Source organism: Natator depressus, chromosome 1 (assembly GCF_965152275.1).
Source record: "Natator depressus isolate rNatDep1 chromosome 1, rNatDep2.hap1, whole genome shotgun sequence".
NCBI classification, from domain to species: Eukaryota; Metazoa; Chordata; order Testudines; family Cheloniidae; genus Natator; species Natator depressus.
The window spans coordinates 305116203-306269635 of record NC_134234.1 but is presented as its reverse complement, the minus strand read 5'-3'; the positions used below and the strand labels follow the sequence as shown (position 1 = coordinate 306269635).

The window sequence follows — 1153433 nt, the reverse complement described above, 5'->3', positions numbered from 1 at the left end:
ACACCGTTAGAAGAAAAAATACGCAAAGCACATTAATCTTTTGATTGAAGAATTTGACAGAAGACTTACTTTGTCTAAAGAAGACGACGTCCAGTTGAAGCTGATTGAATATCCCTTTTCTGTGGATCCAGAGGAAGTGCCACTAGATTTGCAGTTGGAGGTTATTGAACTTCAGTGTTCGGCAGCTAACCGAAATTAGCACAGAGAAAGCAGCCTGCAAGACTTCTACAAAAGTCTGGACAATGAAAAATACAAGAATCTTATCAAGTTGCACTGAAAACGTTCAGCATTTTTGGAAGCATTTACATATGTGAACAAGCATTTTCCATCATGAACATGAATAAAAACAAGCAAAGTTCTTCTCTGATTGACGACCATTTGGAAGACATTATGAAAATATCCACTTCAAATATGACCCCAAATACGACAAGCTTGTTGCCGAAAAGAGATGTACTATCTCTCATTAAGTTTGCAAGGTAATTATGAAAAGTACAAATGTTTTCTTTCAACGGAACAGGTGTTTTTCATTTTTCCATGATTCATTAAAAAAATTAAAATTAAAAAAACCGTTTGCTTTAATTGAAAAATTCTTAAAGTATTACCCCTCCCCCCACCTTCCTTTTCGGCCCACAGTTCGGCAGGGCGGGGCTGAGGAAGGAGGGTTTGTTTCCACAGGGCAGGTGGCACGGGGGCGGGGGGTTGTTTCGGTGGGGCCAAGCGGCGCTGGGATGGGGGGGTTTCGGCGGTGCCGGGGGGTTTCGGACCTCAGCTCTTTTCTTTGGAGTAATATGGCCCTCGTCACTTCATGAGCTATGAAGGCCTGCTCTAGATGTTGAAAACTGTACCCAAAATTAGAGGCCTCTTGAAAATTTGATCCTAAGTGACTTTCCCAAGATCACACAGTAGATCATTTGTAGGGAATGTAATCCTGATCTCCTGACTCCAGTTCTAACTTTCAGATAATACTCTTTCCCCTGTCTCACATGACCCTGGTGTTCTCAAATTCTTGTTATTTTGAAAACCTAAGAAACTAACTTTTTGAGAGGTGTTAAGGAAAAGTTAGCACATGTGACTCCATTTTGGTTTGGGGCCCACCATTGTCTAAAAGCAAGCACATCATGCATCAGGAGGAGTGTTCCTTAGATACTGCATTCCTGTGAAAATCCTCCTCCTTGTCTCCAGCCTGCCTTGACTCCCGGTATCTGTTCTTTGTCTGTCTCTAACTCCCTATCTCCTGGCCTTTGATGTGAGGCCTCCCATCCTGATAATAAAAGTTACTGATGCATCGCTTTAGGACCATGCTTTGTAATTAACATACTAGTTTAGCACGAGGAATGCACCAAGCAGGGATAGGTGATAGATAAGAAAAGGGTTTGTTTATTGGCTAAGGTTTCCGATGCACGAGGGCAACATGCTTTGCTAAAAGGTATATAACCTTTGTATAATCTGTATTCGGGGTCCCCTCCTGGCTAGCAGGGGGGCACCATGCTCGAGCGTAATAAACGTAGTGTTTTTTGGGAACTCTGCAGTTGTGGACTTTGTTTATGTGCCTCAGCCTAGATTCGAGCTGTGCGTGACCTACCAGGTGTAATTCGTAGCATTTGTGTGCGTGTCCTACCAGGTGTAATTCGTAGCATTTGTGTGCGTGTCCTACCAGGTCTAATTTTTAACAGTTTTGGCGACCACGAAGGGACTCTAGGCTCGCCCCAACAAGCCAGACTACACTCCTCCTCTCGGACAGCTCCAGCTGGCATAGGGTGAGTTCACCTTTGAAAACTCCGAGGAGGGGGGGTGTGAGCCATCGCTTAGGCGATAAGGTGGCACATTTGGTGTCCTTTTGGTAGCCCAATATGGGTTCTGGGCAGAGTGTAAGTAAGGGGACCCCTTTGGCTGAAATTCTCGAGAATTGGGGGAATACTTCTGGTACCCATGCGTTAGGTTAAAAAAAAAAAAAAAAAAAGCTGTAATCTTCTTCAAGGTTGAGTGGCCAGCACTAACAACTCAAACACCTTTCGAATGGCCACCGGATGGTTCCTTTGCTGGGGAAAAATTAACAGCGCTTAGGAAAAGGCTGGAGAACAAAGCTCCAGCCCAGATGCATTATTGGTATGTATGGGACAACTGGGCTTATGCGCATGCGAAAGGACGTCCTCTTTCCTCCTCCTTTTCTTATTCATCTCAGGGGTCTCCAGCCCCGCTCTGTGCTATGCCTGCTTCTTCTCCTCCTCCGGCTTACCCTCGGCTTTCTGACTTATGCCCGTCACCTCCTTACTTGCCAATTGGCCGTGTGTTCTGTCCAGGTGACAAGCCTCACGGGGGAGGACTCGGGTAGCCCTTGTGAGTGAGAATATTTAAGAGAAGAGACCAGGAGTGCTGGGGGGCTAGTTAAGAAGCCCACCCTCCTTGTTAAATTGGTAGTGAAACAAAGCTGGTGCTCATGGAAGGGAGAGAGCCTATTTTCATGAATGTAAACATGCTGACCATTTACTACTTAAGTGCAGATGACAGGGTGTCTTCTCTGTTCCCCAAACAGCAAACCACTGAAGTGTATCTCAAGATAAAGTTCTCCTGTCCCACAGTGTGCTCTTCCTTGCTGACTTAAACTTTCTATGTAAATGTTCCACCATTGTGTTGGCTTACAATGCTTAATTTACCTACCGATGGTGAGACAGGTGAATAAACATCTTTTGTCTGACAGGAAACCTGTTTCTCCACCTCTTCTGTGATAGAGAATCTAAGACCCATTTTCAGTATACATTCGGAACTTCTTACATAGTATCTGTACACACATTTCACAGTGATATCACAATGACCAGTGTGACGCTTGCTTTCATTTAAGACCTCCCTCCCGTGACATTCTTTGGTGACCCAGAATGCACATATGAGCATTCAGATATTCTTGTAACCCCCTTGCCAGTAGACATTAACGGGTTCATGGGTCACAGACTGTCATAAATATAAAGGGAAGGCTAAACCCCTTTAAAATCCCTCCTGGCCAGAGGAAAAATCCTCTCACCTGTAAAGGGTTAAGAAGCTAAAGGTAACCTCGCTGGCACCTGACCAAAATGACTAATGAGGAGACAAGATACTTTCAAAAGCTGGGAGGAGGGAGAGAAACAAAGGGTCTGTGTGTTTGTCTATATGCTGCTTTTGCTGGGGATAGACCAGGAATGGAGTCTTAGAACTTTTAGTAAGTAATCTAGCTAGGTATGTGTTAGATTATGATTTCTTTAAATGGCTGAGAAAAGAATTGTGCTGAATAGAATGACTATTTCTGTCTGTGTGTCTTTTTTGTAACTTAAGGTTTTGCCTAGAGGGATTCTCTATGTTCTGAATCTAATTACCCTGTAAGGTGTCTACCATCCTGATTTTACAGGGGTGATTCCTTTACTCCTATTTACTTCTATTTCTATTAAAAGTCTTCTTGTAAGAAAACTGAATGCTTTTTCATTGTTCTCAGATCCAAGGGTTTGGGTCTGTGGTCACCTATGCAAATTGGTGAGGATTTTTACCAAACCTTTCCCAGGAAGTGGGGTGCAAGGGTTGGGAGGATTTTGGGGGGAAAGACGTGTCCAAACTACGTTTCCCAGTAAACCCAGTTAGAGTTTGGTGGTGGCAGTGGTTATTCCAAGGACAAAGGATAAAATTAATTTGTACCTTGGGGAAGTTTTAACCTAAGCTGGTAAAAGTAAGCTTAGGAGGTTTTCATGCAGGTCCCCACATCTGTACCCTAGAGTTCAGAGTGGGGGAGGAACCTTGACATGATAGCAGAGTGGTGGGATTAACCTGAAATCATTTTGAGATCAATTTGAGATTTTTTTTGAACCAGAAATACAGATTTTAAAAAGGAATTTTTTTTTTCCTTTGGAACTGCTGGAAAGGAGTTCCAGAAAGCAGCTGAAGCTGAAAGCAGCTTGTTTTTTCTCTGCTTTGAAGCCAGAGGGTTTTTTTTTTCCCCTAAAAGTAAATGGGGGGGGAGTGTTCTACACATTTGCCTGGAGACAAAAGTGGCAGGGGCATTTTTTTTTTTTAGGATTTTGATTATTTTACAAGGACTACAAGTTTGAAAAGGATTTTTTTCCCCTTTGGGCTGCTGGTAAGCAGGTTTCCAAGTAGTTGGAGGTTTTTTGCTTTGATTTGGGGCCAGAGCAGAGACAAGGGAATTGTCTTTTTCTGTAGGGTGACAATCACTATCAGAGAATAGGTATTCTATTCCAGCACAGCAAAATTTTACAGCCAAGATTTGTTTGTTTATTTCTAAACCTCGGGTGTAAAGTTAGTTAAAAAACAGAGAGGTTAGGATGACAAAATCCATGGCTCGACCAAAGCTGGAATTAGCCAGATTTCAGGCTAAGGAAAAACAAAGGGAACATGAAAGACAGATAGAACTCATGCGGCTGAAGAAGGAGGAGAAGGAAGAAGAGAGGAAGCATGTGGAGGAGGAGAGGGAAAAAGAGAGGAAGCATGCACTGGAGATGGAGAAGGTAAAGGCTCAGCAGAAGATACCAACAAACCCTAGCAATCCTTCTCCAGGTACCACTCCCCATCCCAGAAAGTTCCCCACCTACAAGGCAGGCGATGATACTGAGGCCTTCCTAGAAAACTTCAAAAGGTCCTGCCTTGGGTACAACATCTCTACTAACCAATACATGGTAGAGCTGAGGCCGCAGCTCAGTGGACCCTTAGCTGAGGTGGCAGCTGAAATGCCTAAAGAACACATGAACAAGTATGAACTGTTTAAATCCAAGGCGAGAGTCAGAATGGGGATAACACCTGAGCAGTCTCATCGGAGGTTCAGAGCCCTAAGGTGGAAACCAGACGTGTCATTTACCCGACATGCCTACCACATTGTGAAACATTGGGATGCCTGGATATCAGGAGCAAGTGTTGAATCTCCAGTAAATTTGCCCTTCCTAATGCAAATGGAACAATTCTTAGAGGGTGTTCCTGAGGAAATAGAAAGATACATCCTAGATGGGAAGCCCAAAACTGTAATCGAGGCAGGAGAGATTGGAGTCAGACGGGTGGAGGTGGCCGAGAAGAAGAAAACTGGTCGCAGTTGGAGCGGAGACCAGAAGGGACAACCCCAGACCACACCCTATTACCGGGGGCTGCCCAAAGCCCCAACTACCTCCCAAAGAACCCTCCAGACCCCTTATCGTCCCACCACCCCGTTCTCCAGCAACCCACCTCGCCCCAGTGACCCGTCAGCTGGACAATGTTTTAAATGTAACGAGCTGGGGCATGTAAAGGCCAACTGCCCCAAGAACCCCAACAGATTACAGTTCATTGCACCGGGATCACACCAGAGGTCCGCAGGCCCAGATACCTCCCAGATACCCTTGGAGCAGAGGGAAACTGTGAGTGTAGGCAGGAAGAAGGTCACCGCGTGGAGGGACACCGGAGCACAAGTGTCAGCTATCCATGCTTCCTTAGTGGACCCCAATTTAATCAACCCAGAGATCCAAGTGACGATTCAACCCTTCAAGTCCAACTCTTTCAATTTGCCTACAGCCAAGTTGCCTGTCCAGTACCAGGGCTAGTCAGGAATGTGGACTTTTGCAGTCTATGATGATTATCCCATCCCCATGCTGTTGGGGGAAGACTTGGCCAATCATGTGAAGCGGGCCAAGAGGGAGGGAATGGTCACCCGTAGCCAGGCTAAACAAGCCATGAGGCCTAGCTCTATTCCGGAAACTTCTATCAGGACCCAGTCAGAGGTGATGGACCCGGACCCCAGGCCAATGTCTGCAACAGCAGTAATGGATCCAGTCCCAGAGACCCAGACGGAACCAGTCCCAGAACCGGAACCAGCGGAACAACCAGCACCAGACCATTTGCCAGCACTGAATCCAGTACTTACAACCTCAACACCAGAGGGCCCCACCGAACCTGAACCGGCAGCAGCCCATAACCCTACACAAGAGGCTCAGCCGGAGCCTGAACCCCAACATAGTGTCCCAGCGGAGAGCGGTTCACAGTCAACGGAAACAGCCCCATCCCCTACATCGCTTCCAGAGGGACCAAGCATAGGTCCACAATCCAGTGAGGAACTGATGTCTCCAGCATCAAGGGAACAGTTCAGACCGAACAGGAAGCAGATGAAAGCCTCCAGAGAGCTTGGACGGCGGCACAGAGCAACCCACCACCTCCCAGCTCTTCTAATTGATCCAGGTTTGTTGTGGAAAGAGGACTTTTATACAAGGAAACTCTTTCTGGTGGACACCAGGAAGACTGGCATCCTCAGAGACAGTTGGTAGTTCCAACTAAATACCGGGCCAAGCTCTTGAGCTTAGCCCACGATCACCCTAGTGTCCATGCTGGGGTGAACAGGACCAAAGATGTTTGGGGGGGTCATTCCACTGGGAGGGAATGGGCAAGGATGTTTCTACCTATGTCCGGTCTTGTGAAGTATGCCAAAGAGTGGGAAAACCCCAAGACCAGGTCAAAGCCCCTCTCCAGCCACTCCCCATCATTGAAGTTCCATTTCAGCGAGTAGCTGTGGATATTCTGGGTCCTTTTCCGAAAAAGACACCCAGAGGAAAGCAGTACATACTGACTTTCATGGATTTTGCCACCCGATGGCCGGAAGCAGTAGCTCTAAGCAACACCAGGGCTAAAAGTGTGTGCCAGGCAGTACCAGACATTTTTGCCAGGGTAGGTTGGCCCTCCGACATCCTCACAGATGCAGGGACTAATTTCCTGGCAGGAACTATGGAAAGCCTTTGGGAAGCTCATGGGGTAAATCATTTGGTTGCCACTCCTTACCACCATCAAACAAATGGCATGGTGGAGAAGTTTAATGGAACTTTGGGGGCCATGATACGTAAATTCGTAAATGAGCACTCCAATGATTGGGACCTAGTGTTGCAGCAGTTGCTCTTTGCCTACAGAGCTGTACCACACCCCAGTTTAGGGTTTTCCCCATTTGAACTTGTATATGGCCGTGAGGTTAAGGGGCCATTACAGTTGGTGAAGCAGCAATGGGAGGGATTTACACCTTCTCCAGGAACTAACATTCTGGACTTTATAACCAACCTACAAAACACCCTCCGAACCACTTTAGCCCTTGCTAAAGAAAACTTACAGGATGCTCAAAAAGAGCAAAAAGCCTGGTATGATAAACATGCCAGAGAGCGTTCCTTCAAAGTAGGGGACCAGGTCATGATCTTAAAGGCGCTCCAGGCCCATAAAATGGAAGCATCGTGGGAAGGGCCATTCACGGTCCAGGAGCGCCTGGGAGCTGTTAATTATCTCATAGCATTCCCCACCTCCAACTGAAAGCCTCAGGTGTACCATATTAATTCTCTAAAGCCCTTTTATTCCAGAGAATTAAAGGTTTGTCAGTTTACAGCCCAGGAAGGAGACGACGCTGAGTGGCCTGAAGGTGTCTACTACGAAGGGAAATGTGCTGGTGGTGTGGAAGAGGTGAACCTCTCCATGACCCTTGGGCGTATGCAGCGACAGCAGATCCAGGAGCTGTGCACTAGCTATGCGCCAACGTTCTCAGCCACCCCAGGACTGACTGAATGGGCATACCACTCCATTGACACAGGTAATGCTCACCCAATTAAAGTCCAACCTTACCGGGTGTCTCCTCAAGCTAAAACTGCTATAGAACGGGAGATCCAGGATATGTTACAGATGGGTGTAATCCGCCCCTCTAGAAGTGCATGGGCATCTCCAGTGGTTCTAGTTCCCAAACCAGATGGGGAAATACGTTTTTGCGTGGACTACCGTAAGCTAAATGCTGTAACTCGCCCAGACAACTATCCAATGCCATGCACAGATGAACTATTTAGAGAAACTGGGACGGGCCCAGTTCATCTCTACCTTGGACTTAACCAAGGGGTACTGGCAGGTACCGCTAGATGAATCTGCCAAGGAAAGGTCAGCCTTCACCACACATCTCGGGCTGTATGAATTTAATGTACTCCCTTTCGGGCTGCGAAATGCACCCGCCACCTTCCAAAGACTTGTAGATGGTCTCCTAGCGGGATTAGGAGAATATGCAGTCGCCTACCTTGACGATGTGGCCATATTTTCGGATTCCTGGGCAGACCACCTGGAACATCTACAAAAAGTCCTTGAGCGCATAAGGGAGGCAGGACTAACTGTTAAGGCTAAGAAGTGTCAAATAGGCCTAAACAGAGTGACTTATCTTGGACACCAGGTGGGTCAAGGAACTATCAGCCCCCTACAGGCCAAAGTGTATGCTATCCAAAAGTGGCCTGTCCCAAAGTCAAAGAAACAGGTTCAATCCTTCTTAGGCTTGGCCGGTTATTACAGACGATTTGTACCGCAATACAGCCAAATCGCCGCCCCACTGACAGACCTAACCAAAAAGAAACAGCCAAATGCTGTTCAGTGGACCGAAAAGTGTCAGAAGGCCTTTAACAAGCTTAAAGCGACACTCATGTCTGACCCTGTACTAAGGGCCCCAGACTTTGGCAAACCGTTCCTAGTCACCACAGATGCATCCGAGTGTGGTGTGGGAGCAGTTTTAATGCAGAAAGGACCAGATCAAAAATTCCACCCTGTAGTGTTTCTCAGCAAAAAACTGTCTGAGAGGGAAAGCAACTGGTCAGTCAGTGAAAAAGAATTGTCTACGCTCTGGAAAAGCTACGCCCATATGTTTGGGGACGGCATTTCCACCTGCAAACCAACCATGCTGCACTGAAGTGGCTTCACACCGTCAAAGAAAATAACAAAAAACTTATTTGGTGGAGTTTAGCTCTCCAAGATTTTGATTTCGACATCCAACACATCTCAGGAGCTTCTAACAAAGTGGCTGATGCACTCTCCCGTGAAAGTTTCCCCGAATCAACTGGTTAAAATCGTCCTTGAGATGTGGAAAATATTGTTAGTCTTTATGTACTTGGTAGTATATTTAGAGATGCATGTGTCTTATTAACTCTGTTTTTCCTAGAGTTCCAGGAAGAAATCCCAGCCAGTGTTTCACCCTAGCTGAAATTTGGGGGGCGTGTCATAAATATAAAGGGAAGGGTAAACCCCTTTAAAATCCCTCCTGGCCAGAGGAAAAATCCTCTCACCGGTAAAGGGTTAAGAAGCTAAAGGTAACCTCGCTGGCGCCTGACCAAAATGACCAATGAGGAGACAAGATACTTTCAAAAACTGGGAGGAGGAAGAGAAACAAAGGGTCTGTGTGTCTGTCTATATGCTGCTTTTGCTGGGGATAGACCAGGAATGGAGTCTTAGAACTTTAGTAAGTAATCTAGCTAGGTATGTGTTAGATTATGATTTCTTTAAATGGCTGAGAAAAGAACTGTGCTGAACAGAATGACTATTTCTGTCTGTGTCTCTTTTGTAACTTAAGGTTTTGCCTAGAGGGATTCTCTATGTTTTGAATCTAATTACCCTGTAAGGTGTCTACCATCCTGATTTTACAGGGATGATTCCTTTACTCCTATTTACTTCTATTTCTATTAAAAGTCTTCTTGTAAGAAAACTGAATGCTTTTTCATTGTTCTCAGATCCAAGGGTTTGGGTCTGTGGTCACCTATGCAAATTGGTGAGGATTTTTACGAAACCTTTCCCAGGAAGTGGGGTGCAAGGGTTGGGAGGATTTTGGGGGGAAAGACGTGTCCAAACTACGTTTCCCAGTAAACCCAGTTAGAGTTTGGTGGTGGCAGTGGTTATTCCAAGGACAAAAGATAAAATTAATTTGTATCTTGGGGAAGTTTTAACCTAAGCTGGTAAAAGTAAGCTTAGGAGGTTTTCATGCAGGTCCCCACATCTGTACCCTAGAGTTCAGAGTGGGGGAGGAACCTTGACACAGACAGACTCAGTAAAAAGTGATAGAGATACTGAAGGAAGGATTAACTTCAGTGCAGTGCTGTGCTAATGTGAGAGGTATAAGTGCATTGACAATCTATTGAAAGTAAATTCAAATAGGTATTATCCTACTGCAGTGTGGTGGCATTTAAAGTACTACTATTGGCTTTCCTCTGTGAAAATCTTGACATTAGACCCTGTTGTTCTCCCAGTACATAGTAAAATCAGTCGGGTCAACGTGCCCTTTATTGTTGGAACTAATTTGGTTAATCTTCTTACACTTGGTTTTGGACAGCACAAACAACTACTGTGCCAGCATTTGTAGTTAAACCTCCTAGATTAACTAACAGCAGAGAATGTCCCTATCTGGGTACATTTGCTACTCTTTGACATTGAGATTTCATGTTTTTCAAACTACACCATTTAATATTGTTATGCAGAAAAGAGTGAATGGCTGCCAGTAGTGGGTCTTGGATCCAAATACAATCACAGACCTCCTGGGTGTACTTAAGCACTCTATTTCAGATTCACCAGAAGGGGCAATCAAGCCCCTTCCATGGCAGAAATAGCTGAGGGCTGTGTGGCTACCACATGAGGCATTAGGCCATGTGGCAGGTCAGAGCTAAGCCATGTGGACTCAGGAGTTTCTCTGGTTGTAAAATCAGGGGCTAAGCTGTTGGTGGCAGGCTGTGTGTGTGCTGGAGGCAGAGAAAACCAGGGGAAGGAGCTGAGTGTAACTCTTGAGAGGAGGAAGCAAAGAAACAGACTGGTCAGCCTCACCTCAGTCCCTGGAAAAATCATGGAGCAGGTCCTCAAGGAAACCATTTTGAACCACTTGGAGGAGAGGAAGGTGATGAGGAACAGTCAACATGGATTCACCAAGGGCAAGTCATGCCTGACCAACCTGATTGTCTTCTATGATGAGATAACTGGCACTGTGGATATGGGGAAAGGGGTGGATGTGATATGTCTTGACTTTAGCAAAGCTTTTCATATGGTCTCCTGCAGTATTCTTGCCAGCAAGTTTAAAAAAGTAGGGATTGGATTAATGGTGGACAGAAAGCTGGCTAGATTGTTGGGTTCAATGAATAGTGATCAACGGCTCAATGTCTAGTTAGCAGCCAGTATCAAGCGGAGTGCCCCAAGGGTCAGTTCTGGGGACGATTTTGTTCAACATCTTCATTAATGATATGGAGGATGGCATGAATTGCACCCTCAGCAAGTTCACGGATGACACTAAGATGTGGGGAGAGGTAGATGCACTGGAGGGTAGGGATAGGGTCCAGAGTGACCTAGACAAATTGGAAGGTTGGGCCAAAAGAAATCTGATGAGGTTCAACAAGGACAAGTACAGAGTCCTTCACTTAGGACGGAAGAATCCCATGCACTGTTACAGGCTGGGGACTGACTGGCTAAGCAGCAGTTCTGCAGAAAAGGATTTGGGGATTACAGTGGATGAGAATCTGGATATGAGTCAGCAGTGTGCCCTTGTTGCCAAGAAGGCTAGTGGCATATTGGGCTGCATTAGTAGGAGCATTGCCAGCAGATCGAGGGAAGTGATTATTCCCCTCTGTTCAGTACTGGTGAGGCCACATCTGGAGTATTGCGTCCAGTTTTGGGCCCCCCACTACAGAAAGGATGTGAACAAATTGGGTTTTCAGGCTTTTTAAAATCCAAACTCAAATTTTTCAAATAGAATCTCTGTGGATCCCTAAAATTTGGGGTGCCCTAACTCTGGATCTGAAATTGGCACTGCATGCCTGTTTTTAAAGGAAGTATTAAAAGATCAAGTAGTTATTCTGTATTTTTATTGTATTGTTTTAATAAATGTATTGTGGATGTTTAAAGAGAGATCCGTAGTGTGATCTCACATGTGGAACCTAAAACATATTGGTAATTATCAGTCGTCTGTCTTAAAAGAAATGTAACATTGTTCACAGCTCTTAAATCAGTATTGTTGATGGGAACAAGCTCTTTTTATTAGGAGTTTGCCCTCAGATTCTTCAATAAACAGGTTTACTGAAGTGAAAATATGTTGAAAGCAAGGAAATTCATACCTGCTCTTGAGATGAAAAATTGCTCATTGCTTGTTATTGCACATTAAGGGGTTTGCTCCAGAAGCTGGTGAGACTTCTTGTAAGGTGACTGGTTACAAATATTCTAGTCATGCAAATTAAACTATTTGTTAATAAGTCTGTTTTAACTCTATGAACACTAGACCATTTTATATTGGCTGATTTTCATCACTTAAGTATTAGCAATTTTGAAAAGTATTTCTCAAGAGTTCCCCGCCCCCCACTTGACCTCTCCTTCAAGTTTTTTTTGTGGAAGTTTGAAAATATAATCTATGCAAATGATTTTTAGCAAGTAGAATTTATCCTTCAAAATCCAGTTTCTCGCTCAGCTAGTGTGGCAGGAGACTTCAGTGCTGACCATAGAAGCCACAACTTGTTATGTATTAATAATTTGATAACTTTCAAAAATATCAGAGTTAATTCCTCCAGTAACAGGTTTCAAACTTCCTACCAGGGACCTTGGAATTCTGAATGTTCCAAAGAAATTTTATTAACAATGTAACTACTCCTAAATAATTTTTTAATTGGCACACACGCACTCACACACACATTGAAATTTGACTAGAAGATTTCAGCCACACAATTCCCATTAATTTCAATAGGAGTTGTGTAAATAGATCCCCTCATATAAGTTTGAAAATTTCCACCAGTAATTTAAACTTGAACTACCAATGTCTTAGTGGTTACTAATTTACCCACCAAGAAAGATATAATGAGACTCATTTGCTGAAACTTTTTGAATAATTTGTTTATTGATTCAATGTTGTTAACTTGATTCAATTTTGCTGTTTGACTAAGATCAATTGAGTATTCTTCCTCAATATTCTTTATCCCCATGGGTTTCTGAGAGAGGAAGCTGATTAACTGATTGTGCTGAATATTAATCATTCCACGGTATTAGCTCAGAGTTGTGTCCAATTAATATTGTACCCTGATATAATATAAATTGATCTAACAACTCAGATAAAGCCAGTATGGATATATTTGAATTAATCATGAACCTTATTTTGTCATTAAGATGCAATTGATGCTGCCTAAAAGTATGGCTTATGCTGCCTAAATTAACTATGATCACTTGAAATAATTGCAGTGGTTAAGTGCTCTAACACTAATATGAACCAATGATGAGCTGCTGTAAATAATTCCCCTTTCTGGTGACTCGTCTCAACAGAAATTGATCCAATATAATGCTACCGACTCATATTCTTGTTGATGGATGACTGTACAAAACAGATTTCATTTTAATGAAGGAGATCCCCTCTAGAATAAATAGTGCCATGTTACATAATCAGAAGCTTTTTCTGCCATCCAATAAGATTGTAGCTGTAAGTGAATTCAAAGAGTGCACTCACTTTGAGATTACAGAATGATGCCAATTTTAAAGGAACCCTAGGGCAGCAGAGAAACCTGTTAAAAGATTCTTCAATGGAGCCCCTAGAAGGTGGGCTGTGGAGAATGCTGCACCCAGGGCAGCCCGGAAGGAAGGCTGTAGGGATGCCTGCTGACCAGGAAAGGAATAGGTGGTACCTGGAAGAGCCAACCAAGAATAATGGAATCTCACAGTGCTGAATCACAGCATAGGGCATGCGGGCACACACTTTTTAACAACACTGTAAAGCACCTCACAACTTTATAAAAGGAGACTTGTAAAAAACAAACAAAATCATAAAGGTCTAAAAGTAGCATTCTTTACTAATGTAAAACATCCACTGAATTCAGTGGGAGTTGTGTGAATAAGGTGAGGAGGATTTGGCTATAAAGGATAAGTGCATCCAGGGGAATCTGGGTAACCACCTGGCAATAAGAACACAATTAGGTACATATCACACAGGAGGAGAAACAGTGTTAAGGATTTAATCTAAAAAAATGAGGAAAAGCCGGGTTAGGATTATCAGTGTTTGTCAGCTGTAGCCTACAGTGCCTGGGCATTGTAGTGCATGCAATAAGTAACACCATGCGATCTTAGACTGGTGTAGTCGTGAAGGACGTTGGCTGATATATAATAGTTTAGGAATACTTGATCTGTATGAATTCAGAGACTGTATGTGACTGGGTCAGGGGAAATGTTTACTGTGTGACTATTTAGAGATGTACTGTATGGAATGGTTATTTTAATGGCAGGACTGTTACTCTAGCAGGAGGACCACACAGGCTAGGTCTGTGCTGATGCACACACTTGAGTCCTGGACCACGTACATGCTCACGCACACTCCCCTTCCCCACCGCAAGTGTCCATCTTATGCTGTGCTGGACATGGGTTTTACACTGTGTATACAAGTATATCTGCATCCACTCTGCCACTGTTGTTATCACCCCTGAAATTGTATGGTGTATTCCAGGGTTCTGTGCAGACAGGGAGACATTCTAGGAACCACTTTCCTATGCGGTATTGATGCTGTCCCTCTCAATCAAACATTTACCGATGGCAGTTCCTGATGATTTTGCCCCTCACTGTAATTCCCTGCTAAACTGGGTGGAAGAAATGCAGAAATGGGATGGTGCTCTGTTTCTCCAACTGCTTCTTATCATGGGACAAATGGTTATACAGTGGAGTAGGTGGATAGAATTTGGGCTGAATATTCTGACATGTTGAAGATGGATAACCAGGAAGGTCAATGACAACTCATTCAGCTCACATGGAACAGATATGGTGAATCCCATGGTATGCCCATGGTTGGACCATCGCTTCTGGTGCAGGAGAACCAGATGGGTTCACATCAGTCTGGAAACCTGGGATGAGTAGCAGTGGTGTCAGAACTTCCCAGTGAGGAAACAGAGCTTCGTAGTGTGGTGAAGCCCTGGTGGGCTTGCTGAGTAATCACAGTTGGTGGACAGGGGGTCTGTAGCCCAGTACCCTGGTCTAAAGGTGGGAGAATCACGATTCCAATGCAGAGATGTGAACGCTCAAGGACTGAGCCCTGAGAGGGGGTGCACTCCGACTTATGAAGGGGGTCAGAGATACTTCTAACCCCCAACTATGACCATAGCATCCAGGCATGAGAGGAATTCCATGCCTGCGAAAATTAAAAAGGAACTTTCTCACAGTCTGGAGTGGCTCACAACTGTGAGTGCCTACCTCAGGGCAGACTGTCAGAAAACAAGGGCAGAGACCCCAAACTGGTGATGTGTTCTATAATTAGATTTCACCAAGCCAGTAACAAATGTGAACTCCTGGATCACTCTAAGACTTACCGTGGAGTCACAGACAGTCCCCTTAGCCTGTCCAGTCTATCTTGCCACCCAGACAAACTGGACTTTGTGATAAAAGGTCACTTAAACCAAAAATCAAATCAGATTTAAGTTTCTTTCAGTCCCAAGATACCAGTCACTTACCCCAAGACAATGCTGGCAGCCAATGTTGTAGTAAACTCACTAAAGGTTTATTAGCTAAGCAAAGGAAAGGAGAGATATTGAGAAGTTAAAGGAGGTAAAATATATATACAGGTGAGTCTCAGTTTATAATTCCAAATAATAGCAGAGATGTAATAATCTGCCAGTTTCCCAAAACTCTCTCAGGAGTACCCAGAATAACTCTGGGGATGGACTCTACCCACGTGGACTTTTCCTCTGCATGCGGAATGCACGTTGAGTCTCTGACCTCAGGTCATCATAATAGTCATTTGCTTTGGACTTAGCACCTTTTCTGATAAAGTCCTTCATTAGCATTCCCCAAGGCTTTGATATCTGAGTTATTTAGTTACAGGGGTATTTACAATGAGCATGTTTGGTATTACATTATGAGGGAACAGATAAGTGAAAACAACTCACGTAACATCCCATTAGTTTTATGAAGTTTAAACACGCAAAACACTAATTGCTTTGATCTATACTTATACACAAGTGAATTGACCTGAGTACACTCTGACATGACCTGGTCACCCAGCTTCACAGGAGCCATAAAATGTATTGTAATCAATAGCTTCCACTCTTCTTCTTACTGTAAGATTTTAAAAATGCAAAATGTTTTGTTAATGAACTATGCTACAAGAACACTGTTCTGGAATATATTGGATGCAAGCCAACTATTTTACAGTCAGCAATAGAGGTCATAGCTAAGCATAAAATATAAGTGGTTTCCCCCCACTCTATGGAGAAGTGGACCACAGGGTCACATGAAGAAAATGGAGCTTCATGTGGGTTCTGTGAGCTGCTTCTTCAAAGGCTGCCAATGGACTCTCCTATGCTGCTATCTCTTTCCCAGCTGCTTTGCAGCTCTTGAATGTAAATTCAGTCACAGAAGTCCTGGAATAGCTGGAAGGAAAAATAGAAAATTACAATCCACTAGCAGCCCTAAGAAAATCAAGCTAAAGAGATCATAGGAACCTTTACAAACTAAATGTTTTTAGTGGCACTTCTGCCGAGACCTAAACCCATGTTTTCTTGTCCAGATTCCTAAATCACATTTCATTAAAATCTTATAGAGTTGTTTCTTCCAGTTGTTCTGCATGTTGGTTTTTATTTTTATTTATTGATTTAATTTGATTGTTTTGCAATCTAATTGCATTCTCCATGATGGAATTCTGCTGGGGTCAGAAGTGATTATTCATCAGGAGGGAATCAGAAAAAGGGAAAACAATAAACGTGTAGGTTTAAAGTGTATCAGATTGCATCCCCCTTAGTAGGTATGTGCATACATATGTATTAAATCCTGCAGCTGGCCAGAGAGTCATTTCTCACCCCATATTGCTTATGAGTTCAGAAAGGGGAGCTCTTGAATACATGGAAAGAAAAGTGGATAGTACTGTCTGCCACTACAGTGGCTATATCCTAGAGATGCCATGGCCTTTGTCCAATATCCATTGCTTCTGACCCTCCCTTTGTTATTCAGAGAACTGACTCCTCATCAAGGCCCAGCACATTACCTCTAATTTGATGGGAGGCATCATGGGCATCAATGAAGCGGGAGACATCCTGGCTCTGCTACTTGTCTGCTGTGCAGCCTCAAACGAGTCCCTCTACCTCTCTGTTTCCTCCTCTGTAAAAGGGAGATAATGATATTTACCTTCCTTGGTGATCTATGGATGAAAAGTGCTATTTAAGGGCTGAATATTATTAAATTCCAGCTGTCAATCACTCTGCGCAGCAAGTCGAGGAAATGAAAATGGATCGGTGGCTGTGGGAGCCTGGCAAAGCTTTTCTGAGCTGAGTGCATCTCTCACAGCACATACGAGGCCATGGGCCATTACAGTCAGAGATCTGACTCTCACTCCATTCTACTTTACATTTTGTAGGCATTTATTTTCAATTATGTCTTTCAAAAATGCCAGCTGATGTCCTGTTCATGCTAATGAACCCTGTTTTTTCACTAACAGTAAAGCTGTATTAGAAGTGCCATTGGTAGGTAGGCAATTTTCTTCTTCCAAATCACACGTTTTCTGTGGTTCTTGTTAGTTCCTGGGCTCCCTTTAAAACAGAGCAGGCTAGGCTTGAGCTTAACATAAATAAAATGTCAAGCATAGAGATATAACCTGTCCTTGCAAGGGGCCACTCCTATAAGAGTGGGGGTATTCAGTTCCTATTCAGGTCAATGGTAGTTAAGAGCTTTCTCAACACCTTGCAGGATCTAGCTCTCTATTCCCTATTCCAGTTATAGGAATATGTTAGGGGTGGGGGCAGATAGTAATAAGAAAACTACTAAACCTTAAACGCAGAGCACATTTGAAGCCTGGGGTTTACTGATGAACACCAGTCTTATCTTCCTAGTGTTAGTAAAGACACTAAAACAATAAAGAGCAAGATTTATTTTTAACTCAGCTTGACTAATCAGTCTGTTGCAAAGGCTAAAGGTGATAGTTTAGACAGAGAAATATTAAACAGTCAACTATTTATAGGCCATCTGATTTTTTTTTTTGGTAGTTTCTACCAGAAAACTGAGCCGCCAGCTCTCAGCAATGAAAATTTTCAGTCAGCTTTGGGTCTACCGAAGGTTCCTACTGATTCTCTTCACTCCACTGCTTTTACTTCCATTACCACTCATCATTCGAACCAAAGTAAGTGAACTGATGTTACAGGCAATTATTATATACTGTATGTCTGTGTGAGTTTCCCACATCCTTTCAGAATGGCCAGATTCTCAAATATGCTTGCATCAGGGATTATTTTCTTCACATTGCAGTGTTTTTACAGAAATATATAAAACAGAACAAGTTTAATGTAAACAGCAAAGTGACAATTATTTCTGAAACCGTTTATATCTATTTTCTCTGCTTAAGCTGAGCTGGCTAAGAGATTTCTCACTAACATTGGGAACTGGACATCCAAATCACATTGCCTGTTCGGAAAATTCCACCCTGTTTGGTTTGTTTTAATTTTGGACACAATGAAGTTGCCCAATCTATTTGCAATATATTACACAATATAGATGAACTAAAAAGAGGGAAACATGGGGTTTTGCCCTTTATTTTGTTTCTTCCTGATGTATAAAGAAGATCTCTGTATTTCATTTTTTAAAAGGAAAGTTCTGCTTCTTCTTTACCTTAGAAATATCAGGAGTATCAATTTCTTGTCTAACCTGGAGGTCTCTTTTGAAGACTGGAGAACTGGAGTAGGAGCTGTTGCATTCCTTATTTGAATAGGATGGACTGGTGAAAAAATGTTTCACAGGCCTGTCCCAAAATGTTAAGTACAGATCTGAGCTATTCCACAAAATCTGCAGCAGACCATGCTCATCAGTCCCTCCTTGCTGCACTCATAGGCCTGCCCCTAAGCCCATGTTCCTGGAGCCCGATGAAGAGGTTTGCTACAGAGCAAGTGCCCCTGCTCCACTTGACAGGTTTTGCTGGCTCATATGTGTAGAAAGAAGAAAAGGGAAGAATTTGGTCTTAGACCTAGGCAGGCCGAACATGTCTTCCTATAAAAGTGGAATTCCTTATGTTTGTCCATTGCTCTAGTTACCTTTAACCTTTAACTTTTCCCTTCAACTGGTATCTTTTCCCCTGTTCTGCACTTGTTCTCAAGTGTGTCTGCCTGAATCTTTCAGATGAAATTTGCAGCAAGTATTTTTAAAGGGAAAAAATGCTTTGTATGATCTAACAGCAAAAGCCAAATTTACATTTAAGAAAATGTCTAATTGTTGTACATAAGATCAGTGCTTTAGATTACAGTCCTTGCATTTACTGAGCATCTAGGACACAACGGAATTTGTCCCTGGCCATTCTTGTGTAATCAAGACATTTGTTAGAAGTAAATAATAATGTCAATAAAAAGATGTTTCCCTGATCAGTAAAGTGATCTGAATTTTATGGGTATGCTAAATGTATTCTTAATCAGTCCATCTGTCACTAATCAAAGCAGGAATGTACTGATTTGAATTGTTTCTTGTCCTCCATCAAAGGAAGGAAAGTATGTCTTTCAAGGTTAAAAATGCATAAACTGAGACACTGCTTTAAAAATGAAAGAGATAGCAATAGATAAATGGGGCCAACTTCTCTGCTGGTATAAACTGGCACAGATCCAATTACTTCTCTGCTGGTGCAAATGAGTGCTGCTCCATTGAATTTGGCCCATGGCCCAAACCACTGGATCCAATTCAAACCAATGGAAATGCCAGTGGAACAACACTGGGTTAAATTAAGAATCTCTGTTTGAATATGTCAGTATTAAAAGTGAGATCATGGCTGGCCCTGTGCAAAGGCACGAGTGTAAGAGGGGGCCCCAAACCTTCTGTGCTTGTGCACACTTGCCCAGAGGCCAGTGGCAATGTGTCTGGGGAATGCAGAGCGTGCAGGTGGGTAGCACGGCCAGCCAGAGGCACTGGAACTAGGGGTGCTGAAGATACGGCAGCAGCCGAATGCATGGCTTCCTTCACATACAGGGTTTACAGTTTTGTTCAATGGCTTTTAGCATCCCCATTATAAAAAATCGTGCAATGTCTCCACTGCCAGCAGTATTGCTATGCAAGAGGGATGAGGAGGGGGCAGGAGTGTCCAAAGTCCATGTTCTCTCCCCACCACCCAGCTGAGCTGGCCAGTTGCTGTCAGGACTTAAAGCATCTAATGGTGGTTGGAATGATAGCAATGTGCTAGCAACCACTTTTAAAGTTTTTAAAAAACCCACCTCGCTGTGTTTCAGCTAATCTTAACTGCAAGAGCTGAGATTTATATTAAAGAAAACATCTAATTGTTGTGTCATCACTGCTGATGCTAATGGGCATCCTTCCTGACAGGCTGTTTTAGGAAGCCAGAGTTTGCCTGGACATGCACACTCAGCCAGCTTTCCTTCTCTGACACAGGGCTCAGTGATAGGAATGGAGCACACTGGTAGGGCAATGTGCTGCTGCCCATGCTGTACCTGTTTGGTGGGTTAAAAGGAGGGCTTCAAGCCACAGGACTGACAATCCAGGACACTTTTATTTTTAATGACAGGTTTCAGAGTAGCAGCCGTGTTAGTCTGTATCCACAAAAAGAACAGGAGGACTTGTGGCACCTTAGAGACAAACAAATTTATTAGAGCATAAGCTTTCGTGGGCTACAGCCCACTTCATTGGATGCATAGAATGGAACATATAGTAAGAAGATAGATAGATATAGATATAGATGATCTATATACATAGAAGTTGGAAGTTGCCATACAAACTGTCAGAGGCTAATTAGTTAAGATAAGCTATTATCAGCAGGAGAAAAAAACTTTTGTAGTGATAATCAAGATGGCCCTTTAGACAGTTGACAAGAAGGTGTGAGGATACTTAACTTAAGGAAATAGATTCAATATGTGTAATGACCCAGCCACTCCCAGTCTCTATTCAAATCCAAGTTAATGGATATCTAGTTTGCATGTTAATTCAAGCTCAGCAGTTTCTCGTTGGAGTCTGTTTTTGAAGCTTTTCTGTTGCAAAATTGCCACCCTTAAATCTTTCACTGAGTGACCAGAGAGGTTGAAGCGTTCTCCTACAGATTTTTGAATGTTATGATTCCTGATGTCAGATTTGTGTCCATTTATTCTTTTGCATAGAGACTGTCCGGTTTGGCCAATGTATATGGCAGAGGGGCATTGCTGGCACATGATGGCAAATATCACATTGGTAGATGTGCAGGTGAACGAGCCCCTGATGCCGTGGCTAATGTGATTAGGTCCTATGATGGTCCTGCTTTGAGCAGGGGGTTGGACTAGATGGCCTCCTGAGGTCCTTTCCAACCCTGATATTCTATGATTCTATGGTGTCACTTGAATAAATATGTTGGCAGAGTTGGCATCGGGCTTTGTTGCAAGATTAGGTTCCTGGGTTAGTGTTTTTGTTGTGTGGTGTGTAGTTGCTGGAGAGTATTTGCTTCAGGTTGGGGGGCTGTCTGTGTTACGAATTATACCTGATAGGACACGCACACAACTGCTGCGAATTATACCTGATAGGACACGCACACAACTGCTACGAATTACACCTGGTAGGACATGCACACAAATGCTACGAATTACACCTGGTAGGTCACGCACAGTTCGAATCTAGGCTGAGGCACATAAACAAAGTCCACAACTGCAGAGCTCCCAAAAAACACCAAGTTTATTACGCTCGAGCGTGGTGCCCCCCTGCTAGCCAGGAGGGGACCCCAAATACAGATTATACAAAGGTTATATACCTTTTAGCAAAGCATGTTGCCCTCGTGCATCGGAAACCTTAGCCAATAAACAAACCCTTTTCTTATCTACCACCTATCCCTGCTTGGTGCATTCCTCGTGCTAAACTAGTATGTTAATTCAGCATGGTCCTAAAGCGATGCATCAGTAACTTTTATTATCAGGATGGGAGGCCTCACATCAAAGGCCAGGAGATAGGGAGTTAGGGACAGACAAAGAACAGATACCGGGAGTCAAGGCAGGCTGGAGACAAGGAGTAGGATTTTCACAGGAATGCAGTATCTAAAGAACACTCTTCCTGGTGCATGATGTGCTTGCTTTTAGACAATGGTGGGCCCCAAACCAAAATGGAGTCACATGTGCTAACTTTTCCTTAACATCTGTAAGCGAAGACTGGTCTGTCTCCCAAGATTTGTGAGAGTGAGGGCTCATTTTTCAGGATAGGCTGTAAATCTTTGATGATGCGCTGGAGAGGTTTTAGTTGGGGGCTGAAGGTGACAGCTAGTGGCGTTCTGTTATTTTCTTTGTTGGGCCTGCCCTGTAGTAGATGACTTCTGGGTACTCTTCTGGCTCTGTCAATCTGTTTCTTCACTTCAGCAGGTGGGTATTGTAGTTTTAAGAGTGCTTGATAGAGATCTTGTAGGTGTTTGTCTCTGTCTGAGGGGTTGGAGCAAATGCGGTTGTATCTTAGATCTTGGCTGTAAACAATGGATCGTGTGGTGTGTCCTGGATGGAAGCTGGAGGCATGTAGGTAAGTATAGCGGTCAGTAGGTTTCCAGTATAGGGTGGTGTTTATGTGACCATCGCTTATTACCACAGAAGTGTCCAGGAAATGGACCGCTTGTGTGGATTGGTCTAGGCTGAGGTTGACGGTGGGATGGAAATTGTTGAAATCATGGTGGAATTCCTCAAGGGCTTCTTTTCCATGGGTCCAGAGGATGAAGATGTCATCAGTGTAGCGCAAGTAGAGTAGGGGCATTAGGGGACGAGAGCTGAGGAAGCGTTTTTCTAAGTCAGCCATAAAAATGTTAGCATACTGTGGGGCCATGCAGGTACCCATATCAGGGCAGCTGATTTGAAGGTATACATTGTCACCAAATGTGAAATAGTTGTGGGTGAGGACAAAGTCACAAAGGTCAGCCACCAGGTTTGCCGTGACATTATCGGGGATACTGTTCCTGATAGCTTGTAGTCCATCTTTGTGTGGAATGTTGGTGTAGAGGGCTTCTACATCCATAGTGGCCAGGATGGTGTTTTCACAACTAAAACCTCTCCAGCGCATCATCAGAGATTTACAACCTATCCTGAAAAATGATCCCTCACTCTCACAGATCTTTGGTACTGGTGCGACCGCTGCTGGAATACTGTGTCCAATTCTGGTGCTCACAATTCAAGAATGATGTTGATAAGCTGGAGAGGGTTTAGAGAAGAGCCAGGAGAATGATTAAAGGATTAGAAAACATGCCTTATAGTGATAGACTCAAGGAGTTCAGTCTATACAGTGTAACAAAGAGAGAGCTGAGACGTAACTTGATTAGAGTCTGTAAGTACCTGCATGGGGAATAAATATTTAATAATGGGCTCTTCAATCTAGCAGAGAAAGTTATGACACGATCCAATAGCTGGAAGTTGAAACTAGACAAATTCAGATGAGAAATAAGGTATAAATTTTTAACTGTGAAAGTAATTAATCATTGGAACAATTTACCAAGGGTGATGGTGGATCCTTCATCACTGGCCCTTTTTAAATCAGGACTGGATGTTTTCCTAAAAAATATGCTCCAGGAATTTTTGGGGGGAAGTGCTATGGCTCATGCTAAACAGGAGGTCAGACTAGATAACGTGACAGGGTTGGGCCGGATGGACTAGATAATGTGACAGGGTTGGGCCGGATGGCTACAGGAGAGTAATAGAAGGTGGATATATTAGCCCCAGGTTAAGTAGGTCCCTTTTCCCTGGGTAAGGTAACAGGGAAGGGTCCAGAACAATCAGGAACCTTCTGGAGACAATTAAGACAGACAGGCTGATTAGAACACCTGCAGCCAATCAAGAAGCTGCTAGAATCAATTAAGGAAGGCTAATCAGGGCACCTGGGTTTAAAAAGGAGCTCACTTCAGTTTGTGGTGTGCGTGTAAGGAGCTGGGAGCAAGAGGCACTAGGAGATGAGGGTGAGAACGCATACTGTTAGAGGACTGAGGAGTACAAGCATTATCAGACACCAGGAGGAAGGTCCTATGGTGAGGATAAAGAATGTGTTGGGTGGAGGCCAAGGGGAAGTAGCCCAGGGAGTTGTAGCTGTCACACAACTGTTCCAGGAGGCACTCTAGACAGCTGCATTCCACAGGGCCCTGGGCTGGAACCCGGAGTAGAGGGCAGGCCCAGGTTCCCCCCAAACCTCCCAACTCCTGGTCAGACACAGGAGGAGTTGACCTGGACTGTGGGTTCACGAAAATGGCCAAACTGAGGGCTGCCGTGAAGCTCCAAGGTGAGCAAATCCGCCAATAAGTGCAAGACCCACCAAGGTAGAGGAGGAACTTTGTCACAACTGGTGTCAGTGGTGGGATTTGGTGTACACAGCGCGGCGGAAGAAGGAGGGTGTTTGGGGGGAAAAAAAAGGGGAGAGGGTCTATTTTTATTTTTTTTCACCACAATGGAGGAGGTAGTGCGGGCACTGATACAAGCCACGGCTGCCCAGCAGGAGTCTACCCGTGTCCAGGCAGTTGCCCAACAGGAGGCAGTGCGGCTGCAGCAAGAGACTAATCGCTTGCTGATGGACCAGGCTGCTCAAGACTGGGCTATGTTGTGGGAACTGGTAAACCAGGTAAAGGCCCTTACAGAGCTGAACCGCAGCTATGATGGGACGCAGATCATGCGGGCCAGCAATTGGCTGCAGAAAATGACACAGCAGGATGATGTAGAGGCATACCTCCTGGCCTTTCAGAAGACAGCCCTGCGGGAGGCTTGGCCCCGAGGACAGTGGTCTGGCATCCTCGCTCCATTCCTGTGTGGGGAGGCCCCGAAGGCCTACTATGATTTGCCTGAAGAGGCTGCGGCAGAGTACCCCCAGCTGAAAGCAGAAATCCAGATCTGGGTGTTGGATCATATTAAAGAAGTTCTATATTAAAATCACAAATGAATTTGATTCCCCATAGTTTAAATTCCAGGGTATTACTAATTAAGAGGTCTCTTGGGTTTTGTACTGTTTCTCTCCCTCTCTGTGTGAAACTTGCAAGCTGCTAATTGTGTTAGTACATTCTAAGACAGAGTCTGTTCTCAAAGCAATTCTTTGTAACAACAACTACTCACACAGAGAGAGACTCAAAGCAATACTCTGTAACAACAGAAACAGCACCCAGAGACTCTCCGCCCTTTTGTTGTATTCATCTCGCTTTATTAACAATTGTGATTAAAATAGAGATAGAGGATGTATGTGGATGGATGCTTGGTGTGGATAATAACTGAACGATCAGGGAGGTGCCAGCCTAAGAATCCCATGTCCATTGGCTGAAGAAGGCGTCAAGTGGAAATAACCAGAGGACCCCCGGAGGGCAGACTGGAATCCACCCAACAGCCTCAAGGATGGGAGAACCAAAGAACAAGATAACATCTGGCAGCATGGAGCCATCAGGAATGTGCCATCTACTGATTGATTCAGCAACAGCATGATGAAGCAATTCCCATAGACTGGCATAGGAATAAATTCCTATAAAAATGGACTCTAGAAAGTGAGAACTTTGGGGTCTGATTCTGCAAACCAACATCCAGGAGCATCAGATGAGCATCTGACAAGGCCCTGTTCCCTCTTCATGTCCAGGCCACCTGGCCAGTGGCTTAGCATGAGCAACTCTAAGGCTGGTAACTATGATAACAACCTTGCAGAACCTGTGTGTGTGTGTGTGTGTGTGTGTGTGTGTGTGTGTATGAATGAATGTGTGAATAAATATGAAATTGAATGGAATGTTATAGCTATAACTAACTGCTTACTATGATTCTTTCTGTATTCAAAATAAATGTGGCATTTTGCCTTTTCCCCTTTAATAAGATGCTGCTGGTTTTTATTTTATTGGTATAACATAGGGTAATGACCGCAGTGCGGGCCCAGCGATATCATGAGTGGAGGTACCAGGAAAACAAAACCCCATGGCCCCAATTATATGACCTCATCCATCTCACATGAAAGTGGTTACGAACTGAGTCCCAGAGTCCGGAGGAAATACTAGAGGTTCTGGTCATCGACCGGTACATGAGAGGACTACCGCCAGACCTTCGTGCCTGGGTAAGCCAGAGGGTCGCTCTCGTAGGTAGGTGGACCCAAGCAGCTGAGAAGGATGCCACCCAGGAGGGAGAAGCACCCGAGTCTGACCCACACCCTAACGCCTCTGAACCAGTAGAGGCAACAGAGACTGGCCCCCTAGATCTCGGGCAGAGTAGCCCCGGGAGAGGAAATTTTGGACGGGACCAGGCTGAAGACCCAAGGTACAACAACATTAGGAAGGAGGTGACCGAAATAGATGGGGTCCCCGTGGAAGGGCAAACCCAGAGACCAGGACCCTACTTCATAATGAAGAAGAATCTCTTATACCGGATTGCACCAGTACAGGGGCAGAAGGTACAGCAGATCCTAGTACCTCAAAAACACCAGAATGCTGTTTTAAGTCTGGCCTACAGTCATCTTTTTGGGGGGCATTTGGGGGTAGAGAAGACCCTGGCATGGGTCCTGCGACTATTCTTCTGGCCCAGATTACATGAAGAAGTGCGGAGGTACTGTGCATCCTGCCCGGAGTGTCAGCTGCACAGTCCCCGTCCCCACTTGAGGGCACCTTTAGTACCCCTTCCCATCATAGAGGTCCCCTTCGAGCGAATAGCCATAGACCTAGTGGGACCCCTGGAGAAGACAGCCCGGGGCCACCACTATATATTTGTCATTCTGAATTATGCTACTCGCTACCCAGAAGCCGTCCTCCTGTGGAACACGGCCTCTAAAACGATAGCTAAAGAGTTGGTGGGGCTCTGCCTGAGTGGGGCTACCAAAGGAGATATTAACAGGCCAAGGTACCCCATTTATGTCGAAGCTAATGAAGGACCTGTGTATGCTGCTCCATATACATACCCTGAGAATTTTAGTCTATCATCTGCAGACTGATGGGCTGGTAGAAAGGTTTAACCGAACCCTCAAGGCAATGATAAGGAAAGTGGTAAGTCAGGATGGGAAGGATTGGGACACCCTACTACCCTACCTTATGTTTGCAATCTGGGAGGTACCTCAGGCCTCAACTGGGTTTTCCCCCTTTGAATTATATACGGACGCCACCCTCGTGGTATACTAGATATCGCAAAAGAAATCTGGGAAGAGGAACCCAATGAGGGGAGAAATATAATTGACCATGTTTTGCAGATGCGAGAACGGATAGCCCGGGTCATTCCTATTGTACGGGAACATTTGGAAAAGGCGCAGGAGGCCCAGCGAACCCATTACAATCGCCAGGCAAAAGTCCGACAGTTCCAACCAGGGGATCGGGTGATGGTGTTGTTACCCACGGCAGAAAGCAAGCTTTTGGCCCAATGGCAGGGACCCTATGAGGTGGTTGAACCCATGGGGGAAGTAACCTATAAGGTGCGGCAGCCAGGACGCCAGAAACAAGAACAAATTTATCACATTAACCTCTTAAAGCCTTGGCACCAACGAGAGGTGTGTGTAGTGGCCCAAGAGACCCTGATCCAGGGAAATAATATGCAGGAGCAGATCAGGATATTCACTGATCTGACACCAAACCAGGAGAAGGAGGTAACTGAGATGATCAACCGATACCAGGACGTGTTTTCAATCAAACCAGGTCGGACCACCGAAGCATATCACCACATTATCACAGACCCTGTGGCAAAGGTAACTTTAAGGCCCTATTGGGTCCCAGTGGCAAAAAGGGAGATCAAGGCAGAGGTAAAAAGGATGTTGGAGCTGGGAGTCATCGAAGAGTCCCACAGTCAGTGGTCAAGCACGATTGTGTTGCTGCCCAAACCCGATGGCACCACTAGGTTTTGTAATGACTTTCGCTGGCTGAATGAGATATCCAGATTCGATGCATACCCCATAACCCGTATCGATGAGTTAGTTGACCACCTGGGCAATGCCCAATTTTTGACCACCCTTGATTTAACAAAGGGATACTGGCAGATTCCCCTTGTCAAAGATGTGAAAGAAAAGATGGCATTCTCTACACCAGAGGGTCTGTTTCAATATACTGTTCTTCCTTTTGGACTGCATGGGGCACCTGCCACCTTCCAGTGTCTTATGGACAAGCTCCTACGGCCCCATACCAGTTATGCAGCAGTGTACCTGGATGATGTGATTATTCACACCCCCGACTGGGAAACCCACTTAGAAAAGGTGGAAGTGATTCTGGACTTGCTAAGACAGGCTGGCCTCACAGCCAACCCAGCCGAGGCTAAATACCTTGGCTACATTGTAGGAAGGGACATGGTCAAGCCCCAGCTAAACAAACTAGAAGCTACCCAAAATTGTCCCCGGCTGAATTGGAAAAAGCAGGTCCGGGTATTCCTGGGGGTGGTGGGGTACTACCGACGATTTAATCCCCATTTTCCTACTAGAGCAAGTCCTCTGACAGACCTGATAAAAGCCCGGGGTCCAGACATAGTGAAGTGGAAAGATGCCACAGAGAAAGTATTCATGGATCTACAGACAGCCCTCTGCAGTAACCCCATGCTTATAGCCCCAGACTTCAACAAAGAATTCATTTTACAAACAGATGCATCTGAAGTAGGATTGGGAGCTGTCCTATCGCAGACAGTCGGAGATGAAGAACACCCAATCCTCTATCTCAGCAGGAAACTCCTCCCGAGAGAGCAGAAGTATGCCGTGGTTGAAAGAGAGTGCCTCGCTGTGAAATGGGCCATGGACACACTATGTTATTACCTTCTGGGACGACGGTTTACCCTTGTGACCGACCATGCACCCCTGCAGTGGATGCAGCGAAATAAAGAGAAGAATGCAAGGGTGACCAGATGGTTCCTGTCCCTACAACCTTTCCAATTCACCATACAACACCAGGCTGGAAGCCACCATGGCAATGCAGATGGCTTGTCACGATTACACTGCCTGACGTCTCAAGTTGCCTAACCCCAAAGTGTTGAGCGGCGGGGGGGGGGGGGGAATATGTGACAGGGTTGGGCCAGATGGAGAGTAATACAGGAGAGTAATAGAAGGCAGATATATTAGCCCCAGGTTAAGTAGATCCCTTTTCCCTGGGTAAGGTAACAGGGAAGGGTCCAGAACAATCAGGAACCTTCTGGAGACAATTAAGACAGACGGGCTGATTAGAACACCTGCAGCCAATCAAGAAGCTGCTAGAATCAATTAAGGCAGGCTAATCAGGGCACCTGGGTTTAAAAAGAAGCTCACTTCCGTTTGTGGTGTGCGTGTAAGGAGCAGGGAGTAAGAGGTGCTAGGAGCTGAGAGTGAGAACGCATACTGTTAGAGGACTGAGGAGTACAAGCATTATCAGACACCAGGAGGAAGGTCCTATGGTGAGAATAAAGAAGGTGCTGGGAGGAGGCCATGGGGAAGTAGCCCAGGGAGTTGTAGCTGTCGCACAGCTGTTCCAGGAGGCACTCTAGACAGCTGCATTCCACAGGGCCCTGGGCTGGAACCCAGAGTAGAGGGCGGGCCCGGTTTCCTCCCAACTCTTGGTCAGACACAGGAGGAGTTGACCTGGACTGTGGGTTCATGAAAATGGCCAAACTAAGGGCTGCTGTGAAGCTCCAAGGCGAGCAAATCCGCCAATAAGCACAAGACCCACCAAGGTAGAGGAAGAACTTTGTCACACTTAAACTAAATGTATGAAGTAATTTCAGGCCAGCAACTTCTGAAGCTTAAATGGCTCCTGGTATGCCAATTCCACGTTGGCAGAACAATCACACTGGATAAGGGTTTTTCTGGTACTTCCTCTTGGCACTGATCTGATCTCAGTAGCACGTAAAAGTCTAGTACAGAAGTCATTGAGCCTCAGTGGAAAACTCCCATTATAAAATTAAACAACCAAAATGGGGAGAAAATCATTCACTGAATCCTTCAGAAATAGCTGCATTAAGCAAGTAAGGATTTCACTGAACCCGACAAAAATCCTGGACATTAATTTGACTTTTGGGGGCCTAAATTTTGCTGATATCGGAGAAACTACATGAGATACTTTCATACAATATTCCAATGTAAACACCATACACAGCAATGCAAAGGATACCATTGCTTGCTTGATTTTCTAAACTATTAATATATTTTTACTGTAAATAAAAGGTGCTAGATTGATGGTCCTGGAGAATGAAGGTGTCTTGTTGTCCACGGAACAGACACTATCAGATTGCATCGTTCTGCACCCTGCCTCACAAATCCACCTCTTTTTTTCTGCAGGATTCACTGTTAGTTGGTGGGAATCAGTCCAGTTTCTGCTAAATCTGTGAACAAACGTGCAAATTATTGTCAAATGTGGTAGAAGTTTTGCAATACAGACACTTCAGCTTGTTTCACATAGACCAAAAACTGCCAGTAGAAGGAATAATGTTTGGCCATTACTCCCCTGGTCTGGATTTGAACCAGCCTTCCTAAGGTAAAAACTGTATCCCATCATTTATCCTCAAAGCTACATCTTTTAGTATTAGCCATTGTACATACATATGATGATCGTAACAAGTGGTGCCATCGTCTCCATCAGGGTATCAAAGTCCATGACAGAAGCTGGCTCCTACACCTTGAAGAGAAAAGAGCCCATAGGAAGCAAGCTGCTCCCAACCAAGATACATATATTTGCAATAACTGTCAAAGATCATGCAAATCTGAGATTGGACTATTCAGTCACATGAGACATTGCAAATCATATACATCACAGCCTGCAATTCCCACCATCTCTTATAGATGAAAGGATGCCAACAATACATATGCCATTTTCCTCTCCTGACCTCACATGGTAAGAGAGGTTCTGTAGCACCTTTTTCAAGAAGCAGAAGTATAAACCAGAGCTGTGCAAAATATGCCCAACAATTCCAAATACAATGCATTTGGTTTCAGTACAAACCCAAAGCTCTGAGCAGGTTTGGCCAAACTCCAGTTTTGGTAATTTCATTCTATCTACCCCAATTCCTTCTACAGCTTCAATTGCTACCGCGGTAGCTGCATTTCAGTGGCGAAGGTAAAGTGAATCCTGTGTTTCAGGATTCAGAATGAAAGACCTGTTAAAACTGCAAGACATAAGGACAACTGTATCGAAGCAGACTGGGTGAAATCCTTGCTCCATTGATGTCAATGGCAAAATCTAATTATCTTCAGCAGGGCCAGGATTTCACATACTGCCTGTATGGGAGTTCTTTGGGCAATCATAAAGATCAAAAGGATATTTTTAGTTGCTGGGGGTTATGATTTATTGTAATTCTTGGGTGAAGGGAGGTTCCTGGCATAATCTACTTACATAATCGTAGTTTCAAAATGTCTCCTGAAGTGCCTGGAGCAAATGGTGGGTGTTTCTTTTTAATGGTGCGTGTTTATAAACAGAGAAAAATAATAAATAAAATAATAAATGCATAAAATAATGTTGTTTTGTCATAATGTTTGTTATTATTTATAAGGATATAAATCAAATTATCTGCTGTTGATGATAATATTAAGTACAATTAAGCTTTGGGCCCCAACTCAAAGCCCAGTAAAGTCATTGGGAGTCCTTCTATTGGTCCCCTATACAACTGTAGGATTGTTTGCTAGATGAAGCCAATCTTGTTTTTAATGATGTCTTGTGTATTCTAGGAAGCAGAATGTGCATACACGCTGTTTGTGGTTGCGATCTTTTGGCTCACAGAAGTTCTGCCACTGGCTGTTTCAGCTTTACTTCCTGCCTTAATGTTCCCATTGTTTGGTATTATGGCAACCAAGGAGGTAACCTGCCTCTTCTTCCCCATCTTCTTACGCTTCACATATTATATAGCCATAAACTGTGGAATCCCCAAAGAAAGAACTGTGTAATGCTGCAATTTCATCAGCTGTTTTTACTATGTGTTTCTGCAGCATCTATCACAATGGGACCTCAAGCTCAGGACTACTCGCATGCTCAAAGTTAAGCACACAGCTTAAGTGTTTTTCTGGACCGAGATATATTCAATTGGTTCCATCTCATGCTCAAACCTGCAGCAGAAGCCAGCACAAATTATTGCAGGCATCATCTCCTAGCCAAAGTTGTCTCATCTGTGAAATGGGGATAATAAAATGTATCTCCCTTTGCAAAGTGCTTTGAGATCAATAGATGAAAAAGTGCTATGGACATGCAAAGTTTTATTAATGTTACACTACATTACATCAGAAATATGACATGCTAAGGGCCCAGTAACGCCTACCTTGATATCAGTGGGAATAGATACCAGTTGATTTCAAACCAGAAAAACATTTAAACACATGAATAGTCCTGAGCTTGAGGTACCATTGTGATAGGCACTGTAGGATCATGTCCTAAATCCTTATATCTCAAAGTGTTTGCTATGGAGAGGTAGCTGGATGGATTAAAGATCACATGGACTAATGCAGCAGGCTTTCACCTTTAGCTTAGTTCATATGTGAAATGTGCTTGATGATCTTAGGCTGCTTACATCATTAACCTTATTATTACGACTGTCAAATGATTAAAAAAATTAATCGCGATTAATTGCGTGATTAAAAAAATTAATCATGATTAATCACAGGATTAATCGTGCTGTTAAACAATAATAATAGAATACCATTTATTTAAATATTTTTGGATGTTTTCTACATTTTCAAATATATTGATTTCACTTACAACACAGAATACAAAGGGTACAGTGCTCACTTTATATTTATTTTTTATTACAAATATTTGCACTGTGAAAAATAAAAGAAATAGTAAAAAGAAAAGGAGTACTTGTGGCACCTTAGAGACTAACAAATTTATCTGAGCATAAGCTTTCGTGAGCTACAGCTCACTTCGAAAGCTTATGCTCAAATAAATTTGTTAGTCTCTAAGGTGCCACAAGTACTCCTTTTCTTTTTGAGAACACAGACTAACACGGCTGCTACTCTGAAACCTGTCAAAAGAAATAGTATTTTTCAGTTCACCTAATACAAGTACTGTAGTGCAATCTCTTTATCATGAAAGTTGAATTTACAAATGTAGAATTATGTACGAAAAATAACTGCATTCAAATGTAAAACTTTAGAGACTACAAGTCCACTCAGTCCTACTTCTTGTTCAGCCAATCACTCAGACAAACAAGTTTGGTTACAATTTGAAGGAGATAATGCTGCCCAATTCTTGTTTACAATGTCACCTGAAAGTGAAAACAGGCATTTGCATTGCACTGTTGTATCTGGTGCCGGAAGATATTTTCGTGCCAGATGCACTAAAGATTCATATATCCTTTCGTGCTTCAACCACCATTCCAGAGGGCATGCGTCCATGATGATGATGGGTTTTGCTTGATAACTATCCAAAGCAGTGCAGACCGACGCATGTTCACTTTCATTATCTGAGTCAGATGCCACCAGCAGAAGGTTGATTTTCTTTTTTGGTGGTTCAAGTTCTGTAGTTTCTGCATCTGAGTGTTGCTCTTTTAAGACTTCTGAAAGCATGCTCCACACCTCGTCCCTCCCAGATTTTGGATAGCACTTCAGATTCTTAAACCTTGGGTCGAGTGCTGTAACTATTTTTAGAAATCTCACATTGGTACCTTCTTTGCACTTTGTCAAATCTGCTGTGAAAGTGTTATTAAAACGAACATGTGCTGGGTCACCAACCAAGACTTCTATAATATGAAATATATGGCAGAATGTAGGTAAAACAGAACAGAAGAGTTCAGTCACAAATTTCTCCCCCAAGGAGATCAGTCACAAATTTAATTAGCATATTCTTTTTTTAATGAGCATCATCAGCATGGAAGCATGTCTTCTCAAATGGTGGCCGAAGCATGAAGGGGCATATGAATATTTAGCATATCTGGCATGTAAATACCTTGCAACACTGGCTACAAAAGTGCCATGCGAACACCCTGTTCTCAATTTCAGGTGACATTGTAAACAAGAAGTGGGCAGCATTATCTCCTTCAAATTGTAACCAAACTTGTTTGTCTGAGTGATTGGCTGAACAAGAAGTAGGACTGAGTGGACTTGTAGGCTCTAAAGTTTTACACTGTTTTGTTTTTAGTGCAGTTATGTAACAAAAAAAATCTACATTTGTAAGTTACACTTTCACAATAAAGAGATTGCACTGCAGTACTTGCAGGAGGTAAATTGAAAAATACTATTTCTTTTGTTTACCATTTTTACAGTGCAAATATTTGTAATAAAAATAATATAAAATGAGCATTGTACACTTTGAATTCTGTCTGGTAACAGAAATCAATATGTTTTAAAATATAGAGAAACCTCCAAAAATATTTAATAAATTTCAATTGGTATTCTATTGTTTAACAGTGAGATTAATCCTGGTTAATTTTTTAAATCGTGATTAATTTTTTTGAGTTAATCGCCTGAGTTAAATGCAATTAATTGACAGCCTTACTTATCCTCTTTCTTCCATTGTTTCACACCTATTTAACTCCATGTACCCAGTGATTCACATGGATTTAAGCAATAGCACTGACCTAATTAAAACAAAATGGGACCTTTCCAGCACATATTTCAATGCATGCCTTAACTTGTTTCTACTGAGGCTGATATTTTTTATTTGGTCATATTAAAAATGATAGCTAAAAAGCACCTGTTTCATTAACAAATTGTTTTTGATTTCAGGTGGCATCTGCTTATTTCAAAGATTTTCATTTGCTATTAACTGGAGTAATTTGTTTGGCCACATCAATAGAAAAATGGAATTTGCACAAGAGAATTGCTTTGAAAATGGTGATGATGGTGGGTGTGAACCCTGCATGGTATGTACTAAATACTACATTGGAATATGGTAATGCTCATGAAAAACTTGGTAGTACAGAAATAATTGCCTACAGAGGGGTATTGTTTTGTTCCAGGCACCTTTTGCTGCTGAAATAAAATGAAAATATGTGAAATGCTTTGATTGAACTATAGTAGGTGAAACATTATTCTTTTGCTGAAATTCTAATTATAGGGATAGTTAGGATATGAATGAGTTCTATTTCTAATGCCTCTGATATTCACAATAACTATGTAATATTCAGAACAAATATATTATGAATTTGTGAATATATTTAAGACTCATATTTCTTAATGATTGATTGTAAAGCCCACAACTGAAGAGTCATGTCACATGCTTATTATTAGTAATTTGTATTTCAGAAGTACTTGCAGTGTTCTGGGCACTTTCAAAATCTACTGTAAGACAGTCCTCAACCCTAATAGTTCACAGTTTAAGGTAGGGAGGACAATAAGAAAGGTGGAGGAGAGGGGGGAAAACATACAAAAAGAAAATTGAGAGCCTCAGCTCTCTAGACTGAGCCTTCTCTTTGCCATTATCTGTGAAGAAAGCAGCTACCAAACAGAACAGCACTGTCCACACTAGCACTTTTGTCAGTGTAAATTTTGTTGGTCAGGGGTGTGGGTTTTTTCACACCCTTGACCGACAAAAGTTTTGCCGACAAAAGTGCTATTGTAGTCATAGCCTCAGAATGGTCAGATGATGCAGTGAAGGAACTGAAAATACTCATCACACATTCATCTCTTGATAATGAGCTAGCGATATCATATGAGGTGAATACCCTACCCTTGGCTTCTGAACAAGAAGGCTCTGGGTGAAGTAGAGGCCTCCATCAGCATCTCAGTAAGACTGGACAGGAAATGTGCTGTGTCAGTCTGGCTCCCCAGAATATGAGATTCTCATAATCTTACTTTAAGAAACAGACGTTAAAAGCTAAACGTTAAAAGGCCAGACAAAAAGAAGTCAGATATTAGTGGTGGAAAATGCCTATTAGATCATCTAATCTCTCCTTCTGGCAGTGCAGAATTATCCCTATTCTCCAATGCTTTGTCTGCCTTAGTTTTCAATAATTTCTTAAATGGGCCTTCCACCACTTCCTTTAATAACTATTCTCTTCCCTGACAGGTTTTATTATTAGAAAAATCTTCCTGCTATTCTACATTTTACTGTGTTCAATTTTCTCCCATTACTCTTAACTACCCTCCTTGAGCCCCCTCAAGAATTCTATTCCTTCCTTGATGTTCATGCCTATCAAATATTTGTACTGAGCTTTTGTATCTTCCCCTCCTCATTGGTTAGCCAAGCTTTGCACATTAGCTATTTTAATCTTTCCTAATCACTCACACTCGCCAGTCCTTTCATCTTGGCTGAAGTCTAGTAACCTAGCAGATGACCTGAATGCTGTGCTGAGGACTCTGCTGGGTAGCCCCCTGTGCAGTTATGGAGAAAGGAATCCTGCCCTCAAGCTGAACGTAGACCATTCCACAGGCAATACTGAAACCGTGAGGATTGCAGCAGTTCTGCCCTGACCCCACCCCACCGCTAAACCACCACCTCCTCTTGAGAAGGTTCTAAGTAGTGGAGGTTCCTTGAGCCTCACCCTCAGCCCTATCCAGCTCATGCCCAACTCTCACATGCCTTCTGCAAACTACCAGGCACAAGCTCTCTGTGCTGAGCTCTCTGCTCCTCTGAGCAGCAGCCTGCACCCGAGCCCTGCCCTTGCATATAGGAACCACAGCAGTTTCTCTGACAGGGAAGACTATAAAGCCACAGAAGTGAAAGCTGGGTTTGCCCATTTTTTCTTCTTCCCTAAATCCCCTCCAGTTTTGTACTATGTATTTTGCATTTCAAATACAGCTTTTTAGATGCAGTATCACCAGTAAAATATAGAGAAGCCTACAACCTTGATAGTTTGAGATGTAGTACCACCACTTCGTATGCAGGCCAAAATCATACAGGGTAGAGATGCTTTCTTAGTCAACCAGGCTAGCTGTGTTTTAAATGAGCAGTTGTGACATCTGTGCACCATCTGACCTGGAGTTCAGGTTAGAACTGTGCCCTAGACCTCAACACAGACAAGAGGTGAAATCCTGGTCTCATTTAAGTCAATGGGAGTTTTGGCATTGACTTCAATGGAGCCAGGATTTCATTCAAGAATTCGACAGACAGTAGGCTCCATCCTCAGGTCTGGCCAAGCTGCACTGTGCTTTGGTTTTCTTGGCATCCAGAAAGGCCCCTGAGGGCCATGAACAGCTTCGCATGGCATACCTTGGAATAGCCTTGAGGCTACTCTAAATTACACTCATGACTGGGCCACTCCCTTGTTGGCCCCAAGATTAGTAAAAAAACACAGAGATCGCATAGAGTAACCTTTGCCTCACCACCAATTGCACCGTATTTCACTTGCAGCTGAGGATGTAGCCCACAGGGAAGAATTGCGTGAGTAAGGCAAACAGGGTTCTCCTCTCATTGTTATTTGGCAAAAGGGTATTAGCTTTATTATTCGTTATAAATGAAGCTGTCATCCACGATTTCATACAAAGCCTCACTTGAAATACTGCGGGTGGAACAGATTAGGAAAAATTGAGGTTGAACAGGTTAGGACATGCTCTGTTATTTTTTAGATCAGTGAATCATCAGCTCTTAATCACTGGAGCTACTGGGAATAGGTTAATTCTCCAATGTATTGAATGATCCTTTGAACATCTGACCATCAAATGTATTAAGTTAATAAGAAATTGTTTCAAAGCAGCTGTCAGTGAATGTCTTCTTTTTCTTTATTTCTTACGGTTGCTGCTAGCTCTGTTAAGGTTGTATGTTTTTCCAGTATAAAAAAAATCTGTTTCCAGAGCTTTTGGTCTTCCTCAAAGCCACTCCTCTTCCCCCATTCAAATGCCTCCTGGTCCTGGAGACCCACTTCTCACACAACTCCTACAAGAGACTAACTGAAGAGCTAATCCAAAGCCCTGTGAGGTCCATGAGTGTCATTCTAGTGTTTGGGATCAGACTGTAAATTAGCAAGTTCTACAGTCAAAAAAGTACAACTCTGTATTATCACGGCTATTAAAAATGGGCAGAAATACAAGCAGAGAGAGCATCTACTTGTCCAGGGCCTGAATTTAGCCCACTCATTTTTTTTGTGTCTCTATCATGAAAAAGGACTTCTATTTTTAAATGAAAATGTTGCCTTTAGTCATTAGGGAGAGCAATGCCACGGGAGTAATTTTGAATTTTTAAAAAATACTCAGATTATTTTGTACTTATTTTTTTAAAAAAATCTGCTCCTGATGAGCTGAGTAATCCTTATAATTGATGTAACATCTTTCAGCCAGGGAGGTTCCAAAGTGCTTTGCAACCTTCACTAACTGGTTGCACAAAATGATATTCGTTCATTTCAGTTTACCCACTGCTGAACTGCTGCCACCTCTTGGTGTGAAAGATGTCAACTGTTTAACTGCACTCAGGAGTACACAACCATGTAGTATAGGAAGTGAAGCAGGCTGTATTCATTTAAAATTACAGAGAAAAATGTAGGTAGACAGATGATAAATTCCTAATCAAAACTTGTTCATGATGCTAGGTTTAACTCGTCTGCTGTTACAGAAAGTGACATGGAGCATCAGTTTCTGATGTACTTTCAGTGGTGGTAAAACAGGAGTAACTCCAAAGAAGTCAACAGAGTTACATCAGTGTAAAACCAAGGATCAGTGAGTGAGATCAGTGCCAAACCAAGGATCAGTAACAGCTGATATGATCTAACCTCAGTTTTATGTTGGCTTTGAAAGACGGTATGTGTTGCAGGTGACCCCTAATACCATCCAGGGACACTGGATCAGTGCTGACTTTATGTATGCCTGTACGGCAATCAGAGCTGTGACTGCAGCATCCATTTGAACTTGTAACAGTCTGATGTGTCATGACATCTTGAATCAAGTATTGTCCAAATGGATGATACCATAAGTCAATAACATTACTCTTGTTTTAATTGTATAATATATTTAATCTGTACACAATTTTACAGTGTATACAATTTGTGTGAATAACTCTTCTTTTATATATTAAAAAAATCACAATCAAATTAACAGCCCTTAACACTAAAAGAAAAGGAGGACTTGTGGCACCTTAGAGACTAACCAATTTATTTGAGCATGAGCTTTCATGAGCTGTAGCTCACGAAAGCTCATGCTCAAATAAATTGGTTAGTCTCTAAGGTGCCACAAGTACTCCTTTTCTTTTTGCGAATACAGACTGACACGGCTGTTACTCTGAAGCCCTTAACACTGGTGTTTTTTATCGTCCCAATTTTTATGCCGAAAAAGTTATGCTTTTGTATTGAATTGGATGCTGATAGCAGAGGTTAATGGAACAGTAATAGACTGGAACAGTCAAAGACTGAAGTATTTCTCATTTCAGGCTTACGCTGGGTTTCATGATTAGCTGTGGCTTCTTGTCTATGTGGCTTAGCAACACCTCTACTGCTGCTATGGTGATGCCAATTGTAGAGGCTGTAGCTCAGCAGATCATGGGTGCCGAAGCAGAAGTCGATGCCTTGGAGATAAATTATGCAACTGGATCCACCAATGAGGCATTGGAACTTGATGGTGTGCATAGATACAGTTTTGATATTTATCCGCCCTCATTCTTCAGTTTGAATGTGACCAGCTAAATTGCATTATTTATCTTTCTAATTCCACTAATATTTTACAGAAAGTGTTAATGACTGTGAAGCTAGTGACTGGAAAGAGAAAACAAAAGAAGTTCATGGGTACAATTTATGGATTTCATCATTCATATTTTAAGAATTTGTTTAAGCAAAATAGTTCTTTTATTACAGTAAGGAATTTTTTTTTCCAGATACAACAATGGTGAGGATCACACTGTGTGCAAGATTGAAAAGGAAAAGGTATTTAAGATGCGATTATTTTGAGAAAAAAAATCATGCAGTTAGTACATGTTAATTAACATAATTTTAACCTAGCCAGCTAATCTAGTTTTTACATAGCACCTCTCACTGTTATCTAAATGTCTATTTTTTTATATGTACACATATATATGTAGATATTTAAATACACATTACATGCACATAAGAAGTGGAAGATTGGACATTTGAAATGACCAGGGAGGAGTATAAAAATATTGCTCGGGCATGCAGGAGTGAAATCAGGAAGGCCAAATCACACTTGGAGTTGCAGGTAGCAAGAGATGCTAAGAGTAACAAGAAGGATTTCTTCAGGTATGTTAGCAACAAGAAGAAAGTCAAGGAAAGTGTGGGCCCCTTACTGAATGACGGAGGCAACCTAATGACAGAGGATGCGGAAAAAGCTAATGTACTCAATGTTTTTTTTGCCTGTGTCTTCACAAACAAGGTCAGCTCCCAGAATACTGCACTGGGCAGCACAGCTTGGGGAGGAGGTGATGAGCCCTCTGTGGAGAAAGAAGTGGTTCAGGACTATTCAGAAAAGCTGGACGAACACAAGTCCATGGGGCTGGATGCGCTGCATCCGAGGGTGCTAAAGGAGTTGGTGTTTGTGATTGCAGATCCATTGGCCATTATCTTTGAAAACTCATGGTGATTGGGGGAGGTCCTGGAAGACTGGAAAAAGGCTAATGTAGTGCCCATCTTTAACAAAGGGAAGAAGGAGGCCAATCAGCCTCACCTCAGTCCCTGGAAAAATCATGGAGCAGGTCCTCAAGGAATCAATTCTGAAGCACTTAGAGGAGAGGAAAGTGATCAGGAACAGTCAGCATGAATTCACCAAGGACAAGTCATGCCTGACTAACCTAATTGCCTTCTATGATGAGATAACTGGCTCTGTGGATGAGGGGAAAGCAGTGGACATGTTATTCCTTGACTTTAGCAAAGCTTTTGATATGGTCTCCCACAGTATTCTTGACAGCAAGTTAAAGAAGTATGGACTGGATGAATGGACTATAAGGTGGATAGAAAGCTGGCTAGATCATCGGGCTCAATGGGTAGTGATCAATGGCTCCATGTCTAGTAGGCAGCTGGTATCAAGCGGAGTGCCCCAAGGGTCGGTCCTGGGGCCGGTTTTGTTCAATATCTTCATTAATGATCTGGAGGATGGTGTGGATTGCACCCTCAGCAAGTTTGCAGATGACACTAAACTAGGAGGAGAGGTAGATATGCTGGAGGGTAGGGATAGGATACAGAGGGACCTAGACAAATTAGAGGATTGGGCCAAAAGAAATCTGATGAGGTTCAATAAGGACAAGTGCAGAGTCCTGTACTTAGGATGGAAGAATCCCATGCACCGCTACAGACTAGGGACCGAATGGCTAGGCATCAGTTCTAAGTAGGAATTTTAGCTCCACCCACAATAGAATAAATTAGTACATTCCACCAAAAGGCAACCAGTGCACATCACCATCCAGTCAGGATTTCCCAGAATTTGAAATGTCTGTGGGCCAAATCCTGAAGTTATTAATCAGTTATTACTCATCCTTATTCTGGACTATTAATTTCAGTGGGAATTTTACCTGTGTAAGGACTGAGAAAAACTAGAAAAAACTCTTCTCTGTAATATTTCTATTACCATAGTTAGAGCCCTACCAAATTCATGGCCATGAAAAAAAAAAAGTCACGGACCATTAAATCTGGTCTCCCCCTGTGAAATCTGGTCTTTTTGTGTGCTTTTACCTGATACTATACCGATTTCACAGGGGAGACCAGAGCTTCTCAAATTGGAGGTCCTGACTCAAAAGGGGGTTGCAAGGTTATTTTTGGGAGGATTGTGATATTGCCACCCTTTCATCTGCGCTGCTGCCTTCAGAGCTGGGTCGCTGGAGTGCAGTGACTGTTGGCCAGGCACCCAGCTCTGACGGCAGTGCCCTGCCAGCAGCAGCACAGAAGAGTGACAATACCCCATACCATGCCACCCTTACTTCTGCACTGCTGCCTTCAGAGCTAGACGGCTGGAGAGTGACAGCTGCTAACTGAGGGCCCAGTTCTGCAGGCAGTAGCACAGAAATAAGAGTGGCAATACCATACCATCCTTACGTCTGCACTGCTGCTGGGGTGGCTCTGCCTTCAGAGCTGGGATCCTGGCCCCTAACTGCCACTCTTCAGCTGCCCAGCTCTGAAGGCAGCACCACTACCTGCAGCAGTGCCGAAGTAAGGATAGTGGTATCGCAGCCCCCCCCTACAATAACCTTGCAACCCCAGCCCCAAATCCTTTTTGGGTCAGGACCCCTACAATTACAACACCATGAAATTTCAGATTTAAATAGCTGAAATCATTAAATTTACTATTTTTAAAATCCCATGACTGTGAAATTGACCAAAATGGACGGTAAATTTGGTAGGGCCCTAACCATAGTCCTAGGCACCAACAAATGCTGCATATGACAATACTCCTAGCAAATGAAACAGCCCTGTGGAATGCTGGGAAATACTGAAAGCTGGTTGCTTCTTAAAGACACTGTTTTTTATGTAGAGTTTATGATGTCAGATGAACCTTTCTCATACATTAATCAATATGTATTCTTATTGAGCAGAATCTGCCCCCAGCTGAGACAGGAAGGAAATACAGAAACCAGAAAGACCAGATGATGTGCAAAATGATGTGCTTGTGTATTGCTTATTCTTCTACCATTGGAGGGCTGACTACAATCACAGGAACATCAACAAATTTGATTTTTGCTGAGCAGTTCAATACGTAAGAGATACCAAGTTATTTCTGTACCTGTTACCCAGAAGTCCAGATACTACTTTTTGTACTCTTAGCTGGTTCCCCCCAAGTGTGTTATAGTCTGGAGTTTTATACTATGACTTGGCAATGCCTGGCATCATGATTTTGTTGTTTTCCCATAAGACATACAATGAAATTCCATGATGATATCTGATTTGCATACATTCAGTTGCACTGGGGAAGGTTGCAAGGACTCATTCTACAAATGCAAAATGACAGCCAGACTTCTGTCATCCTTCCTCAGATTGAATAATACTTTACTCTTTGAATTCTCCCATTGAAACAGGTGGGTTTATTCGAGGAGTTAGGTACCACTCCATGTAAATACTGATAACCAATGGCACAATTTCTGGCCCTAAGAGACGTTTGCTCATTGCTAAATAGAATTGGAGCTAAGTTTTTATTGCCTTTTAATTCCAAAGCAGCTGTGACAGCACCATTTTATCTCCCTGATACTATTTGGCATCTCTTTGAGTGATATCAATGATCATTTTGTCAGTTTCACTTTGTGTCCCAAATGTCTCTAATGGGCTAATGTGATTTCTAAATAGTAGGAATAATGTCTGACTGCCCCCTATGTTTTGTTAAAACTGGCATAATTGAAAATTGAACTTTTACAGAACTTTTACCGTCATTTAGATTAAAAAAAAAAACAGACAAACAAACCAAAACAGCTAAGGCTCCAGCTAAGGTCTATTTCCTCGTCTCCATCATCACGATGGGACTTAAAATCAGTCTTATATCTGGACACGGCACATTCTGCTGCTGTGAGGTAACCACCTGCTTCCTCAGCCTCTAGGATAGAAAGAAACATGTTGGAGTGGAGCCAAAGTGCACTGCACTTTTGTGCTCCTGTGCCAACAGAACAGTCCCTCAGAGACTGTTCCAATTAGCATAATTTAGAGCAGACCTGTGGCTACTCTAACTTGTACTATGGGGTAGTTTGGTCCCCAGCTCATCCTAGGTAGATCACAGCCAATTCCTGCTCTTGCTCACAGCTGAGGATTCAGCCCTAACGCTGATTTTCCATTCATTTGCACCAGTCTGAAGACAGTGTTTTCAAACCCTAAAACCTGTTTAATAGATTGTAAAATCAAATCTGTAGCACACAGTGGAAGTCATAACTAGTCTAAGAGTTTTCATCTAAAAGTTCCTTTTTCATTTGTGTAAAACTTTTCTCAAACTTTCATCTTTTCAAGACTGAAATTTTCTGGCTCTGCTCTCTGACCAAGCATGTGTGTTTTTTAGTTTGGACATTTTGAGGAAAAAAGTCCAACCATTTTCAAGAAGATTTTGGGAAAGAATATGTTTGACTCTACCAAAAATAAATAAATAAATAAAAATTGTACAATGTTTTATGAGCAGCTCTGGCACCAAAGCAGGAGGGTAGGTAGGTAGATTTGGCATGGAGACACTCTGAACATGTGACTTTCATTCTTCATTGTTCCAACAGCATGAATCATACTCCACATATGTGTACTATTTTTCTAACAATAAGAGTTTGATAAATAATGATCTCCTGTCATTGTAATGGCTTTGAAAGTGGGTATAAGTAAGCTGTGTGGAATATGAGATTTGACTAAAACATTTGAAACCCTTCTCATTCAGAACCAGTGTGTGACCCTTGCTGCATACTCAGGCAGGGAAGTAAGGAGGCGTAAACATTCTTTTCATTCCCCTGTGCTTGCTACTTGTAACACTCATAGCAATGCAGAAAGGAGAGCAGCCACTGATGGGTTGCTGCTACCCTTCCAGTGCCAGTGATCAGGGATGGGAGGTGGGGAGTGGAGAGTTGGCTCTTACCCCACAATACAGTGGCCATCACAGCTGAACTGGTATGGGGAGGAGGGGGAGCAGCAAACTGCACTAGGAAAAGGCCTGGTGCAGATGACTTCTCCCATGGAGCAGTGGGGAAAGTAGGAACCAAATTATAACACAGAGTCTGCTTGTGGGGCAACACAATGACATGCTGCCCCTTTTGCAGAGTAGATTGAGATTGCAGTGTAGCCCTTAATGCACAGGGCTGTCTGAATGAGACTGAGCCCTGCAGGAAAGACCTTTGTAAGTCTGTAGGGGTTCCTGCAAACAGGGGTTCCTGTAGCAACAGCTAAGTGCTCATGCATTTAATGTATAATCACTTAACTGATTCTGCTAGGAACCAGTTGCTTCCAGCAGCCTAGGAGGTCCCCAAGACACAGGGAGTTAGGCACAGGCATTGCCATCTTTCATCTCCTTCAGGTTGAAGGAAACTGGCTCAAAGCCTATCTTCCAATTCCCCTAGACTTTAGCAGTCTTTCCAAGTGTGTGTAAGCAGCATTGTTCCCCATCCATCCTAGGAAAACAGTATAGATACACATCATCCAGTTTTACATCCTTCAGGGCATTTACTAATCATAAATCTCAAGCTTTATTTCTCCTCAACCTTAGCTTGGCTGTTCCCAGGGTTTTCACTGCATACTTTTTTTTGTCCAAATGCTTAGTTCCCTCTGCTCCAAGAGAGGCTCCAAACCCATTTATATCCTGTTGGAAGTTAACTGAATTGCCCCACTAGTATGACCTGTCTACAGATCTTTGCACTATACTGTCATGGACAATTCAAAAACCTGATAACAGGATGATTCTGCAAAGGAGCCTTTCATCCTTATGCAGGGTTCTAGAGTTGGCCACTTTTTTACAGTACAGTTAAAATAGCATTGTGGGGTTTCATATTCATTGTGTCTCAGTGATTTCAATATCAAATGCAAGTTGAGTTTGTAAGTAAAGAGAGTCTTTCAGCTGGTGGTTGTCCCAAGACCCACTTTTAAGGCAGATTACCAAATGCAGAGGAAAGCCACAGAAAGGGTGATGAAGCCTTAAATTGCATTAACTTTTTGGAGGCTTGGGATGATGTGCTACCCCCAGATTACTCCTTATCCAACTACAAATGCCTGGTCCCAGGGAGGGGCATCTGGAGATGGTGCCACAGAGGAGGTTGACTCCTGCCCCTACAACTCAACAGGGATGATCCTGCAGAGGGGAACCTCTGTTTTCCTTCTGTTTGGCCCACTGAAAATTCCCTAGATTATTGCAAACATAGTCAGGTAATTGACTTTGACCCGTCCATAAACTCCACAAGGAAGAGTCAGGCCGTATCCAAAATTAATCATATAAATGCTTAAGAATATTCTAAAAATAATAAAAACACATTAGTAAGTGTTGGTCCCAGTCGGTCTCCATCTCCTGCAACAGCCAGTCCTTTTCTTTCAGAAAATCCCACAACAACTCTACTTTCCTTAGAGGTCTGCAGGTGGGGGGTCTTTGTGGCTGGGTGGCCCTTTGACTTGAAAACCTGCATGGTGGGTTCAGATTATATGGGGCCCCAACGAGATCGCAGGGCTCCACCCACTTGTCCCACAGGCTCCAACCCAGCAAATGTTCTTGGACATTTTATGAGCAATTATCATTGTTATTAAATGTGCACTGGCACTTTTTATGAGCAATTATCATTGTTATTAAATGTGCACTTTTCCCTCCAATTCTTGCCTTTCCATCTACATTGCCCATTTTAGAGCCATAAGGCCCTATCTTCCTCCACCACTACCCCTTCTCAGAGAAAGGCCCTTCCTTCTCTTCCTCCCATTTCCTCTTGCCCCAGAGTCCTAATGGCCCTTCCTCCTCCACCGCCATCCCCATGAGCCATGAGGAGCCTTTACCACAGAGTAGATATTTAATTCTTTCAATCCAGTGAGAAATGGGGTCTTCTGTTGCTGCTCTGATATTCAGTGCTCATGGCATGAGGGTTGGACACAGAGGTATGAGCAGCCCAGTTACTTTAATGGCCATTATCATCATGGGACAGGATGGGAGAGTGAGGTGAGAGCAGGCCATTGACAGTCTCTGGCTGAAGATTCCTGCTTCACTGGAGGCAGCTGATAGCAGCAGCCTTTCCCAAGTATTCCTGCTGCAGCAGAGCCTGATGGCATTTTACATATGGTTCGATTCCTCTTGCAATGCCTAATTTAAGCCTATTTTATTTTCATTCAGACGCTACCCAGAATGCCAGTGCATCAATTTTGGGTCCTGGTTTGTACTTTGCATCCCCATCACTATTATCATGATGTTGCTCTCCTGGGTCTGGCTCCAATGGCTTTTCCTTGGTTTCAAGTGAGTAAATGTTAAAAGATATTCTATACAGATCAAAAAGAATATCATATCTATATCTAATGCACACACTGTAGAATGGTGACCATTTATTGTCCTTTCAGTGTCAAATAGCACAAATGAGTTCTCTGGAAGTGCTGGGAATTCACACTGCCATTCGTTGTGGCTTCTCTGAACTGTCCAACAGGACACCACGGGAAAACTTATTCAAGGATCCATTTTGTAAAATATGTTGTACATTTCTATAGAATATACACACACCATTAGTAGAGAGTATCTGAGAGAAGAATTCAGATTTTACAGTTTGTGGTCCAAATCTTGATGATATTGAAATAACAGTACTTTCCTGGCTGATTTCAATGAGGCCAGCATTTGACCCTATGTTTGAACAATGTTTATCTAACAAACTTGATGAGCAGACTGATATATTATATTTAGAGAAAAATACAATGGTTCCTGTTCACAGATATTCCTGTGTGTGTTTTTTGCGTGGGTTTGCTTCACTCCTGAGTTTTGTGCTTCAAGTTTTTGGATAGAATGACAGTTCTTTGGGCCCAATTCTCAATTGCCTTGCACTCTGGATACTTATTTACAGCTGTATGAAGTAGGTGTTCAAAAGTATGAAAAATGGAGCCAGGCTAATTTAGTGTGAAATGCTTCCCATATAGCATTTGCTTCCCACGGGTATAAATGGCTGCTTAAGATGCAGACAGTGGAAAATTTGGCCCTCTATATTTAATCTTAAATAGAAGCATCTTAAGTTTCCTTCTCACTCCACTGATAGTTTGAAACTTTAACATTTCATTTTTCTAGGCCATTTTGACAGTGTTCTTATTAACACTGTGGAGTAGCTCACCGCAAAAGAGTGTGGACTGAAAGCCAAAATTGTTAATCTTGTCCCCTGTGAAAGATGCTACAGAACACCCTGATTAATGTGCTGGCTAGTTACACAGTAAAAACTTTCCCATTAGAAAAGAAGGCAATGTATTAACAGGAGAGAGTCTGATTCAGCGAAGACATAGATGACTTCCCTTAATTAGATGGATACATTGTGTGCTTAATTTGTTCCTTTGTGTAAGCACTGCCCTTCCTGGGCAAACAAGCCAATTTGACTTTTCAGGCATTTGTTCTTTCTGACAGAAATACTATGATGAATAATACTGTACAGTCATAAGGATGATTGTCTAAAACATGAACTTCCCATGTTCTGACATGAGGTGGCTCCTAGCTATAGATATTTATTGGTAGACACACCAATACTCCAGTCTTATGTGCCTGTTGTTGTTGTTATTAATATCATTTCTTTGATGGCAGAGCCTAGAGCCCTACTTATGCTGGGTTCTGCATAAGCATATAGCAAGACACCGTGCCTGCCTCAAGTAGTTTACAATCTAAATAGAATAACAAAGAGTGGGATGGGACAGAGAGAGACAGAAGTAAAGTGACTTGCCTAAGGCCATATCTTGGCCCACATCTTGTTATATTTGGAACCAGCAGAAAAGGAGATAGACATAGGCACAGAGAGATTTGACTGAACCAGAGATCTCTGTTGTGCTGGCTCTCTTGTTCAGGCTGCTAAACTGAAACTAACATGAAAGTGAGGCTTTGCACTGGGGTGGGGAGAATGCTCAAGCATTTCAAGGGACAGGACATCACATTGTTCCAACCTACTATAAAAACCTTCCAAACACACATGCATTATCATTCACATGACTAAAAATAAACACTATATTACCTGACTAAGAGTTGTGGGTGGACTACAGCAGACTCTTAAAATGCATGGGATTATTCTGTCCTGGAATAGCAACTCACTAACTGAACAGGTTAAGTGGTTTTCTCACTCTCTTGGGACAATGTGGTGATGGTGGTGCAGCAGAGTTCTGAATAACAGGAGCAGTCGGTGGCAAGGGATCAGCTGCATCTAGTATGGAATCAGCTGGATCGGGTACCACATTTTTTTTTCCAACGAGTCATCAAAACTAAGAGTTGCAAGAGAAGGAGGCTCAGTTAGAGGAACAAAAAGTCCTACTGGAACATCCCTGGACTCTGGTACTCATCAGGACTGAAACTGGTCCATGTTATTTCCATAAAATACTACTAGATAGTCCTACCATGAACAAAACAGGTCCTGTGCATTTTACAGGTTCTCCAACTGTAATTGCAATTCTACACTAAGGGTAAGTCTACACTATAAAATTAGGTCGAATTTATAGAAGTCGATTTTTTAGGAAGCAATTTTATACAGTCGATTGTGTGTGTCCTGCTAAGCGTGTTAAATTGGCCGAGTGCTTCCACAGTACCGTGGCTAGCGTCGACTCACAGAGCGGTGCACTATGGGTAACTATCCCACACTTCCCGCAGTCTCCGCCGCCCATTGAAATTCTGGATTGACCTCCCAATGCCTGATGGGGCAAAAACGTTGTCGCGGGTGGTTTTGGGTACATGTCGTCAGTTGCCCCTCCCTCCGTGAAATCAACGGCAGACAATCGTTTTGCACCCTTTTTCCGTGCGGGCGCCATACTGCTTTCAGCAGACGGTGCAGTAGGACTGCTAACCGTCATTGAATGACTGCTTCTGCTGTCACTCTGCTCTCCTGATGCTATGAATCCACCTCACAGCTCCTCTATATGACCGTCGTCATCCACCGCTTCCACTGCCACTCTGCTCTCCTGGTGGTCTCGCAAGGCCGCTTCTGCTGCCACTCTGCTCAGCTACTCCTGTCTTGCCATAACACAGCAAGCATGCAGCCCACTCAACTGTTGTGGCCTGGCAGCAGACGGTGCAGTAGGTCTGCAAAACTGGTCATCCAACCACCGCTTCCCCTGCAACTCTGCTCTTCTGCAGATGCCATACCACGGCAAGCATGGAGCCCACTCAGATCACCTCGACAGTTATGAGCATTGTAAACACCTCACGCATTATCATGCAGTATATGCAGAACCAGAACCTGCAAAAGCAGGTGAGGAGGCAATGGCAGCACGGTGACAAGAGTGATGAGGACATGCACACAGACTTCTCTCAAAGCACGGGCCCCGGCAGTTTGGCCATCCTGGTGGCAATGGGGCAGGCTCATGCCGTGGAACGCTGATTCTGGGCCCAGGAAACAAGCACAGACTGGTGGGACTGCATAATCTTGCAGGTATGGGATGATTCCCAGTGGCTGCGAAACTTTCGCATGCGTAAGGGTACTTTCATGGAACTTTGACTTGCTTTCCCCTGCCCTGAAGTGCAAGAATACCAAGATGAGAGCAGCCCTCACAGTTCACAAGTGAGTGGTGATAGCCCTCTGGAAGCTTGCAACGCCAGACAGCTACTGGTCAGTCGGGAATCAATTTGGAGTGGGCGAATCTACTGTGGGGGCTGCTGTGATCCAAGTAGCCAACGCAATCACTGAGCTGCTGCTATCAACGGTAGTGACTCTGGGAAATGTGCAGGTCATAGTGGATGGCTTTGCTGCAATGGGATTCCCTAACTGTGGTGGGGCCATAGACGGAACGCATATCCTTATCTTGGGACCGGGCCACCAAGGCAGCCAGTACATAAACCTCAAGGGGTACTTTTCAATGGTGCTGCAAGCACTGGTGGATCACAAGGGACGTTTCACCAGCATCAACGTGGGACGGCTGGGAAAGGTACATGACGCTTGCATCTTCAGGAACTCTGGTCTGTATGAACAGCTGCAGCAAGGGACTTACTTTCCAGACCAGAAAATAACCGTTGGGGATGTTGAAATGTCTATAGTTATCCTTGGGGACGCAGCCTACCCCTCAGTGCCATGGCTCATGAAGCCATACACAGGCACCCTGGACAGTAGTAAGGAGCTGTTCAACTACAGGCTGAGCAAGTGCAGAATGTGCATTTGGACATTTAAAAGTGCGCTGGCGCAGTTTACTGACTCGGTTAGACCTCAGCGAAACCAATATTCCCATTGTTATTACTGCTTGCTGTGTGCTCCACAATATCTGTGAGAGTAAGGGGGAGACGTTTATGGCGGGGAGGGAGGTTGAGGCAAATTGCCTGGTCACTGATTACATGCAGCCAGACACCAGGGCAGTTAGAGCAGAGCAGGGCGCACTGCGCATCAGAGAAGCTTTAAAAACCAGTTTCATGGCTGACCAGGCTACAGTGTGAGTTCTGTTTGTTTCTCCTTGATGAAAACCTGCCCCCTTGGTTCACTCTGCTTCCCTGTAAGCCAACCGCCCTCCCCTCCCCCCTTCGATCACTGCTTGCAGAGGCAATAAATTCATTGTTGTTTCAAATTCATGCATTCTTTATTAATTAGTCACACAAATAGGGGGATAACTACCAAGGTAGCCCGGGAGGGGTGGGGGAGGAGGAAAGCACTGGGTGGGGTGGGGGAGGAGGGAAGGACAAGGCTTTTGGGGCATCTGGGAGAGGAGGCTATGGAACTTGGGGAGGAGGGCGGTTGGTTACACAGGGGCTGCAGTGGCGGTCTGTGCCTTTCCTGCACCTCAACCATACGCCGGAGCATATCAGTTTGAATCTCCAGTAGCTTCAGCATTGCATCCTGCCTCCTTTCATCATGTTGCCGCCACCTTTCCTCTTGATCCCGCCATCTCTCCTGTTGCTCCCACCACTTGTCCTCTCATGCATCCCTCCTGTCCTCGTGTTCATTTTGTGCTTTCCTGGACTCTGCCGTTGTCTGCCACCATGCATTGTGCTGGGCTCTTTCAGTTTGGGTGGACTGCATGAGCTCAGAGAACATTTCATCGCAAGTGCGTTTTTTTCGCCTTCTTATCTGTGCTAGCCTCTGGGATGGAGATGCTAGTTGCAGCGTTGAAACATTTGCAGCTGCAGGAGGAAAAAAAGGGAGATTAAAATTGAAAAAGACACATTGGCCATTTAAAAGGAGAGGCTGATGTTTTCGGGTTAACGTGCAGCACAAACCCAACTAAACTCCCACACACACCCAATTCTCTGGGATGATCACTTCACCCCTCCCCCCACCTCGTGGCTAACAGCAGGGATGATTTCTTTTCAGCCACAGGCAAACAGCCCAGCAGGAACAGCTACCTCTGAATGTCCCCTTAATAAAATTCCCCTATTTCAACCAGGTGACCATGAATGATATCACTCTCCTGAGGATAACACAGAGAGATAAAGAACAGATGTTGCTTGAATGACAGTAAACACTGGGACCACACGCTGCCATGCTTTGATATGCAATGATTCCAGAATACGTGCTACTGGCCTGCCGTGGTAAAGTGTCCTACCATGGAGGACGCAATGAGGCTGCCCTCCCCAGAAACCTTTTGGAAAGGCTTTGGGAGTACCTCCAGGACAGCGTCATTGAGATGTCCCTGGAGGATTTCTGCTCCATCCCCAGACACGTTAACAGATTTTTCCCGTCCTGTACTGGCCGCAAATGCATCCCAATTCTTCAGGGCAAATTAATCACTAAACACGCTTGCTTTTAAACCATATATTATATTTACAAAGGTACACTCACCAGAGGTGCCTTCTCCATCTTCAAGATCCAGGAGCCCGGGTTGTGAGGATACTGTCTCCAGGGTGATAAACAGTTCCTGGCTGTCGGGGAGAATGGTTTCTCCGCTTGCCTGGTGTGCGCTATCTTCAACCTCCCCCTCCTCATCATCTTCCTCATCCCCAAAATCCTCATCCCTTTTGCATGAGACTCCTTTGCAGGAGTTCACATACAGGTGTGGGGTAGTTGTAAGGGCACCCCCAGGAATTACATGCAGCTCATCATAGAAGCAGAATGTCTGGGGCTCTGACCCTGAGCGGGCATTTGCCTCTTGGGTTTTTTGGTAGGCTTGCCTGAGCTCCTTAAGTTTCACATGGCACTGCTGCTGGTCCCCGTTATGGCCTCTGTCCTTCATGCCCTTGGAGATTTTTTCAAATATTTTGGCATTTTGTCTTTGGAATGGAGTTCTGATAGCACAGATTCGTCTCCCCATACAGCGATCAGATCCAGTACCTCCCGTTCGGGCCATGCTGGAGCTCTTTTGCGATTCTGGGACTCCATGGTCACCTCTGCTGATGAGATCTGCATGGTCACCTGTGCTGATCAGCTTGCCATGCTGGCCAAACAGGAAATGAAATTCAAAAGTTCGCGGGGCTTTTCCTGTCTATATGGCCAGTGCACCCGAGTTGTGAGTGCTGTCGAGAGTGGTCACAATGGAGCACTGTGGGATAGCTCCTGGAGGTCAATACCGTCGAATTGCATCCACACTAACCCAAATTCGACCCAGCGATGTCGATTTCAGGGGTAATCCCATCGTGGGGGAGGAGTACAGAAATTGGTTTTAAGAGCCCATTAAGTTGACAAAAATGGCTTCATTGTGTGGACGGGTGCAAGGTTAAATCGATCTAACACTGCTAAATTCGACCTAAACTCATAGTGTAGTCCAGGGCTAAGTCTCCAACTTGAAAACAGTGGTGACGAGTCTCATATGATTGATCAATTTGCATAGCTTGGAATTTGGCTACACATGAAGCAATTTCAGGACATAGCAGGTTCCAACAGGTACACAAATATTGCTTCAAGAAAAGAGGTGCAGGTGATTCCTGGGTAGTAGCATGTGGAGGGTTCCTGGAGAGAAGCTAGAAATTGTCCAATTTCTGCTGATGACTCAAAATAGATTTGTTAGCTTTTAAGGCATTCTTAAGTATTTACCTAAAGCATTCTGCTAGTCGATTTGTAGCAGGATAGTATGGTGCAGAGCATATGTGCTGAATTTTAATTGAAGCTAGGAACCTGTGAAATTCTTCAGAACAGAACTGAGGTCCAATGTCACTCACCAACTGTACCAGTAAACTAAACTTGCTAAACAAACTACAGCTATGTCCAATAGTCTTAGTGACTGTTGTAGAAGTCATTCTGAAAACTTCTGGCCATTTTGAACATGCAATCTTCTAAAGGTCCAGCAAAGTCCACATGAATATATATTCAAGAAGTCTGAGGCCACGACCAAGGCTATAGATGAGATGGGTCAGGATCATGCTGAATTTGCTTACGCATAGTACAGCACTTTACATTCCTCTCAATAGCTTTGTCGGTCCCCAGCCACCAGATATGACTCCAGACTATGGTCTTCATCCATACAATGCCAAAATCACCTTCATTAAGAGCTTCCAAAACCTGACCCTGAAGTGATTTTGGAACATTCACTCACATTCTCCATAAAATGCAACTATGATTCACAGATAATTCATATTGACGTGATATGAATTGTGTAAACTGGGAATTATTTTGATCCAATGCCATACCCTGTAGTACCATTCCCTTCATAAGCAAAAACACATTATCCTTAGCAGTTTCTTTGTGGATGTCTGTGCTAGTGATGAGTAACCTATCCTTCAAATTGAGATAGAACACTTCATCTGAGGATACTGGTCTGCATGTAAAACTGGATTCAGCATTGCTTTGAGATCTCCACAAATTTGGACTGAGCCTTCCTTCTTGAACACTGGTACAATAGATGTAGCCCACGCACTGTGTGAAACCAATAACAAGACTCCAATGTTCACTAAACAGTCCAAATCAGCTTCTACTAGAGGCTTCAGAGCATAAGACATAACTCTGAGGTTGCAATATTATGGTTGGCTGTCAGACTTAACAGTGAGCTTCACTGACATGTTGCTCTGTCCAAAGATTTTGAAACAGAGCTTGAAGTGTCTGTCCAGTATTTCTTGAAGATTTTGAAGTGCTTTGGTGATTGCCTTGATATCAGTTCAATTCACTTTGAGCATCTCAAGCCAAGATCTGCTAAATAATGGTGGATACTTTTGTTCAGTCACATACAAGGGTAAAACAACTGATAGTCCATATAGTTTAACTTTTACCTGGAGTAAAAAGAAAAGGAGTACTTGTGGCACCTTAGAGACTAACCAATTTATTTGAGCATAAGCTTTCGTGAGCTACAGCTCACTTCATCGGATGCATACTGTGAAAACTGTAGAAGATCTTATTATATACACACAAAGCATGAAAAAATACCTCCTCCCACCCCACTCTCCTGCTGGTAATAGCTTATCTAAAGTGATCACTCTCCTCACAATGTGTATGATAATCAAGGTGGGCCATTTCCAACACAAATCCAGGTTTTCTCACCCCTGGATTTGTGTTGGAAATGGCCCACCTTGATTATCATACACATTGTAAGGAGAGTGGTCACTTTAGATAAGCTATTACCAGCAGGAGAGTGAGTTTGTGGGGGGGGGGTGAGAAAACCTGGATTTGTGCTGGAAATGGCCCAACTTGATTATCATACACATTGTAAGGAGAGCGATGTGAGCGAGTGGGAGGAAGGAGAGTGGGGCTAGTGACCCACTCCCAGTCCTCCTTTCCACATGGCACACTATTTGCGTCCTTCCTCATGTACCACAGGGACAGCAGGAGCCACAGCAGGAGCCTCCCCATGGTCACTCTGGTTGCCCTGGTCACCCTTCAGTCCTTCCTCTTCCACTTCCTCTTGTTCACCTGTGGAGACACCTGTGGAAGCATTGTTAATATTGACAGTTGCTGATTGAAACAATTTTAACTGATTTTGGTGCCTCCAAAAAGTTCCCAATTTGCCCCCAACCTTTGCATGTGTATTAGTAGTCAGAAGGACCCTCACAGGGCCTTGCCACCTTGGCTTTAAAATTCCTCTAACTTCTGGGTAAATACAGCACCTTACCAAATCCCCAACTTCAAATGCAGGTTTGTCCAAACTGCTGTTAACATCCAGCTGGGTTTGATTTTTTTTCACTTGGTTGTATAAATCCTTTAACTCTCTTTCCAGTGCCCTGATGTAATTCTACAGCCTGTCTGCAAAAAGCCCCAACCCCTCCCGCGGGGAGGATCACATTACTAGGCATTCTCATTGCTCTTCCTGTCATTAGTTCAAAGGGTGTCAGCTAAGTCAGCCTGTTTGGGCTTCCTCTGAGCCGATACAATACAGCAGGGAGCATACAAGCCCACCCGTTCCCTGTGTCCAGTACTGCTTTTGTTAAGGCTGCTTTTATTGTTCTATTCATTCTTTCCACCATTCCTGAGGTTTCAGGGTGGTATGGTATATGGAATCCTTGCTTTATTTCTAGTGCCTTACATGCCTCTTTCATTACTCGCCCTGTAAAGTGAGTTCCTTGGTCAGATTCTATTGACAATGGCAGACCCCATCTGGGTATTATTTCTTCTGCTAGGATCTGAGCCACTGTTGTGGCAGTACAGTTCTTAGTGGGGAATGCCTCTACCCACCGGGTAAAAGTGTCAATAATTACCAAGATATAAGTGAACCCCCTGCTTTGTGGCAAGGGTCTAGTAAAATCAATTTGCAGATTCTGCCACAGTCCCTCTGGCCATGGCTGGTGATTCAGGGGTACTTTTTTCCTTCTCCCCACATTCACTTGTGCGCATCACACATCTTTTGAGAAATTGTTCCAGGGCAGCCCTCACTTGTCTCCACCCCAGATGAGCTGGAGAGTGGATGGCATGGAGCAGCAGAGCCCATATGCACTCTGGGGCTACCAGCTTCCCCCTTCCCCCCCCCCCCTGGCCCATATCAGAGGTGATTTTTATACACACAGCCTTGTTCTTCCAATTTACTTTTCTCTTCTGGGCTTATGGTTGCATATAGTTTTTTTTAAATTCACCTCTTCCTCTGGTACTGTAGCTGCACAGACCTTAATAGGACTTGCATGTGCAACTTCTTTTGCACATTTATCTGCCCAGTAATTTCCTTTTTGTTCCTCACTTGAGATTTTATGTGCTTTTATCTTTACTACTGCCAGTTCTGATGGTAGTTTGACAGCTTCTGCTAGTCTTTGAACTGCCTCCATATTATTGATGGGCTTGCAGGTTGTTGTTATAAAACCTCTTCGTGACCACACATCCATGTAATCAAGCACTACTCTGAATGCATATCTGCTGTCTGTATACATAGTGAGCTTCTTGCCCTCCCCCACTCTCAGAGCTTCAGCGAGAGCTGTCAGCTCTGCCTCTTGTGCTGACTTGGATCCATCCAGCTGTCCTGACGCTATCACTGTTCCATCACCGAGCTCCACTGCCCATCCGGTGTGTGGCACTCCATTTTCATACTTTCTTGATCCATCTACATACAAAACTATATTTGGATTCTCTAATGGTTCTTCCTTAACTTTTCCCAAAACTTCCTCTGCCCTATCTATGAGACACTCATGCACCTCTCCTTCTATGTTCAGGTATTCAGCTACATTTATTCCCTTGTCCCTTACTATAGAGAAGTTGGGGTTTTGCAAACACAATATTGATTCCCACTGACTCCTCCGGGCAACTGTTACAGATCTTAGCCGCCCTGTATTAAGGAGATCAATAAGTGTGTATGTAGCACTAATTTCCCCATGAGGGTGTATGATTCACAAGCTTTTACCGCCCACAGTAGAACAATCCAGAGCTGCTACACACTCCTAGTCCCTGGGATACAGGGGGTCTTAAGGTAGCTAGGTATGGACTGCTTGTCACCTGTCTCAGTACAGCTGAGTATTGAGCCTCGCTGCGGCTGCAGGAAAGGTGGAACGGCTTTCCCATATCAGGTAAGCCCAGGCTGGGGGTGGAGGCTAAAGCCTGTTTTATTTTTATAAATGCCTTCTCTTGTTCTGTGCCGCATATTACTGACTCGTTTTCAGGCTTTCCCCCTCTAGTGAGGTTTTGAATCAGTTCCGCCATCTCTGAGTACTCCAGTATATATGTTCTACAGTAATTAAGGAGTCCCAATACCTTCCAGACTTCCTTAACTGTCCGTGGTCTTTGTAACTCTCGAATTGCCTGTTTTCTAACTCCCTGTGCTATGTCATGCCCTAGATATAAAACATGCTGCTGCTGTAACTGAGCTTTCCTCGCGCTTAATTTAAATCCAGCCTCACTCATCCAGTCTGTTTACGGTTTTTAAATGGTCCTTTTCATTTGAACTGGTAATTAGCAAGTCATCTACATGCTACAGGATCACTGTGTCCCCCTCCAAGGATACTTGTGCTATTATTTCTGCCATTGCCTTGTGGAAGATGGGGGGAGAATTATGGAACCCCTGAGGTACTCGGGTCCAAGTGTACTGCTGGTCTCCCACTGCAAATTTCTCCTGACTCTCCTTTGCAAGGAGAATACTCCAAAATCCATTAGCTGTATCCAGGACTGAGAATACTGAGTGTCCTGGTTTTAGCAAATTAAGGATGGTGGCAGGGCTTGCCACAACAGGATATGCCTTTGGAGTCACCCGGTTGATGTGGGTATAGACTATAGTTAACCTCCTGGTCCCGTCTGGCTTCCGGATGGGCCAAATTGGGGAGTTAGTTGTGGAGGTGTTTTTTTTTTAATTACCCCTCTAGATTCCAAATTAGTGATTATATTTTTAACTGCCTCTAAGGCTTCTGGTATAATTGGGTACTGCCTGTGGACTTTATGAGTTGGTCCTTTTACAGATATAGGTTTCATGTTTACTAGCCCACAATCTTGTTTATTTGTTGCCCACACTTCAGGGTGAAAGGAACACAGTGTTTTTACTGGACTTTCCCCCCCCCCCAACTTTGGTATTATTGCTTTACTACTGGCAATCATGGCTATATTTTGAGATAATCTCTCCTGTTTGGATCCTCTGGCCCATTCAGTGCAGCTAGCTCTGGGGTTGATTATTCCCCTGAGCTCCTTAAGGAGCTCTATGCCGCAAATTGTGTCTCCCCGCTCGGGGCAAACCCAGATTTGACTGACTGTGACCATATCTTCAAATTCTATTTCTACTGGCTGTCTTAGGGTTGCTTTTAATCTTCCCCCTCCCGCCACTTCAATCCATCTGGTTCCACGGGTGAGGGGGAGATCTTGGCTGGTTATCAATACCGAGGCTCCTGTGTCTATTAACATACTGCACGGTTGGCCCCCCTACTGGGATCGCCTTCAGTTCCAGCCCCAGAGGCCACTGATACCTATTTGCTAACCAGGAATTTGAGCAACTCCTGCATATGTTTATCCTTTTCCTGTTCTTGGGTGCTAGTTGTATCAGTTTTATTCTGCTTGTTCAGCCACTGACTTTCCTTACCCGCCCCCCCCACCCGGGGGGGAGGGGTGGAAGCAGCTTTCATTTAGGTGGCCGCTCCTTTTACAATTACTGCATGTTTTGATTTTCTTTTAATCTTTACAGTCACGTGCCAAATGTCCAGGCTTATTGCAAGTGAAGCAGATGGTGGTTCTGACTGCATGAACTGTTGCAACTTCCTCAGAGGGGATGGTTGCTGCTACCTTTCTTTTTTTCCTGTTATCTACTTCTGTGGCCCATTTCATTACTGCTGAGTATGTCTCTCCCACTGAGATGCCTAATGCCAGGACTGCTTGTTGGTCTGCAGACAGCCCTTCCTTTAGAATTTAGCATCATGGTCTCGGGATGTTATATTCTCCAGACCTGAATAAGCTCAAAATGCATTTCATTTCTTTTCAGCATAGGACATGGCAGACTCCCCTTTCTGCTGAACCACTGATTGCAAAGCCCCCCAGTTACTGGTCTGGGCTCCTAGAACAGCAGATAGTTCATTCCTGAATTCTGTTACAGTGCCTGCATCTGGGTTTGGAATTCCTGCTGGTTCTTCAGTCCAATCCCCTCCCGAAGGGCTGGGGCTATGATCTTCAGCCCAGTGCCCCATCTTCCATTTATCTTCTAAGTTGTCCCACACATCCCTGGGGCATTTGACTTGACCAGGATGTGAACATCCTTCCTATGGAGGCCGTGTATTTCAGTAAGGCCATCCAGCTTGTCCCAGAACTCAGTGTTTTTGTTATCACTTTTGAGTTTGGGTAAATCAGACAACAGTGCCTGTTTTTCCTGGGGGGGTGAAGGGATGATAGATTTCAGTGGCTTCTGTCCTGAGTCCCCTTACTTGTTCACCCTCCACCTTAACATTTCTGAACCTTCTTAGCTGTGTTTTGATTGGAGCCATACACTGTACTTGCTGGGGCAATTAATCCTTGTGGTGCCCCTTCATTAGCTCTCTGGGGGCTTAAATTTGGCCTTTCACATGAAATAATGTATGGAGGGGGGTTCTGTTCCTCCCTTTTGTCTTGTGCTGCTGAATTTTCCCACAGATAGTTAATCAGTGACCCCGTTGTTGGGGTTGGCTGACAAATGCCGGGAGTGGGCTCTCCCCCTCCTGCTCTGGACGTGTGTCCCAGGCATGGTGAATGTAGTTCTTTTGTTCTGGGATCTTTCCAATTTCCTGCCAATTACATGGTTTAAAGCACAAGCTCTTATGCTTCACAGCCTATTCTCAGATTTTAAAGTTGCAATTTCTCTTTCTTTTAGGTTGAGTATATCCAATATTACTGCCTTGTCTGTTTTGTCACTTTTCTGATTATTCCACCAAGTAACCAGATCTGCCTTTGGTCCAGAAGTGGAATAGTTTGGTTTTTTAGCTGCTGTTTGTCGGGTTTTGACATGTTTATACTCCAAATATTCTCGAGGGCTGATTATCGCCTCTCCTTTTGATGCCATGGGCTTTTACTCACCCTGGCTGCTGACCTTGTTTGGAATGTACATCTTCCCTCTTATTTCTGTGGTCTCAATCTCCACAAATGTCAGCCTTAATGGGGATTTACATTTCCCCTTTTGAATACTGTGGTCTAAATCTCCACACTGACAGCTTTGATGGGGATGTATGTTGCCGGCCTTATTGGAGACTTGTGCTATTCGAAGGCAAGTACGTCGCATGCCGAGGGTGGGGGGGGGGGCACTCCCCTAGGGCTTGCAATGTTACGTGCAATGAGGAAATGGGACCACCAGTTTGTACTGCCTACCGCTCGCGTACCCAGCCAGTCCTGGGCTTAACTCATAGCCAATCGCTTGCTGGTGGTTTGTCCAAGTCCTCCGTAACACACCCCTTAGTTTAAACAGTACATAACCCTCTTGCACATGTCTCACCTCCCAACTGGTACCTTTATTAACCCCTCTGTTTATACTACCCGTGTCTAGGTTCCTTTGCACTTAAATTTAAAAAGTGGGAACAAGATGTGTCCGAAAGGGGATAAGAGACTTCTATTCCTGGCCTAATGAAGTGGTAAATTAAACATACTCACCTCGTTTTGGATTTCAGTCTCAGTTCCTCAATCAGTTCACAAGCTTGCATCCCGGGTGAGCCCCCATCTGAAGGAACAGAATATGGACACCGTGTAGAATCAAGCATGTGGGTTTATTACGCACAGTGCTGGCGGAGTGTCACCTTGCTTATTAGGCTCAGAGACACTGCCAAACAATTGATTACAATGCATTCTATGGATTTTCCATGGGCGGAGGGAAATGACAGGGTAGGCAGTCCCAGACCCCTGGATAGGTCCAACAGCAAGACAAGATAAGCAGAGTAGCCAAATAGTCAAAGATTACATAATGTTTTCGCCCATGGTTTCAGGTTAACACATGACACTTAATTAGTACACAGGTGTTTTCCTTTAAACAATATATAGAGTGTGTTAGTATAAAATATATATGTTGAATTCTGATTTGGGATCCATAGGAATGAAGTAGCTCCCCTGATTGTCCGACAGGTACACACCTAGGAGTTAAAGCAAAAGGACAAATGAAAAGTATATAGCAATAAAGATTGTCTTTTAGTTGTTCATTTGTGTTTCTAAGACAGGCACTGGCAATGGCTTGGAGAAGAGCTGCACATCTGTGAGAGGGAGGATATCATATCTCATACTGACATGTTTGAACCTCTTCCATAAACTCAAGGCTGGTGTGTAGGAAGGCACCACTTCTACAGAAGAAACAGGACCCCTTTCATTCCTTTGGTCTGTTTGCAACTTTGAGATAAAGTCCCCAATTATAATTTTCACCTGGCTTCTTGCTGACCAAGCTTATCTTAGCAAAAAGCAAGGTTGTCCTTTGTTTGTTCTGCTACTTAGCTAATATTGTTCACTATTTGCTAGGCCTCTGTCTTCTTGACCAAACTCTGGATTTTGGGCCTGTAAAAAGAGCTGACACAGTCTATATAGCAGGTTGTAACATAAACAGCATATGGATTTTATCCCTTCACAGAGAATCCCATCTCTGTGGTTTCCATTGCAACTGCTACATCAACAGCCTTTCTGAATGTAACCTCTGTTACAGCCAGTAACTTCATTCTAATGTGGTCATTGTGTAATCCAGAGACTAACTGGTCATGCAGGGCATCACTTAATGTTTCTCCAAACTGACAATGCTCTGACAACTTCCTGAGAGCGGCAACAAACTGTGCTACCGACTGTCCACTTCCCTGATGTCACTGATGAAACCACTATCATTCAGCTATCATCAATGGGATAGAAGAAAAATATTCCTGCATTCCTGCATACGTGGCAGTTCTGGGCATAGTTGGAGACACAGCAGTCCATATGGCATCACTGTCAGTAAGGTTGAAATTCTTTGTCCATCTGGAATGGTGTTGCAGGTTACAAATTGCTCAGAATGTTTGAGGTACACCACCCATTATTCACCAATATTGCCCATAAAAGCTGCCTTTTTACTGCTCTCCTGTAGAACTTCGCACCTCCTGCACTTCTCTTCCACGGGGAAATTCTTTCTTTACCTTCCCCCCCCCCCGCCCCCCCAATTGTACACTATCTTCTCTGGATCACCCTCTGCTGGCTGTGTTCTTATACTGCAAAATTCAGAATTCTTCCTTTGGCTGCATTTGGGCTCCCTCTGCTGATTATAGATGCTGTAGTGCAGGCTAAAGGCTGTTTGCCTGCCTGCTTGCACCTGGTCAACAAAGATGGCTGCTTGCTTCTACTTCACTGTCTTGTTTGAACAGCTCCTTTGTTCTGCTTCTAATTGCCTACTTCCCCCTCTGTAGCTAACTAGTTCCCAGGAACAAAAGTCTGTTACCCTGTGCCTCTAGGTGAACTTTGTTCCCCTTTCACAGTATTATCTGCTCACTCTTTCTCTTTGTTAAAAGAAAAAAGAAAAGGAGTACTTGTGGCACCTTAGAGACTAACCAGTTTATTTGAGCATGAGCTTTCGTGAGCTACAGCTCACTTCATCGGATGCTTATTTGAGCATGAGCTTTCGTGAGCTACAGCTCACTTCATCGGATGCATAGCATATGCATCCGATGAAGTGAGCTGTAGCTCACGAAAGCTCATGCTCAAATAAACTGGTTAGTCTCTAAGGTGCCACAAGTACTCCTTTTCTTTTTTCTTTTTACGAATACAGACTAACACGGCTGTTACTCTGAAACCTTTCTCTTTGTTGTTCAGGTAATGGGAGCACTGGACGCTCATGGGATATAAATCCTGTGTGGCCAATGTTATATTTCTGGACCCAGCAGAGAAGGAGAGAGTCACAGACACAGAGGGAACTGATAGAAAGACAGCTGTTTGCTGTGCTCGCAAAACTGAAACTAACACAAAAGTGAGATTTTGCACTGCAGAGGGCAGAGTGCTCAAACATTTAAAAGGGACAGTACATTACAGGAATAGATCCCAGGGCTCTTCATTTCCCAGTCCGGTGCCTTAGCCACTAGACCATGATGCATCCTTATAGAACCTAGTGATGTAGGTTGCCTCCTCTCCCTTAATGACAAGCCTGAGTGTTGGGCTATATTTTGCTGCTGCTTCTGCCAAGCTCCCATTCACTTGTGTAGACTCCAGTCTGCTCAGGTTACTCCAAATCAGTATTGTAAAGTTCAGACTGTGCACAATGAAATAGGAGATAATGAGCACTGGCTGGTAGAACTGAAATCTTAGCCTAGTAAGTTGGTACAATTAGCTGGAAAGGTTGGGATCTGTGACTATCCTGTAAGAATAACACTCCATTATTGTTGACTTACATTCCAGTTTCAAAGAAATGTTCCGATGTGGCAAGGAAAAAACAGCCAGAGAACAGGCCTCAGCACAGGTGATTAAAGAGGAGTACACAAAGCTTGGGCCAATAAGGTAACACAGACGGCAAAACACCAGGCCATTTCAAAACAAGCACAGATTTAAATTTAAGGAAATCCAGACACTAACAAATTGTGCTTTTGCTGCAGCTACCCAGAAATTGTTACCCTTGTCCTGTTCATTTTAATGGCCCTCTTGTGGTTTACCAGAGAACCTGGATTCATCCCTGGATGGTCTTCTCTTTTTCCTCAGTAAGTAAAACAGCTGAAATACCAACAATGACTGTACTGTATTTAATTAAGGGTATGTCTTCACCAGCCGCCGGATCGGTGGGCAGCGATTGATCCAGCGGGGATCGATTTATCGCGTCTAGTCTAGATGCGATAAATCGACCCCCGAGCGCTCTCCCGTCGACTCCTGTACTCCAGCGCCGCGAGAGGCACAGGCGGAGTCGACGGGGGAGTGGCAGCAGTCGACTCACGGCGGCGAAGACACCACGGTAAGTCGATCTAAGTACGTCGACATCAGCTACGTTATTCATGTAGCTGAAGTTGCGTAACTCAGATCAATCCCCCTCCCCCCCCCAGTGTAGACCAGGGCTAAGTGTTTGCATTTTCTTCCAGATTTAAAGTGAACTTTAGTACTTGTGAAAGGCCGTAGACTGACAGCAGTGGAAATCTGTGTTTATCTACAAAATGGGTACAGCACAGGCACCAATATTATTTCTTTATACCGTATTGAAAATGTACTAGTACTAAAATGGACTAATTTTACAGAACAAATTCAAGGACATGGTGGACATTTGAGGCACTTCAGTCTACTTTCAGACATGCCCAGTGAGTGAGGCTGACTAAGAGGGTGGGGATTTTGTAGTTATCTGAGAAATGAGATTAATTATGAGTGGACACATCTTGGTGGTTCTTTTGAGTATGTAAAAATGTGCTTTGTTTAACTCACTGCTTATCCGCAATGCAGAGAAATGGGGTTTTAGGGTGGATTCGAATGCAGAGAGAGGTTGTGATTTGGTGAATAACCAATGAGATGACCAAACCCAAACAAGTACAGCAAGCTTCTCCAGACTCTTCCCACCCTCCAGCTGAACCTGGAGGAAATACCTCCAGGAGGAAAAGGTATTTCAATTTCCATGTTCTTTCAGTCCTTAGCCTCTCTGCTGAAACGCCAAACAGTGGTGTCAGATGTGATGTAGACAACCACCTACTAGGAATTCAGTTGAAAGCACCACCTTGTTTCAGTCAAAACAGAAAACAAACCTCTTGAACCATCATGACCAGTGTGTTACTTAAATGGAATAACCACATGTACATAACCTGTGCCCCTTTCTCACCTTCCCCTTCCTTTTTGCCTGCATGCAGTGTTGTTTTAGTCATGTCAATCCCAGGATATTAGAGAGTCAAGGTGGGTAAGGTAATATCTGTTACTGGACCAACTTCTGTTGGTGAGAGAGAAACTTTCAAGCTTACACAGTGTTCTTCTTCAGATCTGGGAAACTAACTCAGGGCAGGTCTACACAGTGCAGCTGTACCACTGTAGCGCTTAAGTGAAGTCTCTCCTGTTGGCATAATTAATCCACCTCCCTAAGAGGCAGCAGCTATGTCGATAGTAGAAGCTCTCCTTTCATCACAGCACTGTCTACACAGAGGGGTAGGCAGTTAGGTCAGTATAATTACATCACTCAGGGGTATAGATATTTCACGCTCTAAGCGACATAATTATACCGATATAGGTCTGTAATGTAGACCTGGCCACAGAATGTCACAGCTGAAAACAAGGTGGAACGAATTGTTTAGCATCTGTAATTAACACATATTTCAAGGGACCATTCATGGTGAAGTGGCCCATTAACACCTCTCCAGTTGGGGAGGGGGCTGTTTATGGCTTATTACAACAATCTATAATCCACTAACAACTCTCCTGAGCTGCTTTGCCTTCCCCCCTCCCTATTTCTTTTCTCCCTCTGACTGGAGGGGTGTTAATGGGCCACTTTAACCACCTTGTTTTTCTTTTTGCTGGTTATGTCTTCCATTTGGATTCGAAGGTGTTGGGGGCAAGGATCTGTCCTTTTGCAGTTTTTCTGTGAAGCAACTAGCACACTTGTGTGTGTCATAAAATAATAAATATCAATAACTTCATGCAGACCATAATGCAGCCACCAAATAGTGCATCTTTTGGTTATTTCTGGGCTTGAAAGGAATCCATCTGGCAACCTACATTAAAATGTCCTATAACACTTTACCTGATGCCCTCCATCCACTCCTCCCTGTCCTACCTCACTCTTACATCGACTCCATAGTTTCCACACACAACTCTATCTTTTCATCCATTCTCAGGTATTTTTGCACTTCTCTCAAACAGCCATATTTATCCCACACATGCCCAGGCTTGGCTCACTCCTTGCATCTTCTTTGTCTGCTGCTGCTTGTGTACCCTGAATGACTCTTGAGAAAATCCAGAAACTAGTTCTGCATGATTCCTCCACACAAGTGCATGCTCTGCTTTCAACGCCCTCCTCAACCTGCAATATCTGACTCACTTCTTCTTCCAAAAAAAAATCAGTGTGAGCCAGTGTGAAACAATCCCCCTCTCCCTGCCCCATTTCCCACAGCCTGCCATTTTCTCCTCCTTTAGCATGATCTCTGGTTCTAAAGTGTCCAACCTCCTCTCATTTGCATGTCCTTCAATCCAGTTCTGTCTCCTGATCTTCTCAACTCCTCCCTTTTCATCACCCTTCATCTCATTCTCTCAAAAAGCCTGTATTGACCCCACTTGCTTATCCAGGTATCACCCCATCTTCCTTTTCTTCTTTTTTCAAATTTCTTGGGCACTTCATCAATAACTCAACTCCATTCTTACCCTTCTTGGTCTGTCAGCTGCCTTTGACATGTTGATCACTTCACTATACTGAAAACTCTCCTCCCCAACCTCACTATTCTCTCATCTCTTCTGGTTCTATTCCTACCTCCCTAACCAATTCTTCTGCATATCCTCTTGTAGCTCCTCCTCCTCTTCGACTCTCCAGCTGTCTGTTGTTGTTCCCCCTGGAGCCTGTCCTTGGCCCCACTCTTCTCTCTATATATATCCTCTCCTTGGGCAAACCTCGCTCTGCTAGCTTTAAATACTATCTATAATGACGCCCAGATCTATATCTCTATCTCAGCTGGGATAGTAAGTTCTCTCATTACTGTCTATAAATAAATACACACACACAGTCACTTGCTTTCCCAAAACGTACACCGGGAGGGTATCATAGGGAATAATTAGTTAATGGTTGTAACTCTTTGAAAAAGTAAAGTGTTAAGTAGAGTTATTTTGTGACACCCAAAGAAAGATCATCAGTTTATCCTGATCGGTATAAAGCATCTTGAAGTTTTAAAATTGTTTTTTTATCTTTTAAACATATTTCTTCAAACAGTAGCAAAAATGCAAAAAAAAAAAAAATAAAATCTATCCCCACAGCAACGATAGAAGAGCTTCTGATCTTGCTCTTGCTCTTGAAGCAACATCTTTTTAAAGAAGATTTTAAAGTGCTGAGCTAATCAAGCACTCAGCCAATCAAGCAATCAAGCTGCCTTGACCATGCCTACCTGCTTTAAAATAGCATGTAATGCTCATATAGCACCACTGAATGACCTATCCCTGATACTAAAAAAGCAATTGTAAACAGCTTGTTAAAGGTGCACACACTGATATGTTCCTATATTATCTTCTCTGTTTATTGTTTATCAAACTATCTTGATCTTAAAAAGAGATAAGTGGAGTGTAACTATACTATTCACTATTTACAGGTACTGCACAAGTGTGTTACTTGTGGATGTCCTTTAATGTTTTCATTTGGAATAGAATGCAAACACGTGCCATTTCACATTAGGCTAAATCATGTTGTATTGTATGATAGCTGACCTAACCTGTTGAAATACAAAGCCTGTACTTCTTTACAATGAAAGCATAAGAAATAACATGTCTTGCTATTCAGTATTCTTCTTCTTATAATTAATTAATTGTGTAATAATTTCCATAAAAATGAGCAGTTATATTCTTATTCTTATAGTCCTCCTTAGATTTATCATAAATATAGTTTTGTCCAAGTTTTGTACATTGCAGTTTCAGCAGGGAGTTGAGAATTTGTTCAGGGGGTTGAATTACTTTCATTTTAATATAATAATGTACTGTGGAGTGTGTGCAAGGATGACATATATTGATTATATTTTATTATTCAATTCTAATACTAGGCCATCTACATGCATTTCTGGAAGGTGTTCAGAGACCACAGTGATGAATGTGGGACAAGAACCTGAATAGAATCATTCACATTAGGTTGCACTGGGCCTATTTCCCAGAATTGCTTCAAATCAGCCCATTGTGAGATTTCCTTACAGGACAGTACTGAGCTGATATATGGGGCAATTATTTTTATAGGACCTCATGCTGATACATATTTTGTATCCATGTATCACAAGTCAGGCAAATAGGTGCTTAAAATTCCTATATTTCAATACACAGTGATCTTTGGAAAACTACAATTAGAGAGACACCCATGCCCATCAGGCCAAACAGCAGTGACAGCTGCCATTTTTTAATTCCAGTTCAGGTACTGTTCTCCTTTTAAATCCATTTCTGTGTATGCAATATAGTCCCAAGAGCAGATTTTCCAGGAATAATGCAATTGCATCAAAAAATCTAATTCTGTAACCTCACTATTGTTCACAGACGTGTCTGCTGCCTGGACATGGTAGTTGCAGGCATTATAGCATTACAAGCCGAATCCTACATTCCAGTACAACTCCCAGTGAGTTCATACCAGAGTGCAGAATAGGATCCCCCTATAAATTTCTGCTTGGAATACCAGGGAGTATGTGACTGTGTCAGGGGTGAAAGTAACTTAAAGGACTTACCGGTACTCCAGAGTCCTGAGCAGGGGTGTGTGGCCTCGACCGGAAGAGGTGTGGCCTCAACAGGAGGAGGTGGGGCTGGGCCCTTTAAATCAAGATTTAAAGGCCCCAGGGCTCCGGCTGCGGCTGGGAGCCCTGGGGCCTTTAAATCACCCCCAGAGCTATCAGCTGCAGAGGCGGCTGGGAGCCCCGGGGCTCAGGGGCGATTTAAAGGGCCCCGGGCTCCAACCGCTGCTACTGCAGCAGAGCTCCGGGCCCTTTAAATCACCGCCGGAGCCCTGCCGCCGCTACCCCAGGGGCTCGGGCGGCGGTTTAAAGGGGCTGGGGAAGCCGGTCCGGTCCGGCTTACTTTCACCTCTGGGCTGTGCTAGGAACTGATGAAGCTAGTGGGAAAGTTGAGCAATATTGTCACATGAGTATTGTACATGCGGCCATAAGGATATTGCAGTAGCAGGGGCATTAATGTGTCCTACATATTTCTAAAAATAATAGCTTGCAAAAACAAATCTTTTCCGCGGTGGCAGACAACAGAACAAAAATATGTTTAAAGCACACTCCCAGCATTTATGGACCATTCCTTTTTTTACATCCTTAAGAAGCTAGCTAGCAGCATTCCTTTCGCATGAGAGTTTGTGGGACAAAATTAGTTTTAGAAGAGCTATGAGGTGGTTTCAGTGCAATATTCATATTAAAATGTCTTTGAGTTTCACTCAGCACTGTTAATAAATCTAGGATTCCCTAGGTTGCCCTGTTGGATTATACAATGTTATAAAGTGTAAGAAAGTGTGATGTTTTATTCCAAGGAAATAGCTAACATAATATAAAACCTAAGGGCCAAATTATTTCTGGAACATACTAAATCAGGATAGGACTAGAAATATGTGGAAATGTAGCATGATGCTGCAAGGAAAAATACTCTGTATCAATCCAAAAATAAGGAGATTCCCCCCCCCCCCCCAAAAAAAAAAACCACTAACAAGACATTGGCTCGGATCCTTCTCGCTCAAGCAAAATTCTCATTCTACTTAATGGGAGTTTTGGCTGAGTAAGAAGTGCAGAATTGGACACAATCGACTAGATCTTTGCCTGTGCCTGAGAAGCACACAGCATAAATTGGGTGAGTATTTGTGTGTTAAGGTGGTATAAAGTTCACCTTTTCATTCCTCTGATCCTGAGCCTGCTCTGTGCTGAGCTGATCCCTGTAGTAAACAGAGCAGTGTAAGGGCTACTCTAATTTGCACCACTTGCAAACAGTTCCAAGGAGCTGAAAATACACTAAGAGATAAGTGCGGCATAGGGGCACCCCACACTCTATGGTTATGCCTCCTACGGTAGCAGCAGAGAGAGGTTGCCATAAAAGACTCCATGTCATCTCTAGATCATGAGAGGATCCCCCTCTGGGCAGGAATGATCTTCCTGGGACCAGTTACATTGGCTCTATTGCTAGATTCTACCACTGGGAGAAGTGCAAAGCAACTATATTACACCCAAGAATCTGGCCATTTTTTGTGTGGAAATGGGAATCTTTAAGTACCATATAACTACAGATTTATAAACTTGATAGAATGCGACAAATTACTGTACAGTCACATGCAGACTAAAAGGTTTAGTATTTATAATATTGTTATATAATATTTCTACAGAATATTTATTTTTCCTGGAGCTGTATATCCTTTATTCTTTCTTTACTAAATATACATTTAATCTCTCCTTAGATACCCAGGTTTTGCTACAGATTCAACAGCTGCCTTAATAATTGGCCTCCTCTTCTTCGTTATTCCAGCAAAAATTTTGTCTAAGACTTCAAATGGAGAAAACAGTTGGGTATATTTTTATTGGAGCTTTGCTAGAGCAAGGACTGTAGGTGACCCTATGTGAATATAATTCAGTGTTTGGTCTAGGAAATCTATCAGGTATTTAAGCCCAACAGGTACAGATTTTGTTAAATAAAAAGAAAAGTGGATAGAGGGTGGGAGTTGTTAGAAAAACCTGATAGAAATAGAAAAATGTTCATGATATCAATTCAAATAGTTTTTGTTCCCATTTAAACCTCCCCCTGCAGTGCTAGAAACCATAACACAAGAGCGCTGAGTTAACTCCTGAGATCTAGGGCTCGTCTTCACTACTGGGGTAATTCAGCCTAAATTACGCTACTCCATCTATGTGAATAACGTATCTGGAGTCGACGTAGTCTAGGTTGACTTACCTCGGTGTCTTCACTGCACTGCATCAACGGGATACCCTCTCTGGTCAACTTCCCTTATTCTTGTCGAGGAGCTGGAGTACCAGAGTTGACCGGAGAGCGCTCTGCCATTGATTTAGCATGTCTTCACTAGACCTGCCAAATTGACACCCATTGCATCAATTGCAGCAGTGTCAATCTCCCTGGTAATGATGACAAACCTTCAGAAAGCAAAATTGACCTATGAAGAGAAAATGATACTGAGCTTCATTTCAGTGTCCAAAGCGAGTGAAAACCAAATAGAACAAATTAAAAATAGCTGGATAAGTGGCGAGAAGTACATTTGATTGTTAAAATTTTTGGGCCAGATTTTGTTCAGTTTCACTCACGTAAATCCAGATTAACTCCATGTAACACTGAATGTTACTTTACATATTATTGTTGCTATGGTACATAAACTAGCTACATGTGTTCATAAAAAGGGTTCACTGATATGTGCATATATGGGCCGGATTCTCATTTACAATAAGGTGGCTTTACATAGCTTTGGCAGTGGAAAGAGGTTTTTAAAAGGGCATATTGGAAAGGGGCCTTGAAATTTACACTTGCTTTAAGGCCCACTTACACTGGTAGAGTTGTGTAAAGTCTCTGTAGCATAAATGAGAATCAGAATTGTATATATATACTTTTTCCTAGGTAAAAAGTGGGGGATTTTTTTGTGGGGGTGTTATTGGTTTGTGGGGGGGGGGTTCTTTTCTCACTAGGGGACTAATTCTGCCACCATCACAATGAGTAGTACCTTAGCAGGAAATTAATTCCTTGCCAAGGAAATCAAGTGGTAATGCTTGCAGAGTAAGAACAGACTCAGTGTAAGGGCAGCAGAAGTTCACTCTAAGTAGGATCACTCTTAGTGATCCAAAGCCCATTGAATTCAGTGGAAAGCTTTCCATTGACTTCAGTGGGCTTTGGATCAGACACTAAAGTTTGTTTTTTAACAAAATATTTTCAGCTCTTATTTAGATTAACCTTAGGAAAATATAAAATGGTGAATGAGTCTATTTTCATTCCCTTCTTCTGTTTTAGAAAGTAATTTACCTAGATTAGAATATGACCCGAGTTTGAATTCTGTATGTACTCAAAACTCCTACTGATATCAGTAGATTTTTTTAGATGAACAAGGAATACAAGATCAGACCCTAAATGTGTCTCAGTGAAGCCCAGAATTTACACTGCAATCTGTTTAAATAGAGTAGCCATCTTGCTGCATTAGTCTCATCAATAGCTATCTTTCATAAGAGGGCAGCTTCTCAGCTGGTGTAAAGTATCATGGCTCCACTGAAGTCAATGGCGTAATGACAATTCACAGCTGCAAAGGGTCTGCCCCAGGAAATTCAAGATGATGAGAAGAAAAGCTTTCCTAATTTGATGATAAAGATTTGGCTTTAAATATTTCACTTGTGTATCTGGAGAAAAGCTGTATCAAGAGGTCTTTTAAAAACTTTTTTTCCCCTAGCTGTTTTTGATTACACTCCGCTGATTACTTGGAAGGAATTTCAGTCATGCATGCCCTGGGAGATAATGATTCTGGTTGGTGGAGGTTTTGCACTGGCAGAGGGCTGTGAGGTAATGCAATTTCTACAAGATTCTGAACAATTAACATGACCTGTGCCAAGACGAACACAGACTAATGGCATATTCAAGTTTCAGAGTGATAGATGTGTTAGTCTGTATCAGCAAAAACAATGAGAAGTCCTTGTGGCACCTTAGAGACTAACAAATTTATTTGGGCATAAGCTTTTGTGGGCTAAAACCCACCTCATCAGATGCATGGAGTGGAAAACACAGTAGGGAGGTATAAATACACAGCATATGAAAAGATGGGAGTTGCCTTACCAAGTGGCGGGTCAGTACTAACAGGTCAATTCAATTAAGGTGGAGGTGGGCTATTCTCAACAGTTGACAAGAAGGGGTGGAAATCACTTTTCTCGTGCTAATGAGGCCAGTGTAATCAAGGTGGACCATTTCAAACAGTTGACAAGAAGGTGTGACTATCATCGGGGGAAATTAGTTTTTGTAGTGACCCATCCACTCCCAGTCTTTATTCAGACCTAATTTGATGGTGTCCAGTTTGCAAATTAATTCCAGTTCTGCAGTTTCTCACTGGAGTCTGTTTTTGAAGGGTTTTTTTGAAGAATTGCCACTTTTAAGTCTGTTATTGAGGTTATTCAAGGTTATGATGTCATTTTACCAGTGTATCTTGCTAACGATTAAACCTGGAACATGGAAATGCAGAGAAGATTCAAGAATATTCAGATAGGACACTAAAAAAAACAGAGTCAAGCCTCAATTAACAGACTTCATAAATTATATGCCTGAAGCTAGTAACATCTAAGTCTTTGTGCACAGAAGTTTGACATAAAGACTTACTTGGTGAATTTCACTGCATATAAATGACTCCCAGTTAATCCAAAACCTTTGTTATCTGAACAGTTGTATTTTTCTGCTGTTGAGGGGAAAAAATCTAAAGGCAAGCAATGAACTGGAGAAAAAATACAAATATTTTGGTCAGTGAAGTCATTTCAAAATCTTTTAATCCTGTCGCAGATTTGTATTACTTGTTGTTGTTACTGTGGTAGCTGTTAGGGATCCAAAGAGGGATTTAGAATCCCATTGTACTACAAACTATACAAACAAATAACATGACTCCAGAAAGAAGATTTGAATTTTGGTCTCCCACATCCAAGGTTTGGCAAGAAACTGTGAGTGAGACAGACTCTGTGGCTGTTAGGGTACTCATTTTGGATGAGAGAGGCCCAAGTTCAAGCCCTACTCCACTGGTTAGTTAATTAATTATACATAATAGAACAGCTTCAACAGGAGAGATTGAGAGGTACCCATCTCAGTATAGCTCAGTGGCTAAGGCAGTCTCCCTACAGTATAGGCTAGAGCTGAGTTTAAATTCTTCTCAACATCAGGTAGAGAGGAGAACTGAACCTGGGTCACCTAAAGCCTGAGTGAGTGCCCCAACTACCAGGCTAAAAGTTATGAGAGCTCTGACTCCAGCCCAAAAAACTGAAAGGTTTCTCAGTTGAAACTATACAGTGAAAACACAAATTCACAGATAGTGTCGGGTTGCCCAAAACTGCATTTTTCAGTGAATAAACTATTTGCCAAAAAAATTCTCCCATCTTTATTCTGCATGGGTGGAGCTCCCATGTAGAGCAGCACAGATTTATCCCATAACTAAGGGGAGCAGGATTTGGTCCTAGAGCTTGTCCAGGAACATAAGAACGGCCATACTGGGTGAAACCCGAGGTCCATCTAGCCCAGTATCCTGTCTTCCAACAGCAGCCAATGCCAGGTGTCCCAGAGGGAATGAACAGAACAGGTAATCATCAAGTGATCCATCCCCTGTTACCCATTCCCAGCTTCTAGCAAACAGGGGCTAGGGACACCATCCCTGCTCATCCTGGCTAATAACCATTGAGTGACCTATACTCCATGAATTTATCTAGTTCTTTTTTGAGCAGACTAAAAACATTTGAGGTTGTCTCTGTAAACATCTGTGAGGTATAAACATTGCAGTATAGTTTCTCATTTCTTCTCATAAGGCAATGTCTTGATATGAGAGCACCGCAATAAAAACACATGGTAGGATGAAGTATATTTTATAATCTGTTATCTCTAACTATACAAATATGCCACATATTAATAAATGAATAAACTTCATTAATACTGTGTTGGTTACATTTTTCATTCAATAATTGTTGTGTCATAATAATATCCTATTCCTTATTCAGGTTTCAAAACTATCAGCTTGGATAGGAAGCAAAATAACCTTTCTGGGATCATTACCAATGTGGTTGATCAGCCTAATATCATCTCTGATTGTCACCTCAGTAACAGAAGTGGCCAGCAATCCAGCTACCATCACTATATTCTTGCCTATATTAGCACCTTTGGTGAGTACCCTATCTAGGTCTGTTTTAACCTTCATGTTCCTTGCTCTATGCAAGAAAAATACACTATATAATTGTAATGTGTCTATAAACTCACACACACACCATACAGCTGCCAATCATGGAAGTAGGCACCCACAGCTGCAACCAGTAGAGAAAACAAAGCCTGCTATAAAGGGGAGAGTACAGAGCCAGAAGGGGAGGTAGAAAGTCCTGGGTTAGCAAAGGGGTGACAGTCCTGTGCCAGGCTGCCTTCAAGAAAAAGTAAGGAGACTATAAGGCCTAAAATTGAAGGACTGGTAGACCTAATTGAAGGTGAGGGTCCAGGAACTGACCTGACTGAGAAACAAAGTAAGGTGGGTCAGTCAGGAGAAGCTGAGACCCCTCAAGAGACTACCCCAAGAAACAGTGACAATGATATATAATAGACTTTCAAAGCATGGGTGCCATCAGTGTAAAAACTGAGCTGGTCAAAGAAATAGTTAAAACAAACAAAAAACATGATTTTTAATTTTTTTTCAAAATTTTGATGGACTTTTGAATGCTTTGAAATCAAAAAATCCCCAACAATCTCTATATCTTGTTTTTTAAAAAGGAAGCGTTTCAAAGAAAATTTCTGGAAGAGGCTTTTATCACAATTGAAATTTTTGAGAAAACGTTTTGTTGAAAAATCAAAAGTCAAAATCTTTGACAAGCTCAATCTGAAAAACAGTAGTAAGCCACCTGAGAGTTCCTGAATATGTATTTCCCACTTCCTCAATCACTTCTCCCACTGTCAACCACTGTCCTCCTGATCAAATACTGGGGGAATGGCATAAAGTTCATCCTCTCCTTCCTTTTACCATCTGCACCCTCTCTGTTCTCTACTCTTCCTCCTCCTTTGTAACCTACTATGTTCAGCTCCCCCTCTTCTCATCTTGCCTGGCTCCCCCATCCTCTATAATTATCATCTTCTCCCACTGCTCCAGTCACGTTACTTAACTTCCTGAATCCCTTCACAAGCTTCCTGTCTTTTACCACATCCAAATTCAAGTTCATCACGCTCTCTTTCAAAGCTCTTCCTGCAACTGTTGCACTATATCTGCTAGAATGCAAACACTCTGATGCAGGGGCCCTTGTTTTAGTCTGTGGTTCATAAAACACTGTGTATTTTCTATGCTAATGTTTAATTATAATTACAAGAAGTATTATGATGTAATCATGCTGCAATTATAATATTTTGTTACACAATATAAACAAATAAGTTGTTCTTTAGAAGATTGTTCCTTCGTATTTGAACAAGTTATTCAGTTCATTCATGCACTTGTATTATTGTAGCAAGTAAGTATTTGTAGGTACGTGTCCCTGGAAATCTGTTATTTCTCATTATCTTTACCATCTGGCAGGCTGAAGCTATTCATGTGAATCCACTTCATATTTTGATACCTACTACACTGTGTACTTCATTTGCATTCCTGCTTCCCGTAGCAAATCCACCCAATGCCATTGTATTTTCATATGGTCATTTGAACGTTATTGAAATGGTGAGTTATTAACAAAAATTCCATAACATCCAGTGTTGCTCTCTGATAATCACACTAATGCTGCTGTCTGATTTTGCCATTTTGGAAATTTTCTTCAGAATTGCTTAGTTTTCCTGTTACCAACTTTTGATTTTTATTATTACTCTAGGTGAAGGCTGGCTTGGGTGTTAATATCATCGGAGTTGCTGTAGTTATGCTTGCAGTCACAACATGGGCAGTGCCCCTGTTAGATCTTCACACATATCCAAGTTGGGCACCAGATCTTTCCACTGTGAATAACACAGGGCCGTAAAAACTGTCTGGCAAGGTTTTTGTGGGGTTTTTTACTATTATTTGGTGAGTTAGTAGTAATGCAAAATACACCACAATAATGATAGTGATCTATATTTCCCAGTCTCAGGGACTGATGATCTGCTGATCCTAATCAGGAATAATGTTATCCAAATATGGACCTTGCAAACACCATCAAGCTTCAATGTGTTTCTTATCCAGGTCGTCTTATTCAGATTTTACTTGTACATGTTGTCGAGTACCATCGATAAATGTGCACGTTCTTTATAACTGCCAAATTGGCCCTGTTCTTGGGGTCATAAAATAACAGGAGCTATCTATTTTAACATTTTAAATGTTGTAGGAACATTTGCTGCTGGTCTGTAGAACACACTGTATTTTTTTTCCAAGTCATAAAATTTTTGATGATGATGATGATTACAAATGAAAGGTCAGGTTGAGGATTGTCTGAACAATCCATTCACGGCCCTGTCCATACATCTGATCTTGTAGGAAAAGTACAACCCGTGGAGAGCTGCCTGGGCATTTATACTACCGCTTTTCTGTCAACGTTTCTCTGGCCGTCCCCTCACTATCTGCAAGGAGAATCATTCAGACCCCAGTTCTGGAAAGCAATGAAGCATTTATTTAAATCTATCCCTATCCAGGACTGCACTTAAGCCAGGGGTTCTCACAACAAATTTTTTGGTGGCCTCAGAGTGCAGCTGGTGGCTGCAACTCTTGCTGGTGGCCACACTGACACTTTTCCCTAAAATACTTAATTAATTTTAGGAAAAACAAATAAATATGCATGTATACACATCCAGATCATGCAATTTATTTATGTAGGATTTTTTTTTCAGACTCAATAAAAATAATGCTGTGAAAAGTGATATTTGTGTGTTTGTTAATATCACTTTTCACAGAAAGTCCTGGTAAGTTAAGACCTGGATGGAGGGCTGGGGGATGAGGCAGCAGAGGCCAGTGGCGATGGATGGGGGGCCCCACCACCGCGTGGTTGGAGGTGTGGGTCAGCACATGGAGCTGGGGGTCAGTGCCCTGGCCCAGCACCCACTGGAGCCCAGGGTCATTACCCGCAGTTGCATGGCTAGGGCCAGGGATTGGCGCCCAGGGCCGGGGATTAGCACCCACTGCCATGCAGCTGGGGGTTGGCACCTGCTGCTGTGCGACCAGGGCTGTGGGTTGGTACCCAGGGTCAGCGTTTGGGGTCCGTGCCCACTGCTGCACTGATGGAGCTAGGAGTCAGTGTCCTGGGCCAACACCCACCGGAGCCAGCTGCTGTGCAACGGGGACTGGAGGTTGACATCCAGGGCCAGCACCTCCCAGAGCCTGGAGTTGGTGTCTGCTGCTGCGTGACCAGGGCTGGGGATCTGCACCAGGGGCTGGGGATCGGTCCCCATGGCCAGCACCTGCCGGAACCCAGGGTCGACATCCAGGAGCAGTGCCGGGGTCAGCGGCCAGGGCTGGGGGTCAGAGCGCACAGCCAGGGTTTGACTGCCAGCAGGTTTGGAGCTGGCACTTGGGGTCTGCACCTGCTGTCGCACCGGGGATCTGTACCCAGGGCCAGCAGCTGCTGGAGCTCAGGGTCAGCATGACTTAAGCATTTGCTTAAAGTTAAGGACATACTTTAGGGTTGTCCTAGATAGAGATGCTCTCCTGAATTGGAGCCTATAAGAGTGAAGAATAAACCCTATCAGAATAATTCTCTGCTCAGTACCTGTCAAAACAATAGATGCATTCTTTAGATTAATACACAGTATATAGTCCTGGAGAGTTAAAATTCAACTCTCTTTAACAAGTTAATATCCCCTTCAGGATAGGTACAATTTTAAGCTTCCTAGGCTGTATTAATGTTAGAAACCTTAAAAAAGCCCATGTGATTGAAGAGGAAGTTTACAGTTAAAAGCTGTTTAGAGATCATTTACATTGTTATAGTGTGTTTTGCAGATTAAGAGCTATAACATTCTCCTCTTACAGTAGTTAGTGAGTTATGTGTACCATAATCCAAGTGTTAGACAGACTCAAGTCTGCATGCCTGAGATCGGGTCCACCTTTGTGGCTGCCTTACAAACAGTGTAAACCCTAGTGGGATGGGACCATAGGAGTGTTTTTCCCCCTGGGGAACCTCACAAAAATAAGATTGGTGTCTCTTCAGGCAATCCCAGGAAGCAAAATTTTACAGATATTTTCTTGGCAAGTTTGAAGAAAGGGGGCATATTTTCTTCGGCTATGGAAAACATGAAGTAAGCAAACCTCTTGTGCCTTTGCCACAATGAATGTGACATCCTTAGTTATCCAGGCTTTGCAATCCCAAGGATATCTATTGTCTTATTTCTGGGGCATCTAAATATTGCCCAACCAAGGCAATTTGTTTATTGCTTACAACCCAGTGTTGTAATGTTGATACAGCAGCACTGATTGAAATTGTCATCTTAAATATGGCATTGTGGCCCCCTGAGTTTTAGTCCCAGCAAGCAATTATCAAATCAGAATGTAGCTCCTGGAGCTTGCATGCTCGGGTACCTGTATTCTCCCCATCTTTATTAAAGAAAATGCTGACTAGTTACATTTTGCCAGCCCCTTAACAGTTAATACAACTGTTTCATTATAAAACTGAGGTTTAGTTTGTACAGTAGAACTGTCAGTTAGCTTTACTGCTGTTTTATTTAGAGGCTTTTAATGATCCCATTGACAGCATAAAAAAAGCATCCAAATAAACTGGAGACAAGTTTAAACATTTCAGGAAAGGATGTACTCTTAAAAGTTATTTTTTACGAACAGATTGTATTTGAAGTGAATAGTTTGCAGGGGGCAGGAGGGAGAAGTGAGAGTTGTACAGAAAATATAAACTGCAGTGATTTGTTCTGTCTATTTTTGGATATTTTAAAGTGTGTAGCAGAGGACACTTCCCAATGCCTCCTGACATGCATTCCTCCTACTCTACCATGTTCTGACTCTGGCCTGAAAGGGCCTTCAGAGAGTCCATGTTCTTTATGATTAGGCTTGAAAGGATTAGATTTTTACTGGCAAATGTCAGTAAATATCGATTTCACTGTACACACACAAATTGAAGAAAAAATATTTCCATCAATGATGATTGAAATTTACTGATAGCATAGTAACAAAAATGCTGCTTGAGAACTTATTAGTTTGATTTAAAGATATTTACCTTGTATATTTTGTCATGTGATGTCAACAATTTGTGTGTTAATGGTTATAAAGCTTTAACTTTTTGAATCTCAGTGTCTATTGTCATTAAATGTCTGACCCCGCTATTTTCTGATCCCCCTAAAATTTCCTGCAGGTGTGAAAATTTAAATAAATATTAAAAAAACTTAACCCATAATTTTGAGCAACTGAAAATTTAAATTGAAAAAAAAATGCTTACAAATTAATAGATTTTGTCAAAATTATAAAAAAATAAAAATCAAATTCTGCCAAAATTATTTAATATAAGGTGTTTCTCTACATGATCACTAACCATAAGGGAATATCATACTTTGGATGATATGGAGGAGGTATTGGGTGTATTACAAAATATAGTCCTTATTTAAACTTATAAAAATAGTAATATTTGCTATAAATTTTCATAGAATCATAGAATATCAGGGTTGGAAGGGACCTCAGGAGGTCATCTAGTCCAACCCCCTTCTCAAAGCAGGACCAATCCCCAATTAAATCATCCCAGCCAGGGCTTTGTCAAGCCTGACCTTAAAAACTTCTAAGGAAGGAGATTCCACCACCTCCCTAGGTAATGCATTCCAGTGTTTCACCACCCTCCTAGTGAAAAAGTTTTTCCTAATATCCAACCTAAACCTCCCCCACTGCAACTTGAGACCATTACTCCTTGTCCTGTCATCTTCTACCACTGAGAACAATCTAGATCCATCCTCTTTGGAACCCCCTTTCAGGTAGTTGAAAGCAGCTATCAAATCCCCCCTCATTCTTCTCTTCCGCAGACTAAACAATCCCAGTTCCCTCAGCCTCTCCTCATAAGTCATGTGTTCCAGACCCCTAATCATTTTTGTTGCCCTTCACTGGACTCTCTCCAATTTTTTCACATCCTTCTTGTAGTGTGGGGCCCAAAACTGGACACAGTACTCCAGGTGAGGCCTCACCAATGTCGAATAGAGGGGAACGATCACGTCCCTCGATCTGCTGGCAATGCCCCTACTTATACATCCCAAAATGCCATTGGCCTTCTTGGCAACAAGGGCACACTGTTGACTCATATCCAGCTTCTCGTCCCCTGTCACCCCTAGGTCCTTCTCTGCAGAACTGCTGCCTAGCCATTCGGTACCTAGTCTGTAGCGGTGCATTGGATTCTTCCGTCCTAAGTGCAGGACCCTGCACTTATCCTTGTTGAACCTCATCAGATTTCTTTTGGCCCAATCCTCCAATTTGTCTAGGTCCCTCTGTATCCTATCCCTACCTGCCACCGTATCTACCACTGCTCCTAGTTTAGTATCATCCGCAAATTTGCTGAGAGTGCAATCCACACCATCCTCCAGATCATTTATGAAGATATTGAAAAAAACCAGCCCCAGGACCGACCTTTGGGGCACTCCACTTGATACCGGCTGCCATCTAGACATGGAGCCATTGATCACTACCCGTTGAGCCCGACAATCTAGCCAACTTTCTACCCACCTTATAGTGCATTCATCCAGCCCATACTTCTTTAACTTGCTGACAAGAATACTGTGGGAGACCGTGTGAAAAGCTTTGCTAAAGTCAAGAAACAATACATCCACTGCTTTCCCTTCATCCACAGAACCAGTAATCTCATCATAGAAGGCGATTAGATTAGTCAGGCATGACCTTCCCTTGGTGAATCGATGCTGACTGTTCCTGATCACTTTCCTCTCATGTAAGTGCTTCAGGATTGATTCCTTGAGGACCTGCTCCATGATTTTTCTGGGGACTGAGGTGAGGCTGACTGGCCTGTAGTTCCCAGGATCCTCCTCCTTCCCTTTTTTAAAGATGGGCACTACATTAGCCTTTTTCCAGTCGTCCGGGACTTCCCCCGATCGCCATGAGTTTTCAAAGATAATGGTCAATGGCTCTGCAATCACAGCCGCCAACTCCTTTAGCACTATTTTCAAAATGAAATGCAATGCTGTGAGTGAGTTGATTTTTATTCTTATCAATATTTTAATTATTATATCACATGACAGTAGTGACAGCTAAAATGAGCACAATTTTCATTAAAAGAATGTTATCCTTTCATGAGTAAAGGAGTGGGTGGTTGAGTGAATGTGGGATTCCTGTGACTGAACCACTGTTAAACTTTTTTTAAAAAACTAAGGAAATTAGCAGACAAACCAGCTTTGTTAACATTCAGACATAACAACCTTTTTTGAAAAATCTTTTAAAGAATATTTCAGTTAAAATATATCAGCATATGCGCAATGTGCCCAGCCATTTGATGGCATCATCATCAACTAGGTGGAGCACTTGTAGCCCGCTGTTGAAATAAGTTAGTGGGCACTCCTCAAGGATATGCAACATAGTCTGAAATTGACCACAGCTGCATCGTGGGTCATTAGAAAAACCCCATTTAAAGAGATTGGCTGCACAGTTGCCCTGTCCTGTTCGAAACCAGGTCAGAGATGACTACAGGTGCCTTGGTAGATCAAAACCTTTTGGACAGATGGTTGGGTCAATGATCATAGAATCATAGAATATCAGGGTTGGAAGGGACCTCAGGAGGTCATCTAGTCCAACCCCCTGCTCAAAGCAGGACCAATCTGCAACTAAATGATGAGAGAGTGATTAACAACACTCATCACTGATAGCTCGTTGAGCCAAGCACATTCCACTGTCCTGTCATGTGGTGGCATAAATGACCATAAAGGCATCTAGAAGTCAGGCAAGTTGGTGGGTGGTTAAAAAGGTCTGCCTATAAAGGCAGGTCGCTATTCTCATGGATCTTGGCCAGCAGAATAACAGAGGCCTTCTCATGGCGAATATGGGACAGTGCTATGTTATTAAGGATCAGTAGCCATTGCAATGGCAGCGTTGTCTGTAAAGTCCTGGTAACAATATGCATAGCTTTGTTAAGCTTTATCTCAGCCAGTCTTGTGTGAGGCAAGCAACACCAGACAGGAGCACAGTACTCTGCTGTTGAATAGCAGGGGGCAAGGGCTGGTGTTCTAAGCATCCAGGCCAATGGTTCTCAACCCGAGGGCTGCTTGCAGCCCAAACAGCACACAGCTGCGGCCCATGTGACATCCTCAGGGCCATACATGTAGTATATGTATTGTGTGGATGCAGCCCACATAACACAGAGAGAGCTGCCTATGTGGTCCACAAAGGTAAATAGGTTGAAAACCACTGGTCCAGATGCTCACACTCCAGATTGAACCGACCAATTTTCTGAGCAGGTTATTCCAAGTGCTGACTTTGGCTACCATCTGTCTCAAGTGGTTGTGGTCCATTAATGATCAATGTCACACTGAGGTAAACCGGGTTTGGATCATGCTGCTGGCATTGGCCATTGAGGAAAACATTTAACTTGTGGCTTGCACTTGCATTATGCAGATGAAATACACTAGAAACTGTCTTGGAAAATCTTGGCTGCAGGCCAATAGTCTGCCACGAGCTTCACATCATCATGATAGTTAGTAGTCAGTTAAAATGACAAATGCTTAAATGCATGGAAATTCAAAAATGTTTTACACTAAAACCAAAACCTCAGTAACAATAGAGAAGCATAATTAGGATTATCCTAGCAATCTGGACTATGCCTCCCTCTAATCTAACATTTGGAAAAGAAACTGGATAGTTTGCAGATGTAGAACTGATAATGTTAACCACAAAGTATTGGTTCTAAAGGGTTAAGAATAGAGGGAAAATAGAAATACAAAATGTTAGGCTCTACAGGTTGGGTTGATTCATCTCTGACAGGCTGCACGGGGCACCATTCCAATTGCCAAAGGAAAATGTCCTCTTTGTCACTAGTGCATTAGTTATTTATGGCTTTATCCAGAGGATATATACGGTTTGGCAAATGGTCAAAATTATTCTTAACAATTGACCAATATGATGAATATATTAAATATTTTTAATGCTTCAGGCATAAATGAATATAAAATGAATGTGTTTTCCTTTTCCATTAATGTGTATAAGTAGAATGTTTTAGTATATAAGTAACATTTAGGATATGTAATATAATTACTATTTACTAGTGGCCCCAATCCTACACCTGAGGAATTCAGTGGGAATTTTGCTTTTTACTTCAATAGGCGTAGGGTCAGGCCTTTGTTTTGCTATTTTTATTGATGTTCAGTATTTAGTTTATCCTTCCCTCACTTTATTTCTTGGAGGCATGTGTTCAAATTATCAGAAAATACAAATCAAATACTTCAAGGAACTTCAGCTCATCTTGCCTGCACACCCACCTAGTGCATACCCTGAGCTGCAGCTAAGGAGCACTCAGCACAGTGGCTCAAAACGGAGAGAGGGTGCAAAACCACCTTTACGTTCCCTCAGTCTTTTGAGAATCCAAATGCCAAGCTGACCCTAGTGTCAAGTACAACAGTCTGAAGGCTGCTGCAACTTATGCCCAATTGCCAATGGCCCCTGGATACCATTACAACAGTTGGTGACAGCTGGAGTGCATGGTCTCTCACCACACTCGTGTTTCCCTTTCCACCCTCTTGCACTAGGAGCCAGGAATAGAGAGTGTAGCAATCACTATAGCAGCTCTAGACCACAGAAGAATTCCCCCATGTAGGGGAAATCCTTCAGTGGCCAGATCTGCCAGGTTTGGAGCTTCTTTGTGCCGTTGGAGCAGCACTAAGAAGCCCCAAAGTACTGAACCATCAGGAAAATCATACAATATTAATGATTGAGGGAAATACCACATCAATGTTACAATAAATTATCCACCTGTGTGTGTAAAGTTGACTAAATATTTAGTCTCTTTTTGACCAATATACATAGAATTGCTTTTTAGTGCTATCTTTTCCCCCACTGTTCTTGGAAGTTATTGTATGTTTTCAGTTTACCTGTGTAATGTACAATTACTGTATGACAGTGCTATATCTTCACATGCTTAAATCTTACTTGTAAAAGTAATATTTGCCAAATGTTGTACAGAGAAACCTGTGTTAAGTGTTCATTTAATGGGTCCTGATCTGTGAAGGAAGGCAGTCTTTTGACAAAGGTGGCTGAGAATTTAAAATACTTTCTATTGTCATAATATTTCAGAATCAATGCAGGAAAGGACCATCATGGATAAAGCTAAAGGAAATCTCATTAGGGAATAAATTATAGGTATTTAACAACAACAAAAGCCCTGCTTAGCTTATAAAATACTTTCAGACGCAAATGCTGAAGTACTCACATTTTTATTGTTAGTGAAATGTAAATACTTAACAAAAAAAGTTTTTAAAATATATATAAAGTCACTTGTAGCTGAAACACTGGTCTTTCCACTAGGCATCTTGTTGAGAGGTGAAATAAAGATGGAACGCTTTTCCATCATCTGCGGTCAGGAGGTTCAGTATAAAAGGTTAAAGCAATCCATATATCTACATGAAATGCAATCTCCAGTACACTGGGTACCTTTCCAGTGCCCGCTAAAGTCAGGGAGCATCTTTCCAGAGACTTCAGCAGACATTGGTTTGGGTGGCAGCTCCTGGATTAAGCCCACTCTGTGCCATGGGTGCATGGAAGTCCAAGTCAGTTCACCTGGTCTCTTAGGAACTACTATATCTGGGCCCAGTTCTGAACGGCTTTAGAGGGCTTGTCTATATAAGTAGCTTAATATACATACCCCTAAACAGTCAATCCATCGTTGAACCCAAGAGACAGATTCCAGGTTAGTGAATTTCCTATTATAAGAATACAAATTTTAGACAAGAAAAAAAGTCTATAGTAAAGTATGTGGGGTGATCGCTTAGGACAGGTGGATTTTAAAACAGCTTTCAAAGTAATTTATCACCCTGAGGAACTCTTTCTTCAGTATACAAAGCATCACCAAGGTTCATGCGGGTTTTTTTACACGGAATACTTATACTGTTACTTTGCTACTTATAACTGTTTGAATCAGCAGTAGTGGAATAAGAAGAGGAGGACTTGTGGCACCTTAGAGACTAACCAATTTATTTGAGCATAAGCTTTCGTGAGCTACAGCTCACTTCATCGGATGCATAGAATGGAACATATAGTAAGATAGATATATACATACAGATAAGTTGGAAGTTACCATACAAACTGTGAGAGGCTAATTAGTTAAGATGAGCTATTATCAGCAGGAGAAAAAAACTTTTGTACTGATAATCAAGATGGCCCATTTAGACAGTTGACAAGAAGGTGTGAGGACACTTTAACTTAAGGAAATAGATTCAATATGTGTAATGACCCAGCCACTCCCAGTCTCTATTCAAACCCAGGTTAATGGTATCTAGTTTGCATATTAATTCAAGCTATTTCCCCATGTTTATTTCTCCCCCTACTGTTCTTCACATGTTCTTGTCAACTGCTGGAAATGGCCCACCTTGATTATCACTACAAAAGGAAAAAGAAAAGGAGTACTAGTGGCACCTTAGAGACTAACCAATTTATTTGAGCATAAGCTTTCGTGAGCTACAAGTGAGCTGTAGCTCATGAAAGCTTATGCTCAAATAAACTGGTTAGTCTCTAAGGTGCCACAAGTACTCCTGTTCTTTTTGCAAATACAGACTAACATGGCTGCTACTCTGAACACTACAAAAGGGTTTTTTCCCCCTCCCCCCTCGCCTGCTGGTAATAGCTCACCTTACCTGATCACTCTCGTTACAGTGTGTATGGTAACACCCATTGTTTCTTGTTCTCTGTGTATATAAAATCTCCCCACTGTATTTTCTACTGTATGCATCCGATGAAGTGAGCTGTAGCTCACGAAAGCTTATGATCAAATAAATTTGTTAGTCTCTAAGGTGCCACAAGTCCTCCTTTTCTTTTTTACATATAAAAGTGTGTGCAAAGAGTTCCTGCTCTCCTAAATAAGCTGTCTGAATAATTGGCTTTTATCATCTATAGCATCTTGCAAGAATCTACTTGTTACTGCCATACACTTAAAGCATTTAGAAAGGTTTGATAAGCTAAAGCTGGCAGTTTGAAGCTTTGTTGTCCTCTAAAAATGGCAGTGATCCAGATACAAGATTGAGACACCTTTTGTTGACATCCTTGATTGACTTGAAAAGATTGGTTTGCATAGCATTAGAAAAACCACATGCTTGTCTCTTTCTTTTTTCAGATGTCACTTGCTTTGTTCAGGTGCTATTATAACGTATCAAAGGAGGAGAAAATGGGTGGCATAGAAAATACCATAATTTGCAATGTTCGTACTGCAAAAGCAGATGGAGCTGTGTGCATGTTGTGAACCATTCATCCATTCCAACCAAGTGTTAACCCTTTACTGTTTGCATTGTACAATCCCAGGGAAGCAGTTATAGTTTGCACAACACTGGCTTATGATTCCTTCCAATATTTCATGAGTAATTGTAGCGGGGTAGTCATCCACTCCAGAAAGGGTTACAGCCAGCCCTGGGAGAGGGCTGGGGCTGTGAGCCAAAGGCTAGGCTGATGGGGAAGGCAGCCACAGCTGGGGCCACGCCCCAATAGGCCTCAGCTGGCCCTATAAAAGGCTGTAAGTCAGGAGCTCAGAAAGTCTCTCTCTAGCTGTGAAGAGAGAAGGGCCTAGCTGCTTGGGAGCTCACCAGGGTACCTAGAGTGAAGCAGGGCTGGGGAGCTCCAGGCCGGCAAACCCCGAGCGTGCAGGCCTTGCTGAAGGCCTAAAGCAGGTACTGGAGTTGCAGAGGAGCAGCCCAAGGTTAGGCAAAGGCAGCAGGTCCCAAACCCTCCTTGCCGATGATGAGTGGTACAGACTGGAGTCCGCCCCAGTGTACGGTAGCTAGACGAGGACTGGCAGTAGCTGCTGAGGCAAGGTGGGGATAGAGGGTGTGGATTCCCCGGGGAGGGGAGACCCAGACTGTGGGAGTACTGCAAGGGGCAGAACCCTGATGTAGAGGGGCACCAGGGTCCGGGAAGGACACGGGGGCTTGAAGCAAGCAGGACACCAGCCTGCAGAGGGCACTCCGGAGGCTAGAGAGCTAATTCCCAGGATGACCAGTGGGAGGCGCTGCGCCGGTGAGTCACGCCTTGCTACAGTGATATACTGAAAGCACTGACCCCGAAAGAGCTAATTGTGAGGAGCTCTTTGTACAATACTGCCTTATATCCAGTACCTTTTAGTCCAAAGCAGAGCAGCCAATGTCACTACCCCGACAACTGCACTGGCCGTCACTCACAAGTCTTGTTTTACGCTTCCTTCACCATTGCTGCATTGGAGGGAAAATGTAGTGCATGACGCTGACAGAACTCTGTGAGGATCATAATGTGAAGTTGGAGAGAAGCGGAATTTCTCTTCATCACAGCTATGACTGGGACATATGGCAGGTACCCTACTGCCTCTCCTGTTTAATGTGAAACCTCCATATACTATCTACATCCTCTCCCAAGCCAGCACAGCACGGGAGTTTGGGACAGGTGGGAAGCGCATAGTGAATCTTGGGCCATCTAGTGTGTGATCTTGTCTGCAAAGATGAACAATACGAGCTGCTTTACCAGAAGCTGTGCTTATACCCTTGGATGTACATAATTGTAGAATACATTACTATGAAAGGAGATGTTTCCTGACTCCAGCTGATGTTCATTTTATGCCAAGAATCATAATAGCTCTTCAGATGTTATCTCAGCCAGAGAGACTGCACATTAATAAATGTCTAATCCTATTTGGAAACTACTAGGAATTTTTTACTTCAAGTGGTTAGTAGTAGTTGAAAAGTAAAAATCAATAGTACTGTCCACTGCCAGATATTGTAAAGTGCTAGGAAATATAATAGGAAAGGAAAAGCCTTGTATGTGATGGAAACAAATAAGACTAGAAACCTTTGAGAAACCAATTATGGACAAAGTAATGGAAGATTTCAACTACTTAGACATAAGCTCAGATATAAAACAAATCCTACTTGTCTTACATGAGTAGTGTCAATAAGCCAATTTCATCCCAGATGTAAATCCTTTCCATGAGACTATTCAAGACCCTGATCCATATCCTCCTGAAACCTATGGCAGTCTTACAACTGACATTAATGGGAAGTGGATCAGGTCAGGGCTGGATTAAGGCACAGACACTACAGAACTGTACATAAGGCCCTGACTTCTGGAGTCATTTGATTACGTCGGAATCTAAGCTTTCATTTCAAAACAGAATAAGTATCTAGCCCTTGTGTTTACAAAGAATAGCTTGGAAATGTGATGTATGCCTGAGTCTGCAGACAGCCTGCAGTAATAGCTCGGGGGGGGGGGGAGGAGACAGTGAATAGCCCCATGCATCACAATGAAGTGTTAACTCCAATGTACATTGCTCTGGGAGTCCCTGCCACCCCAGCAAAGGGCTCTATGTGTGGCAGGAGGAGAAGAGTGCAGTGGGCTCACTCCACTCAACCAAATGAATACATCCTGGCTGCTGGGGGTAAATACTACAGATCCCCTGCTGCCATCCCTAAGGTGGGAGAGGGGACGCCTGCTGATGCAGCTCCTGAGAGGAGGAACCCTGTTGCCGCTGCTGGGAGAGAAGAAGGAGGGCCTATGCTCGTGTCCCAGCAAGTCAGGAGAGAAGGAGGACATAGAAAAAGGAAAGTTCTATGTGGGAGGAGTTATGACGTGACTAGGTTTCCAGGATTGCCTACATTTAGTCCTGGATGAGACATCAAGTGAGTAAGGCAAGTAGCATTTCATTTGTTAAGGGCAATGAATAAATTTTAGGGCTATGAGAAACTTACAAGTTTTTAACCATCATTTCTGAATATCTGTGGGAGCAAATCCAAACCCATTTCCAAATCTATTGAGAAAAGAAAAAATGGAAGAGGTGCCATTCATCGAAGTCATTAATCCTAAATAAATGACTAAAAAACCAACACTTTCCTAATCTTGGTGTGTTTTGTTTTCACTGGGATAAAACTAACTCCATGCACATCAGGCTCTGTGTTTGTGAAATCTTCAGACTAGAGCCAGGTTGTGGAGCTGTTGTACAGCCTTTCTAGTCTATAGGCCTCTCTGTCATCACCTGTAACTAGAGCTGCTTGAAATTTTTCACATTAAAAGCTTTTCTGCAGACAAACAATTTTTTCTTAAAGTCACATTTTTTGTGCAAATTGTCAGCACTGAAATTTTCCATTTTTCCTAAAAGTTTGTGATTTTTTTTACCCATTTTTTAAAAATCAAAATTTGTATAAAAATTATTGAACATTTTTGTTTACCAAAAATACAATTTTTGGTAAATGAAACTGTTTGATAAGGATTCTAAAGAGAATTTTGATTTTAAAAAGCCATAAGAATGTCAAGGAAACTTTCACAAAACCCAGAAACAGTTTAGAAATGTCCCACAAAACTTTTTCGACCACTTCTACTCATAACATGATATCCCAGTTCCACTTATGCAGGGTTGGCACAAAGACTGCTTTTAAAAGTGTTTGATTACACAATTTAGCACCTGTCACAATTTTTGTTTTTGATATTAGCAGGGGGTGAAAAAGTATTGCTCCAAGTGGCAAAAAACTGACTTCAACAGTAATTTGGATGTTACAATTCTAACTTGGACCTAAGTAACAAGTGGGGAATAGGTGTGTTCCTTAAATTCTCTCCTTCCCTGCTCAGCACAACGTTAATATGGCTGCCACATCTCCTTTCATTATGACATCCCCTGGCAGTCATTATGCCAACAAAAGCAATCAGTGTTCAAATGACTAATGTGAATGGTCACTTTGTATTCAACAAAGGAATGTGGAATGGACAAGGTACATCAACTATCTGCTCAAAGAGGACATGTATTTTAGCCCAACTTCAGTAGGGTGGCCTGTGATGCTGTACAATCTGTACTAGTGCATCTTTGGGTGCAGACCTGCAAACTCCTAAGCATTTTTGCTGAAGTCAATGGGAACTGAAGGCAGATAGAAAATCTTGGAGGAGCAGGATGAGGTTTGTAAGTCAATGAACTGGTGCAAAAGACATTGAAGAGATGAAGTAATTCAGCCTCCAGAGTTAACTTCTGTTCCTCCAGCAATCAAGAAACAACAAAGGGTAAAATGTTCAGAAGGTCTCTCATGACTTCGGAGCCTAAGTCCCATTTCAGAAAGTGACATAAAAACTTACTTAAATAGTCAGTGGGAGAGAGAGAGTGAGTGACTCTATAGCCTAGTGGTTTATGTACTCACCTAGAAGCCGCAGGCCCTGTTCCAAGAGGTTTGTAATTATGTTATACAAAATGGAACAGCTTCAAGAGGAGAGGTAGTGACCCCCCCCTAGAATACACATAGCCCAGTGGTTAGGGCACTCACCTAGGAAATCTGGCTTCAAGTCCCTGCTCCACATCAGGTAGAGGGAGAATTTGAACCATGGTCTCCCACATCCTGGGTGAGTCCTCAAACCACTGGGGTAAAAGGGTGGCCTCTCAATTTTCTGTGAAAAGGAGCTGACCTGGCTTGAACACCTAACTCCAGAAGAGTATTCATACCCATGAATCCTCAGCACAAGGAGTTACCTAACTCCCTTTGGGAGGCAGAGCCTAAGCTCCACCCTTCTCATTATTTCCTACTGACGAGTTTAGGTGGCTCCCAACTCAGCATGCTGGTTTCTGTGAATCCCATTCTCATGCACCTAACTTTCCCCATGCATTGTACAGGGAGCTTGGGTGCCTAACTCAGGGCTGTGGATTCCAGTCCGTAGCAGGGCCCTTCTACTTAAGCATTGCAACACTGAGTCTAAAGGCTTATCTCCACAAACATTTAGTTAGCAGCAAGCTGGGATGTGAATCTACCCTGCACTATCCTGCATGCACTAACTGTCAATGTGGACCCAGCTGACACACATTAACAGTTTGTTAAAGCGCTTTGATTAGTCCCATTTCAATGAGGACAAGATCAAAGTGCATTAACAAACGGTTCATGTGCATCACCAGGGCTAAGTGGACAATTAGTCCGTGCCAAACGACTGCTACTTCATAACCCAGTTTGCCTCAAACTAACTGCCCATGTAGACAAGCCATAAGTCCCCTTTGTAGATCTAGCTCTTCGAAGCTTAAGCCTAATTGAAAATCAATAGGATTTAGGCTCTGAAGTGGGAAATTAGGCTTCCAAATCAATTAGGTGCTTTTGAAAATGTGATCCTAAATCACAAGTTGGTCTCTGTGTTTTTATTTACCATTCCCTTTCTATGGATTGTGGCCATATGGCTAAGGTTGTTGCTTTGCTTAACCTGGCTTCCTTTCCTTTGGGTCATCTGCACTGGAGGAATTTTGCTGACAAGAAAACAAAGAGTATGCATTTACTAAGCACAGATATATGTTCACATGTACATAGGGTTTTTTTCTCGCTTCATGCATTTCTGCTTCAAAATGCACCTCTTTATTGTAACGTTTATCTGAGAGAATACAGAGGAAGCCCTTTGAATAGCTGAGCAGAAACTAAAAGGTAATCCACCTAAAATGCAATAACGTGGTAATTTTGTGTATTTTATTTCTGAAGAATTCCACATTTATGCTTGCTTTGGGAGCTTTAATAGAGCTTGATGAAGTGTCCACAGTCTCCAAGAGACAGGCAACAGCATCTAAATTATTTAAGAGAGCATCTGCAGCATTATAATGACTACTAACCCATCTCTGGGAATAAAGGTCAGCAAATGTATTAGGGTCTTTGTGCATTGCTTTACTGACATTTTCCAGTGCCTTCCCCACAGCTTTTTAAAAAAGAGAAACAGAGTAAAATGCAAACACTGATTTAATGGCAACCTCTGCCCCAATTTCATGCTTCGAGTTGCTTAGTGATAGTCAAGAATAGTTGGCTCTAAATGATAAGAATGTAATGAAGACTGGTAAACTGGAGAAAGATGTTTTTTAATTTTTTTTTTAATTTGTCATGGCATTATCTAATCACACTATGCAATTGAAATATGCAACAATATTCAGTTACCCATTAATAAATTAAACTCCAGAAACTACTTATTGAATTATTGGCCAGCTCACACTCAACCAAAGAGAGAGAGAGAGACCATTATCGGCTGTGCAGTCTAGTGGGGAGAGGAAAGGAAGGAAGGAGAGCAAGGAAACCTGGGGTTCTCTTCTCTACCCTATCACTGATTCACTTTGTAAGTCTTTAGGAAAACTAAGGCCTAGGGAATCTATCTGTACCAACTGTGAATCTGATCCTGCTGCCTCTGGTAACAATGGCAAAACTCCCACTCGCTTTCTTCTAAGATGATCCTGGAGACTAACAGAAAAAGTTACTAAGTATTATTAGTGTTAGAATTAATATCTTCATGTCAGTAATGGAAAAAGGAAATCCAGGAGAAAGAATTATACGTTTCTGGGATTTATAAAGCCTTTAGGCAAGTGCCTGAAACCTTCACTGCAAACATTTGTTGAAGTTAGTAACATATATGTTTAATATACATTCTTGGCTGCTGGGATAGGGCAAGTCATTAGTAGAATTGAGCAAATAATTGATTTTGGTTCAGGGGCCAAACAGAAAATTAAAAAATATGGTCTGGTTCATTCAAATTAAACAAATATTTTCATCTAATCAAAAAAACACACACACAAAAACTATATTTGTCAGCTGACTGAAAAAAAATTTAATTGTTTTTTTCAGTTCAGTCTTTTTGAGTGTTTTTCACCTTCTTTTTTTCAGTTGTCCAAGTTTGAAATTGAAATGCCATTTCAGGACAAAACCTCAAAGCAAAACATTTCAAAATGAAAAAATTGACATGAAATGTTTTGAACTGGTTGAAACAAAATGTTTTGACTCTTTTGAACATTTTTCCTATTGCAACTATTTGCCAAATTCAGGAGTTTTGAGCAAACTCCTTCCGCCCCTCCCAAAATGCATTTTTTTGGCAAATAAATAAATAAAAAGCAATTTGTAGAAAATTTTTTGCCCAACAGTAGTCATTAGGTCACACCAGCCTCCCGATATGGTGAAGCAATCACTTTACCCACAAATGAAATGCAGCCAATGCCCAGGTGGAACATGGCAGCTTCTTACCAGCAAAGAGTAACACTTACATAATTGATTAAAGCAGAAAGAAGAATACCATATCCATTTGAAAATGTAGTGAGACTGTTGGTGGGCAGAGGGTAATTCCTCAAACTGGAACTTGGGCGGGATACTAGAGATGAAAGGCTTATGCCTGCAAGACCTTTGGAAGATGCAAATCACTAGACAATCGCTAAGAGCAGCAAGTGGGGGATGTGTTACTAATAGGCAGATTGTGGAGATGGTATAATTTCCATGAGGTCAAAGCTGCACACTGTTGGAATTGATTGCATGGTTGTCATGGAATCAATAAATCAAAATACAGGATCCAACAGACACTGTCGCAAACCCTACACACCCCAGAAATTTTAGGTGTTCAAAATCCAAATCCAGCTCTAAATGTCACGGCTTCAGTCCTTAAATGCCACCATTATTAATCAAAGAACCCTAAAAATGTAGGGCTGGAAAGGACCACGAGAGATCATTTAGTCCATTCTCCTCAGGCAGGAGTAAACCTAGCTCATCCTTGACAGATATTTGTTCAACCTGTTCTTAAAAACCTCCAATGATGGGGATTCCAAAAACTTCCTGGAAGCCTACTCCAGAGCTTAACTATCCTTATAGTTAGAAAGTTTCTCCTAATATCTAACCTAAATCTCCCTTGCTTCAAATTAGGCTGAATACTTCTTGTCCTACCTTTAGGGACATGGAGAACAATTACTCACTGTCCTTTATAACAGCTCTGAAGAGGAAGACTATCTGTCTCCCACTCAGTCTTCTCAAGACTGAACAGTGTTTTTAACCTTTCTTCACAGATCAGGTTTTCTAAACTTTTTATCATTTTTGTTGCTCTCCTCCAATTTGTCCACATCTTTCCTAATTGTGGTGCCCAGAATTGGACACGGTACTTTGGTTGAGGCCTCATCAGAGCTGAGTAAACCAAGACAATTACCTCCCAGGTTTTATATTCAACACTCACGTTAATACACCCCAAAACAATTAGCTTATATTACACCTGCATCACATTGTTGACTCATGTTCAATTTGTGATCCATTATAACCCCCAGATCCTTTTCAACAATACTACTGCCTAGCCAGTTATTCCCCATTTTGTAGTTGTGTATTTGATTTTTCCCTTCTTAAGTGCAGTAACCACACACTATTGAGTATCATTCCAAGAACAAATAACTAATGAGCTTGTTGGGTCAGTGCAGCTGGACATACCTGCCCTGGCCTAACAGTCTGATAATTTAAATGGGTTTTACATAGAAATAAAAGTGTGAGGCAGCCTATTTAACACACATGGAGTTGCATGCACACAGTGCAAGAGAGTGAGATGGATTCTGTGGTGCTTCTGTATGAATGCTTCTGTACAGAAACACATCATAGTTAGGGCCGTACGAAATTCATGGTCCATTCTGGTCAATTTCACAGTCACAGGATTTTAAAAATTGTAAATTTCATGATTTCAGCTATTTAAATCAGCAATTTCACAGTGCTGTAATTTTAGGGGTCCTGACCCAAAAAGGTGTTGTGGGGGGGTTGCAAGGTTATTATATGTGGAGGGGATTCTGGTAATGCGATCCTTACTTCTTTGCTGCTGCTGGCAGCAGCACTGCCTTCAGAGCTGGGCGGCCAGAGAGTGGCGGCTGCTGGCCGGGAGCCCAGCTCTGAAGGCAGAGCTGCTGCCATCAGTTGCCCAGAAGTAAGGACGGCATGGTATGGTATTTCCACCCTTATTTCTGTGCTGCTGCCCGCAGAGCTGGGCCCTGGGTCAGCAGCCACCACTCTCTGGGTGGTGTGGTATGTCATTGCCACCCTTACTTCTGCACTGCTGCTGGCAGGGCACTGCCTTCAGAGTTGGGCATTTGGCCAACAGCCACTGGTCTCTGGCTGCCCAGCTTTGAAGGCCGCACAGAAATAAGAGTGGCAATACTGTGACCCCCTTAAAATAATTTTGTGACCCCACCCCCACCCGCGCAACTCCCTTTTGGATCAGGACACCCAATTTAAGAAACACTTGTCTCCCCTGTGAAATCTGTATAGCATAGAGTAAAAGCACCCAAAAGACCAGTTTTTGTGGGGGGAGACCAGATTTCATGGCTGTGAATTTGGTGGGTCCCTAATCATAGTGGCGTCCGAGTATTCAATCTGTCACTAACTGAATACTATATTGATTATTTGGACATACTGCCCCAAGGTGAGAATATAGATGCTGCTTGAAGAGCCATCAGTTAAAATATGTTAAGACTCCAGCTGAGAAGTTTGTAGAGATCCTGAACATTTCCTATGATGGGTCCAGCAGCAGTAAAGGCAGTTAAGGGTAACTGTGTACTATATTCTGAATTTATTTCCCTGTGTAAACAATATTCTTCCTTGAGTATGTGTCAGTATGAAGCCCAGGATAAGTGCGTATGCACCTTGTGTGTATGAGATTGAAGTCGTTGGAACAGTGGTGTCCACATGTGCACATGCCCTGTGCCTTCTCATGCTGCTGAGGAAGGGCATAAAGGGCAAAGCAGCCACAACCCTCCCTCGGTTCCCTCTTACTGCCCCCTAGTAGCCACGGAACCCCAGGAGTGGCCGACCCGCTACTCTCCTAAGAGACTTCACAGAGGTTTTTCAACAACTTTTTGTGATGAAAATTCATCTTCACACTCATGTTTCCTTAAATATGACATTTTAAAAAAAAAGATTGCCCCAGCTCACCTCTCTGCAGGGATCCCCATTGCGGGGCATGGGCTGAGGCTGGTAGCTGAAATCCACCCTGGTGTCATGCCAAAGGATCAGATTGGAGTCGGTGGGCTGTGCTGAGTCAAAAGCCCAAAGGAGGCTGGGGCAGTGGATCAGTAGCAGGACAAGAGGCCAGAAGTGGGACAGGAGAACTTGGAACCCAGAGCCAGGACTGAGGTGAGGTATCTGGAAACATAGTGGGGTCTATCTGCAGCCATGAGCCAGGGCCCACCTAGCTGCACAGACAGCCTCCAGGTATTTCCTCCAGGCTCTAACTATCAAGCCTAAGCCAATCGGGAGACTCAGAAGGCACCATCAATCAGGGCCTCCCCCATGAGTGAAGCATGAGCCCACAGGGCTCCTAGGCTGCTGTTCCTTGTGCTACCAGAGGGGTGGAATGGCAGCATGGAGATGGCAGCCAACTGGGAGCCCAGAGACACGGGTTAAGGAACCGCAGATCCTCACACTTCCTTTATAGTGGGCTGACATGCTTCACACCAACCACCATGTCTAATGGCAAACATTAGGGTTCAAGCCCTGCCCATCTTGCATATTCTGCCTCAGGGAGACCTACATCCCAGGTAGGTGTTCTGGGTATACGTCATTCTCCTCAAGAGCCTGCAAATCAAGAGAAGCTCAGCTTAAGTTATACCTGCTAGAGCAGGCCATGTGAGTCACTTTGGATCCAGAGGTGATGGTAACTACCAGAGCAGGCCCATAAAACCCATCATTGGCCATTGTTCCCTCAAGCAGGCACCACAGCTAGGGATCAGGCAGTGGAAAGAAGGCAAAAAAGAGGTCAACTAAGCCAACACTGGCAACTTCCATCTTGTAACCAGGAACCTCGGCAATAAAACCAGTAGCTATTCTCCTGCAAAAGGGCAACATTGAGAGACAGAGAGAGTGCAAACAAGGCTCCAACCCAGGAGGACAGTCCCAGAAAAAGGGCTTGTAACATCGTTCTCCCAAGGACAGAGCTTCCACCAAAACAGAGAGGCACAGGGTGAAATGAGACCCAGGACTGATATCCATATCTGAGCCTCACAGAGGGCTGAGATACACCCTGGAGGACTCTATGTCTGCTCTGGAGACACTGTCTGCACTGAAGCAATGACCAGTTCCTGGGCAGATACTGGTATCATATCACAGTGCCACCACTGGAAAAAGAAATCTACTCATCCTCACCTCTAGCATCCTACTCCTTTTCTCCAGCATCAAGTAGAGACCTGTCTCCTTTAACTTCAGAGCATGACCACGGGGCGGGTAATAGGGGTCCCTCATTTAGAGCTCCACCTCAGCCAGGGCATGAGTGGCACTGGGCCAACCAGCTTCAATCACCCAGAAGCCAGCAACAACCTGGCACACTTCCTGAGCAGACAATCCCTAACCAATCATGAGTGGTTGCTATGGAGCTCCATTATAAAACTGATATTCCTGCATTGGGTAACCCCTATGATAGACTTATTTGCCACTGACAATGCCAAGTACCAGAAAGTTTGTTACAGAGAGGGTCTAGCTGCACCAATACAAGTCCCTCATGTAGACCAGGCCTAAGCTACACTGGTGCCCTGGCTACCTGGCAATTAATAGATGGCGACAGGACAAATCACCAGCATAAGCAAGGCTCTAACATCTGAGATAGGGTGACCAGACGTCCCGATAAAATCGGGACTGTCCCAATATCTAATTGTTTGTCCTGCGTCCCGACCGATGTACAGTTGAGATGCCATTTGTCCCCATATTTTGCTTCGGTGGCACTCCGGCTTTTTTTTTTTTGCTCAGGGCAGCAAAAAACCTAGAGCCGGCCTTCATGGGGGGTGGTGAGCCTGTGGCTGCCCCCTATGTGTCCCGACATTTTGTTCTTGTCATCTGGTCACCCTAAGCTGAGAACAGGGCCAATGAAAAAACCAAAAGAATGAGCCTGTGTAGAAATTACCTAGAATTTAGCAATTTCCTTCACCCCCTCCAGATTAGGGAATGACGTCTCAAAACACTGTCAAAATTCTCTGCAGATCTCTGGCTCTTGGCTAGGAAAAAAGATTTGTTCCTGAATGTTGACATTATGAGGGACAACGTGGGTGAGATAATATCTTTTATTGGACCAACTTCCGTTGGTGAAAGAGATGAGCTTTTGAGCTACACAGATGTCATGGTTAGGGATAGTGTTACAGTGATGTGATAGCAGCATGCGTTTAGCCTGTAAATTTAAAATTACTTAGAACAGCTTTGACTAAGGCCACTGTTTTTTAAAATAGCATTTGTTTGTTTTCATAGCATCAGTTGTTTATTGGAATATTCTCTCCCATCCCCAAAGAAGGGTTTCTGCATGTGTCATATGGGCCTTTTAGATTCATGTCATTATTCAGGGCTGACATCTATTGTGTAGAGCACACAATGTGAAAAATGCACACACACAAAGGTGAAACTGTTCTTATGACGGTGTCTGCCCAGGAGCTGGGATTTCCTGGTCAGTGGTGAAGATCTGCTGGATCAGTAATATAATATCCCCAAAGCACATTTTGAAGTCAGGTGTTGCTGGTTATTAACAGAGGCTAAAGTGTCTTTAAAGACCCAATTTGTATATGAAGAAGGAAAGGCAGACACCTTTTCTCTCCACTCTGTGGAAGAGAGGGGACAGGGCCAGAAGCTCAATAAGCAAATGTTGTTGCTGGAGGGCTCACTCAGAGGAGAATGTATATCAGCTCCTGAGTCTGGTGTTGGTAAATCTTATGAAGTTTAATTTTTATCTATCCAAAGTGGAGCTTTCCAATACCCCAATTTAATTTTCTAGCTCAGTTTTTGGTAATGCAGTTTCTGTATATTCCATTTTAATTTCTCTTTTGTTTTGCTTCATGACATTGGCCTTGTAAATAGTGGTAAAAACGCCATAGTTAGCATTCGCTTTGGTTGCAACTTATTTAAGAGGTGTCCTCTCAAAGCATCTCTGAGGACATGTCTACACTGCAGCTGCGAGCATGCTTCCCGAACTCTCATGCTAAAAATAGCTGTGTAGCTGGGGGGGGGGGTCACATGGGCAATGGCTTGGGCTATTCACCCAAGTACATATGCAGGAGGTCTTGGCAGATTTGTACTCAGGTGGCTACCCCGAGCTGCCGCTCATGCTACCCGTGGCCACGCTGCTATTTTTGGTGTGCTAGCTAGTGTGGCTGTCTACCCGAGCAGGGGAGCACACTCCCAGCTGCATGTAGATCCCTTAGAGGCACCTTACCCAGGTGGAACCAGACCATTATGAAAGGGCTGTCCTGAATGACCTCATTAGCTGGGCAGTCAAGAGAGAATTTAAGAAACAAGCCTCAGAATATGGCTTAAGCAATTGGTCCCATTCCAAGACTAACCAAAGGCTTTGCCACAGGGGTGAACCATGGGTTTCTCCTAGAACTCCAGGCTGATTTATATGGGCAAACATTTGATGGAAACAATATCAAGGTATCTCACAGATTTTTTTAAGGCCAGAAGAGATAATTATGATCATCTACTCCGAAGTCTTGTATAACACAGGCCATAGAATTTCACCCAGCAATATCGGTGAGACTGGCAACTCCATCGTCCAGGAAAGAGCTTAAAAAATAGCACTACCCTGGATGAGCACAGAGCCATGGCAAAGGAGGAGCTTCATTATAAATACATTAAAAGTTCTCTTTGTGGGGTATTTTTGTTCCAAGCCATTTAAACTGAAGTTGGGTAGCATAATGACATTTTACTTCAAAAAGGAAAGGTGAGGGGGGCGGGGGGGTGCAATCCTAAATATTAACTGAAAATGGTGGCATTTAGGGGGAGTAAATGGCAGATATGAAAATCAAATAATATTTGTATAATGGGGGGAAAGAACCAATCATATATTCATCACTGGAATCCACAGAGCTTCTTATCTAACAAGATATGGCTGAATTCTTGTAAAGCTAGCAATAAAAGATTGACCTCATAGAGAATGGCCAAAAGATGCATGTTAGTTCTTCTTTTCATTCTCCGCTCCCCTTCTTCATCAAATGCAGCTATTCATTTTTTAAAGAAGAAATGGATTATTACAGGGTTTCTCAAACTGGGGGTTGGGACCCCTCAGGGTGTCATGAGGCTATTACATGGGGGGTCACGATTTGTCAGCCTCTACCCCAAACCCTGCTTTGCCTCCAGCATTTGTAATGGTATTAAATATATAAAAAAGTGTTTTTAATTTATAAAGGGGGGTTGCACTCAGAGGCTTGCTATGTGAAAGGGGTCACCAGTACAAAAGTTTGAGAACCACTGGATTGTTACTTACCTGAATGTTAAACTGTAGAAAGAACAAGAATTTCACTATAAAAATCAGCATTTAAAAGTGGGGGGAAATTGCTGATATCTTTCCTTAAAATATATTGATAAAGTAAATGCTTGTGTTTTAGAATGAATAATGTATGGGTTTCTCTAAGAAGTAGCAGAGTGACAGTATAAGGGATAACATTCCTCTGGAGTCAGACCTACAGCGAGCTAACTGGCTGATTAGCCCCACCTGCTGCACCTGAGAAAAGAGCTGGAAACTTAACTGTCTGGTCCTCATGAAAGAGGGCAGCAGGAAGTGGAGGGTAGAGATTGGCACACTCTCCAGAAAGTAGAGGGGCCAGGAGTTGTGCCTCCATGGACAGGAGCTACAGCAGAGAGGAATTATTCTAGAAACCAAACAGATGGAAGGTAGACAGTGCAAAGTCCTTTATTATGGAGGCTCTGAGGTAAGAGCCAGGAAATTTTGGGATTGCTGGAGTTACTGGTGTGAGAGGCAGACTTGGGGAAGGGTCTGCTCAACCTGCACAGACTTTGAGGGAGGAGTCTGTGTGGGTTTGATTTGTTTTGTTAAGAAGGCTTCAAAGAAAAACCAACTAATCCTGTTGGAAACTGGTTCCTGGGATTCTGTGACAGAGCCCTGACAGAATTACCCCAGGGAGTGAGCTAGCTCAGTAAGGGCAAAACCAGATCCAGCAGGAGGAGGGTGCTAGAAGATAGGCTCCAATCCTTTTCCAGTAGTACTGTATATAGAGTTTGCTGCAGTAGTTATCAAAATGCTAATTATTGGCATCAATCCTACAAGATTCTGGCTCCAGTCCAATAAACCATGTGCTTAAAATTAAGTCTGTGCTTAAGTGCTTTGCTGGATCTGTTTCTTGCCATCCTCAGGGTGTCTGAGAAAGAAGCCACTTTCGTGTAGCAGACAACCAGTTTCTTTTCTTTTCTTTTTTTTTTTTTTTGAATGTGTAACTTGAATGTTTTTACACTTTATACTGGTAAAACACTAAGGAAAGCCTTTATAAATGATATGTCAAGGTTTAATGAATTGGGTCCACAGGAAGCTAAGATTTGTTTCTATTTACTACACCAACTAGCACAAGCTGTACAGAATCTTCAGCACATCCTGTGTCAGGGGACTCTAAAAACGCATTTCAGAATTACCAGGAGAGTACATATGAAACTAGAGCTTGAAAGTGGGATGGCCTGACAGGCCCTTCAAAATGGAGATAAGGATGGAAGTGTAGGTTGGTGGTGGGGGATGTGAGCAAATGCCTTTTGCACTGGCGTTCTACATTTTACAAGAATTTAAAGGGCAGGCCTTTTCAGGTCAATCTAAATGTAAATAAACATAAGAGATCTCCACATGGCTACTAGGGTTCTCAAAGGGACGTTTTAATGAATATTTTTTGTCTGTATTTCAGTAAGTATTGTAAACATATTAAAAGGGGTGAAAATGTGGGCAGGCAGTCTATCAGGAACCCTTCTCTGGGATTCCTTCTGAGATTTATTACTAGTGGTAACATTACAGCTTTTTACCTGATAAATGCTGTCCTTCTTTTACTTTTCTTGACTCCAGCAGCCTCCCTATCTAATCTCCACTGGCTCTAGACTTATAGTCAGAGGTCGGCTCCCAACCCTGGATGTTCTGTCATCCTGCTCTCTTTCTGATCCTGTGAAAACTTCCCCACAGCCTCATGCTTCCAGAGCCTTTCCTCACTGCCAAAGTCTCTCCCTGTGGCAGGGGAAGGGCACCAATAGTGGGAAGCTGCCAGACCCTTTCTCCGCTGCTGGAGTGTTTCGCTGTGGTGAGGAAAGGCTCCAGCAGCAGGGAGCTGCCAGAACCTGTCCTCAAGGGCTCCCCCTGCAAGAGCCTTTCCCCACTGACGGTCTTTTTCTGCAGCAGAGAAAGGCTCCAGCAGCGAGGAGGCAGCAGGACGCTACACAGCTAAAAGATAGAAGCATAGTGGGGGGAGGCATGTCTTGAGAGATTAGACAGCCACGTAAGGTAAGTACTCTAGTACATACCCATGCCCTTCAGGCATGTCTTAATTTTATACACCTCACGATCTGCACTGCTATATATACACCTGTGCTAGGGGCTACACATGTACATACACCACATGCCACCAAAAGAAGCATACGCTATGGGTACATCTTTTGGCTGTGTCATGTATAAATGCATATAGCCCCAGAGCATGGGCGTATACATATCCGTGTAGACGGTGAGGCCAGGCTTAGGTGAGTAGAGTAAAGACACGCCTGAAATGCGTGGGTGTGCACTGGAGTGCCTACCCTACACAGCTCTCTACTCGCCCCAGCTGCGCCTCCTCATCTGTGCTGTTATTTTTATCAGTGCAGTGTCTTACTGCCTCCCTGCAGCTGGAGCCTTTCCCCGCCACAGGGAAAGACTCCAGGTTCTTCATTGTATTAGAATCATAGACTTTAAGGTCAGAAGGGACCATTATGATCGTCTAGTCTGACCTCCTACACAATGCAGGCCACGGAATCTCACCCACCAACTCCTGTAACAAACCCCTAACTTATGTCTGAGCTATTGAAGTCCTCAAATCATGCTTTAAAGACTTCAAGGTGCGGAGAATCCTCCAGCAAGTGACCTGTGCCCCACGCTGCAGAGGAAGGCGAAAAACCCCGAGGGCCTCTGCCAATCTGCCCTGGGGGAAAATTCCTTCCTGACCCCAAATATGGGGATCAGCTAAACCCTGAGCATGCGGGCAAGACTCACCAGCCACAAACCCAGGAAAGAATTCTCTGTAGTAATTCAGATCCCTCCCCATCTAACATCCCATCACAGGCCTTTGGGCATATCTACAGCTAGTAGTAGAAGATCAATTAATTGCCAAAATTAGGCTATCCCATCATATCATCTCCTCCATAAATTTATCAAGCTTTGTCTTGAAGCCAGATATTTCCCTCCTTCCCCCTGTTCCTCTTTAACAGTCTCTCTGTGTGATTTTCATTTCTACTCCCCCCTGCTCCATTTTTTTGTCTTCTCCTCTTTGTGTGGTTCTCTCCTAGTCACTGAACAAACCCAGTATAATTTCATACTTTCAATTTTATTATTTCATTTCATATAAGTGCATAAGCAGTATGTTAAATGAATGTTATTTAAGTTACAAAATCAAATGCTCAAAAGTTACGAAATGCCAGATTTATGGTTGCCTGTGAAACCGTAATTTGGCCTATTTGTGCATTCATCCAATGTGCTGAATGAAGCAGGATCCTAGAGAAAAAGTAGTTTGTGGTGGTGTAATTAAAGACTGTATCATAATGCATATGCATGAAAGTGAAATTGAGGTTGCACCAGCACACAAGTGAGAGAAGGGACATGGTAACTTTTTTTAACTCTTTACAACTCAGCTAAATGTGAATGGAATTTCACGTGACAAAGAAGAGTCACTTCTGGAGTCTGACGACTTTTCCTCAGCTGAATATGAAAGGCCTACTGCTAACAATGTAGGTGTTTAATGTTTCTCAAAGAAAAGCTTGCAGGAATCTTTTAAAATGGAAAGTTGTAGGCAATCTAAATAAAGGGTTTCTAACAACTGCCTTCATGATATTATACAAATTACGTTAAAATATTTTAAGGTAGCAAACTTGACAAAATAATACATGATTGTGTAATTATGACTGTACCATAGTATATATGAATAAGGGGGTAGAATTAAGGTTGCACAGATAATCATAATTCTGGTGTTTCCTAACTTTTCACTTTATTTGCACTTTGCAATCTTAATGTTCTTAGAACAGTATTTTGTACTTTCCTAGGCTTAACAAAAAAAGTTCACTGAAAAAAACAGAGATTCCATGATGTGGCATCATATTGGCTCACCACATGATTCATCAGCAAGGTTGGAACCTTTAGATCCACCACAGAGACTTCTGCCACTTGAGCTAACAGAATAACCGGTAGCCGTTATGGATTGTCATCTTCTATGTGGACCAGCTCTAGAGGGAGATGAGAGACTCACTTTGCCATGGACAGGTGTCTGATGACTGCAATGGAACTGAGTTCTGCTCCAGGCTTTGGAGGGGAATGTTCCTTAGTGAATACAGACTCTCCTGCCCATTTCCCCCTCCCCTCCCCGCCCCAGGCTCGACTCCTTCTCCCCTACCCCTCCAACCTGTCCACATCCCCAGTCTTGCTTCTTCCCCACCAGTAGCTTCTTGTCCCAGTCCTATTCTCGTTGCCTTCCCAGTCTCCGTTCCTCAGTTTTCTCATCCCAGTCTAGTCTCCTTGCCCATTCAGTTCTATTTACCCACTCCAGGCTTTCTATCCAAACCCCAGTGACCCAGCCAGTCCGAGTTTTCCCCAACCAGCTCCTTGTCCGATCTATCTCTCCACATCCTTCCCACTGGCTGCCAGTCATAGGCTCCCTTCCTGGGCTTCTCACCTTATCTGAATCTCTCCTCTACTCCTTTCCTGGCTCCTTGTCCCAGTCCCTTTGCCAAGTTAGTCCCAGTTCTCCATCTCGTCAGATCTGTTTCCTCTCCCCACTGCCTATGCTTCCCTTCATGCTGGTTCCTAGTCCCACTACCCCTTAGCTCCTCAACCAGTCTTAGTGTCTCCCCTCCTCCCTCCAACCAACTGACTTGGGTCCCCCTTCTTTCTCTCACTGGCTTTCAAACACCCTTGTTTCACTCCTCAACCCCCAACCCCGGCTCCCAGTCCCCTTGCCCAACCAGTCCCGGTTTCTCTTACTCTTTATTACAGTCCGGTCCCATTCCTTGTCCCAATCTACTCTTTTCACATCTCCCGGTCTGGCTTTTGTCCCCACCGCACTTGACTCAGACAGCATTCTCTTGCATGCTATCTGGGTGACAGCAGGGGGGTCATTGAGTAGACAGGAGACATTGGCCCTACTCTGGCCTAGAGCAGCCATTACGGAGAAAGTTCCCTACTGTGAATTCCCCAGGGGGCATAAAGCTGGCAAGTTAGCTCTTACACCTTCTTTTTTCTGCAGCATGCATGTTGTGGATGAGGAGAGCAGGGAGGAGGAGTGGCTGCAGTTCAATGCGCTCTGGCAATTTTCAACTGGCATATGGTCCCTTACGGGGCCATTGCCAGCCAGTGCAAATTAGAGCGTCCTGAGCCAGGGATTTACAGAGAATCAGGGAGACCCTTTGGGAAGCAGTAGACAAAATTCTGCCTGTATGTTTGCCTCAACAATGTGGTCCAGTAACTTTGTTCATCTAAGTGATGCATCACAGCCTTCAATATAGGAAATCTTTTTAGTTTGCTCCAGTTCCAGAAATCAGACATGAGAAATGTAGTGAATGGGCAATTCAAAACCACATTGTGGCATCTGGTTCTGAACATCACTCAACTGATTCTGATTGGTAAGGGCATTTAAACAGAAGGAGGGAGTAGACTCATTACTAATTGCTCTACAAGTAAAAAAGAAAATAGCTGCTGCAACTGCAGGCAAAACACTATGAAATTGTATTTTAATACTTTTGTGACACTAAAGGAGAACATTAAAATGCTTTTATACGAAAGAAACTGTCAGTCTGAGAAATCTCATTTTTTCTTAATACAATTGTATAACTATCTTGTTTCCCTAATATTTACCCTACAGTTTATTTCACTATAGACATAAATTATGCTGGTAGCTGGAGAGCTCTTAACAAGTGAAAGTGACACAGACAGGGAGACTAGCTCATCAGTTCTTTTCTCCCCAGAACTCATGGCTCTCATTTTAAGTCATATCACATTAATTTATTTTTCTTTCACAAATTATTTTTAGTCCACGTTCCTTCAGATTGATGTGTGAAGTTATAAAACAAGACAGGTGCATGAACTCTATCCCTTACTTTTCAGTGGTATGTCTGAACATTTTACCAGTGGAGAAAACTGCCGGCAGTGAGATTTCTGCAGCAGGATTTTGCAGCACCTCTTAGGAAGGATGTTTGTACGATTAATAATGGTTGTTGAAAATTCAGGATATGAATCAGCCTCTCTATCCTGTTGATTGGCTCTGATTCATTATGCCAAGAAAAACAATGTAGTTTTGAAAATCACTAGTAATGATTTAAAGCCACATTCTTGTGATAGGTAATAACTATAGTCCAAGAGAAAGGAAGCTTCTGTTTGGAGCTGATTAAATATACTAACTGATATCACATGCTAAGGTATTACAGTTCTTTGGACAAGCGACTTCTGCTTCTTATGCCTGTATTAATTTAGCTGTTAAATGACAGGCATAATCACTGGGAATGGAATGTTCCCAATCAGAAAAACCCCTCATTGTGTTGATGTGCAACCTGGTATAAACGCAGAACCCTGTCTGACAAATAGATGCTGCCTTTATGCTGAATTACCTTGGGTCAATAATAGATCTGTGATTGTACTCCACAAAGTAGGTATTTTTTGAGCAGTCTTTGACCACAGCAATTTATGTCTGTTTTCCCCTTGGAAATAAGATTTATTTGGAGTAAAGTAGGATGTAAACATTCCATTAGCCGCCTGACATACAGTTTCATTGTCCCTTTCTCTTACCTTTTTATCCATGGAAACTTTCCTAGTCGTTCTTAGCTACTGACTCCTGTGGCTTCTGCTGCATACACGCTGACTCCTTAATTAAAATTGCATGCCAGGAAGTAACTGCCAGCTGAATCCATCCCTCCTACTGTTGCATTCTGTCAGCTCAGGGATATTTTGGTGGGGGGGAAGGGGAATGTCAGTGGCTGTCTCTGAAACTAAATTTTGGAAACTGGAAAATGTATGTTGTGTGAAGATTAAATCAGGAAAATATCATAGCTTATTACACAACAAAAATGACTACTGTGAAGGTATAGAGTATTTTCTGAGTTATGAATATGCAAAAGAACATCAGGGGAAAAATAATAAGGAAGATGCTAACCTGATGGCTGATCTTGTGAAATCTTCCCACTAGGAGCAGTACTATCCACTTTGACTCTTTCTATATTCTATCCTCGGACCTCCTGTATATTGGTAGTACCTTTTTGCGATCGGGTGGCCACAACAGAACACAGAATTCCAGAGGAGAGGATACAGCTAATTTATATAATGGCATTAGGGTATTTTCTATCCTGCTGGGTAGCCACTCTGTCTGTTTCCTCTCCTTTTCTTTTTCTGTGATCATCACGCCACATTGATAGGAGGTTTTTTTCATTTGAGTGTCTATGACTATATTGAGGTCTTAACTGTAGACATTCAGGATAAGTTAGAACTGAGCAATGTGTTTTAAGTAGATCAAAATGACTCCTTCCACTGTGAACTACCTTTCATTCTGCCTCTGTCTCTTGTCCCCATTCCGTTCCGTACATTCTCCCATTTTGCTCTGTGAATCCATCATGCCCTGTGTTCCCCATTCTGTCTCCCCCCCCACATTCACCTGGTAGGATAGACAACCGGGGTGGCAGGCTTGTTAATTTTTGATGGTGCCCAGAACGGGTCCAAGTCCTGCCCCCGCCCCCCACCACCACCACCACACACACACACCTGCCTTGTAAGCTGATAGATATTTTTTTTAAATAGTGTAAAAATGGACTGTAAGCATTTAACAGTTTCCCTATATTGCACAATATCACTTTAATAAGAAAAAATTATTTAACTAAGAATATCAACTTCATTAATACTCTTTTGAATACGGAAACAACCAAGTACTCTTGGATCAATAACCCTCAAAAGCAAATACTTTCTAAAATTAAAACAAAATGTAGCCCCTTCTTTTGCGATGCTCTTCAGGAGGCAGCAAACCCTTTTCATCGTTGTTCGATGGGGGATGGGGCTGCCCCTTCCCCAGAGTGGGGAAGAAGTGGTGACTGCAGGCAAGGGGACAAGACTCCAGGAAGCCCCCTCTGAGTTGTCTCCCGGTGAGTGCTGGGTTGGGGGGCTGCCCCGCCCTCCCTCCACAGGCACAGCAGCCTCCTCAGCCTGTCGCCAGCGCTGCTCCCTTTTTTGTAGCCAGCAGCAGCCAGCAAGGGAGGGCAGCAGGACAGCTGTCCAGGGCACAGGCAGGTATGCTCCGGGGAAGGCGTGTGAGGGTGGCAGGCGGAGCCGGTGGAGAGACCCAGCTGTGAACATTGGTGGAGTTGGGCCCCCAGGCCCTGAATATTGCTGGAGCACGGGCCCAGAGGGCCTAAATGACTCATCGCCCCTGTAGACTAATGGATTCTTCTGTGTCCACCTCCCTGTTCGGCTGGAAGCTCTGATCGGTTGGTTTGGATCTAGATAGAATATGGAGCACTTAATCTGGGAGCATAATGGAGTTAAATCTCATTCCGTGCCTTATACCAGCCTGCCACCTCTGGTTGTCTGTCCTATCAGGTGGATGTAGCCCATTCCCAACAGTTGACAAGAATGGGTGAATATCCCCAGAGGGAAAATTTTATTTTTTGTAGTGACCCTGCCACTCCCAGTCTTTATTCAGGCCTAATAAGATGGTGTCAAGGCTGGGAGTGGCTGGGTCACTACAAAAAATAAAATTTTCCCTCTGGGGATATTCACCCATTCTTGTCAACTGTTGGGAATGGGCCACATCCACCCTAATTGAATTGGCCTTGTTAGCACTGACCCCCAACTTGATAAGGCAACTCACATTTTTTCATGTGCTGTATATTTATACCTGCTTACTGTATTTTCCACTCCATGCATCTGATGGAGTGTGAGCATTTAACAGCTTTATATCCCACAAAAGCTTATGCCCAAAATAAACTTGTTAGTCTCTAAGGTGCCACAAGGGTTCCTCATTGTTTTTGCTGATACAGACTAACACGGCTACCACTCTGAAACCTGTCACCATGCAAGGCACTGAATTGAGCCATATGAAGTGAAAATCCATCAACTTCATGAAAAAACTCATGCAAATACAGACAGACATCATCTTCCTTTCCAAATGCAAACAGATGGACATCATACCAAAAGGACTGAAGGTAAAAAAATCCATTACAATCAACATACCACACAGACTATGGTGAGAGATTGTGCCACACGCTCTCAAAGAAACTGCAGAACCTCCGGATCAACATCCTATACAGCAAACAGGAAAAGATCAAGAATGAGCTCTCAAAACTGGAGACTCTCATAAAAAAACAACCTTCCACACAAACTTCCTTGTGGCTGGACTTTAAAAAAAACTAGACAAGCCATTTACAACTTTGGTTCTCTACAGAGGAAAAGGGACACTAAAGTATCTAAACTCCTACATGCCACAAGGGGCCACAACAGTGGTACCCTTAACTCACCCAAAAATATTGTTTATCTATACTCTTAGGACAGACTCTTCTGCTGGGCTATCTCAGGGCCTCTCCTTCTGCCCCACCATCCCCATGAACATGATACACTTCTGCAGTGACCTGGAATCCTAATTTCTCCATCTCTGATTCAAGGAATATTTCCTCCACACCACTGAACAGCACACTAACCCACAGAAACCTTCTTCATCTTGTAGCGTTGGTTCGGATTCTGCATGGACTCCTCCTGATGGTTGAAACCACAGACTGGACTTCTACATAGAGTGTTGCTTCCGCTGATGTGCATGAGCTGAAATTGTGGAAAAGCAGCATCATTTGCCCCATAACCTCAGCCATGCAGAACACAATGCCATCCACAGCCTCAGAAACCACTCTGACATTATAATCAAAAAGGCTGGTGCTGTAGTCAGGGTATGAACAAGAGGCTGCTAGGCAATTCTCTGACACCACATTCTACAGGCCATTACCCTCTGATCCCACTGCGGGGTACCAAAAGAAACTGCACCATCTTCTCAAGAAACTCCCTGAAGAAGCACAGGAACAAATCTACACAGACACACCCCTAGAGCAGCAACAAGGAGTATTCTATCTGCTACCCAAGGTCCATAAACCTGGGAATCCTGGACACCCCATCGTCTTGGGCATTGGCACCCTGACTGCAGGATTGTCTGGCTATGTGGACTCTTTCCTCAGGCCCTACACTACCAGCACTCCCAGCTATCTTCAAGACACCACTGACTTCCTGAGGAAACTACAATCCATTGATCTTCCAGAAAACAACATCCTGGCCACTATGGATGTAGAAGCCCTCTACACCAACATTCCACACAAAGATGAACTACAGGCTGTCAGGAACGGTATCCCCGATAATGACACAGCAAATCTGTTGGCTGAGCTTTGACTTTGTCCTCACCCACAACTATTTCAGATCTGGGGATTATTTATACCTTCAAGTCAGTGGCACTTCTATGGGTACCTGCATGGCCCCACAGTATGCCAACACTTTTATGGCTGACTTAGAACAATGCTTCCTCAGCTCTCGTCCCCTAGCGCCCCTACTCTACTTGTGCTACATTGATGACATTTTCATCATCTGGACCCCTGGGAAGGAAGCCCTTGAGGAATTCCACCAGGATTTCAACAATTCAACCCACCATCAACCTCAGCCTCTTGACCCACACAAGAGATCCACTTCCTGGACACTACAGTGCAAATAAGCAATGGTCACATAAACACCACCGTATACCGGAAACCTACTGACCGCTATACTTACCTACATGCCTCCAGCTTTCATCCAGACCACATCAGACGATCCTTATCTACAGCCAAGCCCTAAGATACAACCGCATTGTCTCTGTCTGAGGGATTGGAGCAAAACATCTACAGGATCTCTATCAGGCATTCTTAAAACTACAATACCCACCTGGGGAAGTGAAGAAACAGACTGACAGAGCCAGAAGGGTACCCAGAAGTCCCCTACTACAGGACAGGCCCAACAAAGAAAGTAACAGAATGCCACTAGCCATCACCTACAGCCCCCAACTAAAACCTCTCCAGCACATCATCAAGGATCTACAACCTATCCTGAAGGATGATCCCTCACACTCTCATACCTTGGGAGACAGGCCAGTCCTCACTTATAGACAGCCCCCTAACCTGAAGCAAATACTCACCAGCAACTACACACCACAAAACAGAAACACTAACCCAGGAACCAACCCCTGCAACAAACCCCTTTGCCAACTCTGTTCACATATCTATTCAAGGGACACCACCATAGGACCCAACCACATCAGCCACACCATCAAGGGCTCATTCACCTGCACATCTACCAATATTATATGTACCAGCTATGTCCCTCTGCCATGTACATTGGCCAAACCGGACAGTCTCTATGCAAAAGAATAAATGGACACAAATCAGACATCAAGAATTTTAACATTCAAAAACCAGTAGGAGAGCACTTCAATCTCCCTGGACACTCAATAACAGACTTAAAAGTGGCCATTCGTCAAAAAAAAAAAAACTGTCCAAAAACAGACTTCAACGAGAAACTGCAGAACTGGAATTATTTTGCAAATTTGACACCATCAAATTACGCCTGAATAAAGACTGGAAGTGGCTGGGTCACTACAAAAAATAATTTCCCCTCTGTTGATACCCACCTTTTTGTCAACTGCTGAGAATGAGACAGATCCACCTTGATTGAATTGACCTTATTAGCACTGACTCCCCACTCGGCAAGGCAACTCCCATCTTTTCATGTGCTGTGTATTTATACCTGCCTACTGTATTTTTCCACTCCTGATTAAGTGTGTGTTTTCCCATGAAAGCTTAAGCCCAGATAAATTTGTTAGTCTCTAAGGTGCCACAAGGACTCGTTGTTTTTACTGATACAGACTAACATGGCTACCACTCTGAAACCTATCTCCATCAAGGAAAGCACTACTAGACACATTGTCACACTGATCCTTGCCTGTGTCGCAGTCTCACATCGCTGTACAAGGCACACAGCTAACCAAATACTGGCATGGTGGGGAGCATCTGGTCTTTGTGCACAAGCATTTGATTAGCTAAAGGATTGATTCGGGAGCACATGCTACTTCACGCATTCCAAGACCTATCCAAGCCCAATAGGGGAGGGTAGTTTTGGATGTGCACAATCATCCCAGAGCCATTCTATTGCTTGATAATTTGCCCTCTTGACAGTAGGTTTAAATGCACATCTTGGTGATGGCAATTTTTCTCCAGTTGTCTGTTTTTTGGAAAACATCCACCAACATAGCTCTGCAAGTGTTGTAATGTTGGTCTTCAAATAGTAAACTTGGCATGTGATTGCCTCTAGTGCCTTTATGACACCGTCTTTATGACACTGTATCAGCCATTCTGGGCACCTTCAGAGTGAGAAGAGAGTCTTTTGACGCTGAATCAAATGCTTTCCAGTAAGATAACTTTGGTCTTTCAGCCAATCTTCCAGTTGTGTCACATCCTGAAAGGGTGTGGAAACCTGGCAGTGCAGTGATATTTTAATAGTCCAAGTAATAGGAATGCATCTCTTAGGAATATACAGCAAAGATGTTCCCCAGCAGCAGGCACAAAAACAGAATCTTGAGGAAGTCTTGGGTAGCGTTTCATAGAGAGCACTAAAACATCTCTGTCTTGTGCAAAGATCTAGAGTTTAGTAGCTCTTCTCTTTGTGGTATTGACGACATGCAAGATCATTTTAGTGTCATAGAATCATAGAATATCAGGGTTGGAAGGGACCAGAGGAGGTCATCTAGTCCACCCGCCTGCTCAAAGCAGGACCAATCCCCAATTAAATCATCCCAGCCAGGGCTTTGTCAAGCCCGACCTTAAAAACTTCTAAGGAAGAAGATTCCACCACCTCCCTAGGTAACGCATTCCAGTGTTTCACCACCCTCCTAGTGAAAAAGTTTTTCCTAATATCCAATCTAAATCTCCCCCACTGCAACTTGAGACCATTACTCCTTGTTCTGTCATCTGCTACCACAGAGAACAGTCTAGAGCCATCCTCTTTGGAACCCCCTTTCAGGTAGTTGAAAGCAGCTATCAAATCCCCCCTCATTCTTCTCTTCCGTAGACTAAACATCCCCAGTTCCCTCAGCCTCTCCTCATAAGTCATGTGTTCCAGTCCCCTAATCCTTTTTGTTGCCCTCCGCTGGACTCTTTCCAATTTTTCCACATCCTTCTTGTAGTGTGGGGCCCAAAACTGGACACAGTACTCCAGATGAGGCCTCACCAGTGTTGAATAGAGGGGAACGATCATGTCCCTCGATCTGCTGGCAATGCCCCTACTTATACATCCCAAAATGCCATTGGCCTTCTTGGCAACAAGGGCACACTGTTGACTCATATCCAGCTTCTCGTCCACTGTAACCCCTAGGTCCTTTTCCGCAGAACTGCTGCTGAGCCATTCGGTCCCTAGTCTGTAGCGGTGCATTGGATTCTTCCATCCTAAGTGCAGGACTCTGCACTTATCCTTGTTGAACCTCATCAGATTTCTTTTGGCCCAATCCTCTAATTTGTCGAGGTCCCTCTGTATTCTATCCCTACTCTCCAGCATATCTACCTCTCCTCCCAGTTTAGTGTCATCTGCAAACTTGCTGAGGGTGCAATCCACACCATCCTCTAGATCATTTATGAAGATATTGAACAAAACTGGCCCCAGGACCGACCCTTGGGGCACTCCACTTGATACCGGCTGCCAACTAGACATGGAGTCATTGATCACTACCCGTTGAGCCCAACAATCTAGCCAGCTTTCTATCCACCTTATAGTCCATTCATCCAGCCCATACTTCTTTAACTTGCTGGCAAGAATACTGTGGGAGACCATGTCAAAAGCTTTGCTAAGGTCAAGGAACAACATGTCCACTGCTTTCCCCTCATCCACAGAGCCAGTTATTTCGTCATAGAAAGCAATTAGATTAGTGAAGTATGACTTGCCCTTGGTGAATCCATGCTGACTGTTCCTGATCACTTTCCTCACCTCTAAGTGCTTCAGAATTGATTCCTTGAGGACCTGCCCCATGATTTTTCCAGGGACTGAGGTGAGGCTGACCGGCCTGTAGTTCCCAGGATCCTCCTTCTTCCCTTTTTTAAAGATGGGCACTACATTAGCCTGACTTAGGGAAACTATGTCAGCTGACTTTGTTACAAATTATACCTGACAGGTCATGCACACAAACTGCTGCGAATTATACCCGATAGGTCACGCACAGGAACTGCTACGAATTATACCCAATAGGTCACGCACAGTTCGAGTCTAGGCTGAGGCACACGAACAAAGTCCACAACTGCAGAGTTCCCAAAGATACTAAGTTTATTATGCTCGAGCGTGGTGCCCCCCTGCTAATCAGGAGGGGACCCCGAATGCAGGTTATACAGAGATTATATACCTTTTAGCAAAGCATGTTGCCCTCGTGCATCGGAAACCTTAGCCAATAGACAAACCCTTCCCTTATTTACCACCTATTTCTGCTAAGTGCATTCCTTGTGCTAAACCATTACTTCAGCTACACAACATGGTCCGTAAAGCAATGCACCAGTAGCCTTTCTTATCAGGATGGGAGGCTCACATCAAGGCCAGGAGGCAGGGAGTTAGGAACAGAGAAAGAACAAAAACCGGGAGTCGAGACAGGCTGGTAACAAGGGGGGGGGGGGTTCCACAGGAATGCAGTATCTAAGGAACACTCCTCCTGGTGCATGATGTGCTTGCTTTTAGACAATGGTGGGCCCCAAACCAAAATGGAGTCACATATACTAACTTTTCCTTAACAACTTAGGAAAACTATGAAGAAACTCCACTGAACAGTAAGAGGCAACAACTTCATCATGCCCTGCAATGACAAAATTCTTCAAGCAATTTGAATGCTGGAGCATTTTTCCTGCAAGGTATGCATTTAATTCATCCTTTGTGGGAATATGTGACAGTAGCTTCTTCGTTATAACATTGGAGATGTCTGTGGAGCCAATGATTTTTGTACTGGACAAGTGCAATACCATGGAGTCTCTTCTTTCTGGTAATATTTTTAATTGAGTCCTGTGCATACCTGTCAGACATTAGGTGGACTTTTTCATAGGTCCAGTATTTTCTCGGTAGCCTTATAATGAAGTGTTCTGCTAAGATTTGGCTGGTAAGTTTCTGATTGGCTAGAGCTTGTACCTCAGCTATACCATCTATGACTGCTGTTCTGAAAGGCCTTGGGCATAAGATACTGGTCACACTGTCAGTAGATACTGGCTTAGGAAGACCAAACAAGATGTGGAATAGTTTGCTTTTCAACTGGCTCATATGCATTGTTCCATTCCATTTGAACATTGATCATGTACCATGGAGAACTCTCATGGAGAGCTCTTACTTTCTCAAAGTCTCACCTTGATCAACATCACACTGAGATCTGGACGCTATCAGGAGACCAGCAAACAATAACCTGTCTGCAGTTACCTCTCTAACAGTCCCTGTCACCTTCACTCTGACTTTCTGCTTTGTATTTGAGCACAGGTTTAGCATGTTCATCTTGACTGCAGCCCATACATTTATGGAGACTGAAGTGCGTGATTGGTGGTAGGGGAACCCGAGCCCTCCCATTCCTCCTTCTGCTTGCCCAGAAACCAATCAGGTGTGCACCCTGGGCCAGGGTGTCACCTACCCTACTTCCTAGGTTACTTCCTAGGAGGCATGATGAAGAGGCATGATGAAGGCCTGGCCAACAGCCTGCAATGTGTCCCCTCAGAAGGGAGACAAGAGGGTCCCCTCCCTCCTAATGAACCGATGTTTTGCTGTCTCTTCTGTGTTGACTAGCAGCTCTGAATTGAAGCTTAGTTTAGGACAGTACGGGGATCCTACTGGATTTCTGAAGGAACTACAAGGGCAGGTCTGCTCCCTGGCGCTGACTGAGCTGTCCTGTGCTCTTTTAAGCTCCCCCTCCATTTAGAAAACATCCAGAAAGTGCAGCTGGGCAGAGCCTCCTGTGACCAGACCAGCTCCTCAACCCTCTGTTGCCCAGCGTAAGGTTTGTACACCCCATCATAGGAATTCATCCCACCCATGCTTAATGTTTTGTTTGAAATTCAATGGAGTTCTGGGGCTGTTGCGAAAAACTCGGGAAGAGCATTTGGATGCTAGGTTATGCCCGCCCAGCCACCCACCCACTCCAACAACTTTAACTGCTCTTTTTTTGTGTTCTAGGGCTTCAACTGAACCAAGTGCACAGAAGGGAAATGTTGACCTTTTAGCAACCCAATTCCTTTTAGAAATTCTTCCCATGAGTCTGGGTCAGACTTTTCTGTGCCTCTTATTTCTGGGAGGCACTAGGCAATCATCACTGAAGAGTTAGTGAAATACTTTTTTGCTTTAGATTTAACCAAGTCTTCAGGTGCTGCAAAGGTTCAAATTCTAATTAGCAGTCCTAACAGATTGAGTAAAGAGCAGCAAAGACTCGACCATCTTCATACATTGCTGCACCATCCTGAAAGTGGATTTTGTTGCAGATTCAAGCTCATTGAATTGCTTGATCTGTTCTGTGATATTGCAGCTCTCCATTGTAGGCAATTGAGTTGCCTACGAGTTCAGTGAGGGTGGAGTGTACACCGGATGTGTGGAACTGTTCTTTCAAGTCCTGTACTCTTTTTAGGAAATGATTCCGAACACTTCAGTTCGCTATTCAAAGAAGAAATATTGTGGCATAATAAACAAAGCTGATAACCAATACTGCTGACCTGTTTCTTTTCTGCCAATGATGGCAAATCAGCTTGAGGCACTCCTTTCATTTATAGTAATCTGTGACATTCAAAACATTAATCAGGTTTCATGTTGTGAGCATTAACTGACACAGTACTGTCAGTTGCAGACCACAATTTAACTTTGTCAGGGCTGTACGTTACACATGCCTGTGTTTATAATAAAGTTGATTTTATTTAAACTTTTTATACATTTTTGAATATATAGCAATGTAATTGTTCTAGGTTTGTTGTGTTTGGTACCATGGTGTTTGCGGGAGAAAGGGCTTTCAAATGGTACCAAACTTGACCCTTTTCTGATGACATTATCAACATTTCCTCCAAATGAGAGAACTGGGAGCTAGGGGGAAGGGAGGCAGTCCCCACACCAGGCCCCAGAAGGTGACACCATTGTCATTATGATTCTGTGGATTTTTACAGATCAAATGACACCTGACTTACCTGTCTATCACTAATTTGCCCACAGAGTTACATATGCTCCCAGACTGAGTGGGAGCAGAGAAAGCAGCAGGCTGGCTGTAATCCAGCAATGTTGAGCCCTGGTAGTGAAGAGGAGGAAGTGAGGGATAACCCCGGTTGCCTGCAGCTTCAGTGGATGCATAAGAATACAGCATACAAGTGAGCAAGTGTGATGGGGAGGGAGAGTCAATAGCACCAATCTCACATGAGGTGTGTAAAACTTGGCAGCACTGCAGGTCTAGGCAGTGGGAAGAAAGGGACTGGTTGTAGACATTTACTCTCAGGTAAAACAGCTATGTGTCCCTGAAAATAGGAAAGTCCCAGGGAAGGAGACTAAGAATTCAAACCCTCCACCAGAGAGAGAAGAGGGCAGGCAGACAAAAGCTCCTCCTGTCCTTCCAGGAAACTAGTCAAAATATTTGTATTCCCCAGCTTGTCTGTTTCCCTTTGTAAGTCATGTGCTCTTTGAAAGCTCTCCAAAGAGCTGTGAGGCTCCAAGAGAGGCAGGTACCTTCTGCTCTGAATCCCTTCTGTCTTACCGCTGCCTGTATGGTCCCAAAAGTCATCTTGGGTGAAAAGAAAGCAAGGTATTTCATTAGCTTCTTGGTTGTAAAATGAAGAAAAGAAAAGGGGAGCAGGGGAAGGAAGAGAGATGGGGCTCTTTATTCTCTATATTATGTTTTCTAAATGAACAGGCAGAGGAAGGACTTTTCTTCAAGGCTGTATAGAGTAGCCTTGATCATGTGAAGACTTTGTTGTCTTGAGGAAAATTGAGTCTCTGAAACCTGTTTAGCCTTGACATGATGAAACCTCATGTTTTATAGCTTCCTATACAATTTCACCATTGATTTATTTTTAAAGAAACATTGTTTCCCGTAGGAGGTTTCTTGGGTTTTCTTTTTTTTACCAAAGCACAGAGAAGCAAAAAAAGCAAAGTTAAGAATCCAGCTCTTCTGAGACAATATTAAATTCAGGTTTCTTATTCAAAACTGCCATGGAGGAATGTAAGACAACCATCATACAATGGTCAAGATTCAGTGCTAATACTGTGACACTTTGGCAGTTCAACCATACCCAGTAAGGGGTTGTGTCCCTGCCTGCCCTGTAACCGTGGGTGCTTCTGTGCTGTGCAGATTTGGCTCAGCGCCCTGCCACCAGCAGCCTGCTTACAGCACAATGATCTCACCTTGGCTTCCACCAGCCTGGATCTACCTTGCAAGGTGACCTCCAGTCCTGAGTGTACCCAAAATCGCCTCCTCTTCAGTGCTCAGCGCCTTGCACTGTAGCATACTCAAAGCCTTGGCTGCTTCTTTTTCTAGAGAAGGTACACAGCACCAGCCTGTTAGTTTGGCTGAGGATTTTAGTCTTCAGTTTGAAACACTGCCCTGAGATGGTTGTGTAACAAATAAGATTGTTATTAATAAAAAACAGATATTTAAGTAATCTAAAGTAGAAGGAATTGGGATACAAATGGTTACAGACGAACACAAATAAAAATACACTTCTAGGACTAAAACCTAACTTAACACACTAAAGTCTTTTGTTCAGAATAATTTTCTCACCACAGTTGTTCTTCCAGCATGGCTGGCCAGTCTTTGGCCAGCATCCACCACAGAGCTCAAAGCATTGGGTTTCTTTGTCTCCTCAAATGAAAGATGCCAAAGGAGCTTTCTCTCTACTTGTATTCTCAATGTTTCTTTGTTTTCAAAGCCAAGATGCCCTCCTAGAGGCTCAGCTTGTCATATCTACTAGGGAGCAGATGCCACGTTAATATTTGCAGTCTCCTCCCCACATCATAATAGTTACGTGGCGTGACACAGGGCCAGAAAGGGTTCCACAGCTTGCAGGCTAATTAACCCAGATTAACCTTTAGATACATATTACGAGATAATGTTTGTGTTTTTGTGAGTTTACCTATATATTGTTAGAGGTTGATAATATAATCAAACAGTTCCTGTCTATTGCTGTATTCTGGTAATTCAGAGATCAAAAGGAGATATTAACATTTTTAGTGAACTGTGATTGTAGTGATATCGGTATCTTCATTTCTCTTTTGAAGTATATAGCAAACTACCTGTAAATGGCAACAGATGGACAATTGCCTTATGTTACTCATAATTACTTGTGTATATGTAACCCTTCTGCCCGTCAGAGTCAGCAGCAACAAGGGCCAGGTTCAGTATCTGGGGGTTCCATTCCAATAACACAATGCAAAACTGGCTCGAGCCCACACCCAGTGACCTGGGACAAATATATACCACCCCCGCTGGGTGTCTCCAAGAGGCAATACTTCCTCTCTCTCAAGCACAGAGTGTAGCAAAAGCCTTTTAATAACAGAGAGAAACAATGTGGCATTATATTGGGGAAACACCACCAACAGGATTCAGAACACAACCCATGAGCAAAAACCCCACCCCAAGCAAATTGGGGCATGTCCTTTCCCTTTGGTTCTTGAGTCCAACAACCCAAAATCACCCAAAGTCCCAAAAGTCCAACAACCCAAAAGTCTCTGTCCCTGGTCTGGGCAGCCCCGAGCTCAAAAGTTTATCTGCAGAGTTTTACCTCCCAACCTGGGTGGAGATGGGGGTGATTAAGGGGCACCTTACATGGTCCAAAGCTGATTGCCCCACCTCTCCATAGGGCTCCTCTCCGCTTTGCTTCACCAGCCGTCCCACAAATCGCTCCGCTCTGCCAGCCACCCCCATGAGCTGCTCCAGTCATCCAACTAACTGCTCTGCTCCACCAGCCGCTCTGCTCTGCCAGTCATCCCACCAACGGCTCTGCTCCAACAGCCGCTCCGCTCTGCCAGCCATCCCACCAACGGCTCTGCTCCAACAGCCGCTCCGCTCTGCCCTGCCAGCCATCCCACAAACTGCTCCGCAATATATCTTCAGGCTCCCCAGGTACTTAACACAACACTCAGTGATTTCAGCTCTTAGTAAGTTTAGCTCTTTTGTGACTTCAGCTTGTAGTAGGGGAGCCTCACTGTTGGTGTACCATTGGCCCAAAGTGAATTCAACTCAGCAACTAGACTTCTAATAGAATCAAAATTAGCTCTGATATTCCACAGTGGAGAGAGGAGGAAGTGCAATTAGCATGTAAGGCCCTCACCAGGCAGCCCATACCACCAAGTATTAATACCTGTCCCTAGCCTCTCTCTCTCTCTTCACTGGGTTTTGGAACCTATGACCCTTGCCTAGTGAGTGCTGCTTAGTTGATGGTGAGTCCCTCCATCATAACAAAAGGCCAAGTACAGTTCCACTGTCCTTGATTCACATAATCAGGATAATAACAGTTTATACCTGCCCCAATAACAGAAAAACTGGGGCTCCTGCAGCAGCCAAAGTGACCATCTAGGCAGGGTGGGTGTGCCTATGCAAATGAGATCAGCCCCTGAAGTTCTTTTCCACAACCCACCATGACTCGCCACCAGATGTCAGGGTAGAGCTCATCCTGACTCTGCTTACATATATATAGGACATAGGAGGTCTACTTCAAAGCTAGGATAATTGCGTATTGCTCACCCAAGGACTGTATGCTGGTAAGGGGCTGCCTGGGAACTATATACATATATATATCCTTTCATCTCAAATCTGCTTATGCTTCATCAGGGGAAGCTTGAGCAACAAGATTGAGGTATCCAGTTCCATTCTGGATCACCCTGATATTGAACGTTGGGCTGAACCTATGGGACTAATTCTGAAAGAACTCTTCTTCAACTCTAAAGCTCACCATCTCTACTATGAAACTGACCGAAGAACTCTCTTCATGTCCGTATGTATCTTTTAACCAATACAGTCTCTTTTCTTTTTAAATAAATTTTAGTTTAGTTAATAAGAATTGGCTATAAGCATGTATTTGGGTAAGATCTGAAATATTCATTAACATGGAAGGTAATGTGTCTGATCCTTTGGGATTGATAGAACTTTTTATTTGATGAACAAGATTGTCAGTAATCCTCATTCTATTTGATTTGGCTATCTGGGTGGGAGCCCAAAGGCTGGGTTGCTTTAAGGGAATTGCATGTCTGGTTTCTGGGTAACTAGTAAGGTATTATAGAAGCTGTTTTGTTGCTGGCTTGGTGAATCTAAGTATTAGAATAATCACTAGTCTTGGGAATTGTCTGCCCCATTCTTTGCCATTTGCCCAAATTGAGCAATCTCAGCCTGGCGCCCCAGAACCCCAGTCACAGGTGGCTATCTCCCCCACTCACTAATGTGATAGCTTTTTTTACCTTGCATGTATATGTGCTTTTCAATGTTTTAGGTCACACCTGGCTTAATTTTCACTGGAGACACAGTCAAGCCTGGGAAACATTTCTTTGTCTAGGGCATGCTGACTTAAGCCCTATTTGCCAAACAGATTAAGAACACATTTCTGGCAAGTGACTTTTCATATCTCACCTGTATGTACACCATACAGAAACAGTAATGACCAGTGTGTTACCAGTTTGCATATGACAACTTACGTGATACCTTTTTAGATACAGATTATGACAACAGTGAGTGGGGGTATGATGAGCTGGTCAGGCCAGCTGAGATTCACTGCTAGATACCAGGGAGCCCCTTGCCATCTGGCTTTGGGGTGTTGTTAGGGCCAACCCACCCTCCTTACAAAGCTGCAGAAGGGCTAGCCCCTCGCTGATCTGTAGGTAACAGGTCAGAATCCTCTTTCCTGGGCAGGGCATCGGCCACCATATTTTCTTCCCCTTTATATGTACAACTTCCACGTCGTATTCTTGGAGTGGTATGATCCATTATACCAGCTTGGGTCTGTGCAGTCAAACCAATGGAGAGTGGTCAGTTGAGACCCTGAATTTCTTGTTTAAAGAGATTGCCCACACTATGGTATAACATTGTTTCTCTATGGCAGTATTTTTTTTAATCAGTTTCTTGCTTCAGAAAGCAATGGGGTGTTTTTTGTTACTTTCCCCTGACTGCATCAGTACAGCATCTAAACCAATGTTTGATGCATCTATATAGAATTCAAATATCTTGTCAGAATCTGAACTGGCCAGAACAGGGTTTAAAGTGTATTATCCGTGAGTATCCATAATTCCTCAGAGTATTAGTATTTCACAATGATATTAAGCACCAGTTTTATAGTACAGTAATTGTGTAGGCAATCAGTTGATTCAATTGCTTATTCTTTGGGGTTCAGACCCCTGTTCTCCCCTTTCGGGGAGAGGGTCTGGACTCTGTCACACACATCGAAATGCTCTTAATATAGTACCTGCTCTTTGTGTTCGTCAACTTCAAAGTACTATCGAAGCAAATAGATGCAGCTTCAAAGCCACTCGGCTTCTAGGTCCAAGAGTCATCAATATTTAAATGACAAAAGCATCCCTTCAGTTTCATGCTGCTTCAATAAGCAGAAGCAGATATATTGTCAGCAGAGCTCTGATCAGTGAAAATTCTAAAATAAATAGCTCTGTGTTGCAAGCCACTATAAATGCATTTACAGTTGGTTCGAACACCCTGAGATTAAAGGGAACTAAGAACTAGACCTCCCTGCTTTCAGGTAATTTCTGATCTACCATCTCCTCTAATCAGCACACCTAAGACACCATCATTTTGCTACTCAGTTTTTTATGCCAAATTCCTGACTCCTAAAGAGAGGTGACACTGTAGTCAAACAGACGGCTGGAGAGCATAGCACTTGCAATTGATGCACTTATCCCCACTGTTTCATGTTTCTAGAATAGGAACATCTTTGGATCTAATCTCCTATATCCTCAAACATAGAGTGAAATCCTGACCCCACTGAAGTCAATGGTAAAACTCCCTTTGACGTTCGCAAAGCCAGTATTTCACCTGCATTTTGGTTCTGATTGTCTTTGGTTAATTATTCGTCTAATATTAAAATATGCATGACCATAAAATCAAGACAACCGCACAGCTATATTTTAAATACTCCCCATGTAGATTACACTTTTCAGGTATGAATCCATTAATAGTTCAAATTCACTTAGACCTTCCGTTTTTAAATTAAAACTGAAAAAAGAGCCCTACCACACCCAAAACATGAAAATATAAAATGAATAAAAACAAACATGAAAAATAATCCTAGAACTTGCTTTTGTATTTTTTCCTCAGAGGGCATCCAGGACCATTGGAATGCAAATTCAAAACATACTGGAAACCAATCTGTTTATATGAGCCAGCAATGCTATCTCTGGCTCCTATCTGTATTTTTGCTCTGATTTTTCTATACTTACTGTTTGTTGAATAAAACCGACCATACCTGTTTACAATCTACTTTTTGGGTCCACTCCAAGATCCTTTGTTCAGAAGTTTGACTAGACTCAAACATTCTTTTCTTGAAATTTCAGTGAGGAAAAAGGAGCAGAAAGGGGTGGGGGGAGAGAAAAATTCTGCCAAATAAGTAAATACATTGTATTTTTAAAAATGTTTTGAAGACAAATCATGGTTGCTAAGTAACAACAATGTTACTTAGCCTTTTATATCACTGATGAAACTCAAATACTCAAAAACAAGGAAGTGAATAGCTATGGATTTCTGAAAGCCATTGTTTTGTTATGGGAATTTCCCAGGCCTGTGTGTGAATGTTTGCTGGTTGTTTGGGTTTTTATAACCCCTTTCACTTTTTCTTTTATAAAATTTTAAATATATGGGCTGGAGAGAATCACTAGCTGATTAAATTAAAAAAGGTGATGCTGGCCAAATTGATCATGACTGGGACTCAACATCCACATTCACATATGAGCTTTGAAACTGCCAGTGAATACTTACCTTCTACAAGCCTACATCGCCCCTGGGGCCCCTAGACACTCACCAGGCTGCTGTGCTTGGAGCCCAACAGATTTCATCCATGAGCTTTTAAGCTTCCTGAGATTGAGCAGAGTTTAGAAACTCCCTCTGGCTTTGAATTTCTAGGCACACTCCTGGGGTGCAGATCCTTCATCTAGCCCCCCCTCCTGCGAGCTGAGACCCTGCAGTCCAGCTGCCTAGACCTTGAGACTAGTGCCAGCTCCCCCAGTAGTTTAAACACACCCTTCAGAGTTCCTACCCTATTGGTGCTCTGGTTTATAGTCAACCCTTCAAGGGCATGTGACAGCTGAAATACCTAACACAGAGATTTTGCAAAAGGGATTTATAAAACAATTACTTTTTACTTTATGTAAGGGGACTGTTGGCCCCTTACTTAAACTCAGTAGGGGGGTTTTCGGTTGGCTAGCTCCTAGTACCAAAAGGAACGGTCGAGGGGAAATCAGGACCCTAAGACTGACAATCCCCAGGAATACTGGGGAGAGGCCAATGCTGCAGGTCAGCCTGATTGATGACAGGGTGGGCAGGCTAATTAGGGAGTCAGGAGGCCAGGGGGGCCAGAAATTGCAGCCCAGGGGGCTGGTGGCAGAGTGGAGCGGGAGCTGGGGCTGGAGGAGTCCAGAGCCAGGTGCGGTGAGCTGCTGGGTAGAGTGAGGGGGGATCCTGGACAGTGGGCCCAGCCCAGGAAGTCGCCCCCAACCAAGAGGACTTGCAGGCCAGACTTGGAGGGGGATCATAACCCCGACATGGGGCCTGCCACCCAAAGCCTGAGGGTGTGTGGCCACTGCCAGAGCAAGTGTCTGACCCGTAGCGTCCCTGCAGCACAGCCAGGGCCTGAGAAGGAGGCCTGGGACTTGTGAGGAACAGACTGTGAACTGCCCTGACATTCCAGAGATGCTGGTTATGGTGTCCCTGTGCCACAGAGAGGGGTTATGTGTTTTCCTTTAACCTTTCCCATTTTTTCCCTTATTTTTTTTAATTGATTGCTGTTTAATAAATTGTATTTTCTTTGAACTGTATGTAATGATCAGTGGGTCAGGGAAGTGTCGAGTGCGGAGAGAGCACCCCAGAGTGGGGACACCCTAGCCCCTACCCTAAGTGACCATGATAAGGTTGGGGGTTGAGTCCCCAGGAATCCTGGGCCCAGCCTTCTTGTGGTTACGAGGACTCTGCCACACAGGAGAGTGGAAGGGGAGCCCTTGAGGTCAGGCAGGCATCTGGGTAAAGGAAGTGGGAGCGAGGACTCGGATCCTTTCACTAGTCCATTTCACCGGGGTAGTGTATAAACCAGGAAATGTCCCCACAGGCTTATTCCCCCGCTTACATTTAGATAGCATGAAAGATATACAGATCAAGACTAAAACACTAGAACACTCATATGCCATCCCTGCCTCAGTTTCCTCATCATTCTGGAGTGTTCTTTGGGACTTGGGAAAGTGGCTTCTAAGAAGTCCAAATCTCCTTCTTCCCCTACCCTAGTTTATATAGTTTCTCCTATGGAACATGGAGTGTCTCTTGTCTCTTCTCCATCTCTCTAAAATGGCTGGTGAGATAACCTATCTATTATAACTTCCAGTCCCCTTTGTCAAGTGACCCCCTGATCATCATCATCAGATGATCAAAGTCCCCCACCTGGTAATCCATTGCTTAGTTACTAGTCCACCTGGATGGACTGATTTTTCTTGATTCTGTCGTGGTGCTTCCCTTTTAACAGGAGATATAGCCCTGCATCACGAGCGTTGGAATTTCATCCCAGACTGGAGGTAAAAAGACAACAGAGAAGGGAAACAAGCCCCAGAGTCTAAATGGAGTTTGCAGTGTGAGACTGATACACATAAAGTCTCCAGTATGAAACTGAAGTCATAAGATCTACATAGACAGATTCCACAGCCTGTGACATAAGTATTTCAAATGCATGCGACACCAGATTTTTGTCTGTGAAAATCTCAGGGTATCACACACCCAAATCCCTGGTTCACAGAGAATTAAGAATTAAATCCCTTACATCAACTATTTCTTTGCCAACTCAGTGAACCCTAAATTCTCCAGCTTTGGTTCACCCTTTTATCAGGACCTTTCCAAGCACGCTTTGTGCTTTTTTCAGCATGGGAGAGACTACAAGTTGCTGTCAAAAAGGTGACAATTTTCCATCTGACTGCTTGCTTTGTCTTTTGCTTTCTATACAAAACTGCTGCAGGACCCCCTCTCCCCTTTTTGTTCCTTTCACCTGGTAAGTTCTTTAGATTCTTTTATGTACTGTCCTGTTTGCCCCCCTCTCATTCCTGGTGAGGTGGTACACCCTAACTAACAGCTTTCTTCTATAAATTGCCCTGTTAGTTGTTGGCATCAGTAATGTTTGTATATGTTTTTGTTTGGGGAGGAGGCCTTCGGAGACGGGAGTGGAGTGGAGGGAGGAAAGATCGGATATGTTGTACAACTCTACGTTACAAGAACCAAAAGTACTTAGTCTTATGATGAAGCTCCCCATGGCTACCCACATGGAAGAGAGTAGTAATCCTGCAGAAAAGGGGTAAACTTCTCAAAGGAATTGAACTAAATCTATGCAGCACTTCCATAAACCACTGGGCTGATCTTCTATGTCAATTCCATATGATTTGAGGCTCTACAGGAATTTGGAAGCTCAGTCAGTCAAAGCTAGGGAGCATGTATAGTTCAGAAACCTATATTGTTTCCAGCACCAAAACCCTTCAAAAGTTATTGACACTCAGACTATCTTAAGCTTCTGATCTAAGGCTTCTGTACCCTTGAGAAGGAGGCTAGTTCAGGCCACTGTCTGCAGCAGTGAGGAGAGAGGCTGGCAGTCTCCAGATGGGAAAGGGATGAACAACCCAAAAAAGCAACTGTCATCTTTTCAAGTCTTAAACAATTATAAACCAGTATGTTATAGTACAGGAGACTCCGGCCTTGTCTACACTTACAGCACTGCAGTGGCACAGCTGTAGCTCTTAGTGAAGATGGTACCTACACTGATGGGAGAGCTTATCCCATTGGTATAGGTACATCACCTCGCCAAGAAGTGGTAGATATGTTGATGGGAGCTATCCCCTTACCATAGCATTGTCTACACTGAGAGTTCAGTGAGGTGGTAGTTCAGAAAATCCACACCCTTGAGTGACACGGTTATAAGTTTGTAGTGTAGACCAAGGCTACCCTGTTCATGAATGCAAAATAATTTAACAATTTCTAAGTAGGACAGGTCTGACTCCTCTCAGACCTCCAACTCAGGTGGTTGCAATGTACACAATGTACTCCGTCTACCATAGGCGGAGAAATGATGGAAGTAGAGCTGCTAGGGAATTCAGAATGGGAATTTTTTTTATGTTAGGAATGTTTTTGCAGGAAGGAAAAACCATTTCCCACCCAGCTCTAAATGAAAGCCTGATGGTAGATACCTATTCTCAAAGATAAGCTAATATAATAATAATGCTAGGTGTCATAAATATAAAGGGAAGGGTAAACCCCTTTAAAATCCCTCCTGGCCAGAGGAAATCTCCTCTCACCTGTAAAGGGTTAAGAAGCTAAAGGTAACCTCGCTGGCACCTGACCAAAATGACCAATGAGGAGACAAGATACTTTCAAAAGCTGGGAGGAGGGAGAGAAACAAAGGGTATGTGTGTCTGTCTATATTTTGTCTTTGCCGGGGATAGACCAGGAATGAAGCCTTAGAACTTTTAGTAAGTAATCTAGCTAGGTACGTGTTAGATTATGATTTCTTTAAATGGCTGAGAAAAGAATTATGCTGAATAGAATAACTATTTCTGTCTGTGTATCTTTTTTGTAACTTAAGGTTTTTGTCTAGAGGGGTTCTCTATGTTTTGAATCTAATTACCCTGTAAGGTATCTACCATCCTGACTTTACAGGGGGGATTTTTTTTTTATTTCTATTTACTTCTATTTCTATTAAAAGTCTTTTTGTAAGAAAACTGAATGCTTTTTCATTGTTCTCAGATCCAAGGGTTTGGGTCTGTGGTCACCTATGCAAATTGGTGAGGCTTTTTATCCAACATTTCCCTGGAAAGGGGGGGTGCAAGTGTTGGGAGGATTGTTCATTGTTCTTAAGATCCAAGGGTCTGGGTCTGTAGTCACCTAGGCAAATTGGTGAGGCTTTTTACCAAACCTTGTCCAGGAAGTGGGGTGCAAGGTTTTGGGAAGTATTTTGGGGGGAAAGACATGTCCAAACAGCTCTTCCCCAGTAACCAGTATTTGTTTGGTGGTGGTAGCGGCCAATCCAAGGACAAAAGGGTGGAATATTTTGTACCTTGGGGAAGTTTTGACCTAAGCTGGTAAAGATAAGCTTAGGAGGTTTTTCATGCAGGTCCCCACATCTGTACCCTAGAGTTCAGAGTGGGGGAGGAACCTTGACACTAGGTATAGCTCCAATGCTGTGGCACTATCTTTCTTAAACACTGGGAGTCAGTTCTTTCGTTATCTAACGGCTTTGTACTGTAGTGGAAGGTGATTAAAACTGTTCTATGGACCCTGTGCTGTACAGAAATTCACCCTCGGAGTTTAAACCTCTGGAGAAAAATCTATCTTTTGAAGACTATGTGAAGAGGCAGGCTTGATGAATGTGCGGTGCAACAGGAACCCAGATACTAAACAGTTTGCCTAACCCTCTGTTCAGTAGAATTCTCTCTCTTATCAACCGCTTTGTTTAATCCCAGAGACATATGTTGAGATGATTACATGTAACCTGAAAATGGTGTGACTACTCAGACTGCCCTTCCACACCTACCTCTTTTATCCATAGTGGAGTTCACTACATCAGCCTCTGCAGAGACGGCAAGCCCTTATGGGCACAGAAATGTAGCTCTGGCTACAATTACTAACAAGTAAAAGTATTTTAATTCTAATAAAACACAAAATGAAATTAACCCAAGATTATCGATGGGAGGCCTTTAAAGTGATTGTGCTCTTCACGTTATCGCTAGCCTTAAAAACACTAAAAGTCAAATTGATTCTAACTGTTTGGGTCTGGATTCACGAACAAGAGAGCGATATCAATTTGTTATACACAGCTATATGGGGATTTGGGAGAATGCCAGAGCACAAGTACGTTACTAGATGCCTTCTGTTTAGTAAACATTTTACATTTAAAGCAAAACAGAATTGATATGAAACAGAGACACAAATGACCATCTGATTTGGTTAATAAAGCAGACAGAAATGTCAAGGGTAACCCTTCAAATTGAATTAGATAATGGACACTTTACTTCAGACCCCAAAGGCATCAGTGAATGAGTTTTCCATTATTCTGACTTCTATACACAACTAGCCAAAGCACTGATGGTTCAAGCTCTGAGGTTTTGTTACAATCACTAGATCTTCCGAACGTTGACAGAGAGCTGGCCTTGCAGCTAGAGGGGACCATGGCAAGAAAAAATTCAGGCATTTAAAAATGTATACAGAATAATAAACCACCAGGGCTGGAGGGCTTCCCAAATAATTTTCATTAGAAAATTATCAAGGCTCTGGCTGAGATAATCAGCTTTGCACTACAAGAATTAATCCCACAAGTGCCTACATATAGCACGTATCTCCTTCTCTTCTATTAACCTAATAAAGATCTTTGGAAATGCTTTGCTTACTGGCCTGTACATTTCAACTGAGATGTGAAGAGTCTAGCTAAAACTCTCATATATTCTCAATTTGAACCACTCCACCAATCCAGGTTTACTTGTTTTGCAGGTGTGAACATTTAAGATATTTAGGTTTGGCCCTAGGCTCCTGCTGCTAGTAGTGTCCAGCTCCTTTCCCGACTCTAGTAATTGGCTTACATCCGTTTATAGTTTTAAGGCTACCTTTACAAGGAAAAGGGCTAGTGAATCACTTTTTTAAAGTACGATCCTCATTTCATTTGTAGTTTCCCCTAAAAGCGGGAGGACCCAAGGCAGTGGGCTTCACCAAGCCCAACAGCCAGCTTTGTGTTTAATTAATGCTTAATTTTATATTAACATGACCGTGATATGGGAAGACATCCTACGCACACTCTTAAGGATAGTTTAATTTTTTTCACTTTTGCCATTTTAGAGTGAGTAACTTGTAGTTCCTTTCAGAAGACAAGTTCAGTTTACCAGAATGATTGTCAGTATCTAGCACCATAGTTGAGGAAAGAGATCAAGGGCACCGTGCAGCATGGAAGGGAAGAGAGAGGAGTTGCTATCCAGCGGGGAGTGGGTATGCCACACTGTGTTCCAGATCCAAGTGCATGCCAATCAAATTATTCGTAGTGCACTGAAAAATGTGTGCCCTCAAACACTAGTTTATATCCGTTGCGAAGAAGAGATACGGAATGATACTTCCGTACTACTGAGGGGGGTGGGGGAAAGTCAGTGTATCTACAGAACAACCTTAATCTTTTCCCTTTAATATGTTAGCTCAAGTTGCCTTTTGTTACACTCACTACACTGGATCGATTTCTTCTCTATATGTAAACTAAAATGTAGCGCTTTATACATAGCTGTAACAGAGGAGGATCCCATATGAGCAGGTGTGTCAAATAACATTTGATTTAATTGACAGAGCATCATGGCTATTAGGCAGCTCAAGCAGAGGCCAGAGGATGGGGTAGACAGGATGATTTAATCATTTACCCATGGCCTGTCAGAACAGAAGAGAAGCCTTCAGTTCTGTATCCATTAGCATTTCAATAAAGCATGTGACAGCATATTTGCTTCTAAAAACCATAAATGTTAAGGTCTGCCTAAGTCCTTAGAAGACCCCTATAAAGACTTCCACAGTGCAATAGATAAATGAAGGCCCCCATAGAGATTAATGGTTTTTTTGCATAAATATGCCCTTTGGCTTTACAAATACCTTTTCAGGATAAATGGCTTTGTACATTTCAGTGCATCAAAGTCAAAGGGACTAGTCAGCTCTTCCAAGGAGAAAAATCTTATTCTTTATACTTGAATGCATGTAAAATAAAATTCTGTATTGACTCAAATGTAGTGTGTGATCCAGACTTTTTATTTGCCTCTATTATTGCTAAATAACTAATTATTCCTGATCTAAACCATTTTCTCAAAATACAAAAGACATCCTTTGATTTGTGGATTCACTGGATAAAGTTAATCTTTCTGTACCCGTGCTGATTCTTTCAGAGGTTTGGGGAGGCTGTTTGTGCTCGTGCATCAATCGATATTTTTCTCTCACAGAAATTTCAATCCAGGTTTAAGTGTGATTAGGTTAAGCTTTGAAACAAGATGCCCAGTGGTATTTTCAGAAGCAGAGGTTGAGTTCATATTCCTAGAAACTACATTACTGTGGCATGTCTTTTGAAAACTTCAAGTCATTTCCTGTCATTTGCTCAAGTCAGTACATCATCTCAATTCTCAACTATGATTATCCTTTGAATGTAGGTCTAGCACTGTGCATCCCTGTTTGCCAGGTGTTGAGGTTTGTAAGCAGAGTCTGAATGAGCTCTCCCCTGATATCTAGTGGTGAGCTGTCGAAAAGGACTTCAGGAGCTGATCTTGTTTGCATGGATGTACCCACCCTGTTTAGGTCCTCAGTATGATGGGGTTGCTTGCCCAAATGATCACTTGTTCCTGGTGCTGGATCCCCAGTCTCCTTGTTATTGGGGAAGGAGTAATAAAGGGTTGTTATCCTTGTTGTGTGAACCAAGGGCAGCAGAACTGTACCTGGCATACCCTGGTGGAGGTACTCACCCTCAACTCTGGTACTCGCTAGGCAGGGGACAAAGCCCAGTGAGTTGAGAGAAGGTGGGGATAGGTACTTGTACTTATAGGTGTGGGCCCTCTTTAAAGGTCCTAGACACCATTTGACCCTTCCTCTCTCCAAGGTATAATAAAAGAGCTAATTGAGGGTCTTTTGTGACACACTGCAGAGCTGAAATCACGGATACCTAGGTCTATTAGACTTACTTTGGGATAGTCTTTGGCTCCCCCACTAACAGCTGAAATCACCAAGAGCTGTGTTGAGTGGTGGGCCCTGAAGATATCTTGGAGAGTGGCCAGCAGGGTGGCTGGTGGACAGGTGCAGCAAGTGGCTGGTGGAGAGGTGCAGCCAGCAGGGCGGGGGTGGAAAGGTGCAGCAAGTGGCCAGCAGGGAGCTCTGGTGGAGAGGCGCGGCAAGTTGCCAGCAGGGTGGCTGGCAGCGAGGGCCAGAGCAGAGCCATGCAGAGAGGCGCAGCAATCTGCCGTTGGGGCGACAAGCAAGTGCCCAAGCAGCGGAGCATGCAAGGTGCTTCCTTACCCCACCCCCTCTTTCCACCCAGGGTGGGAGGTGAACTCCGCGAATGAACCTCTGAACTCTGGGGCTGCACTGGAAAAGGACAGCAACTGTGAGTGGGGTGAAGAGAAGGGATGGGTACATTAAAGGGACTTTTGGGCTGCTGGACTTAAGAAGCTGAGGGGAAAAGGACACTTCCCAACTTACTCGGGGGTGGGTCTTTTGCTCATGGTTTACGTTTATGAACCCTAGTTGTGGTGTTTTCCCAAATTAATGCTGAGTGAATTCCCTCCTTTTATTAAAAGTTTTTGCTACAGAGGTTGTGATTGTGAGAGGGGAAGTATTGCCTCTTAGAGGGCTGGTGTGTAATTGTCCCAGATCACTGGGTGTGGGCTCGAGCCAGTTTTGTGTTGTATTGTTGAAATGGAACCCCTAGATATTGAACCTGGCCCTTGTTGCTGCTAGCTCCACCTGGCAGAAGGGTTACATATGCAAACAGGAGATGTGCGAGACTGGCCACCTTTCTATAAGTATCCTCTTTCTGCTTTGACTACCTAAATGTTTTCATATTTTCCTTTCTGTAAATCCTGTATACCCTTTGAGTCAAATTTGCTCTCACTCATACCAACCAAAATCAATGGGGATATGTGGATGTAAAGTGGGGGAGTGAAATTTGGCCCTATGGCCCAATACTGTCAAAGGGTGAATTATTAACAGTTGGTGTCAGAATGCCTCTCTGGATCTTCTGGGAGCCTATTTGATCCAGTGGGTAGGGCAATAAACTAAGGCTACATCTGTACTTGTAGCTGGTGGTGTGATTCCCAGCTTCAGTAGATATACTTGTGCTTGCTCTCATTGAGCTAGTGGCTAAAAATAATGTAGCCATGGTAACACAGGCAGTGGCAAATGGTGGTATGGGTTAACTGCCATGAGTATTTACCTGTGGAGGGCTCATACTCGGGGCCAGTTAGCCTGTGCCACCTATTTCCACGGCATGTTCTACTGGAGCTACACCACTACTTCTAGTGTGCTAGGTCAGTGACAGCTAACGTATGTTTACTCAAGCTGGGAATCACACCCCTACTCCAAGGGTAGACCTAGCCTAAGAGTTGGGAGATGTGGCTTCTTTTCCTGGCCTTGGGCATGTCACCTCCCTGGGTCTCAGTTTCTGTAAACTGGATGCAATACTTATCTTATTTTGTAAAGCACTTTAGTGCTTTTCATCCATGGATGTCAGAAAGAGCTAAAAAGTCTTTATTGCTGCATCTCATCTTCTTCTCCAAACTGCATTTTATGCTAAACCAAAAACCTAATCAGAAGTTCAGCATTATCCTTGGCCCATCATGTTTCTATGGTTACAAAGTCTGCATCTTTCATCTTCGGAGCCCAGCAAGAATTCACCCATTGTAAGATTGCCGTGCCCTGCCTCCATGACCCACCCTTATCAAGGATTGATTATCACGTTGCTGTTTTGCAAGCCTCATTCTGTCATGCACTGAAATCATTTCTGAATTAGCCTGCCTGCCTTTTGGTCAGAGAATTTGAGCACAAAGCAATATTTTTTTCAGTAGTAGCCAGAGTTGCCATCATTAATGATAAAAATGTTGGAAGGGATATCAAACCTGGGGCTTCAGAGTTTAAACCAGTCTCTACCTATTAGAGGTCAAGAGGAGGCCTAATGTGAAGGGACAGTTTTTCCCTCATATGCTTTCTGGGGGGTTCTTACACCCCTTCCTGAGTGGGCCACTGTCAGAGACAGGATGATGGATTAGATGGACATTGGGTCCAATCCCATATGGAAACTCCTATGTTCAAGTATTACTTAATTATTCTGTACAGTGATGCTAGAAGGCAATAAAGCTGCTCTCTCTCAACCACCGCTGTGAACATCTGTGTTAAAAAGGTCTGGTTAAGGTATTCGTTTAAGATTCCCTTAAACTCCCTCTGGTATTGGAATTAGAGCTAGGCAAATTTTTGGGGACATAGTTTATTCTCGGAAAAAATACAGTTTTTGGTCAATGAGAAACTATTTGTGAGTTTGACACAAATTCACCGAATACTTCTGACAAAAAGAAATGTGTTCAGCCTAGATTCACAAAGGCACCGCTTACAAAATGAGAAGAAGGGGAGGTTTCACCATTTCAGACCACAATGGGCTTTTTGTTGACTTTTCTGATTCCGTGAAAATTCAGAAGATGTTTAGATTTGGTTCACTTCAAACCACTTGGGTTTTTTTGGTTTTTCAGACCTGGCAGCAAACCAGAAAAACAATTATTCCCCCAGCTCTAATAGCAAAGCCCATCCTTTCTGAGGCTGAAATCAGAAGATGGCGGCTATCAAGCCCATTCCCCATCATCGCCAGGGCTCCTGTGTATTCCTAATTTGCAATTCCTTTCTTTCAAACATCTGGGGATTTTAGCTGTAGTGTCAGTGCAAATTACCACATAATAGCTCAAAGATGGCTTGATGTGTTGATCTACTCACTGTGACTTCCTCACAGCATGCTTAAAGGATAGTAACCTGCACTGCTACTCTGAGAGCTGGTAGCTGTGGCTCTTGGAAGATTGATATTGCTGTTTTATGATGCTTCCAGCTCTCTTCTTTTGGGGAGAAAAGCTCTGAGATCGCCATGTTCCAGCGAACTGGGCTTCCTGCTGATCCAGAACTTCTAGACTTTATTCTAAATGTGCCCATTTGGAGTTGTCTAAATGAGAGCCTGCCTACTGTGATCACATCTCTGTGACACAGAATAATTATAGATGGATTCCTTCTTCCTGATTTCTCAGTGATCTTTTTTTTCTTGACAAAAAAGTTCTATCTTAAGTATTATTTCTGAGTTTATTTCCAGCATGAGTGCTAGCCACTTTGGGCTAGATCACCATTAGCCTTGTGATGCACCACAGAGGAGTAAGGTGGTGTAAGGCACCCCCATGTCATTGGTAACAGCATGCAAGAGGAAGGCAGCCTCTGTGAGGCTGCTACTCCCCCTCCTGTGCAGGGGGTGGAAAGTGGGCAGAGAATAGGTTGAGCTGTCACTCCACCTTCTCCTCCCAATGCCTGTGACAGATGTTAGTCATATCACTTAATGCACTACTGGAAGATGTGATGATGAGGGCTGTGTACAAACCTATATAGAACAAACCTGTCAGAGTATCTGAGCTAGCATGCCAGGGGAAGTAATCCTGAGTAGAAATAGGACTGACTCAGATTGCTTACACATACACACACACACACACCCTGTCTTCGCAGCTTTAGGGGAACCACATTCTTTCTTTGACTATTAAGGTAATAGTTTCAAAAGTACCAAAGTGACTTAGGAGCTGAAGTCCCATTTTCAAAAGTAATTTAGGACTAGATTTTCAAAGGCATTTTGTGCCTAAAGATGCAGATAAGCACCTACAGAGATTTTCAAAAGCACCCGAGCTGGGTAGGTGCCTAACTTCCATTTGCTTAGGTGCTTTTGAAAATCCTACAAGACACATATCTGCATCTTTAGTCATGTAAATGCCTTTAAAAATGTAGCCCTTGGAAGACTAAATCCCATTTTCGTAAGTGATTTAGGCACCTAGAAGCCTAATTCTCATTGAAAGTCAAGACCTATTGACTTTCAATGAGAATTAGGGTCATGCATGCATAGATTGTGTTTGAAAATGGGATTTAGGTGCCTATGTTTTTTAGGCACTTTTTAAACTTTACCCTAAGACAAAACCTGGTTCCAGATCTGCTTCTGGGACAGCACAGCAATGAGCTGTGTTGTGCTCAGAGCTTGTGGTAAAGCCAGCGTAGTGCTAAATTTACAAAATCCCCATGATGCAACTTAAAATGTATTTCTTTTTTATTTAGATGGCTATACATAAATGCAAGGGGGACAGGGAACAAACAGGAAGAACTGGAAGTCAGTACACATGCTAACTTTTTACTTTGGCATCACTGTCTGACTGGGTGGGATAAATCTCATTGCTGGAATATTGATATAAAGGGCCATAGCTTGTTCATTAAAGACAGACAGGGAAAAAAGGGAGGAGTTGTTGCATTATACATCAAGAATATATATACTTGTTCTGAGGTCCAGAAGGAGATAAGAGCCAGACCACTTGAAAGTCTCTGGGTGAAGCTAAAAGGAGGGAAAATGAGGGATAATGTCATGGTAGGTGTCTAGTACAGACCACCAAATCAAGAGGAGGAGGTGGATAAGGCATTTCGAGAACAAATAACGGAAATAGCCAAAACACAAGACCTGGTAGTAATGGAGGACTTTACACAACACAAAACCAGCACAACACAAAACCTCCAGTAAGTTCTTGGACTGTACTGGGGATGACAACTTGTTTCAGAAGATAGAGGAAGAAACTAGTGGGACATCCATTTTGGACTTGATTCTAACTAACGGGGAAATTGGTTGTAAATGTGAAGGTAAAAGGCAATTTGTGTGAAAGTGATCACAAAATGATAGATTTCATGATTCTAAGAAAAGGAAGAAATGAAAGCAGCAGAATAAAAAGAAGACTTTAACAAATTCAGAGATGTGATAGGAAGAAAATCTAAGGGAAAAAGGAATTCAAGAGAGCTGGCAATTTCTCAGAGGCAATATTAATGGCACAACAGCATCCTGATGGAAAGGAAAGATAGGAACAATAGGAAGAGGTCAATAGGAAGAGGCTGGACCAGGAACTATTTAATCACCTGAAAATCAAAAAGGAATCTTTTAGAAAAGTGGAAACATGGACAAATTGCTAAGGATGAGTACAAAAGAATAGCACAAGCACATAGGAGCAAAATCAGAAAGGATAAGGGCTTCTTTACATGGAGACACTCAGAAAAATTAATCCAAATTAACTACAGGTGTAAATTTAAAGTGGATTAATCAAACTGCATTAAACCCCTGTGTGGACACTCTCATTCAGAATTAAAGTGGCCTGAATTCGGTGTATCTTAATTCACTGTGGAAGTGAAGACAAGCCCTGTGCACACAAGCCCGAGTAGGCACAAAATGAGTTACATTTAGCAAGGGACATAAAAGGCACCTCTGTTCTATAATAACATTAGGAACAAGAGGAAAAGTGTAGGTGCTACACTATTTAGTGGAGAAGATGAGCTAATAATGGGTGACATCAAGAAGAGCTGATGTGTGTTTAATGCCTATTTTGCTGCAGTCTTCACTAAAAAAGTTAATTGTGACCAGATGCTTAACACAATCAACATTAACAAGGGGGAAGGAACACAAGCCAGAATGGGAAAAGGAACAGGTTAAAGAATATTTAGATATGTTAGATGTATTCAAGACAGCAGGGCCTGATGAAATTCACCTTAGGGCACTTAAGGAAATTGCTTTTGCTATCTCAGAAAGATTAGCAATTATATTTGAGAACTCATGGAGGATGGGTGAGGTCTCAAAGAGAAGGAGAAGGACAAACATAGTACTATGTTTAGGAAGGGGAACAAAGCGGATCTGGGGAATTATAGACCAGCCAGCCTAATCTGATACCTGGAAAGATACTGGAACAAATTAACAATCAGTTTGTAAGCACCTAGAGGTAAGTAGTAGCCAACATGGATTTGTCAAGAACGAATAATGCCAAACCAACTTAATCACCTTCCTTGACAGGGTTACTGACCTGGTAGATGGGGGGGCGGGAAGTAGTAGATGTGATATATCTTGATTTTAATAAGGTTTTTGACACAGTCCCACATGACATTCTCATAAGCAAGCTAGGGAAATATGGTCTGGAAGAAATTACTAGAAGGTGGGTGCATAACAGGTTGAAAAAATTGTACTCAAAGAGTAGTTATCAATGTTTCACTGTCAAACTGGGAGTATGTATCTCGTGCTGTCCCGCAGGAGTCTGTCCTGGGTCTGGCACTATTCAATATTATAAATAATGACTTGGATAATGGAGTGGAGAATATGCTTATAAAATTTGAAGATGACACCAAGGTGGGAGGGGTTGCAAGCACTTTTCAGAACAGAATTAGAGTTCAAAATGACCTTGACAAATTGGAGAATTGGTCTGAAATCAACAAGATGAAATTCAGTAAAGACAAGGGCAAAGTACTATACTTAGGCAGGAAAAATCAAATGCACATATACAAAATAAACAACTGGCTAGGCAGTAATACCGCAGAAAAGTATTTGGGGTTATAGTGGATCACTAATTGAATATGAGCCAACAATGTGATGCAATAGCAAAAAAAGCTATTATCATTCTGGGGTGTATTGACAGCAGTGTCATATGTAAGACACTGAAGGTAATGTCCCCCTCTACTCGGCATCAGTGTGGTTGTCAGCAGGAGTATCGTATGCAGTTTTGAGCTCCACACTTTAACAAAAATGAGGGAAAAATTGGAGAGAGTCCAGAGCAGAGTAACAAAAATGATAAAAGGTTTAGAAAATCTGACCTAAGAAGGAAGATTTTAAAAATTGGGAATGTTAAGTTTTGAGAAAAGGAGATTGATGGGGGACCTGATAACAGTCTTCAAATATGTTATGAACTGTTATAAACAGGACTGTGAGTAAGTGTTCTCCAAGTATTCACCCAAGAGTTCTGAAGGAACTCAAATGTGAAATTGTAGGACTACTACCTGTCATCTGTAACCTATCATTTAAATCAAATGACTGGAGGATAGCTAATGTGATGCCAATTTTTAAAAAGGGCTCCAGAGGTGACCCCAACAATTACAGGTCAGTGAGCCTGACTTCAGTACCGGGCAAACTGGTTGAAACTATAGTAAAGAACAAAATTGTCAGACACATAGATGAACATAATTTGTTGGGGAATAGTCAACATGGTTTTTGTAAATGGAAATCATGCCTCACCAATCTACTAGAATTCCTTGAGGGGGTCAACAAGCATGTGGACAAGGGGATCTAGTGGATATAGTGTATTTCGATTTTCAGAAAGCCATTGACAAAGTCCCTTACCAAAGGCTCTTAAACAAAGTAAGCAGTCATGGGATAAGAGGGAAGGTGCTCTCCTGGACTGGTAACTGGTTAAAAGATAGGAAACTAAGGGTAGGAATAAATGGTCAGTTTTCAGAATGGAGAGGTGTAAATAGTGCTGGGCCCAGTCCTATTTAACATATTCATGAATGATCTGGAAAAAGGGGTAAACAGTGAGGTGGCAAAATTTGCAGATGATACAAAACTACTCAAGATAGTTAAGTCCCAGGCAGACTTTGAAGAGCTACCAAAGGATCTCTCAAAACTGGGTGAGTGGATATCAAATGTTGAGAAATGCAAAGTAATGCATGTTAGAAAACATAATTCCAACTATACATATGAAATAATGGGGTCTAAATTAACTGTTACCACTCAAGAAAGAGATCTTGGGGTCATTGTGGATAGTTCTCTGAAAACTTCCACTCAATGTGCAGTGGTAGTCAAAAAGCAAACAGAATGTTGGAAATCATTAAGAAAGGGATAGATAATAAGACAGAAAATATCATAATGCCTCTATATAAATCCATGGTACACCCACATCTTGAATACTGTGTGCAGATGTGGTCGCCTCATCTCAAAAAAGATATATTGGACTGGGGAAAAGGTTCAGAAAAGGGCAACAAAAATGATTAGGGGTATGGAACGGCTTCCGTATGAGGAGAGATTAATAAGACCTGGACTTTTCAGCTTGGAAAAGAGACGACAAAGGGGGGATACAATAGAGGTCTGTAAAATCATGACTGGTGTGGAGAAAGTAAATAAGGAAGGGTTATTTACTCCTTCTCATAACACAAGAACTAGGGGCCACCAAATGAAATTAATAGGTAGCAGGTTTAAAACAAACAAAAGGAAGTATTTTTTCACACAATGGACAGTCAACCTGTGGAACTCCTTGCCAGAGGATGTTGTGAAGGCCAAGATTATAACAGGGTTCAAAAAAGAACTAGATAAAATCATGGAGGATAGGTCCATCAATGGCTATTAGCCAGGATGGGCGGGGATGGCGTCCCTAGCCTCTGTTTGCCAGAAGCTCGGAATGGGCGACAGGGGATGGATCTAGAGTGATCAGGTAGCAGATGTGAAAAATTGGGATGGGGTGGGGGGTAAAAGGTGCCTATATAAGAAAAAGCCCCGAATATTGGGACTGTCCCTATAAAATTGGGACATCTGGTCACCCTAGATGGATCACTTGATGATTACCTGTTCTGTTCATTCCCTCTAGGGCACTTAGCATTGTCCACTGTCGGAAGACAGGTTTCAGAGTAGCAGCCATGTTAGTCTGTATCCGCAAAAAGAAAAGGAGGACTTGTGGCACCTTAGAGACTAACAAATTTATTTGAGCATAAGCTTTCGTAAGCTACAGCTCACTTCATCGGATGCACTCAGTGGAAAATACAGTGGGGAGATTTATATATACAGAGAACATGAAACAATGGGTGTAACGAGAGTGATCAGGTAATTACCAGCAGGACAGTGGGGGGGACGGACCTTTTGTAGTGATAATCAAGGTGGGCCATTTCCAGCAGTTGAGAAGAACATCTGAGGAACAGTGCGGGGTGGGGGGGAATAAACGTGGGGAAATAGTTTTACTTTGTGTAATGACCCATCCACTCCCAGTCTTTATTCAAACCTAAGTTAATTGTATCCAGTTTGCAAATTAATTCCAATTCAACAGTCTCTCGTTGGAGTCTGTTTTTGAAGTTTTTTTGTTGAAGAATTGCCACTTTTAGGTCTGTATTCGAGTGACCAAAGAGATTGAAGTGTTCTCCAACTGGTTTTTGAATGTTATAATTCTTGACGTCTGATTTGTGTCCATTTATTCTTTTACGTGGAGACTGTCCAGTTTGGCCAATGTACATGGCAGAGGGGCATTGCCGGCACATGATGGCATAGATCACATTGGTAGATGTGCAGGTGAACGAGCCTCTGATAGTGTGGTTGATGTGATTAGGCCCTATGATGGTGTCCCCTGAATAGCTATGTGGACACAGTTGGCAACGGGCTTTGTTGCAAGGAGAGGTTCCTGGGTTAGTGGTTCTGTTGTGTGGTGTGTGGTTGCTGGTGAGTATTTGCTTCAGGTTGGGGGGCTGTCTGTAAGCAAGGACTGGCCTGTCTCCCAAAATCTGTCAGAGTGTTGGGTCGTCCTTCAGGATAAGTTGTAGATCCTTGATGATGCGTTGGAGAGGTTTTAGTTGGGAGCTGAAGGTGATGGCTAGTGGCGTTCTGTTATTTTCTTTGTTGGGCCTGTCCTGTAGTAGGTAACTTCTGGGTACTCTTCTGGCTCTTTCAATCTGTTTCTTCACTTCAGCAGGTGGGTACTGTAGTTGTAAGTATGCTTGATAGAGATCTTGTAGGTTTTGGTCTCTGTCTGAGGGGTTGGAGCAAATGCGGTTGTATCGAAGAGCTTGGCTGTAGACAATGGATCATGTGGTGTGGTCTGGATGAAAGCTGGAGGCATGTAGGTAGGCATAGCGGTCAGTAGGTTTCCGGTATAGGGTGGTGTTTATGTGACCATCGCTTATTAGCACCATAGTGTCCAGGAAGTGGATCTCTTGTGTGGACTAGTGTTGGATCATATTAAAGAAGTTCTGTATTAAAATCACAAATGAATTTGATTCCCCATAGTTTAAATTCCAGGGTAGTACTAATTAAGAGGTCTCTTGGTTTTTGGTACTGTTTCTCTCCCTCTATGTGTGAAACTTGCAAGCTGCTAATTGTGTTAGTACATTCTGAGACAGAGTCTGTTCTCAAAGCAATTCTTTGTAACAACAACTACTCACACAGAGAGAGACTCAAAGCAATACTCTGTAACAATAGAAACAGCACCCAGAGACTCCCCGCCCTTTTGTTGTATTCATCTCGCTTTGTTAACAATTGTGATTAAAATAGAGATAGAGGATGTATGTGGATGGATGCTTGGTGTGGATAATAACTGAATGATCAGGGAGGTGCCAGCCTAAGAATCCAGTGTCCATCGGCTGAAGAAGGCGTCAAGTGGAAATAACCAGAGGACCCCCGGAGGGCAGACTGGAATCCACCCAACAGCCTCAAGAATGGGAGAACCAAAGAACAAAATAACATCTGGCAACACGGAGCCATCAGGAATGTGCCATCTGCTGATTGATTCAGCAACAGCATGATGAAGCAATTCCCATAGACTGGCATAGGAATAAATTCCTATAAAAATGGACTCTAGAAAGTGAGAACTTTGGGGTCTGATTCTGCAAACCAACTTCCAGGAGCATCAGATGTGCATCTGACAAGGCCCTGCTCCCTCCTCATGTCCTGGCCACCTGGCCAGTGGCTTGGCATGAGCAACTCTAAGGCTGGTAACTATAATAACAACCTTGCAGAACCTGTGTATGTGTGTGTGTTTGTATGAATGAATGTGTGAATAAATATGAGATTGAATGGAATGTTATAGCTATAACTAACTGCTTACTATGATTGTTTCTGTATTCACAATAAATGTGGTATTTTGCCTTTTCCCCTTTAATAAGATCCTGATGGTTTTTATTTTATTGGTATAACACTAGTCCAGGCTGAAGTTGATGGTGGGATGGAAATTGTTGAAATCATTAGGAATTCCTCAAGGGCTTCTTTTCCATGGGTCCAGCTCATGAAGATGTCATTAATGTAGCGCAAGTAGAGGAGGGGCATTAGGAGACGAGAGCTGAGGAAGCGTTGTTCTAAGTCAGCCATAAAAATGTTGGCATACTATGGGGCCATGTGGGTACCCATAGCAGTGCTGCTGATTTGAAGGTATACATTGTCCCCAAATGTGAAATAGTTGTGGGTGAGGACAAAGTCACAAAGTTCAGCCATCAGGTTTGCCGTGACATTATCGGGGATACTGTTCCTGATGGCTTGTAGTCCATCTTTGTGTGGAATGTTGGTGTAGAGGGCTTCTACATAGTGGCTAGGATGGTAGACAGGATACTGGGCAAGATGGACCTTTGGTCTAACCCAGTATGGCCGTTCTTATGTTCTTATGTCCACTGAAGGCAGGACAAGAAGAAATCCGCTTAATCTTCAGCAAGGGAGATTTAGGTTAGTTCTTAGGGAAAACTTTCTATCTGTAAGGGTAGTTAAGCATTTTAGTAAGCCTCCAAGGAAGGTTGTGGAATCCCCATCACTGAAGGCTTTTTAAAACAGGTTGGACAAACACCTGTCAGGGATAGTTTAGATATATTTGGTCTTGCCACAGCACAGGGGCTAAATTAAATGACTTCTTAAGGTCCCTACCTTTCTTTAATATTTTGGGATATTCCTTCAGTGAAACAATATTAGTGTGAAGAAATTAACAGTGGGGCTTTGGTGAGCTCTAGTTCTGTTGTTAGTGCAAAGGTCTAACTGAACAGAATCTAGCAGAACCAGAATGCCATGAATTCCAGAGTTGGATTAAATAGAACACACATAAGGGAATAGAAGTACCATTCACTGCAAGTACTGCTAAGCTTCAAAACAGCTAGGTGGCCAGAGTGTGAGAGACTCACAATTGTCACTATTGATCATAACAGTGTGATACCAGTTTGCAATGTCAGGAGAGAAAGGAGAAGGGAGGGACATGATAAACTGTTCTCATTATCATAGCGCAGAGAGACAGACCATAGATAATGTGGTACCAGAGTTCACTAACTAGTAAACCAATAGAAAAAATGAGGGAGAATTAATGCTATAGACTGACTCTGCAAGCCCAGAGATGTTATGGTTTGCTATAGTCTTTACCTGGAAATATAAACACCTTGCTGTGAAAGAAAGCTAAATGAGAGGCCTTCGTTTGTTCTGGCAATAGGGTAGGACCGGAGAGCTGAGGAGTCAGCACTATATCACTCCCCTAAATAGAGTCTCATGAGCTACTGGCACAAACGTAGCAGCTATACCTGCTCTAATTATCACATATTTAGAGAGCCCTGAAGACCTTAGAAATGCTGCAGGGCCAGGAGAGGAACTCCACTGCTGCGCACTTTAAGATGTGTACAGGAATGGAACCTCACTTTCATTGGCTTCCTAGGATCAGCAGGAAAAGAGCTGTCCTCTTGCATGCCTTGGGACAAAGATATGGGGCAGGCATCTGCCAGGTTGTACTCTGAAGTCCCAGCAAAGCTGGAACCTTCCTTCCACACAGATTGGCTCTACAAGTTCCAGGCACTTTTATTTCTCCATCAAAAGCGCTGACACCCAAAATTTACATCATCACTGTTTTGATGCATAAAATGTTAAATTATTTGACAGATGCTGATATCTAACTGTCAGCTTCCCCAGCATAATGAAACTAATTAATTACTTTGTTCTTTTTTTGTATTTAGGCCAGGCTCTGTATGCCTTTGTTTAGCTCTAAGTTTGTCTAAAAGATCAAGTGCTGAAACAAAACTCTCTGAAAGTTATAGGGATCTGAAAAAAAATTAGACACTGGGCCTAAAATTTTATTTAAAAAGAGTCCAGGTGGGTGAGGTAATATCTTTCATTGGACCAAATTCTGTTGCTGAGAGAGACAAGCGTTCAATCTTATGCAGAGCTCTTCTTCAGGTCTGGGACATGTACTCCATGTCACAGCTAATTGCACAGTGGAACAGATTGTTTCACATAAGACGTTAACACATATTTTAAGGGACCATACAAGGTGAGACTGAGTTAGTTTCCCAGACCTGAAAAAGAGCTCTGTGTAAGCTCAAAACTTGTCTCTCTCACCAACAGAAATTGGTCCAATAAAAGATATTACTCCAACCACCTTGTCTCTCTAATATCCTGAGACCAGCATATCTACAACAACCCTGCATATTTAATAAGAGTCATTTTTAACTCCTTTGGATTCTTGGAGTAGTGAGACATTTTCTCAGAATTTTGCAGAAAAATGTGGGTTACATCCTCAACTGGTGTAAGTCAGCACTGCTCTATTGGCTTGACACTGATTTACACCAGCTGACTTTACCCTCAGAGTCAATGGTGTCATTTTGGTTATGGTTAAGATTTGTTTTTATGCCTTAAAAAAGGTTTAAATATGCTTTTAACTGGAAAAACTGAACCCATTTTGACCATGAAGTATTTGCTAGTTCCTTCATAATTAACACATTCACCAAATATGTCAAGACTGGCTTGTCAGCATTTTGAATTTTCTAAGTACAAAAGAAGGGGATGTAACAGATCTTTGCAATTTGCTGAAATTGGCATCCAGTTAAGATTATTGGAAGATGAAGACCCTCGGGGAACCTCAGTCCCACTTAATTCTAAACCTGATAATCAGATAGTTCAACCTTCTTCTAAAGAAATGAATCATCTTAGATGATAAAAATTAATTTAAAATAAAAGTTACTCATTCTGGGAAATGGGCTGTTGAAACAACACAGACAAAATCTTTCAAACGTCAGGTCTTCTGTCTTCAAAGAAGCAAATTAATTTCTGATCTGATCACAGCCATTCTTCGGGCCTAATATTCCCCCACTATCCTCTCCCTGAAAATAATCAGGAGACCCAAATATTGGAAGTTGTTCTATGAATGCACCTCTGCATCTGCACTGAATCCCTTTGGCATCAATGGTCCATCAAGGCAGAATCATTTGCAGGATCCGGGCCATAGCAACTATGTCTTCTCTACTGCCTTGGAAATAGGCAACTGGCAAATGTCACGAAAAACACACAATATGCACAGCTAGAAATTCTAAGGGCTGAATCCTTCTTGCCTTATACACAGGGATAATCATTTGACATTAGGAGTCTCAGGGTCTCTTCCTACTACAGTCTGAAAGTCTTTTGATGCTAATATTTGCATTTATTTGACATTTAATCTAAGTACTTTCTCAAAGTTTCAGGTGTAATTTATTACGTCTTCCTTGGAGGTTATTTTTACATTATACAGTGGTTTGATTTTATTTTTTAATTTAATGCACTAAAAATACAAGCAACAGGTTCTGGGTATATTTCACAGCATTGTATGTGTGGGGCACTTGCAGTGTGAAAATTGATTTTTGGAGTGTGGACCTTGACTAAATCTTGACCAAGAAATTTGGACCTTGACAAGAAATAATTTACTGCTACTGGCCTTAGGTTGTATATTAGAGAATTCGTTAAAATCTATTAAGTTTATGTGATAGTCCTGAGATCTTAAAAAATAAAATATTGAATACTTCTCATAATTAAACAACACAACAAATATTTAAACAAAACAAATAGAGAACATCAATATATATTTTTTAAATCAAGGCTTCTAAAAGAAGCTCCTGCAGCTGTCCCAGTGGAGGTCCCTTCTTGCCAGCTGAAGCCATTGTGTGCCAGCACATGTAATCTGGTATTTAAAATGCTGTCCCAGTATTGCCTACATTTGCAGAATTAAATTGGGTCCTATTTTCAAAATGTTTCCAGACTTTGCTAAAAAAAATGAAAATCTCCACATCATTCATTTGCTCTTGCTACAGGTCACCTACTTTACATCACTGTGAGTGTAAAACCCTCCTGTACAATATCCCTACAAGTTGGGTGGAGTGGCAATGATCAGTGCCCCAGTGCTAGAGAGGTTGGACCCATGTGGTGAGAAGGGATATAATGTTCCTTTGAACATGGTTTTTTTTGTTTTGTTTTTGTTTGTTTTTTTAACTCAAACATCCAAGCAGATCCGAAGAGGCTCATTCTGCCTGCAGGATTGGCATGGCTCTAGTACAGAGGTTATTTCAAAGGACTTGTCACTTGGAGGCTTGGTTCTAAAGAAGGATAACTTGCAACTCACTGTCTGACTATGGGCAAGTCCTTGGATGTCTTTTCTCTGCTGTCAATACAGCTTTATAACTCAGCATATCTTTCATTTAAAATAATATAGCATGAGGTGCATCCAAAGGAATGAAGTGAGACCACATTGTCTAAAAATTCCAACAAACTTTCACAACTCTCACACAGCAGCACCTGCCTCTCCTAAAGCTGGCAGCAGGCAACACCATCCTTCGAAAACATCTTTGTTTCAGTTCCCATTCCCCAGCATTCCTCCCAAGCCACACCCATCTGCAGTCCAATTAATGAGGGAGAAAATGCCCGTTACGGGATTATTAAAATATTATTTTTGTAAAGCAGTAGATAATGAGGATTAAAATAGATGAGAAGACTTAATATTTGAAATGAGATCTCTTTTTACCTCCTTCCCTGAGCTCTGTATTCCACATCCCTAGCTACAATGCAAGAGACAGGTTGAACTTCCTTTTGATTTTTTTTTAAGTGACTTTAAAAATACAGAACCTTTACTCTCCATAGATCTTTCACTCTGAATATAGTATATATGCTCACTTTGGAGCCAGAAGCAAGTTTTTACTCTGTTTTACTTTCGTTAGCAGTGCAGAACCAGCCCAGCGGTGGGAGAATTAGCTGGATTCTATTCTGACTCTGGTATCAACAACATATTAACTATATTCGAGCTGGAGAGAGAAATTCTGCCCTTGGCTCCCCATTGATGACGCCACAGTGGCAGGAACTAAATAAGCAAATGGATTGAATGGATCGATAAGCCTGTATAACCCTATACACAGGAAACAGAGTAGAATCTAGCTCACTCTCTCATGCATCAACAGAATTGTTGACTAAATTCCAACAGCAAAAGCTTTATTTTTAGTCATGCATAAACCAGAAGGAACCTAACCTGAATTTCAGAATCCAGACAGAGTTTGTAGGTTTAGCAGTTATCAAAAATGTTAGTTTTTGTATGGAGTCCTGGAGACAATGCCATTTTTTTCAGAGGTAGCACTTCTGTATGTTGGTTGGCACAGTGGAGAGTGGAAAGAGCTGGAAGTGAGCAGTTATTCCTAATCACCAGCCATTAAGAACTTATGTGACTGTATACATATGCATAGTTCTATGGACTTTGATCTTTGCAACACCTAGCCCAGGAACTAGTAATCTTCTGGTTACCCCTAAATTTAAATGTCTTGCATTGCTACAGGGGCTGAATATACAACACAGCAAATTGAAGGACTGACATCCTATCAGTAGATGGAGCTTAAGATTACAGTTACCGTTGTATTGAACTGCAAGACACCAGTCTGAGTTGTGGATACACCTTTTTGTTTTGCCCAGGGAACTGGGAATCTGATCTGTATTACCTTAACAACAAATCTCAACTCCATGCTATTACACCATGCAACAGACTACACAAAGACAGGTTTCAGAGTAACAGCCGTGTTAGTCTGTATTCGTAAAAAGAAAAAAGAAAAGGAGTACTTGTGGCACCTTAGAGACTAACCAGTTTATTTGAGCATGAGCTTTCGTGAGCTACAGCTCACTTCATCGGATGCATCCGATGAAGTGAGCTGTAGCTCACGAAAGCTCATGCTCAAATAAACTGGTTAGTCTCTAAGGTGCCACAAGTACTCCTTTTCTTTTTTCTTTTTAAGACTACACAAACTAATTGTACTAAATGTTGCTTTTAAACATTAAACAGGATAAAGGAATTTGAGGCGCAAGTGGTGTTCTCGTCCATCCTCCCTGTGGAAGGAAAAGGCCCGGGTAGAGACCGTTGAATTGTGGAAGTCAACGAATGGCTACACAGGGGGTGTCAGAGAGAAGGCTTTGGATTCTTTGACCATGGGATGGTGTTCCAAGAAGGAGGAGTGCTAGGCAGAGGCGGGCTCCACCTAACGAAGAGAGGGAAGAGCATCTTCGCAAGCAGGCTGGTTAACCTAGTGAGGAGGGCTTTAAACTAGGTTCACCGGGGGAAGGACACCAAAGCCCTGAGGTAAGTGGGGAAGTGGGATACCAGGAGGAAGCACGAGCAGGAGCGCGCGAGATGGCAGGGGTCCTGCCTCATACTGAGAAAGCGGGACAATCAGCGAGTTATCTGAAGTGCCTATACACAAATGCAAGAAGCCCGGGAAACAAGCAGGGAGGACTGGAAGTCCTGGCACAGTCAAGGAATTATGATGTGATTGGAATAACAGAGACTTGGTGGGATAACTCACATGACTGGAGTACTGTCATGGATGGATATAAACTGTTCAGGAAGGACAGGCAGGGCAGAAAAGGTGGGGGAGTTGCACTATATGTAAGAGAGTAGTATGACTGCTCAGAGCTCCGGTATGAAACTGCAGGAAAATCCTTAGATTCTCTGGATTAAGTTTAGAAGTGTGAGCAACAAGGGTAATGTTGTGGTGGGAGTCTTCTATAGACCACCAGACCAGGGGGATGAGGTGAATGAGGCTTTCTTCCAGCAACTAACAGAAGTTACTAGATCACAGGCCTTGGTTCTCATGGGAGACTTCAATCACCCTGCTATCTTCTGGGAAAGCAATACAGCAGTGAACAGACAATCCAAGAAGTTTTTGGAAAGGGTAGGGGACAATTTCCTGGTGCAAGTGCTGGAGGAACCACCTAGAGGCAGAGCTCTTCTTGACCTCCTGCTCACAAACCGGGAAGAATTAGTAGGGGAAGCAAAAGTGGATGGGAACCTGGGAGGCAGTGATCATGAGATGGTCAAGTTCAGGATCCTGACACAAGGAAGAAAGGAGAGCAGCAGAATACGGACCCTGGACTTCAGAAAAGCAGACTTTGACTCCCTCCGGGAACTGATAAGCAGGATCCCCTGGGAGAATAACATGAGGGGGAAAGGAGTCCAGGAGAACTGGCTGTATTTTAAATAATCCTTTTTGAGGTTACAGGGACAAACCATCCCGATGTGTAGAAAGAATAGTAAATATGGCAGGCAACCAGCTTGGCTTAACAGTGAAATCCTTGCTGAACTTAAACACAAAAAAGAAGCTTACAAGAAGTGGAAGATTGGACAAATGACCAGGGAGGAGTATAAAAACATTGCTCAGGCATGCAGGAGTGAAATCAGAAATGCCAAACTACACTTGGAGTTGCAGGTAGCAAGAGATGTTAAGAGTAACAAGAAGGGTTTCTACAGGTATGTTAGCAACAAGAAGAAAGTCAAGGAAAGTGGGGGCCCCTTACTGAATGAAGGAGGCAACCTATTGACAGAGGATGTGGAAAAAGCTAATGCACTCAATGCTTTTTTTGCCTCTGTCTTCACGAACAAGGTCAGCTCCCAGACTGCTGCACTGGGCAGCACAGCATGGGGAGGAGGTGACCAGCCCTCTGTGGAGAAAGAAGTGGTTCGGTACTATTTAGAAAAGCTGGACAAACACAAGCCCATGAGGCCGGATGCGCTGCATCCGAGAGTGCTAAAGGAGTTGGCGGATGTGATTGCAGAGCCATTGGCCATTATCTCTGAAAACTCATGATGATCGGGGGAGGTCCCGGACCACTGGAAAAAGGCTAATGTAGTGCCCATCTTTAAAAAAGGGAAGAAGGAGGATCCTGGGAACTACAGGCCAGTCAGCCTCACCTCAGTCCCTGGAAAAATCATGGAGCAGGTCCTCAAGGAATCAATTCTGAAGCACTTAGAGGAGAGGAAAGTGATTGTTAGGATATAGATATTCCGGCCTGTCTGTAAAGGCCTATACTCTAAGAATTTAGGTGTATTCTTATCACTTGGCTAGTTATAGAGGTACAAAAGAGAATAAAAATCACTGTCTGCCTTTTCTTACTGTGGGCTTATTCTTTTCTTACTGTGACAGTCTGAGGCCCTGTTCTCGGTCACATCCTCACATTCCAAACTAGTCACATTGAAATAAGGTGCTATTGGGCTGTTAGGAATACAATCCTGTCCTGATAGTGCCTATCACCTCCAGAGAAAGGGAAGTGCCTAGAAAATGTAAAAGGAAACTTAGTTTGATAGCATCCTGTCTGGCAAGAACTCACTTATCAATAGCTGGGATGTGAAATCCTCACTTCTGTATTGTTTTGTCATTATAGTTCCCACTTTGCTATTGTTTGTCTGTATAATCTCTGTCTGGTTCTGTGATTGTTTCTGTCTGCTGTATAATTAATTTTGCTGGGTGTAAACTGATTAAGGTGGTGGGATATAATTGGGTACATAATCATGTTACAATATGTTAGGATTGGTTAGTTAAATTTCAGAAACATGATTGGTTAAGGTATAGCAAAGCAGAAGTCAAGTTTTATTATATAGTCTGCAGTCAATCAGGAAGTAGGGGGGTGGGGTGGGCATGCGGGTGGGGGAAATGGGAACAGGGAATGGGGATAAGGAAACTGGAATCATGTTTTGCTAAAAGGGGAAATGGGAACAGGGAATGGGGCTGGGGAAATTGGAATCATGTTTGGCTAAGGGCAGGAATGGGAACAGGGACACAGGTGTAAGGCTCTGTGGTGTCAGAGCTGGGAAGGAGGATACTAAGGAAGGAAACTGGAATCATGCTTACTGGAAGTTCACCCCAATAAACATCGAATTGTTTGCACCTTTGGACTTCGGGTATTGTTGCTCTCTGTTCATGCGAGAAGGACCAGGGAAGTGAGTGGGTGCAGGAATAAGCCCCCTAACAGTGATCAGGAATAGTCAGCATGAATTTACCAAGTGCAAGTCATGCCGGACTAATCTAATTGCCTTCTGTGACGACATAACTGGCTCTGTGGATGAGGGGAAAGCAGTGGTCGTGTTATTCCTTGACTTTAGAAAAGCTTTTGATACAGTCTCCCACAGTATTCTTGCCAGCAAGTTAAAGAAGTATGGGCTGGATGAATGGACTATAAGGTGGATAGAAAGCTGGCTAGATCGTCGGGCTCAATGGGTAGTGATCAAAGATTCCATGTCTAGTTGGCAGCCGGTATCAAGTGGAGTGCCCCAAGGGTCGGTCCTGGGGCTGGTTTTGATCAGTATCTTCATTAATGATCGTGAGGATGGTGTGGATTGCACCCTCAGCAAGTTTGCAGATGACACTAAACTGGGAGGAGAGGTAGATATGCTGGAGGGTAGGGATAGGATACAGAGGGACCTAGACAAATTAGAGGATTGGGCCAAAAGAAATCTGATGAGGTTCAACAAGGACAAGTGCAGAGTCCTGCACTTAGGACGGAAGAATCCAATGCACCGCTACAGACTAGGGACCGAATGGCTAGGCAGCAGTTCTGCAGAAAAGGACCTAGGGGTTACAGTGGACGAGAAGCTGGATATGAGTCAACAGCGTGCCCTTGTTGCCAAGAAGGTTAACGGCATTTTAGGATGTATAAGTACGGGCATTGCCAGCAGATCGAGGGATGTGATCATTCCCCTCTATTTGACATTGGTGAGGCTTCATTTGGAGTACTGTGTCCAGTTTTGGGGCCCACACTACAAAAAGGATGTGGAAATATTGGAAAGAGTCCAGCGGAGGGCAACAAAAATGATTAGGGGACTGGAATACATGACTTAAGCAGAGAGGCTGAGGGAACTGGGATTGTTTAGTCTGCAGAAGAGAAGAATGAGGGGGGATTTGATAGCTGCTTTCAACTACCTGAAAGGGGGTTCTAAAGAGGATGGATCTAGACTGTTCTCAGTGGTAGCAGATGACAGAACAAGGAGTAACGGTCTCAAGTTGCAGTGGGGGTGGTTTAGGTTGGATATTAGGAAAAAGTTTTTCACTAGGAGGGTGGTGAAGCACTGGAATGTCTTACCTAAGGAGGTGGTGGAATCTCCTTCCTTTGAGGTTTTTAAGGTCAGGCTTGACAAAGCCCTGGCTGGGATGATTTAGTTGGTGTTGGTCCTGCTTTGAGCAGGGCGTTGGACTAAATGACCTCCTGAGGTCCCTTCCAACCCTGATATTCTATGTGACAAAGTTCCTGCGCTACCTTGGTGGGTCTTGCGCTTATTGGCAGATTTGCTTGCCTTGGAGCTTCACTGCAGCCCTCAGCTTGGCCATTTTTCTGAACCCACAGTCCAAGTCGACTCCTCCTGTGTCTGACCAGGAGTTGGGAGGATTTGGGGGGAACCCGAGCCAGCCCTCTACTCTGGGTTCCAGCCCAGGGCCCTGTGGAATGCAGCTGTCTAGAGTGCCTCCTGGAACAGCTGTGCAACAGCTACAACTCCCCCCCCCGTCCGCCCTCGGACGCTGCTGCCGCTCCAGCTGAACGCCCCCCCCCGAGAGAGGGGGGACCTGCCAGCCCGCTTCCCCGGAGGGGGGGAGTGGAAGGACCCAACCCCCAGACCCAGCCGCTTGCTGTTTGTCTGCGGACCCATCTCCGGCTGAGAGAATTTCTCATCATCCGCTCCGGCATCCCTGGAATGTGAAAAAGAAAGCCTGGAACAGACAGAGAAACAGCCGTCTACTGGAGGAACACCGCCCGGGGAATCTACAAATCACCGTGGAGGGGGCCCAAGACTGAGTAACTTTCGAACTGTGCTCTTGTGTGGGGGGAGGCCTTGACTGTGTCGTGACTGTGTTTGTAGGGACACAGGGGGTGTGGCACGGAGCCGCCCCCCGATCCATCTGTGTCCTCCCAACCCCAAGACTACTATCCTCATCACTGCCCCCTCCATCGTCATTGCTGGCTGTTTAACATCTGCCTCTGGACTTAGCTGCTCACCCTGATTCCACCATGTGGGCCAGAAGCACCAGCCAACCAAACAGGACTTTCTGGACAAGCGTACGGTGGTTCATGTGCCCGCCCCCCTGAAGTGCCCATCCCACAGCCTGTTCCTTTTTACCTGACCCCAACTCCTGTTAACAACCTGCCACCACCCCCGCTCGGGCATCAGCAATGGAGGGCACCGGGGTGACCTCCGTCGCTGCCATGCCCACCGCCTCCCCAGACTCTAGGGGAGCCCCCCCAGCCGGTGGGAAAGGCCAGCGCAAGAAGAAGGGGAAGGGCCCCGCTAAAACCACCAGGCCCTCCATGGCAGGGGCCACCCCCACTGCTGCGGCCCCGCCACTGACTACAGCGTCCCTCCCCACTGCCCCCTCCACCGGCTCTGTGGGTGTCCCTCCCTCACCTCCCAGGACATATGCCCGGCGGCGGCAGCCCCCCCGCCTGCCACCTCATCATCTCTCCCGCCCACCGCCTCCGCCACCATCAACAGCGGCCGGGGGCCCTTCCCCACCATGACAAGGAAGCATGGTGTCCGATGCCTCCTGGTGCCCACCTCGCCCCATGTGGAGACCTACGTGTGGGCATTGGCGAGGGTGGTGGGGCCCTCGGCCATTGTGGCGGCCTCCAAAATGTATGGGAAGGTCGTCTTCTTCTTAGCATCAGAGGCTGCTGCCCAGGAGGCGGTGGAGAGGGGCCTGGAGGTGGGGGGGGTGTTTGTCCCCCTAGAGCCGCTGGAGGACCTGGGCGTCCACCTGCTCCTGACCTCTGTCCCTCCTTTTCTTCCCAATGCTGCCCTGTTACCCGTCCTTTCCACCCTGGGGAAACCTGTTTCTGTCATCAGCTGCAAGGACCCCACCCTCCATTGGGCTGCAAGGACCCCACCCTCCGTTGGGCTGCAAGGACCCCACCCTCCGTCTCATCTTTTCCTTCCGCCGGCAAGTGCAGCTTCTACTGCCGTCAGCGGCGCGTGACGGAGAGGCGCTCGAGGGGTCCTTCCTAGTCCCCCACCAGGGCGCCCGTTACCGGGTGTATTTCTGCACGGGGAAAGCCCGGTGCTACCTCTGCCGGGTGTCAGGACATGTCCGGAGGGACTGCCCCTTAGCCTGGCAAGGAGGGGCACCTGGGATCTCTGAGACCCGGCAGGACATCAGCCCCGTCATTGCCGATGCCCCTGGCCGCCCGATACCCGAACCCGCGCCCCCTCCTCTTCGGACCACCACTTCTCCCGCTCAGGCCCAAGGGGCACCTCCCCTACAATGCCCAGACGAGCGGGAGAGCCCTGCCCTCACTGCTGACAATCTGGCGGGGCCTATGGAGGAGGGTGTGGCAGAGATACCACCAGGCGTGGGAGAGAGCCTGCCCCAGGGAGAATCCTCCCTCCCTTATGCCGCCCCACCATCTCCCCACAAGTCCCTGAGCCATCGCCTTTACCCCCTGATACGACCCCTGCTAACCAGCCCCCAGATGATGCCATGGAGGGCTGGGCCCTAGTCCAGGGGAAACGAGGCAAGCGGAAGGCTTGAGCTCCGCCTCATCTACCCGAGGCGGAGGCCCCCCGGAAGACCAGGAAGGGGGGCACCGATGCTGAACCTTCCGCTTTGTCCATGAGTGCGTCCCATCCACCGGTGTCAGCTGGGAAAGACGTGGTAGCACCAGAAGGTAGTGTCTCCCCTCCACGGGAGACCCTCCCCTCCGAGACCCTTGAGGAAGCCCCTTCTGTCCTGACACTACCCGAAGCCCCCGTGAACCCCGAGGCACCCGTTGTGGTGGGTGCCAGCGGGGAGAACCCCGGGACGACAGAAAGTGTCCTCTCCTCCATGTTCGAGGAGATCGAGACCCTAGATCTGAGCCCAGTCGCCCAGGGGGAGGACGACCTTTTGCCAGCAAACCTCGATTTGGGTGACCTCACTCCACCCCTCTTTTCCCCATGCTCCCTCCCCCTAACTGCTGCTTCTGCTCCCACCTCCGAGGAGCCCCTGGACTTCTCCATCAACCCGGCCACTGATGGCACCCTGCTGACGACCACCGAGCCTGCTCAGGTGACAGCCGGCGCCACGCAGCCGGGACACGAGCCGCCAGGGGCACCCCCCGTTGGTGCGGAGCAATCGATTTCCTTCCCGGGCGGTGGCCCAACAGAAGATAATCCACCTCCTGATGCTGTGGCTGTTAAATCCACCATAGAGCCCGCGCCCGGTATCACTGAGAGCTCCTTCCCCACCCCCTTAACCCTCGAGCCTGATCGGGAGGCGCCACCATCCAGCTGCTTGCCTCCCGAAACCTAGAACCTCGCCTCTGCCCCTGCCCCTGCCCCTACCCCTACCCCTATCCAGTCTACCTCCTGCGATGTTATCGCCGCCCCCAGGGCTGTCTCCTTCCCTTTTCCAACCGATGACCCCCAGGGAGTGGCCTTTGTGTTTTCCTGCTCCGACCCATTAGGGGCTGTTATTTTCCCTCCACTACCCCCTATCGCCCCAGGGCTTGAGGCGGGCCTAGAAGCTCCAGCCCATCAGGCACCCTGTCGGGGGTCCGCACCCTGCTTGCCCGTTTTAGTGGGCCACGGGGCTGCACCAAGGGCCCCGCCGGAGAACAACCGGGAAACCATAACCCCCGCCCCCAGGAGCTGCGAGGAGAGCTGTGGAAGTTTTTAGAGGATGTCCGTGGCTCCCGCAACAAGGTACAGCTTGCTCTCCAGCGATGGGAGGATTTTTTTCAAATCCTCCGGGCCACAAGGGCCCTCATGGGGGAAGGTAAAGAGATGGGGAAGCAGGATGCCGCGGCCTCCTGGCGGGTCCGCGTCTTCCGTGACCAATTACTCACCTACGGGATGGGTCAAGGACTGTTGCATGGCCCGCTGGGGGATACGAGCATCCCTGCCAGAGAGGATCCCCTCCGGCCCTCCCCATGACACCTCTCACCATCGCAACGTTGAACACCCGGGGCTGTAGGATGGCTCTCCGCAGGTTCCAGGTGCTCTCCTTCCTTCGGGAGGGAGGATACTCTGTGATTTTCCTGCAGGAGACCCATACGGATCTGACCGCCGAAGACAGTTGGCGGCTGGAGTGGGGGGACAGGGTCTACTTTAGCCATTCCACGATTCGGCAGGCTGGAGTGGTGACCCTGTTCTCCCCCGACCTACAGCCCAAGGTGCTAGGGGTCGCCGAGGCCGTGCAGGGTCGCCTGCTGCACCTCCAGGTCCATATAGAGGGGCTCATGGTTAACCTCATTAACGTCTATGCCCCGACATTGGGCCCAGAGCGGCTACAATTCTATCAGCAGGCGTCCGCCTTCCTCGGCACCTTAGATTCTCACGAGTGCCTGGTCCTGGGAGGGGATTTTAATACCACTCTCGAGGAGCGAGACCGCTCGGGGACCGAACAGTGCCCGGCCACCGCAGACACCCTCCGGGACATAGTTGAACATCACTCCTTAGTGGACATCTGGCGTGACCACCACCCGGATGACACTTCCACGTTCACCTTTGTCTGGGCGGAAGCCCATTGGTCGAGCCACTCCCGGTTGGACTGCATTTATTTATCACACTTCCATCTCTCACAAGCCCACTCCTCCAGCATTTGGCTGGCCCCATTTTCTGACCATCATCTAGCCGCCGTGACAGCTTCCCTCTGTGCGGAGAGGCCGGGGCCGGCCTATTGGCATTTTAACAACAGCCTGTTGGAGGATGAAGGCTTTGTGACATCCTTCCAGGAATTCTGGCTGGCCTGGCGAGGGCAGCAGCGTGCCTTTCCCTCAGCGCGGCAATGGTGGGACCTGGGGAAGGTGCGCGCCCGGCTTTTCTGCCACGACTACACCCGGGGCACCAGCTGACGGAGAAATGCGGTGATAGAGCAGTTGGAACGGGAGGTCTTAGAGCTGGAGAGGCATTTGGCCACCAGCCCCGAAGACCCGCTCCTCTGCGGATCATGCCGGGAGAAGCGGGAGGAGCTCTGGGCCCTCGAGGACCATCGGGCCCGGGGAGCCTTTGTTCGATCCCGCATCCGCCTCCTTCGGGAGATGGATCGGGGCTCCCACTTCTTCTATGCCCTGGAGAAAACGAAGGGGTCAAGAAACACGTCACCTGCCTCCTGGCAGAAGACGGCACCCCCCTCACGGAACCGGCAGAGATGTGCGGGAGGGCCCGAGCCTTCTACGCAAGTCTTTTCTCCCCGGATCTGACCGACCCTAGCGCTTGCAGAGTGCTCTGGGAGGAGCTCCCTACGGTCAGCGCGAGCGACCGAGACCAGCTAGAGTTGCCTCTCACTCTGGCCGAGTTCTCGGAAGCCCTCCGTCGTATGCCCACTAATAAGTCTCCAGGCATGGACAGACTGTGGAGTTCTACCGCGTGTTTTGGGACGTCCTCGGCCCAGACCTAGTCACCGTCTGGGCCGAGTCTCTGCAGAGTGGGGTCCTCCCTCTTTCATGCAGGCGAGCTGTGCTCACCTTATTGCCGAAGAAGGGGGACCTCCGCGATTTATGAAATTGGCGTCCCGTCTCGCTCCTCAGTACAGACTACAAAATCGTAGCAAAAGCAATCTCGCTGCCGCTAGGGTCTGTGCTGGCGGACGTGATCCACCCAGACCAGAACTACTCCATCCCGGACCGCAGTATCTTTGATAACCTATTTCTGGTTCGGGACCTTTTGGAACTCGGGCGTAGAGACGGTCTGTCGTTCGCCCTCCTGTCCCTAGATCAGGAGAAGGCGTTCGATAGCATGGACCACGGGTGCCTCCTGAGCACTCTGCAGGCGTTTGGCTTCGTACTGCAGTTTGTGGGTTTTCTCTGGGTGCTGTATGCTTCCGCAGAGTGTCTGGTTAAGTTCTACTGGACCCTGACCGAACCGGTCAGCTTCAGGCGAGGAGTACGGCGGGGTGCCCCCTCTAGGGCCAGCTGTATGCTCTGGTGATCGAGTCTTTCCTCTGTCTCCTCCGCAGGAGGTTGACAGGGTTGGTGCTGCGGGAGCCAGAGCTGCGGCTGTCCTGTCGGCGTACGCTTGGCCCAGGTGGAGGCTTGCCAGGCCATCTATTCGGCAGCCTCCTCTGCCCGTGTCAACTGGGTCAAGAGCTCTGGCTTGGCGGTAGGAGACTGGCGGCAGGCAAGCTCCCTCCCACCCACGCTTCAGACCATCTGGTGGAGTGCGGGTCTGCTGCTCTACCTCAGCGTTTACCTTTCTGCCACGCATCCCTCTCTGCCGGAGAACCGGGAAAATTTAGAGGGCGGGGTGATAGAGCGGCTCCGGAAATGGACGGGACTACTCCGATGTCTCTCCCTCAGAGGGAGAGCGCTGGTGCTTAATCAACTAGTCCTGTCCATGCTCTGGTACTGGCTCAACACCCTGGTCCCAGCCCCGGGTTTCCTGACAAACCTCCGGACATCGATTCTGGGGTTCTTTTGGTGAGGAACACACTGGACTCCTGTAGGGGTTCTTCATCTACCCCTGAAGGAAGGAGGACAGGGCCTGAAGTGTCTATCCACTCAGGTCCATGTCTTCCATCTCCAGGCCCTACAGAGGCTCCTCTATGGTGCAGGCAGTTTGGCGTGGAGCACACTGGTGCACGCCATCCTGCGCCACATCCGAGGGCTCCGATATGACCGGCAGCTCTTTTATCTCTATCCGGGAGGTCTTCCGCGAGACCTCTCAGGGCTGCCGGTCTTCTACCAGGACCTCCTCCGGACTTGGAAACTGTTTTTAACGACCAGGTCCGTGGCGGCCACCGAGGGGGTAGATCTCCTCGCGGAGCCCCTGCTACACAACCCCCAGCTCTGTGTGCAGGTGGCGGAGTCCCGCTTGGTGCGCCAGAGCTTGATCCTGGCAGAAGTCATGAGAGTCAGAGACCTCCTGGACTACGACCAGGGAGACTGGCTGGATCCCCTGACGCTCACCCGGCACATGGGGCTCTCCAGACCTCGCACGCCCCGGTGCGTACTTCAGGAGGCGAAGGCCGCTTTGCCGCCCGCTGCTCGAGCTTATCTCGACCGGGTCCTGCTTGAGGGCACGCCCCGCCCACCCTCTACCCCAGGCCCGCCTGACCTTTTTAATTGGACCCCTGCCCCGCAGACCCAATCGACCCCCTCACCCCTTCACTGCGAGCCGGCTGCATGAACTGCAGCCAATACACTTCCAAACTGCGCCAAGGAAACATCTATACACGCTCATGCTCCACACCCTTCACGCCCTCACCCTAGTGTCCCACCCCGACACAAAGTGGCGAGACCTTCTGCCACCTTTGGAGGGTGAGCAGCCCCGGTGGGCCAGCCTATGTTCCACCTTGGTTCCGAGGCCCGTCAGGGACATCAGTTGGTGGCTCCTTCACGGAGCTGTGAGCACGGCCATGTACTTGGCGCGGTTCACCCCCGTCCCAGATACTTGTCCCTTTTGTGGTGTGAGGGAAACCCTGGTGCACATATATTTGGAGTGTGCCAGGCTGCAGCCCCTGTTCCAGCTCCTCACAAATCTCCTATTATGTTTTTGGTCACATTTTTCCCCTCACCTTTTTATTTATGCACTCCCCATCCATGGCCTCACAAAGTCGTGGGATCTCCTAGTTAACCTCCTCCTGGCCCTGGCTAAAACTGCCATCTATAAAACCAGAGAGAGGAGGTTGGCCGATGGAGTTTCCTGTGACTGTGGGGCCATTTTCCGATTCTCGGTCCGTTCACGTATCCGGGCGGAGTTCCTCTGGGCGGCGTCCACCAACTCCCTTGATGCTTTTGAGGAGCGGTGGGTGCTGTCCGAGGTTCTCTGCTTGGTGTCCTCGTCCGGGTCCCTTTGTCTGACCCTTTGATTGGGGGAGAGAGTAAGGGACCCCAGCCCCAGCCATTGCTGCTGCGGACACCACCACCTTAGAAGGGTCCTTTCACACGTGGGTGCATGTGCCCCCCCCCCAAGACTGTCCACCCCACAGCCTGCCCCTCTTGTTGGGTGCTTTCAGAGGAGGGAATTGTTGGTGACACTCGGGCGTGGCGCCAGGTAACTCGAGGGGGTGGAAGACCACGAGAGTTGAGGAAGCCCCCCACTCTGGGCCCAGGAAAGCTTGAACACTTCCCTACCCTGAAGCTAATGAGAAAACAATTGTGATTGGTTGCTGTGTTACACATTGCATATGCTGCTGTTTTTACTTTGTAAGTGTGTTATGCAAATAAAAACATCTTTTGCTTCAAAAAATTACTCTCCTATAGCCATCTGGCCCGACCCTGTCACATCTATGATTCTATGAAAAGGAATTGTCGTGCTTAAAAAATGTCTGTGGTAAGCCTTTGAATATTTTCTTAACTTGTTTTATACTGTGTCCAAAATGGCAATGGAAGATAGCATTTTAAATAACAAGGAGATTTTTTGGGGAACTTCTTTAATATGCAAAAAGAAAAGGAGTACTTGTGGCACCTTAGAGACTAACCAATTTATTTGAGCATAAGCTTTCGTGAGCTACAGCTCACTTCATGTAGCTCATGAAAGCTTATGCTCAAATAAATTGGTTAGTCTCTAAGGTGCCACAAGTACTCCTTTTCTTTTTGTGAATATAGACTAACACGGCCTTTCTTTAATATGAAACCTTTCTTTAATATGCTTGAATTCAATTAACAGCAATGGATACAATCCAACATGACCTTCTGTACCATATTGGGCTCTCATCTGAAAATGGTTCACAAATTTGTCATTTGTCTAAAAACTGGACTGGAGGGCTTACAGGTTCAGAAACAGGGGAGAGAGACATTTAATTCCAGGTCATTAGTTAAAATCCTGCCCTTAAGAGGCCAAGAGTCATTGTCATCCCTTGGCTGTTAGTGAAATTAGTTCATTGCGTCAGTCCAGTTGTGAACATACCTGGTATTACTTTGCATCTTTGTTGGCAATTCCAAAAGAAAGGCTAGAGACTGAATGGATTGGCCTACTGTCATGTCCTTAGCATTACTCCCTTCAAAACAGGGTGGATAGAGACACACTGGCAGTGTGGGGAAATCAACAGAATAGTTACAACACAAAACATTTCACTTCCCCAAACTGTGAATCTGACTCCTTTATATAAAGCACTAAAATTCACCCCGAAAGACGAAAACTGGGCTTTAAAATAAATGTATTATTTGAAAGAGAAAGTTTTTACCACCTGTAGCTACAAAATGTTAACCCCTTACTACTGGGTTCTCTTAATCTAGGCAGTTATTTTGTAGGTATAAAAATACATATGTTAACGAGACCTTGGCATCCCATCAGCCACAGAATTACAAACTGGAGCAATATCAGGCATTTCAGCATTTAATGAACTTAAAAAGTTTTAAATCACTGCAGCTGCTTGTAATACAAACATAATCAATAAAAGGGAGACACCCACCAACAATTTGTGTCTATTTTTCAAATTATGTACATGTAATTACCATATTATGCAAAATTAAGTGTGGTACAAATGCTACTTTTTGTAGTTTCATCAAGCAACTTGTCAAGGAATTGATACACTGTGCAGAAAATAGTCCAACAAAACAAATTTATTTATCTGAACACACGTCAATTCATATAAATTCAAGAAACTCTAAAACCGTGAATTACTGAACTGTTTATGCTTGAGACCTCTGTCACAGCTCATGCAATCTGTAAAGCTTCTGTAATAAATAGTTTTGCCAAATGCTCATTATAACTTTTCCTCTCATCTTAGAAACAGAGCTTTGGTCAACTAGCCCCCAAAGTTTTGGAAAACAGATCCAGAATTTTCAACACTAACATCATTAGACCAATGGTGGACCCTGGAGCTTTGGTGGTCCGTGGAGAGGTGTCTGGTGAAATGGTGCTGGCTTTCTTCCTTGTTTCCAGTTGCTAAATTATACTAAAAGTAGCTAGATATACATTAAATACTTTCCTAATTTAACTTCCTACGTAATTCATGGGCGTAGTTAGCACAGAGGATATGTCATAGTGATTCAGAGGGGAGATGGTCCAAAAGACACTCCTTATTAAAATGTGGTCTATGCTAGGGAAACACTGGAACATCCTGGTCTTAGACTAACATCATTAGTGTTCTGTGAAAGAGCACTTTAAATATACTGTCCTCACTATCTTTCACAAAATGAGCACATTAATCATTTTTTACAAAGCCTTTGACACAGTTTAATGGGGACTGTCAGAAAAGCAAATGACAGCATTCCCAAAGCAACATTCAGTGATAGATGATAAAGCAAACCTTTATCTTATTGTGGTTTTAATCTTGTGGTAAGATGGGGTATTATTTTCCCACACTGTAATCTTGTGATGAGCTCATCTTCCTCTGATAAGAATAGTATTGGCTTTTTAATGTGTACCACTGTATTGGGAGACCATTAAGGAACACTTCCTGTAGGAGCTATACCCAGTGAGGGTGACAATGAATTGGTACAAAATTAACACCCTAACTTGGTGTTAGCAGGCATTGCGTTGTTGGAGGTGCTGTTTTTCAGATGTCAAACCAAAGTCATGCTACTTTAAAGACTTTCCTGACACTCTTTGTGGACATGATCCAAACCTCATTGAAGTGAATGGATAGGCTACCATTGCTTGACTTCAATGGGCTTTGTCTCTGGCCCTGAAAGAACAGCAGTGTTAATTCCCTTTTTCTGGCCTAGTTTCATCTTGGACTTCTACCATAGGCATGGAATAGACATGATATAAGTACCTAAAGAGAGTTTAAATTCCCCATACAGGTTCAACTGGAAAAGGTGTTCTTCACTTCCTTTCCTAAACTCCATATTGTGTTGCTTGCTGTGCGCTGTTTCATTGGTAATGAAGTGACCATGATTCATACTTTGGGTGAGTTTATTTATAAAATAATTTGGGGTCAAAGGCGCTATACAACTATATATCATTAATAACAGTTCTTGAAGGCAGATATGGGACTCCGCCCTGAGACATGTTGAGCACGCTGGCCTTGATCCAGCAAAGCACTTAAGCATGTGCTTAAAGTTAAGCATAAGAGTAATCCTTTTAGCTTCAGTGAGACTACTCAGATGTTTAAAGTTAAGCACATTGTGACGGGTTTCCCAGGGTGCCACCTGGAACTAGGGTGCCACAGAGCCCTCTGACCCACCAGCCCGGACTGCCTCTCACACTGTGCTGCTGTGACAAGTTGCAAAGCCCTCAAATCTTGCACTTTCAGCAGCATTCACACAGGTAGGGACACACCCAGCTGCAGTTACATGCAGGCTTTCTAACCACCAGCCTCCCAGCCTAGGACCCCAGAGTGGTACCATCCTGCCCTGGTCAAATCTAGCCAGTATATGGGTTTAACAACTGGTCTGCCTCTTCCTCAATGTGAAGAGGACCATGCACACTTGTGGTAACCAAGCTGAGATTTTCCCCAGACACCTTAGTCAAACGCGCACTGGTTTGGATTAAAACATAACATAAGTTTATTAACTACAAAGGGATAGATTTTTAGTGATTATAAGTGATAGCAAACAGATCAAAGCAGATTACCTGGTAAATAAACAAAACCACAAACTGAGCTTAACACACTAGATTGGGGTCTCCAAACTTTTTGGATCACGCACCCCCAGGGCCAGCTCTAGGGAAGCAAAAAAAAAAAAAAAAAAAAAGAGCGGCCGCTGGCGTGTCATCAAAGATGGAGCGGGGGGAGCCGAGTTGCCTCCAGCGTGCCGCGGGAGAATCAAAGGTCCAGGAGCGCTGCTGCCACCGTGCCGGCAGCGCTCCTTCGGCGGCACTCCTCCTGCCATGCACCCCCAGGGATGGTCTTGCGCGCCCCCTGGGGTGCGCATACGCCACTTTGGAGACCACTGCACTAGATAGGTAGGATATGAATTAGCAAATTCTCGCCCTGAGTGACAAACAGGCTGGCACATTCTCAAGGCACAAGCTATCTTGGCTTTCCCAGGTTTTCATACACGGGCTAAAAATCCTCTAGCCTGGAACCATCACTTCCTACAGTTCAGTCTTTATTCCTCAGGTGTTTCCAGGTGTAGTGTTGTAGGGCGAATGAGGTATCATCATGATGTCATTGTCCCCCTTTTCAGTCTTCTTCCCACTTGCTGGAAATCTCTTTTGCTGTGACCTGAGTCAAACAGTTCCCATTGTATAATGCTATCTCTGAGAGGTTTCTGTTGTACACAGTTCCTGGGGTAATCCTTGTGCTTGCATGCATTTCCTCAATAAGCCATTAGCATTGTTTGGCCTTTTTACTGTTGTACCTGAAAGGCTGCTTGTGGGTGTTTACAACCTCACAACATGTTTCAGTAACACACACATAGCCAAACTTCGTAACTTCACATACGACGATAGCACATACAATCCAATGAGATATTAATGTCTATCAGATCAAGAGTTTTAGAATGATACCTCACAAAGCATACTTTGTACAAAACATATCCTAATTATATGACAGTGGTTAATATTGGAGTGCCAGGGTGTCACACACATGTTTAAGTACTTTGCTGGATCAGGACCAGAATGCTCAGAAATGTGAAGGGTCAAGCCCTTTATGCTTAATTTTCTTTCATTCTAGAACGTTTCCATTTTGGTAGATTCTCCAGACATGGCTATGTCAGAGCAACACTCTCACACTGTTAGGCAGGGACAGCAGCTGTGTTCTGTAGTCCAAAATAAGCATGAGGGCTCCTGTGTCTTCAGTCTGTCATGTTGGCAGGAATGTGCTGGTGTCACGTAGGAATCCTTCCTATCACCTTCAGAATATTGAGGATGGCCAAATGACCACCTGAGTGGAGCATAAACATTAGGGATAAACCACCTTTCTTTTCATGCAACAAAAGATTATTTCAGCTTCTAAGTGTGGCTTGCAAGCTGCTTTATAACTATGAGCTAATTTAAACTTCTTATGTTTTGGCTAAGATTAGCTCATGAAGTGACATTTAAATTTCATTTGCTAGCTGTAATTTTGCTGTGCAGAATGTTGCAGATAAGAGAAAATGGCAGATTATGTAAATAACCATTTATAAAAACAGCAGGTTTTTTGATTCCATTGTCTTGAACATCCTACCCAAATTGCCTTATGCATGTTTTTCATTTTAAATATGCACTACTAATACCAGAGGCTTTGCTGAAACAAATATTTCCAAGTTGCATTCATATACCAAAGAGAAGACTTTTAGTCTTAAACTAAAAGGCTACAGAAATCCAACCATTTGGCCAGACTCCAAATAAATAATCTTCCCAAATGAAGGACATGAAATACAAAAAACCCATCTGCTATATGTAGCAATAGCATTAAAAAGGTGCAAGAAGTGACATTTGAAGCAAAACTACTGGCCAGCATAGAGCAAGCCACATCAAAAACGTTGCCTATCAGATCATTTTTGAGCCTGTAGAGGGGCAGTTAACCCTGCTCCTGAGGAAAAAGGTAGGCTGATTGAGGAAGCAGCCACAGCTGTGGCCACACCCAATCAGCCCACAATTGGCCCTGATATAAGGGCTAAGGGAGGAGCTGTAGCCACTGTGGCATGGTGGGCTTAGGGGGTTGGAGGTTCCTCTGGGAGGGGAGACCTGGAGTGTGAAGGTACTGCTGGGGACAGAAACCCAAAGTAGAGGGGCACCAGGGTCTGGGAGGAACATGGGGCCTCAGGCAGGAGAGACACTGTCCAGCAGGGGGGTGCTTCAAGTGCTGGAATCAAGGTAATTCCTGGACGAACAGCAGGAGGCGCAGCGAGGGTGAGTCTGTGATCTGCTACAGAGCCTTTTCAATTTATGGCGGTGAGACCTTGACATGGATTGTCTATCTGAAGCTTCATAAAAGTCCTAGTCCTATACTCTGCCTCATTCCATACTGCAAGAAATCACAATTTGACTCTTTTTGTGCAAGGACTATGCTTACATACAAATAAGCATTGTCATTTAGTAAAGCACTATAAGAATTGGAAAAGCATTTGTTCTCTGTCAAGGACAAGGCTTTTCAAATCATGTTTGGAAGAAAAACCTGTGAAGGATAACAAAATATGATTTCCTCCTTGTTAATAAAGTCCTCTGAGGTTTTTTTTTATTTGTTTTTTAAAAAAAAAGATGGATGTGATGTGGCTGGAAGATTAAGCTGAGGGCCAGAGAGAACATTGGAGTAGAGGCGGGGGAAAAAGATTTAAAGAGGCAGTAACTCAAACCAGTATGTTCAGTAAGGGTGGAGTATCTCCCTGGCTTTAACCCTACTGCTCCATCTCCAGCAGTGGTGGCATTAGGTTTATGTGACCTATTCCAATGCATGGAGCATCACCCTTCCGGGGCACCCAGGCCATACTTGCATGCTAGCCCGGCCAGGCAGAATGGCATCCCTGACTCTCCTTCTGTAGGGCAAGGAAAGTGTTGTTGGCACTGTTGGGGCCTGATCTGGAGTCCAATGAAGTCAACTGGGAGTCTAATTTGATTACAATGGATTTTGGATGAGACCTATTCTACTTGTCTGGCTATTCCATAGGAAGCTAATGTCAAAGTTTGCATGTTGTAGCAAAGGAAAAATAGATGAGACATGTAAAGGAAAAATATGCCCTAAATTATATAATTTAAGGTCAGGCTTGACAAAGCCCTGGCTGGGATGATTTAACTGGGAATTGGTCCTGCTTCGAGCAGGGGGTTGGACTAGATGACCTTCTGGGGTCCCTTCCAACCCTGATATTCTATGATTCTATGATATAGGTGGTACATTATATACATATGGTATAAGACAGGACAAAGTTTAGCATCATTGAAAAGAGGAAAATGGAGTGAGATGAATTTGGTTCAAGATGATGTAAGCAGAGTCAGGATGAGCTCTACCCTGACATCTTATGGTGAATTGTGGCAAGTTGTAGAAAAGAACTTCAGGGGCTGATCTTGTTTGCATAGGCACACCCACCCCGCCTAGCATGAGCCCACAGCAGCCCAAATGGTCACTTTGGCTGCTGTGGGATCCCCAGTTTCTCTGTTATTGGGGCAGGAAGAATAAAGTGTTGTTACCCTGATTATGTGAATCAAGGACAGTGGAACTGTTTTATGACAGGGGGATTTGCCATCAACTAAGTAGCACTCGCTAGACAGGGGACATGAGTTCCAATTCCCAGTGAATGGAGAGAGGCTGGGGCAGGCATTTGTACTTGGTGGTGTGGGCCTCTTTTGAGGGCCTGAAACACCAATTGTACCACCACATCCTCCTCTCTCCACTGTGGAATATCAGAGCTAATTTTGATTCCATTAGGAGTCTAGTTACAGGCTGCTGACCTGAATTCACTTTGGGCCAATGGTGCACCAGCACTGAGGCTCCCCTACTACAAGCTGAAATCACTAAAGAGCTAAAATTACTAAGGGTTGAAATGACTGAGTGCTGTGTTAAGTAGTGGGGGGCCTGAAGATATATTGCTGAGCTGCTGGTGGAGCGGAGCAGTTCGCAGTGAAGGCTGCAGCAGAACCCCATGCAGAGGCGGGGCAGTCGGCCTTGGACCGCATAAGGTGCCCCTTAACACCCCACACACTTCCACCGAGGCTGGGAGGTAAAACTCTGCAGATAAACTTTTGAACTCTGGGATAGAGACTTTTGGGTTGTGGGACTTTGGGTGATTTTTTGGTTGCGGGACTCAAGAACCAAAGGGAGAGGACATGGCCCAATTTGCTGGGGTGGGTCTTTGCTCATGGTTTGGTTTATGAACCCTCGTTGTGGTGTTTTCCCAATTTAATGCTGATGTTTACCTCATGTTATTAAAGATTTTCTGCTACACCGAGACTCTGTGCTTGCGAGAGGGGAAGTATTGCCTCTTTGAGGCACCCAAGGGGGTGTGTAAGATTTTCCCAGGTAACTGGGTGGGGGCTCAAGCCGGTTTTGCATTGCGTTGCTGAGAGGGAACCCCTATGTATTGAACCCAGCCCTTGCTGCTATCAACTTGGCCTGGCAGAAGGGTTACAATGATATCACTCAAATCCATATATAGTTACCATTTATTTTACGCGTTTAACATTTTTTTTATTTTAAATTTTTTCTACTTGAACACAGTAGATAGTTTGATAGGCCTCTTACAAAAGATATGGGAAGAAGACAAATTCCAGATGAGTGGAAAAGGAGTGATGTCGTGAATCTGCCAAAGAAAGGAAATGTCTGGTCAGTGTAAGAACTTGAGGCGCATTCAGTTGCTGTCTATCCCAAGTAAGGTATTATATATATCATTCAGACAGAATAAAGAAAGCAGTAGATTCAAGGTTCTGACAAGAACAAGCAGAGTGGAGACAGGACAAATCATGTATAGATCAAATAGTAACCCTATATATCATCATAGATCTGCAAATCAACTGACAGTCACTGCTTTATGTGGATTTGTTCTTATTTTGTTTTTAAGATTTCCAAAGAGCCTTTAATGCAGTGGACAGCGCAGTTTATGGAAGTCGCTATGTTATGGTTTCACCCCAGAAATCTGTGAACACCATTCGGAGCTTCTTTGAAAATAGGAGCAAAGTGACTAAGTCATTTGAGGTTACTACAGGCATCTGACAAGGATGTCTTATGTTACTCATGATCTTTTTACTGGTGGTAGATTGGATAATGAGACCACAGAACAACCAACGGGCAATTCTTTCACACAGAATTCCGAGGACCTTGACTTTGCAGATGACATCAACTTGCTATCCCGTACACAAAGACATAGAATCCAAAACAAATGGTCTCCAGGCCTATGCATAATTAGTAAGGTAGAAAATCAGCACTGAGAAAACTAAAGCCCTTAAAATCAACACACACATTTCCCCCCCTTCTTCTCTCCCCCCTGCCCCCTCCCATAGGCTTCAGAGCCTGAGCTCCAGTGCAAGCAGCAATCATACACAGCTATTTTTAGTGCAGTAGCATGAGCCCAAGTCTGTCAGTCTGGATTGGGAGGCTCACTGCCATGGTTTGTGTAGATGTACCCAAAGATTAAAGCAGGAGATTTGCAAAGATGGAAGGCAATAGTGAAGGCTCTATATTCCACATGGAATAAAGAGGCATAAGACAGTGAGAGCGAGAGAGAGATTTTAGGCTAGTATCTGAAAGCCCGTGCTGTTGCACATGTGTAATTGGTCAAGCCACATGTATAAAAAAAGCCAAAAATGGGGACTCTTGTTTCCATGTGCTGTGTTGTACTGAGCAGTATTGCTGTTTGTACATGTTCAAAGTTTATACACAGAACTGTCCTTGGTTTGAGGCACCAACCACCTCTTAGCTACCCCACACAGCTGTCACTCCCATTGTCTATGATCAACTGTCCCATTCCAACCACAGTTGCCAACTTTCACGTGGTAAATAAGCACCCCGACTTTCACAATAAGCAAAAATCAAGCTAGTCCCATTTCAAAACAAGGCCAAAACAAGCCAATCCCTAAGAACCCCACACACTCTGACTAAATTTCCCCCCGGTGTGCAGTCTGGGACTATGGTGGGCTTGCTGTGCACCCTAACTCTTCCTCCCTCCCCCATCGCCTTGCCCCTACTTGCTGGGAGCTGATAAAAAAAAAAAGAAGCTACAAGCCAAAAACTAGCCAACAAGCCAATTAAACCAAAACCACACCCAATTTCTGTGGGTTGTCCCCCCCCCCCATGGGTTTGGCATGTCTCATTCCATTTGCCCTAGAACTTTTGGACTCCAACGTTCCATCTGGTTCTTATAGGACCCAGTGATGGCTGAACCTGATGCCTCAGGACAGAAAGTGCCTTGGAAAAATTTGCCTGTAACAGAGTGACATTCCTAGAATCTTCTTATACAGATTACATGCAGACTTTTTCCAAGACACTTTCTGTTCAAAATGTTTTCATTAGAGCTAAGATATAGGTAAGTTGATTCTAACGCATATTTTATTAGAATTTTGCAGAAACATTGTTTTTAAATACAAATAAATATGTTTAAATTTTAGATAAAAGTATTTTATATACACACTATATGTATATAAGGGAAGATGCAGAACACCAAAGTAGCTTAAAGCCAGCATAAAATCCTATGGATGAGTGTTGTACAGATATCTCCATAACAGACCAATGATGGTGTCTCTGTGCTCTGAAAAAGAATTTGATTTGAGCTGTAATCTGTAAATTATGAATATTCATTTAACATGGATATGATGAGCCTGATTAAAGAAGTGTGTGTATGTGGAGAGAGAGAAGGGGTAGAAATGGTCAGTTTGAGATGTATTAAATTTTATCTGAGATTCATTAAAATAAGGATGTGGATGTAGTGTATCCTAGTTTGCATGGAGATGAATATTCTGAAAGGAGTGCACAAGTTTCCTACAGGCAAACATAGATTACTATTAGAATGGGTTCTTACTGTGGTATAAGACAACAAAACGTTGAGTAACTCCCGTTCTAAAAGTATGATCAGGCTCAAGAATGTATGGGCCAAATTCTGGGGCCTTATACGTTCACAGAGTAGAGCTGCGTAGCTGCTTGGACTCTGCAGCTGTGGAAGACTATGTGGATCCTGACTATGGGATAGCCACATATATTACCAGTTTCTTTTGGCACCTCCCTAGCCAGAAAGAAGAAAAGATCTCTGCTGTAAGGAGTTTCCAAACCCAAATTACACTGGATGTAATGAGGAGGAAATAAAACAGTTGGGGGAGGAGAAAATGGAGGTAACATCAATAAGATTGTGATCACACATTAAGGGCAAGTAAAAGGCACAGTGTAGTAAAAGGGATGGACCTCTTCTTTCTTTTGTCAGGGAGGAGGAGATAAATAGCTATCTTAAAGGAAGCTGGTTAGTTTTCAGTAGATGTGGTGGGAGAAATGGGTCTTGTGGGACTGAATGAGAGAGAAGGGGGAGCCTTGCTGATCGGCTCATGGAAGGTATTCTAGGTGTCACAGCTTGTGGAGGGGGAAAAAACTCAAACATGTTTGTGAGAGACTTGGTGGAATGGGATATTTAGGCTGGCTTTGTTGATGGAGCACGAGGGACATGGGGCAATGCAGAAAGAGAATGTCAGCTAAATATGGGAAGGCAGAGTTAGGCAGGGTGTTGAAAGTGAGGACAATAAGTTTAAACTTAATGCAGAAGAAAAGGAAGAGACGGCGCAGGGAATCAAAGATGGGGCAATGTTGTCAGCTCGATAGGCAAGGCATATGATTTCACCATCAGCATTTTGAATGGACTGAAGAAGGCAATGTGGGTGTCGGAGCCAGGAAAGGAGGAGTTACAGTATTCAGGACAGGAAATGATGAGGACATGATGAGTTTTTGCTGTCTGAATAGGCAGAAATGGTTGGATATTAAAGATGCTGTGGAGGAAGAAGCAGAAGGATTTGGCCACCACCAGGATGTGTGAGATGAATGAAAGAGATGAGCCAATGATATGTTAAATGGTTGAGGTATAGAGGAGGAATGACCAACAAGATGGAAGAACCAGGAGAGGACAAAAGCCAAAGAAAGACTGAACTTCTAGAAGAGGAGTGTAATCAGCCATGTAAAAAACAGCTCAGAGAACAAGGAGGATGAGGATGCTATGTAGGCTCTGAGATTTGACCAGGAAGACGCCAGTGGAACCCATTATTGAGAGTGGTTTCAGTGGAAAGCACAGGAAGTAGATGGATAGAAGGGGACCTAGGATGGAGTTAGGGCTAGATTTTCAGAAGTGCTGAGCACCCATAATTTTTAATTTAAATAAATGTTCAGCGCCTCTGAACATCAGGTCCAAGATGTCTCAAGTCAGGCACCCAAAACTAGTGGTCAGTTTTGAAAATTTGGGCACAAACACCTCCTCAAGGGAGTCTTACTATGACTGAATAAATGGGTAGTGCAGAAAAAAATAGTGAAGAAACTGCATGAAACAGGTGTTTTAAATGGTGCTTTTAGGAGGAAACTGATTTTAAACTTTCGATTTTGGGACTATTTCCTGCATTTCTGTGCACAATACATTAAATAATTTCTGTATCCATATAATGTTACTAGTGCAGCAATCGGCTACAATGTAAAGGAATAAAGATGTGTTTATTGTTTAACGATCAACACAAATCTCTTTAAAAGAAGAAAAACCACTACACTTACATTTCTAATTTCTGCTCTTTGCCATGAGAGGGACCCAGCCTGTATGCCAAGGGTCTGATTCTGATCTTAGACTGACTTTCCCCCAGAGTAATTCCGTTGTCTTTAGTCCTGATTTACACTGATGTAAATCTGAAAAGAATCATGCCCCTTGTCTTTCATCCCACTCCTACATACAAAATGGGGTGACTCATGTCAAGCAACACCAAGCCCTCCAGCTACTGTAAAGTAAGCTCTGAAGGGGAGTCCCATCTCATTAGCTTCTCAACTGGAAGCTATAGAGGTTTCAAGGGTGAGGTCAATAAAATGAAGGAAGGTGGGAATCCTAATAACTCTGACAAAGGTGCAGCAACTGTCTTGCTTGCTCTCCACATCTTTCAGATCTAGCAACAGTAAGTTGCTGTGATGGAAGCTGTTAAAGAAAGGACTGGTATAAATCAGAGGAAAAGTAAAAGAATTATAATCTTCCTTTGATTGCAGTTTTATTATATTTCACTGAACTGCAGTACAACATAAAGATATCCGAATGGTGTTGGCCTATTAAGTTATCTAAAATTTGTATATGTCTAGTGCTTTCTTCATTACATATTAACAGTTACAATGCTTTAACATAGCAAAGTTGAATCAACATAGAATTTTCTCTGCTGAACATAAATTCTACTGGAAAGCACTTACCTACACATGGATCCATATGGGAATCATTGTGCTGCTTTGCTGTAATAAACAGAGGTGTGCGCCTGCCCACATGTCAGGAATCGCTAATGCAATGGACCCCATGTAATGAAGAATTATAATGGTGGCTGCCATTGCTTTAAAAAGCATTCAGATCTTGGGGGGAGGGATAGCTCAGTGGTTTGAGCATTAGTCTGCTAAACCCAAGCTTGTGAGTTCAATCCTTGAGGGGGCCATTTAGGGATCAGGGCAAAAATTGGGGATTGGTCTTGCTTTGAGCTGGGGGTTGGACTAGATGACCTCCTGAGGTCCCTTCCAACCCTGATATTCTATGATTCTAAAGGAAAATTCAATCCTAAAACATCTCCGAAATGCTTGTGGTGACTCACTGGCATAGCTATAATGGTGCAAGCGATCATGCCAGGGCCCATGAGGTTATGGAGGCCCAAGCAGCAGAGGAGCAGGAAGTGGTTCCCTGCCAGGCTGCTAAGGAAGTGCTCCCAGCTTCTCTCCAGAGGCTCCCTGCCTCCAGCCTGGGTAAGACTGTGGCCATACTCAGGCTCTGCGCAGCCCAGAGCTGCTCTTAACAGCACTGCTGCCCTGGACTCTCACAGCAGCTGATGCTTCAACAGCAAGGGCTTCATGTGGAAAGCTGTGGGGGAAGACTGAGGGATGCGGCGATTGCTGGTGGCTAGGCAGGGTGTGTGGGCTGGGCTGGAATAAGGGTATGCAGTGCGGGGGGCCAGGTGAGCAGTGCCTGAGTCCCATTGTGGCTGAGCTGAATGGCTCCAGGGGAAGTGTTGCAGGTGGTGTGGTCCTCAGCCCTGGGGAGTGAGGAAAAGGGAGCCAGCGGGGGGGACCCCTAACCTATTCTTGTACCAGGGCCCTCTGGGGCCTTGTTATGCCACTGTGGGTGCCTGTTCACAAATTCATAACAGAGAGCTGACTCAGCCTAACTGCAAAAGGAATTCGAATGTATAAGAAAATGTATGTGAGGCCTAAAGTGATGGACTAATATACAAACTAAAGGCTAGATTTTCATTCTGATATTTTTAGCTCCTGCTAACTGGTTCAGCAGATAGCAAAACATGAACTTGAGTCTCTGGCAGAAGAGCTTGACACTTTGAGGAATGAAAAGTGAGCTAAATAGAGTCATTATAGAAATCCCTCTGGTAAATTTACAGGGGGAAAAAGTTGAAGCCAGATGCTTCTATTAACTGGCTTGTCCAATTTAGAAAGTGAGAACCAGTTCCTGATCTAATTTTCACCCATGTAAATCCAAAGTGGCCAACATCAGTGAAGTTGCTACAAATTTGCACCGTTGTTACTGAGATCAGACTCTGTCTTCAAGCTTTCAATTGTCTAAAAGGTGAAAAGAAACTTGAATGAACTTAAATTGAATTAGGTGCAGTGACAACAGATTTGATAACATCAATATTTGTCTGTTGATGTTGTTTTTAATATTCCAGGCAAGCAGGTAGATTTTTATAATGTTCTGTGCGGGTGCCTCCAGAATCTGTCCCTATTTTGCATTCACTGAAAGAGGTGTTGCTTTTATATATCTGCAGATGACAACAGTGCCAGAAAGGATATCAAAGCACCAGGTAAACAGCATTTTACAACAGTATGGTACAATTTCTTCTTTCAGTGTATTGAGACCAAGGTAGAGTGACCATATGTCCCATTCTGGTCGGGACAGTTCCGTTTTTAAGCCCTGTCCCAGCCATCCCAAAAACTGGGCATGTGTCCCCTTTGCTCTTGACAAATGCCCAGTTTTGCCAAAAAAAGTGGGGTGCGACCTTTAGCAGGGCACAGAGGAACATGCAGGGGGCAACGCCAGCCCCGTGTGAGGAAAGGGAAGGCTCGGGTCAGCAGCTCGGGCTAGGCAGCCCTGCCCGGGTGGGTTGGCGGGCAGCTCGGGCCGATGGCAAGTGGGCCGAGGGGGATGAGTGGTGCAGGTCAGCCTGGCATGGTGGGGAGGGGTCAGCAGCGCGGGCCAGGAGGATGAACGGCTCGGGCTGGAGCAGTGGAAGAGGAGTCAGTGGCATGAGCCAGGAGGGTGAGCAGCGCGGGCCGGGGAGGGGGGGGGCGAGCGGCTAGAGCCAACCCTACATGTGGGGAGAGGGAGGCCTTTGGCTAGCCCAAGGCAGTGTCCTTTTGGGAAATATGGTCAGCCTACATCAAGGCTAGCTTCTCTAGGAGAAGCCCCCAATGCTGAAGCCTAGAATTAGCATGGAATTAGGTGGAGTAGTTTAGTGGTTCTCAGATTTTCTGAAAGCGAGGAACTGTTTTCTAATAAGAAGGCGTGGGGAGGAATATCCATCACATTCTCAGAACTGTATAGGACTTTCTAAAGAAATTGCTCTCAAACTAAAGGACATTTTTTTGTATAGCAATTTTTCTTGGGGATTTTCTTTGATACTTTTCTTTTCATATTTATATTCTATTCCCTACGGTTTGGGCAAAGGCTGAGATATGTCCTTGTGTGAGTTGACAGTGGCTTTTCTGCTGCCTTCGTTTATTGGCTAGCTACAGTAATTTGTTTCCTATAGATTATTTTGATGCCAGTGGGTGGTCACCATTTTGGGCTAGATTGTGCCCTAACTTCTAGGCCAGCATGCAGGGTGGCATGTAACTGCATTGCCTCAGAGGGAGCGATGGGAAAGTATTGTGACTTAAGCAGTATGTGTACACTACAACCAGAGGTGTGACTACAGCATGTCTAGACATACCCAAGCTAGCTTTGATCTAGCTAGCTCGAGTAACCATAGCAGTGAAGCTGCTGCAGCGTGGACAGCGGCACAGGTGACCTGATTGAGTACATACCCAAGGTCATGGGCAGACTTCACTGCTGTTATTTAAGCTAGTCAAATTAAAACTAGAGCAGGTGTGTCTACACGTGCTGCAGTCACAGCTCTGATTGCAGTAGACAATTCCTTCCCTAGTTTCTCTATGCTCAGGAGTTAGGGGAGTAGTTACTGCAATCCTTTACAGAGTGCAGGTTACTTCCTCCACCTTGTGCTGACTCAGTCCTTCCAGGCCCACTTTGATACATTGGGAGTGGCGCCAAGACTCCATCCACTTCCCACGCCTTTCCACTCCCTATATGTTTTAAGCCTCCATACATCCCTGAAAACCCATGTAAAGGCAAGTAGCAATTTTGCCCTATGGGATTTTTAAGTCTAACTTTGAGAGTGCCAAGAACTCTTGTATAGATGTGTTTTAAATATCATTTACAGCTAAAGAAATAATAATAAGCTCCAACGTGCAGTGTCCATTTCAGTATTGCACAAACATGAACATAAAAATACTTTTCTGTTGTAATAACCAAGGCGTGACAATAATTGAAAATGAGTGCAGGAAAAAGTGGGATGAATTCAAGCTAAATGTGGGTCAGAGAGATTATCTGCATGTATAGAAGACTGAAAACAGTTACATAATATTGGCATTCATAGATTTGCTAAGATACTAAATGGAACAAAGAACAGTATGTTTCTAAACAAAGCAAAATAAAACATAAATTGGTTGGCGGTTAAGAAGGATTATAGATTTGTTGTTTTCTAAACTAGTGGAACACTACCCTTGATCACAGTCTGCATTTTGGATTAGTAAACATTTGACAATATTTACATTTACAAATTCCCCTATTGAACGAAACACTAGTAACCTTTATGATATACATCATTATTTCCACTACTGCATTGCCACAGCAAAGCCTGTGGACATTAACAAGGCCTTTAAACCAATTAAAATACAATTTAAAAAAATCCATTGTGCACATCTAGAAAGATTTAAGGGCATGGGCCTGAGATGTGCTCAGCACCCACAACAGTCATTGACTTAATCTCTCAGGATCAGTCGCTAAGAAACTAAATTTTCTTATCTCTAGAACTCCTCAGTGATGTATCCAGTCCATGCACAATAATGCAATAAAATGTTACTTTTAAAAGGCCCGATCCTTCTCCTAATGCAAAATTCCCATTGATTTTAATGGCACAGGATTAGATCCATCTAGCACTTTTTGTCCCAAACTATGTCATAAACAGTGTATAATCAGGGATCCCTTTATACACTTTACCTGCAGCCAAGTCTGAAGTACAACCTAGCCACAGTTTAACAGCAAATACAACTACAAAACAGTTGGGGACAAGAAGCAAGACAAATACCATAGCCAATTAAAACGGGAGGGGAAACTTAGGAGTTCAACATATGATTACCCAAACTGAAGCACCGTTGTTAAAATCCTTGCTTTTGAGGAAGTGCCATAGTGTATTTTGTAAAGAATTGTAAAATATTCTACTCCAGTCCTGAACACATTCACATAATCAGCCTTTGGTTCAAAGCTGACTTCTATTTATGAACCTATTGTGTCCACTACAACCAGAGGTGTGACTGCAGCATGGCTAGGCATACCCAAGCTAGCTTTGATCTAGCTAGCTCGAGTAACCATAGCAGTGAAGCTGCTGCAGCGTGGAAAGCAGCACATGCTACCTGCTTGAGTACACACCCAAGGTCATGGGCAGACTTCACTGCTGTTATTTAAGCTAGTCAAATTAAAACTAGAGCAGGTGTGTCTACACAAACATAGTCAAGTCTGTGAGCTCTTGGTTAAAGCTGAACACACACTTTTTTGCTCTGTCTGAATATCCCTGAACATTCTGAATTTGCTGCTCACCAGTGTATATTTGTGATTATAGTTTTTGGCTGAGAAACGTCCCATAATATAGTATGGGTGCTAGCTCCACTTGCATTCCCTAGTGGAAATACCAGATGAGAATTTCCAGTTGGTTCCAACTGGCCAAACTAGGTTATGGAACAAAACCATGATCTATAGTTCTACTGGTTTCTGGAGTTACTCCTCCCCCAGTTTAAACCAGTAGAGACCAGTAGACCACCTGAAAAATTCTAACAGATTTCTGGCAAATAAGCTAACTGATGGGAACACATGGGGAATTGAACTTTGCTACTTGGTTCACAAGGAGAATGAGGCATGGAAGACCAATTTCATTCAAACCCAAATCTTGGGGACTTGCAAACTGATGTGATTCATACCAGTTCTGACTACAAATGCTTCCAAATCAGACCCTTGATCCGCACACCTGAAACTTTGGAGAAATTGGAATCTCAACCCAGATCAGGATTCAAATTCCCCATATGCATAATGGGGTCCTATATGTCTAATGGACCCTGAATGTGAACAACCCTCAATTTTGGGGAGATTAATATCTGCCTTTATTATTATTATTAAATTTGTATTACAGTTGTGCCTCGAGACCTCAGCCAGCCCTGGGCCCAATTGTGCTAGACACTGCACAAACACACGAAGATGTTCCCTATGTTGAAGAGCTCATAATTTAAATAGGTAAGACAAAGGACGGGAGACAGTAAGTGTTATTATCCCCATTACAGATAGAGAACTGAAACACAGAGAATGACTTCTCTGAGGTCACACAAGAAGTCTGTGGCACAGTCAGGAACTGGACTCGGGTATCCTGCATCCCAGTACTTCATCCACAAGACAATCCTTCTGCCACTAAGCCTAAAACCTGTAGTTCTGGCATGAAAGAAATGCAGATGTTTCAAACCAGCCCTGGAAGGGCTTGCAGAGCAATAATAGTCAATGCTCACAAGAAATAAAGTCTTTTGCTTAATCTATAATCCAAGAGGCAGCACCTCCAGCAGCATAGTGCCCTTTCATACTATGCTTGGGCACTAGTTCAGTACCAAATCAGAGGGGAGAACACTACCTATTAAATTTCCAGCAGCACTTACAACAACTGTGCATTCCTTAGAGCAAGGGTTGGCAACCTTTCAGAAGTGGTGTGCCGAGTCTTCATTTATTCACTCTAATTTAAGGTTTCACGAGCCAGTAATACATTTTAACATTTTTAGAAGGTCTCTTTCTATAAGTCTATAATATCTAACTAAACTATTGTATGTAAAGTAAATAAGATTTTTAAAATGTTTAGGAAACTTCATTTAAAATTAAATTAAAATGCGGAGCCCCCTGGACTGGTGGCCAGGACCTGGGCAGTCTGAGTGCCATTGAAAATCAGCTCGTGTGCTGCCTTTGGCATGTGTGCCATAGGTTGCCTACCCCTGCCTTAGAGGATCCACATCTAAACCTGACCCTGCTAAACCTGTGAGATCTGATGAGCTCACAGACTGAGGTGGCACCGCAGCAGGAAAAACAAGCAACGTACCATATTACAGAAATAGAAAATGGAACATATTGTAGTCAGATCAGCCACTAGTTTATAGACAGTACAAGAGTAAATCAACAATACTTTCTAATCAGCCTTAAGTCTTTAGGCTTATAATGTAAAATATTATTAGATTATTTGCCAACACAGAGAGGAGCAGCTCTTGCTTCGACTCAGATCTGAGCTCACTTCCTTACTTTTGATTATGACTGTCCTCTACCAGAACCAGGATTTTTTTCTGCACTTATAAAACCTTTGTAAGACTCATCCCCTGGACTTTTCTTGGGAAACTGCAACCAAAATATACCCAATAAAAATACCAAATTGATTAGCACCAGAAAAATACAATTTCTGAATTGTCTTGCTTAGGACTATATGTTTTGCTGTCAGATAAATGAACTTTACCTGCATCTAAAAACAAAATAAATTATTAATACCATTTATATATATTCTGTTATGTTGTCTAAGAACTGTATTTGAATGTGAACAACCCTCAAAATATATTTCTAGCTGGCACTGTAGAACAAGACTAGGCATATGTGTCATTAAGTTAAGGGCTTAAATTTTTGCAGGTATTTTAGGAATGGAGAAACCACACACATACTTCCTTCCATCAACACTGACAGCTTTCATTAGCGTTAGTGATTTGTTCATAGCCATTCTTTACCCAGGTCCCTGAGGCAAGTGACAGGCTCCACTAAGAAGAATGAGGTCCTTACCAAAAAATGATCCATCACGAAAAGTTAAACACTTAAGGGCCATATCCTCTGCTAGTGTAAATGGCTGTAGCTCAACTGATATCAATGTAGCTGCACTGATTTATACCAGCTGATGATCTGGCCCCTTAAGAACAAGATACAGAAACTCAGATTTTCTATTGATATGTATAGAGATAGTCTACATGAGCATTTTTTAATCTGTTCCCCTGCATGGTACAGAACGTCAGTTATTACACACATGTTGAGGGGGAAATAGAGGGGTATTTTTAGGATTTTTTACCCTTTGATTTTAGAGACTCTATCTCTCTCGTTCCTATTCTATACTAATGAAGAAATATCAGTCTTTAGGGAGATTTAAACTTCTAGGGTCCTACCCTGTAAAGCCCTCCAGACAAGAAATCCCACTGAACTCAATGGGTTCTGCTAGCAACATCAGGTCTTCCGTTTAATTTGATTTTGTATCACAGGCCTTATGAAAAGAGATCTAGTGAGCATTCATCTGCTATGTATGTAAAGTATTTCATTCTCCCACGAACTTCAGTAGTACTTTAAAAATTCTTTTTTCTTTAGCTGCTTTTGTCTCACTATATCCCAGGTTCTTTACTTGTGCAGAACTGTCAGGTCACTTGCTCCCCATCCCACCTGCTCATCAAACACTCATTCAGGGACTCTCACTGTCTTTAGCCAATTGGCAATTATTAGCTGCCACCCAGTGACTTTCCCATTGTGACATCCCATTCATTAGAAGGAATACTCTAGATTCATGGCTAGTTTGTTAAAAATCTATTTGTTTTAAATAAGCAGCAGTCTATACCCCTTACTGGACTTCAGGAGTCTTGAATGTTAGCAGAGTCTCAGTATTATAATGTAACAGTCTTTAAAGTAACCTCACAATCTCATCCTCAGTGACTTCATTTTCCATGTTTATGACACCCAACCTCTCAGCTGTACATTTTCTTGCCCTCAGCTCTTCTTTAAAGCTGATTCAACTGTCCCACTCACCAAAAGAGCTGTTCACTTGACTTGATGTTCACCAAGCACTGCTCTTTCTCTGAGCTCTCTGTTGATGAATTCCCACTCTCTGACCTTCACCTGGTCACATTCAGCATTGTCGATCAGCCCCTCTCTGTCTCATGGCCTGTCATCACTTGGCCTTTCCATGACCTCCAGTCCATCAACACTAATGACTGCTTGTCTTCTCTCAGTCTTCTCCTCCCTATTCTCTCTTCCCTTTCTTCCATCTTTATGGTTGTAATTCTTTCTTTGCTTCATTCTCCTTCACCCCTGGACATTTTTGACCCTCTTTCCCACTGCAAGGTTTGCCCTACCAACCCCCAGTCCACGCTCACTCCCAACATCTTTTCTGATGTTCCAGGTCTCATGCTGTGGAGTGTCCCTGGTGGAAATCCCATGACCAGGCTGACTTCCTCCATTACAAATTTTTTCTCGCCTCCTTCAGTTCTGCCATCTGCCTAGCTAAACAGCTCTGCTACTCCAACTTAATTGAATCACCTAAGCCATGATCCCAGCCACCTTTTTGACACCTTTGACTCACTCCTCAAACTCTCCCCTCCTCTTGGTTCTGCACATAATCTTACTAATTTCTTCCAAGAGAATATTGACAAAATACGACTAATCTTACCCCTCCCCTGTGCTGGCCTTTGCTTCCCCCTTTCCCTCCTATAACTTTATCCCTCCTGCTTCCCTACAAATGCAGAAGTTTCTCATCTGTTCTACTCTTCTAACTCCTCCTTTTGCCCCAGTGACCCCATCCCAACCCATCCCATCTTCTGATCTCCCTCATGCGCACTCTCATCCCTACCCTTACGCTGTTCTTTAACCTCTCACTCTCTTCTGGCTCTTTCCCCTCACAAGACAAACATTTTTTTAGTCTCTCCCATCTTAAAAAAAACCAACACACTTTGACCCCACTTGCCTCTCCAGCTGCTGCCCCATCTCTCTTCTCCTTTTCATCTATAAGCTCATTGAATATTCTGTCTTCAAACACTCTCTGGAGTTTCTTTCCTCCAGTTCCACCCTAGACCCCCTCAGTTATGGCATCCACCCCTTTCACTCCACTGAAAGCGCTTTTGCCAAAGTCTCTAATGACCTCTTTCTAGCCAAAGCTCAGAATTAGTTCTCTATCCTCCATTCTTGACCTGTTAACTGCCTTTACACAGTCAAACATGCTCTTCTTTTTGAAATCTTGTCCTCCCTTGTCTGCTGGAAATCTGGCCTCTCCCAGTTCTCCTCCTGTCACTTTAATCACTCTTTCTGTGGATCCTTGGGAGGATCCTCCTTTCCCTTCTTCAGCTTTCTTTTCAGCTTTCACAGTTCTTTGTCTTTGTTCCCCTTCTCTTTTTCCTCTACACCTTCTCTCTGGATAATAAAATCCACAAACACAAATTCAGTTGCCATCTCTGTGCTGATGACTCACAGATCTATCTCTCGACCCCAGACCTGTCTCTTTCCATCCAAACTATAATCTCAACCCACCTCTCTGACATCTCCTCATGGAAGTCTAGCTGCTAAATCAAGCTCAACATGACTAAAACAGAGTGCTTAATTTTTCCATCCTAGCCCACCCCCTCTATTTCTTTTCTCAGTCACTATGGACAGCACCACCATCCTGCCTGTCATTCAGGCCCATAACTTGGGCATCATCTTTTGCTCAGACCTCTCTCTAGGTCCTCACATCCAGACTATCTCTCAATCTTGCAGATTCTTTCTTCATAAAACCTCTAAGGTATGAACTTTCCTGTCCACCCACACAGCTAAAACTCTTGTCCAGCCTGTCATCATCTCACATCTCAGTTACTACAAAGTCCTTCTCTCTGGCCTTAACAAGTTCAATATTGCCCTGCTCATATCCACTCAGAATGCTGCTGCAAAGATCATTTTCCTAGCTCACAGCTTTGACCATGTCACCCCTCTCTTCGAATCCCTCTCCTGCCTCAAACATAAGTTGCTTGTATTCACTTTCAAGGCATTCATGGCCTTTCCACACCCTATCTATCCTCTCTAATTCAGTATTGAAAAGCCACCTCCTACCTCCAATCAGTCCATGATGCCACCCTTGTTAAATTTTCAAACAAAAACCTTTGTTCTTTTTCCCATGCTTCCCCTCATGCTTGTGTGAAGCTCCCCATAAACATCCTCCAAACAACCTCAATATCTTCCTTCCAAACCCTCCTGAAAATTTTTCTTTGCTGTTATGCCTACGAAAAACTTGACAATGCCCCCCCCACCACCACATCTGTTGTCTCTTGTTTTATACTGTACTTAGATTGTAAACTCTTTGGGGCAGGGATTGTCTTGTTTTGTATTTATGCAGTGCCTAGCAAAATGGGGTCCTGGTCAACAACTAGGGCACCTAGGTTTTATGGTAATACAAATAACAACAACTGTTTAAAGAAATAGGGCTAAATTTGCTCTGTTATACTGTTTAATTTTAGGGTAACACCACTGGCTTCTGTAGAATTACTCTGGATTTACACCAGTGGAAAGGAGAGCAGGATTCAGCCCATGTACGGTAGGTCACTTTTTTACCTGCATAGCATTGTAGTGATTAAAATATGGTTTTACACCATGAAAGATGGTTGTAGTAGGTCCCTTTGTTTTCTTAATGTATGTTATTTAACAGAAGAAAAATGAAAAGCTATCAGTTAAGCACAGGTGTCCTTCTTTACTTAAGTGTTCAGATAAAGACCTAATAAAATGAGCTACATCGTTTAATGATATAAATAGTTATCTGTGCTGATAACATTAACTCATATGATCCTAGCTGTGTGGCTCTTTCATAGTTTCTTCTATTTTCAACATTTCAGACATTTTGGAGTTATCAGTGTATCTTTGCTTAGTACGCTTAACAGGGCCCTGTTCTATGGTCTACTAAAGCATTTATCACAATCATCACTGTATGCTCTTAAACAAAATTACAAAACAAAGTGACAAACTAGGGCAAGAAAACAACACAAGGTTATGTGTGATATAGCGAGATAAATGCAATAGTCTCCAGGTCTATTTTCTGCTCTGGATATAAACAAAACAACGTTAAACATAAAAAATCCTTCACCTGTGGTTACAAAGAATATGTGATTTTGCCAGGGATCATTCTTTTGCATTTGAAGAAATGAAATCTGTGCAGTAGGGTCAAGGAGGAAGAGATTCCTTTATACAGACTTTTAAGAGTAAATTTCCATTGTGTTTTGCTGAGTTGCAGCCAGTGACGTTGACTGACTGAGTCACATGTTTAAAAGCCTATGTAATGCTTTGTAACTTTAATTCCATTAATGTCATGGTGGACAGGTTTAAGGCCAGCACCTAATGGTTGAAAAAAAACAAAAACAAATATGGTTTGTCTGCAGCCAGCTCCGTCCTAAAAGAACTGCAATTTGTGAGGGATCCTGCATAGGAACACTTTACAACCGCAACAATTTACAACCCCCCAAATCATGAGTCAGGCAACATCAAAAAGATTGCAATATATGTTCATACAACTAGCCCAAGTATGCTATAAAAGATTCATCCAACAGGTTACTAGATGGCACTGTTGCTCAGTACAGCTGCAACAAAGACTAAATTTCCTTGTCAATAAAAGGCCCAAGTCCTCAGCAGGCATTCTGAGTTTGGATCTATCCCTAACGAAAGGTCAATAGTGCCTCTATTTAGAATGCATATAAAAGAAAGGGAAGTTATTTTGAACATGCATTTAAATAAGAGAGACTTTGACTCTTTTCCAAAAGTGTTTTTAATTTTTTTTTTAAATATTTTTAGGTAAATATACATGAAAGCTACATAGATAGGCAGACAAGTTTTAGGTGTGGTTTTATGTAAAACCAAGTACCCACCAGTACAGAATTGGTGCATTAGTGCTCAATAACAAAGCAAACTTTTAATGTATTTAAATAGATTCTGTGCCATATTTATTATTCTGATAGCTGTCTTGGAAATGTTCTCATCAGCTAAATGCTCTAATTCATTACAGATTTTGAGCTAAAGCCAAGTTGCAGTAGTGATGACGGTTATATTAAAAATACTTTTTTTCATGTAAATGTCAATTTTTTTAGACAACTGATAAGTTAATTTGAATATGACTGATTGTCCAAGAGAGTGCCATTGGGGTGTCCATGGCTCACAGAAGGATACCAGTCAGATTCCGAGTGTGACAAAAGGTAAACCAATGGATAGTAGGTGCAAACAGATACACCATTGACAAATATTTGATTAGTAAAATGATGAGCTTTTCAGGGACCTGCTTAACCAAGAACAATGCTGTCTGGCAGCAGCATGGCCAGGATTTAGCTCTGCAGTGATAATGACCTTGGGTGAGATTCTATGCTACATCTCAAATATGGGCAGCACAGATCTCCCAACCCACATAAGGTGCTGAGATGGGTTTAAGACACCTTAGTGCCCTCCCCATCCTGGACTGTTTTGGGGACTGGAGGGACCCCTGGCATAACTTAAAGCTTCTCTACACTTACCAGAGGATCAGTGCATCGGTGATCAATTTAGTGGGTCTAGTGAAGACCAGCTAAATCGACCACCGATCACTCTCCTGTCGACTCTGACACTCACTGGATCAAGAAGAGTAAGGGGAGTCGATGGGAACGTAAGGGGAGTCTCCCGTTGACATCGCGTAATGTGGACCCTGCAGTAAGTAGATCTAAGCTACATCAATTCATGTAACTCAAACTGTGTAGCTATTCACGTAAGTCAAATTGCGTAGCTTAGATCGACTTTTCCTTTTAGTGTAGACAAGGCATTAGACTGTGCTGGGAGCCAGTCCAAGTTACAGCAACCTTTCCCTGAGCTGTGCTCTGGGCTGCAGCACTTTCTGGAATGTCACAGCACTGCAAGCTGCACTCCTTCCCTGGCACACCTTCTGTGCCAACATTGGGTAAGGTGTCTTCAGAAGGCAGACTTCTGGCTGTCTTTCACAGTTCCTGCAGCAGGGAAATTCTTCCCTGGTATGCTATTGGGCTTTTAGGGCCCTTTTCATCCTTTTTACCTGGCATAAGGGGTCAGGGCAGTGGGTGACTATCTCTCCTTTTGCATTTTTATATATCACTTTCCAGCCAAATAGAGCGAGAAGCACTCTACAGCTTTTCCTGAACTGATGCTTAAAGGTCTCCAAATAGTAACCACTTTGTCCCCCACTGAAGCACGGCCAACTCTGAGGATAATTGTGGCAGTAGTTTAATAATGTACATCAGCACTACATGAAAATATAGGATAGTTATTGAAGAATAGCATATGCAGTGGAAACTGAAGGTAGCATTTAGGGCTAGATTGTAATTACAATACTGAACATGAGATTGTTCGAAGACAGCTGTGTTAACCCTCCCGCGCACACACACTTTTCTCAAACATAGGATCTGTCATGACAAGTGGTCAGTGTTATGGATTTGGAGCTATCTGTACTAATTTGTGAATACTGTATCTTGACTGGGTTATTGTGATGTTTACTGTATTCATATATTGAGTTCATTTAACAACAGAATTGTCAGGAAGTACACCCAGAAAAGATCCAGATATATGCTTCATAGCAAACACTTGAGTGACAATTCAAGAGCCATTCACTTTGATGCCGTGGCTCTGCCCCCCCATAAAGCTCATTAAACTAGTTTTGGGCATGAAGTCCAAGCCCTGGAAACTGAGAAGAAAGAATTTTGGCTGGATTTAAAGACAGGGATTCAAGCGTAAGTGGAGAGAGCACTAAAGAGAAGACTGAGACCCAGCCCCACAGAGGTTGGGGTATAAAGTAAGATAGGCCAATCTAGGACTCTAGGTAAGAGGGACATGCATGAAGACCTTTTGTTGTTTTATAAATCCTTAAGTTACACTTTGTTCCTACTTTTAAAAATGTACTGTAGCTATTGTTAAGAAAACAGTTTTGATTAACTGTAATGCACTGGTCACTGAAGGGAATAACTGCAGGTGCCTGAATCCAGTCCAACCTGCAGGATAAGTTCAATACACAGGATGCTATAGCGTAGGACCCAGTCTAAAAGTGGAGAACTGCATTGTTCCACCCTCCATGAAAAGTAATAGTTTGAGGCCTGAGAACAAAGGAAGTGCACTGGAAAGACCAGAGAGGGGTCAGAGGTGTAGCCTGTAACCATGACAGTTAGGACTTGGTTGTATAATCTCCCTGGAAAGGGAGCGCCCCTGCACCAGCACAATGCTCAGTATTGCCAACCCCCCAAATCATGAGTCAGGCTCTAAAATCACAAGATTGGCTTAATAATCATGAGATTTTTTTAAAAAATGGATAAATTTTGAGGGTTTTTTCCCATTTGCTTTTTGAGCTTTTAGAGTGCACTTAGATCATGTTTTCAAGACTTTTTTCTGCAATCAGCAGAGTTAGAAACTTATTCTTTTTTTAAAAAAATGAAATCTGAGATTCTCACTTAATCATGTGAATCTAGACGCTATGGCTTTAAGAACACCAAATAGCATGGCACACAATAAAATTATGTGCTGCTAACACTGAGTGTGCTGGTTCAGTACAGATGGGGGGAATGAATGTTACCCTCTGAATGATCAACTCAGCTTTTCTTCTGCCATGGTTTTCTCTAGAGAGCTTCCATCCAAGCACTGCTACAGCCCAGCTCTGCCTTGCTTACCAGTTCTGACAAGACCACAGCTTGAGGTGATATGAATGCAGACAATAGACAAAAACAGAGTTGTGGTCATGATGATTGGCTGAAACATCCAGGCCTATAAGTGTCTGATAACACAGTACAGTCTTTTCTGCATGGCAGTTCTGTGTTAAGCAAAGTTGTCTCACTCCTCTTGCTCAATAAGAGGCTGTGTGCACAAATCAAAGCAAAGCTGTAGCAAAATTATGCAATGAATGTGTAAGCAATTAGGAGGTGCAGAAAGTTTCAGCAGCTAGGAAAGCCGTAGCCATACAAGACATTGCAGCAAAGAAAAATAAGGCTAAAGAAGCCTTGGGGCATTCGCATCCTAAGATCAGACAGAACTCTCAACTTATTCTTCTAGCATTTGCAGAATTTATTGGGGACAGTGGAGGCAAATGACTTATACACAACACTTTCTGGCTGATCTTAAAAGCAAGAGATTTTAGAAAAGAGCACCACACCAACTTTCATGTGTGACCTTATATCTGTTGCTCACTTGATTGACTGGTCAGCGAAGGAACCCCCCTCCCCCCCCCACACACACAAATACACACATACTGAAAGGACTTTCGAGAGCATATTCAATGGGGTGTACTGATGTCAGTCTCAGCATGGCAAATGGGCTGGGCATAAACAGAGACCCTGCTCTGCAGGAAGGCTTGGTGTGGAGCACCTAATAAGATATCCCTCACTGACTGGGGAAAAAGATTTCATCCCTTTTAAGAACAATGATTGTTCTGGACAAGGTTCTGTGGACCAACTACTACAGAAGCTAATTTTAGCTAAAGCAAGCCCGCTGGATGTTCAGCAGAAATTTCTTTAGGTAGAAGGAAATTAAGGTGGGAAACAGGCTGCCAAGTGCAGCAATTTTATCCATCATGAACACCGTGTATGTGTGTGAGATTTGAGATATATAAATTGGACAAGCTGTAGCAGAAAATGACAGTACAGATATAAATGCTATAGACAGAAAAGGTATTCCTTGAGAAACCACCTATCCGCCTTCTGTACTGAAATTTTACAATTGCAAGCTTGTAACCTAAGGCAGTATTCACAGCAAATATATAAATTACAGTGCAATACAATTTATTTTATATAGTGTCTTTTCATACAAATGCTCTCCAAAAATGCTTTTCCACACTAAATAACACCATTACAAAGTCAATAGATGAAGTTAGCGAAAACAGAGGGAGTGATTGAGTGGTATATGTAAAGAAAGTTTGTCATAAACTATGTGGGTAGGAAATGTTGTAAAGGTATGAAACTAATATCCTGACTGAAGATATTATACAGATTCATAGATTTTAATAGCTATCTAAGATGGGAACCCACAGAAGTGGTTAACTGTTACTGTATGCCCTGACAGCTCACTAATGAGTTGGATTAACAGCTGAGTGCTTGAAGGTATGTAAGTGAAAACAAACAGAGGCTTCAAAACTAGATGAGGTTTGATTCCTGGTGGTTGAGAGAGAGGATTACTGAAATCAGATGAGTTTCCATTTGTAAAGCAAAACAGCTATAGTGAGGGATGGTACCCCAACATGGATCCTCCAGACAAACTCTCAACCTCGGAGTGTTTTTAATTGGCACATGGATAGGGTGGTAAAAGGGTACATGATTTGGTATGACAACCTAAGCATGTGCCCTTAAAAAATTATTTTAAAATGTATGGAGAGAAGTTAAGACTTAGGGCCTGATCTACAACACTTTGTAGCTTGTGTAGTGATTTATACCTGTGCAAAGTGAATGTATAATAATAAAATCTGAATTCTCCACTAATATACACCTGTGATAATTTTATGCTGCTTTTTCCCAAACATAAATAACCACACAACATGGCAGCTAATAGAGAATTAGGACCAGACTCTCTCAGCTGTTGGTACAGGGAAGAATGGAAGAATCAGTCAAAAGAAAATTGGCTGGCTCAGGGTTGAACACAGCTTTAGATTTAGTGTTTTTCTATACTTGTGAGTTATAAATTGCACATTGCTCATACTGTCTAATATCCCTACTCAAGAGTATACCTACTTATCAACCAAATAGCCTAGGATACAGTGTCCTGTATTTTATGGCCATTTATTTTACTTCCAATGAGGAAATAACCCATACCTGAAGTCTCTTGGAAACTGAGGTATGCAAGAAAGAAACAAAAAGGTCAAGATAGACTAGAAGAAATGTGAGGGGGAAATTGCTAGTATGCGTATGTTCCTCTGGTGTTATTACAGTGTCTTCTAAACCCAAATTAAGAACCTCTGCTTTAAATCCTTTGTGTAAACAAATACTAGTCTCTACTTTTATTTATTTATTTTTAAGCTGAAAACATGTTCAGGCTGAAGACCTTGGGGATTCCGTAATTGTACAAAACTTTAATAACTTTTCAAAACGTTTTCCGTGTTTCCAAGCCTCTTTGGACACAAACGAAATACAAATCATCATATTCAAAATTCATGCAGCCATGCAAAACATTTGAAATTGGATTCTCCACCTAATTAATGGGCAAAATCTATGTATTTATCATAAGAGATTTTTAGCCTGCATCAGTGTAGATAACTAAGCACTGGTCCAACTGCTGCACTTAAGCTTATTTCCCTTCAACATTCTGATTCAGGAAAACACTTAAGCATGTGCTTAAATCCATCCCTCTTCAGGACCTCATTTAAGCAAGTGCTTAACTTTAGGTATGTGCTTAAATCCCATTGACTTCAATGGGACATAATTGCATTCCTAAGTGCCAGCTGAATAGAGATCAGGACCTACAATAGTATTTTTCTTGTACGTCTTAACTTCTGTAATTGTGTTACATGCACTTAAAGGTCACACAGTCTTTCAAATACAGGTAATCTCATTTTAGCCAAGTTACATAGACAAAAAACTGTTTTCAACTACATACCCTTGCAAAATAATGAGTTTTTAATGGCCTTTAATAATAATCTTGCAGATTCAAACTATACCAGCTATTGCCCAATTTTAATAGTAGCCAGAGATGGAGAGATTAAAGTTAGACACACTGGCAGTGTATGAATCACAGGCCATTCTTATCTAATTCTGCATTAAAAGAAAAGCCTGACCACCTACAGCCCACTATTAAATCACCAGGCATGTACTTTCCTTAGCAAAATACATAATGAAATACAATACTTTACCAGTTCATCATTTCAACAACTAAATCAGATTTTACAATGAAAATGTAATTGTATCTCATAGGTCTCATAGTGGTGAAATATTACACTTATCAATAGCAGTTGATACGAGATGGTTCAAATTAAATTGGACTGCTGCAAACAATGGGATTCTTCAGAGGTTGGCCATGACTAAATCTGTTTTCCATTCCAGTTGGACCAAGAGATTATTCATTATATTGCAGAATAATCATCACGTCTGGTGACTTCAAGCAACCTCAGTGATGGGCAGGTTAAATTAAAAAATAACCAACTTAACTGAAATGCATATCTTAATTAAACAAAGAAAAGTTAACACACAAGAAACTTCTGCTGAAGTCAAGGGGCCTGACTGAAAGCCACAGAAGTCAATGACAAGACACCCATTGACTTCATTTGTATTTGGACAGACCCAAGGTCCTACATACTTTGTATAAATGTCAGATAGCTGTCAGAGCAGGGGCTGATCTCGCATATCATCATGTATGTGCTGGAAAAGCTAGATACAAAAGGAATGATTTTATATTAATGACCAAGGGCTAGATGTTGCCCTCCACAGCATAGTGCAGAGGAGAGCAAAGGAAAAGAAATACTAGCAGACAGGAGAAAAACTCGTGAAAGGAGAAGTTCAGAGCATATTGCATATGCGTCCTTTCCCCAGCCTGCACTACTCCGTACCCATAAGCATTGTACAGGATTTTGGGCCTGGCAAGGGAGTATCCAGCCTATTCGTAGAAATCCTTATGGATGTTTAGTGAGCTCAGTGCAGTCCCATACCTCTTCCAGCTCAAGGAGGGGATGAGGGCAGTGTGTGGTTAAGACACTGGGAGCACTCTTGAGCGGGCAATGCTGCTGTGCATATGACAAGTAAGCCGCAGAGAGGAAGCACATCATCTGGGGCTCCTGAGAGACACAGGTCTAGGACTTGTATGCAGTGCTGTTGTAGCTGTGTTGGTCCCAGGATATTAGAGAGACAAAGTGGGTGAGGTAATACCTTTTGTTGGACCAACTTCTGTTGGGAAGAGTGACTAGCTTTTGAGCTTACACAGAGCTCTTCTTGAAGTCTTCAGGAAATATTTCCCAGACCTGAAGAAGAGGTCTGTGTAGCTTGAAAGCTTGTCTCTCTCGCCAACAGAAGTTGGTCCAATAAAAGGTATTACCTCACCCCCCACCTTGTCTCTCTCCTGAGTCTTTGCAATTATCCCCCTTCACATGGCTACTAACCCCATCCCTCTTAAGGGAAATGCTGCCATTTCTTCTGTACAGTCAAGCTCACAAAGCTTTTAGTCTGCTTTTTACAGGAGAGGGGGTAATACAGGGCTGAGAGTATCTAACCACTCTCTAGTAAAAATAACAAATACAAGTCAGTGAGATACACAGTAACCATATTACTGTTTTAAATAACTGTTTCATTTAACTTCCAATAATAATTAAAAATAAAACAAGAGACATCTGAATCTGCAATCAATATTACGTGCTTGTAAATTTCTATTCTGTTAGTGTTCTTGGCAAGTTTCGCTGTTTACAACTTTTTAAAAACCCACAATGCTGGGGGGAAAAATACCCAAGATTTTTTTCCTTCTAGAGCTAGACTGCTAGCCAATTCCTCCTTGCAGAGACTTCCAGATGGCTTTGAGCTAGTTCCAAAACCAACTGTCCAATTCCTAGATGCCTCTTTTGACAATGTTGTTTATCTTCATTTGTGTACTTTCAGAGTATTCCTGTGGTGAGATTTATGGCCTAGATCATCCCATCCCATGAGAAAACCTATGTGAGCAAGCAAAGACTGGAGGAAGGAAATTGGAAGTTCACCTCATGGGGTTCCCCCCACTTCTTCACGGGGTGGGGTGAGGTTGGATGGCTGGATGAGGTTTGCCACCCATATGGCAGAAGCAAAGGGATTCAGTTCCCAAGCCCCACAGATCTCCTGAAATAAGAACATCTCAGGATTCATTGGAGGGCAATCCAAGTGAAGGTCCTACCTCTGTCTTGACACCAGGACATAGCCTCCAAGGACTCTCTAGCTTTTGACCATCCTTGGAACTTTCATAGTTCCACAGTACAAGAAGGCTCAGCTTGGAAGTTAATATAGTCTCAGGATATGTTAACTTCCGAGCAGATTCCCCACAGAAGTCAGTGGGGGGATGATCTGAGTTCCCAGACCCTCACCCAATTCACCACATAGGAATTCAGGAAACTAGGAAGCGTCAGTTGATGCCACAGATGCAGCTGCTTGGAGAGGGACCCTATATTTACTTAAAGAAATAGCAATACATTTATAGTTTTAGGCCAGGCTATTTAAAGTGGGCTTGTCTTGGCCTTCCATTTTTGTGGGTGTATTTGCATCTTCAATTCATACAAGGTGCCGATCTTGGTATTTTTCAGTCTAAAGGCATGTCTACACTGCACACTTCGTACAGCTGCAAATAGAATACACACGCTGCACGTCCACTTAGACTGGCTATAAATCATAGGCACTGACTCTGTGGGTGCTCTGATGCTCTGGAGCAACCAAAGACAAAAAATAGTGGGTGGTCAGCACTCACCAGCCACAGCCATTTGGCAGCGCTGCCCCCGATCAGCCGTTTGGCAGCGCCGCCCCCGATGAGCTAATTGAGGGCACTGCCAAAGAAGTTGTTTGGCAGCTTAGGGAGAGGATGGAGAGTGGCGGGCAGGCAGGCGCCTGGGGGTGGGGATGGAGTGGGGGCAGGAAAAGGTGGAGCAAGGGTGGGGGAGGGGGCGGGGCAAGAAGAGGCAGAGCAAGGGAGGGGCCTTGGGTGGAGTGGGGCGGGGCCTCCGGCAGAGCAGGAGTGAAGCACCCTTGGGGAAAACTAGAAGTCAGCACCTATGGTATAAACAACAGTGCAGATGGTGAGGCACTGCTTAGGTGAGTAAAGAAGCATCTGAAACCTGTGGGGATGTCCCTGCATCACTCTCTACAGCCCAAGCAATGCCTCCCCCCATCTAACCTGCTATTTTTAGCAGTGTAGTGTCCCACTGCTGGAGTCTCTCCCCAGTACAGGCATCTTCATCACAGGGAAAAGGTTCAGCAACAGGGAAAGGCTCTGGCAGTGAGGAAAGGCTCCAGCAGCTCTCCATGGCTGGAGCCTTACCCCACTGCCTCCCATTGGCCAAAGCCTTTCATGGACACAGGTAGCTACACACTGCAGTGTGGATGCAGCTTGCTTTTCACTGTGGAGTATAACTGTACATACCCAACATGTTGCTGACACTCTAGACATTGCCTAAGTAACTGATTTGATGGTGTAATCAGGAATTTAGCTAAATGGCAGAATTGTGTCCATAAGTAATTGCAGGTGCTAAATTGGATGCAGAAAAGAAGGAACAGCACTGAAATTCTGTCCCTAATGTAGCTATCATTTTATGGTTGCAATTGTCATGCATCCATTGTGATTTGATTGTATTAGTCCTACACTCCGAATTCATAATTGACTCCTCAGTAAGAAGAGAGTAGCTAGCGAGGAGGACTGCATACTGGACACTTAAAGCTCCTACAGGCTTTGTGCCTGGCTCAAGCACAATGCCTCTGGGAGCTCCTGATGGGGAAGTACACCATTACACTTCTTCCTACTGTGCAGCTATGGCTTAAAGCCACAATTTAGCCCGCAAAGTCTATTTTTGATTAAACAGAGGTCCAGAACACACCTAGCCATAATGAAATATTTTTCTTCCTTTTTTTTTTTTATTTCCCAGGGACACGCGTGAGTCATGCACTGGGCCAGACCTTCAGCTGATGGAAATCAGCATCATTGACTTCAGTGGAGCTGTATTCATTTCCACCAGCTACGGATCTGGCTCAATGTATGCCAAGGTAGAAAATAGGTCACATGGGTCAAACTAAGACCTTTTTAAATGTCTGTATACATAAAAGATACCTTAAAAATAAACAATTTCAGTACATGTCCAATTACTTGTTGTGTGTTTTATTTTTTAGGGACAGTCATTTCTTGCTGTGGCCAAAATATCTCAAACATGTGCCCTCTGTGGGAACAGCAGCTTTTCTCTAATTCTCTATCAAATAGAAATGTTGGGCTGGAAGGGCTGTCAAGAAGTCGCCAAGTCCAGCCTATTCAGACAATAATAATGTATATCTCTTACAGCATGATTGAATTTTTTTGTTTGTAAAAAATCAAAGTGGATTAATCCAATCTGGAAGAATTAAAGACCTTACTCTTCTTGCTCTTTTTCCTTATACTGCTGATCTATAGGGCTATGGGTATGTATTAAAAGCCCATCAAGGTAAGTACCTCTCTTATGCAAAGTTTGACGATGGGGAAATGATGGATTGAAAGAGCAATTTTACTCTGAAACTTAACTCGCTACCAAAAAAGAAATAAATTTTTAAAAGTGACGTCATGGATTTCCATGATTATTGTGTCTCAATGTCTTCCAAATCAAATTTCTCAGTTTACAAGTAAATAGATGGTTTTTCTAACTGCTAGCCCTGGAAACTCGAGCTGGGATCTGAGAATCAAGCTGGGATCCTTTTCGCTTCTGCCTAATTGCTTAATACTAAAGTTTCTACAGGCCAAATTCTGACTCAGTTACATCTGTGCAGCTTCAATGGTTTGCAAGAGTGTAGGGAGCAGAAGGGAGAAGATAGAGAAATGAAAGGAGAGATGTAGACGGGAGCAAAGTGACGTAGGGCTTTGTATATGAGGCTCAATTTGATGCAGTAAGGGGCAGCAGGCTACTGTAGGGAATCAGAGGACCATAATGTGTTTGTCATGTCTAGAGGTGAAGATGATTTTAGAAGCATAATTTTAGACAGACTGGAGTGAGTATAGAGAGCATCAGGGTGAGAGATAACCTTGCCTTGGGCAAGGGTATTAATAGAGGGTAAAGAGTATATTTTGGTAACACTAAAGAGGAAGAAACTACAGAAATTATAAAGAGGTTTGACTTGGGGGAAAGAGCAGAGCCAGTAATTAGGGAATATGGCCATAATTTGATATAGTACCTGAGGAATATTTGCCCTGAACTCAGATATTATATATTTCATTTGTCATTATATGTCAGCCTTTTCCATTATAGTAATAGGACTGTATGGACTGTCTCTAGTGGTTAATTTAACATTTGAAATAGTTATGTGTTTTTTTTAATCAAAGACTTTCTGTACCCCATGGATAAAAGTAATTGGCTTGAGCACAGAAGGCAGCAGTTTCATTTTGGTTGCTATGACCCTGGGCAGCCTTCAATGCTAACTGGCAGAGGGCACACCATACCATAACTCACATCAGGCCTGACATACTCATTGCCCCCAACATACTGTTGTCATAATCTGTAGCTAAAAGGGGTCACGTAAAGTGTCAAAATTGGTTATGTGCAGGCCCTAAAAATCATTGTGTGACATATATACGGGGTGTGTATAAAGAATTATTCATGTGTGCTGGAAAGATGTTTGTAAAATGCATTTGGCAGGCTACACATAAAGCCCAGCCTGCCCTAGACAAAGGAATATGTATTTACTTGTCTGACCAGCTTGATCACAGAGGACAATGAAATGTACATTTATATATGACATAAACAAAACAATCAAGCTAACAAGTGTGGGAGATGACTGCTTAACCATTATGATGAGGCATGGAGTCTGCACCCCCAGGAAGCCTTCCTGGCTCTTGAAACAGAAACAATGAACTTTGGGAGAATGTAAGGGAGGCACAGAGACATTTGAGTCATCCATCACTTAGGGGATTAAGGGGTGCAGCACCTTTTGATTTCATGAAAAGTGGATCTTCTTGACCTGGGAGGCAAAGGAAACTGACTATAGGTGAAAAACCTACTTATACAAAGATTGTAACTTGCTGAAATTAAGTTTTAGTCACTAGAGGCCGTTTTGTTTTGTTTACTTGTAACTATACCTGTCTCATTCTAACTTATTATCACTTAAATCTTTGTTCTTTGTTCAAAAACTTATTCTTGTTTTTTTTATAAAACTATCTCAGTGCTGTGTATTAAACTGGAAAGAGTCCTCAGCTAACCTAACAGACTGATGTACATATTGTCTCTCTGGAGGCAGTGAACTTTATAACTTCTGTGAGTGTTCAATGACAGGGATTGGACACTGCAGAAAGACATCCTGGGAGAACTCAGGAGTTGGGGTTCACTGGTTGTTACCTGCAAGGCAAGGTTTGGACTGGCAGAGTCCTGTAGATTTTGCTAGCAAGACAGAAAGCTAGTGTGTCAGGGAGCTGACACAGAGCTTAGCAACAGCAAAACTCCCAGTTGCTGAGACTGAGGGGTAGCAATGACTCACAGCTCTGGATACCCCAAGAGAAGCATCACAGTTGTATCAGGGGTTCATTTAAAATTTGGTTTTCAATGAGACCTACTGATGAAAAGCACTAGATAAGACCTATCTATTATTGCTATTATCATCATCTCAAAGTGATATGAGTGAATACATCCTCTGCACTTCTTTTATTCATGTGGCGCCAAGTATTATAAAGGGAATTAAACATATTTAATGCTGACAAATGCAAGGTAAAACACACTGGAAGGAATAAACTGATCCACTCACTTATACTGCTCGGTTCTAAATTAACTGTAACCATTCAGAAAATAGACCTCAGCATCACCGTGAACAGCTCATTGCAAACTTCTGCTCCGTGTGCAGCAGCAGTTAAAAAAGCAATCAAGATGTTAGGATAAATGAAGAATGGGATAAAAGTGAGACTGCAAGTAGAATCATGTCATTCTCTGAATTGATGGAATAATAGCTATGGTTCTGATCTCCCTATCTCCAAAAAAGATACAGCAGAAACAGAGGAGGTTTAGAGATGGACATTGAGAATGATTAGGAAAAGGGAGATGGAAAAGATTAGCACTGTTTATAGAAGAGTCAAGTAAAAGAGGACATGGTACAAGTATTCAAAATACTGAATGGTACATTTCTTTTAAAAATGTGTTATTTATTTATTTATTCTATACTTACAATAGAAATGCACCCATCCCAGTCTCTCAGCATTCTTCACAATGTCTTTACAATATACACTTCAATGGATTCTAATCTACTTCCTAGATTACAGTGCTGGCAACGGGGAATATGTAACGAAGATAATTTAAACCAATCCTGTGGCAGAATCTCTACCCAAGTCTCTCCTCATTACTCGCACTCTCACCTGCCTCCTGCCCCCTTATGAGCCACTGCCACATGGGTGTAGCTTGGTATAGATGTAATTGAAAATAATGTTTACTAGGAATCTATAAAAGGATTGGTTCATCAAATCAACATGTACTTGCAACCACTAGGTGAACTGATGACATGGGCATAAGTGCCAGTAATATGCAGATGACATGCAGCTTTACCTATCCTTCAACACACAAAACCACACCACTACCACAAAGATAGCTTAATGATGGGAGGCGATCAGCTCAGGATGAAGAACAGCTGGCTGAAGCTGAACCCAAGCAAGACAGAGGTGATACTGGTGGACAGAGGAAAGCATTCTGAAGCATTTGCAGTCACAATTCAGTTTCCTTGGTTGAAGATACACACCAACAATTGGTCAATTCAGGCTGTAGTTTAGGAATGCTCTTGTATTGCTTGCAGACACTAAGATCTTACATCGCAGCATCCACAAATAATGCTTCTACCATCTACAGTTGACAAGGGGACTTGTCATCCTGATGAACAACGACCTGGCAACAATTATTCAAGCCTTTGTAACCCCCCACCTGGACTACAGCAATACAATAAAGCTGGGCATGAAGCCATTAGCTCTTAGGAAATTCCAATTACTACAGTACATTGCAGTGCATCTTCTCAACAACACAGATTACCATGAGCACATCAAACCTGTTCTCTGCTCTCTACACTGGCTTCCCATATAACATTGAGTCAAGTTCATAGTCTTGGTCCTAATCTTCATGGCATGGGCATGGGCAAGTGGGGGCACAGAACTCCGGCCCCAGGGCTGCGGAGAGAGGGAGGGAGATCCAGCTCTACCAGTGCCAGGGCCACAGCGGGGAGAGGCAGCTTCTCTGGCCGCCAGGGGAGAGCCAGCTCCACCGGCCCTGTGGCCGTTGTAGGTGGGAGAGCCAGCTCCTCGGCCCAAGGCCAGGGCAGGAGATGATAGCTCCTCTGGCCCTGGGGCCGTGGTGGGAGGGAGAGCCAGCTCCACTGACACTGGGGCCATGATGGGGAGAGGCAGCTCCTCCAGCTGCAGGGGGAGAGGGAGGAAGAGGCAGCTCCTCTGGCCATGGGGGGCACAGAAAGTGCCTCTCCAAAAGCGGCCAGATTTTTATTTCTTTGCACACTGCTGCTTCAAGGCACTCTATAGCCTCAGCCCAGCATATCTAAAAGGTCACCTAAAGTTCCAGGATGAAGACCATGACTAACAACTCCACTTCTCAGGCACAATGGAATTTTTTACCATCAGGTAGGACAGAGCTTTCTCAGGGGCCAGTTCAAGACTAGGTAATGAACTCCCACAGGAACTAAGGACCATTGCAAGCCCCACCAACTTCTGCTGTAGGTGCAAGGAGCGCTTCTTTAACTTACTTACATACATAGCAACATGTACATCAAAGAAATGTGAACCTAAACCCAACACCGTATCAAAACAAAACACTATGGTGCAAATGTAATTCTTTCTCTGGGGAGCGGATGAGAGAAAGAACAAACCACAAGTGACGGATGTTAGACATGCAGCATTGTTATGGTAATATTGGTCTCAGGATATTAGAGAGACAAGGTAGGTGAGGTATATCTTTTAATCTCAAATAACACCTGAGGAAGAGCTCTGTGTAGCTCAGAAGCTTGTCTCTCTCACCAACAGAAATTGGGGAGGGCTAAGAAAGCAGCAGAGGGAGTTTGCTGAGAGAGTTGAAGAAGGCTGAATTCCAGCTAGAAAGAGCTGGGAGTGGCTGCTGAATGAAAAGCAAACTGGGACAGAAGAAGAGCTCCAGGATTGGCTGAAGATGCTAGAGCTGAGTATGAGCTTTTGTGTTGTGCTGATGAATTTTATTTTAGGACTTTGAGAATCACTATAAACTGTTTGTTATTAAACCAGCCTCAGGCACCAGTGCTGTTAACCACAAGAAAGCTTGGGTGGAGTTTATTAAGGAGCCCTGAGAGAAGAGAAAACTCACAGGCCTCTAAAAAGCCACCTTTGGCCAGCAGGGGGTGTTTCAAGGTAACCTTTTACAGGGTTATAGAATGACATGTTTTGATGCTAATCCATCTACCAAGTGATGGGAATAAAGATATTTCCTTTACAGCCAGGTTATTAGAAAAATAAAGTGCTGTATGTATACACTACTAAGTTTTTCACAAGGAACTGAGGTGAAGGACTTCAGATTTATACTTGACCCTTATGTGGGCATAGGCACCAACTCCATGGGTGCTCTGGGGCTCAAGCACCCACCAAAAAAGTAGAGGGTGCTCAACACCCACAGGGCTGCATTAATCTTTTGTGAGCCCTGGCATCTGGACTGTGGCCCTGCCCCATGGCCCTGCCCATGCTCCACGTCGAGGCCACACTCCTGCTTGGCCTATTCTAACCCCCCCCCCCCCACACACACACACACACACTCCCCCAAGGCCCCACCTGCCACTCTCACAGGGGGGGAGGGGGTGGAGAGGCGCACCCACCGGCAAAAACAAAAGTCAGTCCCTGTTTGTGGGGGTATGCCTGAGCATGAATCTGGTACGCTAAAAGCCCCAGTGACTTCCAGTTCTTTAGACCAACTTTTGATCTGTTTCATCGTGCCTTTTTGTAGGAGCTAGTTGGCACCCTCTGCCCAAACACCCCCAAGCTTTACCTATACTAAGCCCAGAGAGAGGTTGGATGGGACCTTTTAATTTTTGTATTCATTTTTCATACTGCAAAAGAGAAATTATTCATAGACCCTAGATCCTCTGTACCAGAATAGCATACAGTTTTCTAGTATTTTGACTTTTGAGATTTCTGAACTAAATTTCTTCAAACATATGAAAGCTACTAATCCTTCTTGACTATCATGTCCCGAAAGGCTTACGTTTTTAAAAGAACATGGTTTTGTCTACATGTGCACGGAACAGCTTTTTCACATTAAACTTAAAAAAAACTTCAATGGAGTGTGTATAGAGAGAATACACCACTTTACTGTGAAACATTTTAAATGCTTACCTAGATACTGTGGTATTAGGTTTGCTAGAAATATAGATGGATTGAATGCTCCAACATACCTCATTTTTCTGCAACTTCCTTAAAATCAATTTTGCTCTAAAATTAGTCATGGAAATTTCTTTCTTTAAGTAGTGCTTTTTTTTTTCTTTAAGTATCCCTTTAAACCTCAGTCATAATCAGTCTTCTCACAAAATTTCCAGATGACAGTTTTATCTGAAGCAATCTGCTATCTCAAGTACCTCTCTCTGAAAAGCCCAGTGAGGATCAAGTGCATTTATTACATTCTGATGCAACTTCCAGTGCAAGTTCTGTTTACTTTTTATCTAATAGTGTATCAAATATTTTACCTTGTAACTATTGATGCAGTGATTGCAAAACTACTATTCAACAGGGAAAAAAACTAGCTGTTACAAAACAACCGTGGAGTATTTGACTGTATTAAGATCTGTCATAATGCTGACAAACTGGCACAATAAATTCTGCATATGTCTTTACTAACCAGCAATTCAGCAAAGCCACTTTCTGCTGTTTTAGTCGTTTGTCAGGCTAAAGTCCATAAAAAAACAGTTCCCAGTTTGGGTTTCCAATGAAACTCGTGAATATATAAAATAGCAGCCTCCAGTCAGCCCCCCTGCACTATTTCTGGCACTTCATTAACATATGCTAAATGTCACTGAATCGCTCTGTGCTAGTCATACTTTAACTGTCACAGGCCAACCATGACATTGAAAGAAAATGCAGGGGGGGAGAGAAATCCTCTTCTCATTAGTTTTCCTTACCAGCAAAAATCTAAGCCCTCTGTAAGCCAGTGGTCCTATGGGACGCAGCTCTTTTGTATTTTATTCTAATTGTTTGCTTTAGAGTAGTTTTGCTTTAGATACACAGGATCAGATTCTGCCTTCATATATATGCGTGTGAGATGGGGTATACCTGCTCTGCACTGGACAAGAAGGGGTTAACCCCATACTGTGGGCTAAGGAAGCCACACCCCCTTGCCTCTGCTAGGGAGGTGCCAGTTGGAACCACAACATAAAAGGGAGCAGCCCAGCTCAGTCTGCCTGGATTGCTGAGAAGAGAGGATGTGCGTTGCAGACTCCTATCCGGGAGCTGTTGGAGCCCTGGGTTTCAGAGGCCAGGCATGCCAAGACCCAGGCTGCAGTGATGAGCAGCCAAAATCTTAACAACCGGTTCCCTATAAAAAGTTCCGGTTTAAGGGATGTGCCCCAGTATGTATTTTTTTACCAGTAGGGTTACCATACATCTGTATTTTCCCGGGAGCATTTTTAAATTTTAAAAATTCCTCCTAGACGGCGATTTAAGAACCAAAAAGTATGACATGTCTGGGAAAATACGGATGTATGTTAACCCTACCTAAAGTTTTTTTTTAAAAAAAGATGGGCCTGAACTAGAAATGAGCTCCGTTTCACATGTGTGGGTTCCTGCCACTCCCTGGGGGTGTGCTAGGGTGACCAGATGTCCCGATTTTACAGGGACAGTCCCGATTTTGGGGCCTTTTTCTTATATAGGCTCCTATTACCCCCCACCCCCTGTCCTGATTTTTCACACATGCTGTCTGGTCACCCTAGAGTGTGCACATGTGTGGGTCCCAGCTGCTCCCTGCCCCCCTCATTGAAGCAGGTGTGCAGGGTTACTGTCCTGGGAACTGCAGGGCACCAGTGGATGTGGGGCCAGCTGCAGACAGTGGCATGGGCCAGGGCTAGCTGGAGGCAGGGGGTGCGGGGCTGGCTGGAGGCAGGGCAGGGGCTGGCTGCGGGCAGGGGGTGCAGGGGTGGCTGGAGGCAGGGGCTGGTGCGGGCAGGGGGTGGCTGGACACAGGGCAGGGGTGCGGCAGGGGCTCGCTGCTGGCAGGGGGTGCGGGGCTGGCTGCAGGCAGGGGCTGGCTGTGGGCAGGGGGTGCGGGGGTGGCTGGAGGCGGGGCTGGCTGCAGGCAGGGGGTGCGGGGGTGGCTGGAGGCAGGGGCTGGCTGTGGGCAGGGGTGCGGGGCTGGCTGCAGGCAGGGGCTGGCTGCGGGCAGGGGGCGTGGGGCTGGCTGGCTGCAGGCAGGGGCTGGCTGCGGGCAGGGGGTGCAGGGGTGGCTGGAGGCAGGGGCTGGTGCGGGCAGGGGGTGGCTGGATGCAGGGCAGGGGGTGCGGCAGGGGCTCGCTGTGGGCAGGGATGCGGGGCTGGCTGCAGGCAGGGGCTGGCTGTGGGCAGGGGGTGCGGGGCTGGCTGGAGGCGGGGGTTGGCTGCGGGCAGGGGGTGCAGGGGTGGCTGGAGACAGGGGCTGGCTGCGGGCAGGGGGTGCGGGGGTGGCTGGAGGCAGGGGCTGGCTGCGGGCAGGGGGTGCGGGGCTGGCTGCAGGCAGGGGCTGGCTGCGGGCAGGGGGTGCAGGGGTGGCTGCAGGCAGGGGCTGGCTGCGGGCAGGGGGTGCGGGGCTGACTGCAGGCAGGGGCTGGCCCATGAGAAGGAGTCATCAGGAGCTTCACCTGTTGGCTACCCCAGAGAATCCAAGGACAGAGCAGGAAGACAGGGTTGGAAGTAGCCCAGGGGAACCAGACATTGATCTAGTTGTGGAACTGACAACAGAGTCAGCATGTTTTTGGAGGGATCCCTGCTGACTCAGTAGCAGATACATTTGATACTTCTAGGGCCTTGGGCTGGGACCCGGTGGAGTAGAGAGAGCCTGTCCGCCATCCCACCCCATGCCTGGCCCCTATGCCATACTACCCTGATCAGAAGGGCAGTCCTATTAATTTCAGCCCCTTGGGGCAGACCGCCCCATCCCGAAGGGTGGCTCTATTGACTGTGTCCATTAGGCGATGCTGCCCTGCACAGAGGAGCAGCCCTATTGATCTCGCCACTCAGCCATACCGTCATGCACAGAGGAGGGCAGTCCCATTGGCTCTAGTCAATTGGCTGTACCACCCTGCATTGACTGGCCATTAGGCCATACTACCCTGAATCTAAAGACAGTCCCTCCTGACCATTACGCTATACTGCCCTGAGAGGAGGAGTGGTCCTTTGGACTTGGCCACAGGGCCATATTGTCCTTATGGGGCAACAGGGTATACCTACCCTGTGACAACATATCATTGAATTCACTAGTGTTACTCTGGATTTAGATTCCTGTAACTTTGGGAAGAATTGGCCCTCAGGCAATTGTTCAAATGTTGAGAGCAGAATTTGGTTCATATTATTCAAGTATCTCCACTTTATACATCACACTTTACATGTGTCCAGTTCAGCTGAGTCCCACTAATATGCCACTGTATTAAATGCTGATGTATTAGTTTCGATGGAATATATGGACCCAAAGAGTGAAAGATATTAGCATAATCCAGTTATTGTTTAACACTTAACAGTTTTAAACAAGGTTCAGTGTTTGAGGGCTTAGCCTGCTTAGTACCATTGCAAACACACCATTAAAAATTCTTTTTACCTCGAAGATACAGAAGGGGAAATAGTAAAAGGATTGAAATATGAAGTGTTAAATGAGGTTTCACGGGCAGCATGGCTCCTACTGTAGCTATACTGACAGGGCAGAGGGGCCAGCAGAGCTGCAGCCACACCCCCAGGATGATGACTGTCTCCGTATGGAAGGAAGTTCTCTTAAACCCCGTCATGATCTGGGACCCAGTTACTCAAGTCTATGCCTACACAGCCTGCAGGAGCAAGCCTCCAAGCCTGGGTCGATAGGCTAGCAGGACTCATGCTAGCGCTATATACAAAGAGCTGTGTTGACAGAGCTTTGAAGTTTTAGCTCAGGCTGGGGCTTATGTTCTGAAACCCACCCAGAGGGCTCGTGCAAGCCCCACTCTCCTGAGTCTGTCAACCCAGGCTGGGACGCTCATTCCTACAAGCTACGTAGACGTCCCTTAAGACTCTTAAACTTCGCCGCTCTTTGGGTATGTTTACACTGTATTTTAAAATCCGCAGCAGTGAATCTCAGAGCCCAGACTCTGGCTCATTCTATAGTGCCATAAACATCTGTGTGGATGCTGCACCTCAGGTTGGAACTCAGGCTCTGAAAGCTGGGAAGGGGGGGTGGGTTTCAGAACCTGAGCTCCAGCCCAAGCCATAACGTCCACAGTGCTGTTTTTTAGTATCGTAGCACAAGCCTGAGCGCGTAGATCGAGGCTCTGAGACTTGCTACAGTGGGTTTTCAAATGCAGTGGAGACATACCGTTTTAGGTCTTGATACAGGCTTTGAGCTTAGATGAGTCATTTGTGTCAGTAACCATCCTGTCAGGTGGAGTTGGCAGCAACCAAGGCCAGGTTTGGTGGCTAGGGGGTTTGCTTAACAACACTCAAGCCCCCACCTAGTAATCTGGGAAAAGTAAACTCCACCTTTGGGTGTCTCCAAGAGACAATACTTCCCATTTCGCAAGCACTGAGTCCATGTACAACAAAATAAAACCTTTATTAGAAGGGAAAAGGGAACCAGCATTAATTTGGAAAAACACCACAACTCAAAGCCATGAACACGTAGACAAATACCCTTCCCACAATATGTTGGGCAGTATCCTTTGCCTCAGTTTCTCACCCCACAGTGGGAAAGTCCAATAAACAAATGTCCCTTTAAGACATCACTCCCCTCTCCCTCTGTTGCACACCCCTCACAATTGCTGTCCTTGGTTAGTGAAGACCCGGAGTTCACAGGTGCATTCATGGGGTTCACCTCCCAACCCTGTGCAGGATAGGGAATTGTGTGGCTTTGCATTGGGAATAAGGAGGGAGGCTGTAGCTAGCTAAGTGGGGAGGTTATCACTCTGTGTGGATTTGTAGAGAGGGGCAGAAGAGGGTGCTGGAGGGGGTTGTGTGGGAAAGTTTACTGTCACCAAAGATGACCAGGAGCACCCAAGACTCACTGCAGGACTCTGCCTAGGACTCCTGAACTCTTGAGTCTCTATCCTTGGCCTCTATCCTTTTATATTGTGGTACCACTGGGCCAATGTTGGATGTAACCCTGTTTAACCAATCCCCCTATCTTATCACCCTGTTGTTTTTCTCCATTCATTCCTCTGTAAATAAATATTTCACTTTCTTACATTCATTATACTAATCCAGGGTGTGTGCATGTATTTACACTGGGGGATTTGGAACAGGCCCCCGGGGCTGGGAAGGGAATTTCCCTGCTGAAGTCCTGTGTCTGCCTTTTCTTGACCGGAGCCGCCCGCAGCATGGATTCTATCTTGGATATGAGGACACTATAGTTACATGAAGATGTATTTATAAAGCAGTCCAGTAACTCAGACATTTTAGGATTCTGAAAGAGTTTGTCTCCATATTCATTTCTTAATGGGACTACTTAGTTTTGAATTATCTAAATCTAACAGTTTGTTAAAATGAAAAACTGAAAGCCAAGGGGTATTTTGGCACTGCCAAAGACATAGCTTTTACCCCAGATTCACCCTTGCTACTGAAATGTACCATCTTAAGACATTATGTGAGTACTTTGCTTTGTTGATGTGTTACACCATCTAATATATCAAATAAATGAGGTATCAAGTGGCATTATACTAACACAGTACATCAACAGAGTACTGTCTCTATAATCATGTCTTGCATCACTACACTGAGAAGCAATCAGTGTTACTCAAATGATGGCACTATGAAAAGGAAGAAATTCCAGAAGCCGATTTAACAAAAATTTACAGGTTCAAACACAGTGACAGCAGCTCTTATATGATACCAGGTAGAAGTGCTGGCCTTAAATTAGTACACATGTCTTTTCCTGTAACTAGGGCATCAGATTAACAACCCTGCACTTCTAGTCTCTCTCTCTCTCTGTCTCTCTCTCTCTCTTCAATTTATGTCAGTTCTACTGATACAACTAATGTTTCCTTCTTTCCCACCTTGGTATTTTAAATTTCTTACTAAAACAATTTTATTTGGGAAGGGGGACATTGTATCAGCATTTATTATCAACTATGCTTTCTACATCGTTGTTTTCCCTTAACCCCTAAGTAACAGTAATAACAATAATAGTAGAGTTCATGTTTGTACTTTGTATCTCACCAAAAAGAATGAATATTTGCAAGCTGAGGCCCAAACAGTGCCATATGTTGGAAAACCCTACCATGGGGCTAGACGTCTTACCTTGTAGAGTTTCCTATGTATCATCTCGTTAATTGTGGCGCTAACCCTCATGCATGCACAAACTAGTCAAGAGGGTTGGCCTTTAAAGGCCGTTCTGGGATGTATTAACAGAAATGTTGTAAACAAAACATGAGAAGTAATTCTTCCATTGTACTCAGCACTGATAAGTCCTGAACTGAAATAGTGTCCAGTTCTGGGCGCCATGGGTCAGAAAAGATGTGAACATATTGGAGAAAGTCCAGAGGAAAGGAATAAAGATGGTTAAATGTCTAGAAAATATGATCTATGAGGAAAGATTAAAAAAAATTGGGTTTGTTTAGTCTGGAGAAAAGTGACAGGGGACATGATAACAGTCTTCAAGTACATAAAAGGTTGTTATAAAGAGGAGGGTGATAAATTGCTCTCCCTAACCACTGAGGACAGGACAAGAAGTAATGGGCTTAAATTGCAGCAAGGGAGATTTAGGATAGACATTAAGAAAAACTTCCTGACTGTCAGCATAGTTAAGCATTGGAACAAATTGCCTTGGGAGGTTGTGAAATCTCCGTTATTGGAGGATTTTAAGAACAGGTTAGACAAACACCTGTCATAGAGTGACCAGGCAGCAAATGTGAAAAATCGGGACAGCGGGTGGTAGGTAAAAGAAGCCTATATAAGAAAAAGACCCAAAAATCGGGACTGTCCCTATAAAATCGGGACATCTGGTCACCCTAACCTGTCAGGGATTGTCTAGATAATACTTAGTCCTGTCTCTGTGCAGGGGACTGGACTAGATGACCTAAATTTCTGATTCTGTTATTACTGATATGATATGACGGGGGAGCTATAAATTCCTGATTAGTCAGAGGGAAAACTCACAGGGTTGCGGGGTGAGGGAAACAATTGGTAAGGATTTATCTTACATGGGAAATTGCAGCATCAGAGGGGGATGATGTTGCATAGTGAATGTGGTGTGTTTAGCTATGTAAACGTGGGGATGTTATGACTCTCTCTCCTGTACACAGCACCACCTTATCTGATGGTGGCAGTACTCATGTGGCTGTTACATACTAAGCGCTCACTCTTTCTCTCTCTTGCACAGAGGATTAGATGCATCCTTTCCTTATTTTCCTTTATCTCACATAAGCTCCACACTGATATAACATGTTTTGCTCTTTGAGAACAGAAAACATATAGCCCCAGCTTGCCCTTCCCCAGCCCCCAAAACAAGCCAGCCCCAAAGCCATGGAGGATGCTTTTGTAGGATTTCAGGGGAGAGGGATGATGCTTTTTATGCACATTTCCCCATTTCCTTTCCTTGTGTACCAGCTACTATTGACCCATGTATGTTCTGTTCTATGTAGGTTCTTATACTGCACTCATCACTGTACTATCTGAGTGCCTTCCAGTAGTGTGTTAAGCAACGTGACTACACGTCTGTCATGCGTTTGTTCTCTCATTCTCTCCTGGGGGAAGAAGCATGTGCAGAGAAGTGCCTTGTTTTGGTAGGTCTTGTTTGTTTTACATTTGTATAAATATGCCTGTTGCTGTGTGTTTGTGTTAGTGAAGACGAGGTCAAAGAAATGCGCCTTGCACTTGGAGCAGAAAGTGGTGAGGTTTGTGATGTTCCATAGTTCTTGGGGAAGTTCATTCCACAGTCTTGGATTGTCCCCCTGAAGAAGGTTCTGGCTCCTACACAGACAAGCTTTACTCTCATTGCCGAGAGAGTGGTTGGGCCGGAAAAGTGAAGTTGTCAACCAAACTCTTCATCCTGGAGCTTTAGATGGTCTTTTAAGTGTCCTCGACCCAGACCTTGGAACACTTTCATGCTAAGAATCAATACCTTGAACTTTATTTGAAATTCTCTGAGAAGCCAGTGTAAAGAGTCAAGGACAGGTGTGATGTGCTCATGGTAGTCTGTGCTGCTGGGGAGATGCATTGCAACATTCTGTACTAGTTGGAATTTTCCCAAACGTTGCAGGCTTCATGGACAAGTATATTGCATTGCTGTTAGAGGTAATGAAGACATGAATAAATGAATCCAGGCCTTTGTCCATTTTTGTGTTCCTTCCCAGCCATAGGTGCTTCCCAATGGGATGATTTGGCTCTGACTCGGTTTAAATAATTTCCGAAGTAAATGCATAAGTGAGCTGGATTTTATTGTGACCTGGAGCTTGAGCTGATCTGGGGGAGAGGAAAATGTGTATGGAAAACTGCACTGATAAGTTAGTACATAGCCCCAGGTTATGCTGTAAACATGTTTTTTACAAATGTTTTAGATAAAATATTGACGTTTTGGAAAATGCTGTCTATATTGACAGTTATTGGCATGGCATTCATGCAGATATTAATTAAGATGACACAATGTAAAAAAGCAATGAGAAAGTAGAATATATTTAATTGTGGTAAAAGGGTCGATTTTATGTTAATTAATATAAGGGGCACTATTATAATTGATTATAAAAAGTATAGCATGCTAATTTTAGATTGGGCGTGGCCATCTATCATCCAGGTACCTTTAAAGAAAGGATTATATCCATTCTTCTCATTTAGGGACCGATCACCCCAAATGCATCATTTCATCTTAGAATGTGAGTACCAATGCAGTGTATTTGTTTCACTAACTATTTCATATTTCATATTAAATATTTTTTTTAATTTCATCACTCACTGTGTCATTCACAGTCTTCCACTAAATTAAATTGTCTGTAACTGACTTGGCGGCTCAAACCTTAAATAAATCAGTTTGGTTTTATTCCTTATTTTGACCATTTAATTGGGAACACATAAATCAAAGGTTACCTGGCCCAGAGACAGCTGGGTGCTGTCCCAGTCATGGGGTTGTGAGGGGAGTTAATTACTGATAGATATTCCACTGAAAAATCTACGAGTATCAGAGGCATAATACTGTAATTTGCTGCCCTTTCAACTCCTCCTCTTCTAGTTGCCCTTTCCTCAAAAAATCCCCCAAAGCCACACATTAGCTGCACATTACATTTCTGCTGTCTTGGGGGGAGGGGGGGGCGGAGGGGCGGGGTGTTGTGATGATACCTCAGCCATGTTTCTCTCCCACCTTTTGCACTCCTGAACAGATTTGGCCATTATCTGTGTCACATCCGTTCCTCTGTGCTTCACACCTTTAAGTAGAACCTCTAGGGTGCAATTTTTTCCACTTTGTCAAAGTGAATGACTTGATGATCCTTTAAGACCATCACAAGTCTTTAGCAGAAATAGATGCAGTAAAATTTAACCATGAAAGGGAGCTGCTGCTAGCTCATAGAATGTCAGCTGAAACTAACATTTCAGCTAGTTTTCAGATTTACAGCCATGAACCAAATCTTGAACAAAGATCCTATGACTAATATTCCAATACATGTAAATTAACATATTGGAATGATTTTGAAACCAACATTTGCAATCTGCCTGCCAAAAAAAATGTCACTAACCCTCAGATTATAACAAGGGCATTTAGCTACAAATGCAACATACATTTTATTTTTCAGTCCAAATGACTCTGGTCAAATTAAAGATACAGCACCATCTTATGGATATTTCTGTATAAATTAATGAATGCAACAGTTTCTCTATTTGTAAACAAAGTTTAACAGTTTAAGCATTCTCTGTCATACAGAATGTAATATACTAGCATTATCAATCACTCGGCACTTTTTAATTATATTAGAAATCACAATTAACTTCAGGAATGAGAGATGTGGGCGATAGTCTTGACATTTTTACTCAGGCACATTTCCCATTTGGAGTCATGAAGCATATGGCGATAGTGTCATACAACATACTCAAAAATCATGAAACAAGCCTCAAAAACACATGAGATGGGTTTAGAAATCATGAGGTTTTCTTTTTTTAAATGATAAGGTTTGGGGTTCATTTTATTTTTCTTCTGGTTTCTGGGCTATTTAGGTGCACTTGGGGTCATGTTTCCAAGCTTTTCTCTGTAACCAAAAGGGCTAGAAACTTCCTTTTTATTATGTGGAAGTTGAGAGTCTCTCCTAATCATCTAATTCCAGGAGTTGGGGCTTTAAGAAAAACACCAGATATCATAAAAAGAAAAAAGAAAAGGAGTACTTGTGGCACCTTAGAGACTAACCAGTTTATTTGAATGGCATTCATGCCTATTCTCCAGCAGGAGAGTGAGTTTGTGTGTGTGGTTTTTGGAGGGGGGTGTGTGGGGGGGGGTGAGAAAACCTGGATTAGTGCTGGAAATGACCCACCTTGATTATCATGCGCATTATAAAGAGAGGTTTCAAAGAGGGATGGGCTATTACCAGCAGGAGAGTGAGTTTGTATGTGTGTCTGTGTGTGTGTGGGGGGGGGAAGGGTGAGAAAACCTGGATTTGTGCTGGAAATGGCCTTCCTTGATGATCACTTTAGATAAGCTGTTAGCAGCAGGACAGTGGGGTGGGAGGAAGTTTTGTTTCATGGTCTCTGTGTGTATATAATGTCTTCTGCAGTTTCCACGATATGCTATGCATCCGATGAAGTGAGCTGTAGCTCACGAAAGCTCATGCTCAAATAAACTGGTTAGTCTCTAAGGTGCCACAAGTACTCCTTTTCTTTTTTCTTTTTATGAATACAGACTAACACGGCTGTTACTCTGAAACCAGATATCATGAATCACAATAAAATTGTCAGTGTTGTCATCACCACAATGGGTTTGATTCTCATTTGCATTAAGCGTTGCCCCCACAGGAGGTGTAAATGTAATTTACTTTCACTTTAAAGTCCTTTTAAAAGCCCAAAGTGTTGTAAATGAGAATCAGGCCTACATTACTTCCTTTTATTGACTGTACTAAAAATGATTTGAGTCAAGCTTGATATTATGTGAATTACTTATAAAATGGTAATTTATTCATACAGCTTCTTGTCTCACAAACAATATATCAGCTGAGCTTATCTTTGTTTTGCCAAGATGGTTTATAGTATGTCATTTAAAAAAAAAAAAAAAGCATGACAGACAAGTTAAGGCCCTAATTCTGCAACTGAGTCCTTGTAGGCTGACCCTTACAGTCACATCATATTCAATTAAAGTCAGTGGGGCTCTGCATGAGCTCCAGGGTCTCCCCTTTTCAATCTGATTACAGAGTCAGGTGCTAAGTCCCAAATTCAGAAAAGCATCCATGTTAAGGAAAGCACCTAAGCAGGTGTTTAACTTTAAACTCATGCTTAAGTCTCAATAAATTCAAAGGCTATTATGGAACATGTTTAAAGGGACGATGTGTGCAAGTGCTTTCCTAAAAAGGGATAAACTTACTTAAATGCTTAAGAAAATGTTTTCCTTAGTCTGGACCTAAACAAGTATGTGTGTGTGTGTGTGTGTGTATATACATACATAATTAATTTAGATTTAAAATAATAAAAAAATACATCTATCCAAGGCTCTAGGGATCCTAACAAACCCATAACAATATAATGAAATCCCAGCATTAAAGTAATCATTTAATTGCAGCCAGATACCTACAGAAACTCCTTTCCTGGGAAGCATACTCTCGGGCCTCTCCAAACAACCTATCAAACAGATGTCTTTTGCAGCATGTCTGGGAGGTCACCACATTTGGGCTATTCTGGACTAGGGCAGGAGCCATTCTAGAGTCTTGGAGCCCTCAGAGAGAACATCCTGCCAGCCAACCCCTCTTTCATAATGACATAGGCTGGTCCCATACATAAAAGTTTAGGACTTTTCAGTCATAACCAACACCTTAAACGCCACTCAGAGATGGATAGGCAGCCAGTGCAGATCCCAGAGGACTGGTGTCATCTGCTCCCAGCCAATACGTGAGCCACAGCTTTCTGCGCCAGCTTCTGTCTCCAAATGGTTTTAAGGAGTAGCTTCATGTAGAGCACATTACAGCAGTCTAATCTTGAGGGAACAAAACCCTGGATAACACTGGCAAGCTCCACATAGAAAAGGAAGGGTTGCAACTTCCTAGCCAAATGCAGATGGTAAAAAGCTGTAATATGATTAAACAGCATCAGTGGGGGAGGGTCTAAAATCACACCTGAGCTGAAAACTCTCAAACAATAGAGGATGTACCCACACAATAAAAGAGGCTGTTATTACCTCCACCATCTCCCCTGGCTGCTTACTCCAACCTGCCATTGCAAAGAAATGAAGAAACAGAAAGTGATCTAAATTAAAGTATTGATTGCAGGATACAGGGCAGTGTGAATAAATAACATTAGTATGTGTTAGTCACATTAGGAATGAGCATAACTCAAATAATTTTATACATTTAATATGAGGAAGCAATGTGGCCTTCTGACTGTATTATTAATTATAAGTTAAATATTTCATGTAGTCTTAATAATCCTATATTGAATCAAATGTCCTAATCTTATACTCAACGGACTTCAAATTAGTTGCTGTAAAAATCTTAATAAAATTAAACTTGGTACAGATTTCATTAAAATAATTTGTTTAGTAAATGTTTGGATCAGTTGAAATATCTATTTTACATAAAGGCTTATGAAACGAATATAAAATGTGAACTGTGCTTTTAGCACTGTTTACTTTTGAGGCACATGTACATATTTTTGAACGGATTACAAATCTGGTATATGCTCATAGTTCCCCTTTCAGCATATTGCCCACCAGAATCTCTGCCATTGTCTATGCCTATATTGGAGGTAGAAACCGAGGCTCAGATGTTGAATGGTAATTTAGGCACCTAATTCCCATTGGCTTCAGTGGGAGCTAGGCATCTAAACACTGTTGAGGCTCTGGGCCCAAAATCCAAGCTGTCTTTAATAATAAATAATAAATAATAATAATAATATAATACTCAATAGTGTATTGCAGATGTGATTGCAGAGCCATTGGCCATTATCTTTGAAAACTCATGGCGATTGGGGGAAGTCCCGGAAGACTGGAAAAAGGCTAATGTAGTGCCAATCTTTAAAAAAGGGAAGAAGGAGGATCCTGGGAACTACAGGCCGATCAGCCTCACCTCAGTCACCGGAAAAATCATGGAGCATGTCCTCAAGGAATCAATTCTGAAGCACTTAGATGAGAGGAAAGTGATTAGGAACAGTCAGCATGGATTCACCAAGGGAAAGTCATGCCTGACTAATTGCCTTCTATGATGAGATAACTGGTTCTGTGGATGAAGGGAAAGCAGTGGATGTGTTATTCCTCGACTTTAACAAAGCTTTTGATACAGTCTCCCACAGTATTCTTGCCAGCAAGTTAAAGAAGTATGGGCTGGATGAATGGACTATAAGGTGGATAGAAAGCTGGCTAGATTGTTGGGCTCAACGGGTAGTGATCAATGGCTCCATGTCTAGTTGGCAGCCGGTATCTAGCGGAGTGCCCCAAGGGTCGGTCCTGGGGCCGGTTTTGTTCAATATCTTCATTAATGATCGGGAGGATGGTGTGGATTGCACCCTCAGCAAGTTTGCAGATGACACTAAACTGGGAGGAGTGGTAGATACGCTGGAGGATAGGGATAGGATATAGAGGGACCTAGACAAATTAGAGGATTGGGCCAAAAGAAATCTGATGAGGTTCAACAAGGACAAGTGCAGAGTCCTGCACTTAGGACGGAAGAATCCAATGCACTGCTACAGACTAGGGACCGAATGGCTAGGCAGCAGTTCTGCAGAGAAGGACCTAGGGGTGACAGTGGACGAGAAGATGGATATGAGTCAACAGTGTGTCCTTGTTGCCAAGAAGGCCAATGGCATTTTGGAGTGTATAAGTAGGGGCATTGCCAGCAGATCGAGGGATGTGATCTTCCCCTCTATTCGACATTGGTGAGGCATCATCTGGAGTACTGTGTCCAGTTTTGGGCCCCACACTACAAGAAGGATATGGAGAAATTGGAGAGAGTCCAGCGAAACTTCCTTAGAAGTTTTTAAGGTCAGGCTTGACAAAGCCCTGGCTGGGATGATTTAGTTGGGATTGGTCCTGCTCCTCCAGAGGTCTCTTCCAACTCTGATATTCTATGATTCTATGATTTCTGACAAACTCCCTACCAAGTGACTAGGACAGTGCAAAAATACTAGCAGTGGAAAGATCATAAAGGGCTGATGTGGCATTACTGGATAGGGAGATTTCACACAGGACCAAAAGCAGGACTGCCAACCCCGAGTGCTCAAAAATCATGAGTCGGGCTCCCAAAAATCATGAGATTGGCTTCAGAATCATTAGGTTTTTAAAAAATAAATCAATAAATGTTGGACTCTTTGACTTCTGGTTTCTGGGCCATGAGGGTGCCCTTGCTTCATGGTTTCAAGCTTCTCTCTGCAAGTAAAAGGTCTGGAAATTTTGAGGGCTTTTTAAATAAAAGCAGAGATTCTTATGCAATCTATTGATTATAGGAGCTGGATGCTAAGGAAAACACCAGCTATCATGAGCCTCATGGTAAAATTGCATGGGTTGGCAATGCTGTAACAGTGGACCATAACCGTCCACTTTTGAAAAAGAGAGGATTTTTTTCAATTGCCTCTTAAAAGTAAATTGAGGGTGGCTGAGATAGTGTGCACAGAAGGAGAGTGAGCCATACAAACTTAAATGTGATCACCAGTTGACCGAAGGCATGGTGATGAACCCCAAAAATGTGGAGGTTGGATACCTACCAGGGCAAGGCTCAAAGTCTTGAATGCCCACTCCATGTAAGTGCTTTACAAACCACTAAGGCCAGTTTAAATAAAACCAGAAGAAAGGTTTGGACCACAGCTGGTACAAGTCTTGCCATGAAACGTGTGTGATGGACAATGACTCCAAGGCCCTTAACTTCGTTTGCCACATCTGAAAATGCTCCCTTCAGTAAGTGGGGTGTAAAGGAGAGAAAGCATCATCATAATGATCACTCCAGCCACAAGCCAGGCTTCCCTCTTCCCCAGGCTGAAACTGAGGATAATCTGATATATCCAACCAGTAGCTCTGTCCAATGGCCCTGCAGGACAGAGCCTGTTGAGAGAGACTCCTATTGACTTCAGTATCCTTTGGATCAGGTCTGGACAGTTGCAGGATCTACATTCAAAAGATGTACAACTGTGTATCATTAGAATGCTGTGAAAAATAGGCAGCGATAAACTAGATTAGCATATTGTATTTAGTAAGAGCGCTATTCATACATAGTGGATTTCTGCCTGTATCCATATCTTTTATCATCTTTCTTTGGGCACTAGGACAGGTGAGCTGTTTGCACGGTATTCAGCTAGAACAAAATCGATTACAAACCCATCTTGTACGCAGGCATCTGAGCAAGGTTTGAATGACCAACTACTTAAAATGCAGATTTCAAATATGGCCACAGGGATTCCTTTTGTTTTGACCATATGTTGCAAGAGAACTGCCAAAGTGTGTACAATCACTTACATTTCTTTAAAAAACAGAAAACGTCATCACGCCTTCAGGGTCAGGAACAAGCTGGCTTCGTTGCATACAATGAGAAGGTCTGTTCATATCAGCAGTGCTCTTTTTGTTTCCAGTTCTGATTCTATAAAAGTAGTTGTACATGTTCATCATCCGTGGGTACTGGGCAGGGCCGCCCTTAGTGGTGGGTGGGCTGGGCCACAGCCCAGGGTGCCGTGCTCCCACCCACCTGAGCTGCTGACAGCCAGCAAGGCTTATAGGCAGCCAGGCAGCATCCTTTCTAGAGAGATATTGAACCATCCTATAGAATTCTATAACAGGGATATGATTTTCCAATAAATATCACAGAACAGTCCAAAAGCTCAGATTGGTTGTGTCCATGTGTGTTTCGGTTGCTAAGAACTCAGTTAAATAATATTTTATTTTAAAAATCAATACAAATCTTTAAATAAATGTAATTAACAGGTATGTGGTTGTGATGGGGTCCCCAGAGTGCAACCTGGACTGTGGGATCACTGAACCCTCTGTGCCACCAACCTGGGGTACCCCTCTCACTCTGTAATTCTGTGTCAAACCACAAACCTCTGGCAGGTACTGCACTTACAGAGACATCCACAGGCAGGGACGCACCTAACTAAGTTACATGAATGCTTTCTCAGTCACGCCTGAACCAACAATAGGGAGGATCCAGACAATTCCCCCCCAGCTCCCCAGCCTTGCACCCCACAACTGTACCATCTTGACCTCGTCAGAAGCCTGGCCAGTGTAAGTTCATTACCCAGTCTGCCCCTCCTCGACGTGGAGAGGACACACACTAGCCTTTGTAAACTGAGCTAAGATTTCCCAAGCACATCAACCAAAACACACTGTTTTAGGTAAAATATAGAACAGATTTATTAACTACAGAAAGATAGATTGTAAATGATTATACGTAGCAGGCATATAAATCAGAGTTGGTTACTTCAGAAACAAGAATAAATTCACAGTCTCAGTTCTACAAACTAAACAGGATTTGAATCAAGAAGTGTCTTACCCTGATAGATGGTACAAACAGGTCACAGATCCTTGATACACTGGCTGGGACTCTTTTCCCAGCCTGGGACCACCCTCCCTCAGTTCAAAGTCTTTGTCCTCCAGATGTGGAGTTGTGGGGGGATTGAGGCCAAGTGATGATGTCACTTCCCCTCTTTTACAGTTTCTCCCAGCTTGCTGGAAAGATCTTTGCTGTGAGGTGGGTTAGTCACTCCCCATTGGTCAAGCAGTCTCCATTGTCTACAGTTCCTGGGCTAGTGGATTCTTTCTTTGATGGGTGTTGATGAGTCATTAACCGCTGTCTGGCTACTCCATTGTTGTACCTTAAAGGTTGGTTGTGGGTGTTCCCAACCTCACAACATATTTCAGTAACACACACATAGCAAAATTTCATAATGTCCTATACAAAGATAGCACATACAACCCAACAAAATACTAATGTTCAACAGACCAAGACTTTTAAAATGATACCTCACAAGGTATACTTTGTACAAAACATATCAATGACAGAAGTGAATATGGAGGTTCTAGGGTGCTACTTTGAGGTACAGAGTGTCACAATGGTCACGATGGCCATTATGTAAACTCTTATTTAATAGACTATGGTAAAACAGTAACTGTTACATTTATTTTCCATTTATGGACTTCGCTAACTCATCTGCCCATTAATCCATTCTGAGACTAATTCAAAGATTCTCACTGTCTCCTCAAAGCTAACTGGACACTAGACCTCTAGGCATTTTCGTAACTCCTTCCAGCCAATTAGGACAGGGAAGGGCTGGCTGAATTGACTGTAGTCTCGTCACCTTGCTTTTGACAGAAATATTTCTAATAGAAATGTGTATTAGAATATTGTTAGACAGTTTTTAAAAAACGCATTAGTGCTACTTTTCCAGTCCCTCCACTGTAACCACGGATTGCTTTAATTATCACAACTCAAGGTCCTTAAAGCAACCCAGAATTTCATGCAAGGGATACAAGGAATAGCACCAATCTGTAAGTCTCTAATTTTTCAAAGAAGCCTTTTTTCCCTTGCTATTTGATGGTGTGATGTAAATATTAATTTGGTCTTTTCGTGATAACCTGTTAATTGCACTGAGGCTCCACTATTTTTGTGTAGTGTAATCATCCTTAATCTGTACCTCTGAAAACTTTATATCGTGAAACGTTATTATGCATTCTCTCTTGTATGTATGCGTGTGCGCGCATACACACACACACACACCCCTGAGCTTCAAAGTTTGGATCTGTGTATAGGGTTGTTTGGATCCTCTTTAATAAATAAAGTCATTTTTCACAGGTACTGCATGGAAGGTGAATTTGGGGCCTAAGAGGTGAGTGATTCTTTAAATATGAGTTAGTATGCCACTGGAATACTGAAAGGAAATAATCCCCAAAAAGTTATGAGTGTGGGAGAACAGTCTCTGATATCTGGAATCATTTGCAAGATCCAGAGAGGACACAAATCATAAATAGAAAGTACGATTTATTTTCTTGTATTGTGCACAGTATATATGGACCAAATTCTGCTCTCAGCCGTACTAGTGTAAAATCCACTGAAAGTCAATAGTAGTTGCATCCCATGCAGCCGAAAAAATTGTTTTGGTCTTATAGAAGGGCCAAATGCTTTCTTCTAGGGAGTCAAACTTGCAGAACCCAGCTCAGAAGGCATAGGAGGCTTGACAGGAGCAAGTGCTGTCTCCATAGCATTCCCTTGGCTTTGCCCCAACCTTGCAAAAACTATTCTGTAAGGTTCCAGCTGCAACCCTGTGGAGTAAAAGTACTCAATTTACTGCCTAGGGATATTCTGTTGCAGTGTTCCACAGGAGTGCCCAGAGTTTGCAGTGGTCAGGGAAACACTCAGGAGCATGGCTTCTTTAGGATCATGGCTGTCAGGGTGCAATAGCAGGCAAAAGGTGGGGGATCAGGGGATCATGTGGTGCCAAGGGGCCTCTGCACAAATGTGAATCCCTTGCAATGCAAGGGGTTAGGGACTCAAACCATTTGCCATTTACTTTGGTGGGGAGGAGAAGGAAATCCCTTCTCTTCAATAGAAGAATTAAGAGAAAGCTCTGTGAATATTTACCCAGGGATTTCTACTCCCTGCAGGGCATTTCTGTGAAGAGGAGCATTGGTCTACAGTTTATTAAGATAAACAGGTGAATAAGGCGACGTGCCATTCTAATCATCAAGGAAAGCTCTTTATTTAATTAATTAATTTATTTGTGTCAAGCACATTGAAGTACCTGCTCCAGCACATTATCCTTTTGTAACCATGACGCTGCTTTGCGGCCAAACCAAGGATGCTAATTCTTTTGCACTGGTCACACCTATTTCTTGACTCCTTTTCATTACCAACAATCCAGCTATTTGATTCTGTACAGAAAAACCAAAACCAATTGAAATGTCAATTTCCTATTGTTGGCCAATATATGCTAGCTAGCAAATAAATATAAATATGTATTATCCTCACCATATATATAGTAGTATGATAACCTTGTTTATATGAATGTATCATCTTTGTATCATGAGTTATAAACACGTGTGATATACCTGTACCTGTATCATGCGTTATAAACATGTGTGATATACCTGTGTTTCTGGATGACACTCCCAGACAGATTGGCATCAGCACTATCCAGCCTTCTTAATGGCCCATTCAAGGGCAATCAGATGTACAATGAACACATTGAGACAAGTTAGGAGTTAGAAGTCATAGTCATTCTGCCTATGAATCAGCAGACATGTTGGGAAATGCCTGTGGACAGAGGTCTCCAAGTGCTTTTCCTTGCCCATGTTCTGTGAGCTTGTGTTTGTGACAGGGGGTGTACAGACCCTAGACTTCAGAAAAGCAGACTTAGTCTCCCTTAGGGAGCTGATGGGCAGGATCCCCTGGGAGGCTAATATGAGGGGGGAAAGGAGTCCAGGAGAGTTGATTGTATTTTAAAGAAGTCTTATTGTGGGTGCAGGAACAAACCATACTGATGTGCAAAAAGAACAGCAAATATGGCAGGAGACCAGGTTGGCTTAACAGTGAAATCTTGGGGGAGCTTAAACTCGAAAAGGAAGCTTACAAGAAGTGGAAATTTGGACAGATGACTAGGGAGGAGCATAAAAATATTGCTCGAGCATGCAGGGGAGTAATCAGGAAGGTCAAATCACACCTGGAGTTGCAGCTAGCAAGGGATGGGTAAGAAAGGGTAATAAGAAGGGTTTCTACAGGTATGTTAGCAACAAGAAGAAGGTCAGGGAAAGTGTGGACCCCCTACTGAATGCGGGAGGCAACCTAGTGACAGAGGATGTGGAAAAAGCTAATGCACTCAATGGTTTTTTTGCCTTGGTCTTCACAGACAAGGTCAGCTCCCAGACTGCTGCACTGGGCAACACAGTCTGAGGGGAGGAGGTGAGCATCCCTCAGTGGTGAAAGAACAGGTTAAGGACTATTTAGAAAAGCTGGACATGCACAAGTCCATGGGTCCAGATCTAATGCACCCGAGGGTGCTGAGGGAGTTGGCTGATGTGATTGCAGACCATTGGCATGATCTTTGAAAACTTGTGGCAATCGGGGGAGGTCCCAAACGATTGGAAAAAGGCAAATATAGTGCCCATATTTAAAAAAGGAAAGAAAGAGAACCCGGGGAAACTACAGACCGGTCAGCCTCACCTCAGTCCCTGGAAAAATCATGGAGCATGTCCTCAAGGAATCAATTCTGAAGCACTTAGAGGAGAGGAAAGTGATCAGGAACAGTCAGCATGAATTCACCAAGGGCAAGTCATGCCTGACTAATCTAATTGCCTTCTATGATAAGATAACTGGCTCTGTGGATGAGAGGAAAGCAGTGGACTTGTTGTTCCTTGACTTGAGCAAAGCTTTTGACATGGTCTCCCACAGTACTCTTGCCAGCAAGTTAAAGAAGTATCGGCTGGATGAATGGACTATAAGGTGCATAGAAAGCTGGCTAGATTGTCGGGCTCAATGGATAACGATCAATGGCTCCAAGTTGGCAGCCGGTATCAAGTGGAGTGCCCCAAGGGTCGGTCCTTGGGCCGGTTTTGTTCAATATCTTCATTAATGATCGGGAGGATGGTGTGGATTGCACCCTCAGCAAGTTTGCAGATGACACTAAACTGGGAGGAGAGGTAGATATGCTGGAGGGTAGGGATAGGATATAGAGGGACCTAGACAAATTAGAGGATTGGGCCAAAAGAAATCTGATGAGGTTCAACAAGGACAAGTGCAGAGTCCTGCACTTAGGACGGAAGAATCCAATGCACCGCTACAGACTAGGGACCGAATGGCTAGGCAGCAGTTCTGCAGAAAAGGACCTAGGGGTTACAGTGGATGAGAAGCTGGATATGAGTCAACAGTGTGCCCTTGTTGCCAAGAAGGCCAATGGCACTTTGGGATGTATAAGTAGGGGCATTGCCAGCAGATCGAGGGACGTGATTGTTCCCCTCTATTCAACATTGGTGAGGCCTCATCTGGAGTACTTTGTCCAGTTTTGGGCCCCACACTACAAGAAGGATGTGGAAAAATTGGAAAACGTCCAGCGGAGGGCAACAAAAATGATTAGGGGACTGGAACACATGAGTTATGAGGAGAGGCTGAGGGAACTGGGATTGTTTAGTCTGTGGAAGAGAAGAATGAGGGGGGGATTTGATAGCTGCTTTCGACTATGTGAAAGGGGGTTCCAAAGAGGATGGATTTAGACTGTTCTCAGTGGTAGCAGATGACAGAACAAGGAGTAACGGTCTCAAGTTGCAGTGGGGGAGGTTTAGGTTGGATATTAGGAAAAACTTTTTCACTAGGAGGGTGGTGAAACACTGGAATGCGTTACCTAGGGAGGTGGTGGAATCTCCTTCCTTAGAAGTTTTTAAGGTCAGACTTGACAAAGCCCTGGCTGGGATGATTTAGTTGGGGATTGGTCCTGCTTTGAGCAGGGGGTTGGACTAGATGACCTCCTGAGGTACCTTCAAACCTGATATTCTATGATTCTATGATTAATTGCATCCTCAGCAAGTTCGCAGATGACACTAAGCTGGGGGGACAGGTAGATATGCTGGAGGGTGGGGATAGGGTCCAGAATGACCTCGACAAATTGGAGGATTGGGCCAAAAGAAATCTGATGAGGTACAACAAGGACAAGTGCAGAGTCCTGCACTTAGGAAGGAAGAATCCCGCTACAGCCTGGGGACTGACTGGCTAAGCAGCAGTTCTGCACAAAAGGACCTGGGTATTACAGTGGACGAGAAGCTGATATGAGGCTGCAGTGTGCCCTTGTTGCCAAGAAGGCCATATTGGGCTGTATTAGTAGGAGCATTGCCAGCAGATCGAGGGAAGTGATTATTCCCCTCTACTCCACACTGGTGAGGCCACGCCTGGAGTATTGCGTCCAGTTTTGGTCTCCTCCTCCTATGGAAGGGATGTGGACAAATTGGAGAGAGTCCAGCAGAAGGCAACAAAAATTATTAGGGGGCTGGGGCAAATGACTTACGAGGAGAGGCTGAGGGAACTGGTGTTATTTTGTCTCCAGAAGAGACGAGTGAGGGGAGATTTGACAGCAGCCTTCAACTACATGAAGGAGGGTTCCAAAGAGGATGAAGCTCAGCTGTTCTCAGTGGTGGCAGATGACCGAACAAGGAGCAATGGTCTCAAGCTGCAGTGGGGGAGGTCTAGGTTGGATATTAGGAAACACTATTTCACTAGGAGGGTGGTGAAGTACTGAAATGGGTTACCTAGGGAGGTGGTGGAATCTCCATCCTTAGAGGTTTAAGGCCCGGCTTGACAAAGCCCTGGCTGGAATGATTTAGTGGGGCTTGGTCCTGCTTTTGAGCAGGGGATTGGACTACATGATCTCTTGAGGTCTCTTCCAACCCTAATATTCTATGATTCTATTCTAAGCCACATGGCGAAGGATTAGGGTTGCCAGGTGTCCGGTTTTCGAATACCTGATCGAAAAGGGACCCTGGTGGCTCTGGTCAGCACCAGTAACCGGGCTGTTAAAAGTCAGGATGGTGGTGCTGGCAGGCTCCCTACCTGGCTCCACCCGGCTCCCTGGAAGCAGTGACAAGTCCCTCGGCTCCTAGGCATAAGGGTGGCCGGGGGGCTCAGTGTGCTGTCCCCACCCTGAACGCCAGCTCCACAGCTCCCTTTGGCCAGGAACTGCGGCTAATGGGAGCTGCGCAGGTGGCACCTGTGGACAGAGGTATCATGCAGAGCCACCTTGCTGTGCTTCCGCATAGGAGCCAAGGGACTTGTCACCACTTCCAGGGAGCCACCTGAGGTAAATGTTGTCTGGACCCCTCACCCCTCACCCCATTCCACACCCCAATCCCCTGCACCAGCTCTGAGCCCCCTCCAGCACCCAAACACCTGCCCAGAGTTCCCACCCCCTGAACCCTCTCCTGCACCTAAACTCTGAGCCTGCACCCCAACTTGCTGCCCCAGCCTGAAACCCCCTCCTACACCCTGAAACCCTCATTTCTGGCCCCACCCCAGAGGCCACACCCCTAGCCTAGAGCCGATACACCCTCCCACACCCTACCCCCTCACTTAGCCTGGAGCCCCCGCACATACTCTGAATCCCTCAGCCCCCTCCTGCACCCCAAATCCCTCATCCTTGGCCTCACCCTGGAGCCTGCACCCCCAGTCCTGTCAACTTCTCAGTAAGTTTTAAAGTCAATAGTCTTGCCATGAATATTCACTTTCACTCTCCAGGCAGGCTCTACGTCATCACAAGTGATAGATCCCAGAAACAATGGCTCTTGACCGTCTGTAATCGGTGTCAACTACCTGACTAATGGGGCAAACAGCTGCAAAATGTCCATATTCCATACATTTATTACACTGTGTGCCTCTGGCTGGACATGCAGCATAATCTCTTGGATATAATTTTTCCACACCTAGTGCATGTAGAGTAGAATTTTTATCCCTCTTAGCCGGGAGTTCTCTCTCCATGCCTCAGTGGGTTTACGATAATGACTTTTCACTCTCAAAGATTTCAGGTTTTTCAGGTTGCTCTTGTCTTTTGTTCTGTTGTTTGACTAATTCAGACTGCCTTGCTATCTGTATAGCTGTGGCTAGGCTTAAATCTCTCTTCACTTGTAGCTTCTGTGAAAGGTTTTTATTTGATAATACAATAACAAACCTCACTCTGATGTTCATGTTTCACATTCCCCATATTACAGTTTTAAGCCAATGTATGCAGAGCTTTTGTAAAACTTTCAACATTTTCCTCTAGTTCCGGAATTCTCTGATGAAAACATGCTCTTTCATAAACCACACTTCTCTGGAGTATAAGCTATGCATCAAACATAGCCATGAACCTTCCATAGTCATCTTTGTGACGGTCTTTAGTAAAGTCAAAGGATTTAAAGATATGCTCTGTTTTCTTCCCCATGGCATAAATTAAAGATACCTTCATAGCTTCCATTTTTGTGATGTTTGTTTGCAGTAGAAAATCTTGCAAAATATTGTTTCCAATCTGTCTATTCTAAAGATTTATCAATGCTGATGTCCTCTGGGCAATGAAGAGCCGCATGTTGATGAGGTCCTGCAACCTTTATTGCTTTGTCTCTTTTGTCTGCAACCTTTATTGTTGTTTTTTTTCTACTTCTCTTCTTAGTTTACTCCTGACACCATGTCATATTCTTCTGTGTCAGATGTAGACTGGGCACAGAGTTTGCTTATATACACCAGCTGTGTTCATCATAAGATCCTTTAATGCTCTGCCAGGTATGGCTGAGGCTAGTTTTTAAAAAGGTATTTCATACACAGTGCCACCTGGTGGCTGAACAGTATATACAGTTTAACATTCCATTACAGACAATCCCCAGCTGAAGCAGGAACAAAGGGATCTGTTGCATGGGGAAAGGGCAAGGTTTGGGGAGCTTTTCACAGGTATGCATTAGAGCCACTGGATTTGCAGCTATAAAAATCTGTTGGGCATTGCCCATCAGAGTAAGGCACAGGAGCTGCAACTTCTGGTTAGTCATGTAAGCAGAGTTGTCATAGCCTTATTGGTCCCAGGATATTAGAAAGATAAGGTGGGTGAAGCAATATCTTTTATTGGGCCAAATTCTGTTGTGAGAGAGAGAAGCTTTCCAGGTTTCACAGAGCTCTACTTCAGGTCTGGGAAATGACTCAGTGTCACAGCTAAATACAAGGTGGAACAGATTGTTAGCATAAGTAGTTGACACATATTTCACGGGACCATTCAAGGTGAAGTGAACCATTAAGACGCCTCCAGTCACAGGAGTTGAAGTTTTTCCTTTGCATTCTAAAAGACTTCTTTGATGGGTTATTTAGTTACAGGGATATACACAATGTAAATGTTTGCTATTACAATAGGGCACAAGTGAAAACAATGCAAGTAACATTCCACTAATTTTTATGACGTTTAAACACCCAATACATGTATACCTTTAACAATCTCTTTGATCTACATAAGTGAATTGACCTGAATACATTCTGGCATGACCTGGTCAGCCAGTGTCACACAATCCTCAAACCACTCACCACACAAAGGGCCAACTTCCTCCAGGATGCAACTGACTTCCTCCAAAAACTCTGCAACATTAACAACTTCCCTCAGAACACCATGCTTGCCACCATAGATGTCATTTCGCTAGTACACAGCAACATCCCTCACAATGATGGCATAGTTGCCTGCCTCAAATGTTTATAAGACAATGGACAATTCTCAGATATCCTCTACAAACACATCACCAAACTCATCCATTTCATCCTTAGCCATAACAATTTACTTTCAACAACACTTCCCCCAACCATGGGAACAGCCATGGATACTAGGATGGCTCCCCAATATTCCAGCCTCTTCATGGGCCACCCTGAAGAAGAATTTCTGAGCAAATGCACCATGAAACCAATGATATACCCAAGATACATTGATGATAGTTTCATCTTCTGGACAGATGACTTAAACTGCCACATACATTTCAACCAGAACTTTAACAACCACCACCCATCCATTAAACTCTCTCTAAGACACTCCCACACTAGCGTCAACTTCCTGCACAGCAGAGCCATAACTAGGCATTTTAATGCCCTGGCAAAGCAAGCATATTTGCCCCCCCTCGAGGCAATGTTGGGGTGGGGGTTGTGTAACAGTACTGCCATGGTGCCTCCTGCTGGTCGTGCTGGAATTAGCTCTCTTGGACCACCAGGGTGCCTTTAACTAGTGGTGTCTCATTCACCATTACTTCCACTTCCTCCACCATCTCCACCATCTGGACCGGCATCACTCCCAGACTGCGATGTCCTCTTTGGGACACAGCCCTCTGGCTGTGCCCCAGCCCACTGTCTTCCCCCATTTCGGGGGACAGGTGGTCCTCAGTCCTTCCACTTGCCTCAGCAGCCAACTGCAGTCTCTAGTCTAGCCTCTGGCTTCAGGGGCAAACTGCAGTCTGGATTTAGGCCACTCTCCTCATTGGCAAGTAGGGGTAAAGTGAGGGGGGACCCAGGCCCATCCACTACTCTGGGTCCCGGCCCAGGGACCCTATAGCTGGCAGCCACTTTCTGCTCCTCCTCCTATTCCCGCTGCCTACTTTCCCTGGGCCACTTCCCCCATAGTCCTAGCACCTTCCCTGCCTCTTGCTTCAGGACCTCAGTCTGGCCATGGTCAGCCAAGAGCTCCCCTATTGCTCTGCGACCGTGCCCAGCACTGCAGTATCCCCAGTGTTCCGCAGTAAATAATCCTTCCCTTTGCCCTCTAGGAATAGACTTTCCCTTGCTCTGCTGAGCAGCCCTTTACATATGGGCTGCTCCAGCAAGCCTTCTCCTGTTTGGCTCTCCCAATAAACCGTTTCCTGATTGGATGGGTTCTGTGCAGCCTCTCCGAGGCTCCCGTAACCCTTCTCCTGCCTGTGTGGGTCAGCCGCCCCACTAAAGGGGGTCACGTATCCCTCCCCCCAGATTTCTGCCTTCCATTTAGCTCAGAGGTTTTCAAATGTGGCCTACTACCAGGAGGCAGTGGATTGGAATCTGGAGCCACCCAGCCTGCTCAGGGATGGCATGGCAGCTGGACTTTGTGGGCAGGGGCTGGATCCAGGAGGTGTTGCTGGCTGGCACCAGGCTCCTTCAAGGGAGAGGCAAGAGTGTGTCAGGGGTGCAGTTCAGAGCTGTGATGCCCGCCCTGCTCGGAGAGCCCCTGGCCATGCAGAGATGGCTTGGCTTGGGGAGGGGGGCAGGGAGGGCTGCTGGGCGGGCAGCCAGCCAGCCAGCCAGCACCCTGACTCCCATAGCGCAGAGAGACGTCTGATTGAAACAGATTGACAGAGCCAGAAGAGTACCCAGAGGTCACCTACTACAGGACAGGCCAGTTGTTGGGGACACTGGGCATGGCCACTAGGTAACTCGAGGGAATGGAAGACCATGAGTGTCGATGAAGCCCCCTCGCACTAGGCCCAGGTGTCCTTGCCCCCCCCCCCGCCCCCGGAGGCACTCGCAGCAGTTATGCTGAGGATCTGCAACACTATGTTGTAGAGTCAGACTGCCTGAAACTAAACAAGGCCAAACAGGGCAGATATGGAAGAACAATGCTGAATAAAGCAGCTTTATGTATAGTTTAACAAATAATACAGAGAACAAGGGAACTAGCTGGTAACTGGATTGGCTGGCTATATGGATACTTAGGGCAGCTTGCTATTGGATATGTATGCTGAAGAAAGGATGTATAAAAGCCTGTGTAACTTCCTGCTCTGTGTACAGGATTTGAGATTCTAATCTCCCTGTACCTTTTTGAAGCTTCAAATAAACTTTTCTGCTTCTCCACCCCGTTGTGATTATTGAGTGAAGCACACTGGGTAACGAACCCCTGCTGTTGTTTTGCCTCTCGGCACTGGGTGCCGGCAACAGGCCCAACAAAGAAAATTACAGAACGCCACTAGCTGTCACCTTCAGCCCCCAACTAAAACCTCTCCAGCGCATCAAGGGTCTACAACCTATCCTGAAGAACAATCCCTCGCTCTCACAGATCTTGGGAGACAGGCCAGTCCTTGCTTACAGACAGCTCCCAAACCTGAAGCAAATACTCACCAGCAACTACACACCACACAACAGAAACACTAACCCAAAAACCAACCCCTGCAACAAACCCCTTTGCCAATTCTGTCCACATATCTATTCAGGGGACACCATCATAGGACCTAATCACATCAGCCACACTATCAGAGGCTCATTCACCTGCACATCTACCAATGTAATAGATGCCATCATGTGCCAGCAATGCCCTTTTGCCATGTACATTGGCCAAACTGGACGGTCTCTACATAAAAGAATAATGGACACAAATCAGATGTCAAGAATTATAACATTCAAAAACCAGTCAGAGAACACTTCAATCTCCCTGGTCACTTGATTACAGACCTAAAAGTGGCAATTCTTCAACACAAAAACTTTAAAAACAGACTCCAATGAGAAACTGCTGAATTGGAATTAATTTGCAAACTGGATACCATTAAATTAGGCTTGAATAAAGACTGGGAGTGGATGGGTCATTACACAAAGTAAAACTATTTCCCCATGCTTATTTTCCCCCCTACTGTTACTCAACACCTTTTTTCAGAGTAGCAGCCGTGTTAGTCTGTATCCGCAAAAAGAAAAGGAGGACTTGTGGCACCTTAGAGACTAACAAATTTATCTGAGCATAAGCTTTCGTGAGCTACAGCTCACTTCATCGGATAGATGCAGTGGAAAATATAGTGGGGAGATTTTATATACACAGAGAACATGAAACAATGGGTGTTACCATACATACTGTAACGAGAGTGATCAGGTAAGGTGAGCTATTACCAGCAGGGGGTGGAGGGGAGAAGGAAAAAAACACCCCTTTTGTAGTGATAATCAAGGTGGACCATTTCCAGCAGTTGACAAGAGCGCGTGAGGAACAGTGTGGGGGAGGGAGGAAAATAAACATGGGGAAATAGTTTTACTTTGTGTAATGACACATCCACTCCCAGTCTTTATTCAAGCCTAAGTTAATTGTGTCCAGTTTGCAAAAGACTGGGAGTGGATGTGTCATTACACAAAGTAAAACTATTTCCCCATGTTTATTCCACCCCCCTACTGTTCCTCACACGTTCTTGTCAACTGCTGGAAATGGCCCACCTTGATTATCACTGCAAAAGGTTTTTTGTTTGTTTTTTTGCTTGCCCCCCCCCCTCCCCCTTTGCTGGTAATAGCTCACCTTACCTGATCACTCTTGTTACAGTGTGTATGGTAACACCCATTGTTTCATGTTCTCTGTGTATATAAAATCTCCCCACTATATTTTCCACTGCATGCATCCGATGAAGTGAGCTGTAGCTCACGAAAGCTTATGCTCAAATAAATTTTTTAGTCTCTAAGGTGCCACAAGTACTCCTTTTCTTTTCACACCTTCTTGTCAACTGTTGGAAATGGGCCATCAGGATTATCATTACAAAAGGTTTTTTTTCTCCTGCTGATAATAGCTCACCTTAACTGATTACTTTCGTTATAGTTGGTATGGCAACACCCATTTTTTCATATTCTCTGTGTGTATATATATATATATATCTTCTTACTGTATTTTCCACTGCATGCATCCAATAAAGTGGGTATTAGCCCACGAAAGCTTATGCTCTAATAAATGTGTTAGTCTCTAAGGTGCCACAAGTACTCCTCGTTCTTTTTGTTGAACTCACGGTATGTATGCTGCTATTCAAGGCCTGCTGCTACATTTCTGTTGTTCATCCTGTTATGTTTGTTCACAATGTTGCTGATCCAACTGGTTCATGGTTATTACATGCTTTGATTGACAATATACCTGTGTGTACTGCTTCATTTTTTTATTTTTTTATTTAGTTTTGGGATTGTGGTTCTGTGGTACATCACAGCATAAGAAGAAACCACAGCCACAAACTCAGATTGTGTACTTTAGGATGGATTTGACCTAAGGCCCAGACCCACAAAGATATTTAGACTCTTAACTTCCACTGATTTCAATGAAAGTTAGGCTCAGATCCACAAAGGTATTTAGGCTAAGTGATTGTCCAATTAAAGTGAAATCCACAATACATGCTACATCAGCCATTCATGAATATGGTGGCTCAATCCTGCAACTTTTGCTCTGATATTAGCAGACTACAATACTATCAACCCTGAGCATTCAAAAATCATGAGTCAGGTCCCCCTAATTATGAGACTGACTTCAAAATTATGAGAGTTTAAAAAGAATAAATGTTGAGTTTTTTCTATTTTTCTCTCTCCAATTTTGAGCCTTCTGGGGGCACTTGCTTCATGTTTTCAAACTTTTCTCCACAAACATGAGGGCACAACTATACTTTTTGTCTAAAATACAAAAGTTGAGATTCTCATACCATCATTTAATTGTAGCAGCTGGGACTTTAAGAAAAACACCAAATATTACAAGAACTGGCAAGTGGGGTTTAGATGTTGTGTGGTGTTTAGATGTTGCTTGTAATTATTAGAATTGGGAGCACTGGCTGTTGGGAGTCTGAAAGGACAGGAAACAGGGAGGAGGAGGGAGGAGTTGAGAGGCTGGGAGAGAGCTATAGAGGGTGCAGCAGCAGCTTGGTAAAGAGGTTTCCACTTTGAAAATAAAGTCCTGTTGAAGCTTGTTAGTACCTTGCCTGGTTGATACAACAGTGTGCTAGATGGAGGAGCTTGTGATGATATACCCACAGTACTAGTAGCTGTGTCCATATCTTCTGTGTCTGCTTGTCCTGGTCTATGCAATATAACAAGTCCATCTTAAGGACAAAATGGGGGTATAGCCGTGCCCTCAGAGGATCCACCTCTTTGTTGTCTATCACTGCTACCTGTATGAAAACCTGGCTCAAAGTCTCATAATTTCTTTGCTCCACATGGAAATCTGAGAATCCTGTTAGCTTCTCTGGGTCCAGTTGCAGAGGGGGCATTTTATTTGGGCCCATGGAAGGTCCTTCTCCAGTGTCTTCTGTATTGACTACGGAGTCTGTGATTTCCATTATGCCTAAGGAGGGGATCACCTTTCTCACCTTCCTCCACTCTTTTCTTTCTATCCTCTTTTGTCTCTGGAATGTTTTCCTTTTAGCCAGGAAGTAAGTAGGTCGCATTGTTAAAAGGGAACAGGACCCCTAACTTTTCTTCTGGGATGTATACCTTGGGCTCCTGCATTAAAGGAAGTGTCTGTAAGAGTTCAGGGAAATACACCCAGTCTCAGCCTGATATCATGGGGTAAGGAAGATCCGGAGACACACATACTTTCATCCAGTCTTGGTTCCAATCAACAGTCAATTGTATTGTCCTGCAGAGATACTGTAAAATATTTCCATGGATACATTTAAGAGGGATTTCCCCCTTCTTGAGTTTCCCTATTGCTTCAATTACCCGCACCTAGACAAATCTCTGGTTACACCATGAGTCTAGAAGGGCTAGTGTCTTTTGACTACTCATTTCTACTGGAATTGTGAGTTTCCCTGGAACATTTTTGGGGATTTTATTTTCTCCTGTCCAGACTTGCCCAAAATTACTCCTCCATGTAGGGGCAGTAGCAAAACCTGTATCCCTGCTTCCACAGGAGAAACAGGCTATCGAATCTGTCCCTTGTCTTCTAGTGGCTGGATCTTCCTCATTCCAAGCTTCACTGGGCCCTCGTTCCTGTTTAGCCTTGGGGTGAAGGGCTGGTGGGGTACTTAATGTCATGGGCCTGCTGTCTTGGGGAAATCTTACCCACAGAACCTGAGTGGGCTACCTGTCACCTAGCCTGCCCACCAACCAGTCAGTTCTAATATTCCCTTGGGATTTACCCAATATGGGCCACCACCACTGTTGGATACCCAGTCCGTTTCCTTCTCTAATGTATGAGCAGCAGCTACTTCCGCAGCAGATTGAGTGCCCGTGTAGCCCTCCATGAGGTGGGTGGCATCACCTAGGATTACTGGTTGGTGTCTGCAGACCTGCAGATGGAGGGTCTGTACAAACTGCTCCATAACTATGTGTTCTACTATCTGGGGTCCCATTTAAGACTCTGGCTTTAATTAACACAAGCACACGTCTTTGGACAACTGCCCTTGGCCATGCTTTGGTGGGGAACACTCTTGGCAAAAGCGCTGATGGTAGATATCTTCATCCAGACCTAGCCAGTCCAATGTGACCACCTTTACTTGTTCCTAGACCTGGACTGCCACATCATCAAGTCCTCCCATATGCTACTTAGGCTTCCCCAATGAGGAGTGGAGGAAGTCAGATTGCCCTCTGGGCTGGAGGTCATTGACAGGCTGGGGCCACCCTTTCAAAAGTTACCAAGACGACTTTGGGTCATCGTCTCTCATCATCTTGCAAAGCATTAGGCTCTAAGTGGTTCCCTGAATTATGGAGGATACATTCTCTTTAGGGGCAGGACCCTGAGGAGTAGCAGCTGGTACTAGTTCCGCCAGCCATTGTAACAACAGTTGCTGATGTGATACCATTGGTTTGAACAGTTGCTGCTGTTTCTTTTTCTGTAATGCTTGTGAGTCATCCAGCTACTGCAGGAGCTGATTCACCTCCACAGCTCTCTTGTGTATATATAAAAGAAAAGGGAAAAAAAAGTTATGTTTGTTTTTCATTTAAAGCTTCCCTTTTCTGCAGGGACAGTAAAAATCCACCCCACTTCTTGTACCACATCCTCAACTGCTCTTGGAGCAGTCTCTCTAGGGGTCCCAGCTTTTTCCTAACTGGTCCCCTTCAATTTATCTGCAATTAAACCAGTCCATAAGCTCAATTGAGGTTAAGAGTTTAGCAGCCCTTAAACTCCAGGACTTGCAGTCTTCTTCTGTCTCCTTGTTGGTTTCTCAGAAGCAGCTCTGCATAGTGCTGTTGCCCCTCTGGTATCCCAACCGCCCCTTATAGCTGGGTGTGGGTGCATATCTCCATGTCTGGCGTTCTGGCAACTGCATGGGGGTGTGGTCAGCTGATTGCCTGTAAGCAGGGTAGACTCTGATCTCCCTTCTGCCTGTGCTCAATATGGCGTTTGTTAAGGTCATTACAGTCTCATATTGCTGCTCAGTAGATAGAACCAGAACTGTAACTAGTGCTAATTCTTTAAAAGAAATCACAGTGTAAATTATGAAAATTAGAACATTTAAAGCAGCCGGGGTGGGGGGGAAGGCTACTATTGGGTAAACATGACCTGAAAATAAACCTGTGAGGTCAGCAGGAAGTAGAGAACAAAACGGGTTAGGTTAGATTACATTGATAAGGAGTTGCAAAAGTTGTTGCCTTGCCAAGAGCTACTCATGCAGCCTAAGGGAAGATTCACTTCATTTTCTAGGTGTTAAAAAGCATCAAAGAAAACTAAGCTATTTTTCCCCTCACAAAAGATACAGGCAGGAAATAGAACAAAAGCAATCCTACTGCTAAACAAGAAGTGTGTTGTAATCCATTGTATGATAATACAGTATGAACAACCTAAGATTAATATGGCAGTAGTTGGTATTATAGATTTAGGACCAAATCCTGCAGTGCTGATGCAAGTAAAACTCCTACTGCAGGATTTGGGCCCTATGTTAAAACAAAAAAAACACACCTCAGTAAAATGGAATTCTTGTGGACCTTTGGATGTGCATAATAGCTCCCCTGATGGAAGCAGAATTTGCCTGGAATGGTCATGGTCCACTGAGATGCCATGGTACTCAAAGAGTTAAGAAAACATAACATATCACTGATTTCTACAAACCTGAATGGACTAATTGGAGTATATATAGCAGAAATGACTTTAAAACCTGAAGGTTTCCTACCTGCTATATATACACTGGACTAGTGAAAGATCATAATGTTTCACATAATTTACTTATCTTCTGATGCCCTATCACCTCTTAAGTCAGAGGAAGCAACAAGTTTGGTCCTAAAAGCATAAAGGACCAAAACAGGTTAGATTGCATGCACCTTGGGGCAGGGACCCTCTCATCCTCTCTGTTTAGCACCATGCACGCTGATGGTGCTCAATAAATAAAAAAGGGTTGTGTTCCTGTTCCTTCAGCTCTGAGTCTGCGGAATGCAGTACCTTTTGAGCTGAAAAATGCCTTGGACCAGGAATCTGTTAAAAAGAACTTAAAAGATATTTTTATTTGTAAACACATTTTGCATGGTAGCATGATTTGATTTTCTTTTTAAAATGTCATCGGTGGTAAGTAGAGATGGGACCAAGCTGTGAAGTTCAGATCTGGAGCCAAATTTTCCCCAAAATTTTTAAATCTAGGCCTTTAATAGAAATAGACCTCAGCCACAACGTTTGAATCCAGACTCTCAAAGCCTAAAGGAGTTCTGGTTTGGGCCCATCTCTGTTTCATAGTAGTACCTGTATTGTCTTTGTGAAGCACTTAGAATGATGGAAATAGGAGCTGATGATGATCTAACTCTAAAGTTGGGTAGCGCAGACTTCTGTCAGTTTCTTGGCTCGGGTAAGTAACTAGAATGCCAGCCACCTCAAGGATAGGCCCATGTCAGACATGGGGAACTAAGGTACAGAGAGGTTGTGACTTGCCAAAAGTCACCCAGTAAGTCTATAGCATAACAAGGGCATGAACCCAGTCTCCCATGTATTAGGCTTGTGTCCTAACTACCAGACCCATCCTCCCTGTCAGAATGACAGATGTCAGCCACAAAAATGTAAATTTCAACAACATATTTTCATGAGACACCTGCAAACCTGAGTATACATATAGTAGTTCCCATGGAGAAAACTGGTGCGTACACGAATAAATCTGGTCTTTCAGTACTAATGGTTGTGTTTGTCATGGCCCTGGCTAGGCTGCCCTTGCTGAGATTCTTTTCCAGTCCATGTGCACCCCTTTCAAGTAACTGCCCCATGCCTCCACTCTTCTTTGGCATGGGATCCCGCAATCTAACCATTCTCCGAGTGACGCTCTGAGTTACACACCCTGGTTGCCAACCATGATACCTAGAAGTCCCAACAGGCTTGGCACCTGCAGGAATTTCCCTTCGGAAGCATGGGTACAGTAGCAGTATACAGTGACACAGAAGCAGCCTTCTTCAAAACAAAGTATGATCTATTTTGCCAAAAGGTGTGTAGCACTCAGACAAATGGATTTAAAACAACAAAGAGGATTTAAACAAATGGATTTAAAACAACAAAGAGACATACACATACTGTCTTACCTATGCTTGGCATCCCCCTCAAGCTACTAAAAGACATAACTTAGCGTAGGTGCCTCCCATTCTCTTGGGGACCACAAGTTACAATTTGCTTGCTGCAGACCCTGACTCTCCATCAGTCTGTGTCAGCCTGCAGCAGCTGACCTCTCTTAGGGCAGATCTCAGTGCTTTGAATTCTGATCTCCACATTCTCAGCCTTGGCAAAACAGCCATGTAACCAGGATTGAGACCGAGGAGTTGACTCTTCACAGCTGTTAATAGGATGCTCCTTATCTAGGCCATTGCGTTACCTTTCCTGCTTGATTACCCTAACAGCTCCCTGTTGCTCTAACTCCATAGCAAGCAACTCATTATAAACACAGAGAGGCACGACCAATATTTGTAAAAATAATACAAATGTTTCCCAGTTCTCCTCAGATATCTAAACTCTGAACATCTGAGAACAAAAGAGCCTATATCAGTCTATAATAGCTGCAGATGCAGGCCCGGGTTAACCAATGTGCACTTGGTCACTTACACTGGACCCCCATCTCAGGTCACCAGTTTTTTGTGGGTGGTGGTGTGACCTGGCACACGGGGTTGCAACACTGCTCAGGATTGGCTTGGCTGCCCCCTCTGTCATGAGGGGGGCGGCTAGGCCAACTCTGAGTGAATGGCATTGCAACCTAGCACATGGGGTCACAGTACCACTCAGGACAAATTTGAGAGAAGATGGGAGGCCCCCAATTTCCATAAGCATAGGGCTCCAAAATTCTTTAATCTGGCACTGTGCAGTTGCTTACTGTACTGGTAGCACACTCAAGTTTAATGTAATATAGCAGCTTCTATGTGTACGAACAGGCTAGCTAATCCTGCAAATAATTGCTTAAATATAATCCAGTGTATGCATAGGACCATCAAATAAATGCGGAGTACAAGGGTAATATTACTATCTAACAACAAAACATTTTTAAAAGGACAATAGTATTTACTGACAATTATATATATTCCTTTAAGGGCAACAGGAGTAGTTCAGTCTCCAGGGCCCCTGCAGTTCTTGGTCTCTATACTGAGTTTGTTGATTAGAGCAAAGGAAGGTGCTGAGTTTACAAAGTGGGAGCTGGAATTAAACTGTGGTAAACTCATCTCATAGAAGGGCCACCAAACATCCATTTAATAGAAACAACCTTCAGTCCCTACAGTGAAAGGCTGTGTAGTCTATATCAATATCATGTGGCCTCCAGTCCTCCAATAAGTCAATTTAAGAAGGAATCCTTAATGTAGGTTACCTTCAACTCCAAGAGGGGGAAGTCACACACACTTTGCCAAGAGGTTACACACCTATCACTGTTGAGCCACACTGGTAGGTAGGGATCCAAAACAGCAAGTATTCAACGTTTTTGAAGGCGCTATTTTGTTCCCCAGAATATAGGTTAAAAAAAGTCTCTAGCTGTTAAGGTTGGGAAGAAAACCTCAAAAACATGAACCTTGATAGAGCTCGTGCAATAGACCAGTAATGCTAAGAGGTGTGAACTACTCCCTTCATCTCAGTGAAATACTAACTCAGATTTAAATCATAAATTTAAATGTCACCACTGTTAAATATTTCATTCCTCAACAAAGAAAGGAGAGGGAGGGTCACAGATCAACACAAGTTACTATGAGGGATGTCTCCTTTTGTTGCCACAACCATGTAGCTCTTTGACAGATTTATTATTCCCCCCCCCCCTTTGAGAAGGAGACACTACACACTCAAGGCACCTAGCAAAGCACAAAACCATCATTCAAGCCCCCCAGAAGGGGAGCTAAGCTCCAGGAAGCCAGTGGAGCCCTAGCAGCTGCCCAGTGAATGGTATCTTGAACATTGCACAACCCACTGTGAGAGGTATCTCATTTTGGCTATTTGCCGAGGCAGTTTATTTTATGGGTATAGTCTAGCGTGCATTTCCCTAATCTGACCCAGTTGGCCGGGCTGGGTGTTCAGGAAGCTAAAGAGGAGATGTCATTCACCTGGGAAGTTCAAATGGATTCCTTCACCACCACTAGATCCACACATTTTAAGAAAAAAAAACCTCAGTTACATTTCTGATTATATGCAAATGATCGTATTAACCAACTTGCATATTGTTTCCATGATAGCGATTAAGTTGTTCCCAATTCCCCCCCCCCCGGAAAAGTGGCAACGCTCAACTGGATCCCAGTGCTGGATCCGGGGTTTGGTGGGACTGTTGGGCAAAGATGCATCAGGGCTGGGATTTCTGTTTTCTGGCGGAGCAGGAGCGGCGCATTCTCTACTCAGACAGCGGCCCGGGGGGGAGGCAAAAGTTGGCTGGATCCCTGTTTTGAGGCAGGGTTTTTCCTGGCGCAATCGGAGCGGCGGGACCCAACATCAGCAGGATCCAGGTGGCGGCAGCTTTCCTCTGTCTTGGTTTCCCAGCGGGAGCCAGACAGCGCTTGGGCGGGCCAGGGAGCGAGCGAGCGAGCGGGCGGGCGGCAGGCAGCGGCGCTCCGGGCTAGCGCGGAGGGGAGGCCGGAGCGGAGCGCGCCGAGCCCCATTAACATTCCGTTCCACGTGGTGCTTGTTGTGGGCGCTACAGGTTCCCCACCTGCGCGGCGCGGCGCCGGCGGCCGGCGGCCGGAGCCCGCCCCCGTCGCTCGGGGAGAAGTGACAGGCTGGCCGGGGCTCTGATAGGAGCCGGCCGGAGCAATTCCCAAGGCAACCCAAGCTCGACCCCCTTCCCAGGCCCCGCCCCCTCCCTGGCGGCGGCTGCCGCGGTGGGAACTGGTTGGGGAGTAAAACTCGACGTGTCCGGAAAGGTGCGCGCCGCTTTCCCTTTCGCTCCGCGCCCGCAGGTAGGGGCCGCGCGCTGCCGGCACCATGCTGGACCCGTCCTCCAGCGAAGAGGAGTCCGACGAGGTGCTGGAAGAGGAGAGGCGGGAGGTGCTGGTGGTGGCGGCGGCGGCCGGGGGCTGCAGCGGCAGCTTGCCGCGAGCCCTGCCGGCTCCCGCCCGGGAGCCCCGCGCGAGGGAGCCGGGGCGCCAGGGCAGCGGCCCCGCCAGACCGGCGAGCCCCAGCCCCTCGGTGCTGAGCGAGGGCAGGGAGGAGCAGGAGAGGCTGCAGAAAGAGGAGAGGGAGAAGCGGCTCCGGCTGCAGCTGTATGTGTTCATCGTGAGGTGCATCGCGTACCCGTTCAACGCCAAGCAGCCCACGGACATGGCCCGGAGGCAGCAGAAGGTGAGTCGCCGCAGGCACCGGTCCCACCAGCCGCGCTCCCCCCCCCCCCCACTTCCTGCCTGGCCGCTGGGCACTGCCCGCTCCGCCCTTGCTCCATCTGCGCTTCATGGTCCGCGAGCTTTGGGTTTGTTTTCTGCAATGCGACCCCTATCTCGGTGGCAGCAGCAGCGGCAGCTGATCGGCGCCGGCAGCCTGAGCCCGGCGTGCCTGCTCAGTCCGGGTGCAATCCCCGGGATCCCGCTACACGTCTCTGAAGTGCCATAAAGTATTACAGCGCCCGTAACTACTTCTGAGCACGCCCGAGACCGGGATTGTGGGCCGTCGGCTGCCCACCTTTCATCCGAGTCTCTGCATTGATCGGTTCAGTAGTGAAGTGTTTTTGTGTCAGTTGGTCACACCGCACTGCTGAGAGTAATTTCCAGCTCGCTAGCAGAGCATGGAGAAGCCTGTTCAGACACTACTATATTCTAGGCTGGGCACATCTCTGGTTCCTTCAACAGGTATCTCTTTAATAGGCGTTTGTTTAATGAGCCTCCAAACGTTTGGGAGGAAGAAAATGCAGTCGTTCAACAGAGTGATTGATTTTCACAGATGTTTCTGCAAAGGGAATCAATTTCTTGTATTTTATGTCCGTGTTAATACTCCCAAAAGTGGAAAGAAAAGGAGGACTTGTGGCACCTTAGAGACTAACAAATTTACCTGAGCATAAGCTTTCGTGAGCAACAGCTCACTTCATCAGATGCAGTCAGTGGAGCATCCGATGACGTGAGCTGTAGCTCACGAAAGCTTATGCTCAGGTAAATTTGTTAGTCTCTAAGGTGCCACAAGTCCTCCTTTTCTTTTTGCGAATACAGACTAACACGGCTGCCACTCTGAAACCTGTCACTAAAGTAGGTTCCACAGTGCATTTTTAAAAGCAGCATGGCACTAGTGGTGTGTAGAAACGAGCAGGAGAAAATTTCTTTACAAATTCTAAGTTTTCAGGGTGACAGTTAAATACGCCTCCATTGTCAAATATGGGCATATAGGATCATTTTATAGAAAAAAAAATAATAATGGAAGACTTGTTAGAAGTACTAATCCAGCAGGGTATGATAGATGTCCTCCTTTGAGAGGCAAAACAGATGTGACAATGACATTAAACTCTGAAAGGTATTTCATGCAAAAAATAATGTTCTGGCCAAATACATCTAAAGATAAATCACGGATCTAATACAAAGGAGAATTGTTTGGTGAATGAGACAATCCGGCTATTTTGTTTCAGTGATTATTACTAAATGCAGACTCAAGATAAGGAGAAAGTGTCTTAACAACTCAGAGAACCAATAACATGTGGTGGTTTGCTCTACCTTTAATAAAAGGTAAAGTTTCATTTGCTGTGCAATATGTTTGGAGCAGGCTCCCAAGAGAGTGTGTTACTCTATGCTTTTAGATTTTTCAGGAGCTCAAAAATACTCAGTTATTGAAAAGTTTATTTTAAAATTTGAAATCTTTTCATTTTGTACTTGGTTCTGTAAATATCACATAATCAGTTTCTAGAAAGATACTAAAGGAACTCCTGTTAATGACTTCTTTAGTGGCAAATGCAGGGAATCTTTTTAAATTCAATCTCCAGACGGAATACTTTTGATTCTGACTCTTGATCTTTTTGAGTACGTAAGGGCTATTGGGAAAGAAAATAGTCTGGGTATTGACTTTTACAGAGATTCAAATCTTCATATATTTCAGAATGTATTTATTTTTAATTCACAGAATGGTTTGAATTACACTTGGTTTGTTGCTGTGAAGACTAGTAAACTGTTTAAGTGTTTACTGTTTTAGGGACATGTAGGGTGCCAGCATGAATGTGACTGATATAGGTGATGGCAGATTGTCACAAAAATCCAGTAGGCACGAATGTAATGTGATGATAGTAACAGCAACAACAAAATAGCATATTGTAGTAGTTCTTTTATTACATTTTACTTATTTAAACAGAGAAACCCATGGTCAAGATTTTTCAAAAACAAGTGCCTAAAGTTAGGCTCCTAAATCCATATTTAGGACCTAAATAAGTGGCCTGATTTTTCCAAAATGCTAAGCACCCAGCTGTTGCTATTGGCTACAACCCTTAAATTCACTAAGTATTTTCATGTTAATGATCCAAGGTAGTACCATGTACATGGTGTTAATAAAGGTGTGTGAAAGAGGATCTGGAGGATTTCTGAGGTCAGTATAGGGCACTCATTGGTGTTGCAACCAGTGTAAAAGTGTGACACTTGCTCAATTAATGATTAGCCATTGAGCTGTAAATCACCCAAACTGACATCTTCTCTCAAATCAAATGCCACTACCTGCAATTTTCACTTCTAAGTGACACGTGACATTCAGTCATTAAAATGGGACAAATTTTCATTTACTTTAAGAATTTAACTGTGGAACTAGAATGATGTTTTATGTTTTTAATCAGGCTGAAAAACCTAGTAAGAAAGAAAAACATGTCATTTTTCAGTGTCCATAACTATGTTAGAAGTAAGCAACTATCAGATGTTGTTGTTATAATAATCTAGTAAAAGTAACATTCTTAAAAATACTGTAGCTCTGTTAGGCTTCAGCTGCTCAGCTAGAATGTTTTATTTAGCAGGAATTGTCTGAAGTGTAAACACACCTGTTTTCAGTACATGCCTCGTGATCATTTATAGTGCTGTCGGGAACGTAACAGAAAGCAATATCCCACTTTGTACCAGGGACGAATTTAAGATTTAGCCGTACACTCTGTAATTTCAAATTGCAAACCTACTTAAATCATTCATTTAATTTATCATTCATTACTTAGATTGCAGTAGGAACTACAGTGTTCTAGGTGTTTTCCAAATATGAAAGTCATAGACCCTGCCACAAACAAAACCCATAATTTGAAATAATCTGAATTTTTGTCTATTTCAAAATTAGCTTTTTAAAACTTCATATGTATAAACTTTACTCTTTTTATATAATAACTGCTCAAAGATTATTTAGCTATATCTTGATGGTTTTCTTAGATTTTATTTCTTGCCCACAAAATGCTTAGTTATTTGTGCACTTGACAATTAAACATTTTCTTGAACTCTTTGGATATTGATAACTCGTATATTAATCAGAACCACTAGACAACTAGGAATGTTATTTTAAAAACAGAGTATTGGATAACCTATATGAAAATTTCATTGATCTACTACATATTTTATTATTTGGATTATATAGTAAATTGGGCTGCTTTTTTATGTGTGAGGCCAGCTACTATAGACAGTTCCTGCTGCATGTGTTCGTTTCTCCTCCTGGTACACAAACTGGTTATCCATACTTGTTAACAATAGGTAGGGGTTTGCTTACCTTACTCTTTCTCTACTCCCCTATACCTTCTTCCTACCTGTTCTATAACATTCTCCATAATGCGTTAAGTAATCTCTTTTTAAGGTAAGTTGCTTCAGGAAGCTTCACTTCCAGATGCGTGGCTCTCTCACGTTCCCTTGTCACATTTGGAGGATATTCTGACTTCTGGCCTCATAGATCTTAAATAATGGGGTATCTGAAATCAAAAAAACATTTTAAAAAGTGAACATCATGCTTGTGCAAAGCTCCATAACTGGTATGTTCTGGGTAGCGAGTATGCAAGATCCTGCCAATGTGCCTCAGCCCTGACTAAGAGATTCATAGATTATTTTAAGGTTAGAAGGAACAATTGTGATCAAAACAGGTATCATGACCATTTTACAAATGGGCACAGACAATCTAAGTGACATGCCTAAGGTGAGACAGGAAATCTGTGGTGCAGTTGAAAAATGAACCAAGATCTTTCAAGTCCCAGTACAGTTCCTCAACTGCAAGACCGGCCTTCCACCCTACCACATCTAAGGGTTAAAGTCTCTTATTCACATTTATTTAATCCTTGAACTCTGTTATACAGACGTTTAATGTTACTTGTAATTATAATTTCTGTGGTCCTGTTCACAGGGAACTGGACTGAGACCACCTCATTGGGTCGTTTGACACAGACCACTAAATAGTTCCTGTGGTGTCCACTGGTGGTCACTAATGATTGGGAAGGATTTGAACCAGTGACCTACATGTGGAAAAACTCAAAATTCCAGCACCATCTCAGTCTTCCCAAAGACCAGATCTCTTGATGCTGTGCATTATCAGTGATGTTTTTGTTTGCAGGCTTCTAGCAGTCTTGCTGATAAATTATCTAACCTCTTTTTAGTTTATTAGGCTTTGATCATTTATTTTTTTCTGCTAATTCAGTATTCATATGTTGCTGAGCAAATACTGCAAGATGTGCCAGACTGCTGCTTTTTGTTACGTGGAATATATTATCCAGTAGGGAATGTGATGGAAACCACATCTTAAACTACAACCTCAGTCTGAACAGAAACAATATCTGTGAGGAGATGGGTTATTTTTTTTAAAACCAATGCATTGATCTCTATGATAACCTGAGACCTCAATGCTTAATTTTATAGGCTGAGTTGTATTAATGAATTCAAACGTTTTTTAACTGTGATTTTAGCATTTACTCTACTTTCCCCTTATACAACAAGAAAAGTATCCAGCTCATTTCTGAAGCTCAGGAAACAAGAAATAAAAACAAGTATTAGAGTATTTTATATAAGAATTTCCATATTGGCTCACATTAGTTGTTCACTTAATCCAGTAACCTGTTTTTGACTATAAATTACTGTAATTTCATCCCTTACATATCTTGTGCTTAAATAAAAGTAAGAAAAATAGTTGCTAAGTAGACATTATGATTAATCTACAGGATTATGCATAACTAAAAATGTGTGAAATCTGGCTCAAGGTGGAATCCTACCACCCTGTCCTTTTATTGACTTTTCTTTTGCTTGAGACAAAAGTTAAAACAATGGTCAAATGTGCTAAAATGGCTTAAGCATTAAATTGGAGGCTATCTAGCACAGACAGGAAGTCCTCAAGGAATCAGGGCAGGGGAGCACCCTTCTGCTAGAAGTGCTGGACTCCGTAGATATTCTGTCACGGGAATATACATGCTGAGTGATGAAAAACCTTCCACATAAACTTCCAGGGTAGATCCACATTTATTGTGGAAGAGGAAATGAAATAATGAAAAGATTCAGCGGTGGTTGCTGCAATACATTGTTGTCTATCATCGTACTTAACACCGTTGTAGCATCAAAGCATCTTCAAGTATTTGTGGATTTATTCTCCCCCAACTTCCCTGTGAGAGAGGGTAGGATTATTACCTTCACTTTACAGATGTGGAACTGAAGAACAGAGAGAATAAGTTATTTTTCTCAAGTTGACACACTAAGTCTTCAGCAGAGCCAGAGTTGAATCTAGGCCTCCTGAGTATCAATGCAGTGCCTTAACCAGAAGACCATCATTCCAGTGGATATTGTGTGAACGTTCAACAACATGCTTCTCCAGATGTCTTGGAATGTTAATGTCACCAGTGTACATAAGTGTACTGAGGGTGGCATTCTATTTTTTATGAGCAATAAAGCCTGGTCTAAAACAAGTTGTGATTTTGTTCTTTGTTCCTGAGAATCCAGTGAAGTGTATGCTGGTGTCTTTCTTCTCACCCCCACCCTCCAAAATACAGCTGATTCCATTTATATTTGGGAAGCTCATAGAGTAAAGCGTGTAAACAGAAATGGATTGTTCTGTGAACTGTTTTCACTCTAGAAAGAATTTTGTTTGTGAACATGCACACTCAGTGAGTTAGGGGATTAGATTGTGCCCTGAGGATTACATTCTGAACTACTTGAGCAGTGAAAGGTTGACAATTAAAGTGCTCAGTTTTATTCATGGACTGTATGCCAGAGGAATGTTCTCTATCTGAGTGACACATCAGGAGGAGGGTTCCTGAGTAAATGGAGGACGACAATAAGTGGTAAAATTCAGTGCCTGAAAGGATATCAAACCACTGCTTTTTTCTTCCATATTTATAATTTTACTTTAATATGTACATACAGTAGAAATCCAAGAATGGGGGAAGAATTTAAAAATAAATCAATAAAAAACCTACCAAAAGTGAAATATTTCCAAGCATGATATGAGTCGTATAACACCAAGATTTAATTAAACTATGCCTTTAACTGATTATAAAGAATGGACACTAAAACTAAAACCAGAACTAAATCAGTCTAACATCTGAATCAGAAGAAGCAAAAAGAAAACTATTTATTTCAAGTAATAAATGACTGACATTTCATATTTTTCACTTGCAAATAGGAGGGTGGGGTATAACCAAACAAACCCACAAATGAGTACATCAGAAACATTACTATTCAAAGCTGGGAATAATGGAATTCAATAATTCATTTTCATATGAACCCTACTAGCTTCCTTTTGCCTGTTTTTTTCATTTTTCTAGGATTTTATCAATGGTAGAAAAGTTGATCATAAGTTATAATAATAATAAAAACCTCCAGGCAACTATCAGGAAAAATTTATCAAGAAACAAAACCATGGTGTCCATCCCCAGGGAACACACTGTATTGTCAGATATTTCTTTTCGGCCTGTTTTGCCCAAGCAATATCTGGAAATACATCTGTTTTTCTTCCCCTGTTACAAACTATCTCCTGGATGCTTCCGGGCCTCCTTCATATGATGGTCTGACCAAAGTAAAGGTGGAAGTGTGGAACTACCCCACAAAGCCAATTCTGATGAAGATTCCAGGGGTATTTCAGAAGAAGTAGTACATTGCAAAGAATTCTCACACTCCCTGCCAAGGCAGATCAAACTTAATGGTTTCTATCAAGAGAGGTAAAATGGAACATTGATCTTCTCCCCCCATACCCTCAAGGAGAGCTAACACTCCCAAATTACAGCTCTTAAAATGATTTTCCACCATGTCTTTTTTTTTTTTTTTTTCTGATGAAACTCAGGCTTATCCTTTACAAGCAACCTAAGGCCCTGTCTTGATGGGCAAAGTGTTTGTTTTACTTTCAGTTATCATAGATATATCCAGTTAGCACGCCATGATTTGATAAGCCCTTTGAATGCCCAAGATGTGGGCTAACAGAGCTTCACATGTGTTTAAAAGGCTATTCAATTGTGTTGTGCTAACATTATTGAAAAATTCACCCTTTTTGTCCATCAGAAAAGGCTTTGGGGTTTTAGATTTTTTTTTTTTTTACCTTAGACTTGTCTGTGCTAGTAAAATTACCCATTGAGGGTGATGGATGTTGGCCATGGATGAGGTTGAAGAAATATTGAAAGCTGTTTTATAGCAAGTGAAGCCAGTGACAAGCAGTGTCCAGCACCATTTCAGAGAATGGCGATTAAAGTAGTTAGTTTAACTGTCAGTTAAAACTGCTGTCTTGTTTATCCAACTCAGCCTCAACCAGATGTGCCTTAGTCAAAAGTTTATAATCTAGTTAGTTAGTTAGTACTCATTAGGCGTCTGGCGTTTAAGGCAGCAACAAAGCTCCTCCACTCCTGTATGTTTCTGGCAAGTCTTTCAATGGTTCCCCAGTCTTTCAGTGGTGCCCCAGGTTTTTCAGCTCAGCTTCCTCAGTTCTTTGCCATGTTGTTGTTGTTTTTGGGCAACCTCATTTTCGCTTGCCTTCAGGTGTCCATCTTATTGCTACTCTGGTGATGGAATCAATTTCCATCCGAAGCAGATGGCCAATCCATCTTCAGCGCCTCCTGGTAATGATGATGCTCATGTTTTCTTGGCTGCACTATGTGAATAAGTCCAGGTTTGAAATTCTTCTGGGCCAAAAGATACGAAGGATTTTTCTGAGGCAGACTGTATGAAATCAAGACAGTTTGGACATGTTGTATTTTGTCATTTCCCAGCATTCTGCCGTATAAAGTAGTGTTGAAAGTACTCAGCTCTGATAAATCTTGAGTTTGATTTTGGTGTTACATTTTTATGATTTCCAGACTGTGTATAATAGTCTAAGGTGCTGAAACCTGAGCAATGTATTTGCCTTATCAGACTCAGTGGTAGTCTTGGCTAGCTAGAAGATTGGCAACAATTGTATGTTTTACTTGCATGATTGCAAGCTTTTTATTTTGGCCAATTTCTGCCTTTTTATGTTGAATAATACCTTTGTGTTTTTTGTTTACCCCACCACTGTTTTGGGATAAATCTCCTCAGCTCTGTTTGCTTTGGCTAACATTCTGTTCTGAGCGGGGCTGGGGTGGCGGGGAGGGGAGGGAAGGGGAGAGAACTTCACAGGTTCTCTACAGGTGGCTGATCAAAGCACTGTCAGGAAGACAGCATGGGGAGCCCAGTAACTGTCACAATCTCTGCAGGGCTACTGGGAGGGAGTTGGCTAGCTGCTTTGCTCTTTTCCCATATTCAGAAAGTTATTCCTGCCCTTCCATTATTTTGTATGTGGGTGTGCGTGCTTTCTTTCCTGCCAGAGCAAGCTACTTGATGCCTGGGGAAGCATGGGTGCTGTGTTCTGTTCTCCTCATCCACTTCCAGTGTTCTTTGACAGGACTCAAAACGTGTTTGGGGGGGCGGGAAATACCTGCTATGACACAACCACTCCCACTCCATCCAACCTCTTGCAATTTAAACAACTTAAACATTTGTGTACTGTATTTAGTTGTAGACTGTTGTCAACCAATGCAGCAAAAATCCATTTGTTGAATGTCATTTTGACTAATTTCACTTGTATTTATTGAATATTATATTAGCTGAATAACATTTGACTAGCTCTTAAAAGAAAAAAAAATTGTGACTAATATATTTTGGGGAATACTAGCCAGTCATCCCTCCATCTTCCTGGCTTTTGGTATGCCATTTTTCCCTTCCTGATTTCACTCTGTTCTTCCATAATAGATGATCGTACTTAGGGTTCTGATTTTTGGTTTTAACTGATAAATGCTGATAAAGCACCCACAATACAGAAAAAATTAAAATTGTTTATCCAGTAAACTTGTATCTAAGGGCTTGTCTACACAGAGCAGTAATGTGGACTACGGGGGGTGATTTCTAAAGCATATTAATGTGTTGCTCATTAATTTGTTGATGTAGGCCCTGGTGGTGTGCACTAAATATTTCCTGGTGTGCTTTAACATAGTGCTGCCTGAAACAGTGCTACGTTAAAGCGCATTAGAGATTACAGTAGTATATATTTCAGAGTAGCAGCCGTGTTAGTCTGTATTCGCAAAAAGAAAAGGAGTACTTGTGGCACCTTAGAGACTAACCAATTTATTAGAGCATAAGCTTTCATGGGCTACAGCCCACTTCGTCGGATGCATAGAATGGAACATACAGTAAGAAGATATATACACACACACACACACAAAACATGAAAAGATGGAGTAAGAGGCTAATTATATATAGCTCATCTTAACAGAACAGAGGGAGGGTGCTGGATGCTGTCCTTTGGCTCTGTTCTGGAACTCTATTATTCATTAATATGAAGCTCAGGCTCGTGTGTCTAATGGATTTTTAGCCCTCTGCCCAGCTCTGGCTTCTGGGAGAGAAAAGAGTATTCTCTCTCCTCACTCTCTGGTTCCCATATAGTCTCCTGTTGCTAGAAGGGAATGTGGGAGGAGTCTTTGCAATGTGACCCTTCCCAAAGTCTCTTGGTTGCTGTGATGGGCTTGAGTCTACTACTCCAACCTTACCTGGGTTTTCTGGCTATTGTGGGAAGGTGTCTGTGCTGAACTACCCTGACCTTGGTGTGTTTTGGGGACTAGCGCTAGCGCCTGCTTCTGTCTGGAAATGCTAACAGCATATTGAAATTGACCAAATTCTTGTCATTCTCACTTGTTCCCACAGTGTCCTGAACAACAGCTGTGGAAAAAGGACAGGACTCTTGTCAGTTTTCTTTGATGCAGTTTGGGGAGAAGTGTGAGGCGCATCAGAGGCAGTAGAGTTGCTTGCAGTACACCACATTGCATCAGTTTATGCCCAAGTTCACAGTTCGAAGGTTGTTAGTCATAAGGGCTAGAGGCTTAAAAAAATAGAGATTTTAGATTCTGTTGAAGTTGATGGCACTTGTCTGAAAGAGCTTATTACATACTCTGGGCAATTTTAAGTCCTGCTATTTGTGTTATAACTGTAAGAGACCCAGTTCAGCACAGAATAAGTGAATGCTTAACTTTAAGCATGTAAGTCCAAGAAGATGCTTAAGTGCTTTGCTGAATCGGGGCCACAATGAGAATTTGTTGGAGGGGGTATGAGAAAATAAACTATATTTACTCAGTTGTAAGTTTGTAATAATGTGTTGGTTTAAAAAAAATCAGAAGGGCAATTATGCAAAACCTTTTGCACTATTTTGTTTGCATCTTTTTTCTTGAAAATTCATTGTCTGTACTTGAGAGTCTTTCCATTAAAGCCAATGGACTTTTAATCAGACTCCATGACATTCCCTTTCCAAAAAAGTGAGATCAATGAGTACAGTAATAAACCTTTATCATTATGGTGATTAAGAGATAGGTAGGGTGGGCATAGGTCATGAAAGGCCTTGAAAGTGAAGACAAGCAATTTGCTTGATGTCCTGGAGAATGGGGAAACAGAATAGGGATCCAAAGGCTGACATGGTCAAAGTGATGGGTTAGGAAAATGATCCTAGCAGCACTATTCTGAATGGGTATGAACAGGGCAAGGTTGCATTTATCAAGGCCACAGAGAAGGATGTAGCAATAATTGAGATTTGAGATGACAGCCTGGATTAAAGTTTTAGCTGTGTGAATGGATAGGAAAAGTCACGTTTTAAAGATGTTATTCAGACAAAATCTGCAAGATTTGGACCTAGCCTGGATGTGAGGCTCTAGACTAGAGAGATATCTGAGTTGAAGATAATGTCCAAGTTGTGGGCCTGAGTGATAGGCAGATTCTTGTGTTGTGCTCAGTGATCAAGAAAGGAGGAGAGAGGTGGGCCTGGGTGGAAAGATTAGTTTTAGTCATGTTGAACTTGAGCTGATGGCTAGACATCCACTAGATCGGGGTGGGCAAACTTTTTGGCCCAAGGGCCAAATCTGGGTATGGAAATTGTATGGCGGGCCATGAATGCTCACGAAATTGGGGTTGGGGTGAGAGTTCCGGCTGGGGGTGCGGGCTCTGGGGTGGGACTGAGGATGAGGAGTGTGGGATGCAGGAGGGTGCTCCGGGCTGGGACTGAGGGGTTTGGAGGGCGGGAAGGGGATCAGGGCTGGGGCAGAGGGTTGGGGCGTGGGAGGAGGTCAGAGGTGCAGGTTCTGGGGGGCACTTACCTCAAGCAGCTCCCAGAAGCAGTGGCATGTCCCCCCTCTGGCTCCTATACTGAGGCGCGGCCAGGTGGTGCTGTGCGCTGCCCCATCCGCAGCTGCCGCCCCTGCATATTCTATTGGCCAACGGGGCGGGGGCAGTGTGTGGAGTCCCCTGACTGCCCCTATGCGTAGGAGCTGGAGGAGGGACGTGTTGCTGTGTCCGGGAGCCGCACGGAGCCATGTCACGCACGAAGCAGGGCAAGTCCCCTGCCAGAGTGGAATAAGCCCCAGACCCCGCTCCCCAGCAGGAGCTCGAGGGCCGGACTGAAACGTCTGACATGCTAAACATGGCCTGCAGGCTGTAGCTTGCCCACCCCTGAACTAGATGTAAGGGAGATAAGCTGAGATTTTAGTTTGGACAGAAAGACCTGTCTAGAGTACAGAGGTAGATCTGTGTTTCATCAGCATAGATATGGTAGGTTTCAGAGTTTCTTTTTTCTTTTTATAGATACGGTAGTTAAATTTGTGCTTATGGATAAAATTACCAGAGAGAGGAAACAGAAGGGGACCCAGGATAGAGCCATGTGAAACACCACTGAAAGTGGGAGGGGGTATAAGGAGGATCCTAAGGAGTCATTAGAGAGGGAGGAGGAGAACCAAGAAAGGACAAAGTCACAGAAGTCAAGGGAGGATGAGATTTCAAGAAGAAGATATGATAGATATGTGTAGCGCCCCCTCTCCACCTGGTTACCTCCTTTTAATGCCAATCCGCTTACAGGTTTTGGTGGACAGGTCTGGGTTCTTTTGGATCCCGCCACCCACTCAGCAGGGTGTATCTTCTTTCTTTTTTTTCTAGGAAATTATTTGGCGGTGCCTCCACCCCCCTCGCTCCTTCCTGGCAGGGTCACAGGGGCAGCTTGGGCGGAAAATTCTAACTACAGAGTAATCCCCACTTAATTGCCAGATAGTTGGAGACTTCCAAGAAATAACACACAAAAATATATTCAACACAATTATTATTAAACAGGAGACAAATACAACATAACAGGATAAAACACTATTTTTAGGGTCACCGGTGCCCATGCTGCAAATACCCATGACTTGATGTAGCAAATGTAAAATTACTGTCCTGTTGGTACGCGTACTTTGCTGGGGCCGTTGATGACCTATAACCACAAAATTCTTCTCTGCAGTGGTTTAGCAGCATGGCTGATTGGATTTCAGTACAGCCCAAAGGTCTCAAGTGGGAGAAGGTGGTAAATCCATCCACAGGTGTAATATGCAGCAGGTTTTAAAATCCTCAAACCCTTACTCCCTGGCTTGAGGACACAGTTCAGGGAGTAGGGGGTCCCCAGAATAAATTCTCTAACTAAACGATGGTGCACTCACAAACTCCATGAATAATCCTCAGGTTCGAAGATGACTCTGGACTCCTCGGTCACTGCAGAGGGGCTGCTCTCTGCTGGTAGGGATCCTCCTCAGGCAGGAATCAAGCTGTGTCGGTCCCAGGATTTCCCCTCACCACAAAGGGGTGCAGGGCTCAAGGTGTAGGTTACACAACTACACTAACATCCAATCGGTAGCCTCCTAGCCCAACCTCCAGTCACACACTCAGCAGGCAGCTTCCCTGGACTAGCAGACAGAGCAGAGCTGACCATGTGGTGACTGGTCTCACCTAGGGAGCTGGAGGGTGAACTCAGCCTGGCTGGGAAGTTTCCCAGCAAACTCTACAAATTGGGAATCAGTGGGGAAGGAAAAAACTCAGCTGAGGGATCTGCTGTCAGGTCCCTAGAGGCCTGTTCTCAGGGGGAAGCCAGCATGCAGGCCTGGGACTCACCAGCTCCCCACACAGCCAGTCCTGCCCTTTTCCTGGCTGGCTCCAGACTGACTACCAAATGGCTTCTCCCTGGGAGGGCCTCTCACTCCCTATTGGTTACTGGGCGGACTCTGAGTCTGCCTTGGCTCCCCCTCCCTACCAGGGACAGTGTGCCTCTCCCTGAGCTGCCAGCAGACAGTCCCAGGAATCTATGTAATCTCCTTGGGGATTACATATGATGGTGTCATAAATATGAAGGGAAGGGTAAACACCTTTTAAAATCCCTCCTGGCCAGAGGAAAAACCCTTTCACCTGTAAAGGGTTAAGAAGCTAGGATAACCTCGCTGGCACCTGACCAAAATGACCAATGAGGAGACAACATATTTTCAAAGCTGGGGGGTGGGAGAGAAACAAAGGCTCTCTGTGTCTGTGTGATGCCTTTGCCGGGAACAGAACAGGAATGGAGTCTTAGAACTTAGTAAGTAATCTAGCTAGATATGCGTTAGATTCTGTTTTGTTTAAATGGCTGATAAAACAGCTGTGCTGAATGGAATGTATATTCCTGTGTTTGTGTCTTTTTGTAACTTAAGGTTTTGCCTAGAGGGATTCTCTATGTCTTGAATCTGATTACCCTGTAAGGTATTTACCATCCTGATTTTACAGAGGTGATTCTTTTACTTTTTTTCTTCAATTAAAATTCTTCTTTTAAGAACCTGATTGCTTTTTTCATTGTTCTTAAGATCCAAGTGTTTTTGGGTCTGTGTTCACCTATGCAAATTGGTGAGGATTTTTATCAAGCCTTCCCCAGGAAAGGGGGTGTAGGGTTTGGGGAGGATTTTGGGGGGAAAGATGTTTCCAATCGGGCTCTTTCCCGGTTATATATCTGTTAGACACTTGGTGGTGGCAGCAATAAAGTCCAAGGGCAAAAGGTGAAATAGTTTGTACCTTGGGGAAGTTTTAACCGAAGTTGGTAAAAATAAGCTTAGGGAGTTTTCATGCAGGTCCCCACATCTATTCCCTAGAGTTCAGAGTGGGGAAGGAACCTTGACAGGTGGGTTTCAGAGTTTTAGTCTCTAAGGTGCCACAAGTACTCCTTTTCTTTATATGATAGATGGGCTCATAATTGGCTTACAGGTCAAGGGGAATAAGGGAATATTAGTTCTGAGCTTTGGCTAGGAAGAGGTCATTAAAGACTTTGACAGGAGTGGTTTTCAGTGGAGTGGAAGGGAGGGGGGAAAGCCAGATTGGAGAGTGTCTAGCCTAGAATTGGAGGACAGGAACTTTAGATAGTGATTGTGAACAATGTCTTCAATAAGCTTAGAGATGAAAGGTAGGTGGGGTGATAGCTGGAAAGGCAAGTAGGGTCAAGGCTGGGGTTTTTAAGGTGGGAGAGTCTAAAGTATACTTGTATTGTGAAAGAAGAAAAGCCGGAGGATAGTGAGGGAGTGGATGTGAGGGAGATGGGCTGGAATCACTGGGGCAAGTGGAGGAGTTAGGAGTAGAGTAAATAAGAAACATCCACATCTGTGGTGGGGAAAGGGAAGGGCAGTTGTATTTAGTTAGTGTTTTCTTGGAGGAAATGAGCAAACTCCTCTGCAGAGAAAGAAGTGGAGGTGGGAGGAGGGGAGGGTCCAAGATGTCAAAAAGGCAGCTGGGGTTGCAACCAGGGTATTCGATTAAGTTGGAGTTGTAGGGTAGTTTAGCTAGGAGTATGGCAGAACTGAAAGAAGGAGGCAAGAATGTAATGAAGGAGGTCACTCTGCGTGTAAGGATTTCCAGCAGGTCTGCTCCACAGCATGAGAACTGGAGCGGAGAAAGTGGATGTTGGGGCTGAGCTAGAACTGGGGGTTGGCAGGTGGTTGCAATGGGGGAGACAGGCAAAAGAATCAAGGGAGGAGGAGAGTGAAGCATGAAGAGAATCAACGACCATATCAATGAAAGAGAGGGTAGGGATGAGAGGGCTGAGAGCAGATGAGAAGTCGTTAATGCTGATGGACTGGGGTTCATGGAAAGGACAAGTGAAAGGGCTTAAGGAGGGGGGTTGGTGAGCGATGCTGAATGAGACCACCAAGTGATGGTTGGAGAGGAGGAGCTCAGCAAGAAAGAGATCAGAGAGAGACCAGTGCTTGATGAAGACTAAGTCAAGCGGATTGCCCTTTTTGGGGATGGGACAGTTTAACCAGGGGTGCAGAAGGAATAAAGAGGTGAGGGCGAGGACTCCATGGCCTGATAAACTGAGCCAGCAGAGCAAAAGTTTCCCAGCAGCTGGGGAGGGGTGGGGAGCTGTCACGCTGGGGCAGGATTTGTGCTTCAGGAAGAAAGGGCAGGGAAGCTGCTGCAGAGAGGGGAGGGGAATGGGGGCATGTTACTGTGGGATCTTTTCTATCTAGAACTTCCTGGCTAGAACTTGATGTGGGGGGATCAGCAGCTCCTTCCAGCTGTGTCTGAAACACAGGAATTGAGGAGGATAAGGTGGAGGCAGTTTCCAGACCTGGTGAGATGCCTAGTGACTAAAAGTGCTGCCTCCCTTAATTTGTTGTTTCACACTTCGCATGAAATAGTTCGGATGTCTGGACTTTTTGTACCTTAGAGGTGGTAACCCTAGAGGAGATGTGCGGGTTGGCATGGGTCATCAACATGGAAGTTCAGGTCCCCAAGAATGAGTGTGGGAGACTGGGAGGAGAGGCAGATAGTTTTTATGGTACTATAGTGTACTCTTGCAAAATAATGTACCCTTTAACTGCTTGAGTGATAACAGGATGACTTTTGTGCTTTCATTAAAAATATAAATGAACATCTCCAGGCAACATGTGCGAAATATTTATTTTGAAAGCTGTTGCTCAAGAGAGCCCCCAGCTTGTCCTTAGTTGTTCTCTGTCCCTTCATTAATTTTGAATTACATATTCAGAGGCCGCAAAGCAGGGTTCCGGAGGCTGTTTCCTTGTACAAAAATGTCATAATATTGTCTTTCTATTGGAACTGTTTGGCATATCAAATATGCATTGTGTTAAAATATTGGACAGGTCCTTTATTGTGATCTTCTTACAGATGAGTTGCTAGCAAGACAAAGAAACAAAAATAAAAAGCAGACTAGTTTTGGGTGGGTCTGGAACTTGCTGTGTTACTCCACTAAATCTGATCTTGCTTGATTTTAGGTTTTCACTTCATAGAGGAGAGTTTCTCTTCCTCCTGGGTTGGTTTTTCAGAGTAGCAAAGATTGAGAAAATATCTGGAAATCAAAAATAAGCTGTATTTATGAGCTTAGGCCAGATCATGCAGTCCTACTGAGATCAAACTCCTATTGAAATCAGTGGGTGTTTGCCCTGAGTGAAGACTGCAGGAAGTCCTTTATTACTAACTACTAGTACAACTCAGTGCTTAGTCTGGTATAGGTTCAGAAAGTTGCTGAGATATGATGGCATCAATTATTGTTTGATACAAGGTAAATCTTTCTAATGTGCTTCACTATTTAAAGCAAAAGTTAATAGAAAGCTGTTGTACGGATAATATTGGAGTGTGGAGGAGGGAGGGAAGGTGAGAGAGAGAGAGTCATGTGCATTCGAGGACAGAGTCTATTTTCATAAGCATGTAACTTTTAGAAAGATAACAAGCATAAGAAATAGGTACTCTGTCTGAAGATTGTTTCCCCTTCCTTGAAAAACTGAGTTAAATTTCTTGTGTTTTTTATTATCCAAGCATTTATCAAAGTTTGTATAACAAGGTGTTAATTTTTCCAGATGCTTATTTTTGTACTCTTTTTAAATCAGGAACACCTTAATTTGTAAAGTTTTTAAATGTACCATGGACTTTGGCCTCCATTACTTTGACATGTTTGAAGAAATGCCCATTAGGTATAACTAAGCTAGAATTATTTGAAAATCACCTACTGGGCCCTATAATTTCCCGTCACGTTTTTAAGCATCTGCCATCAGGGTAGGAGGTGAAGCGTTCCAGGTACACCATAGCATCATTGCTGCAGCTCCCTACGTTGAGAGAGGTGCAGGTGCATTGGTTTAATGAATTGGGCGTTCAAACAAATACACAGCTATACGAATGCCTCTTGATCAGTAGTTCTCAGGCTGCTTGCGGCCCAGTGGCACATACTGCAGCCCATGTGACATCTTCTGGGCCATACAGGTAGTATATATTTTGTGCGGATGCGGCCCACATAGCGCACAAAGAGCTGTATGTGCGGTCTACAGTGGTAAGTAGTTTGAGAACCACTACTCTAGATAGTCATTATATTTAATTTTCATTTTGGCCTTCCATGATGTCTGAGCTCAAAAGGTAGAGAAATATGCCCCTCTGGCCAAAACCTTGAGAGCTAAGGGTTACCAGGTCCAGACACATGTATTGATTGTCGGAGCCTTAGGCGCATGATACCCCAGTAACGAACGACTGCTGAGAGAATGCAGAATCGGTCAACGCTTGGCTGATGCAGCAACTTATAGTGTCAGACGCCATCAGGTGGTCGAGGGACATCTACACAGAACACATCACTGGACATTGGCAATACCGTGAGGGATGAGCTAGAGTGCCAATGAGAAGCACAGTCAGGAAAATAACATACTTTCCTCTTGGATTGTATTTTCTAAACGGACAAGCAACCTAATTCTCAATTACTGAGGGACAGTCTCTACTCATTGATATATTTTGCTTTCCACAACCAAATCTCTGTACAACTTTTCATGAGTGATGTACCCGAGTATTCGGGTTCTAATATCTAAACATTTAGGTGAATAGTATTGTTAAATCTATTCACCTAAATTTGGGTTATTGCTGATTATGTACTCTATGTATTATATGACTTTAAAAACAAACTGTATTTGAGGATAATCTAAGCACTATACCCAGATGTACAGACGCTTTTCCTAGCCTATGTTTTATATAATTTTTTTAACATTTAGCTTTAATAAAATTTTTAGTGTTTAAGAAGACTGCTAAGAAGGATCACCCAGTGCTCTTTGTTAGGAACTGATGTCATAAGAGGTTTGCTTTATTTCCCGTCTGTATCTGTTGGTAGAAAAAGTTATACCCACTTGTGTGGCTGGTATAATTTGAGTTCTTCAAAGTTTTTTTTTTTTTTTTTAATCAGTTAATAAATTACCATTTACAAGTTTCAGGCTAAAGAGGCTTTCTTTTGACCTGTTCAACCAGACAAAGTGGTGAGATTAGATTCATGTTCAGCAGCTGTACATATCCCCCAAACACACCCAGTTACTAGATGATACTGTGGCAAAAGACAAACAGCTTTTGGCATTATTGTTAATGTGTACCCAGTCATAGTATTGCTGTGAGCTTGCCTTGACTGTAATTTTTGTCAGCTAAACTTCCTTGAAAAGTTCAGTTTTGAGTGTTCTAATAAGCCAAAGCTTCCTCTGGCATTCTGCCAGAGCTTGTTTGCCAAGTTTCTGAGTGGAGGGTAAGAAACATCTGTTGGGTCAAGCATTGAATTGACCTCAGGACCATTTAATTTCCAGGACATGCAGATTTTAATATAGAATGCCTTTTGAGCTATATTTTGTGAATTTTTATTATATTTTTGAGCACTGTTTGAATGGGCCTTCTGCACATAATATATGTTAAAAAAAGCCATAATTAGGAAAATTAATTGAAAAAAAACTACAAATATTCCAGATTTTTAACAGTTTTTAAAACCTGTATGTGTACATACACATACATTTTACATAATAAAATAATGAAACCTCCCCACTTGTTTACTGTAGTCTTTCAAATCTCTTCTCCCTGAAATTCCCCATGTTTTGTGTGACCTGCTTTTATCTTTGTAATTTCCAGAAATTGTAAGGCACTTGAATTAAAGTGTTAAATACAGGACAGAAAGATAAGTTAAAGTCATAACAATGCTATGTTTTGAACAGTTATGAAGTTGTGATGTATTACAAAGGGTTTTATGTTTCCTTCCAGTTTCCAACTGGGAGGGCTTTCTTTTTTTTTAAGTATTTATTATTGTAGGAAATCTAGCTCACAGAAGTGAGTGAGGTCTGTCATTCTGATAGTTGTGGAAGTGATGCCCACAGTTGGGGTACAGGTAGCTGCCAAGAAAGCAATGTCCATGTTCTCCAGAGTCTTAACCATACTGCAGTTAAAAGATATAGTGCCAAAAGTGAAATCCCTGCAAGCTGGGTACTTTTTAAAGATACCATAACGGAGGCTCAAACTAAAGATATACCTTGAATTAAAAATAGCACTTTTTTGGTTCTCTTACTATCATAGCTAAACAACAAAGTAAAAGAAGCAGTGAGAGGCGAAAAGGTATCCCTTAAGAAATGGAAGTTAAATCCTAGTGAGGAAAATAGAAAGGAGCACAAACCCTGGCGAATGAAGTATAAAAATATAATTAGGAAGGCCAAAAAGGAATTTGAAGAACAGCTAGCCAAAGACTTAAAAAGTAACAGTAATTTTTTTTTTAAGTACATCAGAATCAGGAAGCCCCCTAAACTACCAGTGGGGTGACTGGATGACCAGGGTGCTAAAGGAGCACTCAAGAGTGATAAGACCATTATGGAGAGGCTAAATGAATTATTTGCGAAGATATTCACTGAAGACTATGTGAGGGAGATTCTCAAACCTGAGCCATTCTTTTTAGGTGACAGATCTGAGGAACTGTCCCAGATTGAGGTGTCAATAGAGGAGGCTTTGGAACAAATTGATAAACTAAACAGTAATAAGTCACCAGGACCAGATGGTATTCACCCTAGAGTTCTGAAGGAACTCTAATGTGAAATAGCAGAACTATTAAATGTGGTATGTAACCTATCATTTAAATCCACTTCTGTACCAAATGACTGGAGGATAGCTAATGTGACACCAATCTTTAAAAAGGGCTCGAGAGGCGATCCCAGCAATTACAGGCTGGTAAGCCTAACATCAGTACCGGGCAAACTGTTCGAAGCTATAGTAAAGAACAGAATTATCAGACACATAGATGTACATGATTTGCTGGGGAAGAGTCAACATGGTTTTTGTTAAGGGAAATCATGCCTCACCAATCTACTAGAAATCTTTGAGGGCACTAGCAAAAATGTGGACAAGGGTGATCCAGTGCATATAGTGTATGTCGATTTTTAGAAGGCCTCTGACAAGGTCCCTCACCAAAAGCTCTTAAGCAAAGTAAGTTGTCAAGGGATAAAAGGGAAGATGCTCTCATTCATCAGTAACTGGTTAAAAGATAGGAAACAAAGGGTAGGAATAAATGGTAAATAGTGGTGTCCCCTGTGGGTCTGTATTGGGACCAGACTGTTCAGCATATTCATAAATGATCTGGAAAAAGGGGTAAAGAGTGAGGTGGCAAAATTTGCAGATGATTCAAAACTACCCAAGATAGTTACGTCCTAAGCAGACTGTGAAGAGCTACAAAGGGATCTCACAAAACTGGGTGACTGGGCAACAAAGCGGCAGATGAAATTGAATGTTGATGAATACAAAGTAATGCACATTGGAAAACATAATCCCAACTCTATCTATAAAATGATGTGGTCTACATTAGCTGTTATCACCCAAAAAGGACATCTTGGAGTCATTGTGGATAGTTCTCTGAAAACATCCATTCAGTGTGCAGCGGCAGTCAAAAAATGTTGGGAATCTTTAAGAAATGGATAGATAAGATAGAAAATATCGTGTCTATATAAATCTGTGTTATACCCACATCTTGAATACTGTGTGCAGATGTGGTCGCCCCATCTCAAAAAAAGATGTATCGGAAAAGATACAAAGAGAAGGGCAACAAAAATGATTAGGGGCATGGAACAGCTTCCAGATGAAGTAAGATTAGTAAAACTGGGACTTTTCAGCTTGGAAAAGAGACAACTAAGGGGGGATATGATGGAGGTCTATAAAATCATGATTGGTGTGGAGAAAGTAATTAAGGAAGTGTTATTTACTCCTTCTCATAACACAAGAACTAGGAGTCACAAAATGAAATTAATAGGCAGCAGGTTTAAAACAAAAGGAAGTACTTCTTCACACAATGCATAGTCAACCTGTGGAACTCTTTGCCAGAGGATGTTGTGAAGGCCAAGACTATAACAGATCTTGGCCTTCACAACAAAAGACCTAGATAAATTCATGGAGGATAGGTCCATCAATGGCTATTGTCTCTATAACCTCTGTTTGCCAGAAGCTGGGGATGGGCGACGGGATGGATCACTTGATTACCTGTTCTGTTCATTCCCTCTGGGGCATCTGGCATGGGCCACTGTTGGAAGACAGGATATTGGACTAGATGGAACTTTGGTCTGACCCAGTATGGCTGTTCTTATCCCATGCCTCATTCACCACCTATCAGACTGTCAGAGGGTGGCCCCAACTGGAATGCTTTCTGTAACAGGCCCTGGCACGCCAGGCACACCTAACTGAGTTTCCCTCCTTCTGAGTGCCCAGAAACAGACCATCTCTCTTGACACAATAATACCTTCCTTTTGCCTGGTTTATTATAAACGTTATTCAAATAGTCTGTCACAATAGTCCCAAAACATAGCCAATATCCCCTCCAGTGCCTGTAGTCCTTATAAGCCCTCTCTTCCCAGCTGGAGCCATCGCAGCCTCTCCACTAGGAGCATCCTTGCACGGTGAGCATCCCTCACTCCCACTGACCCTCTTGCTGTTCCTCTGGGTCCAGCTTTCAGCCCTGGACATATCAGTGGGTAAGTTCCTCAACACTCTCTACTGCTACTGCTGCCTTCAGCCTCTCCTGTGTCCCAAACATACATGCTCCTAGCCAATTCCTCCCTCTTCCCAGGGAGGGCAGAAGCTCTCCCCAGAGATGACCACCATCACCTCCTCCAATCTCCTGACTTTTCTTGACTGACATACTAAGTCTCTCTCTCACTGGGCCTCTCCCTGACCTTTTATAGTCCCCTGATGCTGCCCTGCCCTCTTAATTGGCCCAGTTGGGAGCACTTGCTCTGGCACAGGTGAGTTGGGTGTGCCTTAATCACAGGCACCAGCCACCCTGTGACAGACAGTCTGCAAGATCCAGTATGCTTGAAATATCTGGCATTTTTGCTGGATCATGCTGTCTGTCTGATGGTACCAGAAAGGCAGGCAGTGTCCTTATGAAGGAGGAGAGAGATTATTTTTCTAAATACTCTGTAGCCTAGGGGAAAGTGCCCTGAGCTGGGAGCCAGGAGAATGAGTTCATATCTCACCTCTGCTGGCTGTTTGTTTTTCCTTGCGCTTCACAGTCCTTATTACTGACAATGGCCTTTCACCCCAAATGTAAAAGGTGGTCAGGTATTAGCCCCCTTCCCCATTTTACAAATAAATTTGTAATAAAAACAGAGAAATTACACCAGATCACTTGAGGCAAAATTGGAAATAGAACATGGGTCTCTAATATGGTGGACCTAAATGTTATCCACTTAGCAATGCTGTCTTTTTTCACACTGAAGTGCCAAATCTGTGTCCTTTGGTTATCCCATATCTAACCACTACTCCATACACCCGACCCATGGCTATTGATACAGCCAGGGAGTCCTGATCTTCAATATTGTACTGCAGCCTAATAAATAGGTGTGTAACCTACAAGCAAAGTGTGTGTTGACTTCCTGTAAAGTTGCTGGCCTGTAGAGAGGTTAGCAGTTACTCCTTAACCCAAGCGATAAAGGTCTGTGCTGAGGATCTGAAGAGCCAAGGTTCAAACCCTGCTGTGACCCATGGGCAGGGTTGAATATGACCGAACTAGTTTTTCCTGTTTGCTTTTTCCAAAATTGGTTTATTTGCACAGTGAAGAAACATCTTTAAAACAGGTATTGTAGTGTATAAACCATTATAATCTGTAAATGATGCTGCAATACACAACAAAATACAGGCCTTCTGCCATTCTGTTGTCTGTCACACCTTTTTGATTGCTGATGTCAGGAATTGGTAGGTTAAGAGAGACTCCACCTATGGAAAGAGTTTGTGAGGAGGTTTCAAAATTTCATAAAAATCCTAAACTTCCTTTTTCTAAAGCTGAACACTCAATTTATGTTTAGAAGAATAGATTGCCACAAAGTTTCTGCTGAAATGGTGTCTGAGTCCCACATCTTTATCTCTGGAAGTGATACAATGGCAAATTTCTTTCAAAGCAGATTGGGAGAAAAAGGAAAGTGTGTTTCCATGGACTCATGACAAAGAAAATCTGGGGCATTCATCAGAACGGCTGGGAGTTTTCCCCTTCCCGCTCTCTGTTCCTAACTCTTTCCCCCTCTTCCCTTCACCCCTCTGAAAAAAATAGGCACAAGGTGCAGGGTCGGGGAGTGGGAAGGTATTCTCACAAACAAGAAGAATCTTGGACAACCTGGTGTGGGGGATAAGAGAAGAAATACAACAACCTTGAGCTTGTGTTTGTCTGTCTGTTTGAAGGACTGTGTGCTGTGGCTGGCAGTTGGAAGCTGTGAGCTTCTAAACAAGGTTTGAACTGTAGAAGCCTCTGTTCATTGGCTGACCCTTAGTCGTGGGCGGAGCTATCAAGAATGCCAGAGCTTTATAAAGCAGTGAGCAAGCGACCAGGGGCTGCTAACAGGGAGTTTTGAGGGGGAGTATGGAAGAGGAGTGGAAAGGGGGTGAGGTACACTTGCCATTCTTTAAAACCATTAAACTAAACTATAATCAAAACGTCTTGATTTAAACAAAAACCCTATGATTAACCTAGGTAGCTGTAGGAGAGAATTCAGGCAGAAGCCCAGCAGCAGAGTGGGGGCTATCCTGTTTATTGCAGTCAGTGTAGAATGTATGTTTACCTGTCCTGTGGGCGGGTGGCGTATGTGTGCATTCAGTGCAAGGAGCTCCTGGCCCTCAGAGATCGTGTACGGGCTTTGGAGGCCAGGGTGGTGGAGCTGGAGGAGCTAAGGGAGGCAGAGAGGTATGTTGATGAGGCTTTCTGGAACACTGTAGATTTGTCTCACCTCTGGTCAGACAGCCCCTGCGCCGTTAAGGAGGATGAAAGGCCCAGAGAAGGAGAGCAGTCAATGGGAGCAGAGGGAAACCTTCCCATAGTCCGGACCTCCTTCCAGATGATGTTGGGGAGGGAACTCCAGTCATTAGGAAAAGGCAGGTGTTAGTAATGGGAGATTTGATCATTAGAAACATAGATAGCTGGGTTTGTGATGACCAGGAGAACCGTATGGTGACTTGTCTGCCTGGTGCGAAGGTTGCGGATCTCTCGAGGCATCTAGATAGACTTATGTGTAGAGCTGGGGAGGAGCGGGTGGTCGTGGTACATGTAGGTACCAGTGACATAGGGAAGGGTAGGAGAGATGTCCTGGAGGCCAAATTTAAGCTGCTCGGAAAGAGACTGAAATCCAGGACCTCTATGGAGGCATTCTCAGAAATGCTTTCAGTTCCACGCGCAGGGCCAGGTAGGCAGGCAGAGCTTCAGAGTCTCAATGTGTGGATGAGATGATGGTGTAGAGAGGAGGGGTTTAGATTTATTAGGAACTGGGGAAACTTTTGGGATAGGGGGTGCCTGTACATGAAGGATGGGCTCCACCTCAACCAAAGTGGATCCAGACTGCTGGCACTTAACATTAAAAAGGTTGCAGAGCAGTTTTTAAACTAAGAGATGGGGGAAAGCTGATTGCTGCAGAGGCGCACGTGGATCAGACAGACTTCTCTTAGAGGAGAGTCTATTGATAGAGATTCTCTAGGTTTTAATCAAGAGGAGAGGATGGAAGAGGATAAAGTATGGGCCAGATCAAACGAGAAACATTTACATGAAAAAGAATCTGACACATCAGAAAAGGGCAGACAAATAAACAGTGACAAGTTCTTAAAGTGGTTGTACACAAATGCTAGAAGTCTAAATAATAAGATGGGTGAACTAGTGTGCCTCATGTTAAAGGAGGATATTGATATAACAGGCATCACAGAAACCTGGTGGAGTGAGGACAATCAATGGGACACAATCGTTCCGGGGTACAAAATATATTGGAAGGACAGAACAGGTCATGCAGGGGAGTGGCACTATATGTGAAAGAATGTAGAATCAAACAAAATAAAAATCTTAAATGAATCCACATGTTCCATGGAATCTCTCTGGATAGTAATTCCATGCTCTAATAAGAATATAACAGGAGGGATCTATTATTGACCACCTGTCCAGGACAGTGATAGGTGACGATGAAATGCTAAGGGAGGTTAGAGAGGCTATCAAAATAAAGAACTCAATAATAGTGGGGGATTTCAATCATCCCCATATTGACTAGAGACAAAATTTGTCGATATTTTAGATAACTGCTTCTTGGAGCAGCTGATAAAGGAACCCACAAGGGGAGAGGCAACTCTCGATTCAGTCCTGAGTGCAGTGCAGGATCTGGTCCAAGAGGTAACTATTTCCAAGCGGTCCTGTTATAGTGACCATAATATATTAACATTTAACATTCCTGTGGTGGGAAGAACACCTCAACAGCCCAACATGGTGGCGTTTAATTTCAGAAAGGGGAACTATGCAAAAGTGAGGAGGTTAGTTAAACAGAAATTAAAAGGTACAGTGACTAGAGTGAAATCCCTGCAAGCTGAATGGACGCTTTTCAAAAACGCCATAATAGAGGCTCAACTTAAATGTATACCCCAAATTAAAAAACACAGTAAAAGAACTAAAAAAGAACTACCATGGCTTAACAACCATGTGAAAGAAGCAGTGAGAGATAAAAAGGCATCTTTTAAAAAGTGGAAGTCAGATCCTAGTGAGGTAAATAGAAAGGAGCATAAACACTGCCAAATTCCATGTAAAAATGTAATAAGAAAAGCCAAAAAGGAGTTTGAAGAACATCTACCCCAAAACTCAAAAGGTAATAACAAAATGTTTAAGTACATCAGAAGCAGGAAGCCTGCTAAACAACCAGTGGGGCCCCTGGACGATCAGGATACAAAAGGAGCACTTAAAGACGATAAAGTCATTGCGGAGAAACTAAATGAATTCTTTGTTTCAGTCTTCACGGCTGAGGATGTTAGGGAGATTCCGAAACCTGAGCTGTCTTTTGTAGGTGACAAATCTGAGGAACTGTCACAGATTGAAGTGTCACTAGAGGAGGTTTTGGAATTAATTGAGAAACTTAACAGTAACAAGTCACCGGGACCAGATGGCATTCATCCAAGAGTTCTGAAAGAACTCAAATGTGAAATTGCGGAACTATTAACTATGGTTTGTAACCTGTCCTTTAAATCAGCTTCTGTACCCAGTGACTGGAAGATAGCTAATGTAACGCCAATATTTAAAAAGGGCTCTAGAGATGATCCCGGCAATTACAGTCCGGTAAGTCTAATGTCAGTACCGGGCAAATTAGCTGAAACAATAGTAAAGAATAAAATTGTCAGACACATAGAAGAACATAAATTGTTGGGCAAAAGTCAACATGGTTTCTGTAAAGGGAAATCATATTTTACTAATCTATTAGAGTCCTTTGAAGGGGTCAACAAACTTGCGGACAAGGCAGGGCTGGTGCAAGGATATTTTGCGCCCTAGGCAAAACTTCCACCTTGCGCCCCCCCTCCCCTTCCCCGGACACTCACACAATTGACACAAAGTATTAGTGAAATGATGCAGCAGTAGCTGCCAGAGTCTCAGATCTGAAACAACTCAATAAAAGTAGTTAGCCTCAGTCGGCAACCTCTGAAAACTAGTGCACTTAGCACTATAAACAGCCTGTCAGAACGGGTAGCGACTGCACGCGGCGAGAAAAATGATGTCATTGCCACTTTGTACTGTAGTGAAGCAGTACACTTGCCACCCCCGCCCCTCTCCCAGGAACACAGCCCTACCCAGAGCCCCCCGGTACACAACCCCCCTGCCTCCCCCCAGAGCCTGGCAAGGCACACAGCGTCCCCCCCTTACTTCCTCCCCAAAACCCCATCTCCAGCCGGCTTGGCCCGCTTGTCCCCCACCTTCCCCCCCAAAGCCTAGCCCAGCACACAGAGCCCCCCCCAGCCAGACACACAGTCTCCCCTTCACAGCGCCCAGCCAGACATGCAGCCCCCCTCAACCCCCCCCGCCTTCTCCCCCCGCCCCGGCCTGCCCGGTACAACAGCTGAGTCCTGCTCCTGTTTCCAGAGTATGGCGCGCAGCCCCCTCTGGCCCAGCTTGCCCGCGCCTCAGCCTGGCCGGCCCATGGGACCCTGCCCCCTGCTCCAGAGCTTGGCATACAGCCTCCCCTGCCCCCGCTACTTCTCCTCCCCCCAGCCTGGCCAACCACGCCGCCCCTCCCCCCAGAGCCTGGCACACAGGGTCCCCCCCGAACCTCCGGCACCAACAGGCCCCTGCCCTCCCACCCCCCTGGGGCAGAGCCCCCCCAGGCAGCACATGAAGCCCCCTCCCTTGCCCCGCCCCCACAGCTCGGGCACCCAGCGCTCCCCTCGGGGGGAGCCGGGGCTGGCGACGGGGCTGGCACATGCAGGGGGAGAGGCGGGGGGAGAGCAACCAGAGCAGGGGGGTGACCCCAAGCCCACCCCCCCCCCTCCGCCCAGGCACCTCCCACCTGTGAGCTCGTTGCCACTCATCCTGCCGGAGCCCTTTTTGGCTCCCCCAAATCTTGGTGCCCTAGGCGGCCGCCTAGTTCACCTAGTGGTTACACCGGCCCTGGGACAAGGGGGATCCAGTGGACATAGTGCACTTAGATGTCCAGAACGCCTTTGACAAGGTTCCTCACCAAAGGCTCTTATGTAAATTAAGTTGTCATGGGATAAGAGGGAAGATCCTTTCATGGACTGACATCTGGTTAAAAGACAGGGAACAAAGGGTAGGAATAAATGGTAAATTTTCAGAATGGAGAGGAGTAACCAGTGGTGTTCCCCAAGGGTCAGTCCTAGGACCAATCCTATTCAACTTATTCATAAATGATCTGGAGAAAGGGGTAAACAGTGCGGTGGCAAAGTTTGAAGATAGTTAAGACTAAAGCAGACTGTGAAGAACTTCAAAAAGATCTCACAAAACTAAGTGATTGGGCAACAAAATGCAAATGAAATTTAATGTAGATAAATGTAAAGTAATGCAGACTGGAAAAAATAACCTCAACTATACATATAATATGATGGAAGCTATTTTAGCTACAAGTAATCAGGAAAAAGATTTGGGAGTCATTGTGGATAGTTCTCTGAAGACATCCACGCAGTGTGCAGTGGCAGTCAAAAAAGCAAATGGGATGTTAGGAATCGTTAAAAAAGGGATAGAGAATAAGACGGAGAATATCTTATTGCCCTTATATAAATCCATGGTATGCCCACATTTTGAATACTGCATACAGATGTGGTCCTCTCATCTCAAAAAAGATATACTGGCATTAGAAAAGGTTCAGAAAAGGACAACTAAAATGATTAGGGGTTTGGAACGGGTCCCATATGAGGAGAGGTTAAAGAGGCTAGGACTTTTCAGCTTGGAAAAGAGGAGACTAAGGGGGGGATATGATAGAGGTATATAAAATCATGAACGGTGTGGAGAAAGCGAATAAAGAAAAATTATTTACTTGTTCCCATAATATAAGAACTAGGGGCCACCAAATAAAATTAATGGGCAGCAGGTTTAAAACAAATAAAAGGAAGGTCTTCTTTACACAGTGCACAGTCAACCTGTGGAATTCCTTGCCTGAGGAGGTAGTGAAGGCTAGGACTATAATAGGGTTTAAAAGAGAACTGGATAAATTCATGGAGGTTAAGTCCGTTAATGGCTGTTAGCCAGGATGGGTAAGGAATGGTGTCCCTAGCCTCTGTTTGTCAGAGGGTGGAGATGGATGGCAGGAGAGAGATCACTTGATCATTACCTGTTAAGTTCACTCCCTCTGGGGCACCTGGCATTGGCCACTGTCGGTAGACAGGATACTGGGCTGGATGGACCTTTGGTCTGACCGAGTATGGCCATTCTTATGTTCTTACCTACCTCATGGAAGGAGTGGTTAATTTGGTTGAAGACAGGCAGGGCTGGATGGGAGCAGATCTTGTTCCACCTTGTAATGTTCTAGTACAAATACTGAGGAAAGAGTTTTAATCTGAGAAAGAGCCAAAGGATCCTGGAGATCCTTACTGTCCTGCAAATAAAGGACACCAAAAGGCAGAAGATTCTGGGTAAGTGGTGTAAGATGGAGGGTTTGGGTTTTGTGGAACACTGGTCTACCTTCTGTGGGGAGAGAGGACTGTATAGTTTGGATGGCCTCCATCTCAGTAGAAGGGGAATCAATCTCTTCAGGGTCAGGCTGTTTAGAGTTGTCATAACAAAACTCATAACAAAACGGGAAGGTAAAAAGGGCAAAGATAGGAGCATTCAGTTAGTGTAAAATGGAGATACTGAGGACAAAATTAATCAAGAACCCAGGGGACATGAAGAGAAGAAATTATTGAATTGCCTATATAGCAATGCTATCAACCTGGGTAACAAACAGGAGGAATTTAATTTATTCTCATAAATGAGAAATTCCTTCTAGTTGGTATTACTACAGCATGGTGGGATGATTCATGTGATTTAGGATGTTAAGATCAATGGTTATAACTTCCTTTGGCAAGATCTAGTGGGCAAAAGGGGAGGTGGAGTGAACTTTGTCAAAAATGACATTACCTGTCTCTGAGTCACTGACAACTCCAGAAAAAAATAATCTTTGATCCATAAGCATTCATGTTCTAACAACACGGGTCATCTAACACAAGATGGGTTATTAGTTGGTGTTTCTTCTACAGACCACCAAATCACCGGGGCACAGGATGACTGGCTCCATAACCCCTATCAGTAATGTGTAGGTAAAAACTGTGTGATCATTGGGGACTTCAGTTTCAGTGATGTATGCTGGAGGTGTCATGCTGCCAGTACTAAAACAGACTCGGAATTTCTAAATATTAAAGATGAGTTTCTTAACTATCAAAGTGATCAGGTAAGGTGAGCTATTACCAGGACCGGGGGGTGGGGGGATCTTTGAAAGTGATGATCAAGGTGGGCCATACAAAAGGTTCCCCCCTCCCCCCCCCCCCCCCCGCTCTCCTGCTGGTAAAGCTCACCTTACCTGATCACTCTCGTTACAGTGTGTATGGTAACACGCATTGTTTCATGTTCTCTGTGTATATAAATCTCCCCACTGTAATTTTCCACTGAATGCATCCGATGAAGTGAGCTGTTGCTCACGAAAGCTTTTGCTCAAATAAATTTGTTAGTCTCTAAGGTGCCACAAGTCCTCCTTTTCTTTTTGCGGATACAGACTAACACGGCTGCTACTCTGAAACTTAACTATCACTCCTTTTCTTTTAACTATCAGTGTGTTTCGTCAAACCCAGGGGAAATCTGTATTAGACCTTGTTTTGACAGATAGAATAATTGCTCACCAAACTAAAAATTTATGGTAGGTTAGGTATGGGTGATCATGACTTGATCACAATTATAAACCAGTAATATATATGCTTGTTGCTTAAGGCCTGTTTTCACCAAGCTGAAAACAATTATGAGCTATTTCAGCTGGGAAGAAAATGTGAATGATGATTGGGAATTGTTTAAGAGCATTTAACTAGATACCCAAAAGCCACAATCAATAAAGAAGTTAAAATACGACCTGGTTTAGATGGGAAGTGAAGGCAGCTATTTTAAAAAAAAAAAAAAGGGGGGAAAAAAAGGGGAAAAAAAAAGGACATTGAGAGTAATAAAAATAAATAAGAGGCTAGGAAATGTAGAAAACAGAAAAGGAAAGCAAACGGACACAAGGAGAAATCTATGGCAAGCAGAGGTAAGGAAAATAAGAAGGAGATTTTGAAGTACATAAGGAACAAAAAGAATCCTAAGAATGATATTGGTCCATTCTTAAATAGAAATGATAGAATTATTAATAATAATGCAGAAAAGGCAGACGTGTTCAATAAATATTTCTGTTCTATATTTGTGTGTGTGTGTGTGTGGGGGAGAACGATAACGATGTAGTCATATCATATGATGACACATTTCCATTCCACTAAACAGCAGCTACAAAAGTTAGATATTTTAAATCAGCAGGTCTGGGTAACTTGCATCCAGGTGTTTCAAAAGAGCTGGGTGAGGAGCTCACTGGACTGTTAATGTTGGGTTTTCAATAAGTGCTGGAACACTGGGGAAGTAAGAAAGCTAATGTTATGCCACTATTTAAAAAGGGTGAATGGGATGACCCTGGTAATTATAGGCCTGTCAGTCTGATATTGATCCCTGGCAAGATAATGGAGTGGCTGACATGGGCCTCAATTCCTAAAGAATTAAAGGAAGGTAATATAATTAATGCAATCAACATGGGTTTATAGAAAATAGATCCTGTCCAACTAACTTATCTTTTTTATGAGATTACAGGCTGTGATGGGGGAAAAACTGCGGGTTTGTTTAATCTTTTCTTCTATCCACTTTAGAAAAATATTGAATAAGAGGAAGGAAATTTCAAGCATGTATGCTTTTGAGATGAAGGGCTGCCATTTGTTGGCCATGGGGCTAGATGTTAAACAGATCAGATGAACTCCACTGATAGCTTAATATACTTCCTTTCCCAGAGGACTTTTCTCTCCTCATTTTGTGTGTATGTTTTTCCTTTTGCTCTTGCACTGATAGCCAAGCGGAAGCTGCTCCTCTTTCTCCTGATTCATGTTTGTACAGAGTACAGAAAAGGGTCAGGATGAAGCTTCTCGCTTGGCTATCCTTATAGGAGGGAGGGAAGAGCCTGATACAAGAGTGTTGTTTCTCTGACTGGATATACTTGCTCCCTGCAAATACAAATTTCTAGGAGTTTCTTTCATGGTAGATTTTAAATAGGTGGTGATCATCGTCATTGGGGTTTTTTGGTCTGCTCTCCCCCCACTCCCACTGGGAATCATGGTTCCTCCCCTTCTCTCTCCACAAGTCATTTCTCTATTAACACATTTTTCATGAAGCTTGTCTTTCCTGGCTATTATTTGTGGAATGGGGGGGGGTGGGGGAAAACCCTGGTAGGCTGCTCAGCTGACTTCCTTTGTTGTCTTCAAGACATTCAGCATGGTCTCGGCCACCTTTGGCCCTTTATAACCCCATCATAGAATCGCATAGGTTTTTCTTTTTTAACACACCTCTTAGGCGCCTGTTCAGCTTTCTTTACTCGGGCAAAACTTTCATTCATTTCAGTGGGAGTTTCCCTGAGTATGTGGTGTATTAAGTACAAATGCGGTGTGGTGATGATGTACCCATGCAGAGAGAGCCTCTAGCTTTCAGAATATAGTCACATTTTAAAAATGTGTGGCCGCTTGTCATGTCCTAAGTACAGTAGCTGGGATTTGGAGAGAACTGTTTCGCTTTACTGTTGAATTTCGCTTTGTGCAAAGCATCTTTTGATCAATTTGTTACTGTTAGCCTTCAGTGTTGAGCATTCTGTCTGAGCTAGTTATTAGTGAATTATATTCTATGATGTGGTCTAATTCCCACTGAATAACTTTTCTGTATTAGCGGCAAAGAGTCCTGTGGCACCTTATAGACTAACAGACGTATTGGAGGATAAGCTTTCGTGGGTGAATACTCGCTTCGTCGGATGCATGTAGTGGAAATTTTCAGAGGCAGGTATAAATATGCAAGCAAGAATCAAGCTAGGGATAAGGAGGTTAGTTCAATCAGGGAGGATGAGGCCCTCTTCTAGCAGTTGGGGTGTGAACACCAAGGGAGGAGAAACTGCTTTTGTAGTTGGCGAGCCATTCACAGTCTTTGTTTAATCCTGAGCTGATGGTGTCAAATTTGCAAATGAACTGAAGCTCAACAGTTTCTCTTTGAAGTGTGGTCCTGAAGTTTTTTTGCTGCAGGATGGCTACCTTTAAGTCTGCTATTGTGTGTCCAAGGAGGTTGAAGTGTTCTCCTACAGGTTTTTGTCTATTGCCATTCCTAATATCTGATTTGTGTCCTGTATTGATTTCCATTCACGTTTTCATTCCATTGTCATCCTCTCTCTTTGCGTACTTTAACTTTATAGCTTTTCAGAATGAATATCTGTGAATCCTGATTTGAAGTGAAATACTGATAATTGCATTATGGTACACTGTGAAATAACTATATGTGGGGCTGTTACACGAGCCCTTTACGTGTTAGACTTTCCTGCAAAGAATGATAACATGCTGCAGTGATCAGGGATAAAAAATAAGGTGCTGACAAATTTCAACATTTAATTTAAAGGGCTTATTTCTGAATAGCCTTGCCAGTGGCAAGCTGAGGGAGAAAATTGGATCGTTTATTTATTCAAGTGAAATACTAATAATTTAATAAATCATAGATCTGCTGTAGAACTAGAAATTTTGATGTAAATTAGTTTTTGCTACATTCACAGATATGAAAAATCAGATGTTAATTTTCAGAGATTTTTATTTCTAGCAATAGGGAAGTGGCAGCGCTCCCCTGCAGAGCCTGGAGAAGTGACGATGTTGCTAGGGTGTCAGCCTCATAGTATTTAAATAAGTGTTGAAATAAACAATGCTAGAGAATATGCACTATTCCATTCCATTGCAAAATGTCTGACTATTCAGCAGTAAGCAGCAAGAGTTTAAAAAGACTTTGCTGTTTTAAAACATTCAAATATTGTTGAGAGATTAATAATTAAGGCCTGAAAAAACATTCCCAAGCATGGACCATTGTATCTGCTCTGTGACCCATTGACTTCATTGGGACTGCATGCAGGAATAAGAGTCAATGCCGGTCGATTGCTTTATAGATACAGGCTTTCAGAGGGGAATAATTCAGTGAAATGAGGGAAGAGAGTGGTGGTTTATATACTTGTTTGGGGGTCAGGGAAAATGTAATGGTAACTGTTGGCTTAGGCCTTGTTTTCCACAATAGCTGTATTATAACTATGGATGATGGAATGCAGCTGCTGAGCTTCCCTAAAATGGTTTGCAGCAGTACATTTCTCCCTGCTTTATAATGAAATAATATCTGTAATGTAATCTAAATATTATAATTTTGGTAATTAGTTTCCAAGAGAAAATTCTTCTCAGCTATGCTTGCTATCAGTGATGAGTAACTAGTCTGGTATCAAATTACTTGCTGAAACTGCTACCTAAACCTTTGAGCATCGTAGGGGCATTTTTAAATACTCCTTGTAGCATGAAAAAGCAGCATTAATATATTATCACTGTGTTAATATTTTATAGTTGGATTGACATTTATATCTGTTTTCTAACACATAATTTGGTAACTGCAGACTGACTCTCTTTTACTGAGCAATTCATTTTCAGTGGCTTTCTGTGGTTTTTAAACGTTTTATTACTCAGATGGAACTTGTTCCTGGTCAGTCTAAAGTGCAGTTGGAAGGACCTTGGGAAGGGTTTCCTGTCCACTTGATTAGAGATTGGTAGCTGCAAGGCAGACCTTTTTAGAAACAGGTTTTCAAGGAGGTGGGATGGAGTTCTTTGGAGTCTCAATGCAGAAGGGAGAGAAGGAGAGAAATATTTGCTTTGTGCAATGTCCAATAAGTTTTAAAGTGCCTCTGTGTATTTCTTCAACACAGCACCATTTAATTGTTAAATTACATTTGGATTAGCAGACAACAGGGCCCTGTATTTTAATAGTATTTACCAGCTACTGTAAGTGCACATTGCACTTTCATAGATTTTTAAAGCCAGAAGGAACCATTATGATCTGCCAGTCTGATCTCATCAAAAAGACAAGTTACCAGTCCTGAGAAACTCAACATTTAATTCAAACCAATACTCTGTGTAACTTTAGTGCCCTCGTGGCCAAGATGGAATCTGCTCTGCAGGCAGCTCTGGCCAAGAGACAGTGCGCGCAGGAATGCAGCAGGAAAAATTCCTTCCACCCTAGGGGTACCTGTTCCAAACCCCCCAGAGTGAACACGCACACCCACAGGAAAAGTACAATGGATATAACAAAGGGAGATATTTATTTACAGAGAGATGAGAGGAGAAAAACAACAAGGGGAAATGTAGGGGGAGCAGTAGAACAGGGTTGCATCCAAACCAAGGCCCCACAGGCCCAGTGGTAGCACAGTCTGAAAGGGCAGACACTGAGCAATGTGTCTGCACACACAGTTCCGGAGTCCTGAGCAGAGTTCCAGTTCAATGGTGAGTCTTGGGTGCTCCTGGTCATCTTCGGTGTCAGTGAAGTTTCTCCAACAAACCCCTCCGGTGCCCTCTTCTGCCGCTCTCTGCAAAGCCACACAGAGCAACAACCTCCCCACTTAACTAACTAGCAGCCTTCCTCCTTATTCCCAATGCAGAGGTACAAGCCCCAGTACTCACAGCTCCATGCAGCTCTGAGCAGCAGTGATACTGGGTCCAGCTCCGGCCTGTCCTTCTCGGGCAATTCCTCCCTGGCACAGTGCTCCTCCTGGCTCCTGTCCTGGGGTGTCCCCGATCGGCCGCCCTGTCCTTCCCAGGCTTCAGGCACGTTCTCTGCTGCTTCACTTTGTCCAGGGCCTCCCGGCTGCAGCCCTTCTCTCCTGGGGCTCCACAGCCACATCCCCAAGTTTCCCTCCTTTCTCTCACTGCTCCCCCTCCCCAATAGGAAAAAGATTTAAAGGGACCATGCTCTCTAAACCCCAAGGGGTTACACTCTTTCCCCCCGCCCCCCCCAAAAAGAAATAATCCTTGATGTCCCCATCAGGGTGGGCAACTCTACACCATGGATCCCCAGCAGGAGACCCAGGGCCCCCATTCGTCAGGAGCATTTCCATTATTCACCCTACAGGACCCCAAGGGGTGGAACAGGTTTCCCATGAGGCAACTCGCCCCTCGTTGCACCCCAGAGATCTGTAGGTCACTGGGTTCCCCTAAATGATCATACATCAGCACACACCTGGGCTTCCCTTCCCTAGAGGAATGTCTAGGCTGGCTGTCGGGTATTGGCTGAGGTGACACCACCTGCAGTACAGGGTTCTCTGCCTGCACCGAACCTTCCTCATCATGTTCTTGGGAAGTTCCCGATCGGCCGCCCTGTCCTTCCCAGGCGTCAGGCAGGTTCTCTCCTTCACTTTGTCCAGGGCCTCCTGGCTGCAGCCCTTCTCTCCCCTGGGCTCCAGAGCCACACCCCAAGTTTCCCTTCTTTCTCTCACTGCTCCCCCCCCCATTGGAAAAAGCTTTAAAGGGGCCATGCTCTCTAAACCCCAAGGGCTTACATCTGCATAGGACAACAATTCAAATGCACAATATTGTGGAGACATTTTGGTGAGGGGATCCATGGAAAACTGTAGCTCTGTAGATACTAAAACATACTATATTAAAACATGCCTGATTTAAGGTTCTATTTGCAACACCCCCATGAGGTAGGTGGGTATTACTCCCATTTTACAGATGGGTAATTGAAACACAGAAGTGGTAATGACTTATTGAAGAGTGCACAGTTCCATATGGAAATTAGAACTAAAGAGTTCCCATCTCCCAGCTCTGTGTATATGATGCTGCATCTAACTTCTTTTGATCTGAATAGATTAGAGCTAAACCTGGGAACACCATAACAAAAATCTTCATGTAATTTTGTACTGTAAGTGCTCAAACACATCATATTGTGCCTTATCTGCCAAGTGTCTTAAATCGTAGACACATTCAAACCTGTACATTTCTTCAGGTTGGTAGGCCTGTTACAGTTTGTCCATCATGTGGCTCATGCACATGGCATATTGCCATTTTCCCCCTTAAAGCCACTGATAAATAGGTAAAAGGCTGACAGTATTTCTTCACAAGCTGCGGAAGAATCCACCTTGGATAAATGCGTTCTAAAGTCAAGATAAGAGCAAGTTCTTCAATGTTGATAAATGCAAAATAACGTACTCTGGAGGGAAAAATACAATCTACTGGTATATCTTAAAGGGTTCTAAACTAATTATAACAACCAGAGAAAGGGACCTGGGCTTCATTGGTGGCAGCTCCATGAAGACCATGGCTCTGTGTGCAGCTACTGTCATAAAAGGTAATAAGATGTTAAGATGCATAGAGAATTGGATGAAGAATAAAACAAAAATAGTATAACACATTTATATAAATAAGTGGTGTAGCTGCATCTGGAATACTGGTTGTAGTTCTGGTCACCCCATTCCAAAAAAGGATATTGCATAACTGGAGGGAGTTCAGAGAGAGAATTAGAATGATTAGGAGCATGGAAAACTCTCATATGAAGAAAGTAGAAAGATTTGGATTGTTCACCTTAGGAAGTGACATGATAAGAGTATATCAAATAGAGAAGGTTGATTGAGACCTTAGGTTCTCCCAGTCTCATAATACAAGAACAAGGAGACATTTACTGAAATTAAAAGGTGGGAAATTTAAAACTGATAAAAGGAAAGTCTACTTTATACAAGTAGAGTTAAACTGTAGAACTCATTGCCAGGAACGTAACAAGATTCAAAATGGATTGGATATTTATATGGCTATCAAGAGTATCCAGAGTTATAAAAATTAATCAAAAATGTTGGAAGGGCTATTAAACCTCATGCTTCAGGATTTAAACCAATCTCTAACTATTAAATCAGGATGAAACCTACTGTGGAGGCAGACTGCCCACACCTGCCTACACCTTCTTCTGAAGCATCTGGTGCTGGCCAGTGTCAGAAATCTGATACTGGACTGGATGGACCACGGGTCTGATCCAGCATAGTAGTTCCTATGAATCTGCAGGTGGCATAGCTGGAGCAGCTAAGAGAGCTTCATGCAGTGCTGTGATGTTAATTTCAGATGCCCATATCTTAGATTAAGTTGCAAAGAAAATAAGTGTAAGTGTAAAGTAGCAGGCACTGAGGTGTACCTTAAATAGCAAAGGGACAGAAGGTTGTATGTGTAGCAGGAAAGGCACCTAACAAAGGGTCAGATAAGAGTTCCTTTGTGGATTCTAAACAGCAGGACAGTACCTTGAAGCAGATGTGCAATCGAGTGGGAAGACAGTGCTGAGTTCAGAGCACCAGGGATATGTGCCAGACCTGAAAAGGGCACACTTAGGACACAGGCTGTTGTGTGATCCATCAGTTTCCTTCATCTTCAGTCCTAGACATCATCTGTGAAATGTAACGGTGTTCTGCAAAATAATGTTATGCTCGTTGCATACCAGTTACCTGCAAAATTCACAGGATACACTTGCTAGAATATTCTTTGAAGGAAAGAAGATCCTTTGCTTGGAGTGGAAGTGAAGTATCAAGCTTACCTGGTTATTAGCAGACAAAGGTTCAGTTGTCCTTTCCAGGGAATGGTTAGCTAAGATTAGCATTTCCATTTCTGAAGACCGAGATTGGGGTAATGTTCTCTCTCCTTTGCTGTGTGCAGAATAAATGAATGACTGAGTTCAAGTATGAAACCTGTGAATGCAGTCTTCCCCTGCTAGTCTTTTCTCTCCCTTGTTCCATCTATGCTTTCATTCATTCCTTTCTCCCTCCCCACTGACACATTTTCATCTTCATCCCATAATGCACACTACTTATTGTCTCCTCTCCATTGCTCCTCCTTTCACTTTCTCTTGCCCTTTCTTCTTCTCTCCATACTGCATACCCTCTCCCTCACTTTCACTATTTATGTAGGGGGAGAGAAAGCCAAATGAGAGGAAAAAGACTTGGGGGGTGGGGAGAAGAAAATGGCCAGAAGAAGGGGGAATCTGGTGTCCCCTCCGCTGTGGTTCCAGGCACCCTCTGCTAGCAAGGTGTATGGCTTAGAGGGGCGTGTGTGTGTGTGTGTGGGGGGGTCTTAAGAGCTGCTGAACGTAAACTGACATGAAGGGTTAGTTTGGACCTAGCAAACTCTCATTTATTATACCCACTGTTGAAGAGATCCACCAAATTGCATTACATAGCTGATCAGTTAATGATCAAAGACTGTTACTGCATGTGGCAGTAAACCAACTTGGAAGTAACAAAGGACTTAAGTGTGTTCCTTGAGCAAAGTCAGATCCTGGTGAAAGGAAAGCGGTGTACTGAAGACTAGGCATATCACAGATATCAGCCCTAGGCCATATTCTAAAATATAAACTTCTTTCTGTGCTGTGTAGCTGTCTGTCCAGAATTACGTCATCTGTGTAATCAAAATGACTGAAACTGTACATGTATCCTATCCCAGCTGTTCTTGAGGTCTATTTAGATAATTTGTTTTTGGTTATGCTAGGCGTGTACATTTAAAGCCATAGAAATCTCTCCCCCATTCCCACCTGCCCGCTTAGCTTTATGGATGGAGAATAACATTACATGGCTATAAATCAGGTGGGTATAGATAACTTGATTCTTCTCTCTTTTAAACAGATGCAGCTCTGACTTCAGTGGTGTAAATCAAGAGTAAAAGATTCTCTTTAAAAATTCATTCTTTACAGCAGTTGGTCACCAAAGCAATACAGTGTGGTTAAATATGACTGTGGTGTCTGAAATGCTTGTAGATGGTCATGGTTCAAAATAGGGGGTTAGGAGAGAGAGAGAGTGTGTGTACACAAATATATAAAGAACAGTGACCGTGTATACTATGTCTTTAAAGTTTGCTCCATGTTCTTTGCTTGAAGAAGCATTGTTACTTATGTGGTTTTTGTAAACCTCAATAAATGCAATTTTAACAACTTGTCTGACAAAGTTATTTCAGGTACAGCTCATGCTGTTTTTGGGTTAACATCCACGACCCCGTTCTATTAATTCATAACAGAAGCAAACCAAAATATATTTCCTGGCTTACAGATCTTTCATTAACCACAGTTACCCCTGGTATCAAAGTAGAAGCACTATTTATCCCTGACCCTCTTCCCTTGACCATTTGGGCACTTTTGCAAGGGCAAAGTCTGTGGTGGCCCACAATTCTGAGAGATAATGTTCCCAGTTCCTGCTCCTATTTCTCCCTTGGCCTCATAGATGTCATGCAAAGTACAGATGACATTTATCACACGAGGCATCTAATTATGAGACATCTCCATCCTTTTCATAAGGCACTGCCATCTCCCTTTCAGCCTTCCAAAAACACACTCAGGTGACAAACTTTACCCTGAGTAGTTTTAAACTTTTCCTTTCTCTTGGCCAAGGATCCATTGTCAGGCTTCATAAGCCAGGAAAGAAGAGGGTAAGCTGAGTCTCCCAGAATGAGAGGAGGAATCCTTAATTCTGTTAATGTCCACAGTGTTCTGAAGAACAAAAGTTCCCTTAGTCATTTCAGCAAACAGGCGTGAGCTGCTAAATATCCTTAAATCATGGACCTTTCCAGATCAGCCCACATTAATACTGGCAAGTCTTTTGGCTCCTCACTAGGGGCCTTGCAGCACCATGGAAATATCTTGTTCTGTTGATAATTAAGGCTATGTTTTAGTCACAGGTATTTTTAGTAAAAGTCATGGACAGGTCACGGGCTGTGAATTTTTGTTTACTGCCCGTGACCTGTCCATGACTTTTACTAAAAATACCTGTGACTAAAATTTGGGTGGGGGACTGTGGGGTGGCGCAGTCCGGGGCTGCCGCAGGTGCTGGGGGAGGTGGCCTGGGACCCCCACTGGGGTTGGCAGGGCTGGCATGGGCTCTCTACCTGTCTCCACGTCCCTGCAGCTCCTAGGTGGCTCGGGCAGCCCCTGAGCGAGCACCAGATGCTGCAGAAGTCACAGAGATCACGGAAAATCATGAAATCCATGACTTTCTGTGACAGACTCACAGCCTTATTGATAATAAATGCCTTGGAGTGGGGGGGGGGGGCAAAGAATAGGCATCTCTGTCCCGTCAGTAGCCCCTGTATAGTTTGAGAGTCCCTTTCATGCAAAGCGGTCAGTACCCTCCTGCGCACAGCCAAGCTTTATGACCTGGCACAGCTGCACCCTCCTCATAGCATTGCCAGCCTCTGACAACAGCCCTGACAGCTGATCTACCAACACCAAACTGGTTAGCTACTGACTGGTAGCAATTGAGGGTGGCGGGGTTCCATATGTTGATGGCCACACACTTCTCCATGTTGAGGGGAATTCTCATGTTAGTCTTCTGCAGCTAAGGGATGAGTTCTGCACAGATTTGCTTAGTCACCTTGAAGTTCTGCTGCCATTGCTGATCCATCCTGGTTTTGCGTTGCTGCCCTTTCTCATCAGCTACTGTTAGTTGGTCAAGCCCAGAGACGGTGCTCCACAGAGTAAAGATGCTCCAAGAATATGCACTGCAGAAGTAACTGCTCAATTTCATCCTTGTTCTTCTCCATGAGCTGTGTCATAAACATACAGCTAAGGGTAGCATAAAATCCCTCCTGTACCTGTAAATAGTTAAGAAGCTCAGATAACCTGGTTGGCACCTGACCAAGGACCAATAAGGGGAGAAGATACTTTCAGATCTGTGGGGGAAGGTTTTTGTTTTGGGCTTTTGTTGTTGTTCTCTTGGGAGACAGAGAGAGAGACCAAGTAAGTAATCCAGCTCTTACTGAATGATATGTCTAATATTACAGAAATAGTAAGTACTAGCAAGGAAATGCTTGAGAGTATCTTTTGTTTTAGCTTGTGAATTTTCCCTGTGCTTAGAGGGAGGTTTATCCCTGTTTTTTGTAACTTTAAAATTTTGCCTAGAGAGGAATCCTCTGTATTTTGAATCCGATTACCCTGTAAAATTACCTTCCATCCTGGTTTTACAGAGGTGCTTCTTTTACTTTTTTTCTTTTTAATAAAGTTCTGGGTGTTTTTTAAGAATCTGATTGGCTTTAGTGTTCTAAACACCCAGGGATTTGGTCTGTGCTCACCTGTACCAATTGGTGAGGATATTATTCTCAAACCTCCCCAGCAAAGGGGGTGAAGGGGTTTGGGGGGAATATTTTGGGGAACAGGAACTCCAAGTGGTTCTTTTCCTTGAATCTTTGTCCAACTCACTTGGTGGTGGCAGCGAATACTGTCCAAGGACAAGAAGGGATTTGTGCCTTGGGGAAGTTTTAACCGAAGCTGGTAGAAATAAGCTTAGGGGGTCTTTCATGCGGGTCCCCACATCTGTACCCCAGAGTTCAGAGTAGGGAGGGAACCCTGAGGAGCTGTATCGCTGCAGCATCAACAACCGTATGAAACTGCAGAGCAACATCCATGCATCTGTGTGACTCAAAATGCATTTGCATCATTCTGTTCATAATAATGACTGTAATGACCACAGCACTCAGTACTGGGTCATCTACGCTGCCTGACACCAGTTTGAAAATGGTGCTGGCAACATAAATGAATGTCAGGAGAGGAATCATGGAAGTTGGTTAGTTTGGCCCCAAGGCCCAGAATTCCTGTGGTTTCCAGTATGCATCCCAAATGCACAGTGCAAAAAAATCAGAGCATACATGTAGAGCATCGCACCATAAGACATCTGCCCACAATGCTGACGATTAATTCAAACTAATAGAGCTGCATAAATGCAATGATTAACTGTGAGAAACTGAAGTGTGTACTTTATAATATCGCTTCATTTTAGAGCAAGTAAGTTGAGGCTCATCCGTCCCTCTGATCACTAGCCTGTGCTGCTCATCCACATGGGTACTAATGATACTGCCAGGTAAGACCCTGAACAGATCAGTAATTGACTACAAGGTGAGGGAGTCGGGGATGTTGGTGGTATCCTCACCCATCTTCCCGGTTCAGGGTAAGGGCCTAAGCAGGGACACGCACATTCTGAAGATGAATGCATGGCTGCACAGGATGACTTTGGTTTCCTTGACCATGGGAATGAAGTTTGCTGGGAAGAGATGAGGTGCATCTGACCAAAAAGGGGAAGAAAATCTTCCAATGTAGCGAGGGGGGCTTTAAACTAGGTTCACAGGTTGCAGGTAGCCAAAGCCTACAAGTAGGCATAAAAAAGTGGCCTTGACCGAAGGCTAGGATCTGCAGGGAAAATGGAAGATTACAATAGAGTCGTAGGAGTAGAAAGAGGGAAAACAGTGGGGGAAATCTGCCCAACATCTTAGATATCGCTGTACAAATGCAAGGAATCTGGGGGAATAATCAGAAAGAGCTGGAAATTTTAGTACACAAAATAAAACAGGACTTAACTGGCATGACTGAGAGTTGGTGGGATAAATCTCATGTCTGGAATATTGGTTTAGAGGGGCATAGCTTGTTCAGGAAGGACGGGCAAGGAAAAAAGGGAGGAGGTGTTGCATTTTACATCAAGAATGTATATGCTTGTTCAAAGGATGTAGGAGGCAAACCAATTGAAAGTCTCTGAATGAAGGGAAAAACCAGGGGTAACATGATTGGGGTCTACTATAGGCCACCAAATCACAGAGGGGAGATGGATGAAGCATTTCTAGAAATAATAGAAATAGCCAAAACATAAGTCCTGGTAATAATGGGGACTTTAACTACCCAGATACCTGTTGGAAGAGTAATACATCAATACACGCACCAATAAGTTCATAGAGTGTATTGGGGACAACTTCTTGTTCCAGAAGATAGAGGAAGTAACTCACAAGACAACCATTTTAGACTCTATTCTGATTAACAGGGAAAAATTGGTTGTGAAGGCAATTTGGGTGCAAATGATCATAAATTGATGGATTTCATGATTCTAAGTAAAAGAAGGAGTGAGAGCAGCAGAATAAGGATGTTGGACATAACCCCCCTTCCCCCCCGCCCCCCAGACTTTAACAACTCGGAGAAGTTTAGGTAAGGTCCCATGGGAAGAATATCTAAAGGAAAAAGGGCTTCAAGGGAGCTGGCAGTTTCTCAGAGACAATATTAAATAAAGGCACAACAGCAAGCTGTCCGGATGCAAAGGAAAGATAGGAAGTAAGGGGCCAATATAGCTCCACCAGGAGCTCTTTAATGAGCTGAAAATCAGAGGAATCGCTCACAAGAGAAAACATGGACAAATTGCCAAGGATTAGTACAAAAGATTAGCACAAGTGTGTCAGGACAAAATCAGAAAGACTAAGGATTTGCTTACAGAGGGACACTCAGGAAATTTAATCTGTATTAACTCAAGGTTTAAATTAAAAATGGATAAGTTAAATTGCATTCCATACATGATGTGGAAACTCTAATTCAGAATTAAAGTGGCCTTAATTTGGTTTATTTTACTTCGCTTTGGAAGTGAGGACATACCCCATGTAGACCAACCGTATTAGGTGCAAAATGAGTTACACCCAGCAAGGGACATAAAAGGCAATAAGAACAGGAGTACTTGTAGCATCTTAGAGACAAACAAATTTATTAGAGCATAAGCTTTCGTGGGCTACAGCCCGCTTCATTGGATGCATAGAATGGAACATATAGTAAGAAGATATATATATATATATATATATATATATAAATACATGAGTTTTTTCATGATTTTCATTCCATATGGCTAAATTCAGTGCCTTGCATGATGACAGGTTTCAGAGTAGCAGCCGTGTTAGTCTGTATCCACAAAAAGAAGAGGAGTACTTGTGGCATCTTAGAGACTAACAAATTTATTAGAGCATAAGTTTTCATTGGGAGCAAGAGAAATATGAATGAAAGTGTAGGTCCTCTACTTAGTGGGGAAGGAATGGATGACATCAAGAAGGTTGAGGTGTTTAATGCCTATTTTGCCTTCATTAAAAAGTTCATGGTGACCACATGCTTAACAACTTAATATTAACAACAAGGGGGAAGGAACACAAGCCAGAATAGGGAAAGAACAGGGTAAAGGATATTTAGGGTAAGTTAGATGTCTTCAAGTCAGCAGAACCTGATTAAATTCATCCTAGGAACGTAAGGAACTAGCTGAAACAATTTCAGAATGATTAGCAATTATCTTCGAGAACTCATGGAGGACAGTCCCATAGAATGGGAGAAGAGCAAATATGGTACCTATCTTTTAAAAAGTGGAACATATTGGATCCAGGGAATTACAGACCAGTCAGCATAACTTCAATTCCTGGAAAGATACTGGAACAACTTATTAAACAATCAGTTTGTAAGCACCTAGAGGATAATTGGGTAAAAAGTAGTTGCCAACATGGATTTGTCAAGAATAATTCATGCCAAACCAACCTAATTTCTTTCTTTGGTTACTGGTCTGGTGGCTGGGGAAGCAGTGGATGTGATGCATCTTGATTTTAGGAAGGCTTTTGACACAGACTCACATGAGATTCTCATAAGCAAACCAGGGAACTGGGGACTTCATGAAATTGGTGGGGTGCCCAAATGGTTGAAAGGCCATACTCGGAGTATTTATCAGTGGTTTGCTATCAAACTGGGAGGATGCAGCTAATGGGGTCTTATAGGGATCTGTCCTGAGTCCAGTACTAGTCAACATTTTCATTAATGACGTGGATAATAGGGTGGAGAATATGCTTATAAAATCTGAAGATGATACCAAGATGGGAGGGGTTGTAAATACTCTGGGTGACAGGATTAAAATTCAAAATGCCCTTGATAAATTGGATAATTTGTTTGAAATCAACATGGTACAATTCAATAAAGACAAATTCAATGCTCTACACTTAGGAAGGAATATTGAAGTGCACAAATACAAAATAGGGAATAACTGACTAGGTAGTATAACTGCAGAAATGGATCTCTGGGTTATAGTGGGTTACAAATTGAATATTAGTGAACAATATGATACAATTGTGAAGAGGCTAATTCTGGGGGGTATTAATTGGAATGTCATGGGAGGTGTCACGGTTCCCTTCCCATTCTGAACTCCTTGGATGAGTACTGCTGCCACCATCAAGTGAATTAGACAAAGATTCAGGAAAAGGACCACTTGGAGTTCCTGTTTCCCCAAAATATTCCCCCAAGCCCTCCACTCCCTTTCCTGGGGAGGCTTGAGAATAATCTACCAAAGAGATAGGTAAAGGAGGTGAGCATAGACCAGACCCTTGGATTTTTAGGACACTAAAACCCCATCAGAGTCTTGAAAAACAGAACTTCATTATAAATTAAAAAAAAGTAAAAGAAACACCTCTGTAAAATCAGGATGGAAGGTAATTTTACAGGGTAATAAGATTTAAAACATAGAGGATTCCCCTCTAGGCAAAACTCAGTTACAAAAACAGGGATAAACCATGACCTGGTCCCCTAGTTTGAAGTAATGCTCTCTGGCATGTTAATCATACCAGACGTTTTGCTCTTCCTGAGCACCTTTTAGGTTTTCTCTAGCAAAGGCTAAAGAGGTTTGGTGGGTGTTTTGTAGGTTGTTTACAAAGTCCAGAATGTTAGTTCCTGGAGAAGGCGTAAACCCCTTCCATTGCTGTTTCACCAGCTGTAATGGCCCCTTAACCTCGTGGCCATACACAAGTTCAAATGGTGAAAAACCTAAACTGGTATGTGGTACAGCTCTATAGGCAAAGAGCAACTGCTGCAACACTAGGTCCCAATCATTGGAGTGCTCATTTACGAATTTACGTACCATGGCCCCCAAAGTTCCATTAAACTTCTTCACCAGGCCATTTGTTTGGTGGTGGTAAGCGGTGGAACCAAGTGGTTCACCCCATGAGCTTCCAACAGGCTTTTCATGGTCCCTGCCAGGAAATTAGTTCCTGAATCTGTAAGGATGTCGGAGAGCCAACCTACCCTGGCAAAAATGTCTGTTAATGCCTGGCACACGCTTTTAGCCCTGGTGTTGCTTAGGGCTACTGCTTCCGGCCATCGGGTGGCAAAATCCATGAAAGTAGGTATGTACTGCTTTCCTCTGGGTGTCTTTTCCAGAAAAGGACCCAGAATATCCACAGCTACTCGCTGAAAGGGAACCTCAGTTATACGGAGGGGCTGGAGAGGGGCTTTGACCTGGTCTTGGGGTTTTCCCCACTCTTTGGCACACCTCACAAGACCGGACATAAGTAGAAACGTTGTTGCCCATTCCCTCCCAGTGGAATGACTTCCCCAACCGGTCTTTGGTCCCGTTCACCCCAGCATGACCACGAGGATGATCGTGGGCTAAACTCAAGAGCTTTACCCGGTACTTAGTTGGAACTACCAACTGTCTTTGAGGATGCCAGTCCTCCTGTGTTACCCAGGATTCTTTCAACCCAAAGCTCTTGGTAACTTTTACTCTGTGCGAGTTGGTGTCAGGAAATAAATCAGGGGAGACACGGCTGTCCAACCGATAGATGCCTGGCACAAACAGGACAACACGAGTGCTTTCACTTAAAGCTAAACTTTACTTCATCTCAAGCACTTATACACACGTCCACAACAGGTTAGTAGAACACCCCCAACCCTTGATAATTACCAAACCGGAGTGTGGCTCTCGAGTGGCACAGCAGCAGCCCGTCTGCCAGTGGGGAATACAAGATGCATCCGGAGGGAGAGTCCAGTCCTGGAGAGTCCCACCACCTCAAACTTTTTCCCCTTATTTATCCATTAGTAATAGAATGACATGTCCCTTAAAGCAAACTTGTTAAGTAAGCAGTTTCAATGGTCAAGCGAGAGGTTCCTTCTGATTATCGATGAACAAGGTGTGGGTTTTTCCAGAGTTTTGAGCCTTGAGGCCCCAGTAGACATTCCTGGGGCACATCCTGCTCTTCTAAAATGCATGTATCAGCAACTTCAACACAATTCTTATCAGGAAGGATGCGGGGTCCAGCTGTCCTTTCTGTGGCACCCAAAACCCTCCCTCCCCTTCTGCCTTTGTTAAACTGAGCCTGCTGACTTGGCTAATTTACAGCCTGCTGACTTGGCTGCTTTTAGCAATAAGCCATAGTGGTTTCAGGCACTTTACTGGTTTGCCAAAGTCTCCCCGTACACCTGGTGCCCACCAGAAAGAGTTTTCTTGTATAACAGTCCTCTTTCTACAACAAACCGGGATCGATTAGAAGAGCTGAGAGGCGGTGGGTTGTTCCGTGCTGCCGTTTAAGCTCCCTGGAGGCTTTCATCTGCCTCCTGCTCAGCCTGGAACTGTTCCTTGATGCTGGAGACATCAGTTCCTTACTGGATTGTGGACTTGGCTTGGTCCCTCTGGAAGCGATGCAGGTGATGGGGCTGTTTCCGTTGACTGTGAACCGCTCTCCGGTGGTGCACTATGTTGGGGTTCAGGCTCCGGCTGAGCCTCTTGTGTAGGTTTATCTGCTGTTGCCAGGGCAGGCTCGGTGGTGCCCTCTGGCGTTGGAGTTGTAGATGGGGTTGCAAGTGCTGGATTCACTGCGGGCAATGGTTCTGGGGCTGGTTGCTCTGTCCGTTCCAGTTCTGGGCCTGACTCTGGCTGGGTCTCTGGTAACACAGATTGGACCCTTGTAGAAGGCTCAGGAGCAGAGCTGGGTGTGAAGGGTTGCTTAGCCTGGCTGCGGGTGACCATTCCCACCCTCTTGGCTAGCTTCATATGGTGGGCCAAGTCTTCCCCCAGCAGCATGGGAATGGGATAATCATCATAGACTGCAAAAGTGCACATTCATGACCAGCCCTTGTACTGGACGGGCAACTTGGCTGTTAGGCAAATCAAAAGAGTTTGACTTGAAGGGTTGAATCGTCACTTGGGCCTCTGGGTTGATGAATTTGGGGTCCACTAATGATTGGTGGATAGCAGACACCTGTGCTCCAATGTCCCGCCACGCGATAACCTTCTTCCCACCCACACTCAGTTTCCCTTCACTCTGAGGGTATCTGGGAGGCATCTGGGCCTGAGGACCTTTGGTGTGACCCCTGTGCAATGAACTGTGATCTGTTGGGGTTCTTGGGGCAGTTGGCCTTTACATGCCCCAGCTTGTTACATTTAAAACATAGCCTGGCTGACTGGTCACTGGGGCGAGGTGGGTTGCTGGAGAATGGTGTGGTGGGACGCTAAAGTGTCTGGGGTTTTCCTTAGGGTGTAGTTGGGGCCTTGGGCTGCCCCCGGTGGTAGGGTGTGGTCTCAGGGTGTCCCTTCTTGTATCCACCCAAACTGCGACCAGGGTTGTCCTCTCTGCGGCCTCCACCCATTTAGTTCCAATTTGCCCTGCCTCTGACGGTCTGGGACTGCTCATAGTGATCAGCAGAAGAAGCAAGACTTTCTGCTGAGTCCATGTTCTTACCCCATAAACACTGTTTTATATCATCATTGGTCATAGACAGGAACTGCTCCTGTATAAACAAATCACACATCCCTTCAAAGCTAGTTGCACCCCTTCCTTTGACCCATTTATCTAACACATCCTTCATCTGGTTTACATAAGCCACATTACTTAGTCCAGCCCCTCTCTTAAGGGCTCTAAATTTTTACTCGGTTAAGTTTCAGGTGTAATTTGAAATTGTTTCAAATCCTTAAATTTACCATAGTCAGAAGCATCCTCAATAGGTGTCTTGTTGAATATGTCTAGAGCTCTTCCAGTCAATTTTGCTACCAATGTGGTCATCTTGTGATCTTCAGGAATTGCATGGAGTGTGCACAATCTCTCAAATGTGATGAAATATTCAGCAATATCACAGGATTCCTCATACTGTGGACATAGTCGCTCCCATTTGTGGATTATTGGGGAAGGATTGTTAGGGTTGTCCGGTAGACCCATTTTAGCCCTTTCCAGATCTAAGTGCTTCAGCTCTAACTCTGTATCGAAGCGTTTCAACTCTGCCTCCAAGCATTTTTGCCTCCATTTCCGTCTCCAAGCGTTTTGCCTCTGCCTTCGCTTCCAAGTGCTTTAAGGCCATTCGCCTTTCATGGTCTTTCTGTCTCTCTCCAGCTTCAAATCTGGCTAATTCTAGTTTTTTCTCTGGACATCACTTTCTGTCATCCTAGCCTTCCTGCGCTTAGCTAACCCGAGAGCTAGAAAGAAGAAAAAAAAAAAAAAAGGGGGGGGGGGACCCAAAACCAGCTTGTGAATTCCTTGCTGTAACTTAACTCCTCCGCCTTCAGGCAAAGAAAAAAAAACTCCAGCTGCTCTCAGCTTGAAAAAAAACCAAACAAACAAAACACAAAATAACCTCCCTGCTTTCCAAGCAGCCAAAAGAAGAAACAAAGTCCATTTAATATCCTGAGGTTTGTGCTTCTGGTTCCAAATGATCCCACTGCTCTGCCGCCATGCCAGGGTTCCCTCCCCACTCTGAACTCTGGGGTACAGATGTGGGGACCCGCATGAAAGTCCCCCTAAGCTTATTTCTACCAGCTTAGATTAAAAACTTCCCCAAGGCACAAATCCTTTCCTGTCCTTGGATGAGTATTGCTGCCACCATCAAGTGAATTAGACAAAGATTCAGGAAAAGGACCACCTGGAGTTCCTGTTTCCCCAAAATATTCCCCCAAGCCCTCCACTCCCTTTCCTGGGGCGGCTTGAGAATAACCTACCAAAGAGATAGGTAAAGAAAGTGAGCATAGACCAGACCCTTGGGTTTTTAGGACACTAAAACCCCATCAGAGTCTTGAAAAACAGAACTTCATTATAAATTAAAAAAAAGTAAAAGAAACACCTCTGTAAAATCAGGATGGAAGGTAATTTTACAGGGTAATAAGATTTAAAACATAGAGGATTCCCCTCTAGGCAAAACTCAGTTACAAAAAACAGGGATAAACCTCCCTCTTAGCACAGGCAAAATTCACAAGCTAAAACAAGAGATAATCTAATGCATTTCCTTCCTATTACTTACAATTTGTAATCTTAGATGCTTAGTTGAGGTATGGCTTTAGGAGATGTATTTTCCCTGCCCTGGTTCCTTGCTGACCCGGAAGAACACACAGAAAACACAAAACAAAAACCTTCCCCCACAGATTTGAAAGTATCTTTTCCCCTTATTGGTTCTTTTGGTCAGGTGCCAACCAGGTTATCTGAGCTTCTTAACCCTTCACAGGTAAAGGAGGGATTTTATGCTACCCTTAGCTGTATGTTTATGACAGGAAGTAATTGTCCAAATCTGGTGAGGCCAATTCTGGACACCACACTTTAAGAAAGAGGTGAACAAACTGCAGAGAGTCCAGAGAAGAGCAACAAAAATGATAAAAGATTTAGAAAACCTGACCTTTGAGGAATGGTTAAAAAAACTGCGTATATTTAGTCTCGAGAAAAGAGTGGCAAGGGACCTGATAACAGTTTTCAGAGATGTTAAGGGCAATTATAAAAAGGATGGTGATTGATTGTTGTCCATGTCCAGAGAAGGTAGGACAAGAAGTATACAGCTTAATTTGCAGCAAGGGAGGTTTGGGTTAGATATTAGGAAAAACTTCTTAACTTGAAGGATAGTTAAGTACTGGAATAGGTTTCAAGGAAGTTGTGGAATCTCCATCATTGGAGGTTTCTAAGAACAGGTTAGATAAACACCTGTCAGGTGTAGTCTAGGTTTGCTTGGCCCTGCCTTAGCAGAGAGGACTGTAATTAATATCCTTTCGAGGTCCTTTCCAGTTATATCAGGGGCGGGCAAACTGTTTGGCCTGAGGGCCACTTCGGGTTTCCGAAATTGTATGGAGGGCTGGTTAGGGGAGGCTGTACCTTCCCAAACAGCCAGGCATGGCCCCCTCCCGCCCCCAGGACTCCTGCCCCATCTCCCCCTCCCCCCCCGCTTCCTGTCCCCTGACTGCTCCTGGACCCCCGCCCCTGACTGCCCCCCGCCACCCCATCCAACCCCTCCTCTCATTCCTGACTGCCCCCCCTGGAACCCCTGCCCCTGACTGCCCCCTGCCACCCCATCTAACCCCCCCTCCTTCCTGACTACCCCCCTGGGACCCCTGCCCCCATTCAACCCCCCTGTTCCCCACCCTCTGAGCCGTGCCGTCCAGAGCACCAGGACAGGCAGCCGTGCTGCCTGGCTGGAGCCAGCCACGCCACCGCGCAGCACAGAGCACTGGATCAGGCTGCGGGCTCTGCAGCTGAGCCGCTGCCCAGAGCATTGCGCCAGCGGTGCAATGAGCTGAGACTGCGGGGGAAGGGGAAACAGCAGGGGAGGGGCTGAGGGCTAGCCTCCCGGGCTAGGATCTCAGGGGCTGGGCAGAAAGGTCCCATGGGCTGGAATTTGCCCACCTCTGAGCTATATGATTCTGTGAAATTACTTGACTGTAACATCACCATGTAGACATGCCTGAGTGTGTTTGAGACACCTGAGGTTTGTTGGAGATTTTGCTTGTGTGCATACAGAATGGAATACCCTGCCAGTGTAAACTCGAAAAAAGATAGATCAAAACTATCTTTCTTGAAAGCAGACCTCATTTTCAGAGGTGTAATGCTTGGGCTTATGGGGGACTGGATGCTTCAGATTGTTGCTCGTGATCTACAGAGCTGATCACCAGTGTAATCCTGTCCAACTGAGCAGGGATTAAAAATTGTCTCCCGTGTAATGGAAGTTTTTTAGCTCTTTGAGATATTTAGTGGGTAGTAGTTCCAGGTCCCACATCACAAACACACTTCAGTGCGTTGCTCAAACAGAGGACTGTGATCCCTGACAGCCAGGAAAGGCAACTGGATGGAGGGGGGGGTGCAAGAGGTTGAAAGTTTTTGGTACAGTGTAAAGCCAAGAAGATCTCTCTTCCCGCGCACCCTTATCCGTTCAGGTCAAGTATTCTCTGTTAACCTCATGAAACACAAATACATTATATAGGCTTATTGTTCTCATTGGTTATGTCTGCATAATAACTAGACACCCATGGCTGGCCTGTGCCAGCTGTCTCAGGCGGTAGGGCTTTTTCATTGCTGTGTAGATGACCTAGAAGTCTACACAGTAATGAAACAGCCCCACAAGCACGAGTCGGCTGGCTTGGGCCTGCCGCAGGTGTCTGGTTGCTCTGTAGACATACCCAGTTGACACATTTATTTAGTCCTTTACAGTAAATGTAAAGGAGTCATTAATTTTTTGACTTCAGATACAGAGGTTTGCCAGCCTGAAAGCACTGAGAAACCCTTCTCTAGGCTGTAAGCTCTTCAGGGTAAGGACTGTCTCTCAATATGTTTGTACAGTTACTAATACAATGGAGCCTGTTCTGATTGAGTCCTCTTAGCATACATCTCCTGCAGGAGGGGCCAGAGTTGTATTACTTGTGACAAATTATGAGAGCTGGCAGCACTCTAATTATCACACATACATGCTGTAGAAGAAGGTCAGGGGAGTTAGAAATAGTTCCAAAAACATGGCTTAATATCTTTTTTTAATCTCATGTTTTTGGAGGAACTTTACCATGATTTTTGAACTTTTGGGACTGGCATAAGTGGTCTCTGGAGAAGGAAAGTGGATAACTTAATTCTGAAAGGGTCAAACCCAGCTTTCAGACTAAAGCTTAACAAATTTGATATTGGGGTAATTCCACAAAGAACGTCTGACTCCTCCCTAGCCAAAGGGCTTCCACAGTGTTGGTGGAAGGGGTGATAATGCTGTGGAGCTGTCCCTCCTAGTTGGTGCTCCCTCTCTTGTTGGCTTCTTATCCCCTCTGCTTGAGGAAGCAGAAAGCATACCTGCAGTGTTGCCAACTCGTGTGATTTTTTGAGAAAAATCTTGACTCTCTTGAGAAATTTAATGTATTTTGAAGTCCCAGCTCCTGGAGACCAGTGATTATATGAGAATCTCAGCTTTCATTTAAAAAAATTATATTTGGCTGCCTTGTTTTCTGAGCCTTCAGGGTGCACTGGGGTTATGTTCCCATGCTTTTCTCTGCAATCCTAAAACAAACAACAAGAACCTGAAATTGAATTTCTTTTAATTGCATGATTTTTTAATCCAATCTCATGTTTTGTGTGTGTGGGAGGGCTGCCTTGTGATGTTGAACACTTGAACTATACTGTGTAGAAAAGGTAGTTTTTATTTTCTAAAAGATACCTACTGTGAACTGATGTAGTATCTTTTAGAGCGCATCAACAGGGTCTAGAATTAGAGTGCAGCACTTCAGAGCATTCTACAGTTGAGATCCCTGTGGTTTGCATTGCTGCACTGTGTAGACAAGCCCTAGGGGAGGAAGGGGGAATTTCTTTTTATTTCAGTAAAATTACAACCAAGACAACATTTATTTTTATTTCTCAGCCTCTATGTCAGCTTCTCAAGCCAGCTCGCACATTAATAAAGAGCCAGGTTGGATTCCCCACAGTTTGAATTGTCAGAATAAGTGGGTGGTCTTCAGTGGATCAGGTTTATCGGTGTTAGGTGATGAATAATTATAGGAGGTAAAAGACAAAGCCAAATACTGTGATCTTACTTTAGAGAGGGGAAACATAAACTGTCAGACTCACATAATAGAATACACCTGGCACCCCATACTTTATTTTAGCAGCTAATTTATTGTTTGTACAAACCATGTCTTGCTGTAGTTGATCCCTTCCTTTCATTGCCAGAGTTGCGACTGCTGTTACTCCATCTGGAACTACTGAAGTACATTGAATCCTATCTTCTGTTGCTCTGAGGATTGTACACATTTTATCACTATTACACTAGCCCTTAATGATTGGGGATATAATCCCCTGCTTGAATTTCTGGTCACGTAGGCTATGGTTAGGCTTTTGTGCAGAGAGTTCTTGATCTGCTCAGTCCCTGCATATGTAAAAAGCTGACACCCAACTGTTTCAGGCCCTCTGAGAATGTACTTGAGTTTATGTGGGACTTTATAATACCTTACACAGCCTGGGGATTTTTAATGTAACCTGTGTTTATCTTCACCATGACTCCTCGTCAAATCCATTACAGGTTGATCATCTGAAGAGGTTAACTTTTGGGGTATAATGTAGAATATTTTTCTTTCTAAGAAGGAATAGAAAATTGCTTTCCTAAAGAACTGGGAAGCCAGTGCTCAAAAAACACAGAAAAGCCTTGCTGAATAAGACTTCTTAATGTACACAACATTTGAAACATATTAATTTGACTAAAAGAAAGCTGTTACTGATGCTTTTCATGAACCTTGGTTTGTGCAGATCTGTCTCTGTGTGCCTAGTAATTTCCTGTTTTTTTAAAAAAAAAAAAAAAAAAAAAAAAGGTGCTTGCTGTGGATAAGTCATTCTGTGATGCTGGGTTTACTACTTCTCTCACCCTTGTATGAAGCCTTTATTGGCTTCTGTTTAGATGGAATATAATAGAGTAGGAGACTACAGAAATTACTACAGTGACCCTGCCAGTCTACATCCACAGTGTGATGCCTTGAAAGCTGAACTGCTTTGGATTCCACCGTAGGATATTGAATTTCATCCGGATTTGAAGCCAAACTTAACCTTTGGGGAGACTGAATTTCAACTTGTATTCTCATTACTAGCAATGGCTCAATTGGCTCTGACTCCAGCAATAGGCTGTAATTATTTAAACTGGATTCTTGAAAAAGAGTAACAGGCACACTATGGGAATAATGTAGAATTTCTCTTGGTTTGCCACTCCTTTTGTTTGCCTCACATCTGAGACTGAATTTGTGCTGGAGAACATATGAAAGCCTTTCCATCAGTTTTTCCCCCTCATTTAAAAAAAAAAAAGTAACTATTTTCTGCATGTTGCCTATTAGCACAGACTGCAGCTGTCTTCCATCATAGGAGTCTAATGTAGATAAAAGATGGATACAGCTTAATCCTTCTCCTTTGCAGAGATACTTGTGATCAATTAACAGCTCAGAGGGTCAGAAATATTGCCCAAAGTCCTATAGTGCAGTGGTTTTCGGACTTTTTTTCTGGGGACCCAGTTGAAGAAAATTGATGCCCGTGACCCTGCGGAGCTGGGGATGAGGGGTTTGGGGTGTGGGAGGGGCTCAGGGCTGGGGCAGAGGGTTGGGGTGCAGGGGTGAGGGCTGTGGGGTGGGGCTGGGAATGAGGGGTTCAGGGTGTGGGAGGGGGCTCTGGGTTGGGGGAGGGGGTCAGGGCTCTGGGCTGGGGGTGCAGGCTCTAGGGTGAGGCCGGGGATAAGGGGTTTGGGGTACAGAGGGGCTCTGGGTTTGTGGAGGGGTTCAGGGCTGGGGCAGGGGATTGGGGCATGGGGTTGGGGCACGGACTTATATCCGGTAGCATCCTGTCCGCAGAGTTTTCTTAATACAATACTACAGATGTTAAATAGATACTCTCCTTGTTACAGAACAACTGCAGGATTAAATTAAGTATTCACTGTAAGAAGGTCCATATATTTCAGTAAGAACTTGACGTTTTGTATACTTTTGGCCCAGTGTTGCATGAACAAAGTGCTTATTTTTAAGAAGGGAGAGTGCTTAGAAAATGGCAGTGTATTATGTTGGAGGAAAAAAAATCGAATATGTTTATTGGCTATGTGTATACTTTAAACAGGCCTTTTTTCCTTACTGAGGTATTAACTATGGTTTCCTTGTGATTCTGTTAGCTTCATCAGCTTTTTTTACTTAATGGCTATGCAGTAGTATGCAAATGAAGCACGTAAAAATAGAGACAAAACCTGAACTGATAAATCTGTGTAGTACTTGAAGGATAATCCTAAATATTTCACAAGAAATAAATAGCTAAGTTACCTTTGCCTTTTTATACTATACACTTCTTGTTCCTCCTCCATGCTGCCTGGGCACCAGCAGGGAGGTCATTGAAACGACAGGAGAGTGAGTCTCCCTGCACCCAGTTCCAATGCCCAGCCTGGAACAGCAATTACAAGGCAAGTTTGGTTTCACCCCTGTAGTCCTGGGCTAAATCCTGTTTAGTTGCTTTGTGGGATGGTGCAATGCATGCACAGGCCAGTCACACACAGAAGCTGTGAGAAGCTGGAACATGCTCAGCATGAATGGAATTTTGGGGGGTTTTAGGTGTTAACATCTAAGAAGTCTCTAAAGAGCATGTGTAAACTAATTTTTTCCCCCCAAAGGCTCTTGGCCAAATTTGGGCAGATTTTACAGGACGGTAAAAGGCACATCCCTGACACACAGGCCAATCCTTGCCAAATTTCAAATCCATGCTTCAAAGCATGTATTGATAGAGCTATTCAAAAAAAAGGGTTGCCAGAATTTAGCTCAGGCTTTTTTCTCTAGTCTTGTTTGTGTAAGCAGCTGAACCATTTTGGCTGACTGTTTTCACAACATATTCATGTTTCCACAAAATATCTGCCCAAATGGTCAAAGTTTGGCAAACTTATAAATACCTTTAAACATGATCTTAGAATGCAAAGTGTTAATAGTTGTTGCTGCCAGCATTGTGTGTAATACTTTAGCTTTCTATGTATCCTAGAAAAACCTGGAGCATATTTATTTACAGTATGAGTTATGTATTTTCACAACAGGGTGAATGACTATTCAGCGCTCTCCTTTATATCCACTTGATACATCAGCAGATAAATAAGTCTTGATAACTCTTTAGGTTGCATTTTTAAACCCTTTCCCCTTCTGTTTTCAAATTTAATTAAGTTTTTGTTTCTATGGGTTTGGGTTAGATTTCTTGACTGAATTTTATACGTTTTTATTTTACTGGGAGACAGGTAGGGAGTCAAAGCAGTATTAAATCTGGTGCCACAATATTCTTTGTCTTCATTGTCTCTTTTAGAAAACAAACAGACAAGAAGTATAAAAAATGCAGGGGGAAAAAAATACCAGGCTGGAGAGAGGGCGGGATTTAAAATCTTTTATTTTTTTCAAACAAAGGCTTGAAACAACATTTTAAAAAAAAAATCATGGGAAGTAGGGAATACATTTTGTCATGTATAAAGGTGGTTAGCTTAATATATTGTTACAGTTTTCATGGTTTGTTATGGCTTTGGTGCTGACTACAGCTTGTTTTTCTGATTTTAATATTATTGGAGAAATTTGAAAAATGGCCAAATCGTGCCTGCTTTATTTATGCATGAGACCTGACCCTGATAAGTGCAGACTTATCCCAGCTCCTGTTAAGCACCTCAGCACCTTGTAGGAACTCAGCCACAAGTAGACTGCTGGTATTTGGCATGGACCTAAGTTTTATGTAAGGGTTAAGAGTGACACCTTCCTTCCTGCTTTCAGACTGGGCGGAGGGGAAGGGGGAACTACAGTGTGTGTGGGCACCCTCCTCCACAACTTTCAGCCACTACCTGGATGGGAGGGAGCAGTTGGAGGCTGCTGTTCCATGTGTCTGTGTCCAGCAGCTGGGTGGGGAGGTGGGGGCTCCTCTATTTCGCTGCTGGGCTGGCAGAGGCTTCTGTCTGGCACTCCCCTTGGCTTCCTTTCAGCCTGTCCCTTCCCCACCCTCTCTGAGTACAAAGCAGGGGTGGCTCACAGGGCTGAGCTGGCAGCAGAGAGACTGAGCTGCCGATGCCCTGTTCTGCAGTGGCAGCTTTTGCTGCTGCCCCACGTCCTCCCTCTACCTGCCCTTGAACCAGGTTTGGGTGTGAGCTGGTGCCATGAGGAGAGCAGCTTGAGGGGAAGGAATCAGGAACCCAGCCTGGCTGGGGGCGTGTTCAGTGCTCAAGCATAGATAGAGCCCAGGGAGGGGTGACACCATGGTAAGAGGCAGGGATAACTCTACAGTTGAAGAAATACCCTGCTTGAGGCACCTCAGTAAGTCGATGCTGTTTCCTACTGGCTATCATTTTGTGCTCTAGAGAGCCGTGGTTCTCAACCAGGAGTATGTAGAGCTCTTCTGGGGGTACATCATATTTAGATATTTGCCTAGTTTTACAAGTGGCTTCATAAAAAGCACTTACGAAGCCAGTACAAACTAAGGCCTTGTCTGCACTGCTGCTTTACAGCACTGAAACTTTCTCGCTCAGGGGTGTGAAAAAACGCCTCCCTGAGCAATGCAAGTTTCAGTGCTGTAAAGTGGCAGTGTAGACAGTGCACCAGCGCTGGGAGCTATTCCCCTTGTGTGGGTGAGTTTTTTGTTTTTTGTTTTTTTTACAGCTCTCTCCCTGGGCTGGTGCCATGACTACACAGCCACGTTACAGCACTGCTGCGACAGCTCTTTAACGTTGTGTAGTGAAGACACCCTAAAATTGTACACAGACAGTGACTTGTTTCTACTGTTCTATATACTGTACACTGAGATGTAAGTACAGTATTTATATTCAGGTTGATTTATTTTATAATTTATGGTAAAAATGAGGAAGTAAGCAGTTGTTCAGTAATAGTGTGCTATGACTCTTTTGTATTTTTATGTCTGATTTTTTGTAAACAAGTAGTTTTTAAGTGAGGGGAAACTTGGGGGTATGCAAGACAAATCAGACTCCTGAAAAAGGGTACAGTAGTCTGGAAAAATTGGGAACCACGCTCTAGAGACAAGGCTGGATTAAGGCAAACTGGGACCCTAAGCACATCCAAAAAAATTGGAGTTCTCTTATGAAAATGATGGTTTTCCAATGCGCACCGCCTCTCACTTGAAGAAAAATATAATCTTTAAATTATGAGTAACTATTTAAAATCATAAGCTATTTTCTTGCATATATTCCAAAACACTTTTAGAAGGGTTTAAATGTTAGAATAATTCCAGTTAATTTTCATGAACAGAAACGATTAACTGTATAGTCGTTATTTAATGTAGCCACTTATTCCCTCTCTCCTTAATTCTCCCTTTCTCTTCTCCTGTTCATGACTCTTTGTCTCATTTCACACTGCCCAGTGACTAGAACAGTCACTTCCTAACTGTGAATCAAATAAGCTTCTTTATTCCATCAAGTTCTGTCTCAAAAGTTCCCTATTTCCTGTTAGCTTTCCACTGCTAAGGAAAAGAAAGGAAGCTTGACAAAATTATATCTAGAGTTTTCGATCCTCACATCTCAGAAATAATTGATTCATATCCTTCAGTATTCTCGCAGAAGATTTTTTTTTCCTTTTTGTTTCTCTTCCTGTCTTAGGGTTTTGTCATTTCTTATTGTTCACAGTAAATTGGTGCCCTGTCCTACAGCTTTTAGTCCTCTGAGTCAATTGGCGACTCTTATCACTAAGGGCTGAAGGATTAGGTTACAAGACTCTAAACTCCTTGGAGCTAGCTGGCATTTGGTTCTCTGTCAAGTGTCGTGCACATCTGTCATTTTATAAATAAGAGGTGAGCCTGCTACTTGTGATATGAACTTCCCCAAAATTCAAGGTGTAGTAGGTTCTGTCCATTTAAAAATAAATAGTATATTTTTCCCTTAAAAGTTCCTCAGTATTAGTACTTGTAGTATTCTTTGTGTGTGTGTGTGTGTGAGACTCTCTTCAAGTGAATTTATTTTAAACACTGAACATTTGGCTCATCTTTAAAAGTTTGCATATATATGTCGGCTCTGACTTTCATCTTTCAAGCAAGTTGAGTGTAAAGAATACTGATAGACATAATTAACTGGCACTTCCCTGTAAGATAATAGTTTTTGGGCTTTATAGCTGCTTAATGCTGAAACCTGGAAAAATGAAAAGTGATAAGGTCTTAATCCTTTTGTGCTGTTCCTTCCTAATGCATCCATTGTTTGCGCTGGACTTCACATCAGGAAATTGACTACTGGCACCAAGGAGTTTAAGTAACAACTGACCTTCATCCAAAGGATGAAGTCCAAAGACTACAGAAGAGACACAGTAGGCTCTCTGAGATTGCAGTTCTAGTTGTTTAACATCAGTTTGAATCATGGTACAGCATGACAACATGCAATCTACTACTTCTTTTTAAGTTGCAAAAATAAAATAAAAAGCTTAGTGGAACTAGATCAGATACACATACATATTGCATGAATTGGGGGCAAGGACTGTTACTTTTTAAGTTTTTGTACAGTATTTAGTGCAATGGGGTCCTGACATACTTGTTCTTGCACCTCTATCACAATATAAATGTTAGAATTCATGGTTGTGAATGAAACTGTGAATGAAAATGAAACTGAAACACGAATAAACCTCGTGTATCACTACATTTATGCAACAGTGCTTGAGCAGAATTTCTTTAGCAAAAATATTACAGGATAGTAAAAAAATTCTATCTCTAAGACCATGGTACATGCAGTGCCAATTCTTGCAAAATTTATTACAGAGCAGCTTGATTTTGCCCTGTGCTGCAAGGGCTCTCATGGAAACATCATAACCTTTTGGTTTCATGTAGTTTTGGAGGGGGAGAGGGAAAAAAGTGAGACCAACCAACCACATGTAATACCCTGAACCTTTGTGGAATATGCACTGAGCTACCAGTCAGGAGACCATGAATTCTAGTCCCAGCTCTTCCACTGAACGTTGTTAATATATCTTAGTTAGAATCCTTTGTATTAACCAAGGCCACATATCATACCTTTAGGGGGGTAACTACCATTCACATTTTATAGCTAGAGTAACTGAGAGCTTGCATAAAGTCACTTCAGGCAGAGTTAGGAATAGAACTCAGGTCTCCAGCATAACAGATTATTCTCATCTACTTTGCCACAGTGCCTCAGAAAGAACGCTCCAAATTATGTGTTTGTGTAACCTATGCTGACACAGCTTGGTTCTGTCACCATCTAGTCTAATGGCTAGACCTTATGTAAAGGGTTGACTGTTTTGTCTCTGCTAACAGACATGATTTTTTTTTCATTCTTTGATAGAGGCATATGCTTTTACATTCTAGCTTCATTCCCCATAGAAGAGTTAAACAGGGGGTGTGTTTTATGCTTGACTGTGTTGTCTGTCACCGTGAGGCTACACTCTGCTCCAAGAAACAGAATCAAGAATTCTGGTGCGCAAGATTCCAGTGCTGTCCCAAGTTCCACTGCTGCCCCCCAAATACTTGTGTAACCCACTTGCAAAGTGTATGTGGTGCTGGTAGAGGAAAACTTTTCCTGTAGCAGTTATTATCATAACTGCAGTGGAGGAGGTCTGAGCTGTGGATCTGAAGGTTGTGGGCTCAAACCCTGATGAGGATCCAAGTGGTGGTGAAAAAAATTGTGTAAAAGCTAACGCAAGGACTCTGGAGTAATTATTGGAATGATTTTTACACTCTATTTAGAAGTGGGTTTGACTGTTGTATTAATGTGTTGATCTGTTTTTAGTGTCTGTATACTGGTTAGTGGGATTTGTCCCTTTTAGATCAGGCTAGGCTACTTTATTGTTGAATATGTTTTGAGGCTGACAGCGGTGCATAGTGCTCTGTATGTACAGAGAGGGGAAGACCCAGCCAGTGTAAGCATTAGAAGGTCAGAACTTGATGTAATATCCTGATTTTTCCAGAAAGGGAGCTTCATTCTCGAAGATGTAATCTTAACACTTTCTGGGACTACATACCTCAGGACATAGCTAATGAGCTGCAGAACCTTTTATTTAATAGGCAATAAATTTGTGAGAGTTGGTAACACTGTAATTGTCTCTACTAACAGCTGCCCCTGTGAAAAGTTGTGGTAGGTCAGCAGTAAGGTTGCACTGAGGCTAATGAAGGGGAAATTACTTATCTTGTATTTCTGCTTTTTGGAAGATATCTTCTTGCAGGACTCTTGGTCACCCATGTGCCTCCCCTCAGTCTGGAGATTTTGTTTTGGGGTTGGTGTGTTTTCTGCCTACATAGCTGAATATTTTATCCTTTCCCTTGAAAAAAGGAATGGTCAGTTGACTGCACCAGACAAATGGCTCTTTTGACCTCGCTCTCCTCGCTGATTTGCACTCAGAGGGGCTGAATAAGTGTAGCTAAGGGCATTTTTTTAAGACAGTAGGGGGGCAAAGAAGAAGAATTTGGCACTGTCAAACAAGAGACTCTCTACCCCACCATAGGTTGTATGGTGGTAGATGTAACACATGCTACATCCTCTGCATTGGTTTCTGATCTGCAGTTTCTGTAGTAATCAAGTAATCATGTTGCTGATAGAGTAGGTCCCACAAAAGGTGACTCTAATGGAAGTGATCTGAATAGCATTTTCTGACAAAAGTACACAGCTGCCTTTCTTTCCTGTATGTACGCACACAACTCAGGTCGGTAGCGCTTACTTCACAGTACACAATCATGACAGACATAGGCTTCGCTTTATATAGGCTTTAACACTTCAGCTGGCTATCGAGTATATTAAACTTTCTCACCTCTAAAAATAACCATATAAGTGCCCTCTCTGAGACTCTTGGTTACCCTATGCCTTTTAATGTAATTTGCAGTATGTCTACACGGGCCAAGTTACGTCGCCGGCAGTTACAGTGCCGCTCAGAGAGTGCTGAAGGGAAACTGCTGTTGTGTGTTCACACTGTCAGCTGCCTGTGCTTGTGTTCATGCTTGTGGCACTTGCAGCGGTATTCGGAATGGTGTACTCTGGGCAGTTATCCCACAGAGTATTTCTTCCTCTTCTGCCACTAAGAGTTGTGGGAAGATGGAGGATGCATCCTGGGTTCTGACCCAATGCCCCATGATGCATTGCTTAGCATCCCAGCAATCCCAGTGCTTCCATCTGCATTTGGCGCCATCTTTCAACGGTTTGTGTACTGCGCGCTCTGCCTCTTCGGTCTGCAGGAATGGATCCTGCACTGTTGACCAGTATGCTGCTTGCTCTCACTAACACATTATGTGTGGCAGTGGAGTTATTCCTTAAACTACAAAGGCAAAAGGAGTTCAACGTTGATCTCGCCATGCATAGTAGCTATGACACGAGATTGCTTGTGGCATTCACGGAGGTGTTGACCACAGTGGGTCACCGCTTTTGGGCTCAGGAAACAAGCACTGAGTGGTGGGATCACATCATGATGCACATCTGGGATGACGAGCAGTGCCTGCAGAACTTTCAGGTGAGGAAGGCCACATCCATGGGACTGTGTGATGAGCTCGCCCGAGCCCTGTGGCGCAAGGACATGAGAATGAGAGCTGCCCTGTCGTTGGAGAAGCGTGTGGTGATTGCACCATGGAAGCTGGCTACACCAGATGGCTACTGATCGGTCGCTAACCAGTTCAGAGTGGGAAAGGCTACCGTTGGACTCACATTGACGGAAGTCTGCAGGGCCATTAATCGCATCCTGCTGCGAAACAATGACTCTGGGCAACATGCGTGACATTGTGGATGACTTTGCACAAATGGGCTTCCCTAACTACAGAGGGGTGATAGATGGCACGCATATTCCAATTCTGGCACCAGACCACCTAGCCACTGAGTATGTTAATTGGAAGGGATATTTCTCTATGGTTCTCCAGGCGCTTGTGGATCACCGTGGGCGTTTCATGGACATTAACGCAGGCTGGTCCAAAAAGGTGCATGACGCACACATCTCTTAGAACACTGGCCTGTTCAGGAAGCTGCAACCAAGGACTTTCTTCCCAGATCAGCAGATCACCGTAGGGGAAGTTGAAATGTCCATTGTGATCCTGGGAGACCCCGCTTACCTCTTAATGCCGTGGCTTATGAAGCCGTACACGGGGATCCTTGACCGCAGCAAGGAGCGATTCAACAAAAGGATGAGCAAGTGCAGAATAACTGTTGAGTGTGCTTTTGGCTGTTTAAAGGCCCGCTTGTGTGGCCTATATGGGAGGCTGGACCTGGCCAATGACAATATTCCTGTGCTTATAACCTTGTGCTGTACGCTCCATAATATATGTGCAGGGAAGGGTGAAAGCTTCACTCAGCTGGACTGCTGAGGCTCAGTGCCCGGAGGCTGAATTTGAACAGCCAGAGACCAGGGCTATTAGAGAGGCGCAGCACAGGCCCATAAGGATCAGGGATCCCTTGAGGCAGCAATTTGAAGCTGAAAGCCACTAATATTTGTTGCTGTGCTCAGGAGTACCATGCTTGTAATGTTAGGAGGTGACTGTGATTAGTGCAGACAATGCACTATGAAGGTTTAAGAAAACTGCCTGTTGCTTTGCGGGGCTCTGTTTGATTTCAATTAATGGAATAAAGATTGCTTTCAAAACCAAAACAATTCTTTTATTAAAAAAACAACCACGGAGGAGAGACACAAAAAAACCCCCACATCAGCACTCTAGGAGATGGGGAAGGGAGGGTCCCAGGAGGCGGTGGTATCCCGGGAGGGTTAAAGATTTGTGTATGTCCAGGTATCATATGCAACCTTGTTCTTTGGAGTACAGTGCTGCGGGTACTGTATTTCAGCAGGGCTAAACTGCAGAGGGACGGGTGTTGAGAGCAGTGAGTCCTGGGACTCCACAGGGGTGGACTGTGACGGGGGAGGAATAGAATGCAGCGGGTACAGACTGGAGCCAGGAGGTTGATAAGAGTGTGCTGGCGGTGTCTGGGGGGCTGTCATAAATATAAAGGGAAGGATAACCACCTTTCTGTACACAGAACTATAAAATCCCTCCTGGCCAGAGGCAAAACCCTTTCACTTGTAAAGGGTTAAGAAGCTAAGATAACCTCGCTGGCAACTGACCAAAATGACCAATGAGGAGACAAGATACTTTCAAAGCTGGAGTGGCGGGGGCGGGGGACAAAGGGTCTGTCTGTTTGTGTGATGCTTTTGCCGGGAACAGATCAGGAATGCAGCTCAGAACTCCTGTCAAAAGTTAGTAAATCTAGCTAGAAATGCATTAGATTTTCTTTTGTTAAATGGCTGGTAAAATAGGCTGTGCTGAATGGAATGTATATTCCTGTTTTTGTGTCTTTTTGTAACTTAAGGTTTTGCCTAGAGGGATTCTCTATGTTTTGAATCTGATTATCCTGTAAGGTATTTACCATCCTGATTTTACAGAGGTGATTTTTACTTTTTCTTTAATTAAAATTCTTCTTTTAAGATCCTGATTGCTTTTTCATTGTTCTTGAGATCCAAGGGTTTGGGTCTGTGTTCACCTAAGCAAATTGGTGAGGCTTTTTATCAAGCCTTCCCCAGGAAAGGGGGTGTAGGGCTTGGGGGGATATTTTGGGGAGGAAGATGTCTCCAAGTGGACTCTTTCCCTGTTCTTTGTTTAACACGTTTGGTGGTGGCAGCATAGGGTTCAAGGACAAGGCAAAGTTTGTTCCTTGAGGAATTTTTTAACCTAAGCTGGTAAGAATAAGCTTAGGGGGTCTTTCATGCAGGTCCCCACATCTGTACCCTAGAGTTCAGAGTGGGGAAGGAACCTTGACAGGGGCGCATGGGAAAGAGTTTTGCGACAGAGGCTGCAGGGGAGGGTGGGCGCAGAGCTTCTCAGTTTGCAGTGATGGCAGCACCTGGAGCATGTCTGCTTGGCACTCTATAACGTTTAAGAGCTGCTCCGTGGCTTTGTTCTGGCACGCCGCATTCTCCTTTCGGTCCCTCTTCTCGCTGTCCCGCCACTCCTTCAATTCTTGTTTTTCGGCCGTGGAGTGCATCATGATATCACACGCAAAGTCCTGTTTAGTTCTTCGTGGCCGCTTTCTAATTCTGCGCAGCTGTTCAGACGGCGATAACAAAGAGGGAGGCTCTCCCCCGCCCCAGTGATGGCAGAGTGGTGTAGGAAAGCTCCCTTAATGGGGCAAGAAACAAAGCGGTTCTGCCAAAGAACCTGCGGCAGCGGATTGCCCAGTATCTCCATGAGAGTTTCCTGGAGATCTGAGGCAGATTCCCATGAAATGAGGGAGTCAATCAACACCCTGTTCCGCCGCTCAGACTAGGCATGTGTTGGTACGTGCATCATACAGACACAAGCTTGCTTTCTGCAACCCGCCTGCCCACAACAACTCGCTTCAGCGATTCCCAAAATCAAAGCCACTTACCAGGGGCCTCCTCTCTTGTTTGCGCTTCGCCAAGCTCCGACAGCTGTGACTAGCTAGCCTCCTCCGGGGTAGAGAGGAGCTCCTGGCTGTATGCATCTCTAATCTCCAAGTTGTCTTCTGCTTCTGGGTTACCCTCCCTCTCCACATCCTCATCCAAGATTTCCTCCTCCTGGCTTTGTCCACTCTTGACTGGCACGCGAGCCACCGAAGTATCCACAGTGGCCTTCAAGTGGAGGTGGGGTCACCACCGAGTATCACGTCCAGCTCTTTGTAGAACCGGCAGCTCGTGGGCACAGCACCAGAGCAGTAGTTTGCCTCACGCGCCTTGTGGTAGGCGTTCCTCAGATACTTCACTTTGACCCTGCACTGCAGTGTGTCCCGGTCATGGCCTCTTTCTGTCATGCATCGTGAAATCTGTCTGTAGGTATTCTAATTCCTACGGCTGGAGTGCAGCTGGGACTGGACAGCCTCCTCTCCCCAAATGCTGATGAGGTTCGGCAGCTCCAAACCGAGGATTGCCTGGTGCGTGGAGCAGGCATGGTCCCCTGGAAAGATGTGCTGAGACCACTGCATGCCTCACGGAGCAAACGGGAAGGGGGCTTTCAAAATTCCCAAGAAATTTAAGGGGTGGGGCTTGTGGTTGGTCATCTGAGAGCAGAGCAGTGGAGTTCAAATGGATGATCAGAGAGGCGAGAACAGGCGTTTTGGGACACCTCCTGGAGGCCAGTTGCAGTGCTGTAATCGACCAGGGTGTCGACACTGGCACCGCGGCGCTGTAGCCCCAATGCAGAAAGCTGTACTCCTCTCATCAGGGTGGCTTTTTTTACAGCACTGCAACTGCACAGTTTGTGCGCACTAAGTGGCTTGGCAGTGTGTACACCTTGGGAGTTGCACCACAGAAAGCTGCTTTACTGCACAGAAACTTGCAAGTGTAGACAAGGCCAGAGATTTGGGGGGTGGGAGGAAGGAAAATTTGTATATAATATTCCACAATTTGCCCTTCAGGAAGAAAACAAAATTTGAAGTTTCCCAAATACATCAGACTTGGGCTCAATTATCAATATAGTTTTACTTCAGGGGTTATTCTTCCTTCAATAAGCAAATGGAGTTACATGTGTTTATTGTAGTAGAGCAGAACTGTAATGGTAAATAACATGACAGGTTGCACATACAGTATGTAGGGATAGTAACTCTAGGCAATCACCCTGGGGAATAGATGAAGGGAGAGAGGAGCTAGCAGCTAAATCTACTCTGAGGATCAAGAGGGCAGGAAATAGATATGTTGGTTCATGACAAGAAGCATGAATGTTGTGCTAAAACCGGATCAATTGGCAGTTGAGAAAGGAACATTAGTAAGCAGAGGAGAAAAAACAACAAAAATAGATTTTAGAAATGATTAAATGAATAATTCTTCAAGGTAGTTGGTGAATTATCTCCCCGTTCAGCAGTGCCTGGTAGTACAGTGTAATAAAATCAAGGACATGCAGCAGTTCCTGTGTCCAAATATAGTATGTTTCTCCAACAAAGTAAACTAATAACGCGATCTGTTAATGTCTGTGGTAAGAGACCCATCACATTACGAATGGACACATTAGCATTTAGCCAGTACAAAAGTAACACATATCCATATTGAAAACGGAAAAGAAAAAAATGCACATCAACCACATTTTATTAGCCTTTTGCATAAGTTTGTACTACTACTATGTTCCATTTCCCCCTTCCCATCAGTGTGCGTGCTTGCAAGCAAGTCCTTCGAGTGGATTATTTTTAAGTAAGAGTATTAATATTGCTTGTCCTTAAGTTAAGACTTTTGTTTTTCTGGGAGCTACGTACTCATTAGCATAAACAATTCTGCAAAAGTCACAGCAGTGGCCATGGCTGTTAATCTTCAGTGTGGTGATCAGCTTTAATAAATCCATGTTGGCAATTTAAAAATATTAATTCTTTGAGCATTGATTCTGTATATTCCTACTTTTGGGATATGCATCTCCTCTAGTCAAAAAGCTTTGGGAACGTCTAGAACAGCAGCAGTTGCTGGGAAGGCCTCGTGGCTCAGGCTTGGTCTACGCTAGGAACTTATGTCGATATAATTGTGGCTCAGGGGTGTGGGAAGTCCACACCCCTGAGCGACATAGTTTTACTGATCTAACCCTCTGTGTAGACAGGGCTTCTCCTGTTGACATAGCTACTGCCTCTCAGGGAGGTGGAGTACCTACGCTGACAGAAGAAGCTCTCCCGTAGGTGTAAGTCTTCGCTTAGCATTCGTTCCTGGAGTATTTTGTTTAATTTTTTGCTAAACTTTAATTGTGTTGTGTTGGTTGGTGTATTATTTTGTTGTTAATATTAATACTGTCATTTAGCGTACAGGCTTTTTTAAAAGGGTTTCATATGTTTGCACCATAGTCACGAGTTGGTCTCTGCCCCAGGAATGCGATGGCTAAATCAGGATTTTACCACTGACTTTAGCAGGATCAGGATTCCATCCCTAGTTTTAAGTTATTATTTATTGTTTATATCATCTAGGAGCTCTAATCATGGGCTAAGGACCTCTTTTGTTTATTTAAGATAACGGAGGCAGATGATCATTGTTTAATTTTCTTTGGTGAAGGAATTTCATTCCCCCTACAGTGCTCTTCATGCTTTGCTCTTTCACATTGAGCCTGATGGGACAGGAAGATTTGGCTGCAAACTTTCCTATTAAAGGAGGCAGTGAAATTTGGATTAGAATCTTATCAAGGTCAAAGAACCAAGTAGGCCTCTGCTAGGACAGATAAGTCTCGTCCTCAGACATGATTCTCTGGGCACCGAAGAATCCAACTCCTTCCAGAATTTCCAGGATCAGAGCATCAATATTGTCTAATTTGCTGTAGCATAAAACCTTACCATAAACAGTATTTTGAGCTCTTGTGTAGTAGTGCAGGCCACAAAAACTTGCTGAAGAGATGGAGAGAGGGGAAGAAGTTGTAGGGGAGCTTCAGTAAATACTAGTTCTTCAAGCAGAATCTGTTTTGGGGTTTAAATTTTGTCTTAATTTATGTTTGTGCAGCTGAGTTCTGCTTAAGTCAGGGGAGATGTGTATGTTGACTTAGTGGGATCTCTAGGGACTCATCACCTCTGAAAAATCAAGCCACTTATTTAGATGCCTAAATTAAGCACTCAGGGTTGTAAAATATGGCATAATGAACCTCCTCAAGTTACTCAGCTTGGGGTAACTGTATTCTTTGCGAGGTAGTGTCAGGGACAATTCAAAGTGGGGGTGGGGACAGCGCATCTGTCTGATTGAAGATTGGCACAAGCCCCAAGTGTTTTCATCTTAATTTACAATTTTATTAGATCCCACGCACACACAAATATGCAAAAGGGTTAGAGTGCCCCCAAACAATAGTTACCCATGGATTTTGAGTGGACAAAGTGGCCAGCCATCCACCTGTGTCTGGGGATTCCAAGAGATGTCCAGAAGGTCAAATCCAAAAATCACTCATACCTCTTTCCCTTTTTATGCTCCAAATGTTACATAGCTTGTCAATCACCAATAACCGCTGAACAAGGAGTTTGTTAAGCAAGAAGTTTCAAGCCCTTTGCAAAAACTCATCTGTATAACTGAGTCTGCAGTCTCATGGAACTAACACACACATACACCAGAAGTCAAATATAGATAGACTTCCTGTCTTTCCAAGACTGCATACTTCAGTAGTTTGAAAAAAGCAAGACAGGATAGAGCAGGATCATGCTCAATTCTTGTGGTCACTCCTCCTCTCCTGGCCTGACCAGTTATGCTAAGGCTGTTACAAAGGCCTTACGGGTGCTTTTAGCTATAGGCGTAATAATTGATATTCCAGTACTGGCAGTGGCCTAGGCATTCAGTTATGCTCCCAATGTCTCCTCTAGAGTACATCTAGTAGTCTTGCTTCTCTTCCCCTTGAGATTTCATATCTTCTCTTTTCTGACTCCCCCCATGGCATATTATGTCTCTGACCTAAACACTGCCAGAATGGTGACCAAAAAAGCACTGGTAAATTGAAGGTCTAGTGAGAGTTTATGTTCTGGTATGTTGCTAATCATTAGGATGAGAAACAACTATATACCAATTAAAGCTGAAACCCCCAGTCTTATAGATTAATTCATTTGTACTTATGTCAGTTTTCAAGATATTGGGCATTAAAATCCTATCATTCTGATTATCAACTTACTTTATGTTCCCATTTAAATTCATACTGATTTTAACAGTTGATATATTGTAAACTGCTAAAGTTGGTGATTAATGTTTTACATCTAAGGCTCTCTCTTTTGTGTGTGGGGGGGCGGTAGTAACCCTATTTTTCAAGGAGAAAAATGGCAATATATTTTTTGGGCAACATTAACTTTTATATTCACAGTTTTGTAACAAGTATCAACCAACCAATGTTTACATGTTGCTAGAAATCTTTCAGTGTATAAGAGAGAAGCAAAGAAAGCTTATAATTTGGGCTTCTGTTTTTTTGTTTTGTTTATTTCATTATTAGGGTTTGATTAGCGATTTGTGAGTTCTATGTAGGTGTCCAAAAATAGGGGGATTTGGGAGCCTTCTCTTTATTTATACATATAGTATGTTTCAAACAGCACTGCAGTAAAGTGCACTAGGGAACCTTTAGTGCGCGCCAGCAGGGTCTACACAGATCAATTAATGTGCAGCATGATAGTGTGCTTTAGAAATCATACTCTTGTAGTCCGCATTGCTTCTCTGTGTAGACAAGCCTTTAGATACAAGCTAGAGAGCAGGGATATCGCCTATATAAACAAACTGCACAAATTGAGTAAATATTTCTGCTGTTAGATAAATACAGATTTTTTTTTTTGTATCAAGGTTTTTTTATTGGTGTTTATCAGTTAAAAGCTAAAATCAGAAGCCATACTTATAATATTAAAAAAATGGTGTAGAGGAAGTGAATTCTGCACTGTTTACCCTTTCTCATGGTAAAAGAACCAAGAGGGTGTTCAGTCACTAAAATAATGTCAGAATTCAATTGCGGAGAACAAAAGTAAGATAATGATTAGAATGGAGTTATATCTTATGACATATCAGGGCTAATAGATCTTTGGATGAGTACAGATACCTTCAGAGCTAGTAAAGTTTTCAAATACTGGGCCTGGACAAGTGACCTTTTCTAATAGTGTATACATGTGGGATTTATAAATGTGTAATTCTTGAATTATCCCTAAGAATTCTATTAGAATGATCTGTGTTAAATGATGCACTGGTTTTGTATTACAAATTAAAACTTGCAAACATTTAGGCATGAATAACTTTATATATGTGAATAGTCATCCCGTTGAGTTCATGGGGCTATAAGTGTTTGTAGGATTGGGGCCTCAATTTTTTAAATTCACTTTTGAATTCATATTGTTTTGAGTAGATCTGGAAAGAATTGTTTATTCTGAAACAAAAGTAGATCAGTTGATGTACTAACTTCTAATATTACCTTTTAGTGATTGGAAGGAGAATAAACACTTCGAGAAAAAGTTTAGATCGGGGACTGAAGTATGTTATGTAGTATTCAAAATTTATCTCTGATTAATTCCTTCTCTTAGGGTAACCTCCCTGCACTGTCAGATTGAGGGAATTCATTAACTAATTATTGTAACTGTTTTACAGTTAGCTTAAATACCTTTAATGAGTCTTTTCAAACAAATTGATCATCAGTGTCTTTTCCTTCTTTTAATGAGGGCTATAATGACTTCAGTTTTCCTCCAATTTCCTGTAAAGAGATTTGTGAAGTGTTCTTGCCATAGCAATCTTAAAAGAAGTGTTTGGGTTAATAACATAGAACTTAAACCACTTAGGTTAGCAGCTAGATCTCTTTTAAGATTGGCTTTTTGTTTGTTTAATCTTTCCCTTGAGACTGAACTTCATTTTGGAAATGTGTAAACAGGGTCACCCCATTATAGAAGGGAGTAGAACAAATTAGACCAGATTTCTTGCAGTTCTTTAAATGTTTTCTAAACCACGAGAAGAAAAAAAGTACACTCCTGAGTAATTAAACTTCATGGGGTGTGTTTATCGCTAATATAATCAGGTTTTGGAACTGCACAACCCACCACTTTTTCGCTTAATAAAGGTTATTGCTGTATTTATTGTATTAGGGTAGCATCCTTGTATTAGTTTTATTGACCTAATTAGAACATCTGCTTCCTCTATAACACTTTACTGACCCTTTGATTGGATGGTTTAGTTGTCTGAATAGGCAACATTTGAAATGTTCTTTAAGCAACTGGGTGTCAGAGTAGCAACTGTGTTAGTCTGTATTCGCAAAAAGAAAAGGAGTACTTGTGGCACCTTAGAGACTAACCAATTTATTTGAGCATAAGCTTTCGTGAGCCACGGCTCACTTGATCGGATGCACGTGAGCCGTGGCTCACGAAAGCTTATGCTCAAATAAATTGGTTAGTCTCTAAGGTGCCACAAGTACTCCTTTTCTTTTTGCAACTGGGTGTGTGAACTAGACAAATACCCAAATGGGTGCATTACAAAGGCCAGCCATAGATAAGGTGCTTTTCTCTGTGTTTGTGATTAACTTACTTACATGTTCAGTGTGTGTATATGTAGATTAAAAGAAAGCTACTTGGGTTGCGAAGCCAAGGAGTTGAAAGTTAGACAATGCCAGATTCAAAGTTGCTTGTTCAGCCTGAATGCTGCCCTTTTGAACGTCCATCCTGTACACAGAATGAGGCAGGGGTCCTATGGAAAAAGTAGTTTGTGATCGTGTAACTAACGACTATCATAAATGCAAATGCACAAGTGGACTGAATTAAGATTGGAACATTAACCTTACATTTTATCATTTCCTGACTTTTGAGTATCTGGCTTTGCAACCTAAATGTTGTTTTAATGTATATATTTTTTTAAATATAATTTCAAATTTTTTAAAATGAAAATTGTAAAAAAAAATTTCTATTTATTATCATTGTAACTCCCCTTCTCCATCATGCATCATCAGCAGGGTTTGAACTCTGAACCTTCCTTGCTGCATCACAAACTTCTACTGTTTGAGCTTCGGGACTATCTTCATTAGCTGGCAGTAGAAGACTTGTATTCCAGACTGGAGATGGGCCACTAGTGATGTGCAGGATCTGGGATAGTGGTTATAGGAGATAGGGGAGTCTGGACAGTCTCTTCTCTCCCAACCTCTCCACCCCCAGCTGCTACAACTCCTCCCTAGGTGTTCCTACTTCATTGTGTGTTGCTGCAGCTGATTTGGCTGTGATTGGGCCTGGTTCTTTAACAAGTTCAAGTCCATGTAATTATTTTGAGAGGGTGCCAGAATTTTCCTGAGCATTGCGTGCAAGGGAAGAGAAACGGCAATTTTTCAAATGCTTATAACTCTGTTAAACTGAATGAAATTAGATAGATCAAGCAAAAGTCATGTCTCCAAACCCTGGGCTGTGTCTTTGATTTTTGAAACCCGGCTGCAAACGGTGGAGGTGTCCAGGAGTTCTGGGGGGAAAAAAGGTTGCGAGAATCTTTTGTAATGAAAACTTTAGACAACCTAAACACTGGGATCACTGCCAGCTTCCTCTGTACTGATATTGTTCAAAAAGTGTTAAAGATGTTAAAATAATTAATCAGTATAGGTAATATTGGACATATTCTTTTTCACTATGCAAAGGATTAAAAAAAACTTCAGTCCTCCTAGTGCACTACTAAGTTGAATTAATAGTCAGATGGTTCATCTCTCAAATGTCGAATCTAGAAAATAGGGACTACATTGCCTTATCTGCAAGGCAGCTTACAGCACTCAGGAACAGATTCTGATCTCAACTACAGTTGTTCTGGAGTAGCAGCAGTATTTAATTTATTAATTTTTGTTACGTACTACAATAATGGGCGCCATTTAAGTATCTGAGTACCTCACAATCTTTTAAATGTATTTATCCTCACAACACTGATGTGAGATAGAAAAACATAATCTCTGTTTTTACGGATGGGAAACTGAGGCATGGCAAGGCTTGTTGACTTGTCCGTGGTCACACAGCTAGTCCATGGTGGAGCTGGGATTTGAATTTGGGTCTTCCAAGTCCTATGCTGGTGCCCTAACCACCATACCACTCCTCCTGGACAAGCTTACTGCCGAGGGAGATGCAAGAAACCCTGAGAGGGGAAGTTTCTTCTTTACCCTCCTTTTTTGGAGGTTGACTTGTGCCAAGAAGCACAAGAGTTTGTGCGCCTTGAAGCATGACGGTTTACCTTTCTATGAATGGATAATTGTGTTGATTTCTATAGGTGGTGATGTAGAAGTGGGGAGTAATTGGAGCAGAGCTGTAATATCAGCAGTCAGAGAGTGGCTGTAGTGTTTCTGTTCCTTAACTTCCTGGCTGGTAAAGTTTTCTGCAAGTGAACTTGGAATTTCAGATCTAGCTGTCACTACCAATAGTGCTGGATCCTGAGGGCCTTTCCAAGGTGAGTCTCAGTGCTTCTACAACTTTTGTCTCCTTCCTAGCAGCGTAGTAGCTAACAGCACTACCATCTGGAGGCTGCTTTGGTAATTCTGGACATCATGGCCTCCACCAGCATGAAAACACAAAACTGGGGCTGTGGCCAAAGAAGCCACACTATCAAAAGCTAGTTTTCATCAAAGAGCACAGGACACTCTGACTCCTGAAGCTTTATTTATTTATCTTCCCTGCTCCTGCATTGGGATTCTGTCCTGGCTGGCCTGGAGAGGCAAGCTTTCTGCCTTTCTATGAAAATAAAATCTACAAAACCGACGAGCCATTTATGCACTATTTCCTAATAATCATTTGTCACTACTGCCTTCTCCCACATGCCAATGATTAGGGAGTTCTGCAGCTGTCTAGGTACCTGGTGTACCACTTATCACCAGCTGATTGCCACCTCCCTCTTTCTTACTTCCCCAATGCAAGTCATAATGGGAAGAAACAAACTAAGGAACACCAGTCAGTGCCTGGAAAGAAGATCACCAGAATGCTTCTTAAAATCCAGTAAAAGCAACAAACAGCTTTCCGATGCAAGGCCAAAAGCAGACAAATACCCAGGGGCTTCAGCCTCATGCTGATCTCTGTACGTTCAGTGGTGGTCAGATACTTCACTGTCTTACAGTCTTCCCTCTGATGAATTGCCCATCCTGACTTGCATCACGGAAATTTGGCTGAAGCACAGGCCATGTGCTTGCTCCCCATTTCCCCTCAAGATGCTTTCTATGCTACGGAATTGGACTCCAGAAACACTCTCACAGGGTTGATTGTAGAAAAAGTTCATTTAAAATGAGATCTTTTGTGCACCCACTTACTCCTTGAGTCCAGAGAGAAAAACAGTTTGGCTAATCTGCAAATCTACAGACATCCAAGGCTTTCCAGAGAAGATGGTAGAAATGCAGTCTCATATGGTGACTCAAGTTCCCAAGACTCCATTTTCCTTGGAGACTTGAATGTTCATGCAATGCCTCTAACAGAACAACACCAAAACTCCTATTTGATATCTGTCCTAGGATACTCAGAAGGATAGTGGGACAGAAATAACTGGATAATTTGGTTCACTGGCGGTTTCAAAAGAAACCTTTGGCTCAGCTCGAACTGAATTAAAAAAAATGCTGAAATCCTTTGGCAAATTGAAACCGTCCATTTTGGGTCAAACAAAACTTGTCATTCAACCCAAAATGCTTTGTTTCTGGGCATTTTGAAAGGTGGGGGTGGTAGCAGTGGTGGTGTCTAGCTTAACTTTTAGCATGGCGGTTGGGGCACTCACCTTGAATGTGAGAGACCCAGATTTAAATCCCCTCTCTGCCTCATGTGGAGCAGGGATTTGAACTTTTGTCTCCCCATCCCTGCTGAGTTTCCCTAACCACTAGGCTAAAAGTTATAAGTTGGGCACCTCCTCCTCCGGCTGTTTTGTGAACTAGCCCCCCCCCCCTGTTTTTTTTTCTTTCGCTAAAATTATTCTGTGAATTTATGCCAAATTCTCATATAGTTTCAGGTTGAAGAAAACGAAATTTTTTGGCAAATCAGCTATTTGTTTGACAACTTTTGTCCAGCTCTACTCAGAAATTGTCTCCAGACCTGCACTCAACAGGTAACGCCCTGGAATGATTCCTCAGCCTGGGTGCAGATATAAACACAAGAACTGCCTCCTTGTTCTGGTCAGAGCTCTTCTTTTGCGTGGAAATCTGAATTCTCCCTGTCACAAGATAAGCAGCAACAATCAGTCCTCCTCCAAAAACTCCTAGATACTGCCAAATTCCAACCTTAATCTTGGGCTCTGTTTTCATGATTGCTCAAATAATAAAGATAGGCCAAGGGAAAAATGGGCTGAAGATTGAAAGAGAAGTAGGCTTAAAGTGTGTATGGAGATTTATAGGGGGCAAGAGGAAAGGAGTTATGAGAGGTAACACAAGACTGAAGCTTGTAATCGAAGGGAATGGAGAAATGGGTCATTCTGTCCTATCACGGGCCTCATTTAATGTCTAGAATGAAAATTGCACAGCAGTATTTATCTTTCTGCCTACTGTTTTTTTACTGATCTCTAAATCTAATTATTAGATCCAGTTGTTCCTTAAGGTTAAGTCCTGCTGCTTTCCTGTTGTGTTCAGCCTTTTAATTAAAACTTCTTTGGATGTTGTGAGACTGCAGTTTGGAAGTTGCTACTATCTTTCCTCCTCCTTTTTTTTTCCTTTGTGTTTAAAAAGACACCACCAAAATATAGGAAAAGTAGTAATGCAGTGCATGTTGATGAATTAATATGAAAACTAACTTAAAATATATCCCCCGGTTCCCCTCACAGTATCCAACCTGAGCTAGTTTCTGTAGGTATGCTAAGGCCTTTTGCTAAAGGTACTTTGTGGGGGTGAACACCATGTTTTAAGTGCAAAACTGAACTCAACCTAAATTACGGAGTCACCACCATAATAAGCCCCAGAAGACTTAAAAATTCTGTATCTAATAGTTGAATGTTTTGGAGCCACTTAGAATACGTCTATACGGGGATAAAAGACCTGTAGCATGGCAGTGGCTGGCCTGGGTCAATGGACTTTGGCTCGGGCTGTGGCGCTAAAAATTGCTGTGTAGACATTTGGGTTTGGGCTGGAACCCGAGCTCTGGTATCCTCCCCTCCTCACAGAGTCCCAGAGCTCAGGCTCCAGGGTGAGCCTGAACATCTACCCAGCAATTTTTTAACCCTGTGACCCTGAGTCAGCTGACCTGGGCCAGTGGTGGGTTTTTTACACCTGTGTAGACACACCCTGACTGTTTCACTACTTGCCTTGAGTGACAGTAGCAATCAATCAGTCTGTACAATTTTGATATACTCACTCCCAACTTGGTTGCCATAATCCTCTCCCCGCCCCCAACTCTTTCTGCATTAGTTAGAAACAGTCATGATGTTCACTTATGGTTGTTCATTGTTTGTGTGAGGAAACTTTGCTTCTTGTACAACAAAAAACAGAACTAAAATCACATGAGATAAAAGCAGTGTGATGAATATGGAAACCCCTTTTTGATTGATTATACTAGGGCCTGTTTGTGAGCATTGCTAGGCTTATATTGGATGTTTGATGGGAATTGTGAAGAAGGAAACAGGACAGCTTGACTTCTTTGACTTCACCACCACAATCTTTTCTTTTGCTACACCTGGAACTAGACATTTGAACATAAAGGATATTTTTAAAAATAAGGGCTTTCTAGCATGATAGTAATACCTAGCTCTTAAAAGTGCAAAGATATGTCTGCTACTAGACAGTCTCCCTTCCAAGTCACATAGCTTAGTCCAGCTGAATAGGGCTAGTCAGAATGTTTTGTCAGCTTTTTTGACAGAAAGTCATTTTGAACTAAATGAAAATGTTCACAAAAATAATTAATTTTATTTGAAAACAATTTTCCCTATGAGAAAATCTAAAATGAATCAGAAAACTTTTTCGTTTTGGCTTTTGAAAACCTGAAAAAGTTCTGGTGTCAACTTTACTTTTCTTTTTCCTGGGATCCTCAAACCTGATGCTGGGCCATTTTTGTGTATTACTGTGAATACTCAGGATTTCAGAAGTTATGATGGCAACATTTTATATGAAAGAGGGCTCTCACCTGAAACAATAATTTCTGGTATGGGCCTTTACCAAAGACCTAAAGAGAACTTACTTGATAACATAGGTAAATTGAGAAGAGTTCACTGATGATGTTTCTACATTTCATAAATTTAGGCATGAATTTCAACATGACTAAGTGAAAGTGTTCCCAAGGGGGCTTTATTGGGCGTTCAGGGAGAGGAATTAACTAGCCTACCTAGGCAGGATATGACTACTCCCAACCCTAAGGCTGTAATTGCGGGTGCCATCTCTGGGTGTTTCCTGAAATCCTTTGTGTTGCTCTTACCATGCATCTCTCTCTCTTTTTGTGTACCATTCTGGTGTAGAGCTGAGTGCCTCTTTGTCCAGCAGATGCAGAGAAGTGTCATGTGCTTGCTTCACAGCTGCCCATTTCCCGTGCAGTGAAACTGGTTGTTCTGGTGCCTTGAGACTTTCTGCTGCCTTTAAGCAGCTGAGTGTGTTTCACTTATATATAATTTTCCCATGTTTGAAGGCTGAGGTAAAAATGGTATCTTATCCAAGCAGGAACTGAAAAAAGTAATATGCTGTGTAGAGTGGCTTGCCAGTTTTAGGTGTCATTAGGATCTATTGAATTTGATCAATGGCACGAATGTTTTCCATGATTCATTTGCTCCCACTTGCTCCCCATAAAAAGGATTTCAGGGATGCATCAGAAGGAAGAACTGGGGAAAAAAATCTTTGTTCTTGAACCCTTTTCCATTTCATAACTTCTTCTTTCCTTCACCATAAAAGCAAAGAAACAACTAGAATGATGATATGTATGTATGTATGTACGAGTGTGCATATACACTCATGTAATGGAAGCTTCCTATAAAAAGAAGCCACTAGGAAAGGTAAACTACTAGTTTAAAAAGTGAAAAAGTGATTGACTTTTTAAGTATATAATGTCTTGTAGCTTTCTGCTGGGGACAAGTACAAGAGAAGCATAATTCAAAACACAGCTGGGGAAAAAGGCATTTTTTAATTGGGTCTTCTGTTTTTTTGGGTTTTTTTTGTTTTGAGCCCGAATAAGCATCTTGAAATACAGCTGTCCTGTGCTTTCTCAGCCGTAATTTAAGTAAAATTAATAGCTAATTAGTATCAGAATTGCTTATTGTATCTACAGGAACACAAATATCTTTCAGCAGGTATTTAGTTGTTCTTAGGTATTCTCTCTCTCTCTCTAGATTTTATGCTCCTTCCTTCTGTGTACCATGCAAATGGTACTGTATTCACTGTATTTTCTTTAAATTTCCTACTTTTAAATTTTAAATTTCCTACGTTTATTTGAGCCTAAGCTTTCGTGAGCTACAGCTCACGAAAGCTTAGGCTCAAATAAATGTGTTAGTCTCTAAGGTGCCACAAGTACTCCTTTTCTTTTTGCGGATACAGACTAACACGGCTGCTACTCTGAAACCTTTACTAAATGAGTGTATCCTGGAGCACTGAATCAACCCAGTTCACTTTTCAAACTTTAATGTAGTCTCTGTGGCAAACTAATTAGGGACTAATTAGGCAACGTATTGATACCAGTACTTGATCTGATTCTTGGCAGTACATTAATCTGAGATAGTTACTAAGTCCTGCTCTGTCCTTTGAATAAAGCGTAAAGTATTTAATTTGTATTATAAAATCTACTGGAACTTTGAGCACAAAGTCCTGCTTTCTCATAGGTTTAATATACTGGTCATTAACTGCTAGAAGAAGACTGTTGCTAGTTTAAAAAAAAAAAAAAAAAACCTCACAACTACCAAATACATCTCAGCTCTGTGTCTTGAAATATAACAGATGCAGGGAATAATAGGAAATGAATATATTATTATGAGTTGGACGTTTCCTGAAAGCTCGAGTGATTGATTTGAGAGTCAATTGACCATTGTTCCTGATCCTGAATGAAGATTGTTACAGTGGCACTTCTGCGTCTAGTCGAAGGACCATTATTCCCTTTATCCTTAATGGCTTGGCAGGTGACAAGCTATGACTGTTGCTTACCATGCAAAACATGATGGCTTCATTCATATCATGTCCCTTCCACCTCTGCCTGTCTTTTGTCCATCTGTTGTATCTTTTCTGAAACAAGATTGCACAAGGGGGCCTCATGTTTATTATAATATTTTTTTAAATTTACAATCATCCACTTCTTTCTAAAACTTATCCAAATGTTTGTACACTGCTGTGTATATTTTAATAAGCTGTACATTTGACATACCAAAGCAGTGCAGAGATAGATCTCACAAAAACAGCAAGCTCAAATAAGTCAAAAATGTGTGAAATGTGCCCCCTGTGTGGAAAACACTATATCCTTTGTTTGGGCATCTCAAAAATGAATGGTGTGCAGACCATATAGATTCAGTTTTTGTTTACGGAAACATACTTGTATTCATGTGAACTAACCTGATATCTCTAACTTAATGTTTTTTGTATTTATAGTTTATGCCTGTGAGAATGCTTTGATATTTTTCTAAAACTATGCGAATACTTGAAGTGTATAGGCTGCTAAATAAGGGATAAAAAGTAAAACATTCTTGTATGGAATCTAAGACTGAAACTACATTGGAGGAGATATAATGTTTGTATATATTCTTTTAACTATATTACAAAAGAGATAATATCATTTTTAGCAGGACTGTAGTCCTTCCAGTATTGTAGCTATGCTACTTTATTGCAGAACAGTTGGATGTACTTTTATTGACTGTATTCTCTTAATCCATAATACAATAAAGATATAACCCTTTTATTGTCTGTGGTTCGTTCATCTGGTTTGGAGTGTGGGTTAGCAATGCATCTTGCATTGTGCAAAGTCATGTTTCAGTTGGCAGACATTTAGTCTGCCTTTGTTTGTGATGATCATGCCTTTTTAGTATTCAGTTCATGGAAGAAAATGTCATATACGGGAATTGTCTGCTGTCTTACAGACTGATTCAGCCATTTATTTCTGTTTTCTTAAGGTATGAAACACTGCAATAAAAGTATTTCCTTTACCAAAAATGATTTTGCATAGAAATGCACATTAATCATAATTGTTCACTTTTTAAAAACTGGCATTTGAAAAATATAGTAAAGGAAAAAATATAAATACTGTATCTTAATTGAGCTTCTATTTTATATTTTTAATTTATTCTTCAGAGTACATTTTACTAGTATTTTAAGGCTTTAAAGTTATGCATTAGCATACTTGCAGAAATGCAAATATAAATTTTATAATTAGGAAGGAGAGATTCTTAATATTGCAAAAATCTCAGTTAAAATAGATTTTTTTGTGGAAAAAAGCTAAATATTTCCATCAATACTTGACATGATGGAAATATTTAAGTAGGAATTAAATCATGCTGTTGAGACCAGAAATTCTTGTGAGATTGGCAGAATGTTTTTTTAAAAGTATGAAGCATTGCTCTCTAGCTGGTGGTCCTGTTCAGTTACACAAGAGAGCTGTATAGGAAATGGGCTTCGAGTATGCAACTGTAAAAATAATTTTAGATTTCAGGGAAACAACATTTAAGAAGTTAAAGAATATGGGGCTAAGTCTTATTGAGTCCAGAGAATATGCATGCAAGAGTGTTAAATAACCTAGAAAACTTACTACATTGTCAATTTTTTTTAAGTAATAGAAAACTGAGGTACCTGAATCAGGGGTACTGGAAAAGAGGGGAGCCAAGGCGCCATGCCCCCCACTTTTAAAAGGTGGGAGGAGTGGTACTAGGTGACCCTAAAGGTGACACTAAATTGGTAGGAGTGGTAGATACGCTGGAGGGTAGGGATAGGATACAGAGGGACCTAGACAAATTAGAGGATTGGGCCAAAAGAAATCGATGAGGTTCAACAAGGACAAGTGCGCTTAGGATGGAAGAATCCCATGCACTGCTACAGATTAGGGACCGAGTGGCTAGGCAGCAGTTCTGCAGAAAAGGACCTAGGGGTTACAGTGGACGAGAAGCTGAATATGAGTCAACAGTGTGCCCTTGTTGCCAAGAAGGTTAACGGCATTTTGGGCTGTATAAGTAGGAGCATTGCCAGCAGATCGAGGGACGTGATCTTTCCCCTCTATTCGTTTGGAGTACTGTGTCCAGTTTTGGGCCCCACACTACAAGAAGGTTGTGAAAAAATTGGGAAGAGTCTAGCGGAGGGCAACAAAAATGATTAGGAGTCTGGAACACATGACTTATGAGGAGAAGTTGAGGGAACTGGGATTGTTTAGTCTGCGGAAGAGAAGAATGAGGGGGGATTTGATAGCTGCTTTCAACTACCTGAAAGGGGGTTCTAAAGAGGATGGATCTAGACTGTTCTCAGTGGTAGCAGATGACAGAACAAGGGGTAATGGTCTCAAGTTGCAGTGGGGGAGGTTTAGGTTGGATGGTAGGAAAAACTTTTTTTCATTAGGAGGGTGGTGAAGCACTGGAATGAGTTACCTGGGGAGGTGGTGGAACCTCCTTCCTTAAAGGTTTTTAAGGTCAGGCTTGACAAAGCCCTGGTTGGGATGATTTAGTTGGGGATTGGTCCTGCTTTGAGCAGGGGGTTGAACTAGATGACCTCCTGAGGTCCCTTCCAACCCTGATATTCTATGATTCTAGGACTATGCCCGCCCACTTTTTAACTGTCCTTAAGGACAAGCGATGGAGGGTGGCGTGGGAGTGGGACTTGGGGTGGCGCGGGTGGGTGGGTTCGGGCACCGGTTACCCCTCTACTGTTAGGATGCTTTTGCCGCCCCTGACCTGAATACAGAAGGAAAAGAAAACGTTGCACTCATTTTGGCCGGTACGATCCCATAATTGTCTAACTTCTTTTCCTTATGAAATAATTCAACAAATTAGTAATTGGAGAAGGGGGAGAAATCATGCAACATTTAGAAGATAGTGGAACCATGATCATTAAGCAACATGAGACAAATTCAGAACCAAAAAGATAGTCTCTGCCTTAGAGTTTACAATCTAAGTAGAAGACAAGAAGTGAATACAACAGACAGGAGCACTAGGTAAATATGACACCAACCTGGTCACCTTGAAAAGCAGCGGTCACAGTGCACAAACTTCCTAATCACTGTCTGGTATTTTTAAGCATTATGGCAGAGGAGTGTATTTTAAGGAGGGATTTGAAGGAGAACAAGGAGGTGGTTGCTTGTATCTTTATGGGGAATGCTTCCTAGGATTCTGAGAGTGTGTTAAAGTGCTTGTTTGAAATTTTAACAAGTGATGAAGCTTGGCCCCATTGGAAAGTAGAGGCAGGGATCAATTTCTTAATAGTATGTGTAAGGGGACTGTTGCACCCTTACTAACATTCAGTGGGGGTGTTGCTAGCTCCCAGTACTAAAAGGGGGAAGGGTCGACGGGGAGTCAGGACCCTGAGACTGACAACCCTCAGGAACAATGGGGAGAGGCCAATGCTCCAGGTCAGCCTGAATGACAGGGCGGGCAGGCTAATCAGGGAGTCAGGAAGCCAGGGAGGTCCCGTCCTCCGTGTGAGCTGGAATTGCCTGGGTCAGACAGAGTGGGGCCGAGCTAAGGAGAAAGCAGGGGCCCGCGCTCAGCTGAGGAGCAGAGCTGGGCCAGATCCGGAGGGACCAGAAAAGCAGCCCAGAGAGAGCAGACCCTGTCCTGGGAGCAGAGCTGCAGCCCCAAAGCCAGAGGCACAGCCCAGAGAGAGCAGACTTGCCCTGGGAGGAAAGCTGCAGCAACCAGAGGCAGAGGGGCCAGAGAAGCAGCCCAGGGAGCTGGAGGCAGAGCAGCAGCAGTGCAGAGACAGAGTGGTGGAGCTAGGGCTGGAGCAGTCCGGAGCTGGGTGCGGTGAGCAGCGGGGGAGAGCGAGGGGGACCCTGGGCAGCGGGCCCAGCACAGGGAGACGCCTCAGCCAAGAGGCTCTGCAGGCCAGGCTTGGATCGTAACCCCGACAGGGCGGGGGCGACACTGGGAAGAAGGGTCCTACCACTTAGAGACTGAGAGCCTGTGGCCACCACCAGAGCAAGTGTCCAACCTACAGCATCCCTGCAGCACAGCCCGGGCCTGAGAAGAAGGCCTGGGACTTACAAGGAACAGACTGTGAACTGCCCTGACATTCCAGAGACACTGTTTGTGATGTTCCCTGCCACAGAGCGGGGTGATGTGTTTCCTTTAACCTTTCCCATTTTTCCTTATTCTTTTTAAAACTAATTGTTGATTAAATAACTTGCATTTGCTTTAACTTGTATGTAATGGTCAGTGGGTCAGAGAAGTGCCCAGTGCAGAGAGAGTACCCCAAACTGGGGACACCCTGGCCCCTGTCAACCACAGCAGGGTTGGGGGTCGAGCCCCCCAGGAATCCTGGGCCCAGCCTTGTTGGGGTTACAAGGACTCTGTCAGACAGGAGAGTGGAAGGGGAGTCCTCCAGGGCAGGGGGGCCACTGGTAAAGGAAGTGGGAGCGAGGACTCAGATCCTTTTGCTAGCCCACTTCACCGGGGTAGTGCAGAAGCCAGGGAAGTTCCCCACAGTAGCGGGACTATTCCCCCGCTTACATATGTAAAGGATGATAAATAGAGCAGGAATAGGTTGTGAATACAAGTAGTTTGTGTTTTAGACCATGGAGCCAGGGGAGCCAGTGTAGGGCTTCAAAGAGAAAGGTGAAATGGCTGAAGCAACAGTTTGGGAACATGATCTACAGAGCAGTGTATTTAATTGATGGCGGTTGCAGCAGTTGATGTGAGATGAGGGCCTGGATGAGAGATTTGGATGTGTGGCCTGAGAGGAAACGCTGGATTGTAGAGTTGTTCTGCAGGAAGAAGCAGCAAGATATAGACACTGCTAGAAAAGAAGATCTAGAGAGAGGGTTGAGTTGAAGATGAAGCCTAGATTAGGCCTGAGTGACAGGGAGGAGGAATGGTGTCCATGGTAAATGAGGAAGGAGGGAGAGGAGAGATTAAGAGCTCTGTTTTGGCCATGTTGAGTTTAAATTGAAGGCTGGACATCCAGAAGGAGTTGCCTGAATAACAGGCTGAGATTTTAGCTTGGACTTTTCTTCTCCTGTGGAAGGTAAATCTGAGAGTCATCTGCATAGAGATGTTAGTTGAACTAGTGTTTGTGAATGAGATCCTTCTCTGTATCTCCTCACTGGGGAAAGAGGAGAGGGGGCCGAAGATGGAGCCCTATGGACCCTCCTCCTGTGAACTGGAGGGAGGATGATGGAGAACTTCCAAACAAAATATTGATAGAGTGATTAGAGGGGTAGGAGGAGAATCAGGAGAGGACTGAAACATCAAAGTTGGGGGGAAATGAGATTTCAGGAAGAATAGTGTGGTTGATTTGTGTCAAAGGTTTGAAGAAGATCAGGATGGAATACTGATTTGGCTTTGTCCAAAAGAAGTAATTAGAGACCTTAATGAGAGCTATTTACATGGAACTTGGAAGGTGGATTGGAGAGGGCCTGGGGTGGAATTGGAGGAGAGGAACTCCAGACAGAGGTGCAGGTGGCATGCTCAGTGAGCTTAGAGAGACTGCATTAATAGTAGAGGAAAGTGAGGTCAAGGGTGGGATTTTTATGGTGGGAGAGACTAAGGTATGCTTGTATTGTGAGAGGAAGGAGCTTGAGGGGAGTACAAGGTTGAGGAGAAAGGTAAGGGAAGGAATAAGTGTATGGGTCAGGGGAGATCAGGAGATGCATGGAGTCACTGAGGCACGGGGGTAGGTTGGAGGGGAGAACAGATGTGAAGTTATTCTTCCCTGGCCCTAATGCAGGAGGGACTGAGGGGCATGGACAACGGGGTGGATAAGCAGGGGAATGGGCCCCTCACAGAACTCCTCCCCCCGGCCCCAGGACAGGGAGAGTGAGCTCTGAGGCGGGGAGAGCGAGCTCTTCCCGCCTCTTCAAAAGCAGTGAAATTTAAATTTCTGTGCACGTCTCTAGGGACTGGTGTAGCAATGGAGGGGAGAAAAGAAAGGGCGAATGATACACCAGACTTATTTGTCAACTTTTTATAATAAAATTACAAGAAGAAGGGAAGGCAGTAGATTCAGTGTTTGCATTTTAGTAAAGTATTGATTGCATTATGAAATCTTACTCAAAATTAATTCCAATCAGCTGTCAGATGAACAGTTGTGCAATAAAAACAGGTTGAAGATCCGTAACCAAAAGGTTATGAAAAAATGGATGGCTAAGTATCAAATTGCATTTAGGTAGGTGTCTAGCAGGGACCCAGAAAAATCTCTGTTGGATTAATTCTTTAATGAGCTAGAAAAGAGTAAACAATATAGAATGAAATTCTCAGTTGATAACTGAGAAGAGCTGTGAACATGAATAACACAAATGGACGTCAAAAGGTCAGAAAGAGGGGGAAAAAGTAGTTTTAAACTTAGTTTAATGTAAACTAATCATATGAGGAAAATATCCAAAATGCAAATTTCTGGACTTTTTCAAGTTTCTTCCTCCCACTGATTATTTGCAGTGTGAAAAGTTACCAGAACAAAGGAAAAAAAAACAAACCCAAAAACCACCCAACCAAACCCCACAACACACATAGCAGCAACTAGAGCCCTTGATAGAATGATTTAGCGGGAAAATATAAAAATCCAAATATTGATGGTTTGGCAAAGAGATGACCAAGTGGGGATATGAGTTCACAAAGCTTTGAAGGATGTGAACATCAAGGAGGGGGAGAAATTAATTAGCAGACTAAAAGGAAACAAACAGAAGTAACAGGGTTAAATTACAGTAAGAAAGTGAAAAGTCAGGCTGAGTGTCCAGAAAATCTTAATAACAATAAGATCTGTTAGCTGCAAAATAATCTGCCAGAGTTGGTGGTGGTGTGAATCCCATCGCGTGGCGCATTTAAAATTGGCCTGGCCATGGTTTATATTTGACACATTTTCAGATTTGTTTAATTTTTGTGGGGTTTTTTTGTGGGGGTTTATTCTCTTGGCTCTAAAAGTTAAGTTATTTAAGACATAGGGAAATAATAAATTCAATAGCATTAACATAACATTTCTTCTATCATCTCTTAAAATCCTTAAAGTTCTAAGGTTTAGAAATATATCTGGAATGTGACAGTTGTATATTTGGAGTTATAAAGACACCATTTCTTTCCATGTTTATAATGTCTTGTAACCTACAGTTCTCTAGTGACATTCATTTTCCTGGAAAGATGGTCCAATTTACAGTGGTTATTAAATATACTTTATCGGTTACTATTCATAAGATATTGTAGGAGATGTCAGCAAGAATTATATGGTGTGTGTGCTGTCTGAAAAGTTTGCATACTAAACTAGCACTTCTACAGAAGAGGAAATAGTAATCATATAATTAATATGACCTAGATGATCCCATGCTAAGTACTTGATCCTATTCTCAGTTATATGGATGAGCATGGCCACATATCTTTTAAAATTTTGCTATTGTGTCAGTATGCAGTAGCCAGTTACACTGGTATGCATCACTGCATGTCTGAATCTGAGGATAGGACTGAGTCCTATAAATTTAGACAAGTGACAAAACACACTTGTGTGATTATATCACGTTTTCATAGAATCATAGAATATCAGGGTTGGAAGGGACCTCAGGAGGTCATCTAGTCCAACCCCCTGCTCAAAGCAGGACCAATCCCCAATTTTTGCCCCATATCCCTAAATGGCCCCCTCAAGGATTGAACTCACAACCTTCGGTTTAGCAGGCCAAAGCTCAAACCACTGAGCTATCCCTCCCCCCACATCATAGACATTCTAAAATAAAAGCACAGATAATTTTGAACTAGTCTTTTTTGTTCAGTTCAAGGAAGGGAAATTTATTGGGAGCATTAATTAAGATTGCAACCAAGTTCCATTGTAAAACCTATTTTTAGGCTCTGTCTTCCCTTGTAATTTTGGCTATGAAAATTATTTAGGCTGGATGAATTCCAGATTTATTCTGCTGCAAAGGCTGAAGAATACTGATTCATATAAGGCCGGAGGGACTGTTATGATCTAGTCTAGTTTTCTGACTAACACAGGCCATAAAAATTCACCCAGTAAATTACTGCATCAGGCCCATATTGTCTGAGCTAGAGCATATCCTTTATCAAAACATCCAGTTTTGATTTAAAGATGTCAAGTGATGGGCCTTGACATGGGCACAGGTTTGTACCAGAAGATAGCATTGCAGGGTTGGTGCCTAAATGTGCATACTACATTCGTGTTGGGGGAGTTAAATGATCAGTCTTTTGGAACCTGGGGTCGATGGCAACTACTGGGAAAGTGAACAGGGAAAATATATTGGCATTTTAGTCCACATAAAGAAGGTAGTTGGAGTAGAGACTTTTCTGTCTCATAATAGAATTGTGGATAAGGTTAGGGTGGTGTTTCAGGGTTAGATATGGCAAATAAGAAGAGCCAGCCATATATGATCTCTTGACAATAGTGAGAAGTTGACCTGAAGAGGGTCAAGTCTATGGTCAGTATATGGAGGAGAGGGACAAAATCACGTGTTTGGGAACATTGACCCTACATCTTTTTGTTCCAGGAGTAAGTTGACTAGTACCCTCCTCCCATTCTTCCCTGTTCTTTTAAAAGGCGTATACCCCTTCATGTCCCCTCACCTTCCTCATGCAGATGCACAACCAGGCCGGTGGCTCCATCCTCACTCTCATTGGTATCAAGTGTGGGACAGAGGGATCTGGTGTCCATCTCACACCCCGAGTCTTGGGGAGGGGAAGTACCACTAGGATGCTTCCCAGCCCCCTAACCAGATATGGGGACTGTTTAGTTTCACCCGAGGAGAGTGGCAGGGCAAGTGTTCTGATCGGGGCTCCGCTTATTTATTTTTTTTTCTATTCTGAGGTTGACGTAAGGTGAGTAGAGTATTGATCAGAGCGCCTGCTCTGCATCCCAAGACTGCCTCCTTACCCTCTGCTAAATACATAGTTCCTTCCCTTTGTCATATTCTCCATCCTGAGTCCCCCTAGAGTTGCCAACCCTCCCAGTTTCACTGGGAGTCTCCCGTAATTACGCCCTATCTCCTGGAGGCTACTGAAGCCAAACTGGGAGATTTTAGGTGCTGAAAGTCCCACGGCACAGTGGGGCTAAGGCAGGCTCCCTGCCTGCCCTGGATCTGTACCATTCCTAAAAGCAGCTGGCACGTCCCTGCGGCCCCTGGGAGGCAGGGCAGGCAGCTCCACGTGCTGTCCCCGTCCCCAGCGCCGACTCTGCAGCTCCCATTGGCTGGGAACTGTGGGTGTTTCGGTTTGTGTGATTAGACAGTTGGCAACCGTAACTCCCCTGCACTGGATTCTTTCTGCTCCCTCAGATCCTCCCTGCTCGCTCAGCAGCCTGCTGTTCACCAAGGCTGAATTTTCATTTCCCTTGGGTGAACAAATGAGTGGGAGTTGTTTCAACCCTGGGCAAGATTCTGATGGATGGACAATAATGTGATATTGACCTGGAAGGTGCTGTGTGAGCCACATAGTGGGTTATGGCCCTTGAAGACTTATTACCCATATTGGAAACATTTAGGGAGAAAAATGTGTGTAAGAGAGTGTTTGATCTATTGGTTGAGATTGGATGGGGATACATGGGGAGAAGTGTCTTTTTATTTTTATTTTTTGAAAGTGCAATAAGATCTTTAAGAGATTATTGAGTCTTGCAGTTCATACAAACACGTCTTCTTCAACTTTGGGTTGCTTTTTGTATGTGTAGCATCTCTTGGTCCATAGATATCCTTTGTCCAAATCCTTGGACCTAAAAAAGTGAGAATTGGGCCCTTCCCAGGATCATCTTTTTCTGACTTCCTGGTCACTACTGATATCTCTCAAACTTCTGAGTCACACTTTTACAGGATTTTTTCCCAGCATGCTGATCTGATAGCAGACAGTTTAGATTTTCTAAACAATATGGCCATGACTTAAGCTAGATGTAACCATATTTATTTAATAGTTTCCTTTTCGTTGTACCACACTGATAGTAACACACTGTTGTATAGCTTCTGTGATGTATGTTTAGTATGAGTTTCTATGTTTCCCCCCTATTCTTTGTGCTGGCAAACAACTTTTTCTTTTTTTGGTAGAGAATGTTTCTGTGTTAATGTCAATGTATTTTCATAAATCCCCGTTGAAACAATTCTTTATGAAAAATAGTCTAAAGGTCAATGCATGGAAACTGATGTCACAAAGGATTAGGTTAATAGAACTAGTAAATCTGATTCCCTGTGCTCCTAAGTGCCCAGGAGAACTTCTAATATTCATTTTCCGATCTTGCTCTACAGCAACCAAGTGATATTTGTGCAGGGACCCCTCTTCTGCTCACTTCTACAGACCGAAAAACAAACTCAGCCATGCTGCCATGAGTCTATGTAGCACTGGCACTGTAATAGCTACAGCAGATAAAGAATATTTAAAAGGACAGCTTTGATATAGTGATGGTACATGATATAGTGATATCCCCAGAAGCATCTCTGTTCTTATTGTAGAAACAAATAAACAAATGCAAGCTAAGATACAACTGTTCCCAGACACCCAGCTTCTGGTAACTCTATTTTTTTTAGCCAAACCCCTAGCCCTTAGAAAGGTGGAAATTTAGCCCTTTCCCACAATTATCCCCCTCCTTCCCCCCCCCCCCCCCCCGTGACTGTAGTTACACTCACACACCAGTCCTGGAATGGGGGGTCAAACAGAATCCAGGCAATTCTTCTTTCAGGAATCTCAGCCCAACACTGATGCCTGATTCCCAGATAGCAATTCTGCCTTGAGAATGTCTCCAATTAGAGATGAAGGCAGAGAGCAAACTCTCCTGCCGCTTGCCCTAGCGTGTCTTTCTGAAGACCGTTGTCTCTACAATAACCTTGCCTAATTCAAAAACACACAGTATTTCTTCCCAAGACTGAACATGGACTCACAACCTAAGAAAAACTGAAGACCGTCATACTACACCTATACATTTCCTTAAGTTTTACCTTTCTTATTCATGAGGAGATGGCACATGTGCACAAAAGCTAGTTTCAAGACACTTTCACGACCTCACACTATGAAATCAGCATTTCATTTATGTAGGAGTTTTGCAGGGAGACAAGGAAGAGATTCTTTAAAAATATAAATACCCTATCAAACAACCAGAAAGACCCTTCATATCACGTTCCTCTGAGTTCCTTATTTCCTGGTTGTACACTTGTCCAGCAGTTGGTAGGGCCTGCTTCTCAGAATGCTTTTTCTCCCTTTTTAAAATCTTAGTTTCTATCCTCCTCATAACCTCCTCTGCTGCCCCCAATGAATATGAATTACCTGGTATTTTATGGCACCTTAGAGACTAACAAGGTGCCAGAAGTACTCCTTTTCTTTTTGCGGATACAGACTAACACGGCTGCTACTCTGAAACCTGGTATTTTATGAGACTGTCTTCATTGCTTTATAAATTGGCTGCTAGAGGGCACTGAAGAAGCAATTCTTTCTCTGCAAGCTCAACTGTTATTGCACATACCACTTGTGGCTTCTGCTAACTGTGGAATCTAAAGGTCTGTTTAAAAATAAATAAATAAAAACCTTTTTCTCTTCCAGTGGCATTTCTGAGTGCTGCTGTTGAGAATCCTGGGTGTATCTCTTGGAGGGTTTGACAAAATGTCTTCCATGTTGTAGAGAGGTGCCCTAGATATGGGATTGAATGACTAATTATTTGACAGTGGAACAGGGTGGCAGAGCAGTAGGAGAATAGGTGGCACTTCATAGTCATCCATGTTGAATTATCTGTGGAACAACACTAATGTAAAAACATTTAGATACTCACATTAAACATTTGATCAAGTTGTTAAAATCTAGTATTTCTTTAAAATTTGCTAAATTATTGCATCCTGCATGACTAAATAGATATGTGATGGTGCTATTTGAGTGGCAGCCTTTAAAGTTATTCCAAACCCAATGTTCTCTGAGGTTTTTTTTTTAAAACACAGTTAAAATAGGCAAGTGATAGCAATATATTTACCTGTCAAATCATTTACAAAACCTAAGCACTTAAAGCAAGGAAAAGACATAAATCTTATGCTATTATACAGGGTGGATTTGATTTAAATCAGATTGATTTTAAATGATGATTTAAATCACTAGTCAGGAAGAACTGATTTAAGCACAGATTTCTACATAAAAGTGCATTCTTGTTGGTGGTTATAATCTTAATACATATTCTTTTAGGTAGAGGAACTTCATTAAAATATTCCCAAACTGGGTCTCTCTTCTGGCCTGCTGCCATTACAGGTTTTCCCTTCTAGTGAGAGAATGGTATCGTAGAGCTCAAATCAGTGAAGGCTACACTCAGAAAGACCTCAAAACTTCTGGAATATGCTGCTCAAACAGTTTCACTTTTGTTTCTACTGCCTGTCCCTCCCGTCTCAAATTTATCTCCAGACTTCTCCTTGTCCAGATCTATTCTGCCCCCAACAATTTTCTATTCATTGAACTTTTTGAAACTTTGCACTTTTAGAGAGAGGTAAGGGATTCACTCTTTGTACACAAATTTGCAGAGGGACAGTAGGGTTGAGGTCTGTTGTTTCTCACCTCTCCATATTATTTATTTAAAACATTTTGGCTGTTAACAAGCATGTTATCTCTGGAGACACAAATCCACAGTTTGAGAACTGCAAAACTAAGCATCTCTGATGGTATCTTCTAGACTGAGCACTGAGTCCCATTGGGTAAATAAAAGGTTAACCTAAATAATCTATACTGAAACCCCATAAGATTGGGTCCCTAATCCATTAACTCTTGGGACTCATTTACAAAACTTCTCTTAAACATTACATGAATATATTGTCTCATACTATAGAATTAGAATTTATAATCCTTGTTCCATGATGACATATCTTTCAGCTATAATGTATCTTAATTAAAACTATCTTTTATCAAAAAAATCCAATTTAAATACATTTTTTAATTTTTTTAAAAAAAAATCATTGATTTTTTTATCCACCCTGCTACTATACTTATATAATAAATCCATTATTTTTGAAAGTATAAAGTATTGCATATTTCAGCTCACTAACAACTCTGACTCAAGAAGTTTTTTTTTTTTAATTTTTTGTTACCTTTATTAGAGTATCTAAATTATCTATTTAAGGACTTTTTCTGCCCTTAAGAAAAATATCAGTTAATATAGTTTTTCCAACTGAAGGACTATTTTTAGTTAAGTACTTACATAATTGTTGTTTCTTGAGCATAATCTTGAATATCCAGTGCAGCTGCAAAGAATTGTTGGATTGAAGTCACAGGAAGAACCCATGAATAGATATTGGGTGAAAAAAATGTGAGAGAAATTGTTTTAACACCTCTATAGATTTATTAGGTGCAGTTTTACTCCTATTGAAATCGATGGCAAACTCCCCTGGATTTGGGATTAGGCCTCTAATATTCAATCATACTGAATGCCCTTTGCCTTACAAAAGGAGATGGTGGGTGCTGACCAGGGGGTTGTTGGAGCAGGCTTGAGGGGCTTATCTTTGGGACTTTGCTGGCTGGGGTATTCTGCTCTTGGTTAAGTGCCACTTCTTAACACTGGAGTGGGATAGGAAGTTAGGAGCAGCAACAGGATTGGCTTATTTTGGAGGGGTCAGTGAGTGAGCAAGCTGCTCCTTTCTTTTTTGTTCTTTTGGGGGTCATAAAGTCTGGGATTTTGCTTCTCTCTCTCTTTTTCTGTTCATGGGATGCATTCCGGTGGGTGCCCTCTCACACTTTACCTTCAAGTTATCCCCACCAATTGAAAACCCTGGGTCTAGACTCTAGAAGTTAAGACATGGTTCTACTACCTCAGATTAAAGCTTTGTTCCCAGCTATGCCACAATGTACCTATATAAATGTTGGCAAGTTTAAATAAACTCTTGTTCCTTGTTTTCACCTTCTAATTCTCTGTCCTGTCACTTCACGACAAAACCATCTGTCTTTTTAGGGCCGCAGTCTCCCCAAAGTCCCAGTTTCTCAGTTTGACGGCTCATACACAGGAAAAACCAAAAACACACCTGACACCACCCTGAATGCTGGCACCTGCTGTTCCTTCCTTTCTCCAGCCTTCAGATTTTTGAATGTTTCAGTATCTTAACCTGTTCATCACAGTGAAACAGGCAGGTAGGATGGAGAGTGTGTTGTGTTGTACGTGAGCACAAATAAAAATAAAAGGAGGACTTGTGGCACCTTAGAGACTAACAAATTTATTTGAGCATAAGCTTTCGTGAATAAAAATGAAATTGGCAGGTCTAAATGTTAGCACCATGAGCAGCAGTGAGTGTCAATTTATAGGCAACATTCCATTTCCTCTCTTCTACTGCAATATATTGCAGAAATCTCATTAGTAAATGAGGCTCTGACTTGAGTATGTTGCTATAGTACAGCATAATGGGATGAATTAAGAAAGGATTGCCTGTTTTCAAACTTTGATTACTTTTCAAAGTGTAATGTTACTTATTTTTTTATAGCTTAGATTATTGAGCTTTAATTTTGGAAGCACTTTTTAGGAAGTCTTCACAACTACAGCTATTTCAAATGCAAAAATCTTTTATCTGATATGTGACAGAGTTGCTCTTCAAATTAATGGGAGTTAACTTATTTCTGGAAGATTTATATTTTCAGTTTTTCTAAAGGAATTATTATAAAAATATTTAAATATTAACTAAAGCATGTGAGAGGGACATATGCAAGTGGGGAAAATAACATTTTAAATTTAGAAAAAAATAAAGAATTTTTCTATTAAATTTGAACTTGATACTGTGAATGTATAGATATTTCTTTTAAAATATACCAGTTTAAAATTATGTTGATTATAGCGATTGAGCTGCTTTATACACAAGCAAGTTTTAGGTTGAGTTGTAATTCTTTTGGAGGATGTGTGGCAGCAGGAGAGAGTGTAGGGGTGGTGTGCTGTTAAAGGATGGCGGCATGTCTTGGCGGCTGAAGAGCTTGGTTGGGGAAGTTTGTCTTCAGGAGTAAAATATTTTGGTAGCTGTTCAGGAAGAGGATGTGTTGTCCTGATGGTGTGATAAGATTTTGCATTTGGGACAGTGCTTTTGGAAAGTGCTTGCTGGGGTTGGTATGTATTAGGCTGTTGGTGGTGATGTATTTTGGCTCTCTTAAATCATTTATTACTGTTATAATGGTTTTAGGAACCAACCTCTTCTGGGCTTCAGTGTGACACTTTTCTATTTGATAGTATGTAGACAATCTTGTACTGGAGAATGGGGTTGCAGATCTTGATCAAGTATGATACGTGGTTGGGAACGTCCCAGACTCCATTTAAAGTATGAGCATACACAGTTCAGTTGAGATGTCCTGTAGGAGCCTAGAACAAAAGCAGGTGGATTCCAATGTCCTCTCATGAGGTAGGGGAAATATTAAATTGGAGCTGGTGACTGGAGGGAAGTCAGCTAGACAGCCAGTTTTATATTAAGACTGGGATAAAATCTTGGTTTCCACATAACTGAATTTGCTTGAGGAGGGCATTGTAGGATTGCAGGGCCTAGAGCAGATGACTTGTCAGATCTGTGGTTAGCCTGCTGCTGGTCAAACTGTGATGACTTCCGCATTTATAAATGTGAATAGTGTGTGAATAGTTGCAGATGAGACTATGGACAGTGGTACTCCCTGATGTCAAGGGAGTAATGCCAAGGATGAATTTGGCCTGTTTTTCCTCTTTTTGAAAGGGAGGCTGACAGGATAGAAGGCAGGAACTCCATGATGGAATGAGTGGGGTAATTCAGGCAATTGTCTGGGAGAGAGGAGTTTCCTGTCTCATTCTCTGAGCAGTAGGTGAAAGAGAGCTAAAGAAACCAGGCAGCAAGCATGTTATTGCCAGTAGGAGCTAGTTGTAGTGAAGTCTTCACTACTTGAACTTGAGGTGATGCCTTTTGTAATCAATCGACTGGTTTCTGGGTGTGTCTGTATCTTTCCATTAGCACTCTAGGATAATATTTCAAGGAAATACATTTAAAAAATCATGTAAAAAGTAAAGGACAGACATTTTTTTAAAAGGTCAGAGCATGATTAATATCAGAGTATGATCCTTTGCATGATCACTGCTGAAGTGTGGGACAATGTTCCCTATATTGGTTTGATACAGGAGAGGGAGTATTAGATTCCAGATACAGTATTCCCCTTAAAATGGTTGTTCCTGGGGCATTATCCTGTCCTGCCCTTCAAAATCAGCAGCAGGGTCCCTCCATTCCTTGATTTTAAATTGGAATCAATTAACTCTTTACAAAATAAAGCCAAACAAAGCCAAGCTGGAGAAAATAGTTTGTGAGCATGTAACCGAAGACTGCAGACAAGGAGACTAAATTAAGAGTGCCCAAGCAACCTTAACTCTGGCATTTTTTAACTTTTGAGCGCTTGACTTTCCAACTTCTGTGTACTTTTAATGCAGATTTTGTGTGTGCAATTTCCTGTGTTTTTCAGGGACCGTATTTGTTCTGTGTTTGTACAGCACCTGGCACAATGGGGTCCTGGTTTGTGACCAATCTTGGGAGCTATTGTAATACAAATAACTGAAAAAAAAATCCATCTTGTTGCAACATCTTGACACCGATGTGGGTCATCACCTCGGTTGGACCCTTTAGATGCCTGACACAAACTTCTGTCGCTTGAGTTAATGGAGTAAGAGATAGCAATAGTAGGTTGTCATCCTCTGTGTGGACCAGCATTAGAGGAGAATGGGAGACCATGCCCGTGGGCTTCAAAGATATTTGCTGATATCAAAGGAATCATGAGACTTGGTGTCATAAATATAAAGGGAAGGGTAAGCCCCTTTAAAATCCCTCCTGGCCAGAGGAAAAATCCTCTCACCTGTAAAGAGTTAAGAAGCTAAAGGTAGCCTCGCTGGCACCTGACCAAAATGACCAGTGAGGAGACGAGATACTTTCAAAAGCTGGGAGGAGGGAGAGAAACAAAGGGTCTGTGTCTGTCTGTGTGCTGCTTTTGCCGGGGATAGAACAGGAATGGAGTCTTAGAACTTTTAGTAAGTAATCTAGCTAGGTATACGTTAGATTATGATTTCTTTAAATGGCTGAGAAAAGAACTGTGCTGAATAGAATGACTGTTCCTGTCTGTGTGTCGTTTTTGTAACTTAAGGTTTTGCCTAGAGGGATTCTCTGTGTTTTGAATCTAATTACCCTGTAAGGTATCTACCATCCTGATTTTACAGAGGTGATTCCTTTACTTCTATTAAAAGTCTTCTTGTAAGAAAACTGAATGTTTTTTCATTGTTCTCAGATCCAAGGGTTTGGGTCTGTGGTCACCTATGCAAATTGGTGAGGATTTTTACCAAACCTTCCCCAGGAAGTGGGGTGCAAGGGTTGGGAGGATTTTGGGGGGGGGAAGATGTGTCCAAACTACGTTTCCCAATAAACCCAGTTAGAGTTTGGTGGTGGCAGTGGAAATTCCAAGGGCAAAGGGTAAAATTAATTTGTACCTTGGGGAAGTTTTAACCTAAGCTGGTAAAAGTAAACTTAGGAGGTTTTCATGCAGGTCCCCACATCTGTACCCTAGAGTTCAGAGTGGGGAAGGAACCTTGACACTTGGGTTCCATTCTAGACTCTGGAAGGGAATATATTCTAGGGGACAGATTCTTCTGGGCACTCACCCCAAGCTTGACCCTTCTATCCCCATTGTCTCCAGCATGTCCGAGTCTGGTCTCTTTACCTAGCTGGTCTCAATCTACACTCGTTAGGCTTCTCATCCCAGTCTTCTTCCTCAGCAAGTCTTAATCTCATGCCTTCAAATTCCCTGCCCCAGCCTTCCCTCTCCCTCAGCATTCTCCCAGTCTTAATGTCTGGCTGTTCCCAGGCCCTTTGCACCCTCACACCACATGCTCCTCATTCAATCTGTGTCTCTCCTGCCCTCCGCCCCACCCCCTGTCTGCCCTCCAGTAGCCACTTTGCCAATACTCTCCATCCCCACTGGCTCCCAGTAATAATCTTCCTCCCTGGATGCCTTCTCCAATATCAGTACTCCCACTCCTCCTGACTCCTTGTCCTAGTCTCTTTTCCCAGCCATTGCTAGTTCTCTACCACTGCCCCCAGCTTCTCATCAGATAGGTCTCCTGTTCCTCTTTACCTCCTTACCCTGCCGCAATGAATCTCAGTTCTAGTCTCATTGCCCAGTTTGTCCCAATCTCCTTCATGACTCCTCATCTGATCTCATATCTGTCCCCACTCCCCACTGCTCCCTGGGACCTGTTTCCCTCCTTGGCTCCCAGATCCCAGTCTCCTTGCTCAATCAGTCTCACCCCTCTGATCTCAACCTGTTCCTTCCCTCCCACCAGCTTCTTGTCCCAATCTACTCTGCCACACCCCTCCACAGGTCCAACCCTTGTCCCCTCTGCATTCACATCAGGCAGGTTCCTCCTTCACCCTGTCTTGGTTCCCTGGAGAAGTATGTGTATGTGGGGGTGTCATTGAGAGTACAGGAGAGACAGTCTCCCTTCTCTTAGTACAGGTGCCTGGACCAGACATAGTCCACAGCAACCTAGAACTGCCATTGCAAGGAAGGTCCTGCTCAGCCCCAGGTTTGGAGCATCCATAGTGTGGAGGGAATCTTTGGGGGAGTTTATCTGCTAAAATCTAAGGCCTGGTCTACAGTACACGGTTATTTTGGAATTAGCCGAGTTAATTCGAAATAAAACTGATTCCGTCCACACGAATCCAATTCTTAAAGGACTCTTTAATTCGATTTCTGTACTCCACCTCGGCAAGTGGAGTAGCGCTAAAATCGAGATCGCAGTTCGGGTTACAGGTACTGTGGACGCAATTCTACGTTATTGGCCTCCGGGAGCTATTCCAGAATGCTCCCTTGTGACCACTCTGGACAACACTCTCAACTCTGATGCACTAGCCAGGTAGGCAGTAAAAGCCCCAGGAACTTTTGAATTTCATTTCCTGTTTGGTCACCATCAGCACAGGTGACTGTCAGCAGACTCCACCATCATAGGTGACCATGCAGAGTCCACCATCACAAGAGACCACGCAGTCCCGGATTCGCAAACAGGCTCCAGCATGGTCCAAACGGAAGGTACTGGATCTCATTGCATGTTGGGGAGACTAATCTGTTGTGGCAGAACTACGTTCCAAAAAAAGAAACGCAAATACATACGCTAAAGTTTCCAGGGCCATGATTGAAAGAGGCTACTCCAGGGACACAGAACAGTGTCATACAAAAATCAAGGAGCTCAGGCAAATGTACCAAAAAGCCAGGGAGGTGAACGGGCGCTCTGGGTCACAGCCCCATACATGCCGCTTCTACCGTGAGCTGCATGCAGTTATGGGGGGTGATGCCACCAATACCCCACTACTGTCCATGGACACCTGCAAGGGGGGAGTTGCACGGAGCGAGGAGGATGAGTTGTTGGAGGATGAGGAGGAGGAGGAGGACAGTGCACAGGCGGCAAGTGGGGAATCCGTTTTCCCCCCTAGCCAGGAACTATTCTTAACGCTGGACCCAATAGCCTCCCCCCACTCCCAATGCGGGCTCCCGGACCATGACCCTGGAGAAGGCACTTCTGGTGAGTGAGAGCCTGATTGGAGCCACGCAGTGCGGGGGCGGGGGAGGGTGAGGGGAAACCCAGCCATGCTGGGCTGTTCGCGTTTAGTTTAAAGGGCTCATCCCTGCTCAGAGCCTAATCAGAGCCATACGATCGGTGTGTGTGGGTGGGGTGGGGTGAGGGTGGGCGGTTGTGTGAAGCGATCATCCCAGAGAGCCTGCAGGCCCTCCTTTTATGTGGCAAACCCACCAGGCATTGCTTGCTATGGGAAAGGGGGCCTGGCAGTTTGAAAGCATTGAAGTGAATGCGGAAGAAGCAGAACCCCACATGCCCCTAAGGCTTACCATGGCTGCCTGTAAGCTGAATTCTGTTGCTCGGCCACGTGTGATGGCTTACTCACACTGAAGTAGCAGGCACGACAGTATAAGAGGCAAAATGCGACCCTGTGCAGAAAGAACATGTGCTGTTTACTATGAATTGCCTGTTTCACTGAGAAAGTGTCCCCTTTGCTCTCTAAAATGTATCTTTTAAAATACTACCCTCCCTTTTTCTCCTCCCGCAGGTGCAAATGTTTCAACGTGGCCCCTATCTACTGCGTCCCAGAGGGTGGTTCAGATTAGAAGGCAAAAAAAATGAACTCGGGACGACATGTTTGCCAAGCTCATGCAGTCCTCCTGCACTGATAGGGACCAGCTGAATGTGTGGAGACAAACAATTGCGGAGTGCCGTAAAGCGTTAAATGAAAATGAAGAGAGGAGGGACTTATGTGATGAGAGCAGGCAGGATGCTGTGGTCAAGCTTATGGGGGAGCAAACTGACATGCTCCGCTGTATGGTGTATCTAATGCGGGAAAGGCAGCAAGACCACAGACTGCCGCTGTAGCCCCTGTATAACTGCCCTCCCGCCTCCCCAAGTTCCATAGCCTCCTCACCCAGACGCCCAAGAACACGGGGTGGGGAGGAGGGCTACGGGGACCCACACACTCAACCCCAGAGGATTGCACAAGCAGCGGAAAGCTGGCATATCTGAAATTTTGATTTGGTTTCTGGACTTGTCCGTCCTTCCCTCCTCCTCCACCCTCCTCCCCAGTACACCCTCCTCCCCTGGTCTACCTTCTGATTTCTCTCAATGTGTTGTGCAACAAATAATAAAGAACAGTTTTTAAACAATTGTGACTTTATTTCTGTTCATATATATAGGGGGCAGGTAACTTTAAGAGAAACAAACACAACTGTCACACTGTACCCTGGCCTGTCATGAAACTGGCTTTCAAAGCTTCTCTGATGCACAGCGCTCCCTGTTGCGCTCTTCTAATGGCCCTGTTGTTTGGCTGTGCGAAATTGGCCACCAGATAAGTTGCCTTAACCTCCCACCCCGCCATAAACGTCTCCCCCTTACTCTCACAGATATTGTGGCGCACACAACAAGCAGCAATTACAACTGGAATATTGGTTGTGCTGAGATCTAACCGAGTCAGTAAACTGCGCCAGCACGCTTTCAAATGTCCAAAAGCACATTCTACCACCATTCTGTACTTGCTCAGCCTATAGTTGAACTGCTCCTTACTACTGTCGAGGGTGCCTGTGTACGGTTTCATGAGCCATGGCATTAAGGGGTAGGCTGGGTCCCCGAGGATAACTATTGGCATTTCAACATCCCCAACAGTAATTTTCTGGTCTGGGAAGTAAGTCCCTTCCTGCAGCTCTTCAAACAGACCAGAGTTCCTAAAGATGCGAGCATCATGCACCTTTCCCAGCCATCCCACGTTGATGTCGGTGAAACGTCCCTTGTGATCCACCAGTGCTTGCAGCACCATTGAAAAGTAACCCTTGCGGTTTATGTACTGGCCACCCCGGTGTTTCGGAGCCAAGATACGGATATGCGTTCAGTCTGTCACCCCGCCGCAGTTAGGGAACCCCAGCGCATTAAAGCCATCCACAATGGTCTGCACATTTCCCAAAGTCACTGCCCTTGATAGCAGCTGGTCAATGATTGCGTTGGCTACTTGCAGCACAGCAGCCCACACAGTAGATTTGCCCACTCCAAACTGATTCCTGACTGACCGGTAGCTGTCGGGCGTTGCGAGCTTCCACAGGGCTATGGCAACTCGCTTCTCAATTGTGAGTGCTGCTCTTATTTTGGTGTCTTTGCGCTTCAGGGCAGGGGACAGCAAGTCACAAAGTTCCATGAAAGTGGCCCTACGCATACGAAAGTTTTGCAGCCACTGGGACTCATCCAATACCCGCAACAGTATGCGGTCCCACCAGTCTGTGCTTGTTTCCCGGGCCCAGAATCGGCATGAACCTAGCCCAACCCCACTATGCTCTCCCAATCGTTGCATGCCGTGCTTCTAGTAACGTCTGTGTCCATGTCCTCATCACTATTGTAATCGCGCTCTCGTCGCTTCCTCACCCAGTTTTGCAGGTACTGCACATGCTGCTGGATAATGCATGAGGTATTTACAATGGTCAAAACTGCAGTGGAGATCTGAGTGGACTCCATGCTTGCCACGCTATGGCGCCTGCACAGGTAATCCTGGAAAAAGGACGCGAAACATAGGAGAGCAGAGTGGCAGCAGAAGAGGTGCGGTTCGGTTCACGATAGCCAAAAAAAGGCGGGAAATGGTTGTCTTCTGTAGCTTTCATGGAGGCGGGAGTCCAGGACAGACAACATGGAGAAGCTCAGTAGCGCGGCAAGAGCGGGAGAGCAGAGTTGGCAGCGGAAGCGGTCGATGAGGAAGAGAAAGAGTAGATAATTATAGAGATTACATAGAAAGACGAGAGGAAATGCGAGGTGGATTCATAGTACCAGGAGAGAAGCGGTGCACCCTTCTGCACAGTCTGCTGAAAGCAGTATGGCGTCTGCATGCCAAAAAGGCGCAAAACGATTGTCTTCCGTAGCTTTCATGGTGGGAGGAGTGACTGACGACACACACCCAGAAACGCTCACGAGAATGTTTTTGCCCCATCTTGCACTGGGAGCTTAACCCAGAATTCCAGTGAGCGGCGGGGACTGCGGGAACTGTGGGATAGCTACCCACAGTGCACCGCTCTGACATTCAGTGCTAGCCTCGGTACTGTGGATACACTCCGCTGAATTCATGTGCTTTAGTTGGGGGACACACAAGACCGCATGTAGAAAATCGCTTCCGAAAATTCAAATAGAATAATTTCGTACTGTAGACATACCCTAAGTCTCTAGGCATCTGTAAACTGTGTCTTGATTTTTTTTTTTCCCCTAAAGGTTTGGTTAAATTTGGGCTGATTTTCCACAGGGTTGGCAAAAGGCATATTCCTGACACAAAGGTCACCCACTGCCAAATTTCAAGTCCCGGATCCAAAGCATGGGGATGGTAAAGCTTTTCAAATAAAAGGTCACCGGAATTTAAAGCTGGCAAAACAATGTCTTTGTTTCCTACTCTAGGTCTTGGAAATGGCTGAACTGTTTGGGCTGAAATTTTTTGGGAAAAAAAAAATCAGCCTGAGACAGACACCCAACATGGACAACTTCAGCCCAAACATCAATCTATAAGTGACTGAAAAATTGGTTTTCTAACGGGAAGTGTCAAGGAACATAAATAAGTGGTGCTACCAGCCCCACCTATGTTAAAATGTTACAAGAATAGTACACATACTGTAACTATTGAGGAAAGTTGTCTTTTTGCTGTTCTTTTCAGTCAAAATTAAAAAGAAATATTGTCTGTAGCTCTAAATAGAGCAAGAACACACATTTCCATTTATTTTCTTCTGCAAAAATCCATGTGCTAGCGGTGAGAAAATATTCTGATTTTTTTTTTACTTGGTGTTTGGGAATGGAGCTTAAGTAATACTGTGTGATGATAATACAGGCCACAAATTCATAGACACTTACAAGTTGTATTAAGTGCAGTTTTGAGTCTTGCAAATGTATAGTATAATTGCTGTTTCTTTGATATATCTGTCTAAATTTGCCACAAGATGGCAGTGTTTCAGAAGATTATTTCCACCTTGCCAGGTCTTTGGTTTTCAAAATTTCGGATGTACAGAATTAGCCATAGCATATGTTTATACCATATAATTTTGTGTGTGTGTGTGCGCGCGAGAGAGAGAGAGATGGCTAGCATTTTAAAATTCAGAAATCGTATTACTTTTGTGTCAATTAGTTTTTTGTGCTATGATTTATGCCTTTGGATACCTGCAGCTTCAGCATTTGGGGAGGGGGGGATGTATTGATCTGCTCCTCCTACACAGCCAAATAGAAGCAAATCAAAATGTCCAAAAAGAATTGTTGATATAAACTTAGGGTATGATCCCTCAAAGCCTTACTTTGTAATTTGGTGAAAATGTTGGCAGACATTGGTAACTGGACATGAGGTAGGAATGCCTCAAGGTTTTCAGATACAGAATGATGTTAGATTGTGAAGGCTTTGAAATGGGATGGATAATTTTAAAATAAATTCTACATTAGAGTATTTGTTTAAACAAATTTAATTTGATTTCTTTATAAAACTGTATTTTAGTAAAGGAGTTTAGTTTATTAAAGAGTTTTTAAAATGTAGCAGCTGAAAACTTTTTACTTTTTTTTAAATAGAAGATGTTATGCAGTGAAACTAGCTGTATTTGTACTAACTCGTCTATGCAATGTAAAATTAGAAATGTAACTTGGATAAAAAAAAGAGAAATGTTCAGCTATGCTTTCTAAAGATGTGTTTTCCTCCCTTGGTATTTTCTGACTAAAAGACAAGGTATAAAGAGTAATAATAATCATTTTAGAAAAGGTAAATTGCTCATTTACTGGATATCAAGTTTTACAGCAAAACTTTATCGAATAAGAATTAAACTTCAAGATGGCTAATCCTCTTTCCAGGAAATTTGTTCCTCCCTTATCTTGACTCTGCCTCTTGCAGAATAAATAAACTGAAGCCCAGAGTAGCTGGAGTTTAGCTGTGAAGCAGTGGTTACTATTGTTGATTATATGTGTAACATTTACAGTGTGGGCACTGTACAGAGAATCATGACGACAGTCCATTCTTTCAGGATCTTAAAATTGAAGCAGACAATGTACAACTGAAGCAGGTGGGTGGGATGTGACAAAAACACTGACTGTGAAGTTTATGCTCAAATAAATTGGTTAGTCTCTAAGGTGCCACAAGTACTCCTTTCCTTTTTGTGAAGTTTATTGCATGTCTCGTTAATTCTTGGATTTTTGTTTGGGGGTGTGGGAGTAAAGACTTTTCAATCACCTAGTTTAGTAATTCTGAGTAGAACTACGAACTCAAAAAGAACTGTTTTAAGGTGGAGTGTAAGGGAGCATGGCAGACCAGGTAATAAGGAGATGGTCCACATGTGAGAGCAAGATTAAGGAGAGGAGTAGGTATGCGGCTTGTGCAGAGTAAAGGGGACAGGGATAACAGAAAGATACCTTTGGGCCAGTTTGTATAAATTCTTGAAAGAAAGGACAGAGGAGCTTAAATTTTCTGTGGAAAGTGAGAGGAAGCCAATGAAGGGGATTGAAGAGGTGGTTGTATGACTTTTACAGCTGCATTTTGAAGAGATGGTGACCTCTCCAAAAGTGTACGGGGCATATAGCCACGCTTTGCTACATAGTTCCATCCATCCTCTCCTCCCCTCTGTGCCACTTAAACTTTGATTGACATGGAACCCCTTTATTCCTTGGGGCAGCAGCCCGTGGGACTCTGGCAGCAGAGTCTGAGCAGGATCACAGTGCCTCTGGCAGATCTTCCCCAGATTTTCAGTTTTCGGGGGTCAAACATCCTGCCACTCGTATGGTTGGAGGAGACCTCGCTTTCCTGGAAACTGGAAGAAATCCCCACAAGTTTCAAGCACTGATGTAGAAATAACACATGTAAAGAAGCATCAGGCCCTTCATTTATTAAAGTGCAAAGGTTTAAGAGTGCATCTCTATACTGCCTGAGTGAGGGGAAGGATGTAATAAAAACAGCAATAAAACCTTTAATTTAGCTGAATCTCACTTTCACCTTATGTTCCTTTCATTTATCTCTTCCCCCCTTTGCTGAGTGCTTCTCCTCACCCCCTCTCTTTCTGTTATAGTTTAAAAAAAAATCTTTCGAGTATGTTCATTAGTATATGCTAATGAGGGTCTTCAAAATAAACAACAGAAAAGACAGACAGGGGAGGGGGAGCATACAGCAATCTCAGTAGCCTGAGGTGTGTACTGTGGCTGAGGAAACCTTCAACAGTATGGGACAATAAAAATGTTTGGTTTTTTTGGCAGCTGGCCCAATTGCATCTCTACAAGTCAAATCAGTTAGATCTATTAAAATATGCTTAACGTGTAGTCATTCTCTCGGTGCTATGTGCAGTCTGTTGTAATTTTCCATTTGAAATTATTTTCTGTCACGTTGGCAGTAGTTTTTTTTATTTCCTCAAACCTCAAAATTCCACAGTGAAATGCAAGTAATTTAAGTACAATCTAACACTCCTCAAATGCTACTCTTCCCTCTCAAACTACTGTCTAGAATATTTATAACTTGCTTTTCTATTCATTGTTTAAAAAACTTAAAAGGCAATCCAGTATTTTAAACTAGGAACATCAGAGCTGAGAAAGCCAGAAATAAATTCATGTTGCAGTATTTCATCCATAATTTTCTGGTTGATATGTCGGTAATATACAGGTAAATCACATAGAAAGAATACAGTCTGCAAGCAGGAAAAACATTTTCATAATTGCTCTGGCAGACAACCCTCATATTCTAATAGCAGACAGATGAATATTCTGTAGAATGGATTAGCTGTTTTCCTAGCAGTGCTACGTTGTCTGACTATGGAAATGGTTAGTTATCTTTAATCCCCTGCATAATAAATACAACATGCATACATTCAGATAAAAACTCACATCATCAGGTGTGCTTTGTATTTTCCGCTGTCTCAGCTTCTTTCAATTTCTGTAGGAAAAACTTTGACCTAGGAAATGCATAACATTAGATGAAGGGATGATGGTTGTCTTCCCTAGGAAAGAAATAAAAACCAGGAGGCCTGAATCAGTTAACGTGTGTGAGGTAAAATATAAAGTATTAGGATCAGACACATTTGTCAACTCATGGTATAGATATCTTTAAGATGTGGTAGGGAAGAAAGGAAAACAGCAGAATACGGACCCTGGACTTCAGAAAAGCAGACTTTGACTCCCTCCGGGAACTGATGGGCAGGATCCCCTGGGAGAATAACGAGGGGGAAAGGAGTCCAGGAGAGCTGGCTGTATTTTAAAGAATCCTTATTGTGGTTACAGGGACAAACCATCCCGATGCGTAGAAAGAATAGTAAATATGGCAGGCGACCAGCTTGGCTTAACAGTGAAATCCTTGCTGATCTTAAACACAAAAAAGAGGCTTACAAGAAGTGGAAGATTGGACAAATGGCCAGGGATGAGTATATAAATATTGCTCGGGCATGTAGGAATGAAATCAGGAAGGCTAAATCACACCTGGAGTTGCAGCTAGCGAGGGATGTTAAGAGTAACAAGAAGGGTTTCTTCAGGTATGTTGGCAACAAGAAGAAAGCCAAGGAAAGTGTGGGCCCCTTACTGAATGAGGGAGGCAACCTATTGACAGAGGATGTGGAAAAAGCTAATGTACGCAATGCTTTTTTTGCCTCTGTCTTCACGAACAAGGTCAGCTCCCAGACTACTGCACTGGGCAGCACAGCATGGGGAGGAGGTGGCCAGCCCTCTGTGAAGGAAGAAGTGGTTCGGGGCTATTTAGAAAAATTGGACATGCACAAGTCCATGGGGCCGGATGCGTTGCATCCGAGAGTGCTAAAGGAATTGGCGGATGTGATTGCAGAGCCATTGGCCATTATCTTTGAAAACTCATGGCGATCAGGGGAAGTCCCGGAAGACTGGAAAAAGGCTAATGTAGTGCCAATCTTTAAAAAAGGGAAGGAGGAGGATCCTGGGAACTACAGGCCAGTCAACCTCACCTCAGTCCCCGGAAAAATCATGGAGCATGTCCTCATGTCCTCAGGAATCAATTCTGAAGCACTTAGAGTAGAGGAAAGTGATCAGGAACAGTCAGCATGGATTCACCAAGGGAAAGTCATGCCTGACTAATTTAATTGCCTTCTATGATGAGATAACTGGCTCTGTGGATGAAGGGAAAGTAGTGGACGTGTTATTCCTCGACTTTAGCAAAGCTTTTGACACGGTCTCCCACAGTATTCTTGTCAGCAAGTTAAAGAAGTATGGGCTGGATGGATGCACTACAAGGTGAGTAGAAAGTTGGCTAGATTGTCGGGCTCAACGGGTAGTGATCAATGGCTCCATGTCTAGTTGGCAGCCGGTATCTAGCGGAGTGCTCCAAGGGTCGGTCCTGGGGCCGGTTTTGTTCAATATCTTCATTAATGATCTGGAGGATGGTGTGGATTGCACCCTCAGCAAGTTTGCGGATGACACTAAACTGGGAGGAGTGGTAGATACGCTGGAGGATAGGGATAGGATATAGAGGGACCTAGACAAATTAGAGGATTGGGCCAAAAGAAATCTGATGAGGTTCAACAAGGACAAGTGCAGAGTCCTGCACTTAGGACGGAAGAATCCAATGCACTGCTACAGACTAGGGACCGAATGGCTAGGCAGCAGTTCTGCAGAGAAGGACCTAGGGGTGACAGTGGACGAGAAGCTGGATATGAGTCAACAGTGTGTCCTTGTTGCCAAGAAGGCCAATGGCATTTTGGGATGTATAAGTAGGGGCATTGCCAGCAGATCGAGGGACGTGATCGTTCCCCTCTATTCGACATTGGTGAGGCCTCATCTGGAGTACTGAGTCCAGTTTTGGGCCCCACACTACAAGAAAGATATGGAGAAATTGGAGAGAGTCCAGCGAAGGGCCACAAAAATGATTAGGGGTCTGGAACATGTGACTTATGAGGAGAGGCTGAGGGAACTGGGATTGTTTAATCTACGGAAGAGAAGAATGAGGGCGGATTTGATAGCTGCTTTCAACTACCTGAAAGGGGGTTCCAAAGAGGATGGATCTAGACTATTCTCAGTGATAGATGACAGGACAAGGAGTAATGGTCTCAAGTTGCAGTGGGGGAGATTTGGGTTGGATATTAGGAAAAACTTTTCCACTAGGAGGGTGGTGAAACACTGGAATGCGTTACCTAGGGAGGTGGTGGAATCCCCTTCCTCAGAAGTTTTTAAGGTCAGGCTTGACAAAGCCCTGGCTGGGATGATTTAGTTGGGATTGGTCCTGCTCTGGGCAGGGGTTGGACTAGATGGCCTCCAGAGGTCCCTTCCAACTCTGATATTCTATGATTCTGTGGTACTACAGATATACCAGTGAGTCATGTGAAACAAATATTTGTATTACTGAGTAGTAGGTGTGATTTGAAACACAGGCTGGAGATATTAAAAACCTGCAAGTATTGTGTTGGGAAGCATGTGAAGCACTGTATAATCACACACACATGTAAATGTGCTGCAAACTTTTCCAAAAGTCTTTGTGGTCTGAGATGAAGCCCTCCCCACCCCCCCCCGCCCTTGTTTGCATAGACTTCCACTAAAGTTTATATCTTGCTGCTAATCAGTGAATATTTTTTCTAGCTGTAATCATGGTCAGTTTTCTGTAGTTAGCTTACCCTTTTTTCCAAGTGTGCATAGTTTTCAGCTTTGAATTGGCTCCTCCCTCTTCTCTATATACACTACTCTTTTTTCAGATTTGTCCCATTTAGAAATCAATACAATATTTGCTAAGTTTGTGTTGTCATTTTTTGTTGCAGAACAACAAATAGCTTTTATATATAATTTGGAGGTGAATTTTGTAGTAAATTGCTGCAGGTTTCAGCTTACAAGTCATAGAGGCATATGGCTGTTTAAATGTTTGCGGAATCTTGTCATGCTATAGCTTGTTAAGCCTCATCTCCAGTAAAGGAATTGAAAATTCTCATTTGTACTATCTCTGGTAGGAGTTCTTTGTAAATTCTTTAAATTATACACAACATTAATAAGATGAGCAGAGTTTTGTTCTCTCATTTACACTGTTGCAACTCCAGTGACCTCAGCGGGTATGTCTATACTGCATAGTAAACCCGGATCTGTAGGACCCTGGCTTGTGAAATCCACACTGTGCTGCTGATGCTGGAGTTAGTGAGTATGTGGTGATGCAGCAATTAATTGGGTATCGATCAAATCACTCTGTGTTCCTCCACTGTTTTGCAGTTGGTTGCTCTCACTTGAGGTAGGCTAGCTTGAGTGGAGTAACTCGAGTGTACTAACTCAAGCTAACTTTGGCGGTTAAAGGCAAGCCCTAAATGAAACACGCAAAATCTAAATATTGTAACTTTTTTTGTCTTCTTAGGAAAGTGGTCCAAAATGGAAACCTTTGTTTCCTGCTGAGTATTTTGCCAGTCGTTGTTTAGCAATTTCTAGCACTGTCATGTGAGGTCTTGGATATTTCAGTATTGGCTAAACGAAAATTTGGCAATAGTTTAGAAAAAAACTTCTGCAATAAATGATTCTGCGTGACATAATTGTGATACACTGCACAGTACATCCGTTAGCAAGCATTATCTTTTGGACTACAAAGTATTTGTGTTAGTTACTTAACAAACCATGGCTGCATACTTGCTTAACAAAGCAAGGTTCAAAAGGCTGACTTTCTTTCAGTCAGCAGTGTTTGAATATTTTAATTATGAACTTCGAGTAGAAAGTTAATCGCAATTAATCACTGTTTTAATCATACTGTTAATAGAATACCAATTGAAATTTATTAAATATTTTGGATGTTTTTCTACTTTTTCATATATATTGTATTCTGTGTTGTAATTGCAATTAAAGTGTATATTTTTTTACAAATATTTGCACTGTAAAAATGATAAAAGAAATAGTATTTTTCAATTCACCTCATACAAGTACTATTGTGCAATCTTTGTCGTGAAGTGCAATTTACAAATGTAGATTTTTTTTGTTACATAACTGCACTCAAAAACAAAACAATGTAAAATTTCAGAGCCTACAAGTCCACTCCTTGTTCAGCCAATTGCTAAGACAAACAAGTTTGTTTACATTTACAGGAGATAATGCTGCCCACTTCTTAATTACAGTGTCACCTGAAAGTGAGAACAGGCATTTGCATGGCACTACCATTTTGTAGCCAGCGTTGCAAGTTTTTCACGTGCCAGATACGCTAAACATTTGTATGCCCCTTCATGCTTTGGCCACCATTCCAGAGGACATTCTTTCATGCTGATGTCGCTCTTAAAAAAAAAAAACAAAACAAAAACGTTAATTAAATTTGTGACTGAACTCCTTGTTGGAGAATTCTATGTCCCGTGCTCTGTTTTACCTGCATTCTGCCATATATTTCATGTTATAGCAGTCTCGGATGGTAACCCAGCACAAATTGTTCGTTTTAAGAAGACTTTCACTGTAGATTTGACAAAACGCAAAGAAGGTACCAATGTGAGATTTCTAAAGATAGCTACAGCCCTCAACCCAAGGTTTAAGAATCTGAAGTGGCAAAATCTGCAGATGATACAAAACTACTCAAGATAGTGAAGTCCCAGGCAGACTGCAAAGAGCTACAAAAGGTCACTCAGTTTTCAGCCTTCTTTGAATTCTGAGAGTAAACCAATGGTTGTTCATTGAGGCAACTGCCATGCTGAGGGTTCAGTTGCTATTGCTGAACTATCGGTACTGTCACAAGGGGAGATTTCCCCCCCCCCACCCTCACACGTTCTGACCAACCAGCATCAGTGAATGTACACGAGGGATACACCAGTGCCGCTGGTATCATGCTAAGTCTCTGCTTCTGTACTTAGTGAATGTCTGAGAGCTGCTGCAGTTTGCCTATTTCTCCTGTCAGTCCCTGTCTGCTCTGCCTGGACTTCAAAGAACCAGTACTTTGAGGGAGCCCATTTCTGTTCTAATCCCTGCCCCAAAAAGGCCAGTATTTTGATGTTGGAAAAGATTTTCATGGTGACACTAATTGCATTTACCTTTTTCTCCCACAGCTCAACAGACAGCAATTACAGATACTTAAGGAGCGTTTCCAGGCCTTCCTGAATGGAGAGACACAAATTGTAGCAGATGAAGCATTTTGCAATGCAGTGAGAAGTTATTATGAGGCAAGTTGAACACATTGTTTTCTGTGCTGTTTTAAAAATTTAGTTCACAAGACTGTTCTTTTTAAATAATCCATTTTACATGGAAGGAATTGTAAGGTTCCAAGCCTGTGAGCTCGCAAACCTCCTGAAAACATTTTCTATACTGCTTTGCAATTTTAAAAAATTTAAATCCACTGCCTGGGCATTAGAGATAAACTGAACTGGAAAATGTCCACTTCTTTTGGGAAAGCAAAACAAAAAAATCCTGGTGCTAAAAAATCTTTCTGGCAATGATTGATAAAACTGGGTACTGCTATCTTTATCTCCATATGTCTAAATTACCCCCTTTTAATCAAGGTTTCAGCTGTAAATTACCATCTTGAGATACATGTCCCCTAGTCTTTTAAATTTTTAGGGACAATAGAGAATATCTTAGGGACAAACTGCTCTTTTTTTCTTCGAGAAGGAATAATGCTGCCAACGTAGTTATGCCAAGTCCCTTGAATTCAGCTTGTGACTTCCAAGGGATTCTGTGTGGTTAACACCGCCAGCACCAGTTTTCACATGTGCTCTATAATTGCTTAAGGGAGATGCCCTTTTCTGGGGAGGATAAAAATGTCCCTCTGATATCATAGGTAACATGTAACTGGGGAATATATTCGTTACACTGTGCAGAAAGCAGCCACTGTGAATATAGCATTTATCTATATAACAAAAAAACTCAAATTTGTTCAGCATATCATCAAGGCTGCACATTTAAACTTGATTTAGTTATTTCTTTGAGTTGTTTGCTTCCTAATTTCACTGTATTGCTTTGTTCTTTTTCAGATTACTCTCATTTTCTTTTAGCATATTATTCCTTCTTATTTCCTACTGATGTACTTCATTTATTGGGCAAAGACATTTCTTGATGCAGAAAGAATTATATCTGCTAATAGTGTTATGGATTGTTACATTTTGTGCTGAACAACAAATTTAGATTAAGCAGCTTGTCTCCAAAGCTTGGGAAGTGTGTCAGGATTCAGGGTGAGAGGTTCTCCTTTGCACCAAGTCATGGAGAAGAAAGTGTGTTAGCAGTGGAGAGACAGAGAGAGCCCGCATTTGTGAAGAGGTTGGGAAAGGCCATAGTTATCAAGGTTAGAAGCCTGGCTGACAAGGTGGATATTGGGAAGCCTGAAACGTTGTTAACGGTGATAGGCAAATAGGTAAGGGGAGGCATTTGAGGCAACTAAAAAGTAGATATGATACTGGATAGATGGAGAAATGAGGCGTAGGAGGCAAGATTTAGGAGCAATTGTGTGTAAGTGATTGATGATCCAATCACCCAATAGCAGGGTGATTTAATAGTACAGTTCTTACCATTTGTTCAGCTCTTATGTTCAAAGTGTTAAGATAAGGCAGGGGTTCTCAAACTGGGGGTTGGGACCCCTCAGAGGGTCGCAAGGTTATTACATGGGGGGGGGGGGTCATGAGCCTCCACCCCAAACCCCGCTTTGCTCCCAGCATTTATAATGGTGTTAAATATATAAAAAAGTGCTTTTTATGTATAAGGGGGGTCGCACTCAGAGGCTTGCTGTGTGAAAGGCGTCACTAGTACAAAAGTCTGAGAACCCCTGACATAAGGAGCCTCAGAAGAAAATGGTGAAGGTGTATATGGGTAAGAAAAGAACCAGAAGAATACACCAACATAGAACCCCAAATAGAAGGCAGCAGATTAAAAAGAATTAGTACTGAAAAGCATTAGACATGGACTATCTAGTCTTCTAGAGAGACTGATTTAATGCCACAGGGAAGTAGCTTAGTGGTGGCCAGAAAGAGAGTCATGATGGACTGACAGATTTCTGGTGCTAAAACTGCAATGATAAAATCAAGGGAGAGAATTGTTCATTTTAAGGATTCTTCCTCATCTAGACATTTGTGGTGTTCAGCTAGCAACTAGAATAATTGCATCCTCAAAAGTGGGAAACAATTGCATGCATCCATAAATTTCTGGCATTTTTGATCTCTTGGAAGACTTTTCTTTTCTGGGCCTCTTTCACTTATGACAGCTATGCTCTTGAGGAACACTAGAATTGTCTGCTTCCAAAATATGGCTTGTGTATGCCAGAGATGAGGCTTTTTGGGTGGGTGGCTGACTGAGTGTGGAATTAGCATTTGCAAGAATGCAGAGCAAGCATGAATCTGAACTCCTTTAAGACTAATGCAGAGCTGCTTTGACAAAGTCTTCACACGCTGCACAATATTTAAAGAAAAACATTCACTAAAAGCCTTTTCTGAGATGAAGGAAGAGAACAAAAGTCAAGAATATGTTATATGTCTGAATTGCTTTTTAACTTACTAAGGTGCTAACTTACCTGAATGGGGATCATGATACAAATACCTAATTAGAAAATCTTGACAGTTGATTAAACTTACTTGTTCATCAGACTATATTGACTCATATAGAAACTACTCTGCCCTTTCCAACAACTCAGTTTAATATAATGAGGAGCATGGCCTAATAAAAATAAGGCCATGTATGGAGTGGAAGATCTCAGTTTTTCAGCTGTATTACATAGTATCCTCTCTTAGCTCTGATAGGATAGCTGGGATATTTGTACAAAATGCTCTTTCTCAAACGTTGGAATTTCAAATGACTTCCCTCTAGAGGTGGTCTTGGACCTAATTTTGAAGCCCGGCATGAACCCCAGTAGATTACACCCAATTTTGAGGGTGTGGAGCTGTTTCATACCTGACCTCCTCTGAAAAGCTCCCCAAATGAAATAATCCCAAACATATATGGTTCAAATTAAGGGCTTGTCTACACAAACAATTGATTCATTGCAAGATGGGGGTGAATCTACCCCGCATTAGTCTGTGGTAGACTAATTGTCCTTGAGCACCCTGCTCACGTGGACACTAACAGTTCATAAATGTGCTTTGATCTAGTCCCATTTCAAAGAAGACTAGATCAAAGTGCATTAAGGAACAGTTAATGAGCACCAACAGGGTCAATGTGGACAGTTAGTCTGCAGCAGGTTAGTATGGGGAGATTCACACCCCATCCCAGCTTGCCGCAAGCTGGTGGTTTGTGTAGACAAGCTGAAAGGCACATTCTGAACAACCCCAGTACTGTGCACTTTCTGGTCTGAGTGGCAACACACTTGTGATAGCTAGACTGAGATTATAATTACAATATGGTCAGGGGACACTCTCATTAGCTGTGCTATCATAATGGGGTTGCCCACAGTAAGGCAATATTATCCTCTTGGCTTCCAACTCCAAGAAGAAAGGCCTTCCCCAAGGCATCTCTTAACTATAATGAGCAAATTTCTTAGCCTTTAGAAACTGCCTTCCATAGAAAAAAACCAAAAACAGTACAGACTATGGATATAAGCAAAGACAATGGAAAATATATCCTGATAAATCATCTCAAGTTTTTTCTTCTTCAGCTTTATATTTACTGAGGTTAAAAAAAAAGTATGTGAACAGTCCCCAAGACTCCTCATTTATTAAAAATTGAGATTAATTTAACATTCAAACAGCAAAGTGAATGGTCAACAGAAATATTAAACTAAGACAGCAGCCTTTAATAACTATATGATTTCCAGAGATCATGCAGTGTCTATCTTCTTTCAATAATATGTAATCCAAAAAGTCTTTACTGATCTGTGATAAATATAATTTTAGCCTTAGTCAAGTTAAACTGGATAGGTAAAATTATTAAATCCCTCTTAACAGAAGCCAAAATCATTAATAAAAAAGCTGTTCTACAAAATGTCATTTAAGAAAAGAACAGAGTCGCTGGTTGATGGCTTGAGGACAGGCCTCCACTGGGCAATCATCCTTTAAGACAATGCTACTCAAAGTGGTGTCCATCGGCTGACGGTCCGCAGTGCCTGGGACCTGAGGCAGCGCATTCTGCTCGCGCTGGCTCTGCTCCGCTCCCCGCGCACTGCTCCGGCTCATGCTGGCTCAACCCTGGCCGCTGCCGCAGCAGCTGCCAGCGACTCTGCCGCGGCTGCTGCCATTGGCCGGGTTGCCCCCCCCCACCCTTATGCCGCGGAGGGGGAGAGGCGCTGCCCGAGCTGCAGCGTGTGTAGTGTGTGTGTGTGTGTGTGTGTTTGTGTTTTCTGGCACGTTGTGCCATCCATTCATGCTGCTCCCTGCCCAGCCCCGAGCAGACAAAGCCCACGGACACAGTAATAAGGAGAAGACTCATTAATCTCTGGCAATTTCTTGGGTTTGGCTGCCATCCCCTCTCCTTTTCTCACCCCTCCACCCCACTCTCCCCCCCATCCCCAAAGGTAGCCCCTTGATGCTGGAAGACAGTTTAGCGCAGGTTTGGGGAGAGGAGGATTAATTATTATTGTTGGTGGTGTTCCGTGAAATTTGACAGCATCTGCACTGATCAGCGGAGCTGGTGGAGGAAAAAGACACTGCAGCAGGTTGTCGGGTGGCAGCAGATAAGCCTCCTAAAAGTCTGCCAACTCTTATTATATTCATTATATTGTTTCCGATAGAAATTAATATGACTACGAATGTTCAAATAATATTTTCTTGGATTGTAAACTAATAAGTCATTTTATACCAGATGCACAGCCTTTCAGTCAGTCTTCAATGTATTTAAATGGGAACATCTCCACGAGTACGCCACACTCCCATTCCAATTAATACAGTGAAGAATGTTAGTTTTTCTGATCTGATGTGCTATGTGCCTATGTGAACATGATAATAATATGGCAGAAATATGGTACCGGTCCCTGGCACATCGGAAAAAAAACTGCCGGTCCGCCACATCAGATAGTTTGAGAAGCACTGCTTTAAGACACACTGAAGTTCCTCTTGCTGCTGGCAGGCATACATAGCACACTTCTAGCCAACATGGCCAGCGCGGTGTTCCTTCCACCGGTTAGTTCAATGTATCCTGTTCATTTTCCATTGTGGCTGTCTGTGGTGTATACCACTGCACTTCATCGTCTTCTAGTCTATCACCATCATGTAGATGCTCCCATTCAACAAAGTCAGTCAGTGCTTTTATGACAGCTGTAAGGAGATTTTCAGTGTTGCCTTGCTTTACAGGGTCTTCTCTGCCTCCTTTCAGGGCCGGCTCTAGGTTTTTTGCTGCCCCAAGTGCGCGCACACACAAAAAAAAGGGCCAGAACGCCGCCCCTTGAAAAGTGCCGCCCCAAGCACGTGCTTGGTTTGCTGGTGCCGAGAGCCGGCCCTGCCTCTTTTGATTAGTCTGCACACTTTGGAGTTAACTTGGCATTCATTGCATTCAAAATGGATTACATTTAGGCCAGAGAAGTCATTCTATCTTGTGTAGGTCATGTGTTTCCACTTTTTTTTAAATTAGGGACTTATAGTGTCATTGCCGGGGCAATAGCACTATGAGTGGCTAGTTTAAAAAAAAACAAGTGGAAACACAAGACCTACACAAGACAGCTGCTTGCACTGGAGTATCTGAAGACACTTACTGTGCATATCTTAGGGTAAAGCTTCACTCACATGGGATGATTAACAGACAGATAAAAAGGAAGTTGGATGAGGTCTTTAGGAACAACGTGACAATGTCGTGGCAGTGCACAATGAAAAAAAATGAAAAAGTAAGGAAGGACTCTTGCTGCAAACAAACACTGTCTCGTTGCAAACAATAGCACTGTAATCGGACCCTGCATCTGTTAAACTCAGAGCTTGTCTACATCAGGTTTTAGTTCGTGGCAAGCTGGGTTCCTACAGCCCCATTTCAGCAAAGAGCGTCGGCTAGTCTCAGAGAGAATGGCACCGCATACTGTCGCTTCAGGTGAGGTGATCGGATTGGTCAGTGGCTCATCAGACCATCCTTAGGCAGTAAAGCGGAAACCAGAGGAAAGAAGTTGAGGGAAACACACTTGTACAAGGAGGATGTACAGAGGATGTCCACGACCCTCTCACAACCTCCTTCAGCAAAGAGCGTCAGCTAGTGCCGCATACTCTATTGCATCAGGTGAGATGCCAGACCAGTCAGTGGTCCTAGCCTATGACCTTCCCCACAGCCCCCTTTAGCAAAGAGCGTTGGCTAGAGCCGCATACTCTATTGCCTCAGGCGAGATGTAGGATCAGTCAATGGCCAAAAGAATTAGGGTTGTCCAAGGACGGAAAATAGGGATACGCATTCCTTGCCTCAGATGGGGCCCATTTTGCCAGTCAAGCCATGCAGAAACGGCCCATCTTGGCAAGGGCTTTTTGCGCCCTTCTCCATTGGGGCCACAGAGCTTGCTTTAGAGACACCTCTGGTCATGAGTGAAGCTTCGCAGAGGGCTCTGGGCGTCTTTCTGTGACTCTTGCTTTCACACTGGCGCGCGCACACACACACACACAGATTAAGTCCTAGACAGCCACCTTTGTGACTTTTCCGGCCTACCTGAAGGCGTCAGAGCTGTTTGACAATAAAGTTCAGATCCAGCATGCAACTCACCCAATTCCAGAGCCTACAGTCAGTTCTCCACCGAAAACCCAATATAGAGATTTAAAAAGGTGTCTTACCTTTCACATGGCACCTTGGGTTCAGAGGGAAATGGCCTGCAGTCCTCTAGTCATGGATGGTATACGGTGGATGCCGGACGAGTCCCCAAATTGTTGTGGAAAACGAGTCACACCATCTGTTTGGTTCAAACAGTCTGAGGCCTTTATTGAATACAAGCATGCAGGGAGAGGGAGACAGAGATGGTCAAACACAGGTGCCACCCTGGTCTCTCTTTGCCCTGCCCCTATAATACCAGTTTTATAGAGGTCCAAATCCAAGCATTTCCTTATTAGTTATTTTTCACCACTCAGGCATTATTAATAAAGCCTTATAAGGAGATAATGGAAAGACAGTTTCATAATTAGCACAGTGCTGACACACCTTGTTATTATCAAGGTCTGCGGTTTGCTGTGGCAGCGTTTTGAATAGGGACTTTTGCAGGGTGGAGGGTGCATATAATGGACAGCTAGGGACTCTTCCGGAGGCCCTTTGGTTCTTTTCTAGTTAGAGATTGGCCTAGTCCATTACCTGGGTCAAGTGCCACAGCCCAGCATATGTAAATGCTTTTAGGGATTTCTAGGAAATGCATTAACTCAATTTTTCATTTTATTTATCATACTAATCTACCTTTGTTTTCACCTTTCTTCTAACCCTGCTCTATGTAATTGTGAATCTTTGTCTTGGTCTCTGCATAATTAAAATTGTATCCAGGGCTTTATTAGAAGCCTGATCTGATTTTGTCACTTACACCCTTAATATATCGTTGGATAGAAAAAAGTGTGTGTGTGTGCACGCGCGCTTACTCTCAGGGCTATAGTAGAATTTTTATGGAAAATTCCATTACATTCATTGAGTCCAGATTCTAGTCTGCTTAGAACATCAGTTGGTGATTTTAGATAAGAAGTAAAATTCAATCATATGGCAATTTATTATGAGTAATTATATTGGACACACTAAGAGTAAAATTTAAGTGGGAAAGTGATTATTGAAATAAAGTATTCCTTTGCATATTTTAGTCCAATTAGTTCAGACAAAAGCCAGCTCAGTAAAACAGTAGGCACAGATTCACGCTCTTAAACTTGAGACGTGGTGGTTGGAAAAGCATCTAGCATAAGACCTGTATTCAGAGGTCCAGCACAAGACTTATATGCACCACTTAAGCCATATTTTGAAAACTTAAGTGATTCATATAAGCCTTGTGCTAGCGTTCTGCGCAGGAGTAGTTTTTTACTCTTGGTTGTATTTAATCTCAGAAAGAATACATAAATAGGTGACAAGAATGTCTGAAATGTGACATTGAGACTGGTGACTTGAGTCATATTTTCTGGAACTAACTGGTTATTCAGAAGTTCTGGATTGCAGTAAGAACTACTGTAGATGTTGTAGAGATTCAAGATTTACTACAACCACAGGTTTGTATTATTAATGATATTTTCAAATATTGCCTGGACAGATGTAAAAACAAATGACCTGGAATGTCCTTAGCAGTAGCTAAGAATTTTTAAAAGGCAGAGTTTGTACTGGCTGATTTTTTGTTTATATTCCTTTAAAATAGCCTTTTGCTATTTTGTAAAGTCTGGAGCCCTAAATGTTAATGGTAGTAAAACAACAATGTGATGCTGTAGCTAAGAGGGCTAATGTGATCCTTGGATGTATAAGCAGGGGAATATCTAGTAGGAATAGGGAAGTGGTGTTTTTTCTTTCCACGGCATTAGTGAGGCTATTTATTGGAATAATGTGTCCTCTTACAATGTCCATAGTGGAATATAGCATGTCCCTTTCTGGTATCCACACTTCCAAAAAGGATGGTGACAGATTGAAAAGGATTCAGAGAAGAGCTACAAGAATGATTAAAGATCTGGGAAACCTGCCTTATAATGAGCCTGAAAAAGTACAGTATATTTAGTTTATTCAAGAGAAAATTAAGAGGTGGCTTGATCTGTGTACAAGTTCCTAAAATGGGGTAGAGATTTCTGATAGTAAAAGGCTCTTTAATTTATCAGAAGTTATAATAAGATGCAGTAGTTGGAAGCTGAAGCTAGACAAATTCAGACTAGAAATAAAAAGTGTAATTATTTTTAACATGGAAGATAAATAACCTTGGGAATAACTTACCTAGGGTAGATTCTCTATCACTTGAAGTGTTTTAAGATTAGATATCTTTCTAAAAGCTATGCTCTGTCTCAAACAGAAGTTATGAGCTTGATGCCAAGAATCACTTGGTGATATTTTATGGCATGTATTATCAAAAGGTCAGACTAGATGATCACAGTGGTCCCTTAAGGCCTTAAAATCCATTAATCTATGTATAAGCTGGATGATTTTAGTCTTTGTAACTGTCTAGTAAAAAATCTATAACAGATGCAGTAAAATAAATGACAGCAAAGGTTTTTATAATTCATTATAGGAATTTGTATAGATTATGCTGAAAAATCTTAAAGCGAAAAAGGTTGATGGCTTGAATTAAACTATTAACTGATTTACCACATGTGTGGACAAAATCATTACAAGTCTGAAAATTGAATACCGCAGTTCCATTAATTTTTTTCCCAACAAGATGAAGAAATCTATATTATCAGTCTTACGAAACTGATCATTTGAGTTGATCTCTTCTTTTGTGTTCACAAAAAGGAGAATGTATATATTAATTTTACATTCTCTGGCAGCAAGAATGCAAGGAAATTTAATGGGAAATCTTTGTCAGAACTTACTCTAAAATTTCTGTGTAATCATGAAACTAAACTCTGCAAGGAATTACTGGAGAATGTGAGTTTTCCTGTAGGTGTGTGAGATGGTTTGTTTAAAAGATTCAGTACTAAATTACCAGAGTTTAATATGTTGGAACTTAGAGATGATCTTGTTAATATTTTTTTTTTAAATTTACCATTATGAAATAACTCAGTCATTCTATAGTGTTAAGGCTTGGAGTCAAATTCAGAATTGGTGGAACATCACTAGAGTTGCATCTGTTTGCGTAAAGTCTGAATTTGGCCTTGGATATCAAATATTGAGCACAATTGTTTTTGACCATTGTATTGTTAACTTTAGGTGTATATTCTTTTGATACCAGAAAGCTTAGAAATTTTGTCTCAGATTGTCCAAGTGCACTAATTTATTGCTATTTGATCTTAAATACATACAAAATTGTTGTATCTAAGCATCAAAATTTCAAGTTTTTTCAAATAAATGTACACCCAGTGAGACACTGAACACCTACTGCAGTGTGTGTGTGTGTGAGAGAGAGAGAGAGAGAGAGAGAGAGAGAGAGAGAGATGACATAACTGTGTTTAAGTAGTACGCAAGTCATGCTGACCCACTGGACAAGGGTGAATTTTGTGTTATAAGAATTATTCTTTAAAATTGCCAGTGCAAGTAAACTTGACACCGTTTATTGCAATTTATTAGAATCATGTTTTCTAGCAATCATTTTCTTTTTCTTAGACTTGATTACTGTTTGTTTTATTTCTAACATTTTACTTCAGTAGTTTAGGAGCCAAAAGGGTGCAGTCAGGCTTTAGGATTGTATCAACACATAATAAGAGAGAGTTTGCTCTGAAGAGTAGACTTTTTTTTTAAGTGTGTGCGTGTGCGTGTGCGTGAGCGTGTGCGTGTGGGGGGGGGAGAGAGAAAACTTCGACTCAAAGTGATGAGGATAATTGCAGATGTACATGTTAGTTCCATTTCTTCCTTAAATCTTTCCTTCCTTCCTTTTTAATTAATATTCGTTCATATTGCATAAAAACCCTATATTAAAAGATCGTTAAGGTTACAAAGTCAAGAACTCAAACATTAGGAAATACTAGAATTATGGTTACCTGTGCGACTTCAATTTAAGCCCCTGGTATAATGCATTATGTTAGTCTTTTATGATGTGATCATGTATTATTCCCAGAGGATGCCTGCCTCATTCAGTGCACAGGATGGATAGTGCACACTGAGCAGCTACTTAATAATGGTTTTTATCCTCATCTTTCAGTATGTGCCCCCAGGCTTTATTTACTGTGTGTCCACTGAATAGAGGATTCTGGATTTTTTTCAGAGTACTTAGCATTTTTATAGCACATTATATGTTCAGATAATTCCCATTGGTTGAGGTTGCTGTTGTGAGTGCTCAGCACATCTACAGCTCTTACGTTGGTAATCCCGAAAATCCAGGAGCTCACAGTAGTCACCTGGGGAAAATTTGGTTTAAGTGATTTGGCAGAGCAGGGGTAGAATCCAGGACTACAATGGGGATTTCCTCTACCTTAATCACAAGACCACCCTTTTTCTTCCTGCACTCCCTTGACTCATTCATCACACACCTTCCAACTACTGCAATAAGTAAGGCAAGGGTCCTATAGGCAACACCCTTCTTCATTACCCCAAACCCTGAATCCTCACTGACATGCTGTGCACTGAATGAGGGAGGGGGCTGTGGGACAGAAGTACATGATCCTGTAATAACAGACCGTACCACAATGCATATGCAGAGTGGGCTGAATTAAGGTTGCACAGGCAGTATTCATTCTGGCATTCTTTAACTTTTGAGTGATTGACTTTGCAATCTTAATAATGTTCTTATACCGTAGTGTAATATAGTTTCTTCAGTGTTTTAAAAAATTAAACCAAAAAACCACAAATTCCCTCACATAAAACCATATTGTTTCCTCATGTGGGTCGTCATCAGGGTTGGGAGCTTTTAGATCAACAGCAGGTCCCTCTGTTACTTGAATTAATGGGATAACTGGTAGCAGTAGTAAGCAGTTATCCTCTGTGCACCAGTCACTAAAGGGCAATGGGACACACTTTGCCACTGGCTTATACAATCCCTTGCGGACAACAGGGGAACAGACGATTCACCAAGACTCCTGCGTTCAATTCCATGTTCTGGAGGAGAGTTTCCTTTCTCTTTACTTTCAGTTCCATTTTCTGGTACCATAGCAGCCTCCATCAGCCAAGAACAGTAATTGCAGGAAAAGTTTTGCTCCACACTGGGCTGGAGCGTGCTCAGTAGAGATGGCATGTAGCAGAGTGAATGCCCCGTTAAGGATAATAAGAACTAGTGGTCAGTTTAATCAAGTTATATGCAGATCACACCAGCTCACTAGGGGCAGGTTAGAGTTTTTGGTAACTAAATTCTTTAAGGATTCTGAGCATGCTTCAGCCTAGAGCTGCAGGGGCTGAGCAGGACTTTTCCTACAACTGGTCCCCCTAGCTGCTGTGGGCCACTAGGCAGCAAAACTGAAAGTAGGGAGATGCTCTCAGTGTTGCTCCTGCTTTTGCACAGGCAAGCTTAATTCTGGCACTTCCTAAATTTGGGTGTTTGATTTTGCAAACTTAATGAGCAAGCAAGAGAGAGAGGGGGCTGGACTTCTAAAATTATTTACCTTCAAATTTCCTTCCTCTTCTTTCCATTACTAAGTTTCAATAATATTTTAGTACAGATTGTATTGATTTTTTTTCTTTCTATTCCTTTAGATAATATAATTTGGCAACTTGGTAAAGAATATTCAGAGAAAAGTCATGAGATTGAATCTTAGATACATTTATGACTACAGAACAAGTAACTCATAGTATTTATGTATAACTTCACTTCTGGTTGCTATTACCTTGTTGTTGCATTGTTCATGGAGTCTTTCTGTGGAATGGTGTTAACTCTGAATTTCCCTGTATCTTCCACACATCATAACTGGCTAAGGATAACTGGACTCTTTTCTGCTTTCATGGGCTGAATATCCTACCTTCACTCAAATGCATGATGATCCAAGATATTCGGAGATCAGGCTGGAGAATCAAAATCAATTTGCTATATGGTAGTGCAGAGTATGATCACTAGGCTATTAAATCTGTTGAGTCTGTTCTGGTACTGGTGTTTTTCTATTATCATTGTTAAATTGAGTGAGGATGTTATACAGCTGCTTTATCCATATTATGAGTATAATTGTAACAAACTTATTTCAAACTTTTAAATGCAGTGGCTGAAATAAACCCATTATTACACTATAATTTTATCTATCCCTGGATTTGCAAGTGATGTGTTCTGGTTGGAAGAGAGCAGGAGAACTTGCTTACTGAATGAAATGAACAATTTCTCCTAATGCTTGTAGTTGAAATTGTTGTTTTTCACCTTTTGTACAGGTAGTTGCCCTGGCAGAATTTGGAAGTCTCTCACAAATCGGACACGATAGCGTGGAAGTAATTAGTTTGCGTAGTCAGATACTTTACTACTTTGTAAGCAATAGATTAAATTGCTCACTTATTCATGACATTAATTCTGCTGGTCTTCTAATCAGAATACACCAGTTACAAACCAAAGAATGGCTCAAAATGTTATGCATCAATGGACTTAATCTGCATGTTTTTAATTATTTTTCTACTTATCCCCTGCTGTTTTGTTGTGGATTTTTCCCCCCTAGAAAACTGTTTATCTGGACTTTTGGTTTTGCACTGTTAACAATTTGCACTGAGAGACTTGGAATACGCACACTTATTTGTATTAAATATTTTTCTGGACAATTAAAGTTGATAAGCTTGTATTTTAACCAGCACAATGCTGATATGGGAATATATTAACAAAATATCACTGGGGCAGAAATACTGAAGGCTTCAGAAATATTCTAGGTACTGATTGACTTTTTATTATTAATTGTATTAATGTTCCACCTAGGAGCCCTCATCATGGATTGGAACCCCATTGTGCTAGGCACTGAACAAACTCAGAAAAGATTATAATTCTGAAGCACTGGATGGCCAAAGGTCACATCATTCCCTTCCTCACAGAAAAGGCAGAGAGAGGGAGAATAAATATTCATCTTTATTTTGGCAATATTAAATTTTGGCAATATTAAAAATGGTGGTAGCTCTCAACACCACACTGCCCCCCCCCCCCCAACGGGAAGGTGGAATCTGCAGATTTGAAATAATTCTTCAAAGAGCTTTGACATGTATGGTAATATACTCACATCTATCTCATACTCTTCATTTTGAGTCTAGATGATCCTAAAGACCCCCAAAACTACTGGGGAGGAAGGAGGACCACCATCATTCTACTTTGTCCTTTGAGTGATTGTCCATGTGCCCATTCCACTGACGGCATGCATGCGCCTCAGGTGGTGGAGATCAGAGTTTTTGGCCAGCAGAACTAATAGGGTGTGCGTGTGCTCTCCAGTCTTTGTGTTCTGTTCTGAGGGCATATAAGCGTGAACTGAACCCACTGCCATTCAGTTCTTCTCACCACCTCACAGCTTAGAGACAGAATCCAAGAGACCACCAGCCTTCCAGATAGCCACAAAGCTACATATTTAGTGTTAGTAGTTGAATAGTCATTGGTTCAGTTGCCTGTTACAGCCTTTATTGGTTGTTTGCTATGGTGTTTCCTGTTTCACTCAGGTTTAAACACTGCCCCTTGTGTGAGGGAGTTATCTGAGTTTCAGGTGAACACTTTGTGCCTCTATTGTCTGAAAGAGATGCACATACTGAGGAAATGTGCGACTTGTAAGTCCTTCAACCCCAGAGCTAGGAAGGGCAGGGAGGCCCAACTTCAGGTCTTCCTAATGACGAAATCAATAAGACCAGCTTTCCAGCCAAGCTGTCTTGTACAAGGGCCTTCTGTACCCAAGAGCATCAGTGTGGGCTTTTTGACATGGAGAGCTCTGACTTGAATCCTGACTACAACAATGGTGTCGTCATCAGACTGCAGAGAGCTGGAAGTCCCAGGGGTAGGTTGGTCACCAGGGCTTCCTCTAAGAGGAAGATCGCCCTGTGCACTGTACATCATCTTAAACCTCATAGCCCAGAATGGCTCCTGCTGAACCTTAGACCCAAGCTGGCTCCAGCCACATGGCACCAAAACATTTGGCACCGAAACTCAGCACTTCAGGAAAGACTATTGTGACCCAAATATCCCTTAATGCCAACTGGCAAGGGGGTTACAAGAATATTCTGATTCTGGTGTGTACATTCAGGTTCACCAAAGAATGTCATGTGAGGTCTTAAGTGAAAACTTGGGTCATACTAGTCATTGATACCATTGTGAAATGTATGTACAGATACTATGTAAGAAGTTATGTATGTATACTGAAATATGTTCTTAGATTCTGTGTCACAGCAGAGGTGGAAAAACAGGTTTTTGTTAGACAAAAGATGTTTGTTCGCCTGTCATTGTCAGATGTAAATTAAGCATTGTAATCTAACACAATGAATGCACGTTTCCATATGAAGTTATCAAAGAGATGTAAAGTCAACAGGGAAGAGCACACAGGAAAACAAGCGATGGGTGTTTGTGGGTTTTATACTGTCTCTGCATACAGAAAGTGAACTCTGTGTGTACTGTAATGACCCGATGACACACCCTAGAAGCTCTTTTTTTAAATAAATCCTTGGTATCCGCTTGCTTACTTGTCTTCTGCCTCTTTCTCATAAAAGTAGAGTGCAGTATGTGCAATTGCATAACCTCCTGGGCAGTATACTTGTCCCGGTTACTAGATTGAAGATTTGTATTGGGAGATACCAGAAATGTTGGTTAATAGAGCTTTCCCACTGGAAAAGTGCTGGATAACCCAGCTTTTACTGTAAAATGGGCAGAGTGTTTACATTCATGAAAATAGGATCTCAGCCAGTCTTAGTTGAAGGTACTGCAAAAGGCTTTGGGTGAGAGAAACTTCATTAGACTGGAGGTTAACCTAATAGTTAAGTTTAGTCTCCAGAAAACATGTTATGAAGTTTGTTTGCTATATAACCTTTTTTTCCCATTATCCTTACTGTATCGTGACTCTTTGGTAATAAACATATTATTGTTTTCACCATAGATATCTCATTGCTCTGATATTAAGCAAGGTGCTGATTCTCAGTTGTATCACTCAAGCTGGTGTGTGTGCCTTTCTCTTGGGGACAGCAGACCTGGTGTTTGAGTGTTCAGTGGATAAGATCTGAGCACCACAGGAGGAAAGCTTCAAAGGGACTTGGGGTCTCAGGTATTCATATTGTTAACCTGCAAGGCAAAGTAAAGGGCAGACATAGCTCCTTGGGTGGCTAGCAGGCTGGTGGTTTCAGGGAGCAAGCCTCCCTCATGCTGGAGGCAGAGGGGTAACAAGGTGAGACTCAGTCCTTGGTACTCCAAGAACCTTCAGAACTACAGCAGTGACATTGGCATTGTCTACCTCAACGTTGCAAGCACCAACACTTCTAACACCACAACTAGGCCACTTGGGCCTGCACAGAGTCACTGTGGTGGACATTGCTATACTGCTTCAACAAAGCCCGGTTCTGATACAGCTGAGTACACTACTCCGCACAGCATTGTTTTTTAGGTGGTTAGCACTGATGAACTTCCAGATTCACCTGCAACCACAGACACTGGCCTCCCTGCTACTCACCTCTGTATTTTAGTTGGCACTGAATCCATCTGGTTATGCAATACCATTGGGCCCCTAATTCCCCAAGGGCCTCATCACAACTTTTGGATCTGGGTTATCTTTTCCTTGGACTTGCGTTCGTAATTGGGGGATGAAGAAATCCATTTGCAGGAGCACATTTATTTGCTGAGGGTGTTACCTCAGCCCTTGACATGCTATAGAGGATCCAGACGCTCCTCATGAGAAAGATATTGTGACCCACAGAAACTGGTCTATTGGTTTTCTACACCCTGGCCACTGGGGACATACCCAACAATGCCTATGTGGCTGTACTGGGGACCGCGATTGGCTCAGTGCATCCCTGGTCCTAGGGAACAGCTATACTGTCAAAAAAACTGCTTCCTCCATGGCACTATGTGCTCAGGTGCTTCAGCCACCCTTGCTGTTTCTGGCACAGCCAAGGACAGAGGAGGCAGCAATAGAAGAACAAACACTGGAAGGTTATCTGCTTACATCAGTAACCCTTTCCTCCTTGTCCCTGGATGAGCCTGTAGTACCATGTCGTGGGGTAGGCACACCCCGTCACGGGGTGCCAGGTCACGTAGGGTCAGGGTGAAGGCGATTCTGGAGCCTCCGCTAATGACCCTTACTATAACATGGTAGTATTACTTAGTAACTAGAGTCAGTAAGTGGCCCAATGGCGAGGGTCAGTGAAGTAGCCCACCTTTGTGAGATTGCGTGGCCGGTTGGCCTGTGGTGGGAGCGTCGCCCCAGGTAAGGGGACTCAGGCCTTCCCTGCTCCTCCGAGCCCCAGCCCAGGGCCCTGGCAGTGCTGGGGGTGCTCACCACTGAGTCAGTGGGGATCCTCCTGAAACATGCTGACCAGTCCCCTGGTTCACTCACTGGTGGAGAGTTCAGGTCCCCTGGGCTGCTTCTTACCCTTTCCCCCTCATTGAAACTCCCCGGGTTTCTGGGGTCCTCAAATGGCTGGACTCCCACTGGTGCCGTCCTTTCTCTGGGCTCGTCCGGCAGCCTGGAGTCTCCAGTCAGGATCTTTGTGAGTCATAGTCCTGTAGTCAGGATTTGTAGCAACTCCTTGCAGGGAGCTTGCAGCCTGTGTCCTTCCCCGCCAGCAGCCTCCCCAGACTGAGCTGGGCAGCTACCTTTTATATACTGCCTCTAGGCTGAGCATGCTCACAGGATTGGAGGGGTGAGGCTTCCTCAGCCTGCAAAGCAGAGTTAGCCCTTTCAGGGCTGGTGCGGGGTAGTTATGCTCTGTCACATACCACCCACTGCTCCACAAATGAATGATTATAAGGGTTTCCAGAACTTATTAGAAGGATGTCTCTGGCCCTCCAAATTCTTTTTGAGGAGGTCTAAGAACTGGCCCATACATTTGAGGAGCCTTGGAGCACAACCGCCGAAGAGAAGGTTGCCCTCCCAGTTAATGAGGCCATAATGGATCATACTAGAACTGTGTGCAGGCACCTGCCTCAGCGCCACCTACATCTCGCTGGGTAGATAGTAAATACCAGGTGCTTTCTAAGGGAGCAAAATTCTTTTATATACACCCTATCCCATTATCTGTCACTGTAGCAAATAAAAAGGCAGGACAATTTAGGTCCACATCAAAAGACAGAGAGGAAAGAGATTAGATTTATTTGGCTAAGAAGTCTTCTCTCCGGCATGCCTAGAGCTCCATGAAGCTAATTATCAGGCCTTACTGGCCAGATAAGACGTTTTGTTTTCATTAGAAATTGCTGGCCTTCATGGACAATATTCCCAGTGACGCTCGTGCAGAATTTATGTCACTGGTGCTGGCTACAAGTTTTCCCTCAGTAAACAAGTCTCCAAGTGGCACTGAATGCAGTGCATACTGTTGCCAGATCAGCGGCAACGATAATGGCTGTCATATGCGCCTGTCCTCGTGGTTTCAGGGATCAGGCTTCCCCAGAGAAGTACAAGCCACGGTGAAAGATCTGACCTTTAAAGAAGCTTAATTGCTCAGCTCTTAAACCAATGAGGACCTCCACATACTGAAGACCTCATGAGTTACCTTATGTTCCCTCAGTTTGCGCACCAGTTTCTTAAAAAAAAGAAAAAGAAAAGAAACAAGGCAATATTCTTTACAGAGACCACCCAGTCATACTTTTGCCGGAGGTATTTAGAGACTGACTTCGGCTCCACTTCAACCCCCCAAATCTTTGCAGTCCCAGAAGCATTCATTTTGATGGAATGGTTGAGAGATGTGTCCTGTCCCCACCAACTCTGGAAACTGATAACCTCTTCTTTGGGAATTGCTTAGCTCATTTCAGACACATTCAGTCACTTATCACTGTAGCCTAATGAGCCATGGATACGATTACAAATGGCTACTTCATCCAGTTTTCTGCAGTGCCTATTCCCAACCTTCCTCCCCATCCCTTTTCAGGGACCCTTCTCAAGAGGTCCTCATGCTTCACTCTCTCAGAGTAATAGAGTAGATCCCTGTGCCTTATGGGGGGAAGGGATTCTACAGTAACTGTTCATTCCAAAGAAAATGGAAGGATGGTGACCCGTCCTAGACTACTGAAACCCCAACACCTTTGTTCACAAACTGAAGTTCCAGTTGATCACCCTATTGTTGATAATTCCAACTACTCCAGAGTCAGGAGGCTGGTTCACATCTCAATCTTCAGGATGGATTCCTCCACATCTCCATCATTCCACCCCATAGGAAGTACCTGAGCTTTATAGTACAGCAGAACCATTACCAATAATGAGCTCCACCCTTCACCCTCTCCACAGTGCTAAGAGTATTCACCAGGGTGCTATCAGTAATGTCATCTTACTTGAAAAGGCACAACATTGCACCAGCTAATCATCAAGATACTGGGGAGAAAATCTCATCAGGCCTCTGAGGCAGTCTGCATCATGCTCAGTCTTTTCAGGACATTTGGGCTAAAAGTCAACTTCAACTTCAGTTGAAAGGAGCGAGTTCATTGAAGTGATCCTAGACTCTACCACATCCAGGCGTTACCAACCGAAGGACAGATTCATGAGCGTCTGCTTTGATTCATACGTTTAGAAAGAAACCCAAACACCGATGTGAAGCCATGCCTTGCCCTAATAGGCCATGTGGTCTCACGCAAATTCATGATACTGCATCCCAGACTCCACTTCTGATGCCTGCAGGATTAGCTGAAGTCAGTCTCTACACCCTCCAAACATCTCCTGGATGTATCCCTCACCATCCCAGACACTGTCCTCTTGTCACTGAAATGATGCAAGGAACTACTGAATGCATGCAGAGGGGTCCCATTCAGAGCACTTCTACCTTCCAAAACCATTGTCACAGAGATATCTCTGCAGGGATGGGGAGCCCACATGGGAGAACTAACAGTTCATGGCAAGTGGTCCCTGAGGGAGAGGAGAATGCAAATCAACCTCCTGGAACTGAGCCATACAGAAGGGCTGCAAGTCCTGTCTCCATTTAATATCTGGACAGTCTATCCAAATCATGACAGGCAACATGACTACAATGCTTTACATCAACAAGCAGGATGGAACCACGTCCTTCTTACTCTGTCAGGAGGTAGCCAAACTCTGGAATTTGATCAAATATCAAATATACCTAGTGGCAATACACTTACCTAGATTGCAGAACATAGTAGCAGGCGCTTTCTCCCAAATCATGAGTGAGCGATCAAAGCCAGGATCCTAGTAGACATCCCACAACAGTCCTCTTTGCCTCTCAACCCAACTGCAAATGTCAGAGATTCTGCTCAAAAGGACGGAGGAGTCCGGGATCCATAGCAGATACATTCCTGATACCATAGTCAGGCAGTCTGATGTACGCTTACCCTTTGACCTCATTAGTCCCCAAAGTGTTCTGCAAACTCAAACAAGACTCAGCCAAGCTGATCCTTATCTCTCCATCGTGGTCGAGACCGTTCTGTTGACTCTGACTCTAACCCTATTTTCAGACCTACTGACATAGAATCAAGGACAGCTTCTATACCAGAATCTAGCATCTCTGTATCTCACTGCACGGAGACTGGATAAATGTTGATGATGGAGCAGACCTGCTCTTCTGCAGTTAGGGAGGTTGTGATAAACAGTAGAAGAGACTCAACAAGACAAAGTTACCCATCAAAATCGACAAGGTTTTCTGGTTGGTGCCAACGAAAATTGTTAATCCCACTTCACTCCTCAGTCCTGCATATTTCTTACTATTTACTAGAACCCCCAAATGAAGAATCTGTCCCTCAGCTTACAAAGCGCACTTGACAGTGATCTTGGTTCACCTCCCACCAGTGAAGGATCTCATGGTCTTTGCTCATTTGACGGTGACTAGATTCTTGAAAGTCCTGATAAAGTATTCCCACCCATCAAAGAAGAAACTCCCCCATGGGGCTTGAACCTAGTGCTCACAACTCTCGGGGGGCTATCTTTTGAGCCCATGGCCACCTGTTCCCTAGCGTACTGGTGAATGAAAATGGCTTTTTGGTAGCTATAACTTCAGCCTGAAGAGTAGAAGAGATTCCAGCATTAATGTCTGACCCAGCATGTACAGCTTTCCATGTTGAATAAGGTATCAGTGAGAACACAGTCTAAATTCTTTCTGAAGGTAGTCATAGAATTTCTCCTTAACCAACCAATATACTTCCTGGTATTTTCCCAAAACACCCTACATCCAAATCTGAGGCAATGATACATACTTTGGATATGAGGAGAGCTTGGCCTACTACCTGAATAGAACAGAGCCTTTCAAAACATTGCCAGGATTGTTTGTGTCCATTGGGCAAAGAATCAAAAGCTCTGCACTGGCCACGATTAAGACACATTCCACTAGCGCTTAAGCAACAGCACTCAAACTTACCAATATCAGATGTTTGTAAGGCAGCTACTTGGGCACCGATCTACGTGTTTACTCCACATTATTGTCTTGATGGAAAGCCTCTCAATCTGATGCTGTGTTTAGTAAAGCTGTCCTTCAATCAGTATTTAGTTAAGTTACACAGAGCTCCCACTTCCTTAACAGGATAACTGCTTGGGAGACACCATCTATGGAATGGGCATATGGACAATCACTCAAAGGACAAAGGAAAGTTGCATACTGTGCCTAGTATTCAGAGTTCTTAAATATGTGTCGTCCATATACACATTCCACAGTGACCCTACCATCTCCTCTACCTTGGAGTCCTCTTCTAGGGGGTTCTGCAGTAAGAAGGAACTGAATTGTGGTGAGTATGCCTTGCCCTTATATGCCTTCTCAGTAGAGTACGAGGACTGGAGAGCAAATGCATGTGCTATGGGTACTGTTGACCAAAAAGACTCTGCTGTCCACCACATGAGACACATGTGCACCATCAGTGGAATGTGTATATGGACAACACATCTCGAAGGATTCTAGTTACTGTACATGGTAAGTAACTTTCTTGCTTTCATCAACCTGCACATTTGGTCCCTTAGACAGTTTGCTAGCTTTGTATTCTAGTCAGAAGAAAGCATGTGGCACCAAATTAGTAGTACACTACCTCAGAATAAAGAAAAGGAGTACTTGTGGCTCCTTAGAGACTAACAAATTTATTAGAGCATAAGCTTTTGTGAGCTACAGCTCACTTCGAAAGCTTATGCTCTAATAAATTTGTTAGTCTCTAAGGTGCCACAGTACTCCTTTTCTTTTTATGGATACAGACTAACACGGCTGCTACTCTGATACCTCAGAATAGAAGAACAAGAGAAAATTTCCACTGACATTCTGTGAATTAGCTGCAAGTAGCTGTTAAACTCAGTGAATCCAGATCTTTGCAACCAGTATTTCTGTGAAGGCTGTGGACTTCCATCAGCCCAGATCTTTGGATTCTGAAACCGATCTGGATATGTCAGGAAACCACAGTTGTGCTATTATGATACATTTTAAAAAATAGTCTTTACCGTTCAAGGTGATAAGTAAAAAACAGCTAAGGAGTTTCTTGAGAAAAGAAAGGTGGTGATTTTTCTATATCATCATACTGGATAATAGTCCATTTTTGGACTGGTATTTATCTTAAGTGTTGTTTCATTCAGTCATAGATTTCTACTTGGGAGAGAAAACAATGTTAATTTACATATTTTGATTGAAATTCTATGATAAACTCTTACTTGGATAGAACGATTTACCTCTCAAATCCCTAGAGATGTGTGACCTGTCAACCTCTTTTAAACTTTGAAGTAAACTTTGAAAAAACAGATTTTTTTTCCTGGCGAATTGATAATCCCTAAGTAAACCAAGCTATGCAGCATGTGTCAGTAAGGGATAAAAAAGGTCAACAAATTCATAGTTGAAATCCAGACACTAGTAGTGTGAAGTGAGGTATTAAATTCACATTGATCTCTCTTGATCAAATTGTATTTGTTTTCTATTATTAACCTTATCAGAGAACAAATTCTTATATCAGAATAGCTGTTTCACTGTGGTAGAGGAGCCCTGGCAATAATAATGTAAATACTTTCTTTGTGGTTATCTTCAAACTTTGTTACATTTAAATTTCCCATCACTCTGCTGTAAAGAGCAAACTGGGAAATCAGATTCTTCACCAGTTTGTATTCTCTGAAGTAACCATTCTAATGCTATAGAGAGGGTTGTTCCTATTTCATGTTCCCTGTAAAGGCTATTACCACATCCATTGAACAGGAAAGAGCCTTCTTTACTACTAACACTAGGCCTAATGTCCCTGCTCATTTAATTTTATTTTTGTTGAGGTATAACTTAAAACCACATAATAAGAGAAAATTAATTATCCAGCCTGTTTAAGTTTGTAAATACCATTGCTTAGAGCACCTCTATTTAGTTAGTAATAGCTACTTCATTAAGGAAACTGTCTGATAGCCCTTGCCATCAGACAGTTTTCTTTAATTTCCTAGTTTAACTTTTCCTTTATTAACTTAAGCTTGTTGCTTAGCTCATTGTTTTCTGTGTAAATAGTATATTTCCTTTCCTTACTTTATTATCCTTTAAGTATTAATATGAGGCTATCATGTGCCTACTTACCATGTGAAAAAGGCTTAATACATTAAGTTCCATTAACCTGTCCTACTAAATCATTAATCTCAAGTTTTTATTATTTTGGTTGTCCTCTTTTGAACCTCAATAAAATTTTCTTTCTCTCTCTCAAGTGAAGGTTTCTAAAATGGCAAAGTAGTACTGATGTGGTTTAACACTTTAACCTATAGAGTTGCATTATATCTTCTTATCCTGTAGTTGATCCCTCTGTATAAACATTGGATATTCATTTTTTATTGCTCCTGGGGTAATTCTGCACCACTGCGCATGCAGAGAATTCATGGGTCGTACAGAATTTTTTCTTCTGCAGAAAATACATTCTGCCTGAAAGGTGCTACAGTTACACCTTTCATCCATGAGGGGCCACTATGGTGCCAGAACAGAGCAGCCGCTCCCGGGCAGCCGCTCTCTGAGCTGTGGTTAGGGAAGAGAAAGAGGCTGCCTTCCTCACAGCACTCCGCCTGTGGGGCCAGGTTAGGAGGAACAGAGTATGGGGGAATAGACAATGTGGGGCAAATGGAGTTGCTGGGGATCACAGACTGGGGTTCAGAAGGACTAGTGGGTGGGGGACAGACTAGGCAGAGGAGGCTGAATGGGAATGGGGGTGCAGGGACACATGGGGAAGAGGGAAGGAAGGGTGGCTGAGTGGGGGTGCAAGGACACTTGTGGATCGGGGGGTGCAGAGACACATGGGGACACGGACAGATGTGTCTGACTGAGAAGAGCTAAAGGTCAGCTGGGGTCCGCCAGGGTCTGCATGGTGGAGGCTCTCTGACAATCCCTCCCCATCCAAAAACCCCCTCTGTTCCGTATTTCTCCCACCCACATCCAACAACCCTCCAAGTTCACACTCAGGTTCCTTCCCATGAATGCCTTCCCTCTCTCTCAGCTTCTCTGTTATCCCTGATTCCTCCAAACCTTTCTGTGGTTTCTGAAGGGTGCAAGAAATACATTTCTGTATTGTAGTTTAAATGAATTTATTACTCAGAGTTCTGTATTAATATGCCTAGTAAGAAATCTATTTGTCAGAAACATTTCCTCAATCTTTTTTGTTGTCTGTATGGTTACAGACATAGATGCTGATAGATATTTTGAAATAAATTACCAAAATAATTGAAACTGGTATAATTGTTGTTTTGACAAATATGCAGAATTTTAAAATATTGTGCACAGAATTTTTAATTTGTTTGGTGCAGAATTCCCCCAGGAGTATTTATGTGTGGACAAAAATAACCCAAGTAGGAGGCTGTTCAGTATGGGTATTGAATTGCTGTAAGTACAGTGTGCCTTTGGAACAGTAAGTTATTTCTAAGTGGACCAAAATACTATAGTGCTGGAGATTGCTTTTGGTACTAAGGACTCTTCTACACAAATACTTAGTCCATGGGAAGCTGAGGTGTGAATCTATCCCACAATGGCCTCCTGTACACTGACTTTCAATGTGGATCCTACTGATGCGCTCTGACAGTTGCTTAGTGCGCTTGAAGTGAACAGTTGGTAAGGGGTATAGTCACACCCTATTTTGCTGCGGACTAAGGCCTCGTCTACACTACAAAGTTAGGTTGGCTTAACTACATCGCTCAGGGCTGTGAAAAATTTCATGTATAATGTAATTAAGCCAGCCTAAGCCCCAGTGTAGATGCTGCTAGGTTGATGAAAGAGTTCTTCCGTTGACCTAACTGCCACCTCTCGGAGAAGTGAATTTACTACAGTGATGGAAGAAACCTCTTCTGTTGCTGTAGTATGTGTCTACACTAGAAATGCTACAGCAGCATTTCTAGTGTAGACATACCCTGAATATGTAGAGCTTAATTCTGCACAGCATTGCTTATAGACTGTGTAGATTGAATAAAAGGTCCTTTTCTCTCCCCCGCCCCACAAAAAAGGAAAAAGTGACAGGTGAGTGAGGTGTGCATGGCAGCCTGATCCCGCATGAAAGAGCTTTGCTATTTCACTCAGTTATTTCTGTTTAGTAACAGAAGAATGTCCAAAAAGGGGAGTGTGTATCTATGCACTTCCATTTGTATGCTGAAGGTTTCCCAAACATGCCTATTCTACATCCACACACCATCTTTCTAGTCCAGACTCTTGCTAATAAGGGTGTCACCATATAAAAGGCTTTACTCTTAAAATGTTTAAGGCTTGTCACTCAGTGGGGTAGGCTAAATGTAGGCCAGTATTCTCATACTAAAGTGCCAGGTCATCTAAAACTATTTTTAGGTACTCAGGGCTACTGTGGGTCACACATCTGGCAGGACTTTCCCATAAGTGGCAGCCTTGTCATGCCTGCCCACATTCCAGTCCTTTTTTGAGTTTATAATTATTTAAGCTTTAATTATTGGTTGAGTTTTCTATTCTTCTTGCTTTAAGTTTGTAAATTGAGTTTTCTAAAATGTTTCAGCTTTAGCATCTATTTTCTCAAATTACACGTGTCTGATTTTTTTCTTTCATTTGGAGCTTGTTTTATTGATTGGGATGATTGTTCAAATTTGTCCATGCTCTCTTAAATTCTTTGACTTCTCATAGTCTAATTGTGATAAATATTCACAGTAAATAAAATTTTGTTGTATTCATCATCTACTGGATAGTGATTTGTGTGCATAGTCTTCCAAATTATGCAAAGTAAGTTCTCATTTTCTTTGTTATGGAGTTAAGTTTTTTTTCAAACCTCACTTTCTTCTTGATTGTTTAAAAAAAACAACCCTAGATATTTTTGAGTGCCTTTCCTACTATATTTTATGCTCTTCCTTTAAACATGCCTTGACCACTTCTTGTCTTAACTATTCTAATTCCTTCTTTGATAGTCTTCCTACATCCCTCTTTTTTTAGCTCCAGGCATTTCAGAATTCTGGAAAAGAAGTATTTTGCTACGTTGCATGTAGCAATACATTGCAAGTATTTTGCATATTACTGCCCCGCATCTTCATTGTTTTCCAAGTCATCGCTGAATCCAGTTCAACCTCTACAACTTCAAAAATTTTCCGTAGGTTTGCTCTATATAAATATCTTGTACTATATTAAATCTTTTTTTACTAATGTAACCGTCCAGTTCTCCACTGTTGCACTCTCCTTGCAATTGCTGGAATGTACTACGGCATGCACAGAATAATAAAATGTACGGAAATTTATATGCTGTTCCAAGTATGCAGGCTTTACTGTAGATGCTTGTTTTTTTGTTACTCTAGGATTCTTTTTTTCAAATGTTGTTTGCAATTACTACCCTGGTTTAGTAGTGCATCTATTCCACACTGAGAATACACCCTACACCTAACTTCAAATTTCAGAATTCACTTGAACACTTTTTAGTTGATTGCAAAAAAGGACTAACCAATTTTTTAAGGGAAAGCAAGTAAACATCATACTTGCTTAAGTTCAAATACAGCTGACAAGATCTTACTTTAAGCTACTAAAAGAGTCCAAACCAAACAAAAACTATTCATTTTTGAGATAAGACCACACCTGTGAAATTCCCATACAAAAGGACATTGTTGAGAGAACTTGTGACTAAGTAAAATGAACTACAATTGCCTTCTTAAACTTAACTACATTGTGATGGCGATTACCAGAATAAAGTGATTGTAAATATGAAACCAATCAGTTAAAACATAACAGAGGAACACAGCAATGTTCAGATACCTGTGCAGCAAATTTTTGCAGGGGCTGATCTTTTCTCAATCTTTTCTTCTAGCATTAAAATGTATATATTGTGTGCTTTTTCTTTGTCCAGAAGTTTATCTCCAGAGCTTTTTCTTTGTGGGGAGGAGGAGAGTTTTACTTAAACTGAAAACTGAGGTTTAGAATTAAAATGTCATTTTTTGCTGCTTTAACAAAGTTATTTGCAGTCACTAACCTTTTCTGCCTCTGCATTTTACTTGTGCTGTGGGGGGAGCAGAAGTGACACCGAATACAAACATCTCTCTTGTGCTCACTGATCTTCTGTTCTAACAAGTATAAACATGTTCAGCTGTCAAAAGACAATCTAAGAAAAAACCCCAGGGTCTTAGTCTCTAAAATAATCTACACAGTTGTTATAGTGTGGAATCTAGTTTAAAGAAGATGAAAAAAAAATTCTGGATCTGAGATTTTAAATTTTATTTCTGTTAATTGTAGGTGTTACCTTTCTCCTCCCTCCCATCCCCTCAGTCATGCGTCAGTACTTTATAGATGACGAGGGATTATAATTGAATTTAAAATCACATTCCCTTTATTTCTCTTTCCTTGTAACCCCATTTCCCCTGTTCAAGTACCTTCTTCTCGCCTTGATTGTATGAGGCTTCTCTTCTTCCTTCTTGGGACTTAGGCCTTACGGGAAATAAACCTGTTAATATGATTTTTGTCTCAAGACCCCATGCACTCTCACTGCCTCCCCAGATGGTTGCTACCACAGTTCATTTTGATGCTTACTTCTGTCTTTCCTCCTACGTGGTAATGGAGAACCAGTACCTGAGCACAGGAATTACTTGGGAAATAAAGAACATACCAGGCAGATAGTGGGTTGAGTAGTCACAAAGTGGTGAGGACCCCCTAATGAGCAGGACAGGGAGAGAAGTCCTCACCCTACTAATCTCTCTGTGGATGTTGTATAAGTGTGAATCCCAGTGTAGGTGTGCATGCATCTCATGTTGTGAGATCAATTTTTGTAATAGTAGTGTCAGAGTGGCAAACAAAATGGTCTTTGTTCATGAGTGTGCCTTTTGTTGATTTTTGGGTGCAAGGCCTACTTGTCCACCTCTCTACAACTCCGGAGGCAAGTTGTCAGGCGTTCGCAGAATATAATTTAGTTACGTGTGAGTGGGTGACTCCCTTTCATGCAAAAATACTACAGGTCTTTAGGGAAAAGTTGAAAGGCACATCCTAAGAAGATCAGATGAGGGCCAGATCAGCCCTGCAGGCATACACAGTTGCCAGCTGTTAGCATCTGGAATACCAAGGAAGATCCAGAACATCATTCACACCTCTCATTGAAGGAAATGGAGCTCTTCAGCAAAAGAACTGACTACGCATTCTACTCCTTAACAGCCCCCAACTAAAACCTCTCCAACGCATCATCAAGGATCTGCAACGTATCCTGAAGGATGACCCATCACTCTCATAGATCTTGGGAGACAGGCCAGTCCTTGCTTACAGACAGCCCCCCAACCTGAAGCAAATACTCACCAGCAACCACACAACAAAAACACTAACCCAGGAACCTATCCTTGCAACAAAGCCCGTTACCAACTGTGTCCACATATCTATTCAGGGGACACCATCATAGGGCCTAATCACATCAGCCACACTATCAGAGGCTCGTTCACCTGCACATCTACCAATGTGATCTATGCCATCATGTGCCAGCAATGCCCCTCTGCCATGTACATTGGTCAAACTGGACAGTCTCTACGTAAAAGAATAAATGGACACAAATCAGACGTCAAGAATTGTAACATTCAAAAACCAGTTGGAGAACACTTCAATCTCTCTGGTCACTCGATTACAGACCTAAAAGTGGCAATTCTTCAACACAAAAACTTCAAAAACAGACTTCAAAAACGAGAAACTGCTGAATTGGAATTAATTTGCAAGCTGGATACAATTAACTTAGGTTTGAATAAAGACTGGGAGTGGATGTGTCATTACACAAAGTAAAACTATTTCCCCTTGTTTATTTCCCCTCCTACTGTTCTTCTCAACTGCTGGAAATGGCCCACCTTGATTATCACTACAAAAGGTTCCTCCCCCCCTCCCCCCACTGCTCTCCTGCTGGTAATAGCTCACCTTTCCTGGTCACTCTTGTTACAGTCTGTATGGTAACACCCATTGTTTCATGTTATTTATGTGTATAAAATCTCCCCATATATTTTCCACTGTATGCATCCAATGAGATGAGCTGTAGCTCGCGAAAGTTTATGCTCTAATAAATTTGTTAGTTTCTAAGGTGCCACAAGTCCTCCTATTCTTTTTAAGGCTCACCCTGTGATCACCGGGGTTCTGCACACCAACCTTCTACAAGAAGCTTTAAAGGTATCAGCCTCAATAGAAACAGTAGGCTCATCCATAGTCTCAGGGTAGACAGCCAGAGTCCCCATTGCAAAAATTATCATGATACTCCAGGAAATACCTGTCATTTGCTTCTCTCACCCACCCAACTCCATCAAGATAGCAGATTTGACTAAAGGTGTCAGGATCCACACTGAAAATGATCAGGAGCCAGTCTCCAGGAGCTGCCTTGTCCTGTTCCCTTGGCTTGGTATATGTCACGTCACCATGGACATATCTGCCCATGGTTATCCCATTTATTTCTATGGCCTTCTCTGTACTTCTTCAGAGACCCTTCTGACAAAAACCTGTTGCAAAAACTGGCCTCGTTGCTTCAATTGAGAGGCATAGAAGAGATTCCTTAGGAGTACAGGGGAAGAGACTTCCACTCCCAGTATTTCCTTATCCCAAAAAAGAAAAGAGGTTTTCATCCTGTCCTAGATCTGATTTGATTGAAAAAATACATATGCTGCCTCAGATTCAGAATGGTTATGCTTGCCTCCATCATTCTATCTCTTCAGACTCAAGACTAGTTTGTGAGTCTTGCCTTGCAAGACGCATAATTTCACGTAGCTGTGCACCCTCCCCACAGGAAAGGAAATACTTGATAGTCACAGTGGGACCAAATCATTACTAGTACAGGGTACTGCCATTTGGACTCTTCACAGCACCAAGGGTATTTATGAAATGCCTAGTAGTGGCAGCAGCACACCTGAGGAGGCAGGGCACCACGTATACCCCTACCAGGACAAATAACTGATCAAAGGCTGATTGCAGTGCGAGATGAGGATGGTGAGCCTCTAGTGCAGGGATGGCCAAACTGTGGCTCGTGAGCCACATGCAGCTCTTTTATCGTTAAAGTGCAGCTCACAGAGCCCCCCCCCCACTCCCATTCTCCACCTCCCAGACTGGGGGTGGGAGAGATTAGGATCTCTGCCTTGTAGCAGAGTGGTGGGGAAGGGGCTTCTGCCCAGTGGGGAGGGGAGTCTTGGGGTTTCAGCCCAATGGGGCGTAGCTGCCGGGGCTTGGGGCTTCAGCAGGAGAGGGGCTGAAGCCCTGAGCCCCGAGAGGAGTGCTCTGGCTCTTGAACTTCTAAAGATTGTCATATGCAGCTCAGTGGGTCACTAAGTTTGGCCACCCCTGGTCTAGTGTGTTCTATCCCTATTTGCCTGGCTGGGCTTACTAGTGAACTACAAAAAATTGCCATTCACACCATCTCATATAATACAGTTCATAGGAGCCATGATAGACTCTAGATCAGAAAAGTCATACGTGCCTGAGGACAGATTGCGCTCGTAACAAGCACTCGTCCTCCAACTTAATTCAAAACAACTGGGAGAGTAGGGGATTGTCTCACAGTATTAGTCTGCATGTCATTGTGCAAGAATGTGATGCCACTTGACAAACTTCACTTGCAGCCCCTCTAACTCTGGCTCAGGCCAGTCTATTCTGCAGCAAGTCATCAAATAAACAGGAAAAATTTCATTTCCCCAGCACATCGTTGTAGAGCTTGCTTGGTTGTTGGACCCCACAAATGCATGATGAAAGGCGCCCTTTTCAGTCTTCCCTGACAAACATGCTAATCATGGACATGTCAGGAACAGCCTGGGGAGCTCACTTGGGTCACTGACAGATTCAAGGAACTTGGTCCCTGCGTGATATGGAGTTGCACAGGAATGTCCTAGAGCTCAGAGTCATCAGAGTGGCCTGTGTAGCGTTTCTGCTTGTCCTCTGGAATTCAGTCTTCACAGACGTCATTGCAGCTATACATTTCAGAAACAAACAAGAGGCACCTATTCCTTGCCCTTGTGTGTGAAGGCTATCAAGTTTTGGACTGGTGCGATCAGAACAGTGTGACCCTGAGGGCTCTTCACCTTCCAGGAATCAGCAACAACTTGATGGATTTTTTGAGCAAGTAGACATTGAGTAATCACAATTGTCCTTGCACAGATCTAACATAGGACCAATATTTCATCATTTGTGCTCCCTAGGTGGTATTGTTTGTCAAAACTTGATTCATGAGAGAACTGAGTCCAGGGTGGCTGTTTGGAGTAAAGATCACCTGTTCAAAAGAGGTACATGAGGTATTGCTGAACAGTAGAAAGGTGTTGACATATCTGCAGAAGTGGAAGAGCTTCTACACAGGTGTACCCTTTCGGCATCTGTCTTTTGTTGACTCTTCCTTATCTGATGTCTAGGATTACCTTTTGGGTTTGAAGAACTCAGACCTTTCTCTGAGTTGTTAAAGTCCATTTAGCAGCCATTTCCAGTTGAAGAGCTTTCACTGTTTACTCACCCCACCATTTCCTGGTTAATCAAGGGATTAGCTAACCTTTTCCCATATCTCAGGGAACCTACCCCTACATGGAACTTGAACTTGATCTTCAATTCTCTAGTGAAGCCTCCTTTGAGCCACTAGCTAAATGTTCCCTTCTCCATTTGTCCATGAAAACTGTCTCTAGTGACTATCACCTCTGCTAGAAGAATCAGTGAGCTGGGGCTCTAACAGTGATTTCTTTTATCCACTTTCCTATAGAATGGAAACTTTAGCTTTTTGGCATCCCATGAGGGAAATTATGGAGCTCTCAGCTAGTTTTAATTAGGAAACAAACCTGGTCCTGACCTTTTTTGATCTTAACTGAAATACCAGGAGGTGTCACTGGGAGAAATGGGAAATCCCATGTCCAGGCTCTCATAAGATTTCAGAGAGATGTCACTGATTTCTTCTTTTGCCCTGGATTTGAAAAACATGTTTGCATTGTTTTTATTACATTTAAAATAAAACTGTTGTACTAAATGGGTTATTTAATAATTGGAGGCTTTATTTTTCATTTCTTTTGTAACACATGGTGTAAATGAAGCAGACACTGGAGAGTTGAGGCTAAATGTTTTTTAATAGGAGTAGATGAAATATAATGGAACAATCATTTAATGCATACAGAATTTTAATAAACCAAACTTACATAAGCCAGTTTTCATTAAAATAATTTGACCTGGTGAAAGCCAGTGGTCATATTTTACAAAACTGAAGTCTATTTCATGTACTTACTAGACGATGCAAGGAAATCATGTACATTTTGTAAACTGTATTTGATAAAGAAACTATAAATGGCTTAAGTAAATCACCACATACTAATGCAAGTAGCAGCTTATTCATACCAGGGTTAAGGAGAAGGGAGGAATTGCTGACATCGGAGCTAAAAATTTGATTCAAACTGAAATCAAATGTATTTTGTTTGGATAAGTATCCTGTCTGACTTCTGCTAATTGTTCCCCTACTTTTGCTAAGATTCATCTTGTGATTTAGTCATACCTGATGATGGTCGCCAGAGGCGGAGATGCTTTTGGTTCCATTTTGCCCGGGCCCCTGAGCAGGGCTGACTCTGCTTCCACCACAGGCACGGATGAGCTGCTGCTGGGGGAAGAGAGCGTGGCTTGGCCCCTTGCCGGTCACTGGCTGAGGGAAGCTGAGCGGCCTAGGCAGTTTTGACCATAGCTGTAGTGCAGGGGCGCTGGAATGGGAGGGCCAAGGGCCCTGCCCTTCCACTTTTTACCTGCCTTAAGGGTGAACGGGCTGGGGGAAGGGAGAAGGCACTAGGTTATCAACCTGCTTAGCCTGGGCTACCTCCTACCTGTGTCTTGTGGGCAGGCAGACAGGCTCTGCTTAGGCTGCAGCTTCCAGCCCCAGCTCCAAGGGCAGCAGGTGAGTAGTCCCCTTCTGGGCAGAGGGAGCTCAGCTAGCGGGGGGTGGAGAGGATAGAGTGACAGGGAAGGGGGAGAGGAACGAGTAGGGGCTGGTGCCTCGGGGGAAGAGGCGGAGCAGAGGGAGGTTCCGGCGCTCCTGTAGTAGTGTCCAGTTTTGAGAAATTGGAAAGTTGGCAACCCTACCCTCTTTCCCTCTTCTCTCTTGCTCTGTTTCCCTTCACCCTTTCCCTTCTGTGTCCTCTCTGCCTTCACTTTTTGCTTCATGTAGCTTATTGCCTTAGATAAACCCTCCCCAAAAATAAAATTGTGCAAATAACATGATGTTTGCAGCCATCACATTGTTCATTCTGCTGGTGTGTTATATCCCTTCCCTGGTTCTGTGTCTGTCTTGTCTATTTGGATTGTTAGCTCTTTGAGGCAGGGACTGTCTACTATTGTGTTTGTGCGGTGCCTAGCCCAGTGGGAGCCCTGTTCTTGATTGGTCCTTATGCACTACCATAATAAACATAATAATTTTCCAGATCTTTTCTTCCATGTTGGGCAACCTTGTACCAGACTTCCCTTGTGCCTGCAGCAAGTACCTGACTCACTTTACCTTATTCAAATCCCTTCCTTCCAATTGTTATTCTGGAACACGTTCCTTGTCTCAATGTTTCTTCTTAGATTCTATTGGCTGAGTAACACTTCCTTCCTTTGTTTATTCCCTGATTTACATCCTGATTTCTAATGACCTGAGTGTGATGAGCTCTTTAGATTACTTTCTCAAGTGGCAATGTTGACTCAATCTGTAAGCTCTGTGCACTGTCAACAACATTGGTTACAAATATCTTGCAGCTGTTTACTAACTAGCCTAATTATTTAATTACAGAAGCATAGATTACAATGTACCCTGCACATTGTAATATATGCTCAAGTATCGTCCTGTTATATTCCATATAGCTAAAATGGAAGAGTGAGAAAGAGCCATTTTGATTATAAGGGATCATGATAATAAGGAGGCCTCTGGTTGTGTGTCAAAATTGAGACCAAAAAAATCTCATGAGGATTATTTTGGCTTTTCAAGGCAACAAATAGAGAAGTGATCTCTATTTAAACATGGCAAAAATAACCCTCACAGTATGAGCTATGTGTTTTAGAGGCTAGCAGATGGATAATAAAAAAAAAAAATTCTTTCAAATACTCTGGAACAGAATTTAGTTACAATTTATTATAACTACTTAGGTCACTGTTAATCGGATTTTTAGATAAATGGGAAATAACTTTTCAGAGTAGTATAGAGGAAGCTGTAATAAAAATGAAAAATCTCACACATTAGCTGAAGTACAATTATAAATTGAGTGGAATAATAGAAAATAAAAAGCACTTGAAATTACTCTGGCTATTTAAAGCTTTAGGACAGAGGAAAGGAAACCAGTCTGGGTCAATGACTTGGATCTGTTAGAAGGCCCTTTCTCTACAGACGCTTTGCAAAAGCAGCATTGCACCCACTGCCTTCAGCTACCTCCTTATCTCAGCCTGCCTTCATATTCTTCCGCTTTCAGACCCTTTTATTTCAAAATCTGCCTGAATGTACAACATGAAAGGACTAAAAAAGTAGTTTTATTGGTAGGCATGCTTCAAACGATCATGACAATGATGGATCAAAGCTGTTAGTATATAGTTTAGCTATAGGGAAGTCTGCAGTAAAGTTATCACCCATGCCATTTGTATGTTTGCCAGTGTCTTGGTGCAGTTAAATTTGTGGGAGAAAATATAATGGCAGGAAAATATAATTGCAGAAATATATTTGTTTTGGAATGATGCATTAAAACATAATTTTGAAAGGTCTAGAACTTACTGTAGTTCAGTGAATTTTTAATATTTTCTAAAAATTTAATAGCTCTAAAGGGAGAGCGAACTATGACTAAGAAGTCTCAAAATTGCTATTAAAGCTATACGAACCTTGACACATAATTGGAAAGCAGAAAAATAGTCTAATTTATAAAAGTTTGCACTTTGCATACTAAAATCTAGAGGGATTAAACTGCAGTCCAAATGTTCATTAATCTTCCCATTGAAGCGTTGCTGTCTGAAGTGCAGCTGGGTTATTATTAAATCTGAAGAAGGATTTAAGATTCAGAATGCATTTTGAAGCTATTATGTATATTATAACTTTTCCACCATCATTTTGAATTGATCACCTTGTGAAAAATCAATCACGGAAAATGTGGAGTTGCTTTTTCACACATAAAGATTACTTTTTAGAACTGGGGGAAAAAGGGGTTGTGTGTGTTTGATTAAAAAGTTGACATTTTGAGCAAGTTGTGTTGGAATAACCTTATCCATGCTTTCTGTAATGAAAACTAGCTGTAGGAAGTAGGATTGTAAAACGATTTAAAAAAAATTAATCATGAGTTTAAAAAAAAATTAGTTACGATTAATTGAAGTTTTAATCATACTTTAGAGCCTACAAATCAAAGCATGAAAGGACATGTGAATGTTTAGCATATCTGGCACGTATATACCTTGCAACACTGACTACAATAGTGCCATGCGAGCTGCTGTTCTCACTTTCAGGCGACCTTGTAAATAAGAAGTGGGCAGCATTATCTACCGTAAATGTTTGTCTTAGCGGTTGACTGAACAAGAAATAGGACTGAGTGAACTTGTAGGTTCTGAAGTTTTACATTGTTTTGTTTTTGAGTGCAATTATGTTAAAAAAAATCTACATTTGTAAATTGCACTTTCACGATAGAAATTGCACTACAGTACTTGTATGAGATGAATTGAAAAAATACTATTTTATCATTTTTACAGCTCAAATATATATAATCAAAACTAATAATATAAAGTGAGCACTATACACTTTGTATTCTGTGTTGTAAATTAAATCACTATATTTGAAGATGTAGAAAAACATCCAAAAATATTTATAATTTAAATTGGTTTTCTATTATTGCTTAAAGTGATTAAAACTGTGATTGATTGTGACTGTTTTTTAATATAGTTAATTTGTTTTGCATTAATCACATACATTAACAGTAATTAATAGACAGCCCTAGTAGGAAGGAGAGGAGGTTCAAGAAGAGGGTGGCAGCCCAGCCCAGGAAAAAAAAGGCAAGGACGTATTTTCATTTTTGTGTGTGTAACTCTTAACCAAGCCAGTATTGATTCAAGACTTCTTGTTCCTTCATCCTGTATTTTCCAGTGCAGTCTCTGTGTCTTTTAGATTTTAAGCTCTTTGAGGTAGGGACTGTCTATATATCTGTATTTTCTACAGCACCAAGCACACTGTTGGCACTAGACAAATAGTACTAATCAAACTTTCTAATGATATATTATTGATTATAAACTCAGGTCAGCTTGCTAGATCTTCAGTCGTCTTTCCCCCTCTAAATTGTTGAACTGTTTTACCATTTTAGAGACTATTTTTCTTTTTAAATGTATTTTTCTTCTAAAAAGGGTGCATGCAGATAGATGATAATAATTAAAACACTCCTTCCTTATTTGACTTTTATGTTTCTGTGTTTATCTTTTGTCTCTCTTTTCTTCATCAGCCTTTCCCCGTTTCCACTTCCCTATTTCCCGGCCCACTTAGTCTATTTTCCCCTTCCACAACCATTCTACTGCTCTCCTGTCCTCTGCCATCTGCCATTTTGGTCCTCATTGTCTACAAATTCCCCTGCTTGGTGGGGAGTGTGGTCCTCGTGTCACCCAGACACTGTTCCTCAGATCAACAGTGGGGAATGGTGGGTAGGGAAGTCATTTCTTTTTTCCTTTGGCATGGGGAATCTTCTATCCTTGGCCTTCCTCTGTGGATCTTTCCTTCTCTCCCCCACAAACACCCCCATCCAACCCTTCCTCCCAAAAAGAGCCCCAAACCAAAAAACACCACGATCATGTTTCTTGGAATAAAAAAAAAACCTTCCTTGGTAGGAAGGGGAAGTATCCTTTTATCTTTGACTGTTCCGGCCTTCTGAAACCCAAATTCTCTCTCTTTCTCTCCTCCCCGCCCCACCCATCCTGAGGGTTATGGGAGGAGTGATAATATACTGCAGTGAAAAGTGAGAGGCAGCATAGTCTAGTGGATTTCAGGATGTGAGTTCTTATCCAGAGTCTGTCAATTACATTTGGTATGTCCATGGGCAAATCATTCGTAAGACTGTAAAGTCTCTGAGAGAAGGACCATGTTCTTCTGTATTTTCTCTGAAGTATCTAGTACTCATGGAAGCTGCAAAAGCATACCACAGAATATGATCTTCGGAGTACTATTGGAATTGTTAATGTGGGGTGTTTTTTTTTTTTTTTTTAAAAGAACTGATGCAGAAAGAATAAGAGAATTTTTGACCTGGCAGGAAATTTTTTTCATTGGATTGTCACTATTCTTTGTATCCCTTTTGCAAGTAATCTGAAACACATTGGGACCTGTCCTTTGGCCGTATTGTTGCTCTTCATGTGTTGCTTCCTAGAGTATCAGTTATGCATTTTATTGTTTGTCTGTAGAGTATCTTATAACTTTTTAGCCTTAACAGAAATATATTTTCTACAGCAAATGTGCCAAATTCTAATGGGATAACAAATCTGTTGTGGTGCAAAAGTCGTGGCCATTCCAGTGCTCAAGAGGGCTTTCACTTACATCTCCAACAGAAACCTAAGAGCAATACGCACCCCAACTTTATCAGAATGGCACTTCAATACAAAACCTTAACAGTGACCTCCATAATGTTAAGGCAAAATAACTTCCTATAGATATATTGAATGTGTGACGGTCAGATGTGCTGATCTGTTGATACAAAAGCATATGAGATCACTGTTAACATTTTGCATTGGAGTTCAGGTTTGATCAACCTGGGATATGTGTTGCTTTTGGGCATCTTTTGGAGATGAAAGCCTTATGGAACACTGGAGTGTGCTGTTGACAGTGTTGTAGGCAGTATGAAGGTGGAAAGGAATGAATTTCCATTGTTTTAAGTGTTTAGGTGGATGAAGTGTATAGCCCCATTAAAGTCAATGGCAAACTGGGATTTCATCCTCTCTGTTTCCAGTGCTCATGTCAGGAAAATGAGAGTAGTGGGCCTATAATACTTCATCTGTCTCAGGGAGGTTTGTGTGCCCTTCATTGGGCTGTGGAGAATGGAAGGAAGCAACCACACTTTTTGGGTTCACATATGCACATACTACTACACCTCTACCCCGATATAATGTGGTCCTCGGGAGCCAAAAAATCTTACCGCGTTATAGGTGAAACTGCGTTATATCGAACTTGCTGATGATCCACTGGAGTGCGCAGCCCCGCCCCCCAGAGTGCCCCTCTTTACCGCGTTATATCCAAATTTGTGTTATATCGGGGTACAGGTGTATATACACCCAAATACTTAAGTGCACACTGCTTTTTGTGGAGAAATGTTAAAGCATCCTTTATATGCTCTCTGGGTTCCTTTTTGCTATCAATAACAGTGCTCAGAGTAACAGCCGTGTTAGTCTGTATTCGTAAAAAGAAAAAAGAAAAGGAGTACTTGTGGCACCTTAGAGACTAATTCACTTTGGCCTGCAGTGCATAACAATATTAGGTGATTGAGACTATTACAGAGCGCGAGTACTTACAAACAACCTTAACAGAATTTCCAGATTCTTCTATGATACTATTAAACTTCACAGCTTTCTTTGTAAGCGTGGGATAGTTCTGCAAACTCATTTTTAACAAAAAGTAAGAAATTTCTCCTTCTCCAAAGGAATTACTAAGGTTGAAGGTATATTGGTTGGGCGGTGTGGGGAAGGTTACATGGGGGCTTATGCTAATGTAAATAATGGAATTAAGTCTCCAAGGATTTTAATTTGGCACTTTCCAGGGATGCTAAATTAACTGGGGAAAAAAGACACCTTTTTCTCTCCACACCTTCCCCAATAAGCAACACATATTTTCAAAGTACTGGGTTGGTGTTTTTACCTACACAGCTTTCATTAAGCCTAATGAGAGTTGTACAGTGGAAACACAGCATAACTTAGAACATGTATTAATGTTTCAGGGTTTTACTGAACCTTTTTTACTGGTATGAGGAGAGACTGTATTATGGATTAAATTTTTAACGGGGCTTCACTCTGTTTCTCTTTGCCTGCATGATTTTTGAGTGCTCATATACACAGGCTATATAATTTACATGTACAAAAGCCCTCTGAATAAGTAATGTTTTGAAAATTTTGATCTCTTTTGGTCCTCAAACATCCAAATATGTATGATTTCAAAATAGAGATATAGTAGGGTGTTTTTTCAGACTAATAGCTACTAACCCACATTGGGGAAAAATAGCTACTGCAAGAGAACTTTGACAACGAAACAAATACTTGCAGTGAAAGGATCTTTATATTTCAAGCAAAATTAACCCTGTATGACGCCATTGACAAATGTGCTGAGACTTGCATGGTTTCCATTTTACACTCGAGTGGAGCAAAAATGAGAACCACAAGTCACTCTGGGGAAACATTTAATGAAGAGGAATAATCTTTTCTCCTACCACAAACTTAACCGTGGTTTTGTTTGGTAAATAACTGTAAAATTTGGGTCCCACATCCAGGGATGGCCTATCCTGGGAGATCAGAGTATAAAACACTAATTTTTAACAAAGAATCATATTTATTTTGTGCAGAAATGATTTTTTTAAAAGAGCTACTCACCTTCCTGTCCAATGGCAATTAGGGAACTCCCTTGCAAGTGGAATGAAAATCCTATTGGTTTTAAACAAACTATTTGTTTTAAACAAAATTGCTTTCATTTAAAAAAAAAAGATTGTTTTCAGTTATCTGTTGTTGCAGAAATTGCCTTTTGTAGTGTATGAATGTAATGCATTCTTCCTGAGTCTGCCAGATACAGTTTCAGTGTGTTTCAGGGCTGGCTCTAGGTATTTTGCCACCCCAAGTGCAAAAAAACACAACCCTCAGAGAGCGCAACTTCCGAAGCAAAAAAACCCAAAAAACAAACAACAACAACAAAAGCACCCGGAATGCCACCCCTGGAATTGTGCCACCCCAAGCACATGCTTGGTTTGCTGGTGACTTGAGCCGGTCGTGGCATGTTTTGATGCTCATCACTTTCACAAGTATTAAATATAACATTTAATAAGATTCTAGTCATCTTTAATGCTGATTTTTAGATCCCCGAATAACTTGGAAATAGACTTGATTCTTGTCAACTTGGGAAAGCTGTGGGCACCAGCAGAGAGGCAGTAAACTGGGGCAGTTCATGGGGACAGTAATAACACACCTGCTTCTTAATTTTCATAGCTCTCCAGCTCTGTTTTAATCAGTAGAACTCAAGGTGCTTTACAAAGGGAGGTCAGTTGCATTACCCATTTTACAGATGGGGAAACCAAGGCACGGGGAGGTGAAATCGCTTGCCCATGGTCACCCAGCAGACCAATCACAGAGCTGGGAATAGAACCCTGGGCTTCTGAGCCTCAGTCTAGTGCTCTGTCCTCTAGGCATACTGAGCTCCCTCATCTTACTCTTGTTTCAAGTACCAGCCATAACACTGGTGGGGGTAGATCAGAAAGCCAGAATAACATACTTCTGAATATCCTTTCTTTGGAATGTTCCACAGAATTTTATTCAGATTTCATAAACTAGCACCTCTTTTCATAAATTACATTGATAGCAAGTATTACAAAATTAGAATGGAAAACCATTTGTCTTGGCAACAGCAACAGGAATATTCACTGTTGGGGAGTAGCATATGTGAAACTAACAGCAAACTGCCTGTGCACTCAAAAAACATCCTTTGATTTCTTGTTTTCTCTTTTTGTTTCCTCATATTTATTTTTCTCTAATTGCTTTTTCCTGGTCTCTCTCTAGCTGTCTGTCTTGTGATTCTCTTTTCCTTTTGAAGTTTTCTCTTTTTCAAATTCCTTCTCCTTTTTCTTCCTTTGTTGGTCTGTCTCATTTTTCTTCCCCCTCCTTCCTTTTAATTTTATTGGGACCCTTTCACTCAATGTGTGAATCCCTCATTTTTCTTGCTCTCTTTTCCCCCAGTTTTCCCCTCTCATACTAATCTGGACCCCCATTTTTCCAGTGTCTCTTTGCAGACCTGCTTTTCCCATTATCTCTTTCTATATGCTTTGGTGCATCTCCCCTTGTTTCTTATGTGCTTCCTTTTACTTTCAATTTCCTCATATGGTTGTGGGGGGCCCTTTGACCAGCCTGTTGCGTTCTCCCCCAGCTCTATGTCAGTTCACTTCCTAGCTCTGTCTTTTAGTCAGTCTGAGACAGCACTATTGAAGGAAGTTGTCAGGAAGACTTTAGAGGTCAGAGTAGCACAAAGAGGAATTGGAGAGACCATCACAAAGCTGATGACTGATGGGGAGGGATTTTTGCCTAAACGTAGGGGAGTGCTGGTCCCACAGAGGAGAGATGTTCACTTGTTATTCCTCGGCCCTTGCCAGTGGTAGAACCCAATAGCTTTCCTGTTGAGTTCTTTGCCTTCAGTGTTGCTAAGCATTCTTGAGTTAAGTAATAGATTTCCAGATCTTCCAGAGAAATCAGGGTGTAGCATAGTAGTGCTTTCTCTCTCTACAGCCAAGGGAATGTCCTGTGAAAAATGTAATCCAAGCATACTTTTGCAAATGTTTCTTTTCCCAAATAGATGCAGTTGGATCTAATCAGAGGGCAACAAGTATTTCTAGTTTTGCTCCAGAGGTGGAAGTAGTTTTGGTTCCTTGATAGGGTTGCCAACTTTCTAATTGCACAAAACTGAACACCCTTGCCCCATCTCTACCTGAGGCCCCGCCCCTGCCTTCTCTGAGCCCCGCCCCCTGCACACTCTCTCCCCTCCTTCCTCTGTTGCTCACTCTCTCCAACCCTTGCTAATTTTCACAAGGCTGGGGCACATCCCTCTAATTTTTTCCATCCGTGAGTGGAATAAATGTTATGTGCACCGAAGTGTGTGCTGACGTGCACCACCAGTAGAAACAAAAAAACCTATATATATATATTGTGACAGGGTCAGGCCATATGGCTATAGGAGAGTAATAGAAGGCAGATATATTAGCCCCAGGCTAAGTAGGTCCCTTTTCCTTGGGTAAGGTAACAGGGAAGGTTTCAGAACAATCAGGAGCCTTCTGGAGACAATTAAGACAGGCTGATTAGAACACCTGCAGCCAATCAAGAAGCTGCTAGAATCAATTAAGGCAGGCTAATCAGGGCACCTGGGTTTTAAAAAGGAGCTCACTTCAGTTTGTGGTGTGCGTGTGTGAGGAGCTGGGAGCAAGAGGCACTAGGAGCTGAGTGTGAGAACGTGGACTGTTGGAGTAGAAGGCGGGCCCAGGTTCCCCCCAAACCTCCCAACTCCTGGTCAGACACAGGAGTTGTTGTCCTGGACTGGGGGTTCATGAAAATGGCCAAACTGAGGGCTGCTGTGAAGCTCCAAGGTGAGCAAATCTGCCAGTAAGCACAAAACCCACCAAGGTAGAGGAGGAACTTTGTCTCTCTCTCTCTCTCTCTCTCTCTGTTTAAAAACTTACCATAGGGAAAATTACTCCAGACAGGACAGGTTAGGCATTTTAGAACTCACTACTCAAAAGAATTAAATTTAAGTGTAAGAGAAATAAAAATTATGAAATGCATAGACCAGTCAAAACACTAAAATAACACACTTGAAAAGAAAATTACAGAGAATATATGTGCATTGCAAAAAGTTCAAAGAAGTAACAACAATAATAATACAAGTATGTGTTGGGAGGTGAGTGTGAAAAAGACTGTGTGTGTGTGTGAGAGAGAGAGACACACACATTCAGAAACCGTGTGTGTGCTGGCTGCTGGGGAAAGCTGTGCGCTGTCTCTTTAAGACACTCACCGAAAGCTCTCCTGCTCTGTCCTGAGCCCTGTCGTCTCCTCTCCCCTGCTCTGTGGAGGTGGGGTACATGGGCGGGGAGTGGGGTGGGGGGAGAGAGAGACTGTGTGAGGTGGCTGCTGGGGAAATCTCAGAAACAGTGCACTGTCTCTTTAAGAAAGACACTCAGCCACTCACCATTCAGACCTTACACTGTAACAGCTCCCAGTCCTCCTGAGCCAGGCTGTATCTCCTCTGCCCTGCTCTGTGGAGATGGAGGGTCCCAGGAGCAGCTGCAGGATGGAGCAATGTGGGGGGAGGGGCACCTGAACACAAATCAGCTGGGAGGCACTTAAATCTTTCCTGCATGGCTGCCCAAGTGCGCAGCTTACAGGGAACACGGCTGGGCAGGAGGTTGGGGTGCAGGCTTTGGGGTGGGCCAGGGATGAGGGTTTTGGGGTGTAGGAGAGGGCTCTGGGCTGGGGGATGGAGCCTAGGGGTTCGGTGTGTGGAAAGTGGCTCTGGGGTGAGGCCAGAAATGAGGGGTTCAGGGTGTGGGAGGGGGTTCTGGGCTAGGGCAGGGGTGCAGGCTCTGGGAGGGAGTTTGGGTGCGGGAGGGGGTGTGGATGCAGGAGGGGACTCAGCTGGGTCGCGGGAGGGGGTGTGCAGGAGAGGGTGAGGGATGTGGGCTCAGGGAGCTCCCTGGGAGCAGTGACATGTCCCTCGGCTCCTAGGCGGAGGCGCGGCTAGACAGCTCTGTGTGCTGCCTCAGCCCACGGGCGCTGCCCCCGCAGCTCCCATTGACCGCGTTTCCCAGCCAATGGGAGCGGCAGAGCCAGTGCTCGGGGCAGCACGCGGAGTCCCTCTCTCCTCCGCCTAGGAGCCAAGGGACTTGTCGCCTCTTCTGGGGAGCTGTGCGGAACCAAGTAGGGAGCCTGCCAGCCCCGCCAACTGGACTTTTAATAGCCTAGTCCACGGTGCTGACCAGAGCCATCAGGGTCCCTTTTCGACCGGGTATTCTGGTCGACAGCTGGCAACCCTATTCCTTAACTGTCTTATTATCACTTAGATCTTTATCAAAGGATTTGTATCTGCATTTCCTCTGATACCAGTGGAGTTCCATGGGAACTGCAAAGTTCTTCGAGGAGTGTCCCTGTGGGTGCTCCACTTTAGGTGTCTTGGCGCATTGCGCTTATAACTGAAGATTTACAGTAGCAGTGTCTCGGTTGGCTGCGCACGCATGGCAGCTGTCTCGCCACACTCTGATCGGCTACCTAGCATGTGCAGCCAACCGACCCCCAGTTCCTTCTTTACTGCCCTTGGCTTGAGTCGGAGCAACAGCAGCACCCCTTTCACTTTGTAGAAAGTTTATATTCCTTCCTTTTTCTTTTATCTTCTCTATTCTAGTTAACTTCGGTTACCATTACTTTTAGTTTCTTCCATAATTTAAAAAAAAATCAGGGTAGTTTTTCACCTCCCGCCCCTGGCAGGCCTCCACCAATGACTGCTTAAACACGGGCTCCCCCGTTTCTCTCCAGAGCTGGACCTTCCTCAGGCATGCCTGGTTCCCCTGGATTTAAATGCTGCCTGACCTGCAGGCTATCTATACCTGTTTCAGATGGCCATGCTCAGTGAGTCCGCTGTCTCAGAGAGACCCATATTCCTCAAAAGTGTCCTCATTGTAAAAAATTGACTGTCAGGACGCTGAAGGCCAGGGACCGCCAATATTACTCATGATGGAGAAATCCCTCAGGCCAACCTCCAATCCAGATTCCAGGACGCCTCTTGGCCAATGGTCACCAGCAGCAGCCTCAGACAAGGGCTCTACTACCAAGACTGCTTCGAAGAACCCTATCACTAAAAGGCAACCAAACACCCGTTTCAGTCATTGCTACAGCGAGACCTGCCTAAAAAGAAACGGTCTCCTGGCAAAAAATCTGCCCCAGTACCGATGACACCAAGAGCCTCGGACTGCGAGGCACTGGGAATGTCCTGTACTGAGATTTCCCAAGGAGCCAAGGACCTGGTACGGGCAGGCTCTCAGTCGGGTGAGCTATCTAAAGCCAAGCTCCTTAGCTTGGCACCGACCATGAAGAAGAATGTCTCGGCACCGCCCGCTGTAATGGCGCCACCTGCTGCACATATACAGCTCAGCAAGACCTCGGCACCAACAGTTCTGACCCTCTCCTCTCAGATTGCGCTGCCATTCCTGGCACCGAGCTTCCTGATACTGCAACTTTTCCCTAGATAGGCAGACCTGGCAGTTTCTTCTACACCAGGGACCCCTCTATTCGGTACCAATGCTACCCCAGCGAGGCCCGGACCAAGCCAGACCATCACCCCAGGAGCTTCGGTGCCACCTTCTTCCAGTGATGATGTTGAGGAGGATGACCCAGGACTATGTAGAGAAAACTAAATCAGTATTTTAGTGGTTTTAGCAAGTACAATTACAGGTATGCAAATGAGTTAGTCCTTGTTAATATGTTGGCTCATGAGCATCTGATGTCACAATCCCATTACCTAACAGTGAGCTGTTTATTATTATTTTGAAATCAGCCTTTTAATTTTTTTTAAAGCTATATTTTCCCTCTTCTGTTTGTAAGAAACACACTAGCAGACTGTCAAAATGCAGGAGACCAGTGGAATTTATTCTGTTTTTACAGGCTTTTAATGTTTTATTCTCTTTAACTGTTCTTAACTATGATCATTTTTGTTTTGTTTTACTGGTTGTGTAATTGTTTGGCTGAGAAAGGAATGAAGTTGCTTGGGACTAGTGCTTGGAGAAGAGGGGACAAATCGTCCTGGTTGCTGTGTCTTGGTGTCTTTCTGGTGCTGAGTCTGCATGTCTCCCGAGCCAATGCCTTTTGGGTTGCTCATCTGAACATATCATTTCAAATAGGGAACAAGACCGTATGGGAGTTAGCTGACAATGGAGTATTTGGAAAAAACTCCCCATTGAAGAAGGTGTCTGGAGTGGTGGTGCCACCAGAGGGAATGAACCAAATTGCCTGCAACCCCTTAACAAACTTCAGCAGGCCTGTAAACTCTGAGACCTGGATAGCCCTCATTAAGAGGGGACACTGTACCTTCACAAAGAAAATAAATGTGGCAGCAGAGAGGGGAGCAGTTGGCGTGATTATCTATAACCATCCAGGTACAGGAAATGGAGTATTTCCTATGATGTACCTGGGTTCAGAAGATGTTGTTGCAATTATGATTGGCAATCTGAAAGGCGTGGACATTTTACACTTGATACAGAATGGCATCCAAGTAATAATAGCAATAGAAGTAGGAAAACGCTATGGTTCCTGGATGAATCATTACTGGGGGTCGCTTCTCATCTGCACATTGGTAACGGTGGCCTATTTTACCTTTTACTGTGCTGGAAGGCTAAGGATAGCAAGAACTCATATCAGGAGATGCCAACAGTTAACAGATGTCAAGAAAGCTATTGGTCAACTTGAGCTTCGCATATTAAAAGAGGGTGACAAGGAAGCCGAAACAGATGCAGAGAACTGTGTAGTGTGTCTGGAAGTATACAAGCCCAAAGACGTAGTGCGCATTTTAAGATGCAGACATATTTTCCATAGGAAGTGCATTGACCCTTGGCTGCTGAAGCACAGAACATGCCCCGTGTGCAAATATGACATTCTCAAAGCTAGGGAAACTGAGCTGCCTGTTAAAAATGAAGCAGAGTCTTTACAAGCTGTAGTGCCAAATGAAGCTCCTAACACCACTTTACTTAATGAAGAAGATAATCATAATGAATATGTGTTAGTACAAGGTGCAGAGAGACCATCTGTGGATGAATAACTTTCTTCACAGATGGATAATCAAACCATTTCTTTGGTCCTTCATGTTGCTTCACCTTGATCACCTAGTTTGTAAAGGTCAAAATTAAACTTATATTCTTGAAATAAATTCCAAAATTCTGTCAGCATAAATTTTGAACTCTTTTTGCTAATTTCAATAATGCTCTGAAATGTAGAACGGATGAACGTGAATGAACTTGGCAAGTATTTCTATGATAATGAGTACTTTTTACGTGACACTTTTTGGCAACTTAAATGTCACCGTTTACACTTTCTGTATAAAAATAGTTAGGAAAACTTTGTCCTGAAAAAGAATTAAATTGTCTCTGCAACTTATTACCTATGAAAAATTTCAGCCTTCAAAAACAAACATCTGTGTGTTTTTGTGCAGTAGCCTGGTATGGCAAAGATATACAACGTTTCATTTTAATATATGGATATCACATCCTTTTGGTTAAATTATACCTTCCTAGCTAGGTAAAACACATGATTTTAAAACCAGTTAGGATTTTTTTTTACAATTTAAATCGAAGTAGCAGATGTATTTCCTATTCTCAGTCTTTTTTCTGTTGAGGCAGGGGTTTGGAGGGCACTGCTCAGATGAGGTGGGAGATAGGAGACCAGAGAAGCCTTGAGGCAGCATTAGGCAGAGTTATAGTTTCTGCTGGGAGTCTGCTTAGGTTTAAGGAACACTTCTTCCCTTTTTCTCTTCCCCGCTCCCTCCCACCCCCAACTTTTATCCTTCAAAGACTCAGGAGAGAGCGAGAGAAACTGATCGTTGATACTGATTTACTTACTACATATGTAAATTGTCCACACAGCTGATTCTACCATTGTACTAATACAATATGTTCTTTCCTTGTCCTCCCTCCCCTGCCCACATGTTTGTGTCCCCATCAGTTACATATTTTCTTGTCTCTTAGAATAGATTGTAAGCTCTCTGGGGGCATGGACTATCATTTCTTACATTGTACAGAGCCTGCTAGCACAATAGACCCATGGAGCCCTGATGTGATGGAGATCTCTATGTGCTACTGTAACCCATGCCTGGTTGGTGTGGTGCTCTGTCCCCCTTTAGAGGCACCTAGCCCAGCTAGAGATTGATGAGTCTGCTACAGCCTTGGCTAAGAGCCATGTGGCTTTTAGCTCATGCAGTAGAGGCTCGTACACCAAGCTTCAGAGGTCCCAGGTTTGATGCTGATGACTGGGGTCTGTCGGCATTACAGTACAAAGAATAAATAATGAGAATTATGCTGCCACCTTGCCATTTCTTAGAGTACAGGAGGATTAGAGGAAGGAGCCTTTAATTCCCCATCTTCTTCCACATCTTCTTCCTATGGCTACTGCACTAGCATAATACACTTACTGGTTCCTCACCTGCTCTTTTCACCTAGACACACATGATGGAGAAAAGGGACAAGCAACCGCATAAGAAAATAAAAATCACCATACTGGAGGAGTCTAGAGGTCCATCTAATCCAGTATCCAGTCTCTGACAATAGTCAGGAGCAAATCTCCAGAGGAAGGTGTAAGGATGCCACAGCAGGCAAATGTGGGATAATCTGCCCCCTCCCCCACATTAAATCTCATCCTAATATCTAAATTGAGATTAGTTTAAACCAAGAAGCATAAGGTTGATATCCTTTCTAAAATGTTGTGTTACTAATTATAACTGGATCTTCTTTATCCATAGAAGTGTACTATTCCTTTTTCAGTCTTGCTAAATTCTTGGTCTCAATGCTTTGTTTGGGAATGACTTCCAAAGTCTAATTGCACGTTTTTTGAAAAAGCAGTTCTTTTTATTGGCTTTGAATTTGCCGCCTTTCAGTTTCATTAAATATTGTCTTGTTGCTGTGTTATGGGATAGGGAGAATAAATGTTCCCAATGTAACTTCTCTACACAATTCATTCTTTTCTTTTTAACATATCTCCTCTTGTTTGTCTCCTTTCCATGATAAACAATCCCACTCTTTTTAGTCTGTTTTCCATAATGGGGCCTTTTCAAACAAACAAACCACTGTAAGTAAGGGGGAAAATAACTTCAGCTGAATGGCAGGCAGTCTAATTTTACATAATTGAACAAGACGCTTAAAATAATATCAAAGATATTTAAGGTAACAAACAATAAAAGTTTGCGTTTGTTTTGCACAAGTCCTAAAGTAATGAGAGAATGGTTCCAGTGTTGTTTGCAAGTTCACTTTCTCAGAATTTATTGCAGGGTTTTTTTTTACCTGTGAATAAGGAGTTTGTAAAACACATGGGACGAATTTCAAATGTTTGCATAAGTAGGTGCAACACCAATTGGTCAGGGCTGAATTGGTCTTATTAGGTGATTTGGCTCACTAAGTGGATTGATGTTTGGGTAAGGGAGACCAAAGAAGATGTCGCAAATGTAGCACTATTACAATTTATCAGCTGTAATACTTTAGTAATACCCTGATCTGAGGAAACTAGTAAATATTGGTATTTTGTAGATACAATGGGTAGATATTTATCATTAATAGGGTTTAGCTATACAGAAGCCTGCTGGAGGGAGGCCACAATAATACAAAATTGAAGCAGTGAGTATTTTTTTTTTCAAGTGAAAAGAAAACTTAAATTATAAGTTTACATGATATTGTAATGGGTTTTTGTATCTTACAAACTGGTTAAATATGATTGAAATTACAGTTGCTGAAATTGAGATAATGTAAATTAAATTGTTTAGTAAATTGGCTTTCTAATCTTTTAAGTAGAGAAAAGGATACTTTGTCATCAAAATCTCTTAATGTGCATGCACAGCCATGTGGACTTCATTAAATTCAGTATTAAGTTTAGTGAATACTACAGTGTTTTCACGTTTGAGTGGCAAGTCCTGGGTCCAGTAAAAAACACAAACAAACAAAAAACCTCCCCCCACCACACAACCACTTGTTTGGGTATGTATTTTGCATTTTTCAGTGCTAGCTTTTCTTAGTCCATAGGAACGTTACTTAAAAGATAAATGTGTTACACAGCTCCATTCTTGTAAGCTGTTTACTCATTCCATTATTTTTTTAATTCAAAAAGTGAATTATTAGATTTTCTTTGAAGGATAATTGATAAGAATAATTGATCCGGTGCTATAAGACTACTGTGAAGTGTTCCAAACCTATCATAGCAGCAAGATTAATCCAGTTTATTCACAATGATTAGGCTAAAGGAAACCTTTTAAAGGAAATTATTTCAATAGATAAAATAAAAAATGGTAATTTCTGCAGCTGTAACAGAGGACGCACTTGTGGCCATTTTTACGATAGTTAGGTTAAGCCCTTGCTTGAGCCCATGTCATTTAGTGAGGAGGATATGGAAAGGAGTATTGTATCAATAGAAGGTTATTATCTAAGTTGGTGTGTTGACCCAGGAGTCGTTTCCAGGATTGAGATTGGTGATCCATTTAAATGCTTATACATTTTGGTGATTTATGGATTGTAGCAAATGCAAGAGGACTAAACTCAGTAAGGGTTTTTTTTGGAGGGCAAACTCCCAGTGCCAAAAAAAAGGGGAAGGGTCGATGGGAAATCAGGACCCTGAGATTGACAGTCCCCAGGAACAATGGGGAGAAGCAAATGCTCCAGGTCAGCCTGATAGACAGGGCGGGCAGGCTAATCAGGGAGTCAGGAGGCCAGGGAGGTCCCGTCCTCCGTGTGAGCTGGAATTGCCTGGGTCAGACAGAGTGGGGCAGAGCTAAGGAGAGAGCAGGGGCCCAAGCTGAGCTGGGGAGCAGAACTGTGCCAGATCCAAAGGGGCCAGAGTTGCAGCCCAGGGAGAGCAGATCCTGTGCTGGGAGCAGAGCTGCAGCCACAGAGCCAGAGGGGCCAGAGAAGCAGCCCAAGGGGCTGGAGGCAGAGCCAGTAGCATCATCAGTGCTGAGGCAGAGTGGAGCTGGGGCTGGAGCCAGGTGTGGTGAGCAACTGGGGCCAGCCAAGGGGGGATCCTGGGCAAAAGGTCCAGCGCAGAAAGACACCCCCAGCCAAGGGCCCTTGCATGCCAGACTGGGAGGGGGATTTTAACCCGATGGGGGGCTGACGCTGGGAAGAAGGGTCCCACCACCCAAAGCCAAGAAGTGTGTGGCCACCACCAGAGCAAGTGTCCAACCCGCAGCATCCCTGCAGCACAGCCAGGGCCTGAGAAGAAGGCCTGGGACTTACAAGGGACAGACTGTTAATTGCCCTGACATTCCAGAAACACTGTTTGTGATGTTCCCTGCCACTGAGCAGGGTGGTCTGTTTTCCTTTAACCTTTCCCATTTTTCCTTACCATTAATTTAATCAGCAATTAACTTAAAAAAAGAATATTTGCTTTAAATTGTATGTAATGATGAGTGGGTCAGGGAAGTGTTCAGTGCACAGAGAGTACCGCAGAGTGGGGACACCCTAGCCCCTGTCCTAGGTGACCACAGCAAGGTTGGAGGTCGAGCCCCCCAGGAATCCTGGGCCCAGCCTTGTTGGGGTTACAAGGACTCTGCCAGACAGGAGAGTGGTAAGGCTGCCCTTGAGGTCAGGGAGGCCTCTGGGTAAAGGAAGTGGGAGCAAGGACTCAGATCCTTCTGCTAGCCCACTTCACCAGGGTAGTGCAGAAGCCAGGAAAGTTCCCCACAATAGCGGGACCATTCCCCCGCTTACACGAAGTCAGGAGAGCTCCTCAGGAAAGGAAGTTGGCCTCTTGCCATCAGTCTGTCCAGATTGCATCCTATATGCCAGCCAGCCACTCTGATCTCCCCAGCATCAGGTGCTTTGACACCAGCGGTCATGTGGGGTTTTTATGTCTGTGGATGAGGTCCATGTTAGGTCTCCACTGTCCCACTGACTTCAGTCTGACAGCCTATATGCTGAGTGGGTAAATATGGTAGACTGGGATCGTTCTGGGGAAGTGAAAAATGTTTTGGTATAGAACAAGAAATCTTTCACAACAAAGTTCTATGCCCCAACCTCAACAGGCAGGAGGTATCTTAAAAGGCTACTACTGGCTGACCCATCTAGTGCAGTGTTCCATAGAAATAAACTGATCCTTTATTGCTCCTGGAGGGTGGTTTTACTGTACTGGTACAGCTTTGCTGGTGTAGCTGCATCCACATTAGGAGCGCTAGCTGGTATACTGCTAAAGCACTACCACTGAGGTTTCCGTGTTCCACTTAGATTAATCCATGAATGTTTCTTATCTCCAAGCCCTGGTAGCTACCTTGCTGAGGCTAGGTTATGTAGTTTAGCTAATTAGAACTAAGCCTAGTTTTAAATACAAGAACAATAGGGGGAAAAATCTTCTGTAAACTTACTGTTAAACACATACTTTAAACCAATGCACTAATTATCAAAATGAACAACCTGATTTAGGGAGAGGATTGGGTTTCATGTATGCCCTAGTCTGCAGGAATGAAAGTGAAGGACTGGGGGGGAAAGATTTTATTGGGGTGCTTATAACAATGGCTATGGAAATGGGTGCTGGCAAGAAAGTGTATGCAATGAGATCTAAAGTCTATACCTTGTAGAGATGAGTAAAGTATGAACCCAGACCACGGGAGTGCAGAAATTCATCCAGGAGGCTCCCTGAAGAGTGGCTTGGGTACTGTGGAATGGTGATAGATGGAGTAATGGAACCATTCCAGTTACGATGTCAGTGCTGTCTAACTTCACTGCAGCACAACATCCTTCGGACAGCGGGGTTTACAATAAGATTCCATGAAATTTTTTTTAAGCAAGGAAATCCATGCACAAAAACTTAACAGGCGCTATAAGTTTCAGGAGAAAAACCACAACAAACACAATAGAAAGCATGGAATTTTGCATTTAAAGTGAAATGAATCATATGCATTCAATACAAGGAACAAGAATCTCTTAATGTCTTTTTAATGCATTGTATTGTCATATTTATAGTACATATGGTATATTTCACTCTTAACTGTGAAATTCCCTTCCTTTGTAGTTTTTCTGTCACAAACATAATATTTTGTAAATATAGCCTTTATGTATGAATGTTCCTGGTTTTTTATTCATTTTTATCTTAAGACGGTTTTCTCCAAAGTATGTGATGAAGCTGTTTATATTAAGGATGTTGTGATTTATTTATTTTCAATGACTTCTATAGGGAAATTACCATTCATTAAGAGTCTATCCTGAGGCTGGATGGAGGCATTAAAGAAGTCAGATCAGTTCCTTCTCAGTAGATACGTATGAGCTTTCGATGGTGTGCAAATTTTACCCTGAAGTTTCGTGTCTTTGTAACATCTTTGTAATCCACTCTAATAATGTGTCATGTATTTGTTGAATTAAATACCTTGAAATATTTTGCATTGTAATATAAATACAACTTATAGTAACGGTGATTTTAGAGGATAGGGTGTTGATGCATCTTCCTTTCCCTATTAGATTTTCATAAATTTACTTTTCAAATGTTGATATATTCTTTTTTACTGCATAAGCATGTTTACCTTTGTTTAATTTGATTGATAGAAAATAATTTTGAGTTAATCTATAGTCAACATGCTTTATAAAGCATAGGGACAAGCTCCAAAGCAGATTTTATTAATGTACTACTTTTAAACGTTTTACTCCTGGGGGAATTCTGCACCACTGCACATACACAGAATTTTGTCCCCCGCAGATTTCTTTGCTTCCCCACAGAAAAATGACTTTCTGACAGGGAAGCAAAGGGAAGCCACAAGAGCGTTCATGTGACCCTCCCCAGCAGTATGTTTCTGGTGTCCAGGGCAGCCGTCAGAGAGGTAAATCAATGTGGAGCAGGGGGCGGGACTGGGGAAGACCCAGCTGGTGGCTCCTACCCTGCGGCATGCTCAGCTGCTAGTCCCCGGCTGGGCTGGGGAGGATGGGACTTCCTCTTCCCCTACAACATATCTGGGGCTGGGTTAGACTCACCCCCAGATTTCTCCCTCAGCTGCAGGAAGCTCTGCAAACTCCCCATGCCACTTCCTGCACCCATTGCTCCTCAGCTGCAGGGGGAGGCATCCCTGTACAGGGATCTGTTCCCCCATCCTCCCAGCCCCTATGCATCCAGATCCCCTCATACCCTCATTCCTGCCAAGCCTCACCCCCACACTGAGAACCTCCCGACAATGACCCCCACTCCTCCTGTACCCAGACCACCTGCACAAGCCACCTGCACCCTCACCCCACAGAGTTGCAACCAGCTGCACCTGGATCCCTTCCACACTAAGATCCCCACACCCAGACCCCCGCTGAGCTCTTCCCCCCCCCCACACCCAGACCCCCCCGCTGAACCCCAACCACCTTCACCCTCCTGCAGAGTCCCATTACTGTTGCACCCAGAACCCTCCCGCAACAAGCCCCTGTGCATCCAGATCCCCCCCATACCCCTGACTGAGCTGCCTGCACCCAGTTTGCCACACACAGAAACCTCTCAACCCACACGTGGCTCCCCTGCACACCTGGATCCTGTCTTGCTGAGCCTGCCTGCCCACACCTATTGCACCTGGCATGGAGGGGCAGCCCCCGGGGTGTTTCTGAGGCAGGCCCGGTCCTTGCACTGTGTCAGGGTAGAGTGTAGCCTCACTGCTGAGTCCGTGTCCCGGGGGGGAGTGGCACAGTGATCTCCCATCTCTTTGCAGCCAGTGTGGCCTGTGCTCCCCAATGCCATGCTGGAGCCTCCACATTTATTTGACAAATACAATTTGCAGAATTTTAAAATATTGTGTGCAGATTTTTTTTTTGGCACAGAATTTTTAATTTTTTGGCTCAGAATGCCCTCAGGAGTGTAAAATGCACTCTGTTGCTGAAAACTTATGTTGTATCATATGACTGAAAAACAGTGTTTTTGCAGTTATCACAACTCCTTGCTGTCTCACCCAACACGAATGTGACAAAATCTTGCTGAATGATGGCACCATGAATTGCACTATTGCTCCAGTCTCAAGCAGATCAATGAGTGAAGGTCACAGCAGAGCATTCCAACAGTCTGCTAGAGAATCCAGGATTTACAAACTGTTCTGGAAGTTTACAGATAGAAAAATATAGTTTGTTGCAGAAGCCAAGGAAAGTGCTACATGAATGGTTGACCTGCTCTTTTATTTAATCGGAAATCATGGACTCAAATCATATGCCCCAGATGTTGTGAACAGTGGAGGAGTGTCATCTTTGTCTAGCCAAAGGTTTACCTTCAATCTGCTGCGTGGGAGAGCCCTGGGCCCTATGGAAGACATCAAAGCTAGATTAAAGGGAGGGATGTTTGCTTTTCCCTGTGCAATTGTTCTTTTCTCCTCCAGACTGTATAATAAAATTTCCAAGGTGCTTCATAAACTCAAAGTACTATAAAACATTTATGCAAGCATTAATCTTCACAGTATGCTTCTGAGGTACCTAAGTAGTAGTAGTATCCCCTTTTGCAGCTAGAGCAACTAAAAGCAAGAGGCTAATGGCTTGATTTACAGACCTTCTGAGTACCTGAAAATTTTGTTGAAGTCAGTGGGAGGTGCAGATACATACCATCTTTTGAAAATCACACCCCGTGTGTCTTGCACAAAGTATGACAGAGCGTAAGTCTCAAAACCAGGATTAGAATTCAGATCTCCTGACTTCCAGGTCTTTGCTTAGTCCAGTATGTCAGTGACCTTAGGCAAGTCACTTACCTTCTCATTGTCTCCAAGTGACTTGGTGTCATAGATCTGGTCAGGCACCCTGCTGGCAGTGGCTCACCAGACTGCTGGGAGGGGACCGAGCCACTGGATCCCATGTGTTTTAGGCCTCTGGAGTCTGAACTCGGCCCAGGACTGTCCATATTTTGTGGACCCAAGGCACATTTTCTGTCTATCATCTCCTTCTCGGAGCTATAACCTTGTGGCCAAGCTGCCTAGCCCCTGGGCTGAGTGCTGGTCCCTCAGAATTCCCTTGTAGTTTAAATATACCCTCTCCTAGAACTCCACCCAAACCTTTTGGTTTACCTCTTCAAGGAGCCATATGGTAGGCCATATTGCTCTTTACTTAATCAAGCAAGACGTACACAGATCTATACAAAAGTAATAACCCCAAGGCACGTTTCCTCACCATTGCAGAGTGTTCTTTGGGCTGGGGTCTGGGTCGTCTTTGAGATGGAGGATCCTTCCCCTGCAGCTGCATTACTTCCCTTCCGACACATGGAGCCGTTCTCCCTAGGTCTAACCTTAGCCAGTCCATCCACTTCCCCACTCCTGCTCAAACTTCCTTTGTGTTCCTCTGTGAGTCCTTTTATAAACTTTTGCTTTGCTCGCCTGTCTTTGTCCTGTTCTGATAACTTTCCACTGCTCTCCATTCTCCCCCTCCCTTCATGCAGCAAGAGAAAGTATCTTCTCCGAACTCAAGCAGCCCCACTGTCTGAGGGTACTTTACCTTGAATAGATGGTTATTGAGTTCTAAGTATTCACTTCCTGCCCCCTGCCTTGTCCCTGGCTTGGCAGAGACGTGATGTAACCCTTCCTGCTCATGGTGGATACACACTGACAAAAGGGCTTCATGATACATCTGCTTTCATAATAACTTCATAATATCAAACAGGATTCATGAGTTCACTCCAAATTATCCTACGTGGCTAGGTATTTAAACTTGAGACTTGGAGTCAGGAAATCTGGAGTTCTGATCCTGGTTTTGAGACTGACTTGCTGAGTGATTTTAGACAAGTCACTTAACATCTCTGATCACCAGTTTTGTAGCTGCAAAATGTGGGCAGTGATACTGCTACTCCTTTTGACCCAAACAGTTATCCAGTATTTGGAGTCTGTTGGGTTATTTTAATTGGGAGGAGAAATTGATAATAGTCATGTATTTCTTTGAGATAATCTTGTTTATTTATAAGAACGTACCAAGTCCTGTTTCCCTGAACACAGTAGGAATCGAACACAAGATGGATTCCTTGCTCAGTATTCCAAGCCTCTTTTTCCAAACCACACTCTACCCAAAAAGTGCGCACTTTCTCTCTCAAATTTCTCTGTGTCATGTTACAAATGTTTTGCTGGCTGTTGGTGGCTTTCTGTCTACTTCTGTGGTGTTTCTGCTACTTCTGTCTCTCACACAGTTTCATCAAACAATACCCAGCAAACCCCCTACACCCAAATAGCTCAGTTTCTGACCCACCTTGCATGTGGTTTTGGTCATGGCTCTTGCTCGTCTATCTTACTCGAAAAGGAGCTTAACTGCTCCTCACATTTATCATGAAGAAGGGGTAGCTATTGCACCCCCCAGCTTCAGTGAAATTTCACCCAACATAACAAACATTGTGAGGCATTACTAATAACGTTTGCGGTACAGACTCCAAATAGTCTGTAGTACTTTGCAAACGTTATTAGTAATGCCTGATTCATTTACCAGCCTATGATGCTTCTAGAAACAACTGACATGCATTGAGAATTTGCAAGCCAATATTTGATCAAAAAGGTGCTATTTGATTTTTCAAATGCTTCAGAAAATGTCATCTCAAAATGTCATAATAAAACAAAACATTGGGGTTATGAAATTGTATGGAATAACATGGTAAAATATTTTGCACCATTTCCCCCCCCCCATTTCTTATTATTATTATTCCTAGGGGCTCTGTTGAGTTAGGTGCTGTGCAAAGAGAGGAGAAAGGGATAGTTCCTTCCCCAAAGAGTATAGGGTCTAAGTAGACAAGACAGGCAAAGGAGGGGATAGCGTGAAGAGTATGATGATCTACCAATTTTTTTCATTAGTTGTACTTAGCTGTATTGGAAGTAAACAGTGATGTGAAACCTTTGATAAGATTGATTCATGGTATGTCACTAGTCCATCTGTGTCTGAATCTATTTTGTAAGGCCTGCATGCTAGTGTGGTGGAAGATCTATTGTTGTGATTCAGAATACAAAAGAGAGAAAGTGGAGCATAAGCTACATGAGCCCTTCTTAGTTTCTTAAATAATCATTTTACTACTTTGTTTTCACTGATGATGCTGTAAGAAATAAATTACATAGAGACGGTCCCCAGGTTACGCAAGACCCGATTTATGCAAATTCGCATTTACGGAGAAAGTTCCGTCAGCTAGCAATAGGAGGGTTTTTTTTTTTCTTTTTGGTTTTGCATAATGTTCGGGTATACGTTTCTGACTTATGCAAAATTCGAGTTACGCAAGGCTTTCCGGAATGGAACGATTGCGTAAGTCGGGGAACATCTGTAGTTTTAATTGCAAAGTATTTCAACAAGAAAACAACAGAATGCACTTGCACCAATTTGTGTTAGTAAAGTTCACTGCATCAGGGAATTTCTGACCATATGTTTTGTTCTGAAATTAGATTCTAATTTTTCTTTTGAACAATGTGTTGAGGAAATTAAACTAGTAAGTCATCTATGCCCATGCAAGCTCCTAGTTTTATGCACTAGGAAACGCATCTGATATATATCGATAGCTATAAAAGAAGTGATTAAACAGATAACCCGTTTAATGAAAAATGTAATCCTTAGGTATAGGAAAAAAATCTTTTAACCCAAGTTTTGATCATGGCTCTTTTAGTCCCAGATAATCTATAGGTTACAAGACAGTAAGGGTCATTATGACATTTGGAAGGTTAAATAATTAAATTAATCTTTAAAATATATTATAGAAGTTGCTCAAATCACTAAGCATCAACACCTCCCTAACACATCCTGCTTGGCCTTCTCTGTTTCTTTTTTCACTCTTCTTTGTTGACATGTACAGTCCAAATTTTTATTTTGCACATGGTATGAAATAATTATGGCTGTCAAGCTATTGAAAAAATTAATCACAATTAATCGCATTGTTAAACAATAATAGAATACCATTTATTTAAATATTTTGGATGTTTTTTACATTTTACATTTTCAAATATATTAATTTCAATTACAACACAGAATACAAAGTGTACAGTGCTCACTTTTTATTTATTTTTGATTTACAAATATTTGCACTGTAAAAAACAAAAGAAATAGTATATTTCAATTAATCTAATACAAGTACTGTAGTGCAATCTCTTTATAATGAAAGTTGAACTTACACATGTAGACTTATGTACAAAAAATAACTGAATTCAAAAACAAAAAATGTAAAACTTTAGAGCCTACAAGTCCACTTAGTCCTACTTCTTGTTCAGCCAAATGCTAACACAGGTTTGTTTACATTTACGGGAGATACTGCTGACTGCTTCTTATTTATAGTGTCACCTGAAAGTGAGAACAGGGATTTGCATGGCACTGTTGTAGCTGGCGATGCAAGATATTTATGTGCCAGATGCGCTAAAGATTCATATGTCCCTTCATGCTTCAACCACCATTCAGAAGACATGCATCCATGCTGAGGACGGGTTCTGCTCGATGATGATCCAAAGCAGAGCAGACCGACACACGCTCATTTTCATCATCTGAGTCAGATGCCACCAGCAGAAGGTTGATTTTCTTTTTTTGTGGTTCGGGTTCTGTAGTTTCTGCATTGGAGTGTTGCTCTTTTAAGACATCTGAAAGCATCCTTCACACGTCATCCCTCTCAGATTTTGAAATTCAGATTCTTAAACCTTGGGTCGAGTGCTGTATCTAGACTTAGAAATCTCATATTGATACCTTCTTTGCGTTTTGTCAAATCTGCCGTGAAAGCGTTCTTAAAATGAACATGTGCTGGGTCATCATCCAAGAATACTATAACATGAAATATATGGCAGAATGCAGGTAAAACAGAACAGGAGACATATAATTCTCCCCCAACGAGTTCAAGTCACAAATTTAATTAATGCATTATTTTTTTAATGACCATCACCAACATGACCTCTGGAATGGTGGCCGAAGCATGAAGGGGCATACAAAGGTGTTGGGCGTATCTGGCCCATAAATACCTTGCAACGCTGGCTACGAAAGTGCCATGCAAACGCGTGTTCTCACTTTCAGGTGACACTGTAAATAAGAAGCAGTCAGCAGTATCTCCCGTAAATGTAAACAAACTTGTTTGTCTTAGTATTTGGCTGAACAAGAAGTAGGACTGAGTAGACTTGTAGGCTCAAAAGTTTTACATTGTTTTGTTTGAGTGAAGTTATGTAACAAACAAAAATCTACATTTGGAAGTTACATTTTCACGATAGAGATTGCACTACAGTACTTGTATGATGCGAATTGAAAAATACTGTTTTCTTTTGTTATTTTTTTCAGCGCAAATATTTGTAGTAAAAATAATATAAAGTGAGCAGAGTACACTTTGTATTCTGTGTTGTAATACAAATCAATATATTTGAAAATGTAGAAAAACATCCAAAAATATTTAATAAATTTCATTTGGTATTCTGTTGTTTAACAGTGCGATTAATCATGATTTTTAAATCACAATTGATTTTTTTTGAGTTAATTGCGTGAGTTAACTGCGATTAATCGACAGCCCAAGAAATAATGTTTTTAAGTTGTTGGCTAGATGCACTGTCCTCGTGCATGTGGAGGAAGGTGGAATCTATAACAACAGCAGGCATGTCTACACTTTGAGTTGGGGATGTGATTCAAGGAGACATATCCGCACTAGTTCTGATTGATCTAGCATACTAAATTAGAGTGTAGCTGGAGCAGCATGAGTGGCAGGAGGGGCCAGTCGCCTGGAGTACCTTCCAGACATCTCAGATGGGTACATACTTGAGGCGGCTAACCTTTCCTGCCACTTGCGCTGCTGCAGTTTCACTCTGTTGTTAGTGTACTAACTTGAGCTGGGAATTACAACCCCAGCTTGAAGTGTAGACATACCCTGTATGTTGTTGTCATCTTTCATTTGTATTCTGATAGTGCCCACAATGTGCTAGGTGCTGTCCAAACACACTGAAAGACAGTTTGTCCTTTAAAAAGCTTCCAGTCTAAGTAGGCAAACTATGTTCAAAAGGTGGAGGAGAGGGGTACAATCAAAATGTATGCATCTTCTTTTTTTCTTAGATATCAGCTATGTCTGAATGCCTCTTTTCCTGTCTGTTACAGTTATTAGTGGGACAATTTCTTGCAGACATGGTGGTAGAAATAAGTCTTAAAGAGAGTTTCTAAAGAGCTGAACACAAGTAGCCATTCAGATTAATTCCATACATAAGAAGTGGCTTAGAGGAATGTATGAATACAGTTTATTTAAATTTTAAAAACTTATACAACACTAATAAAACTTCATTAATTATTTACTAATATTTGTTTTTGCAGTTACCTTATATTGGCCTCATATCTTCTAATGTGTTGTACTTTTAAACAGAGAATCTTGCAGTATGTCACCTAAGTTTATGCAACATTAACTCCAATGTTCTATCTTCTGGTACTCCCAACCATCCTGTGTTAGCATTGATCATCTTATTCCCTTCAGTATTGTTACTTGCCCACCTCATGGTTTTCTCTGATCCTTGGACTTCTTATTGTTATCTGGGAAGATACTGGAACAAATTATTAAACAATCACTTTGTAAATACCTAGAGCATAACAGGTTTATGAGGAATAACCAGCATGGATCTGTGAAGAACAAATCATGCCAAACCAACCTAATTTCCTGTTTTACAGGTTATTGATCTAGTGGATGGGGGGAAGCAGTAGACATGATGTATCTTGATTTTAGACACATCCCACATGACGTTCTCATAAGCAACACAGGGAAATTCGGTCTAGATTAAATTACTGTAAAGTGGATGAACAACGGGTTGAAAGACTGTACTCAGTGTAATTATCAATGATTCATTGTCAAATGGGAGGGCGTCTCTAGTGGGATCATGCAGGAGTCTGTCTTGGGTCGTAACTATTCAATATTTTCATTAGTGACTTGGATAGTAGAGTGAAGAGTGTGCTTATAAAATTGGTAGGTGACACCAAGCCAAGAGGTGTTGGAAGCACTTTTGGAAGACAGGATTAAAATTCAAAATGACCTTGACAAATAGGAGAATTGGCCTGAATTCAATAATGATAACTGCAAGTACTGTACTTAAGAAGGAGAAATCAAATGCACAGCTACAAAATGGGGAATAATTGGCTAGGAGGTAATACTAATGAAAAGGATCTGTGGGTTGTAGTGGAGTACAAATTGAGGATGAGTCGACAGTGTGATGCAATTTCAAAAAAAGGCTAATATCATTCTGTGGTATATTAACAGGAGTGTTGTATGTAAGGCACAGGAGGTTATTGTCCTGCTCTACTTGGTGTTGGTGAGGTCTCAGCTAGAGTACTATTTTCAATTCTGGGTGCCCCACTTTAGGAAAGATGTGGAGAAATTGGAGTGAATCCAGAGGAGATAAAAGGTTTAGAAAAACTTGACCTATGAGGAAAGGTTAAAAAAACAGCTCATGTTTGGTTTTGAGAAAAGAAGACTGAGGAGGGATCTGATTAGTCTTCAGATATGTTAAGGGCTATTGTAAACGGAACAATGATCAGTTATTTCCCTTGTCCATTGAAGGTAGGACAAGAAATAATGGGTGTAATCTGTAGCAAGGGAGATTTAGGTTAGATATTAGAAAAACTTTCTCACTATAAGGATAGTTAAGCACAGGAATAGGTTTCTAAGCGTGGTTGTTGGATCCCCATCACTGGAGGTTTTTAAGAGCAGGTTGGACAAACATCCATCAGGCATGGTCTAGGTTTACTCAGGGGGCTGGACTCTGACTTCTTGAAGTCCCTTCCAAACCTACATTTCTATGATTCGGTGAAGCACCTGCTCCACTCAATCTCAACTCTTATAACACTGTTGTTCCACTTCCATCCTACTATTGAGTCTATACTGTTGCAAAATTTGCTGAGGGCTGCATTTTCCTCCAATGGTGTTTCAAAAAATAATGGACTTAAAAAAAAAAGTCTCACTTAAATATATTTATCTTCAGGAGGAATTGATCATTTTAGACTCCCCCCCGCCAACATGAACCATAGATGTTGGGAGACTGTATATTTTCATAAATATTTACAGTTCATTTTAGATTTCCCTTATGGCCATAGAGGAAAGAGGAAGTCTTGTAGATAACAGTTTTAAATTAACTTTTTGCACATTCAGAAGAATGTAATTTGTCTATAGTAATTCTATGTAGAGTTTCATATAAGGTTGTTGGGTTCTTTTATTAATTGAAGCCATTAACTTGTAAAAAATACATTTCTTTATGATAAACATGTAACAATTTTTGCATGTGTAATTTACATTATAAAGCCATTTTTCATAGTAGCACAATACTAGTCTGTAATTTCTATACACTAGGGTATTCAATTTTTATGCCCATACCTAACTGTGTTTTTTTTGTTTTTTGTTTTAAAAGGTTTTTCTCAAGAGTGACCGAGTTGCCAGAATGGTTCACAGTGGAGGATGCTCTGCAAATGACTTTAGAGATGTTTTTAAGAAAAATATAGAAAAAAGGGTCCGAAGTTTGCCAGAGATTGATGGATTAAGCAAAGAGACAGTGTTAAGCTCTTGGATAGCCAAATATGATGCCATATGCAAGGGAGAAGAAGACTTGTTCAAACAGCCCAATAGGATGGCATTAAGTGCTGTATCAGAACTTATTCTGAGCAAAGAACAGCTGTATGAAATGTTTCAACAGATTCTAGGGATCAAAAAATTGGAACACCAGTTGATGTATAATGCCTGCCAAGTAAGTAATTGGTCTTGCTCAGTTCTGTGGCATTCAAAGCCTTTGCACCCAAAATGCCAAATCTTGTCTCCACACCCTCCATCAGTGCAGCAGACCCTAATCACAGCAGAATCATGTGGTTCCATTGTATGGCATCCCATGTCTACAGAGAGGCCTCACAAGGAGACTACACCCTGCGCATGGTGGCTTTAGAGTGGCTTCTTTATTAAAAAGAAAAATCATTAATGATCCAAAAACCTATTGATACATTTTAAAATCTTGCTGCTGCAGTGATTTGGGTGATGGTAGAACATGGTATGGTTGATATATTTTTAATAATGGCCTCTCCATGGCAGCATGGGAAATGCGGGCAAGGGGGAGGAATTTGAGGCTAGGTGGGCAAGGAGCATAGTGAATGGGAATGTAACTATGCTGACCCAATAATGAAATTTTGTGTGCATTGGAGCTTGGTGGCCTTCTTGCTACTAACTCCAATGAGCTGAGTTAGCATCTTCTTTGCTGTTCTGCACTGTGGAAGAAGAATGATTCTCCCCAAACCATTAATAGAACCAGAGCAAAGACAGTTAATCAGGATTTGATCTAAATCAGTTACAAAATAAACAACCTACTAGTACAGCAGAACCCTGTTTGTCCGATCTAATTGGGACCTGGGCCATATCCGATAATAAAAAAATCGGATAAACTGGCGAATGGAAGTGTGTGAGGCTGCAGCACCATCTAGCGGCTACAGGAGAGATCACCTGCTTCTGAATTTGCATGCACTGGTTGTTTGGTTAACACAAGAACTGGATAATGGAGCATCAGATAAACAGGGTTCTAGTGTAATATAGAATGTATTGCCATAAAACCTGTAGACTGCTAAAATGTTCTTGTAGCTATAACCTTACTATTTTTCTCAAAAGCATCATAGAACTATTTTAGAATGAAAAAGTACTGTAATTACTAAATCTATTCCTTCATAAGACATCAGCTGTCTCACTGCAACCACCACCACTGCCAAAGTAAATATAAATTAAACTTATTTACTTACGTAGCTGGCTGATCTTGTCTTACCAATGGCGTGACTGTAAATTCGCCATTACTTGACCTTTAAATGCAAAAAATGATGGTGGCTGTATTGATACCTTGTCCAAATTATTTGTTTATAACATCTTTGGTCATCCAAGAAAAGTTAAATCCTCAAAAGGCATCCCATTATCTAACTTTTCCATATGACTTTCCTACATATTTTTGGCTGTTTTGCACTTTGTTGTTTAGGCTAAGCACTTTTTTTTGGTGCTTTTTATTTGTGCACAAGTTTTTATTTTTTCACATCACTCCGCTTAACCTTAATGGAACAGATCAGTAGGTATTTATACAGTGCAATCAATACAAATCCAGATAATTGTATAATTTCAGGAGTGGTCAGATTAAACTCCATAAAATAACACTTCTGGAGACCTTCCATCCAATGATCACCAAGCACTTTGCTATTATTAATGAATGAACACTTAGAAGCTCACTTTTAACTGGATATAATTATGCCATTAGGAAAAAACTGAAACACAGATGTCTGCTTGCCAAAGGTCACACAGCAAGTTGAGGTAGAGCTGGGAACTGAACCCAGATCACCTGAGTCCTAGGCCTATACATCAACGACTAGACCAGTGGTTCTTAACCTTTCCAGACTGCTGTACCCCTTTCAGGAGTCTGATTTGTCTTGCTTACCCCCAAGCTACATCTCACTTAAAAACTACTTGCTTACAAAATCAGACATAAAAATACAAGTGTGTCAAATCACACTATTACTGAAAAATTGCTTAGTCTCTTGTTTTGTCTGTATGAAATTTTAGTTTGTACTGACTGCATGAGTGCTTTTTATGTAGCCTATGATAAAACTAGGCAAATACCTAGATGAGTGGCCATGCCCCCTGGAAGACGTCTGTGTACCCCCAGGGGTACACACATCCCTGGTTGAGAACCATGGGACTAGACTGTGCTTCAGACTTTTTTTCCCCCATGCTGTATGTGGCAGGCCAATGTACACCAACGGGACCATATCAGCACATGGGGAAATGAGAAATCCTGAATTTTATTGACTACTAAATTTACGCAATGGATTGACATAAAATTATACAACAAAATTGTTCCTGTCACTGAAACATTTGCAGTGTTGAGTGACTCTCACACTCTCAGCTTTTCTCTCTGATGGAACACTCTAATGTTTGTATTCTGGCTATATATTGAGGGTGTCTCATTTTCAGTTCCAGCTGCTTGTCCATAAAATAAAATTACTTCTCAGGAAATAGAGGTTTAAGTGAAAAGAGGTTGAAATTATTCCATAATTTTATTTGTCCTCTTTGTCCCCTCCCCATCCTCCTTCCCTTGGTCTCTCCCTCCTCCATGCATGTACCCACCAGAGGACAACTAGCTTTGTGACATTCTCCCCAATTCACATGGGGAAGTTGCAGGGGACTGACTTCTGAGGGCATGAAGATCACAAGCAAAGGTAGAAAATGTTTTGCAAAAGGGATTTTTAACATCACATAAAATGCTAATAAATCAGTTCTATTATTCTACAAATAGACAGCCATAGCTGTAATAGAGACCCTGTAGAAATAGTCTTTAAAGACTATTAGAATTGCATTTTATTTTCATTTCCACTTTTTTTTCCTAGGTGGCTCCTGATGTTTTTAGGTCCCACTTTCCTTTTCCTTGTAGACAGCCAAATTCTGCCATTACGTTTATTAAATCCAGAGTACCTCTACTGAAGTAAATGATATTGCTATGGATTTATACCCTCTAACAGAGGCGAATATGTCTATAGAGCTTTGAAGAATGGATTTTGGTTGTTAGAAACTGAAAATAGTTGCGCTAGCACAACCTAATGGTTGTGCCCAAAGACATTCCTTTGATTTAGTGGAGGAATTTTGATAGAATTATGGAAGTTAGGCTAATAGAGGTTTTCCAGCTCTATCGAGTCCAGTGGTTTTCAGTCCATTTTTGGTCTGTGACCTGCAAAATGACTAAAAATACTGATCATATTCCACAGTCCTAGTGCTGTGAACTTCTGGTAGGGGGAGCTGGTGCTATGGAGTGGAATGGGACTTTCCCCATCTCCTTACCTGCACAGTGCTGAGTTCTGCAGGTTGGGAATCCTACTACGCCTCCTTGGAGCACTTCTTTACCTGTCCCAGAGCCAAGCCATTGTGGGTACCCATTCGGGGGTGAGGAACAGAGCAATTGCCAGTTTGGGTAGAGGATTGAAGCAACACACAGCAAACCAGAAGGAGTGGTGAAGGAGAGAACTACTTCAAACCCATTCCTGACCACTTTCACTATTGTTCATAGTTTTGCAGGGATTTCGTTGCCTTTAACCAGGGGGGTGCAACCCACAGGATATCTCCTGGTGACTGCTTCCAGGTGGCAGCACACCTGTTGAGCCACGTTGATCCAGTTCATCCTCCTGATAGTACAGGATTGTTCCAAGCAGCATACTTTGTGTAATGCTTTGTGCGGTCCAGTTCAAGCAGTTAGGTTTCCCCTTCTCTCTTTGGGAGATTATTCCACAATCTAATATCATAGATTTCAGTTTTCACAGCAAGTGTACCACAGGCAGCTAGTGACCTGTTCCTTATGTTTTTAATGGTAGTTTTTGACCGAGAAAGCCCTCACATCCCAATATAGCTAAGATGTGTTTGTTGTTTTCTACTTCCCTGTATTTTCAGGGTATTCACAGAATGGGAGCAAAAGTAAAGTGAAAAATTAAAGTAAAGCAAAATTACATTCCAGACAGCACCTACTGTTTACATGCCTATCCCCACTCCACATACAGACATGTTCTTTTATTTCCCTTAGCCATGGCTTTTTAGATTTACAGATAGTGACAATCAATACTATCCAGGAGGAGAGGAAACAGCCAGACAGGTGAGAAACCAAACAGATGTTAAAACTGAATTTTTGATAGAGGTTTTGATGAGTTAGCTTCTGGTTTCTGCTTCTGACAGATTTGGAGCCTGAAATGAAATCCTGAGTGAGTTTATTCATCCTTTGTGAGAAACAACCATCACTCTTGCAAACCTGTATAATTACAGTTTGTGCAGAGAGTTGTAAGTTATTTGTCCTCCTTTTTGTACTTCCAGTCCCTTTGGAAACACCAGGCTACAGAATATATCTTTGAGGGAAAAACTATCCTACAGTTAAGCTGCTAGTTGTCAGGCCCATTGATGTGGGTAACAGTAAGTAGTGCTGCCTACCAACCTCTGTTCACTGTCTCCCATGCAGATCCTCTGCAAGTTTTGCAGCAGCTGCCTGTGTTAGGCAGGAGTACAGAAAGCAGCTGTTCTCTTTGCTTTGCTGCAGGCTTCCAGCGGCGCCACTACTGGTTGCCTGCAGTATTGTGCCCCACCTCCTTAAAAATGGAGCTTCCTCCTTCTCATCCTTGTTCAGGGGAGTTCAGCATCTCTAGGGATGCTGCTTCTCACTGACTGGTAAAGTGAAACTCACCAGCCATCGCAAGTTGAGGTGGGAAAAATGGGAGAAGCGGGTGTCTGGCTGTGGAATATGTTAGGCCCTCAGCTTTCCCTGCAGTAGATAAAGCAGCAGGAGTAGCTGACAGGAGAAGGGGAAGTTTTGCTTCTCTGTCTCTTCTAACTCAGTTCTGCCTCCTCACCAATTCCCCTTTTCCTCAGGGGGGAAGAAGAGGACCTCCACTGCCAGTTCGAAAGGGAGAGGGGATTGAAGTACATCTGGTATTTCAGAGGACCAGTTGGTTCAGGTGTAGTAGGTAAAATTGATGCTTTGTTTCTCTTGCCATATGGTCCTCTGCTTCACAGCCCTCAACCAAATGGTCCTTTTCCTCCCCTCTGAAAAATGTTGATATAACTGATGCAATTTCCTCCATTTTAGAACATTTTAAACTTGCAAGAGCCGAGTTATGGTCTGTTAAGAATTAACAAATACACACTGAAGCCAGGGCTTGAACTGGGGAGAATAGGAGGCGAGGCTGTGAGATTCTTCTAAGCTCTGTCCACAAAATATGTTCAGCTTGAGTCTTCAAAATGTGATGCTGCTTACAGTTAATTGCGCGGATATTAAAAATATAATTGTGTGTGACACTTGTCTTTATTAGCTGTTTGAGCCGGAGCGCCTCTTGGTGTGGCTTGTGTATGCACATGGGCTCTGCGAGGCTGTTGGGTTTGGCTTTTTGTGGAGGGGAGCTGTAGCATCTCCCAAATACCACCCATTTGTGGCACCAAAATGAGATGTCAGTCTCAGGGAATTGTGCGGATCTGTAATACCCTCCTCGCCTTGCTATCAAGAGGAATGAAATCATTAACATCTTTGCCTCAGTTATACTCTCAAGAGTTTTGAGGTTTCTTTGCAGCCATAACAGCTAGAGACTTAATTTTAAAAACATGAATGCTGGGATCCTGGAGAATGAGAGTAGTTTTCAGAGATGCCAGTATGGTGTCTGGGTCTGTATCAGCTATTTGCTATGCACCAAAGCCACTACAACGAACATGCTCCGTCAATCAGAGCAAGTTCTCTTTTCTCCTGTTTGTAAAGACATTAGGATCCTGTGCACATTTCCCATTTATGAGCAGAGCTGCTGAGCCCCCTTGTCCCACATAAGCATGTCCCCTGACATCGATATCAGCCAGGAATGTGTGTTTTATTGCAGTAGTTTGGCAACAAACTTTCGGTATAACAATGTATCATATTTTTACCTGCTGTGTTTCCTGAACCGTCTTCTCACCCTTCTTTTCTCTTTTGCCTATCTTTGTTCCTTAGCTTTTCAGTCTCCTGTGTCTCATTTTTTGTCTTCCTTTCCTCATCTATAAGTCCCCCTATCCCCCCTCATATATTTTTCTGTTTTTCCCCCTGTTGACTCCTTTTATATTTCATGCTACATTTTTGTACAGGATGAATGAGGCATGGGAGATCCGGGGTGAAAATTTCACCCTAGCTTAATAGCCCTTGTATATTGCTGCAGTGGCATTCCAGGGCATCCCAGCAGCCAGCCAGTAGAGAATACCTCAGTTCAATGCATAGGACCTCTGTAGCCTGCTGTGCACATGCCGCCACTACAGGTCCCCTGCACAAGGGCCATGATAGGGTGAGAGAGGATGGGCCTGTAATGCCATGTTCTGTGGTGATTCTCAGTAGTGTTGCTGCCCATAGGCACCCTGCAATAGGATGCTATAACCTGTGCTACCTAGGTTACATCAGAAGCAGGGCTGCTGGAACAATTTGTTTAGTGGGCGTGCTGAGAGCCATTGAACCAAACTGTAAACCCTGAACATGATAGAAACCACTGCAAGCCAGGAGGTGCGGCAGCACTTACAGTACCCCTAGTTCCAGCACCTATGGTCAGGTGCCATTTCAGCCCCAAGAGTAGCCCAGAAGTGGGAGGGTAAAAAGATGGCACCCCTGCTTGTGAGTTGGACTTGGGAGTCTGCTCCTAAGTATGTGTTGAGAAGGGGAATAATCTGCTTAATTTAACAAAACACACACACAAAAATTCAAACTCTTAGTCAGCGTAGCTTTTATGATTATTTTATTGCTGTTTCTGTGACTACTGGGAAATATGACTGCTTTCAGGACTTGGGGGTTTTGGTGCATATTTAGTGTTTCAAATGAACATTACCAGTTGGAAATCTCGTGTTTCAGAAAGAGTTCTTTCCAATATTGCACCTGCCCTCTAATTCCGTCTGCCAATTTACAATCACATTTTCCTATTTTTAAAGATGTTTATCTTCTCTTTTGCTATGTGAAACACCTACGCAAGTGTCATAAATATAAAGGGAAGGGTAAACCCCTTTAAAATCCCTCCTGGCCAGAGGAAATCTCCTCTCACCTGTAAAGGGTTAAGAAGCTAAAGGTAACCTCGCTGGCACCTGACCAAAATGACCAATGAGGAGACAAGATACTTTCAAAAGCTGGTAGGAGGGAGAGAAACAAAGGGTTTGTGTGTCTGTCTACATTTTGTCTTTGCCGGGGATAGACCAGGAATGAAGCCTTAGAACTTTTAGTAAGTAATCTAGCTAGGTATGTGTTAGATTATGATTTCTTTAAATGGCTGAGAAAAGAATTGTGCTGAATAGAATAACTATTTCTGTCTGTGTATCTTTTTTGTAACTTAAGGTTTTTGCCTAGAGGGGTTCTCTATGTTTTGAATCTAATTACCCTGTAAGGTATTTACCATCCTGATTTACAGGGGGGATTTCTTATTTCTAATTCTATTTTTATTAAAAGTCTTCTTGTAAGAAAACTGAATGCTTTTTCATTGTTCTCAGATCCAGGGGTTTGGGTCTGTGGTCACCTATGCAAATTGGTGAGGCTTTTTATCCAACATTTCCCAGGAAAGGGAGGGTGCAAGTGTTGGGAGGATTGTTCATTGTTCTTAAGATCCAAGGGTCTGGGTCTGTAGTCACCTAGGCAAATTGGTGAGGCTTTTTACCAAACCTTGTCCAGGAAGTAGGGTGCAAGGTTTTTGGGAAGTATTTTGGGGGGAAAGACGTGTCCAAACAGCTCTTCCCCAGTAACCAGTATTTGTTTGGTGGTGGTAGCGGCCAATCCAAGGACAAAAGGGTGGAATATTTTGTACCTTGGGGAAGTTTTGACCTAAGCTGGTAAAGATAAGCTTAGGAGGTTTTTCATGCAGGTCCCCACATCTGTACCCTAGAGTTCAGAGTGGGGGAGGAACCTTGACAGCAAGCAATGAAGGAAACTGACTACACAAGGAACTTGTGAAAATGATTATATGTAGCTAAAACTGCACTACGAACTGATAAAATACCAAAAAAAAAAAATCTCTAATCTCTCACTTCTAAAGATCATAGGTGTTTCTTGTAACAATAGGGGGCAAAAATATTAGATGAAGTAGTCTCTTTTAATAGAATATAATTTACCAGTGACAACTTTTTAGAATTCCAAGGTCAGCTTCCAGTGGGAATATATAGTATTTTTTTTACCTCCCCACTAGGACTGGGCATTTGACTGGTCCAAAAATTGTTGACTGGTCAAACATTGATTAAATATTATGAAATAATATAAAAAAGTTCACATATTTTAAAATATGAATTCATTAGAATAGTAACAAAAGGAAGAGTTTATGGACTCCAATAGGTTTAACCTTAGATACTTATTTCTAATTACCCCCAAAATTTACTTGAGTTATTTTAACTCAGAAAAAATGCAAAACATAATGAAATGCAGTTTTAAAAGATGAAAGAATAATTATTACCTTTTAAAGCTATGTTAGGTTGGCATTTAAATGTGAACTTTATTCAAGACTGCACAGTTACAAAAGAAAAGAGGTAGGGAAAGGTGTTGCGGGGGTTAATTGCTCTGATAGTTTTGTTTGTAAGGGAGAGGCTTAATGGCTAAGCATCTTTCTCTTTGTGTTGGGGGAAGAGGTTTAATGACTGAATCCTTCATTCCCTCCCCTCCCCCCAATTTCTTTGTGTTTGCTTAGTCAGTTTAGATTGTAAGCTCTTTGGGGCAGGAACCATGTCATTTAATTTATTTAATGTGCTTTGTAAACTGCCATGTACCTCGATGCCTAGTATACAAATAAAGATATAAATACAAACATACATAAATACAATGTTTGTTCAAGATCATCAGTCAAGGTGCTCAATTTTCGATTAGGTCACCTTTTGCCAAACAGGTGGCATTAGCATGTAGTGTAACATGAGTGATCAAGACAATTAAGTAGGGTTGAAGACCGACGGGACCATGATAAAATCAAAAAAGTAGAACACCAACTACAGCAAGGTACTCTTGTTGGAATATTTGACCATGGTCAAATAGGCCATCAACTGACATTATTTTACTGGTCAATTGACTGACTTGCCAAGCCTACTCCCCATAGCTTCTTTACTTTTGTTTCAATGCAGAAAAGATCAGGCCCTAGGTGTGCCAATTCCTCACTTCATGCCCGGTCTGAAACATCCAAATAAGTTCCTAAAAGAGGCTTATCTTCAAAGCATTATCACTTTACCATCCTCAGACAATGCTTATGTTTCATATGGATGAGAGCCTTTTTCTTTTCCTAATTTTGATCATTATCATTTGATTTTTCCAGGGTCTCTCTCCATGTAGTAGTAATAGTGGCTTTAAGGAAGAGGGAAATTCACTTATCTTTTCCTAGACAACTTTTCTGTCAGGGCTTTCAGAGAGAAAGGTGAAGCAAACACAGTGATATGGATCCTGCAGTATCTTTGATTCAGAACAAATAAAGACAACATAGTGCTAGGGGAGTTGATCATAGGCTTGGGCTGAGGATGGGTACTATCAGATACGAGGTGTCACCTCAGAAGGATGTTAACAGAAGATGAAAATGGCCATAATGGAAAACAAATAGAGTCACAGAAACAAAAATCTAAGTCTTATAGGAGCTTATTGGGAATTTTGGTCTCAGGCACAGGCAAGCTTCAATGATCCAGAGTTCCTTTGATAGCTGTGCACTAACTCTGAGTATTCCCTCCACATCTCTTTCTATCTCATCTGTTGGCAGATAACTATCTCTAATTTGTATATTCTTTGCTCCCACAACTGGTGAAAGCAGTGAATCAGATTTATTTATTGATTTGATTGATTTAAAGGGATTTTCCTGATTCAGTTCAGGGAACATCTACCAGAAAGAGGCATCCACCAGTCAGAACAACTCTGTTCATTCATTCTTTCGTATGTGTTTGTTCAGAATGGCATTCCTCACAATTATTGTCCTGCTTTTAAAAAAGTAATTTTGTTTCTAGAATATTTGCCCAGAAGCTGTATCTTTAAATTTAAACTAAATGTAAATGCTGATTTCATTTCAACTAAATATGAACTCCCTCCTTCTGTGTAAGGCTTTGTTATTTAGATATGGTTTGTTTTTTCACTCTGTGAAATCTGAAAACAACTTAGTTAATGAAACATTTGCATGTTGAAAAAGTATAATAAATTGGAAGTTCAACTAAAGATAAACTGTCCTCTTGAATTTTAAGGTTCTTACCTAATCAAGTGACAGCCAGATACAATTATTTGGGATAAATTATGGGTGTGACATTCAACGTGCTTTTGCCTACTGAATACAGTGTTTGATAACATTTGTTGCCCTAATTACATAGATTCACTTTGCTTTCAACACTCGAGAGGAAATCTAATCAATAATTAACGCTTACTGAGAGAAACATTTTACATAATATTTTGAAAATGAAATATTAATTCTTCTGAGGCAAGCCCTCAAATTTGCGTTCACTTTATAACTGAAGTCACTGTGGAACAATCAAGTGATGGTTATCTGTCTTTGTGTTACAGAAAGAGTTCATTTGTAAAATTCCAGCTGGGAAAATTTCTGAAAGGGTTAATGTTATAGGACAAAAAAACCCCAACCTTGTTCAGTGAGAGTTTGCATGTATGCAAGTCCCTGGTCATGGAGTGTCTTTGGATATGCTATAATTGTTTTATAGAGTCTTATAAATACCTAAGATAATTGTCTTTACAATGGACTCCTTTCTCCAAAGGTATCACTTGTCACAGACTCCCATCTATTCTTCTAGAGTGAAATGGATGGTGAAACACCGATAACTTTAAAATTCCATGGCATTCCATTATTCTTCCCCCGCTGTAGAATGACAGTGAGCCCTAGTGCCTCAACAGTCAGTTTCTTTCTTAGCATTGATGCAGTAGAAGCTGCGAGATGCTGAGGTGTTGCTGTGTGAAAAAATGAAATCACTTGCTTTTTCCTTCTTTGCTAGTATTTGGCTGTTGGATTTACGAGTGTGACTAGTCTATATGAGGAGCAATGTAAGGGTTTTTTATTTGACTTACAAAACAATGAGTTCTCTGGTAAGCTCAAAGAGGATAAGAATGGTTGGAAGTTATACAATAATAAATAATATTTGAGGCTGATGCTGTTTTTCTTTCCTGTTTTTCGTGTAGTAGCAAGAGCCATGGTCTTTCCTGGTTTCTGCTTCTTCACTGGGAAGAACAAAGCCTATCTGAATCTATCCTTTTCGTAGCACTTGGTTGTAGAAATTCCTGCCTTTCTATTTTGTATTTCTGAACTGTAGAGGAGGTAGAATGAGATTTTGATCAAGTTGATGTTTAAATCCTCTTTCCATCTGGCAAATGATTTTATCTCTGTCTCTAAACAGTATACTCCCACAGTTCTGGGGAAACAGAGCAGTGAGAAGAGTGGGGGAAGAGCCTAGTACTTATGGGAGTATTTGGATGGTATCAGGTTTTGAATTCTGTCTGAGAAAGCACTTATAGCAACTCTTCCATATATTCAGCAGGTTTCTTCAGTTGATCTGTTTGCTACTGAAATCTTATGTGTTTTTATTAAAAAATGCAAGTTACTTTAGTTGTGGTTTCTTGAACATTTCTTTTCCATTTCCATATTTTCTTTTTCTGAGTGTTCCATATGTTTGGTGTCACCTGCAGAGGTGAGGCCAACATTCCCATCTGTAGTTTCTCCTGCTGGTATTTTGTTGACAAGAGATAGATGTTTCTTCCTGTGTGTCTGTCATCTGTATGGTACCTGGGTGCTACTTTTCTGATCTATTGTTGCCCAGTAGTTCCTCAAGGAATATAGTGATGGTTCATAGCAGACTGATTCAGTTTGAAGCAAGTTCTCAGCCTGCATCTTAGCTGTCACGTAGTCTCCTAAACCTCGGTGTTGACAAAGTAGTGTGGCTTTTGTTTTCTTCATGGTAACCATTTTTCATTTTGGCCTTAGTAGGTATCTTTCATCAGGAACCATCAGTACTGTACTTTAGATCTTTTATGTAAATTCTCTTAACATTTTTCTGCAAAATCTCACGTCTAAGACTTAAGACTTGTAATAATAATTAGCCAAAATGCCTTTCGGTTAAATTTTTCTAATGGGCACTTCATATCTGTTCAGGGATAAAATATTAGGTAGCAAACTTTGAACAATCAATGTGTTCAGTCATCCTCTCAGTTACCATTTAGTAATCTCAGAAATCTTAACATTTTTGGTTTGGGCTTGATTCTTTAGTATTTTGTTTCTCTTTTACCCAAATATTTAATTTTTCCTTTATGACAAGGTCAGTGATGTTTGTTTTATACTTCTATTTTTTTCCTCTTTTTTTTTTCAGTTCCTATATCTCTCCTTTTGCTAATAAATATACTCTTTACCTGTTTATTGTAATGGAGAAATTATTTTTGTTTTTAGCAGATTTCTATAAGTACACACCCACTTTGTTCAACCATTCATTATTCCTCCCTTACCGCCCCTAATCTGAAGATTTTAACTTTGAAAGATGAATCTGTCTTTTGAAATGCATTTCATGTGGGAGCACTCCTGTACCAGCTGTAAAATATATTCACTGGATGTTTCTTCAGTGTTGCCAACTATCACAATTTTATTGGAAGTCTCAGGGTAACTGGTGGTTTTTTTCCTGAAAGCCCCAGCTCCTGGATTCATGGAACTATATGAGAATCTTAGTTTTCATGTTTAATAAATGTAAATTTGTAGCCCTCATAGTTGAGAGAAAAGTTTGAAAATGCAAAAAGCTGAAAGTAAATAAAAGGAACCCAACTTTTATTTTATTTTTTTTTATACTCCCATGGTTTGTTGGGGCCTGACTTGTGATTTTTGAATATTTGGGATTGGCAATGCTGGTAAATTTGGGCTTTCTCTGTTACTATAGTATTTGCATTTTACTTGTGTAAAGCGTGTATGTGGCTGTATCTGGAACTGATCTTAACTCCGTCAGTAGCTGAATAAGCTTATACAAGGTATGTTCAGATAAGTAGAACATGTACACTATGGCATATATTATAGGGGCTGATTTTTTGGTTTATATAAAAAAGCAAACTGTACTCTACATCTGAGTCCCAGATTTACTGGCACAGGACATATGGGTAATTCATCCTTGTATGCACGCTACGCAAAATGTCGGGCACTAAAAAGCCCTGATTTTTTAGTGTCCATTGGCCATCCAAGTTTCCATTGCTCTCTTCCCCTCTCCCTTTTGCCCTAAGCCTTTGTCCCCCAGTCTTTCTCCTGGCCAGGTGGGCAGAAGCAATATACTTCAGCATCTTCCCTTTGGGACACTAAAATTTAGGCAGGGGTTAGGCTTTGGCTTTTGATCTGTACTATCATTTTTCAGAAGTAGAGTGAGCTCAGGAGACAAAAGGATGAGAGGTTGGAAGCTCACTGGTTGTAGTGGTGCTATTCAGCCCATACTGGCAGGTTTCCTCTGCTCTGTTTGCAGCTCATGCCCACTTTCAAATGTGGCTTTTGGAGCTGTGTCTTAACAGTGGCTTCTTTAAATCTGTGCACATTGTGTTTCATCAAGGAGGATAGCCTGCTTTGCAGGTGACAGGTTTTGCAGCCGTTATTCACACAGACAGGGCAATAATTTAAGCTCCATTCTTGAAATAGCCTAATTTGTCTTTTCTTCTCTTCTGCTCCCAGGATAATTTCTGATTGGTTGTTCTTTGGTCAGATCTGCCTATGAAGAAGAGCTATGTATCTGTGCTATGCTAGTGGAATACGGAACCCAGAAAGGAATTAGCATTGCAAATGTTTCCTTTCTCATGGTTTTGGGAACTTGGCATTTACCAGGAAAACCAGGATTTTTAAAAATATATCGTATACCTTTTATTTTATGGAGATCATCATCATTTGGAAGGAATTTCTCTTCACAGCATTTGAATTAGACAAATAGGAAGATGGCCTTGATACATGCTTGTTTTGAATGCATAATATATCAGCAAAAATGCAAGTGAGAAGATAAAGTAGAGTGTTTTATAGGTGACCAAGTGAACAATGCAGATTTTACAATAAAACACAATTTAAAATGCATCCATTTCATGCATTTATAGCATGGACTTGTGGTAATGGAATGGCCTGTGCAGCTAGATAACTCGTTGGGTTACTTAGTCTTTTATTTTCTTTCAAATTTTCCTTGTTAACTATACAGCTTCAAAATCTATCCTCTATCATCATCATCCTTTGGCGGAGAATCTGCAAGCATTAGAGTGCTTTATCTAGTAATTTAAGATGTTGTTTGTCACAGTCTTTTCTCCCAGAAACTTTGCTCATCACTCACTATTGAAATTTTTAATGGATAGCCAAGTTTTTTTGGCATGTCTTGAGCTCAAAGCAAGGGGATGATGGGTGCTCATAGGCAACGTCTTCATTGTAGAGTTAGTCCAGGTGATTTGCACTTGGGTTAGCCTAGCTGGGGTGTGAGCAACTACACTGCAAAGCCCTGCGCGAGTTGCTGTATCCATGTGTGTCGCTAGGACTTCTGGGGGCATGTCCCATGGTTCTTTGTGGTGCAGTGAGCTGAGCCACTCTGATTCTTTCCTAGTGAATTTTGGGAGAATTTACCACCAACCTGGGAGAAAGTGAAACCCAGGCTGTAACCTACTCCCCCAACTGTGCCAGCGAGCCTGGTTTGAAAGCACCACTTAACTCAGGTGAGATTTGTTTGTGTGTGGACAGAAAGGGAGTTAGCGGCAAGATCCAAATAAGTATCTGGGTGAGATCTACAGTGAAGACATAATCTAAGTCACTTTGGCTGTAATTCAAACAAACTCACGTTTGTCCCATCTATGTAAGCCCAGGCATTGGCAATGTGCCATAATTACTTAATGTTTATACAGTTCTTTGCAACAGGAAAAGCACTAGAAAAGTGTTATGTATTATTATTATGAGATGTCATTAGTGAACTGGCTTGAAACATGTAGTATAAAAGGATTTCAGACAGTGTTCCCTCTAATTTTTTCCACGCATGTACGGAATGAATTTTGTTATGTGCACCAATATGGAGGTGATGTATGGCACATCACCTCCATATTGGTGCACATAACAAAATTCATGTGGCGGGGGTAGTGCTGAGGGGTCTGGAGTGTTGGAGGGGCTCAGGGCTGGGGCAGAGGGTTGGGGTGTGGGTGGGTGAGAGCTCCGGCTGGGGGTGAGGGCTCTGGGGTGGGGCTAGGTATGAGGGGCTTGGGGTACAGGCTGCTGCAGGGCTATGGTGGGGAGAGAGGACTCCCCGCAGCAGCACCTGGACTGGTGGGGAGGGGCACCTCTCCCCTGGCCGCAGCAGGTCTGGGGCTGGGTTGGGGCCAAGGGAGGAGCACCTGTCCTCTAGCTGTGGCAGGTCTGCAGCTGGTTGGGGCCGGGGGAGGGGTGCCTCTCCCCTGGCCATGGCAGGTCCAGGGCTGGGCTGCGGCCGGCAAGGAGAGGCGCCTCTCACCGCCACAGCCTGAGCCCTATGCAATGCTTAGTCCGTGCAGTTTAGAGAGAACTTAGATTTCAGATATAGGTAGGGTAGAAAAAGGGCAAACTAACAAAAAAATTATTAAAAAAAAATTTTCAATTAATTTTTTTGAAAAGCTTTCCACCAGGTCTAGCATATAGTAGGGTACAATTCATCACTAACATCCCTTTGCTTTGCACCAGTTTATAGGTGCTTTGGATCACTGGAGTGGCAAAAAGCAGCCTGAACTTATGGGTAGATCTGCCCCATAGCATTTACATTATACGATTTATAAGTCCAAACATGAAAAAACAGGAAAGATCCCAAAATCACATTTCTGCAAAGCTAATTAGTAGACTGGCCATGTGACTTTACCCCAAGAAGAAAGTGAAAATATGCTTCATCAAATGAAATCTTTAGACCTCTGAGTGTCAAGAGGTCACAGCAGGACCAGCCCTAAACCAAATGGTGCCCCAGGCAAGGAACATTTTCGGTGTCTCTCCCCCCCTCCCTTTGTTAAACTTTTGAATACCTTATTTTTCATTGCATTTATAGCCCATTTCACAACTTAGATGCATGATTTGCATGCATGATTTATCCCTGTCATATAAGATGATAAATTTACACATTGGAATCTGTAAATCTGTATTTATTCATGCCATATATAAGCAAATAAAAAAATTTCTCTAAGCTTATAGAAACTTTTTAATTTTAAAAGGTACTGATTTTGAAAGGTACTAACCATCAAGAAATTGAACTCTGCACCAACATTGGGTGGGCTAGTATTAAATAGAGTTACAGTAGGTGACAACATTAGAATGTTTGTTAACCCTAATCCTTTAATTCAAAAGGTTGCTTTTCTTGCCTTTGCCCTCGGGAACTGAAGCACAGCATCAGAGAGATCCAATGACTGACCATTGGCATTTTCAAGTGATAAAATAGCAAGTGATGTCAGTTTATTGTTGGCCATCATTGATCGAAGATATGTTTTAATAAGCCTGAGCTTCGAATAGCTGCGCCCATCTCTCACAACTGTGACTGGCAGCATGAGCGGAGTCATGAAAGCTATCCATGCATTAGGAAAAGTGGCCTTCATCTCTACATCATGAATGAATTGGAGAACTTGGAGTGGAGAGGGCTTCAGATGTGGCAAAATGTAATGGATGTTGTTGATTTTGACATAGAGGTCTTTGTCATTGACATCTAAACATTCGCCATGTGTCAGCGTCTGGTGAAGGTCCGTACAATTGTTTGTGAGTGTTTTCCTGTCCACCGACAGCTTACTAAGGTCATACAACCCCCCGCCCCAGATCTTTTAATCGTACTTCATTTGTCCAAATCTTTCTTTGATGGGCACTCTAGCAGTGTCAATAAGCAAGCAAAAAACCCCTCCCTCTTGAATTTTTCTTCCGAGCTTCCTATCACCTCATCTCTGCCCTTGTAACCAAACTGTCTCTCTTTCCGATGAATACAAGTTTTCTTGAAGACAAGCTCAGCTCCTAAGTTTCGCCATTTCTTTGGCAGCAGTGATGGCATCTTCAAATCTGTTGTCTCTGTAGACCTCAATGAAATCAAGCAGCTTCTCATCAAAGTAGGAGTGGTCATGATGTTCATTGAATTAATTGGAAATGCCTTGCTTACAACATTTACTTGGAACAGAATATCGTGCCAAAACACAATTGAGACCAGAAATTTGAAGTCGGTAATCTGGTTTGCTAGACTTGGCGCCTCATGTCAAATTCCAACAGCTGCTTTACTTGAGTGCTCCAGTTCCATCAGGGTGTCATAAACCTCAGTCACGTGGTACCTCGCTGGCCTTACACTGTCAATTTGGCTCTCCTAACAAGTGTCACTTGGCGACTTCACAATCAGATTTGTAACATAGTCAGTGAGGATCTTCCACCTGATAGTTGATGCTGAAAACAGAATGTGTATCCTTAGCAGTACTCTGAAGAGAGAGACTGAATCTGAAGATGATGATGATGCATGTGACACAACCAGGTTGAGGGAATGGCATCCACAAGACATGAAGAAAGCTGTTGGATTCAGTGCAATGTGTAGATGCCACTGTTTCTTCCCTTCATGTTTGCGCTGTCGTTGTAGCCTTGGCCGCGGCAGTCGCAAAGCTTTATATCATTCTCATTCAAAACATTCATAAACAGTTCTGTTAGGCCTTTTCTAGTTGAGTCATCCATAGACCTGAAACAGATAAAGTGTTTCTGTACTTGAATACAGTCATCCTCGTCATCAATAAATCTTACTGTAAATAAATTCTTTTCACTGTGACTCGTGTCAGGAGTACAGTCTATTATTACGGTGTAGTTCTTCGCTTTGCCGAACTGCATCAATATTTTATCAAGTGCTTTCCTTTCTGTAAGGTCAATCAATTTGTTTTTAATTGTTTTGCTGCAGTAATGATCCATAGTTTCTTTACGGACTACTCGATGTTGGTGCTTACGCATGACATCATCGTATTTCTCAAAGAGCTCTACCAAACCGAGGAAATTACTATTATGTTCAGTGAACAGCTTATCCGACGTGCCCCAGAAAGCCAAATTATTTGTTGCAAGGAAGAAGGTAATTGAGATCAGATGTTCAAGCATGTTCCTCTGTGCTTGAACATCTGATCTATACATCTTATATATATCTTGTCTGTGCATTTATTCAGCTTGAGCCTGGACTCGACCTCCATCCATTTGGAGTAGGTCATGTTGGTTAAGAGCATCAGCTAAATTATGTCAGCAATTGTACCCAGAAAGCGCAAACAACATTTGGCATTCTTGTAAAATATTTTGCAATGAAAACAGAACACTTTGCCAGTTGATTTTGAGTAAATTAGTCAATGCCGATTCAGTTTCTCATCACTCTCGAGCACTCTTTTGCAGTGTGACTTTGAGAAGTGTCACTTCTGCTCATTTACAGGAAATGAAATATCCTTGATTTTGCCTGGCCCGTTCAAAATTTTATAATCAATATTGGCAGAGTTTAGGATCACTGGCCATAAAGCAGGATCTGATGTATAGATTTGTGGTGTGCAGTTTTTCTCACTGCTGTTTCGGTCATAATGTGAGGCTGATTCTTCTTTATCATTTCTCTCCTTTTCATGTAAACCAGATTTTTCTTTATTATCACTCTCCTTTGCGCCACCAGGAGAACTGGATGATTCTCCATTATTTTCCTCACATTTCCATTCCTTATCTTCAGGTAAATCTGCTAATTTGCAATTTTAAGCCTGGCAAAAGAAGTAACAGTATTTCTTTTACATTGTTGCATAGATAGGTGTTCGATAGATATCTCTGGTGTCTCATTAAATATGTCCTTTATTAGTCACTACTTACACTCCTCAAGTCTTAAAACACAAGTACACTTTCAAATTACACAATAAAACAAGGTTCACAATGTCGCAGCTGGGCTCTCACTTCACTTCAGTTTGTTCTTATATCTTGCCAATTGATTGGTAATGCCCCACCCTTTATATATCCATGAGAGCATGGCTGACCACATAGTAGGACAACATTTGAGGAAAATATAGATCTCAGAAACTCTGGAAGGTTCTAGAAGATTCTACAAAGGTCCAGAACATTTTAGGAGGTTAGTGAAAAATGAATCCAAATACAGAATACATGAAACATTTTTCTTTAAATACCTTTTGTCGCTAACAACAAAAACAGCACTGTGAGCCTGACACTGTGCAAGCCCAGCACCACCAATGGTCACATGGGTTGCCTGCCCCTAAATCTGGCCTGAGGTCACAATATCTGGTAGCTAATAAGGAGAAAGCATCTACCATTTTGATGTTTTCTATTTATACCCTCAAACCCCCTCCCTTCATTTCTCTAGATTAAAAATTAAAAAAATAATAATAAGGTGACCCTCTGGTTAACTCTTCTGATTAGTTAGTTTAGAATTATCTCCTCTTGGTGCCAGGGCAGAAGAAGTTATATCACTTAATTACATTAGAGGTCTTTTAATTCCTTTTAGGGTTTAAGTATTCAGTGGTTCATTTGTGGCTGCAAATTTATTTATTCTTCAATATATTCAGCATTAGTTATCACTTCATTTCAGTTTAAGCATTTTGTCTTAACTCTTCACTCACTCCAGTCATTTCTTGGATGCAAACCATAGCCTTTTTATTCCAGTTTTAACTTCAGATATGCAAACTGAAGGTATCCAGAAAAAATAGAATAAAAATATCAAAATGAGAAAAACAAAACAAAACAAAAACAGAAAAACCTATACTGCCACATTATTTCTGAGCCATTCCCTGTAGTTATATAATTTGCTAGTTTTATGTCAAATGAGTATTAATTTAATGAGCTGGTCAGCCGTTACAGCACTAGCAGATTATATATATTTAATTGATATTATAACTTTACCTAGAAAGACAAGAGAAATGTCAGGCACTGGAATTTCAGGTGTTACATTAAAAATATATGTACCAAACCCCAGAAAAATAATGAAAATCCTTTTTTAAAGATTTAAACCTTGTGTAGTATTTCAGGTATCATCCACTCACTCATGTACAAATACATCTACAAAACACATCCTCTTTGCTGACCAAGAAGAAAAGAAAGGTAGCAGCTGAACAAATCAGAAGTCAGCTTTGTATTGATTACTGCTGGGCTTTCTGCCTTTTAGACCCTCTCTTGAGCTGTTTAATAAATGCAATAAAGGTAAATAAATATAGTACCAGGTGTGTCTGTAGGGAGAACGTTATTGAATGGTTATTACAAGTATCTCATTAATTTACTACTTTCAGGTAAGCCAGTAATACTATATTGTGTATATCTAGATAGGGGATATTTCAGGTGTTGAATAGCATTGTAGATCTTTAGATGACAAATCTTTTTGAGTCTTTTACAAAATCATCCCGTGCTCATTCTATTAAAGAGAGTATCCTGTGACAGAATTATTCACCGCTGATGTTGATTTGTTGACCATATATAAATATAGCCTTTCTCAATATAGTTTTTCAAAATGAGTAAATAAGTGCTTATAAAAGTGAGAGACTGATGTCTCTGGTGCCTCATTTAAGGTGGCGACAGGTGCTATGCAGTTCTAGCCATCTGTCTGACAATGGAATGCAACACTTACTTGGTGGGGTCAGTTATCTCATCAGTTGTATACATGCACCTTCCACTGACTACAGTGGGAGTGGTATATACACAACTGATGGGAAGAGTTGATCCCCTACTATTTCAATTCCATGCCTTTCTTGAGCAGAGACTGTCATTTTTGTGACAAATGGCACAGTAGTTTAGTCATGTGGACAAATGACGACTGTGATGAAAAACAAATTTTGTCAGTGGCAGAGTGTTCACTAATTTTTGGACTTAAGGTTGTAGAACAAAGCCTTACCTATAGTATTAGTGTGAGGTATACATGCTGGGAAGTATGGCGTTTACCATTGTTTCAGAGCCTGCTGTTTCAGACTAGCTTTTAAAACTATTCACACATTTAAAAATAGATTGCCAGTATTAGTAGGGCAAGATTTGGATTCACCCTTTTTTTTTGTATGATGCAAGACCTAAGTAATCTATGGGCAGAAGATCTGCATTTAAGAATACATTCATCAGAGAACAGAAAGATAGTGTGCCAGTATGCCAACATTTATGAACAGTCCTGTGAAAACAAGCCAGTAAATACATGTGATAGAGGAAAAATCATTTAAGTGTGAAAGAAAATAGATTTCAATGTTAAGCTTCATTGTAATGGTTTAATTTTCCAACCTCCTCTTTTTATTGGATTTTTCCTTCCAAAACCTGTTAGTTCCCAAGTTTTGAAAAGATCTTCATAATAGCAATAAATTATAGCCCTGAAAAATACAACTGAAAGAAACATTGGAGAGTTACAATTCAATATCTGACCACTTATGATTCTCTGGTTTCCTCCCCTCGATCCCTAAACAGACCACAGTGAGTGAATATATATTTAAAATATTTATTTCCAGTTCACAGTGTACACTTTTCATGTGAATCCCACATTGCATAATTAACATTTTCTGTGCATATGTGTCCATGTAAATGGAGAACTCAGTGCCTGGACTTTTACCTTGTATAAAATCTGGGGAAAATAATGCAACTTCCCCCAAAAGATTTGGGGTATGTTATGTGGTCCAATATGGAATTCTTCTACAAACTGTTTGCTCGGATTACCAGATTGGGACGAGGGAAACAATTGTTTGAGTTATGAGTCCTTGACTTTCTGGAACTTCATACAGCAGAAAAAGTATTTTAAATTCAGCTCAGGAAACAAAAGAAAAATGGAACGGAATGATTATGTCTAAAATGTTGGATTTGAGGGGCAACAGCAGTGCCATGGACAGCACATGACAGAAAGGATCTTTTGCATAAATGAGTGAAAATTCAGGGGCCTATTCATTTAAAGGGGAATGCCAGGGTCTGCTTAAATCCAAACAGAGAAATTGAAACAACTGATGCCATTCTCTCCTGTGCAAAGCTAGGGTAAGTAGCAAAGTAGTATGATGGAGCAAAGTAGTATTCCTTCCAGTCACTAGATCAGTGCTTCTCAAACTATCTGATGTGGGGGACCGGCAATTTTTTTTTTCCACTGTGCACGCAGACCAGCAGCCAATGGCTTGCGGACTGGCACCGGTCCGCGGACCACTACTTTGAGTAGCACTGCTCTAGATGACAAAATTCAACTGCAAAATACAGGAAGACTAGGCTTTAACTCACACCAAGGCAATCTTCTTATGAATTGTTAGTTTTCAAATGTTTGGTTTGGCCACTGAAATGAAAAACTGGAAATCTACTTGGAAGATCCTGCTAATGCAGAATGCAGCCACCTATCTGTGTAATGAATTTGGCATGAATAATATTTGTATTGAGTCTGAGTCTGCTTAATAGTCCTGTTTACTTTGAAGTGTGATTCAGGATGTTGATGGCCTCTAAATCCTTTAGTAAATTGGAGCATAATTGTTTGAGAGAGCACCGATGCCATGGCTGTTAAGATCACTTGGGAGATTTTCTTCGTTTCCAAAGCTTGAACAGTATATAGGTACAGGTCTTTCTCAGTAGAGTGGTTCTGGCTTTGGAATTGAAACTATCAAGCCTACATCTAGTACGTGGTGTAAAGGCCTTTTGTTTTTAGTGTCTGAATTTTTTTTCCCAGTTTTGTGCTCACTAATTAGTGTTTTAATCTCTCACCAAAGCACTTACCTGCCATGGGAGTTGTCATTATAGAATTAGTAAAATAAATGTGTTCTTGTGGATTTTGGTTGACATTTTCTTTCTTTTTAAACATTTTTCTGCAGGTTAATATTAATTCAATATGCTGACTTCTGCGGTCTTAATTGTATTTTTATGAGATATGCTTGAATAATATAGGCAAGTCGAGGACTTCTAAGATACTTTCAGGGCCCAGAAATTCTCACCATGGCAGGTTCCTGCATGCATACTTTTAAGCCAGGGTACAAGAGCATTCAGAGTTGCATACAGAACTTGGGCCTATGGATTAAGAGGGTCTAAGGGATGCTTTGAGTAAGAAATAAGATTTCATGTTTTGAAGCTTGAAATGTAGTGTTCTGGGGTAAGTCAGCTTAAAGATTCCAGACACAGCTTCTGAGAAATTTCTTTTTGGCACATGTTGAATATAAGGATTATATAACTCAGGTCAGTACAGTGCATGTAGTTGTTGACTAGTCTTGTTGTGTAGCTGCATGAATACTTGTCATCAACAGGGTGTTGGATATATGGTGTGAAATTTTCACCCCTGCTTCATATAGGTAAAGAGACCAGAGTGGCATAAAAGGGCCCCAGGAGAATTTCCCTGGCTGTCTCCTGAGGATCTCTGGCACAAGTGGCAGGCCAAGGGCATGGGTCGGGAACAAAAGGGGGTGGGACCACATCAGGTAGCACTGCAGAGGTTTTGGATAGCCCTGCTGCCTGTAGGCTGCAGGGTACAGCTTGCTGTAATTTAGCACCAAAAGGCTGCCAAATTACACTAAAGACTACTCTGGCCACCAGAGCAGCCCAGAATCAGGAGAGCACAAATGTGGCTTACAGACAGCTTAGCACCACCTGCCCCCGACTGGCAAAATCTGTGCTGCACCTCACAAAATGTCACCCATGATATAGAGGAAAAAGGAAGAGGAACTCTTGGTGGTTGTGATATACAAAACAGAAATGTATCCCTATAATTTCCAAAGCAGAAAATATTATCTCTGTATTTGTACAGGTCCCAGTATTGTACCTCGCTGTGGCTGCACACCCTCCCGCACTCCACTGGTGGTGTGGTGTGGTGAGCCAGTGGCTCTGCCTCTGTTTCCCTCCTAATCTTGTCTTATGCTGCTCCACCCGTCCTTCAACAGCTTCTGAGTTCAGGTGACAGCCCTCCAGTGATGTCATGTAACAATCCCACCTCTTTGGGGTACCGAAAGTCCAAAATCAACACAAAGAAACAAACTCTTCTATTCTCTCAGAGAGGTCCTGGGTAGGCAGCATTGTTTCCCAGTTCCTGGCCCCAGCAACTTTTCTCTCCCACATTGAGAGTTCCAAGTCTTCTCTCCATGCCACCATGCAACAAATGATCTGGGCTCTCCCATTTTAGCTCCTCCCTGGATGTTGGGTACCTGCTTCAGGTGTCATGGGGAGGGAATGATTTGGCCCCCCACAGGCCATTAACTTGCTCCTGATTTGTGAGGTTTGTACGCCCCATCACTTGCCTGTTTTGTATAATTTAAAAAGCATGCCTTTACAGTATTGGCCTTCTTTAAAGGTGATCTACAAAGCACTTTCAATGTTGTTCACTTTTTCAGCTTATGAAATTCATGGTCTATGAAGGTACACTTTACCTTCTTTTTTTCCCCCATAGATTCATTTTTGTCAGAATGCCTCTTTTCATGATTTTAAAATAGTGCTTGTAAGCCCCCTTCCTGACAACATGAGTGAGAGATTTAAGATTTAAACTATGCATCTTGCTTGATATTAGTTGTAGGCTTGGCAGAATTTTTATTTTTTATGACTTGATGGATAATAGTGATATTTATTTTTAAGCATTAGACAAAAGAAAAGTTTTAAAAGTTATTAGGACTTAAAATGTACATGCTAACATGTTAGAATATTTCATAAAAGCTTTGCAGGTCACCTTTTATAATACACTTTTTATTTTTTAGCTGCAGACAGATTGAAGTGAAAGTACTATAGTTTACTTTAGAGCATCCTTCAGAGGGCCCTGAAGTTGTCTTTTGACCTAGGATTTCCTGTAAATGATGTATATTTTATTCTTCATCCAGAAGATATATAATTTTAAGGAAAAGATCCTGGTTATTTTTTTTTTGCAAAGTTTGGAGATTGTCTGTATGTGTGAAAGATCTTTCCTCATCCTCTTGTGTTTGTTTCAATACTACCAGTTGCACAATGTTTTTATTTGCCAAATCCAGCATATTTTCTGCACTTTGTGTAGGTTGGTTGGGAGAGGGGGTTGATTGGGTGGCACGGGAAAAGGAAGAATTAAGAACTGATTATGTACACAGAATTCCCTTTTTGAAATAATGGGAATTCTGTGTGTAGAGCTTGCAGGATCAGGACCTAGATCCTCAGGGATCAGGGCCTAATTTTCACTGATGTCACCTTTGAGGATTTGGGCCTAGGCCATTAGGATGCAGTGCTATTGGAACAATATATTGCTACTATAGGAGATACTGATCCTGCAAAGTGCAAAGCTCCTTCTACGAGGTGTCGTACCCCTGAAACTTGTGATGGAGACCATGAGAGTGCAGGGCCTTTAGAAACTTGCAGGAGGATCTCTGCACCTTCCAGGATGAGGTCCATTATTAAGTGTAAAAATCTATAATAGTGCAAAGATTTCAAATTCAAGTCAGAATGTAAAGGTTTTAGGGCTTGATCCCTGATGCTGAGCACTGCATCCCCATTCCCACAAAGCACTGACACATGTGCCTAATTTCTTTGTCGGAATGAGCACTCAGGCTCCATAGCAGCATTGAAATAAGTAAATTCTTAGAAAAAGAAATAAAATATTAAAGCAAAATATTAATTTGGGGATCATTTTATGCATCTGAAAATTGTAAATCTTACCATAATTTTAATCCAGAATTTAATCTGTAAGAAGGCAAAAACAAAAACAACAACCCCTCAAACAAACAAACAAAGCCCAACAACCCCACTGTTAACACCTTTGAAGAACTAGACTCCTATTTTGATAAATAAAATTAAGAATTATGTACTTTACATATTAATTTGGGGTTAAATGAGAAGGAATTGTCTGATAAGACATTGAAGAGTGATTTTTTCCCACTGTAACACTCCCATCTATCTGAAACAAAAGACTGATAAGAGTTTTTAAAAAAGAGTTTAATAGAAACCAGTTGAAGTATTTGGGAAAACTACACAGACTGGCCTTTAAATTAACCTTTATTCTGCTTGTTTTGCATGTGCAAATAATTTAAGGGTGAAACCAATACTCTGTTAGGATTTTATGTCCCCAGAGATGAGCTTTTACTGATGCCTCCTCCAGAAGTGCTCTTGATTAGGCGTTGGCCTTTTGTGTTTTCTGGCTTATTTGAGAGTTGCTGATCCTTCTACAGTACATACTTAGCTGCTAAGTACTCCTGGCTCCTAAGCTTCAGAAATTCTAGGAAGATTGACAGTCTTTTCTGGGGTCAACGCACAACATTAGTAGTTTACTGCTCTTAGGCTGTGACACTGCAAAGAGTTATGAACGTGCTTAACTTTACAGTTGAAGTCAATGGGACTGCTTGGTGTGTGTAAAGTTAAGCACATGCATAAATCTTGGCAGAATCAGGGCCTCACAGACCTAGTGTTGCCGGGAACAGGTGTCTTTTTCTGGGTACTCCTATCTTTGGTGACTAGGAAAGGGGACAGTATGGAAAACCTGTATCTACATATTCCATGCCTACCATGTTTCCTAATGCCACATACTCACAGGACAACCATGAATCTGACCCTGGGCTTTTTCCTTACCCTCTCATTCCCAGGAGCAGTGCTGGATTTGTTGCGGGTAGAATGGAGGAATCAACCTTTTCCCCCTCTAACATCATAAGAAGGCTTCTAAACTATTCTGCTGTGACTAGGACGTCCATTGAGCACATGCGCAGAATACCAGACATTCCGGACTTACGGGAGCGATGTTACACCACTCCTCCCTGCGTGATCCTGCCCCCACCATCATGACCTTGCATGAGGTCATGCTGGTGGGGACTGAGTGGTGCTGTCTTCAATATGGTGTCCTCCATCCGATGCAGTGTGATGCTCGACAAAACCATGTCCAGTTTTACATTCATACTGGACAGGGGACAAACCTTGAGGAAACAGAACTGTCCAGCTTAAAACGGAACACATGACCTGCCAAACTGTGACCTTTATTGCACCACAGAGGCTGACAACTTTTCCATGGTTGTATGCAATGATGTTGTAGCCGTGACGGTCCCAGGATATTAGAGAGACAAGGTGGGTGAGATAATATCTTTTAGTGGATCAGTTTCTGTTGGTGAGAGAGACAAGCTTTCGAGCCACACACAGCTCTTCTTAATGCCGTCTTGAGCTCTGTGTGGCTCGAAAGCTTGTCTCTCTCTCCAAAAGAAGTTGATACAATAAAAGATACTACCTCAGTCACCATATGTCTCTAATTTTTCCCCTTGGGCTATCAGACTGAAATGCCATAGTGGGAACCGTTGGATACCTCAGGTAGGCACCTCTCAGCGGCCACCCGATATAGTGGGATCCCGACTAGTCAGCATGGGAAGAAATGGTTACTGGGGAATATTATGTGGCCCAGGAGCTGCCAGCCATTCAAAGAACATAGAAGCAAGTAATAGTGCTTTTTGATTGATGTGACAGAAATGAAAATGGACCCCAAAACTGCAGATGTGTTTAAAATACTTTGAATTCAGTCATTAATTTAGAATACATTTAAAGCTGCACATTTGTTATTTCACATTAAGATGGAATTAAAAAAGTTACAAGAAACTAATTTAACATTAATGAAATGCTCAGGGGGAAGAGCGAACTTTAATAATTATGGATGTGAAGAACTATTATTTTTGTCAGGTCAATATTCCCATTTGTATATAATTAAAATGTTTTAATTTCTTCTATGAATGATATTTGACATACTGTGTGTGTATAGGAACTCAAATGAACATCATGGAATTTAGTGCATTACCTCTTCCGCTTTAAGTTGTTCTTGTACTTTTAGCCATATTTTTCACATAGTGCCATTTCCCTTTTGTGTCAAAATGCATGAACATATGTTAGGGTCCTTTAGGTAATAGAACAGTAAACAAAGGATATTTACAATCAGAACTGCAAATCATGCTGTCCTTGGATTTCAACCTCTAAAAACATGGGTGCTCATTCAGTAGACCTATGTTCCCTTTCTGTATTGTTTATGTACATAAACAAATAGGTAGTAAACTGATCAAGATGTTATGCTATTGATCTGACCTGTGGTTCTTACTCAGATAAACTCACACTGAAGCCAGTTTTGCCTAAGTAAGGGCTATTACAGCAGCATCTGCTTAATCTGAATGACCTCCATAAGTAGGTGGTCTTATTTGCCACTTAGGCAGAATTCCCAGTTATTGGAGGATGTCATTTCAATAGTAATGCTATCTATGGAGCTGAAGATGCAGAAACATAGACATTGCCATACTGGATCAGGATAGCCATCCATCTAGTCTGGTATCCTGTCACTGACATTAGTTAGTACTAAATGCTTCAGAGGAAGGTCCAAGTAAAACCTGCAGTAGCCAGTTATTGTTTCTCCTAACTAGTCTCCTGCCCAATCAGCCCGAGTCTCCTCCTTGCTCCCAGTCCCAGTGTCCTGCAAAGCAAGTCTCAGTATTCCCTGCACTCCACTTCCCAGTCCCAGGTTCCCTCTCCCTTGATAGGTTCCTTGTTCCAATCCACTTACCCCACCCCTCCTTTGCAGGTGTGACTCTTGTCCCCTCTGCATTTGAATCAGGCAGCTTTCTTCTCCACTCAGCTTGGGTCCAGCAGCAAGTCACAGAGTGCAGAAGAGCCTCCCTGTTCTTTGTTCAGGGACCTGGACCTTGCATGACCCTCATCAGCCCAAAGCTGCAATTGCAGGGAAAGTGCTGGTCAGCCCCAGGTTGGCACATGCCCAGTAAAGACAATCTTAGGGAGTTTAGCTACTAAAAATGATCATGTGTGAACTGAGATTATATTTCAAAGGTTTATAACTTGGCTTAATGTGGGTGGATTATCACATGGACAGCAAAAGACCTCCCTGCTCCAAAGCATAGAGCAATAGAGCTGTTCAAGGAAAAGATCATTAAAAAAAAATTAACACGGGCAAACAATATATTCTTCCTTAACTTCTTTCTTGGCAGTGACTGAACTGTTTGGGCTGAAATTTTTGGAAAAAAATTCAGTCTGAGGCAGACAGCTGGCATAGAAAATGTCACCCCAAATTGTTCAACTTTGGCGAAGTTATAAGCAACTGAAAAGAGGGTCTAATAATGGGAAGTGTTGGGTAACCTTAATAATCAGTGCTATCAGCCCTGTCTATAATAATAATAAAAATACCTTTGCTCTTTTAAGAGACGGGAGAGAGAGGAAAATATATTGAAGAAAATGGAGTGAAAAGCTTAGGCTGGAGAGAGACAAGCAATTGGCAAAAATAATTGACTGGCATAAAGGATTTGTTGATGAGCATGTGAATAAAACTAGGTGGTTTCTTGAGAATGTCCAGGGGGACATAACAGCATGTAGTAGAGAGGAGCAGGTAGCGAGAAAGCAAGGAGCAACTAAAGAATGTTTTGTCCCCAGATCGTACATACTTTGTGCTGGGCTTTGTAATCTGCATTGTCCAAGGAGCACAATGGTCTTGGCAGTTCATAGATGGAGATGTGGTCTCTAATGTAGCTTGGACCTGATCCATTGATTGTTTTAAGACTTTGGACCTAATCTTCAAACTGGCTATTATAACACCATTTGGCGAGACAGTAAGATATCATGAGTCTTGCTCTCTATATATGTTGATGACACCTGTCTGCATCTCTCATTCTCCTCTGATGCAATCACTGCCATGATAAGATGCCACAATGCTTACAAGAGATCAGCTTTTTGAATGAAGAGCAGCTGGCTCAAACTCAGCCCTGCCAAAATGAAAATGATCCTGGTTGGCCAGGGAGATGCTTTGAAGAACTAGCCAGGAAGCTGTCACTGTATCTAAAACTGAATGTGAAAACAACAGAAATACTCCCGCTGATGTAAAATGTGGCTACTTGTCTCCTCCATGGTTTAGGCTGCCATGAGCACATCACAGACAGGGCTCTACTCCCTCCACTCATTCCCATAATAAAAACCAGCTGTTAAAATGGTTCATGTGATTTTAAAATGGCATGGATGGTTCTATTTATGTAATCTTAGTCCTTCCTTGCCTTCCCTGTTTTTTGTCTCTCTCACTTACTGTATCTATCTAAAATGTATACTGTAAGTCCTTTGACAATCCTGCATTCCATCTCCCATGAAGCACTTTTGGAAGTTATAACGTCCTAATAATGAGGACAATATTGGGAATTTTTGATCGCAACTAATCTATATAAATCTCTTTGTATGTCAGAGCTCTAGTGGCTAATGCCTCCATGATGATTTGCATTTGTACTTGTCCTGATACATTCAGTGTTTGTTGGTTCCAGGATATTAGAGAGACAAGGTAGGTGAGGTAATATCTTTTATCTTTTGAGCTTACACAGAGCTGAAGAAGAGCTCTCTCACCAACAGAAGTTGGTCCAATAAAATATTATATTAAATAAAATATAAATAATATTACCTCATCCACCTTGTCTCTCTAATGATGATGTTTTGTCACAATTCACTGACAAATTGAAATTGCCTTACATTTCTGATGAAAGTCAGACCTTTAATGTTTGTGTAGCATTTTACTGTAAACAGAAACTATTTGAAGCTTTTCTGTTATTCCCTTATTTTGAAATATATGATTTTTATTATAATTAAAACAGCCAATTACCATAGCTTGTCCCACATGATTAATTTTTGCATTTTGTGTGCTCTGTACTGAAGCTGGATAATGCAGATGAACAAGCAGCTCAGATCCGACGCGAACTAGATGGACGTCTACAAATGGCAGAACAAATGACAAAGGTAAATTATGATTGTCACTTTCATGACTGCAATTTTAAATGGTGTGTGTGAGTGCATGTGTACACGCCATATACCCTCCTGAATATTATAACCATTGATCCTTTTAAAAGAAAAATTAAGCAAATTAGGTCAGTTGTGCTGTGCAGCCGTTTGGAAGAACAGACTAGTTCCAGTCTAGTGCATTTGTCTGTCTGTCTGCCTCTCCTTTTTTATATATATACACATAGAGAGAGAGAGAGAGGGAGAGACCTTGATAAGTCATATATAGTGTGATCTGATTCTGCCATTGTCCGCGAACTCAATGGGAGAGAAAAGAAAGAGTGTGTGTAATTCATACACACGTGAATATGGTATGGTATAAAACTTGTATCAGCATGAGTTTGGGATGGATTTTGGCATTACGAGTAGCAAAGCCATCAGAGAGTTGTGCAGGCCATCATAAATGGTAATGGATAGATTAAAGAGAATATTTTTTATAAATGTTTTAGAAAATTGGATCTATTTTAAACCAGACCAGAGTGTACCACTGACCTGTTAATGCACATCAGCAGTGTCCATACGGACAATTAGTGAATGGCAAGCTAGTGCAGGGTAAATTCACATGTCAGCTTGCTGTGAACTAAATGATTATGTAGACAAGGCCATATAATTACTATGGCCCAGATCATGTCCTCCCATGTTAAAAACTGTGAGCGGAAGATAATGGGGAGTAAATCTCTGGCATTATTCATTAGGAGAGAACATCCCTAACTTTGTACCATAGGCCACATCACTCCATGGTTGGGGGCAGGATTTCCCAATTGCAGAAAGAGCCAAATGAGCCTCTCCCAAACCTAGTATTCCCTGGGAGGCACTGGGCCATAAATAAGGAACTTCTGTACTAGTTCTGTACTCTGGTGGCTCCCCAGCCCCTTGCTAGTGTAGCGCTAATGCATATCCCAATCATATATATGGTTTGCTCCATGTGTGTATTTAAAAACCCTTCTCCTCTTCTTCAGGTGCTTCCTCATGTCAATTCCAAATAGGTGTGTGCACGCCGCACGCACGGTCGTCGGAAGGTTTCCCCCCTAGCGGTACCTGTCAGGTCGGCTCTGGACCCCCTGGAGTCGTGCCTTCATGGCAGTGTATATAGGTTCCTGCCTAACCACAGCCTCCTCAGTTCCTTCTTAACGCCAGTGACGGTTGTGGAGCCGCTCTATTCTCTTGCAAGCGATCCACTACCGGACTTTTTCTTGTTGTACCTGAAAATAGTTAAAACTTAGTATTAGTTCCAGTAGTTTATAGTTAGCTAAGTTTCAGTTAGGGCTTTCCCCCACCACCTTTCCCTTCTGGGGACCAGGGCATGCTTCGGTCTCAAGGGTTCAAACCGTGCGGGTCCTGTCTGAAGCCTATGCCAAAGGGAGACCCACATGACTGCTGCTTAAAGTGTTTGGGGAAGCCCAACAGACTGAGAAGTGCAAAATCTGCAGAAGGTTCCGCCCACGGACTAAGAAGGAGAGGGATTTTAGGGTGAAATTGCTCCTCGTGGAGCCAGCCCTTCGTCCCCAGCCTTCACAGGTGGTATTCGACCCCAAGCCCAGCACTTCGGTGCGGAGTGCACCGGCCTCAGTAAGAGAGGCTGTGATGCCGTGAAAGGACTCGGGCTCCAGGGACCCTAAGCGCCACCATTCCCCAGCGCAGAAGACCTCCTCCAGTGCAAGTGCCAGGCACCGCTCCCATTTGCCAGTGCCACACAAGAAAAAGACTGACAGAGGTTGCTCACCCACTAGAGTAGTAGAGCAAGGAGGCAACAGCGGGATGCATCCTGCACCGGGTCACCCTGTTCCGGCTCCGAATCAATCAGCACCGTCAACTCTGGCTTCACAGGGAGGTCCATCGAGTCCGTTTCTCATGGAATCCCTGGGGTGGGGTTGTCGGGTGGAGGAGTTAGACCTTCCCTCCACGCCAGACACCTTTGAGGCATGTAGGGACCTCATAGCGATGACGGTAGAGTCCCCCCACAGGCACCACAAAGAGGCACTGTGCCTTCTTAGGGAAAGCTGGCAATGATGCAGCACTCCTTGCCCTCACATTGGCACCGTTCCCCAGCACCATCTCGCTCTGCAACACCTTGGTCACTGAGGTCGGAGTCCTCATCTGACTCGGAGGAGGAGTTGTACGCGGCTAGGCGATGCTGGCACTGCTCCAGACAAGAGGAAGGGCAACCATTGACTATGAAGCTGTGGCCACCACAGGGGCAGGTGCCTGCTCAGTGTCCCTTCTGGACCCCGTGGGCCTACCACCAAGCCCAAGAGCTGGAGTCCATATCCTCATCAGTGTTGTTGGAGCATGGGCCCCTCCATCATCATCATCTGTAGCCCATGAACCTCCGTGAGGCCAAGAGATGGGCACGCAGGCCTGCACTGAGACCACAGCAGGACTGGCACCGGGGCCAGTACCCGGATGTGTCAGTGCAGTGGGATCTCCTCAAGCTGGAGGGTCAGGAAGACCTGGTGCCTCTGCGGGCATCTTCCTTATCCTCCCCTGATGAAGCATTGGTGGGCACATCCACCATGCTTTCGACCATGAACAACAGAGCCCACCAGGAGTTGCTCAGAAGGGTGTCTCAAAATTTGAGAATGCAGGAAGAGGAGGTGTCGGAGGAGACCGACCCCATGGGTGACATTCTGGGATGGCTTTTCCCCTCATTAAGACCATCCAGAACACTACTAAAGCATTGTGGCAAAAGCGCACCTCCCCTCCCCACACAGACAAAAGGGGTGGAGAGGAAGTATTTTGTGCCTTCAAAAGGGTATGAGTGCCTGTGCATTCACCCTCAGCTGGGCACTCTTGTGGTGGAGGTTGCCAACGAAGAGGAAAGGCAAGGATAGTCGGGACCCACTCCTAAGTCCACGGAGGTGAAGAAGCTGGATCTCTTCGGTAGGAAAGTATATTCTACCGGATGGAGGTGGGGGGTCCAGCTTCACAATCCCAACCAGCAGGCAGTCCTAAACTGCTACAGTTTTAACTCTTGGACTATGTTGTCCAAATTCAAGGAGCTAGTTCCGGTGGACTCCCACTAGGAGTTTGCTGCTGTTCTTGAGGAAGGCAAGGTCATCGTGAGGACCTCCTTACAGGCCTCCCTAGATTCGGTGGACTCAGCAGCTCATACTTTGTCGACAGTCATAGAATCATAGAATATCAGGGTTGGAAGGGACCTCAGGAGGTCATCTAGTCCAACCCCCTGCTCAAAGCAGGACCAATCCCCAATTAAATCATCCCAGCCAGGGCTTTGTCAAGCCTGACCTTAAAAACTTCTAAGGAAGGAGATTCTACCACCTCCTTAGGTAACGCATTCCAGTGTTTCACCACCCTCCTAGTGAAAAAGTTTTTCCTAATATCCAACCTAAACCTCCCCCACTGCAACTTGAGACCATTACTCCTTGTCCTGTCATCTTCTACCACTGAGAATAGTCTAGAACCATCCTCTTTGGAACCACCTCTCAGTCATAGCCATGAGAAGGAGCTCATGGCTTCAGGTGTCGGGACTCCCGCACAAAGTCCATCAGACAATCCAGGACTTTCCTTTTGACTGTTTAGGGCTTTTCTCGGAGCAAACAGACTCTAAGCTCCATAGCCTGAAAGACTCACGGGCAATACTAAAGTCCCTGGGGCTTCATATGCCAGCCCTCCCAACAGAGGAAGCATTTTAAGCCGCATTTTACTCCTTGCTTCTACCCTGCCCCACCTACATAGAACTATAGCAAGAAGCAGGGCAGGAGTAATAGACGGAGATCCTTTCAGTCGTCCTTGAACCAGGGCCTGGGTTCAGCGAAGCAGTCCTCAACCTGCAAGTCAAACTTGGAAGGTGGACATGGGGGGCAACGCACCAGTGCAGATCCTGGATCCTTCCCCTCCCTTTGTGAATCATCTATCCCATTTCCACCATGCCTGGGCACAAATCACCTCAGACCAATGGGTCTTGAGCATGGTAGAATTGGGATATTCCCTCCAATTCTGTTCACTCCTTCCCCATCCCTCTTCAGGGACCCTTCTCACGAACAACTTCTCATGCAGAAGGTGCAAACACTCCTACAACTCGAGGTAGTAGAGGAGGTCCCTCTGGAGTTCAGGGGCAGAGGGTTCTATTCCTGGTATTTCCTAATCCCCAAGGCCAAGGGTCGGCTCAACCTATTTTAGATGTGCGAAACCTCAACAGGTTGATGAAGAAGTTTAAAGTTCCGCACGGTCTCCCTGGTTTCCATTATCCTCTCCCTGGATCCGGGGGACTGCTATGCCGCCCTTGACTTGAAGGACATGTACTTCCACATGTCCATAGTCCCATCCCACAAATGGTTCCTCCACTTTGTGGTCAACAACACTCACTATCAATTTACAGTTCTCCCTTTCAGCCTCTCGGCGGCCCCTTGGATGTTCAGCAAGTGCATGTTGGTCATGGCAGCTTTCCTGTGGAAGCGGCAACTGCCAAGTATTCCTGTACCTAGATGACTGTCCAATCAAAGGCCGCTCCAAGGACAAAGTTGGAGGTTCATGTGAGCGTAGTTCGGACCACAATCCACAGGCTTGGTCTGATACTGAACGCGGTGAAATGGACCCTAGCCCTGACGCAGAGGATAGAGTTCATAGGAGGTCTCCTAGACTCTGGTCAAGCCAGGCATTTCTTCCGGAAACTTGCTTTCTCACCATGGGTGCCATCATAGAGGAACTCAGGCGATACCCCACCACTACGGTTCAAAATTGCCTGAAGCTGCTCGGCCATATGGCCATTTGTACATATGTAGTACAGCATGCCAGGTTGCGGCTCCGTCCCCTTTAGGCGTGGCTAGCCTCATTGTACAGGCTGAACCGAGACCGTCTAGACAAGTTGGTCACACTCTCTTCTCCAGTTATTGAGTCCTTCCGGTGGTGGCTTGACCCGCAAGCGTTGTGTGTGAGATTGACCTTCTCTGGGCCCCAACCTTCGCTGTCTCTAGTAACATACGTGTCGGAGATGGATTGGGAGGGCGGGGGTGCACTTCGGAAGAATCAGGACTCCAAGTCTCTGGTCCGAAGCAGAACTTCTGCTGCACATCAATATAAGGGAACTACGTATCATTTGCTGTGCTTGCCAGATGTTACACATCTGCCCTCCAGATGGATTTGAATCAGTATTGACAAACAATACAACAGCAATTGTCATAAATGTAAAGGGAAGGGTAACCACCTTTCTGTATACAGTGCTATAAAATCCCTCCTGGCCAGAGGCAACATCCTGTTACCTGTAAAGGGTTAAGAAGCTCAGCTAACCTGGCTGGCACCTGACCCAAAGGACCAATAAGGGGACAAGATACTTTCAAATCTTGGGCGGGGAAGGCTTTTGTTTGTCCTCTTTGTTTACGTGATTGTTCTCTCTTGGGACTGAGAGAAGCCAGACAGAAATCCATCTTCTCCAACCCATCCTAATCCAAGTCTCCAATATTGCAACCAGTATAGGTAAGCCAGGCAAGGGGGATTAGTTTATCTTTTGTTTTATGTGAATTTTCCCTGTGTTAAGAGGGAGGTTTATTTCTGTTTTCTGTAACTTTAAGGTTTTGCCCAGAGGTGGATCCTCTGTGTTTTGAATCTGAATACCCTGTAAAGTATTTTCCATCCTGATTTTACAGAGATGATGTTTACCTTTCTTTTCTTTAAATAAAATCTTTCTTTTAAGAACCTGACTGATTTTTCCATTGTTCCAAGATCCAGGGGTTTGGGTCTTTGATTTTGTAACCAATTGGTTCGGATATTATTCTCAAGCCTCCCCAGGAAAGGGGGTGTGTAGGGCTTGAGGGGATATTTTTTCGGGGAAGACGTCTCCCAAGTGGTCTCTTTCCCTATTCTTTGTTTAAAACGCTTGGTGGTGGCAGCATACTGTTCAAGGACAAGGCAAAGTTTGTACCTTGGGGAAGTTTTTAACCTAAGCTGGTAAGAATAAGCTTAGGAGGTCTTTCATGCGGGTCCCCACATCTGTATCCTAGAGTTCAGAGTGGGGAAGGAACCCTGACAGCAATGTTCTATATAAACAGACAGGGTGGTACTCCCTCTTCTCCCTTGTGCCAGGAAGCCCTCAAGCTGTGGGACTTCTGCATTGCCCACTCCATACATCTGCAGGCATCTCACGTTCCAGACTCTCAGAACAAACTGGCCGATCATCTCAGCAGGTCTTTTCACAACCATGAGTGGTCGTTCCGCCTGGATGTCGCAATCAATATCTTCCAAAGGAGGGAATTTCCCCAGACAGACTTGTTAGCAACACGGTGCAACAGGAAGTGTCAGCAGTTCTGTTCCTTCCTGAATCATGGCCTGGGCTTGCTCACAGACACCTTTCTTCTCCGTTGGAATAGGCACTTGCTGTATGCATTCCCGCCCTTCCTGCTCATACGCAAGATCCTGCTGAAGGTCCGCAGAAAAGGAGCATCAATTATCTTGATAGCACCATGGCCATGTCAACACTGGTTCACCACGCTTCTAGACCTGTCAGTGGACACACCTATAACACTTCCCCGGATCCCCAACTTGATCACACGGGGTCATGGCCCCCTCCAGCATCCCAATCTAGAGACTCTCCACCTCATGGCAAGGAAACTCCATGGATAAACCCCTTGGCGCTCACATGCTTAGACTCAGTTAGGGAGGTTCTTCTTGGCAGCAGGAAACCATCCATTCAAGCCACTTATCTGCCTAAGTGGAAGAGATTCTCAATTTGGTCACTGCAAAAAGACACTCTGCCATTACAGTCATTGATTCCTTTTATTCTGGATTATTTACTGTACCTAAACCAGCAAGGCCTGGCAGTGTCATCAATAAAGGTGTACCTGGCTGCCATCTTGGCTTTCCACCCCGGTTCTGCTGGCCGGTCAGTATTCGCGAACCCCAGGGTTGGCCGCTTCCTCAAAGGACTAGATAGACTGTACCGTCAGGTAAAACAGCTGATTTCCCCCCGATGGAATCTCAATCTGCTGTGCTCAAGGCTAATGGGCCCTCCTTTTGAGCCCATAGCAACATGCTCTTGCCTTTATCTTTCCTGGAAAATGGCATTCCTAGTGGCTATAACTTCAGCCAGGAGGGTGTCTGAGCTTAAGAGCTTGACGTCCGAGCCCCTTTATACTGTTTTTACAAGGACAAGGTCCAGCCTTCCTCCCAAAGGTAGTTTTGTAATTCCATGCGAACCAGGACATTTTTCTTCCACTGTTCTTCCCTAAGCAGCATGCTAGTAACCGTGAACGGATGCTCCACTCCCTGGATGTCAGACGAGCATTAGCTTTTTACATTGAATGGACGAAGCTGTTTCTAAAGTCAATACAGTTTTTCATTGCAATTGCTGAGCAGATGAGGGGGCTGCCGGTGTCGTCTCAAAGGATCTTGTCATGGATTATGGCCTGTATCAGGGCATGCTACAATCTAGCAAAGATACCTGCCCCAGCATTGACAGTGCACTCCACAAGAACGCAGGCTTCCTCGATGGCACTCCTGGCACAGGTTCCCATTCAAGACATCTGCAGGTCAGCGACGTGGTCATTGATCCACACCTTTACATGACACTACACCATTACTCAGCAGGCTAGAGATGATGCCACATTTGGTAGGGCGGTGCTGCAGTCTGTGATTCAGTGAACTTTGACCCCTCCTCCTGGGAACTGCTTCGGAGTCACCTAGTTGGAATTAACATGAGCAAGCACTCGAAGAAAAAAACAGTTACCTACCTTTCATAACTCTTGTTCTTTGAGATGTGTTGCTGATGTCCATTCCAAGACCCACCCACCTACCCCTCTGTTGGAGTACTCTGGCAAGAAGGAACTGAGGAGGTGGTGGGTCAGCAGGGACCTATATACACTGCCATGAAGGCGCGATTCCAGTGTGTTCCACAGCCGACCTGATAGGTACCGCTAGGGGAAAAACCTTCCGACAACTGTGCATGCAACGTACTTGGAATGGACATGAGCAACACATCTCAAAGAACAACAGTTACAAAAGGTAGGTAACCATTTTTTTCTTAGAGTCTCTCTGGTGGGGGCAGAATGCGGCCGCTTTGGGACACCATGATGTTTTGTAGAATAGCAGAAGACAACTGTTTACTCCAGTCCTGATGGGGGTTTTTAAATAGGGGAAGGAATGGAGAAGCAAAGATAATCCCTCTCAGGACTAGTTGGATGAAATCTGAATAATAATTCTGCTGGGTAAGCTTTCTAAAAAGTAAAGCTTACTTTTTGGATGATTAAAATTCATTTTAAAGGAAGTGAAAATGCTAATATGACTTCCACTAAAGTTTAGTTCCATTCCTCCTCTGCTCTGCTCCTACTCTAATTCCTTCCTTTACACAAGTGCATATTCTGGAAATATGTAGATTTTGCACTCTTTCTAAACAGGTTGGAAATGTCATGGCTTCTGTGTACCAAGGGCATGATTTTGCACAGAGCAAGGAAAATTCCAGCTGCCATTTTGGATATACTGCACAAGGGGTGAAGTTCCGTGCCTCCTAGAATCTTCTAAATCTTTGTTTACAGTTATGGGAGGTCCTTTTACAAGGGCCTTTTCCTGTTGAGAATCCATAAAAAATACCTGTTGCGATACGAGAGCCCCAGAGGTCACCCAAGAAATCAGGTGCTTCAAAATTAACAAAAAGAGGAAACATCATAAAAAGTTTTTATATTCTTGTTATAGTTCACAACTAGGAGATTTTATCTAGAAATCATTTCCACTTCATAAAGTGGTTTATAAAAATGGTTACTATTCTGTAGTTCAGACATTTCTAAAAGGAATACAACTGTCACATTCTTCTGTACCAGATGTGGACTGGTCACAGAGCTTGCTTATACACACCAGCTGCATTCATCATAAAATCCTTTAATGCTCTGCCAGGTTTGACTAAAGTTCCTTTAAATAATATCTTTTACACACAGTGCTATGTAGTGGCTGAACAATATACTACAGTTTAGCATTCCATTACATCTCCCCCTTTGAGTTCTACATTCTTATCCTTTACAATAAGTTCAGTACATATCAGTCTGTTAAGTGTCTCTGAATTGTTCTGGTTTTTTAATTACATGACCTGAACACATAACACCTTGGATATCTAAGTGTCCATTAGTTGCAATGACTGGCTGTGATCACTTTGGAATCTTTGAGTTATCTTCTTGTTCTGCGTCTATCATCTATAGAGTTGGCTTTGTTGATTGTTCTTTCTGAGGAACAAACTGTAGATGTTGACTGTTTTGGTTGAACTCTCCACTATTGGTCGCGATCACATGATCTGGGCATTGAATTCTTTTTCTATGCAACAGCTGGAGTTGTCCATATTTTTTTCTATCCAATTTGACATGAACATGGTCACCAGAAGCTGGACCTGGCAGTTCTCTAAATGAATGATGTCTGTTGTAAAAGTGTTTATAGGCTCTTTTAGCTTTTTTTTTATTGGATTTGGCTACTCTTTTCATGTCTGGCCACTTAAAAATAGATTCTTTTCCAAAGTTGGAATAGTAGTTCTGTGTGTGCTGGACTATATCCAGTAACCGCCATTGGTGTTACTCTGTGACGCAAAAGAGCAAGGAATGGATCTTCCTGCTGTAGGATTTTCTTGGCTGTCTGTACAGCTCTCTCAGCCTCACTACTCACTTTTGGGTAATATGGGCTGCTATTAATATAACCAAAATCATATTTTGTTTGGAATGACTTAAATTCTCCTGCAGTACTTTGTGATCCATTGTCCATCACTAGTTGTTTTGGAATACCGTAGTGAGCAAAAGTGCACTTCAGGTTCTTGATAACACTGTGACATCTTATTTCTTTCAAGTACATTATTTCTATATCCTGGAAAAATAGTCCAGTATGACCAGGTAATACTGAATTTGCATAAATTTGCAGCTAGTCTTTTCCAAAGTCTCTCTGGTAAGGGTGTTTGTATAGTATATGGCTCAGTATTGTCTCTTTTTTAGTTGATTTGCACTGGATCTTCTTTCAAAAGTGTAATATCAAATCCTCCATTGAGTTCTTCTGCCTTTCTCACTAGGCCCATTGTGGCTGCCACACTGTAACTGACAAGGTTGTTGGTCTGTGGTTCGTTGATCACATGCAGTCAGAATGCATGGCTTTTGTCATTGTAAGTTGTTTCTGTAGTGAACTGGCAATGCAGTTCAGAATACCTCCCGGGCTAGTCTGAGCTGTGTCAGGAGACTTCTAGGGTTGAAGGTGAATGTAAGTCCCATCAGAGAGGGCTATGATGTCAGTTCCTGAGTCAATTTTAAAGTCAATAGTATTTCCATGAATATTCAGATTCACTCTCTAGGCAGGCTCTATGTCATCCTAAGTGATAGATCCCAGAAACAGTAGCTCTTGATTGTCTATAATAGGATTCAGCTACCTTACTGGTGCGGCAAACTGTTGAAACATGTCCATATTTCATGCATGCATTACACTGTGCGCCTCTGGCTGGACATGCATCATCTCTTGGGATATGAGCATATAGTCTGGAATTTGTCCCTCTTAGCCTAGCAGTTCTCTCTCCTTGCCTCAGGGGTTTTATGATAATGACTTTTCACTTTCAAGTGTCTGTTTATAGTTTTCAAGCTAGTTTCCTTTTTGTTCTGTTCTTTGACTAATTCTGACAGCTTTGCTATTTTGAATAACTGTGGCTAGGGTTAAATCTCTCTTCACTTGTAGCTGATGTGAAAGGTTTTTATCAAGTAACCCAATAACTAGCCTGTCTGATATGTTCATGTTTTGCATTCCCAGAATCTCAGTTTTCAGCCAATATATATAGCGCTCTTATAAAACATACATTTCCCTTGGTTCTTGAATTCTCTGCTGCAAAAAAAAATGCTCTTTTATAAACCACATTTCTCTGGAGTATAAAGACATAGCCAGACTTAGCCAGAACTCTTTCACAGTCATGTTTGTGACTGAAATCCTTTGATTTTACAAAGACAATATATGCTCTGCTTGCTTCCCCATAGAATAAATTACAGAAAATACTTGTATATTGCCAATTTCTTTGTGGAGTTTGTTTGCAAAGCAAAATCTTGCAAAATTATTGTTTTGAGTTTGTCCATTGTGAATGTTTGTCAAAGCTGAAGTTCTCTGGGGCATTGAAGAGTAGCATGTTGATGAGGTCCTACAACTTTTGTTGATTTGTTCTTTCAGTCTGTAACCTTTGTTGATGTTTTTCTTCTGTTTCTGTTCTTACTTTATTTCTGACACCATGCCATGTTCTTCTGTATTAGATATGGACTTCTCACAGAGCTTGCTTATACACATGAGCTCTGTTCATCATAAGATACTTTAATGCTCTCCCAGATGTGGCTGAAGTTAGTTTAAAAATGGTATTTTTCACACAGTGCCACCTAGTGGCTGAACCGTATAAATACCATTTACCATTCCATTACAACAACATTTTAAGACTGGCTTCTTGCACTCAGATGAATTGTTTGTCATGTCAGGTATTCCCAGATAGCTTTTATTTTCGACAATCAAAATTAGGAATTATGGATTCTTTCCTTGAAAGCTGGCTTTTTTTTACCAGCAGTGATCTAACTTAAAAAGAATAACAGATCTACAGTCTTTGGTGATCAACATATATTTTTAAAGTTTCCCCAGCACATGGTATTTTAAAATCTGAACCATTTTTTCCTGTAAAATATATTAATTTTTATATTAGAGTTCATAATTCTACTATCACACCTAGTGAATGCAAGAATGTTAAAGTGTTGATCTAGGATAGGATAGAGCAGGGGTGGGCAAACTTTTTGGCCCAAGGGTCACATCAGGGTGCAAAACTGTATGGAGGACCGGGTAGGGAAGGCTGTGCCTCCCCAAACAGCCTTGGCCCCTTCCCCCTATCCAACCCCTCCCACTTCCCACCCCCTGACTGCCCCCCTCAGAACTCCCAACCCATCCAACCCCCCCTGCTCCTTGTCCCCTGACTGCCCCCTCCCAGGACTCCTGCCCCCTGGGACCCTACCCCCTATCCAACCGCCCACTGTTCCCCATCCCCTGACCGCCTCCCCCTCCCCCCAAATCTCCACCCCATCTAACTGTTCTCTGTCCCCTGACAGCCCCCCGGGACCTCCTGCCCGTTATGCACCCCGGTCCTCTTACCATGCCGCTCAGGGCAGCATGTCCGGCAGCTGCACTGCCCAGCCAGAGCCAGATATGCTGCTGCGCTGCCCTGCATTAACGTGCAGCCCCGCCGCCCAGAGTGCTGCCCACGCGGTGGCACGGCTGCAAGGAAGGCAGAACACTGGGAGAGGGGCCGGGGGCGAGCCTCCCGGGCCAGGAGCTCAGGGGCCGGGCAGGACGGTCCTGCAGGCTGGATGTGGCCCGCGGGCTGTAGTTTGCCCACCTCTGGGATAGAGTCATTCAAGAAGACAAACTACAGTATATTTATTATCTCTTTCCAGCTGACAGAGCTTAGAAACATATATCAAGTATATCTTGGTATAATGGATTTTTATCCATATTAGCAAATTATGCCACAGTTGAGAGAGCTTTTTGCTTTCCTGTAAAATATTCACTTCACAATAAAAATTGTCCCATTAACAGCACAATAAAGAGACACTCATATCGTCTGATATTTGTTAGCCATAAGTTTGAGCTCTCTGTAGAGCATGTAAGTCACAGGAGTACTGCAGTAATGTTGAAATGCTAGTGCCAATATCCTGGCCAAACTCCAGCTCATGTAATCATATCCAATGATTCAGTGATGGACTGTTCAGTTTCTTTCCTACTTTCAGCTGCCTGTTATTTTTCAGTCTTCAAAATGAGCAAACAAATGTTGCATTTCAGTAATGGGTGAATTGATATTTGAGATTTAGAGACCAGTTCTGGACCTGCTTCCAGCTCCAGTAGGTCACTCTGGCTGCATGCAGAGACCACAGAGGATCCACAAGCAGCTGGGGCAGAATTCCAGCTGCACAGGAGCAATGTAGAGTTCATGTAAACGGCATTACAGTACATCCCTTGCAGCCTGCAGTGTGCAGAGTGAGGTTGGACAGGGGTGTGGAGGGGACTTACTGAATGCTATGGGGGTATTCTGGCAACTTGAGTGAGGGAAGGCTGCAAACTAAGCCCCATTAGCATAGATGGCCCTTTCTCTTAACTGATGGCCTATTTTATATTTTTTCACTTTTCATTACCTATCCCAGTAAGAATGGAGTGACAAGTACTTTGACTTACTTTAATAGGTAGGATGACGCATCTTAGGGGTATGTGTATGTTTGTGTATGTGTGAGAGAGATGTCCGATCTGTGATCCAGGACTAGTCAAGTATCTGTCAGACATGAGGGAATGATACTCACCAATGATCAGAGAAGCACACACAGAAATAGAAATAAGAATTCCCTATAATGCTTTTTAACATAGCTTATATCCCTATCAAAATAAGTAAATAAAAGCTGATAACCATAACATGACATTCACTGTACTTGGGGTTTTAGATTAAATGCTTTAATTTTTAAAAGTCTGTTTGTGTTTGTTTATTTTGACCTTAAAGAAACTTAAACTGTGCATTCTTCTTAAGTTGCATTTTGACTTAGCCTTTACTTTCAAAAGTTTAGGGAGATATTCCAGCCGTAGTCTCCATCATGTTTGTCCATGGTCCCTTTCTCTAATAGCATAGGTTTGGACCAATGGAAAATTTCTTTGACCTTATACATTGAGACACATTCTTTTTGGCAGTATTTGCTTCATAACAGGGCTTTGTTAAACTTTTTTTATTTAATTATTTTATTAGGTCTGCCCATGATTATAATACACATTTATGAGCTAGGCCGATATAATTTAACAGGATCGTAGCTAATAGGGTTCAATATAAATTATTCTAAACAATCTACAGAGTCTAATAGAAAAATGTTTCTTATCTATAGAATGTTTAGATTAACCTGTGGAATTCAGTGTTATGGGTATAATTTTCTATTAGATTCCATTGGATTTTTCCATAAGGGAACTTGTAAGATATGGGAGAAGACTACTTGAGATGTTTGTTCCATTTCATTGCCACATACTATAGCCCTTTCCTTCCTGTTCAATATCCTATGCTAATTAACAGATATTCATTTATTTTAGTATTTAGTAAACTAAATCTTGATCTTGTTTTTCCCCCTCCACGTTTCTGTTTGTTTTTATATGCATGAAAATAGAAATAGTTCTGTTGAGTTTTGTAACTTCTGTGCCAGTTTCTTTCATTTATGTGAAGCTCACATGGTGCGTCAAGATATATCAGACAGTGAAAATGCAACATGCTTTTCATTATAGCAAAGCTCAACTCATTTGTGACTTCACTTCAGTCCTTTCCATGAGCTACTCAGTCATCCTGAATGAATTAAAATAAACACTTCAGAGGGGAGTTTAGTAAAAAAATTAGAAGGATAAATGTTTTGTTATTTTGACAATATAATTAAGTTATCTTTATACATATCAAAATAACAGGTTTCAGAGTAGCAGCTATGTTAGTCTCTATCCGGAAAAAGAACAGGAGTATTTGTGGCACCTTCCAGACTAACAAATTTATTTGAGCATAAGCTTTCATGGGCTACAGCCCACTTCATCGGATGTATGCAGTGGAAAATACAGTAGGATGATTTTATATACACTGAGAACATGAAACAACGGGTGTTACCAGGCACACTATAACGAGAGTGATCAGTTAAGGTGAGCTATTACCAGCAGGAGAGAGAAAAAACCTTTTGTAGTGATAATCAAGATGGGCCATTTCCAGCAGTTGACAAGAACGTGTGAGGAACAGTAGGGAGAAAAATAAACATGGGGAAATAGTTTTACTTTGTGTAATGACCCATCCACTCCCAGTCTTTATTCAAGCCTAATTTAATGGTGTCCAGTTTGCAAATTAATTCCAATTCAGCAGTCTCTAGTTGGAGTCTGTTTTTGAAGTTTTTTTGTTGTAATATTGTGACTTTTAGGTCTGTAATCGAGTGACCAGAGAGATTGAAGTGGTCTCTGACTGGTTTTTGAATGTTATAATTCTTGATGTCTGATTTGTGTCCATTTATTCTTTTACGTAGAGACTGTCCGGTTTGGCCAATGTACATGGCAGAGGGGCATTGCTGGCACATGATGGCATATGTCACATTGGTTACCAAAAGAAACTACACCATCTGCTCAAGAAACTCCCTGAAAAAGCACAAGAGCAAATCCGCACAGACACACCCCTGGAACCCTGAGCAGGGGTATTCTATCTGCTACCCAAGATCCATAAACCTGGAAATCCTGGACGCCCCATCATCTCAGGCATTGGCACCTTGACAACAGGATTGTCTGGCTATGTAGACTCCCTCCTCAGGCCCTATGCTACCAGCACTCCTAGCTATCTTCGAGACACACTGACTTCCTGAGGAAACTACAAACCATCGGTGATCTTCCTGAAAACACCATCCTAGCCACTGTGGAGGTAGAAGCCCTCTACACCAACATTCCACACAAAGATGGACTACAGGCCGTCAGGAACAGTATCCCCGATAATGTCATGGCTAACCTGGTGGCTGAACTTCTTACTTTGTCCTCACCCATAACTATTTTACATTTGGAGACAATGTAGACCTTCAAATCAGCGGCACTGCTATGGGTACCCGCATGGCCCCACAGTATGCCAACATTTTTATGGCTGACTTAAAACAACGCTTCCTCAGCTCTCATCCCCTAATGCCCCTACTCTACTTGTGCTACATTGATGACATCTTCATCATCTGGACCCATGGAAAAGAAGCACTTGAGGAATTCCACCATGATTTCAACAATTTCCATCCCACCATCAACCTCAGCCTGGACCAGTCCACACAAGAGATCCACTTCCTGGACACTACAGTGCTAATAAACAATGGTCACATAAACACCACCCTATACCGGAAACCTACTGACTGCTATACTTACCTACATGCCTCCAGCTTTCATCCAGATCACACCACACGATCCATTGTCTACAGCCAAGCTCTGCGATACAACCGCATTTGCTCCAACCCCTCAGACAGAGAAAAACACCTACAAGATCTCCATCAAGTGTTCTTACAACTACAGTACCCACCTGCTGAAGTGAAGAAACAGATTGACAGAGCCAGAAGAATACCCAGAAGTCACCTACTACAGGACATGCCCAACAAAGAAAGTAACAGAATGCCACTAGCCATCACCTTCAGCCCCCAACTAAAACCTCTCCAACGCATCATCAAGGATCTACAACCTATCCTGAAGGATGACCCATCACTGTCACAGATCTTGGGAGACAGGCCAGTCCTTGCTTACAGACAGCTCCCCAACCTGAAGCAAATACTCACCAGCAACCACACATCACACAACAAAAACACTAACCCAGGAACCTATCCTTGGAACAAAGCCCGTTGCCAACTGTGTCCACATATCTATTCAGGGGACACCATCATAGGGCCTAATCACATCTGCCACACTATCAGAGGCTCGTTCACCTGCACATCCACCAATGTGATATATGCCATCAGGTGCCAGCAATGCCCCTCTGCCATGTACTTTGGCCAAACCGGACAGTCTGTACATAAAAGAATAAATGGACACAAATCAGATGTCAAGAATTATAACATTCAAAAAGCAGTCGGAGAACACTTCAGTCTCTCTGGTCACTCCACTACAGAGCTAAAAGTCGCAATATTACAACAAAAAAACTTCAAAAACAGACTCCAACTAGAGACTGTTGAATTGGAATTAATTTGCAAACTGGACACCATTAACTTAGGCTTGAATAAAGATTGGGAGTCGATGTGTCAGTACACAAAGTAAAACTATTTCCCCATGTTTATTTTTCCCCCCTACTGTTCCTCACACGTTCTTGTCAACTGCTGGAAATGGCCCATCTTGATTATCACTACAAAAGGTTTTTTTCCTCTCCTGCTGGCAATAGCTCACCTTAACTGATCGCTCTTGTTATAGTGTGCATGGTAACACCCTTTGTTTCATGTTCTCAGTGTATATAAAATCGTCCTACTATATTTTCCACTGCATGCATCCGATGAAGTGGGCTATAGCCCATGAAATCTTATGCTCAAATAAATTTCTTAGTCTGTAAGGTGCCACAAGGTTTCAGAGTACTCCTGTTCTTTTATCAAAATAACAGTTACTGTTGTTTTTTATTTTTAACTGGTATGGTATGGAAAATATTGTATTGCTCCATATATCTGAAATGTGCTTGAGATCAGAAATATTCAAATAAATGGGGATTGGGTGGTGTCACGTCATCTGGAGTGGCTGGGGAGAGTGAGTGTCAACCTCAGAGCAGGCTGTCTGTCAAAAAGCAGGGCAGACACCCCAAACTGGTTGTGTGCTCTATAATTAAATTTCTCCAACCCAATAACAAGTGTGAACTTCTGAAGCATTATGACAATCTTACCATGGAGTCACAGACCGTTCCCTTGGGCATTCCAGTCTATCTTGCCACCCAGGCAAGCTGGAATAGGTGATAGATGGTCACTTTACACCAAAAATCACAATAATATTTAGATAACTCACAGTCCCAAAGGACCAGTCACTTACCCAAGATCAACTCTACTCAGATCTCAAACCAAAGACAATGCCTGTAGCCAATCCTGGCTAAAGATTTATTAACTAAGAAAAGAAATGGGAGTAATTTACAAGGTTAAAACAGGAAACACACGCACGCGCGCACACACACACGAGTTACTGTCTTAGATTTACAAAAAGAAAAGGAGTACTAGTGGCACCTTAGAGACTAACCAATTTATTTGAGCATAAGCTTTCATGTGCTACAGCTCACTTCATCAGATGCATTCAGTGGAAAATACAGTGAGGAGATTTATATACACACAGAACATGAAAAAATGGGTGTTATCATACACACTGTAAGGAGAGTGATCACTTAAGACGAGCTATTACCAGCAGAAAGAAAAGGAGTACTTGTGGCACCTTAGAGACTAACCAATTTAGTTGAGCATAAGCTTTCGTGAGCTACAGCTCTCTTCATTGAATGAATAAAAGTGGAAAATGCAGTGAGGATGTTTTTATACACACAAACCATGAAAAAATGGGTGTTTATCACTTCAAAAGGTTTTCTCGCCCCACCCCACTCTCCTGCTGGTAAGAGTGATCACTTCAGATAAGCTGTTACCAGCAGGAGAGTGGGGTGGGGGGAGAAAACCTGTTGAAGTGATAAACACCCATTTTTTCATGGTTTGTGTGTATAAAAACATCCTCACTGCATTTTCCACTTTTATGCATCAGATGAAGTGAGCTGTAGCTCACGAACGCTTATGCTCAAATAAATTGGTTAGTCTCTAAGGTGCCACAAGTACTCCTTTTCTTTTTTCGAATACAGACTAACACGGCTGCTACTCTGAAACCTATTACCAGCAGGAGAGCGGGGGTGGGGGGGGGAGGGAAAGAAAACCTTTTGTAGTGATAATCAAGGTGGGCCATTTCCAGCAGTTAACAGGAACGTCTGAGGAACAGTGTGGGGGGGGGGGGAAAGCGGGAATATATAAGTTTCTATAATAAGCAGTTCTAGGTGTCCGTTAGGGGTGACACATGATAAGCAGCATGGGGATTTCTTGCTTACGTTTAGGAATCTTTGCCCCTGAGAGTCCAGGCAGCATAAAGAGACCAAGTTTCTCTTTGACAGGGATTTTTATCCCCTTCACCTCAGATTCCAAGCTGATGGGATGAGTTCATGCACAGATGAGTTCATGCACTCCCCTTCCTGGAGTGGGTGAGGAATATAATCAACAAGGTCTCTGTCCTTTGGTACTACACAATGCCTCATTGACTTTCCGTAGGCCATCTTGTGTGCAGGACGAGCACTTTACCTTAATTAATGCTGCTTTTCCTGTTTGGTGAGTTACACAATTGCAGAGATTTACAATGCAAACATGCAATATAACTTTTTATACCATGGGATACAGATATTGTAAGTAAGACTAATACATGCGGCATCCTACGAGCATTCCATAAAGTCTGAAAACATTCTTATAATGCTAATATCTGTTTTAACGAATTTTTATTTTAGTCAGACTGGAAAAGTTGCTTGTTTTGTTAACACCTATTTAACTTCATTACCTAGCATTTTGAATAAAGGAAGCCTTTTTTTAATTAAGATTCAACACCTTTTCCTCTACAATTAAAGTGTTAGAGATGTGTATTATGAGCTCTGAGACTTCCTAGAAGTTCTCCAGCAAGAACAGGCAGGACCAAATATTATATTCTTTACTTTTCTATGTTTACAAAAAAATAAAGAAAGCAAATAACAAACTATTGTTGGGCTTTCTTTCTGCATCATAAAGACGCAAAAGAGGGCACGTGCTCAGTTTCTTTTAGTAATCATTTGCAAGGCTTCTTTAAATTTGTTTTCTGTGAATATTCCTCATGGAAACTTGACTGGGTTTGTTATGCTCATCCTGTTAGGGAGCAGAAGCAATACCATGTTAGTAACCCTGTGCTGAGGCAGGACCAAGTAAACCTAGACCATCCCTGACAGGTATTTGTCTAACCTGTTCATAAAAACTTCCAAGGGTGGGGATTTCACAAGCTCCCTTTGAAGCCTATTCCAGAGCCTAACTACATAGTTAAAAGTTTTTCCTGATGTCTAACCTAACTCTCCCTTGCTGCAGATTAAGCCCATTACTTGTTGTCCTGCCTTCATTGGACATGGAGAGCTACTGATCACTATCCTCTTCATAACAAAGTTCCACCAAGCCAATAACATGGTTAAGGCTTGTCATTTTCATAGCAAATGGTACACAAGGGACTGATGTGGCCAGCATCACATCTGGCTGACTTTGACTTCCCTAACATGGTGGATCATGTTTCTTACAGACATGTAGCAGACAGACTAGCCTTCTCCACTCTCTCTCCTCTCCACAAGGCCCTGGAGTCTGACTTCCTTGGTCTGGTTCAAAAGTCTATTGAAACCTCCCAGGTTCCAGGTGTCTCATCCTGAACTGTCTCCTACTTCTCCTTCTAGCCTTTTCAACCTTTTCTTTCAGGATTCATCAGCATATCTTAATCTAGGGAGTCCATTTTTCCCACCTCAGCTTGTTTTCCAGGTCGGAGGACCTCCCAGTCTCAGTTATCAAAAGTGGATATCTTAAGAACATAATAAGAATGGCCATACTGGGTCAGACCAACAGTGGCCAGCGCCAGATGCTTCAGAGGGAATAAACAGAAAGGGTACTTTATCGAGTGATCCATTTCTCACCCAGTAACATGGGCTTGTTCCATTATGTTGCAGTAATCCTGATCATAGCCTTGATAATTACAGCCTAGTGGGAGGCATTATCTTTGAGAAGATTTGGACTTCATAAACCCCCCCACTTGGAGTTTGAAGTATAATTGAGGGGAAAAAGAATGGAAACTTTATTGCTCTAAAATATCTCTAATAAATGTCAGCTATCACAATTTGTCACAACTTGACTTCTCCTGAAACATATTATGAAAAAAACATAGCCTATATACTGAAGAGGCTAGACTATACTTTCATGAGATAGGGGCAAGTAGGTAATACAGGGCTCCTTTTTCGAGTGCAGAAAATTATCTAATCCAGAATAGAAGCTTATTGCATAATGCAAATTTACAAATGTGACTTGATTTGAAATATAGGCACTGTTGTTGCCACCACTACTTTTGCTGCTAGTGAGAGTTAGTGCTGTGTTAGACATTTGGAGATCACCCTGAAAATAATTGAGAGAAGTCTGGGTAAAAAAGTAAAGTAAGGATAGAAGAACAGAAGACATTTCTTTAAAAAGTAAAGAGGAAAGATGATTTAACACAATTGACTAATGTTATATCTTTAACATTCTAAAACCTCCCACGTACAGTCAGAATATTACTTCAATTATCCTCCTAAGACATTTTTTTCATTTAATTGTGTAATCTATAATTTCAAAAGCATTGGGAAGGGCTTTGCTTAAAAGCACTCTGAGTTTTAACTTGTTACAATTTTATTGCTGTCACAAAGCAAAAATCTGTTGTGTGTACTACCTTTGACTGTTAAACTTGTACAAAATATTTCTGGTTGTAATTGGCTTTCCTTATTGTGGTTGCCCTTAAACCATTCAAATCTTAAAATCTTTAAAATGTTACTTAACATTAGAATGGTATTTCCTTTACCTGGCATAAACATGGTCATCAGACCATGCATCAAGAGTCCTTAGTGTTATACTCGGTGATGCAATTGACTGAATGAGTGTCCTTGGGAATGTCACTTAAGCTCTATGTGTTTCATCTATAAAACGGTACTCAAAATGCTTACCTGCATTTTTTTTTAAAGCACTTGAGATTTGTGAATGAAATCTGTTATTTAACTGCTAAGTGTTCCTGTTGTTTCTTTTACATGGTATGGGTAGCAAAAAGCAATTGTAAACATTTTAAATGGCCATCATTTTCAGCCTCCTTACTAGAAACAGGTAATGGGGAATTTTCTGTGGTTCAACAGAGAGATGCCTGTTTTTGCCAGCAAAAAATTAGTACAGTTAGATGACACATTTTTAAAATCTTTAAAATCTTTCTGTGTCCAGATATGAAGAGTTTTTAATAGTAAAATGACTACTGGACAATTGAATTTTGTGTCAGCTTGTCAGATATTAACAGTGAACATTAAAGGGATACAGTAAGTTGATGAATATACAAGTAGAGCAGAGAGACTGTGTAAGATGCTTGCACATACTCACATTCTGAAATTAAGGTAGAATGAATTATTTGGCCCTGCCTCCTTTGAAAGATGCCCTTTAATCTCTCTTTCTCTGTAAGTACTCAAGAAGTTGCAATTTGGTTTAATCTGTTTGAAGTATTTGATGGAATTCAATTCACACTGTTTCTTGCTAAAGACAGCAATGTATTTAGGATAGATTTCCAAAGCCAAGTATTTGTAACATGTAATCCTAGATAATCACTGAAGTTCAGATTTATATTTTAATTAACTATCTTTGGCTGAAAGCACATAGACAATTGATTAGTAAATTAAACTAAATTTATGGTATGACATAATTAATGACATTCTGAATTTTAAAAATATTTTCAAGGAAAGAAAATTTCCGAAGTTTGTAACGAAAGAAATGGAGAACATGTTTATAGAAGAGTTGCGGTCTTCAGTGAATTTGCTAATGGCAAATTTGGAAAGTCTTCCAGTGTCTAAAGGTGGCCCAGAATTTAAATTGCAGAAGTTAAAGCGATCACAGAATTCTGCTTTCTTGGACATAGGAGATGAAAATGAAATTCAGCTGTCAAAGTCAGATGTGGTGCTATCATTCACATTAGAGGTAAGTGAATATATCACGTAACATTTGTTGATTATTTAAATGATTCTAGAATATTATTTCTTACTACCTCCTTATGATTAGTCCTTCCCCACTTTTGTAGTTATATTTAGAATTTCATACTAATATGTTAAACAGCTAGACCATAATTTAATTTTCAATAATTAGGGTTTATGTGCAAACACATGTACATTTTCCCCTTTAAACTAAGAATAGGACTCAGGATCACTATGTTGTCAGGTGAGCTGTAGCCTACAGGATGGCTTTGGTTAAGAAATAAGTAAACATTCAGTTTGGGGCCTAAATTAGCCTAAATGTAGAGGAGTATGAGAAACTGAAGTTGCTAGTGTGAAAAAAGTCAAAGATAACTTGGAGATAAGTTATGGGAAAGTACGAATCAGCAATGACATGATGTAGGGTTATGTTACCATTATGTTTGGTTATAACTGGTTTGAGCACAGTTTTCAATGGATGTTTTTGAAAATAGTAAATGTTTTACTAAAATACTATCTATATTGATAGTATGGGGGGACATTGGTGCAGATGTTAATTTAAGTAGTGTGAAAAGACAATAAGAAGGTGGAGGAAATATCATTATGATCGAGGCCAACTTAATGTTAATTAGGATTATAATGGAGCATAGAAGGTGTAGTTTTGCTAAATTGTGAGACAGTGCCTGTTAACATCCAAAGGGTACCTACCATTAGGTTCTAGTGTTATACGGCTGTACTTTCTCTGTTATCAGTGGACTGATCCCCACATTGATATACCATTTTGTCATTGAGTGTGAGTACAGTAGAACCTCAAAGATGCGAACACTAGAGTTACGGACTCACTGGTCAATCGGACACCATGTGGAACTGGAAGTAAGCAATCAGGCAGCAGCAGAGACCAAAAAAAAAAAAAAGTGAATACTGTATTGTGCCTGTACTGCATCTTAAAGGTAGGCACATTAGGGCTGCCTGTCACCACCTCCACCGCCTACTCGCCACACGTGGGGTGGGGAGCGCAGCCACTCACAGGTAGGAGGTGAAGATGCTGACTTAGTTTCACAGGCACAGTTGTGAACCCCTGAGCATGGAGAGCAGGAGCAGCGCTGGGGTCTGCTCTGCTTTCCTAAGCCATGGGCACAGTTCCCTCCCCTCCACCCCTGGAGGGAGGGGGACAAGTTTGCATGCTCAGTAAGAGCCGGGAAAGAAACTTCCCGAGCTCCTGCTTGAACCTGGCCTGGAGTGTTTGCTGCTGGAGCTGGAGCCCAAGCTCCTGCCTGCATGCTGTGCTCTGGAGGAGCTGCTCAGTTTTAAAGGGCTACACTTCCTCACTTATCACCCTTGCAGCCAGGGGGCTAGAACCAGCTGCCTGTTCCCACCCCCATTCGCCGGGCAGCCACTTACAGGTAGAAGATGGAGATACTAAAGTTTGCAGGCACAGCTGTCAGCCCCCACTCCAAGCAGTCTGCCCTGAGGAGCATCCCATAACGTCTTGTTCAGAGTTATGAACGTTTCAGAGTCATGAACAACCTCTGTCACTGAGGTTCTACTGTATTATAATAGCATTTGTGTAAGTAGTAACTGAATGCCTGTTTGTTTAACTAATCATTTTTAAAAATAAAGTTTGGTTGCATCATTGAAAGTATTGCCTTGTGGTCCTCTACTAAATAAATTTTCTGGAACCAATCTAGAAGTGTGAATCTGAAAAATAAGTTGGGTTATTTCACCCTTATCTTTAACAACATAATATTAATTGGGAACATTTTAATATAAAAGTTACAAAATGTTACACTCTCTCTCCTTGTGACTGGCAACCTTGAATAAATTTCATGCTAATTTTTTAAATACACAGGAATACTGTTGACCATAATTAGGAATGAAAGTGAAGGTTATCTGATCAACTCTGGAATTCTTTTTAATCTGTCAGTCCATTTTGGCTTTCACTTCCTATCCTCCATTGTCTCAGCTCACCTGCGTAGCTTCTCCAGAGGTTAAGGGTCTTATCGTGTGGGAAAGTATTATCATATTTATTTTAGTGTGATTTCCCTGGGCAAAACTAGGAAGAGGCAAATCAGAAGTCTGCTTTTGTTTTTTCTTTCTTTTTTCCTTAATTTAATTATTTTTGCCTTAACTCTACGACTATTAACACATAGTCTATCATCTGCCATGGACTCAAAGCTGTAGAAGTTCACCACCAAAGTATCCATTTTACTCAGCAGTAATATAAATAAATGTACAATTTACATCTTCCATGCTTATTATTAATATCAGCAGGGAAGACAGTTTTTGAAATTAGCTGTTTTCTTGAGGAAAATCCAGGAATCTTTTTGAGAATACTCAGGAAGAATCGAAGGCCTTGATCCTGCAATCTGTTCCATATGGGTGCATTCTTGCACCCACATTGAGTCCAAAATACTGCAGTAGGAGAGCACAAGGACGTAAGATTTCAGGATCAGGACGTAAGATTTCCTATACCAGGAAATACTAGCCTCTACTAGTGACAGTAGTATGAGTAAAAAGAGGGACCAAAGTTTGTATTTGACACCTTTACATGTGCTGCATTTCAGAGCGCATTCAGCTCATTTGAGAATAGGTACCTGGATAGACGAAAGTGCAACTTGGAATATATTATTGTTTTAATTTTTTTAAGTAGCTTAAAATAAACTTAGAAGTATGCATATACTTCTTAAACAATTGTTCTTTTCTAAGCAATGTGTCTTTAAATAAAAAGCTTTCAGTGTTGTTATTGGGGGAGTTGGTAAGTGATCCTTATATTAAAGTTGCCTAATACTTCCCATTACAGCCTCTTGTTTTCAGTTGTTTATAATTTGGCTGCTTGGGCTAAAAATATTTCCCAAGTCATATATGTACACCTGTAATCACAAACATTCCGAGCATCTTGGATTCATTGTTGGCTATTTAAGTAAGTAGCTGGAATTTTATTTGCGTTATGTATACCCTTCATTTAGGAAGACTCACGCTTTTTCACAGAACATGAAATGTGTAAAATGTTCAAACATAGGTATTTCAAATTAAGTTCCTAAATGGTTTTCAGAGATGTGATGAAAATTGGAGTTGTAGGTGCTCAGCACCTTTGAAAATGTCATTTTTTTAGGTGTTTGAAAACGTTAGCCTGTATTTTTAGGTAGGTTTAAATTTTGGGTCTGTGAACTGGGACAAACTGCTTCTTTAAGGAACTGCTCTTTATCAGAGCTAATTGAAAAACAGAACTTCTGCCCTGTGGGAAATTGCAGTATTTTGCCATTTGGATTTTATCTTAATTCAGGAAGCAAAGTCAAAATATCAAAACTTTTTGCAGAATAAGAAATTTGCATTTGGGAATGTTGAAATGATTCATTTTGACATTTTTGATTGAAGGTAAATGTTTTCCCTTCCCCTTTCGATGCTATCTCTCTCCCTGTGCGTGAGCAACTGTGGTGCCCTGAGGGAGCTGAAGTTTCCTCTTTCCTCTCGGTTTGTTTCAGAATCAACAATTCCTGTGAAGCACTGCAGCTGCTCACCTACAGTGAGAGACTGCAGTGCTTCCTGGGAAGTGAAGTCTGGCCAGGAGACTGGGACCGTTTGGAGAATGGAAATAGGAGGGATATGGCACTACTATTCCCATGATGCATTGCAGTGGCTCAGGCAGAGGGAGAAATTCTGAAACTAAATATTTCTCATTTCAGGTCAGGTCTACTTTTACAACTGAAGCACATTTATATTCTTCATGGAAAATTTCAACAAAGTTGATCTGTACCAGCAAAAAAATTTTGGTTTTGATGAAACCCTGTTTTGGGGAAATATTTCCTTTGAAATTTTTTGACCATCCCTACCCTTTACCAATAATTCCATGTCCGTAATTGTTCCTATTTATTAATGTGGCTTCTAGAAGTCAACAGTTACAGTGCTTCCAAATCCTAAACGAAAATCTTCAACAATTCTCTGCCGTACCTATTGCATATACTTGACATGGCTTGATGGCATTAGTTAACCAACTTATGGTTGGAAGTGAACTTTTGAAGAAATGCTTCAATCTACACTGACTAAATGTTTTAAATGATATTGTCTTCTGTACTGTGTACCACCTAAACTGTCAATTCTGAAGTCATTAAGGAATTTAATTTATACACTAGACTTCAGAGCACAGTGATTAGTGGACACTAGTAACAGTTTTCTCTCAATTTTTTAAAGACTTTAATATGCTAATTCAGAACTCTCACAATTAAGGAAAAATGCTATGACCATTTTCTTTGCCATTACTGAGCCATAAAGTAAAATGCAAATGCACACTGATCACATTGATACTGTACCTGAACTGATGGTAATAATTTATTTGAGATTGTTTAATGCAGGAGTTAACCTCTCAAGTTTTTTCCATTTGATTTATTTTTAATAAGATGCAAAATGATAGGAAGATTCTGATTGATCCATGCACAATGCAAAACCATGTCTAGCATTCTTGTAATGGGAGAGGTTTTTAAGAGCAATTTAAATCCTTAATTCCTTGGAAAAGAACAAAAAGAGTAGGGCTTCCCCTCTACATGCAATATTCATATGTAAAAGGCTAACAATTTTTTTTAAAGAACAATAGTCCTTCATTCCATGCATCAAAACAGCAGCAGTTCATCAGCTAGACAGGTACGCGAGTGGTGGTGTTAGTGGTAAAGTACATAAAATGAACGAGCCATTATATAAAACAATACATACCTCCCTTGTTTTCACCAAACCCACTTAAGAGAGTGAATGCAAAGCCTGAAAATAGTGCCATAAGTCTCCATAGCAAATGTTGGTTGTGTAGCTCCTACAATGCTTGGCATACACAGAAAATGTCCTATTTCATAAAAAGAGATTGATTTTTACCGAGTAGATGTTGAGAGTTTAATGGGAATGTTAAAAAAAGGCTTTCTGCAACTTTCTTTAGATTTCTAGAGATGGACACAAATTTTACACCATGAGGAAATAAGGAAATATATTGAGATCAGCAGAATCACAACAGCTAATAAATCTAAAAGATGCCCAGGGATGAGATGAAAAAGAAGAAATCAAATTTTGTAAATGTTGTATGTGGGGTGAATATAGTTTTTCCACTAGAAACTTATCCATCTTAAACAATGAGGAGTCCGGTGGCACAGCTTGTTTTATCCAGCTTGCTTTAGTGAATTTACAAAGCTCTTGTAGCCTTTTCTGTCACTGACAGGCTCTCTACCGGTCAAGAGGCTACAGTTCATTTTTGACAAGTCAAAAAGTAGATTACTTTTCTGAAGTGTTATTGCATGGGTAGCATTTTTTCAGCATGGGAGACTTATATTTTAAATGCTGTGTTAAAAATCTGAAACCAGATTCTTGCCTGAGATCGATTCACGCACATCCTATTCACTTAAAGCTAAATCTCAAAGAAAAAAAAAGGGAGGCGGGGAGGAAAGAAACTAAGTTGAAGCTGACATCATAGATTTTTTCTAATTGAAGCATAGTGAACTTATTCCTCTGTATACACGAAGCAGGAGATGGACAAAAACTGATCCACTCTCTAAAGTATGAAGTGGTATCCCTGAAGGAAAAGCAGGATTTTGCTAGTACTGCTGTATGCAGTTTATAACATCTGAATGCTGGCAAGTTGAGGACCTTAAAATATCCAGTCCATACTTCTGCAGGAAGTGGTTAAATTAGGGAATCTTTGTCAGATAGGCTGAACAGCTATTTGAGAATTATGAAAGACAAAAAGAACATAGGGAATCTATTAATGCTATTTAAAGAATAAATCTAGGAAGCAGGTAATAAACTGGCCCTATATCTTGATTTCAACAGAGTGGAAGATATTGGGAACCAGCACTGTCTACAAGGATAGAAATGAGAAGGGGTCACAACTGAAAATGATAAAGGGGTACAAACTGAGGCGAAGCAATGGGGAAATAATAAAGGAATGTAGCCAAAATGTTATATGTAGGTTAATGCAAACTTTGCTCTCTGCACAGTTAAGATTCCAGATTTTTTTTTTTGGTCATCACAATGAGATATTCCCACAGGATAAAATGTAAATAGCTAGCAACTTTAAGTACAATGATTTCCTTAAAGAGACACGTCCCCTAACGCCCCTACTCTACTTGCGCTATATTGATGACATCTTCATCATCTGGACCAATGGAAAAGAAGCCCTTGAGGAATTCCACCATGATTTCAACAATTTCCATCCCACCATCAACCTCAGCCTGGTCCAGTCCACACAAGAGATCCACTTCCTGGACACTACAGTGCTAATAAACAATGGTCACATAAACACCACCCTATACTGGAAACCTACTGACGCTATTCCTACCTACATGCCTCCAGCTTTCACCCTGACCACACCACACGATCCATTGTCTACAGCCAAGCTCTGCGATACAACCGCATTTGCTCCAACCCCTCAGACAGAGACAAACACCTACAAGATCTCTATCAAGCATTCTTACAACTACAATACCCACCTGCTGAAGTGAAGAAACAGATCGATAGAGCCAGAAGAGTACCCCAGAAGTCACCTACTATAGGACAGGCCTAACAAAGAAAATAACAGAACGCCACTAGCCGTCACCTTCAGCTCCCAACTAAAACCCCTCCAACGCATTATTAAGGATCTACAACCTATCAGGAAGGATGACCCAACACTCTCACAAATCTTGGGAGACAGGCCAGTCCTTGCCTACAGACAGCCCCCCAACCTGAAGCAAATACTCACCAGCAGCCACATACCACACAACAGAACCACTAACCCAGGAACCTATCCTTGCAACAAAGCCAGTTGCCAACTGTGTCCACATATCTATTCAGGGGACACCATCACAGGGCCTAATCACATCAGCCACACTATCAGAGGCTCGTTCACCTGCACATCCACCAATGTGATATATGCCATCATGTGCCAGCAATGCCCCACTGCCATGTACATTGGTCAAACTGGACAGTCTCTACGTAAAAGAATAAATGGACACAAATCAGATGTCAAGAATTATAACATTCATAAACCAGTCGGAGAACACTTCAATCTCCCTGGTCACGCAATTACAGACATGAAAGTTGCGATATTACAACAAAAAAACTTCAAATCCAGACTCCAGCGAGAGACTGTTGAATTGGAATTCATTTGCAAATTGGATACAATTAACTTAGGCTTGAATGGAGACTGGGAGTGGCTAAGTCATTATGCAAGGTAACCTATTTCCCCTTGTTTTTTCCTACCCCTCCCTCCTCAGACGTTCTTGTTAAACCCTGGATTTGTGCTGGAAATGGCCCACCTTGATTATCATACACATTGTAAGGAGACTGATCACTTTAGATAAGCTATTACCGACAGGAGAGTGGGTTTGTGTGTTTGGGGGGGGGGGGGAGAAAACCTGGATTTGTGCTGGAAATGGCCCAACTTGATTATCATACACATTGTAAGGAGAGTGATCACTTTAGATAAGTTATTACCAGCAGGAGAGTGGGGTGGGGGGAGGTATTTTTTCATGCTTTGTGTGTATAAAAAGATCTTCTGTACTTTCCACAGTATGCATCCGATGAAGTGAGCTGTAGCTCACGAAAGCTTATGCTCAAATAAATTGGTTAGTCTCTAAGGTGCCACAAGTACTCCTTTTCTTTTTGCGAATACAGACTAACACGGCTGTTACTCTGAAGCCTTAAAGAGACACTGTCACCTTTGAAATGGAATCCATTTTAAAAAAAGCTAAAAGTAGTTTCAGGTACTTAGATCTGCCCTTTCATCATACTGCCAGTTCCTATCATTTTACAGCCACATTTTCCTACTTTTAAAATTTTTGTGCCTTCTCTGTGTCTGTTTGAAAGACCACACGATTAAAAGTCACTATAGTGCAATAGGCTACACACAAAATGCTGTCAGATTCACAAAATAAACAAACAAAAAGTAGAATGAGTACTTCCCCTTTAATCTCTTTCGTGGACAGTAATCTTAGTTATTCCACATCACAATAGCAGGTAAACAGCGTAATTCTGAAATACCGTTGTTGTTTTTCTTTGGGTCGGGTCACTGAAATACCGACCACTTCCCATGTTAACAGACATTTTTCTGCTTTCTAAGAGACTGGATGCTTTCCACACTCTTTCTGCCCTTCAAAAATAAACACTAAGAGGAGGAGGGGTGTGTGCGTGCGTATGTTAAATGGCCTACATTAATCATCGAGGCAAATGTACTGTACAGTTTAGGAAACCTCTGAGACTATTCATACATCTATTCAAAGTTACTGCAACTGAGCATCATAAGCAATCTGGGTTGACTGTATTAAAATCACTGTTCAGTCAAGCATTCATTTCTGACTTGGATTATAATAATGTTTCATTCCAGAGTTTAGTATTTGTAAGCAGGCAATTTTTCATTATATAGACATTTTCTATGCAGATGGTATCATCGTTTTATGAAACAGAGTGATTGTTTCACAAGTTGGAATTGTTATAAGGGGACCTTTTTACAACAGCTTGAAACAAAAATGATAGAAATAGTGGCAGAAGATGCCTTTTTAATATCTTGTCTGTTTCAGCTACTAAACAGGTATAGGAAAGGAATACAATACAAACAAATAGCACCTAGAAAGCTGTTTATCACCTAATGAGAATGTGATGATTTCCTTTCACCGGGAATTTTCTTGACCTTCTAGTTTTCTGTTCCAAGCATCCAGAATTAATATCAGAGACAAATGTACCTTCTAATTAAAATGGAAACTGAAGAAGAAAACAAAAACACATCAACATAGAAATGAGTCATCATAAGAGTTGCATTCAACAGAGCTATTCATTTGGCATGAGAAAAGGAAGCATAGGTATTATTAGGTACCATAATGTTTCAGTGCCTCAACTAGAGATTATGAAATAATTTACTGAGCATGGAGATCTCAAATGACAAGGATAGTAATTCATAAAGTTATGATGTAATTGTTGTTCTTTACAAAGCTCTGTAGATATTGGTGGTACTTTTCAGTTAAAAAAATGCTTCGAGTAGCCCAGTACCTGTCACCCCAATGTGGGGTTATCTTAGCTTTATCCATTTCACAATGCATGCTGTTGTGTCATGGTGTTGGAGGCTTTATGGTGCATTTTACCATTAGCTATGAGATCCCTTACATTTTCCCCCCACAACCTTATCTTTAAAGGTGGGTTTTTGTAAGTGAATAGAAATAAAAAAGCCGAAGTACAGATGTTACAGAAACAAGCTATGTGAGGCAATGTCTTTTTTATTGGACCAATGTCTATTGGTGAAAGAAACAAGCTTTCAGGCTACACAGAGCTCTTCTTAGGCCTGGGAAAGGTAGTCAGAGTGTCACAGCTAAATACAAGGTGGAACAGATTGTTTAGCATAAGTAGTCAACCCATATTGTAAGAAACTGTTCAATGTGAAGTGGCCCATTAACACATCTGCAGTCATCGGACAAGAAAGGGTGGGTGTGGTTAGTGGGGTACAGAGTGTTATAATGAGCCATAAATCCAGTGTCTTTATTAAGACCATGATTTTTACAGTCTAGCAAAGTTACGAATTTAAGCTCCCAGGTTTGCCTTTTGAAGGCATTGTGCAGGTTTCCTCTGAGGATGAGGACTGAGAGGTGAGATATGGAAATATTGTTTTGTGAAAGATGTTCGTCCACAGGTGCCAAGGGGTTTAAAAGTGATGAAAGACAAAAGCACCATATCACCTGTGGGTAAGATAAATGGTGAATAATCCTACACTCTCCTTCAGCTTTTTTAGGGACCACATCTAGGTGGGGATGGTCATAGGTCTGGCGTTGGTAAACTCAAAAAGGTCCAGCCACTTGTTTAGCTGCAACCTCCAACTGTATTTTCCCCTGAATTATTTCCTTGTCCTTTAATAGACTTCACGTTTTTCTGCCCACACATGCAACCTCTCTGCTCATATGGGATCTCAAAATTTTCTGACACAGGTCCGCAAGGGAGTCATTATCCCCCTCCACTGCCCTGCCTCTAGAGCTTGAGGCCACCAGGCTCTTAGTTGTCCCATGAGCCGAGAGGGGACCTGTCACAGTAGTAGCCAGTGCTGCCTTTCCCTTGTGAGGCAGCTGGAGCCTGCTGGAGGCAAATCTTAGCAGCTGTCACGTGGCCCACAGCCTCCTCCAGGCTTCCAATCCCAAGCAACAGCATCCCACTCCAGGGCTGTTGCCAGTGATCCTCCCTCAACTTGTGAGTGGGTGAGGGGGGCAAGGCTCTGACTCGCTGCTGTTGCAATGTGTTCCAGAGTCCCCCTGCAGTTTCTATTACCCAGCATGTTGCCTGAGGGGACAGATGAAGAAAACGTGTCTCTCTCTCTTTTCTGCTGCACTGACCTCTTCTTGAGCAAACAGAAAATCTGGGCTATTATCTTTGTGTTACAGAGCTGTAAAGAGGTAAACTGGAGCACAGAGAAAAGCTCAAAGCCACAGAAGAAATATGTGGTGCGGCTGTGAATAGAATCCAAGTCCTTTGACTCCCCGTCTTGTGCTTTAGTCACAAGAACATCTTTCCTCTCATAATGCGTTATTGTCTGGTATCCATAATTGGTCTGAGTCTCTCATTACTGGGACAACTACTGTACTTTCTGTAAAGATTAGCTAATATTGAAAAATAACTACACTAGCATAGTTTTCCAACTAGATTAGAATTTTGCATGTCAGTTCATAATACAGTAAAAATCAAGGGTATGCAGTTTGTTTATAATATGTAATGTCATTTAGCATTAAGAGGAGCTGCACATATGGTTTGAGAGGAAAATATAACCTCAATTATTTAGAGTTTTGTTGCTTTACAGGGACATTTTCAGTTTAAAGTTGACTTTTTTTACTTTTATGGTACATCTTTGATGCTTAAAACTGAAAGTTCTGTATACATCTTGTTTGTTTTTCTACAACTCATTTTCATATGGAAGTGTTTATACAAATTGGAAGAGTTTGTGGACACATCCTAAGGCTTCCTATTTGTGTGCGTTAGTATGATGACATCATCATGCTTATGTGCCACTCTGGAAGCAATGAGAACTTGCTTCTTCACCATCTAAAGAAACTGCATATGATAGAGGCTGTTCATATATATATTTTAGAGAAGTGAATGTGAACAAATATGTCATGTTTTTTTAAATCAAGACAGCTTTAAAGTGTTTCTTAAGTGAGTATATTAGTAGAACTGCTGGAGAAACTTTGGGTCAATTTATCCAATTTTTCACTTAGAAAGAAAAATGGAAAAAAGTTTAGACAATGTCTAAACATCGCGTTTCAACATTTTCCAAACAAAATGTTTCTGTTTTTTGTTTTGAAATGATTTCTGTTCTGAATTTTGTTTTATTTTATATTATATTTATAAGTTTAAAAAGTTAAAATTGAAACAAAATATTTGAACTGACCTGAAATGAAGTGAATTTTTTAAAATAATTTTCCTTTGCAGAATTTCAAAATTTTCTGTTTTCACTCCAATTCAGATTTGAAATCCTTTGAAAAACAGAACTTCCGTTCTCCACACAGCTCTAGTATTTAGCTGTCTATTTGCAACATGATACATTTTTGACCCTCTCCAGCAACAGTTAGGTACTCTTTCTAGTAAACTGAAGAATATAGACTTTTTTTACGACAAAGGATAATGATTAACAACTAAAATAAAATTTTCGTAAAAGATAAAACTCCATTTTTAGTTATATCTTCTGACACCAAAATTAATTAAGCAACCCTCTGGAAACTATCCATCCATTTTACAACAAGCAAATTACTAACACTTTTATAGTGTAACATATGTTCTTCATATCGTTTGTACCTCTTATTTATTAAAGGCCTGATGTAATGCCCATTAAAGTTAATGGAAAGATTGATTGACTTTATGTGCATTGGATCAGCCCTTAAAACTCTGAAAACTATCTTTTTTATGAACACTTTTTTCAGCATTTGCTTAAAAAATTGTAATGTGTTCTAGCATTTACACCTCAATGTAAACACTAGTTTTAAATGTAAGTACTTCACATCAATGTTTAGTTTATGGTTGACATGAGAGATTTCAACAAGTACCCAAATAGAACCCTACTGAAGATTAATAGAGCACAAGGCATAACTTTACATTCTTTGTTCCTTAATTGCTATAGTATATATTACTTAAAGATTATAATAAGGGGAAAATATAAATTCATAAATAGAGACTCGAATTAATTATTTGTTTTTCTGTGTGTGGCAGTTTAATACCACAATATCTGTGGTGTTTAACATTTTCTGAAGTCTGACACACAAATTGTTTTTGTTCCTTTCTTCTTGCTTAGATTGTCATAATGGAAGTGCAAGGTTTAAAGTCAGTAGCTCCCAATCGGATTGTTTACTGCACAATGGAAGTGGAAGGAGGAGAGAAACTTCAGACAGATCAGGCAGAAGCATCCAGGCCACAGTAAGCTCTTCTAAAATTGTTTTTTATTAAATATATTTTCTTCACAGTGTGGAACTCTACAAGAAGATTTGGAGAGACCTTTAAAAAGAATGAGACATTACAATAGTTGGTTGGTTTAGTATTTGAGCATTATAGTGATTTTCCTTGGAACAACAGTTGAACTCTTGTTCAACGTAGTGGGGAAATGTAACATATAAAACACTATGCAGTGTGGCTGTAGCCATGTTGGTCTCAGGATATTAGAGAAACAGGGTGACTGAGATAATTTCTTTTATTGGACCAACTTCTGTTGGTGAGAGAGACAAGCTTTCGAGCTACAGGGCCTGAAGAAGAGCTCTGTGTAGCCTGAAAGCTTGTCTCTCTCACCAACAGAAGTTGGTCCAGTAAAAGATACTACCTCACCCACCTTGTCTCTCCAGTACAAAACAATAGTTAAATATAACAGAACAGGTAAACAGAACACTTGTAAACTGTGCAAAAGAAAAGATGTTTGTTAAAAAACATCATTAAAAATATGCTTTAAGTCTGTGTGAACAAAGCAATTGGAGGCTGTAGCATTGTGCTCTTTTCTGTATCGTCTGACAATGCAAACCTTTTTATATAAATTAGCCTGAGATAAGTTAATATGAAGGCGGCCTTGTGGAGTTCATCTTGCACAACCAGTGGAAAATCAATACTCAGTAATCAGTCCTCACAAAGCTTACTCACCTGCTGAGCTTATTTCATTTTAAATGATAGGATTCACTTCTTTCATTTAATTTTTGAAGGAAATGGACTCAGAGGGGGAAGTATCGAACCATTGTAGTTGAACTAGTCAGTTCCATAGAGGAAAAAAAATAAGTGTGGTTTTGGTAGATTTGTTGACCTCTGGCTGCATATTGACTTCACAAGCTTTTTCCTCTGTTAAAATGTCATTTGGAATCTCTTGCAGATATGTTTTCAGATAGATTGCGAGGGTTTTACCAGCACCTTTGTGTGTCTTGCAAAAAACAATTTAACAATTGCTCTCACTAATATTTCTAAAAGACAACTTAAACTCAGATGTGAAGTTGGCTTCAGTTCAACTCAAAACACAGATATAAAATTCCGTTAGGCCAAATTGTGAGCATGTAATTGTGATTGCGTGCCTCTTTTCTATAAAAAGTCAGTGAACTTTCTCCTTGCATTGTGCAGGAAACCTACCATACAGTTTTAGACCCATGGCCTCTCTAGTCCAGCATCTTTCCTCTGATAGTGGCCCAATACCTGATGGTTCAGTGACAGCAAAAGGCAAAACCATCACCCCATCAAAGTAATACATCTGGCCAGTTTTACAGTTCTGTACATGGGTAGGACAAGGTGGAAAATGCAGTGCAATTGAATTTCATAACTGTTTCACAGTTAGAAATTTTACATTAAAGAAGTGCCATAGTGGATGAAGACAGGAGAAAATGAGAGCGATAAAGCACTGGTAATAGCAAGCACTGATGTGGGGAACGCTTGTAGGTAGATCAGAACTAGAGGGTTTCACGCTGCATATCTGAAACATCTAAGTCAGTGAGTAGTGGAGAGGCAGATGGCCAGATTCTTCCAGACAAATGTTATCAGGTGAACAGAGGAATAATCTCTGACAGAGAATGAGGAATTGAGAGATGTCCAGTACTATAGAATGGGGGTACATGTTTGAAAAGAAGAGAGGAGATTGTGGAGGTATATGAGGCATTTGCAGATATTGTGACTGCAGGGTTATCATCAATAGAAACAACTCTTAAAGCTGATGTGTTTTTTGTGATCCTCTGAATGATCTGAGGAACCTTGTTTCATTGTAAGCAGGGGGACTTATATTGCATTGGGGCTGCCCAGGTGTGGTGCAATGAAAAGGAAAGAAAGACCCTAAGAAAGAGAGAGATTTTTGTAGTGTAACAGAGGGAGTTAAGACGAGGCCATAGAGGAGGATGTTCGGGTAGTCAAAGCATGAAATTAACAAATTGTATGTTTAGCTGCATGTGAGGAGGAGGAAGCTCTCTCCCTGGAGTTGGAGGCCCTTGATCTGGAGAATGTCTTTTCATGCATGTTGGCAGTATTTTAATAAAGTAAAAAAAGCAGCAAGAGCGAACATAAAAAACATTGTAAAAGCAAATAAGTAGCTTAGAGTTTAGCCAACATTTCAATTCAGTAGCTGACAGTTTGCCCCATGTCTCCACAAATACAAGTTAAAAAAGAATGAGATCGGCTTGTGTACACAAAATGGAATTGGGAAAGGTTTAAAAAAACAAACACATTAGTAACAGAATGGAACTGATGTGAAAGACAAAGGCCTTGTCTACACTGTTGCCACGTAGTTCAGATTGTGAGGGTGCAAACTAGGGTGACCAGATGACAAGAACAAAATATCAGGATACATGGGGGGGCAGCCACAGGCTCACCCCCCTTCCCCACCAGAGCCAGCTCTAGGTTTTTTGCAGCCCCAAGCAAAAAAAAGAAAAGAAAAAAGAGCCAGAGTGCCGCCGAAGCAAAATATCGGGACAAATGGCATCCTGACCGTACATCACTAGGGACGCGGGACAAATAACTAAATATCGGGACAGTCCAGATTTTATCGGGACGTCTGGTCACCCTAGTGCAAACAGCAGTGTGCACCAAAGTGTTGTGCTGAAACATCCCCTTGTGGAGACTTGCGGGTGCCAACTAAAAGGTTCCTAGATCACATTAATGTAAACCCCCTTCAGTATTGTCTGTGTTTCCCTGATTCTTGGGGAAAAGAACCTTTTTGCCAAACAGTATCTAATATCTAAAGGTTTACTTATAAGAGAAAAGAAAGAGGTGAGAGTTAAAATGATCAAAGGAATCAAATACATTCAATAATTGCAAGGTTCTTTGAACAGGTTTGAAGCAGTGATGGAATAAACTGCTAGCTTATTAAGTCTCTGGTTGCTTCCAAAAGATTGGAAGATCCTCATTCCTTCGGTTAGAATGCTCCCATTAGTGTAAGTCCATAGTCCAGAGATCAGAGCAGGAAAGAGGCAAAATGGAGATGCTTCCAGGGCCTTTTATACTTTCTGCCATGTGGTAGGTCTGCTCTTAGTACAGTCAGTGGAAAAGTACAGGCACAAGATGGTGTCCAGTGTCACATGAGCTGGTCACATGCGCTTGCATGCTTCGATAAGTCATAGCAAGGGCCATTACCCATATTCTGTCTAGAACCTCCACAGGAAAGTCCATCAAGTGGGTATAAGCTTCTTCCATGGCCCATTGTGTTCGCTGGTGGGCCATCACCTTGAATAGTCCATTCACAATGTGCTGGCTAGACTGGATGTAAACTACCTTGTGGGTGTTACCACAGGAAGAAACACATTTGAAATACAGGTACATAGTTAATATTCATAATTTCAGACACAAAAATGATACATGCATACAAATAGGATAATCGTATTCAGCAAACCATAACTTTTCCATTGACACCTTACATGACATATTTTGTACAAGATTTGTTGCAATTATATTTCAGTGGTAGCAACAATGATCTACATCAGTGGTTCTCAAACTTTTGTACTGGTTATCCCTTTCACATAGCAAGCCTCTGAGTGTGACACCCCCCCCCCTTATAAACAAAAAACACTTTTTTATATTTTTGACACCATTATAAATGCTGGATGCAAAGCGGGGTTTGGGTTTGAGGCTGACAGCTCACGATCCCCCATGTAATAACCTCGCAACCCCCTGTGGGGTCCTGACCCCCAGTTTGAGAACCCCTGATCTACGTGGTAATATTTTAATCATATAATGTCACAGTATGCTAGTATCAAATGCACACTGTATAAGATAGGTTTTCCTCTCTTTTAATAAGATATATAACTCTCCACACTATATATGCATTATAATAGGGCAAGTGTTTAGCACTGATTCTGAAGTGCTAGATATCATGGGCATATGAACCTATGGCTTGCTAGGACCTAGTTTAAAAGGTATATTGCTTCCTCTCATGCCAGCCCTATTTAACTTTTATTACTGCCTGAGCAATATTTATTAATGCATTTCAACTGTTTCCAGCTTTTTAGCCCTTCAAAAAAGCCCACCAACGTAGACAAAGACCTTTCCTGCCAGAGATCACTTAAGGAGTACCTTTAGAAGAGCTTCCTCCATTAAACCAACCTAAGCATGGCTTTATTGCTTTGATGCGATAGAGGTCCATCTTCTAGAACAGTGTTTCCCAAACTTGGGACGCCGGTTGTTCAGGGAAAGCCCCTGGAGGGCTGGGCCGCTTTGTTTACCTGCCGCGTCCACAGGTTCAGCCGATCGCGGCTCCACTGGCTTCGGTTCGCTGCTCCAGGACAATGGGGGCTGCGGGAAGCAGATAAACAAAACGGCCCGGCCCGCCAGGGGCTTGCCCCGAACAAGCGGCATCCCAAGTTTGGGAAACACTGTTCTAGAATAACAAATATCCAACACTGATGTCATTTTTTTGCTGTTATAGATGTTGCTTTTCTTAGTTGAATGGAGTCTGTCACAGCAATTTCTATATATTTTCTTATCATAAATATTTATCGTTCTGAATATTTAACAAAAATATGGAAAATGATTCCTTGAAAATAAATTATGGTTCATAAAGGAAGATTGTTATGTTTAAGATTGAAGTAGATGTCCAGCTTTTAAACGTATCTTCGCTATTAAGCATATTTTTAGAGCTGTCAAGCGATTAAAAAGAGAATGTTAGAGCAAAATTTAGTGTTTCTGGCACCCATATGACAAATCAGATGATCATTTTCGATCGCCAGTTGCATGTATTAAGTAATATAAATCTATCGAAAGAGCTATAGTATGTTAAATAAAACATAAAGGGTGCACAATTAAGAACTCACAAATCAAAAACATCCTCAAATTAAGATTGCCTGTGCCAGGCTATTACTGACCCCTTGGATTCTGCAAAGTACTCTACCACCTTTAAATACATCATATTTCCCAAATACTACAATATGTATAGGCAAATAATTAGACATTGAATCATAATGCATACAAGGGTGCAGAATTAAGATTTCATGTGCAATCTTAAATTTGGATTTTCTTGACTCTAAGTACTTAACCGTGAAAACATAACATTATTTAACATTGTTCTTTAGATGGCATTTCCTGGGATTTTTTCCCCCTTTAAAAAAAATACAGGGGTGTCTTGGACATTTTCCAACTTTGAGTTCTGAGTCATTCTTTTTGAAGCTTTTCTAACTCCACTATTTATTTTTTGTGGATTAATAATATGCAGTTGGTGGTATCCACAATGCTGTCGTCTGATTTTTGGCGTGTGTGATGGTGAAGTAAAGTATGCGATGGAAGGGGAGCCAAACCTACATTTTAGTTTATCTGTTACATATGTGTATATTTGGTTTAACTGCACTTAAGTTAACTACGTTAACTTGAGAAACTGTATTTCAATATTATTTTAGCTTGTAGTCTTACAGTTTACTACTGTCATGTTTAACTTTCTCTTCCTGATTTTGTTCTTGCACCTTTGCTTTTCTGCCTCTGGAAGAAAAAAACTCTTAGGAATATTAGAATCCAAAAAATTGCTGCTAGCTGAAATATTGTCAACTCCTGATGTGATTAGCTAGTTCCAGACGTCAAATTACAGTTTAAGTGCAGTAAAATCTATAGTCACCTACTGCTTTGAATTATATCAAAGCAGTGTTCTTCAGCTCACTGTACAGTTCAGGGTCTGTTGGCATCACAACTGATTTTCTTAAAAATGATGCATAACAAATACCTAAATTTTAGTAATTTTATTGAAGTGATACTGAATCTAAAAGAGTCTCCGTCTTCATATCATGCAATTAATAATGCCATTAAGGTTATTTTAAGGGCAAAAGTTTCAAAAAGGTTCATCTGTGGTGAACAGGTAAAGTTGGACTTTTGAAGTCTAATGGGGCGTACTGTTACACTCCCAATAACATTATGTTCTTTGAGATGGCCTCTGCATGTTTCCACTTGAGGGAAGCACCTTTCTCTCTCCAAACTGCATCTTTGGGAACCTCTGTCGGGGCGGAAGGAAGAGGCGGGAAATCTCTAAATCTTCAATGAGCACTGAACAATGTGCGGAATGAATTTTGTTACGTACACCAATATGGAGGTGATGTGTGACACATCACCTCCATATTGGTGTACATAACAAAATTCATGTGCTGGGGGTGGGGTCGAGAGGTTCGGAGTGTGAGAGGGGGCTCAGGGCTGGGGTACAGGATTATTGGGGTGTGGGGGGGTGAGGGCTCCAGGGTGGGGCTGGGGATGAGGGGCTCAAGGCTGGGGCAGATGGTTGGGGTGCAGTACGGGGGTGAGGGATCCGGCTGGGTGTGCAGGCTCTGGGGTGGAGCAGGGTTGAGGGGTTTGGGGTGCAGACTGCCCAGGGGCTACGGCTGGGAGAGAGGACTCCCCGCAGCTATCTCTCCCCGCAGCAGCACCTGGGTTTGGGTGGGGGTGGGGAGAGGTGCCTCTTCCTCGGCCGCAGCAGGTCTGGGGCAGGTCCGTGCTGGGGCCGGTGGGGAAAGGCACCTCTCCCTGCCTCAGCCCTGAGCCCCTGCACAGGGCTTAACAGGCTGCTGTGTGGTTGTACATCTTTGAGGGAACTTAGGCACTAAAGCCTCCTTGGTACCAAGAGGCTCTGTTCTGTAAAGTGAGCTTTTCCTTTCCTAGAACATGATGGTTTGTAGACAGATCCAGGTTTCAAAGCAATGGTTGGAGTTCCCCTTTCCCCATAGCATTGAGGGGCTTAGGTGACTGTCCTGTGACAGCGATCCAAACTAGAACTATTTTCTGACGCAGTCAGTTCTCAGATGTGTCAAGCCCATCCCTGTTGAGAATTGCAACATTGAAAATTCGTCTTAGGTCTGTGGCAGGCATGACATGTCTTTCTGTTTACTTCCAGCTAGGTGTGCAATTCTAGAATCCGGTTGGATTGTGTGGGGTTCAAAGGGGTAATTTTAAATTGTGTTGGGCACCAAGTTATTTTATCCCCAAAATTACTTAATATATTAATCTAGGGGAAAAATAAAAAAGGTAGGCCAGCTCTTACTAATTGTTTCTCTTACTGCCAGCTCAGGAGTATGGCTTTTACATAACTTAGGGGACACCATGCTCAGGACTAAGCAAAATAATCACAATTATTAACCTTGGCTATTTTAGTTATGGCATGGTATTTCACAATGGTTATATCTGAGCTATAAAAGTGCAGCAACCCCTCCCTTTAAACAAACCAAAGAGATTTTGGTGTGCTTCGATGTTCTTTTGGTGCTCTGTCCTTCAGCCAATTTCATATTACAATGGTCTTCTGTCTCCATCTCAACTTAGTTTGATTTAATGTGAAAATGCATACATATGATGGCTAGTGTTAGAGGGCTTATTCCTTCACCCACTTACTTCCCTGGTTCTTCTCGCATGAACAGAGAGCAACAATACCCGAAGTCCAAAGGTGCAAACAATTCAATGTTTATTGGGGTGAACTTCCAGCAAGCATGATTCCAGTTTCCTTCCTTAGTATCCTCCTTCCCAGCTCTGACACCACAGAGCCTTACACCTGTGTCCCTGTTCCCATTTCTCCCTTTAACCAAACAGGATTCCAGTTTCCTTACTCCCATTCCCTGTTCCCATTTCCCCCTTTAGCAAAACATGGTTCCAATTTCCTTACCCCCATTCCCTGTTCCCATTTCCCCCTTTAGCAAAACATGGTTCCAATTTCCTTACCCTCATTCCCTGTTCCCATTTCCCCCTTTACACACACCCACCCCCTCCCACCAAGGCCCCCTCACTTCCTCATTGACTACAGATTATATAGTAAAACTTCAGTTCTGCTTAGCTATACCTTAACCAATCATTTTCCTGAAATTTAACTAACCAATCCTAACATATTGTAACATGATTATGTAACCAATTATATCCCACCACCTTAATTAGTTTACACCCAGCAAAATTAATTATACAGCAGACAGGAACAATCACAGAACCAGACAGAGATTATACAGACAAACAATAGCAAAGTAGGAACTATAATGACAAAACAATACAGAAGTGAGGATTTCACATCCCAGTATTGATAAGTGAGTTCTTGCCAGACAGGATGCTGTTTCCTTTTACATTTTCTAGGCACTTCCCTTTCTCTGGAGGTGATAGGCATTATCAGGACAGGATTGTATTCCTAACAGCCCAATAGCACCTTCTTTCAATGTGACTAGTTTGGAATGTGAGGATGTGACCTGTCGCTTCCTAGCTTATGGCTGCCTCTGCTGCTTAGCCAAAGGCCTTAGCCTAAGCACAGGGCCTCAGACTGTCACAGTAAGAGAAGGCCCTTACACCAGCAGACAGTGATTTTGATTCTTTCTTTTATACTTCTAGAACTAGCCAAGTGATAAGAATACCCCTAAATTCTTAAAGTACAGGCCTTTACAGACAGGCCTGAATATCTATATCCTAACAGCTAGTGCATTGAAAATCTCAGTTCTGATATGAGTACAAAGCCGTAATCAATATTCTTCTGTTTGGGCTACATTTTCAGATTGTCTTTGCCAAATTAAATTCTCTGTTCACATAATACTTATTTAACACATTGAACTAAAATTATTCCATGCACTCAGGAAATGGGTGTCACACAGGTAGTGATCACCTGTGAAAATTTTGGTGTGACTTGCCCAGCATCACACTGGAACTCTGGTAGAGGCAGGGATAGAATCCAGTTCTCCAGGGTAGCATTCAACTGCATAGCATGAGGCTGTCCTCTCTCTTCCCCTGCCTCATTCACTGCACATCTTCTGACTTTTGCAACAAATGAAATAAGGATCCTACAGACAACAGCCTTCTTTACTACACACCCCTGATTAATCCTCAGAGAAGGTCCATACTGTGAAAGATGTCACAATTATTCTGTCTGTGCATCATACCATAAAGGAACAATTCCAAGGTACAGCAGCTGAGAACCAAGAACTTGTTGTATATATCATTTTATTTTTCAACTAGAAGTAGCCAATATGTTTTCATAATGCTTTATGTACTCATAGTTCGGCACAAGCAATTAAAAAAAATCACCTAGCTACCAGATTACTCATTGAATGTGGTCTTGAATAGATTATAGAGAACAAAGATGACAAACAGATGTTAGATTAGGCTTACAAAATCATGAAAATATACCAGACCAGGAGCAAAATCTACTCACATAATACTCACCAACATATTCATGATCATGGGGAAAAATATTTTATTTGGCATTAATAAAAAGGGCAAATAGCATGTGTGAAGTTGTTTTTAGGAGGAATTTGATGATGAAGACTAAGGCCCAGATTTTAAAATCAATAGGAATTGGGCATCTGGGTATTTTTAAAAATCCATCTAGGTATCTGACTTGATCTTTAGGTGATTAAATACGTTTAAAAATATAGTCCTGTGTTCTTTAAGTTTCCAACCTGAGAACATGATATGTATTTTGTGAAACGTTTTTTGTTAAAAGAGAGATATTTAACAAGAAATATTTTCAGATATTTTAAAAAAATGTTTTCTGTCGATCTCAGTAGATATATAAAGCTTAATTAACTGTAAAAATCTGATTTTACTTTTCACATTTTTTGCATGTTGATGCATAACATTTTCCATTTCACTCAATTTGTGATCATGTTTTTCTACTTGTTCTAATACCCTAGCACAATACTGATTTGCTTTAAGACACTACAGGGGAATATTTATATAGAACAGCAAAATATAGAATCATAGAATTGTACAGGTGGTGGGGCCCTAAAAAGTGCTGAGGCAGGACTGAATATATCTAGACCATCCCTGACAGGTGATTTCTAACCTGTTCTTAAAAACCTTCAATGACAGGAATTCCACAACCTTGCTTGGAAGCCTGTTTCAGTGCTTAGCTTTCCATATAGTTAGAAAGTTTTTCCTAATATCATAACAAAAGTTTTCTTTCTGCAGATTAAACTGATTACTTCTTGTCCTACCTTCAGTAGACATGGAGAACAATCAGTCATCACCCTCTTTATGAAAGGCCTTGACATATTTGAAGACTGTGATCCAGCCCTCCCTCAGTCTGTGTTTCTCAAGACTAAACATGTCCAGTTTTTTACCTTATCTTCATAGGTCAGATTTTCTAAATCTTCTATCATCTTTGTTGCTCCGCTCTGGACTTTCTCATATTTGTCCACATCTTTCTTAAAATATGGCACCCAGAACTGGATACAGTACTCCAGCTGAGGCCTCACCAATGCCAAGTAGAGCCGAACAATTACCTCCTGTGTCTTATGTATGACACTCCTGTTAACACACCCCAAAATTATATTAGCCTGTTTTGCAACTGCTTCACATTGTTGACTTCATTTAATTTGTGATCTAATATGAACCCCATATCCTTTTCAGCAGTACTACCATCTAGCTAGTTATTCCCCATTTTGTAATTGTGCATTTGATTTTTCCTTCCTAAGTACTTTTTGCTTGTCTTTATTCAATTTCATATTGATTTCAGACCAATTATCTAATTTGTCAACGTCTTTTTGAATTCCAATCCTTTCCTCATATATGCTTCCAAACCCCTTCCCCCAGATTGGTGCAATCTGCAAATATTATAAGCATATTCTCCACTCCATTATCCAAGTCATTAATGAAAATGTTGAATAGTAGCAGACCTAGGACGGACCCCTGTGCGACCCTATCAGATATGTCCGCCCATTTGACAACAAAACATTGATAATTACACTTGGAATATGGTCTTTCAACCAGTTATGCATGCCCTTCATAGTAATTTCATCTAGACCCCATGTCCCTAGTTTTCTTATGATACTGTCATATGAGAGTATATCGAAAGCCTCACTAAAATCAAAATATATTACATCTACTGCTTCCCCCTTCCACTAGGCCAGGCACCCTGTCAAAGAAGGAAATTAGGCTGGTTTGGCATGACATGTTCTTGACAAATCCATGCTGGCTATTACTTATTACCCTACTATTCCCTATGTGCTTTCAAATTGATTGTTTAATAAATTGTTCCAGTATCTTTCCAGGTATCGAAGTTAGGCTGAATGGTCTATAATTCCCCAGATCCTTTTTAAAAGATAGGTACTAAATTTGCCTTTCTGCAGTCCTTTAGGACCTCACCCATCCTCCATCAGTTCCTGAAGATAATCACTAAATAATAATTCAGCTAGTTCCTTAAGTACCCTATCCTGAATTTCATCAGGCACTGCTGACTTGAATATATCTAACTTATCTAACTTACAACTACAATACATGCCTGCTGAAGTGAAGAAACAGACTGACAGAGCCAGAAGAGTAGCCAGAGGTTACCTACTACAGGACAGGCATAGCAAAGAAAATAACAGAACACTACTAGCCATCACCTTCAGCCCCCAACTGAAACCTCTCCAGCGCATCATCAAGGATCTACAACCTATCCTGAGGGACGACCCATCACTCTCACAGATCTTGGGAGACAGCCCAGTCCTTGCTTACAGACAGCCCCCTGAAGCAAATACTCACCAGCAACCACACAACAAAAACACTAACCCAGGAACCTATCCTTGCAACAAAGCCTGTTGCCAACTGTGTCCACATATCTATTCAGGGGACACCATCATAGGGCCTAATCACATCAGCCACACTGTCAGAGGCTCATTCACCTGTACATTTACCAATGTGACCTATGCCATCATGAGCCAGCAGTGCCCCTCTGCCATGTATATTGGCCACACCAGACAGTCTGTACATAAAAGAATAAATGGACACAAATCAGACGTCAAGAATTATAACATTCAAAAACCAGTCGGAGAACACTTCAATCTCTCTGGTCACTCGATTACAGACCTAAAAGTGGCAATTCTTCAACAAAAAAAACTTCAAAAACAGACTCCAGCGAGAGACTGCTGAATTGGAATTAATTTGCAAACTGGACACCATTAAATTAGGCTTGAATAAAGACTGGGAGTGGATGGGTCATTACACAAAGTAAAACTATTTCCCCCCGTTTATTCCCCCCCTGCCCCGCCACTGTTCCTCAGACGTTCTTGTCAACTGCTGGAAATGGCCCACCTTGATTATCACTACAAAAGGTTTTTTTCCCCTTGCTCTCCTGCTGGTAATAGCTCACCTTACCTGATCACACTCGTTACAGCGTCTATAGTAACACCCATTGTTTCATGTTCTGTGTATATAAAATATCTCCACTGTATTTTCCACTGCATGCATCCGATGAAGTGAGCTGTAGCTCACGAAAGCTTATGCTCAAATAAATTTGTTAGTCTCTAAGGTGCCACAAGTACTCCTTTTCTAACTTATCTAAACATTCTTTAATGTTTGCTTTCCCTATTTGAGCTTAACTTCTTTCTCCTAAAGTGGCTCTCCCCCGGTTACATTTTTAGATGTGATTTCATTGAACTTGTTTTCGGAGCGCGCAAAATAAGTTCATGTAAAACCCTCTTTAAAAAACAAATTATGAATTCCAGGAACATAATTATATAGATGTACCTTTGAATGATTTTTATGGGAAATACATATATGTATAAATCTTTTGTTTTGTAACTGGTGGTTCATTTGGAGCCAGGTGGCTTTTGGTATAGCATCTACAAAAGTTAGTCAAATAAGCATTACATGTTTGAAAATAATTTGGGATGCGAGTATTATCGGAGTGGTAGTGATCATGACATAGATAGTGTATATTCACTTTTAATAATTAATTTAGGTTCAGGTTTTTTTATAACTTTCAACACTGTTCCTATTCTGTTTCTAAGATGGTTTGGAGATAAATTATTGTATTTCTAAAGGGATACCTACCTTCATGGATCCTATTGTTTTTGGTTTTAGTAAAACTTTCCTTTCTGGATTGTCATGAGTGCGGTCAGTCATGGACAAGGATTTAACAGATCACCCTTCAAAATTAAGATACTATGAACAGAGAAGCCGAATATACCTGTCTGGCATCCAGCTGTGAAGAGGAAAAAGGAAACTGAAATGAACTGATCCATCTTTTCTGAAACACCATTTTGTCCCAGCATATTTTGCTGGGCTCTGAACAGAAGATGATGGAATACATTTTTATCACGTCTTTGTACCAAACTAACAGTGAATGAATTTCACAAAAGCTATATCGATTCAGTGGAGCGTTTAAGACACAATTTTATTCAATTATCCAATTGTTCACTTTTTTAGAGGCAAGAAATAGCCACTAATCTGTTTGAGAATAGAGAAGAACAGTAATGATCGGGAGAGAGAGAGAGAGACAGTGGGTCTCCACAGTAATCAAGCTCCTACATTACATCGTATTCTGCCATTGATCATTATCCTGTAAAATACTCTTGTCTAAAAATGCTTTTTTTCCACACAGAATTTTTTCTTTTTCTGCCACTGGGAAATATATGTACTTTTTGTATGTGCTTTTAAAAACAAAAAAAAAATCCTCTACTTTTATGATTTCCCCCTCTAGGTTTTTAGTTACCAAAATTATGGCTACTCAAAAGGAATTTTTACAGCTCTACTATAAAAGTGTAGTATTGTGTCATTCAACAATTTGGGTGTGTGGAGAAGGGAATTAACTAAAGTTCATAGAATCATAGAATATCAGGGTTGAAAGGGACCTCAGGAGGTCATCTAGTCCAACCCCCTGCTAAAAGCAGGACCAATCCCCAATTAAATCATCCCAGTCAGGGCTTTGTCAAGCATGACCTTAAAGACCTCTAAGGAAGAAGATTCCACCACCTCCCTTGGTAACCCATTCCAGTGCTTCACTACCCTCCTAGTGAAAAAGTTTTTGCTAATATCCAACCTAAACCTCCCCCATTGCAACTTGAGACCATTGCTCCTTGTTTTGTCATCCACTGAGAACAGTCTAGATCCATCCTCTTTAGAACCCCCTTTCAGGTAGTTGAAAGCAGCTACCAAATCCCCCCTCATTCTTCTCTTCTGCAGACTACATAATCCCAGTATGAAGGACAGCTTTCCACACTGTGTGGAGTTAAGCACAGGATTTTATTTCGCACAGCACTGGCGGTGTTACTTTGCTTATTAGACTTAGAGACACTGCAGAACAATTAATTACAATAGATTATATAGAGTGCTAATGGGGGAAGAGAAGCAACGGGGATGGGTTTTCCCAAGCCCCTGGATAGGTTTTAGCAGCGAGACAAGATAAGCACAATAAGCCACGGGTCTAAAAAATTACATAATGGCTCTGCCCAAGGCTTAAATTAACATATTGGTGACACACAGGTAATTACCCCCAAACTATTTTTATTAACGTGTATAGGTTAAATCCTGATTTTGGGATCCAGAGGAATGAGGTAGCAGCTTTCCTGGTTAACCAACAGGTACATTTCTAGAGATTTAAAGCAAAAAAGCAGTAAATTAGTACTTAACAATAACAATTGTTTGTAAGTTTACCTTGTATTTTTGTGGGCTAGGATTAGCATACGTTTGTGAGGGGAGGGTGTCAAAACCCATGTCAATCATATTAGGCCTTTTTCTGAACTCTGTCTGGGATCTGAGGGGTATTGTACCACAATCTCCTCCTTGCATTAGGGAATAATCATGAGGCCTTTCTCAGCGCTTTGTGTGTTTATAACTTGCGATAAGGACGCCCAATTACATTCAGAGTTATGCTGACTCTGCTTACTGACTTGAAACACACAAGGTTGTATGTTTACCCCAGCTTTTTTTTAGCCATGTATTGTTTTTTTGTTAGCTAGTTCTCATCCGGGCCTGTATGAAAAGTTCTTAGCAAAAACTACAGTTAAGATCTTATATCCACAGCAAATGGATTTTGGCCCTTCAGTCCCTGCTCTTGACCCTAGGGTTTTTTAACTTGCCAGGTCAAATACAACATTTTTAAAGTTTTTAGGTTACTTCGGAGTTGCCAGTGAAATATTAACACCATCAGGAATGTTAGGATGGACATTTCCCACATAATTTGGCAAAATAGCACCCAGATTCATCCCCAGGGGATTTCATTACCTGAGATCGCATTGCCTATAATTATTGATTTAACCTCCACTGCCTGATTCCGTGCCTTAGAGTACTTAACACTGGCCTAGTTCACAGTCTCCCCTATCCGAGTGTACCTCTGACAGCCTTTTCCAATGTTTTTTGGGCCTTGGCCACCAACTGCTTGAGCTTCGCCTGCAGAGCCAGAAGACCCTTCTTTAGATACTTACTGCCATAGTGCCATTCCAGATTTCATGCAAGGTAACCCGTCATTGACAGAGTAGGGTGGAAACGTGTCCCATTAACAGTTGTCCTTCGGGGGACCGTTATGCACATGGATGGATGTGTCGAGGGGCAGGGCTTTTCATTTAACTCGATGGAGTGGTTTTGGGCAGTTACACATCAGCTCCATGTGCACCAGTTTTTCAGTGACGGCCACCTCGAACCTAGACAAATTTGTTAGAACACTATAAGGGCATATACATAGAATTTCCTTATTAGAGTGGGTGCAACATTCACTAGGGTACAATGCTTTTCTGAAGACCTCGGAATATTCAATGCTTTTTATTTTAGTAACATGACCTTTCCTCCATACTGGCAGGGAGGTTACCATTCTAGCTCGTTGTGAGTGAGGGATTTCCAAAGGCACTAGGAGACTGAAGATTATACTATGACCTGTCCAAACCGGTCTTTGGACTCTTATTGATTTTCTGTTTCCCCATTCCCATGGAGGGATACTGAGGAGATGGGGTTCCACCACTTCCATAAGGGCTAGGTGGACCTGGCCATTCAGGGGATTGGTTACAATTCCCTGTGTGGTGATGGCCAATGCTTGCCCTGCCCTTTAACAACTTTTTTTCAATTCCTTTATTTTGGTACCATTTATTAACAGGATGATGAATTTTTGACCCAAGTATTTTGTTATATTTAATGAGGTGGATATAGAGTTTGACAGATTCTTTAAACTGTTTAGGATTAGTTAACTGGCCCTATTAGTATCCAGTCCTCCCTTTTACATGGCATACTACTTGCATCCTTTATCATGCACCACTGGGGCAGCAGGAGCCACAGCAGGAATTTTCTTATAGTTACCCTTCAGTTCTTTTTCCTGTTTACCTGTGGAGATATTGTTAGTATTGGCAAGCACTGGTTTAAACAGTTTTACCTGATTTTGGTGCCTTTCAAATATTTTTATTTTTTTCTAATTTTTAAATGCAGGTTTGTTCAAACTGCTGTTGTTATTTAGCTGGGTTTTATTTATTTATTTTTTTACTTGGTTGTATAGTTGTTGTTGTTTTTAATTTATTGTTTAATACCGTAATGTAGTTCTGTAACCTGTCTGCGAAGGGCCCAGAAAAATTAATCTGCAGATTATGCCGTGGTCCTTCTGGGCATGGTTGATGGCTTAGGGGTACTTCTTTTTTCTTTTACCCACATTTACTTGTGCACATATTACACATTTTTAAAGAAATTATAAGGCATGTTTTATGGCTGGCCACCACCAGTGCTTTAGGGCAGCTTTTATTTGCCTTCATCCCAGGTGAGCTGGGGAGTGGATGGCATGGAGCTGCAGAGCCCGTATGCACTTAAGGGCTACCAGCTCCTCCCCCCGCCAGTCCCATACCAAAGGTGATTTTTATACACACAGCCTTGTTCCTTTAACTTGTGTTTTTGTTTTATTTTTTGTTTCTTGATTGAGATTTTATGATGTGCTTTTATTTTGACTACTGCTAGTTCTCATGGTAGTTGGACAGCTTTTGTTAGTTTTTAACTGCATTTATATTATTAATGGGTTTGCCGGTGGTTGTTCTAAAACCCCTGCGTGACCACACTTTCATGTAGTTATGCACTACTCTGAATGCATATCTGCTATCTGTGTACACTGTGAGCCTTTTGCCCTCCCCCAATCTTAGAGCTTCAGTGAGGGCTGTTAACTCTGCTTTTTGGTCTGATTTTGAACCATTCAGCTGACCTGACACTATTACTGTTTCGTTACTAACTACCACTGCTCATTCTGTATTTGCACTTTATTTTCATACTTTCTTGACCCATCTACATACAGAATTATGTCTGGATTCTTTTAATGGCTCTTTCTTAACTCCTTTCCCTATCTATGAGACATTCGTGCACCTTTTCATTTATGTTCAGGTATTCAGCTACATTTATTTCTTTGTTGCTTACTATGGAGAAATTGGGGTTTTGCAGGTACTCTCACTGACTCCTCCAGGTTTCGGCACCAGTTAGCACAGCAACGTATTGAGTCTTACTGTGGTTATAGTAAAGGGGGAACGGCTTTCCCAGGTCAGGTAAGCCCAAGCTGGGGGCGGAGGCTAAAGCTTGTTTTACTTTTATGAATGCCTCCTCTTGTTCTGTGCCCTATATTACTAACTTGTTTGCAAGTTTTCCCCATCTGGTAAGTTTTTGGATTGGTTTAATCCTCGCTGAGTACTCTGGTATGTATGTTCTGCAGTAATTAAGGAGTCCCAGCACTTTATGGACTTTCTTAACTGTAGGTGGTTTTTTAACTCTTGAATTGCCTGCTTGAGAATGAGACTATTTTGATTTTTGCCTTAAAACTAATTTTTTTTTTTTACTATCGTTTTGTTACTTGAGGATGGTTGGGTTTTTTTGTTTTGTTTTGTTTTTTAACGGACTGGCATTTCTTGACATTTACCCTTCTGCAACATTTGTTTTTTGTAAATACCATTAAATGCTTATTAATAATTTTTTCTTTGAAAGACAAAAACAACATGTTTTTGCTCCTTTTGTGGTGGCAGGTGATTGCTTAAAATATCCCTTCCTTTTACGAATATTTTTGCTGATTGCATGCAAAACAGAGGAATTACCCCCCATACTTTCCTGTGTTTTATAGTCAGGCCAGGTTTTAATGTCTTTTACCTTTTAAGGATTTAGGGGAAATTATTTTACTGTTCAGTTATTAAATTAATGAGGTAGTGTACCTCAGTTTTTATATAGTAGACCAGGCATGTTTTTTATCTGCAGCTTCTTTATGCTGCCATTTATGGACAGATTTTTCCTTTTTTTTTAGTTAGGTAATTTGCATTAACACAGATGCTTTTTGGCTTGCTTTTGGATTTAAAGCCATTAGCAGCTTAGAGACTCTGTTTTAAAAGGAACACAATTAACTTTCACCAGAGTTTTGATTACTTTTAGCTTTTAACTCCTGCTTTCAAAACACACAACAGTTTAAAAAAGAAAACACAACTTACTGTGGCTCCTTTTGATGTCCTAATAGGATTTTAATTAAGTGACAAGTTTTGTTTGCATTTTTTTTTTACTCCTTTTACAATATACATTGCATATGTTTGGGGTTAAATGCACATTTTTTTCATAGTTTAACTTTTATAACATTATATTAACTATATTAAATTTTACATAAGGTGTAACTTTCTTTCGTGCTTACAGAGTTTTGTTTATGTACCCTTATTAACATGACAGTCTAATTACCTAGAGCCATCTTAAGGCTCAGTGTTTTTAACACTACTTTCTGTGTGTGTGTTTTGTTTTGTGCACCTTACCCCTACTGTTGCTTTAGAGGGGCACTGTTTTTTAAATTTTTTTATTTTTTTACTACAGCTTTTATTTGCTATTTTGTTACCAAAAAATAAATTTAGATTTTTTTAAAAAAAATTTCTGGGTTTGATTGCCCTGCTGTAGGCATGACTTGATTTTTATAAAGATGTTAAACGGTATGAAGCATTGAGGTACCTTAAGGGTTAAATGCTAAATACTAGAGCCGAACAATACTAGTTATTTGTATTTGGCAAAAGTATTTAGCTTTGCAACTTTGAATGAAAGATTTAAATGGATTTTAGTGGTATTATTTTAAAACAAAACAAAACCCCAATTTATTTTAAACTTACAAAACAGAGGTTTTCAAACAGGAGTGTTGATTTAGGTTTTTAAGACCTTACATATTTACTTAATATACAAATTTTATACAGCTGTTTATATATTACATTTCTATACATTTGGGGGCAGTTAAGTTCCAATAGAAACCCCTTATGTTCTTTTAGCGAATTTGACTAAATTGTTCATAGTCAAATTATTTCAATCAGATTGTCTCTTTGCCTGCATTATTTACAGACATTCCTTTGGAAAAGGGCCCATTTTTTTTCAGAATGGCTGCAAAGAAAATAAGAATACTTTTTTATAACACTTTTTTTAAAAACATTTTTACAAAGTTTAATTGCTTAATTCCCTCCAGCCTCTGCAGAGTTAACTTTTCACTTTTTTTTTTTAAATTTTAAATCACTTGCTTATCTCCCAAAATGACACCTTTATTAACTCAGATTTCACCATTCCAAGTATTGTTCCAGGGATTTGAATTTCCCATTCCTGTACTTTGGGGAAAAAAAGCTTCCCCAATGCAGAAGTTTTTAATATACAATAATGTTAGCAACAGGACAAACAACACAAGACAAAACATAAAACACAAACACAATTTTTGTTTTGACAGTAGATCCATGGTATTTTTGGTTGTTTGTTTGGTACCAGTTTTTTTTTGGTTTTTTGGTTTTTGGTTTTTTTACTCCTGCCACTATGCCCTCAGGGCTTCCAACCTGTGTCACTTTGCTTATTAGGCTTAGAGACGCTGTAGAACAATTAATTACAATAGATTATGTAGGGTGCTCATTGGGCAGAGAGAAGCGACGGGATTGGGTTTTCCCAAGTCCCTGGATAGGTTTTAGCAGCGAGACAAGATAAGCACAATAAGCCACTGGTCTAAAAAATTACATAATGGCTCTGCCCAAGGCTTAAATTAACATATTGGTGACACACAGGTAATTACCCCCAAACTATGTTTATTAAAGTGTATAGGTTAAATCCTAATGTTGGGGTCCAGGGGAATGAGGTAGCAGCTTTCCTGGTTGACCAACAGGTACATTTCTAGAGATTTAAAGCAAAAAAGCAGTAATTAGTACTTAACAGTAACAATTGTTTGTAAGTTTACCCTTGCATTTTTGTGGGCTAGGATTAGCATACATTTGTAAGGGGAGGGTGTCATAACTCATGTCAATCATATTAGGCCTTTTTCCGAACTCTGTCTGGGATCTGAGAGGTATTGTACCGCTGTCGTCTTTTTGCATTAGGGAATAACCGTGAGGCCTTTCGCAGCGCTTTATGTGTTTATAACTCGTGATAAGGACGCCCAGTTACATTCGGCGTTATGCTGACTTGAAACACACAAGATTGTATGTTTACCCCAGCTTTTTTTTAGCCATGTATTGTTTTTTTGTTAGCTAGTTCTCATCCGGGCCTATATGAAAAGTTCTTAGCAGAAACTGAAGTTAAGATCTTACATCCACAGCAAATGGATTTTGGCCCTTCACAGTTCCCTCAGCTTCTCCTCATAAGTCATGTGCTCCAGACGCCTAATCATTTTTGTTGCCCTCCTCTGGACTCTTTCCAGTTTTTCCACATCCTTCTTGTAGTGTGGGGCCCAAATGTTAGTTGTAAGGCCAGTAAGTCTGGGTATTTAAAATAGAGATAATCCCTCTCCTTATCCAGAATATCTCTTGTGCTTGATTTCCTTACTCTTCTACCCCTTTTCATGTTCCTCTTTGTGTGTTCTGCCTAATTCCCCACATGCCTGCATTTTACTCACCCAACTTCTGACGATGTTCTGTGCGATTTTGCATATGAGTGAAATTGGCTCACGTCTGCCACTGATGTGCTGTTTGATAGCACTTTGGAGGTTGGAATAAAATTGAACAAAATACTACAGCTACGGTGAGGCACAAGACAGGACACAAAGGAGATAAGAGTTGTACAGTTGCTAGGTTGTCCGTTCCAGGTAGGAAGCTTGACATTTCTTTAAAATTTGATGATCAACAAAATCTTTGTACACAGTCTGAAAATCAGTTTGCATGCCTATATCCTATTTTTGAAATGGCAGATTATTTGGATTATCTTCCAACTGTCCCACTGACCCTCAGTTCCCAACAAAAATGGGCTGAAAAGAAGCTGGGAAAATTTAAGCCAAAATTGATAAGCTTCTAGAAATGGGCGATTAGAATGGAATTGCCATCTCCTCTTTAATTAAAACACTGCTATTATGATGCTTCAATCATTTCAGAATGAATATTCCATCCAAAACATGTCAGCATCACTAACTTGTGGCTATAATGACATTCAAATTTTATTTTGAAGTTTTAAAACAGAATTTGGGCTGACCAAGTAGCTTAGAGGTGCATTTTTCATTCTTCTTCCAATATCTCTTTCTCTTCCTAAACTGGTAAAGGTTTGGAGGAATGTTATATAACCCACTGCTCAGTGTATGTAAGGTGTCCCTCTCTTTTCATGATCCCCAGAGGGATGAGAGTTTGTTTTTGGAGACCTTGACTCTTTAGTTCAAGCTAACCCACTGGGTTACAGTTGCATAGGTTGGAAATCACTTCTTGGAGAGGGGGAGTAAGATTGATTAATTTAACTCAACAGCAATCCCAGGGGTGAGTAGGCATCTGAAAATCTCCTTCAGGAATATTATTAACAGTAGAGCTGGTTGAGAATTTTTGATGCAATTTAGGGGAGGTGTCAGAAAATTCTGATTCATAAAAAGCAAAACCGAAATTTCCCATTTTGGAAAAAAACCTCAAAATTGTTGAAATGTCCCATGCATGCTTTCAAAATGAAAAGTTCTGTATTTTGTTTCAAACAAATTTTCTTTTTCAGGTCATTCATTATAATAAATAATAATAAAAGTTTGAAAAGGTTAAAATCAAAATGAAGCATTTAGAAATGAGGGAGGTCTAGGTTGGATAGTAGGAAACACTGTTTCACTAGGAGAGTGGTGAAGCACTGGAATGGGTTACCTAGGGAGGTGGTGGAATCTCCATCCTTAGAGGTTTTTAAGGCTTGGCTTGACAAAGCCCTGCCTGGGATGATTTAGTTGGTGGTGGTCCTGCTTTGAGCAGAGGATTAGACTAGATGACCTCCTGAGGTCTCTTCCAACCCTAATATTCTGTGGTTCCATGATTCTAATTCATCAGAACGTTTTGATTGGCCTGATCTGATTTTCAGTTTGTGGAAAAATTTAGAGTTTGACTTTTCATCCCTATTCTGGATGGGAAAAATTCCCAAAAATTCTCCTGGGACAGAAGCAAAACTTCTCCCCCCAGCTCTAATTAATAGGCCTTTCTCAGTCAGAAGAAGTATTGCAGCAATGTGTGAGACCTCAAGGATCAGGTGACTAACGTGTGTGTGCAAGGGGACCACATCCAGTGAGGATACAAAATGCTCTCTTACCCCAGAGGAAAAACTACAAATTTTCTGTTTTATGATCTAAACTGCTAATTTCCTTTTATATACAAAAGTAAAAGTGCAGAAATTTAGTGTAGCTGCCAGCAAGCGTACTTGAAAGTTGCAGCAGATTTAGAGTAGGAGGGCAGCGGAAGCAAAAAGGTAGAACAGAGGAGGGTGAGAATAGCAGGAAGTAGGGAGACAAGTAATAATTATTTTAGAGCAGAAGTAATGGTGGGGACACTGGAAACCAGCAGCTCTTGAAATCTAATCCTGGTTCTGCCCTGATGTTACTGTTGTTAATTATTTATATTACTATAGCACCTAGAAGCCCTAGACATGGGCCAGGACCTAATTGTGGTAGGTGCTGTACAAACACAGAATACAAATATGGTCCCTACCCCAAAGAGCTTACAATCTAAGTATTGTGTGAGTTTAGGCATGTCACTTCACTTGGTTGTCTGTTCTCCGCCCCCGCTTTAAAGTGCAATGATAATATTTATCAGTTTCACAGAGGTGTGGTGAGTTAATGTTTGTACAGCGTTTTGAAGACATGAAGCACTATGCACATGCTAATTATTGTTCTTGCTAAACATTATGGAAAAATTGCCTGCAGCAAAAGTATTCATAGGCTATCAGCTGTAACTTTAGTTTGACTTTAGCAAACAACTTGCTCTTGCTTCTTAAGGCTTGTGATGTCAAATAAAATGTAAGTAGAATCTTCTATTTATAGTGTTGGTGTACATTGTAGCCTCTGTATTATTTTCTATGGAGTAAGCCTGAACTAATGCATTCACTTGCTCTACACACATAGTTCTCTGTACATTTAAAGTCTCTTCCCTTTTCCTTTCTCTAGGACTAAGCCTATTATGTATAACTGTCACATTTTTCACTTTAAAGAAAAATAAACAGTTTTATGGCATTTTATTTTTACAGATCAAATCTAGCCTTTGTTCAGCACCAGATTCACAATATTTGTCTTTCAAAAAAATGCACTAATTAATTGCTCTTAGTCTGATTAATAGCACTAGAAGAAATGGTTGGTAATTAAGGCTTTTGCTCTGTTACTTCCTTTATTGATTATTATTATGTTGTTAAATACAAAAAATTGCATTAAGATAAAAGGCCCTGATTTTCATTTATACTGTGGCCACTTTACACCATTTTAGTTGTGTAAAGGGGCCTTAAAACATGCATAAATATAATTTATTGTCGCTTAAAGTCCCCTTTAGACTGTCAGAGGAGCATGTAGTGGCTGTAGTGGAAATGAGAATCAAACTCAATAGACTCTTATAGACTCTAACTTAAACTTATAGCTTTTAGCTCTTTCCTATATGGATTCAATAAGGCATTGCTATATGTTGTCTTTGTTTAAAGGCCATAAAGTTAAAAAAAAACACTTGGTTTAAAATGAATTCTTCATGGTTGAGTCCATAGAAAATACCCTGTGATTTTTCCCAGAGGTCCTGGTTTTGAATGCTAAATAGTGACTAGGAGCCTCAGAATATTTCTATGCACATATATCCATAAATCCCCACAAAATTTTCCTGGATAGTCTATTGGGTACTAAATATAATTACAAAAACGGACTTTGAGATTTTAGGTCAGACATTAACCAAGCACAGTTTAAGTTGAACATGTTGCATATTTTTAACTTTAGCATACAAAATTAGGACAGTTACAGTTAAAATTTGCTTCTCCAACCCTGCCTGTTAGGCTGAATTATTTTATATGAATCTTTAGCTTAATTCCATGCATGGGTCTGTCCTCATTTTGCTGCTGTGTCCATATCAAAGGCTCTTAAGCAAAGTGAGGAATCATTGGATGGGCGGTAAGGTCCTCTCATAGATCGGTAACTGGTTAAAAGGTAGGAAACAAAGGGTAGGAATAAATTATCAGTTTTCACAATGGAGAGTGGCAAATCGTAGAGTCCCCCAAGGATCTGTTTTGGGATGAATGCTGTTCAACATGTTCAAAAATGATTTGGAAAAAGGGGTAAACAGCGAGGTGGAAAAGTTTGCAGGTGATACAAAATTACTTCAGATAGTTAAGTCCAAAACTGACTGTGAAGAGTTAAAAAGGATCTCGCAAAACCGGGTGACTGGGAACAAAGTGTCAGATGGAATTCAGTGTGGATAAATGCAAAGTAATGCACATTGGAAAACATAATCCCAATTATCCATACAAAACAATGGGGTCTATATAGGGCTTACAACTCAAGAAAGAGATCTTGGAGTCATTGTGGATAGTTCTCTGAAAGCATCCCCAGAAAAGCTAATAGAATGTTAGGAATCATTAGGAAAGGGATAGTTAATAAGACAGAAAATATCATAATACCAATATATAAATCCATGGTATGCCCCACACCTTGAATACCGCGTGCTGTTCTGGTGGCCCCATCTCAAAAAAAAGATGCATTAGAATTGGAAAAAGTACAGAGAAGCGGAGCAAAACTTAGGGGTATGGAAGAGCTTCCGTCTGACGAGCGATTAATAAGACTGAGACTGCTCATGTAGGAAAAGAAACTACTAAGGGGGTCTATAACGATAGAGGTCTATAAAATCATGAATGTTGTGGAAAAAGTGAATAAGGGGAAGTGTATTTACCCATTCCCATAACACAAGTATCGGGTCACATCAGGGTATGTTGTGAAGTTCAAAAGTATAACTGGGTTCAGAAAAGAATTAGATAAGTTCATGGAGGATAGGGCCATTAATGGCAAATAGCCAAGATGGTCAAGGATGTAACCTCATGTTCTGGGTGTACTTAAGCTTCTGACTGCCAGATGCTGAGACTGGACGGCAGGGGATGGATCACTGAATAACTGTTCTGTTTATTCTCTCTGGAGCATCTGGTACCAGCCGCTGTTGGAAGACAGGATACTGGACTAGGTGGACCACTGGTCTGACCTAGTATGGCCATACTTTTCTTCTTTTTGGATATTTATTAATAAATTAAACAACATTAGAGAAAAATCCCTCCTTATTTCTATTCCTCATACCATGGTAGCTCCAATGGCATAGCATCTGAATGTTGGACTTAGTTTGGTTCCATTAAAAAATCATGCATATTTTTGCAGGTACCGAGTGGGGCTAGTGGTCTGTGATATACAGGAGGTCAGACTACATGGTCTGGTGAGCCCTTCTGGCTTTAAACTCTATGACTTTATAATCTTTAATTACAATTTTACTTGTTTTACTAGTAACACCACAGATTATTAAAACTGGATACTTTTGAAAACAAATTTAATTTTCATCACTTGTGCAGTTTGTTTACTTTTTGCACTTAGTTCAGATTGGACAAAAAAAAATACTAGTCACTTTCTCTGTGACTACTGCATTGCTTGAGGTGCAAACCCAACAGGGTAGATTCTTTAGATCCTAACAAAAATAGGGTTCAGTGAAAATCATTGAACATATATTTATTGATATTATGGTTTGTAAAACTTTTAAAAAATAAATTTGGGGCCTTAAACTATCTGATGAGAGAGGTGTTATTTATAAGTATATGAAATGAATGGAATGCCAGGATATACAGAGTGTGGTATATCAAATGACTAGTACCTTTTTGTTTAATTTATTGGCAACGAGGCATATTTTGAAAAATTGAGGTTCTATAACATGAAAAAAGGAATGCAGATGCACATCTTCTCTGGTGTAGGTATATGTGCAAACTCATTGCCCCAAAATCTCAGGAAGAAAGAGAAGACCCCAGCAATGTGGTTTAACTAGGCTGCAGCTTACTAAGTAATGCATCTGGGAACTATCTGGCAATAAGTCATCCAGTTCAGGTCATTCTTCCTTCTGTAATCCGTACCACTTGGGAGAGGGCTACCCTCAGCTCCTCCACTTCCACGCATTCACTTTGTTTTAGGACTGTCGATAGGACCCTACTGCCCTTTCCTGAAATGAGGGTTGAGCATAAGGAGGAAAAAAGGGTTGTTGTACCAGACATTAGGAACCACAGCCCTGTTGTCCATTTTCCTGAGGAGATGCAGTATCCTAATCCACTTTTAAATTCCATTTTAACTGGGAACTGGCCCCTTATTGAACAAGTATCTGCACTGGGCACCTGCCAAGTTGCAACAATATGAATTTTACAAACTACCCACCAGGTTCCTGAGCTGTTGAGAGGGAAATGGAAAACCCCCACACTATTTAGGCCAGTCTGGCAGTGAGGGAAAAATCCCTTCCCAGCTCCCAAAAGGTGACTAGCATGATGCCCACAGCAAGGCACCAATACCAGGTCTTACTCTTATCCCAAAGGGGGGGGGGAAGACTTGGCTCCCAGGTGTAGAATGGGGTCCTAGGCAGGGGGAAGATCTTATAAGCCTTCACCTTGCAGGAGCTAATAGACTGCTCCCTTTTGTCCAGCCAAGGAGCCACCCCTACTCCTGCCAAAAGCCTATGAAGAGGAGAGGAAAAACTGGGGGAGGATGAGTGAGAAATCAGAGGAGCAAAGGGTTTTCTTTCCTTGTTTGACCCAGATAAAGCCTTCCAACCTGAGAGGTTGTGGAGGGAAGGGATATACTTTGTGGTCAGTCCTCCACTTCCAGTTTTTAAAAAAGATATATATGTTGGCCCTAAATTTATTGTACTGACCTTTTCCTTATTATTATTATTTTATTGTTTTATTTTATTTTTACTCATTTGCATATATTGTTTGCAAAGGAGGTTGATGTATTTTCAGGGTGTGAAGAGGGCAATCCAATAGCTTTTTCCTCACTGCTACTAACCTTTCAGAGCTGCATATGCATTAAATTTACAGTGATTGACATATAGTAATTGCTTCATTCCAGAGTAATAGATTGCAGCATTTTGTCTCCAAGGCTCCCAGGTCTTCCTGTAAATATCACTTGGTATCTCAAATATTGTTACTTGCTCTAGCAAAAACATGAATTCACATCAGTATGTTTGTCTGACCATGTTTAAATCATTCTGTGTATTTTCATGTAAAATTTACAAAAAAAATTAACATGATCTTAAAACCATTAAACAGTCTCAAATACAGATAGTCTATTTCACATAGTAAAGATTCTGTTTATTTTAAGAAGGGAATATTTGATTTTTTTTTTTTTTTGCATAAGAACTTTTCTGGCAATTTGTGGGAAACAGGAATAATTTGCAGCATATCCATATGAAAAATTGCAGTGAATGGGTTTCTTTAAGAAATAGTTGAGGCGTTTACAGTATTAAAAACAATGCTGAAATCTTATGCTTTTTGGTTGTGTGTAAGCTTTAAGCATAAAATACTCAGATTCCTGAAGTAGGCATTACTTTTTAATGTTTATCATGTTTCCTTTTCACTTTTCGTTTTCCTTTCTGTTGCATTCTGTCATTTGATCCATGGCCTTTCCTTCACAATACAGTCACACTTAACTTGCCTGATAAAATTCTTCATCAAGAATATTCATCAGCTGTGTTAGAAATAGTTTTTATGGAAAATTATTCAGTTTGGTTGCAGTGTGCACAGCTGATTGATAAATAGAAAAATGATTTTACTGCATGTGAAACAAAGTGGATATGTGATAATTTAAATGCTATGTCAGGAAAAGTGACTTTCTATTCTGTGACAGGATTTAGAAAACTAGGTATTGACACAGATAGATATATTCCTGTCTTTTGACAGTTTACTGGGAAAATGATGACAAAACGCACACCAAGATATCTTCAGAAGCCTTGCATGTTTACTGGAAATCAGTTCTATTCGTCCTGCAAGGGGTCTTGCATATGGCAGTTGTTTGTAATTTCAACAATATGCTTGAGCAGCTGTGATTCACAGTATTAAGTGTCACACCTGCCTGAAGACCTCACAGGAGTATTATGAGGATAAATACATAAGATTGTAAAGCGATTTGAGGTCTGCTGAGGGAAAAGTGCTATTTAAGAAGTAAGTGGTATTGTTAATAATACTATGATGGCTCCTGCTGGAAACCAGACTAATCTAAGAGTATATAAGCCTCTGAGAGATTAGGTTGTTCAGATATATATTGCACAGAAAACCTAGAGACAAGAGGAAGGAAACTCAGGTTAGGGTCTGTTTCCTTAAGAATAAAGGAAAGAACCCTGCTCTGCTATGTAGAGAGTGGGGACCTTACAGTAGATTTTGGCACAGGAATTGGGGATTACCAGGCATCCTCTGCACAAATGAGGGAAGATGGAAGACACCCTGAATGCAGAATAACGGCTGCATTAGCATGAAGCCCTAGCTGCTGTCCAACAATGATCCCAAGCTGCTGTGCACGAGAACTTGATGCAATTTATGAAGGAACAGCAGAACTTTATGCATTAGCAACAAGAGCAAGCCCCAGGCTGCAACACACAAGAGCCACAGGTCCAAAAGCAGCTGTTTCAGAGGCTCACTTACCCTGATGCTCCTCAGAGGCAGGCAGTAAATCCCAGGCCTTTCTTGGCAAAGCTGGTGTCAGAATTTGATCAAGAAGCTTACCTGCTCACATTCGAGCAAGATCAATGCAAGGAGTTGCTCTGGATTACCTGTCTGGCTTCTTTTCTGAAGGAAAGGAAGAAACTGTATATTGGGATCTGGATTAGAATGTTGCTTCAGATTGAGGCCATATACTCCACGATACGTGGAGCAGGGATTAAATATTGGGGTGATATAGCTGTATGACAGTGAGGTGGGGATAGGATTTGGAGTCAAAAGAACAGGACTGTATTTCTTACTGTGTGACCATGGGAAATTCTTTTAACTTTAGTATGTACATATTTTCTATCTGTGAATTGGCAATAGAAATCTTACCTACCTCATAATGGTGTTGGGAGGTCTAATATTTGTAAAATAACATGTTATTCTTGCTTAAGTTACTGTATAAGTGCAAATGGTTGAGAATTTGAAAGTGGAAGGTACCTTGGGTGAAAGTGATCTTCAAATGATAGAGTTAGTGAATCTAAGGAATGTTTGGAGGGAAAACAGCAAAATAAAGATAATGGATTTCAAGAAGGCAGACTTCAGCAAACTCAGGGAGTTGGTAGATAAGATCCCATGGGAAATATGTCTGAGGGGAAAAAACAGTTCGAGAGAGCTGGCAGTTTTTCAAAGAAACATTATTTAGAGTCACAAGAGTAAACTATCCCAGAGTGTAGGAAAGATAGGAAGTATGGCAAGAGACCAATGTGGCTTAACCAGGAGATCTTCAGTGAGCTGAAACTCAAAAAATGAGTCCTACAAAAAATGGAAACTAGGTCAAATTACGAAGGATGAATATAAACAAACAACATAAGTTTGTAGGGATAAAATTAGGCCAAGGCACAAAATTAGATTAAACTAGCTAAAGACATAGAGTAACAAGAAAACATTCTACAAATACATTAGAAGCAAGAGGAAGACCAAAGACAGGGTCGACCCATTACTCAATGAGGGGGGGAAAGACAATAACAGAAATTGTGGAAATGTCAGAAGTGCTAAATGACTTTATTGTTTCAGTTTTCACCAAAAAGGTTAGTGGCGATTGGACCTCTAACATAGTGAATGCCAGTGAAAATAAGGTAGAATCTGAGGCTAAAATAGGGAAAGAACAAGTTAAAAATTGCTTAGACAAATTAGATGTCTTCAAGTCAGCAGGGCCTGATGAAATACCTCCTAGAATATTCTAGGAGCTGACTGAGGAGATATCTGAGCCATTAGTGGTAATCTTTGAAAACTCATGGAAGACTGGAGAGATTCCAGAGAACTGGAAGAGGGCAAACATAGTGCCAATCTATAAAAAGGGGAATAAGAAAAACCCGGGAAATTACAGACCAGTCAGCTTGTCTATGATACCTGGAAAGGGTAATAGAGCAAATAATCAAGCAATCAGTTTTCAGACACCTAGATGACAATAAGATGGTAAGTAACAGTCACCATGCTATTGTCAGGAACAAATCATGTCATACCAACCTAACAGCTTTCTTCGATAGGGTAACAAAACTTGTGGATAGGTGGGAAGCAGTAGATGTGGTACATCTTGACTTTAGTAAGGCTTTTGATACTGTCTCACATGACCTTCTCATAAACAAACTAGGGAAATACAGCTTAGATGTAGCTACTATAATATGTGTGAACAGTTGGAAAACAGTTCCCAGAGAGTAGTTATCAATGGTTCACGGTCAAGCTGGAAGGGCCTATCAAATGGGGTCCCACAGGGATCAGTTCTGGGTCTGGTTCTGTTCAAAATTTTCATAAATGATTTAGATAATGGCATAGAGAGGACACTTGTAAAGTTTATGGATGATACCAAGCTGAGAGGGGTTGCAAGTGCTTTTGAGGATAGGATTAGAATTCAAAATGATCTGGACAAACTGGAGAAATTGTCTGAAGTAAATAACATGAAATTCAGTAAGGACCAATGGAAAGTACTCCACATAGAAAGGAACGGTCAGTTGCACACATAGAAAATGGGAAATGACTGCCTGGGAGGGAGTCCTGCAGAAAGGGATGGGGGGCCATAATGGATCACAAGCGAAATATTAGTCAACAGTGTAACAGTGTTGCAAAAAAAAGCAAACATCATTTTGGGATGTATTAGCAGGAGTGTTGTAAGCAAGATACAAGAAGTAATTCTTCCACTCTACTCCATGCTGATAAGGCCTCAGCTGGAGTATTGTGTCCAGTTCTGGCCGCCAGATTTCAGGAAAGATATGGACAAATTGGAGAAAGTCCAAAGGAGAGCAACAAAAATGATGAAAGGTCTAGAAAACATGACCTATGAGGGAAGATTGAAAAAAAAATGGGTTAGTTTAGTCTGGAGAAGAGAGGACTTACAGGGGACATAATTACAGTTTTCAAGTACATAAACGATTATTACAAGGAGGAGGGTGAAAAATTGTTCTTCTTAATTTCTAAGGATAGGACAAGAAGAGAGAGGCTTAAATTGCAGCAAGGGAGGTTTAGGTTGGACATTAAGAAAAACTTTTTAACTGTCAGGGTAGTTAAGGACTGGAAGAAATTGCCTTGGGAGATTGTGGAATCTCCGTCATTGGAGGTTTTTAAGAATAGGTTAAACAAACACCTGTCAGGAATGGTCTAGTTATTATGTAGACCTGCCATGAGTGCAGGGGACAGGACTAAATGATCTATCAAGGTCTCTTCCAATCCTGCATTTCTGTGATTCTGTGAAATTATTATTATTTTATGTTCAATTTCTGCAGTCGAGGTTCTTGCTCCTTTTGAATGCAGTAGTTTTTCTGTGCAAACAGAGTATTGGACATATGCATAATATATGTCACACACACACACACATATGTATGTATATATGCCATGTCCTCTCATGTTTATCTGACGTTGACAGAGTTAATTCCTTTTTATAGATGGTACTAATCCATCCATACTAGGGTTGACTTTTTTTAATCTTAGGACCATGAAGACACTTCTGATGAACATTTTGCTTTTGGCACACACCAGATTGTACCCCTTGCCCTCCAATTCTCCAAAAAAAATCCTAGAGGAGAATAACTCTTGTCTCTTACAAATTAGTTGGTGATATATGGCTAGCCAAAACACATTGCCCAAGACACCTTACTCTTCCCAGCTCAGAGGAAAAAAAGCCCATCTGGGGAATGATTCATTGCAGCAGCAGCAGCAAGACTGACAGAGGGTAACAGCAGGGAAAATTAACATGTTAATGATAACTTATAAACATGTTTGACAAGAGACAAACAAGACAGGTTTTTGGAAAGAAACTAGTAAAGTTTCCCAGTCCTGATATTCTTGAGAGCTGGCAGTGCATATAAATTATATGAATATGTAAAGTAATTTATAAATTGAAATAAGGAATTTTAATAATATGGTAATCAAGATTCACTCCATGGTAACTATAGTTGAGAGTTTGAGGTCATGAATTACTAGGTGTCGTGCAAACTATTTTTCACTGTCAAATTGAGCAGTTTTATATTGGCTTGAAGAGCAAACAGCCAAAGACATAAAGAAAGTAGAAAGAACTTTTAAGCATATCAGGCCTTGTCTACACTACAGGGAAAAGTCGATCTAAGCTACGCAGTTTCAGTTACGTGAATAGTGTAACTCAAGTCAACGTAGCTTAGGTCTCCTTACTACGCTATTTGATGTCGATGGGAGACGCTCTCCCGTTGACTCCACTTACTCTTCTCGATCTGGTGGAGTACAGGAGTCGACGGGAAAGCGATATTTGGTCAGTTTAGTGGGTCTTCACTAGACCTGCTAAATCGACTGCCGATGCATCGATCACTGCACGTCAATCCCCCGGTAAGTGTAGACAAGCTCTCAGAAATACGAAACCAGCAAAAATGTTCAGTAAGCCCACTTGGCTGCCAGGCAGTAAAGTGCATAATTAAGGTAGATAAGGACATTACATTGAAGCGAAACAACTTATCTGCATAATATTTAACCACAGAGGGTGATGGGAGAAAAGCTACCCTGAAAGCTGCATTTTGCAAGTAAATAATAGATTCATACAAAAATGAATGGTATAGAGAAGGTCTTCATGGCACTCCAGCTTATTCTTTCTTGTAATACAAAAACAAGGTGACACCTAATTAAACTCAAAGGTAACTATTTTAAAATTATTAAAATGAAACACTTTTTTATGCAATACATAGCTAATTTGTGGAACTCAGTGCCACAAACCATTAGTGAAGCAAAGAACTTAGTAAGATTTTTTTTTAAATTACCAATGAATGAATAATATCACCCTTAGTAATCCTAGCTAAAATAAAAATATATAAGAAATATCAACCTTCGTGTTTGTTGCCTGACCCTTTTTGAGGTTGATAATGTTTAGATTTATGGCCAATTGATCTGACTGTGATAAGGTTCTTCCCCCAGAATGAGGGTACACCGAATTCACACTATGGAGTTCAGTATCTTGTGGGGAATCTTGGGTGGATGACGAGGACATTCACACTGAGGACGAAGTAAAACCTTAGATACCTTTGTTAAAATAATGGATAAAGCTAGAAAATATCCAAGCCACATAACAAGATAGAGATAATACAAGATAGGGGTTATCTGTCATATCATTCTATGCATAAGCTCTTAGAATTGCATACTCTCACCCTTAGTTGAGGACCTGGTGGTAAGAGACAAAAGGACCAGCCCTATGTCTGGCATGCAGTGTCTGATGGTCCAAGTCCCCCAGCGAATTGAAGGGTCAAGTAGAAAAGAAGCAGAGAGCAATGGAAGCGGCCCAGGAAAGAATAGCCCCAGACCATGTGGTGACTGCGCTGTTATGGGGCCTGAGCATCGTCTGCTCATCTCAGTCCTCCATGCCCATATTTAGCCTTTATACTAATATAATAGTGAGGCGGTACATACTCTATAGGTTAACATATTGATATGTGTAACTACCATTTCAGTGCATTATTGTACCATCACCCCTTGCTTAAGCGGATTTGCAGTTATTACTTCCACGTTTCTTGCAATAGCACTTACTGGCACATTCTAACTCCTACTATTGAGCAAGCTCCTTATTTCTTCCCAAAATCTAAAGGTAACTGTTGATCTGGGCCACGAGTTATGGTTGACTTAACCACGCTTATGCTAACTTAGGCTCCAGCTAATATCTTACAGGATACGGGCCTGTAGGCTTCTTGCGTTATAGCTTAACATAATAGAAGGTAAGCCAGTGAATATAATGGGGTAAACTCTCCCTATGAGCTACGTGCTGTAGGTCATAATCTAACCATAGACTTCCTGGGTTTAGGTAGAAACTTCCCTAGAGGCATATTCTTGAATAACTGTCTCTACTGGAGGTTTCACAACTTTTTCTGAAGCATATGGTGGCGTAGCCCCTATTGGTGACTGTATGGGACTGTATTGTGAATCAGTGAGTGAACTATCATTCTACAGTGTCCATTCACCCCTTCTAGCGGTTCCCATCTCAGTTGTTTGTTTCAATAACATTATTGATGTAATAATTTCACCTCTTTGCTTTATTATTTTTTGGACTCTGGAAATAGCAGACAGTGTTATGCTGATGTTTATGAAATGAACATCCAGGCAATTGATGATATAATTATATTAACATAGTACATTTATTTGTTACCTGTTTCAAATTCAATTAAGCTCCATGGTACAAACCTTCCCCCTACCAAAAAAGGGGAAGCATTTAGAAAAAAATTTTACAAGCTGTAAAAACCTAAATAGGGACATGATAATGCAGCTGTTATACAATATACAACCTCATGGATTTTTTTAACTCAGTTTTAGACAATTAAGGTGGTAATATCCTGTACTTTCCTAAATCTGAAACATTAACGTTTGTTTTAGGTAGGTCAGGCACATATTTCTTTGCAGTAGCTGAGAGTTTTGTTTGGCGCTGAGCTCTGTTTTTAGTTGGTTTAATTGGTGGATTCAGGTGGTAAAAATGCCTTTTAAAATTGGCTAGTTGGTGGAGGAGGGATAGCTCACTATACCTATCCCATTATTTTGTACTGTCCTCAATAACTTTTGGGTACTTGGAACCTTCATCTATATTCACAGCACTATCAGTATGATCTGTACCATGGAGAATGTAGCCTTTTATGAACTTTAAAAGTGGTGGTGATGATGCACAATACACACTGTTCAGAGAATGAAACCAGCATTTTTTTCTGTGCTCTATTCTCCACCGACAAAGCAGAAAAATGTGAAGGGCTGCTGTAAATTGGCAGTAGTCTTCCACTGGACCAGTCTATAGATGGGATTTTTTAAATCCAAAACTCTTCTAGCTAACCATGATACAATTCCTGGCTTCAGTCTAAGTTAGTAATACATTAATATAAAAAGTATATCCTGATGTAGATGTATATGCACAAATGCAAGGAATACAGGGAATAAACTGAAAGTATTAGTACAGAAGCTAAAATATGACTTCATGGGTATCACCAAGACTTAAATCTCATGTCTAAAGTATTGGTAAAGGGGTATAGCTTGTTCAGAAAGGACAGGGCAAGGAAAAAAGGCATTAAATGTTACATTATATATCAAGAATATAATAAATTTGTTCTGAGGTCTAGAAGGAGGTGAGAGGCAGACCAGTTGATAATCTCCAGGTGAAGTTAAAAGGAGTGGGGGGGAATAGGAGAAACATCATAGTCAGGGTCTACTAGAGATCACCATATCAGGAGGGGAAGGAGGTGGATGAGGCATTTCTAGAACAAATAGCAGAAATATCTAAAACATAAGACCTGGTAGTAATGGGAAACTTAAACTATCCAGACATCTGGAAAAGTAATACGGCAAAACACAATGTGTCCAGTAAGTTCTTGGAATGTATTGTGGACACTTGTGCTTTCAGAAAATGGAGGAAGTAACAAGGGGGACAACCATTTTAGACTTGATTCTAACAGGGTGGAATTGGTTGTGAGTCTGAAGGTAAAAGGCAGCTAGGCTGAAAGTAATCGTTAAATGATAGATTTCATGATTTTAAGGAACAGAAGGAGTGAAATAAGAACAATAGACTTTAATAGACTCAGAGAACTGATTGGTAAAGTCCCATGGGAAGAAAATCTGAATGAAAAGGGAGTTCAGGAGAGCTGACAGCTTCTCACAGACAATATTAAAGGCACAACAGCAAACTATCCCAATGTGAAGCGACAATAGGAAGAATACTAAAAAGCCAATATGGCTCCATCATGGGCTCTTTAATGACCTGAAAATCAAAAGGGAATCCTACAAAAACAGGAAGCAAATTGCTAAGAATGAGTAAAAAGACAGAAAATGAGTTACACCTAGCAAGGGACATAAAAGGCAACAAAAAAGGTTCTATAAATACACTAGGAACAAGAAAAAGATGAAGGAAAGTGTACATCCACTATTATGTGGGGAAGGAGAGTGAATAATGGATGACATCAAGAAGGCTGAGGTGTTCAGTGCCTATTTTGCTTCAATTTTCATTAAAAAGGTTAATGGTAACCAGATACTTAACACAATTAATGTTAACAACAGTGGGGGAAAGAATGCAACCCCAAATAGGAAAAGAACAAGTTAAAGAATATTTAGATAAGTTAGATATATTCAAGTAGGCAGGTTGAACCCTAGGGAGTTTAAGGAACTAGCTGAAGCAATCTTGGAACCATTAGCGACTAACTTTGAGAACTCAGAGGATGAGTGAGGTCCCGGAAGACTGGATAATGACAAACAGTGCCTGTCTTTAAAAAGGGGAACAAAGAAGACTCAGAGAATTAAAGACCAGTCAACCTCACTTCAGTATAGTACTGGAACAGGTTATTAAACAGTCAATTTGTAAGCACCTAGAGAATAACAGAGTAATAAGTAATAGCCAGCATGGATATGTCAAGAACAAGTAATGCCAAACTAACCTAATTTCCTTCTTTGACAGGGTTACTGGCCTAGTAGATAGTGGCAGAAGTTGTAGACATGACATGTCTTGATTTTATTAAGGCTTTTGACACAGTCCCATGTGACAGTCTCATAAGCAAACTAGGTAAATAGAGGCTAAATGAAATTACTATAAAGTGGGCACCTGACTACCATACTTAAAGTGTAGTTATCAATGGTATGCTGCCTAACTGGGAAGACATATCTTGTGGGGCCCCACAGGGTTTGTCATAAATCCTGTACTATTTAATATTTTCATTAATGACCTGAATAATGGAGTGGAGAATATGTGTATACAATTTGCAGATGACAGTAGGCTGGGAGGGGTTGCATGCACTTTGGAGGACAGGATTAGAATTCAAAATGACCTTGACAAATGGGGAATTGTTCTGAATTCCAGTGCTACTGCCAAAAAGGATCTGGGGGCTATAGTGGATCATAAATTGAATATGAGCCAACAACGTCATGCAACTGCAAAAAAGGCTAGTATCATTTTGGGATGTATTAACAGGAGTGTCATATGTAAGACGCAGGAGGTAATTGTCCCACTCTACTTGGCACTGATGCATCCTCAGCTGGAGTACTGTGTCCAGTTCTGGGTGCCATGCTTTAAAAAAGATGTAGACAGAGAGTCCAGAAGAGAGCAACCAAAATGATAAAAGTTTTAGAAAACCTGACCTATAAGGAAAGGGTAAAAAAAACTGAACATGTTTAGTCTTGAGAAATGAAGACTGATGGAGGACTGGATCATAGTCTACAAATATATTAAGGGCTGTTATAAAGAGAATGGTAATTATTTGTTCTCCATGTCAACTTAAGATAGGACAAGAAATAATCAACTTAATCTGAAGCCAGGGAGATGTATGTTAGATATAAGGAATATACTTTCTAACTATAAGGATCATTAAACACTGGAATAGGCTTTCAAGGGAGGTTGTGGAATCCTCATCACTGGAGGTTTTTAAGAAGAGGGTAGACAATCGCTTGTCAGGGATTTTCTATGTATACTTGGTTCTGCCTCAGCACAGGTGGCTGGGCTTGATGACCTCTTGAAGTCCTTTTTTGTCCTACGTATCTATTTATGAGTAGAGCCCTGTGCAGATACAAAATTTGTATCTGCATCCAATCTGCAATCCACAAACATGGTCTGCAGATGTAAAGTAGCAGATATAAACCAGATTTGCAGGGCTTTATCTAGGAGTCTATAATACTGTAATTCAAAATGCATAGTGTAATGGAAACTTTCATTCCTCCTTTGATAACTGGATCCTTGATATACATTGACATTTTTGGGAGGAGCGAAACATGGAGTTTCTAGCAAGGAGTGTCTGTTTTGGCCACTTCTTTCCCCCTAATTCTGGTTTATTAGACTATAAAAGGGGGAATGCCTCCAATAGCCCTTTAGTTCCTTCTAACCTCCAAAGGAGGAACAGCCCCAGTCCTCTTCAGCTGATTCCCTTTTTTGTCTTTTCGCTTCTTGGGCTGGTTTTGCTTTATTCCTGTCTGGGCTCTATTAATATGAGTGGTGATGTGGCTCGTGCTGTGAAGAGGATGAACTACAAGCCTTGTGATTCACTCAATGCTTTGATGTTGGTGATTGATAGTCATGGTCATTGTCTTCAGTGTCTGGGAGAAGGCCATCATTCTCATAGGTGTTCCCTATAACCCGCCTTCTTCAACAGAATCTCAAAAGATCAGGAGGGCTGCTTCAAACACCTTCTGGTGGAGGATGCTCTTAAGGCCCAGGCAACAGAGTCTGGTAATGAGTGTCCAGCACAGTCAACATTGAAAGATATCTGAGTTCCAAAGAGGTGCTCACCATAAGTGGCTTTTAGATCTGGTTAAAGAATTAGTCTGTACTCTCACTACGTCAACAACAAGCATGAAGATCAGTGCCTGGAACACCTTTATGCTTAATACTGCTAAGTGGTCTAAGGCTATTGACTCTGTCAGCTTCATGATGTACGTTTTTTCATTCCTGGCCAGGAGAGAGAAGCAGAAGAAACACTTTGTCAACAGACCCTGTTGCTCCCATTTGACATCAGGGAACGTGGAGAAGCATGGTGCCAAAACTAAGTCTTTCTCCAGGACTGTTTTGGTACCTCAAGAAAGGGGTGATGCCACAGTGTCCGCTCCATCAGTGCCAGTTTCTTTGGTACTGATTACTGTGGAGACTCCTCCAGCATTGTTTCCTGGCCATATGTCTTTTTGGCATTGTGGGACCAGCCATGGCTTTGTTGGTAAAGCTGGATCTGTCATATTCCACAGTGGTCAGCCCCAGTAAAGCTCCTGCATGGGCCTCAAGCTCAAGGTCTCATAGCAGCAAGACCAATATTGTGGTTCCTGGACACCAAGGCTTTACCTCTCTAAAGGTGGCTCTCAGGGTGAACGTATTAACGGGAGTAGAATCACTTTCTTCTATACTGCTGAGGGACCTTTCTTACAGCTTGTTTTGCAAAATGGCTGTCCCTGAGTATTTCTCATTATAGGAATCCCCTATAATGGATTGTGGATGGGGAAGGGAGGGGATACATATCTACAAGACAGACTGGTTGCAGATTCTCAATCAACCCATCAGTCTTGTTTCCTAGAGCCCCATGAAGCAGACAAGATTCCCAAGAAGGTATGGGTGGGCCACGGGTTAGAATATTTGGACCATGCCATCAGAAGATGACATTGGCCTTTCTTACCCCTATTTTCATATCACTATCTGTCTCACTGGAAATATCTCCTTTTCTGTGTCAGAGCATTACAAATACTGTCTTACCCTTTTGTTTTTCTATAGTGCTGATGTTTTTCACAAAATGCCAGTGTATTACTTGTACATTTGTGTCTACTTATATTTAGACAATCAGCTGACGAGCGCTCAGTCATTTCAAGGAGTGTCCTCTGCTGTGAAGAATGTACAAATGCTGTTCACGGTACTTAGGTCCTTTAGGGATGGATGTGATAGAAAAATCTGAATAGAGTAGAATAGAATTTTAGGCCTTGAGGCTTAATATAATCATATTTTTCTTGGCAGAAAATGTTGGATTTATCCTGAGCATTTTTCTGCCCAGCAGACAAGTCTCATACCATTCAGAAGACAATATGCTCTGAGAGCCGAGCCTCAGAGGAGTTGTGTAATTCTTCCTGTGGCTGTTAAATCTCATGGCTTTGTACTTCTGTGGCACCATTTACTGGGTTATGTCCTAGCCTGTGCAGGGCTGATTATGTATATCGTTCCCATCTTGGCATCATGGACAACTTAGCCATTCAGGACTGAGGTATGATAGGAGAAACATGCCAGTCAGAGAATTCCCTCCTCACCTTTCTCCTGAAGGTAGAGGAAGAGAGGGTGTGCTAACCGAAACTACAGTCACGCTGTTCAAAGCTTGTGCATTCTGCAGAGACAAGGTGCCACATTTATGTGCTGCAGGTCTTTCCTCCCTCTGATCAGTTCCAAAGTTGTCCAAGTTTTGACGAATGTCACCATGGCGACAGATTACAGCAATCTCTTAGGAGGAGCCTGATTGAGAGAGCCATGCCAAGAAGCTGTCTTGTCCTGAGAGTGGAGCATTTGCCATCAAATCATCCCAGTTCACATACCAGGGAAAATGGCCCTCCTTGATGATCACTTTAGATAAGCTGTTACGAGCAGGACAGTGGGGTGGGAGGAAGTTTTGTTTCATGGTCTCTGTGTGTATATGATGTCTTCTGCAGTTTCCACAATATGCTATGCATCCGATGAAGTGAGCTGTAGCTCACGAAAGCTCATGCTCAAATAAACTGGTTAGTCTCTAAGGTGCCACAAGTACTCCTTTTCTTTTTTCTTTTTACGAATACAGACTAACACGGCTGTTACTCTGAAAAATGTCCTAGCAGACTCCTAAAGCCCAAATTATGATTAGCAGCCTTAATGACCACTCAGGAACTCAATTTAGCTAAGGGCTTGCTTACTATAGAACACTGGTAGCAATAGTGGAGTGCCCATCTAATGTAGACAGGACCAGCAGTGTTTCACCACTCTGTTGTCTAACCATGGGAGATTTTGCAAATAAATCCAGTGTAGACAAAGCCTTTCGTGCAGATGAGGATAAGACCATGGTTCAGTCCATATCACCAAATTGTCCAAAGGGAATCATTTGATAGGTTTGTGGACTTGATTGTTGTCATCTGGCATGCATTCAGCCACCTGTGGAATTCCTCTTTGTAGTTCTAAATCAGACTCCAGTGTGTGTCGTCATAATATCTATATCATGAAAGTAGGCAAAGCTGCTGCTTGAAGCTCTATATTCACCATCACACATTATTTCTGAATTTGGCCCCTAGGTCTGAAGCCTAATTCAGCAGTGGGGGTCCTTCAAATCACTTTTCAACTAATACTCCAGAGATCCATCTCCAGGGGGGTCACTACTGCTTTTTAATCTTCCAATACTTGGGATCCATGTGAGACAGTTTTGAAGGAGGAAAAAAATGTTACTTCTATGGCAAATGTGGTCCTCTGAGGTGACTGCCCATATGGATTCACACTTCCCATACATCTTCCCCGCTTTTTGAGAGTCTCAGGCTAACAATTAGCTAAAGCTGAAGAAGTTAGTGGAAAGAACTGAAGGGAGTCTGGGCCATTTATTCATTAAAATTTATTATTTGTATTTGGGGAGTGTCCCACGGACCCTAGTCAGGATCGGTGCCCCATTGTGCTGTGTGCGGTACCAACAAATAGGAGAACACGGTCCCTGTTCTGAAGAAGCTGCAATCTAATTGGTAAGCCATGTACTCACTTTACCTTTGGAGCCCAGAGTAGGGGAGCCAAGTAACTCCAACAGACATTGTTGACTAGAAGCTTGTGAGTTTATTTCCATACATGTGCTTTTCTAAGAGTGAATCTCACAGAACTACAGACTCTATTGTAAGTAACCATTTTTACTTCCAAGCATATTTGTGTTTAACATTTTCTCTACTTCTACATTAATTTATGGTGCTTCTTGAAACTTATTTTTCTCCTGTGCTTTCTTCTCCAACAATGTAAATTAAGGGCTTAGTCCTTCAAATTTAACGGACGGGGGATGGTCTGGCAATCTTGTCTGTAACTATATGCTCCCCCTCTTCTTTCACCTCAGCTTTATTCTTTATTCTCACCTGACTGCACTGTTCAGAGTTCTGTCTTCTCAAGACTTTCCAGAAAGCATTACACAGAGTTAAACCTCAGAGCTATTGTATTTAAAATCTTGATAAATGGATGTTAATAATCCCCAGTTAATTTTCAAAGAAAGAGTACTATACACTTTCTTAGTAAAGCAAACATTTAATGCACACAAAAAACATTGTATATAGTTAAGGTTAAAATTCTGTCACATGTATTTTTAGGAAAAGTCAAGGACAGGTCGAGGGCCATAAACAAAAATTCACAGAAGCCCATGATGTGTCCCTAACTTTTACTAAAAATACTCTAGGGGGAACTGACAGCTGGTCTAGCCTTGCCACTGCAGAAGTCATGGAGGTCCTGGAAAGTCACAGAATCCATGCCCTCCATGACAGAATCGTATACTTATATATCCTATAAAACACTGTAAATAGTATTTGGAATAATATGAGTATCGTTTAAACAAACCTATGAGACAATAAATGTATTGGTGTTCCTTGTATAGACTTTCCCCCTTTTTTGTTTCAGTTACAAACATTCAAACATAAGGTTTCCACATAACATTTTCCATGCTTTAGCAAACAAACATCAGAATACATTCCTCTCTGATCTTCTCTCAGAGATGATTTCTCAGTCTTTATAGTGCGTGTTGGTGTATGTCCCCTGGACTTTTCAGATCTTGAGAAAGGACACATCTCAGCCCTTCAGAACCCTGTTAGCAAACAAACAGTCTGGGGATCTCCACAGCTAGCAGAATTCCAACCCGTGGACAGCGTATGCTACACTGCAGCACAAGCCCACATTTAGTGAGACTTGAGCCAGTGGACCCTGGGTTTCCAGACCCAGGGCCCGAGCGTCCACACTGCATATTGACCGGAGGTTAAGAATTTCTGGACCCAGACCCCAACCACATGGCTAAGGTTTCCACGCTACAATAAGTAGACCCAAGTCAAATCTACATTTCCTGCCATGCCCCAGTCTTCCTGGCATCCCCCACACCTGGGGATGCTTTAGCCCCTGCTTCTTGAACAGTGTGGGGAAACTTGACTGTCTGCCCTGAATGTTACAGGAAGTTGTAGCAGCCTGCAACACATCCTGCCGAGCTATGTTTTGGGTCTGTATGCTCCTAATAACCAGAGCCAGCAACATGGAAGAGTCACTATTTGAAGAGCTTCTTTTCCTTGCATTTTCACTCCTGTTTCAGCAAACGGGAAGAGCATCCGTTAGACACTGGGAGACATTCCAGTGGCGGTTTCTGAGCTACTGAAGGCCCCTGGTGGAGGAGGAGAGCAATACAGACATGGATTAACAGCATTGGTTGCTGGTCTTGCAGCTCGGTGTAGCCACTTGTGTACTCTACCTGGCTCAGCACTTCTGCAGCAGGGCCTCAAGCACAGACTGGTGGGATCACATCATCTTGCAGGGTGACCAGCAGAACTTTTGCATGAAGAAAGCTACATTTCTGGAGCCTTGTGAGCAGCTTTCCCTGACCCTCCAATGGCATGACACATGCATGAGGGAAGCCATACTTACCCACAAACTGTCTAGAAGTTGGCTACCTCAGACTGCTACAAGTTTGTTGCTATTTGTTGCTAACCAGCTTGGCATTTAATAGTCAACAGTGAGTAAAGTGGTCATGGAGGTTTAAGAGGCCATCAGGTGTGTGATTTACCCAAAGATGGTGGGTGTAAACAATATATCTGAAGTAGTCATTGGTTTTGAGAGAACTGATTTTTCAAACTGCATTTGGGCCATTGTTGGGGCTCATGTACCCATATTTGGGCATCCTCAAGGAGCACAAGTACATAAACCACAAATGATACTGCTCCATTATTATGCAGGTCCTTGTGGAGTATAGAGGCTGATTTATGGATGCCAGTATAGGCTGCACTGGAAAAATACATGATGCCAGGTTTTCTGCTGATCGAATGCCTACATTCATAGACAGACTGGGATGCTGTTACCACCAAATGACGTCATAAATGGAGTGACTGTCTCTACTGTTCTCACTGGGGATGCTGCTTATGAAACCATTTTGCCTTTGCTTATGAAACTATATCCTGATTTCATAGGACTTGGCAAAAGAAGCGTTAATTGCATTCTCAGCTGGTGCGGAATGGTTTCTGAATGTGCTTTTGACAGATTGAAACCCCATTGGAGATGTCTACAGACCCATCTGGATGCCAGTGTCATCAGTGCTGTCCACATCACGGTAGCTTGCTGTGCTCTTCGCAATCTTTGTGAAGCCAGATGTGAACCATTTCCCCCTGTATGCACGTATGACAGAGATGGGCTGCGGTACCCTCATCCAGAAAGTGCACCTACCACAGCTGGAGCTGGCTGCACCCAGCTCTCTCTTTTTCACAGAGACAAAATAGTTCAATGTAAGGTCCCCAGGCTCTGTGGCCTCTAGGAGGAATAAATGCTCCCCACATCTTCCAAGCTCTCCCTCTAGATCCATAGAACGCACCACAGTGGTCCAAACACTATCCTAATAGAGGGCATCCCTAGTTAAGTAAAGCTGAAATAGCGCTGCACTGTATCCCGAGTGATAGGGATCCAGGCCTCACAGCAGACACATTCCTTGGTCCTGTGTCAATCAGGGCTCTTTGTAACTCCGGTATTTATAACCTTGCCCCCGACCCTTGTTCTCTAATTGGTCCACTCTCAGAGGATGACTAGAATGTGACGTGCCAAGTGAGTTGCCCAAAATGAAAGCTTTATGTACAGCCTCAGAAACAACTACTGATCAGGTCTAGTACCTGCCACACCCTGTTCTGGAAGTTTCTGTATCCTTCTAAGTGAGTTGCCCTGCTGTTATCTCTTCAGGTATGCGAATACATGGCGTATCCAGCTAATATCCATGCCTCTTCCCCACTGTTTCGCTACCTCTTTCCTGGAGAAACAAAGTCAAATGCTGCAGTATAAACCACCTGGGTTACACAAACACTCAGACAAGTGCTTAACTTTAAACAAGTGAATAGTTTCAAAGTTAAGCCCATGTATAAGTCTTCGCAGGATTGGGGTCCAATTTTACAATTGGGTGAATCACTTGAGAAATCAATTTAATTTTTACATGCCCAAGAGATTATATTAAACCTAATAATTTCAGTATATTTCAATAGAAGAATAAATGTGATCTTCTGCTTTGTTATACATAAGTCTGTCCACAAGCTTGATACTGCATTCTCCCAATAGGATATTGTTGCAATGCTTTGATTATGCCATCTGTCAAATGGTGATTTTAATTAAAAAATCATGTACAAAACCCACGTTCCATCACAAAGGAAGCCCAATTTTCAGATGCAGATGTATAGTCTTGGTAGCCAAGTACAGCTGGAAATGTACAAAATGTTTGCCTAAATATACAGTTCCACTATTTAAAAACTAGGCCCAAGGAGTAAAATAACATGTATTCTACAAAACATTGCAAAGCTATTGTCTTAAAGCTTTAAAAAATAAAATCTAAATTCTGTTACTTTATTTATTACAGATGGGGAACTCAAGGGGACTTCACCACTACTCATCCTCGGCCTGTTGTCAAAGTAAAACTCTTTACAGAAAGCACTGGGGTCCTAGCCCTTGAAGATAAAGAATTAGGAAGGGTGAGTGTCATTGCATTTACAAAATTAGAATACCGACGAAGTGCGTTGTGCAAACAAAGCTATAAGGTGTTCATTATAGCAGACCACCTGCTCCGCTATGGTTAAGGCTGATGCTTGCTTTCTGTTTAAAGGTGGGCTATTCTAAGTGCTCCCAAATCCATATTCTGACTCAGATTGTCTTGAAATTTGCTGTGTCTCATGACTTTCTGCATACTATTAGTGCTCCAAATTTGGGGTCATTTGAACAAGTGGTTTCCAAAATACAGCCCCCCTCACCCCCCTCCCCCCCCCCCCAAAAAAAATACCACAGCATTTTACAACATTTTTTGAAAACATTGATCCTCCCCAAACTAATTTCAGTTGCTCGGGATTTATCTCAGCTAGGGCATGGCACTGACTGCCTCTTTGGGGCAGCAATACTGAAAAAGTTATTAAGAGTAAAGTTTGTAACTCTAGGTGGATGGGTGCCAACGTGATGTACCTAAAAGAGTGAAATGCACTATGCACTAACTGGATGGCGCAAAGGACTATACTGCACTCATTGAACCTGAACTGCACCCATGAACTGGGATTTTGAGCCCTGCCATTTAGTTTTCAGAAAATGTGTTGTGCATGTTCCTTGTTCTTTGCCTGCCAGGGGCAGATATAGCCTCCCAATTCAATGAGTGAACTGACCTCTCCCGCTCAAATTCCATGCAGGAGCACCATTTCAGGTTTCAGTAGGGGGGCAACTTTCAGCAGGGGCCCAGGGACTTCTTAGACCACTGGAGGTATGTCCATATGCAATAAAACATCCGTGGCTGGCCTCTGTCAGCTGACTCGGACTCTGGCTGCAGGGCTGTAAAATTGCAGTGTAGACCTTCGGGCTTGGGCTGGAACCCGGGCTCTGGGATCCTTCCCCCGGCGGGGTCCCAAAGCCTGGGCTCTAACCCTAGCCCGAACTTCTACACTGCAGTTTTATAGCCCTGCAGCCCGAGCCTGAGTCAGCTGACACAAGCCAGTTGTGGGTGTTCTGTTGCAGTGTAAAGATACTCTGAAACTCTTGGATTTTTTAAAATGGCAGAGAACATTCTTATGCAAGAAATAACTTGGACAATCTTCTCCTTCAATTTTACACTTTGAGAGCACGGATCTAAAATATACAGGGAAAAGAGAAGGAGGAGGGAGGAGTAATCTAGAAGACCCTGAACTTGGAACAACTTGGACCAAATGTGGGATACTTGAGAGGTTTGTCTTTGCCCCCACCCCACCTTTATGGGTGGCCCTGCCTGTATGAGTGCACATCCATGGACCCTAGCTAGAGCCACAGGATACATGATCATCATAAACTATTTTTCCAATTTCTGTGAGACAGACTGTTTACCAGATACAGGATCCAGAACATTCATAGGAAGATAAAAACACACTTTGCACGGTATAAGATACCAAATATCGTGTTCCAATAATGGACCACAGTTTGTTTCAGGACAGCTCTGGAAGTTCAATAAGGCCTGAGATTTTGATCACATAATGTCATCACCAGGGTATCTTCAGAGAAACAGCAAAGTAGAATCAGCAGTAAAACTGCCAAGAAACTAGTGAAAAAAGCAAAAACTGCAGATGCTGCCCCATGCATAGCATAACAAGATTACAGGAATACTCCCTCGCAAGACCTAAATTCTAGTGCAGCCCAAAGGTTGATGAGCCGGAGAATGAAGACACTGGCTGACAAGTGGGAAATCGTTAGAGTGTGGGTACTCAGGAGTTTGGTGAATTATGGACAAACCGGCAAAAAAGGCAAGTGTTTTATGACAATAGAGGTGCGAGAGATCTGCCATGTCTGGAGCTGGGTAATAAAGTGCACATGCAATCATTAACAAAAATGGGCCCATTCAAGTTTTAGCAAAAAGTTATAGTGGTTCAACCAGGAAACAAAAGATTATATCAAGTGCAAATGGACAATAGAGAGATAGTGAGGCGAAATCTTAGGCACTTCAGGAAAACAAAAGACAGTATGGACAACACAAGTCTTAGCATTCTAAAGCAGGAGAATCCTGAGCAGAGTCACTAGAAGTAGGTATACATATGTCAAGGGCATATGAGAGGAAATACAGGAGGAAGAAGGTATTTCAATAGAGGCTTCAGCAGCACCAAACCTAGAGACAGTGGTTGACCAGACTGGTGGAAGACTGCATCAGGGAGGCACCAGTGAACCTAACCGTACTAGAGGAAAGTGGATTGTTAAAAGATCGGCTCATCTGAGGGATTTGGTGTGATGAGCTTCTTATACAGGTGCATAGCCAGACGAATTGATAAGATGTTGAACACAGTAACGGCAAGGATGGACAGTATCTGAAAGGTGTATGTTATTGTTGGGATGTTAGTTTTCTTTGAAAGAGAATGGATGTAACAATATGAAGCTTCTAGCATCATACTTCCAGGCATCATACTTTTTCTGTGGGGCAGGTGCTTGGAAGGGACACCTCCTGGGGAACTGTCTACGAAGCCAAGAGGCTGAAGAAACCATGTTATAAGTAGTTACAATAAAGCTGGAGTTTGTTGATTATCCTGGTGTTAGTGCAAGATCTTATATGGCAGATGATCCAGACACAACAAAGCATAAAACAAGAGCAGTGAGGGAGAATGGGGCGGGCTTAGGAACAGTACAGAGAGCGTGAGAGTTGGAAGGATGAACGGAGGAGAGTTAGTGGTCGAAGGAGTGGGGAGGAATAGGGAGAGAGGGGTTTGGGGCTGCAGTGAAGGGAGAGAGATATATGGGATGGGTGATAGGGGAGGGGATTAAAGGGAGGAGAGAGGGGTTGGGGTCTTGGGTCAGGTGAAGGGGTAAGGATTAGTGGGAGGGGGAATGGGTGGCAGAGGAAGTGGGGGGATTGTGGTGTGGGGATCTGTCAGTCCCATATTCTCTCCTCCAGTTAAGCTGCAGCACCCTCCCCTTCTCTCCTTGTCCTGGCTTGGCCACATAGTGGTGGTAGGTTCACCATATTCACAGCCCCATCTCTCAAGGCCACATGTGGGTGTCAGAGAGGGGTGCACTTTGCACAAAGAGGAGTGGGGAGAATGGGGCAACAACAGCTCCCATACTCTGGAAGTGCAGCCAGGATTGGGCCCTGCCCCTCTGGAAGGGTCTGAGCCCATCTCCCCAACACCCCACTGAGTACAACTGAGCAGTTCAGACACCTCAGAGCTGTTGTTTCAGGCTGTATCCATTTCCATAGAGTGTTGTCATTTAGCTAAGAACATCTAATTGAGATGAATGGGCCCATTCATGTCTCTCTGAGCATCCTGCACTGCAGATGAATGCATACAGCCTTTTCTAGACCCAGATTTGGGGTAGGAACTCTGCATCTCCACTCATTTGCCCCTTCGTGCCTTCAGCTGGAAAATGCATTCCTCATGGGCCCCACCTCCCCCTTGTTTCTCCACGCTTACCAGGGGCCTTGAGTGGTAAGGAGGAGGGTGGAGCTAGTGTATGTGTGGGGGTGGGGAGTGGACATATGGAGGGGGCTTGGAATAGCAGCAGCGAGGAGGGTGGGCTCAGAGAAATGGGCATGGCGGAGGACTTGGAGTGGGGGAGAGCTTGGGGAATATGAGGGATCCGAGCAGTGAGGGGGAATGTGTCAGGGGGAGTGTTGAAATAGTGCAGGGAACACTGAGTTGTTGGAAAGGTGGGGGTCAAAGCTGAGCAGTGGGGGATGTTGGGGAGGCTTTATCTGTCCCCAGTGTCTCCATGCTAAACCCTGCATTGTTATTGCATCTGCTTCCCAGATTTTCAGCCTGTGGGTCCCGTGCCAGTGCCTGCCTCTCTGTGGGGAGGACAGTTGAGGTGGGTCACTGGGCTGTTCTACACAGATAGACTAGAAACAAGGAGATGATGCAGTCAGTGAACGGACCAACGTGCAGCCATTTGCATTCTGTGGCTGTGGTAATCATTGCCAAGAAACCAGAGACAGTGGAGCAGGACTGCTGGTCTGCAGCACATGAGGGTGCTAAGAAATTATTTACAAAAAAACAAGAAAAGTAAATGCTCTAACAGTTCATTAATGCAAAAAAGAAAAGGAGTACTTGTGGCACCTTAGAGACTTGAAGAATTGCCACTTTTAGATCTGTAATCGAGTGACCAAAGAGACTGAAGTGTTCTCCGACTGGTTTTTGAATGTTATAATTCTTGACGTCTGATTTGTGTCCATTTATTTTTTTACATAGAGACTGTCCAGTTTGACCAATGTACATGGCAGTGGGGCATTGCTGGCACATGATGGCATATATCACATTGGTAGATGTGCAGGTGAACGAGTCTCTGATAGTGTGGCTGATGTGATTAGGCCCTATGATGGTGTCCCCTGAATAGATATGTGGACACAGTTGGCAACGGGCTTTGTTACAAGGAGAGGGTCCTGGGTTAGTGTTTTTGTTGTGTGATGTGTAGTTGCTGGTGAGTATTTGCTTCAGGTTGGGGAGCTGTCTGTAAGTAAGGACTGGCCTGTCTCCCAAAATCTGTGAGAGTGATGGGTCGTCCTTCAGGATAGGTTGTAGATCCTTGATGCTGCGTTGGAGAGGTTTTAGTTGGGGGCTGAAGGTGATGGCTAGTGGCGTTCTGTTATTTTCTTTGTTGGGCCTGTCCTGTAGTAGGTGACTTCTGGGTACTCTTCTGGCTCTGTCAATCTGTTTCTTCACTTCAGCAGGTGGGTACTGTAGTTGTAAGAACTCTTGATAGAGATCTTGTAGATGTTTGTCTCTGTCTGAGGGGTTGGAGCAAATGCAGTTGTATCATAGAGCTTGGCTGTAGACAATGGATTGTGTGGTGTGGTCTGGATGAAAGCTGGAGGCATGTAGGTAAGTATAGTGGTCAGTAGGTTTCCCGTATAGGGTGGTGGTCATGTGATGATCGCTTATTAGCACTGTAGTGTCCAGGAAGTGGATCTCTTGTGTGGACCGGTCCAGGCTGCGGTTGATGGTGGGATGGAAATTGTTGAAATCATGGTGGAATTCCTCAAGGGCTTCTTTTCCATGAGTCCAGATGATGATGTCATCAGTGTAGCGCAAGTAGAGTAGGGGCATTAGGGGACGAGAGCTGAGGAAGCGTTGTTCTAAGTCAGCCATAAAAATGTTGGCATACTGTGGGGCCATGCGGGTACCCATAGCTAGCTTGTTTGATTCAATTGAGGATCAGCTCCTTTCTAACATCACAGCGCTGAGATATATTTATAGTGAAAACAATCATAAATTTATTGTCAAAGGCTAAGATTAAGAGAGAGTGAGTAAGGATAATAATGGAACAGAAATGGTTACATATAAAACAAAAGGAAACAGGCTTCCTAAGTCTAAATTTAATTTTAACAGGCCAAACCCTTGTCTAAAGTAGTATATCTCCCCTAACGCAATCTCTGTATCTCCAACCAACATGACTGAAATCCCTCTTTCATGAAAGCAAAAAGTGCTGTCCTTGTTGCTTCCTTAGTGAAGGATAAAGAAGTGTACTTTTGCCTGCTTCTTATATCCCCCCAGATTCGTTGTTTTGTCTCCAGGGTCAGGATGTCCTCTCATGGTTTGTTCCCTGATGTGCTGACTTCATTGACTTCACATCCTTATGTTGTGACTTCTTATGCAAATGGAGCTTCCGTTGGGTTGGCTTACAATGCTTAAGTTACATGGGAACTGAGGCAAAAGGTAAATACACTTCCTTTGTCTGGCAAAATCTGCTTGTCAACCCTGCATTGACTCAGACTTTAAAGCATATTTCCAATATATATAGATAACTTCTTACATAGTGTCAGTAAAGACATTTCACAATGATAATAATGACCAGTGTGATCCTGGCCTTCATTGAAGACCTCACATGACATTCTTTACAGTTAAATACTATGAAAGCAGTGTGCTAGGTGTAGTGAGTTTGTCAGGTATGATAGGAGATGCTGTTATAGAACAGTGACCCCTTTGCCAGTTTTCATTGAGGAGTTCTTAGGGTCACAGTCACCTCTTGTTGATCTTGTCTTAATACGAGGCTTCATCCTGCAACAGATTGTATACAGATACCAGGATTCCTCCATTTACAGTCAGTTGCAGGATAGGGGCCTTAAACTGTAAATTCTTCAGGGGGAGTAGTCCATCTTTATATGTTTTGTAAAATGTTGCACACATTTATGCCATTGTGTAAATAATCATATATTGTGCATATCTGGTGTCTTCAGCTTCTAAGGCAAATATAAAGGCAAGGATAGTTTGCTGACATAGGGATGCTCTGTTTGCTTTCTGCTGGTTGCTCAGAACATTTTTTTTTTAAAAAAACAGCGCCTTTTTCACTGTTCTTCTGGAAGAGACTGGAGGTTCATTAGATATACTGACTCAATGTAAAATGAGAAGTGGTCTGAGGACCCCATGACTAAGGCTCCTAGGCACTACAGCAATACAAATGAGTAAAGGCGTGTGCTTGTCTTTGTACAGACCTAAGCATACACTCAGTCATTTAATTTAAAAAAGTGTTAGAGAACTGTGACCCTAGGTACCCCTGTATTCACACCCTATGCACTACTGTAATGATATTAGTACAGAATATGCCTCATGAGGTATCATTTGAACACTGACAACACACTGGCTATTAATATCAATGTAAAATGCAGGCATTAACTTTATATATGAAGTTACCAATTCCCTCTGTATGATGTTACTAGAACATGTTTAAGACCAGAAATCCTAGCCTAGGTAAAAGTGATAATCAAGTCTCTCTTAGATAAAGGAATATAGGTTTACCTCAGTTTACATGTTAGCAGTAAACAAAGCCATCGAGTTAAAGCATTGGGGGCTATGCAGATCCTGAACTTCAGAGGCAGAGAATTAACACTGGTCCTGCACCCCAGAGAGACACAGAAGACTGAATCCCCAGGAGGCCTTCCTGCCTTGTAACACAAAGACATCTCTTGGGGATATAAGGAACATAGAGAGACTTCATCTTTATCTGTCAGTTTAGGAGACAAAGGAACCAAGCAATTTGATCTCTGTGATGGATCCTGGCCAGGAAAAGCTGAAAAGGAGACTGGGTTAGAGAAATTATCTAGAACAAAGACTGTATCTTGCTGTATTAAGTTGTAGTCTGTTAGATGCCTGTTTTTACTTCTATTTGCTTGTAACCATTTCTACCTTTATCCCTTTTGCTTGGTATCTCTTAACCTATGTCCTTTTGTTAATCAACTTGTTTTATTTTTACTGTAAACCTACTCAGTGTTGTATTTGAAAGGAAGGGTTTGTTTACCCCAGTCAAGCTAATAAGCTGTAATATACTGACTTTCTAAAAGCGCAGCAAACTGAATATCTTCTGTGAATGTACAGTGATAGATGCTGTGCATTGCAGAGAAATATTTCTGAGGAGCTTGGGGGCTGGAATTCACTGATGGTTACCTGCTAGATAAAGTTTGGGCTGGGAGAGCCTTGAGGAGTGTGCTGGTGAGGAAGACAGACCGGTGTGTCAGGGAGATGACACAGTTTAACCTCCAGCTAAGCTCACTCTTCGGAGGCAGAAAGATGTCTCTTGCTGAGGCTCTGGGTGTCCCCAACAGCGTGTTAGATGAGCAAAGCCAAGTACAGCATTTAAAGTTCTTAAGTTTAAATTTCTTAACGTTGTAAATTTCTTCTAACAAGAAAACACAGAATTTGAGAGGATTAGGTCAGGGTGGGCCAACTAGCATCCAGCCCATGGCAGTGAAAAGGTTGGACCACCCTGAATTAGGTAATGGTTGAGATCTCCCAAAATACGTGCATTCTTTTGCATGCTGCTGACTCCAATTTGCCCAGGTATCTAGGTATGTATGTACAAAAACAGGGTTGATGTAAATGCTGGAGTTTGTGTGTGTGACAGCTGAGTGAGTGTAAAAAGTGAGAGCACACTTTTGGTTGCACATTTTGGAAATCTGACCCTGTGATGAGCATACAAATTTACTCTGTCCTTCCTACCAGAGATCCTGTGCTACTTTTTTTTTGTTCCGTGCTTTGTCTATGAAGATGTTCAAACGTAATAATTCAAAGTGACAGCCATTGTGCTTGCTTCACACACATGTGAATACAATGTGGGAGCAGCAGGTGGTGTTTGATTAGATTTTTTTGAATATAAAGATAATTTAGTCTTGTTGTACTGATTATTCAATTAAGAGTGAAGAACTCTTGTCTTTTGAGCTGCTTGTCACATCCAAAGGCAGCCAGTAATAATTAGCTTTATAGCTATGCTTTTCATTAATACTGTTATTCTGTATTTGCTTTAAAGATCTCTTTCTGGGCAGGTACCCACACAATTTTCTAGTTTCTGAATGTTGACAACAGCAGGCACATAATTTATATTCTGTGATGTGTTCAAACAGTCTCCGAGAAAAGAAGTAGATTTTAAAACAGATTCCACACTTTGAATATGCTAAATTATGGTTCTCCGTTGTGGTAATGTGCTTCTCTATCAGGTGCTGAAATACTTGTTTTTTCCTTCCCACCCTTCATCTCCGTTTTTCTGTCTTTTCCAAGTCTTGGAGTACAGGTCCCATCCCCAGCGCTCATTACAGGTGCGGTTCCACAGGTTTTTCCCTCATGCTCAGAAGCAGAGGTTTCCTGAGCAGCTCTGTCTGAGTCTCCTTTCTTCAGAAATGTTTAGCATTTGTCTTTCACTAGAGAGACCAGTCCTTTGGGGAGCATGTGTAGGAAGGCTGGAATGCCCCTAGCTTAATGGTAGCTCTCCAGCCACTTCAGCAGTTGTATGGGGCTCAGGTGGCAGCATCCAAAGGCTCCCATTGCTACAGCTGGTCCCATGTACTGCCAGACCCCACCCCCTCTCATCACCTATATCGTTATTTTAGGGTCTTCTCAGCAGGTGCTTTGTGTGTCAGATATCGCAAATACTCACACCATCTGTGGGGTCTATTGTTTCAACTTTATGAATTTTATCTGTATGTTTGAGCCAGATCTTGAAATCATGGATACTTCAAAGACTGCTATACTGGGATGGGCCAGACAACATGGGCCTGTAGAATATTCATAGACCTTTGTGTCAATATGTATTATATGTATTTGTGTGTTCCTGGCTCACTGGGTGGATTTCATGGGGAATATGGAATCACTAGGTAAGTCATTAGTGCAAAATCCTAATACTGGTTATGCAATCCAGCCTTGACACTTTACTCCCTGGGGAAAGGAGTATTGACTAGTTTTACCTGTTTCAGGAGGCTTGGGAACAAAGGCTTTTGAGGTATAAAGGCTGAGTTTAAACAGACTCAGAGGGCTCTCATTTTGATCCAACAAACTGACATCAATGTTTAACCAAGGATCCAAACCCTGCTATGGTCTCCATAGGACTGATGGTGGTCCTCTGGTAAGCTTAAATATGCATTTAGACCGGTTATGACTATTATTATTTGTACTATACTAGCACCTGTAGTTTGTATATGTTTTCTGTGTAAGAATTTTGTTCTTAAATCAATGTACCTTGCTTTTTGAAAGCTGTCTAGTTACTGGTAAACCACTGTAAGTGCTCCTAGAGAAAAAAATAGTGAAATGGCAGGTACTGAGCTAGGTCAGACCTGCTGGGATAGTCACAATAAATTGCAAGGTGCGGGTGGGAGGCTGCAGCCTAAACCCTGGTCAGGAGGGAAAGAGGACTTGGCTCCATGGCCACAGAAAGGTGATGGCAAGAGGCCTGAGACTTAAGGTGCATCCTTTGAGTAGACCATGGTGGGAGTCAGAGGTGCAGTTACCCCGAAACTATGACTCTCTGCGGTTTGCCATTTTCCCTGGCCTAGGTCATTTTTTTGTGCGGTTTCTGTTCTAGTATTATGATAGCTGGCAAGACTGAGATCACTCAGCAAGTAGGTAATGTTGGTTATATGGAATCCCCACAAACTGCCTTGGTGACCAGGCTCCTGTTGGCCTGTTGTTCAAGGGAAGTCCATGTGAGCTGTGCCCTTTCATTTCTCCACTTCAGCGCCCCCCATCTTTGTCCTTTGCTTTGCCTGAAAGCTTTCCCTCAGAATTTCTACCTGTGATAAGATATTAAAACCCCAGACTGGGCAACACAGGGTTAACAAGCTAATGTACGCTTGGGTGGCCCTACCCTGTCACATCTGCGAGAAGAGCTTAAAAATGAGACACCCAGCTCATTCGATGGCAGACCAGGGAGGAGAACAAACCTTCAGTCCTTAGATCCTGGAGAGATGGCTGGCTGAAGGCAGGAGCTCCTCAGATGACTGTTGCCTGAAAGCCCATCCCTGAAGGAAGGGAGGGCCCAATGCTGACTCACATTGAGAGGGAACTTTTCCTCTGTATTTCACTTGTGAGCTTAGTTTAGGGCCACAGCCCGACGAGTGCCCTATGAAGGAGGAGAGTCTTAACCCAGCTTTGGGATGATTCATTTGTGTTAATTCCCCTTTTTGTTCTGTTCATTGACAGTCTGTCCTTTCTGGGATTATCTGGGGCTAAGGCTTTTAGGACTAGAACCAGAGTCGGAAACCACCTGGACATCACAAAGCAGTGGCCTGGGTGAGAGCTGAAACCCTACCCAGAGTCTAGGGAGTGCCTTGGGCAAGGAACTTTGACACTAACCAACACTCAACCACAAGTGACTTACAACTTCAACAACTGTGAGGCCCAACTGGACTCCTCAGAGGATAAAATTATGCTCAGCAATCTCATTGAGGCATTCAAGGGCATTAGTTATTTACAACTTCCAGTCTTCTGAAGTTCAGTCATGTGGAATTGGTGAGACTGAAGCAGCTCAAAGTAGTCCCAAACTCTCTCATGCCATTGTGTGAGGGAAAAGAAGGCTTAAAGGGGGGCAGTGTATCCTAAAAAAGTGGACAAGAGTATCTGGTTAAGGGGACACATCCAAAATCACCCTGAGAATATGCTCATTCAGTGCATCCCCACATCGATTCCTGACCAAGGAGTTTTTTGCAGGAATTAAAGCTACTCCCACACCCAGGTGCTGAGGGAAGAAGTTAGTGGGAAGGGGTCTCACAATAATACACCTCTGTGAACCAGTTTCACTGACTCTGTCCCATTATCTGTATATTAAAGGTAATTTACCAAAGGGCATACTGGGAATGAAACTTCTTGTGCCTTTGTGCAGACAATGGTTTGGCCCAGTCACATGTATAATTCACTCAATTTGACAGTCATAGGTGCCATGTAATAATAGGCAAAAATATACAGTAAAACTTGCCCACACTCTTTGCTTTGTCTGAAATCCTTTTCTTTTTCAGTCATTAAATTGGTAAAACATAAAAGAGTAAGCCCTCTATAGCATGAATTATTCTGTTACATGGTGAAAACTTCCAAAAGGATATACTTGAGGGAACAAAGGAAATTATATGTAGAACAACGTCTCTCATACTTTTTGAAAATACCCTCCCTATATATCTCTAGCAGCTCCAGCTTCCCTCCCCCTATTCAGGCTACAGGACACAGGGCCCCTCTCCCTGCCTCCAAACACAAGACGCTCCCAGCTGGGTGGACCCAGTCAGCCCCTGGGAAATTGCAAAGGAGTCGCTGGTGGTAGCTTGTGATCAGCTACAGTTCCATCTTTGATGTTGGCAACACTGAGAAGCAGCCTGACTGAAGTGCAGAGGGCCGTGGGTTCCGGGGGGAGGCAATAGATTGAGACAGGAATCCTGGAGAGAAGACTGGGGGCAGGGTCTCAGGGTGGGGGTTGTGGGAACACTGCATTTGGCTGGGCAAAGAGGCTGAGACTGGGAACCAGGGGTCAATATGATTCCACATGGTGAAATTTCTGGTTTTCTAGTTTACTTTATAATTTTCTAGGTTTCTAAAACAAATAAACTATGTTAAAATAATATTAAGTTTGCAAAGTAAAGAACGCAAAACTTAGGAAATGTCAGAATTAATATTGTCCGTGCAAATGTAATTTGGCCCCTTTGTGCGTGTGCATTATGATACAGCATGATCAGACTATTTTTCCACAGGACCCCTGCTTTATTCACAGGATGGAGCTGGACTGGGGGTGAACTGGGGTGGTGTGAAAAAGGTGGTTGTAGTCTGGAGGACCCTACCGCATTTGTTGCAGAGGCTGGAAGGTAGTAGCTGAATGGGGCAAGGGACTGTAGGAAAAGATGACATGGTCTCAAGGTTAAGGCAGTTGAATGCTGCTCTGGATAATTGGTTTTATCCCTGCCTCTGGCACAGGTTGCCTGTGTGATGCTTAGCAAGTCACTTAACCCATATTCTTCAGAGGTGGTCACAAACTGCGCTTCCTATTTTATGGGTGACCCTGGGGCTGAGCACTGACAGCTGCAACTGAAGCCCCTGGGAGCTCTGCTTTGTACATAGTATAAAGTGTTATATAACGCTATGGACTCTGAAAAATAAGGCCGTCATGGGCTCAAATTGAGTACCCAAAGTTAGTGGAAACTTTTGACCTAAATTTCTCCAAGAGTCAGTTTCTCATCTGGAAAATGGGAAGAATTATACCGCTTTATTTCACAGGGCTGTTGTGAAAATAAATTAATTGATGTTTGTGAAAATACCACTGTAATGAGTGTCTTAGGCCAACCCTCAGCCTGGGCTTGGCTGTAGTCTTTTTGAGTGTCTTGCCCTGGCTCCTCTAAGGGAGCCCCCTCTCCTGCACATTCTCTCTGTTCCCAAGAGGAATTCAGCTCACTCTTGCAGTCCTTTCTGAGTCCAATTACTTCCAGGTCCTGGCAGTGTACCCTGGGTCCCACCAGAGGTCACTGGCTGGGAGCAGCCCCACCTGTATCAGGCTTGTAGTGTCAGTTCCCAAAACAAGGGGGGAGGGGACAGGAAAGGCTAGCCACCGCCTCAGGCTGGGCTCCCCTCACTACTTAAGCTCACTGGCGGTCCCTAGCAGCCACTCTTCCTGGGCAGACTTCTCCCCCTACTTCTCTGTGGCGAGTTTAACCTTTTTAAGCTCCCCTTTTCCAGGTGGAGCATATTCTGCAGGTGCACCTAATTGCCAGTGCCTGCGTGTAGGAATGCTCGTTGGCCTTTCTATCAGTTGGATGCGGGTATGTCCCATCACTGTGAGCACCACAGTAAAGCCCTGAAGGAAAATAATAACTGTAGATTCAGAGCAGTTTTTTGAATAATAAATAAGGCAGGGACACCCCTAAAGGCTGATGATAAAATTGACTGTGGAATAACTACTTATTCGATGAACATCATCCATTCTGAATGAGGCAGGGGTCCTGTTGAAAAAATAGTATGTGATTGTGTAATTAGATGTATCATAATAGATATGCATAAGGGGGCTGAATTAACATTGCATAGTCAACCTTAATTTTGGCATTTTCTCTTTAACAATTTATCTAGTCTCTGGCCTAAATTGGGGCTTAGGTAAGGGCCAGTTGGCTGGAACTAAACTCAGATGTGATTGGGGTTATGCTTGTGGGCTGGGAGAAGCAACCAGAAGAAATGGCTCCCTTGATTGGGGAGTGTGCTTATAGTTTGTGTCTTGGGTGTGATGAATCTGCTGAAGAGTCCTTTTGAGGACTGCTGCCTCATTTGAAACCATGGCAGATGAAGTCAGGTGACGAGCTTGAGCTAACAATCCCTGGCTTAAACAGGAGACTACAGGTCGCAGGTGTTTTCAATGAAATGTCTTTGACTCTGAGGGTATGTCTTCGTTACCACATTAAAGCGCTGCTGCTGTATAGTCATGGCACCAGCGCTGGAAGAGAGCTCTCCCAGTGCTCTAAAAAAACCACCCCCAGAAGGGAAGTAACTACCAGCACTGGGAGCGCGACTCCCAGCACTGGTGCACTCTCTACACTGCCACTTTACAGCGCTGAAATTTGCATCACTCGGGGTGTTTTTTCACACCCCTGAGCGAGAATGTTTCAGCACTCTAAAGTGGCTGTGTAGACAAGGCCTGAAACACCCTGCTTCCACCTTTGTTCTGGCAGATCAAGTTTAACCATTAGGGTATGCTGCACGGCTCAACTGTTCTTCCAAGCTTTCCAGAGGAAGTGGATTAAGGCTCGGGAAGGGATGGAACTTGCACACCCTGTTAAGTTTAGTGGCTGAGGAAGAGTTGTTCTACTGGATATAAATTATAACTTCTGTATTTGCTTTTATAATGTGGTTGACATTTTCTGAGTTGGGGATTTAGCCACATAGTTCAATTGCAATAGATAGTTGTGTGGCTACGTCCTCTAGTCGGCTGTGAAAATTTCAACGTGTGTTGTACCTAGAGCTTAGGAGGGAAACATTCTGCCAGTCAGTCACAAAAAGAAATAAAGTGTTTTGAGATCCTTGCCTGGAAGAGAGTATTTAAGTGCAAAATATTGTATATCTGTGTGGGTTTTTTTAATTTTATTTTTTATGATTTTTATCCCTGGAGAATATATGTTTGTGTATGATCAGAAGGAAAAGCATAAAAAGTGAGATTCTAGAAAATAAAAGTTAGATCTTTAGAAAGACAAGGTGATTTTAAAAAAAGAGGGAGACAATTAATATGTGATACTTAACCCCTTGTGGCTTAGTTTAATTAAAAAGTCTGGCGTACTTACTAGGATCATAAGATGACTGCATTTATCAGCAATATCCCAAGCAACAGTAGACTGAGACTGATGATTTGTCATAAGTCACCTGGCCCCATGCAACGCTCAAGGCCCAGTTTTGGCACTCAATTATATGATCATAAATAATGCATGCAACTTTCATAATGAAGGTTACCTATCAGGTTATTTCTTTATGCTTCTCTTTAGAATTATGGTTTATAGTTTGTGTTACTGCTGACAGAATATATTTAAAAAGTAACATCATTGAGAGTAAAAGGTGATTTGAAATCATTCTGCAACTGGAATTTGTGTGAAACTTGTAGAAGTACTGTCTATAGAAAAAAAGGGTACTTAAAGGTGTTTTCTACATCCATTAGTGAAGAGATGTAGGAGGTGATGACTTCTATTTGTAAGCAGATTATGGAAAATATAGCTAAATGATTAAAACCATGAAATGACATAACACTTTGTTTTGTCACAGGTTTCTTTTCAATCTGGAAAGTTATTTGTTCACTAACATTGGAAATAATATTGTTTTACAAAACATATTACAATGGAAAACAATCTTTTTAATACAAAGAAAAGGAGTACTTGTGGCACCTTAGAGACTCACCAATTTATTTGAGCATAAGCTTTCATGAGCTACAGCTCACTTCATCAGATGCATCCGATGAAGCTGTAGCTCACGAAAGCTTATGCTCAAATAAATTGGTTAGTCTCTAAGGTGCCACAAGTACTCCTTTTCTTTTTGCAAATACAGACTAACACGTCTGAAACCAATCTTTTTAATAATAGCATTCAACTGTTTTTTCTTTTCTTTTCTTTCTCCCCTTGGCAATATGTCACCTTTATTTACAGTGACACAAAGTGCTGTAATTAGAGCTATTGGATAGATTGACATGTATTTATTCTCATTTCTCATGGTTTCGTTCATCTTTAGACTTTAGTTCTTGATGTTCAGTTCAGAATGGTTCACCCATCTGTTCCAAAAGAGATCCTTGGACGCATGAAACTGCCCCCTTTTCTTCCTTCTATTGCTTGAGATACACACATGTGCGCGCACACGTGAGCATGCGCACAAATATCTACATTGTGCTAAACTATTAAACTTGGGAGGGAGAAGAAATCCCCATAAATACATTAATTTTTAGTTAAGGCTGCTGAGTGATGTAAAGCTTAATGATTAATCATTAATGATCTGGATGATGGGATGGATTGCACCCTCAGGAAGTTTGCGGATGACACTAAGCCCAGGGGAGAGGTAGATACTCTGAAGGGTAGGGATAGGATCCAGAGTGACCTAGACAAATTGAAGGTTTGGGCCAAAATAAATCTGATGAGGTTCAACAAGGACAAGTGCAGAGTCCTGCATGTAGGACGGAAGAATCCCATGCACTGCTACATGACAATGAGTCACTGCAGACTCTGATGGAGGGGTGAGTCTTGGCACCTATTGAAGTTCTGGGGATGGGTGGCTGAGTGAGCAGCCCTGCTCTGCCTGTGGGTTGGCCTCGCACCTGGTTTGCGGCATAGCTGGATGCCCCCGGTAGCATGTCCCCCATCCTCCTCCTCCTCCTTGCCCTCTCCCTCTTCCTCCTTCTAGCTGTCCATGGCAGTGGTCTGTGTCTTAGGCTCTTCAGAGGTATATGTGTGGGGGGGAGGCAGGGATGGTGTCTTTGCCAAGACTCTTTGTAAGAGCTGCCTGTCTTTGGCTCGGCACCAGATTGAATGTTGGCCTCCTTGACCTTCTGGTATGTCTATCGCAGTTCTTTCACTTTCATGCGGCATTGCTACTGATCCTTGTCATACCCCTTCTGCATCCCCCGTGCAATCTGCTTCTAGATGTCCACATTTCTACGGTTGGTCCGTAGCTGTGCCTGCACAGCCTCATCTCCCCACAGGCCCAGGAGATCCAATATCTCTTGTCTTCTCTGGGCCAGAGTATGTCTGGAGCACATAGCTGGCATGATCAGCTGGGCAGTTGCACACAACAATGGAGAGCTGCTAGGTGTGCTCGCCAAGCTGGGCAATCAGGAAAAGGCATTTCAGAAATTTGAATTGACCTTAGTGTGCTGACCATGACTCTATGCCATTCGGGGAGGTCGCCATAATAGGGCACTTCCATGGGTGAGAGATGAATTTAAGTATAGACACATGCACAAATAGGTTGATGCAAGATGGCTTATGTTGACCTAACTTTGTAGTGTAGACCAGGCCTGAATGATGCATGGATCCTGTTGAAAAAATAGTAGTGATCATGTAGTTAAAGACTGTATCATAATGCATATGTACAAGGGAGCTGAATTAAGATTGCACAGGCAACTTTAACTCTGGCATTTCCTAACGTTTGAGTGCTTGACTTTGCAAGCTTAGTAATGTTCTTTTAGCACAGTTTTTTGAGTGTAATTATAATTATTACGTACTTTAAGGGGTTGGTTATATTGCTTGGGCATCCTCATTAGAGGAAAACGTGAACACAAGACAGTGTTCTTTGTGTCCTGTATATGACTATGTGAAGTGAAACATTAGTAGTACTTGTAATAGATGAAACGTTAGTATTATTTGTATTAGATGGTTAATGTGACTTGAGATTTTGTCAGAGAGATGTAATGGGCATGAAATGGAGGACACTGGTGCTGTGGGATTGTTATTTGGTATAAAGGGCTTATGACATGAGGTTATGTGCATGCAATTGGCTAATGGACCATTTTCAAATTTCTTAACTTGTAGATTTATTTTTACCGCCCTCTAACCTCCTTGTTGAAGCATTGTGATTTGGAAGAATGAGCATAGAGTCAGGAGGTCCAGAATTCTAACAACAGCTCTGCCATTGACTCACTGGGTGACCTTGGACACATTGCTTTGCCTTCCCATCTCTGTTTCTTTATCTGTAATACACTGAGCCAGATCCTCAGCTGGTGTAAATCAGTGTGGCTCCATTGACTTCCACAGTGCTACGACAATGTATGCAATGTGATAATCGGACACATAGGGGTTAATAATTGTCCAACTACCTCACCTACCTTCATAATTAATTAGCTAATATCCGTACATGCTTTGTACACATAAAGTGCTAGAAAAATGTTAAACATTATCACTAACATTCTTGGAATGCAATCTGTACAAGACTTGCCTCTCAGCAATCTGTACTTAAAGTTACAGTTTTATTGGGGGGGGGGGCGGGAGGGGGTAAATGCAAATAGATCTTCTGTGCACATTTGGTACACAAGAACTTGTGCCAAAAAGAGATATGGGAAGAAAATTCCATCATCCTTTTTAAAATACAGACAAACTACCAGTACAAAAATTATGAATTAATGACACACTTGTCTATTTGTGTTTACGTCAACTTTAAAAAAATAAATAAAAACCTTGGAGAGAAAGAAATGTTGCTTGCAACTCATTAGGTCTGTTAATCTGTTTCATGACAGTAGTAACTATTGCCTGTAAAAGAGGGAAAAAATCAGACTATTATCTACTGTTTGGCATGAATGCCTAGATATATATGAAATCATTAAATGCAAGGAAGGAGTATTAACGTTATTTACATAGTTTCTGCTTAAAAGGAAAAAACAACTAGAAACCATTTCCTATGCAATGGAACTCAAAGGCTTCTATATTCATGGAAGGGGGGGGAAGAATCAAGAATTACCTTTCTTGGAATTCTGTTAGTAAGCACAATGAGAGATTTAAAATTGTTAGAATGTAATAACCTTAAGCCTGAACACAGATACTTTGCTTAATATTCAGTGTGGTTTGTTTTGAATTAACATTATTTTTTTTATTTCAGACACACATGCATTGCAATTTAGGGTTACATTAAAAGATTTTGGGCTTTGGATATGTATTTAGAAGATGATTTTTATATTAAATGGAAATAATTTTGCTTCCTTAGGGGCCTCATTCTGAAAAATAATATTCATTTTTGAACAGTAGAAGCATCTATCTTAAGAACTAAAACTGAGATATACAGTCAGCTTACTAGCTCTTTAAAGGGAACTAAATCTACTTGACACCCCAAAGCAAGTCACTACTTCTAGTTTATTATGAAATGTGCACATTTCATAGACATTATATGATATATCTTGATTTTTTTTCTCTTTCACTAAAACAGTTGAGAAATAGGGAGGAACTGGTTAAGAATTTGAAAGTGGAAAGCAGCTTGGGTGAAAGTGATCATGAAATGATGAGTTCATGATTTTAAGGAATGGTAGGAGGGAAATCAGCACAATAAAGATAATGGATTTCAAGAAGGCAGACTTCAGCAAACTTGGGGAGTTGGTAGGTAAGATCCTATAGGAAGCAAGTCAAAGGGGAAAAACAGAGTTGGCATTTTTTCAAAAAGATATTATTAAGGGCACAAGAGCAAACTATCCCACTGGGTAGGAAAGATAGGAAGTATGGCAAGAGACCACCATGGCTTAACCAGGAGATCTTCAATGATCTGAAACTCCAAAAAGAGTCCTACAAAAAGTGGAAACTAGGTCAAATTACAAAGGATGAATATAAACAAACAACAAAGCATGTAGGGACAAAATTAGAAAGGCCAAGGCACAAAACGAGAGTAAACTAGCTAGACACACAATGGGATACAAGAAAACATTCTACAAATACATTAGAAGCAAGAGGAAGACCAAAGACAGGGTGGGCCCATTACTCAATGAGGAGGGGGATATAACAGAAAATGTAGAAATAGCAGAAGTGCTAAACAAGGTTCATGTTTCAGTTTTCACCAAAAAGTTTAGTAGCCATTGGACATCTAACTTAATGAATTCCAATGAAAATGAGGTGGGCTCAGAGGCTAAAACAGGGAAAGTGCATGTTAAAAATTATTTAAACAAGTTAGATGTCTTCAGTTCACCATGGCCTGATGAAATGCATTCTAGAATCACAGGTGCCGACTTTCAAAAGTGTCGGGGGGGTGGTCCACCCCCATCTCTGCCCCAGGCCCTGCCCCATTCATAGAATCATAGACTAGAATCATAGAATATCAGGGTTGGAAGGGACCTCAGGAGGTCATCTAGTCCAACCCCCTGCTCAAAGCAGGACCAATCCCCAACTAAATCATCCCAGCCAGGGCTTTGTCAATCTTAACCTTAAAAACCTCTAGGGAAGGAGATTCCTCCAACCCATTCCAGTGCTTCACCACCCTCCTAGGGAAAAAGTTTTTCCTAATATCCAACCTAAACCTCCCCCACTGCAATTTGAGACCATTATTCCTTGTTCTGTGATCTGGTACCACTGAGAACAGTCTAGATCCATCCTCTTTGGAACCCCCTTTCAGGTAGTTGAAAGCAGCTATGAAATCCCCCCTCATTCTTCTCTTCTGCAGACTAAATAATCCTAATCCCCTCAGCCTCTCCTCGTAAATCATGTGCTCCAGCCCCCTAATAATTTTTGTTGCCCTCCACTGGACTCTTTCCAATTTTTCCACATCCTTCTTGTAGTGTGGGGCCCAAAACTGGACACAGTACTCCAGGCCTCACCAGTGCCGAACAGAGGGGAATTATCACGTCCTTCGATCTGCTGGCAGTGCTCCTACTTATACAGCCCAAAATGCCATTAGCCTTTTTGGCAACAAGGGCACACTGTTGACTCATATCCAGCTTCTCATCCACTGTAACCCCTAGGTCCTTTTCTGCAGAACTGCTGCCTAGCCATTCGGTCCCTAGTCTGTAGCAGTGCATGGGATTCTTCCGTCCTACGTGCAGGACTCTGCACTTGTCCTTGTTGAACCTCATCAGATTTCTTTTGGCCCAATCCTCTAATTTTTCTGGGTCCCTCTGTATCCTATCACTACCCTCCAGCATATCTACCACTTCTCCCAGTTTAGTGTCATCCGCAAACTTCCTGAGGGTGCAATCCACTCCATCCTCCAGATCATTAATGAAGATATTGAACAAAACCGGCCCCAGGACCGACCCTAGGGGCACTCCACTTGATACCAGCTGCCAACTAGACATGAAGCCATTGATCACTACCCGTTGAGCCTGACGATCTAGCCAGCTTTCTATCCACCTTATAGTCCATTCATCCAGCACATACTTCTTTAACTTGCTGGCAAGAATACTGTGGGAGACCGTATCAAAAGCTTTGCTAAAGTCAAGGAATAACACGTCCACTGCTTTCCCCTCATCCACAGAGCCAGTTATCTTGTCACAGAAGGCAATTAGGTTAGTCAGGCATGACTTGCCCTTGGTGAATCCATGCTGACTGTTCCTGATCACTTTCCTCTCCTCTAAGTGCTTCAGAATTGATTCCTTGAGGACCTGCTCCATGATTTTTCCAGGGACTGAGGTAAGGCTGACTGTCCTGTAGTTCCTCAGATCCTCCTCCTTCCCATTTTTAAAGATGGGCACCACATTAGCCTTTTTCCAGTCATCCGGGACCTCCCCCGATCGCCATGAGTTTTCAAAGATAATGGCCAATGGCTCTGCAATCACATCCACCAACTCCTTTAGCACCCTCGGATACAGTCCAATGGACTTGTGCTCGTCCAGCTTTTCTAAATAGTCTTGAACCACTGCTTTCTCCACAGAGGGCTGGTCCCCATACTGTGCTGCCCAGTGCAGTAGTCTGGTAGCTAACCTTCTTTGTGAAGACAGAGGCAAAAAAAGCATTGAGTAGATTAGCTTTTTCCACACCCTCTGTCACTAGGTTGCCTCCCCCATTCAGTAAGGGGCCCACACTTTCCTTGACCACCTTCTTGTTGCTAACATACCTGAAGAACCCTTTCTTGTTACTCTTAACATCCCTTGCTAGCCGCAACTCCAAGTGTGATTTGGCTTCCTGATTTCACTCCTTCATTTTTATACTCCTCCCTGGTCATTTGTCCAATCTTCCACTCCATCCCTTCCTCCAAAACCCCACCACTCCACCTTTTCTGGCTCCCACTCCACTGCTGCCCTGCCTCTTCCCACCCCTGCTCCACCCCCATCTCGCCTCTTCCCACCCAGTTCCACCCCTCCCGAGTGTGCCACATCCTCGCTCCTCCCCCCTCCCTCCCAGCCTCATGCATGCCACGAAAGAGCTGATTGCAGCAGATACGACGCAGAGGGAGGGAAGGGGAGGCACTGATCTGCAGGGCCCACTGGCAGGCAGGAGGTGCTGTGGGGATGGCAGGGGAGATGACGGGGAGCATATTTTCCCCCTTGGTGTTCCAGCCTTGGAGGACCCACGGAGTCGGGTGCCAGTGCCTAGAATACTCAAGGCGCTGACTGAAGAGATATCTAAGCCACGAACAATTATCTTCGAACAGTCATGGAATACAGTGAGATTCCAGAGGACTGGAAATGGACAAATATAGTGCCAATCTATAAAAAGGGGAGTAAGGACAACCCAGGGAATTACAGACCAGTCAGTTTAACTTCAATACCCAGAAAGATAATGGAGCAAATAATTAAGCAATCAATTTGCAAACACTTAGTTATCACTTTATTATCTTCTAACAGTCAGCATGGATTTGTCAAGAACAAATTGTGTCAAACCAACCTAATAGCTTTCTCTGGCAGGGTAACAACCCATGTGGATTGGGGGGAAGTGGTAGCTGTGGTATATCTTGACTTTAGTAAGGCTTTTGATACTGTCTCGCATGACCCTTCTCATAAACAAACTGGGGAAATACAACCTAGAATCTGATGGAGCTACTGTAAGGTGGGTGCATAACTGGTTGGAAAACTGTTCCCAGAGAGTAGTTATCAGTCGTTCACAGTCAAGCTGTAAGGGCATATCAAGTGGGGTCCTGCAGGATGAGTTCTGGGTCCAGTTCTGTTCAGTTTCTTCATCAGTGATTTAGATAATGGCATAGACAGTACACTTATAAAGTTTGCGGATGATACCAAGCTGGGAGGAGTTGCAAGTGCTTTGGTGGATAGGGTTAAAATTCAAAATGATCGGACAAATTGGAGAAATGGTCTGAAGTTTATAGGATGAAATTCAATAAGGACAAATGCAAAGTACTCCATTTAGGAAGGGACAATCAGTTACACACAAACAAAATGGAAAATGACTGCCTGGGAAGGAGCACTGTGGAAAGGGATCTGGGGGTCATAGTGGACCACAAGCTAAATATGAGTCAACAGTGTAACACTGTTGCAAAAAAAGCAAACATTCTGGGATGTATTAGCATGAGTGTTGTAAGACGCAAGAAAAAATTCTTCTGTTCTACTCCACACTGATTAGGTCTCAACTGGAGTATTGTGTGCAGTTCTGGGTGCCACATTTCAGAAAAGATGTGGACAAATTGGAAAAGTCTAGAGAGCGCAACAAAAATGATGAAAGGTTTAGAAAACATGACCTATGAGAGAAGATTGAAAAAATTTGTTTGTTTAGTCTGGAGAAGAGAAGACTGAGAGGGGATATAACAGTTTTCAAGTACATAAAAGGTTGTTACAAGGAGGAGGGAGAAAAATTGTTCTCCTTCACCTCTGAGGTTAGGACAAGAAGCAATGGGCTTAAATTGCAGCAAGGGTGGTTTAGGTTGGACATCAGGAAAAAATTCCTAACTCTCAGGGTGGTTAAGCACTGGAATAAATTGCCTAGGGAGGTTGTGGAATCTCCATCATTGGAGATTTTTTAGAGTAGGTGTCAAGGCTGATTCCCCACTCTGGCACTTTTGAGTGCAGAAGGTGGGAGCTTAAAAGGATTCTAAAAATTAATACTGCCCGCTCCAGGCTAGTATTAAACTCCGAAGTTCACAGCTTCTCTCTGACCTTGAATGGGTAGATGCTCCCACCACTCAAGTACAACCCCCCCCTTTTGAGAACCAGGAAGGAGCACTTGGGAATTCCCTCCTGTGGGGTACCCTCAAGCCCTTTCACCCCCCACCCTGCCGCCGGGGAAGAGCTGAGAAAGAAAACAAAGTAAATCAGCAGTTGCCACCAGCTAATTAAACAACATGTGCACAAACCTCTTAGGACACACAGAAAAACCCCCAATCCTGTTCTTAAAGAAGTTAAATTTTATTAAAAACAAAAAGAAAGAAAATACATTTGGAACTTAGGCTATTGCTAGAATTAAAAAGAGCAAATATAATAATTAAGCATCAAGAATGGTTTTCTTGAGGTCCAGCTTACAAGCAAAACAAAAGCATTTGGAGGTTAGCACAGAGGAGTCCACAGGCCAATAAAAAATAAAAGAAATAACCCTAATCATGTCCTTCCTACACATTCCCTGATTTACTTGCATATCTGGGGTTCTAAGTAGTAGTTCTAGGTATGATCTGATGATTTTCCATACCTGGTTTAAAGCTTCTTATAACATTGCTGGTATGTGTCTCCTCTCTCCGGAGAACAGCAGACAGACCAACCAAGGGAAAGATTTTTTTCCAATTTTAAAAAGTTCTAGTCCTCCCATTGGCTCTTTTGGTCAGGTGCCCACTCACTTCCCTTTACCTATGCATGCAGTCAGACTTTTTAACCCTTTACAGGTAAAGCAAGTAGAGAACAGCTACCAAGAGGGATTCTATAGCTAACTGGCTGGCTGAGTCTCCACAAAAGAGAGCTACCCCCCCCCTTTCATTTATCACAGCAGGTTAGACAAACACTTGTCAGGAATGGTCTAGATAATACTTAGTCCTGCCATGAGTGCAAGGGACTGGACTAGAAGACCTCTCGAGTTCCCTTCCAGTCCTACGATTGTATGAGTCTGTGATTACCAGAACTCATGATCCTGATCCTGCAAAGTACTAAGATAAAATGCTGTAAACTGGGGGCGTTCAACATCCCAGAGATTTAGGCCTCAGATACAGTACTATTATAATGGTCTTAGCCGTGAAGGTAGTCTTTACATTTACCTTTTCTTGGCGAGTTGTACTCAAGTTCTCATTTTAACTTTCCCATATTACACAGAGGAGATATATAGCTATAGTTATGAAACCAGTTGTTTTAGATGACCTTTTCTCGTGAATCTTGTAGAACAGTGACACAGAAGTAGATTGTTATTTTACAGGGTTGTGCTTTAGTTTGAAATATTTCATTTCTTGGTGGTGATAGTCTGAACACACTGACTTGTCATGAGTCCCCTAGAGACATGCGATTTCGAAGTATAATCCTGTTCAAGGGCTGTGGCCACAATGAGAATGGAGGAGGCTATGGTTATCTAATATTATTCAGGTACTACATGGAGACTGCTTAATTGTAATTAGTAATAAATAAAGGATTTTTTTAACAGTTTGGATCCAAGCTTCTGTTTAATTTGAAATAAAGATTTATTTTTCCAATTGTATATAACTTGTCATTATTGTAGATATATCAACATGGTATTGTGAATAGATTACGTGGGTTGGATAGAGTGCTAGAGACATAACTGTAGCCTACTGCACTTGGAGCAAGATGGGCTAGACCTAATCGATCTCTTCCATCTCTAATTTCTGTGATATTACTGTAATTAATTTTCATTATTACCACTGACTGAATAATAAAAATGGTAAGAAACAGTGTATTACTCGTGTTCTCTCAAGTAATTAATTTCATTGCTGGAGAATGCTATCTATTGTATAATACCATAGCACATTGTTTCAGTAGACATATTCCCTGTGGAGTATTGAATGACGAAAGTGTCTAGGTGCCTGCTTAATTGTACATGAGCATTTCTCAACTGTCAGTTCTGCTGGTGCTTGTTGAGCTATTAATTTGGAATGAAGTAACACAGGAGGAAAACATGTTATCTGATGATATAAAAACACCCATTTGTCAGAAAATAAATGAATCTGCTTTGAAAACACATCTGTTGTGAGGAGATGGAATAAAATGGTTTATTAGCCATGTCTTGACTCTAACAACCCCTATTGGAAAAGATACAATGAAGCTCTCAATCGGTCACAAGTCACCAAGTAGATTCTGGTAAGATTTTTGAGTCAGTACAATAAAAAAGTTCTTATTTTATATTTTACAGGTTATATTATATCCAACATCCAATAGCTCAAAGTCGCCTGAGTTGCATAAAATGATAGTCCCCAAAAACAGCCAGGACTCTGACTTGAAGATTAAACTGGCAGTGAGGATGGATAAACCACCCCATATGAAGCATTGTGGGTGAGTATGGAATTTTTGAATTCCTCTGCATGTTATTTAGTTCCAATATTATGTTCACATTTTTCCACTTGTAACTATAAGACAAAGTTGAGAAGCAGCATTGAAATGCACAACAGTTGCTGTAATATGGGAAGGTACCATGTGCTAGCTTTATAAATAATTTGTACCCTGGACTAACATTTAATTCAAAGGATTCACTGGGATGTAAAGACAAATTGTAAGAACGAATTCTAAGATGTCAGAGTGAAAAGTGCAATGCCATTTCAAAAAGCAGTCCTTGAATGTTAGGCTTAGAGTTAATAATGATTTTTAAAATACTTGATATCTAGGTGGCACACAATTTCCATTAAAATAAAATAAATTTTGTATGTGAATGTGGTGCTATTTGTAACACAAAAAGTTTGTCCTCTCGCGTTCAATATTTCTGTTCAAGGATATTTGCATTATAGTACCAATTTAGGAACATTTTCCTGTTTTTATATCTTACATTAGAGCTATGTGTAATGGATTATAAAAAAAAAAATGAAAACACATGGCCAGCACCCCCCATCCCAACTACAAAAATAATAATGTCTCCTGCAAAAGGAAAAGGCTTCAATTACAAGTGTTACAAAGTGTTCGGCAGGCATATTTTTTATCCTTCTACACAATGCAAACAAAAGGCAGAAGGTTTCCAGAAAAAGAACATCATTCTAGATTCTAATTGTTACTGTATAAATTAGCATTGAGTATGCTATTAAATTCTTCTGAAATACTTCCTATTGTCTCTATTTTGCTTATTTCAGACAGGGCTGGTGTCGTCGCCTATTATTAAGGATTCCCCACACTTCCTATTATATAACACATTTTTCAGGTCCTTATGACTTTGCTAAACTTTAACTGTATGGCCTGAAATTTTCTATGACCCGTGTCTGCCTCAGGATGGTTTTTTTGTGAAAATGTCAGCCCAAATGGTTCTGTTGTTTCAAAGAATGAGACTTGGGATTGGTAGGGCAAGGAGACTGAGACTGGTTGTTCAAGAGGACCGAGCTCAGGAGCCTGGGGCATTAAGGGAGAGATGCATTGGGTGAGGAGCTGGGAAGGGGGAACTGGGACTGGCTGGGCAAGGAGAGTATGTTGGAATGAGAAGTCTGAGAAGTGGAAACTGAGACTGGGTAGGCAAGGAGAATAGGACAGGGATAAGAAGCCAGGGGTGGGAAGATGGGGACAGGTTGGAGGGGACAGGGCAGAAGGGGTCAAGCTTCAGGGGGAGGGAAGGCAAAGGGAGAGGCAGAAGTGAGTCTGTGCAGACTAGAAGACATTTCCATTCAGAACCTGTAATAGAACCCATGATTCCTGAGTTTCAATATTCTTCTGTTCTCAGAAAATATCTGTGAAACCAACTGGCAAAGTGTGTTTCTCATCTCCCTTTAGTGCTTCCACCTACAGGATGATGATCTACTATTGAGATCAGTTACTCCATTAACTCACATGGCTGGAGTCTGTGTGGTGGTCCAAATCTGCTGCTGTGGGTGTCAATATGATGCCACATGATGGAATTTCTTGGGGGGGTTTCAGGGTTTTGTTTTTTTTTTAATAATTAGGGCATTATTAAAAAAAAAACATGTTAAAAGTAGGTTTCAGAGTTACAGCCGTGTTCGTCTGTATTCGCAAAAAGAAAAGGAGGACTTGTGGCACCTTAGAGACTAACCAATTTATTTGAGCATAAGCTTTCGTGAGCTAAGGTGCCACAAGTACTCCTTTTCTTTATGTTAAAAGTAGGGATGTAAAACCAGTTAATCGGTAAGCATTAGGCTTCCCTGTTAACTGACATTAACCATTAACCCCCAGCTGCACCAGCCAGCCCATGGCCGTGACACGCCAAACCCGGACATGTCGGCCAGACCCCAGCCCCTGGCTACGCCACTCTGGCCCCGGCCGTGCAGCCAATTTCTGGCTATGCCGGCTGGACCCCAGACCCTGGCTGCACTGGCCGGACTCCAGCCATGCCCCACTAGCTGGCCAACCGACCCCAGCCCAAGCCCCTGCCTCGCCAGCCAGAGTAACCCCAGCCCCTCTCCCTTTAATCAGTTAACTGTTTAAATGATAGAATTTTAATAGTTTAAACGGTTAACTTTTTAAACTATATTTACATCCCTAGTTAAAAGAACATTAATAAGTTGGCAAATTCAAGCACTCAAGGAACTCTAATTTATTCCCTTCATGTGGATGCAATGTGATTAGGGGAAGGATTAGATCTGTGTAGTAAAGAAGGGTGACATCTGTAGGACCTCTGCCTTTGTTGACAAAGTTGGAAAGTGTTTAGTGATTCAGGCTGGAGGTTGCCGAAGTAGAAAGGAGGTTGTCATAGTTAAGGCACTTGAATACTGTGCTGGCAAATTGGAGTCTAACCCTGCCTCTTCCACAGAGTTCCTGTGTGATTCTGGGCAAGTCACTTAAACCAGACTTTTCACATGTGGTCATTAATTTTGTGTTCCTGTTTCTCTGGGTGCCTGAACTGAGAAACCTGGGTCTGATCTGCAGAAGTGCTGAGGACTTACAATTGCAACTGAAATCTGTGGGAACAGTGTTTTGAACATAGGAGGCGCTAAATACTATGGAGTACTCTGAAACATCAGGTCCTGCGCTTTCAAATAGGGCATTATAAGTTAATGGATACTTTTGACCTTAATCTCCTCTCCGTGCTTCAGTCCCCACTCTGTAAAATGAAAAAAATAAGAAATCTTCATCTCACAGGGATATTGTGAAGATAAATTCATTGATGTTTGTGAAGCACCACATACTATTGTTAGGAATACCATAGAATAGTAATTAATTTAATAATTCTGTTTTCTGAGCAGGTTTGACGAGCGTGCAGTAAATAAGGTCTAGAGCCATACATGGAACAGTGAGGAGAAAACCAAATATTGAATAGCTGCTTATTAAGTGATCAGTATCCATCCTCGGCACTGAATCAGAGAAGGGTCGGTAGGAAAACATATATGATTGTGTAATTAAAGACTGTTATCAGAAGGCATATGCACAAAGATAGTGCTATTATAAGGTGGGTGCATAACTGGTTGGAAAATCGTTCCTAGGGAGTAGTTATCAGTGGTTCACAGTCACACTGGAAGGGCATAACGAGTGGGGTCCCACAGGGATTGGTTCTGGGTCTGGTTCTGTTCAATATTTTCATCAATGATTTAGATAATGGCATAGAGAGTATACTTATAAAGTTTGTGGATGATACCAAGCTAGAAGGGGTTGCAAGTGCTTTGGAAGTTAGGATTAAAATTCAAAATGATCTGGACAAACTGGTCTGGAGAAATGGTCTGAAGTAAATAGGATGAAATTCAATAAGGACAAATGCAAAGTACTCCACTTAGGAAGGAATAATCAGTTGCACGCGTACAAAATGGGAAATGACTGCCTGGGAAGGAGTACTGCGGAAAGGGATCTGGGGGTCATAGTGGATCACAAGCTAAATATGAGTCAACAGTGTAACGCTGTTGCAAAAAAAGCAAACATCATTGTGGGATGTATTAGCAGGAGTATTGTAAGCAAGACACGAGAAGTAATTCTCACACTCCATGCTGATTAGGTCTCAACTGGAGTACTGTGTCCAGTTCTGGGCGCCACATTTCAGGAAAGATGTGGACAAATTGGAGAAAGTCCAGAGAAGAGCAACAAAAATGATGAAAGGTCTAGAAAACATGACCTATGAAAGAAGATTGAAAACATTGGATTTGTTTAGTCTGGAGAAGAGAAGACTGAGGGTATGTCTACACTACGAAATTAGGTCGATTTTATAGAAGTCAATTTTTAGAAATCGATTTTATACAGTTAATTGTGTATGTCCCCACTAAGCGCATTAAGTCGGCGGAGTGCATCCTCACTACCATGGCTAGCGTCGACTCACGGAGCAGTGCACTGTGGGAAGCTGTGGGAAGCCTTCCCGCAGTCTCCGCTGCCCACTGGAATTCTGGGTTAAGCTCCCAATGCCTGGTGGGGCAAAAACATTGTCGCGGGTGGTTCTGGGTACATTTAGTCAGTCTCCCCTGCCTCCCTCCCTCCGTGCAAGCAACTGCAGACAATCATTTCGCGCCTTTTTTCCTGGGTTACCCATGCAGACACCATAGCATGGTAAGCATGAAGCCCGCTCAGCTCACCGCTGCTGTTGCGAGCATTGTAAACACCTCACGCATTATACTGCAGTATGTGCAGAACCTGGCTAAGAGACGGCAGCACAAGGACGATTGTGAGGAGGACGTGGACACAGACATTCCTGAAAGCATGGGATGTGGCAACTGGAACATCATGGCAGTAGTGGGGCTGGTTGATACAGTGGAACGCCGATTCTGGGCCCAGCAAACAAGCACAGACTGGTGGGACCGCATAGTCTTGCAGGTATGGGATGATTCCCAGTGGTTGCGAAACTTTCACATACATAAGGCCACTTTCCTGGAACTCTGTGAGTTGCTTTCCCCTGTCCTGAATCACAGGAATACCAAGATGAGAGCTGCCCTGACAGTTGAGAAGCGAGTGGCGATAGCCCTGTGGAAGCTTGCAACACCTGACTGCTACCGGTCAGTCGGGAATCAATTTGGAGTTGGCAAATCTACTGTGGGGACTGCAGTGATTCAATTAGCCAATGCAATCACTGACGTTCTGCTATCAAGGGTAGTGACTCTGGGAAATGTGCAGGTCATAGTGGATGGCTTTGCTGCAATGGGTTTCCATTGCAGTGGGGCGATAGACGGAACCACCTTCCCAAACTGTACATAAACCGCAAGGTGTACTTTTCAATGGTGCTACAAGCACTGGTAGATCACAAGGGATGTTTCACTGACATCAACATGGGATGGCCGGGAAAGGTGCATGACGCTCACATCTTTAGGAACTCCGGGCTGTTTGAGCAGCTGCAAGAAGGGATTTACTTCCCAGACCATAAAATTACTGTTGGGGATGTTGAAATGCCAATAGTTATCCTTGGAGACCCACCCTACCACTTGCTCCCATGGCTCATGAAGTCATACACAGGCAGCCTGCACAGTAATAACGAGCAGTTCAACTACAGGCTGAGCAAGTGCAGAATGGCGGTAGAATGTGTCTTTGGATGTTTAAAAGCTCACTGGCGCTGTTTGCTGACTAGGTTAGACCTCAGCGCAACCCAACATTCCCATTGTTATTGCTGCTTGCTGTGTGCTCCACAATATCTGTGAGAGTAAGGGGGAGACATTTATGGCAGGGTGGGAGGTTGAGGCAAATTGCCTGGCTGCCAGTTTTGAACAGCCAGACACCAGGGCGATTAGAAGAGCACAGGTAGGCATGCTATGCATCAGAGAGGCTTTGAAAACCAATTTTATGACGGACCAGGCTACGGTGTTACAGTTGTGTGTGTTTTTCCTTGATGCAAATCCGCCCGCTTTGTTGATTTTTATTCCCTATAAGCCAACCACCCTCCCCCCTTCAATCACAGCTGGCAAAGGAAATAAAGACACTATTGTTTTGAAACCATGCATTCTTTCTTTATTAATTTAAAAAAAGGGGAGATAACTGATAAGGTAGCCCGGGTGGGGTGGAGGAGGAGGGAAGGACAAAGCCACATTGCTTATTGTAGCCACACGACAAATCAAAACTGTTTTGAATGCCAGCCTTCTGTTGCTTGGGCCGTCCTCTGGAGTGGAGTGGCTGGGTGCCCGGAGCCTTCCCCCCCACCACCCCCCACCCGCCCCCGTGTTCTTGGGCCTCTGGGTGAGGAGGATATGGAACTTGGGGAGGATGGCAGGTGGTTGTACGGTGGATGCAGCGGCGATCTGTGCTCTTGTTGGCTTTCCTGCAGCTTTACCAGACACCTGAACATGTCCGTTTGCTCCCCCATTAGCCTCAGCATTGCATCCTGCGTCTTCTCATCGCACTCACTTAATGCTTTCCTGGACTCTGCCACTGAATGCCTCCATGCATTCAGCTCTGCCCTATCAATGCAGGAGGACTGCATGAGCTTGGAAAACATGTCATCGCGAATGCGTTTTTTTCGCCTTCTAATCTGCGATAACCTCAGGGACGGAGATGATAGGGCGAGCATAGGTTTCAGAGTAACAGCCGTGTTAGTCTGTATTCGCAAAAAGAAAAGGAGTACTTGTGGCACCTTAGAGACTAACCAATTTATTTGAGCATAAGCTTTCGTGAGCTACAGCTCACTTCATCGGATGCATAGTGTGGAAAGTATGCATCCGATGAAGTGAGCTGTAGCTCACGAAAGCTTATGCTCAAATAAATTGGTTAGTCTCTAAGGTGCCACAAGTACTCCTTTTCTTTTTAGGGGGAGCATAGAAACATTTGCACCTGCACGGGGGATAAAAAGGGAGAGTAAAATTTAAGATGATACATTTCTGAGAACAAAAGGGAGACTCTTTCACAGTAAATCAAGCAATTCACAGCGGACAGCACCTGTGCTTTAGGTACAAGGTTGCATTTTGCATTTTATATTGAGCGCCTGCCGGTATGGTGACACATCACACATGGCTGGGCAACAGAATTTGGTTTCCAGGCAGCCAAGATAAGCCAAAGGGTACGCAGGTTTGGCTTCTAACGCCTTCATAACATGTGGGAATGTTTTCAAACTGCAGCACTGTCCTTTCCCATAGCAAGCAATGACGGTTGGGTTTGCCATTTAAAAGGAGCGGCTGCGAGTTTTGGGTGGATGTGCAGCACACATCTCCCCCCACTCCTCTGCGTGGCTATTTGGGATGATCCCTTCACCCTGCCCCCGCTGCATGGCTATTCTCAGGGATGATCCCTTTTAGCCAAGTGCAAACAGCCCAGCATGAACGGGGTCCTTTTACTGTTCCCTTACAAAAATTCCCCTATTTCAACCAGGTGACCATGAATGATATCACTCTCCTGAGGCTAACACAGGAAGACATAGCCCTAATGTTGCTTGAATGCGACCAAAACCCTGGACCATTCGCTGCCATGCTTTGTGCTGCAATGATTCCAGACTACTTGCTACTGGCTTGGCATCGTAAAGTGTCCTACCATGGAGGACGAAATAAGGCAGCCCTCCCCAGAAACCTTCTGCAAAGGCTTTCAGAGTACCTCCAGGAGAGCTTCATGGAGATGTCCTTGGAGGATTCCCACTCAATCCCCAGACACGTTAACAGACTTTTCCAATAGCTGTACTGGCCGCGAATGCATCCCAATTCTTCAGGGCAAATCAAACATTACACTACAGGGGTTAAAAGCAATTGTGTTTAGTTACAAATGTGCACTCACCAGAGGTGCCTTCTCTGCCTTCAGGGTCAGGGATCCTGCCTTGGGAGGGTATTGGCTCCAGGGTGATGAAGAGGTCCTGGCTGCCTGGGACAACAGATTCACCACTTGCCTGCTGTGCATTCTCCTCCTCCTCATCCACAAAATCCTCCTCCGTGTTGTGTGAGACTCCCGCCTTGCAGGTGTCCACGGACAGTGGTGGGGTAGTGGTAGGGTCGCCCCCTAGAATGCCATGCAGCTGATCATAGAAGCAGCATGTATGGGGCTCTGACCCAGAGCCATTCTTTGCCTCCTTTGTCTTTTGGTAGGCTTGCCTGAGCTCCTTGACTTTCATGTGGCACTGCTGTGTGTCCGTCGTAGTCTCTGTCCATCATGCCCTGTGAGATCTTGGCATATATATTAGCATTTCTTCTTTTTGATCGGAGTTCTGCCTGCACAGATTTTTCTCCCCATACAGCAATCAGATCCAGTGTCTCTCGTTCGCTCCATGCTGGAGCTCGTTTGCAATTCTTGGGGGACTGCATGGTCACCTGTGCCACTGAGCTGGCCACACTGACCAAACAGGGAATGAAATTCAAAAGTTCCTGGGGCTTTTCCTGTGTATCTGGCTAGTGCATCAGAGTTGAGAGTGCTGTCCAGAGCAGTCACATTGGAGCACTCTGGGATAGCTCCCGGAGGCCAATAACATTGATTTGCATCCACACTACCCCAAATTCGACCCCGCAAGGTCGATTTTAGCGCTACTCCCCTCACTGAGGAGGAGTACAGAAGTCAATTTTAAGAGCCCTTTTGCTCAACGGAACAGGGTTGCTTGTGTAGACGCATTCATTATAAAATCGACCTAACGTGGCTAAATTCAACCTAACCCTGTAGTGTACACCAGGGCTAACAGGGGACATAACACTTTTCAAGTACATAAAAGGTTTTTACAAGGAGGAGGGAGAAAAATTGTTCTTCTTAACCTGTGAGGATAGGACAAGAAGCAATGGAGTTAAATTGCAGCAAGGGCAGTGTAGGTTGGACATTAGGAAAAACTTCCTAACTGTCAGAGTGGTTAAGCACTGGAATAAATTGCCTTGGGAGGTGGTGGAATCTCCACCATTGGGGATTTTTAAGAGAAAGTTGGACAAACACCTGTCAGGGATGGTCTAGATAATACTTAGTGCTGCCTTGAGTGCAGGGGACTGGACTAGATGACCTCTCGAGGTCCCTTCCAGTTCTATGATTCTATGAAAGGGGCCAAATTAAGGTTCCACAGGCAACCTCAACTCTGGCATTTCCTAACTTTTGGGTGCTTGACTTTACAACTTTAATGAGGTTCTCTTAACATAGTTTTCTTGTTTGTAGTATAAAGTAAGAATGAGAACTGGAGATGGAAAATCAGTTTATTTTCTTGCAGTTGTCTCTCACTTGTTATCCCTGACCAATCTTTGAAGTAGTTAACTTAGATTCTAACTACCAAATGTATAAGATTCATGTCGAATTTATTGGAGATAAGTGCATTATACGTTTTATGTAGTGCATTTCAACTGATGATCTCAAAACACTTTCATACTAGCTTTAGTATACCTCTCCTAAGCAGTTTGATACATTTTAAGCATACTAATTTGACAGTTGGGAAAATAGATCCTAATGACAGTAATAGATATGGGGATTTCATTTTTGGTGAATTTAGCAGGAACAAATCAAGACTGTTGGAGGCATCAAGGCACTGCCATGGCCCAGGTTGATCTCTGGTTTACAATCACTTGTTCCCTGAGCAAGCTGTGAAGACTTCCCTGGGAGTGGAACAGTTTCTGACTTTGTTCAGCTTTGGTTCCCTTGACTAATAAAGGGGATATGATGAAATGCTTCAAAGTCCATTCCAGTCCATTGTGCATATCTTGCATTTATATTTGATGGGTAGCGTCTCATTCCACAATTGCTCCCGTTTAAATTATAACATATTAAGAAATTAAGTAATCAATATTTTAGACTGCACCTTCTTCAAATCTTGCTCTTTCATTGGGTAGTCGTAGTCATGATACATAGCGATATTCCTAACAATATTATAAACTTTGAATAGTTTTGTTTATATGAATTGATTTTTTTTACAATAAAACTTAATAAAAATGCTCAAGTCTCAGGATTGCTGTGGATTTCATTTGCAATTATCCACAACTCTGATGCTTTTAACTCACAAAAACCCAATGACTGTTGTCAGCTACATATTTTTGATACTAGTGTTTACGTTGATACCATCAAAAAGCTGTGTTATAGTGTTACGCCAGTTAATAAAGTTTGTAAAGAACTTGTTTGAGAAAACACCCAGTGGTTCATCTATGAAACCCTCTGTAATAGGTTGAAAAGAATAAATGACAGTGATATAAGCTTGTAATAAGCTTAGCCTTCAGACTCATCTTTTTTTTTTTTTAAAGTCTGTCCTGAATGGATATTTGAAAGAGTGAAAGAAACCGAAGGGCATTTAAATCCCCCCCCCTTTTTTTTACACACTTAATCCGAGCATTTGATGCCACACGCACGTGTGTGTCTGGCCCTAACAAATGCTACTAGCTAGAAGGTTCTGTACAGTCTGAGGTGAATGCAACCCAGCAATGTGGATTTGTGAGGCAGTCTTCTTGAAGAACTCCAGATACTAGTAACTTATGAATTTTTTAAAATTCTTTTTTCCTGTCACTAAGAATCTGTATTTTGTATTCATGGAATGTGGCAACCTTCTACTTGCCAAAGGTTGTAGAGCCTGCTAGATAAAGTGTTGTCCCAGCATTGCAAAGTACTGAGTTCATATTTTGCTAAAGTTTTACTTTTATTAAAATCTCTATTAAAATGTTTCCATTATGATTTTAGATTTTCCAAAAACTTCTGAGCCGAAACGTATCATGTTAAAAAGCCTATTTCGAAAGCTGTGTAGCCATATGAAGATATGATAGCTAAGTTAGAAAAGAGATTACACTGAAGACACAATGTGTGCCAATTTGGTCTTTCCCTTTCTAACTCATCACTTCATTGTGTGGGGTTGTGAACTAAAGGAGGCAGACACGTCAGTCCTATTGTCTTACTTTGATTAATAATGTAAGTAGTTGTCCCCTGTCTAATATGTTTTCTTTTAGTGTACATCATTACATGACTGAATAGATGGATTTGTAATTTGGATTATTTTTACAAGGGAAATATTTTGGATCAGTTGAATGATCTTTTAGCATAGCCTAGTGGCTAATAGAAGGTATTGCTCTGTTGCTGTCAGTTTAGAATGAAAATAGGAACAGTGAAGTTTTTTCAAATAACTTGTTCAAGAAATAAATGCAGAACAAATAATATTCAGTAGTCTCATCTAAAAGGAAAAAGAATAAAAACAAATGTAAAAAAGCAAAACCCAAACAGCATTATGTTTACAAAGCATTATTGCTTGGATTGGATATTGCATTTCTGTCTCAGCGCTCCAGAAATTGTTTCCAAGATACAGGAGGCAAAACTTTCACCCCCTAAATGTTTTGTTTTGCTTTTTCTTGAGATGTCCCTTATCAATTCTCCCATGTCTGTCTTGTTTTTTTTCCTGGATTCCTCTCTCATTCTACAGACTTTTGATTGTTGTTGTTAATGCTGAATTTTAAAGAGGTTTCTTGGTCCTCTGTGTTTGTATGTGTGTAATTATATATAAAAACTTTGTGTGTGTGTGTGTGTAAAACTCCCTCACTTTTCATGTTATTAGCATTGGCCATATTGTTGCGGCTTGTTGCATCTTTGCTCTCATTTTTCTTTTGGGACATCTTTTAAAATTTATACTCTTCAGTAGTAAGAATTCTAGACAGATGATATCTTCGGAGCATTACTTACCCTATCATTCTGCTTCTCTGAACATATCTTTCAGAATTGTCACTCACCGGCCCACCTCTTCTGTGTTTTGGATGTTGCCTTTCTGGAGGTGTATTTTCTCTTGCACCTTGTTTTTCATTATTTTCTGAGGCATTTTTGAACCTTATGAGGGTCATCTTGAATTTGTTAACCTTTTGAGAGAGCTGTCTATCCCATGCAGTTAGAACTGACTGGAAAATTTGGAGTGCAACAGTTATGCTCAGCAACGGTAGCACCTGAGTTCTAGTACAAGATATGGTTCTCTTTCACATGCACACACATACTACTGCTGCCATGAAGGATCAAAAAATGTTAAAAGCTAGGGGAAATCTGCTAATCTCACTCCAAGGAACTCAGACCAGGGATGAAAATCTCATAACAAGTAGAATTAAAAGGTAAGTAATTTTATTGTACCCTTTGATGGTGCTTTTTGATCATAGATATACAGGTACTTTTCAAAGGAAGGTAATATGATTATCTGTGTTTTACAGATGGGGACACTGAGGCACAGAGGTGACTGACACAGAGTAAGTCAGTGGCAGAGCTGAAAATAGATCTGAGGTCTCCTGATTTCTTTGCAGATGTTGGTGTGAAGAAAAAGAAATATGGGACAATGGTTTTCATGGCTACCAGTCAGATCATTAGTCAATCCAGAAAAGCCTCATGGATGTTGAAGTTTCTCTGAACAATAATAATAGTATAATAATACCTTTCTCTTATATAGTGCTTACCGAAGGTCACCTAGGTCCTAGCAGGCCAGTGGAATGAGCAGAAATACAATCATCTGGGTAACTTGAAGTCCAGCTGGGTGATCTGAACGCAAGAATTATTCCCAATGTAACTGGTTTGAGACTGCTGCAAAATGAAACCACTCAAATGAATCCATTTTAAGAGTTTGGCTACTCATTCTGAAATCAAATAGAAACAACACTGATACACCTTCCTGACCCATTCTCAGCACCATATGATCTGTATCCACAAACCCAAATAGAGACGTGTATTACTTCATATCACGTAATGAGACATGATTAATTTAAACCCAAAGTTTCAGGACTTTCTCTTGGCTATGACAAATAGGGGTAAAGTAGAATTAGAGTTGTTGAATCATCTGTTTATACAAACAAAGTTGCCTACCCAAAGGCAAATGACAAAATAAATAGAATTCAATTTCCAGGTAAGCAAAGACAGTCAGCAAAAATTCCTCTCTTAGGAACCAGAAGTTGTGTAGTAGTTTCAAACATGACTACAGCAACACAAAATCTTTTGCATCCAGCATCTTCAATACCCCTTCCTAACACTTTAGAAGCTGTTATAATGTAACTGACATTCAATCTGTTTAATTCTCCATTCAGTTTCAAAGATTATTTTTCCACTATGCTACTGGGAATACATTTCTCACTAATAAACAAACTTAACATTATTTCGGGCGGGCGTGGGGGGCGGAGATATGAAAATTCTCTGCTCAAACTGAGGACAAAGAACCATTCAGTATCCATCTTTGTCAGTTCTCCCCCCCGACTTCGAAAATCTTCAAGCAAAACAAATGTAAAGAAAATACGTAATCAAATTTAACCCCCATTTAGGTGGTTTTAGGCAAGTGCGCAAGAATCAGGATATGGGCTTCGGTACCATTTCTGCTGGCTAAGTCACAAGTTTTGAAACAATAATTCAAACCTTGCGTACTTAAGTGACCTGGGAGCCTATGTTTCATTAACTTTCAATAAAACTTAGGTTCCTACCTTCTTAAGTAACCTGTGAAAATGGGACTTAGCCTCCTAAATCACTTAGGTAGGTCTATATTATGGCAGCATACAATGTACAGACACTGCATGCCCAGCTAGCACGGGTAGCAAGACTAGCAGACAGTGAGGCAGTGCTTAGGCGAGTACAGTACTGTACATGCCTGAACCCTAGATTATATATCCCACATGGCTCTCTAGATACCCAGGCAGTGCCTCCCATGTCTACACTGCTGTTTTTAGCAGTGTAGTGTTGTACAGCCAGAGCCTTTCCCCTTTGCCTCCCCACTGCCAGAGAATGTCCCTCACTGCAGTGAAAGGCTCCAACATTGGGGAAAGGTTCCAGCAGTTCCCTGCTGCACCCCTGCCAGAACCTTTCATTGCTACATGTAATCTACACACTGCAATGAGTGTGCACACAGCCTGCCTTTCACTGCAGCATCTAGCTGCACATACCCTACGCACAACCACAGGGTCTTAGATGCATATGAAAATTTTACCCCAGGCCACTATGAGGTTTATGGGAATTTCACTTTCCTTATTATGGTGTCTTTCTGATACTTTTTTCCTCTCACTGGCATTACTATTGATCATGTATAGTTAAAATAGCATTTGGCTATGTAAGCAATTTATATGCAATGATAAAATAAATCATTTTTACTCAGTCTTTAAAAATGCAAATTCTATGGTAGAATTTCAATTAATTGCCATAAAAAAAATTCTGCCTGGGTTATGATAATAAGATTCACTGTTAACAAATCAGCAAGTTATGTTTACTACTAACTTCCAATCTGTACATTAGGTTCGGTTTTTGTTCTGGGTTGAACTCTACAGTAGCAGGCAGAGCACTTGATTTTTGTAGCAGTTTGATTTTTTTTAAAAAATTATCCTTGTATAGGAGCAATGGATTAAGAATGGTAGTTATTGATATCATTTTAAAATTACCACAATGTACAAAAATCAAAGACAGGCTCTGTCTATCTATTTATTTATTTGTATGTATGTATAAATCTAGAATTTAGACTGGCTACTGGAATCTGTTCCAAAAGACCTGAGGTCAGTTCCAGTCTGTGCTGTTGACTGGCTTAGTCTGTGACTTGGACATGCTATTTAACCTCTCTATTGCTCAATTTCTCTGAACTGTTCCCCTAGTAATACTTTATCTTCCTTTTGTAATGTACTTTGAGCCTCAGATGAAATGGGGTAGAAGTATTGATCCTGACGCATGTGGGAATAATCATGGAACAACAATATGTGGTAAAAATGTGGCCAGAAGTTCATAAATTCTGAAAAGCTAATTCAAATTTATAATGACTATTTATTATTTTTATTACTGTAGTGCCTAGGAGCCCCAGTCATGGGCCAGGACCCCATTATGCTAGGCAGAACAAAAAGATGGTCCCCGCCCTAGAGAACTCACAATCTGAGTACATTTAGCAGTTAAATCATCCACTTCCTTCCCACTCCCCACAAAAAAACTACCTGGCAGGGGACTGTCAAGTGCAGATTTTCAATATCCTCCACTAATGTGAGAGGGCATCCTTAATAAAAATACAAAGGAGTAAGAGGTTATCCAGCTATCCCAATGCACTGAATATTGGCCCTGCAGCCCAATTCTTCTGTCACCCCATGTGAGGGGTAAGGGTGCAGATGAGCAGGAGCTTCACTTGCCCTTGATCTTTGAGATCCACACCCAACCCTGTAACAGAAACTTCCCGAGCTCATTCAAACTGTCAGCTTGTTAAGTGGCCTTTACAATTCCTTGATCCATATTAGGTGTTACAGCCTAGCCCAGTATCCCACCGTACCATCACCTGCCTCTTGAGAGTGGACCCAATTATTGGGTCCAACGTGCTTCCAAGCCAACTTGGTCTGAGTAGAGACCAGTTACTGTTTCTAGCTCTGGGACTATAGGGCACACTCCCAGGCTCACACCTCTTGTCTGGCACTCTACTTTAGGAATAAGGTGTGCCTTCTTAATCTCCAAAAATGATTGGCCAAAAGCCCTTAGCAGTCCAGGAAATCCAGCACAAATCAAGTGCACACAATGTAATAATCCAGGGAGGGAGAAACCCAAGTCTCCTGAGTCCCAGGCTCATGCTCCATCCGAACTGGAAAATGTCAGCTCAGGACATGGGCATAAACCCCCAAGGGAAAGGTGAATGGGCAGAGAGGTAAAGGGCCAATCACAGCTTCCCCACTATTTCCCAATCAAGGGCTCTGGTCGTGGGAGAAGACATGCCTCCAACTTCTCTCAGCTCCCTGATGAGCAAGAGGTAAAAGAGGAAGGATTGAGGAGGAGACCTTCACAACCTTCCACTCCCTTCCCATCATGCTATATAGAGCTTTATGTTGCTATAGGGCCAGATTGTGGAGCCCTTACTGATGCTGAATAGCATGTTACTTCACTAATAGTTCCATTAAAGTCAAGTCAGTGGAACTATTTATGGAATACGGTATACTATTCAGTAGGAATAAGGACATCAGAATCTAGCCAATAGTGACCAATAATCCCTTGTTTGTATATTTTGGGTAGGATGTCTGACCAGCAATAAGGAGGTAGTGGAGGTCAAGTACATTGTTAGTTTGTATCTACTATAATTGAGTAAACTATTCATAATATTGTTTAATCACCAGATATCTGGACAGGATATTTGACCAGACCCGAATAATAGATACAAGATTTGGTCATATTATATTGTATTTATTGCAACAGATCATTAATAGAACCAATTCCAATAGTTGGGCAATCTAACAAAACATAAAATGTCTAATTATATTTGCATAGATACATAGATATTAAGGTCAGAAGGGACCATTATGATCATCTAATCTGACCTTTTTTCCTGCACAATGCAGGCCACAGAATCTCACCCACCCACTCCTGCAATAAACCTCTCACCTATGTCTGATCTTATTGAAGTCCTCAAATCATGGTTTAAAGACTTCAAGGAGCGAATCCTCCAGCAAGTGACCCGTGCCCCATGCTACAGAGGAAGGCGAAAAACCTCCAGGGCCTCTTCCAATCTGCCCTGGAGGAAAATTCCTTCCCGACCCCAAATATGGCAATCAGCTGAACCCTGAGCATATGGGCAAGGTTCACCAGCCAGATACCCAGGAAAGAATTCTCTGTAGTAACTCAGATCCCTCCCCATCTAACATCCCATCACAGGCCATTGGGTCTATTTACCATGAATATTTAAAGATCAATTAATAAAATCTATTTTATTGATAACTTGCTACTTTCATTATGACTGCATGAAAATATTGAACTCCAGACTGTCTCTCTAATTTTGCTTTGGAATTTCAGTCCATCAGGACTCCTATTTAATGGTTGTAATTCTCATTTTCTATTTACACGTTTTGGTAATTAATAGTTCTGAAAATAATTACTTTTTAATACAAAATTATTGATTTTTCTGGTTTCTAAAAAGTGAAGTTAATTAACATATGGTGGAAAGGTTAGACACGTACTCTGGATATTCAATTGCCATAAATGGTTAAGCAAGATAATCAGATCTGTCAGAGAATTGAGAGAGGAAGCGGCACTAGAGTCTATAAGTCAACCTCAAGCTTGTAGTCAGCCCTGGTTTCCAAGTTCAGTCCTGAGCAGGAAGTTGGTCTAACCAGAGCAGGAGAGAGTTGGAAGAGGAACAACTGTGAGAGGGAATAACTGGGTATTCTATCACTGAGACGGGAGGCAGAGGAGGAGGGGTAATGTATAGGGGTGGGGTGTGTACAAGAAACATTCAGTGCTTCCAGCCATGCCAGGTTCTATTGGGCAGTAGTGGTGCTACCTAAGTATTCAGTTTTGAATAGATTTTGAAACATTATGCATCTGATGCAGATTATCTGAATTTTGGCTGAATATCTGTTTGAAGTTGACTCTCAGTACATCCTCAAACGTAATAGAGAAGATGTTTTGAAACAAATCCTTATTCCCAGATGAATTATATAGAGTATCTACCTCTTTAGTAAGTAATATTGGGTGAGCCTCACATGAAACCCCGGGGATTGTGAAAGATATTTTTCAACAGAAAACTGTTAACAAGTATTCTGAAATTAGCGGCAGTGCATCTTTCTTACTAGATTCAGATATGGATGGTTGTATTTATTTTCCCCCAGAAACACTGCCACTCTGTGGAAAGCAGAAGGGTTGCTAGGGGGAATCTGAAGATGTTTTTGAGAATTCAGGGGTCTCAGTGAAACTGAATATAACTACCATAAATGTCTGTTAATGTTCCCAGGACTCCGAACCACTTGTCACTGATAAGTATTGAGATTTGTATATAATATTGCAGAAAGTTAATAAATGATCTGTTGTTACTTACAGCCTCTGCTGCCCCTTGCATAATCTGTCTGGCACATAGTGTATTTATCTCATAACATTGCTTCTGGGCAGACATTCAAATTTCCACATAATAACATCAGAAAGATCAAATCCCTAAGTTTAGCTAAAATAAAATATGGCACATATTGTGCTTGTTTCTCAAGATATATATTTTCATTATGGAGCTAGTCCCGATCAGCATCTTCTCATGAGACATTTCTAAAACTTGTGCGGAGGATTATTAACATAAAGTTGCTAATTGATTATTTCTGTTGCCCTGAAAGAGACATACTTCCATAGCTGTAGTTTTCAGTTTCACAGGACCCTTTGCTGATATTTTCTTGCATAACATATCCTAGTGTGTTATCTAGAGAACTGCAAAAGTTTTCACCAAACAGATGTAAATTCAGTGATACACACCTGAGCTGAAATCTGCCTGCCAATGTCCAGCCCAAATAGTTGGTCTAGGCACTGGGAAAACATAGGAGAGAAGGAATCTCCACTGCTAGAGAAGGTCTCTCTAGGTCAGTGTTAAAGGCACATGGCCTTGCCCTGAAAAGGTTAATTTAATTTTAGGGGTGTGACCCAACAAGTATGAGGGGTGGGCAGTAAGGGGGATGGGGTGAAGAGATAAGGGCTACAGCATTGCAATCATATGTTTACTAAGTTTAGGATGTGCCCATCTTGGTGGTTCAGAATTTGTGCTGAATAACTATTATTGTTGTAGACTCCCTGGTGGGCATCAAGGAAGAAGCGAGTTCTTAAGAAGGGATTTGAATGAGGAGAAGGTAATGTCTTGGTGGGCTAGGACTTGGGTAGTGTAGTGTTTCCTAGTAGCGGGAACATTGGACTGGGATTTGGGAGATATGGATTCTAGCCCCAGCTCTGCGAATATCAGGCTAGGTGACGTTGGGTAAGTCATTTCACCCCATGTGCCTCAGTTTCCCCATTTGTAAAATGGGATAATGATATTTACCACCTTTGTAAAGCACTTTGAGATCTACAGATGCAAAGTGCTATATAGGAGCTAGGTGTTACTATGACTTGAATAGAGAGTGACATGCAAAAAGGCCCTGAGACATTTGACAGGGAAGCAGGCAAATGATACACTGAGGGTGATATTATTGGTGGAGTGGATGAGATGTGATTGACAATGGCACACATCTAAAAACTTTCATCACAGAATGTTCTCCTTTATAGAGTGAAATTAAGTACTCAGAAGTATTTAAACATACTTTGTTATGACATAAGCCAGCAAAAATTAAAAATATTTGAATGTAATGGTTTGTACTCCATCCCGAATACCTGTTCTTATTTTAATGCCTGGGTGTAAGTGGACCATTGGAAGTTGACATTAATACTGTATATTCTGGCTTTTGTCAGTTTTAGTAATCTTAACATTATTTATACATATATTTTCTTTTTAATTAATAGGTACTCCTCCATACAATGATAACAGAGTGCCTCAGAGCACTACACCTAGTGTTGTATATTGATGAACTAGAGGATCAGGTGTATAGAAAGGTGAGAAAAATTGCCTATGACAAAATTATTTAGATTATTAAAGATTTAAGTAATTGGGCATCACAATGGTAGGTTAAATTCAACATACACAAGAAAAGGGAATTGGCAGTATACATTGGAAGAAGTTGTTCCAACCAGTCTTACACACGGGGTTTGTAAACTAGTTGCAGCCTCTCAGGAAAACTGGATAGTTCAGTGCACAACTGTCAAGGTTCCTTCCCCACTCTGAACTCTGGGAACAGATGTGGGGACCTGCATGAAAACCTCCTAAGCTTACTTTTACCAGCTTAGGTTAAAACTTCCCCAAGGTACAAACTATTTTACCTTTTGCCCTTGGACTTTCGCTGCCTCCACCAAACGTCTAACAGGGATATAATTTGGAAAGAGTCCGTTTGGAAATGTCTTTCCCCCCAAAATACTCCCAAACGTTACACCCCCTTTCCTGGGGAAGGTTTGATAAAAATCCTCACCAATTTGTATAGGTGACCACAGACCCAAACCCTTGGATCTTAAGAACAATGAAAAAGCATTCAGTTTCTTAAAAGAAGAATTTTAATAGAAGAAAAAGTAAAAAGAATCACCTCTGTAAAATCAGGATGGTAAATACCTTACAGGGTAATTAGATTCAAAACATAGAGAATCCCTCTAGGCAAAACCTTAAGTTACAAAAAGACACAAAAACAGGAATATCCATTCCATTTAGCACAGCTTATTTTCTCAGCCATTTAAAGAAATCAGAATCTAACGCATCTCTAGCTAGATTACTTACTAAGTTCTAAGACTCCATTCCTGTTCTGTCCCTGGCAAAAGCATCACACAGACAGATAAAAACTCTTTGTTTCTCCCCCCCCCTCCATCTTTGAAAGTATCTTGTCTCCTCATTGGTCATTGTGGTCAGGTGCCAACGAGGTTATCCTAGCTTCTTAACCCTTTACAGGTGAAAGAGTTTTTCCTCTGGCCAGGAGGGATTTTAAAGGTGTTTACCCTTCCCTTCATATTTATGACAACAACTATGGTTAGAACTGCAAATAAAATGTTATTATTTTATTAAGAATAGTGTAGAAAATAATATGGAAAAGATTATTTGGGGTTTATATAAAACAATTATGTATTAATCTTGAATACCGTGTTCAGTTTGAGGTTACCTTATATCCCAAAAAGCTGTTGCAGAGCAAGAACAAATCCAATAATGGGCACTTAATACATATCTGTGTATCGTTTCAAATAATCTTCTATTAAAAGTTGTGAAAATAACCAGGGGCAGAGTTTAAGAATATACTAGCGATTCCTATGCTAATTGACCTTTGAGGCTAGATGGCAGTCTTTCAGTATCTCCCTCCCTCCCAGAATTATGGACAGATAGCGCACACGTGCTATTATTTTACATGACAGGAATTTTGTTACATCAAGCAAAAAGAACTAGCACACCCTATTCTTTGGTAAATGCATAATTGTCTGACAACCATAACAATCTCAGAGTTCCTAAATAATACTGTTTTAAACTGTAAAACAGTTCTGTATATTAGTTAATCACAATCCTTCATTTATATTTATCTAGGTTCTTTTATACCACCTGTCACCATGGAATCTGAGCACCACACAAAATAGATAAATAGTAGGTATATATTACTTCCCTGCACTATGAATTGTAAGTAAATTGGGGCTTTGGGACTAGGCAGTAAAAAGAGAAGGGACCTTCTCCAGCAGTTGATGCATGGGTTTTTCAGTCCTTCCCTCTTAGTAGTTCTTCTGACTAAAGTGGCCTCTGTATTCAACGGAGCTAATGCTCAGAACAGAGCACCAGGGTGATGCTCACAGTGACCTGTGTTATCTAACAGCCTCAAGCTTCTACTTTCTATGCCATTTGGAGCTTTTTTCGGAGTAGGAAGTCTTATTCTTAACTACAAGTTATAATAATCAAGCTCCGAGGTCATAAATTCATGGCTCGCCATAGTCAGCTCTGAGTCTGATAGTTTGGGCTACATTTTTCTGGCTAGCTACAGAGAGAAAGAGGCTTAATTTTCAGCCATGGCTATTTGAGCACCCAGTCACACTGCGGGGGTCCGACAGGACACCAACACTGTGAACTAATTTAGCAGGCTCTGGGCAGATGCTCTGGATAAAGAGATGTAATGTCAACAATTCTGTCTTTATTTACTTAAACATTCAGGGAGAAATTGCAATGCAAAATCAGCTTTTCTTCCTAAACCATTCTTTTTAACAATAATATACATGGTAATTAGGTTGAAGCCAAAACATTCTCAGCTTTATTCACAAAGGTGTTAGTTTTGTCAAGTCAATTTCCTCAGTCAAACACATACATAAGAAGATATACTCATGAAAGGGAAGGAGAAGGGAATGGCAATAAAATAGATTCAGTGCAATATTTCTTTTTTATAATCAAGTGTGCAGTAGGTAGTGTTTGCCATTAGCTTCAGGCCAAAGTTCCTGGTGCACCTTAGGACAGATTGGATCAGAGAGGAAGGTTTGCTTTTCAGATGGCTTTTTTATTTCTCTCCAAATAATGGAAATGAACAGAAAGATGATCAGGCAAAGACCAAACTCAAGACTCTGGGGTGTGTTAAATCCAAGAAACATCATGGTCTTATGTTCAATAACCCTTACATCAAATAGACCTGTAACCTGCAGCAGTAAGAAGGAAAAGTACAGACACAGAACAACCAAACTAAGCAACGAAAAAGCCCCCTCAGGATTGCTCGGGGTTTTATATTTTCTTAGTCCATGGAAAATTAACCAGGCTGTTTCAGAAGTCCTGTCCAGAGGTTTCCAATAGCATTAGCTCATAAATAGAGCAACCTGAGTACTGTCCCGAAACATGTTTGAATATCCAGTTCTCGGAGCAGAATTTCCATCATACAGTGTGTTCCTCCTTCAGTTACTTTGGTTAGGGGTAACAAGCACTCTCAGAATTCTGGTGACAGGTGATTAGTTCATCAGGCCTTCACTCAATGTCAAATGTACACAATTGGAGGTTAGGCACACGCCCCACACGAGGGCCCCCCCAAGGCCTGCCCACTGCCATAGTTCCACTTTCCCATGAGGTGTTAGTGATAAGGGCTGACCATGTGAATTGACTGTTGGGCTGGTAGAGATGGGGGGCTGCCACCACTTCTCTTTGGGCAAGCTGGTATATCCCCTGACCACAACTCCCATTCACTGTCTTCTGGTGGGTGAGGGTCTGTCCCAGAAGAGAGAGGATTCAGCTCCACCTCTCCTCCCCCGCCACCATCACTACCTGAATAAAGGACTCTGTATAGAGGATCCCTGCCAACACCACCCTAGTGGAACCATATTGGGCTAGTGGCAATGAGGGCCCCCGCTCACACAGCCCTCTGCTGGAGCGGTGTTAACAGCAGACATGCAAAACCCGTGAAAAAAATGCAGAAATTGGGCTTGCTTTTGGCTTAATTGGTTTGTGAGTTGCTTGTTGGCTAGTGTTTAGGCTTGTAGCTTGTTGCTTCTTTTTTTGATTGGCTCCTGGCAAGCAGGGGTAAGGGGGAGTAAGCAGGAACAAAGGGCAAGGGGGGAAGAGAGTCAGGGGTGCACAGTGGGCCCAGCACAGTCCCAGACTGCATTCCGGGGGGATCTAGTCACATAGAGTGTTGGGGTTTTTAGGGATTGGCTTGTTTTGGCCTTGTTTTGAAATGGGATTAGCTTGATGTTTGGCTTATTGTGAAAGTCGGGGTGCTTATTTTCTGCATGAAAGTGGCAACTGTGGTTAACAGCATGCTTCAGAGTTAACCCATTAAGATGAAGGGGGCAGTTCACACCTCTCAGAGCTGCTGTTTTAGGGTCTCCGAACACTCGGGCAGACAAAACTGTATCTGTTATAATCAGATCACATAATCAAGCTTCTTTTTGGGGGGAGAGGGCAAGTAGGAGGGCTAGGAACATATTTTTTATTGTCCACAGTGAAAGCTGAGAGTCTGATGTCATTGTCTGACTCCAGGAGTGGCGGCCCTAGGCACATGGCTGTTGTGCCTGTGCTCTACTCTTGTTTACCGTTTGCAGGGTCTCTCTTTCACAGGTAGGCCTGGTCCATTGTTATGAAATTGTCTGCTACTAAACTGCTAACTCCACTTCCTGAAACTTGTAGGTATTCTGTGGAGGTCCCCCTTTCAAACACTGATTTAGCCTCACTCTGCTTGTCTGGTGAGTTCTGATGGTACCACAGGACAAGATGGTATGGTTTGATTTTAATTTACTTTAGAAGATGTGGCATACGGACACATTGACATTAATATTTCTGCACATTTCATACAAGTATTGGTGGCCACACTGGTTTAAATTGTGCTAAATACTAGAATCATACATTTAAGGTATGTGCTAATGTGTTAATTCTGTCTTAGTATAAATGATTTTCATTCTATATATTTCTGCAAAATCAATTGACTAAAATCCATTACATTACAAATGGAAAATTGAACTTATGACAAATGATGCATTAAAATTACATTAATGATTGATTGGATAATGATGATGAGTTTAAATGCAAAATGCAAAATTGCTAGGGAAGGAAGAAGTAAAAGTGTTTATCCTGCTGCTAGATCCTCAGAGAACAGATTATAGCTATGAGCTTGATTTTTAATGCTTCCTACAGTAATTGCTAGTGAGGAGGCATGGGGGATCTTGGAAACCTTAGTAATATGCCACTGCCATTTTAATTGCCAAGAGAAGTATTACTAATTAAGGTGTCATTCTTCATTCATTCCAAAATAATTAGTCTGAAATATTTGCAAAAGCTGAGATATAAATTTAGATCCAAACTCACTTAGCTTAACCACAACAGACTTTATGTGAAAAAGATCTATGGGTTAAGCAAGGTTAATATTAAAAAACCTGAAAATGTCATTTCTTTTCTTAGAACAATTTGATGCAATTATGTGATTTTCATGTTTTCATGGCTTTTTTTTTAACTGAAGTAGCAGAACTGAGGATGATTTCAGAACTTTGCAAAACCAAAGGACTGTGTTTAAAATGTGATTCTACTCTGGGATAAAAACAACTCTAAAAATGGCAATGTGGTGATTCATTTTTACTGTCTTTCAATGAAAAGTTGAATGCTTTTGAAAATCCTGTCTTTGAAGTCAAAATGAGTTCTTTCCTTCTTGTATATCATCGCAGAATAATCAAGTTTCACTTTTATTAGTACAGCCCCATTGTCCTCAGATTATGTTCTCAGTGACACCTGTTCAACCTCACTGCCTTCTGTGGGTTTATGCGAGTATAACTGATCATGCACAGAAGAGCTCACAGAAAAATATCCATATAGCCCCACTACTTTATCCTCCTTTGTATCCCAGTTTGACTCGCCTGTGCTGAAATACCTGTATATCTCTGCCAGATGATCACCAGGAGATGAGTTAATATTATTGGTACTTACAAATTTGCGTGGAAACTCTGTTATTAGAGTTATTGGAACAACATGCTCGTGTTGTTGTTATGTTGCCTTGTCCTCCCTCCCTAATTTGTTTCATCCATCTGCTATGTCTTGCCTTTAAGGGTATGTCTACGCTGTAATTAAAAACCCGCGACTGGCCCATGCCAGCTGACTTGGGCTCATGGAGCTCCGGCTAAGGGGATGTTTAATTGCAGTGTAGAGGTTAGGGCTTGGGCTGGAGTCTGGGCTCTAAGACCCTGTGAGGTGGGAGGCTGCAGCCTGAGCCCGAATGTCTACACCACAATTAAACAACCTCAAGCCCCAGGAGCCCGAGTTACCTCGGGTGTCTAACTGTAGTGTAGACATACCCATAGATTATAAACTGTTTGAGACTTTGACAAAGTTCCTGCGCTACCTTGGTGGGTCTTGTGCTTATTGGCGGATTTGCTCGCCTTGGAGCTTCATGGCAGCCCTCAGCTTGGCCGTTTTTCTGAATTCACAGTCCTGGTCGACTCCTCCTGTGTCTGACCAGGAGTTGGGAGGATTTGGGAGGAACCAAGGCCCTCCCTCTACTCCGGGTTCCAGCCCAGGGCCCTGTGGAATGCAGCTGTCTAGAGTGCCTCCTGGAACAGCTGTGTGACAGCTACAACTCCCTGGGCTACTTCCCCATGGCCTCCTCCCAACACCTTCTTTATCCTCACCATAGGACCTTCCTCCTGGTGTCTGATAATGCTTGTACACCTCAGTCCTCCAACAATCCGCATTCTCACTTTCAGCTCCTAGTGCCTCTTGCACCCAGCTCCTCACACGCACACCATAAACTGAAATGCCCTGGTGCCAGGGTGCCCTGATTAGGTGGCACCAGGTGCCCTGATTAGCCTGCCTTAATTGATTCTAGCAGCTTCTTGATTGGCTGCAGGTGTTCTAATCAGCCTGTCTTAATTGTCTCCAGAAGGTTCCTGATTGTTCTGAAACTTCCCTGTTACCTTCCCAGGGAAAAGGGACCTACTTAACCTGGGGCTAATGTATCTGCCTTCTATTACTCTCCTATAGCCATCTGGCCTGACCCTCTCACAGGACATGGACTGTTTTTTGGGGTTTTTTTTACTATTTATATGCACAGTACCTAGCACAATATAACCGTGCACTGGTTAGGGCCCCCAGTCTCCCCGATAATAAAAATAACATGCTAACAATGAGTGGCATTCAGTAAACATGCCTGTGTATGAGGAAAAAGATAGGATAGAATCCAGCTTACTCATTTTAAGCCTTGGAGAATTAACACAGCCAATAAGTGAAAATGTGCATTTGTCGTGGCCACACAGTAAGAAAGACAAGAGGCAATGGATGTGGTTTAATTAGGTCACAACTTTATTCACTTAACATATCTGAGAATAGCCGGTAATAAGTTATACAGTGCAGGTCATCTTTCTTTGCTTTAATCTTTTCCACCTATTTGGAAGTGCTCCTGTCAGCTCTCCTCTGTCTGAACCGGGTCCCAGCCCATCACTAGAATCCCACCACACTCCCATTGTATGATGGTTAAGGGAGAGTAGAAAAAACAAGGGTTTGTTTCCTTGCTGTTCCAGAAGGTAGGAGCTCCAACCCCCCTTTCACCTGCTTCCTTAGGGCAGTGGTTCTCAACCAGGGCTACATGTACCCCTGGGGTACGCAGAGGTCTTCCAGAAGAGTATATCAACTCATCTAGATATTTGCCTAGTTTTACAACAGGCTACATAAAAAGCCCTAGCGAAGTCAGTACAAACTAAAATTTCATAAAGACAATGACTTGTTTATACTGCTCTATATACTATACACTGAAATGTAAGTACAATATTTATATTCCAGTTGATTTATTTTATAATTATATGGTAAAAATGAGAAAGTAAGCAATTTTGCAGTAATAGTGTGCTGTGACACTTTTGTATTTTTGATTTTGTAATCAAGTAGATTTTGGGTGAGGTGTAACTTGGGGGTACGCAAGAAAAATCAGACTCCTGAAAGAGGTACAGTAGTCCAGAAATCTTGAGAGCCACTCAGCTCTCTTCCCCTAATGCCCCTACTCTACTTGCGCTACATTGATGACACCTTCATCATCCGGACTCATGGAAAAGAAGCCCTTGAGGAATTCCACCATGATTTCAACAATTTCCATCGCACCATCAACCTCAGCCTGGACCAGTCCAAACAAAAGATCCACTTCCTGAACACTGCTGTGCTAGTAAGCGATGATCACATAAACACCACCCTATACCGGAAACCTACTGACCGCTATGCCTACCTACATGCCTCCGGCTTTCATCCAGACCACACCACATGATCCATTGTCTACAGCCAAGCTCTACGGTACAACTGCATTTGCTCCAACCCCTCAGACAGAGACAAACACCTACAAGATCTCTATCAAGTGTTCTTACAACTACAATACCCACCTGCTGAAGTGAAGAAACAGATTGAAAGAGCCAGAAGCGTACCCAAAAGTTACCTACTACAGGACAGGCCCAACCATGAAAATAACAGAATGCCACTAGCCATCACCTTCAGCCCCCAACTAAAACCTCTCCAACGCAGCATCAAGGATCTACAACCTATCCTGAAGGACGTCCCATCACTCTCACAGATCTTGGGAGACAGGCCAGTCCTTGCTTACAGACAGCCCCCCAACCTGAAGCAAATACTCACCAGCAACCACACACCACACAACAGAACCACTAACCCAGGAACCTCTCCTTGCAACAAAGCCCGTTGCCAACTGTGTCCACATATCTATTCAGGGGACACCATCACAGGGCCTAATCACATCAGCCACACTATCAGAGGCTCGTTCACCTGCACATCTATTAATGTGATATATGCCATCATGTGGCAGCAATGCCCCTCTGCCATGTACATTGGCCAAACTGGACAGTCTCTACGTAAAAGAATAAATGGACACAAATCAGACGTCAAGAATTATAACATTCAAAAACCAGTCGGAGAACACTTCAATCTCTTTGGTCACTCGATTACATACCTAAAAGTGGCAATTCTTCAACAAAAAAACTTCAAAAACAGACTCCAGCGAGAGACTGCTGAATTGGAATTAATTTGCAAACTGGATACAATTAACTTAGTCTTGAATAAAGACTGGGAGTAGATGGGTCATTACACAAAGTAAAACTATTTCCCCATGTTTATTTCCCCCCTCTCCACCCCTTCTGTTCCTCACATGTTCTTGTCAACTGCTGGAAATGGCCCACCTTGATTATCACTACAAAAGGTTCCCCCCCTGCCCTGCTCTCCTGATCACTCTTGTTACAGTCTGTATGGTAACAACCATTGTTTCGTGCTCTCTGTGTATATAAATCTCCCCACTGTATTTTCCATTGCATGCATCCGATGAAGTAAGCTGTTGCTCACGAAAGCTTATGCTCAAATAAATTTGTTAGTCTCTAAGGTGCCACAGGTACTCCTTTTCTTTTTATCTTAGGGAATGCCTCCCTTAAATCCACTTCCGGCTCCTGTTTATCAGGAACCATATCCCCTCTGTAGTGAGTACCTGCACTGGACACCTGCTACCCACTATGTTGTGACATCTTGACCTAAGCTCCTTACTTACCTCACTGGATCTCTGACCTGTCATGGGGAGGGTAAAGGAAGCTACCACAATGCCAATAGGTGATAGAGTGGGTTCTTCTGATTGGTGATTGATGAGGGAGAGAGAGAGAATTCCCTCAAGAATGCATGGGGTATAAATATCCCCCACCCCGGCAGTGCACATGGTGGGTCAGTGCCCCTACCTGGTCTGTCCATTTTCTGTTCCCCCATCCTCTACCTCATAACCAAAATGCAATAAGAGCCCAGTCCCCTTTCCTTTCTGTTGGCCAGACAGAAATGCATGACATGAGGTGACCTCATTAACGCAATTATAGAATCATAGAATCGTAGGACTGGAAGGGACCTTGAGAGGTCTTCTAGTCCAGTCCCTTGCATTCAAGGCATGACTTAAGTATTATCTAGACCAGGGGTCTCAAACTCCTGGCCAGTGGGCTATCTGCGGCCCGAGAACCTCCCCAATGTGGCCCATGGGGCTCCAGCAGTTTTGGGGCTGGGTCTCTCCCTTGGTCCCGCCTGCCGCCCCCAGGAGTGCCCCCACCCCCGTGCGTCCCCCGGGTGATGTACAATGGCCCAGGGCTCTGTCCACCACCAGCAGCACAGCGTAGCTGAGCGGCTTCTGCCTGCTCATTCCACGTGGCTGTCCCCGCCCCGAGGGCCCCTGTGGTGAATGGGAAGCTGCAGGGGCAGTGCCTGGGGGTAGCAGCGCGCGGAGGCCCCCCAGCCCGCCCCGCCTTGGAGTCCCAGGTAAGCACTGCACCCCCCTCCCAGAGCCTGCACCCCCCACTCTGTCCCCATATACCCCCTCCCGCTCCCACAGTCCCTCCCAGAGCCTACACCCCTCCCCTCTCCTCCCTCCCAGAGCCTGTTAGCAGCACCCAAACTCCATCCCAGAGCCTGGACCTCAGACCCCCTCCCCCACCCAAACTCCCTCCCAGAGCTCAACCTCTTACCCCTTTTGCACCCAAACTCCCTCCCAGAGCCTGCACCCCAATCCTCTACCCCAGACCTTCTCCCCCACCCAAACACCCTCCCAGCGCCTTAGGCAGGTAGGGGGTGGAGTTTTGGGGGGTGGTTTCTGGGCGGCATGAGTGACACTATTGGCCCGCTGGGAGGATTTGAGGACTGACACCAGCCCTAAGGTAAATTGAGTTTGAGACCCGTGATCTACACCATCCCTGACAGGTATTTGTCTAACCTGCTCTTAAAAACCTCCAGTGGTGGAGATTCCACAATCTCCCTAGGCAATTTATCCCAGTGTTTAACTACCCTGACAGTTCGGAAGTTTTTCCTAATATCCAACCTAACCTAACCTGCCCTTGCTGCAATTTAAGCCCATTGCTTCTTGTCCTATCCTCAGAGCTTAAGGAGAACAATTTTTCTCCCTTCTTGTAACAACATTTTATGTACTTGAAAAGTGCTATCATGTCCACCTTCAGTCTTCTTTACTACAGACTAAACAAACAGTTTTTCGGTCTTTTCTCATGGGTCATGTTTTCTAGACCTTTAATCATTTGTATTGCTCTTCTCTAAACTTTCTCCATTTTGTCCACATCTTTCTTGAAACTGGAACTGGACACAGTACTCCAGTTGAGGCCAAATCAGACCGAGTAGAGTGGAAGAACTGCTTTTTGTCTCTTGCTTACAACACTCGTGCTAATACATCCCAGAATGATTTCTTTCTTTCTTGCAAGTGTTACACTGTTGACTCATATTTAGCTTCGGAGTTACTATGACCCACACATCCCTTTCTGAAGTAGTACTTCCTAGGCAGTCATTTCCCATTTTGTGTGTGTGCAATTGATTGTTCCTTCCTAAGTGGAGTACTTTGCACTTGTCCTTATTGAATTTCATCCTATTTTCTTCAGACCATTTCTCCAATTTATTCAGATCATTTTGAATTTTAATCCTATCCTCCAAAGCACTTGTAACCCCTCCCAGCTTGGTATCATCTGTAAACTTTGTAAGTGTCCTGTCTATGCCATTATCTAAATCATTGATGAAGAAATTGAACAGAACTGGTCTCAGAACTCATCCTGCAGTACCCTGCTTGATATGTCCTTCCAGCTTGACTGTGAATGACTGATAACTACTCTCTGGGATCAGTTTTCCGACCAATTATGCACCTACCTTATAGAAGTTCCATCAGATTCTAGATTGTATTTCGCTAGTTTGTTTATGAGAAGGTTATGCGAGACATTAATAAAGTCAAGATATGCCACAGCTACCACTCCCCCACCCCCTGCTCCACATGGCTTGTTACCCTGTCAAAGAAAGCTCCTCGGTTGGTTTGACATGATTTGTTCTTAGACGAATCCATGCTGACTGTTACTGATCATCTTTTTATCTTGTGGGTGTCAACAAATTGATTGCTTAATTATTTGCTCCATTATCTTTCTGGGTACTGAAGTTAAGTTGACTGATATGTGATTTTCTGTGTTGTCCTTATTCCCCTTTTTATAGATTGGCACTATATTTGCCCTTTTCCAGTCCTCTGAAATCTCACCTGTGTTCCATGATTTTCTGAAGATAATTGCTAATGGCTCAGCTATCTCCTCATTCAGCTCCTTGAGTATTCTAGGATGTTTTTCATCAGGCCCTGGTTACTTGAAGTAATTTTTAACTTGTTCTTTCCCTATTTTAGCCCCTGATCCAACCTCATTTTTACTGGCATTCACTGTGCTAGACGTCCAAACACTACTAATCTTTTTGGTGAAAACTGAAACAGAAAAGTAATTTAGCACTTCTGACATTTCCACATTTTCAATTATTCTGTTATTCTCTCTCCTTCCCCCCCCCAAACCTCCTTTGAGTAATGGGTCTACCTTGTCCATGGTCTTCCTCTTGCTTTTAATGTATTTGAAGCAATTATTATTAATTATATGTCACTCTTAATATTCACTGCTAGCAGATCTGTTGAGTAAGGTGCCATTTTTACATTGACATTTTCCAGAGTAAAACCACACCTTGAACAAAGGGTTCTGTTATGATATTTTTATATGAGTGAAGTTTTAGTATGGATGTGGACATGGAAAAAAAATGGGACATAGCCATCAAATGTGATTAAATGCACAGGCCAAAACTTTATTCAACAAGTCATAAATTGGGATAAGCCATCCTAAACTACTGGGTGGGGTTCTTCCAGAGTAGATCTCAAACCGGCACCAGTGGCTTGTGATGTGTTTATGAACTTGAGGGTGAGGGCTATGGTCATGCCCTCTCACCCTCAGCCCTGTCAAAGGACCCTGACCAGCTCCTTATCCCCTCCCTTCCTCCACCAAAAACTGTGCCAGACCCCTGCTCCCCACTGCCCCCCCCACGAAGGTACAAAATAAAAATCTAAACAAAAAGTTGTTTTGAAAGAAAAAATCAAAATGGACCCCTTTTGATGATGATGGAACTATTTTCCTTTTTTTCCCCCTTCTTTCAACTGAAATTTTGGTGAAATCGAGATGATAATACAAATTATTTTGATTTTGACAGAGCTGCATTTTCTGATAGAAAACTGTTCCATTTACTTTTTCTGGACAGCTATTTTCAACTTTAACCCTGCCCCCCATCCCAACCAAACTTCTTTGATGCCAAGAGAGAAGTGAAAAATCGCCAGGCGTTTGCTAATTTTTTTCAGACTCTGGATCTGGCAATTGGCTGAGCCCTGGATATCACAGAAGATCTAGCATTAAAGTTTAGGGTAGGGCTGATAAAGGGAAGTAAAATATATTCACTCCCCTTCCCCCCAGCTACCACTGGATGAGAACCAATCACCTGATCCCATCCCCACCATCGGTGATGGCAGCAGTGGGCAAGACAAGCCCCATCATTCAGATGAGGCATGCAGCTTCCCTCCCCCACCATGAGGAAAGAAGAGGTGTGGCAGGGAAGCGCAAAAGCACCTCAACACACCAACACAGACTCCTGTCTCCAAGTATGAATGTCTGTGCTGCTTCTAGTCCCACCAAAGCACCATCCCTCTCTCTCCCCCCACCCCGGTAGCAGTGCTTCTTCAAATTTCTTCAAAGAGAAAAGGTTAACGTCTTCATACTCTTTTAAGAAAAATTACTATTGCAGGAAAGAGCCAATCCTGCAAACCCTTACTAGGGGGAATAGTTGCACTCACATTCATGATTGTTTGCAATATCAGACTTTTAATAAAAACGAAGAGTAAAATCCAAGTTGCGTGTTGCCTGTTACTGTTAGTGAGAGTTACGTGCTCATCAGAGAACCTTAGTGTCTAAAACCCAAATGTTTTAAAGTTTGTTCAATAAAAACAGCTTATGGTGGTGGTAATTTGAAAGAGCAAATTACTTCATATTTTCATTTGACAGAACCTGCAGCTAGATCTAAAACTGGGCAGCTTACACAAGCAGTTGTGACAATCTCAGACCAGATGTAACCTGTAACTGGCTTTCTTTCTAGAGCACTATCTTCATTTGGAGCTTCATTTACAGGTCACAGGTTATTACTGAAGAAGCCAGGGGAAACAGACTGGCTGCTGACTCAGGGCTTTGGATGTTGAATATATTACTTTTTAAAGGGGGGGGGGGGGACATATGATGTTATGCCATTGTAAAATGGGTCCATCTGATTAGGTAATCACTGGAAAGACAGCTAAATAGGCTAGCTAGTCACCATGTGCACATGAAATAAGGCAAAAAAAAGTCACTTCCTTTTCTGTGTAGTAAGTGCCATTTAACAAAGGGTAAATTATTTTTGTTTAGCCAAAAAATTAGACTAGCCATGGCTTTAAAAATTCCTGGCAATCAGAAAAGTTGTAAGCTTTACAATTGTAAAGCTACAATTCAACCTGAACTCCCCACTCCCAATATACTCAAACTTTGAGAGAGTACAGATTCTGATCTGAACATGTCAGATGGCTTTTTTCTCTAAGATGGGCCTTGTAGTGCTCTTGCTCCAAAGCCCCCCCATAACTGTGGAAAAGGACAGTTCAGAACAAGATCTGAACTTTACTGTTCAGACCAATGTTCCCTCTAATTTTTGACAGGCCGTGTGCACAAAAAATTTCTTCTGTGCAAATTTTTGACAGGCCGTGTGTACAAAAAATTTCTTCCGTGCAAATTTTTGTGTGCGCGGTGTTTTGCCATGTGCACAGGGTTTAGGATCTGTGTGCGTGCGCACACGCGCATAGCTTACAGGAAACAGCGGTTCAGACCCATTTCTAATTTTTTCAAAAGGTACCAGAACCCTGTAATATTACCTACTGATTCAAAATATGACTTCCGTAATCTTTTCAGAACAAAATCACATCTGTGCTTCAGTGCCGTTATTTTTATACATATTACAGCATTGTACAATAGAGAATATTTTTTAAACTCTTCTATTTGAACTGTTTTTTAAATGTCATCTGAAAACTTCCCTCCTATGAGGTGTGTGTCTGTGTTAATGAAGAGGAAACTGGCTTTGACATTAGAGTGGCCTAATTACCATACCCATGACACAAGTATTCTTCATGGTTATTTCACCATGATGTGGGACTATCACAATAAGAACATTCTATTTATATATTATTATTATCTGTTATTCTGTTTATATATTAAGTATAATATCCATATTAACAATGAGGAGAGAGCGAGGTGATCCTGTGGTTATTTATTAGCCTTACTCTTCAAGTGTTCTGACTTGAATTCAGTATAGATCCTATGAAACATTCTGTATGGCATAACATTTAAATACCAGTTTCCGCACCTGACATTCACCCCAAATTACAAGTGGTTTTGTAGGACCTGGCATTCTTCTAATTTAGAGTTACTGTTAACTGCAGAGATATTTGCACTGTGCCACATCCTCACTTGCACTATCCATCAGTCACTTGCCCGAACATAAAATTCACCCAATTTGTGTTTCATGGAAAATAAACCCACCCAGAATCAAGCACACTAATTAAGTCAGGACAACAGCATTAATTTTAAAGATTGATGGTAATTCTTAATTACACATAATTCTCTCAGACTCAGAAAATAGTGGATCAGTTTACACACCATAGACCTGATGTTGCTTTTAGATATGTGGGCATACATCCTTCCATGTCTTGTGAAATTTGTTACTGCATTCAGCTCATAGTACCTCACAGTGCTACTGTACTCATGAACACTAGGACTAAAAGATACAGTGATATGACTAATAATTTCCTAGCTTTTTGTGATATTATGTGAGATTCTTAACAGTATTTTAACAGTTATTTTAGTTCAGTGTTATGGGTTTTATTTCCACAATAATATAATTCCAATGACATTATTTCATTCTCTTTAGACATGGTAACAGAGTCCCCATGGTCTTGTGCTGCTATTGTTTTGTCAAAATAGTGTGTTGATCACAGTGAAGTCCCTTTAGATAGTTCATATGGTGTTATATTCCAATGATGTTTTATTGGCAATCGCACACTGTAACATTTTCACAGGGTCCTCATGGAAATCTCACATCACAAAGTAATATATCGTGGTGGCATCACCTTGGTAATCTGGCAGTGCACTTCCCAACAGAAATATAATATAATATTTCTCTGAAGTAATGCCATCAGAATGAGCTCTGTGCCATAAGTTCACACTGAAATGTGGCCTTTTTTCAAGTTACGATTGAACTATGCACACGTACTTTTAAGAATCTTCTCAGCATATCTAAAGTCACCAGTCTAAAGGAAAATCTAGATTACAGTTTTAAATTGTTTTTACGTGTGTTTGTTTGTGCTTGTATATGTTCTCTATAATATTTTTTTTTGTCTCTGGGGCTGTGTTATGACAGGGCGAGGTTTTGTTCATAAATGAAAGGGGAAAGGTGAATGAAACAGTATAAAAAATCTTTTGTGGGCACTATCACAGAAGCAAGAGATTGAAATGACCGGTTCAATCTTCCTGCCATGCGTCTTTTAGGGACTGAGACATGGGGAATACTGGCAGGTAAATTCCTCTGGCAAGTGTGTTCCATTATTGAGCCAACCCCTGGTTCAGACAAACTTCCTCTGCTTTGTCAGATGGAAAATTCTGTGATAACCATGGGAAGTTTGTCAGTCCAAAACTGCCATCTCCCACTGTTCCGATTCTGGGGAGAACAATCCAGTGGGGGGCGAGGGGAAAAGTATTGGGATTTTGGTGAGAGAAATGAGGGGAGGGTACTAGAATCAGTATTATCAATCAATGATCAGCACCCCAAATCATGATAATGGCTTAAAACCATGAGGTTTTTTCTTTTAAATCACTTTTTTCCCATATGCTCTTTGACCTTTGAGCTTTTAGGAGGGAGCCACTTTTCCCCAATCTGTGTGTGATAATTTTAGGTTCCAAATTCAAGGCAAAATGTGAGCTGTGCAGAAGAGGCTGCAGTATTTCAAGTAAGATTGTATCAGAGTAGCACTGAGAAGATTTATGAGCATATTTCCTTACTCTGTGGCATGTCATCTGTGGGTATTTCCCCCCCCTCCCCCCCGCTGCAGACTGTACTGGACTTTCTGATTGCTACTTCACATTGCACGTTCATGTTGAATACTTGTGGAAAAGTTTGTGAATTCTGAATGACCGTTCATTCAAATTCAAAAATTTGTACTGGAAATTATTTTGTTAGTCATTTAAAAGTTTCAGTCATCCAGTCAGGGAGCAGAGACAGTGATCCATATGATTTAGATGACCAATTACATGAGAAGAATGAATAATGAATAGAGAAGTTAAAGTGAAAAATTAATGAACCACCCATATCTTAAAAATTAGTCATCCTAACTATTCAGCAAATACTTACGAATTACAAATACATTCAAAGAAAATCAGAATTGCTTTAGAAGCAAAAATGGGTCTAGATTTATATTAAATATTTTTTCATAACAAATACTTCGACCAGCTGTAAATGATATACTAAAATCCTAATATATTGTCATAAATATATTACACTTACATTTCTTTCATCTACTAATTCTGTAATTTTATTATACAAAGCAATCCAATTTATCAGAATATGCTGATGTATATCTAAGTGGAGAAGACCAACAACCTAACTTGCATATGTGACTGAATATCTATATATAAATATTTATAAACATCCAGATTAAATTTTGCATATCAAGTATCAACAGATGCATTTTAAAACAGCAGATATTCAAATTCCTAAATCAAATAGAAAAGGAGTACTTGTGGCCACAGTATGCATCCGATGAAGTGAGCTGTGGCTCACGAAAGCTTATGCTCAGATAAATTGGTTAGTCTCTAAGGTGCCACAAGTACTCCTTTTCTTTTTGCGAATACAGACTAACACGGCTGTTACTCTGAAATAAATCTAATAGTTAATAATTCAAAGGCTGATCCTATGAATATGATGTAATAAAGTAGCAATGTATAGTACAGAGTTTACAATTTTATGACTTTATAGAATGTTTGAGCATAATTTCATCATGAATAGATACACTGGTTTTTTAATTGAACTGCGTATGTTCTATGAAATGGAAAGTTTATGCTTTCTCTTGCACACCTAATATTTTTAATTGAATACCTTATTTCTATCACTAACAAATAAACATCTGCACTGTATGTATCTCTTATGCATATGGATACACTGATTAGAATTCTAAAGAAAAGCAGATACTAGAAAACAAAAAGACAGCATTGTGAAACATTTAGAGCCATACATTTTGATTACATATTGAGAAATGTTTAATTATCTTATTTCATTTAATTAGCCCCACTACTTGGGTCAGTTGCTTTTTTTTATTAAGATGGCATGTTAGCAGCTTTGTTAATTGGCATGAAATAGCATGTGACTCCACTGAATATTTTGTTTAAGTTTATAATTTTTTGTGTGGTTTTAGCTTTCCCCGAGATTTCTATTTATTTGAGCGAATCGCTTCAATAATTTGTACAATATCTGATCAAAGAGCTCCTTGGTTTGAAATTCAGCGTTCATTCTCCATTTGCTTCAGTATCACGAGACAAAATGACACTAAAGAATCCAGATGATTAGCTCTTAGTATGCATCTTTTAAAATTAGAGACCATCTCTATCTCTTCCTTAGATACAAGAAAGACTTGTCCTTATTTGGAAAGATAACTATTTTGCTTTGTTTGTAAGCACTCTTTAACATTAAATATTTAAACGTTCATCTAGAAGAATTTCGGTGTTTAGTCTGTAATATTGTTACTCCGACTCTCACACCTCTCCGACACTGATGTTATCTGTTCAGCACTCCTGTTGTTGCTGTAAACCTGTAATTTATACTAGAACTGACTTTTATAACAAAGTGTAAGAGGTTTAGTGCTTAGAAGACCCTTACTTTCTACTTATGCTTGGAAGGATTAGATTTTTATCGGTAAATGTTGATTTCACTGTACGCACACGCATGGCCAAAAAAATATTTTCCATCAAAGGTAATCAAAAGTTACAGATAAGCTAAGTAAGAAAAATGCTTCTTGAGAGCATATTAGAATTTAGGGATATTTACTTTGTATATTTTGACGTGATGTTGATAAGTTTTGTTTTGATGCTTATAAAGCTTTAACTTTTTGAATCTGAACATCTACTGTCATTAAATAATTATCGTCCCCCCCCCCAATTTCTTTACCACTGTGAAAATGTAAATAGATATAAATTGAAAAAATGCTTTAAAATAAACATTGATACTATCTTTGAAAATTATAAAAAATAAAAACCAAATTCTGCCAAGACTCTTTATATTTTATGAAGAATTTCTCATACATACTACCACTGTGCAGTAACACTGTGACAGAGCACATTAGAACTCTGGATTTATTAAAATCCATTTGATCTGGAATGCCTTTCTGTTCCCCCCGCAAAAAGACCATTCTTTATTGAACCACCTAATAATGCTCATTTTTAATTGTAATGTATTTTATTCAGACTTATATAACTATATAAAGCATATAAGTTAAAATATAAAGCATTTATATATACTTATATTTGAAATAAAGTTCATTTAGTGTCTCTGTACTTGAAAAAGAACTTCCTATACTCAGCTCAGTGTTGTTACTTTTGCCCTTTAAAAAATGAATTCAGACTATTATATTGGATACAGTTGCCTTTGAAATTTATTTCAGGTTTCCTGATTTTATAGCCCCCTGATTTTATGAAGGTCTTGGGTGACCTTCATAATATCAGGGCTAAAATGTTTTGCACTACAGCATGCAATATAAGTGTATGTAGGGTGACCAGATGTCCCGATTTGATAGGAACAGTCCCGATTTTGGGGTCTTTTTCTTATATAGGCTCCTATTGCCCCCCACCCCCATCCCAATTGTTTTAATTTGCTGTCTGGTCACCCTCAGTGTATGTTTCATACAATATATGGTCTTTCCCTAATTTGAAAATAAATGTATTATAATGGCATAATACATAATGTGTATTCTCATGAGAATGTGAGTTGCAGGATAATAAGGCACACCATCACCTTGAAATGTACTCCCTTTCAAAAATAAATTCAAAGTATTTTTCAGGGTTTACCCTTGGCCCTAAGTCAAATTTTTTTGGCTTTATAGTGACATGTTCCTATTTTAAATGTTTTTCTCTTCCTTGTTACTGTGTGACAGACCAAAACATGGAAAACTGACTATATAGGGTAAACAATAATCATCACTCTTCCCAAAGGTCTGTCAAATGCAGAAAATAAACTGAAAACTTTTTTTCTTATCTTTCCCTTTATAATAATCGTAATAGGTTGACTTGTAACAATAGCAAATAAAAAAATCAGACAGAAGTGTGATCTTTAAATTGATTGTGGTTCCCTTAAATATTATACAGAAGGGAAAATGAGAGTAGTTTTGAAGAGACTGTCATGATGTCCTAAGTGAAAAGTGTATTGAGGCTTTGTTTTAGTTGTGTTGGTAGACCTACAAAAGTTTAGATTTGCTGGTCCACCAGGTAGAAAACTGCACAATAAATAAAGTAGCTGTAACAATGATTATATAATGGTAGCCCATCTAGGGCTTCACTTTTGGCAGAGGTTTCAGGCTATGTCTACATTGTCGCGGTAAGTCAACATACGCTACGCAACTCCAGCTACGTAAATAACATAGCAGGAGTTGACGTACCTTAGGTCAAGTTACCGCGGGGGGTCAATGGGAGAAACTCACTTACCCGTCAACTTACCTTACTCTCCTCGTCGGGGACAGAGTACAGGGGTCGACTGGAGAGCGCACTGCTGTCGATTTGGCAGGTCTTCACTAGACCCACTAAATCGACCGCTGGTGGATCGATCTCAGAGCGTCAATCCCGGCCGTAGTGTAGATGTAGCCTCAGTAAAGGACTTCTGATGTTACTGGCCCCCACAGAGTGGTGAGTCTAGATATGTCTGTTGTAACAGGATGAATTACAAAGACAGATCTGCTCACCAGTACAAGTCCTTGTGCTGAGGGATTCCAAGGCAAGAGAGTAGGACAGAAAAAGACACAGGCATGAACATAGACAAAAAGTATGATGTACACTTGAGAGCTGACATCAAGTTACATTTTTGAAAAACAGAGCGGAATCTGGTTTAATCCTAAATTTGTCTGAGTGGCAAAATTTGTTATGTACTCTGTTATAATACAACAAATGAAATGCTTTATTGTGTTCACTCTCTTCTATGTCTGACTAAGATTACATTAGATTAGATTGGTTTCAGAGTAACATACACATCAGGGCTACTTCAAACCTGTAACCTTAACATCAGATTGCTGTGTATCAAGTAAGGATTGCTTAGTTCAAAATGCTAGGCCTAATTCACATCTGGTGTAAGCGTATCAGTTGCAGCTCTGCCACATTAGGCCTGAAGTCAGTCTCTATCTGCCTTGTTGAATATATTGACATCCACAAGAGGGCAGCATGGTTAAATTTTAAAGGAAAGAGGGGCCAGGGAGACATTAAGCATTAATGATTTTTATATTTAAAAAGTCATAAACTCATAATAAACATATTTAATTGTATGAAAGCATTGTTTTTCCTAGTCATCATAGATTAAGACATTACCTATTAATTATATATGTTTTCCTTTATATCTATTGGTTAATATGAATGAAAGTATCACAATATGAATGCCATCTGTTTCAGAAAAAGTTGCAAATATTTAAGATTATAATTTTGAAAGCCAAGTAGGGGATTTAGCTGCACAACTTCCATTAATTTCAATATGACTTCTTTGGCTAACTCTACTGGACTAAGTGCTCCCAGCCTGGGGATTGTGACCTTTAATAGGTGTCGGATGTGGGGGACCAACCTACCATTCTCATATTGCCAAACGGTTCCTGCTTCCACAGGGGTTTGGAGGAGGGACGATCCAGGCATGTAAAAGGGAATCCTGATCTGGGAAATGTAGGCTTTTAAAATCTCAACCTAAAACCTGAATATTAGAAAACCATATAAATAAGATACATTTTAATAATTGGTGCCATTTAAAACTCTTGCCAAAACACCACAGTTTTCCAATTTACAATAATAAAAGGTGTGTTGTAATATGTTGCAATGTATGTGTATTTGCAAATTAGCCTCTTTATCAGGAATACATTTGTGGAACTTACAAATTGAATCTTATGAGTTATGTATTGTGTATTTCAGAGAGAAGCTGCATAGATCTGTATAGTGAAAGGGAACAATCCAACATTTTCCTTATTTTTATTTTATTTTGTTCTTTATCCTTTTATGTCCCCTTAGCTTTCATGGAAGTAGGCATCTATGGCAATATATATATATATTAGGAATATATATTTAAAAATATCAAAGTGAATATACCTTTAAGACTGTTTGTAGGGGTCCTTGCAGTATTAAGCATTGTCCAGTAGATGGCCTTGATGTGTTCCATATTCCTGCAAGTGCTAGTATATCAATTTCTGTAGATCTGTTCGAGTTTAGGCACTGCAGTACAGACACAGAGAAATTCACTTGAAGATTCTATGCAGCCTTCTCATACAGTAAAGAAAAGTGTTTGAAAATGATAAAATGCAAGTGATGTTATGGCTCGCATCTTTCTTATCTATCTGCTTTGTTTTTCCATATTACCCATCACTGCAGGGCAATATCTAAGGGCTGATAAGTGTAGTGCAACCTGTGACAATTTGGGGAATGTATGTAAACTTAGGAATGATGTTTGAAATTATGGACTCTGTATGTATCTCTTAAACTACAAACTCCATTTTGACTGCAAGGCTGATCAGGCTTCCCTGCTGGCTTTACCTCCATCTTGGATCAAAATTCCAAGCAATAGTGGCAGGGGGCTAACAATGGAGGGCTTGATGGTCCTCTGTTCTATGTGGAAGCACCTTGGAACAAAGAGTTGGCTACCTTCCAAAAGAACTAGTCTGCCGAGATGGGCTGGTAACTAAGCAGTGGCACCTGGGGGTGGAATTGGTTACCTGATGAGGCTGATCAGTGGATCACCTGACAAAGGGGACTGGAAGTTATAGATGAAAGGGTCTCTCACTGGCCATTTTTGAGAACCAGGGTCAAAGGAAGCTAGCTGTGGCAGAGACAAGCACATGGAAGCTGGCTGTAGGAGAGAGAGACTCTCTGATTCTTCGAGTAGATGCAGTCATGTATTCCACTTTGAGGGGGGTGTGCATGCATGTGCGCCCAGCACACTGGAACCAGAGAATTTTGCCTAACATTCCCTGTAGAGGGGTGGCGCTCACTCCTCATGGCTGTAGCTCCTCCCCTGGCTATATGAGGTGTCACTGCCCCAACCCCCGCTCCTTCAGTTTCTTCTTACTGCCCAGGGCTGGAGCTCTGTGTGGTTTTCACCTCACAGTCCCTCTATTTTAATGACTTTTTGTAGTTGTATGTAGTTAATTAGTATCCTTAGTATACTGTTTGTTAGTTAGTTGTAGTTAAATGTTCTCTGATGATGCCTTCACCAGGGTTTAACCATTGCCCATTGTGTTGGGGAGCGATTCCCAGCAACAATCACCACACATGGTGCTTGCTGTGCCTACGCAGAGCCCCCATCAAGGAGTGGTGCTCAATTTTCAGATTGCAAATGAACTCAAGTGATGAGAGATCTTTGTCTGAAGCAGCCCCTGTTTGAATAGGCCATGCAGCCTGTTTTGGCACTGAGGCCCTCATCAGATCAGAGGTCACCCTTGGGTTTGGAGAGTGCCGTCACTTCGCGTCCTGGAGCGGGTGCCTCTCCAAAGACATGGAGGAGTCATTCCCTGCCAAGTGTGCTGAGGAAAAGGACACAAAACTGACTGACACTGCTCAAGATCCTGTGGGGCTCTTCTTCCTACTCTAGAAGAAGTGTGTATTGGCACAAAGTGAACGGTGGTGCTCAGAATGGAGCAGGTCCCGTCAACTGCTCCCCAGTTGTCTGCAAGGAGGTCAGAGACCCCATACCATTGACTCCGGGTCTGGTGCCAAGCTGTCCCTTGAGTCCAGTACCTGCAAGGGCAATGCCGGCACTGGCTGCTTCCATGCTGGCAGTGTATCAGGCAGCAATCGGCCTCCTCTGCCTTTCTGTTCCTATCTTGCTACTGGTCTAGGACTTTGCCAAGGGCATCTTTTATAGCCCCATTGGCTTGGCAGGCCATTAAACCTGTTAGCACCATACCCTGAGGTTCACCTTTCAGTCAGTGGAAGTGTGCCAGGCTTGGCACAAGGCACTTCCTTGGCATCCCTACTGTCAGTGCTGCAGATGTTATCATGACAGCACTCACATTGGAGGCATACTCAGTGCTGCCAGCACTGTTCCCACTGTCAGCGCCAGTCCCCTCTTCTTTCTGGGCTATGGATAAGTCAGACCGGCTCCTTGCACCCTCGGGGCTGGCACAACTTCTATCCCCTGAAGCTCAGGATTCCTTGGCATAGAGGTTGGGAGCCTCCTCCTTTCTCTCTCCATCAGCTGAGCCACATTGGGGACTGTTCATGCAGCACTACAGGTACCAGGACTGGTGCTCATCTCATGGTTGGGATGGGGGCCTCCTGACCCAGCACCTTTTGGCTATCTATGCCTTATCTGTACTAGTGGCCTCGACGGAATCCATGGGACTTTCCTCGGTTGTGGAGGGCCCACTCCTCTTCTTGCTCAAACGTGATATCACTGGCCAGGTCTGCAGCGGTGACAGTTGATCCACCACAGGCCTGGATACTGGTGAGTCTTGCCCTCGCAGAGCCTCCAGAGTCATCCCATCCAGGCCCATCAGTCCTGGAACGGGATCCAGCTCTGGCAGTTAACTGCTTCATCTTCATCTGTGGATCATTCCGCAGTGCCGGGTTCTTCCTTCCCTTTGGTACCGGAGGATTTCAAGGCATATCAGGACCTTTTGAAATGCCTGGCCGCCTCCCTCGGTATCCAAGTGGAGTTCCTGCAGGAGAACACCCATAAGTTGATATCCTGCAGCGCCTGCAGACAGCCCTGGGACAGTTGCCCTTCCTATTAACGATGAGCTCTTTAAGCCTGCTAAGGTCCTGGAGCACGCCTGTACTGCCTGCAGCGAAGCTCATGGAGAAGTGCTGCTTTGTCCCAGTGCAGGGATCTGAGGGTTTTTATTCCCATCCGGCCCCAAATACCCTGGTTGTAACTGCGGTGAATGATAGAGCCTGGTTGATCAGGTTTAAGTCCACCCCCAACGATAAGGGTGCTAAACAATTGGACCTGATGTGCAGGAAGATTTACACCTCTTCTTTGTTGTAGACATGAATTGCCAACCAACCGGCATTGCTGTCCAGGTACAATTAGATTGCTGTGTTTGAGTTCGCAGATCGGCTGCCCGAGGCCCCAAGAGAGAGGAATTTCAGTAATTTGTCATCAAAGGCTGCTTGGTGGCAAAGACATCATTGCAGTCCATGCTGCTGGACATCATGGATAATTCGGCCAGAGTGGTGGCCTCAGGACTGACCATGAGGAGGGTTTCCTGGCTGCAGAATTTGGGCATTACTCCCAATGTTCAGCAGACCATAGACGATTTGCCCTTTGATGGCCAAGTACGGTTTTCGGACAAGATGGATAAGACTCTGGATTCCCTCAAGGACTCTAGAACTATTCTACCTTCCTTGGGGGCATACATGCAAGTGGTGCAAAGGAACCACTACAGCACTCAGCAGCAGCAGCAGTGTCATCCGCAGTGCATGTCTGGGCAGTCTTTCCCTTTTCTGAAACAACAGGACTACCCCAGAAAGGGCATAGGTCCCAGTGGAAGAGGCAGTCAGGTCTGGGGTTCAGTCAGTCCACATGCCCTGCCTCGGTGCCCCTCAAGCACCCATTTTCACACCTTGGTCCCGAGCAGTATTCCATCTGGTACTACTTTCTCCCCATCCCCTGCTGTCAGGATCCTTGGGGCTCAGTCATCACCGACAGCTGAGTCCTAAGCACCGTCAGATCAGGTTATGCCATCCAATTCCTCCCTGTCCATCTTCAGGGACCCCATCACAAGATACTGCTGCTCAAGCAGGTTCGCTCTTCACTGACTTTGGGAGTGGTGGAACAGGTTCCCCTGGAACACCAGGATCATGGCTTCTATTCGTCGTACTTTCTGGTGCTCAAATCCAAAGGAGGGGTAAGACTCATGCTTGACCTTTGCTGCTCAACAAATATCACATATGTGAGGTTTCAAGTGGTCACTATCAACTACCCTCCCCCTGATGTCTCAGAATGATTGGTTTGCTGCTCTGGACCTTTAAGCCACCTACTTCCATGTGGCAATTTTGCCAGGTCTCAGATTTCCTTTGATTTGTTGTAGCAAAGCGCCATTTTCAGTATATGGTGCTCCCCTTTGGCCTCTCTTCTGCCCCTCGGATTTTTACCAAATGCATGGTCATGATGCAAGCAAATGCTAGGAAGAAGGGGATTCACATTTTCCCATATCTGAACCAACTAGCTGCTGAGGGGCAGGTTCAGAAAGGAAGTCCTTTCTCACATCAATGGTATATTCTGCTTCTTTGAGTGTCTGGTTCTCATCCTAAACACTGGGAAGCCAACTGTGGTTCCCACTCAGAAAATCAAGTTCATCAGGGCCCTAATAGACTCTGAGTTCAAGAGCATTTCTGAAAACTGACCATTTTCAGGCAATTTGCCACCTTTGCCTCAGTCTGCAGTATCAGTGGTCCACAACAGTTTAGATGTGCCTGAGGCTCTCGGACCCCATATCTGCCTACCCAACACACAAGTGGTCCAGTTTGTAAGGTTTGCCTTCTCCCCCTCCAAATATGGCTCAGGATGGTTTACCATCTTACTCTTCATCCCCTGGACAGATTGGTCTGTTTTCCTCAGCTGGCCCTGGACTCCTTGCAGTGGTGGACATGTCCAGAGAACATTTGCCAGGGCATTCCGTTTGTCCAGCCCTTGCCAGCCAAGTCAGTTGTCACAGACACATCCCTGGTGAGTTGAGGAGCACACATGGGATTGCTGAAAGTCCAAGGTCTGTGGTCAGAAAAGGAGTCCCACTATCCATGTGCTGGAGCTTTGGCCATTTACAATGCACATCATGCTTTTCAGCACTGTATCAAGGGGTCAGTGGTTCACATACTTATCAAAAATACCATTGCAATGCATTTTGTGAACAAGCGAGGGGGAGCACACTCCAGAGTGCTCTGCCAAAAGGTGATCAGATTGTGGCAGTTCTGCCTTGAGGAGAGCATTACTCCAATAGCCAACCACTTGCCAGGGCTCCAGAATCATCCCATGGACCATCTCAGCAGGGGTTTTTCCCTAAGGCATGAGTGGTCTCTGAAGACAAGGTCACATTCACACCTTGAGGCATCCTGAAGATCAACCTATTTGCTAGGAGGGATAACAGGAAATGCCATCTGTTTTGCTCTCAAGGGGTTCTCAGTCTTGGCTCCCTGTCTGATGCTTTCTATCTCAGCTGGCAGTTGGCTCTCTTGTATGCTTTTCCTCCATTCCTGACCATCCCACAGGTCATCCTCAACCTTCTTGTGCTATCAATTCAGTCTTCCATACTGCTTCCTTTCAATCCCAACCTGCTCACTCAGAATTATGGCTGCATCTTGCACCCCATGTTCAGCTCCCTGCATCTCATGATGTGGCTGCTTCATGGCTAAATGAAAAGGAAGAACAGTGTTCAGCAGCTGTTCAATGGGTCCTGCTCAGCAGTAGAAAGCCCTCTACCAGAGTGGCCTATTCAGTGAAATGGAAATGGTTTTCGGTGTAGTTATTGGCCCACAGAATTCAACCAACTCTGCTTCTCCAGAGATCCTGGAGTCCGGTTGCACCTTCAGTCTTTAGGACTTCCACTAAGTTCAAGGAAAGTGCATCTGGCAGTGATATCGACATTTCATCTCCCTATTCAGGGAAGATGAGTCTTCTCCAGTGCCATGATAGCAAGATCTTTAAAAGGGCTTCTTTGGTCTACATCCTCTGGTCTGAGAGCCTCTTTGGGGCCTTAACATGGTCCTAATGGCTTAAATGGGACCTTCCTTTGAGCCCCTGACACCCTGCCCTTTTGATTTTTGTTTCAGAAGACTGCATTCCTGGCAATGATAACATCTGCAAGAAGAGTGTGAGAGTTGCAGGCTCTGATGGCAGAGCCTCCTTGTACACAGTTCTCCAAGGACAAAGTGACTTTATGACCACAGGCAAAATTTTTGTCTAAAGTGGTGTCTCAATTTCATCTGAACCAGTCAGTCTATCTACCTATATATTTTTCCTAAGCCACATTCATCTCCAGAAGAGCAGCAGCTTCATGCATTGGAAGTTAGGTGATGCCTAGCCTTCTATCTGGACAGGACTAAACTTTTGTGCTTAGCCTCGCTTGTGTGTGTCATATGCAGACAGTGTGAAGGTTCAGGTGGTCTCTTCACAGACGATCTCTAAACAAATAACATCCAGTGTCAAGACTGCATATGAAACAAAAGCGCTGACTACGCGAGTGGTGCGGGGCTCAAACACCCATCGAAAAAATTAGGAGGTGCTCAGCACCCACAGGGCCAGATTAATCTTTTGTGGGCCCTGGCATGCAGACTATAGCCCTGCCCCTTATTTGCCCTCTTCCCCCTGAGGCCCTATCCACCCCTTGCATGGGGGAGAAGGGGTGCAGAAGAGCTAGCAGATGGAAGGGCGTGGCAGAGAGGAACAAGTGGCAGGTGGGGCCTCGGGGGGAAGAGGTCAAATGGCAGAGTATGGGCGGGGCTTTGGGGGGGAAGAGGCTGAGCGGGGGCAGAGCCTCGGGGCAGAGCACGGGTGGAGTGGGGGGCGGGATCATGGTCCAGGTACCAGGACCCCTTCTGCATGTGGGCCCGGCACCGTTGATTACATTTCAGAGTACCCCCATGCTAGGTCTCCCCTCCCAGCGGAACCCCCAACTCTCTCACCCACCTTGCCTCAGTGGCTCCTGCCAGTCGTCATCTAGCCCCCACTCACTGGGGGCAAACTGCAGTCTGTCATGGCAACTCATCACTGGCAAGGAGATTGGACCAGCTGCCTCTGCCTATCTCTGGGCTGCAACTCACAGCCCCGATACCTGCATAGGCCTTTACCAAGGCCTCAGCCTGGGGAGTTGCCAGGGTGGAGCTCCCCAGCTCCTCTGGCGTTTCCCCAGCCCTGCTCTACTTCAGGTACCCTTTTCTCCCTGGCAGCTAGATCCTTCTCTCTCCACAGCTAGAGAGAGACTCCCAGATCTTCCCTGAGCTCTTATAACAGGGCCAGGTATGGCCTGATTGGGGTGTGGCTCCAGCTGTGGCTGCCTTCCCAATCAGCCTACCCTTTCTCCTTGTTTTTCAGGAGCGGGATAACTGTCCTGCTACAAACCCCTTATGGAAAAGTCCTAAATAGAAAGTTCTTTCTTACTGTCCCTTTTTTTTTATTTTTGTTCCATTTAACAGAAAATGACCCACTTTCCTGGTATTCTATAAGATTGTTGGAAAAAACTTCTAGGAAGACATAATTCTCTATTAAATTCAATACATTTGTAGAGTAATTTCTATGGAACTTTGTTTTCATCTTACACGTTTCTATAGGACATTTCCAAGAGCAGTCTTCTAATTACATTTATGGTCATTATGTAAACTTCTTCACTGAAAGACTAAAAAGGTAAAATTATTGTTAAAGGATGGGATTTTTAAAAGAGCCCAAGTGACATAGGTGCACATGCCCCATTGCTCCTTCAGCACTTTTGAAAATTCCAACCACAATATCCTCTCTATGGCAGGGTTTCTCATAATGTAGTTTGAAAAGAACTGACTGGTTATACTGTGAAGCTCTCCTCCTTGTTTCCATCCCCTAAGCTGCATTAAAAGACAGTCAACAATACAATAAATACTTCCCTAATGTACAGCTGTTGTTGCCACAGAGAGGTTACTCAACTGTGAATGGAAGGGTAGATGGTCAATGAGCGAACCTCTGTATTAAATGTGGACCACATTATGAAAAAGATTGAGAAATCCTACTTTATGGGAACAGACCATTAGACACTGCACTGGCATATGAGACCTGGATTCAGCCTCCGGATCTGTTCTTTTGGTCTCCAAGTTGAAAGAGGCTGGAGTGTAATGGAAGCAGTGCACTCTGCTTTTGGAGTATAGACAGCATCTTGTGTCACTGCAGCACCTCTTTTGGCTGACTTAGAAGGGCCATTCATGAACTCCAAAGAGAGTTCCATTTAACCCTTGTAGCTGAAAAAAGCTTCCAAGGTACGAGGCCTCGTGCAGATTTGCATACAACCAAGGGGAAAATCAGAGAATTCACAGGACACTGTAAGTTCAAAATATTATATTTTCACTTGGTCAAAAAAAAAAAGTACCCTCCCTTTTTATTTAGGAATTATTACGTTATGTTCTTTCATATTTCCAAAACTCAAGAGTGTGTTTGTCATGTGAGGAAATCTGAGAAGAGTAGTAGTTTGTTGTTTCTATTATTATTATTTAGTAAATTTATAAATAGTAGTCATCCAGAGCAGATGGCTACACTACTTAAATTTCACCTAATCCCTATTTGGAGGTTTTCTTTCTCTCTCAGTCTCCCTCTCTATATTAGTATATATAGTAGATTCCACTAGCAACCCCTTGGTTATCAGCAAAAAGTTGCTATTATCCAGCCATTGCTAATAAGTGGAAGGCAGGTTTGCAAAGCAACAGCCAGGGGAAGAAGCTCAGGGACATGCCTTCCCTGGCTGCAGTCTTGCAAACCTGCCTGCAGGGAAGGGAGCTGCAGCCCAGATGTCAGGGCCTCCTGTGAGTGCTGGGAGCCTGTGGGGCTGCACTGTACCTCTCCCTGCTCTCGTCAGGGGTCAGCACATCCCGGTGCTTCCTTCATTGCATGTGGTCCACCTGCAGGGCACAAACTGGAAAGCTCAGGGAGAGGTGCCGTGCAGCTCCAGCGTCTGGGCTGCAGCCCCCTTCTATGTTATTGCTCTCCCCACAGCCTCCCCTCCCAGCCACCCCAGCCTACCACCACTCCTTATCTCCTGCAGGTACATTTTTGCGGCTGCAACTTCAGAAGAGAGTGTTGGAGCGAGCTGAGCACCGGCCAGAGATAGGTTTGCAGGGCTGCAGCCAGGAAAGGCATGTCCCAGCACTTCCTTCCCTCGCTGCAGCCTCGCAAACCTGCCTGCGGGTAGGGACTTTCTTCCAAAAAAGTTGCTATTAAGTAGCATACTGTTGTCACTAATCTGAATCCCATTAACGTTGATGTTAATGGGGTGGGATTGGTTCCCAGCAATATGTTGCCTTTAACCAGAAGTTGCTAATATCAGGATTACTTTCAAGTGGAATCTACTGTAATATGGAAAGATGCAATATTTTTTGGTTGGCAGAGTTTGTATTCACTGGAAGCCCATCTTCATCGATTTGATTAATCTGGGTAACAAAAGGTACATCCAACTACTGAGACTTGTTAAATCTGTTATACCAAAGTGCAGGAGTTCTTTACTTGCTCTGTACAGGAGTTCTTATATTAGAGGAATATAATGCTATTTACTTTTGATGAAGACTTTTTCCCTATAAGGTTGGGCTGTCGACTTGAATGTCCTGGCTAAAATCCAAGTAGGCAATTGCATTTTTGCTTGCCTAAAATTCTACTGTTTCATTTTTATACGGTTAGCTCCACTTGTTGTCCTAGACCATTTTGTAGTATTCCTGTGAGTGATTTAAAGACTTTAACTGTAGGTGGAGTAAAGCTCATATATAAAGTTTGCCAAACACTTTGAAACCTTTCAAATAAAGGTACTCTAAAAATATAAATTATCATAATTAAAGTTCAGGCATGGTAGCAGCAGCAGGTTCACATGGCTATAATGTAGCTGTGATGTCACGGAGAATGACTTTCATCTCGAACAGTCCCTTGTAAGTCTTCTTTCTTCATCAAGAGTCAGTATGGAAGGATTTAGGCTTCTTAAATCCCTTAAAACTGCATCTTCCAACCTCATCCCTGCCTGACATCGTGCTCTACTTTCTTCAACCTCAGCTCTGTAAACCTTGTACAGAAGCATACCTTCTTCTGCACGTTGGACATGATTCCAGCATTGGAATCGTCTTGTTTTTAAGTGCGGCCCAATTTGCTGGGATCATCTGAGTATCTCGTCTTTTGTGACAAACTCAAGCCAATGAATGTTAAGAATATGCTGTAACTTTTGACATTGGAAACTGTTACTTTTCTCTCCTCAGCAGTTTTTAGTGGTGTGTTTCTGCTCCATATAACAGGGTTGTCATCACCCAGTGCATTGATGCCATATCGTATCATATCGTAGTTGTCACACAGACATCCCACCGCCCAAACAGATCTGATGAGTGATTTCTTCAGTTATGCAACCTCCTGCTGTCAACCAACTACCTAGATAGTTAAAGCTATTCATCCATTTGACGTCATTACCATCTACCTGCAGTATCAGAAGGCCGTTCCATTTTATGAGGCATGCATTGCTTTAGTTTTATCACCACTGATCTTAAGTACTATATATTCTGCAGTTTTTCTCAGCTCTTCCAGCATTAGCTGTAGATGGTCAGTAGTCTCTCCAAGCAAGGAAATGTCATCTGCATACTCAAGATCCTCTAAAGATAAATCTTTAATTTTCACACTTCCTACTTTGTCCTCAATCAGCTTTGTCATCAGATCATCTATTAGAACATTAAATGTAGGTGAAAGAATGCATCACTAGTATACTCCTGATTCTTCTGAAAACCAGTCTGTGAGACAGCTGTTGACCCTCACACAACTAAATGTACCAAGGTACTGTTCCTCCACTAGGTATGCTAAGTCCTCAGGCACCTCATGCTGGTGTAACTGAGTCCAAAGCAGCTGCAAAGTCTATAAATGAGATGTTAACTTCCTTTTCTCGGTTAAGTCATTTTTCAGTAACATTGTGAAAGGCATATATAGCATTGTCGGTTGACCTGTATGGAAACCACACTGATTGTCTCTTATTTTAGGGCTGAGACAGTATTTCAACTGTTTGAACAGTATGATTGTAAACCCTTTCCTTGGAACTGACAGAAACATTCTTCCCCTGTAATTTGAGCAAGTTGATCAGTCTCTGTTGTTTAAGAAGGGATGATGCAGCTGCTTTTCCAGTCCTCTGGAGTGTGACCTGTTTCCCAGACTTTTAAGATGACTCTGAAGCCAGTGAACTAAATCCAGACTTCCATTCTTTAGCAGTTTTGCTGAAATGTTATCCAGGCTAGGTGCTTCATTATTTCATAGCTGTTTGTCTGCAAGTATCAATTCCTCTAATGTCCCTGGCCTATTTTCTGCTGGGCTCATTTTTTTATGAAGTTGTAGTTCATATCTTGGTGGAGATCTATTCCTTAATTCAAAAAAAGTTGTGCATCGATGTCCTGGCCGTATTTTCCATATTTGTCCTTAGTTGGCAGAAGCTGCAAGAGTGGGTGTCCAGTCCAGACATTTCCATGTGCACGTCTGGTGATGTCTTTTAGAGGCTCCATCAAAGTGCTGCACCATACCATTCCACCACTGATTACTGTAATTCCTACGGTCCTCTTAACTGCTCATTCAAGATATTTCTTTTCCTCTATTGCCCATTTCCTCCTCCTCCTTCACTAATTCACTGCTCATCTTCCCTCCTCCTCCTTCACTAATTCACTGCTCATCTTCAAGTGCATCCATTTTACATTGCACTTTTTTTCTTTCCCATAATTTGATGGCATCACCTGTAATCCAATGTTGCTTTTTGTATTTCTTAATCCTAGTTCTCCAGCGATCTTTGTAATAGAATCACAAAACGAAGTCCATTCTTCCTCTGTGATAGACAGCAGGTCATCCTATATGGAATATTTAGAGAAATCACTACTGCATAACTACTTGTGATCACTTTATCATGAAGCTTATCAATACTGAAGTGTTTCAATAAGGTAGGAACCTCTCTCTGAAACATTATTAAGCAGAACAACACTGTTGCTGTTAGGAGCCAATGATCGGGTTCTGGACCAAAATCAGCTCTCCTAAATACACATACATCCTGGATGCGTTTACTCAGGGGGTTCCAAACAAAAGTGTGATCCAGTGTTGCATTGTTGCCCAATAGATATTGAAATGTATACTATACAATTCCTGTGCTGAAACCAGGTAACCCTTAAAAATAGTCCATGTGTAGAAGCAAATTCTAGCAGACACACACCATTACCTGACTTCTCATCCAATAAGCTGTATGGCCCCAGTATGCATTCAAATCCAGTTTTATCATCACCAGTTCTTGCATTTATATCCTGAAATGACAATTTGATGTTGAAGTGATGGACGAGATACAATATCATCTAACATAGCATTAAAAACAGCTCTTTCAACATCCAGCCTTACACTGTGCGGGGCGTATGCACTAATAACTACCTCACATCCTCCATTCAGACTGAAAATGGTGGCTATCAGGTGTGGAGAATAAGCTTGCCATGTAAGTAGTGCAGAATGCACATAGATCAGCACTCAACTTTTCCAGTTCTTTAGTTGAGAGAGTGGTTTTTCCAACAACTTAATGATCGAACGTTCCACAGACCATCCTCAGATACTGATATCATTGCAGAAGCAGACATACCGTCTTTATATCAGGTGCTTCCCCCCTAGTCTGGTTTATGGAAGAACCATCATCATACGGTCTGACTCTTCTGTGCATAGTAGAAGATTTAGATGAATCCCAAAGTTTGGTTCGATTCTGAATAGCAGATAAAACTTCAGCAGCTTCATGTCCTTTTCTTCCATGTGTTGAAGCTGAGATGTTTTAGGGCAGATGGGGGCAAACCACGGCCTGTGGGCCACATCCGGCCCGCAGGACCCTTCCCTCTGGTCCCCGAGCTCCTGCCAGGCAGCGGGGTCAGGACAGGCTTGCGGAGGAGCCAGCAACTCCCTGGCAGCGTGGTGAGCGGGGTGGAGGCTAGCCCCTGGCTCCTCCCCTTCTGCTTCCCTCCCTTGCAGTCACAGTTCCCCCAGCACTTGGACAGCATAGCTGCAGCTCCGGCAGGGCGGCACAGCTACAGCACCACCAGACCTGGTGCTCCAGGATGGCGCGGTCAGGGGGCAGGGAGCAGGGGGAGTTCTGGGAGGAGGCGGGAGGCAAGGAGCAGGGGGGTGGTCAAGGGGCCTGGGCCCTGCTGGGCAGAGCAATCCAGGGCCCGCCTCCACCCTCAGCATGCTTAGCCCCTGTCCTCAGCAGCCAAGCCCAGACAGGGAGCGAGCCCTGCCCAACTGCCAGGGAGAGCAGCCCAACAAGCAGGGGAAATGCACAGGAGAAGGACTGAGCCCCCCTTCTCCCCACCCCACAGGTAACATGGGGCGGGGAGAGCAGGAAGGGTTGGACAGGGGGGTAGTCAGGGGGTGGGGAGCAGGAGAGGTTGGATAAGGGCAGGGGTCCCGAGGGTCGTCAGGGGGTGGGGAATAGCGGGGATTGGATAGGGGATGGGTGTCCTGGGTGGATGGTCGGGGCAGAGAGCAGGGGTGTTTGGATAGGATGGAGGAGTCCCGGGGGGCAGTCAGGGGCGGGGAGCAGAGGTGGGTGAGGTGGGGGTTCCGGTGGGCTGGATAGGGGGTGGGGCCAGGCCATGCCTTGCTATTTGGGGAGGCATAGCCTCCCCCAGCCTTTCCCACCCAGCCCTCCATACAATTTCTGTACCCAATGTGGCCCTAGGGCCAAAAAGTTTGCCAACCCCTGTTTTAGGGGGATGGCTTGCCGGGCCATCACCCAATCTTCCCACTTCATCCCGCCTTGGGACCAGCATGAGGAACCAGTAGTGTGGTTCAGACATAGTATACATCATTAGTTATTTTAAAAAAATAAATCCTATTTTATATTAGGACTGACTCAAATTAACAAAATCTAGTAAATTCAGAGTTAACTTTTGAACACAGATATTTTCCAGACAGCCAGCAAAGTACTGTGAGGATGTACAATATCTATATTTCTAATACCTGTAGGCCTATTTCAATATATATAAAATCATACACACTTTTCAATTCATAGGTACAGGAAGTGCTGCTGTTATTTGTATAGTACCAAGAGCAACCTCAACTTACAAGCCAGTAGGAAGACCAGGTCCCTGCCCTTAGAGCTTAAATCTATACACATACAAAGAAGTGGGGAAAGGGAGCAATAGAAAGAGGCCTGATGGAATGGTGAAAGTTAAGCATTTGTTTAGTTCATGATTTTATTTGGATATTTTTCTATCATGTCTTATTTATTCTGTGTATGATTTTCAAGTGTCTGTTGGCATCTGTGTAATGGGAGGGCTGAGTGGGGTTTATAGGTCTTTGAAATTCATGGGCTAGCAGTCAGAACAAGACTGGGAGCAAGCAACTCTTGAATTCTAATTCCAGCTGTAACAGATTCCTTCTGTGGTCTTGAGCAGTTCACTAAAGTCTCTGTCTCAATTGCTGTCCCTGGAAAACTGAGAATTTAGTAGTACTTACCTACTTCCCTGGACCCTGGGGGTGTTTATGAGGAGTAATTATTTAATGTTTCTAACCATTATTCAAATACCAAGTACTATTCTTGTTAAGGAAATAATGAGAGTTTTAGTTTAGAACTTTTTAGTTTCATTGATTTGTTTCAAAACTTTAATAATTTTTTAAAATAGGGTTTTTTTAATTAATTTCCTTTTGTTTTTTATGTAAAAAATCTGATTACTAAGAATTTTAAAAATAATTACAGGATATCAGAACACACTGAACAAATATCTTTGTGCACAAATTGAGTTAAACTCCTAGAATGATTTATTACTGTAACTTCTAACTTCAAAGTAGTGATAAAAGATGCCAGATACAGCAGAATTTGCCAACCGGTAGCACACTCTGATGCAACTGCTCAGTATCATGACACACATTTAAAGAGAGTGGCTTGAAAGAAATAAAAAATACTGTGATATTTCTGTCAGGAAATTAAAATAAGAACATCTTGGACTCACTTAATGCTCATGCTCAAATAAATTGGTTAGTCTCTAAGGTGCCACAAGTACTCCTTTTCTTTTCACTTAATCTTGTCAGTCCATAGCATGGAAGTGTGGAATTATACACATCTACTTATTTTATTACTTAATTTTACTTATAACTCATATTAAAAACACTTATCCTGGATTAGAGATGCCTTTGATGTAATTAAGAGTAGAATTTTGTAAAGATAAAACTGGCAGCTTCCCTAAAACCAGCAGAAAAATATAACCAACTAGATAGATCAAATGTAAACAATACCTGAGAAACATTCCACCACTTCTACCAGTACCTACCTGGCCTTCCCAAACCCTGGCTGAATAAAATTAGGCTATTTTGCATCAGGGAGGAGGAGTGAATTCTAAAGCAGAGTGTCCATCATAGCCCTGGTCTACACTAGGAGGGGGGATCGATCTAAGTTACGCAACTTCAGCTACGTGAATAACGTAGCTGAAGTCGACGCACTTAGATCGACTTATTGTGGTGTCTTCACCTAGGTGAGTCGACTGCTGCCGCTCCCCCGTCGACGCCACCTGCGCCTCTCGCAGCGCTGGAGTACAGGAGTCGCGGGAGAGCACTCGGGTCGATTTATCGCGTCTAGACTGGACGCGATAAATCTATCCCCACTGGATCGATCGCTGCCCGCCAATGCAGCGGGTAGTATAGACATACCCATATAGAGAACACCCTGTTCGTGGCTCCCATTCTTTTATACCCCATGGATTCTAAGGTTATGTCTGCACTTAAAACGCGACAGTGGCACAGTGGTTCTCCTGTCAGCATAGGTAATCCACCTCCCCAAGAGGCGGCATGTGGGTCCATTCTTCCATCAACCTAGCACTGTGTACACAGGCAGTCAGGCCAGTTTAACAACGTCGCTCAGGTGTGCATTTTTCACAACCCTGACTGATATGGTTAAACCTAATTTTCTAGGCCAGGCCTCAGCGGAGTTCCTTTGCTGACACAGGTACAGGGACAAAGAGATTCTCTCAAATAGGCAGGTCCCAAGCCATTTAAGACTTCGTAGGTCAAATTCAACTTTTCAGCAATATCTTGAAATCAATTGGATCAGTTTAATGTGCTGCTTGTGAAATACACTACAGACTGGGTTGACTTAAGGGGTAGTCTTGCAGAGTGCACTGTAGTAGTCTAATTGAGAGGTGACAAAGTACAGGTGACTAATCAGGTTTGCATCCAAAAGAAGTGATCTGAATAGCCAAGCTCCGGAAGCTGAAGAAAGCTTTCCTTAGACATCACTGCTGTATGATTGTTCACCAATAATACCCCCATATTGAGAAGTAATAACAAAGGACAGGAACACAACTTCAAACACAGGGGCAAATGTAATCCTCTTTATATCTTCTGGTTGCTTCCTAAAACCTTACCTAAATTGAGTCCTCAACCAATAGCAGGAGCTGGATCAGATTTGATAGGGAAATAGTGGAGTGTCACCAGCCTAGTGAAAACACTTCTGTTCATGACAGGTTTCAGAGTATCAGCCATGTTAGTCTGTATTCACAAAAAGAAAAGGAGTACTTGTGGCACCTTAGAGACTAACCAATTTATTTGAGCATAAGCTTTCGTGAGCTAAGTGAGCTGTAGCTCACGAAAGCTTATGCTCAAATAAATTTGTTAGTCTCTAAGGTGCCACAACCACTTCTGTTCATGGTTTCTCACCAGACCTCCCAACAGTTTCAAATACACATTGAACAAAAGGGATGAGAGGGATAAAAATAACTGTTCTGTCTTAATTTCTTATTGTCATGTCTCTATCATGGTTTTTCTTATAAATGTGTAATACAAAGCCTTTTACTAGGAAGTTAGATATTATGTGCATATTGTTCTGTTTCCTGTTATTGGAACACTGCCCACATTTATGTTGTATACACACATACAAAGGATATCAATCACTTTTTTATTGTCTTGGGGGTCCTTTCAAAGTTGAAGAATGCTTTTTACCTTTAATGTGAATACTCAGTTCATAAATTTAGTTGATTTTACAGTACTACATAGGTTCAATTACTAATTAACAAACCATAATAGTATTTATTTCGCAGCTGATGTGAGTCCAGTAATGCTTATTTAGTAGTGGTAAAATGCTGTTGGATGGTGCTATTAAGATGGTAAACAGACCTTTTCAGATAAAAATGTATGCAAGAATATACAGATCCTTAAGTGCACCCGTATTAATCAAAATACTGTATGTACAATGAAATGTAAATAGAATGAAAAGGTGCTCAGAATAAATCACATTTTTCTGTCCATATTATGAGACTATTGCTCATTGGAATAAATAATACTATGTTCTCCCTCAGTTGTGATGCTTACATTACTTGACATTTCTCACTATTTCTGCATCCTTAGCAGTCATAATTACAATAGAAGTTTGGGATGATATTTTTTCATTTGTTGAAGGTTTATTTAGTTCTCTTTCTCAAGAGCACAGAAAGTACTGAAATCAATCTGAGAATGTTTACTACTAGAGTTCTGATGACCCAGGTCATATTGTTGTCTTACATCAGTTGTGCCTCTCATCCTCAACTGAAGGCAAAAAAAAAATGGCTTAATCTCGTGGGCTTAAATAAAAGAAGGAATGCAGTGCAAGGAAGATTCCTTTTATGCAAGCAACACAGAACTTGCAGTGATGACTGAAAGTGCCTGTGGGCATTTGGTCCCTATTGGTTCTCACATCAAATGCAATGATGCCCACAGATAGCCTGTATTGTTGTCAGTTAAATGGGATCATGAGTGTCTGAAAGGTGTTTGAGAATGAACTGAAAATCATTTTCACAAGTGGATGATTACTTCTGCCACATGTTAACCGAACTCTATCAGAATGGCCCAGTTTTTTGAGACTGCATTAATTGCTCCTTCAACCTTGACTGAGGTTTCTCTTTAAGAAAGCCCTTTGCTGGACTAAACTGCTATATGTATTGATTTTTCTTTCTGTATTTTTTCATTGTTTGTGATAAATGAAGCCTTGTAAAAGTAGAGGATTTATCATTCAAGATGTAAATTGATTGCTTCATTCCTTAGAATAAAAAGCTAGACTAAAAATGATCTGTGTTGAAGTAATAAGTCCTTTTCCCTTTTTTCCCAGCAGTGAATAGTTCCAGTATTCCACACACAATTAGAATTTTCAGCTATTCATTAGTGCTGATTTTTCATCAAAAACGAAATCCCTGAACTCTCACAGCATGAATTTAGTGCAAATAATCTGCCACCCTCTTTCATTTTTGACACATATGCCACCACATAACTGAAACTAAATTACAATATTTAACTGTTTTTGAACTTTTGTAATATGTGGATATGTACTTTGAAAAACCTTTAAGCTTATTGTATATAAAATTTTTTGTCAGATTTAGCAAAAACAGTTTTCGCATTGCAAATATTTCAGGAGTACAACATTCAGTAAATTTGTTTTATTTTCAGATAAAAGGATATTGACTGCCCTTACATTGTTATATAAATAAAATCAGCATCCATCACAGTTTTTATTTCATCCAGAAAATTAATTATAAAAATTCCATGAAATGTGTATGAATTCTATTTTTGTTGTTGGAAAAATACGGCAAGCAGTATAGAATAGATAGTTTTAATCTATTACTTTAATTGATTATAATACAATTCTGAGTTCTACAGCTCAACTCTTTATGTGGATTGAAAATAAAAGGGAAATATAGCATGTTCATTTGACAAAACAATTTTCAAGGCTATTATTAAAACAGCAAACTTTTAAGAAGGTTTTATTTTCTAAATAATTTTGTGTTGAATTTCAATCCCTATTATTATTAATACTACTAATGTTAATATATGTTCATATTGTCTTGTCTTGTTTTATCTAAAGGCCCTGATTATGATTGGGGCTCCATTGTGCTAGCCTCAGATTACTGCCAAATTAAGAAAATGAACAAATATACAAAGGTTGAGGGAGCTGGACAATCAAATATATACATTTTTAATATATGTACATCTTTTATATTTGTGTGTTTGAAATTGTGTGATTACATAGATCAATAAATAACAACTTTTCCCAACTTGCCTTCAGCCTACCCATTGAACATTGGCAAATTTGTAATAGGTGTTGTAACAGAAGTGGATCTTGAAAAATTGAGCTGAAGGTGAAGCTATTTCGTAATAAGCAAAGTGTAACAGTACTTTTTCAGAGGCCTCCATCTAAATATGTAGCCAAATTGTAATAATTCAAGAATTACCTTTGACTGTCTCGATGGTGGAACCAGAATTAAAGAGAGCGAGAGAGAGTACGTGTAGTAAATTGTACGATATTTTTGAGGAATATCATATCAGCTGTATCTGCATATGATTTTTTGGAGTTTGACACAAAATATGTTTCAGTGTTTCCCAAAGAGAGAGAGAATCTATGAGAGAATAACTGCTGTGTGGTTTTCAGTATGGCTGAAGATAATCAAAAGGGCATATACCCCAAGGTATAGTGTTAAGGGCATATTCTGTGCATGGAGTGATTGATCAGCATGTGTAAATGAATGAAGGTACACACAGGGATAGATTTAAGCAGCAAGCTGCAACTTTATTAAACGAGCGGAGGGCAGGGGTGCCCATATACCAGGCATTTAACTGGGTCCAGTGTGGGGTTACAGGGCTCCCACCATATAACTAATAACTAAGGGTAGACCCTCCTAAGCCTAGCCCCTATGATTCAGCTCACTTCTGAGCCCTCTTGCCCTCCCCCCGTATGAGAATATAGAGGGTACAAAGAGGGACCTTGGTTTGCAAAGACTTCAGGTCTTCCCTTCTCCCAGAGGCACAAGGTCCGCCAGTGAAATCCCAGGTCTCTTTCACCCAGTGCTTAATTTGTAATGAAAGAGCTGCCGGAGCACAAGCAGTTTTTGTACTTTCATAACTGATGTGGTAAGCCTAGAGGTGCTGGGACTCAGCCCTGGTACAAATTAAGCATTGCTTTCACCTCTGGGATCTGTCCATTTTACCATTCTCCCCAGTGAGCCCTGGCCACAATTTGTGACAAACTAAAATTCCTATAAATTCCTAATATGAAATTTCCAAGTGCTACTCCACACAGAATGAATGTTTAACTCTTTATGATGCCACAGGAGTTTTCACATGTGGAATGAAGATATGACATAGCCCTGGGTAATTACTGAAATGTTCTACAGTAGGAAATAGTACTTCTGTTTACAGAGAGCCCTGGAAGAGGGATTAATAGTTTAAGATTATTGTTGTGTGTTTGTAGTGATTTGTAAAACAAAATGCCATAAGGCTTTGCTTCTCTGTGTTAAATCCCCGCTTTGTGTCAATAGTGCTAATTTTTTTGTTACCTAATCCTATGTAAGAACAGCAGATTTTACAGTTAAATAGGCAGCGTTTTCCTCCCCCTCGCTCTCACTCCCCAGAGAAAGCTGGTATTTAACATCGTACTTACTAGAGGAATATAGGCTTTTTCCCCTATATTTTTAAACTGGGTTTGAGTTGATGGTAAATTTTGAGCATTGTGCCCATTTAAATGACAGTAATAAAAAAAAGAGTATCAAAGAGAAGTTTTAATTGTAAACAACCGTGTGGGAAGAGAAGTTTTAAAAAAACAAACAAAAAAACCCCACCACCTTTTTTCTTATAGAAAGACTTCATTCAGAGATCAAATGTTCATGGATCATCATACAATTAAGATGTCCTTTGTCATTTCTCAATGCTATGCTCATTTGGTCTCAGAGAAGACCTTTAGTGTGGGGTGTTCATTTTATGCTGCAACCCTAATGGATTCCAGGCCTACAACCAGCATTGCTGGGCATGAAAAGATTATCCTGGAGTCGGGGGATCCTCTGATGGCATAGAGATGGCTCCCTTTGTAACTGTCTGAGTATGTCTACCCTGCAGGTAGGCAATTGTGGCTGGCCTGGGCCAGCTGACTTGGGCTTGTGGGACTCCGTGTAAGGGGCTGTTTAACTGCAGTGTAAACGTCTGGGCTCAGGCTCTAGGACCCTGCAAGGTGGAAGGGTCATAGAGCTTGGGCTGCAGCCCAAGCCAGAAGATCTACACCAGTGGTTCTCAAACTTTTGTACTGGTGACCCCTTTCACATAGCAAGCCTCTGAGTGTGACACACCCCCCCCTTATAAATTAAAAACACATTTTTATATATTTAACACCATTATAAGTGCTGGAGGAAAAGCGGGGTTTGGGGTGGAGGCTGACAGCTCACGACCCCCCGAGGGGTCCCAACCCCCAGTTTGAGAACCCCTGATCTACACAACAGTTAAACAGCCCTGCATCCTGAGTCCCAGTCAGCTGACATGTGCTGGCTGCGGGTGCCTATTTGCAGTGTAGACATACACTAAGGGGCCACACCCAGCGGTAAGTGCACATGGTCAGGATGTTCCTGTATCTCAGCAATTTCCAGCTCTTTACTCCTAGCTGCTGTGTTGGCCCCAGGAGGCCATTGGCATCCAGCATGGATTAAAGCATCACTCCTCTGAGTTATGCCAGAAGACTTGCTTGGCAGAAGGCGGGCTCAGGATTGAGAGATCACAAATCTCACCTGTGCACTCCCTTTCCTGAGCTGCTCTGTGGTCTCCTTTGTCCCCAAGGATGAGACCAATATTCTGTAGATGTTTTTGTTACTGTTCTTCAGACATTTCCATTCACACTTTTCCCTCCCGCAAACATGATCACTGAAAAGAAAGAAATTACAAGGGAGAAGAATGGGTATGTTTTGGCAAAAAAGAATAAATGTTCCAACCTAGGGGAAAGTGTTTGCCTCTTTTAAAGTATATATGAAAAGTAAAACAAGTCACATTACACATTAGAGTATGTTTCTGGCACTCTGTGTGGTAAATACATATATTATTGGCAAACACTAAAAATTCTCACATAAAACACAGTTAAATATGTGCTCCCAGTATGCCCTTTCTCTGACAGGTCTGATTTACACCCCCAGTTTCTTAAACTTTCTTTTTATCAAATTCAAGATAATCCTACAATTGAGAGAAGATGGGAATTACACAGCAGGCTGTAGAGTATTCAGCCAGAACACAATCACACAGCAGTCCTGCAAACAAACCTCTGGTACACAAACCAAATTGTCTGATCTCACTAACACAAAAAAACCCATGGTGCTCAAGTAAAGCAGAATTCTTACACATTTGTACCAGGACATGAACTAGGGGAAGATAACGCCATGTTTTAATAATGAGGGGAGAGGTTCAGTGTGTAATATAACAAAATGATCACAGTCTGATTGAAAACAGTTGTGTCCTATACATTCTCAGTGGGCAAAAGTTATATGCTTCGCCTGTAATAACTCTACAGTGCAAGAATCTGTTTAGAAACACAAGCGCATTTTCTTCTGTCCTCTGCAAAAGTGAGTGGAAGGAACGAGTTAGTGCCTGCACCTTACTGCTGACAGGGTGCAGAACACAGGGGATTGAGCCCAAAAAGACAGCAGAAACCAGAGATCCACAGGGAACCACAGTCCCAACCCCTTGGACCTCAAGCAGCTGTCCCCTCTGTACTCCCATACAGCGATAGCTGCATGTTAGAATCAGACCCTGTGCTATTGTGAACTCAGTGCTCCCATTACACTCTGTGCTTCTGTGGACAAGAGACATAGAATACACAGAGGAGAGTTAATGCTGTCTCTCTCATTTTTCTTGTAGAGCAGCTGATAGTTTGTAGGGTAACATACCTCTTAGCCCCTCCTTGTCACTTTCCGTCCCATATCCCACCTTTTCTTAGTGAGGCATGGTCCACAGATCCTACAGTGAGTTTTCAGCCTTGCTTGAAGTGTTGGAGGCAGAACTAGCTCTGTCAGTCAGCAGGAGGCCTTAGCCTCCCCACACTGAGGAAAAATCAGTGTGTTTCTACCTCCTTAACTGCAGGTAGACAGACCTCCTGCTGCAGAGCTTCAGGTTTGAAACCAGTCAGATTCTTGATACCATGATTCTCCTCAGTGCTTTAACCCAGGACTGTCAGTTTGCAGTGCTGTCTGCGCAGTCTCATGTGGGTCAAGGACACTTAAATACCACTCTTGGTTGTCCTCAGACTCGAGGGAAAAGAGAAAGAGAAGTGCTCACCCATGTTTGGGACTGGAGTTCCCATCGCTATGTCAGAAAAGGAAAATGCATGATCAAGAATCCAAAAATCTGTGACCTTGAGATGTCTACTATGGCACCATCAGTGCTGAGGGCTTTTCTCATTTTGCCAGTGATGTCGATGCCTAGGACTCTGGGTTTCTCTTCTATATCCTTATTTGTTGTGGGGCCTTCAGCACTTTCACCAGAGTTTATGCCCTCTGAATATATGCTTTTCTGGGGAATGCTATCTGAGTCCAGCCCCATCAAATCCAGACACTGAATTGGAGTTTTGTACCAGGGTTTTGTTCCATGAATTATACTAGTTACCCTCAGTGCAGTCTGGCAGGCTCATTGGGACAGCTCCTGGGCTGGGGGTTGTGGTGTTCTCCCTCAGGTTCTACAAGGCGCTCTCTCTCAGCTTTTCTGGGCTGTTGGGGACGTTCATTTCAGACCACCTTCTTTTGCCCTCTGACATTATGAGCAGGCTTGTCCTCCTCATGATTAGGAGTCTGACAATCATAAAATGAAAAAAACAGTTATAAAACTTGCTGCTAGTCTGCACCCTTCTGCTGCTCCTAAGATAACTATAGTGTTGCTCTTCCGCCCAGACTTTTACCAAAGTCTAGAATTCTCTGTCCCTGGGAACACGAAGTCTAGTTTTTTATTCTCTACGCCAGGTGAATCTGTATTTGGGAACCTCAGTTTTATTTACATTAAAGAGAATGAAGTCCTGTTTCCTTGATGGCAGTTTTATATTTGATCATCTTCCTGCATTGGCACTATGGTTGATGTTATACAAAACTTACCCACACTCAACCGTGTTGAAGAAGTAACAGCAAAAAATTAGAAATACAAAGTAAATCTGCACGGAGCAAAAAATGTGAGCCTGCAGTCTAATTCTCTGACAAAAACACACACTCGTTTGTGTGTGCGTGTGTGTAGCCATAAGTGTTCTAATTTGCTAAGTCATGTTTCTATTCTGTCTTTCCCTTTTTTTTTCAGTGTCAATTGCTTGCATAAAAGAGCCAAGCAGATTAGTCTTTTTAAATATCAATGCAATCAGTTTGTGTCTGTTTCTCTTTGTCATATTTTTAATTACAGTCTAATTTTGAGTGAAAAGGAATATTTACACACTTGCATTTTTAATGGCTTGAATAAATAGAAGAGAAAATTACTTCTGTTTGGAGATGACTGCTTAATTTAAAGGAAGGATTGATAGTTGAATAATTGTTTTCATTGGCTCCTCTTTATATCACATTGTTTATTCACAGATGACATTTTTTTAACTTGGCAGGTATTTATATGCTCTTGGACAGAAGGTTTGGAAAAGATGGAAAAAACGCTACTTTGTTCTTGTTCAGGTTAGTAGTTTCTTTGTCTGCCAAGTTTGGATGGTGAAGTTTCTGGAAATGTACTCTCAGAACGGTAAAATCTTACCTGTGATTCTGCAATGTTCAAGCAGCATATTCTCCTTTGTAAATACATACCTTCAATATATGTTCACAGAACTCCTCCAGATTTTTTAGCAGCATCATTATTTTTATTTATAATATGTTCAGAGAACAAAAGTGTGAGGGCATTTCACATACACATAGACCAGATCCTGCTCAGAAGAACTTCAGAATAAGAGTTCAATTTTAAAGACGCTATTGAGTGAAATTCTGTGGTCTTGAATTATCCCATCAAGCATGGCCCTTTCTAGCAGCATTCTGTTCAGTGAAAAAATTAAAAAATATTTGTAAAAAGTAAAATATATTTATCCTACCTGAATGAGCTAATTCAACTACTGTGTTCTGTATTTGAAATTAAATAAAAGTAACAAGGTACTACTATGTTATACTTTCTTGATGTTTTAGTTTTGTGTGTGGAGAGAGAGAGAGAGAGAATCCTTTCTATATTAGCCATTTAATTATAAAACTATGGGGTTAGAAGGGACCACAGGGATCATCTAGTGTAACCCTCTGCCAAGATACAGCATTTGTTGAGTCTAAACCATCCAAGACAGATGGCTATCCAGCCTCTTTTTGAAAACCTCCAGTGAAGGAGCTTCCACAACTCCCCTAAGTAGTTTGTTCCATTGTCCTAGTGTTTTTACAATTAGGACATTTTTCCTGAGATTTAATCTAAATCTGCAATGTTGTAGTTTGAACCCATTGCCTCTTGTCCTGCCCTCCGTGGCAAGAGAAAACAATTTTTCATTTAGACCAAATATGTGAATAATAGATTTGGAATAGAAATGCATATGCTTCTTACGTGAGTTGTCAGACTGGAGCAATGAACAGCAATTTTAATTAGTGTTTAAAAAATCAGCACGCCCTCTGCACATTCTCAGGGTGATGATTGTTTTCAGGTCGTGGTTGAAAATGTGATGTACTTTAGAGTCAGTTCTTCTCCTTTGTGTGTCCCTATTCTAACTGGCAGAAAGGTGCCATGGTGGTGATGTGAATCTCCTTGAGTACGTGTTATTTATATTATTGGTGGGCCTGTGGGGAGTTCATCAGCCCAAGGATTTCTAAAACAGTGGATAACTATTTTACTGGAAACCCATCTCCTTCCTCTAGCATTCTGTCGTTCATCCACATTCAACTGCTCCCCTTTGCCACTCCCATTCTGAGAGTTTAAAGGACATTAAGCAGAATAATAACCATCCCAGACAAAATCCTTGTTCAAATTAAAACAAAAGTTGAAAGCACTTGGATCTGGTTTGGCTTCGATTGAAGTCAATGGCTTCAGTGGTGTGCAATCAAGCTCCACCCTATGACTTTAGGGTAAAAATCTTTATAAGAATGCACAGGCTCCCTGGGGAAGAGGAGTAGGCACTTTAGTTAGGCTTTACAAGTTCTTCTGAGCCTCTTAAGGCTCCCAGGGGAGGTTTTAGGGCCCCTTATGAGCCTCACAAGGCTTAGCGGGGGTGGGGATGACGCTGATGTGGCTCTGTAAGGCTTGCATATAGGCAGTGAACCTCTTAAAGTGCACAGAAGGGATGGAATGCCTCTCATCCTGCTGTTCCCCCATGCTTCCTTCCTGCAGCCCCGCTGTTCTGCTGCCCTCTACCTCACAAAAAGGCTCTATTCTCTTCCTATTTGTGGACCTCCTAGACATGAAAGTCCTAGAAAGTGAGCACCTTAGCAGGCCTAGGGGGGTGGATGGAGAGGTTGTGGAATCAACTAGGAGACCAGCTGAGTCCAATAAACTTAATTTTAATGATCTCCCACTTTCCGTTCTCAAGCTAGAATCTAGGGGGAAAGCATTACAATAATTTTCTAATTGTGATGATCTTCTGCACTAGACACCAGCGCTTTATTTTGGCCCATATCAGTAAAGTTGGTGCATGATGTCAGCATGACAGAATCATAACATGAAGTAGCTACAAAAATCAACAAATTATATTATATAAAGATACTGTGTGAATTTAATATTAGCTATACAGTCAGGCCCTGCTTATTGATGTGATCTATACATGCTACTTGTCTCATGTTATCAGTGCAAGTGAAAGATTTGAAATAAACATGTAACAGTGCATATCAACCTGTTGTACTGATTCATTATTGACATTCTTGGTGATCCTCCCCTCTCTCTCTGTCTCTTTCATATCTGTTTGACTTACATCATTAAAGCACTAAGCACATAAAATTCAGTTATATGATAGATGCCTTCAACATGGTTTACACATGGTCTTGAACTATTATTCAAGTGTGACGTTAATGTGTAATGCTGATTGTGCAGGAAGCTGTTGTGAGCGATGTGGGAGTGTGATTACTCCCTTTTATTTAGAAATTATACCTGTCTGAGAGGGAACAGTTTGATAGTATAGAATGGATACAACTGGCTTTTGAGTATTTGGAAATTCTAACTACTTCTGTTCTGTGATATAATTGTTTGTTTGTTCCTTTTAAAATCCAGTCACTTCTTTAGAAGGCTATCTATCCATCCTTCTTTTCAAACTGGAAAACGACAGGGGCACAATATCTTATATTTTAGAGAAGAAGAAAAAAGAGTCAGTTCTGATATTTTATCTTGCGTACAATCTGGTAATATTTTCTTCTTCCAATAAGCCAAATAGAGAGACATTTCTGTTATAATTGTAATTCATTCCTAGCTGTTCTTTTCATCATTAAATGCCAGAAGTCCATCTGCCCAGATATTGGGGCTCTTGTTATCTCAGACATGTTGGCTAAATCTTGCTGTCTTTATGACCTGCCACAGAAATCCTTAGAAATTTTGACTGAGTAAGGGCTGCAAGATTTGGTCCTGTATATCTTAGCTATAAGACTTTCATGAAAGAATTCATTTTTGAACCATGGACCTTACAGTTTGTTTTCAGTAAAAATGGGTTGGAAAGATTCTAAACGTGAAATACTTTGTCCTTTCCTGTTTTTAATTTACAGACAACACAAAATTACTTGACATGGTTAAGTCCAAACTGTGAGGAGTTACAAAGAGGTCTCACTAAACTTAGGTGACTGGGTAACAAAATGGCAGGTGAAATTCTGAGCTAATAACTGCAAAGTAATCCACATTTGAAAAAATAATCCCAGCTATACAAAATGTTGGGGTCTAAATTAGTTGTTACCACTCAGGAAAGATATTGGAGTCATCATGGATAGTCCTCTGAAATTGTCTGCTCAGTGAGCTGCGGCAGCAAAAAAAGCTAACAGAATGTTAGGAACTATTAGGAAAGGGATCGATAATAAAACAGAAAATATTATAGTGCCACTATATAAATCCATGGTATGCCCACATCTTGAATATTGAGGGCAGTTCTGGTTACCCAATTTTTAAAAAGATATATTACAATTGGAAAAGTTGTGGAGAAGAGCAACAAAATGATTAGTGGGATGAAACTGCTTTCATACATGGAAAGATTAAAAAGACTGGGACTGTTCAGTTTAGAAATGAGACAATTAAGGGGGGATATGATAGAGATCTACAAAATCATGAATGGTATAGAGAAAGTGAATAGGGAAGTGTTACTTACCCCTTCCCATAACACAAGAAGTAGGGGTCACACAATGAAATTAATAGACAGCAGATTTAAAACAGAAAAAGTACTTCTTCACACAATGCATGATCAACCTGGAGAACTCTTTGCTGTGGGATATTGTGAAAGCCAAAAGTATAACTGGTTTCAGAAAAAAATTAGCTAAGTTCATGGATGATAGGTCCACCAATGGCTATTAGCCAAGATGGTCAGGGACAAAGTGCTTTGGGTGTCCCTATACCTCCATCTGCTAAAAACTGGTATTGGACGCCAGGGGATGGATCACTTGAAATTGCCCTGTTCTGTTACTCCCGCTGAAGTATCTGGCAGTGTCCACTGTCAGAAACAGGTCACTGATCTAGATGGCCATTCTTATATTCTTATGGTTAAAGTTAATATTTTACTACCAATGATCTCACCTACCAATTTCTAAATGTGGTGCTTGGACTTCCCTCTTCAGCCACCTAGGGATGAATTTGACACAGGATGAAGTATGTGATGTCTGTATGTCTAAAACGTCCTATATTGAGAAATAATTTGTAAGGCTCACTACCCTCTCTTCCTTAAGACCCACTTCCTCTATGATGCCTACAAGAAATCCATGAGCTCTTTTGACTTAGTTGTGTGGTAGTAGGGGATAGTTGGCCATCCTTACTGGGTGAGGAACTCTATCCTTGGAATTCTGAAAAAGATTTGAGCATTGTGGTGGATAATCAGCTGAACATGAACTCCCAGTGTGACACTTTGGCCAAAGGGCCTAGCACAATCTTTGGATGTACAAACAGGAGAATCTTGAGTAGGATTATGGAGGCTATGTTACCTCTGTGTTTGGCAATGGTGTGCCCACTGCTGGAATACTGTGTCTAAATCTGGAGTCCACAATTCAAGAAGGATGTTGATAAATTGGAGAGGGTTCTGAGAAGAACCATGAGAATGATTAAAGGATTGGAAAACATGCCTTATAATGAGAGACTTGAAGAGCTCAATCTATTTAACTTAACAAAGAGAAGACTAAGGGACGATTAGATCACAATCTATAGATATCTAGATGAGGAACAGAAATATGATAATAGAAGGCTTTACAGTCCAGCAGACAAAGGTATAATAAAATCCCGTGGCTGGAAGTTGAAGCTAGATAAATCCAAGCTAGAAACAAGACACAAATATTAACAGTGGGAGTAATTAACCATTGGAACAGTTTATGAGGGTTGTGGCAGGTTCTCTGTTACTACAAATGTTTAAATCAAGATTGGAAAAGATATGTTCCATTTCAAAAAGAAATGAATTCAGGGAAGTCCTATGGGCCTGTGTTAAGCAGGAGGTCAGACTAGATTATTGCAGTGGTCACTTTAGCTTTAAAATCTATGAACATTCAACCAAGCTATAAATATAAACTACTAGCTTTAGTTTTATATATATTGTTGTTGAGTTCTGTAGCTTTCTGTAGTCTCATCTCACCAACTCAGTCACATATCCTAAGCTCTATCTCAAAAATGTAAGAAAAAGAGGAAGGTTCTTATATGCTCTTCAAGTTTCTCCGTGAACTAGCAGTACCCACACCCTATCTCCTGGGTAGGAGAATTCTGCAAGGGCATGAGCCACACAGGAGGTGCAAATTTTTATGCATAGAGAGACATGGTGAGTAAGGTAATATCTTTTATTGGAGTAATTTCTTTTGGTGGAAGAGACAAGCTTTTGAGCCACGCAGAGCTCTTCTTCAGGTCTGGGAAAGGTACTCAGAGTATCGCAGCTAAAGGTGGAACAGATTGTTTAGAGCTGTGACCTCTGGGGGTCCGCAGACTGTATCTAAAGGGTCTGGGAAAAGGTCATTGTTACCATAGAACAGTGGTTTACAGCCTCTGGTCAGCAGATTCCTGGTGGTCCACAGACTACATCTAAGATTTCCAAAGGGGTCCGCACCTCCATTCCAAATTTGTTAGGGGTCCACAAATGAAAAAATGTTGAAAACCACTGGTTTAGAGTAAATAGTTGACATGTTCTAAGAGACCATTCAAAGTGAAGTGGCCAATTAATACCTTTGCAGTCATAGGACAAACAAAGGGAGAGGGGAGGGTTAGTGGGTTGCAGATTGTTATAATAAACCATCAATCCATTTCTGTATTAAGTCCATGGTTTTCAGTGACTAGCAAAGTTATGAATTAAAGCTACTAGGCTCATCCTTTGAAGGTTTTGTGCAGGTTTCCTTTGAGGATGAAGATTGAGAGGTCAAATATGTAGTGATTGCTTTGTGAAAAGTGTTTGCCCACAGGTGATATGGTGTTTTTGTGTTTTATTATTTTCTGTATGAGTTCATTCGAGAGCGTAGTGATTGTCTCATTTCACCCATGTAGCTGATATTGAGGCATGCAGTGCACTGGATGAAGTACGCTACCTGTTGTGATAGGCACGTGTAGGACCCCTGGATCTTGAAAGATGTGTTGAGGGGGTTTTGGTAGCAGTGGGGATATGTCTGCAGATTTTGCATCTGTTGTTCTGGCAGGATCTTGTGCCACTTTCAGTTGCTGTGTCCTTGTCTGTGGGGACCTTGCTTCTGATGATGAGCGGGTGAGGTTGCAGGCTTGTATGAGGGCCAGAAGAGGGGATTTTGGAAGTATTTCAGGATGGGGTCCCCATCGACTATGTGTTGTAGTTGTTTAATGATAGCCCCATATCGGTCCCAGTGTAGGGTGGTAGGTGACAACTATGGGTGTGTGGTCAGACTGTTTTTTTTCCCATAATGAAGCAGGTTCTCATGGGATATTTGGGTGGCCCATTCCATGATCTGACCTACTTCTCTGGTGGAGTGTCCTTGTTTGCTGAAGGCGGTTTTAAGTGTGTTAAGGTGTGTATCCTGGACAATCTCCTCGAAGCATGTTCTGTGGTATCTGAGTGTCTGGCTGTAGATAACAGATTTTTTTGTGTGACTGGGGTGGTTACTAGATTGGTGAAGGGAGGTGTGGTGGTCCTGTGGGTGTCTTGTATATAGTTATTTGTAGGATTTCATTGTTGAAGTTGATTGTGGTGTCCAGGAGGTTGATCCTGGTGTGGGAATGTTCTAGTTTGATGGGTGGGTAGTGGTTGTTGAAGTTGTGGTGGAAATCTGTGAGGGAGTTTAGGATGCCTGTCTAGAGGATGAAAATATCATTGATGTATCTCAGGTATAACATTGGTTTCATAGGGCATTAGTCCAGAAATTCTTCCTCAAGGTGGCCCTTGAAATCCTGGCCTCATAGATTTTATACATAAAAATGTGACAGTGCACTACAACAAAAGAAAGTGGGCGCACACTTTATAATCATAGAGCCCAGTGAGTGTTGATTTTGTAGATTTATTTTTAAATCTTTTTTCCTAGGAACTTTTACAATTTGAAAATATTTTAGGTTAAATGTATAATTTTGCTTTACCATTATACTGTAAGAAGGATTTTTTATTAGCAGTACAGTATATTGTTGGGCTTGGGAGTATGATTGCATCAGTTAAATATCCAGTAAAACATAAGGGAAATAGAGTAACTAAAGAATTTATAGCAGGAGGTAACACCTGTGCCTCCCTAATTCCAGCCCAAACAATCTGCCACCTTGTTGTGAGACAGCAAAGAGAATCTGTAGTGACCCAGATGGGAGTATAGGGAAGGGGACTGTGGCTCAGGTTCAATCACAGTTTTCTGTGGTGGGGGATCATTACTATAATTAGTACCAGTGGCTATTGATGAGTCTGTCTGTAAATGGCAATATGTGATTCATGAAAAAATATGTGGAAAAATAGCAAATGTGAGCTCAAAATTACATGCCAGATGGGTACAGTTGTGAGTGTGTTGTTCATATCCAAGTGAATACACAGCATTACTCTAGCTTAGAATGGTGAGGGAGGGTTTAACATACATTTAAAAGGGTAGCAGTGAACAAAAATAAGATATTTTTTCTTTCCTCCTTATTGTAAGCCCTTTTTAGCAGGGACTTGTCTCTTATTTGTTCTACTAAGCACCTTGCACACTTTTGACTGCTGCAAAAATAATTAACACTAACAACAATAACGTTGTGGCAGGAGCACTGATTCCTGATGAGACAAAAACTGATGCAACTAAAACAATGTTTTTGGAATATACATGAAAACCAAACACCTTCACTTCTTTAGCTGAGCAGATCAAGTTACCCAATTGTCCATCAGTGATATTTCAATAATCATACGTCGGCAGCCTTCATAGTTTATAGATTGTAATAGTCTTAATTAACTTTTATATGTTTTTTATTATTTGGATTTATATAAACTATTATAGCGCCCACAGTTTCAAATCAGGAACAGGGTCAAGTTTTGCTGAGCATTGTATAATACATAGGAAGACTTGGTCACCAACCCAAAAATCTTAAAATCTCATGGAAGACAAAACTCACTGGATGAGTGTAACAGACAGTAGGAAGGAAGGGTATGCAAGGAATGGGAGGTTAACATTGTTAATGTTACATAGGCTAACAGTTTGCACAACTTTAGGATTTTGAATCATGTATGTTATTCTTAAAACTATTTTAAATATTCCCTAGGAAACTATAACCCTCAAGCTCCCTTTATGATGTAGCTCTGTACCTGCCTGCTGATTATCCACTCTCTCCTATTAGGTTTTATATATACAGTACCTACAAAACTATTTTCACAACTCCCTCAGACCATGGGCGCCCTCCATCCCTAGGGCTGTCTAATCGCGCAAACCCAAAAACCCTTGCCCCACCCCTTCCCCGAGGCCATGCCCCATCCCGCCCCTTCTCTGAGGCCCCACCCCCCACTCATTCCGTCTGCCCTCCCTCCGTTGCTCGCTCTCCTCCATCCTCACTCACTTTCACCAAGCTGGGGTAGGGGGTGCGGTGTGGGAGAGGGTGTGGGCTGTGGGAGGGAGTTTGGGTGCAGGAGGGGATGCAGGGTGCGGGCTCTGGGAGGGAGTTTTGGTGCAGGAGCAGGTGTGGGGTCAGGCTCTGGGAAGGAGTTTGGATGCAGGGTGCAGGCTCTGGGCTGGAGCAGGAGGTTGGGGTACAGGAGGGCATGCGGGGTGCAAGCTCTGGGAGGGAGTTTGGGTGCAGGAGGGAGTGTGGGGTAGGGCTCTGGAAGGGAATTTGGGTGCGGGCTCTAGGCTGGGGCAGGGGGTTGGAGTGCAGGGTGTGGGCTCTGGGAGGGAGTTTGGATGCAGGAGGGGGTGCGGGTTCTGGGCTGGGGCTGGGGTTTGGGGTGTGGGAGGGGGTGAGGAGGTCGGCACTTACCTCAGGTGGCTCCCGAAAGCGACCGGCACATCCCTCTGGCAGCGGCTCCTAGGTTCGGGGACAGGGGGTCTCCATGCGTCGCTGCCCACAGGTACCGCCCCCGCAGCTCCCATTTGCCACAGTTCCCAGCCAGTGGGAGCTGCGGAGTCGACACTCAGGGCGGGGGCAGCACTTGGAAACCACCTGCCTCCCAGGGGCCACAGGGACAATGCCAGGCGCTTCTGGGAGCGGTGCTGAGGAGTAAGGGAGTAAGCGGGTAAGGGAGCCTGCCTTAGCTCTGCTGCCGTGCTGGCCTTTTAACGCCCCAAAATCTCCTGGTTTGGCTGAAGTAGCCCCCGGGAGATAGAGCATGATTTCAGGAGACTCCCAGCGAAACTGGGAGGGTTGGCAACCCTATCCACCTCTAATTACCAAACAGGTAATTGTCTGTTTGGGCCCTCAAGGTTTCCCAAGGTCAGAAAGTCCACGGATCAATTACAAAATATATTCTTTCTGTAACTGTGGTCCTGGACCATGAAGGTACTGCCAAGGTGTGCTCATTTCCACCTGGCAGTCAAGCTTTGAACGCTGTACTCCACCTCCTAGAGTCTGGAACTGCTGAGAAGATATGGGATACTGTTGGAGCCATATGTCTCCCAAATCTTCCCTCTCTAATAGAGGTGGGGGTAGTGAAAAATTGTCTTTTCCCTTCCCCCTGCCTTCTGGTGGGGAATGCTTCACCTTATGGGCTGGGTTTCCTTTTAAAAATTGGTATACCTTGGTGAAATTGTTTTACAGCTCATTTTCAGGTTTGTAATAAACAAACAAAAATGTATAGTAGCTTTGCATTTTGTTATGAATAAACTTTAACATGCAAGCTAATTAAGCATGTGTATGAGACCCTGATATTTGGTTCTGTGGAAATTATGAGCTGCCGAGAACTCTAGTTACAGACAAGGTTCAGAGTAACAGCCATGTTAGTCTGTATTCGCAAAAAGAAAAGGAGTATTTGTGGCACCTTAGAGACTAACCAATTTATTTGAGCATAAGCTTTCGTGAGCTACAGCTCACTTCATCGGATGCATACTGTGGAAAAGTTACAGACAAGAAATTTACATTTCTTCCTACATAACAGTGCTTAATTTGTGCCAGAGCTTGTCCTGGCTGAGCCCCAGCACCTCTAGGCTTGGCAGTTCATAGACCTGGCACTTCTGGGCTTGCTGCATGAGTTGTTAATGTAAAAAACTTGCTTGAGCCCTGGCACATCTTTCACTACAAATTAAGCACTACAACCTAATATTGCTATTTAAGAAGATAGATCAGTTCTATTTTTATCTGCAAATATCTTTTCTCTAACTTCAGACTTCACATTTTTGACAGTTATTTTCTGAATTATCAGAGGAAACTTCCTTTAGCCCAATTACTTGAAAATGTATTTCACCACTTTTCCAGCTTTTGTTTATGATGAAACAACAAAATGTATATTTTCATAGATTTGTAGATTCCAAGTCCAGAAGGGACCATTGTGATCATCTAACCTACCACAGGCCTTAGAAGTTCCACAAAATAATTCCTCAAACATATCTTTTAGAACAAAATCTAGTCTGGATTTAAAAGTAGTCAGTGGTGTAGAATCCACCACAACCCTTGGTAAATTGTTCCAGTTGTTCATTACTCTCAAAATTATGCCTTATTTCCCATCTGAATTTGTCTAGATTCAACTTCCAGTCATTGGATCTCAGCTATGTTAAAGAGCCTATTATTAAATATTTGTTCCCTATGCACGTTATTGTTCTGTTGTCCACAATGAGGGTTTTCCACCTTCCTGTTTAGCTTCTCGTGTGGCCACTGACAGAGATAGGTAGCAGACTAAATGGACCATTGATGTAATCCGATGAGGCACTTCCTGTGTCCCCATGTTTTCTGAAAGATTTACTATGATTTTATTCTCTTTGTTTTAGGATTTGAAAAAGTTTAGGTTTTATATATTTAAACAAAATATAAAACTTAGCGTTGATTTTGAGAAATGTCCCTTTAGAAAAATGTAAGTAAAGCCAACAGACTATGTTGCACAGTCCTTAGGAGACCACCTTATGATGCAAAATGGTGCAGAAGGTATTAGGAGTGAGCCTAGTACCAAGTAATTCACGATGTCTTCACAGATGTACAGTAACTGCAGGAAAAAACTGGAATATAAACATTGTCACGATTAGTTAATTACTAACTACCTTTATGATGCAAGTCATTGGTGTGATATTGTTATTTAAAGCTGCTAGTCTGAGAAGACCGATATGGATACAGAACAAACTGGATCAGCTGGTAAGAACAACATGTGTTTTAGCGTATAGCCAAATGCAGGAACATTCAGCTGGGAACAAAGATTGTAGGTCACATTTGCAAGATGGGGGTCCGTATCTTGGGATTTGGTGATGCTGAAAAGGACTTCAGGGTCATGGTAGATAACCAATTGAACGTGAGGTCCCAGTGCAATGGTGTAGCTAAGAGAGCAAATATGATCCTTGGGTGTATAAGCAAGTGAATATCAAGTAGAAGTAGAGAGGTGGTATTGTCTCTGAATATGGCATTAGTAGACCATCACTGTTATGTTGTCCCAGTTCTGGTGTCAACACTTCAGAAAGGATGTTGAAAAATTAGAGGGGGTTCAGAAAAGAGCTGCAAGGATGATTTGCAGTCTGAAAAAACATGCCTTTTAGTTGAGAGACTTAAGTACAAAATATATTTAGTTTATCCAGGAGAAAGTTAAATGACTTGATCCTGGTCTACAACTACCTGCATGGGGAAGAGTTCTTCTTATAGTGGATCTAGGCAGAAAAAGGCACAACAAGATCTAACAGTTGGAAACGGAAGCTAAATAAATTCAGACTAGAAATAAAATGTAATTTTTTAGTCGTGAGGGTAATTAACTGTTGGAACAACTTACTTTGGGATGTGGTAGATTCTCTATCACCTGTAGTCTTTGTAAATCAAGGCTCATTATTTTTCTAAATGATATGCATTAGCTCAGACAAAAATTATGGACTTTCTGCATACCTGGGTAAGGTTCTATGGCCTGTGTCGTTCAGGAGGTCAGACTAGCTCATCATAATGGTCCCGTATGGCCTTAAAATCTGTGAATCTGTGTGAAAGAAAATTTTAACCATTTTGGCCAGATTCTGCCACCCTTACTCATGTTGAGCTGTACCTTACTCCTAGGGTAGTCCCATCTAAATTGATGGACCAAGCTTGAGGAGTGAGGTTGCTGTTCAGTGTGAGTAAAAGAATCTGGCTCTTAGCCAGTATTTGCTGCTTATTTTAATATTTATAGATGTATCGGACTAAATTAAATAGATATTTTAAGTAACAGATAATATACAAAATCTGCATACAGAATCTCATATATGTACATATGCACTTTATAATTTAATTTATCCTTAGTTCATTTATGTGAAAAATTAAACAGAAGAAGGGTTGGTCTTGTGGTTAAGGTATTTGACTGGAACTCAGGATATTTAGGTTTTGTTCCTGCCTCACCATAGACTGCATTTGTGACACTGGATAAGTCACTTAATCTTTTTGAGCCTAGTTCCCCATCTGTAAAATTGGATCATACTCCACTTGTCTGTCTTGTTCATTTAGATTGTAACCTCTGCGGGCAGGGACTGTTCACTTAACATGTGCATGTACCCCACCACAATGGGGCCAATCTTTTTGGGGGCCCTGACAGCTACTGTAAAACAACAAATAATAATTAAAACAATGCAGTACATTTTCAAAGCAGTGTACAGGAATTTAGCTACCCAGATTCCATTATTATTATACTTTACATCATAGCTTTCTTTCCCCAGCCCCATGTGAAACTTGGGTTCTCTTCTTCCCTATACTATAGACTATAGGTAGCTCTTAGCTCTACTGATTAGGAGTGACCAGACTGCACACTCATTTATCTCCACTGGTTGATTGTGTGCCTTTCCCTCTGTCAGCAGTTTCTTTTCCACAAGGTAGTCTGCTTCTATTCTTCTGGCAACTGATCCTCTTGAGAGGATGATTTATGGCACTTTCTCACCCCTCAGTTTGAGCATTTAAAAGATGTGAAGTAGCATTTCTTCTGCTTTCTGTATATGTGTCTTGTTGTTTGTGTTGTATAACACCAGTCAATTGTCTGCTGGTATGTAAACCTATGAAATGCAATGTAACAAACCAAAACTCCTGTTCTTATTCAGGTAAGCCAGTACACATTTGCAATGTGCAGTTACAGAGAAAAGAAATCTGAGCCTCAGGAATTAATGCAGCTTGAAGGATACACTGTGGATTATACAGCTCCTCACACAGGTACTCTGCATGCTATTACAAAAGTCTTACAGAGTATGTACAATAGCAGATTCATTTTACTTTCTTATTATCTTTCATGTTTCTGTCAGTCAACAGGATAACGTTGATTTTCTGCCAGTGGCTGAAGGTTTTACAGTTACTACTCTGGGATTTTCAAGTGAAAAAATCATGCTTTAGAAAGAAGGAAGTTTGTTGAAAGAAAGAAAATCAAAAAGTTCAAACTAAGGTGTCCAAAAGGTCATGGAGCCATTTGCACTAAAACAAAAACACACCTCTCAGGGAAACACAGTAAACCAATATCTTCCCCTTTCTTTTTATATTGTTAGTATTGATAGTAAAGATTGACAGACAAAGAGAACTCAGTAGGACTCTACTGAATGAAATCTGTTAATCTAAACCCACAGACTTCAACATTGGAAGAGTTGGCATGGTCTAGTAAATTTACACCAGAATCAGAAGCCAGGAACTCATAGGTTATAATCCTGATTGAGCAAGTCAGTTAGCATCTCTGCCTCAATTTCTGGACATGAAAATAGGAATGATCAAAATTACCTACACACCAGGGATGTTGAGAGGCTTGATTAGTTTGTTTGTGCAGTGGTTTGTAGATGAAAAGTGATATATGAGTGCTAAGTATTATTATTTATTATTTATTAGTCTCTCTCATTCTTGACTCCAGTGGGGAACAGATTAGGATTTGGGTTAATCTTTGCATGGCCTGTATATATTATGTCTACATACTACCATTTAATGGCTGTGCTACAAGTTTTCTCATGCTTCTTGAGCACAAATACCTATTTAATTCATTTGATGATCTTAAAAATATTGGCATCCAGTTAGTTAACATACTAAATATGTATTTAATAGTCACATTAAAAATCACTGGTGCCATTGTGCACTAATAATTTATTTTGCAATCTATTTTTGCAGGTCTTCAGGGTGGTCAAATGTTTTTCAATGCTGTTAAAGAAGGAGATACGGTAATATTCGCCAGTGATGATGACCAGGATAGAATACTATGGGTTCAAGCAATGTACAGAGCAACAGGCCAGTCATATAAACCCATTCCTGCAAGTCAAGCACAGAAGATGAATCCAAAAGGAGGAAATGTCCACATGGAATTATCACAGCTGTGTAAGGTTTTGGGGTTTTTTGGTTCGCTTTTGGTTTTTAATAAGTGAAGCATGGAGTGGCTCCCTCAGGGAAGATTAAGCAGGAGTGATTCACAAGGAGGATGTTTCCTGATAGTTTGTTCTTAGCTGAAAGCACTTTAACCCAGAGTATCATTAGCACCCAGAGAATGTCTGATTTGGAGGTCGTTGTTGCTATTGTAAATTATGAAAATATAACAATTAACTGTATACGGGTTAAAGTTGAACCACATATTGCCATGGAGATAGCATCTGGTGTAGAATATGGTTTTCTAAGTGTGAACCATTACAGTGATCAATAGGAAAGCATTATTTTACCCTCATCAATCCATTAGCTTTATAATCTGCTTTTGTGTGCACCCAAATATATTATACAAATATGTTAATACAAACATAAGATAGAGAGGTGGATGGCCTAGATGGGCTGCAAGACTTCCATACATCCCCAGAGGTTACTAAATTATGTGTTAAATCTTCAAAGCATTCAGAAAAGGCATGAAGGGGCTAGAAAGCACCAGAATATTTTAACATAGGCAAAACAACTTATTTTTCCCTAGCCTCATTCTTGGAAATGGCTGAACCATTTCGGCTGAAGTTTTCCCCCAAAAAATACCAACCTGAGGCAGAAACCCGGCATATGCAATTTCAGCCCAAAGAGTTAAAGTTGTACAGAATTATAAGCAACTGGAATCAAAATCTTATAGTGGCAAGTGTTGAGCAACCTTAATATAGGCGATGCTACCAGTCTCTCATATAATCACACTCCCGCTGATGCAGCCCAAGTCATGCTGACTCTGCTGTCATATTCTGTTCGAAGTCACTGTGGGTTGAAGGGAAAAGCTAATTTCAAAGAAACGACACGTGCTTTTACTGATTAATGCCTTGACTTAGCAAAGCACTTAAACATGTACTTTAGTCCATTCTGCTTGAGCAAACACTGAAACACATGCTTAACAGTAAGCACATGCTGAATTTCCGTTGACTTCATATTAATAGCTGGGAGAAATCAGGAGTTATGGTTTTACTTTACTTCTACTTTTGCAAAGCCTATCCATAAGTAAGGTTGCTTCAAGTTAGGCACGTGCATAAGTGCTTTGCTGAATCTGGGTCTACTTCTTAAATTTAAAGATGGCTTTTCTCGAAACATATTACTTTAAAAAAAACTGGATATGAGCAGCTTTGAATAAATACCCACATATCTTTAGACCATAAAAGTTTAAAGCAATCTATTAGCAGACTTTTAAAATATTGGTATGTCTCATACTCTTTAACAGTTGCCCTATATCTACCGAAAGTCTTCTGTAATCTAGGGTTCCTTGATACTGTAATTCATCATTCTGATACCAGGTTTTATCAATATATACACAAATATTTTGTATAATAAAGGTGAACTGGGAAATATTTTGTTGGACATTTAAAACTCTTTTTTAGAATATAAAGGGGAGGATTTAATTCTTATTTATTTTAAAAAATAAAACTTTACCTATTACTATATTTGAATTTGGATCATTAAAAAATGCCATAGTGACCCATGATAGTGCTTCATTTTCAGTCACTCCTAGCTTATTTTTATTTGTGAACCAGCTTCTTTTTTCCAAATGTGCCAGAAACATTCACTGAAGACTAAGGGCCTGAATCAACTCCTGTTGAAATCAGTGAAGCCTTTTCATTGATTTTTAGTGAGAGTTAGACCAAGCCCTGTGGTCCATTAAATTAAACAATTAACCTGTTTATGGTTCCTGAACAGAAAAGGGCACGTTAATTTCACATGTACCTAATCCAGAGATGACGCAGATAGTATTGCTAGGCGGGGGGGAGGTCAAATATGAACTGAAAATAAGCAGGAGCAATTTCAGTCCTCTTTATGTTTTTTTCTCCATAAAGTCAAGGGAGTGAATAGAAGTTAAAAAGGAATTGCATTTTTTTTATATCATTATGGTGGTCATGGTGTCATTTTTTTACCTTGGTGGGCAAACCAGAAAGTCTCAAACTCATTGCTTCAAGGATCTGATGGAGCAAATTTTTATTCTAAATAATGCTAAAATGTAGTGCTAATCACATTTTTAAACCACAGGCATAAAATATTTATCCTTGTCTTTTAATCTTCCAAACAAGTTCTTATGTTTTTAATTATGCAGTTCAACTTTATTTTAGTGGGGAAAAGATGAACAGTTACTAGAGTGTAAACACTGTAGAGTAAATGGGATATAGTATGTGACACAAACTATTTTTATTATTATTATTTCCTGCTCACCTGTAGCTGGCAAAGGTAAGTTTTTAACTCTTCTTTTCTTTTTTAAAATCTTGAGTGATATATTTAATGTTTGATATTAGTAACTTAAGGTTTTTTATTGACTTTTGAAGAAAAATATAAAATGCAAATATTGGTAGGAAATGGGCCTTAGGACTAAGTACCAATAAGTATGTATATCTGAAAACTTTGTTTTGGTTTTCCCAACTTATCCTGCATCTGGGTCTGCTATCACAGACTCCACTGATTTCAGTGGGACTTCATTCATGTTCAAGTGTCCATAATAATGCATCTGGATGTTAGGTCAAAGGCTTGTGTAACAACACACACGCCACTGATTTCAGATGAATCATCAAAAGAAATATATACTTTTTTAAAAATAAGGAAAAAGATCTTGTACCTGTAATTATGCAGAGAAGAATTAAGTCCCAAAAGCTTAAGCAAGCTGCTGCTGGGTACATGCTATGCACAAGAGACACAGCACAAAGGAACATTATGTATTCTTTTTTCTGTGACCTGCTGTAATGTTTTTTAAAAAAAGACTCAGTAAAGTAGATATTTATACAAGAAGCAATGCTTACTAAGAAATGCAGAAAAAATCTATGTATTACATTTACATGGATTGTGTCTGGGGAAATATTTCTATCGATTGTAGAACATTTTGGAAACAATATTCAAAATAATTTCACAACATAGTTTCATACTTGGAATCAAATGTAATCTTGTTGATGCCCAAGTGTATCTCTTCAAATTAATATTTTAAATAAGTTTAAACTATTTACCACTTATATTTAAGAAAGGACACTTCAAATTACTGTGTGTGAAATACAGTATAAGTTTGTGATTAATGGTAGGCCACTTGTATTCAGAAAACAAATGTTAATCTTTTTAAAAGGTGTTTAATCATACATGCTGTTGCTTCTTAAATGCTAAGAAATAATATGCCTCTGTTTCTGTAGATGATCATCTTATACCTTAAATCATCAATGTACTGTCACACTGTTTATTTGCTACATCCACCTTGGTGAAATCTGTCACATGGATTTGACTCTTGCTTTGACAATGCAAAGCCAAGTGATATGAATTAGTTTGTGCATCTTTTCAAGATATGATGCTGCAGATCCTTCAGCTTGAATTAAATAATTCTTCCATCTACAAATACAGCTGAAAGTTGGACTTGACATGGATCAATATGATCTGGGGCTAAATTTCTAAATGTGACTGATTATGTTAGCATCATGCCCACAGATCAATATTGAGTTTTATTATGAACCCGACTCTATAATTGGGTTTAATCAATAAACTTTTGTCTCCCTTCCTTTAGAAATTTTAGGTTTGTACCATGCAGTTATCAAAATTACATTTAGGATACATTTAGGATTCTAGTTTTCTAGTAACAAGCATAAAGAGACATATTTGAATTTAAAGGAACAAAGGCTGAGATCCTATTGTAAGGGAAAGTCAATTTTTAAGTTGATAGGACTGTTCACCCCAATATAGTCTATAGAATCTAGCAGAGCTAATGTGCTAATACATAACTAGTCCTTTTGGGCACTGTAAGGCTTTTTCTGTCCATACTTGGTAGATAATTCACATTGAGGACTTTGACAAAACATACCATTAATGAAAGCAATCATTAGAGCTTGTCTTTTGATAAACCCGCAGGGTTCAAAGGCGTTGAAAGATGCAATCTGTGAAGAACAATAAATTTGGGCCTTTGATTGAAGTGCCATTTGGAATGGCATGTTTTCTCTATGTATTTACACAAAAATACTGCTCCCTTTTTTCATTACTCTTTGCTTGGAGGTTGAAGGAGCTCTTTGCCATTACTACATTTAGGTTTGTCTCATTAAAAGCGGAGTACAAAAAGAAGGCTGGAAATGACCTAGCTCAACCCAATGTGTTCATTTCTGCTCCAGTTTGCCATTTGGGAAATGGGCTTCTAGCAATGGTGAATGTTTTCCGTGAGTGTTACTTTGATGTGCAGTGGACATACTCTTTCCTACATCGATAAATAAATGCATAAATTTTTATTGCAATGGAGGAAGGCTATTTATTTGGTAATCTTACTAAAATTAGCAAGAGGGCCTCTTGTAAACAAGAAACCCTAGAAATAAATTGTTTACCCTCAAGAGTATTTTATAATCTGTGATGTTTAAAAAGGTACAATAAAAGAATCATACTGTCAGAATTATTTTAAATATCCTGTATTGCATTTGCAAATAGGTTTTCTAAACTGGGGTTTTGGTCAAGCACTGGTTTAATTCTGGGCCTTAGCTGGATCATTTATGTTTGATTGGAACAGTACAAGGAAAAAAGAGCTGTTTGTGCTGTCAGTTGCAGGCAACTTAATTACCCATTGTTACAGTTAATCTGTGTGGTGCCCAAATTTTAAAAAAAAAAATTCAATAAAACTATTTGCTAGATCAATTTAAGACAAGATTCTATAATTGGAGTCACCTGCATGCACCCGTTGATGTAATTCAGCCCTCAGTTTTTAATGCTTTCAAGAATCTTCTTCATTTTATGAGAGCCATACGCCATTAATTAAAAGAATATACATATACATGAACTGTACTGTATGGTTTTTCCTGTCTCTGAACAGATGCAGATCGTGCTCAGAAACATGGGATGGATGAGTTTATTTCTGCTAATCCCTGCAAGTTTGACCATGCTTCCCTCTTTAGACTACTTCAGAGGCAGACCTTGGATCATAGATTGAATGATTCCTATTCTTGTTTGGTGAGTACAAAATGGAATAAAAGAAATGAAGAAGTGAGAAATAGTTGTTAACAAAGTGGCCTTTTCTTCCTAACTCATTCAATAACTGTGCTTGTAGTTGGGATAAAGGATTCCAATCGATTGGCTTCAAATTTGAAAATTATACACTTGAAGACTACTGCTGTGCCACTCAATAGAGAACAGAATAGACCCAAACTGACTCTGAACTGTAGTTTATCAGCTCCTCTAGGGAGGGCTGAATAAAACAGAAGGCTTTAATAAAAATGGAAACCTCTGTGGTAGGATTTACTAACACCTGTACAGGCATTTTAAGGTACAAATTCAGCTTGCCAGATGTCAGACATTATGTCATCTATCTTGTAATTCTCTCTTCTGTCATGGACTAGGAAAGTTAAAAAACCAAAGAATAGAATCAAAACCACAGGGGGAAAAGGCAATAGAATTACGGGGGTTTTAATCAGCTGAGCCAAAGTTCGCTCTATGAGCATAAATCCTGTATAAATTACATGAAATAATTGGTAGTTAGAAATATATTTTTAATTACTACAAGAAAACAGGAAAAATGTGATCCTCTGCCAAAATGAATGTTTTTCCCCCCAAATCTGGAGTATTATTAATAGAGAAAATTGGCGTGAGAAAGTGTTTGTCAATATTTACTCTTCACATTTCACTGTTTATTGTATAGTGCATTTTTTGAGGTGGCTTTTCCTGTTTTGTTTTGTGTAATTTTTTTAAAGCTATCCCTCTGATCCTGATTTAATTTAAAACAGTGACAGTCAGGAGTGACTACATGGAAGTTAGTGGAATTACACCGGTGTAAAAATGGTGTCATTAACATCAGAATCAGATCCCCTAACTTGTTAATGCCATATTTTTAACTTTGGGAGGTCTGGAGTTGTCATCAATTACTCTAGGCATCGAAGTTTGCTAGCACCTGCTCTTCAAAATTGTGAGCCCTTGCAAGTTAATACAACACTTTTTTTACTTTCATTTCCATTTAACTAACCAGTCAAGGTTGCCCAGATATAACAATGAACAGATTTCTATAGGTTATTTTGTACAATTTAAAAAATAACTTTTTTGATGGCACTTTCTTTCTTTTAAAACACTTTTAAAATTACGGTTTTCTTTGGTAGTGTACCAACTATGTACAGAAAAAGTTAAAGGACTAATTTTGTGTCTGTGAGTTGTGCACTGAATCAAATGAAAAGGCCTGAAGGTACATCTGTACAAAGTAATTGGCACTCAAGAGACAGTGGTTAGCTTTCTAACAGTGCATCAGGGTCAAAAATCTTTTTTATAATAATAATATGGTAAGACACTAAATATAGCCTTGGACTCAAGAACTTTTAAAAAGAGTTTATGAAGAATATGCAGTGCTATAGCAACCACAAAACAGGAGGATTTCTTATTGCTCTTTGTTATTTTAGCTTTTGTTAAACAGAATGTGCATGCAGAATGTTCTGTTTCCCTTGGAATATAAAAGAGAAATAAATCATTGTATTAACTCCCTCCCCTTTTTGTTTTAAAGAAATATTTTGAGGCTATTAACATGGGAACAGTTAATACAAACATAGCTATATTATATGTTTGGTGACTTTGCACTGAACATTTAAAATTTTATATACTGCAGATATTTTAAAAAATAAATACCTCTTTACATTTCAATAAATTAAAATATAATTATCCACACATATGACTACAAAAAAACCTAAACCTTAATTTTTAAGAATGGGAATTATACATAGTCTTTGATTAAACCTATTACCAGCCCTAAACATCTTTAATTTACCATTCTTGTAAACAGTAGGAAGCTTTTTTGCAATTATGCAATAAATAAAAACTGATTGCCATAAAATTATCTAGTTATCTAACAATATCTAGTGCATAGTTGTTTGCATAATTATATGTGTGCATATATACATATGTGTGTATGTGTGTGGACACATATTATGTAAAGATACACGTTTTGTGACAGATTTGTTAAAGGGATAATGGGAAGATGATCTTCATGTAAAGGCTTCAATCAATTAAATGACACTCCTATTTCTTATATGGCTACTTTCTGATGTAAATATTCAGCAGGTCTAGTGATGATGTACTGCTTTCTTTATTGATTAATTTATAATGTTGTTTGATTTACATGGATATATAAATATTATAAATCAAAAATCTTCACTAAAAGGTTCATTAAGATATGGGACTATATAATTAATACATTAATTTTGTTAACGTATAAGAAAAGTATCTTGTTGGTTAATAGTATCATTTTGATGAATTAGGGTATACTGAATCTATGGATACATTTAATCACCAGGATTCAATTAAACCTCTATTTCTCATTTCTTTGCCAGAATAATATGTTCTCTTTACTGAAAAATCTTTTTTATTGATACTTTAACATCAGATTTAGTAATATGAGTGTATAGCTGGACGTTATTTTAAAATGTTGAGGGGTTGGGGTTTTTTGGGTGCCATCACAAAACTAGGTTTCCTCTAAAAACATTAAGGGCCTGATCCAAAGCCCATTGAAGGCAATGGAAAGATCCCCATTGACTTGAATGGGATTTGGATCATGCTTTAAGAGCTTTATTCTGGACAACTCTGTGTGATAACTGTGAGGAGCTGTCAGACAATAATCCTAAATTAAAGATGAGAGTCAGACTGAGAACATAGGGCCAAATTTCTTTCTGCTGTAACCCCATTGTCTTCAGTAAAGTTACACCATGGATGAGTTGGAACTATAATGTGAATATTTTTTTCCAGGAGTCTTTCCTAAGATTTTTATTTCTATTTCATTTAAATTATAAATATCTAAGACCATTCAAGTATTCTGATTGTATAGAAAATAATTCAAAAGAGATGCTTTCAGATGCTATACTATAATAATTTAATGACATCCAAAACTTTTTTGAAGCATTGGTCACTTACACCAAAAGATTTTTTTTTCTTTTGTTTTTTTCAAATTGTCTTAATATTAAAGTTTAGTTTATACGTTCCTCAATGATCTCTTTTAATGATTAAAAAAGAAAAAAAGTGTCACTGTTAAAAGTTTTGCTATTTAAAAAGAAAAATATTATCTTACCACCACAGCCACAATCTTCTACCCCAATGTTTATATCTCTCTTTCTGTTGTATTTGGAGGTTTATTTTGACACCTTTCCCCAAATCATGAGATGAATCAAATGATTTTTTTTTCTGAATCAGGAATCACATTCTTTGCAGTCTGAATTTGCTCAAAGAATATACAGCTTTCCTTCCCTCAAAGACATTCCTCTCCCCGCCCCCCATCTTCCTCAGTCAGTGCAATTTTGGGCTGATCATCTCAAATCCATTTCCAAAAGGCTCTCAGTGTTCCAGTCCAAGTAATGTACCAGAATGTCTATTCATAATTAAAGGTCAAATCCTCCTCATCTTACTCACATGAGTAGTCCCATAAACTATCTAGTTGTATATCTTTTGAATAAAGACAACACTATATATGTTGAAATGGTTATGCACAAGCGTGTTATATAAGAAAGATGAACAAGCAGTCAAATTGTGGTTCATCTCTCTCAGATTAAGTATGCCGTCACAGAGAACTGGCCACCTGAAACTTGTATTTTAACCATCTTGCTAAAGGCACTATAACATTTGCTTCTAAAATTCTTTTTTAGTTTATCATTCATTACATTAATAAATCCCAGCTCTTTGAGGTGTTTGTTATTAAATGTATTTTATAATTTGTCAGACAGTGACATTTTTATATTCTGTACAGGATCATGGACATATCAGTGCATTTTTTTCTGAGCTGTGTGGTTCACAGTAGTACTAAGGCTGAAGAACTGCAAAGAGTTACCCCATGACAGTCGCAGTTCTCAAGACAGCTATTGTTAGAGCCCAGCTCCTCTGATATATTTCCTACGTTATTAGCATCAACTTGAGTAGTATGAAATGTTTATGTAATGCACACAAAAATGTTATTTGCTTTTGTTTCTCCTTCGCTGGGTTGATTTAAAAGCAGAGCGATGAAGAGAAAAATCCTGATTAATTAAAAGAATGTATTTTTCCCATTCTCTTCCAGGGTTGGTTTAGTCCAGGCCAAGTCTTCGTGTTAGATGAATACTGTGCTCGTTATGGTGTGAGAGGCTGTCACCGCCATCTCTGCTACCTTAATGAATTGATGGACCATTCAGAAAATGGTGCTGTCATTGACCCAACCTTGCTCCATTACAGCTTTGCATTCTGTGCTTCTCATGTTCATGGCAATAGGTAATTTAACATGCAAATACACAGTAAAACTAATGGCATTTGGCTGAATGGATAAAGGAAAAATATTTTACTTAGGTTATTGCACTCACCAGGTAGCAAAATTTTGTATTTGAAACAAGCAAATGAATCAGTTCATAAAAAGCTTCTTCGGTAGTTCTGGGTTTTTTATGGAGCTTATAGAAAACATCGTTTCCATTTTATTAAGCATGTTTTTCCATGCGTTGTGTCTGGGCCTTGAGTTTTTCTTCTGCATTCCCCATTTTGTGTTGCACTAGTGAGCTGATGTTTTGAATAAATAACCTGAGCTATCCTGGAACCCAGTAAACTCCAGTGCTCCTTCCACATCCTGTAACATGTCAACTTGTCTCTTTTGCTGAATTCTCCTTGTACCAGACACCGCAGGAAGACAGAGAAGACACTAGGAATGTGATTTAAGTAGGTGGTAGCTTCAGTAAGTAACATATCTGGCATTTCTCTGGCAGTAGCTTGTCCAGAGCAAGTCACCCTTCCTTTGTAATCTGTTCCACCTGGGTTGCCATCAACCCTCCACCCCATTAACGTGGTCCCAGCACTGTTGCTAGGACCCCACTCTCCTTCCCTCATACGACAGTTAAGCGGACGGGGAAGAGGGGATTGTATGCACAGTGTGCTGGACATTAGGAGCCACAACCACATTCCCCATCTTCTTTGGGAGATGCCTTCTCCTAATCCCCTTCCAATTCCAGTTGATCAGAAAACCAGACCCCCTACTGAACTGCACTGGGCTCCTGTCAAGTTGAAAGAACAATTAATTTTACAACCTGCCCAGTGGGTCCCTGGGCTGCTGAGAGACAGGTGAATGAACTCCACAATACGCAGGCCAATCTGGCAGTGAGAGAAAAAATTCCTTCCGAGACCTAAAAAAGCAATTAGCATGATGCCCGCAGCAAGGCCTCAAAACCCAGCTCTTCTCCAATCCCAAGAGAGGCAGCTTATCTTCCCACCAAAGGACGGCACCCCGGGCAGGAAGAAGGGCTTATAAGTCCTTCCCTTGGGTTCTCCAACCAATCAGCCATAGAGCCCCGCTCCTTTGCACCCCCTCATAGACTTATCTTTAAAGGGGCCAAGGATTTCTTCCCCGTCCCAGACAAAGCCTCCCAACCTCTGAGGCTGCATGGGGGGCACAGGTGAGGATCAAGAGGGTAGGGCATTTGTGCACCTGAGGGATATGGAAAGGGGGAACAGGGGAATCAAGGGAAAAGCAATTTCCTTGGCTGTAAGGTGCAATGGAAAAATTCTCACCAAGTATCTGAGATGCTCTCCGGGTATCTTAACTAGCATGCTGACAAGCTAGGTAGATTTTCTGGCTTTTACTTACTAACCTCTTCTTTGTCAAGCCATGTTTCTGTTGTCAACTCTTGAAGCATCTGGCAGCTCAAGTAAGTTTCTTGTAGAAGTCTGATTCTATGCAGTTTTCTCTCTAGATTTTTTTTTATTAGTTGTGACTCTGACAAGACAAATAGTGATAATTGCGCAAACTTATTTCAAGTTTTCAAAAGCGAGGGAGATATATTTCTTTTTATTTATTAACTTAAGTGAAGGACAACAGTGCATGCAGTATGTGGAAAAATCTCTGGGAGCACATCATTTTGCACAGTGGTAAGCACTCGGTATGTATGTATTCCTTCTGTACAAATGCATGCTGTCTGAATAGCATTATGAGTGTTTTAGATATAAAAGAATAGTGTTGAACAGAGCGGGTCTGACTAGTACTGAGACATTGTAAAAAGATTGAAAAAAGAAAGAAGAAGAAAAAGAAAAGTAAGTCAAGGACAGAAACAGAGACACTCACTGAGGATGACAGACACACATACACAGATAATACATCCACTCATTCATCTACAGCACCACTAGGAAAGTGCAGGAAGAGAGAAAAAGAATTTCACAGACAATACACGATAGGCCAAAGTTCTAGGCTGATCTATGTTGTTATACGTCTTAGTTTTATAAATCATGCTGAGGAGGAGAAATACCACAGAGCCAAGACAAAGAGTTTTCATGCCCCAATTAAATCGTTTAGAAATGATGGATAAGCAGTGAATTCAGAGATTTTTCTTTGGTTAGGAGGGCCTTAGACCTGCTACTAGCCTGACAAAGACCATCTAAGATATACTAGCTTTGGAGTGGGGGAAATATAGAAATACCAGTCATGACTATAGTCAGTATACAAAGTAATCCCTGTTTCTTTTAGATACTAGTTTATTTCAGAGTGGCAAGCAACCTTAGTGACATCAGTCAAATGATCAGATGAAGATGTCTCTTTTTCTTCATGTTTTCTAACTTATTGTATGGCACCATAGTGATATAGATGGAGATAGATAGATATAGCTAGATATTGTGTGTGTGTATTCACCCTCCTCTCACTTCAAAAAAAGAGGCAAAAACAGGAATCCTGGCTGAATTCTTTAACCTATATTTCTAAGAGACAATGACAGTATTCACGTAATAAAAATTTAACATTTTGCAACAACATGAAAGGATGTTGAAACAGAGTAAACCTTATGCAACAATTATATGCAAACACTAAAGAATATCATGAATGCGGTGGCCAAACTTTGAGATCAGCTACCATTTATACATACTTCAAGTATATCCATTTAATGCGCTACTTGGGAAACTTCAGCTTCAGAGCAAGATTTTCAACACTCTCACCCATTTAACTTGACTGGTATTAGATATTTCTCTGCATAATTATCGGATATCCGTTAATGGTAATACTGGATATATGTGTCTGTTATGGAAAATAACCTCTGAAAGGCTTGTTGACTCTCTTCTTGCTTTCTTTTACTTCTGTGTAAAACAAAAGGCCAAGAATGCATATTTAATATTTTTTAAATATGCATTGTGATTATAATAACTATTAGATATTTGTTGTACTCAGCCATGTATAAGAGAGAGCCTTACTCCCTTTATCTGGAGCTAAAACGCTATACAGATACAATGTTATATTACACTACATTACATTCATTCCAGATGTGTGTGCGTGTGGGGGGGTATTTTATTTATTTGGTTGGTAACAAATAGCATTAAATCATCAGAGGGATTATGGAAGATCACTTCTTAATTTTCCCATTCCCCTTTTTCTCCTTTTTTACCCTACTCAGAACCCCCAGGATTTCATTTATTGGTTAACTCCCTGGTTACCTGTTTTAAACTCTATGTCAAAGGCACTATAGTGCTAACCTAGCAGAACTTTCTTTGGAGCCTGTCCATAGTAGAACTGAATCAGTCAGAAGATCAGCGCTCCAGGCTGGCCTGAGCCTGGATGTGAATGCAGAGAGGGCTCTCTAGTCACAGCTCTCCTCGTGTCCAGGCAGAAGCAGGTATCAGCAGTCTCTGCCACACGATGCCTTCCGTTGCAGGTGTCCTCCATGGGGTTGTAAATCTTTATGGGAGCAGGGAGCAGCTAGAGAGGAGGCAGGTTTGGGGGGAGATGCACATTGTTTTTCTTGCCTTTCAGACCCTTTTCTTTGCAATAACTCTGTGTGGAATCTGCTGAAAAGGTGATACAAATTCAGGCTGCTTAACATAACCATGAGGCATCCTCTGTACAATGGAATCCATCTTTAGCAATGGGACCGGAGGGACACAGTGGGGTACTAGAACTGCATGGCTGGGGATTTGATTCTGGTTTGTTGAAGAGGGCAAGCCCCATGTTCAGCCTCAATGATATGGGGAAAAGCAAAGGGGAACGATGCAGAGTTTCTCCTCCATGTTCACAGGATATATCTGTGAGTGGGAGCAGAGACCATTGGGCCTAAGCTGCAATTGACAGCCCTTGCAGAGATTCTTTCCTTTTCAGTTCTGCAGGGATGTTGATGCAGACAGGGAAGGATTCTACTGTCTGGAGCACATGCAGCTGGTCTCAACAACCTGTCGGACATAGCTGCTAGGAGCTAGAAGCAAGCAAGCAGTAGTAGTCTGGTAGGGGAGAGGTCAGGCTCGAGTAAGGAGGAAACTGTTCTCCTTATACCTCAAAAGGAGAGAACTTATTTCAAACCTTGCTTATACTCCTAAAAGGGATGCATTTTGGGCCAGATCCCAGGAGGTCCTGAGCACCTGCATGTGGTACAGGCTTCTGTGAAAACAGGTTCATTCCCTGTCAAGACTTTACATAACTGACTAGATTGTGGGTTTTGAACTGAAAAGAGGGGAGAACTGTGCTTATTATTAATAAATGTAATTTATTCATTAATTTTGTATTGCCGTAAGACCCGAGACACCCCTACCAGGATCAGGGCTCCACTGTATTGAATGCTATACAAATACACATGGGAAGATATAGTCCCTGCCTCAAAGATCTTATAATCTAATTTCACTTCACCTGGAATGGTCCCTCAGGCGGTGTGTTAGCTACTTACACTAAACAATCTCTTCCACCTTGTATTTAGCTGTGACACTCTGAGTACCTATCCCAAACTGGAAGAAGAGCTCTGTAGCTCAAAAGCTTCTCTCTCACCAAAAGACGTTGGTCCAAAAAAATATATTCCCTCATTCACCTTGTCAGCCTAATGTAAGGCATGGTGCAGCACGTGGTTGTGACAAATAGGCGGGAAGGGGAGGAGGGAAGAAAAGCATAATTGTAATATCAATGCACACAACAATGACTCTGAAGCAACTGATTTTTTTTCCTTTTTATCGTAAATAAAATGAGCTGCCCTTCTTCCTGCCTAAGTACTGGGGAATTTTACAATACCTCTTCCTTCATTTTCTCTTCACAATCTGTTTCCTCGGGACTACTCTGCTCTTCTTTGAGTTCTTGCTCATGTCGATTCCATTCTAGGTGTGTGCGTGCCCACGTGCACAGTTGTTGGGAGACTTTTACCTTCGTGGTATCCATAGGGTTGGCTGTGGTGCACTCTGGAGTCTGTGCTCATGTGTCAGTATATCAGGCATTGCCGGCCCTACGCCCACTCAGATCCTTCTTACCATCCATGGTGGTTGGTCGGTGCGCCTCTGTCCCTTGCCTCGCAAGTGGCCAGCGGTTTCTTTCCCTTTTGACTTTGTATTCCAGCTGTAAATAGTTTTGTTTATTGTAGATTAGTTAGTAAGTAGCTGTTAAGTACTGTAGTTAGTCAGTCAGGGTCCCAGCAGGGACTTTGCCCCAGGCAGGGCATGCCCCTGTCACTGGGTTTTAAGCCCTGCACTGACTGTAATAGGCCTACCTGTCAGTGATCCACATGGCAGCTGTCTGAAGTGCCTGGGGGAAACCCATGTCAAAGAAAAGTGTCGCATCTGTAAGAACTTTCATCCCAGGACACAAAAAGAATGCGACATTCCCTTGAGGGCCCTCCTCAGGGAGGCCACTCTCCGCCCAGCCTCGGAGCTGTCCCAGTCGGACACAATGCCCAGCACTTTGGCCTCAGTGCATAGCGCACCCCCAGCACTGGGCTCTACCTGGCACCGATCCCCTTTGCTGATGCCCAAGAAGATGCCTAAAAAGTGGGACCTGGCACCAAGCAAGATGGACCAAGGGGCATTGGGTAAAGGACTCTGTTCAGGCTGCCCACCCATGCCAAAGCCGTAAGGTCACACGTCCATGAGGGGACCTTCTACCCCCCTAAGGGATCCACCACCAACTCTGGGGAGTGGTAGGGGACCCAGCCTGATGGCGGAGTCAATGCCTTCCCATCTCCTGACACCCAGAGAGCAAAGGACTCTCCTATCACAGTCAGCACCGCGTGCAGCGATGGACCCAGCAAAGACTCCCTACGAGGGCAAGCCAGCCAAGAAAGCCTCCCAGAAGGTGAGTGAATGCTGCAGAGCTCTTTGTCGCCACACTCCTGGTCTCTGCCCTCACGTCGAGACTCGCCCAGAGGGAACCGCCGGTCACTATATGGTCGGTACCGGTCATCTACACGCTGACCCTCTCCACACCGACGATCACTGTCGCCTAGACCACAGGGATGTTCCCCAACATGGCGCCCCTCCCCCTACTCCCGGCACTCAAGGTGCCAAACTGAGGTGTCGACAGCCCCGCCATGGTCACCGGAGGAGGATTCCTCTGGCATGGAGAGGGAGTTCAGCCCTTCACCAAGACAGCATCCTCATGTCTGGTCTCCTGAGGCGGCTGATGCCCCCATCTCACCAAATGTCAGTCACCACGTCGGACAAGCACCAAACTGCACCAATGGCACTGGGCTTGGAGCACAAAGCACAAGCAGACGTTGGTGTGGAAGAACAGGTGCCCACCCCAAGAACCCCTTTCTCCACATGAGTTGGGTGGTTTAGTTGTCCTCATCCTCTCCACATGAGGCTGTGGCAGGACCCACTTGTGCTAGCCCACCAGACGACTTTAAGGAGCATCAAGCCCTGTTCTGAAGGGTGGCCACTAACTTAGGCCTAGAGGTGGAAGAGATGGCAGAGCAATCAGACACTTTGTTTAATATGCTCTCTGCATCCACCCCCACATGTGTCGCGCTCCTGGTGCACGAAGGGGTCCTAAAGATTGCCAAAGCCCTCTGGCAAACCCTGTCCTCAGTCCCACCCACTTCCAAGAGGGCTGAGAAAACGTTTTTCGTACCTACAAGGGGTTCGAATACTTATACACTCACCCGCCCCTGGGGTCGTTGGTTCTTTCAGCGGCCAACAAGACAAGCAAGGCCATTCTAGTTCCACCCCCAAAAATAAGGAGGCCAAGAGATTGCATGTTTTAAGGGGGGAAATGTATTCCATGGCCAGTCTCCAATTCCGAGTCACGAGCCACCAGGCTCTTTTGGGGTGATATAACTTTTCCAAGGACACAGACAGTTCCTCCATTTTATGGTGGGCCATTTCCAGTTCACAGTGCTTCCCTTTGGCCTCTCCTCGCTACCGCAGGTATTTACAAAATGTATGGCCCCGGTAGCCTCTTACCTGAGGCATCAGCGGGTCCATGTCTATCCGTATCTTGACGATTGGCTCATCAAGGGCAGGTCACGGGATCAAGTGCAGAACAGTCTTGATCTGGTGCATTCCACCTGTCGCAACCTGGGTCTGTTAGCAAACGAAAAGAAATGGACCCTCATACCAGTGCAACTAATAGAGTTTATTGGGGCAGTCCTCGACTCCACACAGGCCAGAGCCTTCTTTACGGAGACCCATTTCTGAGCCATATCGGACGTGATCTCCCATGTAAGGGGCCACCCGCTCACCACTGCCCGCACTTGCTTAAAGTTGCTAGGCCACATGGCTGCCTTACTTACATGGTCCGTTGTGCCCTGCTCCACCTCCGGCTGCTGCAGGCGTGGTTGGCATCGGTCTACATTCCCAACAGGCACAACTTGGGCCTGGTAGTCAAGGTGCTGGACCACATCCAGTCATTACTGGCTTGGTGGTTGGACCCCGCATCGGTGTTGCAGGGAGTTCCCTTCGTGGCCCTGTCCCTATCACTAACTCTGGTTTCCATTGCCTCAGACCTGGGCTGGGGAGCCCACCTGGGCGAGCTCAGTACACAAGGCGCTGTGGATTCACCGCTCCCCCTACATAAATGTCAGGGATCTCAGGGCAGTTCTCTTGGCCTGACAGGTTTCTTGGTCCCACTTACAAGGCAAAGTGGTTCAAGTCCTGATGGACAACACCACCATGATGTTTTATATCAACAAGCAAGGCAGAGCTAGGTTGTCAGCCCTCTGCCAGGAAGCCCTGCAGCTCTGGGACTTCTGTGTTCAGCATGCCATTCATCTCATGGTAACACACCTCCCTGGAACCAGAAATGTATTAGCAGATTGCCTCAGCAGAGCCTTCTCGTCTCGCCATGAATGGTCACTCCACCCTGAGGTGATCAGCAGGATCTTCCGAAAGTGGGGATTTCCCCAGGTGGACTTGTTCACAATTCGTCAGAACAGGAAATGTCACCTTTTCTGCTCATTTCGGGGGATCAAAAGGTGATCCTTGTTCGACACCTTCCTACTCCCATGGTCAGGGGCTCTAATGTACACTTTCTCACCGGTGCCTTTGTTTCACAGAGTCCTCATGAAGATCAAGTAGGACAAGGACAAGGTTATCCTGATAGCCCTGGGTTGGCCTCACCAACACTGGTTTGGCACGCTAATGGATGTAGGATGCAGCTGCTCCTCTGGCAGGATCTCCTGTCCCAGAATCACAGCAGGCTCCTGCACTCAAATCTAGCAGCGCTGCACCTAACAGCTTAGTTGCTGCATGGTTAACTGCTGAAGAGCAGGAGTGCTCGGCCTGCATCAAGCAGGTCCTACAGGGTAGCAGAAAGCCCTCCGCTAGAGCAACCTCTGTGGCCAAATTTAAACTATTCACATGCTGGGCCTCGGCCCAAGGGATTAGGCCTGAGAAGGCCTCGCTACCGTCGATCCTGGACTACCTTATGCATCTCAAGTTCCAGGGCTTGTCTCTTTCATCAGTGAAGGTCCATTTGGCTGCCATATCAGCCTTTCATCCTTCATTCCAGGGCAGGTCGTTCTTCGCTCATAACATGACAGTCTGGTTCTTGAAAGGTCTGAAGCGACTTTACCCCCAGGTCCAGGACCCAGTCCCTCTGTGGGACCTGAATCTGGTTCTTGTGCAGCTCATGGAAGCCCCCTTTGAGCAATTGGCATCCTGTTCCCTTCTTCTGCTCTCCTGGAAGGTGTCATTCCTGGTGGTGATAACTTCTGCCCAAAGGATCTCTGAGATTAAGGCACTTACTTCAGAGCTGCACTATATGGTGTTCTTCAAGGACAAGGTCCAGCTGCGAACACATCTGCCTTTCCTGCCCAAGGTGGTTTCGCAATTTCACATGAGCCAGGACATATTTTTGCCAGTCTTCATCCCAAAGCCTCATAAGTCTGAGGAGGAATGTAGGTTGTATTTCCTGGATGTAAGGAGAGTGCTAGCCTTTTACACCAAGAGGATCACACCATTTCGCAAGTCGACGCAGCTGTTTGTCGCAGTGGCAGATAGGATGAAAGGTTGTCCAGTGTCCACCCAGAGAATCTCATCTTAGATCACCGCCTGCATATGATTTTGCTATGATCAGGCGAAGGTGCCTCCACCAGCGATTGTAACCACCCACTCAACTAGAGCTCAAGCCTCATTGGCAGCCTTCCTGGCCCATGTGCCAATTCCAGATATCTACAGGGCTGCCACCTGGTCGTCCATTCACACATTCACGTCTCACTATGCGCTTACCCAGCAAACCCGAGATGACGCTATCTTCAGTAGAGCAGTATTACAAGCCGCACGTCTGTAAACTCCAAGCCCACCCCTAGGGATAGAGCTTGTGAGTCACCTAGAATGGAATCGACATGAGCAAGCACTCAAAGAAAAAATGGTTACTTACCTTTCGTAACTGTTGTTCTTCAAGATGTGTTGCTCATGTTCATTCCATTTCCCGCCCCCCTACTCCTCTGTTGGAGTTGCTGGTAAGAAGGAACTGAGAAGGTGTAGGGCTGGTAGCACCTGATAGACTGACGCATGAGTACAGCACTCCAGAGAGCACCACAGCCAACTCTATGGATACCTCTAAGGCAAAAGTCTCCGACAACTGTGCATGTGGGCGCACACACACCTAGAATGGAATGGACATGAGCAGCACATCTCAAAGAAAAACAGTTATGAAAGGTAGGTAGCCGTTTTTTCGGTGCTCCCAGTCAAGATCACTATCTCACAAGTGATTTTGTCTCACTGCTGTTATTATTCATGTTCATGTATTTCTGGTGTAAGTGAAATAGGCTGATTATGTAAATACAGTATAATCCTGAAGGTTGATATTTCAGTCTAAATAACAGCAGTGGGTGTTAAGCACAGGACAGAGATTTTGTTTTCTTCTCCATCATCTTCTTTCTGTCTGGTTCTCATGCTGTGACTTCCCATTCTGTCCCTCTTGTTCTGAAATGGATGCTGGTGAGAAATACATGAAAGTGACTTCTTTCACCTGCTGAGCTGCAGGCAGAATTGAAACATTCAAATTTCAAAAATACCCCCCATTAGATCTCTGTCCCTCTCTCTCTCTCTTTTTCTTGAGAGCGAGCTGATGTGTCATACATTCTTTATATGGATAGTGTAGGTGAAAAGCGTTTGACTATAAACTTTGTAATGTCTCTCTACCTTGTTTTTGAAATTTTCAGCCCTTGTAAGAAATGGAATGAATCTATAGCTGTTGAGTTCTACTGTACTTGACTAACTTGAAGAGGTATGCATGAGTATGTAAGAGAATTGCAGCTCTGTAGATCAACATGAATATCATATAGAAATTGAGAGAGTTGTGGGAGAGCCACTGCGTTAACTCACCTTCTTTCACTGTTAATTGATTTGTAACAGGAACCATTTATTGTGTTCATCCACCTCAAATCAAGTGACAATAGTAAGTATCACAGGAACTGTTGCTTTTTTCAAACTCTGATCCAGGAACTTTACTAAAATAAGGAAAACAATATTATCTCTAAAACTAATCTGTCTCTTTCCTTCACTCTGCTTCACTGTAGAGCTTCTGTTCAGAGCTTTCTCCTTCCCCTTCTACCTCGCTTCCTTCAAGATTTAAAGTAACAGGGCTTATAGCATGAAATCTCCTTCACCTTTTTTTTCAGCATAAACAATCTCTAGCAAGATTTAACAGAAAATGGAGCATTCAAATGAGGCAATAGCTTCACCTCTCATCCAAGTCTGATCATGATCGGGCATGATGGATAGTTTTGTCTTGTTGATTTACTTGGATTATCAAACTGAACGAAACAGATTCCAGTTGAGTGATCCTTCTCAGCTCTCCTCATGGAGGCTGTGGTGTCAGAACCATTGCTAGTAGGACCATGTGTCAGTTCAACTGGGTTGGAACCACATTAAGATGCTGCCTCTTTCTTCTGTACTGAATACCTTGATCACTCTCAATTTTGTAGAATCTTGGGCTGTAGCTGCATTCAGTGATAACAGCTGGTTTACTATATTTTTCCTCATTCTGTTTTATTGAGATTGTCTCCTGGTTTAAGTCTGGGTAAGATGCAGGCTGCATTCTAACAGTTAAAGGAGGAAGACTGAGATCCGTTACATTATGGGTCGGGCCCTGCCAAATTCATGGCCATGAAAAACACGTCATGGACCGTGAAATCTGGTCTTTTGTGTGCTTTTACCCTTTACTGTACAGATTACATGGGGGAGACCAGAGTTTCTCAAATTGGGGGTCCTGACCCAAAAGGAAGTTGCAGAGGAGTCACAAGGTTATTTTAGGGGGGGATCATGGTATTGCCACCCTTACTTCTGTGCTGCCTTCAGAGTTGGGCAGCCAAAGAGCGGGGGCGGCTGGCCAGGTGCCCAGCTCTGAAGGCAGCACCCTGCCAGCAGCAGTGCAGAAGTAAGGGTGGCAATGCCATACCATGCCATCCTTACTTCCGCACTGCTGCTGGCAGTGGCTCTGTCTTTAGAGCTGGGCTCCCGACCAGCAGCTGCCACTCTCTGGCCACCCAGCTCTGAAGGCAGCGCCAGCGCCTGCAGCAGCAGAGAAGTAAGTGTAGCAGTACCACAACCCCCTACAATAGCCTTGCAACCCTCCCCCCACCCCACACATACACACACAACTCCTTTTTGGGTCAGGACCCCTACTATTACAACAACATGAAATTTCCGATTTCAGTAGTTGAAATTATGAAATTTAATATTTTAAAAATCCTATGACCAGGAAATTGACCAAATGCAGCATGAATTTGGTAGGGACCTAGTTATGAGGTTATTCAGGATGATTTACCTCTAAGGTTGGTAGAGTTCTTCTAATCTGACCACCGATAAGCAGTTGGGCTTACTCTGGTGAGTGTTATGGGGGTTACCCTATAGCTCAAGAGAGCTATCATCAATCCTGTTTGTTGTATATTTCTCTTAGCCATCTGTATGGCTGTCTTCACCAGTCCAGTCCATTGGGGCTGATGGGGAATGGAAGTAATATGCTTGAAAATTTACGCTCTCCAAAAGCTTGGGAAGTCAGAGCTGGTGAATAGGTGGCCCATTGTCAGTAGCTGTTTGCAAGAATGTTGAAATGGGAGAAAATGTACTAGCTTTTCTATGATGTGATCTTGTGGGTCAAGGTGAGGTACAGAATTTCTACAAATTTAGAAAAATAGGCATTGACTGTTAGACAGATATGTTTTTTTTCTTCACAAGAAAATAGCTAGTGCTCTTCTTTTCTGAGGTCCATTGTGTAATGCTGGGAGCCTGAGATATTCTTCACTTGTGTCCTTCGAGACTCCCATGATTCCCTCCTATGTTTTAGGTACTGCCCTATGCCCGGCCACCACTCCATCTTACCCAGTTTGTTTCTTCACTTGGGTAGCTGCAGGACTTGTACGGGGAGACTTTGGCAAACCAGTAAAGTGCCTGAAACCACTGTGGCTTATTGCTAAAAGCAGCCAAATCAGCAGGCTGTAAATTGACCATTCAGCAGTCTCAGTTTAACCAAGTTAGGAGGGGAGGGGGGCGGGGGTTGAGTGCCACAGAGAGGGCAGCTTGACCCCGCGTCCTTCCTGATAAGAATTGTGTTGAAGTTGCTGATACATGCATTTTAGAAGAGCAGGATGTGCCCCAGGATTGTCTATTGGGGCCTCAAAGCTGAAAACTCTGGAAAAACCCACACCTGGTTCATCGATAATCAGAAGAAACCTCTCGCTTGGCCATTGAAACTGCTTACTTAACAAGTTTGCTTTAAGGGACATGTCATTCTATTACTCATATATAAATAAGGAGGAAAAGTTTGAGGTGGTGGGACTCTCTAGGACTGGACTCTCCCTATGGATGCATCTTGTGTTCCCCACTGGCAGATGGGCTGCTGCTGTGTCACTTGAGAGCCACACTCAGCTTTGGTAATTATCAAGGGTTGGGGGTATTTTACTAACCTGTTGCTGACGTGTGTATAAGTGCTTGAGACTAAGTAAAGTTTAGCTTTAAGTGAAAGCACTCTTGTGTTGTTCTGTTTGTGCCAGCCATCTATCGGTTGGACGGCCATTTCTCCCCTGATTTATTTCCTGACACCACCTCACACAGAGTAAAAGTTACCAAGAGCTTTGGGTTGAAAGAACCCCAGGTAACAGACTGGCACCCTCTAGACCTTTCTGAGTGCACAGGTATGCCCCCCTTCTTTCAGTTTGATCTGCACTGGTTCTCCTTCTAGCAGTTCCTTTTCACAGAACGCATTCTGACTCCATTGTGTGATTTATAAGGCCTGTCTCAATGGTTGTACTTTGGTCTAGAAAGCCATTTGTTGTGGTCTTGATTATAAAGGTGTCAAATACATGCTTGTAGTGTTCATAGTGAGTACAGTCTTTGAATTGCCCAAGGTCACACAGTCTATGGTAGAGCAGGGAATTGAACCCTAATTTCCCAAGTCCCAGGCCAGTACCCAAATCACTGTTGCATCCTTTCTCTCTCTGATTATGTATTACCACCCATGATAAATGCCAAATAAGTGGCCTAATGAGCATTCAGATTATTCTACCATTCAACAACAACAACAAAAGTGAAATGGGACAGGCTGGTGACTGAGTAATGGTGCTTTGAAAGACTATCCAGAAGATCTAGGTTGTGCTAGTTTCTCACTGTAAATGTTTTCCAGAGGCTGAGCCTTATGGAAAAGTGGAGACGCCTTTCTTCTGTCTTTCCTTTAACACAATGAATGGGTGATTATTTCATTTAAAAAACATTGACTCTTTATCACACCTATTCATTTAAAAAAAGGGGAAAAACAAGAGTCTCTTTGAGTTACAGAGAGAAAATATGTTGACTTCACCTATGGCGTAAGGAAAAGAGTTATCCTATGATGTATTGTGCTGATGGTTTATAATGTGTCGAGATCTAAATCTGTCCTTACCAGGAAATTTACAGCTTAATATTTTTCAACACAATGAGCCAGGTCTGCTCCTAATAAGTCTCAGAGAAACTGTCAGTGAAAAACATATTTACATGTAACAAGAAAACACAAAAACCAGATCTTGTATGTGTAATGTGGCATTTACCTTTTAGACAATGAAATAACAGCTGCTAATACTTGATTATAATGAAGTCCTCTATACATTTTATAAGATGTCTTATGATTATTTTAGTTACCTATACCCTGCCTATATGTCAACATATGTCCTATGTAAAAAGTATTTTTTGCAACACATGCTTAGCCTTTGAACTGGAAGATGCTAATGAGTCGTATCTAAAATGTTCCCTTAAAAAGATCATGAAATTAACATGACCTATCTTCATAATCCATTCTATAGACCTCTAAAAATGGTCTTTTTCTTTTGCTTGTGAAAATAAAGGGTATGACCTGTAGGCAGATGTAGGAGCAGGCTGAGAAGCACATGCAACAGAAGGCTCTATTGTACAAATTTTCTTTTGTAAGGATGTTTAAAGTATAGTTAATATAAACACCAAAATGCTTGGTCTTCAAGTGCCTGCTGGTTAAAGGAGTGCCGAAATGCTGCACCCTAATTTGTTCTCTTCCTTCTGTGTGTTCTTCCTTATCTCACATGCCTACTTTTTGAGCATATAACGGCTTGCTTGTCTCAAACTCCTTTCACGTGTTCCTCAGATTCTGCTAGTCTTTAATTAACAACGCTGAGCTTTGAAGGAAAATTCAGATATTAAAAGCTTCTTAAATGAATAACAGAATTCTCTTAAAGCTGCAGACTTAATCTTTCTGTGACTTAAAGATAGGAAATGCATGTTTTTCACTTGCAGAATTGAAAACTGATCGGTTTTGTTTTGTTTTTTTTTATTCTGAGTGTCACTGTGTATGTTACATTTGAAAACAAGCATTCTTAGAAAGGGTTGAGGCTTTTTTAGTGAATTTGTTTCTAACTAAAAATCTCAGGGAATGGGGGGGGGGATTCTGAAATGTAATACACTATAAAAATCCACAGGTCAAATTAATGGCTCCATGTAAATATTATGCATTAATTTTTTTTCTTGTCTTACAACTGTTTTATTTTCTCTCTTTTGCTGGTACATTTTTGGCAGCACTGCTGTACCCATCTGTCCACATGGATTCAAATACAAATGTCAACTTGTGTATTCCTCCTTATCTCAATTTTTCTGTTTTCATCTATTTTGTTAAGGATAGAAAAGGTTCTATTTTTTTTAATATTTGGACATATGCAGGTCAGTAATATAAATTACTGTGCAGATGACCAGTATCACATAACACTTAAAAACAACTTCACCTGCGTTCAGTTGAAAACAAACATACATGCACCCTATTATCACCTCTTTAGACAAAAGCCTGATTGAAGGTCAAGAGATTCACACTCTGTCAAACCAGCAGGAGAAGCTACTTCCAGAGTTGAGGGCTCTTCACCGAGCACATTCTGCCACCAGTCCTATGACATTTGTATTTAGGGACAGTAAGCTTAAGAGCCCCATTTGATCTCATATGCTGCAGCTGTTCACAGGGGCCCCAGTCCTGCATTACACTCAGTGACTCCTGCAAATTACTTGGAGCATTTAACTCCTATTGACATCAGTATTTCACAGGAGGCTCTCCACACCTTACAGGATTGAGCCAAGTGAGAAGTGATTGGGGTCAAGAAAATATCAGCACTCAAGGAAATCCCCAAATGTACTGTGTGATCAATCACTTTTCTAAAGGCTGGGTAGAGTATGGGTAACAATTTGCAAGACTGTCAGAGTTTCTTTCTGCAAAAGGATGCTGGAATCTTCTTTTCTGCTAGGACACCATTGAACAGTCTCCACTAGCAACAAAGCTGCTACCTCTCACTTGATTTTACTGACCATATGAACACAGGTCCAACTCACAGTAGGGTTTCAAACCTTTTGATATATCTAGAACCGGAGTGAGTGAAACTTGTTGAAAGATGAGCAGAGATGACATTTCATCTATACTCCTCAGGAATGAATATATTCCAGCAGAAGCAGATGGGCCAGTCCGAGTCCAACTGATCTGATCCTCAAAAATAAGTGGGAATTTTACGAGTGAGGGAAAGTATTATTTTTCAGTGATTCACCTAGCTGTACAGTACCAAAAGCATTTGTGGTGGATGAGATTTTGTGGTTGCTGTTTAGGAGGAAAGGAAAATCCAATTTGCCTCTTTGTGTAAGGGAAGAAGATGCTTAAGTGGTGGAAGGCCATAGGTGATCATCAGTAGAGTGGTCCACCAACTGTACAGTACTCTACTCTCATTTAGAGACTTCTGAAACTTACTTGGGTCCATCAGTTGCCATGGATGGACCAATGGAAGAGGTCCTAAACTGCAACCAGAAAAATGAACCGTGACTTGAAATTGAAAAATCAAGTCACCTGTATAACTTTTCCTTGGTTGGTAAGAGGGGGTCACAAATATGGCTGTTAGCTCCAGAAGAGTGCTCAGGTGATTTATGGAACAGAAAAGCTTTAATTCTAATTGCCCTGTGCTACCAGGCCATATTAGCATGTTCCTGTGGGAGTGGACAACAAAATAACACTAAAACCATACAAATAACTGGTTAAAAAATGTCAGTGCCATTTTGTTTTAATCTCGTTTTAACTTTGAAGCAAATGAAGAAAAAGATTTGGAAGAGTAAAACAAGCATGTGTTTTGAAATCTGTTGTTTTTCTGTATTTTTAAGATAGAACTATCTTGGGGCCAGGTGGAATAGCCATTACTCTTGTCGGTGAGCAGTTACTTACAGGAGTAACAGAAACTGCACCTGAAAGTAAATGTTCACTAGTGTAAATCAGGTTATGCCTACCCTGCATTTAAACTCCTGCAGCTGGCCAGTGCCAGCTGACTCAGGTTCGCAGGGCTCGGGCTACATTGCTGTTTAATTGCAGTGTAGACATTAGGGTTTGGGTTGCAGACTCCCACCTCGCAGGGTCCTATAGCCTGGGCTCCAGTCTGATCCCGAATGTCTACACCACAACTAAACAGCCCCTTAGCCCGAGCCCCGCAAGCCTGAGTCAGCTGGCATGGGCCAGCTGCGGGTGTCTAACTGCAGTGTAGACATACCTTAAGGGGCTCGCTATCTGGCCCTCATTTGTATCTTTCTGGGAGAATAACAGCTTTATATGCTATTCTGCCACAGTAATATTTAAGTGAAGCAAGAAAACCATGTTTCAAATTTGGGGCTATTTTCAAAGAGCACATTTTGGAGATCTCAGTCATACCTTATTGTCTATTGTACACATTTTCTGACATCTTTTTGTGCTCTCCTTATTCTTCTTGCAGCACACTCAGTTCTGTTGAAACACTCACTGCAAATACATTTGGCAATTCTAAAAAATTTAGGTATTGTCGGTGTAGTTCTGTGTGACAACAAATTCAGTGAAGTGACAGTTCCTTTGTATGTAGTGATTCTAGTCTTAGTGCAGGTTGACAGATGTGACATTCTCCTGGTTCACCTTTCTCACTTGTCATTATCTGCACCCCTGGCTCTTTCCTGTCACATATGTAACATGCCTCAGTGAGGTTTAATATGACAGAACTATTTACTTTATCACTCCAGAGCACAATCTCTCTTGACAATGAAATCAGACAGTGAAATTTACTCAAATTTGAGCACGTTCCATCTGTCAGGGGGCTGAGGCAAAGTGTCAGGGCATCCATCAAAAGAGAGAAGATAAGTTATTTGCTCTTTCACTTCAAATTTATATGATAGTATATTGATGTACATAGCTACACATACCTTCACCATATCAGATTTTTATTGCTGTCTTTGAAATAATTTAAAGAGTTCAGGCATGTTTTCCTCCTTGACCTGACAGGTCACAAATATAAATGATTATGAGGGTAGGGAGTTGTTGCTTACAGCACATTATGTCATGACCAGGTAACAATCTATCACTTCTAGATTTAATGTTGGTTGAGAAAGTTAAGATCTGAGTTTCGCCAGTTGACCTTTCATTACTTTCTTTGGTGGTTAGTTAAAATAATTAATAAATTAAAGTACTGACGTGTCTTTTTAAACATGCTGCACAGAGAAAAGTCATGAGTTTTATATGGCAGATGTATAATATTGGAAATGTTTACTTCAGGTTTCTGGAACTCTTCTGTATTACCCTTCATGCAATATTTTTAATGATATACATTTTAAGATCCTGATTCCGTAAAACATTCTTATTCAGGACAAGACTTGAGCATATGCTTAAATTTGCTCTTAAATTAAAGCATGTGCTTGTATAGGATTGGACTTAAACATTTACTTAAATATGTTCCAGAATGAAGACCAGTATTCCTTGGGCCACATCACAGTCTTCTTGTTCATTAGAATTTATTGAGAAACCAAATACATCAGATAACAATTGACATTATAGTAATTGAATGTCTGTTTCTCTCTTTATTTGTTGTTTTTCTGATGTACTGTCTTTTGATGTTCAAAAGCTGAAAATAGACTATTTAAATAGTAGATCAAATTTTATTCACAAATCATGTGTAGTCTGTTTCCTTGCTAATTGCCAATCTCTTTAAATTTGTATTGTTTTAGAGCATATTGTTGCAAACTTTACTCCTGTGAGCAGTCATGCATAGTTCTATTAAAATCAAGCTCATTGACTCAGTGGGGTTACTTGCAGGAGTAGTAACATATTAAGTATTGGGCCCTTAATTTTTACCTTTTGTGCCTGATTTGGTTAAAAAATAAAAACAGCTTCCTTAGCATGAAAGCCTTGCTGAGGCATTTAAATCAAAGATAATTTTTCAACATTTATTCACAGCTTGTTTAGAAATACTATTTCACTATTTTGATATACATGTCTGTCTGCATATAAAAAATAAATACATTGGAATAGATGCAACATTTTTAAAACTGAGATATACTTTATAGAAAACAAAGTATTGAGATATTTACAGTCTGAGCAAAATAGGAAATAATTATGAATGTGATTTGTTAAAAAATAAATTATAGCCCAACGTGCCACATTTGTAGTGGTATCTCTGCACAGAAAATCCATTCCTTTCTCAATATGCTGTGGACTGACCATTTGAATTCATGGCCTAACTTCTTTTCATTAACAATAACAAGCCACAAGTATACTGGAGCTTAAATTAATTGCCAGTATTCTAAATGTCATCAGTTCTAATCATCTTGTTAATTCAATGCCCAGTATTATTTTAATTGTATCAGTTTTCCTTTTGACACTTTTTCATGAAGCAAATATAATATTTTATAAACACGCAGGCCTGCTCATTATAAAACATAATGGTGTCTACTGTCAGTGAGAGACGTAGAAATATGATTATGCAGGTAAACTTTTTTTAATTGCTATGTACTTGCATTTAATATTCAGTATAGCTAATGTATTAATTATATTTCTATGGTGTAAAAGGAAGGTACATTATAATTTGTGTGTACACACACTCACACAGAATATAACCGCTTTTTCAGTTTTATCATTTGTATGTAGTTAGGATCGCTCATATATTCAAACTATGTCTCCAATCACTTATTTCGTCTTTGCATTTTTGAAGTGATGTTATTAGATAGCTGAGTTGCAAACTTAGGTGATTGTATATCCTTAGTTCCATTATGTGCCTGAATCAAAAAGGATTTATGTTACAGTGTATGTAAATAGCTGGGAAAACGTACACAGAAAATTGAACTGGAAAGATCAGACATTTTGAGTTCTGGACAAGACATCTAAGGTGAGATACACCTTGGTGTGGGTACAAGGCCCTCTGAATCACTCAAGTTTCATAGACAGGGTTTCATAGGAGAGGAGGTACTGGTTGAAAGATCACACCTGTGGCTCTGTGGAGCCTTGCATGCTGGAGAGGGGAACTCTTTGGCGGGTCATAGAGGGGTGGGTAGCTGGTAAACAATAAAAATGAGAATAGGGTGGGGTGAGGATTGTTTGTTTTTGGGTTTTCCACCTTTTCTGAACTCAGAAGTGGCTTTTGAATGGATTTTGTTCAAACTTTCTAATAACTGGTTTGAAACCAATCATGAAATATTTCAAATAGAAGAGAGAATTTATCACAAAGTCATTAGCATATGAAAACGTAATTATAATGGAAGTTCTGATGTAACCTTGTCTACAGCAAGAGCTATTAGGGACTCACTAAAAAGAAAAGCTAGTAGAGACCAAAAATGCAAGGATATTCATAGTATTTTTGTTTATTAGAAATTTACTTGAGAATGTTGATCCCTGTATAAATTTGTTCACACCCAGGTTAAGTCTCTTAAGGAATCCAGTAATAATTATGCTTCCTCTGGTATATGAATGCTCTTTTCTTAAGGTGTGTATTCCTTCAACAATTCATAATAGACAAAATTTACCATTGTGCAGAAAGCCAGCATAAGGTCTATACATTGCTTAAATTCCACTTAAGCCCTCCTGTGGGTTTATGAGGAACTTAAACAGTGCATAGATCTTGTACTGGCTCTCTGTACAGAGATGAATTTCACCCAGGCTATCAGCTATCAGAGCAAGACCTTTAGAGATGCAGTTGAACTAATGGTTTATTTTTATATCAGGTATTTGCCTGTATTTAAGAAGGGGTTTGTGTTACTTCGTAGGTGTTTTAAAATAAATGTATTAGAGTAATATTATTTTAACATAGCTTCCCCTTTTGCAAGTGCAAATTTGCACTTGTGGTTTAGCACCCATAAAATGGAATTATGGGTACCAGTCAGAGGCTCTGCACTTTGAAGTACTTGTTTTTCACCTGTAAAAAGGACTCAAGACATTCAAATATCCAGATTTGCACTGGCAGTTTAGTTGCAGGTGCAGATTTTGCAGGTGTAAATCGCACTCACAGAAAGGGCACTTTTTAAAGGTTAATTATTAATTACTGCAAGTTGAATGAGGGAAAAAAATAGTTTGTTTTGAGAAAGGACCTCATTTGTTGCAGTCTCTTTTGCTGTATACCTGATCTTCCTCCAGTGTTCTCGTGCCTGCTCTTTCTTGTTCACTTGCTGCTTCTTGTCCATGTTGAGGGAGTTTCATGTGGTAGGTCTGACCCTAATTGGTGCTCATTCCCTCAGGAAGCTAGAGAGGGAAACTTTTTCATGGTGAGATGCTTTTCTGCATTGTCAGCCGCACAATGCCTCAGGGTGAGTACCTCCAAGGATCAGAGATTTGGAATTCAGAAGACTGGGCCTCAGTTTTGTGCAGGAATGCTCAGTTGAGTGCAAGGACAGGACGTAGCTGGGAAATGGATCAGAAAGACTGCCTGTGCTACCTTCTATTGGGTAAGCATGGGTGTTATTGGGAGGGGTCTTTATGATAGGGAAGCTGGAATGAAAGACTACAGGGAAATGGGAGCCGGATAAATAGTTAAGAATTTGAATTTCTAAGCTCTAGTCTAATTGATTTCTCAATATAAGTTTCAGCCTAGTTCATTACCTATATACATACATTGCTTTGAAATAAACCCAGTAATAATGGAAAGGGGGCAAAGGCCAGGGAGAACTCTGGGTGTATGAATGGGGTAAATGACAATGCGTACATTGAAGGATGTTGTTCAAACAAAACCCACTGTTAATTGATTAAAACATACCAAGACAGAAGACAGATTTAGTTTCTATGATTAGGATTAATATGTGGAAGAAAATGTTGAACAAAAGATTAAATAACTATATCATATTACAGGCCTGATGGAATTGGAACAGTCTCAGTTGAAGAGAAAGAAAGGTTTGAGGAGACTAAAAACCGACTTTCTTCCCTTTTAGAAAACCAGATAAGCCACTTCAGGTGAGTGCATATGAAGCTTCACTCAAAACGGTTTTGACATGGTGGTGTTCATTGTTGTGACTATGAATAAGACATAGCAAAGATAAAAGTTGTTGTTTGAGGAAAAATTCAAGTCATAGTAAATATAACATAATACATTTATATTGGATGTCTTTCAAAAAGATATCATTTAATTTAATCACACATTATTGGCCTGTAGCGTTCACTTATATAGCAGAGGAGACTAATTCCTTCCAATGTGGGAATCACTGGGTGAAATTCTATGGCTTCTGACCTCCTGCATAACAGACTAGATGACCATAGCATTGCTTTTGGCCTTAAAACCTATGACTATAATTCTAGCTCATGATTAGCTGAAAAACTTCAAATGAAGATGAGTGAGTAAGCCGTACTGAAGTGTTAATCAGTATGATCCATATGCAAACTGAGTGTCCTGTTTGATTGCAGCTGAGTTAAGTTAAAAAATTTTTTTAACCTTTGAGCTAATCAGATCCCATATGCAATATCTATTTCCTGTCTGAACCCATCAGAGGTAAATATTTTTCTGGTTATCTAATCTGTCTTTACTAAACTTTATATTTTTATGCATTTCCCCCCCATATCAGGTAAAGTCTCTGCTCCCTAGTCCTCAATGAAGAGTTTGTCCATGCTGAGTTTCAAATTTTAGCCGTTTTTGTTGTTGCCCAGTTCAAAAACTTGATTTAGAATTAAATCACAAAGGAAAGAGTATTTCTTCTTCAAGTGATCATCTACAAGGATTCCAGTCTTGATCCACATGCACCCCATGCACACAAAATCAGATTCTTTTGGCCAGCAGTGTCCACTGAAGCTGCATCTGAGCCCTAGATGTCCTTGTGCCCCCGCCAGAACCTAGGGCACAAAGGGTAGACCAGGCCCAACCAAGCCTTAGTTCCTTTTTACCATTCATGGCAGCAAAACAGAATCCCTGAAGTATCCCGCCAGCTTCTCTGCACACTGTGCTAGCTAGTGTTAGTTATTTGTTAGTCTTGGTGCCTGTTGGCAACACACACATGCACGAAAGAAAGAAATTTTATTTTTTTTAGTCAAGTTCTGGATTTAGGCTAGAACACTCCCTGTACAGGGGTTCTAGCAGAATGTCAGAAGAGAAATCTCTGGGGTTTAAAACCTGCCCCTCATGTGAAGCTTAAATGCCACTTAATGATGGGCACTCTAGGTGCCCATTTTGTTTAGGAGAGGGACATGTTCCTGAGTGATGTACCATATGTTACCCCTCCTTTGGGTGGACTTAGAAAGCCAGAGAAGCCTGCCTGAAATTGTTCGTCCTGTAGTGCCCTATGCAAACTCCTCAGACACCAAAAGGAAGGACACAGCTGAACCTCACTCCTCAGGTTGGTCCCTCTCCATGGGTGCCCTGGTGAAACCAGATTCCACCCTGAACTCCCAGGCTCTGTAGACCAACCAGGACCCAATCATCACCCATCATTCCAGCTTTGATTACCTCTGAGGAGGTAGGAAGGAGCACTGCTCCAGAACTGAGCCAAGGCAGAAGACTCATAAGTCTTACTTATCTCACGCTCAACAGCCAAGGGGCAGCCAATAGCCTGAGAAGGGTCCCTCTGGCACCAGCTGTTAAGAGAGCACTGGTGGTACCCACTGAAACTGTGTACCACGTCTCTCTTGGTATTGAGCCTTCAGTATCTGGCATTTCTGCACAAGCAATCTCAGAAAAGTGTTCCTCAGTGCCCAACACATCAATAACTAGTGTGTTGATACCCAGGGCGTATATAGTACTGAGTGATTTATTTGTGAGCCTGGTACTGGACTCTCCTCTTCTATGAGGTTGGGGGTGGTGATAACTAAGTGACCAGCTATTGAGTTTGTGAGTCGAGCAAGTAAAGGTGGAATCTCCAATATTGACTTCATCCTCTATCAGCTGAGGGAGCACAGCAGAGCCAGGGCACCTGTGACAGGACAGCCCCTCCCTTGGAAGAGGTATATTTTTAATCCCCTTGTGGGCATAGTAGGAACTCCTCTCCTACACACCCACCTTCCCCTCCTCATGTAGCACAACAGAACTCAGGAAGAGACTAATCTAAGGAGGGATCTGTAAGGGACAGCAGGAAATGACCTATGGTTCCCCCCTGTGTCTGCCATACTCATATGAGCCCTGGCCCTATTGGACATCCTGGGGACTGCAGCCATATTCAGTCATCATCGGCTCCTTCTAGGCTTAGATTCCCCTCCCCCAAAAGGCAGTATAGACCAACAGAGCCAGGTCAGCGAGTGCAGCCTCAGATCCTGAAAAGATAGGAAGAGGGAGGCGATGAGGATCAGCATCTACAAGGGGAAGAATAATTTGTCCCTGCTGCAATCTCCTCATTCTCTCCCGACAAGGCAGCAGATCTCTCAATGTCTTCAAGACAACTTCATCAAGTATATGGCAGAGATTCTAGATATACCTCTGGAAGTGGTGCAGCAAAAACTTCTCAAACTCCTGCACATCTTGCATTTTTCTGTGCCTATAAATGAGGCACTGATGAAACCTGTGAAAGACTTGTGGTGTATACGAGCATCCATTTTGGCCACATTGAAATGAGCTGACAGAGATATCAAATCCCTTCCAAGGGATTTGACTATTTTTATTCCCACACAGTTCCAGGGTCTTCTGGTAGCTGCATTCCAAGAGACGCTGACACAACAGAGTCCTTCCAATTCTATACCTAGGGAGAGAAACCCCAAGAAACTGGACCTGTTTGGATGCAAAGTCTGTTCATTTACCAGTCTCCAGATGCATGTGGCTAATTTCCAAGTTCTTCTGACAAATGCAATTATATGAATTGGCACAACCTGTCTCATTTAGTGGGCATGCTATCTCAAGAGCATGAACTGGAGATAAACACCATCATATCCAAGGGACAGCTTATTGCCCACATGTCCTGACACGGCCAACACAGCAGCACATACTATGACTACATCAGTGACTGTGAGAATTTCTTTTTGGATCCAGTCTTCAGAGATTCCTAGGTTGATCCAAACAACAACTGAGGAATTGCCCTTTGAGAGCAACAAACTTTTTAATTCAAAGGCAGATGAGGCCATCCATCCTTTAAAGGATACTAGGGCAACTCTGTGTTCTCTGGGCCTCTGTGTTCCCACGCCAAGAAGGAAGCAAACAAGACCACCAGCCTCCTTTGGGCATAATTCTTCTCCCCACTGTTATCACCAGCTCCAAAGGACCTCAGAGCTGCCGAGAAGGAAGCAAAGGTTCCACTGATGATGAACCTCCACCTCTTCTTCCGCTGTCTCAGAATCTGGGTCTTACATCAAGCAGCCGGTATGATTCCAATGTCAAGATCCTGACAGTAATGCTCAAAGATCTCTTCCCTTCTACCTCCCCTTGCCCTCCTTTGGCAGCTTCCTCTTTTAGTTTAATTAATTTTGGACTCAGAACTTCTTAGACCAGTAGGTCCTGGAAATTGTAAACAAAGGCTACTCTATCCAATTCTTTGTACTCCTTACCCAACCCTTTTCAGGGACTCTTCTCACAACATACTGCCTTTTACAATTTGAAGCAGTAGAGGAACTGGCCTTAGAGTTCAGAGACAGGGATATTTATTTTCATTACTTTTTCATCCCAAAGAAGAAAGGGATTTGGTGTTCCATTCTTGCTCTTCAGCATTTCAATAAATTCATCTGCCATTTTAAATTTAGGATAGTGATGCTAGCCTCCATAATTCCCTTATTAGAATCTGAAGATTGGGTCATAGGTATCTTGCAGGTCGAGAGCTATTTCCACATATCCATTCATCTGGCCCACAGGAAATAGCTCAGATTCCTAGTAGGAACCAGTGCAAGGTCCTGCCCTTTGGTCTTTCCACAGCACTGAGGTTATTCACCAAGTACTTGGCAGTCATGGCAGCTCATCTAAGCAGACAAGGAATCCAGGTCAACCCATCCCTCAATAATTATCTGATCTGAGTAATCTTAAATTTTTAACATTGCTGGACACTAAAAATCATGGTCTTGATAAAGAGTGTATTTATGGCTTATTACAACAATCTGTAACCCTACATCCTATGATTGCAGAAGTGTTAACAGGCCGGTTCACTTTGAATAGTCTTTTAGAATATGTGTTAACTACTTACACTGAACAATCTGTTCCACCTTGCATTTAGCTGTGACATCTGGGCTTGTCATCACTGCAGGCTAAATCAGCACCACTGTGATTGATGCAGCGGCGTCGATTTAGCAGGTGTGGTGAAGACTCAATAAGATGATGGGAGAGTGCTCTGCCGTCGACTTCAGTATTCCATCTCAATGAGAGGCGGAAGCTATGTTGACGTGATAGCGTCTTAACTAGTGTAACTGAGATCGACTTACCTCGTTAGTATAGACAAAGCCTCTGAGTACCTTTCCTAGACCTGAACAAGAGCTCTGTGTAGCTCGAAAGCTCGTCTCTCTCACCAACAGAATTTGGTCCAATAAAAGATACTACCTCACCCACCTTGTCTGATCTGAGTAAGATCACCTGAGTGGGTGATGAATTTCTTTGAAATAACCTTAAAGCTCTTTGCTACTCTGAGCATCAAACTTAACCTCAAAGGGCCCTGTCTTTTTACATTGACAGGACAAACTCATTCAGGAACACACCAAGAGTATGTCTGCACGAGAGACCTTACAGCGGCAGAGCAGTACGGATGCAGCTGTGCTGCTGTGAGATATCTCGTGTTGGCACTCTATGCCAATGGGAGAGAGCTCTCCCATTGACATAATTAAACTACCTCCAATGAGTGGCAGTAGCTATGTCAGCGGGAGAAACTCTCCTGCTTACATAGCGCTGTGCACACTGCCAGTTATGCTGGTGAAACTTATGTTGCTCAGGGGTGTGTTTTTTCAAGGGACAAGACTGTTTGTAGCATTTGTAGAGAGGGTTATCATAGAATCATAGAATAGAATATCAGGGTTGGAAGGGACCTCAGGAGGTCATCTAGTCCAACCCCCTGCTCAAAGCAGGACCAATCCCCAACTAAATCATCCCAGCCAGGGCTTTGTCAAACCTGACCTTAAAAACTTCTAAGGAAGGAGATTCCACCACCTCCCTAGGTAACTCATTTCAGTGTTTCACCACCCTCCTAGTGAAAAAGTTTTTCCTAATATCCAACCTAAACCTCCCCCACTGCAACTTGAGACCATTACTCCTTGTTCTGTCATCAGCTACCACTGAGAACAGTCTAGATCCATCCTCTTTGGAACCCCCTTTCAGGTAGTTGAAAGCAGCTATCAAATCCCCCCTCATTCTTCTCTTCCGCAGACTAAACAATCCCAGTTCCCTCAGCCTCTCCTCATAAGTCATGTGTTCCAGTCCTCTAATCATTTATAGGTTTATAGGTCAGGAAAGGCCAGGTCTACACTAGCACTTGTCGGTAAAACTTCTGTTGCTCTCCCGTCAGCATAACGCAGCTACGCAAGCTGTACCACCACACCTGTGCTGCTGTTCGCTCATAAGCATAGACATAGCCTAAGAGATTATCTGTGTAGGTCTCCAACTGTGTAAGGACATGTTATGAGTTAGCCAGGTTAGATCCACCTAGACACATTAGAGCTTGTTCCACTGCTGCCTATTTGAAGAATGTCCATGTTCCTGAAATCTACAGAGCAGCTACAAGGAACTTGTTCTGTACACTGACAAGCCACTATTCTCTGATAGAGGGTTTCAGACCAGATGCCTGCTTTGGAAGGGCTGTCCTGCAAGAAGTTTAAGTAGGACTCCCACTACTCATCCCCAAGCAAACAGACAATTATTTGTTAGTCACTAAGAGTGGAATCCAAGTGGGCAAGCACTCAAAGAAGAAAAACAGTTACTTACCCTACAGTAACTTTAGTTCTTTGACATACGTTGTCCGCATGGATTCCACAACCCACCCTTCTTCTCCTCTACAGTAGAGTTCTACTTCTCTGGGACTGGGAATTGGCAAAGGAAATGAGGGATGGTTGGGCCTGCTCTGCCCTTTATGCCCACAGGTGGAAGAACAAGAGGACAGCTAGGGATCAAGTGCAGCCCCAACGAACACTGTTGGCCAACATAATCTGATCTCATTTACATGGGGTGCAGGCCTACCAAGAGTGGAATCCATGTGGAGAACATATCTCAAAGAACCACAGTTACTGTAAGTAACCGTTCTTCTTTTTCCATTATCCCATAATTTAAAAATAGCTGAAATATATCTTTTCAAACTCTCCTAAAAAGTTCACCTTTTGGCAAAGCATGAAAAAATGTAGCTGATTAAGTGAGTATTTTGGAAAAGTATGACTGCATGAAAATAGGTGGTTGTAATGGAAACTGTTTTGTAGCCTTAATTCTCGTGACTACTACAATACAGAACTGTAATTTATTAATTAGAGCTCTCTATAGTTAGATCGTTTTCAGCATTGACTCAGGACTACGTGCATTTTAGCAGTGTTACATTATTTACATATCATATGAAGGAAGCAACACTTTAGAACGTACCCAGTGGGATCTCTTGATTTGAAATGCTAAATGTAATCCAGGGATCAATACCATGTACTCATAAACTACGTCACCTACAGGTTAACAGGAGTAAACAATAGAAGAGACAAATACATGGATTATGCAAATACTCTGAGAAGGTTTAAGAAGGAGGAGGCAAATACAACAGCCAAATGTGTATTTTATTTAAAGGTGGATTAAGGCTAAGGATTAAATCTGTTTTGCTAATTTGTTAATACCCCCAAGAGTTGCTAGCACAACAATAAGAAATAAGCAGAATGAAGAAGATAGTATACTGGCACTATGTCTGCTGAAAAGATTTGTCTGACCTCATTTTCAGGGTTTTATTATAGGTTGGCCAAAGTGATTACTAAAATTCATTGGTCTGAATCCTTTTATTACTGGTAAAATGATGTTAGAAAGTAAAGCAACCATTCTCGTTATAATAATAATAATATTAAAAGAAATGTAGTTTCATGCAAATAATCTCAACAAAGTAGAAAATCCCTTTTTTGATTGGGGATATCCCAGCAAAATACAGGTTTCATAGATCGGATTAGGAAAGGGTATGATGTTCTGAGCTCTACAGACTTGAAGGAGTGGCAGGGGTTTTTTTTAATCAGTTGAATTTATGGAATCTTTTCTTTTTTAATTAGTTAAGCGCCAAAAGTGTTGTGGTGCTGTATGAGACGTAAGAGGTTTGTGTCCTGGGGATCTTCCAATTAAAGCCAATATAAAATGCATTCATATGTAATATAGTTATAACAAAAGAGGAAATATTAGAGGAAATTTGCACCCGTTTTAGCATTAATATTTTAAAAAGTGTAGATATCAGAGATTTTCTTTTGATTGCTAAACTGATATTAAAGCAGTATAGAACAGGTAAAATGCTACTTTACAGTTTCTTACTGCAATGTCTGCTAAAGTCATAAATGAAATCCCTTCTCAACACCATGGACACCTCTGACACCAAACTCAGAATATTTTTGTAAATACCATTCATAGTTTAATCACCATGACAGGTGCTTTTTCATCTTTTGGACTTTCAGAATCTTGAAGCTGAGGAAGAGGGGTTCAGATTTCATTTAATGTTATCCTATATATTGGATTAATGAAAAGATTTAAAGGTGTCTTCTGTCAATATACGTGTACCTTGCACTAATGTAAATTAAGGGAATGATGTATGCACATTACATGTAAAATAAAATTCTTAATTTAGAAATTACACTCTTGATAATGCGTCCTGTGTTTTGTTGTTTGTTTTTTGTTTTGTTTTTAAGATACTGTTTCCCTTTTGGACGTCCTGAAGGAGCTTTAAAAGCCACACTTTCATTACTTGAAAGGGTATGTTTTTTTAATGTTTTAATCCTGTTGGAGTACTTAATCTGTGTGTCCTATTATAAGTGTGACAGTGAGGACACCTGCACTTCTGTTTAGATACTGTTCTACTTGTTTCATTAATGCACTGCAACATTTTTCAACAATGACAGATAGTAGTCCAATCTAGAACATATTTACAGGAACTTCCTGAAGTCATTGCAGTGATTCCCTATTTCTTTATAAATTGATGGTTATTGAGCAGAACCTCTCAAACAAATCCTGGCCATGTGCCACCTGAGGCATATTGCACATATGCTTAACTAAACTTAAAAAAAACCTCCATAAAATTGAAAAACTCCCAGTAAGAGCAAAATTGAAGTCAATTTAAGAAGAAAAGGCAAAGGGCTAAAGTCAGCCAAATTGGCATGGAGAGATGGAAATAAAGTCTGGTCCTACAAATCCCCTGCACTGGGCCATAAGAAAGACAAGCATTGTTAACAGCATCTATCCTGCCTTGGGAAAGAGGGGCTTTAAATTTTAGAAATGACTCCTTAGGAGTATATATCTTTTATTTATATTTTAAGCTACTAAAAGCCAACATACCTGTAAAGATTGAGTGACGTTGAAGTCACTGGCAAAGCTTCCATTGTCTGTCCACGCCAGAAGAGACAGAAGGCCATGGATGTGGTTTAACTAGGCCACAGTTTTATACACTTATAATATCTGGAAGTACCCTGCAATAAATTGTACAGAGCAGAGGTTGGCTCCCTGCTGATCCAGACATAGTAGCCCCAACCCCCCTTCATCAGCTTCGTTAAAGGGGGTCAAGAAAAGGAGGGAGGTCACTCCCTAGTGGTGAGATGTAGGAGACCGAAAACCGCCATTACTCGGTTCCCATAAGGGATGCTTTCCTGCAAATCTTTTTCCAGTCCATTTCATCCAATAACTGTATCCCATTTATACCAAGTACCTGCACTGGTCATCCACCACAAGTTTTATGAATTTAAGTTGCGATAGTATAACCTAACCCTCTTATCCTACCCCACCTGTTCCCAGACCAGCAATGGGGAATGCAAAAAAACCCAAGCCTCTCCGGCAATGAGGGAAAAATTCCTTTCCAACCTTCTCAGGAAAAGGGGCAACTACCACAATAGCCACAGCAGCTCAATACGGAACCCTGGTTCCGTATTGCCAACTATTGTCAACTTCAAGGGAAGTGGGGAGAGAGAAGGGGCTTCCAGCCCGATCTGGGTAAAGAGGGTCTCTCCATGGCTGCCTGGGCTATAAATACCCCCACCCCTCTTCTGGTCAGCAGGAAGGGCAATGCAGTGACCTTGTCTTGACATGGCCCCATCTGCTTTCTACCCTTCCTGTCTGTCCCTGTAAACCTTCCCCCTTCTTCCCATCTGCTGTCAGAGAGCCCTTAAAGGGACAATGCTCCTTTTCTTCCAGCTAGCCAGACAAAGACCCACTCTCATAAAGGCTGCAGTGGGTATTTCATCCTCAGCCATTTTATCTTGGTTACTACATTTTAAATGCCTTTAATTTTTTTTAAAAAGTGTCGTGCTTTTTTTTGAAAGGCTGTGTATGATCTAGCCTTCTAGTGCTTCAAAAATTCAATGAAAGTCTGGTACTTGTGCTGCCTAAAATAGCTAATCCTTTTTCACAAATTAGACCTGCTTAATTTTAATAAGCATATGCAGGAGGAAAACGAGTCAGTAATGGCAAGTCTTGATGCTGTGCTCTTTCAATATTTTTTTTATTTTTTTCATCTGTCAGTGAGTGCTATGCTCATGAAATTGTTGGATGCATTTCACTGGCAAAGGCTTAGCAAAGCACAGATAGGTGCTCCGCAAATTTCGCTCCTCACGTCTCTAGCTGTGTACCTTAATCTAACCTTCAACGCTTCTGGTATTCCAGTCTTGGTTCTCACTAGAACAGAAACTGACAATCATGCTGAATGGTGCCACGCTGTAGGGGTGGTCTTTTAATGTGCATAAATGAGAACAAGAATGAAACCATCAAATTAATGCAACATAAATCAGGGTTTGAACTCAAATCTTCAGAGGCAAATAGCTAGTTTATTAACCAACTGTGCCATCTACTGAAATGCCTCTTTGATTTCTGCATTTATTAGCAAATCTAAAATAGCCACTGGTGTACATTCAGATTTTTCTCTTGGGCTTTAGGTAATGTGTGTAACCAATGTGTGTGTGTTTGTCTCTGGGAAAGGTTTTAATGAAAGATATTGCCACTCCCATACCAGCAGAAGAGGTGAAGAAAGTGGTTAGAAAATGTCTGGAGAAAGCTGCCTTGATCAATTACACGCGACTTACAGAATATGCCAAAATAGAAGGTTAGTACAGTGATCAACTGCCAAAGTGGCTGTAAAAGCCAGCAATGCCTATTAACTGGATATTCTGTGAGCAGCCTTTTCCCTTTCCTGAACAAATCTGTACCACAGCAAGGGGAAATGTCTCATTAAAATCTCAGCTGGTGAACTGTAGAGCTTTTTCCTATTCATTGCTTTAATATGCCTCCTGGGACCCTGCTTGAATGAAAGATCCAGACTTCATGTTTAAGTTATCCTTTTGTTCTTATTTGATTTTCTTTAAGCCTAAAAGTGTGTTCATGGCTTCTTTTTAATTTCTCTTCGTATTCCTAATAATTAAATTATTGGCAGTACGTTCTTGCCATATCAGCAATAACAGTGCCCTGAAACTTGGAAACCAAGGTGATAGAGGCCTTATAAATACCATAGCCAAGCAGGCAAAGAGATAGCAGAGTAATTTTGTTTGTTGTTGTGATGTCTTATCATTGTCAGTCAGAGATGGAAAACTTACTGGTTTTAACATAGTGAGATGTAACAGTAAATTGTTGAAATATCAATTATCTTTAGATTATTTATAAAATGCAATAACAGAAGTAAGTATTATTTCTCATGATGATCTGCACTTTTTCTTTATTTACAATTTGTGTACATTTGGGGTAATGAGATTCCTCAGAATTGTTGCTAGTCATGGAGTAGTTTATGATGTGCAATGTTATTGTTCAACCTAAAGCTTGTATTACAGTAAGTCATAACACTGGGAAAAATTTATGAAGCCATAAATGCAATAAAATTATTTTCAGAAAGCATAAGATAACAGTGTACCAGTCATCCATTGTATACTGGTACATAGTTAACTTTAGGATTAGGAAAGAGGTATGAAGGTCATTTTTAAAAAACATAGACAGTAGATGAGTTAGTTCAGCAGAAGAAAGACCATGACATATGCTTAAGAGTTACATGTTATTACTAAACATTAAAATCTGTTTTAGTATAATTTTTAATAACATTCTGGAATTAAATACAGTAATGATATCAAAACCCAGTGAAATGAAAGGAGGCCAATGTTTGTAGAAGTATTATAATTTTTTTTTTTATTAATTCCAGCTCTGGTCAAACTCCCTGACAAACATGAGTTAACCAATCTCATGAGTGATTAACCAAAAAAAAGGGGAAAAAAGCGATCTCATCACTATAGCAACCAATATTATATAACAGCAGTAACAACGTGAAGCGACCTTAGTAACCAGTTTATCATAATTAATTATGATATCACGTTGTGTTAAAGCAAGAAGGATGAATATTAGGTTTTTTTTAAAATGAGAGAGCCAAGATACCACTTCTCCCTTAGCTTTGATAGTATGCATACTCATAATGGGGGACTTCTGCTGTTCAATAATCTTGAGCTTTTAGCAGAACTGTAAGAATAATAGGTATAAAAATTTAAAAAATAAATTAGACATCACTAAAGCCTGTGAAAGACTTAGAAACTTACTGATTTTAAGCTGGATGTAGAAACAGTTTATTTACAATTAAAAAAACAGCATTGCACATACGTTCTGAATTTTATTCTGGAAAAGTGTGGGAATGCAATTCTCCTAAGGACCACATTCTGCACTTTAAACCACGCATATAATTCCCACTAAAGTAACAGGAATTCCATGTGAGCAGAAATTTGGCCCACTATATATTTTGACTAAAGTGAATTTATTTGTGGTTTACTAAGCCACTGCCCCATCTGATGCATAATTAGCTTGCTGTAAGTGCAAGGAATATAATGGAAAGCCCCAGCTACAGAAATCCATTTTTTTAAATTTTCTTTTACATATATATATATACAAATACATAACATCAAGAAGAAATTTTATTTAAAGAAAAAGAGAGTTTATACATGTCCTAACTCCCTATAGGCACCGAAACCTCATATGACACATACCTTGTCCAATAGCTTGAGTTGTGTCTCTTTAGGTTGGTAGCAATCCTGGTCTGTCTGCATGTACTGAAATGGAGTTCTGGGTCCCCATAACAATTAGTATAACTATTTTTATTACTTGCTTACTCCCTGCATGGGACAGTGGGAAGCATCTAAGCATTATGTAACCTGTACAGCATTCATGATAATTAATTGTAATGAACACTTCGGTATTGTAACTGTTTCCTGATCAATTAATATTTCCACAGTCAACAAACCAGATTCAGTTAGTCAAACATCAGCGTACTCCATGTGCTCTAGTGATTATATTGGCTATGTATAAATCAATAACAATGAAGTACAGAATAAAGCCACAAAGATGGTTATCATAATAATAGTAACATACAGTATTCTTATTCTGTGTTTTAGTGTTTTTTCTCTCACCAATTTCCCAAGCACAATATGGGATGGATATGCAGGCTCAGTCATTGGGCATAAACCAGAAAGAGAACCGTTCCTAAAATATAGTCAGATGGGAGTAGCAAATCAACAAGGACTACATAGACACACACACGCATTACACCCTCTATGGGAAAAGTTAGGTGATCTGTGAAAACTCAAACAGGACAATCTGGGATTAAGAAATATCCTGTAGTATTTGACATGAAAATGTACTATACATTTAAATACATGCTGAAAATAGAAAATGCCATTATCAACAAAATTTCAACATGAGTTCAGCTTATTTTAATCCTCTTTCATTTCCCCTTTTTTCTACCTCCTTTCCCCACATATCTCTTTATTACCAAAGAAGGAGGTAGAAATATCATTATTAATGTGATCTATTTTTGGATGAATAGCATGTGATTGGTTACTTTTTTTGAATTGCTTAATGATATTGAATTTTAAAGCGAATTTTTCAGTGCCTTCTTTTTTTCTTAAACTGATTTATGGTTGTCAGGTTTTTATCTGAAGAACAACAAATGTAGTTTTCTGTATGCATACAGAAAAGTCAGTCAAAAATTTTAAATAGACGAGCACTGAAATGCCTGATTTGATATTTGTTCTGCTTTGATGGGGTTAAATTAAGCGCTATATTTTTCTCTGATGGTGTCTTAATTTTTTTTTTCTTACACTTTAGCAACAGCAGAGAAGGATCCAGGTGATTACTATTTGTGTCTATGCATGATCGTACCATTGCTTTCAGTGTATATCCAAGTTAATTTAGTTTATTAGTTTATTTAAACAATCCCAGCATTTTGACCAGAACACAATGAAATATTGCAGTTAAAGTTGTGCTTGTGGTATAGTCCGTGCATTGTTTGCCTGTAGTGACACATGCATGTGATGTGTATTATTTGTTAACAATCTAGATAATTGTAAAATTCTGTAATTTCTGGAGTTTGACATAGTTTTGAGGATCATATTTTCATCACATTCTTCAAACAGAACATTTTGTTTAATTTGAAAAATATACACAGAGGAATTCATTAACAGCTTCTTTGGGTTTTTTTAATTGACTGAATTTATAATTAAAGGGACATTGTCAAATTACTTGAGACCCAGGTTTTCTGAGTATAAGCTTTTGTGAAACATAATGGGCTAAATCCTGAATTTGGCCCCCTGTTTTTACTCAGGGTTTACTCCGTTGAAATTAATAGAAGATGTCCTGGGTAAGGACCTTAATGTTTGGCACCATGTAAATGGAATGCTTTCCAATAAAACTTCAAGAAATAGAGGGAAAGATTAGTGGCGAAAAATTGTGTAAATGGAAAATATTCTCTTACATTGTTTGCAGTTGAAACATGACAATATCTTTCTAATGTATGAGAATCAGAAAGTCAAACTTCTTAAAAACTACAGTGAAATTGACTAGTTTATTTTCATTCGTCCACGTGAACTCTCTAGATACTGGTGTTTTCTGCAATGTCCATTACCACCCCAATGGGTGCTCCATGGAGTCTTCTGCTTTCTGCTTTGCCCAGTTTGTTTGTTGGGCATATGCACGTGCGCACACACTGCATGCCCTAAAAATGGTCAGATTGGATTAGTTTAATCTCCTTTCAAAGCTAGTTCCACACTCAAATGCTCTCAGTAAAATGGCTAAGACGCCTTATTTCTGTCTCACATTTCATTCGGATCTTTGTAAACTGCACTGTTACGGAGGAGAGCAGCTGTCTTGAGAGGCCAAGGATGAAGATGTGGTTGCTGATATACCTGGGTCCTGACCTATTGATGACTTTTAAGATCAGAACCAGGAACTTGAACTAGCAACAGAAATCTTGTTCAGTCACTCTCCTGTTGGGAAGGGGGGAAAGGCCATGATTATTACCTAGATAAAGTGGTGGAATAAAAATGTTTGTTAAATCTTCAGTGTTCATGCTTAGTCTAAAAATGAGGCTCAGTGCATGTCTGGCTAGGAGAATGGTGCTGGCAACTCTTGACATTTTATCATGAATCTTGTGTATTCTGCATTTTTCTTAAAGGTCCAGCTCCTAGAATTATGCAGTTTTATTCTAATCCCAGTTTTCATTTTTAAAAAAAGTAAAATTTCTAGTGCTCATGGCTACAGAGAAAGGCTTGAGAATACAAACTATAAAGGCTCAAAACTACCAGAAGGGAAATAAAGAGAACCCAAAATGTGTATTTTTAAAAAAATAAAAAATGGTAAGCTAAACTCATGATTTTGGGGGGCCTCACTCATGGTTTTTTGAATATTTAGGGTTGGCAATATTGGGTGTGGGTTTGCCTATGAGAAAGACATGGCTACCATGAGGTACCAAAGAACCGATGCTATGGTAATCGTAGTTCTATTTATATGGACACTAATTTCCCCAGACATGATTAATCTTGGGGATTCTGGCAGCATGATGGACAGTGAGTCTGTCTGTTCCTCTAGGAGCTCAGGAGAGTCCTCTTCTGGACTGTAGTCCCTTGGTATCTTAGGTTTCTTTGCCTTGCAGACCAAATGGAGGCATTCAACAAATTTTGTTTCTGGACTGGGGCATCTTCTGCATCTGAGACTGAAGTGGAACAAGACTGATGTTTTGCCTCCCTTTGTCTTTCACTATGTCCACACTGATGCACGTATTCAAGTCCAGGACTGTGTACATGCTCACACATGCTTCCCAAACCCATTCCAAGTGTCTACATTATGCTGTGCTTCATATGGATATAACGCTGTGTACACATGTATACAGATGTCCACACTGCCGCTGCTGTTACATGTCTCAAGAGACCAGGTCATAGATGGTCTGGCCTAATGGTCGGAGCAGGAGTCAGGCCTAATGGTTGGAGCTGAGGGTCAGAACCAGATTACTTGGATTCAAGAAAGGCAGAAGCAGGGCTGGTTCCCAGACAGAAGCGAGGCTGGGACAGGACTGGAACAAGGCAGGATCTAGGCTGGAATGAGGCTGGGTGCAGTGCAAGAGCAAGGCAGGAGCAGGGCTTGGAGTGAGCTGAGCACAGGGAGGCAGAGAATCTCCTGGCGTGTGCATTGAGCAGCCGCTCATCCTCTGCAGCTGTTGGGCTTAAGAACAAGCCAACTGACTGCCTTAGCCAATCAGGTGGTTCTGCAATAGCCTAGCAGTGCTCATTGGCTGCCTGATGACTAGGCAAGTGCATCTGCAGCCCTCATTCCTGACAATATGACATTAGCACTACCATTTTGAGCAGTATCCTAGAGTTCTGTGTGTCACAGGGAGACACTCTTGGAACCACATTACTGTGTGCTGTTGGTACTGTCCCCTGCCGTCACACGTTGGCTGATGGCAGTTCCTGATCACGTTGCCCTTCACTGTTATTTCCTGCCAAACTGGGTGGAAGATATGCAGCAATGGGATGATGATTTTGGTTCTGTTCCTGCTCTGTATTGTGGGACAAATAGTTATGCAGTGGAGTAGGCCCTTGGTGAGATACTGGATGGAATTTGGGCAGAACTTTCTGGCAAGTTGAAGATGGCTGACCTGAAAGCTGGTATTACCATAGTGTGCCTTTAGGTGGACTGTCACTTCTGGTTCAGGAAAAGCAGCACCGTGCAGTGGAGTCACATTGTTTTCGAAACCTGGGATGACCAGCAGTGGCTTCAAAACTTCCCAGTGAGGAAGCAGATTTTCATGGAACTATGTGAAGCACTTGCACTAAACCTCCAGCACCAGAACACTCGATTCAGGAAAGCCATGCCGGTCCAGAAGTAGGTGGCTATTGCCCGGTGGAAACTGGCAACACCAGAAAGCTATGGGTCCATTGCAAACCACGTCGGGGCAGGAAAATCCACCATTGGGGTTGTGGTTGTTCAGGTTTGCAAGGCAATTAACACTGTGATCTACCCAGGGATGGTTGCCATAAAAAAAGTTCCAGAAATAATAGCCAGGTTTGAGAAAATGAAGTTTCCAAACTCTGCATGGACCATTGGTGGCACCCACATCCCAATACTTTGCCCATCACAAGGGGCAAGTGAGTATGTGACCCAAAAAGGTTACTATTCGCTCATTTTGGAAGGCTTGGTGGACCACAGAGGCAGATTCGTGGATACCAACATGGGAAACACTGTAAAGGTTCATGAAACCAGGGTGCTGAGGCAATTAGGATTGTACTTCAAAAAAGGAAGAAGGGACTTTATATTGTTCTGCACAGTTTGTCTGTTCCCACTGTTATTTTGAGGGACCCTGCATACCTACTTCTATCTTGGCTCATGAAACCATGCCCTGACATCAGTGACTCTGGAAAAAGAGTATTCAGTTACAAGCTCAGTGGTTGAAAAATGATCACGGTATATGCATATGGTAGGCTGAAATCTTGTTGGCGATGCCTATATACCCACCTGGATGCCAGTTTGGCAAATCCTGCTTGTATAATTGCCGCTTGCTGTGCATATGGAGTCACATTGTGTGAGGGTAAAGGGTAGTGCTTCCATTCCCAGCGCACTCAGGATTACCAACTGTGGATAGGCAGTGGGATCCCACCCACATACATGGTGGTTCTGGCTCCCAGCCAGGAAGGGAAATCAGGGATGACATATGCGCACACATCTTGGAACAACAGAGAGGCAGAGGATGACATTTGCCTGTGCCAAGGGGCGTGGTCACACCTTGTATAGCTGCTGGAAATGCAGATGAGGGAACATTGATACTTGTGGAACTACATAGCTTTGTAAAGGTTTTGTTCCCCTGTGGCAGATTTGGGGGATGGGCACTTGGCAAGGTTCAGGGACTCCTATAGGCTCATAATTCCACTCCTGGATTCTATGGAGGTGGTCTCTCTGTGAGGGGTTTTATGTGTCAGTGGATGGAGATGTCTTGGGAGTCCTGCAGGCTCCATGTTCTCCTTGTGGTCGCTTGTCTTGAAAGAGGGTCCTCTGACTCAGCAGCACCCTGGGCAGCAGCTGGAGGAGAAGGAAGTGGTGGTGGTGGTTCATGGACAGGTGCAGTGACCCTGGTAGTAGGTGAACCCCAAACCCTTTCGGCCACCAGTTCTGGGAGCATCTCCATTAGGGCATGCTCCTGTTCTCTGTGGTGTGTCTTTTGCTCCATGAACTGGTTCATCCATGTCTCTTCCTGCTAAAGAGCCCTCTTCTCCCATGCTCTGAGGAATTCAAACTGCTCCTGGTTTCTCCTGTCCATCCTTACGAGCAACTTATCCAGAGCAACTCCGTCTGCCTCTGCTGTCTCTGGGGTGCTGCTTCTGCCCTCCTGGTGGAATGGTGTCCCTCTTGGGAGCTGAAGTTCCTGCCAGTTTAAAAAGAAGGATAGCATTTTTTTCCTTTGGAAGAAGCTGAAAAAAAACAGCATAACATAACTTTGCTAAGGCCTCAATTTTGATATTTTTCAGCATTCCAGGAATGCAACTGTTAGACTATCCTTGGTTCTCAGGCAATGATTGCATCCCATGAGGAAGGAGCAGAGTATACTAATGGTGAGATACAAGTACTACTATTTTTTAGAATGTTAAATTTTCATAGAATCTCAAAGAGGGTGTAAATGGGGGAGGGGGGAGGACACGACATTTCTGACCAGGGGTTTTGTTACTAGTTAGTAATTTCTGTTTTAAAGACTGGCTAACATTTGGAGAATATAGCAGCTTTCAAGGTACAAGAAAAGCAAAGAGAGGTGGCTTTCCAGCCCTGAGAAGAGATCCAGCAGTCATTGCCAGAGATGTTTCTGCTAATGGTCACCCTGCTATATATTACTGAATGGGCAGCTGTGAAGGTGGACCAAGCAGATTTGCACTGCCATTGAACTTCAAGACCCAGCTGAAGGTTCTTCTACACCAGAAATTTGCTGAAATATGCTTACAGGAGTGGGAGGCAATTCAACCAGAAAAGGACTCTGTTCTCATCTAGCATATGATGTTTCCATGCAAACGGAAATATGAACAATGAACACTGTCCACCTACCTCCAACCCCCAGCATCACCAGAAGATCCTGCCCCTGTGCCTGTCTATCAGTGAAATAGAGAAAGAAAGAAAGAGAGACGCCCCAACTTTATTTGGTTGCCTGAAGTTTCAGATCCAGGCAAGCCCCTTCCCTCTCCATTGCAAAGGGGCACCGCACTGTGTTTATCCAACTGCCAGACTAGTTCCTCTCCCACCTGACTTGTGCAGCAGGGCTTGGTGTGGCAAGGGGCCAGACGCCAGGGACAGGGATGGGTAATTGTGTAATTATGTAATCTTCCAAGGGAGAAAGGACTTCTGTGAGTAACTTTTCCTCAGACAACCAGTGTTCCCTTCCCCTTCCCAGACTTAAGCCTCCCTCCACCTCAACGCTCACTCCTCCGTTCCATGGGGCTCTTGTTTGTAAGGGGACAGTAATATTGGGGGAAGGGAGAGGCACTGAAACTGTAATCTTCCAAGGGACAAAGACAACTGGGACTAACTTTAGACAATCAACTATAAGTTTTTTACAGCTGTCCCATCCCCAGCCTGGACCTTTCTAGCCTTCCACCTGACAACGGGGCGGGGAGGAACCTTCATAGATTGGGTAAGGGTCAGGAAGAAAAGGGTTCAGTGCATTGTGGGAATGGGGATAGAGGACTATTGAAACTTGAGACATAGTACACGCCCCTTAGCCCCATCCACATTGCAAACTGGCATGGGTATGGGCTGTGCCACACCCCTCAGGTATGCTAGCTCACTCGCCCTGTGCTGGCCTTCAGACATGTGCTTCTGGGGTTTAGGTGTGGACAATAGGGGAGTTACGGTACGACTACAGGAATGGGCATGTGTACAGCCACTATGTACCTTTTGTTTTGGCTAGTTCTGGAATCAATCTTAGTTTGTGTTGTACTGAGTAGCCTGTTATGACTAGCTGGACTAGAATATGCTGGAAGTGTCATTAAACCACATCTCAGCGATGCAGACAAGTTTGGGTGTTCTGTCTAAAATTAGATGATGATCAGTGCTGGATTTATTGACAGCTGATCTCACATTCATCAGCAGATGGTTGTGTCTGCAATTTGGGAGGGAGGGAGTTCTTCAGGTTCCACTCTCTTGAAGGTTCCTTTTCTCCAACAACATAGCAGCACTCTTCGGTGCCTTATGGTCAGAGAGTTGGCAGTATGGTCTGTGAAAGAGAAGTGTTGGAGCAATAGAGTGTTTGACTAGTGGTCTGTGTAGGTGAGGGCATTTTCTGTGTGTATGTGTGCCTTTTAGTGTCTTTTTATTACATATATGTACAGTACCTAGCACACCAGAACCTTGATCCTTGGAGCCTTGAGGCACTACTGCAATATCAATTATATCAGCAACAGTGTGGGGGTTGTCTTGGTGATGTTCCCAGGATGAGGTCACTTTCCATTTGAGAAGAAGGCTTAGATGGTGATGGAAAGCTGTGTGAAGATGACTCTGGCTGGGGCTCCCTCTTGATGCTAGTGATGGAGTGAGGAAGACAGCTGCTACGAAGTGGGCTTTCCAGTTCTCCCGTCCCTTGGGGAGGAGAAGTTTCTGTAGCGAGTAAATAAACAGCATACTGTTGGTGAAAATTAAATTAGATTTTAAAATTCTTTCAGTTTTTATCGTGTACATTCCAGTTCTACATCCATGGTGTGCCCAAAATTCCCATTGACTTCTGTGGAAATGTTGGGTTCCCAGGAAATGCAGGATCTTTTCTCCAAGTTTATTGTTACAAACAAGTAAGGACATCTGTGTGTGTGTGTGTGTGCGCGCGCACATTATATATTATACAGATATCTATTTTATAACTATATATTATAACATATAATGTGTATGTGTGTACTGTGACAAAGTTCCTCCTCTACCTTGGTGGGTCTTGCGCTTATTGGCAGATTTGCTCGCCTTGGAACTTCACGGCAGCCCTCAGCTTGGCCATTTTTCTGAATCCACAGTCCAGGTCGATGACTACTGTGTCTGACCAGGAGTTGGGAGGTTTGGGGGGAACCCGGGCCCGCCCTCTACTCCGGGTTCCAGCCCGGGGCCCTGTGGAATGCAGCTGTCTAGAGTGCCTCCTGGAACAGCTGTGCAACAGCTACAATTCCCTGGGCTACTTCCCTATGGCCTCCTCCCAACACCTTCTTTATCCTCACCATAGGACCTTCCTCCTGGTGTCTGATAATGCTTGTACACCTCAGTCCTCCAACAGTCCACGTTCTCACTCTCAACTCCTTGTGCCTCTTGCACCCAGCTCCTCACACTCACACCACAAACTGAAGTGAGCTCCTTTTTAAAACCCAGGTGCCCTGATTAGCCTGCCTTAATTGATTCTAGCAGCTTCTTGATTGGCTGCAGGTGTTCTAATCAGCCTGTCTTAATTGTCTCCAGAAGGTTCCTTATTGTTCTGGAACCTTCCCTGTTACCTTACCCAAGAAAAAGGGACCTACTTAGCCTGGGGCTAATATATCTGCCTTCTATTACTTTCCTATAGCCATCTGGCCCGACCCTGTAACAGTGCACACACACGTACAAAGATTTCCTTACCTCCTTGTAACAACAACTTATGTATATATAAACTAATATATAAAATATATGTACTGTTATTACTGACAAACTGATTTCTAATTTTAAGTGAGGAATATAGAAAAATAGTACAAATGATTAAAAGAACTGAGCAGCCTGTAGCACGCTAGCAGTGGTGACAAGTTATGCATAGTAGTTATATGATTAGAATGTGTTTATAGAGTGAATCCTTACGCCTTTGTTTTACTCCTCTTTGCTGTACACCATTATGGTGTATGTTATTTGTTTTAAAGCCATATTTTCTTATGTGCACCAGAGGCTTACTGCTCTGACTTCTTATTCCTGCAAATCATTGATATGAGCGATGTAAAATGATGACACGAAGGGAATGGAGAATAGTACAGGAATTGACTGAAATTATATGGTGTGTTTATTTCTTCATTATTTTTGTGTTTATCCCTCACTTTGGTTTTTTTGCACACTTTAAAATAAGTCCATTATCATCCAGCTAAGTCTTAGAGGACAGTGAATCTGTTCTTTGGATGCACTGGCAAATGAATATATTGTGGAATGAATATGAATAAAGCCCTTTGCTCACAGTGAAAAAAGAGTGATGCACAATGTTAGTAAGATCAATATTTTATTTTTCTGTTATATTTATAATTTAAATGCATAATTAAATTCACTTTTTTACAAAAAGGGTAGCTGTAAATAAATCGGACAATTCACAGGAATTGGTAAAATGACAATAAATACATTGTGATGAAAAAGCTTTTTGGATCCCGTGAAACACTTTTATCCAATGAAAATCACAAAAGGTCCTGAACAAGATGCAAATACTAATGGATCTTGCATGTCTTAATTCTAGATAGATGAATAGGCCCTGCACCTATTGTAGTGAATGACCAAACTGCTGTTCCCTTTGATGAAAACATGACTGGACCCATAATGTGTATTGGATTTATCCATAACATTGTATTTGACATTGTAGCTGAAGACAAGGGAAGAGTATTTCTTAGTGATTATCGCTGACCTCTTAACTTATGCAACAGATTATACAGAGATGAACATGCAAATTCTTTGTGTTATGAGAATCTTTTCTCAGCAGTGTGGTTGCCAGGTTCCCAGGTCTAACCCCCAAGTGCTCTCATTTTCACAGTGTCTCAACTGAACTAAATTCAGAGTGTTTTCCCAGAAGACAGTAGTTAGGTTTTTGTTTTTTGTTTTGTTTTGTCTTTTTAATGGAAGATGTGATGTAAGCTGAATTTACATAGTCAGGATTTGTTTGCAGTCTGGATGATATTTTGCTTAGGATTCCTATATTGTTAGATTAATACAGAAAACCCTGTCTGAATAAAAATGAACATTAATAATAGCCAATACACCAGATAACTTACTTATACCCTATGCCATTCTTTACAGCATGGGCTGCTGAAATTCTCATAGCTGCAGGTATTCTGTTCAGGCAGTATAATTACCATATTATAGTGAAAACAGCAGGCTTTCTAACACTTCCCATTATAACACTTCCACATTAAGGCTTTCTAACACTTCCCATTATAATTTTTTCTTCCAACCATTTTTAAGAGCTCTAATGCCTCCATGGTTTGCAGCAGAGACTTGACATTTTGCGGAGAGATGGTCCTGGAATCAAACACATTTTGCCATTCCCATGAAAATGTCATGTTTCTGCACAAGCAGCCTTAATTCTGGCATATCCTAACTTTTGAGTACTTGACTTTTTGCAACCTTAAAAACATTCTTCTAATGTATTTTTTTTGTATATAAATGTATATTTCTGAGGTAATTTTATGAATTAAGTCATATTAATAACCAGTAATATTTGGTGTATAACTTCATATACATTCTCTGTTTGTGTAGTAATAAACATATCTCTTTGATTAAGGTCTGAGGTATTTTTCAGATGAGTTTACTGTACTAGTTCGTAAACAGGGAGCTCATTCCAATGAACAGCGTGTAGAAATGTGCACTTCATCATCACCTTTTTCCTCCCTTTCAACCTCCATGCTGCTTAGGAAGAAGATGACCCTACTCACACACAATGAATAATGTTTCATTTACATTGTACTTATAATAAAGCAACCTTTCATCACTTACCCCATTTATTCTCCCTCCTCGGAAATGAATATTTTTGCCCATAAAGTTACTTAAAACAGGACTAGATTAGGGGTAATAAACTCTACCTCCTAAACCACAGCTGCTCTTCCTGACTCAGAGGCTGGATAGGAGCTTTTAATGTTAATTTTGTAAATAAATTACTCACTGTTGGGAGTTGGGGAGGCTTAGTCTTTCTTATGAGTGCTACAGTGGTTGAGGATGTGGGACTAAGTTTCAAATGGTTGGGAAGCTGAAGGTGCCATATTTGTTGTGCGTATATGAATGTTTCTTGAGGGTGCAGGAGCCAATCAGATTACAGAGATTTCCATGAAGTCTAGTTCTTTTATTTATTATATAAATTGGATCCTTTCTGACAGTCGGATACCATTGTGATGGATGGACTATAAGAACCTGAAGAGAATAAACTAGAAGAAAATCTTACCAAAGGCTCCTGTAGATTTTGCAACTGTTCAAAAACATACCATATATAGCATGCACATATTATTCTTCAGCCAGTCAAAGTGCTGAGGTCTGAAGTAAGTGTGAACCCCATGCTACTGTGGGTTAGTAATAGAACAGCCTGTGTCTGCTTAATTTGAAATAAATTCACAGGTAATATATCATTAGAAACAAGTTTTCTAAAGGAAAGGAAACATGTAAATGCCCTCAAAGCTCACAAGGATCTATCTGAAGAAAAACAAGAACACTACAAACATTATTGAAATTGAGGAGGCAAGTAGAGAGTCACTTGTACGTGTGGTGAGAGGGCTTCATGGTGATTTAAAGCTGTCAGTGCATGTTCATTTCACTGAATGAACAAAGAAAAATCAGTGACCTGCACAATCACATAACACCATGTTGTTGGACTCTTATTACTATGCAACTAAATGAAAATCAAATGAGAATATAAGAAAACACCCTCGTCCTCAGCTTATTCATATGGATCTAATGTTTGCTATGTTTATTTACATAGGGATTTATTCTATTGAAGTAAAATATTCTGTAGCCACCAGTGGAACAGTGTCAGTATTGCCAACCTCAAACATTCAAAATTGGCTTAAAAATTATGGGATTTTTTTAAAATAATACATTTTGTATTCTTTGTTATTTGCCTTCCAGTTTTTGGATCTTCAGGGTTCACGTTTTGAAGCTTTTTCTCCAAAATCATGAGTCCTAGGAACTTTTTTTTAATTGAGAGCTGAGATCCTCATGATTTGCATGTGACTCCAGGAACTGGGGCTCTAAAGAAATAATGATAATTAAGTTTTTAGTAGAATGTTTTAAGATCCTTGATTTGCAAAACCCATTTAACTCTTAAGTAACAGTTATGGAATCATTGGTTAAAGCTCCATAGTTAAGGTTGAATTCCATTTTTCCTTAAAGCAGGAATTCATCCTCTTTTTTTTGGTAAGGAAAATGTAGTGTATCCTTCTTAGATGAATAGTCCTTACTCTTTCAGTACAGAATTAATTTTCTGAGAATTTACAAGAAAACCCATTAATTAGTTTGAGTTAAAACTAATTTAAAATTGGGTCCTTTAAGAAATTCAGCATCTACAGCAGTTTTTACTTGGTTCCAAATGATCTTAACAATTAAATAACAGAGACACTTCAAACTTTCCAGATAGTTAAAATGAAATGAAGTCTTTTGAATAAACTATATTTGAAGAAATTGGGCTGAAACTAAGCTAAGATGTTAATGATTGTGATGTCTAATTCTATAGGCTACAGACAGGCTCAGGTAACTCTTAAGTGCGCACATTGTGACATCACAGGTAACCCAAACACTTGTCATCTTTCCTACATGTGGATACACAGTTCTGTTGGTTGTAGTGATTCTGAGAGAGAGACTGGATACATGAGTGAAGAGTTCTCATTGGTAGATGATTTGGCCTGGCTGTCACTGGTTCATAAAGATTCTGTGGCTGCATAATAGCTTGGGCATCAGTGCTTCAAAGGCTCCCCGTGGCACTGCTATCATGGCTCCACTGTTCATTGATGCAACACAATCAGGAGAACAGAGGAAGAATCACAAGGGGAGCCCTTCACATAGTTCCAGTCTCACTAACACAGCTCTCTAAACTAATGAGTCAATTGCGTACGAGATTCACCAGTCTGTTTCAGCTGCTCTGGCAATGCAAAGCAGCTGTAAACCAATCTTAAGTGGACAATGGGCTCTGGCTGCCTTGTGCTGCTCTAATATACCAGTGAATCTACCCTTAAAAGTTATTTATAAAAATAGATTTAAGGTGGAGAATCCATGTAATCAAATTGTTAGATATATTGCATGGTAATGTTATTTTGGGGGGTTAGAATTTTTAGTATTTGTGGATGGTATTTTTATTCATTTTTAAAAACTAAGGACATTCCTAGACAAAAAACTATGTGAAGATGTAGTTAAGTTTGAGAGTACATACCACTGACTTATGGAAAGAAATACACAACTAAGGTTCCCAAAATAACCTTAACTCTGCCCTGTAGGGACATCATGCAATAAACATACAATTGTTTTATATCTTGCAGTCCCAGATTAGATAAAACTGATTTTAACACTATTTTAGTTTTTTCATATTTCCTACCCCCCTTTTCTCCTCCCCCCCCCCCCCGTCCCCCCATTTGGCATCAGTGCAAGACAAACTTAAGGTCATTTGGGTGCATTTCATATCCTGATATATTTGGATTTATTTTAAGTGTAACTTTAACTCTGAATTTCTTGAGTTTAATGCATGGGTTTTGGGATAATTAAAAATTCCTGTAATTTCTTCACCCTTAAATTATTTATATCTACTCTCAACTTTAACTCCATACCATAGTTTTTTGTTAGGGAATATTATGTCTCTCCAACAAGGTTTTATAGTGTTGTGTAACAATGGACAAGTTATTTTCTCCATCTGTTCCTCTTTTTCCCATCCTGCCCTTTCTGTCGTGTATTTAAATTGTAAGCTCTTCAGGGCAAGGACTGTTTCATACTATTTGTTTGTACAGGGCCTAACACCATGCGTCCCCAGTCTTGGCTGTGACCTCCAGATCACTTCTATAAAATACAAAATAAATATCTGAGGTGTCACATACTGTTTATCTTATGAATTAGTTAGTTGCTATGTTAAATTATTCCTTTTTATTGAAAACTATAGGAGGAAAAACAAATTCATGTAGCTTAAGATATCCCCTTTTAATACAGTATAATTTTTTTGACAGTAGGTGGAGGTAGGGGCTGCCAGACACAGACAGACTGCTTTTTAAGTAGGCACATCGCAGCCTAGTATGAGTCACTGGTAATGCTGGCGAAAGGAACCCATCTTAGGGTTTTGTATTGCCACTTATCACTGTACTATCTGAGTGTGACTCCCAGTTCCCTGCCTCAGTCAACAAACCATACTCCCTTCTCTTGTGATCTAGTGGCATTCCATGGAGTTCATATCCTTTGAGACTTTTCACTCCTAAAGACATCCTGATACATACATCTGCAAAACATATAAAAAGAAAAAAACAGAGAAAATAATGTAAAATGATACATTGTGGAATATAATCTTTGTTATGGCTGCTTTATGGACAAAAACAGCCCTCCAGATGATTGAAATAACATTTTTTTTTACACTAAATAACTTCTGATATAAACTAAGCATTTTCTTCCCCTAAGGTGGTAGTGAAACACACACATGAAAATCCTCTTGAAGAAGCCCATTAAATAGGCAAACACTACTTGGAAGAGGTTCTCTTCTAAGCACTACTCTGATGAGGTTCAACAAGGACAAGTGCAAAGCCCTGCACTAGGAAGGAAGAATCCAATGCACCGCTACAGGCTGGGGACCAACTGGCTAAGCAGCAGTTCTGCAGAAAAGGATTTGGGGATTACAGTGGACGAGAAGCTGGATATGAGTCAGCAGTGTGCCCTTGTTTCCAAGAAGGCCAACGGCATATTGGGCTGTATTCGTAGGAGCATTGCCAGCAGATCGAGGGAAGCGATTATTCCCCTCTATTTGGCTCTGGTGAGGCCACACCTGGAGTATTGCGTCCAGTTTTGTTCCCCACACTACAGAAGGGATGTGGACAAATTAGAGAGAGTCCAGTGGAGGGCAACGAAAATGATTAGGGCGCTGGGGCACATGACTTACGAGGAGAGGCTGAGGGATCTGGGCTTATTTAGTCTGCAGAAGAGAAGAGTGATGGGGGATGTGATAGCAGCCTTTAACTACCTGAAGGGGGGTTCCAAAGATGATGGAGCTAGTCTGTTCGCAGTGGTGGTAGATGACAGAACAAGAAGCAATGGTCTCAAGTTGCAGTGGGGGAGGTCTAGGTTAGATATTAGGAAACACTATTTCACTAGGAGGGTGGTGAAGTACTGGAATGGGTTACCTAGGGAGGTGGTGGAATCTCCATCCTTAGAGGTTTTTAAGGCCCAGCTTGACAAAGCCTTGGCTGGGATGATTTAGTTGGTGTTGGTCCTGCTTTGAGCAGAGAATTGGACTAGATGACCTCCTGAGGTCTCTTCCAACCCTAATATTCTATGATTCTGTGAGGCGAGAAGAAGTGGCAAACGGGAGTTTTGGAGGGCATAGCTGCAGATCCTGTGTTTGGAGGTAGAGGAACTTGGCAAGTTGTGTGTTTCATGCTTCTGGTTGTTCTCTGTGAAGGTTGGGTGGCTAAGCTGTGGGCTCCTGAACAGGCCAGATGAGACAGGTCTGTTTCTTTGTGTCTCAGTAAGGCCCCCATGGGTCTGTGACCAAGCCTGGTGTTTGAAGTCTCTGAGCACGTGGTTAATCCCTCCCTCTTAACAAGGGGATTGAGCTGAGCTGTGAGGTTTAGTATTTGTTAGTTGCCAGGTGAGCTCCTGAATTGGTGCATAGGAGCTGCAAATGGAATTTTCTGAGGGAGTTGGTAGAAGGGACCACGGTGCCTTGTTTTAGGTGGTGTTCTACACCAGGCAGCAGATGTGAATGACAAGAAACTAACTTCTTTGGCCTACTTTAGAGGTGCTATGTTTTCCTTTCTGCCCGAAGATAGAAGAAAGTTCTGGTGCATAAAATGCTAATTGGTAGCCGGACTGGAGGAGAAGATACACAGTACTTAAAGAATACCTGGCCAAAAAGGGTCACAGTACCAGCAAATACAATTTCTGCAATTCCAGCTGGGTTACTAAGAAGAGTTCTTTTGAGCCCTGCTTGCAGAACAAGTGTGTGGGGGAGGATTTCTTAGACCATCACATTTGGAAATCATTGTCACAGATGCCACAAAGGGAAGGATTGGTGATGGGAGAACTGGAGAGAGTAGAAACTGAAGAAGTGAACTGGCAATTTGTGACCAAGAGGGAAAAGAGAGCCAGGAGGCATTCAATCTTGCTAGAATTATCAGATACTGAGCAAGTCAACTACAAGGGGCACCTGTCTTTGGGGAAACAGAACAGAAAGCTATGGGCAACATACCTGATGGACATCTTTGTGATATGAAGCAAGCAGCTACCAAGAGAGGTTCTTCAACCTTTCTAGGAAGGCCAACAATTGTCATCAACAACTTCACATTAAGAAACATGGACAGAGAATTCAGCAACTGGGACAAGAACAACAGTCTATCTGGATGGATGGGATTATGAAATTACCTGGCAAGTTTCCACAGGTGGTGATACACATTGGAACTAATGACTCAGCATCACCAGGATTACCAGCATCACCTACAGAGAGAATAGAAGACTTCAGAGATTTTTGAAAAGGAGATGAAGAAGAGGAAATTCCAAGTGATCCTCTCTGAGATCCTTCCAGTCCCATAAGCAGAAGAAGGGAGAAAATACTGTAAATGAACCCTTGGCTGTGCCTCTGGTGTGAAGTTGAAAATTTTGGTTTTGTGGAACATTGAGTTGCATCCAGGTGGGAGTCGGGGATGTACAAATGGGATGACCTGCATCTCACAGGTATGGGGTAAACTTCTGAGTGGAGACTAAGTAAAGCAGCCCAGAGGGAGTCTAACAATGCAGGGGAGGGTGCATGTCACAAACAATTTGAACTGATTTGACAATGAATGTGAAGAGAAGAAATGATTCACTTACTTATATACCAATACTAGCAGTCTGGGTAACAAGCAAGAGAAATTGGAAATTCTTATTGATTAGAAGAAAACTTAATATAATTACAGGTTTCAGGGTCCTCAATTAAACTGTCATGTTCCCCACTTTTCAGAGTAACAGCCGTGTTAGTCTGTATTCGCAAAAAGAAAAGGAGTACTTGTGGCACCTTAGAGACTAACCAATTTATTTGAGCATAAGCTTTCGTGAGCTACAGCTCACTTCATCAGATGCATACTGTGGAAAGTACAGAAGATCTTTTTATACACACAAACCATGAAAAAATGGGTGTTTACCACTACAAAAGGTTTTCTCTCCCCCCACCCCACTCTCCTGCTGGTAATAGCTTATCTGAAGTGATCACTCTCCTTACAATGTGTGATAATCAAGGTGGGCCATTTCCAGCACAAATCCAGGGTTTAACAAGAACGTCTGGGGGCGGAGGGTGGGGAGTGGTAGGAAAAAACAAGGGGAAATAGGTTACCTTGCATAATGACTTAGCCACTCCCAGTCTCTATTCAAGCCTAAGTTAATTGTATCCAATGTGCAAATGAATTCCAATTCAACAGTCTCTCGCTGGAGTCTGGTTTTGAAGTTTTTCTGTTGTAATATCGCAACTTTCATGTCTGTAATCGCGTGACCAGAGAGATTGAAGTGTTCTCCGACTGGTTTATGAATGTTATAATTCTTGACATCTGGTTTGTGTCCATTTATCCTTTTACGTAGAGACTGTCCAGTTTGACCAATGTACATGGCAGTGGGGCATTGCTGGCACATGATGGCATATATCACATTGGTGGATGTGCAGGTGAACGAGCGTCTAATAGTGTGGCTGATGTTATTAGGCCCTGTGATGGTGTCCCCTGAATAGATATGTGGGCACAGTTGGCAATGGGCTTTGTTGCAAGGATAGGTTCCTGGGTTAGTGGTTCTGTTGTGTGGTATGTGGTTGCTGGTGAGTATTTGCTTCAGGTTGGGGGGCCCAGACGTTCTTGTTAAACCCTGGATTTGTGCTGGAAATGGCCCACCTTGATTATCATACACATTGTAAGGAGAGTGATCACTTTAGATAAGCTATTGCCAGCAGGAGAGTGGGGTGGGGGGAGAGAAAACCTTTTGTAGTGGTAAACACCCATTTTTTCATGGTTTGTGTGTATAAAAAGATCTTCTGTACTTTCCACAGTATGCATCCGATGAAGTGAGCTGTAGCTCACGAAAGCTTATGCTCAAATAAATTGGTTAGTCTCTAAGGTGCCACAAGTACTCCTTTTCTTTTTGCTTAATATAATTGACATTACTAAAACCTAGTGTGACAATTTGCATGATTGGAATATTAAAAACACTGGTTATAGCTTGTTCAGGAAGGATAGAGCCGGGTACAAGAGGTCAAGGGTGGAACTCTACATTGAAAACACCATTACCTGTTTTAGAGTTATGGATAACTCAGAACCATAGGATTTTGAATGCACATGAATCGATGTGCTAACTAACAAAGCCCAGGAGGGAGTACTGGTTGGGATGGTCTGTTACAGACCACCAAATCAAATGACAGAATAGGATGAACTACCCGGGAAGAAAGAAAATTTGTTTTGTTATTGGGGGTTTCAGTTTGGGAGACATATACTGTAGGTCTCATTCAGCCAGCAGTAAAACTTCATTAGAGTTTCTAAAAGTTATAGGTTATTTTCTAACCCAAGAGGTATTGCGCTCAACACAATGAAATTCTATTTTGGACCTTATTGTGATTAATAAAGCTGAATTAATCACTGGACAGTGATTGTGAACTGATAAATGGGCAAACAGAGGAAAGTGCCGACCAGTTGTATACATACTTGGTCCTTAAAAAGGACACAGTAGGGGCTGTGGTGTGGGAGGCCTGGCTTAGGTGTTAGCGTTGGGCGTGGGCCAAGGAATCAGGGCAGAAAGCCAGGAGATCAGAGTCAAGTGACAAATTGGAGGGCTGGAACCAAGAGGTAGGTGTCAGGAGGCAGGCAGAGTCAGGACACCAGGAGGTCAGGATCAGGTGACAGAACCAGAGGGCGGGAACCAGAAGGCAGCTACCAAGAGTCAGGCTAGGTCAGGATCAGAATGCAGGAACAAGTAAACCGTAGTGTTGCTGTCCATGACAGGGTGGAGCCCAGTTATGTAGATAGCTTCCTGGTTCCCCTTCTGGCTGAAATAGGGCTGTGGGCCCAGCAGGAGTCTTGGAGCTCTCCCAATAAGAGCATAGGGGCGAGGCTTGTGCCCAGTTGAGCTTCCTGGGCCATGGTCCAGCTCCTGTCTGTGAGCTGCCAGGTGGAGGATTGGAGTGTGATGACTTCCATGGCCCCACAGATTCAGGCTCAAGGCCTGTGGGGCCTGACAGAGACACAGATTGATGGTGTGGTAAATAAGGATGCATGCAGGGCAGTCATACAGAGCAATCTGGATTGCTTGGTAAGATGGGCGTGTTCAAACAAAATGTGTTTTAATACAGCCAAATACAATGTTATACATCTAGGAACAAAGAATGCAGGCCATACATCCACAACGGAAAACAGTGGGAGGGGTGTAACAATGGAAGCAACATTCAACCTGTGCTCCCAGTGCAATACTTGGATGTATAAATGGGGGAATAGTGAGTAGGATTAGGGAGGTGATTTTACCTCTGTATATGACATTGGTGAGACCAATACTAGAATCCTGTGTCCAGTTCTGATGTCCACATTTTTAAAGGATATTGAAAAATTGGAGAGGGTGCAGAATAGAGCCACAAAAATGTTTTGACGGCTGGAGAAAATGCCTTTCAGTGGGAAACTTAAAGAACTTAATCTACTTAGCTTATCGAAAAGAAGTTTTAGTAGTGACTCGTTTACATTGGAAAAGTGCCTTCATAGGAAGAAAATACCAAGTTCTAAAGGGCTCCTTTAATTTAGCAGAGAAAAACATAACAAGCACTAATGACTGGAAGCTGAAGCTAGACAAATTCAAATTAGAAATTAGGCACAATTTTTTAACAGTGAGGGTGATTAACCTCTCAGACACACAGCTAAGGGAATTGGTGTGGTCTCCATATCTTGATGTCTTCAAATCAGAACTCGATGCCTTTCAGGAAGATATGCTTTAACTAAATACAAGTGATACGTTAGTGAAATAGAAGTAAGATATTGGGTTCAATACAGGGGTAATTGGGTGAAGTTTAAAACCCTGTGATATACAGGAGGTCAGACTAGATGATCTAATGGTCCCTTCTGGCCTTAAACTCTGCATCTATGAAGTAGTCATCTTTTCATTTCAAAACCTAGGGATTAGTCAGTTTACTCCTGCCTCAGTTAGCAATGTTGGATTGTTTTCTATGTGACTCATTGATAATACATACTTGAGATGTCCTCCATTACTTCCAAAGCTTTTCTTTTTTCCTTCGGTGAGAAAGAGAAGTAGAAAACAGATGATTGATGGCTTTTGCTGTTTGTTTACTAAAAGATGTCAACAGGTATACTTACTGACTTGCAGGAGCTTGTTTCCTGCGGTGTGGTGTTAATCTGAGCAGTGTAAATGTATCTTCAGAAACACCTTTACCGTTTGAGAGGAGACGAAGCATAATGAAGACTGACAGAACAGATTTCCATTTTTGTGTGTGGTGATTTTTGTTTGGTTGCTTTACAATGGTTATAAATATTCACATACAAAGAGCAGAATATTTTCCCAATATTCCTGAGGTATTAGAGCTTCCAAATAACAGCTGATTGTACAAATAGGGCCCATATCAAAAATGAAGAGGTATGTTCCCTTTGCTTGGGGGAAAAGCCTTTAAAATGTGGCTTATTGGTTTTCTAATGCAGTGGTTTTCAACCTTTCCAGAGGACTGTCCCCCTTTCAGGAGTCTGATTTGTCTTGCATATCCCAAGTTTCACCTCACTTAAAAGCTGCTTACTTACAAAATCAGATATAAACATACAAAAGTGTCACAGCACACTCAGTGAAAAATTGCTTGCTTTCTTATTTTTACCATATAATTATAAAATAAATCAATTGGAATATAAATATTGTACTTACATTTCAGTGTATAGTATATAGAGCAGTAAAAACAAGTCATTGTATTGTACTGACTTCGCTAGTGGTTTTTATGTAGCTTGTTGTAAAACTAGGCAAATATCTAGATGAGTTGATGTACCCTCTGGAACACCTCTGCGTGCCCCCACGGGTACGCGTGCCCCCACGGGTACACGTACCCCTGATTGAGAACCACTGTTCTAATGTACTAACTAAAGACAGATAACCCTTTATTTATTTGTACAGCCAACAAATGAAAGTGATTCCTCAGAAAGGCGCATATCCAGTTAATTTGGGAAAAGGATAATTAGGCATGGGGATGAAAGAGTGGTTTGTTCGGCAACATTTACAAAGTGGGAAGGTACCTTCTTTAGATGAACCAAAACACGTTGTTATGGTAATAGTACTTAGCATAGAGTTTTACATGAATGAGTGAAGTATTAACATTTGTACAGTTCTGGAAAAAAAGTAATGTGACAGCTGTGGTTCACTTACATTTTGTAGGTGTCATTGTTTTAACTACTTAATATTTATGTCGAGGCCTCAGTCAGGATTGAAACCCCATTGCGCTAAGCATAGTTTGTGTTTGTACTGTGCTTCATGCAATGGGATTTCAGTCCTGATTCAGGTGTTTTAATATAAATGTTAAGTAGTTAAAATAATAACATCTACATAATGTAAGGTTTCAGAGTGGTAGCCATGTTAGTCTGTATCAGCAAAAACAACGAGGAGTACTTGTGGCACCGTAGAGACTAACAAATTTATTTGGGCATAAGGTTTCATGGGCTGGGTTTTAGCCCACGAAAGCTTATGCCCAAATAAATTTGTTAGTCTCTAAGGTGCCACAAGTACTCCTCATTGTTTTAACATAATGTAAGTGATTGGTAGCCATTTATTACATTCCTGTTTTAGAACTGTACATAAAAATGTTAACACCTCACCATATTCATATTAAGGGCGTAAAGAATTTAGCCTTTCATAAAACCATATACAAGATGTGGAGTGTAATCCTGGCCCTATAGAAGACAGTGGCAAAATGTATATTACTGCAACATGGCAGGATCTCACCCATAGTCACTGTCCTAGGGTCTTTGCAATCTACAACAATTATTGTGTTATGTTAGGGCAGAATCAAACTGGTTTGTATGCTTGTCATTAAGAATTATTATTATAAAAGGTCCTTGTGCAGAATTAATGTTAAGGCTGGTGTGACAATTGTTCGTGTATCCTTACTTAGTAATTTCCATTCTTTTTAATATTTAGTACCATCTAGGAACATTAACTTTACACTAAGGCCATTAAGGACATATTATTTATGTTAGCCCTAACACAGTAAGTGTAACAATCATGTTTTTTCCAGGGATGAGGGTACCAACGGAAAAGATTGTGAGCATAATTGCATACAGATCTTGTTATTTTTTATTTTATTTTTGTATTCAGTTTAGATCAAGTAGCTTTTCATTCTTTGTAAATCATTGGTGGTAAGGTGAATTAATTAGCCAGTAGGAGATCAGGAATGGGAGTCAATTGTATAAATATTTGTACCCATCTTTACTATAAAGGAGAAGAATTATTATGATGATGTGTTAGAAACCGTGCATTTCGTCTGCATTCTGTTTCCACATTTGGACATATATGTCATTTTGTATGTCTTGTTTCTACATACAGACTTAGCTCTAGTGTGCTGCAAGGATTATTTTTGGGTTCTGTAAGCCCAGTTTAAATCAGTGTTATATTTGTATACTATAGAAGGTTAAATTAATGTATGAGTGAAGACAGCAAAATTATTTTTGCACCAGTAATGCTAAGCTGTCCACTAAGCAGTACTTCTCAGAAGTTGTTCCAGATCCTAGTAATCAATGTAGCACTTCAGATTATTACTCCATAAACTCATTTGTTTCTTTTGGACCATATTGTCCTATTTCGTAGAGAAAGAGGTAGAAGGCAGCAAGCTCTATGTAAGACTCAGCAGTTTATTGCATAGCATTTCCTCTGAATCATCATGTTTAAAGAGGTGGGGCCGGCAGGCTGGGTTTGATCTTCTATGGGCATATCCCCATGAAACCTGCAGATGTCACAAGATTAGTCTAGATCTTGGGGCATAGACTGAGACCAAGCAAAGGCAAGGAGGTCCTAACTGGACCTGCTCACCTTGTGACATTAAAAGAAAATTTGGTGGGAGGCAATCTACCCTCTCAACAAGAGAAAGTTGGTGGAGCCTACTATATATGGCTAAGATTACAGTGCTGTCCTTGGGGCCCATTCAATTTCCACCAGGTAACTCTGGCCTCATTAACACTGCAAGATGGCCTTCGGTAATTGGCCCATCTGTTGAACCAGATAGGATTTGCTTGCAAAAGCTAGGTTAGTGACAAAGAAATTCAGGGACCATCATGTTTAGAGTGTGACTTACTATTGTTTCACATGGGGGTGGAGCAGAATTCTGTTTAAAAAGCCTGTTGACTGGATGGAGCCCTCTATCTGGTTGCTTGTGTTACTGTCCAGTGAGGAATGGAAGGGTTTGTTTGATGGTTGTAGATGCATCTATTTATCATTAACCATTGCCTGATACTTCTGTTTTCCTATATGCAATTTCAGTTTTCTTGACTGGACAACAGTTTTAAGTTACTCATGTTTCACCCTACTGTGCGCAATTGATGTATGCAGTGGGATGTTAACATCTCTGATTCACAGCTCTTAGCTTTAGTGTGATGTCTCCTTTGAGTTTTAAGGAGCACTTCTTGCTGCAGTGTCTGTTCCAGTGGATAGTCCTTGCCAAGAATCAGGATGATAGTGAAAGACATGGGAATGATTCATAGATTAATAGATGTTAAGGCCAGAAGGGAGCATTGTGATCACCAAGTCTGATCTCCTGCATAACACATGGCATAGGACTTTGTACATAGTCAGGAATCCTGGCAGCCAGGTAATTATTAGCCCTACAGGTACTTCTTGACTGTCTGTTTGGATGGGGAGCACACCCCTGAGATGGCCCATTTTTCATGAAGTCAGGGTCCTAATTGGGTGTAATTGTCTGTACCCCGCGGAGGACCCAAAATAAGTCTTATTTCAAGCTGTCAGTCACTGTGCCCCAATAGGATTTAGGTCATGTGGACAGGTCTCAGAGCTGAAATCCCAGCAGACATTAGCAGTGGGGAATGTGTTGTGTTTAAACAGCAATTAATTAGTAGTTGTTGCAAAAACATATTTGCCTGTTTTGTAAGTTGTGCGTGGATAGTACTTTTTTTACAGTCAGCTTTAAATACATGGTTCCCATACACTGGAGAACACTCATGGAAAATTGGGCCAAAATTGTATCTTGCATCTAGATAGTGTATTTCAGTCTTCCACTTTGTTCAGTATTAAGAGGCTTAGATTGGAGACGAAGCACAATAAATTAACAGTTAATGTTGCCTAAGTATTTCCATTCTAATGTGTCTTTTTCCCATTGCTTTTAACTTTATCAGACTTTAACCTTTGATTCAGAAAAATGTCAGCCTTTTTTAAGTTTGAGAAGAGTAAGGAAAAATAGCACTTTTCCATTGTTAAAATGATTGTAAAGAGCTCTGGCGTCCTTGTGTTTTGGGGTAGACGCATGACATTTGGCAGGGGCATATGTCTGAAGAGATGTTTTGATTTGGCAGAGTTGTAAGTGTTTAAAAAATACTGTGTGAACACAAGGCTAGGGGTTTTTTTGTTTTTTTTTTTAATAGACAACAAAGGCTTGTTGGTTGGTTGGCTGAGGTTTTTTTTTTCCTGTCAATCTACCATTGTTCTATAGCAGTGTACATACATAAGTAAGAAAGAAACTTAGGTAGCATTTTCTGTCTGTGAAGATATGTATGGAACTTCACTCTCATGATGTCTGAACATGTGTATGGAATGAGGCGCAGGGCTCTAAAATGCTTGTGGAGTTCTCATCTTGTGTAACCTCCTTCAGAAAACTTCCAAAAACTCACCTGCTCTGTGACCCATTCTATTTATAATGCATTGCTTTATATTTGAATTGTACTGTACTGCGTTGTTTCCATCCCACATCTTTAAGGTTGTTAGTCCTTAAAGGCAAGGACTTTGTTAACTGAGGAAGCTCACCTATCTCACAGCAATTAATACATTTAATAAATAATGCCTCATTCCTGGTGGAGATAGTGGTATAGTCTGGTCAATATGTTTATTCTTACTGTGTTAACTTTTTCTTCAAATTGATTGTTAATTGTTCCTGTCTACCTAGATTTAATCTGATGGATATTATATTTGAAACTAAACTGAGTTTAATTGCACCACTTTTATGTTCTTTGCTGGGTTTGCTTTTTAATTCCATTCTGCAAAGCAACTTATCCTAGTTTCATATGTATTTTTTTTTTCATTTATACTTGTTTTCTTTCATGTGTAGTTTTTATTGGGTACCTTGCAATCCTACTATAGCATCTTTTATTTCACAGTGCTAGTTTTCACTGCAGTGCTGAAAAGAACCTTCTGCTTCAATGAATGTTATTGAGGGGTGGAAGCGGTGGTAGAGGGATCCGTTAACTACATGATGTCGTTTTTTGTACTTTTCCGATTTTTAGATCAACTAAAATTTAGGCTCTGATTCAGATAAAACATGCCTGGAATTTAAACTGCAGCAAAAAGCATGAATCTTGCTAATGCCAGTAATGACTCATCTGGTGAGAATGGCATTGTATTGACAATACAATAAGAAAAAAAGTCTCTTGTGTCTGCTGTCTTTGTATATCTGACCTTGGAGAGAATTGGAATTTTCTTGTTGCAGAAGTTGAGCATCTAATGTGTTGCTGCGCCTCTTTATTCTCATGTATTAAATCAGAAAATGTTTGTAGTGGCCAGTGATTTCTTTGTGGATGATATATTTTCTGTAATCCATTGATGTGGCCATACAGTTGCATTCATTTACATTAAAAGTGTCCCTAAAATGTTGAATTGCTTGTGATCAGAAAATTATTTCAGGGCAGTATTCCAGCTCTCTACTAGTACCATTCTCTGCTGTAAAATACAGTTTATTTTTCTGTATTTCTAGCTAAAATAATTTTGTCTTACATATTTTTAATTTTTTATGTGTGTGTGTATAGAGACCTTGAATCAAGCAACGCCTGCTAGAAAGCTGGAAGAGGTTCTTCACCTTGCAGAGCTCTGCATCGAAGTATTGCAGCAGAACGAAGAGCATCATGCAGAGGTGAGGGTATCTGCATTCACTATAGGATAATGGTTCATACCTATTTTGTTTCTCCATGGTGTGAAGGAATTCTGTCAAGAAACTTTCTAACTTTGGGTTCTGACAGACGTTTAAGGCAGTTCACATTTACAAAGAAAATGAGTGTTTTGAAGCTTAAGAATAGTGAAGTGAAATAAAACTCTACCTGAGTTCCCGTGAATGACCTCCAGGTTTGGAAATTTCAGATTAAAGAGCATAACATCAATAACAGGCGATTAAATGGTATCGAAAACATTCAGCCTTATACAGTTTTCCCTTCCAACTTTTTACCCCCACACCTAAACAGAAAGGAAATATAACTTTAAACACTAGGTTTCATTGTGTCTTGTGCCAATTAATTTTAACTTTAAAAATAATGACTAGTGAATTAAATATTCACATTGGTATTATGGTTGTTTTGTGGGACTGATTCAACAACTATTTCTATTTATCTATTTATTTAAAATGTCATTTTAAAATAGAAGAGGTAAATTCAATCAATTTCATATTTCTTACCCTCTCGAGTCTTTTTGTTCCTTGATTCATAAATTACAATGGACAAGCATTATAGCACCTTTTATCTCTAGGTAGTACCAAAAAAGAACAAATAGACCAAATACATATAGATTTATATTATTAACATTAATATGATAATCTAGTTGTCTAAGATACAGTTTCTAGGATGTTCTTTAAAAAATCCGAGAATTATTTTCTGGAAAAGCATACAAAGAGGTAAACCTAGATTTTAATGTATATATAGTTATAAATATGATCATTCAAAACATCTGCTTTTAGCTCACACTTGGAATCTAGTTTTTAGCTTACATCTGTCAAGTGTGAACTTGTTATGGATATTTTATTTTATACTGAAGAAACAGCTGCTTCAATAATTTGAAATTAATTCCCAGGAGATTTTATTCTACACTAGTATTACCACTGTGTTACACTGTAAATGATTACTTAATAAAACATATATATTTTTCTTTGTCTTTTGAGGATGTGTTAGAATATTAGACTTTAAAAACCAAAGGAATCTGATAAAATACCAATATGCAATACATTTTACTGTTTAAGAATTGTGTTTCTTAGTAATTAAATGTAATAATAAATAATGCTTTAAAATTCATTTTGCAAAAAGGTATATTCTATTCTTTTATCTGCCCAAATGAAAATCAGTCCTGCAAGAATACTGAATCTGTCAAGTTCAAAACCAAAACTACTATTTTTGCATCACTTCTTCCTTCTTTGTTTCCAAAAATAAATATGCATTTCTAGTGAAAGTTTTATAAAATAAACAGAAGTGCAATATTAAAAGGTAAATGAAACAAAAAATACAAAAATTGTAAATATGCACCCCTTATCCCTATTCAAAATATAAATATATCACACTGAGCTGAGGTCATAACACTACAGAAATTATGATGGTGCAGTTAATGAAATGGATTAGTAGCCTCTAAAATTGTTTTAGTAGTATAACTTTTTTTTCTATTCCACAACACTTCCAAATTTATGGATTCCCACAGGCACGAGAGGTATGTGGTTCCTCACAAACAAGGCATCATTGATTTTTCACCATTTGTAGCATGGAGCTGTTACTGTGTCTTGAACATGTGTCATAAATTGTTCTGATCATTTCTGATTTTGTTTTGCCACATTTGTCTCTCTTTCTAGAATCTAAGAACTTCAGTCTTTCTTTAATCAGGTCAGATGTTTTTGTTCTCTTAGGATGTATATGACCAATCACTAATTACATTCAGCTTGTTTTCATATTGTTCATTTTGATGGAACAACATCTTAGCCCTGGTAAAGGTTTTCCCATTCTTCTCACTTGCTCCCAGACACTTTTGAGAGGGTCAAGAATATTTGTTTGGTCCACAGTGTCATTTGCAAAGGGGTTTAAAATGGGAATAGAATGGGCTGGCTTTCTAGATTTTGTGGGGGGGGGGGGTGCGCGCGCTATATGTTCTGAAAAGAGTTTTGTTTGCTGGTCCCAAAGGGACACCTGCCAATGCCTGTATACTTTAAAAACAAGTAGCATGAAAGTGTTTTTTATTGTGGTAGGTTATTTTCTTGGGCTAGGAGGTTGTTTCCTTAATGAGCTCCCATTTATGCTCAACTCATCAGTCAGAGACTTCTTCTCATTACAGGAAAAGGAATCTATTTTAAATTCTTGCCAAAATAATTTGCAACAGATTCTGTATACTGTTCACTTCATTACCAGTCAGTATCCTTAAGGCCTGATATAATATATAATAATAATATATAATGTTATAATAATATATAAACTGATAAGCAGTTTTCTGAGCACCTCCATTCCCGTTAACTTCACTAGGAGCAGCAGGTGCTTTCAGGGAGCACTCATTACCTCTCAGAAACCACTCTCCAGGTCTTCTTCTCTCCCATCATGTTGCAATCATTCCTTTCATAAAAAACCAAAACGCCATGTTAGGCTGTCATCAGTAAGTCTAGGATACAAGTAAACATTTATGATCACATTTTCAAAAGTGGAATCTAATTTTGGGCTCTTCAGTTCTAGACCTGAATTTCTAGAATTTTAGACCTCTAGGGCCCGATTTTGAGAAGTGCTTGAGCATGTGTTGTTGCCGTTGACTTCATTTGGAATTGTGGGTGCTCAGCCCCTCTGGTGATCAGGCCCTAGGTGTGTCCAATGTTGGCACTTCAAAAATGGAGGTGTTCAGAATTAGAGGTCACACTTGAAAATGGAGGCCTTACTATAACTCTTTTTTATTCAAGGTGACTGTATATTTCTCAGCATCAGATGTTTGCAGTGACACTGAACAAAACAGTTGCAGCAGTGTTAGCTTGACACTAGTAGGAACTTTAAAGCCTGCTCTTTCACAGGCTCAGAATATTACTTGGCCTTTATCTTTACTTGCCAGTATCTCCATTTACCATTTCTCACTTTGATATAATATCCAACTACTGTACAATTCCTGTCATTCTTTTCCTTCTCCGCCAAGCACAGATGTAAATGCAGGAAGAAGATGCATGATGTGAATGTGGTGGAGTCCCTAATTTTGCCTGAACACAGCAACTTTTGAATGAATTTCCTCCCCCACCTCCATTCTTCTGAGCTAAGACCACCTAATGCACGAAGCTTACACTCATGAAAGCAGTATTTTCCAAAACACTGTTAAATTAGTGGAAAAAGATGTTATAAACTAGAGATTATTGAATCTCCAGATATCTACCCATAACGCTTATTAAAGGAAATGGGAATTTATGCATTGTGAATGGCCTATCTCTTTAGGACAAAATAAGGATAAAAATGAAGATTTTGCGTCTATCAAAAATACAGATTTCAGAGGATATTATTATTAGCTATTAAAGTTTAAATCAAATTTCTTCTGATAATGAATGAGGACAAAATGCTTTTAAATATGTATTTGTTTAGAGAACATTTGACAAGAAATTAGGCTGATTTCTTATAACTTTAGAACTGAATTAAACCAAAATTAGAGTATGTTGTAATTTTCCAAAGATTGTCTTTAGACTTTCAGTTCTTCTGTTTTTCTCTCTCTCTCTCCCTCCCCCCTCCCCTTTGCCTTTTTGGTTGGCAAAAACAGTTACAGTCAATGGAATGATATTCGGCTATTTAAAGGTTTATAGACAATCTGTTTGTTATTTTTCCCCTCTTGTTGGCAGTAATTTGGGGTTTATTATTAGTGCTGCCTTTCCAACAAAATAATTTCTGGTTTTATTTTTTTCCCCTTGTTGACAAATGCGGTATATTTTTTAATACATGTCTATACATATAGGAATGCATTAACATTTGTCACACATGGACTGTACATCACCCATGCATGATAAAAGACATGAAGTGACATATCCAAATACATTTGACCATATGTACCATACAGTAGCTCTTCTTTTTTGTGACTTGTGTTTACTAATTTTTTTTCTTACATTATAGGCTTTTGCTTGGTGGCCAGATTTATTAGCTGAACATGCAGAGAAATTTTGGTCTCTCTTTTCTGTCGATATGGATTCAGCACTGGAGGCACAACCTCAAGATTCCTGGGATACTTTCCCACTTTTCCAACTGCTAAATAACTTCCTAAGAAATGACAGTAAGATATTAAGGTTTTGTTGTTGTTGTTTATATATGATTTTTTTTCTTTCAGTCTCCACACACTCCAGAAATTCTGTTGTATTTCGATTTCCAGAGCAAAACAAAAGTTACAGTGCCCCTCTTTGCTATAAATATTTCTCTGCTGAGTTCCTCTGAAATTAAGCTATTACTCTTTATCCCACTCAATCCTTTACTGTAGACTATACTTGAACCATATAGTATTGCATAAATTGCTTACCTCTAAAGCAGCATTATAAACACAGCATAGCACATTTTAATATTATTTTTAATACTAAGGCATTATATTTAAATAGGTCTGTATCAGTAAGTGTACTCTTATACTAAGTTTTCATTCCCATCACTGCTTTAACACCATTGATCATATTTATAAATGTATTGTAGACTTAGTATTAATTGGAGTTAGGCATGTACATCAGACTGAAAGAGATTTTTAATTTACACCATTTGTATTTGCCCAAAACTGAGGACATATTGGTCATGAAATACAGTGCTCTTGCTTTTATTTGTCTTGGGTGAGCTGGTTTTCCTTTTATAATAGCTAAATAATCTAATATGCAGATATTAAACATGATCTTTTGGGGGGTGATTTTACATGTGGAAATATACAGAGAATATCAATGAAACTTTAGAAAATGAAGTAAGTTGAATTAAAAAGCATAAATTGTACTTTATTTTACATGCAGATTATTTTTCAAACATTTTAAGGCAACATTCAGAAAATAATTGATGTGCTGTTTTTAAATAGAAAGATAAAATGCACGGTTTTCCTTCATTATTAAGGGAAGACAAAATGCTATTTTTATTCCATGTCTCAGTTCATTTCAAGCTTTAAATTTTTGCTTGTATTTACAGGATTCATATGCTCAACAAACTAGTTTTTAAAATTATTTTTCTGTTATGTTATTATCAAGCATATAAAAACCAGTATCAGAATGTCCTTTCTGGATTAAAGCTGCATGATTTAGGGGATTGGAAGTGGAATACTGGGACTTCCATTAGGAGATCAGAGGTGCTGCAACAACCCACATTGCTTATAACAGAGTACTGTTACCATCAGCTTTGGAGTGCCTGAGTGAAATAAGTAGGTGATCTCAGTGCAGCCATAGGGGCATCCATATCGCAAAAAGAAGCATTGCAATTGGTGTTAGTCCCCTGGATGGCAGACTCCTCAGGATGCCAAAGGCTGAATAGACATGGAGCCTTAACTACCTTCTTATCCTAAAAGCTAGTCATTCTAGTTAGAATTGAGAACTATTGGTACTGCAATGTAGGATCATATATTGCCTGGTCAGTATATGTTTTGTGGATAAGTAAAGGACTTTAGAGTCCAGTGTTGTCTGCCTCTTTTCATGAGTACTTAATTGTGTTTTCATTAATTGGCAGTTAGCAATATATTAAATGCTACACTCCTGTTGTGTAGTTGTCTTTTTACATGGGTTCCTTAGTGAGAGAAGATGTGTCTATTTTGTTACTGTTTTCTTTATTTCTGGTTGTGGTTTTGTGGAAGGTGCTGGAGGTTGCTCCCTTTGAAGTTCTCTAGGATAGGTACAGTGTAGACATCAGCAACAAAGACTTCCTAACTCTGCCATGTAAATGTGCTGCAACCTTAACTTCAAAGGAACACTTGAAGTCGTGTAGGAGTAGTTTCCTCCTTGTGCCCATTCGATCCTTGGTGCCTGTGTTGAGACTGCCAACAAGGATTACAATCATAGTGCTGGATTTTGTGATGTGTAATTTTGTTAGGGTAGGGTTGTTTGAATTTTATTCAGCCAGTGGTATCTATAAACTTGGTATTGGGTTCCATTACAGCAAGTTAAGTTTCCGGAACCAATGGAAATGAAGCTTATTGCAGGATGATATTCTTGGCCTTCAGGCAGGGTTTGTGACAGCAGAGTTATAACTAACCCTCTTATTACACAACGTGGGCTGCCTTGCCTGCTGATTTCCAGAATAACACAAGCAATACAAACAACTCTAGCTCCACGCTTACATAAGAAAAGACTGTTGGAAGGCTACTGCTTGCTTTTTCTTCTCTGAAGAGATTAAATGGATAATTACTTTAAATCATTACTAAGGAAACAGTCTCAGTAAAGACATATTATTAAAACTGGAGGAAATTTTGTTTTCATAACGAAATAATTATCAGCAGGGTTGTAAAATGTAACTGAAAGAACAAGTAGTAGCAGCTACTCCAAGAAATAAATGCCACACCTGTATACTATTTTCCACAGTTCTCCTAATGGCAAAAGATATAGTAAGTGACCATTTCTGACAAGTGAAAGCCATCTGGAAAACTGTTATCTTTTTTTTTTTTTCCAGTGCTATTGAAAAGCAACCCCTGGAACTAGTCACCTTTTAATCGGTAGATATGCTAGCAAGTGGCAAATGACCATTTTCCCAGGAACAGATTCCCAAGTGAAACATACCATGATTCTTATTCTTTAATTAACAGCCCTTTCACATTGCTAGTACATTAAAGCTATTAGAAAGAACATGCCATGCTTCTAAAATCAATCTCACAGGGTCTCCCTAAACGAATAATAAATATTCTAGCTTTCTCACTAAGTGAAAACCTATTCCCGAAGACTTTTGCCTTCCTAAAGATAGGCTCATAAAAATCTAAAAAGAGAGAAACTGGAATGTGGTCTCATGAGGATAAAAAGGCTAGTGTTAATAATTAACAGAGAAAGTGAAGTGGAGTCAAATTAGCCATAATAGAGCCCAGAGTGACTGACAAAGTCACCTCTCATTATCGAAAAACTCATTAGGAAATGAAGAGGTAGAAATCCCACTGGGTTATTCTCTCTCTGAGGCTGTATCAGAGATTATTTTTCAGATTTCTTTCAAATGAAGAACTGTTAGGTCACCATATTGCATATTAGGTTAATCTTCAACCTTTGAAATTTGGAGGGCTGACACCTGCATGTTATTCTATCTCAAGAGCCTTAAATGAGCTCTAAATCTGAGATGCAGGAATCAGTTTTCATATAAATCTGACATGTGTGAACTGCCAACAGTATAGAAATAATCTAACTAACAATTATAGCCTTTAAGCAGATCTTCATGCAAGATTATTTTTTATAAACATGACACTAAAATATGGTGCCAGAAAGACTACAGAATAATGAATGTATAGTCTTTATAAATATACTGTGTCTTACCCTACAAACTTTATCCATTTTTTGAGTTTCTTCTGTAGAACACAAGGTGCTACACAAATTCAAGCAAAATGCATCAAAGCACAGCTGCCATTAACTCAGCAAAAAGCAGAAAAGAGAAAAATTCCTTGTGTTGTTGTTCTGCACAGAGTAAAAGAGAAGCAAATTAAGTTTTCTCTTTTTGTCTTGCTTCTTGATAAGAATAGGTAGCAGATAATATTTTTTGGTCTACCCTTGGTATGAACATGCAGCGTTCAATCCTCAGCTGCATCCAGTAAGCATTAGGTACCACTGAAGACTGCATCTGCAAAGAGGCTATTTGAGCCCCAAGTCCCAGGGCCAAATCTACACCAGCACCTATGTAGTTTACAGCAACCGCAGGTTGGCTTTAAACTACTCTAGCTGGTTATGGACCTGAGGTTCGGTACGCGAGTGAGAACTTGCCAGAGCACAGTGATTCTCCAGTGTGCCCCTTCTTTCTAGGCCCCTAAGCCATGGAGTGAAAGAGATGGCCAGTTATTCAGAACCCCAGGCTGGCCAGCTTTCCTGGCTCTTTCTACTGCCAAAGTGCAAAGCCCAGGATCTGGCTCACAGTCTTAGTACTGTTGCTTTGAAAGCCTTCTTTGCAGTTCTTGCTTTCTGCGTGGAATGGCCTTTCTGCATCTGCCCATCTAATTTCCGATCTCAACCAAAAGCCTATATTTTTGTCTCTATATAGCTTAATTTCTCCCTCTCTCTATTGTATTTTTAAGTATTTACTTGTGTAAATTATTTTAGGACATGATTTGTATGAAAGAAGCTATCTAAAATAAAGTTGCACTGTGGCGTGCTATTGTATATATGTCTTCAGTTTAATTGAGGGATTGTATAGCATAAAGATACAGGAGAAGACTCATTATAAGAACATTATGCAATAAAATGTTCTGAAAATATAGGTAGATAGTTTATAAATGTGTCCAGAAAATCATGTTGGAAACTCATTAAGAAATATCAATTTCCTTATAATTAACCTCCTATAGTGTGTGCTGTGGAGACATCACAGAATTATCTTTTATTCTACAGCATGCCATATTAACACAGGAAAGAAAACTGAGAAAAAATTATTAACAGTTGTAACATTTTAATGTACTGGACAAAATGCTTCTCTCCCTCCCAACATCCCCCCTCCCCACCCTTCCACCTTATTATTATTATGTAGTTCAAACAGGATTGAATTTCCTAGAACAGTCAGCATATATGAACATTCAATATAAAAGGCAGAGCACGTAGCACAAATGTGTCCATTCTAAAGGAATTCCATCTGCATTTGTGTATAATTGTGGCCTTGTGTGTGTGTCCAGTTGAAACTTGGGAGGTTTGTTTTCCGTTCATGGGTAATTTCTTTTTTGTATATTTTTTTAAGCTTGAACAAAACAATATTTTCAAAAATGAAGAGTGGAAAGATGTCCTGTCTTCCCATTATACAAAAATGTTGAACTTTTTTGAACACTGTATAATAGATGGTTAAAATTACCATTTGGCCCAGTGAAAATAGACATTTGGCAGATGTTCTTTTCAGTGATCTGGTAAATTGGCTGTGCATAGTCAAAGTGTAAAGATTTGAACAATATACTTTGCACATCTGCACTGGATTTTGTCACAAAATCTCTTAATGATCTGCTGGGATTCTGTTGGTTCTGCGCATGTGAACATAGCTTTGGAAAGTCTGTCTGCTCCTCTGTGTCTTTTTGTATAATTAGAGAAAGTGTACAGGGAGGGAGGCAGAGTGCAAATGAGCCTTGTATAGGTAAGAGCGCATATGAGAGGGGGTTGGATTCCCAAGGAGGTCTGGTTCTTTTCATACAATACATTTGGGATATATATGGAAGGGGGCAGGACTGGAAAGATGTTCATACGATGCAGCTCCTACTTTTGCATATTTGACTGTACAGAGCATTCTGTTGTCTGACAGATAGTTATATATTGTGAGATTTTCTTTTTAAAACATGACAGAAATTCCATTTTTTGAAAAAATAATAAAGATACAGATCATAATAAAATTAGGATTTCCTGTGCAGCCTGAGCTCTGCTTATAGTCTTTCATAACATGTTTACTACTATATTTTCTGCAAGACCACTGCCGGACTTCAGGTATTTTCTCAGCTCTTAGCCATTGTTTTATATTTAATGCTAACAACTGTAGAAAAGAAAGTAGTACTGATCCTTCAAATTTATTAGTCATAATAATAATAATGCCTAGTGTAAATGTAGAACCTTTCATCCAGAGCTCAAAGCACCTTATAAAGAACTATAATTATCATCATTTTACAGATGGAGAAACTGAGGCACAGAATAATGAGTTGACATGCTCAAGGTCACTTATCAGGATAGAGACTGAGCTGGGAATAGAGCCTATATCTTCCATCTTATGTATCTATTTATTTTTGCATGGTCTGTGTAAACTGTAGTTTGAAACCCTACATTTTAGTGCATCTTTATTAAGCTTCTCCTACCTGCCTGGCTTATTCCAGTCATGGGCATATACTGTGGGACCATATTTGGTTTTTTGTTCCCATTTGATATAGTTGATAGGCTGTCCACTTTTGTGCTTAGTACCTCAAAAAAGCCGTGAATAGATCTCTCTTTATTTCGGATGATTTCACCATGAATAGATCTCTCTTGGTTTCATCATCTGCTAGCACAGGTTGCTACCTCCAGATCGTGTGTAAGCATGAAGAGAGGTTATATTTGGTTTATTTGGGGAAGGGGTTAAGCATTTTGGAAGAATGTAAAAATTGTCTCACTTTTCAATTAGTTTCCTTCCCAAGAAATCTCTCTCTGATCCAAGGTCCTGTTTAATCCTAGCTGCATCTCGCTCTCCTTTCTGGCATCACTCAATGTATTGTTGCCTGGCATTATTGCTGCGGTAGTTGCTGACACAGGCACTTTTCCAGATTAGTGGAAACTAGGAAAGCTGTGCGGTTAACTCGTGGTCTCTAGGCAAGTAAGTGCTCCCCATAAAGTATTGCTCAATGAAAATATCTGTAAAGCTGCTCTGAGTAAACCTTACAACCCCAGTGGGCAATATGACCGCAGCCAACTTAAAAAAGGCCACACACTGAGGGCTTGCTTCCTGATGTATGTTGTCATAATGGCTGTTGTTGGTTAAAGGAATAATGCTAGAACATTCTTATTAGTCCAAATGGAGGGACACGAAAAGCTCGCACTCATGCCTCAGGCTACATGTCCTTTAAAAAAAAAAAGGGCATTGACAATGCACAACTGTCTGTTGTGTGATTGTGAGTGGAATGTACATTGGCATATGGGTATCTGTAAGAAAGGAAGCATAGATTTACACAGAAAATGTTATTGATGTGAACATGCTAGTATAGCTGAGGTTGTGTCAGCATTTCTACTGCAAGCCCATGTTTCATGAGGGGCTGTCATTCATCACAAAATACTTGGGATGTGCAGGAACTTGGCATGTAACATCTCCATGTGTGAGACAAACCAGTTCAATCATTTTTAAGTCAGGTGGATTTTTTTTAATAGTGGCATTATGAATAAAGAAGCTTTTGAGCCTTTAAACCTAACTTTATGGAGTGCCTATATATGATTGAACACAACTTGAAGTGGTCTCAGGTTAAAAATACAACAGCACCCCAACTGTTCTAAATCAGTTCCATGCCAACTACATATTTACACGATATATCCTGTCGAACTGAGTAATTTATTTGAAAAAAAAAAATCAGACACATGCAGTTATCCATTATAACCCAGTTGCTGTGTTTGGCTTTGGCAATTAACATTGTCCATTAATCTCAAACTCCTTCCTATATAGACATCATAAAAGGATGGATTAAAGACCTTCAAATCTTCCCAGTTGTCAAGGTTCCTTCCCCACTCTGAACTCTAGGGTACAGATGTGGGGACCTGCATGAAAACCTCCTAAGCTTACTTTTACCAGCTTAGGTTGAAACTTCCCCATGGGAAAATTATTTTACCCTTTGCCCTTGGACTTCCACTGCCACCACCAAACGTTTATCTGGGTTTATTTTTATTAGGAAAGCGTTGTTTGGAAACGTCTTTCCCCCCAAAATCCTCCCAACCCTTGCACCCCACTTCCTGGGGAAGGTTTGGTAAAAATCCTCACCAATTTGCATAGGTGAACACAGACCCAAACCCTTGGATCTTAAGAACAATGAAAAAGCATTCCGTTTCTAAAAAGAAGGATTTTAATAGAAGTAAAAAGTAAAAAAGAATCACCTCTGTAAAATCAGGATGGTAAATACCTTACAGGGTAATTAGATTCAAAACATAGAGAATCCCTCCAGGCAAAACCTTAAGTTACCAAAAGACACACAGACAAGAATATCCATTCTATTCAGGACAGCTTAATTTCTCAGCCATTTAAAGAAATCATAATCTAACGCATATCTAGCTAGATTGCTTACTAAATTCTAAGACTCCATTCCTGTTCTGTCCCCGGCAAAAGCATCACACACACAGACTCTTTGTTTTTCCCTCCCCCCAGCTTTTGAAAGTATCTTGTCTCCTCATTGGTCATTTTGGTCAGGTGCCAGCGAGGTTATCCTAGCTTCATAACCCTTTACAGGTGAGAGGATTTTTCCTCTGGCCAGGAGGGATTTTAAAGGGGTTTACCCTTCCCTTTATATTTATGACAGCAGTGCTTCTGGTATTTGCTTGGGGTTCTTTTTATTTGTAGTGAATTTTTAGTGCCCTGCAAGCTCTCTGCTTTTGCCCTAGAGCTCTACCTAATTGCTTGCTAATTCTCCGATGTTTAACCCAGGTGAAAGCTGTCCATTGCTGAAGGTTTGGGGGGATCAGCTATTGGGTACTCTGCCAAGGAGAGTGACTGCTTTTGTCCTCTGAAAGATGTGGCTAGGATAGGGTTTCTTTTTGAAGGAGCAAGTTCTACCTCACCTCAACTTCCTCTCACAAGAATTTTGACCCTTTGGGATACCTTCCAACATACCCAATTTACCCTCACTGGTAGGAGCCAATACATCAGTTGGTAACTGCTTGCACAAGTCATGTGAGGTATAGTTGGGGAGAGTAGGACCAGTGAAGCTGGCAAGACAGGGAAGATGGACAAGTAGTGTGAGTCTCTCTCTGATAGGTTTCAGAGTAGCAGCCGTGTTAGTCTGTATTCGCAAAAAGAAAAGGAGTACTTGTGGCACCTTAGAGACTAACCAATTTATTTGAGCATAAGCTTTCGTGAGCTACAGCTTACTTCATCGGATGCATTCGATGAAGTGAGCTGTAGCTCACGAAAGCTTATGCTCAAATAAATTTGTTAGTCTCTAAGGTGCCACAAGTAGTCCCTCTCTCTCTGATGTTGCTGTGGGTAAGGAGGAGAGGCAGCTCTTCCCACATGTAACAGAGGGAGAGAGCAAGGGATGGTTATGTATGTGGGAAGGTCTTCATTTGAGAGGGGAGCGAGAAGGAAGGTATGACTTCTATTGTTTATTTTCTTTACTCTAGTAAAATTACAACAAAGTCATCTGCTGTCTCAGAAGGGGAATGGTAGTGGCCATCTTTAAGGGTAAAAAAAAATAACTCATGAGAAATTGTGGCAGACATCATTGTGTGCACCATTGTTAGTTATTGGAAATTAATAACGGAATCTGCAGTAACAGAGGTTAACAGAACAAAAGAAGAAGAAAGTAATACATTAAATAAAAGTTTGAAAGCAAATTATATAAAAATACAAGAAGGAAAAAAATAAGAATCACAGAAAAACAAAACAGCAGATTGGCATGGATGTGAACGAAATTTTGGTATTTAATACCCATGACAATGAAGTAGTTGATTGGTTATGGTAGAAATGGACAAGCAGATTCAGAAATCTGTTGGTGACACTAAATATTAAAAATCTAAAATGACAAGTTGTACATCTGCTACAGTATGTGGGTGAGGAGATAAATCAGATTTGTGATTCACTGACCAGCACAATGCCTCACTGAGAAGATGATCTCCTTGAAAAAGTCATTATTGTTGTTACTGATCATTTCTCTCTGTGAAACAGTGTGTGATGTTTGAAGTGCTTGTTTTCAGGCAAGTGGAACAATAATTTGAAGCCTGACCTGTGTATGATAGATCTATAATACCAACTGGCACTCCCATGAGAGTTTTCTGACTTGGATTTTAAAGTCTTTAGGACCAAATCCTAGAGTTCTTATACCAGGAAAAATTCCCAGTTAATGGAAATCTATCCTGAATATAAGGATTCAGATATTTTGGCCCATGCCTGATAAAAATTAGCTATAGTACCATAACTTTCCTTTTAGTTCAGAGCTGCACTTTTGGGTCACTAAAATTTAATGCTGATCATTGATTAAATAGTTCTATAGGAAATTTCAGGCAAAAGAGTTACTTGGGTTCCCAAAACTCCTGCTGGCTGAGTGAGCATTTTAGATGCACAAGAATTCTTGAGTGAGCCTTTTGTTTTGTGATTTTTGGCCGTCTGTTGCCAGATCTGTTGTGCAAAGAGGCAGCACGCCAGGATTTTATTATGGATTATCTTCCAAACCGATCTAGCACTGTTGCTTAGTTGGATGATGATATTAGTTTTAAATTAGGTCAGTCTATTTGGTCATGCTGGAATTCTGAACAGCTTTTGATACAAGCAGCCTAGTAAATAGGACTCATTCAATTGTTACTTTGGCAAATGAGAGACTTTGCTGGTGCGTCTGTAGCTGCCCTCTAGTGGTTCCACTCATACCTATAATATAGGAGCAAGTCAGTACTTGATGGTCAATTGCACGACATCCCTGAGGAATTTGCAGTGTGGCATTCCTATAAGGCACTCTCTTGTCTTCCATCTTGTTTGATGTACAGGTGATACCTTTTGGCAAGCTCATTTCTAACCATTGGGTAGGGTCTCATCGGTATGCTGATGATCCTCAGCAGTATACCGCTTGTCCCATGGCCCTGCTAGTCTATTCTCTGCCCTGGAGGAATGCTTGAATGAATTCTCTAGAGGGATACATCAGAGCTGCCATGTCCTCAACCCTGGGAAAATAAAAGGCTTACTGCTGTGTTAACAGTATGAGAAAGCTCACTCCTCTTTCATGTCCCCACTTGTAGAAAGATTTGTTTGGAGGTAGAGTCACGTTAAAAATCTTGGCATCACTTTACACAATTCTTTTCCCGACAAAGCCAAGCATTGGCTTGATATGAAAATGGAGTTTTTCAATTGCACAGTTTGTACTTGCTGTGCCCTTTCTAATCCCATTGCAGCCTCACAATATCCTCATAACACATGTCCTCCTGCCCATGAGGCTTGATTATTGTAATTCCATCTGAGCAGGGCATGCAGCAGAGCATCCCTACAACTTGTTCGGAAAGCAGTAGCATGCTTGCTCACCCATTCAAGCAACTGTGATTATATTATGCCAACCTTGCATTGTCTGCATCGACTGCCAATTAAGTAGCATGTTGATTTAAAGCTGGCACTGTTGTTTTTTAAAGGTCTCAACAGTGTTGGGCTTGTCTTGCTCAAGATCTCCTCCTTGAAAATTATTCTGGTAGATATTGTGAACCGCCCATCTTTTATGTCTCAGGCCAGTGATCAATTTTTTGTTGTTGGGGTAATCCTTGGGCTTCATACATGCTATCTGTATGTATTAGGCACCATTGGGTTAGTATATAATCCCTTTCTTCTGTATTATTATGGATCACAGTTATGCTGATTTTAAAAATATACAAACACAAGAAGCTTACACTCTGCTTTTAAGGGATTCTAAAATGGGCATCAAATTTGATACCAAATATAAAAATAATTATGCTGAAGCTAAGTAGTTAAAAATTACTAGCACTTCTAAAAATAATACTTTGCACAGCTTAGCAAGGAGGGGAATGCAAGGGTGGTTAATTATATCTGTCCTTTTTAAAGGAAATAATTATTGTCTTCTGATGGTTACCTTTGAAACAACAAATTGTGTCCAGACACTCAGCAGCGGTGACACCCCCTAATGCTGCTGGCAGCAATGGGAGAGGGGCGGCATATCCTCCTGTGCAGAAGCCCCCTCTTGTTCCAGATGTACTCCACCAAAGGATTTCCCAAGAGGAGTATTCCTTTAAGAAGGCCCCAACATCCTCCAGGGAGGAAAGAGCAATGGTGGTAGTTCTAGTGGTAATAATCATAATGCCTGTTTGTTATATAGCACTTTTCATCAGTAGATCTCACAGTGCATCATAATGTTCTGTGAGGTAGAGCTGTGCTATGTATCCCTATTTTACAGACAAGGAACTGAGGCACAGAGTAAGGCCTGGTCTATACTACAAAGTTATGCAGACGTAAGCTGCCTTGCATCAACCTAGTTGTGCAGGTGTCTGCACGTAAAATTTGTCTCCCACTAATGTAAGTGCCCCGTTTTGGCAACACAGTAACATCACCTCCCCGAAGGGCATTGAGCCATGGTCGATGTATTGAGGTTGACACAATGCCAAGGCAGACACTGCATTAGCTGTGTTGATCCTAACAGTCCTTCGGTAGCTGTCCCACAATGCCTGAGGCTGGTCACAATTGTGAACTCTACCATGCAGGGGTCATAGAGACCAGAAGCCTTCCCCCCTACCCTCTTTGAGACTCCAAGATTTTTTGAAATGCCTTTTCCTGATTGCCAAGCTTAGCGAGCACACCTAGCATCTCTCCACTGTTGTGTGCAACTGTCCAGATGACCATCCTGGCTACACATTTCAGACGCGCTCTGGCTTGGAATAGACAGGCGATGCTGGAGATGAGGCTGTGCAGGCACAGCCATGGACCAGTCATGGAAGTGTGGACATCAATGAGCAGATTGCACAGGGGATGCAAGAGAAGGACAACAATGGGGATCAGCAGCAGTGCTGCCCGAAAGCAAAGGAAGTGCAGCAGGTATACCAGAAGGCCAGGGAAGCCAACAGTCAACCTGGTGCTGAGCCGCAGACCTGTCATTTTTACAAAGAGCTGCTGCCATATTTGGCGGAGACCCCAGCAGCACCCCACAGAGCATCATGCATACCTCAAAGGAACCCAAAACACAGACCTCCTCATCCTCACGCCAGGGGAAGAGGATGAGGAGGAGCATGGGGGACATGTGACTGGGGGTACAGCTATGCCGCAAACCAGGATCTGTTTGAGGCTCTACCACAGTCCAGTCAGTCCTGGCAATCAAGCACGGGAAAGTCCGTTGTGGGGGAAGGAACCTCGGGTAAGTGTGTAAATGTATTTCTCGTACAAAGATGTACTGATGGTGCCCCCAACTTAGCAAGACACAGCTACTGACTTTTAATTAATTTACTCATACTAGAGAGGTAGCGCTACAACAAAGAGAGAGATAGCGTTATCTGCTTTTCATTCCCTAGAACTGTTAGCTGGGGGTGGCCATGTTGAGCAGTTTGTTTATGTAGTTTGTCCCTTGAATCTTCCTGAGAGATCTCGATGAAACTTCCATGGAGATACTCTGCAATCTTCTCCTGAAGGTTTCTAGGGATGGTAGCCTTATTTCTTCCTCCGTTGTAGGATGCTTCCCCATGCCAGTCTGCCGTAACTTTAGCAGGCACCATTGCAATAAACAGGGAAGTGGCACGTGAACCCAAGCAGCTGCGGGACACCAGCAGCCACTGTGTTCTCCATGATATCAGCTAAAATCACCACCATCTGTGGAAAATTGTACCAATATTTAGTGCCATTGCCTAATACTCACAGTTTCATGCAACTGAGCAATTCCCTCCGCATTTCACTCACCCTGGTGGGCGAAAGTCAGCATGGCTGGTGCTGTGAAGGGTGCCATGCACAAGCACTCCAAAGCAGAAGTGCCAATAAGCATGTCTTGTTTAGAGGAGCAAGGGAAGGGAGTTCTGAATCTTAACTTTTGCTTTTTATCGTGACTATACTGACAATGATACCTCTGTCTGTTTTAGCAGTAGCTGCTGTGGTTGCAGTCTTGAGGGTTTCCCCCTGCACACCCATGGACTGCCTGCTCCAGATGATGAAAAGAAGAGAACTTGAGAAGAAATGTTCAGCAAGATCTTGCAAACCAGTGCTGCATTGGAACGTGAGCAGAGGACCTGGAGGGTGAATATTTCAGACTGTATGGAGAAGGAAAGAGCGGACAGGAGAAAGGCACTGGAATCCCTGCAGAAAAAGGAGAGGGAGATACATCAAGGCATAATGGGGCTTCTCCAGCAACAAACACAGATGCTTCAGACTCCTGCGGACCTACAGATTGACAATCCCGGGCTCACCTCCCTTTGCAGTCTATGGGGAACTCCATTATAGCACCTCCCTGCACCCGCTCCCTCAATGTTCCCCATGGCATCAGGGGACTCATACTGACACTTACCACTCCACACCAGGATGTTCTTTCCCCTTTAGTTCTGTGTTACATCTGGACCAGCAGAGAAGGAGATACACATTTAAGTACAGCAAGTTGCTGTGGAAACTTTTTATTGTTCTTGTAGCAAAACTGAAACTAACACGAAAGTGAGGCTTTGCACTGGGGAGGGAGGAGCGTGCAAACATATAAAGGAACAGAACAATCAGATTCCTCCACCCTACTTTAAAAAACTTCCTACATATATATACATTATCATTTACGCGGTTGACATGAAACACTATATAACCTAGCTAAGTTGAGGGTGGACTGTTGCAGACTCTCAAATTGCACAGGATTATTCTGCCCTGGAATAGCAACTCACTAACTGAACAATTTATAAATTCAGACACACAACTAGTTTTCGCATTCTGTTGGGATAATGTGTGATGGCTATGTGTCCTGAACAAGAGGAACACTCGGTGGTATGGAATCAACGGGATCTGGTATCAAAGCTTCTCCCAACAAGTCACTGAAATTAGGAGTTGTAACAGAAGGAGGTTCAATCAGAGGAACAGAAAGTCCTACTGGAACATCCCTGGACTCCGGTACTAGTCGAGGCTGCAAATGGTCAATATGTCATTTCCATAAAATACTATCAGACAGTTTTACCATGAATGAAACAGGTCCCAGGCATTTTACATGTTCTCCAGTACCCATTTCACTCCACATCTGTAGTTTCAAGTCCACACCAAGTCTCCTACTTGAAAAAAAGTGATGACAAGTCTCATGTAGTTGATCGATTTGCATAGATTGGGAAGTGGCTACATGTGAAGCAATTTCAGGATGTAGCAGGTCCTAACAAGCACACAAAGATCACTTCAAGAAAAGAGTTGCAGGTGACTGTAGGGTAGTAGCATGTGATGTGTTCCTGTAGACAAGGAAGAAATTGTCCACTTTCTGCTGACAATTCAAAATAGATTTATTAGCTCTTAAGCTATGTTTAAGTGTCTGTACAAAGTGTCCATTTGTAGCAGGGTGGTAAGGAGCTGAAGGTACATGCTGAATTCCATTTGAAGCTAGGAACCTCTGAAATTCTTCAGAAAATAATTAAAGTCCATTGTCACTCACGAACTGTAATGGTAAACCAAACTGGCTAAAAAGGTAAAAAGATGTCCAAAGATCTTAGCAGCTTGGGCACAGAAACTGAAACAACCCTATCAGTCTCTGGAGACAATCCATCCAGGATGGGGCTGGGCAACACTGGCTGAGCAGTGTGAAGAAGTTGCTTCCTGTGCCATATCTGATCAGTATATAGCTGGGACTAACCTAGGCCTTTCAGCCTAGAAGTCTTAGAAGTATTAGAAGTCTTTCTGAACACTTCTGGCCATTTTGAATGAGCATCAACTACAATGAAAATCATATAACCTTCTAAAGGTCTGGCAAAGTTCACATGAATATGTATCCAAGGAGTCTGAGGCCATGACCAAGGATGTAGATGAACTGAGCCAGGATTGTGCTGAATTTAGTGACATTAGTATACTTCACCTGTCTGTCAATATCTTTGTCGATCCCCAGCCACCAGGCATGACTCTGGGCTACGGCCTTCATCAGTACAATGCCAACATGACCTCTAAAACCTGAGACTGAAATGATTTTGGAACAGTCACTCACATTCCCCATAAAATACAGCTATGATTTATAGATAATTCATATTGATGTGACACAAACTGTGTAAACCGGATTCTTATGATACAGCACTATACTGTGTAGCACCATTCCTTTCACAAGAGAAGGCGCACCATCCTTCGTCATTTCTTTGTTGATTTCTGTGCTAGTGATGGGTAACCTATACATCAAATGGAGGTAGAACACTTTATCTGAAGTTTCTTTGGGTTGACTAGAGCTTAGGCATGACAGCCCATCAGCATTGCCCTGCTTGAGTCCCTTTATGGAATTGAATAATGTAAGAATGACCTGAAAGTAGCCATGTCATTGTTGCATACAAGCAGCAGCTAATGATAAATTCCATCTTTTGGTCAAAAAATTGAAAGTAATGGTGATGAGCCATCAGCAAGGTAAAATGTCTATCATACAAATAGATATGGAACTTTCGAATTCTGAAGATAATGCTTAGAGCTTCCCACTCTGCACATAGCTCTTCTCAAGAGTAGTGACTGTTTGTGATGCAAAGGCAATTGGTTTCTCCATGCCATGAGGAAAAATGTGGAAAAGATCTGCTCCCACATATCATGAAGTATAACATGCCAATTGTAGCGGTAGCAAAGCATCAAAATGCATAAGAACCTCGGCTGATGTCAACAGTTTCTTTGCTTCCTTAAATGCACAGTCACACACTTTAGCCCATTTCCATTTTTTCTTTGTTTGTAACAGCTCATGTAAAGATGCCAAGACTGTTGCCAGATTAGGCAGGAATGTACAATAGTAGTTAAGCAGTCCTAAGAATGAAGCAACTGTGACACATTCTCGGGCAATGGCGCTTCAAGAACGACCCTTCTCTTTCTCTGGCAATTTCATTAAGTCTGTGGTGTCAATTACATGTCCACGGTATTCAACTGAAGGTTTGAAAAATTCACATTTGTCTTGACGTACTTCCAATTCATGATCTTTCAAATATTGGGGCCCCAGGTGGCTGGGATCAGGCCCCATGGCCAAGCCACTGCAGGCGCTTCAACAGCAGAGGACAGCAATGATGAGCCCCAACCAAGAGAGGAAGACCCTCCAGATCGTAACCAAAGAGGACTCCCGGGGGAACTCAGAAGCAAACCAGTGGCACCAGCAGAGGAACTGAAGTTGGGGTAGGAAGTGGCCCAGGGAGCAGGCATAGGATGCCCACCTCCTAGGTCACATAGTTTGAATTAGTGTTTCATTGGGCCCTGGGTTGGAACCCAATGGAGCAGAGCGGGCCCAGGTTCCCATACCCCCAGCTACTGATTCTCGCCACTGGGCGATACAGGCACTGACTCTAGCTGCTAGGCGTTGTGGCTATTGACTCCAGCCACTGGGCAGTGGGGCTCAACTCTCACCCCTGGGGGACGCGGTTATTGACTCTCGCCACTGGGTGATGCAACTGATGACTCTTGCCACTGGGCAATACGGACACTCCCTCCAGCTGCTAGGCAACGTGGCTCTTGACTCTTGCCAGTGGGCAATGCGACCATTGACTCTTGCCACTGGACGATGCAGCCCAGAGTATCATGACTAGGTGGTACTGCCAAGCACAGACACCAACCATCCCAACACGTCAACAGTCTTCTTGAATGTAAATGCTGATACAAACAATAACTTCTTCTGGATCTTGATATTGCATAATCCAGAGACAAATTGGTCATGCAGGACATCACTTAATATTTGTCCAAACTGACAGTGCTCTGACAACTTCCTTAGAGCAGCAGCAAACTGCTCCTGACTCTCCACTTCCCCGATATCATTCTGTTATCGTTAATGGGGTAGGAGAAAAATGTTCCTGCGCTGGTGCAGTAATTGTGATGTACATGGCAGTTCCAGGTACAGTCGGAGAGACAATAGGTCACACTTATCCATGTGCGTTTGGGACCCATCACTGTCAGCAAGGTTGAAACTCACTGTCCATTTAAATGGTGGTGTGGGTTATAAACTGCTCAAAGTGTTCAAGGTACACCTTCCATGATTTGCGTTTTTTGTCGAAAATTGCCCACCAAAGTTGCCACTTCTCTACTCTCCTGTTAGACTTCACACCTCCTGGACTACTACTCTGCCACAGGGAAACTGTTTTTTGTTAGTGCAGAAAGACAAATGAACAATCTGCCTCCTCTGGCTGTATGCAGACTGCAGAATTTTTCCTATGGATGTACTTGGGCTCCCTCTGCTGGCTATACATCCCCTGTGCAAGCTAAGTTGTTTGCCTGCTTGCACGTGGTCAGCCAATAGGGCTGCTTACTTCCCTCTCAGTGCTTTGTTTACAGTAGCTCCAGGCAGCAACCTATCCCTTTGTTCTGTCTTTACTGTGAGTTCCCCCTCTCTCTGTGTCTGGTTCATGATGTCCCAGCAGCAAAAGCAGCCATCTGTCTCCCTGTGCCTCTAGGTGAACTCTCCCCCTCTCTTTATAATATTCTTTGCTTACTTTTTCTTCTTGGTCAGGCACAGGCAACGTAGGACACTCATGGGACAGAAATCCTTCACCACCAAATGTTCTATCTGCACCCAGCTGAGAAGGAGATGCAGACACAGAGGAGCTCCACAGCTCACTGCTGTCAAAACTCTTGTTCTGGCAGCAAAAGTGAAACTAACATGAAAGTGAGGCTTTGCACTGTGGGAGGAGTGCTCAAACATTTAAAGGGACAGGACATCACATTCTGTTCTGTTAATTTATTAAGTTTTTAATGTGTTTGCTTGTAAGTAGCACCGATTTTTAACACTGATTTTGTTACTCAATAAAATTCTGTTCCGTGGGAAATAGTTCATCTTTATTAGTTCACAACATATGCTGCAGACTGCCTTGCAGTACTGAATGCACCCACTTACTTGTTATTGTACAGTGTGACATAATTCATTCAGTAATAAATACAGTGTAATAATCATAAATGTACAGCAAGACCCACAAAATTAAGAGGTGCATCGACAGTTTTGTATTCACAGATGGCACCAAGCACCACACAGTTCCTAACAGGCCCCAGAACTGCATGCCAAGTAAAGCACAGTCCACCACAGTACATTACAATGGCACACTGTTAAAATGCTCTCAAGGCCTCCCTCAGCCATATAGCTCCACACTCAGATCTTCTAATAGCCCTTGCGTTTGGCTGTTCAAACTCAGCAGACAGCCGCTCCGCCTCTGCCCTTCACCCCAGAAGCAACTTTTCCCACTTTGCCTCACAGGTATTATGCAGGATGCAGCACTAGAGCCCTGCAGATCCATGGATATCCGCTTTACATCCACAGTTATGTGCAGCCCCGGATGCGGTTCTTTGTTTCTCATCTTTGCGAATTGGATGCAGATCCAATTTTTTTTTCTGCACAGGGCTCTAGAGCAATGGTACTCAACGGAGGGCTGCAGTTTCAGGGGGGCTGCCCATGGGGCTGAACCCCAAGCCCTGGTGCCCCCTACAGGGCTAAAGCCCAGAGTCCCAAGCCCTGGCACCCCCCTTCGGAGGGAGTGCCAGGGCTCTGGACTTTAGCTCCATGGGGGACTCAGGGCACCAAGCCTCAGCCCCGTGGTGGGCTTGGTGCTTGGGACTTCTGCCCTATGGGGCCACGGCCCTCCTGAAACAGGTTCGCAGCCCCCTATAGGGCCAGAGATGCCCAGTTGAGGACCACTGTTCTAGAGGGTGCTGGTGTGGGTGTGAATGCAGATACATATAAAAGGTGGAGTGCAGATCATGGGTCGGATACAATTTAATTACCGTGGATGCAGATTGGATGCTGATCCAAATTTTTGTATCTGCGCAGGACTCTACACAGCAGGCAGCTATAACCATTGCGATATTTTTCCTAGAGATCCAATCTTGTGAGTAAACAATGCCATCATGTCTTCAGTCTTCAAAAAGTACACTAAACTGTCATTCTGCACCTGCTGAGCCAATAGCTGAATCTCTCCTTGTTGCTGTCAAGTTGGTCAGTGGACAGCTTCATGAGCTTCAACATCCCCAATGGTGATCCACCAATTGGAAAAGAAAGTCCTTTCTTGCAGCTTTCTGAACAGTACTGTGTTCTTAAAGATATGGCTCTCCTAACCAGTCAAAACTAGTGTTGGTGAAGTGTCTCCGATGATCTCCAATGTTTGCATAACTACAGGAAAGTAGCCCTTTCTGTTAATATACTCTTGGGCAAGGTGGACTGGTGTCAAAATAGGAATCTGCATGCTGTCTATCACTCCATCGCAGTTCAGGAACCCCACTGCTGCAGATCTATCCACTGTGTCTTGCATATTTCTGAGTCACAATTAATGGCCCGGCACACTTGGATGACAGCTCACCAATAGCAATCCGGTGTTGCAAGTTTCCACAGTGCAATTGTCGCTCACTTCTCTGCTGTCAGTGTAGTTCTCATTCTGGTGTCCCTGCTTTGAGGCCCAGAAGTTGTGCTCCACCATTTGCTGCTTCTCCGTCGATGCCACCAAAAACCTGGAGTTGGTTTTCACTATGTCCCACAGTAATCTGTCCTCAGTTAAACTGTCATGTTCCCCACTGATGCAGTTTTTCTTGCGGCTCTGCAAACACCAGAGGATTGTGCATCCTGTGCTTGCAACACTCAGGACAATAGTGCAGAGCTGTGGCAGTTCCATGCGTCTGTCAGAGGCCGACGACTCCAGCCCCAACTTCAAAGCACTGTCTACAGAGCTATTTTTGGGGTGCTAACATGAGCCCTGGGAGGCTTGCACCCATGGGCTTCAAATTGCTGTGTAGACATACCCTGCTAGGTCAGTAGTTCCAGACTGGCCCTGACCTCGCAAAGACTTAAGCATGTATTTAACTTTCCACACACACTCACATACATAGAGTTTAGAATATGTGTAAGTCGTGCAGGATCGGGGCCGCGGTGAGCTGCTTTATGGGGTCTGGAGATAGACAGGGTGTGGGGAGCAGGATCAGTGAATACTGCGTTGAGCAATGGACATCACGTTCACAGATACAGACCACAGACACACCATAAATGATCATGGCTTTTTGCCTTCTTGTCCCCTGCAGGAACCCACCCCTGTCTCCCTGGGCAGTACAGAACAAGTGATCATACTTCTGGGTCCCCTACCCTGGGACAGAGGGAAGTATAAATAGATGATGGGAACCCAAACCCAGAGGGAGTTGTGGGGATTGTTTCTATATATTACGTACATTTAATTATATTGGTGATATACACATTTTTAAAAGGAACTAACAACCATAAGTAGCGGAATGGTTGGGAATAGTCTGTATGGGAAGGGGATAATCTATGTGGAAGAAGCAAACAAACTCAAACAATATAAAACAATATAAGAATAACAGTGAGCCAAAACACACCACCTTGGTGTGGAAGGATATTAAGGGAGCACAGGAGAGGATAAGGATTTTTTTAAAAATTCAGAATCTTCTAGTGAAGCATATTGTTAGCGTGTGTCCCACTAGTCTTCTGCATAATATTAATCATCACACGCATTCTCTCTTGCACCACCTGCTATTGTTTGTGACACTCATTGCTTCTCATCTTGAATTGTATTGGAAGCTTCTTGTAGCAGGCACCGTGTGTGCCTATGTGTATGCATACAGCCTGGCAAAATTTGACACCAATCTTGATTGCAGCCTTTGGGCTTTAGTGTAATATAAATAACAAATAATAACAGAATATTATTTCATTACTACTAGTGTTTATACTTGTTTTGTTTGTTGTCTTTGCATCCAAGTATTCTATCAAGGCAATATAATTGTTAAGCCCCGATTCAGCAAATCCCTTAAGCACAATCTTAAATCCATCCCTGTTTGGCCTAAATTTCATGATAGTGAAAGTTAAGCACATGCTTAAGTGCGTTGCTGAATTGAGGCCTAATTCTGTATGTGCATAAAGCATTCAGTACTTATCATTTATAATACAAGAGTATGATCTGTGAATGTGCAAACATACTATTTTCCAAGTCAGTCACACTATGTAGAAGAAACTACCTGATATAAAACAAGAATGACTGGAATGGCTAACTTCAGCCTTGGTATAAACAGTCGCTATTATGTTGACTTCCTCATGTAAACAATAGTTACTGAAAAATAAAACTAGTCTAAACTTAAAAAAAGCCCTTAGGAATTTTTCTGACATGGTATTCATTACAGAGGTTGGGTCATGCTATCACGGCTCTTAGAACTATATATATATATATACACACCAGAACATTTTAAGAGATTTCTTTTGCTATAGCTAATTAAATTGGATCACAGCCTGTTGAGTAATTGAGAATTGTTTTTGTTTGTTTTTAAAGTACTTTTGTGCAATGGAAAGTTTCACAAGCACTTGCAAGAAATTTTTGTTCCCTTGGTCGTCCGCTATGTCGATCTCATGGAATCATCTATTGCCCAGTCCATTCATAGAGGTCTTGAACAAGAGTCCTGGCAGCCTGTCAAGTAAGTGTTTATAGAAGGGCTAACCTACCTATATCTTTATACCCAATTTGCTTTAATCCTCTATTGTCCTGTAAGTTCTATTTTTTATTGTATTCCTACATTGTTTATTTCTTCACAGGAGCATCACCAACAGTCTTCCCAATGTAGCTCTTCCGAAAGTTCCAAGTTTGCCTCTTAATCTTCCACAGATACCTAGCTTTTCTGCACCAACTTGGATGGCTTCTTTATATGATTCCACGTGTGTATTCTTCACTGATCTTCTGACTGTACGTCAGCTCTGCATGGCCTTGCTGGTGCCCTGTGTAGTGATATTTGGATTGCATGGTGTTTAAGATTGTGTAGTTGGAAACAATAATTTCTCAGTTGTGAGCCAAGCATGGAATGTCAGTGCGTCGTGCATTTTTAGTGCATAAAAATACAGCAATGTAATAGATAATATCTCACTTAAAATCAACTTGGCAAAGGTTTGTTGTGGTACAGTTAACAGTCTAAATGCCATAACTGCTCTTCTTATTCAGTTAATAAGCAGGGGAGAAAAAATAATTGTTCTTAGACCATGTTTTCATAAACTACAATAACTCTTCATGTTTTCACATGAATGTGACTCATTCATTGCATGTGCAAAATGGTTCAGAAAACAGTTTCAACATTTGTTTGCAAGATTCCAGTTAGATTTAAAAATTTTCAATCTTAACGGAAAACTAAAGATTAGTACGTCCAAAATTTGACCTACATTAGTTTCTTTTCGTGTTGTTTTTTTCACCATGCTTCTTGGTTTTTTTTAATGGAGCCAGTAGCCCATGCCCAGTTGATCAATCCCACAATAACATACTGAAGCTCTGTGTGTCTACCTGTTTGTGTCTGAGTATGGATGTGCATGCACAGTTGAAGAAAATAGTTTTGGGTAAAGAAACATGTTTCACTTATAAGTTTTCAAAAGAGGGGGTTTTGTAGAAGCAACAACAGAAGATATTTTTAAATTTTGAAAACTAATCTTGACAATATCCTTTAAAGCTAAAGATAATTTAATGTTTTGGAAAACAAGTTTTTTTTTGTTTTGTTTGTTTGTTTGTTTGTTTCTTTTACAAGCAGATGTCTAAATCCATTATCACACATGAAGTTCTGAATTTGTGCTAACAGTTACATAGCCAAGTGTATTGAGTAATGTGTCTACAGACTTTTGGCACTTGTTCATTAGCTGTAATGGGATTTGTTCTTTCTGGCTCCCCTAAGGAATTGTCAACCTTTTTCTTCCCCATCCTTAGGCTTTTACACCCTTTGTCTTGACTGTAACACTGCAAGTTTGCACCTACATACTTTTGCCTTTATAAATCATTATTCCAGCTTTGAATTACAACTCAGTGGTGTTTTGCCCTTCAAAACTCTTCCGACCTGCTTATTCCTGTCCTTTGAAGGTTACTGTCTTAAACAGTGTCCTCCACACTTTACACTTTCTTGAGACTTAATGTTCTTAACTGTGGTCTTCTAACAATCTGCACTTATAGCACTTCTGCCCCGTAAAAATGAATTTTAATTTACATTTTACATATGTGGACATGAGTTGGAGGTTTTTACACACAGATGTTTTTCCCATGGGAAAATATATATAGTAGGTTCCCCAAATTACTGATATTAAGGACTGGTTGTATTATAGGCAGGGCTGCCAAACACTTTGTATTATAAGACCCTGTCTTTAGTTGCTTATAACTTTGCCACCTGTAACTGACTGGGTTGAAATTTTCCATGTTGGTTGTCTCCATCAGGCTAAGTTTCTTCAGAAAATTTCAGCCAAAAGAGTTCAGCCATTCTGAGAATGGAGGAAGGGGCAGATACGTTGTTTTGCCTATGTTAAAAAAAATTCTGATGATCTTTTCTTCGAGCAGTTGTAGTGCCTTAAGACTTTAGAGCAGGTACTTGTAATGTGGCAGGGGTTGGCCTTGGTGTGAGGGATGTGCCTTTTGCCATCCCCATGGAAACTCACCCAAATTTAGTCACGTTGTAAGCCTTTGCCCAGGAATCCTAATTCTGGCATTTCCTAACCTTAATAATGTCCTCTTAATGTAATTTATCTGTTTGTTCATTTATAATTTTGCATAATCTTTGTAATAAAAATGAGTGAGAAAGGGAATGTTATTAAAGATGTACAAGTGCCATAGGGCCAATTCTATCATCGGCTGCACCGGTGTGTAACTATTTGAAGAGGATATAAAGGAGAGTCCTCCTATTTGTAATATCTCAGGGTAGCTGCCACAATGATGCATAAGAGTGCTCAGCAAAGGATGAATAACATGCCAACTCTCACATCCAGTTCGCAAGGGCAGCATTCAGCTAGTACATGTGCTGCCATCCCCAAGTGCTTGTAGGCAGTGGCTAGAGTGCCGCTTCTGCTGAAAGGAACAGTAACAAACAGCCCACCAGGCATTGTACAAGCTCACTGAGACATCTTGCTTAGCAGCTTCAGTATGCTTCCAGGGCTGTCTGCATAGCTGCCTGCCAGCCAGCCACTGTCCCTTCTACCCCGGTAGCATTGTTCTTTGTAAGGGCATGAGTTAATTTAGCATATTCAGTTTCAAGATAAGTGACTCGGATCGTGTTTGAGAGGGAGCAGATTACAGTGAATAATATGTTCTTCACTGTGGCCTCTGTATGTGTATTCCCACTTGTGGGGCATACCCACCCGCATCTGGTGCCATGGCACATTCTAGTAAAACAGCGTCTGCTGGGACATCATCTGGGGTGTGAAGTCCTTTTTGTATGCCTTTCAGAAACCAGTGATTGATGTTATCTTTCTAACCATTGATGGCTGATGTGGAAATGAAATTCCATTCAAAAACGCTGCATTCAAAATTGTAGATGGCAGGCATTCAGTGGAATTCAGATCACATTTTTTGATTAATTACTTTAAAGTTATTACAAAAGCTGGCCATTTTAGCCATTTTTATAGTTAATTGTTTTCAGTGGCTAGAGATTTTATTATACAATGAGGAGCTAAAACACATCGGAAAATATGATTTAACTGAGTTATTTTTAAATATTTTCTAAGAATGTCAAGTCATCTATCTAGTTGACCATAGCCTTTTTGTTTTGTGAAGTGACAAGAAATGGTTTCATATTCTAGCATACATTGCTAACATCCAAGTCCCGGTCGTAAGGCTGTTGTTCCCAATTCAGCAAAGCACTGAAGCACATGTTTAAGTCCATCCCTTTCAACAAAGCAGTTAAGCACTTGCCAAATGCTTAGCTGAATAAGGATGGGTTTAAGCATGTAGTTCGGTTAAGCATGTGCTTAAGTGCTTTGCTGAAGTGGGGTTATTGATATTGAAATTATTTTCCTCTCTGTGACTAATAATTTACACTTACTTTTTTGAGCATTACCATAAAACTTTGTATACAGGCCGTGTTAAATCACTGTAGCTGTTCTGTTGCTATTTCCATTGACAAGTTATTTTTTCTCTTTAATGTGTGGCTAGGAACACTAAATGTGTACTCTTCTCAGTCTTTACACTGTCACAAGAACATCATTACTGTGTTTTCGGTTGTTTTTGCTGGTTCTATAATTTAATGGTACATTTGGGGCATTGCATGTTAAGGTTAGGGAGATATTAAGAGAGTAAAGTGCTGTGTGTAGTAGTCAGTATTTTGCTTGATTGGTCCCATGAGAAGTTAACTCAGAGGACACCTTGGCTAGACGTGCAGAACACTGTGAATTATCGTCAGATTCAGCTAAGGAAAACATGCTGAAAGGTTGAGAGGGCTGGGACGGTGTGTTTGGGGGAGGGGAGGTAGAAGCTTTTAATTAACCAGAATGGGAGTTTTTCTTACAATCTACCTGTTAATTAAAATTTGTTACTCTAAACCTAATTTTTATTTCCTTTCCGTTTTGAATCTTTACTCTTTTACAAGTTTTGAGCCTAGCTTTTAAGTTGGATTTATGGCTTGTTTTGATTATACCAATGTTCCATTTATAAATTATTTTCTCTGTTACATACGTAATAGATGTTCCACAGTCACTGTAATCATCACCACTGGCAGAAGCAGCTACAACCCCATGGAGTTAGGGCCACTTCTTACGCTAGCAATGAATTTGACTCTCAGTATGTGAGTCATTGTTTTGTGGAGTTTTTCCTCTGTACAGTGCTCAGTCAATTCACTGCTTAATAACAATTAATTCTTTTCTCCTACACCAAGATATGCCTGGTGCAGGAAAAGGGAGGAACCTCAAGGAGCTGGTTACAGTTCCTTGAATCTCAATCTGCTCCAGCAGTATTAGATCCCAGTGTACAAAGTGCAAATCAATTTAAGAATGTTCTTGACTTTAAGCAGGTATGTACTGATTTATTGGACCAAGTGCTTTACTGGATTAAGATCAGAGTGCAGAATCATGCCCAAATAAAGTATATACCATTGTACAAATAATCTTAGTCTGTCAGTGTAAAATCATAATCCTCCAGAGTAATTTACTGTAATAGTTAATAATAATCAAATGACAGATGTGTGGTTTTGGAATACACTATTTCTTTCTGTTGTCACAGCTCCTTTTTTGTCAGTAGTATACAATATTAGTCTATATCTTTAAGAAAAATGGTTCTGAATGTCGTTGTGCAATACATAACTAAATAATAAATAAGAATGGTGGTTCAGAAGCATATAAAAAACAAGAAATGTTTATTACGGAGCTTCTCTCAAATTTCAAGAACCAGTGGCTATTATTATAATTATTATAATTGTAAAACCTTATTTGGCTATGTAATGAAACCAGTTTAAGTGGACACCAGGGAGTGAACGTGCATAAGAATACATTGACAATATTTGAGAGCACATGATTCCTCCTGAGTCTTAGAGGATTCCATTTAGTTTGGAGTCCTGTTAAGCAGAAATATGATTTAAAGAGAACAAAATTAAAATGCATAAAATCCCTGCAGATCAAATAGAGAGAAGTGATTATCACATTTGGTAAATAAATGCGCTTTACTTTCAGATAGGCACTCTCATCAAAGTCAATATACATTGAGACTTTGTACGAAAATATGGTAGTGTATTTATGCGCACACCCGCATCTTGTTTTTTAGTTAGTACACTCTCTCCACATCTTTCTCATCCATACCAGTTGACTATCTTATTTTGTGATCTAAGTTTGTATATAATGTAACATATATAAGGACAAACTCACTACCAGGGAATATGGGAGGTATCTGATAACCATGTAGAGTTATTTCATTCGTCTGTAAGGAAGAATCCTACCCTAGCAGGACGGTGGACTCTTGTTTTTCTTCTATTAAAAAACTGTTGCCACTGTGTAAATAAGGGCTTTATGTTCAGTGCAAAGGAAGGGTCTTTGCCTCAAAATGCTCGCAATCTAAACAGGCAACATACACACAGAAGATGGGATTGAGGATTGAACCTAGTCAGCCCAACAGATCTTTGGTCTCTTGAGATCTGGTTGTTCTATTTCAAGGGTGTAACAGGGAGGTATAACTAAGAGTTACTGGATGTTATTAAGCAGAAACATGTAGGCAGAATATCATGAGTCTCCCTAATGGTGAAATCTACTAGACTGTGGACTGTCAGTGTAAGGAACGTGGGGAAGCATCAATACTTGAGTCATTTAAAAATGGAGAAGACAGAGCCACTAGCAAATTACTGTAGGTAACAATCCAACTTCATTAGGGAGATATTTTAGGCCTTTTCCATCTCTAATTTTTTTGGCCCTGATCCTTCTCAGTCCTGAGCGCACTCAACTCCCATTGACTCATTCAGTGGGAGTTGAAGGCATGCAACCCCTTCATGATTATGGCCTTTTGTTATGAGAATATAGGAAGGAAAATGGCAATACTTATAAATTAAAATGCTGAGTCAAGGCTGCTATACTAAATTTTTGTCACTTTTGCTCCTGAAGTATGTTGAAATCTGTTACTTGGAATGTTAATGTGGATAGCATTATGACTCTCAGTACAGCAGTTCAGGCTTTGGAGTATAGGCACATTATTAGCACACTTGGAGGAGTTCATTCCGGCTGAATATTGTAATGGTATCACAGTAATTAATGATGAGCAGATGTATATATTAAAACCTATGAGTTGGTCACGAGGGAGAGTTTTAAAATTGTGGCAACCGCAAATGACATAGAGACATTTTCTTCTTTTGTTCTGCTCATGTTAAGTTTATTGACATTAATGTGAGTTCTGTTTTTCCTTGCTTTGGAGATCTTCTGTACTACTTCCCTCAGTGGGAGTTAATCTGCATGTGTCAAGAGAGTATCTGTCTGTGTGTGGCTCTTCTACTACACTACACTTCTTCAGTACTATGGGAGGTCTACCCACCCATGCTGTGAGAGCAAGCAAATATATGTGCAAAGTGTTCACTGTCGTTAAAAAGTTCTGTCTTAAATAAAACTCCTTTTGCCCATATTTTTCTTCTCTTCTCTTGAATTTGGGTTGCTTCACTTCCCTCTCCCACCTCCATGATACCAGGGTTGAACTCATGTACTTGTTTCACCCCCTAGGGAAGTCATATTAAATCAAAAGGACAGGACTTTCACAACCACTCTAATACTCTTGGAACAACACCCAACTGTGTTGTGGGAGCTAGGTGTGAGAAGTGAACTGGAAGGAGGGGAGGACTCTACTTCTGCAAGTTATTCTGTGTGTTTTTTTCATATGTCCTATAAATTTATCTTCTGTTTTTCTTAATAGCAATGGTTCAGCTACATCAGAAGATCTTTTCTGGAAACTTGATGCACTGCAGATGTTTGTTTTCGATCTGCACTGGCCAGAACCAGAATTTGCCCATCATTTAGAGCAGAGACTTAAACTTATGGCCAGTGATATGATAGAAGCCTGCGTCAAAAGGTACAGTTATATTTTGAAATTGTCTGTTAAAAGTTGTAACACATTTGGACATGAACATCCATGAAATGTTAATGAGAACATCTAGATGTGTGGTATCCATGTAGAATCCTACTGCAAAGATCCTAGCCCATCGCTTTGACCATGTCATTCTTTTCTTTGCATCACTCACCGACTCCCTCTTCTCTATCGCATCAAACATAAGCTGCTTGCCTTCACTTTTAAGGTTCTCAACGTCCTGTCCCTACCTTACCTATTGTCTGTCATTCACTATTGAGATGTTAAATCCCACCTCCATTTGGTCCATGATACCAGCCTCTGTCACCCGCTTCTTTGATTTTCATACAAGTACCCTTATGCTTTCTCCCATATTACCTGTCATGCTTGGGAGGCGTTCCCCACAAAGCCACCTCATTAACCTCCTTTAAAACCCTGCTTTTCCATGATTCCTACAGAAAGCTTGACAATGATGTGCTGAGACCGCTGTCTATCGCATTGACCAAATTGCCTCATTGGTTCATTGTACCCACCCCAAACCCCATCTGTCTGTCTGTATCCATCTGGTGTCTCTTGTTTTATACTTAGATTGTAAGGTCTTTGGGCCAGGGCCAGGCTTTTTGTTCTGTGGAGTTTTTTTTACAGCGCTGAGCACAATGGGGTCCTGATCTATGAGTGGGACTCTAAGCATTATGATAAAACAAATGATAAACAATAGGGCTATTTTGGGAGCCTGCAAAGACCACAGATCCCACTTTTGATCCTGAAGCATAAAGCTATTATAAGATGGGTGCTCTTTGTTTTTTAAAGTGAGTTTCTGGCCCTATTCCTTTGAAAGGTAGATTTGAACATGTAAACATAAATTAATGTAAACCGATCACTGGGATGAAAGTTTGTCACATGGATTTTTACTGAACATTACAGGTTATTCACGACTTATCAATAATCATACCACCCAGGATTAGCCTTTGGGATTCATGAAACCCATATTCAGATATTCTTCTATTTTGGGGGTGACCCTATACCAATTTAAAACTGTGGGGGGCCTGTGCCACCTGGGATACTGCTAATAGCACTTGGTCAGCTACAGCCTCTCTTGGCTCCCTGTTGGCTACTTGAATGTCTCTTCTGATGAGTAGTTAGTGGGTCTCTAAGCTCAAGGAAGGGTGGCTACAAAGTATAAAAGGCAGTATTGTTTTGTAGACTACTACGCACAGGTCTGAGAGCAAGAGACTTCTGCATTCCAGTCTTGGCTCTGACATTGACTGTGTGGCTTTCATCAAACCATGTAACCTCTTCGCCTCAGTATCCCCATATGTAGAATTGGGATAATAATACTGAAATGCATCACCCGGGGGTTATAATGACTAAGTAGCCACTGTTTGTAAAACACAATTATATAAGTGCTGAAATTCACTAGGATGTACACAGATCCCTCACAGATCTGGGTTGTAGTTTGAGTCTGTCCTAATAAATTATCTTGCTGACCTTCCTCTTAATTGAATCCTAAGGCTCTCACTCTGCGTAGCGGCAAGATCACAGTAGTTTGGTATATATGTTAATGGAAGAAGGTTTGAGAAATACTTTTTGAAGGTCACCCAAAAGTCCTAAAAAATCATCTGCATATTATCAAAGTCAAGTGAGGTGCCAAATGCTGTATTGATAGCAGATTGTACTGAGATGTACAGTTCAAAATGATAGAACAGTGCAAGTACATTTCAAACTTGCTAAAGGATCTACAGAATATGATTTCAGGCATCTTAAAGATATATCACAATATCCTTGCTGCTAAATATAAGCATAAGCTAAATGTTGTTTATACATTTTATATAACTCATAAAAATATAACTGATAAATTATGATAAATGTTATCTAGATATATCTAACTAGAGCTAGGTTGAAAAATAAAAACCTAATTCATTAAAAAAGTAGAATGTCAAAGTTGTTTTAATTCTGATGTATTTGAAAAGGACCCATTTTTGATTTTATCAAAATTTGACATGATATTTTTAATATTTCTTAAAAAATCAACAATAACATTATCAAAATGGTTGTTGACATTTTTGTTTGTTGAAACAATATGAAAAAAACAATTATTAAAAAAAAACAATTTTTCTGCAAACAAAACAATTTGATAACCATTTTTCTGGTGTTTTTTAAAAAAAATTATAAAAAAAAAAGCCTGAATGATTATGAAAAACAATTTTTTGACAAGGTAGATCAACAATCATTTGAAAAATACTGAACAGTTCTTAGTGCTGACCATAGTGGTTGAGATTTCAAAAGCCTAAACTTTTCCTGTACAATAGTTTGCACAAATTGGTATTTAGAGTGGCAAATAAACAATCACTAGCTCAGGTACCTATTTCTGTGTTCCGTTGCTGATTTCTCAGACAGAAATATGGGGGTTCACATGTAAAATGAGCCCAGATGCAAATTTTGTGGCTGCACCTTGAAAACCCACATTTGAAAAGAAACCTTTTTTATGGCCAATTTTTAAGTCTGTGTTACTGCCTTCAAAGTGATAGGAAGATTTAAAACCATATGTCTAGTCTTGTTTGACAAGAAGGAACCTGAGATAAGTGGCCTAAAAGCAAATTGTTTCACTTATCACTCCTTCCATATCTAACTAAAAATCAACTCTTAGAAGATTTGCAATCAAAAATTCTTGGTAGAAGAGAAATCTTTTGACACTGTAAATGAATGAATTACATCTGTGGTCCTGAAAACATGTTCGACCACGAAGTGCAGGTGGTTCAAGATTATTGACTGCCAATGTGAAATTGTGGCTTGCTGGTTAAAGAGCATGGAACTTACAGAATGCCTAATAAGCTACTATGGGTAGAAAATACTTCAAGCTCTAGTGTCATTGGAGAAAATTAGCAAAGCTGCTTATCACCTCAGATTTACCACTTATCCAAATATGAAGGCTTATCCTCTGTACTGCTTCATCATGGTGGCAGAACAATATCCACAATCTTCAACTATTACATTTCTACTTGGAAACCTAAGACCATTACAAGTGATTTCAAGCATGCAGTTATTATTTTTATAAAAAGAAGAACAGATCATAGTGTGGAACTTCCTGAAGGTCCACTCTTTCATCTGTTTGTGGTAAAGCTCGATCAAAAGTCCTTCCCAATCATCTCTTACATACAACTGTATTCCTACCCAAGAGTCAATGTGTTTTCTTCATTGGTCTGTGTACCAGGGAAATTACTTTTACTCACTGCCGACTCCAACAAATGTCATGAGACCAATATCAGCTGCTTCACAAGGCTTTTATGGACCCAGCCAGGCCACCCGTTATATAAAAGAGGCATATTCTGAACAATCCCACAAAAAATACTATCATATGAATGAATTTGTCATCATCTGTTTATTCGAACAACATATATCTGGAATGCTATCTGTAAGCAAGTTGGGCCTAATATGTTCAGAACTTTAAAGAAAAGCATTTTAATAGCAAATCAGAACTGGATCAGGTAATAGTAGCGAAGTACTGGTGCACTGCTGTCATTACAAGTGGTCTCTGTTAGGACGCAAGCTGCCACATGATGAATCAGCTACACCTTTTGAGTTGGCTTTTCACTTCGGTGTCAGGTACTGTAGAGCTTGTTGCAATAGGCAAATCTGAAAATGTCTAAGGCCTGATTATGAGATCTAGACTTCTTTTTTAAGCAAATCAGGAAGACTGATGGCTTCCAGGTGCATTGGCTTAATAAGATTCTCAGAAACAACTCATATAGCTAAGTCTTTAACATGAAAATTGCTGTCTTTCGGTAAATTCATCTCCTGTGGAGTAGGCACTTTATTCAGTAGCCCTCTATGTGCCCACCATAGGGCACATTCTAATTCAGCTATGTAAAGTTTCACCTCAGCATGAGTTTCCATGTGCAAGACACCCGTAAATGGTCCCAAAACAGCAATAACATTGCAGCTGACACATGAGAAATCTTGTCACTCTCTCAAATCAAATGGAGAATCATATGAGGAAAGTTTTTTGGGGAGAGATGAATTGAAACTTTTAGGCTGATTTATACAAACTGTTGTAATGATTATAAGAATTATATTTCTCTAGTAGCGTAGATGTTTGATTTAGCCGTCCTTTTACATTTGTATAAAATAGGCCTGATTCTGATCTCACAGTAAATTTTCTCTGATGTAACTCTACTGACTGCAGTGATTTTGCTCTGGATTTACACCAACATGAGACGAGAACCAGATCTTTGTGTATCTATCTTTGTTTTAATATGAAAGGAAATAATTTAACTCACTTTTTTCTTTATTAAAGATTGTTTTTTTTAATTAAAGCCGTAAGAGGATTTTTGAGTCATATGTATCAGAAGTGGTATCCTAACATGACAGATTAGCTGTTACGTTTTAATGCAGAAGATCCAAATATTTCTTTGAGCTTTATATTTTTACTGCTTGAAACTTGTTCACAGATAATGGATTAGGAAGCATATTGTTAAATGTATTATGTTTTTGCCTACCAGTCATTATTTAGCTAAATCAAAGCAGAATTTTGAGATTACTTTCGTGTTCTACTGAACAGATGAATATTTTACTCTACTATTTGTAGTATTGTGTTCCTACATGCTTCCACCTGGTGCTCACAGACTTAATTTTTAAATTAACACATTTAGTGAGATTTTTGCTTTTACATGTCAGTTGTCTGGAATTATGACAAACTTTCATGTTGTGAATTCATGTTTAAATAAATAGAACAAGAATTGCATTTGAACTCAAGCTACAAAAGACAAACAAATCAATGGACTTGCGTATTCCTGCCTCCGTGTGTACGATGTTTAACGTTTTAGTTGATGCCAAAAAGCAAACTGCTAAACTCTGCATTCTGGATGGTGGGCAAGAGGTAGGTGGAATTGTGTATGTTTAGATTAATCAGGGGTGTCTAGCACTGTGAACTGTCTTTACTAGATTGATTAAAATAGCTCTGTTTTTTATTTGTGTATTTTGTCTTCTGAAATGTGTCACATAGTTTTAATTTTGTTTATATAAGTATCTGAGTATCACTGAGGGTGCAAACTGTCCCCCATTATTCCATCCAAATGGACAGAGGAAAGTCCATAATTTTTCTGTGTTCAGGGAGACACCAGGAGGGATTTTGCACTATCCATCCCAGAGCTTCTCCTGAGTTGCATCTAAGAACCAACCTTGTTTATGACAGCATCTTAATAGCACAACTGAGCCAAAGCATCATTCTTTATAGTAACCTGTTCATCTGATTAGATTTATATTTAATTGGTTCTTTTAATGCTCTGGCTGGCATTTGCACCTACATGTGCACGAGAAAAATTTTAACTAGAGGAGAGAATCATTGAGTACAATTGTTAACCTTTAACTTTTGCTCTTCTAGAACCTGTGTAGAGGCCATTGTTTGGGTGCTGTACAAATGGGACTGTAGAGAGAGACTCTATGATGGGGCAGTGGCCCATGCTTTTTGAGTGGATGTACATCCATACTTGGCTACTCCCCCATCCCTTTGTACATAGAATACTCCCACTCTTGTCCGGAATAATCTGTGCAATGGTGAGGGGGCAATAGTGGTCTCTAGGCCATCCAGAATACTGATGCACAATTAATACTGCTTTTGCAGTGTTGATGTACATGGGTGGGGGTGGGGGTGTAATTTTGTTTGTTTGGGTTTTCGTGGGGGAGGGGAACCAATTGTCAGAATATGACACCAACAATTATTCCTGCCTTGTGCAGAAATATATATATATATATATATAATCATATCATTGTTACAGGCAGTTTTATTTTTATTTTATTCAGCCATATCATTTCTGTTGATTGCCCTTTTCTGTTGTCTTGGTGGGCATGCTCCTCATTTCCTTAGCTCATCTATTTAAGTTAGCATTTTAGCCATAATTAATTTTTCATTTAATGAAATGTTCATCATTTTCCTGTTCTTCCCCCTGTTATCTGCTTTTTCTACTTTGATTTTCCATGATTTGATCCAGTTTGCTGGTCAGTGGGTAAGTGCCTTTCATTTTAGAAACTGCTTGTTCTATGTGAATTGTTTATATTCAATGCTTGTTATAAACGACCTATTACTGTTCCTGCTCATTCAGCAACATGGGCTGGAGGGACTTCCTCTGCTGTTTGAACTTGTTAGGCAGTGATCAGTCACCAGACACCAAATTTCTTCTCACCCCATCCAGCTGAAATCTCTCTTCAGGCTGGTTCCAGAAATTTCTTCTGTTTATCTTCTGCCCTGCTACAGGCAGATGCCTTCAGATCCTCCTGGAGCAGAACACACAAGAATGGGCAGGAAGTACTCTGAGCATGGCTGTGCAGTGGTACTGTGACTTGTTCTTGGTGCCACAGTTGTTATGTCTCTCTTGGCAGCCGGTATCAAGCAAAGTGCCCCAGGGGTCAGTCCCGGGGCCGGTTTTGTTCAACATTTTTATTAATGATCTGGATGATGGGATGAACTGCACCCTCAGCAAGTTCGCAGATGACACTAAGCTGGGGGGAGAGGTAGGGATAGGGTCCAGAGTAACCTAGACAAATTGGAGGATTGGGCCAAAAGAAATCTGATGAGGTTCAACAAGGACAAGTGCAGAGTTGTGCACTTAGGAAGGAAGACTCCCATGCACTGCGACAGCCTGGGGACCGACTGGCTAAGCAGCAGTTCTGCAGAAAAGGACCTGGAGATTACAGTGGACGAGAAGCTGAATATGAGTCAGGAGTGTGCCCTTGTTGCAACGAAGGCCAACAGCATATTGGGCTGTATTAGTAGGAGCAGATCAAGGGAAGTGATTATTCCCCTCTATTCAGCACTGGTGAGGCCACACTTGGAGTATTGTGTCCTGTTTTGGTCCCCCCACTACAGAAGGGATGTGGACAAGAGAGAGAGTCCAGCAGAGGGAAACGAAAATGATTAGGGGGCTGGGGCACGGGATTTACGAGGAGAGGCTGAGGGAGTTGGGCTTATTTAGTCTGCAGAAGAGAAGAGTGAGGGGGGATTTGATAGCCGCCTTCAACTACCTGAAGGTGGGTTCCAAAGAGGATGGAGCTAGGCTGTTCTCAGTGGCAGATGACAGAACAAGAAGCAATGGTCTCAAGTTGAAGTGGGGGAGGTCTAGGTTGGATATTAGAAAACACTATTTCACTAGGAGGGTGGTGAAGCACTGGAATGGGTTACCTAGGGAGGTGGTGGAATCTCCATCCTTAGAGGTTTTTAAGGCCCAGCTTGACAAAGCCCTGGCTGGGATGATTTAGTTGGAGTTGGTCCTACTTTGAGCAGGGGATTGGACTAGATGACCTCCCGAGGTCTCTTCCAACCCTAACATTCTATGATTCTTGCTCCCTTTCAAGACTGACTGAGTCGGACAGCTTTGGAATCTCCCTCACCTCTCAGGGGAGGCAGAAGAGCACGTCAACACAAGACCAATAGCATCAGAGCCAACCCCAGAGACTCCCAGCACCGCTTCACCTCAGCCCATAGTAGTGAGTCCACCTCTACCCCTACTTGTTTTTCAGGCAATGTCCTGAGAATAGGCTTCCCACTTCCTCCTCAGGGAAGGCAGCACTTCCATGAAGGCCTTTCACACAGAAGGTAAACAACCCCACTCTCTCGATCCATTCCATTCCACTTCCCTTCTCAGGGTAGGAACACTTAAAGAGGGCTTCCTGCATTGCCAGCCAAATACTCTCAAAACCATCAGAGCTTCAGTCCTTGCCAAAGGGCTCTTCAGAAATCTTCCTGTGCCGCTCCCATGTGGCACTGCAGTCTCTAGCTCCAGTCTCCCTTCATCATCCCCTCTCAGCAGCAGCATAGGGAACTATCTCAGGTTCTTACTCTGAAAGCGTGAGACTTCCTTCATAGGGCCTAATCACATCAGCCACACTATCAGAGGCTCGTTCACCTGCACATCTACCAATGTGATATATGCCATCATGTGCCAGCAATGCCCCACTGCCATGTACATTGGTCAAACTGGACAGTCTCTACGTAAAAGAATAAATGGACACAAATCAGATGTCAAGAATTATAACATTCAAAAACAAGTCGGAGAACACTTCAATCTCTTTGGTCACTCGATTACAGACCTAAAAGTGGCAATTCTTCAACAAAAAAACTTCAGAAACAGACTCCAACGAGAGACTGCTGAATTGGAATTAATTTGCAAACTGGATACAGTTAACTTAGGCTTGAATAAAGATTGGGAGTGGATGGGTCATTACACAAAGTAAAACTATTTCGCCATGTTTATTCCCTCCCCCTCCCCCGGCTGTTCCTCAGACGTTCTTGTCAACTGCTGGAAATGGCCCACCTTGATTATCACTACAAAAGTTTTTTTTTCTCTCCTGCTGGTAATAGCTCACCTTACCTGATCACTCTCCTTACAGTGTGTATGGTAACATCCATTGTTTCATGTTCTCTATGTATATAAATCTCCCCACTGTATTTTCCTCTGAATGCATCCGATGAAGTGAGCTGTAGCTCACAAAAGCGTATGCTCAAATAAATTTGTTAGTCTCTAAGGTGCCACAAGTCCTCTTTTTCTCATTACCCTGTAATTCTTGTAAAGGACTGAAGGCAGACATTCTTCTTCAACTATTCCTTAAACTGGGAAAACTGAATAGTGGAGTGTATTGAGGCTAATGCTTCTTAATATATTTATTAATGGTGGGCAGCAAGTTGGTGAACTTTGTCAATGACTCCATGGTAATTTTGATTAATACAATCCAAAAAGGATTCTGATTAACTCGAGAAGGATTAAAACACTTCATGTGGCTCGGCAGTAGAAGACCAGAGGAAACGTAATATAAATACACACTGGCAATAGTAGTTTAAACTCATAAAGTGGTGGGATATTGATTTCCAAGAACCTCCAAGGAAAAGACTTGGGATTCACCGGTGATAACAATAAAGATATTAGTCCAATGTGCTTCAGCAGTTTAATAAAAACCAAATAGGATACTTGGGTGCACCTAAATGGAACAGAAAATAATACAGAGTATAATATAGTATAATATTGAACAAGATGTGGTCAGGTATAGCTTCAAAATGTAAACTCATCATCACAAGAATTGGGAAAGAATTCCTCTCTTTTCCAAATGCAATAATGCACAGGTGGCCAAGTGCAGTATGAGTATATTTTAGGGCTGTCGATTAATCACAGTTAACTCATATGATTTAAAAAAATTAATCGTGATTTAAAAAAAATCACGATTAATGACACTGTTAAACAGTAGAATACCAATTGAAATGTATTAAATATTTTGGAATGTTTTTCTACATTTTCAAACATATTGATTTCTATTACAACCCAGAATACAAAGTTTACAGTGCTTACTTTATATTATTATTTTTATTACCAATATTTGCACGTAGAAATGATAAAAAAAAAGTATTTTTCAATTCACTTCATACAAGTACGGTAGTGCAATCTCTTTATCGTGAAACTGTAACTTACAAATGTAGATTTTTTTTTGTTACATAACTCCACTCAAAAACAAAACAGTGTAAAACTTTAGACTCTACAAGTCCATTCAGTCCTACTTCTTGTTCAGCTAACTGCTAAGACAAACAAGTTTGTTTACATTTACAGGAGATAATGCTGCCTGCTTCCTATTTACAATGTCACCTGAAAGTGAGAACAGGCATCTGCACAGCACTGTTGTAGCCAGTGTTGCAAGGTATTTACATGCCAGATATGCTAAACGTAAGTATGCCCCTTCATGCTTCGACACCATTCCAGAGGACATGCTTCCATGCTGATGATGCTCATTAAAAAAAAATTGTTAATTAAATTTGTGACTGAACTCCTTGGGGGAGAATTGTACGTCTCCTGTTCTGTTTTACCTGCATTCTGCCATATAGTTCATGTTATAGCAGTCTCGGATGATGACTCAGCACATGTTCTTCATTTTAAGAACACTTTCACAGCAGATTTGACAAAATGCAAAGAAAGTACCAATGTGAGATTTTTAAAAATAGCTATAGCACTTGACCCAAGGTTTAAGAATCGGAAGTGCTATCCAGAATCTGAGAGGGACAAGGTGTGGTGCATGCTTTCAGAACTCTTAAAAGCTCTTTTCTGATGCAGAAACTACAGAATCCGAACCACCAAAAAAGAAAATCAACCTTTTGCAGGTGGCATCTGACTCCGATGATGAAAATTAATATGCGTCGGTTGGCACTGATTTGGATGGTTATCGAGCAGAACCTGTCATCAGCATCTACGCATGTCCAGTGGAATGGTGGTTGAAGCATGAAGGGACATATGAATCTTTAGCACATCTGGCACGTAAATATCTTGCAACACTGGCTACAACAGTGCCATGCGAACGCCTGTTCTCACTTTCAGGTGACGTTGTAAACAAGAAGCGTGCAGCATTATCTCCTGCAAATTGTAACCAAACTTGTTTGTCTAGCGATTGGCTGGACAAGAAGTAGGAGTGAGTGCACTTGTAGGCTCTAAAGTTTTACATTGTTTTATTTTTGAATGCAGTCATTTTTTGTACATAATTCTATATTTGTAAGTTCAACTATTATGATAAAGAGTGTGCACTACAGGACTTGTATTAGGTGAATTGAAAAATACTGTTTCTTTTGTTTTTTACAGTGCAAATATTTGTAATAAAAATAAATATAAAGTGAGCACTTTGTATTCTGTGGTGTAATTGAAATCAATATATTTGAAAATGTAGAAAACATCCAAAAATATTTCAGTAAATGGTATTCTATTATTGTTTAACAGTGTGATTAATCTCCCTATTAACTGTGATTAATTTTTTTAATCGAGCAATTAATCACAATTTTTTTTTATCACTTGACAGCCCTAGTATTTTTGTCTTCCTCCCCAGCATGAGGTTATTATCATTGTCAGAATCAGCCATACCTGAAGGACCAGTGGTCTGGTCCAGAAAGGGAAATCTTATATGTTCTTAGCTCATGGTAAGTTCACCACGGCTGAAAATAGTCTCCCCATTGACACTCTATAGACCTCCTTTGGCTGCAGCTGATCACATTTTTTGAGAAGAAAATATCCCAGAGCCACTGGGATGCCACATTCTGCAATGTCTCCTTCAGGGATCTCAGGAATGATGCTAGGAGATTTTCTTCATAGAATATCAGGGTTGGAAGGGACCTCAGGAGGTCATCTAGTCCAACCCCCTTGCTCAAAGCAGGACCAGTTCCCCCCCCACTTTTTTTGGCCCCAGATCCCTAAATGGCACCCTCAAGGACTGAACTCACAACCCTGGGTTTAGCAGGCTAATGCTCAAACCACTGAGCTATCACTCCCCGAGTGCTCAAATTAGTTCAGTTCTGTAAATTGCTTTGTCTACCCTCCCAGCCCCTAAATGAACAATACATCAGCCAAGGAAGAATTTTAAAATGACTAAAGGTTTGTTATTTTTCTGACTTTCAATTCCTTCATCTATTCAGAGAGAATCATTTATACTATCCATTGGTCTCACTAGAGCGAGTTTAGAGACGTGGAGGCCAAATGTTGCCATAAATATCTCTTCTGGATAATTTCAGAAACTGGACTGTTGGGCAAGGATCATGCATGCAGCATTGCCAACACTCACAGTTTTATTACAAGTTTATAGTGTTTGATGTTTCTCTTGAAGCTCCAGCTTCAAATGATTACATGAGAACCTCAGCTTAAAAAAAAAAAAAAAAGTTTATAGCCCTCATGGTTGCAGAGAAAAACTTGAAAACATTAACCTTAAAAGTTCCAAACCAGGAAGCAAATAAAATAATCCCAATTTTTATTAAAAAATCTCATTCTCTGAAAATCTTGTATCATGATTTTTGAACACTTGGGGTTGCCTGAACTCCCTTCTCTCAACTTATTCCTATGAGAGTTACTTTAGCCTGCAATAGATTAACTCCCAATTCCTGCAAAATCATAGGTAATCAGAATAGCGATAGGACAGGAGAATGGAGGGAAATGAAAATATAAGGATTTGGGGCATTAGAAGTGGAGGTAATTTGCATGAACTTTTGGGTAACTCTGCAACTGTCAGCGGTGGCACTAAAGTTGAGGAGATATGGGTGACATCTGTGAGAAATCAATTTTTGGATACTTCTGCTGGAGAGGCAGGATCCACTGTCTGCTGGGATTGCATAACAACAAAAGACATAGATTATTTTGGCTGAATTGGGCCCTTAAAGTGTCAACAAAATTTTATGCTGTTCAAAAAATTAATAATTTCCCCCTTGGATGTAGGACAAAGGCCAGCAACTTGTCCATACTGCAGCCACAGAAAGCTTCTCTGTGTATTTGCATTAGGTTCATTCACTCTTCAGAGTGAATGAGATGTGCATTGAGATCTTCATGAGGTATATATTCAATTATATGCATTTTTAAAGGGAGAATTTTTTAAAAAATATTGATTCAACATGCAATAAAAAGTACTTGGGGCATTGAGAAGTTACATAACAGACCCCTATGCTACTTTAATTCGAATGCAGATACGGTAAGTATTTATTGTTTGGAAAATCATTTCCTGAGCATATTAAGCAGATCCAATTTAATGTTTTGATTTGTATGGAAACTTTGAGACAGAAGAAAAATGGCCTTCAAAAACTTACATCTTAGAAAACTATTCATCTGGCAGCTGCTAAGCTAGGCTAATATTTATGTTGACCTCAGTACTTTTACTCCAAGCATTATGTTATTAGCTGTTCCAAGTAGCCTTGAATTATCAAGATAGGGTTAGTCTTTACAAGTCACATTTTCTGTGAAGTGGCTATTGAGGACAATCTTTGCTGTCAGATAAATGTTTTTAAAGGAAGAATTACTATTTAAATTGATGTCCCTTCACAGCAGAATAGGAGTTCTAGCTCCTGTTAATTTCAGGATGGAACTCTGTAGTATTATCCAAAGAAAGCATAAAAGTCTTTCAGATTTATTTTAAATAGCACCTACTTAAAAACATCTTTTTCCGTGAAAAAGCAGGAAAAAAAGCTTTGAAGAATGAGGACTGTTTTATTATGCCTTCTGTGGACTATTAATTTGTTACCATCTATTCAGCTTTGTTGATGAAATTTTAATTTTGTCCTTGCTTGAGCGTAATGTAAGGTTTGTATAAACTGCAGCTCACTAAGCTGACAAAAAGGCCCTTTTAGGATGAACAATTGGGAGCTCATTTTATTTCTAGAGGACATTTAAAATAACTTATGAATGAGAGTTGTCAGACATGAAATGCTGTATTAATTAAATCTTTTTCTAGTCCTTTTGCTTCTCCAGCTATACCAACCCTTTAGAAAAAAAAATACATGGCCACCTTAATTATAGAGGAGAAGACAAAAAGTATCCTTCACATTCCTTCGCCTGAATAAGAATAAGAACTCAATTCATCTAAATAATAACCCCATTAGCTGCTTAACTCAACAGTGTACATGGGAAAATTTTCAGCACAAAATGTAAGAAAGTGTTGATTGGGTGGATCGTTTTCAATGTTTTGTTCTTCTGATGTTCAAAATGATAATTTTAAGTGAATCTGATCTGTCAGGGTTAGCAGCTTTGTACCATTTATGACTTATGACAAAAGTGTTGTGTTCGTATACACACTAATGCTTTCTTTGTCTTTTAAAACGCAGCAACAATACCATTCAAAAATAGATGACTTGATTGAAGAAACTGTTAAAGAAATTATTTCACTTCTTGTTTCAAAGGTAAACATATTTCTATTTTGATTTGTTTTAGAATGGCAAACACATTTTAAATCACGGGTTGTCAGAAATGTCCTTAAACAGAATGCATTTCATTCTGTATTTTCTACAATGAGATTGGACAAATATGATTTGTAAACAGCGATCACCCAAGTTATCATGAATGTTACAGAATTTAATTGATTAGACTCTCACCTGGAGAAAGCTTTCTGAGTAGTTTGCTAATCAGAGTAGTTTCTCTTTTGTTTATATTGCAGCTCCTTCATGACTACTGGCAGCCAGTAGCACCAACACATTTGAGTATATTAACATTGTATCTCTGAGTATGTTAACATTGTCTTCATTAATTGTGTTTTTATTTCCTTACTTGTTTCATTGTGTACATGAAGAAAACTTTCTGTCCATTTTTAAATACTATTTAAATCACTTTTCAATTTAGAGATGGGCCACACAAAAAATCTGAATAGCATTTTTGTTTACTTTTCCTTTATCCTAAATACTTAGAGGATGTTTTTAAGTGCAGCAAGATTAAATCATATTTTTATTATTGTGCCTAAAGTGCTTCACAAAATACACAGTAGGAGGGGAAAAAAACCCTCAACCACAGACAATTCCAAGAGTAGTAAAGAAAGTAGCAAATAATATTGGGAAAGTATACAGCTTTTAAAATAAATGTTCTTCTGTTTTAAATACAACATCTGTGCACTTTAAACAATTAATGCATTCCAGAGATGTCAGCTTTTCAAGATTAGGATAAAAGATTTATAAGTATGTGGTGCCTTAATTGATTAATGAGGAACCAAGAAAGAATATTATACAGACCTCCATTATGACTTTGTCTTCTCTTGTTCATAACTTCCTGAATTTTTTTCCCTTTTAACCAACATCTCTCACAGTTGGGCATAAGTCGAGGATGGACTTTTTTTGGAAATTTGAGCAAAATTTGTTCACCCTTGGCTGAATTATGTGAAGGCACAAAAATATATAATTTTTCTTTTGTAAAGAGATTTAAATATTTTGGATGCATATATAATTTTGAAATGAACTTTACAATTTGAAGCATTACATGCAGTTAGTCCTCACTGAGGACTCATCTCTTCAATAAATGTATGTATGTAAACAGAGAGAGAAAGAGAACTCCCGTAAAAGTAATTCTTCCTTAAATTAAAGTGTATTTAATGTTTGAGACTAGGTGGTGGGCATATGGAATGGAGTCAGAAGCTGAGATGGCAATATTTGTTGTGGACATATGGAAGGAGAGTTCTGAGTAACGTAGCCAATCAAAGCAGAAAAATTTGCAAAATCAGTGTTTATTTTAAAGAAAGTGTACTGGGGCTGCAGGCAGCACAACTGGATTCTGGGAGTTGTATTTCTTGGATTATACTTCCATTCTGAAATGAACTGATGGCCAAAAGTCTGCCAATGAAGTAGTCATCTGAAGCTGATGGAGAAGTGAAACCTCTAACGCTGTGTCTACATTAGCCTTTTTGGGGATAACTCCCACTATGCGCTGTCATTGGTGTATCTCCACCAGCAGTAGCAATGATGGGAGCACTATTTTAGACAGGGCACAGGCATGCTTACCACTGAATCATTGATGCCACTGGAGATACATTGGTGGTAGTGCAGCAGTGGGTGATTTCCCATAAAATGTTTAGTGTAGACAAGGTATAAAAGGGTAATGTAGTACCCCAGAGAAGAAGGAAAGAAGACTCTCACACAACCTCCCATTAAAAATTTTCCTGTAACTTCTTACAAGATATTCAAGGCCACTGCCTCAGGCTTCAGCTATAAAGAGAATAAGCTATTGTATAAAAAGACATTTATTATTATAGTTAGCAAATGTGACAAGAGAAATTCTCAAAATCATGGAAAGAGTATTTGGATTTATGTGTAAGAAGAAAATTTGCTTTAGTAAGAAAGTTCGTCCTAAGTTTGAAAGTTAAATATTTAACTACTTTTCATTTTAAAACATTTAATGCGCTAGCATGATATGTATTCCTGGAAACTATGTTTAAAATATTCTAGTATGCAAAGTATTTAAAACATTGTGGAATTTAGAGTTGTTCATTCCTTTATTTGTACTCGTTACAGAAGTTTGAAATAAGATTTTCTTTCCCACAGATTTTGTCGTCTTTTTCGTTGACAAATTACTTGCTATTTTGATGGGGCAGAAATTAGCATAGCTGGTTTTCTTTACCAAGAGTTTCTATTTGCATTGCACCTTCTGATGACAAAACAGAAGCATAACTGATAATATTCCCACAGCTATGAAAATAATGTTAGCTTACAGGAAAGTGAGCTGAGAACAGTGACTATTGATTTTCTCTAGTTTCTCAACAATGCTGAAGTGGTTTAAGGTGCACGCACACGCACACATCATTAGACATTTGGATCCCAATTTTTAGCTACTCTTTCACTAAACCTGAATCTGTGTACATAAATAGTGTACTTGGGTATGTAATAACCCAACCTGCATGAACAAATATCTTATGATGAGGTGGCTGGACACTTATGCTCCTGATCTGATACTAAGGTTGTGGATACTTTGTGTGATTTCAACGTCGCCATCTGGCAGAGGTTCCACCATAGCAACCTCCATTAGGTTATACTTTGACGAGTTTAGCCCATGAACTATAAAAAAAAGCTAAGAATGTAAAATGTAAAAGTTACATTCACAGGACATTAGCAAATAGGTTATGCTGCAAGTTTGACCTTATTTAGGCCCTGATTCAACAAGGTACTTAGGTATGTGCTTAAGTCCATTCTTACATAGAAATGGTTTACATGCAGTTGGTTATGGATTTATTATTTTTATTTATTGTGTTATAGTAGCAACTAGGAGACCCAGTCATGGACAAGGAGCTGTACAAATATAGAACAAAAAGAGAGTTCCTCCCGTAAAAAGTTTACAATCTAAGTATAAGCCAAGAAATAACAGACAATGTTGGTCAGCAGTGGCCTCAACACACCAGCAACCTAACTGTTAAATGCTTTGCAGAACTGGAGCTGTAAAACCAAAATGAAATAATGATAGAAATATTTAGCACTTATATAGCATTTTTCATGTTGAAGACATCATAGAAATAATAACTAATCAACCTGTTGAGTTAGAGAGTCTCCACTAATGCACAAGCAACATTTTGGGGCTCACCTACTTGCCTTGCAAAAACCCCTTGTGCATGACATAAGTGTATATCACAGGCCAGAAGAGGGACCTGGCATGGGCAGTTAGGGGATCTACTGATTCACTGGTTTTACAGACTCCCTCCAATTAACTTCCTGGAGCCCTGGAAGAAGATAAAGATACCGTCCACCCTTCCAGGCGTCAAATCCATGCAGGACAGCAGCTGAAACAATTGCCTCCCTTTTGCAAGGGTGACTCCAGCAGAGGACAAGGAGCTTTGCACCAGTTTTGCTGAATATAGCCCCATCATTCCTAACCCTGGTACATACTCCCCAGCAAAAATTACATTCAAATGGATTTAAGGTTGAGAGTGCATATTTGCTTTGTTTTAAATTTAACCTTAACTCTTGAGATTTTCTTGGTATATAAAGCAGTATTTTTCAGGGGGAATAATTACAACATCTCTGTGATGTATTTTACCCCACTTTACTGATATGTACTTTCAGTCTTAGCTCCATTTTAACATATTTTTGGCTGGGAATTGCCTTAGTTTTTTTTTTTATTGTTAAAAGTCTCATACATGAACATGAAACAAGAAACCCAAAGAGAATATGCCATTTTATTTTTCTGATTATTTGAAGGTATGAAATATCAATCTTAAATCATTGTTTTCAGGTAGACTGAGGCCACAGGCTGCACACAGTTAAGGCTACCTCCTTTAAAAATAGCCCCAGCCTGCTATTGTTTCCAATTTGACTGAAAGAGAGATGTGCTCACGAAAAATACTCACCTCAAAATCTCAGGAGGCAAAGAACAACACTATGAGGAGCAGGTGAATGGAAATTGTGGCCGTCTTTGCTAAGGATAGCCTGAGGCTTCTTTTCCTTTGAGAACAATGGGAGAAGGTGGCCATTTTGAAAGAGGGCAGATAGTCACATTGGAACATCATTCTTCAGACTCTACTGAAGGAGAAATTTTCAGTTATAAAGGATAATGGCAAAGATGACCACTAAACATTTTAAAAAACCTTTTAATATAGCTAATATGCACAAGATTTCAGTTGAATATAAACTACATGAGAAGTTTGAAGTCTGTGTTGTTCCATTTTTAAGGTAGTATGAGACAAAAAAAGGTCCAAAACAGGTAGCTCAAGTTCTTAAAGGTCAGATTTTTAATTAATTTTGGCCCTAACCTATTTAATGGGTTTACTTGTAAATTATTAAAAAAATAATTTTATTTTGTAAAAGAAAGTGTTGTAATTTTGGGAAGTATATGCTGTATTTTTCATAATTAACAAAGATGTTGAATCCCCTTTTTTAAGTGCAAAACTCATCCTTAATTATGGAACAGCGACCAGCGTCTCCATAATGTGGAGATGGGCTGCCTTTCATGATTTTCCAGCAACAGTCATGAATTCCTAATATGTCGTCCTGACAGCATAACCTGGCAGATCTTTACGATTGCTTACTTCAGTTGCTATTGCAATTAGATATGAAGGGAATTTTTAGATACATTTTACTGCAGCATTGATACTGTTAGAGGATGCTGAAGCCTAGGAAACTGGGGGGAAGCAATCTTTGTGATTGGCTGATCACTGAAAGCCCAACTATCTCTTCCTGTTGGAATACAGAGCTTAGATGCCCAGTGACATCAGCAAATTGTATTGATTGCTTCCATTCCAAGGGACAGAGAGTGAAGATTCAAAGCAAAGTTGATATATCATTGTTGTTCTTAGTCAGCAAGAACCAACAGCTGTCGTTATAACATCCATATTCTTTTATGTACTGGATCCAAAGATGGTATTAATCAATCACACTATTTTGAGTTATCACCAGTGTATTATATTTTTAACAGGGAAATAAACCTTGTTGCTTAGAATATTTACCTTTTACTCTTTGCTTTTATCTGTAATGATTTCCTTCAGAAATGAAAAGGATGCTGATACCTTTTTATTTCAATGAGATTTCATGTAGTAAAGATTAAATTGCTAATTTCACAAACAAGATTTACCGTGCTAAAATGTTAAATAAATCACATGAATAATACAGAGCAGTGAAACAAAGCAATCTCAGCGTCTCATCCTGACAACCCCAGAAGACCTGAAAATGCAAAGTATACCCAGAAGTATTTATATAGTCCTTCAGGTCTATGTAGAGAGATCACAGGAAACAGCTAAAGACACAATCACCAGCCTCATAACTAAGCCCTGTATTTAACTTGATTTCTTTGGGATTTCAATGCATTCTTTTAATATACTCATTTTAATAACATGTTAGTGCTGAAAACATGGGCCTGGTGTTTGTTACTGAGATCAGTCCCACCAGCAATGGGTCTTTTCAGAATAATATTGACTAACATTTTGCAGAAAGAATCCTTCTGAATAAGATGAGTATTGTAAGAGTACTGCAGTGTGCAAGCAATGGTTACTCACTGGCATGTAATAGCAAGGCAGAGAACTGGCATCCCATGTAAGGCCAGGACCCTGATTTATACCCAGAGCAGAGAAAAAACCAACTTCCATCCTCTCTAGTAGCCCAATGCATTTGTAATCCAAATACAGCTCTTGGATCCTACAGTGATGATAAATCATTTATAAATGTGAATGAATAGATTAGGTGATGAGTGTAGTTCTGCACTTACTCTTGCTCTTTGAACTGTTGGAAGCAGATTTTATTGTAAGGTGATGCTCTCAGTTTCTCATAGGGAGAAGGGAAGGTGACACTGTTGTGACACCGTGATACTGCCCATTAACAGCATGCCAGATGGAATTTTGTCCTGTCCTCACACTCATAAAGTGCTACTCCTTGGTTCTGAGAATGAGTTTTTGGCAGCAGACAAATTACAAATTACTTTTTACAATATTCTTTACATATGTCATGAGGCAACTAACATATGACCAGTGAGCATGCACGTATGCAATAATTAACCAGTAATGAGCTACCTTGTGTGTGTATTTTTTTTCTCAACAATTGTTACATTTTCTTTTTTTCTTGTATGTGATGTCATAAGTAACATGATCAACTAAATGGAATACACAAAGGTGGAGGGTTTGGTTTAAGTTAATTTTTTCATAACCTATGTAAACATTATGCCCACAATTTGCATGCAGGACTGAGTGTTTGGCAAAGGTGGCTTTATGCTATGACTATGCCATGGCACTCATAGAATCACAGGTGCCAGATCCACCAGGTTTATGGTCTCTTTCCAATTGCAGAATGGAGCAAAGTGGTCACAGTAGATCCAAGATTCAGGCCTTATATTTTCTGATTCTTAGCTGGTTCTTCAGTAGCAGTTCAGTAACAAACACTGTCCCTAGAGCAGTGCTGACGTAATCAGTGGTGCTAATACACAAACCAGGGAAATCAGCTTTGGTTAATTTCATCTCCCTTTTAAACATAAGAAAAATATTGAATGTCAGGACATTTAAACTTAACAGTTGCACTTGATCCTTAATTCCTACCACTGTGCCACTTTAAAAACAATTTCTAACAGCAGCATGAATGAAGTTCCCATGGCTGCCCATAACTTGCTACTTCCTTTTGTGCCACTTTCTGAAATGTGGTCTTAAAAAAATAATAAAAGTGTTTGTATTTCTGTATAAAGGTATAGTGGGTGCACACATTTTTTTAACCACACGTTCTAGAGGTAATAAATGTGTATAAGGTAGAAAGCCATTCTTTAGAAGTGGGGTTTTGTTTTTTGTTGGTTGGTTGGCTTTTCCCCCCTATTTCTGAGTTATTGGAAGCAGTGACTTCCATCAGTTTTGTTTATAGATGAAACTGAGTACTTCCTATGACTTCGCTCATTGAGAGACGGACAAAATGATCAGATTTTCAGGCTACAGTGTTCTGTTACAGAGTGCAAACAGGACAAGGTATTCACTTTCCCATCCTTAATAATTAACATGACACTGTATGTATATAAATATTTATACTGTGTCTTTGTGTAGTTTCAAAAAAAGAAAAGGAGTACTTGTGGCACCTTGGAGACTAACAAATTTATTTGAGCATAAGCTTTCGTGAGCTACAGCTGATGCATCCGATGAAGTAAGCTGTAGCTCACGAAAGCTTATGCTCAAATAAATTTGTTAGTCTCTAAGGTGCCACAAGTCCTCCTTTTCTTTTTGCGAATACAGACTAACATGGCTACTCTGAAACCTGTCATTTGTGTAGTTTGTTTCAGTGCTAGAAGGTGTGCTGTCTAAACTATCAAGGTATGATGAAGGCACATTCTTCTCATCAATACTTTCATTCACTGTAAGTATATGAACTATTAACCAACTATTAATTTTTAAACTACACATAATTATTAACACTTATAGTATTTGTTTCTTATTTTTAATTTTTTTAAAAGGTGAAAGCAGCTGCAAAATATGTTGATGTTCCTGTAAGTATGACTTTTTTTTAAATTTCACTTGTTTCTAGTATTAGGCACAATCCACAAATAGATGTAGTTTTTCTTAGTTTATATTTTTCATTGCTGTCATTATGATCTCTCATAGAGGTTCGCTATAGCTTTACTCAGAGTAGTTAAACAGTCGCCACAACCCTTAGAGGGCATCTCATTTCCCTCTCGCAACAGCTAAGTCTCAAAGCAAAGCTTAGAAAGATTATTCTCAATGCACTTTTTCAGTTGTGGGAAGACTGAGAATTGTAACCTAGGAACTCGATCTTAGGGGACATTTCATCATTTGGATATATTGTTTGTACGTGTATGATCAGTTACACTTAAAGAATTGGATGCTGTATGTACAAGCATCACCCTCAGATATCACTGTTGATAAATTCCTTACTTGTAAACAAAAGCCTGATCCTACAGCCATTATTCAGATGATTAACCCTTATTTATGTCTGCAGCTCTATTGGGGCTACATGCAACATACATGAGTAAGGTTCCGTCTGTGAGTAAGGGATGTTGATTGAGCTGTGTTTAATGTAGAAACAAAAGTCAACTGCTCTATTTATTATCCATTAAATATATTTTAAATATTTTTTTCCAAACAAGCATAAAAGTTATCTGAGAAACTATTAAACTAATTTAAATTAATGACCCTCCATTCTTTTACAAGGCTCTATGTTACTTATAACTTAGATCCCTCTGATAGAATTCTTAGACAATCTTGGCTGCCAAACATAGTAATAAATGTGATTAGCCTAATTTTAATAATACGTCTTTTTAAATGGTATATCCTTATTGATGCTTATAAGAAATAAAAGTTACAGAAGAACTGCAAATATATCTGAAGTTGCAGGTAGAAATCCTTTAAACAGTTTTCTATCCCAAAAATCTAATGCCTACAAGTCAGTTTGTACAGTAATTCATAAAATTAAAAAACAAATAACACCGCCCCTCAAAAAAAAAAAAAAAACCCCAACCCAGAAAACCTAAATAAAAGGAAAATCCTTACCAAACTTGTGGAACCGTTTTCAGTTAATTCATTACCTTTGTCTTATATTTATGTCTCACTTGCACATATTATAACAAATTATGACTTTTATCCCTTAATATTATTTCTTGGTGTTATTTTGTTTGGCTGGGTATGTTTTCTTTTTCTGAATCTTAGAAGTACCCCCCATGTTTTATCGAAAACATGCAACTTGTCTTCCATTCAAAATGATGACCTCAGACCAAATCCAGTTTAAACACAGTTTATGCTGGCAATATTTCATGCTTGGGGAATGCCTAAATAAGATCTTTGGAAAGGTACTTCAAAAGCTAGGCAAATGCCTGTGGAAGATGTCTTTAAAAAATTAGACATTCATATACTTCTGTTAGAGCAAATGAAAAGAGCTCCTATTTATTTAGACTAGATATGGCAAAGAGATTTCAAAAGCTCTCAGCACTGGCCTAACTCTGCTCCCATTGAAGTCAATGGTAAAACTCTCATTGACTTCAATTTGAGTAGAACGGGGACAAGGCTGAGCACTTCTGAATCCCACTCTTCATGTTCAGAATGTGATTGGTTAAAAAAGTGGCATGAGGCTTACAAGGCAACCAGAAATGCTGCTTTAAGCTTGATGTCGTTTCAAATATATAATAAATTGAATTCTGTTTGGGGGCCAGATTCTCCCCCCAAGCTCCACAGTCACAGCTAAACCAGTGTGGTTCTAGTAGGCCCCGGGGTAGGCCAGGATTTGCACCCTAAGGTGGCTATATACTGCTAAGTGTGGGGGATGAGCTGAGGGAAGAGCCAAAAGAGAGTCCATTGCATTCCCCACTCCCTGGATCAGATTGACCAGCTATCATCCTACACGAAGCAGGAGCAGCATGGACTACTGTAGCCCGTAGGGGAATCTACATGGCAGAACACAAATCCCTCCATTATAGTGCTATATCTTTTATAGACGCCACAGGAATTACCTCTGGTCAAATGTCTCGCAGCGGGGGTGATATGTAAAGCTCAGAATGGCCATTTAGCCGCCTCAGCGTCTGTGTGAGCACTGCAGCTGACAGAAAGTGAAATCTTTGAAAAGCGACATTACATGTGAACGGAGGACGTTTTAAAGACTACTGGGTAGTTTGCCAGCAGGGAGTTTGTTGCACCAGGAAAGCCAGTGAGGAGACTGTTGTAATTCCCAGGAGACTTGAAGGATTAATGAGTGGAAGCATTTATAGACGGGCCTTTCCCCTACCAATTAACGAGCCTTGGTTCTATACCACCCCTCTCTGGTCCTTATAGGGTAAGAGCTGTGTGGCCTGAGCATACAGTGGTCTTTCAATGCCATGCTTGGGGGCTATTGCAGGCAACTGTAAATTTGAGCCCTGAGGCATCTCTAACATACACCAATGGCCAGATCAGCCTCCAGAAGTGCAGGGACTGGGGGAGCACAAATGCAGCATGAAAACACCTTTGTCACCTTTCACCCTTAGGGCCAGTGCTGATCACAACAGAGATAGACCTCTCTCCTGAATGGTTCACCACTTTCAGAAGATGAACACATGGTGCTTGACAACCTCAAGTGCCTGCCTTTCAGGCCTGCGGTTGTGTGACCTCATTTTGGGGAGTCTATGTATCAATCTGTGTTTTCATTAAAAAAGAAAATCTAGTACTTTAGGTTGCAAGGATTGCTCTGAAAATGTGACTGATCATTAGAACCCCAATTCAGGAAAGTATCCCTCTTCAGGATAATGCTTAAACATGTGCCTCACTTTGATCGTATGCTTAAGTCCAACTGAAGTCATTAGTGCTGTTCCGAATAGGGGCCTAGCATTGAGCATCTCAGGACAAGAGTTCAAATGTTGTGAACTATGCACATTCCCCAGCACAATAAACTGGGCTATGCCTCTTCTGCAGCTTGAGGCTGGTGGTGACCTGAGGATTCCCCTCCACCTTTATAATTTCATACACATACATTTATATTATCGGTGGTGTTTGGGTTGTTTAGCCCATTTAGTTGACCCTCCCCCCAAATCCTAAGACTGGCTCTGTACCTACTGATGTCCATGAGAAGCTGCTGCCACGGATATATCAGAATGGAGGCAGACCTGTTGGTCTGCAGTTAAAGCCATCCAGAACAGCAGAACAGAAAAAGCCAGAGAGAAGCATGAGCGAAGAAAACAGGCCGTGGTAAAAACATGTGGCCAGGTCTGCCTGACATGCGGACGCATCTGTGGATCCCACATTGGTTTACGTTCACACAAGAAGACTCACTGAAACAAACTGACACTCATACGTCAGCTATGACGGGATACTCCAAGAAAGCAGCAAACACGCCACACACAGTGATATGATCACAGCTGATAGAGGTTGGGTAAGTTTGGGAACAGGGGTCCCAAAATTTGTTGAATAGGCCCACTCTACATACCAACTCTGGCCTACTAGAGTTGACTGGAACTGGATATGTTTGCATTATGAATTTAAAGGTACCTACTTATAATTATCTACTAAATTGGTAGAGAGGATTAACAAGGCTGGTAATAAGACTCCAGCAATGATAAATCAGTGCAACATTTTACTTTCCCAGCTTGTGCTCCATTATATAGTCAGACACTAAGTTTTCTGAACGTTCAGGTTTCCTTTCAATGTACATAATAGAATAACATTCCAATCAAACTGAACCCTTATCAGTAGGTGCTTTTTGCAGTCTTTTTCTGCACTGCTTCACATTGTCTTAAGAAATTAGACACAGTGTTCTTACTTTTGCTTTGCTATTTAAGCTAAGTGAAAGTGGTTTATAATCTATTGCATGGGTAACATATTGGCCCCATTCAGGCATTTGCTAAATTTGCAGAGTTGTCTTTAACAGCTGAGTTGTCGTTGAAGAAGTTGTAAAGAAAGAGCTGAGAAATCCAGTGATGCAGTGATAGGCTAGAAGGCTTTCTTCCAGATGTTCCTTTACTTTTTCCTTCTCTTTAGCATTTCTGCTACTACTCATCCTATTTTCTGTGGTCCAGGCTCCAACCTTCATTTCTTTCCTATGTGACACATTGAGGTCCAAATACTAAACTGTATATATTTAGTTGCCTTTGAAATTTGTGTAAGTAGCTTATCAAGCACTCTTTGAAATCAGTATATTATTATGATGCTTATATGGTTTTTGTTTGTTTTATTGTACCTCTTGCATATGTGGATTGTAGCTGCTTTGGGACGCTAAAATACCTGACTCCCTGTTTGTGATATAGTTGTCTGCCTTTGACATCAAGTCAACATTAAGAAATGTTAGCAAAATAATTCTGCATTCTCTCCTGTGCACTACTGATGTGCTGAGGTCTTAACTTCTAGCTTTGAGTTGTACATCTTCAGCAATCTCCTGATTGCCAGTCTGTTCTTCCAGTCATTCAGCTTTTCAAGAATAAAATATAACCCAACCAAACCCTTTTCATCCCTACCAGCCATGAACCATATCCTTTTACATTCCTGCTTAAACCAACAACAACAAAAATTATTCTCTCCATTTTAGAAAGCCTTTTTCAAAGGAGGGAGCATCTTGTCACAGGGAATTTGCATTTGGAAGCACTGAACATTTGTAGTATGTGGCTATTACAAAGAAATGGGTCATGGGCATGGCATCAATGCACTAGCTAAAGGAACAGCAAAAAGATGTGCTGAAGGCCCTGGACTCAGAATAGTAGCAGCACTGATAGCAGTTTATGACTTTTATTAATAATTATTAAAAATAATTAGCATACATTATTTGTATTTGCTTCTGGTAGCACCCAGAACATGCTACGCTCTTTTTCTGACATAAAGGAAGATGCAGTGCTTGTTCTGAAGAAGTTGCCATCTAAAAAGACAAAGAAATAGATGGGGAAATGGATGCAACGCATAAATAAGGTGGTGAAGGGTGGAATTTTCTGTCTTGATAATACTGTGTTTTTATAGCAGAATACTTGGGGCTTGTGTGGGTTAGTTTCTTTTTTTATGAAGGGGTCTGTAGCTGTTTTAAGAAATATAGACTCTCCACCAGTTCACGCAACTTTGCTATGATTGGTTGGTTAGTTACTCTTAAAGCCCTGGGCAAACATTAGAAGATCTGGGAGAATTAGAATAATGCTGGCTGTTCTTTTGCTGTCTTTTTTCCACTGAAGTGGTTTGTACATACAGTGAAGTCAATAAGGAGTACCAGCAGAGGCAGTGACAGAACACAGAAAGAAAAGTATATAGTTATCCTTGATAATGGAGTAACAGCCTGATTTTTTAATCTGCGTACACAATTGTGTGTGCTAAATTGTACATGCAATTTCTCATCACGTAAATCAAGTAATTGTGGACAAAAATGTTCAGCTACACATTTGGTTGGTCACTTATATATGCAATTACCCAGTTTGCACGTACAAACACCATAATTACATGCCCAAAATGGGCAAGCAGTTGTATGCATATGTTTGCGCTCACCATTCAGAAACTCAAACTCAGTTTAGGGGAGCACATATTGAAGCCAGTGATCTGTGTCAGTCTTTCAGAGGGTACAGTGGAAGCTTCCTCTTCCTCCCCATACCCAGGGTCTGTGCCGGGTGAATACAGCACACTATGGGAGCCTGGTGCTGGACTAGCACAGTTCTTGGCCTCCCCACACAGAATTTTCCTTTAGACAAGGGTATATTGGGAGGACGGAGGTCTTGCACCTTCTTATCTCTCTTGTGTATTGTCAGCCCAGTGTGGCTGAAAATTATTCAATTTCACCCAATGGATATAAGTGGTGTAGTTGTTATAGGTCTGTGAACCCTGAGGTGCTGGAACTAGGGATGTGGCAGCATCCACTGGCTTGAAGTGGTTTCCATCATGTTGAGGGTTTACAGTTTGGGTCAATGGCTCTCAGCACTCCCACTATACAAATTGTTCCAGCACCCCTGCATGAACCTTAGGAGCTAATACACGTCGTGGTCTACCAGACATTTTATTTATTTCCATATATGTTTTGTTTAACTGCTTCAGTGCTTCATTTAGCTAATTTTAAGAGCTAAAACATTTTTGTGGAAAATCAGTGTATCATTGACATAGTGCCATTAATTTTTAAGCAGAATCTTCTAAAGATTTCAGTGGATGTCTCTGCTTTTAAATTGGTAGCACAGGACAGCCCTTAATCCCAAATTTATGTGTTCTGCTAAATAATTTCTCCTGCTTGACACACACAAACCTGGAAATATGTCCCTTCTATTTTGAAATCCATTTATATGAATGATTGTAGAGTCTGAAGGTAAAGCTTTAGCGTGCAGTGAGATACTGAGCAAGCTCAGTGCAGTCTCTCTTTAAACCTGTCATACTTTTGGGGATAACAGGCAAGTGGAGATTTGAAGCATGACCACTCCAGTCAGCAAGAAAGTTAAAATAATATAAATCAAATATATTTCTTTGCAAAAACAGGGTTTAAAAATGGATTTTGCCATGGCAGCTGCAGCTTGCTGACGACCCTTTGCACTAGAGAATTAGAGGTCTGATCCTGCTAATACTTGTACTCCTGAGTAGCACCACTGGTAGGACTACTCACACCCATAAGATTATGCATGTGCACAAGTGGCTGCAGGACTGGGACCTAAGGTTTGTCTGACAGCATTCTTTTCAAATTTCCCCCAGTGCCCAGTTGCCTGTTGCTCTCCAAAAGGAAGGGTGAGGGATCAGGACCTCTATTCCTTGGTTTTCCCATTTAAACAAAATCATTTTCTTAAATACAACAATCATATAGGGGCGCAGCACTATCTTGCAAACTAATTAAGTGTACAGCTAATATAGCATTCTGCCTAATTGTCCAGTTTGAAGTGTGAGAGTGGAGGGGGGGAAATGAAGACCTTGTAGGGGGTTCCCAGGGTATCTACCCCAATAATGTTTTTAATTGCTGCCATTTGGTGCCATCTGGTCATTTCCAAAGCCAAACAATGATGAGTAAGGCTGTGAGTCTGTCACGGAGATCACAGAAGTCACAGATTGCGTGGCTTTCCATGACCTCCATGACTTTTGCAGCTGCTGGTGCTGGCTCAGGGGCTGCCCAATCTGGGCAGCCCCTGGGCCAGCAGCAGCAGTTTGGGTGTGTGAGAAAGGGCTGACGGCTAGGGGCAGGGGATTGGAGGATGCTGGGGGTCGGGGCTCCCACTGGCATGGCCCTGAAGGTCGTAGGTGGTGGAGGGGCTGGGGGAGCTCCCCGGGCCTGCAGGCCTCACCCCTGCAGCTTCCATGGGCTGTGGTTCCCAGCCAATGGGAGCTGCAGCAGCCGCACTTGTGCCCCTCTGCCACCTAGGCGCTGCAGGGATGCGGAGCTGGGTAGGGAGCCCCTGTCAGCCCTGCCAACCCTCCCCTCCACAGCACCCGCGGGGGTCCTGGGCCACCTCCCCTAGCACCCGTGCTGTCCCCTCCCCCAAGCAACCACGTCACCCCTCCCCCCTACTTTGGTCCCAGGTATTTTTAGTAAAAGTCATGGACAGGTCACAGGCTGTGAATTTTTGTTTACTGCCCGTGACCTGTCCATGACTTTTACTAAAAATACCCGTGACTAAAATGTAGCCTTAAAAATGAGTATCGGGGATAAGTCACTTCTGGCAGTGATATTTAACTATGTCTAGAGAGGAGTGATTTCCTTCAAAGTCAGGGAACTCACCCCAACCTTCTCTTCAGTATAGTGGTGGAATGTTAACATGAGGCTCCCATATTCCTCCCCAGAGCCCCTTCCGCTCCTGGCTGCTTTGCAGCTAAGTGCTTCAGTTGAAAATACCTTCCTTCAGTCAAATAAGTACTCAAATATGAGTTACAATGAAATCAGGAGAATTTTGTTCCTGGATAGGTATAGTATGAAGTCCATTTTAAGCTCCTGAGGAATGAACGCTTTCATGATACCAATCCCTATAAAACTAACTTTTTTCTCAGTAACACCAGAAACATGGGTATGTTTAATATGCTCTGCTAAGTAACAGTCTCTTTTGAATGGTGAAGTGAAAATAAACATAACTTAACATTTACGAATACGTGTGGTTTCTACTGAGGTTGTGACAAGCTGTTCCATTGTAGAAGCAGAACACAACAACCAAGCTATATCTCTCCAACCATAGGGAAACATTAAGAGGAGTAGCACTTGTTGCACCTTTCATCTGTAAACATTTGAACTCTCAGAAATTAAGACAATATGGCATTACTTTTGATTTGTTGCTGCAGGCGAGCTTTTCTAGGGGAAAAGACATGTGCTTTCATATTAAGTCAATTATAATGTAGCTTCTGGATCCTCTTTGAAACTGGAAGAGTGTATTTATAAATTTGTCTCCTTCTTAAATAGGCACCATGACAATGTTTTTCTGGAGTACTGTTAACCTCTAGTGAAAGGTTAAGCAGCTTCTTCTGTATCTAAATCTGTTGCTCTGAAAAAATGACTGTGGAGTTGAAACCACCTACCAGTGAATGGTAAAAGAAACGACCTGCACCTGTGGGATTAGGTGTTACAGCAGGAAGTAAGAGCACTTGCAGCATATAATTAACAAGGAATTTTTTTCTTTTTTTTTTTTTAAACAGCGTGTTCATCTTGCCAGGTTAACTAGTGATTAACCCTAGAAAGAATCTGTTGAAGCCTACACCCTTGTTTAAACTCAATCACTTGCCAATGTATTCAGTTACTTGTGTAACCAACGACATAGTAACCCTATTAAAAATATTTCATTTCCTGGTATTTCATTTGATGTCTTTGTCTTTCTAGTCTTTCTATTAATTTCTTTGTGACTTTCTCTTTCAATCTCTGATAATTCAAAACATCCTGCCTACTGTTCTGAATTAAATAAACAATAGTACAGTAACTTTTCTCTTTCCTAAAATATGGTTATTCCTTTCCTGTAAGATGTCAGACCATTAAAAAACTTTATGCTTATTCAGTTAAGTTTACTAGGCTAAATTCTGCTCTCAGTTGCATGTGGGTAGCTCCCTTCCATTGACTTCAGTAGGAGTTCCATACAAGGAGAATTTGATATTTTTGGTATAAAAGTGCTCACAGTTATAATCTATTTGATATTCATAACAGTCTGCTGAAATGTCCATTGCTATATAGCTTGTTATAGTTACTTTAAATACAACTTAGTATCCGTTTGTCATTTAAGTCTCTGATTGCTAATGAGACTTAATCTTTTTCTCACATTTTCAAATTTGATATTCATCTTGTTTTCTTAAATATAAAAATCCAAAATAAGAGAATGATGATATATATTGATATAAATGGCTCAACTTAAAGAAGTCATCCCTATGAAAAAAGAAAACTTTTCTATTTGTTAAAAACACAGTTTACAGTGACATATCCTGTTTTGTCACTTGTTTACAATATATATTTTTCTTTCACATATTTGAAGAAGGCCAAATAAATGCAATATTCCCCAGTGTAGGGAGACAGTGAATATACTCTGTTTTCTTATTTTATTTTATATTACTAATTTTATTTTATTTTATTTTATTTTATTACTAATTTAGTCAAATTTGTTTAAAGTGTCTATCCCAAATGACATGCAATAAAGGGACAGCTTGTAATGGCTTCAATGAGTTCATGAATCAGTGTGCCATAGCTTTTAAAACAGAGAGACCTACCATGAAGGAACATTGGACCAGTTATAATCTTCCTTATCCAGACACATTTGTACAGTAAGTAGAAACTGTTTAAAAGGAAAATTACATTTTTTCAGTAATTTATCAGAAATAATTGTCCTGCACACACATTAAAAAAGGATAAAGTGTTTTTAAGAACTGTAATTGTAATGGGTAAATGTCACCAGCTGTTGCAGTTACTCTTACTTGTGTATATTCTTTTAATGATTAGAGTCTCATGCCACAAGCTACATGAAAATATATTCACTAGGTGTGAAATTCCCATATGTCACAGCTTCAAGAATAGGTAAACATCTCAAAGAAAAATAAAGAGTTGATGCTAATGGGAAATGTTATTTTTTCTAGTTTTGACTGTTTTCAGGACAAACATTTCTTTACTTAACTTAGTGAAAGCAAAATTTGCATGTATCATAGAAATGTTAGAGGTTAACATTTCAATGGGAGACTTGTGTGTATTTTGAAAAATTATCCCCAAGAACAATAATGAGTCCCTAATTTGATAGATTTTTTTTTTCAGTTTACAGATTTCAAAATATTTTCCCATTGTCATGCCAAATCAGAACCATTTTTATTTCTGTCTCATGCATATCAGGACTCAGCAAGTTCCTAAGGTTTGCTGAAATATTTTTCTAACAATCTTAAATAGGTATACTGAATGAAAGTATATAGTTTTGTATTATAGGTTATGAATATCCTTCACGTAGTGATTTAGTTTCTAAACTGATGAGACGTGATTGAAACAAATGTCTAAGAATAGGTCTTTTGTGTGAACTGCAAAAATAGAATTGTGCTTCCCAAATGCCCTTCATTTTGGCCATGATCCTGCAAGGTGCTGTGTCCTCAACTCTCATTGAAATCTGTTCATGCTGAAGTCACTCACAACTAGAGCTGGTCAGAAAATGGAATTTCCATCCCACGGGAAAGTCCAACATTTTGAAATTTCTTTTCATCCTGAATCAGGGCAAAAAGCTGACATTTTGAAATTTACCATGGGATGGAAATTCTGAAATGTTGATTTTTGAAATATCAAAATGATCATTTTAATAATGTTGAAACAGGAGGTAAAATATTACATAATTTTTAAAAAATTAGGTCAGAGTGAAATGAAACAAAGTTGAAAAATAAAGTAATGAGAAAGTACAAACAAAATACTCCATATTGATTCAAATGTTTTCAAAATTTGTGCATTGAAAATTTTCTTGGAATCTACACATTCCTGTGAAACATTTGCTTCAACAAAACAGAGTTTTCCAGTAGAAAACTGTTCTGTTGAAAAATTTTCAACCAGCTATACTCAGAACTCTGTAGACCCAAATTTAAATCCTGATCCTTCTTTCCTTTAAGATCTACACATGGATAGTTCTATATAAATGCTAAGTGTTTGTGGGGTTTTCTTGCACGCACAAAACAGAAGTGTGCAAAGAACTGCCAGTATTTCACAGGGAATTTTGGATGTGCAAGGAATGTTACATCAGGGTGTATGTGATAATTTCTACTGTTACATTTTCTCGTTCATATTATGATATATTGGAAAATGAAGGCCTAGACCCTGTTATTTATGCAAAAGTAGTAAATTCCATATATGTTAGTGAATCCCTTATTCCATATATATATATATATATAAAAAAATTCCATATATGTTAGTGAATCCCTTATTCTGGGTTGTCTTCCCAGATTTGTTCCTTGGTAGATTCAGTGAAAGGAGTTGTTCTAACAAAGAGTATCTGATTTTGTTAGTGGTCTTGAGGGGCTGGATAATTGGACTTCTGAGTGGTGAATATTCTCAAATGTTGCATCCTGTTATTGTGGTAGATGTCACTGGGATCTTAGCTGCCGTTTCTGAAAGTACAGCAGGTTCTCTGTGCTAGGGCTGGTCTACTCTATTGTGCTACATCGGCGTAACTGTGCTGCTCTAGCACGTCTGGTGAAGACTCGCTATGCTGACAGGAGAGTGCTCTCCTGTCAACATAATTATTCCACCTTAGCAAGAGGTGGGAGAAGCTATGTTGGCGGGAGATCTTCTTCCTCCAACATAGCAGAGCGTAGACACTGCTGTAAGTCGATGTAACTTACGTTGCTTGGGGGGTGGCTTTTTCACACCCCTGGGTGACTTGACATACATTGACTTAGGCAGTAGTGTAGACAAGCCCTGGGAGTCCTACTGCCTTTGTGCACAAACACAATTATACCCCTCTTCTAATAAAGTACATGATAATAAGGTCTGGTAAAAACATAATTCCATACAATGATAGCATAATAAAATAGCCATGTTTTTGAAATCTTCTGTATAGGTATTTTTGAATATATAAATGGGTTTACATATAATCCTTTAAAATATGCTAAATATCATACTTTAAAGATGTATTAAAGACAGATTCTGATGTATGCTGTGGTCATTGTGCTGCTCTGGCAATAACAGCCCCGGGAAGCTGTTACAGACAGGTATAAGTTAAAGCTGTTTGCGGCTGCTTTAATGTATTCCAGGAAATGAAAAGGTGGCATACACTCACCTCCCTCCCCCACCACTGAGGTTGTACACTGAGCAAAGCTCAGCCAGACCTAAGGATTGGAGTGCGAGTGCTTTAGAAACATTTTTTTGTGTTAAGACGTATTATCAGATAAATAGCATAACATTCAGTACCATCATCTGAGCTATATCAGTGGTTTTCAAACTTTTATTCTGGGGACACATTTGAAGAAAATTGATGCCCATGACCCAATGGAGCTGGGGATGAGGGGTTAGGTGTGTGGGAGGGGCTCAGGGCTGGGGCAGAGGGTTGGGGTTTGGGCTGCAGGGTAGGGCTGGGAATGAGGGGTTCAGGGTGTGGGATGGGGCTCTGGGTAGGGGGTTGGGGTGCAGAAGGGGATCAGGGCTGGGGGTGCAGGCTCTGGGGTGGGACTGGGGATGAGGGGTTTGGGGTGAAGGAAGGGGTTCTGGTTTGGGGGCCTCAGGGCTGGGGCAGGGGATTGGGGCACAGAGTTGGGGCATGGACTTACCTCAGGTGGTTCCCAGTCAGCGGCGCAGCAGGGTGCAGATGCAGGCTTCCCGCCTGTCCTGACACCCTGGACTGCACTGCACCCCAGAAGCAGCCAGCAGCGGGTCCCACTACTAGGCGGAGGCATGCAAGTGGCTTTGTGTGACTCTCGCCCACAGGCACCGTCCCACCCCCAGCTCCCATTGCCCAGTTCCCGGCCAGTGGGAGTGCAGAGGCCGTGCTTGGGGTGGGGACAGCGCGCAGAGCCCTGTGGCTCCCCTGCCTAGAAGCTGGACCTGCTGCTGGCCCCTTCCAGGTCCCAGTGCGGTGTCGGAAAAGGTAGGCGCTAGCCTGCCTTAGCTGGGCAGCAGTGCCAACGGGACTTTTAACATCCCGGTCAGCGATGCTGACGAAAGCAAGGCGACCGAGTGCCTGACATGCCGCGACCCAATACTGGGTCACAACCCACGGATTGAAAAACACTGATCTATATCATCATAACAGTTGTCCTTCAGTTGCATACTATAAACATCATAAAATATTATTTTTTGACAAATTATACTTTTAGACTGAAACTAACCCAAGAGTGGTACATTTGCAGAAGGCTGTCCATACTCCTTCAACCCTTTTTTAGCTCACCTTCAAGGAGGCTCCTATCTGGTTTCAGTAGTCCAATATGGACAGTGGGTTGTCTGGGGAGGGTCGAATGGAAACGCATTTATGGATACAACACTTTAGCAGCCACCATTCCAGCTAGAGTGGAATAGACATGGAAAGACAACCTAGCCTACCTACATCCTGCCTTTGGGCTGTGGTATGTGAATTCAATCTCTTCGGCCCCCGTGCAAAGCCTGAAGAATTTTGGCTTGATGCAGGGAGGGGAATATTTCACCCTTAGCAAACATTTCCAGGAGCAGTGACCATCCTCTCTGTTTTCCCATATATTGTTACAAAGCTCCATCCATAGTCATCCCCTTTGCTCATTATACCAGCGCAAGGCATGGGGAAGATGGGGTTAGATTTTAGTATCACACTAGCTTTATATGCTATTATAACTCAACTGACTTCAGTGGAGATACTGCTAATTTTTATCAGCTGTGAGATCAGAATCAGGCCGAGGTGTGTAGATATTTATTAACAAACCTGAGCCTCTGACAGTTTGGATCCCCAAAGTTCATACTGCTCTCAATTGCACCTTGGAACCAGAATATGTCTGAAGGAGTGCAAAGGGGATCTAAAGCCACCTTTGTGCTCCTTAATCTCTATGAGTTGTCATATGCTCTTTAGGAGCAAACGAATATCTGGACCAGTACCAAGGAAGTGGTGTATGAGGGCTTCAGCAACATGAGATTCTGTGGTTTTTTTCTGATTTTTAATTTGATTTATAATTTTGATTTATGTGGCCATCTTTTTAGTTTCATATCTAATATACATACTTTTCTATATTCAATTATTGACATTAGATATATAAAATGTGTATGTATTTGTATACCCACATACAAGTTGTCATCTTTCATAAGTTTATGGACATAAATTACTTTAAATATTATGGGAGTATGTTCTCCCTGCTCTGTTTGCATCCACCTTCCCTTAGTGCTGATAGAAGCTGTACATGCAGATCAAGAGGAGCATATATCCTGACATTTTACCTTCATTGTTAACCAGTTCATAAGTAGTAGTGCCTCTGTATTTCAGAACTTCCAAAGGGTATATCCAGCAAGCAATACCAAAAACACTAAGGGTGAAATCTGGATTCCTTTGAGCTCAATGGAAGTTTTGCTGTGGATATCAGTGGAACTAGGATTTCACCCTAAATGTGTATCAGTATATGTAGATGGCTAAAAATGTTCATGAAATTACAATAGGAATTATTAATATTGAATCCTGCTTTACTATGGCATCTGATTGAAAGTTCATAGCAACTTTAATTAAAACAGTTTGTACATATTTACATCATTTTTCAATATTAATAATCTCACAATCTTAAAATAACCTCTTTCTAGGTGAGTTACATTTTTCTTATGGTCTCTCTCTTCCGCAGAAACCGGGAATGGATCTAGCAGACACCTACATTACATTTGTTCGGCAAAACCAGGATATACTTCGAGAAAAGGTCAATGAGGAAATGTATATAGAAAAGTTGTTTGATGTAAGTAACTACCCTTGCAAGGCGTGCTGGCATCATGGTTACATCTCAAAGGGATAAGTTGCATTTTGATTGCATTCAGCATGTAGGTCAGGATGCTTTTCCCTGTGCCTATTTTTGTTCTGCTTTTTTATTTGGTTGTCTTCTGCTACTAAAGATAGCCTTAATTGTATGCATTTCCTGCATGAGAGCTGTCTGTGTTGGAATGAGTAAATCAAAAGTTTTATAAGATTAATATTTTAACTAGTCTATCATTTTATCATTATGTGATATGCAATTTCATTTTATTCCACCTTTTGATTTTGAAGTAAAGTGCCATGAACAGAATTGTATTGTAATGGATGTTCTTAGTGAATGGAGACACAGTTGAAAAGGTATTTTCCCTAAATAACAATTCTTATATCTTATTCTTCAGATAAAGTAAGAAAACAAATGAACTATGCGACATTCCTCCAGATCTCTAACAGCTGTTTTTGTTGAGTGACTTTTGGAACTTAGCTTACTGTAAATTTAGTCCAAAATTTTCAAATATACAGAATCCTAAAGTTAGCCTAATGCTTATTTAGGCACAGGACTCATATTTTCAAAACTGCACCCATCTCCTGTTGACCTCACATTTCAAGTGAGCTTCTCATCCTCACCATTAAGACCCTGCACACCACTCCTGCCCATGTCATCACACACACTTTCTTTACTCACTCCCCAATCTCCCTATAACCGCTCCCTTTGCTTCTTAATGGCCTCATCGTCCAAATCCCTCCTTACACAAGCCTCATCCACAAAGCCCTGCAGCCACACTCTATCTGGATATCTCCACTGCTTCAGGCATCGACCATCACTGTATTGTCTGTGTCTCTGAACTAGAAGCTTTATGAGGTGGTCATGTCTTATGTGTGTTGAAAGTACCAAGCCCATAAAAATGGTAATAAAATCTAAATTCCTTTGTTATATGTCTGAAATCTGGATCAAGAGACCAATCACTTCTGATTATATGGGAATCTGAACAGAGAAAGTAATCCTGTGTCTTTGAGACAGCTTAATACAGTCCGTTACAATACTGTTTCTGAAATGTTATATTCACTTTGAAATGTATTTATTTGTGTACCATCTACTCAGCATTTTACAGAGCTTTTCTGGCAGTTTCATTTAATTATGTTACTGCAAATGTTTTCATAACAGCAATTCACAGCCTCTAGTGTGACACTTCAATTGTGGCAGTTGTAGAAGGTCCTGTAACATAGACTCACAGCCATGATATGTCATGTCAGTGTTTGTTGTTTGTTAGATTGGGTGGTCAAAATGAGACTTATCTCTTGTACTTTATATTTCCAGACATTCCTAGGCAGTTTTACAATAAAAGTATCATCTGTTTTAATAAGCTAAGTGTTAATATGTGTGAAAAGAAAGATTTTATAAAAGCTTTGATGCCCTGCAGGGGTAGAAAAATTATCATCCATCCAGCTGGCGCTTTCACAAAGCACTAAAACTGTGTTAGCAACTTCTGCTTCAGTTTGGTATTGCACTGAATCTGCAAGCATATGTTTCATTTTCAAGTTTCCTGGTGTGTGTGTGTGTGTGTCTGTTTTAGGGAGGGGGGAAGAGATAGGGGAGTTTTTTTCTTGCTTAAGTTGTAATTTTCTGAAACTTAATAGATGTCTAGGGCCAAATCCAACTCTCATTGGAGTCAATGGTAGGCTTTCTATTAGCTTTAACGGGAATTGAATCACACCCTTTGTCTCTAACACTAGTTTTCAGGCAGAAAAAAATGTATTCAAGGTACTCTCTTTCACACCATCCACTTACATCTTTGCTTTTCTTTGTATATGCATGAGAGATGAAGTGGTGTCATACTGAAATAAATCAGAAAGACATTATTACAAACATGAACGTTATGGGATATTACATTCACTTCGTATAACAAGGAGCCAAATCCGGCTCTCAGTTACACTGATGTAAATCTAGAATAACCCATAGAATGCAACTTGCCTTCAATGAGATTACTTTGGATTTAGAGCAGTATAACTGAGAGTAGGATTAAGTTCTGGTTATTAGTGTCAGTAATTTAGCAAAGACTACGTAACCTTTGTATATAGATCTATTAAGTTGTATTTTTATGGAAGGATTAAAATGAGTTGTAATTAACTTTTTAATTGGCTGTCCCAAGCCATTTATTTCTGACTACAGTTGCAGATTGTTTTACTACTGAAATATTTTTTCATTTTCATCAGATGAGAAACTGGCAGGTGGGGGAAGGGAGAATATGCCAATACATGTTTGTTTCTGAAAGGGAAATACCCCCTTTGGAATAGAGTAAAACCTCAGTAGCTAATGACCCAGGGAGTCTTGTAGCTATTCTGTGTTCCAGCAGATACAGATGCAAATTTGAACAGGACAGAGCCCTGGGTATATTACGGTTATTTTTTATTTAATATGAACATTTATCCTTCAAAATTTCTTGTGTATACGTCATAGGTCTCATTCACTACTGCATTGCTTCAGTTTTTTGCTGATGCAATTCCACTGAAATCATTTATTTCAATGAAGTTACACTGGGATAAAACTGGAATAATGCAGTGGTGAATTGGGCCAAATGTATCTAGGTTTCTGCCTATACCATACAAAGCAAACACTTGCTACCATTTATATTTCTATGATGCAACAGGGTGCAGTACATAATTAGTAAAATCATGCTGATAAACATCCTCTTGCATTTATAAGATGATTAAAAATGAGCTGCTGAGAAGTTTTGTCTAGTGAAGATGTCTTTTAAATAGCTTCATGTAAAATTAAAAATAATTTTAAAAATAATGGTTAATCGGTATATTTAAATCAAGATGTATCTATTAAGGCTTAAGTTCTTTGAACCATTACCTGTTTTCAATGAAGGCCCTCAGAGTGGTTCTTGGTGAACTGGAGAATTAAATACTTAAACAGAATTACAGTAGCATAATTCCCTTGTTAAAACATTCCATTAGGCAATTGGCTTGGGAAGCCCTGAATAAACATTGAGAGTTTCCCATTTATCCAAGCACAAACTTTTCACATGCAAATAATTTAAATGCACCCTGTATCCAGTAATATAAACTTTCTCCTAGGGTCTGATCTTATACCATTAAAGTCAATGGGAACAGGAGTGGGCCCTTAAAAAAGCATTTCTCAGTAGCCAGTGTGGTTGAACTTAGATACATGTTCTGTTTTGAATTGTTAAGATAAGATGAATAGCTCTGTGTTTCATGTGCACTTTTAATTGGCATTAGACTTATTCAATGAGAAGCTAGTGTGTGTAGATCAAAACTGAAATTGGATTACATTAAATTTTCACACATCAAAGAATTGTGCTTCTATGTAAAATACACTGCTGAGTGATCCAAATTCTTCCTTTTTCTGCTAATGTAACTCTTTCAAGCACCTCTTTTGGTAGCTTATCAGTTTGATGTATTTCTTATAATTTGTGCAATAAACACAGATGTGTATCTGAAAACGAAAAGTTGACCTTAGGCTTTTTTCAAAAATATTCCTATTCCCATTCTCCAACGAGGCCTGTGGTATAGATTATATTTGCATTGAGATCTCTCCTGTTGAAAGGCTTCCAGTTTAAGCAACTATATGATTTTGTTCTGATTTTGTCAAGATCACATTAGTAGTAAATTTGTCTAAGTAAACAATTTCCATTTTAAGTAACAGAGGAAACTTTAAGACAAAAGAAAGCCAGTAAAGCCATGTAGGTTTACCCATTATTTTAGGTTAAAATTTGGGCCTCTGTTTCTCTTAAAAATAAAACAAAACAAAAAATGCACACACACACAACATAAACAAAAAACCCACAACCCAACAATAACCACCTTTATTTTTTCATTATTGAAATAATAATACATGTGTGTTACCACATGCATACCTATGTACATAAATCAGAGGGGTAGCCGTGTTAGTCTGGATCTGTAAAAGCAGCAAAGAGTCCTGTGGCACCTTATAGACTAACAGACTTATTGGAGCATAAGCTTTCGTGGGTGAATACCCACTTCGTCGGATGCGTGTAGTGGAAATTTCCAGAGGCAGGTATAAATATGCAAGCAAGAATCAGGCTAGGGATAATGAGCTTAGTTCAATCAGGGAGGATGAGGCCCTCTTCTAGCAGTATTCACCCACGAATGCTTATGCTCCAATAGGTCTGTTAGTCTATAAGGTGCCACAGGACTCTTTGCCGCCATGTACATAAAGTGAACACCATTAAAAAGTCAGTATTTGCCAACAGTTAATCTCACTGTGATAAGTTAGATGATACAGTGTAGTAACTATTAGCAAATGTGAACTTTGGCCCTGACCCTGCCAACTCTTACTTACTTGCTTAACTTTTGGCACGTGATTTGTAGATTCCAAGGCCACAAGAGACCATTGAGATCATCTAGATTGACCTGTCTAACACAGGCCATAGAACTTCCCCAAAATAGTCCCTAAAGCATAAATCATAGAAATCTAGGGCTGGAAGATTTGGAGGTCATCTAATCCAGCCCCCTGCACTGAGGTAGGACCAAGTATATCCAGACCGTTCCAGACAGGTATTTGTCTAACCTGTCCTCCAGTGATGAGGATTCCAAAACCTCCCTTGGAAGTGTAGTCTAGTGTTTACCTATTCATATAGTTTAAAAGTTTTTCCTATTATCTGATCTAAATCTCTCTCGCTGCACATTAAGCTGATTACTTCTTGCCCTACCTTCAGTGGACATGGAGAACAATTGATCACCACCCTTTTTGTAACAGCCCTTAGAATATTTGAAGTGTGTTATCAGGTCTGCCTTCAGTCTTCTTTTCTTAAGACTAAACATGCCCAATTTTTTTTAACCTTTCTTCAGAGGTCAGGTTTGCTAAACTTTGTATCATTTTTGTTGCTCTCCTCTGGACTCTCTCCAATTTGTCCACATCTTTCTTAAAGTGTGGTGCCCAGGGCCAACCTTACAGATGGGTGACATGGGTGACTGCACAAGGCACCATGGTCAGGGGCTGCCGTGATCAAGAGGCAAGGAATGGCGTGGGTCTAGGGTGCAAGGCTGTGGAAGGGAGCTCAGGGCAATGGGTGGGGGAGAGGCAGCAGGGCCCAGGGGTGATGAGAGAGGGTGGGGGAGCCCAGGGAAGCAGCAGGGGCCAAGGGGGATGGGTGGGGAGCCTGGGGGAGAGGGGCAGCAGGAGTGAGGGGGGATGGGTGAGGAGCCCATGGAGGTAGCGGGGTCCAGGGGCACCAAAATACAGGTTTGCCCAGGGTACCATTTTCCCAAAGGCTGGCCCTGGTGGTGCCAAAAATTGGACACTCTACTCCAGTTGAGGCCTCCCCAATACTGAGTAGAATCCTGTGTGTTACATGTGACACTCCTGTTAATACACCTCAGTATAATATTAGCCTTTTTTGCCACTCTATCACATTGTTGGCTCATATTCAAGTTGTGATCCACTATAAACCCCAGATCCTTTTCTGCAGTACTACTGCCTAACCAGTTATTCCCCATTTGGTATTTGTGCTTTGGATTTTTCCTTCCTAAATGTAGTACTTTGTGCTTCTCTTTATTAAATTTCATCTCGCTGATTTTAGACAAATTCTCCAATTTATCAAGATCATTTTGAAATCTAAGCCTGTCCTCCAAAGTGCTATCCAATATTGATTTTAAGATAGCCAGTGATGGAGAATCCACCACAACGTTGGCAAATTGTTCCAATGGTTAATTGCCCTCACTGTTAAAAATTGATGCCATATTTCCAGTCTCAGTTTTGCTAGCTTCAGCTTCCAGGCACTGGATTGTGTCATACCTTTCTCTGTTGGACTGAAGAGTCCATTATCAAATATTTGTTTCCTATGTAGGTACTTATAGACTATAAACAAGTCATCCCTTAACCTTCTCTTTGTTAAGCTGAATAGATTGAGCTCCTTGAGTCTATCACTGTAAGGCATGCTTTCTAATTTTTTATTCGCTTTCCTGGCCCCTCTCTGAACCCTGTCCAATTTATCAATATCCTTCTTAAATTGTGGACACCAGAACTGGACACAGTATTCCACCAGTGCCAAATACATAGGTAAAATAATCTCTATACTACTTCTCAAGATTCCCCTGTCTATGCATCCTAGGATTGATTGCATTAACTCTTTTTGCCATTGGCCACAGAGTTGCACTGGGAGCTCATGTTCAGCTGATTATCCAATCCCCAAATGTTTTTCAAAGTCACTGCTTCCCAGGATAGAGTCCCCCCATCCTATAAGTAAGGCCTTTATATGGCCTACAGCCCAACTGAATTCAGTGGGACTGCTCACGTGTCTATAGGTGAGCACATTCCTAAGTGTTTGCAACATCATGGCCTTATTATGCTGGTCACTGTATATGTATGCATGAACACTTACAATGATTAGAGGAATAGAAATGAAGGGTAAAGCACTCATACAGTATTCTCTGAAATTTAGAAACACTGGGATTTATTACGTATAACATACAATGTTTCAGCTTTTCCCAGCTTTCCATAGCCTATATTATTTGTATTCTGTTGTGCTTTTCTATTTGAGATGTTCAAATATAAGCCATTAACTTTGTTGACCTGTCATAACCAGTCATTCTATTTATTTTTAATTTTTTCTGTCAAAAGAAACTGATTGATCACATTATTTTGGTTATAATGTCAACACGCTGAACTGAATACTAATCATGTTTCCATGTCATAACCATTATTTTCCTTTTCCATTAGTAGAAAGGGATGGATGATATAAGTTCATTGATGTACTTGAGGCTGTTTGAGGTAATAGTTTATTTCTAAAGATTGTTATGTCATGTATGTCATTATGTGCTGAAGGGTGGATATGAAGTGCTTGTTTAATTCATGTGTGTTTGTTATGTCTGCTAGTATCTAGAAGCAAACAATTTATTGGCCAATTCAGCTGCATGTTTTTATATAGCATTTATAATAATTTGAAAGAATGATCTCTAGTTAAAAATGTGTGTTTCTCCTTAGTAAATAAAAAATAATTTATTTTCCTGGTGACATTTGCTAGAGTAAGAATGTGTTTTAGGTGTGAGTTTTGAGTTTTCTGTTGTACTGGTTTGTTCTCGATGTTGTCCATGTCTGTCTCAGAAAGCAACATTAATGTAGTATTTAGTATTTAGCAGTGTTTTTCTAGCAAAATTTAATGTCTTATTTTGAAAAAATTGCACATTCTCAAATTACTACCTGTCAAGTTAGTTTTAGTTAATAATCGTCATTGTCAAAGTTAAGTAATGATTTGCAAGTGTAAGATTTTATAAAAAGGTTTACTTTTGATCTAGGTTATATGCCAAGATAACTCTGACAAGTTGAAACTAGGCGTGGACTGGTTAAAGGCCTTGACTTGACTCTAAAGCTGTATGTGAATTAAAATCTGCGAAACTTGAGAGGAGCGTACCTAATTACCTAAAAGAAACTCAACAAGCAAATGTATTGTAGCTTGTTGATCTTCTTATTTCTTTGATAATTCAGAATAATCTTCAAGAAATATGTAGACTTCTTGCTCAGATTCTTGAAATGTGATCGCAGAAGAACACAATTGTCATTTGGCACAAACCCAGAATTACACATCTTTGCATGATGCACCTGGACATATGTGGCAGGTCTGGTAGAATCAGCTAATTAACAACACAGGCTTAAACAGGCACCTCATCTGGCAGTGTAGTTAGTTGCCTGATGGTGCTCAGCAGGATTTGGTAGTGCTTTTTATTTTTCTATCCTAATGGTCTGCTGCCCACCTAATTTTGCCTTATTGTCAGCCACTACTTACCGCAGCTTGAGGCCCTCCCAGGAGGCTGAATTACTATCAAAGGATTAGGGAGATGTAGCCTTGCAGCTCTGACATTTCTGATTACTTGTCTATGCCAGAACGCTAATTAGCTGTGACTAATTAAGAAAAATGTTCCTGCCATAGAAAACCATTTAAAAGAACTGAGAAGTAGAAAAGCAATTCAAAAGCTGAGCAGTGCTCAGATTTGCCGATGCTCTTTAGATTTCCACCAGAGCCTTAACTCAACTTTAATTGTGCCTAATATTTAAAAAAAAAAAAAAAAAAGCCCTCCATATGTGAATTGATCTCCGTTTTTCTCTTGAACTGGAAGAATGTTTGTCTCCTTAAAACAGTTTGTAGTATCACTTTTCCTTCCAGTGAAAAAAAGAACAAATATTTTTATTTTTCAGGCGCTTTTACCAAACATTGAATATGAATGAAGATGTTTTGTGCACACACACATGCATACGTACACAAGCTATCAGTATCTTGCAAATATGTTATTTAAAGTCCACTGCAGTGTAGTTATTTTTTCTAAATAATTTTCCCCACTCTTTTTTTAGATGAGAAGCTCTATAGAAAAGAAATAGACCATTTAAAATCTGGTAAAGATAATCCAGTATGATTTTATAAAGAATAGAGGAACATTTTTCCCCAAATTTTATTGAGAAGCAGAGAGCTCAGTCTAGCACTGATCCAACAAAGCTCACTGCTATTGAAATCAATGGAACTACTCACATGCTTAAAGTTAAGCATGTGCTTAGCAAGATCAGGACCAGTGTGCACAGTAACTTGCAGGTGGAATCCACTGTGAGCATTTTTAAGAGTTTAATGGACTGTTTTTCTATAGAAGAATTCTTGCAAGTAATTCCTTTGGCTCTTTCTGACTATTATGACCTGGGCCTTAGCATGGTGGGTGGTCCAGTGTGGTCCTAAATTTTCCCCACCTCTTCATTTTGATGATGCTTTTCCTTAAGTCCTTGATGCCTCCATCTTGGATCTTATTATTGTCACCCTCCTTTACCTATGTAAAGGGGTTGTATGTGCCATAATTCAGTCAGTGTGTTGCGCTCCTGGGCCAGGTCTACACTACAAACTAGCGGTGTGCTTCCCAGGCCATGTACGCTCAGTGGGAGCTAGAGCAAGTATAAATAGCAGTGTAGTTGAAGTAGCATGGACAACATCAGCACAGGTTAGCCATGCCAATCACAAACCCGCCTGAACCCTCTGGGTATGTTCTCGGCATGGCTGAACCATGCTGCTGCTGCCACTGCCCGAGTAACTGCAGCTACACTGCTATTTATACTCACACTAGCTCTCAACGAGCTAGCACGACTATGTCTAGACAAGCTGGGAATCACACCCCTTGCTTGTAGTGTAGATACAGCCATGGAGTTGATGTGTGCCGCTTATTCCTCACAAGCTTAACTGTGTCATTTGCATGACTCCTCTAAACTGCCGCAGTTTGGGGAGCAAGAGTCTCTGAGCTAGATGCTAGGAAAGAATTGAGATCTGTACAATAGCTGAAAAAACAAGAAACAGGGAAATGAAGTCATTTTCTCAACAGTGCCAACTCTTCTGCTTTTATCATGAGTTTCATATTATTTAGAGTTTCTCCAGCTCCTGGTTTCAACTGATTACTTGCGAATCTCGGCTTTCACTTAAAAAAAGAAAAAGTACATTTCTAAGCCTTATGGTAGCGGAGAAAGTCTTGAAAATGTGAATCCTAAAGACTCAAAAACCAGAAGTCAAATTTTAAAAAATCCTAACCCGGATTATTTTGTAAATCTCATTTTTAAGACAACCTCATGATTTTTGGGGGTCTGACTCATGATTTGTAAATGCCTGCAGTTGGCAATACAGTCTTCTACTAGAAATATTTATGCTGCCCACTGTTTATTTAGACTTCTTTTAAATGCACCTATCCATCCACGCCTGTGCATCAAGAAAAATAACCAATCTGAGCAAACAGTGAACTCCTCCCAACACCTAGTCAAGATTAAATCCCTTAACCTTTTTGTCCCACTAGGACTATGTGCAAATAAGCAGCTTGTTACACGTATTTTATCTTTTATCTAGATGGCTTGAAAAGTGTCTGGTACCTTAATGAAATTTATGGGACACTTACAAGTTTACACATATAAACCAGCACTGAAACGTTAGATGAGGCTGTTGGTAAGTGTTAACTGTGCCTACAGCTGTCACATTCTGTGCAGTCAAGGAAAATCAATAGGGATTGTACCATTTGTATTGTCTTATCTAATATTTGTTCACCATGAAGTGCCAGGCACAAGTACCACCTAGAGCATGTTGATTTCTTGATGTAGTGTAATCCACACACACAGAGTCAGCAGGTGAAACTCGTAGCTTCTGGAACCATACCATGCAGGTTTGGTGTTTTTTACTTGTGTCTCATCTGGGTCATGCTCACTGCAAAACAACAACAACAACCCTAAGTGTAAATATTCACAAACAGAAACATAACTGTATTATTCACCATGTAAAGAAACTGCCAAGAATGAGGGGCACCCAGTGAGAGTGCTCTCGTTTTATGAGAATTGGTATACAGCAGCAGAAATAGGGTGTTCCTTTGTAAATCAGAATAGTCTAATGAGAAGAAGCTGCAAGCTATCTGAAACAATTTGTGAAGTTAGTAAACATCAGTAGTAAGTGCTGCTTGTCTGATCCTACAGTGCTGAATTCAGTGAGAGCTTTGCCACTGATTTCCATGAGCATAGGGGTCACATGTATGAATTCAGGATTTCTTTCAACCAAGAGAAGGGCCTCGTTTTTAGTGTTCCCTCATATATCTATGTATCTTTTCATAGAACTTAGGCTTAACACCTGTCCTTCACTTTTCACTGTGCACACTGCTGCACATATGTAAAAATATGCAAACCAAATTGTAAAAACACAGAAGAGAAGTTCATGGAGAAGTTCAAGGTGGGTTGAAAAGAATGCAGGTGTGTGAAATGGAAAAGATGTGCGCATCAGAGTTGAAAAGAACTAAACCAGGAGTTATGTCATAGAAACAACATCCAGATTAAAGAGACAAGCATTTTTAAAATGCTCTAATCTAAACATATTTGCCTAACTTCAGATGTAAATTGAGAGCTTCCTTTATAAGGGGCAATGCCACCAGGCCTGAAAATAAGCCATTTTAGGATCTGAGCATTACTGATTTATGTCCTTAACTTTACACATTAGCAGTTCCATTGGCTTTGATGGATGACTCTCAATGGTAATGTTAAGCTGGTGCATAAGTGTTTGTAGGACTAGGACATTAGTGATGGGGATAGCATGAAGTAATTTTAACAGTGGCCTTTCACCTTTTATTTATTTATTTTGGGGATTTGTGTTGGCTTAAGCTCAAGAAACATTAACTGACTGGTCTCATTCTGTTCTTTGGTGAACATTGGTCTATATCATAGAACCACAACATACAGCAGAGCACACAAATATGGCATGACTGGTAGTAGGTGCTCAAGGAAGCCCTAGTACTGTGAGAGCATAGAGCAGTGCAGTTTAAGAATGAAGGGCATGGGCAGAGGTGGGAGATGGGGGAGAAGCTATATGTTCCAATGCCATTACTCTCTCACTTTAATAAGCCCTACATTAGCACAAAATATTTAAAATAAAGATAACATAACAGATGTCCAGGTCTGGATGGCACAGATAATTATCTTTGTGTACAGATAATTTTGCAAAACCCCACTTCAGTCTGCATCTATCGTATGTGAGGAAGGCAGAAGGGAGATGCAGATGATAAAAGTTTCAATTACAACATTACCAAAATGTTGCAAACAAATTATTTTGGAATTTTATATCTGTCTCTGAGATAGCAATGTCGTATACAATATGTGGATGGATGGTTACTGTATATCATGTATTGAACATTTACATTTGTTATGGATGACAGTACTTCCACAGTTATGTAGCCTCCAATCCTGAGCTCAGTTTAAAATAAAAAAACTTGACTTTTCTTCAGAAAAACAATCCCCATGAAATGGAACATGCCATATCTTGTTCTATGACAGAGTTTTTCTAGAATGTTTGGAAAAAAATCAGAAAAAGAATTTTAAAGCTGTGGGATTTAAAAGTTTCCCCCTCAGTGACATATTTATTAAAATGATCCTAACAGTTTTTGGCTCTTCCTATCCCCAAAACGGCTCAGCCAACAAACTCCAAATTTGTTTGGTAATGTTGGCCATGTGGATTCTGTGGTTTGGGTGAGTAGTTTTGTTGGGTTTGTTTTTTGCAAGGGAGGTGTTGGTGGCTCGATTACAAAAGTGGATAATATGAACCCCTCACTAAAGTAGGCAGGGAAGAGACTAATTAGGGGATCATTCAAGTAGGGGTATAAATAAAGGCATAGGAAGGCAGGAGGAGGGGCCCTGAGGGGAAAAGGAAGTGTTCTTCCTTCTAAGTACAGGCCAAAATACAAGAGGAAAGCTGATCACCTTGCTGTAAGGAGAGAATAGACTTTGTGAAGCAATAAAGGTCTGTTTGTCACTTTACCAGGCTGAAAAAAGTCCCATCCTGATTCCCTTTTCAATGGGTTTGGGCAGAGAATAGATCTGCACAGTTATCAGTGCCTTAAAGTGGCCGGCTGCAGTATTGTTCTTTCTCACTCCTCCCTTCCTGTTACCTGTGGATACAGTTTAGGCTGTACAGAGCAATTATTTACATACACACACTCTGCAATGCTCTAAATTTTTTCCAAATATTAGAGGGAGAGATTTGAGGTGGAGGATATGTGGATGAGCAGGAGTCCAGGAGGAGGCCTGTAGAAGTGGGGACGTGAGTTTCAAGGGGAATAGACTGGGTGACCTAGAACTGTGCTACTATTTGTTGGATTGGGGTGTCTGTGGGAGGAAGAAAAATATGAGAGGACAGGAGACTGGCGGAGCATGCAGTGGGGAAAGAAGGGGAAGTGCAGGGAGCCAGGGGCATAGAAAAGGGTGCAGGGGACTGGGGGAGGCATAGAAAATGGATGCAGGATACTTGAGTAGGAAGGTATACAGGAATTGGCTAGAATGGGGTACAGGAATTGGGATGGGGAAATGGAGACTTTATCCATGATAAATTTTAAATATTTAAAATTTTCTAGATAGAAAACTTTAAGCACTTAGTTTACAGTGTAGATAAAAAGTTCCATTCCCTTCCACTGTCCTCTAACCCCATGATCCACACAGATACAACTCCAGACACACACAACTCCACATGCACTGGGCCTCATAAAATGTTACAGTAAGGATCCCCTTCTGTGGACCTTATTTCCCAGATTTAAATTTATGATTTATAAAATTTATAAAAAACAAATTGAGGAAATTCCCCCCCCCCCCCAAATATTCATTACCAGAAGGTTTTACGGTTGAAAGTGTGTTTCAATGGAGTCTAGTTGGCACCCAAAACCAAGATTAGACATCTCATCACAAAATTGTGAACCTCAAACTCACACATCTACAAATTAACAATTACAGGATTCATCCAGTTTCTTTATGCTCATACAATCCTTCATCATTATCATTCCATCAGATTTACACCTCTGCCTGACATTAATTTTGCCCTCCCCAAAAGCGTCTGATATGTATGCCAATGTCAAAATAACAAATGACTGGAGATCAGTAAATCTTGATTATTTTATTTATTGAAGGGACCCATTTCCAACATATTACTACAACGTTACTCACTACAGAAAAACTTCTCGTTATCGGATACACAATATAGTTAATGTAGTTATAAAATATAACTTATCAGGCCTTCCTACAGTTGCATAAACCTAAAACACCATACAATCAATGGACATTATATTACCAAATTACACCAGTCATACATTAAAATATTATTTTACCCCTTCATCATATCACACTATGAAATATCTGATGACATATCTTAATAAACCTTTTGAACTATATTATTTTTTGAATCTTTACTACACAATGAAAATAACATACAAAATCAACGCATCCAGCAGCATATTTTCATTACACAACAAAACGAGTTGGCCATACTAAGATTGGGTGTGTAAAAGAGGGAGGGTGATAGTGACGAAGGATTGTATGGCAGACGGTTATTGGCTATTCCTTAACTGATCATTTCCATACAGTTAATAATATTTGTTTTTTTAACATATTGATTTTTTTAAAAGAATCAATTGAAATGCACCTTCAACTGTAACACTTTTGTGTGGGTGTGTGTATCATAATAAAATAATGTAGTCAGGCTTAGCAAATATATATGAAGTGCACACCTAGGCCAAGAAGCTACTGTACTACAGATGCTTGCTATATGTTCTACTGAGCAGTGATCATAAATATGGAGGCCACTCAATTCTGGCAACTTAATTCCAGTACTATCTGCAAATTCATATTTGCAAATATCACTTCTCTGTACACTCAGTGTTCTATAAAATGTGTGCAGCATAAAAATGCCACTGGATTCTAAAAATGTTTCAAACTAAAAGGTGAAGCTCCATACACTGTTTACCTGAAGCAATTACTTTTTAAAGAATTCTGTGTAGAGTAATTACTGGTTTACCAAGATAAAAATAAAGTTCCAGGAGCAGCAATAAAAATATTCTAGTTACTCCTCTAATAAAGAACAGACAGGTTTTTTAGAGTAAAATAAAATTAAAAGTTGCATATTTAAAGACTGTTCCTGCAGTTGCTTAATACGATGAGGAGTCGCTACTCATGTTACTAAGCCCTATGTCTAGTAGAAAGGGTTTACCAGATTGGGCCATTAGAACCAAATGCTGATCCCACCTGCATCCACAGCATGGAGTCCACCAGAACTTCAGAGCTGCCTACACAGCTGTGGAACAAATAATAATCACATGCTGACTACCCCTACCCTCACATACACACACACACACTCTCACCTCAAGAACAGTTCTACAGAGGGATCTGTTGTTGCCTGTCCCTCATGCTCTCTGCTGAGGAGCAGAGTCTCTACCACACCTAGAGGCTAAGGGATCACCTCAGGGAGGCACTCTGCATATGTAGTATCTCCCTAATTCCATAAGAGTTAGCTAGTGGAATTCCCCAGCCCTCCTAGCTGTCAGGTAGTAACCAAGAAGAGTGAATGGGTCTTGTAGTCCAAGATGGGAATCTTCAGGCGGATATCTCTGAAAAAGAGCTGTCCCCCTAGAATGAAAGTGGACAAAGCTCCCTCAGCCACACACACCAATTACTTTTGGAGGGAACAGATTCCTCACACAATGCACAGTCAACCTGTGGAACTCTTTGCCAGAAGATGTTGTGAAGGCCAAGACTCTAACAGGGTTCAAAAGAGAGATAGATAAATTCATGGAGGATAGGTCCATCAATGGCTATTAGCCAGGATGGGCAGGGATGGTGTCGCTAGCTTGTGTTTGCCAGAAACTGGGAACAGGCAACGGGATGGATCACTTGATGATTATCTGTTCTGTTCATTCCCTCTGAAGCACCTGGCATTGGCCACTGTTGAAAGACAGGATACAGGGCTAGATGGACTTTGGTCTGATCCAGTGTGGCTGTTCTTATGTTCTTATTCCCTCCCCATCAGCTCCTCTCTCCCTTGGGCCAGCAAGTTGGAGATCTGGGCCTAGTCCCTCTTCCCCAGGGCAGTTCCATTGGGTTACTGTTGCAGTAATCAGGAAGGTGAGAGGGGCAGGATCTGCAGAAGCCGCTTAGAGAAGATGAAGCTTATGTGTGTGAACGGTCCAGTTCCCGCAGTCTGTTCCAAGGTCTCCTGGAGACCATTAACCTTCCTTCTTCACCAGGACCACCTGTTTCCAAGATAAGTTAGGCTGCTGAGGAGAGACCATACATTGAATCATAGAAATATAGGGCTGGAAGGGATCTCAAGAGGTTGTCCAGTCCATCCCCTTGGTCTGAGGCAGGACCAAGAATACCTAGATCATCCCTGATAGGTGTTTGTCTAACCTGTTCTTAGAAACCTCCAGTGGTGAGGATTCCACAGCCTCCAGAGGTAACCTGTTACAGTGCTTAACTTCATAATCCAACACAGCTGCAACATAAAGTTGGGACATGGCTTGGTCCGTGAAACACAAACCTGCAATCCTCCCTTAGGAATTACTCTCACTGAAGCCAATAGTTTTGTCTGAGGAAGGGCTGTGGGATCAAGCCCAGACTTGGATAACTTCATATTTATCCTGCTTCAATATTTGTGCAATGAAGTGGAGAGCTGAGTATCATATAGATGTGCTTTGGCATTAGAGAAAATATGTTTTAGTTAAATGATTTTGTGGCACCCTGACTGAAGACCTCAGAAATATAAATTAAATTATCTGTAGATATAATGTAGCTTTACAAGTTAAGGAAAGCTATTGACACTCAAAATGCAACATAAACAATAGCAGATTGTTACCAGTTAACAGGCCACTTCACTGTTTAAGGGTTCTGTTCCTCGTCACCCATTCCCAGCTTTTGGCAAACAGAGCTTGTGACGTCAGATTTTGAAAAAATTAAAAGACCAAGATATATAAAAGTAGGCATCCCAATCTGTTTGCAGTCACCAAGATAATTGGCCTGATTTTTCAGAGGTGCCGAGCATCTACAACATTCATTGAAAACAATGGGAGTTGAGTGTTCAATAACTCTGGAAATCCAGCCACTTATCTAGATGTATGCATACGGAGTTAAGTGTGTAACTTCACTACCCAAATAAGAAAACATTTGCCATAATTCCTAAGCCCAAAAAGTGTCCTTAAAGATACAATAATAATAATAATTAATACTTAGGTCTTGTATAGCAGTTTCATCAGTAGATCTCCAAGACCTCTACAAAGTAAGTCAATATCATTATCCCTATTTTATAGCTGGGAAAATATAGAATGATTGAAACATTAGGTAACTAAACAGATCTTTCTGTCTATTGAAAATGTCCATATTATTTAATGTCCCTATTTATTTTTTTATAATTTGCATTTTTTAAACCTAACTTCATTATTCTTTTGATGATTTAACTTTTTTTCTGAAGTGTTAAAGCACTTAGCATACCATTAGTGCTATGCATCTAAATAATAATATATGTTGATACAGGTGCTATAGTATTCTAAACACACTAATATTTATTTTACACTGGCAGTTTAGCTTTCACTGTCTTGACATACAGTCTTTCCAGTGGAAAGTATAATCTCTGCTATTGTTCCTATTGAGACAAGTGTAGCTGGAGGAGGTAAAAACCTATCATTGTTTGTACAGCACCAATTCCTAATCAATAAGAAGCTAAACACATCAGTAGAAAAAATATTACAGCTTTGTTTCCACGAAATGTTACAATTTTTTTTTCTCTCATCTTCATCAAAAGCAGCATTCTTGACAGTGCCCATTTGCCAGGAATAGCCAAGATATAGAAACCCTATGGGGCCTTGTGATTCAGATTTAGGAATATCAGACCTAGAAGGTCTAAGGCATTGTGTATTAGTATGTATTGAGTCCTCATTCCAGGTGGCAAACAGCTGCACCTTTTTATAAAACTTCAAAAATATATCTGAAGTGCTTGCTTTCAGAAGATAAGTGTTATATTTAATTGAATAATTCTCAAAACATTATAGATTAGGCAAGAAAAAGGATTGTGAATATTTCATATATTTGTTTTGTATTTCCAATAGTCAACAGAATAATGAAATTCCTTAACTACTTCTCTTTAACTTGCATGAAGAAAGCACGGTATGTTGCTAAATCTCTTTTCACCAGCACTGCCGAGAAACAACTTTAATCCTTGTTAGAAAATTGCAGAGTCTGGGGCTGACAAAGAGCTCATGATTGTTCTATTGTGAGTGCTCCTGGGCCCTGAGAGTGGAGCCCTTTACAGCTGCATGGATCCAGCCTGGCTCAGCTGTACTATTTAGGAGAGGAGGTTTGTCAATTTCTATTGACAATGGAGAGAGTTTTTCAGTGCCTGTAGCAGTGCTGAACACAGTTGGGGATCAATGCCAGCCATTCAAGCTGCACCCTCTTTCATTGCTTTGGTTTGTTAATTCAAGACTAAAGGTCCACTGAGGGGGTTTAGGGTGTTTAAGAAAGCTGATGAACTGTTTAAGAAAGCTGATGAACTGAGAGCGTTTATAGCCCTGGTGTGGCAATTTCCATAGTCAGTGGCATCTATTGGCACTGAGGGAGTTGTGTCCTTGTTGACCCTCTTGTTATTAAAAATGCACAAGTACTGCGCTTCTCAATATTTCAACACTCTTTCATTGTCAGTACCACCTTCTGAGCCCTTCAGCTTGTTGCTTGCTCTAAAGATCTTCTTAGATTGGGTTTGAAAACTTCACCTTAAACACTAGATTAGACTGATGTTCTGTTTTCCGTGCTCCTGTTGATTTGTTGAACCTTCCCAGGGCTGGAAAGCAAGTAGCAGCTTGATGGGGAGACAGGCTGCTAATATGATTTACCAGCCTACAGTCATGCACAATAAGTGTGAATAAATACAGGGGTCTCACAAAGTCAACCCTAGCCTTTCCTTTTCTCTTATTTTTACTTTAAAAGAGATATCTCTGGAAAATTGAAGTGAGTAATGCATGCCGTTACAGGAGCTGGATGAACCATGAATAAGAAAAAACTAACATATTTTTTCTTAAAGTGGTTGGCTGTTGTCATGCACTGATGTGAAAAAATATATAATATTCCCTTACTGCTTTATGTCTCCACAGACCACAGCAAAGAATAAGCCACTAATACTGTATCATTGACGTCTGCAAGTGTCTTACTGCCCTTCCAGTGTCATTGTTAGAAGGGGGAAAGTGCATTTTTACCAGTTAAAAAGGAACTGTTTTTATTTAAAAATGTTGAAAGCTAAAATCCATTATCTGACTGCTAACGGTTGCAAGTGAGTTTGCAACAGATCTTCCAAATGACACGTTTGGTGCATACTCTGCCAGTAAACTATACTGATGATGGTCAAAATGCATGGCCTGCTTTCCAACCCCCTCTGAGTTTGTAGCACTCTGCTTTTTTTTAACACCATTTAAAAAAACAGAAAAAGGGAAACATTCATCTTAGATAGTCTAGAAGAAATTCCTTAAATGCCCAAAGTCTGTGGAGTAGAGGCCAGAAAGTAACAGGAATTCTGTCTACCAAGGCGACGCGGGAGGGGAGAGACCCTGAAAATATGCTGTGATTCTTGTAAAAATTCTATAACAATTCTGGCTTCAAAATTTAAATGTCATTTTCCATATGGTGTTTTTTAAATGTTTTCTGCATGTGTTTTGATATATAATATCAGATAATACTGCTTAATGGTAATTTCACTGAACTATTTTCCTGTATATGGTTAGCTTGTTAAAACTAGGCTAACAATTTTTCAGTGATCTTGATTTTAACATTTTACCATTTTTGTGTTAATAATTATAAAAATGCTTTTTTGCCCTGGTGTATTGATAATCCTATTTATACAATGGAGGGACAAAGTTAATTTTTATTTGCCTCTCAAATATTGCCTGAGCAGCATTTATTCTTTAATTTCCAGATTTAGCTGGACTAATGTGAAGCAGTGATTTTAGTTTCTTGGCTGTGTTTTCAATGTGTCTGTCTTATTGGGGTGATGTAATGAATTTGAATTCCATGGCAGTTTTCATTTACGTATCTGGATTTTTTTGAAAATACACTCATTTTGAGAGAATGAGACAGGTTCTGTTCTTAATTTTCCTTCTACAACTCCATTAATTTCAATAGTGTTACACAAGGATAACCAGTCACAGAACTTATCACAGTGTCTGCAGCTTGCTCGTTCATTCCTTACCAATTATCTCAACACAACCCCCTTAGCAGAAGTAAATTGTAGCCCATGTTATACAGGTTTTTCTCATGGAATAATATTCATTTCCTGAAAGTTCATTGATAGAATCATGTTCTGTATCTCTCCCCTATGCAAGATTAAGATGTGTAGCTCCTAACCAACAAGAGGATAGATTAGGTCCATCTTGTTGCAAAGAACAGTAGAGGGTTCAGAGAGAATGCATGTCTATATGAGACATGCATTCTCATATGAGTTTATCATGTCATCAGAGTCCAGCAAGTGAATGTCTATATGAGATTTCAAGTTTATCATGTCATCAGAGTCCAGCAAGTGAATTCACATATATGCTATTTGTTATAGTACATGACAATCATCCTGTGTCAGCCTTTACTTGAATAAGACCCCATTATCCATTATTTTAAAAAAAGTGAAGAAATTATAATGAAAACCCTAAAATAAGCCTGTGACTAATAAAAGAAAAGAAACTCTATTAAGGAATGTCTTTCAGTGATCCGGAGCAATGTTCCATGGATACCAAATCAACCCTACATAATATTAAACAAATCAAGTTATTTCATTTTATGAGATTTGTATGGCCGCATGCATTTTATTCAGTGTGTTTGTTCAGTTCAATATAATAATAAATTAATAGGAATACGTTTGATAAAAAGTAAAATTAATTTATTTCCTGTGATATGTAATTAAAATACCTTTTATCAATATTAAACAAAATTGTTAAAGCAACCTTAATAAATACATATGAAAATCTTACTTTTAATCATTACAAACATTTCTTAAAGCTGATTGCTAATCACTTCTGAGTCTAGATTTATTTTGTTTACTATAAAGAAAAAGAATTTAAATATGTATCCAATATATGCATAAAAAGCTTGTTACAGAAGGCTGGCATTATTGGTACAAAGAGTGCTACTTTTATCATTAGTTAGATAATATCCAGAAACCACATTGCGTTAGATCTTTCAATATATTTTTAATTGGGCTTACAATATCCAGAGAGTGCTAAAGCTGCGTACAGTAGCCATCCTTTGAACTTTGTTAATATATGCACCTTGTATCATATGCTGCATTTTAAAACATAAAGACGCAATGTTTCTCTCTTTACATATCTGTGTATGTTGTAAGGGGACAGGAAATTACAACAGGAAAGGATTTAAGCCTCCTCCCTGTGGGAGAGAGACTATAAATAAGGATGAGACATGAACTCTCTCAAAGTGTAATCTCTTATTCCTAAAATGAAACAAGCCCCTTCCTTTTTTATACTTTGACTGAATGACATCTGGTTAGTAATTTACATGAGAGAGAATAAAACTACTACAGCGTCTTGTAAAAACTCTGTTAACTTTAGTTAATTTTAATGCAACTTGGTGCTCTATCTTGGACTCTAGTATATTTGAGCTGGACATTATTTTTATAATAAAATGAGCACCAACTACAGTAAGATTATTTTTGCAATATCCATTCATAAAGCTTTGAGTGAAAATGTTTACAGACATGCCTACCATGCAAAAGGAAAAAAAGATATTTTGTAATATAGTTGGTAACAAATGGAAGGCAAAATCCTGAAAATCTTACTTCTTTTATTGTCTGTTTCTGGTTTTACTGAAGTAAAACTCCCATTGACTTTGGGGTGATTTCCCGAAGTCAGGAGTGAGTAAAAACAGAATAAGGACTTCAGGATTTTTGGCTCATCGTTGATGCCCTTATCCTGTATTAGATGTTGTTTTCTTGTTTGGTATGGAAACCCTGAAGCAAGGCAAAATCTTTCTTTAAAGCTAATCTTACTGCATTTTCCCCTACTGTTTCAGCAGTCAGTTCGTTCATATGTGTGTTTAATACCCATTCTTACTGACAGATAGCACAGTGCAAAACACTATTTCACATTAATTTGTTACAACTCAAAGACAGCGTAGAGAGTGCTAATTAATGTAAAACAGTCCAGGAATAGGTGTAGTTTTACTTCTATATATTTTTTGTGAGGGGGAGGCAGCTCCAGTCAGATCAATAGGGCTGTGCTTGGGAGGGCAAATTCGGCCCCTGCCTGAGGTTTGCAGTTGGGGGCGGGGGCGGGGGGCAATGCCCTTCTTCCCATCCCTAAATTACACCCATTAGTCTAGGTCAAGTTAGTTGATTTCCTAGCACCACACGCAATTCTCTTAACAGAAAATTATATCACTGATGACTTCGAGGGCTGATCTATGGTCATTACCTCTCATTACTAAATATGGTAAATGAATACTTCAGCGTTGTTTTGTCTTTTCTCACCCTTCTTTCTAGCAATGGTACAGCAGTTCCATGAAAGTCATATGTATGTGGCTGGCCGATAGATTAGATCTTCAGCTTCACGTCTACCAGCTGAAGACTCTCATCAAGATAGTCAAGGTAAACAAAAATATATTTGAATTAGGGCATTAGGGAGAAAAGTGAGGGATAGTTAATAGAAAATAAACTACTATAGATAAACATGGGTCACTGTGCAAATCCAGACATGTATAGTGAAGCAAGTTGCTGCTTTTTATCAGGGTTTCATCCCCCTTTGGTTACCTGTGAGTATGGGGACGGGGGAAGTATGTTTTAAAATGCTTATCTTGATTTGCAGGAAGAAAGACAGGCAATGAATGTGATTTAATTAGGCCACTTTATTCACTTAACTATCTCGGAAAAGTTGGTAATAAATCGTACAGTGCAGGTCATCTTTCTTTCCTTAACCATTTCCACCTATTTGGAAGCACTGCCCACAGGCTTCCCCCATCTGAACCTGATCTCAGCCCATTCTCACCACCGTCCCCTCAACTGAGGGAGTTGAACGGGGCTGGAAAAAAGATGGGGCTGTCTCCCTGCTGAACCAGACATTAGGAGCTCCAACCCTACTTTTACCAACTTCCTTAGGGGATGCCTCCCCCTAAACCAGTGGTGGGCAACTTGTGGTTCGCGGGCCACACACAGCCCATCAGGGTAATCCACTGGCGGGCTGCTAGACAGTTTGTTTACATTTGCATGGCTGCCCGCAGCTTCCAGTGGCTGCGGTTCACCATTTCCAGCCAATGGGAGCTGCAGGAAGCAGCGCAGTCCGCAGGGACATGCTGATTACCCTGATGGGCCACAGGTTGCCCACCACTGCCCTAAACCCACTTCCAGCTCCTGTTTATCTGGGAACCATATCCCCTCTGTAATAAGTACCTGCACTGGACACCTGCCACACCTACTACCTACCAAATTGTGATATCTAGACCTACCCTCATTACCTGCCTCACCAGGTCCCTGACCTGCTACAGGGAAGGTGGAAAAAACTCATTCGACTTCAGCCTATCTGACAGTGAGTGGAAAATTCCTTGCCAGCCCCAAATGAAAAAAGGCAACTAGTGCAAGCCCACAGAAGATCATAAAATCTGCTTCTATTCTGATCCCCTGGGTGAGAGGGTAGATGCTACTGATCAGTGATTGAGAGAGAGAGAGCCTTCTGGAATGCAGCAGGGGCATGAATACCCTCCCCTTCCCCTGGTGCACATGATGAGTCAGTGACCCTCCCTGGCCCGGCCTCTTCCTGTTTCCCCCTTGGCTCCACTCAGATGAGTCTGTCCTCCTTCTCCTCTCCCTCATAACCCAGATGCAGTACGGATGCTTAAAAGAGCTCTGTCCTCTTTTTCCTTCTGCCTAGACAAAGAGTTATTGCATTCAGTTGCAGTGAACACCTTTCCCTGAATGAGTAGTTACTGTCCATTGTAACCTCACTACAGAGGAATCAACCGATCAGTTACAGTGAATAAATATGTTGACTGCATTATGTCTACCATCTCAATTACAAATCCTTACCTGGAACAGACTGGAGCAATTTGCATAGGGACTGCTGAAAGCTGCTATTTTTATCTTGACAATTACAATAGTACACTTACCCCGTTTTTTCCCTGCCCTCAAGAAAGTGGATGGTAACTATTTTTTAATTATTTTTTCTATTTCATTATCTATTGTGATGTATTAGGTTCAGTGTGGAGAACACTGTACACATATTGGATAGAATTTCCTAACTTTTCTTAGGCCAGATAGAGCACCAGTAGAATTAGGAACAAAGGAATTGCCATATTGAATGAGACCAGTGGTCTTTTCAGTCCAGTGTCCTATCACTGACTGTGGCTAGTGCCAAATGCTTCGGAGGAAAGTGCAAAAATCCTACATTACACAATTATTGGATAACCCGCCCTCTTGGAAAGTTTCTTTCTAACCCCCATCAGTGAGAAACTGGCTTATACCTCGAGTCAGAGGAATTTGTGTCCCTTTCCAAACTTTTAAAATCCTTACTATTGTAGTTCTGAATGTTCTTGTTATCCATAGGTCCAATAAGAAGTTGTTGGTCTCAATGATAACCTTTTCCCCAAATTATCGTGTTGTACAGTTAAAGTCATGGCTGTAACATCAGGGCAAATTCTTCTCTTGGACACTAGAGTTACATTTGGAATTTTCATTGTAAACTGGAAAAATGATCAAATATGGCCCACCGGGCCATCCAAGTTCAGTTTTGCCATCTTAGAGCCAGGTCCTGCACTATTGGTTTCAATGGAACCAATTTCCTTTCAGGCCACTGGCTGGTGACAGCATAGTCAAGACACACTGTAAGTGGTGACTCCAGTGAGAGCCCCCTCGTGGAATTCAACATTTTTCTCGAGGAAGGACAACAGTGGAAACATCACCTGCTCTCCTCCAGGGCTAAAGTGCTGATGGAATACAAGAAGTGCACACAGTGAGAGTTAAAGGCAAAATTATACAAGTGAGGAGCTTCTGGACAACTTGACCCCAGGTCCAGAGAGTCCAAAAGATTTACCTAATCGGACACTTAAGGAGTGACTGGTGCACTGTGAGTCAATAGATGCCAGTACTGTTGTCTACATTAAAACTACAGAGTGACACAGTGGTTACCCTTGCTTAGAGGAAGTGCAGTGAACACCTGTGCAAAACTGGTAGCAACTTTGCGGCTAGACATGTGGAGTGTTATGGGCATGTGAGAGAGGGTTCCAAAGTTGGTTTAAATGTCTATGGCCTCTCGTGTAGAAGAGGTCCTAAAATCCCATCTGGGTCACTTTACATCTATCTGTATATACAAATTCTGGAGAAAGAGCTATGTAAGTTGTTCGAAGGCTCTGAACTACCATCATAAGAATGAGAGTTTAATCTTACACGCTTCGGAAAAGATGCCAAGAGGAAACCTTGTTGTATTTTATAAGTACCTAAAAAAGGATCACAAAGTCTTTAAAAAGATTGGTATGAGCTAAACAGCCACAGAACACATGGACACGCCTGGAAATTTAAAAGGAAAGAAACTGAATTTAAGTAAATGAAAAGGCTTTTGTCTTGGAAGGTCATCAAAGCTTGGAATTCAAGAAAAAAGGCTGCTACTTGGACACTAGTGATACCTTAGACTATAAATGAGATTAAGTGACAATTACTTGGTAGTACATCATTACTTGTATTGTTTTATTTATACAGTACCATCAGTTTGCACAGAGCTGTACGCTAAGTGAGGTATGCCAGATCTCTGCGTCCATGTGCTAAATTCATGGCAAGCACAACAGAGCACCTGAATGTGCACACAGAGGGGAAAAATGTACTCTGAAGGATAAGAAATATTCTTTCCCCAGCTGGCCAGCAGAGGCTACCCTAGGAGAAATACTAATAAAATACTAAAACTCCCAAATTAGCAAGAGATGCTTTAGATGTGTAACTGCTTTTAGCAATAACAGCAGTTGCACCACCGAAGGCCGCTACACTGAACTGAAAATATATCAATGGGCCTGATGCTGAAGTCTATGAGGCAAAAGTTCTGCTGAAATCAATGGGAGGTTTGTCTGGATAATGGTTGCAAAATCAATCTTTAAAAGTCATGTAAAAGGAGCATTCTGAAAAAGTGTGAAAATCCTACTGTATATACAGTAGTGAAATATAGTGAGTGACTGTATCCAGAGTCTACAGCGTTTTCTATTTGTTCTCCCATAATTGTTTCCTCGTTTAAAGGAAAAGTGCACCCACGTTGCTCAAATCCACAGTATAAAAATCCACAAGGTAACCCACAAACTCTAAAATGTGGGGACTTGGGGCATAGGTTAAAGTTTTTAATTAAAATGGATATTTCTGAGCTTTGTACTTGCACAAGCAATATCAGGCATTGAGGGTGTCATGAAAGAAGGCTATAGTGGATGTGGGACATAAATCAAGTGATTGGAAAGGAAGCATAGAGTGCATGAAGTAGGAAGGGTCATAAGCAGAGATGAAAGAGATATGAGCAGTGATGAAGTTCTGGAGAGATTTGAAAGTGATGAGTAGAACTTTGATCTCAGTGTGGTTCAGAACACAGCTTAAAGTGGCACTGACTTAAAGGATTTCCTTCAGGGAGCACACTATACCTATGTTCTGTTGAGTGCAGTGGCTACCAGTTCATTTCCAGATGCAATTCAGGGTAAGAGAGAGAGGGTGCAGCAGTTGAAATCAGCTGAGATAATCAAACTGATATGTTCATTTTGGGGCTGAGAACAGAGCCATCTCAGTAGAAGGTCTTCAACTCTGGAACCTATTCCCTCTTTGATCCAACAGAGAAATAACTGTGATGTTCAGGGCAGGCTGCAGACCTCATCAGTTAACCCAGGAATAGTCTAAGGGAGTTGGTTAAGGACGGGTTCCCTGGAAAGACAGGCTCCTTATTGGGATTGCTTTGGTTACCCTGAGTTATAGTTACTTTATTGTTGGTTTTATTGCACTGAAATGTCAATTTCATCTACAATTGCAATTGTAGATGAAATGTCAATTGCATCTACAAAAGATTATTCAATAGGCATATAATATGAATGCAAAAATATTAAATCTGGATTGAGAATCAGTAGGAGTGATTTAGTCAGAGCATTGGAAGAATGAAAAACTTGATAGCTGTGTTTTGGATGGACTGGGGGCAGAATCAATGAGACAGGGAAAAGTCAGCAAAGTGGATCCATATAGGAAATTAACAGGCAGTGGTTAAAGTAGACAGAGTAGTAGGGAATTGTGGGGCTTTAGTCCTTTCCTGGTCCTCTTCTCCTATAGCTTTTTCCATGCACATTGTAAGCCCAAACCAGTGCTACCAGAAAACATGGCAGAGTATGAGTGTGTTGGATTTTCACTACTGCAGTGCTGCCTGCCTGCTTTTAGACATCATCAGTGAATAATGTCTTCTTGCCCAACACAGAAAGTCAAATGAAACAGTAGCCTCTGCTGTGTCATGGCAAATCAATGCATCAGGGAAACAAAACCTTGAGAAGTGAACAAAGGGAAGGTTATGTAGATGATTTGCAATTTAAGTGAGCATTTACTCTGGCTTTTTTTTTTAAAGCAGTGACCACAGAAACTGTTATGTCACAGAATGCAGAACACATCTTAAAACTTGTTTTTGAAAGTATTTTCATAAACACCTGGTTTATAATGCAGAGATAACTGCAAAAGAAATTATATCATGAGGAAAGAGTCCAGGTGTTGAGATTTTCTGCTGGATGGTAAACAGTAGCTGTAACCAAATTCATAATTGAATATACAGCTGTAGACTTCTCAGCTTCAAAATGCTGTACTCTTAAGACTGATTTCACAAAATTATGCCAAATTGTTTAGACATTCACAAAGCTCTTTGTCAGGTTATCTCTGAATGAATGAGGGGACTACAGAGTTACTGTGAAATATGCACTGAGTGAAGTCTGGAAGCTTAACACAAAACACACCATCTTAAAGGAATGTTTTTTTAAATTGGGGACAGTGGACCCTTTTCTGGTGTCCATAGAATGAAACAATTTAGCATTGTCTACGCTAATGCAGTTTTGCAAAAATTACCCAAAGTTAAAACAGGCTGTTAACACCTCTGTCCGCTTCCATGGTTGCTACCACTAGTGAAAGCTGGACCACTGCAAGAGATCAAAGTGTAAAGAAGGTCTTTAGGAACCAAGTATTTAGGGGATTATTGTATTGGGAGGGAACAGACCCATGAAAGGCGATCTTTCTTTCAAAGTGGTGCACAAGAGGAAAAAGTTGATAACTACCTTAAAGAAATAATTGCTAATATATCTTGGTAACATGAACTATTTAATGTTTCTAGTAGGTGGTTTATTATCACTTCACATCTCTCCTGACTTGCACAAGTTCTCAGACGATTATGACAATAAGTTGCTTATATGGACACACAGCATGGTTTTGGTGGTTGTGTTCTGTGGCCCAAATTTTCAAAAGTGATTAGTGATTTTGGGTGCCTTGTATTTTGGAGGGTTATCTTGAGATTTTTAAAAGGACCTAATTTTCAGAAAGTGCTGAGCTCTAACTCAAAAGTGAAAGCACCAGCACCACTTAAAAGGATAGGCCTGTATTTTTAAAAGGAGTGAAACTATTCTAATAATTGTATAATTGGGCACTTTATGCAGTGACTATGCATGGGCTTCTTGGGAAAATCCAATGGTGCATTTAGAATGTTCTCTCTTCTTGCTACAGAAAACTTACCGAGATTTCAGACTGCAGGGTGTGTTGGAAGGAACACTGAATAGTAAAACCTATGATACCATTCACAGCCGTCTTAAAGTAGAGGAGGCCACAGTCTCAGTCACTGATGGGGGAGGACTTCAGGGTATCACCATGAAAGACAGCGATGAAGAAGAAGGATGATAGTGAGATATTTCACCTAGAAGGTCAACACTAAATGTTTGTTTTGTAACTTGTCCTTGTATTTGCATTTATAGTTTTGCTTTACCCACTCGAGTACCAAAAATGTAATTCATTCCACTTTTTTAAATCTGAAAGCAGAATTATTGGGAGCAAAAGTGCCAAGAATTTTTTGAGGACAATGATTTTAGCATATTTCAATGTATAGCTTTGCTTAGAACTGTGAGAATGTTGGCATGGAGTTTGAGTTCCACTTGTGATTACGTTTCTTTACCTTTTGTTAGAGTTACCATTTGTTCCTGTAACTCCATCAAATAGTGATGTCCTGTGCAGAAAACAAGATGTGTGCCTCCATAATACACAATTATACAGGAAATCATTCTTGGACTAATTCAGTGCCCTTGTTAAAAAAACAGTGTATTTTCAGGATTACACTTTACATATTTTTTCTTGTTTTGTACTTAATTTTTCATTATTGTGTGATGTGTGTTAAAAACTTAAATCTTGGTTCACAGTGCTTTGAGTTTGGTGTATAAATAAGAAGACTCCAGGGACGACAAAATGCACATACGCTACTTACTTACTGTGTCTTCTATTTCCCTACATTCATCTTGCAAGTTTAAGGATATCTCATCAGGTTGGATGTCAGTAAGCTTGCCATCAGTGTTTCTATTTCTATGTGAAATTTTGCAGGCAATAAGAACACATTTTGTCATGACCGTGTCTGTATCTAAGTTTGTATAGAATTCTAAAATTAAAAGATGTTTCAGTATTTCAAATCATTCAAACTGTCACCTAGTTTTTTCTTGTAAAAACAGATAAGCTATTTCTCAATGCTTGTATTTGATAACCTGCTTTGTATGAGCCCAGGGTTGTGTTCTGTAAACAAACTCCTATATTCCCATGCCTTTGATGTGAGTTTGACAGAATCAGACAAGGTTGTCTCAAAATTTGCTGTTTCTATTAAAAAAAAAACCACAGTGTTTATTTTCAGAGAAGGTGTATGAATCTTCGTATGGATGGGATCCAGAGGAATTCTGAAAGAGCAATATCAGAAGGAGGAGTGGGAAGAAGTTACTGAAGTTCCCATTGACACTGAATGTCTGTGCTTAATTTAACAGAGCGAAGTGTTTTTTTCTCATAGAACAATTCAAACAGAGTGCAGCTTACATGAAGTTTCCTTGCGGTGACAGTTGTGGAATTTCAGAAGGGTTCTGGAAGGGCAAAGGGCCTGATGAATTGAAAAGTTTTAGAGCAGTTAAGAATGTCTTTAAGAATTGGTTTTTAAGTGTGAACAAGGGCAGGCAGGTTACACTTCTGCATAGCTCAGCTACTTAGAAAAGAAAATGACAATTACTCCCTGCTGCACTCCTGGCACCCAAACCGAAAAGGAGTTTGTTTCAATGAAATAGAGGGAAAGATCAAACATCATTTTCTGTTGAAAACCATCCATATCCTGCCTCTTCACAGGGGCGAGGAGCGGCAAAGTTTTCCAGGTCCTGTGCCTCCTGGTCTGCCTTCCCAGATTGTCCCTGCTCAATCGCCTTTAGTTGTCATGGCCCCGACCCCGTCAGCAAAGGGGATTTCATTCGCTGCTGCTGTAGCAAGGAAGTGCTCGGACGAAGTGCATTAGTGGTTCCCCCGGCCTCAGAGGATTAAAGCCTCCACCCTGCCTGTGGGGAGAGCCGCTGCTGGGCGCGCGCACTTTGCCAAAGGGAAGGAGGAGCTTTACTGGGCTTTGGGGGGAATTTTTCCACATTCTCCCCTGAAGCTGCTGCTGCTGCTGTTTGCATCCCGTTCCTTTCCCCCGGTGGAGCAGCGCCCTGCAGAGGGGGAGGGGAGGGAAGGGAGCGGGACAGGCAGGCGCCGGCTCCCGGGTGAGATGAGCGGGGCTGGAGAGCGCTGGCGCTCCCGCGGCTCACAGGCTGCTCGGAACCGCTCCCGAAGGGGATGGGGGTGGGATTGGCGGCCCAGGCCCGTGGCCAGTTCCTAACCGCAGTCCCACCCCGCGCTGGGGGGACGGGCCAAACCCTGCGGAGCCCCCCCCCCCCGTCCCCCAGCCCAAAAAACCTTCTGAAACAGAGCGGCCCTCGCAGCAGTCGCCCCGGGGGACACTTCGCTCCGCCAGGCGCGCAAGCGTCCGCCAAGCAAATATACCACGCGCGGCTGCGTGGGGTTTCGGACACCCTTTGCTATTTTGACCTGAAGCGCTACATCGGTGGCGTTTTTACAAACGTCCCTTTTGCAGCAACCAGTCAAGCTCTATTTTATAATAGGCTACTTCCACGTACGTAGTAGTCTCCCAGATCGTCTTTCGATCTCCTCTCCCTCCTCCCGGTCACCATCCGGCCCAAAAAGCTCGGGCGCCCTGTGACATTCACGGTGCAGACATCTCCTTTGCCGCGTGGCTGTGCTCGCCGAAACGGGTGAAGGCAGAGCTCGCTGCAGCGCTCGCCCTAAGGACCCCTGGCTTCTCGGCAACCGCGACACGATCTCACAGCGAAGGCCGGGCTCCCTTCCCGTGCCCGGGGACGAGGGGCGCACAGCGGGCTGTGCTTACGTGTCAGGAGAGAGCTGGGAAACGTCTCATTCTCAAACGAGACAGTAACTGCCCTGGCAATGTTTGCAACCGTTTAATCTCCCCAAAACTCTCAACTTTTCCCGGGAATAACGGGCCAAATCCAGACGCGGCCGGCTGAATCGGTCAGAGACAAGAGTAAATTGGCCTCCCTCGTGGGTGGAGGAGGAGGAGGAGGAGAGACTATTGTGGGGAAATCTGTAGCGCCACAAGGTGTTTTTTGGATCCCTTGGACAAACGACGAGTGCTGTGCGTGCGCTTGAATACGCTGGGGCCAAACTCTCTGGGAGCTGCGAGTGAGCGGCTTTCGCTGGTCTTCTGCCCCCGTGGCTGCAAATTGCCTTCCCGGGCTCGACAATGGCACGTTTAGTGAATCCCTTGGCTCGCGAGGAGAGCTCCGGACCCGCCCTGGGGGTTTGCCGAGCTGCTTGTATAGTGATGGGCCTGCATCGCACCTTGCAGCCCAGCAGAGGCGAGTTGCAAGGCCAGGGCAGCGGGAGAGTTCAGGGAAATCCCCCGCGTTTTTTTGGCTATTGTGGCTGCGCTGCTATTAATGAGCAGGACAGAGTGGCAAGTGCGGGTCTGCGGATTTTCTTTTTTTAACGGTGCCCGGTGGGGCTATTTCGTCGTGCACCAGACTCAACAAAACAGTATACAAAGAGGGTCGACCCTCTTCAAACCTACTCAGAAGAGGAAAGGTTGTTCCACTGGGAGCCATTCAAAGCAGCGTAGCCAGAATATGCATGTGGTTTGAGGAGAGCCTAATATCCGTTTAATAACGGTTTAATATCCGTGTAAACCTAACCATCCAGCCCCCTATCTTGTACACAACAGGCAGAGCAGTCCCATTTCTCCGGTCTGAACGAGAGATTCCCAGTACATAAGGAAGGAAACTGCAATCCCAAACGTGTGCGGGGCTTCTAGACCCATTTCAGAGTAACAGCCGTGTCAGTCTGTATTCACAAAAAGAAAAGGAGGACTTGTGGCACCAGCAGGAGAGTGGGTTTATGTGTGTGGGGGCGGGGGGGGGGAAGAAAACCTGGATTTGTGCTGGAAATGGCCCACCTTGATTATCATACACATTGTAAGGAGAGTGATCACTTTAGATAAGCTATTACCAGCGGGAGAGTGGGGTGGGGGGAGAGAAAACCCTTTGTAGTGATAAACACCCATTTTTTTCATGGTTTGTGTGTATAAAAACATCTTTTGTATTTTCTACAGTATGCATCCGATGAAGTGAGCTGTAGCTCAGGAAAGCTTATGCTCAGATAAATTGGTTAGTCTCTAAGGTGCCACAAGTCCTCCTTTTCTTCTAGACCCAGTAACTTTGGTTTGGTATGAGGGGATTTGGTCAGGGTGTTCTTGCATTTTGCAGCTACCAAAGGACTGCAAGGTTTTCTCGAAGGTACAGAATAAAAATTCAGCTTGGTAAGCAAAGAGAGCCTGTGACTGCTTCGAGCTCAAAGGAAATTGCAGGGGCTGGAAACCTGAAAAGACGGGAGACAGGAGGGAAATCAAGGAACCGGTTCTGGAGGATTTTTGAGTAGCAACAAGTCGACCAGGAAGGTTTAAAAGCCCAGAAACCAACGCTGACTCCTTTAGTGATGATATCCGAGGAAAAATCACGATGTGGGTTTTGTCTCTTATCCCAGGGTTTGGAGTTAAAGGCGCTTGGCTTTCCCTTGAAGAGCAGAGGGAAAATAACGTTATTAATTCATGCAACCATCGTTTCCCATAGATTCGTTTTTCAATGTAAGTAGACGATGGCTGGGTTCAGATGACGCCCTGTTCCTATCCGGAGAGTCGTGATGTTGCCGAGAGAGCAGAACCCACTAAACCGGTTCCAGTTGTTAATATGCTGCTAATAATCAAAAGCCGAAGGAGCACACGTGTTTTCCAGAAGGACTCCTGCTCTGTTTGCTTCCTGAATGTACGACTGCACTTGATTAACTGTGTGGATCTCATTAAGGGAAGGAGCGGGCACATGAATACTGCTGGAAGCGGGGGAAGCACGGTTTCAAAAGGAAAGCAGCACCAGAAGGTAAATGAAGTGGAAAATAATAGGGTTGCTTCTCCTCGCTGGTAATACGTCTGCACTCAGTCGTTTTTAATTCCCTGGGTGTTTGTTGGACTCGGGTTAATAACTGTGGCATACTGTATTCTATTGGCACAGTGTATCCACCTGCATAGGACTCCCTCTCTTGTTGAGTCGTCAAGGCACCACGTCACTGTTACGCTTGAACTTACTTTTTAAAATAATTCATTGAAAGAGTCTGGATGTGGTGCTTTGAGATCTCTAGAGATGTGACCCCGCCTATGGCCCCCACCTGCTGGTGCATGGAAGCCTGCAGCATCTGAGGAGATGAGGCGGGAGGGTATACCAACCAGCTCAGCATAACAGCCTAAAACTAGAGCCTTCCATATGTCTACACCACGAAATTAGGTTGAATTTATAGAAATTGATTTTTTTAGGAAGCGATTTTATGCAGTCGATTGTGTGTGTCCCCACTAAGCGCATTAAGTCGGCGGAGAGCGTCCACACTACCGTGGCTAGCGTCGACTCACGGAGCGTTGCACTGTGGGTAGCTATCCCACAGTTCCCACAGTCTCCGCTGCCCATTGGAATTCTGGGTTGAGCTCCCATGGGGCAAAACCATTGTCGCGGGTGGTTTTGGGTACATATCGTTAGTCGCCCCTCCCTCCATGAAAGCAACGGCAGACAATCGTTTCGTGCCTTTTTTCCGTGCAGACGCCATACTGCTGTCAGCAGACGGTGCAGTAGGACTGCTAACCGTCGTCATCCACCACTTCCACTGCAACTCTGCTCTCCTGCTCTTGTCTCGATAGCGAATTTCTCTGTGTTGGCTGTCATGGGCTCCCGCTTCCACTGCAACTCTGCTCTCCTGCTCTCATGAATCCACCTCGCGGGTCCTCTCGTTGTTCTCTATAAATATCTCTCATGGCATCCGTCTCAGCCACCGCTTCCACTGCAACTCTGATCTCCTGCTCTCCTGCAGACGCCATACCACGGCAACCATGGAGCCCGCTCAGATCACCACGGCAGTTATGAGCATTGTAAACACCTCGCACATTATCCTGCAGTATGTTCAGAACCAGAACCTGCAAAAGGAGATGAGGAGGCGACGGCAGTGCAGTGACGATAGTGATGAGGACATGGACACAGACTTCTCTCAAAGTATGGGCCCCAGCAATTTGGACATCCTGGTGGCAATGGAGGAGGCTCATGCCGTGGAATGCCAATTCCGGGCCCAGGAAACAAGCACAGCCTGGTGGGACCACATAGTGTTGCAGGTCTGGGATGATTCCCAGTGGCTGTGAAACTTTTGCATGCGTAAGGGCACTTCCATGGAACTTTGTGAGTTGCTTTCCCCTGCCCTGAAGCACAGGAATACCAAGATGAGAGCAGCCCTCACAGTTCACAAGCGAGTGGTGATAGTCCTCTGGAAGCTTGCAACACCAGACAGCTACCGGTCAGTCGGGAATCAATTTGGAGTGGGTAAATCTACTGTGGGGGCCGCTGTGATCCAAGTAGCCAACGCAATCACTGAGCTGCTGATAATAAGGGTAGTGACTCTGGGAAATGTGCAGGTCATAATGGGTGGCTTTGCTGCAATGGGATTCCCTAACTGTGGTGGGGCAATAGATGGAATGCATATTCCTATCTTAGGACCGGACCACCTTGGCAGCCAGTACATAAACCGAAAGGGGTACTTTTCAATGGTGCTGCAAGCACTGGTGGATCACAAGGGACGTTTCACCAACATCAGCGTGGGATGGCTGGGAGAGGTGCATGACGCTCGCATCTTCAGGAACTCTGGTCTGTTTGAACAGCTACAGGAAGAGACTTACTTTCCAGACCAGAAAATAACCATTGGGGATGTTGAAATGCCGATAGTTATCCTTGGGGACCCAGCCTACCCCTTAGTGCCATGGCTCATGAAGCCATACACAGGCACCCTGGGCAGTAGTCAGGAGCTGTTCAACTATAGGCTGAGCAAGTGCAGCATGGTGGTAGAATGTGCATTTGGATGTTTAAAAGTGCACTGGCGCAGTTTACTGACTCGGTTAGACCTCAGCAAAACCAATATTCCCATTGTTATTACTGAGAGTAACAGGGGGAGATGTTTATGGCGGGGTGGGAGGTTGAGGCAAATCACCTGGTGGCCGATTACATGCAGCCAGACACCAAGGCGATTAGAAGAGCACCTGGGCACCCTGCGCATCAGAGAAGCTTTGAAAAGCAGTTTCATGACTGGACAGGCTACGGTGTGACAGTTCTGTTTGTTTCTCCTTGATGAAAACCTGCCCCCTTGGTTCACTCTACTTCCTCATAAGCCAGCCGACCTCCCCCATTCGATCACTGCTTGCGGAGGCAATAAAGTCATTGTTGTTTCAAATTCATACATTCTTTATTAATTCATCACACAAATAGGGGGATAACTGCAAAGGTAGTCCGGGAGGGATAGGGGAGGAGGGAAGCACTGGGTGGGGTGGTGGAGGAGGGGAGGAGGGAAGGACAAGGTCGAACTGCACTTCAAAACTTATTGAATGCCAATCTTCTGTTGCTTGGGCAGTCCTCTGGGGTGGAGTGGTTGGGTGCCTGGAGGGTGGGCCCCCCTGCGTTCTTGGGCATCTGGGTGAGGAGGCTATGGAACTTGGGGAGGAGGGCGGTTGGTTACACAGGGGCTGCAGTGGCGGTCTGTGCTCCTGCTGCCTTTCCTGCAGCTCAACCGTATGCCGGAGCATATCAGTTTGATCCTACAGTAGCCTCAGCATTGCATCCTGCCTTCTCTCATCATGCTGCTGTCACCTATCATCTTGCTCCTGCCACCTCCCCTCTCGTGCGTCCCTCCTGTTCTCACGTTCATTTTATGCTTTCCTGGACTCTGCCATTGTTTTCTTCCATGCATTCTGCTGAGCTCTTTCAGTGTGGGAGGACTGCATGAGCTCAGAGAACATTTCATTGCGAGTGTGTTTTTTTTGCCTTCTTATCTGCGCTAGCCTCTGGGATGGAGATGATAGGGGGAGTGTTGAAACATTTGCAGCTGTGGGAGGAAAAAAAGGGAGAGTAATATTTAAAAAGACACATTTTAGAGAACAATGGGTAGACTCTTTCATGGTGAACCAAGCTGTTAACATTACATAGCACACGTGCTTTTGGTACAAGGTTGCCCTCCCTCCCCCCGCCACAATTCTCTGGGATGATCACTTCACCCCTCCCCCAACCACGTGGCTAACAGCGGGGATGATTTCTTTTCAGCCACAGGCAAACAGCCCAGCAGGAACAGCCACCTCTGAATGTCCCCTTAATAAAATTCCCCTATTTCAACTAGGTGACCATGAATGATATCACTCTCCTGAGGATAACACAGAGAGATAAAGAACAGATGTTGCTTGAATGCCAGCAAACACCGGGACCATACGCTGCCATGCTTTGTTATGCAATGATTCCAGCCTACGTGCTACTGGCCTGGCATGGTAAAGTGTCCTACCATGGTAGGACGGAATAAGGCTGCCCTCTCCAGAAACCTTTTGCAAAGGCTTTGGGAGTACCTCCAGGAGAGCTTCTTTGAGATGTCCCTGGAGGATTTCCGCTCCATCCCCAGACACGTTAACAGGCTTTTCCAGTAGCCGTACTAGACACGAATGCATCCCAAGTCTTCAGGGCAAATTAATCGTTAAACACACTTGCTTTTAAACCATGTATTATATTTACAAAGGTACACTCACCAGAGGTGCCTTCGCCACCTTCAAGGTCTGGGAGCCTGCCTTGGGAGGGTATTGGCTCCAGGTGATAAACAGTTCCTGGCTGTCGGGGAGAACTGTTTCATCATCATCATCTTCCCTGTCCGCAAAATCCTCATCCCTGTTGTGTGAGACTCCCCCCTTGCAGGAGGCCACATACAGGGGCACCAGCTAGAATTGTATGCAGCTCATCATAGCAGCGGCATGTCTGGGGGTCTGACCAGGAGCAGCCGTTTGCCTCTTTGGTTTTTTGGTAGGCTTGCCTGAGCTCCTTAAGTTTCATGGGGTACTGCTTCGGGTTCCTGTTATAGCCTCTGTCCTTCATGCCCTTGGAGATTTTTTTCAAATTATTTTGGCATTTTGTCTTTTGGAATGGAGTTCTGATAGCACGGATTCATCTCCCCATACAGCGATCAGATCCAGTACCTCCTGTTTGGTCCATGCTGGAGCACTTTTGTGATTCTGGGACTGCATGGTCACTTGTGCTGATGAGCTCTGCATGGTCACCTCTGCTGATGACCTTGCCACGCTGGCCAAACAGGAAATGAAATTCAAAAGTTCCAGGTGCTTTTCCTGTGTACCTGGCTAGTGCACCTGAGTTGAAAGTGCTGTCCAGAGCAGTCACAATGGAGCACTCTGGGATAGCTCCGAAAGGCCAATACCATTGAATTGCATCCACACTACCCCAAATTTGACCTGGTGATGTCAATTTCAGAGCTAATCCCCTTGTCAGGAAGGAGTACAGAAATCAATTTTAAGAGCCCTGTAAGTCAACAAAAATGGCTTCGTTGTGTGGACAGGTACAGGGTTAAATCGATCTAATATTGCTAAATTCGACCTAAACATGTAGTGTAGACCAGGGTCAAGGTACACAGGAGCCGAAGGTTCATCCATGACGTGCTACATCCTGATGGAACGCCCGAAGAAGCCGTCGGGCCAATCCGGCTTGAGTAGTGTAGACAGAAGGCCAAACTCCTTTTAGAAACCTTCTCGAGGCCCTGAGCCACAGCTGGTTGAAGCAAAGGGGAGGCTTTCTATTGGATCAGGTGCAAATCCATGAACAAGTCTTCCTCATTCCTTTTCCACTGCCTTCAAGATGCCAGGCCTCTCCTCCCACACCTTCCTGAGACCCTGCTGTAGGTGACACCACTGGGAAGGATGACTGGAGAGACCGAATGTAGAGTTTGGGGCTGAATCGGCCCCAATATATGTGTGTAGTTGGAGCGGGGAGGAGGAGAGGGAAAGCTAACCTTTATTTCCCCCAATGAAATTATCGGAGACAAACTCTGTTTGAAGTTGCCAAGTATTTCTCCTCCAGCAGGCTCCTGTGTGGGAGGGATGGAACTGACCCTACACTGCTGAAGTGAGATATTCAGCAGCCTATCTAATCGTGCTCAGGTGTAGAAGTCAAGAAGGTGGCATGGATCCAGTGATCTAGATGAAGTCGTGTAGCACCCTTCCAGTGCTGAGTTGTTCTGGTATATCTGTCTGCATGCTCAGGGGAAGCTGCTGTCCTCCTGCCCCTCTATTTTATTGTTTGGGCACAGTGACTTTCTTCACAGTGGATGTGAGAAGCATTTTTCAGAGAAGGAGAGAGGGTAGAAAGTAAAATCAAAAGCATTCCTTTTGTTTAGTTGACAAAAGAATAATGAGATCCAACTCTGGAAGCTGAAGTTAGAAACACTGAAACTGGAAAGGTTTTTTTAACTGAAGGGGAAGGGGCCTTTGGAACAGCTTAGCAACGCATGGGGTAACTTCTCCGTCACTTGGACTCTTTACATCAGATGCTCTAGTTCAATCACAAGTTCTTATTGAACTCACCGATGCTCACTTCATGCAGGACAGGAATCACCAGGTGAAATGCTATGGTTTTTTTATGCGGAAGGTCGGACTAGATGATCATCTATGGTCTGGCCTTAAAATCGATGAACCCTAGTGTGTTGAAGACAGTTTGAGTTTCCTAAGAGATCTCGTCATATGTTCTGCTTGGCCCCAACACTGCCCTCCTTCAGTTTTAAGCCCAAACGCCTTATTAATGGCAAAAGAGGGCTCACTTTTATATCAGAGATAACCTGTACCAATGATACCAAACGGCGCTTTGAACAGAGACAACCAAATGGGCTTGTATCTGTGAAAAGGTTATAAAACCATTAACTAGAGTCAGATTGCAAAGGGCAACTGCAAGGTAAGAAAGTTGTTATCGGGACCAGAGCACCACATCCTCAGAAGGTCACAGGAGCTGTGTATTTAGCACTGGCTGCATTAATAGCACTTTGGAGAGGGTAATTTCATAGTGTAGTCATCCAGATCTTTTGCTAGTAGCTGATCATTGATATGGATTATCAAGTGAAGCAAAATGTTGGAATTTGTATTCGGAGATTCCTCTAATAGGTCAGCTACTGCTTCCATGAAACTCCTTCGAGCTCAATGGGAAGAGCGTCGGGCCCTGTATTTTAGTCTGCATTTTCAAATGTTCATTACAGACACGCAGACATGTTTTATGAACTCAGTGCAGAGGAAACGGAGGACTTCCTGGGCCGTCCTTGAGAGTGAGCAGAATTCTTTTCATACCCGGGGTCTTTTTCACCAGTGAATTCCACAGAGCCTTGCTACTGATGCAGGGAAGTTGAAATTGCACCACAGCAAGTGACTAGGTAGCTCAAATTACTGATGGCTCCTAAAACTTAGCCTCCGACCCTAACAGCCTCAGAGAAGCCAGGTGCTGTGTTTTGATGTGTAACAGAGAAGATCCGGCCCGAGCCCCCAAGTCAGCGAGGAGGCTCAATCAGGTGCCTGATGTTAACAAGTCTCAGGGACGCCAAAAGTTGGGGTGCTGAAGTACCGTGCTGATCTGGGGCCCGATCATCCAACCCAGACTAACGCTTCAGTCTCCCCAGGCCTTCAGAGCGCTTTTTAGAAAGGTTGAAAGAAAGTTGCCCGGCCCGGGCCCATTGCTCACACACCGATGCTGATGCTGCCCCCCCAGCTAGAATCGTGGGGTCGTCCCCCATGCCTCGGGGCTGCGCCACCTTAAGACTTGCTAGGAAAGTAGCTCACAGGCCGTGGGAGAAAGGAAAGAGCTTAACAACGTGCGGGTGACCATAACGCGGAGCCCTTAGAAAAGAGACAATAACCGTGTCCGCTAGTCTGCAGAGGTCCCCCTGTTCCGTGCTTCGTTGCATCAGGAGGGTTTTCGTCACGGGCTTAACTGTGTCCAGACCCAAGGAGCCCAGCGCACGCTGCGGCCCAGATCACAGGTTTGCCCGTCCACACACCGCGGGGATCGGGGCGAACGGGAGAGCGCGGGGGATGCCGCCGCTTCGGGGCCCCGGCGGCTTTTCTTTGCCAGGTACCGCTTGTCGCCGCCGCCTGACCCGCGCAGCCAGCGCGACAGTTGGAGGGCGAATAATAGAATGGGAGCCAGATGGGCAAGTTCATAGGCTTAGCCCTGAAGGGGTAACCCGGGGGTGGGGCGCCCCCCCGAACGTGTCCTGGGCAGGGGCGAAGCCGCTTGCAAATCAAAGCGGGGTGATCCTGCCCCGGTCCCTTTCTCCGGCTCCACTGCGCCGCTTCCAATCCCTCCCCTCTCCCATTCACACGTGAGAGGAGCCAAGGGGGAAAGGCAGGGAAGGATCGAGCTTGTGGGCAGCCGAAGCTGCTCTTCTCTTTCACAGCTACAGCTGGGGCGCTACAGCCAGCTCAAACAAGAAGGGAAGGTGGAGCCGGCCGTGCCAACGCCGGGCACCGCTCCAGGGAGGAAGCTGGGCAAGGAGCCGCGCAGAGAGAGCGGGGTTTCGGGGTCACTCTGGGCCGCTGCGTCTCTATTATGTAAATTCTAGAGGGACGGGAAATGGCCAGGATGGAAATAGCCGGGAGGGCTACGCTGGCATGACACGCGGCTCCGCTGTCAGTGCTCTGGGGTGAGATGGTTACACAGCAGCCTTGGGTACACGGAGACCACACTTCATGCAGGGCCCGATCCGAAGCACCCTGAAGGGAAGGGGTGTCCTTTTAATGAGCCCCAGAGAGAGAAGCGATCTGAGCACCGGAGTGCAAGTTAGAAGCTACTGAGCTCTCGCTCTGCCACCGACTCCCTTTGTGGCCTGGGACCTTAACCTTGCTGCCTCAGTTTCCCCCACCTGTAAATGGGACTCACTGGACTGACCGGGTTAGTTCGTTGGTTTGGAGGATGAGCGGACAGCGTTTGGAACGGCTAGAACCCCATAGCGTTGCCCGTTTCACCTCGCACGACGGTTGACCTAAAAAGCCCACTCCCTGTGTTTATAAACCTTATTAGAGAGAACCCCACATGTGTGCATTACTCCTTGTACAGATAATACACCCGGAAAGGAATAGATTCCTCTTTGCCACCTGGCCCTCCTCTTGCCCTGACATTGGTGATGTTCCCTCGCTCATTTACACGAAAATCCGTGACTTCTTTGGAAACCGGACTTCATAATGGCCCAAGAGTCGATCATTAGATTGTTATCCCAGTTTATTTCAGTACAAGGCAGTCATTTAGACTCTTCCCGGATGGTTTATGGATGTATTTGCCGAGACACTTAAAAACTAAACCACTTGAATCCAGAAATTAAATCCCCGTTGAAACCTTGGCTCTTCTATTGCAATAGTTGAAATCGCTTGGCCATGAGTTTGTCGATGGGAAAGGAAGCAGGCATGAAAGGCCTGTCCCCGGGTTAGATAGCCAGCTAGCATCAGGTGTTTTAGAAGTGTCCAGCGAAAAGACGTACGAAGAAGAGACTCTGGGGCGTTTTGGTGACATAGGGCCTGATCCAAAGACCATGCAGTCAAGGAGAAGTCTTTTACGCTTTGAATCAGGCCCACGAAAAGGATCCTTAAATGTTTCCATTCTAAGAGCCCTAGGTAGGATTTGATCCCACTCCATCAAATCAAATTCTGTAATGACAGTCCACAGCCGCATCTATAACACTCTGCCCAAAAAGTCAGCACAAGCATAGTAACGAAGATTGACTAAAAGTTGTTTCTGACAGCTACCTCTATATAACAAACACGATAAAACGGATGTGTGAACAATGAGCCAATTTTTTCGGCCAAAACCAGTCTATAATCATTTTGTTTAATCGAAAGTTTAACAAACAAATAAAAAATTGCAACTCAGACAGATGGTGGGGGGGGGGGGGGGAACAACAACAGCGAATTATTTCCCAAAGTCAGAAAGTTGAGACTATTTTCTGCACATAGATGGAAATTCCCTTATGGTTCCTTGTACTCACCAAAGAATATTTCAAATGTCCAATATTGTAAATTGCGGCTAGCAGTTTTCCTCCGACTTCCCCTGACATTAAAAAAAAATGATTTGGGGCTTTTGGCTTAATTTCCCCCAAAATGAGCCTTCCAACTTTCTTCCACCACCAGTGTTGTAATTCAGCCTGAACGGGCACCAAATTGAGAGACTAGCAAACTTTTCCCTGTCTAAATGGGTCAGCTGCCGGCTCTGGCCAAGGCACACAACCTCCTCCCTTTTCGGTGCTGTTGAGATGTGATAGTGCTGAGAAGCAACGTGGAGACGTCAACGGGACTTGTCAGGAGAGCAGGAGTTTGCGGCGGGATTGGATTCAGCCCGGGACAGGTCTTGTAGCACCGTTTATATTTAACCCCGTGAAGCGGAGTAACAGGAAGACACGTACTTCCTAGCTGTACCTGGCCAGCGGGCAGCTTGGGAAGTAGAACTCTTGCACTTTGCCGCAGTTAACCGTTTAGCCAAACTTTCTCCCAGTCCCACCTCCCAGTGCGCTAGAAGAAAACAGAAGCAAAGAGAGGTTTCAGAGTAGCAGCCGTGTTAGTGAGCTGTAGCTCACGAAAGCTTAGGCTCAGATAAATTGGTTAGTCTCTAAGGTGCCACAAGTCCTCCTTTTCTAGAAGCCAAGAGAATTATTCCCGACGCTACTCAGCGCGCATAAACGACATGGATTGCCTGATCCAGGGAGCGTGACACGTTCCTGTGCCGGGAATTTGGCTCAGCATTTGTTGAACTGGAAAGGAACAAGCGGGAAAGTGTCATTCATAGCCCCAGTTGCTGCCTTTTGGCCCCTCCCAGCCACTTTTACCAAGGGCCCTTTGGAGCTGATGACACCGCTGGGCCCCCTCACAGGCAGGCTGATTAGATTAGACGTGATTGCTGAAGTTTATGCTCATCGCTGGTATGCTTAAACAGACCGGGTGCATGTAATACGGCGAGCTGGGAGCGCTGCTCCAGTGTCACTTGTCATTATAATTATGTGCGATTAAAGGATTTATACCTGAAAAGTTTTAATTTGCACCCGGTTGCTTGGTTGTCCTGGAGGGTCGTAGCCGCGTGGAGTTTGCACGGGTGTAAAATAGAGCAGCAAACACATGGGTTTGGTTTTGGTTCAGACAACGTTGTTTTTTGCTGGCGGATTCACTAAAAAAGACGGTTTATTTTAAAATAACAATGTCATCATCCTTGCCATGGACTAATATATATTGCTGGGGAGAAAAAATAAACCACCGAGTTAAGCAGCTAATGATGCCTAAATGTCCTACGCGACCAAAAAATCCTACATCAACCTTCCTTCAGCACATAGCATGGATACTTCAGAAATGAACCCTGCTGATTTCCAAAGGACTTTGCTGCTACCATCATATCATAACAGCTCCATTCATTATTGTACTGGCTCGTGAAGTATGTCAATGGCTAGCTTCTCACTCCGCGAGATCAGGGCGGTAGGGAACAACAATTCACTACGGAAGAGGAATGCAACTTAGAGTCCTGCCAAAAGGTTGTTGACTGGAGCGGTTACAACTGAACTGGTTCCACTAAAATTACACTGGGTCCTGTGGCTCTGATCCTAAACCAGAGGTCTATGTTCCCCTCTTCTTTTTGGGGGAAATCCTTTATATAAACCATTTCTCGTTTATATTTTAGCGAGACATTCATTTAAAAAAATTAACTCTAATAGATCACAACAATAACAACAACCAGGGGCTAATTTCCCTATTGAAAAAGCCATGGCAATGCCGGGCTAATTTACTCCATTGTGTCCAGGTATGTCAAATTGCACGGTGTAGAATATAAAGCGCTATTCTGAGCCGTCTGGCAGTACAACAGAGCCGTGCAGGGGACGGAGTGGCAGTTTTAGCTCTGGATTTCCTGGCTTTTGTTTGGGGGACAAATCACCCCTTTAACAATGCTGGATTGTAAAGATGTGATCCTGGTGATTGATTGATTGACTGATTGATTAGCTAATATGAACAAAGCAGTGACCGTAAACGAATCAAAGCGACTAAAAATAATAATCGGGCACAGAGGAAGCCGCCAGAGTCCTTCAATGAAGCAGGCAGGAGTATTGTCTGTAACCTCCTTGCTTCTTTCCTAGATCGCCCAGAAACATAATCCCGAGTAAAACACGCTAGGTTCCCGTCGCCTTCTCCTCCTGTAGCTAATCTGCAGCAAGTGAAAGAAGCTTGTTGTCTTTATCCAGATCCGAGGATGAAATGCAGCCTGTTCCTAGGGGGACTGTGAAACACGTCCAGGAGAAGATTAATACACGCAGCAGAAGGTTGGAGAAATTCTTATGCTTTTCAATTAATTTTTTACTTAAAAACGCAATGGAATTTATGTGTTTTATTACGAAGGAAGAAATGAAAGATTAAGGTTTAGGCGGTATTTTACATCGCTGTAATCGCCTTTGGGTTCAGATTGGAGTAATCTTGCCCACGAGATGAATTCGCCTGTGGCTCGGATTTAAACGCGCGTAGAGATATGTCATGAGAATAATGCAAGTGAGCAATATCAAGAACATAGTTTAGGAGCGAATGAAATGCAAAACCGATTACGGGGGAAAAGAGAACAGCACCTTTCCCAGAGCGGATACGAAATTATTGTTCGGCGCTCAAACTTTTGCCCTTAATTCCTCAGAAGGTTTTTAACTCTGGGGAGGTCACCTGGGGTCTGCTACTTCCTCAGGCAGACCAGACCAGACTTCCCTCTCCAGGACAACCCACTCACCCCCTGAATCTGTCTGGAGAGACGGGCCAGACATTGGAAAAAGAAAGGCAAACAAATGGTGAAACACCCCAGTTAGAAGACAGCCGAAAACGCCCTTTGAAAATAGAAGCAGGCAAGCTGTCACTCTGACCACCGCGCATCATTTCAGGAATACCTCCCTTCCGGGCCAGCTGTTCTGTTGGAGAGGTGCTCGTAGTTTACAGACCCTCCCGTCTAATATCGCTAGAAAACCGAGACCCTGAGTGAAATGCAAGGTCCGGGACAGGAGCAGAAAAAATCGTTACGCTGCTTTAAGAGCGCAACTAGATTTTCAGCAATTTTTGCACTCGCAAAACTCCCTTCTCTCAAACAGAGGCTGAGCCTGCCAAGAGATCCGTGCCTCTGTTTATTAAGTTGGCTTGCACACAAGTTTTCAGCCACACTAGGTACAGAGGGGAAAATATCCATTAACAAATAATGAATAATCAAGATTTCCAAAGCGCCCTCTTTACCACTTCAGCGTTAAGAAGGCCAGTATTATCCTAATGGACGGGCTGTAATTGCTGCTTTGGGATATTTACACTGCTCAAATGACACTACATATATGTTACTTTCCAACACATGTCAAAAAGTCAATCCCAAAAAGACCAGTTAAAAGCAACCTGTTAACCTACCAAGTGGGTGGGATTTGAAGCCTCCAAACCCACCCCTTAATAATTCCTTTCTTTCCTATCAGCTAAGAGGAAAGTTGTGGAGATCAAATTTAATGTAAATTGTTCGGAAGCAGGAAACTCCGCTAGAATAGACACGAAATAGACCCGGGAGGTTTACACGCTAGAAAACGAAGACCTCTCAAATTGGACCACGTGACCCCCGCACAGGTTCGGGATCCGCTAATCTGATTTTATTTGTGTCCCTGTCAAGCTCACTCAGACGCAGTGTTTGCAGTTTCTCTGGTGCGCCTTAAAATCCGTGCCCCGCCGCTGGAGGAGTCCCTGGGCTTTCGGTGCCAAGGCAGGAAGCAGCAGGTAAGAAGAGGGCCCCGCCTATGGGAACCTGATCAGCGCTTAAAAGGCAGCAATTAAAGTCTTAACCGCGACCCATCTGCCGCGGGACCTATCCAGCGGCCACCCCCCGGCTCGCCCTTTGTCTGCGCCCAGGAGGGAGCAGCGCCCAGCAGGAGAGGAAAGAGGACAAACGTGGAGCTCTGCCGGGCACCCTCAAGTCTGTGTCGCCCAAACCCCGGCTCGCCGAGCCCCCAGCTCGTCCCTTCTGTTGGCCCAGTCCTTGCTCTCCAGCCCTTGCTCAGCCCCCCACTTGCCACTACTTCAGCGGCCCCGGGCATCTCCCCACACCGCTGCCCACCACTCACAAGCCTCCCCCCTCCCCCCGCGGGACTCCGAGGCCTTGGGGCTTTTGTCCCCGCCAAAGGGGCTCTGATCCCGCGCTATGGGGGAGGTTTGCATGCGCGGGGTCGCACGCCCAGCTGTGCTCCCAGAGCAGGGGTCACAGGCTGGTGCCGTGGGAAGGGACGGGATCCCGCACCCCAGGAACACCCCCCAGCGCACCGGGCCCATGTTGCCTCGCCAGCGTGAAGCAAAGCTGAGCTATGAGCCCTGGATCAGTCTGTCCCTGCCCGCCCCATGGTCCTGGGGGAGCCCACTCTCAGCCACCCGTGCATCCGGGGCAGGGAGACCTCCGACTGCCAGCATGCCTAGAAGGGCCCGCCCTCCCAGGAGGCCTGCTGGAATCGCCACCCACTTCACCGCCCGGCCCCACCGACTGCGGGCTGCCAGGGAAGAGGGGCCCTGGGTACCTGGCTCTCCAGATGTCTGCTCCACTGGGATAGGCGGATCCACCCTTCTCTGCCCCGGAGGGGGCGGCGAATCAGCCCCTTGTCCAGCTTCTTTTCCCCTGCAGAGTGCAGGGGAGGCCGTCGGGGCTGGATCCGGACGGGCTTTTGCAGGGTTTCTAGCAGGGCGTTACCCTGCCCGGACTCCCAGGTGGGTGTAGGGCGACCTCTCCCTGCCAGCCTGGCCCCATTTCGGGCGCCTCCATTGGAGCCCGCTGGAGTCTTCCCCCTTAAAAAGGTCCAGGGCCTTGGTCCATCCCTCTGCGCCTGCTTCCGTGGGCCCAGAGAAGGGCTTGCTGTGGTGGGGGGGAGCTGGCATTGTGGGCTGGCTATTGGTGCCCCCTAGCTGCCCCCTTTCGCCAGCCTGAAATGCGGAGACTAGAGAGAGCCAGCATCGGGGACATCCCCAGGCGGCTGTGCCCGGGCTGGACTCTTTCTCGCCTCCCACGTGTGTCAAAGGCCCTTGGGAGCAGCCGGGCACGGAGCCGCTGACGGGGAGCATGCAACAGGCACCTCCGGGCGGTGCAAAAGGGGCGGCTGCTCGGCCACATCCAGCCCCCTCCAAGGGCCCCAGAAAGCGTCAGCAGCCCAGGAGGCGGGGGAGGGGACCTACCTGCCCAATGCAGTGGGGGCCCCAGTCACGGCAATGTCCCTGCCCAGGCGCACGTGCAGCCTGTTGCTTCGCTGCCTGCAGCCCAGATGGACTGTGCGCAGATCGGTCAGGAGCTGCAGGCCTCTCTCGTTATCGAATGCCCGCCAGTGGCCGGGGCAGACCGGAATAACTGACACTTGATTTAGCGGTAGATTATCATGTCTGCAAAATGAATAGATCGGCCACAAAAATAAAAATAAATCGATGGCAACCTCCTCCTCCAGCCGCGCTGCCTTGCTCCTGTGCTTTGACTGTAAACAAGCGGAGCAAGGAGCCTGGCTCCCTCGATGCATACAGGGTTCCCCCGTCAGGATTAAGGCCTCTAGGCACTGCTGAAACACACCGGGAGTGTGAGTGTGTGTGTGTGTATGCATATATATAAAGTATCGGTTTGGGCAAGCACTTCCTCCTTCCTCCAGATTGTGATTCAACTTTTGGTTATTCGGTCTCAACTCGGCTTGGCCCCAGTGGTTTCTTTCTAGCCATTTGCGTTTCAATTCTGGAGTGATCGGATCTGGGGCAAGGTCCAGCCCCGTTTGTTGGCTGTCTTTTCCAAAAGACCAAAGCCCTCCAAGCCGTGGCGTCAGCCCCCGACCAGCGCCTGCCAGAAGGGCAGCGGCCTCCGAGCGTCCAACCCCCCCCCCGCCCCCCCACGCGCCTCCTTCGCCACGCCAGAGCCTAGGCTGGAAAGTGGCAAGGAAAGAATCAGCTTCCCCCAGAGCCGCTTCTCCTGCCGCTGCCCGCTCGCCCCCAAATTGGGCTCCGTTTCCTTATTTAGCACGTGGACAATGATTTTATTTGCTGTCACTTAGAGCCAAACAAGAACATTGATGTCGGTTCAGCTTGGCCTCTAAAGCCTGGCGAAACAGATTGCGAATAATAATAAAGAAGAGAGGGAGGGGGCGTGCGGGGGGGAAGGGGGGAGAGAGACACCTCCTTCTCCTGGAGGGGGAGACGGCGTCTCCAATGAAAAGTAGTCGCTTACTAGGGGAGTGGGGGGGGGGGACTTTTCCTGTTGACTGTTGGAAGCGAATTGAGCAATTATCTAGTTTACCTTCTCCTCTTGGAAGTTAACGATTGGCGAGATCTTGGCTGCGTTATTGACACAACACTTTCTATTGATAGAAGTAAGCAGCGATTGTCCTTAAGTCACTGGTGCGCCAAAGTAACCTGTGATGGGCTGGCATGAGTCCACTGGACCGGGAAGGCTGGTTCCGCCGGCGGAGGCTCTAATGATGCTGGTGGCGGCGACGGTGCTGGTCTCCCTCCTTGCAGATCAGTGACCAGAAAAAGGGGGAGAGTGGGGAGAGAGAGAGAGGGGGGAAAAAGAGGCGTCTACCAAAGCGGCTCAGACAGGCGAACAAATGCAAGCCAGCCATGGACAATAGTAGCCACCACACGGCGACCAAAATCTTAGCAACTTCTCCAGGCAGAGAGAGCCTGTCTGCTCGAAGCAACATGATCAGCACTTCTAAACCCCTGGCTTTCTCCATCGAGCGAATCATGGCCAGGACTCCAGAGCCGAAGTCCATTCCGGTGCCGCCCTTCCTCCAAGGATCCGTGCCCAAAGGAGACCCCAAACACTCGTTGCACCTCAACTCCTCCATCCCCTGCATGATCCCCTTTGTCCCGGTGGCGTACGACCCCCTCCCCAAAGCGGGGGTGGCCGGATCGGAAGCCAGGAAGGCTCACTTGGACTCCTCTGCCTCCCCCTTCAGCTGCGGCGATCTACTGAACTGTGCCCTGAGCCTAAAAGGCGATTTCCCCCGCGACGCCCTGCCCCTGCAGCAGTACAAACTGGTGAGACCGCGAGTGGTCAACCACTCCTCTTTCCACGCCATGGGAGCTCTGTGTTACTTCAACCGCGGCGACGGCCCTTGTCACCCGTCGTCCAGCGTCAACATCCACCCGGTGGCTTCTTATTTCCTCAGCTCGCCTTTGCACCCGCAGCCCAAGGCGTACCTGGCGGAGAGAAACAAACTGGTGCTCCCGTCCGTGGAAAAGTACCCTTCCGGAGTGGCCTTTAAAGACTTATCGCAGGCTCAGCTCCAGCACTACATGAAAGAAAGTGCCCAGATCCTATCGGAAAAAATCGCGTTCAAGAGCTCGGAGTTCAGCCGGAGCTCTCCCAGCAGCAAGCCCAAAGTTTTCACGTGTGAAGTTTGCGGGAAGGCAAGTAACTAACTTCCTTTGCTTGCATAAAGTTTCGATCCATTTGTCTGCTCCGTTTTAGAACTACCCCCCCCCAAGTTGCTTTATGATTCTAATTGTTTTTTTTTCTGATTTAACTTTCAAGGTATTTAATGCACATTATAATTTAACTCGCCACATGCCAGTCCACACAGGAGCCAGACCCTTTGTTTGCAAAGTTTGTGGCAAGGGCTTCAGACAAGCAAGCACTCTCTGCCGGCACAAGATCATACACACCCAGGTGAATATCTCTCACGCCTATTGCACTGCGTATTTCCACCTGGTTTTGCTGATCCGATCCGACAAAAAAAAAAAACTATTAAAACGGGGTCATTTGGTCGGGAGGCGCTTGTTTTTGTTTTCGTTCGTTTTTTAAACAGGCTTTGCGTCGGTCTCACGCCTCTAGAAAGCCACAGATTTCCAAGCACTGGAAAGCGCTTTGCCAAGCACTTACTTCAATATTTGCTTTTGTTTTGTTTCCTTATAGGAAAAGCCTCACAAGTGTAACCAGTGCGGCAAAGCGTTTAACCGGAGTTCCACTTTAAACACACACACCCGAATCCATGCCGGCTACAAACCTTTTGTTTGTGAATTTTGTGGCAAAGGATTTCATCAAAAAGGTACAAAGTCTCAAACCCCTTCTTGTTATTCTCCTCAGAATCCCACCCCTAGTAGGTAAACAATCAAAACAATTTGCAGGAGGGCTTGCTTTATTATTTATTCATTATTATTTTATTTTATTTTAAACCGTTGGCTCAGTTTTAACCTGGAGATCAACTCTTTATGTTGAATACTCGATATCTGAAGTGTCCGATTTAAGCTTGTAGAGGAGTGGGAAAAAAGAGAACTTTCGGTTTTTTTTTTCACATTGCAAGATGCAATTTCCGACCTACTTGAATTCCCCCACCCCAAATGCAATTTGTTACTGTTCATCTTTTTGCTCAGTGTGAGAATCTTTGTTTAATATTAATCTTGGATTCTAGTAACCCTCATGCTATCGTTTAGAATTTTTTACAGTACTTGTTCTGTGTGGTTCATAAATCTGGTTTTATTCAGCGCTTTACCGTGTGGTTCTAACAATCAATTTCCTAACCGGAATATTGTGGGTGAGTGGTTTGAGTTGTGTTTTAGTTAAAAACGATCAATTGACAATTTCATCTTGAGCTGGGGTTTGGGGATAGGGCAAAGCGCTCTCCCCAGTGTAGCGTCTGTGACCCTTGACTTGTCTGTTCCCAGGTAATTACAAAAACCACAAACTGACCCACAGCGGCGAGAAGCAGTTCAAGTGCAATATCTGCAACAAGGCTTTCCATCAGGTGTACAACCTGACCTTCCACATGCACACCCACAACGACAAGAAGCCCTTCACCTGCCCCACCTGCGGCAAGGGCTTCTGCAGGAACTTTGATCTCAAGAAGCACGTCCGCAAGCTGCACGACAGCGCCCTGGGACTGCCGCGAGCCCCTGCCGAGCCGGGGCCAGACCAGGAGCTACAGCCGCCGGGCCCGTTGCTGCAACAGCCGCACCATCCGTGAGGGAACTGCAAGCCCGGAGCTCCGCCGGTCCTACTAGCGAGGAAAGCAACCCAGAGCCCCGCGTTGCAACCATCCGCCTGCTTCTTTGCATGCACCTGTTAAGCGGTTTTGTGTATTACGCTCTACTTGGCCACTAACATTGATGGACTGGTCGTTTCCTTCTTTTTGTTGTTGTTGGGTTGTTTTGTTTTGTTTTCTTTCTTTCAAGACTCGCTTTTTTTAACATCTCAGGGTTAGAGATGGTTTAAAAAAAAAAAGCCAAGCCAATTTCTGCTGTATTTATTGGGATCTGTATTATCCGAGCCGGGAATGCTGCACCAATTAATTATTTCGATGTGTGTGTGTGTGTATATATGTATGTATTGGTTCTGCCCTGTCTTCGATGCCCGCTGGTTGTCCCTTCTTGATAGCTCCCCTCCTTCACCCCCTCCCCTGAATATCGTATCTTTATGGCCAGAGCTGGTTCACTATGTACGGATTTGAATTTCAGTTTGATTCTTGCACGTGGAAAATGAATTCGTTGACCTGGTGGAAATAAATACTTGGAGCGTGATGATTGAATCATCAAGGGCGCATTAGCTATTTACATTATTCAGCTACCAGACCAATGATCCTATTAAAGAGCTGTGATCCCACCATACCGCTTCCTAATGTATTGATAAGGAAAGGCTGGGGGCGGGCGGATGATAGGTAATACCAACAGAGAGGGGCTGTGTGTGTGTGTGTGTATTTATGTTTAATCAAGAAGGGAAGATGGATGGAAATCAAAACTGTGGCTGATGCCAGGTCCTTGAAATGCTCCAAGTGTTAATCAGCAGCTCTGCTGTGAGCTTAGGCGCTGGTGTTTTCTAACTGCAAACCTCTCCTGTTTTCTTGCCAAAACACTGAAACAACTGCTAAAGACTTTAATTAAGAGGGGGTAATTAGCTCGGATTTATCAAAGCCGGGTTGTTATACTATTAGCTGCTCAGTAGAAGCTGCCAATCCAGCCTTAAAAACTAAGCACGCTCCTACCGGTCGTTGCCTAGAAAGAAAGCGGGGCGGAAGCATGGATGAGCCCGGGAAGGAGATCTTATTTTATGTAATTATTTTAAATCTCTCCTGTGCCAAAACAAAATTAACCTCCCCCCAATCGGGTGCTATCCCCAGCCATTAGTAAAAGCAGCATCTTTAAGGGGCTTCTTTTACTACTATTATTTATTCGCCTCCTCCTCAAAAGAGATGGGAGCCGCACGCGGTGCTCAGAGCCAGGCCGGCCGCCCCACGTAACCCTCTCCCAGAGCGGGGGGAGTTCGGGGCTCTCCTCTGGGACGCCTTGTTTGGCATGAAATAGACAAACTCCCCGGGAACATCTTATCCAGAGGGCGAGGGCAGTGGGCAGCAAAATGGATGCGGGCGAAGCCGAGGAGAGGCGCCAGCTGTGAACCAGCCTCCTGTGCCCTTAGCCGCTTCTTCGCCCTCCGCTTTGACGCGTTTCAGAGCCGTTGTCCGCATCTGAATTTCGGGTCGTGTTGTACTTCAGAAAGGAAGGGCTTGGAACGGTCCCCTTCCTCCCCCCCCCCACGCCCACCCGAAGGGGGCCGAGCTGAAGTTACACCGAATGGGTTTACACCGAGCTGAGGTTACACCGTCTGCTGCGCACTGCACCTCGGCAGGAGGGTGTCTGACACCCACGGCCGCGCGTGGGAAGACAATGTAGCGACCGGGCGGAAAGCCGATCGAGAGGAGCAGAGCCAAAGGGGTTCCGATGCTCTCCGGGGGACAAGGTGGGAGACTAGCGAGCATTGCCTGGGCACGGACAGACGGCACAAGGGCTACGACTGTGTGGCCGCAGACACCAGGGAGGAATTTCAGGGAGCGTGCGAACTAAACAGATCCCCGACAAATGATCCGCTCTTGGGACGTTACAGCTGCTCAGTCACGACCTTCGCGTCCCGGCAGACCCCTGGAGGTACGTGTCTCCCAGCTGCGTGGTACGTTGTGTTCTGAGCAAATATTTGGACAATTCAGGTTTCTTTTCCGAGCTTAGAGGATACAATGCTTCTGGGCGGTGTGTTGCCGATGAACACAGATCTCCAGGTCCTGGCTGCGAAGTTCTCAAACGGATCACACGATCACACCCAGCTCTTCCCTGTGTTTGCAGGATCTGGGCTGGTGTCCGGATCCCGGCTCTGTAGAAGGGGTCTGCAGCGGAAGCGAGTCGAGCTGGTTGTAGGGACAGGCCTAGGAGGTCAGGTCAGGTTACGCAGCAGTTTGTCGTTTTGTAAACCATGAGCGGTCCCTTTGTCGTGGTGCGCTGGGGAATGGGCTGTTTGATATGAATCTGTAGAATGGGCATAAACTTTAAACAGACTTCGTTTGTCTAAATATGTGTTGGAAAGTGCTGTAAACGCGGAAGTAGTCTCCCTTTCACATACATGAGGTTAGCCATTGGGGCTTTAAGAGAAGATTTTATTTGTAGAATAAACAAACCGGTTGAGGTGCAAAACAACGCATCTGAAAGGGCAGCTAAGGTTGCTTGCAGAATCCCTTTCCATTTTCTCCACAAACTCAGATCCCATGGTGAGATGCCTGAACATTGGATGGCGCCCTGAATGAAATGGGTATGAGAACACTAACTAATACACGGGCGATGGAGCAGTTAGATCCCCCCCCACCACTTTCTTTTTACCCAGTATACCAATGGTATGGTGGGCTGGCGGAAATGGAGAGAAGGGAGACTGTTTAATCGGGTCAGAGTGCTGGTGGTTTTGTAGGTCAGACCAAACAGAGACCGAAATAAAAACTACAGGTGGATTTAGTTTGCCCGAACATTTGTTAAATCATAGCAAAGATAAGGCGACCGGGAAAGAGGCAGACACCAGAGTATTGACCCAAAGTGCAATTTGTATGGAAGGCACGTTTGCTCAGGTCTCTGTACGAACTGGATTAGAATGTCTGACCCAAGAATTTTGAGACTATTAGGGGCGGGCGGGGAGAGTATTTGGGGTGTATCCCAATTCCCCTTCTAACCAAGAGCCGCCTACTGCGCAGGAGAGAAACGGGAGTCAGGACTGGAGCCTGTCGGCGGGCTGGCGGGGAGGGTTTGGGTTCAGCTCCCTCGGTCGGGATTCCCTGTCTTTGCAGGTGCGCTTCACGGGCCACACAGTCTTCCGCTGTCCAGTGTCTCCCCCCAGACTGAAGGAACGAGGCGGGCCCGAGTGGCTGGTGGGCAACGTAGAAGGGGTTCAAAGTAGAAGGGGCCAGGCAGCTCCGGAGTTCTCCGCGGCGTTGGCTCTGGGGCGGCACTGTGCAGCCTGGCTTCCCTCTCTTGCCCTCTCGCCGCCTCTCCTGCGGGGTCACCGCGCCTCTCTTGTATATCAAGGCAGTTTCAGGCAAAACGCCCGATGCTTCTGCCGTGGAAACCGACGGAAGTTTGGCGCCCAGGGGAGCCGGATCGGAGCCGGCCCCGCTGCGTGCGGGGAGTGAAGGGAGAGATCAGCTGGCAGCCGCGAGTAGCAAGGTTCAGCTTTCACACCTGTTGTTCTTCATCGTCAGTGGGGCGCGCCTGGTGCCCTTCTGATAAAGTCCTCTCCTCTGGAGACCTCAAAAGAAAAAAAGAAAGAAACGAAATACGGCCGAGGCGCAGGGCGTCTGCTAAGGTCATAGTCAGTCCGCGATCCGCAGTCGGGCACAGTTCTTCGCCTGTGTAGGAGCCTGGGGAAAGGAGAGTTTCAATCGGCAGCAGGGCTGAACTGACGGAGCAGAGCTGGCTGGGGAAAGCCAAGCAAAGGCCGATGTTAAACACTCACTAGTGTGGCTGGGTTTCACCCACAGGAGCACTGGCCGTTGCCCACTCTTCACCTAGATTTCCAAACTGCCCCCTAAACACTCAGGACTAAGGACTAGGAAGAGGGGCAAAAACCACGGCGCTCTTCCGAGTGACTTTGATGTGAGGGTGGGGATGGGGGGATGGGTTCATCTCCGAGGCATTTGTAGTCCTATCGGTCTTGAATCTGACCTGTTGTAAGATTTGTGTGTGCTATAAATGACCAGAGTGGCAAAATGGGAAGCCCCCCCGCCGCCGCCCAGTTTCAGCTGCGCTACAGTGGCGCTTCAGTGTGGACGCTCTGGGTGGGGTTCTCCCATCCCTGTAGTAAATCCAGCTCCCCAGAGGAGGTAGCTAGGTCCCCAAGAATTCTTCCCTGGACCTAGCACTGTCTACACACCGCTGAGCAACATACCTGGGTGGCGCCAACATTTTAGTGTAGACCTGGCCTCTGAGTTACCAGAGGGTAGTTAAATACCACGGTCCAAAGCAGAACAAGCAAACGCCAAACAACCACAACCCAATCCCCTTTCGTTCAAAAGGAAACTATGGAGGAGTTGAGCCTCAACAAGCTGTTTGGAAGTAGCCAGGTGCCTGACAGCCCATGTGCATGTGCAGTAATCACCTCTCAGGACATTTCCAGGAGTCATCAGGTCCCTCCTGCGAATCATTTAGAGTTCAGCAGGGACAAACTGCAGCTGATATGTGTGAGGGTGGGGACACCCATCACTCATCACATTCTTAGGGGTATAGAACGGCTTCCCTATGAGGAGAGATTAATAAGACTAGGACTTTTCATCTTGGAAAAGAGGAGACTAAGGGGGGGATATGATAGAGGTCTATAAAATCATGAGTGGTATAGAGGAAGTAAATAAGGAAGTGTTATTTACTCCTTCTCATAATACAAGAACAAGGGGCCACCAAATGAAATTAATAGGTAGCAGGTTTAAAACAAACACAAGAAAGTATTTTTTCACGCAGGGCACTGTCAACCTCTGGAACTCCTTTCCAGAGGGTGTTGTGAAGGCCAATACTATAACAGGGTTCAAAAGGGAGCTAGATAGATTCATGGAAGATAGGTCCATCAATGGCTATTAGCCAGGATGGGCAGGAATGGTGTCCCTAGCCTCTGTTTGCCAGAAGCTGGGACTGGGTGACAGGGCATGGATCATTTGATGATAACCTGTCTGTTCATTCCCTTTGGGGCACCCGCCATTGGCCACTGTCAGAGGACAGGATACTGGGCTTGATGGACCTTTGGCCTGATCCAGTATGGCCATTCTTATGTTCTTAACCCCTGTGCACGTCTGGGTTACCTAGGCCTAGGTGGTCCAGCAACCTAGTAATGAAGCCCCTGCTTGACTGAACTAGATTGAAATGAAAGATTTAGCATGTTTGTTTCCCCGGCCTATATTATCACATGATACCAATGATGTTGGTAGTAAACTTTTAAAATGTCCGTTGACTGGACTTCACCAGTGTTTAGAGAGACCAGGTGGGTGAGGTAACATGTTTTATTGGACCAACTTCTGTTGGGGAGAGAAATGAGCTTTGGAGTTTCAACAGAGTTCTTCTCCAGTTCTGGGAAAGATTTCCTGCAGAAGAGCTCCAAAGCTTGTCTCTCTCCCCAACGGAAGTTGGTCCAATACAAGAAATTACCTCACCTACTCTGTCTCTCTAATATCCTGGGACCAACACATCTACAACAACACTGCATCCATCAAAGTCTCCAGTACAGTTTCCTTGCCTATCACTGGCACACTGGGGTGACAGAACAGTTTTACAATGATGGCACCTTAGAGACTAACCAATTTATTTGAGCTGTAGCTCACGAAAGCTACATTAAATTGGTTAGTCTCTAAGGTGCCACAAGTACTCCTTTTCTTTTTGCGAATACAGACTAACACGGCTGTTACTCTGAAACCTATTACAACGATGTGATGCGAATGCAAATCTGTGGAGAATCTGTTATCACCTGAGGGATGAATTTAAATGATGCCTGCACTGTAAATCTGTTCTCACCACCCTGTGATGTGGGGAAAGGGGAGAAGGGAAGCCAATAGTTACTGGGATAACACTACTGAAAAGGAAATCGCTCTCCTCCCTCCCCAAGGGCCACCTTGCAGTATTGGGACTACTGCACCCTTGCTAACGCTCTGCTCGTTCTGCAAAGAGAAGGGTCCAGCCCCCTTTCGCCAAGCCGGCTCTCAGGCAGGCTTTATCTGTTGAATACCAAAAATTGCACCAAAAATTGATCACTAGGAAAGATATCAACACCCTGGATCGGAGTCTCATAACGAGGCTTTCTGCAGAAGGAGCTGAAAAGTTACCAGTGCTGATACAGTTTCCGGAGGAGTGACGTCTATTCAGATACCCCCTTTGGTTTGCTATCAGAGTTGTATTTGTATAACTCCACTTCTGTAGTTATGTGGTGAACTCCTGGCCCCGTGACTTCAATTGGGCCAGGATTTCATCCATATGCCTATCCATATGCTCTAGGCACCCTGGACATTACTGAAAAGCACAACCAAATTAATGCCCAGGAATTAAAACGAAGCAGTTTAATTCACTAAAATTCACTGCCAGCAAAGCAAGCAGCTCAGAAGCTGAAGTTTTCCTCCAGTTCCTCCACTAATTCCTAATTTGTTACCATTCCTCCCTGATTCCTGTGTGAAAAAGCAAACTTTATGATGCAGAAGCAAGTGAGTTATCTGCATGAACAAGGGAGACTACATCTTGCCCAGAAGCTTTAAGGCAGCCAAAGCCCAGACTATAGAAGAGTTGATCCATCCCTCTATCTATCCAGTTGTTTGTCAATCTATGATACTCATAATCCCTCCATTATTGTAGTATCCCAGTGCTGCACATCTTTAATGTATTTATCCTCACAACACTCTTGTGAGGTAGGGAAGTGCTATTATCCCTATTTTGCAGATCGGGAACTGAGGCACAGAGATTCTAAATGGTTTAGGAACATGATACTGAAAAGGACCTCCTGGGTCATCACATCCAGTGCCATGCTAGGGCAGGCAACCTTATTGTATAATCTTATTAATAAATGTATCAAGCTACATCTTACAACTAGTTAGTGTGTTCCCTCTTTGTGACTATTGGAAACCTTCTCTAGACCCTCACTCCGCTGATGGTTAGAAACCTTTTTCTAGTTTTTGGCCTTAATTTGCCCAAATCACATACGAATGGACATACTGGATCATACCAATGGGCCATCTAGCCCAGCATCCTGTCTTCTGACAGTGACTGCTTCTGAGGGAATCATAGAATCATAGGGCTGGAAGGGATGTCGAGAGGTCATCTAGTCCAGTCCCATGCACTCATGGCAGGACTAAGTATTATCTAGACCATCCCTGACAGGTGTTTGTCTAACATGCACTTAAAAATCTCCAATGATGGAGATTCCACAACTTCCCTAGGCAATTTATTCCAGTGCTTAACCACCCTGACAGGAAGTTTTTCCTAATGTTCAACAATCTTAACCTTCCTTACTGCAATTTAAGCCCATTACTTCTTGTCCTAGCCTAAGAGGTTAAGAAGAACAATCCTTGTCCCTCCTCCTTGTACCAACCTTTTATGTACTTGAATGAACAGTTACAGTGGGTTTTCAAGTGATCCATCCTCTGTCATCCAGTCACAGCTTCTGGCAGTTGGAGGTTTAGGGATACCCAGAGCATGGGATTATGTCCCTGACCATGTTGGCTAATAGCCATTTATGGACCTATCCTCCGTGAATTTATGTAATTTCTTTTTTGACCTGGGTTAGTCTTTTGGCCTTAATAACACCCCTTGGCAACAAGTACCACAGGTTTACTGTGCATTGCGTGAAGTACTTCCTTTTGTTCATTTAAAACCTGCTGCTTATTAATTGCCTTGGGTGTCCCCTAGTTCTCGAATTCTATGATGAGGTAAATAAAACTTCTGTAGTCACTTTATCCAGACCATTCAGGATTTTAAAGCCTTCTGCCATCCCCTCCCATAGTCATCTCTGTCCGAAACTAAACCGTCACAGTCTTTTTTAATTTCTCTTCACATGGAAGCTGTTCCATACCCTTAATCATTTTTGTTGTCCTTCTCTTTTCCAATTTTAATATAGCTTTTTCTGAGCTGTGACGACCAGAACTGCACACAGTATTCAAGGTGTAGCCATACCATGGATTTATATAGTGGCACTATGACATTTTTTGTTTATTTATCTCCCTTTCCTAATGGTTCCTAACGTTCTTCTAGCTTTTTTGACTGCCACTGCACACTGAGTGGATGTTTTCAGAGAACTATCCACACTGATGCTGAGATCTCATTCTTGAGGGATAACAGGTAATTTAGATCCCCATCATTTTGTATATATAGCTGGGATTGTTTCTTCCAATGTTCATTACTGTCCACATATCAATACGGAATTTCATCTGCCATTTTGTTGCCCAATCACCCAGTTTAGCCAGATCCCTTTGTAATGCTTTGCAGTTAGCTTTGGTCTTAACTATCTTGAGTAATTTTGTATCATCGGCAAATTTTTCCACTTCACTGTTCACTCCCTTTTCCAGATCACTTATGAATATGTTGAACAGCACTGGTCTGCATATGAATCTTTGGACTTCCCTCGCCCACACTATTTAGTTCTCTCCATTGTGAAAACTGGAGGGAGAAGGGCTAGCTGCCTGCAAGGAAGGTACCTGAACAGGAGCAGTGCTGGGGAATAGGGCAAGGGAACTGGGGAGCTCCCGCCTGGTAAAACCCCAGGCTGCAGGCCTTGGTGAAGGCCTACATAGGTACTGGGGCTGCAGAAGAGCAGCTCGGGATAGGAAGAGGCAGCTGGTCCTACCCCATTGCCAATGATTAGTGGCCATTACAGACTGCAGTCTGCCCCTGTGAGCGGGAGCTAGATAATGACTGGCGGAAGCCACTGAGGCAAGGTGGGTTTAGAGGGTTGGTGGTTTCCCTGGGAGGGGAAACCCAAAGTGTGGGGGTACTGCTGGGGGCAGAACTCTGAGGTAAAGGGCACTGGGGTCTGGGAGGGACATGGGGGCCTAAGGCAGGTGAGACACTGGCCAGCAGAGGGTGCTCCGAAGCTGGAGTTGACCTAATTCCCTGGATGACCAGCAGGAGGTGCTGTGCCGGTGAGTCATCGACCTCGCTACAGACGCCTAAAGAATTCTAATAGGCATTATTTCTCTTTCAAAAAGCCATGTTGACTCTTCCCCGACATATTGTATTCATCTATGTGTCTGATAATTCTGTTCTTTACTATAGTTTCAACCAATTTGCCTGGTACGGAAGTTAGGCTCACTGGCTTTTAATTGCCAGGATCACCTATGGAGTTTTTTCTGAAAATAGGCATTACGTTAGCTAGCCTCCAGTCATCTGGTACAAAGGCTGATTTAAGCCTTTAGTTTATATACCACAGTTAGTAGTTCTGCAATTTCATATTTGAGTTACTTCATAACTTTTGAGTGAATACTATCTAGTCCTGGTGACTTATTACACTTACATTTTTCAATTTGTTCCAAAACCTCCTTTACTGACACTTCAATCTGGGAAGGGGTACACAGCCTAAAAAGTTTGAAAACCCATGCTCTACGGTGAAGACGGATGCAAAGAATTCATATAGAGTCACTGCAATGGCCTTGTCTTCCTGGAGTGCTCCTTTAGACCTTGATTGTCCAGTGTCCCCACTGACTGTTTGGCAGGATTTCTGCTTTTGTTGTGCTTAAAAATAATTGCTGTTAGTTTCTGTGTCTTTAGCTAGTTGCTCTTCAAATTTTTTCTTGGCCTGCCTTATTATACTTTTATACTTGCCTTGCCAGAGTTTATGCTCCTTTCTATTTTCCTCACTAGGATCTGACTTCCAATTTCTAAACAGTGCCTTTTTGCCTCTAATCACTTCTTTTACTCTGTTGTTCAGCCATGGTGGCATTTATTTTTGGTTCTCTTACTGGATTTTTTTTAATGGGGGAGGAGGGGGGTACACATTTAGTTTGAGCCTCTATTATGATGTTTTAAAATAGTCTCCATACAGTTTGCAGGCATTTAACCTTTGCAGGCATGTTCCTTTTAATTTCTGTTTAACTAGCGTCCTCATTTTTGTGTCATTCCACTTTTTGAAATTAAATGCTACTGTGATGGGTTTCTTTGGCATTTTTCCCTCTACAAGAATGTTAAATTTAATTATATTATGTTAGCTATTACCAAGTGGTTCAGCTATATTCACGGCTTGGACAAGGTCCTGTGCTCGACTAAGGACTAAATGGAGAATTGCCTCTCTGTTTGTGGGTTCTAGGATAAGCTGCTCCATTTCCAGCTGGTGGGAGAGGAGAAACCAGTGTCTGTATTTATGGACCAGCATAGTTGGAATATTGCAGGCGTCTCGGAGGAATACAGGATGACACAGTAGCTCTGCTGTCCAAAGATCAGCTCCATTGTGTGCAGAGACTGGAGTCTGTAAGGTGTGACTTCAGATAATTTATTATTATTATTCATGCAATACACTCATTTTGTGGGCCTCCTTGGCTTAGATTACCTGCAAAAACACTTCCCAAGAATAAGAGGCAGAACGCACCATAGCCTCTGGGGGTACATCTACACAGCACATTAAAGCTAGGCTCTGACTTAGGTTTAAACCCAAGCCCCTCTTCTGTCCACACAGAAATCAGCCTGACTCAGACCAGGAACCTCCTCTGAACTTGGGCCTGCAGGAACTGCTCTGACCTTGGGTGGGTCAGAACCCAAGTCCTGCTGTGATGTGGGTCAAAGCCCAGGCATTTTGCCGTATGGATGCAGCTCAAGTCCAAGTCACTAGACTCAGGTCTGTAGAGTCTGCCAACTCTATCCCCAAATCCCTTGGGGCTATGCTTCCTGGCATTTCCATCCCAATACCTCCCACTCACTTCCCAGAAAACAGAAGGAAGCTCCTGGTTCGAATGCAGCCTGCTCAGCATTTAACTTTTTATTTCCTCGTGGACTGCTCAACCGGAAACACAGTCAATCCACATGTGTATTAGCTATGGCTAGCACTAAGGAGAAATCCTGCATCAGGTGCCCTGCTAGCTGGCCAGAGGAACACAGCCTGATTCTGGAAAACCACTGTTGTGAGACGAGGAAGATGTTTGACTTCAGCAAGAGCACAAGAAATGATCATGCCTACAAAGCTATAACCGAGCAGCTGATGGCACTGGGAATCTATCGAATAGCAGAACAATACAGACAGCAAATCAAGCAGCTGAAGACAGACTGCTGCAAAGTCAAGGATGCTAATGGAACCTCTGGGAACTCCCCATCTTCTTGCCTCTGTTATGAGGAATTCCACCAGGTACTGGGAGCTGTAGTGCGCACCAGGGCCAATCAGAAGGGGGGTGGGGGGGTGTCAGGAGGGCCATTTGGCTGGGACCTCAAATTTAGACACTTGTTTATTTTTTGGCAAATAAGAGATGTGATTTGGTAAAAGACATAATTTTTTTGCACAGAAAAAGGCTAGAAAAGCATTTGTTAAATAAAAAAATATTCAAATTATGTCTCACTCTTTTTTGGTGCCTAATTTTGTTTTCATGTATCATTTTTTATTTTTATTATGGCTAGGGGCTTCAAAAGCTGGAAGTGGCCTGGGCCTCTCTGGACCTCTGAGAGGGCCTGGTGAGCACTGAGCTGATGCATGGCATCTACAGAGCAGGGATAATTTTCCAATCCCAGGCAGCTCCAGAGACCAGCCAGCCACCAGATGATGGACCAGAAGTGACCCTGGTACTGATAACCAAAGGGCTATGCTGTCGAAGCAACTTCAGCACATCCTGTGGCCATACTCAGAGATGCAGTTTAGGGAGAGACCTGGGGAGCAGCCAGTAGCAGAACTGGCATCCGAGCAAGTGACAGAGCCAGTAAGTTTTAGCTGCTATGTTTGTTGTTATTAATGGATGAGATGGATTTCTGGCTTCTGGCCCTACTAAATTGTTAATACAAGCTGAAGTTTTAGTGTACTTCTTTTCAGTGCAGAATCCACATCTTTCCCCCCACGCCTTCTCCCTTCCCCCACAACCCCATGTGGGATTCAAAATGGACACAGTGAAAAGAGGGAAGTGGTTAAACATGCAGTTATTCTGACATTTTTACCAGTTACTCACTGATTGTTGTAAGTATGGGTCGAGGCTCCACAATTCATAGCCTCACGTACCCCTCCCATGTACTACAACACACCTCAGAAATCAGCCAGATTTGCACTATTCCAGGCTACCTGTGAACTGAGTCTCCAAAAAATCTGGCTGTTATTAGTCCAAACAAAGCCAGAGTGTGTATTTGGTGCATACATGGCTTTAATAAATGAGTCCAAATTACAGTTGCAGGTGGCAGACTGTCTGTGCTAAGAGTCAGTCGGGTCTGTGCATGGATGTTGGGTGCTTGCAAACAGGCTGTACTACGTCTCTATGCTAAACCAGCATCTTTGGTTTTTACCATGAATTTTCACCCATTGCTGGATGGTTATGAAAGTGTACTTCTCATGGAACAGGAATTCAAGATGGTCAGTTACGTTGAAGGGCAGGGCATAGTTATTAGAGCTGCCTCTGTAACTGACAAGCCCCCTACATTCAGAGATGTGCTGGTGGGTCGCTAGACCCCTAAATGTCTCCTTAGCGCACATTGATGGCCATCCTCTGCTGGCCTGGAACAGAAGTTCAGGTTTGCACTCTGGGACTATCAGAATATCAATGTTCTCCAGAGCTTGCCCAGCCTGAAAGGATTGAAAAAACATAGCGCGTGACTAAATTACTCATAGGTCTCCTCTCCCACTGAAAAAAGAATGAAGGGAATATAAAAATCATTTCAATTGAATTTGTATGGGTAGCTTACCATGATGTGTGATGGCTTCAGTGCTGCTCCAAAGGATGTCCGAAGTGGACACTGGATTTTGTGTCAATTAAATTGAATTAAAGGAACCCCTTTGTTAGGGTGGACAATGTAATTTTTTTTTTATCATGGTCAGACAATAATGTGCTCTTTCTTTTCCCCTCCAAGGCCTTTCACCTCTGCAGGGAAAATACTGGGGACGCGGACCCACTTACTGTACGCAAAGAGAAGTTGAGTCCAAGATGAGCTGATGGGAGAGATCCTAAATAAAACAAATCAGCAGACAGAGGTTCAGAAGGATCAAATGGAGTATCAAAAGAATAACAATGAAAGAAGAGTGGAAAGAGAGAGAGAGGCTGCACAGTATGAGAAGACATTGATGGACAGATTCATGGAGCATGGCTGCAGGTTGAGGGAGGAAGACAGAGTGCAACAGAAGGAGCTGTATGAGCAACTACTTGTGCTTATGGCCACCAGACTGCAGGCTCCGCAAACACCTGCAGCGCCTGCTCCAGTGCCAGGCCCCGAGTCTCCTCCATGCTGTCAAGTCCTGCAGACTATGCACCCTTTGGACAATTCAGGTGGTGCCTGGACTGTGTCACAGGCAATGACATGTCACAGGCACGTGGAACGGACAAATGTACCCTGTTCATTCAGCGACTCCAGGCCTACCCCTGCAAAACACGCCAGAAAGGCCAAGGAGAACAGTGGGATAGGGACACTCAGGGATAGCAGGACATGACATTTGGGAAGAAGCACCTTTCACTATTTTGGCACTGAGTTTGTTTATTATATTAGATGTTTTGATAGTTGGGAATCCATGTTGATGGCTCCAGTTGCGGGGAGCATGTGGACCAAAAATGGCTTGGCTGGATGTGTTGGCTGGCTAAAATCACCCAGAACACTTCTGGACAACTCCTGCGTGATGGACAGACAAGTTCTCCCACAAGGAACCAAGCTCTAGAGGAGCATCAGCTGGCAAGGGTGGTAGGAATCCTGGGATATGATGATATATGCCCTCAGAAGCTGAAGTTCTGTGTAGTATAGTATGGACACACCAGCATGCTTGTGAGGCCTGGGTTTCCAATGCAGTGTGGATGCTCAAGCACAGGATTGGAAACACCAAGATCTGGGTTTAGTGTGCGGTGTGTAGGCATAGCCTGTAACATCACAGCATTACGCGGGTCAGAGAGAGGGAAACGTTGCCAAAAGGCTGGGTGCTAGAATACTGAAACTGGCAGTCAGCAAAAAGCTTGGACAAAGTGATGTATCTTACAGTACTTCCTGAATGTGACCAGGTTCAGGCTTACGTGTATTTCTGGTGGGAACAAATTTCACTGGTAAGGTCTTGACATCAGGAGTATTACGCCCTGGCTGCCTCATGCTTTGTGACACTAAATTTATTCCTTCTGGATTAATAGAACTTTTGAGGTGGGTTAGAGTAGGTGAGGCTGTCTATGAGGTGGCTGGGCCATAAGCCATCTAGAGATTTATAAATGGTAGGCTGCAGTTTGCCTTTCCCCTGCAAAAAGCCTACAGCCAATGCAGAGCTAAGGGCTATATCTTCACTGACTAAAGAAGTATGTTTTACCTAGCTGATCAGGCATAGTGGAGACCAGGCACTTAAGTTTTATGATGAGGTAAACTAGGTGAGGTCAACCAAGCATGGGCAGGGAATATCGCACTGGATCTACTGTGGCATAAACACTACAAGCATCTTGTCCCCATTTAAGATTTTATGGTGAGATAATAAGCAGACCTTCATATCTGTGAAGACAAAGATTAGGTGTAATATGCTCTTGCCAGTCTGTCCTGCTCAGAATGTGACCAGCCTGTTTGGCATTACCTGAAGCTTCTTGGCCTGCAAGGTTAGTCTCAGGTAAAGTGTGTTGCCTAGCTTAGTGATGAAAGGGGCTATGATCCTAGTGAAATCTGCATGTGAGAGGAAGGTACATTATTTCTTAGCCACCCAACACTTAAAACTGTTACTGGAGCCCCTTGGCAGCAATAACATTAGTAGACATTTTAGATTGTGAACAACTTTGACAGTGGGTGGACAGATGTCTGAGGCTGAAGGAACAGTTATCTCTGCTGGTTCATCAGAATGCTCCTCCCTGGCAATCAGCATCATCTCCATCTTATCCAAATTGAGTCTGACATTCTGAGAGCAGCTGGGTCTGATGGAATAAAGATGAATCATAGAATCATAGAATCATAGAATATCAGGGTTGGAAGGGACCCCAGAAGGTCATCTAGTCCAACCCCCTGCTCGAAGCAGGACCAATTCCCAGTTAAATCATCCCAGCCAGGGCTTTGTCATGCCTGACCTTAAAAACCTCTAAGGAAGGAGATTCTACCACCTCCCTAGGTAACGCATTCCAGTGTTTCACCACCCTCTTAGTGAAAAAGTTTTTCCTAATATCCAATCTAAACCTCCCCCATTGCAACTTGAGACCATTACTCCTCGTTCTGTCATCTGCTACCATTGAGAACAGTCTAGAGCCATCCTCTTTGGAACCCCCTTTCAGGTAGTTGAAAGCAGCTATCAAATCCCCCCTCATTCTTCTCTTCTGCAGACTAAACAATCCCAGCTCCCTCAGCCTCTCTTCATAAGTCATGTGCTCTAGACCCCTAATCATTTTTGTTGCCCTTCGCTGGACTCTCTCCAATTTATCCACATCCTTCTTGTAGTGTGGGGCCCAAAACTGGACACAGTACTCCAGATGAGGCCTCACCAGTGTCGAATAGAGGGGAACGATCACATCCCTCGATCTGCTCGCTATGCCCCTACTTATACATCCCAAAATGCCATTGGCCTTCTTGGCAACAAGGGCACACTGTTGACTCATATCCAGCTTCTCGTCCACTGTCACCCCTAGGTCCTTTTCCGCAGAACTGCTGCCTAGCCATTCGGTCCCTAGTCTGTAGCGGTGCATTGGATTCTTCCATCCTAAGTGCAGGACCCTGCACTTATCCTTATTGAACCTCATCAGATTTCTTTTGGCCCAATCCTCCAATTTGTCTAGGTCCTTCTGTATCCTATCCCTCCCCTCCAGCGTATCTACCACTCCTCCCAGTTTAGTATCATCTGCAAATTTGCTGAGAGTGCAATCCACACCATCCTCCAGATCATTTATGAAGATATTGAACAAAACCGGCCCCAGGACCGACCCCTGGGGCACTCCACTTGACACCGGCTGCCAACTAGACATGGAGCCATTGATCACTACCCGTTGAGCCCGACAATCTAGCCAGCTTTCTACCCACCTTATAGTGCATTCATCTAGCCCATACTTCCTTAACTTGCTGACAAGAATACTGTGGGAGACCGTGTCAAAAGCTTTGCTAAAGTCAAGAAACAATACATCCACTGCTTTCCCTTCATCCACAGAACCAGTAATCTCATCATAAAAGGCAATTAGATTAGTCAGGCATGACCTTCCCTTGGTGAATCCATGCTGACTGTTCCTGATCACTTTCCTCTCATGTAAGTGCTTCAGGATTGATTCTTTGAGGACCTGCTCCATGATTTTTCCAGGGACTGAGGTGAGGCTGACTGGCCTGTAGTTCCCAGGATCCTCCTTCTTCCCTTTTTTAAAGATTGGCACTACATTAGCCTTTTTCCAGTCATCCGGGACTTCCCCCGTTCGCCACGAGTTTTCAAAGATAATGGCCAAGGGCTCTGCAATCACAGCCGCCAATTCCTTCAGCACTCTCGGATGTAACTCGTCCGGCCCCATGGACTTGTGCACGTCCAGCTTTTCTAAATAGTCCCTAACCACCTCTATCTCCACAGAGGGCTGGCCATCTCTTCCCCATTCTGTGATGCCCAGCGCAGCAGTCTGGGAGCTGACCTTGTTAGTGAAAACAGAGGCAAAAAAAGCATTGAGTACATTAGCTTTTTCCACATCCTCTGTCACTAGGTTGCCTCCCTCATTCAGTAAGGGGCCCACACTTTCCTTGGCTTTCTTCTTGTTGCCAACATACCTGAAGAAACCCTTCTTGTTACTCTTGACATCTCTTGCTAGCTGCAGCTCCAGGTGCGATTTGGCCCTCCTGATATCTTTCCTACATGCCCGAGCAATATTTTTATACTCTTCCCTGGTCATATGTCCAACCTTCCACTTCTTGTAAGCTTCTTTTTTATGTTTAAGATCCGCTAGGATTTCACCATTAAGCCAAGCTGGTCGCTTGCCATGTTTACTATTCTTTCGACTCATCAGGATGGTTTGTCCCTGTAACCTCAACAGGGATTCCTTGAAATACAGCCAGCTCTCCTGGACTCCCTTCCCCTTCATGTTAGTCCCCCAGGGGATCCTGGCCATGAAGAGCAGAACATCAGGACATTCATAGATAGACTCATAGATTCCAAGTTGTGGTGCGTCTTTTTCTTTCTCTGTCCATTTCACCAATGTTAGTCAGGCACAGAGGCAGAATTTTCCATGGTTTCCATGGTTCTCATCTTCCTTTGCGTGGAAACACTGTATGCTAGGTGAGAACATAGTCAATTTCCAATTGAATTGCCTCCCAGTCCTATAAGCATATTTCAGCAAATTTGTGGTGTAGCAGAAACTCCAGCTGGGTCTTGAGGTTCAACAGCAGTGCAAACCTTCATAGCTGACCAAATCCCTCCATTCAGCATTATGTAGAGGGGTGACCATTAGCAGAAACAGCTCTCTGGCGTAGATTGCTGGATTTTCTCCACAGGACTGGAAAGCCACCTCTCTCTTCCATTCTCGCTCCTTGAAAACTGCTCTGTTCTCCGAAAGTTGGTTAGTCTTTAAAGAAGAAATTGCAAACTGGTAACCTAGCTCCTGTAAGGAACTGCTATATCCCACCACTACCAACCCTTGAGACTCTAAGAAAATTTATTTTTTTAAAAAACCAATAGCCCTTGCTCCTTCCTCGTGGGATGCAAAAGTTGTCTGAGAACCAATGATATTCTAACAGTCGCAAACCTGGAATGCTGAAAAGTATCAAAATTTGGCTTTCCACAGCAGTTATGTGTGGGGATTTCTCAGCTTCTTCCAAAGTCAAAAAATATATATAAGGCTATTCTTGTCTTCGAAGTTGTAGGACCTTCATCTCCTGAGAGGGAAACCATTCCACCAGGAGGATGGGAGAATCACTCCAAAGATAGCAGAGAAAGATGGAGAATGACTGTGGAGGACTTGCTTATAGATATGGACCGGAGGAACAAGGAGCAGTTTGAGTTCTTCCGGGTATGGGAGGGTTGGTCTCTTTAGCAGGAAGAGACAATGATGAACTGGTTCATGGCACAGAACGCATGCCTTAAAGAATGAGGGCACGCCCACAGGGAATGGGGGCATGCCCTAATGGAGAGGCCCATCGAACTGGTGACTGAATGAGTTTGTGGTCTGCCTGCTGTTATGGCCACTGCACCTGTCCATGAACTTCCACTATTTCTTCCAGCTGCTTCCCAAGGTGCAGCTGAGATGGAGAACCCAACCCCTGGAGCAACTGAGAGGAGCCTGCAGGACTGTTGGGACTACACCCTCAACTGGCATCTGAAATCCCTCACAAGGGGACCTCTCTGTGCACCCAGGAGAGGAACAATGAGCCTGTTGTAGTCCCTGAACCCCACCAAGTGCTTACTTCCCAACCCTGCACAGGAGACATTCCCAGTTGTTCCCCAGAACAATTTTCCACAATTGTTCTCCCTTGTCAGGGGGAGGGAATGGCAATGAGACAGGTTCAGAGACATTAACGTTTGGCCGTCGTTCACAGATGCAGTCCTGTTATGTTTTGTTGGTTCACATTCCCTTTTAAAAATAATTGTTCCCCAAAATATGTTCAACGTACTAGTTTTAATAAATGTTACAGTTTCCTTGACTTGTGTGTGGACCTTTCTTCCTGACTAGGAAGAACATAAGTTGTTTTCAAGTTCGGGATTGGGCCCCATGACTCGCAGCACCTGAAACTGAATGGATAGAACTGTCTGGTGCCATGATACTGCAAACACTTTTCTATCCATCCCACACCCACAATGCCCACCCCCAGGATAGGAAATATCAGAAGTCCCAAGGAGACAGGGGAGGGATGGGGAAGCATTGTTATGTGCTTACAGAAAGCACTGGTCATTTTAAAAGCAGCAGAACTCACAACACAGACTATGGAAAGATAAATGTCTTTATGGTTTGATTCATATACAGAACAACAAAACACAATTAAAGTAGCAATACAGGCACCTTGGGAAGTAGGCCAGTCCTCACTTACAGACAGCACCCCCCAACCTGAAGCAACTACTCACCAGCAACTCCACACCGCACCACAGAAATACTAACCCAGGAACCAAACCCTGTAACAAAGCCTACTCTGTCCCCATGTCTACTCTCGTGAAACCATCATTGGACCCAACCACATCAGCCACACCATCAGGGGCTCATTCACCTGCACATCTACCAATGTGATCTATGCCATCATATGCCAGCAATGCCCCTCTGCCATGTACATTGGTCAAACTGGACAGTCTCTATGTAAAAGAATAAACTGACACAAATAAGACATCAGGAATGGTAACAGTAGCAGAACACTTCAATCTCCCTGAACATTCAATAACAGATTTAAAAGTAGCCATCTTGCCACAAAAATACTTGAAAAACAGACTTCAAAGAGAAACTGGAGAGCTACAATTCATTTGCAAACTTAACACCATTAATTTGGGCATGAATAGGGACTGGGCGTGGCTGGCTCACTATAGAATCAATTTTCCTCCCTTGGTATTGACACCTCCTCATCAATTATTGGGAGTGGACCACAGCCACCTTGATTGAATTGGCCCTGTCATCATTGCCGGTTCTCCATTTGTCAGGTAACTCTCTTCTCTTCATGTGCCAGGATTTTTATGCTTGTATCTGTAATTTTCACTCCATGCATCTGAAGAAGTGTTTTTTTTATCCACGAAAGCTTATAAATATATCTGTTAGTCTCTAAGGTGCCACCGGACTCCTCATTGTTTATACAAGCACCTGCCACTATTCAGTGATTAAACTGACCCTCCTTTCCCTGGACTTCCAAAATCTTGACCAGTTTCAACTTTGGGGTTACTGCTCCAGAACAGCTGCAGTTAGCACCACTACCAATGAACAGTGAAAAAAAAATGGGTGAACCTCTTTCCCACCAAACCAAATGTTGATGAGCTTGTTAAGAGCAATCATGTGCTCCTGATAACAGAGGTTTGTAAACAAGTGTGAACATTACAGAAAAAAGCATTGTGTAATGACCTCATTACAACTAGGACATCACCCTCCATAGCATAAACCCAACTCTTAAAGTGTTAACCCAGTGGAAACACCCTGTTATAATTGTTTGCAGTGGGTGAATAGTCACAGGAATGAATGGCTAGTGCTGTCACCTACAGGGGAACAAAATCCTCAGGAAGGTATTTAGCCATGCAAGTGTTTTTTTCTAGCAACTGCCCAGGATGTGAAGATGTCCCTCAGCATAAACAGAGATCACCCTATGCCTCCCTTCTGTTCCAAGAGGTGTACACATATGGCATCCCTGATTTTGCCCACTGTGAATCAAGACCAGAGTGTACGTGGGTGGGATCCAACTGCCTGTACAAATTTGGTAAACAAGACTCATTCTGTGCCCATTCTGGACTGAAGCACTCCTCTTTACCCTCACAAACATTATGGACTGTGCAGCAGATGATAATTATATGAATGGCCTTAACCACATTGGCATCCAGACCATTGTGTAGGCAGCAACAACAAGATTTCACCCTATCACATACTCACTCTATAACCATTGGGTAGCTATTGAGTTTGTAACTGAATTCCCTTTTTTCCAAAGACATTGATGTCAGGGAAGAGTTTTATGAGTCAAGTTCAGAGGGGGTATGCAGGGTCCCTCAAAATAACAGCTGGACCAGCACACCGTAGAGAACCATATCATTTGTGGGGAATAAATGCCCTTCTTCCCCCTTAAAGTACAATCCCAATCGCCTCAGCACCCTGGTGTCATGATACGTTCCAATGTTTCTCCTGTTGGTAGTCATGTATCTGCCACTGAATACCTTGCAGAACAAGTGGATAGTAAAATTTTTGGTTCATATATCTGCTTTCCCCTTTTGGCGGAAAAAGTATTGGGGTGTGGTTGCCATCAATAGCCCCTGCACAGTTCAGAAAACCCACCCTCTCAAATTTATTATTTCCAGAACTTTGCTTATGGCAACCACCTGTGGGTAGATCACAGTGTTAATTGCCTCACAACCCTGCACCCAACAGTGGACTTTCAAACCCCAAAAGGTTTACTCTGGACCAATGACTGTTTGGTATTTCCAGCTTCCACAGGGCAACAGCCACCCTCTTCTTCACGTTTATGGAATTGAGTGGTCTGTCTCTGGTGGTTTCCTAAAAGTGCCTTACAAAGTTCCATGAAGGTCTGTTTCCTCATTGGGAATTTCTGAAGTCTCTGCTCATCATCCCAAGTTTCCAAAATGATGTGTTGGTTCTCCTGTACCAGAAGCAACAGTCCACCCACGACGATGCGAGCAGTTACCATATCTGTATCATGGGAACTGAGTGAATTGTTATCCCCCCTCAAGGTCCGCCATCTTCAGCATATCAGAAAGCTCTCCCCAAAGTCCATCCTGCAGGTCATCTAGCACCTGCTCCACCACATAACTAGCTGTCCTGCAGTAAGGAGACGGGGAGGAATCAGATCATCATTCACTTACACCATGGCTTCCATTCAATTTGGTGGGGAGAGCAGCAAGTAGGAATTGCCATCAGCAACAGGTATGTGAAGGCAGGGGACAGTACCAACAACACACAGCAACGTGATTCCTAGAGTGTCTCTCTCTGATGCACAGAGCCCTGGGATGCTGCCTCTGAAATGGTAGTGCTAATGTTGTGTAACAACAATGCCAATGTGGACGTGGGTGTAGACTTTTAGCTAACATTATACCCATGTCCAGCATACCATAAGTGGACACTCAGTGCAGATATGGGAACTTGTGCAAGCATGTACATGGCCTAGTACTCCAGTATGCATGCCAGTGTAGTCATACCCATAGAATCCCTCCGGGGACCTGAAAGAAGTAATCTCAAGCAGTCATTAATATTTCTTTTAAAATAATAATAATTAAACAAGATGGACTCCTAGAGTACAAACTATTTATTTAGGTTGTATAACACCATAGGTAGCAATTACTTTCCCTTAGGTTTAACCAGAGAAAGCAAGCAAGCCAGCCCCTTGTTAGCTTTCCCCTATACTTATCAATTTAGTGGGAGGCATATTTTGGCTTTTTAAAAAGACCCCGTAAAGAAATTACATAGCATGTAGGTAATAATCTGGGCACATATCTTGTGTTTTTTTAAATTGCTTGTTAAAGTTTATCAAAAATAATATAATATACACAGAATAAAATAAAATATAGAAGTTATTTGAATCTGTTCACTGAATTATGAAATCAGCCAATACAAAATTTAGAACTAGTTTCTTTATTCACATCCATGCATCCCTATTAGAGCAAATGGTATTGTTAGGGATGTAGTGAGAAGAATTTGGCCAATTTTTTTTTTATTTGCTCTTGAATAAATATGCTAACCATTCCTAGTTACTGAGGCTAATGTTGGCAAATGTGTGGCAATGATGGAGAACTGGTACCGATGATTTTATATAGCCTCTTGTTTTGAAGTTGCTTCTCGGCAGACATCATTGGCTTTATGGCTTCAGCAGAGTCAAAGAAGGAAATCTAGATGACAATAGGGTAAACTAAAGATCTGAAACGACTAATAATGATACTGGTTATTGTGTTGTGAAGGCCAAGACTATAATAGGGTTCAAAAAAGAACCAGATAAATTCACGGAGGATAGGTCGATAAATGGCTATTAGCCAAGATGGGCAGGGATGGTGTCCCTAGCCTCTGTTTGCCTCAGACTGAGAGTGGGCAGCAGAGGATGGATCTCTTGGTCAGGGCCGTCCTTACCCATACGCAAAGCACGCAGCTGCGTAGGGCACCAGGAACTTTGGGGCACCAAATTTCCTGGTGCCCTGCGCAGCTGTGTGATGCTCCAGCACCTGCTCCAGCACTTTCCCAGCCCTGCCCCCACTCCCCTGAAGATTGCCGCCAGGCCTGACCCTGCAGTCACCGCATGGTAAGTGGAACGACCTGGCCCCAGCCTGCTCCGCTCCCCTGGCTCCCAGCCACGCCACCAGCAAGTGCTGCGGGGCGGTTCCCCCCAAGCTTGGGGAGCCAGGGGAGCAGAGTAGCCTGGGGCCCCAGGCCTCCGCAGCGGGGGGTGGGTGGGTCTGTGTAGGGCCCCAGGCCTCCAAGGGGAGGGGTTGGGGAGCTGGCCCCAGGCTTCCACCGGGGAGAGCGGGGGGGCTGGCCCCAGGCCTCCATGGGGGATGGGGGCTGGCCACTTCCTGCGGGAAGTCGAGTGACCCGGCCCCAGCCTGCTCCACTCCCCTGGCTCTCAGGCTTGGGGGGAGGGGGGAACCGCCCCCCAGCACTCACCGGAGGCGTGGCTGGGAGCCAGGGGAGCAGAGCAGGCTGGGGCCGGGTCACTCCACTTCCCGCAGGAAGTGGCCAGCCCCAGTCCCCCACGGAGGCCTGGAGCCAGCCCCCCCCGCTCTCCCCCATGGAGGCCTGGGCCCCCCCGCCCCCGGGCGGGGGCTGCATAGGGCACCAAAATAGCTAGGGACAGCCCTGCACTTGGTGATTGCCTGTTCTGTTCATTCTCTCTGGCATTGGCCACTGTCGGAAGACAGGATCCTGGGCTGGATGGACCTTTGGTCTGCCCAGTACGGTCGTTCTTCTGTTCTTATATGTGGATTAAGGCTTTCTTTTCTGCGGAACCATCATCTTTTGGCGTTACAAAAGTTATGCCAAACCAGGGACGTCTAACCTCCACCCTCTGATCCCATTTGCTCTCTGGGCAGCAACCGCAGAATGGGGTTTCGCTGGGGGTGGAGGTGCTGTATAAGGAAGAAGCCGTATTTAGTCCAGTGTTGCAAAAGCAGCCACAGCACAGTACTTTGCCTTTAACCCTCATAGGGTCAGCTACGGCAGGTCTCCATTGCATGCACACAGAGCACAGAGCATGGGGCAGCTGATGATGGCGGCAGTCGCAGGCAGACAGTCCAAGCATGCTACAGGGGAGGATAATGGAACGTGTAACTGTTGAAGTAAAGCCAAGGTTTAAGACAGGGTTTCTCAAGCTGGGGGTCATGACCACTCAGGGGGTTGCACGGATATTACATAGGAGGTTGCGAGCTGTCAGCCTCCACCCCCCAAACCCTGCTTCACCTGCAGCATTTTTAACTGTGTTAAATATATTTAAAAAGTGTTTTTAATTGATAATCGGGGGGGGGGCGAACTCAGAGGTTTGCTGTGTGAAAGAGGTCACCAATACAACGGTCTGAGAGCCACTGGTTTAAGAGAAGTGGTGTTTGGCTGACTCCCACATGAATGTGCAGAGCAGAGCTGTTTGGAATTGCAGCAAAAAAAGTAAAACAAGAGCATGATCACTTTTGTGGGTTTTTTTTTGTTTTTGCCAGCCCTAGTGTATAGAACCCTCCCTGCACAAATGGTATATCTGCTGTGACACCTGTCAGTCCTGGAATGATGTTTGGCTCACATGTCAGAAATGCGGTGTATGGACACATATGATCCAAAAATATTCAGTAACACATATTCAGTAACACAGTACCGTAAACAGAATCATATTCATAACAGAGCTTCCAGCCATTCACAGCTGACGCTTCCAGCCATTCAGAGCTGAAGACTGTGGGCTGAATTCTCAGCAATGCCAAATTCTTGTGCCTTGGAGGGTCTATGTCTACTTCGAACTTGGAGATAGCTGTGGGTCAGACTGACTCTTGATGTAAAGTAGAGTGGCCACAGGGCAGCTCTAATTTATGCTGGCAAAGGAGCAAGTTAATACTGCTCTTACAGAGGATGATGCTGGGTAAGGCACTAAGCCCTGATCATACCCACCTTGTCTACAGACTTCCTAAAATGGCATCATTTCTCCAGGAACAGACAGTAGCAGTTTTCTCATGTTTTATACTCACTTTAGAGGCTTAGGTGTAACTGGCAACCCTTTTTCGTCCAATGCATGCCATGCTCCAGATGGGATAAGTAGGCCCCAAATCACCTTGCCTTTCTGTGCCTCAATGTCCCCTTCTGTAAAGTTGGGATAATATTATTTACTAACACAAAGTGATGTTGTTTTAGGCCCTGTATAAACTTATGCCAGGCCTACGCTACAGACCTATACTGGTATAACTGCGTCGCTCATGGGGTGTGAAAAATCTACACCCCTGAGCAACATAATCATACCAACCTAAACCTCCCCACCCCAGTGCTATGTTAATGGGGAGCTTCTCTCGAGGCGGTGGATTAACCACACCGATAGGAGAAGATCTTGCCCATCAGTGTAGGAGTGTCTTCACTGAAGTGCTGCAATGCTGTATGTGAAGACAAGCCCATAGAAGTAGGCATGATCTCTGTCCTGAAGGTCTTACAATCTCAGAAAGAACCTGGAGGGTATTTTTAGAGCCAAGGCTGCTTGTCTGGGCAGCTATAGCTGCTGCAGACAATGTTGAAGCAGGAGTCCTGTGTCTGGAAGCTAGTGCTGTTGGGTAAACAAAAATGCTCTGGACCCTCTGGTTAGAAAAAATAACTGCACAGGAAGGAGACAATTGACTACGAGGAATCTGTATATTGTTATTTGTTTAAAAAGGGAAACACATGACCCAACATTAATTTGCTTCTCATTTGGCTGAATTGTTGAAACTTCTTAAATATTTTGGAGTAAGCAGGAAACTAGTGTTTATTTTGTTTGGTTTTGAAATGGTACTTTATTGAAAGTAGCAGTTCATCATGACACCAGCCGTTTTCTAGGCTTGTTGATAACAAAATCAACACAAATAACATTTCAAGATAGGCTTTTAAAGTAATAAAACATTTGCTTGAATTTGCCTTGATATGTAAACTTGACTATATAAAATCTCCCCCTGTTTGTTTGTTCACCCACCTGTTGCAATTTGTTTCAGACTAGCCTTATAAACTCCCTGGGGCAAGGACTGTCTCTTACTAGATCTGTACAGCATCTAGAACAATGGGGCCCTAAACTGATTGGGGCATTTAAAAACTGGTGTTAACATAATAATGTTCCAGTAACTACATTATTATATGTTCTTATATGAGCAGAATTTTTAGCAAGTTTATATGGTCAGCACTCTTTTTACTTGAGGCTCAACCAACTCCCATTAAAGTCAATGGAAAAATGTCTATTGATGTCAGTGGAAGCTGGACTGGATAGCTGAACCAGATGCTTTCCGGGATAGATAATTTATCCTACTTTACAAGACATCTGGGAAAGTGAAATAGGTTTTTGGTCCTTTCTCTATCATTCCTCATAGTTCTCCAAGCAGTCTGAAACAATGTATCCCAATCAATTTGGATGCTCTGTTGGGCCCTATCTTCCACATTACAAACTTTTACTTTTTCATTGTTGTTATAATCTGAGTTATACAAGTACCATATGCTATTTCTTTGCAGTAGTGGAGTATCAATATGCAGTAGACAGAAATTTACTGTATTACTTACATGTAAAGTTTTCAGTCACATTTTTAAGAGGTTAGCTAATAATGAATAAAATGGGTGTTTTATTAAAAGGGTGATTTTTAGTGGGAATTTAAATATTAAGTTTTCCTACTGACTTCAGTAGGGGCAGAATTGGGTCTAGGAATACATATATTTTTGAAAAGGAATAGTATGCATATTTCAAAAGTTTAATATCCCGGTGGATAAGGAGTTAAACCTAATAAAACAACCATATGAAGACGTGACATGATAAATTACAATTAAGCAAAATTTGAAAATGAGGAAACCAGTACATTGCAGGCCAAATATTCCCAGGCAGTCTCTAAAATTACAGGTGCAGTTTTACATGTGCAAATGCTTAGGGTCTCTTTCAGAATTTGTCCCTGAATCTGTATAGTACAGCCAATGCTGGCACTTTGAAGTCAATGAGTATTTTGCAGAGTCAGGACATTATTATACTTATGAAAGGACAGAACATTCTGTGATGAATAGGTATGCAGTGTAAATGCTCTCTAGATATACATACCATGCAATCAGCCATGTATGCACAGTGTGATACTTCTGTTAATTGCAACAGCTGTAGTAGAGAACTAAGGCAGCAGCTTCTCATTCAGGTCTAAACAAATTAAAGCTAAATTTACAATGAATCCATCTGAAGAAGCTGAGTGTTGCTTTTATGGGTCATTAGCTATTAGCACTATTAGCAGTGTAAAAAGGTTGTTAATGAACTTACTATATATCACACAGCCTATTACTCAATCTGAGAAACAGATTAAAAAAATGAGACTTTATATGTGATCTAGGAGTTTGGTGTTAACTCAAGTGCTTTCATTTTTTATATCCTGTTTGAGAAACATGTCAGTGTTCATATCTGTTAATTTATACAATTCAAGGTCTAGGTCAAAGTTCACTTAGAACTCTGTATGTAAGTATGATGTGCTGTGTTTTCTTTTTCTTCTTTTTTTTGTTGTTTTCTCAAATCAGAACATGGTCTTCTTGCAATCTCTAATAAGAAAATACTTAAACGTTCAATATATTCACCTAATAGCCCAGAATGGATTATGATATTGGCTACTTCAGTCTTGAAATCTTCTTCACACCAGTGTAAGGAGTTGTTGTCAAGGAGAACAGATGGAATGCAAAATTGTGGGTTTTTTAATCCAAATCTGACTACTAATTCCATTTTCTTGTATCTGATCATATTAAAAACAAAAGTGGGTCATAACAAGATGCTCTTTAAATTATACACTCTTTTAGTTAAAAAGGACATACTTCTTGCAGTGGACGTTGGGAGATGTGGGCACTGGATTTGGCTGTAATGCTGGCTAACACGTGGCAGATCACTCCCTTTATGGAAGAAGTAAGATGAGCTCGTTAGACTTTTGCAATGGAATTACACTGATCATGGCTAAGACCTCAGCCCAACACAAAGAAACTTGGTTCAGAAAACCAGACAAAGGGGAAAATCTTGATTGTTAAAGTCATTCACAGCTCTGTTGTCTGTGTGACATCTGATATAGAGAGCAATTATTGTCTGTGGCTGGTAAACAGGAGGCAAACAATTCAAATTCAGTGGGAAAACCCAAGATTATAATTCGTTTGCCTCTCTTTTTTCCATTTGCATAAATAGCTGATTCACATGTGCAAAAGAGAAGTTAATATACTGTTGATTATTTTTGTTGTGGTAGCCCTCTAAATTCCCAAACGGGTACTGTACAATCTGTTCCGGGCACTGTACAAACACACACAGAAGGCATGTTCCCTGTCCTGAAAAGTCTATAATGAAAGGCCCTGATCCCTCCAGAGAATTGTGGGGCAGATGCTTGCGCCTGCATGGAATCCCATTCAAGTGAGATTCTGAGTGCAGGACCAGGCTGAAAAAAATAACTGATGGTAAGGCCTGGTCTACACCACGGGGTTAGGTCAAATTTAGCCATGTTAGGTCGATTTAAAAATGACTGCATCCACACAACCAACCCCGTTCCGTCGACCTAAAGGGCTCTTAAAATCTACTTCTGTACTCCTCCCCGAAGAGGAGATTAGCGCTAAAATTGACCTTGCTGGGTTGAATTTGGGGAAGTAAGGACGCAAATCGATGGTATTGGCCTCCAGGAGCCATCCCAGAGTGCTCCATTGTGACCACACTGGACAGCACTTTGAACTTCGATGCACTAGCAAGGTACACAGGAAAAGCCCCGGTAACTTTTGAATTTAATTTCCTGTTTGGTCAGTGTGGCGAACTCAGCAGCACTCAGCAGCACAGGTGACCATGCAGTCCCCCCAGAATCATAGAGCGTTGAATGTTTCTTTGCTCCCCCTATCATCTCCGTCCCTGAGGTTATCGCAGATTAGAAGGCGAAAAAAACGCACTCGCAATGACATATTTTCCGAGCTCATGCAGTCCTCCTGCACTGATAGGGCACAGCTTAATGCATGGAGGCATTCAGTGGCAGAGGCCAGGAAAGAATTAAATGAGCGCAAAGAGCAGAAGCAGGACGCGATGCTGAGACTAATGGGGGAGCAAATGGACATGATGAAGCGTCTGTTGGGGGAGCAAACGGACATGATAATGCGTCTATTGGAGCTGCAGGAAAGCCAACAAGAGCACAGACCCCCACTGCATCCACTGTATAACTGCCTACTCTCCGCCCCATGTTCCACAGCCTCCTCACCCAGACGCTCAAGAACGTGGTGGGGGGGGAGGCTCCAGGTACCCAGCCACTCCACTCCAGAGGATGGCCCAAGCAACAGAAGGCTGGCATTCAAACAGTTTGATTTTTAGTGTGGCTACAATAATCAATGTGGCCTTGTCCTTCCCTCCTCACCCACCCCACCCAGGCTACCTTGTCCATTATCTCTCTTTTTTTTAATTAATAAAGAAAGAATGCATGGTTTCAAAACAATAATGACTTTATTTCCTTTGCCAGCTGTGATTGAAGTGGGGAGGGTGGTTGGCTTACAGGGAATTAAAATCAACAAAGTGGGCTGGTTTGCATCAAGGAGAAACACTGTCACACTGAAGCCTGGCCAGTCATGAAATTGGTTTTCAAAGCCTCTCTGATGCGCAGCATGCCTTGTTGTGGTCTTCTAATTGCCCTGGTGTCTGGCTGCTCAAAATTGGATGCCAGACGATTTGCCTCAACCTCCCACCCTGCCATAAATGTCTCCCCTTTACTCTCACAGGTATTATGGAGCACACAGCAAGCAGCAATAACAATGGGAATGTTGGTTGCGCTGAGGTCTGACATAGTCAGCAAACAGCACCAGCGAGCTTTTAAACGTCCAAAGGCAGATTCTACCATCATTCTGCACTTGCTCAGCCTATAGTTGAATGGCTCCTTACTACTGTCCAGGCTTCATAAGCCATGGGAGCAAGGGGCAGGCTGCGGTAGGTGCGACCGTGCGGTGCTGCTGGCTGGGAGAGCAACCTGAGGCAGAAGCCTCCACCTCGCATGATATTCCAGGCAGGACTGAATCTCCATAAATTGAAACTTAAAGAAGAAAATGACCTGGAGTCTCTGGCTCCCATTGGGTGCTCTAAGAGGAGAATAGCCACGTCTATCTCACCGAGGTCTGCCAGGAGTACCCAGGAGACGTACGATGGCTATCAGTCCTACTGCACCATCTGCCGCAAAGGCAAGGAGCTGCTGATGTGTAGCAATGCAGTACTGTGTCTGCCAGCAGCACCCAGGAGACGTATGGTGATGGTGAGCTGAGTGGACTCCATGCTTGCCGTGGTATGGCGTCTGCACGGGTAATCCAGGAAAAAAGGCCCGAAACAATTGTCTGCCATTGCTTTCACAGTGTGGGGTGGGTCCTGATGACAGTACCCAAAACCATCTGCAACAATGTTTTTGCCCCATCAGGCATTGGGAGCTTAACTCAGAATTCCAATGGGCAGCGGAGACTGCGGGAACTGTGGGATAGCTACCCACAGTGCACCGCTCTGTAAGTTGATGCTAGCCACGGTAGTGAGGACACACTCTGTCGACTTAATGCGCTTAGTGTGGACATACGCAATCAACTGTATAAAATTGGTTTCTAAAAATCAACTTCTATAAAATTTACCTAATTTTGTAGTGTAGACATACCCTTAGGCTGAAGGTCTGTGAGCCAGTATTTCCATAAAAAAATGATGAGATGTGGCTACCTTAACCTTCATTGAGATGCAATAATGGTGTCTTGTTATCTGGTGATAATGCCACCACAGATGTACCATCTCTGCAGGGACAAAGAGGAGGTAAGTTAAAGATGGCGGGCCAGAGTCCTGGCACTCTTGGGCTGCTTGCACTGCATTGTTGATGCAAAGCACCCATAAACACAAATGAACTGGTGAGTTAAACTGTATTTTTAGATGCTTTGGGTCACAGAGGAGCACAACGCAACCAGAGTTTACTAGTGACTCTGGCCGAACAGTTCAATTTGGACAAAATGTTATACATTCCAACTTCAGCATATAAAAAAAGGGGAAACTTAAGGCTTGTCTGCACAGGGAAATTAGTGTAAAAAAAGCTCGGGTGTGAATTTAAAGCATATCAGCCACCCCACCCAAAGCTGTGTGTGGATACTGTTATGCCACACTAAGGCCTTGTCAACACTACACAGTTTTGTCAACAAAAGTCAGCTCTTGTATACACAAAAATGCTCCTCCAGCCGATTTAAATTCCCTGATATAAATAAATTAATAAATATGAAAAAAATAAATAAATTCCCTGACAAAATAAAACCACCTCGACAATCAGCATAGAGCTTTCTGCGACATAGTTAGAATGATGCAGTGTCAGAGTAGACAGTGCCCTTGCTTATGTCACCCTAATTGGCCTCCAGGAGGTGTCCCACAATGCACATCATAACTGCTCTGGTCAGAAGTTTGAACTCCACTGCCCTTCAGGTACGCAGGCATATGTCCCTCTCCTGTTTAAAGGCCCAGGAATTTTTGAAATATCTCTTCCTGTTTTCTTGACATGGACTGTTCTCACAGCATCTTCCCAGCTGACCATGCTGGCTTTCTGCAACAGACACACTCCCACATGGAGTACACTGGAGCTGTTGGATCTGCGCAGACGGAAGGTTGTGCAATCATAGAGTCTCTCAAGCTGTAGGAGCTTTGATATCCATGGGCAGATTGCTCATGGCATGCAGGAGCAGGAGCACAAAAGGGACATACAGCAGTGCTGGGCTAAGGCCAAGGAGCTGAGGCAGGCATACCAGAAGGCAAGGGAGGGCAACCATCATTCTGGTGCAGAGCTGAAAACATGCCACTTCTATGAGGAGCTGCACGCCATCCTCAGTGGTGACCCACCGCCACCGCCAAGAGCACTGTGGATACTTCAGGGGGACTAGAGGCAACTGCCAGTTGAATCAACCATGAGGACAAAGTGGTGGATGAGGAAGTGGAGTTGGAGGAGGATGTGGGACATGTGACAGGGTTGGCCGGTGGTGTGTCAAACCAGGACCTATTTTCGACTCTGGAGGGGTCTAGCTAGCCCCAGCACTCTGCTTCTGGTGCTCATGAAGCAGGAGAGGCAATCTCTGATAAGCATGCACTTTGGTTTGATACTGCACAGTCATATGGTAGGGGAGGGATAAGGGATAGAAATTGCCAACAGAGTCTATGCAGCTATGCAGTGGGAGCCTGGTGGAAAAGTTTGTTACTGTACACCAGGTTGCATAGAGATCTCTAGGAAACTTTTGTGTAGGTACTCTGCAATTCTCTGACGAAGGTTCCTTCGTACAGCTGCCTTGCTTCCCCCGCTGTAGGAAACTTTACTGTGCCAACTGGCAATTATTTCTGCAGGGACCAAAGTAGCACACAGGCAAGCAGCAATTGGACCCAGTCTGAAGCTACACACATGCAGGAGATGCACCCTTGCATCCTGGATTACCCTCAGGAGTGAGATCTTGGGTTCAATTACCCCAGTCTGTAGAAAAGTGTGCAATATTCAGAATACTCTCCCTAGGCACATGTAGTCATAGGAGCTGACTCCATGAGTGCTGTGGGGCTGGAGCACCCACAGAAAAGAAATAGTGGGTGCTCAGCACCCACCGGCAACTCGACGGATCAGCTCTTCCCCTTCTCCCCCCACCCCTCCTGCCCGCCAGTGGGTCCTGCCGATCAGCTCCTCCCTGATGGGGTGGGATGCAGGGTTGGGGCAGGGGCAGGAAGAGGTGGGGTGAGGGTGAGGACTTGGGGGAAGAGGTGGAGTGGGGAACTGGGGAACTGGAGAGGTGGAGTGGGGAACTGGGGAAGTCAGCACTTCTGCATGTAGTGACCCTCTTCGGAAACTACCCAGAGCCTTCATTCCTTCTTGCCCATTCCCTCTTCCCATCCCCCACCCTGCCCAACTCACCATATTTGGACTCTCACTTAGCTGTGTGTTAGCAAAGGGACAGTGAGAAAGAGGTGTATGTGACTTTTGTGATTAATGGCTTTGAGTACACTCCCAGTATTGTCTCTTTTCATTGTTTCTTTGGCTTTTGCAGATGTGCCCTTGAGGACAACCCCTACACACTGGCGGAGTGCCTCTGTCAGACAAGGAGGTGAACCAGGAGGAGTAAGGAGGATATGTTTAGAGAAGTGCTGCAGTCAACAGATGCAGCACATAGCCAAACAAGAGTATGGAGGGAGACAATTAATGAAAAACTCAGGCTGGATAGCCTCGAAAGGAGACATGGGCAGAAGCGGATGATAGATGGACAGAAGTGGATGATAAAGCTACTGGAGGGACAGGCAGAGATGCTCAAGTCCCTCATAGAGCTACAATCTGAGCGCATATATGCATGACTCTCCTTGCAGCCAATACAGAACACCATTCCATGCCCTCCACAAACACCCCCAACAGATTCCTTGCATGTTCCCATTCCATCGCAACACCCCTTGCAATCCACCCCTAGAGACTGGTTTCATGATGAAAGCTGGAGTTACACACAGGTATGAGAGCATGAACCGAGAGACTGCTCCTCATTGCCGTGTCCCCTGTTGGCAACAACAACAAAAAATATATTTTATCTTTTAATTAAAGTCTAGAATTTGAAACAAAAGAAGTCTTTATTTGTATCATGCTCATGGTAGTTGCTGTTAAAATTCAAACACAGTGGCTATAGGCAGGAACATTTGCACACTACAATTAAAGCTCAGGGAGCAAGCATTACAGGGGTCATTTAAGGGAGCAAATAAACATTGCCTGACTGAATGCATCACATAAAGACACATTACTGGTCCTCATAGTCAAAATGCTCCTTCAGATCCTGCGAGATTCTAATAGCCCACTGAGCCCCTCTAATTGCCCTGGTATCTGGCTGCTCAAACCCAGCGCTCCGCCCTGGGAAAACTTCCCCCCCTTCGCTTCACAAATGTTATGCAGAGCAAAGCAGGCTGCTTTGACCATCGGAATATTTTCCTCACTGAGGTCTAACCTGCCAAAAAGGCAGTGCCAGTGACCTTTTAAAATCCAACAATCATTCGGGAGCAAGTGGTAGGTGGGATCTCCCAGGATCACTATGGGCATTTGCACATCACCCAGTGGAATCTTCTGGTCTGGAAAGAAAGTCCCAGTGTGCAGCTTTCTAAACAGTCCCGTGTTCCTAAAGATGCATACATTATGAACTTTCCCTGACCAGCCCTCAATGATGTCAGTGAAAGAGGCCTGGTGATCCATTAGTGCCTCCAAGACCTTGGAGAAATAGCCCTTTCAGTTGATGTACTCTGTTGCAAGATGGTCTGGGGCCAAAATTGGGATATGCATGCCATCTATTGCCCCACTGCAGTTAGGGAATCCCACTGCCGCAAAGCCATCAATTATTTTCTGCTCATTACCCAGAGTCACAGTCTTTCATAGCAGGAGGCAATTAATGGCCTTGCACATTTGCCTCACTGCAACCCTCACCGCAGACCTTCAAACTGACTCATGATTGACCAGTAGTAGTCTGGATTTGCCATACAGCAATTGCCACTCGCTTTTCCACTGCACGGGCAGCTCTCACTCTGGTGTCCTTATGCCACAGGGCAGGGGTGAGCTCCACACACAGTTTCAAGAAAGTGGCTTTGTGCATCCAAAAATTCAGCAGCCACTGCTCGTCATCCCATACGTGAATCATGATGTGATTGCACCACTCAGTGCTTGTTTCTCGAGCCCAGTATTGATGGTCCACTCTGTGCAGCTGCTTTGTGAATACCAGAAGCAATCTTGAATTGTTTCTTTCCATTGCACACCACAGATTCATTTTCTGTTTCCCAGCTCATAAAATATTTCTGGACCAGCCATAATGTTCATAATGTTCCTCACCAGACTGGTCAGCAGTACAGGATCCATGCTTTCCATCGGAGACGGTGGGCTTACAATTTACAGAGGCTGTTAAAAAACAGCATGAAATGAAGTCAGAAGCCCAGGGAATATTGGGATAGAAAGAACTGCACCATGGGATGGTAAGCACATCCCCATGATGCACTGCGATCCATTCCCAGATCTCCCAGTGGCAGAGAGTGGCAAGTTGCACAGTGGGATAGCTACCCATGATGCAGTGCTCTCTCTGTTGATGCAAGAGCACCGACAGTAAACGCACTCTGCCAACACAAGGAGCATTGTCTGGACGTGCACAACTGATGTAATTAAAGAAGCTTATGTTCATTGATGTAACTTAAGTTGACTTAATTCTGTAGTGTAGACAAGGCCTAAGACTGCCTTTGTGCACTTTAGTGTAATACACTTCCACAGTGTAGGAGTAGCTAGTGAGCACTATCTATTCTGCTCTAGGTACTCTGGGATTTTTCCCTGTATAGACAAGCCTTTAGTGTTAATATGTTTATACTAATTTCTTTGCTTTTGTCTTGTATACTTTCCCTTGGCATCAAATAATTTGGAACCAGGACAGATTATCAGGTTAGGAGGTCAATAAACCATAGTGTCAAGGTTCCATAAATACTCAGTGGCAAAGACAAAGTCCAAATGTGGGATTTAATGTGTGACAAAGAGCCAAAAATGAAGGATGCAAACATTTATTCCTGCAGAAACTCAGAGATTGTGGGAGATTCATTCCTTTAGGGTGAATCTTTCTCTGTCTGATGAATCTTTATATCTGATGTAAATAATTTTCAACAATAAAATGGAGGGGACACAAAATGTGTGTGGAATGGAGATGACTTTGGGACTAACTTGATTGCTAACCTTTTGAAATATAGGCAATTTGAGAGGTATGTTCACATGACACGTCATAACAGCTCTGTTGACAGGAGGAGCTGTTACTGAAGGGTAAGGAGGAATGTATTTTATAAAAATAATGTATAATCCACTATACCACTATTGTAGTTTAGTACTATACAGAATAAACAGCCTTATGAACAGTAGTTACTGTGAAGGCATAACCAAAAGCTGGTTTTCTAAGATTAATGACACATGTGGTTTAATTTTTATTTTGAATAAAAAAGCCATGGCTAAATTATAGTGTATTAGCCTTATGTACAGGGGAAATCTGGATTCAAATGAGATTAGCTCACACATGAAAAATGAGTTTGATTGTCACAGCCTAGCTCCTAAGGCAAGTTTGTCTACAAAATAAATCCCATTCAATTCAGCACCACTGGTAATCTCTGGGCAGAATTGCATGGGTGTTGTGTAGGCCAGGGCTGAGCTGTATTGGCAGAGCATCTGTAAGTGGAGAAACAGGCACTGTGCCAGGCTCGAGCCAGTGTTCTAATCCCTTGAGTGGGTGTAAAAAGCACCAAGTTAAGAGGGGATTGGGAGGAAGCTATAGTGCTCTGAGTTTCCTTGGTCTATGTGAGAAATAGGGAAATGTTCTCATCTCTTAAGCTCTTTTCTCTGGTAAAAGCATGACTGGAGGCTCCTACTGCTGAGTGCTGATGAAAATTGAAGTCCTGGTGAGCAGCTTTGTGCATATGGCACTGGACTAAGCCTCAGGAGATGAGTTCAATTTCTGGTTCTCCTATACATTTCCTCTGTGACCTTGGGCAAGTTATACGGGGGAAATCTTTAAAAAAGTGGTCAGCTCCCAGCCACTTGCAATCCTCCCTACTCTCAGTGGGACCTTCTGAATGCTGGGCAGCACCTAATTAGGAGCCAAGCTCTTCTGAAAATCTGGCTATTTACCTGGAGGAGGAGAAGCAGGTTGCCTGCAGTGAGACACCTTGAGTCCTGGTCTGGTAGAACAGGTAGCCAGGAGTCTTTTAAGAAGCTTCTCTACCATTTCGGGGGAGGGATAGCTCAGTGGTTTGAGCATTAGCCTGTGAAACCCAGGGTTGTGAGTTCAATCCTTGAGGGGGCCATTTGGGATCTGGGGCAAAAATTGGGGATTGGTCCTGCTTTGAGCAGGGGGGTGGACTAGATGACCTCCTGAGGTCCCTTCCAACCCTGATATTCTATGATTCATCTTCCCCGCTGCTTGCTGAGGAGTGGTCTTACACACAGTGTTAGGCCCCAAAGTAAAGGCCTAAAGAGTAACTCTCCTCTGGCAGGAGCTCTTCACTGTTAGCCAGGCCAAAAACTGAAAAGAAGTTATGTTTAGAAAGGTTACTTGAAGCAAAAAAGATTGTTTTGCTCAATTCGGAAGCAAGTGCCTAACTATTTCCAGGCAGGTGGCCAAGTAAGCCAGGGCATAAAGGTCAGTTCCTTTTTCAGCTTTAGATGGCTACCAATCTCTCCTGAGTGCAAACAGCACCCATCACTGAAGACTTATAGACACACACTTGTTAGAGCAACATCAGAACATTAATCAACCTATTGCCCTGTTAAGCAATACTTTCCTTTAGGTATGTCTGCACTTTGGGCTGAAATGTGTGATTTCCAGCTCAAGGACCCATACCTGTGCTAGCTCAGTTGAACTTGCATGGGTACGTCTCTTTGAGTTGGAAATGATGCCTCTAGTTTGAATTTCAGACACAGCCTTAGGGCCTGGCTACACTGGAAAGTTCAAAGCACTGTTGCGGGAGCACTCCCGTGGCAGCGCTTTGAAGTGTGAGTGTGGTCGTGTGCGAGCGCTGGGAGAGAGCTCTCTCAGCGCTCCTGGTAATCCACCTCCACGAGGGGATTAGCTCCAAGTGCTGGGAGCGCGGTTCCCAGTGCTCGAAGCCTGTCCACACTAGCGCTTTAAAGTGCTCTGATTTGCTGCGCTCAGGGAGGTGATTTTTCACCCCCCTGAGCCAGCAAGTTAGAGAGCTATAAAATGTAAGTGTAGCCAAGCCCTAAGTCTCAAATTAAGAAAATGAGCATGCATGCATGCACATAAACATGTGCATCCACATTATGGACTGAAGGAATTACATTTACAGCATTTTAGAAAACAGTTATTTTTCCAGTGAAATTTCGAGATGTTTGTTTCCTTTAATTTGGAAATGTGGAATTATTTGCGTGCCATGCTTCATCTCAGAGTGAAATTTAAGGTACAGAGCTAAGCCTCTAAATATGAGATTTAGAATGGAAATATTGACAGATATTTGACCACACAAGTATTATTAGGTGCTGCTGTTGAGACTGTGCTTGGCAGATGAGAAGTCTCAAGTTTGAGACAAACACATCTCCTAAATCGTATGACTACCACCAAAAAAATGTGTGGTCATAGGATCAGAAAATAATGGTTTGGAAAGGCATTTGGTAAATAAAAACTTGTACAAATAAATTGGGAATTATGGCAAACATCTTACACACTTTTCTAAGCTTGATAGGAAGGTATGTGTCATAAATATAAAGGGAAGGGTAACCACCTTTCTGTATACAGTGCTATAAAATCCCTCCTGGCCAGAGGCAAAACCCTTTCACCTGTAAAGGGTTAAGAAGCTAAGGTAACCTCGCTGGCACCTGACCCAAAATGACCAATGAGGGGACAAGATACTTTCAGATCTGGAGGCGGGGGGAGGGGGGAAGGAGAGGGAGGGAACAAAGGGTTCTGTCTGTCTGTGTGATGCTTTTGCCGGGAACAGATCAGGAATGCAGCCTTACAATTCCTATTAAGTTAGTAAGTAATCTAGCTAGAACATGCGTTAGATTTTCTTTTGTTTAATGGCTGGTAAAATAAGCTGTGTCTTTTTGTAATTTAAGGTTTTTGCCTAGAGGGATTCTCTGTGTTTTGAATCTGATTACCCTGTAAGGCATTTACCATCCTGATTTTACAGAGGTGATTCTTTTACCTTTTCTTTAATTAAAATTCTTCTTTTAAGAACCTGATTGATTTTTCGTTGTTCTTAAGATCCAAAGGTTTGGGTCTGTGTTCACCTGTACCAATTGGTGAAGATTCTTATCAAGCCTTCCCCAGGAAAGGGAGTGTAGGGCTTGAGGGGATATTTTATGGGAAGACGTCTCCAAGTGGGCTCTTTCCCTGTTCTTTGTTTAAAATGCTTGGTGGTGGCAGCACAGGGTTCAAGGACATGGCAAAGTTTGTACCTTGGGGAAGTTTTTAACCTAAGGTGGTAAGAATAAGCTTCGGGGGTCTTTCATGCAGGTCCTCACATCTGTACCTTAGAGTTCAGAGTGGGGAAGGAACCTTGACATGGTGGCAAGAGTGGTGGGATCATTTTGAACTAGAAGCACAGCAGGATTTTAAAAGGTTTTGTAAAAGGTGATTGCAGCTGTAGATTCTGTCTCTCTCTCCCTGGGGGACAGAGCAGCAGGCATAACAAAAGGATTTTTCAGTAGGCTAAAAACAGCTATCAGAGAAAAAGGTATCAGGTTACAGCACAGCAAAATTTTACAAGCCAGTTTTTTGTTTGTTTTCTTTTTAACTCTCGGGTGTAAAGTTAGTTAAAAACAGAGAAGTTAGGATGACAGACTGCACTGTTCAACAGAAGCTGGAATTAGCCAGATTTGAGGCTGAGGAAAAACAAAAGGAACTATGGAAAGCCTTTGGGAAGCTTATGGGGTGAACCACTTGGTTGCCACCCCTTACCACAATCAAACAAATGGCCTGGTGGAGAAGTTTAATGGAACTTTGGAGGCCATGATATGTAAATTCTTAAATGAGCACTCCAATGATTAGGACTTAGTGTTGCAGCAGTTGCTCTTTGCCTACAGAGCTGTATCACATCCCAGTTTAGTGTTTTCGCATTTGAACTTGTATATGGCCACGAGATTAAGGGGCCATTACAGTTGGTGAAGCAGCAATGGGAGGGGTTTACACCTTCTCCAGGAACTAACATTCTGGACTTTGTAACCAAGCTACAAAACACCCTCCGAACCTCTTTAGCCCTTGCCAAAGAAAACCTAAAGGATGCTCAAAAAGAACAAAAAGCCTGGTATGATAAACATACCAGATAGCATTCCTTCAAAGTAGGGGACCAGGTCATAGTCTTAAAGGCGCTCCAGGCCCATAAAATGGAAGCGTCATGGGAAGGGCCATTCACGGTCCAAGAGCACCTAGGAGCTGTTAATTTCTCATAGCATTCCCCACCTAAACTGAAAGCCTAAGGTGACCCATATTAATTCTCTAAAGCCCTTTTATTCCAGAGAATTAAAGGTTTGTCAGTTTACAGCCCAGGGAGGAGATGACGCTGAGTGGCCTGAAGGTGTCTACTATGAAGGGAAAAGTGATGGTGGCATAGAAGAGGTGAACCTCTCCATGACCCTTGGGTGTATGCAGCGACAGCAGATCCAGGAGCTGTGCACTAGCTACATGCCGACATTCTCAGCCACCCCAGGACTGACTGAACGGGCATACCACTCCATTGACACAGGTAATGCTCACCCAATTAGAGCCCAACCTTACTGGGTGTCTCCTCAAGCTAAAACTGCTATAGAACGGGTGATCCAGGATATGTTACAGATGGGTGTAATCCGCTCCTCTGGCAGTACATGGGTCTCTCCAGTGGTTCTAGTTTCCAAACCATATGGGCAGATATGTTTTTGTGTGGACTACCATAAGCTAAATGCTGTAACTCGCCCAGACAATTATCAAATGCCACGCACAGATGAACTATTGGAGAAACTGGGATGGGCCCAGTTCTTCTCTACCTTGGACTTAACCAAGGGATACTGGCAGGTACCGCTAGATGAATCTGCCAAGGAAAGGTCAGCCTTCATCACACATGTCAGGCTGTATGAATTTAATGTGCTCCCTTTCAGGCTGCGGAATGTACCCGCCACCTTCCAAAAACTTGTAGATGGTCTTCTAGCGGGATTGGGAGGATATGCAGTCACCTACCTTGATGATGTGGCCATATTTTCGGATTCCTGGGCAGAACACCTAAAGCAAAGTCTACAAAAAGTCTTTGAGCGCATAAGGGAGGCAGGACTAACTGTTAAGGCTAAGAAGTGTCAAATAGGCCTAAACAGAGTGACTTACCTTGGACACCAGGTGGGTCAAGGAACTATCAGCCCCCTACAGGCCAAAGTGGATGCTATCCAAAAGTGGCCTGTCCCAAAGTCAAAGAAATAGGTCCAATCCTTCTTAGGCTTGGCCGGTTATTACAGGCGATTTGTACTGCAATACAGCCAAATCGCCGCCCCACTGGCACACCTAACCAAAGAGAAACAGCCAAATGCAGTTCAGTGGACTGAAGAGTGTCAGAAGGCCTTTAACCAGCTTAAAGCGACACTCATGTCTAACCCTGTGCTAAGGGTCCCAGATTTTGACAAACCGTTCCTAGTAACCACAGATGCACCCGAGCGTGGTGTGGGAGCAGTCTTAATTCAGGAAGGACCAAATCAAGAGTTCCATCTTGTCGTGTGTCTCAGCAAGAAGCTGTCTGAGAGGGAAAGCCACTGGTCAATCAGTGAAAAGGAATGTTACGCCATTGTCTACACTCTGGAAAAGATACGCCCATATGTTTGGGGACAGCGTTTCCACCTGCAAACCAACCTTGCTGCGCTACAGTGGCTTCATACCGCCAAGGAATATAACAAAAAACTCATTTGGTGGAGTTTAGCTCTCCAAGATTTTGATTTTGACAAACAACACATTTCAGGAGCTTCTAAGAAAGTGGCTGATGCACTCTCCCATGAAAGTTTCCCAGAATCAACTAGTTAAAATCGTCCTTGAGATGTGGAAAATATTGTTAGTCTTTATACCGTTAGTAGTATATTTAGAGATGCATGTGTCTTATTAACTCTGTTTTCTCCTAGAGCTCCAGGAAGAAATCACAGCCAGTGTTTCACCCTATCTGTGATTTGGGGGGGCGTGTCATAAATATAAAGGGAAGGGTAACCACCTTTCTGTATACAGTGCTATAAAATCTCTCCTGGCCAGAGGCAAAACCCTTTCACCTGTAAAGGGTTAAGAAGCTAAGGTAACCTCGCTGGCGCCTGACCCACAATGACCAATGAGGGGATAAGATATTTTCAAATCTGGGGGAGGGGGGAAACAAAGGGTTCTGTCTGTCTGTGTGATGCTTTTGCCAGGAACAGATCAGGAATGCAGCCTTACAACTCCTGTAAAGTTAGTAAGTAATCTAGCTAGAACATGCATTAGATTTTCTTTTGTTTAATGACTGGTAAAATAAGCTGTGTCTTTTTGTAACTTAAGGTTTTTGCCTAGAGGGATTCTCTGTGTTTTGAATCTGATTACCCTGTAAGGTATTTACCATCCTGATTTTACAGAGGTGATTCTTTTACCTTTTCTTTAATTAAAATTCTTCTTTTAAGAACCTGATTGATTTTTCGTTGTTCTTAAGTTCCAAGGGTTTGGGTCTGTGTTCACCTGTACCAATTGGAGAGGATTCTTATCAAGCCTTCTCCAGGAAAGGGGGTGTAGGGCTTGAGGGGATATTTTGTGGGAAGATGTCTCCACGTGGGCTCTTTCCCTGTTCTTTGTTTAAAATGCTTGGTGGTGGCAGCATAGGGTTCAAGGACAAGGCAAAGTTTGTACCTTGGGGAAGTCTAAGGTGGTAAGAATAAGCTTCGGGGGTCTTTCATGCAGGTCCTCACATCTGTACCTTAGAGTTCAGAGTGGGGAAGGAACCTTGACAGCATGTAATAAGGAATATAGAGAAAAGAGAGTCACAGTTGGACAGATAGAAAAATTACAATGTCAGGGTGTGATTCACTGTAGCAACTTGCATGAACTTGGAGGGAGGAGCAGAGGTTGCAGGAGAGAAGAGTTTGGAGGAGGCACCAGGAACTGGCAGTTTGTACCTGGTTAGAATGCTAACTACAGTTGCAGCATCTCTGTATATAATTCTCTTAACAAAAAGAAAAGGAGGACATGTGGCACCTTAGAGACTAACAAATTTATTTGAGCATAAGCTTTCGTGAGTTACAGTTCACTTCATCGGATGCATTCAGTAGAAAACTCTCTTAACAAAGAGTCAATTAAATTTTACAAGCTTAGAATCCTCTCATGTTATTACCCAGCATGAGGTACTTTGAAACATTTTCCAAAAAGTGATTCGGCTTTATGAAGGTTGAAAAATCTCCAAGAACTATGTTAACTGGCCTTGTGCAATGTAGAAGCCAAATTGATTTTCACTTAATCAGACCCTTAGTGCTTATGATACATTGAATAGAATTAATACTGAAACATCCCGGGAAATAAAGATTTCTAATAAATAATATGTTTACTCTACAAATACTGAGTTTAATGGAATTGGATTAGAAACATAAGGCTACCGAAAGGAGAGGATGATATACCATTGAATAGTAATTTAAATATTGAACAATAGAAAATTCAAAGGTCAGGAAAAAACTGGGGCTGATATTCAACCCTTAAGATATTGCCCAATATTTTGTCCCCATTTACATGGACATAGTTTATTCTAAAGTCAGTGAGAATTTCAGCCAAGTGACTGGAGGCTGAATTTATCCCAATATGTTGAATTTCAGAACAGAGTAATAATAAAAGATTAATTTTTTGTTGCTTTGGGACATAGTTCAAGCAACTCAAAAAAAAAAAAAAGAAAAGAAAAAATAAAGGTGTGTGTGTCAGAATGCACATTTAGTGGGTCATGGCCAAACAGGATAGTAGAAAGCCACTGTAATGGATTAAATTTGATCCTTATAATGAACTCCAGACATTTAAATATAGTATTTATTTATTCAATAGTTTGTAATTGCTCAGCAGGAGTCACTGATCTTGATTAACTTTTCCTGACCAGTTCCTCCAAATTGTGTTGCTGCTCAGCCATTGTTTCAAGCTGAGGTTTAAAAAACAAAATTTGGTGCCATCAAGTGGAAATATTCTGTACTGCTGAGCAGAAGTGTCAAAGTGGCAGGACGCAGTTTTGAGCAAACATATTGGCACTTAAGAATATTGTGCTGTGAATATTTTCTTCTCCCTATGCACACCTCCCACCTCCCACCCCCTTCCAAAAGATACAGAAATATTCCCAACTGTTCACAGATTTTAGGTGCTAAAATGCTTCTCTTTTGCACAACGCAAAATGTATGTAATCTTTTCCCATCTCTTCTTTACCGGACGATCGCATTTATTGTGGTCATTGTAAGGAGAAAATCCGTTTCCATTATTTTGTGATTGCCATTATGTAACCCTTACATTATTGCCCCTAAACACTAATCTATTGCTAGATTATACTCCATTGTAGAATGTTATTTGTTTTTAAAAAGAACAGGAGGACTTGTGCTACCTTAGAGACTAACAAGATTTATTTGAGTATCGGAAGTGAACTGTAGCTCACGAAAGCTTATGCTCAAACAAATGTGTTAGTCTCTAAGGTGCCACAAGTCCTCCTGTTCTTTTTGCGGTTACAGACCAACACGGCTGCTACTCTGAAACCTATTTTTTTTTAGTGATTTCTCCAAATTTTCAGACAGTTAGCAATTACTAGTGCTTGATGATCTAGTTCCAGTTTTGCAGTATTGAAAGTGATTTTCTTTGGCTTCCCATGTGAAATTCCCTATCAGGCAGAAATGCTGTGATATCGGTAGGGTGAACCATAAGGGTTTGTATTATACTCATAAACTGCTGACATGTACTCTCCAGCTTAACTCTATTTTAACCTAGTTTTTGTCTGCAAACTGAATCACAGATAGAGGTTGAAAAGCCCTATTAGATTACTCAGCCTATGTCCCTGCCAGTGCAGATTTGGTCCCTACAGTACATTGCCTCATTTGTTGTCCAATTCAGTTTTAAATATCCCAAGAGATGGCATTTTCACCATTTCCCTTGAGAAATAATTTGATATTCTCATGTATTTCACTGTCAGGAAGCTTTCAGACTAAATTTTACCATTCTTAATTCTATCCCATCACTAATAGTTAACATCCCAAAATATTGTATTAAATTATAGTTAAGGTTACACAAGTGTATTTCCTAACAACACAATCACTATAAAAATCAAGGAAATCGACAGTGAACAACATTAACATCAGGTTTCAGAGTAACAGATGTGTTAGTCTGTATTCGCAAAAAGAAAAGGAGTACTTGTTAGTCCAGTTAGTCTCTAAGGTGCCACAAGTACTCCTTTTCTTTTTAACATTAACATCCACTCCAATCTTAATTCATATGCCTTCCTATACAAACATCATAATACCTAAGTGCACTGGCAGAGTCTTGAACTCTACAAACTCTTTTTCACTTCCTAGATACAATCATGAGAATGTGCATGTCTAGTTCCTTAAAAATCTCCTTTGTTGCTGATATGCATTAGCACATGTTCGGAGGGGCAAGGCAAAGATATCTTCAAGCCACCTTTTTACTGTCATGACCTGGACTTGGGCGGTCAGGCCTAATGTCAAAGTCCAGGGGCCTAGGATGGAAGTTAGAACCTGGGACGGTGTCTAAGAGCAGTAGGCTGAGTTCGGGACTTGGATCAGGGTTCTAGTACTGATGCTAAGGGACAGGAATGGAGCCAGGATTCTAGGGGCAAAACTAGGGCCTATAGCCAAAGTCCGAGTTCAAATGATGAAGCCTGGGGTCAAAGATGTAGTCAGGGTTCAAGCACCAAAGCCTAAGGTCAAAGCCAGAGTCAGAATCCAAGTACCAAAGCTAGGGGTCAGGACTGGAGTCAGAGTTCAAGGGTAGAAGCTGAGGGTCTGATCTGGGGTTGAAGCATGGGAGTGAGCCGACAGGCAGGTCCACCACTACAGCTAGCAGGCATGTCCACCTCGCTGCGCAAACAGTTCCTGGAACTCCTCATGGGCTTAAATAGAATACCTGGACCAATCAGGGGCCACAAGAGAAGCTGTCAGCCCAGCCTTCCCAGGTGATACTTCCTGTGGCATTTATCTCCACAGGATCTGTGTGGCAGTACATGTGCCCATACCATGGTTGCTGGGTAGAGGCCTTGGCCATTTGGCAGACCTGGCTTCTAGTGCCGTCCCTGCAGAACCTCACATTTGCTTTCTGTATTCTGGGGCTCAGTTCCTGGTATAAGTTACAGAAGCCTCAAAGGCTGCTCCAATTAATGCTCATGTCCACAGCCCCCCTGTTAGTGCTGGGATTAATGGTAGCTCAGTGGACTTCAGTCATGCCCTTGACACTCCCCTTCTCTCACATGCCCAAAATTTGCCTTCTGTGCCAGGGAGTAAGGCTGGTGTAGAGCCTTTATGGCAGTTCTACATCAGTCAGGGTCTCTTCCTGCACAAAGGGTGTTCCCAAGAGGGATGGTTACACACACTTTGAGGCCCCTTTACAGGGTTCTTACACCTCAGAGTGGTGTAAATGAGAATTAGGCCCACTATGTCTTGAAGGAGTGGTGTGTCAGTACTAGAAACACTGACTCCATCAAGAATACAGTCTTCTACAAGTATTTCCAGGAAAGAGAGACAGACACACATTAAATATGTGGGTGCGTTAGGGATTATGGCAGATAGATGTGACTAGCTGTTATAAAATTCCTTCATGTGGTATATTTAGCCATGTCATTATTTTGCTTCTGCTTTCTGTATGCTGCCTCTTGAAATCTTTAGGGGCCTTACTGTCTGGAAAGTATGTGCCTTTTTGTATGGAAATCATAAAATCCCACCACATCCAACACACAATTGTCTCCCCAATGACATCAATTGGACTTTTGCTATTGATTTAACCTGAAATGGGATCAGGAGGATCCTAACTGTAGGAGCGAGAGATTACTATTCATGGTTACTTTGAATAAAATGAGAGATTTTTTTGATTCTTATTGGTCGGTACTAAGCTACGTTGTATCACATACCTTGATTCAAACATACCATAAGCATCTCTTTTATTATTTTATTGGTCATAATATTAGTTTTTAAGTTGGAGAGTGCATATTGATTTTCTCCATTTTAGAACCTCCTTCATAGATGGCCACTTCCGTGTGTTTTGTTGAGTATTGTCAGAACTATAGCTAATTTGAATTTCACACCCTATATTTAGATAATCCACCCATAATTAAGAAAATTGGTTAGGTGACTGGATGACTTTATAATGACTTAATAGCATTGATTTGTAAACCCAAGGAGAATTTTCTTTTGGTGAGTTCTAATATCCTCATTTTCTTTTAAAAGAAAATTGTTAAATATTTTGCTGATATAAAAAAAATCTGAAAAAGCCTGTTCAACTCACTACTACTGTCTGAAGCTCAGGGTTGGTAATTCTGGTTTATTGTCTTCTGTTTTATTGTTTCTTCTGTTCAAGAAGCAAAATCAAGGTAATGGTTTAGCACTAGACTTTTGTTGCTATGGAACTGTTCATTATCTTATAACATGTGATGCACAAACCAGAGACACAAAGATTTGATTTCATAAACATAATATGATCTCTTTAATCCTTGCATGGCTATTGGATCACTCATATAGAATTGTAGTTTGCAGAAAATTTTTTATTCACCAAATGGCTGTGCTCGGTACTTTCATTTAAAAGATTTTAAAAAGCATATGTGTGTGTGTATACATTATATGTATATTTACACACATCTTTTGCCCCAATTATAGGAATATTAATACTCTGATCATAATATATAAATCATACTACGTTTTGGGATTCATAGATTTTCTACTGATAAGGTCACAGATTTGGAGCTGCTGTGTAATAATTTATGACTGCAGTATGTTGGCCTGGTTGCTGTGGTGTTTTCTGTATGACTATATTGGTTTAACTCCACAGCACTCTCTGGAAAAAAGGCAGGAAGAAGAAGAATGGTTCAGGCTAAGCCCCCTCTCAGCAAATACTAAACAGCTGTTCAAGAATAATGCCAGAATTATTAGCTTTCATGATTTTCCCTCTTCTCCAGCCAACCTACAAAACTGGTTGTACTGGGACAGGGAAAGCCTGTGAACATAGAAGGACGAAAGGACTCTTGACAGCTTATTAAGGCATACTCAAGAGAGAGGCAATTGTTCTGAAGAAACAAACTGAGACACAGGACCCCGACGGAGGTGTCTGAAGAAGTTAGGCCTGCCTCGGTTATCATCAGGGATAGCTAAGAACTTTAGGTAAGACAGACGTGTAAACGGTTTGGTGTTTAAAATCCTTTTTCTCCAAATGTTTTGTTCCCATTGTTACAACAAACACTTTTGTTTTAAGAAGGCAGTCTCTCTCTGATCACTGTATACCACTGGTCACAGACTCCTGACGGGGAGAACCACAGGTGGCCCAAACTTAGTCAGACCTGCAGCATGAGAACAGAGGTTACGCAAAACCAAGCACTGTGGACCATGGCCTGATCTAAGAAGTGGGAGAATTGTGAAATTCCACCCCAGTATATGTAAAGTCATGAGGCCTGAGACCTGAGGGAGTGATCTCAGAATGACCAGAAAGGGCACAGAGGTGTAGTTAGCCCTGTAAACATAACAGGTATATTTTTAGGAACCTCTCCAAATTTTAAAGAAATAAAAGTGAAAATTGAATAGTAATTAAAGTCCAGATTTCTCTGTGTATGTTTCTCCCTCTTTCTACCTCACCCCCCAAAATAATGCACACACACAGCGTTTTCATCTTCTTAATGAAAGTGCATGTTTAGAAGTATTTAACATAGCCATTTGGTGAATAAAACATTTGGGGTAAAAAAGTCCTCATGCATTTTTCACTTTTACTGTAAATTGAAACTTTTGATCAACAAATAAACAAATAAAAACTTTTGATCTGAATAACAAACAAACAAATAAAAACTTTTGATCTGAATAAACCCAAACTTTGGGAGACCTGGATCCAGGCCTTCTTTTTGTAAGTCTGGCCCATCTTTACAGTTTGCCTAAATTAATATAAACTAGGCCGTATTTTTAACCTTTATATACTTTATGTGGTCTTGCATTTTGCTGGACCATCTGGTATGAAATACCATAGTCAGTGAGTATTGTTGTGTACACACATACTGTGTAAAGAGATTTGCATATTATATCTGATTGGCTTAGAGGTCAATACTAGATTTACCTAAACTCAGGCAGCCAATCAGGATGCAAATTGGTCAGCGTTATTGGTCAGCGTTGTGGAAAAGCAGCATCACTTGCCCCACAACCTCAGCCGTGCAGAACACAATGCCATCCACAGCCTCAGAAACAACTCTGACATCATAATCAAAAAGGCTGACAAAGGAGGTGCTATTGCCATCATGAATAGGTCGGAATATGAACAAGAGGCTGCTCGGCAGCTCTCCAACATCACTTTCTACAAGCCATTACCCTCTGATCCCACTGAGAGTTACCAAAAGAAACTACAGCATTTGCTCAAGAAACTCCCTGAAAAAGCACAAGATCAAATCCGCACAGACACACCCCTGGAACCCCGACCTGGGATATTCTATCTACTACCCAAGATCCATAAACCCGGAAATCCTGGGCGCCCCATCATCTCAGGCATTGGCACCCTGACAGCAGGATTGTCTGGCTATGTAGACTCCCTCCTCAGGCCCTACGCTACCAGCACTCCCAGCTACCTTCGAGACACCACTGACTTCCTGAGGAAACTACAATCCATTGGTGATCTTCCTGATAACACCATCCTGGCCACTATGGATGTAGAAGCCCTCTACACCAACATTCCACACAAAGATGGACTACAACATGTCAAGAACACTATCCCCGATAATGTCACGGCTAACCTGGTGGCTGAACTTTGTGACTTTGTCCTTACACATAACTATTTTACATTTGGGGACAATGTATACCTTCAAATCAGCGGCACTGCTATGGGTACCCGCATGGTCCCACAGTATGCCAACATTTTTATGGCTGACTTAGAACAACGCTTCCTCAGCTCTCGTCCCCTAACACCCCTACTCTACTTGCGCTATACTGATGACATCTTCATCATCTGGACCCATGGAAAAGAAGCTCTTGAGGAATTCCACCATGATTTCAACAATTTCCATCCCACCATCAACCTCAGCCTGGACCAGTCCACACAAGAGATCCACTTTCTGGACACTACAGTGCTAATAAACGATGGTCACATAAACACCACCCTATACCGGAAACCTACTGACCGCTATTGCTACCTACATGCCTCCAGCTTTCACCCAGACCACACCACACGATCCATTGTCTACAGCCAAGCTCTGAGATACAACCGCATTTGCTCCAACCCCTCAGACAGAGACAAACACCTACAAGATCTCTATCAAGCATTCTTACAACTACAATACCCACCTGCGGAAGTGAAGAAACAGATTGATAGAGCCAGAAGAGTTCCCAGAAGTCACCTACTACAGGACAGGCCTAACAAAGAAAATAACAGAACGCCACTAGCCGTCACCTTCAGCCCTCAACTAAAACCCCTCCAACGCATTATCAAGGATCTACAACCTATCCTGAAGGATGACCCAACACTCTCACAAATCTTGGGAGACAGGCCAGTCCTTGCCTACAGACAGCCCCCCAGCCTGAAGCGAATATTCACCAGCGACCACATACCACACAACAGAACCACTAACCCAGGAACCTATCCTTGCAACAAAGCCCGTTGCCAACTGTGCCCACATATCTATTCAGGGGACACCATCACAGGGCCTAATAACATCAGCCACACTATCAGAGGCTCGTTCACCTGCACATCTACCAATGTGATCTATGCCATCATGTGCCAGCAATGCCCCTCTGCCACGTACATTGGTCAAACTGGACAGTCTCTACGTAAAAGAATAAATGGACACAAATCAGATGTCAAGAATTATAACATTCATAAACCAGTCGGAGAACACTTCAATCTCTCTGGTCACGCGATTACAGACATGAAAGTTGCGATATTACAACAGAAAAACTTCAAATCCAGACTCCAGCGAGAGACTGCTGAATTTGAATTCATTTGCAAATTGGATACAATTAATTTAGGCTTGAATAGAGACTGGGAGTGGCTAAGTCATTATGCAAGGTAACCTATTTCCCCTTGTTCTCCTAATCCCCCCACCCCCCGCTTCTTCAGACATTCTTGTTAAACCCTGGATTTGTGCTGGAAATGGCCCACCTTGGTTATCATACACATTGTAAGGAGGGTGATCACTTTAGATAAGATATTACCAACAGGAGAGTGGGTTTGGTTGGGGGGTGGAGGGGAAGAAAACCTGGATTTGTGCTGGAAATGGCCCACCTTGATTATCATACACATTGTAAGGAGAGTGATCACTTTACATGAGCTATTACCAACAGGAGAGTGGGGTGGGGGAAGAGAAAACCTTTTGTAGTGATAAACACGCATTTTTTCATGATTTGTGTGTATAAAAACAAACATCTTCTGTATTTTCCACAGTATGCATCCGATGAAGTGAGCTCAAGCTCATGAAAGCTTATGCTCAAATAAATTGGTTAGTCTCTAAGCTGCCACAAGTACTCCTTTTCTTTTTGCGAATACAGACTAACACGGCTGTTACTCTGAAACCTGTCATTCCAGACCTCGGTACTGTTCACATCTGAGGAAGGAAACTGAAGAAGCCTACTAATTCACGAGATGGCTCTTTCCATCCAGTCATGTTCCAGGATATTTTTGTTGTATGTAGTAAGAGAAATTAGGAATACAAAAGATATATTAGGTCATCTGTTGCCTATCCCCTCTTGCAAGGCAAGCTTTCTCCCTCTAATTTAATCTTGGGTTCAGTTCACTTTAAAGCTGAACTGCTAAGGAAAAAGGAAACTGGAGTTAAACACACATTTCAGTGCTGAAGGCCCCCACTAACCACATTGCAGGTTTCTTCACAGAAATAAGTTTTAATTAATCTTTTCCAAATGTAACCCCCTGGGAGTTTAGATAGCAGGGCCCTTTTAAAATCTTGTCCTATGGCAGAGGAAGTGCTGTTTGTTCCAGGAGGAGGAGAGTGGAGAGAGGGAGAGCGACAGGGTGTGTGTGACTGTAGTGCCAAACAGTAGGGCCTACAGTGAACAGGCCCTCATGTAGTGAAACAACTGAGAATGAGCCCAAAGCCTGGGAGGGACAGAGCAGACAATGGGGATTGTCCCAGGATAGGAGCCAGGTAGGGTTGCCACTTGCCAGGTGTCAGGTTTTCAACTATAATGTCTGTTTGAAAAGGGAACCTGGCAGGCTGACCGGACACTAAAAGTCCGGTTGCCTGCAGTAACCAGCCTCAGCCACCAGGGGGTTGGGAAGAGCAGCAGCTGGGGCTGGAGCCTGAAGGAGCAGCTCTGTTTAGCAGGTGTTGCTCTCCCCCTCCTCCCCCAAACCTGATGGAGAGAACTGGCTGGCTCCCAGACTGGGCTCCAAAGTAGGTACTGGCGCCGTCCGGGGTAGGGTGTAACCTGTCTGCCCGCCCGCCCCACTGGGCCCCAATTTCCCCACCCTGGCCCCTCACTCTGGGGACCCCCACTGCCCTGCCATGCCCCAATTTTCCCACCCCGGCCCCTTGCTCCAGGGACCAACCCCCTCACCCCGCTGTGCCCCAATTTCCCCACCCCAGCCCCTCACTCTAGGGACTGACCCCTGATGTGCCCCAATTGGGCAGGCAGGCCAGCTGGCAAGCTCCACATCAGCTCCTCCCAGCCCAGCTCTGCAGGTGGCAGGTGAGTCCCAAGGGATGGTGGAGTGAGCAATGGGGGCGGGGCTGGAGAGCGAACGACAGAGAGGGGAACAGGTGGGACAGGGGGCGGGGCCTCTGACGAAGAGATCGGGTAGGGGTGGGGCCTCAGGGGAAAGGGCGGGGCACGGGTCTTCAGTTTTCAGGGATTAGAAAGTTGGCAAACCTAGAGCCAGGAGAAGCACCGTGAGAAGGACAAACTGGAGCTGGACCCAGTATCACTGTCTCCAAGAGCTGTATGGGGCTGTGAGTACTGGGGCTTGTGACTTTGCATTGGGACTAAGGCGGGAGGCCGTAGCTAGTGAAGTGGGGAGGTTGTTGCTCTGTGTGAGTTTGCAGAGAGGGGCAGACGAGGGCACCAGAGGGGTTTGCTGGGGAAAGTCTACTGGCATTGAAGATGACTAGGAGCACCCAAGACTCACTGCTGAACTGGAACTCTGCCTAGGATTCCTGAACTATGAGTCTAGATGCATTGGTTGGCCTCTATCCTTTTATACTGTGGTTCCTGTAGGTCCTCAGGTTGGATGTAACCCTGTTTAACTGCTCCCCCTATCTTATCACCCTGTTGTTTTTCTCTATTCATGTCTCTATAAATAAATATTTCCCTTTACTATATTCATTGTAGTATTCCGGTGTGCGTGCGCATTTACTCTGGGTGGGGGTTGAAACAGCTTCCGTTGGGGCAGAAAAGAGTTTCCTTGCTGTATTGCTGCACATGCCATTATTTTGCCAGAGTCACCTGCAAAGTGGATTCCATCTTGGCCAGGAGGGTGATATAGTTACAGAAAGATATCCCAGAATGTCATACCATGAACCTCAGAAGTCACATTGTCAACAGACAAAGGCAACCCATGGCATTTGTGGTGTCCCACAATGATGTATTCAGGGTTATCATCAGTGAACCTAGAAATACAAAGAGGATTTTACTAAGGAGAAAAAATTATATATCTATCTATATCTATATAGTTATCTCTATCTATCTATCTATTGATATAAAAGTTTAGTTAAAATTTTCATAGATTCATAGATTTAGGTCAGAAGGGACCATTATGATCATCTAGTCTGACTTCCTGCACAACGCAGGCCACAGAATTTCACCCACCACTCCTGCAAAAAACCTCACACCTATATCTGTGCTATTGAAGTCCTCAAATCATAGTTTAAAGACTTCAAGGAGCAGAGAATCCTCCAGCAAGTGACTCGTGCCCCATGCTACAGAGGAAGGCGAAAAACCTTCAGGGCCTCTTCCCAACCCCAAATATGGCGATCAGCTAAACCCTGAGCATATGGGCAAGATTCATCAGCCAGATACTACAGAAAATTCTTTTCTGGGTAACTCAGATCCCACCCCATCTAATATCCCATCACAGGCCATTGGGCCTATTTTCCATGAATATTTAATTACCAAAACCATGTTATCCCATCACACCATCTCCTCCATAAACTTATCGAGTTTAATCTTAAAGCCAGATAGATCTTTTGCCCCCACTGCTTCCCTTGGAAGGCTATTCCAAAACTTCACTCCTCTGATGGTTAGAAACCTTCGTCTAATTTCTAGTCTAAATTTCCTGGTGGCCAGTTTATATCCATTTGTTCTTGTGTCCACATTGGTACTGAACTTAAATAATTCCTCTCCCTCTCCGGTATTTATCCCTCTGATATATTTATAGAGAGCAATCATATCTCCCCTCAACCTTCTTTTAGTTAGGCTAAACAAGCCAAGCTCCTTGAGTCTCCTTTCATAAGACAAGTTTTCCATTCCTCGGATCATCCTAGCAGCCCTTCTCTGTACCTGTTCCAGTTTGAATTCATCCTTCTTAAACATGGGAGACCAGAACTGCACACAGTATTTAAATTTAATTCTGTTCCAAATTGGCTCCCCTGAGCTTGGTTAGTGTGTAGGGCCTGTCAGCACATGCATTACATATTTAACCCCATTTTCATTTTTGCTTTGTAATCACCTTTAAATGATCTATGATTTTAGAGGCTTCCAAAATAATCTGGCTCAAGAAGTCCAGTGTAGGAAAGAGCAAGAGACTGATAGGAAGACCTGAACTTTAACCCTGGTTTTGACACTGATTTACTGTGTGATTTTAGGCAAGTCTCAATCTGTCTGGGAATAGGTGACAGATCACTTGATGTTTACCTGCTCTGTTCATTCCCTCTGGGGCACCTGGCATTGGCCACTGTTGGAAGACAGGATACTGGGCCAGATGGACCTTTGGTTTAACCCAACACGGCCATTCTTATATTCTTATGTTCTTATGTCTCAGTTTTATCATCTGTAAAATGGAGATAATACACAATTCTCACCGCACTGTTGTTGGGAAAATAAGTTGTTAGTCAATTACTTCAGTGACTTGAAGATGGAAAGTGCTAAATAAGTGAAAAGTGTTGCTGTTTTTGTTTTGGTTCCTGTATAAGAGATCAGCAACTTCTGACTGAGACATGTGGCAAGTGGCTGAGATAAGGCAGGGAGAACCATTATTTATTGAAAGAGCTTCATAAGTAAGGTTGTAGTTTTAATGCATCTATGGCATAATTGTTTAATGGACTCTTTAAGCTCTAAATCTTTATTCTTTCAGGGAAAAGCCAAGGTTTTGATTATATTCACACTAAGGATCGATATATAATAGAAGTTTAGTATTGACTTGAGAGCCCTACTAATGTGAATATGGACAAGCCTAATTCTTAGAACTCAGGAAAGATTCTCAATGCATTTATATTTCTCATAGACCCCAGGCTCACGCACTGATCCTTACTTAAGTAAGATGCCAGAATGTGTAAATGTTGTAAATCTAGTCAGAGAGATTCCTGTTTATTAACCATAGATGGGATTCAGCTAATGAAGCCTTCTTTGGAACTGCCAAATCTCTTTCTTGTGCTTTTGCACTGCCAGATTGTTTTGTTACACAGCAAGCTGACCTTTCGTCAGGAGAGCTGTGCTGTGTAAGATATAGGACAAAAATATTTTCAGAATGGAGGCCCTGAAAACTATTTCATTTGCACAATAAATTAGGCTAATTTGTATCCATAAAGCACTGAAGTGGCTTGCAATTATCCGAGTACTATATTCTTAACATGAGCCAGTTTGTTAATTGGATTTAATTATTTCATAGGTTGCAATTTTCTATTAAAATGATTTGCATTGCAATTTAAAAATATTTTGGAAAGATTTTAGTATTTAAGGGTACAAATGAAAATTGAATTCCAAACATGTATTTTTGGGAGAAGATGCTGTAAACAACCTAATGTGCATTTTTTTCTGAGCATGGATGTACATGATGCTACAGCAATATTCAATATCTACAAGTGTGACTAGATCCATGCCAACTGTTAGTTTAGTGGCCGTTACTGAAGAGTACAGAGCCATTTCTGATGGTACCTGAAGCCCTGTGGATCCCAGTTTCCCCTGTTGGGCAAGACAATGCATTGTAATAGAGATTCCCTACCTGACTAGCAATGTGTTCTGTAATGTTCAGTGATGGCTACTATTCTGATGTGAACTCTGTATTCACAGTGGTAGTCAACAGCTGCCACAGGTAGTTGCTTTGAAATAAAATGTCATATTTTTCAATAACCTCATTCTGATTAAAGTCCCAAAAGCTTTGTGGAAGCCACTTGATCTTTGCAGAACGAAACCAGAATTAAAACGGAAAATAAAGTCTGCTTGGTAAAGACATATTTTGTAGAAAAAGTCTTTTCAGGATGTTGATTATTCTGTTCATATGAGACATGGGGTGAAATCCTGGTCCTATTAAGGCCAATGGGAATTTTGCCATAGATATCAATGTGGCAGGATTTCACCCTTGATATTTTAAGAAGAAAATCTGCTAAGTCTACCACTGACTGGGTGCTCAGGGGAGCTAAACATTACTGTAACAGAAGCCAGCACCGTCCTATTTGTGCTGAGTCAAAAGCATTCCATTTGACTGAGAACTAACCCTTATGGTTGGGGACTTTCATAGAAGAGTATAGAAATGTAAATATTTTATAGAAATGTAAGGCTGGAAGGCACCTCCAGAGGTCATCTAGTACAGTAGTTCTCAAAGTCGGTCTGCTGCTTGTTCAGGGAAAGCCCCTGGCAGGCTGGACCGATTTGTTTACCTGTCATATCCGCAGGTTTGGCCGATCGCGGCTCCCACTCGCTGCGGTTCACTGCTCCAGGCCAATGGGGGCTGTGGAAAGGGCGGCCAGCACGTCCCTTGGCCTGTGCCACTTCCCACAGCCCCCATTGGCCTGGAGCGGCAAACCGCAGCCAGTGGGAGCCGCGATCAGCCGAACCTGTGAATGTGACAGGTAAACAAACCGGTCCGGCCCGCCAGGGGCTTTCCCTTAAAAGCGGCGGACCGGCTTTGAGAACCACTGATCTAGTACATCCGCTTCTTCCCCTTCCCACCCCCCAGGTCAAGTAAACCTAGAATATCCCTGACAGGTGTTTATCGAACCTGTTCTTAAAAAACCTCCATTGACATGGATTCCACAACCTCCCATGGTAACCAGTATTTAACTACCCTTGTAGTTAGAAAGTTTTTCGGAATATCTAACCTCAATCTCCCTTCATGAAGATAAATCTGACTACTGCTGGCTCTCTCTTCAGTGGACATTGAGAACAATTGATCATTGTCCCCTTAACATATTTGAAGATTGTTATTGGGTTCTCCCTCAGTCTTCTTTTCTCAAGACTAAAAATTACCTTTTTTAACCTTTCTTCATAAATCAGATTTTTTAAAACCTTTTATCATTCTTGTTGCTCTCCTCTGGACTCCTTCCAGTTTATCCACATCTTTCTTAAAGTGTGGTGCCCAAAACTGGACACAATACTCCAAGTGAGGCCTCACCAGTGCTGAGTAAAGCGAAGCAAATACTTTCTGTGCCTTAGATACGACACTCCAGTTAGTATACCCCCAGCTGATACATGCCTTTCTCACAACTGCATCACACTGTTGGTTCATATGCAGTTTGTGATCTACTATAACCCTCAGGTCCTTTACAGAAGTACTATTCTGGAGCATTATTCCCCATTTTGTAGTTCTGCATTTGATTTTTCCTTCCTAAAGTTCGCACCTATCTTTATTGAATTTCATCTCCTTGATTTCAGACCAATTCTCCAATTTATCAAAGTAATTTTAGATTTTGAATTCTAATCCAAAGTGCTTGCAACTCCTCTCAGCCTGCAAATTTTATTAGCATACTGTCAGGAAACCGGGTTGTAGGCAGTCTAGCCTAGTGGTCAGAATAGAAGTCAGGCCTAGTGCTTGAAGCACCAGAGTCCAAGTCCAAATGCCAGAGCCATGGGACAAGACAGAGTGAGAGCCAGGAATTGGAGCTGAAGGTCAGAAGCATATTACCTGGAGTCAGGAAAGGCAGGAACAGGGCTGGTTCCAAGGCAGGAGTGAGGCTAGGAAAGAACTGGAACAAGGCTAGGTGCAGGGCAGGGTCTAGGCTGGAGCAAAGCAGAAGCAAGGCAGGAGTAGGGCTTGGAGTAAAGTGAGCACAGAGAGACAGAGAATCTGTGTGTGTGTTGAGCAGCCAGTGAGCTGCTCCTGCTGCTGAACTTAGGAACAGGCCTGCTAGCTTCCTCAGCCAATCAGGTGGGGCAGTCTGTCAGGTGACCTAGCTGATGTGGCCCAGTTGTTCTTTTTAGGCCATCAAGAGACACACCTGCAGGGCCTTATTCCCGATAGCAATCCTCCTCCTCAAATGTCCAATTTCTTGGGGTGGTCTCTGTAATGGCCCGCAATGGATCTGGGGCATGGAGGTGATTTACCCATTCCCAGGGCTGTTCATCCAAGCCGTAACACTCCCAGTCAACCAAGTGTTGGAGGTGTCCTCTAACAAGTCGGGAATCAAGGATTTGCCAGACTATGTACTCATCATGCCCTTGGATTGTTACAGGAGGAGACACCAGGCTAGAACGGCATTCTCAGTGTATGGATTCAGAAGGGAGGCAGGAGTGAGGCTGAGACAAGACTTGAACAAGGCTGGGAGCAGGGCTTGGAGCAAGGCGAGCACAGGGAAGCAGAGAATCCATGGGCATGTGCACTGAGCAGCCAGCAAGTTACTGCGGCTCCTGAGCTTAAGAACAGGCTTTGTAGCTTCTTCTGCCAATCAGAGGGGTGGTCTGTCAGATAACCTAGATGATGCGGGCCAGCTGGGCTTGTTAGGCCATCATAAGACTGAGCAAGGGCAGCTGCAGGTCCTTATCTCTGACACATACTCTCCATTCCATTACCCAAGTCATTAATGAAAATGTTGAACAGTACAGGACCCAGGACAGACTTTGAGTATAGTTTTACAATCAACTGTGCACCCACCTAATAGTAATTTCATCTAGATCACATTCCATGATAGATGGACTCACAGTCCACCTCAATCAGAAGGTGTCTCTTACAGAAAACAGCTACAGCTACACACCAACTGGCTCCCTCAAAGCCTGAATTCCATCTGTTTTTCCTTTGTTTCCCAGGGACCACATCCTCTCTGTCTGGAACTCTGTACAGCACGCAGACTGCTAGTGGCTGAATAATATAGTAAGAAAACTTATCTTTAGGGCAGAGGTGAAAGTAAGCCGGTCTGGTCCAGTACTGCGTACCGGCAAGAGCCGGTACACAGCTGACCGTACCGGCAGGGGGCAACTTTCCCGGGCTGGAAATTTAAAAGGGCCCTGGGCTCCAGGCAGCAGCCAGAGCCGCGGGCCCTTTAAATCGCTGCCAGAGCCCCGCTGCTGGAGCCCTTGGGTAGCAACCACGAGCCCCGAGCAGTGGTGTCCAGGAGCCCCGGGCCCTTTAAATCGCCGCTGGAGCCCCGAGGCTCCAAAGGCCCTGCCCCTTCTGGTTGAGGCTCCACCCCCTGCTCAGGACCCTGGCTCTGCATACCGGTAAGTCCCTTAAGTTACTTTCACCCCTGCTTTAGGGGCTAGCACTTCTGCCCTCCTTACAGCTTCTTGCTGCTACTCTAGTCGGTTTGATAATCTATAGTAAATAATGTCCCCATCTGGTTGTAGAAGATCAGTTTGAATTAATCATAGTCATGTAACAATAGACAATGGTCTCCAATCGGGAGTATTAAATATCCAGAATCTCCTGAACATCTCGTCCTGATTACCACTCCTGGAACAGCCCAACACTGTAATGTAACAGGACTGTCACCACTGCTTCTCCATCAGACCCAGAAATGACAAAGGCTGTAAAGAATCTCCATGCCCTGGAAACAAGGATTTTCTTCACACCAAGATCTCTCAGAGCTGTATAACTCTCTAAAAATCCTCTCTACATGCATAGAACTTTTGACTAGTGAGCACTGCTGAGAAGTTGCCACTCCAGAGAGGAATGATGGTCTAGTGGTAAAGGCTCTAGCCTAGGACTTAGGAGAACAAGTCTGCTTTCCCACGGACTTTCTGTGTGACCTTAGGCAAATCACTTAGCTTCTATGTACCTCAGTTCCCCTTCTGCAAAGTGTGGAAAATAGCACTTTGCTACCTCACAAGGATGTTGTGGGGATAAATATATTCCACATTGTGAGGTTATCTGGTACTATGTTAATGGGGGCAATATAAGTACCTAAGATATATAGATGCCGAACAAGGTCATATAGAGTATTTCCAAGGGTCTTAAAAGCTAGGAAGCCCAGAGTCAGAAATAATGTAAAGTAGAGTTGGTTTGGTTCATTTCTTGCAATAAATTCACCAGTAACTGGTTTATTTTCCAATTCATTCTGTTTATAGACAAAGTGGTTACTAAAATACTTTCATTAGTTTAATGAAGACCAGGCTATGCTAGGATACAGCTGACTTGTTTGTTTTAGTCATGTACCCTCTTTCTAGTAAATATAATACATAAATAATCATTTACTCTTATAAAAGAGCAGAAAACTAGGAGCAACCCTTAACATTGTAGCTCTTTCAGTTTCATGGGTGACTTAACCTCCGAGGTCACACACTAATTATGCTTTTTGAAAGACGAATGTTAATGTTTCAGCTACATTTTGTACGTAGATAAGGTAAACACTAAAGAATTTTGCCTGCATTAGGCACTTTCATTCTCGCCTAGCCTACTATTTATATCTTATTCTCTGATCAAATAACCTTTAAAAAGTCTATTATTAAATATAATTTAGAATCACCGAGTGCAAGAAAATGAGGCTGGTGTAATTGTCTCAAAGTTCACTATTTGGTTCACACGCCCTTGTAATTCAGAATGTAATTGTCCTTATTTAGGTTGTTTTGGGGAGCAATAACAACAAAGTAGAATAAAAGATGCCTTTTCTAAAAGGTGTGGACATAATTATGTACCATACACTACGTAACACTAATTAATAGAACTTCATACCCTTTAAATCTCGGTGCAATGCTTTGTATCTGCTTTATTAAGCATGCAAAGTGGAAATTAGATTCTGGAGGACATATGTGTGAGGTCCTTTTGAAATAGCAATGGGAGGATTGTTCTTTCCCATGATAAAATCTGTGGGACTGGAATAAAAGCTAAGAGAGACTCCTTATGTCACAGAGTATGGAGAAGGTGGGGTTCTCCCACTCTAACAGGGTGAGATAAAAATTCATCCCCAAATCTTGCGAATACCAGAGAATCTACAGAATACAAGGACATCCATCTTGAGGTGTTGTGCCTACATACAAGCTCTGGAGACCTGGATTTCCTTTCTTAGGAAATCTCCATAGGGCTGTTGTGCAGCATGATATGCTTCCTCTGGCCCCATCTAACTTGGGTCTGCCTGCTCCTCGTCCTGGGCTCTTCCCCCAGGATGTATTTCAGCTGCATGGAGGGCTCCCTGCATGGTCCTTAGAAGGTGGGAAATCTTGGCTTGCATTCCACCATGAGCCTTTCTGCAAACCAAGTCTGAATTTTGAGTTTATAACAAAACCAGAAATCAGGGAGATTTTACTTGGCGTCAGATTTTATTGCGCAAGTTCTGTACAGCTCTTGTAACAATAAAGAAATAGGTTGGTTTGAAGTTTCTGTTTCTAACCTATTAAATCTAATTAATGCATTTGGACACCTCTTGGGATAGAAAATCAATTAGGAAAAGTCGGGCATAAGCAAACATGCTTATAAGGGAATCTATGATCATTGGTATTTTAGATGGCAACCCAAATTTATGAAATATTTAGGGATAACTCATCCACAAAGAGATGGAAAATCTGGTAAAAATTAATCTAGCATCCATCTTCCCCAGGGAGTGAGAGAATCTTAACCCCTTTGTCACTATTCCTCAGTTTTATTTTAGGAAAATGAACAAAAATGTTAAAATATTTCTCTGGGGTGGGCGTGAGGCCAATACTGACATTTTGTAAATGGCAATCCCCAATCACACACAATGGAGGCTTCCTTTTCCACGGTTTGTGTCATTATCATTCAGCTTTTATCCTTAGCCAGTCAGCTCTGTGGCTCCAGAATGTAATAGAGCAGACCCCCTCCTGGCTGCTGGTGGAACAGGTGTTGGTCCATCCCCTCCCACAGGCAGGAATACTGGGTTCAGCCTATTACAGTTTTGATCATCAAATATTCCATACAATATTGGCTACCAAACAAGGGCCAGTTTGGCTAGAAAATTTCTGCTGTTCCAAATGCTCCAACAACAGTACAATCTATCTGGTCCAGTGGCGTGGTGCTATTTGCAATTTAAGCATCTCTTGAAGGATGAATTTGGCCCTGATGCATTGGGAATACCAGAGACTCCAAAATTGTTGTTGACGTGGAGGGAGATCTATAAATTCACCCAACCATTTATATCCTTTACAACTTCCTTACTCAGAAGATCCTTGCTAATTTAGATTACCAGTGCCAAGCCTGAAATAAAGATTTGTCTATCTCCTTGAACCCTAGCCAATGGGGAAATCCCTTGCAAAACATTAAAAACTCAAATTTTGATCTCTAATTAAGGCTGATCCAACAGAAAATTATATTTCATTCACACTGGTCCCCACATAGGTTACAGTGCATGGGCCTTGCCCAAACAGACTGCTGCCATAGGTGTGGATCTCCTAGAGCTACAGTGGCTCACATGTCCCAGGATACAATCTTTTTGGCTAGGAGTAGGTAGGAGTATTAATATGATAATGGATACCTTCCTAAAAATTACTTCCTAGAACTGTGTTTTGGGATATATCCTGTCCTCTTTGAAACACTCCAGCTCATGGAGAGCTTAATTTTTTAGAGCAGTGCTTGCAGACAAATGACTCATATTGCTTACAGGGAAGAGCAGACTGCCTCCGCAGGTGGAAGCTTGGCACAGCAACTTGGCTGACCTGGAGCTAAAGAGTAAGTAATGTTTTGGAGAAGAGGGACCTCAAAACATTTGAAAAGATTTGGTTTAACTTTTTATAAACCTTTGGTTAATTCCTGGTGGATGGAAATCAAAATGTCACTTTCCTCTCCCGTCCCTACCCTCTTTCCTTCCTTTCTCATTCCTTTGCTTTTTTTTCCTTTTTGTCTTTCTTTCTGTTCTCCCCTTATTTTGGGAGAAAACATCAATATAATAATAATAATAAAAAAATTAGCCTTGTTGATTTAGTTTAAACTAATTTAAATTCAAACTCCAGAATAATTGATCAACTTGTGAGAGATTTTTGTGCATTTACAGTATTTAACAGAACTATATAGGATTGCTAAAGAGCTCAAAAACCAAAGGGGGAACCCCCCCGCCATTGCAGTAATGCCAGCTTTGAATGGAACACAAAGCAATGAGTAGCAAGTGCTCTTTAAAACCTGCTTTTCAGCTCTGCAGTTACTGAGGACATGCCTACATGTGCAGCGCTGTAGTGGTGAAGAAGACTCTCTATGTCAACAGGAGAGAGCTCTCTCTTTGGCATAATCAAACCATCTCTGTGAATGGCAGAAGTTCTGTTGGTGTGAGAAGCTCTCCCACTGACATAGCGCTGTGCACACGAGCACTTATGTCGATGTAACTTATGTCGCTGAGGGGGTGGTTTATTCACACCCCTGAGTGACATAAATTATGCCAACATGAGCTGTAGTGTAGACATAGCCTAAGTCATTGCTACTTTTGATCCCTTTTGTTTCCATGAATTTTCATTTGTTCATTCTTCTTGCAGCTTGTGTTCCTGTGTGAGTGACACAATTATAAATAAAATAGCTATAGAAATAAGAGGAAACTGGCTGACCTGCTGATTTGAGTATAAGGCATTTGTGACCAATCTATCTAGGTACATGGCCCACAACACTGTAATATTTGATGGCCTTACCAATGTTAATACATGTATCCCCCCAACATCCCTGTGAGATGGGGAAGTGCTATTATCCTCAATTTAACAGATAGGGAACTGAGTCAGAGAGAGATTGAAGTGACTTGCCCAAGATCACATTGGAAATCGTAACACAAGCTGAGATGTGAACTCCAATTTTCAGGATCTTAACCAAACTTCCTTTGGGGAAGGAGAGGAAGGTGGAAGAGGGTTAATAAATTTATTGTGACAAACTGCATTCTAAAGAGGGTGAAGAAATGGATGAGAGGAACTAGAGTGAGTCCTGAGTAAAAAGTCTTATTGAACCAAACCAACACTATAATGGTAAGATCAGGTATAACAGAAATTTAAACTTGTCTTTACCTGTGATCATGTTGTGAGTACTTCTGATACAAAGAAAGTATCAGAAATAAAGGGACATAGGAGTCAACCTCATCTCTAATGATTTATAGATCTTGCTACTAGAATTGCAGGAAATAGGAAAGGCAGTTCCCAAGCTTATTCAGTCCTTACCCTCTACTAACACAATTCTCAGTTGTGATGATGGTTGTTGTGATGTGGTTTCATAACCATAAAGTTTGTATTGCTATTCTCCAGTTGCCTATCAGAGAGATGGTAAGATCAATACAATCAGTACAGGAGCACAGACCAGATGATCATAATGGTCCCTTCTGGCCTTAAAAATCTCTGAATACCTTAACTTAAAGTAAATGCACAGGTATCATTTTGCTCTGTGTTCATACAGCATCTAGCACAATGACTAGGGCTCCTGCATACTATGTTAATAGAAATACATAATAATAACCAATAATTTAAATATCAGGAATGTCAGCAGATACTCCTATTGTTAGACTAGGAATGGGCTAATTAAGAAGATTCGGTTTGCACCCTATTTATCCTGCCTCTATCATCAGGTGTTTTAAGTAGTGACAGAAAACTGACAAATGGATAGGGTGAAAATGAATGAGATTTATTAACAAACAAGTGATTTACTAAACAATGACCCCAACGTAACTATAACAGACATAAAACACCTCGGTTGTCAACACAAACTCAAATGTGGGCCTGAAGCCCTGATCCTTGATTCCCACACGATGGGTAGGATAGGAACAATGAAAAGGGTTAATACATCACCATGTCATGCAGGGAAGGAGGACACTGGCACACTGGAGGGAGAGACGAACTGGAACCCTGGACACTGATGGACAGGAGAGCGGAAACACAGGAACACAGGAGGGTCTTCACACAGGTAAGCAGCTGATGTCTTCTGTCTTCAGGTCTTTAGGGCTTCTGCTCTTGACATGTCATCGTGCGTGTGACAATGCGGAGGTTAATCGGTCACTTAGCTGGAATAGCAGGTGAGTGCAAGCAATGCGATACTGGCATGCAATGGAAAGGCAGCCAGATAGACCTAGGTAGGGAAGTAGGTGGTAATCTCACAGATACAGGCCTACCTCTGGGGAGAGCAGTCTGTCACGGGCACTGGTCTGTCACTAGGATGGACAGCCCTGAGGGACCCGTGAACCAGATTTTATAACCTGCTGTCTCTAGGCAGATTATGTGGTCACCTGACCTTCACTTTTCCCGCCTTATGGGGAAAGGGCGCCAAATCCTTCATGAAGAAGGAGACTCAAAATGGAGGCCAACAGCAACATCTGAAAAAAAAAACAAGATGGCCAGGTAAGGGCAAGGTGATAAAAACAGAATAAAACAGAATTTCCTTACATATTCCCCTCCTTGGTGACTTTGTAGGCCTGGCTACATTTATCACCACACCTGTATTGCTTACACTTCAGGTAGGCTAGGATGCCAGGAGCTATTAATGACCCTTCACACTTTAGCCTTCACCCATCCAATGGTTGCTATGACTGAAATAATAATAATAACTTTCACAATTAAAATAACAATAAAAGGATGAATAAGTGTGTTCCATGCTTCTGTCAATTCAGTGGGACTGACAAAAAGACTTTCCCACCAGTGTGCAAATCTGGAATTTTTCAGCACCCTTTTAAGGATTTTCTTGATTTGCTCTGTAGAGTGATGCACTGTGAGTGTTAGGTCTTTACCTTGCTTTACTAAATCTTTTACATGATTCTCTAGCACGGGTGCTGTACCAATTGTTTTAGCACATCAACGTTCACTCCAAGGTTGACAGGGTCAACGTGCTGGTACAAATTATAAAATAACCGAATATTTTCACATTCATTTTCTCTGAAACAAAGGTAATATCACATCCCTGGATGGCAAGTACAAAACAAACAGAGATTTACATGTGGGTCATTAACAATGGTGTAAAGAAATTTACAATGAACTCTTTATATCTAATTCTTATACAAATGCAGTTGCTGTTCACTACCACCAGCTCAGATTGGTTACCTGTTTGTAATTGCAGGTCATAGTGGCACCTTCCCCAGTTTGGGCTCAGACAGATATGTGGTCCCTCATACACATCTGTGCTACAGATGTATCCACCATTAGGCTCCCAGACACAAGCATCTAAATTAACACTATGGTACTCTTACTTGATTTTAAGCGCCCATTTTGGGATGTTCACAGGTATCATGATTGACTGATTAATGTTAATCCTGAGTGGAATGAGAGGATAAACCCAATTTGTTCTGGCATTATAAATGGTTAGTATGTAGGTAGTTACCTTCTTTGAATCTGAATCATAGCTGAAATCCAGCAGTTTCCACCAAGCGTGGTGCTCCTTTTCAAAGGGCGATACATCCTTTAACATTAAATTTCTTATCTTCTTAGGAATGATGCCTTGGAAATCCTATCCTAAGGATCCCACTTGCCACTCCTTGCAGCCATGCCTGCACTTGAATACAGGTAAGTGCCCAAAAGGTATTGGCTTGTAATGTGCCCCTGGCATCTATTATCTTTTCCTGGTTCTGTTTCTGGGTATTGTCAAAGTTTGACTCAGACTCACAATTTATCAGACCACTCTGTTTTATTAGCAAAGCTGCTCTGCTAATACATTTAGAAGTGAGCCCCCCGAGTGGGGCTTGTGTCTCTTAATTTATACAGTTTTTTGGAGAACAAGTTACAGAGAAGTTACAGACAAAAGAAGAAAAAGATTTTAGTCACCACCCTTCGAGATCCCTGAGACCAGCCACGTATCTTCAATTACCTGCCACCCTTAACAATCTCCTTTAACAGCTTCCAGTTAACTTAACTAATTGCCCTTCACACCTTCCATTCTGATGCCTGCTTCTTAGACGTGCTGGCTCTATCTTAATTGCTTCTCCATTCAAAAGCTAACTGTCCCTACGTGTGCTCCCTCAGATACTTTGTAACATGTTTTGGCATGCCCTCTCATATACAATGTATCCAGCATGTCCCCTTATACAACGTTATACTTATACAATGTTATACTTCCACAGTATTATACCAGGTCTGCATGGTGCTGACTATGTCATCGTCTAAATCACTGATTTTATTCAGTGATGTTGTAAGAGGCTGGTCTAAAGATGACATATCATGGCCTACATTACTGATTCTTTGGGCTAGAATGCTAGCACTTAATGCATTAACCACTCCCAAGCCAGCTCCCACTCCGCCTAAGACTTCGGCTGTTAAATCCCTCTTGGTCTTAGCCCTGGTCTACACTATGAGTTTAGGTCGAATTTAGCAGTGTTAGATCAATTAAACCCTCCATCCGTCCACATGACGAAGCCATTTTTGTCGACTTAAAGAGCTCTTAAAATTGATTTCTGTACTCCTCCCCAACGAGGGGATTAGCGCTGAAATCGACATTGCCGGGTCGAGTTTGGGGTAGTGTGGATGCAATTCAATGGTATTGGCCTCTGGGAGCTATCCCAGAGTGCTCCATTGTGACCGCTCTAGATAGCACTTTCAACTCAGATACACTAGCCAGGTACACAGGAAAAGCACCTGGAACTTTTGAATTTCATTTCCTGTTTGGCCAGCGTGGCAAGGTCATCAGCAGAGGTGACCATGCAGAGCTCATCAGCACAAGTGACCATGCAGTCCCAGAATCGCAAAAGAGCTCCAGCATGGACCAAACGGGAGGTACTGGATCTGATTGCTGTATGGGGAGATGAATCCGTGCTATCAGAACTCCGTTCCAAAAGACGAAATGCCAAAATATTTGAAAAAATCTCCAAGGGCACGATGGACAGAGGCTATAACAGGGATCCGCAGCAGTGCTGCGTGAAAAGTAAGGAGCTCTGGCAAGCCTACCAAAAAAAGCAAAGAGGGGAAGGGCCGCTCCGGGTCAGAGCCCCAGACATACCACTTCTATGATGAGCTGCATGCAGTTCTAGGGGGTGCCCTACCACTACCGCACCCCTGTCCGTGGACACCTACAAGGGGGGAGTCTCACGCAACAGGGATGAGGATTTTGGGGATGAGGAAGATGAGGAGGAGGAGGAGGATAGCGCACAGCAGGCAAGCGTAGAAACCACTCTCCCTGACAGCCAGGAACTGTTTATCACCCTGGAGCCAATACCCTCCCAACCCTCCCAAGGTGGGCTCCTGGACCATGAAGCCGGAGAAGGCACCTCTGGTGAGTGTATCTTTGAAGAAGCCGAAAGACTGGGGCTTACCATGGCTGCCTGCAAGCCGAATTCTGTTGCCCGGCCCTGCGTGTGTGATCTCTCACACCAAACCGCAGGCCCTCAATACAAGAGGCAAAATGCAACCTTGTACCGAAAGCACATGTGCTATGTAATGTTAACAGCTTGCTTCACCGTGAAAGTTGTTGTAACTTGTGCTGGAGCTTCTTAATTTTTCCCTGCCAGTTTGAGTGTTCCACCTGCTGGCTTTGACTGGAACAAAGCTCTTTCATCAGCTCCCTGACGGCAGCTTGGGATTCTTCCTGCTTCACATTCAGTGAGTGGATCTCTTTCTCTTCCTTAGCTAAGAGATCATGCAGGTCCTGCACCTGCAAATCTGGCCTGTTGATCTGCGTAACATATCCTCCGTTTTGGGACTCTAACCCTTCCACCCAGCTTTTCTATCTCAGTGTTCTTAGCTTTGATTTGGTCTTTCAGTTGGGCTACTCTGACTCCCTGTGTTTTGCAGTGCCCATTCAGTTCCCTACACACCTTATAGAGCCCATACATCAAAGCCCTCTTTTTCTGTTTCTTGCTGGGCTTGAGCTTGTCCTGCACAAATCCTTCCCGTTTTCTATTCAACATGGTGAAAGCATCTCCTCCCTTGAACAGCCCCTCTGCCCAAGGATTTTTTCCCTTCCCAAATAATTCACACAAAAATCAACGGAAACTTTATTTAACTCCAGCAGGCACCCAGATTCACCATAGGTCCGAGTGCTCATCCCGCCTGCTGTTCTGATTGCAAGCATGTGGGACCCCAGGCACTTAAGCCTGCCATGGAAGTCTTTTCTGGGCAACAGCACTTGTGAGATGCCCGACAATGGTCGGCATGTGTCAGAAGCAATTCAAGTTTCTCTCAGTAGCAGTTTGGCTGTTTCACACAGACTGGGTTAGGACATGCAATAATGAGCCAGACCGGCTTCGCCACCAGTGCCTGTTCCAATAAATTTACAAAACTGCTACTCTCTACAGAGCTGGGTTTTGCTGCAGTCTGTGTGGAGCTGGGCCCTCTCCGCAGTCCACCCTTCAGAGCTGAGCTTACTAGCCGCAGTCTGTCTACTTGCTCTCCTGACACCCTGGTCAGAGATCCCTCTGGTATCAGACCAGCGGTAAAGATCTCTAACAAGTATAGTTCTCCCGCAGTGCACAAGGCTGCAGCCCAATCAATGGGTGTTGGGCCCAACACAGTGGCACACAAAGCCACACCGGAGGAAGAGAATATCCTCTCCCTCACAGCACCCAAGGCTGTCAACATGCTCTGGTACACAAGGCCGTAAGACGCCCTTCCTGGATACAGGCCATGCAGAGAGTCGGTGGCTGAATAGCCCCTTCATTCCCGGTACTCAAGACCGGAGGCTCCTCCTAGGTGCTAGCTAGGCAGGAAAGCCCAGTGGCACACAGGCCACACTTTAGCAGGACACAACGACTTGCAAGGTCGCCGGCACACAGGGCCTACCGGCTCTCAGCACTGCTCCGGCACTCACAGAACAGTGACCCACCCACACAGCCCGTGGGCCACTAGTTGACAGAGCCGAGTAGATTATAATTACACATAAATTACAATTTAAAACAAAAAGGGGTTCCTGCTGCGGTCGCCAAATTATATTAGCCTAGGAATGGGCTAATTAAGAAGATGCAGGTTGCATACCTCTTATCCCGCCTCTATCATCAGCCCAAAGCTTGCACCCCTCACCCCTCCTGCACCCCTACCCCTTGCCCCAGCCCAGAGCTTGCACCCAGCACCCAAACTCCACCCCAGAGCCTGCATCCCAGACCCCCCTCCCCCACTCAAACTCCCTCCCAGAGCCCAACCTCTCACCCCTTCTGCACCCTGAACCTCTACTGTACCCTAATCCCCTGCTTCAGCCCAGGGCCTGCATCCTAGACCTCCTCCCCCCACCCAAACTTCCTCCCAGAGCCTTAGGCAGGTGGGGGGTGGAGTTTTGGGGGGGTGGGCTCTGGGCATTCTGGGCACCACCAAAATTTCTACAAACCTGCCGCCCCTGGGGTAGGATATGAACAATAAAAAGGGTTAATACATCACCATGTCACGGAGGGAAGTAGACACCGGCACACCAGAGGAAGAGACGAACTGGAATCCTGGACACTGATGGACAAGAGACCGGAAACACAGGAACACAGGAGAGTCTTCACACAGGTAGGCAACTGATGTCTTCTGTCTTCAGGTCTTTAGGTCTTCTGCTCTTGACACGTTGTCATGCGAGCGGCAATGCAGATGTTAATTGGTCACTTAGCTGGAATAGCAGGTGAGTGCAAGCAATGCGATACTGGCATGCAATGGAAAGGCAGCCAGGTAGATCTAGGTAGGGAACTATGTGGTAATCTCACAGATACAGGCCTACCTCTGGGGAGAGCAGTCTGTCTTGGGCACTGGGTCTGTCACTAGGATGGACAGCCCTGAGGGACGGGTGAACCAGCCTTTTATAACCCACTGTCTCTAGGCAGATTATGTGGCCACCTGACCTTCACTTTTCCCGCCTTACAGGGAAAAGGGCGCCAAATCCTTCATGCAGAAGGGGACTCAAAATGGAGGCCAATAACAATATTTGAAAAAACCAAGATGGCCATGTAAGGGCAAGATGATAAAAACAGAATAAAACAGAATTCCCTTACACTATAGGGCCTGATTTTGATCCCAGTTACATTTGTATAAAGTCAATGGAGTTGCATTGGTGTAAGTGAGATCAATTTGCAAAAACAAAACTTTTACAAAACACTAACTCTAGTTCTCCTGTCATCCTTTCCTAGACATGTCAAAAAGATTTGCACAATGAATTTATTACCACCCAGCCTCTTTATCATGTAATTTAGTCCCCAATCAACTTGCCAGAGAGTTTGCTCTTTGTAACCTAAATACTTGACCTATAACTGCTTGCTAATTGAAGGTTTATCTCTTAGAGCTCTGATATAGTTGGGCCACAATATCAGTGGAAATGATCAAAGCCAGCCACATCCTTCAAAAATTACAACAGTATGTGATAACTAGGACCTAAAGTCCTATAGCTTACAATATGCTGTGTTAGTGAGGGCTATTTTCCCTTTAACAAGGGTACATTTAACAGGGCCTTGTATGAAGTAAAGGGCTAGTCTACACATAGTTTTTGTATGGCTTTATCTATATTGGTTTGGAAACCAATATAGGTAAAGCGGCACAAATTACTAGTGTGGAAGCAGTTATGTCAATATAAAGCTCCTTATACTAATATAGCTTATTCCCATAACACACCTTTATAACAGTCTGTGTCCACACAAGGCGTTTCAACCGCTTTAACTATATCAGTATAAAATATAACTAACTTGAATAGTTAAATCACTATAAAAACCGTGTGTAGCCCATGGCATGATAGGTCTCTGGCAGAGTTTAATCCACTCTAGTAGTGTAATAGGAATTGTATAGTATGCTTGTAACTAGTTTGGGAGCCCTCTAGTGGCCTCACTTGCCTTTTGGCACCTTAGAGACTAACCAATTTATTTGAGCATAAGCTTTCGTGAGCTACAGCTCACTTCATCGGATGCATCCGATGAAGTGAGCTGTAGCTCACGAAAGCTTATGCTCAAATAAATTGGTTAGTCTCTAAGGTGCCACAAGTACTCCTTTTCTTTTTGCGAATACAGACTACATGGCTGCTTTTCTGAAACCTGTCACTTGCCTTTTGTTATTGTAGCCATCAGACCCCTTCCAGAGCTGCAGTGTCATACTTAGGGCTCCTGGCAGGTTGCCCTCCCCCTCAGCTTCGTGTTCCCTGGTGGGAGGGGGAGGCCACCCAGCGCTTCTTGCCCCAGGGAAGCAGGATCTGGCTGCCCTGGTTTCTCCCTCCCTTCTCCCTCCCTGCAAGGAGAGGGCAGCCTTGTCAATTTCAGGGCTCCATGCTGGGAGCAGGGGGTGGGGGGCGGGAAGCGGCCCTGGCTTCTCACCCCAGCTCCCAGCTGGGAGCAGGGAGCAGGGACCAGCTGCCGAGGCTTCTCGTCCTGGCTGCGGGGCGGAGGTGTGTCCAGCTGCCCAAGCTCTTCGGGGGGGGGGGGGGCAGCTGAAATCTAGCTGCCTGGTTTTCTTGTCAATTTCACAGTTCCTGCTGTAAAATTGACAGGACAACCAACAGCCAATGTAAGTAACATAGTTTCTACACAGATACTGTGTCACCCTAACTATACTGACATAAGCCCTCTACCTCTTGTGGAGATGGAGTTATGATGTCGATGTAGTAGGGTATTTCAATTGGCGGGAGCAAGACTGTAGTGTAGACACTGACACAATTAGTTCAACGTAAGCTGCCTCATGTTGACCTAACTGTGTAATGTGGACCAAGCCTTAGTTTTTCATAGGGTATGTCTACCCTTACAATGCTACAGTGGCAAAGCTGCAGTGGTTCAGTGTAGTTCTCCCATCACTATAGGTAATCCATCTCCCCAAGAGGAGGTAGTTAGGTTGATGGAAGAATTCTTCTGTTGACCTAGCGTTGTCTACACCAGGGGTTAGGTTGCCATAGCTACGTCTCTTCAGATTTTTCACACCCTGCAGAAATGTAACTATGCTTATGTAAGTTTTCAGTGTAGACCAGCCCATAGAGCAGGGGTGGGCAAACTTTTTGGCCTGAGGGCCATATCGGGGTTCCGAAACTGTATGGAGGGCCAGGTGGGTAAGGCTGTGCCTCCCCAAACAGCCTGGCCCCCTCCCCCTATCTACCCCTTCCTGCTCCCTGACTGCCCCCCTCAGAACTCCCGACCCATCCAAACCCCCCTGCTCCCTGACTGCCCCGACCCCATCCACACCCCCGCCCCTGACAGGCCCCCCGGGACTCCCACACCTATCCAACCCCTCCTGCTCCCTGTCCCCTGACTGCCGCCCCGGACTCTCTGCCCCTTATCCAGCCCCCCTGCTCCCCACCCCCTTACCATGCTACTCAGAGCACCAGGACTGGCAGCCCAGAGCACTGGTGGCATGGTGAGCTGAGGCTGCGGGGGAGGAGAGACAGCAGGGGAGGGGCCAGGGGCTAGCCTCCTCAGCCGGCAGCTCAAGGGCCAGGCAGAACGGTCCCGCGGGCCAGATGTGGCCCGTGGGCCGTAGTTTGCCCACCTCTGCCATTGAGTCTGTCATAAATATAAAGGGAAGGATAACCAACTTCCTGTATACAGTGCTATAAAATCCCTCCTGGCCAGAGGCAAAACCCTTTCACCTGCAAAGGGTTAAGAAGCTAAGATAACCTCGCTGGCACCTAACCCAAAATGACCAATGATGGGACAAGATACTTTCAAATCTGGAGGGGGGGAACAAAGGGTTTGTCTGTCTGTGTGATGTTTTTGCCGGGAACAGATCAGGAATGCAGCCTTAAAACTCCTGTTAAGTTAGTAAGTAATCTATCTAGAAATGTGTTAAATTTCCTTTTGTTTAATGGCTAGTAAAATAAGCTGTGCTGGATGGACTGTATATTCCTGTTTTTGTGTCTTTTTGTAACTTAAGGATTTGCCTAACGGGAATCTCTATATTTTAAATCTAATTACCCTGTGAGGTATTTACCATCCTAATTTTACAGAGATGATTCATTTACCTTTTCTTTAATTAAAATTCTTCTTTTAAAAACCTGATTGATTTTTCATTGTTCTTAAAATCCAAGGTTTGGGTCTGTGTTCACCTGTATAAATTGGTGAGAATTCTTATCAAGTCTTCCCCAGCAAAGGGGGTGTAGGGCTTGGGGGGATATTTTGGGGGAAGACGTCTCCAAGTGGGCTCTTTCCCTGTTCTTTGTTTAAAACGCTTGGTGGTGGCAGTATACGGTTCAAGAACAAGGCAAAGTTTGTACCTTGGGGAAGTTTTTAACTAAGCTGGTAAAAATAAATTTAGGGGGTCTTTCATGCAGGTCCCCACATCTGTACCCTAGAATTCAGAGTGGGGAAGGAACCTTGACATGGTGGGAGAGCGGTGGGATCATTTTAAACCAGAGATCATTTTAAACCAGAAGCACAGCAGGATTTTAAAAGTTTTTGTAAAAGGTGATTGCAGCTGTAGATTCTGTCTCTCTGCCTGGGGGACAGAGCAGCAGGCATAACAAAAGGATTTTTCTGTAGGCTGAGAACAGCTATCAGAGAAAAATGTATCATGTTATAGCACAGCAAAATTTTACAAGCCAGGTTTTGTTTTGTTTTGTTTTCTTTCTAACTCTTGGGTGTAAAGTTAGTTTAAAAAAAGAGGTTGGATGACAGACTGCACTGTTCAACAGAAGCTGGAATTAGCCAGATTTGAGGCAGAGGAAAAACAAAAGAAACATGAAAGACGGGTAGAACTCAGACAGATGGAAATGGAGGCAAAAAAAAAAAAAAGAAATGGAGGCCAAAGAAAAAAAATGGAGGCTGCCCACAGGAGAGAAATGGAGGCAAAGGAAAAAGAAAAGGAGGAGAAGGAAAAAGAGAGGAAGCATGCACTGGAGATGGAGAAGGCAAAGGCTCAGCAGAATATACTGAATAATGCTAACAATCCTTCCCCAACAATCCACAAATGGGAGTGACTATGTCCACATTATCATAGAATATTAGGGTTGGAAGGGACCTCAGGAGGTCATCTAGTCCAACCCCCTGCTGAAAGCAGGACCAATCCCCAATTTTTGCCCCAGATCCCTAAATGGCCCCCTCAAGGATTGAACTCACAACCCTGGGTTTAGCAGGCCAATGCTCAAACCACTGAGCTATCCCTTCCCCTGATGAAGCCAGTGATATTGCTGAATATTTTCTCACCTTTGAGAGACTGTGCACACTCCATCAAATTCCTGAAGCTCACAAGATGACCACATTGGTTGCAAAATTGACTGGAAGAGCTCTGGACATATTCAATAAGATGCCTATTGAGGAGGCTTCTGACAACAATAAATTCAAAGATTTGGTTTTAAAACAATTTCAAGTTATACCTGAAACTTACAGAGTAAAATTTAGAGCCCTTAAGAGAGGACCTGGACTAAGTAATGTGGCTTATGTAAACCAGATGAGAGATCTGTTTGATAAATGGCTCAACAGACGGGCTGTAACTAACTTTGGAGGAATGAGGAATTTGATGATACAGGAGCAATTCCTAACTATGTCCAAGGAGGATATAAAACAGTGTTTATGGGATAAGAAAATGGACTCAGCAGAAAGGCTTTTTTCTTATGCTGATCAATATGAGCAGTCCCAGATCGCCAGAGAGGCAGGGCAAGCTGGAACAAAATGGGTGGAGGGAGGAGAGAGCAACAACCCTGGTCGCAATTGGAGCCAATACCAGAAGGGACACCCTCAGACCACACCCTACTACTGGGAGCAGCCCAAGGCCCCAACCCCAAGGAACACTCCAGACACCTTATCGTCCCACCACACCATTCTCCAGCAATCCACCTCGCCCCAGTGACCCATCAGCTGGACGATGTTTTAAATGTAACGAGCCGGGGCATGTAAAGGCCAACTGCTCCAAGAACCCCAACAGATTACAGTTCATTGCACCGAAATCACACCAGAGGTCCTCAGGCCCAGATGCCTCCCAGATACCCTCAGAGCGGAGGGAAACTGTAAGTGTGGGCGGGAAGAAGGTCACAGCGTGGAGGGACACCGGAGCACAAGGGTTGGCTATTCATGCTTCCTTAGTGGACCCCAATTTAATCAACCCAGAGGTCCAAGTGACGATTTAACCCTTCAAGTCAAACTCTTGCAGTTTGCCTACAGCCAAGTTGCCGGTCCAGTACAAGGGCTGGTCAGGAACGTGAACTTTTGCAGTCTATGATAATTATCCCATCCCCATGCTATTGGGGGAAGACTTGGCCAATTGTGTGAAGCTAGCCAAGAGGGTGGGAATGGTCACCCGCAGCCAGGCTAAGCAAGCTGTCACACCTAGCTCTATTCCGGAAACTTCTACCAGGGCCCAGTCAAAGGTGATAAAACCGGACCCCATGCCAACGTCTGCAACAGCAGTAGTGGATCCAGTCACAGAAACCCAGACAGAGCCAGTTTCAAAACCGAAACCGGCGGAACAACCAGCACCAGAACCATTGCCAACACTGAATCTAGTACTTGCAACCCCAACACCAGAGGGCCAAAAAGCATTCCTTCAAAGTAGGGGACCAGGTAATGGTCTTAAAGGTGCTCCAGGCCCATAAAATGGAAGTGTCGTGGGAAGGGCCATTCACGGTCCAGGAGCACCTGGGAGCTGTTAATTATCTCATAGCATTCCCCACCTCCAGCCGAAAGTCTAAGGTGTACCATATTAATTCTCTAAAGCCCTTTTATTCCAGAGAATTAAAGTTTTGTCAGTTTACAGCCCAGGAAGCAGATAACGCTAAGTGGCCTAAAGGTGTCTACTACAAAGGAAAAAGTGATGGTGGTGTGAAACAGGTAAACCTCTCCATGACCTTGGGCGTATGCAGCGACAGCAGATCCAGGAGCTGAGCACTAGCTATGCACCGATGTTCTCAGCCACCCCAGGACTGACTGAACGGGCATACCACTCCATTGACACAGTTAATGTTCACCCAATTAAAGCCCAACCTTACCGGGTGTCTCCTCAAGCTAAAACTGCTATAGAACGGGAGATCCAGGATATGCTACAGATGGGTGTAATCCGCCCCTCTGAAAGTGCATGGGCATCTCCAGTGGTTCTAGTTCCCAAACCAGATGGGAAAATACGTTTTTGCGTAAACTACCGTAAGCTAAATGCTGTAACTCGCCCAGACAACTATCCAATGCCACGCACAAATGAACTATTGAAAAAACTGGGATGGGCCCAGTTCATCTCTACCTTGAACTTAACCAAGGGGTACTGGCAAGTACTGCTAAATAAATCCGCCAAGGAAAGGTCTGCCTTCATCACACATGTTGGGCTGTATAAATTTAATGTGCTCCCTTTCGGGCTGCAAAATGCACCCGCCACCTTCCAAAAACTTGTAGATGGTCTCCTAGAGGAATTGAAGAAATATACAGTCGCCTACCTTGATGATGTGGCCATATTTTCGGATTCCTGGGCAGAACAACTAAAACACCTACAAAAAGTCTTTGAGCGCATAAGGGAGGCAGGACTAACTGTTAAGGCTAAGAAGTGTCAAATAGGCCTAAACAGAGTGACTTACCTTGGACACCAGGTGGGTCAAGAAACTATCAATCCCCTACAGGCCAAAGTGGATGCTATCCAAAAGTGGCCTGTCCCAAAGTCAAAGAAACAGGTCCAATCCTTCTTAGGCTTGGCCGGATATTACAGGCAATTTGTATCGCAAAACAGCCAAATCGCCGCCCCACTGACAGACCTAACCAAAAAAAACCCAGCCAAATGCAGTTCAGTAAACTAAAAAGTGTCAACAGGCCTTTAACCAGCTTAAAGCGACACTCATGTCTGACCCTGTGCTAAGGGCCCCAGACTTTAACAAAAACTGTTCCTAGTAACCACAGATGCATCCAAGCATGGTGTGGGAGCAGTCTTAATGCAAAAAGAACCAAATCAAGAGTTCCATCCTGTCTGTTTCTCAGCAAAAAGCTGTCTGAGAGGGAAAGTCACTGGTCAATCAGTGAAAAGGAATGTGATGCCATTGTCTACACTCTGGAAAAGCTACGCCCATAGGTTTGGGGACGGCGTTTCCACCTGCATACCGACCATGCTGCGCTACAGTGGCTTCATACCGCCAAGGGAAATAACAAAAAACTTATTCGGTAAAGTTTAGCTCTCCAAAATTTTAATTTCAACATACAACACATCTGAAAAGCTTCTAACAAAGTGGCTGATGCACTCTCCCGTAAAAGTTTCCCAAAATGAACTGGTTAAAATCGTCCTTAAAATGTATAAAATATTGTTAGTCTTTATACAGTTAGTAGTATATTTAAAGGTGCATGTGTCTTATTAACTCTGTTTTCTACTAAAGCTCCAAAAAGAAATCACAGCCAGTGTTTCACCGTATCTGTGATTTGGGGGGCGTGTCATAAATATAAAGGGAAGGGTAACCACCTTTCTGTATACAGTGCTATAAAATCCCTCCTGGCCAAAGGCAAAACCCTTTCACCTGTAAAGGGTTAAGAAGGTAAAATAACCTCTCTGGCACCTAACCCAAAATGACCAATAAAGGAACTAAATACTTTCAAATCTGGAGTGGGAGTGAACAAAGGGTTTGTCTGTCTGTATAATGCTTTTGCTGAAAACAAATAAAAAATGCAGCCTTACAACGCCTGTTAAGTTAGTAAGTAATTAAGCTAAAAATGCGTTAAATTTCCATTTGTTTAATGGCTGGTAAAATAAGCTGTGCTGGATGGAATGTATATTCCTGTTTTTGTGTCTTTTTGTAACATAAGGATTTGCCTAACGGGAATCTCTATGTTTTAAATCTAATTACCTTGTGAGGTATTTACCATCCTAATTTTACAAAGATGATTCTTTTACCTTTTCTTTAAAATTCTTCTTTTAAAAACCTAATTAATTTTTCATTGTTTTTAAAATCCAAGGGTTTGGGTCTGTGTTCACCTGTATAAATTGGTGAGAATTCTTATCAAGCCTTCCCCAGAAAAGGGCGTGTAGGGCTTGGGGGAATATTTGGGGGAAAGACGTCTCCAAGTGGGCTCTTTCCCTGTTCTTTGTTTAAAATGCTTGGTGGTGGCAGCATACGGTTCGAGGACAAGGCAAAGTTTGTACCTTGGGGAAGTTTTTAACTTAAGCTGGTAAAAATAAGCTTAGGGGGTCTTTCATGCAGGTCCCCACATCTGTACCCTAAAGTTCAGAGTGGGGAAGAAACCTTCACAGAGTCATAGATTCAATGGCCAGAAAGGACCCGTTCTGATCATCTAGTCCTACTTCCTGTGTAACACGGGCCCTAGAACTTCTGCAAAATAATTCCTAGGGCAGATCTTTAAGAAAAAAAATTCCAATCTTGAATTAAAAATTGTCACTGACGGAAAATGCACCACAACCCTCGGGAAATTGTTCATAAATTGTTCTAATGGTTACTTTCTGTCACTGTTAAAAAATTACATCTTAGGTAGGCCTATGTATTTGTATATAGTTAAACACTGTTATTTGGAATCCAACTGTGTGTGGTTCCCCCCTATTACTAACGTTGTGTAGAGAGCAAAGATACTGTACTGCCATTCCTTATTTTAGTGGGTGGAGAAAAGGGGAAATTAGAGAGCTCTGAGTTACTTGTCATTGAGGAGGAGGGGGATACACAAGGATTTTATCAGCTGGGGAAGGGCTGGGATGCTTTTCACAGGCAGAGGTATGTTGATCCGTCCATGTCCTATCTGCCTTGCCAATGCCCATCCCCCATTACCGTACAATTTATGTTAAAAATACAATGTTGACACCCATTTTATTAATGCGTTTCTAGTCTCCCAGATCCACACCGTGTTTTCCCTGTCCCAGTGACTCTCGTATTCCAGATGCCTCTGAGCCATTTCGGGGAAGGGGGGCTCCGCTCTCTCAGCCATCCCCCGGACTGTCATGTATGGCAGATCCCGGCAGCATTGCGGGGTGTGCAGTCGGTGTGGCCAGTAGGATCCCTGCGAGCCTATTGACTGTCCGTATCTGGGAGCGTTCCCGCGACCTTGTGCAAGTCCCCTTGGAGAGCCAGGGCCCCGGAGCGGAACATTCCGGGAAATCTTCCCCCGCCCCAGCCAAAGCAGGAGCACACACGAGAGAAGCGGGTTGGGGGTGTGTGTGGGGGGGAGAGACGAGACGTCACCAATAACGTCACGCCTGGGGACCTTTTGCGATTGGCGGAAAGGGAAGGTTGTACCCCGAAGGTCACACTGGATTGGCTGCCGGCGGGGGGCTGCATCCCTTCTTTCCCCCCCATTCTGTGCATAGCCTCGCTGGGCAGCCCCTGCGTTCCTTTGCGCAATCCCAGAGCCGGCGGCTCCCTTCTCCCCGTGTAAACCCCGCTTCGCTGCCAGGTAGGTGCCGCGCTTCGCGCGTGGGCTGGGCTCTGCGTCTCCTGCAGTGGGGCCCTGCTGTAGCAGCAGGCGGCGGAGGTTTCCGTGGGGGGCCTCCAGGCCGCGCGTGGAGCTGTGCCTGCTGCTGGGTCTGGGCTGGACCTTGGAGGCCGCTGCGGCCCGGGTCAGTGCGGGACAGCGGGCTGGGCTGTGGGGGTCGCCCCCAGTGATTCGGCCCCCGTCGGGAATGTCTCTCTCTGCCTCCGAGCCCAGGCGGTGCCGCCCCGCCGTGGTGGGTCGGGCAGAACGGCCTGGCTTTCAGCTCCCTCCCTCCCCGCTCCTCGGCACAGCTGGATTCTCGAGGACAAGTTTGCATCTTCCTTTCTGGCAACAAAATAGCCACGTTCGTCCCTCGTGGCGATCCCTGCCGCGAGCCTGGATTTTCCAGCTCGTGAGGTCTTTTCTGGCCAGTAATTTAGACTGACAGGGAACAATCCATCAGAGAGAAAGCTGCGAAGGAGATTAAATGCTCCTTTTAGCTGCATCTCTAGATCAGGAGTTACATGCCGCCCTGTTCTAACATGGGGAAAACAAGTTTGGATCACATCATATGTCTGGTTTCAGAGTAGCAGCCGTGTTAGTCTGTATTCGCAAAAAGAAAAGGAGGACTTGTGGCACCTTAGAGACTAACCAATTTATTTGAGCATAAGCTTTCGTGAGCTACAGCTCGATTCATCGGAGGCATCATATGTCTGTTAGGAAAGAACTATTCGTGACCTCTGGCAAAGGTGTATGTGAATCTGAAAGTCACCATTGATTTAAAAAATCCTCCGGGGGGGGGGGATATAAAACCCATCGATCTGCTATTGCTTCAAGTAATAATTAATATAAGTATAACTGAAGGAGATTGGGGGAAAATATTTTTCTATATCTTCACTTTGCACTGGGTACCTGACAGAATTCTTAGTTTTTTAACTAGTTGTTAAAGATGCAGCTGGAAAAACAGAAATTGGCAGTAGGATTCAGGCAGGTATTGTTACATAGGATTGTTTAATTTCAAAACTAAATGCTTTGAATAATTATTTAAAAAAATTTAACTCATACCAACTTCATCAGTTTGTGGCACTAAAACTACCATTAGAAGAAAAGCCACATATTCAGTATGCCTTTAAAATTGCTGTCAATTTAAAAATATGTTGTAAATGTAGTACCTTTAACATAATTAATGCAGCTAAGATTATTAAAAGTAAGAATTTTTTTAAAACCCATCTTGCCAATCTTTGTATGTCTTGTACTTCTTTCAGTAAGGCCAGTGAAAATCAATGAGGTCAGTTTTGCTCTAAGACTTTAATAGTGTTTGAGTTTCAAAGGCTTCTGGGAATGTTTGTTTAAAAGCACCTATTTTTATTGGAACTCAGAAAGTTTCCACACTGTTTTCTTTTGGTCTGAGGTTTTATAAAATCTTGTTTTCAGGCCAAATTTAAGGTGACAGTGTCCCTTTAATAGACCAAATGTCAAAAATACAAAGCACTGTACAAATGGGAAAGAAGATTTTTGCATGCTAACTCTTCTGTCCTCCACCCCATCCAAGCAAGCAAACAAAACCCTATCCCCATGTGACCCATAATCAGCCAGTTAGTTTCTTGTACAAGTGGGCCTTCAGCAGGAAGGATGGTGTGCTTGCAGGCATTCTGCTCATAGGAAGGTGCTATGGAAGAATGTAAGTGAGAACTAAAAGATCATTACACTTTGCATTTCGAAGTAGCTTTCTCTGATACTGTAGGATGCTCACTATGTATTTCTTGCTATTGCTCTGATCTTGCAAAGATTTACAGGTTTCAGAGTAGCAGCCGTGTTAGTCTGTATCCACAAAAAGAAAAAGGAGTACTTGTGGCACCTTAGAGACTAACAAATTTATTTGAGCATAAGCCTTCGTGAGCTACAGCTCACTTTATCGGATTTACAGACACTCCTAACTTGAAGTCCATGAGCAGTCCCACTGAGTTTAAAGGGCCTTTGTATGCTTAGTTAGATATGTGCATAGGTCTTTGCAAAACTGGGGTCTAAGAGCTAGATTTTCAAAGATGTTTAAATGCAGATAGGCATCTAGACCAGATCCTCAAAGGTATTCAGGCATCTAAGTACCTTTTGAGGATCTGGACCTTCGTGGGGTTTTCAAAAGTGCCTAGGCACCTAGCTCACAGTGATTTAAATTTAAATAGGGGTTGGGTGCCTAGCCATGCTTCTGTAAATACCTTTAAAGAAATGGCCCAAGGGCATTTGTCATTGATCATGTAGCACCCTTAACTGTACTTTATTGCTTTTTTATGAGTTAATCTCTTTTTTTTTATCACTACGCCAAGTGATAAGGAAGATATTTATAAGGTGGGGGGCTGATACATTTTTGGCTCTTGCATATTTATACTGGTGCCTTAGTCTAACTGGCATTTTTGCTTAAGCCTCCAGCACTGATCACAAGTACAATAACTAGAATTAAAAAAAACACTTTGCACATGAGTAAAAACCTTTTGATACACCGATACTGGTGGTTTGATTTTTGTGAAGTAACCTAGCCAAAGCGAAGAGAAAATGAGACTTTGTAATGTAATGTTCTCTTACTATTTCAGTTGTGGCTTACGTTAGAGAGCTTATGTTTGGTAATGAAAGTAAATTCAGATTTCTATTGCACAGGAAATCTGGGAATATTAGTATTGTTAATCAGAAAATTGTGATAATTATTGCTGGTGTTACGATCATTGTAGTGATTAGTAGTTGAGTATGTTTTACAACAGATTTTTAAAGAGACGTGAACTTCTTGTACAAACAAAGTGGTTTCTAAGCACCTTTACAAGCCTGGTATCGTTTAACTACTTTGTCTTTGCTGCCATCAGGTTTTATTATGCTACGAACATTCAGAAACCCAACTGGTAAGTGTGGGGTCCACCTTTTAAAGTGCCGTCACCATCATAAACCTGTACTGGCAATCAGGAGGGAAGACATTAGTGCTTGGGAAAGAAGAGCACCTCTAGCACCAAAGCATGTTAAGGAGCTAACAAATTTGGGATACAAAGTCTTAGTACAGCCATCAAACCGGAGAGCCATCCATGAAAAGGTAAGTTCTGCTGTGGTTCCCATTTAGAAGAACAAAATGTAAAATTGGTTTACTTAATTATGGTACTACAGCATTAAAGGATGTAAATAATAGCGAACATATGTTATTATCTACTTCGTTATGTATTACAAAAGGGGGTCATTCTTTCCCACTGGCTAAAGCAATGGGAATCATTGGCTAGATCTGTAAGTATCCTAATATTGATGCCTATTCATAGTTCTTTGTTTTTTAGGTCTGTCCTGACCTCCCTCAGCCTCCCTGCCTTCTATTGTCTAAATTCTCAATAGTTCTTTGCATAGGAACTTTGGGGTTTTATAAAAAGAAAAAGAGTGCTTGTGGCACCTTAAAGACTAACCAGTTTATTTGAGCATAAGCTTTCATGAGCTACAGCTCACTTCATCGGATGCATAAAGTGGAAAATACAGTGAGGAGATTTATATACACACAGACCATGCAAAAATGGATGTTTACCATACACATTGTAAGGAGAGTGATCACTTAAGATGAGCTATTACCAGCAGGAGAGTGGGGTGGGGGGAGAGAAAACCTTTTGAAGTGATAATCAAGGTGGGCCATTTCCAGCACATTTCCAGGAGTTAACAAGAACGTCTGAGGAACAGTTGGGGGGAGGGGGGGGAGGGAATAAACAAGGGGAAATAGTTTTACTTTGTATAATGATGCAACCACTCCCAGTCTCTATTCAAGCCTAAGTTAATTGTATCCAATTTGCAAATTAATTCCAATTCAGCAGTCTCTCGTTGGAGTCTGTTTTCGAAGTTTTTTTTGTTGAAGAATAGTCACTTTTAGATCAGAAATCGAGTGACCAGAGAGATTGAAGTCTTCTCCAACTGGTTTATGAATATTATAATTCTTGACATCTGATTTGTGTCCATTTATTGTTTTACGTAGAGACTGTCCAGTTTGACCAATGTACATGGCAGAGGGGCATTGCTGGCACATGATGGCATATATCACATTGGTAGATGTGCAGGTGAACGAGCCTCTGATAGTGTGGCTGATGTGATTAGGCCCTATGATGGTGTCCCCTGAATAGATATGTGGGCACAGTTGGCAACGGGCTTTGTTGCAAGGAGAGGTTCCTTTTGCATGGTCTGTGTGTATATAAATCTCCTCACTGTATTTTCCACTTTATGCATCCGATGAAGTGAGCTGTAGCTCACGAAAGCTTATGCTCAAATAAATTGGTTAGTCTCTAAGGTGCCACAAGTACTCCTTTTCTTTTTGCGAATACAGACTAACACAGCTGCTACTCTGAAACCTTTGGGGTTTTATGTAATTCATGATGTCCCATATAACTGTGGTTTTTGTCTTTTTTTTTTTTTTTTTTCCTTGCTGCCTGAATTCAGGCAGAGTATTTCCGCTGATGCTGTGTGTAGCTGTGACAGAAAAGGTGTGCCCCTCCTCCCCCCGCACCCGATCCTATTAATTCATCTGAGTTAAATTGAAATGATTGCAAAGCCCTGTTAAGTTGCAGGCCACCATGTTTGAAGCCTTGCTAGCTGGCTATATTGTAGTCACGCTAGCCTGACCCTTAATGAGGCATTTGTGTTAAGCTAACGCAATTGTGAGATATACCCTTTTTACTTATCAAGTCAGGGTCTGAGAGTGGGAGGAATATATTTGAGGCGAAAAAACCAAAAGACAACCTACTGTCCAGTCTTTAAGGATTTGTACTCTAACCAGATGTTTTAAGTAACAACCACATTTACACCAGAGAACTTATTTTGTGTAAATCTATTGATTTTTTGTTATGCTAATGTTCAGCCTGGTCCCACTGTCACTTGAAGTCAGTGGGAGTTGTCAAGGTTCCCTCCCCACTCTGAACTCTAGGATACAGATGTGGGGACCCACATGAAAGATCCCCCTAAGCTTATTTCTACCAGCTTAGGTTAAAACTTCCCCAAGGCACAAGTTCTTTGCCCTTAGACGGTATGCTGCCACCACCAAGTGATTTAATAAAGAATCAGGGAAAGGATCACTGGGAGTTCCTATTTCCCCCAAAATATCCCCCCACGCCCTTGCACCCCCTTTCCTGGGGAAGCTTGAGAATAATATCCTAACCAGTTGGTTACAAAGTGATCACAGAACCAAACCCCTGGGTCTTAGGATAATGGAGAAAAGAAGGATTTTATTTAAAAAAAAAAAAGGGGGGGGGTTAAATCACCTCTGTAAAATCAGGATGGAAAATAACTTTATAGGGTAACAAAAGATTCAAAAACACAGCAGAACTTCCTCTAGGCTTAGTTTCAAAGTTACAGAAAACAGGAATAAACCTCCCTCCAGTAAAGAAAAAATTCACAAGCAGAACAAAAGATAATGTAACATGACTCGCCTGGCTTTTACTTACAATATTTGTAATATGAGAGACTTCTAGGATGGTTTATAGGAGAATGAATTTTCTGACCTGATGTTTCTCTGCTTCCCAAGAGAACACACAAAACAAAGTCGCCTTCTCCCCCTCCCCCCCCCCCCCGCAAGATTTGAAAGTATCTTCATTCCCCATTGGTCCTTTTGATCAGGTGCCAACCAGGTTATATGAGCTTCTTAACCCCTTACAGGTAAGGAGGAATTCTAGGCTATCCTTAGCTATATGGTTATCATGCTGCTTCCACTGAAGTTGATGACAGGAGTCTTGCCATCAACTTCAGTGGAAGCAGCATGATAAGGCACAGAGATGGGAGCAGAAGCCCTAGCTTCTTTAACCCACTGTATGACTGTGGACAAACAACCCAATTTCTGTGTCTTAGTTTCTCCATCTTAGAATGGGGATTGTGATGTTTTACCCACTTTTGAAGGAATGAAAACCTCCATAGTCTGTCTATTATTAGTAATAAGATGGGCTGAATTCTGCCCCCAGGGACAATCCTATGCAATCCCAATGAAATAATGTAGTGTGACTGGGATCCAAGGGGGGGCCACACTGAGATTGCTCAATTAGGGCAAACTGCAAAGAATGGGGAAGACGGTCCCCCAAACTGGTTATTCTAATATTTAGATTCACAGACCCAGCAACAAAACTGCTTCTACAATACCTTATTGGTTACCCAGAAGCCAAAAATACAGTTCCCTTAAAGCAACTGAGCCTTGAGCTCCCACCCAGGCAGCCAAGTCAGATATAATGAGGATTACTGAAAATCCTGTTCATCATATAAAAACAATGCCATACAAACGCCTGTCTCACTTTCAGGTAACATTGTAAACAAGAAGTGGGCAGCATTATCTCCTCCTGCAAATGTAAACAAACTTGTTAGTCTGAGTGATTGGCTGAACAAGAAGTAGGACTGAGTGGACTTGTAGGCTCTAAAGTTTTACATTGTTTTGTTTTTGAATGTTGGGTTCTTTTTGTACATAATTCTACATTTGTAAATTCAACTTTCATGATAAAGAGATTGCACTACAGTAATTGTACTAGGTGAATTTGAAAAATACGATTTCTTTTGGTTTTTACAGTGCAAATATTTGTAATAAAAATATAAAGTGAGCACTGTACACTTTATATTCTATGTTGTAATTGAAATAAATATATTTGAAAATGTAGAAAGCATCCAAAATATTTAAATAAATGGTATTCTATTGTTTAACAGCATGATTAATCGCAATTAATTTTAGTCTCTTGACAGCCCTAATAGAAATCCAAGCTCTTCACTCTTAAATAAGTTTGTTTAGTAACAGGCCTTAACTTGTTTCTGTATCTTTCTGCTTCATAAGTTCTTTTAAGACCTCCTTTGTTTTTTCTGCATTACTGTCGAAGAATGAAAGTGTTTCTTAATGCTCTGTTTACAGGAATATATAAAAGCAGGTGGCATTATTCAGGAAGATATTTCTGAGGCATCTCTAATTGCGGGAGTGAAGAGACCTCCAGAGGATAAATTAATTCCCAAGAAGAACTATGCATTCTTCTCTCACACTATTAAAGCCCAAGAGGCAAACATGTCTCTATTGGATGAAATTCTAAGACAGGTAAATATTTTAGTAAGAAAGATCAGTGACTGTTACCACAAGGTAATAAACAGGATTAAACATAGAAGTACAATGGAAAGTAACGTAAGTATTCATAGATATTTGAGCTTGCTTTTTATGATACACTAATAGAAAGTCTGTACTCTCCGCAGTTGTTGTTTTAAGAGATGCATTTAATTTTTTAAGCTGTTTATATTGATTCTCTTAAGCTACAATATGGAAATAGTCAAGAGGGTATTGTATATCCAAACACCAGCTATAGGGTATCTACAGCACATCACTTAGCTATGGGTTAGAACACATTGCTGCATCGCAGCATTTATATTGTAGGCTTCTATTTTTATTCCTGAGGGAAATAAAAATTTTGCACACAATATTTAAAAATTCTACAAATTTCATTGGTCAATAGATAAATAAATGTGGAGGCTCTAGCATGGCAGTGCGGAGCACAGGGGCACATGCCACTAGGAGATCACCCTGCAGCCCCACTCCCGGGACGTGGACCTGGCAATGAGACTGCACCTGACACTGACACAGCACAAGGGCTGGGCCTGCCCCAGAAACCCTCTGGGGCCAGGTGCAGGAGGTGCGGGCAGGCAGGCTCAGCCCGGCAGGATCCAAGTGTGGAGGGCTTAGTGTGGAGGATCCAGGTGTGCGGTGAGAGGGATCTGTGTGGGGCAATCTAGGTGCGGGTGGCTCAGTGGGGGGTCCAAGTGCAGGTGGTTCTGGATGAAGAGGGGCTTGTTGCGGGCTTCTGGGTACGGGGCATGGGACTTTTCAGAGGGCTTCAGGCAAAGGTGGTTGGGGCTCAGCGGAGGGGCTTAGCGTGGGGGTTGGGTGCTGGGGGGGTGGGGCTTTGTAGGGTGGGGGTCCAGATGCAACTGGTTGGGGCTCTGGGCTCTGGCTTGTCAGGGTGGAGGTTTGAGTATGGAGAGTTCAGTGGGGGGTGGTCTGAGGGGTGGGAGTCCAGACGCAGGGGGTTGGGGCTCAGCGGGGGAGGTTATGGGTTTGGGGCTTTTGGTGCAGGGGGGGTCTGGGTATGGGGGGGTCGAGATGCTTGGGGTTGGGCAGATGGGGGAGCAGCTTCTCAAACAGTGACCCCTCCCCCTGTGGCTGAGGAACGATGGGGATGAGAAGCTGTGTGCGTGTGCGCGCAGAGCTTCCTGCAGCTGGGGGAGGTTTCTGGCCCTTGCCCCTCCTTTCAGGGGAAGAAGTAGTCCTGGCCCCCAGCCTAGCTGGGACTGGCAGCTGAGCCCAGCACAGGGTATGAGCCAGCAGTCGGGGCATCCTCAGCATTTCTTTCTTTCCCCACCCCAGTTGTGCAGTTGTTTACCTCTCTGCCAGCTGCTCTGGGCACCCAAAACAATGCGCCTGCACTACTGGGGACGGGGTGAGTGACTGCTCGTGCAGCTTCCCTTTGCTTCCCTGTCAGAAAGTCATTTTTCTGAGGGGAAGCAAAGAAATCTGCAGGGAACATGAATTCTGCATGCGTGTAGTGATGCAGAATTCCCTCAGGAGTATATTTTGATATTTATAACTGGGCTTTAAACATTCATTTTAGGCTGAAATTGCCATTCCTGGCCTCAGTCAGGGACTTAATTATCCCTCTTTACTTGTTGTTTATATGATGCAAAGCGCTCAACTTGAAACTGATAGTCTTGGCTATAATACACTTTGAAAAGCTGCTTAAGTGCTGTATATGCTTTCCTAAGAGACATTCTCACGGTTAAAGAATATGGCTCTGATTCTGACCTTTCTTGCCAGAGTAAATTGTGAGGAGAAAAAAGATTGAAGTCCGTGTAACTGTACTTGTATACAGGATATTGATATCCAGTCTAAAGGGTCTGGTGTACAGTCCTCATGTGACTGACTATCCCAAAGAAGCTAATTCTGCCTGATTAGGAACTGCAAAATTTGGCTCTTTGCATGTTTCATAACATTGGGTAAAATCCTGGCCTCATGGAAGTTTTGCCACTTATTTCACTGGGACCAGGATTTCATCCTCTGTTTGTTCAGTACATTGATTTGAGCAACTAGTTGTCCCCGAGAACAGAGGTCATCTGTCAACAAAGAGCATGGGCATAAAAGTGCAAGTGTCTCCCAACAAGCCACAACCTTGATCTTCCAACTTTTTTGGGGAGAGGGTGCATGGATACTGGAATCAGATGTAACATTTACTCTAGTCTCACTTTTGAGATTGACAATGAGTGTCTTATTTGTGAGGCGGCAAATGTCCCATTAGGACTGAATCACCCTGCCATTTGGTCGGGATGCTGCTGTTTGTGGGTTATGACGTCTGGGTCAGATCCTCATCTGGTGTCAGTCAGTGTAGCTCTGTTCCTGAGCTGCTGATTTACACCAGATGAAGATCTGCCCCTCTGGGTTCCTCGAAGATGGTCATGTTTCGTTCCAATGATCTGCTGATTGCTGTACTAACATTTTTATTTCTTAACTTAAAAGTGTTATGGAGACTCTGGTTATAAACCAAGCAAGCCAAAAATCAACATGTTCTTAAAAAACACTTTTTTTTTTTCCCTACAGTTGAAAACTCAGTCCTGTGCATGTGTGTGTTTCATGCCCAAAACATGGCAGAAGGTGCATATAAAAGTAGTTCCCAGAGAAGCGGTTATATCCTTGGTTTTGCTGTTTAAAATCAAACTTTTAGTGAAAACATAAAAGCAACTTTTTATGTATTTTCAGGAAATTCGATTGATTGACTATGAGAAAATGGTTGATCACAGAGGAATACGAGTGGTAGCCTTCGGACAGTGGGCTGGTGTAGCAGGTATAGTGCACTATACAATAAGTAGGCCTAGGACTAATAATGCTTCACCAACATCAGCACCTTTTCAGTTTACATTAACTTCCTGAGAATCCAGGCCTGTGGTGCTTTTTGTAGCTGCTGTGCAGCTCCTGAGAATCTCTTTCTAGTCTGTTGCTAATTCCCGGCACACAGTATAGTCAGCATCCTGAGGATTCTCCCTAACTCCATTATTTTACTTCCTATTAAGTCCCACCTATCTATACAGAAGCAGTATTTCTCTTGCCAGGAGAGTAGATACTCCACCTCACTGGAAGGAGAATCAGTGACCCTAGGCCAACAGAATGTGTGCTCTAGAAAGAAATGTCTGTCACCCTCCCTGTGAGCCAAAGTGTGTGGTGGAGTACAACACACGTGCTAATCAGCCCTCTTTTTTTGTGACATGGTCCTGATAGCTTTGTATTAGAGTATTTATTGTTTTTCCACTGTACCTCCAAAAAGCTCACTACTCTTCAGTGGAATTTAGCGGTGTGGGCTTTTTTTCCTCCCCCTCCCCACATGGTTGTTCTCTCCTTTCCCCTCCCCACCAAAAAGAAAATATATTGGCATGTTCGAGGGATGCCAAATGGAGGACTGAGATCCAAGTCTGCTACTGAACCTGTTTTATCTTGAGTCCAGGAAGATCTTGGGTATCAGTCACTGTAGATCCTATATGTCCATTCTTAATTATATTAACTGTGTAATTCTGAAATAGGAATGATCAATATTTTACATGGAATGGGATTACGATTTCTTGCCCTGGGACATCACACTCCTTTCATGGTAGGATTTTTACATAATATCACTTGAACATTTTAGTAAAAAGCAATATCATGGGCTCTGGACAAACACATTGATGAGAACCCTTTGTGTCTGGTTTCAGCACATTGGTATGGCCCATAACTACAGGAACAGCAGCCAGGCTGTGCAGGCAGTGCGGGATGCTGGCTATGAAATCTCTCTGGGTTTGATGCCAAAGTCGATTGGACCCTTAACATTTGTGTTTACAGGCACTGGTAACGTTTCTAAGGTAAGATGCCTTCCCCCCCCACCAATGTAATACTCATTTTTGATGTATCTTTTTACCTAAGTCCTATTTCTGAATCTTGTACGCATCAGACTGATTGTATGCAATTTCATGATAGATTTAATTTGTGCAGTACTCTTGCTTCTAGGCTTTTTGCCATGATATGATATGAATTCCCAGTTACCCTAGACTTGTGCTTGTAGAGGAGCTATGATACTGGTTACTAGTCATGAATCATATAAACCAGGCTGCACTGTCAAGGAAAGCTACTCCTCACCCCCTTAAATGCTATAGAATGGTTAAGGATGTCTATGTGGGAGAACTTCTGTTTGCTTTATCGGTCTGTATATATTATTCCTCAAAGAAGGTTAGACTTCCGCATTATTTATGTGGTGTAAGACTTGATGTTACTCTACCTTAAAGGATGGATGGTTGATCCAATGGATGGGTTACGCTCTCCACTACCCCTGAGATGCAGGCATCCACAGAAGCTCTTTGCCTTTTGGGGCTGGGTGGTGGCAGAGTGCAGCCTCCATTACATTCACGCACCCATTTAGCATACATCCTTAGGCAAGAGACTACTAGCCTGCTGTTGGCTGCAGTGAGCAACTGATGTGGAACCTGGTTGATGGTCTGTTAGGAGAAGCTAATGAGCATGTGCTAAAGTGAAATGTCAGCTCAGAATCAGCAGAATCCTTTCTGGGGTCAACCAAGGGTCAGAGGCAGCATAATCCTGCAGGCCATTCTCCATGAAACAGAGGAAGAGCCAGAGGAGAATATCAGTTGTCCCACCTGTTAGGATATAGATATTCAGGCTTGTCTGTAAAGGCCTATAATTTAAGAATTTAGGTATGTTTATCATTTTAGTTAGTTATAAAGGTATAAAAGAGAGAATCAGTGTCTGCCTGGGTGAGGGCCTTCGCTCACAGTGACAGTCTGAGGCCCTGTTCTTAAGCTAGGGCCTTTGGCTAAGCAGTGGGAGCAGCCATAAGCTGGAAAGCGTTCGGACATGTCCTCGCACATTTCAAACTAGTCATATTGAAATAAGGCAATCTGGGGCTGTTAGAAAGGTGATCTGACCTATCACCTCCAGAGAAAGGGAAGAGCCTAGAAGATGTAAAAGGAAATTTAGTTTGATAGTTTTCTGTTTGGTAAGAACTCCCTTATCAATAGACATAGTTGGTTTCAGAGTAGCAGCCGTGTTAGTCTGTATTCGCAGAAAGAAAAGGAGTACTTGTGACACCTTAGAGACTAACCAATTTATTTGAGCATAAGCTTTCGTGAGCTACAGCTCACTTCATCGGATGCATAGTTGGGGAAACCTAGTTGGAAAACCCTTATGTCTTTATAGATGTAGTTGTAAAATCCTCACTTCTTTATTGTTTTGTCATTATAGTTCCCACTTTGCTATTGTTTGTTTGCATGGTCTCTGGTTCTGCTGTATAATTAATTTTGCTGGGTGTAAACTAAGGTGGTGGGATATAATTGGTTAGCTAATCATGTTACAATATGTTAGGATTGGTTAGGTAAATTTCAGTAAAATGATTGGTTAAGGTATAGCTGAGAATATTACTATATAAATTAGGGGCAAACAGGAAGTAAGTTGGGATTCAAAAATAAGGAAAAAGAAACTTGGATTTAAGCTTGCTGGAAGTTTACCCCAATAAACATCGAATTGTTTGCACCTTCGGACTTTGGGTATTGTTGCTCTCTGTTCACGCGAAAAGAACCAGAGAAGTGGGAGGGTGAAGGACTAAGCCCTCTAACACCACCTGCCATAGGAAGAAGTGTCAAAAGAATAGCTGCTGCCATTCAGGAAAAAGAGGAGGGTCCAGAAGAGGATTAGATGCTGGCAACATTTGTGTACCCAGAGCAGACTTTCCCAGTCACCTGCTACTCCCCTGGTTCACTAACCTAGCACAGGCCCTTCCCAGCTGCATACATTCTTCTTCTTCTTCTTCTTCTTCTTCTACAATTTGCCTATTATTTTATCTACTCCAACCCCAATCTGGAAAGGCTTTGATACCTGCACCTCTTCCCAGCTGAACCTAGATGCAATCTAAGGTATTTCTGCTTCACCCCCTGTGCTGCTCCCCCCCCTCCCCCAATCATTGTCTGGGAGCAGTGGGTATTCCTGCACAGAAGAGAATCCTCTGCTGGTTAGATACTCCTAGGGGAATTCTGCGCCACTGTGCATGCGCAGAATTCATGTCCCCCCACATATTTCTTTGCTTTTCTGACGGAAGCAAAGGGAAGCTGCAAGAGCAGTCACGCACTGCTCCCTAGCTGCGCAGGTACATTGTTTCAGGCACCTGGAGCAGCCAGCGGAGAGGTCAATCACCGCAGGGCTGGGGATACCCCAGCCAGTGTCTCCTACCCTGAGCTGGGATCATCTGGGCTGGAGGCAGAAAAGGATGGGACTTCCTCTTCCCCTGCAAGGAGTGGCTGGGGCTGTGTCAGACCCACCCCTAGAAACCTCCCCCAGCTGCAGGAAGCTCAGCATCCTTCCCTGCTTCCTGCCCCCATCGCTTCTCAGCTGCGGGGGGAGGGGTCACTGTATGAGGAGCTGCTCCCCCATCCGCCCAACCCCCATGCATCCAGACCTCCCAGACCCAGATACCTCTGCCGAGCCTCACCCCATACACCGATAACCCCCCTCAATTCCATCCCATTGAACCCCATCCCCTGCATCTGGAGCCCCCTGCACTCAGATACCCTGCCTGCAGACTTCCACCCCTGCACCCAGACCCCCCCCACCACTGAGCTCTCTGCACTCAAACCCCTACCCTGACGAGCCCCACCACCCTGAGCCCCCAGGCCACTGATCCCCCAATGAGCTGTACCCAAACCTCTCTGCTGAGTCCCAACCACTTTCACCTGGAAGCCCCTGCAGAGTCCCATTGCACCTGGAACCCCTGCAACAAGCCTCTGTGCATCCAGATCCCCCCATACCTAGCCCCCCCCCCTCCACTGAGCTGTCTATCCAGATTGTCCCACACAGAATCCTCTCATCCCACACCTGGATCCCCCCCACACTGAGCCCCTCCACACTTGGATCCTGCCTGGGTGAGCCTGCCTGCCCCACACCTGGTGTGCCTGGCTCAGAGGGGCAGGGCCCCAGGGTGTTTCTGGGGCAGGGCCAGGCCTTGTGCTGTGTTAAGGTCAGGTGCAACCTGAGCACTGAGTTTGTGTCCCTGGGGTTGGGGGTGGGGAGGCTTCAGGGTGATCTCCCATTTTCGTGCAGCCAGTGGTCTGTGCTCCCCACTGCCATGCTGGAGCCTATGTATTTATTTATTGACAAATAAAATTTAGAGAATTTTAAAATATTGTGTTTAGAATTTTTAATTTTTTGGTGCAGAATGCTGTCAGGAGTAGTTAGAGGAGCCACACTGATGGGATGAAGCTTTTGAGGTCTGTGCGGGAGGGGTAAGAAGCCTATTGGTAAGGATTAAATTGAGATGTATGATCAGGGATCAGGTGTCCTAGAGGGAATTAGAGAGAGAGTGTGTGAGAGATGCATGAAAACTCCTTTCTCTTCATGTGTCAGTATAATAATGCCTGCATCCTTAATTTTCACTCCATGCATCTGAAGAAGTAGGGTTTTTTTACTCACAAAAGCTTATGCCCAAATAAATCCGTTAGTCTTTAAGGTGCCACTGGATTTCTCATTTTTCCAGACGAAGTCTTTAGCAATAATGAGCTGTAACTTTCCAATGTGGATTTTAGGCCATTTGCCATAGTTTGGGTGTAATTTGGACTTGATATGTTACCCGCACAAAATTCTGTTACTGTCACACTGTAGGGCGCCCACCCTTACCCTGTTCCTAGGGCTCAGGCATAACCTTGTTAATTTAGGAACCCACCCTCACCCTTCTGTGGACTCAGGGCATAACTGAACACTCTGCAGATTTTCAGGGTCTTTTACCAGTGAAAAAGCCTTACACAGTAATATCCTACTTAACCTCTATTTATTATCAATTACCAAAACAGAATGCACACATTAACCATATAATGCTCACCACTCCCAGTAAGGCAGATGAATTTTTCTTGATGGCCAGTCAGGAACAGGTCATCTGGGGAACTCCAGCTTCTGCACGCTGTCATTAGCAGAATGTTGGGGCTGCAGCTCTGATCTTGGGGCTGTGTCCTGGAGTTGGTTCCCAAGAACTTCCTTTTGGATCCTAGTTTATATAGTGAAACTTGAGTCCTGCTTAGCTGTAATTTAACCAATCATTTTACTAAAGTATTACTGAACAGTGTTCTAACCAATCCTATCATTGTAAAACAATTCTCTAACCCCACCACCTTAATTGATTTTTTTTTTTTTTTTACACCTAGCTAAGTATGTAACAGACAGAAACAATCAAAGAACCAGAAAGAAACCATACAGATAAACACTAGCGAAGTGGGGACCATAAAGACAAAACAATAAAGAAGTAGGGATTTCACAACCACAACCTGATAAATGATTTCTTGCCAGACAGAATGCCATCAGACTAAGTTTTCTTTAACCATCTTAAGATTTGTTTCCTTGTCTGGTGATGGTGGATACTGTTAGGACAGGATCGCCTTCTTACCAGTCTGGTATTACATTGTTTTAACGTAATTTAGATGGAATGTGATGATGTGACTTCCTGCTTCTTAGCTCATGGCTGCTGCTCTCCTAATATGACTGCAGACAAAGGCCTCAGACCTTACAATGTGGCTACAGGAAAAGGTCGTATCCTCACAGGTGTTCTGTGATGAAAATCCCAATCAAAGGGACTTGTGGAAAGGTCTATCTGGATGGTAAAGAACCTTATGAAAAAGACTTTAAACAGTGGGGGTGATTTGCATAAAGCTTCATTGGTTTAACTGAAGAACATCTGTATCAGCTTTAATCTAGCTAGCATGGGTACTGATAGGAGTGTAGTGGTGGTAGCCTGCACTGAAGCCTGTGCCATCAGCCAGAGTAGGGACCCTGGAGCTGAGAGCAACCACGCTTCAAAATAACAGTTGAGTTTCACAGAGCAATTGGGTTAGCTGCTGCTGACTTATAACTCAAGCTGTTGCATCCCCTTTGCCTTATTAGCTCAAGCTTCCACAACACTGGAATGTCAACAGACCCCCCTCCTCTGCTGTCCTACCCCCAATGGGCTAGCTAGTTAGAGTTAAAAGAACCACTTAACTGAAGTTAGAGAGAGTTGCGTGTGGATGGGAGTCGAATTAGGGGTAATACTTAAGTTCTAACTCAAGTTAACAATGATCTAAAGACACATCTGGTGACTTTTTGTTTTTCGTTCACTAAGCTAAAATGAACACTTTCTCATGTTACACAGTAAACCAGATTTCAGGCAGGTACTTGGCACATGTGGATTAGTATGCATCTCTATAGGGACAGTGTAATCTGGCAGAACTGGCAAGACCTATTGAAAATGAGCCCTTGTGAACATTCTGTGAATGCAATAACAATTTTCTTTCTGCAATTTTTCAATATCCTATACTCTTTGCTGATGTCCACGTGATTCTGAGTCATATTTTTATCTGCAGGGTGCCCAAGAAGTGTTCAATGAACTCCCTTGTGAATTTGTGGAGCCACATGAACTGAGGGAGGTTTCCAAATCTGGAGGTAATGCTAAGGCACAAGTGTGATAAGCTTTAGAATCTCTTTGACCAACAGTATTGCTTCTTAAATAACTGACTTTCTCCTCTTTTTATTGCAGACCTTAGGAAAGTATATGGGACAGTGTTAAGTCGTCACCATCATCTTGTAAGGAAGACCGATGGGGTGTATGATCCGGAGGAATATGACAAACGTCCAGAACTCTACACTTCTCGTTTTAATACTGATGTGAGCATTGTTGCTGTTCTCTCAGTACAAGGTTTTCCAAATACTGCTGATAGCAAATACTGTTCCACGTTCTCTGTAGTTAGGGTATCACTTGTCTATAAGGCTAGATGAAATGCAAGTCCCCTTGACTATCAATAACATCCATGTGAGACCTTCTAGAATTTGTGACTTTCTTTGCAGATTGCACCGTACACTACTTGTTTGATTAATGGAATATACTGGGAGCAACACACCCCTCGCTTGTTAAATCGACATGATGCAAAAAAGTTGCTGGCTCCGATTAAACCTTCTGCTGCTGCAACTGAGGGTTGTCCAGAATTACCACACAAGTAAGGCACCTTTGATTGGTAGTAATAATTTATTCTCTAGCATTCTAATTAAGTAATAAGGATCAGTGGTTTCAGCAAAGCATTGAATAAATACATTGACAGTCTCTGAGAGAAACTTAGGAGCAGAACCCAACCCATCCTGCTCTCTTTACCCACATGCTTCCCTATTTCTGTTTCCTTTTGGAATTTGTACATCCCACTTACAAATGTCATTAATTTCTACTATTGACAAATGGCAGATTTGTAAATTAAGTTAACCCTGCACGTGCTTCTCTCCCTGGGAAAAGGCTGGGAGAACAAATGTGACAGATGTTGTGGTGTGTGTGTGCAGGTTTAATAAATCATGATATCAAATACGTCAGCTGAGTTAGTTAAGACAACAAGAAATACTTAATAGAGTGCTATACAGAAAAGGAAACATACATTGCAAATTTGAGACTGGTGAACTGTGTCCCCTCCCCACCAACCTGAGTTCACTTGCGACTAACTCCCTAAAACTCATCTCTAATATACTGTTCAGAACAAAGAAAAAAATCTTTTTTCATGCTTGACCTTATTTAAGAATCAATAAACCAACGATAATTGTAACCAATTTATCATTATTAGGACAATACGTAACCACAACTAGCTCTTAAGGCTTAGATGTTAATCCATACTTTAATATTTTGCTGATAAATTGATTATAGAACACATCTGCTGTACCACATGTTCCTTGTCCATTTTGTCAATTACTGAGTATTTATGGTCCTCCCTTATCAATGACATAATTTTGTCCGTTACAACATACATCTATAATAGTAGGAATCTCTTTATATACTACTTGTGCTCACAGAAGAGACAAAGAAAATAAACTATTGACCATGGTCTCTTTTTCATGGTGTCTGGTTTACGTAATTAATAAGCTAAAGACCTCTCTTTATCTACTAATTTTATCGTTTTAAAAAAAAATCTATAACCAAGTCATTCTAGAAATAGTCTGTTACGCTTATCAGGAATTGCAGTCTTTCAATAGATTATTTTATTAATGATAGAAAACACCTGCCCCATGTCCGTTACAAGTATGTCCTTTCTGGACATAAGAACATAAGAACGGCCATACTGGGTCAGGCCAATGGTCAATTTAGCCCAGTATCCTGTCTTCTGACAGTGGCTGATGCCAGATGCTTCCACTCCCAGCTTCTAGCAGTGAAAGGCTTAAGACACCCAGAGCATGGGATTGCATCCCTGATCATTTTGGCTAATAGCCATTTATGAACCTGTCCTCCATGAACTCCGCTAATTCTTTTTTTGAACCCAGTTAGTTTTGGCCTTCACAACAACCCTGTGCACTGTGTGAAGTAGTACTTCCTTTTGTTTGTTTTTAAACCTGCTGGCTGTTAATTTCGTTAGGCGACCCCTGGTTCTTGTGTTATGTGAAGGAGTAAATAATATTTCCTATTCGCTTTTTCCACACCATTCATGATTTTGTAGACCTCTATCATATTTCCCTGAAGTAGTCTCTTTTCTAAGCTGAACAGTCTGTTTTAGTTTCTCCTTGTATGGACTGTTTCATGCCCCAAATCATTTTGTTAGCTTTAACTGCTGCTGCATGTTGAGTGGATGTTTTCAGAGGTGTCCCTAACCTCTGTTTGTCAGAGCTGGGAATGGGAGACAGCACATGGATCACTTGATGATTACGTGTTCTGTTCATTCCCTCTGGGGTACCTGGCATTGGCCACTGTCAGAAGACAGGATACTGGGCTAGATGGACCTTTGGTCTGACCTAATATGGGCATTCTTATGTTCTTAACTATCCATGATAACTCCAAGATCTTTCTTGAGTGGTAACAGCTAATTTAGATCAAATCATTTTGTATGTATAGCTGGGATTGTTTTCCAATGTGCGTTACTTTGCAGTTATCAGCATTTGATTTCATCTGCCAATTTATTGCCCAGTCACCTAGTTTTGTGAGATCCCTTTGTAACTCAAGTCCAAAGCAGACTGCCATCTTGAGTAATTTTGTATTGTCAGCAAACTTTTTACCACCCGATTTTTCGCCTCCTTTCCCAGATAGTTTATGAATATGCTGTACAGAATAGGTCCCAGTACAGATCCTTGGAGCACCCTGTTGTTTACCTCTTTTTATTATGAAAACTGACCATTTATTCCTACCGTTGGTTTCTTCTCATTTTAACCAGTTCTGAACCATGAGAGGGCCTTCCTCCTTATCCCATGACTGCTTAGTTTGCTTAAGAGCCTTTGGCGAGGGACCTTGTCAAAGGCTTTCTGAAAGTCCAAGTACACTATACCTAGTGGATCACCCCACATACTTGTTGATCCACTCCAAGCATTCCAGTAAATTGATGAGGCTTGATTTCCCTTTAGAAAAGCCATGTTGACTTTCCCCAACATATTTTATTTATCTGTGTCTGATAAGTCTGGTTGAAACTCTTCTAAAGAACAATCTTCTGATCTTTTGTAACTATTCTTGTTTATGTTTTGGATGATTTTGTTCATTGTTTTTATTTAATTACTTTAGACTTATGGCAATATGTGACATTTCAGCAGACACTGGAGGATCCATAGAATTTATGACAGAGTGTACAACAATTGACAGTCCATTTTGTATGTATGACGCTGACCAGCATATTATTCATGGCAGGTGGGAGAACCTTTAATTTGCACTGTACTTTTTGTTTCAATATCCTATTCTACTCAAACCACTATATGAAGTCATGCTTTTGAAACATGACCACTAAAGATGTGACAAAGAAAATGTGACATGAAATCATAATGTTGTCTCTTCCAGCATGGAAGGCTTTGGGATTCTGATGTGTTCCATTGACAACTTACCAGCACAGCTTCCTATAGAAGCAACAGAATACTTTGGAGACATGCTCTTCGCTTATGTTGAAGAGATGGTAAGGCCTTGTGTATTCAGTGACAGACTGAAGGTTTGAACTTAAACTTTGATTGCATTATGTGGCTCTTCTGGTCTGCCATATATAGATCTGCTGTAGAACATAACTGAATCAGTCTGAAAAATGACTGCTCCACAGTGTCTGAGTTAAAATTTCCAAAGGCACCGAAGTCCCATTTTCAGAAGTGAAAGTCAATGGGAATGAAAGTCACTTGAAACAATTAATTATATGGGTCAGGAGAATTTCAGGTTTCAGAAGTTATTTTATGTGCAATTCCTGCATGTATTTTAATATACCTTAAAACCTGGACAGTTTCCTTTTTTTTTTTTTTTTTTTTATGAAGCAAATTTTTCCAGAGGATTTATCTCTGAAAGTTCTCTGAAAATTTGTGGGAAATAAAATGCTCAGACTGAAATCCTTCATCTCCACAGCTGTTATCTGATGGCTCACAGCCTCTTGAAAGCCAAAATTATTCACCTGTTGTACGAGATGTAAGTCTTTCAAGCTATTTCCATTCCTCTTCTGACCTAGATACGTAAAGTTCAGACGTAGGAAAAGTAATTTTATGTTTCATATACTTTGTAGGCAGTGATTGCGTCCAATGGTTCATTGACTGATAAGTATAAATATATCCAGAAATTGAGGGAAAGCAGGTAATGTATAGTGTGGTTTAAGTTTCTCATTGTCTTGGTTCCTGTGACTCAGGTTTTAAATAACCATGCTTGCCTTCTACCTTCCTTTTTTCATTTATTTAACTGTTGGTGGAATTCAGCTGTATTACATTATGTGGTTAAAGGTATCCTGAGTTGAATCTCTCTACTGTGTCTAACCCCATTAGCATATATTACTAATTTAATGCTGAACCTGAGGAAAAAGCAAGGGTAACAAATTTGTGCCTTGTTAATAATCAGGATTTCTCAGACAGAAAATAATTGCATGCTAACCCTATTATTTCCTCCTTGCACCTTCCAAACATGCAACACTAGCTTATTTAGGGGTGGCTGGGCTCTGAGGACCAGTAATATAATTTTGCAGACTTCTAGTTTTAATACTATAGACTTGCAGTTCTCGCCCTCAGGAAGAGGTGGTCCTCTTGCCCCACTGATCTGCAGCATTGTTCTGTGACTGGGGTGTATTCAGGATTCTGCATAAAGGTCTCTGACTTGTACTATGCCCATTACTTGAGGTACCATTCTATCCTTGTCATGTCTATTTTATCTTGCAGTGGTAAAAATGAATGGAGCAGATGGGGTTAGCGTCATTCACTTAATGTACAATTTCCCTCCCCGCCACTTCAATTATTCCTAGTAACTAACACCTTTTATTTTTATGCTTTTTACAGAGTGGCGTTAGTTTGGCAGTGATTAACTCCGTCTTTGTGGTTTTTGGCTAGTTGTGGCTGGAGCACATATAATAAAGAAAATAGAAAAACACAAAGGAAATAAATATAGATTTAAGCACTAGGTACATTCATGGAAATTAAAAACAATGTAATCTGTCATTTTCCTCATTTACTTAACATCTGGGCTGCAGAAATGTAAAATATAATGGTCCAGATAATTAATAGTGAATCCCTCTGAGGATATTAGGAAAATTCTGTTTTAAATGAAGAATAATTATTTACAGGACTTACTGCACCCTTTTCTTTAGTAGCGGAGCAAGTCATTTGCTTCTGGAAGACCACAGCTTACCACAGAGTTTTTGGTATATGCTGTTATGGTGGACAACCTTAGCCAGTTGCCTTCACGAACATACCTTCTTATTCCTGGCACAGCATTGTGGCCTCTCTTTTCTGACACCCTTCTTAGCTCACAGTAGACTATGCAAGAGGTTATTAAGAAGCTGAAAATCCCTTTGGAAAAGGGTCAACTTGTGGGTAGACTTTTTTTGGTCTTTCTGCAAAACAGCATATTGTGCCTAAAGGAAGAGTGGTACTCACTAATGCCAGAGCCTTTTCTCTGATGCCTTCCCTTTGGATTTCTTTGGAACTAATGCAAATGAACTTACTGTTTAAAATGTGATGGTATACCCAAAGAGGGGAGAAGGTTTGATGGCTTGTTATACCCTTCTCCATAATTTCTTCACAACTGCATAGCTTATGCTGGTTATATGTTCCTCTTGCACACCTGCAAACGGCACATTTCTTTAACTAACCTAAATGTCCAAAGTGCTGTACAAAGATTACTTAATTGAACCACTCCCATGTATGTTTGTGATGTTCATATGTTCTTTTCTGGAATATAAAAACTTTGCTGCAATTATTGGTGTAACAAAAATGTCTCTTAACAGCTTGTAATGGACAAATACAAGTACAGGCAGGGATCAGCCAATCCCAGTTTGGTTGAATTCTTGCCATTGGACAGTTAGAGCTAGAGATCGGTGTGTTTAGAAGCTTGATATCGCAAAAGCCATTTCTTCTGCAAGGAGTCTTTCCTCTGTTGCTGCACTGGTGGTGCAATCTACTTTACGCCTCTTTGCATGTCTGTATGTACGCATCTGGGGTAGGCATGGAATGTGTGATGAAGTCATCACTCTTTCTCTATGGGTCTGAGAGTAGTATCCTGAGTGAGGAGGATCTTTCATCAGAACTGATGATGGGGCCGTTGGAGGAAAGATTCTTTGTCCTACCATGCCAAAAGATCAACAAAGTGATATTTAGCAGGTGTTGGTGGGTCATGAAGTAATGCTGGGACTGTTGTCAAATCTGGGACCATGTGTACAAGCAGGTTTTATTATGTAGGTGCTATCTGCCTATATAGGTTCCCATGATGCCCTGAAGTGACTCTGGCATAATCTGTCCAAAGCTTCTTCTGCAGTTTCCACGATATGCTATGCATCCGATGAAGTGAGCTGTAGCTCACGAAAGCTCATGCTCAAATAAACTGGTTAGTCTCTAAGGTGCCACAAGTACTCCTTTTCTTTTTTCTTTTTGTCCAAAGTTGGCCTCTCAATTTAGAGGTCACTGATGATGGCAGGAGCTAGGCACAATCTGGAAACTTACAATGTTAGTTCAAGATGATACAATCAGATCGTTAGCCCTGAAGTGGTCTGGTTGTTTTTGAACTAGAGTAAATGATAGATTCCTTTTTGATTTGAAGACTTCAAGTTAGATTTGAGAACTTCTGTAACTCAGACAGAGATTGTGGGCCTATTGCAGGTCTGGACGGGTGAGGTTCTCTTGCAATGTGCAAAAGTTTGTATTCGATGATCGTGATGATCCTTGCTGGCCTTAAAGTCTTTGTGTCTGTGACCAAATTCACAGTCCATTTTAGTCAATTTCACGGTCATAGGATTTTAAAAATCATAAATTTCATGATTTCAGCTATTTAAATCTGAAATTTCACAGTGTTGTAAATTGTAGGGGTCCTGACTCAAAAGGAGTGGGGGGGGTTTGCAAGGTTATTGTAGGGGGGCTTGCAGTACTGCTACACTTGCTTCTGCACTGCTGCTGGTAGCGGCGCTGCCTTCAGAGATGGGCGGCTGGAAAGCAGCATCTATTGGCCGGGAGCCCAGCTCTGAAGGCAGAGCTGCCGTCAGCAGCAGTGCAGAAGTTAGGATCGCATGGTATGGTATTGCCACCCTTACTTCTGCACTGCTGCCTGCGGAGCTGGGCCCTCAGTCAGCAGCCTGGCTCTGAAAGCAGAAGCAAGGGTGGTATGGTATGGCATTGCCACCCTTACTTCTGCACTGCTGCTGGCCGGGCACTGCCTTCAGATCTGGGTAGTTTATTTCTGCACTGCTGCTCTCTGGCTGCCCAACTCTGAAGGCAGCACACAAGTAAGGGTGGCAATACCACAACCCCCTTAAAATAACCTTGTGACCACTGTTCCCTCTAAGCTGTGCGTGTGTGCACGCGCACACAGATCCTAAACCCCATGCACAACAATTTGCACAGAAGAATTTTTTTGTGCACACGGCCTGTCAAAAAATTAGAGGGAACATTGCTTGTGACCCCCCCCATCCCCTTGGGTCAGGATGTCCAATTTGAGAAATACTGGTCTCCTCTGTGAAATTTGTATAGTATAGGGTAAAAGCACACAAAAAGACTGATTTCATGGCGGGAGACCAGTTTTCATGGTCCATGACACGTTTTTCATGGCTGTGAATTTGGTAGAGACCTATCTATGAGGTTGGACTAGTTTGGCTAAGAAAAATTCAGTGACTTCTGAGGAAGAATGAGAAGTAGCAGCTACTGCAGCTGCTGGAGGAACAATGGAACGGGTTGGGTGGTGTGACCCTTTCTGAGGCTGGATTTAGACATTTTAGTCCGCTTACCCTGAAGTAGGAGTTGTGCAATAGAAATTTTGGAAAAGCCTAGGGAAGTGACGTACTTTGGCTAGAAAATCAGGCCGCAGAACTTAAACGTCTTCCTGAAATGAGCTCTTGGTTTGTAAACTTGCTAAAACATGCTGACTTGACATTGGCTTCAGCAGGCTGCTGTTTGCTTATCCTGTATGTTTTAATTTTGATTATAACCCCTCTAGGGAATACTCACGGTCACTGACCAAGGATAAGAAGAGGGTCTTGTTACTTGGATCTGGCTATGTTTCTGGCCCTGTGATAGAATACCTCACTAGAGATCCCAATGTAGAAATCACAGCAGGTACGTGAAAGCAAGCAAGCCCTTAAGTATTAACTGTATTAAGCTTCAAGTATGTGTACTGTGTATTGAAATAATTATTTATTTTGTACCAGCATGGCAGCACACTAAAAACTTTTATTTAAAAGCATATGAAGTGTGCTGTGGGAAACTGAAGATATATTCTACATTTGTAACTACTGTGCACCTCATTCAAAAAATTATTCTGTAGCTTTAAGAACACCTTAAAGAGACACCAACTTGAAAATCACATTGCTATCTGAAAATATTTTACCTACTTCTTGTCACAAGTAGTGCCTAGGAAGAGACTACAGAGAATATTTCTTTCTTTTCAGCTTGTTTGCTTCCTGCATCTGACAGTATTTCATGCATAGTCAGTTTCATTCTTTCCTTGACAGTCAGCTGCATTTTCTGTCATGCAAAAGCATGATGACACCACTTTTTTTATGTGCTGCTGTGGGGTGGAGGCTCGCATGAACTGTCTTTCCCCTTCTCTACAAGCATGTGTTTACAACAATGGTAGCAAAGCTGAAACCAAATGGGCAGCAGGCAGGCGTACGCACAGACGTCGGGGAAAAGTGGGAGGAAGTTTGGCCAGGTGTGTTTTGCTGTCAGTCATGTCCAAAACAACCTTCCAGTCACCACCAGGAGAATGAGGATTTTTTTTTTTTTAAAGTCAGAATATACTCATTAATGTCTGCTCCATCAGGGAATGGGTTCTCTTGAAATTAGTCCACTTAAAAAATTATAGTTGACATGTCCCTCTTAAGAAGAGCTAATGAGGTGCGTGTATATAAGAAATATCTCTCATGATCCTTCTTTGCCCACCTGTGCTACCTATCCCACCTTGTTTGGCACCCTTTTGCTGTGGTAGTGGTGGCTGAATTACAGTAGCATGTAGAGAACCCAGCTGAGTTGGAGACTCTATTGCAGTAGGCATTGTGCAAACACCCAGTAAGAGACAGGCCTTGTTCTTAAGAGCTTGCAGTTTAAATAGACTACAGATAAAGGGTGGAAGGTGAAACAGATGCATGGAGAGGTGAAGTGACTAGTTTACTATTACACCGCAGGTCAGTAGCAGAGTCAGGAATAAACTTGTGCCTCCTGACTCCCAGTCCAGCACCCCTACCCACTAGACCATGCTGCTTTTCCATTCTGTTTTATACAGTAAACTCTTTGGTGCAAGGACCCTTTATTTTATTAATGGAGCATATGGTATAATGCTGTATGAATAATTAAAATAAACTCCACCTGTTTAAATTCCTAATTTGTCTAATATGTGTAGACCTAAACCTACAAATAAATACATCTTTCAAATAACACATTCTTACTTATCAGCCTATAGATACAGTGTTTCTCCTGCAAGCTGATGAGATTGTGAATGCTAAAGCACTGTAATGATTACAGCTCTCTGATCCCATCATCTGTTGCAGGAGAAACAGACCCCTGAACCCAGTTCCTGGTATTTCAGTTTACTTTTCAGGCCTGTGAACCTGTTGATGACCATAGGACTACTCCACATGGGTAAGGGTTGTGTAACTGGCCCTGTCTCGCAACATTTAAGACAAGTTCTATAGTGTTGTCCACTAAATTGACAAGAAGATAAATCCGTGTCCAGAGGTTCACATAATTCTAGCGTTGTATGTGAGATTGTGTTGGGAATGGCGGAGCAGAATGCTTCATCCACCTAGATCCTCTTCTTTCAGGCTTTTCTGTGTTTGATCCTCTTGACTTTTCCCCCAACAGTTTCTCCACTGACTCTTTATCTCAGAACAGGAACTGTTTGCCTGCATGAGTTCATGGTAGTTTTGGCTGGTCATAGCATAGCTAGTTGCTGGTATATTTTCTGGCAGTACCCTTTTATTCTGTTCCTCCCAGCTCTTGTCCTAGTGCATTATCAGGATTAATATTCCAGAGGAAAAATACTTTGAGATCCCATTAGCGTCTCTCTTGTGAATTGTGACCAAGATTTTCTCAGTCCTGAATATCCCCACTGTAGTTCTCCCTCCCCATGTGGCTTTTCCTTACATTCTGTGTAAGAATCCCTTAAGCATTTTTGTCTAATGGATCATCTTTTGGATCCAGTTCCAGCACCCTTCTAATGATGAAGGGAATTACTGTCCCCTTATCAGCAGTCCACTCACTTTTTTTCAATTTTTTAAAAATTTCTGATGTTTCTAGGTGCCTCTTTTTTTTCTAGTAAAAATATTAAGAGACTATGTGTGAGTGATTTATATTGAGGCTCCAGCCCTCCTCATGGAACCATATCTTAATCTCCATTTGAATCTACTCCCTCCTCCATCAGTTCTACGTGAGTGACTAGATTAGATATCTTGGGACATGCCTGGGAGTTGGTTTTGTGCCCTGTCTACACTATAACTACAACTGTGTTTTGTTTTTCAATCTGTTTGTCACTCCCATCTGACCCAGGTATGAAAAAACCCACTGAGTTGTGTCCACACAGCAGCCTTTTTTACATACAACACAACCATGTTTCTGTGTCCTGCATCCACCACACTTCCTAATGGTGTTTGGTGCATCCTTGGTAAATGTGGGCAGCTATTCCATAATGCCTAAGCACAGGACAGAGTGCCTGCCTGTGAGGCAGTGCACTCAAGGATGTCCTGCTGCACAGCGTTGGGACAAAGGAGGGCTGGCCAAACCAGTGTTGCAGGCACAGTTTCAGATGCTGTGCCAAGATAGTGTGCTGAATTGCTGACCATAAGATCAACTTGTGCTAGTCTTGGCTGCTGGTGAGGACAAAACGCTGTTAACAGCCACAGTTATTAACCATGTTTTGTGTGATTGGAGCCTCCAGTGTCACTGACTGATTAGAGACGCTTCGAAGTGTGGGAGGAGGGGTAGCAGTTTTCACTTCACATGGCTAATGTTGGTGCCCCACGAGGACTCAGAGAGAGACCTTCAGTCTCTCCTGATTCCTACAATAACCTGCTCGATCGTACTTGAGACAGCAAATAAGGCTGCTAAGAAGAGAAGAGCGTCAAAATAAATAAAGAACAGGAAGGACTAAAACAGAGTTTTCAAATGCTGTTAATTTCCTGTTCTCATTCTGCAGTTTCCCTTAGTGGATCACTGTTTCTCAAGGTAACTATACTGTAGCTTGACATGAGCAACACACTAGAAAATGAAGAAAAAAAGTCAAGACATGGGACACTTACACCTGTTTATCTTTCAAGTGTGCTCCTTTTTTTTTCTCCTTTCTGTGCAACTGCTTACTTAAAGAAAGATGGATGTGGAGTGTAGTTGTGTATTTGCGAAGGAACCCATGCAACAAGTGCCAGTGAATGGAGTTTGATGCACGATGACGACTAGGTTATTCTGCAAAAAGAAAAGGAGGACTTGTGGCACCTCAGAGACTAACAAATTTATTTGAGCATAAGCTTTCGTGAGCTACAGCTCACTGTTATTCTGCTAGTGTGAACCAGTGTGGAGGGTGTAGTTGGGGTTTTTACCTTGATACTTTGGGGAATGGGTTTGGGAGGGAAGTAAGAATAATTTTCACTTGTGTAACGGTTGACATTCATACTTTTTAAATAGCATCCATCATGAAGGAGCAACTTGGCCAGCTGACCAAGAAATACAACAATGTTACTTCTGTTCATGTGGATATCGTTAAGCAGGAGGATAAACTGTCCTCCTTGGTGAAGAAACACGACCTTGTGATCAGGTCAGAATGCTGATTAAAACACAGAGGGTTTGATCCTGAGATTTGCTAGGGCTCCTTTACATTTCTTCAGTGGCACAAGTCACCTGTGTAGTTGCCTTTAAATCGCTACTGGGGATTCCACCAAGGTACGGGGAATCACTGGGTGATGTAAAGCCAGCATAGTCCTTCTCTCCCCCCCAACTCACAGCAGGTGGAGATGAAGTGTGTTGGGGGGCAGATAGTGACTAGTCACATCCCCTCTCTCTGCACACAAGAGCACCAGGACTGTATCTAATGCAGTGTAATCTCTTCTTTGTGGTTAAAGAGGCATGATAACTTTGAGGCAAGATTTTCAAATGGCTCTCTGTTCAGCTCCTTCGTGGGCATGCAGTGTTAATTGCACAAACATTTGTACCTACTTGGGGGACAGAATTCACCCACAAAGCCATCACCTGTATGTGCAAGTTACGTTGTAAACACATACAGTCATTGGTGCTTGCTAAATTGCATGCACATGTACAGAGGCCAAATTCGGAAAATTTGGCCATTACTGTCAAATGCTTGAAGAGTAAAAGGTTTCCTTTCTGAGCATTAAAACTATCATTAAAGTAGGGATGGAAACTGCTTTATAGTGCTTGCCATTGGGTCCCCCTCACTGAACTTGTCCTGAGTGATATCTCCTTTTCAGGCATCCTGTGCCCTTCTAGAGATGGTTTAGCAGGACTTTTAATGAAAGCTTCTTCCAAGACAGCATTCTACTTTGAATCTGTTAAACATTTAGCACACCAGTGTAGAATGTGGTACTGGGAAACGAGGGCCCGGTTCTGTTTTCACAAAGGTGGCACTGAAAGCTGGGGCCTGCAAAGGGTTGAGAGAATTTGAACTCACTCCTCTGCTGCCCTGCATTTTGTACAGTCACTTGCAGCAGTTCCAAGTGCGTGTAAAACAGTGTCATTCCGCTTTGGTAGGAATTCACGCCCACTTGCATTACTGTAAAAACTGCATTCAGATCAATGACGGAGGCCCCTTGTGTTAATAGACCTCATCTAGATAAACTTTTTGCAAATTTTCTTCCAATGAAAACACCAAAACTAGTCAGATTTTGACATACAATTTTTCTTTTGTTCATAGCTTGCTGCCTTACTCAGCACATCCTTTAGTTGCTAAGAAGTGCATTGACAGCAAAGTAAACTTAGTGACAGCCAGCTACCTAACACCAGCTATGAAAGAACTCCAAGAAAGGTAGGTCAAAAGATCAGTAATGAGATGTGAATTCTTTCTTAGGTACCTACATGGCACCGTTACCATACTATTCAAATGCCCCACAACAGTTAATGTATTTATGCTCTCAGTGTCTCCTGACTCACTATTATCTGCATTCTACAGATGGAATGGAATCCAAGAGACTAAGGCCCAGATCCTCAGACATGTAGACACTTAGCCCCCATTGAAAGATGGGTTAAAGCAGTGGTCACCAACCCATCGATTGCGATTGACTGGTCAATCCTGGAGCCTCTGCCAGTTGGTCACGGTCTCCTTGCTGCTAAAAGTCTGGTGGCGCAGCGGGGCTCAGAAGTGGCTGGCTGCTGGCATGTCTTTGCAGCCCCTGGTGTGGGGGTAGGTGGCTCCATGTGTTGTCTCTACCCCCAGCACCATCCCCGCAGCTCTCAATGGCTGGGAACTGGCCAATTGGAGATGTGGGGGCGGCGTTTGCGGGGTATGGGCAGTTCATGGAGACCCGCTGTCCCCCTTCCCCTCTAGGAGCTGCAGAGACGTGCCAGCAGCCAGCCGCTTACGGGAGCGGCGTGGGGCCATGGCAGGCATGCTGCCTGCCTGAGCCCCGCTGTGACGCTGGCCGGGAGCCGCCTGGGGTAAGCGCCTCCCGGCTGGAGCCTGCACCTCACCCCCCTCACTCCCCGCACCCTTGTCCCAGCCTGGAGCCCCCTCCTGGACCCTCTCTCTCTCTCTCTCTCTCTCTCTCTCTCTCTCTCTCTCTCTCTCTCTCTCTCTCTCTCTTCCCCCAGAGCTTGCACCCCTGCCCCGGCTCAGCCCAGAGCCCCCTCCCACATTCAGAACCCCTCAGCCGCAGCCCAGAGCCTGCACCCCCCTCCCACGCCCCAACACCCTGCCCCAGCCTGGTGAAAGTGAGTGAGGGTGGGGGAGAGTGAGTGATAGAGGGAGGGGGAGAATGGAGTGAGCGGGGTGGGGTCTTGGGGAAGAGTCAGGGATTTGGGGAAGGAGCAGGGTAGATCCTGGGTTGATCTTAAATTCAAAATGTGATCTTGGGCGTAAAAAGGTTGGCAACCACTGGATTAAAGGCTTATACCCCCATTTCCCAGGCTCAGTACAGAATCTGTTCCAGCATTTCTAGTTTGTCCATGGCTGACAATGGATATCATGGGGCTATCGCTTGTCAAGTTAGACTTCAGGAATATTGTGCAATATTCTGACAATACCGTGTTTTTTATTATTTTAGTGTAGAAGCTGCTGGTATTACGGTTATCGGTGAAATAGGTTTGGATCCTGGCCTCGATCATATGTTGGCGATGGACTGTATTGATAAGGCGAAAGATGTAGGCGCTACGGTAAGGTGGTGGATGAGTTGCACATGCATAGCTTTGTCAAAGCTATATTAACAAAACTGTCATTCCTTCAGCAAGAACCTGTCTTTGCTACTGTTCGGTAACTTACTGTCTCTAGAGGCCTTCAATCAATGGTGCCCAGAACTTGGATTGCGTGATGATGCTAAATGCGAGTACAAAGTGCATTGGGACTCCCCCTGTGATGTCTGCACAGAGGGTTAAACTGAGTTACATCACTAGAATAGCTGTGAAGCTGTGCTTTAAACTAGAAGTATAATGCCAGTGAACAACTTACATTTTAAAATGAATGAATCTGACTAATTGGCTTAATTACGTTGCCTCAGACAAATAGCATTTAACATTGTGCCATTTATCATAAGCTCTTAAGGTGGTACGGCTTTTACTCTGGAAAGGACTTCGCCACTTGTTTGCTGCAGGCTCAGATGGAAGCATATGGGCCACTTGTTTTTGGAGGAAGTGTTTCCTAGAGAACAGCGGCCATAAGGGTCACTAGTGAATATTATTTTTCTATTTTAAAAATCAACCTTTTTTTTCTTTCCCCCTGAACAGAAGAGCCATGAATGATCTGGAAAATGCTCTATGCCTGCTGCAACTTCCTCAGTGCTAGAGCCATAGTTTTGTTAAACTTAAAGTAACAGCTGTGAATTTTCATAATTACCCATATCTAACTCCTGGGTCCATATGCACATCAACGAATCCCTTTCCTTTTGGCTCACTTTAAAGCCTACAAAGCCTCTTGCTCGTAGTTTCCATTTGGTGACTCAGGAGGACTGAGTCAGCTCTTCCCGGGCAACCTACCAGTGCCAGTCCTTGCGGGCCAGAGAAGTCCCTGCTGAGTGAAGCAGGATGCTCTTTCTCCTCAGGCTGAGCATGCTGTCTCTCCATTGTCCCAGCATTCTGTCCAGGGTGAGAGATCAGAATGGGGGTTCTTATTTGGCTATCTGACTTAGTAGTGTGGATCATCACCTTTGAGTCACCTGCCCAGATGGCGTGAGGGTAAATTAGCTAAACTCCATTGGCTGCAATGGATCTGGCCTAATATTTTCTTATCTATAATGCTTGTGAAATGTGCAAGATTGACAGCATTGTCAACTAAATTCCTCTACCAGCACATAAATACCTCCATAAACCAAGGCAGTCCCAGTGGTCTCTCAAAGCCCTGCTAATCTGCCTCAAGCTTTCCACAGAAGGGGAAGGTAGCAAAGGGTAGCTAGTCACCAGGCCCAATTAGTTTTTGGCTTGTTGGCTCAGATTTACCACCAAGATGCCCCAAGCGGTGGTCTCAGTACAATTTCTATTGCTAAGCCAACAAATTGTGTCATGAGTTCTGCTAAATAACTGTTGGATCGTACTGTTCCATTGATGTGAGTGGTGCTTCACTGGAATGTATTTGCCCCATTATATATTGCATTGTTCATCTGTGACCTCTTCCAGATGGGAACTGAAGGGGACAGCTCCTCAGGTGGTGTAAATGGACAATTCAAGCAGTTGCAGTCAATGGAGTGATGACTGTTTACACCAGCTGTGGTTCTGCCCCAATACCTTCAGAGATGAAAGTCCCATGAATAAACTCGCTCTGTGGCCTGTTATATGTGAAAATCATAAATATTTTTGGCACTGTTGGCATAAAATAATCTCAGTTCTTTGCCTAATTCAGGCCTTCTGAGGAATGATTTACTAAACACAGGTAACTGAGTATTGCAGGTGGTGATTGATTCCTTTTGCTAGCTGGATGATGCTGTATATCTTTTTCTGATCATATGCGACCTGTGGATTTATTTTTATATTTGCAGGTTATATCGTACACTTCCTTCTGCGGTGGCCTGCCAGCTCCTGAATATTCTGATAATCCTCTGCGATACAAATTCAGTTGGAGTCCACAGGGTGTTCTATTGAATACAGTTCAATCTGCCACATATTTAAAAGATGGAGAGGTGAAGTAATCCTGATCCTTCTATTTAAACACAAGCAGAGAAGATGGTATTAGGCTGAAGAGGAAACTGGGATTTGTGAGCTGTTGCATTATTTTTAAGCTACTGACAGATACATAAACTGCGTTTAAGTAATTGTCACTCTGTCACCTGTTATCTGGATGCATAAAGTGACATGCCTCCTTGCTACTATCAGGCTAATATTTGCAGAGGTCTGAGGGCAGCGAAGAGGGATGGGCTTGTGACTAAGGCACTGGACTGGGATGGAGATCTGGGTTCAGGCCCCAACCCTGCCACTTAACCCTGTTAAGTCACTTTGATCTCCTTGTGCTCATTTCCTCTCTGTAAAACAGGGATGAAGAGGCTTCCTTTCTCCTAATTTTTGTCTGTCGTCTGTTTAGATTGTGAATTCTTTGAGGGCAGGGACTGCCTCTTACTCTCTTTGTACAGTGCCTAGAACAATCCCTGATCTCCTTTGTAGGGGTGGGAGAGGTGCCTGGATGGTCCCATAATACCAGTGCTAAAAAGTAGTAATAACTGATGCTGTGCATTGTTGCACTGGGAGTGGTCAGCATCTCACTGGGTATTGCACGAGCCCTTATTGTAATAAAAGGCAAAATTCCATATCACATCAATAGTAATACTTTGTAAAATGGGCACAGAAATATTCACTGCTAGGAGGAACCCTGGCATGAGATTGACTTGTTCAAGGGAACACAGCAAGACAGTGTCATTGCCAGATTTAGAAATCTGAGTTTCTGGCTTCCAAGCCTGTGCTTGTTCCTCTGGCCCACTCTACTTTGCTCAGATAAACTACTGATGGGTGCACCACTAAGTGTCCAGAGGTTGAGTCAGTGTATAGGCATCCCAGAGTGTGGATGATTATCCGAACCCCTTGGGTCTCCAAAGAGGCTTTCTTGTGACATTTCAGGGTTTCATTGTTCCAGCTACCATGGAAAATGAATTGTGAACTGGATTTTTATGTGGAAAAAAATAAATTGGTCCAAATTTCAGATGAAGGCCATGTGGGTAGATGGAGAAGTGTTTGTTTAATTATGTGCTGGTTCACCCATTGCTAGTTGAAGTTAGATCATGGATGTCAAGGATTTGTTATGAAAGGCTCTGTGGGTTTCTTGGTAAATGCAGCAATTCTCCTCCTTGCCCCCAAATCCATAGTTCTCTTTGACTGTTGTGTGGGCTTTCCTCCACATGTGTCTTAAGCAACACACACAATAAATTCCTGTGGCATGGCTGCAGGCTTTGCTGTTATGGATGGCTTTTGAGTAGGAAACGTCGCCGCCTTGCTTAGAAGCCACAAAAGGAATTGGTGTTGATGCAGTATAGCAGATCGGTGCTTCAGCTGCTTGAAGAAAGCAGGGTTCAAGGTTTTAGGCCTCACTGCTAATAGAATTAGTCATCCCATTCTTTTCTTCTTCTTTAACAGGGTATTCTGTACATTTGCTTGCTTTTTAGTGGCAACTGAAGATGTTCATGGGTGCAGATGCTATATCCAGGGCACATGGTGGAGAGTGATTACTGTAATCTTAAAACAAACCAATCCCTCTTCCCCACAAAACTTAAATTTTCGAAAGGCAAGCTAGTCAAGGGCCAGATCTTATCTGTCTTACACTGGTGTAAATCAGTGAAGTTATTCCAGATTCTCACTGATGTGAGATCAGAATGGGGTCCCTTGTTACTGAGTATAAAGCATAGCACTAATCTGCAATAGGCATTGAAAATAGACATGTTCTTTTGAATAAACAACCTAAAATACAGTGCACTTACCTGCCTATTTTTATTTATTTTTTTTTACAATTCTTAGATTGTTAATATTCCAGCTGGAGGAGCTTTGCTTGATTCTGTTGCTGTCATGGATTTTTTCCCAGGATTAAATTTGGAAGGTTTTCCCAACAGGGACAGTACAAAATATGCTGAACCATATGGTATTCAGTCAGCCCACACCTTGATAAGAGGCACCTTAAGGTATAAGGTAAGTTCTTAGATATTTTCTAGGTTTTTTAAAATTAAAGTCTTGTTCAAATTAGACAAATTTTTAATAGTGTGAATTGAAGGGATATTTCAGAGTAACAGCCGTGTTAGTCTGTATTCGCAAAAAGAAAAGGAGTACTTGTGGCACCTTAGAGACTAACCAATTTATTTGAGCATAAGCTTTCGTGAGCTTGAGCTGTAGCTCACGAAAGCTTATGCTCAAATAAATTGGTTAGTCTCTAAGGTGCCACAAGTACTCCTTTTCTTTTTGAAGGGATATTGTCAATCTGTCACATTTTCAGTGATAACTTTTAACCTGCTATTGTTACAAGTAATACCTGTGATTGCTATAGCCAAAAGGGACCCAAAAAATTCAGTTTTTGCTTTTCTTTGTGGATATGACTGCACTTTGCTGTGTCCAAGAAGCAAGAATAATTTTTCCCTGTTTCCCTATTTAACTATTCAATTTGCATGGGTTTCTGAACCCCCAACAGCGCGGGGGAGAAATGTTTTAAGAAATTGGCACGGATGGTTCCTGAAACTTGTGTTTTTTGATGAAATTCTGAAGAAAAACTGTCGTCTTGCACAAAACAAAATAATAATAATAATAAGCACTCTCTGGCCAACTCTCTTAAAAACACATGGAAGATTAGAGCTAGTTTTTGTGAATGATAAGATTAATTTGATGTCTCCTTCTTTCTCTTTTGCTCATCTTCCTCTGAGGTGAAGCTTATGCCACAGGGATTTGTTTTTGGCATTTTGTGGACATGAATGAGGAGGTGTGGTGTGAAATTTTTTTTTTAATCACGAAAATTCCACTGTATTATATTCCAAAAGGATTGAGTTGGTCCCTTTCTGTCTTTGTGCAAAAGCAGGTGGCAGAGCTGGCTCAAGGAATTAGTGAAGGATATATTGGAACCTTCTAAGTCCAAGTATGGTTTATATTGGTCAGAAGCTCTAATAATATGTTAAAGGCCTGTGTGAAATGACTTTGTTACAGTAGGTACTGTGGTTATTAGGTACTTTTAAATGCTAAATGATGGTTGGTCTAAATCTAGTTCCTAGTAGATAAGTGTGAACTTAAATAAACTAAAAAATATCCACCAGCTTAGCTGGCATGAATTGGTATTCTCAGCTGTGAGGTGAAGATATGAATGGCCGTGGAGACTGTACTACCTTCTTATCTCAAGGAGTTGGTCCCTCCATTTTAGGACTGAAATACATTGGCAGGGTTTTGTAGGGGAGCTTGCAGTATTGCTTTTTTTCTTTTTTTTTAAATCTGTCCTGTGGGTATCGAGAGGACTTCAACCTGAGCATAAACTTTTTTAAAATGAGCGTAAGGCCTTGTCTACACACGAGTTGCACTGACAGTTAAATCAGAGCAATCCCATTATATGGACATGAAAACTGGTTTAAGAGTGGCTTATTTGGATCTAAGCTTAAGTAGGTAAGGAATTAAGTCATATAACAGAAATGTCTGGATTGGTCTCTATGGGTACATCTACACTACAGTAAAAACAAACAAACTGCAGCACTGATTCTCAGAGGCTGAATCAACTGACTTTAGCTCACTGGGATTGGACTGCAGGGCTAAATATTGCATGTAGATGTCTTGACTGGAGTCCAGGTTCTGAAACCCCTCAAGGGGAGTGGGGTCTCGGAGCCTGAATGAGCCCTGCGAGCACAAGTCACCTGACCCAGGCCAGTTACAGCCATGGCATTGTCTTTATTGCAGTGTAGACCTTCCCTTTTACCGCAGAACATGTGTGCCTGTGTGATTTCTCTGTGCCAGTCACCGTGGAGGCTGTTCTAAATGAAATTAGCCCTTTGTGGGAGTGTATTTTATTGGTAACCTGGGTTCTTGTCTTTCCTGCATCCTGTGCTGTCTACGTAATAATTAATGTCCCATTGCTTTGAAGAATTGACAAATGGAGCAGCATTTTTGTTTATGAAGTCTTTTAATGTCAGAGAATCAAGAAGCAGTAGTTGGGTTTTGTTTTTTTTGTTTAAATGAAAACCTTCAAATAAAACCTGCTTTTAAAAGAAAGGGGGAGGAGGGGGAAAAAAAAAAGCCAACTCAAACCAGTCAGGAGATTTTTATTGCAAGGGCCAAACAACCTTGACAGTGTCCCTTAGAATGCATTCCACTTCTATGCTGTTTGCAGCTCTGATATTTCTGGAGGAAGAGTGACCATATGTTTGTACCCTAGGCATTCTGAGCCCAAATCTGATTTTACTTACTGTGGTGTAAACCAGGAGTTAATCCACTGATGTCTGTGCTGATGTAAAATTGGGGGTGCGTGAGCTCAGAATCAGGTCCTTTTGTCTTTAATTTAGCTATTGGCCAGCTGAACAATTGTGACAAGCTTTCCTTTGGAAAGGTACTAGTCAGCTGAACCCTTTAATCTGTTGAACTGATGCTGCTTGCGGGGGAAGGGATAGCTATTTTCTTCTACAGTTAAAGAGCATATTGAAAGGAGTGGGGAAGGCAGTGAGGTTAAACCCCCTTTGGCATCACGTCTGACTGTTGCAGTCTTCCCATGTGTGTAATAGTAATCATGGCTTTGTTTGTCCTTGTCTGACTGTAGTCCAAGTATGTAAATATTCACCTGAGCATCAACTTGGACTGCGCAGCATTTATAGCCACCTTTGTTTTGTTTTAGGGGTATTCGAAAGCTGTGGGAGGCTTTGTAAAATTAGGTTTAATAAACCCAGATCCATATCCTTTGCTTAGCTCAACGGCACCACCTATAACCTGGGTAAGTATGTAGGATTTTATTTGGTTTTCTGCTTTCCTTCATTCCATTAATCTTTTTCTGTTTGTCAGGTTGGAGATTTGCTTTTTTTCTGGGAAGCCTGTGTTGAGTTCTGTTCTTCTGTGTGTTTGTGTGTGTGTGTGTGTGTAAGGAGGTTGAATTCTTAATGGCCTTTATTGCTCATAATTCAGCTCTCACTGTCCACTGACATTTGGCCACAGTTGGAAGACCGGATACTGGGCTAAATGGACCTTTGGTCTGACCCAGTGTGGCTGTTCTTATGCTCTCAAAACTAGAGGTTTCTCAGCATGCATTTTATTTCCTCGAGATACAGCGCCCCGCCTGTGCCAAAGCATTGCTTTTACAAGCCTTTTCTGATGCAGGTTGCTCATATGAATACATGAGAATATCCATCAAGGAAATTAAAAATATGCACAAGGATATATAGAGTGAAAGTTCTCAAGTCCTACCCTCCTCCTCTGCTGTCTTCCTTTCCACCAGTTTTGCAAATTCTTCTCTTGTTCTTAAGTTTACATGTAGTTTTTCTCCTAGATGTTTCTCCTGATATTTGTCTTCTGCAAACTGCCACCCAAGGTTCAGAAACTCAGCTGGTGTAAATCACCATAGCTCCACTGAGGTCACGGGGACTACACTGATTACTCTAGCTAAGGGACTGGTCTACAATGTATTTTTCCTTTGTTCAAGGCTGCCTGTGAATGTAGGACAGGGTCAACTGGGGATGGGGGTAGCTAAGAAGGATACAATTAGAGGCTTGACCTCTGAGAGTGTCTATGCTGCAATTAAAAAGCTGTGGCTTGCCTAAGCCAGCTGACTGGGGCTCAGGCTAAGGGGCTGTTTTAATTGTGGTGTAGACATTTGGGCACGGGCTGGAGCATGGACTCTGGTACCCTATGAAGTGAGAGGGTCCTAGAGCTCAGGCTCGAGCCCGAGCCAGAGTGTCTATACCACAATTAAACTGCCCTTCGCCTGAGCCCCGCAAACCCAAGTCAGCTGGCATAGGCTGGCTGCAGGTGGCTTATTGCAATGTAGACCTCCTAAAAGCCCAGAATGTAGCCTGGCTGAAAATTTTTCTTGTAAACTATTTTTTATGGAAAATCGGTTTGTGATCAAACCCTCCCCATCCACAAATGTCCACTTTCTGCAAGTGTTTTTTTTTTTTCTTTTCTTCTGCAGTGAACATGACTCCAGGATCTGGGGCTTTAAGGAAAACTCCAACAGTCATAGGACTCGCAATAGCATGAGAAATGGCAACACTGCCATTTCAATGAATTTTATCTACGTGTATTAACCATGACAGAGCTGTCCTCTCCTATGACTCCTTAAGAATTTTTCCTTTTATTTCATTTCTCTTGTACAATCTTCTAGGTCATGGTTTGAGGCTTGCTGCTGAACTGTCTTTGTAACTGCCAGATGACACCTGCTTCATACATGCAATCTTGCTTTACATGTATCACCTTGTTACATTTTTGGAAGAACATGGAGCAAGCAATAATTAGCATTACTGAAAAATATATTCAGTCCCTAAGATGCGTATGAAAGTTACAGGAAGGGATTTTTTGGTAAACATTTGTGAGATGACTAAAATCAGGGCTGTTGGCAGGCTGCTGCTATTCTGTCCTTTTTTCCCCTTCCTTTTGTAAATTGAAGTGTCTACCCCTTAGGCAACTGATGCAGTGTTCTGGCCTTCTGATGACCTGCCCCCCAACAGGTGGTCTTGCTCACCTCACCAGTCTGTTTCCTCCCTTCTTCCAAATGGGATTCCCCTGGCTCTCACCTGCTTTAAGAACCCCCCAACCAAGCAGAGAACCTCTGGCTCCTCTGACACTTGGTCTTTGACATTTGCCACCAGTTCAACATAAAGCAGTTCTGGGTTCGGTGTTGTCCTCCCCCACTTTTTGTTTGTTCACATTCCCATGCCCCTCTTCCCTTGCTGAGCAAGGGGGCGGGACCAAGCAGAGACAGGTAGTTCAGAAAGAGTGCTGGCTGGCGAGACTGTCTGTGCGTGTGTGTGTGTGCGTGCGCGTGCGTGTGCGCACATGCACAGCCCGCCCCCTCTCTCGCTCCATGCAGCATGGAGAAGAGGCAATTGGCTCTCACTGCACTTTAGAATTTTGACCTACCCTTGCTTTGCTTGAAGCACAGACCTTCTTCTCTTCTCTCCCTCAAACCCTAGATATTCAGTTGTCCTCAGTGACCTGCACCTTTAGATTAGCTAGTTTCCTAAAACTTCATCCCAGGGGTATGAGAAGAGGTCCCAGGCCTGCAGGTGGTAACTTGCTATTTGAATTTTTTTGTAACTAGAAAGAGCTGATGTGTAAGCTGCTTGGACTCAAACCTTCTGCCGAATCTGATGTCCTGAGAGACGCAATCTACAGCAAACTGGAACAGGACAACAGTCAGCTGGAAGCAGTGGAATGGTAGGAGATTCCAGTCATGATTCTTTATTATTATTATTATTATTATTATTATTTTATTTTTAATAAAGCCTTTCTAGAAACCAAGTATGTAGCCCAGAACAGGAATGTTAGGGTTTACTAGACATATTCATTCAGAGCTTTATTCTAAACTTTACTTTTAAACCTGTTGTTTGATGTTTGTGACAAACGTTTGGGAAGGCCTGATCCTGCAGTTGTTACACATGTGGACGTGTTGCATGGGGATAGGCTGCAGAACAGAGCTCCCTTTATTAACCTTCTAGAAAACAGAAGTTTGACCCTAGAGATCAAATATTTCGGAACATTCTGTTGAGTTCCTTGCATTGCAGTTAATCAGATAGTTGATTGCCACAGTGATGATTTTGCATCCCACTAGCAATGCTATGATCTAATGGAGAGGTCTTCTAGAACTACAAGGATGCATTGGAGTTTAAAAAAAAAAAAAAAGTATAATTTCAGACAGCAAAAATTTGTCCCCTACCACCACCTTTTGGAGGGCTAGGGAACTGACACTCAATCCTCGCAATGATGTGTTTGCTGAAATATGGTGCTATAGAAAATAGAAATCAGACGAAACATCCACTTCAGCTCTGTTAGTGTGACTTTGGTTTGATTCTGTTTGTATAATTGGTGCCCCTTCCCCTCTTTCCCCCCCCCCCGGTGTGTATGGGAGTTAATGGTTTTTTTAATGGTTTTTAACAGGGACTAGTGCTTTTATATAGCTATCTGTTTAGTTGTATGCTTTTTGTTAAAAAACGTAATAAAGTCATAAAGAAGCCCACACACATCTTGAGGGATGTATGTGGGGGTGAGGGTTAATGGAATCCAGTATTTGCCAATGCAACGCCATTCACAAAGTATTTCCTAGCATCTTCTCAGCAGAGTATTTTTGGAGCACTGTGTCACCTGGGTTCATATACTCTGCTCTGTTTCTTTGCAAAATATATCTTAACCTTTGTCAATGATAAAATTAGTAATGTCTGATTTCATGGTGACACCAGAGAGCAAGGTGAGGAAGCACAGTGGCTAGGATATGGTACTAGCAACCAGGAGAACTTAATCTCTTCCTGCTCTGCTGATGACATGCTGCGTCACGTTCAGGAAGTCGCTCCTCTTCTGTGCCTGCATTTTTTCTCCACTGACACAGGGATGATATGTAGCATGTTTTTAATTTGTAGATTGGACAGTGCTTTGCTAAGATGTTAGAAGTCTTGTTTTTTGCTGCAGTGTGACCTAGTATTGAATCTACTCTGTAGACCGTGCATATGGATGAATTTTTTTGCTGGAATTAATCCTAGAGATGCTTTGCGCTTCTGTCCTGCTGAGTCGCAGGGTGGGTTGATTTAAATCAGTGAGCAGGAAACCTCGATTTAAATGATCAATGTTCATCTAGTTTTGCATTTGTACTTTTTTTCCTAAAGGTTCATTCTCCTTGGTTGGTATAGCTATTAAAATATGTTGATTTTGCAGTAGAACTCATACACAAATGCACAAAAACAGCATTTTAAAAATTGTTTTGTGTTAACTAGAACTAAAGTGTTGTGGATACATAAGCAAAAAAAGGTTATCAAAAATGTTTCGCATTTAAAACTAACTGATTTCCTAAACAAAGAAACTTCCGTTAGTAAATTGATGAATTGTTTCGGGTCACCATGGACCAGCTTTTTGAAGATATTTAGGTGCCTGAAGATGCAGATAGGTGCCAATTGGTGTTTTCAAAACTGAGCAGGTTAAGTGCCTAACCCCTTGAAATCTATGGGGGTTAGATGCCTTCCCTGCTCAGATTTATTTATTTATTGAAAATACCCCAAGGTATCTATTTTTTTTAGTCACCTAGATAGCTTTGAAAATCTGGCTGCATGTCCTTCAAGTTTTTAGAATTTGTAGATCTTCTCTCCCACCTGGTTTTTATTTCTAGATGGGAAGAGGAAAAACAAGCTTTCCTGTTCTTTGTTGTCCCCCCCCCCCCCCCCAACATCTAATTGGTTTCTCAACTTTGAATGAATTGAAATTTGGATGAAGGGAAAGCAGTGGATGTATTGTTTCTTGACTTTAGCAAAGCTTTTGACACGGTCTCCCACAGTATTCTTGTCAGCAAGTTAAGGAAGTATGGGCTAGATGAATGCACTATAAGGTGGGTAGAAAGCTGGCTAGATTGTCGGGCTCAACGGGTAGTGATAAATGGCTCCATGTCTAGTTGGCAGCCGGTGTCAAGTGGAGTGCCCCAGGGGTCGGTCCTGGGGCCGGTTTTGTTCAATATCTTCATAAATGATCTGGAGGATGGTGTGGATTGCACTCTCAGCAAATTTGCAGATGATACTAAACTGGGAGGAGTGGTAGATACGCTGGAGGGGAGGGATAGGATACAGAAGGACCTAGACAAATTGGAGGATTGGGCCAAAAGAAATCTGATGAGGTTCAATAAGGATAAGTGCAGGGTCCTGCACTTAGGATGGAAGAATCCAATGCACCGCTACAGACTAGGGACCGAATGGCTAGGCAGCAGTTCTGCGGAAAAGGACCTAGGGGTGACAGTGGACGAGAAGCTGGATATGAGTCAACAGTGTGCCCTTGTTGCCAAGAAGGCCAATGGCATTTTGGGATGTATAAGTAGGGGCATAGCGAGCAGATCGAGGGATGTGATCGTTCCCCTCTATTCGACACTGGTGAGGCCTCATCTGGAGTACTGTGTCCAGTTTTGGGCCCCACACTACAAGAAGGATGTGGATAAATTGGAGAGAGTCCAGCGAAGGGCAACAAAAATGATTAGGGGTCTAGAGCACATGACTTATGAAGAGAGGCTGAGGGAGCTGGGATTGTTTAGTCTGCGGAAGAGAAGAATGAGGGGGGATTTGATAGCTGCTTTCAACTACCTGAAAGGGGGTTCCAAAGAGGATGGCTCTAGACTGTTCTCAATGGTAGCAGATGACAGAACGAGGAGTAATGGTCTCAAGTTGCAATGGGGGAGGTTTAGATTGGATATTAGGAAAAACTTTTTCACTAAGAGGGTGGTGAAACACTGGAATGCGTTACCTAGGGAGGTGGTAGAATCTCCTTCCTTAGAGGTTTTTAAGGTCAGGCTTGACAAAGCCCTGGCTGGGATGATTTAACTGGGAATTGGTCCTGCTTCGAGCAGGGGGTTGGACTAGATGACCTTCTGGGGTCCCTTCCAACCCTGATATTCTATGATTCTATGATTCTATGAATTGATCTAACTGAAGAAAATATTCTCTCTGCTCCTGCTAGCTAAACTGAACCTAAAAGTAATTAAGGCAAAAGTTTTTCTACACAACCAATGGAAAGTGCTTACATTTGGAAAAATGTAAATACCAGCATTCACTCCACTGGAAAAGCTGAAAATAGATTTTCTTTCTTAAAATTGTGGTGTGCATATACAGTATAGCTTGAGTTGACCTCAAAAGTTAAAGGTGTTTTCCCCCGAGACTCTATAATTAATCAAGTACCACCCTTTAACTCATTTAAAATTTTGAGGAGGACTCATTGGTTTTAATATATTCTAGTAAGTTTAGGCCTTCACATGAGTTGTTATAATTTCAAATTTAATTTTAAACAGGTTTATTTCTCAAAAGGAAAAAAATAATTTATTTGTTTAAATCACTTTTTTTTTTTTTTTTAATCCACCCTGTTGCGCTTTCGGTTACATAGATACAGGGTCAAAATTCTACATGATGTCCTATTGCTCTTCTCCCAGAATTGCACACTAAGGGCCTTGTCCCTCACTTTGTGGATTGTAGAATGTAACTTTCACAGGAAAGCAATGATCTCATTCTGTTGTCTTTCTCTCACCAGGTTAGGGTTACTTGGAGATGAGCCAGTTCCTATAGCAGACTCCATTGTGGGGGCTCTTGCCAAGCACATGGAGCTGAAGCTGCCCTTTGGTATGTGAGCCTGCATTATTTCACATTTGAACTGAGGTCTTGCCTACACACACTCAAAAAAAATTAATCTGATTAAGTAAAGGTGTGAATTTTAAAGTGGATTGTTAAACCACATCAAACCCTCTGTGTGGAGGCTCTCAGGCCTGGTCTTCACTAGGATATTCAGTCGATCTCACTATCTTGCTCATGGGTGTCAAAAATCCACATCTCTGAGTGATGCAGTTAAACCGACCTAACCCCTGGGGTAGACAGCGCTGGGTTGATGGGAGAATTCTCCCATCAACCTAGCTACTCCCTCTCAGGGAGGTGGATTATCTATGCCAGTGGTCACCAACCAGTCAATCGCAATCGACTGATTGATCCTAGAGGATCTCCGAGTTGATTGCGATCTCTGGTGGTGCAGTGTGGCTGCTGCAAAGGCAGACTCACTGCCCTGGTCCCACGCCATTCCCAGAAGTGGCCAGCGCGGCCCTGGGGGCAGTGGGGCAGGGATCTCCCTCTGCACGCTGCTCCTGCCTGCAAGCACTGCCCCTGCAGCTCCCATTGACCGGGAGAGCTGCGGGGGCAGTACTTGCTGAGAGGGGCAGTGCGTGGAGTCACGTGCCCTCTCCACCCACCAGGGGCCACAGGTGCATGTTCACCTCTTCTGGGAGCGGTGTGGGGCCAGAGTATGCAGGTACCCTGCCTTAGCCTCACCGCGCCGCCGACTGGGAGCTGCCGGAGTAAGTGCTGCCTGGCGGGAGGCTGCAGCCCAGCCCTGAGCCCCCTCCTGGAGCCAGCACCCCATACCCCCTCCTGCACCTCTACACTCTGCCCCAGCCCAGAGCCCCCTCCTGCACCCAAACTCCCTCCTAGAGCTTGCACCCACTCCTGCACCCCTGCCCCAGGCTCAGCCCAGAGCCCCCTCCCACACTGCGAACCCCTACCCCAGTCTGGTGAAAGTGAGTGAGGTGGGGGAGAGCGAGCAACGGGGAGAGGGGGGGATGGAGTGAGCGGGGTGGGGCTTTAGTGAAGGGGCGGGGCCTCAGGGAAGGGGCGGGGTAGATCTTGGGTTGCCCTTATATTCAAAAAGTGATCTTGGGCATAAAAAGATGGGGGCCACTGATCTACGCCAATGGGAGAATCCCTCCCGTCGGCGTAGGTAGTATCTTGACTCTGCTGCTGCAATTTTTAAGTGTAGACGTGCCCTTATTCAGAATTAAACTGAATTAAGGACACTTTTTATCTTAATTCACTGAGTGAAAGAATAAGTGAACTAAGCTAAACCAAAGTAAGGTCACAGTAATTCTGTGTGGATGCTCTTATTCAGGGGTTTAGTGAAGTTTAAGTAATCCATTATAAACTCACACCTTTAGTTAATTCAGATTAATTTTCCTGAGTGTCTTTATGTAGACAAGTCCTGAAACATGCTTTATTATTTCTCCCTTTTGAAGGCAAACAGGCGAAAGTCAAGCGAGATTGCTAACAAAGAGCATAGTTCAGTGTTGACCCCCGCTTGGCTGTTGCTTAACCCTGTAGATGTCTAAACTCATGAGCTACCAAATTTTAGCTGTAAAAGTCACCTAGGTGCCTAAGTTTCTGCTTCAGGGTATGTGCCTGCCACATCTAAGCCCCAGTGCAGTCCTCAAACCAGGTGGATATAGGCAGATGGAACACCTGTCTTGTCTGCTGGGCCTGATCCAATGAGGTGCTCAGAGCACACCTAACTACATGGAACAGCCAGGTCGAGGAGGAGGGGCATAGGAGGATGACCTCCCTTGTAACTTTTAGCCCAGTGGTACTCACCTGGGACCCAGTTTCAGTTTCCTGCTTTCCTTGATGAGGAGAAGGAACATGAAAAGGGGTATCCCACCTCTCAAGTGTGTGCCCTAACCACTAGACTATGGGATATTCGGATGTGGGGCGCTCTGTCGCTCCTGTGGAAGCTGTTCCACATGGTATGAATATAGTTTGGACAACAAAGAGAGTGAGAAGGCACCACTAGGCACTTCTAGAATGAGAAGGCCAGATAACTGAGATGTGTGAACAGCTCTGTTCATCTCAATGGATGTTCTCCTCTCCCCTTTCTGCCTTCCTCCGTCCCATTTCCCCACCCCTCCCCGCAGTGTCTATGCTTGTGAGCCTCTGTTATGTACCAAGCCATGCCCATTCGTAGCTCCTCCTCCCAGTCCCAGCATTGTTCGGCACAAGCATGCCTGTTCTCAGCTCCCCACCCAGAGGGACAGTCCTCCCCAGATCCTGACTGACGTGGGACGGGAGCAGAATCTGGGAAACGGGCTCAGACTGCCAAGAGTGGGGATGACGGAGAGGGGTTTGGAACCCCCACAGGGGCAAGACACCCCAGATCCTGGTTCATATGATGGAAGGGCACCCCCAGAAAACTTAGTCCTTCTATATCAGCTGTACTACTCGAGGCATGTTTCCCAAAAGTATAAAAAAACCCTTCAACAGAGGCAGAGAGTAACAACATGCTCATTGATCATTCTCAGATTTTTGCCATGCTTAGAGTTCAAATTCACAATGCATGGGTGCAGCTCGGGTTCAGTGGCCACAGTGTTTCCCTTTGAAGGCTCAAACTCTGCTTCAACAAAGCTCAAATCTTGCTGCACGTCCCATTTCAAATTTTTTGGTTGCAGCTGTTTTCCTCACTTAACCCTGAATAACTTCTTCAATATACATCCCCCACCCCAAGGGGCAGCGAGTGCCATGCTCCATGTGCTAAATCCCAAGTGACTGAGATCAGTTTGGGGTGGATCAGTTTGGGGTGACTGAGATCAGTTTGGGGTGAGCCATAGTTTGAGCCCCAGGTGTGGGTTTAAAAACAAACAAACAAAAAAAACCCAGAAGAATTTTAGAATGATCCAAGTTTGGACCAGCTAACACTATTCAGCACCTCCATGAGGCAGAGTAAATTTCAAGACAGTCTGAGTCTTGTGCATTTTAAGCATGTGGATTTTAAAGCACATAAAGTAGGCCTTAACAGAGAGCAGTGATGAATGGTAACTCCACTCTAACAGAAATTAGTGTTGTACTTAGTAAATTGTTTGTTCTGTGTATGCAGCTGATCCAAAGGTTTGTGCTGTGGAAAAAGTAAAGCAGTGTGGGCCTGAACCTGCAAAGCACATAACATGAGCAGTCCCATTGAAGCAAACGGGATTGCACATGTTTTGAGATAAGCACATGCTAAAGTGCTTTGCAGAATCAGGACCAGAGAGGTCAGAATCATGCTGGATCAAGACAATCACAGTATCCATTCTGTGTCCATTTTATAGACGGCTAAACAGACATGTGAAATAACCCAAGGTGGGAATATTAATAATTCTGCCATATAAAGATGCATCTTCAGAACAAGAACTACATTATAAAATGGTTACTGGTCAAATGGCCATATTCGCCCAGAACCATTGTGGGTTAATTTTCTGCTTCTCCAAGGGTTCCGTGACTGGGCTTACATAGCCAAGTACAGTGTGCCTTTTACCACTGACGTAGCTAACCCTTTGTTACATGGCTTTTCAATTAATATCATGGGACTGATTCTGATCTCACTTATGCTGATGTGAATAAAGAAAGTCTCCAATGAAGTCCAAGTAAGTTCAATAGGACCGATGCGCCAAATCTCCATATTACAGAACTGTTATCATTCTAAATTGGTTTATTTTATATACGAAATGTTCAGGATGAGGCGCTTAGCACTGGCGGGTGGCTGTTTGGGTTAATCAGAAATAAGAGCCTAAAGCAGAACACACACTTGATTTGTCAGCTCACGGGCCTGCAGCTGATCTTCTCCTTGTGTGCACAGTGCCTAGCACAATTGAGCGCTTCATAACCATAATAGAAATGATATATAATAATCTAGGTTTGTCTCTTTAGGTGCTGGAGAACGAGATATGATCATTATGAGAAATGAAATAGGTATCAGGCACCCATCTGGCCATTTGGAAGATAAATTCATCAGTCTGGTTGTGTATGGTGATGATAAAGGATTTTCTTCAATGGCTAAAACTGTAGGGTACCCCACAGCTATTGCTGCTAGGATGGTTCTAGATGGTAAGTGCCTATTCATCCTATACTATGACTGTACAGTTATTGTTTTAGGGAATTGCTTCACACCTTTCTTTGTGTTCGGCTACCTCTAGAAAATGTAGAATGCGCACGCATGGCTTGTCTACACTGGCACTTTGCCGCGCTGTGACTGTCTCGCTCAGGGATGCGAAAAGAGCGCCGCACGTTTCAGTGCTGTAAAGCGCCAGTGTAGACAGAGCACTAGTGCTGGGAGCCGCGCCTCTTGTGGAGGTGGCTTTAGTGTTGCCAGTGTAGACTAGCCCATAGTTTATATAAACCACCTTTAGAAAGTCTTGAATTGTTCCTATATCATCTTAAATTGATTTTTTTTTTTTAATTTCCATTTTTGGGTGTGGCTATGTTAGTCATTTTCTTAAATCACTTTGTCACTGGTTAGATTTTAAAATCTAAACTGTACCAAAGGCATGTTAATGATACTTATTAATGACTAACATCTACATAGAAGCTTTCATCGGAAGGTCCCAAAGTGCTTTTCTGCCTTTTAAAAATTATCTACAAAGTATGGGTTAAGAGTGAAAACTCCATGACATTTTTAGTCCCCTCCTAATCTTTATGCTGAATGGTCTTATGGCCCACTGCTGAAACCCCAGAATAACTCTATACTAACTAAAATACAAATCTAGCCGTGCAGACCGATTCCTGATTTGATTTTCAGGGATCATGTTAAAGGAGAGATGGGAGGGATGTTAGATCATTTTGAGGAATGGGAGCTACTCTTTCTCCATAACCAAAATCTTCCCTAAAATCACAACAAAAAAGTCACTGTCCTTGTGCTCTATCGCTGCTTTCCAGTGTGATCATGTGCATGCAGAGAAGGAGGGGAGCATTACGTTTCCAAGATGCTCTATCCTTGCCTCTCCTCTGAGAATTATACTCTCTCCTCTCAAGACTGAGATCCTACTCATTCTGTGGCTTACAAGGAGATTGCTGAACCACAAAGGGCCAAATTCTGCATCTACTCCCATGAGTAATCTTGTCAATCAATGGGGCTAGTTGTGTGAGTAGAAGTTATTCAGCATGACTGAGGACTACAGAGTCTGAGCCAAGGTATTCAGAGGCTTCAGCTCACTTGCAAAATTTTAACTATCCTTAAAGGATTTTGACTATTGTTACTAAATTACTATTTTTGCCAGGGAAGAGCAGCCTTTGACATGGCAAATAAACTTCTGTTGCATTGAACAGAGAGAGATCCTGACTCACAACAGGCTAAAGGCAGACAAAGCTAGGTGCTCTCATCTGCACCTTCTGAATCATTTAACTTTTGAGGCCTGCATTAAAGTTAACCAATCAGACTGTACATGTAAATAAGCACGTGCTTATTGGTTGTAGCCACCTCTATGCCATTCCACACATTCAGATCTCTGTTCCTTTATTGGCTAATTGGAAATGAAGAAAAATTTTCTGAGTCTGATTTCACCTTGCTTTTTTTAGTTTGGTTTAAAAGGAAACAAATTGTTACACGCCTGACACTCATGGCCAAAATGGAAAGTCTTCCACATGTTTTCTTGGATCCGTTTGAAATGTGTATACCAATACATATGACAAGTTCCGTTTTTAGTATCTCTCGAAATTGACTTTTACCTCCAGACAGCATCAATACTTTACCTAACAGGTCAATAAATCCTGATATACACTGCAACAGAAATTAGTATATGCACATTAGTCTAAATATCATGTAATTTCCTTTTTTATCTTTCAGGTGAAATTGATGCCAAAGGTATGGTAATTCCATTGAGGAAGAATATCTATGCACCAATACTTGAGCGCATTAGAGCAGAAGGCATTGTATGTAGTACCCAAAGCATTATCAGACAATAACTGACAGCAAGAGATTGAGCTTGATTTTTTTTTTGTTTGTTTTTTTATCTCAATTTTGGCTTCCCGTTTTATGTACACAATTGTGGGCCCACTACTGAGCGTGCCTACAGACTGCAGCACAAATGATGCCCTTTGTAAAATTATCTACCTGCATTTATGCGGGCCTAATGAATATTTAGAGGTATAAATGGTATCACTTTTCCCTTCCAAACTGAGGGGGCTGTTCAATAAACTAATTGGCTCTGCCCAGGATAAACAGGTCACATCATAAAGCGCCCAAAGCCTTTTGCCATCAACATAGCTTACAATGCATTATTATACTGTATAATACATTAATGATGTATTAGTAGTAGACACTTTGCTAATAAAAGAAGAAATCTAAGGAGATTTTAAACACGGTGTGTATTTTTAGAACATGAGAGCATGTTATTGGCAGAAGCATGGAACTCTATTGTAGGAAAAATCTCAGGGTTAGGCCCACAAAAGGATTTAGGGCCATAACTGCCACTTTAGGTGCCTAAATCAAAAATTTAGATCCTCTGATCCCCACGCAGCTGCCACCTAACTCTGTACATGCCAAAAATCCCATGGCACATAAATTGCTTTTGGTAAAGTTCCCATGGTGCCTAAAAATGTGTCTGAATATGCAAATAGCTGCCTTAGTCTAGGTGTCCCAGTGCGACTGGGGCATAGGCATGAGCTAGGCATTTTCCACCTGTTTCTCCTGCAATAAGAGTCCCAATATGGTAGCTGTTCTCAGAAGCACATTCTCTCTGGCCTGATGAAGATTTATTTATACTCAATGGAACAGCTTCAACAGGAGCAGGGGTGTGCACAAGGCCCGGCAAGCAGGGGCATGGGCCCCCCAATCAGCAGGGGCACAGAACTCCTCCAGCACCAGGGCTGCGGTGGCGGGGAGAGTCAGCTGCTTTAGGCAGGAGAGCAAGCTCCTGCTGGAGCTGGGATGGGGGCGGGAGAGAGGAAAAAACGAGCCGGGGGGGTGGGGAGGGGAAGGAAATGGGGAGCCGGAGCGGGTGGGGGGGTGGGGGGGGAGAGACCAGTGAGCTCCTGCCGGGGGGGGGGCACAGGAGGTTATAAGAAAGGAACAGCTCCTCCTCCGTTTTTGCTTGCCGCAGGAAAGGGCTTAGGTATCTAACTCTAGGAAAGGGATCATGCCTGTGAATTCTAAACTGAGAGAGGTGCCTGGAGTTAGCCAGCTAACTTTCTTTGAGGGGTAGGAGTTGAACTATACCCCCTCATCATCGTTTCCTATTGGCTAGCTTACATGACTCCCTACTCAGCATGCTGGCTTTTGTGGATTCCATTCTTAGGCACCTAACCCTCCCCATGCATTGTATAGGGAGCATGGGTACATAACTTAGCTATGGAAGTCACTAGGTAGCAGGGTGCCTAAAATGTTAAGCACTGTGATGCTTAACATTTAAATCCCCTTTGTGGACCTAGCCCTTAAGTGTATATTAATATGACAGAAGTAAGTCTGGTTAATGAGTTCCAACCAGTAATTAACTTTAAACATCGTCTTGGTCTAAGTCGTTGACAAATTTATACCAAAGTCATTACCAGAAGCAGAGCTAAATACTGAATTTGCATCTTGTTACCAAGAAAATGTTGATCATGTAAAATAAATGAATGATAATTTTGTACATCTCAGGGTAATATGAAAGCAATTATAATTTCAGAAAGTCTAGCTCGCTAGCACATTCAATCATGTGAAATCTTGAAATGTCAGTCTTTAAATATAAAATCTGCATTTTCATATCTGCCAGATCTGTGCCTCTTGGAGATCGGAATAAATATACAGGTTAATAGAGTGCTTTAAAAAAACAAACAAAAAAACCCACACCAAAACCCATGTTTCTAGTTACTGAATAGAAGCCTATTATACAGTGCATTAATAACTATAACATGTATTGCTTTTTTTTTTTTTTTTTTTTTTTTTTTTTACTTTCTTTCCAGTTAAAGGGCATGCAATGGCATATAAAAGTACTCTATGCTTGGGATTAGCAAGGGCATTTAGGTTGTAAATGTAGTGCAGTTAAAATGTCATTTGGAGAAAAACTCTTAAGTCTGTTTACTTTTGAATTACTCTTTCCACTTGGCCTAGCAGAATAATGTAATTACAAGTGTAAAAGAAATTAGACTCTGTGGTGCGCAAGGCCTTAAGATATTATAGGCAGAGAAGTGTAAATCCAGGATGTACTAATGTTTTTACACTGGTCTGTGAGTGCGTTCTCCTTCCTCTCTGCCTTGTCCTAGAACACATTGTGAAAACATTCATCCAATACGTTAATCAGTTAGGACTTCCACAGAGCAGTGTCTGGCCTGTAAAACTGTCCTTTCTTCTTGTAATACTGACTATTGATTCTAGAAGTCTGCCTGCTTTCCTTCTTGGTTCTTCCCCACTGCACCCTTCTCCCTAGTTTACTATGTCACAGCCCTGAGAGGCTGGGCTACCAGAGGGAATTTTTGGTTTTGGCAGCTTGTCCAATAGTAGGAATCAGCTGCAAGCATAGATGAAGTTCATGATTAGAGGTAAAAATAAACTATTTTCACAGGAGTTAGATGTACTAGGTGCAGTATTTAATAAGATGATGGTTGGCACAAAGCTGAGGATGAAAGGTGGTAGAGGAAGGAAGCAGAAAGTAAGGGATGGTAGAAAAAGTCCAAGGGTTAAATAGAGAGGTGTCTAGGGAGGGATTTAGTAGTGGAACTACTTCATGATCCCAACTCTTGATTCTATTAGGTTCTATTAGATGATCAGGATAAATGGATGAAATCCTGACCCCATGAAGGCAATGGGAAAACTCCCATTGGCTTCATCAGGACTGGGATTTCACCCAAGAACTTTATCTAGAACCCCCCGCACCCACTAAACCGTGCATTCATTTCCCCCCCATGACAGAAAGCAAGTGCACTAAGAAAATGGGGTTTGACTTTTTGTTTTTATTTTTTTTAAATACTCATTTCTGAGCAGGAGAGGAGGAACCACTCCGGTGTTTCCTTCAAGAACTACCTCTGCTCCCTTCGAAGGGATATGAGAGAAGGTATTGCTATTTCCCAGCACTTGGGTTGTGTCTTTTCTGCTAGGCCATTTTTTGAAACCCAAAAGCCACTGAAACTTTTTCTGAAGACTGTAGACTTGCCTTTAAAGTAATAGGGAGAGTGCTGAAATTTGTATCAGCTGATGCATAGTACTTAAAGAAAAAATACTGGATTTAAACAAACCACTTTGTGTGGAGTGAACATAGCTTTTTGCTTTTTAAATATGGGGACTTCTGATGTTGGATTATTTTGTATACAACATGGATTTCTACATGTAGAATTGATAGCTGTCCAGGGCTTCTCTTGTGAAGTTTTCAGTACACAATAAATGTCTTTTGAAGCTGAGTTTATACTTGCCTCCTTTTTGTTTTTGCATGAATCACAAAATATATTATGGTTGTGGCTGCAGAAACTAATCTCCCTGAACACATCGGGGTGTCCAGAAGCTGTTGTCTAAACTAGACTCCAGGGTGAAATTCTGGCCCTGTTGAAGTCAATGGCACAACTCCCATTTGACTTTAGAGGAGCCAGGGTTTTCCCCAGAGGCTCCGATTCTGCAGACTTCAATGGGGCTCTGCATGAGTACAGGGGTCTGCCTGTATGCAGCAGTGGGCGAGATCCGGGCCGCTATCAAGATGCATAAAAACTCAACCACACAAACATTAGAAACCCAGAAAATGCACAGTTGTACTTTCCACACCTCCACAACTGTAACTGTACCTCTGTAGAGCTGGCAATGGGGATTAAACCCCTCTCCTTAACACCACCTGCCATTTTCTACACCCCCTCATTTTCAACTCCAGATCTGCTGTCCTAGCTTCACACTTCCATGGACCCGTACTGCTCCTTGAGCGGGGGAGTACTAGCAGAGGGTAGGCGGACAGCACTCTGGACGATCGGCTGCCTTGTCTAGATGTACAGGTTCTGCTTTAACTATACTGGTACAGTTAAAGTAGCCCTGTCTTCCTGCACTGTGGATGCAGTTGTACCTGTATAGCTTACTTTCGTGAAGGAAGGGAAATAAGGTATACTTCTGTAATGCGCCTTCAAACTGCCTCCACAATAGGGCTTGTTCTAGTATAGCTATTTTGTGTGGTGGGTTTTTTCCTTTTTTAAATGCTAGTACAAAACCTGTGTAGAGCAACCCTTTGCTGAGGGATAAGGTAATGGAATCTTACTGAGAGATTCCTTTGATTCGGGATTAGAGAATTTAAAACACAATTTCTTTAGAGTAGCAGCTGTGTTAGTCTGTATCCGTAAAAAGAAAAGGAGGACTTGTGGCACCTTAGAGACTAACAAATTTATCAGCACATAAGCTTTCATGAGCTACAGATCACTTCATTGGATGCATACAGTGGAAAATATAGTGGGGAGATCTTGCATACACAGAGAACATGAAACAATGGGTGTTACCATACAGACTGTAACAAGAGTGATCAGGAAAGGTGAGCTATTACTAGGAGAGCGGGGAGACCGGGGATGGGACCTTTTGTAGTGATAATTAAGGTGGGCCATTTCCAGCAGTTTACAAGGACAGTAGGAGGGGAAATAAACAAGGGGAAATAGTTTTACTTTGTGTAATGACACATCCACTCCCAGTCTTTATTCAAGCCTAAGTTAATTGTATCTACTTTGAAAATTAATTCCAGTTCAGCAGTCTTTCATTGGAGTCTGTTTTTGAAGTTTTTTTGTTTGAAGAATTGCCACTTTTAGGTCTGTAATCGAGTGACCAAAGAGATTGAAGTGTTCTCTGACTGGTTTTTGTAGAGCTTGGCTGTAGACAATGGATCGTGTGGTGTGGTCTGGATGAAAGCTGGAGGCATGTAGGTAAGTATAGTTGTCAGTAGGTTTCTGGTATAGGGAAACACCACCCTATACTGGAAACCTACTGACGACTATACTTACCTACATGCCTCCAGCTTTCACCCAGACCACACCACATGATCCATTGTCTATAGCCAAGCTCTATGATACAACCACATTTACTCCAACCCCTCAGACAGAGCCAAACACCTGCAAGATCTCTATCAAGCGTTATTACGATGACAGTACCCACCTGCTGAAGTGAAGAAACAGATTGACAGAGCCAGAAGAGTACCCAGAAGTTACCTACTACAGGACAGGCCCAACAAAGAAAATAAGAGAACTCCAATAGCCATCACCTTCAGCCCCCAACAAAAACCTCTCCAACGCATCATCAAGGATCTACAACCTATCCTGAAGGATGACCCACACAGATCTTGGGAGACAGGCCAGTCCTTGCTTACAGACAGCCCCCCAACCTGAAGCAAATACTCACCAGCAACCACACACCAAACAACAAAAACACTAACCCAGGAACCTATCCTTACAACAAAGCCTGTTGCCAACTGTGTCCACATATCTATTCAGGGGACACCATCATAGGGCCTAATCACATCAGCCACACTATCAGAGGCTCGTTCACCTGCACATCTACCAATGTGATATATGCCATCATGTGCCAGCAATGCCCCTCTGCCATGTACATTGGTCAAACTGGACAGTCTCTACGTAAAAGAATAAATGGACACAAATCAGACGTCAAGAATTATAACATTCATAAACCAGTTGGAGAAGACTTCAATCTCTCTGGTCACTCGATTTCTGATCTAAAAGTGATTATTCTTCAACAAAAAAACTTCAGAAACAGACTCCAACGAGAGACTGCTGAATTGGAATTAATTTGCGAAGTGGATACAATTAACTTAGGCTTGAATAAAGACTGAGAGTGGATGTGTCATTACACAAAGTAAAATTATTTCCCCTTGTTTATTTCCCCTCCTACTGTCCTTGTAAACTACTGGAAATAGCCCACCTTGATTATCACTACAAAAGGTCCCATCCCCCATCTCCCCCCGCTCTCCTGCTTTAATAGCTCACCTTTCCTGATCACTCCCGTTACAGTCTGTATGGTAACACCCATTGTTTCATGTTCTCTGTGTATGCAAGATCTCCCCACTATATTTTCCACTGTATGTATCCGATGAACTGAGCTGTAGCTTACGAAAGCTTATGCTCTAATAAATTTGTTAGTCTCTAAGGTGCCATAAGTACTCCTTTTCTTTTTACAATTTCTTTAGTTTCCCTTTCTCCTTTAATTTTACTACTGCTCCTCTTGACCCTTGAGCTGGCTGAGAATATCAGGGTTGAAAGGGACCTCAGGAGGTCATCTAGTCCACCTCCCTGCTCGAAGCAGGACCAATCCCCATCTAAATCATCGCAGGCAGGGCTTTGTCAAGGCTGACCTTAAAAACTTCTGAGGAAGGAGATTCCACCCTCCCTCCCCCAGGTAACGCATTCCACTGCTTCACCACCCTCCTAGTGAAAAAGCTTTTCCTAATATCCAACCTAAACCTCCCACACTGTAAGGTGAGACCATTACTCCTTGTTCTGTCATGCGGTACCACTGAGAACAGTCTAGACCCATCCTCTTTGGAACCCCCTTTCAGGAAGTTGAAAGCAGCTATCAAATCCCCCCTCATTCTTCTCTTCTGCAAACTAAACAATCCCAGTTCCCTCAGCCTCTCCTCATAAGTCATGTGTTCCAGTCCCCTAATCATTTTTGTTGCCCTCCGCTGGACGTTTTCCATTTTTTTCACATCCTTCTTGTAGGGTGGGGCCCCAAACTGGACACAGTACTCCAGATGAGGCCTCACCAATGTCGAATAGAGGGGAACGATCACGTCCCTCGATCTGCTGGCCGTGCTCCTACATATACGTCCCAAAGTGCCATTGGCCTTCTTGGCAACAAGGGCACACTGTTGACTCATAGCCAACTTCTCGTCCACTGTAATGCCTAGGTCCTTTTCTGCAGAACTGCTGCATAGCCATTCAGTCCCTAGTCTGTAGCGGTGCATGGGATTCTTCCATCCTAAGTGCAGGACTCTGCACTTGTCCTTGTTGCACCTCATCAGATTTCTTTTGGCCCAATCCTCTAATTTGTCTAGGTCCCTCTGTATCCTATCCCTACCCTCCAGCATATCTACCTTGCCTCCCAGTTTAGTGAGGGAGAGAAGGCTATAACAGTGTGATCTGCCTCAAGAACCCCTTAGCAAGGTAATCAAAGAGGCAGAGTTCCGATCAGGGGGTTTTGGTGTGGGGAGCATGACAACTGTATTTCTGAATTTTTTTTAATGGGTAGGTAGTTAAGTATTTTTCCTCGTTCAAATAAAAGGTGTAAAACACTTACTTGTAAGAAGCCTAGGCTGGTGGACTGCTAGACTGTTATTAAGGTGGTTTAATGAGTGTAAATGAAATGGTGCCATGAATACTGAGCATCACAAAAGTAATCTCAATGGCAATACATATATATTCCATCTAAATTTCCCCCCACACTCTATTAAGGTTGCAAAGTGAAGCACTCAACCATTAGGAGATGCCAGTGTCAAGATGGCCCTTGCACCCTTAATTTAGCCCCCTCCCCCATACATTATGTTATGGTCCAGTCTTTAATTACATGATCTCACACTTTCCCCACCTCCCTCTCCCTCTGCACCTATTAACCTCCTCACCCCTATCTACACCCTCCCGGCACCTGGGTCCTGTCCCCCTCCCCCGCAACTTTAGGAATGTACCCACCCACACTCCTCTGGCCACTGCTGCTCCCAGCTTCCTCTGTGTACCTATCAAAACTCCACCCCATCCTCTCTGCCCTTATTCACTGGTCTTTCTTTTCTGGCTCTTGCCCTAACTCTGCACCTATCTACTCTCCCAGCTTCCTAACTCTTCCATTCACCCCTTCCCCAAGGCCCTTTATTTTCTCTAGCCCCCTGGCTCCTGCTCCCCACATTCCTCAAACCTCTGCTTTCCAGTCAGTCTGCTGCTACCTTCTCCAGGTTGCGTGGGCTCTCAATAAGAAGAACCTTGGGAGTGCAGGAACGAGTGTCACCCTGCCCTTGCACCAAATATTGGAGGTGATAGAGTTCCTTAACAAAATGAGTAAGAATTTCTTTGGACACGAGCAAAACACCCTTCCTTCGCTCTCTGTGTCCCACTCTCCCTGTCCCCCAACCATCTTATTCTCAGGAATGGCTGGCCAGTTTTAGCAGAAATGTTCCAAAACCAGTTATCTTGAGGGAGCCACCCAGAATGAAAAATGTCTGCCCAGACAGCAAAGTTATAAGCAATGGAAACCAGGGTCTTATAAAGCCAAGGAGCAGGCAGCTGTAACCATTACACATGGCTGAGAGCCTTAGTTTATGGCAATTGTTATTGTGTCTTTAGAGCAGTTACAAGTGATACATAAATGACAGCTGTAAAAGTTTTCCTTATATATGCAGTCACAATAACAAATACTGTATTTTCAGGAGTTGGGAGTGTTGCTGGTGAGTATATGTTTATTTGGGCCATTTATATGGGTCTTCTTAGCAGGAAACCCGTTAAGCATAGCATGACATACACAGGTTTAAAAAAAAAAATAAAGCCTTAAATTGACATTTTGTTGAGTTAGTTGGAGACTAGCAGTCTGTCCCTAACATCTTTTCCCCACTTGACCCAATTTACAAAGACAGGATCTGTCTTTTGAGGCTATAGCCTGGATTATAAGAAAAAAATTAAGTAAAAGATGGCCTTTGTCTGAGAATTACTTGCCAGCTCTATTTGGGAACTGACACGCATTTATTAAAATCAATAATCCATCACAGGTTGAAGATTAGAGAAGATTTCTTATGATTCTTAATTTTTTTCCATATCAGAACCAGTATGTGTTGCTAAAGAGATTATCCTAAGGACTTATGTTTTAAATAACTTGTCAGGCATGCTAAGATGATGAATATGATTGCAGACATCAGTGGAAAAAATCTTGGAATACCACTTGCTTCCTTGGATTATTATTTTAAAATGGACAGTGTTTCTTTCAAACTAGTTTTGTAGTTTGAAAGAAATACTGATTTCAAGGGTGAATTTTCAAAATAGGACTTTTCAGTTTTGCTTTTAGTCTGAGTTAGATTTAAGAGCTACAGGAGAGTGTATTTACCTATAAACCATTTTGTGTACTTGGATTATATATAACTATTTTTAAGTGGAAGAAGTGGGGTAAAAATACTATCAGACGTTGTCAGGGGAAAAAAGCCTGACACTGTGTTGGGTTATGGTCCAGTTTTCCTAGCGCAAAAGCTGGAGCAGACACAGGCTTTAGGGTTACTTGTGCTGTTGCCTTGAATCAAACTGTGTGCTGATATGGTGAGGAGAGCAAATATAAAGTAAGAGGATTAGGGAATGGGGTTTGGGAAACAGCCATAAGATCAAAATTAACCTCACTGCACTTGCACCCCAGGGGATTAAGAGAAGAAAAAGTATTTTGTCTGTTTATGTTCTGTGTTGTTGAAACAGAAGAAGAGAGCCTTAAATTCCATTGCTGCCCTGTTTGAACTATTTATGCAAAGGTTTGCAAGAAGTAAAATCCAGTTGCCTAGGCCCCTTAGAGGAATATGTCTTCTGGGAAAGAAGGAACATCCTACTTCTTTAAAATATAGCTCAGCTGAGGGTTGCAAAGATGCAATTTATGGAGTTTTACAATGTTATAAATTAATGTGTATTTTGTGGGCGTGATCAGGTACAATATACATGGAACTCTTTCGGTTTCTCAAATGAAAAGAAAATATGCAAACTACAGAGTATCTGTACAAACATAAGTTTTAAAAACCAAATCTAAACTTTCTCTGACATTCAACATGGCTAAGACAATATAAATAATACTGCATCATATCCACACACACAATGTACCCCATTAAGCTATATTTCCTACCTAACCTAGCATTAGCAATGTACAAATATGACATGTAACAGCGCAAGAATCACCTTAGCAGCCAGCAGCCTGATTCACAAAGAATGGCTTCTTTATTTCCATATGAGTTATTTGTGCAATTGGTTGACCCTTTGAATTAGGGAGGCAGGGGGGCTGCATAAGTAGAGAAGCAGATGAGATCAAGTGGAAAATGGGATATAACAGAATAAACACATTGGCACAATTTTAGAAGACAAATTATGCATTGTCTTGTTTTGACTGATTCAGGTCAGTCCACTCACACTTGTGATTTCATCTACATGTTACACAGCAAAATGAATGAGTTTGCCTAATTTTCTTAGGACTTGTCTATGTGGTCAGCTGTGTGCATCAAGTCACGGTGTAACTCTAGCTTGCTGCGTTCCAACTGGCCATGTGGACCCTGCTACCGTGCCCTCAAGTTCTGTAGCATGTTTCGATGTACAACTATTTCAAAGTGAGTTCTTATAAAATGAGACTCCTGGTTGCTGGAGGACCGAGACAATGTTAAGACTCCAGGACTGTAGACAATAAATGAGAGAAGCTGAAGACAAAATTTTATAAATGATTCCAGTGGCACAGGAACACTTTTAATTGGGGGGGGGGGTGCTGAAAGCCAGCACCCTTACCCTTGTCTGCCTCTTCACCCTGAGCTGGGGGTGGGTGCGGGGCCAGGAGCAGAGCCCGGGGCAGGCAGCCAGGAGGGGAGGGGCGGTAGCCAGGACCCCAGGGGAGGGGGGAAGAAGCTGGGACTTGGGCATGGGGCTGGTATCAGAGCCCCGGCTAAAACCTGGGGGTGCTGCAGCAACCCTCACACCCCTAGTTCCCAACCTATGAATGAGACCCATGTGAATTTACACAAACAAGCAACGTTGCATGTCTCAGTACTTCTAGCTTTCACGGTTCTGAATTCTGGAGCCCAGAGATCCATTTAAATGCCTATCTGTTGTCAGGCACTCCTCAGGTAAGCACAAAAGAATGTCAATACTGAGTCAGACCAGTGGTCCATCTAGCTCAGTATCCTGTCTTCCGACAGTGGCAAATGGCAGGTGCTTCAGAGGGAATGAACAGAACAGGGCAATTGAGTGATCCATGCCCCACTGTCCAGCTTCTGGCCGTCAGAGGCTAGGGACACCCAGAGCATGGGGTTGCATCTCCAGTCATCTGGTACAGAAGCTGATTTAAGTGATAGGTTACATACCACACATAGTAGTTCTGCAATTTCATATTTGAGTTCCTTTAGAAATCTTGGGTGAATATCATATGATCCTGGTGACTTATTACTGTTTATCAATTTGTTCCAAAACCTCCTCTACTGACACCTCAATCTGGGACAGTTCCTCGGATTTGTCACCTAAAAGAATGGCTCAGGTTTGGGAATCTCTGTCACATCCTCTGCAGTGAAAATCAATGCAAATAATTCATTTAGTTTTTCCACAATGGCCTTATCTTCCTTTAGCATCTTAATCGTTCCGTGGTCCCACTGATTGGCAGGCTTCCTGCTCCTGATGTACTTAAAAACTAACAGCAAAAAAAAGCTTTAAGGCTTTTGCTAGGTGCTCTTCAAATCCTTTTTTGACCTGCCTAATTATACTTTTACACTTGCCTTGCCAGAAGTTATGCTCCTTTCTATAAAAAGAAAAGGAGTACTTGTGGCACCTTAGAGACTAACCAATTTATTTGAGCATAAGCTTTCGTGAGCTGTAGCTCACTTTCTATGTTCCTCAAGTGTACAAAGGCCTCTCACAGTGCTCCGAAGAGCTCCAAGCCCAAGTAGGTCGATCTTCATCTGCTTCTAGTTTCTGTCCGGGATAAAATCCATTCCCCTCTCATTGCCACAGCATTTCTGTCCAGCCTCATATCAGATATGCCCCCTAAAAATCTAAAGCCAACTGTGCCAAAGTAAACTGGTTATTGTTACCCTAGCCTAAGATTTAGCGCTGCTTCAGCCTTCTCTATTCTCATGGACATAGCGGGTTTGATTTTAATATACAGCCTCTATGTCTAAAGATATAAATTCAAAGGTTTGAGGAAGCTTGAAGGAAGGTTGAGGGGGCAAAGCTGAGACTCCTAACTCCTACTTAGAAACCACTACTTCTTGTGATGCTTCTGCCAGGTTCTGGTTCCTGCCTCACAGCTAGAGGCAACAAGGAGCTGAGAGCACAATCATAACCAGATGGGGCAAAACCAGCCTGGAGGAGGCAGGCCAGGACTTAGCACTCATGAGTTTCACACAGGAAGTTTTTTTAACTTGAGCCAGTAATACTGTTCTTGATAAGTAAAATGCTTCAGTATTGATGACGCATATTTTGTTTACTGTGCTAGGCATAGACTGGAATATTTATATTTATTTTTTCAATGCCTTAGGTAAAAACAATTAAAACAATGCCAAGTACAGATGTTATTCTCATAAAAACTTCTCATTTCAAAACAACTGAATTTATATTTCCCACAAAAAGTTAAAATTACATGCACATATATGAAAGTTAATCAACAAAGATGCACAATAGTATATCAGAAGACTTTGTTAAAATAAAAACGGATACTAAACTACATCATTATAACAATGCAATTACACAGAACTAGAAAACTGACTCTGTAGTAAAATATAAAAATCTACAATTATAAATATAAATTTGGTCCATGGAATCACTATAGAAGTATTTACAGTAAGTATCAGGTTACTAGTCCAAGTCTCTACTGCAGTCTTAAAATGTTGAATATTACAGAGAACAGTATTTTATTTACATTCTACTATATTAAAAGTTATATTTCTAGCAAATGTATGGATTGCTATAAATACAGCAAGTAAATTGGATACTAAAAACATGACGTGTTTATTTGTAGTTGAGAACCCCCCTACCATCTATAAATATGATAAATTTTAAGTTAAAAGTAAAGCCAGACAAATTGAAAACTAATACTGAAAAACATACCACAATTTCATTCTTAGAAACACTGTAAAATTCAATCAAGTTAGTCCAGACATAACAAATGTATTACAAGAAATCTTTCAAAAAAAGGCACACATTGTTAATGATGTGAGTTTGGAAGTAAAATCATATGCCACAAAAATAACTATTGTTTGAACGGGAGAAGGGAACAGATCATATAATAACTGGACAGATTTCTCCCTGCATAATTTAAAAATGAAAACAACAATGCTAAATTCCAGGGATGACTGGGGTGTGCGTGTGTGTGTTTGTTAGTTAAACTAAAGATTCTAAGCTTTCAGCTGCATTTCCATCAGGTAAAGCTGTGCCATTACTGTCCATGGATGCAGAAGGGTTTTCTTCTTGCCTTGTGCTAACAAGACTGAGGATAGCTTTGTACAGAAACTGGTACTGCTCCTACAGAAGAAAAGAGGGTACGTTCAATGTGGTGCTCTAAATAATAATGCTAATACTTTTACACAAAAATAATGTAGCAATTGATGACGAGTCAATTGGTGCTATACAGCCCCCCAGCAGTCTACTGTGTGTAATTCATTATCTGATGTGTTAATTCTGTGCCAAATAGCCCCCATCTGCATACAGTCTGTAACTCAGTATCAATGGCTGTTGTGCGTGTGCTCCAGGGGAGAATATTTTCTTGTGCATTTTTTTTTTAATATAAGGGGTAAAATCCTGTCCTCACTGAAGTCAATGGTAAAGCTCCTATTGACTTCAACAGGGCCAGGATTTCATCCATAATGTGAAATGTTCCCATAACTCTGGAGTAATGGCACTGAACCTACTCTAGGTTTCCATTGTGTAACTGACAGCAGAATTCAACTGTCATCTCTGTGTAAGCGGACTGTTGCCCCCTTACTAACATTCAGTGGGGATGTTTTAGTTGCTAGCTCCCAGTAAGCTGGGGAATCAGGACCCTGAGACTGACAGCCCCCAGGAATTATGGGGAGAGGCCAATGCTCCAGGTCAGCCTGAATGACAGGGCGAGCAGGCTAATCAGGGAGTCAGGAGGCCAGGGAGGTCCCGTCCTCCGTGTGAGCTGGAATTGCTTGGGTCAGACAGAGTGGGGCCGAGCTAAGGAGAAAGCAGGGGCCCAAGCTAAGCTGTGCAAGATCCAGTGAGAGCAGACCTTGTCCTGGGAGCAGAGCTGCAGCCCCAAAGCCAGAGGCACAGCCCAGAGAGAGCAGACTTGCCCTGGGAGCAGAGCTGCAGAAACCAGAGCCAGAGGGGCCAGAAAAGCAGCCCAGGAAGCAGGTCACTGCTGGGAGCAGAGTCACAGAAGCAGCCTGCAGAGCAGACCTGTCCTGGGAGCAGAGCTGCAGCAACCAGAGCCAGAGGGGCCAGAAAAGCAGCCCAGGAAGCAGGTCACTGCTGGGAGCAGAGTCACAGAAGCAGCCTGCAGAGCAGACCTGTCCTGGGAGCAGAGCTGCAGCAACCAGAGCCAGAGGGGCCAGAGAAGCAGCCCAGGAAGCTGGAGGTAGAGCAGCAGCCGTGCTGAGGCAGAGTGGAGCTGGAGCTGGGGCTGGAGCAGTCCAGAGCCCGGTGTTGTGAGCAGCTGGGGAGAGCGAGGGGGACCCTGGGCAGTGGGCCCAGCACAGGGAGACGCCTCAGCCAGGAGGCACTGCAGGCCAGACTCGGAGTGGGATTTGTAACCCACAGGGCAGGGGTAACGCTGGGAAGAAGGGCCCTGCCACCTAGAGCCTGAGAGCATGTGGCCACCACCAGAGCGAGTGTCCAACCCGCTGCATCCCTGCAGCATAGCCAGGGCCTGAGAAGGAGGCCTGGGACTTACAAGGAACAGACTGTGAACTGCCCTGACATTCCAGAGACACTGTTTGTGATGTTCCCTGCCACAGAGCGAGGTGATGTGTTTCCTTTAACCTTTCCCATTACTCCTTATTCTTTTTAAAATTAACTGTTGATTAAATAACTTGCATTTGCTTCAAATTGTATGTAACGATCAGTGGGTCAGAGAAGTGCCCAGTGCAGAGAGAGTACCCCGGAGTGGGGACACCCTAGCCCCTGTCCTAGGTGACCACAGCAGGGTTGGGGATCGAGCCCGCCCCCAGGAATCCTGGGCCCAGCCTTGTTGGGGTTACAAGGACTCTGCCAGACAGGAGAGTGGAAGGGGAGTCCTCAAGGGCAGGGAGGCCACTGGGTAAAGGAAGTGGGAGCGAGGACTCAGATCCTTTCGCTAGCCCACTTCACCAGGGTAGTGGAGAAGCCAGGAAAGTTCCCCACAATAGCAGGACTATTCCCCCTCTTACATCTGCAATGAATTTGTATCTGTTCCTACATGGACTTCACTGGAGATTTCTAATCTAATACTGTTTTACCCTTTCCAAAACCACAGATCAGGGCCTTAGTGGCAGTAGGAGTTCACTTTTACTAAAAATTGATCCTAACCATACCAGAAACATTCAGGTGATCACTCAAGGGTCTACTTGCAATATTTTGGAGTGTGTATGTATTCCTTGGTGAAATCAAACCATAATTTGCAGATTATAGTGCAAGTTTTATCATGGTATAGGAAGTGCTGCACTTTCTGACTGACAATTATTAAATAATATTCTATCAAGTAGGCTTAAGTTCTTCATATGAAACACTTTATTTTGGAAAGCAGTTTTGCTTTAACCAATGAAGAGATTCACACTGAAAAATGTGATTTTGCTGCTCTAACTCTAATTTTGCCAAAGATGAAACATATATTGAAAAAATATACACATCTGGCTTATTTACTTACAATGTCTGTGAAGACTCCTGGCCTCATCAAATTTATCATCTTAGCTACCTGATAAACATCCATGGAACTTTCATTTTCCAGCTGATGCATGAGTGTTGTTAGTGCACAGAAAGTACCTGCTGTCACTCCTCCATGCCTGTTGAAAGTTAAAAACACACAAAAGAAATATTTGTATGAACTGGTCATATTCCCACAGCTGAAGAAGATACAGAAGCCCTCTGAGTGCATGGGGTGACATTCTGTGCTGCACCTCTAGGAGGTGCAGCACATAGGGAGGGTGGCCACTACGATGGCTTTATGCAGCTTTTGCACCCTTCTGATCCTTGGCTGCTTCAAGGCTACCAGTGTAATTTAGACACCCCTGTGGCCTGTTTTAGGGCAGCCTTCATGGACTTCCCTATGGGCAGCAACACAACCAGGAATCTCTGCAGCACTGTCACAACACAGCCCAAAGGCAAGCCCCTTTTGCTCCCACGCCTTTCCTGTGAGACCCCCCTACCCCAGGGCTTGTGAGGGGGTCCTCAGGAGGCAGCTTTGTGGCTGTCACTACAGTGCATGCACTGAGAGAATCCTCCCACAGCTAGAACCAGGGCTGTTTAGTGCTCCTTTATGCTGCTCTAGCACTGTTTCCCATGGTAAAGGGGCCTGAGCAGGGGTGAGGATCTGACCCACAGTGATTTCTAAAGACCAGTGCCTAAACTGTGTATTTACTTCTTGCTATAATAAAAGAATGACACTAAATTATTTAATCTCCATTGGATGGGAACTGGTTCATCTTTCAGATTATTAAAAAACAAAGACCCCAAAAGAGAACATTCTTGATGCTGAGTCAAGTGTTTCCCTTGCTGATGCAGATAAAATAACAGGATTGTTCTGCTGCTTTGATTATTTGCTCTCTCTATATGCTTTAGGCCTAATTTCAGTGGATCAGACTCTTTATGAGAAATTAGCATGAGTGTGGTGGGATAATGGCAATGTATGTAGTATCCAAAGCAAAACAAAAGTTACAATGCTTACTCATCGTGCACTATGATGGGTCCATCTCTGTTGGAACTTTCTTCTTTTATGATACTTATAAGTTCAAATGTTTTACTAATAGGGCTATCAGGATTTGGCCATTTTGGACACTGAAAATGCCTCACTTCAAGTACATAGTCATCCTAAAAGGAAAATGTCATGATTAATAGTTTTGCATAAATCTAACTCTTCAAAGAATAGACTGCTCTTGTATGGTGTCTTGTGGAGAGTTGTATACACGATCAATGCTTAACACACAAAATAATTTCTACAGTTTTCTTTCTTTTCTCCATTACAACAGGAAATTGGAGTTTCTTATGAGGTAACAGATGCTCCACAAATAACCTAGCAAAAATGTGACTTGTTTTTTCAAGACCAATATATCAAGTCTTAAATTAAACCCTAAGAGCTGAGTCTTGCAAGGTATTGACTTCTAGCTCCACCAAAACACTTATGTACAGGCTCAAAATTAACCATGTGAGTAGGGTGAAGTCAATGGATTAGGCGAGGGTGCTTAGTAACTTTCAGGACTAGTCCCTTAAATTTCTGGGGTTAATTTGGTAATACAACCACATTTAACCTAGAATTTCTATGACGTTTCTATGAAAATTAATAGGGCATTTGTATGATTAAAACAACAAGGCATTTTTGGTGTTTCTGCATGTGTAGTTATTGTCTATGTTCTTGATGCTATAGCATTCCATTCATGCAATTACTATTACTTATTATTTGTATTATCATTTATTATAGCATGCAAAGGCCCTAGGGGGAGCAAAGCCTCATTACTTTGCACACACATAGGAACACATGTTCCATCCCCAAAGAGTTTACAATCTGTGTCCTGGATCGACAAAAGTATTGAGGTGCCTAATCCCCAGATTTACACCCCTCTGAGATGAAACTATGCTGAAGTAAATTCCCAGTGTACACTAGCCCTTACTCTGGGCATCTGGAACCTATCTCCTGCCTGAGCCCCAAGGCGATCTACAAACTGGAGGGAGATACATATTCACACACCTATCTTGCCTGCAGGGCCCTGTCTGGTAGGCAAACTCAGAGACTGGCTAGCACAAAACAGCTGGGTGTTGGGGCTCCCTTATATCCTTCAGCCCAGTGGTTAGGGAACTCACCTGGGATGTGGGAGAGCACCAGATCAAGACCTGAGGAGAAGGGATTTGAAGAGTGATTAAGTACCTATTAGGTGAGTGACCTGGTCACTGCTCTGTGGATTATTCTAATGTGGGTCTCCCTCAATCTCTCCGACTGAAGTTGTTCCATTTAAACAATTGTATAATGAAACTTTAATTGGGCCAGAGAAAAAGTGAGAATCACTATGTAGTCTACTGATTAGCACACTCTCGTGAGAGGTGGCAGATCCGTGTTCAACACCCTTCTTCTCAGAGTGGGGACTTGAACCAGGGGGTCTTTTGCATCCTGGATGAGTACCCCAACCATTGGGCTAAACATTATAAGGGAAGCCTAGCTTATGCTCCGCTCCCCCTGGCTGTTTTGTGTGGAGCTAGGCAGCCTCTGAGCATGCTTACCAGCTCGGATCTGCAAGGCAAGATAGGTGTTTGCCTGCCTATTTCCCACCAGAGACAGGTGCCTCCCGTCTCCCCAGACTTCAGCATCTTCATGAGAGGGATGAGATTTAGGATACACTTCTCTCATCAACATCTTCCATTGGCTAATTTAGGCCTTTCCCCACCTAGTGTGCTGGCTTTTGGGGATCACGTTCTAAGCTGCCTACCTCTCCCCGTTTGTTGTATAGGGCACCTATGTGCCTAATTAAGGCTTTGTGGATCACAGTCTATTCCAGTGTTTTCTAATCACCTAAAAGTTAGGTGTTGTGAAGCACAGGGGTGCAATGCAATAGTCCCTCTGTGAATCCTGGCCTGTGTTTAAAGGACCTCGCATATTCTTTTTTTTTTTTTTACGTTAAAACCTTTAAAATATAACTAACACATCAAATCCCCACAAGTGTACCACTTTAATGATGTTACCTGTGTAGCTTCTAGAATAAAGTCTTGGATTATAAGCTTTTCCTCACTAGACAGACACTTGTGTTCTTCAGCAATCATAGTAACTTTAAAGCTCTCACAATTTATAGGCTCGTCTTTGTTTGGCCAGTAAACAAATTCATCCTCAGCCTAAAAAAAAGCCACAAAGTTAAGTAATTTTCTTTCCAGTTCTCAAAATAAAACAATCCAATGTAGCTGCTTTGGTAGAGAAATAATGCAAAATGTATATAAGTGACAGTCTTAAAGTTCAATTCATGAATTTAAATTTGACAGGATTAAAAATGTCTTTTCTTGCCTGTATATTAGGCACAATTTACAGTTCTCAGAAGTTGCCCTGATCACGAAAGCTAAGTTAAAAGTCTTTCCCATTTATGAAAAGAATAACCTTTATAAAATGTTTGCAGAGAAAGCGAGACTGTAGATTTTCGTGTTCACAGCTATTTCTCAGATCACAGAAGTTTCTCTCAAGCATTTGCATGACTATCCTCCAAAATGCATACTCATACACTGTCCCCGTCCCATTCCTCAGGTCTTACCCAAAACATAAAAATAAAAACCCTGAGATGTTTCTATAGCATATGCCACTAGTCATTGAAGAGTGCATTAGCTCATTCTTAAAGTATACATACAGCTCCAACACTTGAGCGTCTTTTTCAGTTTTTACTCAGATAAACTACTATTGTCTTCAGTTGGAGTTTGCCTGAATAAAGCCTCAAGAATTGGTCCACAGTGAATAACACAAGCTGATTTCCCATATGTTTCAGATCAGTACTATCATATTCTTTTAAAAACTGTGTTTGGTAGAGCCTCAGACTTCATATCCAAGTTTTGTGTTGATCCGTTTGGTGTTTTTAAATTAGGATACTATTATAGCCTACATTGGATCAAATCACAACAATTAGCCATCAATCTTACCATGTTCTGACTATCAGGAAGCATGACTATTAGCTGAGCATTATGGTCCCATATCATTCTCCAAAAATCCTTGATGGTATGTAACAGGGGATGCTGGGTAATAATGAATTCGTTACTTTGATAATAACCCTGCAAAACAAAAACATCAGTCTGAGAATTGATGTTCAACAATATATATATTTAAAGGAAGCTTTTACTATACAAAGACAGAAGTCTGAAAAACAGAGCTAGGCGGGCTGTATTTCATGAGACTCCCAGGAATAGAAATGAATGTATGTCAAATAGAAAAGGAGAAAACCAATAAAAAACAAAAAATAAAGTTCATGCTTCTCTCCCTCCCCCCCAAAATGTACTGCAATCAACAGAGGGTTAACTGTGAACTGCCAACTCAAAATAAAAATGCATATTAGCCCAGACATATGTACTGATTGCTCTGCCCTAGCTAGGCTTCTGGAGGGACTGGGGGTATGCAGCAAAAGAATAAATTCAGTTTCCTAAAATAATTATTCTCTCTCTCTGTGAAATCCTCTAGCACTTCCCTGCTTTATGAAAGAAAGCCCAGACATACCTGCCAAATGTCACTCATCAAGAGTGACACTCTCACTTATGCCTGGTAAAATGTCGTGCATAAGCAGGTCTGCAGGCAATGAGCAAGGTTTCCCATCAAGTCCTCCTACCAGCTGGCAGAGGCCACTCCTAGGGCTTTTGAATACATAGCCAAGGCTTTCTCCTCCTCTCTCTGCCCCACTCTCTGTACTCAGTGCAGCACAGTGAGGCAGGATAAGGGGTGGAATAGATGGCCAGCACAGCGGACTCCTGGCCCTGAACACATTCCACTCTCCAGAGAGGGCCGTGGTGTGAGGCAGACAACAGCGAAGGGATTACAAAGGAATCGAATGGAAAAAATGATGCAGGGGGTAAAGCAGAAGGCGGGAAGCGACACTTTATGGCTCCTGCACACAGCCACTAAAACATTCATAGACTGGTCCCTGCACATGATCAGGGAGGAAGCAAGGCTATGGCTCCCCTCACCCAACACATGGACACTGTTTTTGCCAGAATGATTCACTGAGGCCTGAAAAAACTTGGTAAAACTTTCATTAACCTTTGAAGCTTGCCCATAATTTGTGCCAAATTGTACTGTTTTTAAAAGTGTTGTGCATTCTTAGTGTATGCTTAGTCAAACTGTAATGTGTTTGAGTGGACTTAAAAACAATTCCAGTGCAGCATCCACCATGGAAGAATGGCACGTGTGAAAAATGAAAGAGAAAGCAGAGAATCCCTTCAAAATAAAGACTGTACCACTAACATGCAGATATGTCAACTCTAAAAATATATCTAGCAGTATAGAGTATTTTGCAGCAGACCAGACAATTTGACTTACCATAATATAGGAAGCATTGATGTAGTCTGTACCTTCACCAGATAGTGATGAGATACCCACTCTAGATCTTTCCACTGTAAAAGAAAGTTGTGAACTAGTCTATATGTTGTAAAGATCCATCAAACAGGACAAAACATCACCCAGCTCTCTACCTTCTTCTCCTAACAGTGGCGACTTAGGGCAGGTCTGAACTACCACTTGTGTTGATATAACGTACATCATTCAGGGGTGTGAAAAAAGACACCCCCGAGTGACGCAAGTTACAGCAACCTAAGCGCTGTGCACACGGGCGCTGTAGTAGCAGGAGACGCTCTCCTGCCAACATAACTTCTGCCTCTCGCGGAGGTGGAGTAATTGTGCTGACAGGAGAGCGCTCTCCTGTCGGCATACAGCCTCTTCACCATATGCACTACAGCGGCGCAGCTGCATCAGTGCAGATGGGTCAATGTAGCGCTTCGAGTGTAGACTAGACCTGAGTGTGACACATTCCTTCGCTAACATTACGTTACAGGGATCATGTACCCTCTGCCCCACTGCCAGCGAAAGCAACTGATTTGAACAAGCCTACCAGGAATGATTGATGATGTTCTGTTCTTTTCTCTGTTACACTGTTTCAGTGCAGTAGAATAATCACACTGCTGTATATTAGATTGGCTCAGTAGCTGAAACAATAAGGAGAAAGAATCCTATTACGGTACAATCAAGAAAAGAGAGATGAACTGTAGAGTTAGTTGTATTAAAATCAGCTTACAGTTATGTCTTAATTAGATCAAGTCATTCACATTTTTAATATTAATGCTTTAATAATTTTGGCTTTCAAGGGAAAGGAAGCGTGAGGGAAACATCCACTCTCTGATATTATTTGGTTTGTTAGAATTTGGCCTTCAACGTTTCCTCCCATTTACACTTGGGATCCGGCCTGTCATGTACTTGCAGCCATGCGGCACTGTTAGGGGATTCCCTTCTGAGCTCACCAACTCTTAATTTCTCTGAAAGGGTTATTGTTGAGCAATCTGAGGTTCTGCTTTCTCCCAGGGAGTGACTATGCAGCATTACAATCTCGTCCTACCCAGGAGCGTGGGACAAACTGTGAAGTTCTGTTAATAAGCCTGGTTTATTCCTATTCAGTCATTAATTATATCAGAGAAATGCTAGTACTGTGCATGTGTCAGTAACATTTGCTAGTAAATTAGAGCACTAGTTCAGTTGTACCACATAACCCAGCAAGTACAAAGGTGGGATTTGTTTTCCTAAATTAAAATTCATTTGGAAAGGTAGATTTCTCACTTAATGGGCCAGGTTCACCCCAACTAACAAACCTGTGTCAGCCACTAGCACTTCAGCTGGATGCCACGAAGGCAGTGACTGTAGCAGGGGTGTGTTGAATCAGTGCATCCCCCATTTTCTCCATGCCATGTCTCCTGCCCAGCCAGGGCTGCATACTTTTGGGGCTGTGCTGGCTGGCTCTGCCTACCCTGCAAAGCAGATTGCAGGCACCTTGTACCACTGCAACGCCTTCCAGGCAGTCGTTCTAGCAGGGACACTTTAGTAAATCTGCCCCAATATCCACCTTTTAGACTGTGTTTCCAGCCCTTGTTTTCCGAAAACATGGCTTGTTTGAGGTAGAGTTCATGATTAGGTCTTTTTACCCAACACGTGCTATGTATTTTTGTGCTACTCTGGATCTAGTGTCAGCAGTTATGAATAGAGAAAACTAAATCAGTGACTTCATCTAGTCTCAGACTTTTCAAGTCCATTGTTTACTTGTGATGGGTCAGAGAATGAAAATGACACTGCCCTGACACTTTTCATTTTGACATCCATGAAAGCTCACCTTGAATTGTTTCTCAAGCTTTGTCTTTCCTGTTGGTCCAGGTATTAAGAGAACATTAACATAGGCATGAATGTGACTGTCAAGAACTTCTGTTTCTTTACTGAGTATGGCTTCAACCAGTGCATCATGAATAAAGACGTACTGCTCCTAGTAAAATAGCAACAAACATCTTAGGTCTAACAATTGTCAGATTGCTCCCATGAACACCTTCTTTGGTTGAACTGCCACTGTTGGCTCACAGCAACCTTTCTATATGATTATGAATTCTTCCCATCTTACTGCTATGATTTAGTCTGTTGAAATTTTATTTAGTTATATAACTGCAGCGAACTCCAACTCAAGATGTGCCAAAAACTTCTTCAGATGGGGTCTGGGAGCCAGAATTTCCCTGCCGACTATGCCAATGACTCTCCATTAACTGGATACCATTAAAGAAAAAGTCTATCAGCCTTTGCCACACAGCGGTGTGTGAGGTACCACAGATCTTCTGTATAATTAGAGTAGGAATAACAGTGGTAACTGTGATATTTGTTGGCTAATGGTGATCAGTGTAATTAGAGACAATCAGGAAGTCAAGCATCTTTTTAATTGTTTAAATGGAAGTAGTAAAGCCTGGCTTTCCAAAAATATACCATATGTGTACTGTATGGGCTCCTGAAGGGGGAGGCCTCTTAGATGTGACCACAACAGACTGTGTCCCTTTATACTGAAATGTAATATTAAAACCCAAAAGCCCAATAAAATCACACTGTGACCAAATGCACCCCTGTAGCCATGCCCTAGACAGCATTAGAATAACCTTTGTACAAAGTATGAATGCAGCTGTCCTGAACACAGAACCCCCAGAGTTACTGGCAGGTCCTCTGTTGAATTTTGTGAGGTCTGACCTGATGGAGGTAGATATGGAATTCACAGCCCTATCTTTTTAACAGAAAGTTCAGGCTATTAACTGATCATTTTCCATTAGTCTGGTTACACAAAATAAAAGGCTCCAATTCTAAACTGCTCCAATAGAGTCTCATTCTCCGAGAATATGATATGGAAATTGTGCATATAAAGGGAAAAGAGAACATGGTGGCAGATGACCTGTCCAGGAAAGAGGGCTTTGATTTCCTGCCTCTGGGTCGGCAATGGCTAACCCTCTTGCAGCTTTATAAGGGGGGAGTTGTGATTGAATTCACCCCTGTATTCACACCCCACTATTGTAATAATCTTTGTGCTAAATATGTCTTGTGAGGTATCATCTGAAAACTAATAACTCACTGGTCAATAATATCATGATGAAATGTGTATAGCAACATTATATGTAAAGTTGTGAATTCCATCTGAATGATGTTGGTAGTACAGGTTCAAATCCACGTAGCCCCAATGAGGCAGGAATGGTCAAGCAGATCTTAAACAAAGGAATGTGTGTTTACCTCAATTTATATGTAAGTTGTAAACAGGATCCTCAGACAGGGAGAGGGTGGAAGACAGGAGACAAGGAAAATGTACATTTCAGCAAATAGAGGTGAGAAGAAACAATGTGCAACTTCTTTTACCACCATACACCATGTCTCCTTCTTTATTGTTTGAAAGAACTTTAACTAAGGATAACCTTCAAGAAAATGCATTTTGAAGGGTGACTGATCTATAAAAGTGAGGGCAAAAACACCTCAAGTTAGCTCTCCCTATCAATCTCTCTCTTTTTCATTTAAGAGCACAAAAGAAACAACCTTTGGACTTTAGGAGCAGAACCTGACCTGAAACTTGGTCAGCAATGTTGCTGGAAACCTGTGGTAAGAATTTCACCTTGAGACAACTCTAGTTTGTTAAGTTTAGTACTAGGAAGCATTTATCTTTATTTCTTTTTCTGACTTAATGCCTCATATTTGTACTCAGTTTAAATCTTTTTGTACTTAAATAAACTTGTTGTATTCTTTAATCAAAACTAGTCCAGTGTTGTGAACTCTGTTGGTAACTCCATTTGGTATAGCAGACTGTTGTACGTTGACCCCCTCAGAGGGGCAATGGTCCTAATATGTCTGAACTGTCCAGGAGTGGGCTGGACAGTGCAGAACACACATTTCGGGGAGGGGAATTTGGGACTGAAAGGGTATTGGGGTCACTCTGCAAGTAGTAACCAAGGCTGCTGGAAGCCAGAGTGTGGCTGGTGTTTGCTAACAGGCTGCTGGGATCAGTGTTGCTGGCCAAGAATGTGGCTATACACAAACACTCAGGGTATGCCTTGCATGCTGGCAGTCTGTGAATGGACCAGGTCGGAGCTACTGCAGCAAAGCATTGTGAGGCACTCAAGTTTGCAGGGCAGGTGTGACACAGCCCCTCACTAGTCTGAATTACACCCCGAAATGTCATACACATATGCTATGCATGGCTGGTGTTGTATCATATCCCCATCTGTTCTGAGACACCTGCAATTCCTACAGCCACAGGATGAGTTAAGAATGGAATGATAGTCTTGGTCAGAATTTTCCAACCAGCCTCTTACTGAGCTCTAATTCAGCTGTCTTCCTTGCCATCACAATAAGCCGCTCTCCCCCAATTCCTACGGCTATAATGTGTTCCCTCTCTCAAGCATTTTAACACTTGGTCATTTGTGCTACTTTCTTCTCTAGCTAAGGTATTTCTAAGGCATCCATCACCATGGTATCTAACCACCAACAGCATCTGACTCCAGCTCTTGAGATCTGAAATAGACTTTCCTATCCCCTTCTTATTTATACTCATTGTTTCTCTTTGACATAACACCATTCTGCCTATCTTTGTGCATTACGGGTACAATAGCCTTTTTATAAATATCATTTCATGCTTCAATCCCGATTACTGAACTATTGACGAGTCTAGAAATGAGCTCAGACAAAAATGCCTAAAGCTCCCCCAGAAAAGTGCCAATGTTGCCAGCCACAGCTGCAGAGGTCACTCGCCTGCTCATTGCTTGAGGGAGCCAGGAACAAACGTTCAAAGCAAAGGAGGGAAACCAAGCCAGCAGGAAAATCCTGGATGGTGATTGGTCACCATCCTGCCGGTCAGAGCAAATGAGGAGGGGGAACCCAGCGTCTGCGCTGTTGCCAGCTGAGTCACAGAAGCTGGCTTCAGTTTACTTACCATAATGCATATTCTCTTCTTACCTCAGTCTGCACCAAGTAGTTCCTTTGTGTACGTATGTGTTTTAAGAATCCAAATATGTTGACTGTCCCTTCATGCTGAATTTGCTGCAGCATGCTGTCTAATACTATGTATGTGCCTGTTCTTCCAACGCCAGCACTGTAAAACAAACCCAAAAAATGCTCCTGAGTTGGAAGCAGGGTGCAAGAACTCATGTGGGGTGCATTATTGCTCCTTAGATATGAGTTTTTCAATGCAAGCTCTTACATACCTACATTACATATAACATATTCAGTGTAAGGGAGGTGATGAAGAGGAATCTCTCCCCCTTCCTCTCTGTTCATCTTTTATTAAAGGGGAAGACTTATTTCTCATCTCCTTCAACCACTCTCCCTATATCCCAGTTTAAACAAGACTTGTGACTTCCCGTTGGTTTGCAGCTTTCAGGCCTCTAATGCTCCAGGTATCTGAAGCAGGTGCACTTCAGAGCTGTGATGTGCCCAGAATCCTCTCTGCTGATACACGTGACCCTTCAGACAAGAGGCTACATTTACCACACCTTACAAATTCAGACACTGCCTAGGGATCTTTCAAAGGAGATATTGCACTGAGGAAGATCCTAGGAAGTATCAGAACTGATGAAAGTACACTAGCAAATGGAAATCTTACTGCTCTTCAGAAATAGCCCAAAAAGGCAAGCAAAGTGTGAGGCCTTCCTCAATAAACAAGAGGAAGAAAGGGAGCCAACTTACATGGGTTAGTTGATCAATAGTTTATAAAAATCCTATTGATTGTGTACGAAGGTCATTGGTGTTCAAGTATTTTAGGACTCATGATAGTGCCATAGTCTGATGTTAACACCAAATTTTGCCCTAATGCAGCTTACCTGTGCAAATCCCATTCAATTTCGCATGCACATATCAAAGGCAAAATTTGTTGCTTATGCTTAGAACCCTAACCAAAACATTTCATGAGAAACTAAAAAAAAAAAAAAAGAGGTACCTTTGAAGCAATTTATATTTTTATCCCTGGATTATGAAACACAATCCAGTTATTTAACACAGTCTTAGATCCCACAGTGATGTGTGTTGTATAAAAACCTAAATACATAAACAGTTAGTTTAGGTTTCTCATGAATAGTTTGGGTTAGAGTTGTAAAGTCAATATTCTGCTCTTTGCTATATAGTCACAATTCCATTTACGTCAATTAGAATTGTATGCATGTAAAAGTGCAAAATTGGGCACCAACATAGTAATGTATAACTGAATAGGTCAAGGTTAGCAGCACGCTATTAGACCCATTAAAATACAAATACAGATTATCAGGCACCATATACCCTTGTTAGAAATGACAAACATGAAATAACAAAAGCACTGAAATAAGAAAATAATTAAGTAAAATTTCATAAAAATAAGAGTATTTTCACCTCAGTGTAACCTGGAAAGTTAACAAGAGAAGTTAGTCTCATACCATGAGAGTCCTTCTAAACTCCATTACAATCCAGAAACAAACAAACAAGTTTATAAAGTTTATAAAACTATTTGCAGCTTGAACCCTGAAATTTGTATATGACCCAGTGGAGAAGTCTGAATGAAGCCATACAATTTAGTGTTGTTAAAAAATTATTGAGGGCTATCATATTGCTGATCTCTCTGCAACCCCTTGGAGAGTGTTGGTATTTCTGGAAAGCTCCAATTTTGGCCTTCTGAAGAACAATCAGAGGTGGAGATATCAGCATAACAAAGAAAACTTGATCATTTTTTTCCATTACAAAAAATGTTTCAGTAAAATTAGATCATCCCAAAACAAATTATCTTCGACTTGCAGCATTTCTATGGCAACTTTACCTGTTGGCTTCATCAGTCTCAGCTCCAGAAGGACAGAATTCATGAGGAGGTTCTCTTTTCAAATGTTCCATCAAAGATGAGGTACTATAGTGGAAAACCAGAACCTGCTTATATATTTTCCAATAATCTAGTCATTCACTGGTACTGTGAAGTAATCCCAGGTCCTGTAAACCATTTTAAACCAACTTTCCCTGGGTCGCTTCAGTCTCAGTGAGCACTACCACTACATCTGCCTAAAACTTGCAGCATTGTCAGAGCTCAAGTAGTTTCTCTTGAACTCTCCTCTATTACAAACCATTGATAGAGCACAGAGTAATGATACAAACAGCAGAGCTATAGTTCAGCAGGTACTGTATTCAGTCTTCTTTTTTGCATATTCTCCTTTTAGAACTACAGTGCATCCCTGCACCAAAGACCATATGAACTGAAAAAAATTAGAATACATATTTTGGCAGAAGTGAAACAATTACTGCAATACATATATCAGGAAAGTCCTTAGCTACCCAAACTGCAATATATACATGCAAAATAAATTAAAAAGAAAAGCAATTTGCAAAAGAAAAAAATTTCTGTAGCACAGAGCAGCATCACATTGTTTACAGTCACCAGGCGATTCATAATGCTGGCACGGCCAGTTGATTAGTCAGCCTTACAAAAGCTACAACTACTAGATAAAGAATTTAGTGTTCTTTCACGAGTAATTATGAAATATTAATGTGAAATCCTGCCTAGAACACCACTGAAAAAATATTTTTGTGCAAAAAAGCAATGAGATAAAAATCAGAGTGAACTTTACTGCAGTAAAAACCACACCTGCAATGAACCACCACAGGCCCCACAGCATGGCGCTTAGCATATGATGCCTTTCGCACAAATGTGAGGACGGGCAGAGTATATTCTGGAACACCCATATCAGGCCACTGGGTGTAATGGTATTGAGTAACTACACGTCCACTAGACCTTCCTTTCTGGGAACCCTGAAACAGAAAATAGTTATATATGTCAATAGGCCAAGTCAAAGAAAGGCCATCTTCTCACTGTTTCCTTTATATACTTAATATTCTATTTTGGAATTGAATTAACATAGTCACTATTCAGCATAAAGCACACGAGACCCTAAGAATACTGGTAGCGAATCATACAGTTATATGTACTGTAATGGCCAAATTGTGTCTTCCTTATTAGGAACACAAGGGGTCTTTCCACTGACTTTATTGAGTCAATACGCGTGCTGCTTTTGACTTCAGTGGGGCCAGGCTTTGACCTGCCCTCATTAGGGCTACTCCTGATTTACACTGGTCTAAGTGTGTATCAAACTCGTATTTCCACTGGGATGCTCAGACAAGCATACCTCCTCCCTCTCCCCAGAACAGCTCTGCCTTTTAAACTGAATCATCTAGCCCTAGAAATGGAGCAAACTTTGCTGAGCAAAATGATTTAAAATCAGTCTACTTCTTTTTTGTTAGCCTTTTTCATTCTGAGAATTCCCCCTGCTCACTAGTCTAAGTGATGTCCACAGCAACAGACTTATATGACCATAGCCCTTCCCCTGCTGGTGGTATTACTGCTGCACTCAAATTGCTTGCTACAAGGGCAGAACATGTGGCCTCAATAGCAATTTCCCTTAAGTCTAACTGGGCATTAGATTGTGGTTACACAGTTGTGAGGCCATCACCTCCACATTTAGAGAGCACTCAGGTAAAACTCGCTGTGACATCAACGAAAGTTTTGCCTTGGTAAGGACTGCAGGATTCAGTCCTAAGTTTCAGAGTAACAGCCGTGTTAGTCTGTATTCGCAAAAAGAAAAGGAGTACTTGTGGCACCTTAGAGACTAATCAATTTATTTGAGCATAAGCTTTCGTGAGCTACAGCTCACTTCATCGGATGCATCCGATGAAGTGAGCTGTAGCTCACAAAAGCTTATGCTCAAATAAATTGGTTAGTCTCTAAGGTGCCACAAGTACTCCTTTTCTTAGTCCTAAGTTTGTATGAAAACAGTTGACATTATAAGATTCTGAAAATCATAAAACATCCCTGTGTCCAGGACATGCTTTTGGGATATCACCAACCTTTTTGACCTTGGTGTTTCTAATAGTAAAATTCCTCACAGTGTAATAGGCAAGTACGTGAACACTCTTCTGAGTGACCAAAAAGTTTCCATATTCTTCGCTACCATCAGCAGGCCAGTACTGGTCACACTTTCTCTGCCATAAAGAGAGAACACAGTGTCAAACTACAGTGTTAAAATGAACAAATTTAAGGGCACTATAATCTACAGAAGTCAATGGGAACTCCAAGGACACACAGCAAAGGTAGAATTTGTCCCTTACTGTGCATCTGGTTATCTCTTGCTATCCCCTTATCAGAGCAGGTGTTTATTTTGAATCTCAAAGTTGGGCTTTGCATTTCTTTCACTCTCTTCAGAAGCAAGAATATTGTAGAAAAGAATCCTTAAGGACAATTATTGACCAAATAGCCTATTAAGTATTAACTACAAAGAATTCATAATTCCAGATCACCCCATGACATAGAAGAAGCTGCAGAAAAGGAAAGCATATTTGTGGTGCCTCTCCTACAGTTCTTCCCTCAGTTGTGTGGCGATGGCCGTCTCTTGGAGAAATGGAGTCTACAATTACAGGTCAGGACCCTGAGAAGATGCCAGGGGATGATAAATCCCTCTACATGGATTGCAAGGGATCTCCTAGCAGCATCTCCACTCCTGTGTCGTCTCTGCTACTGGCTTCTCCACCATAGCTATACACTAGGGGAAATTAATAGTGGTCTGACCAGTGGTAAATTCACAGCGGTGAACTGTCACTGAATTTGCCAGAGAAGCAGGCTCTGCTCATCTCGTGGTCCTATACATAGCTTCATAGAGTCCAAGACCAGAAGGGACCACTGTGATCATCTAATCTGACTCCTGTATAACTAGGGCCCTATTCAGGAAAACATGTCATGGACCATGAAATCTGGTCTCCCCCCTGTGAAATCTGGCCTTTTGTGTGCTTTTACCCTATACTATACAGATTTTATGGGGGAAGACCAGCGTTTCTCAAATTGGGGGTCCTGACCCAAAAGGGAGTTGCGGGGGGGGGGGTGTCACAGGGTTGTTTTAGAGGGGGTCGTGGTATTGCCACCCTTACTTCTGTCCTACCTGTAGAACTGGTCAGCTGGAGAGCAGCAGCTGTTGGCCAGGCACCCCGCTCTGAAGACAGCGCCCTGCCAGCAGCAGTGCAGAAGGGTGGCAACACCATCCCATGCCACCGTTATTTCTGCATTGCTGCCTTCAGAGATGGGTGTCTGGAGAGTGGTGGCTGCTGACTGATGGCCCGGATCTGCAGGCAGCAGCGCAGAAGTAAGGGTGGCAATACGACTCTGACTTCAGAGCTGGGCTCCCGGCCAACAGCCGCTGCTCTCCAGCTGCCCAACTCTGAAAGCAGCACAGCTGCCAGCAGCCGTGCAGAAATAAGGGTAGAAGTACTGCAACCCTCCCTGCAATCGTTTTGCAACCCCCCCCCCACAACTCCTTTTTGGGTCAGGACCCCTACAATTATAACACCGTGAAATTTCAGATTGAAATAGCTGAAATCATGAGATTTACGATTTAAAAAATTCTATGACAATGAAATTGACCAAAATGGAGTGTGAATTTGGTAGAATCCTGGTATAACACGTCATAGAATTTCCCCAAAATAATTCCAGGAGCATATTTTTTAGAAAAACATCCAACCTGGATTTAAAAATCCACCACAACCTTTGGTAAATTGATCTAATGGTTAACTACTGTCACTGTTAAAAATTTACACCTTATTTCCAGTCTGAATTTGTCTAGTTTCAACTTCCAGCCACTGGATCATTTCATACCTTTTTCTGCTAGATTGAAATGCCCATTATTATATATTTGTTTCCCATGTAGATACTTAGAGGCTGTAATCAAGTCACCCCTTAGCATTCTCTTTGTTAAGATAAATAGATTGAGCTCCTTGAGTCTGTAAGACATGTTTTCTAATCCTTTAATCATTGTCATGGCTCTTCTCTGAACCCTCTCCAATTTATCAACATCCTTCTTGAATTATGGGCACCAGAACTGTACACAGTATTCCAGCAGCAGTCACACCAGTGCCAAATTCAGAGATAAAATAATCTCTCTACTTCTACTCAAGATTTCCCTGTTTATGCATCCCAGGAATGCATTAGCCCTTTTGGCCACAGTATGACTTTGGGAGCTCATGCTCAGCTGATTATCCAACACGACCCCCAATTATTTTTTCAGAGTCACTGGTTCCCAGGATAGAGACACCCATCCTGTAAGTATGGCCTACATTCTTTGTTCCTAGATGTATACATTTACATCTAGCCATATTAAAATACATATTGTTCGTTTGTGCCCAGTTTATCAAATGATCCAGATTGCCCTATGTATGTGCCCTATCCTCTGCATTATTTACCAGTCCCCCAATTTTTGTGTCAGCTGCAAATTTCATCAGTGATGATTTTATGTTTTCTACACCTCACCCTCAGGGTAGCTGTGGGGCCTGGAGAGGGTAGACCTAAATAGTTGTTACAAAATGCCAAAATGTCTGTTAATGTAGTTATTCTTATAATTTTAGGTTATTATAAACTTGCTTTTGCCTTTACTGAATTTTAAGAGATAGTTATAACTACTTTCATACACATAATGCTTGGAGATTATAACAACTCACATACTTTTGTTTTTTGTTGCTTTTATAATTAAATGAAATGTTCAAGTTTATTAAGGAAATCCCTTGGAAATCTCTTCTTTCTGTCAATCAGTGATGGACACTGAGTGTCAAAGATGACGACACCTTGTTAGCCATAAAACCATATTTATTATTTCCAACTGTGTTTACACAGATTCTGAGGTGCAGCATTATGACTTCTATTTGTATTAACGTTCTACATTATTTTCTTTTATACTATGTTTTGAAAGCGGTATATAAAAGTATTATTGTGACTTCTGCTTTGTACAGAATATTTGATAGGAGTCTAATAGCATATTGGAAATGTACGTAGGCTGCATGTGCAGGAATCATTTGGTGTAGATAACATAAAGAAATGGATTCATACCCTTCCTTTCTCAACAAGATTAGTTATCATCACAATGACTTCCACATTATGCTCCCAAATCATTCTCCAGAAATCTTCTGCTGTTGATTTTAATGGCCCTTGAGCAGCAATGTAAGCTTTTGGCTTGTTGTAGCCCTAAATTAAAATATAAGAAATGACACTTGTTAATGTACAGTTTCTATAAAAAAGGCATTTGGGTAGAGTACATGACATTTTATATATGGATACAACAGAAAATCCCACACAACTTCAGGTATTTTTTTATTTGTAACAATTTCATTCACATAAAGCCTGTTGGAACCGGATACAATGTGAATGGAATTATTATGTTAATGTGTAAAATTCCAAAAAAGGGAATAATACCCTGGCAGAACATTGACATACTAATGAGTTGAAAAGATCTGTTATGATATTCATGTAAGAAATAAACCAGTATCATTCACATATAACAGGTTTAAAGAATAGGGTAACTAAAACTGAAAAAATGCTGTCCCCCTGAGACCCTTATCCGAATGGCATACACATCTCATGAGATTATCCCAGATAGAAGAATTAAGTATCTACTACAAATATATAAAAATATAGAAATTCAGAACTGAAATATTCACTCTGTACTGCCATACCACATACTTTATGGTATTAAAAAATCATCAGCTGATCTGAAGCCTCTACAATAACTGAACACAAAAACGTGTGTTCAAGATACAATCTGAGATTTATCTTCATGTTGATGGTTTGTGGATTTAAGTCAGATCCTTAAAGAATCTCCTACTAATGAAGCTTTTTATATTGTTTTGTGCATATATATTTAAGAATTAATCCATTTTTATGAACTCTAGATGCCTCATTGCCTCAGCTGTCTTGGAGATACCTGACCGGATTAATAGATATGTAAATGTACTTACATCAACATAGTTGGCATTGATGTAATCAGTCACTCTTCCATCTTTTTCTGCAAGTTGTGCAAGTTTAACCCTACTATGATCATCTGCAATAAAACACGTCAAAATAACACAGCACTCTAGCAAGCGTGGTTCCTTTTCTTTAGGAAACCTTTTACAGTGAGAGACGTTAATTGGATTTTAGAATATTTATATGGGAAGTACAACAACAATATGCAAGTATTCTGTGCTTAAATATGAATCACATTCAAAATTTCAGCTGGAGAAATGCTAACTAACATCTGGGATTTGGGTTGGGAAATAATCAAACACATGTCTTCTAGAGAAGGGAGAAAGTTGATCACCCTGTGAGATGCACATGTGCAATTCCCTTTGAAGCCAATGGAAGGATGTATGGCTAGATGGTCAGAGAATGTATCCCCTTAGAGACCTATCTATATTGGTTCTCAAAGTGCCACACATCACTATAGTATCTGAGCACCTCTCAGGAAATAACCAAAATCACCTGAGTAGTGCTCCCGTAAAGCTTTGGATAGAAATGGGGAGAATGGGAGAGCAAATAATGCTAACCTTTGTTCTGTGAAGGTGAATCTTCAATAAGGTGAAGTGAACCTCTTTTGTTCTGGGGTGAAATTTACACCTCCCATTGCCAAATCAACTGAATTGGTCCTATTATGTATACAGCTCTGGTGCTACTGCACCTAGAACACCGTATTTAATTCTGAGCGCCTTGTTACCAGAAAAATATTGGTAGACCAGAGACAGTTCAGAAAAATAGCCACAAAAACGGTCAGGAGGCTGAAAGGACTGACATTAAAGAAAGATTAAAAGAGCTAAATATATACACACATTAGCTAAGAATTACTAGCATGATGGAGAGGGGCAAAGCAATTGGAACATGTGTCCCAGCTAATGAACCTGATTTATATTCAGTGACGGGGCACATACAACCTAAAAAACTGATAAATATATATTTCTGTGTGTGCAGCGACTACAGATCCTGGGATTCTGCAGATTGCTAAAGAGGATAAATCATCATTATTCCAGCTCAAAGATGGATTAACTTTGGTAATCAAAACATAGCTTCTTTGGCTTTATAATGGAATTGTAAGGAAGTGTCCAATTTCTTTTTTGTTTTGTCACAGAAGGCCTACACAGGTTTCACTATCAAAAGCTCAGTAGGGCAGCAGAATCTCAGAGAAATAACTTGAAAAGATATGAAAGTCTGTTCTGTTACTCACAGAACACTGCTGAACAAGACCAATAATTTTCAGACCATTGTGATTCCCCCCTCCCCGTGATAATACATAAGTGCACACTTCCCTATGTTGACCTTTAAAATACATAACCAAGCGTGTTCACTTACAAGCAACGATATTTATATATCGATTCTTATTCTTGTTGTCTGGGTGATTAGAGCTGTCTGAAGTAATACCAAGATCTACAGTACAGCTCTGGATTTCCTGAAAAGAAAATAGACACATGCTATTTTAATAAATATTAACTTACATGCAATGTTTTAAAATGTAATAAATCAACATGAAAAACCACAACTGTATACCAAACTATCTTGCAACTAGTTCTCTGCTAAAAAAAAAAAAAAAAAGCAGCGAAATAATTCCTTACCTTGTAAAACTCTTTCAGTGTCTAATGAGGGAATGAATGCAAAAAAAGTAAAGAAATCAAATTCCACAGCACACAACAAATGGATAGAAGTGCTTATACATATTACAATGGAAAACAATTATGGTCATGCAATATATGTGTTTATAATATAGCAACAACGTTGAATATTTCTGACATAATGCATGCAAGTAAAAGAAATGAGAAATTCTGAACTTGAAATAACTTTCATAACAAAGACTGACATCTGTATGTATCTCAGTGACTTGGCCTCAGTCAGACTCTGGACTTGCAAATACTTATGCATGAGTAGTCTCATTGACAGGGCAGAGGCCTTTAGTTATTGGTCCAGGAACTGGGTTAAGTTTTACAGGCCTGCTCTTACTCTCATTGAAGTTAACTGCAAAACCTCAACTGACTTCCAAGGGAGCAGGATTGTGCATCTTTACATCTTCATGTGACTATACTCTACCAGTTTCGGGCTCTAAACTACAACCCTTATTCATACAAGTAGTCCCATTGGGCCTAATGCATGTGTAAGCGTGACTTAAATGAGTAAGGGTAACATGAGCAGGCCCTTAAAAATCCATAATAGTATTCTCAGCATTTAATTCAAGTTTTTATTTTATGGAATGCTTCAACTAAATAGTAAACTCAATCTTCTATAAGGGGCACCTTATTAGACAGAAAATAAATTCCATTCATTTAAAAATAGTACAATCATGGTTCCTGTAATGTTCTGGGACTCATTTTAAGGCCAAAACATCTTCCTTTTAGGCTTTCTAAAAGTTAAAAATAAGAGATGTGGTTACTAGTCATGGTTAAAGCCTAATGACCTGGTAAATTAGGTTTTAAATAGGATTTGCTTTATAGTAATAGGAATTAAAAACTGAAAAAGCTAACTTTTGTCAGCTCTGCAAAGATAATAACTTCAGTTTAGAGTCTTGCATATCTTGTTAGTTCTCCAGGAGCAGAGAGAAAGTCAGCGCACATATTCTGGGGCGTTTTATAAACCTGGAAGAACAGATAGGTAGATTGGGGTTCTCACTCCTATCTACAACTGTGCTGTAAGTAAAAATGCTGTTTTTCAACCATACAGTCTGAACAAAATGCCCTATATTGTGGTCTCTGGACAACAGTGGGAAATAGAGATGGGGGATGGTCAAGGGTCTTGTTTGTACAAGGTCTTCCTATTTGTGGTGAGACACAAACCAGACCCTTGACCAAAAAATTGAATTCTGCCAAGCCTACCTATAGGCCATATGTGTTGAGTGTTGTCTTGTGGCCTATACAGGAAATGTTTATGGGGTAAATTAGGTGACCGTAGGAGAGTTTTCTCCTATACATTGTGAGTGGGCAGAGAAAACACAATAAAGCAGAGGGTGTTTAAGAATGAATGTCCATATTTTCAAACATTTTTGATGCAATTATAACATAATAATATTTATAATAAATACAGATGATCTATTTACAATCTTAACTATGCCTCCACAAAACTTTTTGTTTGGGAATACATATAAGATTTTTAACAATAGATCTTTGATGATAGAAGTGAGATTGACTATTTCAATTTTACAGTTTTTTAGTTAGATATAGGAAATATGACTTATCAAAAGCTTGTTCATGAAATACATATGAGTATTTTATCATGCATTGAAATTCATTAGTTATATAGGGTAAAATTAATGAATTATGTGATGAAGTTAATATTTTCAATTTTGTGAAACACATAATGAATTATATGTGCTATGGGATTAATCTGAAAGTTCTCACTATCCTATACCAAGACTGTGCATCAGTACACTTGCTAATTCTAAGTTTAAGTAGATATATCTATTAATTTGTCAACACTTACATATGTTCTTAGCTTTATACACATAGGTTCATAGGTTCAAGGTACTCATGTCCATAAGTATTTACAGAATTGGTCCCAGAATCTGGATCCCATCTGACATTAAAGAATCCCTAATTCTTTATTTTCAAATTAATTTTAATCTGACATTATTTGTAGCCTTTCTTTAAAAAGAAGACATAGAGCCATACCTCAAATTCTTCAGTAAAACCATTACTTGCATGTAAGTCTGCAACATGTTTTGGAAAATGCTTTATTGGAATTGCTCCAACATCATCTTACGGGTGGGAAAAGACAAAAAAAAAAACATTTGTGAAGGATAAGAAGCCAGAGTGATATATAACAAGCTTTATAGTTACGCAAACTATACAAAATCCCAAAATAAAACATGCAGCATGTGTAGGAGCTTTTGGTACTTGTCTTCTTCTTAAAATCACAACCCATCTCTAACACTATTTAAGTGATGCATAATAATGGTGCTGTCTACAAGTTTTGCAAAGACCCTGTGAAATAAGGCATACAAGTTCCCCATCCAGCTCTTTTTCCACCTTTGAAGATTCTCTCTTTTTCTCATGTCTGCATGCCCACGATACCTCCACAAACAAGGGGCTGATCCTGCAAAATGCTGAGCCTGTAAATTGAAGAGTGCTCTCAGCACTCACTGAAGTGAAAGAGAGTCGAGAGTTTCAGCTATTTGCTGAAGCAGGTTCAAAGTGAGGCAGTCGGAGTAGAGTTCTTTAGTAATGTTGACAGAGAGCAGAGAAGGAATTACTGGGTTCTGGAGTCAGAATGCTCTGTGTTGAGTGGTATTAAACTGGGTGTATGGGGCCAGCTGTATGGGCCCCGGACTAGGAAATTAAGCCAGCATCATGCCAACAAGACTGTGTTAATTACGGCATGTGTATCAGCTTGAGTGTCAAAAGTAACTTTTACTCTCTCTCTTTCACTCACAATGAATCATTTGTGCAAGCAAATTTTCTTTATTTGTTGTACACCTATAAGTTTCTGTGGTTGTAATTATTGGCAATAATTTTGTGTCTCATCCTGAGAAGTGTTGAACATCTCTAATCTCTCAGGATCAGGGACTGATTGAGAAAAAAAGCCTTGGTTAAGAATTGCACTGAGGTAACTCTTATTACCATTAATGGGAATTACACACACCAGGAAAACTTTCTGGATACCACAAATAAAATATTTACACTGTTGTGAGTTGCTTTACACATAAATATGACAAATTGATATTGATGGGTTTTTCAGTTTGCATTTAACATGCTGTAATCAGAATTCTCAGGCTGATATTTTTATTTGAGAAACTCTCTTTCATACTTTATGTAAATACAGAAAAACAGTTATGTGCAAAATATTAATTAAGGATCATGTAACAAACCTTCAAGGATTTTTAATCTGCAGGTCCCCAAAGAAATATGCTTTGTAAATAACATCATCTGTTCTGTTAATTAATTGTTAAAGGGCCACATTATTTTAACTAGTTTTGGCTCTAAAGTGGAGAGATCTTTTTTTTTCCCCATGGAAAGCCTTCCATAGATTAAACATACGACTGTTTCACAATAGCAATTTCATAACTGTATGATATGACAAGGAAACATCAATTACATTGCATAAGGAACAGCTATTTACATCAACAGATGTTCATCATTTAGGACACCCAATATTTTTAGGCTTCAGTTACCAGGGATTTGTTGATTTGTATTGAGATCCATCTGCTCTTTCCCTTACATGAATGGACATGAATACTAAAACCGAATTAGGCAGGCAAGCGTAAGAAAAACACAAATGTGTAATACCACCTTCACACCTAGGAGAAGGGTTCTGGCATGAAGTATGTTTTCCAATGAGCTCAGAACACAGAAACAAGCACCAATATACACACACACACACACACACACATACACACACACACTATTGTTAAAGCTTCCTTCAGATAAGGTTTGACCATGCATTAACTGAATTCAGTAGCAAAACTCCCATTGACTACAATGAGCATAAGATCAAACCTTAAAAGTGTTCTAAAAATATTGCCCATTTATGACCATGACCACAGAGACCCTGAGGAGGGAAGACGGGTATTTTTAAAGTGGTAACAAGACTGGCAAATGCCAACCAGGCCTCCTATCTACTGTGTGTAAACAAATATTTGCAGCATTCCTGGAGCGTGGAAACCTCTTGATCTTAAAACAAAGCAGGCTCAGAAACAAACAACTCAATCCCTATTGCTCCTGTGGCATCTTGCCCTCAGGGCTGCTTTAGCTATAGATGCGCAATAGCTGGGGAGGGAAGGGCAACGCTGGGGCCATGGACAGTAAAGGAGAAAGGAGGTTGCTTGCACTTGTTTTTTATGGGCAGTGCTGAGCTGGCCCCCAGCTAGTTCTGGCTAGAGGAGTAGGTCTTATCATTATTTGGCAGGTGCCATCGGCACAGTCCAAATGGTTGGACAAGTCCCCAAGTCCCACCCCAACAATCCAGAGTGGCCTGATTCATGCTACAGATCTCTAGGGCACGTTCTGTACATCTCTGGCATGTGGATCTCCCATGGATGCTAATGAGAATGCACAGAAGTAATAAAGAGTATGTAATAGAAATGGATGGTGTTTGCATTCAGTTATAATAAAAATAATACTTAGCAGTTGCATAGTGCTTTCCTGCTCAAACCACTTTACCTACATTAAACTCATATGAGCCTTTCACATACTGTGTATTGAGTAGCCTTACATAATATGTCAATAGTTTTAAAAATACAATGATTTTAGAAAACATGTGCATTAGGAAATCTAAAACTTGCTCACTTAAAATCTATCACACAACAAGGTAAGTCAGAATTATTTCTACAATCTTTAGAAGTTTTCCACAAAAAGTTCTGTCTATTTTTGTCACTTTAAAAGGTTCTTTTCACCTGTTTTAAATTAACATTCATTACTATTTTTAGTAAATAAAATCCCCAATACCAAAACACATACATGAATTACACAAAAACAACTGCAGATGCAATTCTCCCCATGACAGTGGAACGTTATATTTCCTGTAAAAACAAATGGCACAATGACACTGCAGTACAGTTATTGACTTGGAACCGAAACAGCCTTTCATGAACTACTCTAACAAGGCATGACAATGGCTAACCCAAAGTAAATAAACAAAACAAACAAAAATGGAACTTCCGCATGACATTCAGTCTAAAATCACTCTAGAGAATTGTTTGAATTTCTGGAGATATACCTATTAGTTTTGTGATTAACTATTTAAAATATGATGTTCCTCATGTTCACAGCTGTCACTTGGCTTAGAGGGAACACTTTAAAAATGTCTACTTTTCAGTTACAAATAGTAATCAAATGCTTGAGATTTAATAAATAATATGTATTTATTCGTTACCTATATGTGGCAGATTTTGTGCCCTTTACTCACTGTGAGTAGTGTCTTACTCCCCAGTAATGACATTGTTTTCAGTGGCACTACTTATGTAGTGAGGTACAGAATATGGGTCACAGATTTTTGTAGAAAGTTTTATTCAGCACATCTCCCAAGCAGCCTCTATCAGAGGGGGTCTTAAAGAGCCCTGGCTGTAAGTTAAAGGTACTTTATTCCTGCAGAACATTCAGGTGAGCCTAGTGACAGTGGCATTGTCTGACTCCCCGGAGGGTCTCTCCCCGGCTCAGGTACAGCTGTCTCCATGAATACAAAGGGGTGCAAAAAAATCTCAAACTCTAACATTTCCAAGCGGTGAATCGAACCATGTTTATAGCTATTGGACTGTGCATGAGGAATGGTTATTGACCCAAAAGCCATTTGCCAGATCATCCTGTTTAATGACAGTACACTTTAATAAAAAGAACAGGAGTACTTGTGGCACCTTAGAGACTAACAAATTTATTAGAGCATAAGCTTTCGTGAAGTGAGCTACAGCTCACTTCATCGGATGCATAGAATGGAATGTATAATAAGAAGATATATATATATTCATACAGATAAGTTGGAAGTTGCCATACAAACTGTGAGAGGCTAATTAGTTTTATCAGCAGGAGAAAAAAATTTTTGTAGTGATAATCAAGATGGCCAATTTAGACAGTTTAAAGTATTAAATATTAAAGTACACTTTAATATTCACCACATTTTTTCAATGACAAACGATAATTCATAAAATATTTCAAAACAAATTACCTAAAACTGGGAAGACTGGTGCTGAGGGAGTGGAAATCACTCTAGGTGATGTGTTATCTTCTAAATAAAAGTGAGCAGTCTGGAAGCATTTCCTAAAGAAAAAAATCATATGTAAATATAGCAAATATAACATGTTTTCTGAGATGTCTTCTTGGAATATTGGCAATATGATAAAAAAAAATTAAACATCTGAGAACCTCTTGTAAGGAATATTGAAATGCATCTGTTAAAATATAAATATTCACTGTAAGCACCACTATATTGCACTAATAACATTATGCCTACAATTTACAACACCACATACCTGCACATTAGCCCAGAAGAGCAAATAGTTTATGCTACTTTTACCTGTACCAGAGGCAGAAGATCGAGCAGACATCAGCCATAGTGAGAGCCAACAGAGTGTGAATCTGCACCTGGAACCACTGTAGATGCCGTACAGTAACTTTCAAGTGTAATGAAATTCCATTGCCCTATTCACTCATCCAGATCCACATGATTCTACTCCTTTCGTATTCTAGGTACTGTACTACTCCAAAGCTGGAATCGTGTGAAACCACTTTCACTGAGAGACCTTTCCTACCACAGGTACTGAATTCAATAAAAGGTAATATGCTGTGTAGAAAACAAAACAGAGGCTCACGGTTCTGTTATAACTCGGGGAGGGGGGGAGTTGCTTCTTAATGTAGCCATCACACTGAGCACATCTTAACCAAGGAAGTCATCATGATGCAGATAGCTGAAAGCAGGGGAGTTTATGATTCCAACAGATGCTAGCCGTGTTGCAGAGGGGTTTAAGGATGAATACTAATAGAATCAACCTTAACTATGGCCCACAATGTTACTTGTGTCTATTTCCATACCCCAGCTGTGAAGAGAATATGGGTAGCATCTGCTAAGAGTATAAAACAAGCTATTCAAAAGAGTAAATAACCAACTGCTGCTTTAAGCACTGCACACCCTCCTTAATTAAAAAACTCACCAGATAATTAAACTTGCTAATAACATTCTTTGCTGTGGGTCATTTAATCTATTTGAAACATTACTCACAAGTGGTTAACTTTAAAAAGAGATACCTGTTTCAGGGAAAATATTAATCTCATTTTATGTTTATAAATTTCCATTTGCTGAAAGCGATTGGCTAAAATGGTTTTAGAGTCTTTTGCCATTTTGTGAGGTTATTGTTATTCTAAATTCTACTTCCATATAATAGTTTCTCCAAATTAATAGCATTGCACAGAGGAAATATACCTTATAATTAATCTGTGTGATGGTATAATGAAAAACAGTTATATCCAGCTTTTGTATGTTAAAACAGGAGCTCCACTTGCCAGAACTCAGTCCCTCTTACTATCACCCAATTTTATGAGACCTATTAAGAAAAAAATTTTAGGAGAGAAAATTCTGGGTAGATTTGAAGGTGAATCAGTGGATAATGAACTGGGGTAAGGACAGTAGATTCTGCTGTGGGTTAGGAGACCTCTGCCAGGAAAAAATGCTACTTCTTCTCCATCTTCTACCTCCGTCATCTCTCCCCTCTCTAGGCCATTCATGACACTGCAGTTAGCTATCTACTTTTCCTGCCGCTCTGATAAGATAGCCCTCCCTTTTGCTTCAGTTCCCAAATTCCTCCATTATTTTCCTATTCCTTTCCTCAGTAATTTCAATCTCCTTGATTTTAGCTTCATGGCTGTCCATACGGTGGTCCCTGCTTACATGTGGCTTTCATTTCACCCCATCCCCAGCCTTGTGAATGTATTTACACTGATTTCATGAAGATGCACCCATTGCTCCCCCGCTCTACACTTTGCCCATCTCTCAAACTTTATTCTGTGCTCTTTATTTCCCATGCTGCTCCCTATTCCTGCTCCATTCTGAAAACGGCCTATGTGCAGAGCTGAGGACTCCCCTGGTGAACAAAGCTCTGCAGAACCTTACCTATGATGACAAGCTAAAGAACATAAGACTATTCAGTATAGAGAAGAAGAGGCTGTGGAGATGTTAGCATTCTCTAGAAAAACATAAATGTAGACCACAGACACTTGGGTGAGAACTGTTTCAACTAAGCATTTGGGAAATATGTAGACACTCCTGGAATGATTTTTTTTTTTATTCCTTCAAACCGTAATCAGTGTCTGAATTTTTTTGTCCCTATAGCTCCTGACAGATTCCCCTCTAGGATTCTAGGGGGGTAAAAGGATAGTTACATGAACAACAAAATCATAGAGTATTAAAGGAGGTTGAGGATACAGAAGGGAGATTCACGTGACAGCCAAACTTGGGGCCAAGAAGGAATTTTCCCTCAAGGAATATCTGCAAGAGCCTTGGAGGATTTTTGGCCATCCACAGGAGTCTTGAGCAGGGATTATCCATTATGTACTTACTTTATTTTGATTTAGACAAATAAAAAGCGCCCGTACACAGGCTCTGAGCACCCTGCCACTGACTTAAACTACAACATGAAATATAAATCTCAGTCCCCCTTCTACTAAGAAGCAGCTCTTAATCAAATACTAGCACCCCCGCGATAGCCGATAACTCAATCCACTATCTTTCTTCAGAGGCTGGGTAAAAAATGTGGGTGCTGCAGTGTGACCTGACAGTCAACTTAATGGAAGAAGATCTTAGCTATTTTGAATCAGAATCAAGAGGGCATCCCAGAGCCTGCTGGAGAACACCCTGGCAGCCACCTCTGCTTTAACATACTGTACTGAGAGAGATCTAGCACCAGTGCCCTCATTGACTGCAACTCCATCTGTTTATCACAGTGAGATAGATGGTGTGTCAGGTAGGCTGCTCCCAGGCCCAAGTGTTGGTGCTCAGCATCTGCTGCAAATCAGGCTCATTTAAGATGTCTCAAGGAGGGCACCCCAAAAATAAGGCACCAAAAATCACTAGTTATTTTTAAACATCCTGGCCTGATACTCAGGCCGTTGTGCATTTTAACAGGGTGTGCTTATTTAAAATACATGAATAAATAAAAATAACAAAAGGAAAATCTAAAAAGCTTGACGCCATTGTTTCTAAAGATCTTGTTCCATTAAGTGTATACAGTCACATTACAGTGTTTTGTCACATTTCTGCATGAAAAAGTTTAAATTGGAAAAGATTTGTGTAATGATTTTCACATCTAAAACATGCTTTAAAGCATTCTAGTAACATACTGTGTGTTAATTATCCCTTGTAGCCTCAAGTAAATTATACCCTAAAACATCTGGGAGAAAAAATTCAAAGCATACTACTTAATCTAGAACAAGATTCAGACTAAGTATTCCATCTGCTCTGCATCAGCAGTGAAAGCCTTCATGACTAAGCTAAGTGTTGATAGCCATGTCACTTCCTGATTACCACTCATCTTTAATGAAAAAAGTGATGACTGTTTTAAACTTGCAGGCAAAAGTCCCATCAATCAATGTTAACCTCATTATTTAATTTACACCTTTTTACCTCAGTATTTTGATCCCATACCTAAAACTGTGTAATTCATAATTCAGACATTGCACTTCTTAGCACATTCAGTTAAAACCCAAGACAGTATTAAAGATGTTGTAATAATTAAAGAGGCTATAGCAGGAGCGTAAGACAAGCAGCAGCACATTAAACTGCCCTGAAGAAACTAGAGCTGAGTGAATAGTTTAAAAAGAACAGTTTAGGGCAAGACTGTGACTTGGACTCTTTATCAGGGGCTTACGGGGGAGTAACAACCCCTCCACCCACCCTTTCACCCCTCTGTAGGTGTGCATAGACCTTGGATCTGGGCATGCAGGAATAAGTAGGTGCTGTGTGCCTATTATTCCTTCCCTTCCGCTGAAGGCAGGGAGCAGACAGAGCCTTGGCTCTAACCTCCAACAGCTGGTCAAGTGCAGCTCAGCTGGCAAGGATGGTGGTGTAATTTGCTGCTGGTATAGGATAGGGAAACTTTCATTTTTCAGAACTGGGATTTTTTTTCACCCAGTGACCCTAAAATACAAATTCCATTCACCAAAGTAGAACGCCATCAATAATGAAATCTGGGCCCAGAGCACCAGACATGAACTCAACAGAACCAGCAGATTCAAGCATTCCCAGTGAAGCTCTGAATCTTCTATCTGTTTTCTTGGTTTCATGTATTCTATTTTTGGATGAAAAATCCTCCCAAAGGCTGTACAAAACAATGTATCCAAAGGGATAAGGCTGTGAAATAAATAAAAGGATCTCTTTGCCTACTTCACTGTAAACCTAGACTGTCGAAGAGAAAAGACAATGATATTGACTGGAAACTCATTGCCTGAGTTACAAGAGGCCTTGAACGACCAAACTAGAGGGGGCAAAATTATACATTTTCATTATACATTTCATATATGGAATCTGAATAAAAAAATCTTAGAAAACATCAGAATTAAAAGTTGCCATTTCTGCCAGTCAAGACAACTTTTCATCATGAAAAGAGTGAACCTCTGTCTCATGAAATAGCCAAGAGTTGTTGTGAATTTCTCCAGGTAGAAGTTCAAGAATTCTTTACTAAGAACAGAGTTAAACTGCTAAGTTAGTTTTCTGCTGGCCACAACTGCTGTTTGTTTTTACAAACAATTTGAGGGGAGAGCAAAATAATTTCTGCATTTTTACATGAATCTGATAAACAGGTATTTGTCAGCTTTGCCAGGGATGATTCTTTTTGACTCATCTTCAAACCAAAGACCTCCACTGAGTAGCTGGACTATCATTTTTTGTGAACACTGTTGTAAATAAGCATACAGAGATAAGTTTCTTGCAAGTTTAAGTATTTGATGAGCAATTTGGCCCACAAAAAATAAAAAAGGCTCATATTGGGTATCAACTATCAGCTTAAAACCAACTAAAGCTGAGCACGAGAATTGCTCTGTTAGGGATTCAGTTGTATTATTCTGTTCTTCCTATAGAACATTTTGCAAGTACAAAGAAAATAAAATTGTCCTATAAAGTTAATGTCCTAATTTTCCATTGACTTTAAAAAGAGCTGTGGGTGCTCAGCACCTTTGAAAATCAGGCCACAAAGTCCAAATTACAGTACATGATATTTAGATTTCATTCCTTTTAAAAACATAGAAAATACGTTACTGGCTTCAGCATAAGGTCAACAAAATTTTCTCTTGAAGATTAACAAAAAAGAGCTCCATATTTTATTTTGTAATACATGGGAAATACACAAAGGATTAAATTAAACATCTAGAAGATATTACTGCTAACAGGATCTTTGCTATATTTTGAAAGACTGGGTTTCAAAATTGTGCATTCTCTGAGAAAGAATACCAAATGAACACAATGTCATTTGACAAGAACAAGCTCATAACATGTGTAGGATTACTAAAACTACACCATGCAATCCGGTCTTAAAGTGTATGGCATTGTTTTCTTTTGTAAACAGGAAAGATTTCGAATACCATTTAGCTTTAAAAATAAAGCCTTTTGAAGATGAATATGAACATTCATGTTGGACAATGTGAAACTAAGAGAAGCCTGTCAGTAAAATGAAGGAGAGTTAACCATAAATCCCCATGGTAGAATTCATAATCAACTGACTAGAAGTAATCTAGGAAATGAGTTGTGCAATTCTTCTGGACATTAACTGATTCCTTTCCAAGACTCACTCTGAAGATGAAATATTTTAAAAACATCATTTTTCATACACCAGCTCTAATACTGTCAAAGGCTGGATGGCTAGTTACCATAGTAGCTTGGGAGACTTGGGTTCAATTCCCTGCTCCACCACATAGTTCCTGTGGGACCTCAAGCAAGTCACATAGTCCCTCAGTTCCCTATCTGTAAAATGGGAACAATAGCACTTCCCTACCTCACTGTGTCGTTGTGAGGCACAATCTATTAAAGACTGTGAGATGCTGAGATACTACAATGATAGAGGCCAGATACATATATGAGATAGATAGATAGATAATAGTAGTGTGTCATTATGCCTGAATTTATTCATTTTGTATTTGTTTTACACTTGTCATGCAGCTTCTTTGTTGAGTGATATTTTGACATGACAGTCTATTAGAATATAACACTATCACTTTATACCTTTATCAGGACATTTTAGAGATGGCTTAACTAGTGGTGTGCACATGAGTGAAACTAGATGTAACTCACATGCATAATAAGTGGAAGAGGGTGGCTATAGGAAAAGAACCAACAGGAGAATGTAGAGAGGTGTAAAATGTAGCAGGTCCCCTGTCTCCAGTCATGTGAGTTATCCCACCAAGTCTCCGTTATTCCAATCACGTCATAATTCCTTGACATCACCAGGACCTCCAGTTCTCCCTGCTTGTTTCCAAGGCTTTGTGCATTCGTATATAAGCACTTTAAAAAAGGGAAGAAGGAGGATCCTGGGAACTACAGGCCAGTCAGCCTCACCTCAGTCCCCGGAAAAATCATGGAGCAGGTCCTCAAGGAATCAATCCTGAAGCACTTACACGAGAGGAAAGTGATCAGGAACAGTCAGCATGGATTCACCAAGGGTAGGTCATGCCTGACTAATCTAATCGCCTTCTATGATGAGCTTACTGATTCTGTGGATGAAGGGAAAGCAGTGGATGTATTGTTTCTTGACTTTAGCAAAGCTTTTGACACGGTCTCCCACAGTATTCTTGTCAGCAAGTTAAAGAAGTATGGGCTGGATGAATGCACTATAAGGTGGGTAGAAAGTTGGCTAGATTGTCGGGCTCAGCGGGTAGTGATCAATGGCTCCATGTCTAGTTGGCAGCCGGTGTCAAGTGGAGTGCCCCAGGGGTCGGTCCTGGGGCCGGTTTTGTTCAATATCTTCATAAATGATCTGGAGGATGGTGTGGATTGCACCCTCAGCAAATTTGCGGATGATACTAAACTAGGAGGAGTGGTAGATATGCTGGAGGGCAGGGATAGGATACAGAGGGACCTAGACAAATTGGAGGATTGGGCCAAAAGAAATCTGATAAGGTTCAGTAAGGATAAGTGCAGGGTCCTGCACTTAGGACGGAAGAACCCAATGCACCGCTACAGACTAGGGACCGAATGGCTAGGCAGCAGTTCTGCGGAAAAGGACCTAGGGGTGACAGTGGACGAGAAGCTGGATATGAGTCAGCAGTGTGCCCTTGTTGCCAAGAAGGCCAATGGCATTTTGGGATGTATAAGTAGGGGAATAGAGAGCAGATCGAGGGACGTGATCGTTCCCCTCTGTTCGACATTGGTGAGGCCTCATCTGGAGTACTGTGTCCAGTTTTGGGCCCCACACTACAAGAAGGATGTGGATAAATTGGAGAGAGTCCAGCGAAGGGCAACAAAAATGATTAGGGGTCTGGAACACATGACTTATGAGGAGAGGCTGAGGGAACTGGGAATGTTTAGTCTACGGAAGAGAAGAATGAGGGGGGATTTGATAGCTGCTTTCAACTACCTGAGAGGTGGTTCCAGAGAGGATGGTTCTCAGTGGTAGAAGAGGACAGGACAAGGAGTAATGGTCTCAAGTTGCAGTGGGGGAGGTTTAGGTTGGATATTAGGAAAAACTTTTTCACTAGGAGGGTGGTGAAACACTGGAATGTGTTACCTAGGGAAGTGGTAGAATCTCCTTCCTTGGAAGTTTTTAAGGTCAGGCTTGACAAAGCCCTGGCTGGGATGATTTGATTGGGGATTGGTCCTGCTTTGAGCAGAGGGTTGGACTAGATGACCTCCTGAGGTCCCTTCCAACCTTGATATTCTATGATTCTATGTGCTTTACCTGACACCTTATATTCTCTGTTGGCTGTTGTTACAACTCCACCCTCCCATATCCTTGATATGTAACCTACAGCCATTTGCACACATTTGTGCAGATTTGGACCCACGTGTACCTTACATTTATTATTTACATCACTTCTGAATTTATCCCCAATTGTTTAAATTTCCATGGATTCACATTATTTAAAAGACAGTAACACAGATAATGTAAAAAGACTACTTGTGGCACCTTAGAGACTAACAAATTTATTTGAGCATAAGCTTTTGTGAGCTACAGCTCACTTCATCGGATGCATGCATGATAATATATCAGCCATGGAATGCCCTCCTTCTCCTTTGTACCGCTAACGTCTATCTTCACTCCACTTCAGTCCCTCCCTTTAGACTTCCTTTTCCCAGGTGCATATCAATGATCATACAAGATAAAGAAAAAGCTGATGCACCCTCCAAAAGACACAATGGGCAGATTCAATCCTGAGCTACACTGACAGAGAAAGTTCTTTGGTGGCAGAAAATCCATCTGACAGAGGGTGGGTTTAGAATGATGCGCAGTGCCTGTAGCTCCCCCTCTGCTAGAAAGCTCAGAATGGCTGGTACTGGCCAGGGAGGGCCAGCAGACACACTGGCAGGGCAACCATGAGGTCCTATTGGAATCAAGAATTATGCTCCGCCAGTCAAACCCTCGAGGGAAAGGTGGTGGTGCAAATACTGACTTCCTTCCCCTGGGGATGGATTCCCATCCCCAGACACAATGGCCCAGGCTGGCCAAACTGGCCCAATATCTCTATTTGCTCACATCTTTATCTTCTGTGTAAAGTTGGTAAAAAAAAAAAGCTCAAGTTTTTTTTTAAATTTCAACAAAAATTTTTAAGGATTTTTGTGTGTGTGCTGTTTTCTGACCAGCTTTGAGAATCGCTTGAATTTTTCAAAAAATTCAAACTTTTTTGGTGATTTTTTTCCAAAAAACTGTTTACATTTTTTACACAGCTCTACTCCTGTGTCATGTTATATGTTTGCTTGGATCTAGCAGAATAGGGCCTATGACAAAGTGGGAATTTTCTGTCATATTTTTATTAAATCTGTGTGTGCCTCAGTTTCCCCCTATACTTTGCATTGGTACCCAGTGAGAGGGAAAATGATTAAGTTTACTCTCAGGACAGGCAAAGAGACATAGGTCTGTGTGTCATCTCCCTGTCTAGGTGCAATGAATAGAGTCATTAAGGAACTGGTTGAAACTGACCCAGGCCAACAAGGCGTCTAGAGAGACAACAGACGCTCCAATGACTCATAGATTAAAGCTATCAGTAGCGAAGCTGGGCAGAGACCCCAGCTCAAGAACAAAGGACTGAGAGGTGTAAATTAGGGGAATAAGCGTGGGCTCTGAAAGAAGCTTGAGCTCTCTCACCTGCGAACTGACAAAGGAAGGATATCAGAGAGACACATAGAGTCTGAAAATAGAGTTCACTACAGGTTGGTGAATTGCTCTGGGCTGACCAGAATGGACTAGGCATTAACCTTTATTTCTCTATGCCAGTGGTCCCCAGACTTTTGAGGGTCACGCCCCCCCTCGTCCCTGTCCACACACCCCCACCTCCCTGGAACTGGGAGTGGGGCTGCGGCTCTGGAGGAGGGGCTGGGAGAGGACTGGACATACAGACAGTGGTAAGGGGGCTGAGGCTGGGGCTGCAGATGGGGGTGGGTCTGGAGCCGGGAGCAGGGCAGCCAGAAGCCAAAGCTGGGGGTGGGAGCAGAGCCGCAGGTGGGCTGCAGTGGGGGCTGGCAGCCTCACCTGTGGCCAAGTGCATCTCCTCTCTCAGCCTTAGCCCCAGGCCGGGAATGGAGCCACGGCCAGCAGCAGTGGCTGGCTGGTGCAGGGCCGGCAGCAGAGCTGCGCTGAGGCTAGGGACAGTGCCAGGAGCCAGGGACGCAGCTGGGGACAGGGCCGGAACAGAGCTGGGGACAGGGAGGGGCTGAGTCCCCGCCCCCATGGGGTCTGGCCTGGTCCCTGCCGTGTCCTCCCCCAACCCCGAAGGTTCCTTTGCACCCCACACTTTGGGGACTTCTGCTCTATGCTAACCTAAGGACTGTTAATGCTACTACACTCCAGATGACTAAGAAACCCTGCTCTTTTGAAAACATTGCTTGAGTGTCACTGGGTGAGGTGCATTAGTTCCTGAAGAGTGTACAAATCTCGAACCAGGGGTCTATCTCAGTTGGATTCGCTGAGCAGAGCTCATGGTGTGAAGCAGGAGTGCTGAAGCCCCAGAGGATTAGTCTTGGAAGGTGTTGAGGCTGCATGGCCTACCCTGAAGGAAGAGTGAGACTCCTTAGGTGTCTGGCACATTGAAAAGTTCCTCCAAGAGACTGTTCAAAAGCTGGGGGGCATAGCGTTAATCCTGTGAGTCCATGACAGGACCCTATTCATAACAGGGATGTTTTGGCACGATTACAATATAAATAATAACCTGAGATCAGACAGCTCAGAACCACAGTATAACAGGAGGCTTTGTGGGAGGAAATCTCTGCAAGGGAATTTCTCCCTAATTGTCCCAGGGAATAGGCCATGGAGCCTCTGGAACTAGAGGACTACCAGCATGCTGCATGGATCTTGGGGGATCCACGGGAGGGCAGGGCTATCCTCCTGAAGACCTCTGTCTCCTCACTCACTTTGGCCCACAGAAAACCTTGTGTACAATGGAGCCATGCTTCAAGGTGGTGGAGCTAAGCATAAGCAGACTAAGCAATTGCTTAGGGCCCTAAGCAGCTCAAGGGGCCCCTATTTACTATTACCCCCAAAATACCATTAATGTAATTTAACATGGACTTTTTAACAAGTGCATTAGTATGTGTTATGTTGGCTTTTATTTTCGTTTGTGAAAATGATGCAATTCATATTTTTAAGAGGTGCGGGGTAAGAGGAACTCCAAAACATTCCTGCTCAGGAACTCTAATGGGCTAGCACTGCCTCTGGCTATTAGGGAATCCCCTAGTTATGACTCTTGTTTTCTGTGGAATCCCCACTGGGCCAGAGGAGCACAAAGTGCAGACCCAGCATCTGCTAACCCTTCCACTTCATATGGGACAGTGGAACTCTGTGTGCTAGAGAAAGAGAAAAGGTTCCAGCCCTGGTCACCTGTTGGACTGTTGGCCTAATGTAGGATCTGTGCTTGCATGGAAGACCTTAGGTTAGGACCTGTAACTTCCTCTGCTTTGTATGCTTCCTTCCATGCTGATGGTGCTCCGTAAGTAATTTTAAAAAAGAGAAAAAAATAGCCATGTAAAAAAATAAATATATTACTATACACTTAGCTTCACTGCATTTTAATAGGAGTTAAGAGCTAATCCCGCAGTCCTTTACGAAGTTCCCACTGACATCAAGAACTCCAGGATCGGGTACTAAATTTATAAATTCCCTACAGATACATTTCTGGTACATGTGGAAAAGGAAGCTGTGATGTTTAATTTTGTTTTTCCTATATCATTTAATTCCTAAAGGTAAACAAACAATCACATCAATTATTTGTTTTTTAAAATCTCTTGATATGCAAGTGAACATTTTAATAGCTTACCAAAAATGGGTACTATTGCAATACAAATAAATAATAATAATAATATCTATTAGAAAGTCAGGATCCAGTTTGATCTCTTGCAAATCTTCAGTAATGCCAATTACATTTTTCTAATCAGGACAAAATCTACGCTTTGTAGAACTGCAAAAATAAATAACTTACCTCCAGTATATGAGAATACCCACAAGAATCACTAGACAGATAAAAGTCAGAGCTGATACGACCACAAGTGGTATAACTGTCTTCTTCTCTGATTCCAGACTCTCAGCTAGACCAATACGAGACTCATGGCTACTATTACTTGCCTCTGTAGTCAGAGAAAATTGAAATAATCCATATTTAAATGTCAACAAAAAGCACAGCATAACTGAACGTGTTTATAAGAGCCTTAGGTAATGTCACTTACCGTTCTAATTTTTACCGTGTAGCAGAAAACATACATATTTGCAAACCAGTTTAAAGAAAATAAGCAGACAGAAAGTATAGCAAAGTATCAGAGTTTATGCAACACAGCATCCCAGCAGGGTAGAACTTCTTTGTAAAAATGCAGATTGTTGTTAAAATATAATTTCAAGAAGAAAATGTTTCATTTTAAATTTCAATTAGCAGACACTCAGTGCTTCAAGGGATCTGAGTATATAATATTGAAGTGTTTAAAGATAGCTTTCATATTATATTTTTACTCATGTAATGCAAAACATTGTTCTTTTGATCAATAAATATAAATGGACAATGTTCTTAACATAGCAAATAGTTACATGACTGCTAAATTGCAACTGAAATTGCAATATTTTAATATTTTGTCAGTTCTGTAAATTTGGCCTAGCGGTTCATGAGAGAAATCCTGCTTCCACTGAAGTCAATTCAATTGAGCCAAATTTCACTCCTGACTTGGCTTTTTACAGAGAATCAAATTATTGTATATAAATAGATACATGTTATGGATCTCACAAGTTTCTATTAGCCTTGTATTACCAGATGCCTGAAATGCTCAGGCCCAGGAGTGCATTAAGATTTCAAAATATATTTTTAGTATTTTATTAAAATAAAAGAACATACTAAAGGGATTGGCCCTGCAACCCTTTCTCAGGTCAACCGTTAAACTTGAAGTCAATGGGATGTCTCACAATAGTTAGGATTGTGGGTTTTGTCCCAAATGACAGTTTTTCTAGAGAACGTCGTTCACCCATATCAATGTCTATGATCTTTACATTATTATCACTGCAAATGAAAAGGTATTTCACAGTTGTTGGAATTAAAGCCCCAATATTTCAAAGAGCAGTGCATGGGCAGACCCCTGTGCCCATGCTGAACCCCAAGTCAATGGGGGCAGGAATCTGCCTGTGTGGAGTCAATTGCAGGTTTTGGGCCTAAGGGAGTAATTCTACAGTTCTACTTGAACAAAACTGCCCTTAGATGGAGGGTTAATGGGATTTTTGTCTTAGTAAGGACGTCAGGAGCTACTTTCTGAAATGCACAATACTAGAGCTGCTTGGAAATTTGTCTATGAAACAGTTTTCCACTGAAAAATGGTGTTTCATCAAATCTGTAACTTTTTGCAAAACCCTTGATGATTTTGACAGAATTTTGTTTCAACTTGGGGGAAAATATGTCAACATCGTTGGAACAGAACGTTCTGATTTTTCATTTCAAAACATCTTTTTGTTTACATTATTTTATTTTATTTTAAAAATAGATTGAAAAAATTAAAAAGATCAAAATTGAAACATTTCAAAATTTCAATAGATTTAAAGGCCACAAAGAGCCATTGTGATCACCTACTCTGACTCTCTGTATAACACAGGCCATTGAACTTCCCCCAAATAATTCTTAGAGCGCAGTTTTTAGAAAAACATCCAATTTCAATTTAAAAATTGTCAGTCATGGAGAATCCACCACAATCCTTGGTAAATTGTTCCAAAGCTTAATTCTCTCAGCATTAAAAATTTACATCCTATTTTTAGTCTAAATTTGTCGAGCTTCGTCTTCCAGCCATTGGATTGTATTATAGAATCCTAGAATCATAGGACTAGAAAGGACCTCGAGAGGTCATCTAGTCCAGTTCCCTTTACTCATGGCAGGACTAAGTATTATCTAGACCATCCCTGACAGGTGTTTGTGTAACTTGCTCTTTAAAATCTCCAATGATGGAGATTCCACAACCTCCCTAGGCCATTTAATTCAGTGCTTAACCACCCTGACAGTTAGGAAGTTTTTCCTAATGTCCAACCTAAACTGCTCTTGCTGCAATTTCAGCCCATTGCTTCTTATCCTATCCTCAGAGGTTAATGAGAACAATTTACCTCCCTCCTCCTTGTAACAACCTTTCTGTACTTGGAAACTTTTATCATGTCCTTTCTCAATCTTTTCTTCTCCAGACTAAACAAACCCAATTTTTTCAATTTTCCTTCTTAGGTCATGTTTTCTAGAACTTTAATTATTTTTGTTGCTCTTCTCTGGACTCTCTCCAATTTGTCCACATCTTTCCTGAAATGTGGCACCCAGAACTGGACATAATACTCCAGTTGAGGCCTAATCAGTGCAGAGTAGAGTGGAAGAATTATTTCTCATGTCTTGGTAACAACACTCCTGCTAATACATCCCAGAATGATGTTTGCTTTTTTTGCAACAGTATTACACTGTTGACTCATATTTAGCTTGTGATCCACTATGACCCCCCAGAGGCCTGTCTGCAGTACTCCTTCCTAGGCAGTCATTTCCCATTTTGTTTGTGTGCAACTTATTGTCCCTTCCTAAGTGGAGTACTTTGCATTTGTCCTTATTGAATTTCATCCTGTTTACTTCAGACCATTTCTCCAGTTTGTCCAGATCATTTTTAATTTTAATTCTACCCTCCAAAGCACTTGCAACCCCTCTCATCTTGGTATCATCCACAAACTTTATAAGTGTACTCTCTATTCCATTATCTTAATCACTGATGAAGATATTGAACAGAACTAGAGCCAGAACCGATTCCTGCGGGACCCCACTCGATATGCTCTTCCAGCTTGACTGTGAACCCCTGATAACTACTCTCTGGGAACAGTTTTCCAACCAGTTGTGCACCCATTTTACAGTAGCTCGATCTAGATTAAATTTTTCTAGTTTGTTTATGAGAAGCTCATGCAAGACATTATCAAATGCCTTACTAATGTCAAGATATATCACAGCTACCGCTCCCCCCCTATTCACAAGGCTTGTTACCCCATGAAAGAAAGCTTTTAGGTTGAGTTTGACATGATTTGTTCTTGATAAATTCATGCTGACTCGTTACTTATCACCTTATAATCTTCTAGGTGTTTGCAAATCGATTGCTTAATTATTCGCTCCATTATCTTTCTGGATATCGAAGTTAAGCTGACTGGTCTATAATTCCCTGGGTTGTCCTTATTTCCCTTTTTATAGATTAGCACTATATTTGCCCTTTTCCAGTCTTCTGGAATCTTTCCATGACTTTTCAAAGACAATCACTAATGGCTCAAATATCTTCTCCGTCAGTTGCTGGAGTATTCTAGAACAGTGGTTCTCAAAGCCGGTCCGCCGCTTGTTCAGGGAAAGCCTCTGGCAGGCCGGACCAGTTTGTTTACCTGCTGTGTCCACAGGTTTGGCCGATTGCGGCTCCCACTGGCCTTGGTCCACCGCTCCAGGCCAATGGGGGCTGCGGGAAGCAGCGTGGGCCAAGGGACGTGCTGGCTGCCCTACCCGCAGCCCCCATTGGCCTGGAGTGGCGAACAGTGGGAGCCGCGATCAGCCGAACCTGCAGACGCAGCAGGTAAACAAATTGGTCCGGCCTGCCAGGGGCTTTCCCTGAACAAGTGGCGGACCGGCTTTGAGAACCACTGTTCTAGAATGTATTTCATAAGGTGACTTGAAGACCTCTAACTTGTTTATGTAATTTTTACCTCGTTCTTTCCCCATTTTAGCCTCCGATCCTACCTCATTTTCACTGGCATTCACTATGTTAGACGTCCAGTTGTTACTAACCTTTTTGGTGAAAACTGAAACAAAAAAGTCATTTAGCACTTCTGCCTTTCCACATTTTCTGTTATTGTTTTCCCCGCCTCATTGAATAATGGGCCTATCTTGTCCTTGGTCTTCCTTTTGCTCTAATGTATTTGTAGAATGTTTTCTTGTTACCCTTTATGTCTCTGGCTAGTTTCACCTCTTTTTGTGCCTTGGCCTTTCTAATTTTTACATCTTTCACTCCTAAATTGAAGCGCCCATTATTCAACATTTGTTCCCCATGTACATACTTAGAGACAATAATCAAGTTGGTTAAGCTGAACAGATTGAGCTCCTTGAATCTATCATTATAAGTCATATTTTCTCATCCTTACTCCTCGAGTAGTCCCACTAAAATCAAGACTGGTAGAATCTATACATTAAAACTACAAAAACAGCACCCATTTAGAAAATATAAAGTACAAATAATACATGAATTTCACAAACATCTACTAAATGAATCACTTCAGTTGAGACAACATGTAGTTCTTTTGAAATTTCATTTAGCAAAAAAGGTTCAAAATGTTGGTTTTTTCATTTAGTTTCGGATAAAACAAAATTTTGAAATCTCAATTTTTTCTGCAGAATGTAATCTCCATTTTGACCCCAACCCTACAGAATAACAAATGGAATCTGCAAAGGCCAAACATTGAATGAATTGTCCTCTGAAAGCTATCCGCATTAGCAAAGTGATTAAAATATGTCAATGGTAAGGCAATTAGCAGGTTACTATCAGTTTCTTGAGCTCAGGGGCCTCTTTTTCATAAAGACCTCAACTTAGTTCCCAATTTTGCATGGCACAATTTTGTTCCTATTTTTTGTTTATAGCATTTAAACATCTAAATAACTCACTTTCTGTAAATCATTTTCTGTAAATATGCAAATGCTATCAGTTGTGGTCACAACTGCAGGTGCAGAATTGCACTCACAGTATTGGAGGCTGTTTCTAAAAATCAGGGCCCAAATTTCTGGTGAATAAGATATGGGATGCACTAAAGATTTTAACTGGAACTATGTATTTGCATTGGCGATCAGGATGTGGCCGTTGAGCAAAGTGCACTTATTCGACTCTGGAGGTACTCCCAGGGTAGAACATGATCATATATTTTTAATTACAAGGCAGCTTAAAAATGCACCATACTTTAGTGATTTAAATTAGGGGAGTGAAAAGAATGCATCCCTTCAGCCCTATAAAGTAGTTCTTTGCCACCATCTCAGTCATTCCAAATGCTAAATCCTACTAAATCCACTAGAAAGGTCATATTAATATTATTAATATGAGTTCCTCATATATATATAATTTATATTTTAGCTGTGCATTATGCCCATGAGGCACAGCTAAACTACAAATTTAGTTTGAATCTACTAATACAGACCCAGAAGTGTCCATGTGGTATTTTATAATAGAGAGATGCTTCCTCAGTGCACCATTAAAAGAAAGCATTTATACTGTATGGTGCTCATTTAAGCAGCTCAGGTTTCTTGTACTTAGCCTTCAGAGTGTGTGGCAGATTTTGGCCCATTCCTATCCCCTCCCACCCAAACCAAAGAAAGTGGGCAAAAGAACTTTAGAGACAGTGTAATTTGAAGTGAGTTAAGATAAATGTCAATATAAATAAGTAGCTAGCTCTTTACACAGTAGTTTGAATAGATTATTATGAAATCAAATCTTATGGAAATAAACTATATTATTATTTGATCACTGATTTCACAAGGAGCCAAATTCTGGTTCATGGTAAAATGGAAGTAAATTTCATATTATAACTGTCTCTGTGCTGAGCTGGCTGATTCTGAGGCAAAGTTTAGCTTGGTGCACAAGGGGCCGATGGGATGGTCAGCTGCTGATGTATAGGGTACCATTGTTCATAAGGTCCTGTCCTCTTCTCAAATTGTGTATGCAGAGTTTTTGCGAAGCTACTGCGGGGTGCACAGCAGAAACCCTGACCAAAAATAAGCATTACTTGTGGATATATGGGATTGCAGGGGACCTGTCTACACGTCATCCTTCCCCTGATTTCCACAGGAGAACGTTCCTATCATCATTGAGACCCTCTCATCTTCCTAGGTTACATCTTCAGCTCCTTTTTGGGAGGACATTTTGCTTCAGGCAGCCCATTGAATCTCCATTCCATGGGTAATTGGCAACCAGGGTGGAAGCTGCTCCTCTCTCTGCAACTGGGATATCAGGGCCTCCCCTGACACAGGGCTACAGGTGGCACAAGTTTGGTGGGCACATAGGTGGTAAGCAGAAAACTCTCATTTGGATACTGTTTCAGAATACAGCCCTACGGTCATGAAGAGTGGCCAAACCTTACAGTTCCATTTGCCTCTTTTCCAGCCAGGCCAGGATTTGGGCTCTGTAACTATGTTTAAATTAATCAACTATTTCTTATAATTAAGACATTTATTTTTACATTCAGTGTAACTGGTGCTATTCTAAAATACCGGCACATATTAGTTTCTCAAAGCTCAATTCTTCCTGTGCTTATGCACTGTCATGTTTAGCAGCAAGAGCAACCACATTAGCTAATAGAGGTAATTAAGGGTCAGAATCTAAAATATCACACATAAGCCCCGCATAACAATGAATTTTGTAAAATCTTCTACTTGGGCCTGGGCAGCATATAAATTCAAACTAACTCCATACAGGGAGATTTTCAAAAAAACATTTCAAACAAAAACATCAGTCATTCTCTTCTACAAGAGCAACACTCATTAGCAGTAATAATTACAATTTATGTATGGTGTGAGACAGATGAACAATTCTCTGCTGTCATTAACAGGAGAATCAGAAAGCCCTCTTAATGTTCACCATCACTATTTTCCTGATTTGAATCCCAATGCAGTAAGTGGCATAACTCCTACTGATTTCAATGGTATAGGATCAAGCCCTGTGAGCCTGATCTAATGACCACAGAACTCAATGGGAAAACTCCCATTGGATTTACTGGGCTTTGGGTCAGGTCCTGTGTAATTTTCTTTTTCACCTAAAGCTAGTTCCTCCTTAATTTTGGACACGCCTTCATATCTGTGAGGCAGTTAGCCATAAATCCTGCATCATCCTTTTCACTTTGATGTTACAATCCAGTTAAAAATTCATAGTAAACCTGTTATAGCAATTTTAAAATATGAATGACATCTTGAAATTCCCCTCAAATAAATGGTTCTATTAAAAAGCTTGACAAGATGATTGCTAATTGATAAAGCAATTTTTCAGTGATGCAGATCTTATAAATGCATCTCATACTATCACTACTACTAATTAATAATAATAATAATATGATTTACTATTAAACAAAATATGAGTTAACAATATTTTTAAACTCACACAAACTCTCAACAAAACATTTGACTTATGTAGCTACTGAGGATTGCACTGTAATACTTGACATTTAAATTTAATACAAATGTTCATATATTATAAGGTTCTTTTGTTGTTATTGTTTTTAAATTGAAATTAAGATGTAACTAGGTAGCTATTTCTGATTAGCAGGAGAGCTCATATGAGAAATGCTCCAATTTAATTGCTGTTTTATTAAAAGACAATATAGGGAATAATTTGTTGGAAGAAACTAATGCATAGGCAAGTTCTTTAATGAGAGTGATGACTGGAAACTAAATTGTAAATATGCATTATTAGTTAAACCATGTTATACCATCCTTTTGGAGTACTGTCAAGAATCAAAGCTCTTCATTGTTAATTGAAAGTGAGGAATTTTAAGTTTAATTACAGAAAACTATAAATAATTTATGATAACCTTCATGTCATTAGCTGGTATAAAATGTGCTTAGAAATTATTCTCCTTTTCTTTTTTGCTGACCTTTAAAGGAAACACATTTATTTCATGTGTGTTTTACATAATTTCCCTTAGGAAACATCAAAACAATTAACCCATTTACTGACTCAATTGCTTGCTCAGGTAAAACTCCTGTTGACCAAATGGGCTCATGATTATCCATGCTACAACATCCTGAGCTATGCAGACTGCCTGGGACTGCTTTTATGCACAAAGTTACTAACAAATGTATCTGGTTGTATATTTGCAAGATCGGACCTAAGATTTTTGCATACTTTATAGATACCATTAGTTGGATGACACTGCCCTCTACAGAGATTATAAATATGTGATGGAAGTTCAATATTTAACATCTTTCCTACATTATCCAATTAACCTTGAATATTTCAAATAAGTACAGATATTGATGGTTCTGATTTTACACTTAGATTTCAACAAATATGACAAAGAGGCAATACAAGTTAATTGTTTGATCACTTCAAGTTTTTCACAACAGAACTTTTTAAAGCCTTTGCTTTACATTCTATCAAGATCTTATAAATGTATGGTCCAATTCTGCCACCCATACTCATGCTGAGAATGTTACTCCACAAATAGCTAATTGGCTTCAGTAAAACTGAACAAAGAGCAAGGCAAGCACAGCAGAATCTAGCCCTTAGTGATTTTATAAATGAGCAAGTCTAGGAGGAAATTTCTGTAAGTTACTGAAATTTAAAAATATGAGAAGCTTTAAAAATGAAAACAAATTTTTTTACAAGCTAAAACCAGTCAGAACTAGGTTGAAACATCTTTTACCTTGCTCAGTTCATCTTGAAGAATACAAAATAAAAAAGCATTGCCATAATGACATACTTTTAGGACTCTTTCATACAGAACTTTAGAATCTTGCAGTGAGCTTTCCTCTGAAAAGGTGATATTTACCCCTGTGCAAATGGCCTAAGTCCCACTTAACCTTTAAAGAGCAAAAAGTCACACTTTTGTGCCCTCTGTGCATAATTCCCATTGACTGTACAAACATACCCAAGGGCAGCATTTGGATCTTAATACTACAAGATATTTCAGTTGAATTTGTGTGTAATCAGAAGTTGCATTTACAGCAGAACTGTTTCAGTGCTTATGTTCCCTGTTCCACAGCATTTCCTTAATCCAACTGACTGCCCCATTAAGTTCTTCCATCACTGAAATATCTGTAGCAAATCTCACTAGTCTCAGATATATTTGTGTTAAGATATTTTTTCATTTTCAGTGGCAGAAGAATGTCACAGCTACACATGTTATGCATTAAATTGATCCACAACTAACCTGCCTCAGAAATGTTGAATACTGGCGAGTGACCACTAGTTACAGATGGTGCTGATGACTGTGATGATCCAGGAGTTAAATCTGAATTACCTGCTTCAATTGCCCCCTCAGTGTCTCTCTCATTAAGGTCAGGAAAACTGAAATCTGTTGAAGTCTCATTATCATTAAGGCTATCTGAGGTACCTTGACCAGAGCCACTTTCTTCATCACTTGTAAAAACAGCCCAAGATTTAGACTCTGGTGTGTTTTGCAATGGGATACTAAGAGTCTGAATACGGTTTTCCCATATAGTTGGATCGTTGTGCTTCTTAGGTATCAGTGCTGCCAATGTTGGTATTGATGGATAATTACGTCTGTCCATACCATGACTTATCTGACTGTCTGATGCAGCAGTTGTAATTTTCTTTTCTTCTTCTTCAGATTTCTCAGAATGTGAATTGATAATTAGGTTACTCTGATCCTTTATATTGTTTACCTGTGTATTCTGTTCATCTACTACCTTTTCCTGAGTTTCTCTATGGGAAGTGCATGTGATACAATTACTTACAGATAAACCATCATCATACTCATCATAATCATCATCAATTACAGGAGGCCACAAATTAGTATCAGAATTGGCACTGGGGAACAACCCAGAGGATGTCTGAGAGGGAACCAGCAAGCTGGTTAGGGTTCTAAGGCCCTCACCACTGGGAGAAGCAGCCATAACAGAAATATACATATTTGGTAAAGGAAGGGCATGATGAGCAGATACATGAGAATCAGAAACAACTGCAGGCACATGAACAGAAACATCAGCACTAGTAGAACTTGAGAAAAAAATGGGAACCTCATTTCTTTGAGAAACACTTGAAGAAATATGGCTGTTTAGAAGAGTGGGAATATTTGGTAATATGTCAATTGTTAAGGCAGGAGTAGCCACCCTGTTCACTGCCTTGGGGGGAAAGGCATTTGTATTTTCTAAACGGGTTGACTGGAATGAAACATCACTACTGTACAATGAAGGAGCAACCTGGTGATTATCTTCATTGTTAACCAAACTGGATAAAACATATTCCTCACTTCCATAAGAGCCAGTTAAACCTTGAAATGATGTTGTGGGCTTACTAGAGGTGTGGGGAAACATGTCAACAACTGAAGGTGCAGATGTAGAATGCAACATTGTTTTATTTGTAGCAGAATCTGGTGCCATCTGATAGAATATTTGGTCAAATGTAGAACTATCTTTATAAACGCTGGAGCGTTCAACCAATATTGGATCAGTAGGCACAGTTGCAGCTGTTTTAAGCAGAGTGCCATCATCTGAAGATTGAAAGGAGGTTTGTTGTAATGCTTCATTATTTAATGTAGCTGAGGTCTCATAAAAGTACTGCTGTGTTGAAGGAGACAACATTTTGCTAGAAGCAGGGACAGAGACAGCTTGATCTGAGACAGCACTAAGCATAGGTTTAAGCAAAGTGTCATCAAAGGCTGGAGATGTAACATGCAAAGGCTGAATGGAAAAGTAATTTTCTGAAAGTTTACTAATATCATAATCAAAAATCTTAGTAGAGGGAAAAGCAAGAGAGACTGGAAGGATTCCCTTTGTGCTAGAAACAGGAAGTAGGGTTTCTTGCAAAAACGTAGTCTGCTTAATTACATCATTGTTAGAAACATATGTAGGAAGTTCAGGCATCACTGTACTTTCAGCATGGGAAGCCACTTCACTGAAAGAAGAAATTTGCAGTTCTTTCTCATCTCCATATATTACATCACTTTTGTGAAGTGTCTGATTAAGATCACTAAACTCATATGTTGCATATGTAAATTCACCTACAGAATCAGATGAAGAAACTTTAAGTATGGCCAGAGCATCTGTATCAGGCAAAAGGGACTCACTACCAGAGTACGGTTCAGACCAATCCATATCACTAGATAGAGTGTGTGTAGGCAGCAGCAAGGTATCAGCTTGTGGTATTACAGAAGAAGGCTTATGCACCAGTACATTGTTATAGCTGCTAAATAAGGGACCCTGATGAAATACGCCAACAGAATCATGCACATATTCTGCAGAGTCATAAGAAACAGTAAAAGTTTGGAGGGAGCCCACATTACTAGACAAAGCATAAGTAAGTTCAGACATTGTAGACAGTGCATGCATATTTAAATCACTGCTGGATGGTTCAACTTGAGTAAACATGTGAGTTCTATTATGACCAAATATCAATGTCTCTGAAGCAGCATGAGTAGTCTGATGTGACATCACATCAGAATATTGAGCAAGGCTTGACTGTATTAAAGTATCACCCTCAGCCAATGTCAAAGAAGCATGCAGGGACACCTTATCACTTGTAACAGCTGGAGTAACTTGTGGAAACATTTGAGAAACTGTATACAGATGGTGAAACATTTTACTACTGAAGGAAGCAGAGGAAAATGTAAGCAAAGGTACATCACCATAGGAAGACAGGGTGGGTTCAAATGACACATCAACACTGGGAAATACAGGTGTAGCATGCAAGGTCACATCACTACCAGATGTAGCAGGGGTAGTGTTGAGCATCTGAGTGTCAAACAACAAAGGGGTGACTAGAGGAAACACTTCACTACTGTAGGAAGGTTGAAGAGGTATCTCACCATTATATACTGGTTGAGTTGTCTGAGAGAGTACCTCACTGGCAACAGAAGCAGAGCCATATTCTCCAGAGCTTGAAGAGATAGAATGAGGTGATAATTCAGTAGGGGAGAAAGCAAAATTAGAATAATGTAGCAATTCTATATCCGCATCTGAAGTATCTTGTGATATCACTGGACCACTGGAATAGGGCACTGTAGCTGGCTTTGATCCCTCAACATAAGCATCAGTATAACTAGTCTGAAATAATAGCTCACTATCCGATGGAACATCAGATCTAGGTGTCAAATCTGTTGCATTTTGAAACCACAACTTTCCATCAACAGGAGTACTCTCCGCAGATTCTTCAGCACCTGAGGGTGCTACATCTTCTGAAATATTTTTTACATAGCCTTGTGAATCAATATCGTGTTTGCTTATTTCTGGACTTCCTGAATGAAGGATGTCTTCCTGGGATGCTTCCTCCGTGACAAATTGCATAGCAGAGGTGGTAGGAATGGAACCCCAAGAGTTGTCTACATCTTGATAAGGCTTAAAAGTTGACAATGAAATATCTTCCTCACTACCACCAGTAGCAGATATGCTTGTTGGTTCAGTGCCAGAAGAAATGTAAATGTATTCTTCGTCAATACCTTTGGTGGAGTCAGTGACTTGCAGGGGGATTCCAATAATAGTTTGAGATTCCAAAGAAACATCTTCTTCTTCATTTGATGTTTCAACAACAGGTTGGGAAGTAGGGTAAAAAATTGCTTTGAAAACATCATCCTTTCCATGTGATCCTTCCTCTCTTGTTAAGTATCTGTTTGTTTTAGCTTCATTGAATTTTGTCCCCTTTTTCTCTTGGCTATAGCTAGATGTAGTCACCTGGAATTCTTTTTTCCTTATTTGGTTTAGAGTACTATCAGTGCTAGGAATCACTGCAATTTCTTCATCCACCTCTGCCTCCTTCTCTTCAACTTCCTCCTTTGGAAAGAAAACAACATAGTCAAAGTTTACTAAGAGTGTTTATGGATAAAACAGGAAAACTCAAGGTACATGCTGCAAGACATTTGTCTGTGTCCATAAATTATAACAGACAAAATGGCAGGTAACCAATGAAATGGCTATTGAACTTAATAATAAAATGGCTTTATCTACAAAAACATTCATCTCGTATTTTTTTCTTGAAACCATAAATTTGTAATGCTGACAAAAGAACCACAGATCCCTCTACCTTCTTAAACATTGTGTTCCTGCTACCTGTGACTCACTGTTAGAGAGAGAGAAAAACCTCTCACTGTGTTTTGTCCACTTTACTCTATCGTTGTACAGTAATAATAAAAAAAAGATAGAATGTTTTTTATTTGATAGTGTCTCAAAGATATGCATTAATATTCTTTGATATCAGTTCAAGAGTCATTGCAACATAACAGAAGATCATCATCATCTTCTTCCTTGCCATTTCCCTATTTGGAGTTGGTGACTTTTATAGCGTTCTTTCAAAACTCATGATTGTATGCCTCGCTGTTGTGTAAATTGGTCTTTCTAAGGTCTGTTGACATCTAGTCTTTGGCCTCCCCCTTAGTCATCTTCCGTCCATGATAATTGCAAGGGCCATCCAATAAAACAGAAGATATTTTTAAATATTTACGATCTGCTTTCAAATCATTTAATCTTCATAGTTACTCCAAACAGGATGTTAGGATTTAGGATTTTAAAGGTCAACATGACCCTGAGACACTTAAAAGCAATTTCATAGGCAGTATCTCACATACCACATACTGAAATTTCTGTTGCAGACATCTTAGTAACTGTTTAGTGAACACAATTTAAAGTACTTCTGCAGAAGTGTATGTTAGGGCTTTGCATTAGGTTCTGAAAATCCATTTTCTCAAGGTCAACTCCCCTAGTCTTTATTCAGTCCTAAATCAGGCAAAAATCACAGTTGAAATTAACTAACATCCTGATATCATGTTGATGGGTGCAATATAAATACTTAGATAAAGAGTTTAAATAAATATAGATAAATGGATTGAACAAATGGGTAATTGGATAGATAGATTTGATAGTTTGGATGAATTGGTACAGAGATGGAAAGACAGATATGGGCCATTTCTCTATCTATTTAACTGACTAGGATTTGCCCCTTGGTGAGAATAATGTGCACATATTATCAAACAGTAAAACAGATGTTCTGAATGATCACTTGATGCTAACACATTTTATAGAGGTATTGGCCACATTACAAAAACTATTTTACAGTCTATTAAAAATTGTACTGGGACTCTTTCATATTCCTCTGCTTGTATGCCAGCTACCTTAGTTGCCAAAAATACAACTGTGCCAGATCAGAGGGAGTTATGAAAACATCTAAAATTGTATAAAACACGGTTACATTATTATAAATTATGGTTAATACATCAAAATGTCATTACTTATGTTCAAGGGGTGGAATTATCACCCTATTGAAATGAATGGAAGTTTTGCCATTGACTTCAACGGACCAAGGATTTCACCCAGTATTTCGGGGCCAGATTTACAAAGGTATTTAGGCACCCAAAGCTGCAGATAGGCATCTAGTGGAAAGAACAAAAGTGCCTAAGCAGGTCAATCACTTAACTCCCATGGGCCCATGCAGGACTGGATGAGTGCTGGGTTCCTTCTGGAAGCTGAGAATCTCTCTCATTCTCAATAGTATAAAACTGCCATTTCTAGCATTACAGAGAAGCAAGGCTTGGACTTCAAAGTCATGACATTTTTATGTATAGAAAACCTATCACTAGCCCAAAGCTGAAGCTTGCCTGAGGCAGGTGTAACTGTGGAAGGGGAGGCAATTCCACATTTTGGGGAGGAAGAAAAAACATTTCTTTGGCAGGTGGATTTTTAAAAATTGTACTTTTTTGAAGCTGCTCAAGCATCTGGAACATAGAGTAATTCCCAGGGGATATGCATTAGTAGGCAAATTGTAGGTGATATTGTTAAAAGTACATAAATTCAGCTCTGCAAGTTATCACAGTTGATCATCTCCATTTATGTGGAGTGTGTTATATATTATTTGAAACGCTTGTGTGAAAACGAATGTATGAAATTACTACACTTTACAATACCTCATATTCTTCAGTTTCATTCAGTTCAGGAAAGAGGTCAATTTCTATGAAACAAAAAGGTGCATTATATTATCCACTGTTTTAACCTCACAGATTTATTGATTTTGCAAGACACAATGGTATAATTTTCATGGTTAGTGTAGAAATGATAGATCAAAAGATGTTATTTAAGCTGTATTACAATCACAGGTCATTACAATGTTATAGTCATTTTCTAACCATGGCTGTATTAACCAATAAACCCATTAGGCTGAGGTCTGAGATGATTTTGGAGGTGCTATCTGCAGAAGCTGCCAAGTAGCTGCACAGAGGAGTAGCAGGGACTCAACAACTGGCTGGCATTTTGCTGCAACATTTCTGATGGGCTGAGGGGTGTAGCTGAAGCTGCCTGGCTGCACAGAGGAACAGCATCCAGGCGCATGGTGATGAGAGTGAACAGGTGGGCTTGGAACTGGGTTGGGGGGTGGGGGAGACAGACAGGAAAAAGGTCCTGCAGTACTAGCTGAAGAATGCTCCAGGCCCTTGGAGTATGTCTAAACTGAAGCTGGGAGTAAGCCTACCCAGACCAGGTAGAAAGACACTTGCTAGCTCCGCTCAAGTGTATTAAAAATAACAGTGTGGATATTGCAGCAGTGGTGGCAGCTCAGGCTAGCCACCAAAGTCCAAGCTTGCCTGACCACCTGGTCCAAACCCAAGCTGTGCCACTGTCACAATGTCCACACTGCTATTTGAGTGTGCTGGTGTTAGTCTTTCTACCTGGGCAAGGAGGCATGCTCCCAGGTGCAGTGTAGACATACCCTTTGTACCTGTGGAATGAGGCACACATTACTTTCTATTTAGACTCATGGACTTTAAGGAGGGACTGTTGTGATCATCTAGTCTGACCTTCTGCACATTGTAGGCCACCAAACCTCACTGCCCCCTCTTATAATAGACCCAGGCACTTTGCACTGTTAAATTTAATCCCTTTCTATCGTTTCCTTTTTAAGCTTCTCTAGATCTTCTTGTATGATATTCCAGTCCTTTGCCGTATTGTCAATACCTCCCAAGTTGGTGTAATCTGCAAATTTTATTAGCCCATTCCCAAGTTTTGTGCCAAGGTTTAAAAAAATCTATCTTCTCAAAGATAGAGATCAGGTTGGTCTGGCACAATTTACCTTTTGTAAAACCATGCTGTATTTTATCCCAGTTACTGTTTACCTTTATGTCCTTAACTACTTTCTCTATAAAAATTTGTTCCAAGATTCTGCATACAGCTGAGGTCAAAGTAACAGGCCAGTAGTTTCCCAGATCACTTTTCCCCCCTTTCTTCAAAATAGGGGCTATATTAGCAATTCTCCAGTCATAGGATATGACCCTCGAATTTACAGATTCATTAAGAATCCTTATTATTGAGCTTCCAATTTCATGTGTCAGTTCCTTTACTATTCTTGGATGGAGATTATCTGGGCCCCCCAGTTTAGTCCCATTAAGATGGTTGAGTTTGACTTCCATCTTGGATGTGGTAATTTATACTTCCATATCATCTTTTCCATTAGCCACCCTGCTACCACAAGCTTCTTATTACCCTTATTAAAAACTGACATGTTCATTTATGTGTTGGGCCAGGCCTAGGTTATCTTTAATCTCCATCCTATACCTCAATGTTTAGAGGTCCCACTTCTTCTTTCCTTGTTTTCTTTTTATTTATATGGCTAGAGAACCTTTTACTGTTGGTTTTAGTTTTCTTTGCAAGGTCTAACTCTGCTTGGCTTTTGGCAGTTCTTTCTTTTTCCTTACACTTTCTGACTTCCAAGAAGTAGCTTTCCTTGCTGATCCTTCCCATCTTCCATTCCTTGAAGGCCTTCTGCTTTCTCCTAATAACCTGTCTGAGATGCTTGCTCCTCCAGTTTGGTCTGCAACCCTTCCCAGTGATTTTTTTTTTAATTTGGTAGGCCAGCATCAACACACATGCCTACATTGCTGAGGGAAGGGTTAAGGGCAGCTGTATATTAGTGTCACATCAGGTGGGATTAGACATTTGCTTGTATGCGTACTGGTCAGAATAACCCCATGCAAATTTGGATTGGTACAATATGTGCAAATGAATAAAAGATGTACAAACTTCAGCTCATTTGTGTAGTGATTTTCCTTGTGTAGGAAGAAGAGCAGCTTAATTCATGCCACTCTGGAGAAAGTAGCACATCTTAGATATACCTGGGGGTTTGAGGGGATCAGACTGATAGATACCTGTGTTCTCCACAGCTGGCCAGGAGTGGATAGTGTGATGGTAGTGGTGGTGGAGAAGATGACATGATGTTACCCATGGTGGGTATTGTTGGTGTGATCCGGCCTATTATCCCCATACTTGTGTGCATGTATTCCAATGATCCTTCCACAGTACATAACATATTTTCTGTTTTTCCCTCCCTGGGCACTGCTGCCCCCTGTTTGGGTGATGCAATCTCCTGGAGGGAAGGTTGAGGCTGCCTTGCTACCATTGCAACCTCCTTCTTGTACACCTTCCATCACGGAGTCAGGGAACCCTCAGGTGGGTCCAGTGCCATTATGGTCTATGATGCAGTGCAAAATATGTTATAAAGGGACTTTTAAAAAATGGCATTATTGATTAGAGAGTTTGAATTTTGTCCTTGGACTGCTTATGGTCAACTTCTTAATTTGATAACCTTGACACAACAGGCTAGACTCACATTCGGAGCCCAATTATGGTCCCACTGAAGTCAATGGCAAAATTCTAATTGATTTCAATGGATCATGATTTGGCCCTGCAAGGATAAACTATAGTGGATCATATTAAGGCATTAAAAATATGTTGCAAGTTCTTATGAATAGATATAGGCATTGGGTGTTATGCATCTGTAATTAAATGGCTCCTTCTGAAAAGCAGTTATTGTGCAGCTGCGTTGTACATCCTTAACTGAAACATTTTGGCTGCATTCATATTTTATTATTCCATATTACACAGTAATTACTTGCCAATTTCTCCCGCCCTTCCCCAATAAGATAAGTTAAAGGTGACATTTTCAATAGTACTCAGTGCTGGTGGACATTGCTCTCATTTAGGTAAATGGCCACTGACTTCAGTGGGAACAGAGTTAAAGCCATAACCAAAAATAAATCACAAAGCAGTTATACTTCTATATTTTGCACTCCTGCATCTTAAAATGGCCACTCCTGATTGGACCCAGGGTAACGTTTAAAAAAAAATCTAAATGATGTGGAGACTAGGTCCTATTTTCAAAAGTGTCTTAGGGCCAGATCCACAAAGGTCTGCTCAGTGTTGCAATGCCTAACCCTGAAATGTAGCCCTGAGTTAGGCACCCAGGCTCCCAATGGGGAGTGTTAGGTACCTAAAAGGGAGATCCTCAGAAACCAGTAGCTGAGTGGGGAGCTGCCTAAACTAGCCTGGAGTAAAAGGTAGAGGCTTAGGTGTGGCTTAGACCCAGATCTTCAGTGGTATCGGTGGTTAAACTTCTATTAATCTAGACCTTAGGTGCCTCACTTATGGGCCAAAGATAGGCATCTCTCTCCAGGATTCTCAGCCATTAATTCTCTTTTGGAGTTAGGTGCCTAAACCAGGCCATGCAGCCAAAACTCAGATCTTTCTCATGAAAAAACAGAGAAAATGAGACCCCAGAACAGCCCATTGTTTAGAGCTTTTATGTGGGAGACCCAGGTTCAAATCCCTGCTCTGCCTGATTTGAAATAGGGACTTGAACCCACATTCTAGATGAGTGCCCTAGCCAACTGGCTATTCTGGGGGCACATCTCTCTAACCTCCCCTGTTCTACTTTGAAGAAATAATTAAATATTAATTGGAGCAGAGATTCCACATTTTCCACATCCCATGTGAGTGTCCTAATCACTGGGCTACTGAGTCGGACTCTCTCTCTCTCTCTCTCCCCCTCTCCCTCTCCCTCCCAATGGATATTTGATTATTAATTAGGGTTCCATCACACTAACAAGTTAAAATATTTGGATTGATAAGTTGTAGAATGTAAAAAAAATGGAATAATCAATTCTCCATGAAAGTATTTTATAAGTAGTAATATTGAATTAAATACTTGGCATATTAACAAAAATATAGAAAAGTTATCTTACCTCTGTCTTTCTGAAGGCTAGAAGGCTGGGGGGGGAAGGGGGGGGAAAGATGATGATATTCCCTGGCTTCTCAATGGTTTCTGTTTACGTTTTTAGATAGTGATTTCAAAATTCTTAATACTGTAGCCTGGTAACATACATTATGTGGTCAACAGACTCTTAAAAACAGCCTTTCATTAAAGAGAAATATGATTATTTTTGTTGTTAGGATTAATTTTGTCTTCAAATAATCAAAATAAATATTTTCTTTCGGATTTCATGTTTTCTACAGTATCTATGTTATCTTTTGAACTTTATTTAGAAGAAAAACTAATGCAGTGATAATACAAATGGATGTAAAACACCTCTACAAACTTTATTTACTACAAGGAAAACTGTAAAAGGTTTCAATATCCTCTGTTTCAACCAGAATGAAACTACAATTTCATCCTGATGTATCCATGGAAACTCTCTTGATTAGATGGTAACAAAATAAATCTACTTGCTAGCAACATTTAATTAGGGTTATTGTGGTTTTGCTAATCTTAATGCTGTGTTCTTGAACCAATAATATATATAAGTAATATGGTACCATTTCCCAACACAGAAATAAAACTCAGAGGTAGGTTAACAAACAAGGTATGCTTGATTTTTTCTATAACGGCAACTTGGTTATTCTATAGCTTAGATTTTATTGGAGAAGTTCCAACCTTAAATTTATTAAAAGTTTTCAAGTGCGTGTATATAATACTGTAGTTTAATGATTTTTGCAGAAATGATAGAATAAGGACAAAAGGAAAATGTGATAACTAAATATTTCCCTACATTTAAATTAGCTCAACTCCTAAAAATATCCCCCTGTAACAATGTGTTCCATAATTTTATAATAATATTCACAGAGTAAATTATCTTCAGTTCTACACTACAATACATAATAAATGACACTGCAAGAACACAAGTAAAACCATTTTTGCTACATTTAAATGAAATATCTATTATCTTTTCATCATTCCTCAGCACAAGAATCACAAAAGCCCTCCTAAAGTGAAATATTTCAGATACCCTTATTGTTCTTTATGAAGAAAATCTCTCACAAAGACAAGTTACAAAGACACTGCATAAAAAGGCCCTCACAAAGAACTGATGCTAGCATGAGCTGCCAAGTGGGAGCCAAAAGTTTGAGATTTATGTCCCATTATGTTGTTTTTATGAAAAACTTCAGTTGACTTCCTCACACAGAACAAGGGGAGGATATGTATTTAGTCCAGTGGTTCTCAACTTATGTATCACTGTGGGCTGCATAGTGGCCCACAATGTGTTACCTGGGCTGCAGGGGTCAGGTGGCAGGGCAGCAGCAGCCCGGACTCTGACCCTGGATGCCTGCTGCGCGGAGCTGGTGGGCTGCCCGCCCCAGTCCCTGGACTCCCGACGCTGCGGGGCAGGCTGGGGGCCCCATCTGCTCGGGGCCAGGCAGCTGCCTGCCTTGGATCCTAGAACCCTGCTGTACGGGTCAGGGCAGCTGGCCTGGAGCTTGCGTGGCCAAGCGGCAGCCCTGGACTCCTGACCCTGAGGGGCCAGCTGGGAACCCTGGACCCGCTCGGCGCAGCTGTCCCTGAGTCCCGTCGTGTGAGGCTGGGTGGCTGCCCCAGAGCTTGCAGGGCCAGGCAGCAGCACCAGACCCCGGACCCCAACCCCATGGGGCCAGCAGGGACCCTGGATCCTCGCTGCGCGGGGCAGCCTGCCAGCCCCGACCCTGCCACATGGGGTGGCGGGGCAGTCTGGACCCCACCGGGCTGGGCAGCCGGGAACCTGGACCCTGCCACGCAGGCCGGCCTTAACACACAGCTGAGCTGGGCCGCATTTATGCATCTATAGTAACAGCTATAGAGGAAGTTACTGCAAAACTTTCATAACTATACAAATGTTATCTAAAGAATGAAACACATGCATTTAGATCACCATTCAGAAACCATTTCCAAAAGCAAATAATCAGATTATAAATAATGGTTGAGATATTGTCAAAGCTGGCTATGCCATTCAGCCATGCAAGTCCCATTAATTTTAATGGTATGGCTAAATCTCCTAGTTGGGTTTGAAAATGCTAACCATTAAGAATAAATATTGATAAAGCACTCCAAGACCCAAAGCCCTTTCTGACTAGCCATAAGCTTACTGGAAACTATATATATATACACACACACTGTATCACAAGTTTTAAAATTCCACAGTTCTAAATAAAAAACAATATAGGAACAAACAAAGAGAAAATCGTACAGTGTGATCTATGCCATCATGTGCCAGCAATGCCCCTCTGCCATGTACATTGGCGAAACCGGACAGTCTCTACGTAAAAGAATAAATGGACACAAATCAGACGTCAAGAATTATAACATTCAAAAACCAGTCGGAGAACACTTCAATCTCTCTGGTCACTCGATTACAGACCTAAAAGTCACAATATTACAACAAAAAAAACTTCAAAAATAGACTCCAACGAGAGACTGCTGAATTGGAATTAATTTGCAAACGGGACACCATTAAATTAGGCTTGAATAAAGACTGGGAGTGGATGTGTCATTACACAAAGTAAAACTATTTCCCCATGTTTATTTCCCCCCCCCCATACTGTTCCTCACATGTTCTTGTCAACTGCTGGAAATGGCCCATCTTCATTATCACTACAAAAGGTTTTTTTTCTCTCCTGCTGGTAATAGCTCACCTTAACTGATCACTCTCGTTATAGTGTGCATGGTAACACCCATTGTTTCATGTTCTCTGTATATATAAAATCATCCTACTGTATTTTCCACTGCATGCATACGATGAAATGGGCTGTAGCCCATGAAAGTTTATGCTCAAATAAATTTGTTAGTCTCTAAGGTGCCACAAGTACTCCTGTTCTTTTTGTGGATACAGACTAACACGGCTGCTACTCTGAAACCTGTCATTATGCAAGGTATTGAATTAAACATTGTTTAATTGTGGAAACCACATGAACGGTTGGCTTCAGTCCAAATGGAGTCATACTGGAATTGAGGCCCTGATCCTTTAAAAGGAATCTGCCAATGAGGTGCCTTGCTTAACTCCAATGGGACTTGACACAGGAATAAGGGTCTGTGCTTGTGGATTCTTTGCACAATTGGGGCTCACATTGCTCCAAGCTACCCGCTGGCATAGTCTAGTCTATAGTCTAGACTTTGGGTGCGTGTCTGGATGGAGTCCCCTCTCATGTGATTTTTGAAGCACAAGTTGGGAAAATTCTGCTGGAGAGACGTAAGGAAATCCAATATCAAGGAGTTACAGACTGGCATTTCACTTCAGTTTGTATCTTATTACATTGACAGAACCTCTCCTCAGAGAAATACAGAGTACAAAGGCTCTGACAAATATGAGCATAATAAGACCTAGGAAACACAATCTTCTAAACATGTTGTTTTTGAAAGACAGGTTAGATATGCCTTGGAAACTTTTGTGTTTTAACCAAAAATGTCCCAACATAAAACAACTTCTTATGCTCATATATCATTACTTTCACACAATCCATGGTAACAAGCAGAAAATGGAAAATACTTATATTCTCTATCAGTAGTGGTTCTCTTAACATTATGGGCGAAACTGGGCTCTCAGGTACATGTACGTTTCTCTTCTGACTTAACTGGAGTTACACAGGTAGGTGTAATTGAGGGGAGAATTCCATACTTATAACCCAGAATTAAAAACAAACAACAATCTAATCCAAAGGTAAGCAAAACTGGGGTGTGTGAGTATGCTAAAGACCATAATGGACTGATCCTACGATCAAGATACACACAGTCCAATCCAACAGCTGCTTAAGTCAATGGAAGATTTCCACTGACTTCTATGGAAATTGGATCAAGCCCTAAAACTTCCACTGACTTTAAGGAATGACTGAAGGACAAGGACAAGCCTCTCTATTTTGGTTTTAAATTACCTATCATTTACTTACAGACAGAGGAGTTAAATCTGGCTTTGAAATCAACAAGATTCGATTATTAGCCCCTTTGATTTTCACAATCCAACATTAAGAAGCAAGGGAATTCCATCACCACATATGCTTTGAAATCAAACTCCAAGTACTCATATGTAATAAAATTTCAAAATCAATTGAGATACAAATTTTTAATTTATATTAGCTCATTTTGTTTACTTAACATTTTTATCACGTGGATTAATTTTAGGAGGCAGAAGGATGCAACTGAAACAATTCCAAAATGGCTTTACTTCCCAGGTTTATTGTTCAAAATCATTCATCTGATCTGAAATCATGTTCACTTGTTCAAATATATTTTTATAGTTAAAAAAATCAACATAAAATTCTCATGTTTAAAGGAATACGTGGCAGAAAATGAGTGACAGAGAATACAAGTCACCTCATTAAACAAATGTAAGGTTAACTACAATGATTTTGAAATTCCATTTTAGTGTACTTTGATAGTCAAGCATTTTTAACTGGTTTGCAAGCAAACTATTTCTCTGAATACAGATTTTTAGCCAGAAGTTACTACTGTGCTCAAAACAACACTTACCTGGATCATCTAAAGGCATATCAACAATGACTTGATCACTGTATTTTCCATATAGACCATTAGTGCAAACTGCAGCTATCTGAAGAACATAACTTGTATTGGGCAGCAGATTATTTAGAATAGCTCCCTAAAAGAAAAATCATGTTTAATCATATAAATATAAATCCTTAGCATATTTTTTTTGAAAATATTAGATTATTTTATTCTAAGAACAGTGTTTTCTCATTTGAGAGACAAGATGGGTGAGGTAATATCTTTTATTGGGCCAACGTCTGTTGGTGAAAGAGACAAGCTTTTTGAGCTCTTATAAGCTCTGTGTAGCTCAAAAAGCTTGTCTCTTTCACCAACAGACGTTGGTCCAATAAAAGATATCACCTCGCCCACCTTGACTCTCTAATATCCTGAGACCAACACAGCTCCAACAACACTGCAAACAACAACAGAAGATATCAACATTTGCTCCCATGAAACCTTCTAATACATCATTTTTTACATTTTATAGCCAGAAAACCAGGAATAAAGCTTTAATCAACTGATTTTGTGAAACGTCCTAATGGCAGGCGACCGAAAAACTGGAGAGAATACATTTTTCTATGCTGAATAGTAGTTTTAGATTCTAATATTCCTTGTGAAGCTTATGCAGCTTCAAAGGGGGTGAATGTAAATGTTTGTGTTGGTAAAGGACCATCATATTATAAATCAGTGAGCCAATATTTATAGTAATCACAGATGGATCATTGTTCAGATGCTGAATTTGTCATTAGTTACCTGTGTACAACATCCTACATATCAAAGATCATTGGGGCATGATGAAAGTGTCTTGTGACTAACAAAATCTGAGTTTGACGCTATAGTAATAGTTATTTCAAGGTATTACAGACAAATAAGAACAGCAATTTTTGAAGATTAGCACTGTGGGTGATGGTAGCTCTCTCCCGTATAGCTTTTTGTTTGTTTGTTGTTGTATTTTAAATTTGTCTCTGTGGCTGTATAGCCAAGGATACAAGCAGTGTTTCTATGAACAGCGGACAAAGACATTAATTCTAGCTGAATCAGCTCCCTGACATAATCTCTCAGAATAATTCTTTGTGAGTGTTTCACCACCACCACTTTTGTATGAAACTTGAAGAGTTTACAGTTACCAAGTCCTGATACCCATCTGTCAGAAACTCATGTTTAGTCTGGTCTTCTCCATCCAATTGCTGATAAAAGACAGCAAATCTCTCAATCATGGCATCATAAACAACTCGAGGTCTTTCCCATGTAACAAGAAGGCTGGTATAGTTCTTTGGATCGGCTTGGACGTTTTCTGGTTCTGAGCTGCAAACTAAAAACAGCATCACATTTATAAACAGCATAATGGATTCTGAGCACTGAGGGTGTGGTCTAATTCCCATGGAAGTTAGTGTAAGTCTATCCATTGATTTCCATGGGAGTTGGATCAGTCCCTAAAATTCTAAACCATGTAAATCTAAACTACCAAAGATCTACTTATGTCACCACTGTGTTTGGGTTGTTTTCCAGTTGGTGAAAGTGGAGTTTTTCCTTTTGTTTTAATGATATTATCTAATAGAATGAAGAGATCTTGGTACATTCTAAGTTATCACATTTTGATAAAGGTGCATATCAAGTCCCATGAAAATTAGAGAATAACATTCTTTTTGATTTGTGTTAGAACTGCTTATTGGCCATAAAGTACTGGTATACCCAGAAGGATAAATTTTATTTCTTTGTAATCATGCAAGTGACAAAATGGAAGTGTAAAGGTTTTTACATATGTTTCTCAGGAAAAAAAAAAGTCTCTAGTAGTCTATGCTTTCATGAATCTGTGAAAGAGGAAGCCATTAGAGTAGGAGGAACTATGCATTGCCTTGACAATATCTGCATTTTATGATGTGTTTTGTAATAGATTTTTACAATCAGTAGCAGTATTCTTACAAATTATTATGAGTATACTACTCAACAGTAAGAATATTAATAATAATGGCTGAGATCTTCAAAGGAGCCTAGCAGAGTGAGGTGTCCAAGCCCCACGAGACTCAATGCAATATAGGTGCCTGTCTTGCTCCTTTTAAAATTCCAGCCCATAATATCTTCCATTTCCTTAGCAGTTTTCATCATAGGATGAAACAATTCCTAACTGCCAACAGTAATTGATTAATCCTCACAACACATTTCTTGAGGTAGGTAAATATCGTGCTTATTTTACAGATTGGGCAATTGAGGACAAACTTGCATAAAATACCTAGGGTGAAATCCTAGCTCTGTTGAGGTTAATGGACGGTTTTGTTGTTGACTTCAATGAAGTTAAGATTTCACCTCTAAATTTTTAAAATTGGACTCTAATTTTAGATTCCTTAATATTTTTTACTCTAGGTGTCTAAAACTGAAACTTGTGGTCATGTTTGAAAATTTGGGCCATAGTCACTTGTTCAAAGGTCAAGTGTCAGGGTACCCATGAAGAAGATGGCTGCTTAGTCTTAGACCTCCTCATTCCCCACATATCTATTTGTTTCTAATAATTACTTTTCTAGCAAATTAGCAATAAGTTTCTGTGATAAAAGTTTAAATTAATCCCCTAGATAAACTACAAACTGTTGAATATGAATTCCAATGAAACATATGAGAGGCAACAAAAGACCTAGGGAGGAGCTGAAGGAGGAGACCACAAGGCCACCACAGAACATAGCCCAACATATTTCAAAACTCAAAGAATTCCTCACAGACCGACTGGATTCAGTCTCAGAAGATATTTGTGGCCTCTCTAAAAATGTAAGCCATATAAACTCCCAAATGGCTCACATAGAAAATGAGCTACAAAAGACTGTCATTGAAACCTGTGAAATTAAAGAAGAAACTGCCTCCTTAAATCTTAGACTAGATAAACTGAAAAAAAACCCAGGATGACTTAGAAAATAGAAACAAGAAAGAACTATCAAAGAAACAACTATCACTTCGTGGGGACTATTGAGGGCCAGCTTTCTTCAGAAGCTGCTCCCTGACATATTTAAATTGGACCCCCAGCTGCCCTCATTAGATATTGAAAGGGCTCATTGAATGGCTGGTACTAGAAGGCAGAAGTCTGATAAGCCCAGACCCAGCATCTTCAAGCTGCTGAAGTTCAATGATAAAGTAATGTTAATGAATACTACCAGAAAAGCTCAAACCCTTATGTACAAAGGCCACAAAATGTCTCTTTTTCCTGACTTCTCAGCGGAGCTTAACAAAACAAATGCATTCAGTGGCATAAAGCAAATTCTAAGGGGGACCATAAAGTACCCATCCACCTTCATTATGGATTTAGCAGGCTGCACATGATTTTGCAAAAACCCTTCTGAAGCTTGGCAGACATTTCAAAGACTGAGACACTAAGCACCATCTACTGACTAAAGTATTATCTGCACTAATCATCACAATTTGATAGAGAGAATCATGATATTATGATAACCACAAGTCCTTGGAACAGTCAATACTCCTGACATGTAAAGTAGACCATAACCTAAACCTTAAATAGCACTAGTTATTCAATTTGTGCAGGGCATTTGACAGAATATGAATATGATTTTTTTATGCTGTTGTATTATTCATATTTAAATTTTGTACTAATTTATATTTGCTTTACCAAATCAATTGTAAATGTACATGTGATAAGTGTGTCTATATGTATATTCATATACATATGTGTATGTGTGTGTAAAACCTCTGTAGGTAGGTATGTATTATACGTGTTCCAGAATGCCCAATGGTATTTACAGGATAAATTTGACTTTAAATATATTTGCATTGGAGATGTTTAGACTATTATTAGATAATATAGGGAGAAAAGGAGGGGATGGAATTGAAGCCATCAGGGATCTGAACATGCCCACACTGGCTTGTTTTAAGTCTGTTAAATTTGTTTTGTTTTCTGTTACAAATATATTTTGGAAGACACATGACATTTAACTACAGATCTTTTTATATACTTGACCCTCTTAGAGGTTCAATTGAAGGCATACATTCATTCAAAATTAACCAGTATCTAATATGTATAAATGAAGACCATATCATAGAAATGTGGTTTTACAATATCAGTGGGGAAATGTGTGTCTTTAGAATAAGGTTAGATGTCTTACTATATCATTTAAAACTTTGTCATGAATTTTCTTAGTGTATGCTCCTGGAATATGAAGGCACTTAATCAACCTTCCAAAAGAACTTAAATCCTGAGGAACCTCAGATCAAAAAAAGTGCCAAGTAGTTTATTGCAGGAAACTCATCTAGCGGATATAGATGCCAACAGAATCAAGAAGATGGGGTAGGTGCTGAGTATCATTCACCGCTGAATTCTAAGAGCAGAGGCACAACCATCCTAATTCATAAAATTTGCAATATATACAGTCTTGGTCTGATCCCAAAGTAAGATGCATTCTTCTTGAAGCCTCTTTCAACTCAAAAAAGTTAATTCTAGGAAGCATTTACAATCCAAGTGGAGGTAATTCTGAATTTTCCAAAGACATAGCAGACATTCTTTTTAATAAAAAAGACATTCCTGTAATTCCAGGGGGAGACTGGAATACTATGCTAGATAGACATCTGGACAAATCCAATTACATGAGACCCAGCTCTCAGAGCACAATAGGCCAACTCTCATTATTAATGAATGAACTTGATTTAAAAGATATATGGAGACTGAGACACCCCAAGGAGCATGACTATATGTATTTCTCTATAGTACATTCATCTTACTCCCGAACAGAGTTTTTTCTTGTGCCTTCAGAACCGATGCCGGCATGCCTAGAAGCAGCTATTGATAATATATTAATTTCAGATCATGCTACAGTCATACTTATCATAGACACTGGTTATACATCATTAAAATCTTCTAGGTGGAAGCGGACACTGATTCTAAAAGCTCTGTTCCACAGTTGACTCAGTCATGTCTAACTTCATAGAAGAAAATAAGCACTAATTTACGTCAGATACCATTTTTTGGAAAGCTCTGAAAGCTACTGTAAGGGGTGAATGTATAAAGTGTGCATCCCAAAAGAAGAAAACGAGACTCAAGTTACAAGATTCTCAGAACAAGGAAATAGATGAGTTGCAGAGAATACATGAGACTGACCCAAATAATGAAAACATCCTGCATTCTCTAATCAACACCAAATAGAAATATAAGGAACGCTTATCCAGCCAAGTTGAATTTGCACACAACGGGGTCAAACAAAGATATTGTGAACGGGGATATAAAGCAGGTAAACTACTTGCCAGAAGACTTAAGATGTGGCTAGCCACAACAATATTTTTTCCTTCTTACTAGAAGACAGGAGTACCGTCCTTGAACCAATAGATATAAATAACCAATTGAAACAATTCTATCTAGCCTTTATATAATCAACCAATTTGACTTTAATAAATTTGATGATTTCACTGAAGGCCTGTCTTTTCACCCCTAACTTCAGAACAAGTCTTGTTTATGGACTAAGCTATCACAACACAAGAGATTGAACAGGCTATAAAAATATGAATTCTGACAGGGCCCCTGGGATGGATGGCTTTCCAGTAGATTTCTACAAAACATTTTGTAATCAGCTACCTTCTATTCTTTCAAAGGTCTTCACTGAAACATTCCAAAAAGAAACCATGTCTCATGACTAAGGCTGAGATTTTGTCATGGATATTTTTAGTAAAAGTCACGGACAGGTCAGGGCAGTAAAGAAAAATTAATGGAAGCTGTGACCTGTCCGTGACTTTTACTAAAAATATTAGTGACAAAATGCGGATCTGTGGGTCCCCACACCGCCTGCAGTGGGGCAGCTGCACAGTGGCTAGGAGCTCCGGCAGCTCCCACCGCAGGTTGGGTGTTGGAGTTCCATGGTCCCCTGCAGCCCACGGCTGGTAGGTATGGAGCCCTCCGCCGCCTGCAGCACCTGGGAGCCATGGGGTACCCCTGCCTCCTGCAGCTCCTGGTCCTGCGGGGGGCTGGGAGCTGTGGGGTGCCCCTGCAGCCCACAGCTCTGGGACCCACCATGGTTGAGAGCTTGGGGGTTCCACCACTGCCTGTGGTGGCCGAGATCTCCAGGGTTCCCACGCCACCTGCAACAGCTGGGAGCTTGGGGATTCCTCAGCTCCGGAGTTCCCCGCTGCCTGGGAGCTGCAGGGTATCCCCGCCACCCGCAGCAGCTTGGAGCTCCGGGGGCCACCAGAGATGGCTGGGGTACCCCACAGCCCCTAGCCTCTGTAGGTGGCAGGGGACCCTGCAGCTCCTGATCACCATAGGTTGACGTCACGGAGGTCGCTGGAATTCACGGATTCCATGACTTCCGCGACCTCCGTGACTAAATCGTAGCCTTACTCATGACAGGAGAACTGCTTTAATTACTTTAATATTAAAGAAGAAAAAAAGATGGTCACAATTGTGATGACTTCTGCCCCATATCTCTATTGAACACAGATTGCAAAATAAATGCAAAAATTTTAGCTGCATGATTCAACACTATCGTCGCAACAATTATACAAGCAGATCAGACTGCTTTCATTAAAGGCAGATTGGCTGCTGCTAACACAAGAAAAATTGCTCACTTGATCCAGCAAGCTCAGATGTCAGATGTTCCCTCCATAGAGTTATCTCTAGATGCAGAGAAAGCCTTTGATAAGGTTGAATGGCCTTACCTAATATATTCTAAATGAATACTAAAAGAATTCAGATTTGGACCAATATTCCTGGTTTGGATCAGTATTATACAACTCTCCCCGCACTTTACTATCAACCAATTGAATTGTTTTGCCCATATTTCAGCTAGAAAAAGGGACACGACAGGGCTGTCTGTCCCTTTTCACCCCTCCTTTTTCAATCTCTCTTGAAGCACTGGCAATGTACATATATCAGCACTCAGCCACTGAAGGTTTGACTGGAAACAGGAGAGAATACAAAATCAGCTTATATGTTGATGATATAATAGTACTACTGAAGAATCCTCCGATCATTATTAAATGTAGTTTATAATTTTTTGAAAGATCTCTGGCTTTTGCATTAACTGGGATAAATCACAAGCAATGGATATATCCAAGAGACCAGATTCTTCTCAGTTTCAGCATTTTCCATTTCAAAATATGAAAGGAAATAACTTATTTAGGTATTAAAATTTGTACTAATCTTCTTAAAATGGTTTCTATAAATATGGACTATATATTAAAAGAAACCTCCCTTACTGGGGAGAATAGAAATAGCCAAAATGAATATCTGCCCAAGATAGACTTTTATCATTAGCCTCTTGTCTTTCAAGATCTCCCACTTGCTCTTTCCTTGAATAAACAGGCTTATCATACAATTTATATGAGATTTAAAAAATGGCCTCACTTGTCACACAAAACTCCTAAAAAATGCAGGGCAACTGCAGGGTCATGGGATTGCCAGATTTGTATCTATATTATCTAGCATTCCAAATGTGCCCTGCTGTAAGGTGGTTCCCTTCTAGTAGCTGTGTATACACACGGCCTAGTTTTAAATGGAACAAAGCTTAACTATGCCATTTGGTTCCCTTTCTTCTTTTATATACCTTAAGAGGCTACCCATGCCCTTAAGGAAAAGTCCAGTCTTTGAATCTACAAGGGGCATTTCAGCGTGCGACCTCGCTAATTCTCTTCTTGTACCACTATGATATAACCCATGTCTCAGGATCAAGACCAACTCCATACTTAAGACAATTTGGACAGAAAAAGGATTCATAAAAATGAAAGATATAGTACAAGATGATAGACCGGCCTCCTTCAATTACATGTGTCACAAATATCAGCTGTCCTTGTCTCATAGTTCCTTGTTGCAGCAGCTGTGCTCAAAGATTCATGCAAGGATAAGGGGACAATTGGTCTGTTTCAACTCTCTCACTTCTAGAAGAGCATGTTAAGAAATATGGAAACAAAAGTCATATAATAGGAATTTAATAGGTGTCTTAATGCTTTGCACTACCTCCTCGATCTCCAAGAAAAATGGGGAAAAGTACTTAGCCTTACTGTCACAACTGAAACTTGGGAAGATATCTGGCTTCATGTGAAAGATACTTCAAGTTCTTTATCCTTGAGATTCTTCCAGAATGAGATATTAAACAGGCAATACTGGACTCCAGAACATTTGTTAAGGCTAGATTGGCAACACACAGTGCATTGTTGGCCAACACATCCTCTATACCTGTCAAAAATGCACATGTTCTGGAATGCCATATTCAGTGTTCTCTCAAAAACTTTAAGTGTTGCTATCTTTCCTTCTCCAAACTTGGGTATTTTAGGGGTGCTGAATGAGTTGGTATTACCAGTTAACATTAAGAAATGGATTACAGTAAAAAATGTTAGTGGCCAAAAGAGTTATTTTGAGACAATGGACATCTTTAATTGCTTCCTCATACACAGACTGGCTTAGTGAGCTCCCTACTACTGCATTAGTGAAAAAAATGACTCAGTCTAATAGAAATGCCTGGAAAAAATATGAGTATGTCTGGTCACACATGAAACTATTGCATATTTTTGTAGTTTAGTACATATTAGTCCCTGATACTCAGAGGTTATGTTCTTACTTATTTAGTCACTTTAATCATTGATGCCCTGCATGACATCTATGGGTTCAGATTTTGTTTGTTTGTTTTCCAGGTTTTGAAAATAATGAGTGTTGAATTGTATTATTTAATATACTATTTCCATTTTGTGTATGTTTTGTTTCATTGTGTTTATATTTTATATAAAAACAATACAAATAAATCTTAAAAAGGTCGAGCGTCAAGTCACTGGGAGAGTTGCAATATATACTTCTCACTCCCAATCCTGTGCTGTAACAACCAAATAACTGCCTCCCTTATAATGTCATCTGTTAAGATTTGATTGCAATGCATTATAATAAATGTGTCTCCCTATTGCATAACCAGTTATTGCATGTTACTTACAACATGAGCTTTGGCCTGCTAAACCCAGGGTTGTGAGTTCAATCCTTGAGGGGGCCATTTAGGGATATGGGGCAAAAACTGGGGATTGGTCCTGCTTTGAGCAGGGGGTTGGACTAGATGACCTCCTGAGGTCCCTTCCAACCCTGATATTCTATGATTCTATGATTAAAGTGTAACCCTGTAAATGTACGTGTTCCATTCAAGATTGTTTGAATTCATAAACGCAGATCTCCATTTTTCTTAGAGAGGAAGGCAAGGGGCAAGTGAAGGAAGGGTTAAGGATACACAAATTATGCGATAGACATCTGGACAAATCCAATTACATGAGACCCAGTGTACATGTTGTGTAGTGGTTAGAACATAAGACTCAGAGCAAAATCTTTTGGGTACTTTTTTCTGGTTCTTCCACAGGGTCTTTATGTGGCTTTGAACATGTCTCTTAATCTTCCTATGTAAAAATGGATCCAATGGCTATAAAAGTACCTACTTCACAGTGGCTGAGAGTTAACCAGCTGTTTGCAGAGGATTCTGAGATCCTCAGAAGAAAGAGGCTACGTAAGTTCAAATTATTTTTACTGTCCCTACTAATCATTATATGACCCTCAAAGGAGAGAGCGCTATGGAAGATGAAAAAAAAAAAAAAAGAGAGCAAGAGAGAGAAGAAAACTGAAGGAGTCAAGGAAAAAGAAAGAGAAGCAAGAACAAATGCAAACTAGACATGTTAAGTTCAACATTTATTTATTAGAAAACGTTTGTGGGACTGAAATTTGCCCTCTGAAATAAAAGTTAGTTCATGAGTACCACTGTTCTGTTCATTCTGTTTTCTATCCATCAGCCTTTACATGCCAGGTCCGCCTAACACCTCAATACTCTTCCAAAAATACAGGTGACTGAATAAAAATTACATAGGAGAATCAGATTTTGTCACTTTACTACTTAAATTACCTGAGAACTGGACCAGTGTGTGGTGTAAATTAGCACACCAGGCCTAAGGGGTTTATCCCTACATGACTAAGTCACATTAACTTAGTATACAAACTATTTTGCCAAGGCTAACTAAAAGATGACAGACCATGTCACCTTACACTGAAGAGTAAAGTGACCCTAGTCCAGGGTTAATACATACAGTATTATTTTCTATTCTAGCCTGGGACAGCTATGAGAATCTTTAATGAAGTTAATAGAGAGAGATTTTCAGATATCACTTTCCATTACCTCCTCTAATCCTACCTCTAGGAGATATTAGTATCCTGGAATCCAATCTAATGCTCCTTTCACAAACTCTAATGACCTGTTCCTGCAGTAATCTCAGTGCTTCCACTCTGTCCTCATCTCCTCTGCTGATTTCAGCCTTGTCAAATCCATTCTCCTTCTCCAAACCTTGCTCTCTCTGGAGACGATAGTGGCTCCGTCCTCTTCTGGTCTCCTCCTACCTCTCTGGCCATTCCTGCCATCCATCTTATCCCTTCACCCATTCTCTGTGGGGGTTCTACATGGCTCAGTCCTTAGCCCTCTGTCTTCTCCTTCTACATCCCCTCTAAAGATCCACTTCTTACATGAGTCTGATAAGCAACTGGCCAACTAATAACAGACAAGTTGAGATATCGGTGATATTTGTTCATTTAATTTAAAAAGCATATACAAAATTGTATATGTTGACTGTGCCCCTCACCCATCATATGCCACTTGTCTTCTTAGATTGTCAAATCTTTGCAGGATGGACTGTGTCTTTCTCTGTACACAGAAAGCACAGAGCCTACCGTGTTTTTTGGTGCTACTACAATGTATATAAAAATTACAAACAAAAAACTGTGTTTAAAAGAACATTGTTAAGGTTGCAAAGTCAAGCACCCAAAAGGTAGGAAATGGTAGAAATAAAGTTTCCTGTATAATCTCCCCCTCCTTGTTCATGTGCATATGATACAGCCTTTAATTACATGATCACATGCTATTTATTCCATAGGGCCCCTGCCACATTCAGTGCACAGGATGGATAGTGTAGCTATTCAATTTTTGTTTTCTCCTGACCGTTCAGTGTGTGCCCCTACCCTAGGCCCTATTTACTGTACTCTATGCAAACCCTACTCTGAAGACAACAATTGGGCTTTAGTCTGGTTCTCGTTGCTATGGCATATAAGTGCTTCACAAACATTAACTAATTTATTTTAACAAGACCCCTGTGAGGTGAGGGGATGGTATTATTTCTTTGGAGCTGGGACCTGAAATTGGTTGAGGAATGGCCTTTGAGTAGCTGTGTAAGCTTGTCTCTTTCACCAACAGAAGTTGATCCAATAAAAGATATGTCCTCCCCCACCTCCTCTTTCTAATATCCTGGGACCAACATGTCTACAACTACTCTGTAAATAGATACGCCTTTTGCCATCTGTGTGAAAATCTGTCCAAATTTGGCCATTATAAGCTTTTGAAAAATCATATTTCACACATGCTTAGTAGAGACTTCTTAGTTTTTAGCAGCTGAATTCCTCAAAGATTCCATGAGGACAAATCTTGTGAAGACAAAAGTGCAGTTTGCAATAGAGGGGCAGGATCAGATATTGAACTTTTAATTAACCTTGCAGTTTGCATCTTGACCACAGGAGGGCACTGAAACTAAATATTGTTTTGCAAAAGCAAACTTCTCTACAATAGACTGGAGGGATGTTCTAAAAGTTCTTTTTTTTCTTTTTTTTTTTGTATGAGCAAATAAAACAACAAAAATTAGTGAGCATGTCTTTCTTTTCCCTCATCAGGACACACTGATGATCCTTATAAATTATTCTCAAACCTATCACTGAGCCCATTTTCATATTTTGGATGTACAGTGGTGATGTGTTAATGTCTTCATTATAATGAATTCCTTTAGGTGCAGTATGAGAAAATATGAATAATCACAATAAATTGTCTTTTCAAACCACTTTCAATTACAGTAAATCACTCCAACTGTTGCTGTTACAGTTCCTGCCCTCCAGATGGCATAAGGAAATCAATACAAATAACCAGAGGACGTATGCTTTTTCAATTGCAAGCAACCATGAGGAACAGGGATGCTGGAACAATTTGTATAGTGGGGAGCTGAGAGCCACTGAACTAAATTATAAACCCTGTATATGGAAAACCACTTCAAGCCAGGGGGTGCAGCAGCACCCCCAGGACCCCTAGCTCTGGCACCTATGATGAGGGATGTTGTCAATAGGTAGGACATAACCCAGTGCTCAGTGCTCTGTTGAATTGGCTGTATGGGGAAGCAACTGGCCCACCTCCCTCTTCACATGGCAATTCAGAGTCTTTCCATGGTGAAAGGGGGAGGTTGAGATTGAAAGTGATTTGGCAGTCCTACGTAATATCAGGTGGCTATGTCTTTTTAGTCACCCTCACTGCAGGTTGTAGCTGTAGCATTCCTACTAGTGAGCACTGTAGATACGGATGATACAGTTTAAATCATCACTTTAAATCATCTAATGTAGTGTTCAGTTCAGTCAATCAGCAGGTCCCCTCCCTTGTGCACAAGCAGCAACCCTGAGAGCAATAGGTTCCCCCCAAGGATAGGAACCAAAATCAATCTAAGCTGGTCAATGAGACCAGGTGGATGGGGCCAGGAGCCTTCCCCAGTGACTCAAAGAACCTAGACACAGGAAGAAGAGGCCTAAACAGACTGGGAAGTACAGGAGGCACAGGACTGAGGAGGAGAAGCTGCCAGCTGGCACAGGACAATAGCCCTAACAGCTGCTGGGGGGGTAAGGGACAGAGACACTGCAGGGGATACAGAGCCCAGAGGATGCAGGGGGAGAGATCCAGCATTCTAGCAGCTGAATGGGAGAAAGCTAGTGAGACGAAGATGAGCGCTGCAGGGAGAATTGCTGGAAAGAAGTAGCCCAGCAGTTGGAGGGTGTGGGGAAGATTTAGGCGGGGGCATGGGGACAGAAGACTGCTTGATAGCAGGGTTCACAGAGCAACGGGGTTTGTGTAGGAGAAGGAGCTGGGAGGAGCAGTGAGCACCAGATAAAATAATTGAAACATCTTCATACAAAACACACAAAGCCAATATCCAAAACCAGTGGGGCAAGGGTTCCAGGTAGCTATTAGCCTGAGGACTTAACTTTACTAGCCTAGGTGAAAAATACCCCCAAACCACTTCTTCCAAACCACATTCATGCAATTAAAAAAAATAAAGGCACTTATTGCCTCCCATGCCCACTACATTCTGCTAACAATGCCAACTTCAACACTGCATTCATTGCTTTTTCCGCACCCTCCTCTGGGTCTAAACTAGCACCCATTGAAATCTATGGAAAATTTCCCATTGGCATGAGTGGAATCAGGCCTTCTGTGCCTTTCTTGGTGCTACTCCCTTTTGTGTGTAATGACTTCTCTGTCCCAGTGAGCCACCATTCTCTCCTCTTTCATCTACCTTATAAAAACGTATCTCAAAAAGTGAGTTTAAAATGAAATAAACAGTGAATAAAAAAAGAAACCCTCAAACTGTTCCCTCTTTGGACTGCCCAGTGTCTCCTGTTTGTTTAGCAAAGTTCTTTGGAGCAGGGACTGTCTAACTCTGAGGGGTTTTATCACTTTACGGATGCTAAAAAAATAATAATGATGTGACCTACATTTAACTCTGAGCTCTGAACACAAAATCCAGCATTCAGGGACACTGGATTTGTGACACTTTCTAAAATACTGGGGACTTTTGGCTACCTATGTACTGTGACTGGGCAAGGCCAGATGGCTATAGAAAAGTAGTGGGAGGTAGATATATTAGCTCCAGGCTAAACAAATCCCTGGTACCAGGATAACTTAAATGGCAGCTGCTCCAGGTCAGTTAAGACACCTGGGGCCAATTAAGAACTTTCCAGAAGGCAGGGAGAATGCTAGGTTGATTGGGACACCTGAAGCCAATCAGGGACTGGCTGAAACTAGTTAAAAGCCTCCCAGTTGGTCAGGTGGGTGTGGATGTCAGGAGCTGTGGGAGGAAGTTGTGCTGTTGGAGAGACTGAGCAGTACACACCATATCAGGCACAAGGAAGGAGGCCCTGAGGTAAGGGTGAAGTGGAGCCTGAGGAAATGGGGGCTGCTGTGGGGAAGTAGCCCAGGGAATTGTATGTGTCATGTTTCTAAAAGGTCAGCTACCATAGCTGATGCTGTAGGGTCCCTGGGCTGGAGCCCAGAGTAGAGGGTGGGCCTGGGCTCCCCCCTTTGTGCCCCCTGATTAATCACTGAGACTGGGAGACAACAGAGACTGTGCAAGGGAGGATAGCTTCTCCTCACCTCCCTTACTGGCTTATGATGAAAATGGCTCAGTAGACTGTGACCCTTGTCTCTAGAGAAAGAAGGGTTATGTGGAGGGTCACAGTGAGCCTCTGAGGCTAGTGAAATCTGCCAGGAAACGCGGGACCCACGGAGACAAGGACAGAGCTTTGTCACAGTACATTTATAATTGCTCTGCCAGAATGGTCTGGCTACTGTTCTTCCTGTGTAATTAATCTATTTATGATTCAATATGTGTTATTGATGAGCAGGAACAGTTAACTGTTTTTTTCCAGACTATCCTGTGCAGGAAAACACAACTGAATGGAAATGACTTTTGCAAAGTGTGAGACACATTGTGTGCCATGTGACATGCTGCAGCTTTAGTGACATGTCATTGCTTGAAAGCACAGACACTGATTTTTGGTTTTGCTGATGGGTGCTCCTCTCTGCCCCATTCCTCCTGTGTGAGCAGCAGGTGGGGCCTTGTGGGGAAGAGGGTGAGCGGGGGCAGGGCCTTGGGGGAAAGAGGCTGAGTGGGGGTGGGGCCTCAGAGTGGAGCGCAGACAGGGTTTCAGGGGAAAGAGACTAAATGGGGGCAGGGCTTCGGGGTGGAGTGTCAGGCAGAGCCTTGGGAGGGAAAGAGGCTGACAGGGGGTAGTGTCTTGGGGTGGAGGTCAGGCAGGACTTTGGGGGGGAGGGGGGGGGAAGAGGCCAAGCGGGGGCAGGGCCTCAGGACAGATCATGGGCAGAGCGGGGCATGGGGCCATGGTCTGGGCATTGGGGCCAACAAAAGATTAATCTGGCCCTGCAGGTACTGAGCACCCCTATTTTTTTTCAGTGGGTGCTTGAGCCACCCATGGAGTTGGTGCCTATGCTTGAAAGACACTTCGTGATGCCTTTTCCTTGACTAGGAGACATGTCACATGCCACAAAATGCAGCAGCCCAACTTCAAAATCCTGCATTACATGTTGGTCAGGCATGTTGTGGTTCTGGGCTCCATGTAATTCACTATTATTTTGGTCAAAACAGTGACGAATTGTTGGCTTAGCTAAAAGAGAAAGTTGCCATACACTAATGTGACAATGTCTTATCTAGACCTGTTTGAAATATTTGCGCCCCCCGCCCCCCCCCAAAAGCCCTCCAGATCCACACAACTGATCTGTTTTCATGTTGGGTTACCAACTAGGAATTTATATCAGCTTGGTGTAAAGGTTTTCTATGGTTCATGAGCAGTTTGAGTGACTCTGGGCCTAATTTTGAGGGAACCTAGGCCAATTTATGATTTTACATAATTTGTTGTTCTGTTATTGATCATTCTTAAGTATTTTACAACCCTGCCCCAAATAGATTGCAACTCAAAAATCATGTGAATTTTGAAGTTTGGTTTGGTTTCAATTTTGATGTGGATTCAGGTGAATCCCAAGAGTTTTGACTGAGTTTGGTTTCGAGATCTTGAATTTGAATTCAAAATTGAAAGTGACACTCTGGGTATTGTTTGTGAGACCATGATAATCAGTCCGAAGAAAATGGGACCATTTCTGTCTTGCTCCTGAGTTCCAGGATGCAGCAGGGAGCTGGTTCCAGCACCCCAATTCTGAGGGCCAAACCCAACCCAGATGCCACTTAGAGCTGTCCAGCAACAGCTCTAACTTTTGCCACTGGAGTAGGGTCCTTAGTGGACCCTATGCCAGTGGAGGATTGGCATGGTCATGCTCTGCTATGCTACAACACATCCTCTATGCTGGAAGGAGGGGAGGCACAGGGCAGGTCTACACTATAGCCCAGATCGACGCTCTGAGATCAATCCACCAGCGGTTGATTTAGTGGGTCTAATGAAGACTTGCCAAATCGACAGCAGATCACTCTCCAGTCGATCCTGTACTCTACCTCCAACGAGAAGAGTAAGGTAAATCAACAGGAGAGTTTCTCCCGTCGACCTCCCCACGGTGGAGACCCTGCGGTAACTCAACCTAAGATCCATCAACTCCAGCTACGTTATTCACATAGCTGGAGCTGCATAGCGTAGGTCGGCTTATCACAGTAATGTAGACATAGCCTCAGATGCAGGACCCAGCAGTGGCACAGATGTGTCAGCACCAGAGTTCCCTGTGCCAGGGAAATTGTCTGCTGGTGATTTGTGGTTGAATTGTGTCTCCTTTATGAGTGGTATTAGGAGGCCATAATCGGGCTTGAGGCTGTGACCCAATATCTGCACGAGATCCTGTAAAGAGAAATTGCTGAGTTTCACACAGCTCTAGTTCTAAGGAAAATACAAAACGGTGAGTTAAAAGGTGTTTTATGCTGAGCACATACATTTGGTCTTTAATTTGAAGAACCTAGAGGCTTTTTATGTCTTTACTGATTCTGGGTAAGATTACCAGGAGCTGTATTTCTACAGCTACCCTACAGGACACCGTTAGAGGAGTACATCTGCTGACATGTTATATAATCAGCTTGGTGTCTGTCAATATTATTTTCAGATGTATATTAACAATAATTGATCATTGTTAGACATAAATAGACTTTCATTTCTGCTGGGGCTGGGGACAGATAAAGGGCTAAAGTTTTCTCACAAGCTTTCTGTGTTGGGCCCTGACGTGCAGTCTTTCAGTCTACTACTAATGAAAATTACATGCAACACTGTGCAGGCTTAGAGAATGAAATACTTTTAAACCTAAAACAAAGCAGTCTCTGCAAGGTAAGTTTGCCAACGCTGGCATGGCTGCGTGGAAATTCCTGACAGCTCATTTCTGAACCCAGTGTGTTAGTTCAATAGAGAATGTATTTCCCATCACTAGCAGCCTTCTACACCTCCTAGGACAATTCCACTCAGATAACCAATAATAATAAATGAAAGGCGCAATCCTAATCTCTATGAGATTGCATTGATTCCAACTGGAGGAGAATTTGGCCCTAATCTCCTTATTATATAATTTTAACTTTTCAAATGGGCACTTGAGTAAGGGCTCATGTTGCAATTTCTCCTATGTTAACTGAAGGTAAATCAGATTTTTCTTCTGCTAAGTACAATATTAGTTGTAGTTTCTGTTGGTTAGAGAAAATAAACAGCATACGATAGCATTTATTACTGAAGTTAGCCATTCATGTTTTAATTTTTATATTTCAGCATTTCAGAGCTCCTTAAGATCTTTTCAGAACAATGAGTTTTCTTCTAGTTTCTTTACCTACTAGCTGTTCAGAACAAGTGCACACAATTTAGATAAATATTGCTCTTGATATACATCCATAGCTGATGTTAATATTAAAGGCAGCTATATGTATTCACATAAAGAGTAATCACCTTTTCCTTTATTTACAGTGAGTTAAACATGTTAGGTGGAATTTTAAAATATGTGCACACCTGGAATTTTTATTAACCTGTACTGATCCCTCCATTTTGCCTATGGGCAGAGCAGAATGTTTAACCTACAATTAGCAACTTTAAATTCCTACTTCAGAACAAATACTACATGTGTTTGTTGCCAGGGTGATATGAAGAGCAGAATAAATGTTTCTTAAGCTCAGTAGATGGAAAACACTTTGTTCTGTGCCTGTACGTCTACACTGCAATAAAAGACCCATTGCTCAGCTGGCCTTGGTGAGCTGACTCAGGCTCACGGGGTCAGGCTGCAGAGCTAAAATCTGCAGTGTAGATGTCTGAGCTTGGATTCTGAGACAAACCCCCACCTCACTGGGCTCCAGCCCAAGCCTGAACATTTACACAGCAATTTTTAGCCCCACCGCCTGAGCCCCATGAGCCCGAGTCAGCTGACCTGGGCGCTGAGACTAGGTGCGGCAGGTTTTTTATTGCAATGTACACATACCCTGTTATATAAGTCTATCAGTCATGTGTGAAAATGTCTACTGTGCTAGTCTGAAACTGGAAGCTATCGAAAAGTCAAACTATATTCATACCATGTTAAGTATGAGGTTTTAATTGCACAACAGTCAGATGTTTTGAATAAATACAAAATATTTAATCAGTAGTGGAGTTTAGGTTACTCCTTATGTACACTGACTATGTGACTGAGAGTAGAAAAGGGCCTTGCTAACTTTAGATAGTTTCTCCACATATGTGCAATGAAAGGGCAGAAAGGGAGAAGTTGGATACAAATCCACCTCTGCAGTTCTATCCCCCATTGTGTAAACCCACACACTTCTGAGAGTCAGCCCGGAGAGGACTCCTCCAGGCTTTTGGATGTGGGATGGGAAGGATAGAGCAGTAGCCCACTTTCTGTGGCACCATCCCCCACTCTGCCCCCTATTTCTATGTGGAAACCCAGGTGGGGGTAACACAGCTCAAAGCTGTATTAACTCCCTCTGGGTACCTTCCACTAGTGCTAGTGGCCTGCAGGGACATGACCATTGGCAGAAGTGCTGCCAGATGGAGAGAGAGGCAGAGTGGAAGAAGGAGCCATCCATGCAGATTCCTTCTCTCACTGTGAGTATGGGGTCTTATCCCCAGGGAAAACCTTATCGGTGGATCCCAAGTTCCACAGGCTTGAGAGGCCTCATCCCCTCCCAACAACATGGATCCCCTAAACTCAAAAGGATGATCCATCTGAGGGAATGATCTGCCTCTGTGGGCCCTCCTTCAAGCATCTCCTTGGGAGGGGAAAAATCTTAGGCCTGGTCTATACTACACAGTTAGGTCAACACAAGGCAGCTTACATCGACCTAATTATGTCAGTGTGCACACTACAACCTTCCTCCCGCTCATGTAAGTGCCCTACTACGCCGACATCACTCCACCTCCATGAGAGGCATAAGGCTTACACTGGTGTAGTTAGGGTGACAGTGTCTGTGTAGACACTACATTACTTACATTGGCTGTCTTGTCAATTTCATGGCTCCATGCTGAAGCCATGAAATTGACAACAATGCTGGGCAGGTAGAGCCCAGCTGCTCCTGGCTCCCCACTCGCAGATGGGATGCTGCCAGGAGGCTCCCCACTCAGGGAGCCGAGAAGCCTGGATGGCTGACCCCCAGGTCTCAGCGGGGACCCAAGAGTCTGCGGGTGGGGTGGGGGAAGAGAGCTGGGCTCCTGGCAGGGAGCTGTGTGGAGTTGAGAACCCTGGCTCTCATCCCCCACACTGCCCCTCATCAGTTGGTGGAAGTGCTCCTGGTGAGGACTCGCACCACCAACAGAAGGAAGGTAGTGTGGACATCAGCCACTGCAGTAATAAAATTGGCGCCCATAGTTCATGGAATCTAAGCTGGTAAAAATTACCACTCTTCCCCCCTCCCCGTTTTGGGGCGTGATTTTGTGCTTGTGAGTATAAATCACTAATAAACAGATTTAGTGCCAAATTTTGCTTTCAGTTACATGTAAGTCATTGCTAATGATTTAAGTGAGATTCCGCAGGTATAAGAGAAAACAAAATTTGACTGTTGATGCTGTAACCATTTACGGTAAATGACTCACACAGTGGTCTGAGTTATGGCTGATCAGAAGTAGCTTCTCTTGCAGTTGCTTGGTAGGTTAAGTGAAATGAATTTGGTGGTCTCCTTTTAGACGCTACTGGACAGGGATCCCACATCACACAACAAAATTAAATTGGTATGGAAAATTAAGTACTTTTTCACCCCTACAACTGCAGTGTTGTCAATGGGCCACTTTACTTTGAATGGTTCCTCTTAGAATATGTACAAACTACTTATGCTAAATTATCTGCTCCACCTTGTATTTAGCTGTGACACTTTGAGTACCTTTCCCAGAGCTGAGGAAGAGCTCTGTGTAGCTCAAAAGCTTGTCTCTCTCACTAACAGAAGTTGGTCCAATAAAAGATATTACCTCGCCCCCCACCTTCTGTCTCTAATATCCTGGGACTGACATGGCTACAACAACACTGCATACCCCTCAAGATGGCAGCTTTGATCAGTGTTGAAACAATTAAAAGGGCTGCATGGGGATGCTTGGACTGATAGCCTTTTCACTACATGTGCTCTGTAGATGCAAGAATTTAATTTTCCACTCCATTTAATCTGGCTTTTTTTTTTTATAAGCACTAACTTGTCTCTTAAAGCTGTGAGTTATTAGGCTCTTTTCTCCTTCAAGTTAAAACCAGGATCTTGTTATTGGGGTCAATAGTTATACTTAAAACAGTCTTATAATCTGTGAAGCCTGCAGTAGTAATTACTCCATAAATACCTGCTTCATGAAGTTCTTCTTGGCCAGTATATGAGGAAAACACCTGTCCAAAGAATTTATATTGTTGTTCTCTAAAGTTGTTTTGCAGGTAATCCATCAGCATGACATAGCCAGACTGCTGCATTGTAAGGACTTCACAAAATACAGCCAACTGAAAAATAAAAGACAGCATACTTCCCCTAAGAAGTCATAAAAATTAACTGGATTCTGATATTAGGCACAACTCTGAGAAAGGGAAGGCCGAGATTGTCTCAGTTCAGGAGTAACCCCAGGAAACACTGATTCAGACACATACCTGTGAGGGTATGTGTACACTGCAATTAGACACTTGCAGCTGGCCCATGCCAGCTGACTTGGCTTGTGGGGCTTGGGCTAAGGGGCTGTTTAATTGCAGTGTAGACATTTGGGCGTGGGCTGCAGCTCAAACACTGGGACCTCCCACCACACAGAAGTCCTAGAGCCTGGGTTCCAGCCCATGCCTGAATGTCTATATCACAATTAAACAGCCCCTTAGCCTGATCTCCAGTAGCCTGAGTCAGCTGGCATGGGCCAGTTGTGGTTTTTTAATTACAGAGATGCCCTGAGTCACTATTCCTCCAGTGCTTCCTACTTGCTTTGGGTTAGTAGTTTACCTTTGCACAGGCATGTAGTCAGAATCTAGCCATGAATGAAAAGGGAGGTGGGGGTGGTGGTGGAGGGGATTACTCAAACAAATAGATTTTAATTGAAACATGTGCAATGAAAAGCTAGAAAAAAGAAATCTTAGGTTAGAAAGAATGCCCTGCACTTTTTTACCCCATACATGAAAACTGTTTTTCCTTGCAAATAAGAACCATTTCTTTCACATGGATTAAATGAATTACCTGGTTTTCAGAAATGCTAATGGTATCCTTAAACACAATCCATTCGACTGTCTCTGAGCAGGGAGGCGTTGACAAAGATCCATTATAAGTGTAATATTTGTCTGTTGAGTTCGGCAAAAGGTTCAGCAAAACAAATGGCTCTAATGCAGCCTGTTTTCCTGAAAAACATTTATATTCAAATTATTAAGATATTGAATAAAACAAAAGTAGAGCTGCAAGAGAACCAAAGGAATGTTTGAGGACACTTGGAGTCTGATTTCAACGGCTGTTCAGCCTATGAAAGGTTGGGCCCTTTGCCCTTAAGTTTTAACAAAGATCCTAAAACAATAATTCTACTGGGTCAGCAGATGGTTCTAATGAGCTACTTTATGGAAGGCTGAAGTTTAGCTGTAAACTCAGAACTCCCAATCTTCATCTCGGCAGTGAGCTTTAAGGAACAACGCTTTTAGCCTTTGCACCTGGGACTCCCATGACTTAGTGCTGAATGACTTAGACCACTACTGAACTTGGAGTCAAGATCATTCAATACATCACATTCACAGTACCTCTTACCCTCTGTGGGGCAGGGAAGAGGTATGAAAGCTGCATATGGTGTGCCATCTAGTCTAGAGAAGTGTTACTTCATTGGAACACACTGAGCATTACATTACTCTAGCCTGGAGAAAACTGTGTTGAGATGCAGGAAATAGTGAAACATGGTGAAAGAGTGGGAAAGCTCAAGGAACAATGTTACAAGAGAGAGAACGGGAGATGAAGACCTCTTTCAAGATGATATAACACTTCAGGTGACTGCCCTATACACAACGGTAAGGGATGGTCCACACGGGGAGCTCACATCAGCGTAGCTTCATTTCTTAGAGTGTGAACACTTCACACCCATGAGAGATGTAGCTATGCTGACCTAACCCCCGGAGTAGACAGCATTAGGTCAACAGAAGAATTTTCCCATCAACCTAGCTACTACCAGTGAGGGAGGTAGATTACTATGACGATGGGAGAACCCCTCCTGTTTGTGTAGACAGTGTCTATACCAGGGGTGGGGAAACTTTTTGGCCTGAGGGCCACATGAGGCTTGCAAAACTTTATGGAGGGCCAGGTAGGGAAGGCTGTGCCTCTCCAAACAGCCTGGACCCCACCCCTATCTGCCCCCTGACTGCCCCCCTCAGAACCTCCAACCCATCCAACCCCCCCCGCTCCTTGTCCCCTGACTGCCCCCTCCCAGGACCCCTGCCCCTAACCGCCCCCCAGGACCTCCCCATCCAACCCCCTCTGCTCCCTGACCCCTGTCCACACCCCTGCCCCTAACCACCCCCTGGGACCCCACCCCCTATCCAACCCCTGCTGCCCCCAGTCCGCCCCCCCACGAACCTCCTCCCCATCCAACTGCTCCCTGTCTCCTGACTGCCCCCCGGGACCCCCTTCCCCTTATCCAACCTCCCCCACTCCCCACCCCCTTACCTCGGAGCGGAAGGCGCTCGCAACTCCGCCACCCAGCCAGAGCCAGCCCCGCCGCCACCCTGCCTGGCAGGAGAAGCAGGCCAGAGCACTGGCAGCACAGCGAGCTGAGGCTATGGGGGAGGGGGAACAGCAGGAACAGGGCCAGGGGCTAGCCTCCCTGGCCGGGAGCTCAAGGGCTGGGCAGGATAGTCCTGTGGGCTGGATGTGGCCCGCGGGCCATAGTTTGCCCATCTCTGGTCTATACTGAAGTGCTGGAGCTGTGCCACTGTAGCGTTTCAAGTGTAGAGAAGCCCTTACTCCCCTTTGCATACGCACACATCCGAGGAGGGAGGAGAAACATTCCAGTTCACTTAGATGCTTTGCACCCACTGAAGAGCATGGAAAAACCCCACTTACACATTTAGTCACACGCGTAACTGTCTGGCTGGTGCAGTTGATCCACTTCCCCGGTGTCTTGCCAGGATTGGGGCTTGGACTGAGATTCAGCTGGTGAGGTAGCAGGAACCAGTCAGTGGAACTGGCAGAGATTATACTAGCTTCCTCAAGTGCAGGAATTTACCAGCTTTTGGACAATCCCACTTCCATGAGATGACTGTGTCACCTAAAATACCACTGATCCTTTTAGATGCGATTTTAGACAAAATCGGACTCATGTCTATATAATTTGCTGTTTATCAACCCTAGGTTCATTTCAATGCTACTGCTTTGAAAACTTCCCTATCTCAATAAATATCCTTTCCAAATTATTCTCTCCACGTGCATGTATTTCTAACCTAGTCATGTCCCTTTGCATTATATCTGTCCTCAGTGGTGTTTGTAATTCATCCCCATTTAGCGTCACCTTAACATTCGGCTATAAACTGTTTGCCATTTTACTGCACAGAATCACAGCTGTTCTACTGAGTCAAGTCTTAGAAACCACCTTTTCTTTCAAAATGACTTGTTCTTGTCCATATCTGATGACAGGGGAACTTTTAACAGGGTTGAGCAAAATCTTTCCACCTATCTGTAGTATTCTGTCAACCTGCTAGGCATCTTCAGATTGCAGCCACCCTAACAATCTAGTGTAGATCTAGTTAAATAATTCTATCTTCACAAACCCTTTTGTAGTTGTGAGCATCAGGATATCAAACCTGACATTTACAGCAAGTGTCCTGATAAGATAACTTCCTTTGCTAGAAGTTCTTCAAAAGCTTGTGGAACTTTGGATGTTAGTAACAACTTGTGTTCTGGTTTCTGAGTGGTAGCCGTGTTAGTCTATATCAACAAAAACAACGAGGAGTACTTGTGGCACCTTGGAGACGAACAAATGAACTTGTTAGTCTCCAAGGTGCCACAAGTACTCCTCGTTGTTTTAACTTGTGTTCTGTTTCACAGTCTAGACTATAAAACTAAACATTTGAAAAGTTTCAAGAGAAAATGTCCTATGTCAAATAGTAACATGACTGGTTTCTATTCCCAGAGCGTTAGCCTGGGAAGAAACTGAGAACTTCCACTCTAGAGCCTGAGAGCTCAGCAACTCTCATTTTAATATACAAAACAGAAGATGTACTATACATCTTTCTCTAGTATAAACCATCTGAATTAGTTTTGGTCTGAATTTTGTGAGCTCACTTAGATCTATTCAAATAAAGCGTGTTCTGTTCATCAAAGTGTCATGTGCTTGACACCTGCTGCCCTTGGCCTTCCAGCTCCTCAGCAAGGTTGTTGGATGGAGTCTACCTTGATAGGTTACAATTTCCCTTCAGGTGTCTCATGTAAGCATGGCATCTAAGACTAATGAATAGGGCTGGTCAGAAATGTTTTGACGAAACACAGTTTTGTCAGAAAGTGCCAGTTCATCAAACCTAAAGTGTCTTGCGAAAGCAAGTCAGGTTTGACAAACTTTCATCGACTTGCGAGCAGGATTACAATGGAACCACTTCCCTGCCTGCTCACAAGGCCAGCTACTGTGGGTGCCAGGCTTTTGTGTTCTGGTGCAGTCATGTCATGATAGGGCATCCAGGTTTTCCAGGCTCCTTGGTGTGGAGCTGGGAGGCTGGCGGCCCTGGAAACCCAGGCTCTAGTTGCGGTTCTGAGGGTATGTCTACATTTTGTTTGTTTGTTGTTTCTTTTTTAAAAAAAATGTGGCAGTGAGTCTCAGAGCCTAGGTCAACTGGCCAGGGCTCACAGAGCTGGTGCTGTGGGGCTAAAAATAGCAGGGTAGACGTTCTCACTAGGGCTCTGAGAGCCTCCCTGCTCCCAGGTTTCAGAACCCAGGCTCCACCCTGGGTCCAAACATCAAGAGTGCTATTTTTAGCCCCACATGCAAGCCCAAGTCAGTTGACCCAGCTTCTGAGATTCGCTGAAGCACGTCTCTTATTGCAATGTAGACATAGCTAGAGCCCTGCAAAGCCACAGATATCTGCTTTATATCCATGGATATATGCATCTGTGGATGTGGTCGTATTGCTTATCACCTTGGATCGGACGTGGATCCAATTTTTTTTTATCCGCCCCGGGCTCTAGCTCAACTGAGGGTTAATGGCCCCTTGTAGGGCTGCGGTTTCAGAGGATCTGCCCACAGGGCTGAAGCCCCAAGCCCTTGTGCCCCTATGGGGCTAAAGCCCAGAGTCCCAAGAGCCCCTGGCAGGGCTAAGGCAGAGCTCTGAGTCCCAGTGCCCCGTACAGGGCTAAAGCCTGGAGCTCTGAGCCCTGTCACCCACCCCCACACCCTCCAGAGCAGGGCGGCTGAAGCCCCAGTGCTCCCAGCAAGGCTAAAGCCCAGAGCCCTGTGGGGGAGGAGCTCTCGGCTGTAGACCCCTGGGGTGCGCCAGGACTCTGGGCACTGGGACTCTGGACTCCAGCCCTGCAGAGGGGCGCTGGGGTTCAGGGCTCTGGGCTTCTGCCCCATGGGGCTCCTGGACCCCTTGAAACTGGCTCATTGCCCCCCCCCAGGGGGCCACAGGCGCCTGGTTGAGAACCCCTTCTGTAGAGGGTGCCTGTGTGGATAAAAGGTGGCGTGTAGATTTCGGATTGGATACAATTTAATTACCTCAGGTGCAGATCAGATGCAGATCCAAATTTTTGTATCTGCACAGGGCTCTAGACGTACCCTCAGAGTGTAGGATCCTGGCTTTACAGCAGGGAATACTGAAGCCCTAGGAGCCCCACGTCTAACCAGTGCTTGGCTCCTGTCTCTGTGGCAGGGAGCATGGAAGCCCTGAGAACTACAGCTTGAGCTAGGGCTCTCGAGGCTTCCAGGCTCTCTGCCGTACAGCCAGGAGTCTTGAAGTCTTGAGATGGGCTTCCAGTCCATGGCTCTGGGACAACCCTGCTATGTAGACTCGCCTGGGGTGGTGACCCCAGGGCTTCCAGACTCCCGGGCCAGCTGGCTCATCATGCTGCTGATTCCCAAGTTGGACCAGGAATCTGGAAGACCAGGTGTCTCCATGCCTGGATTTGCAGATCCTGGGATCATGGGATGCTGCTGACTGAAACTGATAATGTTAATTTCAGTCAGCATCTACCTGTCCCAGGGAGCATATTTCCTTTCAGAACCACCATGTGTCAGTGTTTTCTAAATGATTTTTTTTTCCATGATATCCAGTTTGAGAGAAATTTTTGAATATTTTTTGAAAAACTCAGAACAAAACCAGATTTCAAAGTAGGATTTCTCGTTTCTGAGAAATTTTGATGATTTTTGACCAGTTGTAATAATGAATCCTAGCTGATTTACACAATTCACCTTGTCCTCATAACCTATAAAAGTTCCATCACCTTGTTTTGTGTTTGTCTGTTGGAGACCAGATATCTGCTTCCATTTTGGGGGCTAAATGTTTAAAAGTTTATGACACACATCCTATAATAACTAATCATAATAAATAATCAATACTTTACATTTTAAATCCATATATTTCAGAGGACTTTTTACAGAAGGTAGGTATTTTTATCCCCATTTTATAGCCAGAGAAACTGATGAGCCAGGCAGGGTGAGGTTTATTTACACTAAAGCTGCTGCAACAGCACGGTTACAGCTGTACTGCTGTAGTGGTGAAGCATATAAACTTCCTACATTGACACAAGCGGTTTTACGGGGTAGTGCATATGCAGTGTGACAGAATTGGCCTCTGGGGCTATCCCAGAGTGCTCCAATGTGACCGCTCTGGACAGCGCTTTCAACTCCGATGCACTAGCCAGGTACACAGGAAAAGCCCTGGGAAATTTTGAATTTCATTCCTTGTTTGGTCAGCATGGCGCGCTCAGCAGCACAGGTGACCATGCAGTCCCCCCAGAATTGCAAATGAGCTCCAGCATGGAGCTAACGGGAGACACTGGATCTGATTGCTGTATGGGGAGAAGAATCTGTGCAGGCCGAATTCCGATCAAAAAGAAGAAATGCTAATATATATATATATATATATATATGCCAAAATCTCACAGGGCATGGTGGAGACAGGGACACACAGCTGTGCCTCGTGAAAGTTAAGGAGCTCAGGCAAGCCTACCAAAAGACAAAGGAGGCAAACGGTCGCTCTGGGTCAGAGCCCTATACGTGCTGCTTCTATGATCAGCTGCATGGCATTCTTGGGGGGGGGAACCTTACCACTACCCCACCACTGTCCGTGGACACCTTCAAGGGGGTGGGGGAGTCTCACGCAACATGGAGGAGGATTTTGTGGATGAGGAGGAGGAGGAGAATGTGCAGCAGGCAAGCGGTGAATCTGTTCTCCCTGGCAGCCACGACCTTTTCATCACCCTGGAGCCAATACCCTCCCAAGGCAGGTTCCCGGACCCTGAAGCCGGAGAAGGCACCTCTGGTGAGTGCACATTTGTAACTAAACACAATTGCTTTTAACCCCAGTATTGTAATGTTTGATTTGCCCTGAAGAATTGTGATGCATTTGCGGCCAGTACAGCTATTGGAAAAGTCTGTTAACATGTCTCTGGAGGATTCCCGCTCCATCCCGAGATGTCTCCATGAAGCTCTCCTGGAGGTACTCTGAAAGCCTTTGCAGAAGGTTTCTGGGGAGGGCTGCCTTATTTCGTCCTCCATGGTAGGACACTTTATGATGCCAAGCCAGTAGCAAGTAGTCTGGAATCATTGCAGCACAAAGCATGGCAGCGAATGGTCCTGGGTTTTGGTCACATTCAAGCAACATTCAGTCTTTATCTTTCTGTGTTAGCCTCAGGACAGTGATATCATTCATGCTCACCTGGTTGAAATAGGGGAATTTTTGTAAGGGAACAGTAAAAGGACCCCATTCAAGCTGGGCTGTTTGCGCTTGACTAAAAGGGATCATCCCTGAGAATAGCCATGTGGTGGGGGGAGGGGTGAAGGGATCATCCCAGAGAATAGCCACGCGGTGGGGTGTGGGGAAGGGTGTGCTGCACATCCCCCCACAAACCACAGCCGCTCCTTTTGAATGACAAACCCAACCGGCATTGCTTGCTATGGGAAAGGAGGACGCTGCAGTTTGAAACCATTCCCACGTGTTATGAAGGCAGAAGAAGCCAACCCTATGTAAACCTTTGGCTTACTATGGCTGCCTGGAAACCGAATTCTGTTGCCCAGCCATGTGTGATGTGTCACCATACCGGCAGGCACGCAATATAAAAGGCAAAATGCGACCTTGTACCTAAAGCACATGTGCTGTCTGCTGTGAATTGCTTGATTCACTGTGGAAGAGTCTCCCTTTTGGTCTCAGAAATGTATCATCTTAAATTTTACTCTCCCTTTTTATCCCCCCTGCAGGTGCAAATGTTTCTATGCTCCCCATATCATCTCCGTCCCTGAGGTTATTGCAGATTAGAAGGCAGGAAAAAACACACTCGCGATGACATGTTTTCCGAGCTCATACAGTCCTCCTGCACTGATAGGGCACAGCTGAATGCATGGAGGCATTCAGTGACAGAGGCCAGGAAAGCATTAAGTGAGTGTGATGAGAAGAGGCAGGATGCAATGCTGAGGCTAATGGGGGAGCAAACGGACATGCTCAGGCGTCTGGTGGAGCTGCAGAAAAGGCAACAAGAGCACAGACTGCCGCTGCATCCACTGTACAGCCGCCTGCCCTCCTCCCCAAGTTCCATATCCTCCTCACCCAGAGGCCCAAGAACACGGGAGTGGGGGGAGGCTCCGGGCACCCAGCCACTCCACTCCAGAGGACGGCCCAAGCAACAGAAGGCTGGCATTCAAAACAGTTTTGATTTGTAGTGTGGCTACAACAAGCAATGTGGCCTTGTCCTTCCCTCCTCCCCCACCCCACCCCACCCCACCCAGGATACCTTGTCAGGGATCTCCCTTTTTTTAATAAATAAATGCATGGATTCAAAACAATACGGACTTTATTTCCTTTGCCAGCTGTGGTCAAAGGGGGGAGGGGGATTGGCTTATAGGGAAGTAAATTCAACAAAGGGGGCCAGTTTTGCATCAAGGAGAAACACACACAACTGTCACACCGTAGGCTGGCCAGTCATGAAACTGGTTTTCAAGCCTCTCTGTTGCGCAGCACGCCTAGCTGTGCTCTTCTGATCACCCTGGTGTCTGGCTGCTCAAAATCGGCCGCCAGGCGATTTGCCTCAACCTCCCACCCTGCCATAAACGTCTCCCCCTTACTCTCACAGATATTATGGAGCACACAACAAGCAGCAATAACAAAGGGACTACTGATTGCACTGAGGTCTAACCTAGTCAGCAAACAGAGCCAGAGAGCTTTTTAAACGTCCAAAGACACATTCTACCACCATTCTGCACTTGCTCAGCCTATAGTTGAACTGCTCCTTACCACTGTCCAGGCTGCCTGTGTATGGCTTCATGAGCCATGGGCATAAGTGGTAGCCTGGGTTCCCAATGATAACTATTGGCATTTCAACATCGCCGATGGTAATTTTCTGGTCTGGGAAGTAAGGCCCTTCTTGCAGCTGTTTGAACAGTCTGGAGTTCCTAAAGATGCGAGCGTCATGCACCTTTTCCGGCCATCCCACGTTGATGTCTGTGAAACATCCCTTGTGATCAACCAGTGCTTGCAGCACCATTGAGAAGTACCCCTTGCGGTTTACGTACTGGTTGGCAAGGTGGTCTGGTGCCAAGATAGGGATATGCGTTCTGTCTATCGCCCCACCACAGTTAGGGAACCCCATAGCAGCAAAGCCATCCACTATGACCTGTGCATTTCCCAGAGTCACTACCCTTGTTAGCAGAAGGTCAGTGACTGCACTGGCTACTTGCATCACAGCAGCCCCCACAGTAGATTTGCCCACTCCAAATTGATTTCCGACTGACCAGTAGCAATCATGCGTTGCAAGCTTCCACAGGGCTATCATCACTCACTTCTCAACTGTCAGGGCAGCTCTCATCTTGGTATTCCTGCACTTCAGGGCAGGGGAAAGCAATTCACAAAGTTCCAGGAAAGTGGCCTTACGCATGTGAAAGTTTCGCAGCCACTGGGAATCATCCCATACCTGCAACACTATGTGGTCCCACCAGTCTGTGCTTGTTTGCTGGGCACAGAATCGGCGTTCCACTGTATCAACCTGCCCCACTGCTGCCATGATGTCCCAACTGCCACAGCCCAGGCTTTCAGGAATGTCTGTGTCCATGTCCTCCTCACAATCCTCCTCGTGCTGGTGTCTCTTAGCCAGGTTCTGCACATACTGCAGGATAATGCGTGAGGTGTTTACAATGCTCACAACAGCAGCGCTGAGCTGAGCGGGCTCCATGCTTGCTGTTCTATGGCATCTGCATGGGTAATCCAGGAAAAAAGGTGCGAAACGATTGTCTGCCATTGTTTTCACGGAGGGAGGGAGGGGAGACTGACGACATGTACCCAGAACCACCCGCGACAATGTTTTTGTCCCATCGGGCATTGGGAGCCTAATCCAGAATTACAATGGGCAGCGGAGACTGCAGGGACTGTGGGATAGCTACCCACAGTTCACCACTCCGTGTGTTGATGCTAGCCACGATATTGAGGACGCACTCCACCAACTTAAGGCGCTTAGTGGGGACATACACAATCGACTGTATAAAATCGCTTTCTAAAGATCGACTTCTATAAAATGGACCTAATTTCGTAGTGTAGACATACCCTTACCCAAGGTCATTGGCCCTGATTTAGGAAAGAATCCTCACTCATGTGCTTAAATGCTTTTCTCAATTGGGGCCGCAGTGAGACTGTGTAAGTAACAGAAACTAGGTCTCCTGATGCACCATCCTCTACTCACCATGCTCTGATGTAAATGAAATAGACAATTTTTTAAAAAGCAAAGCATTCACACACTGAGTTGAAATCTGCTCTGAATGACACCAGTGTAAATGTAAAGTAATTTCATGGAAACTGACTGAGTTATTTCAGATTGACACCAGTGTCACTGAAAGTGGAATATAGCCCCCTGACTCTATTGAATACTGACATTCATAAAATCTCACTCTGTTCCCAGAACTAGTCTTGTAAGCCAGATCTTTGTTTGCTACAATAGTTGTATTTGTCCTACAAATTGCACAGAAAACTCAGATATATACGACTAAGAAACCGTAATGAATAAATCGGTAATTTCTCTTGACCAAACACTGGAAGTGTAGCAAAGGCCTTGGAAAAGTTAAATGTATTCACTTTGTGTCTCAGGCTCTTCCAGTTTTTTTCAAGTAATAATTTTTTGGGGGAAATTTGTGACATTTTTTATTTTGGTTTTAACAAAAGTGACCAAACCCAGCTTTGGGAGGTTCATGGTTCCCAATAGCTTCAATAAGTTTTGCATGCACGTTCAAAAGCAGAATTTGGCCCAACAAATAACCAATCAAGCAAGAAGACAAACTCACCAAATCGGCTAACACTATCTACTTCTTTGATGATTGCATTATAATCCATATTATCTTCCAGGCCAACCTGTTCAAGAGAAATTGTACACTTTATTAAAAACAGGGTTTAATAAAAAAATGAAAGTTATACATTAACTGAATAGGCAATACAGGATTTAAAGAAGAGAAATCAAACATATTTGCCCAATTGTTTTTTGTGCAAAACAAATTAGAAATATATATTAATGTGATTACTATATATACACCAGAACCATTTAGCTTCAGATTGGATATTTGCTATATTTCAAGGGGGGAGGGATAGCTCAGTGGTTTGAGCATTGGCCTGCAAAACCCAGGGTTGTGAGTTCAATCCTTGAGAGGGCCATTTGGGATCTGGGGCAAAAACTGGGGATTGGTCCTGCTTTGAGCAGGGGGTTGGACTAGATGACCTCCTGAGGTCCCTTCCAACCCTGATATTCTATGATTCTATGAAAGCAAAGTTAATGCCAGAGATATACAAAATGGTTACCTCAAATAAAATTGATAAAGCTCTTAACTTCCCATTTCCTTTAATTGCCTCCTCAAAATTTGTATACTGATCTGCATCATAGCAGTAGATTTGCATCTGTAAATATAAAGATTAGATCTTCAATTTTCAGAGGTATACATTACAAGATAGAAAAAAAAATCTTTAAAAGAATTTAAACAATACAATTATTTATTTCAGATATTCCTACTCTGAGAAAAATCTTGAAGCAGTAACAAACTTTAATTTTAATAAATGCCTCTTCTGTAGTTCTCTCCTCCATTGCCTGAAAACTTACTTGGTGAAGCTGATGGAAACTATCAACTTCAGGAGGACAGGATTTCACCCACTGTATCTACCTCAAACTAAAAGTAGAGATGTATTGGTAATACAACCAAATCTTTGATCCGGTCTCTCCTGCAGCCTGGAGTCGGCTGGAGCTGTATGCTTGTGTCAGACTCTAAATCCTCATACCCTCGCTCTTTCACCACAGGGGTAGCTCCATGGACAACCAAAACCTGGCTCCCTACCTTGGGGCAGAGTTTGTGACTCCACCCCTCTTCCCAGGTTTTCAGAGGAGGCTCTGCTCCCTGACGTCCTGGCAGGATGGAAGATAAGGTAGGAGCTTGAATGGCAAGTCCAAATGGGTCATGAAGTCAAGAAGACTGAATGGACTGCACTGGCCACAGTGAAAGTTTGTGCCTAACAGTTCTCCATGGAACTGGGGAGAAGAGAGGAAGAGAGGACCCTAGCAACCCCATCCCTCCATTTGTCCCCTCAGAGATATATACTGTTTTGTAACTTATTATAATAGACTATGAATGGGTCCATGGAGTTTACTGTAACTCTCAGAAAGAAAAGGAGTACTTGTGGCACCTTAGAGACTAACCAATTTATTTGAGCATTTTTTTTTAAGAGACTAACCAATTTATTTGAGCATAAGCTTTCGTGAGCTACAGCTCACTTCATCGGATGCATACTGTGGAAAGTGTAGAAGATCTTTTTATATACACACAAAGCATGAAAAAATACCTCCTCCCACCCCACAAATGGCCCAACTTGATTATCATACACATTGTAAGGAGAGTGATCACTGTAGATAAGTTATTACCAGCAGGAGAGTGGGGTGGGAGGAGGTATTTTTTCATGCTTTGTGTGTATATAAAAAGATCTTCTACACTTTCCACAGTATGCATCCGATGAAGTGAGCTGTAGCTCACGAAAGCTTATGCTCAAATAAATTGGTTAGTCTCTTAAAAAAAAATGCTCAAATAAATTGGTTAGTCTCTAAGGTGCCACAAATACTCCTTTTCTTTTTGCGAATACAGACTAACACGGCTGTTACTCTGAAACCTGTAACTCTCAGGTATTTGATGATCTGTGGCAATTGTGCCTATATTCAGTTTGCAGGATTAGACCCTGTATTTAATACCAAGATGTGTGCTCATCTCTCCTGAGCAAATCTGAATTTGAAAATGCACACTTTATTTTCAGAATGGCAAACTAAATACAACTGTACAGTAAGGACCTTATTCAGAGGCTACTGTAGTCAGTGGCAAAACTTCCATGTTCTTTGGCTCAGGCCTTGATTCATATTTGCAAACATAAAATTTAAATATTACTCATTTGCATTTGAAGGAGGATTATATACACACAGTGTACCCTAATCAAATGATTCTTTAACAAGTAACTTGATTATTTGCAGGACTGTACAATATTGAGTCCATTACAATTCATTACCTCAAGAGGAAATTTTTGTCCTTCTAAACTATGTTCTGATCCATCTGATGATATATTGCATTTTCCCCAGTGAAAAGTTATCTTGCTTGCTTTAAATACTGTTTCTAAGCCACCTCCGCTGACATAATAATCATTTGTCAGGTTAATTTCCACTAAAGAGAAAAAAAAAATGGTCAATGAGCATGTGTGTGCATTTCAAATTCAAATACATCAACATTACTAGCTAAAAGGTGAACATATGTTGGTTCTCCTTACATTTCATAAACAGCTTGACAGAATGTGGATTATTCAGCTAAGAAAGAAAACCATTTGGGAGATTTATAGCCACTAATAACAAAATGAAATGTATTTTACTTCATTTCAAACTTTGATTAATAAAATAGACATATGGGGAGCGGAATTACTTTAATGCACTCTCATAATCCATTCTTTTGTAATCCATCTGAAACCTGTCATAGCCTTACATTAAACAAAAGCTCAAGAAAGCTGGCCTACCAGTGAAGCCTTCCTTCTAAGAAAAGAAAACAAAACCCTAACGGCCTCTCTTTGCAATCCTAGGATATAGACCTTCCGGAGTGTGGATGTGTTGATAAAACAAATGGGGAGGGAGGGAGAGAATATACTGAGCATGGTAGAAGGGGGTTAACTAGAAATAATAAGGTAACACTTAGGGCTTGTCTACACTAGGACATGGGACACTCCTTGGAGGAGGATAAAGTGACAACAGATTAAAGGCACTTTACTCCTGAATGACAGTATCCTCCCAGAGTGGGGGATGGGATGTGGTTAAGGCACTTTAACGTTTCGTGTAGATGTGGCCAAAGGGGAGGAAAATGTAGGCTAGATACCAGGAAGCATTTCCTGACTGAGATATACAAGGTTGTGGAATAGTCTCCCAAAGGATGTGGTGGAAGCTCTGTCTCTGCAGAGAATTATAAATAAACTGGAAAAAGAGCTGAACACAGATATGTTGCGGAGAATAATCCTACACTGGCAGAGGGATGGACTAGATGATCTGTACTGTACTCTCTTCTTGCCACACATAACAGCAGTGGATTCTCAGTTTCATAAATTCCCTCAGTGCAGTGCCATGAAGAAAGCTGAAGGAGGTTTGGCTGGAGTGCCATGCTGCTCCTTTAAAATACTTTGAACTTCTACAACGGAGAAGGATCTCAGTTCATTTTCATGAGCATTCAAGAATTTATCCTCAGAACATTCCTGTAAGGTAGGGAAAAACTAATTGCCTAATTTACAAATAGGGAAATGGAGGCACAGGGGAGTTAAATGACTTGTCCAGGATTATACAGGAAGAATATGGCAGAGCCAAGAATAGAACCAAAATGTCCTTACTCCAAATCCTGTGCCTGAAACAAAAGACCACCACCCCCCACTTCTCCAACAGCCAAACAGCTTTTGATCACTGCAGCTCTAGATCCAAATAGCAACCTTGGCTCAGTAAACACTAAGTAATCCTATGAATTACTTACTGGTGATTGGCTGATTATTCATGATACATTAAAAATGATTTTTGTATCTTAATTGCATCTTCCAGAACAGGCATTATTATTAGTAATTATTATTTTGTGGCAAATGTTAAATTATTATTTAGCTTCAATAAGTACTCATTATGGGATGATACTAATGATGTGATTACTTTGGCTATTTCTAACCGTGCACATAATTTCCATTTGTTTTCTTTATTTTAGTGACTTTCTATTACGCTTGGCTGCTATCACCACCTGGCTTTTGCCTAAACGCTAAAATCAGAAATGCAAAGGCTTAAAAACAAAAAAAAAGAAAGAAAAGAAAAGAAAAAGAAAAATATAATTAAAAAACCTGAGCTATACACCACATTTCACTTTCATGACCCCCAATTAACTCAAAACATGAAACCGGACATTTTACCTGTTTTGCCAGTATTGTGAATGAAAGTGTCTTCTGAAGTTTCCTTTTCCCAACCTTGGAATTTAAGTTTTTTGAGATTTACATTTACTTGGGTAAGATCTTCATCAATATTAATAGGAGATTGTTTGGCACCATTGCATGCTGGATATTTCTTCCCCCAGTTCTTTTGGTTCATAGTTCCTAAACATCAAAATATAACAGGCAAACCTTATAGGTAAACATGAACTTGCAAGCTAGTACTCTTATTTTTTGCACATGGAAAAGGTAAAATATAGAATGTAATAGCTTGGCAGAAATCTTGCCTTTCTTAGTATTCATTTACATGGTAATATGCAATACATATGACTTACATCCGAGATATTAGACATAGAGAATCACCTTTTTAGGCCATCTAAAAAAATCATGTACAAAGAGTAAGGTGAAATGATCATGGACTGATGACATAGCAGATCACACAAACACACAAAGTATATGCTAAAATATGTAATATAGGAATGGAACAAACATCCAGAGGCGGTCAAGCGAATCCAGAGTCTGATCATCTTTAGGAAATGCTGCAAAACCTTCTTTGCTGAAAAAGCTTGTACACTATAAGACTGGCGCTTATAACACTGCCACCTTCTTGTACCAAATAAAGCACTGCAGCCACAACACAAAAAGAGGAAATTAATAACATCTAAAAAAAAAAATCAAAAACAAAATCCTCACCCCAAGCAGAATTTTTAACCATTGAAAGGGAGACATGACAGAGACTTTATGATTCCACAAAGTCTGCTAATGACTTTGTTATTACTATTGGAATAAATGGAAGGCACTCTGATAACATGGTAATGAGTGTGGAGGATTTGGAGGTGATCTGTAATAACTGATGAATATTATATATGGTCTTTCTGTTCATCTGTTGTAAGTGGGGGTTAGCCCATGAATACTGAAACAAGGAACTTTGGCAAGATAAAAAGACAGGCCCTCAAGGACAGGGCAGACAGTGACTGTAGAGGAACAGATTGAGCCCCAGAGGCCAATGATCTGGGGTAAGACAGGCCTGCCTCAACCTTTCGGCACGTGTATAGACTGTTTATTGTTTTAAAAGCCTCTACTTTTACACTTTGCCTTGTTTCTGCTGTTAAGATTAAACAATACTTCGTTTTAAGAAGGCAGTTTGTGGTCACTTTTCAATGCTGACCAAAAGTTTCCAAAGGGAAGAGCTGCAGGTACCAAGTCCAGTATGACCTGGTGAGGGTAAGCTTGGTTCATCCACAGAGTGCTGTAGTCTAACACCTGATCTAAGAGTGGGAGAAATGTGTGCTTCTACTCCAGGGAGGTCAAAGCACGAGGCCTCATGCTAGAGAGTGGTGCAATGAGTGGTCAGAGAAGGGGGTCAGAGGTGCAGTAGTTTTGCAGCCGTGACAACGGCCAGTGGTATAAAACTCTACAATCAGACTGATTGATCTATCTGTCTGTGTGTCAATCTCGAACTAAATAATTCAGGAAACTGAGTTAAATAGGGTACTGACATCACCTAACTGTGCATAAGTAATGTAGGTACTGCTCTGAAATTTTGACAGATGAAACTGTCAGCTGCAATATCCAAGCAAACTAAACAGAGCTCACAATGTAGTTTTAGATTTTCTGGAGATGGGGGTTATAGCTTCATACTAAGTACGTGACCACTGGAGAATGCCAACCTGTCTAAACTTCCAGTCCTATCCAAACATGCATACTCCTTTTAGTGGACAATCTCTAAAATGACTAATGGTGAACTTTGATGGGATTTCCTCTTGCAAGGTAATATCTTGCAGTCTTGTAGAATTTTCATAAGAAAAAACAGAACATGAGGCGTGGAGCTAACATTCCACTCTCAAAACTTCCTTCAGAGGATTCTGGGCACAGTAAATAGGCATTTCTTGTGGTAAAACAATGACAATGGGGAATTCAAAATACCATCTGCATGCAGAAGCAGAGAAATGTAGGGCTGGAAGGGAGTTCAAGAGGCCATCTAGTCCATATTACTACTTAATAGGAATGTCCAAGGTGATTGCATTTACAGCCAAGAAAGTTCAAGTCAAGTCCAATATCTATTCCACAATACCATATCAGTTATATATCTAGGGTGAACTGACTATGCACTTTACGAGGATTTTTCTGTTTTTTAGGAACAGTACAGGTTTCCTGGCTGATATTACTGAGGCCAATTTTGTCCCAGATTCAATTTAATTGGCCAGCTGGCTGGCCAGCCTACCCCAACTTCATGCCAGCCTACAACTTCCCCTCCCCCAGTAGCACTTCCTCTTCCCAATTGCCTTCTGTGGGAATCCTTGCCTGCAACTCCCATAGTCTAGACATCATCTCTTCTAGACCCTGTTTATACTGCATCAGTTGTTGCCAGTCTCCTGATTTAAATATGCATGCACAGTAGCTCAATGCCTCAGTAAAAATTCATAAGGCATATAATTATGGTCAACCTCTTTCCCCCTCAAAAATGCCCTAGTGTCCCTCTTTTTCAAAAGACTCAAACCTGACCATTCTACTTGTCTTTGACTATTGATTGTTTACAACAACGGTATCCATTTACTCTCCTTTAACTCAGTCTGGGATCCATACCAATCCAGCTTTCACCTTTTCCACTCTGCTTAAACTGCATTCACCAAAGTCACAGACAACTCTTCCTAGCTCTACTATGTCTCAGGGTCTCTACCTTGACCTTTCTGTTGTTTTTGGTAATGTTGATCACCCTCTCTCTTCTTCCTCAACATACCGTCCTCCCCTGAATTTTGTGCCCTGTTGTCACAGATTCAAGGAAAGAGCGCTTATGTCCCCCCTCCATGGTCTCTTGAGGGTACCCACTTAAGTTTTGCAGCTCCCACTTCTCTGGGTTGGAGATCTGCATCTCTCTCTCCCCCCACCCCCCGCTCCCCTGACCAGAGGTTTTCAGGCTGCAGAACTCCCTGCCTTACACTGGGATATCCCCAGCAAGCCATACTGCCTGAAGGCCAGCATCTGTGCTTCGCTTTCTCTCAGAGCGCTATGAACAGTATACTGCCAGCAGTTAGAAGTTACCACACACCTATTTCCAAGCAAGCATATTTATTCTTCAGCTAAAAGCATTTAAGAGAAAATGCATGTAAAAACAACAGACGTTCCTGTATGCATGCTAAAAGCTTACCAGAGTCTTATCCTATCAGTCATGTGGGGCCTTAGCAGGCCCAAGTCTTTTCCTTCCGCAAATGATCATTTGGACAGAAGGTCCTGTCCATTTGCTGGATCAGAAAGACGGCCCTGAATCAGTTTAAACACAACCTTTTTATGCCAAAAGCCCTGTAGTTATTTGTTGGTCTCTAAGAAGTCCAGTTTGAACCAGCATATGCAAGACTCCCCAAGGGTGGTATCTCTCTGGAGGTGTTTACAATTTGAGTGATTCACCTATGGCAAACTTCCTGACTCTGCACCCGCCCGCCTTGAGTTGCACACATAAACCATTCATACCCTTAATACAGTGTGGTCCCCCAAAGATACTGCTGGTGGCTGACATCTCTTTCATTGTCCTCCTCTGACTTTTGTGGCCCTGTCCCCTCATTAGCGCTCTTTTCACAGCATCTTTGTTGACAGATTATTCTCCCTTCCTTACCTCCTCTGTAGAAGTCCCACATGTTTCTGTCCTTCACTCCCTCCTCTTCTCCTTACTCCTGGGAGACTCAAACAGCTTCCATAGTTTCTGCCCTACGCTGACAATTCCCAAATTTATCACTTAAAACCAGTCCTTTCCTGCTCTACCCTGTTTAGTTTGCAGGTGTACCTTTCTCTCCTACACCTTACCTGGATAGCCTATCTCCAGTTCAGGCTCAGCTTGAGCTTCTTATTTCTCTCTTTTGTCCACCATCCTCCCATTCTCTAAGGCTTGCAGTCTTTGTGTCATTGCTGACACTTCCCTTCCTTCTCCTCATATGAGCATCCAGGCTCTTGCCACTTCCTTCTCCACAACATTTAAAAAGTCTGATCCTTTGTTTCCGATCGTATGGAGATATCAGTTGTCCATACCCTTGTCATCTCCCCCCTTCAGTACTGTATCCTCTTCCTAGTCCTCTCTGGTTTCCTCAATATCCATTTCACAGCTAAAATGTTCATTCTCCCCATCAATCACAGTGTGCCACTACCCTCTGCTGAATCATTGCACTGGCTTCCCCTTGCTCACTGCAACAACTTTTAACTTCTAGTCCTCATCTTCAAAACTCTGCCCTGGCAAACTTTTGGATGTTGTGCCCTGCTGCATTCCCCTCATCCTCTTTTTTTCCTCCCAGTGATGCCAGATATGAGGCCTCCACGGTTTCTTTCTCCCACTGCTGTCTTCTTTGCACTTTCTTCCCTCCCAGTGCCAGTGCAACAAGCCCCTAGCCTCTCTTCATTCGAATCCCCTCTAAAGCTTCACATCATCTATGAAGCCTACAATTAAAATCAAAACATTTTAAAAAAAATTAAAAACGAACCCATAATATATGGCAACTCCTTCCTCTAGTTTTTCCAGCACGTTTTGTGCTGCTGTATTTGTCATCTAGAATGTAAGCTCTTTGAGTAAAGGATTGCCTTCTTATTGGAGCCTGAGACAGCACAGAGCATAACAAATCCTGAAAGCTAAATTAATAACAATGCTAATAATAATCCTACAGTACCCCAGGAAGCACAGAATGGTTATAAATCCTCCATACTGCCTGGAATCAGTGCCATTAAATAGGAAACTGGCTGTAAGTAGTGCAGCATCACTAAGGCCCAGCAAAGACAGTTAGACCCTCCAGTCCTAAGGTAAAGGGGAGGAACTTGAAGTAAACAGGAAAGGATGGAGGGTGGTGTCATGAAAAAGGAGGAAGTATGACTGGCAAAAGAGAGAGGACAGAAGGCTGGGGACACAGGAAGGGATGGTGGCTGGCTGCTTGGCTAGGCAAGGAAGGAGTATGGCTGGAGAATGTGTGGGAGGGAAAGGGCCCAGGTGGCTTGGGAAAGTCAGAGTAAGTGAGGATGCATGGGCAGGAGAGGGAAAGGAAGCACATATTTTTTTCCCTCCCAGTAAGGGCCCTGCGCAACCTGCTACAGCTGGCTGGGGAAAAAAAGAATTACCTTTTTAAAAAAAAAAATACCCAAAACAAAGGACAAATTTTGAAGGAAAGTTTTTGTGACTTTTTTTCAACCAGCTTTACTACCTACCCGCTTTCAGTTACCAAAATTCTACTGTGCGTGAACCCTGATGCCCTGGGAGAAAGTTACTGAGTTGTACTGACAGCTTTCCAATGATATGTTGCACATAGTTACTGTTACAGGATGATCTCCTTCCTGTTGTGAATAAAGGAAAAGCACAAAGTCTCCCTGTTGCTCTCTAGTAGAGAAAAAATTACTGATCTTTGTATGGTGCCATGAATGTTAAGTGAAATCCAGAAGAATGAAAGAAAAGGCATTTTCAAACGTGCAACTGAAGAAGAGATAAGACTTCCAACTACGATGAATTAATCAAGCCTCCACATTCACTGCGCATGGTAGGAAGTATCAACAGTAATTGGAAAACTTTCAAACAGACTTTTCTTCTCTATATCACAGCAGTTGATGCAACTGAAATGCTAGATAAACAAAGAGCAATATCGCTGCTTACAACTGCAGAATCACAAGCAACTGATATTGACCCGGAGGAAGACAAAATTGGCAAAATAGTTTGCAAAAGTTTGATGCATACTTCTCTTCAAAAGGAGAATGAGCTTTATGAGGAATATTATTTGAACACAGTAATAAGAAGTGACATCTGATGTGCTCATTTCATAGATAAGCAACTACAGAGATCTTACATAATTGATCGAATAGCATTAAGAGTTAAATATAAAGCAAATCACAGACAACCTGCAAAGAGAACAGGAGTTCAAGCTTGATGGTCCAATTCATATGTGTATGCCTGAGAGATAGCACTATTACATGTAAGTATTGGTGTAGGTATTGAAAGTGAAAATTGGTGAAACTACCACAGTTTAGATGATTTGTAGAAGTTCAACAAATAAACAAAACCCCATCGACTCCAAGATATTCAGCAAAACAGCAGATTGTTTAAACCTAAGTGCTGTGGTGTAAAATCACAGTTGGTGTAAAATCACAGAAATTGCTTTTTCAAAGCAATTCCAGCTATTTTGAAAAAATTATGAAAACTGAAGGTAAGAAAATAATTTTGCAAAACTATGCTTTGCTGAGAAGAAACCTGAGGAAAATAATAATCTTCATTGTGAAACTGAGGCAGGCCCGAAGGAGAAAATGTTAGTCAAAGCGGTCATCTGTGGAGACATATCTGAAGCTTCACAATGATTGAGAATGAGTGCGAGCAAAACAGGTAACAAGCTACAAGAAAGGTTGCTTATATCACTATCATCGTTGTTCTTGTTCTGGGGAAAAAAAATCTCCACAGCTGACTCTTAGTCCTTCTCCCTAGCTGAGTCTCATGTTCAATTCTGCTCCTTCCCTGCTCCCATTTAGGGCTGCCAGGAATAAAAGGAATTCCATTTCACCAAAAATTTTGAGATTTCAACACTTGTTTTTGTTTGGATGCAGAACAACAATAAGACCTTTCGAATTTTTTTCACAGAAAATGGAGGGAGAGAGAGACACACCCCCTGAACAGCTAATAGGCTAGTGGTTAGGACACTTACATGGGATGTGAAAGACCCAAGTTCAAGTCCTTTCTCTCAATGATTCGGAGGAGAGACTTGAACCTGGTCTCCCACATGCCCACTCCCATTCTCTCAATTCCATCCTGGACCTGAGAAACTCTCCCAAGGAAAGTTTAGTCAAAACAAGCAAGTTTCCAGGAAAAGTTTGGGCTTCGATGAATCAGTATTTTTCTTATGAAAAAACATTTTCTCAGAAAGATTCCCAAGCAGTTCTACTCTCCGGGATGCCATCTCTCCACTGATAGCTGTAGCTACTGACTCTGTGATCTACCCTTGTCTGCTGAGCTCCCTTGAAATCTGGCCCATAATATATTATTGCACAGCAGACCACTCCCCCAAAATCACTCTTGCCTTGTGTTAAAATACCAAAAGGAAAAAACATCCGTCAGATGATAGTGCATGAAACATCTAGAGCTAGCTAAAAAAGTGCACAGGATTTCAAAAGACAAGCTAGGAAATTAACTAGGCTGTGGTACCCTCTGCAACTCTACAGAAGAGGTGCTTTTCAGAGGGTTGATGCACTGCTATGCACATACAGTCATGGCTGTAAACCATCTCGATGTACATTGTATCCACATGTACACAGTGATGGTATACGACTTGTGGTTCACTCATCATGTATCAGTGCTGCTTGGGAAACATTATGCACAAAGAACTTCAGATTCAAATCTGAAGCCAAAGGAATATGGTTCTGAAACAAGGAACACATATTGCATATAATTTCAGCACATTGCGGAGAATGGACATATTTGTGCAAGAAACAAGAGGTTGAGATAATTATCATTCCCAGGAAACCAAAGTATGCCAGAAAGAAGTACATTAGGAAGGAGGGTTTTTAATTTGGGAAATTCCATTTTCCCAAGACTACATTTTAGTAAGGTACCATAGGTCAAAAACCAGAGTATGTAACTGATTAAGTTCATGTTTCTCTTGAATGGAGGTATGTCTGCCCTGAGGCAATGTAAGATGGGTTAGTGTTAACAGCAGCTACTAGTGGAGAAATGCTTTGCAAATATGTCAAGGTGGAGAGGCCACTCTCACTTCACAGGCATAAATTTTGAAAACACTAAAAGATTAGAGCCATAGTTGTAGGGATTAGGGATGGGAGAACTATATCACATAAAATAACTAGTTTGACTCTATTCCCAAATTGAACCGTCCCTCTTGTCAGTCATCTGAAATACTGCTTCTGGCATAGGCAGCTCAGCATGAGTGGAACGGGACCGTAGAAAAACAGTTATGGAAGAGGCACTTGAAACTACTTTAGGTTTTCTTTAGTACCCCTCTCCCTATTATCTAAGAAATGGAACCCTAGAAGACTTTATTTTTAAACTTGAGTGACAGATGAAAGAGAACAGAGAAGGGATATGGAGGTTTTTCCATCTTTTCTTTAATTCCGTCCTACCTAGTCTTCTCCCTTACTTCCCATCTTTTCTTCTCCCCTTTATTTTTAGAAGCGTATACTGCACACATAGGAGAGATTAAGGATATACATTCTATGCAATTAGTAATACTGGAACTGCCTTAGCTAAAATCTTACAATCTTATTACTTTTAAAGTAAGTGATATTAAACAATTCTATTAGAGCAGAATAATTCTACCCAGTGGTACCAAGAACGCACAGTCAACCTGTGGAATTGTTTGCCAGAGGATGTGGTGAAGGCCAAGACTATAACAGCGTTCATAAAAGAACTAAATAAATTCATGGAGGATAGGTCTATCAATTGCTATTAGCCAGGATGGTCAGGGATAGTGTCAATAGCCTCTGTCAGCCAGAAGCTGGAAATGGGCAACAGGGGATGGATCAGTTGATCATTATCTGTTCTGTTCATTCCCTCTTGGGCACCTGGCACTGGCCACTGTCAGAAGACAGAATACTGGACTAGATGGACCTTTGGTCTGACCCAGTATGGCCGTTGTTATGTTCTCAGAATAAAACCAACATTTAGCAGAAGCTTGTCTTTCACGATCAGAAGTTGGTCCAGTAAAGATATTACCTCACCCACCTTGTCTCTCTAATATCCTGGGACTGACACAGCTACAACAATACTGCATATGAACTTGGGATCTACCCAACACCATCCTGCTACTTAAGCTCCTTTTTCCCACTAGGGTCATCTCACCAGTTCCATACTTAGAATCATAGGGCTGGAAGGGACGTCAAGAGGTCATCTAGTCCAGTCCCCTGCACTCATGGCAGGACTAAGTATTATCTAGACTATTCCTGACAGGTGTTTGTCTAACCTGCTCTGAAAAATCTCCAATGATGGAGATTCCACAACCTCCCTAGGCAATTTATTCCAGTGCTTAACCACTCTGACAGTTAGGAAGTTTTTCCTAATGTCCAACCTAAACCTCGCTTGCTGCAATTTAAGCCCATTGCTTCTTGTCCTATCCTCAGAGGTTAAGAAAAACAATTTATCTCCCTCCTCCTTGATAACAGTTTTCAAGTATGTAAAAGGTTGTTACATGTTCCCCCTTGGCCTTCTCTTTTCCAGACTAAACAAATCCAATTTTTTCAATCTTCCCTCATAGGTCATGTTTTCTAGACCTTTAACCATTCTTCTCGGGACTCTCTCCAATTTGTCCACATCCTTTCTGAACAATACTCCAGTTGAGGCCTAATCAGTGCGGAGTAGAGCGGAAGAGTTACTTCTCGTACCTTGCTTACAACACTCTGGCTAATACATCCCAGAATGATGTTCGCTTTTTTTGCAACAGTGTTACACTGTTGACTCATATTTAGCTTGTGGTCAACTATGACCCCCAGATCCCTTTCTGCAGTACTCCTTCCTAGGTAGTCATTTACCATTTTGTATATGTGCAACTGATTGTTCCTTCCTAAATGGAGTACTTTGCATTTGTCCTTATTGAATGTCATCCTATTTACTTCAGACCATTTCTCCAGTTTGTCCAGAACATTTTGAATTTTAATCCTATCCTCCAAAGCACTTGCAACCCCTCCCAGCTTGGTATCATGTGCAAACTTTATAAGTGTACTCTCTATGCCAATATCTAAATAATTGATGAAGCTATTGAACAAAACCGGACCCAGAACTGATCCCTGCAGGACCCCACTCGTTATGCCCTTCCAGCATGACTGTGAGCCACTGATAACTACTCTCTGGGAACAGTTTTCCAACCAGTTTTGCACCCACCTTATAGTAGCTCCATCTAGGTTGCATTTCCCTAGTTAGTTTATGAGGAGGTCATGCGAGACAGTATCAAAACCCTTACTAAAGTCAAGATATACCACATTTACTGCTTCCCCCATATCCCCAAGGCTTGTTTCCCTGTCAAAGAAAGCTATCAGGTTGGTTTGACATGATTAGTTCTTGACAAATCCATGCTGACTGTCACTTATCACCTTCTAGATGTTTGCAAATTGATTGCTTAATTATTTGTTCCATATCTTTCTGGGTACCGAAGTTAAACTGACTGGTCTGTAATTCCCTGGGTTGTCCTTATTTCCCTTTTTATAGATTAGCACTATATTTGCCCTTTTCCAGTCTTCTGGAATCTCTCCCGTCTTCCATGACTTTTCAAAGATAATCACTAATGGCTCAGGTATCTCCTCAGTCAGCTCCTTGAGTATTCTAGGATGTATTTCATCAGGCCCTGGTGACTTGAAGACATCTAATTTGTCTAAGTAATTTTTAACTTTTTCTTTCCCTATTTTAGCGTCTTCTGATCCCACCTCATTTTTACTGGCATTCACTACGTTAGACATCCAATCTGTCCAATTGAAAAACTGTCAAGTGTCTTCAATTGTTTTTCCCCTTAGACTCGCTTCCCATGGGATCTTACCTACCAACTCCCCGAGTTTGCTAAAGTCTGCCTTCTTGAAATCCATTGTCTTTATTTTCCTGTTCTCCTTCCTACCATTCCTTAGAATCATGAACTCTACCATTTCATGATCACTGTTACTCAAGCTGTCTGCCATTTTTAAATTCTCAGCCAGTGCCACCCTATTTGTCAAAATCAAATCTAGAACAGTATCTCCCCTAATAGCATTCTCCACCTTCTGAAATAAAAAAATGTCTCCAATACATTCCAAGAACTCGTTGGATAATCTGTGCACTGCTGTGTTATTTTCGCCAACAGATGTCTGAGTAGTTGAAGTCCTTGTTTGGACTTCCCTTCTGCACTTTCCTCTAGCTCTTACTGGGCTGCACTTCCTGCTCCCAGGCTGCTTCCATTCTATGGTGTCCATTTCTCCAGCACCAGCTCCAGTTGCTGAGGCTGCATCCCTTCTTTTTCACCTCAGCTATGGGTGCCTCTCCCCCATTTCCCTCAGTAGGCAAGAGCTCTCCTCCACTCCCTGCCACAGCTCTGCCCTCCTGCACTGCTTCTCCCTACCTCCACTACTTAAGAATACCCCCTTCCAACACCCAGCTTCACTACCCCGCTAATTTAAAATTATCCTCACCCTTTCAGATTAAAAAAAAAAATCTAGGCATTAAACAGCTGAGTGACTTGTCCAAAGCCAGAGAGGGAGTCAGGGCAGAGCCAGGAATAGAATGAAGGAGTTCCTGGGGCCTCATTTTGGACTCAGATAATTAGATTATGCCTCTTACAAATGTCTCATTTCTTCTGGCTTTTCCAAGATGCTAACTGCCTGCCAATAAGTAGGTCAAGAGTTCAAAATCAAAAGTAACTAGTACTGCTTTCTCAGGTACAGTAATATCAAAGATCAACTGTCTGACCACTAGGAAAAACTTTAATGACATTGTAAAAAGCATTCAGGAAAGTTCAGCCCTCATATAAGCAGGCTCAACTATTACTGAAGTCAGTAATTATGAATCTAGTGAGTTGTGCCTGTTATACCACAGATATATTTGGCACATATCTAGGGCAGGGAAATTGATGTATTTTATGCTGCTAACACAGGATGCAGCATTTAAAATGAAACAAACAAATGAACAAAACCCCCTAGATGGCTGGCAACTGTCAGTCCCTGATGCAGTCAGGACAAGTGAACTGGAAAAGATAGTCTGGTATTTATTTTAGCTGCTTATTTATCCTTTTCATGTTTTCATATCAGTGTATTGGTATTGTGTGAAAATGTACTTCAACCTCTGGACACAAGACAATAAGTAATGTACAAATAAAGACTTGTAACAACACAACCATCATGGGTTGCCTTGAGTAAATGACATCTACTGGATGACCCAGCACAAACAAGTTAGTAAACTCAACCTCTGCTATCAGAATATAAGGGTATGTATGATCTTCTGCCCTTGAGCGAAATCCAGTTCAATGTGTCAATAAGTCTGGGAAATTCTACAGGGGCCATTTGTTGTCTCCAAATCACACAAAATCTAGTACTTTCACTGTGTTAGATAGCAATGCTTTCTTGATTATCATACACATTGTAAGGAGAGTGATCACTTTAGATAAGCTATTACCAGCAGGAGAATGGGGTGATAGGAGGTATTTTTTCATGCTTTGTGTGTTTATAAAAAGATCTTCTACACTTTCCATAGTATGCATCCGATGAAGTAAGCTGTAGCTCACGAAAGCTTATGTTCAAATAAATTGGTTAGTCTCTAAGGTGCCACAAGTACTCCTTTTCTTTTTGCGAATGCTTTCTGCAGTGTCTCTGAAGCAGAACCCCCTTCCTCCCCCCCCAGAAAGCATGGCTTTTGAGTAGAACTCCCCAGAAAGCGTGGCTTTGGTATAACATCACAAATTGAGTGTGATTGCCACTGGGGAAAGATGCCCTCAAGGATTAGGAAATGAGGTGTTGCAGATTAAGAGAGGAAGTTGGAGATCCAAAGTCCTAGACTACCAGTTTGGAAGAAAAGCTTTAAAATAACAGAATACAAAATAGCTGTAGTTCTTGTAAGAAAGTTCACTCCCATAGGCCCTGAAAGTTCTGTAACATGAACCTAGGCCTGGACTACACACAGGTTTTTACTAGTATAATAATAGGTTGGTCAAGGGTGGAATATTTTAAACGGTATATTGGTACAATACTCTTAACGTGGACATAATTACATTAATGTAAAGGTGGTATAGATTATTTCTTTTCCCATATAAGAATAACTAGACCAGAATAAAGTACCTTGATACTGATATAACTGTGTTCACATTCGTTAAAGCAGTACACCTCTCTAGTATAGACAAGATCATAGATAAGTAGGTTTGTTAGTTTTTCAGGGCAGAAGCCTTGTCATCTTACTTGTCTGTAAATTCCCAAGGACACTCGCAATGCGAGATAAATAAAACTATGTAATCATCACTTGCACTGTGTCTAGTGACACAGAGATATGGCTCAGCAGAACAAAAACTGAAAAATTAGTGACACTGCTGGATATGACCAAGAACCAACTTTCTCCTTCCACGCCACCCACGCTGGATAAAATGTTTAAGTCCTAAGTACAATTGTAGGGATAAAACACAACTTTGCAATCAGCATTATGATATTACTGCCAGCCTAGAGATTTTTCTGCCTGGGACTCAGCCTGATAATGATTCAGAGTCAGGGTGAGGAAAATACTGAGCCAAATGCGTAGAAGGATAAATGCCACTGGACATTTTCTTTTAATTTAAAAACAGTTTGCTCGTTCGCCTCGCCTTCCTTCACATCCTTCCAAAACTGGCTATTGCTGGCTGGTTAGCAAGTATATAATCAAACACTTGTATACCAGAGAGATACCAGTCATCACTATAGATCTATCTGCAGTGCTGTTTAGATTAGGAGGGGGATCATTAGAGAAAGTCAATCAGACTACTTTCCTTTTATTTCCTCCGAACCTTCACATGAGTGGTGCTAACTGATAATGTGGCAGCACATGACCCACACTTGCCAGGTATTTATGGTAATTCATTTTTGGCTTTCATTCATTAATACCCAGATTATATTTTTTCAGGTAATTAGCAAATAGGAGTTTTGTGAAAATACCATCTGATATATAGATATGCAAAAAGAAAAAAAGAAAAAGAAAAAATGCATTCTCTTCTCTGATTGTATTTATTTAATTTTGCAGATATGTACACTAAATTGAAAGCTCTAGTTACCTCTTAGTGCCTCATGTTTCTGATGAACTAATATTTTATGGAAACGATTTCCTTTAACCCACAGATGCATAGCAACCTGTGTTTGCAAACCACTAACAGGGTTTCACAAGTGAGGAACATTCTAACAATGCAGATAAGCAAGGCTGTGAAGTTGCAAACAGAATCTGAATACTGTACACGAAGAAGAGTCATTGTAGTAACCCTGGCCCTGGTATTAGCACGTGATGCAGCAGCATCGAATGATGTCCTGGCGAGAGAGACAGTCAACGAGAGGGCAGCTCGAGCTGTGGCAGTTGGAAGGTGGTTAGAGAAGAACAAGGCAAAAAGAGGTGGTGCTGGGGTGGAAAGGCGAATGGCCAGTGGAAGCTGTGCTAGAGGAACCTGGCCCATGAGGGGCATGTGCAAAGAGCCTGGCTGTGAGGGGCACAGAGCATGTGACTGGTGAGGTTGATCCCTGACAGAGGGAATACACTGAGTGCCTGGGGAACGGGTGTGGCTCTTTGGGTGACCTGCTACCATTCATAGTTGGACCTATTGGAAAGGGGTGTTGCCACTGCAGTGTCAAAGCAAAGGAGCATCACAAGCAGGAGAGAGGCAATGGCAGGATAGCCAGGGTGAAGCTGGACTTTGCAGCCAGGGAGAGGTGGAATTGATTCCTTCTTTCTTGGGGTGACACAGCGTATTGTTAAAAAACAAACATTTTATTGTGATGGTAATTTACAGTTTATTATTTTCCTAAGTATTTCATGTTACTTTATATTGTATAAGAATCACAGAATCATAGAAAATTAGGGTTGGAAGTGACCTCAGGAGGTCATCTAGTCCAACCCCCTGCTCAAAGCAGGACCAACCCCAGCTAAATCATTCCAGCCAGGGCTTTGTCAAGCCAGGCCTTAAAAACCTCTAAGGAAGGAGATTCCACCACCTCCCTAGGTAAGCCATTCCAGTGCTTCACCACCCTCCTAGTGAAAAAGTTTTTTCTAATATCCAACTAGACCTCCCGCACTGCAACTTGAGACCATTACTCCTTGTTCTGTCATCTGCCACCACTGAGAACAGCCTAGCCCCATCCTCTTTGGAACCCCCTCCAGGTAGCTGAAGGCTGCTCTCAAATCCCCCTCACTCTTCTCTTCTGCAGACTAAATAAGCCTAGTTCCTTCAGCCTCTCCTGATAAGTCATGTGCCCCAGCCCCCTAATAATTTTCGTTGCCCTCTGCTGGACTCGCTCCAATTCGTCCACATCCTTTCTGCAGTGGGGGACCCAAAACTGGACGCAATACTACAGATGTGGCCTCACCAGTGCCAAATAGAGGGGAATAATTACTTCCCTCGATCTGCTGGCAATGCTCCTACTAGTGCAGCCCAATATGCCGTTAGCCTTCTTGGCAACAAGGACAAACTGTTGACTCATATCCATCTTCTCGGCCACTGTAACCCCTAGGTCCTTTTCTGCAGAACTGCCACTTAGCCAGTCTGTCCCCAGCCTGTAGCAGTGCCTGGGGATTCTCCCGTCCTAAGTGCAGGACTCTGCACTTGTCCTTGTTGAACCTCATCAGGTTTCTTTTGGCCCAGTCCTCCAATTTGTCTAGGTCACTCTGGACCCTATCCCTACCATCCAGCGTATCTACCTCTCCCTCCAGCTTAGTGTCATCTGTGAACTTGCTGAGGGTGCAATCCATTCCCAACATCCAGATCATTATTAGTCTATTCTTTCTATTATGTTATTGTTCCTGCCACATTTCTTTATAATTTATAACATTTAAAATTAAGGTTATCTCCAATGTATGAGGTTGCCTCTCCTCACTGGAGGAATAGCCTAGCTGAAGGCTGAATCTTCTCCATCATTTTTAGATTCAGGGCTAGATTTTGCCTTTAGGCACAGCCCTGAGCAGGGGGTTACTAGGGATGCCCCTCTGAGACACAATTCCCTCCCTGCTTTCTCCTTGGGCCTACTAACAGCCTGTTACCAGTACCAGTAATGAATTATGACACTCCCTCCGTCAGCCCATCTGGGGTGGCCAACAACAAAGGTAAAACTGAAGGCATCACTCATTCCCTGCTCACGCTCTACCCACCTGCTCTGGGAGGGGAATGTGTATTGTCCACATATTTCTGGGGGAGGGTCATTAACTGGGCAGTTTCCCCTTTACATCCTTGCACAGCTGTGTCCTCCAAGTCATGATGTACTTGGAAATGAACAATGGTTGAATAAAAGAAAATGTGAAATCAAGGCATGCACCAATTTTTAATTAGGCCATGAAAGAGACAGTTTAAAGGGACATCACTTTTTAAAGATAACACAATTTGCTGCTATTAAAATATCTTTAGTGTGTGTTCTGGCATTGCAACTACAACATTAGAAGGGAACATGTGGGCTGAAACCAATCTGAAAGATATAGATAGCACCACTGAAAGTAAAGCCAGGTAGGCTATCAGGGGCTGAGGATGGTGGTGGGCAGAAGCTGTGGAAGCCGTATCTCCACTTTCAGTGCAGACCAGATGCAAGACTGGCAGCCAAGGATTTACCCCCTTCTCCCACAAAGTAGTGGCAACTTGCCCTCGCTCTCTTCCTCTGATCAGCAGGAGCAAAGGAGGAGGGGGAGATGATCATCTGCTTCAAATGCAGCATTTATCCTCCAGCTAGTAAGTGATAGCTGATATATTCAAAGGAGATTAGCACAATGAAACATCTTCATAGGAGAGAAAATCACTATAAGCAGAATAAAGTTCACGGTCAAAAGAGAGGAAGTCTACTGAAATGTACAAAAGCAATTTTGCCTTCTCATTCCATATTATTATATGGTAGGTTCTACAGTGTTTAGAAAAGATTTTCAAGGAGGCACCATTCTTGCCCCCCAGTACAGACATAGATCATTGCAATGATCAGGGCCGGCTCTAGGCACCAGCAAAACAAGCAGGTGCTTGGAGCGGCACATTTCTAGGGGTGGCATTCCGGCACCAGCCATGCCGCCCCTAGAAATGTGCCCCCGCCGCCCCAGCTCACCTCCGCCTGCTCCCCTGAGTGCGCTGCCGCCGCTCCGTTTCTTCCCCCATCCCTCCCAGACTTGCAGCGTGCGAAACAGCTGTTTCGTGCGGCAAGCCTGGGACGGAGGGAGGGAGAAGCCGAGTGGCAGCGCACTGGGGGAGGCGGCGGTGGTGGAGCGGAGGTGAGCTGGAGCGGGGAGCAGTTCCACTGCCCCCCCGTTACTTCCTACGCTCCCCCCACCCTCGCTCACCTCCGCTCCGCCTGCTCCCCTGAACGCGCTGCCTCTCCCTCGCCTGAGAGGGAGAAGCGGAGCAGCAGCGTGTTCAGGGGAGCAGGCGGAGTGGAGGTGAGCTAGGGAGGGGGATTGCGGGGGGGAGCCGCAGGAAGCAACGGGGGGAGGAAATGCGGCACGCCCAGGGGAGGAGGTGGGGCCGAGGATTTGGGGAAAGGGTTGGGAAGGGGCAGAGCCAGGGGCGGAGGGGGGCACGAAAAAAAAGTGGGAGCGGCCAAAAAGTTTTTTGCTTGGGGCGGCAAAAATCCTAGAGCCGGCCCCGGTAATGATGTACCATCCCCTCCATTGACTTGTCAAACTTAATCTTGAAGCCAGACATGTCTTTTGCCCCCCCTGCTCCCCTTGGAAGGCTGTTCCAGAACTTCACTCCTTGGATGGTTAGAAACCTTTGCCTAATTTCAAGTCTAAAACTTCCTGATGGCCAGTTTATATCCATTTGTTCTTGTGTTCACATTGGTACTGAGCTGAAATAATTCCTCTCCCTCCCTGGTATTTATCCCTCTGATATATTTATAGAGAGCAATCATATCTCCTCTCAGCCTTCTTTTAGTTAGGCTAAATAAGCCAAGCTCTTTGAGTCTCCTTTCATAAGACAGGTTTTCCATTCCTCGGATCATCCTAGTAGCCCTTCTCTGTACCTGTACCAGTTTGAATTCATCCTTCTTAAACATGGGAGACCAGAACTGCACACAGTATTCCAGGTGAGGGCTCACCAGTGCCTTGTATAATGGTACTAACACCTCCTTATCTCTACTGGAAATACCTCGCCTGATGCATCCCAAGACTACATTTGCTTTTTTCAAGGCCTATCACATTGGCAGCTCATAGTCATCCTGTGATCAACTAATACTCCGAGGTCCTTCTCCTCCTCTGTTACTTCCAACTGATGAGGCCCCAGCTTAAAACAAAAATTCTTGTTACTAATCCCTAAATGCATGACCTTGCACTTTTCACTATTAAATTTCATCCTATTACTATTACTCCAGTTTAAAAGGTCATCCAGATCTTCCTGTATGATATCCTGGTCCTTCTCTGTATTGGCAATACGTCCCAGCTTTGAGTCATCTGCAAACTTTATTAGTACACTCCCATTTTTTGTGCCAAGGTCAGTAATAAAAAGATTAAGTAAGATTGGTCCCCAAACCGATCCCTGATGAACTCCACTAGTAACCTCCCTCCAGCCTGACAGTTCACCTTTCAGTATGACCCATTGTAGTCTCCCCTTTAACCAGTTCCTTATCCAGCTTTCAAGTTTCATATTGATCCCCATCTTTTCCAATTTAACTAATAATTCCCCATGTGAACCGTATCAAATGCCTTATTGAAATCGAGGTAAATTAGATCCACTGTGTTTCCTTTGTCTAAAAAATATGTTACCTTCTCAAAGAAGGAGGTCAGGTAGGTTTGGCATGATCTACCTTTTGTAAAGCCATGTTGTATTTTGTCCCAATTACCATAGAGCTCAATGTCTTTAACTACTTTCTCCTTCAAAATTTTTTCCAAGACCTTGCATACTACAGATGTCAAACTAACAGGCCTTTAGTTACCTGGATCACTTTTTTTCCCCTTTCGTAAAAATAGGAACTATGTTAGCAATTCTCCAGTCATACGGGATGGTATGATGGGATAGCCTAATTTTGGTAATTAATTGATCTTTGACTATTAGCGGTAAATATGCCCAATGGCCTATGATGGGATGGGATCCGAGTTACTACAGAGAATTCTTTCCTGGGTGTGTGGCTGGTGAGTCTTGCCCACATGCTCAGGGTTTAGCTGATCGCCGGATTTGGGGTCAGGAAGGAATTTTCCTCCAGGGCAGATTGGCAGAGGCCCTAGGGGGTTTTCGCCTTCCTCTGCAGCATGGGGCACGGATCGCTTGCTGGAGGATTCTCTTACCTTGAAGTCTTTAAACCATGATTTGAGGACTTCAGTAGTTCAGACATAGGTTAGGGGTTTATTACAGGAGTGGGTGGGTGAGATTCTGTGGCCTGCGCTGTGCAGGAGGTCAGACTAGATGCTCATAATGGTCCCTTCTGACCTTAAAGTCTATGAGTCTATGTACCTAAAAAAAACAAAAACAAAACCTCTCTCCATGTCATTTTCCTCCTCCTTCAGCCTCTCTCCTGATCAACAAAAACAACAGGTTTTCTTCCTCCAAGTGTATTAATTTTATCTTTTTACTCTTGTTACGGTGTTTATTTTCTCTTTATTTAAGACAGTGGTCCTGAATGTTAATGCAACACGAATTTGTCTAATTCCATGCAAAAGTTATTCTCGTACAAAAATCACAAAAGGAACTTTTTCTAGTTACCAGATAGGTTATATTATTGAATTTACTGTGGTTTGCTGTCACCTAGGCAGGTAGTTTATTTTAGGACTTGCCTATCACTAAAGCTAATGTTATTTATTATTTTGCCCACAGTCACAGAAGTTCTGATCCAAACCCAACTGAAGTAAGTAGAAAGACCCCCAATGAATTCAGTGGGCTTTGGATACGGCCTATTATTATAGCGCATGAAAAAAAATTACCAATAAATGACAGCAGAGGAGTCTTGTATGCCAAAATTTCACAAATAGCCATGAAAAAGGTCAACATTGACACCTGAATAAAAAGATGGCCTTCGCCTCAAGTTTCAGGAATAACTTAAAGCTACTGAAATGCAAGGACTTGACAGCAATAAAACAAAGCAAGACAAATATAACCCAGTGCTGTTTTAATCTCATATCACTGCTTAGTCAGTCCCAGTAGCCATCAGCACAAACATGTCTCATGGAGCGTGAAAATAATTCCATTTCTTTACTCCTCAGTTTCTCACATTATGAAACTTCAAATTTTATAAAGGAGACATGCAAATCTCCAGAACAATATGTTACCATATGAAAACTATTTAATCTAACAGGATTCTGTATGTACCTGTGCTACACTTCTACAGGGAATAAGGGAATTTTTAAAAAGTGCTAATTTTACAAGCCATGAGGACAGAAAAGGATACAAATAAGAGAGAGAGAATTTTGCTTTGCAATATTCTATCGAGCCATATGGAATTCTTGCACACGTGTACATGTATACACACATAAACATTTGCCCAAGTAAACTCATTTTTATCCCAAACACTAGGTTCTAGAAATTCTATGGCCCATAAAGCATATCATAGTTCATAATATTCTGAAACTCATTCAATAATAAAAAGAAAAGGAGGACTTGTGGCACCTTCGAGACTAACAAATTTATTTGAGCATAAGCTTTCGTGAGCTACAGCTCACTTCATCTGATGCATTCAGTGGATGCAGGGGGGTGAGAGTTCACCTTCGCATTTTGAAAACATACAAAAATAGGTTATAAGCAAAGAGATGAAAGCCAAAAAATGTCCTACAAGCCTTTTGAACTGAAATGGCATTATTTTATTTGGACCCAGTGTAATTTCATTTGAACCATTATGTTCCCATTTTTCCACTGAAACTATAATGGCTCCTTTAGAATTGTGACATCAATTTCAATGGAAGTATAAAAGATTCTTCTTCCGAAATTGTGTCATATTTCAATAGCACTATTATGTGATTATTCTGTCTTTGAGACTATCAGGCTTCAAAAAACACTCCTTACGAATGTTCCACTGAATAGGATTTTACTCTGCCTTGACATGATAACAACATTATGTAAATTACGTAATAGCTGTTATACAAACTCACGCTTTTTCCTTGTTGAAACATTTTGTTTGAACATTTTTTTCTCCCCTCTGCAGTTTTAAAAAAGGCGTAACCCAGGCTTTTTAAAATCATCTTTCTGAACTAAGAACTTTCATAGCACTTTCCAGTGTGGAGAAATTATTCTTAGTTATACATTTCTGACAAACAATCAATCAGATGGCTAAACTCACCTCAGCTGTGGAATCCACTCTGCCTCAGGGTGTTTCCACTGCTGCCCTTAAAAGGAATTTATGTTTGGAGTGGTGAAGGAAGCAGCTTAATTGCAGCCGTGATGCATTGAACAAGTACATCCTTTGGCAACTGTATAATAATTCTCTATGGAAACCCAGAGTTTTATTTTGAATGGTCTTTGTGTTCGAATGTCAGAAACTCTATAGCAAAGTTCTATTGCAAAGATTCCAATCCTTCCTATCATCAATTCTCCTTTTAAAATTCACTAAACTCTTTAAAGGTTAGGTAGCCTCATTTTTTTATTCCATCAATGACTAATACACAGGATAATCAACTTCCAAGATGATTTGTGTTACCATCATCCCTTTTCTTTTTTCATTCCACTAATGAAAAATATTTCTCCCCCCTTCTTCCCTCATTTCTGCATGCAGAAGGATAGTAGAGAATCAGGAGCAGCAAATGTTATTTCTTTTCCCCCATCCTGTCATCTAGGGAGCAAAAGTAAATATTTATGATCTGCAGCAATATTTATAAAATCTTTTCTCTAACTAAGCCATTTCAAAGGGAAGACTACTAGATTTGCATAGCAGACTTCGTGGCCTAATTTAAAGAAAGCTTCCTGTTTAAAACTGGTGAGTGGTACTGGAAGCAATCAGAGGAGCAGGCAGGGGCTAGATGAGTGCATGGCTCTGTGCCCGGCATATGCACCCTCATCCATCCATCCCCAAAGCAGAAGATGCACAAGGAGAGTTAATGCTTTCTGGAGAAGCATTAACTCACATACATATTGCCTATTGGATATCAATCAGATCCTAAAGAGGATATGCTGCACAGAGATGCTTCCCTGCTCCATTTCTTCTGGATTCAGAAAACCTCAACTGTCTGTCTCTGGAGGGCTTCTGTAGCAGGAGACTGATTACTTGCTTTAGTTCTGAGTAACAGCCGTGTTAGTCTGTATTTGCAAAAAGAAAAAGGAGTACTTGTGGCACCCTAGAGACTAACCAATTTATTTGAGCATAAGCTTTCGTGAGCTACAGCTCACTTCATCGGATGCATACTGTGGAAAGTACAGAAGACGTTTTTATACACACAAACCATGAAAAAATGGGTGATCATCACTACAAAAGGTTTTCTCTCCCCCCACCCCACTCTCCTGCTGGTAATAGCTTATGTAAAGTGATCACTCTCCTTACAATGTGTATGATAATCAAGGTGGGCCATTTCCAGCACAAATCCAGGTTTTCTCCCCCCCACCAAAAAAAAAAACAAAACAAAACACTCTCCTGTTGGTAATAGCTTATCTAAAGTGATGACTCTCCTTACAATGTGTATGATAATCAAGGTGGGCCAGCGGCCCACCTTGATTATCATACACATTGTAAGGAGAGTCATCACTTTAGATAAGCTATTACCAACAGGAGAGTGGGGTGGGGGGAGAGAAAACCTTTTGTAGTGATAATCACCCATTTTTTCATGGTTTGTGTGTATAAAAACGTCTTCTGCACTTTCCACAGTATGCATCCAATGAAGTGAGCTGTGTAGCTCACGAAAGCTTATACTCAAATAAATTGGTTAGTCTCTAAGGTGCCACAAGTCCTCCTTTTCTTTTTGCTTTAGTTCTGTGGCTTTTACCTGTTTCCTGTTGGTGGCAAGTAGCTGTATGTATTTATGCTAAAAAACAAATTGTCCTCAGTAACATACTTGTATAACAAAATTGTCCTCTGGCAGAATTAAGTTATGTATTAGAAATCTTCCTGACAAGAATCTTCTCTGTTCATACTGTTGAGTATTGAACTCTCAGAGCTAAAATATTGACAGATGGAATTTTTTGAACTAAATTATTATCAGCTACCAACAATAGAGCCCTGCAGGCCCTTTGTCATAAGCTTATAGGTAACCTTAAAAATTATTTTACTAGCAAAAGAAAAAGCAGAATAGGTAAGAAATATTATCAAGTGTCTATGAAGATTGCCTTTCACAGATACATACTGTACAAATTATTGAAAACTGACATCCCCGAAGATAGGGATTTGAGAGAGTTAACAATAAATCAAGGACAGCTACATTACTGTACAAAACATTTTGAAGATCTCTTAAAGAAACTGGCCCCTAAGAGATCTCCATTGTCCTTGCTACTGAGTATATCCAGGAAAATTATTAAAATGTAGATGACAGTTTAAAGTGCTTCTTTTTAGAAACTTAAATTAAATCATAATCTAACTCTACACTAATATTTCTCTACTACATTAGTCCTCAGTTTGATCTGAGCCCCAATCCTGCAATGAGATCCTCAGAGGCAGACCCATTTGAGTCAGCTATTCAGGCCACAGAACTTATCTTTATACTTGTCTGCAAAGCACCTTACATGCCGTTAAAATAATAAAAAAAATACATGTTTCTATGGCATACTTAGGGTTCAGTCCTATCAAAGAAATACAGTTTAAAATGTAATTAAAATATTAAATATTTTATATTGGATACTCAATATTTTATATTGGCTACCATTTGTTTTACGTCACTTAACTCCACATGGTACGGTGTGTATCTACCAAAACACTTCTGATGCAACTTCACACAGACTGAGTAATGTCTGTATCAACTGATCATATTCAATCTCCAGACCATCAAACACAGAACTCAGTGTTTTATGCAATATAAATTATTCAGAAAAACAAGGGAAAATAGATGAAGCCAAAAAACCCCCAACAACTTTATAACTAGCCTGGCACAGAATATTAGTATGTGGAAAACCTTGCTGTTAAAGGTACCACACACACACACCATACTTGACACAAATCCACAAAAGTAAGGAAATGAAAAGTTAATCCACCTAACAGAACATTCCCTCTACTTCTCCGTTCACCAGCACATCAGTTACCATCACAACAACTACCCTTCACCACAGACCAGGCACCACAACTGTAATTCTGTCTGTTTTGCCCTTCCGTGCATACCGGGTTATTTCCCCCTAACATTCGTAGTTGTAGACGATTGGTGTAATAGCTGGTTGTGTTGGGAGACTGTAGTTAGGTAAAGGATTGTGTACAGAAGGGTGGCGCTGTAAGGCTGGCATCTCTAGAGGGCAGAGGTTGGCTGTGAAGTGTAGCCTGTTGTATGTGGTAGTTATGATAATGCTAAAGTATATGTGAATTGGAAGAGGAGAGGGTATTTACTGTTAGGTCACTTATCTTTTCATTTCTTTGCTTTCCTGGGTTTGTGTCAGGTCTTTTGTATATATGGCCAGTAACCCTAACTGCTTTACAACAAAGTTTGTGTATTCATTTCAGGGTTTTTTAAATGCGTAATTGAGAATGGGGTTTGAATGAGGGTGGGTACAGCTTGAGGGGAGCAGGACAGTCGTTGGAGTAGATGTGATCTGATAGCAACATGAATCCTTTTCTGTCATCGGGTAAATTAAGACAGGAAAGTGTAGCTCCTAATGGAGGTTTCATGTCAAATCATCTAGCAGGTTTGCATTTGCCCAGCCCTCTTCCTCCCCACCACCAGTCAGGCTAATATGTGCCAATCAACGAATCAAACGTATGTGCATAATCTAATTTAAAAATCAGGTTTGTGAGAACAGGACATACATTTTCACTTACAATGTGAACAATGGCTAAAAAGGGCTCTAAAGGCAACATTTAAATAAAATCCAAACACTGCCTATTGCACCAGATTTAGCTAAGATTCACTTCTTTACCAAGGTATGTGTAGATAGACAATGTTTAAGAGATATTGGTCATCAATGTAAAGTAGGATTGCCCTGGACGGATTTCAGGAAGATTGCCCTGAACAAATTTCAAAACTTCCTGTTAAAAATGTAAGGAGCAAAACCAAACAAAACCTCCACAGAATATTACAAGGGCAGCAAAAGTAATTCTGTGGGAAATTTCACTCTGACCAACTACTTTTAGGGATGCCCCATTGTATGCTCTCTTTTAACACTTTTTTAGAATGCAACCCTAGCTAGGAAGTCACAATTGTGGTTTACATTGATATCAGTGCAGCTACGCAGGTGTATGTGATGGCAGAATTTGATTCTAATATATATTTATTCATCATTTATTTGTTTAGCACTAACAATGTGCTCAGCATTTTCCTTTCTGGAAGACATTACATCACAGCTGTACCGATGCAGCTACATCACTGTAAGATCTCACGTGTAGCAGCTCTAAGGCAATGGGAGAGAGCTCTCCCCTGGCATAATTTATGTCGCTCAGGGATGTGGTTATTTCACACCCAAGTGACACAAATGTTGCCGACATAAATGGTAATGCAGACATGACCTAAAAGAAAGACACAGAGAAGATGGGATACGAGACATCCAGAGATGGAGAGGACACAGTGATTGTTTCTTGTTTATTTGCGTTCCTCTTTCTTTTAGTATTTGTGTATGAAAGAACAGAGTAATTAACTAGAGTAAAATTCTCTTTTTACATACAGTAAAGTAAAGTAGTATATACGTCTTCCAGTATAAAATTGTGAAGATGCAAGGGTATTAGGGGTCTATTCGTGAATGATTTGCACAACACTTACATGGGAATTTTAGTGCGAAAGAGGTAATCAAAAGCAAATTACACAAGATCATGATTCATCCACGTGAGTTTCATGGCATGTAATGGCAGATTAGATTAAAAAAAGGTGGGAAGTCAAGAGCAGGAAAGCAAGGAGAAACAAAGAGCAGATTATATCAATGTTTCTGACAATGTGGCAATACTTATTTGCAGATATAATGGTGACCTGTTTTGAATAATTTCTATAAAGTACAGGCACAAACATGACTTCTTCAACATCAGTTCTTTTGCATCAATCTTGTCTTGGAATAACATACAGGGCATCATGTTCTCCTGTGCAGGGTACCATCCTGCAGGGGAAAGTTAAGTCTGGGACATTTGATGCAGAAGTTCCCTGGAATTCTTCTTGAAATCATGAAATGACATAGGACTAGCCTACTAAACCTGGGGATCTGCTAGAGGAAAAAGCCGTCCACCTCTTGTCCACATAGCCATCTCAGCTCCCAGCTTTACTACCATCCCTTCACAGCATGGTTCCATCAAACATTTTGTTTTGGGTTGAACAAAATGTTTAGTTTAAACCAAGATAAAACTTTGTAAAACTTTGATTCCTCCCCCCCCCAATAATTTCTTTTAAAATTGTTTTCAGTTTGACTCCAAACAATTTTTTTCATTACTGTCAGCAAACTAATAAAATCTACTGTTGATCTAGTTCTGGCTGCACAGCATGGAGGTTCAATCTGTTCTAACTAAGTTACACCTCTTTGTCCTGAAAGTTTATGCTGAGAGAGAATCCTGCTGAGCATATGTGGCCTTCCTCAGCCCTGCCCTCTCTCAATCTGCAAGATCCCTGCACTCTTCAGAGGTCTGACTACTGCTTTAGGAGTCTAAACAGAGGGAGAGAATGGGGACTAGGTTGGCCATGGAAGAAGTGAGCGGACCAGGACTGGGACCAGAGGCAAAGCACATCATCCTCCTGCTGCTCCCTGTGGATTTTATAAGGAAACGATAATATAGTATGGCCTGGAGTGGCCATGACCAGAGGGAGTCACTGGTAGCTCAGCTTCATTAGAACTGTACATGCAGGGAGCACCTGCAGTCAGTGCATCTGTGGAGTCACAGAGCTTCCACAGTCTGGTCCTCCTGCCTCTCTAATGGCACTCACAGGGCATGGGGATGAGTCACACAGACTATTCTGTGGGTTGGCATGGCAAACTCTGCCCCCCATCCCCAACAATGGGAGCGTCAGTGGGGGGAGCCTGAAGAGGATTTCTTCTCACTAGATCCCTTTTGCTAGATGTTGTTATCATCAGGTATTGTCCTACTCCAGTCCCTGTGAATGTAGCAAGCAGTGCAGTACCCAGGGACAACAGCATGAGGCTATCAATTCAATCTCACACCAGAATTGATTATCTTTTTGTTCACTCAAACTCTTGTCAATATTCTTTTATTTTATAATTGAAGACAATCCAATTACAACCAATTTCAAGAAATATTTGGCTATTTAAAAAATATACTCCCCCCACCACCACCTTAAGAAGTAAAGAGCAAGCAAGATGTAATACCTGGTCTTGGCTTTAAATAGGTATGCAATTTAATTTTGTATTATGACAAACTGCTTAGTGATGTACAATAAATATTGCAACCACTCAAACCATTGTGATTCCCTAGCTAATAATGATGCTGCTGATTGTTAAAAAACTGGCAGTTATAGAACTTCAGATGTTCCAATTAGATGATTATTTAGGTTGATGGGTTTCTAGTATAAAGAATTATGTCTCACATACTAGGATATGAAGGAAATTCATTCAACGCGTTAATCAATTTAAGCTTACTACATTTTAATGGATCTTGAAAAGCAAAATATTTATTTTACAAAAATGCTGTAAACAAATTGACACAAGCAATAAGAAGTCATGTTCTTTGTACCCAGTAAGACAGAAATGCTTGTTGTAGCTGACCTTCAAAATTAATTTACAAATTTTCAACTATGATGGTCTAATGAGCACACGAAGAGCATCTTATGAGGGAGCCAAAGAAAAGAAAAATTTCCACTCAAGAAACGTGACTTGTATTTTGGATTCTTATGAAGTATTGACTTGACAGCCATGCACAAGTCAACAGAAATTTTTGTTCTCTCGTCTCTGCTGGAGGTATTGTTTCAAAGGGGGTCATTGCTTTGCAAGTCTGGCATCTACTTACATTGTTTAAAAATCTTCCAAAGCCCCTATTAGAATAATGGATACTGACATATATTTCCTAATTTGCTTCATGATTTAACTACTGTGGACAACTGTAATCAACTGCTGTTTCAGAAAGGGTGGTTTTTTTTGTTTTGTTTTTTAAAAAGGCTTCTTTGAAAAAAAATTGCTCCATTGATCTGAGATGTAATCTGCATCTGTGATGGTATAAACAATATGTCCTGTGGGATGACAGTATAAATATTTAATGAATAACTGCAAACTGCCTGTTACATGAGTTGCTTAATGCAAAAACAGCCTTTACTGAAGTTGCTTAATGAAAACTTTGAAGAGGATTTATAAATAGGCTTTAGGGAACATTGTCTCTGTAGGAACTGTACTTAAATTGAAGTTTTTCATTTTTAAATTACAGTATTGATATCCAATACACATTTTAAAGGACATTGTCAGCTTGAAACCCAGTCCGTTTTTTAAAATTAGATGAACAAGTTTCAGGTATTACACCTCCTCCTGAGTAAGGCTGCCAATCTTTGAGGTTTTATTATTACATTTCCTTTTTTTTTATATATATATTTTTCTCCTCTGCATTACTATGCAACTGATCCACATGAACACAAAAGGAAACTGGCTTACTACTCAGGGGACACAGAAAAAATGACTGTACACAAAATGTTGCCAAATGACCAGTAAAACAAACTGAAAAATCAGACTTTTCCTCCACTAATCACATTCAGTAATAGTAGTCTTAAATGCTGTAACAATAGTAGGAAAAAATATTTTCAGAGTCTGATTTTCATATGTCCTATACAAAAAAGTAAACCCGGTGCCAATTTAGAAATTACTACTAAATGAACATTATTAAACCAATGGAAGTTGGTTGCAGGTATATTGGATAACAATGCTGGGCTTCCTTAGCTACTGTAGTCCTGTGGTTGTGAAGTTCAGGTAGCGGCCCCCCAGACCACCTCACCACCCCTCTGATGGCCCACACCTGATCAAGGAGCACTACACACTAGGTCCCATGCAACCGCTTCTGAAAGCCAAGTGGGCCTGAATGAAATAACAATACTAACTCCTGGAGGAGAAGCAAGCTCCAGGAGCCAGAAGGACTCCCTGACCAGCAACACCACTGTCGGCAGAGGGGGAGGCCAACTAGGATATATATCTGGATATCCGTAAACAGACGTTACATACCCCATATAAGACACCTGTGTTGCATTCCTCTCCTGTTTAAAATTACACCACATTGCATGGCAAGGAAAGAAGAGCAGAATTTCTAAATTTTCGAAGAGGTATATGCAGTGATGAGCTGCCAAAATCTTAACAACCGGTTCCCTATAAAAAGTTCTGGTTTAAGGGATGTGCCCCAGTATGTATTTTTGTACCAGTAGGGTTACCATACGTCCGTATTTTCCCGGGAGGAATTTTTAAAATTTAAAAATTCCTCCCGGACAGCGATTTAAGAACCAAAAAGTATGACATGTCCGGGAAAATACGGATGTATGTTAACCCTACCTAAAGTTTTTTTTAAAAAAGATGGGCCTGAACTAAAATGAGCTCCATTTCACATGTGTGGGTCCCCGCCACTCCCTGGGGGTGTGCTAGGGTGACCAGATGTCCCGATTTTATAGGGACAGTCTTGATTTTGGGGTCTTTTTCTTATATAGGCTCCTATTACCCCCCCACCCCCATCCTGATTTTTCACACTTGCTGTCTGGTCACCCTAGGGTGTGCACATGTGTGGGTCCCAGCTGCTCCCTGAGTCCCTCATTGAAGCAGGTGTGCAGGGTTACTGCCCTGGGAACTGCAGGGCACCAGTGGACGTGGGGCCAGCTGCAGACAGGGGCGTGGGCCAGGGCTAGCTGGAGGCAGGGGGTGCGGGGCTGGCTGCGGGCAGGGCAGGGGGTGCGGAGCTGGCTGGAGGCAAGGGGGTGTGGGGCTGGCTGGAGGCAGGGCAGGGGCTGATTGGAGGTAGGGGCTGGCTGGATATAGGGCAGGGGGTGCGGCAGGGGCTGGCTGCAGGCAGGGGGTGCGGGGCTGGCTGGAGACAGGGGCTGGCTGTGGGCAGGGGGTGCGGGCGGTGGCTGGAGGCGGGGGTGCAGGGGTGGCTGCGGGCAGGGGGTGCGGGGCTGGCTGGAGGCAGGGGGTGCGGGGCTGGCTGGAGGCAGGGGCTGGCTGGATACAGGGCAGGGGGTGCGGCAGGGGCTGGCTGCAGGCAGGGGGTGCGGGGCTGGCTGGAGACAGGGGCTGGCTGTGGGCAGGGGGTGCGGGCGGTGGCTGGAGGCAGGGGCGCAGGGGTGGCTGCGGGCAGCGGGTGCGGGGGTGGCTGAAGGCAGGGGCTGGCTGTGGGCAGGGGGTGCGGGGGTGGCTGGAGGCAGGGGCTGGCTGCGGGCAGGGTGGTGGGTTCTCATGGGGAGAGCGGCTCGGAGCAGCCCGAGCAGCAGGACGCAGCCCAGGCCCAGCAGAGCAGCCGGGGACCCACCAGGCAGCAGCGGGAGCCCCAGGGCCAGGGGTTGGGGGAACAGCAGCAGCAATGGGCTTGTGCCCAGGGCCAGGCGGCAGCCCACATGGCTCCTGCAGCACAGCGCCCCTGGCGGCCAGAGGAGGAATTACATCACATCCGGGCCGGAGCCCATCAAAGCCTCCGCTCCCCCTGCAGGGAAGCGGGTTAACAGCTGGTTCTAAAACTGCTTCAAAATTTAACAACCGGTTCGTGTGAACCGGCTCCAGCTCACCACTGGGTATATGGGGTCTTAGACACAATTCAGAGTTTGTGTGTGACTAAAAATCCCCTGTAACTTCCTTGGAAAATGTAGGTACCCCCACATGTGTACTAACATTTAGGTTACCAACTTACATGCAATATCCCTTGCCTCTAGTGATCACGGGTTATAGAAGATCAATGATGAGGATTTTTCCATCCCCACTAAAACAACAAGGAGTCCGGTGGCACATTAAAGACTAATAGATTTATTTGAGCATATGCTTTCATGGATAAAAACCCCACTTCATAAGCTTTCATGGGTAAAAATCCCACTTCTTCAGTTGCATCTGAAGAAGTGAGGTTTTTACCCACGAAAGCTTATGCTCAGATAAATCTATTAGTCTTTAAGGTGCCACCGGGCTCCTTGTTGTTTTTGTGGATACAAACTAACACGGCTACACCCTGATACTTGACTCCATCCCCACTGTATCCTTTATTTGAAAAAAGTACAGAACTAGGTAAGAGCTCTATTCTGTAAATGGCTAAGTGCCCTCAACTCCCAATCTCTTTAACAGAGGAATCAATACTTGAAAGGATCAAGTCCTAGTATGTTTGTTGTATTTTAGTATATAAGAATATCAAATGAAATATTCTGCCAGGATATTATGCTTACTGAAGGGTAGCCAAATCCTATCTGACTGTAAAAATTAGGGCATAATGAGCTGTTCAATGAAAATAAAATGGTTTGGTTTTTAAGCATTGTACACAAAAGGGTGGTGAGGACATGCTGATGCTAGCTCAACATTTTTACAGTAGTTATTAGTTTTTACAGCTCTGCTCATGCTCGGTTGATTTGTTTATAACTATGCTATCTTTAGATTAATAGAATCATAGACACCAAGGTCAGAAGGGACCATTATGATCATCTAGTCTGACCTCCTGCACAACGCAGGCCACAGAATCTCACCCACCCACTCCTGCGAAAAACCTCACCTATGTCTGATCTATTGAAGTCCTCAAATCGTGGTTTAAAGACTTCAAGGAGCAGATAATCCTCAGGCAAGTGACCTGTGCCCCGTGCTACAGAGGAAGGCGAAAAACCTCCAGGGCCTCTTCCAATCTGCCCTGGAGGAAAATTCCTTCCCGACCCCAAATATGGCGATCAGCTAAACCCTGAGCATATGGGAAAGATTCACCAGCCAGATACTACAGAAAATTCTTTCCTGGGTAACTCAGATCCCACCACAGCTAACATCCCATCACAGGCCATTAGGCCTATTTAGACATGTTCACTCTAATTTATCTGGCTATATTATGCCATATCACTATATCAAGCAAAATAAACCTAATATTATCCATACATGATACAGATTCAACACCCACTACAGTGCAGCCACCTCTGGGAAGGCAGGCAGGCAGACAATTGGCATGTAGCACAAGAGTAGAGGGAGGGAAAGTGAATCACCAAGGACAAATATTTTCTGGTTTACTAGTACAGGTGATATGGACTCTAATGCTGATGTGTACTGTTTAAAGATGACAGTAGAAGGTGTAGTAAAATGGCAAGTTGGCAAATTGCTCTCCCATGCTCTCTTATATACATAAAGAGCAGTGGATACCAGGAAGAATGCAGATGGTTTGCTAGTGCTGGTTGGCCAGCAGTATGGGCTACAAAGCTTGGCTGCACTGCTGAATGAAGCCAGTAGTTAAGGCATGACAAACTGAGGTAGTCCATACTGATGCACAAACCCTACAGAAGATAAAAGTAACGCAGATTCAAAATATAGGATCCTAAGGCTGACTTAAAAGAAAAGTCTGTAGACTCCAATTACTGAAAATCCAGGTCAGTGGAAGTTCCCAGCAGCTTGTGAAAGAAAATTCTCACACCCATCAGCTGTACATTGTGGACATCTTTTACCTTAGATTGAGGTAATGAACTCGTGTTCTTGTGTTATCTCTTGAGCTAATGCAAAGTTCAACAATCCAACAGGAAGAGCATGAATACAAAATAAATTTGATAGAATCTTAAACTGCCTTGACTGCTGTTGTGTAACCGTTGAATACCCATGTAGCAAGAAGATCTTTAATGCCCACACAAAGTACACAAGCTCAGTTTTCAAGACCTCCAAAACCATTTCCATAGAGTAATTTGTATCGAGCCCTTTGGAAGTATGAAGGGCTGAAAACAACCCCACTGGGATCTGACCATGGGGTACAGGAAGTCTGGATATTCAGACCCAAGTCTTAGATCACTAAGACATCATCTTAGGTCACCAAACAGTCTCATGTTTGATGGATTAGACCACTCTCCCTGCAGTGCTGTGGTAACCTGAAATAATAGCTTTGAGAAGCATCAACTGCCCCATTCATGTCAATAATGTATTAAGTCTGAAGTCTCATGACAATTAAATGTCAACATTAATTTTCACTGATGATCAGTTTAGCTGAGTCATGTTAACATACTTGCCACTTTTTGCTGTCATGGCAAATAATGGGGAGGAAGGTGCAGTGGGGCTAGTAGTTTCTGTGCAGAAACACTGGAGTGACCCTATACGCATCTGCTAAAATCTCCAACTTCTGTCTTGATAACTTTTACAGGACAGTTATGCATCGTATAGTTAGAATAAATAATCACAATGCATTTCTCAGGACTACTGCCATTAGGCCAAAATTCTGAAAGCTGTACATTTAAATTCTTTTGAATCATACTCCATTTAAGTAAATTACTAGTATTGCTTATAAAAAAAGTTGGGGCTTTACTATACAGTGGGGCTGATCCAAAGCCCACTGAAGTCAAGGGAAATCTTTCCATTGACCCCAATGGGCTTTAGTTCAGGGCCTTACATAAAAGTTTGAAACATAGCTAAATTCCAATTGGAAAATTTCAGTTAAAGTAGCAGTTAAACATTACAATTTAAAAAGTAATTATAGTGAAATGTATCAAAGCAAAATGAATGTGTGGGTAATAATACAGTAATTAAACAGGGTCACTAATACATGTTGCTAAAGCATTAGTTTGCTATTTAATATTTATGCAGGCCTTTATTTTAGTCCTGTAAAATGACGGGAATTTTATAATCCTTAAGCAGGAAAGAAATTTTGGGAATTAGCAGTATTTTGGCTAGGCTGCAGAAAATTGTACAAATCAATTCTTATATCTTGACTCATGCTCAGCAAGTCAATGGAGCTACACCAGGAATGAACTTTGCTCACAGTAAAGGAATGAGACATGTAATTGGACAGTTCAGAAGACTATGAGAAATTGGGAATTGTGCTGAGTACAGCATTAATTATCCAAAAATGTTTCCACTAACACCCAAACAAAACATGCTGTTTATTCTTCCAGTAATAATAATTACAAAATCTAAGGTTACAGTTGCTCTTACTCACAGTTGTCCAATCTTACGGACTTCACTGGAGTTAAACCAGTACAGCCAGGAGCAGAATTCAGTCCTGTTGTGTAAAAAATATTTTTCAAAGAAACAGAGCAGAACAAACTGTAGTTCTGAGATGCTATTTCATTTGTTGCATCTGTCACAATGTGTTACCCAGTGTAACTCTCTGCAGTGAAGCAAAACATGACAATACAACATGAAACAAATTATGGTACTGCAATTTACAAGCATCTTAACTTTTGGAACAAAAGCATTTATTCATGTTTATGTTAGAAAAATCTATTTATGAAGTGAATAAAATGTTGTAGAAAAATTGTATAACATTGTTAACAAAGGATTCCATAAAGTGTTCTTTTTTTAAAATGGACTCCACTGTTTGGGCATCAGTTTAGCTGTGACTAGCTACAAATTTAAGATTTTTCTTTTATAATTTTCATACAGCTGGAGACCAACCACTCCTAATCTGCAGAGATACATTTGCATTCCAGGAAACGATGTGTATCAAGAAGAGGGGTTGTTTTTTGGAAATGACTGATCAGTTGTGAAGAAGTGGATAAAGCCTTCTAGCATCCTTGAAGAAGATAATGAACAAAAGGAACTGTTGGGTTTAACTGTTCTACAGCAATGCTAATATTTATAAACTCGTCAGCTGATTTGAAAAGCTCACAAGTAGTTCATAGATACACACAATGTGAGGGGGGGAAAAAAGATAGAAAAAGAAGATTCTGAGGTACTAGACAGGTGACCAAAATGTAAAAGGAGCTCCAATAAGCACCTACTGTAATATCCTTTAAATTGTAATAGAGTAGGTAAATGACTGGCATCATTATATGACCTTTTAAAATGTGTTGCTGATTTGCTGGTGGGTTGTATGAACTCTTGCAGACATTCCAACAGAATGCACCATGGTAACCATGCTGGAGAGTGTCTGTGACATTTCGGGAAATGCAGCTGAGGAGAGGGTAAGCACAAAGATAGCCAAGGAAACAGAGTCAGCTGGCTCCTTTTCCAGTATTGGAAAGAGTTTCTCCCTAGAATACAGTAGACAGAAAGTAGCAAAGTGACAGCTATTTTATAACTAGTATGTAGACAGAAGGACTAGGCAGGAAGACACCAAAAGGCCAGGCAGAGATAATCTACTTTGGGAAAAGAGAAATAGGCTCCATGGAAAGAAAGCAAAGCAAGAGACACTTTGAAAAACAGTGGTTGTGTCACAGGAGAAGAAAATCGGACAGTGTCGGCAGAGTCACAAATGTAAATGCTAGGGAGGGCTAATACAGTGAAAGGAGCGTCCCGAGAAAACACAGGCACTGAGTGCTTCTCTAAACTGGAGCCTAATTGAGAAGGAGGAGTGAATGCACAGATCATAATCCGAACAAGTATATTTGCAATGCATCACAGAAATCCCTTCCTCCCATGAAGAAGTGAAGTACTATTAGCCCCATCTTACAGATTTTGTCTCAGAATTGAGGCATAATATGTTAAAGTGGCTTATCACATTGCAGGTCTGTGGCAAAGCTGGGAACACAACCCAGATCTCTGGACTTCCCAACCTGTGTTAGGGGCCAGACCTCTATGCCCAGTATACTACACTGCCTTAGGCCACACAAGAGGCCAGCAGCAGGTCTCAACTCCCCATCTGCTTTTCCTGATACTCCCGACTAAGGGCTCCCTCTGAACCCCATTTTCTTGACATTTAATGCTGCCCCTGAATGGGGAGTTTGAAAGGAGTCCCCCAACTGCTGCTTTTTTGTGCTGCATGCTGGTTCCTTTTCACGCACTTGCATCTCTTCATGAAAATCATCCCATCTCTGTCTCTGTCCTTACTCTCTCCTTGCCTCAGCCTTCCTGTCCTGTACCACCTTTCACACATCCTACTCAGCCTTCCCTAATATATAGAAAGTGCGTGTAATTTTAGGACAAATCATTCAAATGGGGGCGAGGGGCAGGGCAACTGAACCTCAGATGGGCTGAACAAACCCTACAACCAGATTATCATCTGTTACTCTCACTGGTAAGAGGACAGACATTGCTCTTTATCTGGCCCTGCATTCATATCCAATAACAGATTTTTGACTAACAGTCATGGGTTTTGATTAATAGTCTCTCACTAATAGTTAAAATGTGCTGTTAAAGATTAGTTATAGCAGGTTACTATAGTACTGACAGTATAGCAGAGATTTACAGGTAAGGGGAATCTACAGATTTCCCTATTTAAATAATTGTACTTTCCCCCCAATAAAACATGCTACATGCTATCCATTCTGCTGTGTGCCACTCTCCTTCTTCACCCTGTTCTGGATATTCTGAAGACGGGTAAAATGACAGATTAAGGAGTTTGGGAATCTGCATTTCATATTTAAATCCTAGAGATCACTCTACTCAGAATGCCAAGGCTCACTTCACAAATAACATATTCCAAACACAACTCTAGCCTTCTTGAGTACCTATCTGAGATAAGCGAGAAGGTATCGGTCACTAAGCAGCACTTTTTACTATAGATACCTGCTTTAAAAAAATTCAAAAGAAAAAATACAGATGGAGGAGTCATCCAACCAATACATTAAAACATTTACCAGTCTTGATTGTATGTATGCAAGAGTGGCCAGAGACTTTAAAAGTAGTTACTAAATCCATGGTTACCCGAGACACTAGAAAATAATTTGCAAATAACTGGAGCAATTCCAAATGCCCCACCTATCTGATGTTGAAATACTGTAGCAAAAGTTTGTGCACCTTTTGTCTTTTAAACAATCAAATAAAATAGTGTAGGATTTTTTGCTTGTTTGTTTTTAAATCTGTAGAAGAAACGGCTGCTGATCTGTGACAACCCAACCTTGGCCTGGATTAACTCTCTGTTAAACTAAGAGACTTCAGATATTTAAAAAACAAATTCCTAGTATCCTAAACTTCTAACTTGGGGGTCCCTTCCAGCCGCCAACCATCTTTTCCAGGTTTCAATGCTCTCACCCCTCTGTCTCTCTTTGACTGTTCTTGTCTGTTCTGAGGGGGAGACAAACCTTGCCTCCCTGGTGGAGCAACAGGGAGTGAATCTCCCAGAAGACGACTCTCAGGGAGGTTTCCTCTTCCTCATTTTCCCAGGGAGGGAGTGATCAGTCCCTTTATTTTTACTCCGCCCCCCCATAAACCACTTCAACATTTATTGTCTCTCAACGACTCCTGATCAAATGTACTCATCTTACAAGTATTTTTTTTCCCCAATTGCCAGTCCTGCAGAGTCAGCCTGAGATCTAAGTCAAGCTGGTTTCTTGCCTTGCCATGCATTACCACCAATGATAATAGAAAGGCTGTAAACCAAAATAGGTCATTATTGACACTTGGATAACCCCACTGGTGTGAACAGGTTTTCACAGGTGTAACTGTATGGAACTCAGTAAACAATTCTGTTGTTGATGCACAAGGAGGAGGAACAGGAACCAGCTCACTCCCTGTTAGCTGTATTGGATCTGAAGGTCTAACTGGAGCAAGAGCAGCAAACACTTATTTTTGACACTAAAGTGAGCAGATATGACTCTGAATATGAGCAGGGAAGTGATCTGTTGAGTAGGAAGGTTCCATTTTTATATTGTCACTATTCAGTAACACTGCACTTTAAACCCATGAGTCTAGGAAGAAATTAAGAATTTAAATTTTGCGGGGAGATACTTTGATGTGCAAGAAAACACAAAAAATGTACAGAGAATCTAGAAAACATTGAGTTTCTCAAACTATATTGCAATAAATATATACAATATACAATCTATGACCAAAAAGTGGAGTTACATGAACGTGGTCTGAAAAGTCTTTAAAATGTCCTCTCTAGGCCTGTTATTATCCCCTGGCCTGAGTACCTGAAATGGCACATGGAAGGGAGTAAGACACCCACAGTGTGTCCTTGTACAGGCTTACCTGGATCTTGGGCCCTGACTCTCTAGTCTAGATACTCCCCCCCAGAGCAGACAGGCTGCCGTGGAGAGGAAGATCCGACTAGTGGGTTTAGCCTTGGCTCTGCCCCTCCAACACTTTGGCCAGAGTAGATGAGCTTGTGGTGAAGTATTGTCATTTGATGCTGGTATAGGCCAGCAGCAAATTATCATCCCACTGTAGCAACGAGGAAACATGGAGGGAATTTTGATTTTTAGAGGTATAAGTCCTTCCCTGCACTGTTCCTGGGGCAGTGCACAGCTGTACATCACCCCACGCAAGCCCTAAATATGCAAATCAGCTGCAGAAAATCTTTAAGAATGTTCCAAAACAGTAATAAATAAAATTTCAATTTTTGTCAATAGGGGATATTCATCCTCCCCTCACTTCTATATCAATCTAAGCAGCTGTTCATCTGCCTCAAACTGGATCCAATTGAAAGGGAAAAGGGAAAATATACGTGTGCACCTTTGAGGTTCACAAAACTCTCCAGTGTAGAATATTCCAACATACTATGCCCTGTGTGTGCTTCTCCCACCCTCTGCCTACTCCCCACCCACCTGCACTGGGAATGCACGAGACATTCAGCCCCTGCTTAGACCACCTACCTTGGGGACAAGGGCAGACTGAGAAGGCCACTGGGGGGAGAAATCTTACCCCTCCTTATATCCCTATGAGGCTTTATAGGCTAGGCAGTGATCTGTTCCATGAGATTTTACACTTGTCACTGAATTACAGAAGGGATCATTTGTGTGACTCTTCTTCATGGTGTGAACATTTATACAAGTAGTCTCACTGAAGCTAATGGGATTACTCACATGAGTAAATGCACACACCAAAAGAGGTTCATAACTGGACCTAACCCAGTGGAATTGCTCATGGAATAAGATACTGACATGAGCATGAGTAAGGGTGACAGACTAGGTCCTAAGTTTGTAGGGCTCTGATATTCATCAGTGGAGAAATCTATTTTGGTTTGTGGTTGACAATAACTTCACGTTAAGCATCTGCACATTTCAGAAACAAGTATTCCTCAAGCACACATCTTGCCTAGTGTAGCATGGCTCGAGTATGCTTACAAGTGAGAAATAAATCAATAAATTATATAGGAGGACGGTTTATTATCCTCTTGAAGTGCAAAAATGCTTAACCACAGCCCATACTCTAGTGTGAGATGACCCCAGCATGCTTGTTCCTTTTACTTCGATGCATGTCCCAGATAAGGTAAGCTTAGAAAAAGCATTTGGCTTAATATCGCCTATGTCTACCAGGTACCACATATACCGTTTTGAGCCTTGCCTATGAAATTTTCATCAAAACAATAGTACCATACTTTACACAGGCACATTCTCACGTGCATTCTGGATCATCTGTAACTTTGAAGCATCCTTTAAAAAGATCTAGTTAATGAGATGATGTGTTGATTCTGAGCATTACTCACCTGCTCCATTGCCTTTGCATGCAGCAGTTACAGGGGCCAAGTGGGGATGGGATAGGCCTCATCAGAGCAGGAAATTTTGGCAAACAGATCACTGCAGGCTTAATTGTGAATCATTAGATGGCAGAAGATTATAGAACTTTATGAAACTGGGGACAAACATGAGCTGGGGTCATACATGGGTCATGTCTTTTATCTTTGTTGCTTTAATCTGCTACAAGCATCCAAGACTGAAGGGCCACGTGCAGCCATACAAGGGTCCAATTTATTAACAATATCTGCATCGTGTACTTAGTTTTCCACCCAATTTATGCAAAAAATTGTTGATTGCATCAAAGTTAAATAAGCTGTAATTTGCTGTTACAAGCCTTCTTTTTTTGTGCTCAAAGACCAAATTCTATTGTAACAAAAGAGGCAGCTTCCATTTGAATGAACAGGCTCTTTTGAACCATAGCTTTTAGAGGAACATAAGGGCCACATATATTTGACCATAAATATCGTTATTTTCTCATTTATTTTACACAATGTTCTTTGCTTGTTTCTCATTGACACAGTCCATCTAGAGATTTAAAATGGTGTTTTCTCCATGGCCAATAATGTTTACATGTAATTGCATATCAGGGAATACCGCATCCCCGTGATGCGCTGAAATGTGTAATGTTGTAATTTCTGCTGCTGAATCATCAGCCTGCCCAAATAAATAATAATGTAATAGACTTTATAATTAATGAGCCTGTGAATTGACTGACAAACGTTGGCGCTATCAGTGACCACATTGTTCAAATGGAAACAAATGTATGGAATGAACTATCATGCAAGAAGCATTTGGACAGCCTCCTAAGCAAACAACCTACTAGAAAAATGAAGCTAGCCTTTGCTGAGCCATTTTTAAAATCAGATAATCCAAAAATCCACGCTATTTTTATCTCTTATGCTACAACTTTCATGAGGATGGGACCCTCCAAAGCACAGTAGTATAGGTTTTTCTTTGTTACTTACAGCACTGATCTATCACTTATTATTATAATATATGGATACTATCACAGTGATGTATTTCCTGCGGGGTGATAGAAATATCAGGTCTGATCACAACATTATTCCAGTACTGCTATGGTAGCTAGCCAGCAGAAATAAATACAAAAATGATGTGACATGCACCCTCTCATTGGAGCCCAGATGCATCCATGCTTCCTAGTTTCATCAGCCCTTGGCTTCTCCTGAACCTAAGTTTCCCATGTGTCAGCACCCTGCCATCTCTCACTTAGTCCTGGGAAGAAGGAAGGAATTCATTAGTTTTCTTTCACTGGGGAAACCATCCTATTAAAAATGGTATTTAAAAATTGTAATCTAACCACAATTTAATAGGACTTAATTACAAGAGACAGATCTTCACCTTGTAGGGGTATAAATGGGAGCAAAGTCCCTCCCCCCAACCTACCAATGCAGCTTTCCCATATCAGGCATAGGGAGGAGAAGCTGGGGCTGTGACCCCAGGGCTCCACTCCCAAACAGGTGGGTGCGAAGTGGGCAGAGAGGGGTGGCGAGTGGGTGGAGCCTTAGTTCTGCACTCCTAATCTGTAGGCAAACCCAGTTTAGCTGGCACATGGGTCGGGGTGGGATGGGGTTGTAATCTGCTACTGGTGGGGAGTGGTCGTTGAGTACTTCTCCCTTATTCCCAAGGGAAAAAGTTAGGTCAGCTCTCTCTGTGTGTCACAATTCCTTCCCTGAGTTCCAGCGGAGGTGGCACAGCTCTCTGACACCCCCTAGAAGAGTGAGAAATAGAAGCACACGGATTCCTAAAATATTCATAGAGTCAAGGCCAGAAGGGACCACCCTAAAAAACATCCCCAAAATAATTCCTAGAGTAAATCTTTTAGGAACGCATTCAATTTTGATTTTAAAATTGCCAGCAATGGAGAATCTACCAATGCCCTTGGTAAATTGTTCCAGTGGTTAACTACCTTCATTGTTAAAATGTATGCGTTATTTCCAGTTTGAATTTGCCTGGCTTCAACTTGTAGCTATTGGATTGTGTCATACGTTTCTCTGTTAGACTGAAAAGACCATTGTCAAATATTTGCTCCCCATGTAGGTATTTATAGACTGTAATCAAATAACCCCTTAAATTTTTCTTGGTTAAGCTAAATAGATTGATCTCCTTGAGTCAATCTCTGTAAGGCTTGTGTGTTGTAAGCCCTTTATCATTCTCATGGCTCTTCTCTGAACCCTCTCCAGCAACAAAGACTTCTTTTTCTGGCAATTCTAGGACACTGAGTATGCCACAGAATTTACCCAGTCATGAGGAATTATGCAACAGGATTGAAGGTTAAAAAACCTAAAGTTGGGCACCTAAGTCCATACATACGCAACAAACAGAACTGGAAATCTAATACAGGGGTAGGCAACCTGTGGCATGCGTGCCAAGGGCAGCACGCGAGCTGATTTTCAGTGGCACTCACACTGCCCGGGTCCTGGCCACCGGTCCGGGGGGCTCTGCATTTTAATTTAATTTTAAATGAAGCTTCTTAAACATTTTAAAAACCTTATTTACTTTACATACAACAATAGTTTAGTTATATATTAAAGACTTCTAGAAAGAGACCTTCTAAAAATGTTAAAATGTATTACTGGCACGCAATAGCTTAAATTAGAGTGAATAAATGAAGACTTGGCACACCACGTCTGAAAAGTTGCCAACCCCGATCTAATAGAACGCCTAAGAAAATCAGGTCACTTTTAGTTAGGAGCCTAACTATGGATTTAGTTACCTAACTTTAGGCACTCAGGTTTGGAAATTTTGACCTATATTTCCAGCACTCACAGTTTCAAAGATAAGCTTCTTAACATGAACTGAATGTGAGCTGGACCAGTGATGCTTACTGGAGACTGAAACTGACCACCTGAAACAGTAGCTCCAGCTGATATGTTGAATTATGGCAATGTTAATGTTAACGTTGTTAGTCATTTTACCGCTGATTGTTTTCACAGTAAAGTGCTTACCCATAATTGTCAGAAGCTATTGGCGTGGGTGTGGAGAGGGACATCAGGAGTCAAGAGTTGCAGATCTGGTGAACTAGTTGTTCAAGACCCGCCAGAAAAGGTTCAAAATTATCTTCAACCCAGCTCAAAAGGAGGGAGGGAAAGAGATGCATCCTTTGCAGTGCCAAAAGCCTCAGCAGCCCTCTGAATTCCAAGCTACTCAACAACTCACACCCCTTCCTGGACACTCCAGTCTCGAATGACCTCTTACCCAGTAGCCAGGGTGAAAGTTGGAGCTTTTGACAACTTCCGCAAGGCAGTTATGCATTGCCCTGCTGCACACTGGGAGGCAGCATAAACTGAATTTAATATCAAACAATAATACAAAGACTACTGAACTGGTTGTATTATTCATTTACATATTAAATTCAACAAAATGCCTCCCTTTTTTATTTACTGGAAAATTGGGCAGAATTTCCAATTTTAGCATAATACTGCACTGGAGTCCTACAAAAGCTAGGGACCTCATCAGAGAATTTAGATCCTGCTTGAGGCACATGGGAACATGAATATAAACAATAAATCCCTGACTGAGAGTAGAATTTCACCAAGAGAAAAAGGGATTCTTTATAGTAGGAGTCCATGTTTATGAGATGTATACACAGACTTGAAACTTCTTAGACCACATTCATCCAGGTATATCAGAAAAGCTGCAGCAGGCCACTTCTTTCAGCTAAAATTATGTATTTAAACATGGCATCTATAAAAAAACTTTCATGTAGATGTCACAAAAATAGTTGAAACTCATGTTGCTTGTTTCACAGATTGAATTAACATAGGATTGCCCAGTCTTAGTAATATTGCCGTACACGAAGTATATATAAATGTTCATTGTCCACCAAATAACCAATTTCACCAAATGTAGTTACTCAGTATACTTAATTTTTTCTCTGTAAGACTATCAGTCTCATTATTTCTTAATATATTGACATATATATGTCACTACTTTACAAATGTTCTACACTGGACAAAGAGTCATTTCATCTGATAATTTAATGCTCAATTATAATCCTATTGAAATAAAGATATTTACTTAGTAAAATAAATGTTAGGTACATTTTTCTGCTTCATGTATTACAGATACACCTGCAAAATGCTCTGACATTTCTTGCACCTCCAAAATTCAACACTTGTGCATTCAAACCAGCTTACTTCACATGCAGATTTATAGATCTATGCATGCAAATGCATAGTTTTGTGCACAGCTGAAAATTGGGGCCTAATAAGAATTATGAAGTATTATGAAGTATTCAACAAATGTGTATGCCTTCAGAATACAATTTTATTAATAACATTTTATTAAGAGCCTAATTTAAAAGATATGTGAACAATACCATGGTATATGAAGGTGGGTTATTATTAAATTACATTTTCAGGAATTCTGGAAGGGAGATTCAAATTATTCTTTCATTTGTCCTATTCTAGATCAGTTCATATGCCACTATCATCCCACTGTAGCAGATGGGCACCTTCCAGAAGTGCATTAAGGGAGGTGACTAAATATAGGGTTACCAGATGTCTGGGTTTCCCCTGACACAGCCTCTTTTTTGAGGTTCCTCTCTTTGTCCGGGCAGATTTTTTCAAACAGGAAATGTGCGGGGGTTTTTGCTGAGCAGACAAGCTGTAGCTCAGAAAGAGCCCCAATTGGTCCACTTTCTGATTGGTCCCTCTCCTGCATTCGCAGCTGATCGGTCCATTCCCCTGCAAGCCACAGCTGCCAGATCCCACCTACCCAGGCCCCGGCTCCCAGCCTTGGGGAGGGTGTCCCATAGGGAGGTGCTGATTGACAACTGTTGCTGCGTCCTGGGCTTGTGCCTGCTGTCCTGCCACTGCCCCCCACCTCCAGTAAGTACCCCTACCACAGGTATCCCCTCCAACACCCCCATCTGTACCCCCCTCTGTCTTCCCCTCTTCCCATTTAGCTCCCTCCCCTCCTCCCACATTGTGTCCTCTTTTTGATAACCTCAAATATAGTAACCTTAGACTAACATTTGTGGGCAGGGTGAAGTTTGTCCAAACCTGGCTATATTACTGTTTACCAACAGAACAGACTTACAGGCCCCTGTTTTTAAATAGGCTGCCTAAAGTGAATTGTGCAACTGCAGGACAGGGAATTCTTCTACCTCATGCTGATGAAACTCAATGTTTGGAGAGCCCCAAAGGCCCATAAGGCTCCCACAAAGCAAGAGCCACAGAGGCTAATTTCTCAGGCTCCTGAGTGCTCAGGATTCAAGGCTATCAAATCCAAGCATAATTTGAGTCTGAGCAAAGAATGAGTACACTTTCTCAGTTTGGGCTGTACATTCAAACTTGCACATGCAAGTTTATGCACCAAAACCCTAGTTTCCATATACAAACAGGCATGTGCATACATAAGTACCTAGTATTGCCAATCTTGAGTTTTCAAAAATCATGAGTCAGGCCTAACAATTCATGTGACTGGCTTAAAAATGTTGAGATTTAATAAATAAATAAAGGTTGGGTTCTTTTTATTTGCCTTCTGGCTTTTGAGCCTTTAGAATGCACTCAGGTTGTTACATTTTTAAGCTGTTGTCTGCAACCATGAGAACTAGAAACTTACTTTTTAAAAATGAAAGCTGCAGTTTTCATGTAATCTCTTGACTCCAGGAGCTGGAGCTTTAAGAAACTCACCAAATATCACGAGAGTTGTGATAAAATCATGAGAGCTTGATTGAGTACATAGGCAAATTCAAGTTTTGGTGACAACAAATGCATCCAAAAGGAGATACTTAGAAAATGTAAGACTAGGAAAGATTTTGCAAAAGAGTTAGGAGGTCCCATAGCAACAGAGCTGTGCTGTTTAGCTGTGCAGTGTTGTCCCAGCCACATACAAACGGCTCAGAGGTTAAGTCTATCCATCTGAATGGTATAGATCCAGTTTTTAAAAAATCCGGCAGAGAGGACGCCCATGGATTAGAGGTGTTCATGCAGTCCTGAGGGTCTAGTAGCAGCTGCAAAAAAGCTCAGATGGTGTTTTGTGGCCTAAGGGGAGGTTCTGTCCTTCCCTGAACCCCATATCAATCCCCTGTGCGAAGGTCCTTTACTAGTTCTTTGCACAGGGATCAGGATTTGGCCTTTGAGCATATGCATTCTTTGTGTTCAACTCTACTTCTTTTATACAGAGTAATGTTTACAAAAGACAGAGAAGGATTTTGAATAAGAAATGTTGTGCTGATTGATCTCACCCATGGATACTGTAGCGCAAAGTATCTGAGTAGGTGTTTCCATTATAAACTCATTGTTAAGGGGTTTATGACTTGCTTGCTTCAATTCTCTCTGGGCTCATATTTGTTAGACATGTTCTACCCTGGAAGAAAAGATTTTGCCTCACAAACTGAGAGACGGAGACTAAAATTACTTTAGATCTATTTTTTTAGATACAGAAAGATTTGAAAAGTTATCCTTGGCTTCAGAAACTTTTTGAACTAAAAATATATTAAAAGCATAACTGGTGCCTTTTGAAAGTGACTAAACAAATTAAAGCTATACAAAAAGGATGTGGCTATGTACAGCTACTATAAGTTACTTTACATTTTTTTAAATTGGTTCTGGGTAAGATGTAAGTAACATTTTAGAACAAAATTAACATTTCAATATGTCTGAAAGATGACAGTCCTTTATAGCAAAAGCTGGGAGCCAAATCCTGAAGTTCTTATATAGCCCACCTGTATAAATCTTATTCACCTGTTATTCAGTCCATACTGAAGACAAGTGGGTAAATCCCAAGAAGCACTAAATCCCTTTCCTCCTACAGATGGGAGCTCTGTACCAGACTGACTGATCCTGAGGATGGTTAAGTCAGTATGGTAGCTGGTGTGGACAAGACACTCAGCTGCTCCAAAGATGAATCCCACAGAGTCCCAAAGTGGACATAGAACAGGTACAGGTAATTTCGCTACCCCTCAACCAGGACGTAGCCAGTCATGGCCCATTTGTCTGCTTTACATAATCCCCAAATTGTGATATACAGGTGATGAGACAGAACGCCTAAAAATAGAGGGTGAGTACTCAAGTCTTAAAGACAGTTGCATGTTAAACAACTTTGCTTAATCAGGGCCATGCCTTTTGGAGTGTAACACATTCAATTAAAACAAATCTAGCTTGTTCTACGCAACTCAATCAGTACTTGTTCCTGAAGCTTTCCAGACTTAATTTCAAACTCTGTATATATAATTCAGTCCCCAGTACAATTTTAGCTACAGCTATATTGCAGACTCCAGGAGTTATAATAGTGAATGTGAAATATCAAATCAAAATATTTCCTTCAGTCACAAAATGCATTTACCTGTATAGGACCAGTCGATCTCTTCAATCATTTTTCTCTGCTGTCTATAGTATCCATAAACCAAATCTATAAAAAAACATAATAAGAACAGAAAAGTATCAGTAGCAACAACAACAAAAAAAGATGAATCCACAAACAAGTTGTGATGCTGGTAGACCAGGTACCAGCTCATGCCAGAGCCCCACCCCAATTCACTTGTATGTTAGTATCAATCAAAGTGATTGTTAAAGGTATGAGTATATTTGGTGTTAAAATGTCTTGAACACTAGTGGGATGTTATTTGCATTGTTTTTACTTATCTGTATCCCATTATAATGTTGTAACAAACATTTACATTGTGTATACCCCTGTGACTAAATAACCCATCTAATGAGAAAGAAGCCTTGTGGAATGCAAATGAAGAACTTTAACAGAAAAGTGCTAACTTCAAAGCAAGTGGCCATTGTGTGTGATGATCAGAGGTCAAAGACTCAAAATACATTCCTGACTCTCCGTTATCAAAGGAAAAGCCCATGTGGGTAATGACATTGTCAGCTTGTTTTCTGTGAGAAGAAGCTATGAGCATGGACTCAAGGAAAAGTCCTGCATCTCTGGACTGTTTGGACTCTTACAGGGAAGTGTACCAGATGCAAAACAGAGCTCCTCAGACACCTTTTGGGTATTCTGGAAAAGACTTTTGGGAATTATTTGGGAAAGACATTATTACATTACTGCCAACATTTGGAGTTACAAACTGTGACTCACCTGTGCCTATATTTAACCTCTCAATAACTCTCATGTCCTTTTCTTAGCTAATAAACCTTTAGTTAGTTTACTATATAATTGGCTGCCAGTGTTGTCTTTGGTGCAAGATCTAGAGTACCAACTGATCTGGGGTAAGTGACTGGTCTCTTGGGACTGGAAGCAACCTAAATTAAATCTGATGTAATTTTTGTGATAAAAGGTCACATACCAAATTCCGGTTTGTCTTGGTGGAAAGATAGACTGGAGAGGCTAAGGGGACTGTCTGTGACTCCACGGTTAGACCAGTATAGTGATCCACGAGTTCAGTGGCTTGGTGAAATCTAATTATAGAACACCCCACCTGTTTGGGGTATCTGCCCTGTTTTCTGACACTCTGCCCTGAGGTAGGCACTCACAGTCGTGAGCTGTAGCTCACGAAAGCTTATGCTCAAATAAATTTGTTAGTCTCTAAGGTGTCACAAGTACTCCTTTTCTTTTTGCGGATACAGACTAACATGGCTGCTACTCTGAAATGCCAGGCAGTATGACGCAGGTGAATTATCATGTTTAATGCCTAGACATTATTAAATTCACCTGTTTTAGATTTTGAATGGTAAATATAGGCTAAATAGAACACTAGTGCCATCAATATTGCAGTCTATCGGTCTTATAAGCAAATATGCAAAAAATAGAAATGTATTTGGTAGTTTTATTTGAATGTAGATTATTGATCAGTTTTAAAGCTTTAGCTTATCCACATTTGATATACTTGTAGGTAGCAAGACTAGTGAAATGAATCTTTCTTATTTCCAAGCTTCATTCCGTCCCCATTCCCTTCTTTCCATCACATCTATATTTCCACTTTTAAAAGTACAGCAACTGGCACCAGAAACTCTCAGTTCCAGAAAACATATTCTGTATTGGCCCTTCAGAAATGGTCAATTCTGGCTCCATTGAAGGCAGTGGGAATTTTGTCATTGACTTCAAGGGGCCAGGATTTCACCCTAAGTCTTTCTTTGTCCAGCATGTGACTAGTGACTTCATTTGATGATAGGGAGAACAAAGCTTTCTGCAATGGAATTTCAGCACTGAATAAAAAAAATTACTACTAAAAATACGTATTATACCTTGATTTATGTAGTTTTATTTGTAGATGAATATCCACCATTAAATAACCTCGGACCAAACTCTGCTCTCACTTATGCCCATATAACTCCTGTGACTTTATTAGTGTGCACAGGTGATAAAAGCAGAATCTGAGCCCTCACATTTAGACAGAGGTTGCAGGAGTTTTGAGATTCCCGGTCATATTTTAGGGTCATAATCCTAGTGTAGCTGCTTTAAACATTGTTCAAAAGAAGCACACTGTAACCTACTGAAGAAACAATTAACTTAGCAGGCATACCAAGTGCATGTACTGATTGCCTTTTTTGGGGGAAAATGCTGTAAAACTCTGCTCATATTGTGCCATTGATAAAATTTTACAAAACAAGTTAGCTCAGCAAGGTCCATGTATTATTTTCACCAGGATCTCTGGGAGAAAGCCATCATATATTGTGGATTATAGGATATTACAATTATAGTTCCTTCTGGGCAAGAATATTTTCATATATATCACAATATTTTCCACTTGTTTCCCTGGAAGATGCATGTTGCTAAGTCTGACAGGACACCTGTATCATCCACGTGACTCGAACTCCTTTAAGATATTTCTCCTGAAATCTTGTACACCCACTGTAGTCAACAGGAATTTGGTGTGCACAAAGACAGCAGGATCAGGCCCTTACGAGGCAAAGTGGTAAATGAGCTATTTGTAGAGTATTTTTGGCATCTTGCACTATGCATCCGATGAAGTGAGCTGTAGCTCACGAAAGCTTATGCTCAAATAAATTGGTTAGTCTCTAACACAAGTACTGGTGATACAAGTGCTCCTGTTCTTTTTGCGGATACAAACTAACACGGCTGATACTCTGAAACCTATTTGTAGAGTGTAACTGAAAGTGACGGCCAAGCCATGCGTTATGTATATTAGCACTTTTTCTGTACCACATTTTCAGACAATACGCATTTGCTAGTGTTTTCTTTTAATCAATATGTAAAAGAAAGCTGTTTAAGCCCTGATTCCCAGGTGTTAGTTGTGGTCTCCAATTTCCTCCTTTATCAATTGTTCTCCTAATTGTTACTTCAAACAATCTGTTGGGCATTCATATGCTAAAGAAGCAGAGTTTGGGCGTGAGAGAGTACCACCACTTTTAAATTCCATACAGAGGTCTGATGGACAAGGAGTGATAGCTTCAATGAACAAGAAAAAAGGAGAAGGATTCACTTTTTTTGTGCATTATACACTTTTATACCCAGTAAATCTTGTGGGAAGCCTGTATAAATGCCAGCGGATTTTCTAAGTTCATACACCTTCTTTACTCTGGTTTCAGAGTAGCAGCCGTGTTAGTCTGTATTCGCAAAAAGAAAAGGAGTACTTGTGGCACCTTAGAAACTAACAAAATCTGAATGCATCCGATGAAGTGAGCTGTAGCTCACGAAAGCTTATGCTCAAATAAATTGGTTAGTCTCTAATGTGCCACAAGTCCTCCTTTTCTTCTTTACTCTGCTATTCACCTATTGTACTCTTTTCAAAATGCTCACAGAAAACTGATTTACAAATACTATGCTTTCCAACATCTACAGTTAACTTTTTTCCTATTGCTTTCCTTCCTTTTTAAAAAATTGATATAGATAGCTATTACACAGAGAGAGAGAGAACAAACTGCTTTTGAGGAAGGTGATGGTGGAAGTAATACACAGTGGGGGAGGGGAGAGTTAGAGAAAACAGTGAGTGTGTGTGAGTGAGAGAAAGAGAGAACATAAATGTAACAGTTTTTCCTCTGTGGTACTGGTGTAATACTACTATGGGAAAATACAATAATGCTTTGTGTAAACACTTGATGTTGACCAGCTGACAATGTATGGACAAAATAGGGGCGGGATATCTTTGTATAATTTATTGTGTGTTATAATTAGCAAATCTACAACCACTTTATTCCTGGTTACCTGGGAATAGGCACCCATGTAAATGCAATGTTTTATTGTGCTTAAATTAAAAATTTATTTTAGATGAATGGAAGAAGAGAATAATTTAAAAAGAGGGGAAAAAATGAAGTCAAAATCTGCATTATAAGTAACTAATTTCTGGACCAAACGCTTGATTTTAAAAATTGATGGCAGCATGGCTTTTGTAAAATTGACCCACAGTATTTCATCCAACACCTAAAAATAGTTTGAACTCTATTACTGGAGGATTTATTTTATAAAACAAAAATACTTCATGTTTCCATGTGCATATAGGCTTGCGTGAAGCTACAGAACAGGTTTCCCCAGCTTGTTGATTTATTCGTGCAGCAAGTTGGCGGAGTCATAGGGTCACGGTTTAGCCAGTTGCATGACTACTTTTCTATGAAAGTCAGATAGGAGTGAAAAATAATCAAAATGCTTTTCCTTTCCCTATTCCCACATTTCTACTGGGCCAAAAATTTACTTGTGAGGCTGTGAAACTAATTTTCTTTTATTTCTGCACAAACGAATGTCAGTAGTGCACATCGCATTTCCATTGGCACTTAAGGGACATTTCTGGCAAGAGGCTACACTGATCAAAAGGGGGTTACTACCAGGTTGACTCATTTGTTGTTGACCTTGTTGCATGTTCCAGTCCTTAGCCAGGAGAAGAAAATGGAGGAAGATTATTTTTCTGGTTAAAATTGCAGAACTGAGGGATAGCTCAGTGGTTTGAGCAGTGGCCTCCTAAACCCAGGGTTGTGAGTTCAATCCTTGAGGGGACCATTTGGGATCTGGGGCAAAAATTGGAGATTGGCCCTGCTTTGAGCAGGGGGTTGGACTAGATGACCTCCTGAGGTCCCTTCCAACCCTGGTATTCTATGACTGAGAATGACAAGATCTAGTAGTTATTTTTCATAAATACAAATAGCCAGAGTCTCCTCTCACTTACAATCAGTTTTACCCCCATTTACCTCACCAGTTAAACCACCAGTTTAGCTCCATTTATCTTAGTGAAGTTACTCCTAATTTACCTCTGGGTAAGTAAGATTAATAAAAATTCTGGGCTGACTCAATTAAAATGCAAAGTAAACAAATAGTTCTGTCAATAAAAACAAAAACACTTCTATGCATGAGACCCTCACATTTGTTCTGGCTCCTTTATATTACTGACATTGGGTAAAGGGGCCAGAGGGCATCAAAGGTCTTTAAAAACCTCAGATCCAGCCAGGAACCCTCCTCACAAGCCCCAACACAGGAGACATTGCCCACGGCAGAAGGGGCATGTTGGAATAGGGCCAGAGCACATAGTGCTGCAGAGATTCTGAGCAGGATTGCTGCCCAGAGGGCACTGTGAGGAGGCTGCTGTATCTTATTCAGGCCCTTAGGGCTTAGTTATACTGCAAATCACTCCAGCCACCAGAATCAGCAGGGCACAAAGGTAAGTTAAAGCCAGCTTAGCTCCCTTTTCCCATGGGCTGCAGCTTCTTTGGCTGTGTCTTTAACAGGCCTAGCATAGAATCTCATTTTAGATATGAATCTGTCATCAAATAGCTTATTTATAGAATCTGGGCATATTTAGAGAACATCTCATTTCTGCATTTATGGTGTGTTCTGAAAATAAAGGACTGTAGGGCTGATGTTCCATACATATAGAATAGAAGTTAATTATGCATTATTCATTCAAATTGTAAATGTGTTTTGGGCCTGAAAAATCTCATGTCTCCCAGTATTTTCCTCTAACCCCAAAATATAATTTAAAAAAGCCATAAAGATGGGCTCTGAAGTAAGGCAGGTCTATCTTTGATGGAGGTATGGAGACTGATGCTGCTCCCATTGAAGTCAATGGGAGTTCTACCATTGAGTTTAATGGGACCAGGAGAGAGCCTATGATGAGTAAGGCAAGGAAAATTATGGGAATTTTCAAGGTTCCATTAGGCATCTAAAGGAACCCCTGAAAAATACCAATTAATTATTCCTTTGATAAATCCAGGTTCAACACTTGTGTACTCAAATTTCAGAGTAACAGCCGTGTTAGTCTGTATTCGTAAAAAGAAAAAAGAAAAGGAGTACTTGTGGCACCTTAGAGACTAACCAGTTTATTTGAGCATGAGCTTTCGTGAGCTACAGCTCACTTCATCGGATGCATAGCATATCGTGGAAACTGCAGAAGACATTATATACACACAGAGACCATGAAACAAAACTTCCTCCCACCCCACTCTCCTGCTGGTAACAGCTTATCTAAAGTGATCTTCAAGTAGGGCCATTTCCAGCACAAATCCAGATTTTCTCACCCTTCCCCCCCCCCACATACACACATACAAACTCACTCTCCTGCTGGTAATAGCCCATCCCTCTTTGAAACCTCTCTTTATTATGCACATGATAATCAAGGTGGGTCATTTCCAGCACTAATCCAGGTTTTCTCACCCCCCCCCCCACACACACCCCTCCAAAAACCACACACACAAACTCACTCTCCTGCTGGATGAGCTATTGCCAGCAGGAGAGTGAGTTTGTATGTGTGTCTGTGGGGGGGGGGGGGGGGGAAGGGTGAGAAAACCTGGATTTGTGCTGGAAATGGCCCTACTTGAAGATCACTTTAGATAAGCTGTTACCAGCAGGAGAGTGGGGTGGGAGGAAGTTTTGTTTCATGGTCTCTGTGTGTATATAATGTCTTCTGCAGTTTCCACGATATGCTATGCATCCGATGAAGTGAGCTGTAGCTCACGAAAGCTCATGCTCAAATAAACTGGTTAGTCTCTAAGGTGCCACAAGTACTCCTTTTCTTTTTTCTTTTTGTGTACTCAAAGAGATCCATCTGATTTCGTACTTAGGAAGGAGATGGACTATGATAGACAAGGATTTTATTTAAAAACCATGGGCCAAATTTCAACCTTAGTTATATTTGTTCAATCCTCATTCACTTCACTAGTGTTCCATAGAAAAACGGAGAACAGCATCTGCATCCATTACAATTCAGTAATTAGGAAAGAGTATGTCTAGAAAAATATTAAATACAAGTAAAACATAAATGAGTTTATTGCTTTTTAATCTTTATGTTTGAACGTTTTCCCAGCATGAAAACTTTTAGGTTTCCCTATCCCCCCAAACAAGGCATTTCAGCATTGCAATTTTATTAACAGGTGTACTATAAACATTATAAATACATCATCATGTAAATACTACAGCTAAGGCATTAGCAGGCACTTCTAACTCGACTTTGGAAAGGTTTTCTTTAATATTAGTTCTTAGTAAGGCTATACCTTATTGTTAATAACACATCTACCAAGCCATATTTACTTTTGGTCCTAGCTGCCTTATGACACTATCATAAGTAGCCCCAAACAACTCTCACAGGAGTAAACGCTACTTAGCAGTAGTAAAGAGTTGCAGAATCAAGCTGTGAGAAAATTCCTGTTCTTGTGCACCATCTCTAAAGTTGAAACCATTTGTTTTCCCTATTTGTCTGACAGAGTCCAAATTTATTGACCTTCGAATTGCTTAGCAAGGTGTTCATATTCACTCAGTGGCAAATTCTGTTTGACTTACACCCATGCAATATTCAAATAAATAGGGTTGCATGGGTTTAAGTGAGCAGAATCTGGCCTTTAGACATTTGCCAGAAAGAGTGGTTTTAAGAGTCTGAATGTCTTTTGCACTTTATGGAGATATCAGAGTCCTCTTTGGGAGTATTTGTCATCATTTGGAAGATGGGGATTACCTTGTGTGGTTTTAATATTGATCTGCATTTACATCTAGAGAGATTGCACCAAGGTCATTTTATAAAATTAAAATAACTTTTAAACACACACACACACACACACACACACACACAAGCATTCAAACTAGCAGTGTTTTGATTAGTAGTCCACAGAGAGCCCAGTTCTGTTCCCAGTGAAACTGATATGCAAAACTCTCACAGATTTCAAGGACAGCAAGATCAGGCCAGGATCTAGAGACAAGGCTTGTATTTCTACCCTCTCATTTAAGTGCTCCTCAGCAGCGTGTTTTCATTGACTGTCTGATCTTCCATCACAAAGCAGACTGGAATAAAACCTGCCTATCTGCTTTCTTCTGTGCACCCATCCAGGTACAGACATGCTAAAGTTTTGTATAGGCTTAGAAGTATTCATTGCAAGTGGACATTCACACTGTACAGCTCTACATTAAAAATTATTTGCTGACACATGGGATACAGGAGAAGCCTGGAAACATACAGTTAATGAGTTATATGCACGGCTATGCCCAAGAAGCTGCAAATGCATTACATTATCTATTATTGCATTTTCTGGCTGTCATTTATCATTTTTCTTGGCTGCTTTCCAACCATCCTTGGCAGCATCATTTTTCCCCAAAGATTTGTTATTGAATTTGATGAATTTTTTCAGGCTGCTGTCAGTGAGAGACTGAATATATGGTACAGGGCTTATAGCAGTATGCCACATATGTTAGTCACCATTAAAAAGTCACCACTGACCAAAAGTAGCCACACAATTGTATTTAGGTTACCATAGTATTTCCCAGTGCTCAGTGCTTTTTCTTAAATACATCTGTCTGGTAAGTGTAGTAAGTGTTGAGTACCTCTGTCACTCAGTAAATGGTCTGTCAGTAGGACATATTATATAGGGCTTCCCCCCCCCCTTTTTTTTTTTTTTTTTTTTTTTTTAAAGAAGGGGAGAGCAATGCCTACAGGGAACTACATTAATGCCATTTATTGTGTGACTTTAGCAAGATCTTAACACTGTGCTCTAATGGTTAGAAGAGAGTGTATTGACCAGTTAAACAAATGTAAGTGTATATGACTTTACTATCTGATTAACCTTGGACAAGAGATGTCATAAAAGATAAAACACTTAATATTAACAACAAAGGCCGTTCTTGTGCATCCTATTAATGATAGTCTCAAAGCATTGAAGCAGGATGCCTTGAAAGTTTCATCAGTGCTAACTGACTACCCAGATGATCCCACTGCATATTTTTAGTATTTATAACACAATGCCAGTCCATGTCATGCCTTAGGTTTGGATATGCCTAAGGCAGGGACCATTATGTAGATGGTTTCCAGAATTCTTCCCAGCCTATAGACTGAATGCACATCCACTTTTCCTGATGTTTCATTTAGCCTTTACTGACCTATTAAAAAAGAACAAGCTATTAACATGTTCGGGAAAAACAGTCATCATAATTTTTGCTAAAATCTTCATGCAATTTACTGGCTGCCTGCACTATTCTTAATCTGTCAATATACTTAGTAAAGCAGGATATGGGAAGTAGATTTTATAAACCATTAGATTCCCATTTTCTATCTTCAGTAATGGCTAGAATTTGCCTTTTGCAAACAGAGGTGCACCAGAGAGGGTGCAAAGGAGATATTCTGATATTTTCAGGAAGAATTCTGGTTAAATCAAAGCTCCTAGGGAAGAGCATGCCGGAATGGTTGTTCCACTAGAGAGGGTACAGTGTGTGCTCACTGACCAGCATAGGGGTACAGGAGGTCATGGCCCTGTCTTCACCCATTTCAGGCAGTTAGTACTCACATGGATGTTAACAAGGTTCTTACTCCCTAACTTTGAGTCTGGCAAGAGATGTAGGCCAGCAACCATCTGGTCCTCAACCCAATAAGGGTTTGATGTTTTTACATCAGTAATAAATGAATGTGCTGCACAATTCTATCCAGCAAAGCTTCATTACATTTCTAGACTACTGTAAACATATTGGTGTGTTGTACATTGGCTGTGCGTAGAGAGTCTTCATTGACCTTCGTGTACAACCAGGACCTCAGTACTTGCGATTTTCCCCTAAAATATGTATTAGTAAAGTATAGGGAATACTGCAGATACTGAGGTAATGGCAATTCTTAAATATATACTCATGATATTTCTTTTACTGGACTCACTTTCTATTCTTCATTTCAGTGTATTGCTATTTATATTCCTATTACCATCTGGTATATTTTTAGGGCCAAATGCTGGCTCTCCTAGATATGCATATGTAAGAGAAGAGGAATCTATGAGAGGAACTGTGAGGCATAACTGATCCCTAATCCTAGTTCTCTGAAATCCCACAAAACTGACACTTTGCAGGCTCTCTCTGAATTCACAAGAGCATTCCAAGGTGGGGCTCAGGAATCATGTGTTATACTCTAGGTATATTTGTGTACCTTGTTGGTGCATATGTGATCGCTATGCACCCATCCTTGGAGAAATCTGCATGAGAAGCTGTTTAGGGTTGTGTGAAGCCACATGGCCAGTGAGAATATGGTGAAGAAAAAAAAAGCAATGCTGATTTGCACACATTTCAGATAAACCTGAAGAGAGTCAGAATTCAGCTAATTTCAGAATACAGAATCTACGCAGAATCCATTTAATATTTTCTCTCTCCAAGTGTCTGTTGTGACTAATTTAGTTCTAAAAGTTGCTCCCGAACGCTGAAATAGCAGCCTTTTAGGATGATGGGCAACAAGCTATCCAAACTTAGATCATTTTCCTCAGCAAAGATACGGTGTTTAATCAACCACTGAAAATATGAAACTTTACCTTTCTGCAATCACCATCTCACATATAGTCCAACCTTGTGATAACACAATAAAAAGGCCTTTTACCAATTCTTGTGTGGTATTGGTGCACCATGTCTCAATTTGTTTGCTGAGCCTGAATTTGTCTGTTGAGCCACAAAATGCAGGTTATGACCTTTTGTTACTTGCCATCTTGAACTTTGTCTGTAACACTAAACTGGAAAACTTCACCTCAGCTAATCTCTCATAGGTTTCAAATTAGTTCGATACATATGAAAGTTCACATATAGTGTCATTAGCTGTCAGTGCTGCCTAACCAAGTGCCAACAGATCTTGGCTCTTTCTTTGACTTTCTAGTGGAAGGAAATTAAATATTTGCAACAAAAATGAGATAAAAAGCCTGAGAACAAGGCATAGTCTCAACACTGTAACACAAAAACAGAAACTTCATAACCATTATTTGTTTACAGTCAATTGCAATGATAATCATCCAGACAAAAAAAAATAATTTTTTTTAAACTGTACCTTCAACCAGACTTGGTGGGGGGAAGGCAGGGAACGATCTATGAACTACCCACTATTAGTAGTTTTCAGAAGCATCCATGTGATTTAAGAGCCTAAGTGCCATTTTCAAAAGTGACTTTAGGAGTAGAGGCTGTGAAAGATTTTTCCCTAAAAACTCCCCCCCCCCCCCCCGGGGAAAAAAAATACAGATTTGGCTTGACCAAAACATTTGGCAAATTCATGCTGAATTTGCCAAATATTGTCTCAGTAAAACAAAACTAAAAATAAAATAAAAAAAATAAATAAAAAAACCATTTGACATTCACATAACGAAATTATTTGATTTGAAGTGACTTACTTTCAAAATTTCCTTTGATTTTTTTAAAAATAATGTAGAAAAAGCTCAAAATCAAAATGAAACATTTCATTTTTGGCTAAACAAAACGTGTAGTTCAACCAAAAACAAGTTTTTCCAATTTTGCGATTTGCTAAAAATTTTTAAAAAATCAATTTTGGATCAACCCAAAACATTTTTTTCTAATTTTTCAGAATTTCCAGTGAACCAAAAAAATATGTTATTCACACAGCGCTACTTAGGAGTCTACGTCTCTTATAAATTAAATGGGATTAAGCTCCTACGTGGCTAAATCACTTTTGAAAATGGAATTTAGAAGCCTAAATTGCTTAGGTCCTTTTGAAAATATCACCTTATGAGCCTAATCCAAAACTCAAGGAACTCAGTGTAAAGATTCCAGTTGATTTCCATGGCCTTAGGATCATGTGTTATAAAAAAGAGAAACTGAACTTTTTGTCCCCTCAGACTTTAGAGGAAACTTATTCAAATGAATAGACATTCAGCTGCTACACACTGCCTTCTTCAAATAATCCAGTAATGCTTTTCTTTGTCATCTTTTCTTTAGAAAAAACAGTAAATGTTGTGGTATAATGCATCTCTAGGATACATGAATACCTCTGCTGTGCTCTTCAGATATTATTTGACAGGTAGGAATCTGGTCAATGGTACTTCCTTTTTCTCTCACTAGGGGGACATTTAAACTTGCAATTGACCTTTTTAGAAAACATACTATATACAGCATTTGTTTATGTTATGTTTAAATTACTTTAGACATATGGGATTTCATTCTGCTTTTAGACACACTAGTTTGAATCCAGAGTACCTGAGAACAGAATCTAGCCCAACCTGTACACAATAATACTGCAATCTAGACACTGCACAGGATGCCTTCTTGATAATGAAAGCAACCATTTAGTGAATTAGACAGGTTTAAAATTCTGTTCAAGACAATGTATAGTTCATACATAATATTTTGCCAAGGTAAAAAACTACTTTTACAAATCAAAATCCAAATACTTTTTTGGAGAACAGGACTAATTTATTTATCTTGGAAATCTCAGCATAGACGCAAGCTTTATTTTTCAGTGGATTCCTGCTTATTATCCAGTTCGACAGCTGGGCACTGAGCAGTGAAGTGAGTTGCCCAGGTTCATGCAGTGCAACGGCTTGGATTAAAACCAGAGTACCCCTGGCCTGTAGGCCATTTTTCTCATCACTAAGCCACATGGATTCATCAAAATCATCCAACTACACTGGCAGCAGCCAAAAAATAATTTTGTCATCTTTCCTACTAACAAATCCTTCCCAGGGTGGCAGATTCCATACTTCAGTACTATATATGAGATGAAATAAAAGTAGATCTATAAAAGTCAAACCTCATATTATCCTCACAAATAAATGCTAAATTAGCTTTAATTAACTTTGTGCCTCCCTTTAAAATTGATCCAGAGGAGAATACTATATGTTTTTGAATTAGGGCTCCTTAGACAATCTACTTTACTTAAGCAGATTCTATTTTCAAAGGTGGAGATGGGGGGGTGGGGGGGAAAATCGATCATCAGGAATGTAAACAGTTGGGTATGTGGTGACTGAGAACTGCTGGGTGACATGCCTGCTGGGTGTGAAGGTGACAGATATCATGAGACACCTCGATGGATTTCAACTGAGGAACCTGTGCTCTGTAGTCATGATACTGGGAGATGTGAAAGAGGTCCTGGAACCTAAATTTCGCTACTAAGTAGAAGGCTTAAATACAGGGCCTCAGTGGTAGCTTCTTCTGAAATAGTTCCAGTTCCATGCGTAGTACAGCTAGGCAAAAAAACCCTCAATGTATCGTGTGACACTGGCAGACCAGGTGCCAGCTCATGCCAGAGGCCCTGGCCAATTCACTTGTATATTAGTATAGATCAAAGTGACCGTTAAATGTATACGAGCGTATTTGGTGTTTAAACTTCATGAAAACTAGTGGGATGTTACTTGCATTGTTTTCACTTATCTGTAGTTCATTCCTAATGTAGTAGCAAACATTTACATTGTGTATAGCCTTGTAACTAAATAACCCATCAAAGGAGAAAGAAGCGTTGTGAAATGCAAATGAAGGACTTTAATAGAAAAGTGCTAATTTGAAAGCAAGTGGTCATTGTGTGTGTGATGACTGGAGTTCAATGACTCAAAATGCATTCCTGACTCAGTCATCAAAGCAAAAGCCCTTGGAGATAGTGACATTGTCAGCTTGTTTTCTGTGAGATGAAGCTATAAATATGAATTCAAGGAAAGATCCTGGATCTCTGGACTCTTACAGGGAAGTGTACCAGATGCAAAGCGGAGATCCCCAGACACAATCTGGGTCCTCAAAAAGATTTTTGGGAAACTGGCAGTTTATTACATGACTGCCACCATTTGGAGTTACAAACTGTGACTCACCTGTGCATACATTTTACCTGCTTTAACCTCTCAATAACTCTCATTTCCTTTTCTTAGCTAATAAACCTTTAATTAGTTTACTGTAGGACTGACTACCAGCGTTATCTTTAGTGTAAGATCTAGAGTACCAACTGATCTGGGGTAAGTGACTGGTCTCTTGGAACTGGAAGCAACCTAAATGTGATGTGATTTTTAGTGTAAGTAACCATTTTATCACAAAGTCCAGTTTGCTGGGGTAGCAAGATAGACTGGAGTGTCTAAGGGGACTGTCTGTGACTCCATGGTAAGACTGTAGTGTGATCCAGGAGTTCACATTTGTCACTGGCTTGATGAAATTAATTATAGAACACACCACCAATTTGGGGTGTTTGTCCTGTTTTCTGACAGTCTGCCCTGAGGAAGGCACTCACAGTCGTGAGCCACTCCAAACAGCATGACATGTGGTTGAGAAGATGGTACAAAGTTTATTAGGCACTGGGGAACATTTTGAGGAAGGTGGATCACACCCAAATGAGGATGGACTCCACTTTAAAGAAAATGGAGCCAGAATGCTGGCATGTAAATAAATAAGGTTTTGGAGGAGTGTTTAAATTAAGCGCTGGGGGAAAGCCAGCAGCAGAGGTGCTGGAACAGGGGAGGATCGGGAGCTATGGCCCCTTCACTTTTTACTGGCTGTAAGGGCAAGCGACAGGAGGAAGGGGTGGAAAGGAGTGAGCAGAGCCTCAGGGAGAAGGGGCATAGCAGGGGGCAGGGCCTCTGGGGAAAAGGGGTTGTGCGGGGACAGGATCATGGTTTGGGCACTGGTGACTTCCCCACTTTCAGGGAGCTTCCGCCACTCCTGGCCAGCAGCAGTTGAGACGCAAATCAATGAAACAGAGACATCTGTTAAGTACATCAGAAATACAACACTATCTGTATATCTAATAAAGGGTAGGATGCAAATTACAACTGGAGTAGAACAAGGAGAGGGTACTGTTGTACCAATAAATTAAAAACCAGCAGGATCTTATTAAAGGGAAAAAAGCAAAATACCACATTTATTGTGAATACAGAAAGAATCATAGTAAGCAGTTAGTTACAGCTGTAACATTCCATTCAATCTCATCTTTATTCACTCATTCATTCATACAAACACACACACACACACACACACAGGTTCTGCAAGGTTGTTATCATAGTAAGCAGTTAGTTATAGCTATAACATTCCATTCAATCTCATATTTATTCACACATTCACACACACACACACAGAGGTTCTGCAAGGTTGTCATCATAGTTACCAGCCTTAGAGTTGCTCATGCCAAGCCACTGGCCAGGTGGCCTGGACATGAGGAGGGAGCAGGGCCTTGTCAGATGCTCATCTGATGCTCCTGGAAGTTGGTTTGCAGAATCAGACCCCAAAGTTCTCACTTTTTAAGAGTCTATTTTTATAGAAATTTCTTCCTATGCCAGTCTATGGGAATTGCTTCACCATGCTGTTGCTGAATCAATCAGCAGATAGCACATTCCTGACGGCTCCAAGAAGTTATCTTGTTCTTTGGTTCTCCCATTCTTGAGGCTGTTGGGTGGATTCCAGTCTGCCCTCCGGGGGTCCTCTGGTTATTTCCACTTGACGCCTTCTTCAGCCGATGGACACTGGATTCTTAGGCTGGCACCTCCCTGATCATTCAGTTGTTATCCACACCAAGCATCCGTCCACATACATCCTCTATCTCTATTTTAATCACAATTGTTAATACAACAAAAGGGCGGGGAGTCTCTGGGTGCTGTTTCTGTTGTTAGAGTATTGCTTTGAGTCTCTGTGAATTGCTTTGAGAACAGATTCTGTCTTAGAATGTACTAACACAATTAGCAGCTTGCAAGTTTCACACATAGAGGGAGAGAAACAGTACCAAAACCCAAGAGACCTCTTAATTAGTAATACCCTGGAATTTAAACTATGGGGAATCAAACTCATTTGTGATTTTAATACAGAACTTCTTTAATATGATCCAACAGTACAAAATATAGAGGTAAATTCTGTAAAATTAGCAGGAAGTCAGATTAAGAAATTAAATAAAACCAGACACCTAGTCAAGAGTAAAAACCTGTAAATTGTCTATCTTCAAATGCAAGAAGTTTAAAAGCAAATTTAGGTGAATTAGAATGCCTTGCAATGGATGAAGACCTAAATATAATAGGCATTATCGAAGCAGACAAAAAAAAATAATGATGGAATACTGTAATATCGGGTTATAAACTATATAAGCAAGACAGACGAGGCTGAAGAGGTTGGGTTATAGAGTTGCATCTAAATGATTCCACAGACTCTAGCAAGGTAAAAATTCTGAGTAGACAGGAATACACAGTTGAATCTGAATAGATACAAATTCCAAGCTATAAGGATATAAATATATTAGGGCTACATGACTGGCCCCTGGATCAAGAAAAGGAGATTGATCTCTCTCAACCCTGTGCAATCAAAGCAGCAGCAAAATGATATACCAGGGGACTTCAACTACTCACACATACACTGGTCAAACAGCACAATGGGATAACATTTAGAAAAACAAAAAGAAACGGGAGTACTTGTGGCACCTTAGAGACTAACAAATTTATTTGAGCATAAGCTTTCGTGAGCTACAGCTCACTTCATCGGATGCATGTAGTGGAAAATACAGTGGGGAGATTTTATATACACAGAACATGAAACAATGGGTGTTACCATCGCTCTAACAAGCTTATGCTCAAATAAATTTGTTAGTCTCTAAGGTGCCACAAGTACTCCTGTTTCTTTTTGCGAATACAGACTAACATGGCTGCTACTCTGAAACCTGTCATTTAGAAAAACAATTTCTCAGCATTTTAAGTGATTGCTTCTGGGAACAACAAGTTCTAGAGCACAAAAGAACAGAGACCAATCTTGATTTAGGCTTTGTCTACACTGCCAAGTGAAGACAAAAAATGTTGTCATTCACAGGTGCTTAAAAAAGTCGCCCACTCCCCCATGAAAGACAAAAGTTTTGCCGTGGTAAGTGGCAGTGTAAACGGCTCGTTGTCAGCAGGAGCGCTCTCCTGTTGACAATGCGAACCCCACTTGTAGGGGGTGGAAGTATTTTGTCTGCAAACAGCGTTTAGCCTGCCTGACTTTTAGTGACATGGTCACATCGACATGGCCGTATCGCTAAAAGCTGTGTAGTGTAGACAAAGCCTTAGTCTTCAGTAACACCTAGCAGCTAATTCAAGAAATGGCTGTAGCTGACCACTAAACAACAGTGACCACAATATAATTGGGTTCAACTTCCAAGGGACAAGTAAGGTAACAAAAAGTGATACAGTGACACTAAACTTTAGAAAGGGAAATTTCAACAAAATGAGACTGTTGGTCGAAAAAAGATGTAAAGTTAAAAGTAAAGGAAGTGAAGTTCTTAGTCCTAGCATGGATGCTACTTTAAAAAAAAGTCTCAGAAAAAACATCTACTGCTTAACAGAAAGGGAACCAAGAAGGCAAAGACTAAACCAATACGGCTACACGGCAAGCTTCTAGAGGCTATTTGAGCTAAACAGAAAACCTTAAAAATCTGCAGATGACAAAGTTATGCTATTTATAGGACGAGAGAGGACTGTGAAGAACTTCAGGGAGACAAAGAAAGTAGGTGAACGTGCAACAAAATTGGAAATGCTTTTGTCAATAAATGGCAAGTGGTATACATTGGAGGGAGAAATTTGAACTACTCATATACCTCACAGCATTCTAAAGTAACTAACTATCAACTCAACAAAAGGATCTTCAGCATAGACTGCTCAATGAAGACTTTGGAATTCACAAAACCCCTGCTGCAGCTGTGGTCAAAAAAGCTAATAAGATGATAGGATGAATAAAGCTGGGATGGTGATGAGTACAAAGAATATTATAATGCCTTTATATAAATCAACGTTGCAGCCTCATCTGGAATATTGTATACAGTATTGATCACTCCATGTCAAAAAAAGCATATTGAAGAACTAATAAGAGCGATGAGAATGATCAAAGGTATGGAAAAACTAATAAAAAGAGAGATTGAATCCCAGTCTTGTCAAATAAATCTGTTAGTCTTTAAGGTGCCACCTGACTCCTCATTGTTTTTAAGACTGGGATTGTTAACCTTGGAAAGGAGATGAATAAGAGGGGATAAAATATATGTAAAATAATGAATGGCCTAGAGAAGGGAGACTGGGAACTTTGGTTATCCAGTCCTCAAAACACAAGAACAAGTGGACATTCATTTAAATTAAAAAGGTGGGAAATTCAAAACCAATTAAAGGAAATACTTTCCCACACAATAAGTCATTAAATTGTGGAACTCATTACCACAGGAATTCACTGAAGCCAAAAATTGACAATAATTATTAATGTTGCCTTTTCCTTGGGATCTTCCTTTAGCTACTGCAGCATCTGCTTGTGTTGAGCCTTGGGAACTCTTGATTAGTTATTCACATGAAGGCAGTGAATCTTCCTAAACAATGTCAGTGGTCTATTCAGTTATATTAACTTGTAGGAAAACTCTTGCTCTTGTTCACGCACATGTGGAAAGACAGTGTGGATAACAGAGACAGTTTCAATTAAAAAATAAAAAAAGCCAGCCATTATGTTTCTTATGTATTTGCTCCTGCTCTGTCCTGCTGAGAAGTTGCTGTCACCTTCTCTATGTCAACAGTCAGTCTCTCCATTTGTGCTTTGTTTGATCTTTGGGTAACCACCATCACTCCTGCTATAGTTTGACACTGAAATATATTCACCAGTAGAGAGGAACAGAGGCACAGTAGGTTATATAAAAATAATTCCTGGAATGAATATTTCCAAATTTCCATTGGGGCAACTACCAGCTGTCTTTGTTATGTTAGTTCAGAACCTGAAGTTACAAAAACACGTTTCTTCACATTGGAAAGCTGTTGGATAATGTCATTTTACGGGAAGATCAGGAAATATAGTTTCCATGCTCTTTGAATTCAGCTTCACAGCAAATTAGTGTATCCCTAAAATTGTATTACATGATGGCAATACCTATTTGATTAAAAAAAATTAAACTAGAAACTAAAATAATATGGATGACTTATGCCGTACTTTTATTCTATTACATTTGCTCTGTTGGTTTTTATCATCATCAAACTGTCCCTAAATGCAAGTAAAATATTAAACTTTGGAAATATCTGGCAGCATATTAAGCTTGATGTTAAGTGATCTTTTACTGTTGCTGAAATGACATTCTGAGGAAGCTAAACTGAGCATTAGCTAAACTGAGGAAGCTAAACTGATCTTGCAAGTTTAATACCTGCTGACTGTCCAAACGAACACAGATTATCTAAAACAGATGTAGTTGGTAGTACTTGCTCTTACTATGGATTTAATGTAATTATTCAACATAACAAAAAAACCCTCTAAAGTGGAGCATACGGGCTTGAGTTTTCCTCCAAGGGCAGAGGGGGATGCAATTTGAGCTATTCTGTTCTCACCAGGGCTGCTATGCCATTGGAAGCATTCATGCCTGGGGCAAAGCAGACTGTCCTTCCACTGGGGGAGCAGTTACGCCCTCTGACCAGGGTCCCATAGGAGCCCTCTGAGTAGATGCTCCATGGGAGACTGTCTGAATCACCACTTCTGGGTGCCCTGGCCCCTCCATGCCTACTTTGTTGGGTGTTTTGGCCACCTCATCCCCACCCTCCTCAGAGGTGTGGAATGGGAGTTGAGGGCCTTGTGCTGCAGACTTCCTGCCACTCGGTGCTCACAGCCTGACAACAGTCAGCCTCCACTGGCTGAAGCTAAGCAATGAATCCGGGCCTATACAACATAGTCATGCTTCCAGATTCACAGCGGAGGTTATAAATAATTATGGGATTTTTTGTCTTGTGATGTGTTTGTTCTCCAAACTTTTCTGTATAATTTGCTTATGTCATATAATAAGTGGCATCTTTTGAGTGTAGCAGGTGACCAGCATTAAGCTCTTTCAAAGAGAAACTCTTAATAAATGATGTCCAGCTCTGATTAACTTGGCTATCTGAATGCAAAGCATGTCTTGACTGCTTTCCATGAAAACAAGTGATCCTTTTCATGGCTTAATGCCATTGTAACTTCCTCCACACATTGAAGAGATTACCATGGACACAGATTCAGACTCCTTCCATTCACACAAGGTCTCTGGAAGTTTACGTAAGTCTGCAGAGAGACCAGGCAGCCAAACCTTTACTGACTTGAGGCTTGTGATGAAACTTTCAAACAATATATATTTTTGTCTCGGAAAACTGAGTTCATAACTGAAAACTTAAAAAATAGTTAATGCGGAGAGGGAAACAAAGTTTTACATTTATTTTTAGACAGTTGTATCAAACACTTTCAATATGCAATCAATATCTAACTGTGTTAAACTCGTGATTTATTGTGAAAGCAAACCAAAAAACAGTTTAGAAATATTCAGCATGGAATAAAAATGACATTTTTCTCTACACGCCAATGAGGGTTCTTCTTATGATGTCAAAGTGTCATTTCAACAGGGAAACAGGTGAAGACATACCTGGAACAAAGCTAAACTCTGCCAGCACTCACAGCTTGATTGAGGGGGATGTCCTTAGCACAGCCTGGTTTTACTCTAGGTCTTTTTAGCCCAACCCCCTTTTGGGATGACACATTCTTTTGCTAAAACTGGTGTACCCATCCTCTCCACACAAGGTATTCATTGTTTCTCAATCATTCTGAGCCCAATCAAGCAACCTTTATTCAAACAAGATTCGCACTGAACTCAGTTTTGGCCAGTTGATCAATATAGAATCATAAGGATTCAAAGGGACTGCAATGGTCATGTAGTCTAACCCCTGACCAAGATGCAGGGTTTTTTGTGTCTAAACCATCCAAGACAGATGGCTATCCAACCTCTTTTTGAAAACCTCCAGTGAAGGAGCTGCCTCAACTTCCCTAGGCAGTCTGTTCCATTGTCCTACTGTTTGTACAGTTCAGAAGTTTTTCTAGAGATTTAATCTAAGTCTGCTATGCTGTAGTTTGAACCCACTGAGTCTTGTCCTGCCCTCTGTGGCAAGACAGAACAATTCTCCTCCATCTTTCTTATGGCAGCCTTTCAAGTATTTGAAGACAGCTGTCGTGTCCCCACCTTAGTCTCCTCTTTTCCAAACTAAACATATCCAGTTCCCTCAGCCTTTGTACATATGGCTTGCGTTCCATTCCTTTGATCATCTTTGTCGCTCGCCTCTGGTTCCTCTCCGGTTTCTCTACATTCATTCTATACAGCAATGACCAAAAATGGACAATACTTGAGCTGAGGCCTAACCAGCATTGAGTTGAGCAGTACTATCTCCTCCAGTGACTTGGGTTGCATTAACAGAGTAATAGCATGCAAAATTGCATTTGCTTTTTTTTTATTTTGCAACAGCATCATATTGTTGGCTCATGTTGAGATTGTGATCCACCACAAATCCTTCTCAGCAGTGCTGCTGCCAAGCCAGTTATCGCCCCATTCTGTATTTGTGCATATGGTTTTTCTTCCCTAAGCATACCACCTTATATTTGTACTCACTGAATTTCATTTTGTTGGCTATAGCACCTGTAGTGTGACTCCAGGTTTTTAGTCTTGAGGGCTGTCAACCAGCATGAGAGACAGGCCTGAATGGCAGAGTTCAGGTGCAGAATCGCACCCCGAGCTGCACTCCCCAGACTTAGTACAGGGTATATGAATAGGGTGCTCCAGTCCAGGCCAATCTCGAACCAGCACTATGTTCACCTTGAACAATAAAACTGACACCGATGATGTGCTAAAAAAGATTTCAGATCCATGTATAAATACAGAAACAAGCCTCCAGGTAAGGATCCCACTGCTGTCAGTGTGCTGTGCACCATATGGTCACTTAGGGCCACGTCACTGTGACAGCAATGTGGTCAATTCTGAGTTCAACAGCAGTTTTGCTTGAGTACAGAGTTTAGGACAGCGGCAGTATTTCTTGAATCTATATTTAGGTAACATTATTAGGTAAGATTTTCAAAAGTGACTAAGTGACATTCACCCAAGTCCAAGTCCCTCATTGGGTCTTGTGCTCCTAAATCCCATAGGTACTTTTGAAAATCTCTCCCTAAAAGGATGAGACAACCTTGCTATAATGAAATGTGGCATCAGGAGAAAACTTCACCTCTTCTGAGGAATCCTTAAAGGCTCTATTGTGCCACCCTTATGGTGAACAGCATTTTATATAATGAATAGTTGTCAGTGGGACTAACTTGTATGGTACTACTCAGTGCAAGCAAGGGTAACACTATCTGGTTCTAAATGAGAGGTGCATGAGACCTGCTCCAGCCTACTTTTCAGACTATGTCTGCCCTATTCCCCTCCCTTCTCCCTCTGCTCATTTAGCACTAACTTCCTCTCTACCCTTTGCACAGTCCTGACACTGTTCGCTTAAGAGCTTTCTTCTCTGCAGCTTCTGTCACCTAGGGACAGCCCCCTTGTCTCTTTCACTGCCTCAGAAATGCCAAAACACTCCCAATGTATGTTATCTTGTAACAAATGTTGGTTGCTTTCCTAACAGAATCCTATACCACCAATCTGATTTTAAAGCCCCTTTCTTTTAACAAAGCTCCCTGGGTGTTAATAAAAGGAACTCTATTTTTATTTACTCTGGAATCTATTTCTATAGCCCGTAAAGATACAATTACAAATTGAACATACTTCTCTTTGATATTTAAGGCTGGAAATTTACTAGGTTCAGGGTTAATTGCTAGTTTCTGTGACAAGCTATGAAAAGATTTTTTTAAAGCCATGCTAACATACCACATTTCTAGTCACAATGCCAGATCCGGAATTCCTTGCACATCCACAACTCTATTGGGTGAAATCCTTGCTGCACTGAAGTCAATGGAAGCTTTGCCAGAATTTAACCCATTAAGTGCAGGAGAGATTTGGGAGCACAGGGAATGCAGGCACACACACACATAGGGGAAGGATATCTCAGTGGTTTGAGCACTGGCCTGCAAAACCCAGGGTTGTGAGTTCAATCCTTGAGAGGGCTATTTAAGGACCTGGGGCAAAAATTGGGGATTGGTCCTGCTTTGAGCAGGGGGTTGGACTTGATGACCTCCTGAGGTCCCTTCCAACCCTGATAGTCTATGATAGGGTACTTTTCTTTAAAATGTCCCTCTCAGCTCAGAACATGTCATAATATTATGATTTTTAAAATACCACTTAGTCCAAATTTGCATTGTCTGAACCTACTCACCCTTACAGTCCTGAATGGATCCCTTACACTTTAACCTACCCACAAGACTGTAGATATCGGTTTCCAAAAAATTAAAACATCAGACTTGAAACACTTAATGGTGCAAACACAAATTCAGTCAAAGAAAAATAGAACATTAAATAATCATGAGCAATTCATCAGCAGCACTGACTCAATTATTCTGACTGAACTGCGAGACCATTGTATTATCAAGATAGTGAATGGTGACAATTCAACTAAAGATAGGTCCTTTAAGCTTCCATTAATAAATTACTCTTTATATTAGAGAGTGCCTTTTAGATGAGGAGCTCAATGTTAATCTTGAGGCTATCCAGAAATTAACCTTCAAAATACATCGGTGACGAAGACGAGCATTTTGACACCCATTTTAACAAAATGGGATGACTGAGGCGCTAAGGTTTGCCCAAGGTCTCACACTGAGTCAGTGGCAGCTTGAAAGAGAACTTTGGAAACCTGACTTCCAGAGCTCTGCTCATACCACAGACCCCACTACTACCAACATATATATGTCAAATGCACATATGGTTTTCTGTTGTCCATCAATATTTTAGATACTTCTGGCTCAGTTCATCAATGTGTTCCTCCAGTTTTATGACAGTAGAACTCTATTGACCTCAGTAGGCTTCTACCAGCATAAAACTGAAGTACAACGGTGGTGAGTAAGGCCCATTGTGTTTATTAATAGTAAAGCAGGGTTCCCCATAGACAAAGCAATATATCTTTCCAAGTGATGAGCAGTGATTGTTTGAAGATATATATATTTCATTAGTAATAATGAGAAATGCTCTGCTGTTCAAACCTAAGGGCTGCAAGAACAAGTACATCACCTGATCTCATCTATTGCAATGGTGCATAAAAAGAGATGTAGTTTCGGAGGAAACTAGAACCCAAACAATACAGAGCTTTAAAGATCTGAATCAGCACGTAGAGCTACATATGGAAGTGAACAAGAAGCCAGTGCCATTTTGGGAGTACCGATGTAATATGGCCATGCCTGTTATATTCTGTGCTAACTGTAGCTTCTGAGTCACCGTCAAGGCTAGCACATGTAGAGATCATATTACAATATTCCTATTTGAGTCCACAGTGGCATAAATAACTGTGACAAGGTCCATAGAATATCAGAAAGTAATGGCACTAATCCTCATGTTAAAAGGTGAAGAAAGAATATTACAGGCTCCTTCATTGTTAAAACTTATTGGCAAAGTGTGGACAAACTCCCTCAGGATTGGGGTAGCATTAACACCTCACCATGCCTTTTTCCTGGAGGTAGAGAACAGGCCTGAACAGGAAGAGAATGCCAGCACAGCTTTCTTAGGCATCATGCTATCAGATGTAGAAGCTAGGTAGCACCAATAAGGGGCTGGACCTCTCTTGCAAGTGCTCTGTGATCTAGACAGATGGATCCTGGCTTCCCTGAAGAGCCTAGGGCTTTCTAGCTTCCGTTCTTACCCTTCACAAATGGCTGATCCCCCCCTTTTGAGCACAATATGCAGAGGAGATTCCTTGAGGTGAACCACAGGTTTCCACTAGAGGGGAATATCTGGTCCTTTTTAATTCTGTAATGAGAAAAATCTAATCCTATGCAAAAGGCAAGCAGAAGTCTTACATGCCACTAAGTCCCACATAAATCCTCAAAATAGGTCATAAGTGGTTCATATTCTTTGTTCTCTCCATGTCCCCCCGCTCACACTCAAGAGTACATTTCACCCTAAATATTTCCCTGTCCCCTCTCCAAATGCTTCAGTACATATTTTGTAAACATGAATTAAAATTACTCATGAATACTATTTGAGTAACAACAAAAAAAGTGAGCTTTAATGAGAAAAACATGTTCAGTAAGGAAAGTGAATTTGCTTTCAGTGTTGGGAGAAATATTGTTTTAAAAGTATGGAAGAACATCTTGAGCTATCCAAGTAAATTAATTTGTAAAAAAGGCATTTTTAATAGCATATAGGGCAGAAATTCAAAATTTCTGGTCCCAATACATGCCAACATATGTATTAGGTAAAGGGGTGTTCTTTCAATCCTTCAGTAAACTCTGTCAGTGTATCCTTGCAGTACCACTCAGCAAGCACTAATCCGATGTTTCAGGAAGTATTATTTATAGGGCCCTACCAAATTCATGTCCATGAAAAATGCATGTGGACCATGAAATCTGGTCTCCCCCCCCCCGCTGAAATCTGTATAGTATAGGGTAAAAGCACACAAAAGACCAGATTTCATGGGGGAGACCAGCGTTTCTCAAACTGGGGATCCTGACCCAAAAGGTCAGGGGGTCACATGGTTATTTTAGGGGGGTCATCGTATTGCCACCCTTACTTCTGCGATGCCTTCAGAACTGGGCAGCTGGAGAGAGGCAGATGTTGGCCGGGTGCCCAGCTCTGGACAGCACCCCGCCAGCAGGAGCGCAGAAGGGTGGCAATACCATCCCATGTCACCCTTACTTCTGTGCTGCTGCTGGCGGCAGCTCTGCCTTCAAACCTGGGCTCCTGGCCAGCAGCTACGGTTCTCCAGCTGCGAAGGCAGGACTGCCGTGAGCAGCAGCACAGAAGTAAGGGTAGCAGCAGCCCCCACCCCCCAAAAAAATAATCTTGAGACACTCTTTCCCCACCCCACAGCTCCTTTTTGGGTCAGGACCCCTACAATTACAACACCATGAAATTTCAGATTTAAATAGCTGAAATCATGAAATTTAATATTTTTTTAAATCCTATGACCGGGAAATTGGCCAAAATGGATCGTGAATTTGGTAGGGCCCTAATTATTTGACAGTTATATGGGGAAAAATTAGAACTAGTTCTTGAAATACTAGATTGTTGCATCAGATGGGATGAGCCAGGATGACAGGCAGGACCGGTTTTAGCAGAAGGAGAAATTCACTCTGTGCACAGGACCAGCACTAGGTCCAGCCAACAGTTAAGTGTCGTTTATGTCCCCCGAAGTGGGGCTGGGCGTAGGTTTTGTACTTTCCCCTTGCACTGGGTGAATTTCACTTTGGGTGAAGGAAACTAAAATGATCATGTATATTACATCTGTGTGTGGAAACGGTTATCAAAATGAAGGTAGTATTGTGAAGAAACTTCTGCTTATCGAATGAAGAGGTACAGAATGGGCCTCAGATCTTCAATTTCCTTCTTAATTCCTTTTTCCAGATGCCTGATCTTCCCAAGACCTCTTGAATTTCTTCAAAAGCAAAACTAACATCACCCCCCCGCCCCGCATTTCACTTTCCTCTCCTTCACCTTCCATTCCTAATTCTACCTTTCTTCCCTCTCTCCTGTTTCAGACTCTTGTCTTTCATCTACTTTCTGCTACAGATCTTCAGTCTGTACCTTTGACCCCATCCCTTCCCCTCCTGACATCTCTGGCTCCATATCTAGTTCCCCCCCAATTTCCTTATTTTTAACTTCTCTCTCGTCCCCCTGTAGCTTCCTATCCTTTACCATGTCAAATAGGAGTTCCTCATCCTCTCCTTCAAGAGCCCTCCTTCCCTCATCCCAGGCTACATCTGATACAATCGCACCCCCCATCACTTCCCCACTCCCCATGGTCATTTGGGGATTACCATTTTACTCCTCTCTTTGCTATCTTGTCTCACTCTCAGCTTCACTCCTCAGCCCCCTGTGTTGAGTCTTGTTTTCCTGTCCTCAGCAAGGACAAATCTACTCTCCCTACTGCTCTTCTTTATTAACTGCTACACCCTCCTTCTCCTCAACAGCTGCCCTATATCTTGTGATTATTAGTTTTGTCATAATTAGACAAAGAGAGAGAGAGCATAATTTATATATGTTTAAGTGCTTTGTAAACTAACAGTACGACATAACTATTTTATAGATAGTAAGTCCATTATCAGAGAAATTCAGTCTTCTAGTAAAGTATATCATAAAAGAGGGATTAGAATGTTAGAATTAGAATTAATTAAGAAATCACACTCTATATTCCTTCTCTAATGTTATGCTCATTGCTTTAGCCAGTCCAACTAGTGTCAATTAAATGCAAAATCAGGTTGAGACAGAGAGGCTGCATTCTAAATTAACCTACAGTAACCTGGATTATTTCCAAATTCTCAACTGGATGAATGGACTGATAGCTCACATACTGGCGGCGAACCAGTTTATTAAAGTGAGGATTAAGAGTCTCATTCATTCATTAAGAAATATCTGCTCTGTTATATATTCCACAGTGAGCTTGGGTTGGGGGGATTGGTGTTTTTGTTTTATTGCCTTGCATCATAGCTTTACCATCCCAGAGATCCACTTCCTGAGAGGACACAGCAATCCATTAACTCTGCCACACCTTCCTCCTCAGGACTTCCGTAGTCTGGCTCTCCAGCCATGTCATACTATAGTTTCCCCCTCTTCTGAGGTATCAATGATCCAAACACATAGTGCCCATCAAAATCGTGGTAGTCAACACACCATCTTCCTCCCATCCTGGGCTCCTCTTCAGCCTCAATCTTTTTCTAGAGCAGCAGCTCACAGGGCTTCCCCCTGGAGTCCCTCAGCAAAACTCAAAAACTAGACAAAAATACAAACTATGCAACTTCCATCCACCCCAGGGTTGAGTTTTTAGTCCATCTTAACTTGTCCCCAGTTCTCCATCCTTCAACACAGACTAGCCTACAGGGCTACCTCCATAGAGTCTTGCACCTTTTCCAAGGCCCCCAACACAGAAGCTAATTCCACTCCTGTAACTTTCCCACAGTTCTCTCTTCACCTGGCTTCTGGCAGGTCTTCCCACACAGAGGGAACTCCAAGCCTCCTCTCTCCAGCGTCTCCTCCCCCAACTGCACTGAACGCCTTCATTTTAACTGCTCTCTGAGCCTGACCCATCCTACAGATATGGCAAGGTGGGGCTAATAGAGCTCACAGGCTCTAGTTAACCCCTTCTCAGCCAGTGTGTGGCTTATACACTCCATCACACCTGGTTTCAGTTTTACTTTTCAGTTGTTACACTATATGGTTATTGGGTTTACAGTTGTTAAATACTGGCAGCTTCTGACTGTAAGGTTTTAACACTCCATGTCCTATGCCCATCTTTTGGACTGTATCCTAGAGATAAAAGAAAAAAAAACCCATCAGGCATATGGATATGCTAGGATATCCTTCTTCACTTCAGATTCTCCATTTTAGAAACCATCTGTATTAGTACGTTTATCTAATTTCATTTTGAATATACAAATCAGTGAAACCTAATAGAATCATAGAAGATTAGGGTTGGAAGAGACCTCGGGAGGTCATCTAGTCCAACCCCCTGCTCAAAGCAGGGCCAACCCCAACTAAATCATCCCAGCCAAGCCTTTGTCAAGATGGCCTTAAAAATCTCTAAGGAAGGTGTCATAAACATACAGCTAAGGGTAGCATAAAATCCCTCCTTTACCTGTAAAGAGTTAAGAAACTCAGATAACCTGGTTGGCACCTGACCAAAAGGACCAATAAGGGGAGAAGATACTTTCAAAAAAATTTTGCTTTGTGCTTTTGTTGTTCTGTTTGGAGACAAAGAGAGAGACCAAGCAAATAATTCAGCTCCTACTGAATGATACATCTAAAATTAGAGAAATAGTAAGTAATAGCAAGGAAATGCGTTAAAGTATCTTTTGTTTTAGCTTGTGAATTTTCCCTATGGTGAGAGGAAGGTTTATTCCTGTTTTTTTGTAACTTTAAAGTTTTGCCTAGAGGGGAATCCTCTGTGTTTTAAATCTTATTACCCTGTAAAATTATCTTCCATGCCGATTTTACAGAGGTGTTTCTTTTACTTTTTTTCTTTATAATAAAAGTTCTGTTTTTAAGAATCTGATTGGGGTTTTTAGTGTCCTAAAAACCCAAGGGTCCGGTCTGTGCTCACCTTGTTTACTCTCAAGCCTCCCCAGGAAAGGGGGTGAAGCGGCTTGGGGGGATACTTTGGGGAAACAGGAACTCCAAGTGGTCCTTTTCCTAAATCTTTGTCTAACTCACTTGGTGGTGGCAGCGATACCGTTCCAAGGACAAGGAAGAATTTGTGCCTTAGGGAAGTTTTTAACCTAAGCTGGTAGAAATAAGCTTAGGGGGTCTTTCATGCGGGTCCCCACATCTGTACCCTAGAGTTCAGAGTGGGGAGGGAACCCTGACAGATGGAAATTCCACCACTTCCCTAGGTAACCCATTCCAGAGCTTCACCAGCCTCCTAGTGATATAGTTTTTCCTAATATCCAACCTAAACCTCCCCCACTGCAACTTGAGACCATTGCTCCTTGTTCTGTCATCTGCCACCACTGAGAACAGCCTAGCTCCATCCCCTTTGGACCCCTCCTTCGGTAGCTGAAGGCTGCTATCAAATCCTCCTTAACTCTTCTCTTCTGCAGACTAAATAAGCCTAGTTCCCTCAGCCTCTCCTCATAAGTCATGTGCCCCAGCCCCCTAATCATTTTCATTGCCCTCCGCTGGACTCTCTCCAATTTGTCCACATCCTTTCTCTAGTGGGGGACCCAAAACTCCAGATGTGGCCTCACCAGTGCCAAATAGAGGGGAATAATCACTTCCCTCGATCTGCTGGCAATGCTCCTACTAATGCAGCCCAATATGCTGTTAGCCTCCTTGGCAACAAGGACAAACTGTTGACTCATATCCAACTTCTTGTCCACTGTAAATACCCAGGTTCTTTTCTGCAGAACTGCTGCTTAGCCAGTCAGTCCTCAGCCTGTAGCAGTGCATGGGATTCTTCCATCCTAAGTGCAGGACTCTGCACTTGTCTTTGTTGAACCTCATCAGATTTCTTTTGGCCCAATCCTTCAATTTGTTTAAGTCACTCTGGACCCTATCCCTACCCTCCAGCACATCTATCTCTCCCTGCAGCTTAGTGTCATCCGTGAACTTGCTGAGAGTGCAATCCATCTCATCATCCAGATCATTAATGAAGATGAGCACTATATTTGCCTTTTTCCAATTGTCTGGGACCTCCCCCGATTGCAATGAGTTTTCAAAGATAATGACCAATAGCTCTGCAATCAAATCAGCCAACTCCCTCAGCACCCACTGGGAGCTGCAGGCAGCCATGCCTACGGATGGTCAATGTAAAGAAACTGTCTCACGGCCCACCAGCGGACTACCCAGAGGGGCCGCAGGTTGCCCACCACTGGAGTAGAGGCTCATGCATTTAGCTCCGGGTCCCAGGTTTGATCCCGCCTGCCGACGACTGGGGTCTGTTGGCCTTATGTAAATACAAACAGAAGGACAACAGCTTCCTCAACTGCTTATCATAAAAGACAATTGGTGTTTTGCCAGAGTACAGTAGCAGGATTTGTCCCTTTCTTAGGTTACTCTTTCTTTTCAGATGAGAGCTCTCCTCTTTAACAGCAGCGTGTACAGTTTTAACCACAATTAAAGTCCATTGGGCCCATTTCTGAAATCCTTGTCAACTCCTTAAGGGACTTTGGTGAGCAAACCTCTTTACAGCTCCTCCCATTTAGCTCAGTGGGATGTTTGGAGTTTTGCAGGAATGTAGAATTGTTGCCCTCATTTGGAACAACAGTCAGTACATTTTTCTTAAATTTTCTAGTAACAATGATAAAGGATTCTAGGAAGTACTGTTCATATCCCTTTGCTTAACAAACTGTCACCCTTTATCTTTGCCCAGCTGTCCAGAATTTCACTATAAAATTTGTCATTTATCAGAAGTAATTAAAAATACTGGAAAATCCGATGAAGTGAGCTGTAGCTCACGAAAGCTCATGCTCAAATAAATTGGTTAGTCTCTAAGGTGCCACAAGTACTCCTTTTCTTTTTGCGAATACAGACTAACACAGCTGTTACTCTGAAACCTGTCTTTTTACTAGGTATTTTTGTTTGTTTTTTAAAGAAGGTTTCTTTAGTTCAGAAAAAATAAAGGTAGGTAGGTTTTCATTCAGCACTTGCTTGCCTAATTTAAACCCTTTGGGCACGTGAATGCTGGTTTTCATGGCCTGTTTTGAACCTTTACTTGCAATGTGTATTGTTGTAACAAATTTGGGATCAATTGTGCTGAGTAAGGGTTGTTGAAGACACAACCCCAGCAGGTGCAGTGGGAGGCACTGTACCTCAGAGAGTATCACTGTTGGAGCTTCCCGGTGTCCAGGGAGAGTGAACCTTCTCTGCTACAGCACCCTGTTTGCTTTCCCAGCCAGCTCCACTGACCTCCCTGGAAAGTTCAGGGCCACAGTTATGGCTCTTCCCTGCTACTTTTCGGGTGGCCAGTGCCCACGCAGGTGTAAGCAGACCTCTCAGAATAGGGTTATTGTGTTATCATTCAAAATATATCCGGGGGTCACCACATCCCTAAACCACCGACCAAGATTTAGCAAAGGTCCATCACACTGGGGGTATAATTTACTCAGCAAGTGAGAGCTGGGGGGGAGAGGTGGGGGAAGGTGTTACACCATGACAAAAAGGTTATTTAATGGAAGCAAAGATAATATAAATGGTTAATCAAAAAAACAACAGGGATTTTATTTAAACCAGAACAAATGGAACTGGATTTGACCTACCTACAACAACATTAAATAGATGAAGAATACAGATAATAAACAAAATTAGAACCATTTGATTATTAATTATACACACACACACACACACACACACACACACACACACACTATAGCTTACTACTAAGTGTACTTAACGAAATGTAACCTTCTAAATAAATAAATAAAATGTATCTATATCTATCTTTGCATGCATAGGCCTCTTTTAGGTTATTATAGTTCAAGGTTCCCCTTTCCCAAATCTCTTAGTACTGTCTAATGCCCAACTCCGTCTCTGACCCTCAAGTGCCTCTCATAACTTCCTGAAAAGATGGACTGGACTGCAGTGATTCATGCTTGCAGGGGTGCACATTAGACCAGACCATGGGATCTGAAGGACCTTTGGTTTTCCTGTTCCAAATCTCTGGGACAACATGAATCAATGACAGGAGATGATATTCTATGACTGGAACCAATGATCAGGAACATACAGGAACAGATGTTCAGGAACACACCATCCAACACGGACTCACTTGACCAGCCAGCTTCCAACCGAAGGGACCCTCTCCTGCATGTCTGTCTGTCCTGCCCAGTCTCAGCCTCTCCATTTACTCTCCTTCTCGCTCAGTCTCGGTTTCCCTCCATCCCTCTGGTTGCCCTCGCCTCCTGCTTCTCTCACTTTACTCACAGATTCTCGATTTTTTTTATGTTTCTTTCTTTTAGCCTCCCCACTGCCTGCCTCTGTCCCTCCACCATCCCCCTCTTCTCCTCAAAATTGTCAGTTTCCCTCCCGCAGAGGGGAGAGATCACCTCCTCTCCATAGAGAAATGTGCGCAGTTGAATCCCTTTACTGTATTTACATGGGCTACAGGAAGGACCAGTCTCTGGCACTTGAGGGAGTGCTGGGATTGCAACTTTCTCTGGTTGCTGTGCAGGATTGACATAAATAGGGAGGCATATATAATATACCGAGTACAGTGGCAATGGTCAGTGTCAAAAAGTCAACATTTACCACGGTGTTTTAACTATTGGTATCTGACACACTGTAATATTTTCCTATAGTTAGAACAGGAAATAATGGTGGTATCTTGGGACACTACCATGTGGTAACTGTTGTTAAAATGTAGAATTTTGAATGGTGACCAATGTATCTTCTGATTCTGATCTCTAATGTTTGTTTTGTGACCTCTACATTAGCAAGCCAGATCACCAAGTAGGAACTAGATGCTACTTTGGAACATGTGTGCCAAGACCACAAAGAACTGAGATGGCAGCAAATGAAAGATGTAACCTTGTTTTCACATGTTCCGGCAGTGAATGTTAAAAGCCTCACCTTTTAGCATGAGGAAACTATCAAAATTAAACAGGATGCTATTATTTCTTACAAATGTGACCCTTACGAGGAGCCAAACAATGACAGTGGTCTGTTAGCCATTGTTGAATGCTAGAAGATCTGAGTTTTCTAAACCTTGAAAGTGCCCTACCACACTTTTGGGGCATGCATAGTCATTAAATGAAACGAGAAAGACACACCTGTTTTATGGATGTCCCATTCAACGTAAGTATTCCCTTTGCCATGCTATAGCTATGCTGTGGCATGGCTGACATCACAAATGCACATCAAATGTGTCACATTCTTTTCACTTCACTGACTTGGATGCAACATGCCACAAAATGCTCACCTACTGCTTCCATTCAGAATCGGATTACTCGATAAAAGTAAATAGTACTTGATGGAATGAACAACATAGCAGTTAAAAATATTTGGCCTAGATGTTGTATCTAATATTCATAGAAAACATGGTTAAAGATAACGTATTGGGAATAAAATTTCAGACCAGCTAGTTTGACCCAAGTCTTCTAGAATAAACATAACTATGACTTAATTTATCTGAGTACATTTAAGACCGCTACATACAGATGATGAGAACAAAGGAGTCAGGGCTATTTGTCAGCAGAAGCAGGGTACCTTAGTCCAAGAATATTTGTAATAGTAACCCCACTTTTTTGCATTTACATGCAAAAGTGCTTTTTTCATCCCAAAGTGCTTTTAAAAAGGTTGGGGAGTTACCTCCATTTTACAGATTATATGATAAGTGACACGCCCAAGATTGCACAGCATGCCAGTGGCAGTCAGAACCAGTCACCAGGTCTCATGACTCCCAGTCCCATGCTTTAATCACTAGATTAAACTGCATCCCCATATGTAAATTTAGCCACAAATGTAATTCTAGTTATTGGTTAAAATACTGACCACAGATAAGGGGCATACAAATATAGGAACTACTCTCCCTGCCATCTGAATGGAAGTCTGCTTCCCTGTACATATACTGTAGATCTCCATAGACTATGAAGGAGTCTACCTATATCATTTCCTGACAGTAGGATTTTGCCCATCATCATGCTACATAACACTAACATAGCATTTTCCTCTTGAAAGTACAATACAAAAGTTAACTTATAAATTCTCACAACATGCCTGGGAAGAAGGTAAATATTGGTAAGCCCATTTTACAGATGGGCAGCTAAGGCAGAGTATTTAAATGACTTGCCCACGGCTACAGAGGCCAGGATGAGAACTCAGGTGTTCCCAGAGCCCACTCTTGAACTAAGGTCCACAGAATGCTTAAGTCTATAGAATGAAAACCTCCTTCTATAATGTAAATGGCTATATTTCCCAAACACAGGAGTAATTGTAAAGTACAGAGGTATTACATCAGTAAGCATAGTAATAACATTTCCTCTTTAAATTAAAATCCTGCAGGTCTTTATATCTATAGAGATTATTTTGACCTGTATTTGTAGATCACTTTGTTTGGTAAATGAAGTTTCAAAACCAACTAGTGTTCATACACTGCCTCTTGAGAGGTGTGTCCACAAGCAAAATGGGGAAAAAATTGCTAATAAATTATTTTGATGTAGAAACATTACCAGAATATTTGTTTCCCTAGGGAGCAATGTTGAAGAATATTTTTCACTTATTTGAACATAATTAAGAAGCATTTATTAAGCAATTTATCAAAGTAAACAAAATGTTTTTGAATATTCTTTGCCTGGGAACACTTTGTTTTGCATGTAATATATGAGTACAATAGCTAAAAGATATCCATGCAACCTTAAAATTAAAGCTTTTCTGTAATGACTTTATTCTATATACTTGAATATATATATTCATAAATAACTCTTAAGTGTAGAGAGACTACAAGCAAATTCTGCACTAATTTAGACCACAGAGCCTTTAGTACCTCTCTCCTTAATTTTGATCTCATGAAAAATTAATAGTATGGGGATACATTTTGGCAGATTCTGTTTCTGAGCCTACAACCAGCAAACACACATCCACCACAAGTCATGCAGAGCAAAAGATGGCCTCAAAGATTTTGCCTCTTGGAAAAAGCCACAGCAACACCAACCTTCAGGGGCATGACAGGGCACAAACTAGGGATCTGGGCTGCAGTGTGCAGTTTTAAAACATACTGTATTCACTCAAGCCTGACTGACCTCAGGCCTCTATGCACAGTCTCCATGCAAAATTTTCCTTCTCTTGAAAGGAAGACAGTTCTGGTCTCAGCCAGGCTATGGGCACACATTAATGCTGCTTTTTTGACCTATTGATGCAGTCACTCTCGAAGGTGAGGCAAGGAAGAGTGTGCCTACGGTGACTAGATATCCCAATTTTATAGGGTCAGTCCCAATATTCGGGGCTTTGTCTTATATCAGCACCTATTATCCCTCACCCTGTCCTGATTCACACTTACTATCTGGACACCGTAGGTGTGCCCCCTATTCCTTTCCAGCAGCCTGTTTGAATGTAGCCTTACATTTATGTACATGAGAGTTAAAGAATTTCTGTAAGAGGACGTGAAAGGAAAATTCTTCATGTTCTCTTCAGATCATAAATACATGTAACTGCAGATAGCCTAAGACCTGGCCAGTCATTTCTGCAACACATAAATGCTTAAGTGGTTGCACATCTAGTTTTGGAAGTAGCAATAATAAATCTGTGTTTTGGTCTTTTGTCATGCACTGGATATCTAAAATTTGTAGTTGTTCTGTAAATATATCTCACCAGTGCAAGCTGAACATTTACTTCCTGTTCTGGACTGATCGAAAGCTTTTCAATCTCCAACAAGTTATAACTGCCCATTTTAAAGGATTATTGAGAAATGCTTTGTAAATCTAAAATAATAATAATAATCATAATACTTAGGACTTATCTAATGTGTTATATCTGCCAAACATTGCACAAAACTAACTAATTAAGGGGCTTGGTTGAGCCTTTAAGGCTTTGCCCTGCATTGAGGGCGGTCTGAGATGTACTAAGTCAATGGAAACTCAGGGCGGTATTGTGCTTCAGAGAAGCTGAGTGACTCAGTGGGGAAATGGTTGTATTCTCTCCACTCCATCCAATGGAGCTGGCTTACTGTGAAAAGGAGCACATGTTCTACCCTCCTTAAGGATGGTGCAGCTGCTGCATGCTCTGTGAATCTGGGAGGTATTATATCTGCCTGAAGCAAAATGCATCTTGGAGCTCCAGCTGGGATGGTGCAATTACACAGTTTCCAACACAGGGATGCAGATTAACGACAGTTATACAACTGCACCCTTTAAGGGTGCAGCATGAACTTTTCTGCCAGACCAGTTCTGTTTCTGATACATAGAAATAGGGATCTGCCAAGACTGAAATGTGCATGGTCTTCTGGGATATGCAATCCCTCGGAGGCTGCCCAATTTCCACAAAGCCCCAGATGTACAGCAGCCCGACTTATCCAGAAGTAAACTCTGCACTGTGGGACAGGCTACAAAATTACAAATAACCAAGAATGAGAGACTCTCCTTTCAAGCAGCTTGGCAGCAGGGAGATGCGATACTGCTTGAGAGGATAATTTCTCATCTTCTTTAACAATGCTCCCTACCCCTACACCCCGCCCCCCCATTCAAAAGGGAAGACTGGTTCCAGGCCTAAGCTATTATTATTAGTTCAAAAGAATACCTAACTTTGTGCTAGGAACCAAAGGACTTTCCCACCCTAAATATTTCTACTTTTATTTATATTACAGTAGCACCAATCAAGAGCATGGTCACACTGTACCACACAAGTACATAAAACAACATGGATCCTACTGCAAAGAGCTTGTCTGGAAAGGAATCCTGGAAATCACTGTTACTAGTGGTGACCCCCAACCTAGAAAACACTATCATAATAAGAAAAGGAGGACTTGTGGCACCTCAGAGACTAACAAATTTATTTGAGCATAAGCTTTCGTGAGCTACAGCTCACTTCATTGGATGCATCACGAAAGCTTATCCTCAAATAAATTGGTTCGTCTCTAAGGTGCCACAAGTCCTCCTTTTCTTTTTGCGGATACAGACTAACACGGCTGCTACTCTGAAAACTATCATAATAGACTCCTTTCTACAACCCTGGCAGTTGTCATACTGTGGGGAATTATCACTTTTTTCGTTCCATAGCCCATTTAAATCTTCTTCGTGGCATATCTGTTGAGCAGAATCTTTATCTCCAGCTCTGAGAAAGAGCATGGCTGGGTGACCACACAAAGCTGAGTTTGCCATCACGTGGCTGCTTCCGTAGGTTGTGCTGCCTTGAGGCAATATTTCCTGGGATACTTGTGGTGGATCCACAAAAGACCTCTTTGGCCTGGATAGGACCATTTTATATGAAAATGTTATTAGCCAGGGTAATTTTTATTCATTTAACCTTTTATTTCCTTTTTAACTAGCACTCCAGTTTAGAGTTATTCCCCCAACACCACCACTAAGAGGGATATTATCCACAAAATATACCGCTTTTAATATCTAATGACAAGAACAAAATATAATTTTGCGTTCCTATATAGAATCTTTGGGCCATATTCTTGCTAATGAAGGCCTGATCCAAGTTCCACCACAATCAGCAGAAATCTTTCCAGTGATTTCAGCAGGAGTCAGACTGACTTCATATGCACCAAAAATGCATGTAAGCAAGCAAATGGTGGAACCCACCACACATATGCAAGTGGAAGATTCCACTGGGATTCTAGATCATTGATGAATGTGAAGCCCAGCAGATCATAAATTCTACCTGTTCGCAACTAGACTGAAGATCCTGTGCTCTGGGCTATTTCCTCCTTCTACTATATTCACAGGGTGCTAAATGGCCTGCAAGGCAAGTATATCCTGAATGAAGCCTCTTCTGCTGTTCTTATTCACTTTGATCTTTCCTCCCTCATCAGACATTTCCATAGGATTTACTCCAGCTGCATGTGGGACAGAAGTTGGGATACTTCTTGTAGCCATTCCCTTCCTTATACATTTATGGAGGAAAAAGCCATAGCCTGGCCCAAAGACTGCAAATTCCTCTGGGTAGAGCCTTTCCTGTCCCCATTAATATCAATGACAGAGATCCCATTAATTTGTCAGCAAAACTTCATGCATACCCAGGGTGTTCTATAAACTCTGTACAAATAGTGTCTACAATTACAGCTTTTTCATGACATAGTCTGTGATAAAGTTTTATCCACACACAGTATCTTCATTTGGAATATGATCTACAAATTTTATCCCTATCAGCTGATTAACTTACAACTTATTTACCACAAACAAAACACACACACATTTTCGGGTCCTCTTGTATTTTGTTTCTATTTCTTTGAAACTCTATGTAACCTGAAACTTTCCATTATGCACCACTGCATTATTATCTCCATCTGATTTATCTGAACTGATCTTCTTTTATTCAGCAAGACAACTAGACTAAGCCTAATGTACATTAAATTGCCCTAGTAATTTTTTCACATTAGGAATCTCTTTCCCTACAGTAAACATTTAAACAGTTGAGAATGTAAGTCACGTCATTTAATACGTGCACATATTCCCAAGGGGAAGTATATATCCATCTTTCCTGGCTGCATATTTCTAGTAAGTTTTCTGCTTAGCAGTTCAACCACTCAGACAAATCTCTAGTAGATTGTGTGTCACAGTCACATCACCTCATGCAAAAAAGTCAGAGCTCCCCACGTAGACAGTGAAGAATACTGTTAGATGGAGGTACATTTTCTCTGCCAGTTCACACAATACAAATCCCACAGCTGACAGCACAATTCAGAAAAGACACAAAACTACTCAGAGCTAAAGGGCTGGGTAGTCTCCCAAAATCTTTTTTGTACAGGTCTATTTATCACTAATGGATGAGGAGAATGATTCCTTGGCTAAATGTATTCCTGTCTGCACTTGAATGAATGCTATTGAGTATAATACTGACTAATCTGTGTTCAAATGCCTATTTTGCTAACTACAGAAATCTGCTTTCTTCCTCTAATCCACAGATGCCGAACACTGTAAACCTCCATGCAAAATGATAAGACATGGTACAGAAAATAAAACAGTAAATAAAAAAAGAAATTTACATATTTTTCTTTTACCCACTCTTTGTAATGAAAATTACTATTGATTGTGATTCATACCGACCTTAAGTTACTACTGTATACAGATAAAGTCAGTATTAAGCAAAACTAAAATAAGAATAAAAAATGAAATAAAGAATACAGAGTGGAATAAATCCAAATGCCAAAAACATGGAGAATAATATTAAAGAAATAAAGAGAGTGGTTAGAAAGAGTGGGGAAGATTGTCCCCTCCTGTGGAAATACATATGGGAGTGGGTCTGAAAATGCTGGAGGAGGTACATTGCAAAGCTTCCTGATAAGGATCTGCAGATTCTGGAATCATCCTGCACTTAATTCACTATAATCAACACAGCAGAAGTGGGTCTTTAGGAAGGACTTGTATGTGGATGAGGTCAGAGAGGTCACACCATTTATAAGGAGCTGCCTGGAACAAGGCATGTAAGGGATTGTGTGAAAAGCTGACAAACCAGCGGATAAGGCTTGAAACACTGTCAGAGTGGAAGGGATGGGCCAATGCTATGCTTAGCGTTGACAAGCTAAGACAAACTGGAAGGGGCAGCATTATGAAGAACTTTGAAAGTGGTAACAAGAGTCTTTCATTTCATGCAATAGCAGATGGGGAGCCAAGAGAAAAGTGCAAAGAGGGAGGAAACATGATCAAATGGATGGGCAAAGGAGATTATTTTAGTAGTTGCATTTTGTATGGATTGAAGAGGGGGGTGGGGAGAGAGAGAGTGAGAGAGTACAGCACAACAGAAATGGCAGCCCCTCATCTTTCATGCCCCACAGGACAATTCTACTCAGACAGACAGCCTTTCACTTGATAAAACTGAGATGAAGCAAGCCAGTGTCAGACCTGTTGGCATTATTTTATAATTACACACACACACACACACACAAAAAGTACATTATTAAGCTTTTAAAGTCAAGCACTCAAAAGTTAGGAAATACCAGAATTGAGGTTGCCTGTGCACTTTGGCCCTTTGTATGTATGCATTATGAGAAATATTTAATTACAAGAACACATTCTATTTTTTCCCCATGACACTAGTCATTCGTCCCTCCCTCCCCCCAGAATAATATTTCACACATGTATCATGCCTTCCATCTCAAAACATTTATTAATTTAGCCGCAAAACATGCCTCTAAAGCAGATGTTCTTGCCCCAATTTACAAAAGGGAATTTTAAGGCAGAGAGAGAGAGAGCAAGTGACAAATCTAAGCACAGAGTGGAAGTCTGTGGCAGAACCATGTATGATCGACTGAGTCCTAGTCTAGAGTCTTATCTACAAGAGCCTCTTTCCTCCATCCAGGGCAACTCTGCATCCATGTGAACAGCTTGGGTGACATGGGAAGGGTCTACAGAATGGCTGGGGGAAGGAAGTGAGGAATCCTTCCCCCAGCGTGAGCAGCTACTGTTGCCAACTCTCATGATGTTATTACAGGTCTTGTAATATTTAGTGTTTTATTTACAGCCCCAGCTCCTGCAATGACACGCTTAATTTGATCATTTGTTACAAACTAACTTTTTAAAACCATTAAGACGTTTCTAGCACTCCTGGTTGTGGAGAAACCTTGCTTGAAATAGTAGATGCTAAAGGGTTCAAAAAACCAGAAAGCAAATAAAAAGAACCCAAAATCTATATTTTAAAATCTCATGGTTTTTAAGATAATCTAATGGAGCTTTTGGGCCATGACTCCTGATTTTTGAATATTTGGGTTTGCCAATAGCGAATAGCAGTGGAGTTGCTATACAACCACTGAGTGTGACCATGATCCAGTGTGCATTTCCCCTCCAGGGTGAAGGATGGCTTTTCTGGACATGTAGTTGTAGATACATGAATGGAGTAGTATTATTTTCCCCTTGACATGCTGAATATATTACTACTAATTTGGTACTCAAGTTTCTGATTAGTCAATTACAAATGCTCATTCTGGGCCTGATTCTCCCTTCAGTTATCTTGTTGTAAAATCGCTAGTAACTTCAGTGAAGTCAAAGGTAACAAGCGATACAAACGTGGGGTAAGTAAGAAAAGAATCAGTCTCCCTGGGTTTTCTTGTGCAACACAAACACTATAGTACTAAAAGAAAATGCAATTATTGTCCAAACTTCTAAGTAAATTACACATAACAAGGTACACCATGACACTTCTATGTTATTTACAAAGCACCTATCAACGTAACCGATATGGGGAGAAAATGCATAGAACAAAAGTTTTCAAAATGGCCGGAATTGAATGAAACGTGATTAATTTGGAAATGCATCTGGAACTGAAAAAGGTATCTTGTATTTTTAAAAGACAAACTGCCTTTATTAATATTAGGAGAACCTATAAAATCAGCTGTTTTTCCGCCAACTAATTATTTAGTATCCAGTCCAATATTGCTTTTCACGTGAAACATCCATTGAAATCATGGGAGTTTTGCATGTGGTATAGGCACAGAATCAGGCATCTCTAAGAAATGATTTTATGGACTACAATTTCCCTTAAATGTATTGGCTCTTGCCTTCAAAAGGAACTTTCAGGTACCTTAGTGCAGGCTGCCCCTATTGGAATATTACAAGGTATTCTTTCCCTAGGCTTTGACGGATTTAAAAAAAAAAAAAAAACTAAAGGATTTTTTTAACATGAGTTACAATGCAGGGAGAATCCACTGAAGTCAATAAATCTTTCCATGACTTCAGTGGGAGTTGGATTGGGACCATATAGCATCTAAATCAACTGAAAACCAGACATATTAAAGGAACACCCGATAATTTGTCAGGAAAGTTTAAATGAGTTAGCAGTTCTCTATGAAATTCAATTAGTGCATGTACAGAAACATAAGTCTTTATTCATTAAGAAACTTGATTTAATGTGTTTGTGTACAGCAGCCTTTATTCACTGTATTTCAAAGTACCTTGTAAAAGTATTTCAATACAGCACTCCAGCTGTCTCATTTCTCCCTTTGTAACACTAATATTTCATCAACTCTTCACTTCTTTTATCTTTAACAAGCCTTAGCAAAAGATACTTAAGTCAGTGAGAACAGATGTCGTTCTTAATTGTAACTGTTTTATTCAATTGTCAAGCAATCTAAAACTAAACAGAATTCCCTGGACACAGAATATGAAAATTAAGGGTCCAGCACCTGTCCTGTAAATCCTTAATCAAATGAGTAATTTGTACGCAGGTGAGTACTCCCAATAACTTCAATGGGACTACTTACCTGAGCAATTTTACTCATGATTATGGCTTTGCAGGATTGGTCCTTTATTCTGCAGAACGCTTGTCATTTCAACATGATGCAACAGTTGCAAGAGCAAAAATAAAAATACCATTGAATTTTGTTGTAGTGTTTTTTGTTTTGAAGGTATCCTTAAAGATTTTACAAAGATATAAACTGAGAGTCTGATGACTGGGTATGGAGCAACAGAAATCAGTATGCCCCTCACAATGACATATATAAATGCAGAGATTTTTTTACATTAGAATCATCCACTTGATTGAAGAGGACTGTTTTCTAACTCCAAACTAGTTTGTAGGAATGCCAAATAATTTCTTTATCTTTATGGGGTTGAACCTGAAATGGGAATTTGGAATGCAGATCAGTTGGATGATTGTACCCCTAGATTCTAATCCTAACTTAAGATTCCCAAATGTAATATTTCGATTTTATATAGGGAATTTTTCAGGTATGATTGACATCCATAAATGTCAAGAAATACCTGGTTCTTTAGCATTCTTCCAAAGTAGTAAGTAATTTTCAAAAGCAAAATTGAAAGGATCCGTGGTAAACACAACATTAATAAACCTTGATATTTACACGAAGTCATGTGTATGACCAGTAGGGGAGCCAGGTGTCTGGTTTTCGACCGGAACACCCGGTCGAAAAGGGACCCTGGTGGCTCCGGTCAGCACCGCCGACCGGGCCATTAAAAGTCCGGTCAGTGGTGCCGTGTGTCTAAGGCAGACTCGTCCCTACGTCCTGGCACCACGCTGCGCTCCAGAAGTGGCCAGCGGGTCCGGCTCCTATGTGGGGGGGCCCATGGGACTCCGCGCACTGCCCCTGCCCTGAGCACTGGCTCCACACTCCCATTGTCTGGAAACCATGGCCAATGGGATATGGGGGGAGGGGGACAGTGCCTGTGGGCAAAAGCAGTGCATGGAGGCTCCTGTCTCCCTCACCTAGGTGCCGGACCTGCTACTGGCTGCTTCCGGGGCGCAGCGCGGAGCCATGACAGGCAGGGAGCCTGCCTTAGCCCCACTGCACAGCTGCCCGGGAGCTGCCCGAGGTAAGCTTGCATCCCAACCCTGAACCCCAACCCCCTGTCCCAGCCCAGAGCCCCCTCCAAACCTGGAGCCCCCTCCTACACCCCAAACCCCTCATCCCTGGCCCCACCCCAGAGCCTACACCCCCAGCTGGAACCCTCACCCACTCCTACATCCCAACCCACAGCCTCAGCCCAGAGCCCCCTCCCACACCCTCTGGTGTGGGGCCAGGGATGAGGGATTTGAGGTGCAGGAGGGTACTCCGCACTGTGGCTGAGGGATTCGGAGTGCAGGAGGGGGTGACGGCTCCAGCTGGGGGTGCAGGCTCTGGGGGTGAGGGGTTTGATGTGCAGGAGGGGGCTCCAGGCTGGGGGGTGGGGCTGAGGGTTGAGGCTGGGGGTGCAGGCTCTGGGCTTGGGGTGCAAGCTCTGGGATGCCTCATACTGAAAAGCAAGATAAAATGGTGCATGAAGCTGTAAGAATCAAGCTATTAACTGGGAGACACGGGTTCCAGAACTATCTCAGACTTCCAATCCCCAGGGGGAATATTGAGAAGCACTGCCCATTTGATGAGGAATTAAGAACATAACATAAGAATGGCCATACTGGGTCAGACCAAAGGTCCATCCAGCCCAGTATCTTGTCTGCCGACAGTGGTCGATGCCAGGTGGCCCAGAGGGAGTGAACCTAACAGGTAATGATCTAGTGATCTCTCTCCTGCCATCCATCTTCACCCTCTGACAAACAGAGGCTAGGAACACCATTCCTTACCCATCCTGGCTAATAGCCATTAATGGACTTAACTGGATAAATTCATGGAGGTTCTCTTTTAAACCCTGTTATAGTCCTAGCCTTCACAGCCTCCTCAGGCAATTGAAATGGTCAGCAAAAGAACAGAATCTGCTCTCCCTTAAATCACTAATTAGAGGAATCATACTGGGAAGTGACCACTTAAATAATGCATGCAGGAAATGAGGAAAATAGCTTTAATTGGAGAATAGGCAATACATATAAAGAATAGGCAATACATATAGTTGCATGTTAATTTACTAATTCATAGTTGAAATATTCAGAATATAATCAAATTATCTCCACATACTTATTTCCTGAAGAAAAACGTAATTTAAAAATTAACAAAAATACATTTAAACAAGCTTAAGTAGTGCTGCCTAGCATAGCTTTGAAAACTTTGCTTTTACATTGCATTAAAAGTGGGAAAAATTACTGTGCCACCTACGTTACATATCACACCCACAAACAGTGTGCAGCATAAATATTGGTTTGCACTTAAGCTATTTCAAGTTTCATTAAAAACAGTCTCAGTAACTTCTGCATAACTTTTCAGATCTACTAATATTTATATGTATAATCAATATAATACTGTATATGTAGATACACATACACACTTTGAAATGTGAATGTCTGTATAAAGTCTTTTTGGTACACAGATATATAAAATCAAATGATGGTTAAGAAAAGAAAATTCCCTTTAAATTCATGTTTATGTTTTGCCTTTTTTTATTCTGCTTACCTAAATGTATCCATAGAGAGCATGTAATAGGAAACGTGCATCATCTTAAGTGTAAAGCAGAGTTAATAATAAAATCTCCACTGTGATATCATCTAGTATAAAATACATCAAAATTAATATCTGATACACAACAAATATCAGAAAAGAAATTTAAGCTGGGCAATAGGGCCTCATTCTGTATTCTTTACATATCATACTGAATCCAAATGAGGTTGTAAATATGCACATAATGTATGATTGAGTCCATAAAGATCATAAAAGCATACTTGATCCAAGGCTTTCATGTTTGCATATCCATTAATTGTTAATTATTAGGGGTACATATCAAAGTACAGCACAGCAGGTGCATTCACAAAGCTCTTATTTGTAATGAGATAATTGCTTGTACTGTACCTCCACCACTCAGCTTTGGAAATAAACCCCTTGAAGTCAGTAGAATAACACAAAATGAATTATTTAGAAAAAAAGTGCTATTTTCTGTGTTGATAATGGCTTGTTACTCTGATGCTACGGACTGAACTAAAAACGGAGCAATGCATTGCACATAATGAAACCAAAGGACAATTTACTAACGGGAAGATTTCCTTACTGGGTTGGGTGGAGAGTGGAATTTAATAATGGCAAAGTATAGATGAGCTACATTCCAAGTGATTTTTTTTATATACTTTGGGGAAATCATCTGTAAATTTTCACGAGTAAGAGGAGGGTACAGAGAATCACAAAGCAACCTGCAACATGTTAAGTTCATCTGAATATTTAAGTCACTAACTCAAAATGAATCACTCTTCAGAATACAATTTGTTAAAATGCGTTTCTGGTTTTTAAAACATTTTCTCCTCTTCAATTATTTATAGCTAAAGCTGCACACTGGAAACAGAATGGGACAAATCCTGCAAGCTCTTACAGCTCATGGATTTGGGTTACTTAGAATGTGTTTAAGTCAGAGCAGACTTGAAATGAGAGTGAATTAGCTGAATAAATGCAATTACAAACTGTGTCAATGATTTTTTGTTCATGGTAAAAATGCCACAACCAATGCACAATGACGTGCAGTGCTTTTTTATTTTTTTATAATAAAAACAAAAATTTACTAGGAAATCTTTATTCTGACTATAGAATAATGTTTGCATATAATCATATAGTGCCAGATTCTACTACCCGTAAGGATCCCAAATGAATAGCATCATTGAAGAACTGAAGTAATTGGTACTATTTGAATAAAACCTTATCGCATAAGGAGTCCCAGTGATTTCAGTTCTTTAACTGACTTCAGTGGGACGACCTGTGGAATAGGGTATTATTCATCCCTAAGTAAGAGCATCAAATTAAGGCCATTATAATTTGCCCAGTAATACAGCAGATGAAACCCCTGCCCTCAACTCAAACTCTAAATTTTTCCTTTGGGAGTGAGTATTCTCCCCTCCTGTTTCCCTCCTAGGAGTTTTTCATAGGGTGGGGAGAGCCAGGCTTTACTTATTTTTCAAAGATTAATGACAGGTTTCAGAGTAGCAGCCGTGTTAGTCTGTATTCGCAAAAAGAAAAGGAGGACTTGTGGCACCTTAGAGACTAACAAATTTACTTGAGCATACGCTTTCGTGAGCTACAGATGCATCCGATGAAGTGAGCTGTAGCTCACAAAAGCGTATGCTCAAATAAATTTGTTAGTCTCCAAGGTGCCACAAGTCCTCCTTTTCTTTTCACAGATTAAGTGCCTCATACTGCTCCCACTGAAGTCCAAGGCAAAACTCCAAAGTAGAACTGGACCCCAGAGCAGACTTCCCTTGAAGCACGAGAGGATATCACTGTAAGACAGTGGCAAACTGGGAACTTAACTGTATTTTTCTGAAATTACACACACATCAGATTGGATCTGTAGAACACAGTAGGTTTTCAGGAGAGTTCTCTGTATCTCCCTGAGGATAAAATGATAGACTCTTGAAACAGGCACAGCCTTCACAAAGAAGCTACAGTCTATCAGGCACTTCAGCAACATTCCATTCATAAAATAAGCTGACGCTGGTTCTGGATACCAGAATGAATGGTAACCACTAGCCCAGTACAAAAAACTCTAGGACCTATAAAATTCACTAAACCCAATGATTCAATTCTTTATTGTGAGAAAGCAAAACTAAATTATATCAAAATCTAAAAAAAAAATAAATAAACTTTAATCTTACAGGCAAAGAGCTATAGATTAGAAGTATTCTGGGTTGTAGGCAGAGGGAAGAAGATATTCAAATGAAATCTGATTAAAATTAGTCTAATAACCTGTCCAGTGTATTCATTCATGCGAACAATCACATCATTCAACAAGCTATGCAGTCTGGCTCATCAGTCCTCAGAATGAGCTACCATTGAGACCAAATCATCCATCACCTCTAAGAAGGGTGACCCCTCCAGGTCAGTTTTGAAAACAATGGTGAATCTGTCAAGGGAGAAAAATGAAGTAGCAGCTGGTGTTATACCTGATGTGGGATTGAAAAAAAAATGGTTTCTAGTATTGGCAGATCTTTTGTATTTACGTGTACAGTATACTCACACAAGTACACTGAGTGTTAGAAAGTTACATTATAAACAAACATCTTATTTCTACCAAGACACAAAAGGAAGTAGAACAAATGTTTAACATACAAGAATCTCTATTTCCCTAGAGAGTTCAAGTTCTACTTAATGCCTTTCCATTTTTTATAATATGGCATGACCACATTAACCTACAAGGAAGAGGTAAACTCCAGTAACATTGCACTTCTGTCAGAAATGTAATTATGACTTTATATCATATACATTGTGTCATAACAGCATACACCCATATTTACAAGTTGTGAAAGTAGAATGAATTATATTGAAATTATAATTCATTAAAGAAATGCTACTTGAAGGGTTTGTTGAAATATAGTTGTCAGGAAGAGAAACACTAAGGAGTGTGAGACAATGGGTCCTCAAACTAATTAACTTAGAGCTCCTACTGAGCTAGGAGATTGGCAAACGTTAGTATGCAAATAAGATATGTATGTATATTTGTCAGTTTCTGCTTCCTTTTGTCTCTTACTTTAAATTGGCTTTGGCTTATCTGTATAAATAAGTTAGCTTGAGCCTCAGAGAGGGGCTCACATATCTGGGTGCATTGACAAAGCGCTTTGCTAATAAACAGAGTGATCGGACAAATTATGTGAGTCCTGAATCTGACTTTGACAACATACATATAAATAGATTTTAATTTTGACTTTTAAAATAGGAATTTTCATTACTATTAGGAAATAAGTAAGGAATATATGAAAGATGTTATTAAAACCTCATTGAGTATATTTTGCTAGTTCATACTTTGCCATACCTTACTACTGGAAAAGTGTATTGGTCTATTCATTTATATTTTATTTCAGAAAAAGATTTTTAGAATTAATATTTTAGAATTAAAATTTGAATAGCGCCTATCAAAAGTTAAGAATGTCGTTATAACAACTGAAATATTTTTAATTAAAGGTCATTTGCACCCATCAAATTTACAATTCAACCACTTCCAATACGCTTTTTGGAAAGGGAATTCAAATTAGTTTCTTCCTATGTCAAATCAAAAGAATTACCGTATGAGGAGTTCAACTACAGTGAAATTGATTGCACTGTTTGCGCATGACACTGATCTTTGTTTATAAAGATTTACTGTGCCAGAAGCAGCACCACCTATTGGATGAAAAATGTAGGTTAATATCTACTTTAACACGAGAGCTCTACTATAAAACTGGTTGTGGACAGATGACAATGACTGAAAATCTTGTTTTCACATAAGTATGTGAAACTTAACCAATATTTTCCAGTGTTTTGGCAGGAGCTAACAGCATCACAACATAATATACAAGATAAAATTTCATGATTTAAAAACATTTTTATTTTAATATATATGACAAAGTATTTAAGACAACACTTCCAATAATAAGTTAACTATTCCTTTAATATCTGCTTTCGAATGATAGAAAGGAAATTGCAGGATTCTCATGATGCACTCTGCATAAATCTGAATGTGTTTAAAATTAATTTGGTTATGTAAGTGGTCCTGCTAAAATCAGAATACCAATACTGTGTAAGTAAGGGTGAAATGTTAATATACAGACTAATGTATTTTTGCTTTTAAAGACATCAGTATCCTACTCATTTTAGAGCAATGACTGAATTAATCAGCTATTGGATAACTGTCTTCTTTTTAGACTGAGGTTTGGCACCATTCATTGATACTCTTAAAAATGTTAATTGCCTAAACAGGCTGCTGGCTAAAATAAAATCGAACATCTAATGTACTGTACAGACAAGTTGATGCTTGTTGCCTATATTGCCTTGAATTGTAGATTTCTCTCTCTCTCTCTCTCATTTCATATGTGATAAATTTTCATGTGAGTGCATCCAGTCGGGCTGTGGAAGTGAATGGCTGGAACAGTGTCTCCTCAGAAGAGGCTGATCCTGGCTCCTTGGCTAATGGCAATGCAAATAGCCCTTTACCTAGTGCTTTTGGTGTTAAATACCACTTTTCAGGCCAGGGCGTGGGTGGGATTGTGAGCGATCCCAGCCAGAGCAGCCTGTCTCTGCTGGTGGGGGCAGGACTCGAGCTTGCCTCCATGGAGCCCAGCAGCAGCAGCTGGAGGCTACGGTGAGGAAGGAGAGAAGAAACATTCCCGTCCATGATGCTGACAGCATATTTCCGTGGAGTGAAAGTAAAAGAGGCTCCGGTCGGGAATGGCACTAGCCAGGGCTCACAGAGGCGCAAAGTTGGTTTTAAACCCCGCTATTATTAAAGCATGCAAATCTCACTCACCCACTCGGAGGACGCAGAGGAGCTGGATGCAAGCAAGCAAGCGCCCTAGAATTAGCATTTCCAAATCGTCCTGTTCCCCCTTCTCTCTGTGGCTCTCTGTCCCCAGGCAGCTGCACCTCTCCTCACTGGGGGGAATGGCTTGTGAGCCTCCAGCCTCGCCTTTTAAACGCTTCCCAATCGAGGAGGAGGAGGAGGAGGAGAAGGAGGGGGTGGGGGAACCTAGCAGGGCCAGACTTGGTGCTGCATCTCTGGGACTTTCGCTCGTGCTCTCCAGCCTGCTGCTCCCATTCACCCGGCGGCGGCGGCGGAGGTGCCTGATGTGCGTGCGGGAGACTGCGCGAGCCTGCGCGTGAGGGTGGGGGTGCGCGCCCGGCAGAGGGGCGGACCCCAGCGTGTGCCTCGCTCTCTCCTGCTGCATGTCTGCGGGCTGGGGATGTGCCCCTTCAGGCCGGGGAGAAGTTCGTCGCGAGCCCGAGCGACGGCGGGGTGTCTGACTTGGCAGGAGCCAGCAAGGCTCCATTCTAAATATGCACCCTACAGAGCCTTGCAAGCCCTGCTGACTTCAGCTGGGCTGCACACCCAAGAAAGGGAGCGCCTAGGCCACCCCTGCGCTGCAGCCACCTGCCCAGCAGCTTTTTTAACAACGCTCAAACCCTGCCACCCCTGCTTAATTTGCTCTGGGGCTTGCTAGGGCTGAGCCCCAGCACCTCTGGGCTTGGCAGTTCATAGTCCCAGCACTTCTGGGCTTGCTGCATCAGTTATGAAAGTAAAATAGTTGTTTGAGCCCAGCACCTCTTTCGTTACAAATTAAGTCTGCCTATCACCCACACTTGTAGGGATCCTGCAGGCAT

At 42.1% G+C, this 1153433-nt stretch overlaps 7 protein-coding genes and 1 long non-coding RNA gene across 30 annotated transcripts; 5 read left to right on the top strand and 3 right to left on the bottom strand.

The window, feature by feature from the left end:
- Positions 1–17728: 17728 nt before the first annotated feature.
- SLC13A1 (solute carrier family 13 member 1) lies at positions 17729–86210 on the top strand. Its single transcript, XM_074942341.1, has 16 exons — positions 17729–17860; positions 31243–31371; positions 34231–34367; positions 38801–38988; positions 39095–39152; positions 39242–39290; positions 41903–42063; positions 46120–46239; positions 63026–63124; positions 63220–63321; positions 69693–69796; positions 71673–71782; positions 73960–74121; positions 75504–75641; positions 75790–75977; positions 86179–86210. Exons 1-15 carry the CDS (start codon positions 17762–17764, stop codon positions 75931–75933), a joined length of 1800 nt encoding a protein of 599 aa, XP_074798442.1. The 5' UTR covers positions 17729–17761; the 3' UTR covers positions 75934–75977; positions 86179–86210.
- On the bottom strand, positions 50591–53034 carry LOC141980758 (uncharacterized). The gene is made up of 2 exons (XM_074942342.1): positions 51707–53034; positions 50591–51048 (listed from the first exon to the last, which is right to left on the bottom strand). Exons 1-2 carry the CDS (start codon positions 52209–52211, stop codon positions 50843–50845), a joined length of 711 nt encoding a protein of 236 aa, XP_074798443.1. The 5' UTR covers positions 52212–53034; the 3' UTR covers positions 50591–50842.
- Positions 54476–70374, bottom strand: LOC141980759 (uncharacterized). The gene is made up of 3 exons (XR_012637600.1): positions 70184–70374; positions 60290–60356; positions 54476–54712 (listed from the first exon to the last, which is right to left on the bottom strand). It is a non-coding gene; the product is annotated as an uncharacterized LOC141980759 (long non-coding RNA).
- Positions 86211–238216: 152006 nt separating the features above from the next.
- On the top strand, positions 238217–793983 carry CADPS2 (calcium dependent secretion activator 2). Of its 16 annotated transcripts, XM_074942324.1 has the most exons (31): positions 238217–238588; positions 350148–350261; positions 412628–412960; positions 443223–443303; positions 465320–465556; positions 477812–477933; positions 523020–523131; positions 548523–548662; positions 613000–613066; positions 626132–626240; positions 627171–627374; positions 632248–632384; positions 636448–636635; positions 658153–658254; positions 666025–666088; positions 668297–668420; positions 671447–671467; positions 696505–696608; positions 700561–700717; positions 722139–722280; positions 722399–722518; positions 728973–729128; positions 733851–733998; positions 735110–735124; positions 742717–742791; positions 750088–750171; positions 750269–750301; positions 764934–765005; positions 771762–771809; positions 786862–786966; positions 793069–793982. In XM_074942324.1, the coding sequence occupies exons 1-31, from the start codon at positions 238232–238234 to the stop codon at positions 793237–793239; spliced, it is 3942 nt and encodes a 1313-aa protein (XP_074798425.1). In that variant the 5' UTR covers positions 238217–238231; the 3' UTR covers positions 793240–793982. The 16 variants fall into 16 exon arrangements, with proteins under 16 accessions (XP_074798425.1, XP_074798430.1, XP_074798428.1 ...); XM_074942329.1 differs by lacking the exon at positions 443223–443303 and having other exon boundaries at positions 793069–793983; XM_074942327.1 differs by lacking the exon at positions 671447–671467 and having other exon boundaries at positions 793069–793983.
- On the top strand, positions 395363–396421 carry RNF148 (ring finger protein 148). Its single transcript, XM_074952156.1, has one exon. It carries the CDS (start codon positions 395363–395365, stop codon positions 396419–396421), a length of 1059 nt encoding a protein of 352 aa, XP_074808257.1.
- A 14667-nt stretch (positions 793984–808650) lies between the features above and the next one.
- Positions 808651–816544, top strand: FEZF1 (FEZ family zinc finger 1). Of its 2 annotated transcripts, XM_074952139.1 has the most exons (6): positions 808651–809142; positions 810495–810598; positions 813200–814246; positions 814371–814505; positions 814752–814884; positions 815501–816544. In XM_074952139.1, exons 3-6 carry the CDS (start codon positions 813452–813454, stop codon positions 815797–815799), a joined length of 1362 nt encoding a protein of 453 aa, XP_074808240.1. In that variant the 5' UTR covers positions 808651–809142; positions 810495–810598; positions 813200–813451; the 3' UTR covers positions 815800–816544. The 2 variants fall into 2 exon arrangements, with proteins under 2 accessions (XP_074808240.1, XP_074808249.1); XM_074952148.1 differs by lacking the exon at positions 808651–809142 and having other exon boundaries at positions 810445–810598.
- A 78861-nt stretch (positions 816545–895405) lies between these two features.
- Positions 895406–946266, top strand: AASS (aminoadipate-semialdehyde synthase). Its single transcript, XM_074942323.1, has 24 exons — positions 895406–895549; positions 898420–898640; positions 902445–902621; positions 905322–905406; positions 906137–906204; positions 906305–906451; positions 911978–912056; positions 912151–912278; positions 912459–912607; positions 915127–915249; positions 915397–915508; positions 915940–915999; positions 916094–916161; positions 919993–920111; positions 923667–923796; positions 924907–925017; positions 926252–926360; positions 928172–928312; positions 930132–930299; positions 932962–933057; positions 935377–935492; positions 939321–939409; positions 943280–943456; positions 945192–946266. Exons 2-24 carry the CDS (start codon positions 898428–898430, stop codon positions 945308–945310), a joined length of 2784 nt encoding a protein of 927 aa, XP_074798424.1. The 5' UTR covers positions 895406–895549; positions 898420–898427; the 3' UTR covers positions 945311–946266.
- Positions 946267–957493: 11227 nt separating this feature from the next.
- PTPRZ1 (protein tyrosine phosphatase receptor type Z1) lies at positions 957494–1153015 on the bottom strand. 7 transcript variants are annotated; one of them, XM_074942315.1, is made up of 31 exons: positions 1152583–1153015; positions 1103290–1103355; positions 1056900–1057079; positions 1054995–1055146; positions 1053258–1053353; positions 1052750–1052816; positions 1042495–1042652; positions 1041632–1041782; positions 1022463–1022647; positions 1021321–1021447; positions 1012694–1012737; positions 1006994–1010570; positions 998055–998199; positions 986617–986708; positions 982632–982717; positions 980592–980612; positions 980332–980428; positions 978969–979051; positions 978064–978198; positions 975045–975179; positions 973789–973952; positions 972976–973059; positions 971151–971286; positions 968023–968169; positions 966757–966850; positions 966189–966262; positions 964805–964933; positions 963872–964018; positions 961869–962011; positions 960852–960987; positions 957494–958507 (listed from the first exon to the last, which is right to left on the bottom strand). In XM_074942315.1, exons 1-31 carry the CDS (start codon positions 1152998–1153000, stop codon positions 958367–958369), a joined length of 7410 nt encoding a protein of 2469 aa, XP_074798416.1. In that variant the 5' UTR covers positions 1153001–1153015; the 3' UTR covers positions 957494–958366. The 7 variants fall into 7 exon arrangements, with proteins under 7 accessions (XP_074798416.1, XP_074798419.1, XP_074798418.1 ...); XM_074942318.1 differs by having other exon boundaries at positions 1007084–1010570; XM_074942317.1 differs by lacking the exon at positions 972976–973059.
- Positions 1153016–1153433: the final 418 nt, after the last annotated feature.

Coding starts and splice junctions, on each gene's coding strand:
- RNF148 (XM_074952156.1), top strand. CDS start 395,363: ATGAAGTTGCTTGGGACTAGTGCTTGGAGAAGAGGGGACAAATCGTCC.
- SLC13A1 (XM_074942341.1), top strand. CDS start 17,762: ATGAAAATTTTCAGTCAGCTTTGGGTCTACCGAAGGTTCCTACTGATT. Junction 31,372..34,230: donor GTATTATGGCAACCAAGGAG/GTAACCTGCCTC, acceptor TTTTGATTTCAG/GTGGCATCTGCTTATTTCAA. Junction 38,989..39,094: donor TGAGGCATTGGAACTTGATG/GTGTGCATAGAT, acceptor AATATTTTACAG/AAAGTGTTAATGACTGTGAA.
- AASS (XM_074942323.1), top strand. CDS start 898,428: ATGCTACGAACATTCAGAAACCCAACTGGTAAGTGTGGGGTCCACCTT. Junction 912,057..912,150: donor GGAGGTTTCCAAATCTGGAG/GTAATGCTAAGG, acceptor TTTTTATTGCAG/ACCTTAGGAAAGTATATGGG. Junction 915,509..915,939: donor TCGCTTATGTTGAAGAGATG/GTAAGGCCTTGT, acceptor TCATCTCCACAG/CTGTTATCTGATGGCTCACA.
- LOC141980758 (XM_074942342.1), bottom strand. CDS start 52,211: ATGGCCCGAACGGGAGGTACTGGATCTGATCGCTGTATGGGGAGACGA. Junction 51,049..51,706: donor AGATGGAGAAGGCACCTCTG/GTGAGTGTACCT, acceptor TTCCTCCTGCAG/CTGCAAATGTTTCAACGCTG.
- CADPS2 (XM_074942324.1), top strand. CDS start 238,232: ATGCTGGACCCGTCCTCCAGCGAAGAGGAGTCCGACGAGGTGCTGGAA. Junction 238,589..350,147: donor TGGCCCGGAGGCAGCAGAAG/GTGAGTCGCCGC, acceptor TTTCTCCCACAG/CTCAACAGACAGCAATTACA. Junction 626,241..627,170: donor TTATACAGCTCCTCACACAG/GTACTCTGCATG, acceptor CTATTTTTGCAG/GTCTTCAGGGTGGTCAAATG.
- PTPRZ1 (XM_074942315.1), bottom strand. CDS start 1,153,000: ATGCAGCAGGAGAGAGCGAGGCACACGCTGGGGTCCGCCCCTCTGCCG. Junction 964,934..966,188: donor TCAATGCTTCCTATATTATG/GTAAGTCAAATT, acceptor TTTGTTTTGCAG/GGTTATTATCAAAGTAACGA. Junction 960,988..961,868: donor CCCATCATAGTGCACGATGA/GTAAGCATTGTA, acceptor AACTTTCAACAG/GCATGGAGGAGTGACAGCAG.
- FEZF1 (XM_074952139.1), top strand. CDS start 813,452: ATGGACAATAGTAGCCACCACACGGCGACCAAAATCTTAGCAACTTCT. Junction 814,247..814,370: donor CGTGTGAAGTTTGCGGGAAG/GCAAGTAACTAA, acceptor TTAACTTTCAAG/GTATTTAATGCACATTATAA. Junction 814,506..814,751: donor ACAAGATCATACACACCCAG/GTGAATATCTCT, acceptor GTTTCCTTATAG/GAAAAGCCTCACAAGTGTAA.